Raw genomic sequence first — 1,153,433 nt, 5'->3', positions numbered from 1 at the left:
GATGGGACTGCTGCAGCTCCTGAATGTAAGTAGGAAAGACATGAAAAAGTTTTCAGGCCAATTTGGCCCAAGCCAATATTTTACAAATTTTTCTCATATCAGACCCTCTGGTTTTGGACCACCTCTAGTGACACAACAAAATTCACATGTTAAAATGACCCGCAGTACTAAAATGGGGAATCTGGTCCAAACTAAAGAGGCCACCTAAAGGAGACCATCCCCTTCCCTGGCATACGTGCAGTCTTCCTATGAGCTGCATTTGAATTCTACTCATATGAATTACATGCTTGGCTATCTGAATGGAAATGAGTAGATTTGGACTATATCTACCTTTTTGCAAGAATGACCCAAATCTTACCCAAATAATGCAAGATGTTCATGTCCATACAAAAATTCTCAAAATCAAGGAAATAAAAGAAAAGCACTTTTTGGTGTGCAATGAGAGCACAGGAGTGGGAAAAGAGAAGTATATAACATACAAGGAAAATACATAAAAAATAATTATTTCTCACCTAGCTGGGGCCTGAGGAGGTTTGGCCTGGGTACATTTCTCTAGAGAAACCAGATGTGTGTTTGCATATCCCCAAGACTGACTGCAGTACATAAATGTGTAGCCCTGCCCATATTTCCTCTGCTCAGTATCACTTGAATGTGATGGCCTTGCTGCAATCACTCCAGTACCTTAGCCTTGGTGGTGTCCCAGTAACATGCCTCTAAGCTGAGCAAGGCAGTGTCAGAAAATCCTTTCCTAATTTCTGTGGTTAAATCTCACTTCCCAGGGTCGCATGTGCTCATGAAAAGGAGAGGGAATTTTCCTTCATCCCACTCTAACCAAAGCACTTCTTCACAATCCAGAGGAGGTAGCACCACCAGCAAATATAAGGGTCTGTATGCAGGTAAGCTCTGTCCCGTCTGAGAAACGTTCTCAGTCTCAAAAACTTTTACAGAGACTCTGAAAAATATCTGAGAAACAAACTATGGAACAGTTTCATCCTCTTGATAAAGTGCTCAAGCAGATCAGCTAGAAATGTGGTTTCCAGGAAGAACCTGAATGGAGGCTCTAGGTCACTTTACCCCCAATTGTAAGTACCTGTCATGTGGCACAGATGATCCTTCCCAAAAAGCAAAAGACATCTCTGTACAAGAGGAGGCATACCCCAAAATATGTCCTCATCAGCACAAATGATTCAACAGCTTGCAGGAAGGGAGCAATTCCAACAGCAGCAGTGAAATCAGCCTTCCTGTTCCTGGCAAAATATGGCTGAGGTACTCCCCAGAGCGGCTCATCCACGCAGTACAGCACGGTGTTATTGCTCGGTATGAAGGAAAGAGCATTAACCTTCATAAACAAATCCTCCTCCTTTTCTGCGTGAGGTTTTATAGCACAAATAAGGAACATGCCCAAAGGGTCTTAGCAACACTCTTATATTCCCCTTTCAACAGTTTGTTTTTAAATATGCCCAAAACAAGCTGTTGTCCATCTCTCCCTGTTGTCAGGAAAGGAAGCTATAGAGCTGTAGCACTTAAATTCCTGGGTGAAATCTTGGCTGCACTTAGTCATTGAGGTATTTGCTATTTACTTCAACAGGGTGAGAACTGCACAGCTCTTACTCGCCTGAAACCACAGAGAGGGACTGTCTGCAAAGTTGGCTGCAGGAGGCTTTCACAGAGCCATTTCATGGGATTTTTGAGACTGCTGCCCCAGGAGAGGGATTCTTTATGGTTTCTCATTTGGCAAATTTGTGCTGCTTTTAAATTCTGCTATCAGACACACAGGAGCAAACTCCAAAGTATGAGGTGTGAGCATGCACCCCAGGGCAGAAATTGCTTCTTTTGCTAAAAAAACTGCACAGGTTGTGTGTGAACTCCTGGACTTGTGGTCCAGATACACACCCAAGCTGTGTCCCCCTTCTGTACTTGGACAAGAGCTGCCTACAAATGGTTACTGTGTACTGTGTGTACTCCTACACCACAGAAATACACCCAGAAATGGGGTCTAAGCAGAACCCGGTGTTTCCAGTCAGGTACCTGGTGTGAATAATCGGTGACTATATCTCAGTCGCACCATACAGCCTGTCCACTACTGCATATAGAGATGACTGGTGATGCTCCATTGCAGTTCTTTATTTTTTTTATCCTTTACTTAATGCTAGTCTCAATCTATGGGGCATCTATATGTTAGGGGCACCTCTTGTGACTGTAAATGTGATCTGCAAAGCCTTCAAAAGTGAGAGCTCCACTTTTCTGCACAGTGCTACATTTGTTGAGTTTATTTTCTGGGCTGAATTGCCAGTTATTGATAATGGTAATAGTACCTAGCTTGTATATAGCGTGCTCCAACAATACATCTCAAAATGTTTCACAAAGCAACACAAATCCCCTTTATTTCCATATGCCCCTAGAATTTCCATATTCCTAATTTAGCTCATTGCTTTACACAATCTGATACAGTTCGGAAGGAAAAGGCAAAGAGGGAGGTCTTCACCTGCTGTTGTTATCTAAGAGAACATCACTGCTACGACACACAGATGGAGAACCTGCAAGAAAGGGTAGGTGCAAACAGGTCAGTGAAGAGGGAGCCAGCAGCTGTGTGGACCTAGCCCCACACTCACACACAGCTGCACTGAAATCATCCTCATCTTTGAATAGATGTAGAAAAACCTATAGCCTAAATTTCAGCTATCTCCTTATGGCAGTGGGGAGCCTCAGAGAGTGATTCATAGGACCTAAATAAGGCAGTAAGCAGGCAGCTGCCTGCAGCTAGTCAATAGGAACGTCAGGCACAGAAACACAAATGGAATTTAGCCCCAGTGGTCTAATATAAAAGATTTGCCAGTGACCAACTCGCTGCTTGGGTGGTTCTTCTGATGGTAGTTTGTGGTTTTGGTTATTACTTTCAACAAAGGAATGAGGATAATAAAGATTTTGGAGTCTAAATTAATCTTGTGAGGCTCATAAAAGTTATATTCTGTACCAGCTTTGTGTTAGGCACAATCCAGTGGCTTTTATTTGCCTGAATGTCCTCGACTTCTGAAATATGCACAGCACATGGAGATACCAGATTCTACAAGAAACACAAGGATGAAATTCATGTTTATTCGGCATTAAAACACCCAGTGTTGAATGTCAAAGGTCTGTCAGGAGAAAGTTTCTTGAAAACAAAGCTCCTCAGATAAAGCAGGATCAAAGTTTTGCTCTGGAGTCAGATGCTGTATTTTCAAAAAAATATCTATACTCACATGACTAGCAAATAAGCCAGAACAAAATGAGAGTTTTTAGATAAAATATGCTCTTCTGCCAGCTATTGTGAAACTCTGAAAACCTACGCATGCTTGTAAATAGATCACACTTACATGGAAGGAGATCTCTAAATGGACTGTGACTCATACAGCTTGAATATACAAGGATGGATTGTACACTGCACAGTGCTGGAGTTTCTTTCAGTATTATACATTAACAGACTCTTGGTATGCAGTATTACAAGGGAGCGTTGGTAAGAGCACTGGGGAAGGAGAGTGGCTGTTTACCTGGTGGATTTTGAGGAATAAAGATCCAATCATCATTTTACTTTCCTTCTTAGTAACTACTAATCAATCTAATAATTATCAACAGGACATTTTTAAAGCTTTGGAAGGTCTCATTACACTCAATAAGGAAGGAAAATATATGGTCATCCTCAGAACATTATACTGCAGGCTTATGAATCTGCTCACCGACGTAATATAGGACAGCTTTTCTTTTGGTTCCTTATAGTTATGAATACTCAAAAATGAATTGCTTACAGGCTTAAAGTTAAGTGCATGCTAAGTGCTTTGCTGGACTGTTGCTTTGCTTAAGTGCTTTGCTACATTCTCAGTAGACTGTGGGCTCAAATCCTCATCTGTCTTCCTCGTGATTTTGGCATTTAATCTTATAGTCTATGTCTACATAGCCCTGAAGGATGATAGACTCAGCAGCCTGTGCATCTCCGAGTCACTTGGCTGCTGTGGTGACCACTGGCTGGTTGCTTCTGCAAGACTGCCTGTTGGCAGGTCATTGTGTGGCTGTGTTTGGACACATATTCCCATGTCCCCTGGAGCGTGTGTGCGGGCTGTACCTCCGACCGTGCCAAAGAGGGTAGGAGTAAAGGTGGCTGGTGCAGCCCCTCTTGATGGGGGTCCTGAGACTGCCATTACAAGACAGTGGAGATGTAGTCCAAGACACGCAGATCTTGATTCGAAGCTTGTTTGAGCAGGGAGTCAGGAATCTATTCATGGCCTTCTGAGTATTTAGAGTCTCAAATGAGCTCCACTTGTCAAAAACAAAGACTTAAAGACAGCACTGACATGTTTTATACATTTTTCATGTTATTCCATGGTAATGAGGACTATAAACATCCTTTATTCAGAACTGAAAGATGAGATTTTTGGAACATGAATCTTTGGCAAATTTGGTAACGAAGTTGCCTGGAGCACTGAGTTTGGCTGATGAGTGTACTTGCAGGCTTGTGAGCCAGGATGAGGCAGTGTCAGCAAATGCTACAGGAAAAAACAAAGAACTCTACTTTGCTCACGTCTACCCTGGGAGCCTGCTTTCGGCCCCGTCCATCGACCAGCACATGCGTGAATGCTTCCTTTAACTGGGGGTCTGAAACAACACAAACCATTTGCTCTGAGGGAGGAAAGGAACTCATGAGACTTCTGCAGCCTGAATTTTGAGCATCAAACACTAACATCATTAATTGCTTCCAACCGAGCTAGCAAAGCCAGAGCAATGCACAGACATCTGTGCACGAGCAGCTCACATTGAACGCATTTAGGAACATTGGGGCAAGTCTACTTGGAAGGCCAGTAACGTTCACTAGGCAAGTCAGTTGCTGCCAGTTATTCACTGTGCTGTAATTCAGAACACGGTCCTTATGTTACAGATTTAGTGAACTCGGCCCCTGTTCAGAAACGCTTAGAAGCGCAAGGCACTCTGCTTACAGGTTCTGGCTCTGCACAGGGTTTCGGCATGTGAAGGACACCTATTTTCATTGGAAGAGACTCGCCAGCAGCAACTGTCAAATTTTGGCCCCATGAATTTTGTTTGCAAAAGGAAAATTTTAAATCTATTATTCAACTTGGAAAACAACTGAGTATGAGTTTGTGAATCATCTTGCCATTTGAGGAGACAAATTAATGAACCCTAGTAATATATTAGTCCAATCACTTCTTTTCTCCTATTGAAAAAAAAAGGTGATATAGAAAGAGGTTAAAAAATGTTGTCTGCCCATTGAGCTGGTGCCTGCATTTCTTGAGTTACGAGGTGCATACATTATGAGCCTTGGAGGGATGCGGAGTTTTGACTGCATTTTGATGCCTTCCACTTGCTTTGCCATTGAGATGTTTGCTGACAACCTAAAAGGGTGGAGGCACCTCTGCAGTTCTCTCTGGGGGCTTTTAAGGTTTATTTCGTGTTTGTGTTGTATTCCAGGCTCGCAGCTGTAATTTTTCTACTGTCCTTTTGATATTATTACTGACGATGAGTTCATTTCCTTACCCAAACTGGCTGAGGCCTGTTTGTAGCCATCCCTTTCCCTCACCACATTTCATGCCTGAAGAAGGATCCCACAGCTGGTGTCTCTGCGACTCCTGAGTGGAAAAGGGGGAACACTCACCCAGCAGCCCCACTGTCCCCTTGTCACAGGCAAGCATCCTCTCTGGTCCCAGCAGGACTGTGCAGTCCAGGGCCCATGGAGATGGGCAGTAGAGGTATAGCAATGCGCCCAAGAGGCAGGCAGGACCACCACCAGCTGTCACAGGGATACCCAGTACAGTCCCTAGTTGTGGATCAAGCAACTCTTGTTTCCCACAGGCCAGACATATCGCTCATGGCCCACCGCTGGTGGGGGGTCTGGTGCCCTCTGCCCAAGCTCATCCTGCAGGAGCAGCTCTGCAGAGTCAGGCAAGCCTGCAAGGAGTCTCTGGCCTTTTACATGCAAAGAAAGCTCCAAGAGACTCCATAAGCCAGCCAGTCCCCTCAGCCCTTTCCCAATCTCATATTTTTCAAGCCCCAAGGTCTTACACAAGCCCCCTGCACACCACATGTGCACCAGGGCCAGCACAAGGAGGAGACGGGTTTGGCTGGGTTTGGCTCCAGCCAGGGCCACAGCTGAAGCAGCCGCACCCTGGCCTGCATCCAGCTGGCACGGAGCTGCTCCCCGAGTGTCCATAGACACGGATGCTAGCTTAAAAACAGTGTGCAAACACAACCAAACTGCTCTTTTACCTGGGCTAGTAGGAATGCCCATGACAATGTAGCTCACTAACTTGGGTTCCCCTATTGCTTTCCGTTTGGTTTCTTGCTGCAGCATCTGAATTGCCCAAAGCTGTCAAACACTCAGGAGATAGGCCTACAAAATAGAAATAATGAAATTAGTTTAAGTAGGAGATTTTTAGCAGATCAATCAATTCCTTCACTGTTGGTTTGGGGTTTTTTTTGGTCTCTCTTCTGAGGCATTAAGATGCATGTTGCATCACATTGTGAGTTTTTCATCTGCTGTCCTTCCTTTTTCAAATAAAACCCAATATTCTCACTCAATTACTTTTCTCTGCAGCTCTAAGAAAAACACCAGAAATATGAGGAGATTTGTGTTAAAATCAGTGTCGTCAGCACTATCATCTCATACGTTGAGTTTTTCCATGGCAGAGAGTAACTTTGCCACTAGCCCAGAATATGGAGCAACACATAGCTCACTCACAGAATCACAGTCTGGTCGCCAACTGCCCCTTATTCTAGGCATTTATTATATTAGTAGATAACTTCCCTTGGCAAGCTGGTTGTCATATGGATGAGGAAAACAAACCCTCGCTTCATGGGTTGCACAACTCATTTGAGAAGATAAACCATTAAGATGCATTGACATCAGGTGAGATCCTGTTGCAACCCCTCCAAGCCTCTCCCACAGCCCTCACACCGCATTCCCAGTTGAAGAAAAGCTCTCAGCACCAGAGTCGTCCTGCACAGAGCTGGGCTCTCAGAATAGGTACTACATTGCTTTATATGTATATAAATAACCTGTATTGTCAACGTGAGGGTATCTCATCCTCTACAGAAGACAGCATTCAATGCTGAATATTCACTGTCAGCATCAGTTCTTTCGAACTTTCTATGAGAAGGGAATATTTTGAATTCCCCACACTTTGCCAAGAGAAAGATAAATGACCATGGTGTAAAATTTCCATATTTTAATGGCACCCATTTTATGTTCAGGCTCGGGACTTAGAATAATTGAGTTAGTTTCATTTCTGTTTATAGCCCATTTCTGCTCAATTTCCTCTCCTGCCTTTCCCACAGTAACTCAGTGTGGCAGGGCTCGGGCTGCAGATTCTACAGGAAAATGGTTAAATCTGAGTTAAAATTTGTTTCACTAAAAATACACTCGCAGTTCATACAAACCTATTTATTGATCCTATTTTCAAAAAGCTTCACCTGTGACCTAACTGAACTAGACTACAACACTAAGCTTTTGGTGATATGGGTTTTCCCAGATATTGCTTACTGTCTGTTTCTAATTCGTATGCATGTTCCTGATCTATGACAACTGGCTGGTTTATTTTTAATATCATTGCTGCACATGAGCAATAAAGGGTGACACTTCTTCAGAAACCCACAAACTAGCAATAAGCTTCTTCAGTTACAAAGGAAAAGAGCAGAGCCCTGCCATCAAGGAGAAATCATCAAATCTGGGGGAGAAGCTGCAAAGAGAAGAAAAGGGTCTTCACATGGTTTGCAACCCACATACATTTTTTTTTGGCCACTTAAAGAACTGTTGCAATTGCCAGCCAAGTGCTACACAGCAAATTCCAGCTCCACTAGTGCTATCAATCAGACCTGCTCTGGCACTCTGAAGTTAACCTGAAGCTGGCTTACGTAGCCAGATGCAGTTTTTCCAATTGCAGAGGATCGTTGTGGAAGGATGGAGAAGGCCACCAAATGGACACATGTGGGGCTACCATAGCCCGTCTAAGGCTCCCTGGCTCCTGGGGGAGGAGAGGCTCACAGTGACTTTCACAAAAGGCAGTCGCAGATGAGAAAGTACCATCTCGGGGCTAAACAGGCACTCGGAGGACAACGCTAGGCTGGCCTAAAACCCCGTTTTGCTTCCTCTTCTTAAACAGTAATGAATGTAAATAAAAGTCTCCTCCCCAGTGGCACCATCTTTCCGGCCTGCTGAAGTGGAGTGGGATGAACAGCAGGAGCGTGATGGCGGGCACAGCTGCTCTCGGACAGGCCATGGAGGGAGAAGCTGAGCCCTCAGCCGGCTCTGGGAACTGCTGGTGGCTGTGAGCTCATGGCTGGGACCACACCACCGAGATACACACTGAGCAGTTATCCTCTCTAGAGTGAGGGGATGTTGCACTTTAAATTCCTAGATCTGATCAAGGTTTATTCGGCAAGTTCACAACTATACATAGGTAAAGAGCAGTTCTTTTCCAACAACCTCACTTTATTTTTCATCACATCTTCAGTTGGTAAAGGCAATCTGTATAAATAATACACTTCCACTTTGGCTACTCTTCCACCATGTACTAGCTCTAGTGTTACACAATGCTCTGCTGATAGCGTTAGACAGTATCAATAAAGTGAACACTAAGCTGTTGAGGAACCGACATATCATAATGACAGCCATTATCAAATCAGGCCGGCTTTTTTAAGGCTCTGTCAGGCTGGGTGCTGAGCCTGGCACTCTTTGATATCTTCACCAGTGATCTGGAAGCATAAAATCATTGCTAATAAGATATTTGGTAACAGAAAGGTAAATAATTGTGTGGGCTGGACAGTTATGCAAGACTGAGAGTCTGCACTCATTCTATCTAAATACCCTTTATACAGGTAAATTCTACATTATATACTGCTGAACAAGGAATGGAGACCAAATCTTTGCGGAGAGGAGGGATCCTAGCCTGGGCTGAGTGACTCAGACTAGGTCCCAGTAAACAAATACCTTACCAGAAATTCCCAGTGCAATATTGTAGAGGAATTCATGGTAAGCAAAACTAACTGAAGTCTGCCACCAACTATGGGCACTGAAACCACAGTACTGTGTATCATGAGCATTTTCTTTCTCAAGTTTTTTAGAAGGCTTCTGGGAAACTGAAGAAGATGCAAGAGACATCAAAATATTGGAGGGCCACAGAAAATGCCTTATATTGGGAGACTTAAAGAGATCAGCCTGGTTTAAAGAAAGAAGACAAAGAACTTATGTGCAAGCATGTTAATGGGAGAAAATACCCGATTTGAAGGGGCATTTTTTTTTCATAGAGAAAAGCATAATGAGAACCATAGGTGGGAGATGAAGCCAAATGAATTCACATTGGAAATAAAGCACAGATCCTTAACGCTGAGAACAATTAACCACTGGGAAAAAATTGGAAGGGATAGATTTTCCATAATTTTCTCATAATGACCCCTGTTCAAGTCTGGATGCCTTTCTGCAAACTAAATTTTAGTAAAAAACTAGTTGTTGGACTCAGAAGCAATGGGAAGTAATTGAAAAGCTGGAGATACACAGGAGGTTGGGCTCAGCTGGTAGTCCCTTCTGGGCTTAAAAATCCCCTGCATCTATGAACTGCATTGCTAAAAAAATTGGAATGGATAACCATAAGTTTTGATTGGCCAGTGATACATATCACATAATGAAACCTAAAATGAGGTGACAGATACCATCAAAAACATCACTGATAGAAATTGTTCAGATGTTTGTTGTGAGCCTCTGTTGTTATGTTTCATTGTTTGTATATTTGCCGAAGGATTTCTTGGCCTGCAGAGGTGATTATGTGCCTTATTGGACGGATGGGAAGAAAGCACTCTTTTCATGACGATGATGCAGACCATATTGATTGTAGTAGTCAATTTATTAGAGAAGCAAGTTCCAAAATGCATACCATTTAGTTGCTTGGGGATTACAGTCAGTTGCAATTTTTCTGCTAATTTAAGTTACTGCAGAAATAAAAATATTTCCCTGTTGATTTTATTTCAAAAGCAATGAGATTGCATGTCTAGTGCACAGCTTTATTTGACAGAGAAACTTGCATCTGTATTGTATCACTGACAGCTAGAACATTTGCCTGCAGAATACTACGGAAAGGTCATGATTACCAAGAGAAACATAAATGTGTATGCACTTACTGGCTTATTTGACTTGGAAGCTTACAGCTAGATATAGCTGAATAGTATATTGCAATAGGTAGGAATATTTCTCAGAGAGGGGTGTAATCAATTTGTAATTTTAAAAGAAAACCATGAATGTGTAGGCAGTCTACTGTTCTTGCCTTCAATTGGCTTGTTGGTCTGTGTTACATTATTTTAAGCAGCAGTTGCCTATTACGAGATTTGTGAAGGTTCTGCTGATTCTGAAAAAGAAGGTTTCATGTCGACGATTGAATTATAATACTGTGTTTAAGACTTTGCTTCCCACTCTGATCAGTTTAAATTCTTCAGGAAAAGAACGTGTTCTTGTTTGTAGGTATCTCATGTATGTCTCTTCCCTCGGTGGATAATAAATAGCTAGTTTTGTCAGAAAATGTAGCAGCGATTGCACTGAAAGACTCAAGCTCAGGAGAGGAGAAAAGTTCACCTCCCTTGGTGAAACTCAGCATGCTTCTGAAATCATCCAGGCTCTAAGCTCTAACTGCCTTTCTCTCCCCCACATCACAAAAATAGCCTTTGAGTTCAAAATGATCACATACTCATCTCACATAAAATGCACAGGTTCCCAGAGAAGCTTGTGTTCTATTTGCTGAGGCATTTACAAAATGATTTCAATACCTGCACAGGATGGAACAAAAATAGGGCTTGTGCTACTGTTTTAGAACTAATACATGGGCTGGTGATGATGAAAAACGTAATGTTAGAAATAATAATGGGAATAGCACTTCTACTGATTGACCATCAAAAATAAGACTGACAAAATGAATCCTTGTTTCAAAAGGAAGCTGGAATTCTAGGTATTATGTCTATATTGCCTGACAAGCCTGGTCCTAATGCTGTGTTTGAGGCCCAAATCACCTGCCATGTAGGTAGGTTGGACAGATGCCCATTTTCAGGTGTGAGTTTTGTGTGATCAGTGGAGAGCACTTGGATCCCTTCTGCCTTTGAATGTGTGGATGGCACAGGCACATGAATGCTTGAACCAAGTCCACTATGATACATTTACCCCATCACTCCCTGCAGTGGCATCCCATAGCTGATGTCAGGCAGACAGGTCTGCTGCAGAGGGCTTTCTATGCAGGTTTGACACAATGTGTATTGGACACTGGCTTGGGAATCCCTGCCATGGTCACCAGGGCTGCAGCAGGGACTGAAGGTCTGTGAGGAGCTTTTCCTCTCAGCTCCACAGGGAGAGTCAGAGGAAAATCCAAATCCGTCCTTTTCTGCCCAGCTTGCCAGCTCCCTGATAGCTCGCCAGCAAGCTGAAAATGGCCAGTACCAACCCTTGAAGGTTGAAATCACACATTTTCCTCATGTTGGTACAGGGGGGGAAGAGGACAAGCCGTGGTCAAAAACAAGACCTGAGTCTTTATACATTCACTTCATCGTTTTGGGGTCTCTACTTCCGCATATGTACCAAGACAGCAGAGCATCTCCTTTATACTTGCTACAGGGGGTGCTGGGCAGTCCCACATCTAGTCGACACCCCAATCTCTGGCTTACAGGACTCACAGCCCCAACACCACCTCCCTGGACCTGCTGCCATGAACAAGTGGAGTTTCTGTGCAGCTCATGTTGCTCCTTTGCTAGCCTGCCTGAGCTTCTGGTGTTGGACCTCCTGAAGGTCCACCTTCTCCCACTCTGCCTTCTGGAGTTAACTGGGTACATCCCCATTACTAACATCAAGGTGCATTCTGCTCAGCTGAGGGCAGGTGGCCACATGAGCATAGGATTTGTCATTGAATTAGACTTCCCAACCCAATGCCTTCCTTTAGGCAGGACCTGGTCTCTCCAGCAAAGGTGCTTCCGGAAAGCACCTTGTGCCCACTGCACTGCTGGTCATTAGGCTGCGTGGGGGTGGAGGAGTCCCTTCCCTGGAGCAGTTTTCTTTTCCTCTGCCTGGTCCGGGTGGGCTGTTAAGCTTAACTCTCTGTACAACATGCTGAAGAACACTCCCCTATCAGAGGATCCCCCTGTCTTCTTTCAGACCTCACTTTTATTCACGCGTACCTGTTTAAGACCAACTCTAAATCAGGAGCCAGCTCAGCTTTCTGCCTCCAGCGAACTGGGTTGCCCCAGGAGGTGACAGTCTTACTGTTGTTCACTGTACAGGAGGCATCTCAGCTGAGAGCCTGGTCCTGCTGCAGGGTCCGGGGCCCCAGCTTCCCTGGTGAACCGGAGAGGAGCCTGCAGGAGACACGGTGCTGAGGGGCAGCACTGTTTGGTGGCACACTGTGTGGCTGTGGCTCGCTGCCCAAGGCAACCAAGAGGCAACCCAACACAGGTATGGTCCACATCTCACCCACCTTCACTTGAAGACACTACTCTGGGCTGCACCCTAAGCAAAATGTCTTAACCTCAGGATTTTAGGGTTAGGACATCCTGGTTCATCTTATCCTACTGCACAGCTATAGGCAGTGCCTGGCCTCATGCGCTAGGTAGCTCAAAGCTGGCAGCCTCTGACCTGCCTATGTCTGCCTGCACTGCTGTTCAGGCAGGCACACATGGTTAATACTCTGCAAAGACACTGCACAATAGGGCTGGGCACCCCCTCTGGTTTTAGGAACCTAATGCTAAGTTCCAGCAGGCATTTGCCTTTCTTGCACCTTCCCCCAGGGACCTCAGGTGTCTCCAGAATTAGACAGTTGCTGAGCTGGGGTGTTTAAGAACCACATTTTGTGTTCTGGTTCCTACAGATCCACGCAGACAGAACCCGTGTATCCAAGGCCTTTGGAGAATCCAGACCCAGAATGAAGGCTCCTTGCTGGCTTTCTGGAGACCAGGTGATTTTCCAGCTCCAACCCAAGCCTAATACCTTTGAGGGGCAGTTGATTAGTCATAGACAGGGACTAAACACAACTCCCATCTGTTGAACAGATCATCTTTTTTTCTATTTTTCCAAGGGAAGGAAGTTCCCAAGAACCTAATAGCCAATGTGATTTGCATTAAATACAACACATTGACATCCCTCTTAATTTAACTACGAGAGACAGTATCCTGCTATCACTGGCCTACTGTGGTTCACGGATTTATCCCAGTAAATCCTAGCAGGGGGGCTATTTAATCAGCAGAGCCCAAACTCAGAGTTTGCAAACAGACCTTAAAATAAAAAATGTAGAAGTAGGTTAGACTGAGCAGGAGGCTTGGCATTCCTTAACACAGAGGCAATTTGTTTTCTTACCTTCTGTAACTACAGCCTCTCACCCCTCGGCACATAAGCACCAATCAACCTGCAGGGAATCATTAGCTTAAAACAATTACCAGCAGATTTCTTTCAGGTCTCAGGAGTTCTGGGGACTGCAAAGCTTGTCATTTGGCATTCACTGCATCCTTAACCTTTCCAAAGGCAGCTAGAGAAAGCAGAAACCAACAGAGAGCCTTTCAAAAACCTTTTAATAGCTGCTTTCTCCGTTTGTGTTTATAGCGACCATAGCTGTTGCAAAAAGCTTTCTAAAGCACTCCAGGCCTCCCTGGAGCAAAGACTGGCTGGTGCTGGGCATTGTAATAGCAGCACATTGTTTCACAGGTGCAAAGTCGCTCTAAACCCTTCCCTTTTCCTCTCTCCAGAGACCAGAGCTGGCCATAACTTTCCGCATCAAGCCATCCAAGTCTGGTGTCATTACTGCAGATGTGGTTTCGGCACAGTGCGTGGGGCTGGGAATTGCACTGGCAGCTCACTAATGCTGTGTCTCTGCACTGGGGACCCTCTCGTTAGAATCACCCTGTTGGCTGAAGAGTAACATTTTAATGACATTTGCAGATGTCATTCAAACCATGGGTGGCTTTACCCATTAAACATAGCACTTAGGCTACGTGGCTTGGTGCAATTGATGCTTTGTGTCTTTATAAGCATGGTCCTTGAGAACATTTTTCACTTGTGAACAGAAAAGTCCAGATCCTCCATAGCAGCTGAGATTACTTAGTAAAACTGAGGAGCCGGGACAGCAGGGACTAGTTAGTGGCTTCTAATCTTCTGTTGTACTCCGGCTTCAAACTGAGTTGGAGAAGCTTAATACCATGTAATGCTTTTAGCTCCTAAAAGATTCACTGGAAGACATACGCTTATTCCTGCTACAGGCTTAGGTGGAGAATAAAGCTGAAAATCTCTTCCCTAAAAGTAATGGAAATGTGATTTTTCTGCACTGTTATCCCCATGTGTATTGACTTTGTGTGGCAAGATTTTGGCAGCAGGGGGGCTACAGGGGTGGATTCTGTGAGAAGCTGCTAGAAGCTTCCCCTATGTCTGATAGAGCCAATGCCAGCCGGCTCCAGGATGGACCTGCTGCTGGTCAAGGCTGAGCTAATCAGCGATGGTGGTAGCGCTTCTGGGATAACATATTTAAGAAAGGGGAAAAAAACAACTGTGCAATGGCAGCTGGAGAAGACAGGAGTGAGAATATGTGAGAGAAACAACTCTGCAGACACCAAGGTCAGAGAAGAAGGAGGGGGAGGAGGTGTTCCAGGCACCAGAGCAGAGATTCTCCTGCAGCCCGTGGTGAAGACCATGGTGAGGCAGGCTGTGCCCATGCAGCACATGGAGGTCCACGGTGGAGCAGATATCCACCTGCAGCCCATGGAGGACTCCACGCTGGAGCAGGTGGATGCCCGAAGGAGGCTGTGACCCCATGGAAAGCCCACACTGAAGCAAGTTCCTTGCAGGACCTGTGGACCCATGGAAAAAGGAGCCCATGCTGAAATAGGTTTGCTGTCAGGACTTGTGACCCCGCAGGGGACCCACGCTGGAGCAGTCTGTTCCTGAAGGACTGCACCCTGTGGAAAGGACCCACGCTGGAGCAGTTTGTGAAGAACTGTCTCCCATGGGAAAGACCCCATGCTGGAGCAGGGGAAGAGTGAGAAGCGGCAGAAACAATGTGTAATGAATTGAAAGCAACCCCCATTCCCTGTCGCCCTGTGCCACGCAGGGGGAGGAGGTAGAGAAAATCAGGAGTGAAATTGAGCCTGGGAAGAAGGGAGGGGTGGGAGGAAGGTGTTTTTAAGATTTGGTTTTATTTCTCATTATCCTACTCTGATTTTGATTAGTAATAAATTAAACTAATTTCCCCAAGTCGAGTCCGTTTTGCCCATGACAGTAATGGTGAGTGATCTCCCTGTCCTTATCTCGACCCACAAGCCTTTTGTTATATTTTCTCTCCTCTGTCCAGCTGAGGAAGGGGAGTGATAGAGCCGCTTTGGTGGGCACCTTGTGTCCAGCCAGGGTCAATCCACCACACCACATAATCCAAGAACCAGGATCTCTGTACAACAACTATGCTATCTGTGCCAAAGAGCAAAAACTTCCGATCCCATTCCTCGGTCAGTGGATCTGCAGCTGCAGGTGTCTTGGTTACATGCTTTTTATATAAGGCTGACAAAATCACCAGTAACCCCCATTCACAAAAGCAGTATCTTCAGACTGTAGCCCTTATCTTTAGAAGCATCCTTAAGGAAAGCATGTGGCTCTACAATGAAACTTCTGTTAAAGCCAAGAGATCCAGATCTGATTCATCAGTTCCTCCAGCATTACAGTGACACCTGTGAACAATGCAATGAGAGGTCCATGATCTTTCTGCTCCCCCACTCAAGTGACAATAACCAACCCACCCATGCATTCAATGATTCAAGGCAGGTTAAGGAAATGCTCTTTTTATTCATCTCTGTGCATGTGCATCCTGGCAGCTTCCATGCCAACATTCCCAAAAAGTGCTTCACAAGGTGACCAATCCACTGCCTGTCCTCCTCACATGGCTGCACAGGAAGAGGCATAAAACGTGATGTACTAGACCTGTTCACTGCCGACCTGACTGCCCAGCCACAGAGCAGTAACGGAGGGTGAGAGTGTGAACCCTTGCCTGCTTCTCTCTGAGCAACTTTTAAAATTATATCCTGGTCCCAGCAATCCAGACATAAGGAAAATGTTTTGTTGGTTGTGGGTTAAGTGGAACACACCATGCTGGAGTTTAGACAGGCACTTCTGGTTTCACCCAGAAGCACCCAGTCATTTGCTGTCTTTGTGGAAATGATGCAGAGCTGACTACATCACAACCCGTCTTGCCGACATGACTGCTAGACATCAAGCTTTTAGGGAGAGTCGAGCAGAAGACCTTTAATATCTCCCTTGGAAACCATCCTTCTGTCTTGGTCAATACAGATCATCAGTAACAGGTTTTGACTTTTTTCTAAGTTTTTGCATCCATACACTCCTTCATGTTTTCCTGCTATTTTTAATGTATTTTGTTTCTAAAATGTGATCTTTATCAGGGAATTCTGATGCTACTTTATACCTGTCAAGATTTGTTATCAGAGAAACAGAGCCCCTGACCCAAACCTTCCAGGGGCTGTCACTGCGGCACATTATCAGCCCCATGGGCCAGGGGTGACACCCAGCATGGTGAGTCAATGGAAAGGCTCTCCAGAGCACCTTCCAGGCTGAGGGGGAGGTATGGGGCTTATTATGGGATTATTAGGAAGACCACAGATGGGAAAAGGGATGGATCAAGATTGTTTGGGAGGAACAAGCATGAGAAAAGAGAGGGATAAGGAAATAAAAGGGGCTGGTTGCATGTAAACACGTGGCTGGTCAGTATGTTTGCTGGGCCATGCCCTGCACCTGACCAGCGCAGTCTGTCCTCTCTTCTTATTAACCTCCATCTCTATTTTCCTGGGTGAGGGTACTCTTTTCTACATGCATGAATGTGTATGGAGGTCTAAGTGCCAGCAACTGGATTTATAACCACAAGTTATAAGGCCCGTGTGCCTGGGGTGCCAGCAACCTGAGTGAGTAAGGGTTCGTACATCAGTATGTCATCGCTAGCAAATATCAAGCCAGACTAACAGGTCGGTAGAAGTGGCCTGGGAGCTGAGTGTCAAAGCGGCCATAAGCCTGGCTGGGTGTGTGCATGTCTGTGAGTGAGACCGCTGAAGGAACAGGCTACTGGAGGCACCAGGAGATCCAGGCCAACTCCTGGAGAGACCATGGGGTCTCAGGGTCAACTGGGAGACCCGTTTGTGCATGAGTGCAAGTGCACATGTGTGTGTGTGCATGTCTCTGTGCATGAGGCAACTGGAGACAAGAGGATGAAATGGCTAGTTGCTGGGTAGGCTCGGTGTCTCACCTTACTGGGGATCTATAGTGTACCCATAGGGGACCGGGGGGCGTGTGTGTGTGTCTGTGAATGATGGAGTCCGTAGCAACTGGAGATTGGCCTTTGCTCAAAACCCTGTCCTACTCTTTGTCTTGTCCCTTGCTGGGTATAACGCATCATCTGTGTAAATAAATTGAAAAGCACCAGAGACCGTTCCTAGGCACTGAACCCAATCACAGTAACTGTAAGGTTGTAAGAACAATCCTTGTCGTGCCTTGGCTCTGTGCCAACAAACACTCCTAAACAGTTTGAAGGCATGATTTGAAATGTAGCTCAAGTTAGGGTTTGCATGCAGTCATCCTTTTTTGGAAGCTAAGCAAACTTAAGGCCCCTCCTGTGCCAGTTATCTTCAGTGCCAGAGATTCAGCCTGCCACACATTTAAATACTGTCTGAGCAGTAGGCACAGAACCCTTCCTTGGGTCCTACACCCTCCACTTGGTCACTGAGCATGGTCCCCCTGCACCAAAAAATTCCGGGTATCAGCCTGTCTTGACTATGGTCACTGGCCCCGCTTCCTACCCAGCTGTCTGCTGGATCAAACATTAGGTCATACCATCCCCCACCATGCTCAGCATTGGCCCATACCTTTGCTTACATTCCCTCCATCGATTCCCCTGATCTAGAAGTTCAAGCGTTTGTCTGTACTGCCTATCAGTTTTTCTTAGTCAAGATTCATAAACATCCAGGTACCATGCTCACCTTGAAAGCCGTGTTTGCAAACCCTCTGTCCCAAAGCCCACCCAGCAAACACTTACAGCAGGTAGCCCACTAACTGGCTAACCGTGGAGTGACAATGGTAAGTGATGGGGTACAAGAGCTCCTGTTACCTGATCCTGCCTTCAGAGAGCAGGTTGCTGCAGTCATATTACAGGTCCTACTGCAATGTGGGAGGGACGTTGGCTCTGCTGGAGAAGACATTTTAACCATGTGAATCTCCCTCCTGCCTCCACCCTCTTAGATCAGTCACAATTTGTTTCTCAGAATTTGTCAATGGCAATCTCTTTCCTCTTGCTACAAATTTGAGACCTTCCTAAGCAGAAGGATAAAGTATTTGCTGGTAGGAGCCAACAGGGAAGAACAACCAGCTGGCCATCATGACCCATATTTTACATTGTTAAGGGACTGGATTAATAAATAGAATGAGATTAATAAATTAAATAAGCAGTGAAGAGAACAGGGAAATTTCATGGCTGGTGCAAAAGGGAGTACATCCCCCATCACCCATGATGGTGCATTTGCTTAGCGCCAAGACGAAAGTCATCCCAGAGAGTCAATAAAGACTAAATCTTGCCAAACAAACATGATCGCTCCTTTCTTATTGATTTACAAAAACAGCAGATGAAGGGAATGAAGAAGCAGCCTACAGCCAGTCCTGAGAAAAGCCTCAGCTACAAAACATGACTTGAAAAATGAATGCAAGTTGGCTGGGAAATGAGCACTGTCATAGAGATTGAACACAGGCTGTAAGTCCATAAACAAAGAGGAACGAAAGATAAACATGAACATAAAGAGCCGATGGGAGAATATCTGGGGCATGGATTGGGTGTGGGGAGGGGAGGAAAGGAGGGCTAGAAATCTGCTCTAAGTCTGGTTTTATTTAATGTCTATTAGTGATCTGGAAGGAAGCAGTAAACACCACATTCATTCAATTTATATTTGATGTAACGACTCTTATGAATTAGAGAGGTGTTGTGTAAACCAATGGGGATAGACACAAAACATAAAGAAACCTAGACAGGCTGGAAATAACAAAACGACAGCCAAGTGGATGGGCACAAGGCAATAGTCTGCAGGAGGAAGCTCAACCTCAAATGCAGACATGGAGAAATGTGCTTAAAGAAGGGAGACAGAAGGTCCTAATAACGGCAGAGACCAACAAACTGGCTGTGAGATTGTGGAGCAGACTCATCCCAAAGGAAGCAAGAGGGTAAGTATCTGGACCTATTGATTTATGAGGAATTAAGTCAATGAGATGAGTTTGGCTGCATGACAGCTGAGCAAAGAGAGCAGAGTGTGCTCAGGCGTTAATGTTGAGGCAATCTGCTGGAGGTGAGGAACCGCCCTGGGGACCTCTATCTATTTGGCCAGTGTAAACAATACAAAGGAGGAGGAGGACTGATTTATGGAGTGGGGAGGAACAAGGGTCAGAAACAAGCTAAAAGAAATATAGGCTGGCTCAGTGACAGCGTGAGCCGTATTGCCTGGTCTACCAGCTACCTGCAGAGGGGTCTGACATTTCTTCCTCTGAACCCCTTAAAACTAGATTGTGTAAAAACACATGAGAGAACGGGCTTTAGGGAACAGGTTTTTGTCTCTGAGAGGACGGACTGAATGGATATACAAGGCAATGGCAGCCAGGGTGACTGCAGTCCAGATAAAAGGGTTTGTCTGCTAATACATCTCGTCTGTTGTAAAATCCTGAGAAGAGATGAGCCTCTCTCTCCCCTAAAATGCCCTCACAGCACAGCTGTCTGGGAAGGAAAAAAAATCATAAAATCAGGGGACAGCTAATGAAAACACAAAGATAAGAGAAAGGCCAAGGAACTAAAGTGAGTGACCTGCCAGCAGGTACCACCTAGGAAAAAGGCATGTTTAGATCAGGGACACTTCACAGCTCAGGGGCTGCAGTATTCACTGGGGACAAGGGAGACCTGAGCTCTCTGCCCCTTTCACCAGGCTGAATTTGAGCCCACATCTCCCAGCTCCCCAAAAAGTGTCCTAACCACACAGCCTAGCAGAGGGAGCAGTGGTTACCAACTTTCCCGTTCATGCTTTTACTCCCCTCAAGGGTTTGCTGGGTTACAGGATGAGGAATGAAAATGATGTTCTCATCATGAGGAAGGTCACAGGTCTGGCTTACAGTCCCGAGAGAAAACGCTTCAGCGGTCAGGAGTGACTGCTCTAGCAGTGGAGTTACTGAGCAAGAGGAAGGCATCCACACAGTCCCTTGTGAGAAGGAAAGAGGCACAGGGAATCTGAGAAACATTCAGCAAAGAAAAGGGCAGGGTGACAGAGTGGATTGTGAACGTCAAACAATACAGATTTGGGTGGCTCTGGAGGCAGGACCAGAAGCTGATGATTAAAAGGAACTTGGCTGACAGATGTGCAGATGGCTCAGAAATTTAGGCAATCTGAGAGTGAAGAGGAAAGGGCAAGGGAATTTTGAGGTCTAGTTTTGGTTATGGGGTAGGTTAATCTAGCACTAGTATCTTACAGGATTACTGTTTTAAGGTGTTAAACCTCTTTCATGCACCATAAGAATGTCCAGAATGTACTGGAAAATTACCCTTCATTTAGATAACTCCGTTCCCCAGACAGGCACCTATAATGCATTATAAAATGAGATGTCATACTCTGGGCTGAAGGGACGGAGAAAAGAAATCTATTGAACATCATGATTTCAAGCATAAGACATTGGGAACTGACTTCCCAGCTGCCTGGAGAAGATAAGGACAAAAGTGAAAGTGAGGAGCATTTTAATATATCACTGGTGAGGGAAGCATTAGACTTGGCAACAAGCTGTTTTTCCTTATTTAGGCAATAGTCAGTGTTTTTTAAAAACTACACAAGTATGGAAATAAACATCTAAAAAACCAATTACGTGTTACTGCAGACAGATGGGAAAACACCCGAACTCCAGATCCTCATGAGCAAGGGAGAACTCTCACCGTACAGAATGATAAAAGGTATCCAAAAAATAAGTATTTCTACTTTGATTCCCCTTATTACACAGACAGCCCATGAGTGAAACAGCCATCTTCACTTTTAGTGCAAAGAACAGTTGCACAATATCTTCAATATGCAGGAGGTAAATGCCAGTCTCATGCTTTCTACATACGGCTCCTAGAGGCATTGAATCACACAATAGCTGAGGCTGTCAGGCATCCCCGAAGGTCGCCTAGTCAATCCCCTGCCCAAAACAGGGTCATGTTGCCCATGATTCTGTCTAGTAGAGTTTTGAATATCTCCAGGGATTGAGACTCCACAACCTCTCTGGGCAGCCGGTGCCAGTGTTTGAACACCCTCGCATTGAAGAAGGGGTTTTTTTATGTTTTAGCAGAATTTCCTGTGTTTCAGTTTGTGCCCATTGCCTCCATTTGTGTCCTGGCCCCATCTTCTTTACAACCCCCCTCCCTCAGGTATTTATAGACATTGATGAGACTCTTTCTGCAGGTTGAACAGACCCAGCTCTCACAGCCTCTTCTTGTATGTCAGATGCTTGAGTCCCTTAGACATCTTAATTGCCCTTCACTGGACCGGCTCCATTATATCCATATCTCTCTTGTACTGAAGAGTCCAACACTGGTCCCAGCACTCCAGACATGTCTCACCGGTGCTGACCAGAAGGGAAGGATCACCTCCCTCAACTTGCTAGCAATGTTCTACCTAATGCATCCCTGGAGGCTGTTGGCCTTCTCCTCTACAAGGGCACATTGCTGGCTCATGGCCAGCCTACTGTCCACCAGGACCACCAGGTCCTCTTCTGCCAAGCTGCTCTCCATGCAGTCAACCCCCAGCCTGTGCTGTTGCAGACCACTGGTCTGGGGCAATTTTTAAATCTCTTTGGAAATAAAGGGATAATCTCGGTTCTGCACCCTTTACATGTGCACTATGAGGCAGTCCCACAGATAAACCTTTCTCCCTCTCCCCTAAGGACTGGGCAAGCACTGCAGCAAAGAGGAGATTTCAGCTAACTACTGGGAAAGACTTTTTAATGGTAAGGAAAATAAAGTGATGGAAAATCACGCAAACGTGAAAATTCTGTCTCCGGAGCTTAGACAAGTATCTAACAGGACTATATTAGGCCTAGTTGATCCTGCTTTCAGGCAGGGGAGTGGATTAAATGAACTTTCAAAGCCTTTGCTATGGTTCTCTGCTAATTCACTACACAAAAATAGCGGCATCAATATTTGAAAAATCTTACTCTGTTATACTAGGTATGGCACCTATCATCTGACACAGTGCTGAAACACAGCTATTTATTCCCAAAAAAGGCATTTTGTGATCTTCTCCTCTGCAGGATCCTGGTGTTCTACAAACAATGACAATTTATCTTCCCAGGGCTCCTGACCTATTCATGGTCATTGAGTCAAAATTGCCAAAAGAAACCACAGATTTTGGTTTCTCATCTGAGATGCTTAAAAGCAGGTTTTTTCAGCATCTAAAACATATCTTCAAAGCACAGTTCCCATAATAGCGAGTGTTCAGCATATCCCATATCAGATTCCAGTTGTCAGGGTTTCCAGAAAATCAGTTACCATCTGTGAAAAGTTTTGAGTTAAATGACTAGCCCAGCGTTACATAGGAATGATGTTCAGGAGAATAACAACAAAATCCATAATAGCAACAAAATCCAATACCAGGGCAACACTCAGTTTCCCAAACCACAGTACGATCCTTTCCTATCTTGAAATCCTCTGCCATCACCCTCCAAATTCCACAGTTTCTGCAATGAGGTAACCATGATTCATCCCACAGCATGTCCATCCTCTGCAGTGAGGAAAAAAAAAAAAAAGCAAAAAAACCACCAGTCCATGGTCATGCAATTAGCAATTGGAAGATAATGCACACAACGGACCTGAATTATGGCAACTTTAGTTCTGGCATTCCTAAGCCTGGCTTGGCAATATTATGCTCTTTTCTTATGGGTTTATTTTTTTTTACTGTTTCAAGTAATTCCTTAGGTTTTTACAAAAGCAAACTGGAAAGACAAATTCCTCATATGGAACCAGCTGATCCACAGCTGGGTAAACAGCAGAACTGGAACTTTTGTATCCTCAGCACGGTTCAGTGAGTGCGTGGAGAGACACTGGCAGAGCTGCTAATACCGATACGCTGTTATCGTCAGATGGTTTTTACATTTGCATATCTTCAGACATGACTCGTGCATTCCACAGGAAAACAGTGGTACATCTTTGTTTCTTGAAAAGGATACTCTTCAAACAAATTTACATCTCCTTCTGTCACTCCAGCCTCTCTCCCTCAGGTTTGGTTAATTTTATAGGTATACCAGCATACTGGCTATCCTCCAGATATAAAAAAATAAAGTCATAGTGTTAAGAGGCTACATTTATCTCCATAGATTTTAGGGACAAATAACCCACTGTGGATCTCTAACTGGATAGGAAAGCTAAGTACCTTCTTCCTGAAACTGTGCATAGTCCCCCTGCTGATTTCTGAATTGAAAATAAGACTGAAAGCATAGATCTCTGTTCTGATCTTCCACAGGTTTTATATACTTCCAGTTACACTGACTCCTGTAGAATTATTTTCAGATAAGTAAAACCAGCAAGTAACAGTAGTGTTATACAAATAGTCTGAATATGGGTTTTTCCATGTTAAAAATTCACAAATGATCTAATACATATGTCTATACATAAAGGCCCAACTCATTTCTTCTTTTTGGCAATGTAAATCTCTTACTTCAATCAAAGTCAGCATAGAGGCACTAATAAAACAATTAGATCTGAAGTACCTCTGGTTGTTTAATAACTTTAGACCTATATACAAATGGGTCTTGGTGTTCCAGCTCTAAATATCTAGAATAACTGAAGAAGTCTAATGCATTTCCCTGCAGAAGAAAAGAAGCCAAGGCTGGAAGTATTGCATTTGAGATGTAGGAGCAAGAATCACAGAATCAATCATACAAAATATATGATATTATTATTAATATCACTCAGAAGCTGTGTGAAAGAAGACAAGCTGAAAGGATGTGTTTGAACATGCCAAATGTGTTTGGGATATCTCAGATGCATTTCACTGTCCTCAGATATGAACTGATTGTTTTTCTATTTAGGGCTAGCTAACCTACAAAGCAAGTCAGTACATTGGGAAGTCAGAAGAAAGTATCAGAGGAAAAAAGGACACGTTTTTGCCTGATCATTGCTACTTACAACTCCAGTGACTTATGGCATAAATCCATGTAACATCAGATTTTTACAATGTCTTTGTTTCTAATGACTAGGCAAAATCCCTAAATTAGATAGCTCTTAAGGAAGGCTTTGAGCCAAGTTCAGGGCTGATGTAGCCCATGAAACAACAACAATAAGCAAAGGGACCAAAATCTGATGCCACTGATAAAGCTCGGTGGTATGGCAAGAACACCAGTCCTTGAATGGTAGAAAATAAAGCATATCTAATCGGTATTTGAATCACATCCCTACTTCTTCTCACACCCTCAGCTGATATTCATGCTACATACCTGTGCACACATTTACTACCACACATGTTCTAGTACTGTTGCTCCATTAATGGTGCTTGATCTCTAATTTATATCCACTGTTTGGCTGCTCACCAAAAGAACATCGTGTGCTTAAGAGTCAAGAGGGTTAACACCTACTTGATACACTGAAATGCTCTGCTCACCACTATCAATTGTCAGGAAGATCTGCACTAACAAATACTTGAGATACTTTGATTTAATCTGATGGAATAGTAGAATGGCTGAGGCTGGCAGGTACCTCTGGGGAGCCTCTAGTTAATCCCCTGCCCAAAGCAGGGTCAGTTATAGGTGGTTGCCCATGATTGTGTCCAGTTGGGGTTTGAATATCTCCAAGGATGGAGACTCCACAACATCTCTGGGCAGCCTGTGCCAATGATCAATCACCCTTGCGTTGAAGAAGTTCTTTTCTTATGTTTTAGTGGAATTTCCTGTGTTTCAGTTTGTGTCCATTGCCTCTGGTCCTGTTGCTGGGCACCACTGAGAAGCGGCTGGCTCCATCTTTTTTGCACAGCTCTACCCAGTCAGGTATTTTACACACATTACTGAGATCCCCTGGAGCCTTCTCTTCTCCAGGCTGAAGAGCCACAGCTCTCGCCTCCGTTCCTCATGTGTCAGATGCTCCAGTCCCTTAAACGTCTCAATGGCCCTTCAGTGGACTCACTTTAGTTACGTCCATATCTCTTGTACTGGAGAGCCCAGACCTAGCAGACTGCACCCCTTTGGAAGAGAGAGGATTCTTATTCTGCACCTGTGTGTATGGAAAATCAGCACCTTCCACTCTGGGGAATAGTTTGCCTCTTCCGTGTGTTTATTCTTTAATTCCTTCGCAGGTAGTGAGTTGGAAGTCTTTCTGAAAATCACCCAATGAGATATATTCTCTCGGAAAAGAGAAGGCCAAAGCAATGTACCCACATTGAAGGTAGGCATACCAGCCGCTTGTAGCTGTTCTGAAGTTAGCTTTAACAAGTAGCCGCAGCAGTGTGGTCATAGTGATATGGATCTCAGTAGAGAACAGCAATTCAAGTACGGTTCTGGGAATGTATATAAGTTGCCAACTTACGCTGAAGTCCAGCCTGGCCTGGCTCATACTATCATTATGCATAAGAGCCAGAGGACAGCTAGTGTGAGAATGCCTCTCTGCACAGCACTTGCATGTTAATTTGGCTATGTAAGCAAATCCCTCATGTCTTACTTCTTCTTGGGATGACCTATACTCTTGGGCCAACCTCCAGGAAAGCCCTGTGTCCTGCACAGAGAAACCTCACCACTGTTGTCCCTCCATCTTTGCCAGGTTGTGTCTCTGATACAGATCTACCCAGGTTAACACAGGAATTTAGTTAGGGGAATTGGATCTGCAGGTAAGAGAAGAAGTTTTCCTGGCTTAGTTGTTGGGCTACATTGCAACAAGAATACCTATCTAGAGAGTGTTTCCTGTTACTAAATGCGTTGAGGAATGTTTAATTCTTAGCAGAACTGCAGTTCTTGTTCTACACAATCCAGATGATATAAATAAATAAACCATGAAATGTTCAGAGAAGACAAATCACCAGTCCATCAAAATGCCTGATAAATTAGTTCAACAGACTGGACTACAGACATGTTCAATGAATCATCATCACCAAGAGTAAATAAATTCAGATTAAGCAAAACTTGATTGAATCATGCTGAAGTTTGGCACTTAACAAAATAGATCAGTCTGAAGTCTCACATTAGGAACACATAATCTCTTAAGATTTATGAGTGGTTTTGCTCACCACATATGTTTCTAGGTTACTGTTTGCTGTGTTGAGAACTGGGTGCTCTGAGTGTACAAAGGTTTGCCTTCTATTACACATTTTAATCTCCAAGAAACTATTCTCCTTGCTCCCCACTTTGGGGTACAGAATAAACTTTTACAGTAGTATACTTCCTGATTGCTTCCTCTCCCCCAATAAAATTCCCAATTTATCCCAGGTTGTTTTCAGTTCCATCTGATCGTTCAATGCTGTTTGTTAAGACATCTGTAGCATATTGTGATATAGTCAAAATGCAAATGGACCAAAAGCTGAACTCAGTCACTTTGGTTCAACCCTTGGAACGAATCCTCAACTTCTTAAATTCAGTGATACTATCCTCACACACTGGTCATTGAATTAATCTAGTGGTAGCTGCATATTAGGAACAACACGTGTCCATGGAAATCTTTTAAACTTCAAACCAAGACAAGAAATAACCTTCCCACTTTTTAACAATAATTACATTTGTTTAATGTTTATATTAATGTTTATATTGGCAATATCCAGAGGTCACAATCAGGGTGGAGATCCAGATGTGCTGACTGCTAAGGAGATGGGAAGGTAAAGTCCTTTACAAAGTAAATTCAAAAATTATAACCACTTGAAAATCTGACGTCAAGTTGTCCTCTGGTGTAATGGCATAAAACCCGCAAATATCTTTGGATTTAAGGATTTCTTTGTGCTGTAAATATTGGCTGGGGATAGAGTTGGTATTATTAACCTTATTATACTAAGAGGTATAATATGCAGTACAAGTTCCAGACTAACATTGGCAGAGACTCTCCTTTCAGTCTTGGATGACAATCATACTTCACAGAATGCTTAAAACAACAAACCAGGATTTACCAGCCAGCATCATGGATTGCGGGTCAACATTGTCAAAAGTTGATATTTATAACCTGGGTGTTATCACACAGGCAACAAAGCCTCATGCCTTTATCCAAGCAACTGGATGTATTTTCATCTGGAAATACTGATCTTCCCCCATGCCCCCCATCCCATGTTTTAGTGAAGGAAGTGATACAATCTTTGGAGGGCCTGAACAGCTCTGATGTCCCAAACGGTTACAATTAGAGTTATGGCTGAATTTTAAGTACATTAAGTGCAAATCAAAGTGTGCTCAACATAAATAGCCTCTACAGCTATAGAAACAAATGAAAAAACTCATAAAAGATTAGTTTTGTACCAAAGTCCTGACCTAAAGGCACACTCAGTCAGACATGCTCTGTCTATTGACGTGGTCCCTGTGATGCTAAGTTAACCCTTTAAATTAACCCCAATAATACTGAGAATGGAGAGCAGAGTTGCACTGCTGTCTTCTCCACTGCTACACCAGGGGGAAGGCTGGCTGAAGTACATCTTAGCACACATTTTGTCCTAGGAACTGCAGAGAAACAATCTGCAAAGCATGCATCTATGTCAAGCTCTCTCCAGAAAATATGGCACAAGGTGGACAGCCGAAAGAAAGTATGGCTAATGTGTGCATTTGGCAGGGGGCACCGGGAAATGAGAAAGGGAGAACAAGGGGCAGTGGAGCAGATCAGAAGGGAAGAAGAACCTGTGTACCAGTGACACAAGCACCGCTGCATCTCAAACAGCTCTTACTTCCAGACACAGCAGCAATACATCTGCTCTACTTGTGGCAGATTGTGTGAGTCACAAATAGGATTTTACAGCCAGCAGCAAACTTCTGAGCCATAAACCCCACTCCCTTCAATTACAAAGTGATCACCTCACAGGGATGTTGTAAGACTTGATCAACTGATATTTATAGAGCACTTTGAGATCCTAAGATAAAAGTCACTGTAAAAGGCTACAGATTTTTCATAATGTTCATAGACCACCTGCTCAGACCAGAAGCATTCACTTTTAACATCACTTGAGCCAGCTATCAATCTGATATCTCCACGGGAATTTCCTAAAACAGATGTGGCTGTCACATTTAATCTCTCTTTTGCTGGGAACTCTGAGAAAAAGGAACTCTGGAAAAGGAAATAAAACAAATTGCATTAAAACTGATGCTAAGAAGAAGCCCCGTAATTCTGTTCCCACAGCTCATGGATTCTCCATCTGTACCTTTCAGAAAGCTGCCATAGCGACTAACCGTGTGAGCTTCACAAATTAGACCTGACCTAGATTCAGTGAAGTCTTTGTTCAGCAGCTGGTTAGTGTAATATTCCGACTGCAGTGAAGTTCAGAATTGCTCCACAAAGCGGCAGTTTGAAAAGAAAAACAAATAAAATGGAATTCAGGTTTTCCTGCGCTCACAACATGCTGGCCCTCACTCGACTTTATACCGAATGAATCAGTAAGTGAGCCAAATGGTGAAGTTTAAACTACTGCAGTATTCTCATAATTCCGTAGTATACGCTCTTGAAAAAAAATTACTTCATTATTTCCTCTTACTCTTTATAATAGGAATAACAAACTCCAGGAGAGCAAAGAAAAGCATGATTCTGAAAACCAGAGGTGGTTATAATTAAGCGTATCGTTAAGTGCTTTGTTGAATTGAGGTTAAAAAATTTCAAGTTTAAAATCATGTTAGCTAAGGATAAAACAGTTCAGAGGCTTTTTTTACAAACTGATCTGAACCATATGAAATTCTTCAGAGCATGGATCTGGACTGGCACCCCTTCAGAATAAGTCTTCCCATGATGTTTTGGACTTTCTGCATTGTGTATAGAAACTGAGCACAGATGTCCCAACATGTTTCAGAAACTTTAAAACCTTTTGTTCCACGATAGCAGTGGGAAACATTAATTAGAATCTTATTTAGTGATCCTTTTTTTTTAATTGGCTTGTTCTTGTTTTAAATATAATCCAAAAATATAAAAATGAATCAAATCCAAAGGAAATAGTTTCTTGATCCTTCATGCACTAGTGAGAGATCTCTTAACAACCAGAATATAAGGCATATGAGAATGTGCATGCTCTCAATCAGACCCTATGATAGGCAAGTCTGACCTTTAGGATAAACTTACAGCCCAAACTGCCTTTGAGATACATTTCAGGAAAGGTATTACCATTGCTAAGTTACAGTGAATGACTCAGAGATAGACTGTTGCTGCAAACAGTTTGTTAGTATTTTTGAAGAGGTGGAGGGTGCTCTTCCATTCAAAAAATGGGACATAAACATTGTGCAGGCTATGAAAAAGTTTTTAAGTTCCTTTTGCTGTGTGGGCAGTTATTAAAGAATAATGATTAAAGTTGATTGTCTGTTTTTCTCTAAGCAGAATTTAAAAAAAAAAAACCACTATAGCAATCACAGTAAGGCTCTGCATGGCACAAAATCTTTCTCTTTGTGCTTTAGTTTGTAACAAAAAAAAGAAGTTGCTGGATGCGATACCGTTACAGAAATATACTTTGCTGGCTGCATGTAATGGTCATGTATCTCCCAGACAGTGCCCTTCAAGGCTATTTACTACAAACATCTCAAGGAGAGTTAGATTTATCTTAAATTCCCAGCTGGCAAATTCTGCACCTGGTGGTTTATGAGGCAATGGTGAATGGTCCACACAAACTGGGAGAGAATACTCACAGCACCTGTGTTGGGAAGGTTCAGGAAACTGGGTAGGTGTGCTGTGCCTTTCACTCGCTCCTTTTTGGTGATGCTGGGCAGCAAGGATGTACCTGTGCTGCCAGTTTGGGACCATTCCTTTTCAGGCCCATGCTGCTATTCCTTTAGTCACCCAGGACCCCTAAGCTTCTTCACACTCGGGCTGACTTCAGAGGCAAACTTTGCTCCTCTCTTGGTGGAGCAACTGGTGCAAGCAAAGTGGAGGCTGAAGAACTATGAACACTGGAGGCCCCAATGGAACACCTAAATCCTTCACAAGCAACATGAAGATAAAACAAAGGATCACATGTTGGGTGGCTTCATAAAAAACAGACAATGCTGGTATTTCATATTTAAGAAGCTGAGATCTATATTTAGGAGACAGGAACCAGTAGCTTCTGAATGTGTGCTTAGCTGCACAAATATTGGGAGGCAGAAAGGGCTGGAGCCCCTGATGGTCCTCTATGAGCAGAGCTGGGTCTTAATACTTATGTTAGCTCCCTGAAATCTTTCCACTCAAATCTCTACGCCCTCAGCCAAAGATCCAGTAGAGCTTTCTCTCAAGCTAGAATATGGCTGCAGACACCAGACGTTGCAGCATCAAGCTGTTTGGGCAGCCAGTGAGGGGTGGCAGTGGTAACTCAGGCATGGAAAGCAGATAGTGCATCTTCTGCTCCCTCCCTGCAGAAACACCTTTGGGAGGTTCAGGGAACGTTGCTGGTATGCCTGCCTTCGATTTCCTTTGCTTACTTGTTTTGTCTCCTTCATTGATCTAGCTGGGCTTTAAGGTTTTCAGTTGTAAAATAAATACATTTGGACAGATGAAGTGTAACATTCTCCTACGCTCCCCTAATTTTTTTTAAGCTTAAGCAAAGATGTTTATGATTCCAAGCTCTACCTGGCCCACTGCAGGCTAGCCTCATGCTGTGTGAATACTGGCCATGAAATGATCTGTCCGTCCTTGCCAATATCCCTAGTGATGAGGCTGGGCAACAAAAGGCAAGGGCAGGCTGCCTGCTTGGACCCTTCTGCAGAGCACTCCCAGGTAGCACCTGAGACAGGCCAGGCAGAGCAGAGAGTGTGCTGGTGAGGTCTGTGCTAACAGGGTGTGAAGGGCGGTGGGTCAGGTCTCATGGCAGGGTATATACTGTATGGTGTGACTATGTGGATGAGAAGAATTGGGCACCCATCAGAAACTGATCCAAAGAATTGGGAGGGGAGGCAATGGATTAAGAAATTGTGTTCAGCAGCAGAAGCAGTCTCTTCTGGCTGTTACCAGCACAATTTCAATATTGTTACTGTTTATTTGAAACACGGGATTAGCTAAGGGTCTCCTAACTCCAAACTCCCCCCAAAAAGTCAGGAAGTGCCTAGGAAGGAGATAATACTGATCCACATGGCAGGTAATGGTGACAACACTGGAGCTCACCCATCATCACAACACTGAACGACCCTGACCTGAAGCTTACTAACCTATGTAAAGTATTGCATGGCCCTTTGCTGCTCCAGAAAGTTAGGACAGTCTGTGAGCTTGGGTGACCTAGCTCGAGAGGTTTCTCCTGTCCTTCTGCATGCTGGTTTCACAATCAAAATCAGGTTTCTTCCCAGACTGAAATAGATTTAAGTTAGGAAGAGGTTTCTCATATTCATGCTTTTTGAGTAAAACGTTTCCAAGTAGGGACTGCTCTTCCTGCTTGTGTTCAATTTGTTTTCTTTATTTAAGATGGAAATTCCTGTGTCACGTATATATCTCTATGAAAATAAGAAATTATCTCTCTCAATTATTCTTTTTAGAATAAAGGGCCCAGATTAGCTTTGGGTGAGCTTTTTCTCACTTGCTTAGAGCAAGTAGCATTTTCCCCATCTCCTTTTAAACTGCACAGAAGAAAAATGGAGACAAAGCATGCTGCACCATCTAAACATGAGGCATGTTCTCAGTGAGAGCAAATCAGCGGAGAATATATCAGATCTGGGGATCTGCCCAGAGGAGCTATGCTGTAGCTGGATTTCCCATGGCTTTGTTTTCTAGATACACAGAAGCGTGAGAAGTGTAAGGGAAGAAACACATGGGTAGGTTCCAAATGCAGCTGAAATAGCCTTCAAGTGCTCCAAGTCAGCTGACTGACAGCACAGAACTAGCCTTTTTAGTCACAATTTAAAACTAATAGCTATAACCTGGATCCAAGGAAGATCCTCTTTCTCCCCATCTCCATTCAGGCAAATATCAAAGAGGTCATGCCCACTGCTGACTGCACCAGTGCCACTGGGAAAGTGACAACTGAACTGTATTAGGTCATCATCTTACATACAAAACTGCAGTCCTGAAAATCATTTTTTCCCATTGCTTATTGCTACTGGCTATGTTCACTCCTGCAGGTCAGCTTTTGGGCTGTTTTCATCCAAAAGGAATATAGTTCTCAGACTCAATGTAAACAAAATCAAGGTCGTGGAGGTTATCAAGAAGGTGCCTTCAAAAGCACAATTCCAGTCCCAAGTAACATGCTCATGTAAACATTCTCACTGCAGGCTCCTCTAATATATTGTCAGTGGGGTCTGTAGGTGTGGTTCATTTAATCTATCTCAGACATCAGTTTTCAGTGGGGGACAGAAGGTTGAAATTCTACAATCTACACTAAAAGAAAGTCACATTATCTAATGATCTTTTTTGCCATGCATTCCGGGGTATGGTGATTTAATTAAGGAAGAAAATGCTCCCCACAGGGCTTGCAAAAGCAAATATTATTATGTGTCCCTCAATTAAGAACCAGGAGGAGCAGGCACAACAGTGACTAGGCAGGTCAACTCACAACAAAAGGCATAATACTGCAGAGTCATCACAGCAAAACTTCATTGCTCATGCAATCAGTGCACCACAAAAGATCAGTATTTGTCACTCTGTTGAGGCGCTGTCAGCCAAAATGAAATGTTCAGTTCACATTCAGTACATGGTTCAATTTCTTTAGCTGCCAGATGGCCTTTCTGTGGTCTACTGGAGTTCCACTCCGTCACAGTGGAGGTCTATTTTCAGACATCACTACCACTGCCTTGTAAACTCCCAGCTTAGTAAAGCATTTGACTCACCTCCCTCACCAGTTTTATACTGCAGATGCCACAAGAGCTTGTGCAAAGCCTTTGCCTCCCAAGAAAAGCAGGCACATCAGTCAGGGCACTTGCAGGATGAGCAGATTCATAAACAAATGGTACTTCTTTTCCGCCTGTGGTTATGGAAGGGTTGACATAGATCTTTCTAAAACAGCCGAAAGATCATGCAGTGAGGCTCATCTCAGCTTTCTTTAAACTTCCAGTTAGAAGAAGCTGGCCATAGATTGCCAGCAACCAAAAGTCGTGAGAACAGCTACCTTGCTGATGTGAGGGGGTAAGAAAAAAGCATGCAACATTTCTTGTCAATCAGGGGTTTTCTCAAATTCAGGCTGTACTCAGATCATTTGGATAACTATCCAGAGAGGCACATAGCCTTCATGAATTTGTTTAAATCCGTTTTGAACTTATTCATTCTTTTAGACTTGGCAATATTCTGCAAGAGTCCTTTTCCAGTATTTAAATGAGCATTATATGCAAAACTATTTTTATTTCTTTTAAACATATTCACCAATTGGCCATAACCAATTGCTGGCAGTAGGAATGCCGTCACAAAAAGATCTCAGCTTTGCTCTCAGCTGCCTGTGAGGCTTTGCAAAGAAAAGACAGCATCTATTGATCTTAAACTAACACATTAAGACTCAGGATTTTCTAATCCATCCAAAGTAAAAGGAAACGGTCGACAAGAATGTACATTTGAATCTGGCTCCAGGGCCAGAGGAGGACCTTCCAGTAAGTTCAGACTGAAGTTCCACCTTCAGCCTAATAGATGGTTGTATCCTCAAGTCCAAAGTGAATCTATCTGCCACTCAGTGGAAGTGCTGATAAAACCGCTGACTTAGGTCCCATATCTTCCTTTAGACCCTATTCAACATTTAATTAATGCTGTAGAAGCGGTAGTAGTCACAGTTGTTTCACTTCTTCCAAAGCTGACAGTGCATCTAAGATATCAGTGTATCATGCGTGTGGAACAGAGTGCCACATGTCCTTATCAGCATTAAACTCACAGCGGGGTAGCACAGCTGCTTGTAGTGGTGGGACAGCCAAAAGGGACCAGACAGGAGATGTTGTCCAAGGACGTGGCTTTTTAGGCAGCAGCTTCCTACACCCAGTCAGTCACTAGCATGGTAATAATTCCACATTCCGTCACAGTTCAGGTCACCACAAGCCCAAAGCAGGGTGTCTAGTCAAACACACTGCAGTTACTATGTCTCCAGACCCAGACAAGCCCTGGTGGGCATCTGTACATATCCCACGTCTGCACAGCGCTGGCACCTCCTCATATTCCTTAAATAACATGGTAGCACGTGTACCAATAAAAAAGCCCTATCTCCCTCCAACAGAGTCAAAAACTATAACCAGCAGAACCAGAGTTAGATGAGCTTTTGTAATATTGCCTTAGGGTGATATGAGTCACCCATTTATTTCCCTACTCCAACACCCAACTCTTTCACGTTTCCTTCCCTTCCCATCCCAGCCCCATCTTGGCACTCCTCTTTAATCCTCCCCAGTCCAAGAAGCGTCTACAGGGCAGTGGAGACAAAGTGTTGTTTTATATTTATTTGATTTATTATTAGTTCATCCCAAAATTTGCTCTTATCTGACACATCACAAGATCTTTTTGTGCAAAAATGATGTATCTGATTCCTTGGGAAAGGCAAAAGCACTAGGTCAGCAACAGGGTCCGTGATTGCCGGTCTGTGGAGCAGAGCGCATGCCTTGCAGAAACATTCAGATGAATTTTGGATTACTACCTTGGGTGCTGGAAGCATTTTAGCCTTATTAGCAAAATGCTCCAGCTGAGCCAATTAGCCCTAATTACAGGAGCAGTTACATGAGACTAGGGGGAGTTGTATCCTTACACGGGAATATCACTTTGCTGTTTATCTCCAGTGTATCTGGATAAACTTCACTGTGCCTTTTAATGAGAAAATACAGGTTAGAAAAGTGACCAGTGATTTTTCCAGGGTAAATACGTTTCCCAAAATGAATGTGAGGTTGCCTATAATCCTTTTTCTTAGCCAAGCGACTTAGAAAGCAAGAACAATGTACAAAAGCTTGAACATCCTCTAAACGTATTTCCACTTAGTTTCTTCCAAAGCAGCATTAGGGAAAAAATATCTAATTTAAGAATAAGAAAGAAAAGTAATGAAAAATATATTTTTTACAAATTTGCTGAAGATGTTTCAACACGTTTAAAGCTCCCACTGGATACCTAGGATAGCTCAGAGCTGGTGAAAACATACAGACATCACTTGAATGCACTACCAGCAGAAGCTCACTGTTCCTTGCAACGTCACTAAGGAATATGGTTTATTTTTGTTCTCCTAACGGTGAGTGGGAAATTACAGCAGAGAAGTTTTGTGATTTATCCAAGCCCTGGGGAACGTGGGGGGCCATCCAACTCAGAAATCCCAATGTGGTGGTTCCCAGTCCTGTGTCCTGCCATCCCTTGCCCCAGGCATTAAAAGCCAGTATAATTAGAGCTCCCCAGCGTGCTGTTTGCCAGCAGAGCCCTGAGAGGAGGAGGCTGTCACAAACTAACCTAACAACTGTGCTGCTGCTGGGAAGCAGGAGAGCTGCCTCTCTGGAGATGAAAAGCTGTTGTTACAGGGCAACGTGCAGGTGGCCACTGCATTTGCAAAGCCTCTTCCCTGCTACGTGCAGTCTGTCTCCGGTGTGCCCCTTCCCAGGAGAGGAAGAGCTGAGGAGACTGAGCTGAATGGCAGCAGCACTTTTCCCCGGCCAGGAGGGCAGCCTGGCACGCGTAATTCAGTGTGGATTCAATGTCCCGTGAGATGCCACTGGATGTGCAGTGAGGAACACTGGGACCCAGAGCCCTGACCCAAGGCATCTGCGGCAAAGGGGGGGGACACGCCGGAGGCCCGTGGAGGGAAAGGGGGGCAGGAGGCAGCTGTAGACTCACCAGCAGAAGAGCAAAGCAAGAGCAAGCACCAGCCAAGTAAAGGCAAGCAGGGGCAGCGTCTGTAAGAAGCATCATCCCTGGGGGGCTGAGGGTGGTATGGGCCCATGCACACTGCCGTGGGAGTGTCCCCAGAGGAGCCAGGGCTCCAGGCACACACAGTACCAGCATCGGTGGGACACGGTGGGGGGATCACAACGCTCCAGGTAGGAAAGCTGAGCAGGCTCTGGAGACCCAGCCGCTGGCATGCACCAGGACTTACTTGCCCCACTCCACACCTGCACTCAGTTGCCTGGGCTCTTACAGGGCTCCTATTTAATACTGGGGGGTGCCTTGTAAATAGGGCTCATGTGCTGCCGGGGTTGGGATGTATAACATCACTCCCCTTCCAAGGGTTTGAGGAACAAGATGAGAGCGATGTATAGGGCTGGAGTGCTCAGGGCTCTGCCAGGACTGGGGGAAGCAAGCGAGGAAACGGTGTCCCCCTGCATCCCCTAATCCTGCAAAATGCTGACAGCAATCCATTTCCAGGAGCCGGACTCCGGATCCATGGGATCATGAGTGAGAGGTGGTCGCGAGGCAGCTGGCGAGAGGGGAAGTGGGTTAGCCTGGTACAAAGCACCTGTCTCAGAGCATCCGCGCTCTGCACAGCCGGCTACCTGCTCAGGGCGGGTCAGGTGCACAGCCGGCTCCTGGACGCAGGGACTGCCACCGCTTCCCACAGCTGCCAGGAGCAGGCTTCTCCCTGGGGAAATTCGGCCTCATGCCAGGCTCAGCAAGAGGAGGGAGATTTCTTCACAGCCTCCTCCAGTGTGGGCAGAGACGCTGCCACCGGTGACCATGTAATTAGACGTTATTACACACACCGGCACGAAAACTCTGCCCCGCCAAGAGCAGCAGTGCAGGGAGGTCAGGCCCCTCGGCTCGAGGCACGATCCTTCAGGATCATTCCCCCGTCTTACTATGCCCCCATCTTCCGTGTTCTCAGGCGCCGCAGGGACACGGCCCAGGCGCCACAGTCGGGGTGCGGAGTGGGGGGGCCGCGGCAGGACCCGCATGTGCCGTGAGCGGGGGGGGGGGCAGAGGCACCCCCTCCCCCGGCCCCTGCCCGGGGCCGTGCCCGGGCTCCCGTGGCGCCCGCCGGCAGGGCGGGGGGGCAGAGGGGCGGGGGGTGAGCGGCTGTCGGTGGGCGTCCCCGAGAGGGTCCGCGGGGGCCCAGCGCCACCGCGGGCGCGGGTGGGCGTCCCCGCCGGGGAAGTTGCGCCGCGCGGAGCCAGCGTGAGGCAGGATCGCGGGAGGAGGAACACCGAGTGTGCGGCGCCGCTGTCGTCCCCGCGCAGCTCCGGTGCGCGGGGGCAGGAGCGAGAGCGAGCGAGCGGAGGCACCGCCGGCACTCCGGCTCCGGCGGGCCGCCCCTCCTCAGCCGGGCAGCGCGGCCGGCAGCCCGCGGCCGGCCGCCCACCTGCCCACGCACCCGCCCGCGGCGCCGCCGCCGCCGCCCGGCTCCGCGCCGCCCGTCCCGCGGCGGCAGCCCCGATCGCCCGGCGGGGTCGGGTCGGGGGAAAGGTGGGAGCGGCGGGGGCGGGCGGCAGCCGCGGGGGTCGTCGCCATGACGAGGGCGCGTGCCGCCGCCTCCCGCCGCTGAGCGGGGCGGCGCGCGGCCGCTGTCCCTTCAGCACTTCCCCGCCACCGGCACGGGCACCCCCCACCGGCACCGCCACCGGCAGCGGGGCGGCCCCGGCAGCGGCAGCGAGGAGAGCCCTGGCGGCCCCCGCGGGCGGCGGCGATGGCGGGCCGGGGCCGGGGGCAGCAGGGCGCGCCGGCGGGGGGCCGCGGCCGCTGAGAGAGCAGGTAGAGCGGGCGCGGCGCGGCGGGGCGCGGAGCGGAGCGGGGCGGGGCGGGGCGGCTCCCCCGCGGCGGGGGCCCGAGAGGGGCGGGGGGCGGCGGCGCCCCCGGGGCAGAGCGGGGCCCCGGCGGGGGCGGCGGCGCAGGGCTCCGGCCCCTCGCAGGAGGCGCGGCTGGGCGAGCGGCGCGGGGCGAGCGGGGCCCCGGGCGGCGGCGGCCGGGGGGGGGTCCTCGTCTGGCGGCGCCGGGGCGCGGCGGGAGGGAGGGAAGGGTCCGCGCGGAGCCGGTCGCACAAAGGCCGTGAGTAGGGGGGGGGTTCGTAGGAGCGACAGCCGCAGCCCAGGTGAAGGGTACGGGGAGGGGTGGGAACCTGCAGCGGGAACAAAGGAGCCGCCCTCAGTGTCTTCAGTGGGAGGTGGGAGAAAGAAAGGGGGGGAAAGAGGGAGAAAAAGGGGGAAAGGGGGGAAAGAGGGAGAAAAAGGGGGAAAGGGGGGAAAGAGGGAGAAAAAGGGGGAAAGGGGGAAGAGGGAAAGAAAGAGAAAGAAAGAAAAGAAAGATAGAAAGAAAGCAAGAAAAAGAAAGAAAGAGAGAAAGAGTCAATAGGTGAGCATGCTGCAGATTTGCTCATTCTGCTGATTTTCCGTGCAATTGCATCCTAGGTTTTTATTCCCTATACACCTTTGGAAGGAGCTCACTATGACAGGGCAGAGTCTGAAGGCTTTATCTGAAGCGAATTTTGAAGACAATGAGATCAGCATTAATGTTGGAGGCTTTAAGAAAAAGATGAGATCCAACACATTATTAAGGTTCCCCGAGACCAGGCTGGGCAAACTGCTGAGCTGCCACTCAAAGGAGTCAATACTGGAGCTCTGCGACGACTATGATGACACCAAGAATGAATTTTATTTTGATAGGAACCCCGAGCTCTTTCCTTACGTGCTACATTTTTATAACACCGGCAAGCTCCATGTGATGGGTGAACTCTGCGTGTTTTCTTTCAGCCAGGAGATTGAATACTGGGGAATCAATGAATTCTTTATAGATTCCTGCTGTAGTTACAGCTACCATGGGAGGAAAATGGAGCCAGACCAAGAGAAATGGGAGGACCAAAGTGACCAGGAAAGTACCACGTCGTCTTTTGATGAGATTTTGGCATTCTACAATGATGCCTCTAAATTTGACAAACAACCCTTTGGAAACATCAGGAGGCAGCTCTGGCTTGCTTTGGATAATCCTGGGTACTCAGTCTTAAGCCGAATCTTCAGTGTCCTTTCAATAGTGGTGGTGCTGGGCTCCATCGTGACCATGTGCCTGAACAGCCTCCCAGACTTTCAGATTGTTGACAGCAACGGGAACCCCGAGGAAGACCCTCGCTTTGAAATCGTGGAACATTTTGGTATTGCATGGTTCACTTTTGAACTGGTGGCGAGATTTGCAGTAGCTCCTGACTTTTTAAAATTTTTCAAGCATGCCCTGAATTTGATTGACCTAATGTCTATCCTTCCATTTTATATTACCTTAATTGTCAACTTGGTGGTGGAAAGTAGTCCAACTTTAGCAAATTTAGGCAGGGTTGCACAAGTCCTGAGACTCATGAGGATCTTTCGCATCTTAAAGCTTGCTAGACACTCCACAGGTCTCAGGTCCCTTGGAGCCACCCTGAAGTATAGCTACAGAGAAGTGGGGCTTCTTTTACTTTACCTCTCTGTTGGCATCTCCATTTTCTCAGTAGTGGCTTACACCATTGAGAAAGAAGAGAATGAGGGGTTAGCCACCATCCCTGCTTGTTGGTGGTGGGCTACTGTTAGCATGACCACAGTTGGCTATGGGGATGTTGTGCCAGGGAGCACTGCTGGCAAGTTGACGGCATCTGCATGCATCCTAGCCGGTATCCTAGTGGTAGTGCTTCCCATTACACTGATCTTCAATAAATTCTCCCACTTTTATAGGCGTCAGAAGCAGTTAGAGAGTGCCATGAGAAGCTGTGATTTTGGTGATGGCATGAAGGAAGTTCCGTCAGTCAACTTAAGGGACTACTATGCTTATAAAGTTAAATCCCTTATGGCCAGTCTTACCAATATGAGCAGGAGTACCCCCAGTGAGCTGAGCCTGAATGATTCACTGCATTAGTGTACAAGTCTGACAGCAGTTTGCATGAGAGCTATCAAGAGCTATGTTTATAAATGTTTTCCTATTTGTCTTCTTTTTTCCTAGAGGGTAGTGTTGCTGACACTGCACTAACTTTGCACTTGAGAAACTAAAGACATTTCTATTACAAGTTGACAGTTGGAACATTTTCATCCTGTTGCATAGGTACTAAATGCTGACTTTTCCGTACAAATGTTACCATTTCCATGACATTAGTGCTAGCGGTATAGTGATGATCTGTTGCTTTGTGCATTTCCTCATCTGAGCAGAGAAATGAATGTACCCAAGTGGAATAAAAATTCTCAGCCGTGACACGAGTAATGAAAAAATCACCTATCACGTATACTGGTATCTGTACTAGTGTAGGACTTCCCATGCATTTCACAACAGTTTAAACCAATCACCTGTGAATCACTGACACGGGAACTCTTCTGCCTATCTTTCTGACCAGTAATTCTGATCATCACATATCTGAAAACACCTCTGAGCTTCACATTTCAATGGAAGGTTGCTCACTCTTGAGCACGTGTGTTAAAAACCAGGTGTTCTTGTTCTGAAATGTTATCTACGGTAATATTTTTCAGAAGCTCCTAAGCATAGACCTACCTCTGCTTCCAAGATTAGGTCAAAACTTAGCCCTCTGAAGAAGCCCACCCCTCATTTTCAGATAGCTACATATTCAAAGACTACATTTCCACAAGTGACTCTAGGTATGGAGGCCCATGAAGACATCTCAGGTTCCCATTTCCAGAAGTGATCTGCACAAAGCTGGGTTCCAGTGAAGCTGAAGATATGCTGTATTTCAGTCTGTCAAAATGGTTCTGAGATTAGACACACAGAAACATGGGTTTTCAACAATTAGAAGCTCCAATGAAAAACTTGGATTTGTTTAATGAAGTGAAATATTCCCACATGAACACTACAGGCAGCATTTTAGGAACTGACATTCATATACTGCAAAAAGACTAATTATAAAGATGCCATATGTGATGCTGAGATATAAAATCTAATTTTATCAGGAAAGCTTGAAAGCAGGTGTTGATGGCAGACAATTCCATTAAGCTTTCTGCCAAGGAAACTCTAAGGAAAAAAAAAACCCTGTAAGTCACATTTTCCCTCAGAAAGGAACTCACAACTTACAGCTAAGGAAGAGTATAAGGGCCTAAGAAAGGAACAGATAAAAAGAGCTTAATACTGCACTCACTGTGGGCAGATCCTCCTACCCGCTTCTGTGGTGTAGTCGATTTAAATCCTTTCAAGGGCTGGCCTGTAATTTTAAAAAAAAAAAAATAGATGTGAGAGAGCAGATCATCTGGGTTTTCAAGAGTAATCATGAATCTGCAGAAACTTATTTTTTTGAGTGCTCAGCCTTTTCCCTTTTATGCAATTGTACGGAGATCAAACACTTGTAGCCAACAGGCAGAAGCCACTGCTTCCCTCTCTTTATACTTCTAGGGATCTGTGCTATGAAACAAACTACTGGCACTCAGTGGGCAGAACAGCATTTCTCTTCAGGTCCTGCTGCTTTTCGATCCCATTTAATACATATAATGTTCCAATTAATTTTTGTTGTTGTTTTATTTGTGAAGACTAGAGAGGTTCAGAAAAGAAATTCTCACTAGTTAGAAGAGAAATTAAAATACTAAAGCTAAAACTGTCATGTCTGGAAGCCTGTGTTTGTATACCACAACAAGGAGTGGCCCAACTGGTAGAATAAAGCAAATATGGTACGAATAGGTACCCCTTTTTAGGCTATTAGAGGTTGCTGTCTGGTCTGGATCTTTTGATGTCATTGTTTTATCAGCTCCACCCAAAACCAGAAAGCTGAGCACCCAGGATCAGATTCCTGTGTGCCCAGTGGTCTATCACAGAATACACAGTGTGAAATAACGTACACACAGACACAGACACACACACACAGAGACACAGACACACACACACACACTCTTCCTTTGAACACTCTCCCCTCACATCAGTTAGTTGATTTCGCCCATGAAGTGTGAGGGAAACAGGTCCTTTCTAACCTTACCAAAGAAAACTCTTGGAGATTTCAACATAGCCTGCACAAGTTACAAAGTCAATAGGCAAGATGTTGCTTGCTGTCCCTGAAAATCGAAGATATGTGGCCCTTAAGGTAGACCTAGATAACCCGAATTAGGTGTCCAACCTTGACATATTTTGCCAAAGTTTTCACTTCTGGAGGGCTGGTTCAAGTTCTCTGCTGGGTCACAGGCATAAATTCAATTTGTCCCTGCTTCATATTGCATGTGTGTGAACTATCATACACCTACAAACACCCATCCAAAACATGGCACAGCACTAGATTGCCTGTTGGATTGAAATACCATGAAAGAAATAGGGAAAGGAAGAGATGGGCTTCCACAGCACATACACTCCGGTCAGGTTCATGCTGCAAAGGTGGTTCATGTTGCAAGGGTGGCAAACTCTCCCACTGATGTCAAGGACGCTGCAAGTTCTCACTAGGTCTGTTGGTTGGGGGCCTTCAGAGAATCCAGCTCCAAGCAGTGGCTTCATCTCAGTTTCACAAGTGGCAGATTCACAGTTGAAAAACAATGACGTTCAGGGCAGTTATTTGAAGAGACCTGTAAACTTGCCAAAGAGTCACAAATTCCCTCAGCTGTTGCTAGTTTAGCACTGCAAAGGTTGGATCCAAACTTCGCAACACATCATTTCAATAACCTATAGCTTATCTTACGTTCTAGATTTATTATTATTCGTAGGGCTGGTGCTCTGTCATTTCTGCAAATATTGAATGGAATGTGTCCAAATTGTGTTTTACTAAAGAAAATGAAATACCCCAAGGAATTATGACTTTTATTGTACTGGTTGAAAGGAATTTTCATTATTGCTTTTTTATATAAGTGCTTTGGATCAAAGACACTAAATAAATAAAGTACTGAAATTTAATATGTTCTTATTATCATGACAATGACTTTACACAGTACACAGGAATTCTCTTCATAAACTTAACTAACTCCATGTTAAAGGTACTCAGATTTTTGCTCCCCCCTCCTCCGGAAGAGCATTCCAGAGCTGTGCTGCTCTCCAAGGCTTGTGTAACTTTTAGCATAATTTTATTAATGGCTGCTTTATATCAGTTTTTTCTCATGCCACCACTGTTCTTTAACTTAAATATTTCGTTTTCCTCTTAGTGTTTGCATGCGTGGTGTATTTATAGACAGCAACCATATGGCCTTACATGCTTATTTTCATGGGATTATACCTGCCAAGCCTCCTTTTAGTTTTCTTTTTGCAAGTTGTATTCCCCTGACCATCCTAGGGGATGTAGCCTTTTTTTCTGCATTACTTCTGCTTATATTTAATCTGTTTGAGCCGGCATTGTACAGTATCATATTGCTTTGTATGGCAGTTTTAATATTTGCTTATGACTAACGGAATTTTTCACTGAGGAGGATAACAATTGTTCCAATTTAAGTGATGTTGTTGTCTTAGCTCCACCAAAATGTCTAGGTAAGGAAGAATGAGGCACACCCTTCCTGCCATTTTATGAAGTAACCTCTATTCTAGGGCTCAGTCCAGTAAGCGCTGAGAATCCTCATCTCTCATTAAATAAAAGTTACAGAAAAATGTTTACACTTTGAAGGAAAAATTAAATCTCTCCAAAGCCTCAATGAGGAGAAGAGGTGGTGTGCTTTTTGAGTAGTCAGTACTTTTGCTAGACTTCTTAAATCACTGTTTGGTAAGAGCAGGGCATCTTCGCTTCTATAAAACAGTGGGTCAGAAATGAAGGATGAGAGGACTAACTTGCTGCTTTCTCCAGTGTTTGAAACTTGAAAATTGTTGTGGTCAGAAACCTGCTTACTATGATGTGCCATTTAATGAAGAACATTGCACTTGGCATGTGCTCCTCATGCCTTGTGACAGTCACCTTCCAGGCACCGGTGAAAACAGTGCTCCTACTCTCTTTTGGCTGAGAGCTTTGAAGTGCTTAAATGAGGATTATGGTAATATTTCAAAGAAGGCAACTTACTTTATTGCCAGAATAAATTGTTAGAGAATCTTGATTTCTAGTACAAATCTAGGCTATTATAGGAGTCGGAGATGTCCTTGAGAAGTAATATGTTACATTATTTTCCTGAGATGTAAAATCTATATATAGATTGTGATTAAGCTTTTTACGTATGTTCAGATTTTGTATTATTGCCTGGTTTATTATTCACTTACTTTCATCAGTTGTTAATTCTCTCTTTCCCTGCAGACTGCTTTATCCATTTTGAAAGCAGACTGTTTTTTTCCTCATGTATTATATATAGCATGAGCTACTTCACATTGCAAACTTAAAAACAAAGAACTTTGCATTTAATTTTCCGACTTTAATACCTCCAGTATTCGTACCTTTTTGTACAGGACTTTATGAGACTGCAGGGAACTGCTGTATCTGGTGCTCTTTGTACTGCGTTTCTTGTCCCAGTAGTGTATAACACACTCAGGAACTCAGCTTTGTGCCACAAAATGGAAATTAAGTGCATAAAAAAGTATATTTCACCAGGCATTGAGAATTGATTTAAGTTTCAGGATATTCTGAGTACATATTATAATCAAAGAGAAGCCTGCATCTCATTGTGAAGATAGGTTTCTTTCAAACATATACATCAGGCTAGATTTCTATTTTTAGAAACGCTCTTAATTGGCAGGGGGGAACTCACAATTTTCAGTAGAGCAAATAGCACAAGCTTCTTGTTCTCTACCTCACAGATTAGGGACTAAGCAACATACCAATAGCACTTGTAGGCGCTAAATCAACTTGACATGACCTTTCATCTCTTCCAAAACAACCCCCATCCTTAGAGGCCCCAGCTGTGCACAAATAAGCAGCAGAAAGCCCCTGGAGTAACTACTCTTGCTGTGCTAGTTATCTGTTTCCTCTCACAATACTCCTGACTTTAATCTACCTTTGATGGTACTTTCAAACAACATTCAACCCACAATCACCATTCATATCCCTTGGTGAGGTGGTGTGCTAGAACTATTCTCATTATGTTGTTCTTTTTTTTTCCCCCCCCCAATTTATGCACCTGGCTTCCCATTAAGTTACACCAGAAATTAATATGATCTCCTGTAGCTTATTTTCAAGTTCCCAACTATTCACGCAGGGCTAGAAGAATATTCCCATCCAGTTTCTGAAGCACCTTTTACTGATTCTGCCTTTTTCCTATTAAAAAAAAAAAAAAATATGCTTTTCACCTGAGTATAATTTACTGGGTTAACAATGCAACAACAGACAATACATTATTCAGTGCAACAGTTCTCTGCTTAGTTGATTCAGAGACAGCTGTAATGTCTGTGCCTTCAGACCAAACGTTGAGTTTGTTAAGAAACATCACCCTCATTAAGGATTGTGGATCTGTTCACCTCTCATATATAAAATTATGGGTCATCAACTGGAAGAGGCAGCCTCCAAACAGTCTAGAAAGTGTTTCCCAAGATAGCGTGACACTGCTGGCAAAGGTCTGGCTCTGGTATTTATTTCTCCTGCTAGTACAGAGGGTGGAGAATCGTCTCACAGGTGTTGATACTCAAACTGATCTCCCACTGGACACTGCAGAAATTTGTTTGCCTGACATCACCTCACCCTTTACACACAACCCTAAATCATGTAAGTCATTTGGATAAATGCATGCATCTGGCTGTAGGAAGCAGTGGCACAAATCCAATGCTTCAGCTTTACAGAAGTGTAGAAGAAACATCAGCACCTCCCACTCTTTTTTTTTCTTTCAGGGTACCAATGGGGTTTGGCTTCTCACTGATCCCTGTTCAGAAATAAACAGGGCTAAGTTTTTCGGGGATTGGACAAAGTCTGCTATAAGTCTGCCAATTTCTTCTATGTATCTAAAGCACCCTAAGAGAGCTGCCCACTTTCAGATGCACGGTCCGACATCTGGTGCGGTCACCACATGCACAGGCGCTTTGCGTGGTGCACTGGTCTGTGTAGTTCTGAGCAGACTATTCCATTGATTACACTGTTGACCTTCAAAGAAAAATTTTAATCACATTTGGAAGATGAGGGGTACTCAAACATCATGGCTTGCTTACCAGCAGCTACTGCTCTGCCCATCTTAAGTCTCGTACCTCTGGCTTCACCCTTTCTATCTGTTTGCCATTTGCTGACGTAGCTACTCCTGCAGCCCCCACGACATATGATGAACGGGTGATGTGGTGGGGTTGTAACATAGCAAAATGAGTGGCTGGAGTTCCTGACTTAGGAATGTCAATCCCACCAACTTTCAGTGGAAAATGTCCTTTTAAATTACTATGCTATTTTTGAAATTCATGTTCTGTCCCATTCTAGGAAATGTTCTGAACATTGACACCCTTGCATAGCCCCTTTAATGACCAGCCATTTAATTACGAATTGAATTCTAATTCATTTCTATTGCATCAGTGTTCAGGCCCTCCAGACCAAGGGCTAGCACCTCCATATGTTAGGTTTTCCAAGTATGGCAAAAGATAACATATCAAAAATGTGGTTTACTTCTGGGAAAAATCCATTTTCTATGTTGTTTCTTTCTTTCTTCTTTCCAAACCAAGGTACAGCTTCCTGCTGTCGCTGTTAGTATGGTCCTTTTTCAACATTTTGATCCCTACCCTGAAAACCCAAAGGAAGAAGCCCTGGACGTATTTTTCTCCGGTGAAGTGGCTCCCGGTATTCCCTGTGGGAGCATGCTTTAAAGAAGACAGCTGAAACCTGGAAAAGGCTGGTGCCACTTGGAGGAAGAGTGGGCCATCCCCATGCGGTTCACCCGTATGCATCTCCCCACTTCTCGCACAGCCAGTGGAGAGGCAAGGCAGGCCCCTACGACAGGAACATCTCAAACCGCCAAAGTCAGGACGTAGCTCGGTCACTGATCCTTTTGTATTCAGCCTGGATGGTGAGCTATCAGGTTTGACAGTTGGGTTTTGCGTGGGACGTCTCAGCTGCGGTACTGGAAATGCTTTATAAATATAGGACAATTTTGTTTATGCTTTTGGTGGCAAAAATGCACCGAGCTTTCCTTATACTTCTGTTAGCAAGGGCAGCCCCACTCCTGGCTCTCATGTTCCCCAAGCACGATCAACTGGAACCGTACTGGAGCTCTCACCAGTGCTACCAGGGAAATGCTGGGGAGCACAAAGGACTCCTCTTCATGTGAGTTCTTACACAGCTCTGGCCCATCCACCAGCAGACAAAAATACAAATGTGCTTCCTTGCACTTGGCAGGAGCCTCAGAGCACTGAAACCATTTAACATGCCAGGAGATGGAAGTCATGCTGGGAACAGGAGGTGGCAGGTGTTTCTGGCTGCGTTTGCTTTTCTTAAGAATCCCTTTAGATTCAGAGAGATGTCAGTCTAGACACACCAAGAATATAGAAGAAAAAGGCTACATTCTTTGACAGACAGTTAATGTTTCCTGAAACAAGGTATCTGGGATATCTGACAGTTTTCCTTCCTGAGAAAGCACAATTAAAAGAGCAAAATGCATCTCTCCATCCTGCTAGAGAAGGTGAGAAAAAAGCCTTGGTGAATAAAAGATTAATCTACTTGGGTTCTGGGCTTTTTAAATAAAACATTAGTCCTATACAGTCCAGAAAAGAAGAAGAAGAAACCTGAATGGAAAGCAAAGCTGCAGCTGGAAGAGTGTTCAGATTCTTTGCTTACAAAGTGCACAGGACAGTCATGTCTTGCACAGTTTCATTTCGAGGTCTGGACCAAACAGCAGAAGCCAGCTTCCCAAAGTTCAGATTCCCAAATTTTTAAGCACAGTCAGGGGTGTTAGGCATACCCTCCCCTCACTTGGGTCAGCAACAGGGAGCTCTAAACATGAAGTTGGCAGCCTCATGGTGTTTTGAAGGGAGGCGAGTAAGCAAGTGTTAGGAAATTAGGGCCGCGTAGCTTCTGTCGCTTGCTGTCATGAGGGGACACAGCAGCTGCTTGGGTCTGCAGGACAGTGCACACTCAGCCCTGAGCAGCCTCATTTCCATTCATTGGGACAGAAGCTGGAAGACAGCTCAGAAACGCAGCAGTAATCTCTTCTTAAATGTGACTGAATCGTCATTCCTCGTTCTAGAGCGAAGAGCTGAACTAAACACTTTAGCTCAGCATCTGTCTGCAAAATAAAATATTAGTCAAACACTTTGCTGTAAGACTTCCTCCTACTTCAGCTGCAAGATAGGATCTAAATGCCGTGCTTTTTGTGGAGGCAGTAACTGCAGATAAGTGCTATAAGAGGTATAAAAATTGTGTCAGTAACCGATGTAACCACGTTTAAAAGGCTTCAAACTTACACCCACTCTTGGAATAAATTTGCATTAATTGTTGGGCTGTGGGGCTATTGTATTGCTGGTCCTATGACCCTGGAAATCCTCAATTCCTTATTTATCCCAACAATTACATATTTAGGAACTGTTTAAACATCTGAGTGTCAACAAAAGAGTTATAATTACACTGACTAGGAGAAGTAGGTTTATTGGATCTAATACAACACTATTGCCATCGATTTCAGCCACATTACATTGTGGAATATAAACAGCCCGAAAAGCTAATGTATTTCTATAAAAGCTGAGCAATCAGTGGTGGATGTGCTTCCTTAGCAGGATAGGTTGCTGAAAAAATGCAACAGATATACAGTCCATCAACATTTTCTAGCACATACCCATAGTGGATTACCAAATTATTTTTGGCTGTGTTAGAGTTTCTAACAGGATGAGAGAGACGCTTAGAATGAGTCAGAGCAATATTTCAGCTGTATTTATTGAAATACTGAACAAGTACTTACTGCATTAGAGACTTCAGTTCACTTTTTGGAGGTAAATCGGGTTTGGATTAAGCAACTACATGCATATATAAATCAGTGCAGTATTGAACATTAATACAGTCACCCCCTTATTTTCTGGATGGTCTCAAGAACTTTATTTTGTAAAGATCAACTAATTGGAAAAACAGAACAGAACTTTTCCTGGATTTTAGGAGACTCAGAACAAGTTGTCTTATTAATTGTATTTGTAAGTACAGAGTTTCATTTTTGTTTCTGCATTTTTTAATACAAAACACTTCAAAAAATTCTAGTTTTCTTCCATAGTTTCAGCAGGGAAAATTGGTATATGACACATAAGTATGACCTATCTACAGACTGAAATAAGGCCTGCATTTTAAAAAGAATCTCACACTTTTGGATATGGTTGCTAAGAAAAATGGTAACTCTACTTAAACCTTCTTCAAATAATCTCCGGCCTCCGTAATCTCTGGGCTACGACACCTGTTTTCATGTGCGATGAGAGATCAAAAGGACACCTCTTGCTGTTAAGCATGTATACCCCATTGTACGGTAATAAAAATGAAATATCAATTGATGCATCACACTAAAGGCTTAGCGTCAGATAAATCAAATCAAAAGCTTTTGGTCTCCCTCTTTGATGTATTGGCTGTGAGTTTTTCCTTAACAGTAACCATGCAGGCTTTGGAAGCCCAGGAGGAGTGCAAAGTGGCTTCCAGAAAGACTGGAAGAGGGGAAAAAGCAGTGTTATAAACATCTGAGAGCCACAGCCATCTTCCCATGCATTGGTCCTTTCAGTGACACCAGGGGAATGAAAGGACGAAAAAGAGGTAGAGGGGGTGTGTTTGTGTGTGTGCCTGTGCACACCTGTGTACAGAGAAAGAAAGATTATACTGGTCAGCTCCAAATACTGTGTCTGAGGGGAGAGACAAGACTAGGAGGGCTACATTTCTCTCTGGGAGTTGGCTAGGGAGAGATAGTGTAATATAAAGTATCTGTCCTCAGAAGAAATATCCACAGGGAGAGGAGTCCAGGTCTTTAGTAAAGATTAATTTGACAGAGAAAAATACATCCAGATACATTAGCATGTGGCCCTCCATATTTACAAATTTGATTTCTGAAGTCGTGACACCTACAGAAAAAAATTTGAAGGTTGCTGGGGTTTGCAGTGCATGAGTAAATACCATTGATGTTTTCCCCCATTCTGACAAACAAAAACAGCATTTGAGCCCAGAATCAGATTAGTTTAATTCCTTCCAATGCTTTCCTGCTGGTTGGCTCCAGGCAGCTCCCTGCTTACTGCCCAGATTATCCCCTCTGAATTTTCTGTGGCCTTTAGAAAGGCTTGTTTGCACTGAACAAGTACCAGCACCAGGCGAGAACTCTGGCTGTTTGCCTACAACACATGAAAACTTCCTATTCCCACCATCACTTCCATCAAAGCTAAACCCAGTGCCTACAGTAAGAGCTCGGGAGGCCGAGGGATAGCGCTAGTGGACTACGAAATGTCCTGGCATAGAGCACGGAGCAATCATTAGCTGATGCCATTACACAGACTCTTCCACTGCATCGATATTATTTCCTAAGGGTGACTAAACATTTTTTGTACACCAATATAAAAAGGGACACAAGGAACTTTTTCCTTTCCAAGAGTTAAATGTGATTTTCAAATACCTTTGTGTGGACATGCCTACATCTGCATCGGGGGCTATGGCCATGCTGCAGTCCTGCCAACAAAGCAAAGCTGCATCAAAAGCCATTTGCCACCGTGGCCTGGCCTTGTCCCCGAGATAAGGAGCTGTCTCCGGCAAGGCTTCCTAAACAACAGGCATTGGTTTGAGCATAAACGTTTGGACTTCATGATCTTAAAGGTCTTTTTCAACCTAAACGATTCTATGATAGTGCTACCCTGATGCTGATCAAGAGCTTCCAGATTCATGCTAAGTCTTTCAGTGGTGAAGTGGTACCCACTGCTTTGTGTTGCTTCCTTGCACTTTGCAGGACCCTCAGTGCCTCCACTACAGCGCGGGAGGGAGAGGAGGAGGAGGGTGGGGGGGGACAGTGGTTGCCAGCAGGGCGCAACACCTATACAACATCCTGAATAGGTGCACAGCTCATTCAGCCTTCTTGATAAAACCACCTCCATCCCCGTCTGCCCAGGGTTAGAGCATGGAAAGTTTCTCCATGCGGAGACAAACACCATCTGCAGTCAAAATTCTCCATCACCCCAGAAAGGAGTAGGGGAGGAAAGGAGGAGAAAACACCACCATTTCAGCAACTTTGACTGTTTTTTTTTTTTTTTTTCCCCATGTTTATTTACTTGGCACTGTTATGGTATGTTTCCATTTATAAATTTTTTTAAAATTAAAACTTCTATCTTTAAAAGTGGCAACTGAATAAATAAAGCACAAACATAAAAGATAATAAACATGAATGGAAGAAAATCAGATGTGAAAGAGTAACGCAGAACAGTAAGTTACATAGATAACTACCTGATTTGCTTTTGTCAGCCAACACTTTTTTTCCTCACATCCATAGTTAGCCTCATAAGCAACCTGGCCAGGTGCAAATGCCGTATGCTTATTCTTTTCTCCCCAAATAAGGGGTTTTTTTTAATGATTTCTTTGTTCCTGTTTCTGTGACAAATACAGCTCTTCTTCAACCTACAAGACCCTCTAAGGCCTAGTGAAACTAAGCATGAATTTATCCTGAGGAATTTGTGAAGCAAACAATGGAAAAAAGTACCTAGTATCTAGTCAGTCTGGGACTAACAAATACTCTGAAAGAGTTGCTTAGAATCTGAACATTCCATATTTTCAAATGAAGGGAAAACAGGACAGCCGAGACTTTACTTCAGTTATCTCTGAATAGGAGAATAAAAGCTGTTGCTGACATTCGCATTTGTACACAATGTCCCAAGAACACTTGGCTCACGGGATGCTCTTAAAAGTAATGCCCACATTCATCTTCCTAAGCAGGGGGAAGAGAAGCAGCAAAATATGGGGAATTTTCAAGTATTCTTTAAAAACCCTAACAAATTAAAACAAAATAAAAAAAGGATGAGAGCACACCCAGTAAATGGTATTCCCTTTCCATAATGAATACACTAAACAGAGAGGAGAAATACATTTTGTGAAAAGGTATTTTAAAGCAAACTTAACAGGGCAAATCCCCAAGTGCAACTTAATGACTTCACATTGAACTGTCAATGTAATTTTGCCTTTCCCCAAAAAGACTAAGCCATTACTTCACCTGGCACAACACAATGGTGAGAAACACCATGTGCTACCCAGGGCTTGTCTTCTCCAAGCCTTTCATTGGCAGTAGTAGGCATAATACTGCTGCACCACACCTGGTATAGAAATATCCCAAAGCCAATTTCCCAGGCAGCTGTATGACATTATAGAACATACATCATCGCCTTTGGAAGTACAGAAAGAAATGCCACAGTAAGCTGGAGCCCTTAATATTTATGAATGCAAAGAAATAAAGACTTCCTCATGTCACAAGGTCTTTTTAATTAGTTTTAGAACCACATAACCCTCATCATATCACATTGATAAAACAGGGCGCACACAAAGTGCTTTACAGAAGTTGTACCGTATACATTCTGCTTGAAAGCACCAGTGCCTATTAATGGGGACTAAGGCTCTCTCATGTACCTGTGTACGGATTCACTCATCATGAGCCGTATTTATGTTTGGAAGTTCAACACGCTGGACTGAGAAGCAGCCTGAGCCACTGTGCACTCTCACCTCAATAGACCTGGGCAGATACAGACAAACTATTATTTACTGTAAATGAACAGTAAATAATTCTAACAGCCAATTAAATAATTATAATATCCAATAACTGTCAGATTAATTCAGATTAGCAGTAGAATTTTGTCACTTCGAACATACCGTGATTCACTAAGGAGTTTTGTTCATGAGTCCCTTTTACTAAAGTGTCTCTGTGGGCAAATTCTTAGAGAATAATTTTTAAAAAAAAGAAAAGAAATGGCCTATAGAATCAACTTTGAGACATTAAATGTAGTCGCTTTTCTTAGTTAAGCCTATCCATTACCTATTGATGTTCTCATTACACTAGACAATCAAAGGAGCACCTAAAGCTGCTAATGTCCGCTAGTACCTCCAAGTAAAGGATGCCTGTGAAGACTTGCAATGTACTGGGGTGGTGCTCAGCTCTCTCAGGATTAGGCCTTTAGCAACCTTAGATCACAGAGAGAGGGACTTCAACAAAGTATGGAGGATTTATGTCCTTAGACTGGCCTGATACTCTTCCATTGAGATCCTCAGACTTATAGAGCTTGCAGCAATGTCTTGAGCTGACCTCGAGAGATGCGGTTTTCTGCACTCACAGCTGAGCTCACAGTATTATAGAAACGAAAAAAAAGCATGAGAGATGGCTATGGAAATGAACATTAATGGTTATTATTAACATAATTTAGCTTCAGTTAGATTGAACAACAAGACAACAATTATACATGAAAAATTAGCTTTTATTACAAATGTTTAGTAATAAGTAATGATTTTTCAGTTTTTTTAACTTACTAAACCTAAACATACAAAGTCAGAAGCAAACAAGAAATTGCTTGGTTAAAATCTTACTGAAGGTTAACTTGTCAGTAGTTCTATCAGATTTCCCGCAAGGCTTGCTTTTAAAAGTGTATTATTTATTGTACTACCAGCTTTCCTTTACAGAGATGCTTATCCTCCAGTAGAGATGTGTAGTCACCAACATGGATGATTTGATTCATTTATATAAACAGGAGAAAGAAAAAAATAAGTTGTATCCATCTCTCAGTATAAAACCTATTTCTACACATTATGCTTGCACATAATTTAGAGCCTGATACACTGGCTTCTGAAGCCAAAGACAGCTCTTACACTGACTGCAGCACGCACCGTATCAGAAGGGCAACATTACTAATTCCATATTAGTTAGTGAAAGTATTCTTTGGTCACAAACATCCTATATCTACCCAGTTTACAGTATCTCAGAAACTATTTTTCACCCATTTTAAGTAGCTTGTTTACACTTTTATTTTATTCCATGGCTTTCAGATTTTTCTCCTGCATGTATAATCCATACCTGTGTGCATGCATGTGCGCAAAATTTATTCAAGCTGTTTCAATGCAGACAGATCAGGAGTGAAGAAAGGGTGTCCTTTATCTTCTGATATCTTTCAGGATGTCAGACTGCAACAGCTCTCATCTAAAATGGCCTTCTACTGGAGCCCCTCTGGACAGGCAATTCGTATTTAGTGCACTGCATTACTGAAGTTTCCAGAATACACAAAATATGAAAATTGTGATCATTTTATTACATTGTCTATTACACTGTAAAGCCACATTTTTCAAAATCAAAGTCTTGTTTTTGGTGGGAAAAGTTTAAGGGAGTAAGGGAAAAGAAAGCTGCTAGTGATGCAAGCAAGAGTGCCTGGACAATGACACTTTGCTTAAAAGGCACACCAAGAAAAGGCAAGCTAGGTTCTTCTCCTGATGGTTTAAATCTGTTTTATATATTTTCTTATATATAAGATATGCATATATATGCGTGTATACCTACACAAATATATGTATGCACACACACCTTTGAGTTTTTCCGAATAGAAAGTTCAAGAATTAGACATTAATTTTAAATAAATAAGAACCATACTAATAGGGGGAGGTTGGTGCTGTTATTTTTTGCTGCATTATGATTATAATCTAATGACACAGTGATACGATTATACTATTTTTTACTTTACATCATTTCATTGTATAAATGTAAGGCATAAGACTACCTGGTGCATTTATCTTGCCTAAAGTAATTTTTATGGATTTCTGTGTTCTTGCTTTTTCATAAGGGATGGTCATTACTTTAAGAAATATGAAGAAAGTTGAGGGTAAGGATGTTCTAACAATCACAATTAAAATTTATTTGACTCTTGGGTTTACATGTTAGAGCGTGGCGTGCACGCAAACACACACACACACACAGAATGACAATGACAACAATGGCTGTATTCAGCTCAAACCCAAGTACTGGTCCCAGCACGGCTGTAGCATGCTGATCTTGTAAAAGCTTTTGTTTTTCTTTTGCATAAGCTTTATAATATAATGCACCGTTTCAAAAATCTGCACTGTTCCATCTAAATGGTCCACACATGATGACAATAAATGTTAAGAGGTATGAGATGATTACTAACTTCCAGAAAACATTTAACAGAAGATGCCCATACAGTAGTCACCATTAAAAGTTTAACAGCTGAAGGTTGAATGCAAAGATCTTTTCAGCTGTATTGTTTAAAGAAGTATGACTATCACAGTAAAGTTATTTACACAAAAGGCAACAATAGTAAAGATATCAATAGAGAACACAGTAGATTGTTCAGAAAGTGGATCACATTTTCTCATAAGCCTGAAATATTTCTTGCAATGTTGTAAATTCTACCTACTAGATAGCCCACAATATAAACCAGACAGAAGAACTTGTAAAAAGATATTAAGAGCTTGGTCCTGCATTTCTGATTCCCCAAAATCTACCACAGAAGACCACAGGAATTTTGAAAGTGTAGTGATTGCAGGACAAAACCCTCAGAGGACTGCAAAATGTTGCTTCTTTTCAGTACTTATTATATATAAGTATTCAATTGATTTTCTTTGGCTTTTAAATTACTATCCCTTCGTATCTATAATGTGAAATCAAACCAAACTCAAACTGCTAATAACTCCCCTCTCCCCTCAAAACAGTGATAAAAAATTAAATGAACCAAAAAACATATCTAGAAAGCGTAGCTGTTACTTCATTATAAAACTACGGTGCAAAATAGATTTATACTGGTCAGAATTGCAATAGCAATTGGAAATTTACACTGAAGGAGTGACTGCAAGTATTGCTTCTCCTGAATAACAGGAAAATCAAAACTGATTAGGCACTTGTTTTCTTGTTTAATGAGAGATCATTCAGTATGTGTAAAAATGATAGAAATACTCTCTAAAAGAATGCTCCATAGTGTAACAACCGTATTGCCTAACTACAGCCACAGTCGCTGGTTCAGGAAAGCAGAAAAACATGTACCTATTACTTGTTTTATGCTTAAATCATACTGATATGAATAGGCTGGATACATGTTCAAGTGCTGTCCTGAATTGGGATACTTGCTGAAATTGGAGTTTTAAAAGATAATATAGTTATGAGCTTCTTTTCATCATGCTACAATACCAATTTTATCTAATCTGGCTCTGCTCTCCACAATATTATCCTAGTGCTTCCTAATAAAAAAGAAAACAGGCATAAAATAAATAGGATAACCAAAGATTACATAATAAATATGCTACTAAGTGGGAGGAAAATATATTGCAACATAAGGCTCTGTAGTGTTGCACAATCAAGAAATAGCTCCAGGTGCTCCAAAACACAACTCCTAATGTACAACACCAAATTACCCCTATACACCTGAAAATGATTGGGAAGTAACAGATTAAACTTCTATTACATTGAACATTTGAAAATATAAACAAGTGGTAATGTGTTTCACTGCCTTTGCAGAACAGCATATGTATGTTCTTTCACTGCTCCAATTGTCGTTGCTTGTGAAGGAAAATTCAAAAGACTGGGTTTTTGAAAACTCTCATAATCGAATTCCTTCAGACTTAAAACGTTACCAGTGTCCACACTGATTCATAGTATTATCTCTGAAAGTAAAACAAACTCAGAAATTTTGTTGCCTCCGTTTCTTTGCATCCATCGCATCTAGGATAGGTTGCCTCTTTGCAGTGTACCTCTGACGAAGCTCCTCAATTTCTCGTTCCATCATAGGGTCCAAAGCCTTTAATCGCATCTGTAGTTCTTCTAAACTCAGATTCTTTAACTGTAAAACAACCACCAAACAAAAAAAAAAAAAAAGAAAACACAAAAAAGATTAAAACCTATTTACAACGAAAATGAAAACCACCATCTTTCATAATCCTTTAATTTACAGTTGCACTGGGGGGAATTTTTTGTGGGTTTTTTTTTTGTTGTTGTTGTTTTTTGTTGGGTTGCGTTTTTTGTGGGGGTGTTTTGTTTTTGTTTTGTTTGGGGGTTTGTTGGGTTTTTTTGTGTGTTGTGGTTTTTTGGATTTTTTTGGCTGGTTGGTTGGGTGGGTTTTTGGTTGTGGTTTTTTTTTTTTCTTTTTCTTTTTTCCACACTTTGAGTGTATGTATACACATGTATAACTGTTTATATAACCAAAAGCCTTAGTATGCTCCACAGTAAATAATTTAACAGCATATGAAAATACGAACACACATGATACATTTAATTAAAAAAAAAATTAAAATCACTTTGCAAACTTTGCAAATAGATTGTAAATAAATATAGGGCTAGCGTTTAACTCATTAAGCTGAAAAAAGCATGCCACAGTATACACAATTATATTCTTGTATATAAATTATATTGCTTAATCAAATACTTCTTACTGAATTTCAGTCTCTTATAGAAGCCTGAAAAACAGAAAGCTGCTGTAAGTAATAGTCTGACAGATATTTAGAGGTACTTTCTGGTAAGAATGACAAGGCACCTGTCTTCCTCAACAGATTGCTGCCAGAACTAGTCAAAGCAAATTGCCAACAGAGTGTTTAAATAATACATGAAATAATTTCCTGAATTCATGGGAGGGAGTTACCTTTGACCAAGCTCTTCTCTTTCTAAGAATGTTTTCTCACAAATGTTAAACAGTTCATTACACTGCATTCATTAGGAGCGATGGATCATGAGACAAGTAAATTGCTTCACTGGCTTGCTGGCTGCTGCAAATAAGTTGGAGTCTCTTCAGGTACTGGGGCACATCAGGCACTACTGCCCCACCTGCTCTTGCAGGGAAGGATCACCATTGGAAATAAGTTCATTTGGCTGGCCTATGTATTTTTTTTTCCTTGATGAAGTCTAGTGCCTCTCTGCATTTTCTCTCTTGTCAGAATTGCCTATGTGCCAATTACTCTTCACCAAGTGTGAAAAATATCAACAAATTTTAAATAGCACAAATAATTTCATCCTAGAAAAGCAATAATGTATATTTTGTTTGCAAATATTCTGACATTGCAAACAACCACACCACCTAACTCGGGGGGGGAAAAAACCCCCAACATTTTCTGAATCATCCGACTAATGAGTCAATACTTCGTTCATGAATCTAGGGCAGTCTTCCATCAAGACAGTCTGATCATTTTCCCCTGAGGAATGAAATACTACTTTTGATCTTTATTTTTATCAGCATCTGAGGCATGTCAATTAGCAACACATATTGCTACATACAGTCCAAACACCAGTGTTATGATTTCTACTAATAGACTACATTGTACATAGTAAACAAACAACTTAAAGTCAAAATAAAGAGAGAGTGCGGATCAGAAATTCATAGAAGAGCATATGGAAAAAGATGCACATTTTCATGCAACATCTTTTTAACAATAAGATTCCTCATGAAGATGAAAATTAAAACCCAGATGTCAAAATATCTTCCAGGATCAAATATCCTTAGACCTGTATGAGCTTCAGAGACCTCAGATGCGCTCAGTAGCTCATCAGTAATGTCTCTCTCTCCCAAGGACAAATGACACCTTTCATTTCTTAGGAGGAAAAGAGTTGCCTCCCAAGGAATTAACTATCATCTAGTTTACTGTATTTCTCCCATTTGATATATACAAGAAAGGATGGGGGAAAGGAATCATAATTCCTCAGTCACCAAGACTTTTGCAGAAAAACACCTTTCCATTTTCAGAGAAAGAAAAGATTTTTTTTAAAAAAAAATCTCTTTCATTTTTAGCCCATTGGTAAATATAACTGGCACATGACAGACATTTTTCAGTGAAGATACTCTTTTAGAGGACTGAAGTGTCAGAGAGATTTGCAGTATAGTGAGAAGAGATGACAGTGCTGACTCCCCTGTTTAACTGATCCCAACGCAGCACAGATGAGAGGAGCAATAAACCCATGTTTTTTAGCACACGTGAGGGGAGAAACATATTTGGGACTCTAGGGAACAGCAAACGGACTAAGGAAGGCACCATGAATAATCTCGTGAGTGAGTGTTTTGTGAGAACTGCCACTGATGAAGTCTCCTACCCACTCTGGGCCAGCATGGGTAGCCATTTATTCCCTCTCAGTCACCCCTGTAGACATCAGGCTTACACTACATAGCATAGACTCCAACTCATGCAATCATATAATTATTCTGCACTGGAAAACATTTTTTATAAATTGTCAGAGAAGAATGTGATGGGTGAGTTTTTACTTAAATTTCAATCAAGAAACAGAGCCAGCAAACAGAATTAAATATTCTTTAAAGATCACAGACAGCTGGGCTGGAAATTAAAATATAAAAATAATGAATTTTTAAATCCAGAGAATAAGAATCGTTCAGAATGATCTCAGCCACATCACCCAGGGGACCCAGGGAGCTGCAGTACTCATCTGTATGAACGGCTGATGCTCAGGACATTCAAAGGAAGTAAATGACAGAAAACAGGGACATTAAGAAACTGAAAATAGAGTTATGAAGGTCTCATCTATCTGACATCAGATGCTGGGTTAGGCAGGAATAGTCAGAGTGCTCTATGTACTACAGAAAACCACTTAAGCACATTTAAAAGCCACAGCTGACACTAGGATGCGTGTGTGTGTGTCCATAGACATATGTGTCTCCTTGGTAAATTTCAAAATATTTTTTCTTGAATTCTATCTGTGGTATAGATATTACCTCATGAAGCCCAAAGCCTGCAAAAGCCTAAATGCTGTATGCAACAGCAAATATATCAAATGAGATGCTCAGAAATAATTCAAACAAGATATTTAATTATTCCTATGTAATTTATTCCCCTGCATGATAAATATTTTGATTCAAACTCTTAAAGCGATAGAGCTCAGCACTCTCACTTACTTTCACTTACAAACAGTTTGCAATTTAAACTGCCATAAATAATTTCCCATGTAGTTTGTTGTTGTAACTACTAGGACTACTGGTGTTAATGTGAAAAGAGAGGAGAGCATTCAGCTGTGCAAGCTACAGGAATTCAAAAAGGCTTTAAATTATATTTTGATAGTTTTTCAAAAGCTGTAAACTGTTGCAGTTCAGTAATTGGGATAGTATTTGTCTGACAATGATAGATAGTTCAATTCCTGCCACTCCAAATAACAGAATCAATCATGTCCTTCCGGAGATCAAACACCCACAATCACACAGACAGCAATTAGTGTCAAGATGGGCCACCTCTAAGACAGAGGTCTTCAGTGACTGGAGTTTCTGGTAAAAGCATTTGCCTTCACTGGGACCCTTCATATGACCAGGTAATCACGTGGGTTTGGGAAAGCAACAGTCCAAACTTCAATTTATAATGCCATGAATCTATCAATTACATTCAATAGTATATAATATTCAGAAAGTGTGTGCATCTGTTTCACACACACATATAGTCTTTTAAAGTGGGTATGCATACTCAGTTTTCCAGTAGAAAAATTAGGTGTCTACAGAAAAAAACACCAAAACCTTTTCTCCTGAAAGGTATATTTCTTAACCTAATCACTAAAGAGAGTTAAAATGTATAAGGGAAGCAAGGAAAAAACCAAGGCAAAACCGTCTCCAGAGCCAGATAACATTGAATAATTTCTTCTACAAGCTGATGGATTCTCAAGACACAGTCACACCCAAAGAAGCCACACTGAAATTCTCTACTCTGCTTTGCTAGAGCAAAGGAAGTTGACTTTGACTACGAAGAGACCAGCTAACAGTCGTCCTTGCAGGGCGAGCTCCCAGTGGTGCAAGCTGAGTGCCAGCAGCTCTTGTCTCCGCGTTCTCCTCTCCCTGATACACGGGAAATCCTGGCAGAAGAAAGGCACCCATGCAAAAAGGAGCTCCATCAACCCAAGCTTCCAGTGGCAGGTCCTTCCTTTCAGCAGCACCACCTTGAGCTGGGACAACCAGCACAGAATCAAAGCATAACTAACCTTTTAACTGAACTTACTCTGGTCAACACTAGTTTCAAGTCAATTGCATTTTTACCTGTCTTTGAACAGTGACACACAAGGAATTCTTTCCTCACATACTGATGCACTCGTCTCTCAGAACCAAACTTCAGCAAGGGAAGCACAACAATTTTTACTTTTTTGGTCTTTCAGTCTAACTTCTTGCATCCCAGATGGACCAGCTTCATTTGGATCAGTATTTTCAGCAAACCAAAGAATAATTACTTGCAGTCAATACTACTTCTGCCTGCAGAGGGACCCACACCATACTTTACATATTCTGTTCGCAAGCCCGGTCAAATCATACCGATGAAAATTCAGACTAAAATAGGCACTTGGAAATATATATACGTTCCTGTCTACAGACCCGAATTCTATAGCAGTAAGCTGAGAAGGAAGGAGATAAAGTACAACCACAAATGGACTCTCAGAAGTCATCAAAGGAAAAGGTGCAATGCAAATCTTAACTACTGGCTTCCACCTGTGTGCAACACAAGAGTGAGGAGGAAGGACATGCATCTGAGATACTCGGTAGTGCTTGCGGTCCATGGATTTAGGTGAAGGGGTCTGGAAAAGAGTCTGGAACTCATTAGCTGCACTTGGCCAGCACATATCTGTAGCCATCCAAACTTTTCAGGGGGTGAAAGCCAAAGTTTTGGTGGATGTAGCACACTATAATCTTAATCCACCCTTGACAGCTAAAAGAGGTAAATAAAAGCTCTAGGCCTGTGATGTTTTCAATATGATAAAATTAGATTTCATTAGTAATTCCATAATGCATGAGTTACCATTGCAAACCTCCAGTCTATCAAACTAAATTACAGAATACTGCCAATAAGCTGGTGCAACGAAAACAAGCAAATATATTTTCAGGGTTTAAATTGTTAAGAAAATAGATATTAAATCAAAAAATAATCTGTATCAAGTTTGTTATGTTTACTTGAAAAAAGAAATTCTTCCTAGCAACTACTTAAATGAATCTTACAGATGCAACATGCCTTATTAGAGGCCTTTGATTAAAAAAATATGGACTGTTAATACTGTATTCTGAGTCACCTATTTTCCCATCTGCTAGTAATTCCTACAATATGAACTATCAACAGAATGGCTAACAACAATAATTTTCTAAGGCAACTGCAGAAGTGGGTTGCCTGTAGCGCTTTCTAAGATTTAACCAGTGCATGCCTTGGATTGTTTTGTGTTGTTAGTGGCCTCAGGTAAGAGAAACTCTTTCTCTCCAGCTGTTCCCTCCCCTCTGCTGAGGAAAGTTTTCTTTTCTCTAATGGAGTGAGCTCCACTGATGACTTGAAACTCCTTTTTTACTAATATAAAAAGCTAGACTTGAGTCAGGATCCAAAAGGTAGAAGGTGGGCCTTTCTGACCAATTTTTCTCGTCTACAAATTCATACCTAAAATCTGTGAATCTGACCTATGTAGCAGTTTTCTCAGGCCTGCGTGCAAGGAAATACTCCATGGTTACTGTTGTCTGTTCAGCTGCTCCCATGCAGCAACGAGGGGAGAACTGCTGTATGTCCGGTGCAGATAGAGCAAATTGTGCTGAGCTCGTATAAGCAATGTCAGGCCATGTGCTGCCTGAGACACCCACTGGCCGCACGTCAGAGCTCTGACTTACTGTCATCCCCTGTCATCCCGCTGTCACTACAGTGGGCAAATCAGTCACAAGAAAACAAACTTGGATGGGGGATTGAGTGAAAGCATTTATTTCAGGGTATTTAAAAAGCAAGTCTTCTTGTTGCAAAACAAAAGATGGGATTATACAAATATAAAAAGGACATCATTTACTATCATTATTTTTGACAATTTATGAGAGAGAAGGACAGACAACCTAACTTTCAAAAGCCAAAGTTCATCCCACAGGAGTGCAGTTATCTTAAAACATTTTGGGGGGGTAAAATAAGCACATGGTACTGAGAGAAAATTAAAGACTGAGAAGTTCACATACTTTTAAAAAGTCTTTTTAGACTTTTGTATATATATAAATTGTATATAAACATCCCATGATTAATTCCTATTTTCACTAGTAAAACCCCCTCTGCTCAGACATTAAAACTGTACATAATTTTAACACAAAGCTAAATCTCAGTTACTACCATCAACATTTTTCAGCTCTAGAAGGCTTTTCTTAGCTTCATACAAAGTTACATTTCAATAGCAAACCACCAAGGGGAAGAAAAAGTGTTCTATAAGCATTAGTGCATACTATCATTTGCATACCTTTGTTGAATACTGCCCAGGGCTTTCCTTTGAGCACATTAAGTACTACCAATCCTAAAATTCCAAAATGATGAGCTGGGTCCTTCACCTTCATTAAATTACCCTTAAAAATTAGATTCCTAAAATAAGAGGTTTTTAGGAGGAGTGAGGTATCTTTTTCTTTCCCTTTTCATTTCTGAGTCATGAGGAGGCAGCTAGAATCTAAACATGTCTGCAATTAAAAAGGCTAAAAAGTTCAGGGGAAAAAAGTCTAGTAGCCAAAAACTTTAATGAGCAATCCTGATGACAGGAACTGAAATCTAAAGAAAAGCACAGATCATCATGAAACGCAGTGTAAAATTAGCAATAATGCTAACTCATGCCCGTTGCAATTTTACCCAGTTCCTGATAAAATCAGTCATGTAGTGTGTATTAATGCTTTATCATATCCTAAGCAGTTCAAATATCGTTTACATTGTTTTTACCTACTACAGCAGCTGATGTTCATCTAGTTGCGAGGTACATGATCTTCACTAAAAACAACAAGAATCTGAACACGGAAAAATAAACTGCAAGCAATGTATCCCAAAAACCTGGAAGCTAGTAAACATCCATTAATAAGCACCTCTGAGATCAAATCTTTAGTACCTGATAGACAATAAGTTTAATGAATAAGTTTAATTTTAAAAGTGTACAGAAAGAAAAAATCCTACCATTCCGTCTTTCTTATGTCATTTACAGAGAGTGTATTTTTTATATCACATGCTTACAATTGAGTCTACTGAAGTACCATGCTTTAATTTGCTATCACATTCTCTTTAGAATTGCATCATCCATCACAGACGTTTTTAAAAATTACTTTTAGTGTTTCACAGGCAAAAATTCAGAATTGAAATGCCTTAGAGAAGTTCTTGGTGGTTTTTTATATACTGTGATTTTTCTATACCAGGCATCTCAAGCTTAGTGGTACAGTTAGCCCTAAAGAATACTATAAATGTTTACTGGAGCTCCCAACAGAGTAAATAATATAACGCTTAGGAAAAACACTCCATCTGGATACTCACCATGCTGTTTAAACTTGATTGCAAATATACCCACACAGTGCTGATAGCAAAGCAGCTGCCACACCTGATCTGAAAACATACAGGATTTTCCCCCAGCCCTTTCTGCTTTTGGAGAGAAAAAAAGCACGGGAAGAAAAAATAAAAAAAAACAAACAAAAAAACCCCAAAACACCTTTTCAAATATTACCAAGCAAAGATACAAAGCTTTAAAATGAAAAGGAATTCTTTAGCTAGAGCTCTTAGTGTACTAAGTAAGCAGTATCAAAAAGTCAGCATTTTATCTCTATTAATCTCTAGCCTTCCAGGGCAAGTGCTTTTAGTTGTCCTTCATAATGAGCTCAACTATCAGCAGCTACATTAAATTGCCCTTGAGTTCACATTTCAGCAAACTGCAGTTATCGTTCAGCTATATAAACCCAAATGTTACCTTCATATTCAAAAGCTTTCTCAAGTTAAGGCACTGCCTCCTTAACATTTAATTCCTCCATGAGAGGATAATTTTTAAAATGTTCAGAAAATGACAGTATTATATTTTTGTAAAATTTGACTAATCTACATGTAAATGCAAGCTGTATTAACAAAGATATAAACTATTTGGGGTGAGAGCCATTTCAAAAAATAAAAACATTCAGTGAAGACCCCCAAACATCCTAAAGATAAAATAAAAAATGAAAGATGTTCCCAGTTTTGCTAAACTATTTTGTAAATGCAAATCTATATTGAAAAGCACAGTTAAAGACATAAATAACATGAAACAGAAGGCCTGAGGTTAAAAAGAAAGCCGTATTAAAATCTTATTAAAATCTACAAGTTCATGACATAGATAATACATCATTTAAAGCTATTTTTCTTCATTAGTTCCATTTAAGATTATTTTAAAAATAGAAAGAAAAATGGAAACTCATTGAAAAATGAGTTATGACACAAGAAGATACATGCATGGACAGAGATAATCTTGAGGTTAAAACCAGACCCAGAAAAGCATTTAAACCTGAAGAGCAATGGAAGAGGCTAGAAGAATTTTAAACCTTAAACCTCAAACCTCAATGTCCTAGTGAGGGACAATACAAATGAGTCTCAAGTTTCTCAGAAGTACAGAATGTTGATACTCAAAACTAAAACAAAAACGGATACAGCAAAACTAAATTTTCCTAACAGGAAAAGTCTGTTGGAGGAGAGACGCACCCCTCAACCCAAAACGCACATGCAAATTTATATCTTATTTGCTGAGCAACGTTATATTCTTTATAAGGAAGAAAATTCAGTTCAGTTTAAAACAGCGAATTTAGAAAGGAACTAGGCAAATAACACATCATCTTTAATAAATGGAAAAGTGATAGACATACTGTTTGCTGGGTTTTATTTTATTTCATGCAGAAAGCATTCTGGTAGTCACGTACAACAGAGGATGGGTTTCAGCCACTTTCAGTACAAGATGGATGGGAAGAATCCTATAGTCCAGAAATTTAGGGCAATTTATAGGCAACAAATGCCAGGTTTCCTAATCCCTGAGGGAAGGAAGGAAATACAGCAAAGACAGTAAAACTGAGACATCAGTTGCGAGAGGCCTGCAAAACATCAGAAAAAGCAGAATCTGAATGCAGCAACTGAACAAAGCCAGGGCTAAGCAGAGAGATTTAACTGAGCTGTTAGTCACAGCAGGAAGAAGAGGAGATGCCTTCCTCAGGAAAGGCACATGGGCTACCGCCTTGGGAAAGGGATCAGGGAAAGGACGACAGCTAAGCCTACCTGAGCTTAAGCACCAACACACAGCATGTGGACACTGCAGAGAGACCTGTAGCGATCTGAGAGGGGAGAAGCAATCCCCCAGCCCGAGGCTACCGGCGTCTTTGCTAGACAGCACCAAGTTTCGTATTCTGTACAACATAAGGATTTAACAGAAGCACTGTTAGCTTTTAAAGAATGAATCTCAGTCTGCAGGTTCTCAGATTTTCTTTATTCCTTCCTCAATCATTTTTTTTTAAACCTTCCCACGCCCCGCGCCCCCCCCCCCCCCCCCCCCCCCAAACTGCTCGACTACCTCCTTAGTTTGATGGGGTTCACAGTTTTCCTAAGCACTGAAAGAACTCAGCTTGCTAAAAGATTTGGGCTCCCAATGGCACTGGCATGGCTCAGAGTCCCTGGATAGCAGAAGGGTACTGTTCCACTCCTGTATCGCATTCAGCAGCTCGCCAACCACAGGGGCTGGAGATTTCATTTGCTTATGACAGCTCTGATGTTATGAAAACTGATTAAAATTAAATTTAAATTAAAGAACACTGACTATCAAATAACCTTTAATCAACCTGATGAAATCCACTTTACGATGGTCTAAATTTAGTAGACAAAGTCTTGCTTCTAATCCAGACTAAATTAGATCTAAAATAAGTGAACAAATACAGAAACGGATAATCTATCAAATAGCACCACTTAGCTAGCGGCTTTTAAATATTATACAGTATCTTTTCCTTTAAAGACATGTAGTAGGCTACTCTCACCACAAGTAATATACTAAGAAATATCCTAAAAATAGGAAAATACAGAACAAGATAATAATTGATAATCATTCATGTCAAAACACATCAATTAAGAAGCCCATGTACCACCATACAACTAAAAGCAATACTAAATTAAAAAACTAGACCACTCTCATCTTAACGAACAAGAAATCCAGGCTATCTCAACACTGAAGAGTACACCTAACCATATTCTTAATTTTATTCTCTAAAACACAACCCACCCTGTGAAAAGTGTGATGCTGACGCTGTATTTATTCATTGAACGAGATTCAATAATTCAGTGGCATATTCACTTACTGAGTCCAGAACTGCCAAAATAATTTGCCAAAGAAATATTTTATTATCAAATATTTTGTCTATGACACAAACATTAATGTGATCAAGCCAAAAATTAGCGCAGTTCTTTCTTACCTTCACAGTATTATCTCCTAGGAAGGTCTACAGCATTTGATCTATTTGCCTTGTTGCAGAGTACAGAACAAAACTAGTTTGTTTAATTAGGTTTTTCAGATTATAATCTGCAGATATAGTTGTGGTTTATTATTCAATGCAAACAGGTACTGTGCAAGTTTTTGTGCCAACACTGTTCATTAATCCCAGTCCCAATTTATAGAGCTCACTATTCCCCTCCTGCATCTCTGGCGTAAATTATGTCAATTACATAGCCCACAACTAGGGATTGGTACAAGTTCTGCAAAAACTTATGATGTGAACCAAGTCTCAGTAGAATCTTTCTGGCCTCTCTGCTGATTTTGCAATTCATCTCTTGCGTGATTATCTAGGTTTCAATTATGTATCAGTTTTCTAGACTTAAAATCCATAAAGAAAAGACAAACAATTATAAAATCTTATTCATTGCATAGCATATCAACAATGAAAATGCTACACATACTGCACTTGAACATCTGTAATGTTCAAGTCTCTGTAACTTCAAATCTAAATCCCTCTCTAGAAAAACACTGTTGGGAATTTAATCCAGGTTTTAAAATTGATTTAGTATTCATGATTTGGAAACTGAAGTAGAACCAAGGGCCTCATCTATATTATTTCCAACCCTATCAGGGCAGGAAATAATGAGAGCTCCCATCAAGCTCCAACTCATGCCAAACAATCCATCCAGCACATTCCTAGACCATATAAAAAGGGTAAGGAAAATGTGAGCCAGACAAATGCATTGCTCAAATGCAAGGTGTCAGTACTCAAACAAAATCTGTGCTCAATGCAGTCAACTGCTATACAGCTCACAGGCTCATCTTTAAATAAAATTATGTGTTTCACAACTGCACTTTCAGAAATAATTAAAGGCCAAAGAAAATTTGATTTCAATTTACAGTGCCTTGTAAAAGCAGTTCAATTGCTTTGACCATCTTCAGATTAATGCTTTTCCAAAGTAAAGATGAAAATATAAACGTTGAAGTTATTAAATGCTCTTGCAATTTATTTAGAATACATCACTGGAGTTTCTGCTTACAGAACATCTATTCCTCAGTTTGAATGGTATCCTGCATTCAAAGACATAACACCGAAGGGAGACAAAGTACAAATTAATGGGACTAGTCACATATTAAGTGGTATTTTTCAGAGTTTGTAAGAATAGAGAGGGTATGAACAACTCCCCTCATCACCAACAAATCTGATGCATATGCATGAGCACAAACAAATGCAGGGAAACATAGGTTTAGTGTCAAAAAGATTGCGTATCTGTCCTGGACTTTCTATATTAAATATGATTTTAGCAACTCACATGGATCACTTCTTGATCCAGTTATTGCACATGTCTGGATGTGGGCATTAGGATTTAGTGTTGAAGAAAAACTATTCTCAGAAAGACATAAATATATAGCATACATTCTTGATGCTAATGAAATTCATGTTACGGAGCAGAAGGATGCAGGGGAAAAATAAATTAGTATCTTCATAATGTTTACATCCTGTCACAAGCAGAAAACAACACCATATCAAATAGTTTAAAACCTGATATTAACAAACAGCCACAAATCCTAAGAACCTCAGAAATGTAGTATTTTAAAGAGTCCCCAGCACTGGTCTCCTCTCCTCTCCCCTTTCCACCCAAAAGGAAGAGATGTATTTTCATTTGGAAACTCAAATGATTTTCCAGGTAGATTCTACTTGTGACAGAGAAGCAGCTTTTGGCTTTAAGCCACCATCTTCGGAAAAGCTGTTACGGTTTTGAATACAAACTGCCTTGTTGAACTACCACACATACTGAGGAGTGGACAGGCTAGCCAATTCTTTTCTCCCAGAAGAAACAAACTGCCAGCTCAGGTTTGTATGGGGGAAAAATTATGCCTCTTTTTCTGCTTACTGTGTTTGAGACTTGCACCGCTGCTGACACAGCTGGAGACCTTGCATTCTTATGGTCTGAAATCAGAGTGTAATCAAAGACTCGATGTCCCAGCACCCTATCATCAGAGAAGTTACACTAGCAATTTAAAAATGCTATAGACATGAAGGCAGCAATGTTTTGTTGGGTTTTTTGACAGCACTGAAAAGGTAAGGTTTTCATTATAATATTCCTACTTAATCTCTCACATGCACATATGTGTACACAGTTGAAATTACAAATACTGTATAAGTTACAAGAATTCACAATGCTGTAAAATCAAACATATTGGAGAAAACAAAAAATAATTTATTTTAGCAAATTATTTTGTTACAGTGAATGTCAAATTCCCCAAAGGTTCTATTAGAAGGCACAATGAATTCAAGTAATCACTTCAAAATATTTTTGAAATCCCAAATAGATGAAGAGGTATTTTAAAGTAGTAACATAATCATGTCGTATACAAAAAAAAAACCCCAAACCTGTGGACCTGGGTCCATCAGTTCATTTTTTAAAATAAGTAATTTTGATTGCTTCCATTTTCATTAGTGATTCTGACTTTAAACACTCATTCACAGAGGTACTGGCTTCTTGCAGTCCTCACCCATTTCAGTCTCAAACCATATTCCTCTCTCCTCCATCAGTATCTCCTCTTGCTTTAAACACAATCTTACAGAAATAATCTCATTCTGTTGCTTTTGACATTAATATCTCCAAACATCTTCCGTTCTGGGAGTTTGTACTTATGCCATCTGTATTGCACAGGGAACCATAATAATCATGAACTCAATGCCTACTAACTTGGTTGATGATGATGTTGCTAGAAGGCCAGTCACGTTTACCAGATCCTGGCCATTAGAATAACAATAGCAAAGGAGTCGTTTCAGTAATTTAACAATTTCTCCTACTTCCACAAATTTATTCTATTTATACTCTCCCAAGTAGCATCACAGTGCTTAACACCTTGCCTAGAAGCAGCAACATTGCAAAACTATGAAGTAATTTAACTTAATCATATTAATTTGCTTAACTATGCTGAAAATATTTCACCTCTTGCTCAGCAATTTAATATCATGCAAAATTTTGAAAGCAATATTGCTTGAAAATTGACAAATTTGCTATTTATTGTTGCCATAACAACCATAGAAAATTGTGTAAGCAAATACCAAGCAATAAAGGATGAAACGCCATAGAAACAGATAAGAATAGAACAAGTTGTGTCAGCACTAACTTTAAGGAAAATTTTAGGCATAAACAAGTTCATGGATAGAATTATAAAAAGATGGAGGAATAAAAAAGGGCAGTTAAGGTGGGGAAATCAAAAAGGTAGTTATATGGCATACTGCCAGCGTTCTCCAACAGAGATTACATGCAGATTAGTTGAAACCTCTAAGAAAACTAAAACACATTAGATAAAAATTCAGCAGAGATTATGACAGAAACTTGTTGGGTTTTTTTTTAATCTCTTGCTTGTAACAATTCTGCTGCAGTGTTGCATGACAGAAATAGTTAAAAGCCCTCAAAACCAGAATACAGTAATAGCTAAATTGCTGCCAGTTCTACATGGTTTTCTAAAATTCCCTCCAGCAGAAGGAACTAACAATTGACTTAGGAAGTTACAAAAGAATTCAAATGTAGGGATCTATTTTCCTGTAGGTCAACCCACTACTGCACTGTATAATAAATGTAAACATGAAATGATATCATTTCATCTCTGTTCCTCACCTTTCCAACGACCTTTCAGAGAAAACATCCTGGAGCCTGAATTTTGTTTGACATGGAAGTCATACAGGCTGGATAATATGACATTCCTACCTACGAGCAAAACACCTTTAATGCATTTATTTCTCCTAAAATAAAAATAAATGTTATACAGATAATCTCTATAGCAAAGCTAGAATCAACACATGGACCAGTCAAAAATCAAAGTTCTGTGTACAGTAGAAGAAATAATACATTTACAGCTCTTTGTTTAAAGAATTAACAAAGCCAAAATCAAACGTCTGTCTAGTGCAACTCCTTTTTGGATGTTATCCACTGACTTGTATTGAGACCATAACCAAGAAAAAACACTTCCTTTTCACATCTCTCTTGTTTCAAAGAAAGACAAAAAAGCAGATGGGATTAAAATGGATCTCAAACCAAAGATGGTAAATTTAGATTTGATTCAGCAGACATATGGAAACCATTATATAAAGAAGGGAATTTTTGCATAAAAAGTTAGTTCAGGTGAGATGCAACTAAACCAAAGACAAGAATTTTAACAGAAAGAACAGCCTTGATTTGTTACTAATAAAACAGCAGTAGAACTTGGGAGCAGTCTAAAAAAGGATAGAGATTAAGGAAGCAGCTTCATTCTACACTTAATCTGATCTAATGATAGGAGGTAGCCAAAAGGGTCAGTCCTGCCATGTGAAACCCTCAGGCTCCTGACCGCTTCCTTACATGAGATCTACTAGTTCTGCAACTGCAGGGTGAGCTGGGAGAGAGGGGAGGGGAGGACAAGGGGGTGTCTGATGCTTTTTGAGCACACCAAATTGACTCAGCTTGATTGATACAAGGAGAGTAACAGAAATGAGTAGGTACCTCCTTCTGCCATGCCTCTCTCTTTCCATAACCTCCATCTCCTGAATAAGTCTGGGGTAAGATGCCACCCATCTATCCCTGGTTCCAAGCTACAGGGGCCAAGGTCAACCCACCAGCAGGCTAAAGACAACAGCTGACTATTGACCTCAAACCACAACCCATACCTCAGCATAGGTATTGATCTGGATCCCTCTTCTTAGAGGCAAACTAGTAGTAGTAGTTGTAGTAGTAGTATTGAAACTCGTAGCAAATTAACTTCCTTTGAAACCTCCACCTTTGCTGAATTTGGACAATATGACTCAAAGTTATCAGGACAAACAGCACAATCACATAAGTCTCATTTCCTCAGGAAACAGACCAAAAATAAAATACAGCTAGATTGCACAAAAATCTTCTTTGTACAGGGTAATTAAAAATTGGAAACACCAATACGATTAAATGTTAACAGAAAACACACAGTAAAACTGAGTATCCCATTTTGGATAAGTATAGGTTGGGTGGGGGGGATCATAAAAATCTATGAAAGATGGCCATGCTTTTATGACAAAGTGAATAAAATTGATTTTATACACTACAACTACTAAAGAACTAATCGTATAAAATATTTCCCCCAAAGCTCTGGCAACAGCATTAGTAGTTTCCTCAAATTCAGTCTGCAAGCAGAACTGTAAACAAGTAATTTAAATACAACAGTAGGGGATTCTGCAGGGCTGGGGGGCAACCAACACAGGCTTTTCTCTTTCTGATATTCATAGCACTTTAGATGAAACACAGAGACGGTGTATCCTCAGCACGTTTCAGGATTCATGTTATATTTGACAGTGAAATAACAAGACTGCCCTACCTATACCAAAAATGGCAGGGGATCTGAAAACCCAACAAGCTGCAAGTGAAAATTTAATAGTAGCAAGCAAAGCTTTTCTACCAATTATTTCTTGTGAGTTTGGGAATAGTAGACTTAGAAAATTCAGTTGTAAACTTTTTTATTACTTCACAAAGCTTTTCTTAAATGCAAAATGCACACAGTGAATGCTGTGGTATGATTATCAGACATTATCAGTGGGCCACACAATACATGCATTTGAAAACTTTTTTATAACACCATCTTACAATAAGAAATTATTGCAATAATTTCTTAAGTTTTTCTACGTCTTCCTAATATAAACTAAAAAAATCATGAGAAAAATGAAAAGGGAATAAAAGCAATACAACAGGAATCTAGTATCATGGATTCTTTTATTCTTTATATAAAAATTTGATCTTCTCACAGTATAAAAAGAATGTGAATTATGACCCAATAGCGGATGTAGATGGGGATCTAGTCAAATGCTGCAGGTACACAACAATGAATTTTAAAACAATCTAACTCATCAAATGTATGTCTAAAAAGCTTTCACACCCTTGAAGAGGAAAAAATACTGTCTTTGGAGAAAAAGTTTAAGGTGTCACTGACAGTCCACCCTTTACGTTGCTTCAGTGTTACTGCTGAGGCCCTGACCTGTGTTCAATTAACTGCTCAGGCAGCCCCTGGTTGAATTTGGAAGCATTCAAAAGCTTCCCTCTCAGAAAAGCCTCCAGCAACTTGGCATCACATCTTCTCACCATTGTGCAAAAGCATCACTTTATCAAAAACATGACAAATTTAAAAGCACTATATGAATAGCAGAGTCCACAACTGTTGTGATAGGTCTGATGAAAATGCAACAACAATCTTAACACTTCAACAAAAATGTTTTAATTAAAATACTTCGATGAGGAACTTACTATTTCACTTTTTACCATAGATTTTGATTATCATTAAAACCAACACAAATAATTACAATAAAAGTTTAAGTCACAATCACAGTCTCCTTAGGAAACATTTCACCAGAAAGTGAATGTTCATTAGGAAATTCTCTGTCCTATGAATTAAAAGGCATCTGTGGACCTACTGAATATAAAAAAGGAGGCAAAAAAAAAATCCTGCAAGTATTGCAATATAAGCTACTGCATAGCCTACTAAAACTCTCCAAATACTGAGATTCTACAACACGCAAGAAAAATGTATCTTACTCTTGAAGTAATGACACCTTTTACTGATAAGGACTACAATACCTCAATTCAGTTTTACTTCATGCTATGCAACACGTAACGCTGAGGTCAAAAGGTGTTACTAAAATGACAGGCTAAGATTATTCCCAGCCTAAACTGGCAAACCAAAAGCAGTGAGGTTTTCACTCATTGCCATCCAGGGCAGTACACCGTCAAGGACCATATGATGAGCTATCACAGTACCTATCCTGTAAGGCAGATGGCTTTTCATGAAGCAAAGTTTGAAGAGCAGTCAAATGGTATTTAGATTCCCTGTATCACATCATCATGACATATACGCTAATTTAATGGATTCAACTAATTTCAGGTGACTGCTTTGAAAATTTCAAAATCAGAACAAGTCTGAAATGGCTACTATCAACAACAAAGCTCTGACTGAACATGGTTCAGTTTAACCTTTAAATATGTATACCATAAAAGCAAAATATCACTTCTTAACATAAGCCTCCCACAGACAAAAACTAGATGACCTTCTATACTCAAAACGTGAAGTTGCCTAGTATATCCACTCAAGAAGGAAGAAATAGAAAGGAAATTTTGGCAAGTGACAGGGAGGTCTCCATTAATGATGCCTATGATTGCCCACCTAGATATGAACTTCCTAAGGCAGCAGTGTCAGCATGAGCCTGATATTTACAATAAACACTCTTAAGACATTTACCAACCTCCTGAGATGTGTCCTGTAGATCTCCCTAAATTGATACAAAGTCCTGCTGTATTTACAGCAAAATTATATCTCTTGCCTGCTTCACAAGTAGACATGGCTGCTACTAACAGGAGTAATAAAAAGCGGCATTTTTACTCTGTACTTTTTCCCCTATAAATCAACATATGCCTTTTTTAATGTAAAAATGTAGCAAAGATTCAACAGCAACCACCACAGCAAGCAGAAAAAACTCCCTTAAAGAATGTATCAAGAACGCAAGTATGCAAGACATTACTCATACATAAAAATATCTATTCCATGTTCACGAATGCATCAAACACAGCAATTCTAGTTAAATTTCACAAAAGATTAGTTGTGATCATGGACTGCCTGGCACTAAGTACCATGTATGTAGATGAGTACAAGGCAAAACAAAGCATGAAGTTTGCTGGCAGAGTCGTCTAAAAAATAAAACTAATAATAAAAAAACCACATATGGATAAGTCAGCCAGCTTTCACTTAAATAGCTAACACTTACTCAATTGATAACCACCTGCATTACAAAGTCCTTGGCAGCTTTAAAATACCTTTTATTTTTTTTTCAAGAATAAAATATTCTTCAAGCTATTTCCTATCACATCAAGCACAAACATGCTTTCATTTAACTTCAGGAATGGAATGTGTCTTATTTTAATCTTTTACCTTTGTTCAGTTGAAGAAACTTGTATTGCTGATAGTAACAGGCAAACCAGATCTTACTTAAAATACTATTTTATGCTATGTGTTTATATATTCTCAGGGACACCGCATCCCAAATTGATAACTACTTGTTTTTGTGGGGTTTTTTGTTTGGTTTTGTTTTCTTTTATTTTTATGTTTTTAATGTATTCAGTCCTGCAAAAGCAGCTAGCAGGATCACCAGGCTCCTGAGTCAGTAGTTTCATGTATCAGGCACCCATTTCAATTTTTAGCTGAAAAACTCCAGTATGCATCCCATAAATCACAGTCTGGCACCAACACTCACTTTTGCAAAGGGGACTGCATATTCCCAGACAGGGACTGCTGCAGGAGCTGCACAGTTACAGCTACAGCTGCAAATATAGCTGTACGTGTATGCATGTAGACCCTCTTTCTTCCAGTGCCTTGTTAGATCCCAGCACAGAAGTGTATGTATGTATCAACTTCAAGATGGACATACAGAGTGGGTGCCCACTTCACTGTCCAGTGCTATATAGCCTCTGGGCTGCAGAGGACTGTTGGCAGCTGCAGTAGGTTACCATCAATTATGACAGCTCCAGCATATGCTGCAGACTGCGTGAGCACCACACAGCCCAGGTACATTCGATCCCCTTTGGTTTCTTTTTGAGATGGGCTTTACAATGTACAGCTTAGAACAGTTACTTTATTTTCCAAATTATGAGTAGGATTATCATATTAATAAGAAACCAGTGCAATTGACTGGCAGCAGGTTCCAAGAAATTAATACAAGGTTGTCAGGACAAACTGCAAAAATAATGAACTAATTTTACAGTAGAAAATAAGACCAAGGAAAAAAACAGAGAGAATAGGAAACATGATTCGTTATGCCGCAGTAAACATGGGGAAGGCAAAACCATGAAAAGAAATAAGGATATCTTTACAAAAATAAGCAGTAATCTGACATGAAAATGATTTCAAACATTATCACATTCCCATAACTACAACTAAACCAGCCCAACAACACCACGGTACTCCTTCCTCCTCATCTGGGAATGTAACAAGCCTAAGTTCTAAAATAGATAACGAGATATAAACAGAAGATTAAGAATTACGCCCCCCATGCTGACCCACTTGTCACAATTTCTGGGCTTGTTGAAATTCTGGTCCTACCTCTACAGAAACACAAACAGCAAAAGGAATTGTCCAGATATTGTGTGTGAGCATTCTGAAATTTCTCCCTCAGGAAACATGGCATTAAGTATGAAGCTCAGCAACTTGCTTCTGGTGACTGCATTTGTACATGGCTGGCTACTCTTGATAGTCCTTCTGAGGCACCTCTCTTCAATTCCTGGTCACTTTTAAAACAAAGTGAAGATGTTATACAAACTGTGAAGAATAGGGGCCTCTCACTGAAAAGCATTTCCAAGTACATTGTAGTTCTAAAGGAAATGTGTAACTCTAAACAATCCAGTTCTTGTAATTTCAACTGCATAGAAATATTCAAAATATCAAAGCCTACGAAAACAAAGTATAGACATTTCTTGTTTCACCTGAATTCAGTGAAGCCAATTTATACTATTCCAAAGGGACTGATTTTAGAGCATGGACTTAATTTTCTTTTTTTAAAAAAAAAAAGAACCAAAACCCATCCCAAAGCACCACCAACAACAACCTGCACGCCCAAAAAAGAAAAAAAAATAACAAAAAACCTAACTCCACACAAACTCCCACAAAAACCCCAAGAGCCAATCACATATCACTTTTGTAAGTAAACTTCATGTACCCTGTAGCTTTGGAGTATTTTAATTTTTGAAGACAAATCTAAGGGATTTCACTTGCATACACAAAAATCTAAGCTGCACACTTTACTGTATTTGTCTTCAACTTAACTCTTCCCAAAATACACATGGTACGAAAAAAGTATACTAGCCTTGGGAGAAGGAAGACCAATAAAGTGTCCCTGGTTAAACCAACTTCCACAGGCTCTGCCCTAGACTGGTCAGATCCGTAGTTTACATTCCACTCCAGCCCCACACTGTGGGAACCACAGGGACCTCAGAAGAAGTTTATGCAGGTCAGAAGTGCAGAAGCAATGAATATCATCACTGATACATGAATTCTGCCTCCATTAAGGTTTGATTACTGTGTAGCACAGTGGTGGACATTTGCCACCACTGCACTACAAAGAGCAAGAAATTCAAGTCACTAGCACAAAAGTAGTCCATTCTTTTCAGGTATTATTTCTGATGCTTTGAACCAGTTGCTCAGTACCGTGGCTGTCAGTGGCTGTCAGTTCACCCTAATAACATTTTGCAGAGTGCCTCATAAGCTCTCTTACTAGCTTTTTTTCCTTTTTTTTTTCTTTACTTTTTTCTTTTTTAAAATCTATGTCATAAAATTGTACATCGTACGTATTTTATTTCCATTCAAATTCAACACTAGGCATGGGAACGTATTTCTATGCTACAGGTACTTTTGTAAAAATCTGTGAGTAGTTTAATTTAAAAGCCATGGACAGCAACCTAAAGCAATTTTTGACCATGCAAAATGTTTTATAAATAGTTCCATGTGTGCTGTTCATCTGGAGTCTCACTAGAGACGAATAATGACCTTGTATTTCATTCTCATTTACTCTGAATTAGCCAAACCTTGTGTTTTTAATTACATACTTAATACACCTGGCATGGTCTAATTACGGAAAACAAAACATCATTTAAACAAAAGGTGACCTTGAACTTAGTCTATCAAAATACCGGTTAACTTTAAGTTTTCAGTTTTTAACGAACTGCCAAGACATGCAATAGCAGTTTTCCAAATGTGATCATATGCTTTTAGAGCAACAGACTTACTGCATTAGGAAACATCTGTACACACTCTTTATGGCTTTCCTCATTATTAATGCAAATCCCTTTTAGATTTCAATAGTGCTATAAACAGTTCTATAGGTAAACACCAAGTTCACACTATTGATATTTTTAATGTGTTAGACTATACTAAATCTAGATTTGACAAGCAGCAGCCTGTTGAAGCTGAAGCAGCTTTTTTCAGAAACTAGTGATTTTGTATGAGTATTGCAACTGTGAACAAAGGGAACACAAAGCTATAGCAACGCCAATATGCTGCAAAAGAGGCAACAAAGGGCTTTGACACAAGAAACTTAAATAAATACATTAGTTATCCAACTGCTGGAATGTGGTTACTTACCTGCTTGAAATTGCGTATGTGCTTAAATTCCTTCCTCAGTTGTGTTGAAGAGTTTCAGTGACAAATTGTTTTTACAAGAATGCTTCAATATATTAGTGAATGGTCTTCACATATGTGATACAGGTTTTTTACTCCTATTTGTGACCAAGTAATGCTAAGGAATTAGGCACAGCATATTTAACAAAGCATCTGGGATTTAAAGTCAAGAGAATGTAATGCCTACACAAAGTTCAATAAAGCCTAAAATTTCTGTAATATAACCAGATCACATACCATTTTACCTTTTTTTTTTAATTGCAAATTCATTTTAGTACAGTAATACTTTAAGTACATATTCTTTTCAAAAGATTTTTCGTCATTTCCTTGTATTTGTGACTTTGGTCATCATTACAGCCCTAGAGCTTCCCGCCTCAACATGCCAGAACAGCAAACATACAGTGCATTTGAGGTAAACGTTGTCAACAACAGTATTAAGGAAAGACAGGAATTAAAATTTGAGCATGCTCAAAGATCTACTGAACTACTGGCTAATTCGTAAACACCTGGCTTTCAAAGATGTACTCTCAGAATATTTGTCTGTGTTCTGTACTGCTGACCACTGCATACTTCTAAAACAAAACTCCAATGCAGGAGGGAGTAGAGACGCTGGCTATTAGAAATTTTGACAATGTTTCAGCATGAGGACAGATCACTATCAACACTGACACAGCCAATGTTTTGAACACAGATGACAAGAAAGTTAGTGTTCTGCATATATAGTAGGTCTGAATGGGTAGATGCTTGTTGAGAAAAATAATTCTTCACCCATCATTAGGTTATACAAATTCATATGAAAGTATCCTATATAGATAAGCAAATACATTGAAGGTTATCATGAATGCTGACAAATATCCATTACTTAATTTACTTGGCTAGCAAAATAAGGACAACAGTGATTGTCTAACGGAGAAAAGAATCCCCAAAACTTTTAATACCCAACAGATGGAATTCAATAAATATATTAAAAGAAATGAAATGGTAAGAAAAGATTCTACATAAACCACATATGTAATAGATGTTGATTAAATAGTTATATACATCACTTACTATTTAACTAAACTGCAATAGCACCCAAGCAAAGACTCCACTGCCTGGCATGTTCCAAACTGCCCAGAAAGGGGGACAATCTAAATGAGATAAGCTTGTCAGAAAGTAGTATATCATTTGAAAGTGAAGGTGAGATATATGGGAGTGAGCAGAGTTTACACTTCACATGAGACTTGATGGCAGGACTCCTGTATCTTATTCCAGCTCTGCTATGAACTCTATGTGGAATCACCCACCTTCTGTCTCTCTGCTATTATTCTCCACATGATAACAGCATTTATTCATTTTTTTGGTTTTACAAGGCTATAATTAAGAAAGTCATTGAATAAATACTCAGATCTGAATCCTTCTGACTGTTATCTCTCAACCAAAAGGTTTCTTCCAGTGCAATTACATTCCTTTAGCTATGCCAGAAAATCCTGTTCTTACAACATAGCCTATGCCAAACACACAAATATTGCACCCACTAATATATCGTGAAAATCATTTGTCATAGGTTCAAACAGTGTTTCACTCCCTTCAGATCTGGCATGGATATGCTAGTTTGAAATTAAAATAATCCTATCTGTCAAACAATGCTAGTGATGCTAGTGACATAAACATAACCTGGAGCAAAATAGGTGTATTACATTAGCACAGAGGAATAAAGTCAGCAACAGCGGTTAAAAACATAATCTGGAGAAAAAGCCTTGAGACAATGCAGGGCAAAATGCTCTAATATAGCTGAGTTCTCATGAACACTAAGATGAATAGGCACAAAGAGTTAAAATGCCATTTATCTGCAAATAAAAAACAGTAATAGTTTTTCCTGAAGAGTATTTCCCTAAATAGGGGAAAAAAAAAAAAAAAAAAATCATCACCATTTCACAAGCACAACACAGGCAAATTAAGATAATCTTTTTCTTCAATTAAATCTGATCCAAATAAACTGACATTAGTCTCTGAACTGTTCAAAAGCACACAGTTAACCATTTCTATAGCTAGTATTACAGCACAATAAACTTGTCAAAAATATTGCAAGAAGGCAAATCTATGGTGAAAATACGAACACAGTTCTAAAAATCAGTACAGAATCTTCCTTTTTTTTGTGTTTGGAAATCAAGAGACAATCTAAAAGCTTCAAAGACTGTTTCCTTAAGTTGGCATTCATATTTCTAGTGATGAACTTAATTAACCTATCTTAATATATGCCTAGTAAAAGATACTTTCTTCTTTCAAGCCCTTAATACCAGCCATAAGACATCACAACATAGTCCAAGCAGAAAAATCATTCACTCTAAAAACATTCCTACAAAACACTGGATTACATGAATGAAATACTGAGACTGAAGATAATGGCTCCATCTATGCTTTCTACACTATACAACTGTATTTTGGCAGCATCTTTGAGGATAAATTCCTTGCTGTCTACCAGTGGCTAGACTCTTCCTTCTGTGAAATCAGTAATTTATTTACATGATATCTGAAAACAGTTCACACATGAAACAAGAGGGATTTTGTTTGTTTTTTTGTTTTTTAACTTGACAGTGTTTTGTCTTAGTGTCCAAAATGAAAGACTGAGCATGAAAACTTTTTTTCTGAGTCTGTCTAGAGTCCGCACAATGTACAGGCAGAGTGAGTAGCTCCTTAGGGAAGATGGCACACGGACGGACTAATCTCCCCTGGCTGTTGTGAAAGGGGTTGCAAGGCAGTTATTGTTTTTTGGTTTGTTTTTTTTTTTCCCTGTGTTGCTGTTCCAGAACCAAGGATGGCTTGTCACAACTTAAAATCAGTGGCCTGATGATAGATGTCCTATTCTTGGAGAAGCAACTATTCCCACCTGTGGATACTCGTCATGCAAATACAGAATCGACACATGGGAGAAGTGATCATATTCTTGGCAGCTACTGACAACTTGGTTATGCTCCAGGGACCTTCAAAATAGAAATGAACTCCAAATCTTTTTAATAATTTCTGGGGTGGGTATTTATACACTTATGCACGTATCATTCTATTTATGCAATATTCTCCCTAAGAATCACAGAATCACTAAGGTTGGAAAAGACCTGTAAGATCATCAAGTCCAACCATCAACCAACACCACCATGCCCATTAAACTATGTCCCAAAATGCCTCGTCCACACATTCCTTGAACACCTCCAGTGATGGTGACTCCACCACTTCCCTGGGCAGCCCATTACAGTGTCTGACCACCCTTTCAGTAAAGAAATTTTTCCTAATATCCAACCTCAACCTCCCCTGGCACAACTTGAGGCCATTTCCTCTTGTCCTGTCACTAGTCACTTGGGAGAAGAGACCAACACCCACCTCTCTGCAACCCCCTTTCAGGTAGTTGTAGAGAGCAATAAGGTCTCCCCTCAGCCTCCTCTTCTCCAGACTGAACAACCCCAGTTCCCTCAGCCGCCCCTCATAAGACTTGTGCTCCAGACCCCTCACCAGCTTCGTCGCCCTTCTCTGGACACGCTCCAGCACCTCAATGTCCTTCTTGGAGTGAGGGGCCCAAAACTGAACACAGGATTCGAGGTGCGGCCTCACCAGCGCCGAGTACAGGGGCACAATCACCTCCCTGCTCCTGCTGGCCACACTATTTCTGATACAGGCCAGGATGCCGTTGGCCTTCTTGGCCACCTGGGCACACTGCTGGCTCATCTTCAGCCGGCTGTCAATCAACACCCCCAGGTCCTTTTCTGTGGGGCAGCTTTCCAGCCACTCGTCCCCAAGCCTGTAGCGTTGCATGGGGTTGTTGTGACCCAAGGACAGGACCCGGCACTTGGCCTTGTTGAACCTCATCCAATTGGCCTCAGCCCATCCATCCAGCCTGTCCAGATCCCTCTGCAGAGCCTTCCGACCCTCAAGCAGATCAACACTCCCACCCAACTTGGTGTCGTCTGTAAACTTGCTGAGGGAGCACTCAATCCCCTCATCCAGATCACCAATAAAGATATTAAACAAGACCGGCCCCAAAACTGAGCCCTGGGGGACTCCGCTTGTGACCGGCCGCCAACTGGATTTGGCTCCATTCACCACAACTCTCTGGGCTCAGCCGTCCAGCCAGTTTTTTACCCAGCAAAGAGTACACCTGTCTAAGCCACGAGTCGCCAGCTTCTCCAAGAGAATACTGTGGGGGGCAGTGTCGAAGGCTTTACTAAAGTCCAGGTAGACAACACTCACAGCCTTTCTCTCATCCACTAGGCGGGCCACATGGTCATAGAAGGAGATCAGGTTGGTCAAGCAGGACCTGCCTTTCATGAACCCGTGCTGGCTGGGCCTGATCCCTCGGTTGTCCTCCACAGGCCCTGTGAGCGCCCTCAAGATGAAACTCTCCATAATCTTCCCCGGCACCGAGGTCAGGCCGACAGGCCTGTAGTTCCCTGGATAGTCACAGAAGTGAAGATTTAATAACCTACATAACTTGAATAAGTTATTGCTCCTTGGAAGAGTAAGAATTGTTGAAGATTGTTCAGAGAGCTATAACTAGGCATAACATTACAAAATTTTTTAAACTGAAGATAAAAAAAATGTTGCTTAGCTGTCATCTATAAAACTGTGACGCTGACCCCCAAGTAAAGTGATGGAAATACCTTCAATTCAGACATGTTAAGCTAGTCTGGAAAAGGCATTCAGTAGCACATTGTTGGAACAATCTACTTTGGGAGGGATACAGAAAAGATCATTTAGTAAGTAATTTTAATCTCTCATTTTTCAGATTAAAAGTAATTTGGACAAGAACTCTCTTACTAAACAAAAATAATACAGTAGTACACAAGAAAAGGAAAGGTTGGAATCATTATTTCATTGCTAATTTACTTTAAGACGAACTCCACATGTACTCATACTTGAATTATCATGTCAACACATCCCAAGTATAAGAAGATCAAAAACCACCAAAAGAATAAATTGTTGTTCTGATCATTTTGAGTTGTAATGCATATCACCAGTGGACTTGTGTGGTTTTATGACTCAATGTTTAAAGTTAGGTGCTCATTTAAACATAAAGTTAAACTCAAGTTTATCTGAAATAAAAATTTTCAAAGGCCATGAAAAAATTCATGAGAGTCTACATAAGTCACCTTTTACACCCTTTGCAAGAAAACCATCTCATTACAATATTTTTTGACCTATCTGCTTTTGATTTGAAGGAGAAAAGCCACTTGTACAATTCTTTCCAAACAACTTAGAAAGTCAGTGTTTCCAGATTGTTTAGGGAAACCCCAAAGAGCTAATGTCAGAAATCGATGATCCTCAAGTAGGACTGTATTCAGGTACAACATGTCTTTGGATAAATTCTGCCTGCCCACAAATTCATAGCAGAAGCAAGTTTTCCTCAAATACAAGGTGTCGTCAAGGTAACCCGTCTAACCACAATTTAGTGGCAGATGCGAACTACTATTGAGACCCTGCAGATTTTCTCACATAATTGCCTTAATTTTTCTTGCTTACAGCACCTGTCAAACTACCAGATACATTGCAGAAAACACACAGAAGATAGACACCTGACGAAAGAAGTGGTATTATAAACACAAGTTGTAAACTACAACTTACATAACACAGGTAAGCCAAGTTAATGCCATGCTGAATTAGACATAGAAACCTGGTAATTGCAAAGAAGAGGGATGAGAGGGTCAAAGAGGGTCAGTACGAATTCTCAGAGGGGAAAAGCTAGAGATAAGTAGGTATCCTACAGAGATAAGAAAGCTTAAGTACAAATTACTGGCTAGAAAATCTGACCAAATCAGAATGAAGTTTACACATCTTCAGAGTTCATATCAGAAAAGGTGATAAATGACAGCTGACAGAGAATCTATTGGCAATGTATAGCTGACATAAAGGGTGCTTTCTGTGCAAATTGTTCTATGTCACATCTGAAATTAATAAAATTATTTAATCTAGCCATTCATTCATTATCTGTTATCACACAGTGTTGTGCTCAACATTTATAGAAAGGTGGAAGGAAGAGAAAGAATGTGAATCTGGTTGTATACAAGCAATGGGAAGCAATTAAAAAAAAAAAACAAACAAGAAAAAGCATTTAAAACAAGGGTTGCAGATCAGGAAATTGTAAAACAGTTTTTGACTCTTTTTTTTTACTTGTGTAGTTATCAGATAACTGAGATTTTACACCTACTACAACAGAAACAAAGCAGCAGCTCAAAAAAAAAACCCTTTTACCCAATTTCAGGAGCCATCTTTCTATTCTTTCTTTCTTTTTGCATGCTGTATGGATATCCAAAGAATTTCAGTTTTAACTGAAATACCAATTAGTGCTGAAATAAGAGAACGTGAATGTCTTCTATAGTCATATTAGCATATAAAAGTATAACTCAATATATTAGACCAACTATTTACCTCTACAACTCTGCTTCTCTAATACAGTTATAATTAGATTGTATTGCCATGGAGAGTAACCACAGTCAAAGCTTTCGTCTAAGTTTGATTGCTGCTAGTTTTTCCCTTCATCTTTGTCCCAGAATGCCTTACTACTGAAAAAAAAAAATCCCAGTTCTTCTAAATGCCCAGATAGGAAATCAAAACCATAAACCTGGCAGTGAAAAAGAACAAGCATTACAGTTTCCAATGTTACCAGAAGACTCGCAGCCTCATGGTGGTTTAGTTATTTTCATTTTCTTGCAATAGTGTGTGAAGTTAACAACCCCAAAACTTAGATGAGTGGTTGTTATTTAAAGATGTAGAATTCTTCAAGTATAAAATTAAATAAGCACAGGCCAAACTGCCATTATCTCATCCTAAAGTTATTTACCCTTTTCCCTCATAAATATACATAACTACAACCTTGCCTATTTATTAAATCATCCTCCGTGTCCCCCTCTATATGATCCCCATCAGAACTACCATATTCAAAACCAGTTTTGTTCCTTTTTTCCCCAATTCTTTCCCACTTCCACTATTTTTCCTACTCAGTAAGAGTGTTCTGTACAGTTTCTAACTATTTTTGCATTTTAAAAAAGTTTTTTCACAGAGCACACAACAACAAAGCAAAACAACTTCTAAACTTATGTTTTGTTTTCCCTTAATTCTGCTTATTTCATTAAACTAGTGGATGTTGAAGTATATTTCCTGAAATTCTGTTTAATTCCCAAAGGGTGTTTTTCTTTTTTATAAATAAGAATATACATCACCACCTAAACTAAGTTATTGAGCAGTAACTAGAACATCTTTGAAATGTGCTGCTCTACGCACAATCCTAGAAAAATTTCTTTTTTTTGCCTTTGCAATATTCATAGGCATATATACTCAAGGCCCTGCTGTGAAGGTTGTATATGTGAGGTACTAACTGGTAAATGTGCATCCTTGGTTCCTCACATCCAGAATCCCAAGTAACTTTTGATGGGACTTCAGGTAGAGTTAGGAATATACACATGAATATAACTTCTTAAAGAAGTTCCATTACAAGCTGAACCTACAAGGTTGACCGATGAAGAAACATAAAGCCTTGAGGAAAACAATGACCGAAGAACTACTCAAGAGCTGCATCATGCACCCAGAAGCCCTCTGTGATGGCACCATGCTTATAAAAAGCATGTATGGAATTTGTTGGGACAAATCTGCAAGTCTCAGGGATGGACACATTTCTCAGATCTCAAAACACACTTGTGCTCATGTGGATGCACCTGAATCACACCCCTAGCCCTCCTGCAGTAGATCCTGACCAAGCATGCTATTGCTCACTCTGCTATATCATTGTGGGGAAATCATTACGCATACAAGCATTTTTGCCATCCATTTGAAAAGCTGAACAATCTTTCTAAACCATCTCATCCTAATCTTTAAAAATTAAAAAAAAAAAAAATCTGATGTCTCAGTCCTGGATGTGTGAGACTTTGATAAGAATACAGGCAGGTTGATTTTCTGGCTTGAATCAAACTCTGCAGGAACAATAAGAAGTGCAACCTTGTACAGTTTTTTCCGAACATAAAGAAAGCCAGTATGACTCAAGATATATTTTCCCAAGTACAAGGTAACCACTAGAAAAGACTATTTTCACTAAAAGAATTAGAAAAATGAAGAAGTGAACATGTAGCCATAAGCTCATAGAGATGATCCACAAGGGGATGTAAAGACAACATTAAAGTCTCAATAAAAAAATGGTTCATTAGATCAGCCAGAAAACTCCTATTAAACTCCTAGGAAATTTTACCAAAGAATGTAATGAAAACATTTCCAGGAGAGAGGTGCACTCGTAAAGAACAACTGCTATTTTTGTTTTCAAAAAATGATCCAGATCAAAGGGAAGGAGACCTCGCCCTCAAAACATAGAGGATGAGTACAAAGCTGGCCACCACCCACAGAAACTGGTCCACTTGGCTCTGTATGTACATACAGTCAACTTCCTAACACTATTTGATACGGATGTTCTCAGAGGATCAGTGTAGGATCAGGAGACTTTGAACAATCTGGCAATGTGAGTCCTGTGACAGTAAGCCTGAAATCGCAAAACTAATTGTCATCATGGAGAGGTGGAAGAGATTCTAGAATAAAACCTCTCTTCATGAAGCTAGGGAAAACTTACACCTTTTGACTATCATAACTTTCTGAGGATCGTCAGTAAAGATAAGTTGCAAGAAAAAGACTAGTAAAATGACTGTGACTAGTGGATTAAAGAGGTATCCAAATGGGACCCTGTGGATAAACCAGGCCAAGACTAAAAACATTTATTCACTTAATCAAAAGTATTTGTCAATATCAGGAAAAACAGGCGTGTTGAGACATCTCAGGTCCCAGAAAATTTACTTGAGTATCATCCTAAAGCCTACTTACTCACAATTCTTCAGTCTCCATTGCCCAGTATTATCTGGGATCTCAAGAAATAGATAGCCAATGAGTCTGATACTAGATAAATCAATTCCAAATATCAGCATCTTTTCTGCAGAGCATCAAGATCTCGCAACTATCGTCTTGGTATGTTCTTCGTGTTCTTGACATACAGAGGCTTAGATTGCTCCTAATGCTCTACTGCCACAGTGGAGCACAGGGTGGGATATATCAATTTCTTCAACTGCAATTGCTCTTTGGGGTGTATCTGTATATAGCATGTGCCTGACTGCTGAACTTCACAAGCTGTAAGACTTAAACATTCACCAGTATATCTACTTGCCAATCATCTAGCTGTTGCAAAATATCAAGACGGCTCCATGCCAGCTCGGACTTGATCGCAATTCTGAGGACAGCTAGTCACTCCAGCGAAAAGCCAAGAAATGCGTTCAGGCCACCCTGAAGCGCTTGTACTGCAGACAAGGCCTTCTTCTGAGAAGTCCCAGAGAAAGCCATTGACTTTAATGAGTAGGAATTTGGAAGCAGTACTTCTGTACATGTGATACGGGGCAATTTGAGGATAGTTCTATAAAAAGAAATGAAAAAACAGCTAGACTGATTCTCTGTCTCTGGCAAGTGTGAGCAGCTATGTAGAAACTCACTGAAGTGATGTTAACTGTAGGACAGATGGTACTTGTGCTTTAGATCACCGAGGGGGAACCAGACCTGGCACTCTTTCCAATAAAGTGAGCATCTGCAATGGTGCTTCTTAGTTACTGAGCTGTAAGTGCTGTATCAGGGAAAGATAAAGAAGTGCTGATATAGACCAACAAAACTTATCCCTATGTCAAAGATGGAGATTAACTTCTACCTATAGAAGACTGCTGAATGAATCTTACCAGGTGTGGTGGGTTAACCTTGGCTAACAGCCAAATGACCACCCAGCTCCTCACTCACTCCCCCTCCTTAGCAGGACAGGGGGAGAAAATAGGATGAGAAAGCTCATGTCTCAAGATAAAGACAGGGCAATTGCTTACCAATTACCATCATGGGCAAAACATTCTTGACATGGGATAATTTAATTTATTGCCAATAAAAATAGATTTGGGTAGTGAGAAACAAAAGAAAATCATCAAAGCAACACCTTGCCTCCTCTCTTTCCCAGGCTCAACTTCACTCCTTCATTACAGACTCTTCTACCTGCTACCACCACCCCACAAGCAACACAGAAGGATGGAGGATGAGTAGTTATGGTTAGTCCATAACAGTTCCTTGCTGCCACTTCTTCCTCCTCATATTTTTCATAGAATGGTTTCGGTTGGAAGGGACTTTTAAAGGTCATCTAGTCCAACCTCCTTACTATGGGCAGGGACATCTTTCACTAGTTGCTCAAAGCCCTGTTCAACCTGACCTTGAACACTTCCAAGGACGGGGCATCCACAACTTCTCTGGGCAACCTGTTTCAGTGTCTTACCAACCTTATAATAAAAAATTTCTTCCTTATGTCCAATCTAAATCTACCCTCTTGCAGTTTAAAATCATTGTCCCTTGTCCTGTCACTATAGGCCCTAGTAAAAAGTCTCTCAGTCTTTCTTAAAAGTCCCCTGTATATATTGGAAGGCCACAGTAAGGTCTCCCCAGAGCCTTCTCTTCTCCAGGCTAAACACCCCCAATTCTCACAGCCTCTCCTCACAGAAGAGGTGTTCCAGCCTTGAGATAATTTTTGTGACTCTCCTCTGGACCCTCTGTAATATGTCCATGTCTTTCTTGTACTGAGGACTCCAGAGTTGGATGCAGTACTCTGCTGCGTTCTCACGAGAGCAGAGTAGAGAGGGAGAATTACCTCCCTTGACTTACTGACCATGCTTCTTTTTACACAGCCCAGGATACAACTGGCTTTCTGAGCTGCAAGTGCACATTCACAGAATCATAGAATGGTTTGGGCTGGAAGGGACCTTTAAAGATCATCTAGTCCAATTCCCTTTTTAAAAGCATTTTAAGGCTAGTTCCACTTCTCATGGAAGCAGAAATAATTGATACTTGAACCCTCAAGTCTTACTCACCTAATCAGTCCCTATTCTCATCTCACAGTCTCCATCGTAACACACCTACTGGGCAATTCTGTTAGACATGCACTATTACATGAAGGCTGGGTTGGACTGACTCTCTGCCACAATGACTGGTGCTCAAAGCCACTTGTTCAGAGTCTTGTTCAGAGAAATACCTCTGTGAGACCAGCTCATATTAATCCTATCCCATGAGCAGGAGAAAGAGTAGGTCAATCTTCCTTATTTCCTTCCCTTCCCTGTTCCTTCCATCCAGGCTCCCGATAGTCTATTCCTCTTTTTGATTTCCTCTCTCTACCAGTCAGCATACTTATTCTAACAATTGAAGACATTGTGATCTGGGTACCAGTGGTTAACAGTTCAGCATTCAAACCTCACCAATGTTGTGCAATGGAGGGCTGTTGTGCTTGCACGAAATAAACATAATTTTTCTTCCTCCTTTTCCGTTTTAAATGGATATGAAATTACATTCTATGATTCTATGTATAAAACTCTTTGAAAGAATGTTAAGTCAAACACTGGAAAGAAGTTAGGAAAGAACATGCTTACAACTCCTTAAACAAGCTTAATTTTGCTCTTTTCGTATTATACTTAAACACTGTTACACATTTTTTAATTATTTGACTGTGGGTTAAAACTCAGTTAAAGAATGGGCCCACAACAGGTCAAGTGATCATAAATGCATCACTCCCTAACTTTTGAGCATTTGATTTCAGCACCTAAACACAGTTTTTAATACTTTTTTGTATTTAATCAGATTAGTTGAGAATCCTTCACAATTATCACACCACTTTTTCCCAGATAACCAATAAACTAAACATCACAGATGAACATTCTCCTTCATGTATGGTCTTATAATCTGCTTGTTAGAGATGGAGGAAGGCTTTCAATCCATGGCTCAACATGAGCCAATCTGAAATAATGCTAATAGATTTGGGAAAAAAAGAAAAGAAAAAAAAAGCAGCTAGCTAGAGTGTTCTTTCTTCTTATAGCTCCCACTCAGTAAGGCAGAGTGTCCAGTATTACTATAACTAATGTGCTTCGCTGGGGTCCCAACTACTCCTGTGTACCTGACGTGCAGCTATGATGAGGACTTCTCTTGAAATTTGTGCTTGGCAAGAATGTACTTTTCTTTCAGACACGGATCACATTAGAGTCACTCTTCTCACTCCATAATAAAAAAATTCCACTAAATTGAAAATTGTATTACACCTCTACTAACCAAACATTTCTATTAGCATACTATACCATTGTCCACTTACTAAGTGACAGTTTTCACAATAAGCACAGTATAGTCCAGATGCCAGGTGAAGTTTACTGCACTGATTTTCAATCTGAAGCTGTAAAACAGTTTCTGGAATCGACCATCTGCAAAATCCTCTCTCTCCCATATGTTACAATGGCAACTGCCAGCAGCAGAGGCATTTCAGATAGTAATTCACTGATTAAAACTGTCAGGCTATTTTTCAATGAAGGCATCTCAGCTCTGGAATTAATTTCCCCTTAACCCATGGTCAAACAGCTTATGTTTGCTGACTTGCGTAACATGGGATATGGAATCACAGAACAAAATGATCATGGTATTTGGTGAAAGGACAGTTTGAGGACCACAGGATATGGCAACTACTGTTCTTTGGAGGTGCTCTATTTTGGGAAGCTGCAATAAGATAGAGAAGATGAACAAAGAAAGAAATGAGTTGAAATCAAGTATCCGTGCTAATTCTAGGGTAACACAGGTATCTGTAAAAAAGGTGGGTGCAGGAACACAGCTTGGTGTTGGAAGTGATACACCCCCTCCACATGCACATGACTGCTGAACCTCTGAAACTTAGCAGCACTCAGTCCTCAGGAGCTGCTGTTGCCATAGCAACAGCTCTTTAAAACATGGAAAACAGGTCAGGTAGTTTCAAACTAACCACTGTTTCCAACATCGCTCTTTTCCCCTGTAGTTTTGAATTACCCACCTCTGAGATGATCAGTGGGCTGTTGCCAAAGTGTCATCAGTCAGCAGAGAGGAGAAAACAAGGCTCTTGAGTTTCACAGGCCATGGGGATGTTTAAGTAACACTGGGTTTGGCCTCCCTCCACCCACCACTCCTTCCCTCAAATCCTTCAGAAATACTCTTCAGAGGCGTCAGCTCTTTTCCATCTTGTTTTCTCTGCCAATAACCTTTATTCTGCAAACTGTTTGGGTCTTTTTTTTGGTTGTTGTTGTTTTGTTTTTTAAAGTAAAAGGGCACTGCACAATTTGGGAGTTAAACCCTGTTAACCACTGAGTGTAAGTGAAAGGTGCATTATTTGGCCATAACATCATTCCTTCAAAAGGCTCTATGTTACAGTACCATTCGTGGCTTAGACAGGTGCACTCTCTGCTGGGTAAAAAACTGGCTGGACGGCCGAGCCCGGAGAGTTGTGGTGAATGGAGTGAAATCCAGTTGGCGGCCGGTCACGAGCGGAGTCCCCCAGGGCTCAGTTTTGGGGCCAGTCTTGTTTAATATATTTGTCAATGATCTGGATGAGGGGATTGAGTACTCCCTCAGCAAGTTTGCAGACGACACCAAGTTGGGAGGGAGTGTTGATCTGCTCAAGGGTAGAGGAAGGCTCTGCAGAGGGATCTGGACAGGCTGGATCGATGGGCTGAGGCCAATTGTATGAGGTTCAACAAGGCCAAGTGCCGGGTCCTGCACTTGGGTCACAACAGCCCCATGCAACGCTACAGGCTTGGGGACAAGTACCTGGAAAGCTGCCCCACAGAAAAGGACCTGGGGATGTTGATTGACAGCCGGCTGAAGATGAGCCAGCAGTGTGCCCAGGTGGCCAAGAAGGCCAACGGCATCCTGGCCTGTATCAGAAATAGTATGGCCAGCAGGAGTAGGGAGGTGATCATGCCCCTGTACTCGGCGCTCGTGAGGCCGCACCTCGAATACTGTGTTGAGGTTTGGGCCCCTCACTACAAGAAGGACATTGAGGTGCTGGAGCGCGTCCAGAGAAGGGCGACGAAGCTGGTGAGGGGTCTGGAGCACAAGTCTTAAGAGGGGCGGCTGAGGGAGCTGGGGTTGTTCAGTCTGGAGAAGAGGAGGCTGAGGGGAGACCTCATCGCTCTCTACAGTTACCTGAAAGGGGGTTGCAGAGAGGTGGGTGTTGGCCTCTTCTCCCAAGTGACTAGTCACAGGACAAGAGGAAATGGCCTCAAGTTGTGCCAGGGGAGGTTGAGGTTGGATATTAGGAAAAATTTCTTTACTGAAAGGGTGGTCAGACACTGTAATGGGCTGCCCAGGGAAGTGGTGGAGTCACCATCACTGGAGGCGTTCAAGGAACGTGTGGACGAGGCATTGTGGAACATGTTTTAATGGGCATCGTGGTGTTTGCTGGTTGATAGTTGGACTTGATAATCTTACAGGTCTTTTCCAACCTTAGTGATTCTGTGATTCAAAACATGCTAGCAGTTGTCGGAGAACTTGAGGTAGGGAAAAACAACCCCTGTAAACCAGGTCTTTTTGAAACCCGTGACAAGGAAGTTACCAGCTCAAGAGACAACAAATGAAACAGCTGAGCATGTACACACTAAGTTGCACTACGATCAACACACTCCTACCTATTCTTCCTCTGTTTCTCAGAAGTAGCACTGATGGTGGGCTGCACACAGGTGCTCACATCTCAGTGAATCACATCTCAGTGCTCACATCTCAGTCACAAACAAAATCCCAAAGGACAAGTGTCAGTTTCATTTTCTAATTTAATGTCTTCTTTACTTTAATTGAATCTGTCTGAATGTAGACTTTCTTGCATCGGTCTCTACCTTGATTCACAGTGGTATTCTGTTAGTTAATAGAAACTCATTAGAAAGACAAAAATAGCAATGAAATTTCTAACTTTGCAAAAGCAAAATAAAAACCCCATTCCACCCTATACACACACATCACAAGCACCATGGCAATACCACATTTCTATCTCTATGAACATTATCAGGATAATAGTTCTCATCTTGAGATGATTATCCCTCTCTGTTGAGTGCACATTCTACTTGTGTATGGATGGCATTTAGAACATGTAACTATAATTAATGGCAATCTTAAAGTAATGATTAATTTCAATGAAAAATACATTATTATTCTGTGAAAGCGATAATTCAACTGACACTGCAGAAAAAAACCTGAACAAACGTTTGCACTAGAAGCACATGAAGAGCTACCTTCAGAAAATATAAGCACCTCCTCCAGATTCCAGTGGGACCAATACCCAAGCAGCTCCCAGTAAGAAAGCCTCCTCTTCCATTCACACATTTCTGAAAGTAATTCCCTATGCCAAAAAAATCAATATTCAAAGAGGACACAACAAAATAAAAGAGACAGTAATTTTGGGACAGTTCATTTTTACTAAGAGAACTTTTTGGACCTAGAGAACTTTTTGGGGTCATGATGAAGTCTGATCTGTGTCTTCAAAGAACATTTTTTCCTCCATTCTTACTTGAAAGAAGACTATTCAAATATAAAAAACAACTAAATATATTGGGCTGTAGTGACACCATGAGGGAAAAAAAATTCAAACATGTTTTTAGCAAGTTCCACCTAAACCACATCTATAAGCACTACAGCATGCTCATACAGTATCATGCAGTCAAGGCTGCACAGTCTGCAAAGTTCCTGCTTCTCAGCTCAAGACCTAACCTTGTCCATGACCCTAGTCTGCTGCAGTGCAAAGTAAAATAAGTTAAATTCTTCAAAACAGTTTAAGCTAACTTGTTTTAGTTCTCACTATGGCACACTAAAAATTGCCAGGGAAATACAGTCAGGGTTCTCAGCTGAGGATCAAGCAGTTTTTTGAAACAGCTGTACCTTTAGAACCTTCCTATAGAGCAATTTTGTCCTGGTACATCTTATCTAGGTTACAAAACTAAATTTTCTTGCTAGTATTCTTACATCTGTACAACTCCTACTATCAACAGAAATATAAGTGTAAGCAATATCAAGATCTTCAAGTAGATGCTAAACAAGCATCAATTCTTCAGTTATTTCTTTCCTAGGAAGTAGGTATACTTACCCTTAGAGAAACAGTCTAAATGATGAAATTTCTAACCCTAAACCTAAATGCAGTTTCACATTTAGACACACAAATGAAAGTGGTTTCTTTAATAATCTGAGCAGCTAAAAACATTGCTGTCAGTAGGAGCTTTGTCACTGACCTTAGCAAGTATGAGACTAACCCTTCTATAGAAAGTTTGTCAATAGCTGCATATTGGGCTTACATAGCTTTATTTTTAAATTGTTACTCATATAACACTATAAAATAGGTATAAAACCTTGCCAAATTAATTTTGCAGATTTGTTGGGTTCCCTGCCCTCTCCCGAGCCCCGCCACCCCCGGGTGATTTTACACAGGTATTTTTTACCTTTTTAGGTACTGGTGCTGCTCATGAGGCACACTTTTATCCAGACACAAATAACAACAGCAATGAACAAAAAAAAAAAAATCAAGTCTCCGAACAGTTAGCTTACGGTTTTACATAGCACATATATCTATAAAAAGCCTCCCCTTTTTCACAAGTAAAATGACTAGTGCATAGCAATGCTACAACTCCCAATAAACAAAAGCACATGTGGGCTATAAGGCATCTATAGGCAGAGATCTAATGTAAAAGAATGACATCTAGATAATTTTAAAGTATACATTTCACACATTACTAAAATACAAGTAAATGAGACTAAGTGTATTCTTATAGAAATACAGATTTTGCTTTCAAGTTTCATAGGAGTTCCCTTTTATCTCTGAGTCATACAAGTTATAAGAAAAGGAAATAAAATTTACATATAAACCAAAATATTCTGGTCAATCCCTGGTTTTTGTAAATGTTTACTAAGTCCAATCTGATCAGATATCTGAAGATATTAATTCCAAAGAACAAAGAACTCCAAGCATTATAAGCCCTCTGTTTGAAGTCAATGCCTTAATGCAGAAGTCTCTTTCTTCAAATTCTACAACTTATTTGCAAACAAAAACCGCACAGAATTTTTTCCATTCCTTATAAAGCTCAATAGTATTAAATGTCAACCATTTAATTTCTAGTATTTTGTTTGTGAAATATTGTTAACATCTATGCTTAATATATAGTCTACACATGGTACTTATTGGCTGCCGATCAAAACGAGGCACAGAAATCTAATACAAGCTTTTTGATTACTGGGAGTTAGCCACACGGACACTGAACTAATCCAAAATATTTTTTCTGTTATATTGCTAGAATCCTATGTGACAAGTTCTCATCCTCCTATTTGAGTCCAGTAAAAATTAAAAAAAAAAAGGTAAAAAAAGCTAAACTGAAAAAAAAAAAACACTCCATGTTCTTTATCAAACCATATAATGAGGAAATCCTTTTCAAAACTAAGGAGTTACAAAAATTAACTTAAAACAGTCTTGCAAAATTCCAGTCGCCCACTCTACTGAGGCAAGTTTTATTTTTACTTCTTTTCACTATCATTAATCATCATAGCAAAGAGTAGGAGAACAGATTTTGTTTCTTGGTGGTAAATTTGCATGATACTGTCATAGAAATGATTTCAAAGAATTCTGCTGAAACCCTGAAGTAGAATGCGTACCTCTTGGTGTCAGCACTCAGTTTGGGGACCAGACATTACACACAAAGGTGTGGTACACTGTCTTGACGTTAACAGTGATTCCATGCAACATGGAAACCATTTGGATTAAATATCTTTTCCCCTGCCCCCTCTTTTTGTAAGAGAAAACAGAATAGAGAGACCTGAAACTGAACTGGTTTGATGGACAAAAACGGTTCGTCTAAAACTTGGCCAGTCAAAACTGTTTTTTCCAAGTATTTCAAAGCTCTTTCTAGGTTATACGCATTACTTAGCTATTAGACAATGATCTCAAAGAGGTATATTAGTACAGACAACTGGTTATTAAGGTAACAATATGTTACTTTAAACCAGCAGCACTACCCCAGTTCATCAGCTTCACTCACTTCTTTCCTTTGTTTTCTTTAAACTACGTACAAATTACAGACCTGCTGTATAACTGAATAGATACACTAGAGCTACACTTCAGTCTCCCCATTTGAGCTACTGAGAGGGAAAAAAAAAAGGGGGGGAGGGGGTTAGATGATGCAAGCATTTAAACTCTTTGGAGTGAAGTAGTTTCATGCTTAACACTATACTGAGAATTTGAAAGTTCATTGAAAAATAAGTTTTAAAGTGTTTTCTCACCAAAAACTATTTTGCAATTAAAAAAAAAAACATTGCACATTGAAACTATTTGGCACAATACAATAAGATGGCAGGGATGCTTTAAACTTTCGGGAGAGAAAGCATGGTTAAGTTTTACTGACCGAATCTTGGATTAAATTTTCCAGAGGCAGACTCATGTTTGGAAATAACAGTTGACTGCTAATTGCGAAAATTGTCAAGGTTACCCAAGGTCTAGCTCCTCCAAAATACTGATGCTCCTAATAAACAAATTAAGTATGTCACTATTTTTGAGAGCTTGAGCTTGGAAGACCTATGTGTTCTCAACATCTTTTATGATTACAAACATCAGCCATCAGCAGTAGCTTAAGAAGCCATGGGAAATAAGGCCATTGGAAACATTTACAGGAGGAGGTCACCTACAACAATCCTCTGCTCCAAGCGGGATCAACTCCATCAAAATTGCTCCTGCCGTGTTTATCTAACCAGGTCTTCAACACTCACTATAATGGCAACTTCTGCAACCCTCTGAGACAGTCTGCTGTCTTACACTGTTATCCTATTAGACATTCTTCCTACTAGCTAACTTCAAATAAATTGCTGCAATTCAAGCCTGAGTTCTTGGCTTATCTTCAGAGGACGTTACAATGATGAGTAAAAATCTTTAAGTCTGTTTTTCACATGTAAGAACGCAAAAAACTTTTTGGACTAGAAGGGTGTTTTCTGTGCTCTTTTAGGGTACAAAATTCATATAATCTTTGTCAGACAGCACAATTCACCTTCCAAAACTGCAGAAGTACAGCACTGGCACTTTGGCATGAATGACTCAATGATCAGAGTAACAGCTTTAAAACAATTCTACAATTTAAGATAAACAGAAAGGACTGATTCTGTTTACAGCCTAAACAATTTAGTTACCCATAAGTCCAAATTACGAGGTTTGATTTTCAATTATTTACTTCTATACTAATAGGGGAAGGGACATATTGAAAAAGAAGGATCGTATATTCAATACCAGTTGGAGAAACTCTGCTCAGGTAGTGTATTCCCCACTCTCTGCAAGAAAAATAATTCTCCTCTTGTGGTCAGAATATACAAACAGGATTTAGTTAAATCAGTCAGTATTTGACTTGCAGAGTTTAAAAAAAAAAAGTGTAATAGATTGGTCAGTTCTCTTTGCCTAATGGAAAAAAAACCCAAATAATAGTACATTTTTAGTTTACATGTTAGGCTGGCACAACCTCCCCTACTGCCTGCCTGAACAGCTGCATGATAAGCCTAACAAACCACAACCATGACCTGCAAACCATCCACAGTGGACTCCTAATACAAGTATCTCTCCCACTGAATTACCCCCACACCTTTCATTTTTTTAAATAACCACTCAACACACAAGAAGCTTCTGTACCAGCCACCTATTATAAGAGGTACAGAAAACCTCAACTGCTAAGGTTCACACTGTCCTCACAAAATGAGCTAGATAAAGCATATTATATTAAATTATGTTCATTTTACAGTCTCTCTTCTGTGTTAGCCATGTCTGAACTGAAATGAATTAACTTCTGCATGCAGACTATCAACACCAGTAATACTTCTGTTGCTCTCATATGCATATGGCCCATGCAAACCCAGAAACCTAAGTTTCATATTTGCTTAGTTAAGAAAACATTCTTCCTGTCAGCATCTGGAAACAGCATCAAGCAACTAATTAAAAATGAAGCAAAATGAATAGATGTTAATACTTCATTTAAAATTTTCAAATGACAGAGGAGAATCTGAAATGGTTGAAAATAGATGAAATACATTCATTCCTATTAATTAGAAAGAAGACTGTACCAAAGAACTCATCTGCTGCTTAAATAAAATCAGAGTAAACCCAGCCAAGGTTTTGGACAAAGTAGTATTTCCAGTGAAACTAACTCAGCCTAGCTTTATTACTGAAGTTTTAATTAAATTCTATATGGTCTTCAGTCATTTTATGGTATTTACTTTTTTACCGAATCAATTGTGACATTACACATTCATAAATGTCAACTAAAGTCCTCAGTATCTGCAATACCATTATTTCACAATTATTATATTCTAATGTATTTGTTCTGGTTGAAACCCAGGGAAATATTCTGCCTAGAGTAACAGATGGTTTTTTATATTTTTGTTGCTATTCCAGAATCTTTAAGTCACCTAAAAATGCATCTACTTAAACATGATGCTGCAGTTACCGCAAAACATGATCTACATGTTCACTGTTTAATATTTAACAATCTGGATACCATTCCTGTTTGGAAATAATTCTACTAAAGACAGAAATCATTACCCTAGCATTGCTATAATAAATGGATTTGCCTTTTTACATTTTACCATCTCATAACAAAAAATAAATGACTCATTTAAAATGAAATAATATATTCAATCAGTGTAAATGAAGTTTAGCAACTCATTCTGAGTAATGTTAATTCACAGGTTATCATCAACTAGATATCACTGCACTGTAGTTCATATAAATCCTTTGTTAACATCGTGTCCCACACTAACACACATTACTAAGGGGTAGAAGGATTTACAGAGCGATTTTGTATCTTAATGAGATGTAAAATGTCATGATACAGTAAAAATGTAAGCAGCAGGTTATGTAACAACACGTACACATCGCACATTGATCTAGCAAGCTAAGATTTACCTGTTTTTCTCCACATGATAAAAATTTTGAGCACTTCTTACTTATTAAAAGTTTACCTTTTTTGGTGAAAACTATCTTCTATAATGCCCATAAAAATGTGATAAATGCTACACAAAATATCACAAAATCTTCAACTATCAAAGAAAAAAAGAAACTTGAGCAAGTTCATTTAATACACAGCTCTCTCCAGCATATACATATCTCATGGAAAACATACCCCATGGAAATAACAAAGCTATCATAACAGCAACATGGTCATATGAATACATAATATTTATAAAAAACAAAAAAGCACTGGTCACTTAGATAGTTGAAACAGACACATCATTTGCTCTAATTCAGCACTCTGATCCAAACTGCTGACTTGTGAGCTAAGACTAAAAGTTGGCCCATTAAACAGTTAAGCCTCATTACGAAAAGATGCTTATATCATGCATCATTAACATTTCTATGAATATCATACCCATACACTATATAGCTTTACTGCATCTTTACTTATTCAAAGACATTATGCTGCTTTTCCTCACAATGAGTAGTATCCTGTTGATTAGACTTACTGACATCAAGGTTGCTGTGAATAAAACATCACTTAACCCCAAGTAAAACTGACAGAATTAGGGTTAAAAATATTGCTTTAATTTTGCCATCTGCTGCACACCCCTTAAAAATAATGAAAATGTGTAAAAGAATTGCCTATAGCCTGGTAGTATTCATTGAAAAACAAAATCCACAATGATCCTTGAGTGTGAAAAATACATTAAAAGTTTAATATAAAAGCTGAAGTTTGAATAAACACTAGTTTGTTTTTTGTAAGATTTATATCCAATCACAGCTTCAACACTTCCATTTCAAAGGCTGAAGGGGAAAAAACCAAACCAAACCAAACCATTTACAAGTACTTCCCCAGAAATACATTTCCCTAAGATTCACTGATAATAAAAGACCCATACTTTTGGTTTTCAGAAACAGAATCACGAGATTTTATCACGAGACAACAAAAAAAAAACCAAAATAACTGAAAACAAAGATCAAAAAAAGCAACCCTATACAAATTCCTAGTCACAGAAAAGACAACATTCAAAAATGTTTGGGTTTGTTTGGGGTTTTTTTTAAAAAGCAAGAAGAAATGTAGTGTAAAACCCCCAAACACCTCTTATGCATGAAAAGCAGCACCTTAGTCCTGAAGCATATATAACAGGGTAAATTTGGAATAATGTAATATTCAGGGTGACTATACAGTACCAGAATTAAGTCTAGTTAAAAGTTATTTGCAATATACCTGATTCAATACAATGTAAAACTTGAAGGTCTGCAGAGGCAAATTTTCTCATCAATTTATGGAACATTACAAGAATAACCAGCACAGGCTGATCACAGAGCTGAAGGCCTGCAGGACCAACAGTCAGAGATGGATCTCAAATTCCCGTATGGCATTAGTGAGAGAGAAGTAAGATCAGCTTTTGAATTTCAAAAGCGATGTACTTCAACAGTGAAAAACAAAGCATAAATACGTACTTAGGGAAGAAAAAATGCTGCTAAAATTACTTTTTTTAAAGCTCAGATTGACGACCAAAGCATCTTATTTTCTTGGAAAAGTCTTCTATTTTCATTGGCAAGGAGTTTTCAAAACATTTACGTCAGGGCAGAAAACTATGCCCACACAAAAATTTTCAAACCAGACCTAATGCTAAATTCATTTTGCATTATTTTATACATCCATTTATCCACCTTATGAGGAAAGTTTCTTATATCATTTATTTACGTTATCTAAAAACATCAGCGTGTAAGACTAACTGCTATATCTGCATTACATGTACTTGTACATTTAAATAAAATAACTATGTATTGTTTTATCAAACAGTAAAATATACTAGGAATAGGATAAAATATCATTGTGACCTAAAGCAAATGTACCATTTGGCCACAAGAATTAGCTCCCAATTCTGCAGGTCTCACCTTATACATAGAAATAAGCGAACTGATTAGTTGCAGGGATTTATAAGGATTTTTCTTCCTTCCTTTTTCCTTCACCCTACCACCTCAATGGCATTTCTGCTTCTCTAGTTTATGCTGTAACAGACACATACACTAATAAACTCCTAAGTCTTTCCATTCGATACATTCAAATACCTCTTCTTAGCACGGCACTGTCATTTGGCCCTGGCTCACAAGTAAAGCGCTTGTTGGCTGCCAGCACTGGCAAGCTATGTACGGTTTACAAGGGTATATGGGTAAGTAAGACTAATGGTATCATTTAGCAAATGAGTTTGGTGACCTCCAACTTACAGAGCATCCCTCCTCTTCGACAAAGAAAGTTGGAGTACTATTAGAGTATACTAGCATTAAGTTAGATTTTGATCATTTATATTTTAGTTCTAGTGTATCAATCCCTTCTTTAAATAAAATTATGACTGTCAGCATTTACTGTTAGGATCCCTTTCTAGGTCCCATTAAGACTAATTCCAAACAAAATAGAATGGAATTATGTAGTACAAAAAGTTTCCATTATTTATCCCTTTCATGAATCATTTAAAGACTTCATGACAGCAACTGAAAACATTCATGTTGATCTCACAAAGAATAGGCAAAACATTATGCATGCTGGCCACTGATTTATTCTTTCACGAAGTCTCTTGCAGGCCACTTACCAATACTGCCACTTGCTGTGTAAAATATAAATAGAAGTGCTTCTAGAGTATATAAATAAATAATAATTGCCTATGGTTGAAATCAGCAGGCTGTTAAAACCAATCCTGTGTGACATCAGTTGGTATCAGATGCTTCAGAGAAACGTATTCTTGAGTGGACTACTCTGAGGCAGTACATCCATTATTGAAGAGTCTTCCTAAAACTCTTTCTTAGGCTGGCTGATTTTGTATTTGGCTTTTGTCATGCTTAAAACAAAATTCCATCTCCCACCCTCCCCCCAGCAACTAACTACATACATTGCCCACGCAAATAACTATTCAGTTTTTTTAAAGTCCTATTTGGTCTTCAACCAGAATCATTTTGTAGCAAGAAGCCTTACAACACTGCCTTTTTAGGAAGTCAAGGACAAACTGCACATCACGTAACTTCCACAAGACACTGGAACAGGTTGCCTAGACAAGTTGTGGATGCCCCATCATTGGAAGTGTTCAAGGTCAGGCTGGATGGGGCTTTGAGCAACTAGCAAAAGATGTCCCTGCCCATAGTAAGGGGGTTGGACTAGATGACCTTTAAAGGTCCCTTCCAACCCAAACCATTCTATGATTCATAGAATTACTCTGAAGTCTTTGACTTGCCAGTCTAAGACCACTAGCAAGGTTTGCCTACAACACAGAGAGCAGTTAGTTTCTGAAGATGAGACCTCTTCAGGTTTGCTTCTAAAACAAATCCCTATTTCAAGAAGGCAACTTCCTATGTACAAGCAACGTCAACAAGTTCCAGAGGATTATCCATGTGTGAATTATTCATGAATAAGCACTTAGAGAATCAGGATCTTAGCATTTACAAGAAGAATCGTTTCTGCTTGCATTTCTTAACAAGTAATGGAAAGGATAGGATGAATTTTAAATTGTCCTAAGGGCAATTTTTTTGCCGTTATAATAACCCCACTTAAATAATAGCCAGTTATTTTCCAATGAACAGTGCAAATAATTATTTTGTTAGTCAATTATCAGGATGACGACTGCTGCATTTAATTGTCAAAAAGAAAAAAAAAAGCCTAGAAAAACCCCACCCAAACCAAAATCCAATTTAATCAAAACTCTCCAGCAGCAACAGCTTGTACTGTGCTATTTAACTGGCTTTACTCCAGTAGCTTAAATTTAAGAGTCAGCTTTATGTAGAAATGCAGGAAGTAAAAACTGGGAAAAAAAATCCCACACCTACAGCTGTCACCTAAAATTAAACACAACATTTTTCTCTAAATCCCAAGTGTACTTTCAAAAAGGTGCAACGTGATCATATTTAGCTACTGAAGTACAGTTAAGAACATATATAATCTACCAACAGATAAAATAAATTCTTTCATTCAAATGTGTTAAAAAAATTAACAAAGGTGAAAACTAGGTATAATTTTCTACAAGTCTCTAAACAGTAATTATTTATTTCACTTCAAGAGCAACCTATAGCTTAGGAGTATTTTCTTTTTGCCCCTGTTATAATTTGCAACATAGGCAAAAATAAACAAACTACAGGTATTATGGACAGGGGAAAACCCCACCCTAAAATAGACAGACTAGAGTTAGATAGAATAATTCTATGTAGAGAGATGTGCTCTATTGGAATAGTACCAACAAGCTGGCTTGTGCAAAACAGTAAGTGATCTTAACCATCTCCAAGGAGATTGATTAAATGGCTCCAATCCAGCTTAAAATGCTTATCATTTTACTGAGATACTCAGCAAGCATGACAATATTCCATGCCTGTAGCAATTTTTTTTTTTTTTTTTAAATAGAACTGGGTCAAATTTTAAAGTTGTTGTAACACACAAATTATAAACAAGCAAAACCATTTTTTTTTTAAAAGTAGTTATAAAGAAGTATATTCATATCATTCCTCATTGAAAAGGTTCTGCGTTAAGCAAATGTACTTATTTCAACAATGAGGATGAGGCATTAAGACTAGATAATTGGATGGTATTCTTGAAAGTTTACTCATTTTACTTGTATTAACATAGTTATAGTATAGTATTAACTATTTTTGGCACATATAAAATAAACAGCATGCAAGAAAGTAAACAATAAAAATGTACTTACGAAATCAAAGTCTCCATCTTGAGGGACTTTCCAGTTATCAGGGAAAACGTTTTTGGATATGTGGTAAGGTTCATGCATGTTCTGATTACAGTTTTCAGGGCTTTTATTCTTGGAATCTTGTTTATCAAAGTAGTCCATGAAAGAAGGTCTTTGAACTTGCGGTGAAGTAGCATTTCCTTAGTTGAAATAAAAAAGAAAAAAAAGTTAAAACGATTTCAAAATTAAAGATTTACTGCACTATAAAATAAACTCCATTTATTAATTTTCTTGGATTTTATAGAAACTAATAACAGTCGTCTGAATCTGGTGCAAGCCTCCATTCATCCCCTGAGGATCTTTGGCATAAAAGCTCATAGCCGAAGAATGATATTTTTTGTAGCAAGATACAATGTGGAGAAATGTTCAAGACATTTCAGAGTTGCACACACAAATAGTATTAGAAGTTACTTCATGCGATATCTATTCGTTGTTATAGAGACTGAATAACACAAGGTGCTAAGCATCCCTTTGAGTGCTGAATGCCTCTAACTTCAAGGCCTGATCCACAGACATTTGTAGGAAAGCAACAGAGTTCCATTAGTTTCACCAAAGATATGATTTAAAAATTATTTAGAAAAAGAAATTGCAAAAACAACTGCACAAACTGTGTCTAGACACTGCTTAATTAAATTCACTGCCAATGAGGATTCTCAGCAAATTACAGTATCACACTCTACAAATGGCTGCAAAGCACCCTATCTCCATGGTGTGGAAACCCTGGTCTTTTTTTATCATCATCTACACAGCTGTAAAAGCTTTATGAAACAGATGAAGATCAGCATGAACTCCTGTTCTATTATCTTTTTTATGAAACTAAATGTAAAAAAAATTATCTACAACCTTAAGTGACTGAAATTTGTTTTCATTTGTGGGATTTCAAAGCCAAGTTCATTACTAACTAAATAGAAAAATAAATAAAACATAACAAATGTTTTACTAGTTCTACATAACTGTCACCTCAGAGACTACATTCTGCATAGCATTGACTCATGAAATGTGTACTTGCTTGCAGTGTAACATATTTTACATAGAGAAATATGAAATACGTTTCCACAGGTAAAATATGAAACAGGATGAGAAATATAAATAACCAAGCTAAAACACAAACAAACCAACCAACCAAAAAACCCCCACAACCCACAGGTAGGACTATACTTTTTAATTGTAAACATAATAAAATAATTAGCAATTTTTATTTTAACTACTTGTTTTAACAAGTGAAAAGGAAAACTACTGGAAATATCTTTGGAGCTTGTGTTTAACATGATCACTAGGACTTGCTGATCTTCATATCTGGTTTTACATTTGTTTTTATTAATTCACTGAGTGTTTTTTTGTTCACCTTCTCTTTCACCTCTTATTTCATCATGTCTTCCTGTGGTAACCCACTCCCTCTGTCTCAAGATTTTTTTAATTCATTCTAATTTTGCTGCAGGGTTAATAGCAGCCTATTTTCTTCATTAATGCTTATTTTTGTACTACCATCACTTACAGTATACTGACTTGTTCTTTTCTTTCTGCTTTTTCTACATCATTCTGTTCTAGTAAGATTTCTTCTGGCTTTTTGAATGTGGTATTCTACTGTCTTGCCTATGCTCTAGGCTTTACTGCACTTGACTCCAATTTCTTTTCTTCAGCTCCATGATGATTCCTCCATTCAGTCTGCCATGTTTCCATACACACCTTCTCCTCCCCATGTTTTTTAAGCCTGTTTTTCTCTCAGTTGTTGCCATATTCTTTTCTAATCGCAGATCATAGTTATCTCTACTCACCACCTTTTAATTAATGATAACTATAACCACACAAAAACATTCAGTGAATTAAACTCCAGGTTGAATTTAAAAGACCACTTGGGAGATTCTGGAGAAGATGTATCTCTAAAGTTTGCCCCCACTGAACTCAAGATCACTTCAATGAGGTTTCTGGATCTCTTGAGACTGGGACTGAGAAAGGGATGGGAAGTAAACAGCAGGGATGCCAAATAACTACAGAAATAATCACTAAAAGGCAAAAATTGAAAAATCTAAGCTTTAGCAAAGCATAAATTTAGAAAACAGATCCAAGTGAAGGTAGTAGTATGAAGGGAGTGGAATTAAAAACAGAAATACAATATATTTTCTTAATACAAACTTTTTACTACTTGCTGATCGCTGCCCAAAAACCCTGAAACTATTTGTACCAAAAAGATAGGACACCACACTGCTGGCCTCTCACAACCAATATTTCTCTTCTGCTGAGATGGTTGTACTTATGTTTCATCCTTGAGACATACTTATAAACAAGAAGATTAACAGTGTCTCTGTTAGAAACTCTAAAGTACCAAAATGTTGGCCCATTACAGGTAAGACAGTCTCCCTCCCCTCATGTAACAGAAAATACTGAAGATTTTCCAAGCGCTGCTCTTAAGTTTTAGAGCTATTTATAAATATCTTCCTTATATATGTAATAGAAGACTGCCTATATACATAAAACAAACCAACCCTTCCAAATTCCTTGTTATCAAATGCATATTAAGGAAAGTGGGTCAACAGGACTGAAATTACTCCGAAATCAGCAAAGCACATTTATTTTGCACTTTGAGGACTTGCTCTATTTGTTTCGATAAGAATTTAGAACTCACTTCTGATTCCAATTTAGTATACAGTTAGTTAACCCATTTAAAAGAACAAGACCTGCTTTCCTTCACTGCAAATATAAAAACCTCACACACAAAACCAGAAATATTATGCCTGCAAAACAATAGGACCAGAGGTGTTTCAAGGTCTGTTTTTTCCCCCAATGTAAAGAAAATGAAGGTTTTATTTAAAGATTTATTTTTAAGGTTTTATTTTATTTTTACAAGTAATTACATGAAAAGAGAGACTCTTTTTTAGATCTCTAGCTAACTTAACACAAACAAATTTAGTTAATATTTCATGGAAAATGGGATAGGTTGACACCTACTAGTTTAAAGGCCCTGCGAAGGCTCCTACCTCTTTTGTATTGACTTACAAAACACTCAGGCTCTTCGTGCCAGAGTAAATTGATGTAGGTTGCTTTTTTTTTTTTTTTTTTTGCAAAATGTAACGTTATTAGAAGATCATTTTGGTCTGAAAGCACTTTTTCTAACTTTCATGAACAACAGAGTAACGGTATCTTGTCAACTATCTGTCAAGAACCAAGAAATTTAAAAGTACAATACATAAAGATTCCTTTAAGGACAATTAGTTCACTCAACTATCCAGTAATCTACTTTTTACACAAGCTATATTTGCCACAAAAAAACTGCAGTACAATCAGTACCACAGAATCACTAAGGTTGGAAAAGACCTGTAAGATCATCAAGTCCAACCATCAAACAACACCACCATGCCCATTAAACCATGTCCCAAAATGCCTCGTCCACACGTTCCTTGAACACCTCCAGTGAGGGCGACTCCACCACTTCCCTGGGCAGCCCATTACAGTATCTGACCACCCTTTCAGTAAAGAAATTTTTCCTAATATCCAGCCTGAACCTCCCCTGGCACAACCTGAGGCCATTTCCTCTTGTCCTGTCACTCGTCACTTGGGAGAAGAGACCAACACCCACCTCTCTGCAACCCCCTTTCAGGCAGTTGTAGAGAGCGGTAAGGTCTCCCCTCAGCCTCCTCTTCTCCAGGCTGAACAACCCCAGCTCCCTCAGCCGCTCCTCATAAGACTTGTGATCCAGACCCCTCACCAGCTTCGTCGCCCTTCTCTGGACACGCTCCAGCACCTCAATGTCCTTCTTGTAGTGAGGGGCCCAAAACTGAACACAGTATTTGAGGTGCGGCCTCACCAGCGCCGAGTACAGGGGCACGATCACCTCCCTGCTCCTGCTGGCCACACTATTTCTGATACAGGCCAGGATGCCGTTGGCCTTCTTGGCCACATGGGCACACTGCTGGCTCATATTCAGCCAGCTGTCAATCAACACCCCCAGGTCCTTTTCTGTGGGGCAGCTTTCCAGGTACTTGTCCCCAAGCCTGTAGCGTTGCATGGGGTTGTTGTGACCCAAGTGCAGGACCCGGCACTTGGCCTTGTTGAACCACATACCATTGGCCTCAGCCCATTGATCCAGCCTGTCCCGATCACTCCACACTTGCACTGAAACACAGTGCAATAGGCTGTTCCATTCCAGGAAGATTTGGGTTTTCCAGTTCTTCTCACTTTTCTTTGCTCTTCAACAAGAGATGATCATGTTTAAAAATGTTTGCCACAGTTTCAACATTTAAGAATATTAGTCTCTTTAATCATCGCTATACTTGCCCACTCCAGGACTTCAACGCAGCTTTGAGAATATATAATAAAAGCAGTAGTCTGAGAAATTGCTGGCAAGCCACGTAATGCAGAGACCACCACGGACACTGAAAACATACGTTCTATCTCAGCAATACCCCTGACAGGAATACAGTCAATGAGGATGTCCCCAAATAGTTACGTAAGAGAATTTCTTCCAAAAATTATGCTGGATAAAAAGAATGAGGCAACGACATAACACAACACCAACTCTACTACACTGTTTCAAAAACATACCATAACTAAAATAAGCAATTCGAAACACGTATTTCAAAATAAGAAGGAATTCATATTCCATTCTAATACATGTTTTGATCAAATTCAATTGATCTAATCTATAAAGAAAAATGCTTTTGTAGCGATATATTTCCAACAGAAAAATATTATATTAATATTAAATCAATTTTAAATCTGTTAAAAAGTTCTGTTGTTAGTCGTTAAGTTTCTATATTCTATGTTGTGCTGAGCCACATATACATGCCATGGTGGTCTGGCTAACTCAGGGTCAGTTTGTTGGCAAAAAACACGCTTGCCTTACTTTGTCAGGTGGAACCCATCCCTCCACAGCAGCCCCTGATCCTCAAAGAAGGTCCCATGGTCATAAATGTCAAACCTCTGTCAACAACACTAGAGGCACCAACCAAGTGTTGACCCACAGGATCCATCCACTCCTCCAAGGCCTTGCTTTCACCATCATGATCAAGAACATACTCACAACCCTGGAGTTACTCTTGAGATCACTCTCGAGGTCTCCTCTGGCAGTATCATTGGCACATGCTCACGTGGATGGGCAGCTGGATCCACATATTTTTCAAACAGCTGAAGCCTTCACAGACTTTTTGAAGGACTATGAAGTCAAGTTTAGAAGCTTTAATGGGGAAAAGGGTTTCCTATACAAAACGTTGCTTTGCTTCCTGAGAATGAGACTTGTAAAACTGGTTTAATAACTTCTGTTCTATTTTTGCACCTTCTGGAGAAGAAGAAAAAATACTCAATGACACTACGATTATAAACCCCTTAGCCCATTCCAGCTGAGTTATACTTTATTTCTGGTTTCAGCAAAACAAAGAAAATCCATGTTAAGCTAGCATTCTGCAACAGCTGTTGAAGCAGAATTGCCAACATGATGTTTTACTTCGAAAAAAAATCCCATTTGTAAAAGATACTACTACTACTACTGGCAAAAATAAAAAACTTTATTACCAACCACAGGAGAGGGCTCGAGGACTGAATTGGCTTGGAAACACCTATCATCTCTTTCTATATATACAGAATTATAGTACAACTGCATATGGCGTCAGGCAAACTGTCTTAACATGGGCACAGTAAACATGCTTGAACAAAACTACATCCATGAAATATCAATGCCTGTGTTACAGTACCACTGATGCCAGCCCATAATTAAGATTCCCTGCTGAATTCCTATAGGACCTGGGTCATAGGTTGTTATGAAACATGTATCAACAGCTTTTGCTTTTCAGTTGAAAAGCCAGCTGTAGGACTTAGGCCTTTCTAGGAGTTATGAAGCATCACTCCAGAGACACCCAAGCATCCACCTCCTATTTACAGAGGAGACTGACTTACAGTAGGGCACAATCTCTTACACTGGATGGACTGAAATCACTAAAAAATAATAAATAAATAAAACCAGCTCATGAATTCTCCTTTCAAAATGTAGGTTCTGCAGCATGGTGAATGTCCCACTGTAATCAAGGATCCCATAATACAGTAACACAAGAAAGTTCAGCAAGTAAGTGCTGGAACCAAACCTGCCACTTGCCAGCTGCATGATGAAATCATCACTTGCCATCAGGGTACCTCCAGTTTGCTGGCTTTCCTTCGCTGATGTTAGAGGTCTCAAGACAGTCACCTATGGGGCGGAGGGAGGGGAGGGAAGCCTGCTGTCCCAAAGATTTTAATCTTAGGTTTGATAAGAAGGAAGAATGTTTAAGAATTATACTCACTAAACCTAAACCATTTCATGTCTTATAGAGCAAAAAGTAATAAAAACCTGTCCACTTTTCTACATTCTATCTGTCAAATGCTACTTCATTAGTTCACTGTCCTCTTCTTTGAATATATTCATTACCAACCATGAACTATCTAGAAGCTTCACTGAAGTCTGAAGCAACAGTTAGAAACCCAGAATATGTCCAAATGAGAAGAAGAGGCAACTTGTTTGCTAGCCCAAATCAGATGGCAAATATAAATTAATGAAAAGGAGAAAGGAGAACAAATCAGAAGTACTCCTGGTGAACCAGAAAGCCCTAACACTAAGCCTTGCCAAAAAGCCACAAAGGGAATGCGGGGAAGCTGGTCTGAATACCGGTCTCTGAATTGAGATATGAAAAAGCTTCTACATGCAAATAAGTACAATCTGAGCAGTGTAACAAAAGTAGTACGACCTTCCATCAATCCCACTATTTCTTCCACTCCATGTTAAACCTCTTAAAGTTAAACTCTGTCCTCCCACCTCTCCGTATTCTGCATCTTCTTCCCTCCTTCTAGGTACATACCACATATCTCTGCTCAGAGCATGCACAGGCATACTAAACAAGAAGGCATAAATGTTGTTTATTGCTAGGCTGTATATTGTATGTTGGGGTTGGATGACAGGCCTCTTTGTTCCAAATCCCAATTTTATCTGGGCATAGTTCCCTATTTGTGAAAAAAATATGGTTTTAGTTATTTTCTGTCATGGCTCCCAGAGACCTCTAAGCATGGACACTTATAAATAAAAACTTATTATTGTTTCTTATTTTGTCCTTAAGCAGGGAAACAAAAGGCAGAAGGAAACAAAACGTGAAACTAAACCCAAGAGCAATTAAAAAAAAAAAAGTTTGTCATAAATATTTTGTGTCTCTAGGAAAGAAATGAAATCCCTTTTCCCTAGTTAGCTAAGTATTTCTCCAAGCTTCTTGCTTGCAATGTTCTATTATTAGGAAGTATCAAAGAGCACTTCTAAGCTACCTGTCCTGGTTTATTATAATAAAATCATACAAACATCTAGAAAGTGCCCACCTTGCCTATAAAGGTACATTGGAAAAAGCAACCAATCTCCAAAATCTTGTGTCTTTGTCAAGCACAAAGAAACACAAAATCTATGTCTGCCTCTCAGGAAGAGCAAGGATTTCTATGTCACCAGGAGGGGACATTTATTTAGGATACTTGCTATTGCTCCTGTCTCGGCCAATAGCACATGAGTCACAGAACCAGAGGAGCACCAGCTACAGTGGACATGATTTATATTTATTTTCAGCTGAGAGATGCGGAGGTCCCATTCTTGAATTATTTCTAGCTTTTAATCAATGGGTGTCTAATGCAAAATACAAGAAAGTTCACAGCAAGTAAGTGCTGGAACCAAACCTGTTGCTTGCCAGCTGCATGATGAAATCATCACTTGCCATCAGACTACCTCCAGTTTGCTGGCTTTCCTTTGCTGTAGTTACAGGTCTCAAGACAGTCACCTATGGTGGGGAGAGAAGGAAACCTGCTGTTCCAAAGATTATACATTCTTGTTTGACAAGAAGGAATAATGGCTTTAAGAATTATACTGACTAAATGCCAAGGTGTAGAAAGGTAATTCCCTTTCTAACTACAGATTGTTACCGGACTCAGTTAAAAATGGAAAATAACAGTATGTTTTAAAAACAATGTCTCCAGCAACATAGCAGACAAATAGGACACGGATGAGAGACTGCAATGCAAACCTAATGACACTTTTTCTGATCTGTTTGGCATACTAACAGGTATTTCCTCTCACACATATAAAAATTACATAGATAGTTATTAAGTCTGAAGTGATTTGAAAGGCCACACAAAACCCTACTTGATAATACTTCCACCTTAAGAATTACCTTATTATCCTTTACTCCAGATTTGCTTGTAATATCTTTCTCTTTTCATCTTTTCCTTAACTTGTTGAAATCGATGAGTTTAAGACCACTTGTACATTAGCCTCACAGTTTAGTAGGCAAATATTCTGTTTCAGCTTGAAAACAAACTGAAGCATGTACTGAGTGTTTTCATGAGGTGAATCATCCTACTTAAACTAATCACTATCAACAGGTATGTTTGCTATCTTATTGCTGAGAACACTAGAAAAAAAAACCCCAAAACCAACAAAACAAACCACAAGGAAACCCCAACAACAACAAAAAATCCTTCCAATTTGCTGTACCTCAAACCACAAAGAAAACATTCCTGCTTTACACTTCCAACTAATCTTGCACAAATTACATCAGGTGTATATGTGCAAACACAAATGCAACTTTCTGTTTGCTATGAAGCATTTAACAAAATTATTATTTGGCACCGATTACCACTCTTGAGACATTAGGTTTATTTACTACCTCCCCCTGCCCCAAACAACTGCCTGGAATTAAACATTACATTGTGCCTCATGAAATCAGAGTCAGATTCTTCTGCTGATGCTGCCCCTTCAAGCAAATAATTCTATTAAATTCAGACGGCCTCATTCTGCAGTAGTCTTCAGCCACATAATGAGCACATCAACATGTAGGTACATAGGTTAACTATTTAACAAATACGTATTTATGCATATTTCAGTGTAACTTATAATTTTATACTTCAAAACATTTGCAATTTTTTTTTCTCGTTGTTATGTACTCCCTCACATGCTGCTGAAGTCAATTTGGAGTTTTTAACTTAGGTTTCAACAATCTTTCGATCATTGCCTTAAATCAAGCATTACTGAATTACATTCCAACATATATTCAAATAATAACACTCAGTTATAAAATAAAAATCTGCTAATTGATCATGAGTTACAAAACAATTCTGCAGCAAGATGTGTACTGATTGCTGAACCCACGGAGAGTCATGATGAATTCCCAGGACCACTAACATTAAAGCAGCAGCTTCTCACATAATCACATCGCTTCGGTTTAGCTCCAAGGAACTGGTCCAAATGTATGTGAGACAGGATGCAAAAAACAAGAGACAACCAGTAGAAGGGAGAATTCACAGAAGGCTAATTTTAGAGTCCTCCAGACAGACTCAACAAAGCACCAAAACCAGGCTTCTGCTTTGAATCTCCCACTAGTCTCCTTTTTCTCCACAAACTATAGAGAGCACTTAGAGACACAAATACCCCTCTCCTCCTGTTTTAACCACAGAACTTGATGCTTAAAAGCCACTGATGATACAACATTCTCATCCAGTATGAAAAAACATATTACATTATTAAAAGAAAAGTAAATTAACAACATACTTTTCATGGTCCCATCTTCTTCATCATCATCATCACTGTTTATTACCATGGTCCCCAAGTCCGATTCTAACATAGTACTGTTGTGTTCAATCATTGTCTGAGCGCCTTCACTCATTGTGCTTGTGGCCCTCATGGTACCAGCGCTCTCTGAACTCGTCTTCACCATGGTGTGAGAGTCCAGCTCATCTTCATCCTATGAAGAAACATTTGTCAAATGCAGCAGATAATTTAAAAAAAGTTAAGAAGGAATCATCTAAATGCTTATTCATTAGTTTTCTATCTTCACATGACCTAGTTGTACTGATAGACTTCCAGGTTTAAAACTTTAAATTTTATTACAAAATAAAAAGTATTCCATATAAAGGAAGAATAAAAACTTTCTTCTTTCTCACACATGTGCAGCGGGATGGATATACCAGAAACATGGTGCACTTTGCATCAGCAGCCAGTTTTGAGTATCTCGGTGATTTTCATGACCCGTTATACCTCCTTGGATTCCAAAATCAGTACCACATTTTATAGAAAGTGATTTCGTTGTTTTGCAATGGACAATCACCAAGGATTTGTGCTGATCACCCTTAACTAAATGTCATGCCCAGCATCTTACATTATGCACAACACCCAGATGGCAGACACCCATTCAATTTCGGTATTAAACAATCCTCCAAAATAGTTTTGGAAGTCCATCTCAGAAACAAAAGCAACTTGGCTTACTTCAAGTATTCAGTTCTCTTCAAAAGCCTCTGTCACAAGAGGGAGCAAAATAACTTGTTGATAATATGTTAGAAAATTATCTGCAGAGCACATACTTAACCACTAATTGGGAGGGGGAGCTAATATCATGAAGAGATACATTAACATTTTCAATTGGTGACAATAATGGACCAGGAATGTAAAACAGAGAACTACTGACAATCCAGTTAATGAATTATAAAATTCATATGGAATACCAATATTTGAAAACATTAATGGGAAATCCCACTCCTTTCCAAAGTCTGATTTAGATTACCTGCACAACATCACAGCATTTCAGGAATAATGTGATGGACTAGACACATTTTTCTTTATGAGTAAAATCTATTACCCAAGGAAAAAAAAAAAAAAAAGAAACAAAAAACCAACCAAACAAAAAAAAATGCCAAAAAAAGCCCAAAACAAACTAAAAAAAAAAAAGAAACCACCCAAGCCCCCAAACTCTACAAGGTCTGACACTTTCTATTTCTTACTGAACTCGTTCCTTTCCTTTCCTGTTATTCCCTGACACAGCAGATAATTTGCCTCTAGTATAGACATAAGCGCATGACCCAGCTATGTTGCCTGAGTGCCTGTTCCTCTAATGGTTGGTATAAGCAGATACTGAGAACTGTAGTTAGCAGCAATACCAATACACCAGCTCCTGAAAATTATTCTATTACATCTCAACTAAGAGACAGAAAAATAGATTTAATTTTGATTCAGAGAGTCTGGCTAACAGCAAGTGTACTAAAACCAGAATACAGATCTAAATCTGTGATTAAAATTTCAAATGTCAAAAGAATCATTCTTTTCTGGATTATAATTTGCAAAAACATTCAAGTTCTTCATCTGCATTCTTTCTGAGTTTTTTAATTGCATTCTAAAACACTGTATTTAGTACCCTTCTCTTAAAAAAATTATGATATTCCCAAAGATACAGATCGTTTACAGCTACAGCACTAGAGAACTCTGCCAGTAAATAAATGAGAATATTTTAGTACTGCTCCTCCTGGTGGCAACTTGAATTTTCTTTACTCCCCCCACCCGCAACATTCTTGCTAACCCCAGTGGTTTTTACAAGTTATATTTTTCTCTTTCTAACAAGGGTACTCAGAAAGTAAAGTCCAAAAGTGTCTTTTTGCATTGCATTTTAAAAGTGCCAAAACAATTAAGTTATTATTTCCAAGTGCTTCTTCCAGTACTGCAATACAACACAAAACTGACTCACAACATACTGCTATTTCTCCTATTAAGCGCTACAAATGTGGCATCTCAAACATACAGGCAGGCATATCTCTGAGCTTAAGGCATAGTTACATTTGATTTACAGATTTGCTTGACTAATATTATTATCTACTTGCAGTGCATATGGTCCTAAACTTACTAAAACTGAAATCAGAAATGAAACAAACATTCTCCTGAGGCTTAAAAATTTCATTTTAGAAGTTAGTGAAAAAAAGTTATGGCTGACAATAAGAACAAGTATGAAATTGAGTCCTAAGTGACCATTTTTGTATCTTCTGCTTTATTAAAAACAATTGGTATTTTATTTCTTCAGACAAATCAAGTATCTGGGTTTGTTCCAAAGAACAGCATTTCATTTTCCAGTCTGAGAGTGTCAAAAGCCTTTATCTTACTCTTGTCTCTCGGCAAAGAGAAGTTATCTTCTAGCACCTAGAAAACTAAGGATCACAAAAGCTCACATTGGTACTAACAAAAGAGTTGTCCCAAAAAGGGAAGTACATGACAATTTTGATCAATAGTGTTTTCCCTAGATCCTAGAATGATGTACTGAGAGAAAGCAATACAAATTTTTTTCAGGGCCTGGTTCATGCCCCAAAATAATTAATTCTGTGGGTTAAGCCAGATGCTTCCAGAACTATCATTCCAGTATTTCTCACAAATACGAGATTTAGCTAATACAGCAGTAGACTATACTGGATCTGAAAAAGTATGTAAGTGCACATTTACATGAGAGATCAAAGTGTTTTCTTCGTACAAATTCTGATTCATGCTTTACAGTTCGTAAATATTGATGTAGAACTTCTGATCTGTTGCTAAAAAAAGGTAAACTCACTGATTAAATAAAAACAAACGCAATCTCAATTTTAACCAGGAAAAAAATATAAGGCATTAAAGCTGAAGTGTCATGTTCTCATACTGTTTATGAAAACAGATCCAAGAATCAAGCAATAAAACCAGCTAACTCTGGAATTAAACTGTTTGCCTTTCTCTTGTGTACAAATAATAAGCACCAAACTTGTATTTGACAGGGGTTTCTGATACACCAGTAGACAGCAACAGAAAGAGCACACAAGAGAGAGCGCTAGTATCTCTTGAAATGCTACAGAAAATACAATAAACTACAGAAACTCTGAACAACATTACAGGATAAAGTAAGTAGAAGTAAAACACTGCCAATACCCTGCAATCCTATGGGTCTAACAGTTTGGATGTCCTTATTTACCAAAATAAGTTAGAAGATTAACAAAACCAACCCTTAAAGCATGAAAACGCAATCATAGACTTGATTATCAGGACAGCCAATTCAAAAATACTTCAGCAGAAACAACACTCAAGACTTCAAAATATGCTTGTAACATGAAAGATCTCACCATCACATGAGAAGTTTCCTCAGAAAAGATGGCCTTGCACATCGTACCTGAGTCTATATCATGGTAGACGCGAGTGAGACGAGGTGATAAAGATTAACGGATTTTTCTGTTGCATTTTTAACATTCATACAAAAAAAAGGGATGAAGAGAAAACTAAAACACGACAAGCAAATATGGCAGCTTGCCTTTAAAAAATCTCTTTAACTATGGTTTGTGCATGTAAAAAGAACACTAGAGGGCACCAGAGACAGCTAACTAGGCTGCAATACATTAAAGGAAGATTTACATGCTGGCAAAATTTAGTATCCTGTAAAATAATTTCATTTACTATTAACACCTCATCATCACCTTTGAAAAACGTGGCTGTAGTCACAGCTATCTTTTTGTAAAAGCAGTGTAGTAGCTACATAAACACATAATACAGTTTGGTCAAGAACAAGGATTTTGTAAAAGTTCCTAATGTACAAAGCCCAGCTACAACCCAAGTATATGCTTAATACTGAGCATACATTTAAGTTTAGACTCATCAGCAAAACAGGTAAAGACTTAACTTTCAGCAAACACTCAAAATGAAACAGCATTTAAGTTTGTTTTCTACCTCCTTCTAACTGATGTACCTAGTAACAACGACTTGCTGCTCACAATTACCTCCCTATGTTTACTCTTCCTGTAATCAGTTTCTGGCTCTAAATTGCTGTGGATTTTAACAATATGCTCTTAAAAAGCCCCTTGAGTAGCTATATTTCACTCAACAAAGTCATCTTTACATTTTTTTAACTTCAGGACACTTAAAGGACTGCAATCAAATTTAATTAGCACATGTCAAGTGTTCTTTGGCTTAAAGGAAAAATGCTCTAAAACCAGAAAGTTTTAACACTGTTTGTCATGCAAAGTTACATATATACACACACAGATACATAGATATATCATATACATACAAACACATAAAAAAGGCATGAAAATAAATACAAAAACCTTCAGAAAAATATGGCCTAGTGTATCAGATTTAAAATACATAATAACTCGAATCACTAGTTCCTTTAAAGTAACTATATAAATATTGTAAAAATATAAAGGAATAATTATAGCAATTATTTCTTAAGGTCTCAAAAAACAGACGCCAACTTCTCATAATTAATATAGAATTAAAGAAGCTTTTGTATGAATGAATAAATAAGCCTGCATATAGGAATAAGTTATTATTGATGGCCGGGTAAGTTGTTGATAGTTGTGAACCACTAAGTGCCTAAGAAAAACAAAAATGGAGTCCTGAAGTAGTAATTCCTTATTTGAATATTCTAAGATAATTAAGCATTCCTCACATAATAAAGACACTAAAATGTAAGAGAAAACATACAGGAAGAGCTGCTTGTTAGCTCATTCCTTTAAAGATCCACAGAAATAAATATTTAGACATGTTTCCTGCGAGCTGCCAGGCAACGAGTTACTTTACATTCCCATAATACAGCTGCCCAGCCTCAGCATCCAATTCACATCACACTTCAAAAAATGCATGAGAGAAGAGATTGGTCATGTTTAGTAATGCCTAAACTAACATTTAAACTTTGATATCAGGATTAACCTTCTGCAGAATACACCACTTGCAATTTTTGCTTAATTAAAAAAATCTGTACAATTACCTCAGCACCTATCAAAACATGTCAGTTTGTCAGAAGGCATTCTCATCACACAAGCAGCTCTCCTAACAGGCATAAAATCAATTCAGAGCGCACTATTTGTAATGATATTATATCTCTCTGGAAGGATACAGACTTGAAGACTGTATTCAACCTGGCCATTTATTTACAGCTGTATAATATGAAGGTTTGAACAGCAGAATAATACTTACATTACAACTGACAACTTCCCATACTATAAAATGTTCACAGAAAGTGGTAAAAATGAAAAATACGAACAAATTTTAAGGATATGACTCTTCCTCACTTGAAGGAAAACAACCTGAATCAATCCTGAAAATTAAGCACATAATTGTGAAATCTTTGCATCTGATTAATTCTCCAAAACCACCCGCTCCTCTCCATTCTACTTTCAGTTATGTAAATCACTTATAACCTGAGTGCCCATTACAACACATATATGGTTTTAAGAGGGAATTAAAGCTATAAAAACTTACCCAAGTGTAAGTGTTAGGGTTAAATCTGGTTTCCTAACAAAAGGAACATCATAGAATATTTTACACCTTTCTTCTCAACGGGTCCCAAAACACGTACCAGTGAGTAATGAGCACAACTGCTCATGCTTTACATAGGAAATTCTCGGGAGTTTAGATGAATAAATTCAAGTCCCCGACAGGTTAACTGAAACCATTCTTTTTCAATAGTATATGGACTCAATTCACTGCCCATGAGAGACCTTTAACATTGATAGACTCTACTTAACACGAACATCAATATTTGCTCTTGCTTTCAGGTGTTATTAAATATGCATTTCTCCATGTTTGAGTCTGCCTTTGCACTTCTACGGTGAGGACTTCACAGTGATATCATTGGGAAAAAATCCACTTCTAAGGTATTATTTTCAAAAATTTCTGTGTGAGGTGGCTATTACTTTCCAACTGAACAGTGACTCCAATTCCATCTACATATGAAAACATTTATAGATAGTAAAATATGAAGAAATATATGCATGACTTACTGTCACTACTATTACACAAGGCAACATAGGGACTGTCATTATCTCTTTCTAGAACTGCTGCCATCATTGCATGTTGGCTTATCAAAACCAGTATTATCGTTTGAACTGTACGTTCATGTAGTCATGCAAACTACACATAAGCAGCCCTGTATTTCTTCAGGGTTCTGTGGGAAGTGGTATGTAAGAAGGAGGAATGTGCAATGGTTATTTATCTTTATATTTGAATGCTGGACTGCTGACTTCATCCACTACAGTATACCAAACTGGCACTCACATTATCTGTTTTCCCTTTCCAGAAAGGAAAGAATAAACACTCAGAAGTGTAAAAAAGAATTGGTTTATTGTTCTTCTGGCAGTTCCCCAAACAAGTTCCAAATTAAATGGAAGACATAATCTTCGAGCTTATTTTGAAATTAAGCATTATTTCAAATTGAAGTGGGGGCTTTTGGGGGGATTGTTGTTTGTTTGGGAATTTTTTTAAATGGCAAACACAAATGTTCCAATGCTTTCATTTTATTCTTCTGGTTTTTATCCTTGTTTCCTGTAATAACTTGTGGGTCCATTGATCGATCTCTGCCTAGTATGCTTTAAAAACTAAAATCTGTGCTGTCCAGAATTTCACTTAAATTCAGGCCTCAATCACAGCTACATGTCGCTCAGGAGTCTTCTAGCACGCAGTACATGAATCACACGAATTCAGGAAACATAGTACAGAAAACTTCTCTGATTAAATAAAAAAATTGTAACAATTTGTCCTGCCATTTCCTAGTTTGGCTGGCTTTGTGCTTTTAACTGATCAGAATCTTTAGTGACTGCAACTGGACAAGATGCTGGTGTCATCTCCCAAATGAATCTGGAATTTCTTACAATGATGTACTGCATTGAAATTCAGTTCTAAGACATGGGAAGTCTGGTTTATAACCAAGTAATTATTAAAACCAGTTTGGAACAAGATTAGTTCTGCATTGTGACAACACAAAAGCTATTCAAAGGTCACTACCAAACATGGAGTTTTGACAAATTGTATTTGTCAACAGGGAAATCCCTCCTCCTCACCTCACCATCAGTATTCTTCATTTCACTCACTTGTACCCTGACTTTTTCTATTCAAGCTAAGTATTTCCAAACTTTTTTATTAAAGGCATGTATTTACTGATAGCAAAAGTCATACTTACTACCAAATATCACATTAACAGTTTTAACAAAAGTAAAAATTTCATCCTAATTACAAACCTTATCACAGATTATTTTTTAGAATCATAAAACCATATGAAAACTACTTAGGGAATTAAAACATCTCAACAGCATAAAAGAACATAAGCAAAAATCTTTTTAAAAATAGAAACAAAAATCCCTTTTTACTTAATCTTTGTATAACAGCAAACTTTGTCAAAAGTTTAACTATTCAATATAAACCTTACAACAAAAATACCTGGACATTCTCTTGTCTATTAGAAGATATTTTTGTAGTAGTAAATAAATGGCGGCTTATAGTCTTCCTTTGATAAAGCTTATAGAGCTAAAGGGAAGAAAGGCATAAAACCTCTCCAGAATAATCTTCAGGAGTAATGAAATTTATCTATCCATGATCAGGATAAAAAAAACATTAAATAATCACACTGACAAGTGCCACTTCCCACTTCGCCAGCAGCACCAGCTAGTACTTCCCTTTTGTTTGCTCCACTTACAAGTGGCATATATTCTTATCTTTGCACATGGTCTTTCTCTACATTTGGAACTTCCCTCAAGCTCAGAGAGATCTATTCCTTCCCCCTACTGAAGTTTACAAGAATGACACAAACTATTTTTAAAAAAATATCCATTTTCTCTGCCATGACCAAAGCTGGCCTTTGCTGAAGACCTACAGTTAAACTCTCAATCACCTTACCACGGTATTACAAACACATCCTCTGAATTACTGTCACTTCAAATGCACACATAGGTCTGTAGCAAATATAAGACAGCCTGACTTACCTTAGCCCACAACGAATTTGAATACAGACTATCTGTGTAGCTTAGTCTACTACTGGACCCTTCTCACAGCAAACAAAACAGACATAAGGTTGTAAGGATTAACCTTCTGTGTTTTCCCCAAAGAAAAACAGTTACAATAACCTGTTAAGCAGAGTTAGAATGTGTAATTCAAGCAGTTACCACTCCTTAGCAATATACAATAACCACCCACTTGAACTCAAACTTGTGTTCTTATGCTCTAAAATATTAAGGTATAGTTTGCATTAATCTCTTTTGTGCTTTGTATTCAGCCTACCTTCGGTGTCACTTTAAGTCCACTCTTCACAAAGTTTATTTTGCATTAAAATAGACCCATAGAGGCAGCCAGCTTATCTTGCTGAGGAAGCAAACTACTTAGCTCAAAAATACAACCGCAAGGACTTATGTATGTTCAAATGCAATATATTATGCACTGAATATCCAGGATCCATCTCTCTTAACATCTCCTGCAAACATCGTTTGGCATTATCTATTAATTTTAGTTAATCAAGTATAGCCTGTAAGTCAGCATCACCATACAAAACTGAAAAAGAGTACAAGACACCAAATTACTAAGGACGATAAAACTATTTCTAAAAGAACTTCAATAATTAACTCCAAAGATACTATGCAGCATAATATGCGTTTTCAATGTATTTTATTATTTTTTTAAATAATTCTGAAGTCTTTTACAAGTACAACAGTACAAAGGACTTGCCCTAACAAACGTACACTTCTTTTTCAAAATATCCATATTGCTAAAGTTTTCATCCAGACTCTCTCATCCTTCTTGCCTATTTGTCACCTTAAAGTCTTATCTAGTGATCCCTCCCCTCTAAGAAATAAAACTACAAAGGTTCATTTTCCAACTTCTCCCCTTCTGTTTTCCATTATGCTGAATTCATACTCTATTTTTCATTTTTCTACTACCTTTCTTTTCTGAGCTGACTAGTCTCATTCACAAGCCCCCTTTCTACCTATCATTTCATTCTGTATTGAGAAGTCACCTCCACCTCAAAACTGGCCTCTTTCATTACTCACCTGTGAAGTTTTCAAACCCCTTTATTCTTTTCTCAGGTCCCCTGCTACTACTGGCAGGGCTGCCTCTAGCCTTCTGCAAGACTGTCATTATTGTCCTTTAAAACTCCTCTACAACATGATCCTGAAAACAAATTGAGCAAGGTATGCTAATGCCAGAGCTTCCCATGCTGACTAATCTTATATCTCCTTTGCCTGTGCCCCTGTCATCCACTCTGACCTTCTGCCTTATATTTAAGAGCAATTTGTTTCAAGCAGAGGCTGACTTCTGTTTCTGGGTTTCCTCATGCTCATGCACTGGTATATAATTACAGCCCCTAAAATTCTGTTAGTATAAGTAAAAAATGACAGACTTAGCATTTCCATAGACTACAACTGTACTTATTTTTAAAGAGTAATGCAATCTTGCAGCAAAGGTGGCTAACGGTATCCCCAGGCTGCATTAGGAGGAGTGTTGCCAGCAGGTACCGGGAGGTGATCCTTCCCCTCTGCTCAGCACTGGTGAGGCCACGCATGGAGTGCTGGGTCCAGTTCTGGGCTCCCCAGTACAAGAGAGACACGGACATACTGGAGAGAGTCCAGCAAAGGGCCATGAAGATGATTAAGGGACTGGAGCATCTCACCTATGAGGAAAGGCTGAGAGAGCTGGGACTGTTCAGCCTGGAGAAAAGGAAGCTCAAGGGGGATCTTCTCAATATCTGAAGGGAGGATGCAAAGAGGTCAGAGCCAGGCTCTTTTCAGTGGTGCCCAGTGACAGGACCAGAGGCAATGGGCACAAACTGAAACGCAGGAGGTTACCTCTGAACATCAGGAAACACTTTTTTTTTTACTGTGAGGGTGACCAAGCATTGGCACAAGCTGCCCAGGGAGGTTGTGGATTTCCCTCCTTGGAGATATTCAAAAGCTATCTGGACACGGTCCTGAGCAACCGGCTCTAGGTGGCTCTGCTTGAGTATGGGGGTTAGACCAGATGACATCCAGGGGTCCCTTCCAACCTCAACCATTCTGTGATTCTGCTCTCTCAGCCCTGCTAAATGAAGATACTTCTGTTATTTTCAGACCTGAGGTACCTATCTTATACACTTAGTGACAAGCAGTCTCACTGTCTTTTTAACTCATAACCTGTTCCCTGACTGCACCACAAAAGTACATGGCAAAATTCCCCAACTACTGCAATGGTAACACAAATAACAGATTCCTGCCCCAGCCCTGGATTTGAGGTTCCCTTACACTAAACACTGAATAATCCAGGAGGGGGTGGGAGGGGTGGGTGTAGGAAAAAAAGTGCAGTGTTATATTCCGACTTTTGTACCCATGCAAGAAGCATGAGGAGTTGGACTTGATGGTTGAGTCTGACGGTTGGACTTGATGATCTTACAGGTCTTTTCCAGCCTTAGTGATTCTATGAGTTCCTAAATGCTTCTTTAGCCAAGGTGGACCAAACCTGTCTTGTACCCTTCCATCCAGTAGTGGGAGAGGGAAAGTGTAAACCACATACTGAGCTGGCAGGGACTGTTTCATCTCTGCCTGGCATTCTGATTCCCCATCTGAACCTCAGACTAAGCAATTAGATGTCATACCTAATTTTGGGTTAATCCAAGAAACATCAACAATGCTCAAGTGTTTGAGGTCTTTAGTTCAGAAGGCAACAGCAGGAAGAAAAGCATGCTAGTAAAGATATCTCTTTTTTACGTCAGTAATAAATCAGTCTCTTCAGAGATCAACTATTCAATATATCAAGTCACAAACATCAACTCTGCTTGTCAAGTCACACATATCCACATAGGCAACATTTCCTAATGTAAAAAAAAAATAATCCCAACCTTCCCTGCTGGTTTTATTACTGCCTAAGCAAATACAATCCAGAGTAAACCATTTTTATACACACAAGCTATCAATACTCTTAGAACATACTCTTAGAACAGCAAAACATCCAGCAAACAAAAGACCATACTGTCTGCTGGGATACAAAACACTCTACAGAATCTGCTTGAAAAGTGTTCCTATGTATAGATCATCACCTAACACTCCGTAGCACATAACAAGGATTATACTACTTGGGATAGGGCAGACTGCATTACTGTGCTACCCTCTTCTCTGTTTGCTCAAAGCTGTAAGATTTCTACTAACATTCCAGCCTCCATCTTCTCCGTGTGTTATTCCTGAATGACCTTGGCTCTCATTGTATGTGTGGCAATACACTCCTTTGAAGCACATACTGCTGCATTGCACAAGGCTGCCCTAAAATAAATCATGTAGGGAGAGTAATAATGCCAGGAACACTGACTTATTCCTAACATTGCCAAACAAATTCCATTTGGAATTCAAATGCAATATATTTATCACACAACCTGCTCCTCTCCTCAAACATATGCTGACAACGTCATCTGAAGAATGAAATGCTGTCACCATTTTCACTTTATAGGTGCAACTTGATTCAAACCATATTGCAATCACTACTTACTGTGCTTCATAACTAACTATTCTGTGTATTAGACTTTATAAAAAAAAAAAAGGCAAAAAAAAAAAACAGTTAAGTGCCCTGAACTGATACTTAAACCACTTGTCTAGAAGCCCATATGTGAAAGTGGAACCTTAACAGTTTTGGTTTGATTTGGTTTGGGGTTTTTTTTGTTAGTCTGTACAGCTGAATTTCACATGGTTTCTTTTCCCACCACCTAGAAAAACTTTTTACTAGGACATCTCATGGAATAGTGCTGAAAGCTGGCTCATACAACACTACTCACAGCAGTATTACTCATCATAAATAAGAGTGGAATAGTCAGCCCTCATAGGCTAAAAACCAGGTAGAAACCTGGTAAAGAAAAGTGTTTGAATAAGTACAGGAAGTAGGGGAAAAACATCAACTTATCTATAAAGTACAGACAGTTACAGAAAAAAAGGTACACACCGAATTTTCTTCCTCCTCTTCTAGTTCTCTCTGCTGTTCCTCATGTCGCTTTGCCTTTATCTCCATAGCTTCAGTGATCAGGTCCCTTAAAATTGAAACTGGCTTGGCATTCTTAATAAATGTATGCTAGAAAAAAAACCACCATTAAGTTATATAACATCGTTACAATAGTTACACTTCAGATGTAATTACAAGTATTATTCAACAGCACAGATTTCAGTGATAAGTAGTATTTAACATTACACAATAATTAAAATCTACACTAACACAACATACAATATCTTTTAGCTGCTTCATAACTAAGCTTTTACTTTAACCACTTTTAATAACAGCAAGCCTTGGGAAATGTAATCATATAACAACTGTTTTATAGTTAAGGATATAATTGTCCAAAGGAAACGTGCAGTAAATAGTAAATAAATAGAGTGGTGATTGTCTGACATAGAAAAACAAACTTTTTCAGATATTCAGTTACAGAATTCAATTAATCTTAACAAACTGACAGCATAAATTAGTGGCTGTAAGCAGAGCAACTATGGCTGCCTAGTTCAACAAACCTGTACTTCATATGGCATAAAACATTTCTTGATCTATGATGCTGAAATGTGGAACAAGCAAAAAAATACGTTACTTGTAGAAGAAAGGTTAATTTTTAATTCAAGGCCATTTAAAACATCACTTCTTCCTTTAAGACAACATGTGCATGATACCATTTACATTCATTTTGCTGTCTACTAAACACCTGCTGTTAGAAAAATTCTGATTTTTGCATCATTATATGCAAATACAGTTTAGGCAATATGTAACTCTAAGCACCTCAGAAACACATTATTAAATATTAAAAAATTGTTCCATGAGGAACAGAATTGGTGAAGCCTAGTGTCCTACACCTATTATCTATCTTCTCCCTTGATATATTAATTCAATTACTCTCCTTTTTCCTCCATGATCTTTCCCCACAAGCAGTACTTTCATTCCCACTCACACACACCCACAGCACCTCCAGCTCCATCACACATGCTCCAAATTCCAGCTGGGGTAAAAGGCAACATGTACTTGTGCTGGACATAGTATTTGGTTTTCTGGCCAGTAAACACATGGAAAGAGGAACACTGAAGCTTCCCCCCACCATTACTTGCACACACTAATGCAAATATCTTCTACCCAGCTGCCGATATTCAGCTAACCATATGAACTTCAAATCTTTAAGGTCTCAAGTATGATTCATACATCATAAGAAAAATCTATAACTTTCAACTTTTACTCTCCTTGCAGTCTACATTTTGGTGTTCTCACAGTGTGGAAAATAAAAGATTCATAACATGAGTTATGAATTTGATGATCTATTATTGGAAAGTACTTCACAAAATTTTAATGTTCTTCTTGTAGTGGAGTTCACAGGAATTTAAATTTTAAGAGGCTATCGCTAGCTAGAGACAGAATAAATCTAGCATGAGTGTCTTACAGATGAAATTTCAGAAGATCAAATTCTTATGTAGACTGATGAACAAAGAAAATTAAGAATAATATTTACCAATAACAGTGAAAAGCATAAAAGAACACTAAATTATCCAAAAGTTTAATGAATTAGGAATCAGGAAAGTAAAAAGAGCAAAGGAACTAGCAAAATTTTTCAGTTCTGTCTCATTATCAAAGCAAGCTTATTCACAGGAAATTTTAAGATTCCATTTCAATCATCATGGAACCTATTATAATTTTTCTAGAAATCTCCCCCTCCCCGCCTTTCACCACCTTTCTTCTTTGTTCTTCCTGAGTTACTTGTAGGCTTATTATGACAGCCCTGAAGGCAGTGGATAACACAAATACGGGTCAAAGGAGAAAGCTTTCTTCAAATTTTCTCTCTCACCTACATACTAAAATGTGTGGCCCCTGTAAAATTATGTCCATTTCACAAAGATGAAATCTTTCTTGATAGAGCAGACCCTCCTGTTTGATTTTTGTAGTTCTTTGAAATTTCTCTGCTTTATTTCTATCTCAGTACCAAAAAGATGCAACTTAAATTTCTGCAGCTACTAGAAGCTCAGTTCAGAGAGCTGGCAAAACCCTGGCACACCCTGCCCTGGCTCCACAGGTCCACACTGCCAACTGTGGCTTGAATTTAAAAGTGCCCACTTGGTATACCTCAGCCCAAGAACAAAGCCGTTATCCTGTCCTTCTGCATCAAACCTCTCTAGGACACAGAGCAACCCGTCTGCTTAATTTGACATGACCAGAAGGAAAGATTGAATATACTCTATGGGTGGTCCACACCGAGGGGTAACCTCGGTTCAATGCCTTTACTTAACACTTGCCTAAATCCTGAGATATATTGAGTGCCTCTAACCACAAAGCAAGGATCCGATTTTAACAGCAAGAACCAGCCCTAAAAATATATAAAGAGCAATTAATTTTTAGAAGCAGCAAAGGAGAAATAATATGGGGGTAGAGATAGAGGAGCTAACAGAGAAAAGACCTCAAAATGGAAAAGAAATAAGACATGATAATAGCTAAAATGAGATTTGCCCTTAGAAATTTTCACAACAGTTCTGGTTTGAGACTAGAGGAAAAAAGCCATAAAACTTGCATTTCCTCAGTAACTTAAACACTGACCTGTAGCAGCTGTGTTGCTGTAGCTCTTTGTTCAGGATTTTTCACTAAGCATTTCTTCACAAAATCTGTGAATTCATCAGACCAGAGCTCTGGCTTCCGGAAGGTTGGAGGGGGATTTGTAGGAATCATAAAAATAGCCTAGATAAAAATCAAACAACAATAGCAAGTTTAAACAAAACACATCAGCACAGCACCAAAGCCAAGTAAATAAATTGGTTTATCCACCTTTCTTATCAGGCTAAGAATCTGGAAGACAAATTTTAAGTAAGTTAGGATTTCCACTCATATTGAGATTCAGGAAGTAAATCCATCTGCTACTAATGTAGCCACTTCCCATTAAATTTTCTCTATTTAAACTGTACCCCATCAAGCACATCACTCGTTATTTTATCTATTGCCATTTATCAATCTTGAGAGCTGATTTTGTTCTTTCGGAAATTCTTAATAGCTCAGCACTGCTTGTTTAAACAGACACATACGAAGTTGCTGTGAAAAGCCAAGTTCACCTTCTCCTCTCTTACTGCATTTAGTTTTATAGGAGAATTACTTAGGAAATTTGGTAGGACTACTATTTCTTTTTGCATTCTTAATTCTTCAGATGCAGTTTTAAAGCTTGCTTTTGCTAATAAGATTTAGAAACATATGCTAAAAGACCTAAGACAACACTAAAAGATGATAAAAATAAAATAATCAAGTAACTTGTCTACTAGCAGTGAGAATTTACTTGAAATTGAAAAAGGCAGCATTTTACAGAAACAGAAATTTCAGACTGTCACGAGCCATATGCAGACAGATTTTTCAACTAGGAAAAAATATTCACACTGTATAAAAAAATGTTTGTCCTACTTAAGATTATATATATTGTGCCATTTTCTTTATGATTTTTTCCAGGTTTTCCTTTAATTATAGATTTACACTTCTAGGGGAAAAAAAAAAGCAGTACAATTCTGAGAGACTACTGTAAAATAATTGGAAATTTTGAACTTCTGTATGTAATACCTCAAATGCATTCAGTATCATTGCCTAAGATTCACACACAACAGCAACACACTATTCAGAGCTAGGTCTGTTGACAGACACATAATAAGCTATTGTTTTCTTTTAAAACCAAGTTCAATTCAACATTTTGCAAAGTGAAAGGGAGTAAAAGTTCTTCATTTGTTTGTCTACAAGTATAGGCAGAAATACGTACTCAGAAAAGGGGAAAAAATTGAAATGAGATATTATGCACACCATTAACATAGTAGAGGCACCAGAAGCTTCAGCCTGTGCTTGAAAAATGGGGAGAAGGGAGAAGAAACTTCGGTGGACAGCTGTGCCAAACTGGTATATGAACTCAGATAGGAAACACAACACTCTGTTACCCTGTAATTGGCCTTACCTATTTCACTTGTGATACAAGATTAATTGTCAGTACAAGTGAAGTGCTTCTGGTATAAAGCAGTGGCTAACAAATTCAGCTGTTTCTGTCCTTGAAGGTAATGATCTCTTCTGAACTTTGAACTGATGACTTTTAATCTTATCTTTAGCTACTCTTAACAGCTAGCTCTGCAGTAGCTATTGAAAACACACAGCTGTAACAGAAGACTAGTTAACTTCTGTTTATGTGGTGTCAAAAAGTATACCTCCTGTTTGATAATAAACATTGACCTGTCTCTCAGCAGGTAAGCAAAGCTTAGTTTCAGAGTCCTACTCAGCTCCAATGTTCTGTGAAAAATATTTGCTTTTGCCAATTATTTTCATCAACTACACAGCAATTAAGAACCACAGCAAAGAAATGACTTCTTTATAATTGACAAAGGACAATGAGAAGAAAGAGGGAATTCATGAATCATTCTTTTATGGCAGGCAATAAAATTCACAAAAGGAGATACTCAAGAGCTAGAGTTAGGGTCCTAAATCCACGTTTATGCTTTGTATGCTTTTTGAAAATACCTACTTCAGAAATATACATATTTATTTAATGCTTAAACTGTAGGCTTTTTTAAATCTTGGTATGTGACATGAGCTGCGTAACCTGAAAAAAAAAATTTAGATGTGTTTTTGTAACACAAGAAAACATACAGAAACTACTTCCGAGGGTGGGAAGGCTCTGCAGAGGGATCTGGACAGGCTGGATCCATGGGTCGGGGCCAATTGTATGAGGTTCAACAAGGCCAAGTGCCGGGTCCTGCACTTGGGTCACAACAACCCCATGCAGTGCTACAGGCTTGGGGACAAGTACTTGGAAAGCTGCCCTGCAGAAAAGGACCTGGGGATGTTGGTTGACAGCCGGCTGAAGATGAGCCAGCAGTGTGCCCATGTGGCCAAGAAGGCCAACGGCATCCTGGCCTGTATCAGAAATGGTGTGGCCAGCAGGAGCAGGGAGGTGATCGTGCCCCTGTACTCGGCGCTCGTGAGGCCGCACCTCGAATCCTGTGTTCAGTTTTGGGCCCCTCACTACAAGAAAGGCATTGAGGTGCTGGAGCGTGTCCAGAGAAGGGCGACGAAGCTGGTGAGGGGTCTGGAGCACAAGTCTTATGAGGAGCGGCTGAGGGAGCTGGGGTTGTTCAGCCTGGAGAAGAGGAGGCTGAGGGGAGACCTCATCGCTCTCTACAGTTACCTGAAAGGGGGTTGCAGAGAGGTGGGTGTTGGTCTCTTCTCCCAAGTGACTAGTGACAGGACAAGAGGAAATGGCTGCAAGTTGCGCCAGGGGAGGTTCAGGCTGGATATTAGGAAAAATTTCTTTACTGAGAGAGTGGTGACACACTGGAATAAGCTGCCCAGGGAAGTGGTGGAGTCGCCCTCACTGGAGGTGTTCAAGGAACATGTGGACGAGGCATTTTGGGACATGGTTTAATGAGCATGGTGGTGTTGGTTGATGGTTGGACTTGATGATCTTACAGGTCTTTTCCAACCTTAGTGATTCTGTGATACTTATTCCAAATGTTTAGTCCAACTTGTTAACTATGCCATGCACTTGCTAGCATGTACCTCTCTCCCCAACTCTCAGCACTCCCTTTCGTTAACTAGCCTGAAATGCTGGTTTTCAATTCCACCTTCCCACTCTACTTCCTCATTTTGGCTTGCATATTTCTCTGCATAAAAGTTAAGCTCCCTCTCTCTTTCAAAACACTCTATGATTTAGCTTCCAACTACTTCTATTTCCTTCCAAGAAGCTTGCAAAGCAATCACTGGAGGATTGTAAAGCCAGTCCCAAATCTCCAGGAATAAAAACAAAATGCTTATCTAACAGGAAGTTATTCTTCATTTTTGCTTCCATTTCTTGTCAAATACATCTTTTCTGTCCTATATTAAAACAAAACTAAGCTGTTTCAGTCACTCTGTTCCATGGGTGCTGAGGGAAGCAGGAAACCTAAGAGACTTGGTTATTTCATGCTTCTTTCATCTTACCCTGTGTTTCTCCACTCTCTGTGTTCTCCCAAACTATTACCTATAGTAATTTTTTCAACCACTCCACTCAGAATTTTCTCTAAAAATTTCCCACAGCTATTGGTATTAGTTCAACTGTTACAGTAGGGCTGATGGCAATGCTTATACAGTATACAGCCAGCATTAGGCAACTGTTGCTTAAAAGAGAAACCAAACCAAAAAACCAGCACCAGCTAGCACTGAACATAAACTACCATCCACTCAATTACATGGGCTGAACTGGCAGTAACTGCAGGAAACATTAGGAGGAAATTGTTCAACAAAGGGGGCAGGGTCTGACATACTATGTGAAAGAGCTGGGGCTAATTCTTCTTCTCCCACCTTCAACATTGCCTTCCATATTTCCCTAACGTATCTGAGACAGACTGGCAAATCTTACTCAAGTAACACATCAGATATACAGCCAAGGTGTTAGGTCCTATGACTCAGTCTTCAGTTTTAACCATTCAATCATCCTTTAAAAAAAAAAAAAAAACCAAAAACCTCTAAGCTGCAAGACGTCCGAACTCAGGCCTGAGGGACCATGGCAGCTTAATCGGTGTTTGTCTTCACTTGTTTGTAACAGAGAGCCCATTCCAAATTTGTCCTGAACTGGCCCTTCCACCTCTGAACCTTGAGCCCAACTCTCTACTTTGAATCCTCTTTCATACATTGCTCTGAGGCAAGTCCTACACCCTGCAGTGAAACCAGAATCCATGGCAAATTACAGTAAAATTACAGTAGATATGGGGGGGTGCGGAGACAGATGATGCAGAGCAGCTTTCAGTGGCCACTAGACAATCTAACACAGTTTCTACCATAACTGTTGCCTGGAAGCACTTACCTGCCCGATAACCAGCAGTTATGGTTAAGCTGAATACTGGACTGAGGACCAGGTCTTAAGTAAGAGCAGACTGCGCAAGTCAGCACATGATTTTCTTTTTATTATTCTTAAAGGGTCTAGCATGTTAAATGAAGTCCAGGCTGAAAACATTTTTTTTCGTGAAGGTTCTTTTATGGACAGTTTTATTGGCGTGAAAATGTAATCAGATGAATTAGGAATTGCCAAAAGAAAAATGAGACCTCATACACTGCATTTGGAATTTCCCAATTAGAAAATCCTTGCAGCTCATTCCTCCTGTCAGTCAGGGTAATACATCTGTATTTCACACAGCCCACAAACATATTAAATGATCAACAGTAATTTGGTAGAGGTACTACGTCTTTGGGTTTTAGCTCCTTGAATAACTTAACTCTACTGCTTAGTTTAAATAAATGACTTGTAATAAATAGCAGGAAATCAAAAGAATAACTTTCGCTGTTACTATTTGCCCAGTATCATGAATGCTACTGAAAGAGACAGCAAAGATTTTTTTCTATTGGGGCGATTTTATAATTTTCAAGCTGTGAAGCTCCACTTCTATAATCTACAGAGAGAAACTTTTTTTGAAAGAGGGTAAGGATACAGGACATTGACAGGCAGTTTGTGACTCCATAGTTTTTGCCACCACAATTATACTACTTAGTTTATCAATCTACTACAGAAAACAAATTCCAAAATACATTTAAACTCAGTAACACATTTTAGACTATGAAATCCTATTTAAGGCGGGGGGGGGGAGTGTTAAATATTGGAATACTGTAACATTTTAATAGCTTTAGAAACAAAGAATCAGCTGAAAGACACATTCTTCTCTTCTTTGTGATAGATGTCATAGAACTTCCCTCCCTACTTGAATAGCCTTCAAAAAGGCTATTGAAACATCACTAATTTTCAATTATTCAAAAAGGCTATTGAAACATCACTAATTTTCAATTACACAGTTCAACAGCTGTCTAGAAATGAAACACCAGCATGGACAAGAAGGGTGAGATAATAGCAGGTTCTACATTGGTTTTGCTTTGTTGAGCTTTTTTTAATTTTTTAATTCAGAACTACAATATTGTTACAACAAAGTTTTTTGCAAAACTTTGTAAATGTGTTAAATATTGGAATACTGTAACATTTTAATAGCTTTAGAAACAAAGAATCAGCTGAAAGACACATTCTTCTCTTCTTTGTGATAGATGTCATAGAACTTGTCATAGAACTTGTCATAGAGCAAAGTTTTTTGCAAAACTTTGTAACAACAAAAAACAAAGTTACTGAATAATGCCTGGTGTGTTTAAAGACAAGGAAGTCTGTTTATGATCTGCTTCAGTGTTGATAATAAATTTAATTGTTAGAAGTACCCTAAAAATCACCAGCTTCCTCCTCCCATCTGCAAACACAGTAGTTCGTGAAGATCTAGTGCACTCAACACTTTTTGTGCAGAATTACAAACAGGTCTGGTTCCATCAGACATCTGTCAGATACCTCATCCAAAGAGATTCTCAATATCCCCCGAGTTTGATAAAACCCCTAACTGGAATCTGAATGGGCGATTCACAATATTTGAGAAGCTTAATTATCGTTCTGTGTGAAATATTACTTTTGTTGAAGCAGCCAATACCAATCTTTACTCTTTCTTTTCAGAAAGAAAAAAGTGGCTTCTCAGTCATGCACCAATTCTCACTCATCCAATTGTATCTTTCTTTGGGGGTGGGGGTGTGTAAGTGCTGCTTTTTACTAAACTCAGTGACAAGAGCAACACGAACTACAGAGGTCAAGAAGGAACCACTCAAGTCAAAACTGTGCATCCAATGGCCCATGCAATGCTATTTTCTTCATTGTCACTGCCTGTCTCATACCTCACATACTTCTAACAGAGAAGTGGCTTGAAGAAACACACTAAAACAGAGCATTCATTTCTATTTTGCACAGGAAAAGCTGAACAGTTTACCCTAAATTAAAGACCACAGAAATGCAAAAGTTGTCAAATAAGTTTCATCTTCTTAATTTACCACTAACTTTTTTTGAAACTGTGTGTCATAAAAAGCATTTACTGAAGATATGTTCAGTGAATAAATACTCCAGACTGATGTAGTCACCTAATGGATAACTGCTTCTCCCATATCTTACCTAAAACACATTCTTGGTTTAAGCTAAAATATTGAGGAAGCTGTTACCAATTTAGGGGGGAAAATGTTATTTTTCAGTTGACTTTAATAATAAATTATCAAGAGAAAAATGTTTGGAAATACCAGCTGAAAAACAAACAAACAAAAAAACAACCAAACCAGCAATTACATTATTCTGAAAGCTAGATCATCAAAACAGAAAGGAAACACTTTTCCCCTTTGACAAAATTTGAAAAACTGATAGCACCAAATATTAAAACACACCTACTCCTAGCAATAATATTACATTTCCAACGTTAAGCAAAAACTTAAAGATTTCTATCACTGTTCAACCAAAAAGGTACTTTCTTTACAGAGAGTTAGCAATGACTGTTCATCCAGAACAAGAACACCGTGCTGTTACACTCACCTGCCTCACAAGTTCCCAGCAAAGCACAGCTAAAATTACCAACTCAGGCCTAAATGCAGGAAGGGATAAGTGGAGATTTAGTCCAGAGAACTTCTGGACAAACAGTAATTGATACAGAATTTTTAATCGCAATGAAGGGAAATATATGTGACATTTAACATGCAATTCTATTGTGCTCACCTCGATAGTTCTTTAGTAGTAACCACTGATTAAATCACGTACACAATACTACACACAGTAAAACTGACATTCAAATTATTTTAGAATAAAATGACAGACACCTCACATATTAACAGTAGGAACATTTGAAAAATAAAACAAAACACCAGAACAGGAATGAAAAAAAAAAAAAAACCCACCACAACTGTGACCATGGTTTAACAGCCATTCACTGGCACAAGCTTCATTCTGGAATGCTGACCTTTGTCGTTCAAAGCAAAGTATGATGCACTTAAGATGTAAAGTAATAAAGTAATAAACACAGAGAAAAGATACATAATGGAAAGAATAATCACATGATTAACAGCAAAGATGGGTTACTGAAAGATAAGCCATTTATATTGACCTGTATATTCATTATTGCTAGTAAGTTCATAACATTTTGACAGCGTTACAATAGGTCAAGAATGTAAAGATACCAATCTCAAACATTTTGCAATAGTAAGTGCAATTGTAACTCTACTGAAAAGAATCAACCCTTGCCTTGTTAACGCCGTCACGCCACAGAACTGTGCCTCAAGATTCACCTCTGAACTTACTCTTTCTACTAAAGGCAGGAGTTGGACTGAATGATCTTTATGGGTCCCTTCCAACTTGAGATATTCTATGATACTTCCTTTAAAAAAAACTGCTTTACATTTCAAAATAATATTGCAGATAATTTGTTCTGTGACAACAGCTTGAAGAAGTTGGCATTCTAAGGCCACAAGTTCATTCAGTTTGGGGGGTTTTTTTTACTGTTTTTAAACAAGCTCACTTAGACAATTGATTTTTAAATCCCATCACATATCATAACTTTAAAGTTCTGCCATATCCTAAGACAAATCTGCATTGGTATATTTATAAGGCAGAATTTACTGCCCTGGCTGTTATCCAATTAGCAAGACAAAGAGCAAGTTCCCCCTGCTAACTCATCTAAAAGGATCATGTCATCTGCATATGTCTGTTCATTATCAAACCCTTTTTTCAGATGAGTAATAAAAATATTTAATACCACCAATCTTTTCCCAGAAGTATCACCTCAGCATGCTGTCCTACTGCCAGTTAATTTACCAATTTATCCAGGGCTTTTTTGTTTTGTTTCGGTTTTGAAAGTTTCTTGACCTCTCATAAGTCATCACTTGCACTACACAAAGAGATCTGGAAGCAACTCAACAAATGACTTGATGGAGTTGTATGCAAAGAAACAACTTTGTTTATTGCAGAGGCCGCCTTTTCCTTGCTTATTTCTTCTTCCTCTCCCTTCAAGTCCAGCAGACTTACCAATGTTTCTCCCGGCTTTCTTCCAACATATTTAAATAATTCCCTATGATTTGGGGAACTCTTCATGACTTTTGCCTGTAGGTTTTTTGGCTATTATCTTGTCCCAACTTTCCGTCTTCTACTTTAAAATGGAATAACTTGAGTTTTTCTACCCAATTCAGTAGGGCTATTTCAATTTCCTGAACCAAACTCTTCAGCACAAAATATTCTTGAATTCTGCCATTCAACTGAACGTTGTCCTCCCACTTCCTTTTTGTTTAGAGACGTAACATTCAAATTTCCATTTCATCTGCAAGGTTACAAACTCATTGACATCAGTGAAGTCACAACAGAAGAGACAGCCAGCAACCTGATCGTCAAAATTCTCCCCTCCTTCAACTTAGACAGCAAGCCTTCAAAGGGCAACAAATGCCTTTCAAAAGTCTGTAGAAATGAAAAATAAAGCCTAGAAATATTTGCAGTCTCATGAAGGTTTTTTAGCTGTTCTTTGGCTTTGTTGGGGTTTTTTTTGTTGTTTCTTTGGGGGTGGAAGGGGGAGGGTGTTTTAGATAAGTGAAATTACACAATTTTTAAAGCAAAGGCATTCACTGGTAAGAAAAATAATTTCAGGCTACTCAAGATTTTGTGCTTTAACTAGCCCAGGCAGCTAAAGGTTTTGATTTTTTTTTTTTTTTAATTGACGTGCACAGGAATTTTCAGAGAAAAATACCTAACTTGCAAATAATCCCATATAGTTACAAAACAGTATAATTACTTAACATTTTATTGAAAGTTCACATCCACAATAATCACAAGTCTCCACATTTTTACAGTGTTCAGGGACAAAAAAAAAAAAAAAAGGAAAAAAAGGAAAAAATCATAATGACTAAAAAAAACCCAAACACTACCAGAAAACAAGACACTGAAAGCCAGCAAGTCTTACAAACACACACAAGAGTTTCAAACGCCTGAAAGGAACTGCAGCATTCAGACACCATCTAGGGCAGTATTTCCCACAATTTCACTCACCAAAAGGAAAACCTAAATGAGCCACAAACTAATTAATGATTGTTGTTCTGAAAAGTACCCTCAATCTCAGCACTGGGTGAGCAACATAAGGAGGAGGAAGAAGGGTGCACAGGTATATGCACATGTGGGTTTTTTAAGATTTTTTTTTTTTGATGGGGGAAGAGTTTTGTGGTGTTTTTTTTTTTTTTAAGGTAGAAAAAATTAAATAGATATTAAGCTGTCTTTAGACTGAAAGAAGTATCTGATGTAGTGGTTTAACCTTTCAATTCAATTTTCACTTGACAAAGACTTGGAAAAGAAGGTAGTTGTAAACATCATTGTATAGGAGAAAAATTCCTTCTGATAGTGATGGGCAATACCTCTTCTTTGTGAGGAAATCACCATAACAGAGAGATGAGGCCACTTCAGACCACTAGCCAATTTGAGGTTCTACCATAACCCTCAGGGAACTTCACCAACATTTAAGAGCCTCTCAGACCAAATTATACATTATGGCAGATGTTTGCTCAAGAGCCAGGCAACTCACTGCCTAAAGCATATTTCCCAGCCACACAGGTGTCCAGGAATCATAAGAGGAAGAAGGTGTCTTCATGAATGTTGGTACCTCTCTCAGATAGAAGCATCCTGCTATCACTTAAATAGCCCCTTTCACAGAGTCAGAGAGATCTAGAACTTAGGTGTCTTGAACCTGAACAACTTTTTCTTTTTTCCAGCATTGAACTCGAACAACTAGTTTCTTATCAGTTACAAAACAAGGAAATGGTTCTGAAAGTGCACATTACATGACTGAATCCAGGGAATGCTCTTTTCATTAATCTAGTCTTCTTTCACCATAGTTTCTTGTACTCCTGATTCAGTACTATCTTGAAAATTCATAGACATAATGCCCACAAGGTTCCAATTTTGTTACCCAGACTAAGAAACTTACTTTCCCTCCAAGAAAACTCCAACAATATAGCTTACTTTAATAATAAAATCTTTGCTCTTCTTCCCACAGTATTTTCTGCAGTTTCTGAGAAAATGAGGCAGTGGTTACATCCAGAAATATATTAACATTTACCGAGACATGAAGTGGAAAAACTGCATTTGCAGTTCTATTTACTAATAAAAGAGTCAAGGAGTGAGTAACTTATATTTGTGAGAAAAAGCTATAGTAAATTCACTGGATGTTAAATGTGAAACCTCTGCCGTAACCACACACAGTAGTAATGACAGAAGGCATTCAAGAAATATGCAGTAGTAGTTCTTAATTCAGGATATGTTAAGACCTCCAGCAGCAGTATTGTGTTCAGTTTTAGGCATCGCACTTTCAGAGATGTGAACCAACAGAAGATGGTTCAAAAGAGAGCAACTATAATGCTTAGATATTTAAAAAACACAATCTGCAAGGAAAAAATCGATTGAATTAGGATTGCTTAGTCTAAAGAGGAGGTGAATATAGTGAAAAACATAGTAACAGTTTCCAGCATGTTAAATGCCATTTCAAAGGGGGAGAAAATACTCCTTTTTTCAAGTCTATAAAGAGTAAAAGAAGAAGTTCGAGTTTAAATTTCAACAAAGTTTAAATGAGTTTAAATTTCAACAAAGAATATTCAGATTACAGAGTAGGAAAGTTTCCAATAAACTTCCTGAGAATTTCTAGAATTTGTCATTATCTTCTACCAAAAATTATAGACAAACACAGTTTCAGAATTGCATGATCAAAATTTGGGCACGTTTCAAAGATCTTTCCCACCACCACCACCTCCCCATTTGCCCTGTGTTCACGCAATCTCAGAAAACAGTATTTTCCTCATGTCTAACCTGAAAATTCAGTGGAAGAGTACATTACACAAAGATGAAATGAAGTGAAACTCCATGTGCATACTTCACAGGTTGCATTCTCTCTCCCTGCAACAGCTCCTCTGCCTCTGATTTTATGTGGATCATGTAAGTACTTACATTTAAGAGTCAATACATTGAGAGATTACAGGTAGCACAAAAGAAAGCAGGGAATTTAATCTAGTCAGGTCACAAATGGAATAGAGTCTTGCTAGAAAAATAATCTGCACACTGTGAATTTAAAAACCTACAGTGGCTGACAGCTCACTGAGATGTCTAAAGGTGACTTTGGTAATTAAAAAAAGAGGATTATCATGTTTGGTCAGCCTAGGTACAGAAACAGAACAATCACGTTTAACAGAAGAAACATGAAACACAAAGGAACAACGCTCACAACAATGTTTGCTGCTTCCTACTTCACCATTTACAATGGCAACAGATGAACAGGTGACAGCAAAAGCCAATCACCAGCACAAATTAGAACTATTCAGACACTTGCAGTGTTCAAACTAAGAACTAAAACTAAACTGACAGATTACAATATTCCACATATTAAATGCCTACATCCCACTGAAATAATGGAAGTGTCTGATTAATTACAGCAGATTTTCTAGTCTATGAAAAAGTAATTCAGCATTAAGTTCTTAAATCTTAAAGCTCTGTCTACCTTCAAGCAAAGAAGGAAAACTTCTGCCTCTGCCCCACTGACACCCAAGGTACTGAGAGATTACAAGACTCAACGGTGCTGCTTTCCTGGCTGCCAGGTATGTACAGAGAACAGTGTTACCGTCCTTGCCTAGCTAGTATTTCCAACATTCTCCCTAACAGCTTCATAAAAATATCATTTACATTGTAGCCCCTTAATTTCACTGCTAGATTAGTGTAAAAGTTATCTACATCTTTTCCTGTAAGGAAATGTAGTTGCTAGAGCAAATCTAACTTTTTTCCTACTCCATAGGCCATGATGCAGACACAAGCAGTGGGAACATCACAAAATAGATCTGGGCATTTGAACAACCAAATGACAAGAGAAGTATAACCAAGGCATAGTATTACTTACACAATGACACTAGTCTTAGATTTTAAAAAATAACATCCATTTTAAACCAAAGTGAATAATACAAGTAACAAGATCAAAGTCAGTTAAAATTCAAATATACCACTGGAACTGATACTTCAGTTCTTCATGGCACTTTGTAATCTTGGTAGGTGTAGCCATTGCTCTCTGAAACAGAAAGCAAAAAATATGCACTACATAATGGCATTTAAAAGTAATCCTACAAAATGACAGAGGTAAAACAATATACCAAATTCTGAACAGGCTAGGTAGATCAAAAAGAAATTATCTTTCTGAAATGGTATTGTGCCTGATGAAACTGGTATTGATAATGACTGGTCATGATTTAATAACTGGCACGACATACATCCTAAGGAAAATTCTTCCAGAAGGTAAAACATTCCAAAGAGAAAACATACAGACAAAATTCAAATGCCAATTATTATTTTTTAAAAGAAGACAGTAAAAAGGTAAAATGAACTGTGAGCCAAAGTTAGCTCCCTATATCTTCAGTTTTATTTATCAAACTGAAAAATCTCTCCAACTTTCTCTTTTCCTGTACAAGACCAAAACTATGAGATATTCTGTTTATATTACAATTACACTAATTCAATGCAGGTCACTTGCTTTTTACTGAGTCCAGATGACATTTAGTAAGCTAAACATGGACCAATTAGCTTTAAAAAAAAAAAAAAGAAGAAGGGGGGGGGGGGCTGATTGCCGCTGGGTAGGTCATACAGTGGCTACAGAACACAATTGCTTGAATTACATTTTGACTAACATCAAACACAGAACTGAAGCTAAAAACTACCTTTTTTTTTCTGCACGCCTTCTATATTTCTCACACTGAAATGTACTAATTTAAAAGCCATCTCTTTCCCACCCTGAGGTGATAGATACGAACAGACTCACCAGAAGTTTTTGTTGTTTCCTCTTTCTCCATTCAATTTAAAAAACCCCACATCTTTAATATTCTAAGAAGTACAAACAATGTAGTTTCCACTTTATTTTTAATATCCCCAGTGGCTAACTAACCTTTTCAAGCCTGCTCATTTGAACTTACCACAGTAAAAAAGAAAAACATAGCACTGGAGATTTAGTCAACACTAAAAATAATGGTCTAAGCCTCTTCTATTTCTGCAATAACATTTGTATTCTTAAATCAACCTGAACAGCCATGTAATTAGCCATACAATAACCTTTACTGATAATGCAGAGAAACTAGTTCCAGAGGGACAGGAAAATCCTCAAGCTTATCTCCAAGAAGCAAATAAACAATATGTCTTTGTTAATGTCTTAGTCATGATCAAGGGCTGAATCTTTTCTGACAAGAACACTAGCTATAAAATGATAATTAAAATCTATGCTACTAAATAAAACATCAGTTTAGACTTAGTGTAACTGACTGCAAATCTCTCAGTGGTATTCCTTCTAACCATGTCTGGATTTGGCATCTTTTTCTTCCTGAGTTTTCCACCTCTCAGAGGTATCAACTGCTAAAGTAAAATGTGATATGGATTATAAAATAGTAGCTCAGTCAGTTGTTTATTCTATAACACACTGAATTTTGCAAGTTAGTTATTACTTGTATCATCTCAAGGTTTTGTACCCATCTCTACTTCCTCCCAACATGATCTGCTCAGCTTTTAACAAACTTCACCTAATACAGCAAACAGAAGCGTAACGCAACACACGCTAATTAGATGCCATTAGCATAATGGCATAAACGCTAATTAGATGTCCTCCAGACTTGATCATCATCTTCAAAATATTGCACACCCTAGAGAAATATACAGAAGTCATGCAGATAAACTGCTTAGTTGCATTTACATGATACCACTCTACAGGATCAAGGACATGGAAAAAAAATTCTTCATGTAATTAAGAAAAACGCTCATAGCATAACATGTAACATTTTGAGGCCAGAAAGATATACAGACACTGAGATAAAAGATCCACAATAGTGTGAATTGGCTTTGCATCTCAATTTCTTTGCTTAAACCAAGTTTTAAACAAACCTGAAGGGATAATATAAAAAAAAAATAGCAAGCATCTATCAAGATTCCCAAATTATTTAACCTGGAATATTTTATTGCAAAGCTGACAAAATTTTATAGGTTTTGATTCTGATCTGTGGTCTGTGTTGTACTGCCCTGTCCAAACACTTACTTGATTAATCACATTTTCTAAATTTTTGTTAGGGTCTGGTTTAACCTATTACATTTTGTTCCATTCAAAGACATGTGTCATAGCTTCCCCACAATGACTGACACTGCAGAGAAGAAAACAATAGAAAGTAAAGCCCTGTTACTGTAGGTACACACAGAAATAACATTCCTTCACAACCAGTGCAGGGAACAAAAATTTACAGCCTATATTACTGGAAAAATTACAGTTTAGCAATGTGGCTGTTGCAATCACGCAAATATGCAAACAATATAGCAATGGCTGAAGCAGTGACTAGAAATGCTGTTACTGTATAAATAGGCTGTATCATACCCTGACTTCCTAGCAGCTTGTCCCCAGTTTATACAAAAAGACCTCAAGGCAGAAGGGGGGAAGGAATTTTGAATGCAAAGGTTCTTTGAGACATGGCAGCCATATACAGTTACATGTAAATGGCCTTTCCTCTCTCCTTCAACAGATATGTTAGCATTCATACTCCTGGCTCTTCTACAAATATAAATATTCACTGAGTAAACTACATAGTTCACAAGAAAAGCATCTCAAAGAGCATCTTATCAAGACTCATCTCGCTTGAACAGCCTCTGAATGGCACAGTACTTTACAGCACATGTATGGAACTACTAAGTGAAGGCTCTGCAGATCTGAGAAAGGCACACTTTGAAAATGCTGAAGATCTCGCATCTCTCTCTTGCTCTAATTGTATGTATTCATTCCACTCAAGCAGCTTCACAGAAATTCCTCTAGCCAACATGATGGTCCCCAGCTTGAGGTAATAGTATCTAAAGAGCTCCCTATAGCAGACACAATAGAGGCAAGAGATATTCATAACCAAATAGAAAATAAAGCATGCCTGACATCTATAATGTTAGCTGAGGGATGCACGCAATTTTGAAAAAAATGTATCAGCTGGTTAGCTTTCCAACATAAGAAAAATAATAAGCTAATCCCAATAAAAGTCTGCACAAAGAGTCACAAAATTAACCAAACTGCTCTGTTCCTCTGCAGATCCAAGGTCAACAAAAAGGAAGACTCTATTAAAAGGTGCAGATGGAAGAAAAAGACTACAGACTCGAAAGATTTCTGAGAGATACCACAGAGCCACAGAATCACAGAATGGTTAAGATTGGACGGGACCACTGGAGCTCATCTTGTCCAACCCCCCTGCTCAAGCAGGGCCACCTAGAGGCAGGTGCCCAGGACCATGTCCAGACTGCTTTTGAATACCTCAAGTATGTTCCAGCACACTTCCTAGCTGAATAGGGCTCCTAGCACTCAAATACAGCATGACTAAAGAAAAACAGTACCTTATGGAAGCCAATAAATGGAGAAGTAACACAAGTGATAAAAACCCTAAAGAAAAGGCTTGACATGGAATAGGGAGAATCATTACTTCCTGTGAATTTCCAAGGAAAAAGACCTCCTTTGGAAGTCCCCCATCTCAAAGGATAAGTCTTGAAACATTGTCCCAGACGCAAATTTTTCCAAAAACTGTCAGAAGCTGTTCCTGAGAAATACTACACTACTGTATATACCTGGGGTGAAGAGATAAAAAATGAACATAATGAACAAACAGCTTCATAGGAACTTTAACTTCTATTGTGTTCCTGCATCCTTCCTTTGCCAGCGTTCCTCAGGAGACTGACCCTGAAAGCGATCCCTCTTAGGAGATTGCTCCTCTTGGTCACATGGAGTTCTTTGAGAGAGATATCTCCATACATATATATCCCTGTATATAAAGAACTAACTTCATATATATATACACACACATGAGTTCTTTGATTATAGATATTGAGATATATACATGGATTTTATATATACACATACATATCTCTCAAAGAACTAACTCTGTATATATATAAAAAAGATATCAGTAAAAATAAAAATTCATTGTTTTCTTCACCTTCACTCAACAGAGGCAGGTTTCCACATGTTTGGAGGTAGCCTGTAACCATGGGAAAGAAATTATGAAGAATACAATGCTCATTTTTGTCTGAAAATCCTGAGGCTCCTGACCATCTATTTACCTTCTGGAGCAAGTTTTTTTAAATTCATTGCTCTGCCTCTAAACAAGATTTGCATGTATTTCCTTATCAAGGCTGTTCATATTGGAGATGAAGCTTAACTCTAAAGTACATGAACACAAGGTACAGCAGTTAAGGAAGGGTGAGTTCTCACAATGTATCAGTTACATCACATTAGCAACTCACATGCACACCCTGACCTCATAGCCCCTGCTTTTTTTTTTTTTCCTTAGGAAGCTGGCATGCAGAGACAACAAAATACAGATGAAACAAATACTACTGAAAAACCTGAAAGCGGAGGTTACCTCAGAGAAGAGGTCACCATGGCTAGATTCTCATCTTCACTAAAGTTCCTAACACACTGCAGCTGATTAAGTCATAAAAAATATCAAATTAGAGTCAGGTGCAGTACGTCCTCTTCCTCTAATACGCAAACTTCATATATATGAAGACCAAAAATGTAATTCAAACAAATCCCACCCCCCTCATTTTCACAGATGCGGAGTAAGATAAGCTGCATGAAACAGAACTGCAGTCTCTCAAGGAGACTTTGCCAAGCTTCATCCCTCTGGCTTTACTCGCCTTTTCTCTCCTGCATGCTCGAGAGCTCCCCTTTGCCTAGCCAAAGCACCAGGGATAAGAGAGAAGGTGGAAGAGAGGAAAATTCATGTGGAAATCAGGGAAAAAGACAAGTTCTGAGCAGATCTTGCCTGACCTTAACAAAAGGATCAAAGTCTGGCCTTAACTTAGAGGGGGGGGCCAGCCAACCATTACTCTGGCTCAAAACAGGGCCATCTAAAACCCTCCACTTCCAGAACACATCCGATGCCTGACAAAGGACACAAAATCTTTTTTTGAGAACCACTGTTCTATACATTAAAAATACTGATTAAAAATAAAAAAGCTAAGCATACATATTTTAATTGTCTGTAACAAGAAGTCACCTTCATTTTAGTAGTGAATATTCAACCAATTTCCCTAATTAAGTTACAAATACACTTAATAATAAATTGAAGAAGTGAAAACGTAGAACTTATCTCATAAATTTGCCAGAGTTTCCATGAAGAACAGCATCTAAAAACAAGACGCCTTACCTTCGCATGCCACCCAGCATTAGATTTCTCTGCCATTTGGACTTAATAACACCTCATACATATAAATGATTCTCTCAAGGAAGGAAAAGCCATCTTTGGTTGACTATCATTGGAATGGTTATTTGAACCCAGTAATCACACAATTCTTTCAAATTCTTATCATATTACCAATATTTTATCAGAACCAGATGTTAGCAGCACAGCTTAGTCAGAATTATTGAACAACTTTTCTTTCAATTTCATAACAAATTAGGCAATGCTTATTTGATGCATCTGAAAAAAGTTACAGAATCGCAAGCCCTAAGGCACAGGACTGGGTGTCATAATTTAAACCATCACCAGCTGAAATGCAAAGGCATAAGAAACATAACGTTTTACTCTGTAGAACAAATTTGTCTTGCAGATGATAATCTTTATTTGTTAATAAATTCTAAAGTCTCAACAGCAAGCAAAAGCTACTATTTCAATGTCAAAAGCCTAGCAGTATTCTTATTAACTTAATACTAAAATTCCCTGAATGTTTACAAATAAGTACTGAAACACAAATAAATAATTAAATTTTTAAAAGACTCCTGTAATTTACTATTAGGCATGGGGGAAAAACAGGAAGATCACAGAAAAATAAATAAGAATAGTGAAAAGGAAGTTCCTTTAACATTCTGGGAATATTTTAAAATGTTCGAAAATAAACCTACTGTCCAGCTAGAAGCCAAAGTCCAAAAAACCTAATTACCAGCAATAAGTTGTGAAATAATTCAGAATTGGGAGAGCAAAAACCAGGACCGTTTGTAATCTTTTCTTGCCAAAATAAGGATGGGATTGGAAGAAGCCATCTTGGAGAAGGAAAAAAAAAAAAAGGCAACTAGGTATTCTGATTCTGAGAAGCTTCCACAAATATGCAGAGTCCTCCTACTCATAAATAAAATAAAAATACAATGAAAAACACAGGAATTTTTTTTTTTTTTAAAAACACTGAGATTCATCACTGTCATTCTATGATGGATACTTAAAAAATTTCCACAGCCTTACCTGCTTCCCTAGTCTCATTTCCCACAGGGAACACGCAGTATGAGTCAACATCATGTTTCTTCTCAAGTGAAATTTACTTATTAATCAAATTGTCTGAAGTTAAACATTCAAAAAGAATAACTGTTAAAAAGTTGATTTTGTCTTAAGATACAAGCCAACGAGATTTGTTGCAGGAGCAAAATGCTGGATTTCAAAAAAAAAAAAAAAATTACAGAATAGATTCCACGAAAGCCAGACTATCCACAGCTGACTCCAGGGAGAAATCAAAAATTGTTGAGAAAAAAAAGCTCATAAAAAGCCTATCAGCATGGGTATATGTTGTGGTTTAAGCTTTGGATGGATGAGCCACAGAAGTAAAAATAGTAATAAAACCTAAATGTAACACGAAAGCAAAAAAGAAGTTAGTGAAGGGAATAATTCAGAGGTCACCTCGCCTTTTGAGTCTACTACAGCAGTTGAGCCTAGGTAACAATTCTCCAATTTAAAAAGAAAGGAAGATATTTTCAGTGCTTGTCCTTAGCTCCAGATTTGGTATCTTGGCCCCTAGTAATCCAGTTTACTGACTTTAAAGTCACTCTGCAAGACATAATTGTCAAAGGAAACCAAAAAAGGTGGAGACTTTTGTCAATCACTGAAATTCTGGAGTGTGAAATTGCCTGTTTTAGTAACAGGAACCAAGACAGCCTTTTGATCAAAGTAATGTTATAAAAGGCAAAAAAAAAAAAAGTTACTGTGTAATTGCCAGTGTCCACCTAGTCACCACCTGTCTTCTGATAACTGTTATGAGTTACATGTGTTGCAAAGGTAATTATGACATCCACTGTAGAACTTTTTCTTCTGTTAACAGTAGAAGTTAATTTTATGGAAAATAAGTTCCTTTGAGGTCTCAAACAAAGCTGAACCAACCATGTTTTTATTGTCTGAATATAGGTAAGTAATCAAGGTAAGATCCTAACTAGACTATTAAGTCGTAGTGAGAAAAGAACACAGTGCATGAAACAATACCTACTGTGACACGTATGGTCCTTAACGGCTTAATAAAGATTAATGTTACACCCATTGGCTTCATCCATAAGAAAAAGATAAAGTACTAAGGGGTCAAGAACAAAATCTACAAAAAGTCAGCCAATGAGCTCAAGTTGCCCCAGAAAGCCCAAATACGCTGTATCAAAATCTATACCTGTAAGGATTGTCAAAGATACAAAGTCAGAAATATAAAGACCTAATGACTTTTTTTTTAATCTGAAGTTACACCACAGTTCAAACACTATTATCTAGAAACATAATTTTACCCTTGCTCAGCAGTTATGTTAAAAGCTTAATATTTACAAAGGAAGAGGTGATTAAAAAAAGGAAACAAAAATTAAGGGGGAGACTGTTTTCATGAAAACTTTCTTTCCTGCGTACCTGTATGTAACCTAATGTTAGTGTTAATAACCCCAAAAGGCACCAAATACTGATTTCCTTTTTTTCAAATATGAGTAAATTGATTTGTATGATACCATTTGCTGAAAGCAAAGCATGCCTAAATACAGGCAAAACAAGCTTTTTCAAAACACCTGTCAAGCACAGATGGAAAAAATAATAATCACAGGGATCATTTAATCTACCAACAAAACACTTTCAAGAAGCAGATGAATCAGAAATTGACACAGTTTTGATGCGAAGGGGATGCTTGCAACTGCATCATGTTTTAAGAAGAACATACATACACAATATATGACAAATCTAACGTGAAAGGGCAACAGCCTGCTTTGACACCCTCTTGCATAAATCAAAGTCTATGAGCAAACGTGCAAAAGCAGATCTAATGAATCACAGAATCATTAAGGTTGGAAAAGACCTGTAAGATCATCAAGTCCAACCATCAACCAACACCACCATGCCCACTAAACCATGTCCACACATTCCCTGAAGACCTCCAGTGAGGGTGACTCCACCACTTCCCCGGGCAGCCTGTTCCAGTGCTTCACCACTCTCTCAGTAAAGAAATTTTTCCCAATATCCAGCCTGAACCTCCCCTGGTGCAACTTGAGGCCATTTCCTCTTGTCCTGTCGCTTGTCACCTGGGAGAAGAGACCAACACCCACCTCTCTGCAACCCCCTTTCAGGTAATTGTAGAGAGCAATAAGGTCTCCCCTCAGCCTCCTCTTCTCCAGACTGAACAACCCCAGCTCCCTCAGCCGCTTCTCACAAGACTTGTGCTCCAGACCCCTCACCAGCTTCGTCGCCCTTCTCTGGACACGCTCCAGCACCTCAATGTCTTTCTTGTAGTGAGGGGCCCAAAACTGAACACAGCATTCGAGGTGCGGCCTCACCAGCGCCGAGTACAGGGGCACGATCACCTCCCTACTCCTGCTGGCCACACTATTTCTGATACAGGCCAGGATGGCGTTGGCCTTCTTGGCCACCTGGGCACACTGCTGGCTCATCTTCAGCCGGCTGTCAACCAACACCCCCAGGTCCTTTTCTGCAGGGCAGCTTTCCAGCCACTCGTCCCCAAGCCTGTAGCGTTGCATGGGGCTGTTGTGACCCAAGTGCAGGACCCGGCACTTGGCCTTGTTGAACCGCATACAATTGGCCTCGGCCCATGGATCCAGCCTGTCCAGATCCTTCCTACCCTCAAGCAGATCAACACTCCCTCCCAACTTGGTGTCGTCTGCAAACTTGCTGAGGGAGCACTCAATGCCCTCATCCAGATCATTGATAAATATATTAAACAAGACCGGCCCCAAAACTGAGCCCTGGGGGACTCCGCTTGTGACCGGCCGCCAATTGGATTTCACCCCATTCACCACAACTCTCTGGGCTCGGCCATCCAGCCAGTTTTTTACCCAGCGAAGAGTGCACCTGTCTAAGCCACAAGTCGCCAGCTTCTCCAAGAGAATACTGTGGGAGACAATGTCAAAGGCTTTACTAAAGTCCAGGTAGACAACGTCAACAGCCTTCCCCTCGTGCACTAGGCGGGTCACCCTGGTCATAGGAGTTGGTCAAGCAGGACCAACCTGCTTCATGAACCCGTGCTGGCTGGGCCTGATCCCTCGGTTGTTCTGCACGTGCCCTGTGAGCGCCCTCAAGATGAATCTCTCCATAAGCTTCCCTGGCACCGAGGTCAGGCTGACAGGCCTGTAGTTCCCCAGATCCTTCTTCCGGCCCTTCTTGTAGATGGGCATCACATTGGCAAGCCTCCAGTCGTCTGGGTCCTCCCCTGTTAACCAGGACTGTTGATAAATGATGGACAGTGGCTTGGCAAGCTGTTGAGAACAGCTTTTGTGAACAGTGAAAAATGTGTTGTTAAGTAATTTAAATGTTCTGCTTGATTCAGAAATAAAGAGTGGGATTGAACTTAGACTACAAAAATGTAGTTAATCTCCTCTTAGTTTCTTCGATGGGGCAAGGAACACCAGAAGCTTTTGATCAAAATGATTGATGTGTCTCGAAAGAGAAATCAGAGCACTTCTTCCAAATGAATGGAAAAATTACATGTTTTTATTTATAGCATTCAAAGACTTGGGTGGAAACACCTAAAAACTTTGGGAAGTCAGTACTATTGAGAGCTCAGGTACATCAAAAACACTGAATATACAGGGTTATTTGGTATCTCTGGGAATCTTCAAAAATAATAATCTGTACCTCTAAAACACTTCAAGGCAGACAGAAAGACAGGCTGGCTTCTTGGGAGCAGTTTCTCAGCAAATCTTCCATCTGTAGACCTTTATGTTCCTGTATACTAAGGTAAATTTCTTCCTCCAGAAAGTGTTTTTTTTTCCCCCACAACCAGTATCACATCAATGAAACAATTTACAACACTGTTCAAAAACCAGCTATGTCAGCACAGCTGACATGATACAGTTATGCTGATGTAACAGCTTTTTACAACAGAAAAGGGAGATTACTCTTCCTATCACATGCTTCCAACTCCTCCAGCACTTCTCTGACAGCATTAAACGAACTGAACTCATTATTCTGGTAGAAAATTACCCCTATCTCAAAAAAAAACCAACCACAAAAAAACCCCAGCTTTCTATTAAATCAGAAATTTGGATCAGCTCAGTGACAATACCAGACAAGTTTGTCAGGTAAGACAGGCACAAAGAGATCCTAAAACACCAGGTGCAAAAAATCCTGACACACCTTAGGGGTGTTCCCTTCCATGGCAGCAAGCTGAGTTGATTACATTTTACACTTTCATTAAGTTGGGAGAAAAATGTACCAAAGTTAAGGTTTGTGATTATTTTCTCAATGATTTTTCAGAAAGCTTTTTTTTTTTTTTTTTTTTTACTTTAGGAAGTATTTTAAATGTCTCTTTATACAGTTCAAACTCTGAGAATTTTTGTCTTAAGTTGTACAGATTTTATGAAAGTTTTTAGAACCCTGGATGACAAAGGTTGCAATTCAGGGTGTGACTACACCATTCTGGTATAGCTAGAATAGATGGAGTCAAGTCATGGCAATATCGATCATCTGCGTTCATTGAGTAAGTTTGTCCAGGTCCATTGGCCAGCTGTCCCATACTGCTGTTTCATCACATAATCATTGCTATTGAGACACATGCTAGATAAAACAGATCGAGCATAGACATGCTTGTCAGTATTACAGTCACGCTTGTGCTGTGTAGCCATATTATGGGCATGTTAATCCAGTTGATTTTTATGAAGGCTCCTTTCAGACAACTCTAAAGCAGCTTTAGGAATCTTAATGCCAGACCAGAAACACTGCAACAGAATACACTCTCTCCTCCAGCAAGTTAATTAAAAAAAAGAAATTTAATAGGTTAAACTTTGTATCATCTAACTTTATGCTGAACCAAATCCTAATCTACCCTCAACTAGCATAAAGTCAAGAAGCCAGCAGCAGAAACACTGTAGCATATGCTTGAGCCACTTAGAGAAACACGCTTCTGTGGCCACACTCAGTCCAGGTACTACGAATGAATCCAGTATTAAAGATTATAAACTACAGCGTGAAACAGCAGGTATTTTTACACAGAGAGAGGTAAACATTTAAACAAGCTCAGAGGCGTCGGATACAGATGCACGTTAGCACAGTGTACTGCTTCTGAGCTGGAGCCAAGTCACGTACTGCCCTCTGAGAGCACTGATATCTGAGCACCCATCAACTTTTCAACACCCATCCAGACAGACATGCCCTTTGGCTTTTAGCGTGTCCTACTGTTCATCCAGGGCTACAGCAGTAAGACCTTTCTCTAGTCAGCTTATTGTAATAATTCCAGTCTAGCAAGAACATTCTAACTACTTCATACTCCACATACTTTCACACCAATAAAGTGGCTTCACATCCAGTTGCTCCAGAGTCACCATTTATATACGAAAATTCACACGAATGCAAGAAAGATCAACTCTTCAGAAACTTTGTACTGGTTCTCTACACAATTCAATTAATCTGACTGTTCAACAACAACACTGCATTCATTAAAGCTCCTCTTTTAGTTTGTTTTAAAAATTAGGAACTTACATATGCTCTTTTTCCCCCCTGAAAATCAAATGCTTACTGCTTCTGAATATCAAAAAAGATGGTTTGCACAAATTAGTTGTATTATGCAGACAAACAAACAAAAAGCAAGATGGAGTAACATTCCTCCCTCATCTGACAAAAAATTGAAGTATTTGAAGTGCACACAAAATTGCTCTAGAGAAACTCCTGGAGAAAAGTAAAAGGAGGACAGCATGGGCAAAGCTCACTTGTGCCTGTATGTACCTACCCAGTGTAGACATGCCCTCAGTCCCAAGGTCAGAGTTCATGATTATTACACTTCTTAAGGAACATACCAGTTAAAACAGATGACTACTTCAATATATGCATGTTATTTTGCCCATAAATCTTATGCTTGCTAATGCTACCTGTTTTACATTTACCTACATAAACATTCATAGCATGAAAAAAGGAACAGCAGCAGAGAGAATACTGGGCTGCCACCTCTATTGCCAAGCCTACAGTCACGGCACCAGGACACTGGGAAGTACTGCAGGGGCCATCATAGACTCCCTTGAATTCCATCAGAGGTCCTCCCCACTAAAACAGCCTTTTCTGAGAGCAGATCACTTCATTATGTTCCAAAACTATTCTAAATTTCTGGGGGAGAATGGAAAACATGACACACCTAAAACTTCCCAGACTCTCCAGTGTTTCTGTAGTTCTCACTATAAATCAGAAGTTAGTTCTGACTTGCTCCACCAGAACACCAACATTATTTTTTTTATCATCAACAGTATAGCATGGAGTTCAGGGACATACTTTGCAGAGGAGGCTTTTGTTGGTAGAGTTTTTCAGGTAGGCAGGTAATGATAAGCAGTACTTTGAAGAATTATGTTCATGTTTGTTCTTCTGAAACACAAACTAGAAACTGATAATGTGTTAAGATTTGAGGTGTTTGGAACGCCACGTGTGTAATCTTCATAATCAGTGTAAATTCTCAGACATGGTAAAAAGAGGCACAGAAGAAAGTAGAAATCTGGAGGTAACATTTGTGTTGGTTTTATTTCTTTCCCATGGGAATGCCAATAATAACAACTTACATGTGGAATAAAAATTTGGATTCATACAGCTTTAAAAACAGGCCACAGTATCTAAAAAACTATAAACTTTTACTCTACTTTTCTGCAGGTAGACAATACAGCTTTCAAACACAGCTTTTTCTGCCATGGGATATCAAAAGTATTTCCTATATAAGTCTCTCAATGCGTTTTTAAAATAACGTAACATGCACCGACATTAATACAGAAAATGTTAATACAGAAATCACAAACTGCATACCCAAATCATTCGAGTCCGTTCACAAACTACTGACTGTGTGTCAGAGTTTTGTTTAAGTATTTAGTCAGTAAAATAAAAAGCTGAAATGAAAAAGCCAGGCTGTTTTCATTCTTCTCTAAAACCAGGGTGGTCTACAGGCAATTTTTGATACCACTGGTGTTGCCAGGGAAACAAAATGAAAACAGGTGCCATCAAATACAAATTGAAGATTTAGTTCTATTTTAAATCACCTTAAAACAAAGTTTCCATAAACTTTTTAACTGATACTACTACAAATTTGACAATACTCTATAACAAGAAAAGGATTATAAGTTGTCTTTAGACCATCAAGTTTTAACTGAAACAAATTTAGTCTGATTGGCAACCCTTCCTTTCAAATAAATTTCTTCCATTAAATATGCATCATCCTCTTTAAAAATGACCTAGTGTACATTTTAAGGCAATATAATACCAAGACAGAAACAGGGTACATACAGTCTTAATAAGCTTTCTCCATTCCAAATTTTACCCTCCTTTCAATCTAAGCAATTTTTTAGATTTTTTACAAAGTAAACAACCAGTATAGACTTAAAGTGTTTAAAAATCTTACGGTAAGTAGCAATAGAAGCTTAATATTTTCCTCCTAATCTGATTGCGGTTTTCTCCCACATGATTGAAAAAAATCAAATAAATATCCCTTTAACTAAAACCCAAGTAAATACACGCTTTTGCTTTTAAAAAGTGTAATAACATGTTAAGAATTTGGTGATATAGTAGTCAAGTCTCTTTAAAGCACTTCCTCCAAGTCAACTAGCTATACTGACAGAAAACATGTCAAAGTTTAAGAAAAAATGAACATATAATTCACTTCAATAAAGGAGCATTGATTCAAGCTTCCAAGATACTCTTAGAATTACTTACTGGGTTCTTTTTTGGCTTAACAGGACACTAGTCACACACAAAAATCCAAATAGACCTAGTTCGATTAAAAGCAATACAGAAATTCCCTCCTCTTCAATAAAGCTAGCTGCCAGACCTCTGAATAAAAATAAACCTTGTATAGTTTGTGTTAACCCTGGAACTTGAAAGATGATAGAAATAAAAAGAAATAGAATCATCTGTAGTAAATATATATAGCTCTTCACTTAGAAGTTTTTTATATCTGTGGCATGTTTTACAATACCATGCAGGGTATTGCAGAATTTTTAGTTAAAGGAGTTCTCGTAAGTCTGGGCATAAACACCTTGCTGAATAATTTTCCAAGTCCATAGTGCAAGTTAAAGAGAAATTGTATAAATTCAGCATACGCTGATGTGTAAAAATGATGGAAAGGCTTTTTCAAATAAGAATGTCTGTAAAGTTAACTAATAAAAAAGTCTTGTAACATTAAAATTGTGACTCTAGTTTTAATGCATCTTGATGATTTAATACCGATTGCCTATTTCAAGTAAGATTTTCTTGAGATCTTCAAGTTGCAAAATAGTTTTGCTTTGCACTTTGATCTATGTTTACGGTTTTGCTAACATCACAAATGAGCAGATCTATAGTGATTTAAAACTTCTGAATGAGGTTTTTGGTGGGGGTTTGTTTGCTTGTTTGGTTTTAACATTTGTCCAGGAAGAAAGCAGCCAGCTCAGCAGCAGAGAATAATGTTAACCTATGCTGCACTAGGTTTCCTGGCTTTACCCACATTAACAGTTCTATCAAATAATCTTTACCAACGCTCACAGATGTAGGGCTTGATGCAATGCTCACTCAAGCCATCAGGAATCCTTCCATCAATTTCATGGATTTGTTCAGCCTCCGTTTACTGTTCCAACGTCTTTGAAAAATAATATTCCCAGGTCAAACACTTCCCTATTAAAGTATCTTGCAAATAAATGGGTAGCATCTTGGTATGGTCCTTTTTTCAGATTAGCACTTCTAAGAATCTGAATTATACACTAAAGATACACAGCATTACACAAAACTAACCAACATCAAACTTCCTTTACAGTTATTTTAGTTAAAAGTTTCAAGTTAACTCACTTGTGTGTAATTATGAAATTACTGTACTGATCCTCCTCTTACTTTGAAAGTGATTAATCAAAGTCAGAGAAAACCAACCATCAACTAAAGTATGTTTCAAATTTCCTACTCAGGGGTAAGTCTAAAAAGATGAACTAATTTAATTTTAATTAAAACCTCATTTAGAAGCATGAAATAAATGTTTTCCATTTAATTCAAATTAAACTCCAGTTCCAGTCCAAATTTCAAATATTCTCCACTTCTGCTACTTTATTACACATGACAGATTAACATTTCCTTTTTGCACACATATGCAACCATCAAACCTGATATCATTAGAAAATTTAAAGAATTCATACTTTTAACTGTAATAAACATATTATTTATTCTACCCAAAAAAATTCTAGTGATATGAAGGAGTGAGATGAACGGTGAAACATTTATGCTAGATTTTATAACCACAAATACATTTAACTGTACTTTATTTATATTGCAGCAGTCTTACTATGTGAACTTTCAAGCCATCTCTTCACTGAAGGGAAAAAACAAGTTAGAGAGATGCAGAACAAAGATAAGAAAAGCAATACCTACAGGAAGACAACAATTACAGGAAGCAATACCTACAGGAAGACATCAGATTGCAGACTTTTCAAAAGCTTTAATGTGGATGGGAATAGGGCCTTGTCATCCTCTGATTTAATCATCATACACGCCTCAAGTAATCTAATGTTTTCATAGTATGTGCATCAATGCTAATGTCATATCATTGTGTACCGATTAGACAAACATGAGTTAATGTGAACCTTTATAAAAAGTATTGATTTCCTCTCATTAGTGAACTCTACCAGACTTCACATAGCTTCCCCTGTCTTACCTCAGCAGCATCTTCTGGATTTCTAAAGCTGAACTCAACCCAACCCTGTTTCCCGTTATCCCCACCTTTTACTTTCTTCTGCTCCTTACATCCTGTTCTATGTCATTTTTCCTCTCTATGAAGAGCCAGATACTAACAAGGTAGTATCTTGATTAAAAGAAACTAGATTATCAGGCCAGTTCTGCACCCCTTATGTGAATCTCTAGGGAAAGAGAACTGAACTCTTGTACGTATCCAGTTTTTTTACATGGTTTGTACTCTCAAGAGTCCCATAAACCAGGGAGATCTGTCAATCTCTTCTGTGGGGAAAAAGGGAGTACAGGCTGCTGATAAACAAACGTGGCAAAACCTCTTCAAAAAGTTCAAAGGTACACAATTACTAACTTTAATTTGCCCAACATTTATCATCTCTCAATTCCACAAGCCTTGTTGAAAGGGGTCAAATCATGAACAGGGTGTTAGGAACTGGCCTGCACCTCAGCATTAACTCACCACATCTGAAGCAGTTCAGGTAAAGAGTTCTGTTCACACACTTTAAACATTGATCATTCTTCAAGGTTAAAAAAAAATAGTAATAATTTTTAAAATCTATGCTTATTTTGACAAGTGACATAAATTTTGAATGAAAAAGCATTTGGCACTTTTTTTTTTAAATGTACGGCTGAAAGAAGTGTCTTAATCTGTTTGGTTTTTTTTATTCATACAAAAATCACCATACAACAATTATTCACATTTTGATCAGAGCAGGTGGACAGGCTGCTTACTGATTTGAAGCAGCAGCATATTTAAAAGAGAAAGCTTTACATTTTCATTTAAGAACACTTAAATAAAGTAAGTAATTTCCTTAGAGTTCAACCCTGAAAAGAAAGTTGTTGAACAGAAAAAGAAAACTACCAAAGATACAATTCCCAGATCAGCATTGGTATTAGTATAGGTACAACTGGTTTGAACCACATAATACTACTACTCTCTCAAAGGAAAACTGCTACATATCCTACATATCCTATTACCATATGGAGTTGCACTTCTTACGGTGATTTATGTGAGAAGCAACTCCCTTGACACCGATTTCCCACCCCCTCCCCCCCAATATATAGAAAGAACATACTTTATTGTCTGTTAGACAAATACTGTCTGGTATTAATTGTGCTCATTTTTTTTCTTTAATAAAGTTATAACACCTATTTGAAATTCTGGCTATAAATAGTACCACAGAGGCAAATATACTATGAAGCACCTGCCTGCAGGTGCATGCAAACTGAAGGCCACTGGAAGTTTACCCCATGAAGTTCAGCTGTATCATGGCAATAGCAGTCAAAGATGGAAGAATAGATGAGGCGGAGAAGGAGGGAGGCTTTGTGAGGGCACACTTACCCATGAAAGGTCTAGAACCCTGCCACATTTTATTGATATGCCCAACTAGAAAAAGTCCAAAAGGACAGGTAGGACAGGCTACAAAAAAAAAAAATTCAGTTCGTCCCTTACAACAGGCATTTGTAAAAGCCATCTCCAGAGAAGCTCCATAGTCTGCAGACACTTACTAATCTATCAGAAAAAAGAAGAGCAATCTCCTTCCTTCCCCTCAGGCTCACTCTGCATTCAAAAGGTAAATTAAATCCAGAGCAGCAAAACCAGCATGGCAGTACTGCACCTACACCTATAGCTCCCAAGCATGATGGTATCTGGATACATTATGACCTTTGATGTATTTCTGTATACAGGAGTTTCCGTAAATAATTATTAAGCTTTCATGATAATAAATTTACAAACAAACAGCTGAGACTCTGGTTTTGCAATTACTTTAAGTCAACCTCAGCACCAACTTGGCTGATCCCCAAAAAGGGATAATCCAATTCTCCCACCGGTTCCAGCCACACATTTTTGTCCCCACCTAGTCCAAGCGCCATGTTAACAATATCAGTGCAAGTTACTTCTTGTAACTTAGTTTTCAGATGGAGTAGTTTTCTGATCCAGCTCATCATGTGGCCACTTAAATGCTCATTCCAACAGAAACGGCTAATGAAAATGCATAGAAACAGGTAGGAATACCACCTCTTTGCAGCCATTGCCTGCATTTAGGTGAGTTTAAAGCAAACGCGAAAATTCCTTTTAAAGCCTAAAGAGGTCCAAAGGTCTCCCAACAGCTCTTTGGGAAGCCTGCAGCAAGACGTATGCTTCTCCAATTCCAGTCTATTGCCTCAACCCTATCACATCAGTGTCTTAGATCTCCACTGTAAACATACATTATACTGTATATCATCATTTATTATTTAAAAATTTAGAATTAATAGGGCATTGTGTAAGACAATACACACTAAAATCCTGTCCTGAGAAATCATATTATTTTAAGAAAGACAAGACACCATGGAATATCCAGAGGAAGGGGAAGTCAGGTTTTTTGTTCTTTTAATTATATGGATTCCTACTATTCAAAGAACTGGATGTGTTAGGGTCTCACATGCTTTTTTTCAAGACTTAAGATTTAACTGTTTTAAAATAATTTTAATAGTTGCTTAAAATTACATGAGATATTTAATTGTAATGGAACTATCATAACATAGAATGCACAACAGAAATACTTAAGAATTATGAACTCCCTGAGGAATCACGCTCAGTGAGTCCTACCACAGCTCACTGCCATTATTCCATACGATTTTGAAGAGGTAGTAAAATAATAAACAGTAATGTACAATGAAAAATCCATATTTTAAATCTCTTTAAATATTAGCTCACTCTATCTAGAAACAGCAGACAAGAGCTCAAGTTACAAATTAACAAAAAGTCTCATGGAAAGTTCTTAAAAGCAAAACAACTTTTAGAAGTTAACTCAAACTCTTTTCTAAAAGATAAGCAAAAGCACTAACATAAGAAAACCATATAATATACCTTTACAAACCTACTCTAAATTAAAAGCAGTAATGCTGAGATAAGATAGGTGAACTCTCAAAATAATAGAAACTGATGAGACAATTCCATCTGTTGGAGAGAAGAAATGCAGGAGTGACTATACAGAAAGACATCTGACATCACCAGAAGTGCTTTTTCTTTTTCCCTCTCCTCAACTTCTGGCACAAAAGGCATAGACGAAACCATTTCCTCAGTGATTGAAAAACTGGTCTCAATCAGACAGCGATGCTCAACATGACACCCTCCTTGGTTCTTGCAGCTTTACACAGCAATAATTCTCACTTCAGTCTGCAGTTTTAATGCAATATGCTGAGAATAAAAAAACTGGGAAATGGTAGATTGTTGTAAGATACATCAGGAATAAAAAATTATTACAAACAGATTAGCCCACGGTGGAAATGACACAGGCTAAGCAGAAGGCATGGATAATCTGGGTAAGTGCCATGGAAAAATAAATATCATGATTGGACTTAAAGCAAATGGAAGCAGTTCAAATTGGCTTCCTCCAATTCACTGCAGAACATGTGATGCCCACATGTCCATTTCCAACAAACCTCACCATAAAGAAACAAAGGCCAATACTGTGAAGCGTTGAAAAACAGATCTACCACCAGCTTCTTCCATACCACAGCAACGTGAATTATTGCAGCTGCCTGATAAGCATGAAAGAAAAGAGTTGGTGGGGTGGTTGGCTTTTTGTTTTGTTTTAGTTTTTGGAAGAAAGCTAACAGCATTTATCTGAAGCACACCATCCTGTCAGTAAGTGTTGACCTGGCAAAGAGCAGCAAATTTTATAAAACACAGGTTGCAGTTTTATAATTGGTCTACAAAGCTCATTGCATAGCTGTGACCAAAGGCAGTAACTCCATTCAACCCACTTCCTCTGTCCATCTACATGCTCCTACAACTTCTCTGGCTCAGTTCTAGCAGGTTTCTGTCAGGTTAACTTTTCATAACATCAGTTCCTTTATCCAACTCCTTGTGAGGCCACACTAGTGTTTGCTTAACAGAAAGGTCAAGAACTCCTGGCTAGGGATAGGCTGTCTCTATAATCAGCAGCCCACACTTAAATTGACTTAAATTGATCATGAAAATCACAGCCTCGCAGCAAGAAGTGATCAAGTCATTGTGTGACTATAAGAAAAGGTTTACAATTAGCTTTATGGCAAAGTGCTGTTAATCTATTTGTTAACAAAGCCAAATATCAGCAGCAGGTGGATTATGATCAAGTAAAAACTTTGCAGCTTAAAGGATCTTCCACCTGAAACAACTCTTTTACATGACAAAACTGAGATCATGGTTTGATTAGCAAACACAGAAGATATTTCAAAAGCATGTTACCAATTTTTACCAAAAAGCAAAATTACAACTATAGCTAAACAGTGCCAATCTTTATGCTTCCATTACAGATTTTTAAAAAAGAGGAATTTAGAAAAAAACAGAAATAATAAAGACAGATATTGCATGAAGAGGAGAGACTGAACAAAGCAGTTAATGGTTTGAATTAAATTCAGACAGTGGTAGGACAGCATACATGCTGCAGTCAATACGGGACACGGGAGTGCAGCTGTTAAAACGTATCACTGCAGCTTCAGAGTAGGAGATTGAGCCTTGCTCTAGAATCACACTGAAGCCCCCTTTAATTAGCTCCACTATAAATTCTTAACTGCTCATCCCAGCAGAGCTATCAAAAGCAGATACAAACACTGTTAGCCACATTAACCCTGGCTGCTGCAATGACTACTGCAATCAACATGCTTCTAGCCCTACTGGATGGGTTACATTATCTAAGTCTGAGTGATTTTTTGACTTATCTCTTGCTATTTCTAGTGACTGTATCACCACATTTTAGGGCAACCTTGAGGACATCTGTATTTTTTCCTCCTTTACAACTACTTGAAAACACTCCTCTCCTTTGATGAAAACACAAGAGAAAATACAGAAGCTTCACTTTTCATCATTAGCAAAAACACAAAAGGACTCTGACACCAAATATGTGAGGCATTCCCTAATTCTTACACGAATAAAGCATTAAGACTTACTGAGCTGGCAAATGGTCTTGACCTTTGAGCCTCAAACCAAGTATGACAACTGCAGGTTCTGTTGAACTCAGATTTGCATCAGAAACAAGTGAAATAGCATTGGTGACACTTACACAGTCAAATATACTAAAATGGGAATACTTAAACAAAAAACCTGCTGTTTTTTCCCCCCACATGAAATTTCATTTTGCTCCCCCCCACTTCTCATTCTTTGCCAGCTGAAACTAGTACAATTCTTTGGAGTAGCTAGAGTGTGGTTAAGCAGAGGAAGCTGTGCTTGTTTGCATGGAATCTGCTATTTCCTCACTGCCAAAACACTTGTTTAAAGAAGTCATGTAATATTTCTATTAAGTTGTAAATGCAGTTGACAAGGAAATGGCCTACTGGCAGCGCATTACCTTTGTGGCAGTGCCAACCAGCCTACAGCAAAATAGCGTACATGGTAATTTCAACAGGCATTCCCAAGTAACAAAACTATGCTTTACATAAATACCACAGAACTCCAGCAACATCTAGAAAAAGCAATGAAAATTTGCCTAAGCTTTCATGCTTGCCTGTATCAATTCTGTGTCATAACTAAAACAAAGTAGGAAAGCATCTACATATGTCCAAAAGTCCTGTGAAGCTGTATCATATGACACTGGGAAAACTATTCCAACTTACATCTGTGTATTTCTTGTTAACCACTGTAACAACTCACTAATAAAAATTAAGAAAAACTGCAGGCATCAAATATACAAAAGCGTACTAACTGCATACAAGCCATTAAAAACCAGAACGTAATTTATTAACAAGAACACATGTTCTACGTAATACAGAACTGTTGTGTTAAATTACTTTGGCCTTTGATAGCATTCATTTGATTACAAGAATTCAACAGATTCACAAGCTTTCAAACTCAGTGACCTTTGATTTATAAGCAGCTATTGTCATGCATATAAAAACCCTCTCTGATAATGTAGTCCTCACCTTTCAACAGCTAGTGCAACTACATATAATGATGTTAAAATGAACTCAGATGTAATTAAGACATTTTCATTAAAAGTAAAAACAAAAGCCCCAGCATGATCAAATGTATTTAATTTGTAATCAGTAGTTCTTCAAAATATTTTTAAATGTTATTTCATCTTAAATTAAATTCCCATCAAAAACAGCTTCAGAGATACTTTGTTCTCAGCTTTCATCTGAGTATTTTCAGTTCAAACAGTAATTTTAAAATAGTTAATTACACAAGAAAAAAAAGATATGGTGCAGGAAAATTACTAAGCTTTGTTTCCAAAATTATGTTTCTAACTGCCAAACACTCACTAGCTTTAACCGAGCTGCACATTGCCATAAAATTTCAGGAATTATCTCTGCTCCAAAAAGCACACACAAACAAAAATCAAGAACCCCACAAACAAAAAAAAAATCAATAACCCAACACCACTAAATACACTTGAACTCATATATGCGTCACCTTACAGTAATCATATATAAACAGTACCTTCTCTTTCAACAGCGGTAGCTTCCTTATATTAAGATCCTGATAAGGCACCAGCAAAAGAAAACTGAATAAAATAATCTAGTACGCACGCTATTTTTGCAGTAAATCACAAAGATGAAAAAAATCTGCTTTTAGCAATATAAAGTGCTTTATTAATATCAAATGGGCTATAAACAATTCAACAACGAAGTATTTATTGATGCCCAGTGCAATCAGTTTAGCTATTCTACAGCTCATTTAAAAAAATAAAAGCATGCCTAACAGTGGCAACAGTTATTCTTAGACAAACATTGTTCCCCAAGAACTTCTCCAAGTAATTCCTTTATAACTGCTACTTCTCATAAAGCGACTAATTATATTTACATTTTACTTTGCAAAAAGTAAACTAACTCAGTAACAGACTTTAAGAGTCAGTAATAAGTAAAAACTGTCAGGGGTTACTAATATTAGCAGTGCTCACATAGGACAATTCTGAATCCTTCTTTAGGTCATCTTTGCTTCAAAACTCCCTTTCAAAGGAGGAAGGCCTCATGGTTATGGAACTCTAAGTGCAGGTACGGTATGGAATAGGCTCTGTATGTTGCCTTCAAGTCAATTAAGCACTTACTGCTTTATTTCTCTCTCAAGTGGAGATAAAAGCATTCTGAAACCTTACAAAGACCTGTTAAAAAACAGGCAAACTGCAGTAAATAGGAAGCAAGACAGCAAGTAAAAATCCTTAGTCTTAAAATCTTTGTCCATAAATGTACAATTTTATGACTCCAGTATTAGTATTTTGAGGTTTGGGTTGCCTTTTTTTTTAATACAACAAACAAGAAAACACCACCACACACACTTACCCTCATTGGATGAATATCAGCATACGGAGGCTTTCCTTCAGCCATTTCTATTGAAGTGATACCAAGGGACCAGATGTCTGCCACACAGTTATAGCCAATCTCTTGTATTACTTCAGGAGCCATCCAAAACGGAGTTCCTATAACAGTATTACGTTTTGCCATTGTATCCTGTAATTATATTATTTATGCAATTAAAACAGAGATGCTTATTTTCAGATTCTTTTTATATTAATTTTATATTTCAAAGTTAAATTAGCCACCCAAAGGTCAAATGGTAGTGACTTCCAATTGAGACCAAACAGATTCAGCCCATCAGCCTACAGAAATCAAACAGGTGACAATGATCATAAACCTCAAACAAAAATTTAAAGTGGGATCAACATGCACTTGAAGTACACTGGGTTACAAAAATAAACAACTAAAAACTAAATAGCCTTGCAATACATTAAATACTCATCATGATAAAGAATGTTAGCTCCACCACTAGTCACTCCTCAGACACAAAATTCAAGGCAGAAGACAAACGAACATGGTTAGGAGCACTAAAGCATTTTTAAATGATCTTTCCACAGAAAGATCTTTACTTACTGTTAACTGACCAGCCACACCAAAATCAGCTAATTTTGCATGTCCCTCAGTATTAAGAAGGATGTTTCCAGCCTTTATATCTCTATGTATTTTTCTCATAAAGTGCAAGTATTCAAGTCCTTTAAGAGTAGATTTCAGAATAGTTGCAATTTCATCTTCTGTTAGCTGCAAGAAAACATAAAACCATTTTCAGGTATACACATAGACTCTATATATTTGAACTATTTAAAACATGATCATTTCATAATGATTATTACGAATAATACAATGTATTATGTATTTTAATGTATTTTACTTTAACACGGGAATATGCCCAATAACATTTACAATTCAAAACTCTGATCTACTAACTTGACCCATTATAGCTAAATATTGCACTTCTAGAGTCCAAGCTGCAAAACTAGAGAAGGGGCTGACTGACACAGATCAGATGGCAGAATATGCAATATTCTCTTGCCTGTCAATCAAAAGTCACTGCTCTTTAGATGTTGACATCCTTCATAAAGACTGATGCAGTTTCTAAAATATATAATATATACAATATATAATTAACACATTTATCACTAAGATCATATTAATTGTCAAGGTAATGGTGATCACCACTGGACTAGATGACATATAGCAGAATACTTCCCTGGAAAAAGATAGCCCTTTCTCTGCTGTGGAAGGCTAGAGCTGTTCCTCAAATATCCATGCCCTTAAGTCCTTTACACAGTTTGCCCAACAAACTGGCACAGTCCTACATTTGGAAAGAGATGAAAGGAATGCCATGCTTTCTTTATTTCTCAAATTCCTACATATGAAATGCCTGCTATGTCTACAATTAGTAATATCAAACTTCTGTCCACCAGCTATTCCTAATTGCGCTACTATTAGGTTCTCATTGCCAGCAATTTACAAATTAGGATGAATTAAGAGCTTCTTCACAAGAACAAAAATAACACAAAACAAAAAGCAAGGGATAAAGGTGTACAGAAAATAGCCAAATGATTATTTATCACAAAGCAAGAAAAAAATATATTAGTCAGGGACAGCTTGCTACTTATGATCTGTAGGGAGATAATATAGCATGCAGAAATACAAACACCCCAACAGTTCCCAACTAGCTTACAGAATTTTACCAAAGTCTGTCAAGTAAGCCATTCCTTTTAAGGCTAGTGCCTTTATTTTATATGGAATGCAAGTAACTGTTCATTTTCAAAAATTAGCATTACTCACTCTGCCTGTGCTCCATATTGACCGAAAGCTGTAGAACTACACCCATACAGATGTGTGCCAATGACCTTCTGAAAACCCTACTCAGCCCTGAAAAAGGACAACTAAGATGTCAGGGTACTCTTACGCTAGAAGGTGCCAATAACTATTATCACCTGTTCCTTTAAACAATAGACAATTACAGAAATGATCAAGAATGGATGCCAAACAGATGCTATGGGCTTTTTCTTACACTGTTGTTCTTTTCTTGCTGCTGGGTGATACAGAGAATGAACGCTCACTGAACTTTTGGGTTCTTTTTAAATTACCTGCATCACTTGACAATTGCTAGATTATTTCCTCATAGGAAAATATAATCAGACTGAATATATGGCTCTTTAATTTCAGCCACAAATACTGTATTTTTTTAGATACCTACCAGCAATGTTAATTAGTTTGCTGTCTATGCAAAGGTTTCCTGTTAGTTCCTAAGTGTAGATAACCCACGTAATATATCATGTAAGATAACCCATGTAATATATCATGTTACTATGGCACTATAAAGTTGTACAATGGAACTACCGAAATCTTAACATAGCTGGCCCTGAATATATTTTAAAAAGACAAGCCACATTTTAGTAAGCACAACTACCACTATGTGAAGATAATGCAACGTCAGCCCACAACTTTCAAAGTAGTTGCAGCTTGTTAATATCTTCTAGTCTCTAAAAAACATATTCCTTTACATAACGTTTACCAGTAAATAATACTATCTTCTACGACCATGCTGAATTTTTAAAAGATTTCTTTATGTTCTTTAATAACAGCATGGCCTTCAGTTACTTCTGAGAATTAAGGTAGAAGAGTTGAGGCTCTTTAGAACTTTAGAGTTCCTGAAGTCAACAATATATTTTGCACAGTTATACCCAGCTCTCTTTCATATCATGTCTGCTGTTTATTTTTCAGTCAGGATGAACAGAAAGGTACTCTCCAATTAGTCAAGTAACTGAATACAAACTGAGAAACAAAAGTGAAAAACTGAAGACTAAGGAAAAAAAATTGCAAATGGGATATTTATTGAACTTCTGTAAAAGCATCACAAAGGAAACACTAAGAACTCTTTTGCTTGACTTTTTTTTAAGCAGACCAGACAAACTTCAGTTTTAAAGCTAGAAAAAATAATCAATTATTAAACACCTACTATAAATAAAGAGGTGGTATAGACTAGGCAGTCCAAAACACTTCTCTTATTTACTACTTTAAAATTTTGCAGAATTCATATACTATCACAAATGACACCATAAGCTGCAAGTATCAACTGGCAACAAGCTGGCAGACATTTCAGTACCAAAGAAAATACAATCCAGTAAAAAAAAAAATTGAGATATATTTTCATTTATCTGCTTCATAAACTACATGGACTACTGAGTAAGTTATCAGCTAGCACAGTTGTTTATCTTCATTGCTTTAGATCAACATAATAGGAACACATAAGTGCCTGAACAAGTGCTATCAGAGAAACAGTAAGAGTGAATCTTTTGCAGGTACCAGAACCCCCAAGAACACTTCCGAGATTTTGATCAGTATTTATTCTAGAATAAAAGCAAAAAACACACACACAGTTCATCCTATGTGATACAATTTCTCAAGGATATGCAAAGAAATTATTCATGTAACTGAAATGCTGTTTAATTACACGTCGATGCTTTAGTATAAGAACTAAGCAAATTAACTTGACACTTTCTTAGAAACTGCAAAACTGAAGATGAATACTCTAATTTGTCTGCAACAACGGGTTGCGTTTTTCCCCTCTTTCTCTACTTTTCCAACCCTATACAGAAATTAAGCAACAGCAATTCCTTCCAGTTTCAGTTTTGAAAGTGTTGGTACACATCCATACCTCCCTCCAAGAAAAACCACCACCAAAAGCCCACAAGAAACAAAAAACCCACTCACAATCACTCTAAGCCAACAGAATGACTCAACAGAAAGAAAAAAATGATTAGTCAGCAAGATTATCTGCACTGGAGTTGCTCATAACAAGTTTTAATTATTTAACAAACAGAACCACTTCCCTATTCCAGCTTCCATCCAGTCTCATAAAACCTGGGCGTGGAGCCCAAGGGCACAGTTACACATACATTTATTTAAACAGCAGTGCCAAGCTCCCATCCCTCCTTTCACTGCAATCTACAATAATTCCCACTGTGTGTCAGGCCTTCCACTGAACAACTGTAACTGCCCCTAGTTAAAAATAAACCTGTCTGCCAAATTATTTTTCCAACAAATCAGGTCCCCGATTCAATTCATGGCATAGCCAACAAGGATGTAGCAGAGTGGGAGCTGCTCACATTGGCATTGCTCTCCAAATAACTGCATGTGTTGCAATACCCAAAGAATCCCAGTGACTTTCATAAACCTTTCCCTATGCGAGTAGAGGATGAAATTGATGGTGGCATTAGCTCCACAGCAAGCAGTTACTGCCTCTGCTGCACATTACACATTCCTTGCCTGCTATTTATCTCTGAGATATTTCAGTGTTTCTATTCAGTGGCACACTGCTCAAAACCTTTATTTGTGCTACTTCTTTATGCTGACTGCTGTGCTGCTTCAAAGGATTGTGTGACAGGAGAACCAAAAACCCTGTTATACACAGCTCAAACAAGACTGCTTTCCTGGCATTGCGCCAAGGGACTGAAACCACCTACCTGATCTGGCGTCAAGAAAGAAGGGACTTTCAATCAACTGTAAGATAAACTAAAGTATGGTCAGAAAGATATATGGAGAAGGAGACAACCCTCATTATATGAGCTAATAATTTTGTGGTGAAGTACTCTAAAACTGAAGACTCACACTACAGGCAATTTAAGCTCTGGCTATTAACAAATACTGTATCATGAATGGTTTATGACATGCTGAGTGTAACGCTTTCTGCCAGAGCTTTGCCAAATCCACCCCACTTCAGACACAACACAATGTCCTCAATCTCCAAAGACTTCCATGCAGTTCATCCTGAACATGCATCAAAAGATGATCCCAAGCACTGACAAATGTATAGCAAAATAGGCATATAACTTACTGCCCGCTTTCATCCAGAAGCGAGTAATATGGGAAATTGTGCTTAGAAGGCTCTGCAGAGAAGGTCTCTCTTCAATATGTTGTGTTCCTAAGGAGGTAAATCCCTAGCTTTAGTTCTTGAAAAATTAATGGTTAAACCACATGGAGATCTTTGGATCACCTCTAGATGGAGAAGTGCTTTTGCAGCTGTGTGGCAAAATCCAGCTCTCAAAAGGAGAGGGTAACAGAACACCCCCATACCAAAAGGTTGACAAAGAAGCTAAGGACTGAGAATCCAGCAAAGCAGAAGAGAGTGAGTTCTAGAGTACTGCAGCCTGATACACCATCTGGGGACCATCAGTAAAGGAAAGCTCTAGCAAGGCTATGTGTTACAAAAGTAAGAAGTATTTAAGTAACATCAAAATACATCCAGTGGTCAAAAAAGCCCGTAGAAGTGAATGTCACCTATAAGAAGTAAGCAGACAGCACGAGTCATGTTTATCAGGAACAGAAGTAACAGGGAAGCACAGAGAAAAGGAAGGACAGGCTTACTCTGCCATAAGTGTTCTGAGACACATCAATCCCAACTCCAGATGTCCTATATCCATCCACTTGTGCTTCATAAAATGTGTGTGTATATACATACACACATACATATAATCATCATCTATATAATGTGATGCAGTCACTGAAGTCATTCCTGCTTATATTATTGCTAAACATGGCCAAGTGTATGCATAACAATACACAGACAGAATGTTTAGCTTTAATATCTTATAATACTTAGAAGGACACAATGAATTTCCAGCCTTACTCAACAAGCCAAGAAAGTACACTCACCTTCCGTACACAAAATTACCTTTCCAGAAAATAATGTACTGCCATATTGAACATTACCACGCTACCATAACAAAAAAAAAATTGGGGGGGGGGGGAATCTTTAAAAATTATTCATTTCTTGATTTTTGTGCAATTTAAACTTTTTTGCAGAACATACACCACCTATGCATACCACTGAAAACACTTACAGAAATACGAAAATCTCCAAAAACATCATAGAATCATAGATTAGAACCATAAAATCGTTTAAGTTGGAAAAGACCTTTAAGATCATCAAGTCCCACTGTAAACCTAACACTACTAAATCCACCACTAAACCATGTCCCTAAGCGCCTCATCCACACGTCTTTTAAATACCTCCAGTGATGGCGACTCAACCACCTCCCTGGGCAGCCTGTTCCAATGTCTGACAACCCTTTCAGCAAAGAAGTTTTTCCTAACATCCAACCTCAAACTCCCCTGGCACAACTTGAGGCCATTTCCTCTTGTCCTTTCACTTCTGAGAAGAGACCAACACTCACGTCTCTGCAACCCCCTTTCAGGCAATTGTAGGGAGCAATAAGGTCTCCCCTCAGCCTCCTCTTCTCCAGACTGAACAACCCCAGCTCCCTCAGCTGCTCCTCATAAGACTTGTGCTCCAGACCCCTCACCAGCTTCGTTGCCCTTCTCTGGACACGCTCCAGCACCTCAATGTCCTTCTTCTAGTGAGGGGCCCAAAACTGAACACAGGATTCGAGGTGCGGCCTCACCAGCACCGAGTACAGGGGCACGATCACTTCCCTACTCCTGCTGGCCACGCTGCTTCTGATACAGGCCAGGATGCCATTGGCCTTCTTGGCCACCTGGGCACACTGCTGGCTCCTATTCAGCCGGCAGTCAATCAACACCCCCAGGTCCTTTTCCACTGGGCAGCTTTGCAGCCACTTGTCCCCAAGCCTGTAGTGTTGCATGTCGTTGTTGTGGCCAAAGCCTAGGACTTGGCACTTGGCCTTGTTGAACCACATACAGTTGGCCTCAGCCCATCGATCCAGCCTGTCCAGACCCCTCTGCAGAGCCTTCCTACCCTCAAGCAGACCAACACACCCGCCCAACTTGGTGCCGTCTGCAAACTTACTGAGGGTGCACTCGATCCCCTCATCCAGATCACTGATAAAGATATTAAACAAGACCCGCCTCAATACTGAGCCCTTGAGAACACCACTTGTGACCAGCCGTCGACTGGATTAACTCCATTCACCACAACCCTTTGGGCCCGGGATCCAGCCAGTTTTTTTACCCAGTTAAGAGCACACCCATCCAAGCCATGACCAGTCAGTTTCTCCAGGAGAATGCTGTGGGAAACAGTGTCAAAGGCTTTACTAAAAGTCTAGGTGTCTAGGTAGACTATATCCACAGCCTTTCCCTCATCCATCCCAAAGTGGGTCACCTTGTCATAGAAGGAGATCAGGTTAGTCAGGCAGCACCTGCCTTTCATAAACCTATAAACATACAGAGACTAGTTGGCACATAAACTAACGTAAGCCTGATGCAATTTGGGGGAATAGATGAGGCAGATGCACTTTTTGAGACTACCAGTTGTTGGAAGCAACAAGGGACCAAAGTATACAAAACCAGACCCAAAGCTCCTCCAATTATTCATTTATTCACAAAATCTTACAAAATCACAAATAAACTCTTAAAATAGTTCCTAATTATGTCCTTACTTCTTCTTTACCATAAATCACAGGCTCTCCTCATACAGACGGTCAAAAGTTGCTATGTAGGTAGTGTAGCACCTATGTCCCTGCAAGTGACTTTCAACTCACAGTGGAAACGGCTAAGTACAGAATCAGCCTATAATACACCTTGTCATAACATACAACTTGCCATCTACTTAATATCCAGTACTCTCTAGTTCTAACAGTAGTTTGATGTTGACATACAAGTAATGCCATTGATAACTACCACACAATACAATTAAAAGAAACAAAACTATTTAATACTAGGAGTCTGTTACTGTCAGTGTTGCTATCCTGGTCTGGATGTATGGTTCTTATACTGTACTATTCCTGATCAAGCCCTATGGGTATTATGTTTCCTGTTAAAACAGTTGATTTATTTTATTCTGAGCTTTTAAACATACAGCACCATTCTTCCATCAGCATAGAACATGCTCTGTACCTTGCACCTTAGTATAATTTCACAGTCATTATCTTTCTACTTCATTTCTGATTTCCAGTTGTGTGAAGATCCTCATTTAAAATCCTGTGGAACATTCATCTGCTTGGTATCTTTGGCTTGTTGTAATTCTGTATGCTATGTCCCTTTGATGGGTTGGTGCTACCCTCTAAATATGAATCAGCCATGAAGCAGCTTCAAATCCTTCATCACCAAAACCACATGCAAGTTATATATTAAAATGAATGTGAATGATAAAGGTGAACAACTCTACAGCCTACATAAAAACATTAACCATGAAGCCAATCTTTAAAATGGAAATTTGGAGCAAAGCAGACTGCAGCAAATTCAGGTGTTCCACATCTATTAGGAGACCAACTAATCCACTTATTTACCTCTATGGATTCCATGTACAAGGGAGACTTAAGGATGCATTTATACAGTCTATCACAGACTACCTAATTCATGCAGTTGTGCAGACAACTAATCTACAGGTTCTCTGCTCACAGTCAATTATTCTCCTTCCTGAGGGCCCCTCTGAAGGGGTCTGGGTCAACTGAATTGCTTTAACTGCCCAAGTCCATTCCCAGCTGCTCTTCTTAGACAAAGTAATACACGCACATTAAGCCCAATGCTTCCAGGAAGTATCAGATCACTGCATCTAAACAGTCTGATTAGGTCAAGCACACTGGGTAAGTCTACTCTCATGGCAAATAAAGGCCTTCCAGCAGGCCTGCTAACAGCAGCAAAGCGTTAGTGTTTTTATAAACACAGGATCCTCAGAAGAATGAGGACTGCTGGGGAGAAACAGGATCTACCTGACAAAGGAGGTCAAGAGTATCTCTGCTTGCTAACATTGCGAGAAGACCTTTAAACTAGGTTAACCAGGGAATAGAAACCAAAGCCTTCAGGTAAGTGGAGGAACAGAAGATGGGAAAGCATATATCAGACAGGGTTCCAGGAGAGGTTTTCTCACTCCCTTTGAGAGAAAGTAGGGCAGACAGGTACATCTGAAACCCTGTGCACAAAAATATACAGCCTGTGATGCAAACAGGAAGAACTGCCAGCCTGTGCACAGCTGCAGAGCTATGATGTCGCTGGAATGAGAGACACAACAGATACCTCACACAACTAGCATACTGTGAGAGATGGATGCAGGCTTCTCACAAGCAACAAGCAAGAAGGATGGGCAGGGTTGAGCTCTACACAAACATGCAGCTCTGCTATGGAACACTTAAACTTGTTGAGAGTTCATAGGTCAAAATCAGAAGGGTAGCCCAAAAGATGGATGCCATCACAGCATCTGTTACAAGCCACCCAATCAAAAAGGTGAAGAAGGTAAGTCATCCTCAGCACTGGAAGAAGCCTCTGATCACAGGGCATTGATAGAGGGAGAGGGGAGGCGGGGGTGCTCAACCACCTCAATACCTGTTCGGAGGGCAACATGGCAGGGTACAAAAAAAATCCAGGAGTGAGCAGCAACACATTTTATCGCAGGTGCTGTACAGGCCCACTACAGGAGATGTTCCACTAGACCAGCTACTTATGAGTAGAGTAAGAACTCATCAGGGATGGCAGAGGCAGCCTTGGCAGCAGCTATGAGATGCTGGAGGTTAAGTTATGGAGGGAAGGGACAAAAGCATGTAGCAGAACCAGATTTCCAGATAGCAAACCTCAGCTTGTTAAAGGAACTAGTAGGTGGGATCCCAGGGCATGCTGCCCTAAAGGGCAATCGGACCTTGAAGAGCTGGTTAAGCATCAAGGGCAACCTCCTCAAAGTATGAAAAGTCCCTCCTGACATGCAAGATAATGAGCAAGCACAGCAGGAGGCCATTTTGAATGAACTAGGAACTCCTGACTGAGCTAAAGTGCAAAAACCAAAGCATATATGAGACAGAAGCAGGAACACATCACTGAAGACAAATAAAGAAGCATTGCCTGGATACTAAGGAGCAGAATCAGGAAGGCCAAGGCTAGGGTGGGTTTGAAACTGGACAGCAATACAGATAATTGCAAGATGAGCTTGTATTGGTCTATATGCAGAAAAAAAAGAAAGAAAAGAAAAAAACCCCAAGAAAAATGTTGGCCTGCTGCTAAAAGGGGTGGTCAATCTACTGACAAATAATGTAGAAATCTTCTTTGCATCAGTCGTTAGTAGGGTTTCTCTGGCTCTCATTTGTCTCTGCCTAGTAGCAAAAGTGGAATGAGTTAGGAATTACTCTAGTAAATTGGACAAATACAAGTCCGTGGGAGCAGATAAGATGCATCCAAAGGTGCCAAGGAGCTTGCTAGTGCCAACTCAAGACTACTTCTTATCAGCTTTAAAAAGTTACAGCAATCAGGGGATGTCCCTTATGATACCATCTTCAAAAAGGCCAAGAAGAATGATTTGAGGAATTACAGGCTGGCCAGTTTATCCTCAGTCCCTAGGATATTATGGACCAAATCCTCACAGAAGCTAATTTCTAGACACACAAAGGGTAAAAAGGCAATTGGAAGCAGCCAGCACAAGTTTACCAGAAGGAAATCATGCCAAGTTACCCCAGCCAATTTCCTATGAGAATGAAGAGCGAGCTGAGGATGTCATTTAGCTTGACTTTACAAAGGCTTTTGACAGCCTCCAATAGTATCTTTTTAGCCAATCTAGGGAATCATGGAGAAGATGTGGAAGAACAGCTGGCTGGACTGCTGGGCCCAATGGTGGTTCAAAATGTAACCAACAGCCAGCTATAAGTGATATTCCTCAGAGGCTGATACTAGGGTGAATACTCCAACATCTTCATCAATCAAGTGAGACAGAACGCACCCCCATCATGTTTGTGGATGACATGAAACAGGGGGTAAGCTGTCAATACACTAAAAGGCAGGGCTGCCACTCAGAGGGACCTCAACAAGCTGAAGCAATTAGGTTGACAACAAAGGCAAGGTCCCACACTTAGGACAGAAGAACCTCACACCATGAACAGCTGAGGATCAATGGGGCAGGTAGCATTGCTGCAGGAAAGGTTCTGGGGTGACTCCAGCAGACAAGCTGAACATGAGTCAGCAATATACCCTCACAACAGGGAAAGCTCATCATATATTGGTCTTTATTAGGAAAGCAGAGTCAGCAAGTCAGGTCAAGTAAATATTCCCCTTTATTTAGCACTTGCAAAGCCAAATCTGGAACGCTGTGCCCAGTTTCAGGCTACTATAAAAAAATTATGACAAACTGGAGAGTCCAGCAGTGGGGGTTAGAGCACACAATGTACCAAGTTGACAGAGCAAGGTTTCTCTTGTCTGAAGACGAGTGGATATTTCAATGCAATTTTCAACAATCTAAATGGGTGATTACACTGTTCACCTTATTCTTCACCGCCTCTAAAACAACATCCAATTTCAACAGAGTAACCATTCTTTTACCTGCAGTTTTCCGACATTTCCTCCGCTTCCTCACCACAATAATATACAGCAATAAGTCCATCCCAAATTTAAACACAGATTCTTTTATTGTAAAATAAAATGTATATGGAAGAAGGATATGTTGTTCTGACCTTAATGAAACTTGGCCTAACTCCTTCGATTGAGACAAATTTTATTACCCTGATTACAATTTTTTTATATGCAGACAGATTGACTCAAACTGGAAAGACTTTAACAATTCAGCTGATATTTTGGGATCTCCAAGGCAAACAATGATGGGGTTCTTTGAGGGGAAAGAGCATTTGGGGGTGGCAATAAGGTTAAACTTCCACCCTTTAGTATAACAGGACTAAGACTTTGTGTTTTGCGATGCGAGGTGTATGTGGGGTACCAACAGAGGACTGCCCTGATCAAACATTCATTTAAACAGCTACCTCCGATTGGAACACATTAGTATAAATTTTATTACAGTCTGTGTTTACATGGTCATTTTATTGTTTCAGCTACTTAAAAACTGGCATTACCAAAAATTATATAGAAGAGGGGGAAAAAAAAAAAAAGCTGTAGCTTACGTTATGTAATTCTAACAATCTTTTCTTCGAAAAATCTTTAGCGGCCTAAATTGGAAAATCAGTAACTGACTTCGAACCACGAATGCAACTTCTGCCATTCTCCTAAAATCTCCCCAAATTTGCCTTCTGAAACTTGGGGGAGGGAAACGAGATCTGTTGAATATGCAACTAGACAGTCTGTACAGTTCAGAAAAAACATGAAAATTCTATCCCCCTACAAGCACCATATTATAGCCTCTGTCAGCTTTTAGCAGTGACCTGACTACAGAAAGAGATCAGTAGCAAATATGAACATTGTGAAACCCAGCAAATACAGCTATTAGAACTGAAGTAGTACTTTGTAAGGTTTCTTCCAAGAAGCACATTTTAAAGACAGAAAGTCAGCGAATTATATGATGCTAAGCATTTTAACGTTACATGGCTACCAACAGTTTTAAGACTGCCACAAAATTATCTCAAACATTTTATGCACCTACCTTGGTTAATCTAGGTGGGAAACTACAGAAATCATCCAGGAAGCTAATTCTCCTTAGAACTGACCTGTAGATGTTCATAGCAATACCTGACTAGTTAATAACAGTATTTATTTTAAGGGAAATATGAAGGTCAGATAAAGTTTGGGGAAAGATAATTCTGTCTTCAGAGCAACTCTTTTAGAATTTTGCAAATAAACACCAGACCTCAGATTATATACATATACAGTGATTCCTCACTGAGTGAGCATGATCCACTAACACTGAGTCCTGTAGGAAAAGGGGGAAGAAAGGACAATTAGTGTTTCACACTGTACATGTACCAGAGGATGCTGCATGGCCAATCTTAGTTCTGAAACTTCCCAACTTCTGAATGCTTTTTCAGCAGCCTTATTTGCATGTAATATATACATAGTTATTTTGGAAACGGATGAATAACAGTGTAGCCCTAACTTGCTCTTCTTTCATGACAATTAACCAACATAACATGCATCTTACTTCTGGCACACAAACAACAAATACCTTTTTTCCTGAGATGAAAATTAATTTTCTCCTATGAGCTAATTTCCAAGCTGATGGATACAGTTTTACTGCAAGGTTGCAAGAAAGGTCTATCATTCTGAGATTTGGACACCACAACCCATTTTTGAAGGAACCTACAATGCTAATTTAAAGAACTAAGGGAAAAAAAAAAAAAGTATAGCCTTACAAACCAAGGCAGTCTAGACACAGAATAAGGCAACCAGGACATTTGGGATCAACTTCTTTCTTCCTCTTCCTCAGTCTGGCTGTATGGAAAAGTCCTTGAAGAGCCTTGGCCTAAAGATCAGTCTCTGAACTGCAACACAGCTGACTAGCCCATTGATTCAATTCACCTCCCAGACAGCTTACCAACAGAACGTGGTCAGCAGCATATCCAGGATGGACTTGTCCATTGCCATAACTTCTGGCCACCAAGATCAGTTAAACAAGTTAGCCAGTGCAGAAGGAATTTCAGTCTTCGTGTATGGACTGGCTGGCTACTAATTAATCCACGTGGGTTCAACTGAAGAAGTTATACTGTAATAGATGCCACTTAAACAGAGTTATTAGGTCTTAGATAACCAATTTACAGCTGCAAATCACATGTGCTTTAGTGCGGCAAAGGCCCACAAATTAAAACTATTTTAACTGTGAAATTACTGAGAAACATGACTGCTTAAAACTGCAAAGTAACATTCTTATGAGCAAAGTGTCTTTAGCCCAGAGAGGTAACAAAGGTCTGCCCTGGACCTCCATGGTAGCACATAGAGAAAGAAAATCGGGAGGACATTCAAACACAGCATCTAGAGATACAGATACACTATTCATTTGAATTACTGGAGCCTAAACACATGAAGAAAGTAATTAGCTAAGAAAACACAGCAGACAATAATCAATAAGAATACATGAGGCAATGTATATGTAACTGATAAATTAATTGGTATGTAAAAGGAAGTCACAGTTTAGATACAAGATGCAGGACCTCTAGACCCAACAGCACACCACCTGTATGGTAGTATATTGCTACACTTGTCACTTACTGTCCCATAAACCCTCTGCCTCATAAACCCACTGCAAAGCCACCACGTGGTATGCTACAGCCAACTGAATTTGGTCTCCAAAAGAGACAGGATTAGAATGACTCAGTTAATCATGATCAGTGGATGAGAAAGTGCACCCTAAACTATCAGTAGAAAGGCAGGGTTGCTGGTGTGTCAATACTCCCCAACATGTTAATAGCAGCCAGCAGGACTTAAAGTATTGCTTCACATTGTAATTATCTCGTTCTATTGCAAGCTGCCACTGAAAAAGTCAGTCTCATTCCTTCTTTTCCTTCCCTTTCCCCACTACTCATTCCTAACGTCTCTCTTGCATCAGATCAAGCCACTGGGCTGCCATAATAAGTCCTGAGTTAGCTCATGAGGGGGTGGGGAGGATAGGCTAGAGAGGAAAAAGTTCCCCCACCAGATCATCAAGCTTATCCAAGATCACCCTGCAGCCACACAACCACTGCATTTGAGGCATGGAAAAGGCAGGAACACATCAGCCAGGTTGAAGGATAACAGTGGAACTGCCCTTTTTGGCAGCAACCCACAGTCTGACTATGTGAGATACATGTACCTCCAAAATCAGTCTCTGAGAAAAGCAGACAAAAATAAATATACAGCCTTGTTGCCTTGGACTGATGAACACCACACCTCAGACAAGCTAACAGCATCATAAGCTTGCTCCAGTGCTGCTGATCTACCTCGCACACTAGAAAACTCTGGGACAGAATTCCAGAGGTTGATTTAACTTCAAAGTAGTGGCTTGGGCCTTTTGGACAAGAACCTGCTCCTGTCAAGCTGAAAACCTCTCTATATGAGCAGGCTCTCAACTGTCACCAGCAGTTTCCTTAACTTTGAATTCTGCTTCCCTCATTTTTGGTCCATTAGAGCAAAGCCCAGCATTGTTCACTTTCTAGACAAACAACAAAACTTTTGAAGAAGTAGGGGAAACACAGATACAGAAAAAGAAGAGTGGTAAATTCTTAGTTTTAGAGATAAGCAACAAGGGCAAATGCATAGTAATGTTTCCTCCCCAAATATGAGGGGACATACACCTTTTCCTATGACTTATTTTGATATGATGATCCCAATGACCATTACATTAACATAAGGGTTCTTACTTCAGCTCTCTCTTCCTCAGTTTCTTTGCCTTACATGTGGAGAAGCAGGAAAAAAAAAAAAAAACCAAACCTTTTCCTTGGCCCAGCCACAGTATTCATTTGACAACTTAGGAAAATTACAGAACACATAACCCTGTGTGTCTGGGCCTATTCAGTAAACATTCTGACAAAGTAAGAATCAATTGCCTCCCCACTTCCAAGTGAAAACATTTCTTTTTTTCTTGTGAAAAGTACAGTGAAACCACTTCTTGTTTCCATTAAAAAAAAATTAAGGTCACCAACAGAATGCTGAAGTACTTGAAGCAGCCTCATTCCAGTAACACAGTCACAAGCTTTCTATCACACAGTAGTCTCAGTGATAGGTCACTGTTCCACAAAATACAAGAAAATTCAAACAAGTCCAAAGCCTCTGCCTAAATCTTCCAAAACTTGCAAGACGAGGGCACAGCAAGTGAGAAATGGAGGATTTTGCTTTGCTTTTTTGTTACACGCACAAGAACACCCTCTATCCTAGGCCAGAATAAAAGTTCTATCCAGCCTGGTAGGTTGTCTTCATCAGTGGTCTACAGTAGGTACCCAGGGAAGAATGTAAGCACATGTCAAGTAACCAGTGATAATTGTCTGCTTCACCTTCCCAGAGATGTGAAGCAGATGGATTTCCTGCTCCAGCCACTAGATATTTGTACTGAGTGGAAGCAAGACAATTTATGCCTGTTTTCAAACCATGCATGTACTAAGTGGCCTGCTGACAGACTGGGAGGTGGAAGGGGTAGGGGGAAGAAGCCACACACAATTTTGCCTTGTACAAAGCAGTAATTTTCAAGAAACTTACAAGATCTTCATATTTCAAAATGCATTTGCTTCTACTGATGATCACTCCACAGAGTAACAGACAAACAGATAGTCAGAGCAACTGCAAGAGCTTGTTTCCTGAGGAACCAAGGCACAGATGTGCCCCTTGGCATCAGCCAAGATCTTGCCTCGTAACTCTGACTTTTATTCTGGCCTCTAGTCTTAATTCACAGTTTAATTTTAATAAGTGTTATACAGTTTTTGAAAAAACTCACCGTTTTATTACGAAGTCTAATTATGTCCGAAACAGAGCCAGCTCCACAATATTCCATAACAATCCATAGATCTGTGTTCTTAAAATAGCTGCCATAGTACTTGACAACATAGGGACTAGATGGAAAAAAAAGTTAGATCAACAGATGAATTCTTAGTAGGGGGGGAAAAAAAATCATCATCACAAGTTTTGTTAAAAATTACAGTTTGACACACACTAACACAGCCAAAGAGCAAGTGTAATCAAATACATTTTAAAACTGTAATTAGCTTAACCAATGCCTTGTTAGAATGAAGTCTGACTGCTTAATTAATAAGATTATAAAGGCACTACTATATATACCACAAGCTTTCAGTGCTCTCCAAATACATAGTTTTCCCAAACATTAGTCTTCTGATACAAAGCTTTGTTTTTCCCTCCTCTAAGGCCTCTCAATTTTCAACTCTCCTCACAAAGTTATTGGATGTTTCCCTTCTTGAGAAGATTGCCTTGTTTTCTTCTCTCCTGAGCAAAAAACCATGGAAAGTCACCCATGTTTTCCTGGTTTTGCAAGCATGAACTTATTCCAAGTACAGATCTACACAATCTAGTGTTGGTTTGAACAAGACTTCTGCATTTGTAAATGCATTTTCATATTGAAGTGTCTCACATGAAGAGATAGTACTGTCATAAACAGAACATATTGCTTTGCTACTCATCAGTTTGTCACTTGACATAATGCTTCCTCAGAGGCACTTGCAAAAGAAAGGCAGAAACAGATGTGGAAAACGTAACAAGGATCTTCCTTCAGAAAATTTATTAGATGGTGTATTTATGAAAATAAAAGGTTGGAGGTTTTTTTGCAGGAACTTAAGCAAAGGAGGTTACAGTTAGACTGCCATCTATCTCCCAGGATAGATGGCAAGGAAGTAAGATACTGAGAACTCAGACAGTGGATTCTGGTCAGAACACCTGCATTGTGGGGTGGAATCAAACACTATTTTGTTTTGGAGCAAGGAACTGTATTTTAGGAACAGCATGTTTGGCAGCAACGTTTTTCATTAGAAAACTGATGTAAGAAAAAGAGAGGACCTACGGTTGCCTCCTGCAACATGATGCTGTCTTTATAAAACATAGGTCAAAACTATCAGCAAACTACTTCATTAAAGAGCGACTGTTAGTACTATAGGAACTTGCCTTTACAGAGGGCAAGGTGGGTCAATTCCCTCTGAACTAGTCAAAATGTCTACCAAACAAGTATGACATACTGATCTTTCCCCTTATAAATTCCTGAAGTGAGGAAGGTTACTATTACTTCTGAAGAAAACCCACTGATTTTCATGACCGTCTCTTGCTAGATTTACACTATGCTAGTATTCCCAGCAAAAGTTGTGTGTATTATTATAAATCAGGACAAGATAATCTTTGCACAGGACTTGATGTTTTGAAATCTCAAAACACTGTTCACATTTTCTTAAAGCCTTGTCCCAGTTAACTACATGAGTCAGCCTTTTCCATATCAACTGCTTGTCTTAGATTCTACATTTTTCCCCTTAGGAGAGCTTCAGCACATACAGTGCAGCTAGTTCTAAAAACAGGCATGGAGAAGAAAGAAAGGGTAAAGTGTTAAGATTTAATCATCTTTTATTTGAGATGCTGCAACAGCTCAGTGCTCTTCTGTAATATCCATGGAATCATCACGTGTGAAAATAAAGTACTAAAAAGTGCATCATTCCACCCATCAGTACTGCACAGCACTATATTTGCACAAAGACACACAACACATATACAAGCACATGGTGCAGAGTTGCAGCCCAACCATTCTTTCCTACCAGAGAAAAGAATGGCTGCATCTTGTCCAGTGAAGAAAGAGTTTATGTTCTAAAATTCTGAACTCTTACTCAAAAAAAAAAAAAAAAAGGTATGCAATAGTACATGTCCAATAGATACTAAAAGCACCATGTTGTTCAAAGAAAAGCAGGAAAGAAAGAACAAGGGCAGAGAAAGAGGAGACACACAGGGACAGAGGACACAGGAAGATGACAGTGAGTAGGCCCACCTAGGACAAGAATGAAAATGGCACAAGAAGCATAGTACAGAAAGGTGAAAAATTCACAAGGGTCTCAATTATCACCACTTTTTTTTTTTGCCAGTATATTTCACAGACATTTGTTTTAAGTTTCTATTTCAATCCTCATCTAGTATTAACAGACATACACACACTATAACCTACACCACTTCTTCCAGTCAGCTCACATGGCTCAAGCCTGTGCAGCAACTAAGGGCTGCTATCCTATCACTGACCCCACAGAAGAAGTCTTTCTGAGAATTCATGAGGTCCTATTTTCCAACTTATTCAATGTCTTCCTTCATGTAAGGTGAAAGAAATGAAGCAGGGGGGATAAAAAGAATTAAGAGCACAGCAACAAGAAGAATCAAAGCAAACATTTTAACTCCTCTTCCAGTGCACAGGAAAAGCTGAGGACCTACTCTGGGGATGAAATCTAATTTCACAGTTAAGCAGACAAACAAGATTGGAGCATCCTTTTTAATCTGTACCCATTACAAAACTCCAATTGGCCAAACAGACAAAAATAGTCTCACAGGGACGAAAGAGATTAAGAGGAGCCCCAAACAAAACTCAAAGGTCCCAAATCCTTTTAGTATCACCTGAAATAAGGTTATCGCACATCTTCATGGAATGTGGGGAAAAAAACATAAATCCTTCATTTTCCTCCCATTCCCCTGCCTACACATTTAACAAGCCCCTAGCGTTCAGAGTAGTCAATGCTACAAGAGAACGGATTACAAAGTCCAGTGGTCACAAATACTCAGATCAGGGCTTGCAGGCAGAGGTTCTAAAGAAGTCTGAAGAACAGATGCATTCTCACGTGCTAGGTACAATGTACTCTGAGGTCTCCTTATCCCTATATTTAAAGACAAATATTTGAAACTTCTGTCCTCCTTCATGACCCCACAGACAAGACGCTGCGGAGCAATACGATCAAGCTCCATGTAACACCTGAGCAAAACATTCAGCAACAACTCTGAATGAATTCAGACTGCATTAAAATTATTATCTTTCAATCTGGGATGAGTACTGCTCATTGCCAAACAAGAACAAATTTTTCATTTAAAGATAGAACTTCAACATTGACACACCATAACACTGACACACCGCAAAGGCAAATACATTTGAGACCACTTGCTGTAATACAATTCACCAAGTTAATGACTAAAGCAAACAATATTTTGAAGAAGGTTTCTCCTAATGAGAGGGCAAAGCTTTCCTGTTTGCATTTCGAGTCACAAACAATAAACTCTTGTACCACTGATCAGAACTTGAATAAAGACTCACCCTAGCAAATCTGACTTCGAAGTTACAGCCAAAACCTTAAAAGATTATCCCCCAAAAATATACAAATAAAAAAATTGATAACTCCACAGAAGGGAGGAAATGCAAAGTATTTTCTGCATCCTTGCAGACACTTGATGTTAAGGCTTCCATTCGTACAATACTAGCAATCATAAGATATATCATCTGTGAACAAGTGTAAGGTAACAGTCCTTCAGAACTATTAGAAGATTGTTCACTTTTTAAAAGGTACGTTCCTGCGTGAAAGAGGTAACCGATAAAATACTATTTTGGAAGTTAACTGCTAGCCGTTAATCTTGTGCTAGAAACATCTTTATCGATCTTCTGAAACAGGTAACTCTGAATTCACATGGCCTAAGACATTTACAGGAAATATCAACCTTCGGGCTTGCCAGTGCAAGTAAAGTAAAGTAAGAATGGAGAATTCTAAGCAGAGGCAAGCACTTATTCTTTCAACAGTTTTGTTATATGCACTATTTGTACTTCCTTCAATCCAAGCTAAGGATAGGAGGAGGTCCACAAAATGGTTCCTTTAAGTAAACTGTCCAACACAGATGCTTTAATTTTCCATATAAAAAAGTTTGCAGCTGCATATATTTCAGCTATATTCACAAGTACAAATACAGTTTCACATAGACTCTTAGAAAGGGAGCAGAGTTGTCACACCTACCTGTCACACTGTTGCATTATAGAGATTTCTTTAATTATTTCTTGAAGATCTGACTCCACGGGAACCTGTTTAATTGCTACAACTTGTCCAGACTCTTTGTGTATTGCTTTAAACACACTACCATAAGACCTAAAAATAAAAGAGGGAAATTTTTTTTAAACAAGATAAACTGCTTCTCATTTCCATTATGCAGAAACTTTAAAAAGTCACAGAAGCCATGTGTTCATGCAGAAGTTCGAGGGTTTTTTCAGGGTGCAAAGCACTCAGTTCTATCGGGACCTCAGGAAAGACATGCCTCTGAAGAATGAACCTTTGTTGAGTTGTAGTGTATCTTACTCCAGTACAGGTGCAACCATCTTTGCTGCCTTAATAAACAATGGACTTCAAAAATGCATAAATATATTTGAGGAAGCATGGAAGTCTACTGATGCATGCATTTGCTTTATTAGTAAAATTTTTCTAGAGGAGCATTCCTTAGGACATTTACAGTCACTCTCTCTGTAACTTAATGTTCTAAGACATTCTTTGTACACTGTTTCCCTCTGATGCCATCCCCTCATAAATAGCTGCACTTACCCTTCACCAAGTTTCTCCAGAACATCAAAGACTTCTTCAGGCTGCTTAGTTAAACTATCTTCACTTAGCTTTTTCAGTTTGCTAAAAGGAAGACAAAAGTTATTTGTTTGTTTGGGGGCGAAAAGACACAGAACTCAAGCAAATTTTCATACAAGTGAACAGACAGAAAAAAGATTATGAAGAAAAACATATTCTAATGAAAACAAAGTGCCTAATTAAAGCGCAGTAATAAAATGTTTATCCATCATCATATAAGATGTAGAAAGATATGACAATTTTTGTTATTATCACTTTCCCACTAATGTTTGCTCAACTCAAAGCAGCGTGGGACCAATTCACTGTCCAAACCACTTCCTTTGCTAAAATAGAAACAGCCAAAGAACACAGTAAAGCTCACCTTTTGTCAAAAAGCAGACAGCATGCAAACACATGTTCATTACTGCCTGGAGTATGCCATGTTGTTATCTAAGAAAGTATAAACCAATCCTTCACCCCCATGAAGTACCCACTTTCTAAACTATACCACTCATAAGCCAGTGAATTACATCAAATTAAAAGCAGAACCCAGAGTCAAGATGACTCTGGAAGCATATGGTAGCACTTCACCTTCACAGGTGGTGGCAGACCACTGAGCTTCCAAGAGTTGAGTACTCCAAGAGTTGTTGGTGCAGTCCCTTTTGCATCTTTGTGAATGTACATAAAGGACAGGTGCAACAAAATCTCTAATTACATAACACCACTGTATTTTTGCCCTCCAGTTCTCTCTCTCACAGTCTCAAATCACTCAGTATTGCCCCGTGATTTCTCCCTGCACCTTCAACCCACTCTTACCACTACTCTTTGTCCTTTACAAGCAGTCCCAGTCTCCAGCATTCCCATCTATCCAGCCCCCGAGACTCCTGGCAGATCTCAGAACACAACTTGGCTGCAAGCTTGCAATGGAGCTGACACTGAACATAGCACAGGAAAATATAACCACACACACATTACAGTGAGGCCGGGTGGCTGCAACATGTAAATCCTTCACCCTAAAAGTTATAGGGAATTTTGCTGCAAGATTGAAATAACAAGTTAACTCTGTATGATAGCCAAGGGTACTATTAAAATAGAAGATGAGCTGAAGAAGAGCTGGTGCTGTAGCGTTAGATATAGACAATGTATTCCATATGCAGGAGGAGGAAAAAGGGAAAAAAAAGAAACTTTGAAGCACAGCAGATCATTGAGAACTTATGAAAAATTGTCATAATGTGACACTTTCCTGGAAATGAATACAAAATAAGGGACGGGAGGAGGGCACAGTCAGAAAAGATTGTCAAATCTAACACTGGAAGAACAGTGTTCAAAAGAAACTCCTTCATATTAAGGGATGCAATTCCGTGATATACAGAACTAATAAAAGTACAGTGAAATGACTGATGAAGGAATTTCTGAGTCAGAAGAGACTTCTTACTGCCAACCATCTAAGTAAAGACAAAAATTTAAGTAATTGTATAAGCACACAGGTGATATGGATTGATGTTAAACAAGCAAAGCAAGGGGGGGAGGAGGGTGCACACATTTATATATCAAAGAACTCTTTCACAGATGTAGCAATTATATGAATACAAAAAGCATCCACAATCAGTACGGAAAGGTGCATGAACTGCTGTAAAGACCATGCAGTTTGCTACATCAAACAGGCAAGAAGCTGGAAAGCATGTGTGTTTAAGAGAGGATAAAAATCTCCACAGCAAAGGAAAGGCACAACTCACTAACACAAAGAAAAACAGCAGAAACCTCAAATGAGAGCAGCTAAACAGAGTCTGCAGAAATGGCCCACAAATCAAACACAGGAACATATAACAACTCTGCTTGCTTTTTCTCCCTCTCCCTTGTTAGGGACTAGAAAGCAGAAAGATGGAACTTAAATCTTGCAGGGAAGCACATATTTCATTACTGAACAAGTGTAAGTTGAGACAGATAGAAAGAAGAGTGGAAAAAAGAAGATTCTGCAAATAGGTATTACAGAAACAAAGAATTAATTTTCCTCCTTTTATTTCAAATTCTTTTTCCCCGCCTCTGATCAGGTTATCCGCAGCCTTAAAGGCAGCGTTCACAGAATAAGTTACTGCAATCACCCTCTGCTTGCCACCAACAAAAAGCATGCACAGTATGCTTACAATACCAGCAGAGCCTCAAAAAATAAAAAGCATGACCATTAGCTGAGTCTCTCACTTGATCGAAGAGCTGCGTACAGAAGACATACTTAACTGAACAGTGGAGGGACTGAATTTTTTAGTAACTGCAAGAAAAGAGAAAACATACAGTAACCTCAACCAAAGATGTCTAAGAAGAGAATACTTCCACCTGCTCATCAAAAGACCAATACCTGCTAAAATGAGAAGGGGGAAAAAAAAACAAAACCACACACCCACACAACTCCAAGCCACAACCCATACCAAAAGGGTTCCAGCAGCACCATTAACACCAAGGCATTGGGAGTGCTTGAGCAGACCGAGGGAAACAATCACAAACAGCCATAAACTGATCAAAACCAATGTCACTGTCAAATAACAGATTATCTGGAGTACTTAAGTGGCAACCTGGAGACCAAAGAAATAAGCATTCTTAGTTTTAAAACTATTTTCACATTATCCAACTCTGACAAACATGTTATGAGACCAAATAATACTTAACACTAAGCTAAATACTAAACCTATTTATAGGAAGAAAGATACATCAGCCTCAGGAATTTCATCACCAAATACACTGCTCAAAGTACTTCACACTCCTTCACAAATATATTGCAAGAGTGCAGGTGCTAGGTCCCGTGTTCAAGGGATAGTATTAATGCCACAGCTCTTTGAGCCATAGAAAGATGCTAATGACTCAGACTGTTTAATGATTTCTATTTCTAGTAGTTTAATAGAATTCCCAGATCTTTAACTACAGAACAGCATGTGATATACCCCGAAAGAGTTGCAATAAAGAAAACATTTATGAAAACTTCATGAGAAGCAAGGAGGACGATGATAACTGTTGTAACTGGCTGTAAAGCACTAAGCAGAAAACAAGGAAAGACTAGAAATATTATCTTAGTATATTGGTTTAAAAACAAGCAAGTAAAACATGGGACAGAGAAACACATCTAAGACTTAAGAATCAGCTTCTTAATCAGGAGTTGTTTGTGTGCGTGTGTGTCCTACTACCCACGCTTTGAAAATGTGCAAGACAAGACATATAGAGCCAAACATTTCAGAAAGATCACTGCTTTTTTTAAAAGCATTGAAGTGTTCTACATGGGAAGTGAATACTATGAGCACCCAGCAAAATATCTATCCTGCTAAGACATGACTAGAAATATGAGTGCGGGGGGGCAGAGGCACAACTGAAGAGACAAAGGGCTCAAGAAAAATCAGAGAGAAAAAAGGTGTCTCATTCCTCTCCCTCACAGGTCCTTTACTTTCATAACACAAGCGTTTAAAACAGAACAAATAAATCACTAAATTCAGGCGTTGTTTTATTCTGGCCACAGGATAAAAGTGCCATATATATACAAACACACACATATAAAAAATATCTATGAGAAAGTCTAAAGGAAATGTGTAGAAGACAAGTATAAAACCTGGGGAAAAAGTCATTCTGCTTTTGTTTGCTCTAGAAAATCATCGGGTAGTGACTATGCGCTATTTCAGTAGTTTTCCAGGAGCGCTGTTCCTGAATGCAGGAGGACTAAACTAAACTACAATTCTGGGACAAGAACTGTCAAAAGGATTTTCTTGTTCCAAGCAGGTTTGTGGTTTTTTGGGTGTTGTTTTTGGTTTTGGGGTTTTTTTTTGTTTTTTTTTTTTATGGTTGGACTTGATGATCTTACAGGTCATTTCCAACCTTAGTGATTCTGTGACTTTCTGCATAACACCTAATCTCTTAAGCACAAAAAATACACCCTAGCAAAGAATTTTACTTTTATCAGTCCAGTTGATCTGAGAAAACATTCATACTTAGTATAACCAGAATCTTACATGTCATTGATTATGTCAACAAAACTCCACATAACCAAATGCAAAAAAAAAAAAAATCTAGAAACAGTGAGAGGCACCCAAGACTACCAATCCTAGCATAAATATCAGAAAAATCTAAATTGGGACTTGAAAGAGCAAGAAATATATTTTTCCCCCCCAACATGAAAAAAACCAAAGTGTGAGTCTAGTGTCCTACAGTCATTACATGCAGACTTTACAAAATAAATTGGTGATGTGCTACAGAGGTAGGCATTAAAAAAAAACCTGAACACTAACACAGAAAAATAAAGCAGGACTAAAGAATATAAGTCCATCAATTACTGTCATGAGTTATGGAAAAGGACAGCTGCTCCATGAAACACAAATATATGTGGTTTATTTTGCAGAAGAACTACCACACTGAAACATTTAAAAAGAATGGCTGGGATCAATTATACTGATATATTAAGAAGAGAAGCTACTAAGAGAAATCACTGCAGTCATCAGAAATAGAGGTGGCATGTGAAAGCCTTGAGATATTTACACTGCTTTACACCATTCACACAAGTAGAAGCAAGTTTCAGACAGTTTACATTGTTGTCTTGTGTACTTACATTTAGTTTTCTACCAATAAAACCCAAGCAAACTTACACTTTTGTCCCATCATTTTCAGGAGGACCTTGGCAACTGTCATCCATACGACCTTACATGCTCATTGACACAAAAAGTAAAGCCAGCGTATTCTTCACAGACAGTTCGTATTTTAAAAACAAGTTTTTCCCTTCCCACAAAAATTAAATTTCAGTGAAAATTAAACTGCCCGAGTTTAAAGAAAGGACTGGAAAACATTAATTAACAAGCACCATGCTTGTTAAGAGGCCTTTTGTTTGGCAGCAGCCTGCAGGAAATGCACAAGGTTAAAAACTATGTATTTGACAGAAATGTGTCTCTAGCTACTTTCCTTTTCACTTGTATGTAATCTCTCTCCTCATACCTCAGTATACTAATATATACAGAAAAATGCAACAATAATAACAAGGGAAAATTACAAGACTCAAAGACAAATTTTGTAATTGACTTTCAAGAGTGAATGTCCTTTTTTAGTGAGGGAAAGAAGTATAAAGCACATCTGAAACACAGTCAGAAATTCAGATGCAAGAAAACACTGTGTCAACTACTGTACAAGTTGTCCAGTATAAAATCAGAACATCTACTCTACATTATTTTTAAAAAGTAAACAAAATTATTCTGAAAAGGACTCCTCCTTAGAAGTCTTTTGTTACTGCTGCAGTACGTTAGTCAAACAAGAAAAGCTAGTGATTTTGACAGCATCCCCATTTAAAAGTCACAGTGGCCTAGCCTGTCACTTGGGCATCATCACTGTTACTTTCTGAAGGGCTGTTTTAAAGATTTACACAACACACAACCATGTTGTGTGTTCCTTTACAGGGAAAGGAGGAATAATAGTGCCCTATACCTGTGAGAGAACACTGGGATTCTAGGACATCCATACAGCTTTGAAGCGTTCATATGAAATTCTTGCTACCTCTAGATGAATGTCTTGTACTACAGATACCATGGCAATAGATCCCTGTCAGTAACCGCTCCTGTGGACAGCGGGCACCAAAGTAAAGCAATCTAGTGCTCACATCTATTTCACCAAGTAAACATGGCGTGTCCATCCCAAGCCACTACTGCATCCAAGGCAGGCATCAGAAAAATAATCTGTACTCCTCCTAGACTTGCAGAAAAAGGGGGTGACCTAGCAGAATAGTTGGGAATGCCAAACAATCAGAAAACAACAGATAAAGGGGATATATATGCACATTTCTGAAAAACTTAGTTCAAATCTTATGAAAACCACAGTCAGTATTTTATGAAAAACTGAGTTTAAATCTTCCCTCCCACTAAAGAAACAAATCCATTAAGTTCTCATCACATTCAAATTTCCAGAAATAAGCTTCAAAAAACATGGAAAGTATAAAAATGTGCCAGAGAGTTTAGAAGTTCTCTCATTAGCTTTCTAATTCTTCTTGACTGAATCTAAGGATTTAAACAGCTCCTCACTTTCAACTAGGCCAGACACACACCTCCAGCTTGGTAATAAAGTTAGAGCAAATCCCACCTCTTCCAAATAAAATCTTGCAGGTTATGCTAACTTCAAGATTTATTTTCAATCCTTTAATATCATCAGATCCCAAGCTTTGCACTGGTGGTGGTAACATTGATTGCTCCTCAGACACTCCCATTTCTTCTCCTAAACCCTTGCTGGTGCCTGTCCTACTTCCTTTATTTGAGACATGCAGCACTGTCAGACTGAAACTACAGTGTAGACCTGTCTCTCCTCCCCCCATTGCCTGCTAAAAACACTCTGCATAACAACTACGAATCAATTCTTGGTCAAAGTTTTCAAGTAGTATATATTGTTACTTGATGTATTATTGAAGGAAAAAACAGTAGAAGTTCAAGACTGCATTATTCTCAAGTCCTGTCATCCTGCAGAAAGATGTTTTAAGGAATTTTAAAGGTTTTAAGTGTAGAATATAAATGTTCTAAAGTAGAATATAAAAATTGATTTATTATCTTCTACCACCAATTTATATTGTGTGGTCCGTAGATTTTTCATTAAATTAACAGGAAGCAAGAGTAAAATACTTGGAGGTCTAAGACAGTAAGTATAGATGTAAATTATGCAACTACATTCTGTATACCACACAGCTACATTCTATGCGTATATAACTACATCCAAGAAAGGACTGTTCCCATTTAAATACACAATTAAATTTAATACAATTAAATACGATTAAAGCAAAATTATTTTGTGCACTAAGACGATAGCATCATGTTTAAAGCAAAAGCTCATGGTTTCACATCATTACACATGTACACAAGAAGAAGTCAAATGATAAATGCTCAAGAAAAACCCCACCACGTAGTAATTAATATGACTAGATGGCCTACATCTAGTCAGAAAATATATAAATACTGTGGGAATACTCTTGATTTTTGCCTCTTCCCACTCCCCGGTGTGCAATTGCAACTATGCAACGCCCACCCCCACAAGCATCCCTCCACCAGCAGGACACAAGGGCACTTTCTAATGTAGAAAGATAATAACTACTTATGTCGGTTTCTTCCACAGACCTGGACTATAAAATGCACAGACCCCCCAAGCCACAAAGGACTCTTCTCGGCGATGGAGTTTCCCTCATTGCACAGTAAAATGTTCCTCTTGTAACTCAACCAGCCCCTAAGGGTTTGCCTCCACCTGGACGTTTATTCAGAACAGTTATTTCGGGAAGCCCTACACAGGAGACCTTCCCCAACGCAACACAACCCCTCCGGCCACCGGGGAGGTCTCAGCCCCCGTCGTTGTCCCGCCGCCCCCTCACAGCGCCCAGGACCGGAGCCTCCCGAGGCCGGCGAGGGGCCGGAGGAGAGCGGGCGGGCCCGCCCGCTCCCCCACCGGCCCCAGGCCTCACCCCGGCCCCGCAGTCGCGCTCGCTTCCGGGAGGGGAAGGGGCCGCTAGGGAGGGTCGTTACCTCTTGGGCGCTGCCTGCTCCATGCCGCTGCTGGCCACCTGGCCCCGCCGTCCGGAGCGGGGCTCCCGGCCGAGCCCCTGGGCACCACCAGGCCGGTAGCCGCTAAACTCCTCACAACTTTCGTGCGAGCTCGCTGGCCCTTTAAACAGGGCGCACGCCCTCCCTCAGCCGCCACCGCTGCCGACCTCTCTCAGGCAACCGCCACTACCGCTACCTACCCGGCTGCCGGCGGAGGCCCGGCCCTTCGCGCCTCTCAGTGGCTACAATCCGCGCCATCGCAAGTGCTGATTGGTCGGCGCGGAAGTCGCTCAGAGCGGCAGGAGGGACGAGGCCCCACCCCACCACGGGAAGACCGGCTAGCGTCGCGCGGCGGGAGGGGAAGAACATGGAGGCGGCGGTGCCGCCGCCGCCGCCGGGGCCGGGACGCCGCGCTCCCGGCAAGCTCCGCGCGGCTGTGGCCCGCGGGGCACGCCGGGAGGAGTAGTCCTCCCGAGGAACCTGCCCTGCTCCTTGCTGCAGGAGGGGCGCCCGGAGGGGCCTGGCCGGGCGAGGCAAACCGGGCGACGAAGAAGGACACCCGGGGCCTTGAGGCGCCGCCGGGGCGAAGGACAGCCGTCCCTCCCCCACACGCTCACTGCATCCTCCGACTCTTGAAGCTGGGCCTTCGGGCAAGGGCAGGCCTGAGGCAGAGCCGCGGCCTGAGGCAGAGGCTGAGGGCGGCTCCTCCTGCACTGACACCCCCGGGCTCTGTCGCCTCGGGGCAACGCTGCCGGGCGGCCTGCACCTTTCATCCGCCTGTCTGCACCAGCCAAGGGACGGCCGCGCTTGGTGCTGAGCTGCATCCAGCCCCTCTTTGAAAAGTTAAAATCTCTTCATGGACAGCTGGCTCCAGAGCACAGCACAGAGGAAGTCTGAAGTTAGTCAAGGCAGGACGGGGGAAAGCTGCTGTCCATAGCTGGCTCAGGTGACATAGTACAGCTTTGAGATGAAAAACACTGGCACTTGGCACTTGACTTTTTAATGCCAAGTACAAATTACCCTGCAAAGCTATAGGAAGCTGTCACGTAGTTATTCAAGCAGCAGATTTTGGGCCACCGAGTACCATGTGACAGTTACCTGCAATTTCTCCACCTTACAATTCCTGACTTTCTGCTGTTCATGTAGCAATTTAAGATACTGACAAAGCATCCAAGGAGATCCAGCCAAGTCAATACAAGAAAAGCTTAAATGTTCAAGCCAATTTCTATATCCTTTCCTGAAAGTAAGTTTGTTTGCCTAACTAATGGAAGTTAAAGGTAGTAAAACACTTAGGCAAGAGCCATAAAAATACTGAGATGCCCAAGTTCCACTTTAAACTGATTTTAGATGTACAAGTATAACAGCACTCCCCCCTAAAAAAAAAAAAATCCACACTGCATACCTAATTTCATCTCTTTGATGTGCATTAGCAAAGGAATTTTGAATGACTGAAGTCCTACTGTTATGCAAGTCCTCTACTTTGGCTGAGTCGATCCAATCCAGTTGACTCACTGTGGTCGGGCTAAATGCACAATGGCAATACTGAATGAACCCATGACACAAATCACACACCACCATATGACCTTTTAGGTTTCTTTATTTTTCTGAGTCATGGAAAAACTGCAATAGAACATCTTCCTTTGCACACCAGATTAACGCAGAGCTCTTCCAAGTATCATCCCACAAGCCAGAGTGGCTCACCAGCAGTACTGCCAGATGTGTCCATACCATAGACAACTGTTTGTAGGAGATGCCACAAAAAAACAGCCAGGAGAAGGAGCCAGCAGATGCTTCAGATGCAGTGTGGTATGAGTGCATTAGAAAGTGGTGGGGAGGAACCCCGCAAGACTTCCCATCTCCCAGTTACAGCAAAAGTGAGGTCAGGCAAGTAGAAGATGCCACATGGCTAGAGTCAAACTTTGTTTTATAGGGTATTCGGATATACCCACTGACCAATTGTTATTTACATTTCACCAGTTTCACCTAATGAAGGGTTGCCTGACATCCCTATTTGGCTGTGATACTCCTGGAATGCAGAGGCTGTCTCCACATCCTTTAACACAAATCTTTAAGGCAATATTTTGTTCAGCTTATTTCAGAGGAGGCAGGTGTTTTCCAGCTCCCCCTCTCAAGCCAAAGCTGCAATAAACTATACATTCAGGCAAGGAAAAGCAGTCTTAGAAAAAATACAGGTACTATATTATAGTTGTAACAGCAAGACAAAGGGAGCCAAGAAGCACTCCCTCTCCCCACTCACACATATATTTCTTTCTCTGGAAAAAGTTAGGCTAAATAGCCTAATCTGCTACTCCTCCCTCCCCCTTTAACAACAGTTGACAAGAACAAGTCTGAAGAAAATTGGTCCAAGAATAGCAGATTCAGATATTCACTCTCTTTATTCAAACTTATTTAATACCACAATCCCCACTCCCAGAAAATACCCTGACTACTTGGTAATTGAGGAACAAGGGGGCAGGAGTGTCATCTATCTATGCCACTGAAGAAAGAGAAGCGTGAAAAAACCCAACATGACAAAAACAGAAGTAGTTAGGTTACCTGGCTTCAAAACGTAGCGAGCCAGATGGTGCCAAAAAATATGGATTAATTCCATGCCTTTCTCACAGAAGTTTCAGTTGTGCCTTATTCAACTGCCAGAATGCTTTCTAAGTACATCTATGCTGAAAATAAAATACCATTAAGAAGATAACATATATACCATAGTATTTTTCAAGATCACTTTATTAATCTCTTACTATTTCAAATGGTATTTTTAGTCGATGATATTGGAATAAATAATACCATCTCACCTCTCCCTTGCAACATGAATTTGGGAACGGTGCTGTGAAATATAACACCAATTTGGTATTCATTACAATACTGTACCTAGCTACCAGCAAAGAAGGAACTTTGAAAGGGAAAACAGACTCCCTCTGTTCTACTACCTCATTCAGGCCTTCCAGTCAAGGGAAGTCTAGATGTTCTGGAGGCAAGAATATACTATGAGATTGCTGGTGTCTAGACAACATGGAGATGAGGAATTTGCAGACAATCTACATGAGTATTCCCATGATTTCTTCCAACAGTGGAACTATATAACACTGCTAAGAAGGCAGGTGAGTAAGAAAAGGCTTAATGTAGCCCCATCTTAAAAATATAGGAGAAAACTAACCGAATTACTCTTTTTCTTGTAAAGTGTTTCATCCACTTCACCAGTTTATCAGCATGCATTAGGACTCCCTTCTGTGCAGAACTGGCATCAGCATCAAATGTAATTCCTTGGACCAAAGGATGGATGAAGACCATACTTAGTTTTTGAGCACTATAATTATTTTATATTATAATGTAGTTTTGTAAACAGATAAAATAATTTCTATTATAATTACTTACACTGCAATGGAATCAGGAATCATGATGGCATGGACAAGTATTAGGTGCTGTATAACCACAAACTAAGACAGTCCTTAAGCCCCTAAATATATGAACCAAAAAGTTCCAAGATATCAACCCTGCCTCAGTTGCACATAATTCATAATAATCCTGAGAAGACTAAAAATTACTTGAGAACTCATGTCTGAGTTTCTAACAGGTATTACTAATGGTAAGCTTTAAATTCCAAATATGTGCTTCAAAGTCATTCATAAACATCATGCAAATAAATTATGTATGTTAGAGTAAGGGCCTTACCTAATTCCTTTGGTAGCAAATAAAAGCATTTCTTTCAGAAGGTATTCAATCAGGCTCATTTAAACAATGTGAGTTGTAACTAATACATGGCGCTACTAGAAAACAGCAGAATTAATAGTACATGTTTTCCAAGAGATACATGTCACGAACATCTTACACTCTCCAAAAAAAATACCCCTAGTCCTTCAACACGTCTGTGGTGCTTTTCACAGCCTAGCTCTTTTCCCCATGTGCTTTCTACCCTTTCACCATTGTAGCCCCCCAGTTCTTTCACAGAGTCCTCAGTGCTCTCTCCCTCAGTGTCCCCTGTATCACTCCACAGTAGCTCCATTCACCCCCTTGGCATGCCAAAACCCGCAATGTTCTTACTGCCCTCATAGACCCCCAAGCATGCCCCCTTCTCTGTGCTCCATACAACCCCTCCACATCATTGATATCTCACCGTGCTTTGGCCCACCGCATCATTACCCCACAGAGTTACAAGGATCCTGTGTCTGCATGACGACCCGGTGTTTAGCACACAGGAGAAGGCTGCAGGTCGGTCTGCAGCATGGTCCCAAACCCAGCAGCTAAGGACAGAGTTTCCCTTGCTTTTCCCTTGCCAGGGGGTGGACAGCCCCACAAACAGGGTATTCCCTCCTCTACCCATCACCTATGAGTTTTGTAAAAATAAGAACTTTCTATCTTTACAGACCTCCAAGTTTTCATCAAACGTGATTAATATTGGCCAACTAAATCACAAATGATTGTGAAGGAGAGAAAGGCAAGGAACGGCAGACAAGCACAAAGACAGAAAGAATACAGGAGCTTGATTTCCTTAGAAACCAATTAATAAATTCAGTAGACAAATAGTCAACAACAACATGTTTGCATGTCTCTCCCTGTGACTGCCTGATAGCAATCTGGTATGCTGAAAGTTAAGGAAAAGGCCTTGAATGAAATACCAGCTTGTTTATACAGAAGATAAGAAAAACTGACTTCTGCCTGTATTTTTTCCTACCTATCATGTTTAACATGAAGTAACCTTGAAGGCTTATCTAAGAATTTGTTATATACTTTCCTAACCCTGTCAGACATAAAATAGTTATAAATAAAACAAAAAAGAACAGCATATTCTCAAGTTTGGACTGAAATTTAGATTTTTTTAAAGTGGGTTTTTAATCAAGCTTAGGAATAAAGAACAATTGTTTTTTATTTCTTTTCCTGAACTATTCACAACTTAATGGTTAATTAATGTCACCTAAAAGGAAATTGACTTTTTGCTGGTCCGGCAAAAGAAAGATGCAGAAAATAAATAGTCAGGAAATACAAGTACAGATTCTGCCATCCATATCCACTCATTAAAATCAGTGTGATTCACAAAATTCCTACTTGACATTAAAATGAGCAGTAAAAACCTGCAATAGTAAAATATTAGCTGCACTGCTGCAATTCCTCTCACTACCTAGTATACGTCATTTTGGTATCCAAAATATTATTACTAGACCTAAAGACATTTGTTGATTAGCATAGGGTTTTTCTGTTGACTAATCATTTAGCTCACAGTCTTAGTAACAAACTATATATAGACTTACCATTTGCCATTTTTCCTATTATAGCGCACTATGGTAAAAATAAACGATGGATACAGAGTTGCTATTTACAGTTAACCACAGAAGATAATCCAGTCTCTACTACAGCTGCACTGATTGTGCTCGTGGGATCTACGGATTACCATCAACTTGAAAAAAAATCTCATTTTGGTTTGTAAAACAATTACTGTTGTTGTGGTAATACTCAGGGTTACTCTGGATTCCCTTTTACACAAAAATATTCCCCCTCTTTCTGGAGGCAACCATCTGCTCTCCAGTCTGCAAAGAGGTATGCTCACACCCTGGAGAATAAATAAATAACATTTAACTAGCAAGGCTTGGTGCTTGCATTAGGAATGGGAACCAATATCAGTAACTAAAGAATGATTGAATTATTGTTACATGATGAAGCAAGTACTACATGAAATGAACTTCAGCTGCCTGAATACATACAGCTTTATGCCCAAGGCTTCCACCACCACGAAGGCTGCATTTTCTCCCATCTTCCTTTAGCTCCTGAGCTGACAGTTTCAGGAATACAGGACAGAAATGTTTAGGGAAGATTAGGATATATTTTTATTTTTAGGGACAATGCTTTCAAGAGACTAACCAGACCCATTCTTTCAGCTTTAAGGAAGGGAAGTTTCCTTGCCCTTGGCCTTTCACAGAAGCGCTTGAAAAGAAGTATAAAAAGGTGGGAAGTACAAGTACAGAATAACAAATGACAAGGAGAACCCAATGCAACTGGAAAGCACATAATAAATACTGAGCACTACAAAAGCAATGCCATGAAATGCTTACAGCTTATTCAGTTATAGGGCTTTTTTTTTTTTTTAATAAAGCCCTTCCTATTTATTTCTGAAGCGCATCTCCAGCTTGCTTCATAGCTATAACAAAGCAAGTGTTTTGTATGTGGAAGAATCACTCATTCTAAATGCTTTAAAATCCAGAAACCACAAAATTTCAGTTTCCTACTTTTTTCCAACCTTTCCCAATCAAAACATGCCAGAAGATCATAATTCAAGTCCAAATAAGCTACTCGTATAACACGTACAGTCACACTTCGAAAAAAAAGACCTAAATACAATTCTAGTCTTAAAACTTCACCAAAAAAAAGTTCCATGGCATAACAGCCATTTCATGACTGACTGTGAAGTAATGGGTCTGATTACAAGATAAGATCCCGTGGAAAGTAGAAATATATTCAAAACAAGAAAGAGATTAAGATTTGCACTTACATTCCCATTCTGCTCTTAAAAGCAGCAGGAAGCCTTCCCCACAGCAGCCCCACAGCAAAGCAGCAAATAATAGAGTTTCACGGAACTGGCTTTATACGATGCACTGATTTGAGCCTCCACTAGTCAGGTTCGATTTGGTTCAACAGGGGAGAGTTTTATGGCATCCTCACCGCTACCCAGGATGAGTACTTAAACTACTGCCACTACTGAGCAAGGGAACTTTCTGCTGAAAACAAAACTTTGAGATGACAGTGTACATAGGTCAGGCTATAATAACACATCAAAACATAAAGCAAGTTACTATCTAGAGAGCTTATGAACCCCATTAAATTTGAGACTTAAGCTTTTTCCACTGTTTTCTTCACTAAAAATAAATTTTCTTAGTTGCAAGGAGAAAACCAGTGGAAGATTAGTGGATTTCTTTAATAACAAAAAAGAGTTTATCAACAGCCATCAACACTGCCCATTTTAACCCGGGCTGGGTTTAGCAAAAAGAAACTGTTCTGGTGGTATAAATTTCTCTGCAGAGCAGAGGAAAATGGAGCAATTCCATATGCTAGGAGCTTTCTTAATGGAAACAGTTAATTTACCACATGAGGAATATCACATGCATACCACTTCCACCTAAAATGAATCACTCCTTCCAGTTGAGACAACTGAGGTTTTTTATCTTCCTCAGGGTGGAGTCTGTCTCCTCCCATAGATCCCTACAGAGTAAAACTGCTAATCGTTTTAAGATTTAAAGACATTACTTCTTTTGTGTTCATATATCACATTTCAATGTCTTCTAAACAAGAGCGAGCTTAATGTTTTTGTGTAACCTTGAACTGGCCGGTACACAACTTTTATTGCTTCATCCTTGAGCTCTTCTGTAGTTCCATGATCTAATTTGTTAACACTGGTGGTACTAAGCTGCTCTTACCAGATTAACAATACACAGTTTAAATTCTTTAAAGCATTAATGTGATAATTTTAAAATTAATATGCTAGTTTGAATACTAGGAAAACAATTAAAAACTGAAACAGGAAAAAAAGCCAAAATACATGTTTTAATATATACTGCATCTCTCCTTCAGTAAGATTAATAGATAGTAAATCCCTGCTCTATGCAGTTCAGACTAGGCAGAATGTCTCTAGGACCTGATCCAAAATCTGTTAACATCAACAGAGTCTTTCTTTCAAATATACTACTTTGGGGATCAGTTCTCAAAGGAGAGTCCTGTCTAATTTGCTCATGGGAGTGTGAATATAAATGCAGATTTTTGCTTGACTGGCGTTTCCATCTTCGGCACAATTTGTCTCCCAGGAGGATGAAGGAAAGGTCAAAATTGGAGGCAGATCACGTTAAAGACTACCATTTATTTGACATGACCTCATAATAGTATGTCATAGATTCATTAGATTAGAAATGATGCATTCAAAGAAGATAAACAGTGTAAAAGTGGTCCCCTTATAGTGGAATAGATACTAAGTATTTGAAATTTTAGCCGGTGGGAAAATTTGCTGTTCAGAGTCACAGGGACACTTACGCAATGTTGTATAATATACATTGCATATTAATGTATAATGCATTACAATATGAATGTATAATATGCACCGCATATTCTACAATATGCAATGGTATAGTAATTGAAAGAGAGAAAATGTGTAGGAAGATTAAAGTCACACAACTGTGTTAGAATACCCACAAATATATACAGCACTAGTTATACATAAAGTAACAGGAACAACACATTATAAACACAAATGCTTGATTCTATGCTGTATTATTGGCATTTATCTTGACCTTTCAAAATGGTCTTTCAAAAACAAGTACCTCATTTTGACGGGTGTGGGATTCTCAATAGCTCTTAATTAAATGCCTCAAAAGCAGACTTTAAAACTGTATTCTAAAGTATATTGAATTAGGCTCCACAAGACCAGTTTTTGGCACCTGTTCTTGAAATGAGAAAAAAAAAGCACACTGAACCAAGATTATGCATTATTTTCCAGGAATTCAGCAATTTCTTGGAGAGATTAAATTTACTGCAGCTTGGAAATAACAGGGTTACTGCACATTCTGAATGGTTGTGTCTCTCTGCAGGACTGGGTAACAGCTAGCACAGAGGTCTCAGGGGATTTTATTGTAGCTAACCCATCCTCCTGTTCTGTTCCTACTTTTACATGCAAAATAAAATGTTTGTGCTTAATACAATATTTATAGCTATAAGTAATAGTCAGTTCCTTTCTGGTTTTACTGTACCAGCATGTACAAGAAATACATAAAACTATATGTATTATTGCTACTACTTTGCAAGATGTTGTATATATTATAAAGCTGGCTCTCTAATAGAAGGCAGCTAAAGAACTCTGCACTTAAATCTGCCAAAGCTGATACAGCAATCACAAACATGTGTTGTTACACTTCTTGTGGCTCATCTCCACATGGTGCAGCTGTTGTGTTGGCTAAAGAAAATGCAGGCCCAAGGGAAACAAATTTAATTCAGCTGGGGTGACTTCCACTAAAAAAAAGTGTTTTAAGGAGAACAGGTGTCCTACAGTAAGGGGGTTTGTTTGAGAGGTTTTCCCCAAACTTGCCTTGCTTCTAGGAAGTCTGTTCTAAAGTGGTATGCCTGTGATAATAATCTCTTGCAGTCTGATTTTTAAATAATACCCTTCAGAAATGCAATGGATTCCAGAAATTCTATTTTTGTTTGTCTGTCTTAGTCCTAGGACAGGAAGGCTAGCACAGGACCTTATCGCACAAGTTAGAAGCTGGAGGGAGCCTCGTTGCTGTTACTCAGTTTCCTCAGCCTTAAGAAGGTTTGTTTAATCAACAAATGACTGTCCAAGGCAGACCCACAGCCCATGTAGGTCACCAGTTGACATGCCTAGAGCTGTGCCAGTTTATACCTATATATCTATTGTTTCAAGTTTATTTTTTACTAAAGTTGCTTAAGTATACTTTCCTTCTAAATATGTTCATATTTACTCAAAATAAATAAGCTAAGATATACTATGTAGTCTCATAAAACAGTATTAAATTAATTACTTTTTTTTTTCTTTTCCAGAAGGGCATTTACCTTGCGTACCCTGGCACCTTCTCTAGTTTCATCATGCATCTCTGCTTCCTGCATCCTCTGGTATATCAGAGTGGAAAGTGTTTGGCTGATGCTCAGTGGCTGACTCAGCAGCCTTCCTGCCATGGTCAGTAGCAGATCCCACAGCACTGGGGCAGTGGGATCCCTGGAAGCTAGGAAACACTGTTTTCCCAGCAGGCTCTCAGGAGGTCTTTCTCTCTCGGCGCTGGCTGAACCAGCCCTTCAGACAGACATTGCAGTGGCCAGCAGATCTTTCTCTTCCTGTTGTCAGCCCTCTTTCCAAAATAAGATTACTCCAGAGGGTAGTCTCTTGTTGTGTAGGTGTCTTCATACTGCAGTTTCCTCCTTTGGGCCTGTTTTTCCTATCATCTCCCACAAGGTCAGAATTCCTTCTCTTTGGGGAAACAGAAGTCAAAACAAGGGATGACTTTTCCACACAGACCACATTCCTACAGAGTTGGTTCTTCTATAGAATGTATAGGAGCGAAATAAATGTTATGACGACAAACTTTGGTTTTGTTTTTGCAAGGTTAAGCTCTTACATCAATCTTTTTTGCTACATATTGTGTCCTCAGTGTCTTATGCAGACCTTGGGCAGTTTTTAGGCTTCTCCTCAATTTTCTAAATTGGACACCCAGTACTCCTACTGAATTCCTCCTTTTGAATAAAATCCAGAACTCCCCGAGGTCAATAGCAAAATTCATGAGATTTTTGTCTTCTGTGTATGTCTGCACATGAAGAGCTGCAACAAATACTGCATTTTTGCAGAATACCCCTTGCCAAGGAAAAGAAAATTGTTCTGTCTGCCCTTGCCAATTTTCGCAGCAGCAATTGTGACAAAGACCTTAAGTCTCACTGATGGTGGGAACTGCCACGGCCATGCCTGATGTCAAAAGCCAGAAGTAAATGGACCTGGACTACACCCTGCCTGTGAGGGGGAAAAGGATCCCAATTAACAAAATGAGGAGAACCAACTGTAGAATGAAACCTGCGTTCACAGTGAAGCCATCATGGGGACACTCACTCTTTACTGTGTGTATGTACAACCAAAATCTTTTCCAAACACTGAAAAAAAGAATATATTATTTGTAGAGCGAGATTAATTCAGCAGAGTGTTTGAGTGTCACCCAAGGAAGCTGGTTAAAGTGATGTCTGAATTTAGGAGTAACCTCTTGCTTTTCATGGCATTGGAGTATGTGCTTATCAGAGAAGTTTTATGTTTGAGGTTCAGGGAGAAGGTGATGGCCATCTCCTCTGAATGCTTTCAGATGACTGATTTTCAGAACGCTGCTGGCATTCTTCCAGCCGGAGGCCTGGCCGTTAGATAAGCTTAACATTATGGTGGCCATTTGCAAAACAGATGAGAGCAGAAATAGCAAGTGGAAATGAGAAACCTAAGAAACCTGCTGGAACTCCCTGCAAATCAAGACCCACGCTTGGAAGGAAAAGTCTTAGATCCTTCCACTGAAAGAAAAACTGGTGAGCATAAGTTTTCAGCTGCTAAAACTATAACTGCTATCCCAAGGGAGACAAAAGCACCAGCCGAAGAAAGACCACCGCAAGTGCCAGCCTCAAGAAATCTAGGAAATATTACACTTGCTTCCTTTGTGAGAGTCTGCACAAAAGTTTTTAGGTATTACCACATAGGCTCCATTTGCTTCTGCTTTTAGGTTGGTTTTTTAATGCTGAAGCCCATGGCCATCCTGGCTAAGAATCCGGTTTAATAATCCCTCCTTTGCCAGTAATTAAATAGTGTCACATGGAATCGGAGCATTACGCTACCAGAAGATTTGACAGATATCATTTGGCAGATCCTGTGGTGGCTGTTCATTATCACCCTTCCAGCTGCCTCTTCCCCCTGTCTGCCAGAAACTACTGTTTCTGCAAGTGACTTGGCAAAAGGGGCCATACCTGTAGCTCAGCAATTTTAGTTCAGTCAGATGCCGTAACTCAAACTTGCAAGCAGATATAGCTGAGGGCCATTCGTTTTTGTTCTTTTGTTAGTAGCTGAAGTCTCCTTTGCACTGGCATTTGGAAATGCTGTGAGCAGCGATCCTTGGTTACCATTTCACTATCAGGGTTTCACATGGCAATGGAACTGGTATGGTGGAAACAGGAATGGGGCTCTCTCCACTGATAATTTCCTGGCAGAGGGAAAATATTAACTCATCTCTTTTTAATCAAATAGTCTCACCTGAGTAAATATTCTAGCAATTCCTATTTTTAATTTTATTATCATAGTCTGTTGCTCAAGCTATGTTTTCTGACTGTGCAGCAATAATAAGGCTACATGCACATGAAGATTTTTCAAACTGGCATTGTATTCGGTTCCTTTTACATTTCCACACATAATCTGCATAACATTATTAAATCTTTCCTGTACATTATTTAGCCTCTGGGATCAAATGAAATCATACATAACTGGAACTCTTTGGGCTTTGACAGATGTCCTCTGGCAGATTTTTTGCAGCGGTTTAAGTTGTTACTGCTCTCAGCTATTTTCTTGGCCTTTTCCTGGAATGGGACATGTCTCAGCTGCTCTGGTGGAAAACACTGACCTCTTAGCTTTTAAAGACCATAAAAGCGGGTTTGAGTTACTGCACTGGACTTTGAACTGAAATGGCTGAAGCAAAGGTATGGTCCTTTTCACCAGCTCACCTACAGGAAGATTAGTCCTTCACGGATAGCTGTCGAAGGGCTTGGGAGGGTAACGTGGAGAACTCGCTTGCAAGCTCGTGGAGGAATATTTACAGCATCTTGCCTCTAGTCTGTTTTCCATGGGAGAGCACAGGGAAGCTGGGTATTCTCTAAAAACAGTTGAAGGTTGTCATAAAAATACTTAACTTTTGAAGCTCTTTTTTGTAAGCATACGGATTCTTCTGAAACCAATCTGCTTTCTGAGCTGTCTCCTACTGTGGGTCATGAAGTCATCCTAAGTAATATGGTACCTAGACAGTGCAGAGTTTGTTTCCTTTCATCTGTACACTTGCAGAAGGCTTTTTATGTGTGGCAGAGTTTTTTCTGCCTTGTGTATTTTGTAAGTAACCTCTTCGCTAAAGAGAACCCTGCGCTTATGATCTCTGCCTAAGTTACCACACTTTCTACAGATTTGAGCTGAATAAAAACAATCATCCCAACATCCCTCGTTTGTTTTTTAAAACCTCTGTATCAACCGTTTAAAATGGCAAAAAACCCACACCATCACATTTTAATGAGTTCAGGCAGTTTTGAACAACTGAGCATTTAAATCTGTGAATAGTGTTAAGAATGTGTCATTGCCTTCAAGAAGCGTACTTTAGACTTAAGAAACCACAGCTGCAACAATAAGATGGAAATTTGACACACACTAGGTTGAAGGTGGCAAGGATTAAAGGTATGGAATTAGAAAAAAAACCCTTGCGTTGTTGAACAGAACACGGGACATAAATCAATGACTAACTTTGGCTAAGCTTTGCCTTATGGAAGTATGCAGCATTGCAGCTTCGCAGTTATCTGTATTTGTCATCTGGAATATCAGTACACATGCCAGATGCAAAAGAGGGGCCCAGAGAGAACATGGGGGATGAGGAAAAGAAAATTAATAATTTCAGTGACAATGTACACTATTTTGATGTGAAACAGAACTTCTGTAATATTTCAAGGGACATATATATATATATATATGCATGGACAAAAGCTGTTGGAAATAAGCCTTTGACTTCAAAATGTGCCTGATTAAAAAGAATACTGATAAGAATTAAGACAAGAACAGCTGGAACTTTGATTGCAGTTATGTTTTCTTCTGGATGTTTATTTCTAGATCACTTTTGCAGCTGCTTTTATCTACTCCTTAGAAGTTCTTGTAGATTTGAGGAACCATTAGCTGTAAAAGTAAACATCAGCTCTGGTTTGGTTTTATATATCTTCTTGAAGCCATTGAGGGGGGAAAAGATGACGTTAGACTAATGCTGAACTAGGTCAGACTTAAGTGATGCTTTGAACAGCCTTTTAGCATTTTAGGCTCCACCTGTAACTCTAACAGAAAGTAAAGTATTTCAAATATTCTTCTTTACCAAGCACATAGGCATTACCAAGCTCTAGGAATGAAAATACTCTTTCTGAAAAACTTAAATTCATGTCTCACTGTGGTTCAAGAGACAGAATGCTTTCAAGTGTGCCTCCGCTATCTATGTACAGGGATGGTCCTTAAAACCAGTTCTGCTGCCTTTCAGTATCTGTCATCTCTAAATATTATGCTTTGAATAAAACAGATCTGCAGTTTTGACTCTGTTTCACTCTATTTTGTTATTGTAGTTGTTTAAGAGTTCTTTAATAACTGTGGTTTTGAATTTGCTCAAGAGCTGTCTGCTTGGAGACTGGAGAAAGGTCAGGGTTAACCCTGCTTAACCTTAGCTAATGACCTTTATCGGTGGTCTCCTTTTCAGATCTCAGGAGTGTCAGTGATGCTGCTGTGGCCACCGACTGACTCTCCTACCAGCTCCCACGGAAATAAACACACTGTATTATATTTACTTGACACGTCTTCCCGATAGAAATTCTTACCACACCACACTCGTCAAAGCCCTTGGGCTGAAGTGACGGAGACTTCTCTATTTTCAGGTTTCACAAAAAGTCCAAGCACAAGATAAATTTTGTTCAAGAATCCTTTCAGGTGGCTTTATGAGTCATGAGGAGCTTTCATGTGGGGCCTTTCTTGGATTCAGAAAATATTTTTTCACTTACTATAATCAGCTTTGATTTCTCTGTCCTAAGCATTTCTGTTAATGATGGAGGCTTCCTCACAACTCTCCTCAGGCACTGTTCTAGGCTCCCTGAAAGCCCTTAGTCTTGCAGGCACCATTGATCCTTGCTTCCATCACAGCTGGGAAAGCTGTCATTCCAAAGCATGCCTTGTCCCAGGGTCTCTGCTGCTCCCCTCCGCACACACCCAGCCTCCCGAAACAGGAGAGTGCTGCACCTATGCAGGTGGGCTCAATCCAGCAGTTCAGAGACAGGCAGACTCACGACAACAGTGAAATTCAAAAGCTCCTGGTTGCATTTGAAAAAACAGTAATCATCAGGACAAATTAACTGGAAAAGGGGAATATATATTACACTTGAAAGTTTGTAGTGTGGCTGACTATCGCTTTTCCCTCTCCACGATTTGAAAAGCTGAAAATAAGAGGCCTCAAGGCAGCTCTGTTTCTGCTGCAGTGTAATGTCCTCGGGTTTCAGCACTTCTCAGGTGCTAAAATGAGTTCTGGTGTTGAAATGAATGGGGTTTGTATTTTTCTTGGAAACAGTTCCCAAAGGGGCATTTGAAAAAATAGCATAACCAACTAATAATTTTCACCGGCTTTTTCATGGGTGAGCAGGTCAAATAAATGAAATAGTTAACACAAACAAGGCAGATCTGCAATAATCATTGATACACTTTATGAGATGGACCATTCCATCTAGTATGGACAAAACGGGAAATATGCGCTAGTTTTCATCCTACTGTTTACCACCCTGTGTAGGTCCCTCAAATACTTCTGAGGGATCTGTGAAAGGGAACTAAGGAGAGCAAGCGGAATGTCAGTCCTCTGAGCAGGGACCTGTATCACCACAGGAACAGAAAACAGGGGTCCATGAGCAAAGAAGGTGGAAATCCACTGCTGGGTCTCAACTCAGAGTCGTCCTGATTTTACATGCTTTCTATCTGTTGCTGGCTTATGATACCCAGAGACCGGAGACTGTCTCTCATGACACACTGGGTGTGCATGTTGTCATCTGAAGGGCTCAGTGGGAAGGGAAGGGAAGGGAAGGGAAGGGAAGGGAAGGGAAGGGAAGGGAAGGGAAGGGAAGGGAAGGGAAGGGAAGGGAAGGGAAGGAAAAAGGGAAGGAAAAAGGGAAGGAAAAAGGGAAGGAAAAAAGGAAAAGGGAAAAGGGAAAAGGGAAAAGGGAAAGGCAAGGCAAGACAGAAGAATATCCTTTACCAGTAAGTCTTCTGACTGGTCCCTGCCCAGCTCAGATACATTCTTGAACTGATCCGTTCCTGCTCTCAGCCGTTGCTTTTACTGTGCAGCCTTTCTGTACTCGAGTGATCTTGTCCTGATCTTTCTCCACAGCGGCTGTGGAGAGTTCATGGAGAAAAAGGGCTCTTTTTCCCATGCCACAAGCTAGATCCAAACTGTTCTGCTCTGTAAAGACTTCAAGGTGTATCAGCATCACATCTACAAGTTTCGTGTTGGAGCAACTGTCCTTTCACCCAACAGGATGGTGCACACAGTGGTGCTATAAGGTAGCAGCAGGAGAAGCGGAAAGGAACACCAGCATTTAAGGCAGAAACAAGGTGGTCATAACAGATGACTGAGTGCCAACTACTTAACTCATGGAAAAGGACATGAAAGCAGGCATGATGCAAAATCTTGCCTAGAATGGTAACTGCTCTTGGATTTTTAATAAGCTTTTATTCATTTATTTTTATGAGGCAATCTGAAAATAATGGCCCTGATTGAGGAGATCTTTTAAACCAGCAGTAAAACACAGGCTCAGCAGGTGCCTTTGGCATATAAAGAATTTGAAGCACCTGCTTAGGTACTGTCCTGGGTAGTCATGAACTTAAGCATGTTTTTAAATGCTTTTTTGGATCATACCCAGTAGAGATACAGGGTAGTGTTCAGCCTTGGCAGTGTCTTTAAGAGTTTTCAAATGCCTTACCATGGTAAGTTTTCCCTCGATTTCCTCGTATTTCAGGAATCTTCAAAGATTCTTTAAAAGACCCTGATGTTGTTAAGAAGTGCAGGGTTTCATCAGTAAGGTTTGTCTGGACATCCTAGGGGTGAGTCTGCTCGGGAACAATTGGTACTTTTTCGTAATAGTCATTATTGTCCTCTTCTTTGAATCAGATGCCACAAACAACTGAAAAAACATGCAGAGATTAATACAGACATTGTGCACATCTGTAAGTGATGATTTGCATATGCTTGCACCGTGCTTGTAATGCTCTGAAAATATCTGAAATGCTCTGTAGTATCCTGGTTTATAACATATCCTTCGCCACAGTTTATGCATCAAGAATGCATGCTGAAAACAGGAAACACACATGCGGAGGGTAGGTAAAAGGGGATTACAGTGTACATATATTCGCCAGAATAGTTCCAGTTTAAGAGTATCAAAAGCATCAGGCTTGCATAAACAAATCAGTGCTTAACCCACAGATGTATCTAATGACCATATGGATTCTGCATGTTTACAACTGGAAAAACCCCTCTGAGCTTTTCTATTGTTTGCTGACTTTCACCCTATAGTATTAATTTTATTTGTGAAAATCAAGTTATTCACTGGAATATAAAAAGTTTTTAAAAGGAAATGGAATTATTTAACATACGCCACAGGACAAGATGTATGAGCCCCGTCCTCTGCCACCTTGGAGTTCTCATGTCCTAGGTGAGTTACGAGGCATGCGACCAAATGTACAACTGCATTTCTTAAACCAATTTGTTACTTTCATACAATATTTCTCTTAGATTTCCCCCCTAACAGTTGGCTCAGAGATTGCAAACTTCACGATCCTTCCAGCCTGAGGCAGCTGCAAAACTTCATCGGTGCCTGAAATCCCCCTTTCCCCGGGAGCGAAGCGTACAAGCCCACGTGTGTGCAGCAGGCAGGCGGCCCTGAAGCCCCACCAACCTCCACCTTGCAGGCTCAGTTACTTGGCACATCAGTAAAGTGTGGTGAAAGGCCACCACCAGAGAGTAAGCAAAGCCTGCCAGCCTGGGGACCCTCTGCAGTCCCTAGGCTCAGCTCGGGGGGGGGGGCTGAAATGATGAGGAAGGGGCCCACTCGTGTGCGATGGGTGTCTGTGCTTCCAGCCGTGGCTGTAGGCAGCAGCCCTGCTCAGTGTTTCAGTGCTGACGGCAGGAAAGACATTAGCCAAATGGTTGCTTAAAACCAACTATAGTACGGTACGGCACATTGTATTTCTTTATGTCTTGACAGCTGCTCATTTCAGGCACCACAAAGACATCTCATTGCTGATGGCAGGGAAAGGAATGCGTTAGGTTAGAAAAGTCCATTTATCGACGACTTCTCTCCCCCTCTTCCCTGAGAAGATCAGCAGGCAGCAGACTGGGATGAGTGGCTGGAAGCCCTCCGGTTTTGGACTGTGCTGGCTGGGCTCGCCTCGGAGCAGGACATCTGCAAGGAGAGAGGTTCTCCCGGCAGGAGACGGACTTCTCCGTCCCCAGGGCCGGGGCAGAGCATCCCCTCCGGCGCAGGCCGGCTGCGCCAGCGTGTGCCCCCGCCACGGAGCCTTTGCTCCACGGAGACACGCGGGGCCGCCCTGGCTCTGCTGAGCTCGGGGCCCGCCGTCGGGGCAAGGCAGCAGCACCGCAGCGGGCGGCATCCTCGCCCCGGGCCCCGGGGTGCCGGCGGCCGCCTCCACGTCCTCCCTCGCCCCGTCCGCACCATGGAATTGCACCGCGGCACAGCGCGCAAGTTCCGCGGGACGAGGGGTCCCCACCGCTGTGCACACGGCAAAGCTGGCCTCGGCCTAGGGCGGTTTGGCACTTCTCCCGGTGTGCCCGTGAGCCCCACTGTCTCCCGACGTGGGGCCGGGAGCTCCCGGGAAAGGGGAGCCGGGGCACGGCGGCGGCTGAAGAGCAAAAGCGCCCCCGGGGCTCGGTGCTCCCTAGCGAGGGGAAGCGAGGAGGAGGCAGCCGTCGGGCTGACTGCGGTGGTGGTGCCCGTCGGGGAGGCGTCGGGGCGGGCAGCCGGCCGTGCCGCGGGCAGAGCGGCTCGTCCCGCTCCCTGCGGCCCGGGGGCAGCCCCGCGGCCGGGGACCGCGGGCGGGGGCCGCGGGCGACGGGGCGGCGGCGGTTGCGCGCCTGTGGGAGACGCGGGCGAGATCCAGCCCGCTGAGGTCGTTGTGTGCTTAATTGCTTTATTCTTTTATGGAAATTAATCGCGGCCATATTTTACGGGGATCCGAGTCTGGGGGGGGGAAAGGGAGATGCTGAGCGGGAGTTGAGCATCGGCGGTGTCCCCCGGAGCCTGCCTGGCGCCTCGCGTCCGGCCACCTACGCTGGTTTGTTAAACCTTGGCATGTCCTGACTGGTGCATTAAAAACAAGACAAAAAAATCCCACCCCAATAAATCTGAGTGAAGCAGGTGATGATTTAGTCACCAAGAAACACCAGCGGAATCAGGTGCCAGATCGACGGACATTCACTGTTTTCCATAAAATAAAATAAAATAAAATAAAATAAAATAAAATAAAATAAAATAAAATAAAATAAAGTCCTCGGTGTGTAGCCCGAGTCGTTTGCGGCACCGGCCTATCTGTCGGGGGGCGGCAGCCCCGGGCTGGGACCCGGCCCGCGGCTGCGCTTGCTGCCGAAGGGACTTCGGACCTGCGCGCACCGGCAGCGCTCCCCGAGCCAGCGGCCGTCGGGAGCCGTCGGGGCGCCTCCCTAACCAGGGCGCGGGGTTGCCCTGCACCGGCGACTGTGCTCCCGGCCCCTGTCATGATCCGGAGCCGGCCCGGGTACCCCCGCGGGTCGGTGCTGCAGCAACACCGGCCGCACCGACTCCACTCCCGGCTGCCCTTCTCCCTCCGGCCGCGGCTCTGGGCGCACCCCCGGCTCCCACTGAAATTTTTTCCCCCCATTCATTTTAGCGGGTGTGAGTCCCCCAGCGCCCGCAGCCGCCCACTGCTGACCGCGGCGGTTTGCTACGGTCTAAGCCGCTTCGTGCGTGCATAGCGCACCGCAGCCGCGCACGGTGCTCGGCGGGAGGGCCGGCCAACCCCGCCGCGGGGCCTCGCTGCCGCCGAGCCGCGGTCGTCCCCGCCCCGGGTGCATTTCTGTGCTCAAGACGGGGCGGGTGATCAAGGTTTGGCCCCAGGCTGCTCTGCCAGCGGAGGAACTGCTTTAATCTGTTCCTCTCAGCAAGAACGAACACTGCCTATCTCCCTGCACCCCTGGACCGAGTCCAGCGCTCGGGATGCATTTTTGAGGCGGGGGGCAGGAAAAGAGAGCGGGGGGAGGCTGAGATGACCGCGGCTGTATCGGCACAGACGGGACGCGCGGATGGGAGCCGGCGGCGCGGCGTGCGCGCTCGGGCGCCCGCGGAGAGCGCTGCTGCCTTCCCCCTCCTCGGGACACCGCGGCCCCCGTCTCCCGGGCGGTGCGGGGAGACGTCCGCGCCGGGTGCCTCCGGGACGCCCACCCCAACGCGCCCCGCGGCCGCGGGTCCGCAGCGGGCCGGAGCCGGAGCCGGAGCCGGCGGCGGGCGGAGCGGGCAGGGCGCCACACCGGCCTCCAGGGGGCGCTGCAGCACCGCGGGCCGCCGCCGCCTGACGCGGAGCGCCGGGCGGAACCCCCCGTCCCGCCCCGTCTGGCCCCGCCGCAGCCCGCGCCCGTCCAGGGCACGGGGGGGCGGCGGGCTCTGCTGAGGCGGAGCAGGGCACCTGCCCGGCCCGGGAGCGGCCGCGCCCCGCAGGCTGCGCCGTGGCCGTCGGTAGCGGCTCCGCGCACCGGGCGGCGGGGGGAGGCCCGTGGGGGCGGGAGGGGTCCGCCCGAGGTGGACGCGGAAAGGTGACGCGGAAGCGCGGGGCTTCGGCGGGATCCGGCGGCTCGTACCCCCGGTGGTGTCACTCCTGCTCGACGGGTGTCCGCTGCTGTGGAGCCCCGCGACGTCCGAGCGACCCCGGGCTCCGGCGGCTGTGGCGGTACCGGCGGGTCTCGCCGACAGCTCTCGCCGTGCACCTGCTGGCGGGCCGGGCCGGGCCGGGCCGGGCGACGGCGCGCCGGTGTCACCGGGCGCTCCCTGCCAGTGCAGGCGCAAGAACTGCCACCGCGCTGGCGGTAGCGGGAGAACGCGGTTTTCCCCGCTCCCGGCGTAGCCGAAACGTACCACGAGCGGCCGGGGAGCAAACAGCCCGGGCGACGACTCTGCACCGCTCCATTCCCCTCCCCAGTTCCCTCCGCTTTGAGGCTTTTTCGTTGGTTGGTCGGTTTGGGTTTTGGGGAGGTTGTTGTTGGGGTTTTTTAAATTTTTTTTTGTTACTTTGTTTTGGTTGTGGGGCTTTCCCTCCGCGCCCCCCCCCCCCCCCCCGCAAGTGCGGCTTATTTTTCCCTGCTGTAAAGGGCAAGAAATGATGGTTCTTCCCAAGCAGCCTCCTCCGATGCTTGTGTCGAGGGGGGTTCCTCCTTGGCATCCGCAAGCCAGCAGTGCGGGGCGGAAAATGCGACTGTAAAGTCCCCTTTCCACTTCGTTCTTGAAGCAACCGGCCTCGCTCGAGAAAGCAAAATAACGAGGGCATTCGGCTCCCCCCCCCCGCGTCGTGCCGGAGCCCCCCAGCCCGGCCGCGGCCGGCGAGCCCTCGCCCCGCGCGGGGTCCCGCGGCCGCCCGCACCCACCTCGCACCCGGCCCGGGGGGATCGCTCCTTCTCCCGGAATTGTGAACCTCGGTGTCCTCACTGCCCAGGAGACGAAATACTATTTATTTAGGGTGACTTGGATTTAAAATAGGACATTTTCGAAGCAGGACTTCATGAAAAGAAACGAAAAACAGCCCGAGCGGCCGGCGGCAGCCGCGGGCTGCAACGAGCGCCAGCCTCGCCTGCGCTGCCCTGCGAGGGGACACCTCCAAACCTTCCTCCACCGACTCCTGTTCCCCCCTCTTTGATTATTTCTTTTTCTACTGTATACTAAAAGGAGAAAAAATTCCCGATACAGCCGTCAATTGTGTCCTCTTCTCTTCCGCGGGCTCGAATTGACCGGCACAGACTCTACCTTGAAAAATGTTCAAAGCGGTTTTAAAATGCCATTTCTTCTAACATCTTTCCGTACTTCTCAAAGCCTACCTCCAATCTCCAGTTCAGTTTATACAATAAATTCCCCATACACGTGATTTAAGTAAGGCACAGAACAAGATAGCGTTACAGATAAAAATTCAACCCAAATTCGCTGTGTGCAGCCAACCGTACTACAGATAACGACGAAAATGAATACAGTGCTTTAATCGAGAAATTCGAAGAGGGTCACAGAGGCCCCATTTAGCAGTAAATTCCCCGGTAATAAATCGAAACTGGTCTCAAAACTATTTGTCTGTTCCAGGTAGGGATTGTCTGCTTATTCACCGCGCATGGGGATACCTCCGCATCGCTTCTCCTTCTGAATCTGCCTTTAGGCGCCTAAACATCAGTTGAAGGGCAGAGCCGAATCGCTGGAGAGTCGGTCCACAGGACGACCCGACCCGACGGCCACGGAGCTACTTGGACGTGAGCGTTACCTGCACCCACAGGTCCCCTCGGAGACGTGGGCGCCCACAAAACCCTCACGCTCTGGATTTGGGGGGGTTGGTTTAGGTATTTGAGCAAGTCGCGCCGCGTATGTTACGCTGGCGGGGACACGGCGGGCGGCCGAGGCGGACGGTGCGGCGCAGGGAGCGCGCAAATCCCGCGGCCGGCAGCGGGGCCGGGGGCGGCGGGCGGTTCTCGGAGGGAAAAGTCACCCTAGGTGACGCGGGGGGTGGGGGTGGGGGGCTGGGGGGCCGCCTGCCCCTTTAAACCCCAGTTGCTACCCAAACACAAGTAAACAGTGGGGCCGGCGCGGCGGGGCGGGCCGGGGCCGGGGGCGGTCCCGTCCCGTCGGGGCGGAGCGGCGCGGCCCCGAGCGCGGGGCTGTGCGCGCCGCGGGGTGGGCCGGCGGCGGCGGGCGGGCGGGGACAGCGCTCCACGCCACTCACCGCTGAAATGTGATGGACCGGGCAGGGGGCGGCTCAGACTCGCGCCGAGCCTCGCCGGGGTCGAAGGCGGGAGGCTGCGGGCGGGTGGCTGCGGTCTATGCCGGGGCCCCGGGACCGCCGCAGCCAGAGCTCCCAGCCGCCGCCCAGCCCTCCGCAACATGCCGGCCGCCGCCGGGCCCCGGCCCCGCTGAGCGCCCCCGCTGTGGATCTAATGTCTCCGTGAAGGTGCCGCGGCCGCCGCCTCGGCTTTGCCCCGGGAGGAGCCGCCGGCTGCGGTAGGTAAGTGGCTCCCCGGCCCGCCCTGCCCGCTGCCGTCGGCGGGAGCGGGGCGGCCCGGCCCCGGGAGGGGAGCGTCCCCTCGGCGGGGAGCGCGGCGCCGCCGGGTTTACTTTCAGTTTGCAGCTCCGCGGCGGCTGGGGTGCGGGTCTCCGCCGCACGCCGCGGGCGCGTTGGTGCGGGGCCGGGCGGCGCGGGCCGCCCGGAGTGCGCGGCCGATGTCCTTCACGCGAAATTCCGCGCGGGGAGGAGCCGGTCCGTGCGTGGACTACGGGGCTGACGCGCGGGTCGCGCTGGAGAAGTCCTCGGTCCGTGGAAATATACCTGGCTGCGCGGGCAGCGGCGGCCGCGGCTTCGGGCGAGGCTGGCGGGCAGCGGAGGCGCCCCGGGGCCCACCCGCTCCCCGGGAAAGACCGCAGCGCCCTCGGGGCCGGCCCCGGCCGCGGCCCCGCCGCGGGAGGAGGGGGAGCGCCGGCCGGTCCGGCAGCCGGCAGGTAGAGAGGAGCGCACCGCCGAGGCACCGGGCTTAATTTAATTAAGCGCTCTGAATGGCAAGGGAAAAGGAAGTGCCAAGGTTTAAGTAACATCCGTTTTTGGTTGACTTTCTCCCCCGCAGCTTATTATAAGTAGTCTCAAAATCACGCACGAAGGCGCTTTCTGGTCTTTTTTGATAGGTTTTCATAAAGTTACCTCCCAGTACAAATAGTAGTAGATGTACCGTGGTTCGGGCAACAGTGTAGTTTTAAAAGTTTCTGCGTTAAAATACGCATGTTGTCTTCGGAATAGTTTTTCGGACTTGGTTCTTTGACACGAAAACGAGCGCCCTGCACTGACACCACCACACATAGCCGCAAAAGGCGGCTGTAAAGGACGACGCTCTGCCCTACAGAAATCCTGTCCCTACCTCGGTCGTAGCTCATAGCCGGTGGCTCCGAAACCCAGCCGCAGCCGGCCGGGCTGGAGGCAGGAGCCGCGGTAGAAGCCAGCGAAAAGCGATTTTGTTGCCTCTGCGTCGGTTCCTGGCGGAAAGCGAATAGGAACTCACACTACGACATCTTTAAAAATAAGTCTCTATATATAACCACCACCACCCCCCCCCCCCAAAAAAAAAAATAAAAGGTCGCCATATATAATAGGTCGTATCGATGACACTGTCCGCGGTCTCGATACAATCAGAAACGAAAAAAACTGGACAGCAGCGAAGGAAATCCGGGAGAGCCACGGTTCAAGGAAAACGGGAACAGGGGTGGGTAGTGCGGCAGTTCACACCCGACCTCGTTGCCGCATTTTTTTCCCGGAGGGCCAATTCAGTGCGCTGCCACAAACGGGGAGGAAAGGCATTTTAGGAAAAATACCCAAAAGTCGCTTTCCACCCGGAGGCTGCACGGTGCCAACAGAGCGGCCCAAAGCGTGTGGCCGCGGTGAGGGCTGCGGGGCGGCGGCGGCCCGGAGGGGCCGGGACGCGGCTCCCGGGGCGCGGGCTCTGCGCTCCGAGAGTTTCCTTTGTTTTTCTTGTGGTTTCGGGGGTTCTGGTTTAGGATTTGGGGACGGAGGGTGTCTTGTTTATTTTGGAAACTACGCGTTACCAGCCCCTCCACCCAAATCCCAGGAGGTGCTGGGGCACCCTCGGCCCTACCTCTTGTTTACAGGCCCGGAGAGCCCCCGGCGCTTGCTTTCGCCGCTTTTCTGGGTCGTGGCAGCCGCTCGGCTGCTGGAGTTGAACCCTCACCGAAAACACAAAAAAAGGAGAGGGCAGGGGCTTGCCCCCCGCGCCGATGCCCCCCTGCCCCGCGGGAGGGGAGCGTCTCCCCGGGGGCGCCGAGAGAAGCGGGCCCGGCGATTTCGGTTGAATGGGCTGAGTGAAACCCTCTGACAGTCACACACCGCTCATTAGCTCACGGCCCCGCCGCTCCGGGGGAGCTCCCGGCCGGGGGACGACGGAGAGGGTGCGGGGGTCTCGGCCGGACGGCTCCGTCCCGCCGGGGCTGCGCTCGCCCTTCCCAGCCCTGCGGGGTGGAGGGAGCCGGCTGCGGGGCAGCGCCGTGCCGGGCCGCCGGGCAGCCCTCGGCGGGCGGGGGAGGCCTCGGGGCCGGCCGCTTTCCTCGCTGCCGATGGGATCGCCCGGGCCCGGGCGGGCTGCGTGGGGCGGCCCCGGCCATCTGGAAGGGATCTCAGCGCAAAATGGATTTATTTAGGACCTGCGGCGCGGGGGGCTGGGTAGGAGGTGTGCGTGCGGGGCAGGAGCTCCTTTTCTCTCCCTCGGTTATCTTGATAAATGAGTTGTTGTTGAAGGAAGAAAAATAAGCACCCGAGCTGGGATAAACGCGGGGTTTATCCCCCCCCCCCGCCCCGCCGTTCCCCGGGCCTGCCTCGGTTCTCCGTGAGCACCCTGCTCCTTCCCGGGGAGGCCCCAGCCAGGAGGGGTCGGGGTCGGGGCCTCCGCGCCGGCGGGAGGCCGGGCGGAGGGTGGGAGCGACGCCGGGGGCCAGGTCGGCGCGGGGGGCGGGAGGGAGGCGGCCCCGGGGGTCCCCGCGGTGGCCGCGGCCTGGGCTGGGCGCTGCGGGGGGACGGTGGCGAGGCGGCGGGGAGCGGAACGGCCCCGGCCCCGGCCCCGGCTCCGTTCCGGGCGCATTTTTCTACGATTCGTCTAATTTGAATCTGCGGCGCCTTCGGTTGGCTCGGCGCTGGGTTTTCTCCTTTTCGTTTTAATTTGGGGTGGATATTTCTGGGAGGGATTTTTAAATTTTTTTTTTATTCTGTAGCTTCTCCGGTCAAAATGATCGCGCCGGTGGGTCGGTGGCGGCCGCCGGCCCCGGCGGAGGACGGGAGCCGAGGCTGCGGCGGGGCGCTGGGGCCGCAACAAGGCAGCGCACCGGGGCCGTGCCTGGCCCTCCCTGGCTCCGCCGCTGCGCCCGCTTCGGTAAGGGGAACCACGGTGCTCCCAGTAAAACTCTCTTTCCCTTCCTTTGTCCCTCTTTCTTCCTAGGAATTTCTCCCCGTCTCGAAAGCCCAGGAGAGGCACCAGCTGCACCGCCGGCCTGCGCCCGCCCCGGGAAGATGGGAAGCAAGGCTCTGCCGGCCCCCATCCCGCTGCACCCGTCCCTGCAACTCACCAACTACTCCTTCCTCCAGGCTGTGAACACCTTCCCCGCAGCTGTGGACCAGTTGCAAGGTCTGTATGGACTCAGCGCCGTGCAAACCATGCACATGAACCACTGGACATTGGGCTACCCCAATGTGCACGAAATTACCCGCTCCACCATCACGGAGATGGCGGCCGCCCAGGGCTTGGTGGACTCCCGCTTCCCTTTCCCCGCGCTCCCCTTCGCCACGCACCTCTTCCATCCCAAGCAAGGGGCCATCGCCCACGTCCTCCCCGCCTTGCACAAGGACAGGCCCCGCTTTGACTTTGCCAACCTGGCCGTGGCCGCCACGCAGGAGGACCCGCCCAAGGTGGGGGAGCTCGCCAAGCTGAGCCCCGGACTGGCCTCGCCCCTGTCGGGCATCAGCAAGCTGTCCCCGGACAGGAAGCCCTCCCGCGGCCGCCTGCCCTCCAAGACGAAAAAGGAGTTCATCTGCAAGTTCTGCGGCAGGCACTTCACCAAGTCCTACAACCTCCTCATCCACGAGCGGACCCACACGGACGAGCGGCCCTACACCTGCGACATCTGCCACAAGGCTTTCCGGAGGCAGGACCACCTGCGGGACCACCGGTGAGGGACCACCGGGGCCGGGCCGTGGGGAGCCGGGGTGGGGGGAGCCGCTCGCGGGGAGGCGGGGGGGGAGGCTGAGCCGCTCCGGGAGCCCTGGGCCCAGCCGGGAAGGCAGGAGGAGGCATCCCCGCTCCGACTCCGCGGCCGCGGAGGAGCCAGGGCAGCCAAAAGCTGCGCTCTGCGTGGGACGGGCACCCGCGTTGGGGGTCAGGAGTGAAGCCCCGGGGCTGTTGTGCTTCTGAAGCGCCACCCTGGGGGTGCGGGGAGGAGGACGGGGCGCAGGTGGGCGCTCCCCGTCTCGGCCCCCTCCACCTCCGCACCCTGCGGCTGGTGCCGAGCGGCGCCCGCGGCCGCCGGGCGGAGGATCCGCGCTGCGTTCGGGGGAGAGCGGACTCGGGTCCCGCCGGCGGAGCAGATGCCGTCCCGATCTGTCACCAGAGAGGGCAATCACGCCTCGATACCAATTATTGCAAATGTTTTGAACCGATAGAGGAGTTTAAACATGAACAGAATCATACGGGAGGGGGAAAATGAAGCCGGGGGGGCGAGGGGGAGCCGGGTTTGGGGGAGCGGGGCCCGGGGGCGGGTGGGCCCCGCGCTCCCGACAGCGCCGCTCACCCCTCGGGTTGTCTTCCAGGTACATCCATTCCAAAGAGAAACCCTTCAAGTGCCAGGAGTGCGGGAAGGGCTTCTGCCAGTCCAGGACCCTGGCGGTCCACAAAACCCTACACATGCAGGTGAGCCCGGCGCTCCCCGGCCCGGCTCGGCTCGGCTCGGCCCGCCGCGGGGCGGGGGCGGTGGCTGCCGGGGGGACAGGGCTCCGGCGTGGGGGGGAGCGAGGGGGCTCCGGCACTTGAGGGCTCCGTGCTTCCCCGGGGGATGGAAGCGGCCGGCGGTTACCTCCGCGGCCGCGGGAGACCCACGGAAAAAGGGCGGCCGCGGGAGACGGGTTAAAGCCGGCGGGGACGCGGTTGGCGGCGGGGAGCGAGCCTCGGGTTTGGTTTTGTCCGCGCCGCCGTTTCGAGGCGTTTTTCGTTGAGGGCTCCAGCCCTGCCTCGGCGGCGGCAGGCTCAGGGCGGCGGGGGAGCCCGGTGGCGCGGAGCGGCGCGGAGCTCCCTGCCCGCTCGCCGGGACCGCCGCGGCCGCCGACGGGCAGCGGGAGCCCCGGAGCGGGAGGACGGCGCGGCGGCCGCTTTCCATGAGCCCCAGGAGCGCGAAATGCCAGGAATCGAGAACTATAAAATAACCCTTTTCGGGCAGGACGGGGCGAGTAGGCGGTCTGCCGTCCGCCCGGGGCTGCTCTCGTTCGTGCCAACCCCGATATTTCTCGTTCGTGTCCAACCCCGATATTTCAAGTTGTGCGTTGCGATAAGAAAAAGTGCAGTAATACGTTAAACCAGGTAGTTTGTGAAGGATTAATCCTTTGCTTGCTTCAAATCTGAACAGGAATCTCCACACAAATGCCCCACATGTGGAAGAACCTTTAATCAAAGAAGTAACCTGAAAACTCACCTTCTTACCCATACAGACATCAAGCCCTACAACTGTGAGCAGTGCGGCAAAGTGTTCAGGCGAAACTGTGATCTACGGCGGCACAGTCTAACTCACACCCCGCGGCAGGACTTCTAGAGCAGCCAGGGACCCGCGCCCGCTCCGGCAGCTCCAACTTGCCCATTTTACTCAAGGACTGTGTTGTAGCAGCTCACAGACACGCACATACACCCACACACGGAGACACACACGCAGACTCGGGGCCAAGCTTTCCTACCACACGTCTGCGAAACTCGTTTAGAGAGTGCGGACTGCAGGATCGGGCCCCTCTCCAACCCACACCCAGGCGTAAAGCTCATCTTGTAGATACTCGCGGCTCATTTTAGAGCTCTGTACAGAATGTGGTTTTCTTCGTTTGTTTGTTTCGTATCGTCGCGTCAGATGCACATCGATAACAAATCGGGGAGGCAAAGTATCTCTTAAAAGTGTATTTCAAAATAAATCCTTTTTTTTTTCCAAATACCTCCTGCCTTGTTGTATTATTCTCTGAACATTTGGGCTTTTTTTTCCTGCTGTGTCAATGCAATGGTAAAGCATATTGAATAAATTTCCTCGCCGGGTAATTGTACTGTCACAACAATTTTGGTGATCGCTTTTGTTTCACTGTCGCTGTTATCTATTGTTAAGTAAAATGAAAGTGCCGTATTTGAGAGTTTATAGCTCTATTACTTAATAGTATGAATGTCTAAATATTAACTTCTGTACTTTTTTATTTTCCGAACGAAATATATATATTTTTTTTTTAAGAAGAGAAGGAAAGAAGTACTTGCAAATAAACAGATCTTAGGAAATAATGCATAGAGCCGTTCTTACGCCAAAGCGGCTTATTAGTAACTTATTTGCAATCGGCCCATATATTGTAAAAGTCATCCCTCTCGCGGAGATTGCGGTAGGCAACCTCCTGCCAGTAGACTTTGGACACGGGCAATTCACCCGCGTAGACAGGGACTTTATCCTGCAGAAGGCGATTCTTTCCCGACAGCTCTGGGAGCAAACAGCAAGGCGCAAATACCGCCCCCCGCCCCGGGGCTCATCCGCGGGCCCCTCGCAGGGCAGCGGCGCTGCCCAGACCGGGCCCGCGGCGGCGCGAGCAGCGGGGAGCCCCCCCCCCCACCCCCCGCCTCCTCCCCCCTCCATCCGCGCCGCGCCCGCGGGAGCCGCCCGCAGCCGAGCACAGGTCACGCCCGGGGGGGCGGACGGAGGGGCACCGCGGAGAGGGGCTGTTCGCCCCTCCTGGGAGACCCTCGTCCCCCCGCGGCAGCTTCCCCTTCTCTCTCCTTCCCTCGCTGCCCCGCGCCTCGGCGGCCGGGCGTGCCCAGCCTGCGGGCTGCGTGCTCAGCACCTGCACCCGGTATGCAAGTAGCAGGGTGGCGGCACGGACACCGGGCCTCCCCTCCCTTGTCACCCTTGCGAGCCCCTCACTACTGCCTCTGGTCCCCTCTGGGAAGGCCTGGTGCCAGCGCTGAGGCATTTTCCCCGATGTGTTGCAGGGTGGCTTGGATGTGCAACTCTTCTTCTGCCAACCCGCTGCTCTTGTCACTCCCGGCACCCTCCCTGCAGTGTCTTGGGTAGTTCGGGGCCCCAAAAGTTGTTCTTTTCCAGGCTGGGGGCACCCGTCCTGCCCTACTCCTCTCTCAAACTAAGGACCAGGTTAGAATGGCGGGGAGAAATCTTCCCCCCTGCCTCAGGGAGCCCTGTCCGGGGTGGGACCGTGTGGCCATCCCCCTGCACCTGACTCAGCGGGGAGGGCTCCACTCCTGGGCCCCACCTAGAAGGGTGCTGGGGCTCTGGGATGGTCTGTCCATGATTCCACCAGGCCTACAAGGGAGCAGATGCCGACAGGGCTTGGGTGGCTGCAGTGTCCCTGTCCCTGACCCTTGTCAGTCCTGCAGCAGAGAACCACACCGCCTGAAACCTGTTAATGAGAAGCAAGTCAAAACCAGCAGCGCCTGGGCTGCGGCTGGGCCATCGGTGCAGAAAGGGCTGCATTACTGCCTGCTGCTGCTTGCTATCCCTGTCTGCTGCCTCCGCAGAGGGCTACTGTGCCCACCCCAGGGCCAGGGGCAGGGACCCCCCAGCCAGCCCCGCTCTGCCCCAGGCCGAGGCAGCCAGGTGAGTTTCCACTGAGGCGGCAGACATGGCACTCTCAAGCTCGGCCAAAATTTCTTATGCGGTCAAGGCCTATCTCCCCACCTGCTCCTGTCCAGCAAGACGGGGAGGGAATACAAAGTTTCTGCAGCCAAAAATACTGGTCTGCTGGCTGAACAACAGCCTCCCTAGTCAAAGTTTATTTAAGGGCCATCTGTTCTCCTCCTCTTCATCCCCCGTCACTTGCACCCCTTCCCTTGCTGGGGTACTGCACCCCTGGGACTGCCTTCCTCCTGTGCTGGCAGCCCCTGTCCTCCCTCCCCAGCACACTGCTCCTCTCCAAACCTCTCTCCATGGGCATCTCTCGCTCCCCCTCCATGGGCATCTTCCCAATATCTGATTTCTTCCTGTCTGACTGATTTTTCTATTCCCAGTGCATTCCCGTTCTCCCAGTAGGTTATTTCCTCTAAGTGTCTCTATCCTTATTGTTCTCTGAGTTCCTGTCCCCAGGCCCTTTTGTGTCCCCAAGTACGCACAGCGAGGCTGGGATAACTCCGTTCAAGTAAACACCCCTGTCAGGATACATATGGGCTTAGTCTGCTCCTCCTAGGCCAAGTTCTATGTGCAGTTTGTTTGGAAAGACCTTAATCAGATGAACGATATCAAAGGACTAAATTAAAATGATTGCATATAGCTAAGGTTTTATTTAATTGTTTGGGGTTGCTTGTTTAATAATCTTCTCCCTGAGCAGACACAGACTGTAAATTTATCTTCTGAGGATTTCAAAAGTTCAGTGGCCAGAACAAAGCCCAAATTGCCGAAGAAGGGCACTGACAAGTTTCTCTTAACAGTTGGTCCCTGGACTGTTTTTTAAGTTTAAACCAGTAGCTATCATCTTAAAATGTCAGAAGATGATTTAGTATTTCTCCTTAATATCAATACATTTGCCTATGGCACTGGCACACGCCATTTACTTTTTAAAAGATCATCTCTCCCTGGGAAATTTCAGAGACAGCTATAAAGAACATGTTACGGTTTGTTCGTATTAGACCTGTTGGGAACAGAAACACGTTCTGTAAAGCTATGTCTGGGGCAGGGCTAGGGTTTTTATAGCCATAAAGTGCCATCCTGACTTTCACAGTGTAAACACTAAATGCAGTAATATCCCCGTGACTACCGTTTGTGCCTGTGTGAAGTATCTTCCTTCCCACTGGAGCTCAATCCCAGCACACAGCATACAGCACCGCACTTCTGCAGTTTCCTGGAGCTTCCCAAGCCACCTGCCACCCACTTCCCTGTGTTCTTCTCTCTCCCATTGCCTTCTTTTTTTTTCTGCACTGCCTGCGCTGGCACCGTTCGTTCTGCACCTTTTGCTGTGTTTCAGTCAGCAGCTTCAGTGGGGTAGCAGGGAGAAGGAGTAGCTGTGCTACATACTGAGGAAGAAAAAACAGCAGATAATAAGACATTCTCTGGCCATAATTTCCATTTTTTAGGGGCAAATCAGATTAAAAAAATCAAAGTCCTTTAGGTTGCATCTGAAAACTGAGCTCTTTGTACATTACTTGCTGAAATGGATGCTGTCCACAGCCGATGGTGGAGTGGCTCAGCCCAGCTATGTGTGCATAACGCTTTTCTACGAGGTCATCGGCTACACAGCAAGAGCACGCCATGCTATTCCAGACCAGCACACCCGATGCCAGCACAGCATTGCTGGCAAAGTCCAACTTTGTACCGGTCTCACCTCAGGAGCAGGCACAGCCCAGATCTAAATGGGAAACAACCCAGCAGCAACCCAGGAACGTGGCAAGGCCATGTCTGGCTGGGGCTAAGGGCTGGTGCTGAGGGTCCCGCTATTTGAATAAATCCAAGCCATTTGGATAAGACATGTGAAAATCCATTATTTATTGAACTCCCCCATGCCCCCGCTTTCCTTTTTCTTCTTCCTTTCTTCTCACTACTCTGCTTCTGGATGTTTGCTTCTCTCACCCCAGCCTCATCCTGTACAACACCCTGCCTCCTGCCTAGTCTCCCCTCCATCCCCTTCCCTACTTCCATTCTTCTGTTTCTTTATTGCCTTCCCATGTCTCACCCTGTGTTTCAACCTCTCTTTTCCTAAGCAAATTCCCTCACTCAGACTTTTTGGTTCCCTCTTTTTGAACCATCCCAGCTTCTGCTTGTTTCCTTGATCTGTCCTGCAGCCACCAACCCATACAAGCACCTCTCTCTTCACTGACCCAGAGCTCATTTTCCCTGCCTGGTACTTCTCATGCGCTGCCGGTCCTTCCTTGCTGTTTCCATTATTGATATCACGTCCGCATGACACTCAGGAGGCATCAGTGCAGGTGCCACAGGCATACTCAGACCATTTTAAGCATGCTGGGTGTGGCACAAAGCCAGCAGCGTGGTCCCAGGAGGACCAGGATCGGTGGTGTGGGCAGCCGGTGGCAGACCCGTCTGCTCGGGGTGGGAGCGCTGTTGGCAGCGGTGCTGCAGTCCCCGGACTTCGTGGACCTCATGGAGGTCAAGAGGAGCCAATGGTTTCAGATGAATGAAAAAAGCAATGTACTGGCCCCAAAATTTCAAGACTGAGTTTGCAGTTAGTCAGCTAAGCTGCTCTGGTGGCTCAGAGCCTCTACTTGCTCCATGCTCCTAATATTGTAACTGCAGATAGTCCTTTATATGTAGAAGAGTGACTTGGTTTACCAAACTACATTACACGAGGATTTAGGCATATGTTGCTTTTATTTTAATATTGTACTCTGTTTCCAGCTTGTATTTATCACCTCACAGAATCTCTTTTCCTCTCTACTTATGGAAGCTTTTATTAGTTCTTTTTCCTACTTACCACAGTGTAATTATGGCAAAAATAGGGTAGCTACTAGCCAAAAAGTTATTCTTGTTGAAATTATTAAAAAGAGGAATACTTAGGCTTAAAAATGTTTATTTACATTCAAAATAAAGGTATCACATCTGTATAAAACATTCATTTTAACCTCTATTTTCAAAAATCCAGATGCAGCTCTTTGTGAAACTTTTTCTAGAAGCTTCTAGTCTATCAAACAAGAGGTGCAAAAATACCTACACTGAGAACACTAAACATCTTTTCTAAATCTGTGGAATTAAGACAATGGAAGTGTAGGCTGCTTCTCTCCTCCTTTGAGCCTCCCTCACGAGCCTAAGCACCCTTTCCCAGGCGCGACTTTCAAACACTACCCGGAATTTTACAATGAGTGAGGCACGACCCAAAAGCGTTTAATCCCGGCCGCAGTGGCCTCGCACCTTCATCCCCATGCAGTCGAGCCAGAGTGGTGCATGGCCGCCTTCCCTGGGAAGGCTTCTTCCTCCATCAGCACTGGGGCAAAACTTTGCAGTGCTGATTGACCTAAAAAACTTACTTTAAAATTTACTGATATGGAAAATACCAAGCTCAGCCTGAAGTGAGTGGTCTATGCAGCAGGGCCCTGCCAGCATGGATGTAGCAGTGGGGAGTGCAAACAGGCTGTGTCCCCAGCCCACAGGCAGGCAGGGATACAGATGGGCACATGGGTGGCACAGTCTCGGAGGAGACCCCGCACGCTGTGCTGGGAGATGTGGCAGCCCCAGGGGATGGACGTCTCCTCTCAGATCTGGCTATGCTGGTTGAAGGCGGTGTCTCTCCTGGCTGCGGGCTACCACCAGCCCCAGCAGCCAGGCCTGGCGGCCGTCACAGGGCTGGTTTGGATTTTGGGAGCTGGGGGAGCATTCCCACAAGCTGTCCTCCATCGGGGCGCAGTGAAAGGGGACTGAGGAGGGCGCTGGGCAGTCCCTGGGCTGGTGGGGAGCGGCCGAGCGAATCTCCCGGCCGTCGGGGTCCATCTGCCACCAGCCTCCTTGCAGTAGGAGAAGGGGAGCAGCAGGACTTTTGCTTCCCTGAAATTCTTGTAGGATCCAGAGAGTGGCTCCATCGCCTCACAGCGCTGAGGGCCGCGGCTGGGAGAAGATTACAAAACCCAGCTCTTTCAGCTTTCCCTGTCTGCAGAAATCCCCCGGACTTCTGGCTTTGAAATGCACAAACTTCACCTTCCCTGTGCCGATCAGCAGGAAAGCTGCCGGCATGGGCGGTGCTGGTGGTGCCTTGCCGTAGGCAGCGCTGCCAGACTCCCACTCCTCTGGCAGCGCCTTGACCTGTGGCTCCCTCGCTGCACGCTCGTCAGGGCTCTCCTACACGCTAGGGCATTTTGGAGACCCGTTCGTTCGTCTGGAGGAAGTAGATTGATTGATTGATAGCTTTTCTTTATTCAAGTGTAAGAGGAAGTAAGCCCTTTATTTCTTTTTTTCTTGGAGATTATTTATAAGGCATTGTCTCTGATATTGCCAGCTGACATCCTTTGGCGTCACTACCGCTCAGTGCACTGAAGATGCCTCAAGGTGTGTCAGTTGTGCTTCACGTCAGTGTGCCTTGATGTATCTCTTTGGCTGGGATTGAAAGGTACAGTTTCTAAATCTCCTGGTGACCCATTTTGCATGGATCACTGGTGCGCTAGAATGTAGCTGCTCCTTCCCATCGTGTTAATGCAAGTTTGCCTGCGTTCAAAGCAGCCTGGGTTCCACTTGCCACGCTGAGCACACAGGGAGAGCTCGCGCTTGAGTCTCTGCGGGAAGCAGGCACTGCTGCTCCAGGCTTGATATTTTCCACACAAGTTACGTGCTTTAGGTGCTTTCATTGCTATATCACAGTCCTTTTATTTAAACCTTGTAAATTCTTTGGCTTGATAAACAGAGGCAGACAGCTGGATTATGTTAATCTGGGCCTTGCAGTCAGCAAGCACAGCAAATGCTCCCAGGTCGCGGAGGCACCTTCTCCTCCCTGGGTCCCATGGCCCCCCCAGGCTAAGCTGGGCAGCAATGCTCAGCGCTCAGTGTGTCAGCAGGAAAAGGACCAAAGCGCCTGCGAGAGAGCAGCTCAGCACCACCTACGGTCACCGGCTGCCTGCTGGAGCGCCCTTGAAGCCAGTCCTGGGGACGGCCCTAATTAATACTTCCAGTGCAACCCTGTGGCTCCCCGTGCTGTGCCAGCTGCGCGCTGCCCTGTCTGCCTCTGCGCTGGGCTGGCAAGGAGGGTGGCGGGAAGGCAAACCCTCAGGGGCCCTCCCAGAAGGCCCCGAGGCCCAGCTGCGATGGCAGATGGGACTTGTGAGCAGCTCCAGCCCCAGGCGTGCTCAGGCTGCCTGTGAGGGCAATGCAAATGTGGCGCACCTGCCTGCAGGGCACCCTGGCCTTCAGAGCCCTTTCAAGGCCTCCTGGCTGGGGTACAATGTAAACCTGGCCCTGATTTAGTCCATGAGCTGGTTCTGCTGGGATGAATCATTTAACCACACAAGCACCCCATGACTCTGCCTCTCATTTCCATGTTGTGGCCTCCTTTTCCCACTCCACAGTGGAAATGACGGCCTGATCCTGTCCTGGAGATGCATGGGCATGGACCGCAACAGAGAAACGCTAGGAGAACAAGGAAGCCTTCGAGGGGTTTCAGTTACACAAATGACAGAACCAATCTGGGTGAATGGGTCAGATCCTCCCCGTCTTCTTTTGTCATGTGCCCGTTATCCTCTAATTTTCTTTCATGGAAAAGTGGGTCTTGAAATTAATGCTGCATTAAGAGGCATGGGGCAGCTCATACCATCACATGTCATATTCTTGCCAAGCTACAACCATATCTTTGTCATGATTCGTATTTTCAAGCTCCCATTAAAAAATTGAAAAACTACCTAACAGTTTTTCAGTAGTTCTGCTCTGGGCAACTCACATGTTTCTGAGTCTCGTTTGCCTAGTTAAAACAAAAAACAAACTCTAGACACACAAAGTTTTTAATGAAAAATTAGACTGTAACGCAGTTGCGTGGTGCTGTCCTTTCCTGGGGCACAACAGGCTCAGTTCCCTAAAATCACCCAGTAAGTACAAATGAGCTTGGATTACGGTGCAGGAGCGAGGGCTGTTAGGTGGGGACCTCGCTGCCTTCGCCCAAGTCTAGCCCTACAGAGGCAGCATTTGTTTGTTTGCTTCAACAGAGTTTTCCAACTGGGAAGTGAGTATATGGGCAGATGAACAAGTTACTGCAGGGAAAACGGGGGGTGTGAAAGCTCAGCATCTCAGCTACTGCCAAGAAACTGCTCTTCTGTATTCTTTAACCCCCTCCTAAACACAAATTCACTTCCCCTCTCCCACAAGGGATGAGATACTTGGCTTTTGCTACAAGGTACCGCTGGGTAAGAGAGTGCATGTGGACACTTGCCACCAAAGAGCAGCCAAACTGTAGGTTGATGCTACCTTGTCCTGCAGTTAGTTGGTTGTTTCTCTAAACTCTGCGGTATAACAGGTTAATTTCCCTAAAAGCCCCACAGTGAAATCCTGATTCAGGTGGGGGAATGACATGGGAGCTTCCCTGCTTGCTGGCCTTTGCCCCACAGCCACTTCCAGGCAGCAACCTGGTTTGACTGAAATTCTTCAGGTTTCAGCAACAGGAAATTGCAGATGAGAGAAGGGGCTGTAAATTGCACTTACACAGTTTCAGTCGCAAGCTGTGAAAAGTAGCAGCTCCCCAAGCTCACAACTTCAACACTGCTATTAATACTGGTTTTTCTAATAGCATCAAGATCAATGGAGGATCAGGGCCTCGTTGTAGTAGACAACCTCCCAATGACACTCAAGAACCCCCCCGTCCTACTGTGACACAGTTTGCTGTGTAAGCATTCAGCAAACTCCCAAGCACACTACAGTGTCCCAGGCACAAGAAAGAGGTTTAGGAAGGCGACTTTATTTTAAAACCTGGTTTTCAGGTGTTTCCTCTGCCAGGCAGCAGCAGAGGCACCCTAAAACACTCCTTATGGCAATGACAGATGCTGTTCAGGGGCCATGAGAGGAGAAATTGGGGTTTTGGCCAGTGCATTATTCCTTCTCCTTGGGGAGCCCCAGGGACTGTTCTCATACAGGTGTGGGTCGGAGTGCTGGCGGGGAGAAGATCCCTGCCCCAAAATTGGGTGGGATTTGTAAACTGCCCCCGAGGACTTAACACCACTCTTGTTTCCACACTGTGCTCACCGGTAATTTAGACAGACTGTGGTAGTACAAAGGGCGGTCAAGGCGGTTGAATGAACTGGCAGGACTCCCCACAGCACTGGAGCCTGAAAATATGTTCCCCCCAAAGCAGCCAGGAGAGGGGTGGGTGCATGGCTGGTAGGAGCAAGGCTGGCTGGTTTCCGTCCCGTGGCGAGGCAGGGACCCTTCCAGCTCCCCGGGGACAACAGGCCCTGTCCTGGGAACGGACTGGTTTCAATACAGGGCTCTCCATCTTGATCCAGTTTGGATGGGTCAAGACATGTTGAGACATGCCCTTTCAATATGCTGCATTTTATTAAAAACAAAGTAGCTGTGGGCCAGATTGTAAAACTAGGTGGGCCTCATTTGTCTGTCCCTACTGTAAGCCAATGAAACCTTCAACATATCCAAACTCTCACCTTTTTACCCATTTGAATGAAAAAGCATCACTAATAAAAGAAAATGACTCACCTAATGCTAAACCTGAGCTCTGTAGATCAGCTTTGATCAAATTCACTGACATTTGGATAACTGCATTATTATAACTAAAACATCTTTTAAAGTTTTTTTTCCCAGACGCTCATTCTTTAAACTTTGCTTTGATCACTGTGCATATCCTTTTCAGCAGAAATTTGTCCACAGAGGGTGATTTTTTTCATTTGTTTTTCATATGGATTCTCTTTTCTTTGTTCATATTTTAAATCAGTGAAGCTACCCTTTGAGCTAACCCTTATAATAAAAATGCAGCTACTGTGTGGCTTTTAACAACTCATTTAACCCATCTGTGTCTCAGTATTCTTGTTAGCAACCCAAGGAAACTAACACTTATTTATGCAACAAGGCTGATCGTGAGGCTTAATTAGATTTTTTTTTTGTAGGATGAAGTAAACATTTCAGAAGGGCAGAGCAGGGAAGTGGTAGTTTCTGTTATGGTGGTCTAACACAGCCAATTTGTAATACGTTACAACAGTAGTGTTACAAAATGCGTAAAATAATATTTCTTTCAGAAAGTGCTTTTGGATTAGTCCAAGTGCTCCAGTTTCCAAATAAGAGTCACAATCCGAGATGATTAAAATAAATGGAAGCAGGAACGTGTCAGTACAATTACAAATGAAAAGATGGAAATCACTGGAGCTGGAAGGGCAAAAATTCGCCTGTGTGTAAGTATGTGTCTGTGTATGAAGCTCAGCTTTAAATGCTGAGGAGGGTAAAGTTTGATTTTTCTTTTTCTACGGAAAAAAATTCATACATCTACGATGCAATAAAATTTAGTTTAGCATTAGAAAAATTTATACCCAATTTTCCCCTTTCAAGCAAGCAGGAAGACTATTTAAGTTTTAATTTGCTAATTATTGTTTATTGTAATTTGACCATCCAGCTGGGGAATGCAGATGCTGATCGTTCATTCCCAAAGTGGGCGGCTGTCAGGCTCTAGGGTCAAGATAGTACTTACTAGTGTTTTTCTACAGCATGGGCAGAGTTCTTGTTATATCTTGTAACAGCGGTGGATTAACCGCAAATAATCTCCAAAACTTTGAAGTCTAAAGCTGTAGCACATTTTACCATATTCTAGAAAAAAGTGGATGTGTTCAAATAATCTTTGCTGGCAAGATTCTTTCCCTGTCTTGTACCAAAGTGCAGTCTTTAAGACTCGTATGAATGCCTGCTCGGCCATTTTGCAAACACGTATGCGTGTCATCTGACAGAACGAGCCCTTAAACTCCGTACAGCTTCTGCCACGACTAAAACTATTTATGAGTGCACACATTTGCAAAGATCAGGCCCTGCGAACATTAGCTCCGCATCAAGCTTCTTAGGGATAGCTTGTTTTCCCAAAACACTTTAGGCTGAGGATCCCTATCAATATAAATCTGCTTTAAACAGGAGATAGTCATTTTTTAACACAGACATTCTCTAATATTTTCATGATGTGGCTCATACCTTAATAGATAGCAGTTGCAATGCAGATCTAGCCGTGCAGCCCACAGTTGCATAACATATTTGCGGTAATGAGAACCCTTGCCGACATGGAAAATTAATATTAAGAAAATTAATGTAAGGAAAATCTTTAATGGGTTTTTGTCTGTGTCTAATGCAATTTAGCAGTTAGCAGAAGGAAGGAATTTAGTACCAGGTGAGTAGCCAGCTCTTCAGAAATCGTGCTCTGTTGACCACATTTTAAGACCTGCTGTTTTGATTTAGCGCATCAGGAGGAGTATCTGCTTCGTAAACAAAAGCATGAAACATCTCGCTCAGAATCCCGCCTGAGCTGAATCTCAGCTGTCAGAACCTTGCCCACAAGAAAAAGTCCCTTGGCACAAATGCTTTTCATGTTGGTGTCCTTTCTGCCTGGGGAATTGTTTTGAAAGCTCAGAAATTTCAGCAGGGCAGGAGAGCAGATTCCTACTCAAACCCACCTACCAGTGGCAGAGTAGAAAGAAATGTTATCTTTTCATTAGCAACATCTGCCAAGTACTCTGGCAAAACAGAAGTAGCAGTTATCCCCATAAGAAAGGCTGCTTTGCTTATTTATTGCATTTTCAAGAAGCATAGTGTCATAGCAACAGGGCAGCATGCAGACACCGTTCAGCACAACAGGGGAAGAGATCCTGGACGGGGACCGACCTTCTCTGCCTCCCACCCCAGCCTCTCGCGCCTGCTGCCCCCACAGCACACAACTGCCACCCCGTGAGAGAACGTCGATGTTGGTATCGGCTTTTGTTCAAGGTGATCTGTAAAAGGCAGAGTAGTTTAGATGTTAGGGTCTTTTCGTCTGTTGCCTGGATTTCACTGGAATCATGTATGAGGGAAGTCTGGCATATTTTCCCCCTTTTTGTTGCTAGGAAGGTAGGTACTAACCCCCTTTATTTCCTGCGGATTGTGGATGTTAAAGATAATGGAAGCACAAGATATCTGAGATGACATGACAGAAATCAAGGGGGCAGAGAATTCTTGGAAGAAAAGCAATTTTTTCAATTTAGACAGCTTGAAATTGTTGTTTTGTTTTGTTTAGCTCCTACCTAAACTCCTTGAAAACAATAGTTAGCGAGAAGGAGGGATTTCTTGGTAAATATTGTGTATTGTCTGCTATTTTTCAAGGACTGGGCAGACTCCTAACAGCCTTCTGAGTCCTCCACAAGAGACACCAATTGCGAGAGGAAGGGTTGTATTCAGTTGATAAGAAACTTGTGTGTGTGTGTGTGTGCGCAAATAAAAAGAGCAGCAAATCCAATTCCCTTATCTCCCTTCCTTTTTGTACATCAGATCACCTTTAGTGTCAGGCCCAGTCCTGCAGCTGCTGCTTTCAAGCAGGTCTCATCGACACCAGCCATGGTTGCTGACCTGCTCTGGGTACAGAATCAGGCCCGGTCTTTCCAAATCCCTTCCCTTCACCCTTTCATTTCCACAGCCCAAAGGAAGTGGAAAATGAAAGCCAATTTTTTTCTGCACTTGTTCAAAAATAAAACTGATGCAGATACCAGAAGTCCTCTGAAAGTGACAGATAATAATTATTTTCTACGACACTGACATAATCTGTTTTTTGAGAAAAACTCTGCTGCTCATCCTTTCGTTACTGAGAGTGCATGTAGGCACAGAAGACAAGGCTTATTTTATCACGGAACTGCCTATCTTCCTGGAAATCCCAATGGACACATCAAGAAATGTTGTTAAGATGAAGGATCTTTCAGGATTTGGATAGCTAGTTTTACCCAGATCAGAAATAATTTATTTTCCCTAACTAATTCAGAGAATCTTTAAACCAGATTGACTAGCAATGCGTTAATATACAACATCATCTCAAATATTGGCAGTAGCTTGATCACATTGTTCAGAAACAATATACTTATAAAACATACTTACAAAACATAAAAATATGTCCATTCTGTGCTGTGCATGCCCATCTCATTTACTTACATCCCCAAATAGTTAAGATAACTTCATTTGCAGCATGTGGATCATTAATTCATAATTAGTTCATATATAAAAAGAAACAGAGTAGAGCAAAATACTGTGATGTTTTTTCCCTGGAAAACTGATATAATTAAAATCAACTTCTGTAAGTTGTTTATGTTTTTTTTATATAGAGTAAATAACATATATCTATTTGGACACATAAACTCCCCCACCAAACATATATGTTGTTTTGTGACTAAAACAGTTGCATTTGTCATCAACAATAGCAAAACATTAACTCGATCCAGTCTCTTTGCAGTTTTCTGTCACATAAATGCAGTAAAGATATATTAAAATCATATATAATTATACTTACCATACTAGAGTAGAAAGTTTTCTGTCTAGATTTTGAACTCCATACTCATCTCCACCAGAAATCACTATTTTATCTTGCTTTACCATGTTCCTTTCTCGTCAGAACATTACTTATATTCTCATAAAACATTCGGCAGACCCGTAAAGATAAAAACTTGCACAAAGAATAGATGACAAAAGCTTGTATCAAACAATACATATCAAAGAGAAGTGACTCCACTTCCCTTTTGCTACCTCCACCCATATATTTTAACATTAATTAAATCATTGCTACATCATTGCTAGTAGCCACAAATGGCTCATATTAATTCATTTCTTCTCATTCAAAATGGTTTTTTATTAAATCCTTAACCAGCATGATATCAAAATAATATGCTAATAAACATTTTTAAAAGTTGATAAAGTAGAACATTTGAACTTTTAGTTCTTGTTAGGTGGATCCCAGAGCAAAAACACATCAAAAGAGAGGAAATCTAAAATCTCAATTAATCTTAACCAGAAGTTCAAGCAATGAGCATATTGAAGAGACTTTGTAATACCTAATATTTCCTGAAAATATTTAAAATCCACATGTGAATATAAAATAACTTCTCGCTTGACTTCATTGACCCAGAATTGTCAGTGGAATAAAAAGTTCAGTAATTCCTAAAGGTAGCAAAGTGTGATTTGCTCTGATTTCAGCTTAAATTATCTATTTATCTATATCTGCCTTTTTTCTCTTTCAGAAAGCAGGGAGGATTTGTTCGTTCATAGTCTTTAAAAACACTGCCTTATTTTCATTAAGCTAAGCCCACTGCTGATGTAATTCTTGCATTACAAAGGTCTTAATTTAAACCATGACATAGATGCTTTTCATCAGTTGATTTTTTGTTCTTTGTGCCAAATTTCTTGCATTTTTAAAATAAAGAATATGGTGTATAATAACTGCTGCGGGACAGGCTGCTTTATTCTTCAATATGAAAGACAAATGGGGTGTGACATGCATACGTTTCAACATGCAGCACTTACTTCTTCAGGACCTTTACTTTTTCCACTGTTTTCGCAGTAGGCTATTTCACTTCCTTTGAATCGGGCCTAACGATAACACTGGATTTGAAGCACGGTTCTCGGCGTTGAGCACACTGACGGGACCAAGAGGTGAAAAGTGCTTCTAATCTCTCTCCTCTCTCTCTCTCTCCCCCCCCTCTCCCTCTCCCGCTCCCTGCCTCCCTCTCCTTCCTTCCCCCCCTCCACTCAAGGATTTGGGGTCTGCAGATGATAATTTACAGAGCGTTTTGGAAGAAGGGTGGGGATGCATTCCTAACACCCCAAATCCTGGTTTGCATTACACATTAGGGATTTCAAAGCACACCAAGATTTAATCATAATCAGAAAGTAGAGAAATCGTTTCTACAACATTCTGCAGTGTTGAGTTCTTTTTTTTTACTTTGGTATCACTGTAACTAATATAGCAAAACTGTATCGTCATCGTGTCATACTATCATTGCAATGATCGATGAACTATGCTAATGCATCTGGGAAAACTGCATAACTTGTTTAGTTTGGGTATTATTTCGAATTTAGGAGCTTGGTTAATTTTCAGACGGAGTCAAAAGACACCAGCTGTTTCTCTACTTAAATGTGAAAGTACAGAAGAAATTTTTCTTGGTTAACATTACCAGAAATGAATCAAGGTTACAATGGGAAGGATGTAAACATTTTATTTAAGCAGAAATTTCAATGTGATCTATGCTAACACCAAAGTGCAGTGTTAGTTCATTGATCTCCAGGAGACAGAACAGATTTAGAAAATCTCTCATGAATTTGTAGAAAAAATAAAATCTTTTCATGAACTCTGCATCTACTGCATTTTAGAAGATGTTGACCTGATACTTCTATACTTGCCCTGGCTGTATACTTTGTCCTTAAACAAATGCTCCCAAAAATTGCTAAGACAGGATACAGTGATAGATTGACCTTTAGTCTGTCAACTTTCTTGTCTTATGCAAGTAATTAAATGAAATGGAAAAGGTATCTTTTTTTATTCAGATTAAGTATCTGTAATTAATTTAACCTGATGTAAAGTAATTTAGATTAATTTTATTTCCTGAATATTGGACATCTCAATAAAATTGAAGCTGGGGAAATAAATATTTTTACTATTAATATGTTGCTTATTTCTAAATTGCAGACTATATCCATAAAGTTGGATATTATTTGGCTTGTTATTTTATCTTTTCTCCTTTATTCACATTATTGTCTGTGCAAAATTCTTTTGTATGGACCTGAGCAGAAGAGGAGAATAGGGCTATTCTTTAAGGGTGTGTTCATCTTTACATTTTTTAAACCAATTTTGATAGATTTATATCAAGGCTGAAGTAATTCACTCTGGGACAAAACTTGGCATCAAAACTTTTAAATACAAGCACATTTTTCTTTTTTTTTTTTTTTTAAGAAAATTTAAAAATCAGTCGGCATGTTCTTAAAGGCAAAGGTTTAAGTCCCAATCCATTTGAAGTCAACGGGAGTTTTGCCATTGACTTCAGTGGAACCAGGACTTCCTTCAAATGACAGAAAACAATTACATTTAGTATTTTCAGATGGAAAATTTGTGCTTATGTAAATTAAGATTGTCTCATTTTGGGGGGGGTACATATTGTATAATCCATAGCGTGAACTCATCTCTGGATATCTTTCTGTTAAGTGACTATCTTTTTTTCATTAAGATAAGTAACAGTTCAACATATGTGGTTACTTAAGAAATTCCTCAGGATCTTTAGTGGAGTCTTTTGGGATAAGATGTGAAATCAGCCGTTGTCATTCATGACAAAGATCCCACATAATTTTTCCAAAGAGCTCGGCATGCCAACGAGAGTGGATAAGCATGAGTGATTGTATTTTGCCCATGCATTTTCCATCTGAGGTTTGGATCTGAGGTGGGACTTTTGCCTTTTCTGCCCTCAGCTGCTATCACGTATTGCTTTGCATTTAGTAACTTACACGTCTAGCCAGGCCAGGAGAGACGTGAACTTAATTAACTTGCTTTGCTTCACAGAAAGACGAGGTTATCGTTGGCAAAATCCTGCTCGACTTAATCAAAGGACAAAACCTGGGCCCCGGAGAAGTTGTTAAGGACTGCTTGCATGAGGTACCTGCAGGATGAGACCCGAGGTCCAGCCTCCCTCTCTCCCAGGTAAAGCTTTTCAAAAGAGACTTATTGTACTGCAAAGTGTTCTCCCCTTTCACACAGCAGTACAGCTCCAGTTGTGTTCAAATATTAGTGATACTAAAGCTACCCGAGGTAGATGATACAATTTCTGTATGAGAGATGAGTAGTTCAATCAGGCCTACCCCAAACTCCCTACCTCAGACCCTCTGACCCCTGATGCTCCCCTCCCTGGGGGTTTAACCCCACAAGTGGGGCCTTTGGGCCGAGCCAGGCAGCTCCTTCCCCAGGCTGGCAGGGTGGGACGGTGTCCGGCTCTGCCAGTTAGTTCCGGTGTTCCTGCAAGTGGACATTAGAAACTGGCCCAGCTGTATTGTCATAGTCTGGTCTCAGAGGTCAGCTGGCATTGAAGACCTTTTTGGGTGTTTCCTTTGGATGTGAGATTGATGATAATTCTTTGGTGCAATCCTATTTATTTACGAAGAAGAAACAGAGTCTGCTTTCCCGAACCCAAGGAGGGACCAGCAGCCGCGCGCAACGTCTTTGCCCAGAATCCCTGGCAAGCCCTTCCGGAGAGTTTTCTGCTGAAAGGGAGTTCTGCTCTCTGCTTTCCTCCCTGGCTCTGCAGTCAGCACTTGCTCAGCTTCACCCCAGCTGCTGTCTCTCCTAGCACAGAGATTTTGGGGACCTTTCTCTCCATTGCCTGTATACCTCGTGTTGTCTGCACCAAGGGAGGCAGGGCTCCCACAGCCCGCAGATGCACGGGCCGTGCATCCCAGGGAGACCAGAGCTTCCACGTGTCTCCCTCCTCCACAAAAATGCTGTGAACCTGAACAAACTGGGTCAGCGGCACCGCATTATGGCCGTGCCCTCCCATCCTGGGCACAGGTATGACAGAGCTGCCTTTGGCGTGTGTTCTCTGACGGCCTGCCTTTCCCAAATACTTGGCAGAAAGCTGAGTGACAAGTGTCACCTAACTGTCCAAATATATAGCTGCTTCTGCTAGATACACATGTACCATGGCCTTTCAAGCTCAAGTGTGTATCCTACTGTGCTCATGATGGACACACAATATCACAAAGGCTTGAAAATGCGAGTGCTAATAGTCAGCACCGAGGCGAGGCTGAACACTAAGTTGGATTCGGCTAAAGTCAGCGATTGCTCTGTGAGCAAACACGGAAACAGAGCCAAGAGAGTGAAACGCTCGGCTGTTATTCCTTCCTCCACATATAATGTTCTCTCTCACCAAACGCTTTCTGCAAATGGAGTCCCTGTATGTCTTGGCTGTTCTCTGTATGTAAATGTACTGTTGCAGTGTGTAGCTGCTTCCACACATACACTTTCATCATTATATTCCTTTTATCCTTTTTTGGGGAATAACTATGTTACATGTTAATACTATCAATAATTTGCTCTGTTAACATACTATTTTTCCCCATAAAATATAATAATTTCCTATTTATAATACATAGTTCTACACCCCCAAACTGAATTTATGTATGTATGACAAACACCATTTTTTTGCTGTCTAGATGAAGCATTTTCTAAGATTTTAGAAGGTTGGATTTTTTTACATCATCATGCTGCACAAAGCCTAACATCGATCCCACAGCAGCTAGAGGTTGCAGGGGCTGCCAGGCAGCCCTATGGCAATAGGATGTTGCCTTGTACTGCTGTCTTTTGTGATACAGGGTTAATGTTACCTGGTCCTTCATTGGCATAGTCCTTCCACATCTGCCTTTGCAGAGGGCTGCCTTCCCGCCTTCTGTCTGCACATTCATGATCTGTTGTGTTATGGCTATGACCAAATGCATCTGGTTGATGTAGCTTCAGTTAAATATATCAGGTGTTTCACAGTGTGATGAGAACTTGTCATTTCAATTTGTGTTGCTTTTACTGTGTGCAGAAATAACATGCCTCTGCATGGATCTCCTATTTTTTAAATATTGTAGCCTTTTTAGTTTGTTGCTCAGAGTAAACATTGACCTCTGTATGTCCATCCTGATTTCCATCTGGTATTCTGAGACTGCAAGCAGTAGTAAAGGTGGGGCTATAGACATCAAAGATACTCATAGGTCTTAAAACTAAGTACTGTGCTAAACTCCCTTTAATGCTTCTGTGGGAAAGTGTCTCCATATGTCATCCCATGTATTTTCTTTGCTATTTAAAGTATTGCTTAATAGTACACTAAGCTGGTGGAAAACTATTTGCTTTGTTGAGTTAGCTCTACTCTGGCTTAATGCAGGGCTGGGTAAGCACCAGAGCCAGTGCACAGGAGCGAGTGGGACCAGAAGCAGCTGGGGTGGGAGGAAGAGGGACTGGGGCACCTGGCAGGCAGTGGGCCTTCCATTGCTGGGAAGCGGTTATCAGCCCAGCTGAGGGAGGAAATCCTTGGCTGGCTGGGAGGTGTTGAGGTGGGGATGTAACTGGACTTGCACTTCATCAATTGCACGAAATCCCTGTGAGTAAGTGGGGTCTGTATCTGGGAAGTATTTTCAGACGTCCCCCACCCCCATCTCCTTAGCTTGAGTCCTACTCATTTTGGACTGCTCTTCCCAACTTCATGCTTTCTCTCTCTTCTCAGCAATTAGATCATCTTCCTTCAATCCTGTCCTCTCGTTTCTGGTCTTCTCTCTGTCTTCTTGTGATTCTCCCAGCTCTGTAATCAGTCTTTTAACAAGTCCCCTGGAAACTCCTTCTTATGGTCCCCCATTGATTTCCAAAGGGCTCTTTCAGGTTTTGACTTTGATCTCCTTCCTCAGTTTCTCTACACTTCATCTCTGGACTACCTCCTCCAGAAACAGAAATGTAGAAGCCATCATTGCGCTAACGGTTCATAGACCTACTGTGCATCTCCTGCCTTCCCTCCTGCCTTTCACTTTCATTGCTCGCTTTCAAACAAAAAAAGCCCATCCTTTCCCATTTCTTAACTCTGTGCCACCACACAGCCAGGAATGCAGAAGTCATGGGACCAAAAGGACAGTCACTCTTTTAGTCTAATTATTTCTCTGGACTTTTAAGTCAACTTCCTTTAGAACTGTGATTTTTTAAATTTGGGTTTATTGTTCCCTCCTCATTTATAACTGCAGATCAAATGTCTTGTAAGACTTTGTCCTTCTTGGAGCTGTTATTTCTTTTCCACTCCAGCACACGGTGACATCTGTTGTGTCTTCCCAGCTTCTGCAGCTTTGGAGAGGCAGTGCCCAACAGATTCCCTCCTGGCCGTTCTTTGACACCATTTGGGCTACTGTGCTTTCTTGGCTGCTGCCCTACTCCTCCAGGACACCCCGAGCAAGAAATCTGGTTGAGAGGTGAGTCCTTCAAAAAGAATGTGATAAGACTGACAAGACTGTCTTTCAACTCACAGTCTAGTTATCACTCGATTAACTATTTCACCTGTGTTATTGCAGCGGTCAGGAGCCCTACTCTCGCACTAGGACTTCTCTTGCGCAAGAGGGGGTTACATTAGCGAAAGTCTTTGTGGACAAACTATTCAGTTCAGCCATAAATCTCTCCTCTATGCTCTCCTCTCTGTCTTCCTGCAAGATGTGATCAGAGTGCACGAGGCTGTTCCCATGAACGCACTTGGTACAAGCCTGCCTGCGTGTTGCACAGTTACGCCCTTTATGTCAGTGGCTGCACTCAACCCCACATGCACTTTTTTTGTACAGTATCCCAGGACGAAAAGTTAGAAGCCTTCAAATACAATGTTTTTATGGGAATAAAGGTGATTTTTCAAAGGTGACTTTTAAACAGAAAGTAGAAAATTTCAAGGCTTCTGCTAGTGTTTAACTGTAATATGGCATTGATATGGAGGCTACATTATCAAACGGTAATGAACTCCAATCCTAAAGAATGTGTGTGGCCAGCAATTACAGTTATTCTGAGGGCTTTTTCTAAATCTTCCTCTTCATGAACTGCACATGACTCAAGCTTGCCATATAAGAAAACTGTTTTTTCTCCTCCCCCGTTATATTATTTATAATATAAAATATATAACATATTTTTAATATTAAAAATATAGTTATATTTTCCAAATACCTGCACTTAAGGAAAAATACTTCTGACCATACAGAAACTGAGTGCCCACTACCTGTTATCCAAAGGATCTCATAGCATTTGAGTCTGAAAAAATCAGGTCTCACACCTCCTCATGAGGCAACCTGGTACTGAGATACAAGAACTGTTTTGCATTTGGGAAGGTTGAAGAAGAAGGGATTTGAGCAAGCTAACTCTGTACATTCAGGACTAGAAAAATGCTGGTCCATACACTAAAACTTTTCAGAGAAATCAAATTCTACTCACTTTGTTGGAAGTATAACTTTCTTTCTAGTCAAAGGAATGAGCACGGTTGGTTCCTCTACATTTAGTTTTCTGTATTTGAAAATTCAAATACAAGAGGAAGTATCTCTCTGACTCTTCTATCGAGGGACCCATTTTCTTGCACTGATTTGAGTGGGGCTGTACCAGTATAAGTGTGGATAGCACTTGACTTGACCCTGTGTTTGTGCTTATATTATTGCCCCTATTCACAGAGTGGAAACTTACTGGATTTTTTCCATTAGGAGGAGAAATTGATGATAGGAGTCAGGAATGTCTTTGGTTTATTTACAAAGCATGTACTCAGAATCTTGTTTCTCTGAATGCAATAGAAACAAACAACAGGCACTTTTCTTACTCAAAGTTTCCAAGTTTGCTTCTGTAGCGCAGCGTGTTCACCGTAGAGCCATGCCGCTCTGGTTTGGGCCCCTCGCAGGACTGCTTCTCTGGCTGCCGTTCCTTATGGACAGTGAGACACGCACATGCATAGCTCCCCATCTAACCAGCTGGCTTCCTAACCTCCACATGCCACAGCAGATTCTGGCTGAGCTCAGCCTACTTGTGATTGGGGTCTGGCACAATTTGGGTGGCATCTTCCACTGTATCCAGCCTCCTACTCCTGAAGGGACTAAATTTCTCTTTTCATTTAGCTTGAAGGACAGACACCTGCATTAGCTTTACTGAGGTATGTGACTGTAGATTAAAAAAATCCACTGCCATGAAAATTCCATATAGACACAACCCGCACGTGCACACATACACGCATGCACACACACTCACGCACACATACAGCTTCTGAGCCTTTGGAACAGCTGAGTAACTTGTAGTATAACAGAATTACGAAACTGTTTCATAATTGTCTAAATAATTTTCAGTTTTCAATTCCTTTATTGTAATCAAGCTTTCACACTAGTTTTACAACAGCACAGCTTATTTCAGATCTGTGGCGTGAACTTTTGTCAAAGGAAAATAAATAAATGACGGCAAAAAATCTGGACAGTTAAGTATAATTTCTGAATGCCTGTAACAAGACAATGTTCTCACATATCAAACAAGTGATATTTTTTATGGTATTGAGCCAGTCACTCTTTATCTCTGCCAATCACATTTTGATTGGAAGGTGCAGTGTATAATGTCTGAAAGAGGTTTTTCCTTCCATGAAAAAAATTCCCCAAGCATTTCAAACTAAAAAAGTGGAGACTAAGGACAGGCACAGTTACACTGGACTGTATTTCTCAGCTCACAGTCTTAAAGCTCTTTTCCATCTCAAGTAATATTGACTTGTAGCAAAGAACGTTAGAATAGTTTTAATTGCAAGTGAAGCAGTCTCTCATGAGAACCCACTGTGCAAAGAGTGGAGAGCTGATGGAAGCAAAATATTCTCATGGAGTTGTAGCTTTGCAGTGTTTCCATATTTTCTTCCCAGGACAAACTGCTTAAAACCTGAAGTGCACAAAGGTTCACTTTTTCTCTGATGTCTACAGTTCCCTGATCTCTGTAATTTATGTGTTTTCATATGGAAAATTGATCAGATTAATTCCATTTTAGGTATATATACACTATTCTAAAATTATTTTAAAACTATTAGTAGGTTGTGATAAGCATTACATTTATCACATTTACATCAAATAAGAGAATAGCTAATAGTTTATGAAACAGATTCTTTGAACCTGATGTTGGGCCAATAAGAAAGGGATGTTTTCAGTGATTCTTTTCATATGTTTATTGGATGTACACATTGCTTGTATTTGTCAATAGCACTGAAAGCTATGACTAGATAGGACAAAATAAACATTTTTAAACATGAACAGACTGCATTAGTAGCAGTGGAATGCATCTAGTTAACTAAAGACATTGTCCTCAGGCACTAAAGGGATCATAATTACAGTTGCAACTCCACCTTCTGGCTTATTTTGCTCTGAGGAGTCCAAGAGTTTGGATTCTTTATTTTGAATAAATGTGGATACTTCCTTCAGGGTCTGAAAAAGGAAAAATTGACAGCTACATTCCAAAGAAAGCTTAGCTGGATGGAAAATGACTGCTTGCAATACTAATGTGCTCTTTGTTTAGTGGCGCAAATCAGTATCATCTCTTTAAAAGTGTGTAACTAGGATAAATATTGGATATGAGACCAAAGGGTTCTCTTCATTTCATGAGTTAAAGATTTCCATATGAAAATAAGCGTATACGTGTGAAATCTTTTTTTGAACAACCTTCAACAAATTTGTGGGAAAAATACAGTGGAAAGCTCTTCTAGCCAGTGGCGTTTAGGCTACTTCAAAGAAACACTGTGGAAACACTAAGATAAATGAATCAGATGGAGATGGAGAGTGAAAAAACAGCTACATCCTTGAACTAATTTTGTTCTGTGATATCAAAGAGTCTCAAGTTTTCCATAGTTCTCTCCTTATTTGTAAAGCTAGGGTACTACCACAGACACTCTTCTGTACTAAAGACAGTATTTTTAACGTTTAGTAGTCCTCTTCACCACACCTATCTGTAGCAATTAATTTTCCGTTTACTCTCAATAGCTTCAGAACAACATCCAAACTCTTATGTACTTGGTCAGAAGGATTTTAAGCTCTCTTTTAAAAAAGGAATCGTGCACAGATTTGGTCATAAACATCTTTCTGCATCCTTTGAAATCAATAGGGACTGAGAGTCAGACATGGGATTTAACGGAAAAAGTTATAACCCTGTGTAAAGACAAGCACACCAGCAGCGGAACAGTGATAAATGAAGCTGTTCAGGCTCCCTGGCATGTTGATTCTGTGGAGTACATTTTACTGAAACAGTTTCCATATCATGTTTGGCCTCATGAATGTTCAGTGGTAGAGGCCAAATCCTGTCCTCAAGCCAATCTCTGTAATTCCCTTCAACCACATTGCAGCTTTCATCTGTTTTCTTGCATCAGATTATTTCACGGGAGTTCAGCCGTGCCAAGCATCTTGAAGTTGTATTACCAAAAATGTTTCAAGCACAAATCTCTTAGCCTCATCACCAAAGACAAGCGCCTTTGCCCAAGTGCAGAAAGGGTTGCTTTGCCCTAAAGCCAAGGGAAAAACTGGCAGTTTTGCACCACTTCGAGCTGAGATCTTGGCCTTTAAAGCTATGGCATAAGCATAGGTGTTGAACCGAAGTAGGGTTTGGACTTTGGGAATCAGTGTCAGCAGGAATCTGTGGAATATTTCCGGGTGAAGCGAACATGCCCCAGTGCGTCCCCAGACTGGCCTGTCTGCAGGGATTGGGAAAAACAGCATCTTAATTGTCTCCATTACAACCCACATTCACAGACTGAAATTATAGCTGTGCCTTGCTCTGATCGCTGTTTCCACCCCCTCCCTTCCCGGGTTGTCAACCCTTTCTCCCTTTTTTCTGAGTAGAAATGAATGGGAGAGCAGGGAAGCTTTTGTTAGTCTCTGCTCAGGGCTGGCTGGGGCATTAATGGGCCAACCAAAGCGTCAAGACCTCCCCGGAGGAGAAAGGACTAATGGAAAAAAAACCTGTGAGGAGCAAAGGCAAAAAAGGGCAGGAGTGCGTGGGTTGAGGGCTCACAAGTAGATCAGGAAGGTATCAGGGGACCACACTGAGCAGAGGACCCCCAAAAGTGCCCACCAGGCTGCAAGTATCTGGGTCACCACTCAGTCCTTCACATTTCCTTAGGTAGCATGATGCACCTTGACAAAAATCCTCTCCTGCCACCATCCCCCATGCTCCTCTACCTCACCATGCCAGTCGGCACATGCCTGAGGGACATCCCCTCTGCTCCTGCCCTGATCTCCCGGCAAAGTGCCCGGTTTGGCTCCAGGGAGGGCTGCTTTCCTCTACCTGCTATCCCCAGGGCAGCCTGCATCTAAAAATGACCCTGGCTGAAAGTAAGAGGAGAGAAGATGTATTTTTGCCATGCTTTCATGGTATAAATCCTGGCGTAGACAAGCCAATGCAGGAACACTGCCTTGCCAACGCTGGGACATTTACAGGGGCATGGATTGGCTTTTGGGGTGCTCAAGCATGTTCCTAGCTGAAATCTCATCTAAGAGAAGCTTCAGGCTAGAGATGGGAGTGGGTGGCGGAGGGAAGGAGGGAAGCCTTAGAGAAAAAGCAGCTGATGGCCAACAGCGAGGAAATGAGGAAGGTATTGTCTCTTTCCCAACTGAGAATGGGACCATTTCATCTGAAGAAGGAACATCTGAGAAATAATTTTAAAATACTGTCTCAAAACAGCTAGGACTAGCAGACATCAGTCAGGGGAAATCTCTCTTTAAATTCCAGGCATTGGAACTGTATTCCTATTGTGTTTGAACCAATTCAGTCAATCCCACTTAATTTCCATTGTTGAGGGAGTCTAAAAGAGGCAGGAAAGAAAGAAAAAACCAAAGTCTACTGGAGAGATATGCTGAGAAAGAAAAGAACATTTTGAGAGGAGGAAAAAGAAGAGACGGGAAGAATAGAAAATGTAGCTAGTGAAGTAGGTTTTTTGTAATGTTTTTCTGTGGAGATTTTGTCCTCAGACTATTGCAACCATCCACCTGTATAGTAACTATAAAATACACACTGGACATAACAAGCTAATCTTCTGACTTTTCTTTGCGTCACCTCTATGGGGGAAATGCCACGAGAGAAATTTATCTGACATGTTGTCATATCTCTTTACATTTTAAACCTGTCTAAAATGAAAAAGTGAAGCAGTTTGTTTGAGTTGCAGAAGGAGTTTTGGCTTACTCCCCATGAAAATATGATTATAAATTCCTCCTGCATTTACTGTTGGCATATTATAAACAATTGAGTCCACTGATTACTGGGTTGTATAAGAATTCTTAGGTTATTTGAGACTTAATACATCAGGCACTGTATAAAAGTGACATACCTATTTTTTAACATCTAAAATTCAAACTAAAAGGAACTTTTTCTGTTCTGTGGGATTTTTATTGCTGGCTGGGGGAGGAGGAAAGAAAACTGTGGGAGTTCTTGCCTCATACTCCCAAGCTGATTGCTTTCAGTGCAATTTTTCCCATTTGCAGCTGGGCTGTGAGTATTCCTGCTCTGTGACAGTGATGTCCCCATCCAGATATTCAAAATGTCAGTGTCCTTATTTAAACCTCTGGAGTTCAGCCTCTGCATTTGATTCAAGATTTTGAAAGTCCTGGCATCTATCCTGATGCTTTTTGATGAATTGTAGGGCATGAAGGAAACTGCATTTTGAGCATCCCATCTTACCTTAGTTGTGGCATGCCACATTATCTGTCACAGATGGGAAAAAATAACGTGAATGAATGTAATCCATTTATTGGTTTATGGTCACAAAATCCTCAAGGGAGTGTTCCAAATCCAAAGTGCTGGATTTGGTATTTCAGTGAGTTAGCAGAAAGACATAGCTTCCTATTAACTATATGTCCAGCAGTGCTTAAATTTTCAGTAAAGTCATCAAAGGTGCAGGGCAGTCACATATAAAAGTATTCTTATCAGACACTTTTACAAATAATTGATTTTTTCTGAAAAAGCTTTCTGAGATCTTCAACATGCAAAGGTAGAAGAGATTATCTGTATGGGGTGACCCAGCTGAAGAACATATTTTCAGAAAACAGTACTATCCCATCCTATGGAATACATAGCTCTATGCATTCTATTGTATTCGATCAGTGTTCTATAGTATTTGTCCTATTCTGATGTATTCTTACAAGCTGTATATTTTTGCCTATTACTGACATACCAGGGCAAACCTGAACCTTAAGTATTTGGGTAAGTGAGAGTGAGGGTGCTGTAAATCTGGTTTTTTTCTGCAAGTTGCTCATAGGTTAAAAGCTTTCCTTAAAGAAAAAGTAAGGCATGGGCAGTTACAGCAAAATGGACTCACATTGTTCCTTGTTTGCTTCAGCTTGATCATGAAAGGAACCTTTATATTGGTAAGAGAGTGAACTAGCAGTCTTCATTCTTTCGGTTTGGCTTGTCAATTGTGGAACGAGTTTTTCTGATATAGGGACATTTTCCTAGTCAGAAAGCTGTGGAGACCATTCCATTCATTTGCTGGAGTCATGAAGCATCCAGCAGTGTTTGGACCTCTCCAGGTCACGGTGGATTCCCAACAAACTCCAAGCACATAAGGTGTTTAGAATGGATCATAGATCCCATTTGATAGAATGTGCAAGTGAGGTATCATGTGTAACTTATTAAACCGATAGCTCAGAAATTGATTACTTATTGGAAAGAGGCTCATACAACAAAGTAAGAACATACTGAAGAAGGATGCTATTAAATGGATTTCTACAGGCAGGCTGTGTGGTCCGCAGTGTTAAAAGAAGAAGCAGGAAATCCTGTGTTCCACCTTTGATTCCACTATCAGCTATTTAACAGCATTGTTTATTAATATAATCATTATTTGTACAACAGTGTCATTTAGAAGCTTTAAATTAGGGACCCCAGCTGAGGGTCATTTCATCTCCAGGGTTCAGTTTCCCTATCTCATAGTAATAGTTTAGAGCCATGTTGTTAGGAAGACTTAGCAATGTTTGCTGAGCACTTTGAAGAAATGAAGCAACGTATTAAGGTATAAGGAGGGTTGTTATTTAAAAAAAATCTTCATTATTTTTCCAAAGCAAACAATTTTGGCAAGATGATAAAAGGAAGAAAGAAAGAGGGAGTGTAGGACTGAAGACGGTATGTTCATTTTCTTCTCACTAAACAGTAAAGTCTTTAAGGAACACTATATTCTTTCATTCTCATTGTTCTATCACCCAGTGTCTTGCACTCAAGATCAGTCATTTCATATCTGTATTTACACTTCTCAAGCCATACTCTGTGCTCATGCTTTTCAGCACTTTATACATTTATTTAAGGATCAACTTGGACCACTTATTCCTCTTATTAGGAAAACACATCACATTCACACATCACAGCCTGCAACTGCAAAGCTGTTATAAATCATAAGATATCACTGACACCCCCCTTTCATCTTCTCACAGATGCAATGCTCTTTTCAGGGGTTTTGCTTTCATTTAGGTTGCTTTGCTATTTCTTCCTTGGGATTGAAATAAATAGTCTTTCATTTCTTTATTCAGCCAATAGATTTTTTTTCCTCCTGATAGTACACAACAGCGTGATTGTTAATTGTTGGTGTATGCAAGTCAATCCATGCATCTTTGGCAAACAAAAGCTATACCACAAAGACAACTCCTTTACCGAAAGGCAATGCCCATATCAAAACCATTAATCTAATCTTCTTGTGCTCAAACTATTACATTACGTCTATTGGTGATATATTTACTGTACATTTTCTTTGTCTAAGTACTAGTTTGGGGATGAAAAACAAGGAAGTACAACTCAAGTCATGACATTTGTGTGCTATGAAAAATCAGATAAAATGTTCATCTTGCTTTCAGTGGTTTTATGCTGAATTCAAGTAGCATAAATTAGGTAAAAGTCCAGTGAGAGGAAAAAGTAATTCAACCTAATGAAAAAGATGTAACACAGAAGAGACAATGTCAGGAATAGAAGGAGCATGTCTAGAGGAGAAGGCTGTGGGAAAGTGTCACAGGCAGCCTGAAGAGGGATAAGATTTGGAGGATGTGACTGTAGAGATGCAGTCAGGATGATTAAAAAATAACAAAACCAAAGAAGATGTTATCCACTTGGAGCCCTGCTGGTAATACTGTAGCAGAGTTAAACCTCATCCACAAGTTGCTGCTTGTCGGCTCATTAAGTCAATCCACTTGCTTTTTTAATCACCTGCATTGCTGATGATAAGCATGTAAATGTTTTGTGGCAATATTATGTGATACCTACTTGCCATCATTTAAAATGTGATCTAGCTCTGAAGAAAAGGTGATCAATGAGACTCCACAGCTATTTTGACATTTCTTTTGGTATGATTATGAAAAATAGAATTATAATCTTTAAAGACATGCTAATTCCTCATGAACTTTAAACAAATAAGCAACAGTCTGATCTGGACAGTTCAGGTAAATTTAGCTGGTGTGAAGCAGTGGCTAACGTGACACAACTGGCTATGCTTTCTATTTTGTGCTCAAAGTCACTGTTAAGACCACTGCTTGTTCTTAGCTATCTGATTTCTAAAAACTGTACATTAGTTAAAAAGATGTGTTCTGTGAATCTGGTCACAAGATACTGCCTTGACTGTGTGAAAAACATGCTGGAGATAAGCTGTTTGTCTTTCTGCCTAATAACGAAAGGTCCAACTCTGTAAATTCGGTTAAGCCAATCTATCTGGAATAGGAATTTAGCTTGTTTTAAAAGCCACTTTCTGAAAAGATTCATTTCCTAATCTATAAAGGGGAAATGGGCTCTTTTTGGATTAGAAAACATTATCTTCTTCAGGGTTTGCAGGATTATGTCTCCACTGCGTGAACCCAGTATTCACACAGGATTGTGTAATGGTAAAAGTATTTGGCTGGAACAGCCAGCTTTATGATTGACTGATGATATTCTACTGAAGAAGATCTAAGTGAAGATAACATTTTCAAAAGAAAAATATTGCTGGCACTTGACTACCTGTTCTGTACAGCATTTATTCGCACTTGTCAACTAACCAAAATAAAACCTTTAATGCTGCCAATTTGTGACCTTCTTTGCTGTAAAATATTCTGTTACTAAATCAGCACTTCTCTGCTGTCTGTGTTTGTCTTAAACCTTTTTGTGAAACAGTATCTACCTCCTTAGAGCCATTTACTGCTCTTGCTGTGTACGCAATGAGAGTTCTGTGCAAAGATCAAGGGGACCTTAGGTGTAGTTACATCCAGGTGATAGTGATGCAGGGTTTACTTTAGGGTTGCTCATTTATTAGGATACATTTTGTGTGTTCTTACTGAAGGACAACTCAGCGGTATTGGAGCCTGAACTCATTGTTCTCAACATGTAAATGCTTCTTACGCTGAATAGTTAGGATGAGCTGGGTAAATGTTTTGAGGTTTTTTAAGGTAATGAGTTAAAGACACATGAAACTACAGTTATGTTTTACCAGCTTAATACAGCCATAAACTGTAATGCCTGATTTATCCTGATGAAATAATGAGAAGATGTTAACATTTCTCAGAATCTGTGATGAATAGGAAGTGTTTTTGCCTATGGCTATATTGTGCTAGGGTCTGATTATATCAGAGCTCATAAATTATAAAGTCAGAAGGGACCACTGTGATCATCTGGCTTGGCTTCTTTTACAATACAAGCCATGGGACTTCCCTGAATTAATTCCTGTTTGAACTGGAGCACAAAGTTTAGAGAAGCAGCCAATATCAATTAAAATATTTCCAGTGATGGAGAGGCCACAGCAGCCCTTAGTGAATTGTTTCAAGGAACAACTGTTCTTGCCCTTACATTTTTGTGCCTTATTTTTATTTTGAATTTGCCTTGATTCAGCTTCCAGCAATTAAATCTTATTATGCCTTTGTCTGCTAGACTAACTCTCATTTATCAAAATCATATCCCTGCCATAGATACTTATGGACTGTAATAATCTCATATCTTAGCCTCTTGTTTCTTAAAATAACAGATTAAACTCTTTGAGTCTATTGCTATAAAACATGTTTTCGGATTCTTTAATGAGTCCCATGGCTCTTCTCCATAGTCTGTGCAATCTATCAGCATCCTCTATGATTGTAAACATCAGGAATGGACTCTAGTCCACCACGAGTCCTACCAATGCTAAATGTAACAGTCACATCATCTTCCTCCCACGTTGTAAGTGCTCCTTGGCTATACACCCTTAGGATCCCTTTCGGCTGCAGTGCCCATTGAGAGGTTACATTCAGCAGGTTACTGGCCCTAAACGTTAAGGTTGGTTAAGTTAATGAGGTCAAGTCAAATTTTTTAAATGTTATGAGCAATTTAGAAGTAGAAAAAATTTATATCAGAAGAGATTTTAACTTCCTTATGTAGAACTAAATTTTATCCAAACTGAACATAGCTGGACATGGGTGCAGGAAAGAATTCCCCTTGCTGCCTGACTCTCTCATATATGTCTTTGTATGTGGTTGTGTGCAACAGCTTTAGTGCTTTGCACCTTAAGGTGCTCCACTCCACAGCAAATCAACTGGAGAAGGGAAGGGAAGGGAAGGGAAGGGAAGAGGGAAGGGAAGAGGAAGGGAAAGGGAAGGGAAGGGAGGGGAGAGTGAGAGGAGAGGAGAGGAGAGGAGAGGAGAGGAGAGGAGAGGAGAGGAGAGGAGAGGAGAGGAAGGAGAGGAGAGGGGTAGGAGAGAGCGTGTGGAGGTAAGTGGGAAGGAAGGGGGAGGAAAGGGTGGAGAAGGGGAGGGGAGAGGATGAGGGGAGGGGGAGGGTGGAGGGGTGGAAGAGGGGACAGAGGGAGGGGGGTGGGTAGGGAAGGTAAGGGAAGGGAAGGGAAGGAAGGTAATGGGAAGGTGAAGGATAGGGAAGGGGAAGGGTAGAGGAAGGGAAGGGAAGGGAAAGGAATGGGAAGGGAAGGGAAGGGTAAGGGAAAGGGAAGGGGAAGAGGGAAGGAAAAGGAGGTAATAAGGAGAGGGGAAGGAGGAAGGGAAGGAAAGGGAAGAGTGGGAAAGGGAAGGGAAAGGAGAAAAGGAAGGGAGGGAGGGAAAGGGAGAAAGCGGTGAGCAGCACTACTGACAGCAGACCTTGCTCCCCACTCTTTCCACAGTGCTTACTTGTCAGAGAGCCTGGGCCAGGAGGAGGGATGTCCACTTAGCATCCCCTCCCTGGCACCACCCGGTCCCAGGAGATTGTAAGGAGAACATGGGGAGGCAAGGAGTGTCTGGAGGTGAATTTCTCCAAATCCACATGACAGTGAAAGTCTGGGATCATTCAGTTTTCAAGCAAGGGTAGCGAGAGAGTCAAGACAATTCAATAGCCTGGCAGTATTCCTTCAGCCTTGCATGATGTCTTCTCTGACCAAGCGCCTCCTCAAAGTCACTTTACGCTTCATTTTGGAGTATGAGTAAGCATCCTCACACCATTTCAGACAATGTCATCAGTAATTTGTGATTTGCACAGGAACCTACGTAAACCAGCTGCTCACCCCTGGGAGATTAGTGGAGCTTGTGCTAAACCTCGTTTCTGTGCATAATCACTGTTGTTGCATGACCTATTTCGATTAAAGCTGATGTAGGCATCGCTGCTGATACCGCCATTGTATTTACTGTGGCAGTATAGATGGGCCTTCAGCTCATAGATATTATTGGTATCAGCCAACAGTATAGGGTAAGGATGGACAGGTTTTATACAGTAAATTACCCCATGACAATGTCCCCATAGGGAATATATTTATACTAATGTCCCGTTTACTGCATTTATTTGAGATACCAAAATTAAGTGCAAATCCCATAGACAATTTGTGTGCTTAGCGTTCTGTTACACACCCTTGAAGTCTTAGAGTCACTAGCATCATACATATTTTAACACACTCATCTCTCTCTCTCTCTCTCTCTTTTCTTAACTGTGTGTGGGATCTAAGATATTTTACTCAGGGTTTGGAGAGGTGTTGCTCCACACTGTGCTGTAGCACAGTGTCTTGGATATACACCGTAGGAGTTTAATGAGTGTTTACCTTCTGATAGTGCCACAAGGCTGACTCGCAGTCAATCCTTCCGGTGGCTGCAGTTTCTCAATGCAGTGCTGATCATACCTCCATCAAGGTAGATTTTACTATCCCTCATAGCAATGCCAGTGTCCTGGTGTTGTAATAATGTCTCAGGGAAACACACACTTGCCCATTGCTGTATTATATCAACAAGAATTTACTTCTTCAATGCCCTGAATTTTTTTTCAAGATCACAGTTTGTCCTGGGGAGATCCCTGGTTACAACAAGGTATCCTGGTTAGAAGGCAGTTAGATTTTTGGTGGTAGGGACTTCTCATCTTTTCATACACACTGTTCTTCCTCATCCTCTCACCACCACTAGTGACAGCGATGCTGGGGCTATGGATGCAGAAATATGCAGACAACATTGTGTGTAGCCTTCAGGATGCTGTTCAGGCTCTTGGTACATGTATTTCTTTATTTAGAATGGCTGACTGTATATTTTCTTTGCTATGTGCAGAGATACGGTCTCACACTCTGTTCAGGTGATTGCAACCACCCAAGTTAACACAGTCCTGGGTTAAGTTACTGCCTCTCATTTGGAAATCAGTCTTAATTCACAATATGCAGCACAAAGACAAAGTAATACGGGCTAAGTTCATGCTCAACTGTGACAGTGCTTTAACTTTGCATTTGCACGTGCAAGAGTTGTATGAATACTTACTGTGTAAGTAAGTTCTAGCTCAAAAATGTAACTTCTTGTGGTGCATTTCTTAAAAGGTCCATTCCCACTGTGCTCCAAGGCCTGCTAGAGATGCTGCAGTTTTTCATAGTCTCTTTTGCTCTTTGGACCACATTTCTCCACATGTCTCACATCTGCTCACCAGGTTCCTGGATATCCTTGACATAGTTTGGCCAGTCTGTTGTGCCTCCAGCTCTCCAGATACAGACTTCTCTTCCAAAATGGCTCTGCTTTATTCTCTAGAGTTTCTATTTTCAGTCATCCAGCTGCCCTTCCATACACTCTCCTCTATGCCCAATTCATCTTGATAGCTCCAATATTTTTGAGAGGCAAGCAAAGTGTTCCCCTGATGTCTGACTACCCTATCAGAAAGCTAGACACAAGCACTTGTAAATCTTTTTCTTGCAAAGTTTGTTTTCAGATATTTTCCAAATCTCTGCCTTGAAACCAGCTGTATAAGAATAATAAAAAAAGGAAAACTATCCACTTCACACATATATTGGGCAGAGGCTCACTTTTGTTTATCCCTGGTTAAAAATGGTATATAGCTGGATTTTCTGTCTATCAGAGTACTTCTTCCTCATTTTCCCTATTTTCACCCTGCAGGACTGGTCTGGCTAAAAGTTAATTCTGTGTATACAGAAGTAGTCTAATTTTGCAGTGTCAGAAGCTTTTGTTAAAAGTTGTTTATGACTTTCTGCCCTTAAACATACACACGCAACTGTATCGCAGGACACGTTTTTATCCTGTTGGTAAGAGTGACCCTGACACAAAAGCTACGGGATATTTCTGTTTTCAGTGCAATGTCTCAATCCTGTTTCAATAGCATCATATTATATGCTTGCCTATTGGTTATAGACATTACATTTAAAGGTGTGAGATATGCTCCCTGATAGGTGTGATGACAGCATCATGTTGAAGTTTTCTTACTATAGCATCTTTCTCCAGTAGCTGCAGCAAGGGTTTCCCACACGTTCAAGAGTTTTGGAAGAAATATCAATAGATATTTCTCATAATATAGTAAGAGAAAGGAGAGAAAATAATGTGGAAAAGAACAAACACAAGTAATAAAAATATATGTAAATAAGATGATGAGAATATAAAATGAGAATGTAATGGAAAAAGGCAGACAGCAGTCAGCCTTCCTTCCCTCTTCTGCATCTCCTCCTCCTGCCCACCACAACTCCCTGGGAGTCAGATAGTCGTTAGCATTGTCTCCACGTTGAGCTCAGCAGTGATCCCTGAGCTCGTAGTGAGCCACGTCAGCAAGCTGGCATGGCACAGATCACTGCTGTGCAAATGAGCTAGACAGGGTCTGGCAGCAGGATGGCGTAAGGCAGAACTCGTTCGTTCAGGCACATTTCTACTGCTTATCAACCCACGCCGGCTCAGGCAGAAGTTTCTTCATCAGCAGTGTAGACGTCTCCTAGGCTCCTGGACATTATTTAACACATGAGACTAAACAATGTTATGGGGCTTTCTGTGAGTTCAGACTTTAGGGACATTGTGTGTACCTGCTTTGTCACACACATAATACAGGAGGAAGCCGCTACTATGCAGGTTTTAAACCAAAGCAGTATCAAGCCCTCAGTGAAACCCACTGGATGAGAGTCTGTTCTGTGGCATTACTGGCATACAGGTGAACCAGCCTGGAAACTGCTTACCATAATAGAAATTAGGTGACTTTAAAAAGGATGTGACATCATTTTATGCAAATAATAGATGCTTAGAGGGTGGCTGGTATTTCATTCTGAAATGATATAAACATTTAATTGATGGTTTAGTCCAATTGCTACCAAAGACTGGCCATAGTTGGCTGTAAGACAAGCACTGGGTCTCAGAGTTGCTGTCCAAGTCTATCCTACTTCCTACTCCTGCTTTATTTGTAAGACAGAAAACACTTTGAGGTTCCTGGGGCACAAGTAAGGTGCAAGTCTTTCAACATTGCTTGCTAACGGGCATTGACATCTCCCCTGGCTGGCATGGTGAGCTAAGTTACCTTTAAACTGGTGGCCCTGGAAACATTCTGGAATTCATGAAATTAAGCAAACAACATATCTGCATAGGAACCCCATATTAAGTTGGGCTCTCACTATGTATCACTTTCCTCCTCAGCTCCATTGTACCCCCATTTCCATCAGAAAGAAACTTAGGCAGCCTGTCCAGAAAAGACCTGCCTTGTCTTTTAACCAGATCCCCAGTTTTGATCTGAGGAACCAAAACCCTGGGGCACACCAAACACCCACTCACCAGGATGTCTAAATGCAGTCTGAAGAGCTGAATAGTTCTTTTTTTTCTTGTAAAAATTTCCCAGTGAAGCTGAGGAGCAAGCTAGATTGGTATTAGGTTGAGTGGAGAGCCTCAGAACAGTTTGAGGGCTGAAGGCAGCATGTGTGGATCGGATCACACGGTTTTGCTGTGTGGTGGAGGCACTGAACAGAGAAAGCACAGGGCAACAGACAGGTTCGATAAACTTCAGTCAAGATCTTGCTTTTAAGCACATCAGTGATCAACAATGGGAAGTCTCGTGGGAGCTGAGAGGGGAACATTGCAGAGGCCGAGGTGTGTGCTACATGCTGAGGCTCTGGCTTGCCGGTCACGTAAACTAAGGGCCCAGCCAGACTGAACCATGACCTCTGCGAGTGCTTGCCTTTCCTTCCCACGCGATGTAGATTGGAGACGTAGCTGCAATGCTGAGTGCTCTGCTGACCTTCAGTACATTAGGTAGACTGCAAAAAACATTTCCAGTACAAAGGCTGGAGGTCATATCTCTGTGTTGTCCTTAGCTGGGTGGGCAAGAGGCGGGGAGATTACCTGGAGAAAAATTGTAAAATATTTTTTCCCAAGTCCTGAAAAAAATCAGACTCTTTGAGGAATGCGTGAGCCTTTCTGTGCCACTTAGCCAGCCCTGAGAGGGGTTGGTAGCGTTGTACAATTTACACCTCGGTCATTAGTCACATAAGAATAGATGGTTAGGGTTGTCCCTCCTTGCACTGTCTTGGGGAACCTCACTTCTGTCATGAAACTGCTCTTACCTTAGTTTTTAGTTTCTTCTCTGACATGCCTGAGGGTAAGCACAAAAGCTTAAAAACAAGTGTGACAAAAGCATGCTATAAATACTGTCCTCTGAAAAGTCAAATGAGCTTTTTCCTAAGACCAGGTAAGGATACTGGTCCAGGCCAGTTGCTCAACAAGCTGCTACCAAGATCCTGCTTTTCAAAACAAAGATGCCCCTTGTTCCTTCCAGGAATAAAAACCTAAAAACCCCTCTCCTGAGAAAGCCGGGAGAGTTTTTCCAAACTGGAGGAGCAAACCTTCTCCCCCACAACACTCACCCAAATACTTTCAGTCTAGCTGATACCTTATCACTCAAAACCTGAACCCCTTTATTTAAAAGTCATCTGAGGATGGATCAATCAGGAAAGGAGAAAACACATGAGAGGGAAGTTCTGTGCATATGTGGAAAAGCAATCTAGAAGAAAGTGGGGTATATGTGCTGAAGAGAGGTTGAACATGTGTTTCAGTAGGAGGTTGTATTACAATTCCCACATAAATTGCGTCTGGCATAAAGCCTATAAGCAGGCTTTGAATAGATCTGTGGAGCCTGCATGTACAAACACATATTGGGAAAATCTTCATGTATCCATATATTTGTTTCAGTTTTGAAGTGCTGGTGCAATGTGTGTGCATAGGAGAGAATGAGAGCGCATGCGAGTGAAAGGAGAGAGAGGCAGTTTCTGTGGCTATGCCAGCAAAGCATAAATATATAATTTGTAGCATGGGAAGAAGTTAGCATAGAAGACCTCTACGGTGACGAAAGTATGATGAAATATCTGGGTTAAAAGATGAATACAAAGAGAGTGCACAAAGAGTCAGACTGAGGAACACAGGAAGGAGAAAGAGTGATAGGAGGGATCCAGAGAGACAGGGAGGGACGGCACTCAAAAGGCAGAGGAGAAAAGCAGGGGAAAACAACTGTTGCACATTGTAAGAGGAAACATCTTAAAAGAGCAAAAGATAAGGAAGTTAAAAGGGAAGAAATAGTGTGAAGACATTGAAGAAATACAAAGGACATAGAGCCAATTTTTAAAAGTGCTTTGGTAAGTTGGATTTTTCTAGGGTGAGGACTTTCTGTTTGGGGGTTATTGCTCTTTTGGTGTAAAATGTGCTGCAGAGCCAGAAAAGTGCTTACAGTCGGTCCCAGTTGCTTGCTACGTCTCTCAAGTTTTTGTCTTTTTTTTTAATTTGGACAAAATTTTCCTTCATTGCCTTGACAAGTCCCCTCAAAAAGTGGCTTTTTCTAGCTGTACTTATGCATCACTGTTGCTGGCGTTCAAACTGTCCCATTTACTTACCAAAAAAGATTCCCATCTTTTAAAAGTTTCACAGATTTTGCCTTGTTAAAGGAAATTCTATGCCATTCCTCATGTAGTTAAATCTTGTCACACACATTGCAGGGAAACATAAGAGAAGCTTTCCTCCTGGGCTTGCCTGAGATATTTCCATACAGTACAGGTGGGTTATAAACAAGTACAGGTGGGCTATAAACATAAAGGGTACAGTGAAGGGGACCACCAGCTAGAAAAGGGGAGTAGAGAGCCAGGGAGAGGAAGGATGTGGAGGTGAGTAAAACAAAGCAGGGGCAGTCAGGAGAGTGGAACAGAAGAAAAGCAGAATATAGAATAAGAAGAACTTGCTAGGTAGAGGAAATGAAGTGACATGCAAACTGAAAATAGAGTAAAAAACAGAATTTAAAAGGAGAAAAACAGTAGGGAAATGGAAATACAAGAAAATTTGTACAACAAATCTAGAATGGTGGGAAGAAGCTAAAGGCAACTGTAGGGCAAGGGAGACAAAAGTAGAAGAAAAGCAGAATAATAAGCCAGTGAGTAATTTTTTAAAGAGTAAAAATAGGCTGAAGTCAGTGCCCATTTATTTATAAGTATTGTTAGGGAAGAGATGCACTATATTTTTATGTAAAACCTGGGAGGTTGGAAACAAATGTTTAGACAGGCACTCCTGCTGGAAGGCAGATTTTTGTTTTCTTTAGGCCTTTTATTAAAACACAGTTAGCTCTCTGTAGTTAATTACACTGCTGCATTACTGATCATGTTATGTAGAGTATATTGACATTGAGAGAGGGTGGACAGGAGGCACAATAGGTTCAGTGATGTGTATATAAACATTTCTAGCCACACCTTCACAGGAAAAAGTTCCAACTTTCTCCACTCAGAAAACAAGTCAAGACCTTCGAGAAAGTAAGCAATATAGATAGATCTAAGGTGCAAGATTTTTAATCCTGCAACAAGATAGAAAGGGATGCTATAGAAATTAGAAACTGGGCTTAGTTTCTTGAACTCAACTTCTATGTATACACACCCCCATTTATTTTACTGCAGTGGTTCAGATCTTTGGTCTTTTCTTGGATTAATTTCTAACCAGAACTATGTCTAGTTTTTCTATATACTTTTGACCCCAGTTTTGCAGCATTATCTGCATTAGTAAGCACTTAATCATGTGCATTCAGCCACTGATTTTGCTCATGTGTGTAAGTGCTCACCATTGTTAATAAGGCCTTCTAAATGTTTTAATTCACAGAATAAATTGTTCTTTTGGTGTGAAACCGTACTTTGTATTGCTTAAACACAAGCAGCTGGATGGACTTTTTATGCGTTTTAATAAGGACAATGAAACTGCCCTTTTGTTTTATATTTTCTTTTGCTTAGATTGTACCCTCATTCCTTGTATTTCTTATTTACAGTATTTAATGTAGACAGTTTAAAATGCTTCTAAGAGTGAGGCAGGGAACAGTTTAACCTCTGACAAGGGCAGCATTTTTAAATTCAACTATAAGCACTTAGTTAAGAAAAATCTGTTTTCACTTTCTTGATGGGATCCCTTTAAACAAAATGCAGGTTAACTACATACAGCAAAGCCATGATTTTGGCCTTGCCAGAAAAGGCCATATCCTGCAGATCCCTATTCACATGAGCAGTCCTTCAAATAGTGAGTCTTTTTCCAGTAGAAAGAAATATGCAATTTTAGGATTTGCAGAATTTGGCCTCCAGCTAACCACTTGGCAAAACTTGTGCCTCCAGAATATTTGTAGACTTGTAGTCCCAAGTAAAACCTCCTAAGTGGTTTTTGATTCCTTTTCAGTATTAAACGCCTTTAGAAAAAAAGACTGCTAGGTGACGAACTTTCCTGGGATTCAGAATGTTTGCTGAAATGATAACAAAACAAGTCCCTAAAAGCTGAATCATGGAATGTAGAAAAACAAAATTTTACAACAGTGTAACCTAGGGACTAATAACTTCATCTTACTTCCTCTATGGATTTACATGAATGTAAACAAGAAAAAGAATTTGGCTTGGAAAAGCTTATTGAAAATTGAAGGATAAGCTAGTAATTTTTAATGGGCCAAATTGTGTAGCCTTACTAGAGCAAAATTCCCAATGTTCTCATTTGACATGAAAAGAGTGTTGCCTGACTCAGGGCTGTAGCTCTATAACAGGGATGCACATCCACTACAGTTAGTCTTTTTATTCCCTTCCATAAATATTTTCAGAAGTGGAGGTTTTCCTTTCCTCTGTTGAAAGCAGAGAGGGGTTCCTCTTTTTCATCCTATTTGATAAGAAGTGCTCCACTGCACCACTGTCTCTTCTTGCCTGGTGCAATGGGAATGCCTCCTCCTGCTTCAGCCTACTTTGTTCAGCAGATATTTGAGGGCAATATGTGTGCTAATCTCTCCAGCGATCCTCCTGCGGCCAGTAGTGTCACTTCATATGACTTCATTAATTGCAAGCCAGCACAGAATCGAACCGTATTCAGTAATCCTACCAGGAAGGAGAAGATAAAATCCACAGAGCAGGCATTCCTCAAGCAAGGTTCACAGCAGAAAAAAAAGAAACAGAGCTACTGTAGGTTCACAGCAGAAATACAACTGTTCACAACTCCAAGGCATCTCTATCAGATTATCCAAAAGGATTTGGCAAATGTCCAAAAGGAATGATATGGTTGTCTACTTTTGTGGGAAGAAACAAACTGGATAAAGTCAATTTCTTTCTGTGACAGACATCTGTGATTTTTTATTGGATTTGCCGATGAAACTAGCCCCAAAATGTTGGGGGTAACAATATAGTCCTGAAGAACCCTGCCTCTGAATGTTAAATATTATTTTATTCTGAATATATTTTCACTGTCTTCTAAAATCAGGTTACTGATTTTGCATGAGTCAAATTAGACAACCTAGTAGAGAACATTTTATGATTTAAGAATCCTCCAAAATGACCCCAAAATAGCTCTTCCATGTTTCATAATGCCCCAATTTTGCATTCTGCTATCTCTAGAGCTCTCCCTCACCTGCACTGTTCCCCGCATTGAATCTATCCCAGATGCAGCACTAAGTATCACTTTATCCAAGACCTATGCTTGTTCCACCTCTGAAGAGGAAACGAAACCTTTATCTGGCAATTTGTATTTTTGGTTATTTGGTTCTTAACATAATTCTGGCTCCTTCAAATTAGTCTCAGAGGCCTAGATGGCATACAGAGCAGAAGGCAGGTGAGACAGTTCATGATAAATGGCATTTATCTCATAAATATCAGCACCTCATTTGTGTACGTGTGTGTTTTCCCCATTGCCGAGTTAATTATTCTTGGTAATAATACTGAGTCAGACACCTGAATGTATCATTGCAGACAAACCCATGTTATTTATGCATTTGCACTAAACTAATCCTTGCCACAGGCAAGATTTTAACCGTGTACGGGGTTGCAAGCTGCTCATGCATGTAGTTACTCTTCCCAAGGAACAGACTGTGAACAAACTTAGACTCGTAGTCCCAGTTCATGTCTTGTTCTCCCTCTCCTTTGGGGAGGAATAAGAGGCAGAGCCACAATTGTTTTAAAACCTCTGAAGAGTCTTTGATAAAGATGAAGTTTTACGTGAAGATCATTTAAGAAAAATAATCCTGGGCCGAGGAACACATCTTTCGTAAAGAGACTGTAATTTCTTTCTTAGGGACAGGAAGAAAGAAAAATACAAGGTCTCACAACGGAGATAGATAATCCCAGCTGCCACGCAGGAGAGTTGAGTCCTGTTTGCTGCAGTGCCTAATTCCAACTGAGCAGAGCACATCTTGTCTCCACGGGTACTTCCATTTAAAGGACCTTACCACCCCCAGCCTGGTAGCTCTCTTTTTCCTTTCCCTCCAGCAGAGAAGACCCCAGCCTGGTGATGCTGGGGGCCGGGCAGGAGGCTGCCTGGCCAGCGGTGCACCTCTGCGGGCAGGCAGAGCCGGCTGCCGGCCGCCGGAACGCAGCGGTGCCCCGGTGCTGAGTGCTGGCGGCTTAAAGCAGAGTTACGGGCAGCAAAGTTGCTGCGTTAAGGCACACACTCTTACTCAACAGAGCTGTTCCCTGCGTGCCGTGGAGTTAGAGCTGCTTACTTTTCTGATCAAAAGCCTGGTTTTACTATTGTTAGCACTGCAGAGCCATGGAGCTCTGGGAGGGTGAGCTGGCTTCTATTCTGTTTTGCACATCATCAACAAAAATGTCAGCTAATTTCCTATTGCAGAATCTTTATTGCCAGCAATGACCTATGAGGCAGAATAAATATTTTTAACTTTCAAATCTCAGGTGGAAGATGCAGGTTGGCAGCTGGAAAAAACAGATTTTTGACCTGTAAACTCAGCAAATATGATATGGAAGTCACCGAAAACGAAAAATAAGGATCTTAATTTTGTCCCTGTTAAAGAATAACTGAATTACAAACACATTAAAAAAAAGTCTGTTTGTTTTTTCCTTTTTTTTTTTTTTTTTGTCAGCTGTTCTTTAAGGCTCTGTTAAGTCCCTTGGTTTCAAACTCATGTTGAAACATACAGTTTTGCTAACCCTAAAACTGGTGTCCTACAGGCATCAAAAATAATAAGACTGGCTTAAAGATCTTAAGTTCCAGAAAAAATACAGTGGAATTTTTAAACTTCTAACCTTTTATCAAATTTGTGTTTGTATTTTCAGATGTTATAAATGCAAGGGGTAGAAACACACTTAAAGAAAAAGAAGCTTAAAACGGTCATGGGTTCATTCACGTCCAAGAATGGCAGTTATAAAGGAAGAAGCAAATATTGAAACTCAAGATAAAATCTTGAGACTTTTCAAAACTGAACACCACCATCCCCCCAGACCAAAAGCAGCTCTTATTCTGGAGTTCACATGCTAAACCTCCACTAAGAAGGTAGAGCAAAAATACAGTAGAATAGTGTCATTCCTTAAAAAAGAAATTAACTTTAAAATATCCTGAATGTAAAGCCACTTAAAGCTCAGCAGCTGGAATGAAAAAAACCTGAAGCACTGAAAGACTTGCAAATGCAAATTAAGGTGTACTTCTCCTAGCCATTCCTAAAGTGAAGCAATTTTGTCTCCAGTCCTCTTTGCCCAGTGAATACCCTTTCTGAGGTGAAGACAGTTAAAACCAGACTATCTCCTTATGGTTCGTCGAGGTCAACAGGAGTTTTAAATGTGAAAGGACTGCAGCACTTAGTCCTTGTCTAGTTAGCCATTATAGCAAGACCTGTTGACCCTATGGCCTCCTTACCCTACGCAACATTTTAGGAAGTCCACAAACCATTTAAAATTATTTGGAGATTAAGAAAATCATAAAGAAGAAAAGCATGTAACTGGAAAGTATCAGTCCTCGTGGAGAGTGGACTAAATTAAACTTACGCTAGAAAGGTTTTCAACTATGCTGTCAAAAAACAAAAAAAAAACCAAAAAAAAGGGAGACGTTTGCACAGTTTGTACCCTACCGTACACAAACCTGTCCCAGGCAAGGATCCAGTGGCAGGAAATGTAGTGCAGTTAGAATTTGGAAGGAGGAATAAACAGGGGTTTAATTAAATTTCTATTAGAAAGCTCATTGTAGCTCTAATTCTACAGAAACTATGGCCACTCGACATAATAAACAGCGTACAGGTGGAGATTCTAGTGCAATTTTAAGAAGAATAAGAAAAGTGGAGATCATATGATCTACCCTCACGAAAAAAAGCACTCAAAATAAGTCATTGGTGTAATGTGGAGTAGGTGTTCACTCAAAGAAAACATGAAAAATTTATAGATCTACAGGATATAAGGTTTTCCTTACTATAACACTTCTCCAAGGTGTAAAATATGTTTTAAAGAACTACGTATCCTATTGTTCAAAAATGAGCTACTTTTGCTGATACAGAAGCTCATGACACACAATTTTATCAAAGGTTTGGCTGAAATCCAAATAAATTGTTCTGTGTGAACTTCTGTATTTTTATCAGCTTTGCAAAACTCTAAAAAGATAAAGTCAAGAAAGAAGACTAATCAAACAGAGGGAGCTTTTTTTGCCATCCCTAAAGGCAGTGAACTAATCCAAAGTTAGTAAAACTAACATGGGTGGAAGCAGTTTGCATGAAATTATTGTCAGCAACTTTGCTCACAACACAAAGTAAAACTTCCCTGAGATTCGAAGTGCCTGTTACACTTCTGAGAATGATTTTATTCCTTTACTGTCCCATTTGCTCTACTTACTGTTGGCTGGGGCCCGAATGTAAAGAATGGCTGACTTTCTGGTGCGCTGAGTGCAACCTTAAGCCAAACCAGTCATAACCTTTTTCAACAGCTGTTCCCTTGAGTTTTCCAGCCCAGATCTTCATACTCACAACAACCGGAGAAGTTGGAAAACTTTTAGATTGCCAGGTGTTCTTCCAGGCTGAACTCCTGAAAATCGTTGCAGGGAAAACAAAATTAACATACTGTGTTAATTTTATTTCAGAATACACAACCTTCCTGAAAAAGGTGAAAGGAGAAAAGCTACAAAATAGCCTGTATTTGAAAACCTTTGGATATGTGATGACTTTATTCCATACTGTACCTTTATCCTGATGAGAAATTACCTGTCTCCTTAGACAGTGGCCATTTTGTTTGCAGTTGCTTTTAGGCAAAGAGGTGCACTCCATTTCCTCCAAGAACAGAATTACTTTTATTTTTTGGTTTTTGTCTTGAAATGAAAAGAAAAACAACGTAAAGACCAAGAGAAAAGTGGAATGGTTTTGCGTACACACACATATAGGTACACACATATATATACATAAACCCAAATATATTAATAAATATATATTTATATAAAGTAAACAAACATAATCTATAACCTTAGACATAGTTATTATTTGGTAATTTCCTCCATTTTCATATACATTTTGTTGGTGAGAAAATAAGAAGTCCTGCACTAACAGATGTTGCAGAGCTGCAGCGTGGTGTCCACAACACCCTTCTCCAGAAGCAGTCGAATACACTGAAATTCCAGGCTTGATCCCTTATAATCACATCAGATGTTATCAGTGGTTTGCAAATCATCAACATACATAATCTTAGTTTTAATGAAACAACCAGCAATAGACTTCACTAACAAAACGACTCAAATTTTGAGGGAAAAATTCAGACTTCAACTGCCAGCGCAAACCTACATGTTCTGTGACAACTGCTGACTTCCACAAGTGCAATAAGGGAAACTCCAAAAGGCGGTAGAAAAGCCCCTTCCTTGGTATCCCTATCAAGCGAGCCCATTTTGTCCTTTGGAATAATGCATTGTATGGTATTTTCTACCTTGTTTGGTATTTAGAGTTGGAATTTATTGCCAGGCTTCCTGGCAGCAAGCTGTGCAGGTTGCAGGCGGAGGCTGATGGAGGTGAGTGAATTAATGTGGTGGCTGTTTGGAATGTCGTCCAGCTGCCAGGGAAAATTATGTTTGTTTGCCTTTGGCACAAGTGTGAAAGGAACAGCCGTAGATTTCAGAAGTGTGAGTCTACATTTTTATATCTCACACTAATGAATACATTTTTTTGTGTCCTATACATTTGGGGAAATATAATTTATTTGTAGATTTTATTTACCACTTGTGTGGTAGAGAGAGAATGTTTCCTCAGAGACCGGACTTGTACTTTAGAAAAGAAAAAGGAAAAAAGAAAAAAAGAAAAAAGAAAGAAAGAAAAGACCTGACTAATCCAAAACGGTGTCAGTAAAAGTTACCCTAATTTCACTATTTTTGCAACTATATCTAAAGCCAGATCAAAGGATGGGGAATCTCAGCAAGGTTTGAAAAGTTCTTCATGTAACGTTCTTTTTTTGGGGGAAATGTCACTGAAAGACATAATTTTGTATTTGTTTTCAGCTGGAATTTTATGTCTTCCAGTCAGATCTTTCCTTTACCTATAACCTGTCAGTTATCCCTACACCAGCCTCCTGTGCTATCAACGGAGGGATGATAATGCTATTTGTAATGTGCTCTGATGTGAAAAGTGCTATAGAAGATTGAATTGTTGTTGCTGATAGGACCAGAAATTTCCCCAACTAGATCTGTCAATAGCTGACACTAAAACAACAAGGTACAAAGTGCATTTGAAGACTGTCAGACAGCATTGCTTTTTTGTTTTCTCTAGCAAACTATTCCTTAGATAGCTGACTTGACCTAGCGTTGTTTAAAAAGATCAAGGGCTCAGTGGCTCAGAAAGAAAAAAAAAGATGGAAAAGAATAATGTTAGTTACTCTATATTATGTAAAGCCTAATGGTCTCTTGTCCCATTATAGTATGTAAATAAAACTGTCACATTTCTTCTGTTGGTCTTAATAATATAGAAAGGAAAAAAGCTTTCTGGTTTTGGGTCAGTAATGAACCAAAAAAAATAATTTGCAAATTTATGTTTTATAATAATTATTTGAAATAATTATTTGCAAAAACTCACATTATAGCACAGATTGAAAAAAAAAAAAAGAATTCTTACACCTAGCTTCTTAGTTTCTATCTGCAGACATGTAACTTACACATATGATCAGGAAAATTGCAAATGAAAATAAGCTTTGCAATTTAATTTTAACTTTGCAATTTAATTTTAATGATTCTAAATTTACTGTTTATATGTTAATTGATTGATGTTAAGACTGAAATATACTGTAACATAATTCAATGACTATTTGAGGAGAAGCAAATATATTAAATATTAATGAGAAAATACATTGTCCTCAACCCTTGTTTCATTCTAACCATTTAAAAAAAATGTTTGCAACCTGGATCAGAGCCTATTCCCTTCAAGGAAGAAAAGATGTATTAAGTGACATGACCAGCAGGAGAAAGAAAAATAGATGTGAGTTTGTAAGCAGGACTATTTTCTGGTAGGATGAAGATGTGAGATAACACTTTGGAGATGGGATTAGGGGCAAACAGGCAGGGACAAGATCAAAGAAGGGGAAAGCAAAATAAGGAAAATGGGGGGGAAGCTAAAGGAAACAAGAATAAAAGAACAATAGAAAATAGGGAGTGGAGGGTAAACAATGTGACAGAGAAGAAGAACGAAAAATAAGGGTCAGTGGGGACAGAGAAAGAGCATAAGAAGACAAGGGGAAAGAAAATAAGAGAGAACTACATGAAAAAAGGGCAGGTGTAAAAACCTAAAAAAGGAGGAGAAGAAACCTCCCCAAATGAGTGCTAAATTGAAGGAAGAATGATAAGTCCCTCTTAGAGCAATCAGTGCTTCCCAACTATCCACATGCAACCCCTCTGAGGCATCCTATGGTCATAGCTGTGCAGTCTTGATGCCAAGATAACTATTGGGAGCTGTGGTCCGGTGTCAGAGGGAGCAGGAAAAGATGGCAGACAGAGTTTTGTGGCAGCGAAACCTCACCTCTGCCTGAGCCGAGCGCTCCTGCCAGCAGACCCAGCTGCAGCCAGCTGCGGCTGGAGTCCCTCGGTACTTGCTCTGCAAGCAGGGTGAGCCACCCAAGAGCAGCAGGGGTGTCACAAGCAGCCAGACCTCTGCAGCTTCCCAACTTCTTTGTACACCGGTGCCTAAGGAGGTGAGGGTAGAAGGACAGCTGGAGAACACAGCAGCAGGAGAAACAAGGAAAAGCAAAACCTATTGTAAAAAGGGTCACAAAAAGAGGGCAAAAGAGGGAAAAGAGTACAAGAGAAAAGCAGTTAATGGTCATGGCCTCTTTACAGGAAGAAATGACTCGTACTATATACCTAAGTGATCCCTATGTGAGCTCTAAGTAGGAGAGGCATAGCAAGGAGCCTGCTGTTGCTCTCATGAGCTGAATGATGTACATGAAAGCACAAGAGTGACACATGTTTCTGTCTCAAATCCAGCCACTCTTAAATGTGGAAATACTTCTGCTAGGGCAGTTCAATGGAGCATGTAAGTATCAGTTGCTTTCTGATCCGCTTTGCCCTTTTTCATAAGGCAAGCCCGGATTTATCTTCTTTATTTATTTTGCCAACATGGCTGTATTCGTCAGCAGAATAATTAATTGAGTCAGTAGAGCTCTGGGAATAGACTTCCAGCTGACATGCGCTCCCTCTTCTGGTTGGCATTTGCCTCTACACACCAAGATCAAAATAAAGATAAATCTGGTTCCTCTAGCTTTTTAAAAGGAAGAGTTTTAAAACATTCTGCTTACTCTATTTTTATACAGCTGTGAGATCCCTGCTGCTCATACCACCCTTGGTGGACCAATAGCACATGAAGATTGATGCCTTCTGTCTTTCAGACAAGAGGCTTTACAGCCCATGAAATCCATTCACAGATTTGTTTGTTAAAATGGTATTTCTATTGTTTTACTGATCTGAGTGTGCATTAGTGCCACTGTTTTCTCCCCCACAAGGACAGGTCGCTCATGCTCCCTCACACAGCCATTCCCAGCTGAGCTCTGGAACGCAGGGCAACCAAAGCTTGATTTTGGGGAGATCTGATACATGATCAGCTGGGCGTTATTGCAGGGAGTCTTGCTGGTTCACTTTATCTGAATGCACAGATAGTGGGGAAACGCAATGCTAAAATATATCCTTGGTGGAACAGCTCAATCTGAGAATTTCTGTGAAAAGAATTCATTCTTCACTTTGGCTGTAGCCTGTTACAGTGTAACTATGTGAGCAAGTACCCACACCTGGTAACAGAGCGGATCAGTTCAGAGCACCGAAAAATGCTGCATTCAGAGCTATGGTTGTTAGGGCTGGGTGGCTTCTGCTGTGACGACCAGCCACAAGAGCATCAGGTATCTAGTAGCATGGCTTGTAGTTTGAGTTAATGATGAACTGAACTTGATAGCAATCGACTCCTGAATTCTAATCCTGTCTCTGAGTCCTGGTCTAAATCTAGTTATGCTCTCCCTGATTTGCTTCCACATCTATGAAGTGGGAATAATCCATACTTATAATACTTACCAACATGCTGAAGCAGATCTTCAGCATTTACACTTCATATCATCTGTTAAGCTGCCTCTGCCTTACTAGGTCATGCCTCTTTGGTGCTACCACATAAATGTTAAACTTACCATCAACGGATCTTTGAAAAGGGCAGCTCCAATTCCCTGTCCTTTTTTTTGAAAACTACCCCTTGAAATACTGTTTTAATAAAAAAGAACAGAAGAAAAGTCTACTTGGCCAATTCTTATGTCAAGATCTAGGACAGATTGCTGGATAGTATTTTACATTCAGACTGAAATTATTACTTTGGCCCTTAGGCAAAATGTACCAGAAACTTGTCTTGGGTCATACTAGCAGTGAATGATGAAGAAAGCAAACATTTTTTATTTTAAATATAGTCTGTGAGGTTTTTTTCAAACATAGAGACTAAATTTAGACAATTGTCTTGGGAATAAACTCAGAGAAAATTTAGATTTTGTTTCTGTTCATCAATTTTCTAACCGTTCAAATTTAAAATAAACAGTATCAGTGAATTGCTATTTCCTCTTTTAGAAACTTTTCTTTACTGGTTTTAACTGTTTCCTATCATTACCACAGTTCAGTGCTTGCAGACAGTAAAACAGCTGAACAAAATAGGCATCCATTAATATTTCCAGGACTTTTTCAGCCCACAAGCAAAGCTATATTCCATTTGTCCATAAGAATTTCACTCGAGGTTGTTGAGATTTCTTTTGGGTTTTTATTGTGTGAAGTCAATATTCAAATATATATTCAGTTAAATTAAATTATCAGCTAATGTTTGCTAGAGCTTATATCTAACCTGGAAAAGTTTATTTTTATAGTATAATCCAAATGCAAATGTAATTTGTGTGAGGATTGTTTTACTACCATTGTCTATAACATTACTGCAGAAAAAGTTAGCACAATGTTATGGCATTATTTTTAGGACACAAAATGCTCAAGGTACACTTAAAAGATTTGCTGATACTGCTGTTGCAGTGATACAGGTATGGCTCAAATGCATATGTATCTCAAAGTCTTTTTATCAACACTGCATTGCTTTGAAGGAACAAATCAAATAGTGCTAACTTTCATTTGAGAGGAACTAAAGCAGAGCTGATGGGGTTCATACTCATTCAGCAATTCTTTTCTAACCAAACACCATTCAGCAAACAGAAAATTTGCTTCCTTGAATACCCGATTCCTTGTAAACCCAGAGAAAAGACGACACTTTAGAGACGTACATCTTGGACAAGTACTTTGCAGCTATAACACACAAACAACTCCAGTGACAGGAATTCCTGTGGGACTTTATAAAAAACTGAGATATAAAACTGTGACACCCAGCCCTTTTGCTTACATCATCGATCCCCAAACTCTGCTTCATGGGCGCCTTCTGTGTAGATTGCGGCCGCTTGGGGAATACCACTGAGCATAGGTTTAGAGAGTCCTGCGAGGGAGCAGAGTACAGCACCATGGCCTGTCACCTGCCTTGTGATAAAATACACCACATGGGTCCCCTGGCATGCAATATATGTCATGGCTAAATGATGCTGCACAAGCAAAAAGCTTAGTGACCAGTGCTGCCTGCCCTGCTGAGAGACAACGGGAGCTGCCCACCTCAACATCAGAATGGAATTTCAGGCAAAATGAGGAGGAAGGGCTTCACTTGCTTATGGACACCAAGTAACGTGGTAGCGAGTAAATTCACCTTGCCTAGGGCACATCCAGGTTTAAATCACTGCTGTTAGGTTTGAAGCAGTGTCTGAAATGGGGATTCACCACGACAGGTAACTACTTAGCCCCAGTGGTGTGTCTGTCTGTCTGCCTCCTTCTTGGACTGTCTTGCTTTCAAAACACACTGAAAAGTCTTAATTTCACCCTGCATCAGAATGAAACCAAATGCCAAAACCTCAGAATTTTTCACGAAACAGAATCCTTGTTTCCTGGCCAGCCCTATTATTGAACCTTAATATGATACAACATGTGCCCATATTTGCACACATGGTCCACAGCCCTTACACATGTGTAAATCCTACTGAAGTCATGTATAAAGGATCAGGCTCTAAGGCTGTTATAGAAGAAGTTCATGTTTCACTGACTTTTTGGTATTCTTTGAAGATATTACATTAAGAGTAAATATAGAGAAGTACATGTTATACGCAAGGTTTTCAGAGAACATTTAACTTCCACACCAGAAGGTCACATCTAAGGCAATATGGTCTTGGAACAAGTTCAAAGTTGTCACACTTGATAAAAATAGCTTAAAGGGCACATAACTGTGCTGGAATACGGGAAAACAGTGGAACATGAGAGGGAGAATGATTGAAGGCCCCATTACTAATTATGTACATACTTTGCTGCTATTGAAAGTCAGGTTTCCAAGCATGTACATGGTACTTAAGTTAAATAGAAGTACAAGCAATTAAAAGAATATAAATGCTGTTGCATTGCTATATCTAAGGAAATAACATTTTACAAATATAATTCTCTAGAATAGTGGAAACTCTTTTACCAATAAACAAACAGAGGGTAAATGAACTTTTTTCCTAGTTGCAAAATTATGTTTATACACTTACATTTTTGCATTAGTTATTAATCTTTTCATAATACTTTCTTGAAAAACAAACCCTATATATTTATTTTGCTAATATAAGAATCTACATTCACTTTTTTTATGCTTCATTTGAAACTGTTGCAATTATTTTGTAAGGAAAAATAATTGGTAGTTTCTTCTAAGATCCTGAAAGAGGGACAGATGTACACAACAGGGAGCTGAACTTTAGGAAAACTTAAATTATACTGGAAGATGGGCTGTTATAGCACAATATGTGGTACATTATAAACAAAAGTTTAAATTGCCTCTTGAAATACACATCGTATCAGCTTGGCAGTCATTAGCCCTTAGGATTGTGTTCTATGTATTGGATACCTGTTAAGCCACAGTGAAACCTCGTGGTGATACTTCAGCCATACATTTAAGTGAGCATAAAGTAAGATCCTATAGCCCTTCTGCAAACTGATTCACTTGTGTGAAAATCTGTCTAAAGGGGAGGTTGTTTCATAATTATCAGGACAGTCAGTAAGTTATGGGTCATATGTGTCCTACACGTAAAGCAACACCATACGTCTTCCAGTTTAATGTTTTCATTTATTGCATTGTCATCTTAATTTTGTCTCTGCAAAGAACATGTCATGCAGAGGAATCTTTTGCTTTGCTTTTAATTGAGACATTTGCTATATTTTTCACATACCTTTTAATGATTGATGGCATGGTGCAACCTTTGTGCCAAAACTTCAAAAAAATTAATGTTTGATGATTTTGTAATGCAATACTTCTGACTCAGTTCCACCCAGAATTACTACATGCAGGGCTCTGTCATGTCCTGAATCTATTTATCTCAGCGAGGCTATTAATGGTGAGAAAATGAAATTGCTATCTTTCATGCTTGGAAACAAACTATTTATTCACTTACATTCTTCCCTGCAGAGAAACTGCCTCAGATACAGAGTTTTTTGACAAGGTTTCCTCTTATAGGAGACTTATGTAAATTACCATGTAAGGTGATTTATTTTACGGCATCAGTCCGCAAAAAGTATGTTTTGTGACAGTGATACTGTTTTTGCCATAGCAATGAAGTACTTAAGAATTGAAGGTATCCCTTCAACCAGAGAAAGATATCCAAAAGCAGAGGTATCTCATGCCTCTCATGATACAAATAGCTAACAGGAATATTTTATCTTTGATGATTAGGAAGTAAATGATAGCAAAAGTGCCTGAAAGCCACTTGAACTGGCGACAGAGAATAACCAAGATCCAGGAGGTGCACTGGATACACTCAACTCTCTATACCAGGCTTTTAAAATGTATAACCAAGGGAAAAGGTTACAGTATATTATAGCAGAGAAGCAACAATGTAATTTATTCTGCTCAGTTTAAAAGCATCACATTTTTATACAATAACAAAAAAGCAGAGAGTCTGAGTCATTAGAAAAATACTTGCACAGCTGGTAAATTGTATTTTCTATGGACCTTATACATGTGATTCTAAGCGTTAAGTATACACATTATTAGGGTCAATCCAAATCCAGGCTGTTGAAAAATCCAAAGTGTTGGAGGATTTAGGATCTTCCTGTGGATTTTGTTGTAGCCTCCACAATCTATGCTTTCATTAAAATAATATATGTTCTAACTTTCCAGGTTCTGAAAGGAGCCTTTACAATGTTAACCAGTGCACTGTCTCACAGACTGTACAGCCAACAGATTGAAACAATACTACCAGGATATGTAGAATAATAACAATATTTATTCTGTATTTTTGTCTTCTTAGAATGGATTGACCACTGATTCAGAAGCAAAGAACTACTGTGATATGGCTCTGGCTTCTCACTCAATTGGAGATGGTAATGTTTTAGTGGTTTTAGTGCTAACCATCTATGAAAGAGCACAAAAGGTAGCATGCCCCTGGAAAGCAAGATGATCAGGCTCTGTGTCTGTTACAACCCTGTTAAGAGGGATTGTACTACTCTGTTCTTTCCTCTTTGTAAAGTGAGAGTGAAACAGTCCATCAGAAGTTTGCTTAGCTGGGAAAAATGACACATGTGATATCCATTCTTTTTTTGTCTTGGTGTCTGGAAAGAAGTGCTTCATTTCTTGTTGCATCTGGACAAAGACAGACCTACTGGAGGTGCTCCCAGATCCCTGAAGTTTCTAGGATGTTTTGGTTTAAACTCCTGCTTCATTCAGACTTGGGTTCACCTACTTTCCCAGTCATATTTACACACCACATTTCTTTTGGCTGTATTTCTCTGCGGTCACTATATCCCTCTCTTTATCTAGTGTACAATTCTGAGAACCGCAGTGAACAGGAAGGCTTTTAGTCCCTTTGCCAGTTCACATAGTCTGCTGCTGGAAAGGCCTTGAGCTGGAAGAGATTAGAAGGCATACAATTCTTCATGAGCCAGTGCCCATTGCTTTTAACTCAAGCGGTTTTAAAGGCCATCCAAATAATGCAAACTGGATTTGCATGACTCCAGTCCAATGGATTGGATCTCATTGAAAGGATTTTGCTACCAAAATTATTTGCATTGCAGCAGAGCTAAAAGCTGCAGTCAGGAATCAAAGTAATATTTTACAAGATGCTGTACAAACCCAGAACAAAAAGATGGTCCCTGCCTGAAAAATATACAACATAAAGGTGTCATCTGGCTTTATGCTTTCCCCAGATGTAACAGCCGGCATGTGTTTTGTACATCAGCTTTGCCACATGAAAAGTTGCACCTAATTACATCCTAAGGTAACAGATAACATGGAGATATGACTGATGGATGGGGAGCCCAAGGACATAATCATATGACAGTGATCCACCAGACAGGGAGGGTATCAGTTCCCTTGCTCCTAGCTGTTGTCATTTTGGTAGACATCCTGGTGACGGTGAGTTTTAAGAAAGAAGATGACAAAGCATAGTGAGGGTCTTTGTAGATGTTTAAAACATGTTGTCTCCACGTATGAAGGATTACTTAGGTGATAACATACACAGGGCAAAAAAATTGGTGGCTGGATGGTGATTTGCATCACTGCCAGAGCAGAAGTGAGTATGGATCTGCTGCAAGAGTAAAGGAGGGAGAGTAAGGGTAACGTGCTTGAAAGAAATGCAAAGCATTGAAAATGAAATCCTTCAGTATCTATTGTGATAAACTCAGACAACTTAATGGAAGGATGCAAAGGGGAGGTTGGTACTTTATAAAGAAGAGAAGAGAAATTATGTAGATTTGCACTTGTCAAGTGCTTTAGAAAAGGATGCTGTGGTACCTCAGACATGTGATGATGAGAACATGAACTGTATCTTTGCTAGTTAATAGCAGCTGCACCCCTTTCAGAAGTTTTCCATTAGTAAAATTTAGGTTACCTTGATAATTATTTTGTCCAGCTTCCCTAAAACAAGTATTCAACCTTTCTCAGTATCAAATTGGTATGTCTGAAAGAAGCAAATACAATCTCCTATGAAATACAACTATTTCTCCCTTTTCACACAGGTTTGTTTCTTGTTGAAGAAGAAACTGTGAAACGTGAGAGAGAGCAGAGGTACGAAGAGAAAATAGCCTAAAATGGCTCAGTTTTTCCAGGTAATTTGTGACCAGAATTAAAATCAGCAGCTGTGTTCTATTGGAAAGAGAGCATCTTTTCATTACACTGAATTGTTAGGCCTAATTTGCACTTCTAGAAATGTCATGCGTTTCTTCAAAAACACAATAAAGGTGATGACAAAACATCTGGACGTAAGGGGATGAGATCCGTTACCATAAACCAGGTGATTCATGTGGCGTCAGCCTTTGAAATAAAAACTAAGAATTCATTTTTGAGAGTTCTTTCCATCTCATAGACGCATACATACTTGTTCTTAAGCATGAGACAGCTATGTAAAGCTTGGACAGGCTATCAGAAACCCCGTGTCCTGATGTCAGCAAGCTTTATTTTTGCAGTCTGTGTCACAAGTGTAAATTACTAATAGATTGGGTTAGTCATATTTTCTTTATTTCTTACATAGACCTTAAGAATTTCCAATACGGAGCAAGATTCAGAAAAGAGTGAGAGCCATCACTAATAAAATTCTTTGCAATATCTCATACGACATTATCATAATCTCTCACTTAAATCATGCTATAAATGTTTAGGTACTTTATAAAACAGTCTCTCAAATTCTGGCTACCATTAATAATCTGGGGTAAGTCAACACTCTTCCCATTCTTCAAGGTTTTAGATTATATGGAGAAAATAATAGGTGCATATCATGTAATTGAAATAGCACCAAGAACACTGATTTGAAATAAAACTCGAAAAAGTGTAAATTGGGTGGTATAATTCTTCATTTTTGGACTAATGAATGATATTTATCTGTACATAAAGAACTGTTCACTGTATTGTGGCTGGATGATATAAAAAGCGTAACAAGTAGTATGACAAGATGTTCTCGTGCATCACATCAATGCATGCTGGATATGGCACGCTGGAAATCAATACCAATTGCTAATGAGTGTATTACATAAAAATAAGGACTGAAAAAAAAAGTAAGCCCTTGGAATAAAACACAAGATGTTCAATGCTGCCTACTCAGTGAACTTAAGATTGAAAGAAGTTTCCACTTTCTCCAACTTCCATTCCATACCTAGATTAATGTTGTCAGCAATGTTGAATCTAAAATGTGGACAGAAAATTGCATGAATGAAAAGAAAAATCCCAGGAAAATAATTGATAATGGCTGCCCAGATAGTAAGAAGCACCTGCTTAAAAGCAAGAACAAATCTACAGTGTCTCAAAACTTCTAATCAAAACAAAAATGTCTCAAAACTGTAACCTGATGAATAGATGGTGTACTTGCCTTGTAATAACCTTTTCCAGATCTCTTCTACATCCTCTGTGCTGTATTCACCTGCTCTGTCTTCTCTTCAGCTTGAAATAAAACCAAATCATAACTTCCGGCTTTGTGTATTGGTGCAGTCTCCTTTCTGGTGTCCGGGGATGGTCACTTGCTGCCCATCTTTTCGTGCTGTCACTTCCTCCAAACCTCCCGCTCTGTGCAGATATGTTTCCCAGTCTCTACATCTTGTTTTTCAGGGGCAGAGGGAATACTGAGCAGTCATCCCCTTGAAGTGGGATCCTTACAGAGATTTTATATCCATTATTTTTGGAGCGGTGTGAAACAGTGACTTCTTTCATGACAAAATACATCAGAAAATCATTTAATACTAACCTCCGTAAATTTTTGGAGAGAAAAAGATAAGCCTACCTAAGGCCTGTAAGTTATATGCTAGTATGAACAGATGAAAAATTACCAGAAGTTCAGGAAATGACAAAAAGCCTCCCTCACATAAAAGATGCAAGTATCCCAATTGTATGCTTTACATGGTGTCTCTTTAGCCTTTTGTCTCTTTCATAGTCTGATTTCAGTGTTATGACCCATGTTTAGTTATCTATAAAGTCCAAGAAACCCAGGAGATCACTGCTGAAATAATAAAGATTTTATTCGCATGGAGCTGTGGCCGCCAATCAGGTTCCAAGGGTGGCTTTTTGGAGCGGACACACATTTCCTTGGCTCTGCAGTTCTTGTCACTGTTCAACATGTCTGATATTCATTAATATCAGCTCTACAATATGCAAATCAATTTTAAGGACATTTTAATTTACATTAAGAAGAAACTTTAGAACAGACTTCAGCTCTGCAGAAATGCTCCTGGCTTCAGCTGCAGGACAAGCCAAAGAATGGGCATCATGGAGTGTTATAGCTTCACTGAGAAAATCATTTTGCCAATAAATAACAAAGGAAACTAGATTTTAGCATAATTCAAGCAAAAATGTTACTGAGCTTTGCCATTTCTATCTTCATCCTCTAAAGAACCAACCAATGACACAGAAAGAAGCTGTCAGTTAATTTTTATCTTTTGATAACATATATCTTTAAAATCTGGAAAAATTATAATAGCAGAGTGGTATTTATAAATATTTATTTGAAATACATTTATAGTATATTTATGCATTTCATACTGATTGAAAATTATATGTAAGCACAAATACATATAAAATTATATATTTGTAGTTTTTTGTAAATATAAATATATAAATATCAGAGAAAAGTGATCATTTAACTCTTGAAAAGCAGGACTATTTTAAAAGAATAGACGCTAGAAGCTGTCATTAGAAATACATATGTTTTGCATGAACAGTACAGCAACAGTCAAGCAAAAACCTGTGTGAAACTTTTAGTGCATAAATCTCCTCATGCCTGGAGGCAGTAATAAATTACATGTTTCTTTACATATACATTTTTAAATCGTCAAACATACATTTCATGTAGTGGAACCAGAAATAATATCTTCTTGGCTGACTTTTTTTGATGTATTCCATAATTAGGTGTAGAAGTTAAAGATACCTCTTGATACCCAAAGGATACATAAACACTTTAAGCATATCGGAACAGGTCATGTACCTTTATATACCCTAAAATCTCACTACTGCATGACAGGTAATTGTTCTCCTTTGTTACCAATTCAACAAAAACTTGGAAAACTTTCAAGTTTTAACTTCCCTGGTGTAGATGGGCATGCATAGCTCTTACAATTTACCTGGAAATTATACTCCTAGAAGACCAGAACTGCATTGCTTGTTCGATTCAGGTTTCCTATGTTCTTTCATTCATTCTGGTGTGTGAATGAAAGTTCAGTACCGCAGGTATTCTGGAGACACAATATAGCCTCCATATTGGAAGTCTAATAATTCCCAAAGCAATCTGAACATATGTAAATAGAATTTACGTGTGCAGTCTACATTTTTAAAACACCAATTACTGTAGTTAAATCCTTACACTTGAGTGCACTGTCGCTGTCTGGAGCAGACCCTTTCCAACCCAACCCTCCTCACTCTGGTCAAGCTGTTTGTTAGTCCACTGCGCACCATTCTGAAAAGCGGTTTCATTAGACATTTTCCCCCTTCACTTGGAGGAAACATTCACTGACAGAGGAAACACTGGGCAGAGCTGGTAAAGCCCCTGAGCTGGGTTAGCACCCGAAGCTGCATGAATGTGCCTCGCTCCCCAGTGCCCTGAGCTTTCTGTCCCCAAGCTGCTACAGGAATTTAAATTTGCCAGAGATTTAGAAAGTGTTGGGAAAAGCGATTTCTTGAAAAAGCCAGATGAGGCAGCAATGAACTAGGATTATGTATCAAAAGCTACTTGCTTCCAGAACTTTGTGACCTTTGTTCACTAAATGAATACTTTTCAGTTTTACTTAGTGTGAACTTAACTGCTTCAACAGACTCTTGCTCATAATCATAGTTCCAAACTCTAAATTTATTTTTTTTCTTTGGAACACTATTTTTCCATTTTAAAGGTGACACAATTCAGTCTATTTTCCTTTACACTTGAAAAAAAAATTACTACTTCAAAACTACAGCTGAAGGTTTTTTCAAAATTTAGGGAACAGAAGAACAAACAAAACTTAAAATAGACAATCATTTGCACATTTAAATCTAGAATATACATGACATTCAGATTACAATGAAAACCTATGTGCAAATTTTTAAAAATTTTTATTTGGGTTTATTTTTTCCAAATTTCAAATCTGTGTGCATTTTGGTGAACTTGAAAATAACACCATAGTAATAAAAGTGGCATGGCAATCTTTGTTTCCCACTTTTTGATGGCTATATATGACTTAATAAGCCATGAAATTCTAATAGTGAAACAGACTGACTTATATTGCTTGCTTTTGTTGATGTAGTTTTTAAATGTCTGAAAAATATTAGAAGATACATAATTTTAGTCAGTTTAGTCATGACCTCAGGAAATTCCCAGTAAAACAAAGGGGCAAATCTTAATATCTTCATAATATATATTTTAATATATTATAATATATACACATTTATATACATATATAATATACAATATCATTTACTACAAATAATAATTTGTAGTAAAAACAGAAAAAGGAACCACTAGGAAACATTACATACTGACTAGTCCAAGTTTTAGCACCTAGAATGGGAGAGGAGGAAGAAGCCCAAATAATTTTTATTTCCTTCACAAGTGTTTCTAAAATATCTCAGTTAGTATTGCTTATTTAGGTTTACCAACTCTTTCATGCTGTCAGTCTCATACTGTCTACAGGGCACCTCAGTAGGCTATAAAGAATCACAAAATAGCAAAGTCTTCTCCCACATGGATAGACTGAGGGCTCCTGGGTCCAGCTGCCCTCATCCATGCTGTTGTACTTGGAGGCATCGGAGCAGGACAGGCAGAATCGGAGCAGGACAAACATGGACAGCAGTTTGCCCAGTAAGTTAACCTGGTTAAGGTATCCATATTAGCTAACGGACACAGTGAAGGAGAAGTTTAGAGGATTGAAAACCTTTGTCCAGTGAAAACAGATGTTCCTCACAGGTTGGCTCCCAACCCTCCTCGTCAGTAACCTCAGATTCTTTCACATCCTGCAAACAGCCTGGGCCCACCTACCTCCAAACCCCTCAGCTCACATGACTGCCTTGGGCTGCCTGATGTACAGAAAGCAGGAGACTCAAGTTCTAACAATAGAAGCACAAGAGCTGTCAAACACCAACCTCAGGACAGGGGTCTTTCCAAAATGGGGTTGAAAAGAAAAGGTTGGTTTAAGTTAATGAACAAAAGGGGTAGAAATGTACTAATACAGCTATACAGGTTTTTAAAAAATATATATTTAAATGTCTGATTCCCTTGACTGCAGCCTCAGGCAGTGGGACAGTCACTTAATCATCCTCTACCTTTTCTTGACTTTCCTCATTTTTATGAACTCCATTTTTTCTCTCCATTTTGCACTTCACTGATCCCGCTTCTGTTGCATAAAATGGCAAATCACCCATAGCAGGAACAACACTGAAGCTAGAAACACACTGACAATCTCTTTTATCAAGATGCAGTCCTGTGCAGGTAGGTACATTTCCTGAGGACTTCCTTGAAGCCCTGTCCTCTTTTCACTTCTGGCCAAATGTTACACAATCTTGTGTACACTTTCCCAGTCTCCAGGTTGAGCTATATCTATTTTTGCCAGCTTTTAAGGGATTCAGAATTACTCAAGTTCTATGAATGAAGAAGATATGCATACCACTAGATCTGCACTTTTTGGTATATCTATCCTGCATGTTTCACTGAATTGCTGAAATATTGAATAAATCAGACTAGCTCAGGCAGCTGACGTTTCCAGCAGACATGCCCTTATTGCTTCAGTATGCCCAAGCTCATTACTACACACCACCTGCTTGTTACCTGCAAATTCCCCACGTACTCTGCTTTCATCCCTTTGTACGTCAGGGACCTCTTGTAACCCTCTCCAGCTACTTTCATTTCATGCCACCCATTTCCTTTTTGTCAAAGACTGATTCCCGCATGATCCCTTCCTCCCGTTTTTTGTATTTTTCTTTTCTTCTGTAGGAAATAAATTATTCAGGGCGTCAACATACTGGAACTGAGATGGAGGTAGTTATAATGAAATGCTAATAACTGCCAGGAAAATTACAGAGCTGTTCAGAGCTGCTGGGTCTGCCAAGCAGCTGCCAGGAGCACTACACGTCTTCCCCACTCTTCTGGTTTACTGATTTTCACCAAAATACGGTGTTGTTCTTCAATTCCAAACTTTCAGAAAACATTCCAGCGTTGATTGGATGTGTCATTCAAAAGCAATCACGCAATGGACAAAGAAACAGAGGAATGTTTTTCTGTTGAATACGAGAGCTTTTGATGCATGCTTAGGGTGTGCTTCAACATTACACTTATCTGTTGGCACATCCCTCTGTTGTGTCAATGCAACTCTATAGGGAGGCTGTGCTACAAACGAGGTTGCTTCCATTAACGCAGATTATTTCACTGAGCTGGCTTGCAGTGCAGACTCCCAAAAAGTTTTATTAGTGAAATTCACCACTTCCACAACTCTAGCAGCGGGACAGACGTGTAGCAGTTGTGTAAAGGAACTCTTCAAGAACCTTAGCACTAGAGAAATGACAAGTCAGAAGCACATCTTTAATTAAAGACAACTGATGCTGTTAAAATGTTTCTGTCTCTCACCTGCCTGCCACCACCTCTTAGCCACAGGTTAACACACCACAGCTGCTGAAGAACGGTCAAACACTCTACTCCACTACGAACTGTGGGAGTGGTGACCTTCATTGTAAGAGGAAACATAATCCAAGCTGCTTCAACTCTTTGTGAGGTGAATACTGTCTTATGGGCAGTGATTCATCAGTGAAGATGGCATAGCAAGTGAGGCCATGGTGTATGTAAAACGAGGGTAGATTAATGGTTAACTCAGCATGTGTATAGCAGAGGCAGAGTAGACAGCTAACCCATCAGGAGCTGGAGCCTTCAGCCCTTGACTAGCTCAGCCAGATTTCAACATACGTACTGCTATGGGAAATAGACTCCTACCCAAGGTCTCACTGTTTCAGTCCCGCTTTACATGAACCTACCCCATGTGCCATATATTGTTTTCTTTTCTGTTTTCAGCCATGTAACTACATCGCGCAGATTAAACACACAGGATTTCACATTCCCAGGAGGAATATATAACTCAACAGACATATCTCAGGCTTTTCTTTAAAACTCAAATCAGAGACCTTTGTTAAAGGTTATTCATTATCTATATCAAAGCAATGTCCCCAGGCACTACCTACTGCACTTCACCCTGAAAAAAATGGGCCCATGCTCTTTTCCACATCAATCCCATGCCAACCCCTGAGGAGTCCATTAACTCATGCTCTTCCAAATGTGTGCCCAGGGCATTTGCTTGCAGCCAGGAGCAACCCCAAAAAGGACTCAGGGCTGTTGGGGAGGGCTTTTCTTTAAGATCAACGTATTGATAAGAGCTCTGGGCACACAGAAAATCAAAGGTATTTCTGAGTAACTTTCTTCTCTTATGTGAAACGGTGGAATTCAGAAGCTAAGAACTTCACTCAAAAGCAAAAATGGAAAACATCCGTCTGCATTAAACACACTGGAAACAACCAACATGTTTGCCATCACAAAGATTTGCCCCAAATGGTCACTCATCAATATAATGTGAATCAAAATGTGGAGCTGGAGTTGGCTGAAGCCGCACAACCAGCTGTAACACATCTCAAGGGTTCATGGCGCTGCGGGTTAAAGCCCACTCTCCTCACCAAAGAGGCCTTACATCAGGCTTCTCTGCGTCAGAAATACACACCTATATGGAAGCGAGACCTCCCCCGCCGTGTGAGGAAACGGCAGACGCGGATCCCGGACCCAGCAGGCCTTCCCGCCTCTCCGTTTCCCGCTTACGGACACCCACCAGGGCACGGCTCCCCCCCACCCCTCCCGCCTCCCTAACGGCCACCACCGCCCCGCCCCGCCCTCAGCAAGCCCCGCCCCCTCCCCCGGCGCAACGCCCGGCCACCCCGTCCCGCCCGTCCGCTCCTGGCAGACCGCGTGACCGCCGGCTTCCAGCCCGACTTCCGGCCCCGCCTCGGTGCTCCCGTCAAATCCTTTCGGCTGAATACGTCGGAGATGGCGGACGCTGGAGCAGAGCACACGCATCAGAGAACCCGGAAGTGCTCGTGCGGCGGAGCCGGAGCCGCAGGAGCTGGCTGCGCGGGGCTCCAGCGGCCCGGTGAGGCCGGCGGCTGGGCGGGGGGGCGTGGGGCCTCGGAGGTGTTTGGAGGGGCAGGTAAAGGGGTCCCGAGAGGGGTGTCCCGAAAGTACGGGCGGGGGGTTCCCGGCTTTGTGGGGGTGCTCGGGAGAGGCTGCAGCGGCGGCGGGGGGTGGGGTGGCGGGGAAGGGGTCTTCTCAGGGCGGCAGGGAGGGTGGGAGGGAAGCGGTGGCAAGCGTTAACGTAACTTCAGCTTGGGTTTTGAAGGATATTGGTTTGGGTTAAGGGTGGCACGAAGCTGGCATTTTTGCTATATGCACGATATTCAAGATACAAGATCGGTGAGGTGTGTCTGAGGTGATGTTTTAGTATCGACTTTTATCAGTTAAAACTGACAGGGTTTCTGTAGTTTACATTTTATATGAAAGCATGGTAGACTGCTTGACCTCCTCCTTCTCTGTTTTTTTTTGTTTGTTTGGGTTGGCTTTTCTTTTGATAGTGAGCAAGCCAGTTATTAGTTCCTTTATATATATGCTGGAAATTTGTAAATGCAAATTGATGTGCTTTCGTCTTGATATATATTTCATCTTTATGTGTAAGTATATCTGTCTCTATATGTAGACATATATGTTTAGAAAGCAGAATTTGAAATACAGTTTTTCATACATCCAAACAGTGTGACTGTTGCTTTACTGAAAATCAGGCTGACAGATTTATGAATAATATCTCATTGTCTTGTCTTTTCTTCCTAGTGCTTGACCTGTAATACAGAAATCTTCCAGAATGCTGGAGTCCTATGTAACTCCTATTTTGATGAGTTATGTGAATCGCTACATAAAGAACTTGAAGCCCTCAGATCTGCAGTTGTCACTCTGGGGAGGAGATGTTGTACTTAGTAAACTTGAATTAAGGTTGGATGTACTTGAACAGGTATGTTATGTTTATAGTAGTTACAGTCTGTGTCTTTGATCTAAAAGAAGTTGACTAAATAATTTACATTCATCTGCACAGATAAATGTTCATTTAGTACTCACTGTTTTTCTTCTTATGCAAGTCCTTTTTTTTTTTTCTTCCCTTCATTTAGTTATTCTTGCATTAATTCCATGCCATTTGTTTAGGAATGACTGGTAATTCTTTGCACGTTCTGTAAGTTATGGGGTGTGAAAAGAAAGGCTTTTTTGTGGACATGTGTCTTCTTTCAGTAACCATTGTTTTACAGTACGGACATTAACAAAATTGCTTTTCCAGTCGTATTTACTAATTGCATGTAGTAACAAATTCAATGTCACAAAGTAAAGTAGGATCTCTTTTTAATTACGTATACTAAACACAGATTTGTGTTCTTTATGTTGTTTTATGACTCCAGTTTTCATTGTTCCTGTTATATCTAAACTTAAGAGTAATTGAGGGACAGATTTGATCAGCTAGTTTGTGTAGATTAGATCAGAGGCTCCATAAAACTTAGCCTTAAAAAGATAAGCTTGACCAAGTACAATACTTGATACAGAATTTGAAGCCTGCTGTCAACATGAACTGGTTAAGTCTTAGCGAAGGGACTGTTGCCTACTGTGCTTATCTGAGTTGACAACTTAAGGAGCTGAGTGTGTGAGACAGATAAAGCTATTTTCTGTTGTGCATGGTGTAGCGGGTCTTAGCTAGAGTCCTGTGTTCAGATGTAGTCCAAGTGAAGGAGCCGAGAGAAATGCAGCAAAAAATAATGGGAGATTTAGGCAATATGGCCATTGAAAGAAGAAGAAAATAGACAGGGAATGTGTTTTTAATTTTGATTAAAATAAGGTGAGACAAGATAGGGCAAGAGTTATGTGGGTGACGCAAGAAAGAATGAAATAAATTGTACTCAGGGAGACTTAGATTTGACATCAAGGAAAATTTTCTCATGTTTTAATTGGTTTATGAGGCATTGGAGTAGACTGAGGAGACTGCATAGTCTCTCTCAGGGGAGACCTTTTAAAATGTGAAAGAAATATATATGGTTAATTAAGTATCTCTGATACTGTTCTGCAAGAGGAGACAATCTTTCAAGAGATCCTGTCCTATTTTCTGTGTTTCTGTAAAGAGCCTGATTTGTTTTCCTTCAAGTATTTGATGGCCTCTGTATTTTCTCTCAAGTCTTTTAGTTCCTCAGTTTCTTGGTATAGCTTGTCCATATAGCTGATGTGGATGCTAGACTTCAGTTGTGTAGGATGTGTTCCTCCTGTGAATATTCCAAGCCTTTTTAATGTGTATATATTATGGAATCAAAGAAGAATTGATCAGAAAGGAGTTCTGGAGGTCATCTAGTCCAACCTCCTGTTCTGGGCAGGGCTGTTGGCAGCATTATGTCACATCAGCTTGTGGTTTTCTCCAGTTGAGTCTTGAAATCTCCTGTCTTGGCTGTGAAAACCTCCTCTTTGGGTAAACTGTTCCAGTGCTATACCTTGTAGGGAGAAAGTTTGTCCTAACAAATGATGCCTTGGGATGGATATATATGGTACCTGGAGCTATTAGGAGTTTGCTCCCATCATCTATGTTGTTCCCTTTCAAACAGTTGCAGTTTGCTGGTGGGTGATCCCTGGCCTAATCATTGCCTGTCTATGTATCAGCTGGGTACCTAAATATCCAGTGCAGTCTGTTGCTGTCATGGCTCTTGTAGAGGCAAATGTTGCCATATATACCTGTGCTCAAGACTCGTTGGCTTGAATGGGGATGTGAATATACAGTGAATGCAAAATTTAGCTTAGATTCTTTTTTTTTAATGTTATTTGGCTGTGTGTTTATGTGAAATGTAAAGATCTTAATTTGGCTCTTAGTATTTTTGGAACTTGCCTGGACCCACAGACTGTATTTAGGGTGTCTTTCTCTTTTCTGCAGAAGGGATGCTACTTTATGCCTGCTCAGCAAAACTCTCTGAGTATGTAGTATGTGGTAGTACAACATCCCCAAGCCTTTGCAACTGGCAGGGAGCTCCCTTGAAAAGCTGAAGTCTCTAAAAATTACTAGTATATATTATTTATTTGGGTTCTCTACCTGGATGGATTCATAATATCCAAAGTTAGTCACCTTATCTGCTCTGCTCTTGTAACACCCTTTCTGTCCTGGGCTGTTATCCCTAGCCTGGTTCTCTGCTCCTTATCTGGCATGAATGCAGCCTTAATTTCCTGCTTTAGGCTACGGATACAAATGCACGTACCCTGGATATCTTTGTCTGGAGACTTAAACATTTTCAGAGAATTTTGTGGAACTATACATGATTATTTGGGAACACTAGCATAGGTGCCAAACTACCTGGACAAAGCACCTTATAACAGGTTTGGGAACAAGTCTGTGCTTTCTTCCCTCACTCCTCGCACCAGCATCGCTGATGTTGGTGTTCCCATGTCATGTTGCGCTCTTACAGGCCACCAAACAGAATCCCAAAGAACAGATAAGAACAGAGTGTAAACAGCTGTGTGTCTTCCAGAAGGTATTACTTTATTTTGGGGACCAAGTTGGAACCAATACCTTTTGAGATCAGATGTAATATAGTTGTTGACATAGAAGACGTATCAAACCCAAAGAGAATGCTTCAGTACCTGAAAATACTTTGTATGTTTTTACCTATATTTATGCATGTTTTACGTGCTCTCATTAAACTAAGCTGAATGTTATTGCAGTAACTCTTAAGGTCTGTCCTTCCCCTGCCTCCCCTCCCCCCCCCCCTTTTTTTTTTTTTAATAATACCAGTTCTGTAGTGAAAGCTCTGTACTACTTTGTACTCAGGTTCAAGCTTCTAGGTACAATGTAGCTTTTGTACATACTTATGTCACTCTTTGAATAGCCAGTTAATTTTATAATAATTATCTTTAGTTGAAGATTAGATCTAATAAAATTTTTATATTAGTTTTTTTTCCTACCCTGGATGATTCAATTACTAGAAGACTAAGCATTCCAAGAAATTTTCCATCTAGGCATAATAACTGGCACATTGTACAAAAACTATTTCAAGAAAATATTTTGTAATTAAAATTTAAAATTAATATTTAAATATTGTTTTATGGAAAAGCCTTTTAAGCACTTTTGGCAACTTTTATGTGAAGTCACTATGGTACCAGAGGTAACAGCACTACCTATGAACTTGGTCACTAGCTTGTGTGTAATATTTCTGTTGACACAGTGGTACCAAAGAGATAAGATACATGGTGAGCTCTTTTTGCTGCTTGTGTGCATTTCTATAACATAATAGCTTATTATGTTAGCTGTTTTACAAACTCAGAAGAGAAAGATGAAGCGGTTTTTGATTGGATGACAGAGGAAAACTTGATCTGAAGATTATTGATTTTTGTTGTAGGGTGGACTTTTAATACCTGAAAGAATTTAGAAAGAAATATGAAACATGCTAATGTACTTAAAATAATTTCAAGGAAATAAGGGCATTAAAATACCCTTACTGTAAGTGTCTGTGTTATGTGCTGCTGGGTTACTTGTGAAATATAGCCTTGAACGTGAAGAAAAGGTCTTTGGGTTAATACTGATGTGGAGGAAACAGTACTTGCCTATCCCCTCAAAGTCTGGGAGAGTTTTATACTTTAGAGCAAGGGGAGATTTTAGGGCAAGGCGAATTAGGACCATCTAGTCTGCAGTCTTGCATGATGTTGGTCAGTTATTTATGTGTCAAGCCCAGGAGTTTGTTTTCAGCCATATCATAATTTTTTTAAGGATTTATATGATGTGAATGTAAGATCTAAAATATAAAGTCCAATCCGTCATAAGTACAAAAGATATATTTAGAATTTCATGCAGTACTTAATGAAAGGGGAAAGATGCATGAGAAAGGAGGAGGAGTAAAAATGGTCTTTGTTATGTTGTATTGTGAACAAGTTACTAAATTTGGCACACTTGTGTTGTATTGTCTACTGAAATAACACAACAAAGATTTCTCTGCATTGCTTTAAGGAAACTTGCTCGTGCAATTAGGATAATGTCAGACAACATTTGTATCTAAATTCCTTTGAAAAAGAAGAACTGTGTCTTCTAAATATCCTGTGCGTTTGGTTGTATCACCTAATATTGAAAGAATTCCTGGTTCTCTTCAGTTTCTTTAAATATCTTAGTTAACTAGACAAAAATGAGAATGTGTTAAATCCATCCAGCAAATAGAGGAAAAAGGTCTAGTCTAGAATGCCTTATGAAGTAAACTCATAACTTACACTTGTGAACACAAGTCAGGATCTGAATAGACATGGTGGTATTGATGAGTGACATAAAAATTACGTATCTGCAAGTCTGGAAAGGGAATTTATTACTGTTGATAGTGAAGGTTTGCTGTCTTGATTCATGAAAGCATCATCTCTTAAGTTGTAGTGTAGTTTTCGATTGCATATTTTTTTGCGCATTTATTTCTGCGCACAACCCACCTCCCCCCAAGGTGTGGGACATAAGGTACTTTTTCATTTATTGTATGATCAGTGTAGCAACATCTGTAGCTAAACTGCGCAGTACTTGCTTTTCAGTGGCTTAACTGAAACTGTATGGATTAAATTTTTTTTGTTGATTGTAAGCCTAAGGCTGAATTTTTAGGAGAGAGGCTTTTAGCTAAAATCCTTCAGTATATTAGTGAATGAGATGAATTAAAAACACTTTGTAAAAACAAATTAACAATTTTCTTCAAACTGTTTTTGTGAGAAAGTCTGTAACTGTTATCTTTTGGAATGGGGACTTGAAATTGGATGTGACTTTCTGTAAGTGTGGCCGAGGTACGAGTCAAGAGTTTCCCTGGCATGAGATGGGTGTGTTTGGTTTTTTTTTTTCAACTTCATTAATGGAAGCTCATTAAACCCCAAAAACTAATTTACAAACTGAAAGCTGTACTTTGCAAAAAAAAAATAGAGCTGTAACTTTGTGTAGTTGTCTTCTCTGAAGATTTTGTCAGCAGTGAATATACTTCATCTACTTTGAGCTCTTGAATGCAAGATGAACTTTTTCATAATGCCAGTAGAAAGGCTAAGGAGGTATCAGCTGCAGAATGGTGAGACTGTTCCTTAAAATTGCTCCTTTTAGCAGCTGTTGTTGCTGTGAGGGTGCTAAGTATTTGTGCTTGAGAATAGTTGACTTCTCTTTTGGGTGACTAATTAGAGGCTATCTCAGGTTGCTAACCTGTCACAGTTGCAATAGTGGTTATTTCAACTCTAAACTTATGACATGGTAACTAATTAGAAGAATTAAAATTTTTAGTGGGCTTTCAAAACATGTCACTAAGATTTGATTACAGTTTCAAGACGTTAGGTAAACAATGACATTAACTAGCTTCACAGAAATATTCTATAGGTAGACTTTTATAATATATGTCAAGTACTAAATGCAAAATCCACTTGGCCTCAGATTTTATTCGTATAGAGCTTATGTACAGCAGGGATAGGTCTAGGGTCAAGCAGTGCAGGAAAACAGGCTTTCTGGATCCACTTCTAGATGTTTGTCTGAAATTCCCTGGCAACTTGCCTGCTTGGCCTCAGAGTTTCATGGACCTTCTCTATTCAACTTCTACTCATTCATAGGAGTGCTGAGTCGAAGCATGTAAGTACCTAAACTGAGCCAAAGTGCAAAGGTGCTTAAGCCCTGTGTTGCCCAGTTTTGCCAGGGAAATTGTGAAGTTCTGAACAAAGGTTTATGTCCCTGAGTTTACTAAGAAACACAACAGTTGAGAACCTGGGGGTGCTGGTTGACAGCAGGCCCGATAGGAGTCAGCTGTGTGCCTTGGCAGCCAAGAGGGCAAACAGCATCCTGGGCTGCATCAAACACAGCATAACCAGCCAGTCAAAAGAGGTGATTATCCTGCTGTATTCAGTGTTAGTGCAGCCTCACATTGAATATTGTGTGCAGTTCTGGGCCCCACAATTTAAGATGGGTGTTAAGGTCCTTGAATGTATCCAGAGGAGGGCAACGAAGCTGGTGAAAGGGCTGGAAGGAATGTCTTGTGAGGAGTGGCTAAGGGCTTTGGGCTTGTCTAGTTTGGAGAAAAGGAGGCTGCGGGGTGATCTCATTGCTCTCTACAGCTTTCTGAGGAGGGGAAGTGGAGAGGGAGATGCTGATCTCTTCTCCCTGGTATCCAGTGAACAGGACATGTTGGAATGGTTCAAAGCTGTGCCAGGAGAGGTTTAGACTGGACATTAGGAAGCGTTTCTTTACTGAGAGGGTGGTCAAACACTGGAACAGGCTTCCTAGAGAGACAGTCGATGCCCCAAGCCTGTCAGCATTTGAGGCATTTAGACAGTGCCCGTAACAACCTGCTTTAACTTTTGGTCAGCCCTGAAGTGGTCAGGCAGTTGGACTAGATGATCATTGCAGGTCCCTTCCAACTGAAAATATTCTATTCTAATGGCCAAAATTGTCACCCAGCATCTAGGAGACTTAAATTCACTTCTTTCTCAACCTGACAAGATTCACACCTGTAGTTCCCAGCATCTAAGATAAAGATGCAAACACCAGGCTATAAGCAATTCCAAGTGAAGACATCTGTTGTTTTTTCCCTGGTTAAAACTTCAAACGTTTATAACCAAAAATGTCAGGATAGGAGATCAGAAAGGTAAGAAGCTGTATCATTACTGAAGCCTCATCATTAGAATACTTAGTATTGAGAATGCTGACTTAAAATTCTGACGTAATATCAAATAACATTTCTTTATTTTTCACTAAGCACTTATTTTCATTATTTTAAATCTTGATTTCTAGTCCTGGGACCAGGTCTCTAGCCTGACCATTCTGTCTGGTAAGCTTTAAGCTCATGCTTCCCAGGAGAACCTGTGAAGCTACTGGGGAAATTTCAACACTTCATATCTAAAGAATTTACGTAAACCTTCGCACCTTGTTTCCTGTTGACTTGCTGCATGCAGCAGCTGGCTCACTGGGGCTGTCCTATAGAGGTGTGATCTATGCATTGACTGGGTGGAGTGCCAAGCATTTGTTAGGAGTTCTGGACTGACTTGCACCAGTTTTTAAAGTACTGTGTCATCCATGTTAGGCCTTGGAGAGGAGGAGTCTGGTTTTACCAATGAAGATTTTGGTAACTTTGTATTTACTGAGCAGTTTGATGTAAATGGGGCAACAGTGGGCCAATCTTACGAGCACTGAGCTCTTACAACTCAAAGTACTAAAATATTTTGGAAGAAATTGCTTTGCTGTGGCTTTGTCAATGTTTGTTTAATTCCAAATTTGTGTTCTTCAGAATAATGCAGGTTGCATATCAGTTTAGGTATTTACTTTCACCTGGTTCATGTCTGTTTGTCCCTTGAATAGTGACATATTTTGCAGTAGCTTCATGCGAGAGAGGTGATTTTAAACTGTCTTTTTATTATCAAGGACATAGTAATCCAAATGTTTCCTTTGAACAGACTAATTGTAATTTAAGTGTGCAAGCGATTATAAAGCCAGTTGCCAAGCCCCATAGCACACTGATGATTTGGGGTGGGTGAATAAATTTTGACTTATGTTTTGTGCTAGGACCTTAGTATTTTAAGTTACAAATGTGTCTTGAATTTTTATGTTTCAGTAGTTAATTCACCACTCTTTGTTGTTCTTAGGAGCTGAAACTACCATTTACTTTTTTAAGCGGGCATATTCATGAACTTCGGATTCATGTGCCATGGACAAAATTGGGATCAGAACCAGTTGTCATCACTATCAATACAATGGAATGCATATTGAAATTAAAGGATGGAGCTCAGGTAAGAAACATGATGAATGCTTTTCTAACATTGAGAGGTTGATGACAATAATGGCTTCTATAGGACGTTTTCTTTAAAGCCATCTGAAGAACCAGGCATGTGAAGTTGTGGTTCCTGTTATTTTCCGAGTGGCTAATATTGTTATTCTCATTATGGCTAGTATCTTCTATTATGAATATTTTTAATTCTTTATTAGCTGTAGCTGTATTCTTGCAGATGTAAAAGCATGTTCATAGTGCTCTGCCAGAATTTTCCTATCGCTAGACAAGAAATGGATTTCAAGAGCAGTATAGCGTCCTGAATGCTTCCAGCTTCTGCCTCCCAAGAAGCAGTGCTGGCTGCTTGAGACAGCTGCGTGCGGCATTACCGAGCATTGGGCATTTTTCAAAAGATGTGGTGTTATTGTTGAAGGAGTGCTTTAAAGATCCTAGAGTGTAATTCTCTTTTCCCTTCAGAAGTTACAGTACTTGCTTGAGTGCAGTTGGAAGACTCCTTACATGTAAGGGTCTCAAAGGGCTTTTTGTTTAGTTGCTTGCAATAATTAGTCCATTACACCATTTCACAGGCTCAGGAAGGATTTCCTTCTGACACAATGAAGCTGAAATATGCAGTGGCTCAATCTTGTTGTAAGTCTTAGTTAACAAAAAGTCCTCGGATATGTTAATGTTGAACTTGAGTTGTGGTTTTTTTTTTTTTAGTCAATGTGGTGCTTTAACTCTAGAGAGGTTTTGAGTGGTGTTTTTTTTTTTTTTAAGCCTTGAGCACACTTTAATTTCAATATAGAGTCCTCCAGTTATTAAGGATCATAAAAAACCAAATTCCAATTTGTGCAAAACTCTCAAGTGTTTGGTAGGGTGCTTGATGAGCTGTTAAGGTTTAACATCAATAATTAGCTGCAAGGCAGCAAGAACATTGGAAAACACTTTTCCATTATGTTTGATATTTCTTGTAATGCTCCTTTACGGTTCCAGAGCTAAAAGACTTTTGTTGCTGGAGTAGAAATCTCTTGTCCTAGCTTTGCCACTTGCAGAGCATATGCTTGCATTCTGTAGTTCCACTTAATCTATGCGCATACGTGTGTGTGCACATACACATGTGTATGCACGTCAACAGCCAAAAGCTAAGTACTTTTCCAATGTTAAGGTAAGATTTTTTGAGGCCAGATGTTCCAGATAAATGTGTGTAGAAGTAGCAAATGACAACTAATTATTGAAGCTGCATAAAAAGATTTGTAGCCAATGACTTAGTGCAACCCAGAACTAATATTTGATATTGGACCATGCAGATGGCTGCTGCTGGAATGATCAGATTTCCTGCTTCCATGGTATTTGAAACTGAAATTTTGTGGTGCATACAGCAAAAGGTCAGGTGTCATGAATATAAAGCACTCTCAAAACAAGTATTTGTTACAGATGTTTAAGATTCAGAGGCAAGAAAGGATTTTTGAAAATTGCAACTGACATTTGAACAAATTATTCTGTGGTATGTACACTCAAGAGGGTAAAATTTGGGTCAGTGCCATAGAAGGATTATCTTTGACTAACAAGGTTGTAAATGAAAACACTTTTATGCTGTTTTCTGAGGATATGGTTTAAAAAGTTGACAGCTTGAATTTTATTTCTTAAATTACTATTTGAAAGTGTTTTATGAAAAGAAAATGTTTTGACTTTTTGTTTTAACTTCCAGTGTGACAGTTTACTTGGCTAAAACCAATTGTCATAAAAATCTTGTAATCAGTGAATAAAAAACCTGAATGAAATAGAGTATTTCTGTGGAAACTGGTAGTAAAATGAACTTTCAGTGAATTTAGCTCCAACTGGAACTGTTCTGCCAAGAACTTCATATCAGCAAAGAGCATAACTAGCAAGAAAGTTTGGTTTAGTTCTCAAAAATTTATTGCCTTGATCCTGCATTTCCTTCCTCAGGTGAAACCTCTAATAAGCACATGCATAGTTTCACCTGAGTGAAAAATAAAGTTTCTCACCTCAGCTCAGTGTGATGTGTAATCTTTGGAAAGGAACTAATTCAAAGAATGTTTATTCTGAAGATGTATGGTGAAATACATTGTATGAAGCTATTGTCCAGTGGACCCTACAGTTTTTTTGTGAGCTAAAAACTGTCTCCCTTTGTATGTTTTTAAAGAGTGTTAGCTCCTTGGGAATGCTTTTGTACACCTGTGCTTTACTCTGATGCTGTGTCACTGTTAGTTCAGTTTCAGTGTTGTTTGGGTTTTTTTGTTGATGCTATTGCAGCATCTCCTCAGCTGAGATGAAAGTTTGGAGTAGATAGTAATGGCTCAACTTCTAGTTTTCTGCTAATATACAACATTTCTGCTTAGAAAAGGAGAATAAGTATTAAGTTCACCCAGTGATACACAAAATCCACAGTGTAGAATTAGTGGTATTTTTAGTGATTTTTGAAGTTTGAGCATTTTGAAGGTCATTGCTTTTCCCCTCTTTTCTGTGCTTTTCTTCCTTCCTTTCCTCTACAGGTGATACTACGACTTCTAAAACCAGAATGTTAAATACGGCTACTTCATAAGAAAATGAAACTTAAGTGCATTGGGAACAGAACTTTGCAGTGATTAAAGTGGTGTTCTATTGAACATGCTTTGTGTGCACTTATTTGGTTAATGCCAGTAATTGAAGTAGAAGTTGGGTGTGAGGCATTTTACATTGCTTTTTGATGTCTGTCAGCTTAATGCAACTGTGCCTGTTGTTTTTTTTTTTTGCTCGTGAACATAATCTTCTGCAGCACTGAGTTTTAAGTATGACCACTTATAATGTTATCAAATTAATGAAATAGGTTGGTAAGCATGATTTGAAATGTGTTCTTGCACACTTGAATGTGGTTCTGAAGTTCGCTTGACTTGTATTTGTTAAGTTATGGTAATTGATTCCTATGAGACTGTTCATGAATGTTATATATTGTTTTAGAGGGTGGTTAAAGTTCCAGTATTATATTCTTCTCATTACTTATCTCTATATATTAAATCTCAGGACTTTTATCTAGAATTGAAATCCCCGTGCTAAACCTCTGGTGATGCTGTTTTTCCTCTTAGAGGTTTTTCTCCTTTTTGGTCCTGTTGGACCTTTCTTAACTTTTTTATTTTCTACCCAAATTATTTTTTTAAAGCTTTTTGAAATTATTGGCTCATTTCTCTTTTCCCCCTCCATGCCACAATACCTTTGTGCCCAAACCAGAAGCTTTAAATTCAGACTGTGCAAATTGGGAAGGACAAGCCTCTGTCTGTTTCCTTTACCTTCCTGACATTGTAACTAACCACAAGACTAATCTTTTTATATATTCAGCCTTGAATTCTGTGGTTTTTAGTGTTGGAACTGACGCAAATGAGGAGATTCAAGGAAAAATGTATTATCTATATTACTGCTTCACTTTTGAGTCCTTGCCTTCAGTCAGGACACAGTGCATCAGGAATATGCTGATGTGTATGAAGATGAAAACTCTCTGCCCCAAGGATAACTAATTATGGAATCAGGGAAGACTATTAGATACAAGCACTTACAGGGGTACAGGGAAACCAAGTAGTTGTTTGGAACAGCATACAGACAGTTAAGCACTGTTCCTTTTATGAGGCATTACAAAGAATATTTTGAAGGAATGTAATAACTTTGTGGAAACAGTGGAGAACAGCCCACAAGCATGACTGTCAGAATAGCAGACGCATATTCTTCTCTGTCAATCAGTAGAGACTGTCATCAAAGAATGCTGAAAGCAGAAATTGATCTTGACTGGGAAATGATCGAGATGGTAGATAGGGTGTGCAGACAGGTTACGAGAGACTTGGAAAGTGAAGACAGAAGGTTTGTGTTTGAGGGTGTAGTTATACAGAGTGTTTGCTTAGGTGGTGAAGCTAGCTCCAGGTCTGAAGCAGTGTTTTGCTGTTTTTCTCCTTCTCACCTGGGTGGTGGTAGTTCAATTGAATGTGGCTGTATGGACACATGGTGCTGTTTTCTTCTGTTTGAGTGTGTATGTATGCTGTTCCATGACAGTAAAAATATGGTAAGACTTGAAGTCAGAGGACTAACTGTCTTCAGTGGCCCACCTTTCTACTTTCTGTTTCTTCATGTGGAAGCTGAAGTCATGATTTTTGAAATATTTTGATTTGCTACTTGCTCATTTTCATAGTTCAGTGAATCTGAACTGAGTTTTAACACTTGTATAAAAAGTTTAAGGTGAAGATTATAGCAAGAGCTGCCCTACAGGAAGCAAACTGTCGTCAGCTTGTGTTGAATCATAATCTCAGGTTAATGCGAGTATGAGTTTATCATTAAGCATCCAGTTCACGCTGCTTTTATGTGTGTTTTAATGGCTTAATATAACAAAGGGGATTTTATCTGTTTCTGTGTGTGCATGCATACAAATAAGTATATATAAATAATGAGAACAGTTTTCCATATTACTTTTAATTAAAACAAATTCCTTTGTGTAAATTGGACTTTAAGTAGAGTTGAATCTTTTCCAAAGGTTCAGAAAGGTTTGCCAGAGTCTTTGATTGGCTTTTATGCCGCTTTTCTGTCAAGAACTCCAGTCTGAAGAGTTCTTATGTTTTCTGTGAATTGTTTGGTATGAAAAGAAATGTTTTAGGTAGAAGATTCTCTTTTAAGGATATTACCTTACTAAGGGAGAAATACCATGTCCCGCAAATGTCTTGCAAAAACATTTAGTGAACTTACTCTTTCAATAAAGGAAGCACTAGAGTAAAGGCAGGCTGCAACAGCTGCTAGAAAAGGCCTTGCAGCATTTGGTTCGGACACTTGTCCTCCTTGTATTTCCAGTGTTTTCAAATGAGTGGCTGAAGAGGAGGAGAGATACTGAGCAGCTTTGCTTAAGGCTGGGTTAATATTCATACGTTCTAGCTGGGCAAGCAAAAGTGACCGTGTAATGTATCTATTTTTTTTCTAGTGAGCACTCTCATATGAAAAGTCTTTAAAAGCAAAGTATCTGACTTTTTAGATTGCAGTAATTCTGCCTGCAAAAGAAGAAACTGCCTTTGCTGTGAATTTGTTAGACTCCTGCGGGCCCATTTCTTAATACTCTAGCTGTAGAAGTCCTTCCACTGCCATTGTGTTGCCTCAGCCTGAATAGCTGGATTGCTTATGTTAGTGCCTGTTACCGTGTTAGTAATTTTGGACAGTTTTCATGTGAATTTGTCAGCATATTTCTTCTTGAAGTCCTTTTCAAGAGCTAAGTAATGGTGATTTCAAATGTCTGAAACTGATTACTGTGAAAGGTGTGAGTAGTCCCACTTGATTCGTTCTGTACTTGTGCCCAGCCCCTAGGAGAGCTTCCAGTGTTGGTGTGCTGCCGAGGGGCAATGCTGACCTAATCCTAGGACGTAGTCTGAGTGAGTGAGCCTTGCTTTTAGGTGTTTCTGCTAAAGAACAAGACTTTAGATAGTAAGCACTCTTGTTTTCTGTTCTGTGCAATACTGGGTGACATCTTCGTTGGCAGTGCTGTACCTAGCTCCTGAGAACACCCACAGAGACAAGGCATGATGAATTGTCCCAGTATCTTGAGAATACATGTGACTCTGTTTGTGAGAAGGATCTGATGAGGGGGATGCTTTTCTGAGCAGCGAAACGGTGGACGACCGAGCAAGACAGTGAATGTAGGAGTGCCTGCTGCAACTGAACTTTCTGGTTGTTGTAACATTTTACTAGTTTATCATGGCAGTACACATGTGCATGAAAGATGTAAACAAGATATGTTCTCCTTTCTCCCAGCTTGTCTTTTAAACACTCTCTCCAACTGGCTGAAAATAAAATGCTTATTAGAAAGATTTAAAACTTTATAGTTTCATTCCTTGAAATATTTAGTCCTGCAAATGTCAACATTATACATCTTTGAAAAGAGAAGCCAAGTACCCTGCGTCAGGCATATTTACTGTGGTAGTAGATTCAGGAACAAAAAAGCAGTCAAAAATGTAGTTGGGGTTGTATTCTTATGAAGGAGCTCAGATTTTGGAATGCATTTCATTTCAAGGGGATGTTGTCAAAATCGGCCTGGTGATTACTAGAAAATGTATTGAGATTGTATGACGCCAGTGATTTTCAATAGTGGTTTGGTTTTTTTTTTTGTTCACATGGATGCACTTTGCAAATTATAAGTGTAAGGAACAGAAGAAGGCAAGGGTATGGCTTTGTGTTGGTGTAGGTGTTGCAAGATAAGGAAGCTGCCAGGAGCTATGTGTGTAGTTACACTTTTTCCTTCAGTGCCTGTAGCAGCTGGAGCAATAGTATCTAGTAAATAAATGTTGCCTTTTCTCAGCTTGCCTATTGTTATCTGAACAAGGCCTTCTCTGTGTACCTCTTTGTGGTGTAGTTCAGATCAAGTTTGTGCTTCTGAAGAAATCTCCTGGCTGTCCAGGCTTACTGTGCTTTGACCTCCATCGTGGAGTGGTCTCAGAGCTAATGAGGTGGATCCCTTTTGGGTGAAACTAAAAGGAAAATGTATTCTAGGAGCATGGTAATGTGCTCCAGCTGTTAACTGAAATTAATAAAAATAGTTGTCTTTTGTGAGTTGTTAATAGAATCAATACTCTGATCACCAGCCATGGTGTGGTCTCGGATTAAGAGCGTGGTCAATCCCATTAGACCAGTTGAGGTTTTTTTCAGAAGTTGTTTTGGCTGTCTAGATTCAGAAAGTCTATGTCTACCTCCATTTAATGCCTGCTTTTATGCTTTTCATAGTTAGCGTGTCTGTGACAGTAGTCATCTCATGAAACATCTAATTATGGACATGGTACAAGCACCACTTTTTTTATTTTCCCCTCTCCCCCTTTGTAAGAGCACATCCCTCTAGTATTTTCTGAGACTGTAGTAAAGTTGTATGTTCCTCTTATCCAAGGGTTCAGGACAAAGTTTACATGGTAAGAAAACAGAATCTAAGCTTCCAGAATGATAGATTTTTATCACTGTGTTCATTTTTATAATGATTTAAGTAGCAAACATTCTACAAACAGTCTGGAATTGCGCTCTCGGAACGTAATCCCTCTCAAACTAGAAGAAAAAGGAAAACTAACTGTGGTAGTCAAGCAGGTCCCATATTACAGGCAAATACCAGTGCTTGATATCTATATATTTGGCATGGACAGGACATAGCAAATTAATACTCATATCCTACTTCCAGCAGTGTCTTGAACTCTGTATAAACAGCAGAACGTTCTGGCATGAGATTATTTGTCAAGAAGACTTCAGAGTAAAATGGAAGAATTTTAGGCGTACGAGGATGCAGTGATTAACAAGGAAGGTAATGGACACTGGCACAACTAAGCAGTGAAGCTGTACTTCAGATGGTTATCACAAAATTTCTTTCTTAGGCATGAACAAGTGAAGTCCTTATATCCTTCATACTGACAAACCTCAAGGTATGATCTCGTTATCATGAGTAGACACCTCATACTGTTGCCACTGTTTATTTTGTGCTCCTATGTACTGTGGGAACCTAAATCAATACCTGTAGAGAGCAAGAAGTTTCTGCTTTTCACATTTTAGAAGTCTAGCTCTAAAATTCCTGTTGTCTTGTTCCTTCTGTTCCCTGAGCTACCTCTTTCTAAACTGATGGTTTGCTTCAGTTTGCAAAAAATGATTGAAAGACTGTCTTCATAATGCAGTGTTGGTAGCTGTAAAGCTGATTTGACATGGGCATATTATCTTATAGCTGCTATACTGGTGGAGAACCACTGTTTAAATTCCAGAAGTAATAATGCCTGTCAACTTTTGGGGTTTTGCTGAGGTTCAAGACCTCAGGTTCTGTAGTTGCCTTGTCATGATGTGTGGTACTTTCTATCTTTTAGCATACTCATACAGTCGGTTTGTCTTAGGCATATGGACCAGGCTTCTTGTGATCTATTCTAAATTGCTTTATTGCTTTTCTAAAATGTAAATATTTAGAATTAAAGATTATTTGTTTTTATTACTATTTGGCTTAGAGTGGCTCATTGTCTTTTTGAGAGGTCTGCTGTGTGTTGGGAAACATGGTCTTGCCAAAGAGGAAATAACACTTTTTAAGTTTTAAACAACCCATTGTCCTCCAAAAAAGTTGTTTAATTGTCTTTTAAATTCAAGAAGGACAGAAGTGTATTTACTAATGTATATAACCCATGTTTATACATAAATGTTTTAATTCTTTATACATATAAGTGCACATGAACTTCATTTTGACTCCCAAATCAACATCGCAGGTTTGGAGGCTGAGGTCTTTTTGAAATGCTTGTGTGGTGCTAGGTCTGTACCTCATTTAATGTATGACTGTTAAAAAACCCTGCAGCTGCAGAGACTGCAGCTCCAATTTTCTTCCTTCAGCAGGTAAAGTTCGAGTTAACTGGGTGGTTGCAGGATATGTACGTTTCCAAGAGAGCTCTTCTGGAGTCCTCTCTGACTTCCTGTAGAGTCCCGAGCATATTTACAAAAGTAGACACTTCACAATTTATATCAGGTTTATGGTGGTGTTAGCTTTGCGCAAGGAACATATTTGGAGCATGCCTTTTGAAGTTAGTTGGTCTTACGCAGAACATCAGCTGGAGATCTGTCTTTCTCAAGTAGCAAGAGGAAAGGATAATGCAGATAGGAGTAGTACACAGAGGAAGGCTGGGGCAGCCAAATGGACAAATAGGTAAGGTGAGAAGAGATTAAAGCCAACTGATGGATGTGAAAGGGAGAGGTGGTTTTTTGGGGTAGTGGGTAGTGGTCCTTTAAGCTTTCATAGCCTTACAGGTAATTTTAAATACATTGTTTCATCAGATGAGGGTAGCATGCTTACATGAAGAATTTCATTTGTTTGCCTTGGAACACCTAACTAGCTGAGAAATCTTGTTTATTTTGGTGGAACCCTCTCAGGTTGCTGCATTTTGGAAAGACATAATCATAATTTTGGACATGTTGAAGTAGTTTTCTACATGTATGAACCTTTTGGGGAATCCTGCATAGCGCTGAATTTCTTGAATCTGTCATATTTCAGTCTTAGTTGTTTAATATATTATTTTCTCCTGTGCTTTGAAAATTATTATTTTTTTTTTCTTCAGAGCAGATTAGTAGAACACTAATGGAAAGGCTTAGCTCTGCTTAGCTGTGTTGTCTAAATACATCCTTGTTTGATCAGTCTCATCCCACTAAATTATATATTGAGTGATTATCAGCTGACCTGCTGAACTGACCTTTCTGAATGATAGCTAATGCTTCTTTTTCCAAGAGTTTTGTTCCGGGAGTAGAGAATATTCAAGACCTGGTGTCTGTCTATTGCAATGCCATGTCAATGCACTTCGCAATTTCAGCTCAACATAGAGAGGGAAAAAGCAGACCAGGCCCATTTTCAAAATTGAGTTGGTTGAGAAATAACATGGTGAGAATTCAGCATCTCAAAATTTAGCGTTAAATCAACAAATGTTCATTTAATTTTTCTTAATGCTATCATTATTGATGGAAAATAATTATTTTCATTTGCTGAAAATTGAAGTGTTACGAGCTTGTTGCACATGGGCTACTGTTTCTGAAAGCAAGAGCTAGATATTAATCTGTGAGACGTTCCCTGGAATTGGAGAGTATGAGGAGCAGATTTGTTGGCGTAGAAGCTGCAAACCATGCTGGGAGTATGTCCTGGCTGAAGCGTTTCACTGTTTCTTAGTTGTGGAAACTTGCATATCGTTAAGAATATATTACTGTTATCAAATAGGGCACAAGTAACAGTCATTTTAACCCATTTCTCTCTATGTCTCTCCCCTTCCTCTTTTATCTTTGCTTCTATAACATTCTTTGAAATTGATTCTAGTATCTGACTGTACCTTGCCACTGGCAAGTTATGTTCTATTAAAAAAAAATAATTAGAAATCAAATTATGTATACCAACAGCCAGTAAAACTGCTTGACGCCCAAATGTGCACACTTATCTTTAGTCATGCACATGAAAACTTATAAACCTATGCAAATGCCAGTGTTAACAAAATCTGTATTATTTATTTTAACCAAAAGCAGGTGCTTCTCTTTGTGCACGGGTAATCATGTTCCTGTGCTCATCTCCGTATGAGTTCTGTCCTGCAATACAATTTCACTTTAGTGAGCTGCCTCTTACACATTTCTTTGACACTTAACATCCATACATATCCCACTTTTGTTGTTATTCCTGCTTTGCCTGTGAAGTAGTTCAAAAGTTGATAGTTAAGTAGTGTTGCCCATGTGGAGGGGAAGAGGTGTTTTTTTTTTTGTCTCAGTAGTAGTAACATCAGCTTCCTCTCATTTAAAACTGTAGTTCCCTATTTCCTACTTTGTTGCTTTAGATTCCCTTGCTTGGGGGATTGTGATGTTACTTAACGAGTGAGGAAGCAGCAGACTTCCTTACCTGTTGTGCTGCATTGGTTCTTTACACGTATGTTTGCGTGTATGTATCTATGTATATTAAAGACAGCTTCCTGTCTGACTGTTTTTCATTTCATTATTGCTTGATGCTAAGGAGGAACAGCTGGGACAGGAAATATGAATAGCACATAGTACGTAGGTAAACAGTTCCTTTACATAGTAGTAATTTCACTGTTATTCCGTTTTTTAGTAATGCAGTGATAGCAGTGAAGAGCTGTTTTCTGACTCTTTTGTGGGCAGGCACTGTCACATATGCCCAGCTGAATGGTAGTCAATGTATATTTAACTTCTTTCCTTACTTCCCTCAAACAAACCAAACCAGTTCTTTCTTCTGGAGTTCTTTCATGGACCATCTTCACATGTTCTATAATCACTAGAAAAATGCAGACCCCAGACTGAGTATTTAGACTATGCAGTACTGCTATATTCTAGAAAGTTTACATTAAGATAGTGAAAGTTATGGTTGTTGATAGATCAAATCAGCTGAATTTACTGTGGGGAGAGAGAAGGGAAGGAAGACATGCAAGGGATTTCTAGGCTACAAAATGAACTTGGAAACTGAATGTCAGGTTGAACTCTTGGTTCAACACAGTTGCACAGTTAGAAAGTGCATTGTTGAAATGTAAATAATAGGTTTGTTCTGTACCAGCTAGGATAGTATCCAGTACTTTTTTTTTTCTTTGATGTGGCTGTGCTGCTAGGGAATTGAAGGGATTACATGCAGCAAACCAACATCATAGTAAGGAAATGGATTGCATAATAAGTTAAATATTAGAGCTAATGCAGTGATGACCATTTTAAGTTGCATTTTAGAACTTCAGAGTATGTTGTGGGTCTCAAAGTTGTGGTGGATTTGTATATGAATACACCAGAATTGTTTTTTTGGCAGCTTAATGCGGTATGTTTCTAAAAAGAAAAATAGTCAACAGGTTAGTAGGCAGAAAAAGCTATTAATACCTCCCACTAACGCTAGTGATTTGTATATGCTCATATATTTCAGATGACATTACCTGTGTTAAACTACTTATTGTCTCTGGGATATGTATGAGTACAAAGGGGGTGTGTGTATCTATGTACATGAGTTTTCTAAAATCAGCTTTGAGTGCTCGTGTTGGACAAAACTTCATCAAACTTACCAGTACCTCCAAAAGGTGACAGGGCTGTTCAGGTCTTCTGGAAGTTCAGTCCTAACTTAGGTCCCCTTGAAGATAATTCTTTGCCTCTGTAACTCAGGCTTTTAGTATCTTGCACTCCAAAGACTTATAACCTCCAAAACACAGCTGCTTTGGCAGGTCATGAATGGAGGTACAGGGGAGTTTAACAAACTGTTGCATTTTGAATAAACTTAAGAAAACTACTAATTGCATGACTTAAGAGTTGCTTCAGAGTGACTGTTTTGAATACAATGACACTTGCTTCTGAGCTTATTAATTTTTCTGTGATACTGCCTGTCACATACAGATATACACAAGTATATTACATCAAAATTAGCAGGGAAATAGCATAACATCTTGCCAGAAACTTGAGCATTAATATGTAATGATTTTGGAAATGTGTAAGTATCCTGAGTGCCAACACTTAAAGTTAGAAATATGGTATTTGTATTATGTATTGGGAGACTTATCTATGGAGACAGCTAAGAGGATGATACAAAAGTTCATCTATTTGAGGACCTGCACTGCGGGATAGTCCTGGGCAGGTTAACTAACCTAATCGGTCCATGTTAGCCAGCCAGCAGACCCGTTCCTCCCTGCCACAATCCCTTTCCTTCCTTTTGGTGTGGACTAAGGTGTTTGGAGAGCGGAAGCTGGCTTGTATGTCACTGATGAAACTGAATTTCAAATTTAAGGCCAAGTTGCGTTTGCTATTATGCAGCTCAGGGTTCAAACCTTGACCAGCTGCTTTCAGAACAAGGTTGTCACAGCATAAGTCTTCACTGTTCATGGTGATGTGCCAGCTAGAGAAGGCTGTTTCGTTTCATTTTTGCTGTGGTTAATTTGGTGAATTGGTAATTGGGGGTGATGTCATAGTATGTATTCTTGAATTTTGGAAAGCAACCCATTTGCCCAGGAACAGAGACAAACAGTGATAGCTGCAATACTATTGCTAGAGAATTGCATTTCAGAGCAGACCTTTGTTTTTTCAAGTTTTTAGGATAAACCCCTAATATTAGTCTTTTTGATACACTTGATTATTGAAAGTAGAAACCAACAAAGGTATTTATTTTAATTCTGCAGGTGGGCAAGTAGATACAAGATTTGAAACTCAGATACAACAACCTCACTGATTTATATTCCGGAAAATAGGTTTACTAAGGCAAATGCAAATACTAACATGTACATGATGTATTTTTCTTTATAAAGTACAGAGAAACTGTTCTGCTGTGTAGGTACAGGTATATAAAGTAGAAAGATTAAGAGTAATCCTTGCACCTTTACTGATTTTTACTTAGTTTTTTTCTGACCTGCTTACAGCAAGGAAATATAATGCCAATAGTCAGTGTCTTTGTTCCAAGGTGAAAGGATTTATATATCATCTTTGGCATAATTCCTAGAGGTCTAGGGTTGGATTCTGATTCAGCTTTCCCTGGCGTAGGTCTGGAATACCTCAACAGATTTACTTTGGAGTAATTCCAGATTTGTCCCAGTCCAGCTGACATCAAATCAGGACCCTACAATCTAGCTTTGTTTCATGTAGTTGGGTGAAGAGTTTGGATTGGTATGACTTAACAGGGAACGAGGTGAGGTAATACATTTAAAAATATTTCCTTGGAGAGGAAGTAGTTTTTCCTCGTTTCTTGATAGATTAAAGCATAGTTAAATTTGTTGGAATGTATTTTAACTCCTCATTATAGCAAAACCTACTATTTCAGAATGGGCATGATTACAGATTTTTTTAGTGGAAAAATCCTGTCAATTACCCACCTTTGGTAAAAGCATCTTAAAATTCCAAAAGACAAAATACTCTTAATTCTTTCAAGTACAAAGTGTACTCTGAAATTATAGCTTGTTCCTTTCGGAAAGAGTGGTATTTTCTCTGAAAGGGTGTGATTCAATTATAATTTATTAGATACAGTTATTAACTTAAGCAGGCAAATTCCCTTTATTCGCCTATTGCTTGTGACTTACCTTACAATACTTGCACTTGGAGTGGTTCCTGCTAAATAATTTTGATGCACAACTGATGTAGATTGTGTTTTATTTTGAACATTTATGGACAATAATGAATTCTATCCTAGCAGGCTGCACTTTTTTCCAAAAGAATGGGGAAATGTTCAGGTTTAAATGTGCACTTTCTTTTCTAAGCAAAAATCACTGTCTTACCTTTTTACAGGCCATAGAACCCAAGGGAAATTGTACTGTGCTGCTGGCAGTATCCCAGACCATCCAGTTGTCTCAGTCATCTTCTTAATATTTATTTACAGTTGGAATTAAACTAACTTTAACTGTAAATACTAATTTCTTTGCCTCTGGAGAAAATGGAACAAACTTGTTCCTTCTATTGAGAAATATGAAAATCTTCTTTCTTCTTTTTTTTTTTTCCTCCTCGCTGCTCTTTGGCATGTTTGTTTAGTGGTTCTGCCTCTGACTTGGTAAGAAACCATGTCCTGAGGCCATCACCTGGGCTTACTGGGGATCCTCACTTGGTTTCCTTTACCCAGGCACCCATCAGCTTTGGACTAGTTGGTGGCTAGCAGAGCTATCTGTCAAAATGCAAAGGTCTAAAGAGCCCGGAATGCTGTAAGGTGTTGTCCTTCATTTTCAGTGTAAGTCCTTATACATTGCACTTAACTGGAAGATAAGTAACAGAAAGCTGCTTTACACTTTTTTTATTTTATATGCATAAATCATTCCTCTGGAAGATTTTGTCATGTACAGGGCTCTACTCATTGGAGTTACTTAATTTGCAAGTATTTTCAGTTAAAGCTGAAAACGTATTTTGGTTTCATTAGATAGCAAAATGCCTTTTTTTCGCTTTTTTTCCCTCTTAGCCTGTCAGCATTATTCAACATTTCAGATTAGTGTGGGATTCCCTGCAATGAGTTAACAGCTGCTGCAGCAGCATTAATGTGTAATTACTTAGAATTAGGCCCAAAGCTCATCAGTCTTGATATTTTAGAATTGTGTTGATAATTAGGGACTACTTTTCAAAGAACCACAGTGGTTTTCCATGCAGTTCTGTGAGCTGAGTGGTCTCCTGATCAATGCAATCAATGCTGCTCCACCATCTACTGTGGGGAGCAGTTCTGTTCCAGTCCTTTGGGTGGGCTGCTCTTAGGTTTGTTTTTCCTTTCCAGTGGCAGGGGAGTGTCATATTTCATGGCTTCTGGGACACTTTCTGTAGGTGAATATCATCTGGACTGTGTTGTATGTGTGTGTAGTTCTGCTGCCTTCTGGAAGCCTCTGCCTTCCTGCATCTCTACTGGATTCCAGGTGTTTAAGCTTTCTGCCCTGCAGTTTTTCACCAGCAGGGCCTGATGAAGACCTGAGAAAGAGGCCGGACGAGGGTCTGCTGCTGACTCCATACAATTCGTTCAGCCTGCTCCTGATGGTCCTCTTTCCCATGTGTTCCTCAGATGTGGACGGTGACAGGGTTGGGGGGTAAATGCATTGTTCTGGCAGTGGGAAGTGGCCGTCTTTCCTGGAAGCTCTTCAACCCTTTTCCCAGCGTGCATTTAAATATGGGCTCATTATATGATGGGGGAGAGGCTACAAGCCTCCTAGATAAAATGGTCGTGGGGAGCAGGCTGCCTGCTCAAATGCAGTCATCTGGTGTGCAGCTGAGGTTCTTGGGAGAGGAGGCCAAAGGGAACAAGCTAGATGAATTGTCCTGCCATACTGCATATGGCCTGTGGGCTATAGGTTGTTCATCCTAGATTTTTGCTTACAGTCGTGAAGAACGTTAGGCTTTTGCAGTAAAACTTTAGAAAGATACTTAACAGCATGAGAAAAATCTGCTTAAGCCACAGTGAACTCTCTAATTCTTTTTACCAGCCTTCCACAAGGAGGGAGCATCTGGTGGACAGAATAGATCAGAGTCCTGAGTGCATATGCTAGTGGTTTCATTGTCATCAACAGACATTACATTTTTGTTGATTTATTTTGTGCAATGGATAAAACTTCATTTCCTGCTCTGTTAAGGATGTTCTACTTTGCTTGACTTGTACAGAAATGAACTATGGTTGTATCCATATAAAAGTTGAAAGCAATTGGGTGGCATGGAGTTAACGGTGGACATCTTTTTTTACCTACTTATGCATATACAACAGTTCTTTTCATCTGAAATCCTCTAGTTGTTGATGATTCTAAATCTTTTGCAGTCAACTTTCCCTCCTCAGGACTGTTATCTAAAGGTCAATATACTCTCATCTTTTCTTTGTTTATTAGATATCTAAGAGTATTCCACTCAAAAATGTGGCTTATAAAACTGTAGTTTATTACCCGTATACTGATTGTTTAAGGACTTCTGTCCTCAGTAAAGTAAAACCAAGTGAACTGTGCATATAGTTGTTGGAAAAGCTGAGATTCACTTCTATTTGTGTATAACCCAATTTAACTTGAAAAAAGAGTATGCTATAGCTGCTCAGTAATTTTACTTTTGGCATTTTTGATGAAAACATAATTTCTGCAAAACAATGTTTGCTTTCTAGTGAAATTCCGATGTTGTTTTTAGCCTTTCTTTCTCTTTTGTCTTGGGGGGGAAAAAAAAAAGAAACAAGATGCTGAGTTTGGAAGAACACAGAGCAGTATTTTCGTGCTTGCGAAAGCAGGACCCTCACATTTCTGGGACTATTCAGTACTGAGCTTTATCTAATTAATCTGCTGCTCTGTTGTGTGTGACTTGTAGCTTGGATGTCTGGTTCTACATTCTGGACTGTGTTTCTGGCTGTGTTTTCTCGGAAGCATTGCTGTTGTCTTTTTCATTGAAGTGCCTAGTAAGGTACACGAGTCCTGTGGCTACAGGGCAACCGCTAGGGAGATGTTCTTTTGGAGGAGAGAACTAGATACACCAGAGCTAGTGTGTCTCGAGGCCACGTTTGACTTCAGGTGGATGCATTTGTGTGTAAAACCAGCAGAATATTTGGATCAGACAACGTAAAGTTCTGTTGCTTTCAGGAATGTTGGAAAATTTTATTTGAAACAGAAATACCAAAATACAATTTTTCAGAAATCTGAAAGTAAACTTTGGTGCTTCCAACTAAATCACTTTTTTCCCACCAGTTTTCATCTTGATCTAGTACTAGAAGCAAGTATCAAGGTAATGAAACCACAGGAGCCTGACTGCAGTGAATTGGCCAGTGTTTTAGTATCCAGTGAGGAACAGACTTGCTTCAGAATCGCCATCTGACGAGCGTTCATCTTCCCTCTGGCCATGCTACACCTGGCTAGGGTTTGATCATTCTGTCCCACAGATTCTTAGTTTGGGATGCAATTATATGATTCTGACTCTATTTGAGGGTAAACCGCAGCTAATTTGAAACTAACGCTTTATCCATGTTAAAACAATCTGATCATTATACTAATACCAAGATCCTACCCAGTCCTTGGCACCAATGGGACTGGTATAAGTCCTGTGTGCGTTGCTTCATCACAGAAGATGAATCCCAGCTCTCGAAGTAATTTTTTATGAACTGCTGACACTGGTATTTCATGATTTCTGATGTAGTAGGCTTCTTGAGCACTCCTGAGCAGAGAGCAGTGCTCCTTTCTCAGCTTTTGTGGAAAAGAACTGGGAAGCAGTTTGCCAGTCCCAGAACAAATGATGGGTAATGCCACATGGGAGAGAAAGCTGTGGGGACTGCTGCTAGCAGTTCTAAAGAGATCCTCTGCTTGTGAGATACCACTGTAACAGAGGGAAGTGTGGTCTGGTAGGATTGAGCTTTTTATGAGTGGTGGTACCCTTCCTCTTTTAAGCTTTGTCCTGTCCTGCTCTGCTGGAAGACAGCCAGAGCAGCACCACATGCATGTGTTCCTTTTCCCTCACTCCCTTGTGCCTCATGCCAAAATGATCTTAATTTTTAATTCTCTTTTTTCTGTCTGTTCTAGTGTTTTTGACTTTTGCTCATTTTTTGATGCCTGACCTGTGAGTTTTGCCTGTCTAAAATGTCTGGTGTACGACAGTTTGTATTTTATGAATATGGAATATTCTTGGATATCTTCCTCTGCTTCAAAATCTTAAGTGATGATACTTGCATGTTTAACATCTAGCATGTTTGTATTTTATACTCTTCTTTTTTCATTTGAAGAAACACATTTCTTAGATCTGTGCAAAAGGCACATATATAATAAGTATATCCTTGCCTTCTGCCTATACAAGATTAAGTGGAGTGTTCTGCTATTTTCAGTGTTTATCCCTGCCTCTAGGGAGACATGTAGTGCTTTCTCAAGCGATTTCTAAAAGTAACCTTCTGAACACATTTGGGTCGTAATACCATGAAAGTTTCCTTTGTACATGATTTTTTTTTTTTTTTTTCCCCATCGTTGAACACTGTTGCAACAAATTTAAATGTGGCAGGATCCTGTCATCTGTGCTGGCCTGATACAGATTCTTGCACAAGTCAAAATCTTCTCGGTATTGATTTCCATTCTTGAGTATAAATTATGTGTTTTGTCACATTTACTCCTGTTATTGAATAGGAAATGGTTTTGTTCATGCAAGGTTATCCTCTTCTTTCTATAACTTAAGAAAGGCAAGTGTTTTCTTAAATAGACATTCTGCCTTTGCTCTGGTTTTGGTTCTCTGCAATGTGCGGCCTGTTCAAAGATGAACAGGGGCTTAATCTGTCTTCTGTTCTGCTTCTGAAAGGCACCATACATGTAAAAGCAAGTACTGAAGTATGGTGCTTCTTGATTTCAAGTGTATACTGATTAATCAGTAATGATTCTAAATGAACAACAGGTGAGTCTTGCATGGTGTGGGGATTTTCTTACTTGTGCCTGCACTACAGTTTCAAATCTTGTTTTAGAAATGCTAGGAGGGCATGCATGAAGACTGGGAAGGGAAGACAGGGATGCTTATTGACATCCAGGTCAGCCCATACATGTAAGAGTTTGGTAGGCTTGAACATTTTCAGAATGATTCTTAAGCTTTAATGCCTGAGAGATCTCATATGTTTCAGCTTTCTACTCGGTTACTTCAGATCACCACTTGCTGTGCTACTTGCTACTCTGTAAGATGCTGTTCTCCACCTGAGCTATTTGCTGCTGCCTGAGCTTATTATGCTTTGCCTTTCCGAACTTCCCTTCCTTGCTCCAACCACCTCTGTCACTTAACAAACCCATACTGCTTCAATTGCTACTTCATTTTTAATATGAATATGGATTTATTGGAGCTATTGCATAGTTTATTTTGTCTTAATTAAAGGACTGCAAGACCTGAGTTTTGCAAAGGGTTCACATTGTATTTTGAAGGTGAGTAGTGAATAAGCATGCTCCCCATCAGAAAGCCAGGCCTTAGAAGCTTGTCTGGCAGTCCTGTACCAGTTCCCATATATATTTCTTTTATTCAGAATCCTGATCTAACCTAGGCTGAAAATTAGAATAGCAACTAATCAGAGGTCAAAGGTAGCTTTTATCAATGAAATGGTTACAGTATTTTGAAACATTTATTTCTTAAAGATTAATGAGTATTAAAGATTAACAAGTGCCTAACTGACAAAACCAGTTATATAGTACTGTCTTTTTGAGTTTAATATAAATTATTGAATGAAAAAATCAGATTTGGATTCCATTGCTCAATCCCTTTAATAGACTATTTGGATGAATCTCATAATTGAAAAAATTGAACACTTGCACAATTTCTTGTAGGAGTTTCAAAGTATTTTCATTTGGCTTGGTAAGCAGAGGTAGTGTGCATAGAATTTTCTGATGTAGGTTTTTTCCTGACAGTAAAATGTAAATAGTAGTAGCCTTTATCACACTTATCACCCTCAGCAAGTTTGCAGATGACACCAAGTTGGGTGGGAGTGTTGATCTGCTGGAGGGTAGGAAGGCTCTGCAGAGAGATCTGGACAGGCTGGATCGATGGGCCCAGGCCAGTTGGATGAGGTTCAGCAAGGCCAAGTGCTGGGTCCTGCACTTGGGTCACAACAACCCCATGCAACGCTACAGGCTTGGGGACGAGTGGCTGGAAAGCTGCTCCGAAGAAAAGGACCTGGGGGTGTTGATTGACAGCCGGCTGAATGTGAGCCAGCAGTGTGCCCAGGTGGCCAAGAAGGCCAACGGCATCCTGGCCTGTATCAGAAACAGTGTGGCCAGCAGGAGCAGGGAGGTGATCGTGCCCCTGTACTCGGCGCTGGTGAGGCCGCACCTCAAATACTGTGTTCAGTTTTGGGCCCCTCACTACAAGAAGGACATTGAGGTGCTGGAGCGTGTCCCGAGAAGGGCGACGAAGCTGGTGAGGGGTCTGGAGCACAAGTCTTATGAGGAGCGGCTGAGGGAGCTGGGGTTGTTCAGTCTGGAGAAGAGGAGGCTGAGGGGAGACCTTATCGCTCTCTACAACTACCTGAAAGGGGGTTGCAGAGAGGTGGGTGTTGGTCTCTTCTCCCAAGTGACTAGTGACAGGACCAGAGGAAATGGCCTCAAGTTGCACCAGGGGAGGTTTAGGCTGGATATTAGGAAAAATGTCTTTACTGAGAGAGTGGTGAAGCATTGGAACAGGCTGCCCAGGGAGGTAGTGGAGTCACCATCACTGGAGGGTGTGGGTTGTGGTGTGTTTCGTGGTGGTTTTTTTTTTTTTTTGGTTGGACTTGATGATCTTACAGGTCTTTTCCAACCTTAGTGATTCTGTGATTCTGTGGCTTGTGTTTATAAAAAGACCTGTTTATAAACTCTCACTTGATAAAATTTTTAATGAAAACCGGTTTATTTTAGGAAAAATTGCCTTTTCTTTACCCTCTTGGGAATGCTACTGTTGTCCTGTTTTTCTATTTGTTCTTTTGGGAATTTTCATTTCTAAAAAAAAGTTATTCCATGAACTGTTTAAATATTTGGTGTGTTGTCCAAAGCTTCTCATATAAAACCACTTATGTATTTTTCCCTAGAATGTTAAATATTTAAGGCTGAAGTAAATTAATCACTGGAATGTAATTTTCTTAATTGAGTCATTGCTTTTCCAATCTCTTAATTAAAATCACCCCTTTAATGGGAACATATATAGATATTTCATTTAACAGATTAGAGAACAGTGATACAGAATATGCTTTTAAATATAAATTTAAATAACAATATAAAATGCAAACACTTTTCTACACCATTATCTTTTTTTGCTATAGTGTAAGACTTGGAGAAAAAATTTATTAGCAGTAATGTACCTTGTGATTTGGTAGAAAGAGGGTTCACAGTGTGGTTTTGGGGTGTGTGGTTTTTTCCTTCTTTTGTTTTGTGTGAAGCTGCAGACAGTATGTTCCCACATGTGGTGAGTTACATTATCTACTCAGTAAATCAGTTCTTTTGCTTCTGTGTAACAGCAGCTGTGACAAACTTCTAGCAACAATTAAGTTGCTGGAAAAAGTCCCTAATAAAACTGGTAAGTTCATTGAACTTCAAAACTAGTCTCTAGTACATGTACGTATTCAGAGATGATACTCACTGGAGCTTGTCTCTATTGTATTGAAGCTAGCTGCCTGTTGGTGTTCGCTACGTAGATAGCTAATTTTCTTTTTGTCTTGGGCCAAGCACTGACTATGTAGGTTATGCAGAAGGCTTCTTTTTGCTACAAAGTGTAGCGTTTAAGATGCTGCAGGAGATCAGCTTGGGGACAGCAGTGTGGCTGCTTCACTACCCTTATGGTACCTGCTGAGAAGTCTGCAAAGCCCCTGACTCCCAAGGTTGGCCATCTCATCCATGGCCATCCACAGCCCTTCCCTCACCTTGTGTGTGGTCCAACAGGTTCCCCAGTTGTCAAAACTCACATGTAGTTCAGTAGCTGTACCCAGTGTGTTTCACTGCTGTGATATGTATTGCTCTTAATTAATGCAATTCTGAAACCAGTAGTTTGGTTGCCGAAAGACTATTTTGAAAATATTTAGCTGTTTTAACTTCCTACTTAGCAGTGGCATCTGCACAAAATACCATGCGAGTAGCAGGTAGTCTCACGATTCTCTGGAGGGCATGGTTTGACTGTACACTTATTCAGTAAAACATTTTATTGAATGTCTCATAATAAGCTGCTGTTATACAGTCATGGTGGTATTTTGTAATATACCTAAAATAATCCACCTGCATGGTTTTCAGCATAAGGTTTAATGAATTGAGTCTTCCCCCACTGCTGGCCCCCTCCTACCTCCCCACCCTGAGTTGGAGAATGTCCCAAACTCTGCTTGGAAAGTAATACTGTGGCAAAGTAACTTGGAAATTCAGGCCTATTCCACCTGAGAAACACAGCTCCTTCCTCCAGAAGGGGGGAGAAAGAAAAAACCCAAACATGCTAGGTATGTAGAGTTAGCAAACATGCCTTTCATTGCTTATCTGAAATGCTTGAACACAGTATCTTTATTCTAGGTATATTGTCTTGTATCGTCCTGGTTTACATCAGCAACAACTGGATGTATCTGAGGTGTATACTAGCACCTAGTTTCTGAACATTTTGCTGTGGGATATTCAGATGGTTTAAAAGGTAGTCATCTAAACAACTGTACATTAGTATGTTGTATGTATTAGCTGTGAGATGCTTATGGGAATTTTGACATGCTAGTTAGTTTCGTGGTTGTTCAGAGAGTCATTTTCATAACTTCTTCCAAACTATTTTGGTAAACTCACAGATCTTACATATAATAGGCCATTTAGTAAATTTTAGTCCCTTTAAAGTCTTTTGGAGAGACAATCACACATTTGAGTTTTATGTAGCAAAAGAGGTATCTGTGAAAGAGAATAAGGGCAATGTCTGCTACTTCTTTTTTCCCCTTGGGTTAAGCCAGGTGACTGGCTGTGCTATGACTCCCACTCTTTGGTGAAGGTTGTATTTCTTGAGTATTAAAGATGCTGTTTTTAAGGAGCACTTTGTTTTTTGTTTCTACCACTCTGCTTTCTTCTTTCCTTTGCCTTTTCTTATCTTTGTTGTACTATCCCACCTCCATTTCTGATCATCTACTGGTCTGTCCTTTTTGGCACTATTCCGTAGTCAATATTGGAGTAAGTAATTATTGAAGAAGCTTCCCACCATCCTGGATGAATAGGCTTTTAAGACCAATGGGAGCTGTTTGATCCTCTAATCTGATTTTCTTATAAGAAGGTGTCTAGAAATTGAACGAATTTTCCCTGCTCTTTAGGGCTGCCATAAGTCATGTTTCTTCCTTGGGCTAACATATGGCACCCAAAAAATTAGTTTGGTTCCTGAAAGTTTTTCTTGGGTAGACTTACAAAGGATTTTTTAAACTTGATCAGGATGTTTGCAGGGGTAGTAGCCCTAGGAAATTGAGTATCTCTGGCCTTGTAACTGCACACTTGGAAGTACAAGAGAAAACTTCAGCTTGGTGATTTAATGATTCTCCCTGATGTATGTACTGCCACAGGGCTGGTGCTCTCCCAGATGCACGCTCTGGGCTAATGGCACTTGCAGCAGGGGAACATGAGACTCTTGGGTGGAAGGCAGAAATAAAGAGTACTTTCTCCCTTTTCCCTGCTGACATTAGGAAGAGGAGGAGGATTTAATGTTCAGAACTTGTTACAGAGGTTGGGGCACTGTAATTTGACAATTTTAACAGTAGTAAACATAGGAAAGGACTCAACTGGACTAGTGGTCTGTGGCTAGCGTATACTTCCTTTATGAGATATTTGGCAAAATGACCTATGTCATCTTTTGGTTGCATGAATATGGGTGGGTGGACGGACTTAAGCATAATGGAGTGTATTAAGCCAAGTGTAACATTTGCATAGGAGCGGTGAGGGAGAGAATAAAGGGGGTGGGGACCAGAAAAGAAGTGTGGAGTATGTTGGTGCTTCTTGAGTCCTCTGGGATGTGATGTGCACCATGTATTTCTGCATATTTGTTTCCTCAGCACTGTGTGGAACATGCCCAATTTTTAGACTGGATAAGCAGCTTTTGTGGGATTTTTTTTTTTTTGTTTAATTCAACTGAAAAGCCCTGCTACTTTTGAGCCCTTGCTCTTCTGTTCCTGCAGTTTTCTATCCTTCGTGCCACTGATGCAGCAGTCATTAAAAATTCCTTTTGGAGGCTCTCAGTTTGTGGTGCTTTTGAAGACTTTTAAAGTTGAGGTTAGAGTTGGTTAAAATATTTTTGTGAGGATTTAATCTTGTTAAAAAAACTTAGAATGTACAGGTGTTCTGCATAAGAAATGTTCCCATCACCTTTCGTCATTTGCCCTTTGGGTTAGAACCCAAAGCTACTGTGAGGAGTTACTCTATTTTTTTTGCTTTCTGCACCTGTTAATCAGGATTGATAAGGAAAGAGTAAGAAGGTGCAATACCTTGTAAGTTGGTAATTCCCTGCCTTTTTTATGTGTGATTCTTCGGCAGCCTTGAAGTGCTTTCCTGCTTTTAGGAACGTGTAAATAATTAAAATGGTCACCATCCATAAATGTCTTGATGTAACCCATTGAAAATCAGTGCTGTGCACCTTATTTAAACATACAAATGAGGGGTAACAAACATGATTTCATCAGTGATTTACATTAATCAAAGCTCTCTGAAAGTGAAAAGCTAGTGTCTGTTGTCTCATCTTCAGTGCCTAATTACAGTGCAAAGCTTTTATTCTAGAACAAATCCCAGTTGGCCCTATCACATAGAAACAACAGGAATTTGTTTAGAGTCTTCTGCTGTCTTACACCATGCCTGTTAGGTTTTGAGACATTTAGTTTTTGTTACATTTGGAGCTGAAGAAGTCCTCAGTCTGATATCAGAAAAATGTAATATTCGAAATACATGTAAGTAATTAGTTTTGTTGTGATTGACCTAAAATGGTGTGCCACAGAATCATTAAGGTTGGAAAAGACCTCTAAGATCATCAAGTCCAACCATCAAATGTAGTGGTAAGGATGGTTTGCATTTTAAGAGAAAACCAAGCAGAGGCTTAGATTTTTAAACCAAGCATATTGTTATGTAATAAATAAATAAATATGGTCTTCATTGTCTATTTCCAGCACTGTTGTTTTATAGACTAAAAAAGCCTATAATTTCTATACATTTTAAAAACCTGATCAGACAGGAAAATGTTTCATATTGAAGTGTAAACCTGAGTGGGGTGGAAGAACAAACCAGGCAAAGATCTTGAATTTACAGGATAGTTATTAATATTTATGCATGTTTGTTACAAAAGTAACAGACAAAAAATTTTCTCCCTGACCTACAACATATACCACATGCAAAGTTTTTGATTAAGTACAAGGTTATTTTTCTAATAAAATACAACATTCTGAATACCACAGATGAATATCACTTACTTGATACTTCTTACAGGAAGCAGTTTCATACACTGTTTTGCAAAGTTGAGTACAGGAACACAGATTACTCATGGAAAATGTTGTGGTGTATTCAGGCCATCTGCGTTTTTTCTCTTAAATTTATTTTGCAGACTGAATCTAGGGGGAAAAGCTGCGTAGTATGAGTTTTGTCCATGCAGGTATGTATGGGACCCTTTTGTTTGTAAAATAATATCTTAATAGATAATGATATTAGATATCTGGCACTTCAAGCAAAAGTGTATAAATGTATGCATACACAAACTCATATCTAAATACGTATCAGTTTAGTTATAAGTATATCCACATTTACTGTGTGTATATTCATTTATTTTTATATACTAAACTGATGAGTATTGCCAAAATACCTTCATGAAGTAATCTTTCCTGGGAAGTAATTAAAGACTGTGATATAGTACGTTTGCACGTAGGAACAGAGGGTATGTGATGGGCAAGTGTGCACATAATGTGATTTATAATCCAGGCACAAAAGAACAGCATCTGGAAGCATCCTTGTTTTTTGAGATCTTACATGTGACATCTAATTTCCAACTAAAAATTAACATTTTAGTAAGCTGCATCTGTAGATCTAAAGTATTCGTAACTTAAATTTGTAGATAAGTTTGGCATTGACGCTTGTGATGTAAAAATTTCTAAGTTTAGATGATCGCACTGTGACTAGTGCTATTTTTGTCATCTAGAGTTTTCATGAAAATCATAAAACTATATATACAACTGATAACTTTCCAATATTCTGTATCATGATTTGGCATGAAGTTTTGGCTTCGTAATATAGGTGCTCTTTGTTGTTAATCTATATTGTGACTACTTTAGTTTTCAAAGAGCTACTAAAACCCACAGGTTATCTATCTCCAGTATTGCATCTCTTATTTTTTAACCATTGCATTGAAACGGCAACTCTTTAATTGTATTGTAAATTAATTTTTATATTGTGTTTTTTTTAAACTATATTTGTTCATCCTAATGCTTCTAGACTATAGGATAGTTTAAAAAGAGACTGTGTGGATAGAAAAAGGCTGTTCATCACTTGGCACAAATGCTTACCTACATGTAAGCGTGCCTACAAAGGGAGCAGGATTAGGATGAAGTTCCAACTGCCAGATCATGTTTCTAAAAACGTATAGAAAGTCACAATGTAGGAAACGCAGTTCAGTATATTTAAAAAGATGGATATTTAGATATCATTGTGTGACTATGTTAAGAGATTCACATCTGCATGATGCAAAGCCACAATCGTGTCCTGTGGTAACTTCCCTGATATATAGTGTATTACAGCTTAGAAATTGATTTTGAGGCTCATACAGGCATAAAAGGACTATTTGAGCACTGTACACTTTAATGTTCATTCAGTATGAAGTGGAGGTGTGTGGTTCTTTGCATTCTGGCTTCTTGACCAGAAAATTAGGAAATAATGATGTGCCAGCCAGAAGCATTTTTTTCTTATCAAGTATAAAACAAATACTTCATGCATTGGGTCACAAATATGTGTTCCTTCCCCAACAGTAAATCTTGAGGAAAAAGCAGCTCTCAGAATCAGTTGACCATGCTTATTCAAGATTTCAGAAAAAAACATTGCTCAAACTGCCATGTTCTAGAGCTTGATATTTCCAGAGCAGTTTAACAATATGTATGTATAAATACTTTATGTTGAACAAACATAGTTTTTTAAATTTTTATTTGTTTATTTATTTTAATGGTATATAGGACTAATTCAGAAGTGGTGGTTGCAGTGTCCAACTTTTGTAGGCACAAGTATGACATAGCTCAGCCTAGTCTGTGAGATGTGGAGTAAATATTTGGCCCACAGGTTGCTCAAGGGGGAAGGAGGGGAAAGACAGTAGTAAGGAGACCTGCCTGGAAAGAATAAGTAGAGGGTGTCTGTGTATGGTGGATTCAGGATTAGATGGACTATGGCCTGTGCCACAGGAGGGTGCTAAAGCATGAACCTGATCTCTGGGTGATTGCCGTGGGTGGACAATCCTGGATTGTCTTAGTCCTTAAGTTATTGGTATTACCTAAAATTCAGATCAAGACTTTTTTTGTTAAGTGAAGTATTTGTCTTTTGAATAATGGAATTGCCTGTTCCAACTGCTCTTCAGGACTGCAGATAAAAAGCGTCAGTCAAGGAAAGCTCTCTTCTCATTTGGTATGAATGCAGTTGCACTTAAATAAATTTATGGTATTGTGGGTAGTATGCTTTAAGTTAGATTCTGAAGAAGCTAAAACTATCCAGCATCCCAACAAATATATACCATGTAAAATGATAAATGTTAGAGGACCCTGAATGAGTAGATGACTTAATGGTGTGTTACCTGTGATTACTCATGTAAAATTTAAATTTATAAAACAGATTTCTTAATGTAAATAAATAGATAAAAACCTGATGAATTATAGATTCATGAGAATATTTTTGAGAGTTTAGCTTTAAATATATTCTTTGGCCTGTGTTATTCAGTAGTTTTGTTACAGATGATGATCCATATTTTAATTTGAAACAAGATACATTATTTTCTTCTTCTACACTAAATCCTCCCTGAGCTTTCCTGCTTGGCATTATATGAGATTAGAGGATGTTTCCAGGCTTTTGACTTTCCCACATACATATTTTTTTCCCCCCCGAGTTCTTTGAATCTTATTTCTCCATCCTGGTGTCCAGTTTTTAATCTTACTTCTGCATGTGGCTGGAGTGCACAGTTGAGCACCAAACAGTAACAGTGCTGTCCCCATCCCCCCAGGTCCTTTCAGAATATTTGTATGTTTTGTTCCCTGGGGTACTCAACTTCATTTCTTGCTGACACTCACTTTCCTCCCTCATTTTAACCTGCACTTACTCTTTCATTGCAAGTTAGACCAGGGATAAAAGAAAAAATGTTTTCCATTCAAAATGATTGGCACAGATTTGGGAGAAGGGGTTTTGCTTCTAATTTTCTGTTTAAAAAAAGAAAATCCCTTCTGATTAGCTTGTACCAAGGAAAGTATATTAATTTGAAGAATTTTGAATGTCAAAATTTGTGTAAGGAAGAAAGTGGCATGCACATGGTGGTCACTAGAAAGAATAATAAATGTTGGATCCTGATAAAAAGTCCCTACTGCCCGAGAGGAGGTACGTTGTATTTTAAACTAACCAATGTGAAAAAAATTTACATGTTATATTATAATTACAGAGGTCTTTTATAAAACTTTGCAACAGTTATAATGTAGTGTTGACAGCTACACTTCTCTTAATATATTAGCATTCTGGTGGTTCTGTGTGATAGATTGCTGACTATTTTAGAAGATAAATTATTGTTTGTTTAGGTTTAAGGTAATGTTTCAAAAGCTTTCTTATTTAAAAAGCAGTGCATTATAAATAGCAATAAATTCCTTGAAATGGTGTACACATCACAGACTGACAATTGCAAAAGAAATGACTGATTATAAGTAAAAACTCCTTAATGTACGTGTTTTGAATAAGTTGCACCTATGTGTACTTTTTTATATTTATTAACCAGCAAGTTTTTGCAGCCATTCAGCCAGCTTTGTAGTTTAGCCCATTAGTTTTGTTAACTAATGTTATTTAGATAAGAGGTAATTGATAAATTACATTAGGTAAAAACCTGTTCTTTCCCACAGTGGTGTCTGAAGTTAACTTGAAAGAATAAAAATGAAATACAAAATTTTAAGTGAGTTGTTACAAATACAGTAGGGCTATTAATGTGTAATTGAAAGTTTAAATACAAACATTTTGATAAAATTATCATCTTGTTTTTATGGAAGTTTTGCTTGAGACAACTAAATAGTGGAGGGTTCCAGTTATCTCCAGCTAACTTGGCTTCTGTGTTTAGAATTTGATCAGCTGAAAAGTTAGAAAACTATCTAAATTAGGACAAATGATGTTTCAGGCAGGCATTCTGAAGTCTCTAAAATTTAACATACAGTTATACTCACCCAATAGATTTTAATTTGTTAAAGCTACTTGAATATCATTCATACATAGCATTAATAATACGTAGTCTTACATGTATGTGCATAGAATGCACAAAAAGTATACTGTATGAGAATAATTATTGGAAATAAGTTTAGGAAATGAAGTTTTGTCTTAACATAGCACTATAAACTCATTAGTATTCTTTTTGTGAAGATTGTGCTTAGTTCTTAAGAAGAGGAAGTATTTTTTACTAATGTCATGTCAATGTTCCAATCTTCTGCTGTAGATTGTATTGTATGCTGAGATCTTACTTTTTCTTTAATGAAACTCCCCATGCTTTTGAATTTGTGGAATGTAGTGAAAACTGTAGAGAGTTTCACTATTGCTGTGCCCATGGCTTAGAAATCTCATTTGTACTTGAGCCTCCCTGCACTGGCAAAAATATCCTGAAAAGTACCATTCCCAGCTGGGGAAGAATTCCCCTAGTGCATGTTCTGTGGAGAATGTCCACAAGCTCAAATTTGGCTTGGACCCATCTCAAACAGTAACTGAGGAAGAAAGGACTGCTAGGCTAAAATCTATGAACCCAAAGTGTTTCACTTTTGTTGGATTTTAAGCTTGGTGTCTTAAGGAAACCAGATGTGCATGATGATGCAGTCTTCTCTTCCTCTTCTTTCCCACTGGTCCATTAAATGTTGAACCTATTGACTGGTTTCAAACAATTTTGCTGGAGAATTAGTCACTTTAAGGATAATAACCTATATATTCATGAAAATCACGGGCAGCTGGGGAGACCCTAAAGGGTATACTCCTCCTTCTGATATTGGCATGTATAATCCATTGCCATTTCATTACCTGCTTTCCTCTCTTTCCACCTGTAGCAGCTGCCAAAGCCAAACACTGCCCAAATGATGTTCAGCAATGAAAAGAGCTTGCTTGGACACTAAGTTCTCCAGGCAAAGCTTTGTACCTTAGGCCTTCTTTTGTCATGTGTCAGAGGTTTGTCCTGATGTTAGAAATTTGAGAGCTGGGGATTACTCAACTTGCTGGGGCCCTGCTGTAGGTATGCTGCTCGATAGTGTTTGGGATTAGGAGAAAATTTGTTCTGGACAGTATTATACCTTCCTCTGAAGGAAGTGGGTAGCAAGGTTATGTTGTAATAAAAATTATTACATCCTTGGCAGGTGCTTGGTGGAGGGAGTTCTTGCACGTGGGGTCTGGCTTTCTAATAAACTGCAGTAGGAAATATGTTAGGGGGAAGTACCCCCTAAAGAAAATGTGAAATGGAGCTGCAACTACAACCCACTACTACAGTGGGGAAACAAGTACCCTTAATCTGCTACCACAAAGGAAAGGGATGTCTTGGTGAAGAGTCTGGGGCCAGTTGAAATAGGGTTGGGACTAGTGCTAGTCTTCTCTCAGGTGGAACAGATTATAATAGGAAGTGACCTGAATGGGCCAAGTTTTTTCTAATGGTTCCAGATGTTGTTTAACGAATCAGTGATGTGATCGAGCCATGCTCACAATGGTGGTTTGATATTCCTGCAGTGTTCAGGACAACACACTTGATAAATGCTAGAGAAATAGTGCTCAGCTATTCTTAATTAATATTTCAAGGCACCTGTAAGAAGGATGAGAGTATGTCCAGTCTTTGGTACAGTGTCTTCCAAAATAGCACACAAAAATGTAAACTGTCTTAAATACTGTTACTGTACACAGAAGAAATGCAGTGGTGTAAGAAAAAAAGGTTTTTTTGTGGTGCTGACCAGTTCAGTGGCTGGACCTGTCTGCGGGTGAGGTGGTCCTGTAACAGCCCCTGAATTGTGTGTTAGACTGGATGACAGTGGAACAGTCAACTTGTTCTGGAGTATCCATGTATGGAGATAAACTGTTTGAACTTGAAATACATTTTCTGTTTTGTTCAGACTTAATTTTCAAGACAAAGTTGTTTTTATAGATATCAATTCTTTTAACACTTTTAATTTTATTAGATTTGATTGTTTCTGAACACAAGTTGGAAAAGAGAATAAAAATGTAGGTCACTTCTCGTCTCTTTCCTTCTCGTGTTTGCAGTCTGTTTTCCTGAGTGTGTTTCCTGTCACTCTTTCCTCCCAGTTCTTCAGGGTAAACTGATTCCACCACTCTTCTTTCTCATTTCCAGGCACAGAGAATATGTGCATGGAAAAAGACCCTTTTTAGCCCACATCCATCCTATATCAAGGATGCCCCACATAGAATCACAGAATCACTAAGGTTGGAAAAGACCTGTAAGATCATCAAGTCCAACCATCAAACCAACACCACCATGCCCATTAAACCATGTCCCGAAGTGCCATGTCTACATGTTTTTTTTAACACCTCCAGTGATGGTGACTCCACCACTTCCCTGGGCAGCTTATTCCAGTGTTTCACCACTCTCTCAGTAAAGAAATTTTTCCTAATATCCAGTCTGAACCTCCCCTAGTGCAACTTGAGACCATTTCCTCTTGTCCTGTCGCTAGTTAACTTGGGAGAAGAGACCGACACCCAACTCTCTGCAACTGCCTTTCAGGTAATTGTAGAGAGCAATTACCTCATCAGTTTTGCTGAAGGAGCTCACCTAGCACTAGTCTTTCTGCTACGTCTCTCTTCCCAAGTCCTTTCCTTTCAGGCCACCCTGATGTGAGAATTACTGAGTTAGAGTTCTGTGCACTGTGAGTTTTGTGGAACAAACACTTACTAATTGCCTGTTTCTCCTCCCTTCCATCCTTCCTTCTATCTATTGTAATGACAATTCTTGAGTATAGCTGCCAGCTGCTACTGCAGTATTTCTTACTGTTTGTTGTTTTCTCTTTGTAGCTTTGAGAGCTCTAGTCATGGATCAGGACTCCACTGTGCTACATGTTAAACAAACACAGAAAAATCTTACAGAATTAAGATGCCCCCACCCATATCCCCCCAAAACAAAGCACTGGGCAAACTTCCTGTAACATGAGGAAGAGTGAAATCTTGAAAAAGCTTGTATTATGACAAATTGCAGAAAAGCCATTTTGAGATGTTTATTTCTATTAAAAAGCACTTACATCATGGTAGGTGGTCTCATAATTTTTTTAAAATACAGTAAATATATCAGAGACTTTAGTAGATGATCGGTTAACAGTTTATGTTATAACTTCTTTCCAAAATAGAAAGAAGATATTTGTACAACTCAGTTCCCTCAAAAAGACTTGCAAAGTAATTTTATTTGTTGCTCTGTCTTGGGTGTTGAGAAATTGGGGTGTATTTCTGAGGAGCACTTAGTGAGAATAGCCTGTTTTATTTATCTTTGACTCTATGGCCTTATCACCATAGGCTTTCAGACTCTGACAGCTCCCTTTCTTGTAAACAAAGGAATGTCTCTCTCAAATACCTCGGGTAATCAGCTAATGAAAACAGTAGCAACATCACAGGGAGGTGTTATTGCCCAGAAATCAATAGGCAGACAGCACACAGTCTGTACTATCAGTGCAACAGACTTCATACAAGCTTCTTAGCTCTCAGTTGGGGCTGCTGTGGCTGCGTTTTAGCCTGTCCACAGCTTTCACATGTTTTTTTAACTCATACCTCTATTTCAGACCACATTGTGCTATGTTAATATAGAATTAAGAAAACATGGTTTATGATAACAGACTGAGAGATGGATGTAACCTCCTGATATAGTACAGGTATCTTAGTGTGCTTTGCTGATCACTGCTACTATTCCTGTCTCTGAATCTAACATCGGCTGAGATCAGAGGCAACAAGATGCAAATGCAGGCTAACACCTTGTTAAATTATTTCTTGATTGCTCCAGCTTGTCCATTATTCTTAACCAGGTTATCCTTGTTTATTCCCCCCACTCATCAAGGTGCTTTGCCACTGCACCTCTGCCCCAAATTCCTTGGTATTTCTCCTTCGTAGTCTGGTACGTAATTTAAAGAGTTGATTTTTGACATGTTTCTGCATGAAATAGTACTGAAAAAAAAATTAAGTAGAAAAATCAAGACCTTCCATCATGCTCTCATCTGCCTTAGAGAAAGACAGAGCTTAATCTCAGAGTACTCACTCTGAGGTATGTGATTTGCCAGTTTGAAAAGATTTAAAATTGGGTTTTGTAACAGTGAAAGAAAATGGACTGTCTTGAATAGACTTTTGAAGGTACAACAAGCATATTTGTATAATATATAATACAGATCTCCTTAATTATTCTAAAAAATAATAACCCAATCTGATTTGGCTAAATCTTTTTTCAGTATTTTATGCTGTTATAATTTTTAAATAGACATATATGTATATCATTGTCAAGTTAGTGTACATTAGACTATTAACTCACACCTTCCAAAAGATTTACAGATGTCATGTTTAAATCACTGTTTTTTCTCTTTTTCAGTGTTGTTACGCTTCTAGTTTGCTGTTCATTAGAAAAATAATAAAATTAATTTTCTGTTTCTGTATTTCAGTTTCTGTTTGTTGTTAACTCTTAGTAAAATAGTCTTTGCAGAATAATTGTGCAGTGAAATTATTGAGGCTGTGTTAAAGTTGATGACTTGTTTGTAAGTAATGCTTGACCTGTGCTAGCCAGCAGAAGTGTTGTTGCAAGGTTAGACAGGAGTGTAATACGATTGTCTGTTTGTGTATGTGTATAATGCATATTGACAATTATGTAGCAGTGGAACTTAATCACACAACTTTTTGAAAGCAAGATCTTGATAGTGCTTACCATTTTAATGAAACTTGTAATGTATTTTGAAGGGAATATTTCTAAAAACTTCTTGTTTCATTTTTGCTTGGAGGGGAATCATAGAGCAATTTGGGATGATCTCTGGAGATGATCAAGTCCAACTTCATGCCCAGAGCAAGTCCAGTTAGAGCAGGTTGCTCCAGGGCTTGGCTAGCCAAGTGCTGAATGGCTCCAAGGATTGAGACTCCACCACCTCTCTGGGCAGCCTGTTCCAATACTTCATCACCCTCCTGATGAAAAAACTTTGCCCTGCTTGGAATTGCCTGTGTTTCAGATTTGTCAAAGGTATACTGTGAGAGGATGAGTTGCAGTGGACACAGAGTCTGGCTCCCTTTTCTCTATACCTTCCCAGTTGGTAGCTGTAGACAGCAGTAGGCTCTCCCTTCTCCAGGCTGAAGAACCCCAGTTGTCTCAGTCTCCCCTGAGGGAGAGCTTATGTGCTTGAGCCCCCTAACCACCATGATGGCCCTCCATTGGACTTGGTTCTAGTACATCCATGTCCTTTTTGTACTGGAGAGCCCCAGACTGGGTGCAGTATTCCACACATCTCACAAGGGCCAAAGTGAGGGGAAGAATCATGCGCCTGGATTCACCCTTGCTAATACAGCTCAGCACACAGTTGGCCTTTGCAGCAAGGGCACACTGTTGATTCATGTTCAACTTGCTGTCCACTGGGACCCTTGGATTCTTTTCTGCAAAGCTGCTTTCTAGCAATTTGGCTCTTAGTCTGTACAGTTTTACAGAGTACCTCCATCCTAGGTGCAGGACTTAGTGTTTGCGTTTGGATGTCACGGAGTTCCTGACAGCCCATTTCTTCAGCCTCTCAAGGTCCCTATCAATAACAGCCCTGCCCACCAGTGCATCGAGTCCTCCCCCTAGGTTGGTACCATCCACAGCCTTGCTGAGGGTGCACTCTGTCCCATCTTCCAGGTCTTTAATAAGGATGTTAAATGCCATGGGCTTGGTACTGATCCCTGAAGGATGCCACAAGTAACCAGCCACTAGTTGGCCTTTGTACCACTGATCACAACCCTTTAGGCCCGGTGGTCCATCCATTTTTTCACCCAACTTAATCTCCCACTGTCCAGTTGATATCTCACCAATTTGGGAATAAGGTCTGTGCAGGAGACTGTGTCAAAGGCCTTGCTAGAATGAATGTATGCTGAATACTACTTTTAGTCTTGCCACAGGTAGCTAACTACTCAGCCATGTAAGCACAGTGCACTAGTGGGAAATGAGTTCCTCTCTTGCAGTTTTTGCATCTTGCGATTTAAGATATGCTTTACAGAAATAAAGTATGTGTTTCTTACTGACTTGTAAAGGTTATTAAGCTCATTGTTTTAGAAATGTCAGAGGATCAGGAAAAGCAAAATATTGTAGAGGAAGAGAGGAAACGGCGATGGAGAACTCTCTACAAGTTTGTGCAGTATGTGCTTAGGATTGGTTCAGGCTTTAAAATTTTAATTTGTAATGGTCATTGTTTTTAGACATTTTTCTGTGTGCTTTTTTTAAGAACTCTGTTTTCTTTAACTTGATTTGATGAAAGAGGGACAATATTTGCATAAATAACTACATAATCCCCAAGAAAAAATATTTTTTTTCCCATTAAACATGCTTATGAGGCATTTTGGAGGTCTTGCACATTAAATAGGATTTATGTATATTTAAAATGATAAAGTGTCTTTTTAAAGATAAAAAGAACTATGTGTTTTAAATATGGAAACAGAATAATGAACAAAGGTGATAAACTCTGCTTATTAGGAAAGTTCATAAGAAAGCCAAACCTGGCTGGATGGCTGGACCCAAAGGTTTGTGGTGAATGGAGTTAAATCCAGCTGGCCGGTCACAAGTGGTGTTCCCCAGGGCTCAGTACTGGAGCTGGTCTTGTTTAATATATTTGTCAATGATCTGGATGAGGGGATTGAGTGCACTCTCAGCAAGTTTGCAGACGACACCAAGTTGGGTGGGAGTGTTGATCTGCTTGAGGGTAGGAAGGCTCTGCAGAGGGATCTGGACAGGCTGGATCGATGGGCCCAGGCCAGTTGGATGAGGTTCAACAAGGCCAAGTGCCGGATCCTGCACTTGGGTCACAGCAACGCCATGCGATGCTACAGGCTTGGGGATGAGTGGCTGGAAAGCTCCCCCGCAGAAAAGGACCTGGGGGTGTTGACTGACAGCCGGCTGAAGATGAGCCAGCAGTGTGCCCAGGTGGCCAAGAAGGCCAACGGCATCCTGGCCTGTATCAGAAACAGTGTGGCCAGCAGGAGTAGGGAGGTGATCGTGCCCCTGTACTCGGCGCTGGTGAGGCCGCACCTCGAATCCTGTGTTCAGTTTTGGGCCCCTCACTACAAGAAGGACATTGAGGTGCTGGAGCGTGTCCAGAGAAGGGTGACGAAGCTGGTGAGGGGTCTGGAGCACAAGTCTGATGAGGAGCGGCTGAGGGAACTGGGGTTGTTCAGCCTGGAGAAGAGGAGGCTGAGGGGAGACCTTATTGCTGTCTATAACTACCTGAAAGGGGGTTGCAGAGAGGTGGGTGTTGGTCTCTTCTCCCAAGTGACTAGTGACAGGACAAGAGGAAATGGCCTCAAGTTGCACCAGGGGAGGTTTAGGCTGGATATTAGGAAAAACTTCTTCACTGAAAGGGTTGTCAGAGATTGGAACAGGCTGCCCAGGGAGGTGGTTGAGTCACTGTCCCTGGAGGTATTTAAAAGTTGCGTGGATGAGGCACTTAGGGACATGGTTTAGTGGTGGACTTGGCAGGGTTAGGTTTGCAGTTGGACTTGATGATCTTAAAGGTCTTTTTCAGCCACAATGATTCTATGATTCATCTAGTATGTGTCCAGGTGTTGCAGTAGAAAATTGACTGAGGAACGTGCATGGAAATTTACTAGCCTAGGTGTCTTTAGCATGTTACTTATGACTTGCATAGTTTTAGATGTAACCATAGTACGCTACAAAAATATTTCAGCTGAGTACCTGGTCTGACACATTTGCCAAAAGGCAAAAAGGAGCCTGGTTGTGCAAACTTCTTTTTGTCCTGATCCAAGGTACATTTGTATAACAACTCCCATATGCAGGACCTCATGTTAAAATTTTTCAAGTTTTCTAGGCTTTACTTATGATACAAGCTAGTGGGAAAAGATATTTTTGTAAAAGAGTATTATATATAAAAATCATCTCTCTAGATACATCATGAGTATTTTTAGTTTTCTGCTGTTGTGAGTGTTGTTTAGAATCACTCTCATTAATGCTAAAACGAATGAGCATTTATCAAATCTAATACTATAAGTATAGTTATTAGCACTTTTAGAACATAACTCCCTTCCCACCCCCAGTATAATTTTGACTTAAAAATGTTTCTCATCTGGTGTGAGGTGGATTTATGGGAGCGCAGTAGTTTTACTGCTTTTTGGCCGGGTGTTTCTGATGACATCACTGTGATCTAGACACAGTGTGTGACTCCAGTTGGTTCCAGTGTTAAATAGTTTCATAATTATGCTGGTTTTGGCAGTTTGCTTGGAACTTTTTCCCATCTTTTTAATGAACATGTTTTACTTCTGGGCTATGAGACAGCCACATTTGAGAAATTAATAGTGTGCTTTTAAAGTTAACGTTGAGCAGAAGCGTGCAGATAGACATATATACAAAAGTTTTTTCTACCTAGGAGTGTAGTTCCTATAAGGTCATGGCCACTGTTATCATTGTCCAGTAATTAAAGAATACAACCTTTGCTTAATAAAGTATCAGTAGCTGTTGTGAAAAATGGTGTGTGTTCATGTTCAAAAAAACCCCCATGCAGCTCTAAAACCTTTTTGATAATTATGTAATGTAAGGAAATGAATGGTTGTTATCTCAGATTAAAAAAAACTTTTTTTCAAATGTTTGGTCAGGTTGAATTCTTCTTAAACGTAGGTATACTCTGTTACTTCATGTGGATTTAAGTCACATAGGTATATTTCTGAGATAAATTTTGAAGTGTTGCATTTTGGCACCATCTTGGAACATGTACATTTTTGTTTTGATTACTTTTAGGTCCAACTTGCTCTAAATGGTTGCAACCATTTTCCGTCACAACAGACTTGTACTCAGGGAAATATAGAAAGCTTACTGTATTGAATTTATTTATAGGTTAAGATTTGAGACTTTCTTTCAAAATCAACACAATCTAAGGGTTCTCCGGACCTCTCCGTTAAAAAAAATAAACCCTGCCAAAAAACAGTGTGCTAGTGTGTATTCCTAACTTTGTGAAAGTGGTAAAAGCTTAAACCCCTCTTATTTCATCTTTAAGTGGTAGTAATACTCTATATGATTAAAACATCATCTAGATTTTGCATGAAGTTATGAGAAGATTCATAGAACATGGTTGTGTCAGTACGCAGATAGAAAAGTTAAACTTGAAAGTAGTCAGGCTTGATACAGTTAACACTTCAAAAATAGAATGCCTTCCCCTTCCCCCCCGGCCCCCCTTTCTTTTTCTTGTGGCCAACATAAATACTAAAAGGCAAGTGTAATATGATCCTATCAGATCAAATCCTTAAATAGTCACACCACAGCATTCTGTACAATCCATAAGTGAGCTCAGGAAAGAAGGAAATAAGCTAATTGAGCTGTTTGGTCACTCTGACATCTCAGGTTTTTTTGCAAATTCAAAACATAAATAGCAGTGTGGTGACTCATTTGAAAAAATATTTTCATGCTACATATGAACTAGTGTCCAAGAAAGAGGGTATGGTTAAAAGTTATTTCAAAAATTTTAGTTTAAAAGTCTTCAGGACAAGAGGAAATGGCCTCAAGTTGCGCCAGGGGAGGTTCAGGCTTGATATTAGGAAAAATTTCTTTACTGAGAGAGTGGTGAAACACTGGAACAGGCTGCCCAGGGAAGTGGTGGAGTCACCCTCCCTGGAGGTGTGCAAGGAACGTGTGGATAAGGCCTTGTGGGACATGGTTTAATGGGCATGGTGGTGTTGGTTTGATGGTTGGACTTGATGATCTTACAGGTCTTTTCCAACCTTAGTGATTCTGCGATTCTATGATCTAATTATTCTCGGTAAGCTGGAGATATGAAGGAGAGATGACCTTTTGTGATTACGAAATAAACATGTTGATGAAGAGGCTTCCTCACCCCAGGTTTAAAGATAAAGCAAGAGCTTCAAGCTGTCATTGCTCAGGTATGCCATGAAGAGAGTGGTGGCTTTCTTATGAAATTGCACCATAGTTAGAAGTTCTGAGAGAGTCTTCAGGAGACTCGCATTCCCTGATGAAAAGCATCAGAAGGTTGTCAGAGGTAAGAAAGCAAACAAATGCCCTCCGAACAGAGTTGATGATAAACACCCATTTCATTTTTTCATGAATTGGAATAGGAAAGTCCTCTATGACTGAAATGGCCGAATAATAATAAATTAAGAAGCAAACAAACAGCCTGTTTCAGTACTATATTAATGACTGGAAAATCTCAAATCTTCATGGTAACTCATCCTTCTTTTAGACTCTGTCTTCTATCCTTCTAATGTATGAATGGGTCTGTCTTCTGCAATTTCTCCAAATTAAATTCAGCCTTCTATTCCGCACCACCACCACCGCCCCCCCACCCCCCCGCTGAAATTCTGTTGTTCATCATCTTTTTTTCTTAGTGAAATGGTATTTCCACTTTATCAGAGAAGTTCTCACTGTGTTCTGTTGTTCTAAATATGGAGTGGAAGGAAGGAAACTCTCTTCAATTGTTTTTGAAGTTGTAGATTTCTGTTAAAAAGGTATCATTACATGTAACTTAATTTTTTTTTTTTTAATTTTTCATACAAAAAACATTAAGAAGCAAGTAATGTGAATATTCCATTTAGTAATTTCTCTGAGATTATTCAAAATGCCAGGCAACATGCAGGGAAACACATGATCTGTCCTGTACAAAAACACAGCACAGTTTAAGTGGTTTGCTTTTTGGTGGTTAGAGGACTTAAGAATATGATAGCTTCATACTGCAGTACTTGACATTTATTCATCAAACCTTTCTTTTTGTGAACACATTGTGTGATCCTAGTAGTGCCATGACCCAAAGAGCATTTTGCTCTTCTTCTGCAAGAGACTGCATCTAGCGAAGAGATAATTTGGCTTGGGTCAAAAGGTGTAAGAGTTTGCTTCTTTTCTAACCTGCTCTTCTGCTACACTTATAAGACTATTTACATTACTTTTCTTGGCTTTCTTGCACTTGAGTCTTGTATTTAAACTGTCATTCTGGAATGTAATGGGAATACTAGTGGGGTTTTAAAAACCCTAAATTCAGCTAATTAAGATTTCCTTGTGTCTGTGAATTTCATCATGTAAGGCTTATATCATATTCTCTAATAATGAGCCATGTTTCCTGCTTCTGAATTCCTTATGGTGAATAAGCTATATAGAAGCTCAAGATGAGCAGGTGCCCTCAGTTCATTTATCTTTTCCGGGTCCAGGTTTTACTATTTTAGAAATCTGCAAAAATGTTTCGCTTTGTGAATCCGCTTCAGTTGGCTGTATTAGGAAGGGCATGACTCTGACACCATGGAACTGTCTGAGGTGGTTTCATGAGTATGCATGTAAGCTCATAAAATTAGGTAGTTTCTCATATTTGTTTTAGTCGTCTGCAGGGCTCTGTCTCTGTTTGAAGGAATGTTTCAGCAGAAATGCAGCTAGATGAAATGTGTTCAACTGAAATTAATAATTAAATGACTGAGGTGTTTTTTTTAAATAAAAGTTAGTGGAAGTATTAATTGCAAAGAATTTTCTATGTTTTCCAGCTAGTTTTGTAATAATTTCTGTAGTTAGTTGCATGTACAAGATTGAATTGATGGAAAAACTGTAACAGAAGTTTAATTTACCAAATTTACCAAGTCGTTCTCCCCACATTTATTTTCTTTTTGTTGGGTTGACTCAGTTGCTTTCTTCTTCTCTAGCAGGAAGACCATGAAAGTTGTGGTTCCAGTTCAACAAACCGCAGTACCACGGAAAGCATGAAATCAGCAGTAAAACCACGACGAGTTCAGCAATCTGCTTCTCCTGACCCTGATTTACCTTCAGGTAATCCATAATTTTAGAAGCAGGATTGTATTTGAGTAATAGAAAATATGTAAATTTCATTCAGGTGGCCACAATGTCTAAGGTAGACTATTATATCTCTGTCCACTTACAGATCACATAAAGGTGAGTGAAACACTTGAATATTATAAAATAGAACTAAATTGCAATAAACTGTAGTTAATCCTTATATCTCTTCCTTCCATTTTGTTGAATCCTTAGATTTACAGAACTCATAGTGCAAGATAGATTAGCGTGAGAAACATACTGTAGGGGTAGTGTGTTAGATTTTATTCTCTGCTGTTCTGGTTCTCCTTTTTCAGATCACTCTGTTTTCTACTGCTCATTAACTGCTCAGTGGTTCACATGAAGTTATTTTCTTGTATGTTTTCAGACGTTTTGTTTTCAGATTCTTGTAATAGTTTTAAAGTTAAGATTTTTCTCTTTATGAGAGTAATAATTTTGAGATGTTTCTTATCGAGTCGTGTATCTACTGGTGGAGATGTTCACCACTTTTTTTTTCTTTTTTTTCCCTTTTTCTGGCGTGGAATTTGGCTCAGTTGAACTTGGAGATGTTTATATGATATAAAAGTGCCTAAGGAACTGTATATCTGATTACTGTTGCTTCTGACTTTGCACAGAAATTTGGAGTATGAGGTGTTGTTTTGTGCAGAAAAATGAAATTGGAGAGTACTGGAATGAATTGCAATTTGCCTTCCCGAGGAACATGATTTTAGATGGGTTAAAGACATGATGGTTTTATGTTAGGCTTTTTTTCTGTCTTTTATTAACAGAAAGTTTATGCTTGCCTCGAATCAAAAGAGAACATTGAAATTTAGTGTTATTATGTACTACAGAGTATCATCTTGCTTTGGAATGGGTATTTGAGGAGCCAGATTTGGAGGCTCTCTTAAAGCTCTGAGATCCAGTAAACTCTGGTGGCTTGGAATGGCAGGACTCTTGGCATCCACTGTGTCCTACCATGGACAGCTCTTCAGCTTTGGCAGTTCCTTGGCATTTGGTTCTTTGAGTCTCACCTGTGAACAACAGGAGTCAAAGGCTTGCCAAAGAATTGGATGATTACATGGCCTTCAGTGACAATTTTAGGATTTTGGTTCCTCAAGTTTGTTTCTGTCAGAAAGGTGTAGCCTTAGTGAAAGGCTGGAGGTCTGCTTATTATAATGTTGCCATCTGATGAAGTTAAAACATTCCAAAAGATGTGTTTCCACAGGTCCAGATGCAACATGCGCATTGAAAAATGGTTTGTGTGTCGTCTTCTATGAATATATTGTGGTGGTTAATGATTAGTGTGCTCATATGAATTGCACATATTGTGTTTGCAGTATTGTAGCAAATTATCAGATCTGGTGCCTTATGTTACTACTTGATAGATTCTGTAGAGGTACTTTGTTCTTCTGTGAAACTGTAGGGCACTATCACCTCTTTCACTGTCATCGCATTCCTTCTTCAACTGCATAGAGTATGTTGGGAGCGAAGTCGGAGTGATTCAGAGAGCATTAGTGAAATCTTACCTTATTGAATAGACTGTAAGTTACTTTCCATATGGCAAAGTTCTCCAAATACAGTGGGTTTTGATGTGTAAATAACACTGTTTAATGTGGAGGCTGTTTACTACATAGGACCTCTAATGAGGAGTAGAGGCCTCCTTATAGGAAGATTTTATTCTCTGTGGTATAGGATATGGCTTTGCTATGCTTTAATTTGCACGTCCTGGGTTTTAGTAAGATGTTGAGTCATCTGCTTAGATTTGTTTTAGTCTTTGGAGGATATAGGTGTCATACTACTGTTGTAATTTGTTGGAAGATTTATTTGTCCTTTAGCTCTGCTCTGTTCTCAGAGATGGAGCTATGCAGAGATTAGCTAGAAATGTAGCTTTGGTAACAATAGAGCACAGCTAAACTTAAGATGTTGGGATGTGACCAGTCTGATGATATCAAATCTGTTGAATCAATAGACCACGCTGTGGACTATAGTGCTACAATATTTTTGAGGATTGGATCTAAAACTGCATTCATAGCTCTTACTGCATGGTGCACTCTGCCTGGTTCTGGAGAATTTGGAAAAAGCATACCTGCGGTTTTTGTGTTGCACCTCAGGAGAGAATTTACCCCTACAGATTTTCTAGTATTTTAGTCACTTCATCATAGAATACCTGCATTTTAGTGGCAAAGATGGTCATAGTGTTATATTTAAAAATTAGAGGAATAAGAAGCAACCCCCACCTGTTTTCTCCCACTTGTATAATACAGTTTAAAAAAAAAGGTTTTGTTTTAAATACATGAATTTGCTGATGGTTTTTATTACTTTGTTTTGAATAGTAAGAATTATATTTTAAATTAGTTTTTTTTTAAAGACTGATACTTATTCATGAGAGTCTGATTCTAGTATATTTGAAGCTAAAATTAATTAGAAAGCTGGTACCTGTTTGGTACTTTTAATGATATTTACCACCACTAGTTTGGAAATGTCTTCACAAAAGTGTGAAATGAAGTTTTTATCAAATCCGTGACCCCTGTTTCATTTGGAAGATATAATTCTGCTCCCTCTTTTTATGCATTCAGACAAAAAGACACACATGAAAAAGTTGTTGCTGTCTTCCTGAATACTGCTGGAAACTATCAGTAGAACTCGCTTTTTTTTTTTGCTGCTGTGGTGCTGGATTTGTAATGTTTTTGTCATTCACAGCAGGAAAATGTAAATTAGACTGACTTTGAAAGACCCTTGAAAGCAAAATATTGAACTTTGGACCTGTGGAGAGACAGCTTAACTTTTTTTAATGAAATTAATAGCTTGTTTTAAAATCATAATTAAATTACTGGTTAGGATTTTATAGTTACTAGTTATATAGTTCGCAAAATATTACTATGATGAACTTAAGCAACTAAATGCTTTGTGCTGGCTTCTATTTAAATACAGGTCAGTTTACACCACTCTAGTGATGAATATGGGTCTCTTATGCCCCTTAATTATTGTAATAATATATCTGGTTTTCTGAATTCGTATAACGTAAAAATATGTTACCATTTTAAGAAGTCGGTGAGAAAATTCTTAAAAACAAGTTATTCCACATATTTTTTTGGTAGGTTTTGGTTTTTTAGATCGATATGCTAAAAAGGTAAATTCAGATTATATTAGAAATCTGACAGTAATAAGCTGTCAAAATGTTGACTTTCACTGTATTTCTGGATTTCCTGTTTCTGTAGACAATGGTCTAAAACATTTTCCAGATTTTGTTTTAATACAATTACAATCCTATTAAGATGGCAGGAGATGTTAAAGTGCTATTTCTGTCCTGCTGGAACTAGCTTTGCTCAAAGGGTGACGTATGCTCAAGAATAGTATAAAATGAAGCAAGCTAAGTTATGATAAGAAATCTGATATGTGTTTTACAATTAAGATTTTAATATTGAAATACTTATAAAACATAGAAATGTACCTGATCAGAATCAAAATATTCTGCTAATTGTAGCTGAAGGCATGTTTTACATTTAATGAAAGAGGTGGTTGGAGGCTTTGAATGCTGAAAAAGGAAAAATGTCTTATGTCAGCTGTGTAAATTTGCAGTTGTGGAACTCAAGAAAATCACTTATGTAATGGTAAAAAGTTCCATATACACTAAGGTGAAAAGTAATATTTGAGTGTGAAAACGATGAATAGCTAGAAAAAGCAGAGTAGAATGGAAGTAGCAACTTGAGTCTGCTCCTACTGATCTCACAATGTTTTGCGGTTCACGTTCAGTTTCATTGGAATTAAAATTGTTGATATAAATGAGTCTTATTTAATGCAAGTTTCAGAAAACTACTCTTGAAGCCTGCGGATTCCAACCTGTATCATTAACTGGCTTTTCTTCAGTGTAGTTACCAAACTAGACCTCTATAGCATGTTTTAAATGTATTTTTTAGATATAATGTGGGTAATGTCATACATTGTAAAACATAGAAATTTTAAGGCTTGTTTTTTTTTTTTCCGCAGCACAAATGAGAGAGCTCCATAGTTACATTCAGTATACATGAAAGACATGAATATGGGTAGTATTTAATTTTTTTACTGTATTGGTAAAATATGAGTGTTTATTGCATACTGGGAATTCACAGATGAGATCATTTTTTCTGGTCACATTATGTCTAAAAAAATTTAAATGGATTTCTTCCCAACAGGCTTCAGGGCAGGTGCTTACTATTTGGGTTGTTGACAGAAATTGGTTTTGTTATACCTCAAAGGGGTCTTACTGAGCATGATGTGTCTATATTAGCTGTTAGAATGAAAAAAAAAAAAGTACTAGGCATATTGATGTTTATTTAACTTCTAAAAAACTAGGTGAGGGGGCAAATGGACATAATAATATATGCATACTTGAAAAGTAACCTAGCAACTGGTGTTCACTTTTCCAAACCTAGTTCTAAATATCTTTCAGGTAAAAAAGTCACTGTCATTAATATTCTTTGTCTGCAATAATCGAGTCTTCTGTTTTCTTAATTAGTTTGAAAGGTGATTCTTGCCACCAAAATTTAATGTCTTAAGCTATATTACATTCCTAGTATTTACATTTTTTTTTCCCTATATTTTATTACGTTTCCAGGATGCTGATTGACTTAACTGCACTGAATGTCAAAGAGTTTTAATTCCCGAGGTTTTTGAATAAATAAAGGACAATGATAGTTGCTTTGTTTTAATTTTGATTTTAAAGAATACAAGTTGGAAATAATGACTTCAGTAATAAATGAATTTGGCATCATGTCTTCCTTATAACTCCTAAGAATTTGTTTTATTTTGCAGGCTATGTTCAGAGTTTGATTAGGCGTGTTGTTAATAATGTCAACATTGTGATCAACAATCTCATATTAAAATATGTGGAGGATGATATTGTTCTCTCAGTCAATATCACTTCTGCAGAATGCTATACAGTGGATGAGTTTTGGGATCGAGCATTTATGGACATCTCTGGTGAGTAGATATGTTTTGATTTTAGGTGTCACAGTGGAGGCACTCTTAAATTCATACAGAAATTTGCAAGTCTAATAAAAATGTCTCTTTATGTCAGAAGTAAGATACTTTCTGCCTGTTTTCATTTCTTATCTCTTTTCCCCTTGTCCTTCATTTTGAAGAGCCAGGTACAATAATATAGATTGATTCTTAATGCATACTTGTATGATCACAGATAATTATACGGCATGTTTTGTAGTCCTCTTTGCTCATACTTGCCATCCTTCTGTGATGGCGCTTCATTTTGTGCTTGTTGCTGGCAGTGAGTGCTTAAGCAATCTGTTTTCTTTTTTGTGAATGAGCAGTAGCATCTTAAGGTGTTCCTTAATTATTTGTGATAATCTTAAAACTCTCTAAACAGGCTGCCTAGAGAGGTAGTAAAACGTGCTGCACTGTAGTGAGCATGGCTTACCAATTACAAGACATGCTTCATTTCGCGTCACATTTTCAGGAAAAAACAACCCCAACTTTTTTATTTTTACCTTGGTCTTCAGTATCTGAATGTCTCAGTCTTTGAATTAGCAATGTTCACCTGTAAGTCTAGGTGTTCTTACTGACATTTGGTAGAGGTGGAATTTGGGGACAGTACGAGTATTTTAAGATCATACAGATCTCCTGTAGAATGGGGAATTTAATTAATGGTTTCCTGATCACTGGACCCATTTCTTCGTTCTGGCTAAAATAATTAAGAACTAATATGACAAAATTACAAAATATGTTTTGTGTTAAGATAGCTGTAATAGCTCTTGTTTGCGTTGGAAGATTCAAAAGAAAACTTCGGGGGAAAATACACAAGATTCTTCCTGGGAGAATAATGAGAATAATATTTATTGGTCTTATGCTTGCACATGAAGCAGTAGTCTTATTTTTATAAACAGATCTAAGGTATAGTGAAGGGATAAAAATTTCAATTGGCTGTAACTAATTTGTCCTCACTTCTTAAGTATTCAGCCAAAAAAGTCTGTGACATATGAAATAATTCTCTTTAGTCTCATAACAGAGTACTCTGTTGATGATTTAAATAATGACCACACAACTATTTTGTATGGTTTTCTTCTGGATAAGAACATGTATGCATAACTTATTTTTCTTATGCAATATATTTTTTAACCTATATACTTCTTTTAAAAGCTACCGATCTGGTACTGAGAAAGATGATCAACTTTTCTGACTGCACAGTATGTCTTGATAAGAGAAATGCTAGTGGTAAAATTGAATTTTACCAGGAACCTCTGCTGTACAAATGTTCCTTCAAGACTCGTCTGCATTTTACTTATGATAACCTCAACTCCAAAATGCCATCTATTATTAAAGTAGGTATCCAAAAGAGATTTTTTTTTTTGCTTCTCACTTGTGATGTTTTGAGGTTTTTCAAAATATACTTTGAAATTTAAAGTAAAATGAAAAGCTAATGCTGTTGGTTTTTGCTAAAGGGATTTTTGGATTGTGTTTTGTTCATATGATACAATTAGTCTATGTACAGTAACAGTGTGTAAGGAAGGAAGTAATGCTGTCTAATATGTTTTATTTTCCTGATGTTTTAAAAAAGAAAATGTAATAATTGTAAGGAAAAAAATATGTCTGCAGATAATCTGTTAAAGAAAAAAAATACTGTGTGCTTTAAGGTGCCTGCAATAAGATGGAAAGGATTTTTTACCTATGTTTTTATTTCAAATGTAGCTCAAACTCTCCTAAGTAACAAGAGACTTCAGTGTATTAACACTATGTAGTGAACCATGTGAAATGGATTAGCAAGCCAAGCTCAGTTCCTAGTGAGCAGGGGTGCAATATTACTCCTGGACATCTGACACTAGGTGACATGTTTACATTTTGCAGTGCAGAAGCAAAACTCGGAGTTGGTGGAGAGACTAAACTATGTTTCACTCCTACTTTTTTTTTTTTCCTGCTCTGAGTAGTCATACATGTAAGGTTCATCTTCCCTCCCTCCCTCCCTCTCTGAACGAATGCCAGTGGTGCCCATTTAATTAGTGGAGAACCGTTTTAAATTAAGACACAGTCTTTATACCAGGTTTTTCCCAAGTGTTAATAAAAAATAATCGTCAGGTGTATGCACTGCAAAAATAGTCAATTTTGAGATATATTCTTGAGAAATGTCCATCAAAATTTAATTTAGAGAGTCACTTTTTCAGTTGGGATACTGCGTTTGTTTGACTCTTGATATGACTCAGGAAGTCCTAAGCTGTTGTGAACTTAAGGTTGGGAGTTAATTAGTAATCATGTCCAATTTGTCAAATGCCCATATTTCTTGTATGTGCTGTACAGCTGTATGCCTTTGATTACTTTGGGCAAATTTGGAGATTTGTGGATATGGTAATGGTCATATGAGTATTCATCCAGATACGAATTGTCACAAAATGCTGGATACTTGCATACAAATGTCTGGTAGTATGTATGTTTTGCATTTTTTCATGTGCTGATCTTAATTTAATAATTAAATATACAAAGATTATTAAAAATAAAAATATTATTATTATATATTAAAAAGGAAAGTTTTTTCCTTTTGGGTTCAGAGTAACTGGTAACAATTTTGGAAATTCGCTTATTTTGAGTTTCAAAAACAAGAAGTTATATATTCAGTGATATTAGGACTTTTAACCATGTGCCTTAACTTTGGCATCTGTATGAACTCCAGTGATAATAAGGAATCATCATATGACTGCCTGTCGTTTACCAGTTACGGTCTTTACGTTCTGTGGTGACAGTATGATTGCTGCATATAAACAGTAAATCTTAATGTTAAAAAGACTGATTTTCAAATTAGCCAAATAGTTACGTAAATTTTTGAGAAGTAATCTGTACCTAGCTGAAGTCCTATACACCAATTTTGTAGAGCAAAAGTTTATGGCCAAATTACAAGTCTCTGACAGCACACTTTAACAGAAATGCTGGCACAGTCTTCCATATAGTTTAAAATCATACTGTTGTTGTAAAAATTATGATTATTATTATATTATGACTTATAATTTTTAGTGGATATTGGACTAAAATAAAATGCATACTAGAATGCACTGAGGTGGTAGTAATTTAATTAAATTTGTATTAAACTTTTCTGATTATCTCTGGTCGTGGTCATTTATTGTCCCTGCCCTTTTTTAAGGCACATTTCAGTTTGTTCAAAGATGTCTTTTATCTTTTCTTTTTCTATATACTCTGATTTTTTTTTTTTGTTATTTTGCACATAGTTTACTTACTTCTTTATTTTTCTTCTCTTTTAATTTGTTTCTTCTTTTTTCTCTTCTTTTTTTTTCCCCCCACTCTTTAAACATAAAATACTGTTTAGGAAGATACTCAGAAATGTGCTCAATTAAATAAAAACATTTAGATATATGATGCTAGATTAATATTTAAGTGAATTAATAATTGTTTATTATGATCCGAAGAATAATGGTCCAAAGGTAATGATTTTTTTAATCTTAAATTTGATCATCAGGATGCAGTTTTTTAAAAAGACTGTCTTTAAAATATTCAACTATTTGAATGGACATAGCTGTGTTTTCTTACAATTGAAGTAAAAGGAGCTGTTATCAGTAAATATAGCTACTTCATTAATGGAATTAATTCAAGGATGCTTAAAGCTTTTTAAAAGTCTCCGCTGCAAATGAAATTACTGTAGCTGCAGTGCATCTGAAGGGTAGACTACTGAATGCCAGCAGCTTGTGTTTTGGTAGTTTGTTTCCCAGCAAAAGACAAAAGCCAGCAGCACTCAATCTTTCTCTCCAAATCTGTGAAGATCTTTATAGTGAAAACTTTCATACTCTGTGTTGTTCATTTGGTAAAGCACATCTGTTTTTCAGTCTTGAGTGAAAGTTTCCAAGAATTCCATGTTTGTAATAGCGTATGCTCTTTTGGTTTCTTTGTAGGAACTAGAATATTTTTATAACCTGTATAATTTTGACTATTATGTTTATTGCAAAGTTTTGGCCAAACTAATCTTAATGAATTTAATTGAGGCTGAGACTTCTCAAAGGAGTACAGTTCTTAAGTACTTGAATATATATTTGTATGCTTTTAAATTGGGAACACTAAGCTTCTATTTTCAATTTTAGAATTAAAATAGTATATGTGGGGGGAGGTGGCAAAACACACGTAATTAGAGTTTTAAGCTTTTTCTTGCTTTTCTTCTTGAAGTCATCATGGGATGAGACAATCATGAGACAGATGAGCTGATTTCCACTGAGGATGTCAGTCCTGCCTTCCCCTATTTGCAGCAGCATGGACATTTGTCTGGCCCGTCAGTCATCTAAGTCAACTCACTATGTTGACACAAAGCTAACTGGACAAGAAGTAGTAAATAGTTTTCCACTGGTTTTAGTGAGATGAGTCAACTTACTGAGGGGCAGATGAGTTCCACTGTCAATGTAAGAGCATGGTCATGATGGGAGGGTAGTACCATACAAGAAGTCCAAGAGTGTAACATAATTGCAGTTAAGCCACTATATATTTATGTTCATTGCCTACAGTACTACCTAGTGTTCCTGTCCTCCACTATGACATATGCCCCTTTTGTGACTTTTAAAAAGGCTTCTGGCAAAATAATCTTTTTTTTTCTTCCACATCTGAAGACAGTTATTCGCCCCTTATCCTTCCTGTTGTTCATCGGCACAGAAAAGATCTATTATTGACAACTTGTAGTCAACTGGCCCTGTAAAATTGGTATTGAAGGATTAATTTTTAATTTCCAAAATGTATCTTACATGTCTTTTACATGCTGTTTTCTTTCAGAGAATTTTAAATAATAGCAGAATTCTGATACCCAAAATCTTTCCTCTAGTCTATATAAATGGCTGATACTATGTTGTCTCTCATTCTGTATGACTAAGGCTGTAGCTTTATTAATTTACTCATATAAATTTATTAGTGAAGTATTATTAGTATGTTAGCATATTTTTATACAAATACTTATTTGACTACTGTATTTTTATACAGTATGGATGTGCAGTACTGTTTACAAAGTGATTTTTAATGTTTCTTGAATTGGATTGCATTAACGCCAACACTGATGTGTAGTTACTTTCCATTTCCATTTTTTTTATCTCTTATGTAGCAACCCAAATAGTGTATGTTTTTGACAGTCATCGTTTGCAGCCCTTTGCCTTGTGTTGTATTGCAGCTTTTGTTTTTAGAAACTAGAATGCCCATACAAAATTAATATGGAGTTGTATGGTTTAAAAGTTGTCTTTAATGATGACAGCTTTGTTATTATTTGCTTTTGTTCTCTTTCGTGTTACAGATTCACACATTAGTTGAAAGTTTGAAACTTTCAATCTCTGATCAGCAGCTTCCTATGTTTATACGTATAATGCAACTTGGGATTGCTCTTTATTATGGAGAAATAGGCAACTTCAAAGATGGGGAAAGTGAAGATTCGATTTGCCACACTAAAGATATGTTGGGAAATATCACAGGTAAATACAAATTTTACTTTCAAAAAAGAAGTGTTAAAAACATTAATTTCTTCGCTTTTTACAAATATAAATGGCCAAGGCTAGTCATTGCAAAGTATCTGGCAGTCTGCAATTTGTTAGAGGCAGTTCATTGTGTTGGGTAAGTATGCAGTGCTCTAACATCTTTTTCATATTAAGTTCTGAAAAGTATTCTGATGGTCCTGACTCAACTGAGGTTAAACTTTATCTAAAAAGACCACTTTAGGAGGTAAGTTACTTAGGATTTATCTGTCACTATATCATGCAACAAGGCACCTGTCCTTGGGCAGCTTTGACTTCTCTTTTATTTTTAGTTCAAATGTACCTGCTGCCAGTTTCAAAGTGATGTGTTTTTTCCATCTTTCTTTGAAACTTGTTACTGAGAATAGATATATCAGCATTTGTTCTAAACAGCAAAGTATTACTTTGCACTATGCTTTCAGTAGTTCTGTCCTTTTACATTGTCTAGTCTCCTCTGCTTTTTATTTTCATCTCACATGTATTCCCTCTTCTACATGATCTTTCATGGTAACTTTCCATGACATGATCTTTTGAGGAGCATAGCACTGATAAAGGGTGAGTTCTCTTTACCTTTGTATGATGGCTTCCCATCTGCTGCTTCCCAAATATTGCTAAGGTTACAACAGTGATGCATTTTGAGCTGAGAACCTTTCACTCCAGCCTCAATTTTATGTGGCTTTGCTAGGAGCTACCAACTTAGGTATTGTATTTTTATTTTTTTTTAATTGTATCATGTCAGGTATTTGAATGTGGAGGTTTTACGTTGCTGCAAATTCCTAACAATTCACCCAACATAAGAAAGGCATATAGGTGCTTAGTTTATATTAAAATCTAAGGGATAAAATTTCGAAGTAGACATTAGAACTTACGTACTTTCCTGTTTCTTCACTTCTATGTAAAATATAAACACAAAACATCCAAGAGTCAAGCAGTCATATTAACTACATCATACTATCTTTTTTAGTAATTTAATCAGGGATGTCATGACCTTGAACATCCAAACTTGAAGTTTTTGTAATGTATCAGGCCCTAAATAAAAGAGAAGATGAGGATGGACTGTCATTCCAAATTCTGAATTTTCTTTGTTTTGTGCTTTTGTAGAGCAGAAGTTAATTTCCTTGTCAAAACAGGGAACTTGTTTAGAGATTTGTGTTTTAATTTTAATCTCCTCAAGACATAAGTTTTGGAGATCTTTCTAAGGTTGAATTTGGATCTGGTGGAGTAGGAAGAGACATTTACCACATGGCCAAGAGCATGATAACTTCTAGAAAATTCTTGGAATTGTATGTGAAGGTAATGCAACACTCTTAAGCTATGCTTATGTTTATAGTATTACAACAGTTTGAAACTTTCCCTAAGCTATTAAATTAATTCATTTTGTTGTGTTTAAGAAATACACAATTTTAATTTACTTAAGTTTATAATTTTTTTTTGATCCTGTGTTGCTGTCTTCTCTGGTTTCAGAGCAATAAATACATCATTGGAAAAATGACAGTGGTGGAAGTTTTTTGCCAAAATATAGCCTTCAGTGTTGGTTGGCACAGATAAACATTTCACTGTCATGCCAGATGTAGAATTCTCTGTCATGCTTCTGCTATGTGGAACTGAGCAAATAAGATGTCTGTAAATAGTTAGGTTTATGGTTGGACATGATGATCTTAAAGGTCTTTTCCAACCTAAATGATTCTGTGATTCTCTAAAGCTCAAATAGTTTTCTGCACTAGAAACTATTTGCCTTACAAGAAATGCAGGGTTTGTTACACAAGGCATATGATTAGAAGTACTTAATTAATATTCTGAAAATATTAACTTAATTTTCTCCTGAGGCTTAAAAAGCATACAGTTCATAGAAAAATCATTAGTGTGCATTTTAAGAACTCCTTGCATCTGACCAATGTTTTAATTGTACTATTTTCAGGAGAAAGGGTGAAGAACTTTTGCTATGAAGAGTAAATGCATTACCCTTGCTTTCAGAGAGGGTTGTCTTTGTAACATGAATATCTTCCTTCCATTCCCATCAAAGTGCACTCAAATTTGGCAACGTTTTCATGCCATAAAGAATTACGACGTATTTAGAGTTGCTTGAACTTCGTAGTTGGATTCCTGGAGCTACTAAGACGAGTAGGACCATCTGAATATAGGAAAGACATTGAAAGAATAGAGAAATTATATGAATCAGTATGAGAACAGCTGGGACTGGTAGGCAGTGAGTTTCAGATGAAAATTAGCTGGGTAATGAGAAGACTGGGATGAACAGCTGTAAATGTGGAAGAGAATGGAAGTCGGATAGGAGAGGTATGCGGGTTTTATTTGTTTGGCTTCTTTTGGTTAGGGTGTGAGATGGGTGGTGAAACAGAAATATAGTTTAAGTGAAGATTAAGGTTAAAACAAAAGGCATCTGCCTACAAGTACTCAGTCTTTTCTCCATCTGGAATGGAATTTGAGATTCTTATGTCCAAATATGAGTAAAATCTTTGGCAATGTGTCTCTTGTCATCATTATTTCTAATGTATTTCCTTGGGAAGGTTGAATTGCAATTGCTGTCTGTAAATCTCATTTGAATTCTTTTTTGAACAACTGTGAATGTGACTTCCTAGTTTTTCATAAAATAGCCATCTAAAAAAGAACTAAAATCATGTAACTTGGCACTGATGTACGCAAGAGTTGTCAGAAGGGTCAGAAATTAATATAAGTTTGCAATGACAAGAACTACCAAGGAGGAAATTTGTAATTTCCTATGCAATTTTTGTTCAACTAAGCTGTGCTGAAACATTATCATTGTACTTAATTATATGATAGTATCTATTTGACAGAACTATCTCCTTCAGAACATAAACCTGATGGCAATTGTTGGGTGGCTAAGCCAGAGCTGTAGAAACAGTTCTAGAAGTCCATTTCCATCTTCACTGCAAAATATTTTGCTAAAACTGTTACTGTTTTCCTTCATACTATTTATGCTTGTTTCCTGCATAGAGTTTAGTATATATGTAGGCATATGTACACAGATGTGCACATGCACGTATGCACACATAAATAAAACTTTAAAATATCTAATGTTTTCTCTCATTCAGTGTAGTTAAGCAGGAGTGCCAAACTGACATTAACTAGGTTACCCATACCATCAGATTGTAAGTTTACTTTTTTTTCTTTTGACTTCGTACTATATCAGTGTCTGAGAAGGAAAAAAAACCCACTTTCTTAGCACTTCATGGTGCATTTGTCATCTACATTTCCAACCACAGATTTGAACTTTTCTGAGGAAACTTCAAATGTGCTACTATTTTCAGAAAAAAATACGTAATCAAGTACAATAATGAATGACATGTATTATCTGTCGAGGTATATTAGCCACATCTTTTTTTTCCAAGAGTAACGCTTCATGAAATCCAAGACTAATTCCACTGGAATTGTGCCTAAATTCCTTACAGTTTAATAATGTACAGATGTCCTTTATAGATTATATTTTTATAACTCTCTCAAAGGGTTCTGAAGATTCATTAAACAGTTTAACCCAGTATTTATTAGTAAGCAGTCCCCACCCTTTCAGTTTAAAGAATTTACTGGATTCAGTTATCAATAATTCTTAGTCTCTTGGATGAAACTTATGTCATTGTTAATAAATTAGTAATAATAAAATCATAATAATAAAATCAGTCACTTATCCTTGTCTAAGAATATTCCAGCAGCAGATGGTTTGTTCTTGTATACCCAAATGTAAGACCAAGACTTTGAGATTTGGCAGCAGGGTGGCCTGTGTTATGAACGTATATTTTGCTGCCTGAAAGTCTGCTCAAATTCTGTTAACCTGAAAGCATTCAAAATACACAGGTAAAATTAGAGGTCAGAAATACAGGTAGAAACTTGCTTTAGTTTGGTATGTAAATTCATACAGTACTGCATGCATACTGGACCGTCATGTCTGGACAGGGCTTTTGCTTCTGAGGGGTTGAAGGCTGCCTGAATTGTGGGCTTGGATGTCTGACTGTACTGGTAGTGCAACGGAGGAAATGGATGTATTTCAGTGCAGAGAGATACAAAAGTGAGAAGAGTTTGGACAAGAATCTATGGCAGAACCAGCATTTGTAGTTGTGGTGGGCTGGGACTTGAGAATAAGCTTTTGTTTTGTGGTGGAAAAAATTGGCTAATGTAAATAGAAATGAAAACGATTTAGGGCAGAAAGAGGACAAGAAGCCAGGATGCAAGGGGGAGCTGGAATTTAGTTGGATGGAGTTGCTGAGGTTGATGATCTAAGGCTGAAATACTAGAGCTGATCTTGAATAAAGAATGATCTGAACGGTTTGAAGAACAGAAAAAGCTCAAGCAGAGGAAGTCTGGCACTCGCTGAGCAAAGAAATACAAATAGTGGACTAGAAATTAAAAGTTGCATGGCTGAGGGAGGAGTGCAGGGCAGGTGGGCAGACAGCTGAGATGGATCTGCATGATGATGTTAGGAGATGCTGAGCAAGAAGTTTGGAACAGATGTGAGAAGCTGGAATCATGAGCAGTATGAGCTTCTGAGAGTGGTTTTAATAGTTCCTGGTGCTGCCTCCTCTGAATGAGTGCTTTGAGATTCTGTATTATGAAAGTTTTGGGTGTTCTTTTTTTTTCTTTCATGAAAAGAAATCCATGGCAGATGTGATTCCAGCATATGAAGCATGTTTCCCAGGTGTAAAATGGCAATAACAGCACCTTTCCATCCCAAAGGAATATTGTGAAATTTTCTAATATTTGTAAAGCACACTGACCCTTTTGTGATCTTTACTCTCAAAAAAAACTAAATGAAAATAAAGAAGGGCTTTGTGAATGTGAGTAGTTAACACTTTTGCAACACTAAACAGAATAAAATGTTGCGTAGATCCCATAAAACTCAAATTTTTAAGGGGCTGAAGTGTTCCTTATTGAAAACCTGGTGGTAAGAACAGTAGCGTGGGGAATTTTTTTGGGTACCAATGGAACAAAAAGCAGATCAAGAGAATGAGTTCGCCAGCTTTGGGCTGAATATGAGATTTGAGTTGACTGAGAAAACCAGGCGCAAATAGTTTGTCACAGCAAGAAATTCTAGGTGAGCATTAGTTGTTGAAGGAATTGACTTTGCAATATTCTGTTAGGATAAAAATGGGAGAAGTGAAATAGATTTATTTATCCATACCGGACTGGGGAAAAGCAGTTGTGCACTGTGTTTAAAGAGTTTGGGTAGAGAAGAGTTGTTCCTAAACAGTGGAGAAAATAATCCCCAGTTTGACTGAAATGATGTCAGGATAAAACATTGTGTGTGCCAAATTACACTTCCCTGGGTGTTTTTCTTTTCCCTGTGCTTTTTGTCTGTCTTCTCTTGAGGGTTAAAGAGATGGAAATATATATATATGATCTTTGTACCGGGGTGCATAATATTGTTTCAGCTCTTCCTGTTTTCATGTGTTTTGTGGGGTAAAGGACCTGTGCAGTAAACCCCACAGTCTTTTTTTTTTTTCTTTTTTTCTTTTTCTCCCTTCAGTCATTTAGCTCCATTATTGGAGCTTCTTCCTTGCCTATATACTTTGGTATCCTCCCAAGGAACAGTAGGTATACTTACAATTCATAGTTCAACAGACTGCAAAGGTGCAGCTTAGACAGACACCTGCAGAACAGAGCTTGTGGGGTCACTGCATTGTGCAGCTGTCTAACAGCCAGCGTGACAGTGAGTAACTTTGTTGTAGGCATCTATAATAGTGCATTGTAACTGTTTGCTGAGCTCCCATATGCTGAGGATGGGTATCAAGCTCATTGTATGGAGGTGGCCAGATTTCATTAATTTGGAATACATATTTAGGCACATAGAATTGCTTACATCTGTTAACATCAGTTAAACGAGCAGCAGTTAAAATGAGTAGCAAATTAAAAAAATGGGTAAAGATTAGATCTTCCCAAATTGTAAAGTTCCTAAATTGGTGAGATTAAATTTGTTTATATTAAAATTTTTTATTGTTTTAGGAGCTATAACCTTTTTGTGGAGAACTAGATTTTTATGAATGCCTCTTAAACATCTATTTTATGTTGTCTTGCCATTTTCTTTTTCTTTAAAAAAATTAATACTCCGTCTTAATCAGATTTTTTGGCATCTCTACTTAAGTCTTTGAAAGGCATGAGTCATAGGTTGACCTTTGTTTTTACTTATTACATAAGTAAATTACAGACTAGTTTTTCTTCTGCTGATTTTAAGTGACTTAAGGTAGATGGCAGAATGCAAGCAATTTTTTTTAATGCTTCCAGTGAGCAAAGTATATTTCCAATTGATCTGCTTGAATTTGTATGTGGGATATGAAATGAAAACACTTTTTGGATTGGCATTGTCAGACAGCTAACATTTTCCTGTCCCTGTTACATATCTGCACTTACATATCACTTCGAGAATAATTGTCCAATGATTTGTACCTCAAACCAGAGGCACTTGCCCTTTTGTTGTGATATTTCACATTATTTAGCCTCCTTTGCCATAATAGATCTCCTACCTCTTGTCCCCGTTATGGTGTTTTAAAATCACTGCCACTTGTTTTGTAGCTCACCCTTAACTAACTCATATATCTGCTCGTAATTTTATTTCAGTTGGGATATTGTTTAAGTAATTGGAATTTTAAAATAATTGATTAGCAACCCCAACTAATACAATGGGGAGCACTTTAGAGTAGTTATTGGTGTTATTTCAGCACTTCAGAATTGTTGTGGCATCATTCTTTATTTGCAATTTTCTTAACAAATTTGGAAGGCGATTCATTCTCTCCCTCCTTATCTGTCAGTTCTTCACTAGGGTAGTTTAAATTTACAGTAAGACAAGACAGGTAGACTAGGAGTAGAAGCTTGGGGAAGTTTGTTCAACAGATGGAGGTAAATACCATGAAAAAGCGGATTCTCTAGAGTTGGACCTGAAGCTTTTGTATGTTACACTCACATTCCATGTCCAGTGGACTGTGCAACTCAGCAGTAAAAGGGAGTTACGATTTCTTCCCTTGATTCACGTTTGTCTGTAAGGTGGGAGCATTGGTAGGATCCAGAGGTTTGAGTTTAAGGAAGATGATGTTCTCAATGCAGAAATAAGAAGAAACCTTTAAGTATTACTATTTTGCAGTACTGATTCCTGGCTACCTGAATCACTGTAGTGGGTTGTCTTGTACAAAGTAAGTGTGATACCTCTTCAATGTGTAAAAATACTGTCTCTTGGGTGTGCAACTTTATTGTAATACTGTATTCCTGCTACAATTATGATGGCATCAGATCTTCAACTAGAAAGTGTCGGGGGTGCATTTGCTTTTGTGGAATACCTTTCAGACTAGAGTTTGGTACATAGGATTTTAGTTTCTGCTGGTGTTGGTATCGTTTCCAGTTATGTGCAGTCTCCTTCATCGCTATTGCTGTGCTAGTGTAATGCATGTGTAATAGATCATGAGCCACTATTTTTCCATATGTACTGTGAAGTAAACCTATTTAAACATAAAAACCTTAAGCTACTAAATATTATGAATTATTTTGTGGCAGTCAACTTTCTGCCTTTCTATGGTATAGATCCAGAATTAACATCTTTAGAATAAAATTCAGTTTGGTAACAACACAGCTGCTGAATAGTATAACATATTGGGGAGAACTTTTACAAATATTGGATTTGTTGGGTTTTTTCTGTACAATAGTAATTTCTGTGCATTCCTTATATAATAAATACATGCAAAGGGAGATCATACAGGAAATATTTATTACTCTGAAAGTATGTGTGTTACTACTTTGAGATTCTCCAAGGATAGTTCACACTGCAGACTTAAGGACTGTTGCATTCTCAAAAACAGTTTTGGTGCTGACCTTATCAGCCAGATAACTCTTGTTCCTGGCAAATTTCTCTCTTTTTTTTTTAACATGATTTACTCCCTAAGTTTTGTATTCGTAATTAATGATAAGGTCATATTAGCTGTGAGTTTGCAGTAGCTTCTTTAGCTTATAGCGGGTAAAATATGGGTGTTTCATTTATGCAGTTTCATGGTTGATTCAACCAGATGAAAATTTACACTATTGCCAGCAGGGATGGTGACGCATTCCCTCCCTCTTCCCCCAGTGCCAGCAGTTGTATTTAAGTAGCCACAAGCTAAGCTGGATCAGCCTTACCTGGCTGAAAACTAATACAGGCAGAAAAATAAATGAATACAAAGAGAGTAGTTTTCTACTGGGTTAGCTCCAGACTTATCGTGAGAGAGACCAGTTTCCAGACTCCTGGAGATAAGTATCTCAAACCCTTTAAAAGAAAGGATAGTGAATTTCTGATTCGAACATGGAAACAGTGAGATTGCAGTCACACTGCAATCTTGTAGTTTATATAAAATGTATTTCTTAACTGGAATCACTGCCCTTCACTATGAAGCAAGATTGTTTCAGTGTGATCTCATCTATGGGTAGCTAGCAAGAGTGGATTTAGAAACCTGATAAGTAGGAGTGTTTTGTCCTTTAAGAAACTCAAGTATGTAAAACATAGGGTTTTATCATTATATTTCACTATCCTATGTGTTTGCGGTTGATGCAGTGGTTAGCGTAGTTAGTTAAAACCAAAGATGCTTTGTGTTTCTAAAGTATATACTCCCCTTAGTGCATTACTTGTTATAAAGGAATTTACATTATAGTTATGCTTTCAAGTGTTTAGAGGGTGTTGTGGGTTGCTTACTAGGGTGATGTGCATTTGTTCCAAAGTATGACTGTTGATCACATAATGGTTGTAGTAGTTTTAATTTAGTAATAGAAGACAGGTTTATCTTCCTCTGTTTCTGTTTTTTGTCTCACAGTGTATAGATATCACCATTTTAGTCTAGCTGCTGTTCTGTCTTATTTTAATGGCTTCCAAAATATTAATAAAGATTATAAACCAAACTATTATTTGGCATCTTTTACTGTTGTCTCTGTCTGTACACATACTGCAGCAAAGAGGTATGCTAAATGATGGCTGAATTTTATGGCTATGTAGATCAAATGCTATGTATGACCCAGGTCCTACACCTCCAGATTTTTTTTTCCCTTTTGGCAGACCTTCCACCATTTCTTCTGTGCTTGCCAACAACAGTCTAGGCTAAACTAGTCACGCTCCATATCAATTCTTTTTCCTTCTACATCTGACAGTTCTGCCTCTTGGCCATTTCCAAGACTTTAAGTGCACCTCTTTTGTATTTCCTGTGTTTCAAGATTTACGTTTGGATTGAAATCTGATCTCTGACACTGTTTTGTAAAGAGAGTGGGAAGGGAGCTTGCATTGCCCTTGTGGGAGGAGATGTCCTCGACTCCAAGGATGTGCAGAGAATTCTCATGTTTTTTCTTGTGCTTTCTCCCATCATGCAAGTGTATAAATAATCAGACTAAAAGACTAAAGACTAATTAGACTAAAGACTAAAAGCTCTAAAACTTGGAAGAGTGGGTCCTCTGGGTTTAAAAATAAGTAAATAGAAATGGAGTGTGCCTATTTCCATTCTCAATTAAATAATGCATTCAATATTCGTCCCCTGTGGGAACAGTTCTGCATCCTGTACTACCTATAGTAACTCTGAAGCAGTTAATGACCCTTGGGATTCCCATAAGAGTGGTGATGAAGCCAGATAGGCTAAGCTGATTGTGCTGTTTGTACATGCACAGTGTTACCCATTTGGATCATGAATCTTAGACTTGTATCTTTGGGGGAATCCTTGTTTTGTTCTGTATGCTATATCTAATATTTTTTTCCACAGAAGACCAACATTTGTTTTTTTGACTCACAGGTGGCATACGAGCTTTTTGAGTGTAGATAAACCTGTATCTTTGAATACTTGAAAAGCTGACTTTTAAACAAAGGAAGTTTTCAACCTTGGGTTTTGGATCTGTGCTGTGTTTGTGTTTTCTTTATTACGGCTTTTGCAATTGAAGTCCTTTTTTATTTAATTGTAAAATTGAAAGCTACAAGATTTTAAAATATCCCTATTTAGTAAGGTTTAATTTGCAACTTCAGAAGGGCTTTAATGGAAGAAGTCTTGAAAGCGTGTGGTATAGATGACAAATTCTGGTCTCGCTGCACATGTATGATAATAAAACTATTGCAAAGATCCTTAAAATTTTTCGGAGAAAAATGGTAATGAATCAAACAAGTATTTAGAGACTTATATTCAGAAATTTAAAATTCCTATTTATTTTCTATCATTATAAACCAAATATCAGTGAATGATGTGTGGAATATTATCCTAGATAAATTTCACATACTATAATTTTGAGTATAATAAATGAACTTTCAAGCATTTGAAATTTGACTTAGTTTTTGTTTTAAAAGGTGCAGAAGATGAAACAAGCTCAGTAATGCAATATCCCACACAGTATATTAATCAAGATCCTTATTTGCATCAAGACGATGACCAGCAACAAGGATGGGTTTCTTGGGCTTGGTCTTTTGTTCCTGCTATTGTGAGTTACGATGATGAAGAGAATGATTCTAGTGGAACTGATGATGGAACGACACTACATCAGCAGAAATCTCAATACCTCAAGGATCCTATTATTTCAGTTGGGTTTTACTGTACAAAGGCTACAGTGACTTTTAAGGTAAGTATTTCTCTGTGTTGTATAGGATTTATTTGGCTTATTGAGAAAGTGTGTAAAGATTATCTGAGTGCTTGTCTAGGGTTTGATTCTAGACAGGGAATATTACATTAATGTATAACAAAAAATGTGAATGTTGAAAGTTCCTCTTGCATCATAATGTATTGTTAATTGCAATGTGAGGTGGTTTTGCTATTTGAGGTAGAATTTGAGTATGAACGTTTTAATTTTAAAGGGAAACCACTTGTTTTACTTAGATTAATATTTTGTGATTGGAGAAAAAACTTAAAAGGTTTTCTGTGAATGTTTATTGCAGTATTCTGTCCATCTAATGTTTATATAAATATACTTTATAAAAAAGCTTTAGCTTCATGTAGCTCATGAATTGGAGGAATGGGGTTTTTGTCCCCTTTTTTTAAACTATAATATGTGCAAATATGAATTTAAATTCATAATGTTGAAATTATTTTCCATTGGTTGGAATTGAATTAAAGAAAAAGGATAAATTACACATATACTCAGAGCTATAAACTATGTGCATAGAGAAAGATTTGAGTGTTTTCTGTAAACAAAGCTCAAAATAGTTGCTGGGATTCTCTCTATTTCTTTTGTAAGTTTGCAGAAGGGAATATGGCGAGACAGAAATTTAAAAATTAAGGTTCTGAATTAGCAAAATACTTTTTACACCTGCCAAACTATATGCAAGCAATTTTATGTGCATAACTGCAGTAGAAAGTGGCTCTTAGTTTTACAATTAAACATATATTAAATCAAGGCCAGAACTCTTCAGAACAGGAAATAATACTATATCTATGAGGAGCAGAATAACTAAGGTTGATTTTTATGACTTCCAGCCTTTCAGATGAACTGCAGTACTTTCATAAGCCTTATATAATGTTTATGTGCCTGATTATACACTCAATACCATCAGCAGCTCCCTGTCCCTTTTCTGCCCGTTTGGCTTGTTATCTGTGCACAAGAAAGCATTTTGAGTGGCTTCATGGCTACTTTCCCTTAGTTATTTTTGTTTGGTGGCATAGCAGAGCATTTAGCTGCTCAGCAACTGTCAGAGAGGAGGAGACAAGTGACTTTGGGAGCTGCAGGCATTCTGTGGGGAGGTTAATGTTTTAAGCTTTCAGTCTCCTAGCAAATTTGATTGCAAAATTTGAAGACATAATGCATCAACAGACATTGTCATGTTCTTTTGTGTCAATCTGCTTCAGCCTTCATTTTAAAAACAAAACAAAAAAAGGCTAAAAATAAATAATGGAAAATCTTTTCTTCCTCCTTTAATTGTATCCCTGGGACACGACTTAAAAAAACCAAACAACCAACCAAAACTCAAATTTCTCCTTTATTATGTCTCAGCATCTTCTTTCTTTTGTGGTTTGTCATACAGTAGTAATTTTGAGCGCTCTTTCCGGATGCGAGAAAACTCTTAAAAGAAATGAACTTCTTTTTTGAACAAGATTTGCTGTATTGGGCTTTCCTAATCTTTCATTGGGAAGCTTATGAATTTTATATTAGGAAGTGATAAAAACTACTTAAAATGTAACATCTTGCATTCTATAAATTTTAAATGTGAAGTGATGTATGATACTAATATGGTGACAGGAGGAAAACAGAATTCATTGTTTTGCTTGCATGCAAAGAATGTGTGGAATTAATTTGTGGTTCATATTTTGGTTAAAAAATAAGGTCAAGTTTCTGCATTAGCATTCTGAAAAGTTGGTATCATTCCAGCTAAAAATCATGCCAAATTAAATGTAGCATTTTCTAATAATGGTGAAAATGATTCTTGTAATGTCTGAGTTCTTTTAATCAATTAATTGCTTTTCCTCTACAATAATTGCACACAGCTGAGGGGTGATCAGTGATTTTTTTATCCAATTTTCTTGAACATCTGGATTACAAAATTTTAATTTGAAACAATATCCATGTGTATCCACTCTTGAAAATAATGAGAGCTTGTGGATTTTTTAATATAAAAATTAGAATTTGAACTACTTAAGCTGCTCAACATAATGGAGCTTAAGTATTTGTTTAATGCAAAACGTAACAGCTTCATTATTTTGTTCCTCTTTTCTCATTTTTCTTAGCTGCAGGTTTTATGCTTTTTAACCTAAGTGTATGTGTTTTACCACTTTAAATTTTTATACTGAAATCGTGCAAGAAATATAAATGCATGTTTCTCTCAATTGCCATGACAAGAAACAAAAATGAGTATGGTTGTAATCAAAATGTTTCCTTAATATTATCATGCTGTTTAATTATTTGCTGGGAAGAATAAATAATGCATTTATGGATTTTTACATTAATTTATAAGCTAATTTGATACTATGTTAATAATGCAACTATGTATCTGTTTCATCTTTTCACACAGCTTCTCTTTAGATAAGCAAACTAAAAATACTATAGTGGATTTAAAACATTCTGTTATAGCATACTTCAACCAGAAGTTGAATATGAGAAGTTCTAATATGGATAATGCGTTACAGCTGTTTAACTGCACCTGTTTCCTGCTTGTTAATAAATTTTAGCCCTTAATTTAATTTGTCTTGATCAGTTCTGTATATTAATGACATTACTGCTGATTAATACTAGCATTGACTTACATAAGGTGTTTATCCTATTGTTTCATAGCTTACTGAAATGCAAGCTGAAAGTAGTTATTATAGCCCCCAGAAAGTAAAATCCAAAGAAGTTATATGCTGGGAACAAGAAGGAACCACAGTTGAGGTAATTTTCCTTTTCCCCAGGGTTTTTTTAATTCATTATAAATACTGTAGTAAATAGTTACTAATGAAATATTTTTAAAATATTTCATTGCTGATTGTTCATATTCTGCTATATTGGATGTGTTTATTGTAATAATCACGTAGATAGAAATTATCTAAATTTCTAGTGTTATAGCAATCAGACTCTAAAGTAATCCCTTCCTTCTAAGTGCACTGTTTGATTAACTTGCTATTTATTAAAGCTCTAAATATATAAACCTAAACATATTTTGGTTCACTTTTCTCCATCTTTTTTATTTCTCATGGAGTAGAATTCTTCAGAATATCACTTTTTTTTCCCCTCACTAGGTCCTTATGAAAGGTGAACTTTTCTTTGATTGCCAAATAGGTTTTGTTGGTTGCCAAGCTATGTGCCTTAAAGGAATTATGGGAATTAAGGACTTTGAAGAGAACATGAATAGGAGTGATGAAGTGAGTATATTGAAATATCAGTTGACTTGCTGAATAAGCAATTCTGGTATGCTTTAGAATCATCATAGAATAGTTTGGTTGGAAGAGACCTTTAAAGGTCATCTACTCCAACCCCCCTGCAATGAGAAGGGACATCTTCAACTAGATCAGGTTGCTTAGAGCTCCATCCCACCTGACCTTGAACGTTTCCAGTGATGGGGCATCTACCACCTCTCTGGGCAACCTGTTCCAGTGTTTTACCACCCTCTTCGTGGGGGGGGGGGGGGGGGGGGAAGTCTTCCTTATACCTTGTCTAAATCTACCCTCTTTTAGTTTAAAACCATTACTTCTTGTCCTATTGCAACAGGCCCTGCTAAAAAGTTTGTCCCTGTCTTTCTTATAAGCCCTCTTTAAGTATTGAAAGGCTGTAATGAGGTGTTGTCAGAGCCTTCTCTTCTCCAGGCTGAACAACCCGAACTCTTTCAGCCTTTCTTCATAGGAGAGGTGATCCATCCCTCTTATCTTTGTGGCCCTCCTCTGGACCCACTGCAAAAGGTCCGTTTCTTGCCTGTGCTGAGGGCTCCAGAGCTGGATGCAGTACTCCAGGTGGGGTCTCACCAGAGTGGAGTAGAGGGGCAGAATCAGCTCCCTTGACCTGCTGGTCGTGCTTCTTTTGATGCAGCCCAGGATAGAGTTGGCTTTCTGGGCTGCGAGCTTTTCATCTACCAGTACCCCCAAGTCCTTCTCTGCAGGGCTACTCTCAATCCTTTCATCCTTCAGCCTGTACTGATATTGAGGATTGCCCCGGCCCATGTGCAGGACCTTGCACTTGGCCTTGTTGAACCTCATGAGGTTCATGTGGGCCCACTTCTTCAGCCTGTCCAGGTCCCTCTGGATGGCATCCTGTCCCTCAGGCAAGTCAACCACACCACTCAGCTTGGTGTCATCTGCAAACCTGCTGAGGGTGCACTCGATCCCATTGATGAAGATATTAAACAGTACTGGTCCCAATATGGACCCCTGAGGGACACCACTTGTCACCAATCTCCATCTGGACATTGAGCCGTTGACTATCCTCTGGATGCGACCATCCAACCAATTCCTCATCCACTGAACAGTCCATCCATCAAATCCATATCTCTCCAATTTAGAGACAAGAATGTTGGGGGGGACTGTGTCAAAGGCCTTACAGAAGTCTAGATAGATGATATCTGTAGCTCTTCCCTTGTCCACTGACGTAGTCACTCCATCATAGAAGGCCAGTTTATTTATTAAAATATTTGATTGCAAGAATTTGGAAAGGCTGGTGTTACCAATTATGATTTAAGTTTTTTGTCACTGGAATATAGAACTCGATGTCTATTATTTACAGTTGGAAAGACAAATATGTAAGAGTGAGAAATGCAAAACATAAGGCTTTTTTTTGACAACCCCACTACCCTCCATCGTTATGTATGTCTGCATACTTCGGTCTTGTATAACAAATTAAAACACAGTTGAAAACTTAAGTACTTTGGAAATACTTAAATCAACACAGGATTAGAAGGGAAGAAATAGTAACACTGTACGCTGAAGATAATAGAAGTGTGGCTCAAATACTGAATGAGTGTTTAGCCTCATTTTTTCAATAAGGTTGAGAGCAGTATCAGGTGAAGGAGTAAAACAGTATTTTTGTATTTTAAACAGAAGCAAAGCTTGAATTGCTTAATAAGACAAAATCAGGTATCCATATAAACTACTCTTAAAATATTTAATGAAGGGGTGCATGAAATTCTAAATTCAATAATGAGGATTTTTGGTTGAACTATAGATAGAATAGTGCTCTAAAGTACTGGAGAACAGCAATTATTATCTGTGTTTAAATAAAAACAAATAATGCAGCCAACAACAGACCTGTTAACTTGATGTTAGTGCTCTGTGAAGCCTTAGAAAGTGTTTTAAGGAGAAAAATTAAGAATGTGGAAGAGAATATAAAATGACTGTATATTAATGTCAAGTATCTCCTTATTTGGAAAATGATCATAAGGTACTATGATAGGTATGATAGGACAGGTTTTTGTTTCCCCTGTGAGAGCAGCACGGCTTGGCATCCATCTCAAGCGTTTGTATACAAATGCATGCAGCACAGAAAACAAACAAGAATAATTAGATATCCTTACACAGCTGTGGAGCATGACATTATTGGGATTGTAGAGGTGTGGTGGGACACAGTACATGTCTTCTGGTGTGCTGCAATGGATAGACATAGGCTTTTCCAGAAGGACAGGCTGGAGAGGCAAGCATGAGCCAACTGTAAAAGATGCTCTGCTGGCCTTGTAAGATACAAGGGAGACATTGTTGGGGATGTGAAGGTGGATGGCAGCCTTGTCTGCAGCAGGTGCGATTGATTTTCTTTTTCTTTTTTTCCCCAGCCATCTATTTTCAATTTCATATAAATAACTTCTTTTGGAAGAATAACTCTTGATGGAAGAGTTGGATAGAGGGTTTGGGATATGGAGAAGGCATGTAAAAATCTAGATGAATAAAGAAGAGTGATAAGGTAGTAAGCAAGTCATACATTGAAATAACTGCTTAGATAGATAAAGCATCTGAAAGGCATTGGTCAGTGAGATAAATGGAGTATGTAGTGACAAGATTGTGTGTAGTTAAGAGGATGGGGCAGAATTCAGAGTAACAATGAGTTGAGGTTATTTTCTATTAAAATAAAACTAGTATGTTCTATATCATGGGTTATATAATATTCACTAGATCAGTCCATTTTTATTAATTTGAAAATGGGGAGGGAATAGACAGGAACTTCAGCGTTATTTGAATAAAGTTATTTTAATTGTCTTCATTCATAATGAAATATGCTCTTGAGGGATACTCCCATGTCATTAGTGTGTTATGACAAAATTGAAACTGTTCTGTTAACTTGACTGTGTTTTTTTTCTCCTTTGCCTTATTATTTTCTACTACCTCTTGAAGGAGGCCTACTTCTTTAATTGTGGAGAAAATTTGAGTGCAAAAGGGATGACATACCTTACGAATTCACTATTTGATTACAGAAGTCCAGAAAATAATAGTATTCGTGCAGAATTTATATTGGATGCAGCTCATCATAAGGTCAGAGAATTACATTTTTCTTAGAAAAAGAATTTCTAATGCTTTCTAATGGATTTCTAATGCTTATTTAGATCTATGTACTATTAGAGGTCTGATTTTCATTACTTTGCTGTGTTTAACTGAATCCTACTTTGCAGGTGGCCAAAAAAACTCCAAAAAGCTGTTTGTGTTTAAAAATAAAAAAGTAACAAAAACATGTCCAAAAGAAACCTCAAACTCCCCTCCTGCCCCAAAAGCTGAATTAATGTCATAGTTTCCAAAAGCACTAACAACAGAACACCTGCAGAGAAAAACAGATATGAGAGAATGCTAGCAAAAGGTCAAGCTTTACCAGCACATACTTCTTTAAACCCAACCAGTAAGTAGTTCATGGTCTTCAAAGCAAGCAGCGCTCTCTTGGAAACCAGATCTTGGGCAATGTTAATTCTATTGTCTGTGTGCTATATTTGTCTACTTAGAGGAAGTCTTTCTAATTCTGTCTTTGGTAGAGACAAATTTTCAGTCACCTATAGTCTCTGTTGTTGTAAATTGTGCAGTAAAAGTTTATTCCCTGATTGTCTGCAATTATTAAAGACTGGATGCGATGACCAGGGTGGTCCTTTCCAGGTGTGTTCATAGGTGGAGTTCTATGCTCTGTGTTATTTTACAGGTAAGCCATTTACAATTTTAAATATATCTAATTTCTTTTAAATTTTGCTGCTTTCACCTTTTTAGTACTACTGATGAAGACGTGTAACCCTGAAGAATCCCATAAAAAAATTAAATTAGTTAAATCACAAGTACTTATAAATATTCAAACATTTCTCATAGTGTATTTTAGTTTTAAGCTTTATTCTTTCCCTGGGCTGTCTTTGCTTTTATGATTTGCCTATTTTTTTGGCAAGAGGGGAACAAATGTGCTATGTAATAATGGATTATGTTATGTATAAATCCCAATGATGGCATAAAGTCTTAATAAGTTTCCTACTGTTTAAAGATAATACCACAATATTCCTTAAATAAAAAAGCCAGAATGAATGAGCTTCAGTTTTCAGTGTATTTAATTAGGCAGATCTGTTGGAAGCAAGAGGTCAAGTGAAGAATATTTACTCCATTAAAGGTACTAATTAACTAGATGTTATTGATGAATTGGTCAGCATGTCCACTGGAATTATGGATGTGCCTTTGTGTGGCCTCAAATAGAAGTTACATTACCTATCGGAAAGGTGAATTCTTTGGGATAACCTCTGTCTTTTTGTTTTGATAAGCCTTTTCGTGTGTTGATGCACAAATCCAAACATGAATATATCTCTCTCATACCAACCTATCAGTTGGTAATCTCAAGATTCTTTCCTTATACAACGTTTTCTTTGTTTGCTTTGCTTTGTTGGTAGGAGACGTACACAGAGATAGCTGGAATGCAGAGGTTTGGGGCTTTCTACATGGATTACTTGTACACAATGGAAAGCACCAGTGGCAAAGGTAACTTTTTTTTCTTTGTTTACCCTGCTAAATAATAGAAACAAAGACTTTTCATGCCCAGCTGATCCTTGACCAACTGTCCTCTAACTTACCTTAGATTTGCCATCAGGTTCATCGTTAAAATGGTTTCATCTTCATTGATGTGTTTGAGATTAGCTGTTTTGGTTAGTTGTTAATTGTTGGTGTTCTTCCTTTTTTTTTTTTCCCCACATAAGTAATCACAATGAAATCTTTTGTAGTCAGTTGCTAAACTGAAAAGAATTCTCTTGTAGCCGTGGTGAAGTTCATAAAGTATGATGTCTTTTTTTTTTTTTAAGTTGTTGTCATTTTTGACTTTGGGGGAGAAAAAAAATTCGTTTGAGAAACCTGGTTGAAGAATGAAGTTGACCATGTACTTGTTGTAGAAGATGAAAAACAGTCATTTTGTCCTATGAAGAAAAAAGCAAGGATGAGAGATAGTGTGGAGAATTAATCTTTAAATATACATATCTGAACAATTTTGTGAGCAAACATTAGCCTAAACCATGCACACATAGTTATTGGCTAATTCTAAGTAATTTTTGAGATTCCTATCAGTTCTTGTCTAAATATGAGACAATACAGTGGATTCAGTGCAGTAAGTTTATCTAGTGTTGTGAGTGTCACAAAAGCCAGGACAAACGAGTTAATGTATCAGCAAGTAATATGTATATATTTTTATACAGATATTCTTACCTTGAATTGCAATGTTATTTCCCCCCACCCCTGGGAAGATTGTCATCTACAGCTGCTGCTCTGCAGTTTTATTGCCTAAATAATGCTTTCTTCCCCACCTGTGTATTTATTATCATGAACACTATTTCTGCGGACAACCTTTAGAAACTTCTTGCTATTTTGTGACTGAATGTTTTTCTGTCCTTGCTACCTAGTCCAACTCATCTGGGTGGTTTTTTTTGCACGTTTTTGTCTCTATGTAAGAGAATTCTCGACTCTTAATGTTTTTGTTTTCTGGACTTGTTGGACATGAGGTATAAAAGGAGTAGGAAAGAAAAACTTCCAGTTTGGTTAGAGGAGGGATCAGGGATCGTGCAAAGCTTATAAAAAGAAATAAATCATGCTATTGCCTTCAAAGTTGATTTTGTCTTGTTTCTCTGAATGCACAAGGGATTTAATGACATATCTCTTTCTGACTGTAGCTAACCCTTTTCAGAAATTGCTGAACTCAGAAACACTTGAGTTTTTTTCCCTCAAGGCCAGGCTACTGGTATTTTCTGACTACCTTTTCCCCTCCTCAGCTTCTCTTCTGTTTCCTTCAGTTTGCTTTCTCAGGGCCTTGGCTTTTACTTCCTGCATCAGTCACCAGGAAAACACCTCACAAAATGTATCTTGGGTTCCTATCAAGCCTTGCTGTGTGCTTTTATTTCAGTATTACTCCTCTAGTTTCAGCTACCTGACTACATAAAAGAATGAGTAGAGTAATTAATTTTTAAATTAATGGTTCAAATGGTTGTTATAGCTTTAGAATCAAGAACTTAAAACCTTAAATTTTCAAATAGTTTTGTTCCTCCGAAAAACAAATGTGACATTTTCTGCTAGTTATTTTCTAGCTATTTTTTCTGTATTGCACGTCAAGTATGTCATTATTAAATAGAACATGAACAAATAGGTGTAAATTATTTCATTTGAAATAAAGATACAAATACCTCAAGATTTTGAAACCAATATAAATCTTGCTACATTTTTAATATGTGGTGTTTATATGAAAGGATTTATGTAAAAGCTCACATTCTATTATTTCTTGTTTTGACATTGTTAACTATGTTTTTAGTTACAATCAGTGCACACCGCCTTCCCCTAAAATACTTAACACAACTTAAGTTATAGGAGGCTGTTACTGTGATTGTAAGATTTTTATCTGTCAGGGCAATTTTGGTTTGACACCTTTTTTGCCCCTTTAGCCTTTGCCGAAGCATACAATTACTGATTAAACCGCAAGTGCCTCATGGATAACATTAACCTCAGGAGTTTCATCTGTCACTTACAGAAATGCATTAATCACTTCAAGTATTTTGAATGAAAACAAGATAGATAGTCATGCAGAGTAGTCTTATTTTGAAATTCTGCCTGTCCTTCCCTTCCAACTTTTTTTTCTGTTTTTTTTGCTTTGTATTTCAATACAAAATAGTAATTTCCCTGAAATATTAGGTAGCCTATCAGTTCCCTGATCACCGATCTGCATGCCCTACAGACCTAACAGGGTGTACTTTTGAAGTTCCTTTTGTTTATAATGTGTGCCTATCCATTTTGGTGGCAAGTTTATTATGCAGCACTCTCATCTTAAGTTTGGGGTTTTTTTGTCAGTTAGAATTAGATATATGGTTTACGGAGAGCTGAGTACTGGGTGATAAGAAATTATTTACCTTTTACGCATCTGCGAAGTTTCAAAAGTAGCCTGTGATCACCTATTTCTGTAGAACCAATAGGTTTTCTAGCATTCTCTTTGCACTTAGTTTGAATGAAATGGAACTATTCCAGAAAGTGGTTTGTATAAATGCTGTCACTTCAGTATGTTATTCATATACATACAATATATACAAATCACAGAATCACTAAGGTTGGGAAAGACCTGTAAGATCATCAAGTCTAACCATCAACTAACGTTTGGTTTTTTTCTTTTTGAAAAGGTAAGCTATTAATAATTCTAAAGGCTTTTGGCCTTGATATTTTTTTTTTGTATGAGGTTGTGGTTTTTTACACTTCTTAATACTGTTCATCTGAACTGGATGCTGTGTAGAATTGGAAGGACAAAAATGTGTGTTAACTGCATGTAAAATAAAGCATACCCTGACAGCAGGCTGTATGCTGGCTGTTTAAGGGTTTATTAAAAAGATTATAACTTCAGTTCCATCTGAAGATTTGAATAGATTTTACAAGGTAGTATCTATCTCTCATTTTTTTTTTTCTTCTTCTCAGAAATGGTAAACAAAACGCCAAGGGAAGCAGAGGCTATAAATGCTTTCACCATCAACTTCTGTTGGGCTTTTAGGGACAATGGTAATTCTTCTGCTGAGTATATAGGCCTGTAAAGGCCTGCAGAGAATTAGGCCAGCTCTGGGTCAAATTCGGCATAGTCTCAGTTTATTTGGGGACCTTTTTCTTCACCAGTGCTTAGAAGTAAGAATAGAGTATGATTTAAACATAAGGGAAAAAAACCCTATTGTTGCATCCTTTTCCCCGAAGCTCACTTCCCCCATTAAAAAAGACTGTTTTGAATGAGTACAGTAAAGGAGGGAGGGAAAAGGGGAGTGTTCCCCTAGAGGGTGAAAGATGACTAGGTTCCTCTCAGGCAACCAGAAATAAAACATGCTTTCTTCCAGCTGGTTTCTTTGACAAAGTGGGTAGGTCAACTGTCTGCAGCAGCTGCAGCTCCCACTGCCTAGTCTGATGAGCTGAGCTTGTCTTGCCATTTATGTTAGTAGGGACAGATTGTGTCAGTGAGGAAGATGGTGTAACAAGAATTTGGAATTGTCAGATTTTCCTGTGGTTTTGGGCCATAGTTCTCTACAGGTGTGTTTAGTTTGTTACTATAACAGAAAGGCAGGAGGTTATTGGATTTATGGAAGGAAATAGGTTGATTTGCATCTGGGCAGATGGGTGAAAAGAGGAAGGAGTGGGATCCATCATGCACTGAGTAGGTGTACAAGATCCGTATTGGATAAGAGCTTGGGAATCAGTTGAAAAATATTACTGTTGAGAAGGATCATAGTGGAAGAAGTCAGTCCACTGCTTACACAGACTTTGGCTTCTGTGGCATGACTTCATCATGAGTACAAGGAGAACATATCAAATGGACAGCTCTGCAATTGCAGATGTGTTAAATTGTGGAAACCAAGGTGAAATTCATGGCAATGGCTGTGTGTTTCCTGGCTTTCCTATTTGTCACAGGTTTGACCAGGTGGATTATGGATTACTGTGCTATCTAGGGACTGTGCATTGTCCAGATTGACTGAATGAATTAAACTGTCATCCTATGATTTTATCTCAGAACTTTTTCATTTTTATAGGTTAAGTCATCTCAAAATCCATTTAATCTTGATGCTTATTTCGTCAATACTGTACATTTGTGTAATGGTTAGCAAGACATTTTATGTTTAGTGCTTGTGTCAAAGCAATGAAGACACTGTCAAAGTGATATTTTATTAGGAAAAAAAAAGAGTGAAATTCTGCAAACTAACAAACTTAGAGGGGTGAGGGTATTATTTTACAAGTCATATGTAACAGGAAAATGTAAGCTTCTGGAATTCGCATAAGAATTTCCAAGATGCTTGTTTAGAGAAATGTAGTCATACTGTTTGATAGCTGCTGAGTAGCCTGTATGCAGTGAATGTGTGATTTCAATCTACCTCATTACCCTACATCTGTATTAGAAAAATGGTAACTGTACTTTAATTGGTACAGTAGTTGCCATTCTGAGCACAAAGGTCATAGATCTTTTGGATGCAGAGACTAAACCATCCTTTTATCTTTGTGGCGGTCCTTCTAAAAATGGTCTGAGACATCATGATTAAAGTTTTCATTCTCGCTGCCCATGCTTTACCTCATCAGTGAATGGAAGGAAGGGTCAGTCTGGTTTATGACAATATAAGTGAATGTGATTCTCATCGCTGTTCTAGGCTGTGTACCAGCAGCTAGCATTTCAAGGGCCCATATCTGTAGTTTCTTTGCAGCATACCTTTTCCTTGATTGTTTGGGATTGATATCTTTTTTTATAAACTGTAGAAAGTTTTGAACAGCGCGGTTGTCACTGGCACCTGAGGTTAAGTTGCCACAGAAGTTTGGAGACAGTTTGGACGCCTTCAGAGAGTCTCAAGCTCAAGAGATACAAAGTTAATGGAAAGGTTCCTAAGTTGTGCTGTGCTTGGAGGCAAGGCAGAATCTTGCCCTGTTTGCTCTGCATTAAACAGGAATAATGTTTGTTTAAACATGTTGAACTAGTCATGGTATATTTATGTGTTCATTTTACATTGTTGTATTTTCAGTATATTTATAAGTCCATGATCACAGGATTTGAAACAAAAGTAGCTGATGAAAAATTTTATTATGTCCAAATGTTTGGTGTAATTTTTTGTTATTTATAAAACTTGTAGTTTCTGGGAATCAGCAAGACCTTTCTTCAGTAAAGAGTGAAGATTTTGGAAATGTTCAGGAGATGTCTACAAAAAGCCTCATTGTGGGCCCACTCAATCTTCGACTGGATAGCAGTGCGGTACACCGGATAATGAAAATGATAGTTTGTGCTCTGGAACATGAATATGAGCCATACAGCAGAACTAAGCCAGGTTTGCTCCTGTTGCATATAAGCAAATATACGGAATTAAACCGAACCAAATTCAGTGCTCTTGAAGATGCAGATTCCAAATAGTTAAACGCCAAATCTGTCAGGGGATTTTGAGTCCAAAGAGAAAAATTTAAAATAAAAATAAAATTAATCGCAATATCCCCATCAGTGTTGGATATACTTCTGAGATAATTTCGGACACTTTGGAGGCCATTTCTTTCATTCACAAGCCTCTTGTTGAGTAAGGAGGGCTTATTTAATTGACAACTCTAGCTTAATTTTGGAGTCTTAGAGAAGAAAGTATCCCTGTTGGCATGTATTTATTATTTTGAAATAATAGTTATACAGAATAAATACGCATGGAAACAAGCTATAGTAAACTGTTAAGATGAGTTTCTGAAAGAGAGCTCTACAGATTTCAAAGTATGGAAAATCCAGTTATGATTGCATTTAGCCTTGGATAGAACCAGTGTGGAATAAAATCATTAACTATGAAGTGGTGGTGGGGAAATGCTTTTCATTTTTTGCTAGTCCCTAACCATTTCTGAAACAGCAACTGTAGGAGATATTTTATATATTTTAATCAAACATATGTAATCTTGATTTGTTGTAGATATTATAGATGGAAATAGAACTATGCCAGTCTCAGAAGGAGCATCATTGGAGGAGTACATTCCCACTCGACTTACAACATTCACTGTTCTTAAGTGTACAATTATAATCCCTGTGGCAGAATTCAATTTACTAGACCACTTGATGCCCATAATCATGGGTGAGAAGGTATGTATGCACAGCTATTTATTCAGTTCTTTACATCAGCATGTGCTATTTCATATAAATTTTCTCGCTGGGCTGTTATTCCATGTGCCAGATGTATTAGTGAATTCCAAATGAGTTTGGTGCTCATGAGCCTTCCTTTCAGATGAGTGGTGTGTGGTGACTAGCTAGACTTGTAAACTGAAGGTGTCGTGTACTGGTAGGAAAAAAGAATTTGGAAGAAAAAAGATTTTATATCATCAAGCAGATTAAAAAGAAGTAGCTCTGACTTGAACTTTTTTATGGAAACCTTTTGATCAGAAGAGTACCTGTTATCATTTTGTCATGCAGGCCTTCCCAAACCTGGTCAAGTCTGAAATCTTTGAATACATAGGCTCAGTAGGGACTTCATAAATGTTTACAGCCAGCTCTGTGTGTACTAGTTCCAGCCAGGACACCATCAGGACTTTGGCTGTGACTGAGCATTTAACTGCTGAGTGACTAGCTCAGAGAGCCAGAACTGAAATTTCCCAAAAGCCTTGATTTGTTTTGTCTTCTGGATATATGTAGTATAACTCCACCTAAAGAATCCTGTACTAGTTTTATTCCTACAGAACTCCTTCCTCAGTGCACAAAACTGAGGTACTGTAGGGATGAATCAGTGTTTTGTAGGAAGGCTTGCAGTAGGTTTACTTCTTGCAGCAGAGACTGGAAGGTATTTTATGGCTAAGGGAAAGGAAGGGAAGAAAAGGAAAAAAAAAAAAACCCCAAAACCCAAACCAACAACAACAAAAACCCCTCAAAACCAAAATCCAAAACAAACAAAAAACCCCAAACCCCCAAATTCTTGATTGATTAAATTTCAAGGAATTTTCATCTTATATTAAACACTTCCAACGTGTTTTTCACAAGTGGACGCTAAATACATGTTCCTTGTACTTGAGGATGAGCTTTTTTAGTGGGATGTATTTTGTGGAAGTTCTCAGTATCAGTGGTTCCAATTAAAGCAATGGAAGTTAGGCTTTTATTTATGAAGTACTTTGCTATGCTAAACGTTCAAAAATTGGCATTCAAACCGACTGCTAGAATTAATGAATTACTTTTGTATCAGCTTTTCTTTTCAATGATAATTTCCTGTCTGAAATGGAGATGAAGTTGTATATTCTGAAAGTGTTGTGAAAGTAACCTTATTAGTATTTTTTAAGCATTTATATGTAAGAAAGGTAAAAACAATTTGAAAAAGTTTATTACCCTGTTTTTTTTTTTTAGAGGCGGATTTGAGTAGTATTACGTGATGGAAGGCACCATGACATTAAATTATCTCCATAATGTAATAGATACCTGCTGACTAGGGGAGCACTGTCTAACTTGTGCTGTATTTTCTCATAGAATGTGCTTATTTACAGCATGTTTATGTGATTTAAGATTGTATGTGTATGCACAAGAGGACAGAGTACAGAAAGTCTTAATTTATGGCATTTCTTGTAGCGTGCTTGTGTAACCATTTTCATTGGTGAAGTGAAATACACATAATAGTGTACACATTAATACCTCACTGGGATCACTAGTCTCTAGGCTGCAACATGTATAAAATTTCAAGCATGTGCCATTTATTTGGTGAGTGTTCTTAAGGAGTATGTATCTTTTTTCTTAAATTTTCAGTTAAGGTGGCTGGAGTGAGTGAACTGGTGACAAATGTGTTATCTCTTGATGTATTAGGATACATTCAGAAGCTTCTAATGTTAGAAAATGGGACATTACCAGGTGCCTAATGGCATTTATTTCCTTTATTTCCTTTCAGCCTGGAAAGCCCCAATGGATTGTGGTGCTTTTCATCTTATGGGCATGGGCAGATGGTCTTTTTATAATGGGAGAACAGCCCCATATTTATTGTATGTTTGAGGCAAACAAGTTGAAATCAAGTGAACTTTTTGGGTTTGTGTGTGGGGTTTTTTTTTTTGGGTTTGTGTGTAGGGTTTTTTTTGGGGTTTGTGTGTGGGTTGTTTTTTTTTTTTTTTACTTTGAGTTTCAATTTACGTTTCCTGAGTGAAGCCAGGCCTATTAAAAATAATAATTTTGAATTTTAGATTGAAAGTCATACATACATCAACTTACTGTCCTATTTTGAGACAAGTTTAATAACTTTTAGATTCATAGAGTAATTTGGATTGGCAGAAATCTCTGGAGATTATCTCTGTGAGTCCAACATCCTGCTCAAAGCAAGCCTAGGTACAGCAGGTTGCTCCAAGGGGTTGTCCAGTCAAATGTTGAATTAGCTCCAAGAACAGAGATTCCATAAAAAGCTTTCCCATAGACCTACTTGGAATTGCCTGTGTTTCAGCTTGTCTGCTGCTGCTCATCCCCTCACGGTACACCTTTGACAAGAGTCTCTGTACCCTCCCAGTAGGTAGCTGTAGACAGCAGTAGGATCTCCCTTTGGCCTTCTCTGTGCTGAATGACTCCAGTTGTCTTAATCTCTCCTGAGAGCTCATGTGCTTCAACCCCCTAACCACTTTGGTAGCCCTCCAACAAACTTACTCTGGTATGTCCATGTCTGTCTTGTGCTGGATACAGTACTTCATTTTAATGGATACTGTGAAAAATATAGTTGAATGTGTAAAATTGTGACTTTTATTTTTTTTGGAATGGCATCTTATTTTTGCTGAGATGTCTGGCTTGACTGTGAATACATAATAATATATGACAGTGTAAAGGTTAAATCAGCATGAGTTTAGTATGGTGATAGTGCTTTGGAGTGATAAAAATGTAAGCAAATATTTTATAGAACAAAATATTTTGAGTGTGTATTCTTGTAGTGGGTTGACCTTGGCCAGTTACCAGGTGCTCACCCAGCCACTCTCTCACTCCCCCTCCTCCACAGGACAGGGAGGAGAGAATAGGATGGGTCAAGATAAAGAGGGGGAAATCACTTGCCGATTACCATTACAAGCAAGACAGACTCAACTTGGGGAAAATTAATTTAATTTATTGCCAATTAAAATATATTTGGATAGTGAGAAACAAAGACAAGAATCAAAATAACACCTTTCCCCCTCTCCCCCCTTTTTTCTAGGCTCAACTTCACTCCTTCATTCCCTGACTCTTCTACCTCCCCCCCCATAACACAGGGGGTTGGGGAATGTGGGGTTGTGGTCAGTCTATAACAGTTCATCTCTGCCACTCCCTCTTCCTCGCACTTTTCCCCTGCTCCAGTGTGAGTCCTTCCCACAGTCCTTGAGGAAAAATCTGCTCCAGTGTGGGCTCTCCTCAAGGCTGCAGTGTCCTTCAGGGCATATTCGCCTGCTGCAGTGTGGGATCCTCCACAGGCTGCTGTGTGGATATCTGCTCTGGTGTGGTCTCTCACAGGCTGCAGGGAAATACCTGCTCCACTGTGGTTCCCTCCATGGGCTGCAGGGGAACATCTGCTCCGGTGCCTGGAGCACCACCGCCTCCCCCTCCTTCTTCTCTGACCTTGCTGTTTGTACTGCTGTTTCTCACTTTTTCTTCCCCCTCAGTGCTCTCAGCCTGGGTGGCATTTTTGTCATTTCTTAAATATGTTTCCACAGAGGTGCCACCAGCTTGGCCGATGGGCTCAGCTGTGTCCTGCGGTGGGGCTGTTGCAGCACTGGCTGGAACTGGCTGGAACCGGCCGTGCCTGGCACGGGGCAGCCCCTGATCTCCCCTCACAGAGGCCACCCTGCAGCACCCCCGCTGCCAGCGCCTGGGCACCTACACCCAAGACAATTATGGATAAAATGTTCATACATAAATTTTAAACTTTGAAGAAATTATTTTGGAGAGGTTTGAGGATTTGTATTATAATGACCATAAGGCCATGGTATCTGTAAACAGTTTATTACGTGTAGATTTGCTTGTGTGTGCGTGGAGGTAAGAATATGTAAATATGGTAGATAATACATCTGTAGAGTAATAATTGCATGTTTTTTTTCCCCCTCTCCTAGAACTTAAGTGGACTGTTAAATGCTTCAAGCTTCCAGCCCCCGCGGCCTTTACCTTCCGTCCGAATTTTGGTGGATAAGGTTAACCTGGAGCACTCAGTGCCAATGTACGCTGAGCAACTGGTGCACATGGTCAGCAGCCTCGGCCAGCCATCTGACAACCTGCTTCATTACTGTTATTCACACTGCTATCTGAAGGTAAAAGAAGGCTTGAGAGCTGTTTCTTATTGCCGTGTGCTAAGAAAAAGTTAATGTAAGTATAGATAATCCTAAGCATTAGCAGGTGTCTTAGGAGAAAGCTGTCAGCTTATCCAAAAGGATATAGAGTAAACACATTTCACAGAATGTCATCGTTTGGGATCGTTGCTTTTGACCTGAGACAACTGTTTTGTAACATGAACAGAGAACTTCACGTGAGGAAACTATGCAGACTGAAGCCCCAAGGTCTTTGTGGCAAGACTGGGTTAAAAAAATTTGGAAAGAAACCTTTCCCCTCTTCTAGGATAATGCTCATCGAATATGTAGATCGCAGTGAATTACACTTACAAACTTGATAGCATGTTATGAGGAAAACTCATCACTTCTAGTAGTATTGATAGAGCAAAACCACGTCAGTGAAAAACTGTTGCCAAACAATTTCATTTTTTTTCATTATAAGAGGAAAAACCTCTAAAAGTTCTCAGCTTGAAGATCCGTTATGTGGGAGGAGTTCTTATTGTGAGGTTGGGGGAAGTTTAAGATACTGAAAAATTGATTTGAGATTATTCAGTTGCCATCTGAGATTTTAGTAGAATGAAAAAGTGAAATCTCAAGCAGAGTTTTAAAACAGGCCTTCCAACCTTTTAAGATATGCTCAGGCAGTTTAAAACCTTTTGGGTGCTACTAAAATCTAAAATTTACTACTAGTACTGTTAATTTTGCTAAATTTTTCAGTTATCCATTCACTTCCATGCTGATATCTTAATAGATATTTAAACAATGGAATTCTTACTATCTGCATAAAACAAACTCTGTCCCAGAATTGCATGGCAAGCTTTCAGTTTTCTGGGTGACATGTTTACCTTCTATCACATTGAAAGTGATTGGGATGGCAATATTGCAAGTCACCTGTATGTTTTTCAGTTTGAGGGGATTTTTTTCTATTCAGAAAGTTTTTAGCAGCTGTTTGATCAGTGTTTCAAAATGTGGACTTCAATTTTGATTTTTATAGGGTTTATTTGCTAGCCCGAAGTGTTCTGTTCTTATGTGAATGGTGGTACAGCATGCTAAAAAGTCAACTCTACAACCATTTGTTTTTCATTTTGAACAGAGAAAAATCATAAAGAATAGTTCTGATGAACCTTTCTTTATGTGCTGTTATTAAGAAAAAAAGCTTTGAGGGGAAGCTTCTCATTTCCTTAAATACTAGTTTTTTAGGCCAGTGTTATAATTACAAAAAGTGATTTTATTTTATATGAAAGGCAATGTGCAATCTGCAGATATAAAGGATATAGAATATGTATTTTAGTAGATAAATTATAATTCAGCTTTTTTTTTAAATTCAGCAGAGCGTAGTTAACGCTTAGTTTTTGAGCAAAGAAAATATTTTTATATGTATTCCTATTGGGACATTATTTTAAGTAGATTTTTCTAGTTATTTTTGTGTTTGGGGGAAAAGGAATTATCTACATATAATACAAAATTTATTTCATATTTATTGAGTATACTTAAAAAAAGTCTATATTGTGTTATAAAAGTAACTTGAAAGTGATCTAATCATATGATAGTATAATTTTGACCACTTTAATTTGTTTCAGATATTTGGTTTTCAAGCAGCACTGACTTCCTTGGACAGTAAAGGATTGTACTGCTTCCCTGTTCCAGTTATCCCCTCATTCAGTACTGCTGTTTATGGCAAGCTGATCAAGTTTCCTAAATATTGGTGAGCATTAAGCACGTACAGTGTATTTAAGTAACGTACTCACTACTTTTGTGTTTCTAAAGAATGGTTTAAAAATGCCAGGCTCCATATACATCCCTAAACTTCTCTCTCTCTCTTCTATCATATTCTACTATTAAGTCTGTTATCATTAATAAATTTCTGTGTAATTTCTGGTAATAGATGTTTTAGACCATTGTTTGGTTGAGAGAACAGGCTACGCAAGCCCTGTAGTAAATGGCTTTCTTCTAGACCTGGTAGAATTTTGTGAACCAGTTTCCATTCTTCCTTGAGTGGATACAAAAGCTGAAGTTATATACTGATGGCAAGCTTGATGTGTTTAACTTAACAGGTAGCTCTTTCTGTTTTAAACTCAACCAAATAAAAAGCAACAAATGGGGGAGAAAGAACCCCCCAAACACCCCAACTCCACAGAAAGATAGTCTCCACTAGACTTTTATTTCTGTTACTCATTACAGTTGGAAGTGTTTTAACATTGTGATCAGGTATTCAGCTGTTTGTAGTAGTTCAGATTTCAAATGCAAACACGTTTGTTCTGAAAATAATTCTGTGCTTTATTATAAAATGAGCCTTACAATTTTTTTTTTAACTTCAATGCCATGGAAATTCAGTATTTAAATTAGGTTAAATCCTGTAATCATAAATGTCTGTGTGTAATAGTTTTTATTAATAAACTGTATTTATAAAACTATTTTCAAGAAAATGCATTTTGTCAGTACTTTGGACAGAACATTAGTTTTCTTTATCACTTATTTTGAGCAGTAGCTGTCTGTAATACTATTTTATGATTAAATCCGTACAAAGAATCTTACATAAAATTACAAGGTAACAGGAGAACAGGTTAATGTGTTAAATAGTTTGGCTTCAAACATTCTGTGTTGTATAGCTAATTTGTAACAGTCAGTTGTTTGTGAAAGTTTAATGGATTATAAAAAAACCCAAACGCAACTATATGATTGTTCATAGTGCTACGTAGAAAATACTCTAGTTTTTCTCTCACAAATTGTGATACCATGTTAAATATAAGAGGTTTTTAGCATAATCAGCACACCACCAGGTGGTAGCAACCTAATTGACTTTCTCATATTTTCCATCAATAGTTTACAAAAGTACTACCCACTTCAAAGGAACTGCTGTTCTGTTGCAGCATTTTGCTAAAAAAATAAGAAATGTTACCAGGATAACCCATAATCGGCACCAGAGTACTTCAGTAGTCTGGTAGGATTGACATCCTTTCTTGACATGACCTGGCTTTTAACACTAAATTCTGGTTAATGATCCTTGTTAGTAAACTGTGGAAATAAATTAGTGTTTAATGGTAAACTTAAATTCATTTCGTACATTATAAAACCCATGGTTAGTTGTGCAAAACACAAAAATTATTTTAGAAGTGAAAAATGGTTGAAAGAACCTGTCATCTGACAAGTTCATGGTATTCAAGTGCTCATGCTTTCTCATGAGTGCACTTCTGCTCCCTTTTGTGTGTGCTTGTGCTTGCTGCGCTCTATCTCTTGCTTGCTCATGCTTAGTTTCTTGTGCTTTTCCACATGTGCTGTTGCACGCTTGCCATCACGCTCTCTCATGTGTGCATGGTCTCATGCTCACATTCTCTCTCTCTCTCTCTCTCACATGCAGTCTCTGCTTCTCTCTCATGCCTTCTATCTAACTCTCTTTCTTTCTCTCTCTCTTTTAAAAATACATTCTGCATGCCAAGCTGGAGAATAGAGTATGGTAGACTAATAACACAGAAAAACAAAAATGAGCAGTAGTTGTGGAGAGTGGAGGCAGGGGAATGGTCCTGCCTTAAAATAGCAAATCATCTATCAGCATTTATTAGGATATCTTGTAAGACCAACGCTTATTGTAGTCTAGTGTATTTTAAAATAATTTTAATAGCTTTCTCATTTTGTGATATGATATCTTTCTAAAGCTTGCTTATTTATTAACAGTGTGAAATAATTATATAAAAGTAACTTATTCTGACAATTTATCTAAACTACACAACACCAATTTGCGGGTAATAAAGTAGAAAAACAAATGAGTACAGCAGCAGCCTGGTTAAATGAAGTGTAGTTTGAAGTGAATAAAACTCCAGATGAAATGCATCAAATAGCACTTGAGCTAAATAGAAGTCGGCATGAGGACTGAGAGCTTCATTGAAGTCATGCGGTGAGTGAGAATTAGTCTGGTAGGATAACCTGGTAATGTCATTAAACTTAAATTCAGTCGTCCTGTTCCCCCCCCTGCCCCAATTATACCACCTGCTTTATTTGGATTTTTAGATTTCACATTCCAGAGTTTCTTAAAGCACACACATCTGATGCTACATGTGTTCTTCTATTTCTTCGTAGAAAATATATACCACAGACCATACCTTTTAAAAACAAAGACATTTTATGAACTGTTATGGAATCCCATAGGTAGTATGTTTTAAGTTAGCAGTGAAAATCTCAACTTTATTTCTGACATAAATCAGTAGAATAGCTTTCTTTTCTAGTTTCAATAAAATAATCTCAAAATGTATATGGTGCATTAAATACCGTAGTAATATTTATTTTTTTAGAACTAGTTGATAAACATTGGTAGCATGTTTTAACAGATAAAATTTCAGCAACATCAGCCCAGTAAATTCCAGTAAATAACCACAAATGTTACAAAAGTGCTGTTTTGTTTTAGCTACAAGATTGATGTCTGTTTTAATTTCAGTTAATACACTTTTTTCTTATAAAAGAAATGTGCTCAAGCTCACTAGTTAACTAAATCTTTGACATCTTTTAAATTGTATAGCGGATCTATTTTTATATTAAAGTAAAAACATCTGGTCTGTTGTTTTTGTCAAGGATAACAAGATGCAAAATACAATGTTAATATCAGTGTTTTACAACTACTTTATGTAGTGTTGCATGCCAGACTGTAAAGCAGCTTTCAAAGCTTTCAGGAGGATGTCTAAAAACAACTGAGAATTAGCAGAATATGGTCAAAAGCCTAGAATGAATGACAAGAATGTTTATGGCCAGACAGAAATCTTGAGAGGAATTAGCTGATTTCTTTTTTTTTGGCTACAATATCTATGGTAACAGATGAGCTGATTAAGTGTAATATACTTTAGTGTTATAACCCTCTATCACTTGTGCAGTATCACTTTGTTGTACTTCTGAAGAATATTAAAGTAACATTAAAGAATATAGATTCTGAATTTTTCTGATACCTGGATTGATAGTAAAGTGTTATCTGTATGTTTTGAGGTAGATATTGGTCCAGTTAAGTGTGTTATTTTGTTGCCTTTCTTCTTTTCTTGACCTGTCTTCTCTCAATTCCCTACCTGTGACAAGTGCTCAAGACTCTTGTTTTCCTTTATCGGGTCTGTGGGAAGGTTCTCACTGTCTCCACCTGTGACAGCTTTTGAGACTCTCTAAACACTGCTGGAATAAGGCTATAAATGGGGATGATGTGAGCTATGCCTGCATCCTTTTAATTCAGCGTCTTGGTCCAGTAGTCTATTTTCAAGAGGTCTGTTTCCTTGATAGTAAGTCTCTGCTTTCTTATTTTGAGACCAGAGCAATAGCTGCTGGTTTGCTGTCTGCAAGGAAGCACCAGTACAGACTTGGCTAATAGCTCGTCATGTTAAATTTGAGTGTGTGAATGAATCTTTCATGAACAAATTGAGGACCTGCTGGGTAAATTAGTATCTAAGATTTCATGGACTGCACTTTAATTATTAGAGAGTACAGAGCAGTTAATTGATTGTTCTTGAATAGTTACTCTATCAGAACAAAAATTTGGAATAGAAACCTGCAAGTAGGTCTAGGTAACTACTGGTAAAAAAAAAAATATCTTTGAGACACTAAATGGATACAGTTTTTGCAAAGACTCCTTCTGTTGAACTGTTTCCTGCAGATACTGTCTTAGGAAATAAATTTCAGCTTAAACATAGGCAGTGAGCTAATCTTAGTGAAGCAGTTTCTGATGAGGAAGGATTCTTGACAACGTGAGATTTGATTTGTGCTGGCATTATGTCTCTTTCCTTCAGTGTTTTTATTGAAGAGCTATCCATTATTGACAAAAGTTTAAAATTTGCTGTGCTGTTAAAGGAAGTCACATGTATCATATACTGGGCACCTCAGCTGCCCAGAGATAACGATGTCACTTGTATCACTTGTGAAAGCTGTGGATTACAGTCCTGACATAGTTATTTTATTTATATGTGCCCTCATGGTACTGAAAGATCACTACAGAAATCTAGATACAGAGATCCTCACATAGTACATATATGTGCAGTTTCTTTAGGCTTTGTTTTGATGAACCCTTAAGAACATTTAGAAAATATAGCTGTTCTTAATATTTCAACACAGATCTAACTGTAAAGGTAAATATTTACTACGTCTCTAGAATCTGTTACATTTTACATTAGATTGGCATGTTAGGTTGTAACCTCCTTTTGGCTAACTATTATACAAGGATATTGAGAAACATACTTTGCCAGTGATCTGAACATCAGCATTTCGTGTTTTCTTACCTGACTTCCTAGCTTTTATTTTGACTTTGTCACTGTCTAGTTGCCAAATGGTTGCTTTGTACACATAATTTAGTTTAACTTCTAAAATTCATAACTTTAATGTTTATGTTACGAAACCTGAGGATTTTAAAGACCTTGTGTTATTACTGGTTAGATTTCTGCTCAAACCTTTGTTAATGTAAAGGTGTTTGTATTTTTATACAGCTTTACTTCCATTTTCTTGCATCATGTATCCCTTACAAGGCAAACATCCCTCTCTTAATCAAAGCTGCATAGTGGTATGGCATACCACATCTTATTGACAGAATTCATTGTTAGACTCCTTACACAATCCAGTAAGGTCATTATAAGCTCCCATACGAGTCATGAAGTGCACCTGCTCATGTCTGCTTTATGGGTCATCTTGAAAATCCTGTATGCATTTAATGGTATCACAACGAATTGACCAGAGTGAGAGCAATTCATGTTGATCCACAAGCAGTGAAGATAAGAGTGGAGAGAGGATTGAAAGTATATAATGGGGGATCGGGTGAACTATCTGTCTTTGTTACTTTTTTGATTGAAACATCTTCGCAGGGCACGTCCAGTGGAGTAATGCTGCTTAGAACTAGAAATCACAGTATATCTGTGAGCTTGACAGTCATGAGATGTAGCCGTCATGCAGTTCAGTGCAGTTGTGCTAGTGAGAGGGCAGCGGACCCTGCTGGCAGGAAACATGGAGCCAGATATCCACAGATTGTGAACATTAGATCATAAATCTAGGAAGTTTTCCAATAAATTGACACTTGGGTCTTGATTTTGGCAGCCTGTTTTATTGACTAGTCAGAGTAAATCAAGAGTAATGTCAATTTAGATTGGATGTGGGTTGTGTTTCACATGGGCAGTTGAGGGGCATGCTCGGTTCCTAGGTCAGAAGCAGAAACAGGTTGAAAACACATGAAACTCATTTTGTAGCGTTCAGTTGTGACTATTAGTTGTGCCAGTAATTGGATATAACTACCAGATGAAAATTCAGGGTATCCTTCAAAACAGGAAAGATCTGAGATTGCGTGCCTGAACAGACGCCATCAGCATGTGGGATGGGAGAGACTTTCAGCCACATCAGCATCATGTGAGGTAGAGCAAGCATGTGTGAAAACCTGTTCGAACTATTGAGATATGCCAGTAATATGGGCAGTGCAAAACCAGACAGAAACAGTCATTCTCCTGGGTTCTGCAGAGGCAGTTGTGTAGAATTCCCTCAGATGTGAACAATCAGTCTAGGGAGTAAGCTGGATTGCTTCAGCATTGTGTACTTAGAATCACAGAATCATTTAGGTTGGAAAAGACCTTGAAGATCATCAAGTCCCACCGTAAACCTAACACTGCCAAGTCCACCACTAACCCATGTCCCTAATCACCTCATCCACATGTCTTTTAAATACCTCCAGGAATGGTGACTCCACCACCTCCCTGGGCAGCCCATTACAGTGTCTGACAACCCTTTCAGTGAAGATGTTTTTCCTAATACCCAGCCTAAACCTCCCCTGGCGCAACTTGAGGCCATTTCCTCTTGTCCTGTCACTAGTCACTTGGGAGAAGAGACCAGCACCCTCTTCTCTCCAACCCCCTTTCAGGTAACTGTAGAGAGCGATAAGGTCTTCTCCTCTCTGCAAACCCCTTTCAGGTAATTGTAGAGAGCGATAAGGTCTCCCCTCAGCCTCCTCTTCTCCAGACTGAACAACCCCAGCTTCCTCAGCCGCTCCTCACAAGACTTGTGCTCCAGACCCCTCACCAGCTTCGTTGCCCTTCTCTGGACACGCTCCAGCACCTCAATGTCCTTCTTGTAGTGAGGGGCCCAAAACTGAACACAGGATTTGAGGTGCGGCCTCACCAGCGCCGAGTACAGGGGCACGATCACCTCCCTACTCCTGCTGGCCACACTGTTTCTGATACAGGCCAGGATGCCGTTGGCCTTCTTGGCCACCTGGGCACACTGCTGGCTCATGTTCAGCCAGCTGTCAATGAACACTCCCAAGTCCTCTTCCACTGGGCAGCTTTCCAGCCACTCGTCCCCAGGCCTGTAGCATTGCATGGGCTTGCTGTGACCCAAGTGTAGGACTTGGTACTTGGCCTTGTTGAACTGCATACCATTGGCCTCAGCCTGTCCAGATCCCTCTGCAGAGTCTTCCTCTACCCTCAAGCAGATCAACACACCCACCCAACTTGATGTTGTCTGCGAACTTGCTGAGGGTACACTCAATCCCCTCATCCAGATCATCGATAAATATATTAAACAAGACCGGCTCCAGTACTGAGCCCTGGGGAACACCACTTGTGACCGGCCGCCAACTGGATTTTGCTCCATTCACCACAACTCTCTGGGCTCGGCCGTCCAGCCAGTTTTTTACCCAGCGAAGAGCGCACCCATCCAAGCCATGAGCAGTCAGTTTCTCCAGGAGAATACTGTGGGAGACAGTGTCAAAGGCTTTACTAAAGTCTAGGTGAACTTCTCTGCCATTGCCTAGAAAATGCATCAAAGAGCATAATAGTAAATCAGATTTTTTTTTTAATTCATTGGTGTCTGTTTTCAATATAGCTTTCTGAGTAATGAATTTGACACTTTCAGAAGTTTGGTTTACTGTGCATCTTTGTGTTTGAGGAGTAGGTATGTTGATATAGCAAACAGTGTATGGTAATACAGGGTTATTTAACAGTTTTAACAGGAGAATGATTTTTCATTGATAACATGGTTTAATATATCTTTCATTATAAAAGTTAAAGTAGGCCATGCTTGTGTATAAGGATGAAGATGCTTAAGGAACGTCTGTGGAACATTTTCTAATCTGCAGTGATATTAACGTATTGAGTTTCAACATGAACATTTTGGGGCACTTTTCAGCTGCACTCTTCTGAAGGAGCTGTGGTTGGTTACCAGGAACAACCCTCTGTCCAGGAGGGGGTTTGCATTCTGAGTGCATGACTTGCAGCTTGATTAGTGTGACTACAAATTAACTTCATTTGGAAACCTCCAGTGTTGTTTTTTTTTTTTAAATCAAGTCCAGATCTAATGTTACTGTGTCTCAGCAGATGTGGCAGGCAGCATTCAGCAAATCTGTTAAAAGTGCATTTTTAATCAATTTAAATTGGAAGCAGTTGTATTTTTTAGTATTGTCCATGAGGAGGAAATTCAGCAGAATTGACAGTAAAGGGTGGTCATCTGTAGTGTTTCCAATGTAGTTATTTAGACTAATTAATTGTCAAGGCTCTTCAGTGAAAGTAAATTAAGCCTATTAACTAATATGTGTCCAGGGAAAGTGATTGCACATGGTGAATACTTTATCCTGGTTGTTGTAACTGTTGCTGTCAGTATTTGCTGGCATTTGTACTAGAAGCAAGCAAATGGTATTTATTTCAAAATGTGTAGAATTTTCAGGGTTAAAGCCGCTTTTTGCTTTATTTGAGACTGGTGAAAGGTATGAAAAATTGATTGTCTTAAAACTGAAGTGCTGTTATGCAGCATAAAAATTAAAGAAAATTTGAATCCCTAATATATATTCCTTTTGTACTAGATGTGTTTGGAAATTCTGTTTCTCTTACTTAGTGGTAACACTATCTGTAGAAAATATCTGGTCAGGATTTTCAGTGATATTCTCAGTTTATGAGGCTTTACCCATGTAAACTCTGGACAGAAAGATCCACTGGTGGCAGTTCTTTACACACAGTGTTTGTCCTTTATTTCTCCAGAATTTTGCCTGCAATTTGGTGGATTTTTTTTTTCGTCTCTTAAGTGTATCTGTGAATCAGAAGAGAAATAGTCTTGGAGCTGGCGTCTATACTACTAAATAAAACATTCCAGAAATCAATCTGTGGCCCTGAGGCCTGGCGGCCTGTCGTGGCTCAGTTCATATCCACATGCCAACCTGTAGCTTTCCCTTCCACTCCCAAAAGGAGGGGGGGAAAAAGAAAAATTAAAGCTAAGAAAGGGTATGGTCAGGCTTCAGACTGGGGTCAGCTTCTGGCATGCTTGGTCCCTTCAGCATTGTTTGGGAAAGTGCTGGCTGCCGTGGCCTGAAACTGGTAGAGAGCAAGCTAACAGGTAAACAGTGTGCACAGCCACACACCATTACTGGAGCCTGCACTTGGTCTTCCTTAGTTGGCAAATAAGGATGTAACCTGTGTGAAACTTGCACCCTGAAACTGAAGGGCATGGAGGTCAACTGTGGTGTCATCCTGCTAGCCATCCCCATTCATATGTTGGTTATTACATAGGATTTTGTAGGAGTGTACCTTAGTGTTATAGTTGCTCTCTTACCTTTCCATGGGAGTTGGTAGGATTGAAAGCACTGTTTTAAAAATTTGTAGTTGTTAAATACAGTAACTTGAAGAAAAATTAGATTGTCTTTTATGCATTAGGCCTTCTAGTATAGTTCCCTACAGAATTATGTTTCTGAAATTGTATTATTCACCTTGTATACTAAATAATCCTCCTTCACCAAAGCAGTATGTTTAAACGCTTCTTGAATAAGCTATATGCTCATTGAACAAGCTATATAGAATTGCTGATTTTGTTTCTCTTTTTATGGTTACCTTCATTATGCTTATGGAGGATTGTTATGTTGCTGGACAAGCTGTAGCATATCCTTTGAGTCTGCAGAGCTTCACTCTCGAGTGGTAGGCTTCACTTCCACCTGGAGCGAGGTACCAGAAACTATAGTCTTAAATTATGCACCTGTTCTTACAAGCATGTTAATGTGATAGTCAGTTGAATTTGATACCCATGATAAATCGTGACTAAAAACATATTATTATAAAAACCACTCTCTATTTATCTTCACTTGGAGCAACAAATAAACCAAATATAAAGGCTTACGTGCATGTTCAGCTGTCCATAATACCTTAGCCGCTTTACTGTTTCTCTGTTCATCTGTAGGTAGGAGAAGCATACTGTCCTGTGTCCAGTATCATTTGTTTGCTGTATTCTCCTCATGCTTGTTCCCTCTGGGACCCAGATGTGCTTTTTCTTTTCTATGGGAATAGTCCTTCTCATAAATCAGGATCTGTCTTTGGTTCTAGGCTAAGTGTTTGTGTATTGTTCGTGTACAAGGAAACTTCCTCACCATTTTTCCTCAAGCGCTTTTATCCTAGCTGTTTATAGCTTTGTATTATTTTTTTTAATTACTTCTTTAGCAATGCCTTTTAAAATAAGTTCAAGTAACCTGTCAGCTGTATATACTGAGGAACAGGTACTGTATGGAACACATGCAAATGTTTGGACCTCCACTGGGCCTGTATATTCAGTAGGCACTTTCTGATTTTCATTAGGTTTTAATCTTCTGAAGAACATCAGCTCCCAGGTTCTGAACTAGATTTTTTTAGTATGACATGTTTTGGATGAGAAAGTTAGAGGGCAATTTGAACAAAAAAGGAAGAACAAGAAAACAACTGAAGTCAGGCTCATGTGGGATGAGGCCCTTAAACAGTAAACTAAGAGAATAAAATCTGTTTCAGAAGAGGTTTGGAAATCAATTATACCTATTGCAGGTGCTTCTGATATTGATGCAAGAAATGAAAGGATTATCTTGGTTAAGGCACTAATACAAGAATTGTGGATCCATTTTTCAATTAATCAGAATTATTATGACACGTATGTGTCTTAAACAAAAGCCTACGGGTTTTTAAAGTAAATTTTAATTAACTTTCTTTGCTGATGTTTAACTAGCATTTCTGTTGAGTTTAATGACCAATTCCAAAATGAACAATTGAATAATGGAAATATTTGGTAAGCATGATTAGAATATTCCTTTGATAGTCAAGAAACGTGCATATGCATGCAGAATGACAGAATTAAGAATCTGTTTTTTACACGTTTAATTTTTAAAAGAAGGGAGAATGGAAATGGAATTGTTATAATGCTGTCACTGACTTAGTCTCTTGCTCTGAAAGTACCTGTATTTGTTATACTCTTTTATTTTGCATACATCTAGAGTTGGCTGTGTACATATATCACAGCAAGAAAATGTTTTTCCAATGTCTTTTACTGATAGCATTTTTTATTCAGTATGTGTGTATGTGATAATTTTGATGGTCTTGAAGACTCACTAGGGCCTGTGGAGTTTTTAAATAATGAAATAGTTGTAATGAGACCTTTACAGTGAATAGACCAAAAGTGAACACAAAAAACTGTATCCATAGAATCTGCTTCAAAGTTTGTATTATTTTTGAGGAAAGAATGGTGTAAAGTCAATGCTTAAGATGGTAAATTTAGATTTAACAATAACTGTAGTCTTTGAAGTAAAAAGTATTATGCATCTACTGAGATTTAATGTTTTGCTTTAAATAGCTTCTGATATCCTTTAAAATTCTTTTGAGGTTGCTAATTAATGAGGCCACAATATAATAATTTTAACAGCCTTTATACTCTTTTTTGCTGTTATGCAGTGTATGCATGCAAATCGTTAGCACACCTTTTTCATTCATGTCCTTGCTGTTTGATGATACCCTTGATCCATCCTTTGCTATATTAAAGGCTTTTCTGGGTAATAAGAAAAAAAAAACACCCTTCCCCCCTTCCAGGAACTTCTTTTTGATGCTGTAACTTCTATCTTAAAGGATACTAGAATTGGCTTTTGGGGTACTTTTCAGGCAAGGAAGAGTGGAGGTAGGTGCATTTATTTACCTTTTCGGATTTAATGGAATTCGGTAGTTGCCTGTCAATACAGAAATATGGCTTCATTTCTTTTAGTCTTGTGTACTTTGTTTGTGGCATCTCCATTCAGTGCAGTATTTTAGTCCAAATATTTATTTTGTTTTAGCCAGTGCAGACATGCACCTTCTTACCCCTCTGACCTTTATGGTCTAGCTATAAAAAAATATTGGCAGAACTTCAAACAACCTTTTTTCTCTCGCTGTTAAAGCGTCTTTTTCCAGCAAAAGATTTCATCCATTTATGAAACAAAATAAACCATATGCAAAAGTATTTAGTAGAAGAAATTCACAGAAAACCCCAAATCCTAACCAACTTAGCTTTTTGGACAATGTTTCTTATTTAGATCAGTTGTTAGTGTTTACTAGAAGTAGGGGTTGTGTCCAGCTCTTGATTCTTTAGCAGGGAATTTGAAATTGTGTTAGTTCCCAAGAAGATATTTGAAGCTTTCAGAGAGGAAACAAAACGTGAGTTTTATGCTTCTTTCAGTGAGTTGTGGTCCATCTTCTAACAACTTTGCAGCTGTTAATAATCTTCAAGAAAAAGAATAATTAGGGAAATTTATCTACATTTGTTCACTTTTTTCTGTTTCACACAGTTTTCATGGGAATACTTAGAGGTGAGTTAAGAGTATGTATTCAAAAAAGGTATACGTGAGAAATTTGCAAGGGAGGGCAGGAAAGAGGGTGTGTGTATTAGTGTGTGTATGGGTTAGAAGTGAGTATTTTCTTTCTGTTCCCATTGCCAGCATTTCATTCCACAACTGTCTTCCTCTTAATGCTCTAAATATAATTTTGTTTTTCGTGATCCCTACTTTCAGTTTCCAAGCACTTTCAAAGAAAATTCAGTCATACAGTTTGCTCTCTTCATGTGCTTTGAGTTTCTTCTATTTTTATGTTCTTTTTCCCATCTTCCAACCATTTCATTGGAAATACTCTAAAGATGCTTCTTTAACAGCACAGCAAAGTCTGTGTATCTGTCCTTGTGATTATTCCTGCTCGAAGCAGTTCTTCCTTGCTTGCCAGAACAAGGAGCTATTTTGTGTCTCAGTTAACTCTCGCAAGCTACTGTTCCTAGCTTGCAAGACTTGCTAATATCCTTACATCAGGAGATGTCTTCAGATGAGAAGAAAGCAAAGCTTCTCTTCTCCATGTCTGCAGTCTTGAGAGTTCCTCACATCTGTGTTGTTTGGAGAAGGGTCAGACTTCTGGGACAGGAAGTTTTCCTCTGTGTAAAATACAGCTCTACACTTAAGTTTTTCCTTCCACAGGATAGGGTCATGTCTGGTCAGCTGTGCTGGCAAATGGAAAGGTCCTCACCATAGATAGGGGCCACGAGCTGGGGTCTTTTCTTGTAAATAATGTATATGTTATTTTTGAACATGTTTGATAATTTCTGAAGTGTTGTAAGAAATAGCAAAGAGGAAAGTCACATTGCAAATTTGAGGTAGGAAGAGAGTTTGAAATTTGAAGTCATTAATAGAATGGCATAAACAAAGAAATTAAATATCTGCAAATTTTGAAATAAATTTATTAGGAGGTAACTAATTTGTACTTAAGATGCCAAATTTTGCAGCTCTGCTGAGAATAAGAAAAGTAACTTGACAGTAACTTAAAAACAAAATAATGACTGCAAGTTTAAAAGATCACATTAGATAGAAATATATATTAAAAAAATCTTATCTGTGCTCCTAGTAATTCAACAAAATTCCATCCTACAGAATCATATCCTATAGCCTACAAAAATACCTTGTAAATGATTGTATTATTAGCTGCTGAATTGACTGTGGGAATTTCCTTCAGATTGAAGGGATGGTTTCTGAGAGCTACTGCTCTTACTTCTGACAGCATGAAAGGATAATGGAAGTAGTTGCTGTTCTCAGGGCTGCCACAGTCATGACTCTTGCTCCCCTGATAACACCAGGTTAAGCATGGATCTCCTTGCCAAATGGCAGCAGCCTTTGTGTCCTATTCCTGTTCAGTGTCATCATGTTCGGCAGATGTGTGTCGGTGCAGTTTTCTTCACTGAGCACTAGTATGTTTCTGAGCCCTCCTGGCTCCCTGTTTTACCTGCTAATGGCAACCAAATGGCTCTGTGTGGCAGATTTAGAGGATTGATTTAATGGCTATGCTGCTGCGTCTGGGATTGTGTGAAGCGGGGGGGAGGGAGAGGTTGCTTCTGTGGACAGTAAAGCAGGCTGCTCTGTGGGAAGGAAGTTCCCCAAACCCTGTTCCATCCCTGTGGCTACTGAGATTGGATTACACTGTGGTATCCAAAGCAATGATAGTAGATTTACAAAATCTACAAAAAAGAAAAATGTAACACTTGCTTTGTTTTGATAAACACAGATCTTTGCTGTTTGGAGGTTAATGGCCACTAGCAACTTTTACCTGGTTACATCTTGTGGTTTTGGTGGTCTTGGTCATCTGCAGTTGTTTAGTTACAGCATCTCTAAGTTCCAGCTGATTCCCCACCCCCTGTCAGGGAAACTTTCATTTACCAGGAGGTAAATGATAATGATTGCATTTATTTTGGCATTGATGCTTTTCGGAGTAAGAGCTAGTTCTCTTGAAAAGATACAAGGCACAACTCAAATATTAGATGTAAAAGTGCTCTGCTTCTGGTATGATTCCCTCTGTACTACCTTCATCAAGCCAGTGGTTCCCTACAGAAAGTCCTTGCTTCTTTCCGGACTTCTTTCTGTTTTTTTTGGTTTTGTTTTTTAATATGTTTTTATCTTTGGTCACTGTAATAAGTACCGATTTTTCTCATGGTCCTTACATTTGGATCTCTCTGGACATGATGCAGCTAAATGTCATATACCTTCCCTTGTCCCCACTAATACAATCAATGACAATAAGATTCCTAGATTCACATAAAGTTACAGACCTTGGTGGAGAAGTAAGGAAAGAATAGATGTTTTAAGTGTAAGTAATACCAATGTCCTAAATTGGCATTAATTGCATTCCACGAAGAGAGTTTCTTATCCCTTGTTTTCTGATTTCCCAACCCCCAGCATCCCTAGCATCTGTCCCATTGATGACCCTTCCCAAAGCCAGTAAGCTCAATTTGATCTGAACATCCTAAATATGTTTCTCTAATGTAGCTGCAGGTTTAACATGTTCCTGCATTACAGTTTTAGCAGCCTAACCTTAGTTTATCATTTGTCCAAAAATAAGACTAAAAACCCAACCCCTTTTTGGGTTATCCCTTCTTGATATCAACAGATTTTTAGTTCAAATCTGTTGCATTTTGAGGCACATAGGCAATGACTTGACTTGAAATGGAGATAGACTGCTTGCTTTCCTTCTTTCTTAAACTTTTAATCCAGTGGGTGGAAAGACTCATCTGATGCTTAGTGTTGTTTAATTCAAGCTGAGGAAAATTAAGACTTTCCTACCCTCACATTCCAGGTCATTGTTTTTTCTTGCAGCCTTTGACATTTTCTCTGCTGTGTCTCACAGCAGATAAGAGTCCCACTGAGGTCACTGCTTCTCACTTCCCTGTTGCTTCACAAGCCAGTATTATTATTTGCATGTAACGATCATAATTTTTAATGATCATAATTTTTAATGTCCAGGTGTAACAAAACAAACTAAATGACTTTAAAAGCAATCCAAGTTTAGAGTTCCTAACATGTGTATCCAGAGTCTTGCATTCCTTGCTTCAAAGGGATTTTTTTTTTGTTGCAAGGTTTCTTCATGTTAGATATTTGTTTCATTTTAGCAATTATTTTTGTTCTTGTAATAAAGCATTTATTTTTGCTTTGCTGTATAAGGCTAAATTTTATTGTTCCATTAAAACACACATTCTACTGACAGTTGAGAATGGATATTCTCTGTTAATTTTCTAAGACATATTGAAGCTTGCACTTTGCCTGTGTTGTTTTCCTTGAAACAATTTGAAAGCAAATCTGTGGGTTTTTTTTCTGAAGATACTTACGAATTTAACACTTTGCAAACATCTTTCATCGCTGACAGTTTCAATTCCAGAACTGATGTTAAAAAAAATACTATACAAAAGTCAGTTTTGAAATGATCAAATTGTTCCCTTCTAATCCCGTATCTAAAATATTCAGAAAGAAAAAGTTATTTTTTTTATTCATCAAAAAAGAGAAAAAAGTTGGTGAATCTTGAAGTTCATTGTTTTCTGTCTTGTTATAAATTGTATGATTAGCAGTGTTCCCTACAAATAAGAGGCAAAGGCAGCTGCAGCTGCTGACAATTCACCTGTATAAGAGATGACATATGATGTCAGGCAGCCTTTAGTGAAGCCTATAGAAGAGCAGAAGAGGTTTTGAAGACATCGGTCTTGGGAGATGTTTTTGGAATGAGGTGTTCCAAAGCACGTTTAATTATTACTTTTTGATAAAAATTGGTCCTCTAGTACAAATAACTGTATGTTGCTGTCTGAAGACTAAAAAAGGTGTTAGCCTATGTAGACATGAGATATGACTAGTTTTTTTGTGAGTGGTAGTGACTTCAGTCTTGCATTTTTAAAAAATAATAATTCCAAGACTTTAGTGATTAACTTCCTTTCCCTTTCTTCCTCTCCCTGCCTGCTCCCTTCAGAGTTTTGGTATCTGTCATTAAGTAGCTAGACATTGTTTCTGTTACCCAATAATAGGTGCTTAAAAGTTAAGAAAAAGGATGAAAATTGTCGTTTTCTTTAAGTTGATATGAAACATCAGATTAAGTAGGAATACGGATTTGTTGTAGGTATGTAGATGAAGCCTTTGTTCATGACAAATATAAAACCAGCATACATTTGCTGTTTGCCTAAGAGGAAAGGTGTGCAAATGCTTACTGAAATTATTTAGGCATTTAAATTACATTCAGGTTCTAAGGCACAGTTGCTGGGTTCTAGTAGCAGGTTACTGGTTTTGTTATTTTGGAAAAAATGAACTAATCGTATTTTACTGTACAGGATATGAGTAATAACAAAAATTAAATTTTTGGAAACATTTTGCAGGTTCCAGCTTTGCAGTTGGGGACTCTATATAAACCTGTGGAGCCAGCTGTTCACCACTATATTCTTTCAATCACTCTGAGGTGTTGATTTTAAAAGAATGAGTTGCTGTTCCTAAAGTCTACAAACTGAAAATATTTCATAGCAGGCCTGTGAACTTACATGGATTGGTTATATTGGTGCCTATGCATGCTGTATAATAAGGACCAATTTGTGTTTTCATTCAAAAACAGCGAAGAAAACTATTTTCTTTAATGGTATGCCAGATTTATCCAAATATTTCAGCAAGTCTGTATTACAGTTTGTCAGCAAACTGGGTACAACCAAAGTGTATTTAAAAATCATTTAATTAGGACAGATTCATTTTCACTCCATGCCACTACACAGCAAGACTTGCTTGTTCATATTTCCTTAAATTTATTCTGGAACTTGTCCAAGTTCAGCTTTAATGAGTTGCCTATCCTGCTAGTTACATTAGGATTTATTTTCCCCTAGAGAATAGTGTTTGAATTGGTAGTTTTTAACCTGTTCAGTTAAATGAACATGTGTTCAGAACTGCATCTTAACTCTTGAGTGTAAAGATTTGAGAAATAATTATTTCTATTATTGTTACAGTTTTAAAATGCAGTTTAAATAGTAATTTTAGACTCCAGTTATGTGTCATAACTGTTGTAATATGGTGATTAGTTCTGATATGAAGTCACATTCAGTTGCTTAATACAAATTTAATGATACAATACAGAAACACAGATCTGACTTGGTTTACTGAAAAAATTATTTGTACTTGTGCTTGAATATATCTCTTGGGTCATAAAACTTGGTTAAATATAGCTCAGTACCTTATTAATGATGGATTTTCTGTATTAACAGGTGCAGTTTGGTAGCAAACTTGTATTTTAAGTTCTTTTAAATGCATTATTTGTGTTTCAAAACTATTATAATAAATCCTGAATTATAAATGTACTTTCATCACTGGCCAGGTCCAGTTAAAATTTCCTTTAAGCAACATTTGCTGCACACATGGTACAATGCTTCACCCGCCTTGATTTTTTTTTTTCTATAAAAAAGGATTTATTTTTTTCAACTTCCCATTCCTCCAAAGTTATCTGAAAAGGACCAGTAGACTGTATTCCTATGGGATTGTTAAAGTACAATAAGTGTAGAATTTGCATATTGTTAAAAAAAAAATTCATACACTGTTATTGCCCCTAAGGGACTGTTTTATGTGAAACTTTTAAGTTTTAAATTTAGCATAGTTCAGTACAGTAGCTTTAATATGTATTAAATGAATAGTCAAACTTCTAAAGCAAAATCTTTTCCACTGTCATATTTTATGCTGCGATTGTCACAGCTCTTCAGACCCCTCCTAAAGTACATGAATTTGTTAATACAAATGTGTTATTTTAGGTGGAATTATTATGGAGTCATGTTCATCCTGAATTTTGCTGAAAAAGGTTTTCTGCCTTGTTTCGTCCTTCCCAATTTTACATTAGGGAACACGTCTTTTGAAATATTAGACACTTTTTTCTGAAATATTTAGTTTAATCCTGCAAAATAATATTCAGAAATAAGAGGGAAAAGTAGAAAATATAAGTTATCTGAAAGGATAACAAAAGGAAAAAGAACAAAAGGAAAAATGTTACAGTGCAATTCTGCAGTGAGATAAAAAATCACAATACATGGCTTGAAAAAAAGGAATACTAGGAAACATTCTGATTGATATCACCATGCATTACATTTCATGCAATGCCTGCAAAAGCTTTGCTAACATGCATATCTAGCCTTCCAACTTCGATTCTACATAGAAGTAAATTGTTTGTGCTGTCTGTTTAATCTTGAGTTTTAAAATTTTTTTATTTATCGTATATATACAGGGATGGATTTTCCGAAGTACAGAATCGCCTTATATACTCCTTTACTTACGCATACCTTTTCTGCTTAAATTGATAAATTACGGAGCTTGGACTTACACTCTAGGAAATTCTAGGAAAGCAAGTTCGAATTCTATTTTGGGACCAGCATAAGAAAAGGCCACAGTATTGCAGTCTCTGCCTGTGCTTTTCATGGAACCCAGAGCTTTTCTTCTAGTTACTATATGGATAGATGTACATTTACATGGAGGAATGTATGTACATCTGAGGAGCTGAAATGGGAGATATGTTTTATCTAATTGTGTGCAGAAGGGAGTGATCTCTGTGTGTCCTCTCATGCGTGTTGTGTGGTAGAAATTGTCAGAATATGTTCTAGGCTGTTAGTTCCTTTTGGCTGTCTATCTGAGTCAAAGTGTTTTTCTTTAGTTTTTTTTAACCAGGCAGCATCTTTCCCTATTTGTCTGACTAATACTAGTATTATTTTCAGCTTTTGTTTTGTCTCTTCTTGAAGTAGTTCTAATTTTCTAACTAGCTTATTTTTTGAGGTGTAGACAAAAATGTTTTTTTAAACAGCTTTCTTGCATCAACAGGTTTCAAATGTGTTGTATTGGGTTTGCGTGGCGGCGCTTTGGTAGCGGGGGGGCTACAGGGGTGGCTTCTGTGAGAAGCTGCTAGAAGCTTCTCCTATGTCTGATAGAGCCAATGCCGGCTGACTCCAAGACGGATCTGCCACTGGCTAAGGCTGAGCTAATCAGCAACAGTGGTTGCGCCTCTGTGATAACATATTTAAGAAGGGGGAAAAAAGCCGGGAAGCGGCAGCCGGAGAAGAGAGGAGTGAGAATATGTGAGAGAAACAACTCTGCAGACACCAAGGTCACTGAAGAAGGAGGGGGAGGAGAGGCTCCAGGCGCCGGAGCAGAGATTCCCCTGCAGCCCGTGGTGAAGACCATGGTGAAGCAGGTTGTCCCCCTGCAGCCCATGGAGGTCCACAGTGGAGCAGATATCCACCTGCAGCCCGTGGAGGACCCCACGCTGGAGCAGGTGGATGCCTGAAGGAGGCTGTGACCCTGTGGGAAGCCCATGCTGGAGCAGGCTCCTGGCAGGACCTGTGGAGCCGTGGAGAGAGGAGCCCACGCTGGAGCAGGTTTGCTGGCAGGACTTGCGATCCTGCGGGGGACCCACGCTGGAGCAGTCTGTTCCTGAAGGACTGCACCCCGTGGAACGGACCCATGCTGGAGCAGTTCATGAAGAACTGCAGCCCGTGGGAAGGACCCACGTTGGAGAAGTTTGTGGAGATCTGTCTCCTGTGGGAGGGACCCCACGCTGGAGCAGAGGAAGAGTGTGAGGAGGAAGGAGCGGCAGAAACAACATGTGATGAACTGACCGCAACCCCCATTCCCCGTCCCCCTGCGCCGCTCGGGGGTGGAAGAGGTTCGGGAGTGAAGTTGAGCCCGAGAAGAAGGGAGGGGTGGGGGGAAGGTGTTGTTTTTTTAAGATTTGGTTTTACTTCTCATTATCCTACTCTGATTTTGATTGGTAATAAATTAAATTAATTTCCCCAAGTCAAGTCTATTTTGCCCATGATGGTAATTGGTGAGTGATCTCCCTATGTCCTTATCTCGACCTACGAGCCTTTTCCTTATATTTTCTCTCTCCTGTCCAGCTGAGGAAGGGGAGTGAGTGAGCAGCTGTGTGGTGATTAGTCCGTCTGGGCTTAAACCACGACATGTGTTTGGATACATTCTTTTCTCAGATGGCCACATGTGGCATTTGTACTTTTTGGGAGAAGAACGTTTTCAGGAAAGGTGTGCCATGTGTTTGAACCTCAAATTAAGAGACAGAAGAGCTTCAGGAGTTTTGTACAGATATTTCTTACCCCTTTGGTGACTGACTGTGCTACAGTTGATAGAGTAGTGATCTCAGGCAGTGAGGCCAGCATGTGGTCTGCTCATGTAATCTGGAAAGATCTTTACATGGTTGTTAGCAGAAAAGGTAGGTAGGAAATGCTTGGTTCCCCTAAGCAGGGCAGATGTAACTTTCCTTGTTCTAACTCACTGTTTAGTGTCAGTGACTGCTATAAAGAAAACAATCAACCAAAAAAGGCTAATATAAAATTACTTCTGAAAAGGCCTCTAACGAGTTTTGATTTTTCCTAGTAACAGAGGCTGTACCGGTCCAAAATTTGGTAGTTCCAAACTTCAAAGACTGGTAGTTTCATTCAAACAGTAGACTGTATTTTTTTTTTTTTTCATTCTGAAGGTAATATCTACTACCAGACACAAGGCTGAGTTCTCACATATAATAATGAAATATTTTTCCTTCATCCGTGTTTTTTCTGCAAATGGCATTTGAAGCTGGCAGCACAGTTGTGTCATTAGCTTCAAAATGAGTTGCAACTCAGAGGCAGTCTTGTTGCTGTTTTCTCCCCCTTCTTCTCAATATTTTTGAGACAGGTCATCCTGATTCCAAGCTTTATGAGGTTGAAAACCTTGGTCTAAAGAATACTGATTGCTATTACAGAAGGCTACCACATCTGTTTTTGTTTGTTCTTTGTTCTCCACCTGTATTTACATCCGTTTTCTGAGAATCTTTAATCAGTATCTTCTTTTATAGGAATAAATTTTTCTTTTATTCCCTTGTTTTTATTTTTAGTGAGGAGCAATGGAATTGGCTTTTGTGGATGGGCTTTATCTGTGAAACTTTGATCTATGGTGTAGACATCCACAGCTGGGATAATTGTCTTAATTTCCCTTTATAGGCAGTGGGCAGAAATAGTGACCTGCAGAAAGCAGTTCATGTAATCCTCAGACCTAGAATGAATGGATGTCTGTTAGGTATATAAGTGCTGTTTTCTTTCCTTTTACCTTAAAAGGGTCTATACAGCCATCTTGGGTATGGATGTTTTTTTATACTGTAGGTATCTAACACTTGATGAGATGAATTCCCCTGGTTCCAGAGAAAATGGTTTTCAGTTAGCTGTTTCCTGGTATTGACAAGGAATTCAGGGAGGAGATCTGTTTGTGACTTAAGGTGAATGCTTGTATGTGCAAGTTCAAATTTCAAGTGATGTCTTTGGCTGTAGCAACATTCTAGTTGATACATGTCTTTCGATGTTCAGAATGTTTGTTTCCAAACCATGTTTCATATGTCACACAGGCCTTATCTGCAGCTTAATGGACTAAAAGCGTTAGCAGCAGAATATTTTGCTATTCTGCTTCTTCATCTAGATGATAATGATCATGGGTCTGAGAAGTGATGATGTGCTTTTTTCTTCACAGTTTTCTTGGTGAATGGCCACTTTCTCAATCAGGTGCGGAATGTGCAAGGATGTCTACTTCTTTTTTTGTGTCACTTCATTTTGTGTCACTTCATGCTGCTACAGATTTTAGCGTTTGAGCATCAGGAATGGCCTGTTTCTGAATTCATGGAGCCTCCTGCAGAGTCTATACTGCTAGTATGATCCCATGTATGTTAGGTCATATGGCTGCAAGCATTTTCTTGTGGAGCTAAATAGGAGATGCAGTGTATTGTGCCTGCTTGTGACAGTTTCTTGGAAGGTTTTGGTTTTGCTGATCTAAATAGCCATTCAGTGTCTGCAAGGGGATGTCTTTACATTTTCAGTCCCCCAAACATTTCAGTTAAGGCTGATTTTTTCCTGGGCTATGGGGTTGTGTGAGCAGCTTCAGCAGCTTTCCCTCATTTCAGGTTCTGATTCCCAATGGAACATTAACCTAGTATTGTTAATTTTCATGTGGCTTTAGGCTTGTCCCTAAAATCTTCTCGTGGAGGAGATTCTCCAGAATGAGCTAATTGTGCATCAGTGATTAGATTTTGGGGACACTAGAGAAAATATTGCTAAATAGCACAAAAAGTACATTTCAGTGATGGAGGAAGAGGTGATTAGGTCAAGAATAATATTGCTGTAAATATTCCAAAATGATAATATTAAAGAACCTTTGCAGTTTTGTTGAATGTAGCAAATCAATCTGTTGCTTAATTTCAGGTAATAGTGTATATGTTAGGAAGAAAAAGTAACTTACTGAGTTCACTATAGTTATAGTAGAGCCTTCTTGTTGATAGTGGACTATATTGTCACAGAAGAATTTATTTCCAAAAAGAATGTCCTGTACCTTGCACTACCCCTCCAATGCCTGTCCCCCTCTGCTCCTCCTTCCCAATTACAAGGTAAAAGGCATTGAATAATACTAGAATCACTTAAAGAGCTCTATGTCAGCAAAATATGGAATATGTAATGTGGGGCTTTTTGTTTGTATTTTGTTGTATCGATATTGTCTGCAGGCTTTTTTTGGATCACTGGGCATCATATCTCGTTTAGTGATTCACTGTAGGCTTTTAAATAAAAATTTTTCAGAGAAATTCAATTTTTGAACAGATTTCTTCTCTATTTTTAGTAATTGCACGATTTTATGAGCAGCTTTTATTTTGGTGGAAGCACTTGGAATTGCTTGTATTAAATATTTTAAAACTAAGAGATAATAAGATGAAAATATGAGTTTTCCTCTCATGTTTTGGGGGGAGATGTAAAGTTTAAATCATGTGACAGAAGTCCTATTTAGGGTGAATTTCAGTCTAAGTAGAATCAGCTCTTCCAAGAAGAAATTTAACAGGCACACAGCTCTAACGTTACAAACTAACTGCTTATAGTCTGGTATTCTGTGACTTAAGTTTTTAAGTTGTTATTTTTATGCACCAAAGTAATGAGTTTCCTTTTTTTCTCTCAATATTTTAAACAGGACCAAGCGAGCTCATGTCCCACTAACAGAATGCATATTTGAGCTTCCTAATTTGACAGTTCAAGCAACTAGAGCTCAAACACTTCTGCTTCAAACTATTTATCGGAGCTGGTGTCATCCTGTTGGAAATGTCACTTCGGTGGTGGTAAATGAAGCTTTACTGAATGAGGTTTTCCAAACTTCAGGTAAGTAAGTGATACTTTTGGATAAGTATTTATTGCGGTACAGAGCACTGCTAGTGAATGTGCATACAACTATATCCTTTAAATCCAGGTTCGTACTTACAGTAGTTAACAGACAGAATGTTTTTTGTGTGTATATGGGTATTTATAGCTTATGCTTAAAATCCAGGATGTAAGCTAAGCCACCAAGCTTCGCTCCTTGGCACCAATTTCTGGATGCATTTAATTTTCCGATACAGGATAATTTTTCCATGCTTCCCTCATCTGAAACATCCACCCTTGCTGCCTTATATGGTGCAGTGTTGTAACTTAAGATCGTTCAGAGGTGAAGCTGTTGGAGGAAGTAAAAAATGCTGGATTATTAAGGGCTTTATTAATCAATGACAAACATAGAAATTTTTTTAAAGGTCTGCAGATGTTTCTCATCCAGTTTCATAAATAAATGTTACTTCACTATTGTGAAATTGCTGAAGATATGCAAGTCTCAACGATGATGATATAAATAATGGAATTGGTTACCTGTCATCCTTTTGCAAAACACCCATGGATTTTGGGAGTAAATAAAGGGTTTTGACCAGCTTACAGAGGAGACCACAGCCTTCAAGTGTATAAAGGTCATCCACAAGAAAATAATATGTTTTTTTCTTTATATTTCTATGCAGACTGGAATAATTTAGACCCATTATTGTTTATCTGTTGTGAATAAACACATGACAAGAATAACTGAGATCGTTTGGAATCTCCATCATTACCAGTCTTGGAGAATGTGTTAGGAGAATGATTCAGATGTGTTAAATCATGACTTGAAGCAGAATTGTAGATTAGACTACCCCTGGAAGTCTTTATCAGTCCTATTTTTCCTCTTTCAGTCCTGTTTTTTAAAGTTAAATCTGTGTTGATCTGATGGTGTGAAAGAACTGTTGTATTTTCAGGTGTGTAACCCTTGGAATAGCTGTTTTAAGTGCTTAGTTCTTCCTTCTTTCCCAAAAGTCTCTGATTCTCTGATTCTGTGTGGGTCACCTAAGGATGAGATTGTGAGGTTTTATTTTCAAGTACTGGTACTTCTGAAGGTAGCAGGTTTTACAATCCATACCTCAGTAAAATGTGAAAATACAGTCATTTGATCATTTCAGATGGTCTTAGGGTTTGCACAGTTCCAAACTAACGAGTTCCATCATTTAACGTGTTTCAGTCCTTCAGTTCAATGAACGGTGGTACAACCGTGCTAACAATGTATCTGCAGAATAGAAATCTGGAGCACGCTTTTTAAGTACTTAATAAGGTAAATGAACAGTATAGTGCACTTGTCTTGGTCTTCTCTTGTTCGTGGCTGAATGCTTGACCTGGTAAATGTCATACTTCTGTAGTTGTACTTCGCATTAACTAGATGAAGGCAACTTTGAGTTCAAGGCTATGAAATGATTGCTGTCTACCCTTTTGCCCTAACTCTTGGCTTGGTTGATTCTGTAAGTCTGCTGTGTTTTTGTTGGAATACCTTTGTGTAAAATTTAGTATCATGCCTTGTTGAAAATCATCCTTTTACTTAATGTCAGCTTCCACATACTTTAACAGTAACATGTATATGTGTAAGTTTCTAAAAAAACCTGACTGTAATTGCACAGGGAAGTTGGAATTTCAGCTTCCCCCCCCCCTTGTTTTTTTCTTTTTTTTCCCCAGTGTGTTTTTCTTTCTTTTTTTTCCAGTTTTTTTGTCTGTGGTTTTTTCCCTTTTTTTTTCAGTGAATTAAGTATGAGGATAATGTAGTCAATAAGGAACTTTGCAGTAAACAAGGCACATCTGTTAATCACTGATATTCTTTTACTAACACTCAGGTTAGTTTCTCCAGCATAAAACAATAGCTGATGAATGTTCCTTGGGAATCCTTGATTTAGGTTCCTGCCTGCCATTGCACGCCCTTGTGCTCCTCTGGGCTTGTGCAGGTTGGCCTTTGGTGAGCTGATGGTTCCTGTGCTGGGCCTGGGAGCAGCCTGGCAGGGTATTATTTGGCTTCCCCTCCTGCCATTGTCTCTCTGAGCATCTTTGTGGGTGTACAAATGAGCTTTTATTGTATAACCTAACATCTCACAAAAGAAATAACAGCCTTTGTGTCAATGGTATTGTGTTTTCCATCTGATCACAGCTCATTTTTAGCTATGCACAGAAGTAGTACAAAAGTACTTCAAGAAAATAGCTTTCCATCCTTGTGGTGTTGCAGATTAGTTTCTTTGATCAATTTGGTACAAATAATGCAAGTATAAACACACTTGCAATATTTTCTTTTATAGCTCTTTCCCTTGGTTCCTTGGCTTTTTCTGATTTTGTTTCTATGAAATAGTATTGTTCTTGCAGGAAAAATTAACGATAAGATTAAAGATTTCCCCACCTTCACTTTATCGTATCTCCCAGGGGATCTCTTTCTTGAAATTCATTGCTTTCATTCTGCTGTTAGAAGAATCATAAACTGTGTGTTTCATGAGTACTGTTGCCCAGATTATCTTCTACCTTTACATTTTGAAACTTCTAAAAGCAATCTTTCTAAAGCAGGACAAACAGCTATGTCTCTCTCTAGATTCTTATCCCCCTGTTAAAAATAAATAAAAAAGCCCTGCCCAGACATGACATTATTCTCAAAAAAAGAAAGGGTTTATGTAGTTTGTCTTCCCATTTTTAATGGTCTGCTGTTATCCAAAGATTATCAGCAAATTTGCCTGCCTACAGTCTGGATCACAGGATTTTACACATTCTTGATACACAGTACAACACCATGCTTTTTTGTCCTTTGTGAACAAACTGTGCCCTCCTATAGAAATGTTGTAGATAGGCGTTACCCTTCCAGATCTGTTCTGCCGATTTTGAAAATATACTGAGGCTTCAAATTTTTCTTCTATAGTTTACTACTTGCACTTACTACCAGCTAGGCTCAAATGTGTTTGCCATTTGTATACATAGCCTATGTATTTCTCAACTGCCTGGGTCTGTATTACCACTTTTTGTGTGGTGATTGAAGAGTTATTGGGCTGAAACAGTTGCTGCTGAGCTCCTTATATCTTTATTGAGGCTTTGTGCCAGGTGCTTTTTGTGAGTGATGTGCCTCCATGATATATTGATTCAGTATTACTTGAACTCAGAAGTGATACCACAAGCCTTTGTATCCTCTCAGTGTAGATCTTTTTTTAGCAGGAATTATCATCCCTAGTTGTATGCTTTTTCCAACACAGCCATCTCCTTCAGTTTTAAAACTGCATCACTGAAACTGTGTGTCGTGGTTTAAGCCCAGCTGGCAACTAAGCACCACACAGCCGCTCACTCACTCCCCCCAGGTGGGGTGGGGGAGAGAACCAGAAGAGTAAAAGTGAGAAAACTCGTGGGCTGAGATAAAAACAGTTTAATAGGTAGAGCAAAAGAACACTGCGCGGAGAAGCAAAGCGAAAGAAGGAATTAATTCACCACTTCCCGTCGGCAGGCAGGTGTTCAGCTATCTGCAGGGAAGCAGGGCTCTATCACGCGTAGCGGTTGCTCGGGAAGACAAACGCCATTACTCCGAATGTCCCCACCTTTCTTCTTCCTCCCCCGGCTTTATATACTGAGCATGATGTCATATGGTATGGAATATCCCTTTGGTCAGTTGGGGTCAGCTGTCCCGGCTGTGTTCCCTCCCAACTTCCCGTGCACCCCCAGCCCACTCGCTGGTGGGGTGGGGTGAGGAGCAGAAAAGGCCTTGGTGCTGTGTGAGCCCTGCTCAGCAGTAACTAAAACATTCCTGCTTTATCAACATTGTTTCCAGCCCAAATCCAAAACACAGCCCCATACAATCCAAAACACAGCCCCATACTAGCTGCTATGAAGAAAGTTAACCCCATCCCAGCCAAAACCAGCACACTGTGCTTACAATATGGGCTAAGACATGCTGTAGGGAAAGAAGAACAGATGAGTTAGGGGGAAAAAAGAACGAAAAAGTGGAAATGAAGGAAAAAGGGAGAAAGAAGATCAGCTAATAAAAAGGGAAGAGAGATGCAGGGGAAGACAAAGCAAGGAGAAGTAGGTAGTAAAAGTGGAAAAGTAGTAAAAGTTAAAGCCAAAATTTAATAGGAAGACAAGTACAGATACATGAGTTGCAGGAGGAGGAGAGAACATCAGAGAAGAACACATGACTATTGGCCTTTTGACATGCTGTGGAGAGTTTCACAAGGCCTCTTTGGGAACCTGTCTGCTGGGTAGCTGCTGAAAGACTTTCTCTGGATGTGGTTTAAAAAGGGAGCTCTGCACTGTGTATTTCCACAAATATAGGGACAGAATTTACAGCTAGTATCTGGGGTTCTGTCCTATGGTTTCATCTGGAGCAGAAATGTTTTTCTGCTCCAAAAATTCCTTCAAAACTAGTTTAGGCTGAAGGTGGTGTAGGGATTCAGGACAAACTCTCAAGCTCTTCCGTGTACAAATTCTCCTTGGGAATAGATTCACGGAATACCAGGAAGGGAAAATTGCTTGAAGATTAACACTCTTATGTCCCTCACCTACTTGCTCTCCAGAAACCTTTTTCTACTAGGAGAAAAACACTTTCCTCAAGTATTTCATAGTTTGTTGGTTATTAGACTTGCTGTCTTCATCAGATAGTCAGAGAGTTTCTCTTTTGATTAACTTGTCCAAAGGCAAGTTGTCTGAAAAAATAAGTTTTGAAGTCTCAAAAGCAAGTTGTGTGTGTTTGGTTTCTGACATAATTTAATAATGAAGTGCCTGTACTACTTAAAATTTGTATTTGTCATACATATTAATAAGGTCTGTTACCTTAAAACTACCAGTAAAAAGATGCGTACGGTACTGTGACTAGCTGATTGAGCTCAGAACTTGTGGAGGACAGGTAAAATGAGTATTTCAAGAAGGATACATGGTTTTTACACTAGATATTTATTGTAATTATGTTTAAATATTATGCCTGCCTTAGCTTGAGACTATTTAATTCTGCTAAGAGCAGATTTTTAATTATAACTGATTTGGAATTTAAAGATACAGTTAATGGATTAATGGGATTTTTGAAATCATCTAACTCCCTTCATTGCAGTGACACCTTTGCACTTCTGTAATCCGTAGTTTTAAATGCCTACTTGGCAAAGGTTCTTTTCAAATATCAGCTGGTATTTTCAGGGTTCAGAGAAGCCAAGACAGTAAAAAAATTTGGATAATATAAACAATGAAAATTATTACTCAAATGAATAGGCTTTACCATTAAAAAGTACAAGAAAGATTCATAATGCCTAAAATAGGAGTTGTGCAAGAACAAAAAGAATAGAAAATTGAAAATACTAGATGGGAATACAGATTGACAAAATGCAAAATAAGAAATGGATAAATAAAACAGCTGCAAACAACTGTTTGCTCTTTTTCATGGGTCAAGAAAAAGGCATTATTAACTTCTTGATAATGCATTACATCTAAAATAGAAAAAAAGAACAGAAGCAGTCTTCAACCCAGACATAGCTCTTTGGAAATTTATGTTTGTGTTTTGGTTTTATTTTATAATCCTTTTGATATACAAGCACAACGGTATGTTACATGTCAGTTTAATATGTTAGTTCTTATGCTTGCACATGCTTCTGAAACATCGCGTTTTTGCATTTCATCCACTATAAATGTGGAAACAAACATGAATCTGAAATGCATCATGCTTTCTACATTGTTGCAAGTAGATGTATTGATGTTAATAAAACTCTTTTACAATTATTATTATACAATTTTTTTACAAAAATAAGTGTACAAAATACCAAAATTTTAGAAAAAGAGTGCCAGTTAAGATCTTTCAAAGGTTGAGCATAATTAATCCTATGGACTAATTTTACTGTGTATTTTTTCATTATTTGTTAGTAGGTACCTGAAGGACTCAGTTTCTAACCATTTCAGGCCGCCAAGAAAACATATACACAGTCACACATGGCTTTAGTTTACTCTGGAAAACTGGAACTTGCTACCACTTTTTCCTTGTCCTATTCAGGTAGTTCATTATTTTGTTGACAGTTCTGTTCCATTAATCTGGTATTTTTGGGAAAATTGCTTGCAGACCTTACATTTCTCTATTGAAGGTGATCAAATAGGCATTTGAATCCCTCATGTAAATGATGTCTTAAAGTTAAAATAAAATCTACTTTCCAGAAAGTAACTGTAAAACTATTTTATGCAAGATTTCATGTGGGATACCTTAATGGTTGAATAATAAATTTTACCTCATAAAAATGAAATTCAATAATACAGTAGCTTTCTCAGCGCAGTAGCATCTGGTTGAATCTCATGAGAGCCAATATTTTCCAACTCATTAGGATCATGTCGTTCTGTATGTCGTCAACATTGACTTAGCCAAGCTACCTTTACTTACATAACCGCCAAACTATTAAATAGGTCTCTTGTGGAGTGAAGTCAAATATTCCTCTTATTTTGCTTTTGCCTTGGAAGAAGAGAAGAAAATGTACGTACTGTAACATTAAACATCTGGTCTAAACCACATCAGGGTAACACTGAGGAAAGTAACAGGATTCAGTATTCTTCCCAGGTGTACATATAAAAAAGGGTTGTGGAGCTGCTGCATAGTTCTTTTAACCACTTAGGAAAAAGACTGAAATAAGTGACTTGCCTTTCTAATACCCCTGTTTTTAAAACTACTTTTTTCCTCTTACCTGCTCCCCTGCCACCAAACCCCAAAACACAAAGCCCAGCAAAAGCCCAACATTTCGAAGTTTAGTGGTAATGCAGGTTGTTAAGCTCTAATAATTTCCTTGCAACATATTGGCATTTAATCTCTGTTTGTTCCACATAGTGTGGCCAGTTTTGGAGTTAATTTTGAAGAGTATGACTTAAATTTTCTGTTTGAAATCAAGATGTAAGAGTGTATTCTCTTAAGTAATTGCTTGGGAGTGGCAGGACACAGCCGTATGAAACTTGCACAGTATAAACAGTTTACTGTCTTGCATGGGTCTTTGTACCCACATGTGTCCTCATCCTTCATGTAGGCTTCTGAATGCAATGTGTAAATAGCATTTTTATACATTGTACGTTTCTGTGAAAGTCTGGTAGGGTATCAACTCTAATTTCAGATAGAAACAGAGTGTGGATAAGCAACCTAAGCACAATTTGTTTTTTATCTTAATTATTTGAGCTTAACATAGTTGTGTAAAATCTTTTATTTCCTCTTGTTGTAGACATTTTCAGTGATATTCTTAAGTCATGAACTGACTTGCACTGAACATGGGATAAGTGGGACATTTTCACTTTAACATGTAATCAGTAGGGTTTAGCTTGTTGAGTGTCGTCTTAATAAATCCTCTGCCTGAATCAATGATTCTGTAGTGGCCTGAAATGAGGAACTAACATGTGAAGTATGCATGTAAACCAGTAATTATAATTGCCTTTTTATTTTTTCCATCTGATTATTATGCACTAATAATCTTTGAAATTGAAAAAGACTGCATTCTGATGAATGAATGGTGGTAGGCGTACTTAAGGCATTCATACAAGCTTAACTCTGATTTGTAATGTCGTGCTAAAGAATCTAATGTACTTAAAAATCCACATGAGACTTTTTAAATGTCTGTTGTGGTAAAAGTGAATGTATACATAGTGTCAACAGCACAGTCAAGAAAAAGAAAAGCTAAAAAAATCAATAGGTTGTGAAAGGAATACATATATACATGAAATCTGTAGATACACATAAATGTATATAAGCTTCTAAAGTTGAACTGTGTTTCTGAATTGCAGGAGAGCTCAGTTCAGTGCGTATGTTGAAATTAACAGCGAACTTTTGTTGGATATGTTGGTGGGCTACCAAAAACAAGACACCTAAACTTAGAGCTATAAATAGTGCCCTTCCTCCAGAGCCTGTAGTTTATTTGCACAAATAGCAATGGAAGCTGTGACTGAGAGCACCTGTTCTGTTTGTTCAGCTGTTAGCTTTATGGTATTTCTTGTTCTATTAAGAAATGTGTATTTGGACAGCAGGGAGGTAGGCTGCCTTTTTGCCTTGTTCTAGCTGCCATGTACTGCATCAGGTGAAAAACTACAGGGATGTTGAGGGTGGTGGCTTCTTTTCTAAGACCAATAGAGCATTGAGACTAAGCTACTGGAATTCAATGTTATGACAAGAAGACTGGGAAGAACATAAGTCATGAATCTGCTGCATAATAGGAACTGGAAAATTTCTGAGAAGAGCTCAGAGCAGACACAAAAGAAAGCTTCAGAGATAACAGAAGAAAAGATTCTTTTTTTGGGGAGGACCAAGAGAAGTTGTCAAATTTAGAGTGAACCAGGAAACCATCAGTGGTTGCTGATATAAGAAGGAGGCATGAATGAGAAAGCCATGGTGGTTTTTTGGTGCCCGTGTTTTAAGAAAAAGGTGCATGCAGAGGTCCTGCAACAGAAGTATTGACCCCAGTCATGCTACCATTTGCTGAACAGTGCTTTTCAGAAGAGCAAAAGGAAACTATTTGTTTGCCTCTGGCAAAAAATAATAGGGCAGTCAGAAAACTCAAGTTGGAAGGGACTGCAGGAAGTCTCTAGTCCAATCTTCTGCTACAATCACAGTCAGTTATGGGATCAGACCAAGTTCCTTAGGGCTTTATCCAGTGAGGCCTTGAAAATCTCCAAGGGTAAGAACGCCCTACCTCTCTGTGCAACCTGTACCACTGCTTGACGGTTCTCATGGTGAGAAAGCTTTTCTTCCTATCCAGGGCAGAATCTTTCTTGTTTCAATATATGACCATTATCTTTCATCATCCTACTGCGCATCACTGTGAAGAGCCTAGCTGCGTCTTCATCACAACCTTCTTGTACATACTGGAGGGCTGTTAATATGTCAAATGTATTACTGCTGTTTTCCACCTTTTTAAACATTAAAGCAAAATCATAACTGAGGAGTCCTAGCTAATGCTAAAACTCAGCGATGGTGCCTCTGGAATCTGTTTCCTGTTCTAATTCTCATGCCAACTAGATTTAACCTGAGCTTCGATGCTATCAGAACATACAAACTCAGTCACACTGTTATCTAATTCATGAGTATAGTAGTATATTACATCAAATACTTCCAGCTCAGACCATCACTCTGTGGTAGCTGGACATTTGTGGAGATTTCAGAAGTCAGTGTTTCTCCTTTTCCCCTTCAGATTAAAGAATCCTACTTTGTAGACTATTAGGTCAGTTCGTATAGTGAGATATTCTGAGAGGGAAATGAAAATGCATATAGGTGATACAACACGAACAAATGATCAGTAATTTATGTCTACTAATTGTATAATCTTTTCTGTTTGTGGTTTCATGGGACCTCCTTCCATCTTAAAATGTAAACAAAGCTGTTGTGGGCTGCTAAAACTGCCTTTTATAGGGGTTTGTTTACAAGTTTCATTTCTCGGGCTTCAGTAGTTGCTATTTAAAAATCTTAAATGTGTGCTATCACATTCTGTAGTGCTATTTCAAAATGCCACTGTTGGAGTGAACATAAAATGCACAAATAATAGCAGATCCTTAAATTAGATTGTAAAACTGAGGTATAATATTTTCACACACACAGACTTCCCCCTTCTAATGGTTCCGTACTGTTCCAGTGAATGCCCTGTATGTGCATTAAAATATGTCAGCTATTAAATTTCAGCATCCAGTTACAGTTTGGTATAAGAATCCCTTTCTGTGCCATTCGTCTTTCCATAATACATCTATGTTTTCCATTTTTTCTCCATTTGGGTATTAAAATTTCTATATGGACATGATTGAAAAATGGGTGGGGATTTTCCCCACTTTTGTCAGCTGCAAGCGCCGAGAATTGTAAGCATTAAAAAAAAGCACAAAGATAGTGACTGAATTAGGTATGTAATCCTTCTCCCAATTACTGTAGATCCAGAAGAAAATGTTCCAGGTAAGTTTTCCTATGCAGATTGTCACTTACAGATGTTACACTCTCACTGAAGATCTTTTCTTGGAGAAACAAAACCTGCTATCCTCAGGTTTATGCAAATAAAAAGAAAAAAGGTAATGAGAAAAGATTGTATTGTATCACTGTTATGCATTTCATTCAGTCTGAGAAAAATAGTTTGTTCAGTTTGTAATGCTGTGCAGGATAGTAGTTTTGTTTGAATAACAACATGGGATTTTTTTGCTGTTGTAGGGTTAAAGTTAATAAAAATGCTTTGTGATCGTGAAACAATTTGGATCACTTTAAAAGGAATTGGAACATCTTATAGCGTAACTTCCTTCTTGTTATTCAGAATGAGAAATTCTGTAGTTTTGAAAGTGGCAGGCTAATTAGCGGTTTTGAGCGTGATGAGGCAAGAAATACCAGCAAGGAAATTCTGAATGGAATAGATTATTAGGGAATGTAAGTACAGAATTGAAGAAGTTCTTGTGAGGACATTCTTGTAGTAAAAATGTTTGCTGTAGTAGTAATCTTTACTTTAGGGAAAACAGCAAACCAAGGCATAATCAGAAGTAGATAGATTTAAGAATAAGCACTTTTATAAACTATTAAACATGATAAAAGCATGGTTTCTGTTTGCAAACATGTAATATTGAAGGCTGAACTTGAGTAGTGAGTTTATGTAATGTGTATAGTCTTGATCAAATAAAAGTTGCACTGAGTTGAAATCATGTGACAGATTCCAAGTATTGGGCTGCCACTTAAAACTTACTGTAACAGTGCCTACGGTACTAATAGTTTACAAAATACAAGTATGCTCTAAAATTACTTTTATGTAATGAACTCTAGTGAATGACATGGAAAATTACTTTCCATTTGTGGGGGCATTTGTGTTCTTGTGACAAGGTAAGATGATAAATACCAATGGTATTCTTGCCATAAAAAGATACCAGAGCATTATGTATTGCAATAGGAATTGCTAGTCTGCCAATCTAGCAATTGCTAGATGCCCCACATGATCTATTATTATATTAAATCAGACTTTTTAAAAAGCTACATATGTTGTGATTATTTTAAACCTAGAGATTATAGATCCAAATCCCAGTTTGTAATTGCATGGATGTTCAAGAAAATGATACTCTTCTCCACTAATATATCTTGTGGGAGAGTTGTTAAGCTGTTGAAATGCAGACTGTATGAAGAGTAATTATCATGACCCTTGCAGTAAAGAACAATGTTTTTTGTATGTGTCTAGTCCACCTCATAGAATAAAATTAATGCAAGGTGCATGCAATAAGGACACAAGGTGTATTTTTACTGGAAAATACTAACCTAGAATTAGAGCAGAGCTTTGACCATGAATTGCTTAGGTTAGTATTATGCCTCTGAAGGTGGGCAGTTCTTCTGGAGGAAAAATTCTACCAATAATAGAAATACACAGTAACGTAAAAAGGTAGTAACAATAAGGCAGACAAAGTGAAGTGTTATGTTCTCAGGAAACTATAGTAAGCAAGAAAATTTTTAAATCAACATTTTATAGTTTTGATTTTACTTTTGGAGGGGAATTACTGAGGAATAAATGAAGAAAGGGAGGTGTTCTGTTACAGTGTTATTTAATGGTATCCAGTGAATGTCCCTTCTGTTTGTGTTAAGTGTAATAGGAAAATTAAATATGGCACAGCAGATGTAACTGCTTTGATCTTGCTTTGAAGTGTTGTACTATTGTAGGAAAGTATTCCTTACTTTGCAGTTTTGTTGTAGATTTTTGTTTTTCATGAATAAAGATACATATCACACTACGCGACATGTTAATTAAAAGCTCAGATTCTAAGGAGATGTCAGAGTTCTATGTATAACCACAGCTCCTGAATTTTGGGAGCTTTGTCTTATGCAAAATAAGAGCTTTTACATCTGCTTAACATCGTCCAAAATATACTTTGGAACCAGGGCTGCTGTCGATTCAGAGAAAGTAATCAGAGCTATTTCCAGAAACACCTTTATTTTAGTTGGAGATCATCTAAATAAGCGTAGTCCCCAGTCTAAGCTTGGTTTCTTTCTGTTAACGATTGCATCGTAAGACTGGTACGGATACAGATCAAACCAAATGTGTGTTTTACTTTTCATCTTTTTTTTCCTTTTTCACCCTCATTTTTTTTGCCTTTTTTTTTGTTTGCTTTGAGGGCAACATGGTAAAGAAACCCAGATGTTACACCTTCTTATGCTGATTTTTCTCCTGTCTTTACACCCTGGCTTTGTTGCTTCATCTCATTCATGATCTTCTCCTCCTTTACTGTTTTTATGTCGGATCCTGGGATAGTTGACCCTTTTTCTTCTTTATTGGACATCTTTGTTGCAATCTTTTTCTTTTCTCCTTTTGATTTGCACCTTTTTCTGCTTTTCTCTAATAAACAGAGGGGATCTGATCAGTTCAGTATGGAGAGGTAAAATTTTCACTTGCATGGTAGCTTCAAATGTTGTTTTTCTTGTTAAAGATGCTTTTTCTGAACTGGGAATGTTTGTAACTATTTTATTTTCCTCAGATATTGCAGGGCATGGGGAGTGACTATGTAGAAAATACAGAAATTAAGAAGAAATGCAGCTCTCGGGTAGTATAATAGAAATGTTTGAAGACTGGTGCAAAGGGTTTTTTGAAGTATTCCAGTAATTTTTCAGATTTTCCAATTTAAGACATTGACATGTTTTTTTCTCAACCTGCTGTTGGAAGAAGAAGGGGTCTAAGGGGTCTGATCTTGTTAAGAAACTACATTTAGTTCTTCTTCATATGAATTGTCACCTTAGTGAGAGTATATTGTAGTCTGCCTCTATCTGTTTTCTGAGAGAAGTGAATACTGGATGATTTAGAGGAAGATGCAAGAATCCCAACATTATAGAAGCTAGTGATATATCCTTGCACCTATGCAGAGGCCTTGAATTCCCTTCTTATGTTAGATCTCTTGTTTTCACCCGTCTTGAATGACATGCCACAGCTGGATACAGCAATTTTGTTATGCCAACTACTTTATTCCTGTATTAGTTAGCATTTTTCATTCTCCTATATCTAATCTCGGATTTGTGATATAGCCAAGTCATCTTAAACTAGAGATCTTGGTAATTGGAATTACTGGAGAAAACTGAATAAAAGTAATAACAAGTGAAAACACTAATAACCTAGTCATATGCTTTATTACAAGCTGACCAAGAAGAGTTTCTGTGCTGACTTAGAGGTGTCCCAACTCACTCTTTTAGGAAGTCAAGGAGTCCTTGAGATTTCCGTTTTCCTCTGTCATCCGAATGCTTTTCTAACCTTTTTACTGTCTTCTCAAAGAAAATCTTTCCTGAAAAATGCCTTCTCTGGTATCTCTGTGTCAGCCTATTTAGCGTGAGCTCAGTGGATTGTACTCAGAAGCTATCTGGTGTCCTTTGGTTTCAGTTTAGATAGCAAAAAAACATCCTCCATATGTGGTTGTACCCCACTGCTTGATAGCTGGGCCCATTCAGCTTTCTGACTTTGTATTTTCTGATATTTTGGTTGTTGAAGGACAACGTTAAATTCCGTTGCTCCCCTTCAACATATATACCAACATGTCATCTCAGCAATCCAGACCCCAATTAAATTTTGGGATGCAAAATTACAGTCTTTTCTGAGTACCTTCAGATTTGTTTCCACTGTGAAGAATTAGCCATCCATCTACAGTGAGTTTCAGCAAAAAGAGGAGTTAAATAAGAGCCTGGTTTAGTTGTTTTCTTGGTAAAAGAGAAGGTTTCAAACTTTTACACTTCCAAAGGACAGTTAGAGTTAGGAATAAAATAGGTGTTTTTCAGAGACACTTTGGACATAACATGAGTCTGTTGTGATTTGCTATCAGAGGTGAGTCCATTTTTACCCAGTAAAACGGAGACAAGTAGCAGCCCTGTCTGTCAGAAGGAAACAAAGTCTTCCCTTCCCTCCAAAAGGTACTGAAGCAAAAGGGGTTTTTTGTTATGGTCTGTTACAAACCAGGGAATCGGGAACAGGGAGGATGATTTTTTTTTTTTTTTTAAAAACCAGTTGTACTGTCTTTCATGCTTCCCAGGGTTTAAATGCAATTTTTGTATGAGTGCTTGACAGTGAATATTTGCTGTTATAAGTAGTTGTGACCATGTGCTTGGTACATTCTTGGCAGTAAATGTCTGACTGGCAAGTTGAGAATTGTAGGGTATACAATGTAAAATACCTATTAGATATCTATTATACTTAATCTTTTTGCAGATTCTTTTACAGTCCCACTTAGCTTCTAAAGAACATAGTTTCTGCGTGTATTCAACAGCTTTTCAAATGCTGTGAAATTGTGTTATAATGAAGATGATGTTACAGTTTAGAAGGGTTAACTGCACTATTCTGGGCATGGTCTTAGGAAACTGCATCCAAAAATACATTGTGTGTGCCAACAAACCAGATCACTTCAGAGACATTAGGAGTCCGTAGATATTTATGTCTACTCTTTTTAGACTGATGGTAAGCTTTAAAGCAAAGCTTTGAGGCACTGACATAACAGCATTTGCAGTTCTGTTGAAAGCTCGTATGATTGCATCTTGCTATAGCTCTCATAGCTCCTGGTTTAATCAGTTAACTCTGTATTCCGTCCACTGGGCTTAGATGAGGTGGTTGTGATCACCAAAGTGCTAAGCACTTGATCTTCTGTCTTTCAAGAGAGCTTTTTATAAAACTTGCTTTGATGTGTACTTCGTGTCCAGGCTACTTTCCCAGTGGGATCACTTTTATGCTGCTATCTATTCGTATGTTGCAGTATCCCATATGTTATCAATGAAACACAGCTTGCCACCAGATTTGTGCTTATCACCAAGATAGTACCTCTACCATATTCAGCAATAAGAACAAGTACTTCTTTAAGTCATAAAATTTGCCTTCTGTAAATTTGCACAAAGGCTTGAAAAACTCTCTTTGTGTGTACAGAATATTCCCTAAATACAGGAAAAAAAGCTAGCTGAAAAAGGGAATAGTACTGAACCAAACTGTTGTCATGATCTCAATCTTCCTAGGCCATGCCCTCCCAGTTCCTTTGCTACCTTCATTTGAATGATTTGTCTGAGTTTGAATATAAACCTTTAGGGAAGTTTCTTTCTAACGATGTCAGTCAAGAGCTGTTCTAACTTAAAAAGTGAAGGGGAAAATGATCAACAGAAAAGATTTGGCAATCAGTTTTTAGGGCATTTCAATAAGCACTAAAAAGTCCACAGGTATGGTTGTGAGATGAAATAAAGAAATATGGTTCAGAGCGTTCACTGAAAAACTTTTTTTTTTAATATGCATCTATCAAGCATTCAGTCAGATGCTGCATTTGCTATGGTAGCATTTGATGAGAAAATTGGGTTGCAGAAAAAGAAGCTGCAGACTTTTTAACAAAATACCTTGAAGCACACTTATAAGTAAAATGGATGATTTTCTAGAGAATTAAATTGGTGTGTTTCCCTCCCTGTTACATTCTGAAGCTGGTCTGAGTTACAAAGATTGTCATTTAGGTTTTCATAATATTGCCCAATCTTTTCTGGAACCCATCTAACTGTACAAATGCTTCCAGGGTGAACATGAGACTATATTTTGTTGCACCAGGTGGCTTTGTTCTTAGGCTTTCAAGATGGCATGAGTATCTGTATGTTAATTAGTTTTTTGTGATATTTTCTTTAATTTTCCCTTGGAATTCTTGTTCTGCTGTAATGCAATAAGATTTCTCTGTGTGTAGAATAATAATTTCTCTGTGCGTATGTATCGCATTCCTTAATCTCCTTTGTAGTCTGTTCTTTCAGTGTTTTACTCTCAGTTTGAATATAATTGAACATATTCTGATAACATGCTTATTTCCTATGCATTTATAGTACTTTAAAAGTTTCTACCACAGAGAATGGGGAAACTTGAAGCTTTAATATGCCAGCCTCAGTACATGTCTGAGTATTATCTATCTGGAATTCCACACTTCATTTATAAAAGTATAAGCTTCTGATAGATCACAGAAATATTGCAGAAGTCAGATTGAAAACTTTACAAAGAATGGCAGAAAAAAGAAAATGAGGTGGCAGGATATTGAAAAAACCTGATGGTGCAAAGAGGAGATTTGGGTTTCCGGGTTTGTTCTGCCTGGGGAAGGGGCTGCAAAGAGGGATCCAATGCTGACTCCTGCACCTGCAGGGAGGTGTGACTCACTCTTCTAGGGCAGCTCCCGAGGAGCTTTGTGTGTCACCCTGCTGTCACCCATTGCAATAGCAACACAGTCACAGTGCCTCAGGGCTGGTAAAAAGGGGGTCCTCTTGGGCTCCACTGCCAGGCTGCTGGGGCGTCCCAGCCAGGACAGATGTTATGGTCCAGTAGCATGAAATACGGAGAATAATGAAGGAGGAGAGCCCTAATATGTGAATGTTCTCTGCATCAGTGGGCAGGACTACAGCTGTTGGTCGACTGCTATTCCTCTTGGAGCTAAGAATCTTGAATTTGATTATGGTGGTAGAAGCAACGGTAAGAGATGAATTTGAGGTGGCTGGTGACTGACGTGTGGGAATGAGCACTGGCTCCTCTCAGGCAGAGGTGGGTGCTTTTTGAAACCATGATGAAATGGTGATTGTGTCAGATTTCTTCAAGTGGTGGTTTAAGATGTTGTATCAAAAAAGGTTGCAATTTGTTTGTTAACTTTTCTGAAGTTTGAGGAATAGTCTTTTAAGCAACTCTTTTCTAAGGCTCACTTCCCTCTTTTTCTATCCTGCAGTATGACTTGCAGTTGCTGCCCAAAACGGTTGTGAAAAATAATGAGCAGGTTCACCTAGAGCAGATTGCACAGGAATGTGTCCAGGCAAGTTTTGAGTATCTCCAGAGAAGGAGACTCCACAACCTCTCTGGGCAGCTTGTTCCAGTGCTCTGGCACCCTCAAAGTAAAGAAGTTCCTCCTTATGTTTAGATGGAACTTCCTATGACCAAGTTTGTGCCCGTTACCTCTCGTCTTGTCACTGGGCACCACTGAAAAAAGATTGGCCCCATCCTCCTGGCACCCACCCCTTAAGTATTTATAAGCATTAATAAGATCCCCCCTCAGTCTTCTCTTCTCCAGACTAAAAAGACCCAAGTCCCTCAGCCTTTCCTCATAATGCTGAGAAACGGCTCCATGGTTGTCCTAAATCAGATGAGTGCTGTATGTTGTCGTGTTCTCCCAGAAGTCTTGAAGAACAGCTTGACTTCCGAATGCCGTTCAAGTAATTTTGGAATTCAAAAAGCCAGTCATCTTCTTAAGGCTCATGTGGACTTCAGAGTGGGAGATGAAACTCGTAACAGAAATTACTTGCACGCTTGGAAGAGTTGCTTTGTAAAAGGCAAATCTACTGGTATTTGAGGCAACTGCATCATGTATTCAAAACAAAACTTTTCTGTCTCGCAAATTGAGGTGTAACAAGTTCCAGTAGCCAAAACAAATTCCAGTTAAAAGATGTTTTTTGATGTGACAATATTTAATGGCTGCAACAACTTACTGAGACTGCAGGGTTTTCTTTGATAGATTCATGCTGTTCTTTAAATACAGGAGGGGAATCCTGTGGCCTGTATTTTAAAAGAATTGAGGCTGGATGATCACAAGGCTTCCTTCTTTTCCTTTTCATTCTGTGTTACTTGATGCTTCACAAATTATTTTCTGTTTGAAGTGTTATTTCCCCCAGATCTCTAACTGGAGCCAGCTGATTTCTGAAGTATCCTCTTGATCAGGCTGGGTCTATTTAATGCAGTTGACCCTTGTTAGCTTTTGGTGCTAGCTGAAGTTGTATATTTTGCTATTGGTTTATACTTAATTTGTATCTTGTTGTGTATATGTTTTCTTTATATGAGGCTTCTGTTCATTCTGTTGCGTATTAACCTAATAGGTTTATCTGTAGTGAGTGGTGATTGAAAAATGAAATGTTTAATCAGTATTATAAGAATATACGCTTACAATACCAAATCATAAGAAAAGTTCACAAAGCTTGCTGACTGTGACATGTTACAGAAGTTGGCTCATCTTTCTTTTGCTTTACTAATGGTTTTAAATACAAGTTATTAAATGCTGTTAGGATAAACCCCATGAAACTGACTAAAGTTAAATAAGTGTAGTATAATTTCCTGATGATTGCCATGTCATTCATCAGTGTAATCTTTAAAATCAAAAAAAGGCCAAAGCAACAAACATATTCTTTTTTTTTATAGTGACTCGGCTATTTCATATTCTTTACCTTCTTAGGATGTTATCAGGCAACAACTATTGAATAATCATCTTTATGTGTATTTCCAGTAATTCAGAGAGATATTGTAATTCTAGACGTTGGCAAGGATGAATCTCTCTTTTTAATTGAAGATAGCTGGTTTTCTTTGTGAGGTGTTTGTATTTAGCTGACTACCTCAGATATTTTTTCTGCTTTGCACAATTTCTCTTTGGCAAAGGAAACTTCCTGATAATAAGGGGGGGGGGGAGGAAGTAAATAGAGAAATGTTTCAGCAGCATTCTGCTTGCTCAAGGTATTCTGTGGAGGAGACGGCTTGGTTTTGTATGATTTCCAAGATTTCTAACACGGGTGTTCATACTGTTTCCTTCCCACAAAAGTTAATGGGGTTTGTGGACTGCCATGTAAGGTGAGTAGAAGCCTTTTGACTTATCAATTATCCTTGCTGTTGGGTTTGAAATGAGATTGTTCTGACACTGAAACCTTTGGTGTCAGGAAGGTAAAATAACAACTTCTTCACTTTCTGTCCTTGATGTGGGCAATCAACTTTATTAGCCTTGGAATCTCAATGTGTCAGATGAATTCCTTAAGCCTACTGTGAGTTACCTGTGTTTTACCCTGCTTTTCACAGTACAATATAGTGTTGTGCAGTGCTACTATTTTTATACTTTTAGTTCCACACCTGTTTCTTTGTTTTTTAAAAAAAAAGACTTCCAGAATATATAAGTAGAATAGAATTGTCCTTTAGATCATTCTCATCTGTGTAAAGAACTGTTTGATATTTCACTTGTAGGACTCTGTTTCCCAACAAAAGTCATGTGACATCAGCAGTGAGGTGTAATAAGAGCTCTCTTAGGATTACTTTAAATAGAATGGAAGACTTTGGGTATATAAGGTTGTGTGGCCTTGAATGTGATTTTTATTTGATATATGAGCTGTGACATAGCTATTGCATGACTGAGATGTGCCTGTAAGCGATGTAGTGTACAGATGGGGTTTCTCTGAAACAAAGCCAGTGACTAAATCTGAATGTGCTCATTTAAAGGGTAAAGAATACTTCATAAAACATATGGAAACACTTCTATGTTTTTTCATTAAATAGGCTTCTTACTCCTTACGCATTTTTTATGATTGTTCATGCTAATATGTCATTTACCTGAATCAAGACTGCCTATGTATCTGTTTGGTTTAGTGACATTTGTATAATGTTACAAATATTTTATTCAAAAACACACTAAATATGCTTTTCTATTTTATTCTTCCAGAACTTTTCATCATTTCAAAGGTGAAATATTCTTTTTCACAGAACTGTTGGGAAAAACCTTACCGTTATGGATTGCAAAATATATGATTTAGCAAGAATGTCAAATGATAGTAATAGGGCAGTCGCACAGTACGATTTGAATTACATAGTTATGGGTATCCACTGAAATAAAATCCAGGAGTATGTATATTTGAACAAGAAATGTAGACCAAATTTATACAAAGAGGGTCTCGCTTCAAAAGCACGGATGCTGAAAATGTGCAGGAATCATAGCAGCCCACAACTCAACAGGGACATTCTATGTCATATTATGTCAGTAGGAGCTAGTGAGAATTTTATGTGTGTGATAACAGAATGATAAGTAAAAATATTAATATGTAAACATACATTTTATAGGTGAAGTTTATAAGGCAGAAGATAATGATTATGTCCCATTTTTTGTAGCTTAAAAAGAAAATTGAAAACTAGAAGAGGGCACAGAGGACATCTGTAAAGCTCATATGAGAATTGGAGAAAGAGACCTTCAACTGAAATAAGTAAAGAATGCATCTTTGTCCTCTGAGATTTCAAAAATGATCTGATTGTGCCTCCTGTGTACTTTCAAATGAATAGTAAATTGGGTGAGAAAGGATTCCTTCATCTTTTTTGCATTTTCTTTGATAAAAACCTCCAGTTAAACCCATGGAAATTGGGATATTAAAAATAAAGGACACATTACCAATAGTGAGAATGGTTATATTTAGACCAACCTACCAAGAGAAGTGTGGAAGCTTCAGAAAAATGTTATGACTTAAGGACTAACTGCTTCTGCCAGTATGAGTTAGGTGTCATCAGACAAACCCAGTAGATACCAGGTTCCAAATGATGCTGAACAAAAGGAATCATTTCCACATGGGAAGCAGTCACACTGTAAAACACCCTGTTACAAGACAATGTGGTGTGGCTCTTTGTTTACATTAAACTAACAAACAAAACAACCTCTGGATAAATACGGAGAAGAAAACAAAATGATGGAAAGACTATTGAAACAAAGACAACCCTTCTGGTTCAGGAGTCATATGTTCTTAATAGTTGGAGGATCGTCTAGGAAATGTCATTCAGATTTTCCCTGTTCTCGTGCTGTTCCTTAGGAATCCAGCATTTGTTCTAGGTGGGATGTTGGTCTAGGTGGACCTTTGGTTTAACTCTTACGTGCTTCAATGATATTTTGAATGCGAGCTGTTTATTTGAAGGAAACATTTTTGTCTTATCTAGACTGAACATTCTGATGTTAGTCTAAAATGACATACAGCAAATATATGTTGCATAATAATAACTTTTTTATGCAAACTCCAATTATCCAGTACAAGAAACTTCTCTCCCTCATTTCTTTTTTAATAGGTATTTTCTTCTTAATGCCTAATGAAATTCTAAGAAAGTTAGTAATGACTTTTGACAATATAGTGGCATTTAGTAGGAAACTATTATTTTCAGTTGGTGATAAGTATTTTACTTTTTCTTGTCTTGTGTAACTCACCATTGGGACAGGTGGCTGTCTTGATTACTTGATAGTGAAGATAGTCCTGCTGGATCATGTTGTAGGAAGAAATAATCTCTCACTGTCTTTCTTGCTATATATATGTAGTGATTTACATTACCAGTACTGTTTTAGATGTTTGGACTTGTTCTGAGAAAATGAAGGATGTATTCAAATGTTGTTTATACAGTTCTACTCAAAGGTCTATTACTGAACGTATTAGTTCTGTCTTTTTATTCTTTCTTACTGATTGTGTAGAGGGACTTTCTATACAGTTTCTTTATCTTTGCTGTCTTGTCTTTTGCTTTCCTTCACTCTGTAAGGGCTTGTCTTATGTTGCCTTAAAGTTCCATCTTCTCTTCCTCTTTGTTTAATGTTTGACAGTCTGTTCTTTTGTCTTTTGTTACTACTGTTGAGAATTCAAAGCATCTGAGCTGCTTCTGAGCATATGTGATCTGTAACTACTCACAGGGACCCTGTGGAAGAAATAAATGTTATTAATTTTTGTTATTTTATGGAAAAAAAAATCAAATCCAAAATTTCTGAACACTAATTGGTAATATTTTTCTAGTTAATTTATTTGCAGGGATGTGAGCTGAAAATCCTAAGTTTGTCAGTCCTGCCCACACATCTGTCTCCTCATTTCCCTGATTCCAGATCCTTAGTTAGGCTCTAAGTCCTTTAAATTCAAAACATCCTTTAGTAATATGTGTATAGTATCTTATACTATGGATCTAATTTTTTATTTTTACTATGGTGGCAAATCCATAGTGGGTTTTAACGCTTAAATATATTAAATTAATGTAGTGGTGGCATTCATAGCTGCTCTTCAGAATCACTGATCTAGCACAACGGGGCCCTGATGCCTGAGGTCTCTAGGCAGTAGCTCAAACCAAATAATATTTACCTTTGCAAGGAAGGCTATTAAGTACATTACCCAGAAACAAAGCAGTGGTTTGTGTTCTTTCTTTGTAATTATCATATCTCAGTTATAATGGATTCAGAGTTTTGCTTTGTCCCCCCTCAGCCCCATGATTGCAGTGTATTTAAGCCAGAATTTTTTTTTTTAGACTATTTTTGCAGTCTAATCATACCCCTAACAGAAGGCTTTAAAGGTTCAAGGAATAAACACATAAAAATTGATCTACCTCTCACAAAGACATAGATAGTCTTTTTGAAGCTTTTGGCACCTGTTTATTCTAGTATACCCTACTGAAGTGTTTTGGTGCCAGATTTTGATTGCAGGCGTTTTCGTAAGGATAAGAAAGTTTTAAAACCTCATCTGTACTGTCTTACAAAGGATGTGATTTCCTATTATTTTTAGCTGATGTAGGATCATAGTACTGCATAAAGGGGGTCGTCCTCCTTTCCAGTCCTGACAGCAGCTTTCCCACACCTTCTAATGATCAGGCAGATATGTGAGCAGTTAGTTCAGCTTGTAGATCCAGCTGGAAATTGCTCCTTCTGAGGGATATTTTTCAGTCAATTTACCCGTTTATCTGGCTTATAATGTGCCCACATGAGCACTAGAAGCAACTCAAGGCAGAGGGAATGATGGCATTGCCCCAGGGGAGAGCACCTCAGAGCTGAATAAATTTCTAAGCTAGCCTTGGTATCATGGTCTGCAGCAATCTCAAGCTCTTATTTTAATGCGTCAGCTTCTTTTACTTTCTGGAAGATGCACAGTCTTGCAAGTTAAGCTTGTTTACATTCTTTGTGTGTTTAAAATAATTATTAATATCCACTTCTTATTGTTTACACTGGACTTACGTAAATTGCATAGGATTATTTGCGCCTCGTCTATTCATGCTGAAGTCCATACTGCTTCAATCAAAAGGATGTCGAAGTTGATGAAATGCTACATTCTGCTACACTGTAACATACTTATATCATTGTGCCAAAAATACTTTGTACATTACTGTTGAGAGGTAAAACAGCTGAAATTTCTTTTAGTAACATCCCTACATTGAAAATTTACAAAGCAGGTATCTGTAGTCTGCATGCAGGTAGGATCTAATCCTACAATTTTGAAGTGGCGAGTAACTTTCTGTAAAGCAAATTTCTTTTATGAACTGTTACTATTTGGTGGTCATTTCAGAAGTTGTCGCTACTTAGCCAGTCTTGTATGGTGGGATTTCTGTAGATACACTGCCCTAAATGTTAAACTTTTTTCCTGGTCTTAAAGAGGAGAAAACATAAGAAGGACATGGACCTGTTGGAGCGAGTCCAGAGGAGGGCCATGAAGATGATCAGAGGGCTGGAGCACCTCTGAAGACAGGCTGAGAGAGCTGGGGTTGTTCAGCCTGGAGAAGAGAAGGCACTGGGAAGACCTTATAGCAGCCTTCCAGTACCTGAAGGGGGCCTACAAGAAAGCTGGAGAGGGACTTTTTACAAGGTCGTGTGGTGATAGGACAAGGGGGAATGGCTTTAAGCTGAAAGAGGGTAGATTTAGATTAGATGTAAGGAAGAAATTCTTCACCATGAGGGTGGTAAGACACTGGAACAGGTTGCCCAGAGAAGTTGTGGATGCCCCAACCCTGGAAGTGTTTAAGGCCAGGTTGGATGGGGCTTTGAGCAACGTGGCCTAGCGGAAGTGTCCCTGCCCATGGCAGAGGGGTTGGAACTAGATGATCTTTAAGGTTCCTTCCAACCCAAAATATTCTGTAATTCTATGATAAAAAAAAAAAAAGTCAACATTGACAGGTTGTTATTTTATCTAGTTTGGAGATGTAAGAGGATAAATTTTAAGTAGGATTGAAGAGAATAGGAATTTTTGATTTTAGGAAGGTGCATATGAAGATTGTGTTTGCAAAGGGGTCCTGCAAAGGCAAGCTTTTGTACAGCTGCAGGGGTATGCTGTGCAAAGAAAACTACTATTTGTATCCAAAACTTTTCAAAGTATTAATATTACCCACAGCATAAAACTAGTTGCAATCTTTTTTGTAAGAGCTACACCACCTGTCGTGTGTATAATTCTTGGTTAACAAGAAAAGTCCTTCTCGTGTGGTATTATTGGAACAAATATGAATTTATTCTGTTTGTGATTTGATTTTTTTTTGGGGGGGGGGGATAGTGGTGGGGTTAGTTTGGTTTGCTCTGTGTTCTATGGAAATAGTAAGATGCAATCTCCTTGAAGTCTCTCAGTCACTTACTTTCTTCTATTTAAATGATTGATTTCAGTGTTTTGCTTTATTTGATACCAGTATAAAAATTCTCTGTGTATCAGGCTGTATGGCTGTATTTTGTGCAGTTTCGTACTAAAATAAGTAAATACATTACCTCATCTTTTGATCAGCCAATTATGCCACTGATGACCCAGTGCTTATGGTGTAATGCTGCTGCTGTTGAAGCTCAGCCTGACTCCAGGGACCTCTCTGTAATACACTGCTGTAGGCAATTCTTACCGTGTATAGCCAAATACCTTTTTCCCTTGGTTTCATTTCCAGTTCCATTTCCTTTGGGATTTTTATTTCCTAAGGAAGGTTGGCCTTTCCTTCAGTTGCTTGAATACTTAAATGGTCTACCTGTTTTGTGATCACTGGGTGCAACTGGAGCAAGAGTGAGTGTTTTCTTTTGTTTTCATCTTTGTTTCTTTATATTTCCCTTGAGTATGTCATCTGTTTGTATAGGTGTGGTGTTTTTTATGCTAGCAAAGTAACTGATCAGCAACACAGATGAGATTTCATTAGGTGGTATTCTTCTAAGATACTTATTACTTTTTTTTGTTTTCAAATTACTCAGTTTATACAATTGCAGCAGAAATATTTTAGACTTCTGCAAATCTTTAGGGAATATAACTGAGAATTGTCAGTTTATCTGTGGCTGAAAAGCAGCTTAATGAATTGTGAAACTGCTGTGTTCCCTTCTTTTAAAAATATAACAAACGCATTATCTGTAAGGAAGTTGTAGAGTAATTCTAAATGAACAGGTTTCTAAAACTGCCAGCAGCCTTCATTTTTAACATTAACAATTGTCTTCTGGAAAAACAAAATTTGATCATCAGCAAGATTAAGAATAATCTCTCTTATTAAAACATCTGGATTTTTTTGGCCTTTCCCTACAGTGATGACATACTTAGCAGAGGAAATAAAAAAATATATGTATTCCTTATATAAGAAATGAGATCTCTGACTTGTTTTCTTTTATTTTACAGATTGCATTTATGCATGCCTGTATCAGGATGGGCATATTTTTTTCTTTAAAAGGCATTTGAATCTTAAGGTAGTATGTCTATCTTAGCTTTGCCACCAGTGTTAGAAATCTTTACTTTTTTTTTTTTTTTGGGTCACTGTCACGGGGTAAATAGACTTTCACAAATCACGTTAACATCATCTTCACTTTCCTTGATTTCCTGTTGTAAATAGTTCATGCCTTTTGTACGGTCTGTCTTTTGTGTATTGTCTCCTGTTGCGATGAAATACTTTGGGTTTACAAGATAACAATCCAGATCATTCCACCTGTGAATGTACTGGCAGATGTGTAGTTTTCCATGATAGGATGAAGCCTATTGAAAGTTAGTGTGTTTAACATCAGTTACCATTTCATATAGCTGGTCTACACATTGCTTCTGTATGCTCTGTGAAAAGGTTATTAGTTAACTATTTCCTCTGGGAATTAATTTGAAACATATGTCTGATTATTAATTATGCATTCTGGTCGGTGTGTTGAAAAAATTTCTTTCCTGTATTTATTGACATTGTCTGAAGTCTTGGGAACTGCACTGTCATATGTTGTGTAACCACTACAAGAAGTAGCTAATGCTTTGTGATGTAAATGCAGAAGCTTGACATTAGAATATTTTATTTATTCTGTCATATAATTGAACTTTAAAGAGGAATTCTCCCTTGCTTCCCCGCTTATATACATGTTCTTCAAAGCATGGATGTAATTTGAAAAGTTTCATTTTTGTGGTTTATTATCCATTTGCTGAGTAGGGGCTTTTTAGCACTGCAAAATTAATTTCCATTCCCATATGCGAAACTTCTGAATTTATTGTAGTAGTGTAATGAAAAGTCCTGAAAGAAGATGCAAGTTAAAGCTTAATTTAACATATCTTCTAGTGTCATCTTCAGAGAGAACGTCACTTAGCTCTACTTGCCTATTACTGATTCTTTGGTGACTTCTCACAAGTTATCCTGTTCATCCAGAAAAGATAATCAAGTCTTCACAGTGAAGGGTTTAATAGCTGAGCTCAATTTGCCCTGGTGAGAAGAACCACGGACTTGCCTTGGGAAATAGTAATTACAAATGAGCAACAATACCACTGTTAGACGCAGTAATTTTAGTTTTGTTCCATAAGCAATTGTGCTCAGAGCTAAGTTAACTTGAGAATTAACTTGAGTGTGGATAAGCCAGATACAGACTGTAGGGAAGAATTTGATCCTTTTCAAAAGTCAGCATAAAGAGAAGCTATATTCACAGCAATTCCTAATTGCCATTTTTGCATGGACCACCTAGCTCTAACTTCTGCAGTGCTAGCATATGTGGATTCAAGATATGTATATACATTAAGTGTAGGCTTAAAATTTTGTTTGTGAGGAAAGAATCTGGTAAGAAGAAATGTTCTGTGATGTGTGTATGTTTGTTTCTTTCTTGGAAGGGACTGGAGACTATTGAGATCAAAGTCTGTCAGCAGGAGTAGTTAATGTGAGGTATGTGGAAATGCATGGTAAAGAAGGATCTATGTTGATTTTCTCTTTTTATTTTTTTTTTTAGGTTCTGTGTATGTTTCTTTTCAGAGAAAGACTTATGGCTTACATTGTTAGAATACAGTGTTCTAGACATGAATGCCATCTTTCCACAAATGTAGTGTATGCTTGTGCCTATAGGACAAAGTTAAGGCAAATGAAATAATAAACTTCCTTATAGTTATTTATTGTGTTCCAATTTTTCTGCGTTATAAAAGGAGGAGATCTTTTCTGAGTGTCACATGCTAAATATTGAATTAATTTCCAATGGAATGTCTGCTTTTCATTTTTAAGATGATACTGTATTTAATGCATTCTAGACATGTGAAAATGATTATGGAAATGAGCTTATGTGATCTGAGCTTCACTGCCACTTTGGTGTGCAGTATAACTTGTGTTAAAGACCATGTTATTCAACACTTCTGCTAATAAGGACAGTTTTCTGTTACACACAATAATTGTCTCATTTTATTTCTCTTCAGGAGACTTCTATTTTAATATATACAGAAATTATACCCTCAATATTGGAAGTTGCATTGAGAACTCCACTGTTGACTTTTTAATGTTTTTATTTGGAAAAAGTGATTTGTCTGAAAATGTTATGTTAATTGGAAGGTCCATATCTCCTTTCTCACTGCCCCCCCCCCCCCCCCCCCCCCCCGCCAGTCAAAGAAGAGTTCTAATTTTTATATCAGTGTTTTTCTGAATATTTAGTAAAATGTTTCTAAGTAGCAAACAGAAGACAGTAGCTTTTCTGATTTGGGGTAGTAGAAAGGCTGTTGCCATTTGCCTTTTCTCTTCAGATGGTTTTGGATGCAATTTCTAATCTCTCACACATAAATCTTCTCACTCTACTGATGACTAGCAAAATTGTGGCTTGATAGTCCCAGGGGAAGTATAGTAGTGGCTTCTTACAGTGATGCTATGTAAAAATGACCTGAACTATTGACCGTCCCTCAGTTTACTGTTAAGTAATTATGGTAATTGGAAAAGTTTATTAGTTAACATTGCTTAGTCATAGATTAACTTGTTAGAATGCAGTGTGTTAAAAGCTTCATTTGGAAAGCTTGAAGGACTTAGGAGAATTGACCTCTGAGCTTGAGACAACAGCTGGTTGGACTGCTAGAAAGAAATTAATTTTCACCTGTGAGCTCTCTGTCTTAAATTCTGTGGGAAAAAATACTATGTTTTCATAGATTTATTGATGTAAATAGGGGAATATACAATGTATTGTTATATAGTGGAGACATGTAGTCCTCCTTAAGGATTTAATTTAGCTCAGCTTTAACCATAGATTTATAATTAGTATGTAAATACTTAAAAATGCTAGAGAAGTAAATGGGTTTTGAAGATTAATTATCTGTTTGGGTCTTTGAGACTTCAGAAGAGTAGAGGACAAATAGTGGGTTTTTTTGGTAAATAAGCCACTTCATAGCTTTGTTGAAGAAATTGTACATGAAGACTGGAGCTAAAGCTTTTAAAAATCTACTGCACCAGAATATCTGGCAGCAGAATTTTTTCTGTCAAACTATGTAAAAAAACCACAACAACAACCCGCCCCCCCCCCAAGACAACAAAAAACAAAAAACAAAGCATTACATTAAATCCACATTTCATGGGCATATTATAGAAGGAAACTACTTATCAATGCACATCTTATACAAGTAGGTAGTATGCAAATACTTTATCCTGTTTTCTTCACAGTAATCTTTTCCCCGGCTCTTTGAATAAGGAACATAAAGTTAGAATTTCATTTTTATGTGGAAACAAAAAAGAACATGCAGTTTATTTATTGAGTTATTTTGCCTTAAATAGTATTATAAAATATAAAACAGTGGTAGTCGCTTACTGATTTAATTACCAGTAGATGTAAGAGATACAATTTACTATAGAAAAAAGTAAAATCTCAAAGATGAAGCAGTTGTGTGGTTTCCAAGCAAGTAATACAGGACACATTTAAAAAACATAAGAAATGGTTTAATTTCATTAACTGTGGTCTAATATGTTGTGCATCCCACTCCTGGTAAACCACAGTGGCATTTACTGGCTATTGCTTCAAAGCACTACTGTTTTTCATCCCTTTTCATTGGCCAAATGTGTCATAAGAGCATTAAGTAAAGTCTGGAAAACAGTTCTCATGGATTTTGCTTTAATGATAAATCTAACATATAGTGCACTTGCTGATATAATCAAGTGAATGGAATTTCCAAAATCTTGCCTTAATGTCTTTTAAGTATGAAGCAATAATGTTTTTATGAAGTAGCTTTTAAATGGCATTTGTTGAAGTGGAGAGCAGCTGGATTAGAAGGGTCTGTTTCTAACTGCAATCAGCAATGATCATAGTATCATATTACAGTCACCCTATAAAATAGCTTGTATTTTAAGAAAAATGGGGAAAAAGTGGAGGTAGGAATGGAGAGAGAAGTAAGCGTGGTCTGTGTGATGTCCAAAGGGGTCTGGAACTGGTTACAGTTGATAATGTTGCTTCAGCTGTTTGGGCAACAGTGTACTTCTCAATATGGGAAGTTCTTTATCAGTTTAGGTTTTATCAGGTTTTTAAAATGTTGTGGAGATACAGTTAATATGCATTTCTCAAGCATTTTAAGGTGTTGATTGGCTTATTAATTGTAATGTTTACCAGGATAAGATTTAACTAGAATAAAGGCCGAAATTACAGACGTTTTGCAGTTCTTCCCTCCATTTCTCTGTAGTATGAAATCCTTTTTAATACTTTTGCATTTGTAGCCATTTGTATAAATGAAAAATATCTCCGCATATCCCACCTTGGGTTTGTCCCTTTTTCAGTTGATAGGCTCTTTGAACAGGGGCAATGTTTTCTTTTGTTTCTTACAGAACGTTAAATATGTTAGTGATGGTGTGTTCTAAAATTTAAAAGTCACCGCTGAGACTCAGACTTCAGTTTAGGAAACCATTGCATCCTTCCAGTAATTGTTTATGGATTCTCTTCTTTAATATGTTGTGTCAATGGATCAACTTAACTGCGAGCCATTTCTTTTGTTTCAGCAATAGCTTGTAGTTTTCCTGTGCTAGGCAAGTTACATATACTTCACTAAATTATCTAGGTCTGCTGCCTTAACATTGTGCAGGAATGTCTTAAGTGTTAGGCCTCAATGAATGAATAAAAACTTTGGAGACATGAAATGCTCTTGTTCGTCAATATTCTTGAGTAGTTCCCAAGTGGGGGTCTTATATGCTTTAACTTACTAATTTGTTTTTAAAAAAAAAAATGGCATGCTATCTGCAGCAGAAAATGTAGAAGTTCAGCAATGCCTTTGTTCTCCTAGATTTCTTGGTTTGGTTTATTCCAGAAGGGTTTGATACAGTCTTAGGATCTAATTAAGATATACATAATATAACTGTGCCTAAAATCCCAGCCAGCTAAAGCAGACAAATTGTTGAATTTTAGTTTTAAATTAGAAGAAAACAAAAGTGTAGAGGACTTGTTTGTAAGGAAATTCTGAATACTGTTTGACTTTTGTAGGCAAAAAAAATGCACTCATCCCTGCCATCTAGCTGTATAGACACATCTTTCATCACTAGAATAAGAACTTTTGTTTCCATATCAGTTAGCCCAAGTAAGTTCATTTTTTTTTTTCCTGGAGAAGACCTTTAGGTGAAAGTACTTCCCTTGCCTGAGCTTTCTAGATACAGAAGAGGGTCTATGGCTTGATTTAATTGTGCTGGAATGCAGTTCCTCAGGGTATGGGAATGGGATAAGGGAAACTTGCATCATGACGTGCCTAGATTTTTATTTTTTTTTTTAATTGGAAAGGGTTGTCTCAGAGAGCTCGGGCCAGATTCAGATCTATACCTACAACAAGGCCAAGCCAAGTTCCATATTTAGTCTGCTCAGGGAAGTAGGTCTGCTGGCTTCTGTAGGACTTTCCCTTGTGTGGAGCCTTACTACTATGAGTATGTTCAGGGCTTTGCTTCCTTGTCTTCTGTCCACCCCCCGTAATGGACACTTGAGCACCATGCATTTGTAGTACCAAAATATGATGATACTCTTAGTTGAATGTGTGATTGGGTCCATCATTTTCATAGGTGATACTGAAGCTTTGCTTCTGTAAAGGCTGATTCTGAGTGACTTGACAGCAGTGGGGCTGACATACAATACAGCAATTATTCTGGCATTCAGTTAATCCAGAAGATTGTCCTGTAACAGCAAGGTTAAAATTATTTCTGTGTACAAGTAGAAAACTTCTTTTAGACCTACATATATAACAGCAACATTGTGATAGTTCTGTGCTAATTGTGTAGTGTTTAATTTTTATAATATTACTAAAATTATTACAAAACATGAATCCTCCCCTATCTAATGCATAAATGCCCCTGTAAGACCTTGTGTTTGTCTAGAGAGAAATCAGTGCCCAGAAGTTGAATGTTTTTCTTGGGGTCAGGCAGGAAATACCTGCCAAAACCAGGGTTACAACGCAGGTTTCTGACTGATAGATCCATGTATAATCTGTTGTTGTACCACCGTAACGCCCAGGGAAAACCAATGCCCCTCACCCTTCTCCTTGCTCTCTCTTTCCCCCTCTTTAATTTCTATTCTCTTATACTTAACTGCATAGTACTGATTAACATGACTTGTAACACTTAGTTGTTTTTCAAGAAAGATGTTTTAGGTTTTTTCTGAAGTAGGGCCTACTGATTTCTCAGGAGCTCTTATATGATGTTAGATCATTTTAATAAAACAATTATTTTTTTCTTTTGAATATGGTTTGTTCGTCAATGGTATAATACGCCATTAAATCTTGATAACTTCGCCCTCAAAACATCAGTCTGTTCTGTCCTATTCCATTGTGGTGGGTTGACCCTGGCTGGGCGTCAGGTGCCCACCAAAGCCGCTCTATCACTCCCCTTCCTCAGCTGGACAGGGGAGAGAAAAATATAACGAAAGGCTCATGAGTTGAGATGAGGACAGGGAAATAATTCGGCAATTACTGTCACGGGCAAAACAGACTTGACTTGAGGAAGTCAGTTTAATTTATTACCAATCAAATCAGAGTAGGATAATGAGAAATAAAACTGAATCTTAAAAACGTTTTCCCCCACCCCTCCCTTCTTCCCGGGCTCAACTTCACTCCTGATTTTCTCTACCTCCTCACTCCCCAGCCACACAGGGAGACAGGGAATGGGGGTTGCAGTCAGTTCATCACATGTTGTTTCTGCAGTTCCTTCCTTCTCACACTCTTCTCCTGCTCCAGCGTGGGGTCCCTCCTACGGGAGACAGTTCTCCACGAACTTCTCCAACATGAGTCCTTCCCATGGGCTGCAGTTCTTCATGAACTTCTCCAGCGTTGGTCCCTTTCATGGGGTGCAGTCTTTCAGGAACAGACTGCTCCAGCATGGATCACCCAAGATAGGTGCAAAATACATATCCCTGATATTACAGATTTTCTGTTTTGATTCAGAAAGATAGAGTTGTTTGCTTAAAAGGAATAATTAACTTTGCTGTTTCCATTTTCCCTACATTCTAAATATCCATTTTTTGTTTTGAAGTGTTTCTTTATGATTTTCTTATGACATGTTTTAGTGGCTCTCATACTGAGTATGGCTGAGCATTGTTCATCTCTCTGTCTCTGGTGCGACATGTGCCTTTTCAGCATTTACTACAACCTGTTCGTCTTAAAAGAACAGCTACCTTTATACCACATAAGGAAATCACTATGTGATTGTTAGTTACCTATCGGTAATTCTAATGATCAGATCTTATTTTACCATAATGTTAACATAACCTTTATGTATGTTACTAAGCCACCAATAGTGATATTCCTGGTGGATGACAGATACATGGTCTTGAAATGTCATCAGGTTATGTTTAAGAAAGTGACCTTTAGGAAGCCCCTTCTTTTCTTGAAATCCTGCAATTAACTTAATGAAGAAGGAGCAATTGGCAACGGATTCCTGCTCACAGTGTTCCCAGGTGCTGCCAAGTACTGCTGTACGTGAGGAAAAAGTGATTAATGTTCTGAGTGCCAGTCAATGTCCACCTTACTGATGTGTTGAATTGACATCTTCCTCCTCAGCATATGAAATCTGAAAGAGCTATTATGAGTGTGTAAATATGTCATCTTCAGAAAAGACAGCTATGGGTAAGATCTGATTAAATTTTTGTAATTCTAAACAAGCACGCACCTGCATATTATTTGAACTCAAAGTTTAATGAATGGAATGCATCTGGGATTTGTCTTGATAGCATTCATATTTTCTCATCTTTTCTGAGGCAATTTTTAAATGCTAAAATACATACCATACACTGAACATTCTGGATAAATAAGTGGAAAATTTTTCTAAAAGTTTTATTCATTTTCTTATTGATTAATTTTATTCTTGCTTTTGACATACGAAGTTTCTTCAAGGAATTTTGCATAAAATTAGGCTTACTGTTTTTTCTGGTTGATTAAAATATTTTTAACATCTGTATGACCACCATGAAATTCTGTAGATGCTGGTGTCTTCCAAACAGTTCTGAGAGAGTAATTTTTTTTAAAACATTAAAATCATACTTTAAATAAGCAAGCAAGCAAGTTAATTACAGCGAAGTATTTATTCTGCACTTCTTTTTATCAAGTGTTTTTAGGAATTCAGCTATGATCTAAGCAGAGCAAAAAACAGAGATAGAAAAATGCTATGTAGTTATAGTAAATGTGACAAAGTATAATATATAACTGGTAAGAAACTTTATGATACACTAACTATAATTGATTCCAGTGATTTGTCTGTTAAAGCCAGTGCAAATAATTGTAACATCTGTCAAAAACCAACCACTAGCATGAAAACCTTTTAACATTTTGCACTTAATAAACTATTTTATACATAAACTACCTTATTGTTTATATTAAAAACTAAAAAATATTCAGTCTGTTCCAGCCATTCTAACAGAAACTTTAATAAGTAGACATTGCATAAAAATGACACAATCCAGCAGTTATTTGGTAAGGCCAGCAAAATCATAAATTTACCATCCATGCTTTTCCAAAAATACTAACCCATATTGTTCTCCCTGGACCTGTTGCAGGGATGACTAATCCAGCTGCTGAGGTCTCCCTTTATGTGTTTGATGGAACACTTGGCTTGCTAGACTACAGCTGTGTGTTTATGTGCAGTGCACACCTGCAGAGGCCTGACAAATAGCTGTAGTATGCAGAGTATACAAAATTACCCTGGCAGTGCTGCAAATAAGGAAGTTTCTGTTTTGAAGTCCATATGTGTGTGAGCTTGAGATGCCAGCTGGGGTATTTATGTGCATTGCACAGATGTAAAACTGCCAACTGATTTTATACCAAATAAAGGCTAATCTTTTTATACTTACTTGGTGTCAGAGTTATGAAGTGGTACATAAGAATGTTCTCACGACTTAGCTCTTTTAAAATATAAGCTGACATTAAAAATGCTCAAACTCACAATATGCATAGAGGGTAAAGATAAAAACATACTGTATTTACTTAGATATCTGCTATAGCACAGTATCTTAAGGGTTTTATTATTAGTGATGTATAGTTATTAGCTGCACATAATCAGGACTTGATTTATTGTATGCATATACACTATACTATATATCCTTTTTTCCAGGAGGTCACTTCAGCTCTGTGTTGAATCCAGTTTATGGGTTCTGAAATGTCAAAGCCCAATTTATATAGCTACTTAACTTGAAAGCTTTGCTTTCGTATTTTCAAATTTGTTTAAGCACAGTGATAATTTTTCATCAAACATGATACGTATTTTGAAAATTATCATTTTTAGTAGACCTTGTTTGTGAAGATACTTTTAAAGGTAATATTTACTTTCAAATACTTAAAGAAATTAAAATGGAAGCACTATTTTCATTTGCTAAAACTAACAATTAGCACAGATATAAGTCTTGGTTGTTTGATCATTTTAATCAGTACCTTGACTTTTAGTATGAACTAGTTGCAAAGACTACAAGGTGAAATGAATAGTTTATGTTTCGATGGTTCACTGCATATACTTAAGTACGGCATACTTCATCCTTTTTAAATGCTTAAAAGGTGGGCTTGGGGGTGGGGATTAATGCGCAGATGTGAAAATGGACAGTTTCTGTGCTTCTGACTACACACTTTGGAAGTTCCTTAAGCACTTAACTACGTTTTTAGGCTCAACATGCTTTCCCTTCAATGACTCTTTTTTTTTCCCCTCATTACTGTATCAAGCAATTTTAGTGTTCTTTTCAATTTTTTGTTTATTCTGGGCTACTAAACATTTGAAGATGTGTAGAATTCGTCTTTTGGCTTACTCTGTCACACTGTATACCTGAAACACATTTATGCTAAATGTGTAAGAACAAAGAAAATTGGAGCAACGTTGAAGTATATCACTATAGAATGTGTCCCAAAGGACTTAGGAATTTATTTTGCTAAATGTAATGTACAGCGTAGAAATGACTAGCCATCACACACAGCTCACCAGTCTGGTGGAGCTTTTTTAAACCGAAAGAATTTCATACATATACACATGTGCATGCATGCGCTCAGCCTGAGATAGCAGTCTTGGGTTTCCTGAGTTTGAAATTAACATCTGCAACTATCCCCCAGAAGCTCAAACATTTTCCAGATTCACAAGGTTCAGAAATACAATTTCTTCATTACTGAATTTTAGAGCACAAATTTCAGGCATAAATACTAGTTAGCCGAAGAGGTAATGACATACTGCAAGTAGAAGGCAGGGTTAAACTGTACCCCCATAATGCTGCAAAGGCTTGTCCTCTTGGCTAACATAAAAGAATAAGTGTGCCTGTAAGATGCCTCGTACTACCATTAACTGCTGAGAACTAGTCTAGATAGCGGAGAAGGCTGGGAAACAATACAGAATGCCAAATCTGGGTGAAAAATGGAAACACTTCAAAGGAAGTAACTTCTGCTAGATGAATATAGGAAGTCTTAATTGTTGTTATATCCTCTATTTAGGAAGTATATTTAAGACCAAAAGAGCAGAATTCTATCTGTGTGTGAGGAAATATGTTGCAAAGATGGTTTAGTTACTTTGTGTCAGGGCCAGCTCTCTTATAGAAGGCTGTCACTTCAAACAGATTGCCGCCGCTGCAGGTTGCAAACACACAATTGAAGGCTTCTAGTTCTCAGCTCATGCACAGATGTCTTTCAATAAGTTTAGCCAGTAATTTCTTCAAATTGCTCAGTTTATCAGCAGCACATGTCATCAATCCCGGAGTGGTTGCTCAAGTCAAACTACAGAATCCTTAGCTTACAGACACAGCTGCAAACAGGTGAACAGGCAGAAAGTAATTTGTGCAGCTTGGTGGCTGTCAGACAAAAGACAGACAATCTGTGTTTGAAACAGATTGCAGGCCTTGCATGAGCCAGACAAAAGGGATTTCTACAACTGCAAATAATTCCAAGGTTAACATATTTTCCTTTCTGCCATTAGGTGATTTGTTAAAATTGGAAACAATGAGCATTATAAATCTACACAGAAACTAGAGATAAGATGAAAGAGAAAAACAGATCGCTAAATAAGTTTACATCCTTCTGTTGAAAAGCATACAACTGGAATTCATATAGGCCTCCTTTTTATAAACTAAACTGAGCTATAATACCTATAGGGACATTCAATACATATTTGAAATTATGGTAAGGTTGTCTAATTGGCAGAAGAAACAACATTATAAAAAGAATAAGTTCATAGTAATGTTCCTCAGTATTAAGAAGTTGACGACTTTTTTTCTTTTCAAATTCTCCTTTGGATATCATTCTAAGATACTGTGAAGATTTATCAGGATTTCATGTTAACTTTGAAGTCTTCTACTTCCTCAGATACTTTAATACTGGGTAGATTTATCAAGATTTACTGTACTAAGTATATCAGAGTTAAAATTTATAACAAACAAGTTTCCTGTAGTGCTAACCTAATTACAGTAAGTTAGAAGACATGTACTTCCCCAGTCACAGATAGTACTTCTTCAAATGTGTGACTACAGAATACTTATTCTTTCCACTTTTCATAGGCTCTGTAAACTTGCCTGACCTCAGAACTTCTTCTGCAGTGTTCCATGAGGTACTAATCAAGCTAATGTAATATAGCCCTTCTTCCTGTTTAGTTCAGTGAATAAGTACTTATGTGCAATAATATTGATGGGTAATTCCATGCTTAGTTTAAGTTGTTCTGGCAATTTTATTTTTCATTTTATTTAAAACTTATCAACATAAGAGATATGTGGGTGGAAGAAGTTGCAAAGAGTAACTGTCTACGTTAAGGTAGCATGTTGTTTTGTGAAGATACAATTCTGTGCATAGAGGATAAATCAGGCTGCTAAGGACACTGTTTGAAACACACTGAAATCAATGCGCTTTCTGTGCGTAATATAGTAATATACATGACAATGAATTCATGAATACAGTTGTGTGATTCTGGTTAATCATGCAAAAGTGTTTACAAAAATTATTGAAACTGTCCCGTCAAAATTCACTGTTGTTTAAATGAAAAATAGGAGCTTTCTTAAAAATAGTATGTTCTTTTTGTTATGTGGTCATGCCTATATTACATACTTGAGTCCAATATGAATGTTGTCGTAATTGAAGAACACTGTTGTTAGGCTATTGCAAGTTTATACTTTTATCAAAATACAGTACTAAATAATTATGCAGGGAAACCTTATGCTGAGGTTGAATTGAAGAATTCCTTAGATTTCTCAACTATAAAGAAGTATGTCACAAGCATGTGTTTCAATAAGCTTTTTTTTTTTAACAAAATGCTAATTCCAATATTAAATTGCATCCTTAATAAATGTATGCTGTGTTACAGGACTGCCCTTGCAATTGGATTTTCTTCTTTTTTGTGTCTTAATAGACAGTAAGATTTTTAACCTCTCAGAAATTAATCATGCTAATGGAGATTTTCTATTCTTTGGCCAGGGAAGATTATATGTAAGCTTCTTTTTTTATCATGCTGACAGCATCTGTATTGCTTGTTGGTTGTGCAGGGTATATGCTGTAGATTGTAGCCTGACATTGTTATGGTGTTAGCATGTATGGGCTTCATGTATTCACTGTGAAGGTGAGATCATCATCTTTAAAGGATGGTTTTAATTTGTGTTGGTGAATCAAGTGGATACTGTATTTAAGGAGGGGAAAAAAAAATGTACTCATGCAGGTTGTTGTCTGCAGTCCAAATTGCTGATCAGAGAGTCTTTATACACATCGGTAATGTGCTGTGCAATATAAGCTGAAATATATTCCACAAGGGAGGAAAACGGAATAGGTTACATACGCTGTTCCTAAGTGCAATGAATATAAAACTCCATTACTCACTTTAAGCAGGTGCTTTTTATATGAGGCTTTAAAGAAATATAAAACTGCTGGTGAAATGATTGGTTTGTACAGACACGACTTAACTTCCAGTACTTTGACCAGATAAAGAGGCTAAAAATATTTCTACAAACATTTCTTTAATGATTTCAAGGATTAAAGGTTAATATCCTCCTGGTGTAAGAAACTGCCATTCCAGACACTAAATGTACTGTTTCTCTTTAAGTCCTCAGTAGTTGCATAGAATTTTTAAAAGAAAATATAAACACTTTTGTTAAACTTAGAGCATTCTGTTTTTAAGTTTATATCCTAAACAATGTATATTTAAATTGCTGGGAGGAGCACAGTGATATCATAAAGAAATGCAGTGTGATATAGAAAACTGTGAGTAAGAACGATACTCCAGTTAGAAACAAAACTCATCTTTAAAGAAGATGAAATCTTGTCATCTATGCATGTGGAAAACTACATGTGAAGGGGTAGTCTCAGATCTTTCTGTTTGAAGCAGCATATACTATTTGAGAAAGAAAATCATAGGGACACTGTTCAAGGTAATACTGATACAGTGTATTTTAATCTTTCTGTATGTGATCTCCGTCGTGTTTTACTTACCCACCCTGTCTGAATTACTGTCTTCCTGCCATTTCCCACTCCTTTACAGTCAATGTCCCCAGCAGCAGCCTCTGTTGTTCATCTTTTAACCATGTGACTGCTGGCTTGCTTCGCCTCCCAACTGAAAGATGATGATGTTCTCTTTTGTTTCCCCCACCATCTCCAGCAACTCAGGAAATCAAACTGTTACTAATTACACCATAGATGTTAGTTCTTTATTATTTTTGATAATACTGTTACTGAACACATCTGCCCTTCTTTTGAATTTTTATCAACCTTTGCGGTTTCTTTACTGTGTCCATCCTCTAGAATCCTCAATTTATTGTCCTTTACTGGTCCATAACTGTTCTGTCCTATATGCAATTACCTCAAATTGAACTTGTGAGAGATTTCAGTCATTAGATACTCTGTTTGACAGCAAGTAGGTGACCAGGTGTCATGTGTGTTACAGGGAAGCTCACAGCCGTGTGTAGGTGAGATCTGGCATTTCTTCTCTCTTGCATAGTAGGTGTGTTACATAGCACTTTAAGGTTTGCATCTGCTCTGGTGAATGAGGCTTTTTAAGGGCAGAAGAGTACAAACTCATAGGAAACCAGGCTTTATTAGTTTCATTTCATTCACTTGTCAAATAGCTTATTTAAATAGATGTGTCTTAAAGAAAAGAGCTCCACAGTTGAAACAGAAGGTGATACGATCTGAGATGAGCTCTGGTTCCTCTAAGACTTTGTTCTTTAATCCTACATTTTGCTGTCCTAGAAAGCTGTAAATGTCCTTTTTCTCTCATTGCTACGCAGCTTTTTACTAAAAGAAGAGCTGTAAAATGCAGGCTTTATTCCAGAGCCTAAGATGTATTACAACTTATGCTTAGTGTATTTGAAGATAAGGCATTTGAACTGGTACTGGATTGAACTTGAACTAGACTTAATAGAAACTCAGGACAGCAAATGCATTTCAGTTTTTTTGTGATCATATTAGTATGTATTAATGAGAAAAAGTGTTTTACTATTCTTTACATGTTGACATTTTGCATACGCTATTGAACTTATCCTCCGATACAGCAAAACTACTGTATTTGGAAGGGATAGAAGGCTTATGTGACCAAGATGGAAGAAACCAATTGTGAGTGCATGCTTCCAACCAAAGGGTGTGTTACTTGGGGTGGAACATATAAGCTCTATTCTCTGTCCATCTGTCTGTCTTTGTCTTTTTCAGGATCTTGCTTCAAATCTTTATGGTGAAAGTTTCTCAAGTGCTTATTTATCTGTATCCTGGAAGCATTTGCATCCGTGTCATTTTTAGCATTTGTCTACTGACAATTAATAGATATGAGGATTGATATGTCATGCATTTTGAGAGTTAGAAATTCAGGTTCTGGTAGTTTTTCTGTGTTTTCTTGGAAGACAGAAGTTATTTTAATGCATTAACTTGGGCTTCTACCGTTTGTCTCAAATGATACAGCGGTATCTGAAATGCAGTTGAATTGTGCAGAAAGGAAAATCAATCCTTTTCTTCTTTTTGAACCTCTGTTTACAACAGCAAGAACAGTGCCACTAAAGCCACTTTAACCCTGTGTCCTGACTGGTGTCATGTTGCCAAATCTAAAATACTAGCTTCGATTAGGTATGCTTATAACTGGTGATGCCTAAATAGTCTGAATGTTAGCAGTAATAAAGTTAATAAGTTGCCCAAACCAACACTTTTCACAGCAAGGTTTTAGAGCTATTTACAATACTATATATGTTTAAAGACGGAAGGTGGTATTCCTTCACTAAATGTTGGCTATTTAGATCAAGAGGAGTAGCAGTCAGACTATGCATGGATTGTGTTTCTGTACCCTACACTGAGAATGTTTCAGGATGGTCCTTGTCCTTTTGGTTGGTTGTGGTGGTGTTTGTGAATGTTTGCTGGCCGGCCTTTGTACATCGGGTAAAGGGAGTTCTGAAACATTTCCCAGCTCTGTTGTGTTTTCAGATTTTTTTTTTTTCCCCTGTGGTAGCTGTTTAGTTCTTCTATGAGCATTCAAAATTAGAGCATTATTTTACCTGACTGGATAATCACTTTAAACAGATTATCAATAAGGAATTATTCAAAGGTGCTTCTGACCTAGGATGCCTTAAACATATTATTCCAAATGTTCTGTGATTTCTTCAGTATTGGTTTTCAGTCTTTGAATCACAGGTTTCTTTCTTAACTCTCCGTTTGAAGCAGGATTTTAGAAAAATCAAGAAGTTTGTGGACTAAGGCAGATGTGGACCTGTACAAAGGTGGTTGTGTGGAGTCTCGAAATGGGAACATAGCAACAGGGATTTGCCAGATTTAAGTGACTCTCCCTGTAGGTGTAATGCTGTTCTTCTTTAGCAAGCTGGGAAATTTTTTGCAGTATGTAAATCTCCATTACTAAATGATGGTCCTATGTCTGTTTTAGTGTTTAGGAAATTGAGAAGCCTTAATTAGTTTACAGGCAGTTTAAGGATTGAAGTGGTTAGTTACAGAGATTTTTAATATTGATCTCCAAGGTGAAGACCAGTGTATGACTGACTGTGTGCTTGGCCCTGAAATCTGTCTGTAAAAATACCGGAAGTACGTGAGGAGATTAATTTTTGTGTTATGTGTGGGCATACATGTGGTTTTTGCAGCTTATATTCTGATTAAGAGAATGGGTAGATACTTACATTGATAAATATTTTGTCATTGTTGCCCACGAAGAAAGCAGCTTGACTTTCTTTAGAGAGTATCTCAGTCTATCAATAACTGCTTTCACCCTTCCATGCATTTACATTTCCTTTGAATACCATGGTTGAAGAGAAAATGAAAGCAGAGCTATTTTTTAGGACAGGTTTCTTTTAGGTGTGGAACTGTGGCACAAGAAGCTCAAGACAGTAGAAACTCTGTCCAGCTCACCATACATTAGAGGCAAGACAAGTCTACCGTAATCCTGCTGTTATTGCCCTGTTAAGTCTTGGGAGTGGGTGGGGATGAAACAGTAATTTCTTGGAATAGTGGTATGTAGACTGAGAACTGGTTGACACAGTTATAAGAAATTAAATAATTATGATAATCAGAATAGCAATAGTAATGCTAAATAAAGTTGACTTAGGAAAAAAATAGACCTGTCCCTTGACAGCTCTTTAAAATAAGCTGCCTGAATTACTGTTTTGAAGAAGAAAGAAAACAGTAGCCTGTGAGTCTACATTAGCACTGCAAAATGTGGTCTGCAGACTGTGGCGACAGATTAAAAATGTGGAATTGTGAACCCAGTAAAGACGTTTGGGGAACTTTATCACAAAGATTTAGTTTTACTGCAGAAAAAACTGAGGAAGTATTTATAACCTGGCATCTACATTTTAGAAAATCTCTTTTTCTCTGTTTTTCCAATTTAAAAAAACAAAATGAAGAAAAAAAAAAACCCCAAACACAAAACCCCAGTGTTTTCTGTTCAGGTGTTGTGTGTGAGGAAGCACAGTGATCGAAAGAGATGCTGAAGTTCCTATGCTGCTGCTGTTTTACTGTAACGAAGAACATGAATGCTCATGCTCCCCCAATGCTTTGAACGTGAGAAGTAGGACAGATGCCAGCTAGAGCTGGTCTTTGTGGCTTCTGTTATTCGTACTGCAAGGAGGAAGGAATTAACTTTGGTTTTCGCTTCAAGTTCTGAGGAAGTGCCATCTGTCTAACAAAGTTCAGTACAGACTTTCAGAAGTTCTCACTGAGGGCACTGCTTAAGCAGGGACTGAACACAAATGAGTGTGTCTCATGAAAGAAATGAGGTTTTTCTTATGCTTCGATTTGTTTACTAGCTTTTCTGTGTTAGTCATGTAAAACTTAAATATTTGTTTTTGTGAAAATAATTGGACATTTTTTTTCTTGATTCCAGTAAGACTTAGGCCTAAATGTTATTTCATTTGGTTAATAGCTCCTTGCTTTTATTCATGGATTGATCTTTTTACTGAGTTTGAAATCATTTTGACATGTATGTGACAGTCTTTTACTATCTAATGTTGCCAAACCATAGTTTATTGGTACTTAATGCTTTAAATATTGAAAATTTTCCTTCTGAGGCCATAACCTAAATATGGGGAGGATTCATGTGGATCTGCTTCTAGAAGTTTTAGTTATGCCTTGTTCATTTCCTACTTCACATTTTGCAGTTCTCTCTTTTATGATCTTTCTAAAGAGTTATTTATTGTATTTCAGGGATTTGGTGGCACACAGTCCTGACTCTTGTCCTCAGAATCAGTAACATACCTCATTTGCTGGTTTCCTGTCTTTTCTACTGACCAGTTTAGACTTTGTCTCTTGGTTTTCCATTAATCATTGCAAATTCACCTTATTATGAACGGAGGTGTCTGGAGTGCAAGTGTTATGAGGAGCGGCTGAGGGAACTGGGATTGTTTAGCCTGGAGAAGAGGAGGCTGAGGGGAGACCTTATCGCTCTCTACAACTACCTGAAAGGGGGTTGCAGAGATGTGGGTGTTGGTCTCTTCTCCCAGCTGACAAGTGATAGGATGAGAGGAAATGGCCGCAAGTTGTGCCAGGGGAGGTTTAGGCTGGATATTAGGAAAAATGTCTTTACTGAGAGAGTGGTGAAGCATTGGAACAGGCTGCCCGGGGAAGTGGTGGAGTCACCATCACTGGAGGTGTTCAAAAAACATGTGGACGTGGCATTGTGGGACGGGGTTTAGTGGGCATGGTGGTGTTGGTTTGGTGGTTGGACTTGATGATCTTACAGGTCTTTTCCAACCTTAGTGATTCTGTGATTCTGGATTGGTAAAAGATGTATAGGCGATTGGTAAAATCACTAATTAGTAACTTTTTTTTAACAGGTCTTAAATTAAATGATTGCTCAGCATTAGTAAGCTTGTTAACAGAAATCCTGGCCTGATCAATAAAGGCACAATTGTGACCTGCCTTTAGGTATTTGAATCCCTCCTGCTTGCACATAGAATGTCACTGAATGCAGGGACTTGGGCAAGCTGTGTAGTTGGGTTATGCACATGGAGAGGACGAAACCTATGACCAGAAAAGTTGGAGGGAGGATGTGAATGCCTGCTTTATAGTGGGAGAGAACCTTCCTCTATGGTGTGATACTTCTGTGCGTGTTTTTAGAACAGAATGGCTCTTTAGGCTTGGAGTTAAAGTGAGTTAAAGTGCACAAGGTGTAAATTGCCAAGGCATAATAGGTTTTAAGTCAGAAAACCTCTCTGCCTATTTTTGGGTTCTGCAGTATGGAAAGAACAGCTTTTTAGGTATTTGGTGATGTTTTATATTCTATATGTGGTAGTCTAATTCAACTAAAACAGATTATGTTTGATCACCAAGTATAAACATGGTTACATATTGGGAAGGAAACACTTGATTTTTACTGCAAATAGTTCTACAATGGACAAGATGTTTCCAGTACGAAAACCACATAACTAGAACATTGTCATTTTTATCTGGAAGCAGCTGTAGGTTATATTTTGTGGACACAGGTATATGTGTACCTCTATCTCTGTAAAGTCTTTGGTTACCATGTTCCTGATGAAAATAATAAATAAACTACAGAAAATGTGAGATGTACTGAAAAACACAGTTGCTTTGTTCTCCAATTTTGACTACACTGGGCAACAAAGTCAAGTGAAATACAGTGCTGCTTTTGAAAGTGTGATTTCAGAAGAGCGAGTACAGCACAAATTCTACTTTATTGTCTTGCACCTTGGAAATAAGCCTTTCTCATGCTTCATTTGCAGGACATTGAATTTGGATAATGTTGCTGTTTGCAATGATAGATTTGGTTTCCCTCGTTCCTCTGAATTCATGCTCAATGTCTTAATTAAAATCTTATGGAGTGTTTGTCTCCATGCTAAACTTGAGTCAGTATTTGGAGGCATGGAGCGTTTCTTATCTAGGAGAGTTAACATCTTCCAGCTCAATCAATCCTTTGAGAAGACACTACTTCTGAAAAGTTTATAAACATTGAGGGGAGGGAAGGAAGCCCCTGTCTTCGCTTGCTTAAACATTTGTTTGCTGAAATAGGTATTTAAGGAATATTTTAGCTATGTGTACAATTGTTGACACTTGATTTTTATAATGATGTTACCATGATGAAAGAGATAATAAGGAAGAATATTTGGAAAGAACTAAGCGTGGAAACTACAGCGTGGAAACTACAGATAGTCAGAGGCATACGTAGGTAACAAGGCTTCTTTCTTCTCTATAGAGCAGCTTGCCAATTTGACAAGTTTATGAGGGGTAGTTCATCACTTCCAAAAATTTTCGGAGACTGAAGAAAATGTGCTGTTTCCCTATATTAAACCTATTCATTATAAATGATTCACCAAAAAGTCTCTAAACTTTCTGCACTTTGAAAAAGAGACTTGTAGCTGGGCAAGGGGAATCACTTTACGGTCAGGTGATTTTTGTCTTTTGTTATGAAAGTCTGGTTAGACATCCTAAGAGCTGTGAAACCTGCGCAGAATTAATTTTTCTTGCAACCTCTCCTTGATTACTGTAGTGTGCTGTGGTTATCAGATGTTAAAACTGAGAGCAGGATGATGTTGCCATTTGATGTCAAAGCAACACAGAAAAGGAGGGGCATGATTATACTATGTTTTCCTAATACTTTTCTATTTTCTTTTCAAATAGTTGAAAACAACTGAGAAAGTGTTCATCCTATCTCTCTAACAGATGTTCCAGAAAGAAATAGTTTATTACTACTACCAGTTACTTCTTTGCATGAAAATGTAATTGTTAATTATATGATTATGTATTGAGGGTTTGTGGGTTTCTTCAAGGCCAAGCCATTCAGCTTTCCTAGCTTCCCTCATGATCCCTAGTTGCTGGCTGGCTGAAAAACAGTGCACTGGCTAGTTTGAGCTATACTTTGCTGTCATGCATATGCTGATTGGTCAGGTAGCAGGACAAATATACGCACATTTTCATGAAGATTGTAAGAAATAAATGTCTCTGATAATGCTGCCATATCTTGCTGAAATTCAACAAGTGCAGAAGTTATTTCGTGAGGGAATAGGAGTGAACAGAAAGAAATAGGGAGCGTGATCACATGAAACTTAGTTCCTTGTTTTCAAATAAGATACTAAAATAAAATTCTAGTTACACATGTAACTAACATGGAAAGTTTCAGTCTTAATGCAGAGAGGTTGTCCAGGGTAATGCATCTAAAAGTGGACTCCATGATGGAAAATATTTAGTTTTAAAAGTACTTAATCTTCCATAGTGAAGCGAGAGAAATGTATTGGACATCACACCTTGTATTTTGAGGCACAAAAATGTTGCTGAAAGATGGAAACAGCAAGAAGCTACCAGTTTTGAGAAGACTTGAAGGATGGGGGTCAAATTATGAACACAAATTTGTTTTGCTTTGACTGTAATCTTGGCTGCTACTAACAGTATTTTATAATCTTTGTTTTGGAATAGGCAGAAGACAGGGAAAAACGTAAGGTTTTTTCCTTTTTTTTTTTAAACACAGTGGCCTCTATTTGCACAAGTTTATAGAAAGTATGAGGAGGCAGAGCCAAGACTAGGAAATACCTACAGATACCCTATCTGCTTTTGACAAGTTCGTGTGTTGTGTCTGATACCACACCTTAGATCAAAGGGGATTTTCAGCTTTAAAAGAGGCTTACCCTGGGCAAGGCTGGGAATGAGGGTGTATTCACAAGACTAAAACTAGTAGCTGATCTTTCAGACTGAGAACCAATGGGGTCTTGTAGTGGCAGGCACACTACAGTGTCGCAGTGAGCTTTTTTTGAGCCTGAAGCCTTCCTGAATCATAAATTAGGAAAAGGCTGGGCATACCTCGACTGCAGAAGACAGGTTAAATTTTGATAAGAAAGTATGCGTAGAATGTGGAACCTGCTTTCACATGGCAGTCTGGTTTACTAAATGCCATGTATCCCTTCATATGCTGCGTCTCTCTTCCTACATTGGAAAGTACTTTTTATTCAAAAATTATTTTAATGTCTTACCAGAACAAAACTTAAATAAATATATGTCAAGAAGTCTGCTTACCAAATTATTTTATAAGCGCTACCAGATAGACTTCAATGTTTAGGAACTGGAATAGGCATAGTGAAGTAAGACAGTTACCAGGTTTAATCCATAAATCTTTTGTTTTCTATAATTTTTTAGGAATTTTCCCTTACTACTTAATATATATTAAAGGTTGTTCTTTGGGTTAAGTCTTTGAGAGATTGTGCAAAAAAAAAAAAATTAAGTTTCCTTAATGTGTGCAACTACCTTGAAATACATCTCAAAATGCTTTTAATTTTTTTTTTCCCTGATATTCCATAATACTTTCCTTGCATAATTATGGATTTTGGAACAAATTCTGTGTTACATATGTGAGGAAATGGTCCCATAATTATACTAATGTTTGCATAATTAACAAGCTGCTTGCCAATTTTAACTGACAAATTCCAAGTCACTTTTGCATGAGGGGAAAAAAACCATAAAAAATGGTAACTTCTGTTAGTTTTTCCTTTCATACTTCTTACAGGTGTTGAAACTATTTACTTCTAACTTGCAAGTAAATTTATGTATTTTTTTCTGATAGGCAGCACTGTACAAAATAAGAGGGCTGGCTTCCTCCACCCATACTCTGGGGCTGTTTTGGGGGCTGCCCTCAAGCTCTGCCAACATATCTCAGTGCTGACTTGTAAGATCCCCTGCTGCTGCCGCCATGGTTCTAGGCAGCTCTTCAGAAGTGAATGCCAATAGAAGTGATTTCTTCCAACCAGTGTGGCAGTTTTCTGGTGTGCACAAATGGGGGCTGAGGAAAGACCACCAAAACTTGTTTCCACTTGTGACCTAAGGCAAGGTTTGAACTCCAGTTTCCGTTGAAAAATGGCGAGTGTGCCATTGGCCTTCTGTGCTGTTCAGCTGCATGGATTTAATGCTTTACATTGCTACTGAGTAAAATGTTGTTGTCTAAATGTAAGCTGAAAACACTTAGTCATTTTAAGATCCTGAAATGAAAGGCTTATAATAAAAATATGAAGGAGAATAGGTGAGGTGGCACTTATAAAGTGAAAACAAAAGTGTATGTATGTGTGTATACATATTTATTATTCCAATTTCTAAGTGGCCTTGTGTGTTTTCCTTATGGTATCTATATATATTTTATGCATAACTGTTTGTATTAAAATGTCCATATACAGCATTCTCTCACTTCCATTTAAAAACTGTGAATCACAACAAAAATGCTTTAAGAACATCTAAGGTAGATAATTAAAGTATAATTAAGTTTAAATGCCTTGGTGAAGGAATATAAAAATATTTAAATTCAACAGGCTAGTACATTTGCAGTTTTCTTTTATTAGGTGTGAAATCTAAGAATCCCCTGCCAACTCTTGAGGGCTCAATCCAGAATGTTGAATTGAAGTACTGCGGCACATCATTGGTCAAATGTGCCTCTGGGACCGTGGGATCAATAAAAATTTGTGCCAAAGCCCCAGGTATGTGCAGCTGGACCATGTAAAACTTTATTGCCTGTATAGGAGAATTGGCCTTGCTTTTTACAAGGAGAGTTACTGAAACAAGAATTTACTTATTGTTCCTATGAATCAGAGAGGTTTTTTTGTATTCAGTTTTTGGGTTTTTTTATTATTATTGTTAAGTGTGCCAGGATGATCCAGTCTGGCCCCAGTATAGTCAATTTTTACACTGAATTAAAAAAGTAAAGATGTGGGTTTTTCTGCTGAGACAAATATTACTCTAAAAGCACTGAAGAAACTGGAATAACTCTGCATTTTCATATTACACAGAATATTTGCATTTTACTTTATTTGTAGCATAATTTTGATGTATTCTGTTTATTGTTTAATGTCTCATTTTCCATCAATGCTACAAGTATGTATTTTGTTTGTGAAGTTTTTGAGGGCTTTGTGATAAATAATTTTTAAATTTCTTTAATAGAATTTTTCTTGAAGAACATGCAGGAACTTTTCCAATCGGTGTTTATGATTTCTTCATATAGAAAGGCAGCTAATGTCAAAAACATGAAAATTGTCGTGTATTTAACTCTAAATTGAGTTAATGCTGATTTTTAAAGATATTGCTTTATAAAGTTGCAAAGGAAATTACTATTTTAAAGAGAATTGATTACTTTATTTGAAATCCTCCTGGATGTAAAGACAGTTACAGGATAACATTAAGGAAGTTGTTTAATAGTTTATATGAGATTGCTCTTTCTATTTCCTTTTTTAATTCTGTACTTACAGTGTTTAATAGCTGTTCTCTTTGGACTAGTGAATGTTTATGTGTTGAAAATTTATCTTGTTACAGTAAAAGCTGTAAGGAGTCTAATCTTTGTCTTAGGTGATGGTGGAAAAGAGAAGCTGATTCCTTTAATTCAAGGCCCTTCTGACACCAGAGACTTACACAGCAGTAAATGGCTCAATGAGAGTAGAAAGCCAGAATCTCTCTTAGCTCCAGATTTGGTAGCCTTTACAATCCAAATTCCACAGTATATGGACTACTGCCATAATTCTGGTAAGTGCAAAACTCTTGTTAAACTGGTATTGCATTACGTTTTTCCTATCCAATGCAATTTTCAAAAGAGAGGCTTGATATAAAATGTGCCAAATGCCAAAGTATCTTTTTCACATACTGCACACATTATAACTTTAGCTCACTGTGAGACACAAAAACTAAAAGCAGCATTTTGATGTATGTCTTCTTCAGTAAGAAATACTTTATTGACTTTGGTTGCTTTTTAAATTATTTATACAGAATCTTTTGTGAACTTTTTTTTTGGGGCAGGATCCATGTTGAAAATACCAGTTTTATTCATTCTTCCCTTTATCTGTTGGGTTGAACTTCTTATACAGAAGTTGACATACTGAATTCAAAATCGTTCATATAAATTTGCAGCATAATTTATAATAAAATTAAGAATTTGTTTATCATAAAATTTGTTAATAATAAAAAGGGGATTTTTAAAATGCTACAGAGCACACATTTGACATCGTCAAACTTGGTGTTGTGGTGGATTTAAATGATAAACAAGTTAATATTTTTGAGATTTGCTTTGATAAATTCAAGGGTGTTGTTGACTTTGTGGGCATAAATATTCTTACCTGACATTCTTATGGTTTCTGTGGGCTTTAAACAAAACATTGGTCTGTTATAAGCAACACTGACAATTTTGAAATATATCTAGTTTAAAATAACTATAGTATCGTTTGTGAAATACACATGGATCTAGGTTTTGCTGTCAGTATGGTGCATTTTAAAAATCATGCTTCTTGTTTTTGAAAGTTTATCCTGTTGCCATGCTAAGAGTGGAATCAAGTAGGGGAAAAAAAACAAACCCAAAAAGCATCTAGTTTAAGGAAAGCAAAAGAATTAGCTGACCCCAATATTATGAAACGTAAAAGTAAACTGAAAAGTGTGTGTTTTTCTTCTAATTTTTTTCATGTGTAATGGTTGTTGAATGTTATTAGTCCAAAAAGTAGCAGTGAGTTTATTACCAGCTTGGTAATTTTTATTTGCATATGTAAGCAACATTTGATTCTTAAGCAAAGTAAATATTTGTAAGCGCTGTGCACTCCAGCAGTTGTTAGGTTACTTTTTCAGTAACTGTACTTGTATGTTTCTTGGAGAGCATCATGTTGGAAATGTTTATCACAGTGTTTTTATAACAGTTTTCTTAAGTTCCTGCCCCTAAAACATTGCTGAAAAGCAATTCATGATTCAGCACTCTCTGAATTATTCAGAACTGTTTTTTTAAAAAAAGAGAAAATCTGTTCCATCTATTGTCTCACTTAAGTAGCTTTCAAATGTTCATAATAATAATTTATTACTATTATTAATATTGCATTTTATGCCTTTTTTGGGGATATTTTCAGTTTAATTTTCTGATTTTTGTCTTAAAATATTCATTACATTTTAAAGGAGCTGTGCATACTTATGTGCACTGTAGAATTATTGCTTTTGTTACAGGTCACAGTGGTCACATACATTTTAGCTCATCAGTATCATGGATAGTCCAATTAGATAGTAGAGAGTACTTGATAGGTTGTGACAGGAGATGCCTATGAGAATTAAGGCACCAAAAAATGAAGTGCCAGCCAGGCTCATATGCAGGAACTTTGAGAGGCATAAAATTGTTTTGTAATAGACAAATATCTGTGGTACCTGTTATGTAGATGAATGAAGATACATTTAAAATGCTAAGATTTTTAGAATTGAAAATTTACTGGACACTTCACCTGCCCCCCCCAGTGCCTCAGGAAAGTTGTATTGATTCTGTGTACTCAGTGGTAGTCGCTAACCCACATGCTCAGACTCTAGCTCTGCTTCTCTAGATCTGTAAGGTGGCACCTGTGACTGATGACAAATGAGAGGGAGTAGCTGACTGAAGCTTTGGTCCCAGTAAACATGAAGAATAGCATGCTGCAAATGATTAGTGGTTTTTTATTTAATATAAATTAAACTAGGAAACATTAATGTTTAAATTATCTCAGGTTCTATACAAAGGATGAGGGAGTTAATTAAAGCCTTCGCTTTCAAATACTTGCTGAAGGAACTGAGGCAATTTAATACAGGAGATACGGCTATCCTTTTCATTACGTCTGTGAAAACTACATGGAAAGAAAACATGAAGTGATTTGAGAGCATAAAAATGCTTTTGTTGTCAGTTGCAGTCACTTCTGGGAATTAAGAAAGCTATACTGTATAATTTGACAGGAAATTCAACTTACGCCTCAGGGGGATAAAAGGGTTGTTTAACGCTGTACTGCTGGAGATGATTGTGCAGTACTGAAGTTGTGCTATTTGAACAATTTATCCTAATGATGTTAGATATGATGTTCTGGAATAGGAATTTGGACTGCAGAGAAAAGTGAAGAGAGTAGTGTAACCTGCTTGTAGAAAAAAATGAAAAAAGCTATCAAGGAGAGATGAGAAAAATCATCTAGAATTGTCCAGTGTTATCAGATTGTTGTAGATAAGGCCAGGGTTGGCCAAGTCAGCTAACTCTACAAAGTACATATAAAAATAGCTGTATAGCTGATGCTGTCAAAATACACACATGATTTCTCAAAAGAGCCAAGGGGGACAGCAGTTCCAGCTTGGTGGGATTGGATAAGTTGTCACCTAGCACTCGGATAAGCTCAATTTACTTCTCCCTGTATACAAGGATTCAGAAAACTTTGCAAACTCATTGTCAGTGGAACTGCTGGTCACACTGTGCACCGGGGCAGGGGGATGCATTGGAGCTGTACAAAGCTAAAAAGCTGCAAGTTAGCCACCTCCATTAAGTACAGAATGATATAATATCTTTTTTTGTGTAAAACCAAGAGAAGCAATTGCAGGGGAGTTTCTGGGTACTCTGGAAGAATCTTGGAATACAACACAATGTCTATGCAAGTGACTTTTAAAAATTTTTTGCTTATATAAAAATCAGTGAAGGAAGAGTAACTAATTAATTCATTATGCATCTGTGAAGTTCACTGGAAAACAACTTGGTTTAAAATCAAAGTAGTTGTTTGGATATAAAATGCCAAGGAGGAGGTTGTGCAAATGGCGTGAGGTTCTTGAATAAATCAGGGCGTATTTACCTGGAGAACAGGTAGGGGACCTTTCTTCTTCCTCTCCCTGCAGAGTCAGCAACTGTCTATTGTCTTGTACTACTTGAATCATATGATCCAGGGTGACCAGGATGGTTGTGTAGCTTCCTTTTACTGCTTGTCTGTACGTGGCCCTGCAAAGATCGAGGGTGTATTTAAAACTTGAGTGATAAAGCATTTTACACTAGTATTTTATTTCCTGCTATTTCACTTGTTGCTGGTGAGAGGAAGAGGAAAAAAAAAAATACAGTTCTGCTAGTACCACAGTGCGTTGAGTGTAACCAGCAAAGGAAAGAACTCTGTAAAATGTAATTCCAAAAAGGGCAGCATGGAAGTGTGTGATGTATAGCATATACAGGCAAAGTAAGTATTACATATAACAAGTGCATATACTGATGATTGCTTAGCAAGAGCGTTTCACTGTTTGGTGCACAAAGTGTCATTAGCACAGTGGAAGACTGATCCAACTATGGCAGAGGAAGTATTTAGGGACAAAGAATACAAATATGAGTATGTTTAGTCCTTTAATACAAGTCTGCATGCTGGTGCTTTTAATTTTGGATGCTTCTGTTGTATGAAAAACTGCCCCAGGTATCTCTGTGCATAGTTGTAAAAATCAGTGGATATGCTCTCCAGTCTTTAGATAAACTGCAGCATATAAAATAAATACAAGAGGGGACATTATTCCATTACCCCAGGGCTTGGGAAGGTGGTCTTACTGCTTCTCTGAAATAACCCTGGCTTTATTAACCCTTGGAGCAAGCTGTAGACCTTGTTTGTTTCACCTGGCCTTTGAGAGAAATAGGGAGATTTCACAATGAATGCTGGTGTTAGTATTTAATTATGAACAGCTGTTGAATAGATGAAGTGAGCTGATTAAGCTCTATTTGGTTTGCCATATTGAATAATTGGGAGTGCATGCACAGCTGGTGTATGGAGAGCTTTATTACATATAAATCAAGAGGAACTAAAATAAAAATTACAATTAATATAAGTTTTCTTTGAGATCAGCTTAAGTAATGCAGCAGTGAAATAAGGGAGTAAACAAAGGTACCTGTATTAATGTCAAGCTCATGTGTGGTAAATTGATACACCCAGTGGAGCAAAGTAAGAGTGACAAGGCTTCTCTAGTTTGTGAAAGTTGCATGAAGGCTGAAGAGCAAATATTCAACCTTTTAAAAGTTGGTATTTCTCATTTAAGTGACATTTTTCTTAAACTTCAAAAGATTTTTGGAGTTTTTTTTCTCCACTGTAAATATTTTGTAAGTTTAGATAAGATCACTCCATTCTGTCTCCCCCTGCACCCCAAGGAAAAAATAATTTGTGACGTGAAAATATTTTTAAGACTGAAGAAATCATATCTTCAAACATGGAAAAAGTGCCATAAATGTTGTACCAGCAGGAACATTATTTTTTTTTTTCCTAGCATAAACCAGCTGATTTTTATCTGTTAGAACTTATTGAAAAGGAGGTGAGAGATTTTTACATATATTTGGTTTTATGCATACACACCTATATATGCCCCCAACTCCTCCTTTCTTGCAGTTAAAAAAGCCTGTCATTGACATATTTTTTAATTTAATTTTGAATGCTTAGACTAGGGATACTGCGAAGTCTGGATTTTAAAGCTGGAACAATGATATTTTTCAAGTTCTCAGTTCTAATTTAAGTGGGTGTTTGTGCTAGTAAACAAAAAAACCCAAACTTGTAAAAGAGAATTCATAAACTACTTTGAAGTATTTTGGTAGGATTTGACACAATGAATGAGTAAAAACACTTAATATATTGGAGTAATTAAAGACAATTCACATTTGTGGTTTGGGCATAAATGTGTAAAAATTATACCCATCTATCTTTTTACATTTCCTTTTCTCTCCCTGAGGATTTCACTATGTACTTTATCTGTAATTGTTGCCAGTTTTCTATCAAGTTCCCACTGGGCTTCTGGTGCAAAAAATCTTATCCTCTCGATGACAGAGCTTGCCTGAATGATTTCATGCTCTTAGCATTTTTGTTCACGGGAATTAGAGGCAGAATGTAACTGCAGCTGAACATAGCATCTATTTTTATAATTTTGAAGCTTAGACTCTGTTATTGGAACTAAATGAAGAGATGCAGGTGTTCTCCAGTTCAAGTCCTTTGGGATTTTTTGATGGTAGATGCTTGAAAAGAAAATGCATGTGTTTCCAGAGTCAAACAGCAGCTGTGGACAAGGATTTATGTTTTTCTCAGAACTTTGGGATTTCAAAATGTTACATTTAATCACATGCACAGAAAGGAGAGCAAATGTTAAAGATGTTACATATAAAACCAGGGGACTGATCTTTTTACCATACCAACTAGTTGTGGGAATAGAGGAACAAAGTGATCTTTAATCTTAATATGAACAATTTCAAAAGGATTATGATAGTTGCCAGGACTCTGTCTTTTGAGAACTGTGCTCTTGCAGCACACAACAGTTATATCTTCTTAATTGCTTTTAAAATATGGCTTATTCTCATATTTTGCCTTGGAAAAATGTGAACACTAATAGTATAAGTTACTGAAAACAGAGTATTCATGTAGTCTTATGTTGGAGTAGGGTGAATTTAAATTCAGATAAGTATACATCTTAAGAATTTTTCTAGTAATGTCCTGTAGTTCTCAAAATTGGATTAAAAATAGCAGTTCAACTGCCTGAACCGCAAGACTAAATTTAGAAGTTTCCCGAGTTACAGAACTTGTGGGCAGAAGTATTTTGTGGTAATGCAATTTCTCCCTCCCTTTCTCTCTCTCTTAAGATTTTGAAATTAGTTGATTGTAGTAAACAAAATGAGTTTATCAGAAGTTCAAGTGGGGGCAGATGGTGGTACTACAGAGCAGTTCAGGAGGGGAAGATGGTGTGGGGGGGAAGTGCAAGTTGGTAACAGTGGTAAATGCAAGTTAGTTAATACCTATCTGAGAAAGTAAAAGCCTCTTTTTAAAGGCATTTCATTTTGTACATTTACCAGCTTGTGTGTGCTCCATCCTCCCCCATTACCCTCACAGGTCAATATGTTGTGCACTACAGCCAGGTTAAGTATCGAATATTTTTCCAGACCTGAATCACCTCTGTATCTACTGTCTTACAAAGATCCAGCATTTACTACTTTTTCTAAGAGGGAAGTAAACTTGTCCTCGAGCACAGTCTGTTACTCTACTGGCTCCAATTATAAATTTCATGTCCATGGGAGTAGCATCAGGGAGGGACATACCATACTACACTAACTAGATTAACATTATTTCCAGTGGGTTGCGTAACTCTGGCAACTGGCAGTAAGTTCTGGTTATAGAAAGGTAATTGCGTGATGCAGGAATAAGGCAGCTTGTTCAACTTTCCATCAAGTAATTCTGCAAATCCTCTTGGGGGAAGAGGTGTTTTAATCTGTCTGCTTACATTGCATTCAGTTTCTCTTGATATGCCATAAATCCTTCAGCAATACATGTACCCTAGAATTCTGAAATTGTGACTATATAGGATTCTGAGTTTTGTAAAATGGTACTTGAAAAATTTTATATTAAAAAGAAAAAAGCTACACTCTGTCCTATCACAGGTTAGGAAGTCAGCCTGTGTAGTTAAGTTCCCTGAAAATACTTCTGCTTTTGTTTCAAGCCTGACTGACTTTGAGATGTACTGTTCAGTTGCTCTGTGGAAGTCAACGGAGTAATATCTTTAGCCAAAGTAGTGCTTTTGCCTTTTTCCAATTTCCTTTTCTTAATAGTATCACTTCAGAGCTTGGTGATACGGCAAAATAGGAACAAAACTTGGACAATGAAGACGGGGACTCAACTCCAAATAGCAGGAGCCTGAGACATTGCACTAGGAAATCTGTTGAGTGAGGGAGTTGTAAAGCCTGATTCTCCTCAAGGTTTATACCTTTTTCTTTAGAAACTCATTGCCTGACTCTCTTTTCTTTTAACTCAGGATAACAATATTCTGCCTATAGATAATGTAGTTGATCTTGCAGTTCTTGCGATAGGAGTTTGTGCTTCAGTGTTGGCAACTGAAGATTTGAGCTCTTGAGTGGTAGGTAGTAAGGGGTCTGCAGGCTTTAAAGTGCATAAAGGAAATTTCCCCACCTTCTCTTTAAACAGCGCATAACTTAGAAAATTCTGTAAAAGTAACTTAAGTAAATGAGTTGTTAAAAAAGCCTTTTTTCTTTAAAAACTTTTAACTCATTAAATGCGGAAAAGTTAAGGAATGGCAGATACGAGGTTATTTCTGCTACCTTTATTTTGTGTGTATGCATGTGTGTTCCATGGGATTTCTGTTCACTTTACAATCTGGCGGTATTGAAGTGTTTCATATGGCCACCAAAGTCATATTTAACACTTCTAGTATGAAAAAAGAATCTAAATATGGGTTCAAATGATAACTTCCATTTCCATAACAGTATAGGATAATGTATCTCTGCTTCATCTATTTATGAAAATGCATTCAGCTTTTCCACTTGTGGCATCTGGAAAAGCATTATTCAGCAAGGTGACTAGATACATACTGATGGTGCAGAGAGTTTTGGAAATGTGACAGGCATAGGCTCTCAGCAATTGCTGACACATAGCTTTGAACACTGAAATCTGTTTTTAATTGAGAAAAATATATGTTGGCCAATATATTGGGATAGCGCCTACTAATTTTGAAAAAATGCTATGGGATCTTTAACTTCCATTTGGACGTTTCCCAGACATGGGCATAAGGAACTGTAACTGTTTACTTTCAAATGATGTTTAAACTGTTTCCAGGTTTTATAATTGAATTATATTGCTCTCTCTACTTCTTTGGTAATGTAAATGATTCATATAACATGGCTATTTTTTTTGTAATGAAATGCTAAATAGACATCACTGAAAATCAGTAGACTTTTGGTGGTAAAATATAAATGCATTTTGACCAGGTCAATTTTTTTTTCTCAAATTTTAGTAACAAGTGATTAAATAATATCTTACTGAAGAGAAATATAGCACATTTGATGAAAAACAGCATTAAATGAAGTATCTCCATTATTTTTAATGCAGAAATTATGATCTAAATATATATTTGTTTCTAAATTTAAAGTGTTTTTCTCCGTAATTTTCATGGTTCAACTCTGTAGTAAGTTAAGAAGCAGCTACATGTCACTCCGAAGATTCCAATGTTCTGGTTATAATACACACAAATGTACTAAAAGTCTCATTTATATGGTTTAGGATGCAGTCTTAAATACACAGAGTGAATATTCAACCAAACCTTCCACCCAAACATTACTGTCCTGAAGTTCCTCTCCATGATGTTACAAGTAGCCATTTGTGGTTCACAAAATAAAGTTGTGCCATTACAAGTGACTGTGTAGTTAGTTTTATGTAGAAAGCAACAGTTCACAGCCAGGATTAGACAAAGCAGGTTAGAATCTTAGCAGTATATTGATTTTTTTTTTTTAATTTTTTTTTTAAATTCAACTAGATAACACCGGTGATGAGCCCCAAGCTAAGACATATTCCTATAGTTGACCAAATTGAAGATTATTTTGGACAGATTTTCTTTAAGGTGTCTAGCTTTGGAAACATTTAAATTAGTTTAATTTTCTTCATGTGCTGTGAAGCTTCTGAAAATCAATCTCTATTTTTATCACACATCTGCAAACTGTATAGAAATTAGTACTGCAGGAACAATTAGTCACTTTTAACCTTTAGACCATTTAATCACTTCTGTGCTGTATGAGCTGACTTAATTTTCCTTTCACTTGTGCACTGAAATAGAATTAATATGTGCAAGATACTCATGTATGTACTTTCTGTGTAAGGTGGCAGAAATACTGAAAATTGATACGAGGAAAACAGTGCACTGTGTAACTTTTCAGTTCTATTTAATAGCTAAAATTAGCCTACTTATATAATGTGAGCATTTAATGTTGAGTATCTCTATATAACAGATTTCTAAGTACAGCAACTTCAAACACAATTACTGTATATTTGAGGTATCCTGACATTCTCAGTATCCTGTGGAGTACTAAATCTATTTGAGAAATGCAGTGATAGGATTATAGTGGATATACAGTTTAATTACATAGCTAAAAGTTTTTAATTCTTAATTTTAATTTGATTTATGCTCTACAGTAAAGGAAAAGGCATTTTGAAAAGGAAAAAACAATTTGTTTTTCTGAAGTCATGTCTGAAAGAGAAGATTCTAGGTGTTGCCCTGATCTTGCAGCTGGTTCAGTTAAGGCAGAAACATTTGCTGGAGCAAAGTAATTTGACGTGAGTCCTGAGTTCCCATTCAAACACTCTTCTGCTGTTAATTGTTGATACTGAGCTCCACTTACAGCACAGCAAATTAATGCAATGTCTGGTTTTCCTAAGTGTTTTCCTAATTCCTGATGTATTTTCAAGATGAAGTAGACTGATATGAGAAAAAAAACCTGTGGTTTTCCCCAAGAGATTTAGAAAATTTATTCTTTATGTCTGTAACCAGAATAGCAAATAATTTTGAGGTTGTAGTGTCTGAACTTAATGAGAACGCTGCATCGTTATGCACAGAGGAATGGGTGCCCTGACAATGAGAACTGAAGGGATGGGGAGTCCTGAACAAACATGTCAGCTCTTACAGTTGGCGCAGTAAGAGTCTGCCTGCATCTGCCAACTCTTCCACTTATAGCCTGTGTGCATCATCTGTCACTGTACAGCTTGCGCCATTTGCCTGGGATTGGTGCCAAGCTGGAGAAGTAGCTTTGACTGTGCTGCCTCATGTCCAGAAATCTTGGAAAAATAGCCCACTGCCTATGGGAAGGTGGACATGAAAGGAGTCAGACCGATCAGAGTTTGAGCCACATTTCAGTGTTGACAACTAACTCATGGCAGAGGAAAAAAGACCATGTTCTAATAATATGATACAAACCATAAATGAAAATAAAGTATGCTCTGAAAATTCATGTTAGATATCAGAATAATAATCTGAATAAATCAGAGGTTGACTGCCTCTTTCCATCTCCCCCCACTCTCAGAAATGCCTATGCTTGTTTTATTTCTGGAATAAAACTACTTAAACCATACAGAAACATTGCTTAAATACAATATAAAGTATAATACTAGAACTGGCTATCATAGGGATGTTTTTCCCCCCGTGAAATGGAGAAAAGAATGGAAACTTTGTAAATAGAAACAATACTTATTGGAAAAATGAGAGAAGATATGATTGAATCTAATGAAGCATTAAATACAGTGTTTGGCTCAACACTAGTGAGCAGGCTTATGGAGCGCATGTGATGGATCATCACCTCTGGATAGTATTCTTTTCTGTCATGTATTTGTCCATGGCATAGAGGGTAATCAGTCAGATGTAATTAATCATCTTTTAAATAAGCTGGACATCTTTTCCTCACTGGGCTTTGAACAAATTATATATACAGTATATTTTTTTATGTTTAGTGTAACTATGTTCATGCTTGGTTATCTATTCAAGGGAAATACATTAATGAAAGGAGAATATGAATTCTCTTCTCCCTCTAATTTTGAGCTCTTTTATAATGTCCCTGCTGTGATAAGAGAAAACAGAATTCAGTATTGAGCAAATCTTGTCTTTAGATTGTGACCTGAAAATTTATACAAGAAAATGAAAGATGTTCAGTATGTCTTTGTAGTATTTGAAAGATATTTTAGCCCAAGCCCTGGATTAATATTGTCCAGACATTAAAATTATTGCAAAATACTTGTTTTGTAAGTGTTTGATAATAGATTCATTATTAAAGGACAAGCTTAAGATTTATCTATTTTATTAAAATAGTGTTTTTAAACCAACTTTTGGAAGATTACTTTGTATCCATCAAGTTTTCAGTATAATGGAATTTTCTGAAAACAGATGTGTGTGTATTTTGAAGTGCACATATCAGTCCTTTAAGCAGTTGCATGTCTAAACTAATGAAATAAAACGTTAGTGCAGATTGCAATCAGTTGATAAAACTGTTTTTAATTAAAAAACAGGAAATAATTAAGGTATATTTGATTGTATTTTTGAGTTTTGAAAACAGGTGTAATAAAAATGTAATAGTCTTCACAATACTAATTATACTTCGTGTAAAGACTTTTATAGTAATTTGAAGCCAATTATACTTTTTTATATCTTCACTCGTAACATAACACAGAATAAGTATAAGCCTGTGAAAGGGATGACGTAACACAACTATTGATGCACTCGAGCGAAACATCTTTATCAAGTTAATACAAGAAGCAGTCATGCCCTACTTGAATTACTCATTTATAATGGCTGAGCAGCAGCCTGGATGTGGACTTTGAAATCCTGGGAAAATAAGATGCATGCATGCATTCAGATGTCTAAAGTCTTTGCTTTAGAGCAGCTGTAAAATGTTGAAGTGAGATGTCAGCTACTAGCTGTTGTCTACATTTTTAGTCCGAAGGGAGATGTGATCATTTAATTGCTAACCAAGGTTAGTATTATTGTAATCATTGCATCCTCAGTTCAAGACTTGCTATTTTCAACAGCTGTTTGAACATTGGGAACCTTAGAATCAGAATATTTATCTGCTTTTTGTACACTTTTCATGCACAGGCTATTCCAACTTTATTTTAAGACCTTACTTGTTTTATTATAATACATAGATTTTTCTCTAACTTCTGTTGTGCTGGTAATGAGGGGAGTAGTAGTCTTACAGATTTTTAAAACACCAAAATAAAGCACATGTATGGGTAGCAATTTCAAAAATGCTTCCTGTGTGTTCACTAAGGACGTAAAAGTGTAATAGCTGGTAAAAGCCATGTATTAAAGGACTGCTGGGATGTTGCAGTCTGCACAATCTTTTGGAAATGACTGCATTTCCAGGTTCTTTGTCTTCAAAGCCTGATACCTTGTTTCCTTTGGAAAGGTAGACATGTAGGAAATTAACTGTTCAACTTTAATTTTTCTTCAAATGCTTGCACAATACTAAAGAGTGTGTGTCCCATTACACTTGTATCAGAGATTTTTGATAAGATGTGCCAGATGTTGTGTCTCAAGTATCCTCACACTTCACAAGTCAACAGTACAGAAGTAACCACTCTTTTACTGCAGAAATTGTACAAGCTGCCATGATGCGAGGTGAGTGAGAGCAGGAACACCGACTTTTGCTTGTTGGAATATCTGTAAGGGCAGTGTGAACTTCGTCTTTGTGTTGCACTTTGGAGGCAGACAACAATGTCCATGTTGTATGTATCCAGGGATACTCATAATGCTGTTACAGCAGCCGGTGAGACTGCAGGGGTGCTTATGCAAGGACCGTTCAGGAATCAGTCAAGTAGTTTTTTCCTTCTTGCTTCTGTTACAAGGTAGAATTAAGATTCCTTGTACTTTGTTTCAGTCTGTTTCCTGGAACAGGGCATCTCTAACATGCACCATACAAACTTGTTTTTTTCCTCTGGAAAATCACTGTCCCAAAATCGTGATGGAACAGGCAGGTGTTTTCTATACAATGGCAGCAAATTAAGCCATAAACGTGGAGATTGTGCCTTCCTTCCTGTTAATGGGAAAACTGAGAGGCAAGAATAATCCACCTTAAGGGTAGAAGTATGATGGTTAAAATCTTCACTAATATTTGTCTAAGGCAGCACTACTAGAGGTATTGAAGGTATAGCCAGGGAGGACAGTATTTATCTTACACTGTTGTGCAAAGTGGATCATTTTGGAATGGTTTGCATTGCTCTTCTCCACTGAGGTACTCTAATGGACTGCTCTAAGAGGATGATGGAAGGATATTTGCACTAACGCTTGTAGCCTTGAGCATGGCTTGACTCTATTAGACTTTAGCTGCCATAGTTTGTCACCTCTTCTCAAATGGCAGCAGCTCAGCTAGCTCCAATAAATGGCTTCAGTATATTGAGGTGTGAATATAGGTCGAGCAAGTGACTCCAGAACATTTGTTATTAAGAGCATAGAAATTAGTAATTAAGAAGCGTACTTGTACGACAGTAGCATGAGGTAATGATAAGGGAACAAGTTGTTTTTTATTAATTTTCTTTGAGGTCCCATAGTGAAACATTTGCAGGTGAATGCTGTTATATTGGGAGCCACTATAACTCAGGATCAGTTACAGCAGCATTTTGGTCCTGGCTTTGAGGAAATAAAGCAATGTCTGAGTTCCTGCCACACTTTCCGACATGGTGCAAGCAAAATTCTGCCACTTCTGTCTAATACACATACCTCTGTATGTTCCTTTTTCTTAATGCTCTTTCTAGGGGAGGTTATTGGCTCAGCATAGCAACCAGCACGTAGGACTGCTGTTTGTGTGCTCCCAAGCCTTTGACCTAGCCTTTGCGGATAGTTGTTTTCAGGTTCACACCTCACAGGGCCATAACTCCCAACAGCACTGGAACATAGAAGCCTTCCTGCTGCTGCTGCTGCTTCAGAGGAGTAGAACCAGTGTAACAAACAAAAATAACTAGCAAAAATGTGAAGCTACCCCAGCTTGTAGTCCTACTCCTTTTCTTTTTCCAGATAACTTTATTTGTTTCTTAAGAGAGATTAAAGCTCTCTTCCTACCGTTCATGTCTTAAACTGGAATGCCCAAATAAGAATTCGGAATGGCCCGAGTTGGTTTCTTAATTACAGTTGAAAAAAGTGGGAATACCTAATTACTTCTTACCAGACAGCTGTCATAATTTTCCTAAGTATTTTCATGTTTAGGTGTACCTGTATATATACATGTATGTGTATAAGTGCAAAGAGAGAACAAGATAGCTATTCTCATTATATCTGTGAATAGGATGTTGTGAGTATTGTTGAGATTTGGGAGGAAAGCATAGAAAAATGATGTTGTAATCCACAGTATATTGTTTGGCCTACCCCTATAAATATATCAGAGAGCTACAACTTCAGAGGAAATACAAATCTTTTTAGCTCTAGATGCTCTTGTTTCCCAAAGGATTACAAGTGGAACAGGAGGCCAGTTTCTTTAATTCCTTTATCCATAACTCGGTCCCCTTGTAAAATCTCCAGTTGGTTCTTCATACCCTAGGAAGAATGCCAGCCAAACAGTTGGTGTTTTTTGACAAATCCTACCTAGGTTCTGTCACTACCAGTGCAGTGCGGTTGACACCTTTTGGGGAAATGCAGACAAACTCTCCTTATATATGGTGGGATAGAAAATAGAGTAGTAGTTGATTGAGATTTTCTAATATTCTCCAGTAGATTTCTCTTAATAAGATAGGATAATAGTAAAATATCTTATGACATAATAGTTTCTTCGCAGTTATTTTAGGAATTTTTACATCACTCCACCTGGCCTTGGCCTGCCATGAACACATGACACCTGCAAAACGTTAAATGAAATTTGCATGCCACATTATCTTAGATATAATAGGTGTTTTAGTTTATATAAACTTGTATCAATGCTATCAACATAACTTTAGGGAAGATCAGTATTTTGAGCTTCACGTGGCTTCTTTACTAAGTTTTTAGTGTGCTTTTACAAATTAAATTACCTTCCAAACAAATAGGCTGTACCTAATAAAGAGACATGTCATCCCACTAGGAATCCTAGACAAAAGCTGTTAAGTATGGAAGCTTGAAATATGTAAAAGGTCGCTAGCATCACTGGTTTTAGTGCAGTAGTTTAAGTATAATGTTACACTTTCTTAGAACAGCAGAATGTGCCTTGTGTCAGTGTGCCAATGCAAATAATATTCAGACTTTTCTAAGGCTTTTTAATATGTTTCTTCTGTGAAGTGCAGTTTAATATACTATATAAAGCAGTTTAATACTATATACTGATAGTGTCCATTATTATTGTTATGCTTTGGATCAAGGAAAAGATAAAGTAGTCTGAATTACAAAGCATTCAATAGCTTGAATTTTCTGCCTAAGTAATAACAAGAAGTAGCAGGCTGAAGTTCAAATTTATATGGTGAATAAGTTTGAGTAGTTTTCTGTGCCATTAGCGGAACAAATTAAACTTTTGCTGGTTGAGTGCATATTCCTAAACAGTGTAGTGTGGGAGGATTATCAGCCAGTTAGTCTTATTGGTTTATTGGCAGCAGAGCAGATTTAAACCAAATTTTCCCATGGCAGAGGTACTGTATCAGCGATCCCAGAGGTTTTCCTAAGATATTTATGAAGTGATATGAAAGTAAATTACTGAAGAGCCATCAAAGCAAGTATGTTATTAATTGACAATTTATTGACTTCATCCTTGCTGCTAGTTAAAAAAAAAAGAAAGGATTAGGACTCAGCCTACACTTTGAAAGCTGCGTGAGGTCTTTTGTATGATATTTCAGTTAAGCTGTAATTAATTAACTTAATTAAACAAATATTAGTAAAAGAATAAAAGCACACTTATTCTGATGGATCTATAAAAATAGTCATAAGATCAAGGTAAATAAGTAAGGGAAAGTGTGAATCTGGGTCTGGTTAGGGCAGAATGTAACACTAGTTATCTTGGATCTTCTGAGAAATTTAGCCCTTGCTCAAGCGAATATCTCATAGACCTCATTGACTAATTGCCAAATAACTGCTGGGTCTTTACCCTTCAGGTTAAGGTCAAAAATATATTGCTGTTTATTATACTGGACCATTTCTTTGCGCCTAGATATAATGTGTTTAATTCAAACAGCATTGCAACTTTTGTTGTTTATTACTTTACCTATATTAAAAGAATGGGCTAGTGATTACAGTAGAAAGAAGCTATCTTGTGTTAATTCCTTTTTCTTCTATTAACTTACTGGTCCTGGCTAATTATTTAACTTTTTGGTGTATCAGTTCACCTGTGCAAATACATGTTACCATCCATGCAAAATGCTATGGGAATTACCATAAGAATATTTTCAGACTCTCACTTGGAAGGTATTACATGAAGTCTGGAATTTTATAGTGATAGTAGTTATATATTAAGTATGAGTGAGCATGCTGTAGGTTTTTTAAGCATCTAATATTTGAGATAGGAATTTAATTCCTGCTAATATTATGTGGAAGTAGAGGTCTCCTTAAGCACTGAAAAAACCCCAAAGCTGTGTTTTCCCCATTAATCATAATATAATTTAAATTTATAGGTTTTTTTATGTCAGTCTTGATTAAGACATGTAGATTTAATGAGAGGAATTTTTTTCCTATTACTAATAGTCCCTAGGCTTTAGGCCCACTGCATGTAAACCACGTGAATTCTCTCCCCTTCTGCCTTTTTCTGACATCTTTGAATTTTTTCTGTTGCTTTGAATGGCTGATAAATTGTTTGCCAGGTAGGAGGGAGAATGCTTGACTTTGATTTAGAGTTGAATTTCTTGAGGAAAATGTATCATTCTGAGCAATTTGTCCATGATGGGAGCTGTTACAGAATAGTTTACTTCACCATCAGGTTTTTTGGCCAATTTACGCATGAAAGCAGTCGTCTAGAAATCTGCTTAATCAGTAATACTGTTTTGAAAATAAACATTGTGTAAGGATCTGTCCTTTTCTATTAACAGCTCCAAACATTCTAAATAAATCTAAGTAATTTTTTTTCAGTCACCCATGATATACTTCCCTCCTTTGATATTGTCGGTTTTACCTACTTTGTTCATGGTACTTCAACTTTGATCTCAGCTAATTGCCATTAAATTCACACCACTTACTGACTTGGCAAGCCAGAGCAAGTTAATGCTATTCATCATAAGGAGACCAGTTACTTTATTCTGTCCCCTCTAGGCATTTACTTGTTTGTTTAACAGCAAGATGATTTGAGCAGTTTTACATATGCTGCTCATACATTTTCCATATGAAAATCAATAACATAGCAGAATTCTACAACTGAAGGTTTTTATATGTATTTATTGCTTAAGACGTAGGTATATTTAAAGATATTTTTTCACGCTGTTTCAAATGCTGCTTCTATCCCACAGTGACATTTCACATGAGGTATTTGGAGCTCGTCCTTGGGTCAAAGAAGGGATTTTGTCTGTTTGGTGGTTCTTCACTTTTCCGGAATGAAGATTGCTTTTGCCTACTCAAGTTATTAAAATGCATTTAAGCAAAACAAATGCACGTTTTTTTCCTAGGGTTATTTTTCCCTGCTCAAATGCCAGAGAATTTGGAGAATTTGCCAGAGAATTTGGAGATTCTGTCTTTTCTTCACCCAAGTCAGTGTCTGTCCTGGGGCATGCCCACTGTCCTTGCCCAGCTGATCTTATGGTAACTTCTGGGCACTGCATATTTTACCAGCATTAATGCTGATAGGGAGGAATTAGTTTATTAAATAAGAATATTTATTAATTTAAAATATTTTTAAATGTTAAAATATTTTAAATATTAAACAGTTCTGATGAAGCAAGTATGTTGTAAAAAAAATTTCATATATATTAACTTAACCTTTTTTCCTTCAAAAGGAGGAGGACTGTGTTCACTGAGAAATTGGAGAGTGGTTATTTTTAACCGCCCAATCCAACATTACCCTTAAGAAACATCTATTTACCAATAATAGTTCCTTTTCCTAGAGGATGTAATGACAATGTACATTTGAGGCAAGGTATAACATCTAATGCATTAATAATAAGCTAAGAATAAACAAAAATCATGATGTAGATTTTTATAATCTGTGTTGTTAAATTGACTCTTATTTTGAAACTGAGGAAAAACTTCAAATGTGTTTAGTAACATTATTACTAAATCCTCCTGAAGGCAGCTTGGGAGATTATAATAGTAGTTCATACATTTGCCAGTGTGTGTGTTTGACTCTTTCAGAACTTCTTTGACCTTAGTTAATAATAAATTTTCTGTATTGTGAGAAGAATCTTTTTGATATAATCATCTCTATTTAGAAAAAAAGAAGGGGGAAGTACATTTGAAAAATCAGAGCACACTTTTGTTTGTAGAAAAATGTAGAAATGCTGCTCCCACTCCCCCAACCATTCAAATTGAATTTTCTGATTTGATCATAATTCTTTGTATTTTTTTTAATGAGCATCTGTTCTTTGGTGAGTTCTTTTGGTTTTGTTTTGTTCACTTACTGTTCTTTATTTCTACTTACTGGTACCATCTAGTGTTTTTCAGTGTCTGCAAAATTAATCTTACTGGAATATTCTTTGAATTTTAATCTGCGTAGACTTTTTAATGAATGTTTATATCACTGCGTGGACCAGCTGAGCTGTCTACTGCGAAGTTTTATGCATTTTGGTATCTTAAGACAATTTAATTATCTTTAATTGTTCATGTCTGATATTTGTAATTAATAAGAACATGGAGAGGGAAAAAATGTAACACTAGTATGATGGGAAAAATAAGGATAAACCTGAACTTGTAGTAGGGCCCAGCAAAAGCTATTGGACAATACTTCTCAAGAAGTACTGAAAAACTACAACCAGATGCAATGTTATCATTCCCCATTAGCTGGTTAAATGCTAGGGTTCAGTAGTTAGTGCAGTTCTGTTGTTGCTGTTGTTTTTCTGGATAGTAACATGTCTTAAGAATCAGTTTTAAAAGAAATGCTTCATCGTGCCATTGTTGTTCAAACAATTTCACACCACAACAGATTGCCTGTGAAATGTATACAGTGGAAATCAAAGCAGAGCTCAGCCAGGTGCCAGAAGCAATGTAGCCAACTGTGGAAGCAGAAACCTCACCTGAACTGACTTGCTGTCTTCCTTCTTACATCCCACACTAATAAGAAAAAAATGATGCTCACAACAGTTCTGTCAGGTGGATCTGCTAGAAATTGTGGTATAAGGACATTAATAGTAGGCTTAACATTAAAGATTTAAAACTCCTCTGCAGATGTATTATGTGTTCAGGATTGTTTTGGGTCCTTAAGGTCCTTCATCTCATTACGGAATGATTTAGTGTAAAAGCTTTTTGTTTTTGTTTTGTTTTTGTGATACAGTTTTCTCATAAGACTCGTGTTAATGTTCAGGAAGCAAGATTTAAATAAGAGACTGTTTCTTGTTTTAGTGAAGTTTAAGGAATAAATTTCTTCTCCAGAAGAATAAAATGTGATGTGAGACCGTTAAATACAGTAAAAACTGAAATAAGCTGTCCAAGCTAAAATCACTAGACCACCAAGGTCTTGGACCACCCAAGGGACCAATAACATGCAACTGCCTGAAAGAGGTGGCCTTTTACTAGAGGTCGAACAAGTTGTATTGCACATCTTGGAAATATTTGGTAGTGATTTCTTATCGTAGTTGGCTGCCTACTGGAGGTGGGCCTTATTCTAAATTCCCACCGTATAAGCAGTGGCCCTGTGAAAATGGCCCTCCTTATTTACTTATGACCTTAACCTTACAATTCTTTTCTTTTTTTAGGGCAAAGATAAAATTAGTAGTTCAGCAATGTGTTGCTACTGAGTAGAGATGTCAAGCTATCACAGAGTTTGTGTAGTGTCAGATGTAAATGAGATTTTTCAACGGGGGATAGTTGATTGATGCCACTTTTAGGATTTGCAATGAGAATCAAATTGGAAGCACTCATGTAAATAATTCTTACTTGAACTGCCTTAACTGTACTTCTGTTTGTGGGAAATGGTACCATGTGAAACCAGCTAATTCAGCATTAGAACTGCTCTGTTCCCAAGCTTAAATGGCCTTTGGAAAATGTAGAAAATCTCTTCTTTTGAAGCTATTGAAAGTAGCAGTTCTTGTCCTTAAAATCACAATAAAGTGATGTATATGAACTCTGTAAATATTTTCCATGATTAAAAATAGATAGTGCTGGAAAATCCCCTTGAATTAAAGTGTTTCCTGTGGTAATCATAATTTCAAGATGGTTTCCCATTCTGTCCTTTTTCAAATTTGTTAGGTAAAGTTTAAGTTGTGTAATTTAACCAAACCAAACCAACATTTTTATGTACATGCTTTTGTAGCAATAGTGTTATTGTAATGATGATAACTTCAAGATATAAAGAAGGTTTGCTGAGAGGTTATACCTTCTATTACGTTAACAGTAATTTGGGTTCAGAATCCCTCCATCATGTCTCAGTAAAATCTTATACTTCTATAACATTCTTATTTCAGTAGCTAGAAAAGATTTAAACAGTGGCAAGTTATGCAAAACTTCTCTAAAGCATATTGCTTTATTTCTTTAGCATTCTTTTCCATTATAGGTTTTGTTTAACATGTAGTTTTCTGATTTTTTTTTTTCTTTTCTTTTCATCCTTTCTTAAAACTAAAATAAAGGTAGCATCTAATTTCTCCTGTTTTGCAAGCTAGGTAAAACACTGGCTAACTAATTAATTAATTTCACTCCTACTAGAGGAGTTAAGTTTATTTTATAGATACAAATCTGTGTACTTCTGTAGTGTTTAATTCAATCTAAAATGAACACAAGCATTCTTATGGCCTTGTTGAAAAATACAAAAAATTCCTCTTCCTTTGCAAAATAGGAAGAAACTTTTGAATAAAGAGGATTTCAGTTAAAGCCCTGTAAGCACCTGAGGTGCTTCTAGAGCAGCAGGATACAGGCATGGCAGGTCAGATGATGTGGATGGTGTGGAGGGAATACTGATGGGATACAGTGTAAATGCCTGAATGTTGTGCCTGTGTATTATTGTGGTTATAAGTATAGGTGTTTACACTAATTTTGATCAGTGCATTAATAATAGTTTAATTATCAAATTAATATTGTTCATACATAAGTTCCACAACTAGTACTTTCTTCATTTAATTATGTTAAATACTGGTGAGGCAGAGCCCAGAATAACAGACCCAACCTGCTGGGTTTTTTTTACTTAAATTATTGTTTTATGTATGTGGAGTATAATAATATAGACTTGGGTCATCCACATCATCAAATGAACTGCAGGTACCAACGTAATAATAATTTTAAGTCAGAACAGTTCACAAAATATCCAGTCCACATGTCTACAAGCCATAAAGCCTTTCCGTTTTACCACCCTATAACAAACTGAGTAAAATATAAAAAAAAAATTAAAAAAAAAAATTCTGAGAAAGTGCTAGAGGATATACTAATTATGTTTTTAATTTCTTTTAATAAACAATGATATGATGAAATAATATTGGTGATGAAGAAAGCAGTCAGCATTATTTGTAGGTATAGAGATAAGTTGTGTAGTTTTATTACCAACCTTTCTAATTTTCCTCCAGTACCATACTGCTAATAATTTGTTGCAAATCTATGTAAACAGACTCCCGATGAACAGTTTTACTGAGGGGAACGTTTTTGGTAGGGCTTTGTTAACCTGACATACTGTGGTTTCGCCTCATAAAACTAGCAAAGGGCTCTCTGCATGGAATGTTAATGGGGTGAAGTAATGAATGCAGGATGGGATGTAGGAATTGAGCATGCATGAAGTCCTTACTTGGGGGTTTTGGAGGACATCCTTACAGACAGTAGCTAAGAGATAAAAACATTGGGAATTTTTTTTTTAAGCTAACAGTTGAATCTCTTTGCTGGAAAACAGGCTTTGAAGTTTAATGGTGGTATGGGTGTAAGAAAGTAATTAAAAATCAAGCTACATACATTTCTTTTAAATTGGTCTTGGTGAAAGGAGCAAAGTTATGGTCATCCCTTGGTTTTAACACGATTTTAAAAATTGTTCCTATTTCAAAACATCCTTATAGATTATGTTCTTTTTAGTTGTGCAGTAATATACTATAATGACATTTTCTTTAAGAGGAAGGTTGCTTGTGCCATACCTTTACTTTCTTTTCAAAAGTAGTACTTTGGGAAACATTTGACTAAGCTAATTTAAATATCTGGAATTTGTAATTGCTTTTCTGGGGAAAATATATTCAATACTTTCCTTCATTGTTCCCACGGAACCAAGCTGTGAAATTTTTATACAAGTCCAGTGCTAATTAGTTACGTTGTTCAGGCATGACCTGATCTTGAATTTGGTATAAAGGGAATGAAAACATCTATGGATGAGCTGTTTTTTTGTTCTGTGTAAGAGTGATGTTTGTTAGTTGAGGGCCCAGAACAGGTCTGGTGAAGCAGGTGTGTGTGTTTGTGTTACAGTAAAGCCCACCCATAACTGTTAATCTGAGGATTTTGATCAGATCCCCCCTCCTTAATGACGTGGTCACTTCATCCTCTCACTACTCAGTGTTCAAGAGCTATTCCATCAGATTGGCTCACCTGAAGGGCTTTGAGCTCTCCCTGTAACGTTATTAGATACATGACAGCAAGAAGGGATGGATAATTGTGATTTGAAACAGATAATCCTTGTTTTGAAGTGGGAGTGTGTGTCTCTTTTTTCTACAAGACAGAGTATTTTTTTTTATTTCTTGCTGAAGTACAAACAGGCAGTTGCATTAGAATAAGGTTTCATGATATGGAATGACAAGTACTGATAGTACAGAGAAAGGATACAGCTTGTTTTGGGAATAGATACTGATTAAGATTCAAGAAAAAAGAAATTACCGCTAAACAGTGAGGGTAGGATAAACTAAACTTTGGGAAAATTGCTTACTAGGTAATTTTACAAGTAGATTGTCTTAGCTGTCTGATACTAGATAGAGGCAGGGAGCAGACCTGGACAAACTCAAATTTGCCTGTTTACTGGCATTTGTGTTTATCTATACATTTGCATAAAAGATAAATGAAAGAATGTGGTCAACATCAGTCTAGCTCACTACTTTCAATTTTCACTAAGTTTTGAGAAAAAAGGGTTGTAGCACTGGAAGAATACAGGTGTTGGGTTTTTTGGGTGTAGGGGGTGAAGAAGACAAGGGGTTTGAAGAGAGGCAGGATAATCTTTGTAGTATTAGCATTGCTGGCTGATACCAGTTCTAGATAAATTATGGAATATGCATATGAAATTCCATATGCATCTGGAGTACAATTAATGCCAGTAAAAATGGTCATGAGGGAAAGTGGAATGTGAGATGCTTACTTTTATCAGCCAAATTTTGTTAAAATGAACAGTAGCACAATAAATACCACATTGTAATGTTGATGTAATATACATGGGCTTGTGCAATTTACCTGTTTTAAATAATGAAGTGTCTTGGTTTATTAAGATTATTAAAAAGGCAATTAAGAGATAGCTTTATAATCTGTGAATATTGGTAAGGAAACAGATTTTTGAAGCTTTTCAGAATCTAGCAAGTTTGAACAGTGATTCTAGAACAATTTAAACTCAGGTGTGTATTTTAATGAAGGTAATGATTAGAACAATTTATGAAGGACGATTGATGTATTCTCTATTACTGGAAATGTTAAAACCAAGTGTGGGTTTTTTCAGAAGATACATTCAAGTTCAGCTATCTGTTTGAAGGCTAATTCAGGGACATTCTGCCACCTGCTTTTCAGTAGAATTAATTAATTAGGTGGATGGATCTTGACTTATCACTGTCGCTCACTTAGTACATGGTACTGATAGGATTTCTATAATAATCAAAGACTATCTGGTAAGTTAGCAAATATAGAGCCATTACTAGCCTTCACTGGAGCTTTTTTCCTAAATTATTAAGCTGTAGAATTCTGCAGTACTTGTTCTTCCCCTTGAATTTTAGAAATCAAAAATATATGATGAAAAAACTTCAAAAGAGTAATATGCAACTTAATGCCAATAATTGTCTTGAACGTTACGTCTGACATACTAAATACAAGGAAGATATGTAGTGAAGACTAAGATTGCAGCTGGCCCCACTCTTGTAGGTGTTCAGGTGTGCTCTCAGAAAGATGCAGTCGAGTGTCTCGGTTCATTCCTGCTTGTTTCTGGTTATTCAGATTACTTCAAAAGTTCAGGTTTTTTTGTTTTTTGTCCTATTTGATAGCAAAAGTTAGAAGTTTGGTTTAAAATGCAGGCTTGAAATATTTGAATTTTAACTACCTGTTGAGTATGTTGTATGCTGTTTTGTGCAACAGTGATTGCATTGCACTGATGGCACCCAGCTGCATGTGACCCCTTTGGATAGCACCTTTGTCAGTGCCTAATGGAAGATACAAGATTTGGATGAGAGCACGCTGGCTGAAAGCCAGGTATGATGAGGTGATGGTAGTAGTTTGAGAGAAGCAGCTGGAGGAACCCTTGGAGGACATGTTGTTCTTTGAAGGAATGTAACCAGTATTAAGTCTCGGAGCACCAAAAGTGTACTGACTAGGTGCTCAGTAAGCCGAACTGGGTTAGTTTTTGTTTTTTCCTCCACCAAAAAAAGGTAAGTGGGCTTAATGAGGCAACTTTTGCTGACAGTGATATAACAGAGCATTATAGTCTCAAAAACTAGTGTGTAATGGCAACTCCAAGTATTGTACAATCAGGTCTTAGAATCATAAGATAAAAATTAGATAGAGTGTTCTTTTGGTTTTTCAGATCTCTCTTAGTTTATTTCCTTTTTTTTAATACTCATGTATTTAAGTCTGTCTTAAATATAAACAAATTCTCAATCATTGAAATGTGGGAATGGATATTTAAGTGTTCACTTCTGCTTCATGATTGTAAAATGTGGGGCAATGAACCCTTTTTTTAAACTTCCAATATAATGATGCACCAAGTTTCTGTTGAGGCTCTTAATTTGCAAGATCTGCTGCTTAATTAAAATCTTTTCATTACTAAGGAAAATTTATCTGTATAATTTGCTTTTAATGTAGTTTTTAAAGTGAAATGTTAGCTAGTTACTCTTAAACGGCAGTTAAGACTAGAATAAGAAGATTTTGATAATTTATTTTGCCATCCCTTTTTGAAGAATTACTCCATATGCTGCTTCAGGAAAAGCACAGAATGATGATTACAGATGAAAATTTTAGAGGTTGTGCGTCACGTTTCTTTTAAAAAGGTGTATTTATTGCTTGGATGATGATAAAACATAAGAACAGTAAAAATTGCATACCTTAAATCTTTTACCAAAGGATCAGGGATATTTCAGTTTATAAGCTGTTGTTATTTCAAAACAGAATCTTAGAATGTAAGACACAGCATGAATAAGACACAAGTAGACACAAGCCTGAAAACAGGTCAGCCAAAAGTGGATTAATGCCCAATTTAATTCACTTGAAAGTGTGGTATTTACTAGTAAACCCACTTTGTTGGCAAATCTTCAGTGATTTGAGGAAAAAGTTGCCCTCACATGGAATTTAATAGGTGATTTGAATAGTGTTGCATCATTTGTGAAAAGGCATTGTATAGATCTGTTCCATTTGGAAAAAAATTGGGGGTGGAAAAAAATTGTACACAGAATTTTATTCTTAAGCAGTGTTACAATACCTCCAACTCCATCCATCAAGTTTAGGGTTCTTGAGTTCACAAGCCCCATTGGCATCAGTGTGTGTGTTTGGCTCTCACCAAAGTCATAGGGAGCTTTTAGAAGTCTTACAGCTCACGCACTCTCCTGAGCACTTGGGGAAGACCCAGAGGGTCCCTACATATGCACTCCCGAGGCTCAGGAATGAGTTATTTCCTGAGAAACTAAAGATGGTTCTTCGGCTGTTCATAGCAAGAGCTTTTCTTTAATCCTTTTTAACTTTTCAACAGGATTGTTTTATGCCAATACTAGTAAAACTTATATTTGTTTGCTGAAAAGGTCATGAACCTAGTAAGATTTGGGGCCAGAAGAGAACATATGAAGTCTCCTAATGATAGTAGGGGTTGGAAAGCTAGCCCAACAAAAGTCAGATTAGTCTGCATGTAATGCAAGGAACCTCATAAAAGGAATGTTTCCAGTATTTTTCCTTTACCTCTTTCTACTGTGCTGTCCCCTTCTGCTCCTTTAAGCCCAGTGATCGCCGTATTTTTACCTCATGAGTATCACATATACCTTTTAAAAAGAAAATAAGCACATTAGAAGGTCTTAAAAAGAGAAGTCGGGGGCTAGTAAGAAACTTGCAGAAACTGTGAAGTTACATTGCTTCTCAAATGTAGGAAGCAAACATTGAAAATTAATCATCTTCATCCTCAGGCTTGGAGCTAGAATAAAGTTGTGACAAATACTTTATGTTGTGACTGACATCTAAAAAGTGTTTAATATATTTAGGTTATTTATACAGATCTGCTCCAGTGTTTTGTTTAAGAGAGCATGAATTTCTGGAAGGCATTTGATGCTTAATTACGTGAACTGTGACTGTGGTATCATAGTAGCAAAATGATCATTCTACTATAAATACTTAATTTGAAAATGTGGATTAAAAAAATTGTTCAGCTGCTTTTCTTTATCCTGTTAGTGAAGCAGAGATTCCATAAAATTTATTTTGTTTGTTTCCTTTGCTTTTTTTTTTATTTAATACACTGCAAAAGGAAAAGATATAGGAAATGGAACTGTAACAAATTTTTTTTTTTTATTGTTAGAATTTAGGGACACTTCTTCATGTTTGACAGAGAATTCAAGTTAAAGCTTAGACCTAATGTAACAATTTGTAGTTCTCTTCTGGTGTTTATTGGAAATAGCCTAAATGTCTCTCAAGATAGAGAGTACTTTTCTACCACAATCCTATAATTCAAGTATTAAGTAAGTAGAAATAGTTGGATTTCATAAAGCCTTTATATCTCTTACTAATAAGTGGCTGATACTGAAGAGATCAGCTTGCTGCTGGTTGGTTTGCTCTTTCTGGCTTCTTGGTTTGATAACCCAAATCAGTAATAATTCTACTTCATTAAAATGTCAAAGACCTAGATCTGTCTTCGCCTGATAAAGAACAGACATTAGGGCTTTAGAGCTGTCACTATAGTCTCCTTGGATTATGCAGCTAATTTATAGATTTGTCTGTGGCACAGCTCTTTGACAGCAATGTCCTTTGTTAACACCTTTCTTATCAAGCTTTTCTTTCTCTGCTGCTTATTTATTTGTTTCCTCTTCTGTGAGGTCTGCTAAGGAGAAAGTAATAGACTTTCTGCTGCTGTGGTGAGGAGTGTAACCAGTAGCTGCAGTGATAGCATTAGTAGGGTTAGGGCAGTGCTTTAAATTAGTGTCATGAGAGTGAGTTTGGTTTAACTGGGATGGAGTGAGAAGTTTGCCATACTTCACCAAAAATAGAAAGTGATCGCACTCTCATAAGCACAACACTGGACATTATTGTCTTGACAGGTCTCTTCAAGTGGTTTTTAGTTGGTTAATTTGTGCAGTTTTTTGTTCAGACTGCTTGTGCTCTTACAGGACTGTAATGGAGAGAATCCTAAGCACAGATGGTAAAGAAGACAGAGAAAAGGAGGATGATCCAAAAATAAGGGAAGTTGTCTAGTAATAGTCTTATTGTAATAAGGAGAAATGTTTTATACAATTGAAATACTAATGGTGGGGGCAGGCAGGAAGGGGAAGGTATATTTATCTGGTTGTGAATCTGCTAGTGAAATTACTGTGCGTACTAGAATTGCAGACTGCAGGGCAGGCTTCTTCCAATGTTTTTGCAATACTGGGAAGTGACAATACTAGCATAAATCTAATGAACAGAAGCATAAAAATAATTATGAGAAAAGATAAAAAACCTGATTACATGAATGCAACAGGCTACTTTTCCTGACCACAATTTTTATTGGAAAAGAACGGGGATGCTGAACACAACTTCCTGGAAAATAGCTTTGATTTTTAATGACTGAAAGTATAAACTCTCACACTGCTTTGTCTTAAGTAGCAATGATGACAGATTCTTAATTACAATAGTATTACTGGAAAGCACTGTTACAACCTGCAAAGTGATTTCATACTTGCCAGCTATTATTTTTGCTGAATTGTTAATAGATCCTTGGCTGTATTTTATTGCTCTGAAAGTTAATTCATTGTGATGATAGAAAACTCTACAATTGTTAACTCTCTATATATGTGTAAAACCATACATGTTTTTCAGTCAACAAATGTTTCATGAGATTGCAACCAGTGAATATTTTTTTAATAGTAATATTATATAAAAGTTGTATTTTGTAGTATGGAAAATATATAAGGCTAAAACATTTCTGTTTCATCTGTTGCTGACAAGATGTTCAAATGGCAAAAAAGTCAGTTTTCTTTGAAGTGGCAAAGATTGGCCAATCTCCCAAGTGTCTTGTGTTTTCATTAATTTCTTTATTCTTCTTATGTTGCCGTTGTGCATTGCATTTCCCCCTCTCCATTGAAATTCCTCCTCAAAAACTCTTCTTTTGTGAACCTGTCAGCACAGAAGCAAGAGATGGAAAAGGCTTGTTAGATCACCCAGTCAGCCTTGCTGCCAGTGAACTGAGGAGAGGTCAGCAAAGAGGGGAGGAATGTTTTAGAATTTCCTCTGATACGTTTTCAAGTAACTACTGGCACATCCAAAGTCAAGCCCAGCAGTTACATGTGTTTTCTGCTGAGTTCTAATGGACCTGGTCCATGTAACCATAGTATATGTTTCAATCATCTTACTATGAATAAAGCTTTGGTTTTTAATACTGAATCTGAGATCTGTGAAAGAAACTAAATGCTGGTAGCAAGAAGCAAGTGTCTGTGTGTGGCAGATGTAGATAGTGTACATATAGTGTGTATATATAGTCTGTATATATAGTGTGTATATATAAGTTCCTATTTATAAGGCGGGAAAGTTTGCTTGAGACTTAAGATGATAACCACCCTGACTGAAAAAAAAAAACAACAACAAACAAAACAAAACAAAACAAAACAAAAACCAAAAAAACCAAAAAACAATCTGAGGTGCCCAGAAAGAAAATCAAGCCTAAATAAATAAATAAATGATATGGTACATAATTATCTCATGTGAATAATGGATTTCATCATTCCATCATCCTGTAAACGCTCTGCTCTACAGATAAAATGTAATGCAATCTGAACTGCTAGTTTGATGCAAATGAAATGTTTTCATGTCTTTTGGGATATATGTAATTGTTTAATGATGTAATAAAAAACAGGTGGATACTAGATTGACTTAAAGGGGGATGCGGAGGAAGTAGGGGAGACAAAAAGTTTGACCAAGTACACATATACACACATATGTGTGCATGTATGTAAGTGTGTGTATATATATGTATATACAAACGCTCTTTTCTCTCTATGCTTAACTTTATATTGGACATTTCATTTTAAGAGAATAGGTAGGAAGGGAAACAAGACGCAGTGACATAAAAGTACATATGCTAAGGTGTTTTTTCTTTCTTTTTCTTTCCCCTTTTTTCTTTTTTCCCCCTCCTTTCTTCCCCCCCTTTTTCGTGTTCCCCCGCCCCCCTTTTTCGCGTTTGCCCCCCTTCCTTTTTGTGTCGTGTTGTCGTCGCCCCCGCTGTTCCTCCTCCCTTCCTTTTTAGTGGTGGGTCCCCCCCCCACCCTCCCTCCTTTTTGGTGTAGTGTTGTCGTCGCGCCCCCCCCCCCCCCCCCCCTTCTTGGTGTCCCGTCCCTCCCCCCCTTCCTTTTTGGTGTTTCCCCCCCTCCTTTTTCGTTCCTTTTTTCTTTTTGCCTTTTTTCTGGGGTTTTTTTGCCTTTTTTTTTTCTTTTTGCCTGTTCTCTGTTTTTCTTGACTTTTTTTTCTTTTTGCCTTTTTTCTGGTTTTCTTGCCCCTTTTTTTTTTTTTCCCCCTTTTTTTTTTTCACCTGCTAGGCAACAGTTACTCATGGAAACTCAAAGAATGGTACCTGGAACCTGTTGCCACATTGCTCTGTGACTTACAGAGAACACACTATCTTCTTGATTTAGCTGGACAAGTTAGCACCCCTGAGTTTTTTCCAGGAGCCCCATATGCATGCAAGGATTAATATATAGTGAGATTTCTTTCTTTCAATATGAATATGTGCATCAGGGATGTTTCATGTTTTCTTTTCAAAACCAAAACCTTTCAGCACGTCTTTTCACAAGCAAAATTAGAATTGCTAGTGCCAAATCAAGAACGTTTATCTGAGAAATCCTGATTGAACAGGACAAACAAATGTCTGGGGAAAGAATTTTATCTGATACAGTAGCCCTGCTAGCCTAGATCTCTGTGGGTATACTGGTCAGAAGTGCAATTAAGACAGTTGTTAGCATTCTTTCTCTTTGTACAGGTTCTTAGCATTAACAACCAAGATCCTTCTCAAATGGCCAGAAAAAAATCCATCTGCCTTAAGAGGAAACTCCCTGTTAGTTCCAAATTATGAAGAAAGCTGATATCTTTGCAGCCATAAAGTCAACTTCATGTGTAATGCACCCCACAATTCCCCCAGCTGTTGGCTGGCATGATAGCTATCAACATAATCACTAGACATGCTCTGTGGCTCTGACCCTTTTCTGCCCTTTATATAGGAAAGTGTCTGTTTCGTGAGCTAATGATCAGACACAGATAATAAGGCTTTCCTTTCCTTGCCCCGGAAATCTACGTCAAGGTTGTCATTCTCTAAGTAAGGGTGCTGTTTAGTCCTAATACAGTTCCTGCTTGCCTCAAAAGTAACAGAGCTTATCACTACTGCTTTGAAAACTGCAAGTCAAGCTTTGGGTTTGACCAGTTACTTCAGAAGTGACATCAGGCTATTACATCTTCAAAATGATTGGGTGGCTGCCATGTATTTATAATTACATTCAGAGTCTTCTCCCATCCTGTTATCCATTTTCATTCCTCTAACTCTCAAAATGGTTATGCATCACAATTGTTGCATAACATTGCCAGTCATAGTCATTTGTGTAGTACAGTAAGAAATTAGGAAGTTTTCTGCACATTTTCCTTTTAATTTTTTATGGAAGTCACAGACATTCTGATAACTCCTTAGGGAAAAAAAAAGGTAAACACATATAAACAAATATATCATCATCGAATACAAATTCCTTTTCTATAGAGATGGAATTACATCTAATAAGTTTTGGTACTGCATGTCATTTTTCAAATCTAGGTTTTAAACTTTGATTTCTGTGTTCTTGTGTAGAGAACTAAGTTGTTTTTCTTTTTTTCAAAGTGTCTGGGAGCTCAGCAAGCACATCTTGTTGATATCAAACCATTTTGTGAAATTGTTCCAGATTTGTATCAACTACTATATTGCTTTGTAGAATGTGTCTGCATATTTCCCAGTGTAGTGGGACTTCAGTGGTATTTGGGATTTTGAGTCCTGAGATGAAATAAGTATTTACAAATAACTGTGATTTTGTTTGAAGTATCATTCCTGGACTCGTGATTTTACTTTTTACAGTTCAAAGTAGTCTTATTTCCAGTTACTGTCCTATTTGTCTCTGCTCTATGATTTTGTGAGAATAAACAGAAGAAAAATCTGTGAACAATTGAATGAATGGTTGGGAGATGTTTATGAATAGCAGCTGGATGAGCTGCAGGAGAGGTTGGAGGAGATTGCAAGGTGAAGAGAGGGGAGTTGGCCTTGGGGGAGGGACAAATAGGTTTACCTTCATTGAAGGGTGATGGGAATGGCTGTTTTCATCCTGAAATGCATACACACAGTTGGAGGCAAGGAGGCTTCCACTCAGTTTTTCAAAATTAGATGCAAATGCCATAACCTTTGCACCTTAAATGATGTAGGTTTTAGGATATTTTGATTTTTAAGGCAATCGTATCATTCTTACTGAGTAGATTCAAGATCTTTTACCATCTAGGTTCATGGTATTTAGAGCCAATTAAGCGTTGTGTCATTTTAGAAGATAACCTTGTTATATAATTTCCAGCTCCAAGTAGCACAGCTGTAATAGTGGTTTAGAGTTCTGTTGATGTGATTAACTCTGCTTTTGAATGATTTAATTTTTTTCCGCGTAAGTTATTAAGTAGTTATTGAATCTTGAAGCCAAAAGAAGCTTTCTATTTTTTTTTTTTGGTTGGTTTATGACATTACAGTATGTTGCAACTTGTGTTAAACTAGTGGGTTTTCAAACTTGAGTGGTATGAAGATTGCATCTTAGAGGGCCTGTTTTCACACAGGCGCACCGCCCAACCCTTTTACCACAAAAGGTTGAAAACTGTTGTGCTAGGGAAGTCAGAAAGCTGTTTGGGGGATTGTAATGGTAAGTTTTAGTGAAGGGATCAGGGTAATGATCACTGTATGTTTGGCATACTTCCTTGGTTTTGATTTTTGTTGGGGGATTTTCTGTGAAACATTGTAAACATTTATACTTCCATAGCTCATATTCCTGGTCTGTCTCCTCTAATAAATTGTAGAGCTGGTTGCTGTGTTCCTACAGCCTGTCACCTAACAGTAAATTACTTTTTCCCTGTAGGTTACCAGTACCTTTAGGAAGCCATGGAATAATTGGTAGTGATTTAATCATCTAGTTTTGTGGAAAGGTTGTAGAAGAACTGGCTTTTTTGCGATACATGTGATGGTGGTTTTTTGCAGCTAGTTTGGAAAAGTGTGCCTGAGGGGTACAAGATGAAGGTTGAAGGAACATTCATTTGTGAGTCTGACAGGGTTGTTGATTCAGGCCAGCTTCTATTCAAGGGAGAAACTGCTGCTCTGAATGTCCAGGCAGAGGTTATCCCACCAAGATTCCAGCTACTCCATGGAGGGGGAAGGCAGCTGACCTGGTAGAATAATTTACATTGAGATAAACTTCTCTTAATCCAGGAAGTGTTACTCTGGTGACAATCCATAATAACTGTTTCAGCACCGTGTTTCTTCAGACACTATGGGCAAACAAGTTCCTTCCCATCTGCTGCCTGTCTTAGGACAGTGCTGCACTGTAGCTCTTGCTTTAGATTTAGTAAGTACAATGCAAAAATAATGGTAGATTATTTGCAGGGACCATTAAATACTCCGAGAAATAGAGCTAGGCTCTGGATGATGAAAAGAGCGATTACTCTGCGGTAGCCCTTTAAATAGAGTTCTGAGGAGCAGTAGCTTTTAAAAAAATTTTTATTTGAGTATTGTTTTGAGAACCTTGTGTTTAAGAAAATTGTCTGTGAACAAATTAATTAAGGTGACTGCTTTAGGGTGTTTTATTTTCTTTAACATTACTGCCCCCATATGGATATAGTCAGAATGTACAGAGGATGTAGGGAAGGCATTTTGTATATAAAGCAGTTTTTAAAAATATTTTTTTTTTGTCAACTCCGAGCTCTTAGATTTCAACTTGCTTTTATTTTCTTGATATTCAAACAAAACAAGGTATGGCAAGGTAGGTGCTGCTGCTCTCAAACAGATAATTTGAAAAGAAATGCACTTTTAAAGTAATTATAACTGGTAATTTTGCAAATGCACCTGTAGCCCACAAGTTTTCTAAAAAAATCATCTTAGTGCTGATTAGAGATTCAAGCACTTAAACTTTCTTTGTAAATGAATTTTACGTAAGTGTAACTGCAAACTTTTAAAATCCACTTCAAGAATTTTAAAATAAAATTTCATAGGTCATCTCTAACAACTTCTGAACAAAGTAATGTAGCTCGTACACGTAACCGAGTTAAAGGTCATTTTTGTGAAAGGTAAGCATGGTAATAAGCTGGAAGAAATGCATCTTCTCATTTAGATTATGTAACTATCACTTAAGCTGATTTTACTGCCAGAATTAACTGGTGTCTGTGAATAAGTAAAAAAAAAAGTAAGTAACTTATCTTTTTTCCAGTACTTTTGTGCAGTTCACTATATAGTACTAAATTTTCAGTCCTGAACTGGTTGTATTGAAATATTTTTAACAAGCCCCATGCAGGAAAATCCAAAAATGAGGAATTAATAAAGGTTTACTGTTGCCACAGCAGCATTTTTTTAAATGGCCATTTCCAGGCAACTAGGGGAACAGTTAAAACTTTTTTTTTAAAATCAGTTAAAGTGTTACAGGCCAAGTTGAGTGTTCTTACAGGCCAAGTCGAGTGTTCTTTATTTATTCCAAGTAGCTCATTCAGTAAATTCTTTGAGTGTCCCAAAGGGCTCTGTGTGGAAAGGATGTTTACAAGTACAAAGTCAGTGTTATACTTACACTATATGCTTGCTTAACTCCAGTTTGTTTTAAACACACTGATATACATTACCATTTGCAACATTAAATTTGTTCTGCACAGAGTGGCAACAATTTGTAATCTATTAAATGTAGTCAATAATGACTTTTTTTGCTGAAAGTACTCTTTTTTGGTTTCTTCTGTGTTTTGAGACCATTAAAATGTTACCAAACAACAATTTTTGCTGTGTACAGCACTATTTTTGCCCCTGTTTGATATCTAGGAAATTTTTCATTCTCTTCAGCTGTATGGAATCCCTTATTTTATGTTCATCCTATGTGGAATTTGATAAAACTCATTTTCCAAATGAAAGGCATTATCTTGCCTCAGAAGCGTGAATTTATTTTGGAAAATAGGCGATAGTGTTTGTTCATTGTCTGTAGGAGAAGGAATTGGGGATATGTAGGCATTTACAACAACTTTTATATCTACAGTAAACATTTGTAACTACTAGTAAGTTATCTTTTCAGTAGCTCATTTACTTTTCAGATTTATCTTAAGATTGAGGCTTTCATTTGCAATTTTGGCATTAAACTAACACAAAATAACATAAATAAAGACAAAATGAAAAAAGAAATTATAAGTGTCCCCTTATTGTAAGGATAGCAAGCTCTGCATGATTATCTGTTAGCAGCAAAAGTGTTTGTTCTCTATTGTAATTTTTAGCAATTTACCTTCCAAACAGGCAGCGCTGCGAAGTGGCATAGATCAGCAAATCATGTGCCTGACAGTGTATGCTGCTTTTTACTGTGATGAACAGAAAAGGAATGGAAGCATTTTTTGAGCAATGGAAAATGAAACAGTAGCTCGGCAACATATTATTCATGTCCCTAATTACCTATTGATAATTAAGATATAATACGGATTAGCGGGGGTAATAGTATTTTAGGAAAGAAATTAGGTTAAAAGAATGTTTACTTCTGAACCCACTGTGTAGCCAGATAAGAGTTAGTCATGCTCAGTGGTAATGAATCTGCTGCTCTTCTGTGCCATTTTAGAGCAGACGCAAAAGCCAGTTGCACAGGAGATAGCAGTAAAATGACTACAGAGAAAAGTTAGCTGACATAGAATGGAGTGAAAGAACAGCTGTTGAAGTGGAGCTGAGTGACACACTCCTTGCCTTGTGCCTTATTCGCCTTATGAGAAAAAACTCGAGATCCACACAGTCTGAGTTAACTGATTCTTCTGCAACAGCATTCCAGTGAATCTCTGTGAAGTGAGAATCCAAAATATGTAGAAGTTTCTTGTCCTATTACCATAAGTTTTATTGAAAAAACCAAAATACTGTCTTCAGGTTTTGCTCACTTTCCCTGTTTCTGAAGTTGTGTTCCTTTTTAATTTATGTTCCAGTTAAATCTATTCAACTGAAGAATATATTTGAAAGGCTGTTTTCAGGTTTGGCTTACGGCATCAAAATGTATGCAAGGCAGCAAATCTGCTTTCTTGATTTTTTTTTTTTTTTTTTTTTAAATTTCAAATAGAAATAATACACACCTAGTAGGAACTTTATAGATGATAATTATTTGCTGGAGACCTATATATAATGATTGTCATAAAACTTTCATTACCAAAATGGAGTTTCAAATCAGATTACAGTAAATTATTTGTCACCCTGTAAAAGTAAATGGTACATTCAAAAAATAAACTATATTACTAGTTCAGAAAACTCAACATAGTTAAGAAACAAAACCAAAAGGGTAGGTGTAGGATAACATGTTTTCAAGAGTATGGGGTGTGCTGATGGGTTTAAAGTGAAAACATTAAATGTACTTGAGGGGCTACATTTGAAGAAATAAGGAAAGATGCTGATGAGAATAAAGATGTTTGGTGTGTTGAGAATAATATAATATGGGAATTGCAAAAGAAGATGAGGCAGATGGAAGGAAGCTGTCAGGTAACAGAATGGACAGAAGAAAGATAAGAACTCAGCGATAGTAACCGTAGTTGGAGATAATAAGATATAAAATGTGAGTAATGATATCAGTATATTAAGAACCATTTTTAAGCTTTTCTTTTGGGAATCCAACCTGGTAGATCTTGCCATATAATTAAATGCTTTGGGTTGCTTTTGAATACTGGATTTCCACCGAGACCAGCAACATTGCCAGAATTTCCCGTGCTACTATTTTCCATTGTTTCTGCCAAACTTATCAAACGACCAAAAGATAATGCCAGTCTGCTGCACTTAGTTGATTTAAATCATATTAGCCTACCATGTTCTTGTGGGAACTTGCCATGTTCTTGTAGGAGTCTCTTACGTAACTTAAAAAAAAAAAAATATCACCCAAGCAAACAAGAAAACAAATGCCTCTTTTGTTGTCCCATCCTCTAAAACTGCTCTACCTACCACTGTCATCTTCAGTGTTAGCAAAGGACTGACAGCTTCCAACAAGTATATTGGACACAATGCATATTGGTGCCTTTTTGTCCTCAAATGCAGATACAATTTTTATTCTTTCCAACGAAGGAAATTTTGTAGCAGAAATTTCACAGAACAGTACAAATATATGCAAATTGGATGTGCTTCTTTTGTAATTCCCCAGCAGAGGTGACAGAATCCTCCTCCTTCATCTGGAGCTTCTGTAGGGGCACTGGTCCTTTTTTCTGCCCATGTGACACAGCTAAATTTGACCTGGATCACCAGAGGGCACTGCTGGGTCTTCTTTAGGGGGCCATACCTGGGGTCTATGCCTGGGAGATAGTCGGTGACTATAGAGGAAGCTGGATTTTTTTCATAACTTACTGTCTGATAATACCTTTTTTCCTTCTTGGTCCAATAAGGGATCTGGAAAGAAAGTGATAGAAGATACATTTCCTGGGGTTTGGTGTGTTGTTTTCCACTTCCCCCTGCCCCCTAGTCCTGTCCCTTCCCTCTTACCATGGAAACCTGACTCATGTATTTCTACTTCAGGCACCTAAGATAATGATTCATGGGCTGACATTTAGGATCCACAGTTTCCTGGTAATCAATAAAAACATGCACTTCTGTGTGGCAACTCAATGCTTCTATTGGACAATATGAAAACTGCATCGCCTGTGAGTAAATAATATCTCAATAAAGGGACATTATAGCTTCTCTCAATATTTTTAATCTAATTTATGATTTTACACTATATGCTCACTTCGTAGTGAAAGAATGATGAAGAAAAGTTACTTCACAAAAGACTATCTGTTTGAGTCTTCAGCTTACAGAACATTTACAAACATTTTGCAGTAATAGAAAACACTTAAGATACTCAGAACTGTAGGTTGCTTCTGAATGTGGCAGTAGTGACAGGAAAGTAAACTTTCGTGTAATGATTTACATTACATTTACACTTTATTATTTGATTTATGCTATACTGAAGATTGAGTACAATGAAGTTTGTGACTAGAATAAATGTTTTTTTTCTTTCTCCCAGTGATATATCTAACATGATAGAATCCTCGCATATCTTGTGAAAGTTACTTTTGTAGCTTCACTTCAACTAGCTACCTGGAGGTAATGCTGGTTTTGGTTTTCTGCCATAGGCACTTCACAAGCAGTGTTATCTGTTATGTGTGTGTTAGCACACACATAAGATTGCTGCCAGTACTTGAGAGTGGAAGAATGTGCATAATTAGTGTGTGCCAGCCAGCATGTCCCGAAAGGGCTGGGGGCTTGTGAGTTGGGGGCATAGCTAGACCGTCTGGGAGGATGGGCTAGTTCTGCTGGAAGGTGCTGGCAGCTGTGTGTATTTGTTCTTCAAGTGGCATCCGTGGAGGTTTCTCATCCCTTTCCTGAATGTGGTGGTCTCTCGTGACAGGAGTCTTTGGTCTTTGCTAGGGCTGGAGGAGTCAGTATATGCATATCCTGTGATAGTGGGAATATTAGAATGTTATCTCTTCAGTTGTAAAAAAAAAAAAAAATTCTACATCTCAGCATTTCTAGGTATTACAGTAACAGTATCTCTTACATTAAAACTCTGTCTGTAGAATATAGTAGAGGAATTAATGCCAAGTGGTTTTCTGATATCGGGAAGAAACTGCAAATGGTTGTTCTTCTGTAGAATAATATAAGACTGAATTAATTTGTGAATTCTTATCAGTAAATGGTTATTTAATTGTAAATGCTGTATGGATTACCCCCATAGTGTTCTCCTGATTATTTTAATGTTTCAGGGTATTAAATGTGCTGCACATCAGATATGTGATGTTCAAAACCTCATCTATAAAATACTATCTTTTTTCACTGTCTGTAACTGCTTCACTAGCCACTACAGCTGGAGAATATAAAATATGGGCACAACTACAAAAATTCAGATTAGATCCACAGATGATCTATTCATTAATTTGCTTTATTCCGCTTAAGTGAAAAAGTCATGTCTAATAAAGAAGTGTACAGTAGTTTCTTTGATGTTAAAAATGCTCATCTTTCATGCCCAAGAAACCTTTTTTCCCTTGATTTTTAAGCACAATTAGTATTCATTAAGTTGTGGTCAGACACAAAATAGATGTTTAAGACAGACTGTTTTTAACTGGTGTATTACCTTCGTACCATACTTCTGGGGCAGGAGACTTAGAACTTTCATATGTTATCATGTGTTATATTTAAAGAATACCTGATTTCATTGTAGCCTATGAATACGCGACCTAGGACAGATATGTAAAAATCAAAGTTTAAGTAAGGTTAATCTTGCCATCCATGTTTACCTTAAATTTTGAACTCCAGCGCCTTTTGACATTGGATGCATTTGCTTATTGTATTTCTCACAACTGAGTTTCATTTACATTTAAATACTACTTTTGCGTTTTCTTTCACTCTCACTATGCTACCGTGATTGGATTACAAGTATTGTAGTATTTCTTTTCAGTCATTATTAGACCTGTTTCAAATATGGAACATCTTTTTCTTAGTGTCTGGGATTTTTAATAAAATCCAGTTTTAGCCTGTTTCAATCAAAAACATCCATTAAACATCCATTGAAATCTGTTATCCTGCTCTTGCATAGCTGAATATATTGACAAACAAGGAGAACTAGACAATCATAAATTCAAAAATACAAATCCTTTAGGTTGTTAAATAATATTTCTTTTAAATTTGTAAACACGCTGCAAATTGTTAAAACAGGAAATAATAATGCAGCTTGTGATAGAGATTTGCTGCTGTACAAGAAAATGTTCTGGGTTGTGCGGTCGAGTGAAAAGAATTAATGTAGAATTCAGCATATAATCATCTGAGTTACAAAGAATATGTAGGGGTACTAGGGACAGTTGAATTTAATGATATAACTTAGGCTGCTACCAGGTCTTCTGAGATTTGACAGATGCAGACACTAATGTAAACATGCTCTCATAACCAGCAAGCAGTATGAGTAGCACAATAAGGTGCTTGCTTACTCAGTGTACCTTGCTATTTTTATAGCAGTCCATGCAGGAGCTTTCTGGCTGAGGGTACAAGAATTTAGAGCAGATTCCATTAAATAATGTTCTTCCAATATGTCTATAACTATATAGCAGACTGCTGTTGTGAGCGTCTCTGTTTCTTTCTCCAAGGCACACCACAAACACAACCAGATTGATCTGAATAGAAGTTATTTTCCTTAAATTAAGGAGGTACTCAAGTTAATTACAGCGCAAAACCAACTTGGATATTCCTAGCTATCGACAACATGAAATTATTTTCTGGAAAATTATCTGGATTTTAAGTAAAGAGAAAGATTCTTTTCTTTACATATATCTGTAAAATAAGAACATTAAATTGAAAACTTCCAAGGCAGTCATATTAACTATTCATCTGCTTTTGCCTTGGACTGAAAACAGCTAAGTAAACAGAGTTGCTTTGAACTATCTTGTCATGTCCTTCAACTGGACACTGTTTAGTATCCACCTTGTCACTCTGGAGATAGCTGAGCATAGATTAATATTTACAGAAAATTTATGTGATTTTAATAACCTTTGGACTTAGTATAAACTTACATAAAAGGAGAAACTAGCTATGCAGCAATAGTAACAAAGCAGATAAAGCTTATTCCACGTAAAATTAATGATGTGGTAAGGAGCGGGAAGCAAGTGAAACACAGCATTTATGATACTGCTTCTGTTGTTAACAGTATATATCAACTGGTTTTCTCTTAAAGCCGGGACTTTAATTAAACTTTAAAATTACTCAGTTCATGATCCAAGATGGAGTTTTGTTAGAATGACAACTGCAAGGTTGAAATGCTTATACATCAGTCACTTTTTAAAAAGTTTTTAAATGTTCTCACCAGTTTAAAACAAAAACCCAGCGTCTGCGCCCCCCCCCCCCCCCCAGCCCATCCCAAAAGCCAAGTATCCCCTTAGTATCACAAAACATAAAGCTATAAACAGGCACAAGACTTCATAAACATCTGCATTTTATTCCAGAAATCTCTTTTCTACATGCAGTGTTATAATCGTAATAAAGGACTATGAGGTTAATGAGCTGGGGAAGAAGCAGCTGGTCAGAATTATTTCCCTTAATACCAAGAAAATGAAGATGAGGTAAAATCCTCTTGCTTTTTTCCTCTTACAGGTACAGAAATTACATAGTATGCTTGCTGTTATGTTCACTTCTTGGTTTTAGAACTGGTACCTCTCTAGCCCCAGCATAGAAACACAGCTCTGAGATACCTGGTTTAACAAACAATTTGTTTAGTTAGTGCTATGGTTACATGGTGGGGAACATACAGGGCCTGCAACATCTGGCATCAGGTGGAAAATTTAAAATTGCGTGGAGTATCTAAAGTATGGTTTATATGTAAACATTCCTTTTAACATTTGATTGCTTAGAACCGTCTTTGATTATTTTCTTACTGTTTTTACCTGATTGGATTTCTTTTTACTAGTCTGATGTGTGCACTAACAAATGCAGGAAAACTTGATCTAAGTAGTTTGTAGCAGGTATGGTTTTTGCTGATCTGTAAAATATGACGCAAGAGCACATACCACTCTCTTGGAGCACGTCTACAAAAGATCTGCTCAGAAAATTAGTATTCTGAAAACATCATGATATATTGTTAGCCATCTGCAGGAATATTTGCTTTGTAAATGAACTCAGTGTTCTTATAATGCTTGTGCAGATGTTTTAGACGGTTTACTTAACACTTTTTTTGCTAAAAATCTTAAATGAGGTTTGTAAAATCATAAAGCTACAGTGTTCAGCTTACTGCCAAAATAATACTAAAGATTACATGTTTCTGTTTATTTGTAACATTTCTCTCAGAAGACACTGTAAAAATGTGAAAGCTGGTTTCACTTAAAAATCAGTTTTTCAAGGCAACATATTTAAAAACTCCCACTGTGGCCTAAATGTATGACAGCAGCTTTCTGCACCTCCACTAGTTAAGAGATGCAGTTTTGTAATTTACCTTATGTGTGATTTTCCGGTACTCGTATTGGAGAAGTTAATGTGCTTTTTAAAAATAATAACAATAATAATAATAATAGTAAATAATAAATGAATTTTTGTAAACAATCGCCAACTAGACAGTGTTGTTGATATTTTTTAATTAAGAGAACCATTCACTCAAGCCCAAAAGTGAAAGTAAAATTCCTGCTCTCAGGTTAGCTAGGAAGTGATTTAAAACACTGACTGAACTAAACAACATTCTGGATTTATTAATCAAAATGTATATAATCAATTAGATTTTACTGTGTTTCAAGTTTTTAAAAAAGTTTAGCAGTGACGGAAGAGGTTAAACAGATTTGAAAATAGCTATGTTTACATAATAGCATAACTAATGCTTTAATACATATTAAGCATAGTTAATCTAATACAGATTTACTATAATTCAGAAATATTAGTGATGAGATTTAGCAAGCCTGTTCCTAGTAAGTTCTTGATTAGATCTCCATGAGTGAGAAGATACTGATCATAAGTCTTGATACTATTCAAGAATGCGTATTTCAGTCTAAAAGAAAATGAGTTTACTATATTAGGTGTTTCAGTTTTTTGGATGCATCGTGTCTAGCTCTTCTGAATCTTTAGAATAATTTATCTTAACAGCTGACATGAATTGTACATTTGAAGTTTACAAACATCCTGGTATTGAGAAGAATAACTTGGTTCTACGTCAACTAAATGATGCAGTAATTTTGAAACAACTTGTAAACATTAAATAACCATCTCCCTGTTTACTGCAGGTTGAAATGAACTGCACAAACTTTGGCTTTGTTTGTAGTTTTGTGCATTAATTTTTTATGTGAAAAGGCTAACAGTTACTTTTTCTGCTTGCTGCATTGGAGGCTCACAGTTTTGTTTCAGGCAGAAGAATAAAGCAACTTTCATAATAAACTAATTTGCAATCTGGACATCTTTAAGGATATTCTGAATGCTATCTTTCATGGATTTTTTTTTTTAATAATACTTTATGAAATTTATATTGTACCGTGCCATGAAGATTTAAACATCACCTTTAACGTAATCCTTTTATTTTATGCCCTCTATATGACCTGTTAAGATGTGTTTTTATTATTTGTCTATTGGTGATCATGGTAACACTCATTATATTAGTGAGAAAAGTTATTTCAATAATTCAGAATTTTTGTTAAATTTACCTGGGAACCTTTATATCTATGAATTGCAAGATGATTTCAGTTTTTAAAAATACTTTTAAAATATTCAAAATTGCCCTCAGTAATAAAGGCAAGGTGATCAACAGTCTCCTCTAGTATTACTCGTGTTGGTTCTTTGTGTTGGATCCTTTCTTTTCTGGCATTTTTAACATTAATTGCTTCATCTCTTTAAAACAACTGTGATGGGCTTTCCCTTGCCCAGCTAAGATTCTTCTTTAATCTTTATCTGTAACATCCATAGTGATAGTCACCATTGTCTATATAGTCTGAATTACTGGGCATTTCTAGTAGCATAAATGTTAGTTGAGGAAGTTACCAAATAATTAGAGGACATGACTTATCAATTTCACTTTGAAACCAGTATATATGAAGCTATTCTAGAAGGGCGTAAAATCGATACCAGTAAAGGTGCAATTTTACATTCCATATAGAGATGACTGAATCTGTGATTAATAGAGTAATTGTTTATTTCTAGGTTTTTTGTTTATTTACAAGAAGATTATACAAAGGAAAGCTTTTTGTTCTGCTGAGTTTACTAGCATCCCAGATGAAAGTTAGCAAAGTAACAGACAAAACTGCGGGCAAGGAATCCAGATTGCACTATATGCATTCAATATGCTGATATGTAAATTCTATCAGAATTTTAGGCAATTTCACAATATGCAGCAACAGGGCATTTCTCCTTGGTATTTTCGCTGTGTGGGAATTTTTCAGTTAGTAGTTCACTGTATATCTTGAAAAAGTCCTCCAATATGTAATGCAGTTAATTTGAAATCTTTCTAGAATCTCTTGAAACTACAAGCACATTCCTAAGACTTTCTGAAGCTGGCTCCCCTCCTCTAGGTGTAAATAGTGTTATTTCCACAGTTGAGATGTCAGTTAGTTCATGCCTGTTTGTGTCTGGGTACAACCATTTCAGTGTATGTGAAGATGGTTATCTGTTCTCCTTCCTTTCTTACATGTAGGTTTCATAAGTTGAGGAAGGCTTTTTGGTTTTATGTGACAGGTGTAAGTCTATCAAAAATGTACTGTAAAGCTCAAAATCAAATTATCTTTAATGGGCTTTTGGAATTTCATACAAATTTGGAGTTAAGTTAATAAGATGTTATTAAGTTTACCTCTAAAATGTAATTTTCCTTGTTTGTGTAAATTGAGCACAGATTCAATGAAATGGGTTTTTTTATGTGTGTGTACTGTCATTCACAAATACAAGCACCTTTTGAAATTATTGTTTATGCAGACATCAGCTACAAAAAGGACCAGGACTGACTGTCCATTAGAAAACCTGCCCTTTTTATCTTCATCGTATCTAAACCTTCTATTTATTTCCCACTAAGTAACCAAGCACTACAAAATTCAAAGTTGTTGTTTGTTTTTTTAAAGAAAACTTTTGCTTTCAACTTCAGCCCTATGTATCAAGTTTCTGTTGGAGTGCAGATATTAAAAAAAAAAAAAAATTATTTTGGCTTATTGTTTGGCAACTCATTATATGCTATTTATTGCAATCTGGAATCACTGGTGTAGAGCATGAAGTCTTCTTAAGTAATACAAAGGAATATAAGACTTAATTAGGATTTTCTATGTAGAAGATATATAGTTTTCCATACTTCCTCTGCTTATATTTCTGCTATAGAAAAGCATAACCTTATGTCGAATTTCTACTGGAAAGCTTGTTTGCCTTCCTAGATTATTTTCTTATTCTTCAGCCTTTGTGGGTATATTCTTTTAACTGAGCACCTAAGAAGTTATGTGAAATCTTCTGTGTGTTTCTTGTTGCCTCTGAGAAGCTGTAATATTTAAGAAAAAAGGAAACTGAAACCACAGCTGTGTATTATTGAAATTACTTTTAAGAGAAGGCACATGAGGCATCTACTGCTGAAAAGATTTCAGTTTTGTAACTTAAAGTGCAAGACCAGTTGGTATCCATAGTCACAACACTACAAATGTTCAACTGCTGAAGAAGGAATGAAAATAGCTCCCTTGGTGCCTTGTTGCCATAGGGAAGAATCCTGTTGCAATTCCCAGAGGAATACTGCTGTAAGAAATTGCAAAATAGTGTTTTGGCAGATGATAGTGAGGTGTTTATAAATACAGAAGCTGAACTGTATTAAGAAACTTGGCAGTTTTCAGAGCATTTGCTGGTTTTAGTTTAAACCCATATTATAAAAGTAACAAACTGGAGATTGTGTTGAATATCACTTAGAAGGAGATATATTGAGGCATTGCTTGTTTTAGCTATATCATTAGTTCACAATCTTCCTATAATGTTGTGTCACAATAGAAGAAAAAGTGTGGTAGCACTTTACCAATCCGGTCACAGTGAAAGGGAAGATGCAATCCTGATATTGGTGTGCTTATATATATTGAGATGCACAGTTAACTGCCTACAGATCATAGAAAACATGGTTTGTAAACTGAATATAGTAGAGCTTCATTCTGCTGTTTTTCACAGTAGAAAATTTGAGAGAGCTTATTAGGCATTCTGATAGCTTAGTTAAGGGTAATACAGTTGGATCGTGACGGATATTATTCTCTACATGTCCCTACTGGGACATGTGTGAAATTAAGTATTTCAGCAAAGATCTATTTCCCGTGATTTCAGAGCCTTGGAGCAGACCTCAGCTATTTTCTGCTTTTTTAAGCTGAATGAGATATTGATAATTCTGATGTCATTGTCCTGGCTGTTTTTCTGGGCTGAGAATTACCCATTATAGATATCTTTGTTATGAAGTGAAGAGGAAGTCTGACCTTTAAAGACAAAGGTAAATCTGCACTTCTTTTCTGATGTCCTCCTGACATATCTCTGACTTTCCTAGACTTGTGGAGCACCTGTAATGGTTCTATAGGACTAATCCTTTCCCAGCCTATTTAACATAGCTTTGAGACTTCTGCTCTCAGTTTCTCCAGTGTTTTCTTGCTCCATATGAGCTATTCACCTAGAACCCTGGAAGTTTGCACCCTGATCAGCCTTGCACTAAACCATCTCAGAACAGGTCATACAGTTTTTCAGTCTTGTCTATCCCTTATTGAAAACATCCTCATTCACAGCAAGAAAGATTACACGATAGATTGCTTATCCAAGTCAACTATGGTCCTCAACCTGCTGTTACGCAAGCTTTCAGCTGGAGCATTCAGGCTGTCTTTTAGATCTTGGAGATTTGTCATTTGTCCATCAGGATGCTTTAATTTCAGTTTCAGTCTGCTATCTGGCTGGGCAGAGTTGTTTCATTCTCGCTGGTCTTGCAGTCCTGGTGTTCTGCAGGGAATAAAAAGTTCATTTAGTAAAATAGGCAGTTTGAGGCTTGCCCTTTCCAAGAAAACAGTCATACTGATATTCAGCATTCCCTCGAAGAGGGTTGAGAATACCCATGCGCAGGTAGAAGTTTTTGGACAAAGCTTCTCCATAAGCAACTGCAAGATTTTACTCAGCAATTGCTCTGTCAAAACATTATTTCCCTCACTCACTTGCAAGAGGTCTTTGTCCATTGACATGTGTTTTCTCAGTGGCTTGCCTCTCCATGACCCTTTAGCCTTCCACTAAAGCTCTCTGTGCAGAAGTTTCTGTGTGGAATTTAGAGGTTTTTTTGATCAAACTGTGCTGCAGGATTATCTGCGGTGATTAGAACTAATTTGTTGCGTATCTGGAGATTCTGGTATCTTCATCAGTTAACGTCTGTGTAAACAGTATGTAAAGTGCAGCTACTGGTGATACTTAAACATTTATATACATACTTACCAAGAACAATGCAATCATAAAAATCTACAAATAATATTGCATTTGGAAAAGAGGTTCTGCTGTTGCAGGTTGTCTAAGGCTCTGAGATCCACATCCAGGTGGTTTAGACCTGGAGTTGTTAAAAACCCATTTGCTTTGGAGTTGACTGTAGTAAATAGGCAACCATTTAAAAATGAAGAAAAAAAAAATTACTTAAGCAGTAAGCGACATTCAAGATACACGTGTGTATACATTTTTATTTCTGTGTTCTCTGCTCTGGGATTTGGAAAATGTATAATGCTTTTGGCATGGAGCATAGAGTGAATCAGGGAGCATAAATACTGAATGAATGGTATTGTGAAACAGAAGTTTCTAGGTTTGAATGCTTAAAACTGACCCTTCTGACTGACCAGAACTGCATGTAGTCTTCTCAATATCTGTGTACACAATGGATTTATGCAGTGGTATAGACGATATTTTCTGTTTTATTGCCCGGTCCTTCCTTCCTACTGAACATTGAGCTAACATTTTTCTAGAATAAACAGAAATCTTGTTTTCTGAGTCAAAGCAGTCAGCTCAGTTACCATTTTACATGTAAAGTTAAGATATGAGCAGTGATACCAGTAGGAAAAGGATGTTTATCTGTACTGAGTCAGGTGGGATACTTTGGGAGTTTTTCAGTCAGCCCCGTTCTTGGTTACTTTGGATAGCTCAGCAGAATTGGTCACCACGTTGATCTTCTGGAATGCCTTGGGCAGCGCAGGTTCCAGCAAGGCTTTGCCTTCTTCCATAGTGAAAATTACCACGTTTTCCTATCACTGTTTCTTTTCTCCTAAATAATTTATCCCATCTCAGATTATTTTTCTGTTTAACTTCCTCTCTAATCCCTTGTAGGTAGCATAGTTTCTTTAAAAGCCTTTGATGAAACACCTTGTGGGATTTGTGTAACTAAATCTGCTTTATCCATATGCTTGTTGATTCCTTAGCAGAACACTAGGTTAGAGCTGTAGTATTTCTTACTTTATAATTAAATTTGTTCACATTTTTGTTGCAGAATGGAATATGATCCAAAAGGTAGTACTGGACTCCTGAGATCAAATGAAAGAAGGGATTTGCTGCCCTACTTCTCTCATTGCTAACCTCAGTCCATTAAAACAAGCAAAATCCTTGTTTAACAAAAAATATCCATACAAACATTGTATTTCTAGTCTGCTTGAGAAGATGTCTGTTTTCAGTAGTTCATCAGAAATCCATTCCATGGAATTACTGCATTTTACAAGTGAGACTAAAAGTCCTTGTAATCTGAAAAATAGCCATCCCAGCCTTTAAAATAGGATCAAGGAGGTCTCAGCCAAGTAGAGCAAACAAAAAATTAGGAAAATTGCCTCATAGTTTCTTCAGAGCACCAAACAACTTTTTACTTTAATGGAATGTACAGTCTCCTCTTGATCCATAAGAATGAGTAACTGTGAGTTGTACTGGTTCCATATGGAAAATGAAAAAGAACAGCCTTGACATTACAACACATATTTGAGTTCTTTTGTCTCAGAGCTAAACAGGATAAAATTCTCAAACCTTTGTTAGCATTCTGAAAACCTGGTCAGGTATGATCAAGTTAATGTGGTTTATGGCATTAGTTAGAGGTCTAAGTAATCTTTGTCATACATGTAATTGTGGTGGTATCGGATACGGAGGCCTGTAGCTGAGAGCTCTTTTATAAATGTGAAAGTATTGCTATGCTAGCAGAGCAGGTCTTATCCATGAAGTTTCATAATAAACGGTTTAAGGACTTAGTCAGACTGATGATCAGTTCTATAACATCAAATGTTAGATAGCTTTTTGCTTTGGTAGATACCTTTGTAAACTGAAGTGGTTAGTTGCTAGCACTACTGGGTTTCTGAATACCCGCTTGTATAGCGCTGTCTCCAGTAACAGCTTCTGCTTGGAGTAATTTTGGGCCACCCTGCATTTTGAGTGGAAACATAACTCTCTAGGCAACTTGAACATCGTATTTCTCCCCGTTTTTTTTTTTTTTGATGAATAAGACAAACCAGGTGTTCTAAACACTTCATGTTTTCTAAAATGTTCATATCATTTTATTCACTCACTGACAATATGGTTTTGAAGTCATCATAATATATCATTGCTTTCTATCTGTATAGTCCTTTCTGTCAGTTGAATTTAGAGCTTCTCATTCTCCTTATATATACAGAATAGTAAGTGTGATGCTTAAGTATATAAACGGGACCTAAAAGTGAACATGAGGACATGATACTTGAATGAGACGTTTTTTCATTAAAAAACTAGAAATTAAGGAAGAGGTGCTATGCAGCTCAGCATAGGGATATTGCTGTTATGTTTTCATAGAGATGATTCAGTCATCATCCAAATAAAGCTGACACTTCTATATAGCACAACTGCCTACACATTTCCTATTTTCCTTGATTGTTATTGCCTATTAAACTGTTTCCCTGAGTGCACATCACCATATTCTCTAAAGGAAATCAAAGTTTTGCTCAAATGAATTTTGGAAAACAAAGCAGCCTTTCAAGATACTTTTTTTCCCCCAAAGCATATAGCAGCACGTTAAACGTGAATATTTTTGCATTTTTGTGAAAAGTTGCATCTCAGCATGTCATAATATTTTTCCTCAGTAAGAAGGACAAAATACTAAATGGACTCGATTCCATTCTTAATATCAAAGGGCAGAGATGATATGAAAAAACTGAGGGTTGTTCTCCACACCTTGATTTGATATACCTTGCTTCAGATTGATTTGCAGAAACGTGGCTCCTTCTACTTTAGAAAAATGATGCCTGACATACAGCCCTTTGTATTAACCAATGTAGTGAGCAGTTTCATGTTTTGCCTCATTATGTTACGTCTTTGACTGTAATTCTATGTTACAATTCCATAATTCAGCATTTGTATTTGGGTATGTATATTAATGGAGATAGGATGTTTCTTTTCTTTAACCCTAACGGTAGCTTATCAGAACGTTCAACTGAAATTAGGACTGTGTGATTTAGACTTATGATTAACACAAGTCACACCCTTACATTTATTTTTGCTACTAGTTACAGTAGGTACTTAGCTGTGGCATGTAACTTTAACATCTGATATCTACCCCTGGGTCCTGCTGTCCTGCTGTGTGATTTAATAACTTCACTTCTCTGCCTCACTTTTTCTTTTTTTGACATAAAAATAATGATGCTGACCTCTTTTGTTTCAGCACTTAATGCTTTTCTGCTATAAACATCAGTAGGAGAGTTACAAGGTCATGATAGTAATAGAAGTACATTCTTACTGAATGTTTCCAAAGATCAAAAGCTTTTTTTTTAAAAAGGAATAGTGTTAAAATATTGTGGTGTGTGTATACTTGAGCAAAGAATAAATGTTGTATGAAGGAACTGTGTTTGATATTACAGACCAAAGCACCTTAGTTCATGGGAGAATGTTACCCCACTACTTCTGTTTTAATGAAATATTCTAATACTGGTCTAAGCAACTAAACTAACTGATCTTAGAGTTATTTTAAGCACTTGGTGAACATAAAACTCTGTGAAAGTAGAGTAGACATAGAGATTTTTCTCTGAGATAAAATTGGGATAATGTTTACATAAAAGGCCATCTGTAATCATTCAAGTCAACCTTGAATAGGGAGTAATGCAGACATATATTTCAGTAGGTAGACAAAATTTATTAACTTATTGTAGCTGGTATAATGTAAAAATAATTTTTCACAATCACATAACTTTGTTGTAGCTTGAGATACCTGTTTCCCTTGTCTGACTTGGCAGTTCAGGATGAAATGCAGTACTCCATCTCTTAGATAAGCTGATTATTTTGCAAGACAATCGTGTTGGCTTGTTGATATTCCAAAGTGGACAAAAAGGTTGCATGTTTAATTTTTATGCTGTGTAACTGCAATCTCTAGCTCCTACTTCAGCTCTCATTCTTCAGCTTGGGATGTGACTGAAAATGGCTGTGGTGCCATAGGATAGCTAATTGGTAAAGCCTGTTTGGAATGTGGGTAAGCAAGCCAGTTTGGCAGTAAGTAGAGTAGTAAAGAGCACTCTTTTTCCCTTAGTTGACTCCCAGGCTAAAATTAAACAGAGTTAGATATTTCCACATTTAGTGATTTACAGTGCATCTGTTCTGAGTCAACTAGCAGAAAGAACTAATTACCGATATACTTTCATAAAAAAGAACTCTTCATTTAGGTGTAATATGCAGATCTGCATTTTTATAGTATGTCTTAGTGGAAATGACCTTCAAAACAGTAAGATAATAAGTAAAAAGATTATTTCTTCTTTCTGTTATCCTTTAAAATAATTGTATACTAAATGATGCTAACTCAACCTGTGTCAGCACCCGCTTATCATTCACATGTCCTGAGACCTCTAGGAGTCATGAGTTCAATGCTAAAATAATTCATGATGAAGTTTATATAGCAAGATGGTGTAATGTTTTCTTTAGTTACTTAGTTACTAAAAATAAATAAAACTTGTCAGAATTAGTTTTTATTGTAGATCATGCCCTTTGTTCATATTTGTGATCCCTCCCCAGTAGAAGGTGTACATTAACTATAACTTAAACTTCAGTTTCCTGTAGAGGTTTTTTGATTCATTTTGTAGAGGAATATCTAAAATGTTTTACTGAAAGTTTTTACTGGAAATAGCAATATAGATGTGTTTGGGTACTGCATACACACAGAGCAGAATTTAGAAAGAATTCTGCCAGGGTGATCATTTATTGTTGCAGAGATAAAATACATTCTTCCACACATAAATAGCAAGGCTGCTTCTCAATGTCTAGTGCATCATAGTATGTTTTTGTTGTTGTGTTAAATGTTGAGTATCAATAAGTAAATTTATGACTGAACTATTATTGTCTACTCTTCCTAGTAAATTTTTTCCACCAAAATGTTGGGAGTGACTCAGTGACGCAGTTTACTCTTTCACAAAGTTCTTGCATCCCCCAAAAGATCGCTGTTTTCACCGAGTGTTGCGACCTCCCTTCTCCTTCTCAAAGCACTCATTCATCTCTGCATTCCTCTTTCACCATCCTGCTGCCTTCATCCTTTTCTTCTGTCTCTGATATTTGAATCCCTTTCCCATACTTTCATCACCGCTGAGCATTCCTCAGCACCACTACTCTGCTGCTCGACTCTGCCCTGTTTCACCTATCCTGCCTTTACCTCTGGCCTCTTTTCTCTGCAGCTGTATCCCCCAGGTGTCCTCTTCTTCCTCACCAGAAGTGTACTGTATTCCCTTTTTGTCCTACTTACTATATGCTTGAATTTCCCTTTTGAAGGAGAGTGTAGGGCTAGAGCCCCAGGCTATCGACTCCTTTCCTCCCTGCTCCTCCAGGAGCCTTTGGTCAGCACTCAGGGTGGGAGGAGGTGGTGGCAGAGCCAACCCAAATGCAGGAGGCCCCAGGTTATCCTCTGCGGGACCCTGGTTCCTTGGGAAGACAAGTGCTGTTGCTGCAGCTGTCATCGTCCAAGGAAGCTTGTCAAGAAGCTCATCTGCAGAATGAGAGTGCCAAGAGCAGCTGTGCTCTGCTGCCTCCTGTTCATCCTCCTTTGCTGGCTGCCTGCAGCCTCCCCTTGGTTCGTTCCTTCAGGAGAGAGCTGAAAGCTGGGGAGGAAAGAAATTATTTGCCCAAACTGCACCTGGCAAATGACAGCATGACTTTGAGGAAATTCTCAAATGTTCAAAGATTATGTGGTGTTGGGTTCGATTCTTATTTTTCAAATCATTTACTAGATAGATGTAATAGATAACTCTGGCAAGAACTGGGCTCTGGAAAGGAAACCTGGTATGGTATGGGACTGATGTCTGTTTTTTCTAAAATGTAAATTTAATTAAGAGGAGAAAAGGGGAGGGGAGAAAAGAAAGTTCACCACAATCTTAATGAAATCCAGGAAACTCAAGCATTGCATTTTGACAGAGACAAAATAGCTTTTTTTTTTTTTCTTAGACATGTAAGGAGTCTGCTGCCAACTTACAGCTTGGTCCTCACATTGGTGAGATCTTCCTTGAAAGCTGGGGGAGGGTGTTCTTATTTCTTGGCATGAAAACACAAGTTTAAGAGGTGGGGTTTTTTTGGGGGGTGGGGGAGGAGGCAAATCTGAGAAACTTTTATGTATTTATTTATTTTGAAGAAAGCTGTTACACAGAAAACAGCTTTACATAGGTGCTTAAACTGCTCTTTGAATATAGTGGCTGAGTAGCAAATACGGCAGTAAACTTCAGTAATTCAATGTGACAGAAGTGGCTTGGTAGGAGGCCAAAGTTACCTGACAGTCAAATTGAAAGGCAAATAATGTGTAATTGCTTATCTGACTACTTGTACTGGTTTTTTCATTTTTTTTTTTTCTCCCAGACACAAGCTATCAATAACAAAAGACAACTGGAAAAATAAACTGTTTTGCTCTCTGTTCTACCTTACTTTAGAGTTTTATGGGATTGTGCTAGTGTGACTTCACTGAAGTGAAAAGATGGTTTCTGTTCAAAGCATGACTTAACTGTATTGAACTTCTTAGTTTTAGCTGTTTTTTTGCAGTAAACGAGAAACTAAATTGAGTAAGTAGCATCATGTGCTACAGTAACACTATTTTTTTTTTTCAGGAATCTGTTACAAATGTGGGATTTTTTGTTGGCTTTGCCTGTAGGCTGACTTTATTCCTCACTCTTTGGGAGGTCTCTGAATCCCACTTGTCATATCACATATACATTAAGCCTTTCATTAAGTATTGCTGACAACAGGCGGTATCTCTTAAAGATGCAGGATTCTCTTATTTTGACATCCAAGTATCTTATAAAAGCTAATGATTGTAGCATATACTTTATCAGTCCTCTGTTACCTTCTGCTTCCTTTTTCTAGTCTCCTCCAGATCCTGCCGCAAGGCATATTCACTGCTCTTCTTACTTGCACGTTACCACTTTACTTTATGCTTGACATTGGCTTTGCCTTAAATTGCAGATTTATTTCTAAGGTTTATTACTGACATTTATAACCATCAGATCACATAGACTAGTCTGTGTATAGGAGTTCCTCACAGTGTGTGTTCCAACTCCAAGCCTGTGCTAGGCGGATGGTTTATCTTTGTGTATTTCTTGACTGCCATTTTCCCACTGTACTCATCAGGCTTTGCTTGTGTCACCCCCGGTTGGTGGGTCTTCTGCCATTTGGAATTCAGCTGGTTTTAAAATTTTGTTATATACAATAAACTCGTAACTTATATTTTTTTTTTTTTTTACAATTTTGGTGATGTGTTACGTGTTTTGAGGCGTATGTTTTTTCTGGTTTTTGGAAAGTACATTGAATTGTGTGACAAGCTTTCTGAATTTATTTGAATTTATTATTAAATTCAGATTGCTGCATAATTATATTGTATACTACAGAGTAAATATAGTATATATTGCTTTAGGAACTATGATTCTTTGAATTGTAGAACTACTGTAATTCTCTAGAACTTGGTGCTAGGACCTTCCAATAACCAGGATTTCTGTTTTGAATTTATTTTGTTATTTATTTCATTTATTTATTTGTTGTAAAATTGCAAAACTTATGTGAAAAGACAACTATTACTACTTGCCACACTTTTTCAATACAGTGGATACCTTTGTATTATATTAATCCATTTGCTTCTGAATTTTACAGCTCTGTAATTAAGTTCTGCTGCAATAGATACTTTATCTGTACTATTAAAACAAAACCCTCATTAATACAACATCAGATTTTTAATGCAGGTTTAATGGCAATAGTGCTTCATAAATTGGGTTTTAGTGTGCTTGACTTGAAGTATATGCTAAGATTTCTGGATACTGAGAATAGTTTTTCTCCTATTTTGAGCCTTGATGTTTTCCATGTAAGTTTTTCTTCACAAGCGTAAGAAAACTGGAAGTTCACTTTTAAGAAATGAAGATATAATAGCCCTATCTTGTAATCCTAGGACTTCAAAAGTGAGATTTAAAGAAATTAAGGTATATTGTAAAACTTAGGATAAAATCCTAAAAGCTCACAGTACTGAGACTGCCAACGTTAGCAGAGTTCAAAAATTTGCCTTATTTTACCTAACTAGTCCAATAAAGAATATTCATGACCACATTTACATGAAAAATGATTGTCCTGAGCAGCTTTGGGCAGAACACTAACCTAAAGTAGACCTGTCTTTATTAAAAGAACCCACTGTCCTAGACCAAGTGTTTCTTTATTGAAGTTGGGGGAGCCATGCATTATATTCTTCTCTTTCCGTCAATAGTCTCATTCTTGCGTAATGTTACTGTTGGCTGAGAATCTGAGGAAGGGTGTTGTGTGTATTCAGTTACACACACAACTTTGTGAAAACAAGCAGTTTTCTTAGCAAAAATTGTAATAAGCAAAATCAAAATGCAATTCTCTGTATTTTGTGTCTGTGTGTCCATAACACTGACAGTGCTGGCAAATTTCTCACCTTCAAGAAGTTATTGAAGTTTGTTTTAATTATTACTCTTGATGGGAATTTAAAATTAATGTATATGTAAGTCCAATCCAAATAAAAGTCTGCATCAAAGCTGATTTGTGTGCAAGAAAAATGAATACATATATGGAGATTATCTAACATATAGTTTACAGTTTCTTTTCTTTTCTATGGTGTATAGGTGCAGTACTCTTGTCCAGCGTACAAGGATTAGCAATTAATGTTGATCCAGTCCTGTATACTTGGCTTATCTACCAACCTCAGAAACGAGCTAGTAGACACGTTCAGCAGGTATGTATTTTTGGAGGGAAAGGAGAGGGGAGATTTTTCTCTTCATATATGCTAGTAGTGCATTCTTGTTCCACATACTTGTTTTCTGTCACCCTGTTCCTTTGAGTTTGCTGCACATACTGTTGATCTTATTTTGAATTATTTAATATTGCATATTAAAATTTTCATTTCACAATGTTTTCATTTATAAAGTTTAATTAAAAGAATAGAGAGAATGTTTTTTGATGGTCACTGTTTAGAATCAGTATTTTGCAACTAGTTTTAACCACTGAGACCTCATAAGCCTCCCAAGTCTGAGTAGTAAATCGTGTTTCAACCATTTGGGATGGTCTATCAAATAATTGCATAACTAGTTATAAAATCACTACTCTTATTAAAACCCATTTTAATAGGAGATGAACCATACAGTTCATAACTTGACATAAGTGAACACTGTAACAGATTCTGTATATAATGTCAAAACACGTATTTGCATATGAAGTGCTCGGAAAATATACAGTAAGTTAAGGCTGTAGGTCTGCGTGGCTCAGTGCTTTCTTTGACATATTCTTGGCCTTAATTTTCACGCCCTGTACTCCTGACCTGGAAAGAACATAGGTTTTGCCTGATTTTAAGCTTATTTTTAACTGTTGTTTGGCAGACCAGTGGACTGTTCTAAAGCTTAAATTTGTCATAATTGATCAAACTAGTGATCTCTGTAGCCTGATGTTCTGTCTCAGTCATGAGTGGTCAATTATTAAGTGGCCGATATAAGAATCTTTGGTATTTGTCTCACAATTATAGAACACTGTGCTCATCACAGAAGTTTCATACTGGGCCCTTGAAGTGGGAGGATTAACATGATCTGTAAACATTTCTGTTTCTTGTATGTGAATAACCTTGTTAGGTAGTAATTGCCAAACATTAATTTAAGTCCCGTTAAGCTCATTCTGCACCAGCACCATCTGAAAAACTTCAATGTGTAAATTGCTGCTTTATTGTTTTAATAACTTCATGCTGTTTTTAAATGTGTTGAGTTATTCTTCATTCCTGCATCATAAATGGAGCATCACAACATTTCCTGGTATACCTCTTTTTTAAAACAGACCACTTATTTACCTTTGCAATACTGTTATTTATCCTTCCATGTTGGAGTGGGAGACGGACCCGGAGTAACGATGAAATCTTAATATGAGTATAGTCGTTCTCCCCTTTATTCAAGCTTACAGAGTATATATAGACAGATGCCAAGTACACGCGTCCGCAACAGTTGTATGATTGGCTTACAGCCTCTGTTCACGCGCCAAGGCGGCGAGTGTGGTTGGTACAGTGCTCTTGTGCATGCACAAGAGCACTTCTCTTCGTGGATGTAGCTCCTTCTTCTTGTTTACCATTCCACTGTCTCTTATCACAACAGGCTTTCAAGGACAGTTAACGGTTTCCTCCGAGCCTTTCCTCTCATCAGAGACTGGGTTGCTCATGGGAATCAGATCGTGTCCCTTGTTACTAAGCCATTCTTCCACACTTCCAAAATGTAATTGAGCCTGGTTATTTCAAATGTTCGTATAAAAGTCTTTCCTTAACATTAATGTGTACGATCAGCTGTTACTTAATACCTTCTCTTTTGATTGCCCTTGTATATTAAGTGACTAGAAAGGTTTAGTGACTACATTAGGAAACTTATTTGTCCATAGTTTTGATCACAAGTGGCAAAATTTTTAACCAAATTTTGATTAAGTAGTTATTTTGTAATTTGTGACCTTATACAGCCTTCCAAATGTTTTGTGATCTATTTCTGGTTAAGATTACTGTATCACATTTCTAATGTTATTAGCATTTAGAGTTGCTTAGTCATTTGAAATTATTTGAAATGTGTATTTATAAACCTGTCAACATCATACTAGTTTCACCATTAATAGACTGCACATAATATAAAATACAATGTCTGTAGTAGTTTTGAAGAAATTTTATTTGAAAAGAAAACTGTACCTGTATTAAACTATCCTTAACCAAAGACTTTTTTTCTTTATGTAACACTGTAGTTATCCTAGGATAAGGATTCTAGTCAAGGTTATGGCCTTGTATATTACTTATTGGAAAAGGTTTAGCTTGTTACCATAGTCTAATTTGTATAACAAAACAAAAATGCTCTGTACAACCTTCATAATTTTTGAACATTTAATGGAACAACTGTAAGACATGATGCTTTCAAGCACGTGTTACGGTTAGAGTTTCTTTGCTGAAGTGAAAGTGTGTAAAATAAGCCTCTTCTCTATCTGTATTCTTGTTCGTTATCTCCTCTTACCTAATTGGTGATGTTGGACATAGGTCAGTATAATGCTATTCTGAGGGGCATAGCTGGATTTTAATCATGAGTAGTAATGCTGCTTATAAAATTTGGTTTGGCAGAAATGAAATAACAAGTTTGTATATACAAAACACAAACAAGCACAGAGCTTTTGTTGAATGCCTGTTATGTCCTTATTTTAGTATGTTTGTTGCAAGTTTATAATTTGTAAATTCTCCCAGTAATAATAGAGGCGACTACTGAAACAGTTTGTAGTAAGAAGTTACGCTGTCTGTTTGTATACTGTATGGTATAATGTGCAGCATGTTTTCTTTAAAAGGTGATATGGCAAAGCCAATGCTGCTTATGTTTATAATAGTCAGGAATACAATTAACATCTCTCTTTGAACTGAACTCGAGGCAAACTCTTTAGTTTTCTTATGTGTGACGTCTACAAAATCCTGTTAGGTATTACAGGAAGTTGTATGAGGTCTTGCTCAATAAAGAGCCTGTTTCAGTGCTCAGTCACCCTCACAGTAAAAATGTTTCTTTACATTCAGAGGGAACCTCCTGTGTTTCAGTCCATGCCCATTGCCTCTGGTCCTGTCACTGGGCACCGCTGAGAAGAGCCTGACTCCATCTTCTTTGCACCCTTCCTTCAGGTGTTTTTATACATGATGAGGTCCACCATGAGCCTTATTTTCTCCAGGCTGAACAATCCCAGCTCTCTCAGCCTTTCCTCATATGGAAGATGCTCCAGTCCCTTAATCATCTTCATGGCCCTTTGCTGGACTCTCTCCAGTATGTCCGTGTCTCTCTTGTACTAGGGAGTCCAGAACTAGACCCAGCACTCAGTAGAGGGGAAGGATCACCTCCCTTGACTTGCTGACAATACTTTGTCTAGTGCAGCCCAGGATGCCATTCACCTTCTTTGCAGCAAGGGCACTTGGCTGGCTCTTGTTCAACCTGGTGTCCACCAGGACCTTTTCTGCAAAGCTGCTTTCCAGCTGGACAGCCCCCAGCATATACTGGTGCATAAGGTTGTTCCGCCCCAGGTGCAGGACTTTGCACTTCTCATTGTTGAACTTCGTGAGGTTCCTGTCAGCCCATTTCTCCAGCCTGTCATGGTCCCTCTGGATGGCAGCACAACCCTCTGACATATCAGCCACTCCTCCCATTAATGAATATATTGAACAGGATTCATTATTGACCCCTGGGGTACATTGCTACTTACTGGAATCCAGCTAGACTTCATGCCACTGATCGCCACTCTCTGGGCCCAGCTATTCAGTCAGTTTTCAGTCCACTTGACTGTCTACTCATCCAGCCCATACATCATGAGCTTCTCCTTGAAGATCTTATGGGAGACAGTGTCAAAGGCCTTACTCAAGTCTGGGCAGACAACGTCCACCAAGCCAGTCATTTAATTGTAAATGTTATCAGACTGGTCAAGAATGACTTCCACTTGGTGAAACTATGCTGATTACTCCCAGTCACCTTCTTGTCCTTCATATGCTTGGAAGTGGTTTCCGGGATTAGTTGTTCCATCACATTCCCGAGGATTGAGGTGAGGCTGACTGTCATGTAGTTCCCTGGGTCTTCCTTCTTGAAGATAGAAGTGACATTTGCTTTCTTACAGTCACCAGACACCTCTCCCAATTGCTATGATTGTTCAAAGAAAATAGAAAGTAATCTTGTGATGACATCTGCCAGCTCTCTCAGCGCTCATGGGTGCGCCCCATGAAGGCCCATGGACTTACATATGTCTAGTTTGCTGAAGTGTTCCCTGACCTGATCCTCTTCCACTGAGGGTACGTCTTCCTTGCTCCATCCTTTCCCCCTGGTCTCTGGGAGCTGGGATTCAAGGCTGGTCTTGCTAGTAAAGACCGAGATCAAGAAGCCATTCAGTACCTCAGCCTTTTCCAACAGGAAAAGAAGCTTATGAGTTTCCTGACTTGATATCAGTGTGTATTCCCATAGACAATGAAATATTTTAGCTGGCTCTTTTTTAGCTCTTTTGTCCTCCTGCTCCTTTCCTTTTCTAAACTCAAGTGGACACAAGGAGTTAGTTAACATTGTATAATACTTATACAATTTATACAATTTTTTTCAAAAATGTTTTATGTTGATTTCATATCTAACAGCTCTGAATAATGTACAAACAGAAGAAAATACAGTTGCTTAGTGTCAGAAAAGGAAAAAAAACCACCATGGATTTGTAATAGGGACAGGAAGAGGTAAGGAAAAGATATTTGTTATCATGAGAGTATTTTCACCTTGTCATCAGCTGTAGCTGATGGTATTTCCAGATAATCAGTGTAGCAAGTATTACATGGTGCTTTGTCTAGAAAAAGGCACTATTGGTGGAACACCTTTCCTGTTTGGAGCACTGTACTGTGTGTACAGTGTGCAGTAATAAAGACCAGAAACCTTGGTCGGCTAATGGGTTAAAAAACAAAAAACCCAGAAAAACCCAGAACACCCAAGACAGAATATATGTTCAAGTGGTAGCAATTGTTGGAATTGATTTTGTTAAATTATTTTAGTTTATTCTTCAATAATACTGAGCTGAAATAACTTGAGACTTGGTGCAGAGCAAGGAAACTTTATAAATCAAAGTACTGTAACTTAAAGTTCAAAACTTATTTTCAAAATCCCCAGTTTTTGACTTGCAAGCTAGAGACATCTTAGAAATGTTTTAATTCAGCACCTTCTGAACATCATGCCTATTAAGATATTTACACCAAATTGTTAGTTTAAAAGAAAAACCACAACAACCAGAACTTGCTACTTAGTGTATATGTTAAAAAAGAGTGAATTTGTCATGCCATCTTGTTATTAACCTATTATATGATAGTTCTAATGGTTAATGGATTGATTCTCAACTTTTTAGTACTTAATACGGCAAGAATAAATTAAAAAATATACTTTTTGATTTTGCTCTCCTTTAGTTCAAAACCTGAAGAATAGGTGAAAAGCATTCTGGAGAAAGTTACTCAATGGTAAATTTTTTTGTACTGACATTTGGTGTGTTACACCTATGAAGTGGAAATACTAAGAAAAGTTTAAAGATATCAGTATTTATAAAGAATATTATGTTGGACACATGGGTAAATTTTCTGAATGTAAATGTTTTGCTCTTCAGCTCTACATTTTAAGAATTAATACATTAAGAAGAAATCTGATAAAAATGTAATTATTCTGCTTTATACACAGTCTGTGTGACTGCTCAAAGGAAAATGAGTATGAGCCAGATATGTTGTACTCTATCCATATGTTCCACATCAAAATAGCATATTTTACGTTATCTGGGTGTTAAAAATAATCATGTTTTTGGTTCCTGAATTTGTTAGACTTTTATGAAATATGTTTTTGTTACCACCATTTTTTTCAGTAACTGGTAATAATCCATGAAGTTGGAGCAGCAAATTCAAAAGACATCTTACATACCTTGCTTGATGATTGATGAACCTATGCTAGACTTAAAGCAGGGTTTAAACTGGCACAGAAGTTTGAGTTGATTTTTTTTAAATGTTCTTGTATGTGTCAGCCAAAATTGCTGTTCATTTTTTTAAAATACTTTAGTCTGTATGGATTGTTTTTGTAAAGAGAGCTATATGTGTAGCAGCAGTAGATGTGTTAGTGTAGTATGTGCATCAGTTGCTTACTTGCTGCTTTTTAACAGTTCTTAAACTCAGCACATCTATAATATATGCTTAAAACCCTTGTGTTTCTTTGGTCTGAAATCCCTGTTGAAAAGATATGCTCTTTAGTGCTTTATAAAAGGTTAATTTGAACAGAATTCAGGAAAGATACCACTATAGAGAGTGAGTTCTTGTATGTATGCTGTTTACTGCTTGTTAACGTTGCCTCCCTATTAAAAAGCAAAACAAAGCTACACTTAGAGGCCTTGTTTCCAGTAATTTGATATTTTATTTTGGCTATTTTTTGAAGATTTTTTTCAGATGTGGGTTGTGGCAGTGAGGCCTTGTTTCTAGTAATTTTGTAATATTTTTTAATACTTTATTTTGACTATTTTTTGAAGATTTTTTTTTTCAGAGGTGGCTTGTTCTATTTTTGTAAACGAGTGGTGTTTTTCATTTATTTCACTCTTTTATAAAAACCCATACTTAGCTTTGCACAGATAAATATTTTAAGAGTTTGTTTTTCTTGGTAAAAAAGCCTTAGCTATACTTTGATATGAGACAGTCAGATATGTGACACTTTTTGCAGTGAATATGTAAATGAGTGCATGTAATCTTTTTTTTTTCTCAAATGCACATTACTGTAAAGCCTTCGTGGCTTGTTAATACTTTTCTTACATTACTCATTTCTATGAGATAAAAGGGCTAATTTTAGTGAAGACTAAACTATCAAAAAATGTGTACCTACACATATATGTAGATGTATAATATAAATGGGTATGGCTGCTGATTCTGTCATTTTCTCTGGCTGTTCTGTATGTGTGTGTGTTACTATCTAATTTAATGAGTATTTCAGTAATGGAGTAGATCTAAAACCAGCAGTGCAGGTGGGTCCTTAGTGGTATACAGGAACCTTAGTGGTATACAGGAACAAATAAGGAAAAGACATTGCACCTCTTCCAGATTCATAATGCTTTAAAGCACTGGAATGTAATACACCTATGTGAATCCAGAATCCAAATTTCTCCCTTTTTTCATGAACATCTACACCACGGAAGACTGCGTATGCCAATTCAAAACCAAGAATTTTTCATCAGCTGGGTTAGGTAGATTACAGAATCGGCCTTTAGCATTTCAATTTAATCCATTTTTTTCTTCAACTTTTTTCTCTGCTCATTTTCTCTTTTCTTTATCATTATCTTAGGAATTTTACTTTGTTATAAAATCCTTTCACTGCTTTATGGAAGGTTCATTGTGGTCTGAGGATATTATCAACTCTTGATGGTATGCTTTGGGCAATTCTTCATTCAGAGGTCTGCACCAGAGGTCTCTCTGGAATGTTTGCCTAAGATGAAATAATTTTATCATCATAACTTGGTCAGCAGACTCATGTAGAACAAGTAATTCCTCTAATTTCATCTGGTTTAGGATGACTTTTGGAATATTGCAGATCTTTGTGTCTTTGAGAACCAAACACTTCTGATAATGAATGGCAATGAATGAATGACACAATGTAAGGGTAAGTTTCAGTACCCAAACTTCAGTTTTTTTCTGTATTGTAGCAAAGTTGGCTGTTGAGGGTAGATCTGTGTTGCCCTTCTTTAGTTCTAGTTTTTCTCTTCTACCTTGATAAATAGCAGGAAAGGCTTTGATAAAATAAGCATGTTTCTATGCTAGACATAATTATCTTCTTGGTGTGCAGCTATTTCTCAAATTATAATAGGTTTTGATTTCTGATACTTCTTGCAGGCCAAAAGCACTGTGCTTATCCCAATCAGGATCTGTCACCTCTTACTCCACAGAACAGTTAAGTTTCTGAAGGATGTGGGAATGAAGTTACTACTTAAGGAACTAAAGCTACGTGGGATTTGAACCTTATCTTCTACTTTCAGAGTCCCCTTGAAATTGCTGATAGAATGCTTTCATCAGTTGTTGAAAATGTGGGAGTTCTTGGCTGACGTCAGTTCATCACATAAGCTTGGAAAGATTACACCTGATCAGTGATTGGTCTTTTATCCCAGCAGAGCACTTTTCTGACCATACCTGAAATTCCTACCTAAAGCAGTCACAGAATTTCATTTGAATTAGCAAGTTCATGTGCCAGGAAAGAAGGTTCTTTTGTGAACCCCAGGGGGTAGGCATGCCTAATATTTTTAATTAGGAATTAATTTTAATTAATGTAATGTTATTAATTTAATTTTAATTGGTAACTAGGCCTAATGCCTAGTTTTGTTTGAGCTCTCTGAAGCAATTTAGGTGTGTGCTTACATTATTAATCTCAGAAATCAAAACAATGAAACATAAATCTGTAGTCAAACAGTGATTGTGGTTTCATGATATTAGAACTTGTTGCAAGGTGGGCAAGGTAGATTCTCCTTGCTGTTGGAGCTCGTTCTGGCATAGCTTGGACAGTCGTGCAGCATAGCTAAATAGTCTTCTCTGAGGCAGATAGTGATTGCATGACAGTGATCTTAGATGTTCAGGAAACACCATGTCTTGAATAGAACTGCCATCTGTCCCCATTCCAAAGACTTCATTAATTTTTCTTCCTGCTTGCTGGTTGCAAGCTACTGCACATGTACGCATCAGTCTGTGTGCACACAGCATCCATCATATGGGATAGCTGGGTTTGGTATCATTTCAAAGATGGCAGCCCATGTCTGAGCTGAGGCTTCTGAATTCAACATTTTACAAGCAAGTGCTTCATTTTTTCACTGAGTAATAATATTTAAGTTCCTATCTTGGAATATTCTTTTGCCTTTGGTTTGTTATCAGGGAGGTGACTGTATAGGCATCCCTCAAATGAAAGTTACTCATCTGCTCAGTTAGTCAAGTTTTCTGTAGAACACATTTCTCATGTTCCCAGATTTGCCTGCATCCTCTTCAGCATCACACTTGTGCGAAGTTATAATTCAGAAATAAAATATTTAATTACTGAAAGTCCCAAGTAAAATATTAATATATTAATTTATTCTACCTGGGGCAATTTTCCACTAGCTCTCTTTACAGGTTATTGTAGCTTCAGTTAGTTGGCGTAGCTCTACATAAATCAGGAAATACTTGGGACTTGGTATTTTTGCGGGTTGGTTTTTAGCTATTGTTGTTCTATGCCTTTCTCTGAGTTTAGATCTTTACCATTTCCAAAGTCATGTTGACCGCACAGTATGAAGTAAAATAAATAATATAATATGTATCTGTTGATCCATTTACATGCATAAATAGCATATATGTATATGTGTGTTTTGTGTACACATACTTAACATGGTGTGTAATGTATTAGATTATTTGTGTCAATAAAATTTAAATTTGGAGAAGGATAGATTTTCTGTAGCTTTTTTTTAGCCGCCGCTTGAAAAGTTAATTGTAATTATTATACTGGAAAAGTAGTAAATTTTCTTATTTTGAGTACCATGAATTATTATTAATCTAGTATTCAGTGTGTAATAGCCACAAAACATTATTGCATTGATAAAACTACGGTCAGTATTCTAGAACAGAATCTGATTTTGACTATGTGTCAACAAAACAACCTCAAAAAAATGTTGCTGTAGTTCCATAACTTTATTAAATGTTGTTTATTTATCTTCTTTATAACACTAGCAATTAGTAACCATAAAGCTTACATCCCAAGTAGGTTTTTTAAACTTTACTACATATTACTTTATAGCTAGCTTTTTGGATTCTTGTGATGAAATGCTTATGATAACACTTGCCTGCAATGTCTCCTTTCTCATCAGATTCATCTTCTTGTACAGCTGTGGGGCTCTTGTCATCTGCTATTTCCCAAGCCACAATTTCCTCATCAGTTTGTGGCTAAACCCCAAATGTTGATGATCCTTTTCCATCTAGTTCAACATTGATCTTTCATCTTCTGCATTCTTTTAACCAGAAATCTTTTGCCAAAAACCTGACAAGATTGTACTGGGCGTCATCAACAGCAACACCAGGCTTGATTTCAGTGAGCAAAGATGAAACAGCTGTTTCATTGTCCAGATCAGCACTCAAGCACTCAATATTTGGTCATAATTTTTTCCAGCTTTGTCTGGCTGTGATAGCCTTGATGTTTTTCACTATATGACTAGTGGTGTAACATTATTATTGTATTTTGCTGATCCGTTTCTTCAGTGGTTCAGAAGTGGATACTGCTTCTTCAGACAGTATTTCCATCCAGTCTTTTGTACTGTCTTGTCTTGTCTGTGTTCATTCTTCAGAAACTCTTGCTTCACTTTGGCAAGTCAATGTTCTTGCAGTGTTACATCCAGAATTGCCAAATCATGGGTCAACAGTTGCCGTCATGGGAAAGCTGCAGATGGCTTTGCCTTATGAAAGGTTGTATCAGATAAACTGCTAAATTTTGAAAATAAGTGATGTAAAGTGTCTGACGAAAGTTTACAAAACTTCAGACTCTCTCTCTGTATGCATGTGGGAAGTATTTCTGCCATGTAAAACTTGTCTTTTCAAAGCTGATGGGTTTTTTTCATTGTTGTTATGGCTAGAGGACACCGAAGTGGCATGTTACTGTATTCCAGAATGACTTTTTAGTGCTTTTTTCATGACTGTATGTTTAGAGGGAGGAGGAGAGATGAGAGTTCTGTTTGTCATTGACATCAGTATTTTCCTATTAACTTTGCATACCACTGTATATATAAGTTGATTGTTTTCACTGCAGTAGGATTAAATAGTTGATTGTCGTTCTTATTTTAATTTACTTTTATAGTGGAAAATGGTGAAGGCGTTTGGAAATCATTCTCCTTCAATTAAATGATTTTTCTGTTTGTTTTGGGGGTTTGTATGTGTGCACGTGTTGCACACTGCTTGATTCAGTGATCTGTTTTCTATTGGAGAAAATTTACAAGCACATTGCCCGCCTCACACGAATTTGTTTCCCACAGAGATTCCTAATGCAGTGTGTGAGGTTTCTCATTACCCAGCTATATGGATTACATTTTTGCTCCAATACCAACAAAATTAAATTACACAAAAATTAATTAAAAGGCATGTAATCCTAATGTCTGATCTTTAGAAAAAACTTTTGTCATCTTTAAGTGATAATCCTCTGCAAAATCAATGGTACAAATATTCTGCTTCTGGGGTACATCTACAATTTACGTAGCAGCTAATGCTACAGCAAAATGTGAACAAGCAACTGTACAGCAAAATGGATGATCCAATATTTTTAATGATTTTGTCTTTTCTAGCTCATGCTAATAAAAAAAGTAACAACAAAGCCAGTAGACTGTGTTCATTTGTAGACTTCCAGTTCCAGAACCCATGTAGGTTAATACACGTCCTTCTTTTCTAATCTTAAAATAAGGATGCAGTCCTTGAAACTAGATTTTAATGCCTTCAGTTTCATTTAACTGTGTCATATTTTGAGCAGTTTGTAATTTATTGATATGCTTGAAAGGCAAAACACTTCAAAATCAGTAGTGGTCAGAACTAAATTTTATATTTAAAACGTGAGGAACAAATATAATAATGTGTAAACAGCAATGCATCTTTTCTTTCGAAGTTTAATGGAAGTTGATAAATTTCTTTGCAAAACTTTGGGATCCTCATATCTGGCTAAAATTTTCCAGTTTCCATTAAACATTTAGATAATTATTTTGCTTTGGTGATCATCCAGATTTACTCATGTCCATTTTGATTGGCTAACAAGCATGGTATTTTACGTTAATAAATTATATTTCACTTTTTTTGTTGTCATAGGCTTTTCTTCAGACTAACAGGACTAAAATAAAGAATTACAAGTGCAAGTCTCGGTGTAGTGTTTCATAATTTGTTTTCAAAATATAGGTGCTCCAATCATTGTTTCAATTTGTCTTCTATACATTTCAAAATATGTAGTTTAAGACATACTTCTCATGACAATGTCATAATTCAACATTAATGTGTTTTGGTTTTGAGTGATTCACAAGGCACTTCTTTTTCTAGCAGTCTGTAGGAACTGTTCCACTTGGTGCATCAGTAACTCGAAAGAAAGAGGAAGATGCATCAGTTGGAAGTGCACCTTTGGCAAGGCAGCAATCAAATCAAGCCTCTGAGTATGCCAGCAGTCCTGTCAAAACAAAAACAGTAACAGGTATGTTCACTTAAATGAAACTAGCCATTCTGCCTTTGCAACCTCCCTCAATAACATGTGTCCACAATTGAACAGCATCAGCTGTGCAAATACTGTGGAACAACTTTCAGTTTTAAAGAAATATTCTCCCAGAAAATTAAAACTTTTTAAATTAAAAATAATCAAACTTTCAATTTTGAAATATATGTTTAATTTTCTTCTTATTTTCCTGTAGGTACTATCTTTGCGGCCCTGATAGTTTCATGTGACACATTTTCTAAAACAAGATAAAGGAGATGTGCTTTCAATAGAATATCTGCTATTTGCCTTGATATTTAGTATTTTAGTCCATAATTTTATCTGACTTTGTACATTGTGATTAATCTCTTTGATTTCAGTCAGTCTGTTCACATCGCTTAGTCTGGCACGTATGGAAGTCAAGATTTGTGCATAAACAGTTAAAATTCACTGTTTTCAAAATCACTCCCGCATAGAAAAATGCATTTGTTTGTGGAGTTCAATAAATTATTGAATTTAGGAATATTTTCTGGCCACTTAAGAGTGCTGAAGTTAAACTTTGTTATTGCTAATAAAGATGATAGGGCTTTCTGGGATTTTCTAGGCTATTTATTGATATAGTACTGTCTGCAAGTAGTAGAGTAGGACAGCATCCAAAAAAGGTGACTATCCATCTGAGACTTTAGTAATCCTTCTGAAATACACTGAACAAATTATCTTTTCCTTTGCATTGATGTTTATTTCCAGATAATCATTAAGTACTTCAAGATGTCATCTGCTGAAACTGAGATTACAATCTTGTCCGTTAGTGGTAGGGTTAATTGTTATTCTGAGATTAAAAAGGACCAAAATCAGAAAATCTTTTCGCTGACTATTATGTGGGCTGCCATGTTATCATTGGTAGTAAAATAATAGATTCATTTCAAAGGCTTCTTTCTATTTCATTTATGAATATCCTTTATTTTACCATTTATCCTTTTATTTTTACCATTCATTTATGAATTTCCTTTATTTTTCCCTGTAATGAAATTACGGTACTGAGTATATCTTCATTTAACTGTATTTATCATCTGTTCTATCAACATCATAAATTATATGATGTGTTTCTTCTTGAGGTTAATTCTACCTGTGCGTGTCAAAAAAGCACAAAGATGTAATTCACTAGAGTAACTTCTGTAATTTTGAATATTTGAGTTTCAAAACCAGCTATTTGCATGAACAGATGCTAGATTAGTTTGTGTTAATTACCAATTTATAAAAGTATGCATGTAGTTTGCAGAACTAGCTTTGTACTTGAGTTTTGAAAATTAGTGTCCCAATCTGGTACCTGTTCAGCTTGGTAGCCAGTTTTGATCTTCAGCCTTTGCTATTCTTAACCTTGAGTGTTATTTTTTTCTGCAGTAATGATCACACCAGAATAGTCTACAAAAATAAAATGTTATTGTTCAAAATCTAGAAATGCCATGAATGTCAGTTTTGCTTTTGTTTTGGGTGTGAGTGCAGAAATGATAAAACAAAATGATAAATTATAGGTAACATCCTAAAAGCAAAGGAAGGATTTCTGTGCATCTCAGCTTTTTCCACTTTTTAATTTGAAGTCAGTATCAAGATGTGTTTTCAATTACTTAGTACAACACACACTGCTGCAACAATGAAAAGTTCATTTTTAGGGTTCATTTATGTTAGCTGCCACTTACTTTGCTCATTCAGTTTATCAAGTAAGTTTAGTCTAAATGCTGGGGTTTTTTGTGATTAAGCAGATATTTGGTTTCTCTATAAAACGATTTTGTGGCATAGAGCTTGATACGAATAAATGAAAGGTGATAGTACTAATTCTCTCACGAGAACATTGACTAAGCATTTTCTTTTTTGAATTAGAAGCAGTCTTTTAAAGAAGAGATTACTAAATTTGTTTTCATTAATTCTCAACTGTTAAAAATTTGTTGAAAAAAGTTAGTTTTTTTAAGTGAAGCTACATACATACATATAGCAGAGGGTCTGTTTTGTTTATTTTTAGGATGTAGTGTGCCTGACACTGCTGGTTTGAAGGTTAGCCTGTGTTTTAAAATATCTACCTACTTGTTATACTCTGGAGATAAAATGCCAGGTGTAATATACCTGAAGTATTTTGAGATTTACTTGCAAAAATGGGGAATAAAAATATAAAGTGAATGCCAAAGAGGAAAAGCCTTGTATACTCATGAAATTATTTAAAGGGATCCTATCTGTCTGCTTCAGTAGACCTCATGGATTTCCCTTAATTAAAGAAAGAAAGGACAGCCATGTCTCACTGCAGTGCCATGCAGGCTTGTTCTGTATATAGTCTCCTGAAACTTCATGCGATGTTAGAAGCTTTTCCTGTAGAGTTCATCTTGTGCCCTGTTTGTCAGAATTGGCTTTGCACTGGGAGATTCAGGGGACAGTAAAAACTAACAAGTATGTCATGTCACAAAAAAAAAGTCTCTGCTTTGATTACAAAGCCACCAGTTACAGTGGTTAGAAACGGTTGGATGGATGCAGATATGAAAGGTGAGATCTCATTCTCAGAGAAGTTTCAGTGGATCCTTTCTATCACAATTCATTTCTTTACACGTATATAATGTGCTGGAATATGGTGAATGAGTGACTAGTTTATTAAACTAAAAGCAGAGTGCCTGTGATTCTTCTCCTTTCTAATTTTTCCTGGGTCCCCCACTCCCACAATTTTTCACTTTATTTCCTTTCTCTTAATTTCACCTACTTTCTGTCTGAGTTTTCTTTCATTATTTGTCTCACCTTTTTAAACTAGGAATACTACATTGATTATAGGTATAGGACGTGTAACGCTACCTATGCTACAAAAGCATTATAGGTAAAAGGGGCAACGATCCTTGTAAGCCTTATATTTCTTAATCGTCAGGGCTCTAGCTACAGATGCCTTAAGTTGTTAGAAAACTGAGATTCCTACATTGATAGCAAGCACATCTGCATAGTCTTTGCAGATTGAAAGAGTTTGTATCTTAAAATCATGCTATTCAGGTGGTGATTTTGAATTTATCCTTTTCAAGTCTAACGTGATCTCAGCAGTCACTCCCTTGAGAACTGCTAGAAACCAACCCTACGTATTAAATGAAAGCAGTTTGTAATCACAGCTGTACAATGATTTAAAACATTGATCTTGAGTTTGGTTTATTAGTTAATGGCTGCTGAGACCTTGCCAAAAATGAGGCATGGGAAAAGAGCAAAACTGCTATTTATATGGTATCTGTCTGTGAAAATCCAAGGTTTCTGTTCTTAAGTCTCAAATTGTAGTTATTTATACATCTTCTTAACCACAGAGGCTTCAAAAACAGAGTAAGATAATACAATATACGGTTTAAATTTGGTATGATGTGGCTGTGAACAAACTAGGTGATAAAGAAAGAATATTAAAAAAAAAAGTAGTAAGTATTTACTTCAATTCCTCCATCCACCCACTTCTCCCATTCTCAGCAATTCAGCAGTTCCAGTTCAACAGTACATAGAAGTATAGCTCTTACATCTGGATAGTGGCAAAATGATTGCTATATGTGTGTATAAATATGTAATACATATAGGATATGTAGCATACCTGTACGGGAAGGTATGGGCTACAGTAGATAGATAGGGCAGTCTTTGAAAGCTGTCCTGTGCATGCTATTGAATAATGATTAAAGCCAAAGTGTCTGTTTTCACACATTCAAGATGGGTGCTCATTCATTACTAAAATAACTTGTAGATTTTATTCATATTAAGTTATTAAATGATAACTATTTTCACTTTGTTTGAAAACATAATAACATTTTCCATGCTTCAAGGTGAAATGGGTTTTTTGAGGTTTTTTTAAGTGTCTCCTAGTGAGGTCTTTTTGTAGCCATTACACTGAAATTTAATTTCACCACCATCTACTGTGACATCCAACATTTAGCAGTGCTTGGAAGTAATAATGATACCCCAGACACAAATTTGATACTGTCTTGTGAGGTGTAACCCAGTGACTATGGCATCTAATTTTTCAGTAACAGTAGAAAAGTAGCCTCACATATGCTCTTTAGTATGCAGAACGCTTTTAATGAAATAAGCTACTTTAGAGAGGCTGAAAAGGTTATTAACTTTTTTCTCACTCAAAATCCTGAAAGTTGACTTTTCTTCTAGCCACAGGATGGGTAGGTAAGTGGAATTTAATGTATCATCTAAGAAGTCACGAACCTTTCAGCCGAAGTAGGCCCCACAGACTCTTACAAAGGCACCTGAAAACTAAATGCCCTGTCCCATAACTGAAAGTACACTGGTCACATAAAATTTTGCTGACCCCTGTTATGCAACAGCCAGGTATTTGCTCATGGTACAGGGAGTGACTGCATTTCAGCCATGTCATGAGTGTATGTCAGGGCATATTACAGTAGGCAAGAGGTTTGCATCACTAGGTCTAGCACCCGTGACCAGAGATTACTCCATTTTGTTGTCTGATGGACAGATTGCAAGGGCATTTGCAAAAGAGAATTAAACGATGGTGGGTTTTGGACAGCTTTTTTCCATAGGCCAGGTTAATCAGGTCCGCAGGTTAGAGAGTGCACTGGTCATTTCAGTATTACCATGGAGTATCAGTTCCAAGTTCAAAGCTGAGAAGAGAATCCAGCATTGTTTCATTCTGCAGGAATTGTATACATGGTGTGTAAGAGTATGTGGATATGGAGAGAAAGATAGGACATGAAATCATTCCAGTTTGGAAAAATCTCTTAATTGTGTTTCTGAAACATTGATTTTTTTTGTTCTGTGGAACTATTGTTCTTGCAGAGAAATAATTGAAGTGTTTTAAAGTTTCATGAGTGCTAAGTTACACCTGATCTACTATTCATTTATATTTCAAGCAGATGGAGGATGGTGTCATAACAAGACAGTTCAAAACTCTGTCTTAGATGGCCTTTATATTCTCTGTCCTGTATAAATTGTCTGATTTCTAATAAGGACAGAGCTCCTTTTGCCAATTTCTACCTTTTTTTACCCTGCTTGCTTATTTTCCCAGAGTTTGTAGAAACATAGTATCTTTTGAGATATTTATCTTGTCAAATTTGATTTATATTGACCCACAAATGCAAAAGGAATTAGAGGACAAGCAAGTGAGTTGGATGCATATGCATAGAGTATAGGATTGCATAAGCCTTCTTTCCATAGGAAACCAGGCAAAGAAAGATAGCCACCTTTCCTTTCAATCACTTCCTAACATCTGATAGTGTAGATAAAATAACACTCTTATAAGTTGGTCATTAGATACTTACTGTAACTGGAACTTCGTGGTTGTTACGGGAAGTGTTAGTAATTCGATTTTGAAAGCTTTACTCAAGTAATTCTTAAAATTCCTTCGAAGTATACACATGAGATATTTCTGAACCACTATTAAATACTTCTCCATAAAAGTGGAGAAAAGAGGAAGCTTTAAATGTAGGCATGTCTCTATTTTATGCTGTTAGTGTTTTTATTTGAAGTTTCATCTTACGTTTAATAACCTTTCACTTGAGTACAGTGTGGAAGAATATGACCTGTACTTAGCAAAACTGGATGCAGTGCTGATATTTTTTTTTTTCCTAAAGTATAACTAGAATGCTGAACTAGATTCCTGCTAAAATGAGCTGTTGGAATGCAAAAAAACTGGCAAATGTGAGAGAAGTCTGTCTGGTGAGAAATCAATGGATTATCTGAAGTATTTGAATTAGTAGGTCACTATTTCTGCTCAATGAACTGAGTGATTATTGTTTATTCATGCCTGCTATGAAATGTACGACTGATGATTTATTTGGGAAGATGAATGAAATGAAATAGATGCTAAATAGGCAAAGTAAAATATAGGAATTTAAATCTGACACACGTTTACCTAGGGTGCCTGAAAATACTAGGATTTTTATGTTTTTATAAATGAGGTTTAGCTCTTGGGAGGACTATTTAAAAGGAAGGTCTCCAGGCACAGATGATTTATAGTAACTTTCAAATGGCTGGACAGTCACATACCTATATTGAAAACTAATTATTGTGAGTTTTCATAGCTAGTAAAATGTTTGACTTCTGTGTTATGAAGGCGGTGCAATGTATGGATTTCAAAAACATTGGTAACACAAAGCCAATGTAACATATCAAACACGCTTTCTGTATGGAGAAATTCAAAGTTGAGAGAGAAAGAATGGGTATTTCTTTTTAGATTATATTTAAAAGACTAATGAACTTTTAGTGTATTTTTAAAAATGCAGAAAACTAGGTAGAATTCCTCGTGCATTTTCAAGAAAAGTTCTTGCAAATCTAAAGGCTGAAATTCTTACTTCATAGTGTAACATTTATTTGGAATGGTAAGCGATATTAAGATAAATTCAGGCATGGACTTCAGATATGAACACATATATAACACATTTTTATAATTACTAATATAGTAGCTCAGTTTTGTCTGTGAAAGGCTGTTATTGATTTGTACAAAAGTGTCAGTCCTTTTTTATTTTTGTTCCCAGAACTAAATAGGTGTTTTTTGCCAGAAATAGTGCAGCAATCATTAAGAATTTGGTGGGAGAAAATGCTGACCATAGCCATTCCCTAGCCAACCCCCACTTTCACACAGAAAGATCCTTTTTACTTGCACAACAATGTTAATATCACATTTGTCTTTGTTTACAAAGACATATGTTTGCTCTAGAAAAAGGCATGTTGGGTAAAAAGTCAAAAGCCTCTGTATTTTAACACTTACTCTGCTGCTGACTTGTTGAATGACCATTCTAATTTAGTCACGACATCTCTCTGCTGCCATTTCTCTGGGTATAAAGGACTTGCTCTGGCTAGTTGTCAAGGACTGTGTGGCTCAGTTACCATCTTGATTGATAAAAGTAATGTATTCTCTGCACTGTTAGTAAAGTAGAATGCAAAAATGCTCAAGGCCAGTAAAGAGATTATTTATGCAAAGACTATTCAGTATGTGGGCAAATACATTGCATATTTTCATAAGCTTTAAAGGACTTCCTGCTGTTATTTTAGTTAAGTACTGCTTTTAATCTCAACCATCCTGATGAAGAGTGCAAACTTTTTTACATACAGAGCATCACAGTCTATCCTTAGAAAAAAAGTCTGTTACATGAATAATTCAAATATCAGTCATCCAGGAATGGGGCTATAGGGAATAACTTCTCTTATGATACTGCAAAAATAGAATGTGAATATTTCTGAAACACTTCTGATGGATACTGATGGTTCAGAAAATACTGGTAAATGCACCTTTGAGCTTCACCTAGTGGTTTCAGTGAGCCTGCTACTTAGATTGACTTCTCATTTTTAAATTGGATCGTGGGAAAAAATAGTATGTTAAGATAGGAAGTATTTTTAACAAGATATTCCTCTGTGTTTTTGCAATTTCTTATGTATGTATAATTTTTAATATTAAATCATGGAACAAAATTATTATATGGAAATGCATTCTGTTGAGAACAGAATTTGTTTCTTAGGCCATCATATATATACACACACATATACAAAAGTGTGAATCATTTGTAATGCCTTCATGTGTCTCTTATATATAGACATATATGTTTAGTTCTGTAGTGTTGCAAATACAAAAACATGTAGGCTTATGAGGAAAAAAGGAATGCAAACCTAAGGACAAACAAGTTTTTATAACAAGTTTCAGTGACTTTTTAGTTTTGCACAATATTATACGTGGAAACCCAAAATTGCTGGGTTACAGAAAAGAGCAAGTAAGGTGGTGGGGTTTTTTTGGGAGGGGTAGTTTTTGTTTTGTTTTACATATGAAGAAACCAATTAATCTTCTGCAAAGAAAACCTCTAGGCCATTTATGCTTTTTTTCAGAGTTGTTTGAAGTTTGAATTTTCTCCTCCACTGCATTTAAATCTCGTTTCTAATCCCTTAGACCCCTTGATCAGTTCCTTAACAGCTTGCATTTGTAGCAAATGCCTTGGTATTTTTGTTTTTATTTCTGATAATATCTATTCACATTTTCATGTATTAGATATGGCTTTTTAAGAAATCCCAGTGAGTTCTTTGACACTGTGGAGACCACTTCTAATTTTAGCAGAGGAAAAATCTTTCTAGAGGAGCCTTGTAATAACAGTATGCTTTCCTTTGATTTCTTTCTTCCTTTAAATACTATTAATGTTCATGTGTTTTGCTGTCAAGGGCTCTTAGTAACTATGATTAGTTTGCAATAGGAATTTTCTCAGCTTAACTCAGTTTTGATGTGTGAGAAGCTATATGACAGATAATGTGATGTGGGAAGGAAAGCTTGCCCAGCTTGTTGAGGTCATATGACAGATGCATTTTGAGTATGGTCATACGATGGGATGGTGGACAGACTGTCCTACTGCAGGCTACTGCATGGGTGTCTGTCTATGAACCTTGTCTTTCAGTAGGAGCTCTCTGAGCTTTTGGGGATCACTGAAAGTAGGGGTTTGCCTACAGCAGGATAACCTTTTCCATGCCCTCTTAATACATGAGGTATCTGAGGCACACAGTGCACTAGAAGAAATGAGTTGTCTTGTGCCAGAGGGATGTGACATGATAGATCTGTACCATATACAAATTAGGAATAAGGTATTAGCATTGTATTTCACGTCCCTTTAGTTCAATTGCTAGCTGTAAGGAGAGAGGAGGAACTAAAAGCATGAGGCCAGTGGCGAGTACAGATTATCAGTAGTCCTCAATGCAGTAGCGGAAAATCTCTAATCTGTGGTCTTTTCTGCTTTGATTTATTTGAGGAAATCTCTGTTTGCCCCAAATCTTAGCACTTCAAAAGTTTTATTTTCCCTTTTATGTTCCTTAGCTCACTGAATGTTAATAGCACAGAACAGCGCCATTTTCCCCAAAGATCTTTTTATTTTTAGAACTTTTAAGTATTTTATTGATTACACTTCTGAAGCAACCAGCTCCCAGTAGGCTAAAAAACACAAAGAAGGAGACATATTTCTCCATAAGAAAGACACCTCTATCTAGAATTTATACCTCTAAGTCGTCTTTAGTGGCATCTCCTACAAAGAGAGTACATGTATGATTATTTTTGCAGGTATGCCACTTGGAAGTCTCTCTATACTTCAACCATAAATTGTGAAATGAATTATGAAAACTGCTGCTTCTGGTAGCTCAATCCTGACTGATCTGATCAGTCCTTTTTAAAAAGTCTGTTCATTACCAGTGTGTGTTCTGAAATTGATGGTGAGTGTGGCATCCTCTGAGTGATTGATAGTTGATTGAAATAGTTGTGGTGTATATTTTTACAAAAATACCAATTACACAATATGGGACTAGAAGGTGAGAGTGGGAACATTTTATGTTCCTGTACACTAGTTTTCTTAAAAATTCAACTTGTGCGACCTGAAGCAGGCCCCCCTCTGTTTTGTTTGTTGGTTTTTTTTCCCCTCATCAGTTTATGTGTGTTTCATACAAATCATATTTTCTATCTAGCTATTACTGACTGGCTCCTGGCTTCAACACAAGGCTTATTACAGTGCCAGGAAATGTTCGTAGGTTTTCAGTTCAGTAGTGGCGAGTAGCATAATTATTTTAGGAGATTAACCTTCATACCAAGACAGATGGAGCTGATCTAGTCTACATGTCTACTGTAGAGGACTAGCCAAGCACATGTGATAGCCACACCACACTACTACAGTCTAAGAGCAACTGTCATCTACTGATGGCCTTGCCTGATGGGGAATTAGGACATTGTTATGTCTCAGCATCCCTTTAAGACAAAACTCTGGGACTTACCAGTACAGGAAAAAAAATTAACAGAGGACTACTTTTCTTTTCAGGAGTTACTTCTGTGCTTGTTGCTTCTTTCCACTCTGAAATGCTTCTTATTACTTCTCTATTTTTCATGATTTCTGATTGAATGGTTCCTTATCTGTTTGTTGGGTTTTGAGGCTTTCTTTTGTTTTTTCGTTGTGTGTGGGTTATTACAGTGAAGCTGTTGTCTATCAAGGATATTCCTGGAATTTTAATCAGCTTTGCAGGTCTGAATTGCACATACACAGAGAGAAACAAGTGGTGCTTTGGCCAGCTAATTTTATTTTTAATTCACAGATAGTTGTTTCTGGCATTAGAAAGTTGATTCCCCTAATTGAGAGAGAATTAGCAGAGTGTGTGTTTCCCAGCAAACAAAACACGGGAGACTGGAGCAAAACCTAGCTTTAGATCCCACTCATGAGGAATGCACTTGTTCATTGACATAGGATGTTGATATTCCCTGCTGGTTGTGCTGTAGAAAATATAGTTTTGCATTGTATTTATCTGTTCATCCTGACCCGAAGCACTCCTGCCTGTGAGATTTCCAGAGTGTCACAGTGACTTTGTATACTGTTCTCACCCTTACCCACACTTGTATTCTGGAGTTCTATGCTCCAGTAACTCTTTTATTTTAATATTTCTTGATACTCAAGCTGTTCCTAATTCTTACCTTGTAATATGTGTAGCGTAGGGCCTGACTACACAGAGGAGATGGTGTGAACTGAGGTAGGGTAAGAAGTTAAAGCAGAACAGCTATTCCTCACTGAAAGTCTTTGTTTGAACTTAATCCATTCATAATGTGGATGGAGTACTCGCTGCATGGCATAAAAGTGTCCACAAGAAAAAATATGATGAAATAGCTACTCCACACTGCTTCTCCATATGAACAATTTACTTGTTTGTCTTTCCAGCACAGCTGACAACAAACAATACTGAAATGTCATGTTTTTTACATTCCCATGATCTAATTTTCATTCTTTGTCATTCTAATAGATCCATAATTGGAGCCAGGAATATCTGAGAGGACTAATTATAATTATACTGCAGCCATAAAATTTCTCTTTCACTGTTTTGACCACCTCCATTCTTGAATCTTTTGATTCCCCAACAGTTTAATAAAGTTAATGCTTCTCTTTCTTTTCAGATCATTAAAAATACTATTTGTTAAAGGATTTTGTCTAGAATATTCATCAACTCTTGTCTTTTCTAGCTTTGATGGGAAAAATGTCACTAAGTGACATTAACATTGCACGCTTTTGGCAGAAACTCACTTCTCAGATGTTTCATTTTCAATTCCTTGCATGTTTCCTTGCATGATCAAAACTGACTGAAGACCCAGTGATGCATATCAAGGGGCGTATACTTTTGCTCACTGAGTTCAGTTGATAGCATAATTTTGTTTTAAGAATTTTTCTGTAATTTGTATGCCACAGATTTCTCCTAGCTGTATAATTGGGAGACATAAATTGTCACACTTTTGCTGATTTCAATTTAGTTTAAAATGAAGTCATGAAGACTTCATAATTTATTCCTGCAGTTTTGTCAGCTCAACAACATGTAGGCTAAAACTGGAAATGTTGAAGAAGCTGACAATAATTTGGTGGGTATCCCAAAATGTAAGAAGGGAGGATATTCCGTAAGAGATGAAAGGAGGAACTGTCTTTAATTTGTAGTTGCTAGTTATATCTTCAGTAGTCCTCTTTTGAAGTTCTACTATGCTCATATTCAATTAAATGCTTCTGTTATCTAAAATCTTTTCTTATTCATGTTATTAAATAATTAACAATTTAAGGAAATGTCTCTTTTTACTAGAAAATGTTGAATTTTGCTGAAGTATTTCATACTTTAGTACCTTTAAGCTTGACAAAGTAAGAAAATGGTTTAAATTTTATGCCTTTTTTGGAAGCTTACTCAAGTTTTTGTTAAATGAATTTTTTAAAGAAAACAAATCTAAGGCTGTAATTTAACATGGGCTGTCTTTCATTTCTTACAACGAGTTTAGACAACTGAAACCTTTTTTAGATTACACTAGCCTGTGCATGTGAAAACCTCTTGGATTGCTATTCTGTCACCAAATAGGTTACCACACTTGGAAAACTGTCTTAATTTGCTTAGGTCAAGCATTCTTCATAATATTTTCTTAGCAGTCTATGTTAAAAAAGTTTAAGCATTTCATTTAATTGCATTTCGCACCAGGCTTAATTGATACAGTTGTACTGCGAAGTTTAAAACTAATAATAGACACACTATTATTACGTCCACAGTGAGATACATAGTGAGAGAAAATTTCTTTTAGAATTTAAAATAAGTAATCTTTTTCTTTTGCTACCAGTAAGTATATTACTTAGTTATATATTCTTTGTGTAACTGAGTTTTGATGTTTGCATTAGAATCTCGTCCTTTGTCACTTCCTGTGAAAACCATGCTGAACTCATCTGAAAGCTGCAGAAGTCCTGAAGAAAGAATGAAGGAATTTATTGGAATAGTGTGGAATGCAGTTAAGTGCCTTACACTTCAGGTAAGATGAAAAGGAAGTGGGGAAAAAAGCTATGTCTTTCCAAACTTTATGATACTTTTTATGCATCCTAGTGCTTTTTATTAGAGGGTTTTTAAAGGAGCTCCCAAGTTTTATTATCTTATTTCAGTAGTTTCAAAGTCTTAGAGAATGAAAAATAGATTTTTGGTAAATTAAGCAAAGAATGCTTTTGGTTTAGAATATTAATTTTCAAAATACTTTTTTATATCTAAAGGGAAGATCCTTAAAAAAATTATATGAAGAAAAAATGCTTGTGACACTTTTCTGTATTATAAGCATAGCTATAGACCTTTTTATCCATAGTTAGATTTGCAGAATACATTCCTTTCTAAAAATATTTGAGGAAAGTGTGTATGATAAATACATTTTTGGCATGTATGATACAATATGATGTTATACAGTGATGGCTCAGCTGCTTACTTTTCTACCTCTTCATAAAGGACAAGTAGATGACCACTTGGATTGAACCATTTCATCCTAGACTGCTTTAGATTGTGACCGCTGATCAGTAAAAGCAGAGTTTTCATGTAGTAGTATATATGCATGCTATACACAAAAAAGGCCACGCTGGAAGTTCAGTGTTAAGATTGTGTGATCAAATACTAGATGGCTTAGAAATGCTAGAATTAGGACTCTATTCTGCCAAGTATATATCAAGTACCTGCTTAGAAATTACCCTAACTTAGAATTATTATAATCTGTGCCTTTTGAACAGGACATTCTATGAGATTGGTATTTTATGGTATACCAGCATATAGTAGCAAAACTGGTTTTGTGTTAAAATAAAATTAAAAAAAAATACAAAAAGCCCCTATTTCTGAGAGAAAGTAGTCTATGAATGCCTGTTCCTTCTTCCTACCGAGAAATATATTGATTTGTATACAGGCTTATCCCAGAACCTGTGTCTGTTTTACTCTTCGTTTATGCAGAAAGTACTTTGGGTTCAAAATACTCGAAAGTTTTAAAGTTTAAGTTTTGCCTGAAAAAGAACTTCAGACTTGTGGCTTGATTGCAGAACATACTGAAGTTGAAGAGATGCTTTCTATTAACTCTATTTAGTTTTCAGCCAGCTCTTTCATCATTGTTTCATGAGTATTTTGCTTGTTTTCCTTTCTTTTTTAATGTTGTCACCACTGGAGATTAAAGTGGCTACATAAGGAGAGTCAAGAGAGATAATTGGTAAGCTGTTTGCAGGAAGCAGCGTGTTTTGGTATGTGTCTGGGTGGTACCTGGCACAATGAGACTCCCTATATAAATGAGGCCTACAGTTTGACTCATAGTAAAAATAGTAATATAATAATGAGGATGATGAAGAGCTGGATCCTTTATAAATGGGGAAAACTGAATCAGGACTAAGATATTCTGCTCGTACATGAGCAACCAGCAAAGTGAATTTGTTTCAAAGAATGGTTAAGATACTGACCAGCTAAAAATAAAGTTTGCCTGTTACCAAATAGAAAAAAAAAAAAAGTTGTGTTCAAACTAGTGGGTTGTTTTGTGGATACGAAAGCTGATTATAGTGATAGGCACATGTTTTCCCAGAGAGTACTTTGTAAAAACATCGCTGCTCTGACATAATGCACTCGTGGGTTAGAGCTAATGCTGGCAGAGGATTTTTTTGTATTAGGTACTCTTTCTGGTGTCTGAGGTTCTAGATTTATTACTTCTTACAGTGTTCTTTGGTTAAGGTACTCATGCTTTCAATTGTCATCATTATGAATATGAAATTACATTTTTAGTTTTAACCTATGTTGAAATTAAATAGCCCTATGAATTCATGCAGCAGCTTCCACACTTCAGGTAAGTTTCATCTTTATGCTTTGATCATAGTTAGTAAAGTGTATGCCAATATCTTGCCAGAAGGACATTACATGTTAGCAGTGAAAAGTTTCAACGGACTCCAAGGAAACACCCCAGGAGAAGTCCAAGAACATGCTTCCGAACAAAAACGTGGTAGTCCTTCTCAGTGAAATATGAAGGATTTATAGATATGCTTGCTGTTCTTTTTATTATTGCTGGTAGTCCCTATGTCTATTTTATTTAAATATATTTTTCAAGATGCAAATGTAGCTTTTTTCCTTCAATACCAGCTTAAATGGGAAAGCTGAAATTTGTGCAAGGCACTGTATATAGAGGATAAGAAGATGAGGGTTATGACTCTGGTTTTCAATTCAAGTACAGTATGATATATTTATTTTATTATACATAATATGATTTTATTAAACACATAAATATATTTATATGTTAAATTCATACAGATTTTCTGTATTTTATTACCATTTGGCATGAAAAAGGCAAATTACTAGAATATTTTGTCTGGTTAAATACTGGAGCACTTAGACTCTAAGGTTTTTTCTAAAGCTATTTTCATGTTCCTGGATCTTTTATTAACACAATTGTAGAACAGAAACGTCTATAGTTGTCATCAGATAAAACAGAACTTCATACCTTAAAATCATCGAAGGATTATTCTTTTAGTGGAAGTTTGAGTAAGTAAATGTGTTTGGAACCAAAGTAACTGAAAAGGGGTTTTTTTGATCCAAAGCTGGTACTTGCTTAGCCCTAGCCCTGGCTTGCTCATGATAGAATATTGCATGAAGATTTTGTGCATTGGAATTGTGGTAAGTTATTAGTATTTTAAGTGAAAAGACTTTCATGCTTAACTATAAAAAGTTGTTTTTATTATTTAGTTGTTGTAGAATTTTATATGCAGCCTTGAAGTCTTTTTGGCAGTTACTCTGTGTAGGAGGCTAATATTCACTTTTCATGTGTTCTTCATATTAATAGTCGCTAAAATTGTGGAGCAGTATAAACACAATTATTTTTAATTGGTTGTTAATGTTGAATTCCAGTGAGAATAATGAAGAATCTGTATTAAAAGCAAATTAATTAATGAGTAATGTTGCAATGAATGCCAACTAATTATTACATATAAAACTTAACCAGATATTCCACATGCCTTTAAATATCCCTGAAATTATTTGAAAAAATGAGTCTGCTTCCTGAAATTATTGAAAGTAGTATTTTCTTTAAAGCATATAACTTGTACAGAATTTTAATCAAAGTGAAACATTGATTGAAAGAACAGAAACGTAAGGATAAGATTGACTAGAGTTCCTGTTCTTTGAACAGTGGTCTTTATTCATAGGTCAGGAAGAGATTCTGTGACTTGTATCTTAGCAGTTACAGCTATCAGCAGTTATTCAGCAGTTACAAGATAGGATGATTTCTTAAGTTGGTTACTTACCACAAGCTGACAAAAAATGAAATTTTCCATAACTAAATAAAAACTTTTTAAAATCAAGCTTTCTTAGAAAAGAATAGGAATACTATGTAGTGCTAAGACATTGTGTTTTAAGTGGTCGAAGAGAATGCAGCTGATCCTTGTTATACTCGTTTGTACGTACAGGTAGCCTGCTCTCTTAGTTCTCTTAGTCATGTGCTCTGCTTTCCATTTATATAATCTTTAATTTTTGTCTAACTTTGAAATGTGAATTTCTGGCCTGCCTTTTTAAATTCTAACAAACAGTGCATGTCTGGCTCAAGTGCAGATAGTCTAACAGGGTAGAGCTAATTTGGATGTCAGAGGCTGAGGTATGGTCTTATTATAGTGACCACACCAGAACCCCTACATGAGACGTGTCGTGGTGATTCTTTGCAGTTTTGGGAGTCATTGTGAGATTATTCTGTATCTGAAACTTCCCAGAAAAAACACATTAGCCTTTCTGCTGAGAGCATATGATGGATGATTATCAATGTGGAGAGAGGCCATTTCCCAGGAGACACCTTTTTTTATGAGTGTCACCTTGTGGGACATCTTCAATGCTTCTAATTGGTTTATATAGCTATAAAATGTGGGTTAGGGAAGGGAATCTCCTTATAGTATCACTATCATGAAAGGCTGTAAAAACTCTTGTACAACCTGTCCCTCTTCATTGCACTTGTGCAGGATAACTATGGCCTGTCACTTGTTCTGGTTCACTCCCTCCTACCCACCCTCCTCAGTCAGGAAGACCTAATTCTTCTGCAGTACGTATGTCACTGTTCTCTCTATCGAGCAACATTCTCGTTTTATAAAACATGAATTAAAAATACTCCATTTATTCCAGTAGCTTAATACTTTCCTTTTTATACAACAGAGATCTTAGTCATTGCACTTTTTTAGGCTTATAAATTAGTAAAAGCTTAGAGCAGTATGCTTTGTTTAACTTCTTAAAAGTAGAAGGGAAAATACTGCTTACTTCATTAGTTTCTCATTAGTGTACATTACTTAGCATGTATAGGCCTTGACATAATAGAAATTAAAATAGGGGGTGATTCTGTTTCAAGAATTTGTAATAATTCCTTCTCTTTAACACATGAATGTGTTCAGTATTGGCAAAAGAACACGTTGCTACCAAAACTGAAATAAGATCCTTGAAACAGAAAGGATGTTGCCATGGAAAAATGAAGTAACACTCAGTGCAGCTGCGAAGCATTAATGAATAGGATATTTTTTTAAAACATCATTTGTGTTTGGTGTGGCTTGGAGGGTCCCAACCAGATGGTTTCCATGAACAGGATCTGACCCCCAGCTTGAGGACTTCTTACTGGCAGATTACTTCATTTTCTTTCCCTTGGATTGTCAGATCCTTACATTAATGTAAGATTTACTGCTGCAGGTTTATATTCAGTTACATAAATCAGTCACATTTTACATTAAATTCACAATTTTAGACACACAGTTTAACAGTTATTTAAAAAGTGTAAAAAGATTTATATGATAGCTTTAATATATGCTATTGATGTAGTTTAATTTTAAGATATTTGGATTACATATATTTTAAAGCACTTTCCGATTGGTGAAGCAATCTGTAGCACACATTCTCACTTTTGTCCGACATATAATGCCATCATTTTAGGTGCACTCTTCCATTCCTTCACTGGAACTTGTTGTTAGACAGATTTCCAGATTCCGTCAGATAAACATACACAGATTCCATTGAAGTTGATAGTTGTGTGTAAGCAGAATCTGCCTTTCAGAAGTTAAACAGGTGCAATTCAATTTTGCACTTACTGGGCCCTTCTGCATCCAAGTTGGCAATTTCTTATGTAATTATAGTATTTGTATGATTTGCCCTAAAATGTGGAATTGCCATATGTTCATTGTGTTGGCCTTTGAAATCCTTCAATAATGTTTTGCAAAATTCATTCATTTATATAAAACGTTAAATGAAACACAAGTAAGCAAACCATATCTGTAAGCAAATCTGTAATATTACATATGGAGGGCCTGTTGCTACATGTAAACCCCACCAAAATTCATGGTCCAACTCCCATTCAGTTTTTGAATATGAATGACAAAGTAATGCATATGTAAACAGGAATTTCCCTCAGGCTTTTGAAGGAGTGAAACTGTTGTGATTCCACTTCAATATTCTTGATACGGCAAAGTAAAATAAACCAAAAATTATCTGAAGAACTTGTCTTCAGTACAAAGCTGTACTGAACTGTAAATTAAGTGTAAAAACTCTACTGAGTATTGAGATCTCTTCTCGGGAGTACTTTGTAAAACATCTCCTATAGATCCTGCTGCTGGTAATGCGATGAAGTAGAGTATCTCTCCAAGTTGGTGGAATTTTTGGATTATTATTACCACATGGTTTGTATATCCAGGCAGCATTTGATGTTATTCATCATGGATATATATATGAAGAATGGATAATTTGTTATAAACTGTTTATGCAGCAAATGCACTGATAAAACAAAAGTTATACTGATCATAAGTTCTTTTGTCATCTATTTATCATTATCCCACAATAGCTTGACCTGCAACCTATTACTAATAAACCAGAAAACGATCTAATGTGTCACTGTAAAAATCTTTGCAAATTGACCCAATGACTAATTTACCAGTCAAAAAAAATAATATCCAAATCTATTACATCTGTAACAATAGACTGTTGCTTTTCATCCAGTATAAATAAAGTACACTCGGCAACCTTGGATCAATAAACTACTTATCAAAGATGTAATTAACTTCATTTTACAGCTCAAACACTTCTAAAACTAGAAACAAACACAGACTTCACGTAACAATGTATTTATTTTTGCAAAATTCTACTTATATTTTTCTGCATTGAATTCTTGTCAGTTCGTCTAAGCAAAAGGGCACAAAAATGCTGAAATAAAGATGAATATCTGTGTTCTCCTCACTAGGCTGGCAAAATACTTCTGGTGCTAAGGAATTCCAGCTCTATTGCAAATCACTATTGCAGTCTTGAGGGACTATTAGCCTTCAGGGGAGGGTATGGAGTACAAACCTTGGTTATCAGTTTTAAGCTGTGACGTATTCTTTAATGATGTCAAATTGAAAGATTCTGTTACATAAGTTTACAGCAAACAAATGTTCTTTTATCACAGCTACAAATGACACTTTGTGTCCAACATTTTGTACACTAGACTTTTCCAAACTATTGCGAAGAAATGAACTGAATCATAGTTTGTACTCGCTTAACAAACAAAGTGTTCAAGTGTGCAGGCTGTTAAGGCTATTTGATATCCAGGTGCAGAATATTACTTGTAAGGGCCAAGAAAGACTAACAGTCTGCAGCTTGCACTACTTCTGAGTTAACAAGTTGTGATGAGTTAAGTTCTTGGTTTGGGCTTACTCAGCCTTGCTAGAAGCTCATAAGGAGATGGCAGAATGGTCAGAAACGTTTCAGAATAACAGCATTGCTTGAAAATAAAGAACAAAAAAGTGCTATTTCATATGAAACCATATGCACTACTTCTGATTTGCAATGAAAACAGTACAAAAGCTGTATAAACTTTGTGAACTTTATTCGTTTCTCTTTGTGTATGTATGCACCTATCCATTTGTTTTAAAGTCATTTTTTCACTAAAGTTTGTATTTTTACTAGTTTATCTGATGATTAACCTTTTTGTACATGCTCATTGCTGTTGACTACAAAGTAAAGACAGAATTTTCCCTGAAATAGGTCTTTATAGAAGTTTTTATAGAAAGGAGCAGCATATAAAATGTTGGTTAGTTCTAGAGGCTTAACTATTGCTAACAAAAGCTAATGAACTGCAAAAAGAGGGCTTTCTCAGCTTTATTGTGAGAACATTTTCTGACTCAATTACGCTTCTTGTAAAAAGCTGTTGAAACGTAGATAGATGTGTGTTCGGTTTATATGGCAACACCTTTCTGATCAAATTTACAGACCAAAATCACACTTTTTCTTTCCTCCCATAATCATAATTTGCAAGAGTATATTATTTTCCAGGATTTTGTGTCGTCTTTCCTCTTATATCAACTGAAAGCTAGGATATTTTCAATCAACTGTGATGGATGAGTAACTTGAGATTTTGTACCAATATGAATACCTCCACATCAGGGGGGAAAAAATGGTAATCTGTTTCTGAGAAATCTTTCTTGGCTTTGTTTTTTCAGCTTGAAGTGCAATCTTGTTGTGTATTCCTTCCGAATGGCAGCCTGCCTTCCCCAAGTACTATTGTATCAGGCGACATTCCCGGGACTGTGCGAAGCTGGTACCATGGGCAGGCCAGTATGCCTGGCACACTTGTCATCTGCTTGCCCCAGATAAAGGTTATGAGTGCCGGACACAAACACATGGAACCATTGCAGGAAATACCATTTGTTGTGCTGAGACCTATCCTGGAAGAAGGTAGTGCGATAAACTCAAAAAAGCTTACTCTTTAATTTCCATTTTTAACTGTTACGAAAATTATCTTCATTTTATTTTGAAAACTTCTGATGTTGTGCTGCTTTTTTAGCAGTATGTTAAGTATTATTGATGGCTAGAAATACTAATGACAAAGTTTGCCCCGTGGAGATCAAAGTGAAACTCATCATCAAAGAGCTAGTTCTGTGATATGTTTTGTATGTCTGTTGAAGCCAAAAGAGTTCAGAAGTGCAATTTTTACCTTCATTGGTTTTGTCATTTGAGTTACTGTGTAGCCACAGTTGGTTTGACACAACAGGAGGGGGGAGTGAGCAGTGAGTTGTGAATTCCAAGACAGAATGAAGGCACGTTAGGAAAAACTTCTCATGTCACCTTTGCTGGCAAAAAAAAAAAAAAAAAATCTTGGATCTAACATTCAGACTGGACATTAGGAAAAGGTTCTTCGCTGAGAGAGTGGTCAGTCACTGGAACAGACTCTCCAGGGAAGTGGTCACGGCACCAACCCTGTCAGAGTTCAAGGAGCATCTGGATGATGCTTTTAGTCATACGGGTTAGTTTTAGGTAGTCCTGTGAGGATCAGGGAGTTGGACTCAATGATCCTTATTGGGTCCCTTCCAACCTGGGATATTCTGTGATTCTATATAAGATGAGAAAAGAAATTCATAAGTATAGCAGACTATCAAAAGAAAAGGATGAGACTTTATTGGTCATAATGATAGGTAACAATTGTGTTCTGTTTTGTGTCTATAGGGATTGTAGCAAAGTTTTTATAGAGATTTGAAGAAAACAATTGACAAGATTTGTATGGGTGTTTATGCGGGGATGCTCTTGTGCATAGGCTAAGGTTGAGAAAAAGTCGGTAGTTCTTATTTGAAAGCTAATATTTGATAGAGTTTTGAGTTGTAGACCAATTTGAGGCAAGAGTCAGCTTTTAACATTCCACAACTGATCAAGAAATGAAAGGAGGGGATAAGCTGTAAAGGACCTAGCAAGTAGAAAAAAAGCTGCTTATGTTAAGTATAATTTTTTTAAAAATAGAGCCCTTAGAAATGATCAAAGTAAATGGTAAATGGATTTGCAGCAGTATTCTGAAGGAATACTGATGTAAAAATCTTGTTCTACAGAGTCAGTTAGCCCCATGCATTATGACTACCTCTATTAAGAAAAAAAGGAGGGTAAATGTCATAGGCAATTCCCTTCTGAGGGGAACAGGGCCCAATATGCCGACCAGACCCAACCCACAGGGAAGTCTGCTGCCTCCCTGGGGCCCAGGAGAGAGATGTTACTAGGAAACTCCATTGTCTGGTATGGCCCACTGATTACTACCCGCTGTTGGTTGTGCAGGTTGGCAGAGACGAGGTTGTGCAAAGAAGTCTTAAGAGCGATTAAAAGGGACTTCAGAGCGCTGGGGCAAGTGGTTGAAGGATCAGGAGCAGAGGTAGTGTTTTCCTCAATCCCTTCAGTGGCAGGGAGGAACACTGAACGGAACAGGAAAACACACCTGGTTAACATGTGGCTCAGAGGCTGGTGCCATCGGCGGAATTCTGGGGTTTATTGACCATGGGGTGGTTTACACGGCACCAGGCCTGCTGGCAGCCGATGGAGTTCAACTGTCCCCAAGAGGGAAAAGGATTCTCGCTTATGAGTTGGCGAGCCTCATCAAGAGGGCTTTAAACTAGATTTGAAGGGGGAAGGGGATGAAGCCAGTCTCACTAGAGATGAGCCTAGGGGTGGCATGCCAATCTTGGGACCGAAATCGATAGCCCAACTCAAGTGCATCTACTCCAGTGCACGCAGCATGGGCAGCAAAGAGGAGGAGCTGGAAGCTATTGTGCAGCAGGACAGCTATGACTTAGTCACCACCACAGAAACATGGTGGGATGACTCACATGACTGGAGTGCTGCAATGGATGGCTATAAGCTCTTCAGAAGGGATAGGCAACAAGGAGTGGCGGTGGGGTGGCTCTGTATGTTAGGGAGTGTTTTGATCGTATAGAGCTCAACGATTGTGATGATAAGGTCAAGTGCCTCGGGGTAAGGATGAGGGGGAAGGCAAGCAAGACAGATATCCTTCTGGGGGTCTGTTATAGACCACCCAGCCAGGATGAAGAGGCAGACAAAGCATTCTACAAGCAACTGGCAGAAGTCTCACAAACTCTTGTTCTTGTGTGGGACTTCCAACTTACCGGACATCTGCTGGAGCAGAGAGGAAACAGTCTAGGAGGTTCCTGGAGTGTGTGGAAGATAACTTCCTGACACAGCTAGTAAGCGAGCCTACCAGGGGAGGTGCCCTGCTTGACCTGCTGTTTACGAACAGAGAAGGACTGGTGGGAGAAGTGATGGTCAGAGGCCATTTTGGGCTTAGCGACCATGAAATGATAGAGTTCTCAATTCTTGGTGAAGTAAGGAGGGGCCTCAGCACAACCACCACCATGGACTTCTGGAGGGCAGACTCTGGCCTGTTCAGGACAATTGTTGAGAGGGTCCTTTGAGAGGCGGTCCTGACGGGCAAAGGGGACCAGAAAGGCTGGACATTCTTCAGGAAGGAAATCTTAAAGGCGCAGGAGCAGGCAGTCCCCATGTGCCCTAAGAAGAGCCGGCGGGGAAGACAACTGGCCTGGATGAACAAGGAGCTTTTGCTGGGACTCAGGAAAAAACGGAGAGTTTATCACCTTTGGAAGAAGGGGCAGGCAACTGAAGAAGAGTACAAGGATCTCGTTAGGTCACGCAAAGAGGGAATTAGAAAGGCAAAAGCCCAGCTTGAACTCAAATCTGGCCCTGGTCATGAGGTATAACAAAACATGTTTTCACAAATAACAACAAAGAGAGCCGAGGAGACTTTCCATCCTTTATTGGATGCAGGGGGAGAACATTGTCACCAAGGATGAGGAAAAGGCTGAGGTACTTAATGTCTTCTTTGCCTCAGTCTTTAATAGCCAGACCAGGTATCCTCAGGGTATTCAGCTCCCTGAGCTGGAATACAAGGATGGAGAGCAAAATAAACTCCCCATGATCCAGGAGGAAGCAGCTATGTCACCCGGACACTCACAAGTCTATGGGGCCTGATGGCATCCACCCAAGGGTGCTGAGGGAGCTGGCGGAGGAGCTTGCCAAGCCGCTCTCCATCATTCATCAACAGTGCTGGTTAACAGGGGAGGTCCCAGATGACTGGAGGCTTGCCAACGTGACACCCATCTACAAGAAGGGCCAGAAGGAGGATCTGGGGAACTCCAGGCCTATCAGCCTGACCTCAGTGCTGGGGAGGATTATGGAGAGGTTCATCTTGAGGGCACTCACAGGGCACGTGCAGGATAACCAAGGGATCAGGCCCAGCCAGCACGGGTTCGTGAAAGGCAGGTCTTGCTTGACCAACTCCTTCTATGACCAGGTGACCGGCCTAGTGGATGAGGGAAAGGCTGTGGATGTTGTCTACCTGGACTTTAGTAAAGCCTTTGACACTGTCTCCCACAATATTCTCCTGGAGAAGCTGGCGACTCGTGGTTTAGACAGGTGCACTCTTCGCTGGGTAAAAAACTGGCTGGACGGCCGAGCCCAGAGAGTTGTGGTGAATGACACTACTACAGCATGTGGTGTATGCTGTAGTCAAATCCAGATGGCAACCAGTTACAAGCGGTGTCCCCCAGGGTTCAGTTTTGGGGCCGGTCTTGTTTAATATCTTTATTGGTGATCTGGATGAGGGGATCAAGTGCACCCTCAGCAAGTTTGCAGACGACACCAAGTTGGGCGGGAATGTTGATCTGCTCGAGGGTAGGAAGGCTCTGCAGAGGGATCTGGACAGGCTGGATCAATGGGCCCAGGCCAATTGGATGAGGTTCAACAAGGCCAAGTGCCGGGTCCTGCACTTGGGTCACAGCAACCCCATGCAACGCTACAGGCTTGGGGACGAGTGGCTGGAAAGCTGCTCCGAAGAAAAGGACCTGGGGGTGTTGACTGACAGCCGGCTGAAGATGAGCCAGCAGTGTGCCCAGGTGGCCAAGAAGGCCAACGGCATCCTGGCCTGTATCAGAAAGAGTGTGGCCAGCAGGAGCAGGGAGGTGATCGTGCCCCTGTACTCGGCGCTGGTGAGGCCGCACCTCGAATCCTGTGTTCAGTTTTGGGCCCATCACTACAGGAAGGACATTGAGGTGCTGGAGCATGTCCAGAGAAGGGCAACGAAGCTGGTGAGGGGTCTGGAGCACAAGTCTTATGAGGGGCGGCTGAGGGAACTGGGGTTGTTCAGTCTGGAGAAGAGGAGGCTGAGGGGAGACCTTATCGCTCTCTACAGTTCCTGAAAGGGGTTTGTGGTGAGGTGGGTGTTGGTCTCTTCTCCCATGTAACTAGCGACAGGACAAGAGGAAGTGGCCTCAAGTTGCACCAGGGGAGGTTTAGGCTGGATATTAGGAAAAATTTCTTTACTGAGAGAGTGGTGAAACACTGGAACAGGCTGCCCAGGGAGGTGGTGGAGTCACCATCACTGGAGGCGTTCTAGGAACGTGTGGACAAGGCACTTCGGGACATGGTTTAGTGGGCATGGTGGTGTTGGTTGATGGTTGGACTTGATGATCTCAAATGTCTTTTCCAACCTTAACGATTCTGTGATATTCATATGAAAAATTACGTATTGGAAATAGGTGAGGCATGTATCCCTAACAGTCTTGAGTCTTGGGGTTTGGGTTTATTTTAATGGCGTCCATGAGCTCTAGCCTCATAACCAAGTTTAAAATTTCATGGAGATGCCAGTTGTTGTGGTTTAACCCCCGTAGGTTTAATCCCAGCTCAGCCCCACACAGCCACTCACTCACTCCCCGCTAGTGGGATGGGGAGAGAATTGGAAGGGTAAAAGTTAGAAATCTCACGGGTTGAGATAAAGACAGTTTAATGGGTAAAGCGAAGGCTGCACGTGCAAGCAAAGTAGAATAAGGAATCAATTCTCTGCTTCCTATCGTCAGGCAGTTCAGCTGTTTCCGGGAAAGCGGGGCACTCTTGCATGTAACAGTTACTTGGCAAGACTAATGCCATAACTCCGAATGTCCTTCCCCCTTCCTCCTTCCCCCAGCTTTTATTGCTGAGCATGATGTCATATGGTATGGGATATCCCTTTGGTCAGCGGGGTCAGCTGTCCCAGCTGTGTCACCTCCCAACTTCTTCAGCACCCCCAGCGTACTTGCTCTTGGCGGGGTGTGAGAGGCAGGAAACACCTTAACATTGTGGAAGCACTGCTTAGCAGTAACTAAAATATCCCCATGTTATCAACACTCTTTTCATCACAAATCCAAAACATAGCACCATACCAGCTACTATGAAGATAATGAAGTCTATACCAGCCAAAACCAGTACATTGGTGTACAGTTAGTTCATCATTGTATTCCTGAACTATATTATTTGGAAAAATTGTTGCTGTTTTGTGTATTTGTTCTAAGATGAAGAGATGGAGATGCAGCAATTGTTCCATTGCTTTTGTTCCATTTTCTGGGAAAGCTATTCTGTTTTCTGCATACTTATTGCTGAAAGATAAACAATTATAAAGGGTATGCTGTGAAAAATTAAGTCAAAAGCATATTCAAGAGCTACTCCTGCTCCTGCCATCTGAAATTTGTTTGGATTTGTGTTTTCCCTCTACCTTTGTTCTGCCACTTACACTGGATCCTTGTCCTCCTTCCTGTATTTTACCTTAACTCACAGCAACAAAAATAAAATTCTGGTTTTTAATACTGAAAGTCATATTAGAGATGCTGCAAACCGAAAAGAAAAAAAATAAAAAGGAAAAGAGAGAGAGGGAGAAAGGTATATGTGCTTTTTCCTAATAACTTTCAGTAGGAATGATCTAATTTGCTAATCATAGTGACAGATAAAAGATAAATTTAACCAAAGTCTTTTTGTTTTAAACTGATGATGTAATTTAAACCATTTATGAAAGTAAGAAGTCATTTGAATTTTGTCAAACCCAGATTTGAAGGAAAGATCCTAGTGAGAGAAAAGAATCCCCCTGGTTGGGATAAAGCCTATGGTAAGGAATTTATTTGTGTGTGGCTTTGTGCTCTGGGAATAATGCCAAACAGAAGTTCTCACAATCTTGATATTTTTGATTCTCTAATAGAGCTGTTGCCTTCTCCCCTGCTGAAACCCCCCCTTAAACAGACTATTAAAAATTTTTTTTCAAAGCTTTTAAGTCACCTTCTTTGTTTCTTTCCATGTAGAGGTAAATAATTTTTAAGGAGTTTTATTGGGGGAGTCTCTTAATTTGCATTCTGTCTTTGAACGAGACTTCAGGGACATACCCCCATTCTTCAGACATGTTACCATCTCTCTGAAATTATATTTATTCAACCTTGCATTTCCTGGAAACTATTTTTTGAATAATTCCTTCTTTTATAGAGAAGATATAAGTAAAAGGCTTGTTTACAAAGATGCATTTTTACTTTTAAGAAAGCTGTGTGCTCACTTATATATTTTTCTTATTACATGAAAAACTAAAAGGAGAGGAAAAGGGAGCATAGTTATACTGTCATTTGGGGATATTGCAGCCTACTCAGAGACTTACTGACCTCAAGATGTCAACATACTAAAAAGAGCTTATGCGATATCCCACAATCAGGTCTTTCCATTTGTTTTCAGATTTCTGATACCTTTCTTTTCTGAGGTAATTGTTGTTTACAGGAATACTTAAAAGAACATTTTAAGTAAAGTACTTTCGTTCAGAAACATAATTTAGCTCAGTCATACTAAGTAATTTACGAACAGAAACAGATTTATCTATGTAAAGAACAACATATTCTGTTGAACTGCTGTTAAAGAACAAATACAATTAAATAAGTTCATAAAAAGGTATTAAAGTACATTGTGTTATCTTTATAGTTCAAATCAATCAGATGATCGATCCATAAGGTAGTATTCACTGATGATATTAAATTAGAAACACGGAATCATAGAGCAGCCCAGGTTGGAAGGGACCTTGAATGATCATCTGGTCCAAACTTTTGCGGGAAAGGGAGCTTAGATGAGGTTATGCAGCACCGTGTCCAGTTGCATATTGAAAACCTCCACATCCCTGGGGAGGTTGTTCCAGTGAATGATTGCTCTTACTGTGAAAAAAATTTCTTTCTTATATCAAGATGAAACCTTTCCCAGTGCCACTTGTACCTGTTGCCCCTTGTCTTCTCCTTTTTGGCTCCTTGTGAAGAGGGGGACCTCTGTCCTATTTGTAGCTGCCCTTTAAGTAAAAGAGTTACAAAGAAGAAATTAAATAGTTAGAAATTCAGTTTGAGCAGAACTGAAATGCTTAGAGAACTGCTTAGGGTGATTTGTGACTTTCTGTGCATGCTTGTGTACATCCAACTTCAAATACTTGACAATTCATCTATATATTCTCTAAGTCCCAATCTATAGTGATAGGATAAAATGTGGTAAATTTGCAGTTGGACAAAATATGTTATGATCAGGACTTCTGGACTGCTAAGTGGTCTTCCAAAAATCTAAAATGTTGTAATAGGAAATAAATTGAAGACATGAAGGGAGCTGAAATTTTGCTTTGGATAAAGCACTAAGTTTTAGAGAAATAATGAGAACATTTGGCATCTATGAAATCTTCCTGTGTTTAGAAGTTTACATTTTTAATTATTTTAATTTGGAATCTTTTCCTGGTTTCCACTCATATTTTTAAACTAGTTACTTTTATTTTTTAGTCTGTTCCCCTTGCTTCAATCCTTTCTTTTTTTTTTCTTTTTTTTTTTTTTTAATAATCCTTAGCTGGCACATGTAAAATGCTCATCTTTTGGGTTCATAGCAGTAACTGTTATGATCCATCTTTGTAAAAATGTTTGGTTAGGTCAGATACAGTAAGATACAGATATTTAGGTAAGACAGAGTAAAATACATTTTAGAAACCAGTGTTCAAAATATCTTAAGGTTGTTGATATTGCTAGATATCATATTCATGTTCTTATATCGATAGCAGTATACTGACAATCATGTAAATCACTGTATGCCAAACAGTTAAATCTGCGAGATGGCTTTTATTTGTGAAATCTGACAAATTATATAACCTCACAGATATTTTTTTTTTTTTTTTTTAGCGTATGTTTAAACTCAAATTGTCAAGTGACTTTTAGGGAAATAGAAAATTAGGGCTTCTAGTAGTAGTGTATAAATTAATTATAATGAAGTGTAGTGGTCATAAACTGCTACAATATAATAGAAGCATATATATTTCAACCTGCAAAAGGGCAGTTCAGTGTTTAAAGTAGAGCAGCAATATGTTGACCATTCTTAGAAGTTATCATCTTGTATTAGATTTTAAAAAATGTTCAACTCCAATATATTAACTGAAAAATAATTTCTGTAAATTGTAAGATGAATATCTGACATTCAAAGAGTGTGCTGAGTTTATGTTCAACATCACCATCTGTAAAACATGGTAATTAATTGTGTTTAACTTATCTGTTATGGTTAATGACCTTACAAAATTAGTTCTCACATTTTAGTGACATTGTTCAGTATCTGAATAGCAATGAAGTTCTGCATAAACAACTTGTTAGTGTTGTGTTGAGCTGTTAGAGCTCTCTAGTAGCTGGGTTTAAGTTAGAAAAGCCTGTGTGTTTGTGCTTCCATTTGAAGTCCGTGGAACTAAATCTCATCTGTTGAAAGTGAGCTCTGGGCTTGGGCAGAGCCCTTAGGGCTTTCGACTGGGTGCACATGGGATATGCAACCATACAACTGCTTCCCAGTTGCATGACTGAGAAGAAGTACAATAGTGTCCTAACACGTAATGATTGCAATATCTTTTTCTTTTAAACATTGCATGTCGCTTGAGAATGTAAGCACATTGGAAATCCATGTAAAGACTCTGCAATGTGGTTACAGAAAGGGAAATGAGGACAAGGTAGTCTAGATGCTTTTTGAAGATTGCAAAGGATACCTTTAGCAAGCCTGGGAATAGATGCCAGATCATATGCATGATAAAGCTTTTGTGATCTCTCTCCTACCATTACTTATTTTAAACAAACAAAATTTCTCTTTTGTGCAACTGTCAGCATCGTATACACAACACTGTGTACAACTGCCACTTCTGCAATCTGGTTTTTAAAATAAAGCGAAGTGTTATATAAAAGTGACAGCAAACATATAACAATTATTAGTAGTTAAGTACATTTATCAATATTGTATGTCATGCATATGGAAAGGCTTATAATGAGCATTAACTCTAGCTAAGAAACAAAGTGCATCAAATAACTACCAGAGAAAGTGCTTGCACATAGCAAAAATCTGTAATTATATATATTGGAAAAATAACTCAAACACTCTATAGGAAAGGAGTCTTGTTAAACTATTGCAAATAGCAGATAAATGATGAATGCCAGTTCTTTGAAAATTGTCTGGTGATTGAGTCAGTCAACTGCCAAAGATCTGAAAGTGTTATTTATAAATTTAAAAAGTTATCGAAGTAGTTGAAATATCTTAATGAATACATTTTCAAGTTTTTAAAATCAGTAGCGAAGTTTGAAAAAATTTAAAAATAAGGATTTATGAGAGTGGTAGATCAGGAATTAACCAGAATCTTCAACCATAGTAGGGTTTTTTTATGTGTATCTTTTATAATCTTGCCCATAAGAGGTATGGGGTGAGCTCTAGTTTCACTGAAGGCAATGTCGGGTTTATTTATAATATTTCAGCATAAAAGAATCTCTGCAATTAGGTGACAAAACAATAGTATACATGGATATGAAGGTTAGATGTAGAGAAAATATCTGCCACGTGTGGCACTGGCTTTTACTTCCTTCCTACTAATAAATAATTTTTGAAATAAATCCTGTAAACAATGTTGCTTTTGATGTTTAGACACTTTGAATTAATTATTTAAATAGTTTCATAAAACCAATCTGCAATTGAATGCAAGTAAAGTTTTTTTTAAAAACGAGTAAAGCAAACATGTACAACAACAAAACAAGGATTTATCAGGTGGACAGTTCCAGTATAATGTTAGAATGGTCATGTAGTGTGTATGGAGCTGAAGAGGAGATAATTGATGACATTATGGCAAATGTTATAGTTGTAAATTTGCCATATGTTTACTACAATGTTTGTTCAGCATACTGTGGTTTCTGTACATTGGTGAAATTTGATCAGTGTTTTCCTTTTAAGGTAGATAATGTATGGAACATAGTAGAGTTAGTATTCAGTATTTTCTTTGGAGATTCCTTCTTTCTAATCCATGAAATATAAACGATGTTAATTTACTGTGGTGGTCACAGAGAAAAACAAAGTTCATGCATAGTAATTAGAAACATGTCATTAGAGTTGACTTAGCATTTGAATTTTTTCCGTCAATTGCAATTAATATTTTGTATTTCTTGGCTGACTGAACTTGAAAAAAAAATACAGATTGCTAACTACTTTTAAATTTCTAATCTGAAACCTTTCCAAAATACTTTCAAGTTATTTTGGCTGAGCTGAATTCTTTAGTATGCAATAGCTTCCAAGTATACTACTGAAGTTTTCAGTTCTTTCTTAGGATGTGACACATGGACTCTCCTGATACCTATTCCTGACCATGTAAGTTTATTGCTGGTGCCACCTGTGGAAGAAACAATAGAACTCTTATTAATAATATGGTAAAAAGCTGTTTGGATCCAGCTTTATTTTAATTTCAAAACTTTTCTAAAGTTTCTTTTAAATAATCACGGTTATCACTTAATTTGTGCCATTTCTTAGCGATGTGATTTCTCAGCAGGACAGTGTTGACCGTAGGCCACACTAGGCAGCAAACACACTCTCCATATATTGTTTAAATACACTAGTTTGAATTCTTTGTTACCTTGTGAGACTCCAAGGGCCCATCCCAGTGTACATATGTATTTGTCTGCCATCTTTTCTTCTGGTTCTCAAGACTGGCTCCCATGCTTCTGGGGTATTACATTAATTTGGACTCTTCTTACGCATGACTCCAGGCCCAAATCTTGAAAAATAAAACCTTATACCAAATAATCTTCTGAATTTTGATATAGGAAGGAGGACTTTTTTCCTTCTCTTCCTCCAAATGAATGTGCTCTGCACAAAGATGAAGACTGTTTCAGCCCAGGCTGAGGTTTGTGGATGCTCACCAGCCTGCTGTGTTTGGATCTGAGAGTGCATCCAGCCACTTTTATGTTACTTTGAATTGGGGCAGGCAGCTTCTCTTCGTGGACTGAAAAGTCACATGCTGGGCACAGACTCTCCATCATTCAAGTGGGGACAAAAAGGCCCAACTTCTTCTGCAGAAAATCTGATAGATGTAATGATGAAGACTTTCTTTAGAGGGGAAAAAAACCCCACCCTGAAATAGTTGTTTTGTTCTTACACTTTTGAGAAAAAAAAAATATCTGTTTCAGGTAAAATGAGAATTACCCATATATCTTTCATTGTCTCATTTCCTTCATTTTCTCTTGAGCATTTTTTGGGTTTTGGTTCAGTGTCTCTTGCAGAGCCTAAATTCTTTCTCCAGGACGCAGTTATGATATGTGGGATTGTATTGGGTTTACACGGCAAGGTTTTGGTAGTGGGGAGGACTGCAGGGGTGGCTTCTGTGAGAAGATGCCAGAAGCTTCCCCCATGTCCAACGCAGCCAGTTCCAGCTGGCTCCAAGACAGACGTGCCGCTGGCCAAGGCTGAGCCAATCAGCGATGTTGGTAGTGCCTCTGTGATAACATATTTAGGAAGGGGAAAAAACCTGCTGTGCAACAGCAGCTGCGAGAGAGGAGTGAGAATATGTGAGAGAAACAGCTATGCAGACACCAAGGTCAGTGAAGAAGGAGGGGGAAGAGGTGCTCCAGGCGCTGGAGCAGAGATTCCCCTGCAGCCCGTGGTGAAGACCATGGTGAGGCAGGCTGTCCCCATGCAGCCCATGGTGGTTAATGTGGAGCAGGTATCCACCCTGCAGCTCATGGAGGACCCCGCCACACTGGAGCAGCTGGATGAGTCCTGAAGAAGGCTGTGACCCTGTGGGAAGCCTGCGCTGGAGCAGGCTCCTGGCAGGACCTGTGACCCCATGGAGAGGAGCCCAGGCTGGAGCAGGTTTGCTGGCTGGACCTATGACCCTGCAGGGGAACCATGTCCGTTCCTGATGGTCTGCACCCTGTGGAAGGAACCCGTGCTGAAGTTCATGAAGAGCTGCAGCCTGTGGGAAGAGGCCATGTTGGAGAAGTTTGTGAAGGACTATCTCCCATGGGTGGGACCCCACGTTGGAGCAGGGAAAGAGTGTGAGGAGAAAGAAGCAGCAAAGACAGCTCATGATGAACTGACCACAACCCCTATTGCCTGTCCCCCTGCGCTGCTTAGGGCAGAGGAGGTAGAGAATTTGGGAGTTAAGTTGAGCCCAGGAGGAAGGGAGGTGAGGGGGGAAGGTGGCTTTACATTTGTTCTTCTTTCTCGTTATCCTACTTTGTTGTTAATTGGCAATAACTTAAATTAATTTCCCCAAGTCAAGTCTGTTTTGCCTGTGATGGTAATTGCTGAGTGATCTCCCTGTCCTTATCTTGACTGATGAGCCTTTCGTCATATTTTCTCTGACCCGTCCAGTTGAGGAGGGGGACGGCTTGGTGGGCACCTGGTGTCCAGCCAAGGTCAAACCCACCACAGGGATTCTGCTTCAGTTTCCGTAGTCTGTGTTCCCCATTCCTTTCAACTCTAGCTGGTAGAGCTGTTGAAGGTTTTCTCTCACTAAAAAGAATTTCTGTTAGCCTTTTAAAGACCTACCCAAATAATTCTTTCTGTGGTCATGCTTTGGCAACTTTTTCTTTTCTTTCCCATCTATTGACAATATAAAGAAAACAGATTATACTGAATTTGCAGCCATTTTGTTGTTCAGCTGGACACTGCCAATTCCTTCACTGATTATTCTTGATAATGATTCATGGCAGGCTGCCAGGCACTTCTCTGGGTAGGTTCCCTCCTAAATATAAGACATGAAGTGATCAGTGTATGTCTGTAGTAATTTGTTCTTACAAAATCCATTACCATTCTGTTCCTAGGAAGTTAAGTGGAGGCAGTGGAAAGAGCTGCACTGTGATCAAGGTCTCACTTACCTGAGCAATGCATTGGGATAGGCTTTATTCTCTGGCACCACTCTGTTGAGATGCAAGCTGTAAATTTTTGGAAGAAAGATAATTCTCCTTTTTAGTATTAATTAAATATGTATAAGTATGTAATGTAAGGAACTGCCTCTGCCATCCATATGCTGAAATAAGTGGGGAGTGGTTTCAGGATACTCCTTAGTTTGAGGAAAATCATATAAAGCAAAAAGAATGTTCTTTAAAGAATATGTTGTACACATTTGTTGACAGTTTGGGGTTAAAATTCCCAATGGATTTCGATTTTTAAAAAGTTGTAAAAAGTTTATTGCTGTTGTTTAGATTTCAAGGTATAGAATGGAATTGATGGTTGAATTATATTTGTGAGAGTTTGGGATGAATTTAATGGTTGTTGATTGCACTTGCTGACTTCTAAGGGGGGTTAGGATAAGGCCTTTACTGAGTTTTGAGAAAATAATAGCCTAGTTTTTATTATGCAATTATTTAACTCTTTTCCCTTCTTTTTAATCATTAGGTGATGCTTTTCCTTGGACTATTAGTCTGCATCATTTCAGTATATATACTCTTCTTGGACAACAGATGACGCTTAATTTAGTGGAACCAATGGGCTGTACTTCTACTTTAGCTGTTACTTCACAGAAAATGCTTGCTTCGGGGCCAGAATCCAGACACTCATTTGTTGTCTGCCTCCATGTCGACCTTGAGTCCCTTGAAATAAAATGCTCCAACCCCCAGGTTGGTATGTTTGATTTATGAAAGGAAATTAAAAATAACTTGATTTAGGTACAATTGATCTGCATTTTGTTGAAGAGGGTCTCTTCTATCTTAACTTTTTTTTAACTGGGCCATCAAGATCAAGGTGCTTAGATTAAGATTTGCTTTGAAGCTCTCTCAAGTTTTGTAATTTAAACTCTCCTCAAAACGTAGTAGCTATAGTATAAATGCATCTTTTGGCCGATGGAGTGAAATGAATTGCAGATGTACCATTAAATGCTATAGTGCTGTTCTGCTGTCACTGTGGATTCATATATTTAAGCAGTTTAATGCAATTTTTTACCATATTTTCATAGAACTAACATTTCTTCAAGCGTAAAATGTTTTTTAGGCAAACAGTGGTATCCTTTAGTAAAGGAAAAAAACCCAGATGAATGTCTGTACACAAAAGTTACCACCTCATTTATGTTTATTAAAAGGCAAAGATGTTGCTAGATTTTCAGAAAGTGCGCCCTGTATCTTACTGACCTGGATCAAGTTTGCTGTAGTTCCAAATAGAGTAGGTTTTCTGTGAAAAATTTTGAGTAATCTTCACTGCAACTTGAATAACACTTTCCTGACAGTTGCCACATTTCCAGTGGTGCTGGAGAGAACACTTGTGTTCTTGGGAATTGCAAATCTGTTGAGGTCTGAGTAGGGCTCTGCATTCGTATGCTGTCTGCTCCAAAGTTTTAGCCTTATGTGAGAGTTTTCAAAGGATGTCATGGACAAAAATGGACTGTTTATTGCTTCCTTTAATAGAAAGAAAGGAAAAGAACATCAAGTATTATAATTTTGATCTGACAGACAGTGCATCACATTTGTAAAGATTTATGGACCTATGGCCTAAGTCTGGGAATACTAAAGCTAAGGTGGCTGGTGTAATTTCAATGTTATCCCTTGTGTGTACTCATTACAATATGTTTCTCAGTTGCATGCAATTTTTCCCTTGCCTCATTCCATGTTCTATGAATGAAACAAGTGTTTTAAACTACGTATTTATTTTATCCTCAATGTGTGGTCTCCTGCCTCATTCACTGCCTTCCATCCAAGTTATTTCTGACTCATTTGCTATATGCCATTGTCTTCTGTACTGGATGGGCTCACGCTCACTAGGAGTGGTAGAGGTTGGTAGAGTGAGACTCACTAGGGTTGGTAGAGTGAGACTGCACACTGGACATGGCAAATTAAAATTGAGCAGCCTCAACAAGGTCTACTCAGACTTGTAAAGCTGTCTGACAGGTGTGTTTGCATGTATAAAGGGCTGTCACTGTGTTATAAATGTGTAAATAGGAAAGGACAAAATTATGATTTTGCTGACAATTTTACATTTTATATTTAAAGACTTCTGAAAGCTTTACTTTGCAACTTTGTGGTATTACCATGATGCTTAATGAATTCATATGCAATAATTTCACAGCCTATGGAAACCTGCCTTATTCTGTATTAGTTTTAATAGAACTGTACAAAATTCATCTTGATATTGCAGCTATTCAGAGAACTGGTAAATATTTTGAGATGTTCCTGTAGCAAAATAGTTTGCTACATTTGATTGGTACGCTCTCAGTGAAATTCCAGAAAATTGTCTGATCAACTCCGATTTTTTTAAATCTCCACTTAATCTCATGGTTAATACATGTAATACATGAATATTATTAATTTATAAGCAGAACGGCATTGTTGTAAGTGGAAGCCTTATCTAAATTTGAGTTGCAAATTAAAAAGAAAAATGGAGTAAAACACATTTTCAAGCTTTCCTACTGAAGTGTGATCAAATAATTTGTTTTGCAAACTGTAAGAAGATATTTGCATTAAAAAATTTAAATTGTAAGCCCCATGTAAATAATATTACCAGTATAGTGAAATGTTAAAATGAAGCTGTACAGTGGAATATCAGACCAAATACTGCTGTCTTAAAGGATGCCCTTATACACCGTGTTGTATTTGTTTACTGAACTATTATAATGACGAAAAGGATGCGGACAAATTATTTGAATTCAGTGAAGGTTCTTGAGCTGTACTTTCTCCCTTACATCTGCCTTACTTGTCCTTTCTGCTTTACTTATGCAAAAGGGGGAAAAAACCATCAGTCATCTTTAACCAGATGTTCAAGAACAGAAGATGGAAAATACAATTACATAAACAGCATTTGATAGTTATAAATTCACTTGGAGCAACTGTGAAATTTGATTCTTTAGAATGACGGGCTGTATTTTGTGTATAGATGACAGCCTTAAAGTAGGTGATACTTAGTTAATTTGTTAAATGGTAGCACAGGTGAAGTATTTTACTATATGACTATTGTGATTTAATATAAAACCATGTTCTGATGGTTGTATCTCTTTAAAGTCAATAGATACTTCCAGTGTGCAAAATTGCCGGGATACTGCCGTTTGTTACAGTTTTCAATTTTGTAGTAATGTGTTATTTTTTAAGTATAAAATGCTGCAACATATTGAACTTAACAGATTTTGCCAAGTAGTCAGTGGGGTCTTACTGAGTTATGTGTGGTTTTGCTGGGGAGGGAGTAGAAGCAGCGAGAGAGGGAAACTCTTCTTAACAAATACTGGCAGAGTTATTCCTATTTTTGTCATACCATTTTTCTTCTCTTGAACAGAATGTACTAAAAATGATTATTATGTATTAGCTGTTATGCTCAAAAATACTTGTAAAGGAGAGAGGCCTTACACTTACATTAGCTCTTCTAATATAATCAGAAATGGATTTTCAAAATCTTAAGACTACTCACTTGAAAAAGTGCAACCAACGAAAGAAGTAGAAGTCCTTCCATTTTAATGAGTAACAACCAATGGAATAAAATCAAGTGTATTGAAAATAATCAAAGACATAACTTCAGCCCTTTATCTGAAGTTTAAAAATTTTATTTACATATAGACATGTGCCTTCTTTTTTGTTTTGATGAGCTTTTGTTGTGAGGCTTTTTGGTATTTTCTACTTCTTAACATATCTCCATGAAAATAATTTCCCTCTAATAAAAATGTGCCTTTTTTTCTTGGTGAACTTGTTGTCTTGCCTCTGGTTTCAGAGCAAGGGAGAGTATTAGGGTCATAGTACTTGGCTGTCTAGTTGCTGGTGATGTTCAGAGAGATGGCTACTGCTGTCTGAGATAGCCAGTTTCAGAGTGGCTGCAAAGATTCTAGCCTGAGTAATTTAAAAAAAATCTCCCTGATAACATAAGTAATTATTAGCTGTAATGATTATGATTGTTGCAACCCCAATAAGATTTAAACTCTTCAATGCTGGTTTAGATGAAGACAAACCTCTTTACCTTGTGTATGAGCATGCATGTAAACACAGAAGTTGCATCATTCCTTCTTTTGCGTTTTGTGCCTTTATGAACAGCAGCATAACTAAATTTCTGGAAGCCCTGCTTCGTTAAGACAAGTATAGCTTAAATTGTCCTTGCTTTCTTGACCAAAGAATATTTTGAGGGAGGAGAGATTGCAAGCATGTATGAATTAGATATGTATTTGTATCCTATTAATTTTCCAGAGACTCTTTTGCCAGCAAAGTGTCAACACCAGTTAATGTTATATTAATCAATCAGATGGACATTATTAGTTGATCTTCCTGAGTTACATAGAAGTGACTCAGGAAAAGTAGAAATTTGTAATTAGTAATTTAAAAACTACCAGTGCATATCAGAGTGCTACAGACACAAAATATTTTAAAGCATAACTAAAAAACTTTTTGCCAAAGCCACAGTTATTGTTTGTTTATAGATTGCTCAGTATATGAAGACAAAAAAAGTACTGAGTAGTTTATCTCCTTTAAGGAAAAATTCTGTCAAAAGAGTATATGACCTGTTCAGTGTAAGCCTTGAAACTTCAAAAGAAAATCCAAGATGAATTAAGAAGGTTTTTATAAAATTCCAGCACTTCACCTCTTAAGAAAGGACTGTAGCGTGTACTTCGAGACTTCATCACACGCTCTCACGCACAAAATCAAGTACTGTTTTATATCAAATGTAGATTGACAACAGTGTGTTTCTGCATCTGTTCTGCCCACATAAGAAGCCAGCTTCGTAGAGGAGATGTGTCCTGAGGCTTAAAGTTCTTATAAATATGAGAATTTCCATTTTTTATAATGGCAAGTTGGGTATGGTATCCAGCTGTGGATCCGCTTATATATTGTTTGCAGTTTTCTCTGAGCTAGTTTTATACAGTATATTGCAGCATGTTGTCATACGAGTTCCTTGATTAATGCTTATTTATAAAAACTTGTGTAAATATCTTAGAACTGAGTCAAACAATGTGCAAGTTAAACAGTATGTTTCTGAATATTAGAATGACATATGCCAGGAGACTATTGAGTTTGATAGTGGTTATTCTTCCTAAAACATAGAACAGTTTCATATGCTGTGTGGGATCATAATTTTAATTCAATTTAAATGAATATTTTTTGCACTGTTAATATTTCATGAAGTTTATATATTTGCCTTTTTCTAGAGGCAGTATCTATACATATGAACTATACAACAAATTACCTTTGTTTAATTATTAAAACTGATATTAGTAAAAGTTTTACAAGACTATGTTACTGGTTATGTTTTTAGAAGCTAGGTATCATATGTTTAGACAAAGCACGGATTATTTTTATCAAAATCACTATACTGTAACTGATGGTAGTTATTTTAATTGCAATGTAGTTGCTTCTGAGAACATTAGAAATGGTGAGAAGTTCAGTTCTGCTACATTCTAAGTCTCAGTGGAAGACTTTGATTTTCCTTCACCTCATTAAGGAAAGCTTCATCTTAAGGTTTTTTTTTCTTTTAGGTACAGCTTCTGTATGAACTGGCTGAGATCACAAGTAAAGTCTGGAATAAAATTCAGAGGAAAGGAATTCTATATCCATCTTCTGTTTATACTGAAACCATGACAGGACCTGCTCCTCCTAGCTCTCCAGTTAAAAGTAGTGTTGGTACCGCTCCACCAGATACCAGCACATACAGCCCATCTGGTGACATTGGGACCACTACAGAGGTAGGCTTTCTTTAAAAAAAAAAAAAAAAAAAAGGTTATGTGAGTTCTGACTTGCAGGGTGCGGTGTGCAGCCAAGTAAAAATCAGAAGGATCAGAAAGAGCAGTCGTGTCCCTGTGGAAAGTAGCTTTGCCCCAGTAAACTAATGAAGAATACTTCATTACTCAGTTTGGTGGAACAAGAGGAAAGAGAAAAAAAAAATAAATTGCTGTATTGCTCCTATGTTTATTATTTTTCTGGATTGTTTCTCTTTGAAGTGAATGAATAGTAACTCTTGTCAGAAAATCATGGTTAGTGTTTTCAGGTCAAGAAGCATAAGGTGTTTTTCAAGTTCAGAATTATTAGAATAGTAACTGATGTTTTTGTAAGTATCTGTGACACCTGTGCTGCTTGTGAGTCATCCCAAGAAGCTTCAGCAGTCAGCCTGTCATATTGATGCTAGTCACTACTATGCCTGAGTCAGTGGAGAACTGCTGTGTGTAGACCGTATTGACAACCAGGAGAGGTACCGGGGCAGTGAAGGCTCCAAAGCCAGCTGTACTCTCAGCCCAGGTCCATCCAGCCATTGTTACCCTCCATCTATGAAATACTTCTGGAGCTCAGTTCCTTCCCTTCTCCCAGCTGTCCCCTGTCTCAGGAGTGCTTTTGTAACTCAGTCACATGAGGATTTGGGTATGCAGCTTCAAATACAAGAAAGATTGGCTACTAGGCTTTATGTATTTGTTTCCTTAATTTACAGCACTGCATAACTGCCTGGAGCAATCTGGTAGCTGATCTTAATCTCTGTGTGTGCCCAAGACTGTAAAATACTGTTTTGAGGCATAGGAAGGAGTTCTGCTTCTCTGCCATACTGAGGAAAGAAGGCCAGTTCTTTTGTCAGCGTGCATACGGTGTTCAACTTCATCCATGAGTATCGTTAGCTGTGAGTCACCAGGTAGCTGATACAGTAGAAGGGGTGGTCACAGGAGGCTGTACAACTGAATAGGCCTAGTAGTTGTGATTTTTCTTAGTGTCCCTGTCAGGCTTACTAGTTAGAATAATGAGTTGGCCTTGTTTGTGCTCCAGGAGAGAGCCAAAAATGCATAACATGAGTTAAGGTATACCAATGGTATATCATACATATGTAATGCTTCATTCTTAACATAAAGCTGTTAGAACGCAGGGAAACTGTTCTGAGAGACTAAGTTTCATTCTCAGGATAAACACATCAATTTTGGGGGCACCTTGTAAAACAGTTCTGGAACACAGGCAAATACGCAGCAGTTTGAATGCTGAATGCAATTACATATTGAACAACATTTGGCCAGGAGTGCTTTAACTCCATGTATGGTTTATATTAATTCCCAGGTTTGGAGAAAGTGAAATGGTGATTGCTAGTGCTTACTTTTTTTATGCGTCACACACTCAGACACGGAGGTAACTGTCATTAAAAGGTGTTTGAGCTAGAGTTTCAATTCTTAAGTTGTTTCACTAAAATGTTTCTAGATTATTTGAATAGCCTTGGGTTTGGTGTATTTCTATGTGTGTGATCTCAATTGTGAAAAATTTTGCCACAGATACAGAATTGAAGGTAAGCAATAATAGTAAGAAAACAACATGGTCACAAAAATAGTATTTTTTCACCTACTCACATCAAATCCCTTTCTCATTAAAATCAGAAACCACCAGCTTTATAAATAACGATTTGGTTTTGACCCTCTGTATAGACAGCAGTATTTGCAGTACATGCTGTACTTGGAGCATTACTTGAAACTGATTCAGTAATTGTTTTAATCCATATGTTACCAAGATTATTTTGGTAATATGGGTCCAAGTTCAGCATTCATATCCTACCCCTTTGCAAAATGTTGTTCATCTTTTATTTAATTTTATTCCTATCCTCAACAAATGTTATGCACTAGCTAAATAAATTTTCTCCTGATCTAAATGAAGTTTGGTGAATTAGCCAACAAAGGACAATGTTAGAATTTGTGTTCAGTCTTTTCCACTCTGAAGCTAAGACCATAATTTCAATCTCGTTAGAATAGAAAGTTCTACTAAAACACATGGTATTAATATTGGGGTTTTTTCACAATAGAGGACTTAGAGTTGACATAGCACTTCACAACTGAGGTTTGAAAACTGCTTTGAAAAAAATGTAGCATTGTGCTTAGACATGATAAATAAATTAAAAAATTAACCATGCTCTGAGGATATTATTAAAGAATGGAAGAAGAAAGCAAGCTACAAACATAAGAAAATGTTTGCATGAAGCCATAGCTCATATGACCGAAAGACAAGAATACAGCTTCCGTCCATCATCTCCATTTAGAGCTCTCAGCCCAAGGCGTTCTGACTGTGGCTGGGGTAGGAAGGCAGTTCAGAAGAAAGAGCCAGCACAAGGGATATGTAAGTGCACAGATAGAAAAGCATACTGAGGCAGGTGCCATTTGTTTAATGGAGGCAGTGATGTGGGAGAACATATACATGGCCAGATATTTGAGATTGTAAGAAGTTCTTTGTCAGAAATTGAAAATGAGACTTAGAAGGCTAATTTTTATATTGTCAGAAAAAGATTCACAGAGTTGTTCAAGTAGGAGGGTAATATTTTTTGGCTCAGCAGCTGAGGAAAATCTTACTCCATTTCTGATTAACTGGGTGGGAATATTATGTGTATTGAGGTTATTAAAATCAAAACGGTATGTAGGGTGTACAGGGGTTTTAATTAACAGTAAACAAAGAGAAAGTCGAAGGTTTTGAACTACTCTGCTTGAAAAAAAGACTTAGAGAGAATCTTTGTCATGGGAAGTCAAGCCAGAGTTGAGATTCCTGTAAGACTAGTAGCTACAAAAATGCTGTATTTGAGTTTGTGGGTACTATCATTTTTATGAATTTGTGAATCAATGTTTATACTTGAAGACCACCTTTGATATCGGTCTTGTGATTTCTTGAAAAAAGTTAGTGGTACTGTAAGGTGAAAAGGAATGGATAGCCGGTGGAGGATTAATCAAAATGATTTGGTTGTTATGGGATGTAACATCAAAGGTTGTCTTTGACCTAGTGCTTTCTTGTATTTAAAGACTGATGTTTAAAGCAAAACAGACCTCAAAAAACTATTATCCCTTCACTCTTAGGACTAATTTTAGTTGGAGTGAGGTGAATCACCTAGTAGGATGACCAGGTTAATGCATTCTAGATGATGTAAACAAAGTAGCGTTTTCCAAACATTTTTATTAAGCCATAAGGAAAATGATCTTAAGCACTCTACCACTATTTAAAAATCAATGTAGTCATCACTTGACCTGAATTTTTTTTCTTTTTAATCTTTTTGTGGCCATCAGTAAAAATATATCTCAAAGTGTTTTGAAGCTATACAATGAACTTGTGCAGATCATCGTGTGTAAAGTAGCTAAGAACATTGCTCCTGAGACTGTGTCCTGATGTCTGTGAGTTGTGTAGTAGTGTTGGGGGTGGGAAAGGGAAAGAGGTAGGAAAATCACGCTTGGCCAACCGCTGAGAAATAATAAAAGGAACTATATTTTCTTCTCACATTTCTAATAGACTATTTTAGACAATATAAATTAAATAATTTGTAACATAATGGTTGGCAGTATCTCCATAACACATTCTCTTTTGCGGTTGGTGGCTGTCTCTGAACTTCTTCAACATATTTCCTAGCATCAAAGCACAAGCTAGGTTTTCATTATAATGACATGGTGGTTGTCCTGTTCTTTGAGGTAAGAATTGTTGAGTATTTAAAAATATTTGTATTGAAAAATTAGTTAAGGAATGTTCTCCCTCATTCGTTTTCTCCAGTGAAAGCTGTTTGTCCTTTGAGAGTAGTTAATCACTTAGTTTCCCTGTTTTCTTTTGCTAACTTAATTACTATCACCATAACTGGCTGTAGATAGCGTGATCATGAAATTGTGCTTCTCCTTTGTTTAATGAGGGTAGGATGTGAAGATGAGCGAATCTGGTCACTTCTTCTGTCTCCAGCTGCTACTTTGAACTACTTCAGTCTGCTGTGTGTTTCAGTTATAGTCCTTATAATATAGACTTTATTTGAAGAAAAATAACCTCCTTAGTATGTTCAATTATGCACCGAACCCTGTTAGAGGTGCAGGGGTGCAACTGAGTGGCATCTCTACAGAGAGTTATACAGCTATTCCTCTGCCCCAAATGCAGGCAAAGTAAGTTGACAGGCCTTGTAGTCAAGAACTGTAGACAGATTTATTTTTTTTTTATTGTTTTGTCTCCTGTGAAGTACAGCAGTTAGTTCTACCTGTCAAATTGCCTAATGGGCTGCAGGTGTCCATCTGTTATACCATACTATTTTCAGTGAGGCCAAGTTTTTCTTCTGGGTGAAGACGTAGTACTCCACAGTCTATGCAAGTGTGGATCGTTATATATAACATCTATCTTAGACATAAGACTTTTTATCTGGAGACCCTGTTTGTTCACAAGAGCCTAACTAGTGAAATCCAAACAAGTATTTTAAAACCCAATTGCATTGTCTTGCACCAAAGTACAGCTGAGGGCTGAATATTTTTCCAGGTACCTTCTGAAGAAGTAATTTTAATTTCAAAGAGTGTAGAAGCGGGACTGGGGATGTCAGAGTAACCTAATGCATGTCAGCTTCATCTGTCATGGTATTCTTCAAGTACTCTTTAGAGACTGGTATAGAAAATCTGAGCCGTGGAGAGGGATTGTTGGTGTTTGGAGACAGGAAGGCAAAAGTTATCTTTAATACCTCACAGAAATGGTGATTGTAGGAACTGGGATGTCAGGAAAGCTAATCAACTGAGAGTAAGTGATACTGCATGGAAATGGAGGATGCCTGAAAAAGGCATGCTTTCAGTGAACAGTAGAGGGAAAAGGGAAGGTGGAAGTAGCTTTGGGGAGGCAGCTGAGAAGATTGAAGCAGCATTCCACCATTTTCCTGGGTGTGATTTATCCCCGTCTGTGGTTTTGCTGCTGGTTGGAACTGGACCACTCCTTTCCCTTCCCACAGAGTCTGAATTCCATCAAGAGAGCAATAAAAGCAAATGAGGCAGTTATAGTGCAGACACTCACTGGCTAGGAGACCTAACACCATCAAAGCCTTGCTTGATTGCTGTCTTGATACAGGCAGGTCTGAAAACAACTTGCAAATACTCGGGGAAATAGAAAAATATTTTTATTTTAATCTCTTTAAATACTGTGTACTGAACGTCTTTACATTCTCTAAAATGATAGTATTGATTACTTATAGAGGCATATTTTGGTTTTTAGAAATTTGAAGGTACTTAATATTGGCCTAATGTTACTCGCAAAGAAGTCAGTGGGAGCAAATCTAGGTCCATGTTGTTTGATTTGGAAAATACCATCCTGTATTTGCAAATGATAACTTGTGTTCAGACTATTGTAACAGTAATGTTTTTAATGAAAGAAATGGAGGAGGTAATATATAAAAGTAGAGTGCATTAGCCACAATTTCATGTTACAGCTATGTATTTTATAGTCATTATTGCTGATAAGCAGCAATGAAGTATATAGAATAATTAAACAATAATATGTATTTCTACATGTTTGACTTAAGGAGATTTTCCAGAAGTTTGTGTTTTATCAGAGTCTGTATTTTGTTTATATGTTCCTATATTTTTAGAACTTGAAATCTGTAGAACAAAAATACTTTGCTGCAATAGGTACTTTTTTTTTTAAGTTTAGAGATTTTACAGTTAATGTGTTATTTTGTTCTGTGGGAGACAAATGATTATTTTTAAAGCTTCTTTCAGCTGCAAGGGACTTGCTATAAACGAATCGGAAGAAAGCAAACTCTCACAACTGTTTATATTAAACAGCAAAAGAAGTAATTTGTTTATGTGACCTGCGGATGATTTATATTCTAAGCTGTGTGTAATTATTTTCATGCTGACAAGTTGATAGTGAGTACCATGGTCCTATGTGGATAAAGCTACCTAGCTTACTGAATTTTTGGCTGGGTGGTGGTAAGACAGGGAAGCATGAGTGAGAGGCTTAAGTACTGGAGGGCTGGAAACAGTTAATCATTTTTACCATTCCTCCTTTGGAACAGCAAAAGCAAAGGTAGTACAGACTAAAACAGGCCACTTGTTACTGTTTACTTAAGTACAAACAGTGGTAGAAGTGTTTAGTCCTTGGGGAAACTCAGTGATTGAACAAGAACGCAGAAGTTATTTTGATAAGGCATAGCAGCAGTGTAGCCAAACTGTGATCATCCCTGAGCTTTAGGCAGGCCAAGGATGAAGGCCTCATATGTTTGGATCTTCCCGATGAACAAAGATAAATTCTGCTAAGAAAATAAACTCAGTATATTGGTCAATTTGCAACAATTGGTGAAAGAATTAAATGGTATATTTTAGGACTTGGCATGAGAAGTTGTGGGAAAATAGTTCAGGGTTTCTGACTCTGGCTTGATTTTTCTGTAGATCTGGAAATAGAGCAGAAAACTAATGCATAACTGTATTTAACAATACCACACTGGGTGCTGAAAATCCAAAATGAAAATTGAAACGGCATGAGAAACAAGAGCACAGTCTCTCTTCTCACTTCAGTTGCTTAGTTTTTCACTGCAAAAAAATTCTAAGAATTTGAGCTTATTTTTTAAGAAAATGTCAGCTACTGCAAACCATCAGTTTTTCAGCCCCTGTGACCCTGCACGATGGTTCTGGTTACAGTACCGTTAACAGAAGGCTAAGAAGAAATACAATCTCTTCGTTTTTCACCTTCCAAAGGATAGCCGTATAGCAATGTCTGCCTTTGGAGGAGCATCTGCAGTGCTTTTGCCACTGAGAAAGAGAATGGGCCGATTCAACTGTTTATGTATGTTTGAATGGCAGAAAAAATTTAGATAGTATGTTCATATTGAACTGTTGAAGTAGGGGATGGGTGGAGCCAGTAACCTCTGATAGAGACATGGTATTGAGCAGCTGGGGATGTCTGTTGATAAGCTCTGCAGCTGGCATAGCTGCAAACAGAAGAGGTTATCGCTAAAGCCTCAGCTTCCTGCAGTTTTAGCTATGCTGTCAAGCTAGCTAGTCCAAGCTGTAGTACACACAGTGACCTGGAATACTAGGTGGGAACACAGTAACCTGAGTACGGAATTGCAGTGCAAAGGTAAGCACAAGTGAGTTGAGGCCCTGGTTAGGACTTGCAGGCCCTGGGGTAGAACAAGTTCCAAACCCCTGGCAATTGCAGGTCTGGGTGTTTGACCCCCAACTTACTCTGCCTCTGGCAGTGTCCAGAGGTTCACAATTCTTTTATTTCTGATAACGTTGTTTTACGTCAACATCCTCCATTTGAGTCCGAGAAATTCAAGGACTGTTTTTCATTTTCAGGTACACTTCCAGAAATACGTGCATGTGTAGGACTTGCTTGTGCATTGACTAAATGAAGTTTTGTTCTACAGCTATGCAATTTCAGTAGGATTTAATAAAGCTACCTCACATGCTACAGAAATTGAAATGTGAGAAACATCTGCAAATCAGACAAGCATAAGTGCAAACAACATGGGAATGATGCCAGTGAAATCTTAGCTTCAGCAATATTAATAGAAACTGCGAGCACTTTGGCCTCTTTCCTTCACCTGTGTATTTCTTGGTTATAGCATATCACATACATGGCCTATTCCATTATGTATTTAGAAAAGGAGGAGTTTCTAATGATACATCTGGGCCTGTACCTGTAACTCTGTTTTTTTGTAAACTTCATAGATATAATAGGAAGTTGGTAGGGGCCATATTCCCTAAAATTCAGGGTTTCTTGCTTTTAAATTTGATTGCACATTCCTGGGTTAATTTGCTTTTTATATATGTCTAGAGTTATGCTAGATAAACTCCGTTCTTCAAGAATCTCGCAAATACTCCTATAAGTAACCTTTTCCCAAAATTATCAACTGGCTGATTCTCTGAGAGGCATAGTACATCATTTAATATCTTTAGAAAAATAAGCTTAAAGAAAAGTGTGGGAAAAAGATAGCCTCAGTTTTCTACAAACCAAGTTATCTGTATTCTCAAACCACTAAACAAAAACAGCTCTCTGTGGAAAAAAAAGTTAACAAAATGCATGAAACATCTGAACACATTTAAATTATGAAAATAAAAGAACGCAGTTACAAAATTCAAACTTGCCATGGTGGCAGTATGTATTTGCTGTTAATTGTAGCCCTTTAATTTAATTTACTGTTGTTTTCTTCTTTTTAACTATCAGAAATGTAGAGACCTGCCAAAATTTTAGAACAAAGTTGTTTTTCATACAAAAAGCAGTTTGGAACATATCCAGTAGGAGAGTGAGGGTGTGTATGGAGGGCGGGGAGGAGACTGTCTCTCATTCCCACCCCCTCCATCACAGTTTGCAAGTTACAGTTTGGCAAATTAAGTGTGCCTACAGTACAGAAAGAACTTTAAAAATGCTCCAGCTCTAAGGAAAAAAAAAAAAAAAGGAAAATGCTTTTTATAGAATTAAAAGACTAGAGAGCAACAAATCAGTCCACAGAACATTAACATTGGCTTGAACTTCGTCTTGAACTGTAAATAAACGTATTATCAGGTTTAAATAAGAATTATTTCTCTCTTTCCTTAACCTTTAATTGGCTCCCATTTCTTGATACCCTGTGAAATCCATCTGAGGATCTCAGCTAAGGGAAATTGTCCTTGGCTGGCTCCTTCCTTCAGAGCTGCCCTGCTGAAGGGATCTCCCTGTTCCAAAGTACTCTTGACTCCAGTGTCTCCAGAGCATGTGAGGTTTGATGAGAACACTCATCCCAGGCACAATGAAACTCCAACACAGGAGCATCATCTTTTAGGGGTATCGCTCAAAGGCAAATTGTGAAGATGTGGGAAGTTATTGGAAGGCAGAGTGTCAAAGAAACATTTTGATGAGTTATACAAAAGAAACAAGAAGAGAGGAATTTATTGGCAGAAACTGTGAAAGGCTTAGAACTGCTGCCATTCTGATGGCATAAAATTGCAAGTCAAGAAATAGGGTAAGGCTTCTCTGATGTCAGAATGAGGACTTTGCAAATAAAGACTCTTTAAAAAGGGAGACAGGATTCTCAAAGTATTATGTTCTTTCCAGCTCTGGAAGGATATGCTTTTGCTCCTCCTTATTATGGCTTTACAAGAAGGCAGAGTAGACAGTTGGAAGGGAGGCAGGCTAATGTTTGAAGAGGGTGGACAGGGATAGTCAGAGGATGGCAAAATGGCTGGGTTGTTGTTGCCTCCTGGCTTATGCCACTGTCCTATCAACGGAGCCTGCCACTTCAGGAGAAGCAATAAGGACTAACATTGGTTAGTACTGGAGAAGCGGCTGCTCTACCTATATCCTTTCAGATGCTGGGGGACTTCCAGGCCTGACACTCTCCAAGGCCGTTTCCCAATTTTCGTTCCTTCCCCATACTTTTCTGTTCCAAGAACAGGCACCGGCATCCTTGAGGAAACAAAACTGAGTTTTGCTTACAGTGCTGAAAACTTACCTACTTCCATGTTGCTGTCAGTGCTGCCTTGTAGGGCAATGAAGTGGCACTGGAGAAAGTAGAGTTTTTTGTGAAGACAGTAGGAAATGTCTTGCAATGGCATGGTTAGTAAACAGTACTAGGAGTCGTTGGACAAAAAGGTTTGGTAACAGGCAGGAAGAAATTTGCTGGGGAAGCAAATAGGAAATGTGAGTCACAGTTTGGCAGAAAGGAGTTAACCTCTGCTCTGAACATATTATTTAGCATATTCTACCACCGTTTTTGTTTTTTTTTTTTATCTTGTTGGGTGCCATATGTCCACTGTACCACTTGCTTTGGAGTTGGATGCATCTTAGTGAAATGAGCTGCCTGAGTTTTCTCCAATTATATGTCCTACTGTGGTAGACATTAAATATATTTAATAATCTAAATTTGCAGACAATATAAGAGAAAAATGGAAGAAGGAAGAGAAATTATAAAAGCAAGAGGATCATGTTAAGTCCATGGATTGGAGAGGGATTTCAGGTCATTTTGTGTAAGGAAGTTTGCTCAGTGAGAATGCAATGGAGAAGAAATGCTCAGAAGAGAAAGGACAGGGAGGGAAGCAGGAAGGGAGAGAAGGCATAGTGTGTGGCTGAAGTTGTTTTTGTTGTTTTGTTTTTTTTTTTAAAAGTAGCCTTGAGTAGGTCCTTTCTCCCATTTCGTTTATAACCTAGTTGTTACTGATTTAAACACACTGGCAACTTGGTGACAGTTAAGAACCTTTCAGGAAAGAAAGGATTCTAAAAGAGAGAAGGTGTTACAAAAATTGGTGCATAAAATGGTATAGGGAAGTTTCCCTCTGGGAGGTCTGTTTGAAGGGAACCGGATGAAGCTCCTTCTCCTTTAACTCTGGTTGTCTGCTCACTCTCTTCTATGCTGTGTTAGCAGCTCTCTCACCAATGGAGTCATCCATTCATCCCTTGTTTCTGTAACTTGTCTTCTGTTAGAATCTTACTTCCCAAATTAATTTCCTTAACTCCCACTATTACAGCTCCCTGCTCCTTCCACCACACGTGCAAATAAGTACATACATACACAGACAAGTGTTCTTTCTCTCTTTCTGATTAATCTTGCTCATCCCCTTCTGGTCCTTGTCCGGCTACTTCAGACCAGTCTGTACATGTCTGCCTCATACAGAGAGAGCAGTGTTTCTCTTGTCTTAGTTTCTGGGCTAATTGCACTACTTCTGCCTTTATGGGCTCCATGAGGACCACACATTTAATTGATAGGCCTCTAAGTACCTCTTTTTTTACAGAGCAAGAACTTAATTCAGACCAGTTTTCTTCAATTTGTTTCTGCAGGTCTTTGGTACCTCCAGCTCTGTGTTCGTGCATTCATTCATTAATATTCTCTTTCTCTCTCTCAATCTGACCATTAATAAGTGATCAAGCATTTTATAGCAGACATCTAGATGATTTGTGTAGAATAAAGACATCACAGGCAAAACCTGTCATAAGACAATGAATATATAATCTGCATTCCTATTTATTACCCTATTTACCTTTTCGTATTTAAGATGCTAGCATAGATTGCACCTTTTCAGAGGTTACTACTGTCAATATTACATTATTTTCTTACCCTTTTGTTAGTTCTCTTGAAGGTGAGCTCCTTGTTTTTCCTATGGGTTGAAACTCTCTATTGTCTGTCTTTCACGGTCTGTGATCTCATTCCTACATGGCATTCACAAATCCAATGAGTAATATTTTTTTTTAGTCTGACTTGTATACTGCCACCTAATGCCATATCCGTGGTTCCTTGACACATTATGACTAATATTTAAAGAAATCTTCCCAATTATAACAGCGCATGCTTTCCATACACTAATAAAACACTTCTCATCGAGAATGTTTTCTTCATCATTGACTCTTTTGCAAAAAACAGGCATTTTTTTATTTGCTGTTCACTAGCCACTGATGATTAGTAACGATAGCACTAATCTCTAATCCTAGAGATTTACAAAATTGAACTACTTAATTTTTAGAAACAGCAGCTTTAATTCAAGTAACTGCCAGGGTATCTTTTTTCTGTGATGCTTTTTTTTTTAACAGATTAATACAGTCAACACAAATTTGTACATAGACAGTTTTGCACATACCTGAATTATGTACTAGTTAGTTACATTCATAATGAAAAGACACCATTAGATGGATTAATAGTCTTGAACCATGGTAAAATTAGAACTGGACTCATATTTATTTGTTTTCCTCTTCACAAATAGTATCTGAAGAGCAAAAGCCCACCGTCATTTGAATGACATTTCATAAAGCAAAATCCAATTTCTCAGCCCATAAAAGACATTGCCGTTTGTTAAACTAGACTAAATCTAGCAATAATGATATTTTAAAAAATTGCAAAAGTTTATAGTTATATGTAATGTTATGGAAATACCACTGATTTTTCTTAAAACTTACTTGATGAGAGTATGATATTTCTTTCCTTTTCTTTCTGAATTGTCTAATTTCACCATGGAATCAGCATTATAGTGCTATATACCATCTCCCTCCATCAGTACTTAGCCTGAAGGTTTGTCTTACTTGAGCTAAGGCCTGATTTTTTGCCTTTCATTTGTTTTCAAAAGTGAGATGAGGAGCTTGAAATAAATATATATACTCCACTAAGAAACCTCATATTAATAGCAGTTAGCTTTTTGCACCTCTGGAGTCTAACAGTTTTTCAAAAGATGGACACCTATGGCTCTACAGGTAGTCTGTTCAGAGTGGTAAGTGACAATGCCTTATATAATAAATATAAATAGAAATATACCCGTTTTCTTTCATGCATTTTGATTAATGCAAAGCCACCATCACCATAGATAATTGAAGGTGAATTGAATATTAATTTTCATTTCAACACTTCATATTACATCTGATGAACTGGTCCAAATATTATAGTCTCATGTTTAGGTATTATTTTCCAGTAACATACGTTCGTTAGTTGTACAAGGTCTCCCTTCCTCACATGAATTAATATCTGGAATGGTAAGTTCTCTGCCAGCTATTGACAATGTAGATGGTTTCTTACCAATTGTAGTAGGTATCGCTGAGTTTTTCAAGGATAAAGGTTACTGCATACAGGTAAAGTACCTTTGCTGTTTCTCTCTGTGTCCTCTAAGTTTTGTTGGGACAAAGAAAACCCATCAGTAAATGTTAATTTGAGTGACATAGAGCTGAAAGCATGAAGCAGAAGCCGTTTTCAGTGTTTCTCTGAAAAAGAAAGTGGTAAAGGTAATAATATTCTTCATTATGCAATAAATTCTAGAAGCACAATGTCAGCTGCTCCATTTGGTGTATATCAGATAGCTCAAAATCATAATGGATTGTGTGCAAAACTTTTGTAAGGTTTTGACCTTCTTGTCTTCTGTTATGGTTAGGTTGGTGATAAGAGAACATGTATACATGATAGAAATCCTATAATTAAACTGTAGGCCTGAGTTGAATGAAAATGGGATTTATCAACATAAATGCTTGCATATGAGCTATGTCATTTGGTTTGGGATAAGTTTTACCTGTCCGGAAAACAGATTGCTAACAGAATTTCCATACTCACATTTTCCAGTCTTGGACTGAATAATGAGTCAAGTACTGTCAGATTTTAAATTTTGCTACTCAAAGTAAGTTTTTCTGGGACATCTGAAGCTGAAGTGAGTGCATTGTCATTTCTTGCCTGACAGGTTAAAATGGATTCAGTAAAACTGCAATGCTTTCTGTGTAGGTCTGCTTCCAGGGTGTCTTCCATATAAATCATCTCGGTTAGTCATTAGATAAATCTCAAAATTTCCAAACATGCTGTTCATCATAATTTACAATTCCTAATCCCTAAAACCCTCATTGAAAGTTAAGACTTTGGGTGTTTATTGGTCTGTAAATCTTAGAAACAACTTTGTCTTAATGGATCAAAGTGACAATACACTGTTCCTTGCCTTTTGTGCTTGAATAATGAAGAAAACTTGCAGCACTTGGTGGAGTGGCAAGTGAAGATGCTGATGGATTTTTAGTGGCTTCTGGTTGACGTTAGTGACGTTTGTGTCCATTGCATTCAGTTTAATAGGCTATAAACACTAGGAGCTGATGAGCAATTACATGTTTGCATCTTTCCTTTCCTATTTGGAGGCAGTAAGTTCCAGAAACGGAGCAGGATGAAGTCCTATGGCTGGTAAATATTTCACTTGTGCCATCAAGAATTATCAGAATGTGCCTGCAGGGCTCTGGTAAGCCCTTGTAACAGGATTTTCAGTATAGCTTTCATTTGTCATGTTCTTTTCCTAAAAACATTGACCTTCGTGCCTTCTTTGTTGAGCTGTTAATGTTTTAGGGAATGAATGCAGATTATTGATGGCACAGAAGCTTCTACAAGCTCATTTGTCAACAGATCGTTTATTTAAGAATATTGCAAGTGACAATCACCTTTTTTAAATAACAGAAATATTTAAAAAGTGGCAACTAAAATCTTTCCAATTCTTACAAAAAGCTATTATTTTGTGAAATCGTTTTGCCAAGCTGTTACAGGGAAGCATATAGAAGAAGGGAAAAAAACCCCAACCCCAAAAACAGTGTGTGTGTAGTATGGAAGTTTTACGGCCATACTGGGTGGCTTTTCATTTGGCACCTCCAACAACTCTTTCTTCCTTTGCCTTTCAGATATGCACAAGCTTGCTTATCCCCTTTCCCATTGCATCTCAAAATATTCCTATCAGCCTGTGGTTTTTTTCATTGATGATAGTATATCAGTAGTGTAGAATTAATGAGGAAAGCTCACTATGCCAAGTGGAACTAAGTCATGGAACCTTACAGTTTTACCATATAGTCTTTGCCAAAGTCTATTATCTATACCTAAGAAAAGGGGAATATATTTTGTTTTATTTTTTCCTCCTTTTAAAAAATGGCTTAATTGAAATATACTATCAGTGAGTCAGTATTTATATGTATATAGTTTGGGCATCTACATCAGTCTAGACAGAAGAAAAAAGAGGACTGGTGAAAAGCAATATTTTTTTTCTCAGCTATTACATCTGTTTCATAGGGTGATTCTCTTCAGGGTGGTGATGATTCTCCGTTCTCAGACTCCATTACATTGGAACAAACAACAAGTAATATCGGAGTCTCAAGTGGACGTGTCAGCCTATGGATGCAGTGGATGTTGCCAAAAATTACTATAAAATTGTTTGCCCCTGATCCTAGAAATAATGGCACAGGTATTCAGCATTTTTTCCCCTAATACACTATTCTAGATTCCATGCATTGTTTTACAGCACAGTATGAGGTATTCAGAGCATTTATTGGCGATATTAAACACTGTAATGCAGAAATAATGGGTTGGATCTGTATTTTAAACTAGAGTGACAAGCTGTAGTTAGGTTAGTGCATGTAATCAGAATACAGTGTTGTTCTTTGGCATAAACTTCCCCCACCATGTGGAAAGATGATTATATTAAATTGGAAATAAGCTGGTTATTTTACTTAATAGAGTGCTGCATTTATTGTCTTACAAGCAATCATGTTTCATTTTGATATGGTTTAGTAGTATGTTTTGTGTATGTCCATGTATAGACAGGTACTTTTGTACTGATAATTTCAAATTTAAATTTAACATAATTATCCTAGTATAATCCTTACAGTCATAGGAAGTTTAATATGGAGTTCAATGTAGAAGTTTCAACTTCTGTGTTGAAAAGAGAAATATGTGTGGTACACAGCTTCTCTTTTTTTCTTTGAGATTAAAGTTGGATTATCATCCAGATAGTAATTGTTTGAAAGGAGCTTGGATTCTGTAAATGTACTGCAGGACTTCAAATATTTTTTTGTTAGGAAACACTGCTCCTTTGCAATTAACATTGTTACTCATAGAAATGTGAAAAAATAAGGAGACTAATGATTAAAGCTAATTTTCAAGGAGATTAACCTTTGATTTTAAAAAACTAATTACATGACAGAAAGAAATCTCAAGTGTTCTTAGAGTAAATATATGCCAAATACATTTTTACATGAATTGTACTATAAACACCTGAACTAAAACCCCCATATATGAGTCTCTCTACACATTTGTATAAGAAAGCTTGGATTCTAGGATTTTTTTCTGGTTCCTATCTGTGTGACACTTGAATCAAAAAATGCTTTATGAAAAAACTCTAGTAGCATCATCATATTTACAAAATGTAGTGTCTCAGATATATTTCTTGCTTAAAAACTTGTAAGTTCCAGATTAATAATTTTTATTTTCTTTGACTGTTACAGAAGTTTGTGTTGTCAGTGAATTAGAAGATCTCAGTGCCTCAGTGGATATGCAGGATGTCTATACCAAAATCAAATGTAAAATAGAAAGCTTCAATATTGACCATTACAGAAACAGGTAATTCCTGGGAGTTATGCTGCTTTAACTTCAGGCTGAAAGAAGGTGGCAGGTGTTTTTTTTTTTTCTTAGTTCTTAACTTGAATTTAAGGTAATTGTTCAATTTCAGTGAAATTACTTTAACCTTTTAAGTAATAAAAATCAAAATTACATTTTCTCAGAATTATATCTGATTCCAAAGAAATACCTGGAAGTTATTACAAATCAGGAGAGCGTTTTTTCACACTTACTGCTCTGTTGGTTCATTAGACACAAATTATTCATTTTAGCTGAACTTTTGATGTGTTAGCAAGTGCCAATATTTAATGATTTATGCTACCATACTCTTAGGTATCAGAAAGAGGTTTCTAAAAAAAATGGAGCTGTTTCTTTTGCTATGGCTTAGCAACACCATAATGCAGAGAACTAAGCTGATTATATGTGTCTGTGTGACACGCTGTAGTGTTACGCAGATGCACCCAGGTAAAATTTCAGTAATTAATGTCAGCCAGTGTATCATCAATATTACATACATTTAGGGTAGGTAGTTAGGCCTACTATATGTCTTGCAACTTTAACAAGTCTTGTTAGTTGAATAGTTTGCTGCACCAATGTGACTGCATTCATTTGGCACCCAGACACACAGTTCTGTAGAGACGTTGCATATGCCACCTTCTAGCTTGTATTGGCCATGAACACACCAGTCTTGACAAAATAAGAGAGAGCCTATGTAGTCTTTGATCAGCTGTATTAGTGTTTGCCACTACAGATCTGTAGATTGCGTTATGGGAGACAGAAATTAAAAGGAAGTAGAATAGTTGTTGTGTTAGTCCCTGAAAGGAAAAAAGTAGTTAAAAGCTTCAGAATGTTTTTTTGGCATTGAAAATGACTAAAATATTTAGGAGCACAAATCATGTTGACTTAGGAGCCGATGTCTGCAAGGTCTTATTGGGCATTTACTGTTCCCTATGTATAATAGGAAGGAGATTTAGTATCAACTTAGCAAAGTTACCAACATTTCTGAGACTTTTTTCTGATCAGCTGTCTAAAAAAAATTTTTTTAATTCCTGTTCTTTTGCCTGTTACAAATGCGGTTATTGTTTGTTCATATTGTAATATTTTATAATCAGAATTTGTACTTTATTTTTAAAAATCTTTTAAAATCAAGTCATGATGCTTTAAAATGCTTTGGAATCCCAGTAGCTAGGTGCTCTTAACAAGCTTCTTTGTCCACAGATTCTGTGGAAAGCTTGAGAGAAGGTACTTCACTCCCAGGACCCTAATGCTCCATTAGAAATGTTTTCAACTTCAGGGAGTTCTAGTTTGGTAAAGTTATGTTGAGGCTTTAATTTTTTTTTAATTTAACCAAAAAACTTGACAAAGTTGTTACTGTTCTCATTTATATTTCATAATCTCTTCAAAGTACCTTTAAATCTCTGTGGACGAAAACCAAAAGCAGAGAATAGATAAGGTGAACATTCTATCTTCCAGGCCAGGGGGAGACTGGCAGCCATTACATTTTGAAGGAATTTTTCTACAATGCAGAGAAAAGCTTTTGGTGAGATTTCTTTAGTAAACTAAGGTGCTTACCTGGATAACTATTCTTAAGCAACATATTTTTCTTTATTCTTATATATGTTAAAAAGAATGATTACAAGAACTGTAGTACAAAGCACATTTTAATACTTAATAGCTCATTTTTTGTAAATAATACTATGATTTTGAAATATATATATGAGTACAGCTTTTTGTTCACAGTTTCTTTGTTCTTGTAATCAATCTCCTCCTCATTCTAATAAAGGTATCTGCTGAAAATCCAGGGGTAAGTCTCTTTTCTGTATGCAGGATTTTACTGTACTTTTATTATTGTGTATCTTGACCTCTTGCTATAGGTTGTCCTTTCACATAAAATTTTACAAAGTTTCTTGCTTGATCTGATTAATTTCAGCTTTTTAGGAAGAGGTATGGTATAGGCTTTATGTTGCATTTACATAGAAATGTGCAAGTTTAATGTAGTTTTGTTTTGCTTATAGCAATTATTCTTTTCCTTTTTTTTTTTTTTGCTTTTTATCTTCCCTCTTCCATGCCTCGTTCATTACCTCAAGCCTCGGGGAAGATTCTTGGTCTCTGGGGCAATATGGAGGTGTGTTCCTTTCCTGTACTGACAAGCTGAACAGACGTACCTTGTTGGTTCGACCGACCAGCAAGCAGGACCCTTTCAGTAATTTCTCTGGCTTCTTTCCTTCTGTAAGAATCTTTTTTTAAAAGTTTTAGTACGGAACTTCCACTAATAAATGCCAGGTGGAGTAAAAAAAAAAAAAAAAAAAAAAAAAAAAACAAAAAACCCCACTCAAATGGCTTTAGGTTCTTGTCATCTAAATTTTTTTTCGTACTGAATATATTTATTGCTTATATTGATTGTATTAGTTGTGTTAGCTCCCTCTTATTCTTTAGTAATAGTTGTCAGTCGTTTTTAGTAGATGTGGGAATGAGGGTTGATGGTTCACAACCTGGTACATAACAGCAGTCCACTGAAGTAAATGGGATTCATTTGTATTAAAAATGAGCACATACAGTAATGTCTGGAGACCAAAATACATAAAAGCCAGTACTGAATGCTGCATTTTGTTCATGTAATTCTGGTATCCACTTAGGGATTTAAGTACTTTGTATTACTACAATATATCTTTATGCAACCTTTTAAAATTACTTCTTACAATTATGATAATGCAACAATTAAGACTCAAATATGAAATTGTTTCTTTTGAATGTTTGGAACATTACTTGCTGACTCAGAATATCTCACTGTGAGATATTTAACCCCTTTTTTCTTGCCTGTTTATACGTGGAAGACTGTGTTATGGCATTGGGCTCTTTATCTTCACAGATGTATGGCTGTATAGAATCTTTTTGTTAGTGGAAGTTCTGTGTGGTCTGATTTATTTTCATCGTGAATATCGATTAGTAATACTTCCTCTTATTCTGTTTGTTTCAGATCTTATAGGAAATTAACTTACTAATTTGTTTTAATTCACTTAATCGTAAAAGCTTCCAGTTTTTCAGCATTTAAGTTATGTATCCTGTTTATTTAAGACATGTTGTTCTTCTATTAACAAGTTTTAAATTACATTAAATTGTTCTTAATCAAATTTAAGATGCTGAAAGAAGGAACTACTTGCAAAATGTAGTTGCTTTCATTTGTGCTCACATGATTAAATCTAATATTTAAACAATCTTACAGAATTCTATCAAAATGTTTATTACACTGTTAAAATAATGGGTTTCCTAGTTGTTATTTTTACATTCTTCACTCACTAACAATGTATGACTGAAAGACTTTCAAAGATAATATGAAAACTGTATTATACATCTTCTGGTAGCTAAGTATCTAATTGTTATCTCTAGCTAGGATATCTGTCCTATAAGTGAAAGAATCTGTTATTTCTAAAGTACAGTGCAATGTATCTTTAAGTGATGTGCTTTAGCACGTGGTACAGTTATTCTCTTTAAATACTCAGAGGTGATGAGGGCAAAACCAGCTCAATTCTTAGAGTATTTAGTTGACTATGGGTGGTTTATACACCCGTGTTTAGAAGGAGTGAAGCTCTCTCAGCACCCAAGCATTATTTTAGCACCTATGGTGTTTGCACATATAGAAGGAACAATGCAAGGGAGTAAGATCTAATTCTAAAATGTCTAAAGTGAACGAGAAATCAAAATACATAACTGTGTGAAAAATTATCAGAAAGTTTTCGTAAACTTAGACTCTTGAATATATGGGGGTTTTTTGGCTGAATGGATTTTAATTTCATACAACATAAATGATCAGAAAAGAAAAAAATGTTCAGCAATTCGTAGTTTTAGCTGACACAATACAGTGGAGTGTGGACACACTGTGGACAAATTGTCCATTCAAAAAAATTAAGGAATTTTTTTCTATTATTCAGAGACAGTGGAGAGCTATTAGAAAATATAGAAACCTAAGCATACTAGCTTAACAGAGAATATGGTAATTGATGGATGTTATATGTGTACATTTTTGCAGCAGTTTATTTTTTTTTTTTTTCCTTGAAACAGACAACTGCAAAACTTTTAGATGGCTCACACCAACAACATGGATTTCTTTCTGTCACTTATACCAAAGCTGTGACAAAAAATGTCCGGCACAAACTGATATCAAGAAATGAACGAAGAACATTCCATAAGCTATCAGAAGGTCACACTGATGGTTCTCCTCACTTTCTTCATGAAATCCTTCTCTCTGCTCAGGCCTTTGATGTGGTCCTCTGTTTTCCTTTGCTTAGTGCAATTGCAAGCATTTTTCAAGCCAGGTTACGGAGGAGTCAAAAGGAGAAAAGAAAATCACCAGGCCAACCTATGAGGACTCATGCTCTAACTTCACGCAACTTGCCTCTGATTTATATCAACACTGGTGTAATAAGAGTATTCTTTCCCAAAAATGAGGAAGATCGTCATACTGCAGAAGGTACAGCATTTTATGTTAGAGATTTTTTGCTGTTCAGCATTGTAGACAAATACTCTGAATTAAGTTGCTGACCATTGCTAGGGCCTTCAGTTTTAAGGGTCAGAGTCACAAAATATCTAACATTCATGCTACTGTTCTGCAGATTTGCTGAAAAGTTTTTTTAGGTATTTATTTGATCTTTGCTTTCCCAGTACCTATGGAGTTTGCATTTAAAAGATTATTATAAAAAAGAAAAAATGGTCAAGAATTATGGAAAGAGAACTTAACCCAATCCTGCAGTGGTGATTCTTGTGTCAGCTCTCATTACGCTGTTACCAGTTCAGTCTTCCATAGATGGATGTTCCAGTGATGGAGGGTAAGCAAGGTACCTTAGCTTTTGTGGAAATTGACACCTAGAAAACCATGCAATAGTGAAGCAGGTAGATAGTCTAGTTCAGTTTGGAGAACGGTATTAAAATGTACCTTGTGATTGATGCCCAACAGATGATAAAGTTTATCATTTATTTAGTAAGTCTTAATTGAAGCTATTCAGACTCTTTTATGTAAGAGGCTTTCAGGTATTTACAGAGGTGTGAATAGCATAAGCTGTTCTTTCAAACAACAGTAAGTAGCCATTTGATATATGGATAATACTTTTTTCTGTAAGAAATTATTTTCCCTTCATACATAAAATATATTTGCATCCCTAGTACAATCTTTATATATTAATAAAGAGATGCTGACATTAAAATTACACCTTGTAACAGCTAGCGGGAATGCGATCACTTCCATTACCAACAATTCTTCTAGAGAGCAAAAAAATAAAAGGAAAAAAGTGTTTTACTGGTGTCATGATATGTTTACTTAAGTCCTGTAGGTATGGGGGATTTTTTACCGTTATGTACGATAGCACACAATATAATCCTAAGAGTATAGTCTTTAGATTTTTCTCATAACCTAATTGCAAGAAGTGCAGACAGTGAGAATTTACATAGATCATTTTTTTGCCAGCGTCCTCTACAATTTTCCAACTGGGAATGCTGAAAACACAGGAAGATAAAATTAGACTGGCTGTGTTGGCAAGAAAGAATTATGATTCTAGTTGGAAGGGAGTTCTAGGGCATGCTGTCAAGGAAACCTTTTTTAAAAGTACGTTTTTGTAGCTCTGTAGCTGTGTACTTCATTAAAAAGAAATTATAAAAAACTTAGTCTTGTTGCTATCCCTTGCTTGAAAATGCATGCAAAGAACAGAATTGCCATAGTTAAGCATAAATGTAGGAAGAAAAACTAGGTATGCTTTTAAAGAATAAAGCTAAAGATCAGCTTTACTAAATTAATAGGAAAGCCAGCTAACCTCTTCCACTCGAAAATTCTGAAATATCATCACTATGAAAATCAGTAACATTCTCCTTTCGTTTCTTCCTTCACCCCAGATTTTTCCAAATTCTCGTCTGTTCCTGAATGTGAAATAAATGGCTTCTCTCTTCTACTGCTTATTGTCTTGAAGAACAATAGAAATTAAAAACAATAATAAGGAGTAGGAGTTGAATATGACGCACGTTACTGGTGTGCTAGGTCAGAAAAGTGTTATATATTGTGGAGATATATCACCGTAAGACGTCATTCATCATTTATTGATTAAGAGAGATTTTTAATCCAGTAAGATTTTTGTGTTTCAAGTTGTGATCACTGCAGTAAAAGTAGAAAAACAATGACCTGAATTTCCTCTCTAGTCAATTTTGTCTGCTGTTCATACCTTGTAGTAGCTAGTGATAGCTACCAGAACTATCCTGCCCCCCCCAAAAAACACATGTAACTGTAACTTTATATGTAGAGTTAAAAAAACCCCAAATCTGTTCTTTACTCGTGCAGTCCAAAACCAGACTTGCACAATGAACTGTGGTACACAAACTCTATGAAATAATCAAAATAATGTTTTTTCCCCTGAGGAATTTACATATACGCATGCATGAATACACCCACACAATTTTATAACACTTTAGTTTCATGGGTTTTGCAGCAGCACCAGATTAGCATTTCTTTTTGTGGTGGACTTGAGGGCAGCATTCTATCCTAGGCAATAAGCAATGCTGCTTTCCCTCAGGTATTTGTTAATACATCAGGTGGTGTTTCAAGCTCTGGCCAACAGCCCACAATTACTTAGTGATGAAGTAAAGACAACTAAATATATGAAAGCAATATATAACAAAGAGGAATAAGAGTTACTGCATAGCATAACACTATAAATAAGAATTGTAAATTGCAAGAAACTGATAAGAAGTGGTAAAGACAGGGAAAATCCACATCTGGCTGGTTTGAGGACAATAGGAACTTTTTTTTAGTATGTACTAGGAGTAAAATATCAGGAATCACTAGAAAGGACATGATAAATTTGTTGACAGTGAAAAAGAAAAGGCAGCATACTGAGTAAACGTATGCCCTGCATTTGTAGAAGTGATATATTCTTGTCACATGAGCATGATTCTCTACTTTGAAGTCTGTCGTAACATATGGGCTGTAACATCCTCCTTGCTTACTATTAAACAGTTTCAAATCAGTATGACTGAGTGACTTGTGCTCAGGGATCTTAGTCTTCTGAGGCTAATTTTTAACACACCTTGGAAGAGCAGGTTTTAGACAGCTGAAGATGTATCTAGTAATTGAAAAGTGTGATGTTCAAATAAAATTAAGACAGGTAGTTTTATTGCTCTCCCTCAGAGAACATAAAGGAAAAAAATCTATTACAGGATTCAGTTAATAAAGAATTACATATTTGTTACAGGATAATAAATATGGTTTTATGGAAAATTAGTCTTGTTAAACACATCTGATTTCCATTCCTCGTTATGGTGTCAATTCTTAGTTGATAAAAAGTTTGCAAAGTTTTGATACGCTTAGACTTTTGTAGGGAGTTTGACATCGTGTCTCATGGTATTCTAATTTAAACATATACCCATACAATATCTGTGGAAATGTTAAATTAATTAAAAATAGCTAACCAGAAGTCTAAAAAAAACCCACCAAGTTGTCAATTGGAAATAGTAAGTGAAATTGGTATTTAATAATCTGAAAGTAAATAAAAAAACATTGCTGCTAGTATCAACGTATGTTGCAAAGAATTTCCTGAGGAAAGTAATGTTAAAGACTCTATAGGCCATGCATCTGGATCACTGTGCTTACATCATTGCTTGTAGAAAATATACTAAATCTTCTAAATCGCAAGTTATACATCAAGGAAACAATTTATGCTGACTATATCTTCAGGACTGGAGAGACTATCCTGGGAAACAGTGGCTGAAAACAGCTTAAGGGTCACAGTGGACTTAGTGAAAAGAAATAAGGGAGGTAGCTGTACTTCTGCATGTGGCAGATGATGGGATATCATGTCTAATTTGCTTTCTATTATAAAAATGGGTATTGATAAAAGTGAAGAGGGTGCTGAAAAGCACCACAAATGTTAATCAAGTTCTGGAGAAGAAGCCTTATAAGGAAGGATTAAAAGAGCATAATGTGTTTAGCTCAGCAAAAAGAGGACTGAGATGAGTGGGTAAAACCAAGTGAGGTTGTGAACAACATTATTACAATTGGGTCTGTAAGTTTTTCCTAGATTCTACTTATATTGTGTAGTGTAGACTTTTTTTCCCCCTCAAATTTTTAAACACTTATAATGTCTGTGATTATGTTTCCTACATTATTCCCATATTTTGAAAAGCTAATGGGAGAATTCATGTGTTAATGAATGGAGATACGAATTCATCATCCTAAGTCATGACTCAGATTACCACTCATTAAAAAACAGCTGAAAATATTAATGCCTGTAATCCTTTCTGGTTTAAGAATGACTTAATTTCTTGACCTACAGGAAGCTGTAGACAAAAGAACCATGCCCAGCCTTGAAAAAAAAGTCCTAAACCACTTACATAATAGAGACTGCGATGAGTAGTCCGTGTTTATTTTGCCTTGCTCAGTGTCAGAGACAAATTAGAATTCTTAGCCTAAGATATATTTTATTAAGAACCACTTCCCAGAACAAGGCATTTGCCACCTAATTAAGATGCAATTACAATCTGAAGTATATTTAATACCGTCACTCCTTTTTCTTATCTGAGTATCAGAAAAAAAAATCCAACACGTTAAGTGTACAGTGGCAGGAAATCTAATATTTAGTACAATGCCTTACTCATTTTTCAGCTCATCAAATTGTTTTTCAACTCATCAAGTGTGTCCAGAGCAGGGCGACGAAGCTGGTGAGGGGTCTGGAGCACAAGTCTTATGAGGAGCAGCTGAGGGAACTGGGGTTGTTTAGTCTGTGGAAGAGGAGGCTGAGGGGAGACCTCATCGCTCTCTACAATTACCTGAAAGGGGGTTGCAGAGATGTGAGTGTTGGTCTCTTCTCCCAAGTGACTAGCAACAGGACAAGAGGAAATGGCTGCAAGTTGTGCCAGGGGAGGTTCAGGCTGGATATTAGGAAAAATGTCTTTACTGAGAGAGTGGTGAGACACTGGAATAAGCTGCCCTGGGAGGTGGTGGAGTCACCCTCACTGGAGGTGTTCAAGGAACGTGTGGACGCAGCATTGTGGGACATGGTTTAATGGGCATGGTGGTGTTGGTTGATGGTTGGACTTGATGATCTTACAGGTCTTTTCCAACCTTAGTGATTCTGCGAAATATGATTTCTGATATAATGACAAACAGGATTTTGTTGTCAGCTTAACTTTTCTATCTTAGTTCTGGCAACCAAACCCTCTGTATATGGTTTCGCTCTGCTTTGAGTCTGAAGAATTTGACTTCACTTTTTAAGTAGATGAGGTTCTTTTTAAGTAAATGCCTTGTTTTCTGATTTAGTTGTGTGTCGGAACTGGTGTTACCACTCTGCTGCATGTTTACTGTGGTATTCCCTACAATTGTTTCAAAATATATTAGAATTTCTGTGAATTCTATGATTTCTTGCGTCTGTTTAAAAGTATACATATGTGTGTGTATATATATAGCTGCAAAGTATGGTGTCTTATTCACCAAGACATTAATGAGTCTGGAGGAGCCATTTTTTAAGCTCATAAATTTTGGTGGTTCTTTCCACACCAAGCATTTCACTCTTCAGTATAATATTTAAACTCTGTTCTGCTACTATCATTTTGTTTTCAGAACTCATATATGAGAGTCTTGCAGAACTTCCCTGGGCATGGGAGCAAGTGTGATGTTGTTCCATGCTTGTTATATATCACGCTGGTGTGTTGCAGTGAACCATTTCACTTCAGATCATGAACTCTTTGAGCTTGCATCGCATGTTCTCAGGACCTTCCTAGTTACTATGGAGTCTTCTGAGCAGAAGCTTATCCGAATGCTTTTTATATGTCTGTGTCTGCTGAGAAGGAGATGCAGTAGACTCGGTCTTTTCCTGTAAGAAAACTTCACAGTTTGTTTACTACAAGAAATGTGGTACTATTTTTTTCTGGGCAGAACTTTGGTTTTCTATCTAATATGACCACTGCTTTTAAAACTAAGAATTTGTACATGTGGCTGAAATTTGAATGTGATGGAGATGAAGTGGAAAGCAGACATTTTTCTTCTTGGAGTAATTTTGCTATTGATGTGGAAATTACTGTCCAGTACTACAGTCTTGTTCTTTGTATGTGTCAGATTTCAGATTCTCTTGTTTCAGTTCTTGTGTTTGAACTTTTCATGTGTGTTGCAACCCATACCAAATGCTACTAGGACGGTTACATTGTAATATCCTGCAGTGTTTTACATCTAAAGGACCTAGGCCCATGTTAAAAAGGATGCATGATTCAGAGTGCTTTACATGCTGATGTTGCAGCAGATAATTATTGAAGAAACAGACAGATCACAAAGAAGTCTGTGGGATCAACATTACATTGGACAAAAAAAGTTGAAATAGAAAAGCATCAGAGAAAACGAGAAGTCACAGACCAGGATTTAGTTGTGTGACAAAACTCTGTGGGGAAACTAAATGACAATAGTTTTGTCTCACGTATCGCAACATTATGATTTTATGGCGCTTTTTTGCATTAGTTGTTGCTCCTGAGCAGAACTGAATCCTTAGCAGACATTCTTATTTAGGGTTTTTTAGAGCAATAGTTTGTCAGTGTTTCTGATATGTGCATTTGACTTTTAATCAAACACATATTTTCTTTTCTCCTAACTACAGCTAATCCAGCAATTAAAGAAGACACTTTGGTTCTCAAGATTGGATCCGTCTCTATGGCTCCTCAGGCTGACAACCCTCTTAGTAGAGCTGTGCTCAGAAAAGACGTTTATCAGTAAGTGTTGGGGGAGGGGTTTGGGTTTTCATGTATGGTCTCAGAAAAATTCATTTTGGGAGAAGTTAATTGATCAATAAAATGGGTACGTGCAGCCTGTAAAAATACTTTTCACATACAATCTTTTGATATTCAAAACCAGGTTTTTCTGATTTTCTTCACTTGTGGGCTTTCAAATCCATTTAGACAAATCAAGTTCTTCTGTGAAGTGCTGATGAATAACAGAATTTAAATGTCAAGTCATTACGAAGCTTAAGCTCACAGATGAGAACATTTTAAGAGGCTTTCTTTTATTCAGCTACTACTAAGTTCACCTAAGAAAAAAGGAAATTTTTTGTGACTACCAAAGTGCTCAGTAGCCATATAGTGTGAAGGAGATAGATCTTAATAATATAAATTGTAAACATATATATAAACTGTAGGATTCTTGATGTCATGTAGATCAAAGCTTAAAGGAACGCAAACTTCTAAGGAGCTCTTTCCCAGTAAACACATTTTCTGTGAAAATGTCATGCTCTGGATTGTGTCACTAAGTATGTGCAAACCACACTAATCATATATAGGCAGCAAAACTGGTGAACATATGTAATCAACATGATAAAAGTAATATATGATCCTTAGTAGAGTTGGCACTGTTGCCAGACATGAAAGTAGGGTTGCAAATAATACCAAGTGAGAAAAGTCACAGAAATACAGATGAACAAGTGTCTTATACTTCCCGTTGGTCTGTTTTTCAGATGTGGCAATATTTTTAACTACTTCATAGTGCTCTTCAATAGACATTACAAACATCAAAATCTTTTCCCAGCAGTAAAACATTTACTGCCTAGAAAATGACAGCAAGTTTTACTTTTTATCAAGACTAGGATTTTTAGGAGACCATGAAATACCTCCTGTTTCTCTTCTGATCACTTAGAAGTTGTAAGAGAATCTTTTTCTCCATATTTGCATGTGGAAATATTTAAATTAGTGGGTTTGCTTGTATGTTTAGTTATAATAGTTTACTCTTTTTTTTTTTTTTTTAATGAGCATTGTATCTATTGTATTATGGAGCTTTCATGGAAGAAAATTTACAGCCTGGCTCCAGCAATGGCTTTGGGTGGCAGGGCCTGATCCAACTCTTAATGTGCCCACAGATAAAAGAGGTCTTCCCAACATTTGTACAAGTTTTTCGTGCTTCTGCCCCCTCTGTCTGAGGAGGTTCCCATCTGATACCTGCTTTGAGAGTTACAGAACCAAATGTAGGTTTCACTCTTCTTCTCACAGCAACCAAAAATTTATCAGAAAAATCTGCTATCATAAAGAGGAATCTGCAAGTTCCAGTTTCCGTAAGGTCGTTTCTGTCACCTAGGGGAACTGTGCAATGTTCCTTGTATGCACATTACAAATCAGTGAGTAAGCACCAAGAGAGATGTGATATACATCTGAAATCAATGAAGCTATGCCAATTTACATTTGAGTCTGATATCTTTGCATCTGTGGCTCTACCTGAAATGCAGAAATTCTGTGCCTTTCAAACCAAAAGTCACTCAGTTGCTTTAAAGGTTCTGATGCCCTTTATGGGTCTCTGGGTCTTAATGTTCCGGACTAGATTTGTGCAGTGTAGATTTGTTTTTCATAGTTTTATACAGTTACAGTATGCTCCAGTCCTTCTTTAGAAATTGAGACACCAAATGGGTAAGGTAGAAATAAGCACTGGGCCACAGACATCTCTAATCTGACTGTTACTGGCTTTTTTGTGACCAGTCTCACAACATCATACTTCCTGTGTCTTTTTCTGAGAAATGTCTGCCATTTTCAGTAATTTCCTCTAACTGCTTCAGTGACCATTCTTTTAATTTCTCAGCAGCTGTCAAATGACTCAGTCTTATCTTTGTTCCTTTAATCATCCAATTATACTAGCTTTAGTGTTTTTAAAATACGTCAGGGCAGAGTGTCAAGTTACTTTGCAGAGTTTTATGAGGCAATATTGAAGTTGGTAGTGGGTGGTCTTTCGGTTTTCAGAAGAGGGTTCCTATTTTGTTTAAGCAACCAAGCTTCAACGCTTTCGAGCAATATGAATTAATGTTTTTTAATTAAAAATATTAAGATTCCAGTTTGGAGTGAAAGTAGATGCAGTTTCTAATTACGGTTTCTTTGATCCAGAACATACTGTAGTTACAGAAGCATGGTTGAAGATAGCTGTTCATTTTCTTACATGGCAGTCACTGCTGTTAGACCAGTGGATTTGTGAGTGGAGTTAATTTCACCAATTGTCAGTTTTTCTTTAGAAAATAAGGTAATACAAAGGTTTCTGTATTGTTAGGGCAAGACACACAGTCTGTATTCAAGGAAAAAAACCACAGTGGGATATTTTTAATGCATAGGCCTGATGTTAGCATTTGTTTTTCCAAACATGAGATTTCTTAACTTACACAGTATTTGCCCTTTTTAACCTGTCCACGGTAGATGGTACTAGATAGCAAAAATGTGTAACTGGAGCTAATACAGAATACTTAAACTCAAGTGGTAAAATAAGCAAACCCACAAAATGTGTAATTTATCTATTTTGGTGAAAGATTTCTTAATAAATATCAACAGAGGTACAAGTAGTACAATATCCAGCGTAAGAGACTCTAAAAGAAAAATTACAGCAGCCTGTTAATTACTGAAGAATTAGCTGCTAGAGCATTCTAATAATCCCAACATGTCATCTTCTGTCTTTTTCCAACCTCTCTTCTCCTCTAATTTGCTGTTGCTGCTTTTAATAGAATAAAAGAAAATAAATCATTGTCTGAACCACTGTCTTTACAGTGTTTCTGGAGTGGGGATACAAACTTAATTTGCGGTGTCACTTTGGTTTAAACAATCTTCTGTTTAGGTCTGAACTACAACCACATGCAATTAATGTCACTTTTGTAGTGTTTCATGAGAAAGAAGAATTTTTGCTTCTCATTTAGAAACTGTTCTTTTAGTAAAGGCTGAGAAACTTTTTCATGTCTAAAGGCTGAATAGAATTTCCAAATATCTTTTGAATTTGTCCCATGAATGTCCTCATATATCATTAACAGAATGCCAGTGCATAAAAGTTAAATCTGGTATGGCTGCAGGTCATACTAAGTAAATCAGACCGCTTCTGGCCTGTAAGCTGAAGTGACTCCATCTATGTCTTAGGAAAAATAGCTTACTTGCTTAACTTGGAGAGGGAACTAAATTGAAAATGGAATGTTGGAAAAATAATGTGCCCCAGAAGTTTGGGCACAAATATTTTTTCAGGTGATTATTGGAAGTTGGAAAGAAATGTATTGACATAGTAACTTCAGTTTTCTTATACCGTATAAAAATTAATCTAAAATAACTATTTCCTTCAGTAGAAAACAGACTAATTTAGTTTAGACTATTAATATATGTAGTAAACTAAGATGCATGTACCATAACAGTAAATATAGGGCTCCTGAAAGAAGTACAGTGACACATTTTTAGCTGGTCATAGTAAGAGACAATTTGTCCTTTCCAATTTTTTTTTTTTACTACTAAATCCTAGGAGTTGGTTTGTTTGTTTTAATGATTTCTCATGAATTTCTGATTCTTAAACCCAGCTAAGGTGTGTTTGTCTTCAACAAATATGACCAGAATTGTATGTTCCCATCAAGAAACTGCCAGTTCTGTGGAGCGGAACTCTTGTAGATACCAGAAGGCCTTGGGATGGGGCCAGGGAGCAGATTAAAGGAGATTTTTGGATAAGGATGCAAGTGAGGCAGCTGCCTAGCCTGGCTCTAAAGAGCAGTAAGAGCAGTTAATTAAAACTGTGGAGGACTCAGATAGTCAGTGTAAATGAAGTTTCTGAAGTTTCTGCTAAGCAGTGAAGGAGAGAACCACATTTTTGTGGGTTTTAATTACCTGATCATATTAAACTTGGGATTGGGGGGGGCGCTGCTGCTTGGAGACGACTCAGCAGGCTACAGGAGAAACAAGATGATGTGGTCATTTCTTGGCTCGTGTGATCGTGCTGTGTATGTTAGAACTTTTGAAGTGGCCAAATGAATTGTCAAATACATATAACAAAACAGAGAAAGGTCTAGCTGTTTTGGGGAGGAAGAGTGCTGAGATAGAGAAATCATGTTAATGCCTTGATGGAGTGAACGTCAGCCAGTTATTTGATATAAAAGAAATTACATTGCAGGGAAATTTTATAAATGCTGTAACTACAGGAGAAAACAATCATGTCTTTGGGGGCAAAAAATTGCATTTCTCAGTCCTGGGCTCGCTCTTGTTTGGCTCTCTGGTGTCTAGTAATATAAAAATTCCAGCTGAAGTTCTTTTCCCTCAAGATCTTCATGAAACTCGCTCATCAGTGGATTCTTTGGTACCTAACATCAAAGGTATGCTTCTGCTACAGTGTTAGTGTAATGAAATTAAGAACTTAACTGTATGCCATCTACACAGAGACTTTTAGCACTTTTGCTGTTTGTAGTAATGCTTTGTTCACTTTGGAGGACATCAGTTAAAATTTCTTATTAGCAGTGAGTCCTTCTCTAAAAACTTAAATATATGTTTTTATGTGAAGAGCGCTAAAAGCAGTTATGTGGCTGATTCTGTTACAGAAGTGTAAGGGAAGCATAGAATCATGGAATAATGGCAGTTGGAAGAGACTTCTGTAGTTCATACAGTCCTGCCTCCTACTTAGAGCAATTTAGATCAAGTTGCTCAAGTCTTTCTCCAGACAACCAACCTAGCAGATTATTTAGATCTGTTTGATAATCACTTGTCAAAAGAACAGACTTTTGATGGATATAAAGCAATTCTGAGGGTACCAGACCAGAAGATCCTTTTCCATGTATGGAGATGGGTGCAACAGAGTAGCATCTCCTGGGGTAGCTCGAAAAGCCAGATTTCCTTCTATTGTGCATCTTCATACGTTTTCCCTTTGTCATTTCCTTAGTTCTTTCTCTTTTATTAAAAGTGGCTAATATGGAATATCAGCATGAATAAATTATAATGCTTTAAAGAAGTGGAACGAATCAAATATGTCTGTAGTCATCTTAACCAGGTTTCTGCCCAATTGTCGCACGTTCTGTGAGATAATTTTGTCACCTTTTTAGATTACAACAGTGTTTTCCTGTATATACAAAGAGTGTTTACTGCAATTAAGCTGACCATAGTTGGAATCCTTGAACACTTTTAGACAGTGGAAACATGGCATAAAAAGGACTGAATTAAAAAAAAAAAAGTGTGTATGTTGGGGGTTTACAGCAATGAATAGCACTAGTTGTGTTGGACAGTGTCAATAGGAAAATGGCTGCGAAAACGTCATTACAAGACCCAGCAATTCTGTTTCTCTGACTGAAAAATAAGAGGAAGTAGATGCATGGCTCTGCTTAAATATGAAGCAGCACAGAGTTGAAATTGAGATGACATTTAGTTCTACTTCTGTATTGGGATAAGGGCCCTATTTTACCAAATACTGTGCAAATTGCTTGTTTATATAGATAATTGCCAATCATCCCCTAGATAATTGCCAATCATCCCCAACATGGTTGTTTTTAGCAAGTTCTTACATGAAACAATAATTAATAGAATTTTAGGGAGTATCCATGAACAGATAGAGTAAAATAATTTTGAACTATAATACTGTTAAGACAAAAATTAAGTGGCTGACAAAGAGCCCAGAGAATACAGGCTCTTCGGAGGCTTTTGTGAAAAGGCCTTGCTTATAAAGTCTGGAATAAATGTTACTAAACTATCAAGTTCTGGATGCTTAAGTGAACAGAATCACAAGCTTTCCTCAGCTTGGCCAATAAAGAATCTGATTGTTGTCCACGCTTTGGATTCATCGTTTTTGAGACCAAATGATTTCATTTATGTCATACATCAAAGCTTAATAGTCCAGGTCTGAATGTTCCATGGTCATTTTCATGTGTAGATCTTTCATAGATCAAAGCATAAAGCTGTCCTTAGACTGTTTTCAATTTGTGAATGTAAATGAAAATTCTTTAAACACCGCCCCTCCCTAAAAAAAAAATTAAAAAAAATTACATGTAAAGAGTTTAATCATGAAAAGGTAGCTGTAAATTATTTCATATTTTTTCTTAAAACTTTTCATCGATACAAGTCTTTTTTTTATCATAAATGTATCTAATCTATGTTTTTCTTTTTTGTAGTTTACTGTTTTCCACTGCTTTTTAACCGTCAAGCATTTACAAATAACAAAACAGCGTTGGTTTTCTTATAAAATATCTACTATTTATCTTTATTTCAAGGAGCTTTATCTAGAACATGCTTGTAATAATCATGTTATGCCCATAATTGGTTAACAAAAATCCTTCAGTTTTAAAAAAGGAGTAATAAACAATTTTGTGTGTCTGTGCTGATAATGCTGGAGTGAGCGGAAGGAAAGAATGATGGAAGGAGTTTATGCAAGAAGCACATACATAGCCAGCAGTCTGTGTGGAAATCTGTTTTTTCTTTCAAATGTGGTTTGGAAAATCAAATGCTTCTCAAAACTTTTCAACAGCACCCACATCTATAACCATCTTTTCTTCAGAAATACTTTTTGTTCAGTATTAAGTTGCTGTGGGACATATTTATATTCAAAAAACTATACCTTTAAATTATTGTTACAAAAAGCCTGGATTTTCTATAACTGTAGTATGAGCAAAAAAGTTAATTCTTTATGTTTTAGTTTTCAAACCAATTAACAGTTGAAAAAAATAAATCTTTATTGCATAGAAGTTAAGTACTCAGATAACTAAATGATTCCCAGAATACGCACCTAATATGAATAATTTCCTTCTAAGAGTTGATTATTTTATAAAGGTTCTAATAAAACTTATTTTCCATTTTACTTTATTTTTTTTAAATACTTAATTGAAGCTTATTTGGTAGGCAAGCAAGGCATTAGCTAGTTCTGACCTGAGTTTCTTTATTTTTCTTTGAATAAAGGCAACAAAGATAATCAGTGAAAAAAACGTATGCATAGGTAGTTTTTGATGGAAATGTGAGCAGCTTATTAAAACGTGCATATGTACCATAGGGAATTAGAAAAAGTAAAATTTACAGTGCATCATAAAATGTCTATTGCAGTTTTCTTTAATTTCAAAATGTTTAAAACTGCAGAGGTAATGTTATGTAGGAAAATAACTTTTTGGGGAAAAAACCCTAGTATTTTAAGAAGAGATACCTATTTCTTTTGTTGCATAGAAGTTGTGAAACAGGGTTACACTACCACCATTTTCAGTTCTTTTCTTCCTATGTTAAGGCAAAAAAATTGTAACAGTGAATACTTGTTCCTGTAATTTATTTTCTAGTTTTTCAGATTTCAGACCAGGTTGTTTTTATTCCTCAAGATATATCTTTTCTTTTTTTTTCCCAACAAGATTCTCTCTACATTTAATTTGGATATGCCATCTTTTCTTCTTTTTCTTTTTTTTTTTTGCATTTAATCATCTTTAGCTTTATTAATTGTTGAATTGGGGTTTAAATCAAAATATTCATATTAAATCACAAGTTCTAAATATTATCCTTTACTATTGTACTTGAACCCATGCTTTTTTTAGCATAAGGACCTTAGGAAAGTCATCTTTATCTTCCATAAGAATCCTATACCTCTCTCTGGAATAGGGCTTGGAAGTAAAGTCTTTTCCTGCTTTACATTTCTCTCTTCTTCTATCTTAAGTAGAGAGGCAAAAAAAAAAAGTCGTCTTAGACCTTTCGCCCAGTAAAATACTCATATGTATGGATAGCATTACATAGAAACACCCCTCCTAATTAACATTGGCATGTTTGAGGCTATTGCAGCAGTTATTAATTTAAAACCTTCAGTGGAAACTAATTGTAAAAAAACAGCTGGAACTGCCCATTTAGTTTCAGAAATGTAGCTTGTTAATTATCTAATACCAAAAGCTATTCAAAGCTAAATTTATATTTGGAATTCAAATGTTCAGCTTTAACTATCAATCTTATCTTTATTTGAACTTTATTTAATTGTGAGTTTTACTGGAATCTGCAATAATACGTAACTAATTTGCCTAAATAAATGTATTTAAAATACATTTCCGTATAATGTGATAGTCAAAATAAATTTCTTAATAAGAAAAACATTTCTACAACTTTATTTTTCTCTTTAATTAATCAGTTTAATCACTGTGTGCTCAATACACATACCCACTTTATATTTTCTCTTTCACTTACTAGCACTGAATTTTTTTATCCGATTCTTAGAATAATTTTTAATTTCTTTGTGCAGTTCCTCATAGAAAGCAAATGGAAATATGCTTTATAGAAACATTCCTATGAAAGAGCACTGCCGTTATTGTGTCATTTAAGCATCCATTTGTTGTTAATCAGGGCAGCTCTTTTGGAAACCTTATTAAATATGTCAGGAAAAAAAAAGTCAAGTAAATGTGAATAAAGAATGAATTCAAAGGAATAACCAATTCATTCAAACAGAGCAAACGTGAAATCTGTAAAATTGTTATTTTTGAAGTCTCCTAGTAACTCTCAAACAATGTGTGTGTGTGTGCGCGCGCATGTGTGTTAAAAATAACATCCCTCCTCAATGATTTATTGTTACTGTCAGTTTTGTTTTGAGAACTTAATATTCATTCTGTCTGCAAAGTTCTTCCTTTCAGTTGGGCGCACTGCTTCGACTTGGCTGAGGTATTTGCACAAATGTGTTCTTCACCTTAGCAGCGTCCCAGCCCTTCGTGAGGAAGAGGGGGGAGGAGGAATGAAATTAATGTTATGGAGATTCACAGAGATGTGTTTACATGTGCCCAATACTCCTGCTCTAGAGGCAGGCAGAGATTTCAAAGAGCATCTTCATAGATCTCTCAAATTCCTTCAAGTTTGACCTGGAAGATGATGGGAACTTGCTTACATGTTTGGGAGGGACTCCAGTGGTGAGGGACATGGTGAGGAGGACCACTCTGAGCTTGGGCATCTTGTGGAGGTGCCCGTTCTTTAGCAGTGTAGGGCAATGCAGTGGTCTCCCCTGGCCTGGGGTACCAATTCCAGATCAAGGCCTGGCTAGCTATGACTGGCTCGCACACACACTTCAGCAGGCAAATATGATGCTCAAGTCTTGTTTTGCCTGTTTGCCTCACTCTAGTCTATTTGCTAAGTGTTGAAGGAGTTGCAGTAGAGTGAAGATCTCAGTCTTAGTGCTTAGGGCAACCGCATTTAGTTTTTCTGGTAAAGCTTTCGCGTTTACAATGTGGTTATGATTGTTTCATTATTCAGGTATAGCTCATTCTCACTAACACCTGTGTGCAATTTAGAACTAAATTGGGAATAGGTTTTCAGACTCCCTTTAAACTGGCCTGTAGGTTCAGCTTGTGAAATTCTCAGGTCAGGCAGTTTAGCTGTGAACTTGGGAGATGGGCATGAGGGAAGCATCTCTTCAAAAAAGGAGTCTATGAAGTGTTCAATACCATATTTTACGTAATTTATTGTAGCATGTACTCCATTTCTTTGACTATATAATCAAGATGCCATCATTTAACAGCTTACAGTCAGAAGTAAATAGCAGTTGTGAAGTAAAACTTCCAGAAGGGCATTGCTTTCTCTGTTGTGCCAGTGCGCTACACTTTGTTCTATAAAAAGTTTTCTCAGCTGTGGGTGATCTTAAATACTGTGTGTTCTGCAAAGTCAAGGCTAAGTTAAAGATACACGGCAGCCTGAACTCAGAGTTTCCTTGGTCTTCTGATATTTCTTGCTGTCTCAAATACTGTTTTAACACAGTTAATTCATATTTTCTGTGTGGTATATATGGAGCTTAACATGTGAAGTTCATACAACATCCGTTTTGAAATCTGTAATATGTTTATGGTGACTGAGTGGAGGAGAGATTAGGATTTCCTTTGTTTGTACTGATTTGAGGTGCTGTTTAACATAGTTTTTTTCCATTTCCTTTTTTCCAAAAACCCTGCAATTCTGCTGTGATGAAGCCTATTACAGTGAAGCCAATCAAAAGAAAATCAAACAACTCAAAAATTGTTTGAATTTTCATTAGATTTAATCCTTTTAAACTTTTAATTATATGCTATTATCATTTTATATACTGAAATGCTCAATATTTTGAACTATTTGCCTTGGTATTTCCTAATCTTTAAATGAAAAATACTTGTTGTGCATAGGGTTGTGTTTTTTTTATATTGAGACCTTAAGGTTATAGCAGTTCTTGTCGTCTTCTCCCTAGGAAGAGCCATTTCTTCTCCTTTTTCTTTCATAACCTTATGCACATTTTAAATTAAGCCCTCAGAAATCTCATGTCTCTTTTTCTCCTCAACTAGCACTGAAACACACCTCCTTCACTGAAATCAGGTTGTATAACTATTTGTTTCCCTTAAGTCTACTAAGGGCCCTTCCTCCCATTTGAAAATTTTTTTCAAGCTGTTAATTCTTCCCCAAATTAATTCTTTATTTACTGTGGTGGAGAGAAAAATGTCAGATGTTTGAGGAGTGCTTTGAGTAGAGTAGTCTTTCACCCTCCCACCGAAGCAAGTGATGTGAAGACTAGCCATGCCCAGTGAAGGGGCTAAAGCAGTAAAGTGTGGCCCTGGGCTTCCTTGAGACAGCCCAGATTGGGGTGGATGTTATGCTGATTTTTAACATTACTTTAGCCACAGTCGTCTTTGGGCAATGAGTTTTGTGCTCACCTGGGTTGCAAATCTAAACTTGAGCTGTTCTAAGACCTACTATTCTTCGCGGCTCCATGGTGTTGCTGGTTGTACTTGTGTATAGTGAGCTGGCTGAGGGAGCTGAAGGACCTCAAAAAATTTTGGGGGCATCAGGCAATTTTTTTTCACTCAGGTCATTGCCCTGAGCCTATTTATTGTATAGGCACACAAGGATTAGCCCTAGCAAAAAGGTAGTATTGCAGCAGCCTGGGCTTGAATCAGCTTAATCTGCCATCATGCTTTGGACTTTTGAAACACAGCACAGAATCTGACACTATGAACTAAGAATTTTAATAAAATTCTCAGATTCAGCATTAACTTTATTAAACATACTGTAACAGTTTTAAAAGGTAAACAAAAAAGGCAGAGACAAAGAAAAAATACATTAAATACCATTTAAAAATCCCAGGATACCTTTCACAGTTTACATACTCAGCAACTTGAATGCAATGAAAAATTTTGCAGATAAGCTGTAAAACTTGAAAATAAAAGGAAATATGAAAGCTAGAGTTGTTTTTTATGTGAGTTGTGTTGTATGTTTTATGTTATAAAGCAACATTATTGAAGTTTTTACATTTCTTTTCTTCTTTCAAGTTATGTCCCTTTAATCTTGCTTTTTCTCTAACTTCTCTAGCTTTACATTTTGCCTGCTATTGTAAAATACTGGGGGGAATGAGGAGAGGTGTTTGGGTTTCTGTTAATGTGGGAGAAAATAATTAGTTGGTCCTTAGGAATTAATGCTATTTTAAGGTCCCCCTGTACAAGTTACTTAAGTAAAGTTCAGTTACTTTACACAAACTCCTTACGGTTTCTTCCCTGGGTTTCCTGTGCTGTTTCTTAAAATATATGATTGAATCCACATTTCAAGGTTATTTTTCTGTCTTATATAATGAAAATTAAAATCCAAAAGTTTTGATTGTGATAAATAATTTATTCTAAAATAATTTGGGAAAGCTTTTAAAAACTTTTATTCTATACAGTTTTCTTCTTAACTGTATGTGAGTAAATATAATATCTATCAGATTTGGTTTCAACAAACATTTTGTTTGTTGAAAAGTATTTTCCAGTAATATATATAGCAGACTTTTTTTTCTTTGTAGTATTTTTAATTATAACGGGATCTCAAGTTAAATATAATGCAAGTTGTGTGCTTCTGTTACTGGGAAAACCATATCCCATTTGTAATGAGACATTTGTTAACTTCTGTATACAGATTGTGGTTCATTCCATAAATATTTGTGGGTTCTCTGATGTCCCTCACAGAGTTTTATCTATGACAAATTCATACCACAGTTCTTAAAACTACTTTTTGGATAGAAGATGTCTTTCTTTTGCAAAACCGTTTGCCAATGTCTTTCTTTTCCATTTAACTTTTTCAAGTATTCCTACTGTGGGTTTCAATTATTTAACAAAAAGGATTATCAGAAATATACAGAATGATTACATGTTATTTGAGCATATTTCACTATGGGATACTACTCAAAGCTCCCATGGCAAAATTAAATCCTTGTTACTGTTATCTTGAACAACTCAAATTGTATTGTTTAAGTGAGTATGGTTCCTCACCCTTACTGATTTTCCAAGATAGCTTAGTGCTAAACCACCTAAAAGTCATGCTTAATGTTTCTTATGTCTAAGCTCTAACTGTGCACACTACTTTATCTCCCATTATTAAACCTGATTATGCTGCACTAAAAAACAGATTAAAAAGTTATACAGTGATTTTGTTGCATTTCAAAGCTTTTATTTTTTTTTCCCCTTAAAGATATAAATCCATCATTTTTTAATTATTTTTTTTAAGGACTGGTTAAAATTCTTATGGGGTTTATTAGTTATAGGACAGAAAAATACATGTAGCATTCTTCAGCCTCTCAAAACATTTTTCATGCCCTCTGATGCTTTTGGTTGTTAGGGTTTTTTTTTCTGTGAGAAGGCAATGGCTAACACTGATATGTTAATGGCTAACAGAAGTGCATGTTGAGAGTAATAAAATACAAAGATAGTATCAGGCATCTCCATTGAGTTCAATGTCAATGATTGGCATAAATCACAGATACTCCATTTTTCTGGTATGATAGTGTGTGTTCTCCAGCAATAAAAGAATAAACAGGTGTGCAGGTGATACAAATAGAACATAGGAGTATCTATACATAGATATATCCTGTACTTGCAGGATAGGAACAGGACAGATTTTAACTCTTCCTGACAACCAGAGTTATTTAACTATCGAATAGCATTATTTAATCTTTGTATGTGACAGTTTTTCAAGGAACAGGAAGAAACTTGCAGATTAGCAAATCCAGCTGCAAAGCAAATCTGAATTTTTTCTGTTTCCCAGATTAAGGCTGGATGTGTATATATGTGTGTATATATATTGAAGAAAAACTCAGAGGAATGCAGTTCTCTGGTATGTGTTTGTTCAGACTCTCGATAAACTTTATTCTTCAGACAGCTTGCAATGGTTGATTTTCCATGTTCTTGACATAAAAAAAAAAATGCCTGATATATTATGTAACTGCAAGTGTTGTTGAAGTTGCTTTTTACAAATAATTTTTTAAATCTACATATTGTATTCTTCACACAGTGCAGCTTATAAAAAATTTAAGCAACTATATTTACTAAACTGGACTCAAACTACAGATGATAGAATTTGCTGTTTCCCAAATGGGCAAGTGTAGTGAGCTGAGTATTTGTGTGTTTGTTTATGTCTGTGCAGTGTCCTTGCATTTTTATTTTTTTTTTTAGCTCCAGGCAGAAAGTAAAACTTCGAGTTTTTTTCATAACCACCACTATTTTATATGTTTCGGGTGCCTTATGGAGTCAGTTGAACTATCTGATACTGGAATCAGTATTCTTCATGGTCAGTGTTGTGAGTACACAGGGATATTTTGAGTAGATGAGGATGACTCTTGCCTGAAACTGCCCTGTAAGTGGAACTTACTTAAAACCTCTGTTAAAAAAATCTCTAACAAGCTTTGTGTACATGCTGAATAGTAGGCTTTAACTGATTTAGTGTGAAGGGTTTATATTTAATGTTTACAAAAGCGGTGGTGTATTCTGCGGCTTCCTATGGCAGGATGTAGGTTTCTAAGAATGTGTTGTCTCCTGCTGCCAAAAGCTACTTCAGCAACAGTTTGTAATGAATGATAATGAATGAGAATCCTCTTGAGTTTGGGCTCTGCTTGTTTTTGTCATGTCCTTTACCTGTTCTCTGTGGTTCTCTAAGATTTTTATATATTTTATACTTTTGTCCTAAAGAAGAGTTTTGAGGTCAATTTCCTAATAGATTTCATTTGTTCTGTTTTTCACCTGTTAAAGCATATTCTAAATATGTTAAAAAGCCTTTACATAAATAACGCTTTTAAAGTGGTGCGTCTGTGCGCATGTAGAACTTTACTTTCAAAAAGTTCAATATATTGGTATCACAGTTTAAGATTTAGCAGTAGTATGCTTTTAAAACAAAAGCTACCAATTTATTTTTATCATAGAAGAAACAAAAAGCTACAGTCACTTCGATCTGAAATCACTGTTTGTAAATTTAAGTTGCAGTAATTGTATTTAATAACGTGGAGAAATTAGTGGGTTTAAAATTGACTGTAAGAATGGGACTCAAAATATGTGGCTTATAGTGGTAGCTTTGTTACAGATTTTAAGATGAGAACCTATGTATTAGAATTTCATTTGTAAACTGACCTTTCAAGCAGATCTCTCTTGAAGCATCCTTCCACATCTTCTGGATGTTTCACTAAATTGAAGTTGTTTGGAAAAAATTAGTCCTTTCAGTGATGTGCAAAATACTTCTCAATAACTTTAGTCTCTTGTTTCTTTTAGAAAACCTTTCTAGATTTCTCTGTGGAAGTTTACACCCTTTGTCGAAGTTGTTAGTTCATGAGAACTTTCTCTAATGGTTGTAAGTCAAGGAGAATGTGCTTGACTTTTAAGTGTGATTCCATTAGTCATACCTTGAGAAAGAACAGAAAAGAGGAGATGAGGTCTCAAGTAATAACATACCTAAAAGCTTTACCTTAAGCCCCTAAAAGAACTGGTGAAATACTGTCAAAAGGTATATTGTAATCTCCACAATCTAAGTATGCTGTAGTGGAGCACTTCTTTCCTCTCCTTCAGTCCTCCTGCAAATCCAGAAAAAAAAGAAAAATGCTGGTGGGGAAGTGGATTGTTCAGGAGGATATTTTCCTTTCATAGTCAAAGAGATGGATGTTCAAAAGCTTTTTCTGAGAGGAAAAAAAACACCCAATAACAGATCTTAGGAAAGCTGGAAAGTTTGGGGACTATGCTTTATCTGGTTCTCAAGTAGTTGACAAGAAAACTATAAAAATCCAACAAGGAATAATGCAAGATAAGGAGTTTGAGGGTGCTCTGTACTTCGTTATGTTCAAGAAGAATTCTTTATGCAAAGAAAGGAGAAAACTTACCAGATAAATTGCTTTTTGTCCTGTGATTTGATAACACCACCTTGATTGTTCAAGAAACACCGGTTTGAACAATTACCTTTCAGCTCTTCATTGCTTGAAGAGCTAAAATGAGCATGCCTGCCTTTCCACTAAGTGAACTGGAAACACTTATTAGCATGCAGTTGATACAAAATTTTCCCTAGAAAGAACTGAACATGGAAGTGGAAGAATCATTTTCTATATAACTGAGGTCTCACCTATTGTTTAGCTTCTGCCTGTGTAGCAAGAGTTTCTGCCCACAGGCATGTGAACTCAAAGCTGTAATTCTCTCAGGAAACTGCAAGTGGTAGAACCTTGATATTTTGTGGGCACTGATGATTTTACATTGACCTCTCTGAACTCAGGACTTATTCATTATATAGGACATAGCTGAAGAAAAGAAGTAAAATTGAATTTAAATCCCAAAGGGAAAAGTTCAGACTTACAGGTACAAACATTTAAGATGTGCTTTCAGGAAAATTAATTCTAGGGAGGTATAGTATCTTTAAAAAAGAGGAAGGACTGGGGAGAGTGGGAGTACACCAAATTCCTTGCCTGAAAATACAATACAGTAGATGCAGTTATTATGCAGACATGCATCATGTCTGAAGAAGAGACAGTGGCAATTAGCAAAGAAAATTGACATTCACATATGCATCAATATCCTGAGAAACCAGTTGATTTGCAACTTAAATTAGGAAGAAAGTGGGAAAAGAGTGAATGTCTGTAAAAAATACTGTTTTGTCATGAAGAAAAAAAATTCAACATTGAGGCAAATCTGGTTTTCTCAAGTAGGCTAATTGTATTTTCAACAGGAAATTTATAAGCTTCTCTATTTGGTAATCCAACAGTTACTTGCTTTTTGCTGCGTCTAGGTGATTCTTACTTCCTTTTTTCAAGCGGTCTTGACATCTCTTAATTTTCCAAGTTCCGCTGCAAAAGGATCATTTCAGCAGTCTGAGCTGGCTCCTATGTTCAGGATTAAAGGGCCATCTTTCCATCCAGCTTGTCTCAGTAAATTCCTGAGGCAACTTGAATCTTACTTTTGATGCTAGTAAATCTAGATAAATCTAAACTTTAGGTTCATATAATATGTATTTATTGCATTTCAGAATGGAGAAGCAAAAACCAGTCTGGTTTCAACAGACTAGCAGTGGCTAACTGGCTAGTTTCATAACCTGTGAGCTGGGGGAGGTCTGGTTGAACCTAAGTATTTTACTATCCTTCAATAGTTTTTATGTCTAAAAATATTTTAAATAAAGTGAATCCCTGCATTTTTGCTGAATTCCAAATTTTCTAATGAGATACAAAGGCATACTTCAGATAAGTTCAAGTCATAAAAGAGAATATTCAACAAAAAAATAGCATGCCTTAATCATATCATTATAGCCTTAAAACACACAAAAGAAGTAAAGATTCAAGTACTTCTGTACAGCTCATAATGTATATGAAAGGTGCCATTCTTTGTGTTTTACAGGGAATGATTCATTTGGGATGATCAGGTTTGTATAGATGTCTCTGGTTTCTTCTACAGCCTCATTAGAAGAAGCTTGAAACTATACTGCCTCTCTAGTCGGATTATAATGTTTTATTTTCTTTCAGTACACACAAGATAAATTTTAATTCTCTGGGGAAATGCAAAATACACATTATTCAATATATCTCTTATTTTGATATGATCATGAATAATTTCTGCCTTTTGCAGTCCTACGAATCACTGAGAATAAATTAAGAAATTTAATTGCATGTTTTTCTTTCTTTTTTTTTCCCCTCTTCAAAAGTGTATTTAGAAGTAAACTCCCTTCAATATATCTTGTTAGGCATAGATTCATATTGAATTTGGAAGTGCCATTAACAATAGTCCAATGGGGTTTTAAGAAAGACAAAATACTGGTTTTAACATGAAAGGTAATATATTTCATTATGAATAAGGAATGAGTTTTCTACCAGGACAGTTTCCCAGTGATATTTAAATGGAAAAAGCAGTGCAAGGGCTTCAGAAAAGAAGAATTAAAGGAGGTAATTTTTAAGACTTTGTTATTGACATATTTTACAATATCATACACAGTATTTCAAAAATAGTTCCGGCTTGCCATTATGAATACAAAGATTCTGTAAAAAGAAAAAGAAAATATAAGTGGCATTTTGAGAAACCAGTTTAAGCAGTGCCAAAGATAAATGTGAATTGACTTGGAAAGTTAAATAGTCATGTTTTAGAGTGGTTTCTTCTTGTCATCTGTGTTACAAACATAATTTATTACAATATATATATGCTGAAAATATGCATTAGTACTCACTTAATATAAAAGAAAAACTGGTATTTATTTATTTCTAATATTCTGTACTACTTTGTACAGAATTTGATTGATGTCCAGGTATGAGTTCAATATACTGACACAACAGAGAAAAGAAATCCTGTCCCATGTCAGCTTATCAAACACACTGTGGACAGTATGTCTTCTAGCTTGTACCATTGTACCAGGTTGTACCACACCATTTAAAGCAATTCCATGCGTCAAATATGAAGACTGTGTTCAGTGAAACTCAACCTCGGTATTTCCAGGTGAATTTATAGAACGTCTGAAAAGACTGAGGTATTGTACCACTAAACTAGGTGAATCAACTAAACCAGAGTAAAATACAGGATGAAAGTAATGGGAAAATCACAAGATTTTTTTACCTTAGGTATGTGGTAAACCAAGTACACGTGAAATACTTGAAAAATCAAAACTAAAGATCCTTTTACTGCCAAACAACATTAAGTTTTGAGATAAGTTTATTTCTGCCATGAAACAAAAGCATAAAAGTTTTTGGGTTATATTGTATTTTGGCTTTTTTGCTAACCCCCACCCCAGACTTCCACTCCACCCACTTAAACTATTCAAGATCTCTCCTCGCTGACTCTATTTAGAGAAACTCTATTCCACTTGTTTTTTCTAGAAACATTTGGCATCCAAAAATATCATACAGACCTTCCTTTGGAATTGTGCATACTTATCATTTATACAGTCTGTCAACTGTATATTTATACTATGCTCCCTGAATTTTGGTGAATGCTTCAAAACTATAACAAGATTCCTCAAACTGTCTAAACATTAAACAGTATAAAAATGAAAAACTGATCTTTAAAAGTTCGGACTTGCTTATGCTGTTATTTTTGCTGAGGAATTTAAACAATAAAATTACAAAAGTAATTGAACAGATGACATCTAAATGCACAGCTGCAAGCTTCAGCTTTGTTTCATTTTATGCTTTTTTTTTTAAGAGACTGAAATTACTTTATAGTTTACCATACCATACCTTATCATCGTAGGATCATTCATACTGTGTTCCAGATACAGCTCTAGAAGACAACTGCACTGCAGAAGTTCTTCAGCTTCTTTGCAGGCAATTACCGTACCAGAGCCTTTGGAACAAAGGGCTACTTTTAAATGTCTGGTCACCTCACAGGATATGTGGAGCATTTCCTGCCCGTAGGACTAGAGGAAGGAAGCACAGGGCCAAAATGTTTGATGTGTGATCTACTGTAATTCCTTTCATGTCTTTAGTAGCTTTTATATGATCAATGCACTGGTACCAATCCTCATCTTGGTGTGGTCCAGTTCACTAAAATCTGACCTTCCTTAAATGGATAGCAAATGGAATTATAGTAGCACCCACCTGGCACCACCACTGTAATTAATGGGCGTGAGGGGGTGTTGTTATTTTTTCCTCTGAATATGTACCTACTGGGTTTCAAAATAAAAATACTTAAGTAGTTACATAAATAGTATCTTAATAAAAAATTACAGTAGTTAATTTTTCTACATATTTTTATATATTTGCGTTCTTGTAGCACTGTATGTCAGATGATCTCAAAATGTTTTCTATGCAATTAATTATATTAACATCATCATTTTCACATTATGCCCACAATATATATGAGTAAACTGTTGAAGAGGTTCATTTTGTTGCTTAGAGTCACATAATAAGCAAGTTTAGAGAGAATAAGAATGAAATCTGCCTCTCCTATTTTCCTTTGGCATGTTCTAGCCTTGCAGAGAGGGAAACATGTCCTGCAGGCCTGCAGGAGGCCTGCCCAAGCAGTATCCCTAGTCCCAAACCTTCTTGTGCACAACGTATGAAGACCTGGCAGACTTAGCTCTTCTTCATGTCCATGCGTCCAGTTAGGTTTGTCACCTCAAGCTCTAACCGCAACAGCATTTTCTGTTCCTTTCGAGAGGATATCAGCCACATGTGCAAAATAGGCACAAAACATTGAATTCAGTTCTTCAGATTTCTTATTCTATATGTTCAAAACAAAGTCTCTTTTCTGTTGCAGAAGAGTTACTGCTGCACAACTGGGAAAGTCTAGAAGCAGAGAGAGGTGATAAGTCTGTGTTTCTATCCCATCTACATTTGTTTCAAATGTGACTGTTTAATACCTAGCTTGGAGATATTTAAGAGAAACAGTTGTAGGTAAAGCAGTGTGATGGCTTTGCTGAAGATCTTGAATACCTTCTCTCAATGTCACTCTCTGTTTGCCAGGAACCAAGATCTTTGTAGTAGTAGATTCTGTGCTGTGCTTGAAGTGTCTAGAAGCTCAGCGTGTCTTGAAATAGCAGTAGATCAAACTCCTTTTCAAAGCTGAATTTTCCAAGCATGTTATCTAGAATGTCCGTACGTATTCCAGACTCTGACACTGAGGAGCCTAAAAGACATGTAATGACACTCAACTAAATCTTAGTACTTTGATGATCTGTTCTGGATGATTGTGAGTGATGATGATTAGTTCTGTACATCCAGTTATCTTTTGGGTTTTTTTCCACCAGGCATTTTGACATTCGTGTTTTGAATGATGTCTTAGCACACACACTAATCCATGGTTGAATCTTTTTTTTTTTTTTTTTGATGTCTTGAAGGTACCGAGTTCCATAATTTCTCCAATGTGCTTATCCTTGTGTTACCTAAAGATCTTTATAGCTACTTGGTGTCTCATCCTCTTCTTTAGCTTTCTTTACACTTATAGGAGTTCCTCTCTTTGCCATGATACTCATCTGTAGGTATACAGAACCAAAAAGGAACCAGTGTCCAAGAGACACAAGTCAGACATTTATCCAACATTAGTTTAAAATAGAGGAAAATACCTCTTATACTTGTACTTTTGCTTCACTATATCAATTGTTTGAAGCAGTCTAGCACAATCAAACGAAATTTTTTGTATATGTTTCAGTCACTGCTTGTGGTTTTTTAACATACTAATTGCACAGGTGATCTAAGTTGATTTATGTCTATCCACAAAACCAATAAACACTGCAAATCATTATAGAGTTAGAAGTATGACCATTGATGACTACAAAATGTATTCAGTTAATAACGTCTTCATTGCATTAGTAACATGATGTATCTGTCCACTATGTAAATGTTTTCAAGTGGTCAGTCATTTTTATTTTGCTCATGGAGCTAGCACTGATCTTTTCTTTTTTATGAGGATCTTTCACATCTGAAGATGAACCTAGGTACCTTAACCACTTTGACTTATGGGACACCTGCCATGTAGTGTCTTCTGTAGATAATGCTGATGTATCTGGCTGTACAGAACACAACACGAGCTATTCAGGGGGAATTGCTGAGCAGATTCCTGTAAAGATTAAATGTAATGTTAAAATGAAAAGTGATGTGAGTATAGACATATGAACAAAATAGTATCCTTTGCTAATCAGTAAAGCATTAAACAAAGGAGTCTTACTGTACTCAGTTTATATTTGTATTTAATAAAAATTTGCTGGTATCCAATCCAGAGTATGCTGCCAGCAAGTGTGGAGATGGGGCAGTAGCTGAGTTCTGCTGAGGCTGAGCTGGAGAGGGGAGAAGGAGCAGCTGCCAGCAAAGCCAGTCATATGTGGCATAGTTCCTGGGGAAAAGAGGCAGAAACAGTGAGAATTGGAGTTTACTGCTGACAGCATTTGAGAGCCTGCTGTATTGACCCAGACTAAAATAAACTGTTTCCAACATCCCGGCAGTCATAAAACACTAGGTTTGTTAAACCACAAATAAGTCTCCCTATGGATAGATGGCAGGGTGGGGAAGCAAAGCTGAGGTTACCCTTCAGGGAAGATAGGAAGCTCACTCAGTAGAGAATGTGGACCCAGGATCATGTACAAAATTTTAGAAATTTCTCAGGACCTTCCCTTCTTGCCTGAGAATGTTTCCTTCTCTCTTCTTGCAATTATAGAATTTTCTTACCTGCTGCTTTTCTTTAATTTCAGCATTAGTGCCCTGATCCCATCTTTCTTCTCCCTGCTGCCCACTTGTGTGCTCTACTTTTTTTTTCCTTAACTTCTCATTCTTCTTTCGGTCTACCTCACAAATATATGTTTTTAATCTCTCCCAACTTAGGCAAATGCAAGTCTTCCATCATGAACTGTCACGCTACAGGATTTCTTTTATTCCTCTTCTAAGATCATGTCTATGTATGTTCTGTGATGTTGGGGAAGTTCTGTTTCTCTCCCAGTGGCTCAAGCATAAGCTACTTTGTCTGTGACAAAGAGGCGTCTACTTGCTGTAATTTAATTAAAGAAAAAAAAAGAAAAAAAGAAAAAAAAATAGTTGCCTTTCTTTGGAAAGCTGTTTCCTGTCTGGGTTTTTACCAATAGAAGCTCAGCATTTTCAAAGGCCAGTATTGTTACCATAGATGCTCTACATTTACCAGATTTTTGTTCTTTGTCCTTCTTAACATCTATACCATCTCATTCCAAATGGAGCTGTGGTCCATTGCTTCCCTAAAAACCAGTTGTTTCAATTTCTTGTTTGGTATAACATGTGCGATGGCCTTGTCAAGGAGAGTAAGTTAGGAAACTTTATTGAATTGAATTGGGAAAAAGGCAGTTAAGGAGCATTAGGTCGGTGATAAATATCGCTGTGATTTCTACACTAGTTCAGTCACATCTCATTCGTAGGTGATGGGCTTTCAGACCACGTTTGGGCTGGGACTCCACAAGCTTAAGCAGAAGATGCTTGCGTAGCATGTATATCCAGGTCCAATAAGGTGCCACTGGTTTTACCCCTATAAAGTAGAGGGTATATCTTGATCCAAGCTTACTGTCTGTTTCCTTTTAAAATTAGAGTAAGAAGAATCTTTTACCACCAGACAAAACCTGTAATAATTGAAATTTGGATAGATAGGTTTGTCATCTCCGTACCTGAAGCAGAAATCAGTGCACTTAGAGGTCTAGTAAGTGCTAACAAAAATGAGCTGCTATGTGTAAAGTCTGTGAATATTTCTTAATCATTACATAATGTATAGTCTTTAAATGCTATTTTCCTGACTTGTTTAGCTTTTTGTAGGTCTCAAATGAGCTTTAAGTGAATAGATTTAACTTCTTTATAGTGGTTCTCAGAATTATGCCTATTCAGCAGCATGTAGTAACTGGTTCAGCATGAGCTGTTTCTTATATAAACATACAAAAAGACTGACCCAGACTAAATCAATTTAAAAAAGAAAAACATTAAGGCTGTGTTTCCTGTTACATGCTTATGGTCATCTTTGGTTGCTTATGATCTTACTGTATTATTGACCAACTGTTGTATTCTACACCACCTGCCGAAAGCTTCAGATGGGTTAGTGAAGTTGTTTTCAGAAGGGGGAAGCAATTAAAATCATAACCCCTACAGGACATTCAGCTGGTAAAACAGGGTTTATGCTAGGGGTGGAGAAATCATTAATTTGGCTAGCTCTGTTTCCCTGATTTTATTTGCTACAAGGATTTTGAAAGCTGCAGAATCAGAAAGGCTGCAGAGTTCATACATAGTACGTATGCTTAAGATTAGGCCAATTCTGCTGCGGTTTAATTTATTCTCATCCTTCTAGGAAGTATACAACTAATAAACTGGGGGCGTATTTAGGAAAATAGTTGATATGGAAAACCAGAAAAGAGTGCTTATGTATATGCTAGTGTGTATATAATTTATTTGGGAAAAGGCTATATTTTGATCCTTGTATAAAACTGGTAGGATGTACTTTCTGAAAGCAATAATCAGCTTAGCCAAAACATCAAAGAATTAATAACTAATCCTCGTATTTTATATGTATGTGTAAAATAGCGTTTCTTGAAATGGGTAATCTATAGAAACACAATTTGTTTGCTTGGATTTCAAAGGTGTATCTAAAGGATCAGAGGAAGAGTTTTGTATTATATAAAGGAGATTTGTTAATAGAAGGAACAGAATGAAAATTCATTTTTTATATCAGTGGAAAGTATTAGGCTGTGATTCTGTGAAAGCAGTACAAACATTGTCCAGTCCTTGAGATTTTACAGAATTAATTGGATCAAATAAAAAAAGATCCAATGGACAAATCTTATATCAGCAATGCAATGCCCTAGTACCTTGTGCCTGAATAGTACCTCTGTGTATTTTGCTGCACCTAAAAATGTGTGCCAAAGAGTGATTTCATTGGGTTTTATATTTAAATAAGTAAATTTATGAGGGTAAGAAAGCCATTGTCACAATGCAGAGTTTGAGATTGGCGCATACAGCCACATTTTGCTCTAGGAATTTGTTTCACAAGGTCATGGTTGAGCTGAACGAGTGTAAGGAATATAGTTCTAGGTGCAGCTTAATGCAAGTTACCAAGCTGCTCATAAAAGAACAAATGAAAAATATTCTTTACTGTGTAGTACAGGAGAGAAGAATTCATTATGCAGGTGAAATTAGTATCATATTCTGTGTTTTATATACTTAAGCAGATTTCATAAAATATATAGTTTGGTGCTTTATTTTTAGTAATATTTCACAAAACATATATTCCAATATTTACTTGCATTAGACAAAGTATGTAAATAGACGCTGGGTCATACAATAATCTATTTTTTAAAGAAAAACAGAACTGCATTCATATTGGTGAAATAATGCATAGAAAGAATAATAAAAGACACAGTTGTTGTGGTTAGATCTCTCTATGTGGAAAGTTGACAAACACATTCTTGAGTTTTAAGAAACCACATTTAATTTTGAAATACCACTACTGACATAACAGATTTTCAGTGTATTTCTGCTAAGCATTTAAGAGAATTATAGGGCTACTGAAAAATGCCATCACACTCTCTCACCAGGAATGACTTGATCAAAATGGCTTTCCTGCCATTCACATGCCTCTGTGGGTAGATATGATTAATTACTTAATATTCTTAATTGCTAGCATACTCCATTGGTGACAATGGCAATGGTATTAGTTTCAGCTGTGTTTGGATTTGGGCAGCATTGGGATTGCACTCTGAAATAGGTTGCATACCTATACTTAGAGATTGCATGCAGTGCGTGCATCACACGTTGAGATGTGCTGCTTTAATCCTTATTTATTTTTAAATTGTTAGCATCAATGATTAAACAAATTGCAGAATTATTAAGTTCTCTGTGGAGGCATTACATACTAAATAACAACTCTGGCATAAGACACAACCTAGAACGGAACAGTAAATTGGATGGCATATGCAAATAAGGAGCTTAAGCTTCAACTCAGATGTATGAAAGCAATAAAAATAGACTACATTTTGACGTGATCATAGATTCAAAGCAAAAAAATTTAAGATCCCCTTGCTCCCTTTACTGGCTTGTTTTGAAAAACAGTGGTAAGTTCAGTTGTGCATTTTTATTATAATATCAAATGAGCAGTGCACATAAAGCTATATTGTTCCCGGTGTAGAAAGGGCAAGATAATTTTTTGGAAGATTTACTAGTGCTTACTAGCAGAAGACAAATGGAAGTAGGACATTCCTCTGATACTGGTCACTGGTAAAACTGCATGGTCTTAGCAGCCTCCACTCATCCAATAGCTCTTGAATGTTTTGTTGAAGTTGGGTATGACTGTTTCCCAAGCTCAGCTCAAGATTGAAATATTTCGTAAAATCTAATGTAGTAGAATTTAGCAGAATCCACAAGCAATGTGATTCACTCAAAAATGCTTTTTTCTCACTTGTCAGAAGAATTCTAATAACAAAGCACTGAACTGAAACTCCATGTTAAAAAGATTGGATTGTTTTCCATCATCTTGGAGAGTTCTTTTTAATTTTATTCTTTGATAAGTTTGAATGGTGGAACAATTGTCTCACAGTAAAGTTGTTCGTAATACTGATAACGTAGCTGTTCTTTTTGAGGGCTTGAATGTGACATCCTTTATCTATTCAGTAAATATGAGTTAGTCCTGCTTCCCTATAAGGCTGCTCATATGGACCTGACTGAAAGTGCAATGAAGTCAATGGATTGATCTTGTATTGACTTTGGATCTAGCTAAATTTTGGAATATATTTATTTGCATATCTCCCATTGAATTCCATAGGAAAGAGGCAGCTGAATACTTCTGAAGATCTGGACATAAAATAATGCTTAGATGTAGTCAAGAATGGCAAAATTGATACCTTCATTTTCTTAATTTTGTATCTTAATGAATATCTGATTGGTCTGAGTTTGACCTTTGTTGCTTTTCCCCCTGCCCCGCCCCCCCCCCCACCCCGGCATTACAGGAGAGCACTGAATCTAGGAATACTTCGAGACCCCGGATCGGAGGTGGAAGACAGACAATATCAAATAGATCTTCAATCTATAAACATTGGTACTGCTTATTGGAATCAGTTGAAACCAGAGAAGGAAAATGGAAAAGGAGGGGTTTTGACAGAGAGTGAAAGAAATTCTCAAAATCCAGCACTTGAATGGAACATGGCCAGTAGGTAGGAAGTGTTTTTTAACTTACTCTTTTCTAGAATTACATAGCACAAACAGTGCAGATATCATTCACAGTATATCTGAATCCAATAATTCTGTATTGATTTTTCTTTACATTAAAAGCATATTTCTATGCAGTTTTGGATTATACATTTGAAATGCGTATTACTATTATTGTTACACTATAATTACTGTCTAGTTATTGTGTGCCTTTGGTTCCATTATAAGCTCTTCTGAGTGGCTTACTGTATGTCCATAAAAATAACTCCAGGGCTCAGGCTTCAGCTTCTCAGTCTATAAGCAATGGGAGGTTTTGGTTTTTGGGTTTTTTTTACTTCTTTTGTTTGTATTTTTACAAAGCTTGAGTAAAACCAGAAAACCAGCTTAGACATTTCAAAGTTAGAGGAGGATAAAGTAGAACATTTCCTATTGGTTCTGAACTGTTTTTTGCACTTCTGTAACTAAAACCAGATGAATTTTGAAAATGAGATATTTCAACTGAGTCTCCCTTATTGTGTATTGTACGATATGCATACGCAAAGCCCCGCCCTCTAGTTAAAGAGGGTTGAAAGATAAAGCATGCATGCACTTGTGTGGTATTTTAAATTTTAAAGTTTTCAAATATAAAATAGGTATTTTAATTGGTAATTTGGGAAAAATTGAAATTTTTATTTTAGTTTTAATATACTTTTTTATACTTAAAAATTCATACAGTTGGTTTAAAACTAAATTTTTATAGGCTGTGTAGCAGTCAGAGTTCTCTTTTCAAAGTGGCAGGAATAAGGTCTGATGACCAAGAGCAAGCTTTCAAAAGTTATTTTGTGTATTTAGATGGATTTCTGCTTGAAGATGCCTGTTTGCCCACAATTTATTTATTTATTTCTCATTTAAAAGTCCTTTATATCTAATTCATGCAAAACCAATCCAATTTTTATGAAATGCATGCATAATTTTATCGTTCCTAAGATAAGATTCCTATCTGAATTGAGGGATGAGTTTCTAAAACTGATATAGAAAAATAGGCAGAATCATAAGGAAAGACAAAAATTGAACTATTGCTGGTTTAATTTTCAAAAAAAGGGGAGATGAGAGGACTCTCAGAGATTTCTCTTGACAGTGAGGCAAGCTGTAGCAAAAGAAGGTACGTGAGGATGGCACGCAGACTGAGCTTTCTTAAGTGATGAATTGATGAAAGACCAAAAGAGCAAATAAGCTCACTCTGGAGGAGTGCATGCAGGAAAAAGATATGATCAAGAATAAATTCCAGTTTATCATTGAGAAATAGAGGGCAGGAAAAGCAGATTTAACCAAAGTAATGATAAAACGACAAGGAGTGACAGGAGTACAGATGAAAATTTAAACACCGTAATAGTATCTGTTCTTCATTTATAAGATCACCTGGCTCTTTCCTGTCTTTTAACATTCTTACTTTTTTTTAACTAATACAATTCCATAGATATTTTTCTTCTAAATTCTTAGCCTTGAAAAACTGTATATGACCTTCTAGTTGGGCCTTGATGTTGGGCAAGTTGCCGATAAATTTCTTTCTCACAAAACAACATAGGGCCACTGACATTTCTTGAAAGATAAGATGACACTAATCTCCAAAGGACTTCTGGCCAATCTGCAAGTTAAACTAACAGCAAAACTAGCCACTGAGAATTGGCTTCCCTTTTCCTTCCCATTGGTGACTGAAATCATATTGCCAGCACACTTGGGTCTGGGCTTTATGGTTATAGATTTGGATAGGCAATTTGGTGGGATTCCTGAAAAGCTATTAAGATAAGAATAAGAGAAACAGCTATTACAGATAATGAGTTCTCTCTTTTAATAACTGCTTGGACATTCTTCTTTTCCTCAGCAGACTTCCAAAATAAAATTTTATTAGAACATATTTGACAAATAAGTAGGTTTGGTTTGAAATTGCTTTTGAATGAATCTTCTACTTGGGTTTTAATTTGTATCAGTTGCAATTAAATACATTAGCTTTTCCTTTCAGGTATGCTGTACAGTATTTTAATTCCAGCTTGAACTTGTTTAAAGAGAAAGTTGGTATGAGTGTTTTCTTGTCCTTTTGGCTTAAAATTTTACACATTTACTACATACAGTTCTTTTTCAGGATGTTCACATTTTTGCTTTTCAGTCAGCAGTCAGTTTTGCTGCGTCTGGGTTTATTTTATGATTGTGGAAGTGGTGTGCTGAGAACTGGAAGAGCCTGCACTGAACTCTGCCATCCACTGAGATATTTCCAGCATGCCCCCGGAGGGTGGCTGCATGGTGTTTTACATGGTGCTTGGTGTTTTCAGGGTGAAGTTTATCTTAAGATTTCCTGCAACTACCGCAGAAGCTGTATTCTTTGACCTATTTGTGATACTGTTTTCTTTTTTAATTCTTTACATTTCTTAGACGTATTTAACCTGGAACATAATGAATTATTTTTACTGAGTTATTTTAAGGTTCATTTCTTTGTTTGGTTTTAATATATTTCTATTTGTTTTTACTTATCGTTTAGACCCAGTGTTCTGGTTTATTAGGTTCACTGGGTTTTAAGATTCTTTTTTGAGATCTGTTTCCCTCATTTTTTAATTCTTAGGTGGTATGTGGTGCAGTATAGAATCCAAACTATATCCAAGTGTTTCTTACAGTTACTTTACAGAAAACTTCAGCGTAGATACCAGCCATTCATTTTCCATTCCCATTTGTAGAAGCATTACAGTATTTTTTTAAAATAAATTAAATAGTTGTAAAATTTCTGAAATAGATTATATTGTAATTTAGTGTATTGGGTTGAAATTTGGTCTTGTTTTAAAAATTTGCATGAAAACCAAATCACTCTAAATATAAGATCTATGGATATCATATAAACAAATATTCGAAAGCTTTTGACATAATTTATTAAATGCTTTAGCAATCTTTACACACAAAGTAAATCCTTCAAATTTTCCCACCGCTTTTTCTAGGGTTCAATATTTCTAATACTTAATATCTTATAGGTTTGAATTTTTTTTAAACTTTTACATTGTAATTTGGAAAGCAAGCGGTCTTGCTTTGAGACAGTGTGTTGAATATTTCAAGGTGTTTTGTCTAAAATTCTTCAAGAGGGGCTATTGTGAAGTGCTGGTGTGATGCCTTCTGTGCCTCTGCAGGTCACCCCAAGAAGAATGGAGCACTGTGGTAGGGTGGATGCCTTCTGTCAGAAAAAAAACGCCAAATGCTGTGCTGTACTGAGGATCAAGGATCATAACTCTTCCCATTATGAAATGTTTATACTTCACTGTAGATGTTATAAAAAGCTCCCTAATGGTGTAATATATAAAAAGAATACTGGAAACAGTCAGACAGTTCTAATAAGGTTATGTACAAATGAAACCTGTCCACATTTATTCCCTTTACCAAACAGCATGTGGGGAACTGGGAGTACTTAACCAAAAGAAGTTTTCTTGATTGAAAACTGCTTTTTCAGCTTGCAGATCTCCTCCTCCCTCTCCCTCCTCTCAATGGAAAAAACAACAGACCTGAAGGAAATAAAGAAATATATCCTCTCTTGAGGCCTCGCCCCCGTCCCTGTGCAATCCTTCTACAGCTCCCAGCAGCAACTTCTGCTTCCTGCAGCCTGAATAAACTCTGTTTAAAAAAAAATTAATTGAGCTTAAAAGCATTACTTCTCTGTGTGGTAATGAACTGAGTGTGGCAATATACTGCATTACAGTTTTGTCCTTGGCATACCACCATCTGGAACAGCTCTCTGCGACTCTCATTGAGTACGTCTGGGAGCCAATGATCTGTTGTACAAAACTGAACAAAATACCACTCTTGCTTTGCAAGGATCCTCAGAAAGGTTTCCTGCAGATTTTACTTTGAATAGTTTTCATTTTCTTGCTTTTTTGGAAAGTTGAAGTGCAGCTTGCCAAGTTCTAACAAGGAAGACCAGAAAAAAAAGTGATTAGTAGTTCCATGTGTAAGGAAGTAGGAGCATTCCCTGTGAATCTTTTGGGATAAAATACAGTACATTTGTATTCAGTCCTGTATTTCAGTTCCTGTGTTTATTGTACCTGAAGTCGTGCTTGTATTCATACTGTACAAAGCCTTACTCAATAAGATGGAGTATGTTCTTTTCTTCATTAATTCACGGCCAAAAAATATTGCATGGCATTCTTAATAAGATGAAAATTAGCTTTACTGAGGCATAATTATGTAACAATAGTCGTTCTGTACAGCTAGATGGTGCACGTTTTTTCATTGTCTAATTTTGGTTGTTAGGTAGTCCTCAAAATGTGGCTATGCTATTTCACTGTCTTGCAATGTGTCTTTGCGACACCCCAGAGAGCTGAAAGGATGTGAACTGTTCTGCCCACTGGGACATGGAGGTCTGAGGCATGATGATGCCATTAGTAGCTAGATACCCTAATACATTTGTGAATCGGGGATTAACTGAGAGAACACTATTTGATTATGTGGCCTATTCCATGCTAATACTTGGTTTTTTTCTTTTTCAAGTTGCAGAATTCTTTGTGAGAATTGATCTCTCTGTAGATAGTAAACTTATGTGAAAATAAATGAGCTCTTGGTTGTCATTCATGTATTGAATGTATATGAGTTTCTCCCTGATCTATGTATTTTTTAAGTATGTCAGGGCTCAAACTCTAGATTCAGTAAGGAATTATTAAGAAAAAAATTATAATTAAGAATAAAGCAAACATTTCCAAGTTTCACATCTACTTTATGTTTAGCTCTTACTGGCCAGTATTTTCTGTTTGGTTCTATTACTTTTTTCCACATAAGGCGGCAAAGTTATAGTCCTTGTGCATTTTTACAGCTTATCCAGTCTCACATCATCACGCTTCCTTGATTAGTGCAACATCATCTCTTTGGCAATCCTTCCTTCTCATATAAATTCAACGTGCTTCTGAGTGGATGTAATCGAATACTGATGATTTGATTTGATAATGAAATGTTGTTGCTTTGATTATAAAATTCTGTTCTTCACATTTTTTTTCCTCTTTTCTTCCCACAACATTTTTTGTCATATTAATCATTAGATATGTCTTCGGTTTCAGGGTACTTGTAGAATTCTATGTTTATCCATTTCCTCTTATGTGTCTTCTTTCATTTGCTTTGACACATCTACACTCACTGCTTATCAGACCTCATCATACCGGGTACCAGGGCTGCCGCATTTAATTTTTGAAGCAGCACTTTCTTGCTCGCTCCTAGGCTAACCTGTATGCTATAAAGGCATTTCCTGTGAACATTCACAAAGTTATTGCAATGTCTTCTTCCAAATCCTTCCAAAAAAATTCATTTCTATTATACTGTAATATAAAAACTCATAAGACAGCTTTCAGGTTGCCACTGTAAGGATACAATTACCTACGGTGCTGTTAGTTATTCCCTTTTACTTCCCTGTCTGCGGGTGTATTTTTTCTTATACTTAAATTGTAAGACTTTGAGGACAGAGACCGTTTTTGTCCTGTGCTTGTACAATGTGGATCTGTGGTCCATAACCAGAGTTCATGTTATTGTGCAGATATAGCCCAAATTCAGCACTGAGTAAAAGGCACCTCCAGGCCTTATCACAAATGCTTTGCTGCCTTGTTGCTTTGCGTTAGCATATGGTCTTCCAAATGTGCTGTACTTTTAAGTGTAGATGATCAACTGTTTTAACATCTCTAAAAGTACTAGCTTTTCCTTTTTTTTCCAAGACAAATATATAACAGATGCATAAATGAACTATGGAATGAATGTGCTGCAGACATAGAGCCATCATTACGCTCTTCACAATCAAGTTTTTTCATAAGCTCATGTGGCATACACCTGTGTTAAGTTAACGGTGCACTTAGGTGCAGTGTGGAAGACTTAATAATTCAAAGTGGAATTTGTTTCTTTGTTCCTTTTGTGCTCTTTCTCATATCCTCTCCCTTCATTATTTACTGTGCTCAGTTTGCCTTCTGTTTGTACTTACAATTATTTTGCTAATACTTGATTTGGCTGAGCTTCAAATTCACCAACTAGAAATGGGGAACGTAGTAAGTAGAGCAGGACAGGGATACCACGTAAGGATGATTTTAAAATAAAATAAAAAAATCAGCAATCAATCTGTATTACCAAAAAAGTCCTTTAAGATGTAGTGTACTAGGTATCTACTAGAATAACATTTGAAAATTAAGAAATCGGAATATGTATGAGCTGAAAAATAATTTGAACAGTGATTGAAGAGAACCAATTGTGGGTTTGGGGTTCAGCAAATAACTTGCTTTTATAGCTTTGTTTCGTATACTGAAATCATACTTAGGAGCAGTTTTATGCCCCTTCAAGTGGAAGTTTTCTAATGTATAGCTGTGTGGTCTTTCATAGAATTGTTCTACTACTTAGCTCTTTCATTTTCCTCAAAAACAAAGGCATTTCTTTCTTCACATCCTATTGTGAAGGGGAAATAGGAATTGGGTACAAAGCTGCCTGGTTTAAATTTAATACGAAGGTGGTGGCAGGGAGAGAAGCATTTGTAGAACTAGCAAAATCTAAGACCATTTTCTCAGTTGAAGAGGTACGCTAACCACTAATGCATCTGCTTTCTAATTTGGGGATATAATTAGACTAATCTTGCTTTAAAAACAGTCATTACAGACCAGCAGAGCTACAGCTGACCAAAATGTTAAAGCTTTTAATGTAAGATGGTAGTTTTCTCACTTGCTTGCTCTCAAGCGTACTGCATACTACTTACGGTAGTGTGCAGCCTGCTCAGCAGTGTTTGTGAAGGTCATTTGAAGTAAAAGTTTATTAGGCTTGTGCTCAGTAAATACTGGCTCTGTTGCTCTGTAGCATCTGCTGTTAACTTCTGTATACTGTTGTCCTAAATAAATTCAAATGCTTTAAGGACTACCCACATCTGACAATTTGTATTCCCTTGTAGATCGCCATGCTTTCTACATGTTTTGAGTACACTTAAGCAAATTGTTAGTAGAATTTGAAGCATCAAAATTGAAATAGTCCAAGCAGTAAATTGTCATCTATGAATTTTGAATCTTTTGAATTTGACTTGAACTACAGTCAAGTTTTAATTTCTTTTTGGCTTAACTCTTGGCCTACAGACCATCAGCACTTGAGATTGTGTACTTTTCAACAGAATCCATTTCAGAACCATTACCTTTACTAGACTATGCATATCAATACCTGTACTTAAGAGATTTAATTACCTATTCCATGTGCAGTCCAGAGATTTCTGCATAGACAGGTATATAACCATATTTTTCAATGACATTAACATGGGTAACTCTAGCTGATGGTAAGGAATAATTGTCTAATTGCATAGTTCATGTGTCTGGCTCACTTGTGTGATTTATGCTGATGTCTGAACTGCTACGTCTCAATTACTGGAGATGGTGAGATTAAAGGTAATACAGGGATACCTACCTGACATACAGATATATTTGAAGAGTCCTGCATTTATCTATTCTCTGCTTCTATATGGCAGTGTAGTTCAGTCTTTTTTTTTTTATATATCATGATAGATTGGTGCATAATTTAGTGTATACTTTTAACTTGCATTGTTTCACAGTTGATAATTTTCTATTTTGGTAAGCACAGGAAAACTTACCTTGGACCAACAACTTTTTGATGGTTTTTAGAGTTCTCCTTGGTGGAATGCAGGTATTTAGCATTTCTGTAAATGATGACAGGTAAAAAGAATTATCAAAAAACTATTTTGATGGAAGGGTTCTCCCAGGAATTTGAACTGTATCCTCTTCTAGGGGCTGAACACCATCTTGATCTTATTACATATTCCCGCCCCCCCCCCCCCTCCCCCCGCCGTTCAGAGGCTCTCAGATGGCATTTTGTGGCAATAGTTTATTTGACCTGCCCCAGAAGATTCTGGCTATTTGGAATGTGTTGTCATAAGCTATTAGTGATCCATCTATAACAGGGTTGTGCCTCTAGGCTTAGTATTTGGTTAAAGGAAAAAAAAACAAACACCTAGCTGGAAAACAAATGTAATTATCAAGTTTAATGGCACAAATATTCTTGGCAAGAAAACATTGATAAAAAAGTACCAACTAAGAGCAACCGGTGACAGAAGCAGTGGAGGAAGACTGATACCCCTCCATTTTCAAGGCATTTTAAACATCTTGGGCAATAGTTATAAATGTAATGTGCGAGCCCTAGAGTTTCATGGGGTTTGCTAGTTTAATTTTTCATGTCTTTGATTTTTGTGTCAGTTTTGTTGTGTGCAGAATTTCTTCAAACCCGAATTTTAATGCAGGAATTCAAATATTACCCAGGCTTCAGGATAGCTATTCGTAAAGTGAAAGGCATCCTCAGGCAAATTTGAAAAATACTGATAATAAAGTTTTTATCTTTGTTCAAATGATTTTGTATAGTTCGTTAAACAGTAGAAGAAGCAATGCCATGTCAAACTTGTCTGTCTGGAGATGGGTTGAAGAGTCAAATATTTAGACATACTTCTTCTGTGAAATGAAGGTGGAAGTCTGCCTTTAGGATTGGAATTAACACAATTTATAATGATGATATTTAATGCTTATTGAGGAAGCAATCAAATGCTAAACTGGTATTGAAGCAGTTTTGTGCTACGTGCTAGATGTAAAGAAGAATAGGAGTTTTTTCCCCTCAACAATTTATAATGTGATTTAATCTTTTTTTTTTAGCATAAAACGGCATCAGGAGAGAAGAGCAATTTTAACTCCAATTTTAACAGATTTCACAGTTCGAATAACAGCAGCACCTGCAATTATTTTTACAAAAATTGATGCTGCAGAGAATTTACACCCAGAGGTTAGTACAAAACGTGAACAGAAATAGCATAACTTTTAATATGTGGATAATCTTAATATTTTACTGTTCTGCCATTTTAAGTGTCCATGTGTTTTCAAATACAGAGACCGCCAACTGAAGAAAAAAGAAAAAGTCTTAATCACTAGCTGTAATGTTCTTTCTCTGCTGGAGAAAGTATTTGAGTATAGCATTTGATATTAAAGGCAGCCTGGCCAGAGGTAGATAAGCCTGTTTGCAATTCAGAAAATGAGAATCCTTTAATGATTTCCAGCAATATTTTTAAAAGATTTCTGATGGAAAGGTGTTGAGAAGAGGTGCTATAGTACAACATTACAAAACATTGTATTCACAAGCTTCCCATAAAGAAGCCTGAAAATGCAATCTATACACTATTTGTAAGAAGAAAGTTGAGCTGAGTTCTTTTAGACAGATTTTCAAGCCCTCAAATTTCCACAAAGCATCCGCTCCCCTAACCATTACTGTGGGTACTTCAAGGTATTCCAGATTTAACAAATCACTTCTACCAGTCTGTGGGTCAGCTTGTTAATGATTAGTCTGTGAAGAATGTTACACACAAAAGGTATTGCCTCCCTTTTTGGCATTAGTTTGTAGCTCAAGAATTTAAAACATTTTATGTAGGGGAAATATCAGAAAGTTTTTGTCAGCTCACAAGGAGTATTTCTCATAACAGCTACCTCCTGGGAAGAGCAAAACTGATACAGGAGCGTAAAGGGTATTAGGTGCATATTGCAACGTGCAATAGGTGTACATTGTTGGAAAATAATAGCTAATGGGTATAAAAAGAAAAAATTGACAGCTTCCTATTTTGTGTAAAGCATTATCTCAAGGGCAGATAGAAAATTATTTACTGTAAAAAAGAAGTAGAAAGCTTAAGGGGTGGATAGGATGCATAGAAGTTACTAAATTTAAAAAAAAAAAAGTGAGCTTTACTAATGCTTATGTTCAAGAATTTCAGTGTTTTCTTCTTGTTATCTATTCCCTGGGTGACATTCACTGATGAAGGGAGAGGTCTAGTTTAGATTGTGAAAAGCTTGAACATTGTGCAACCTTCTCATGAGAAGGGGCAGTACTTCTACTTACTAAGCAACCCTTCTGCGTTGGTTCTGGTTTTGATCTTTTTATCACTTGCCAACAGTGATGAAGAGCTTTTTTTGTGCTGGATAACACCAATAAAACAGTGGCCATCCAGCTAGCTTTGCCAAGGTATTAACAATGGTGTACAGGCAAAGAGAAATTAAATAGGTTGGTTATCAGTGAGTTCCCATGCGTGATTTCATTATAAATCAAGCAGAGTTTATGTTTAATAAAAAAAAAGAAAGTACATCCTTTTCTTGGAAGGAAAGGATAATTGTAGTCATTGCCAGGAAATAAAAAACAAAATCTGACAGTCCACTGTTTGATACTACCAAGAGATGGAATCAAGACCTCACACACGAGATACTTTTCTTGCAAAATTTGTCTTAATAGTTACACTGTTAAAAGCAAAGCAAAGAATAAGCCCCATCCTTGTTTAGAAGACTGAGACACCACTTTCTCCTAAAAAGACCTAATTAATACTATATACAATGTTGAAGCATTGATTACAGCAGAGAATCATAATACAGTTATATAGAAGCTGAAAATTATTTCCCCAGTAGCTGTCATCTAGTATTTTCCCTTAATTTCTCCACAGGAAATTTTGGTGTGTGGTCATTCTTTGGAGGTGAATGTGACAACAAACCTGGATTTCTTCCTCAATGTGGCTCAAGTACAACTTCTTCAGCAGCTGGTGCAAGCCAATATGGTTGGACTGGAACCTTCCAGTAGCACTGCTGAGGTAGGTTGTTCCCTGGTTTGCAGCTGGTTTTTTTGTTTGTTTGGTTGGTTGGTTTTTTTTTAGAGTACCATAGCTCTGATCAGGTGTTTGCATCATCTAGACAAAATTATATAGGTAAATGAAATACATGTATTATTATTGTTTATTTGGTCAGCTTTAAAATGCAGTCTAATGTTGTTCTAACAATACGATGTGTTATTTTAACAAGAATATTATTCAGTAAATTAGACTGAGGTGATTCTGCAATGTCTTATGAACAAGGAGAATTATCTTATGTAAATGATGAAGGAAATCAATTTTGAAGTAGGTTTTTGAGGTTGTTTGCCATTTAATTTTAACTTTTATTGAAGCTTTGGCATCTTATGAATTCACATACTACACTGTCTGCTTCACTAAAGCCAGTAAACTATAAAATTTTTGCTGTGCCTGATAACCACTACTCACATTAACTGTCTTCACTCAAGTCCCTAAGATTCAATCCACCTCTGAATATTCTCATACTTCTTCAGTAAGAATGGTGATGGGTGTACATCATGAAGGGTCCTTCATCTTCTGAACAGCTAATCTCTCCTTTTTTCTGGAATTTTACAGTGTTCAGCAACTGTGTCTTGAATTTGTCATTCTTCTTTATTTGTGGAAGTTGATACCTCAGTTTGCATTAAAGGCCAGTCACTAACTGTGACAGACTTGTATGTTTAAATTATTAAACTTCTGGGCTGATACAAAAAAAGATAGGAGAAAGAAAAGTGAAAACTTTGCCGTAAGAAAAAATATGTATTTCTTATCTTCAAAACCAGGAATCTAGTCAGGCTGACAGCATCTTTTAAAGACAGTAGAAGATAATATGTGACAAGGCACTAATTCCACTGGAATAGTTGTTGGATTCATTGGGAAATCTTCGCAAATAAGAACAAGACTTAGGGAGAGAGTTAAAGAGCAAGACACAATCAACTCTTCCTTTCCAAGAATCTAGCTAATGGGAGAGCTGAAGAAACTTTTCTCCTTCCTTTCCTGAACGTCACAGATTCAGCATGCATGTGAGTCTGGGTGGAAGTGGGGAATGATCTAGAGCAGCCAAACTACTTACATTCCTCTCTCCTCACCCTGTCAAAACCCCAGAAGTTGTCTGTATCCTGCTAATCTAGGCATCACATCATCCCCCCCTCCTTTATCCCTTCCCAAAGATAGAGGGAAATAAAGGGCATTGTTTCATTACCATGTTGAAACATGAAAGGTGGAGAAAAGAAATGCAGTGTATCTTCCTTTTCCTTGGATACTTAGCAGATGCAGGGCCTCTTTTGGAGGTGAACATTATAAATAAGTATATATGGGAAATCTTCCATAAATAATTTGTGGAGCACTGTTTTCCCATTGTCAGTGGAATGGATAGAATCAGAAGATTTGAATGGGTGCCAAGAATTTTAATTTTGAGATGGCGCTTTGCAGAAGTACTGCATGACTGATATGGACTGTACAAACTTAAAAAAACAATTTACTACATCATTCCAGAAAGTTTTTTGTTGACTACATCCCAAGATACCTATTTATTCTTCAATGATACCTCCCTTGCATTATTGAGGTCTCCTGTAATGAGTAATGGAGTATTTCTGGTTCAAGGTGGTGTTTGTCTTCTCTTTAGTAAGTTGTAGAACTGTATCTTGATTCATTATACTAAAAATGTAAAATCCAATAGTTGGTTACTTTTCGTCCAGTTCTTTCTTCAGTGTTCTGTCGTCTCATGTGCCTATATGAAGCCACCCTACCCTCTAATATATGGACATTTATTATTCTCATGTTTCTCCTTTAGTCAGCAGAGGGAAACATAATACACATTGTATGCTGCTGTTTTCATCTCAGTGAATGAAGTCTGGAGCCTGCACATGGCTATTCATACTTCACACCCTCTAATTATTTCATTGCAAGAATCAAAACATAATTTACGTTGGAAGATGCCTCTGGAGAACATTCTTTTGCTCAGAAGAACACTAATGTCAAAGCTAGATCAGGCTTTTCAGTGCATTGTTCAGTTAAATCTTTCTTTATCTCCAAGGAAGGAGGTTGCACTGCCCCTCTGGGTAATTGTCCTTTGCCTAACTACGCTCGCTCTGGCAAGTTTTTGTCTTTATATCCATTCAGAATTGTGCTTGATACATCGTTTAATCATTGCCTTTCAACATTTCACTATACATCTCCAAGAACAGTCTGACTTCATCTTCTCTATAATCCTGCTTCAGGTAACTAGAAACAGTAATTTGGTACGCCACCACCATCCTTAGCCATCTTGTTTTCAATCTGAAAAAAACAATTTCTCTCACACTCTCCTCATAAATCCTGTGCTTTAACCTGTTAAGCCTCTTGATGTACCTCTGCCCACTCAAGTTTGTCAATCTTTTTCTTCTATTATTGAGCTCAAAGCTAGAGACAGTACTCTAGATGTGGCCTCACAAGTATCTAATAAAAGGAAATAATCTCATCTTATCTGCTGGCTATCCTGTTGTTAATGCTGCCCAGTAAATGCTTAGCCTTCAACACTACAGGGGCATGCTGCTATCACATGTTCAATTTGTTGTCCACCAGGACCCTTGGGTTCTTTTCTGCAAAGCTGCTCTGTAGCAGTTGGCCTCCAGCCTGTATTTGGTTTGGGATTTTTCCATCTCAAGTGCAGGACTTTGTGTTTACCTTTTGACCTTCATGAGGTTTCTGTTAAACCATTCCTCCATTTTGTCAGTGTCCCTCTGAATGTCAGCCTTACCCCTCAGTGTATCAACAACTCCCCCCAGTTTGGTCTCATCTGAGAAATTTCTTTGGGTATGTTTTGTATCATTGCCAAAGTCTTTAAAAAAGACATTAAACATCATCAAACCTTGAGGAGTGTCACTCTAACTAGAGCTCAGCTACACTTTGCAACAGTGGCCATTACTCTCTGATTTTAGTGGTCCAGTGTGGTTTTTACCCACCTTGTAGTCCACCCATTCAGTTCACACTTGGATCCAACAGTTTGGATACAAGTCTGCTGTGGAAGACTCTGTCCAAACTTTTGCAAAGGTCAAAGCAAATGGCATCCAGTACTCTATCCACAGAATCAATCATCTCATCATAGGAGGCAATCAGATTGTGGTAAGGCATGATTTGCCTTTTGGTAAATATGTGTTGTTTGTTCCCAAAAACATTTTTGTCCTTCAAGTGCCTGTAATTGGCTTCTCTGAAAATGTGTTCTGTCACCTTCCCAGTGTCTACAATGAGGCTGACTATTCAGGTAGGTTCCTTGAATCCTCCTCCTTGCTCTTTTTGAAGATGGGCATAAAATTTACAATTTTCCACCATCAGAGACTCTCCCAGACAACATGTCCTTTCACATATGATAAGGAGAATCCCAGCAGTGGCACTGGTTAGTTCCTCAAACACCTTTGGATATGTTCTGTCCGATATTCTAAGAGAAAAATTAAGCTGAAGTTATCCATCCTCCAAAGGCTTTACTAAAGTATTGCAAATTACCTAGCCTATTATGCAGTTCATAGTATACACAGAACCTGTGCTCTGTTTCTCCTGCTTCAGTGTTGCTCTTGCATTTGCATTCAACACAGTCTTACTCAGCAAGGCAATTCAGAGAAAATAACTTTAAGATGTTTTTTTCCCCACAGTGCGTATTTGCTTTGCAGATTTAGAGCTTCTGGTTTGTAGCATTTGAGGATTTTCACGAATATTTCTATTAGATGCTTAAGCATGATTAACAGAAGAGTAGGAAGAAACAGAAGAAACTATATTCCCCATGGGAAAGTACAAAATGGAATGGAGAAACCAAGGAAATTTGCATTTCCAAATCAGAATGTATGAAACCTGTCTTCCAAAGCTGTCCCAAGATAGCATGGCAGTGATTTTTTATTTTTTTTTTAAGTTGAAAGGAGTAGAACATTTTTACACATTTTTAAATAAATATTATTTTGGTATTTGTACATGAATTTACACCACTGAACTGTTTGCATTAAGTACTTGTTCAGTTATTTTCAAGGGTTTTTAGAACCTATCCACATACAATGCTTCTCATCTGGGACTCATGAATCAATAACCAACCACACAATAAACAAAAGTATGTAAAAACAGTGCACACAGGCATTCTCTGAATAGGAAAGGGGATAAAGGAATGCCTTGAATTTCTTGAGATAACTGACTGTAAATGAAATTTGTTTTATTGATTGTCCTTTTTTCTGCTAGAATAATGAAAAGATTGAGATACTCAACAAAATCTTTGGCAAGACTGTATCTGTGAAAAAGTGTACTTCAGTACTGAAAAATGAACTGTAAAAGAAGCTGTAGGATTCAAGAGTTGCCTAAAAGTAGTAAAAGAACAAGAATGGTAAATTCTTCACATTTTTTATGCATTGGTGCCACTTTAAAGGCACTGCAGATGAAATATAGAAAGGACTCCTAGAAATGCATTTGAATTTTTACAGATGTGACCATGGACTACTGAAAGTTGCAAAAAAATCTTGTTTCTGAAGGTGTCCAGCTGAAAATTCTGTGTTGCTAGTAGGGATTTAGTCTTTTTAAAGAAAAAACAATCCAGCTTATAGAATACACAAAATCATTGTTCAGATTTAGTGAAAAGGTTTAGGGAAAGCACCCCAGTTGAGAGACAAAAGGAAAGTTAGATTGCAACTCAGATTATGAATGGGATTTTGTATGGCAGTGACTTAAGGCAATGAGTGTATTTGCTTGGCTTTCCTTTAGGCACTGCCATTATTACTAATTAAGATAAAAATCTCAATTGTGTATCTTTCCTGCAGGCAAGCTGTTCAACCACATTTAAAGATGTGGTGTTTAACCTGTTTTCAGGAAGCCATTGTTACAGTATGAGGTCTTATTTTAAAGGAAAAGTCAGTAGTGATGAATTGTATATTCATCTCATTGTATTTGTTTCCTGTTAGTGTCTGTTCAAACACAGTTAGGCATATGCTTATAGTTACAGTTGATTTGCTTTTTAGCATACAAAGCTTAAGGTAGGGTAGAATCATGGAATAATTTAGGTTGGAAGGGAGCTACGGAGTTCATATAGTCCAGGCCCCTGCTCACAGCAGGTCTAATTAGATCAGGTTGCTCTAGGGCTTCAATCAAGTCTTGAATACCTCCAAAGACAGAAATTACACAACCTTTCTGGGGAGCCTAGCTGACCACCCAAATTGTTTTAAAAAAAATTAAAAATCCTAATATCTAATTGGAGTTTCTTGTGTTCCCACTTGTGTCCATTGCTTCTTATCCTAGTACTGGGCGTTGTGGTTTAAGCTCAGCTGGCAACTAAGCCCCACACAGCCGCTCGCTCACTCCTTCCCTGCCCCAGTGGGATGGGGGAGAGAATAGGAAAAGTAAAAGTGAGAAAGCTTGTGGGTTGAGATAAGAACAGTTTAATAAGTGAAATAAAATATAATAATAATAATAATAATAGTAATGAAAAGGAAAATAACAACAACAACAACAAACAAGAAAGACAAGAGATGCAAATGAAAACAATTGCTCACCACCCTCCGACCAATGCCCAGCCCAAGCAGCAGTTCCCCAGACAGCTTTCCCCCTAGTTTATATGCTGAGCATGACATCATATGGTCTGGAATATCCCTTTGGTCAGTTGGGGTCAGCTGTCCCGGCTGTGTCCCCTCCCAAGTTCTTGTGCACCCCCAGCCTACTCGCTGGTGGGGCGGTGTGAGGAGCAGAAAAGGCCTTGACTCTGTGTAAGCACTGCTTAGCAGTAACTAAAACATCCCTGTATTATCAACACTGTTTTCAGCACAAATCCAAAACATGGCCCCATATTAGCTACTATGAAGAAAATTAACTCTATCCCGGCCAAAACCAGCACACTGGGCATCTCTGAGAAGAGTCTGCATCAACTTCTCTATGCACTGCAATCAGGTAGTTGTACACATGCCCATGGATGCCATCTGATTAAACTTTTTGTCATCTTCTGATACTGCTGTCTTGCTTTTGCAACCATCTTGGTTGTCCTCTGTTGAACTCAGTTGATATTTTTCTTGTACTATGAGGACCAAAACTGGAGACAGTATTCCAGATGTGATCTCACGAGTGCTGAGTAAAGGGCAATAATTACTTCCCTCAATCTACTGACCATGCATCTGCCAATACAGTCCAAAATGCTGCTGGCCATCTTTACTGCCCAGACACATCACTGGCTCATGTCCACCAGGACTGGTCTGCAACCAGCTTATATCATTGCTGAGGTTCTTCCTGCCCAGGTACAGAACTTCACATTTCTCCTCGTTTAACATCCTGAAGTTCCTGTTTGGTTCATTCATCTACCCTGTCTAGGTCCCTGTGGATAGCAGCCCTGCCCTTGCACATATTCACTACTTTCCATTAATCAGTACCATCTGAGCTCAATCATTCAACTAGGTTTTTTTATCCATCTGGTAGTTCACCCATCCAGACTGTAATGTCCAAACTTGGATTCAAGAATATTGTGGAAGTGTTAAAAGCCTTGCCAAAGTTGAGGTAAATGACATCCACTGCTCTACCCTTGTCCACAGATCCAGCCATTTTATCACAGAAGGTGGTCAGGTAATCTGATAGATACCTGCTTTATGGATTCTGAGGAAGGGCAAAGCATGTCAGTCAGAAGCTTTGCTTTGTTCATCTTAGCTTTGTCGCTTAGCTGTTTCATCTTTTTGATAATTAGCAATGCTTTGCATTTTTTCAGAGCCAATAGTTTCTACTGCTTGCAGTAAATGTCCAAGTAAAAACTATGAATATATGAAACTTGCCTCTTTGTCTGCTTCTCTCTAGCACTCTTTCTGTAGGCCTCCCTGATGATTCTTTCTCCAGCAAGGTGAGCACTCAAGGGTGCCAGCTAAGTGGGCTGATGAAAGCTCTTCCAGCAAGCAGCGCTTTGAAGCTAAATAGTATCCCAAAGAAAGACAACAAAATATTTTGGGATTCTGGGTATGATTTATGGGGCGGGGGGTGGATCATAAGAGTCAAATGCATACACCTTGGCTACAAAATGAATGTTTTGGAGCTGTGAAGCCACAAATATTTGAGAAGTGCAAATATCAAGCCGGAAGTAGAATCATCTAGAGTTGTATAAAGGATTATAGAGATATACAAGGAGTGTATAATTAAAAATGAAAGGAAACATTCAAGTTTGGATGTTAGGAAAAATCTTCTTTGGCGTACAACATTGCCAAGGGACGAGAAAAAAAGATGTTGAGCTGGGGTTATTTCACTGATTTATCATATCAGAAGACGACTGCCTGCTGTGGTTTTATGATTTAACTGGTTCTAATGTTATAATCTCTAACTGATCATAACAGCCCCCTATCAATTTTCTAATTTACGTGATTTTGAGTTCAGTAAATTCTGTTCATCTGCCCTGGATTTCAAAAAATAAGCCACACTTAGTTAAAATGGCAAAAATTAGTGAATTGCTTTCTCTGAAGCCTAAAAATCATTAAGCAGGTAAATGTCTTTTTATTAGATAAAGAGGAACTTCAGTGTATTAAGACTACCTGGGGCATGTGGATTTACCAACAGTAATTAGTTTTGTTATTCATTAATATCAAGTAATCATCATATTAAGTCTACTTTAAAAACAACCATGTATAAAGAATAACACATGACTATTTTTGAAACCAGTGTTTTCCAGCAAGTTAAATATTTATACTTTTTAACAAAATTAAAAACATATTTTAAGGGGGCAGGGATGAACCACATCATTAAGAAAGCCAGAGATGGGGATGCTCTTTGATCTATGTATGTATTCTGCCCAGTATCCCACAGAAAAAACCCCACCCTTAAGTCATAAAGCTAATATAACATTCTTTCCTTCTCCCAGTCTCCTGACTCCACTCTTTCTTCTTGGTCTCCTACAGTCTACTTTGTTCCAGAAATCCACACATAAGTGTCTTAACTTCCAGTAGTCTTGACCTGACTCACTCATGATATTCATATGCAGTTCTCCATTTTTTTCATTGTGCAGAGTCCTGTTTTAGAAATTAAGTAATAAAAGCAAGGATAAATGCAGCTTTATATCTTCTGAAATTATTTGAAGACTTGTCCTGTTTCTCATACAGGAGGAAAAATTCTTCAGAATACCGTGATACCTTCTACAGGTTTTTTTCTTAACTTAAAAGGCTATAGTAAAGAAACAGATCTGAAGATTTTCTTTGGTGCTTGATAGTTTCACTGGCAGATTTGCTTTTGTTCAAGACCTGTTGGGTCTTCGCTGGATCACCTTTTGGAAGGGATGGCATATTTATTCCTTTTGTACCATATTATCCTGGGGTTTTTTTGTTTGTTTTGTTAAGTTTAGAAAGCACCGTTATAAATTTCTAGCTTAGGTTTTTCTTTTTGTATATACCCTAAATTTTCAGAAGTACTTCCTGTGACAAATTCATCAATATTTTTGAACTTACTGCACAGAATGTAGAAAGGAATTAATACAAAGATTTCAGACCCATTACTAGATAAATATGATTGACATGACTAGATAAATATAGTTGATATGTGAGGCACATGATACAGAAACAGCCCTGTTGGCTTAAACTGAGGCTCATTTATTTAGCCCTACATTAGCATATGACTTGGAAACAGTATAAGAACAGGTACATTAATTATACATCCCTACAATATTTTTCCCAGCTATAATGTAGTATTTGCAGCTCAGGCACTTGCAGAGATAGTGGTGATTACTATGTACTTGCTAATCTTCAGTGGTTTTTTTTCTCATGGATTTGTCCAGTTGCCTTTGAAATTAATCTAAACCTTAATCATGTACAATAACCTGTGGGAAGGAGTTCCACCGCTAACTATATGCAGTGGGAACAACACCCCACCCCTGCCTTTTCTTAGTCACCACTGGGCCATTTTATCTTGCGTGCTTGGATCATACCCTGTTTTCAGTGTCTCTTTTCTTCCAGGTTGAAGAATCCTAGTGTTTTTTCAACTAGGATTGTTCCCTACAAACTGTTCCATTCCATTAGTTATTTTTAACCTGTTCTGGCTCTTTTGGAGTTTTACAATGTCTGTTTTTGAGGAATAAGTGGGGCGTGGTCCAGACCAGAATTGGACCCTCAGTCCAGAATTGCACCCAGTATTTAAAACACAGGCAGGCACACATGGATTTATATGTTGGCACAGTGATGTTGCACTGTAAGCATTGCTTATCAATAGTGTGAATCTTTTATCTGCAGAACAGACTTTTCTCTCAATTACCTAAAGCCACAATTTTACAATGTACTCTCTGTATACAGTATTCCAAATCTGATGAGAAAACCCATCAAAACGGGGAGCAGGTTTGAAATCAGAGACACACTTACCTGTGGTGAGCTTGTTGCATGATACAGTTCTAATTTGTCATGTATCTTGCTCTTAAGTCCAAAACAGTCAAAACAGCAAGAGACATGACAGATCAGAACTGTCAAAACTGTAAAATAAACAACCCCAGCGTTTTAAAATCTCAGTTGAAGTTCAGCTCAGTCAGCTGACAATATGGCTATTCCTCCTCTTTTCCTCTCCCCTCTGAAATTAATCATCTTAGCAATAATACAGCCATTCCTGTTTCCATGATGAATTTTCAGGGTGGTTTTTTTTTAGATTTGCTCATTATTTTTTGTTAGTTATAAACTATGCAGTTTTGAGTTAAATTGCAAACATTTTCACTGCAACTTAGAAACACGTTAGAAGCATTCTGTGCTTTATCTAGTTTATATTACCCTGGATAAACAGGGACAAATTATCAATAGTTAATGAATTCTCTTGTAATAATACTTCTCACAATTAGAATTATCTTGTAATTACTTCTCACAAGTAATGTAATTACTTGTCAGTAATGTAATTATTTGTGAGAAGAGAGCCTACTGCTGATACATTTATTCATTGGGCCCTGAGGCCTCAGCTATGAATGAACTTCAGAGAACCATCAGGTTTCTCAGCACCTCCTCTCTGCACATGACTGGGGCTTATGCCTAGAGAGATTTTTCATAAGTATTTAACCTGTTTTATTGAAAAGAAAGCCGTCTTTGAATGGCCGACTTGAACAGCCATTTGTGGCTCTTCAACAGCAGGAATTGGAGAGCTTGTTTGTTCTTTACTTTTAAAGGAAAAAAATGAAGTATCCTTTATGCAAGCAAGTTTAGCATATTTTTTTTAAAAAAAATGGCGGTGACAAAACTGACATTTGTGAATATTCCTGTCCCTATTATTCAAGAAGGAAATCTTAAAGGCACAGGAGCAGGCAGTACCCATGTGCTGTAAGAAGAGCTGGCGGGGAAGACAACTGGCCTGGATGAACAAGGAGCTTTTGCTGGGACTCAGGAAAAAAAGGAGAGTTTATCATCTTTGGAAAAAGGGGCAGGCAACTGAAGAAGAGGACAAGGATCTCGTTAGGTCATGCAGAGATGGAATTAGAAAGGCAAAAGCCCATCTAGAGCTCAATCTGGGCACGGTTGTAAGGGATAACGAAACATGTTTTAAAAATACATTAACAACAAAAAGAGAGCCAAGTAGAATTTCCATCCTTTACTGGATGCTGGAGGGAACATTGTCACCAAGGATGAGGAAAAGGCTTACGTACTTAATGTCTTCTTTGCCTCAGTCTTTAATAGCCAGACCAGGTATCCTCAGGGTATTCAGCTCCCTGAGCTGGAATACAAGGATGGAGAGCAAAATAAACTCCCCATGATCCAGGAGGAAGCAGTTAACAACCTGCTATGTCACCTGGACACTCACAAGTCTATGGGGCCTGATGGCATCCACCCAAGGGTGCTGAGGGAGCTGGCGGAGGAGCTTGCCAAGCCGCTCTCCGTCATTTATCAACAGTGCTGGTTAACAGGGGAGGTCCCAGATGACTGGAGGCTTGCCAATGTGACACCCATCTACAAGAAGGGCCAGAAGGAGGATCTGGGGAACTCCAGGCCTATCAGCCTGACCTCAGTGCTGGGGAGGATTATGGAGAGGTTGATCTTGAGTGCACTCACAGGGCACGTGCAGGGCAACCAAGGGATCAGGCCCAGCCAGCACAGGTTCATGAAAGGCAGGTCTTGCTTGACCAACTCCTTCTATGACCAGGTGACCGGCCTAGTGGATGAGGGAAAGGCTGTGGATGTTGTCTACCTGGACTTTAGTAAAGCCTTTGACACTGTCTCCCACAATATTCTCCTGGAGAAGCTGGCGACTCGTGGCTTAGACAGGTGCACTCTTCGCTGGGTAAAAAACTGGCTGGATGGCTGAGCCCAGAGAGTTGTGGTGAATGGGGTGAAATCCAGCTGGCGGCCGGTCACAAGCGGAGTCCCCCAGGGCTCAGTTTTGGGGCCGGTCTTGTTTAATATCTTTATTGGTGGTCTGGATGAGGGGATCCAGTGCATCCTCAGCAAGTTTGCAGACGACACCAAGTTGGGCGGGAGTGTTGATCTGCTCAAGGGTAGAGGAAGGCTCTGCAGAGGGATCTGGACAGGCTGGATGGATGGGCCCAGGCCAATTGGATGAGGTTCAACAAGGCCAAGTGGCGGGTCCTGCACTTGGGTCACAACAACCCCATGCAACGCTATAGGCTTGGGGACGAGTGGCTGGAAAGCTGCCCCACAGAAAAGGACCTGGGGGTGTTGGTCGACAGCCGGCTGAAGATGCGCCAGCAGTGTGCCCAGGTGGCCAAGAAGGCCAACGGCATCCTGGCCTGTATCAGAAATAGTGTGGCCAGCAGGAGTAGGGAGGTGATCGTGCCCCTGTACTCGGCGCTGGTGAGGCCGCACCACGAATACTGTGTTCAGTTTTGGGCCCCTCACTACAAGAAGGATATTGAGGTGCTGGAGCGTGTCCAGAGAAGGGCGACAAAGCTGGTGAGGGGTCTGGAGCACAGGTCTTGTGAGGAGCGGCTGAGGGAGCTGGGGTTGTTCAGTCTGGAGAAGAGGAGGCTGAGGGGAGACCTTATTGCTCTCTACAACTACCTGAAAGGGGGTTGCAGAGAGGTGGGTGTTGGCCTCTTCTCCCAAGTGATGACAGGACAAGAGGAAATGGCCTCAAGTTGCGCCAGGGGAGGTTTAGACTGGATATTAGGAAAAATTTCTTTACTGAGAGAGTGATGAAGCATTGGAACGGGCTGCCCAGGGAGGTGGTGGAGTCACCATCCCTGGAGGCATTCTAGGAACGTGTGGACGAGGCACTTCGGGACATGGTTTAGTGGGCATGGTGGTGTTGGGTTGATGGTTGGACTTGATGATCTTAAAGGTCTTTTCCAACCTTAGTGATTCTGTGATTCCAAGTTGAATTCTCGCTGTTACATAATTAATATTTCATTTGCCTTTTTTAATGTGTAAATGAGGATATACTGAGGAAAGGGATGGAAAGTTTTCCAAGGGACTGGTTTTAAGCAGATTGAAAGCAGGTGACTATCCACATTGTATCACAATTTTGGCACATCACTCATTAAGAAAACCTATGCCACTGAAATTAATTCACGCCCGACAGATGTTTAGTACCATAAAGGGATATGACCTGCTTGACACCAGTCACTGGAAGGAAAACATTTTTTCTTTTGATGTTTTGCATTAGGTACCATGAATATTACACATGTGTCTCACACACTGAAAATAGAATTGATTTTCTTACATAAATCTTACATAAATGCACACTCATCCATGCTGTTCAGCCAACATAATTAATGTTTTATAGAGAAATGTAGGGTTCTCCAAGTGTATGGGTTCATTTAGTAGTGGACATTGCATTGAAAAACAAAGTAATTTCTGTTTGTAAGTCAAGCTGGAAAATCTTAAAACTATATAATTAATTTTTGTCTAAAGGTACTAGTAGTAAAAATCTAGCAGTAAATCTAATGGGATACAAGTAATTTATCTTTTTAAAATATCATGGTTATAGTAAATGGATTTTTTTTGGTCCCTGCCTGTAGCCCAGGACTATAGGTACATATATGAATGTGAAGTGTAACATTTCAGATGATGAATTATAATAATAATCCATACTTGATTATGATAAACTTATGGATGGGGTTTTAAACAATCAAGTAATTAAGGCTGGAAATACCCTGAGATTGCAACTGCCTGTTTTGATGTGTTGATAAACATTTGATCTTTGGAGTCAGGGAAGAAATTGTAGTGGGTTTTTTAAGGTTTTAGACTAAGAGGTAATTTGTATTTGTGCTTTTCCTCCCCCAGCCTCCTGTGGCAGCATGATGGTCTAAATCTGGGTTTCAGATAAAATTAAGAACTTGTTGGAAAGGCAATAATCCACTTAGCATTCAGTCCAACACAAAAAAAGCACATGTGCAGCTCATTATTTATAGGAATAAATAACTTATGGGAATGTCATTACATGTCTGGCTGTGAGTAGTGGGAGAATGCAATGGTTGCCTTTTCCCCATATTCTTGTTGACTTGTAGCAAATAAGTACGAATCAGCAGTATTACAATGGATAAGTTTTCAGTACAAAATACTTTTAACAGTTACTGTCTGGATGTCACTCTGGATATAAATTAACTATACTTTAATCCATGGTGATGTGTGCTAGGTAACATATAATACATGCCTTGTACGTGTTCTAAGTACTTTATAATCTTTTGTGAGAGTCAGTATATATCTGTAATTTAGAGTATGCCTGTCTTTAATAATAGGTATTTCTATAATCTATCAGTGTTTGAAAACATGACTAGAAGCTACTAGTATAGATTATTTGAGGTTTATCTTACTCTTGATAAAGTGCGCTGGTACTTGGAGCAAATGGGAAGAGAAATTAGCTGTATTACCACTCCAATTAGGGCAATTATATTCTGGTAATGTATATTGCTATATTAATGATATTTCTACATCATTAGGTCCTCTTCGGTGCAAAGTAGGACCACCAAATTAATTTTCTCCCCTTAAAAAGCATGCAAACAGAAAATTATAAGTCTTTCTGTGCCTAATAACTTTACGTTCCTACCAATAACTTCACAAACCTGAAAAATCTAGGTCCTGTTTTTTAAAGACATTCTGAAATAAGGAAATAGAGCAGAAGTCACAGCCTGAAATTATTTTTTATTGTAGTCAGCAAAACTTCCCTAGCATAAGTGACCATACTGTTTTTTCTTGTTTTTAAAAACTTGGGTACTACTTGATATCTGCTAGAGAGGATCTCTTGGATTCCTTTTCAATTTTACCTCCGTTTTTACAATGTATAAAAATGAATATTGACCCTCAAATGCGGCCAGTATTAAAATATTTCTATGTCTTTTCATTTATTTGCTTTTGTTATTACTAGAAATCTGTTGCGATCAGTTCTTCAATGCAGACTTGAAGAGCAAAATTATAAATTCAGCTTTCAGGCTTAAAAGGGAAGAGCTCTCCTAGTTCTGCTGGATTATCTGACAAAGCTGGACAACAATTTGGCATGTTTTGATTTGACAGTACTCAGGATCTTATGTGCTTTTTGCAAAGACATCTGAAGAGTTTTAAAAGTAAATATAATTAATAAAAAGTTACAAAGAACATTTAATAGTGCAGGAAATAAAACTATCTCTGTCTGTAAGTATTCAGATAAAAGTAGGCTCTTTGCTGCCAGCTTCTCTCGGTGATTAGAATTACAACTTTTATAGTATGTCTGCATTTTCCTTTAAATATGTTTATAATTGAGTACAATCTGTACATGGGTCTCAAAACCCACAGAGATACCTTAATCCAGTAAACTGCAGTTATTCAGTTAGTCAGACTATGTCTTCTCACAAAATGTTTTTTCTTCTCAGTGTGAATTCAACTAGGTGGATTAATCTCTGATTCTACTAACACAAAAAAATTATTTAGTAAGGCTAGAAGATATAATACTGACGGTTGTTAGGTTTTTTTCAGATCATTACAATTAAAAACAGAATTCTGTAGAAGTGCCTTCAACAAAAGAACAAAATGTAGTTGTAAGTTGTAGTTGCTCTATGAGTGAAATTAGAAGAGTTGAAGTTTTGGCATTGCTGAATTTCTGGAATATTTTATTATGACTGTATAAGCAAAATAATAAGGATTGTTAGAGTTCTGTTTAATTTACTGATTAGCCTACTATAATCTTCCAAGTGCCAAGAGCTGTTCTTAACTGTCTCCTTTCAACAGTTTAGCATTGCAGGTTAGAATGATATTAGATCATACCAGGCGCCTATTAAATAAGTAACCAATAATTAATTCAGCAACTGAAGCCGATCCACGTGCTCCTAATTTTTTCCAAGCATGGGTACATGGACTGACACTGTTTCATCAATATCAATTAGTCTAACTTGATTAAGGGATTATCTAATCATCAGTGCACATGGCTTTTGTTGGAGGCATCAAGTGGGCTTTGAAAGATTGGTATTGATACTGGATTTGTTCAATTTCGGTCACTGTTTAAGGTAGAATGAATGACTGGAATTCTTACTGATTTATGAACTTAAGTAAATTAGGAGATTTAACAAACTTTAATGAAAACAGATAAATTGCCAAAATGAAATTAAAAGTATTAATTGGAAAATAGATAGGGATGCAATTTCAGACAAATAAGCCATACAGTTAGGCTTAATCATAGAATCACAGAATGGTTTAGGTTGGAAGCGACCTTAAAGATCATCTAGTTCCAACCCCTCTGCCATGGGCAGGGACACCTTCCACTAGTCCAGGTTGCTTAAAGCCCCATCCAACGTGGCCTGGAATGCTTCCAGGGTTGGGGCATCCACAACTTCTCTGGGTAACCTGTTCCAGTGCCTCACCACCCTCATGGTGAAGAATTTCTTCCTTACATCTAATCTAAATCTACCCTCTTTCAGCTTAAAGCCATTAGCCCTTGTGCTATCACTACATGCCCTTGTAAAAAGTCCCTCTCCATCTTCCTTGTAGGCCCCCTTCAGGTACTGGAAGGCTGCTCTAAGGTCTTCTCGGTGCCTTCTCTTCTCATGAGAGCAGAGTAGAGGGGGAGAATCACCTCCCTCAACCTGCTCGTCATGCTTCTTTTGATGCAGCCCAGGCTTTCTGGGCTGCAAGCGCACACTGCCAGTTCATGTTGAGCTTCTCATCAACGAACACTCCCAAGTCTTCCTTCTCAGCGCTGCTTTGACTCCATTTTCCACCCAGCCTGTATTTGTGCTTGGGATTGCCCTGACCCACATGTAGGACCTTGCACTTGGCATTGTTGAACTTTGTGAGGTTCGCAGGGGCCCACCTCTCAAGGCTGTCAAGGTCCATCTGAATGTCATCCCTTCCCTCCAGCGTGAATGAGACAAATAGTTAGTCCTAAGGCTGAAAGAAATGGCATTAAAACTGACTTGGGAAATAAAGAGGATGTCCTTTGGAAAGCTGACAGGTGTGCTAGCTTTTCTATTATTAGGGGGTTTTTGATAATTCAGAGTTTTATAGAATCTTTGATTAAGGTGACAGTGGAGATCACTGTGATTTGAATTACCTCAGATCGTAAGATTTCCTGCAATTAATTCATCTTTAGAGGAGAGATTTTTAATTAGAGAGGTTTTTAAATGATTATCTGTTCCATAAATAATTTTTCTAAAAATAATAAAATAATTCAGTGATAGAGAATCCACTGTAGTAATTCATCAACTTTTCCAATAAGTAATTCTTTTCCAATTAAAAAGTGCATCTTATTTCTTGTTTCAAAATTACAATCTATGACTTCAGAAATTCAGTAATTGCTGTTAATGCCCAAGTGTCAGAGTGGCAGTCTGTGTTACCTCTTTTCCCTTTTGTCTGGAAACCATATTTGAAATAGCTAACTATGTTTTAAAGCTGGAAGAATAAAGAGAAAATACACTGGATATAGACTGGCTTTGAATCTCATTGGAAAAATGTTTTTCATGTGTATTGAAGTAGAAGAGTGGGAAAATTGGGAAAATAAGCAGCATTTAAGATGTGAAAAAACTTCACTCTTTTCCAAATATTTGACTAGATAAATCCTGAGGATTGTTGAGCAACTATAAACATCATTAATCTTTGTTAGGAATCTTGATTTCACTGGAAGTTCTTGTTAAATAGAAGGATTAATAATTGTCTCCTGCCTCAAAAATAAAATAGATTGTGGTTCTCTGGTTTATGCTTTGGTTACATAAATATAGACAGTCATCAAAGTAACAACCCCTTGTTTAAACTTTAAAGGTGTGATTTCCAAATGGACTATATTTGGTGGTTTATAGGACAATGTAAAGATCAGTGTAGACAAAAATAATAAAGAAGTGATGATTTATGGGTAAATATTTTTTTTTTCTTTAAGTGTTTTAATATTCTGTGAAGAGTTTCATGCCAGGTCTCCAGTGCTATGTTTTTACTTACTATAAGCCCTAGCTTTATACTTTTTTATAAATTCATCTTTGATGTACAGTAGACCTATTGTACTGACTTCTTCATAAAGTATAGTCTATTATTGCAAAGAATATTGCTTTGATCTGCTTGACAGGTTTAAAATATGGACACATATGTGGTGTTTGATAAATTACCTGAGGGGCAAAGAATGTTGCTGCCTTTTCATAATTATTCACTTTTTCAAAATTAATATATGCCAAATTCTTACAAGAAGATATAATACCTGCACATGGAGAACAGGAACAGAAGTGCTAGGAAAAGAAATGCAAATATGAGTGAAGTGCAGTTAATGTCCGGATTTTGTTCAGTGATGCACCTAAGATTATAGGTGCAATGTTAATAAATGGACCATATTTCCTCATTCTTAAAAGAATTTTTAATATTCTGGTAAAAGTCTTTCCAATAGAAATGATAGCTAGTTTTACTGCTGATCAGTGATAGAACAGGTGAGTTCTCAAGGAGTTTATTTCTTAGTCTGGCAAATCCATTTCCTGGTGTCCATCACTTACCACCTGGAGATTTTTGGCAAGAGAGCATCTATTTGTCATACTAGTGTTTAAAAGTGGAAAATACAAGAACTCCTCTTTGAAAAAGAAATGAAATACAAACCAACACTCATCTTGGTCTGCTGCTGTCCATGTAGGCATGCATGGATAACATATCTTACTGCAAGTCAGTAAATCTTAGAGTCTTCAATCAGATATGGCCACTGAGGTCATTACCAACTATTTTCTGTACAAAGTACTCCTCCATAAGCTTCAGAGTAAGGCTAGACTTTTAGGAAAAATCAATTTCTACACAAATAATAATTTTGCTTAAATTTACCTTAAAGAATGTTCCTGTCTAATAACTCTACATTGGAGGTAGTTAAGAATACAAAGTGCAGTTATTTTCTATCTTCCCTGAATAACTTAATAGGTACTTTCAAACACTTACTTTTTCTTCACATAATCTCTGTGAGGATTATGGCTCTAGAAGAGAAATCATATACACTAGTGAACACAAGATGCATGCTTTTGAAATTCAAGGCAAGTTAAACATCTGAACTATTTTCCAGATGATGTCATCTAAAGCCTTCACCCATTTTCTGTCCTCTACTGGTGTATTTCACCCTATCCCCTCCATCCCTATTTGTCAGGTTACATAGTCTTACTTGTTTATTTTCTATTAGCCCAAATGCATGTTTCAGTAGGCTACAAGTCCATACATATCCCATACAACCTGAAATTAAGATAGGTAGCTAATATACTAATAAAAAACAGCATAAGCTGTTTCTTGAAAGAATCATAGCCAAATTCATCATCTTTCCATCCATCATTCTTTTCTTATTCACAAGTTTTTAATTGCAGTGATGAATGCAGCACTCAACAATTAGCTGTTGCAAATACAGAAATATTTGTTCACAGTAGAAGTAGTAACCAAAGAATTGTCCCTGTTTTGGATCTTTCTCAGACCTCCCCTGCCCCTTTCTGTTATTTCTGCCTGAGCAATGAACAAAGCTTCCAAAATTCTTCGATGTGCTTGCTGTTATTGGAGCTATGTGTTGCTAGCCATTACAATACAGTAGATCCTGCGCAAATTTGATGCTTAAAAAATTATTTCTTCCCCCAAAACACATGAAAAAAATCTTCTTGTTAAAGTTGAGGAGAAACTATGTTTAACAATTGAACTGGTGAAGGATGGACTTGGATGTACTGGTAAAATGCTCACACAAAAAGTGACCTGGGACTGAAGTGTCTGATTGGAATTTTTATTCATAACTGAGACATATTTCAAGCATAATTTGCAGTCAGAGCCAATAGCCAATGGATACAAGCTGTCATTCGTCTGCGGGCAGTGTTGAGCAAAAAGGGGGGAAACCTGGTGTGGGCAGATCTTTGTTTTCTTTCAGAAATTCAAGGCACAACCTGCTGGCTAGTGATTTCTGGTTTTGTCTACCTGCTTCCAGGTATTTGACTTTTGAGCACTCCATGTAGGCTACCCAAGCACTGGCCTCAGCAGTGTTCGTCAGCCTGCCAGATGCTATTTTGCTTCTAGACCTGGCTCTTGGCCAACCACTTTGAGTAAACCCCACCAGCAGATGTGACATGTTCCATAAGGCTAACCCCCACGTTCTGATAAATTGCAAAGACAACCCACCAGCTTCCTGAATAAATGATATTAATACTGGGGCGGGGAGGGGAGAAGCAAAAGTTGTTTCAACTTTGGCATTTTGTTCTTTTACCGCAAAAATTATTTTTGGAGTCTAGCTAATGTAAAGATTGGATATTTCATAAAGAGCAGAATATTGCTGAGAGGTGTCCAAAAGGGGGAAGGCATAGAAAACTCATCCGTAGCAGCTGATTCCTTTCTCCTTTCTAGCCTGGGTGAATCAAACTGTGTACTGATTTGTCACATTAGAGACATTGCAGTAGTACCTGCAGAAGATGTAAGTCATTCTCTATCACTGCAGATTAGGCTAGAGAAAGCATTTCTGGTAAGTTGTAATACCCTGTAATACACTGGCTCAGGAAGTCTGGAAGAGTATTCTGAAGAAGTATTTCTCTATGCTTGCTTTATTTATACTTTTTTCCCAAAGCATCCACTTATGGCTGCTGTCAGAGAACAGGAGTCTAAAAGGACCTTTGGTCTGACCCAGTAGGACCATTCTTACGTTCTTTTGTAGTTTATTTCTGTTTATGGCAGTCTCATCAACTTTTTGTTGTTGTTATAACTTCACTGTAAGATAAAGAAAATGATCAGCAGGAAATATGTACGAAAGTGCTATTACAATTGTATCACACATAAAATTTGAAGGAATGATAGCTAATGGAGTTTATAGCAGCCTTTCTTGCCTATGGTACTTTAACATAGCAAGCTCTCTTGAGTGAAGAGCAATTTAATGAAACTTTAGTCAAGGTTATCAGTGTATTACTTCTGTGGAGAATGAAAGAATGTACCATATTTTTGTTGAAAACAAACGTAACTTTGTTATCCGTTTGTATTTTGTTTAAAAATAATAACAATCATAAAACCAGTAAAACAAGTTCCAGATAATATTACTTAAGAAGCCAGACAGCCAAAGTGTGAAGTGGCAGATGCACATGTTGCACAGATGTTGTGTTGACTGGTTAGTATCCTTATGGAAAGCTTGTGTAATTGGAAGTATTTTTAGTATGTTGAAACTTTGAGAAGTTGGCATCCTCGTTTACAAGTTTCTTTTGAAGAAGCTGTTTATCTTTTGTCTTTTGATTCCTGAAGTCTAAGGTAATCAGCGATAGAGAGCCAAAACAGTCTCAGTTTCTGTATTTGATATAGATCAGATGAATTTAGGTATGTCTTGATATCCGAAAGTGTGTTGGCACATAAAAAAGGTAATGTTGTGTGAAGATAGCTTCCTGAGGGTTTAAAGACTTTTTTCATTATGCGTTTGAAACTTGTTGCAATGACTAGAAGCAGAGCAAACTTATGGTTACTCTTGTATGGTAACAGTAATGTCCCAGAAACAGTAAGTATTGAAATGTGAACCAATAAAATACTTCCAGAGAATTTTGTCTTTCCTGTAGTTTGCACAATTACTGATCTGATCTTTTATATCTGCTAAGTTTTGCCCCATGTTTTAAAGCTTCGAATTTTCAGTTCAGGGAGTAGCAGATCACGTAGCACGTAGTCCCATATCTTTGATATCCTGGGCTATGAGATGCTTTCTGGTGGGTTAGCACTACACTAATTGGAGAATCACAAATTTATTGCAGCTGGTTAATATGTTTAATTTATTAATAAAATGGTTAGCAACGATCTCATTACCTGGGATGTGTGGACTGCATTTTTGCATGAATAATCACTAAATGTAGCTTCTTTTTTTTTGTGATTGCTCATTTAAAAACATGAGGCATTGTAAAACTTCTCATTAGTTTACAAAGTGTAAAGTTTAAGATAACCACCCAAAGAAGCAAGGTAAAGAGAAAGTAACAAAATTTGGATTATTTAGATTTGAAGCAGCTTGACAGAGGTTCTCAAGCAGCTTGACAAGGGTTAGCTTAAAATTAGGCTTGGTTATTCTCACTGTGCTTATTTTATGGCTTTGGAAATAATGGAATATTCCCAGAGAAACATTTTCTCAGATGAGAAGGATTGCAGAAAGTTGTAGTTCCTAAGCATACACCACAACTAGATCTCCATAGTAGCTCTAATTTGTGGCACCGGCATTAAGAGATGTCTTATGTTTCCGTTCCTGTAGAGCGACGCCACTTCTATGTGCTTTGTGCTCAGATTATGCTTTGTACACCTTACATGAATTTGTAAAAGAGAATCACTTCCATAACCTAAAAGCTCACGAAGTTTTGATAAGGAGGAATGGCATTTCATATCAATCTGAGTAATGTCCTCAGAATGTGAAAAAGGCAAATGAAGAACTAGGAAACAAAGGAAAATCTCTTTTGCTCTAAATATATGTGATCTTTAGCATCTGTCCTAGAATTACTAGAAAAAAAATGAATGTTCCAAACTGACTCTTGTAACCAAAATGGCTGTTTTGAAGAGATCTTCATGCTCAGATTCTGCAAATGTAAAATTAAAGCCTCTCTTTGAGATACAAAGCTAAGAAATTTTTTTTTTTACAACTAAGTGTCTGTTAAATAAGCATTCTGACTTATGTAGTTTAGGAAGATTAATGAACATATGAAATAAGATAGATATTACACTTACAAGGTAAAGAATTCTTAGTATAGTAAAACCAAACTTGAAATTTTAGTTTCAAAGTGTATTTCCTTTTTGCTAAGAAGAAACTTTTTTCCTGCTAGTTTTTAATGTCCACAAGCACACAAAGTATGTGGAAAAAAAACCCGGGAATTTGTATCCCGTAGCCGTTTAAACACTGTGCTCGGTTCAGGACCAGTGTCTCTGACATTTTTCTTATCGTTTTCTGTGACCACTTAAATTAAGGTAGTAAGATGTTCATGCATATCAAGATTTCACATAAAATACAGCTGGGGAGGAATTAACCCAAAACAATCATCTGCAAAAAGCTTGTGAATTATAGGCAGCTTCCAGATCTTCCTTAGGTGGACACTCCAAAGAATATTGCTTCAGCATCAAAAGGTATTTTGTATTGTTAATGACAGGAAAAATAAAAGTATTTCATCAGAATACTGTGAAGCTTCCTATCAATAGCGTTTAAAGACTTCCTATTGTCTTAAAGTGTAACGAAACTGCCATGCTGGAACATAGCTAATGGGAAAATACCTCATAGGGACTGTTGTTATTTTCTGGAAAAAAAAAATTACTACAGCAAAATAAAAAACTTAAAATAAGAAAGAAAGAAACAGACAAACAAAAAAACCCCACCAAAGTGTTGATTTTCCTCTATGTTCACATTAATAGTAATTAATCTCTCAGGGTTTGGGGTTTTCTCTTTTAGCATTTTTCTAAGTGTTTTAAGATGGAGCCTCATGGGGTAGAAGAATTTTTACCAGAGTTTTAAGTGGGGTTTTTTAGGGTTCAGTCCACTGTTTTGGTTTTTTTTTTCCTTAGCCTACAGTACTTGATTATCTGAACCAGACCTTCTTGTCTCTGCTTTATGAATTACATTTCTTTTGTCTCATACTACCCTTAGTGGAATAGTCTAAAAGGCATAAATGTTCTGTCAAATCTCCTTGTTACATACTCTGCCTAGCAATATTTTGAACATAACTTGTACACAGTATTTTTATTATGAGTAGCTCAACTATTATTGTACTTTGTTATCAAAATAAAATGCTTTTAATAACTGAATGGTATGTAAAGTTAATTTAAAACTTTCGCATTTCAGATCATTAATGTATTAACCAAAAAACCTGCAAGGATTCATTACAGAGATAATAAAAATATTATGAAATAGGTCCAAAATTCAAACTCTTCTTTAAACTATAGAACGCATGCAAGAAATCATATTGATTCATTTTGCAAAAAAGGATTAGACAAACAGAAACTGTGTAAGAATTATTATAGTTATGCCATAAATAACAAATATAGTTGGTTGTTGAAATGTAGGCAGGACAAAATCAGTAAAGACAACACGATGGCTCTAACTCACCCTAAACAGAAGAAGTGTGAGAGAACACGTGCTTGGACTTTCTCACACTGTGGACATTGAATGTGTCATAGTGATGATTTGCTTAATCGTCTGATGAGGAGACGAAAGTTTGAGTGTTAGGTCACACGATGTATGACTGAGGGTTCTGCATTCCTTTATCTTGACTAATCTTCTCCTTTGAGTCATCTAACGCTTGTATACAGTAGAGTTTGATGCTGTGGCAACATTACCTTTAGACAGCACCGGTTACAGTTTCTTCCCTATATGGAACATCACCTGCTTGGTAGTGTGGAAAACTTGATTCTTGACAGTAATTATAAACACATGGATTCTGTAATTCTCTTCATTTTAGAGTGAAATAATATGTTTTTTCTTAAAGGGAAAGCTGAGGAATAAAAGGAGAAAGGATAGTTGAAGCCAGTGAAGAGTTAATTGAAGTTATAGTCAGTGGGCAGTGAGCAATTTTGATTTTGAACTTCCCTGTTTTCTTTGTGGGAAGGATCCTCACTTTTTTTCTGGCATTCCCTCATGAGAAACAGTCTTTCTTATGCATTTTAACCTATTTTTAGATGTCAATAAAGCTAATATGATCACTCTGTATGCCAGTCTTCCTTAAATAATATGTAATATTTTGTGTTCTCAGCCAAATTAAAAAACAGAATAGAAGTCTCAATGTTAATTAATTTTTTTCTCTGTTTTGTGAAAATCAGGAGATGGGGAGAAACCAAAACAGGTGTTGCCACTGAGGGAAAGCCATTATTCAATAGCTGGCAGCCAATGTTTGGCCACTTGCGTGGCTTCTATGGACTGGGTGGTCAGCTAGGGATAAATATGATGCTTAATTTTGTACTGATTTTCTTAAGGCCAGAATTTCACTTTAGTACTACCCTGTCTCTTAAGCAATGAGGCATGATTTTTCAGAGTTTACTGCTGATAATCATATTAGCTGCCTTCCTACTTTTTCAATTTTTCTAGCCAGCTGTAGTCTGTTTTCAAATTCAGGTAATGCTGCATCATCTGAAACTGTCTAATAGAATGATACAACCTGTAACTCATGCCATAGATTTTGGCAGGAAACAAATATGTGTATTTTCTCAAAAACTCATTTGACTCTTCTAGCAGAAATTCAAGAGCTTTTCATACTGTTTGAAGAGTGACAAGAGTACTTGTATAAATAAATTTTCTTTTTATCAGTAGTGAGTTTAAACATAAAAAAGAATAGCCTTCTATGTATATAAAATCAAATAGATGCAAAGATGTTCAGGAGGTCCAGGTTATTTTATTGGACAGAGTTAAGTGGTGTTCACTGTTTCTTCTGAAATGAATTTGCATGAGTCTGAGCTGCAATAGTATCCTTGGGCCATTTACAACCATTGTATGCTGAGCAGGATTAGCTATAGCCATATCATAGATTAATAATTTTTTATGATGTTTTAAACTAAAAAATTTCCAGTCTATGATCAGAATTCTTTATTCATTAGACCTTAGTAAAAGAATGGTGTCTGTATCAGTCTCATCTAAATCTGAAAATCTATATTCTGCAGCACATTTGTAAGATGGTGAATGTTTAATTGTAAGGTGACATAAATTTCCTATTTCTATTCATGTTAAAGACCTGAAACCTTGAAATGTGAAAGGAAGCTGTATGAGTTAGTTTGATGTCTGTGTGGTTTTTGGAAATACATAATAACATGAAGATGTGTGTAGAAAGTTAGCACATTTGAGACATAAGTGTGCAAATAATTGATGGACAAAATTTGCACCATGTATAACTTCATTTTCTTAGTATAGATTGTTCTGCAGATTAATTTTACCCACTTAAGTAGTAAGCAGATTTACTAGATTTAATCCTTTAAATTGTATGAGAGTTCTTTTAAGACAAGAAAGATTCTAATAAAATTAAAATCCAAATATGTTGATGTCTTACAAAAACTTTCTTTCCCTTGAGGTAGAAATATTATTGCCCTCTTAGTTCTTTCTTGTGGTTGCCTGCAGTTTGATATGTTGTGCAATAAGTTAATCTTTGTTTGCTAAAGACTAATAGCGTGCAGTACAGTAGAATCTTATATTATAGGTGGGACACTATTCTAGCAATGCTGAAATTGTACCTCATACAGAGTATTCACATCTGAATGAAAGTCACAGGCCAAAGAGAAACTCATCTTGAAAACCTGTAAAAAATGGTCTAGCTGCATAAGGAGAGTTTCTGGCTCAGGTGAATCTGAAATAGCTTTTCATTTCATAGAATCACAGAATGGTTTAGGTTGGAAGGGACCTTAAAGATCATCTAGTTCCAACCCCTCTGCCATGGGCAGGGACACCTTCCACTAGTCCAGGTTGGTCAAAGCCCCATCCAACGTGGCCTGGAATGCTTCCAGGGTTGGGGCATCCACAACTTCTCTGGGCAACCTGTTCCAGTGCCTCACCACCCTCACGATGAAGAATTACTTCCTTGTATCTAATCTAAATCTACCCTCTTTCAGCTTAAAGCCATTCCCCCTTGTCCTATCACTACATGCCCTTGTAAAAAGTCCCTCTCCAGCTTTCTTGTAGGCCTCCTTCAGGTACTGGAAGGCTGCTCTAAGGTCTCCTCGGTGCCTTCTCTTCTCCAGGCTGAACAACCCCAACTCTCTCAGCCTGTCTTCACAGGAGAGGTGCTCTGGCCCTCTGATCCTCTTCGTGGCCCTCCTCTGGAGTCACTCCAACAGGTCCATGCCCTTCTTATGTTGGGGGCCCCAGAGCTGGATGCAGTACTCCAGGTGGGGTCTCATGAGAGCAGAGTAGAGGGGGAGAATCACCTCCCTCAACCTGTTGGTCATGCTTCCTTTGATGCAGCCCAGGCTTTCTGGGCTGCAAGTGCACACTGCCAGTTCATGTTGAGCTTCTCATCAACGAACACTCCCAAGTCTTCCTTCTCAGGGCTGCTTTCACTCCGTTTTCCGCCCAGCCTGTATTTGTGCTTGGGATTGCCCTGACCCACATGCAGGACCTTGTACTTGGCCTCTCAAATTTCAATTGAGAAAAACTTAGTGAGGACTCCTCCCTCTCCTGGGAAGGCAAAAAAGTGTTTCCCTATCTTTGTTAAAAGTAGATATAAGTTTTTTGCATTAGATTTTTGCTTTACAATTTCCATTGAGCCAAGTTGTCTTCATTTCTTTGATATGTTGATGTGTTAGGAGTTCAGATGAAGACAAATAAATTATTTGTATTACTTTGGATAAATAGAGTATGTATTATTTGGTTTGCCTCGTGGTCTGGACATTATTTTGTTTTTTGTGAAGTCTTGCTTTTAATGTAGTACTTAAAATTTGTGGAATGGCTAAATCTTTTGAAATATAAATGACGTTAATCGTCTTCTGATAATTTTAAACATTGGGCTATTCTGTTCATACAGTTTGCAGAGTAAACTTGTAGCTTCATAGTGTCAGAGAGAGTGCCAAAAGTGTAACTTCTTGAGAATGCCAATAAAAACCCTTAGCTGGAATAGCTGAATAATACTTGCATCATTTTCCTGGTAGTTTTACCAGTACTTGGATTCCCACATAGCCACTTGTCGGATGTTTTCCTGAAAATAAAGTGATCTTTGGTTAGTTCAAGGACACTATCAAAATAAAGTCCTTGCCAGTATGTTGAGTCATCGCCATACCATGTTTCCATTGTTAGGAAGGTTTGTCTCATCATTTTATTTTGTTGCCAAAAACAGCAGGGAGGTATCTTTTTGAAGGGCTGTGCAGTACTTTTTGATACTTCCTGTGAGCAAACATTTTCATTCCAGTAGAAACCTAGATGCATTTCTTGTATTGGGAAAATGGCTGTGATTTTACTAAGATGCTTCAAAGCAGAAATCTTACTTTTCAACAAAGCAAAAAAGAAGTGAGGCACCAAAGTAAATTCACGCTAAAATAGGAAGCCTGAAGAGAAAGGGTCCATTTTACAGATATGAAGGCAAAATACATGAGGATTACTCAAAAGGACATATGCATGTATGTGGATGTGCACGCACGCGCAGAGGTTTCACACAGTGAAAACCTCTCATGACAAATGCTTTGAGTTATATGTTAACCTGGAATTTGTCGAAATGTACAATTTAGTTTCACGCTTCCAATCTAAGCAGTTTTTTTAACATATTTTATATTGTTTTGGAGAGTTTCATTCATCCCCCTGCAATGCTGCATGAGTTGCATCCACAGTCATACCATGAAAATTTTGAGATGGCTGAATTCAAACTAGGTATTTTGAATGGAAGAATATAGTTTGAACTTTACACTTCAGTTGAGGTTTCTAAAAGTAGACAATAATTCTCTGATATTAATATCCTCACCCTGATCAGCAACATTAATTTCTGGGATTATGTGGGCTTCTGAGCCTCTCTGAATCCTAACAATTAATTTTTGTTCTATGCCCTGCTTGCAGGGAAGTTCACTTGTCTCAGTAATAATAATTTTCCACTTATCTTGAACATTTGAATATTGCACTGGACTTTTGTTGAATGGGGCAGAGAATGTAATAGTGTTTCTTCCTGGACACAGAGTGTTCCAGACTGGAAGGATAATATAGAGCCTAGCTGTATTTCATTTATTTCTGATATGTTCAATGTATTCTGCCATCTACCACAAAAGCCAATATAGTAAAATTACAGTGAACTACATTTTAGTGAAGTGTCACACTTTGGTGACAAGGCCCACAGAGTACATGCATAGGTTCTGTGCCTTTGATAAGTTGATAAAATCCAGTACAGTTTGTATTCCCATTTAGATAGTAGAGGTAGTTGTCACACTGATGTTGCAGAGTGTTTCTGATGAGCATGGAGGAGATTAAAGAGCAGTACAATACTTCCATTTTTACAGCTAGCTTCACTCTGAGTTACAGGTCGCTATATCAAACGGTGAAATCAAATTATGATTGTGATAAGACACTGATATGAGTCATGCATATGATACTAATAATATTACTGACTCAAATTCAGGTTTGCAGCCATTTCCAATTACTCTGATCTTATTTCTGCAGATAATTGGCCACCAGTTCCTATCTAGAGAGAAGCCATTGTAAAGCTCTCAGTAGTTTATACATAGTATGCAACTTTGGTGTTTCTGCTGTTCTAGTTAATAGATTTGCTTAATAACCTTGCATATTAGCAATTTTTTTCCTCAGTGCATGTTTTAGGCAGTATTTCCAACTCTTTTCATTTCACTGAGACCCTCCAAATCACCTGTGACTCATTGCATGAACCAAGACTGAAAGCATCATTCTTAACTCCTCCTAAGTAAAGATTTCCACTAATTTTAACTTTCTCCATCAAAACACAGGAATAATAGTGACTTAGTAGAGCATTCTCAGAAATGAGCAGTGACAACTATCTCAAATTATTGGAAATCTGGTTAAAATAGAGAATCCTTAAAACTGAAAATCTTAGCTTTACTGAGTAGGGATCCTACCTACAGGTTTCATGAAACTCATATTTGTCTGAAGAACAGTAAGTTAAGACAGTATTTTAGGAAGTCAGGCATTTTTTCTTCACATAACTACAGCAATAGTAGGTCTGTGTGTTTGCATTAGTCCACCTGTGTTCTTGCAGTAATTTGTGTGTCTTTTTTGCTTTCCCACCAGAATATGTAATCTGGTCTCCAGAATGTTTTTTATACAGAGCAGCTGCTTTTACTGATTCTTGGACTTCCAAAACAGGGACAGAAGAAATAAGGAGAGATTCAGAATCACAAATAAATTATCTGCCAAACTCTTATTTTTTCAGTGGGAGATGGGCACCTAACTGATCTCGTGCTCTTGAAAATCTCCCTGTTTTTCATAAAATTCATTCTATCTGGCAGTAAGGCATTTTCCCCAGAAAAATGTTTATTGCACATTGAACATCTGGGGATTTTACCCATTGTGTCTATTAGATCCTTGGTGTTTGTACAAAGTAATTTCTCAGTAGGCTGGTCTGGGTTGGGTGCCTCATTGGGTCTTTATCTAGATTTGTCCATGATGAAGCCTACCATAGCAAATGGATTTATGCCTGCGATCAGTATGGCCCAGCTAGAAAAATAACAAACGTCAGAAAGTTAACTTGGCGAAGTTGCGCATCCTGACTGTTTGAACAAGGCTTCATGTATTTCTCAGCAAGCTGAACCTGATTTCATTGAAAGTTTCCCAGACTCTTATGTGCTGCATTCTGACAGACTGGGAATTTTCCAGTAGGTGCTATAAAACTGAAAACTAATTTAAAAAAAAAAAAAAATTTGTACTATATATTTGTGCATATGATTATAAATATGCATCCATAATAATGATCATCACTCTGAACAGTTAAAGCTTGTTAGTATTTATGTAATGATTCAAGAAGAATGTTGGTCCCTTATGTGGAGGGGTTTTTTTTGTTCCATTCATTAATTTTATGCTTCTCCCTAATTTTTATTTTGCTGCAGATTAAAGATCTGATTAAAAGTAGTTCATAACTATGTCATGCCATTGCATGTACTGCAGGTTTGGGATCTTAAAAAGCCTTTAGAGACAAACAGAAAATACTAGATACCTCCTCAAAGATTGTTTTTGATAAAATATTCTAGAGCAGTACACTAAAGGATGAACATTTCAAATGAAATTTGTAAATGTCATGTTTTGCCACGTCTTAAATAGATAAGGCAGTTCTGTCCATCTCTTGTTTGGGCTGTCTGGAGATTCCAGAAGATGGACCATCCTGAGCTTGCTTTTCAAAGGTTATTTTTTCAGTACTAGGAATGAGAACCAACGTTTTTAAAATGGTGTGCACAAAGGAATACCTTGGACAGCCTGTATAGCTTAGTTAGAAGCTATTTGGAACCCTAGCTTTAAGGCAGCACTTCACAAATATTTTGAAAGTTTGGACCACAGACATATTGTTCTTATGCTGTGTGCATTTCTGTTTACAACAATGCATATTTTCTGCATAGCCACTGCGGCGGTTGTGTAATTTAAAAAATTATACTTAGAATAATGTTTAAGGAACTATTTTAATAACATTCAACAAGCAGGAAAAAAAGTAGAAAAAAGCAGCAATTGTTGGTGAACCAATAGGAACTTCATGACCCAAAACTGAAAAACATTATTTTTATAAAAAACAGTATATGTAAATAATATTCAGTAATATTTGCAATAATTTTGCATATTTAATATAATATGCCATAATAATGCCATAAAGAAGCATGTAAAGGCCAAAAGTGTTTTTCATTAAGAAGAAAACTTGTCTTTGTATCTAGGCCCTCTAATTGTCTTTAATGTCATTATCGGCCCACAGTTAGATGGCTCCAATGAAATCTTAGCACTGCAGTTAGAAGCATGGAAAATGGCAGACTGCTGCAGGATGTGTTTCATAGTAATTCTCCGTTGATTTTCCAGTAAGGTATAAAGTCAAATCTCAGCATGGTTTGAGTGCTGGGTGCTTTGAAGCAGCGTCCTAGCACTGAGAGACTAAGGCAGTTGGAAGACTACCAGGCTTGATCAGTCAGAAAAGCCTGAAGACGCAGCTCCCTGTGTCATCTACTCCTGAAGTGGGCTTACAAAGGTCCTGTTTCTGACCTTTCATTCCTGCTCCAATACTACAATTCTTTTCTTTATTTTAATTATTTTTAAACGAGTTCAGAGGGCAGAATTTAGGATGCAAGTTTGAGGCTCATTAAGCTAATCCAAACTGGGTTGCCGCAGTCAGTCCTTCTCCTTCTCCACTTTGTAGTAGTACAATGAGCCAGTGCAGGAAACAGAACAGGCAAAAAAAACAAGTATGTGTTTTCTCAGGTTTTATTTGCTGTGTTGTTTTTTGTTTTGTTTTGTTTTTTTCCTGGAATTATTTTTTGGATGCTTCAAGACCCTGAACTGGCTATTTTACACAATCATACAAGGCACAAATGAGGAGACACAAATTCAGTCTGGCATGGAATTGTACACCAAGGCTGTGACAAATAACTTGCAAAAATGGGGATATTTTGTGATGGCCTTGTTACCAAAAAAACATATTCTGGAATTCTTAATTTCCTAGTCTTCAGTTCACATGCCACTTCATGTGCTTTACTTCCTCATGTAGTCTATTTATAAGGTACTCCAAACAAATTGAAACATGATTTAGTCAAACATTAGGCTTGATACAAGTTTATTTGGCTTGATACAGGTGAGATCTAACAACCTTAAAAAAAAAAAAAAAAAAGGGCAGTAAGGCAGAAAGGATAATTTTCCAGACATCTGGAAGCTTTAAAACCTGAGGCACTCAACATCCCAGCACGCATTTCAGTGCGCAATCATGTGCCAGCAGTTGGACGTTTCTCACTGGAGACTACTGTACTGTAGATTTTTCTGCTTGTGGCATATAGTGTGACTCAGTATGTCTTACATTACTGGAAATAATGTAGAAGGAAGTTTATTTAGTTGGGCAATATTTGTACATGACATCTTCTAATCTGCTGTGGATTTAGTTATTTTAATTGCCTTTAAGATGCTCAAAACAGACAGTCTCTAATATATGTTAAGGAAAAGGTTGTAGCATTTGATTTTGGGGATAGTTCATTTAACTGTACGCTTCTTCAGTTAAAAGGCTGCAGGTAGATTCTGCATTATGTAAGTCAAGTACCAAGTTACTTAACTGTGTTACAATAATGACTCTTTTCATTGTTCATACATTCATTCATCCTGTCCTAGAAAATGATGCCTAAATTAGCATTCTGAGGCCCTGTTGAATACTGCTTTGAATCACTGCCAGGGCATTTGGCATTTGCTTCTGCATCTTTTCATTTATTTTACAGAACACTGAATATTAGTCAATGGGAGATTATTCCAATTTACTCCAATGGGAGTAAATAACTTTGTTAAATTTCTCATCTCCCAGTGTCGTAACAGTGAATCATCTGATATTTCCATATTTAATATTATTAAATTATTTAAACTCCTGCATCTAAGAATTGTTCAGTGAATTCTTACTTTAAATATACTCATCACGTGAGAAAGTTTTTGATCCATGATTGAACGCCTGGTCAAGAAAACATCAATGTGTAGGAGCCAGGGATTTTTTGCACCTAAGGCCTGCATTGTGATAGGTGCCACCCAGTAGCTCTGTGATTTCCCAGGACTGGTCAGTGGCAACACCACTTGAAATAATCCCACTGCAGGCTGTGACGTGCCAATTCCAATGGCAAACTTGTTTATACAGCCATATTGGGCACAGAATTAGGTAATTGGTCTGTGTCAAGTGTTGGAGAGCAAGCTTTCTGTTATGAAATCACAGCCTTAATGACTTAAAATTATAAGTCCTTGTATGTTGTCTGTTGTGGGGTTTTTTTCCCAATGTACTTAAGCACACCAGTGAATGAAAGTTAATTCAGCCTCCTGAAAGGTTCAGCTAGCTTGATGAGACAAAGTTGCTTTCTGTAAGATCAGATCAACACTAAACCACCGTTTAGTTCAATATATCTTTCTGCATGGAAATGTGACCCAAAACTGAGACTCGTAAAACTGCAGTCTTCTACTGAAACCTTAACACTGAAATGTTAAACAATGTCATGCAAAATCAAGCTGAAATTTCAACTACTTCTTTTTAAAGTGTCCAAGTGAAACATGCAAGAAGACTCCTGTGGAAAAACACTGTTTCTTGGCCTTAACAAACAAACAAACAAAAAAAAAAAGTGCAAAAATGACCAAACCCTCACCTTGTCTAAAGTAAATATGTGTATTTATTTTAATCCAGATTTTTTGGTATAAAAGTAAAGATATTAACTTAAAATTCTGAAATTAAATTTGAAAAATAACATAAAAAAGCTAATACTTTCAGTAAAAATATTAGTGAAAAATTACTGTTGGACAAAGTGCTCTCCCAGATTTCAGCCTGGTCTTTTTAAATTGAAAGTGTTTCTTTAGAAAAAAAATAATGAACACAAAAGTTTCTTACTGGCCTTTCATAGGGTAGCAAAATAAACATACTGGTTTTATTAAGATTAAAAAAAATAATTCTGTTGGCGTTAGAAAGGATTTAGCATTTGCATATACCTATGTTACAATTGGAACATTTAGCACATCTTTGATTTATGAAGATTTGGATCAGTGTTTAACAGAATGTAGCTTCTTACTCTGCGTTTGAAGAGCTGGAAAAACATTGCACAAAGAAGCTGAGTTTCTATTGCACCTTGCCATCACACCTTTCACATAATTCCTGCAGTATTGTGAAAACTACAACTGAATTCCTGTCAGGAGTATTTCTGTAGGTCTGGGAGCTCATATACATCATTACACTTCAAATTAGCATCATTTGTTTTGCAGCAAATTCTGGTTAAAAAGAAAATTCCTTAGTGGAAAAAAATACATTAATGGCTCCCTTTTTGGAGGACAGCTTTGGGTTCGTGTTATACAGAACTCTTTTTGCAGTTGGACTGATAGAAGTAGAAGCAAGTCTGTCTAGATTAAATTGTAGGACTGAAGTTTTAATTTAAAACTTAAGAGAAACTTTATTAGACTGGAAGACATAATTTAGCAGTCTAATATGCTTGTATGTGTGTCATATTTTCCATGTGAGATTAATATGTCAATTTACAAAATCATTTTGATAATAGTCAGAATTAAAGTCAATCATATAACTCGTATGCAAAACAAAATAAAATTGTTTTAGTTGAAGTGTTCAGTAGAACAATATAGCAAACTTTGATTAACCAAAAAAAAGGTTCTTTAGATCACAATGATATGTCAAATAAATTTCTAAACTCTTGGAGACTCTTTGATGGAATAGATGAAGTACTTAGAATAAAGCTAGAAAGAAACTATGCAGTGTTTTCTTTGTAATTCCAGTTTAAGCACAACAAGAGAAAAAATTGGAACGTATTTCTTTTCTGTAGCTCAGTTTGTGTGGTAGGCAAGATTTTTACTTCCATGAAAATGTTACTACTTTTTAGCAAAAGAAATAAAACTAGGTCACATGCTGCAGTGATGGAGCAGATGTGATTGGCACTTTGATTCTGTGGTTTCACACTTGTGACTCTTTCCGTAATTTATGTAATGTGAAGAATGAGCTCATGATTGGCTGAAGGGTTTTGATTAGAGTTCAGGAACGGCTGTGAAGAAGGCTGGAAATTTTACTTCAACAGTGTCATTATATAACCATAATTAATATGAGAAGCTGGAAAAACTATGCAGATATAGATGCTTTTGATCTAGAGCAGTTGCACTTCCAAAGATTATGTTGCTTACAGTTATTCTATTAATTAAAGAATTATCCTGTAAAGTATCAGTAAAAGAAAATAAAACTGATAGAAATGTGTATAGTGGAATTTGCACATGCTTACATTTGTTATTGTTGAAAACTCTTGAGAGATTAAGGAAGTGAAAATATAATGAAAAAATGTGTCCAGTTGTAAAAGACCTCTCTTTCATTTGGAAAATGTGTTAATTATTGGTCTAAAGTATTAGGTTGTGTGTTTACCTTGATGGTTTTATTGCCTCTTTTCATGGAGTGAAAACTTTGAAGACATGTCTCTACCATATAAATACTTTTATCAGGAATGGAAAAGAAGTAAGAGTTACCTGGTTAAGATTGCAGTGACCTCAGATGGGACTGCTTGCCAATTTTGAAAAGCAAATATATTTATTTACCCTTGATTCTATAATGTGTGATTGATTCTCTGTGTGTGTTCTACAGGACATGCTGTTTCCATGCCCTTTCACTAGATAGATATATATGTCATATGCCCTACTGAACTCAAGGGGTTAAGCTAGTAAAGTTACCTATCTCAACACATGAAAAGGAAGAATTAGCCACAGTTCCCTAGCTACTAGTGTAGCTTTCAACACCTTTTCTATGGTGTCTAGTATTGATAGGATATATAACTGTGAAAGGACGAGAAAATGCACTGAAGTGATCTAAGAAATAAACTGTCATCCTGACATGTTTTTTCTAGCTATTGAAAACCTTTCCATATTGCAACTCATTCTGACAGTGAAACTGTAGAATTCCTCTGATTTAAGTACCATCTGGTTATGCTCAAAGCTTTAAAGCTATTATCTCAGCATAAAATTTCAGCATCCTATACTTTTTTCTTCGCCAAACTATCCATTTTTAAGCCACAAATATTTTTCCAGTCCTTTCAGATTTTATCTAAAAGTATATTTTAACAGTATTTAAATAGTTCTTAAACAATAACAATTTATCTTGATAGATGACATGCTGTGTTTTTTCATTTTATTTTAATTAGCCATTGTGGAACCAAATTCCCTTTTGTTTTATTCCTTTGAATACTGTTTAATTATAGTTATCATGCCAAATATCTTAAAGGTTATTTTACCAATACAGTTTCATTTAACATAAGCCATGTGGAATCAATAGTCCTGTTTCCTAAAGTGAATGCTTGGAAAATCTTACATTCATATGTTAAGAGTACACATCCTTTCCTCATTAGTTGGAAAGTACAGGGATTTTGGCACAGGTTCTGTGTGGAAGCATTGTGCAGCTTTTATATGGATTTTGTTTTTAGCCTTTGATGACACTGTTTAGAATAGGAAGTATCTAATAAGTAAAGCATTTTGTCTAATGTGCTGCCAGTGTGTTTAATATATGCCTGGAGGTCTGAAACATTATCTTCTCCACTACAGTAATATGCATTTAATTCTCTGAAAGCAGAAGGTCGAACTTTTAAAAGGGACTCAAAAGTACATTTTCAACTAAAATAATTTAAAACACATGGGATAGGGGACCAGAGTAATGTACAGTTGGTTTTTATGGTTTAATCATGATCATGTTAATGCACACCAGTAGCTAATTAAAGAAAACTTTTATTGTTCATTTTAAATGGGTTATGTAAAGAGTAAGAGAATTGATATAATGCAGCCCAATGATAAATGTTACCATTACATTTGCTAACAGCAGGCTGATATTGCTGTTCTTGACATCTTTAAAGGATTGGCACATTTATTCCATAATAAAGCAAAGAATCTTTTTAGAGTTGTTATACTGAGAGTCATTCCCTCTCATATATCCTTATCCCGTTAGAGGAACACCTAAATGATTCCCAAGTTTATTACTAGGCGTATTTTCAGGTTAACTGTGAAACTTGGTTGGAGGGCTTGATGCTTACTGAGCTGAAATTGATGCAAAAAGTTCCAGGGGTACTTCTGCACCTTTATTTTGTACCCAGTTGTGTTATATAAAGCTGTCTTGCAAATCATTACTCACTTGTTCTAACCTTTATAATATATGTGGTAAGAGCATACATAAGTCAAAGATTCATTGTGGAACCGGGTGGCATGGAAAACTGTAATAGGATATGGTGTCTCTCACCTTTCGGGCACTGGTTCATATTCCATGCTGCTTAGTACTGAGCAGAAGTTACCATCTGACTGCTGTTCGGTGACCTGCATGAATTGATTTGGAGTCTCAGTGAAGTTTCTGTAGTTGAAATGTCCACGTAACAGGAAACTCCACAGTTGGGACCAATTAGCACCCTTGCAGTAGTCTTCACAGAGAAACTACAGTCTGAATGGGGATGGAGGCAGAGCTACTTTCTTACCTTGCTTGCAGTGTTTTACATAGACCTGCACGTTTAATAAATACTTAAGTATCAAAAGAGGCAGGAGAAAAGAACTAGACTTCAAGTCTAAATCTATTTAGGTGTGAGAAGAGAGGATCTGTTCAGAAACCAGAAGTACTATGCTTTCTCCCTCCACTCAGTCATACGCGTGCAATGCTTTTCTCCCTGTAGGATTATCATTTAGTGGATGACATTTCCATTTTCAATCCCTCTAGCCAAGTCAAGCATAACCTAAATGTCAGGTAGCTGTAGAAATTTCTGCTGCATAGAGAAGAACAAGAGAATACCATGTACCTGTAAGAGCATCATTCACTACAGAACTATGCTTTCTAAAAAGATTTTTCATCAGACTGAGCTGATGGCTATGGAGCAATTAAAAATTGCTGGATTTAGCAGCATATGCCCTCTACTTTGTTTCAGGAAGCATTTTCATGAAATGTTATGGAAAAATTGTTTCACAGCTCCATCCCCTCTGTCTTCTGCTTGCCCTCAATATATGTGCAATAAAACCATCTATACCATTTTTGAAAGTGCCATCAGTGCAGGATATGGGCGAAGCACTTTATAGTTTACCAGACAGAAAGGCTGAGGTGTAAATAGCCTAACTTTGCTCGGATATCGGGAGGAATCAGGATTTCTTGGCTCATAATGTAGTAATTCATTAAAATGGTCTCTAGTTATTTTTACAGAGGCTACATTAAAAGCAGTATCACATTTACAGGTCAGTGATACGAGTCTGCCATAGAAATCAGCCGCAAGGAATTTTATTGGTTATTTGAAAAATATGTACATGAGTGAATCTGAAAAGATTGTAACCAGAGCTGGCAAAAACCTTTTCAAAGAAAATCTCAGCTAGTTAATGGTTCTGTTTTAGGATTTCCTTTGTAATACTTTTTCCTAGCATGTTCATTCCTTTAAAGAAAAGGAGAGGGGGTTGCTCCCTTTGTTTCATAAAGCACAATATAAAGGAACCTTTTTAAAAACTGCTTTTCTTTAACTCCCCCACAAGCCAATTTCTGCAGTATATGTAGAATCTATTAATATTGCTACATAAAGACCAAAGTTTGAAGAAATTCAGTAATTCGCTGCCCTTCATTCCTGTAGTTAAGTTGCTGATAAATTTTGTAAGTGCTTGTAATTCATGATTATATTTTTCAAGAGGAAGTTAAGGTATGGTTTGCCCTAGTTTGTATCTCCTTTTTCAAAGATTGACTAGGGCGGAGAAGATAAAAAGAAACTATTCAAGTAGGTCCTGGAACAAAGAAATTAAATCATTGAGTCAATGTGCAGTGGCAGCCAAAAAACCCCAACAAAATACTGGACATCATCAGGATGGAGATTAAGAACAAGACAGAAAGTATCAATTTACTGCTTTACAAAACCATAGTGATTCCACTTCTTGAATACTGTGTAGGGTACTCAAGAGTGCATCTCAAATGCAACAGCTATAGATGCTTGGGGAGTAGGAGAGGAAGATTGCAGAAGTGGCCAGGGTCCACGGTCTCTCTCAACAGAGTCTCTTCCTAGTTGCTGTCAGAAACAGCGTACTGGGCTGGATAGGTCACGAATCTGATTGAGTTGGGCATTTCTTATGTTACTTCTTGTACAGAGCTGAGCAGAAACAATTCTTCTGGGCAGCACGGATGGAAGTGTTAGTTATGCTGTGGAAGCTGTGCAGAGTGAATGCATGACTCTAAATTCCGTGTGAATCAGAGGAGTTGGCCATACATTATTAGTGTTGTTATTATTGAGTTTCTGCAGGGGTTTTTTTCCAAATATTTTTAGCATGTACTCCTCGCCTTGTCCTCAAGCTCTTTGTAGGATTTATACTTGTTTCACAAGCAGTATTGGAAGTGTTTTCTTCCTGAAGCACCTCCTTGTCTTGGATATCTCTGTCTCTTGACTTGGTACTATGTGGTCCCTGGACACAGCCTTGCAACTTTGTGTTTCGCTCTTGCATCTCCTGTGACAGAAGGAAAGTTCTTTTTACTGTTTATCAGTGGTGTATGTTTTCTTTTTGAGATATTTCAATATGCAATGATTTCTCATGTGAAACCCTGTGAATGTCACAGCCAAGACCATACGTAGACTTGGTAGGCTAAGAACTCGTACCCCATCACAGACGCAGTCTGACATTTCCTTCAACTTTGGTGTTTTATATAAGGCAGCTGTAATTTCCATGACTCTTAAGAAAAATATTTTTTCTCCAACATAATGTGTGTACATTTCAGCTTACAATTTCCATGTAGTCTTTTTGTGATATTGCAATAGATTAATATTACATTCTGTTTCATCTGATCACGATGAAATATTTTCATGCCAAAGAGAACTTTTTGAGCATCAGTGCTCAAAATTGGAAAAAAATTCTGACTAGGCTTTTTATTTACATTGCATTATTTCATAGAGATATGGGTTTATATTAGGCCATAAATTTCTGGTAGATTCTTTAGAGTTTAAAGAAAGAGTTTAATTTAAAAAAAATAATTGTTTAAGCCTAGAAATCATTACTCCCTTTTTTGTCCTTCACATGTTCTTTTGGCACTTCATCTGTTGTGAGTCATCATGTCATTGGAACAGACACCTACTGTGTTTTCATGAGTGATTACTGTGTTAGAGTTAACTTGGCAGATATTTTTTTATAATTCTCTTCTTTGATATCATGTTTATATAGTGATTGTTTGCTGCCACTGAAATGGAAATAGTTGGGATATGGATATCATAAGTTAATATAATATTTTCCTTTGCAGGTTTCCAAACAAGAGCAGAAAAAAATGGATGCATCTGATGGAGGAACAGTTGAGACTTCTTCCCGTTATAGCGGGGCACAGGACAGTGGAATTGGCAGCGACAGTGTTAAGATCAGAATCGTTCAGATCGAGCAGCACAGTGGTACCAGCCAGCACCGAATTGCCCGTCCTTCCCGCCAGTCTTCCATCGTGAAGAATCTCAATTTCATTCCCTTTGACATTTTTGTTACAGCAAGTCGAATCTCCTTGATGACTTACTCATGCACTGCCTTACCTAAATCAAAATCAGTACAAGATCAGAAAGATGGTGAGAAAATAGGCAAAAGCTCCTTGAACCTTCCAGAACTGGGCTCAGGTGGCAGCCATGATACCAAGAAGCCCAGTCAGCCATGCATTTCCTCCGTCACAGCAGACGATCTTTTGAACAGTAATGTTCCCCTGTCTACTGGGAGAAAAACGTGTCTTTTGTCACTGGAAAGTCTGCATGCTTCCACAAGATCGTCTGCTCGACAGGCCCTGGGTATAACTATTGTTCGGCAGCCTGGTCGCAGGGGAACTGGGGACATAGAGCTACAGCCGTTTCTCTACCTCGTCGTATTGCAGCCCTCTATGCTCCTGAGCTGCCACCACAGAAAGCAAAAGGTAGAAATGTCAGTGTTCGACGCTGGTCTTAAAGGAGTAGCCTCAGACTACAAGTGTACAGGTAAGAGCACTTAACATTCACTCCTGGTTATAACTGCCAAAATAATTGCACTTCTTAAAGTTACTGGAGAGGTGGAAAACAGCTGAGAGACTTCTAGGACATCTTTAAAAATTAAATGGTTAATGTACATATTTTTAGGATTATACCCCACAGCTGAATCAAGTTAAGTGTGTAAAATGGTTGAAATTAATTAAGATCTAACCTTTTAGCAACCAGTTCTTCCTGTTCCTCGATATTACTTTCTCATTACCAGATTGCGACAGGGATTGTTGCACTACTCTAACTTCTCAATATTTTCTAAGGAAGTAAGAGTTGTAAACCAAGCTGATTTCATAAAAAGCACTTTTTAATGACTGACTATCACAATATTTTCCTGTATTAGCCTACTGATAAAATGTAAAGGTAAACATTGTAGAAGCACCTGGTGTTTTGATCATAAACTGTAAGAAAATTACAGTGATCTTCCAAATGACATCTAATGATGTCATGTATTTTTTCATTCAGCTGAGTAATAGGGTTTTGCAAGAATTTCCTTCTCTTAATGAATGGCACTTTTTTTTTAATATGCAAAGCTTATAATAGGAAATATCAGAATAATTGTTCAGAAGACAATATTCTGAACATTTCTTTTTCTGTCTTATCTGTACTGCTGAAGAGAGAAATCAAATGATTGCGATTCATTTCTCTGACAGCTAGTACTGGGTGTAGGAATTTAATGAGATACATCATTACAGAGTATTACCCAAAAAAAGTAAAAACGTGCAGCCAGAAAAGTGGGGGGTTTTAAATTGTTGACTGAAAGAGCACTGTAGGTAAAAAAACATTGCTAGCTTTTGGTTGCCATAGTTCATACAGTACACTAGTTGTGAAAAGTAGTATACGTTTTTTGTGCAGCTATACCGAATCTTTGTTGAATGAGATGGTATCTTTTGAAAATTGGCATTAAAATAATGTGCTTATGCAAAAAACTAAAAATTCTATTTTTTAATAGATCTTAACTTTTTTCAGAAATCTGAATTATAATGGAACTTTTAAGAGGGGTTAAACAGTGAGGAAGATTAGTCAGCTGGAAAGAAGATACTTAAAAGAGGGAGAAGATTTGTTCTCTGCCATGTTTTCTTTCATCATTCTTCCATTTTCATCTTTCTCTGCTGTTGCTGTCCTGTCTTGAAAGAAACACAGCTGTGTCATGAGTTTGATTTACTCCAGATTGGGGAACTACAGGCCTGTCAGCCTGACCTCGGTGCCGGGGAAGGTTATGGAGAGGCTCATCTTGAGGGCGCTCACGGGACACGTGCAGAATACCCAAGGGATCAGGCCAAGCCAGCACGGGTTCATGAAAGGCAGGTCCTGCTTGACCAACCTGATCTCCTTCTATGACCAGGTGACCCGCCTAGTGGACGAGGGGAAGGCTGTTGATGTTGTCTACCTGGACTTCAGCAAAGCCTTTGACACTGTTCCCCACAGTATTCTCCTAGAGAAGCTGGCGGCCCGTGGTTTAGACAGGTACACTCTTCGCTGGGTAAAAAACTGGCTGGATGGCCGAGCCCAGAGAGTTGTAGTGAATGGGGTGAAATCCAGCTGGCGGCCGGTCACAAGCGGAGTCCCCCAGGGCTCAGTTTTGGGACCGGTCTTGTTTAATGTCTTCATTGATGATCTGGATGAGGGGATAGAGTGCACCCTCAGCAAGTTTGCAGACGACATCAAGTTGGGAGGGAGTGTTGATCTGCTTGAGGGTAGGAAGGCTCTGCAGAGGGATCTGGACAGGCTGGATTGATGGGCTGAGGCCAACCGGATGAAGTTCAATAAGGCCAAGTGCCGGGTTCTACACTTTGGCCACAACAACCCCAGGCAACGCTACAGGCTTGGGAATGAGTGGCTGGAAAGCTGCCCCACAGAAAAGGACCTGGGGGTGTTGATTGACAGCTGGCTGAATATGAGCCAGCAGTGTGCCCAGGTGGCCAAGAAGGCCAATGGCATCCTGGCCTGTATCAGAAATGGTGTGGCCAGCAGGAGCAGGGAGGTGATCATGCCTCTGTACTCGGCGCTGGTGAGGCCGCACCTCGAATACTGTGTTCAGTTTTGGGCCCCTCACTACAAGAAAGACATGGAGGTGCTGGAGCGTGTCCAGAGAAGGGCGACGAAGCTGGTGAGGGGTCTGGAACACAAGTCTTATGAGGAGCGGCTGAGGGAACTGGGGTTGTTTAGCCTGGAGAAGAGGAGGCTGAGGGGAGACCTTATCGCTCTCTACAACTACCTGAAGGGGGGTTGCAGAGAGGTGTGTGTTGGTCTCTTCTCCCAAGTGACTAGTGACAGGACTAGAGGAAATGGCCTCAAGTTGCGCCAGGGGAGGTTCAGGCTAGATATTAGGAAAAAGTTCTTTACCGAGAGAGTAGTGAAACATTGGAATAGGCTGCCCAGGGAGGTGGTAGAGTCACCCTCCCTGGAGGTATTCAAGGAGCGTGTGGATGTGGCATTGTGGGATGTAGCTTGATGGACATGGTGCTGTGTGGTGTTGGGTGGGTTGTGCCTTGTTGTTGTTGTGTGGTGGTTGGCTTGCGTGGGTTGTTTGTGTGTGGTTTTTTTTGTTTTGTTTTGTTTTGTTTTTTTCAGGTTGGACTTGATGATCTTACAGGTCTTTTCCAACTGTAGTGATTCTGTGATTCTGTGATTCCCATGTATATTTGTTAAATACTGTATGAAAGGTGGTCAATGTAGCAATTAATACGAAAAGAATCAACAAATCAATTAAAAAAGCAAAGCTCGAAGGAAAGTTGGAGTATTTGTAAGTTAAAGATCACATTCATTAACTTAGTGTTTTGGAAAGATGCAATAGGACTTCTTCATTTCTCATGTCTGAGGCATTCAAGTGTGTCCTTGTACAAGCTGCCACCCTATTACCAATAAACCGGGCAAAGTTCTCTCCATTCTGCTCCTACAATTAACTTCTGAAGTCTTTCACCGTCTTCATATCTACAGGAGCAATTCTAGAAAACACAAGCTGTAATAAAGTCTTCCTACAAACTGAAAGCGGATCAGACAGCACAGAAGTATGGCAAGAAGTTTAAATAATAAAGGTAGAAGGAACATACAGCCTGAGAGCTCCTCAGTCACCAGCAGTTGTTCACTGAGACCCAAAGAGGTCTTCGTGGAGGACCAAAGACTAGCCCTACATGGGTCTTACCCTTTTCTTTGGCTTTTGTCTCCGTGTCAGGCAAAGGTAAAAGAGTGTGGAGGCAGGAGTCAGACGTTATGTGAAGGCAGAAGGTCTGGTCTCATCCTGCTCTTTTTGTGGGTAGTAGTAAGTACCTTACTCGTGTATCAGACAGAATCCTGTGCTTGCTACCAAAGCATTAGGGTTCTTTTCAAAAGAGTTTGAGAGATGGGTGCTAAAGTTCTAGTGCCTAAAAACACCATCCTAAATGTATTAATAAGTTAATAAAACTAATCCACACTTCAAGTCACACACTAATTCACACAACAAAATAAGCAGTATAAAGTTTTTATTGTCTCTTGTTTAGAAAGACCTGCCATACTTGTAATTGCATCGTTCAGGATTAATGTCATCATACCACTGTCGTAACATGTTAGTTTTGGTAATGTCTGTTTTTCATTTCTAGCACACGTATTTGAGGGAAAATAGCCATGAACTATGTGTTATATATATGTGTGTGTGTGTATATACACACTCTATATATTGCATATCGTATAATACAGCATCAGAAACTTTGCATGGCATTTTCTGTGCTGCTGCAGTCGATTTCATCCATCATGCCAATTTTTCTTGATGTTGTGACTATTTGCTGACAGTTTTATCAAAAAGCGATGTATCATCCAAATGAAGAACAATATAAAGTTTGTTTGAAAGAAGTAAGTTAGCTTCTCTCCCTCTGTACAATAGGTATGCACTAGATTCCTGTATTTCTCTGTATATCAAGGACTGGAGGGTGGGAAGTGGGTGGCATAAATGATGTTTAATTTACAGTGAATGTTGCTAAAGAATATTTCCAGTTAGACTCTCTAGAAGACTGCTCTTCTTGTGTCTATATGTATGCATGCAACTATCTCTCCATTATCTAAGGTAGGATGGGGAAGAGGACACAAGCTAAACATAAAAGATATTTTTGAACTAGATTATAATAACTGATGGAGCATATACCCTCTTTAAAAAAAACATTTAAACAGTGGGACTAGGCAATCAGGCCTGACGAAAACATTGTGTGTATTACATTGCATGATGGAGATAGGCAACTGTACAACAGCAGCTCAGAAGGTCGGGCCTATAACATAGCAACTTGCATCACAGCATAAAAAATTGAGACTTGTCTGGGCAAAAGGAGAAATACATGATGTTTGTTATGAAGTTTTATTGGTACTCCTGTGGGGGTGGTTTCTCAACTTACACTAATATGGTTAAGCTTATATAGTTAAGCTATATATGAAATGCGTAGATTAGATCCAAAACATGCTAATAAAAACTCTGCCATTTCAAATCATCATTCTGTGTATATATATACACATCATATATGCTGCATAAGAATATTTCAGGAATGTTTTAAAGCATTTGCAAAAATTGTTTTGAATCAATTTTGTTGTGTAACTCTGAAAGCTTGACTACTGTTAGTTCAATGGCAGTAGATTCAGGTCTTATGAAACACTGTGCTATTTCTTACAACTTTTCTAAAAGAAAAATCTACAGTTCTGAAACAACTCTCAAATCTTGCAAGGCAGAAGCAAATACAAAATTCTATTGTGAAATTAGGAAGCTCTTATTTTTTGATGGATGTTAGTTCAAAAAAAAAAAACTTTAGGGTAAAGAAAAGCTGGTAATAGTTTGGACCTAGTTATGTTTTCCATCCCTCACCTCCCATTAGTGTATTTCTAAGAAATATATTGTTCAGCTGTGAATCAACATAGAATACTCTGGAATTTAGAACTGCTTCTAACAGGTAGTTTGATGAGAGTGTGTTTAATGAAGCTTTGAATAAAATAGGGAAATTATACTGTAAAACTGCACCAGCATGAATTTTAAAGAGAATAATAGTTAATCCTGGGCTGGAGACAAAATTAAGCTTACTGCCTTAAGATGGTTTGCTGCTTTGAACATGTACAGAATTAAAGTTTTTAATACTGTTACGAAGCCACATATATTTTATTTGGGGCAAGGGTTTTGTTCATATTTTTGAAAGATTTCAAGTTAATAGAGCTTAAAATTCATGATCTTGCTCATTAAGCTATCACTTTTTTTTTGTGAGAGTATTGCACAGTGGCCGAAACACCAAACTTCATCCAAAGAACTTGGCTCCTCTGTCACTAGCAGTGTTATTTTTTGCTTATTTCTGAAACATGAAAGAAATAAGAACTTAGGAATAAAATAGGAGGAAACAGGCTATTTCAAAGTTAAGTATTGTTAGTGTGTTAATTAGCAGTTAGTAGCAGCACATTTCCGTCAGGCCAGTGTCTGTATATGGGAGTATTTGCTTGCCTTGGAGCTAAAGACCTGATGGTTGTGCTTTCAATTTCCTCAGTCCTTCTCTCCAACCAAGTCCACTGGCAAGTCAGTTGGGAGGAGGAGGAGACTTACTAGGTTATTAAAATGTTAGCTCAGTTTTATTATGGTTGTGCTAAACTGCTTCATTTGTGTTTTAAATTATTTTTGTAATTGCACAGCTTGATTGCAGTTATGCTACTGCCGGGTATAGGAACTTCAAATCAAAGTAAATAAATTAATGGAATAAATATTAACTGCTTAATAAGCGCCATTAAAAAGACTAGTTGCTCCCTGAGTTTACTCGTAAGATTCTGTATAAATAGCCTGAAAGATACTGTAAAACAACCTTTTTTTATTCGGTGATCATCCTACATGTAACAAAAAGGCATCTGCTAATCGTTAGTTTTTGCAAACAGAGCATTGGCCATTTCCACTTAAATAAAAGTGGGTGCAATTGTTTTTAATGTAATCTCATAAGCCGCTTTTATAAATATTTTTTTAAATCTTTATTTGCTTTGTTTCAGGTAATGTAATCCAGATATAAAATTGCCTCATTTCCTGAGCATTGTCCTCTGGGCATTCTTGAAAAATCTTTTTTCTATTTGTTTGTTTGTTTACTTTCAAAGAGGAGGTTGTGGTGCTTGGTTGTTTTAAGGAAGAGAAATTTCTCAATAAATATCTGTTATGCATGGTATTTCTTCAGCTTCCGCCAACAGAGCATTTGCAAAAACCAGGCATTGTGAGGCCAGAATTATTCTTGATTTTTATTTTATTTTATTTTTTTTTACACCCACGCCTTTGATGGCAGGGGGTCCATGAAGAGCAGATGCAGTAGCTAAGACCACATGTAACCCCTGAAAGCCCAGGCTGCATGGAGAGCAGTGCAGGCTGGCTCTGGCAGGAAGTCTGATTCACTGCCTCTCTGTCAGCCTCTGCTTCCTCCGAGGCAGAGAGAGGATTTAAGGCTCTTTCCTAGCATAGCATTGAGGGAGTTCTGCTGGAGTGTCACCTGTTCCCCTCCGAGAATATTTATTGTCCACTACATCTGCATCGGTGGACGTGGGGGGGGTGCAGCCCCCACCCATAAAGACAAGCTGGCCTGGGAATGTACATTCCTCAGGTTACTCTAAGTGCTCATTTTTGAACTTCCTGACACAGCACTTGTGAGTATGCTGGTAGAAATGTTTTCCCACTTGTGTTCTTTAAATTCCAATGGAAACCATTTTTAAAACGAGACCAAACGTTCCACTTTAGAGTTTGAAATGCAGAGATGATTGCAGCATCCTACTGGCTTTTGAAATTGACTGCAGACCAAAATATGATTCATCCATTGAAATAAAAGCGTGTTGCAGAGCTCATTTGGTCTGGGTAAAGTTCCAGCTGAACAGGCCGAGTTGCCGTCCCGCACACACGCTCGGTAGCCCTGTGCCCTGCCTGGCAGCTGCTGGGGTGCTGTGGATTGCAGACCCCCCTCCCATTAAAGCCTCCCACGGGCCACGCTCCCTGAGCTGCCCTGGGTCTCAGCTACAAACTGGAACAAAACCACATTTTGGAGAATGAAAATCTTCAAGATGTGAAATTTCTTCTGCCTCCCCCCTTTCCTTTTCCTTTACTCCCCTTTCGCTTCAGAAGTTTGGGGTTTGCTGTCTGCTGTTAACATAACAATGAGAGGATAGCAGGTGAAATCAAAAGCTTGCAAATTCAAATCAAGTTTAGGAAGGCACTGCATAAACTGTGAAGTTTGGAGCTGAGGTCCGGACCTTAGCAAGACTGAAAGTGACTTTAGATGCTTGGGTGGATTCAAAAATACCCAGAGATGATTTTTTCCTAAAAAAAAAAAAAAAAAAAAGGGTGGGGGGAGGGGCAGAATGTGGACGTATTGAAGGCCTCAGCTTCTCAGTCTTACAGATTTTAAATAACAGTCTTGGTTGTCAATCTGTAATAGTTGTCTCACCGGTTTTCTTTTGCTGCCACAGACAAATTTTTCACATGGTGTAGAGGATAGAATTTCTGGCCATCTTCACTGCTCTTCACTTCTCAAGCCTTTCTTTTCTCCCTCTTGGCTTGCTTTGGAGTAATTCTAGCCTCTCCTTTTACTTATATATGCATCCCTTGGGTTTTCTCCAGCATTTTCTTTACACAAATAACTGCAAATTTAAGTGTTGATTTTTGGGAGAATCATAGAAAATGGAAATGACCTATTATAATACATTATTCAGACCAGTTCCCTGCTGATGCATAATTGTTCCCTATTGTATATTTTATAGTGTTCTGTCAAGTGTATTTTTAAACATTCTGAATGTTTCCGTCATTTCCTTGAGGGAGAAGAGTCCTTTTTCTAACAGCTCTCCCCATCAGGAATTCCTCACTTTTCAGCCTAAATTTTCACATTTTCATTCAATTGCTTCTCTGGCTATTCCTATGCCCTTGGCATAGGATTTGATTGATTTATATTGTTTTATTCCTTTCGTGATCTGTAATCCTATGAAAATGCATATGCTGTTTTCTACCTTAAAAGGTATTTTAATCAAGATACACATATTTTAGTCTTTTGACCTTTGATGTAAATGAATTTGTCTTACCCAGATACATTTTATAGCTCCTATTTGGAACTCCCTTCAAGTTTTTGAGATACATACCAGCATAGCCAGTTTTGAAACCTCTGGATTTTAGCTGCCTTCTCATTATGTAAAAACTTTTTATTGATCCATATCTGGCATATTTGGATGTACGGTCAAGTCTGTTACCCAGGTTCCAAATCAGCTATATGCCCTGGGCTTGGAAGCACTCAAACTAGGTCTTTGCATGGCCTTTTGGGATTATTTCCTCTGATGCAAAATTGTGTCAATGCAACTATCCTGCTGCCAGAATTAGCTCAGTTTCAGAATAACACAGTTTCACTCGAGCTAAAAAAAAAGCATGCTTGAAATCAGTAATGCCAGTGCTGGGTTAAAAGTAATATGTTTTGTTGGACTCAGGCTAATTTTGTGCATTGAGGTTTCTTTGTGTTGTGTTCCCAATCTGTAAATTCTGGAGTCCTTGTCATTACTCATGTATCCCAGTCCTGCAGTGCCCCAGGTAATGAAGAGTTGACGGTGCTGTGCTCCTTGGAGACGTGACAGAGCAAAATAGTCTCCTGGGAGCGCCATGGTTCCTTATTTTTTTGATTCTATGCTTACGTGCTGCAATTCCCAGTGCCCTGAGGGCAGTGTTTGTATAGCTAATGTATTATGTCACGCAAGGATCGTCTGCTGTGTAAGTTCTTTTCATCAAAGATATTTTCATCTTTAAACACCTACAACTTTGAAATAATTATTAGGTATTTTATAACATAAACACATCTTAGAATAATAGGAATACCTGTAAATACATTCTTCAAAAGCAATGTTTGACTAAATTTACTGGATTTTTGGAAAAAACGGTGGATGATCTAGGTTGCTATATACACTATGTGATGCTGTCTTTCAGAAATGAGACAAAATAATGGCATATTGCAATATTTTGCCCCAATTGGTACACCTAAATGTTTATACTAATACTTCTGAAGGAACAATAACTTAGAGATCGATTTCATTGATTCAGTGATGTTCATTGCACAATGTTCAGTAATTTTTACAATGCTTTACACTATATATTCTGAAAAACATTAGCATATTACTTATTTATGATGAGCTACTAACACAAAGCAAGATATTATGGTATAGACCCAAGTCAGAGATAACATCCTTCTTGAGAACAACTATGAAACTATGTTTTGGAAAAGATATGTGCTTTGGTGGTAAAGATTTTTTATTATTATTCTTTTCAGTATACTGGGCAAAATCCAGACACAGGAAACAAGATATTCCCTACAGCAGTTACTATAGAAAAGGGAGTGTGCCACACCATTCTGGTTAATGTAATTAAAGGATAGGGCTAAGAACCATAAAAATGCAGAAATTCACATGGAAAATACACAAATCTGTTGTATGCAGTGACAGCTCTTAAATAACTGTTGAGAGCTGACTTTATAAATGTATAGCAGGAATAAAGGGAAGGAAAGGCTGTAATGTATATGCCATGCAGTACAAATACTGCTGTAAAGTCATTGCCTGAAAATTGATCAAATAAAAACAGAAGAATGTGCTAACTTTTGATCTTTTCCATATAGATCTAAAGTCATGATCAATTGGTTTCAGTAGGTTCTTTGAAATCACATAAGGGTTCATATGTGCCAAGTTTTATATGAATCATATGATAAGGTCAAGAAATACAAATTCCAAAGCTGACTTTATATACCCAGTCCACATATGACTGTGATACCACAATACCATATGTTGACTATAATAGTGGGTATGTAAATACTGTTCTTGAAAGGAATCTATTCAGTAAAACTCAAATAAAGCAATTATAGCAGTTTTTAATTGACTGAAAATGGGAGAGAATAACATCAAGAAAATCTCCTTAAATCCTTAAGGATGAGACAGACATTCAGTAATTAACATAGCAGTCTTGATAATAAAGAATAATTAGAATTTAAGATCTGTAGTGCCAGAATTGAGGACTATTATAATGAAGGTCATGAGTTGCTAAAGATTAAAAAGTCTTTTTACAGTACTGTTTTTGCCATTTGTGATATGTGGAAAATGAAGACAAGAATAGCACTTGGAGGAAATTAATTTTAATGTGCTATTGTAATACTATAAACCGATCAAAGGAATACAATTCAAGGTGGTATACAAGAATAGATGCTGATTAGCTATTGAGTGAAACTTCAAAGAGAATGATATAACCACATTGTCATTATGCTCTGTTCCGGAGATCTGGTAGCATTCTGATCTTTTAGCCTTTATCATTTATCTTTCCATTATTATTTTCTCTACCTGGCAATGAAAATACAATCTAGAAGTAGCAGGTTTTGAGCACAGATTCTCTTGTAAGGACTGCTTAAGTATCATCATAATTAAAACTAAAATTGTGTGCTATTTAAAGTCATCTTGTGGTAACTGATGTCTTTTACTTATGTTTTACTTTGTATTTTTGTGGGTTTTCTATGTTTTGTATAATTACAGCTTTGCCCTCTTGCCGATGTATGCATGCATTGTTTATACACATGCATCTGCCTGTAGGCACAAATGCTATGTATAGCATTAGTATTAGGAATATTATTTACTATGTTACATTTTAAACTTCTTAACTTCATTTAATCAGTTTCGTATGTAGCAGTTTGTTATGTATCGTATTCCTGGAGTATCATGAGTGACTGTGATCATTATTACCTGTAGATCCTGGGAAGACTCTACCAGAAGCTCTGGATTATTGCAAGATTTGGTTGCAGACAGTAGCAGGAGAGGTAGATGCTAAAAGTGGTATTCCACCTCCTCTCATCACTGTGCAAATTAAAGACTTCCTTAATGGACCAGGTAAGCATTGCACTTTAATCTCTATTTTCTGATGTAATCTATTTGTAGATATGTACATATAGACACACACATTAGATCATCAGAAAAATGTTGCATTCCTTGCTAATGAATGTGAAATTTTCCTCCAGCAATTACTCTGAATTGAAATCAAAGTTGAGGAATGGTCAGTCCTGGACCAGTCGTAGGTTTAAGGTCTAAATATTTATTTTCTTCCCAAGGTAAATTTAGGAATTTTGCTCCTTAAGAAGGCTGAGGTTGGCAAATTTCCAACAGAGTGAAACCTACGTGCTTCTAGTCCTAGAACAACTGATACTTTATTACAGTTATGTTTATAAAAGCTGACTTTTAAAGTGTTTCTGAAGATTTTTATAAGCCACCTTCTCTTGGGCTCTTTGGAATCTGGATACCTGGCATTGCAAATTCCTATAACCTAAAGTGTTGATACTGTAAAATTTAAAAAATAGTGATATTGTGTTTCTTTAATTAACACAGAATATAAGTGGTGTATTATGAAGTTTTAATAGCATTTACTTAAAATAATGTGACTTGAAGTTTCACTCCTAGAATGTCAGAAACTCCTGCAAATTGAAGTATGTCATTCATTCTCTATTTTGTGAATTAGTTATTTATAACTACATTACTCTGTAGAATATCACTGAGGTTATATTAAAAGTTAGAAAATACATTTACATTTACCTGTGCCATCATAATTAATTTCTCTTATGCATATTTGTTATAATTTGTTGAATTCTGTAACTTTTTTTTTTCCCTGAATAGCCTTACTTCACTCAGAACACAGAATGAGCTGTTATCAGTCATTTAGTGAGCAACTCTTCACTACTGGGTTTTCCTATTCATTCAGTTACCTGTTCATACAGTCTTACAGCACACTGTCTAAACCTGGCTCTACAGCAGAATTACTTATTTCCTCTGTGTTGCTTACTGCTTTAGGATCTGAGCACTACAGAAGTACTAATTTACCTGCATCACCCTCCCATGGGTGATAGAATAGCATGCCCTGGCCATTTCATGGAAGGCAGCTGAGGCACAGGAAAATTAAAGGTTTTCTCATTATATTAAGGTTACCAGTTTAAAACACACAATTTAGTTTTCCAAAGTACTTATAAATATAGAAATTTAGATATTGGAAACACAGTTCATACTGTCTTTGGGTGAAGCAGTAATCACTTCTGCATATCAGACCCCAGGATATCAAATTGAACAACCAGAGAATGAGATATACATATTTACCCGCTGCAGTAATGTAATGTTACTGCGGTTTAGTAACTTGAAAATCCATTTTTTGCACAAAGGCAGGCAGGAGTCTTGAGGGAAAGAATAAAGTATGTGAACAACCTCATCATTGCCCCTTTTTTGGTTTTCTGTGCTGCCTTAAAAGCATTATTTTAAGAGAAGATTTTAAAACCACCTGACAATGCAGAGCTTTTGTTATATTTATCCGTATTTGGCTTCATTAATAGGACTTTGAACCTTCAGACCTATTTCATGTTCTGCTGCCATTTGAACTGAAGGATTAATTGATAATAATAGTAGATTTTCATTCTAATCATGACCAGCACAAGAGGGGTAGACACACCTACTTTCAGTGGCTTTTACAGGTAGCTGATGAAAGCAGAGGAATATTGAGAGTCAGGATTTTTAAGTTCCATTGGAAAGCCAAAAGGAAAGTGTATTCTCTCTCGAGGCCACAATCTTTTGGTCATTGCTGCCAGACTGGTTTTCCCCACATGTGTGCCCTGCCCGCACCCCCCACCCCCCCCCCCCCAACTTCTGTGTCCTCTTTCCCCACACCTGGCAGATTCCCATATTCCCAGACCCTTCATCTGTGCATTCCCCTATTCTCAAGGCTCTCACTGTAGTTTCCTGGCGCAGCCTTTATATTTAATTTATTACACACCTGAAAATGTTTCCCTGATGCTCTCCTGTTGGTAGGACAGACTTCTAAAGTAGCAAACATGGAAGTTGGTACCAGCTTGCAAAGTATATATTCACAAGTAGTCTAAGTATCTACCCCATTCTCAACAATTCAGTCAGATCCCGAATCAGTGTTACATCTCTCCCCTCCATGGTATTTGGCTAAATAAGGAACTGAAAAACCATAAATTAATGCGTCATAAACTTCAGTCTGTTTATTCTTGCAAAGCATATAAAACTTCAGAGATTTCCTCCAGGATCCTTTCTTAGCCAAAATGCATTTTTTTCTTACCATCTTTTTGCTGCTAATTGGAACTATCATTACACATGAGTCAACAGTAATTACTCTGAATTTTAATGAAGTGTTTTGCCGGTGTAATATAACAAAACGGCTCTGCATTACTTTGCAGATTTTTCTAACCTCACCTGTTGGCACTATGAGATCCTCTCCAAATAAACTAACCTTTATCAAGAAGCCTTCCTTGGGGGCTGGAGGTTTCATTGGATGAGTAATGGAAGGCGCTTTCCGCATGTGATTGCATCAGAACAGCACATGCAAAGAGTTATGAAAGCTTGACAGCTCCTCAGCAGGCTACTGGAAAATAAGTTACTAACTGTCCTGGGGGGAAAGAAGTCCTCTAACCACAACTTCTTCCAGGGTGAGGTAGCTTGGCCGTCAGCAGGCCTGGAGAAAGTGTCTACATCACCAGATCCTAACTAAGCTGACAGCTGTTTATCGAGAAGAATCGCAGCAAAACTCCTGAGAGCTCCTGTAAGGTCACCAGACAAACGATATTTGTGATGGAAGACATCACAATTCATAAATTGAATAAATAAATGCCCTGCTGGAGTACGCTTATGTTGTAGGCCTTGAAAGCCTACTCTTTTTTGTGAACATTTGGCAAATAATGCTGCTACTAAGTGGCATGTTTTCCAAGGACATACTGTGGGTTTTCATATTCATTTATGCATATGAGTTAGGTAACTGCAGTAAGTGAATTATTAAAATGCACTAGTAGGTGCTGCCTGTTGGGTACAGCTGATCTGCTGTTCTGAAAAGTGACCATATTTGTAAAAGCTCTGCCTATGCAGACAAAAATCTGGATGTAGCAGTTGTGATAACTATACAGGTTTTTTTATAGATTTTAAGTGTTTAAAGTTCAGTGGTTTAATTGTAATGTCATTTTTCTTACAAAATACATTGTTGGTGTGCTGAGGTTAAATTTCAAATACAACAAACATGCCTATGTTTTATGATGCAAGCTACTATGTAAGCAGTTGAAAGAAAAAATCTGCAAGTGGTTCCCAGTGTTTGCTGCATTAGATAAAACCAGTACTCCTTGTAAGTAGTTTGTCAGCTGAAGTAGATAAGTAGATAGTGTTCCATAGAAAAATCGTATGGTTTCACCACACAGGAAACCAGGTTGTCAGTCCATATTAGCTTGGAGATCAAAAAACTACAGCAAGTAGCTAAACTTGGAAACCACTAATTAAATGAGAATAACAGGATACATTAATGCACTTCTTGCCACATGAGTTGATTATTTTGTACATTTTTGGCAACTAAAGAAAAATGGTATTTCTTCCAGATTTAAGGTAATAGGATCCTAGAAGAAATAAGCATTCATCATCAGGCCTGTGGGAACAGACCTCAACTTTAACCCCACAATGTATTAAAGGACTATTCTTTCTCTTTCTACAGTAACTAATTATTTAAAATTTTTTAAATTCCATCTACATCAGTTTACATGACCCTCTCTCTTTTATAGTCAGTCTGTTACTGGATTGTACATCTAATTCTTGTCTAATACATATAAGTGAACTATTTATTGCTTCAGCATTAGGTATTATTCATTAGGTGAGGAACAAATATGACCATCTTGTTTTAATAGTTTTTGAAAATTTATTGTCTTTACCCTCTAGTCCCTTCTTTGGATTTTTTTTTTAAATCAGCTATGCTTTCTTAGCTATAAAAGCTGTCTTTTTGATGTATTCTTTCTGCAAATGATACAAAACATGTTTATGAAGTACAGCTTCATACAAATTGCCTTAAAATACTTATACATGCAAAATATAGATGGTTTATGCCGAAGTCCTCTTCCCTCAGCAGTTTCTTGGGAAGACATTAGGCTAGGTGTGAATTAACTGTGGTCCTTGATACTTTGCCTTTCAAAATAATTTCTGCAGAAGAAACTATCCAGACAAACTAAGAAATACCGTGTCCCACTGAAAGATGAAGTGAGAACTGGGGGACCTGGGGGATTGCTCTTTCCTGCCAGTCCCTCCCTGGCACTGTTTGGACACCATGAGGGGCACAGCACTGGATCTAGGGTTATGCATAAAAAGCAGAACTGCACCATGGCGCGCTCTCCAGCTTTTTCCCCCCTGTTTGCAAAGGCAGCAATTGTACCCATTAGCAAGGTCAGTGGTTTGGAGAAACCTGGAAAATAGCAGCTACCAGAAACCCACTAGAATAATATCTCCAGCAGGTGATAGATTAGTTGGAACAAATTGGAACCATGGCACTTCAGCAATCCTGGTTTCTTTCAAGCTGTTTTAAAAATGTCGTCATTTTAATACACAATATCAGCCCTGCGGAACAGTCCACAGCAGGTTAATTTGAATCATATGATGTATCACTGCCCTCAGCTGACATGAGCTCCGTTCCATGTGTGAAGCCATAATAAATCCATTCCCAACCGAGGCAAATTCCCTGTGAGAAGGTGAACTAATCCAGGCCTCACACTGGCATGTTAGCCCTCCGTAATTGAAAGCAGGGCCACCTGTTCCCAGCACAGTTAGCCTATAGAGAGAAAATTAGCATTAGATCAGATACTTAATATATTGAAAAATCATTCATACTACTTGCAAGTTCAGCTGTGGGCTGCTTAGCATGACATCATATATAAACCTAGGAATGTGCCCACTTGATCCCAGTTTAACAGTTTTGTTAACCATGGTGTTTGTTAACTTTGAAATGAGAATTTTTTGATTTAATGAGAGCTGACACGTGAGAAGGGGAACTAGCCAGGGTGCAGACTTTTCTAATTAACTCTGGGTCATTTGCAAAACTTTTGAGCTTTCTAGTAGGTTTTTTTTTCCCTTTGCTCTTTTACAAACAAGTTTTTAAAGCACTGACACTGTAGCCATGAAATGATATTTATTTGATAAAGAGGGCAAAGAGAAATATTCCAAACAGGTGTACCAGCCTGTAGGTATTGCTTTGGTTTTCACACATCTATTGTCTGTAATATCAGTGTAATAATGTGTAAAATTATCAAAGCATCTTTCTAAAAGCAATGTCTCCAATACTTAGTTTAAATGAAATTTAGTTTCTTAAATGCCTAAGTACTGAAAATGAAGACGCACACAGAAGCCACATGGATAAGTTTGAAAATATTTTCTTGGTATTTTTTTCAGTGTATTGGCATTCTTTTTAAAACTTATTTCAAACATTTCTCCAATTTTCTGAAATCCTTTTTTTTCTTTTTTTTTTTTTTCCCTTTCTTCACGTATGTCTTAGTATAGATGTCATATTCAGCAGCTAAAGCAGATAATAGAGAGTTAGTATTTATGGGTTGTTTTCCACAAACCTGCTCCATGACCTGGAACAATTTGTTTCACCTCACTGTGTTGTGCTTCTACTTCCCTGACTCTCTGTTGAGAGAGTTAATGTTTCCCTTAGCTAGGATTTTCCTTTCATGGTAGTGCCTCTCAATGCCCAAACTATAGTTTTTGGCCTCGCCACCCAACCCTTGACACGCTTCTGTAATATATTTGGTAGTTGCACAGTTGCTTGCTTCCAGTCAACATCCTATGAATAGCAGTAACCCTCCATCCTTTATTAATGGCATCTTTGGTCTTCTTGACCTACAATTTATTTTAGTTCAGTTGTGGCAATTTAAGAAAAATAGTAGAATTACGTCACTGAGCCTTGTCTGAGATCTCAAACCCAGGCTCTGGCTAGCTAGAGCTGTTAATGTCTTCATGTCACCTTCGCATAATGTCGATGACATACTAGGTCGTGGAAGTAGGAGTTGTTACCGCTGGGGAACACCTGCATGGCTCGAGTTGATTAAGCTCCCTGAAGGCTGTAGTTTGCCATATTGGCCTTAGTGAGCTGCTTCTGCGGGGCTGCAGCACACAGATGGCAGTAGGTAGAAATACTGAGCAGTGTCTACCAGCCTCTTCCAGACTAATTGGCATCTGTCTCCCAGAAGCAGAATACAAGATGGACTGCAGATGGCCTCTGAAGCCTTGTCTCAAGTTTCTTCCTTCTTTTCCCTTGATCCAAATTGGGAATGATGAATTAGAGGGTAAAAACAATTCGTTTGTATTCTTCTTGCTTTTCAATTTCTTTTAATTTGTCTCTTTTGATGCCTGACCAGGGACAATTGAGAACAGTACCGCTAGTCTTTTCTTTACATGTCTCTCTCTTTCCTATTTTTATAAATTTAATTTTTGCAATTCAGCCATTTCCCTGTTACTGAAGGGCCACCCTGACTCCAAATCAGAATCAGCGTTCAAGATTACCTTTACCTTCCTCAGATTTCCTCTGTTAGACTCCTTACATGAGGATGGGTGGCTCCCACAGAAAGAATATTACTGGTGGTAAAATGTTTCATGCCTGTTGTCTGCTCCTCTCCTGTTTAGGACTAGGAAATTCAATCCTCCTAAGAGTTTAGGGCAAAGAGTAGTTTCTCCTATAGCAGTACTATTTATTAAGAAGCTTAATATTTTACAGCCTTCTTGGGGTAGGGGAGAGCGAGCGAGACCCACGTCCAACCGAAGTAAGAAAGACCTGGCCTTTTCTATATTAGCTATGAGAAATAAAAGATCCACTGCAGAATGATGGGTATGAGAAGTGAACAAAATCTTGGAAAATGCCATATTTTTCCCCTCTCACAATTCAACATTTCTCATAGTCTGTGAAAAGATCGCAGTCTTGTAAATAAAGCTTATAAATAATTTTCATGGAGTTTACTTTCTCGTTTTTCAGATTAAGAGTATACTATAGTAGTTTATTAGTCACAGAAATAGTAACCTGGTGTACATTAAGTTATGGCATATATTAGAATAAGCCTTCTGACTTCTGTAAGAGCTGGGATTGACCTAAAGCAACTTGCTAGGAGCTCTGTAATTTTTGTGTTGCTTATTCATCCTTAGTCCACCAAATAAAAAGTCCTTTTGAGTAATATCATTATCCCAAGTTCACGGAATAAAATTCTATCTTCACAGTACAAATCTGAATGTTATAGAGAACAAGGGTAAAATACTCATAACCTTGAAATTTTTTATCTGAAGCTCTAAGTAATAAAAAGGCAAAGAAAGAAATTGTTTCAGACAGAAATTTCAGAGTACTGCTTATACGTTTTCTTTTATAGATGTTATGATTTTGTTCAAACAGGCCATATTGAATCCATTGGGTTTTTTGTAATAGATTTCAAAATACATAATAAATGTAAGTAATATGATGACTAATGGGTCAAGTGAAGTTGGAACTTTTTAAATGAGAAAATAGCTGGAAACAGTTTTCAGGAAACTATTCCAGTTGATTTTTGGTCCCCCACAAGGTGTACATTAACATAAACTCCGTAGAATCGCCTCTGGGACCTGAATTCCCTCTCTGATTTCATTATTGCAATGTGATTCTTTTCCTTTCACTGTTAAGTCATCTCCTGGTGTGGTGGGAGCATATAATAAGTGTAATTTATTTATATTTATCTAATCTGCTTTTAACTCAATAGTTATTTCATCATTCTGTTTCCTAGTAGCTCTTCAGAAAGTTGTGAGGGGTAATTAGAAACTAATAATTGACAGACATGGATTTACTGGGTAATATAAAGAGATGGAGTGAAGGAATTGAGAGAGAGAAAGAACAATTCAAATTCTACACTCAAATGCTACACTGTAATAAAAAAAATACAACTTTGATATCATCTAGTTCAGTCTGATTTAAACATAACCAGAAGTAACTCACTTGAATGCAATCTATTTACAAGCACAGTAATTTCTTTACTATTTATTTGCTGGAAATAGATAACACCTGGCAAAATAAGTTATTGCTATTATGTCTTCAATCTAAAGAAAGCATTGGGGTATTAATTCTGGTAGCCAGTCACTAGTGGCAAAGGAGAGACTGATGTAATTGAGGAGTTAAAGGTGGCTTTGAGCTACCTTTTGCCCTGTCCTGATTGTGATGTAACTTTGGACAACTCAACGAGTTGTTTGTGAATTATAGGAAGCTGTGTTTTCCTACCAGTACAAAATCTGCACAGTGTTGTGTGGTGTGCTTCCCAAGGTGTTTAAAATAATCTAAAAAGACTGTTACCCTTGGATTTTGCACCCTGGAAATTTTATTCCAGCTGCATCTAAGTGACCCTTTACATTGAAACATCTCTTTTTAGCCCATTTTGAGTGACTGGAGAAGCTGCTGAACATCTATCTTCATCAACTGCTATAAATAGCTCTTCGTATTTAATCAGTTTTCACTGTTTCTGTTCATCACTTAAATATGTTTTTCTTAGAAGGAATGTTACATTTTCTTTTACACTGCTAAGTAGAAAGTGTAAAATAGGCAAAGACTAAAAAAAAGTTGATTGCTTAATTGAATTTTTATTTTTTGAATGTTTTACTTAAAATGCCAAAGAATCTCCTTTCATAATCTTTTTCCAGTTGTAAAAATAACGCATGTCATTATGAGATAGTTAAAATATTTGCAGTGAAGGTTCCAGAGTTACGTTTTCTGCAATTATGCTTCTGGCTGCCACCGCCTTCTGTCAGGGCTGATTCACTGGATAATACAAACCTTTGTCAAGTTATCGGTCATGACGACATTTTTCTCTGTGACATGTGCTGTTTCCAAACAAAAACCAGGGAAGTCATTTGCATTTCTCTGGTGTCCTAATGTCCATTTTTTTTATTGCTCTCTTGGATGAACACAGTGTTTGTGAAAACAAGTGACTAACAGCAGTAATAAAACACAGGCCCAGGACCACAGGTGCCACGCATGTTCCACCGCTAAGCTTCACCAGCGCCCTGTGTCTTCTCTGCCCTGGCCTGAGGAAGCCCAAGACAGAACTATTGCTCTCGTATTCATCGCCTTTTAGATCTTTCTCAATCAGTTTACTCCCTGGCTTTAGCTTGACACTTGTTCTATCAGCTTATGTCTAAGCAGGTTTTGGGCTGTAGGGTTTTTTGTTGTTTTTCTCCTCCTCTGGTCTATACTACTATAGGAAAGTGTTGGCAATAAACTGTGCCTTTGACAGAGCAGTTAGATGTGAAAGATGTCACACCAAGCAATAAGGGTCCTTTCCTCATTTACGAACTTACAAACTTAGTTATGTTACAAAGCCAAGAACATTTATTCTGTTTTACTCCTTTATTACTACATTACTGATGAAGAAAATAAAGTTAAGGGACTTGTTCTGAAAGTGCCTAAATGGTTCAGAAACCCAAATCCTACTGTAAGTTGGATTTCAAACTTGGGTCATTTTAAAAATGCTGATCATTTGTTTGAGTTGTTGTTTGGGTGGGGTTTTTTTTAAATGTTTCTTTAGAAGAAAACTACTTTCCATTTGAGTATTGTAAGTAAATTAACATCCTAAAGTCAGATGGGTCTTTACTTTCTTCATAAGTCTCCTTTCTCCATTCAAGGGGAGGAGAGGACCAATAATGTGTGCAAAAAGGCAAGCGAGTCTTGGGGTATTCTTTAGTGCCAAGAAGGGTGGAGAGATTTTCAAAAGTGTTATGACATTTTTATTCCCTTCGTTTTAATTAAAAATATCGGTACATAAGTATTTTGAAAAATCTTCCAAGTTGATCATGTGTGGTTTTGGATGCCTAAAAATCTTGCTCTCTTCTAATGTCCAACTTCCTAGCATTGATACTCGCCTTTCTACTACACCCACATGTTAGCTAGTGTTTTGCCACAGTTTCTAGTTCAGCGTGGAAGGCTTTAATACAAAAGAAAGCATTTTCAGAAAACCGTTAATTAAAATTGCAAGTTACAATTAAAATAGTGTTTCAGTCTTAAATTTCAGTTAGCTGTGACTTGTGGAGCGCTACAGACTTTTTTCTGAGATGTTTTGCATTTTTTAATTCAGCTATAACAGATCTTACATAGCCATTAATAAGTTTCTCTTATCTTTGTAGAAAAAGTGCTGGTTTATAATTCAGAGACTTATCTATTCAGATACCAAAGCATCTAACTGAAATTTAGAAACCCCAGATATTTTAGGGGGTCAGAAAAGTGCTTTGTCATGTGCCTGGGACTCTCGGAAATCAGTATAAACATATGCGTAAGAGCAGCTCCGAAGCTCTGCTCCTGCAGCCCTTTACCATTGTTGTAAAAACTTACAATTTACCTAAAGAGTGGGCGAATCGAGCTTATCAGTTTGCATCAGCCTTAAGAGTAGAACGTGATCCTGGACAACTTGAAACTGGGTCCTAATTTTGGTGAAATATTCATTAATCTGTGTAACACCTTCAACAGTGTTTCCTCACTATATATATAATGAAACTTGAAACTAAGTAGTGCTGTTTTCTCTGAACATTCAATCTAGTTTAGATATATGTGCAGAATTTTAATCATTTTTGGTTCTTGGCGGTGGGGCAGTGGGAATCAAACAGCAAAGTGAAAAGCAAACTTTTCCCCCTGCCCAGGGTAGCTGTCTCATTACTGGGTGAAAGCTGAATTTGAAATGAAAAATTTTAAAAACTAAGTTAAATCTGGGTTTCTGTAATGAAGTGTCATATACTGATAAAAAAGCAGATAGCAGCACAGAAATAAGTTTCAACCATCATTAAATCCTGCTTCCAATCTGTGAAATAATCTTGGTAATTGCAATATCTCAGCTACTAAAATATCACTGTTGTCAATGTTGTTCATATTAGTTGTGATTTCTAAAATTTCTGTGAGAATTTTAGCAGTCCGGAAAGTACCAAAATCCTTTACTAAGGAGACAAAGAACATTTTAACCATATTAGGTTATTCCAATCTCCCTGCAAAACAAAGAATAACCATACCTCAGTTTTTATATTTGCTTTTTATTTCAAATTTCTTTTTATAGAATCATAGAATCCTTTAGGTTGGAAAAGACCTTTAAGATCATCAAGTCCAACCGTAAACCTAACCCTGCTAAGTCCACCACTAAACCATGTCCCTAATCGAGTCATCCACATGGCTTTTAAATACCTCCAGGGATGGTGACTCCACCACCTCCCTGGGCAGCCCGTTCCAGTGTCTGACAACCCTTTCAGTGAAGAAGTTTTTCCTAATATCCAGCCTAAACCTCCCCTGGTGCAACTTGCAGCCATTTCCTCTTTTTCTATCACTTGTCACTTGGGAGAAGAGACCAGCACCCACCTGACCACAAACCCCTTTCAGGTAATTGTAGAGAGCTATAAGGTCTCCCCTCAGCCTCCTCTTCTCCAGACTGAACAACCCCAGTTCCCTCAGCCGCTCCTCATAAGACTTGTGCTCCAGACCCCTCACCAGCTTTGTCACCCTTCTCTGGACACGCTCCAGCACCTCAATGTCCTTCTTGTAGTGAGGGGCCCAAAACTGAACACAGTATTCGAGGTGCGGCCTCACCAGCGCCGAGTACAGGGGCACGATCACCTCCCTACTCCTGCTGGCCACACCATTTCTGATACAGGCCAGGATGGCGTTGGCCTTCTTGGCCACCTGGGCACACTGCTGGCTCATCTTCAGCCAGCTGTCAATCAACACCCCCAGGTCCTTTTCTGCAGGGCAGCTTTCCAGCCACTCGTCCCCAAGCCTATAGCGTTGCATGGGGTTGTTGTGACCCAAGTGCAGGACCCGGCACTTGGCCTTGTTGAACCTCATCCAATTGGCCTGGGCCCATCGATCCAGCCTGTCCAGATCCCTCTGCAGAGCCTTCCTCTACCCTTGAGCAGATCAACACTCCCGCCCAACTTGGTGTCGTCTGCAAACTTGCTGAGGGTGCACTGGATCCCCTCATCCAGATCACCAATAAAGATATTAAACAAGACCGGCCCCAAATCTGAGCCCTGGGGGACTCCGCTTGTGACCGGCCACCAACTGGATTTAACTCCATTCACCACAACCCTTTGGGCCCGGCCATCCAGCCAGTTTTTTACCCAGCAAAGAGTGCACCCATCCAAGCCATGAGCAGTCAGCTTCTCCAGGAGAATACTGTGGGAGACAGTGTCAAAGGCTTTACTAAAGTCTAGGTAGACTGTCCTGAAAATGCATTGAAGAGTACTCATATTAGCTGTGTAGGAAACAACAGAATATACATGTTTTTCACTCATTTAAAATGTGTTGAAAATGTTCACTGTTGGCTTTGGAGTTTAGTCAAATAGTTCTACTGGATGTAAAACTCAAGAGAATGTGAAGTATATTTTCATTCGGACACAAAAGGACTAATGTATTTCCCCTCCTACACACTCAAATAAAGTGTGTGTCTTTCAGATAGCTATAGTGATCCCTAGGAAGAAGCAAGGAAAGAAGATCGACATTGTGACATGTTTCTTCCTTTAAAACTGTATATAGTGAAGATTCCTTATAGTACTTCTCATGATGTTTTGATTCAGATTTATTCCTAAAAATATTGTTTCATTATGTTTTACCATTGATTGAGTCCTTTTAATGAAACATGGTAGAAATAATGTCATTTCCACTAAATGCCTAATATTTTTACATTGCTTGAATAATTGCACTGTAGCTTCTCATATTTCTTCCTCTGATTCTCTCCTACAGCTGACATAAATGTGGATATATCAAAACCTTTGAAAGCAAATCTCAGTTTTGTCAGACTTGATCAAATAAATCAGTTTTTGAAGAAAATCATAACCACAAATGATGATGAGCCCAGGAAGGAGGCTGCTCCATCAGCTGGCATTACTTCAGATGAGGATGTTAATTCGATAACCAAACACCCCAGTACCAAGGATTTGCTACCTGCAGCACACACCAACGCTGCACAAAAGGCTTCAGTACAAGAAAACTTGTGGCGAGCCCTTTCCTGCTTCCAGAAAATTTCCATTCACACCGTTCAAATGGTTGTTTCGATGGAAACCATCCCACATCCCAGTAAACCTTGTTTGTTAGTCTCTTTATCAAACCTCAGTGGGAGCCTGATCGTTAAAAGTGGACATAAAACTGCAGGTAAGAGTTTTTGAAAGTTGGAAGTGCCACTGATTTGTTCAAGTGGTGGTCTAGTAACCATTTTAAAGCATGGGGCATTGAGGAGAACTCCTCTAGCTAACAACATAAATCCACAACAGAAAATAGCAAATCCCTGATAGGCTCCATTACCTGAGTTTTCCTTTCAGTGACGCAGCACCCAAGAGTACTTATTTTTGTAGTTAAATCCCCTAGCTTGTGATTACTAATTTATTGACGGAATTCTGGCTGGAGTAGTGGTTACAAGAACCACTATTCTGGTATTCTGATAATTCAGCACATACTTCAAAGGGCAAAATTTTGACAGTTTTCACTCTATAACTACATTTTCTTGTTAAGACCCTATTTTATTTTTTTTTTTTATGGTTGGACTTGATGATCTTACAGGTCTTTTCCAACCTTAGTGATTCTGTGATTCTGTGATTTCTGTTTAAAAAAATACAAAAATAATTGTTCAGAGCCCTGACATATGCTACGATGTAAATATTGGGTCATACCATAATTCTCCTTCAGGCTTATGAAGTTTTAAATTTTTGGATGCTTCCTCTGCACAGCTGAGAGTCACAGAGGGAAAACAGGTGCTCCAGCCTCATTGCTACAGAACTGCAAGGAAACTTTACACCTTGGGTCCAATTAACACAATATGAGAAACTCATTTAAAATGAAGACAATTTGAGTGTCTTTGTAAATTGCTTTATTAGTCTTTTAATGACATTAATAAGATGGTACATTGACGTGATGTGGAGATGAGCCAGATGCAGGTAGTTGGCAGAGTAGCTTGTGAGGTAAAATGGTCTGTAGGTGAGAGGAACAAGTTGTAGGCCAAGCGAGGTGGTGATTTATTTCTTTTTCATCAGAAATATTTCTCCTCAGGCCAGCAAGTTTCAGTGCTTCTTTATTGTTTTGAATGTTAAAAATGAAAAATTTAAGGTTCATAGGACATGAAAGCCTGTGAAAGTGCTGGAGCCTGAAAGTCTTGATTTATCCATAAATAAACAGCAGTACAGGCAGGAACAGTGCCCGAGTTCCCACGCTTTTCCAATCAGATCGCAACCCTAGCATAGAAAGCACTGCAACTGAGTAAAAAGCCTTTCTAATGTCCTTTAAACAGTTCTAGTTTTCTTTCTGTGTAATAATCCTCTTCCCTTCCATCATTTCCCCTCTTTAATTTATACATTATCCGTCCCATGGTACATTATGGTGTCCACAGCAAGCTTCGATATATCAAAGCCGAGCCCGTTCTGTCACTGCGCTATAAAGCAATTTGGCAAACTCAGCAGGGTATATCACTTACCCTGGAGCTTTTCATCCTCCCAGAAGGAGGATGTACCTTGCCTTGCATGTTAAGCCTCAGAAACGTTCTGCTATGAAGTTCTGTTTCTTAATTCTTCTGGCAGTCTGAGGAAGCCAATCTTCATTTTTCATGTCACGAGCTATACATGAATCTTCAGTATGTTTGTAGTCTGGCAAGCATTGTTAAGTAAAGCAACGTTGATGCTGAATTTAATGAAAATGGAAATTAGTTATTCTATATGGAGAACTTTCATAACCAGACAATAAATACACATCAACAGACTCTTTTCACATTTTTTTCCAGTTAAAGTTGCCTTATCTTTGCTTTATAAAAATAAAAATACATGTGCATGAGGTTTTGCATGCTATTGTGACAGTGCAATAAATTGTTTTAAGTTTCAAGAAGTACAAAAGACACACTTCCACAAAACTGATTGAAACTGTCAAAAATTCTTTTAATAAATTGTTTGGATTTTAAATAAAAATTATTAACTTGAAATTAAAGTGCTGATAGAAACCAAAGTGGAAATTATAACTTCAGGAAAGAAGATAAATTACTCAGAGTGGGGGAACTGGTGTTATAATCTTGTGTTAAAAATACTTTAGAAGAATACCACAGTTACTAACTAGATTTGTTTTATTATTGCAAAGAAATTATGCAAGCTAACTCAATTTGAAAAAAGTGTAGTAGCTGTGTCTTGGGAGCAAGGGGTATTTAAATATGTTAGTTCTTCACTACTTTTCTTTTTGCAAAACATTTTATAGAGATACCTTTTGAGCTGAACAGGGTTAATGTCAGATTTATTTTTTTTTATAGAATGAAACTAATACGCAAATACTTCACTGTGTCTTTGATTTTACAGTCAAATAACTATTGTGACCATCTGCAGCAGCTGCATTTTACGAATTATTTGCTGAACCAAACTAAGCACAATGACAAAAGTAGTCATCTCAGATGTACTGTTAAAACAGAGGAAGAAAAAGGAGCATTGCTTGCCTTTTGTACAGTATGGCCATCTGCTGTACAGATGTTATTATATAGAATGACTTCAGATACAATAATTGTAGAAAATTTTCATTAAAACCTCAACAATTTGCACTTGTTTACTTGAATCTGCATAACTCCCCAGTGAGACAACACAATCCGCTTGGGGTTTCTTTGGTTCTCACTAGCTTTCTCTTTGATCCTTTTTGATGTGCTGACTTTAATAAACATAGTTAAAAACACTGTTCAAAAACATCATGGAAAAAACTACAAAGGAACAATTATAGCAGTAGAAACTACTCTAATCCCTTACTTACGCAAGCTATTTTTAGTGAAATATGTTTTTTTACACATTTTATGTGGCAGTGTTTTATAAACAGTATAAACGACCCCTTTTCCAGATGAGTTTTAATGTAGGAGATGAAGTTGGTTTGTAAGGAATCCTATTTGCTAGGAATTATTTAGCAAAAAAACCTTGCAAGAATGTAGTGTCAGCATTTTTCCTCCCTTATGGGGGAAAACAAAAGTGCGTGACCTTGTGTAATGCTTTGATTTTTTTTTAGCTGAAATTAAGGAAGAAGCTTGCCATGTAACTTTTTTTTAATTATCAGTTTCCTGGTTTAATTATGGAAGCTAAAGGCCTTCTGTTTTAATTTTTCTTCTTAATTTCTTATGAAAGTAAAAAGATGTAGCTTCTGAAAAACAGAGGGGCTAATTAGTTGAATTAGTACACTTCTAGCAAAACAAATTGTAAGTGTTGAACACTCATATTGCAGTTGGATCAAATTAAAACACCTCCATTTCTACATATCTTGCTGCACTGTTATACAACCCCAAACCTTTAGTGTGTCAAGGGACTTCATTTTTTGGACATTTTTCATGTTTTACTACAACAGTTACTTACAACAACATGGTTACTATTTCTGCTAGAATACTTACGTTCTCCTCTGTACTTACGGTGAAATCCCGAGTATTTTGGTTTTAGTAAGGTAATACTATTGTAGAATGTGATGCAGTGTATTGGCAAAAAACAAACCAAAACAAAATCCCTTTTCTGAAAAAAGATACTATTAATTTTACTTTAGAAGAGGCTACCAGTATAGTTTTTCTGATACCCTTAAGGGCAGGAGTTTAAGTCATACTGATGTTAAATAAAATAATTATCTGTAGTAATTTTATATTTTGTGGCTTAGAGTTACAAGTTAAAACTTATACCCATTTCATACAAGCAAATAACAAACATTTAGCTCATTTTTGGCAGCTTATTTGTACTGTTGATGAAAACCCGAAGTTCGAGAACTATCATTAGACCTGGTTCAGTGATTTTAGTCCTCTGAAGTATGTGGCATCTTCTCCAAAGTGGCTAGAGCTCTCGAGTGCCAGGTACCCAGTCAGATTTGAGATGGCTTGGTATCACACTTGAGGTATGTAGCTCACTCCAGAACAGTCATGTGCCATTAAAGTTGAAGTAATTTTTAGCAATAAATACTAGAAAATACAATGCAATTCTAAACATATGGCTTTCCGTTAATTTAGGTTTGGTGTTGAAATTAGCACTAGCTACCTACCAAAAGAGCAGATAAATGAGAGAAGTTGAGGACTGTACTCTCCCCAGAGTGAAAGACAGCAAGAAGCCTGTAGCTTCTCGGTGGAGCCTTATTTTGCTCTGGCTGGACACAGGAGGGAAGTCTTGCTGTTCAGTGTCTGAACTGAGAGAGTTACGGACAGAAAATATTCCAAAGACCATAGACAGAATTCCCCAGCCCTTTGTCCCGTATGCGGAGGTGATTACTTTAGCATATAAATAAGGGAAAAAAATAAACACTAGTTGAGTGTATGATAGTCACAAGTATTTTTACTAAACCTGAATGAAATTACATAAGATACTTTACAGAAATATTAAAAATTAAATGCAGCTATTAATTGGTGTAGAGCAAAGACCAAACTTAATTTTGGAGTTAACTGATTCTCTCGAGAAAACTCTGCTAAGGCGTTGTCATAGCCTTTGGATGCTGCAGATATGCAAGTTAGCCCATGGGGAAATAAAACATTAAATTAGATATGACTACCTAAAATAATATGCAGCAGTAACAAGCCATTTACAACACCCAGAAGACCTTTGTTACTTTTAGAAAGAAATATAAACTCTTTCCAACACTTGAACAATAGGAAATTAATTCTTTGTCAGTAAAAGCCAGAGGACAAACCAAATATTTAAATGGCCACTGAGGATTGCGGTGGAAGTGCAGCTTGTAGACAGCTATACAAATCACTAACAAACCTTAATGAATATTGGGTGTGGGCATCAGGGTCCTGTCAGATTTGACACCATGTCCCAAGTAGCTTAAACCCAACACTCAAGAAAAGGTGGAGACCTCATCAGGTCTCTAACATCTGGGATTTTATTTGTCATTTTGGCATACCCTGCAAGCGCAAAAGAAAGAGTAAAAGGGGATTATCCTGACAATGAAATGAGTTACTGAATCTTGTGATAATGAAAAGCAGAAGAATTCTAATTCCTTTCTATAGTCCCTGAGGTGGAGGTGCGTTTATAGTTCTGCAGGAGTATAACGTAGGAGGGAAGAACAGATGGCCTAAAATCCATGAAACAAGACACCACCTAATCCCAGGACTGAGTACCACTATTAATCCTGGTCAGATTCCCTACTGGTACTTTCTAACAGGGTTCAGAATTGCTACTGATGAAATAGCATGTTAACGCAGGGGAAAAAAAAAAGAAAAAAAAAGTTAGCTGTAGATTGTTGATGCAAAACTGTGTGTACTAATTTTGTACAACTCTGCTTACAGTTTAAATAACTTGACTTTAACAGGTAGACTCCAAATGAAATTCGATTCAGAACAAATACGGTTGTTCTTGTAATCTTGTCAGCTTTTATTGTGAAAGTAATTGCGTATTTTTTTGAGACTGGAATTTCTTTTGTTATGTGTAATCGAAGTGCTGTATGTGGCAGTAGTAGGTGATACAGCATTTTCATGGGAGTCAATTCTATAGAATATTTACATTCATGAGGAAATACAGGTAACAGTGAAAGCTGAATGTTTTCTTTGTACATTTTATGCTTTCTGTGCAATTCCTCCAGTGCAGGCTACATTTTGCAGTGTGAGGTACAGAACACAGAGATTAGGCATTATTACCCAGTCTTAAGGACCAGTTCCTTAAGCTGTTTAAATTGTTGACATACTGGCAACATGTTTCTTCTTTTTCTATGACAAGAATATTTTTATGGGATTAGATCACCAGCTTGCTGTCCAAACAAAAGGTGCAATTCCATAGGAAGTTTAGGTTACTGTGGCCGCACATTTCGACACTCTGCCTTGTGCTGGCTCTGGTACTCAGGCAGCTGTTCAGTGGGTTGAGTCAGAGCACTGATCTGTCTGAAAACTAACCCAACAGGAAAGAAAAGTTCCCAGCAAGATTGTCTCCTTCAGCTGGCTCACTGGACAGGTACACATTAATGACCATGCTGGCACAAAAGAGAATTCAGAGAAATATATAAAGGAGGGAGGGCAAGAAAGGATCGAAGGGAGGAGAAGATTGGAACATAGGAGCCTGGACCTGGACTGGCCTTAATCCCAGGGAACCACATCCCAAGAATGCAGGGAAACCTGTTCAGTTTGTGTGGCCTGGGTATATGTGTCAAGCCTTGGACTTCCACAAGCATAATTCAGTGGGTGGCAGAGGCCCAAACACCTCAGGTGCTGCAAGGCACTGTCTTCAGGATGGTTTATTTATAAAGAAAAGTTACCCTCTTGTTCACAGACTATTTAGTTTATTAAAGCAGTTGAAATCCATTGGATCAAGCGTAGAGTAGAGGAGCGAGACAACAAAGCTGTAATTCTAATTGAACCTTGTGGCAATTATATAGGGCTACATTTTGAGTGGCATCCACTATTTTGTAATGCTTCATTTACTGTGCAACCATTCAGTGTCTGATTTTTTTAGTTGTGCTAAGTATCTACAACTTTATAAATCAGTGACAGTTGTAGGTACCAGCTGTCTCCTAAAAATAAACCAAAGTTTTCAAGCAACCACCTAAAATTAAGGTGTGAAAATACATAGATTTTTTTTTTTTAACTTGAAGAACCTCTCCATGCCTATCTGTAAAGCTGGAGTAAGAATGTTTAGTCACTTTTCTGAAAACTGCTGATATCTAAAAATAAAATGTTTATGATACAAGAACCAAGTACTACTCATGTCAGTATAGCACTCAGTTTTGAAAGCTGGACTCATGGATGCAAAACGAACACTATTTTTGTTGTTTTCCATTATGCATTTTTCTCCACTTAATTAGAATGAGATAGGGCTATATAGAGCTTTGCAAATATATTCTAAATTATTGTATGCCAAAGACAGCCTTGACCAAAAATGAAAATCCCTTTAGATCTTAACTTTAATACGCCCCAGGCATCACAAAATCCAAAATTACCAAATCAACAAGTGAATTGAGATTTTTCAGCTATTTAGTATACACTAGTGTAATTAACATGATGTACCTGCCCAGTTATTCTTTAAGGGAGATGAGCTCATTTCAAATAGATAACCATCTTTGACTTCTCTTCTGATTCATCACTGACCTGAACTCCATTTGAACCTCGTTAGACACAAAACAAGCAGGATTCCTGGCCTGAGCTATAAAATATAATTAAGCCCTTTTGAAATGATGTGTAAAAGAACATAGCTTTACCCCCACTATAACCACTACCACCACCACAACCAATAAAGTTAAATCAAGCACTGCCTGTAATGGATTAAAATAATAAATGTTCCTGGATTTTAGTGTTTGAAGTATTTGAAGAAAACAGGCTCCCAGCAGCCAGGACTGCTGAATGCATGGGGACATTTATTAGTGACGAATTCAAGGGTTTGGCCTGTTTAAGATCATTACTTTCTGTTTACCGTGTGTTACACATCTCATGTTTTTACAGAGCCCACATATGTCCCCATGTAATGCTGAAAACCTCTCTTTCACTAAAGAATAGTTAATTGGTAATGTGTAAATACTGTTCTCATGGGGAGAATGAACTATCATAAGATTCAGCTCGACACTAATGAGAAATCCAGTGCGGTCAGTGGATTGTTAACTAAAGCTCCCCTGGAAAATTGTCCTTTACTACGTCTCACCATTTGTTTGCTACTGCTGTTTCCAGACTTGAATAAATTGGCTGACTCTTAAATTAACTGCAGTATTTCCCCTGTAATTATTTTCATAGTTCTGTTACCCTTTCTTCTCAGAAGCTGCTTCGCAGAGGATACCTGTCAACAGAGCAGTGCAACTGTAGTATAACTACTCATTACATAATGTATCTGAAGTTTTCTTAAGAGGAAAAACATCATGTAGATAATTGTATAACTATATTAGATATAATAACATATTTACGTATTCAAAGCTGTTTTAGTACCTTCAGCAACTTTAACCAAGCTAGTGAAGTTGCAAATATGAAGAGTGAATGCTCGGAAGCAAATATCACAGATTATCACCTTAGTAATGTGTGACGTTAAAACAGAAGGTAGTATGGAAAAACTCGCTAATTAACCTTCAGCAGCCAGATTGTATCTCTGCTGCCCAGGCGTGGAGGGCCCATGGGAGAGCCTCGACTTCTTCCTTCAGAGTGCACTGCGATCCTTTGGGCAGGAATGCAGTCTGCCAGCTGCTGCGGTTGGTGCAGGCCGCATCGCTCACGTGCATCTTGCCCAGTCTGAACCAGCGTGGCAGGCTCTGGGACACAGTCTTGCTTCTGAGCTGCCCCAAACTCAGAAAAACTATTTTCTTCCTAGTGCTACAGTTTGTAGCAAAGCTACCAGCTTCCAAGACGCTTTTCAAAAGATAGCTCGACTATAGTCCAGTGCCATTTGCTGTGTTTATTATAATACATGTGTTTCCATTTTCTTAAAACTCCTTTCCCATATAGAAGTTTGCCAATTAATATTGTGCTCTATGTTGTATTAGGTGACAGTGCAGTGAACCAAACAGGATTTGCAGCTACCTAAGGAAGAGCAAATGCACAGAGCATAATAGAAGGAAAAGAACTCCTGCTACATTTCTACTTGTTTCATTTGGAGTTGATTCAAATATCAGTATTTTTAAATGTTTTTGAAAATAGAAGGTCCATAGTTAATGTCAAAACATTGTCTCTCCCTTTGTCTGTGAACGAGGAAAAATAACAGAACTCTTTCTTAACACCTATTTTGCCTAAACACTAAGTGATTGTTACTGTAAGGCAAAGGTTGTTTTAAAGTATTTGCTGTATCTATTAAAATGGGACAGCTCTTTTTTTTTCTATGCACACAAATGAGTTTATGCACACACTGCAGTTTAACAAATATGGAGCCTCCTATTGTTGGTAAACGCTAATATAACTATATTATAGTTATATATAAACCCTAACATAACTATATTTATAACCATATTAGGGTACTCAGATTCTATGAGATGTCTTTGTAAATGTTAGCATAAATCAAGTCTCTCTACTGACTAAAAAAAAGAAAGATGTTAGAATATCAAAGAAAATGTTGTCTTTTAGTGAATTTTTTTCACTATTCTGTTGTAATGATCTCCATCTTTAATTTCTGAGCAAGTTAATTTCTTGACATTAACAAGTAAGTGCTAGCTTTTTTTCAAATCCTTCTACATTATTTCCAACTGTATAAAAATACCTGGATATTCCTTTTGAACATATCCTTCCACTAGCATGCAGAAGCCTGATATAAGTTGTATTTTGCTCAGTTAGCGTGGCAGCATATTGCGGTGCTATTGTGGGTCTGGGTGGAGTCTGACAATGGAGGGCTGGCAGCATTTTTTAAACACTGTCCAAAGCACGTGCTTCATATTTATTAGTCTCCTGGAGGAGTATTTTAAAAGTCATGAAACTATTTGTTCCTAGAAGTAAATTATTGCACGTACTGAAAAGTGTGTTGGTGTTCACGAGCAATAATCCAAACAGAACAAGTTAACTTCTACATATCACAACAATCGTTTATGAAGATATACTACTTCTGTGTGGTGCCATCTCAAGTTCACTTCAAATGGAGACTTTGATTTAATCTGTTTAAACTGAAGTTAGAATTCTACAATAGAAGTTTGTGAGAGATGCATGAAAGGACTGACTGAAAAGAGTGTGGGAGGGGAAAAAAACAGAGGAGAATTATTTTGCATCTTTACATTTCTGCGATGATTGCTTTAGTCATAGGAAAGCAACTTCACTAATTGAACATATACTTTGAATGTTAGTATTGCATTTAGCAATCTTAAAATAAGCTGCCTTCTAGTGCATACTGGCATTTCTTCAATCCCTTCCCTTAGGATGTGAGACTATTTCTTTTCTAATGTCATCCATTTAGGATTTCCATAGTAATGGTACCCCATTGAAGCTTCCCTCAGGCCCAGAGATCTCTTTATTTACTATTGCTTTTTAGGGTTTGTGCTTACTGTTGTTCTTCATTTGTTTTCTTTAAGCTTCCTCAAGACATCACTTTGTGCAAGTTTGTCTGAATGCTGTCTGCATTTTTTTTTTGTGAAGAGCACAATGGTTTTTACACTAAGAGTTACTTCATCCCCAAAAGGGCATGTAGATATAACTGCTAGGAAGAACGAGGGTGTGATTCTTGCCTATACAAGAGAAATCTGGGTCACACAAGAAAAAGAAAAATCTCTCATTGAGTCCCTGAGCTTTTCCTGGTATTTGTAGGACACAATCCATGGATGTGTCTTGTAATATTTAATTTATTTAAAATTTACCAACACTTCCTTATTCTTAATTGTGTCTCATTTCTCATTGTTTACATAGCGTTTGGGAAAGGCACTGTTGATTTCGAACCAGCAGTATTATGCACTGAATGCTCAGTTCTGTTTCTAAGCCGTTGGATATTGTGTTTTCTTTGTACTTTGTGGAGCTGAGATGACAACAGAAAAAGACTGCAAAGCATAATACTTCCAAGTGTAATCCCAGTGAAAGAAAACATAAATAAAACCACTTGTATTCTGGCATTCCTTTTTCCCTTTTGTTACTTTTGCAACTTGGCACATATTCCAATAAAACTATAGAACATTTCTGTATATTGCAGAATTGTGCAATAGTTACTGAGAATTTCTCCTCTTTAAAATCTAAGTTCCACGTAGTGTATAAAAAAATTGAATTTCCAACTATTGTAGTGCCTCTTAAAATAACTAGACTGAACATAGCAGGGTGAGGGTGAGCCCTTGCCATAAAAATACCTCTTCTTCTTGGTTTAAGACTGTATGTGAAGCTGCTTCATTCCACAGTTTACAAAATCAAGTCTGAACCAGTACCAAAAGGAGAGGCGTCAAGGTGTGTTGACGTTAGTTTCCTTGATTACCACTGAAGTTGAGTGTCAAAAAAACACTGAACAGTTTCTGTCGTATAAACCTGTTACACGTGAGACCAGCCCCAGGGGTTCAGAAGCCAGCCTAAATATCCCAGAGCTAAAGCCCCTTTCCCAATCGGTGACAACAGTCCTCTTGATTGGCATGGGACAAAGGTTCGCTTGAGCCCTTGATCATTCTTACTAAACTCCAGACTGCTCAAGGGAGAGATTCTTCTTGTTTGTGGTTCCTACTCGGATTAAATACAATTCAGTGCCATTATTGCTATAGGGATGGTTGGACCACCTTCCTAGTGGATGCTGGATTAAAAAAATATATATATTTCAAATATATTTCCTTCCATTGTATAAAATCGTTCCCAGTATTATGAAATCGTAACTCCCAGGATGCTGACAGACTTCTGGATTCTAAAAGAGATTCATAGAAGTTTTACTGCATGTATTCAAAAATGTGAGTTGTATTTTTGTGGGATTTTTCTACCAGCAAAGGTATGAAAATATAAAATGGAACTGTAAACATCTGTACGTAAGCCTTAGGTGTTTCTTAATCTTGTGCCTTTTGTAAATATCCAGTTTCATTAGAAAAATAAGCCATGGACATTATCAAGTATGGTGACATTCAATATTCAGAGTGTTGAGTCCAAGTATGAGCACCAGAAGAGAAAGAAGTTAACCCAACCTCAAATGTAGTACTTTTCATGTAAATATACAAAAGAAACACAGAGATATTAAGTATGGTTTATTTTATTAAACAGTGATTTGCAGTAAGTTAAATTCACAAGAGATGTGACATTTCTAGATAGTGTTTCTTTCCTAAAAATGTTTGTGTCTTTAATGAAAGTACATAAGTTGTGTCATAAATCTAACCTGCCATTATCATTTTTATGTTTTATAAAGCTATGTAAAGTGCAAATGGTTGTGATGTGAAAAGTTTAGATTAAACTGGGTTTTAGGTAAACACATGTTATGTATTTTGAGTTACAGTAATTGTTTTGGATTATTTGAATTCAAACATTGCCCTTATTCTCCTGCTAAGCACTCCAGAGTCTAGCAAGGCAATATTTTATAATAACTAACCTGAACAAAAGCAGAGAGAATCGTTCAAAATAGCTATTTCCTATCAGTTTAAAATATAATCAAGTGAAGCAGCTGTTCTTGTTCTTAATATAGTCTTTTGAAAAAAATTTCATAGTTTAATGAAAAATATCTCTTCTCATAAACCTTAAAATACTCACACATGTAAAAAGTCATAATGTTTTGGCAAATAGTTCTTTGTAAGGAATGTGCATGAGACATACCTGCTCCGTAACTGCAACACTGTATAAGCCATGCTCAATGGTGTTGGAAGAGCAAGTTGAAAAAAAGAAATCACAGGTCTTGTGGCCCAACTGTGATGCTCTTGCTTGGAGAAGAGAGTGATTGTCCACACAAGTATTTCCATGAAAGTCAGTGGGACTACTCGTGTGAGTAATTGCTTGGGGGCTCATGGTAAAGTGAATTCAGGAAATAAGCACGTAAGTGTTGGCAGAATAACTACCAGCGGGATTAATTGTCTCTCTCTCTTTTTAGGAATCCATGGATCATCTTTTGTCCTTGACATAAAAGATTTCCTACTTAAAACAAGTCTCAAAGAAAAAGCCAGATCTCTGATGGGCCCTTTTTGCTGCTCTGTTAATGTGGAAGCCAAGTGGTGTAAGCACAGTGGTGATCCTGGCCCAGAGCAATCTATTCCAAAAATATACATCGATTTGAGAGGAGGACTGCTGCAGGTCTGTATAATATGCTTATGGTTCTGAGCTGGACTGGCTTTGGATGATTGAGATTTCATAAATAAATTGCATGAAAGCCTGTAAAGCTTTGCAGCCTACAACAGTTCATTGGGTTGGGGTTTTTTGCTTGTTTGTTTTGGGTGGTTTTTATTTTACCTTTTAAAATAAGTATCTATTCTTTCATGTAAAACTGTTGATTGAAAAATTGTGTACAGTGTTTGGGGTTTTTTTTAAATACCGCTTAAGCCATGTATTGTAGCTGTATGTGTGTGTTCCCTTAAAACTACTGGATCAAATTACTAACACTTAATATCTAGGACCCTGTTCTGATATGTGTGTGTTTGTCCATGAGCTATGTGTCTGTAGTGCCTAGGGGTAGCTTTAAGAAGTACATATCCTTTCTTTTTAAACTCACACCAATTTCTCAGGGGAGTGATTATAAACTGTTGTTTGTAGCAATTAGTACTCAGTTCTCCATGCTATCCTCTGCTTTTTGGAAGTGCCCACAGCTTGAAACCAGTCCAAGAAGCATGGGAGTTCTTGAAATGAAAAATAGATGGGGTTTAAACAAGTGGGCTTTAAGATATGTCTTGTTTTAATTATTTTTATTGTAGTATCTATACACACCAAATGTTTTAAAATAAATATATAAATCAAGCATATAAAACACAAAAAGGAAATTTTGACATTTAGTCGTGTCATTAGGTCTTTTCCCAGAATCGACATTAGAAGTTCTTAAAACCACAGCACTGGGAATAGTGCTAATTGAATAATACGAACTTTAAAAAATTGTATCTTAATGAATAAATAAAGTCAGTTTGTTTCTCTGCTTCTTTTTTATTTGTTATTCACAGGTACTTGGCTGACTACCTCTACATGTTGTTAATAATAAAAAGTTGGGGGGTTTTCCAACATTTTGGAGTTTTGACAAGAATTGGGAAAATATCTATAAATCTGAGAGCGCCATTTATTATTAAAGTATACACTGGGATAATTAGCTTTTGCAGAAAACAATTAAGCATTTGGTCTGGCAGAATAGATTTGAGAACGCTGACAAAAACATTACCAATTCTCTTTCAGATGAATTTATTTACAGCTAATGATTTTACCAGCTCTAAACATGACCTCATCTTCTACCACTGTTAATTTGTATTGCAGCAGAGCCTAGAGAGCTTACCTGAAATTGGTGCCTCATCTGTGAATATTGTAGTAGGAGTTCCGTGCTGTGGAGTTCCAGCTGCCTAAAAATAAAATTAATAAAAATGGGGGAAAAAAACATTCCTCCCTCCCCCCAGTCAGGGACTGAGGCCTCTGAGATCAGCTTAGGTGACACAGAGCTCCTCTGAGGTGGTGCTAGACCAAGTGCGGGACCCTGAGCCCAGAGGTACTCTAGAAACTGCAGTAGAGATGCACTGAATTAGTGAGATGACCTGGGTAGCCCAGGACTATTTAGCTCAGGGCTGGCTGTAGCTATGTTTCAAGGGGGTCTTGGTTTATTCCGTGGGCTTACGTGTAGATGCAGGGGAAGGAAAGCTTCCTTCTTGACAGCTGTACTACACTCCTTTTAGGCATCTTCTGGGGTTTTTTTTCATATTTGAAAATTGGTATTCCCCAGTGAAAAAATTTGCACTACTCTTTATGTGCACGCCTGACTGGTTTACTTTGCTCCTACCCTTACCATGGACTTTTAAGTTACTGTCTGTTGATTTTGATTTCATCCCACAGTGGTTCTAAGTCTCATTTCTTTATTAATTGCTAGTTGTTTCCCTGTCTTCCCTGTTGCTTCTGGGCCCACTTCTGCACATGAAGACTAAAGGACTTGTCCCCAGTAACATGATTGTCTCAAACAGCAGTTTGAATTGATAGAAGTAGCACTGCTTCTCAAAGCTGGGAGAGAGGAACATCTGCTTCCCTTTTGTTTTGCTATAAAGTGTATGAATCTTCTGGACTTTGAATGCCAGTTTTTCTTAGATATTTTTCTAAATTTCTGTTTTAAACTTCAAAACACTTTAAACTTTTAAACCTTGGTCTGAAAACTTACAGCACATCCAATTCATATGCTCTATATACTCAATATTTGTGCTTGAGATTATCTTTGTATGTCTTTCTAGTCATCTTTGCTGTGTCACTCAGTTTTTAATGCATTCCAGAATTCCACTTTTGGAGCAACATGCTCTTTGAACAGTTTAAATTTTAATCACAGAATCACTACGGTTGGAAAAGACCTGTAAGATCATCAAGTCCAACCTAAAAAAAACAAAAACAAAACAAAAAAAAAAAAAAAAAAACAACAACAAAAAAAACCCAACCCACCCAACACCACACAGCACCATGCCCATCAAGCCACATCCCACAATGCCACATCCACATGCTCCTTGAGTACCTCCAGGGAGGGTGACTCTACCACCTCCCTGGGCAGCCTATTCCAATGTTTCACTACTCTTTCAGTAAAGAACTTTTTCCTAATATCTAGCCTGAACCTCCCCTGGCGCAACTTGAGGCCATTTCCTCTAGTCCTGATCTTTAAGGTTTTTTTGTCATATCTTAAACTGCAAGACCTGTGACTGGTCCTAGCATTACATACTGCACTCAGCTTGCAAAGTTCTTGCTTATCACTTTTAAGTTCTGTGCTCTTCCAGCAGCATCAGGATCAATTGTAAGTGGTAAGAATTAATGCTTTCCTTCAAATTATGAAAAGAACAAATTTGCAAATGGTTTCGTAGAGATTTCTTGTTGTTCCTGTTCTTTATTTTCACATTAAGGATACTTGCAAGCAATTAAGGTATAAGTAGAGCAGGCTGAAAGCCGTATAAATTTCATATTGTTTTGGGGAGTTTTTTCCCTTCAAAAATGACTAAATATTTGTATGTAATTGTTTTATCTTTTCTCTTTCTTTTTCTTTTTTTCTTTTTTTTTTTTCCCAAAGGTTTTCTGGGGTCAAGAGCATTTGAACTGTTTAGTTCTTCTCCATGAGCTTCTGTGGCAGTACCTCACTAAAAAGAGCGGTGTAGAGACATTGATAACTAAACATACACACCCCACTTGTTTTTCTACGGAAAGGAATCAGGCCTCAAAAACTGAGCATACCTCCGATGATCTGAGAACAGGCCTGTTCCAGTTTATACAAGATGCAGGTAAGAAGAATATCATTGCTGTCTTCTGGTTTTTTTAATTATAAAGTAGGTACAGTAGTAACCTATTAAAGATTACTCACCTCTTACAAGGAATACTTCATTTTTTTGGAAAAGCAGTTAAAAAGACAGCTGCTAGAATGAAAAAAAATGTAATTTTTTTTTCTTTCCATTAAGCTGTAATCTTTTAAAAGTCAGGGAAATTGCTTTTTTATTTTCTCTCCTTTTGATCCTGAGGGGTTTATTTTTAACTACTTTGGCCTCATAAACCAGCATGTTTCTTTCTAGAAGTTATGTAACAGATTATAGCTTTATTTCATTTGACAGAAGCACAAAAACTGCCCAGTGCCTATGAAGTTGTGTTTTACAATGAAACTGAGGATAGTCCAGGAATGATGTTGTGGAGATATCCAGAACCCAGAGTGCTCACTCTCGTAAGAATTAACCCTGTTCCTTTTAATACCACTGAAGACCCAGATATTAGCACTGCTGACCTTGGAGATGTTCTTCAGGTGGGTAATGAGAGTTTTCTACTTTCATTAACAAAAGAAAACGTTACTGCTGTAAAGTGAATGTTTTCAAACTTAGGTTTATTAAAAATGAGCACAAAAGAAATGTCAGGAGCTCTATAAAATCAATAGAAGGTAAATGCCACAGCTTGAGCCTATCTGTAGTTTTAAAACTATTTGAGCAAACATTTTAACCACTTACCTGTAAAGTTTTTTCATGACATAATAAGCTATAGCCAAATTTATCAGTTCTGGTTTGCAAGCATGCAGAGTTTTTGGTTTTTCTTCCTATGATTTCATCCATCAGTCTTTACTTAAAGACTTCATTTGATTTGCAACTGAAACATGTGAGGAAAGACCTAGTCTGAAGTTGCCAAGATTCAGTGGAATCATTGAACTAAAATCTCCAATCTGGCCATCCTCTCCTGTGTCTGTGATGGCAGATGGCTGTGCCTCTTCTAGTAAGATCTACAGGGTAGAGAGAAAGGATCTATTTTGTCTCATTTTGCTTTGAGAGAGTTGATGTGGGCAGTCCAGTTTTACTGTGTGAGATCATGGAACTGCCCTTCAAAGGAGGGCTGAGTGCTGCAGCTGTGTGACTCTGTGCCCCAAAAACAGACCGTAACTCACTATTACACTGATCCTTAACTCTGAGAATTTTTGCTTTCTAAAATACACAATCAGGTAGTTACATTCTCTCCTGTCTAGTGTAATTCATCTTTATAAATTCACTTACTCCTTGCATACCTATTTTGATTTTTGCTTGATTTTAATTTTGTTAATATCAGGTTCATTTTTGTATTACAAATTGGATCTGTCATTATTTTTTTTAATTTGAATCTGCTTGTGAATCAGAATAGTGTTGTGAGTCAAGGGAAATAAATATCTCCCGATTCTTCCTATTTGTTCAGAAATGTTGAATTCTATTTCAATATTGCTATAACTTTAAAAATTGCTTTGCAAATTGAATTATGCACCAATATGCTTTGAGTTATGGATAAGTAGGATAATCTTCCTCAGATAAATGGTATAATGTTATTACTGTGCACATACTGTTAGTGAGATCATGTAAGTGTCCTGCCAATTTCTTTGCCCTCTAGACAGCCAAATGTCAGCTCCTTTCAGTTACATGAAAATTAAAATTAAATGGAAAAAAATCAGCTCTACTTGGCATGAGGATTGAATCAAAGATCAAAATTGTGTTATTGTATGCTGTCTTGATGACCCTATTAGGTTGCTATGAAAGCCAGCAATTTGCTTTCTTTCAGGATAGTATTTTCAGAGCACAGCACACCAAGTTTTTGGTATAATTACATTAAGCTCCCCTTATAGATAACAGACATCATGAGCATAATATATGTGCTTGTGTAATAACATGACCTTGTACAGAGGGAATATCAGTTCTTCTTCAAGTGGGCATACGCAGCTGGACTTCTAGTAGCACACACATTCTGCTGCTTTGTGCTTCCATGCTGCGGTCTAGAGAAAAGAAGGTAGTTGCAATGCTCTTTCGTTCCCCCTGCGATTGCCTCAGACAGTAAGATAGAAACCAGGAAGCACTCAGCTACCAGTTCTCAGGTTCTGTCAACTTCGTGTAATTCTTCAGATACATTGACTGCGGAGAACCGTTTCCATCAGTGTCATTTTAAGTTTGCGGTCAAGTGTCCCTGTATAGCTTCCCACCATGATGCTTTTTACTGTGGTGTGCTCTCTTCTTAAGGTCTGTCAATTTTATGATTAATAAATTCTTAGTAAGTCTTATATTGCTACCTTGAGCTTTTAGTTCCAAGGGAAGAGATGAAAGATATCAGCCAAATGAGAGGACAGCTATTCAAAAACTGTGCTCTTGGGCACATGGGGTGCAGAAATGTCTAGAAGAGGATCCACACTTTGGTAGTGGGTCATTAATTATGACAGTAACTGTTGCCTGGCTCTAGGTGGTGATTCATCACATTTTCCAGAAACGGCCGTGCACCTACACAGAGCAGCTCCACACAATGTAGATAAACAGCCGTTTTAAACATGGGCAGTATGCATTTTTTTTATTAGTCTAACATAGCTATGTGGGTGGAATAAGTAATAGAGAGTTGCTTTTCAAATTCTTTAAATGTAAACTACGTTCACCAAATACTCATCTCAAACATTAGGCTCTGAGGTAAATTGATCAGGCGGCCTTTCATCAGCTCCACTTTTTTCCCCATATGGATATATGACTGTTTCTTAATATACTGCCTATTTAGTGCATATGGAAAATTCACAAAATATAAAGAGAAAAAAGACAAAACAACACTTTTATTCACTTCTCGATGTGAAACATTAGAGGAACATCCTTTTTTGAAAAAAGCATCTAAATTTAAAGACAATAATGATATCAAAGTATATTAAAAATGTGTTTTAAAAACTTTCCCAGGATTGTGTATATGTTCAAATGCTAGGAGGACCCATAATGTCACCAGCTGTGTTACCAGTCTCGCTTAATCCACATAAATGCAGGCAAAGGTGCACTTCTGTAGTTTGTGTTGAACTAAAAGTCTGCCAGTTGCATGTTCTTTCTTCCCAAGTAAGTTGCTGTGACATTTCATCTAGCTTTCTATCTTTGTTAAACTTCTTTTGGCATATTGTTCTACTCATGGAAAGGTTTTAGAAGTCTCTTTGTTTTTATAGCTATTCTTCAAATTCCTAGAACTCACAAAAGCTTCACCATAAAGAGAATTTTTCTAGATACTGAAGTTGCGTGGCATCTGCTGCGGCCAAAGGATAAATGAACAGCTTCAGATTATAAGAGTTGATAGGAACTATATAGTTTCTGTAAAACCTTACCTTACTGCTATTTCTAGATTGTCCCAAGAGCTTATTTTCTTGTACTTTTACTTGTGTTGTTGCAAAGGTAAGCAGTTTCACTGGTCAAGTTTCTAATACTTTACTTTTTTAAAATCCCAATATTATGGCTTTTATTTGTGGAGGGAAAACGAAGAACTGATGTTTCTGCTATGGTGTAGCATGTTGCATTTTGTTTAGCAATTTGAAACAGAAGTTTGATCTATTTGTTTGAAGGACGTGAGAGAGAATCCTAGATGGACTTGCAAGAAACTGCAACAGGATTGTGTTTCTTTTGGGAGATTGAGAGTATCTGAACTTGTTGTTCTCCCTGTTTACTGGACATTGCAGCCCCTTTCTATTTAATTTTTAATCTCTCGTTATCCCGTTCTCACATGCTACAAATGTTCTTTGGCTCTGTGTGATTTACCATTCTTTCAGATAACTAGTAGTTGATGAAACACCTTTAGACTTCCCTGGTACCTCTTCTTAATTTTTTAAGGAGTTCCTATTCAGTGACATAAGGTGTTTCTTATCCTCAGGTACTAAAGCCACTGTCTGGCATCACTTCTAGCCCTTTTTGACCTGGAGACCTTTTCTTATTTTACTCCCCTTATGTCTACATCACTGCCAAGATCTTTTCTGAATATACCTTCTCAACACTGTTTTAAAGTTTATATAGTAGGATTTGCAAGTTCTTACTAATGAAGAAAGGACATACATGGGTATTATTTTTGGAACACAAAATTAATGATGTGAAGCAAAAACCAATTTGCTGCTGTGCTTAGAAGTGGTTTGGATGCAACCTTGTATAACTAACTGGAAAAAAAAAAGTTAATACTGGGTTCTGTATCAAGAAAGAGATGTGCTATGGATGTAGAATATTCCTCAGTCTTTTATACTGAACATCTTTCTAGTTCCTTGATCAAAACTATTAACACTTAACTGTTCTGTCAGCTTCTGTTTCATTTCTACTGATGGTTGCCTGTTTTCCAAGTTGTGAGGTTTTTTTGATTGGTGTTTAGAAAGCTCTAGATACAGCTAAATATCTTAGTAAAGGTCAATGTGGGGTGAAGGAATAGACACAGAAGAGCAGTAGTTTCATGTTCTCATAAGAAGAAAAAGTAAATAGTCTGTGTCTTGTCCAAGCAATGTGATAAATACTGCTCTAAGCCACCACTAATGTACTCCTTGTATAAAGGGGATCTACAGAAAAGACCTTCAGGCAGCAACTCAAATGTTGGTAAAGGCATACTCTTTTCATCTTGACTGCTGCTAAGATTATTTTTAAAATACATGGAGAAGAAATAGTATATTCCACTGATAACTTCACTTAAGACAGCACACATTTCATAAGAGTGACGTTAATCCCAGCGCTGACTCCATCTAATGTCAAGTAAACCAGGGTAATCCATTACTGCCCAAATCAGCAAGGGCAAAGGGTAGAACAGTGTTGATGTGAGAATCATATTCACACCTCAGGAGCAGAGGAAAGTTCAAACTTGGAAAAATGTCACAAAATTAATTCAGAAGATAATAAGCAAGATGAAGCATTAAAGTAATGCCACTACTTTAAAATATTGAAGATTGATATTGATACATCAAAAAGGATGCTCTCTGAGACTTTCTCAGTTACAACAGATGAAACTTTTAAATCATTCAAGTAGATTGGTGGTAAGAGAAAGTCTTCTGGTTGAAGATATGTGGATGAGCAACTTTAAAAGCCTATTTTATTATGTACTTCAATAAAATATGTACACAAAACCAGAGAGAAAAAGCCTATTGTTCTTGCTCCAAAATAGTTGATGTTACATTTAAGACACTCTCTTGTGCAGATAATTTCTATAGTAAAAAATGTGCAGATGTTTATAGATTTGTCTCAGCAAGTGTTCATGTGTGAAGACTTTAGGTATGCCTCAGTTTCCCAGTTTAACAGTAAACTATGTTCTACAAGGCCACCAGCTTGTCATTATAGGGCAAGAGGGCTTTTATTTGCTCTTTGACATTCTGGTTTCACGGCAGTTAAAGTTGGAATCTGTTGGTGGTGACGATTCTTGTTCTTGTGAATCTGTCAATAAAGTGTCTTCCATTGAGGGCTTTGAGGCATGGTAATAGCCTTCAAGCAGAATATGTTTTATAAGGTATATAGAAATGTCTTCTGCAGGGATATCAGAGTTGTAGAAGATATGTGAGCAACTCAGGGACAAAAGTGTGCTAGACAGTCAGAGGAGGGGCTTCATAGTCCCTCTCCTCATGTCCCAAATGATGAGAACATTGGTTTGAGATGGTTACAAGGACAGCTGAAAGAGAATTTGCGGTATTTCCTCCATCCTGATAGTTCCAGTTGCTTTGGAAATATGGCATTAGGAAGAAAGGAGTAAGAGCAATTTCTAATTCCAGACAATAGTTTATGGTTGTGCAGATAATGCCACTGTCCCAGAACATAAAAAAAAATTGAAGAAGAATATATTCCACACCATAACAATGGTATTTCAGAGCTGTCATGTAATGCTAAATTCAACCATGCTTGTGCAGTTCCTTGGATCTGTCAGGTTGCAGCAGTTGAGAAAGCGCAAGTGTTCTTCATTTCTGTGGTATTTTTACAATTTGAAGGAGGGAGTTGCAGGAAAAAAAATATGTTAGTGATTCAGTAGAGACTTTCAAATTGTACAGATACAATATGGAGTTTGCTACATTTAGGCATTTAAGCTCAAAGAAAGTGCTGCTGGATATCTGTGCTGTGGGGCTTAAAACTGTATTTGCACTATGCGTCTAGTTTCCCAAAGTCTTCCTGTGTCTTCCTACGGTCTTGAGAATTTCAGATTTACGTTTGTCTTTGCCGCTGATTAGCCTATGTTGTTTTACTTCTCTGATTTTGTCTGGGCCACATTTTTACATCATTTCTCTTTACCAAGAGCAAGGTTGACAGGTTTGGGTTGGCAGGGGAGAGAGCAAAGACTGGGAGGAGCTCACCAAGATAGGAAAGCAATTTGTATGCCATCAAGGAAGTATTCTGCTTTTCTGTGCAATCAGGTGAACAGGACATACAAATGATTTCCTGTACAGCTGGAGGCCTATTTTAACTAGTGAAATTTTCACAGAGATGCTCATTGTTTGCCATTCCATTGTAGAGTTGTCTTTCTAATAAGGGATATTGCTGGCATGGCCCCATATCTCAAACAAAAAGCTATGTATTGTCACAAGAGCGTTTACACAAGTGGCCATGGATTTAAAAGGTGGAGAAAACCAGATTTGTCTAATCAAAATGATTATATAATGTGTAATGCTCCAAATTCTGAGCTCTGTGATTTATTTAAGCTGCATCACCAACACAGACTTAAAATTCTTTCTCCTGGATTGTCATCCAGTGAAAGATACAAGCTGTTAAAGCTTACAAGACAAAAGGAAGATAATCTATGGCATTTGTTCATTTCTCCATATCAAGTTAAAATAAAATATCTACTGAGCTATAACCCTGACAGGTTTTTGTATTTGAGGATGTTTCCCTTGTGTACCTGCCAGGATTCCTATTGCATGCAAGTGTAGTCAGCATTATAACAGCTGATGAAAAGACAAATGTGTGCTGAGGTCTCCTTTTTTGGCCTTTCTTCTTTATATGGTCTCCTAATAAACAGAGCACTTATTCCTGTTTTAGAAAAGTGGTGGTTAAATTAACCAAATCTCAAGGTCTACTGGAGAAAATTAGGGCAGTGACTGTAGTTCTGAGGTTGCAAGGGCTTAACTGCGATTTAATAAGGAAAGACTAGGTAAATAATCCCACTCTGGTAAAATTCACTCATAGCATTTGCTGAGATGGTGAAATCTCTTTTAGGAGAACATAAACTATTTCCAACTTCAAAAGGTGAGAATTCAAAAGATTCTGTTGCATTGCCTTACATGCTTACACTATTTAAATAAAACATTTGCAAACTCTGCAGTCTGGAATCTGATTTTTTCAACACTGTCAGCCAATAAACAGTCATTTTCTAACACCTTGTGGTTGTTTAAACAGTGGCTTAAGGAAGCATGAGCTTAAGAATGACTGACATTAGACCTACTGTAAGTCATTATTCCAGGAAAGATATGACATGACAGTCAACAGGAAAAGAATTATGATCAATGTCAAAGACATTCATTTTTCCTTTTAACAGAGAATACCTCATTTTTGGCTGGCTCTGCTTCCTTTTTACTGTTCATTCCCCGTTGGGGCTACAGTTTTCAGCTGGGCATTTGAGAGTCTGGGAAAAGAGCTTTTTGGGAAACCACAAATTTTATTCATGTTTGATTTATTTCTTGTATTCCCAAAGCATCAACTATTTGGAAATCCAGATGATTTGTGTGTGACAGGTTAGTGATTGAAGTTCCTACTGTTATTAGATAATAAGTTGTAAAGTTCTACCGTGCTTATTGATAAACCTGTTGGTTTGCAAATTTTTGAACCTACTGCCACACAGTTCAGTACTGTCTTCAAATAATCAGACTTTTTAAGTGGATGGTGAAATAATTTGTCTAATTGTTGTGGATTGCTCAGAAGGCAAATGTGGTGCTTCATCTGGGATTCTGCTTTTTAAAACTTAAATTTGTTGTTAATTCTACCTTCTGATGTTATTTAAAATGACTGTACTAGTATACTGTGTTTTTATGATCCCGCTACTATGTGAAGGGTTGCAACAGGCTTGGAACGAAACAATACAGTATAATTATTGAGCATATCTGATCATAAACTAGAACTGTAACAAATGCCTTTTATTCTAATGTAGGAAATTGCTTTCCTGTCAGTAGAAGCAGTGTTATCCGTGCCTGTGTACAAAAATGGGTGCAGGTCATCATGTAAACAACTGGTCTGTTTAAGAGGGCTGAAGACTTGCTTTTAGCCTGAACCACTTACACTTCAGATGATCTGGATACGAGCAAGTTTTGTGATGCTGGGCAGAGTTTTGCACATGTTTTCAAAAGTTAAGACTCTGACTATTAATGATAAGTATTGCCTTCCTTTCCTTGCAAGGAAGGAAGTAGGGGCTAAAGGAGTTGCAGTGTTACACAGCGAGTCTTAAGCAGATGTTGAAACAGAGCCCATTCTCTTCAGGAATTCCAGCTTTAAACATTATTTGTGAACTTCCTTGCCTGAGAGTAGGATTATCTCAGACTTTACTATTTTGTTACTGTATTTTGTGTGTATAATCTTAATTATTTTGCTGTGTGATCTTAGTGTTCACTGCATCGAGATGAGACTGTATCGTTTGGCCTGCAGTTTCTGTGCAGTCTGCAGGGAGTTAAGCGTAACTCGTTGGGAATGTTAATGGAAGTTGTGCATAATTTGCCTTGTGCATCACACTGAAATTTACCCTTTGGGGTTACTGAGCCAGTGAAAATTCTACCGGGTGCCAGAGGACTGACGAAACCATCAGATTATCTTAATGACAGATTTACACTCTCCTCGTGTTCTGTACTTTTCAGATTTTGTAAATCTGATTTATGAAACTTCACAAACCAAAGTCATTCCTGCTGTATGCTGATCTTGGGGCACTTCTTGTAGGAGTCAAGCTTTACTTTGGTGAGAATATGTGGTCAAAATAGCCCATATACTGAAAATTCCGTAGTACTTCATGTATTAATAGACTGCTACCCTCATTCCCAGAGGTGACTGCATTTCAACAGTATAGTACATATATTATTAATAAATACTGAAGCTTCAAAAATGAAAAGCCTTAAATAAAATGTGGAAGATTGTTCCTGTATCAGAAAAAGAGAATAAGGAATACTGCAAGAAGTAGATAACTCCCTAATGTAAGATTGCCTAGCTATATAAATTTGTTTCTCAATACTTCCAACAATAAATTAAGACCCTAATAAATTAAATGAAATACTGTTGCTTTTGCTATTAGAAAAGCAAGTGATCTTCACATAAACTCAGTCTCAAGTTGAGTGACAGTTAGTGGAAAAAAATGGGTTTGACACTTAATAGTACATACATTTCCTTGTTTAAAAAGTCCTGCAGAAATCTTCTCAGTTATAGCATAGCGCTATTCTGTGCTCTCTTAACAAAAGCTGTTAGTGTGTTTAGAGTAATTTTTCCACAAAGAAAAAAGGCAGTATCTGTGACAGATTACATTACTATACACACCTGCATTTGCTCTGAACCTGCTAGCTTGATAAATTGATAAGTTGGTCACATGTTGTTTTAAAAAGGCAAAGAACATAGTTCCTAATAAAAGAATGCTACATATTTCTTCTAAAAGGTTAAAAAGCATTTCTCAGGGCTCTTAAATTACCATATTCTGATACCAAGGGAAAATAAAACCTGGGCTTAGAGTCTTGTTTGTACTTAGAGGGCTTTCCGGACAGGAAGGCAATCTTGATGCAATTCAGTAAGCCACAATACCAGTGGGGCATTACAGGTGAAAAAATTGCAGCTGTACCCCTCACCACAATGTATTACAACTGTACAGTGGAATATTTCCTGTACAGAAATAGGGCTTGGTTAACTTTGTTTCCCAAGAGTAGATCACATTAAAATGTTATAAAATCATGATTTCCTGCATTTGAATACTTGTGGTTTCTCAACTGGTTCCAATATTACAAAGGGTTTTTTATAGCTTCTATTAGTTGAAGATGTATAGAAGCTTTTTTCCAAAGTCAGCTAAAAGGCAGTTATGTATTTTTAAAGAACAATTTCTCTCAGAAGGCAGGAGTTTTCTTTCACATCTCTTTATTATAACTCTATTTAATATTTATTTTCTAAACTGCAGTACAGAAGTAAATTTAAATCAAATGAAACAAATATGCTAATAGGACCATAAATAAATTTGCTAAATGGAGTTGAAAGAGCCAAGGTTTATGTTATTACTCAGAAAGCAAAATAGTAGTTATTTTCATTATTCAACCGAAGACCTCGGTATGGATAGGGGAAAAAATGAAATTAAGCAGATATTGCATATTCAATTTTAAAGTGAGTATTTATCATTTAAATGTTCTAGCTTTAGGACAAAATTTGTTAAACCAAATTCAAAGAGAAGTAAAACAAATTCTGTGAAGAAATTATATGGGATAATTTTGAAAAAATTCTCCAGTTGTGGTATCTGATTGTTCCTGAGTGTTGAAAATTGAGAGTGGACCATAGTGGAATAACTTTTACTGCCCAAAATATATGGGTACGTAACAGGTCAAAATGGTGTCAAAGTACAGAAAACCATAATAAAAATACGAAGGAGATTGAGCTGGGGGGACAGCAAATACTTTGTACAGCTAGAATGTTTTTAATCCTAGTACTACTGCTAATCCTAATATTACTAATACTAGGATAAATTTTTACCTCACTGTAAACCACCACATCTTTTTTTTAATGTGGATCTTCATGAAAAGGGAAGATTGGTGGTTTGTAGCTGTGCCAGGAGAGGCTGTTTTCCACACTGATATGATACAATCTTAGCCCTGAGGAAAGCTAAAAAAATGTTATCCAACTATCCAACAGGCAGTTTGGTTTGTAGTATGATTTCACAATGTCAATCACATAAGATAAACAGGAATGTGGATGTTGTAGTATCCTGCAGTTGTCCAAAATGTTGTTCCACTGGTCAGATTGGATTGTGTGTGTCCTGTGAACAGGCAGATTACAGAAGTTTTATTCTATTTAATATTAATTTTCTTTTGAGCATATTTTCTACATAATATATTTTTCTGCAGAGTTCTTTTGCTATTTTTATATAAATAATACTTCAAAATCAAATTTAAAAGTAATGTTCTTGGTAGTTATTGCCAAGAATTTTTCCCTAATAAAAATCTGGATAAAGCTTTTTATTTCCTACTACTGTGACTTCTGTTCACCTAATGGGAGAATTGTATTTTTAAGGCAGTTGGCCCTAAAACAGTAAAATATCCTAATAACAGAATAGCTTTATTACAGAGCAATCAGTTTATTCATGCTCAGGAAGCTGGAGTTAAAATCTCAGCATGGGTTGGCGTCTGACACAAAGTGCTGGTTTGTATTGTATTCTGCCTCTCCTTCACTTAGGTGGCCCGGCTCTGAGAAGATAAAACACACACACGCTTCCTGTCTTCTGTGTGCATTTTCTTGTACAGTAGTTGTTTCTGGAACAAGAATAACTTCATTTCCAAGAGGAAGCGCCCACCATCTGAGGGACTGAGATTCAAGTAATGAACACTTATTCTGTAAAAGCTTATTTTGTAGCAAAAACAGGAATCAAAAGGAAGCATTGCTGAAAGCAACATGAAGCACATTCTTGTGTAACCCAGCTGCTAATATCTTTCTTTCTTTCTCAGCTGGACAAGATGTATTTTGCAGCCTAGGAGATCTGCATGTGTGTAGTTAAAGGCCTTTTTTTATACTGAGTTAAAAAGTCATATGCTCCACTATTTAAATAATACTTTTATATACCCGTCATTCAGCAATCTCAAAGCAGCAGGCAGATGGCTGTAGCTTTTTCCTAGAGACAAAAAGATGCCTGTGAAGAAGATAGGATTAGCTAAGAAATTGAGATATTTTAATTATTTCTGTCCTAAATGGCAATGATGTCTGTGTCTGAGACCTGCTGGCATTGTGACAATATGTATAGTGAATGAGCTCAGCTATAGAAACATACCTAGTGATAAGTGGTGTGCACCCAAGGCTTTTCAAGCCCAAATTAGTAAAGTAGTCTAAAGCTGTGAGGATAACATCAGGTCACAGGAAAATCATGTTGTGATCATGAAAGCCTTTAAAAAGCACATATGGATCGACAGTCATTTCTCTCCCATTGTGTCTTATTATTACACATAACTTTAAATGGGAATAAGGACTATCCATGTGGTCAATAGGTTGTACAACACATGGATGAAAATATTAATATGTAACATAGCGTTAACGGATTCTGTAGCATTTCTTGACCCCTAGTTTCCAAATAGGAATTAAATTATTCTGGTACAGATAATGTGTGACACAATATATGATGAATAAGAAAAAACATCATCTATCACATTGTAGTGCATTAGTGGGGATACTTCATGTTGATTATTAATATTGTCTTGCTGATAGGTTAACAAGCGTGCAGGAAATGTCTTGAAGGATGCAGGTTCATAAAGGGGTTTTTGAGTTTCTTTTTGTTTGGGTTTTTTCTTTTTTGGGGAAATGTGTATGATAGAGCTTTCAGCTCAGCTGAAGTTGAGACAGGCTCTACTTGCAGAGACTAGATGTATGTTCACAGAGGTGATTCTGGTAATGTCTATGTTAGTGTAATATATATGAAGATTTTTTTCTTAAAATAGAGCGAAATGAGAGATTCACAGAGAACAGGAATCCACATGCTTCTAGTTCAAAAGATTTCTGCTCCAAGGCAACTGCTTCAGCTAAGTTGTTTCTTTGAGTTCTGTACTTGCAGGGAGCATGACTCGAACTGTCACTTGGAGGCAACTACTTTCCTTCCTATCAGAATTTGTTAATACACCATTTTTATTCTTCATCAGAACAGTGGCATGCAATTTTCAGATCTCCCATGTCTATAGTCCACAGCAGTAAAGGGAAAAAGGAGGAAACTTCAAATTGTCTGCTTTGTTTTACATGTATTTATCTTATTAACAGTTTTTGTTATAATTATCTAGACTTTAGGCTGTTTTCATGTAGCTTTTCACTTCTGCTTCTGATCTCTGTTGTTAATGCTGCTGGAAAAAAAACATATAATTGCTCTTTTGCTATTGGCGTAATCATCCTTCTGAATAAGTGTTTGTGTCATAGTACATGGTTTTCTTGCAAAACGGAACTTGGGAGATTCTTGGTTAAATCTGAGCCCACAGTACACATGTAAGTGACAGGGACTGTACAGTAACGATTCTTTTTGCATTTTACAGGTGAATAAAATCTTTGCAATTAAAACTTTCTTTGAAAGCTAGGAAAGAAGACAAAAAGCTATGGAGAAGTGTCTGTTGAAGAAGCATGCTTGTTGTTAGCAAAGAAGTTTGTGGTTAGATACGCTTTGTTATTGTTTAGTTTTATAGAGGCAGCACTAGCGGTCACATTTTCTAAGAGGTAACAATTATCTGAATTATAGCTTAGGTTTTATTCGAATATTTTAAGGTAAAAGTACTATATTTTATTCTACATACGGGGAATTTTTTGTTGCAGCTAATTCACCTATTCCCACTGCCTGTGACTCAGTTTTGGCATTATAGCCCATTTCCAGGCTTTCACAACTATTATTTTTGGCAGCTAATATTACCCAAAGCTACCATCTTTCCTTAAACTTACCCAGATCAGGCAATAGTAATAAACCCCCTAGAACAAATAAAGCTAGATATGTAGGAATCAAAGATTCTGAGTCAACTAAGTCTTTTGCAAGCTTCAAACTAGAAAGCTTACAGTTTGGACAGTCCCAAAGCATGAGCTGTGTTTGGTGTATGAGCAATCACATAAAGTGTTTCGTTGACTTTTTACTTCTAATGTGCAGATGATGTCTTGAAACATACTGTCTCTTCCTCTGGGAGATTTTTTTACATATTACAACACAGTTAGGAAACAATTCATGAGCAAAAATAAAAAGGAATAATCTTCTCAACACGCTTACCAGCCTGCTTTAATTGTTAGGTGATAGGTTCTTTCTGGCTACTCATACTGTTGAGTCCAATGGTCATTCCCGTGCCTTTCCAAATTCTCCGTAAGTCACTTAAGCAGTTACCATGAAGTTCCTAAAAGGCAAATACACTATGTTAGGTTATACCAGAGCCTGAAGAGGAGTTATTACTTCTTTATGACGCAATAATTGTTTTGATCATTTTACTTTGCCATGTTTTCCTCAAGATAAGTTTCAGTATTTTCACCACCTACTGAGTGGGTGGAAATATTGAAGTACCTACTTTTTCTTTTTAAACAATGTATATGAAATCTCTTTGGGTTTTTTTTTTCAAGTTTCACTCTGCCTTTATTTTCAGTCTTTATTTTCAATCTCTCTATATTACTTTCCTCTAGCCTTACTGATAGTTTTACGTTTTTCGTACTGTACTGCCACTTAGGAAATTCCTTTATTGTGCTCTTGAACTTGTTCTTCCAGCTCATGAATCTTAGTGGGAATACAATTCATCAGCTTGCTTAGCCTCCTTTAAAATGCCCACTACTTGCCATTCTGATCCACTTTTGTGAGATTTTCATTAGGAGACTTTCATATTTTTAAAAAAAAAAAAAAAGTTTTGTTGTAAGATGTAATCTAAAAGAAATAAATATCCTAAATTATAGGCTAGCTTTACAAGACTTTTGTTGAACATGTTACTCGACAGCATTGACAAGAAAAGATAACTTAAGTGTTGATAGGCAGTATGAAACACAAGACCAAACCAAATATTCAAATACATTGAATCAGACTCCTAAAAAATCTCAAGGTTTTTTAAGGAGTGAGATTTAAAAATAAGCAGAAATAAATAGTGCTGTATGTAGAAGTACCTGTGCAACCATGAAAGGCTGCAACCTTTTGTCAGAAATTATACAGATTTTTTTGTAATGATATAATTCCAAGACTTGTGCTATAGGAAATATGCCAAGTATTGCAATATTTTAAATAAAATCAAATGTTTTATCACCAATGGAGACTGTGGAGGTTTAGAAAAGAAGTACCTGAGTGTGAATGACTCCACAATGTAGTATGAAAGATAGTGGATGATGGAAGTTGCTGTTTATGTGTTCATAGTTAACACAGGGGAATTCCTTGGGTATATCCATAATTGAAGGGTAGGAGCATTACTGTGTTATTGCAATTTTGAGTGTTTGTCCACAGGCATTAAAGGTTAAAATAATTCAACACTGAGAAGCTTTCAAGAAATCTAAAACTCTATAGTGTTTTAAGAGCAAAAAGAATAAATATAGTGTGACTTTGAAATATGGCTACAAACACAATAATGTAATATTTCATATTGCTGTTGTTGTGCACAACACCATTTTAGCATTAGCAGCACAGAACCAAGAAAGATATTTTCTGGGTCATCAAGCCCAGCCTCCTCCCATCAGGACAGTGCTGGTTACTGTCTCCATCTTATTAACAAATCAAGCTTTTAAAAGCAGCTGTCTTAAGCACCAAAACTGTCCTCGAACCTCCCTCTCTTTTTCTGTTCAGGTTTCTAGCCTGAGCATCTCAGTTTTGACCCATAGTTTCTATAGACCTTTTCCTCTTTTAACTGTTTCTCTCCTGAGGTGTCTGGGTAGAGTAATCATGTTCCTTTCGTTTTCCTTCATTTGGTCCTCAACTCTGCACAGATCCCAGTGTGAGTTAATACAGTTTTAACATAACTGTATATGGAACATGGAAACGCATGCCATATGCCCGATGACACCCCACTGGTGTCTTATACAAGTCAATTAATATTTCTCCCTCGCTTTTGGAAATACCTAACCTGATGTCTCTCAGGGTGGCATTTGCTTTTTCCAGGCATCATCATACTGTCTCACAATTTTCCAGCTGACATTTACATATTTTCACCGTTTCCAATTGAATATGCAGCTTATAAACAAATGTGTTGCTATTTTTATGTATATGATGTGTGCTTTTTGATGTTAAATCAATCCCTTTTTCTCAGACTCTAGTCTTTGAAATCGAATTGGCACTCCTGATTGATATTGCTATGCTACTCTACGTTATATAAGTTACTGGCATCAGAGTTTTGCTGGCAGTTATCAGATACTTTTTTTCTTTTTTTTTTTCTTTTTTTTCCTCCGTCCTGAGCTAAAAAAAATTTAGTAACTGTCGTTGATTTTTCAATCTTCAGGTATCAGTGTGAGTTGACAGATGTAGTAAAAATCCATGTTTCAGGCTCTGTAGTTCCACGTGTTAATTCTTCCAGAATTCTTTGGTTATTATTTATGTTCCCTTGCCCTTCCCAGCTTGAACCACTGAGCTCCCTGAATTTTCCTTCTTAACCTTCATTCCTGTTAATTAATCAGCCTGCTGTCGCTTCCATGTGCATTGTAGTCCTTACTGAGTAACAAGGAAGAATATTTATAGAGCTTTTTCTAGCTGTGTCTAGGTTTACTTGCATTTCTACCACATTCTTACTTTTTTCCTGCTTATTTATATATGTATGTCTACACACAGACACATGGGGATAAAAAAGGTAACAGCATGTACATATGCATTTTTTTACTATTTGCTTTATGTCTACTTGACTTTCAGTATTTCTTGAGCATGTACAAGTGCCATAAGTGTGGATTTCTGTATCTTAATTCTAAACTTTTCATATCTTATTGAATTTGCATTTGTTTTAAATTCATATTCTCATTCGCTTTCATGCTATTACCAAAAAAAAAAAAAAGGAGGCCTAAGGCACAGTCCTTTTAAAATCTAAGCTTTTGTTAAAAATTGTTTCCTATTTTCTTTAGAAATTTCTCTAATAACAGTCTCTCCAGTTCAGTGATACATCCAGGAATAATCCAAGTGGGTTATTTACAGACTTAAAATTAGGGATGTGATTAAACTGAAGCTACTATTTATTTATTGGATTTGAGTTTTCAAAATCACACAGTTGTTTCATGGAATATGCTATTTAGACAAAAAATCATGTGATTACAAGTACTTCATGATTTGTCCCAGGATTTTTATTCATGTCTTGGCCCACCACAAGCCATTGTGTTGCCTATGATCATTTTTACTCTGCATCTTTGATCATTTTAATATAATGATAAATGGGTAATTAATAAATTGATATTTTGTTATGTAATAAAATTAAAAGAGCTAGTTCAAGCAAAAAAATTTTTAATGGTGATTAGAATGTCCTTGATACCATGATGTGATGACATCTGATGGATTTTTTTGGCTGCGTAATACACATAATGATTAGTTGAATTGTCTTTGTTATTCTTGGGTACTGTGGAACAAATAGCAATTTCCGTACCTAGTAAGAGAAAGTTTGAAGTGTTATACTGCAATGAATGTCTAAAAAAATTTTAAGTCAAAACAGCACAGAATCTGAGCGACGGTTACAATTCTGATTTTCTATATGACAGCTTACTTTTATTTAGTTTAGTTAGTTTTGCACTTTTAGCATGTACAGTAAATCCCATTATATTTGGAATCAAGCATAAAGTAATTATGCCTTCTCCCTTTTATCACAGATTCCTTGCAGCTTGGAGTACTGGGATGAGCTTCAGAAATCATTTGTTGCATTCCGGGAATTCAGTCTATCAGAAAGCAAAGTCTGTGAACTACAGCTGCCCAGTATCAACCTTGTGAATGATCAGAAAGAGCTCATAGCCTCCGATCTTTGGAGGATTGTCCTGAACAGCAGTCAGAATGTGGCTGATGACCAAAGGTAATTTTAAAGGAGGCGGGAAGAACAGAAATCTGATGCTACACTCTTGAGAGATCTTTTTCAAGAGACTTAGGAAATAAGATACTGTTTTCATATGCGGTAAGAGTAGCTGGTCTTAAATGAGCTTCAGACTGTAGTTTACCTTCACACAAGGGCATGGAGTGTGCACAAAAAGAGCTCTCTCTTAGATTTATAGGCAGCCTGCTGGCATCATATTCATCAATTTTCTGAACACAAGGATTACTGAAAAGTGAAGACAAACAGGCCATATCCTGAACCCTCTTAGCTGCACAAGGCAGTAAAATTAGCTAATTGGCAAAAGAAGGCTGAGACGCAATCCATTGTATCACAGTCGTAAACATTCTTCTTCCATGCAGCCCCGCATACATCACCTTTATTCTGTCCTCAGTGCAAGTCAATGACTAAAATAAGCCAAGTGTCTATTCAAGAGAATTACATTATTATTCACTCAGCTTGCTTACTATGCTAACAGTAAAAACATTTAATCTGTGTTTTCAAACACTGGGGATCCATTTTTCATTATGCTTACAGCTGGAAACAATGTACAATGACAGATATTCACTCGATTTGCATTCATTCAGTTTTGGTTAATATGTAGAGTAACAGGAAATGACTACAAGTTCTCTCCACAAACAGCAGTGGAATTGCTTTCAGAGACTTCTTAACATTTTATAGTTAGAGCGGAAGACAGAATGACCCTGTTGGATCATTGATATTTGCTGATTGTTGCTGCCTGTGTACAAGCACATGCTTGAATGGGTGTGTAGCATCCACATATATGTTACGTGAAGCTACAGAATTCAGAGGAATCAGGAAATACGAACATGGCTAACAAAATCAATGAAGAAAATTAAACATCTGGTTTCCATTAATAGTATCAGGTTGGAAATGATTTCTTGATGTTAATTGTGAAAGAATGCATTTTCATCATTGAGAAGTTAAGTGTTTTAGACAAGGTTAATTCCTCTGAATGTGGGACCTTGGCAAAATTGCCTTCCTGGTCAGCTTAACACCACAGAAATGTGAACTCGGTGGGAACTGAAAACGTAGTAGTGAAATTTAGTAGATTTTTTTCATCAGGGCATTTGGCACTGTAATCATGTTTATTGTTTTCTGCTCAAATAGGGTTCATCACTATATGCAATGTTTCATTCAGGGAGCTCTGATAAGCTAATGAGTTGTAATTGTTCAGAAAGAGGCTAGGGTTAAAATGAAATACAAGTAAGTAAAAAAAAATATAAACCCAGTTCGGACTGTGATTAACATCACAAACATTCTACAGCACAACACGAATTCACCTGCCTAGAAGGTCTAACTCATGAGTGTTCAGCTGGGAGGCTGCAGGCCTGCTCCACAATAGTGAACATCCTCAGTGGTATCAGTCTGTCAAGTTATAAAGGGGTAGAAATATCTTAATGGCCTTGAGGTACCAGAAGACAAGACAATTGCTGTGTCCACAGTGATGATATTAGAAGCACTATGTCCTCCAGAGGGTGTGTGTACACATAAAGGTAAAGCAGAAACTACAACTGAAAGAACAGGAATTAAACTGAAGCATTAGCAGTTCACTGAACAGGGATAGCAGGAAAGGAAAGAAGGCAGCAAAAAATACTTGCCACGCTACTGAAGCATTTGAGGGTCAATAAACAGAAGAGAAGAGGGAAGTCAAGGGAAGGTGTTGCGAACTGCCAGCTCCTTAGGCACATGCATGGAGACTGCAGGGTCACTAGTCCCAATACTTTTGCTGGCCTGAGGAATTTGTAAGTTTTAAGAGGTGTAGTTTACACCTACATGAACTAACAGTAGACTGGAAAGTTGAAGATTCACATAGGTCAGGGTGAACTCCATCCAGAAGCCAGAAACGTGAGGGATACATGAGGAAAACCTCTGATTTCAATCAGAGAAGAGAAAAGATTCTATTCCCTGCCTCAGATGCAGCTTCAGGTAGAAATTCAAACTGATCTCTCTTTATACTAGCTTTATACTAGGCTGTACCGCAAGCTTTCTTAAGGATGACTGCAGGAGGGACTGGTGTGGAAGAAGTACTCCTGGCCAGCGTGGAGTGATCCCTCTCAGAGAAACTTCACGGGTCAGAAAAAGAGCAGCTGTTCCTCAGAGACGAGGCTTTGACCTATGGTGTTTGAGGCACACACTCTCTTTCTTGGAGACAGAGCAAATCATGCCAGTCACGTGTCACTGACCTGGAGGTTTTGAGACAATTCACAAGCACTGACATAGATATAGTTGCAGCTACAGAACAAGTTTAAGGTAACAGTTAAGCCCTAAAGGATCACGTTCTGTTAAAGGGAAGCCTTGTTTAGGAGGTGGTGACAGATACTGTGGACCTGCAGAGAGGGCCATCCTTTCTAGACCCCCAGTAGCACAGAAGTTCATGTTGGCAGTCATCTTGCTGAAACTATTGCTCTACCTTCATCAAACAAACATATTGCTACCAGTATGGGTATTTTCTTGTGACCAAGCACCCTGAAATGTATTCTGGATTCTACTTGACCAAAAAATCCCAGACTTTTTTGGTTTTGAGAGAGAGTGAGTGTCACGGTAAATTTCAATGTTAGGCTTGTTCCTAAAGCAAGAGTTTAATATGAGATCTTAGACTTGTGAGAAAAGCCACAAGGAGCTGTGCTTAAAGCCAGTGCTGACTGTTAGACCAGGGAAATTCCAGGCTGAGGGTATCTGTGAATGAGAGCAAGAAGTGAAGACTGTATGAATCTCAGTTTTCCAGGAGACTCATGATGATTTGACATTAATTACATGTTGTAACTGTATGATTGATTAGCAAATTCAATTAATTATTAATTGTAAAGTATAAAAATGCTTAGTCTTGTTGAAGTTTATTTTCTTAGTTTGATCTTGTGTTTTGGGTCAGACTCTAACAGCTGCCATATGCATGCAGCTGCTGCTTAATGATAGTATTTTTTCCTTCAAATTCTGCAGGGGGTTTTTTGTGGTAACCTCTATGATATGCTAATTATTAATACCGGAGAGCTGATCCCTTCTGTTTTAAGTACTTTATTACCAATTCCTAACATCAGTTATAAAGTATAAAACTTATGTGGCTAGTGTGACAGGAAAATAACAACATTTGGGAGAAGATGCAGATCTAGCTGATACGTTGAGCAGTAGCTGGCAGGCTGAAGTATATCAACCAGTCCTGAATATGGGAATACGCAAAGATGTCATGATCCAAATCCTGTGGTATGCAAGCTCTTTCTAAGATTGATCAGGAAGCAATTAGAACTATAAAAATCAAGGAGCTATCTGGTTAAGGACATAGTATATACATATATGTTGTTTATTTTTAAGAATTTTGAAGACCATTATTATTCAATGAATGAATAAGGTTTGAATGAACATTTATGGATGTTTATTCAACGAATGAACAAATCTGAAGTCTTAAGTGAAATAATTTAGCATCCCCTTGGGAATTTAGTATAGTGTCTATGGAAGGAATCATATATGGCATAAATGACTGTTTATGGAAGACCTTAAAAGAGGGGATTGAAAGAAAATTATCAGAGAATAAATTATTTCTATAGGTTGCATTTTCATGTTGCAGGACTAGCAAATTGTAATCAAAATTACTTTTGTTTAAAGCTCTGAGTGGTGAGACACTAAAGCCCCTCCCTGGTTTGGCTGGGAGGCGTTTATCATTCTCTGTTTAAATGGGTTACGTTACAAGATGTTTTATATATTTGTGCATCTCCTGTGTAATGTAAACAGTATTTTTATAATTACTGACATAGTAATGTGAAATAGTAATTGAAAATACCTTAAGATACAAACCGTGAAACAAGTACAAAAACTTTTAAATAAGCCTTAAATTGCTACTTCTTAAAAATTAAAGTGAGGAATCATGATCATGTTTCTTGCTAATTATTTTAGCTTTTATTCAAAGTAGATGATGTACTGGATTTTGACCTCTAACAATTTGGGTTCAGACCAGCATTTGAGACATAAATTAAATGAGTTAAGTGGTCTCTTTTTTCTTCCCAGTGGATATTTTCCCATGTTGCAGTTTCCTCACAAATGGCAGTTTTGGTTTAAATATTCCACTCTTAAAATAACAGGAATAATGCAGGTCACTGTTAAGTCATTGTTCCCGGTTGCCATATATTCAACTTGAACTGCTTTCCATGGTGTGATACTGTCATACTTTATAATGTAGGTATACTTGAATGTAGGTATTTTCCATTTTAAAAATTCTGATATTTCACAGGTTTAAAAAAATAAATTCTGGTATTAAAGTCAGGTCAGTTTTATTTAGAATTTTTCTGGTTTTGCTACACCCATCCCTCAGCATGTTGTGCCAAAAAACAAAGCAGTAGAAGCTAGTTATTCCTTTTCTCCCCAGCTGAAAATTGTGGACAGTCCACACTGCGCTTTGTAGCTCCAAAGCAGCCAAGAGAGTATGGGAGTTTTTGATATTGTAGTCATTTAATGCACAATTTTTTATTTCACAATCAGATCTACCTCTATGATATTAATGCTCCTACTATTGTTCACCAAGACTTAGTAGCAAGTTTCCTGTTTTTTCAGCTAACGCTGCTTTATTTTCTCTTTGTGCACAGCATATGATGAAGGACTGTGTCTTTGATTTCTGTGCTCTATGCAAGGTAAAAGGAGAAGGTAGCAGTGCTAAAGGTCTGATGGAAGTCTACTTAGACAAGAAGTTTAAATGGGATTTAATTTAAAATCAGAGGGTCATGGTAGTGACTGTAAGGACTACAGTTCCCCTTTGAAAACTGTTCACTCAATATTATGATCTCTTATTACAGTCCTTTTTAAGGCAATACTATAGTAATTTGGATGCTGCTTTTAGTATATTTTGTACTGTAACTGATTTATACTGTTACTGTATTTTTATTTTCATAACAACATGGGGACTATAATTCTGGATATGGTTTCTGCTTGAGTAAAAATCGAATGGACCCCTTCCCAGATCAAACAATAACACTTGAACAAAGTCTGGTCAGACAGGAAAACAGTGATGAAAGAATCCTCGTGGCATTTCTTTTCAGATGATTTCTAGAAGGTGATCTTCTCTCTGTAGAGTGACTTTCCCTTCAAAAATGTCGTTTAGCCCACATTGTCCTGCTCCTCTCAGTCCCCCACTGCCAGGGCTTGTACCTTCCTACCACAGGAGAGCACGCAAGGCCATCTCTGTCCCATTGTCCCACCCTCATTTGCTGTTTCTCTCTGGTTAGTTTTTTAAGCATGTGGTTGGACTCTGAATTTGTTAGGGAATCATTTCAGTGTTGGGCCTTTTTGGTTTCTAAGGTGACTCTCCATGAGGAAACAAAAAGCAGTTTGGAATCATTTTGTTCCCAACATATTGAGTTCCAGAATATTACCTCTGCTTGGTCTACTGCTTGTGGGGCAGAAAAATCAGAGCAAAGTAGGGCTGAATGCTTTAAATTATTTCTGTGGTGTGAAGCCACATTTCCTTCTGCATCAAGCAAGTCGTGATGCCTTGTAATTATTGTGGTTATGAATGAGAAATTACGAAGGTCCCATCACACTAAAATGCTTGATATATGAAAAGCAAGTATATAAAATTTGACTAAAGAAGAATTTGGAGGGTTTTGTTTGTTTTTTATTTTATGAAAATATCCATCTCCAAAAAAACATATCCAAGGAAATAAAAATGCTGAGTCACTGATAGATGACTCAAGGAATATGTTTCGGAGGAAAAGAAATTTATAATTTCAGAACAAACCTCAACTTCCAGAAAGAAATATCCTTCCTTTTTACTGCAGTTAGTGTTATAGCTGTTCGTGCAAATTAAGTCTTAATTCAGAGTATCAAAGTGTAATTAATTGTTTTAAAGTTCCTCATAGTTTGGTTAACATTTGTTTGTACCCCTTTTCCCTTTTTCTATTTCCCTGAACTTCTGTTTCTAATCAAAATGCAATGAGCAGAAATTCTTAAAATGTTGACAATTATTCTGAGAGAGCAAACCAGTTTCACAGATTCAAAATTATTTAATGGTCTAAATCAGCATATGAATTTTGGCGGCTTTTGGATTTGCTTCCATGCTTTGTTCCAACAACCTAAGGAATATCCATGGCAGAGCAAAGAAAAGCATCCCATTTCTCTGACTCTAGTCCACTCCCATAGATGTTTTACCATGTGAACACAAAGAACAATTTTCTTTCCGAAGAGGCCAGTTCTCAAAAGGCCTACAACACCATTTTTGAAATGCAAACAGGCAATTTGAAGAGGTAAAGCAGCACAGGAAAGCAGCTAAAAATCTGATTAAGTGATCTATCTTTCATCCTTCACTGACTTAATCCATTCTTGATATCCTGTCTTGATAATTAGCTAATTTTAGTTGGGTTTTACTGCTGCACAAGTATTTTGATTTATGTCCACAAATCTAAAGTTGGGTTTAAGCTCCATAAAGAAATACCATACTAGCTAGTTACCATAATACAAAATAATACTGATAAATTTACCTATCCATGGAATTCTAAGCATTTGCAGCTGAACATTTTGAGTATCTTCTATACTTGTGCATAATTTTGCAGTAACACACATGGAGTGATGAAAAATTTGGTCCTAAAAGCATAGGACATGTTGCTTTGAAAGCCAATGTTTGAATTTAAACTTGTGTTTGAATTTAAAATATCTTTAAAATGTCAATGAAAATCTATTCATGGTGCTTTATAAAAGATAATTACTCTCTGACAAAAATAGTAAGTTGGCCTTGGTTAATCCTTCATTAAATTGTATTTTAAAAATAAAAGCAGTATTGGGCTGAGGATGTGGACTTACTTTTCTAAGTAATCAAGTCTATGCTTTTAAACTAAAACTCTTTAGTGCCAAACTGCAAAGGGAGTGAGAATAAGGAACATTAAGGATAGATTTGGCTTAAATTAGAAAGTTTATTTGTACTTCAGTGGTGTCTTAGCAACCTATAGAATTGTGATGTAGTGTTAGTTTCTCTCAAGAGACTGAAAGATAATGCTTGGAAATTCATGGTGTCAGGAGCACGGCTAGGAAAAAAAAGATCAGTGGGGTGGCATTTTAAATGTATGGTTAGTATGTTGTAATAGGTGCTAGTAAAAGGCTCCAGGCTGAGCTTATAACACTCAGAGATTCTTTATAAATGATGACTGTAGAATGAGAAGGGCAAAAGAAAGAAAGCTTACGGAGACAGGGTTTATGCACAGACGTAGTTTGATGGTTGTGAGTTGGTTTCCTTAAAATAAAATGAAAAAAATCATTCTCTTGACCAGACTAACTTTCAGCTCATTCTTATAGCTTTAATAATGGTAGTGTACTTTGTTTAGCTACTTCAACAATTAAAGATACCTGGTATATTTTGTTTTTATTTTCTGTAAATATGCCTGGTTTCTGTGGTTCAAGTGTTTCAGTTTGTAAATTGAAAGTGCAGCGTGATAAAAGCATTGTTGGATTGCAGTCTTGTCTGCTATGTTCTGCTTGGGAAAAAGAACATACACTAACATTAGCAGTTAAAAGAAAGTGATGGCATTGTCTGTGTCAGAAAACCAACATGGCACATGGTCAAGTCTTACTGTAAAGTGATAAAATCCTGGAAGTGCTGAACTATCACTTTGTTATCTACCTTCCGCAGCTCAGAAAGTGAATCTGGCTCACAAAGTGTGTGCGATCAGCTTGTAACCCCCACAGCACTGGCAGCCTGTACCAGGGTTGACTCCTGCTTTACTCCTTGGTTTGTGCCATCACTAAGTGTGTTGATCCAATTTACTTACTTGGAAGTCCACTTCTGCCATCATCTTGATCAACTAGGCACAGGTATGTACTCCTTTATGTACAATAATAAAAGCATATAGTTCATACATGCTGCTTGATTGCTGTTTTGCTGTCTGTAGTCCCCATTTCCTCATTCAAACAGGCTTTCTTGAAATAAATTGTCACCAACAGCCACTGGTGTTACAGACTTCAGGGTAAAACTGATGACTTCTGTGCACTGATAAAGTACATACGGTAGACAGTGGGGCTGGCTGATCAGCCCCCTTCCTCCCTCCGGAACGGGTAACTGTAGAAGCCGTCCAGTTTTCGTAGTCTGATTAGTGACAGCAGGTGCCACTTCAGTTTTGAGCCATCTTAGTGAATGAATTTGATCTTTAAATTTTCCAGCACATTAACAGTACTATTAAAATATTTGAAGATTTTGCAACCCCCTTAGTAAGAATTCCTTGGAAGAGCTCTGAGAACTGCAGATTTAACTGTTACTTCAATTATGATCACTTTTGGAGCTACATCTGGTTTTGTTCAGTGCTCTCTGTCATTGCATTAATGGCAAATACATTCCAAGAGATCCTTAGATTGTTGTCTGATTTTCAAATGCCAGGAATGCATTCCATGGAAGATGAGCAAATATCTTAGATAATTTTGACAGGGACAGCTTTCTTCATGAATGGTTTTTTGTGCTTCTGCAGGTATTAAGGTATATTCATTATCAAATCATACCAAGACTGACAGTCAACGTCTAGCAAATAATTTCTTGTCTATCGGCTACCTCTATCAGTACATAAACTTCCTCACTATTACACTCAAATTCCAGATGCTCAGTCTTTAAAATTACACGTACTGGAAGAAGCAAAAATCAGATTAAAATCAAACCCAGCTGTTTCATTTTCCAACAGCGACGGAGTTTATGCTGATGCTGCTGTTGTTCTTCTTATAGCACCTAAAAGCCTTAAGTTTTGGGACTCCGTTGTGCTATGTTTTACGCGAAGGGAGCACAAAACTTACTGTATCCATTATGCTTTTGTAGAATAATAGGGCTTGATCCTGGGAAGTGATGAGTGTTGTGGTTCCAAATCTGTAGAGCACTTGAGCATATGCTAATTTTAAGCATGTGAGTAGTTCCAGCAACATCAATAATAACATCAAGGGAAATACACGCATGCTTAATGTTATACCCGTGGTGTACGTGCCTTGCAGTGTCTGCTGCCACAGTGCTCAGCACTTTGCAGGACTGAGACTTCAGTGAATGCGATAAAATCTTTTTTATGATCTATTTCTCATGCTTTAGTCTCGGGATACTGTTTTGTTTAATTTCTAGTATTATGGAGTAATATGTCGCATCTCAGCGGGTTTGTGGTCTTGAACTCTCTGTAATTGCAGCAAAGACAATTTTCATTGTGGAGTCTGTTAGCCTGCGCAGTCACATGTCAGCAAATACTACATTGCTAATTTTTATTGTATTCGTAATGTGCTATGCGTGGAATATCATATACATCTACTATAGCAAACATTCTCACAGAAATATGGTCTATGCTCCAAATAGGTGGCAATCTGAATGAAGTATTGTGCAGTGTGTGCATAAAGCAGTATGGCTGGCTGATCTCTTTACCATGAAAAGATTTTGGTTTCCAGGTACTTTTTGTTTGCAGCTGCTATTAAATATAGTTCTATTTTACATCTAATAAACAGTGTGAAAAGGATTAATTTCAGGTTTCAGAAATGTCAACTCTTTTATGAATTTCACTTGTTTTCATCGTATGTACAAGCAGTTAAAACGCAATTTACAAAAACATACAGACTGTGGCAATGATGATCCAGTTTTGTTTGTTCTTTTCAGCGCCACCAAAGTTTCTTCAGCCGTTTTTATCTGATAAGAACATGCCATCTGAACTAGAATACATGATCATTTCCTTTGATGAGCCTCATATATATCTTCGTCAGTGGAGCGATGAGTCGTTGTTCCAGGAGATCCAGTTTTCAACTCAAGCCGACTGTAAACTTTTGGAGTGCCGAAACGTGACTATGCAGAGTGTTGTGAAACCTTTCAAAGCCTGGGGGCAGATTGCTATTTCCAGCAGCACAGTAGGAAGGCTATTGGACTGCACTATAATGGTGGACCCCATTTTCATCAACTTTGGCCAATATGCACTTCATTCTCTAAATACAGCATTTCAAGCTTGGCAGCAGGTATGCAGATACAGTAGTGAGAAAAAATGTAGCTATTCTGATTAATTTCATAGCAAATTAGAATACCAACTGCATTCATTAAAAATATTCCAAGATGTAAAAGCTTTAATTTACACTAAAAGTGTTTTTACTAACAAACATTAATTCTGTGATAGCAATGAAAATTCGGAGACAATGACTGCTATATGTAAAGGTAAATGTAGCCAGAACTGCTTGAGTTTCAGTAAAACTACATGGATTTATATCAGAATAATGAGAATCTTGGTCTTGAAATGCATAATATTCCATTAATTTATGAAAAGGTGAGTGATGCATGATATGTAAGCACAGCTCAGTCTGAGTGGTAGAGCATATTGTTTCCAGCTACTACTTCTACCCTTATTGAAGTTCAACACTAGTTTCACATTACATTCTGTTCAAGCAGCATTAACGGCTGAAGCCAGTCCCCGCGTAAGGAACCTTGCTTCTGCAATGACCCCTCGAAGGCCTGTAATTCCCTTACTCCACTATAGCCTTGAAATCAAATCATTCTCTTCATCTGCCTGAAGACCTATGTGGAGCCTGGGAATTAATTACCTATCATGGCACTACAATAACAAAGCGCCCAAAAAAGGATAAAACATCTGGTTTATATCAAAAAATTCTTTTTTAAGGGCATTCCATGGTTTTCTTGTTGCAAAAGGACATTCATAAAACAAGATCTAGTGTGATTTAAATCTTTACAGCTGGCTCAAATATCAATGTGAACAAAAATCTTTGTAGCTCCAGTTTCTGTTTTTTGTCATATTTTGAACAATGCTTTTAATAAAAAACAAACATAGAAAGTATAAGAGAGTCCTTGGTAGGCTGTTTAAACCCAAAATATTTCTGACTTAGTACTAGTCCCTCATCTAAGACATGTGTGGCAACTACTGCAAAATGGCCTTCAGAAAGGTCAGTTTCCTCTTAGGATGGAAAAAAAAAAGATCTCTCAGACATAGCTATACATATAAATAAAATATGGTGCATAAATATTTAAATGTTTTAAACCACATCACAGTGTGAATGACTGACTGACTACTCTGTGCCTTGAAGGAATATTCTGAGTTGAAAAAATGGCATTGTATATTTGATTAAGTAGAGCCATATGTCGCATAGTATATTGCTGACAGGTACATTCTATGAATAGTTGGTACTGATTTATACATGGATTTGGCAATGTTAACATGAGCCACAGGAGGATATACTTCTGTAATTGTTGCTGTAATTTTCTCGTTTCCTCTCATGTCAAGGGTACTTGCCACCATGTTCTGATGTGGTGGGTATCTAGCCCTGAGTATTCGAGATTAAAAACTTGCACTGCTTTGAAATGAGGGAGCAGTTAACACACAAGTGGGTTCAAAACAGCTTATTAAATTAATTGTTACCAAGATGTTTTGTACGTGGCTTTACCTCTAGACTGGGGGGGGGTAGGGGTGGCACGCACTGCACGGGGAGGGAATTAATTTCCCAATGATAAGCATTGCTTGATGTTTGCTGTTCACACAAAATACAGTATAAATGCTGCCAACTAGAAGCATGAATTTAATAAGCAGGAGAGGTTATATGAATTCTCCATATATTTTTTACTGGATTAATATCTGAAACAAGTGATGTTGTAGTCAGTGGACAGACAGATGAAGCATGAAACAATTTGGCCCTGCACCTTTAGGTCAAGAGTTCAGGATTTACAGAAGCCTCTGTCAGTGTCTTTGTTTCCTAGATATGGACTGATTTTTTTTTTTTTCCTTAAGTAATGATGAACATTTTGAAAGTAAATTAAGCCTAAAAAACAGCAGGCTTGCTTTATACTTCTAAGTCACATGCTGAAAATCTGAGAGGATTAGCACTTTTTAAAAACAGTTTCCCCTTTTGACATATTTCACTGTCTAATCTGAAATTCCTGTTTAAATACAAGCAGTAACAGGCTAATGCCCATCTAAATGCAAAGCTAAAGTAATGGGTTTAATAATCAAATAACTGGACAGGGAACTTCAAGATTGTTATTAATTTAGTTCTATTATTTAATTATAACATACAGAGTATCGTGTGAGATAGAAAATGCATGTCTCCTGTGAATATACATGGAGGGGGAGGGTTGGGTTTTTTTGTCTCTATTTGCGCATTTAAGGCTTCACAAATTGTTTTATAGCATTAGTGCTTTGTGATGTCTAGAGACACAGGGTCAGCTGAGAAAACAGCTCCCCAGGTATGGTACTAAGTGAGTATTCCTGGGAAAAAAACTATTCCTTTGTGGTCTCGCACTGCAAATGTTTTCCTAAACCCCTCAGAAGTTATAAAAGCTCCTGTTTTAAACCTGTTTTAAACCATTAGAACTTCTTTTCCTTGAGGTCTGTGTGGTGCTTAACCTTTCTGTTGGCAGTTGCATAAGTTTTCTTAATGAGCTGGGAGCAGTCAGAATGACATCTGTGATCACAGTAGTTTCCCCATTTTTCTGCCATAAGCACAAAGAACAAAGGAAAAGGGTCAGAAAACTTGCATGTAGCTTCAATTTAACTTTCTAGCTGATAATGTCAGGATACTGCCATGAGAATGAAGTTTAAACGATCAGAAGGAAAATGTTCTTTTCTCTTAGAGGAGCTTTGAGGGAGATAAGAAATTCCTAAAGACTCTGTCCAAAAACCATTACTAGGTACTAGAGAGAGAGAATGTGTGTATGTGTGTGTATGTGTGAGAGAAGGCTTGCACAGGTCTTCGGTAGCTTGTGAAGCAAACAGAAAATAACTTTGTGCATATAAAAAGGCCTAGGCTTTTATGTTTGGTTTTTTTCCAGATCCAGAAATGCTTTGAAATAGCTGTGAGCTGAGACGTGAGCAGAAAGTCCTGAGACAGGGAAAGCCTGGTGACTAGTATTATGTGGGATGTTTTTCCCCTCTCTGAATAGAATTCACAAAATACTTGAAAGCCCAATAAAGGAGAGACACTTTCCAGGCCTCTCTGAGAGAAAAGAACAGCTGAAAAATGATCTAAAGAGGGGCAGGAAATTGTCCCGTAGGAACTGACCCTAATCTGTATCTGATTCAGGCTGTTGATCTTTTGCTGATTCTTTTGATTTGCTGTTTTAATTCAGAGAGGGAATTTTTTTCGTAGTCCACACTTAGGTGTTTCAGCTCCTGGAGTCATCATTCAGCCCTTCAGCATCATTGCCACACAAACGGCCCAATTCTGTTTGGTTTTATTATGCCTGGTTTCTCTACGCTCTCTTTTTATCAATCAAGATTTCCTCACTCCATCCTTTCGCTGATTTTTTTTTTTTCTTTTTTGGTCCCTTTCTGCTTACCCTGGAAGCTTCTGCTGTCAGACTTCAGCAGCAAATTTGGGATTCCAGTTCCCTGTAATGGGTGCAGGGAGCTGCTGCAGCTTCCCAGGGACTGAGAAGTGTGGGTGGTACTCTGGGAAAAATCTCCTACATTTACTGCAAGAAGAATAAGAGCTGCCTAGAAACCTGCCTGTACAGTGCATAGTTGCCATACTGAGCTAAAGGATCCCCAAACTTCCTTGATGATCCTTTAGTCAGCTGTTATTACCAAGACTTGAGGCATCAGTAGCTCTCTCCTAAGCCTGGCAGCATGGAGCAGAACCCTACGCAAATCTTGGTGTTTACTTGGTTAAAACTTTGGAACTGTTACAAAATTGAGCTTAAAATGCCTCTTTTGCTTAACTTTGAGAAGCATTGCTGTTAAAAGTAGTGGATTCTAGTAGCAAATCTAGCATTTAAGACTAATGATTAACAGCAGTCATTCATCAGCACCAAAATGTGTGCAAGTCTATTAATAATCCCTGATGGGGTAACATGCCCCAGTACAATTTAGGAGTTCTATGCATGCCAAAAACTTGCTAGAGTCTCTTTTCCCTCTGGAAAATGCGAGAACCTTCAGTTTGTGTTAACTTACTTGAAACTAAGTTAGTTAGTCAGTTAGTCAGATTCATCATCTTCTGGTGTTGTTCTTCCAGTCTGTGCGTAATCAGCAAGAAAATGTGTTGGAGTAAAAAAAATTTTCTTAAATTCCCCTGAGGTTATATCTAGGTTTGACTGTAACAGCATGCTGAGCTCTGTGGATAGTAAATCCTCACTTTTAAAAAGAACATTTTGCAAAGCTGTAACAGGAAAATATATATATTTGTGGTAGACTTATGGGTATGTGGGTATGGCAGCTTGACAGTAAAAAGTCATAGATCCACCACTAGAAAATGCCAAAATAAACTCTGCACTCTGAAGTGGCACTGTAAATGTCAGCCTTTAGCATACCCAGAATCTGCTACTGAATGCGATACAGACATATTGCTCTATAATGAGTTTTACTGCTTTGAAAAAGTGAGATTTTGGTTATGCTCCCCTGACTCTTGTTTCACAGAAGATACCTGATCTTATGCAGAAGAATTCATGAGATTTGGAGAGAAGCTTTAACCTAAATATTCTCATGCTTAAATACTCCTAGGGTGAATAATTTTTTGCACAAACACTCCCAGCCAATCATTCTGACATTCAGTCACAAAGGGAATCCCAGCCTGCACCATAAGGTCTTCTGAAGTTAACAACAGTAGTGAACATGCATTCAAGGATGCTAAATTGGACATCCCTTGCACACTTCACTTTTCAGAAAATCTATTCCACGTGTGTCACGTGTACCAAACTGTTTTTCATGGATAACTAAGGATCCGTAGGGATCTATGAGGAAATATTTTTCTCTCTCTCTCTCGTTTGATCTCTGAATTTCTGCAGGCTTCCAGGCACATTGTTATCAAAGAACTAGAGACCTATATGATCATAGACAGAGGAGGTGCTAGCTTCATTATGTCTGTTTAAAAGGTCCACTGAGAGAGCAATGAGGGGAAACGGAATCAGCTCTCAAAGACCATGGAGGTCCCATAAGTTAGAGAAGACGTCATGGGAAGAAAGCATGAGAAAAGAGCAGCTGGGCTGTATTGTGGAGAGAAGGGAACCAACCAACAATAAAGCATTGTCAAAAGTGTGTGCTAGGAAAAATGGGTCAAAAAGAGGTAATGAAAAGCACAAGAAGATGAACCATTCTATGAAGACTATCCAAATGTTGCTTTCTTGGAGTAATTGTTATGGTTGCTAGATAGCTGCTTGTAAATGGAAGGTGCCAGCCCAGTAGTGACTAGGACAGAAATATATGAGACATGATCTCCAAATCAAGTTGTCAGTCACACTTTGACTTCTCCTATGTAGGAGATTATAGTTCGTGCCTTCAGGGGCAGAGGAGCTGTAGCCCTGGTAATTTTTATGACTATCATATAGTCTCGTTGTGTCAACAGAATGACAAGCAGCCAAATGAAAAGCAGAAAGAGAGGGATGGGAGGATACTGCAGGCAGGAGAAAAAGTATTGTAAAATCTAAAATACTTTTAAAACCCATGATAGTTATTGATTCTTCCTATTTGACCCTCAAATTGCATGATGCATTTCAAACTAGCCTCGAGCTGTTCAAACAGCCTGGAGCTGTGAAAATACTCTGCCCATGTCTCCTGCTTTTTCTTTAGTTACTTTTTTAAGTGTTGTGGTATGAGGAGAGAGAGAGTCTTCTGCTGCTGACCCACAGCAACATTTCAAAGTAGAAACAGCAGCTGGGGAAGAGGAAGTGAAGCCTGCTGGCCTGAGAGTTCAGTTGTCAAGCACGGAGAAACCTCTTCATGCCTCTCTGCTCAGCCTGTAGTGCCCCACCTGCCCTATGCGATGTGTCATTTCCAACTGAATTTAATTTCGTTGAAGTCTTTTACGTAAGTTAGGAAATCTATTTTTTATTGTAGTTTTAAATCTTTAAGATTTGCATTACAGAAACATAAAGTAAAATATGTTGCATCTTAGGATATATTTTGTCAACCCAAACACTAGTTTTAGCAGGGAGTAGAGTACTGCGAGACCAAAGCTAATGGCAAGAGATCTTGAAGCATTTCTGTGTTGTAACAGTCACCACTGGGCAGACAGCTGCCAAATGTCTTGCAATTAATCTGATGCTTACTGGCTTTCATATCCCTTTCCTTTCAGAACCAATGCCCTGAGGCAGAGGAGTTGGTCTTCAGCCATTTTGTGATCTGTAATGACACACAAGAGACACTGCGGTTTGGCCAGGTGGATACTGATGAAAATATTTTGCTGGCTAGTCTCCACAGTCACCAGTACAGCTGGCGCTCTCACAAGTCCCCACAGGTATGTCAGAAACAGCCCTTCGAATGCAGCAATTGCTAAAGCTGACTGGTGGCTTTATGCATTGATTCTTCGATTTTCTCTATGGTCTTGACTATCTCTAATGCTCCAGCTCTTTCAGGAGCCACATGCTGGGGCTGCATCAGAGAGAAAAGGTAAACAAAGAGTGAGGAAAGCCAGAAGTGTTTAGAAGTTACTCGAGGGGGGAACTGGATGTGCACAACCGCTTTCTGTAAAACTGAGCGGTTGTAGAAACTGAAGCTTCTGAAAAAAAGCAAAAGAAGATCATTTGCCAGGTTTTTATAACTAAGTGATCAGTGTCTGTTTTCTGTGATGTACATTAGAGGTTTGGGGAATTTTTTTAATGAATTGTTTTTACCAGAAGCATCTGTTCACTGAAATTGTTTGCAGAACAGGGTCAAACTGGACAAATCTCTCAACTCAGCATGTGCTTGCATTAGAAAAGATTTGAAATTGTCAGAAACACCCCACTTACATAGTTTAAATAATGCAGTTTCTGTTTCTTGTGTGTTTTTTTAAGGATAAACACTGAAACTGAAATAAAATATTTTAAAATTATCAACAGGAAATATTTCAATGAAACCATGTTGTTGGTTTTCTTGAGTGGTGGTGAAACATGGACTTTTTCATCTTGATTCAAGATAGGGCAAGAATTTAAATCTAAAAAAAAGTGTTTATGAGACAGCAAAGCCATTTCTTCTGTCTTTTTAATATATACCCAGCTCCTGCTGAGTAGGAGACTAGAGACTTGTGCCACCCCACTTGCTGAGCAGTAGCCCTGTGCTGAAGAGTTACTAAAATTTTTACAGATCCTGGGAGAAGTGTAGTGGATGCAGGTTTCTAACTCCTCTAGAGCCTTGGAAAATACCAGCCTTAGCATGTCAGAAAGAAGGTGAAGTTTGGGTGGTAACTCTAAACAGGAGCTGTGCCCACTTTCACTGCTGACAAGTTTCAGGTTTCACTGGGAAGCAGAGATGGCAAATTTACTGTGGTTTTCATTCATATGTCAGTTGGTGGATATGCAAAACTACTTAATTTTACATGAATGCGGTAATCTGTGCGGAGCAAATTCAGCCAGAGTAAACAGTTGCAGTTGACACTGAAGTCAAGGCGTGAGTTAAGAGGAAGGCAGGCTAATAAAGGACCATCTCACCCCAGTGACAGAGGAGTTGTTATAAACTGTGTGTGCTGGTGTAATAGCGCACAGAGGGGGACCGTTGGAGACTTAGAGACACTGGAGTACTGTACGTTCTTTGTCACGTTCTCAAAAAGGACATTCGTTTTCTCATACGAGCAAAATGCCTGTGATGCCGGAGCCCACGGGCGAGCAAGCCAAATGGGTGACTCTGCTCTGTGCAATTGGGCAAGTGTCAGGTTGAGAGACAGGATCCCCACTCATCAGGTGACAGTACTCGCACTTGGGTTACGACTGACATAACTCCTTCCGGTTGTGTGAGGGAGGAAGAACAACCAGGCTTGTAGAAAGCGAGCTAAATGTGACGCACGTTTCATAACCAATTATCACTTGCTTTTGTAGCAACAACCCAAAAAATCATTTAAACCTTTTCATAAACACATGGAAAAAGAAGGAAATGCTTAAAGCAATTATAAATAAAACCAGAACTAAGTAAGGCTTTCCTCTTAATAATTTTTCTTATCCATTTTCTGGTTACTTATATAAAATTATTCAGTTGAAAGAATCCTCTTTTTGACCATCATTCTAGATAGTTCTGCTAATGGTGTAGTTCTGATTATGGTGTATTTCTAATAACGGTGTACTTCTGATAATGGTGCAAACTGGAAAGAGTTTTGAGAATGAGGGTTATCTCAAGCAAAATTAAAAGTAGAATAGTTAAAATTGCAGCTTGTTACCGATACTTTCTGTCAGTTGCAGCCGAGCTGCTAAAGACCACCAGCACAATATATGGCATTAGCCATGGCCACCTGGAGAACTTAGATATTAAAACATTGATCTTTAGCTTGTCCTTTCAATCACAGACTTGAGCTGTGCAAAACATTCTGTTTTCATGGCCCCTATGTAAGTTTCTCATTAAATGAAAAATAAAAGCACAGGATGAAAGGTGGAAAAGTCCAGCAGAAAACCAAATCACACATTAGGGAGTGGGTGAGGTGACAGTAGGAACTTCAGATTCATTTTTCAGATACTCATTCTTCAGCTGAAAGTTGGTGATGTCAAAGGGTTTCCCCATTCTGTTTTGCTCTGATCAGATTCAGATTCACTGAAGAATTGGGCTGATAAACAGTCAGGAGTGTCATGTTGGATTCCCATATCCCAGGAGATGGCGAAGCTAACAGCTCACTCCTCCAGACTCAACCACATTGCTGGCCAGCAGGCTTTTCTAGTAGGGGGGCTATACCTCCCTTGTCCCAGCCCTTGGAATAATTTCAAGAATATATCTGCTCTTTTAACATTTTTCAACAGCCATCTCTTGCTGGGAAATTTAGAGACTAAAAAATAGCACTGAGGTAATTTCACTGAAAACATATGGAAGCACAAGCTTTCCACACACTGTTGAGATAGAAGCAAATTTTCTTTACAAAGGTCGGAGAATCTTGGCATCCATCTATAAGTCTTGTTCATTTGGTTGATGTTAAATACAAATCACTGTAAGTTTAGCATACTTCAGAAAGGCAGTTTATCTAAACAGTCTGAACAGCACAATCCTTTGTCATTTTAGATCATATGAAATAAGTTTGTTTATTATGAATTACTATTACAAATGTTGTTGTGTAAATTTTTTCAATGATTAATACAAATCCTTGAAATGAAAACGACGACTCAATTAAGACATCAGGTTGTCCCTATTTTGCTATGGCACTTTTCTATTTGTTTCCATGCAAAACTATCTAACAGCTTATTATCCAAAGGTCAGAATAATGCCCAAGCATGGACAAACCCTCCAAGTGTCATATTCATGGAATGCTAGATGACTTCATAGTTATGAAATTATTTCATTTCTCATGATAATTCCCAACTTGCCAAGTTAGTGAATTTTAAGAACTCTGAGAGCAGATTGTAAGATAAATGTGAAACAATCCATACTTCTGGAGTCAGGGACTTCCCTCCAGGCATTAGTTCATACTTGACTTACTTGACTTACTCTTGGGGATAAAATGAGTTAGGACAAGGTCTTAGATACCACATTCTCTTACTGGGAAAGAAAACCAACTTGCACAACTTCGGCTGGCTCATGTTTCTTGTTACACAGGCACTAAGAAGCAGCGGTTGCCATGAAATACTTTATTTAACCTCTGCAAAATGTTTTTTTAGTATGGCAAGGCAGTTCAGTTAAATGAAAATAAATAGTTTTAAAAGGATTGTATTTCTTTCACATTCACATCAATAAAATTCTCCATTTTTCTTTTGCTAATTAAGCATAGTGAGAGATGCAGTAATTGTTCATTTGAATTATTTAACACAATTAAATATATATAACTAAAATAAGTTATTTTTGTAGTAGCAAATAGTTATATAATGCTTTATTTACATTTAGAATTAATTTTAATATTCATGAAGCTAGTATAGGCGATAATTAAAAATTGTTCAACTTTTACGAAATGTTACGAAAACAGCTATAGCACTTCAAGGATTTGGATTTATCAGCTATTGATGGTGTCCCTCCAACTGTTTGGCTTAACTTAAAGCTCCTTCCTTCCTTCATTTTTTCCCAGCCCGGATCTTCTACATTTCAGGGAACTTAACCTTTCCCTTTTAACTTTCACTCTGATTCCTGCAAGTCTCGCTAGTTTGGCTAATATTTCAGTAATAAGTCTGAGGTCTGATGCTCGCTCTTCTACTCTGCTCCATCGCCCATGTTTTCCTCAGATTTCATGAGGTTTTGACCTTCCTTAGGGATAAGACACCCCCAACTATATAGTCCTTTCCAGAGTTGGGGTAAGTCCAAAACTGATGATATTTGAGGCTTTAAGCAATTGTAGCAAAAGTTGCCAGACCTCGTGAGTTGCTTTTGCAGATTTTAATGAAAGTTAGAGGTCTGTTAGATATCATTAAAAGGGAAGAGAAGCTACATCACTCCTGTGTTCTACAGACAACACTGGCTCCTACGTTATTATTGGATCCAGTCTGCGCTTCTTATCTTGATCTTCAAGTTGCTTTGTGGGATGGGCCCCAGTTATGTCAAAAGTCATGTTTGTCTCCAAGACAGCTGTGTTTTTTAGGAGAAGAACTGGAGCATATGATACATAGGGTGAAACTCTGAAGTTAGAAGAGATCAGATCTTCCTAGCAATTTACTCAGAGTTAAGGAATTCTGTCTTGCAAGACAGTAGGCAGTCGGAGGGTCCCACTAGGGATCACAGCAAATGTAAAAACCAGCTATTCATGTGAGAGTCCCCTGAATGTATTCTGCAGAGATTGTTTGCTTGTAAATAAACAGCAAAAATCTTCTATAGCATGCCAATTATTACTAGTTATTTTCCCCACGCTCAAACTTCAGCAGAGTCTTCTGAAGAAGCAAAGAATAATGGATCTAAATTCATTATTTTGCTTTCTATGCAAAACATAATGTTGCATAGGGGAAGTCTGCATTTAAAGTAGCAGCTCCCAAACCTTTCTCCACAGAGTCTTCTCCCAGGGTTATAATAACAGCCCATTTTCACTTTTTGCCGTCCTTAACTTGAAGCAGCAGGTGTAGTGGGTAAAAATCAGTTCCTGTGTTGGTTTGGGCAATGACTTCAATGAGAATGTGGCCGTTACTGGTTATAAACAAAATAGCTTTATTTCTTATCAGAGTAGGTAAATATGCCTGAAACAGCTATGTGCCACTTTATTGTTACTTATAGAGAATTTGAGGGAAAATATCTCTATCATTTGCTTTTCTGTTCTTCTGAAAGTACTTATAAATTCTTGAATAGATAGTAGTGGTTAGTATATTAGTAATACCTTCACTGGAACCCATTTGAAGTTTTTCTTCTCTTATTTTAAATAGTGTGCCTACAAAGCACAACTTCTGCTAGAATTTTATAAACATAATTTTTAAAGGCAGTTGTAGATTTGGAAATAACTTTAAGAACCTCCTCCTCGTTCTTCTACAAAAAAAGACTGAAGCCAAATTTTAATTTATGTTGCGTCTCCAGCAGGAACGTAATTCATTATTACTTACTTCCAAGTTGCCATTCTTTCAGGTATTGGGTTATATGAAGTGTAAGATGATATACAGTACTTTGTGGGTTCAAACTTCAAATCTGTGACTTATATATCAGTTGTTATTGGGATATTTTCCTCTTTTATTGTTTAGGGATGTTACGGATTCTCTGCACAATCTTTTGTACTTTACCTAATCACCCCCAGGTCATTTACAGAACAACATCAAGCAAAAAAAAAAAAGTTTTATGTTATTTTACACTGTTTAAGTACTGAGAAATGTATTGTTGCTTTCCTTTGGGGTCCTGCATTGGAAATCAATGGTTATATTATATTTAATTGACTTTCTAGATAATACCTGGAGCAGATAAGGATTTACATTACCCGTGAATCACATGAACCCTCATAATTTGGTTACTGTTCCTTAACCAAAAGACTCTTCTTTTCCACAGTGTGTAGAACTAGTTTTTACCTGCAAGGTTCAGGCCTGCTTTCCAGGTCATGTTGAGGCTCCAGGAGCCCCCGAGGGTCAGAGTTTATCTGCCGAGTGTGATGTGACCTTTTTTCTAATAGCTGGCGTGGAGGTGATGGAAGTTGCTTTCTCCCGTGCTTCTGTCTTACAAGGGATGATGGTATAGAACTGGTCAGATCTCCCAGGTCCCACGAGAAAATGAAGGCAAACTGAAATTCAAACTGTTTTGGTGGCTGCTGCAGCTGACAATATGAAGAATTAACATTTGATTAGCTGTTTTCCCAAATACTAATTGGTTTTATTGTTTTAAGTCCTAATCCTGGTCAAGGGCCACCTTGTGTCCTGAAAACACAACCAAAAAATACCGATCATCCTTCTCCTTTAATTTTTCAATTATAAATTGCTTTAGCTTCAAGTCTTAGAATTCAGCTCCCACCTCCAGGTCTCCATTTGCCTCCGTGCTGCTGTGCATCATCACCACTTTTATTTTACTATCTCGTATCTTTTAAAATAACCAGCTTCTTCCACACCATTAACCAGGTCCTCCCTTGATTCCTCCCAGGCTCTCAGAGTTGAGAGCAATAACCCTTATTCATCCCAAAAAGCATTTTCTAGTTTCACTTAGAAGATGGATATAATCTAACTACAGTGAAACCAAGTTAACTTTGGTGGATCTACAAGCAAAGTAGAAATCAAATTTGTATCACTAAGCATTTTGAGGGCACAAGCTTTAAATTACTTACACAGCTGGAAAATGCTGCCTTTTCTGGACAGTCTCCATTCTTCTCATTTTTAATCCCCCATTTTAGTCTTCATGCCTTGTCATATGACACTTAGCTTTATTTACTCAGATCGTATCCTTCACTCAGACATCTAGCTGAAAACCTAAGTAAATTTTGAGGAGTGCATAGAAACGTGCTGTGAAGAGACATGATAAAAGAATACAGCTTTTCTAGCTATTCGCTCCAGTAGTAGCAGCTTCATCTTAGCCTACCTCCCTGAAGGCAATTTCTTTCCCTCTCAAAACAGAAATCTGTAATGGCTCAGAATTACAAATCCAAACCCCAGCAAAAAACTCTTGTGTTATCTGTTGATATGTTTCCCGAACAGAAAATGCAGAAATCAAATGGTTACACAAATAAGTGCCTATCTTCACATATACAATAGATAGTCTGTTTTAAATTCTCTCTAAGCTATAAATTGCCACTTACCACTGGATTATATTTGTTAGAATGCTTTTGAAGTCCATTGAATATTTTCTGTACCTTTTTGCAATGACTTCTCTTTTCTCCTAATATGTACCATACTTAGCTATACTTGTTGAACTTTTTTTAAGCAGAGTGTCTAATAAATACTTAGAATTTACTTAAAGATTGATAAATGAAAGGGAGTTACATGGCAATTACCATGAATCTGTAGTATTAGGTCAGTTTTATAACATTAGACCTCTGCCTTGTTGACTTATCTAACACCATCTATTATGACGTCTTCTGCTAAAATAACGTTAACACCAGATTACTTAATTTTCTAAAATTACTTCAATTTTTATTTCCTGCCATATATCTCAGTATCACTTAGTGTCATTTGCTAATTACTTCTAGCCACGTTTTCCAGAAATCTCACATTTAAATAACTGATTGACCCAGAGATCCCTTGGCGTTTTCATGGAATGCAGTTTCTTGGCTCAAAATTAAACTTATTCAGTACCCAATTCTTATATTGTTATGTGATTAATACAAATATATTAGATATCTTTAAAATAACTTAGGAAGGCTGTTCCCTTTGTATGTAGCATTTACCAGTGTACAAATAGTATGTTTATAAAATAAGAAATTGCCAATATATGATAATAGCTCTTTTTTATTTTTCTTTCTGAACCGTGAAGTTAAATGCAGGCTAATCGTTGTGCTACAAAGAAAATTAGGAAGGCAGCATTTGGGAGCTAATGACTGCTCAGGGAAAGCTGACAGCGTGTTCCTTGGGAACATTCAACTCATGAGCAAAGCTGTTTATACAGGGTGGGAGACATCCTAATGTTGGAGCTACATACAATTACTAATCATCAATTATGGCATTTATATGACATCTATCTTTGGAGCACACCGTATTTTGTGTGCCTTCTAGCTGAGACTGACCACTTAGTACCTTTTCTCATTATTTGGCTGTCATTTCCAGCTACCAGTCTCTCCAAAGTAAACAGTTTTCTTGTTTCTCTTAGTTTTCATATGTGATGAGATTTATTCCCAGCTGCCTCTGTAAGAAACTGAACTGACTCCAGCCACTGCAGTTGGATTTTTTTTGTTTTGGTTTGGTTTTCCTTTTCTGTAATACTTAAGAATCAAAGCGACGTGTTTGTTTATAAGTTTGAGTGTCCTAGTGCACAGCTTCCCTCAACATATTCTTGAATATAGAGCTGTGCCCACGCATGTGCACATCCAGATGCATGCCCATGTGCACACTGGCACATATTAGCCTTTGTGCTTCCAATGTAAAACTAATCTGAATCTGAATGCAACAGTCATCACTCTTGCAAATTCAAAAGCCACCCACTGAATGGATGTTATTGTTCTGTGTGTAACTTGTGCTGAGGATACCACAAATTGCAAACAGGCTACTGAGTTGTAATACCTTTGAAAGTTGTTGCTGCGGTTGTTTCTTAAAACAATGAAAAAACCCAACATCCAGCCCTTCACTAAGTCCAACTGGCCAGACCCATGGCCAGTGCTCTCTTTCTGGGAACAAATCATGGGAGGACATAATATTTGCAAGTTTCAATTTTTGCTAGTGTAAATAATCAAACTTTGGGCCTGATCCTGTTCTCAATTACTTAAATTAATTAATGACAGATGTCCAAAATCAGAGTGAAATTCAACCCTCAAGAGAGAATTCCCACAAGGCCTTTATAAAACTGTTTTAAAGGACTTAAGTGATGCTTAGGCTCTGTGCTGGCCCTCTGCAAAGAATAAATTTTACCCAGAATGCTTATTGCTTTGATCCCTTACATATAACTCACATCCTTAAGTTTGCACAGCCACAAAAGATCTATACAGAGCTAAATAGCCAGATCTTCAGCTGGCGTAAATTTATGTAACTTCATTGACCTACATGGAATAGTACCAATTTTCACTACTCTGACTTAAAGAATCTCCATGGGATAGAGGTAAGTGCGTATGGTGGGTAAATGGATGAAAGGCTATTCAAATGATGAAAGACTATATTGCTCTGGAAGTGATTTAAGTTAAACTGGAAAAAAGCCACTCCTTTTCCGGAATAAATCACACAGGGAGTATAATTATGCAGTTAAATTTCTTCTCATGCAGTCAAGCTTGAACTTGCCACCACATTTGTGTAAGAAATGAAATGTTTCCCATCTCTCAGCAATATGCTAAGTTCTACATTTAACACACATATATATGTAAGCTATGCAAGTATATATACAAATAGATTTGCATCCTTCTTTATTTTGAAGGGAAGGGTATGTGTAATCTTCTGTCTTATTCTGAAGGCCAAAAGTCTGGCCTGGACCTGTGTTCCATATCACCGTGCTGGTAATAAAGAGGGTGGATTTCTAGAACAATTTCAAGGGCAGTAAAGCAAATCTCTTATTTCCTGTTTTACACTCTCTAGTCTACATAGACTTTTTTTCTGAACGATCGCGTGCTGGATTTTTACCATCCTAAATACACTGTTAAAGCAGGTAATTTTTAGAAATGCATGATGCAGAGCCATCTTACGGTATTGGTGATTCTTCTGTTTGTATCTGAAATCACAGAATCACAGAATGAGTGGATCATTCAGAGAACCGGTGTGCTTAGCATTGCTGAGTTTTAAAACCAAGAATATTTCTCTGTCATGGGAATTCCTATCCTACTACAAGACTTTTTTTTTTTCCCAGTTATGTATTGAAGTAGTAATTGCTTTCTTTCCAGCTGTTACACATCTGTATTGAAGGCTGGGGAAACTGGCGGTGGTCTGAACCATTCAGTGTGGACAATACAGGGACCTTTATTCGTACTATTCAGTACAAGGGCCGGACAGCATCACTTATTATCAAGGTTCAGCAGCTCAGTGGAGTGCAAAAGCAAGTAAGTATTTGATCCAGTTTGGAAAAAATAACGTATAATTTAAACTGTTATCTAGTCACAAATTAATCACCTTATTATTTATTCTCTCCTACTGGGATCTGCAAAAAAACAAGTATAACAGTCTTCTGGGGGCACTTTCAGGAGTTTTTACAACTCTCTTCTTCACTTCGGTATGGATCTTAGCATGTAAAAGCTCAATTATCACCACATATTTCACATGTTCCAGTAAACATCCCTTTGCATGGTTTGTAAGTTCTGACAGTGCTAATTTACACAATCTTATGCATGTTTTAAGCTCTTGAGAAGCAGAATTTTTTTTTTTTTAAGAAACTGTTCATATCTTATTCTGGTTTGTAATTCAGGCCTTTGTATTGTTAAAAGAGAAAAAAGTAATGACCAAATTAACATTTGAAAATGGGCTGCTGTTCAGTAACTTTTCAAATACTGTCTTTGTAAAGAGATCTGTAATAACACTGCAGTCATTCTGCCTGTGTTGGCAGAAGCCAGAGCATGTGGTGGACATAACATGTTCAGCTCATGGATATGACAGAGCGCCTTATGTTGCACAACAGAAATACAGCTGATCAGACAAGAACAGTGCCTGGCGTCACTGAAAGCCCTGCTGAGATTTTGCTTGGTAGGTTGTAGCTATGGTGTGCACCCTCATTAATGAAAAGCAAATGAAGGTGGTTGTAGCAGGGATACACGTGGAATCCTGTTCCTTGGTATAGCTTAGAAAAAGTCAGATATATGTTCTATGATAAATAATTCATGTATGATGCACAGCAACAACTCTGAGTATAATTTGGTCATTTTCTAGGTGGGTGCACTTAAATGCAGAAATATGGTACAGCCTTTTAACGGCATTATAAGCTTTAAAACAGCAAACATACTGAAAGGTCTGGATTGCTGGATTGTGATGGGAATGTGAGGTGTCAGCAGAAACCTTTCTTCTGAAGTACATCACTGTGTCTGCTCAGAAAGGGCTCAGCATTCAGAGACCGTCACAGTACTCTTAAAATCCAAACCAGAGCTGTGTCAGCCATGGGGAGTACTGCTGAGTTCAGTGGGAACGAAAGTGGATATGTTACACGTTTCTTTCAAGCCCGGATACTGCCTTAGCAATATTTTAAGCGTTTTAATGCCTAGGTTTCTATGAAATTGCACATACATTTGGCCAATAAAAATAATGTTTTACCATTCAGTGCCTTCAGCAGTGCTTGGGAAAACCTAAAATAGGGAGATTGTTCTTGTACAGGTTTTCACTCTATAATTCAATTTTGACCTTTCTTTTTCACAATTGTTTATATATGAGCTGCATATTTTTGTGTGTTTTAGATCCTAATCTGTGGAAGACAGACATTCTGTAGTTACCTTTCTGAAAGTATTGAACTGAAAGTGGTTCAGCATTACATTAGTCAGGATGGACAGGCTGTTGTTAAAGAACACATCAACTGCCTTGCAGCCAAGCAGAAGTTGCCTTCATATGTCCTAGAAAACAATGAGCTCACCGAGCTGAGTGTGAAAGCTACAGGAGATGAAGACTGGTCCCAAGACGTATGTCTGAGTTCTAAACATGCAGAGCACAGCACTGTCATTCAGGTATGACTAGAAATAGTTATATGGAATATAGCATAAAAATGTCTGAGAGAACTGAGGACTTTAAGTTTAGACTTCTATTTGATATGATGAAATGCTGAACATCCTGAAATAATTTTAGTGTAATGCTATTGATCTGTCTGCATACAGGTACCATCTTCAAAGAGTTCAATTACATATGTATGGTGCACAATTTTGAATTTAGAGCCCAACTCTCATGTGCAGCAACGATTAGTAAGTACATTTAATGTCTCTGAAATCTAAATGTTGATGCCTTACTTGTCATATAATAAATCAAGGGCAGAATGACCCACTTTAAAGATTTATTAATAGCTTGTTTGAACAGTTGTAATACTAGAATAAAATTAGCCTTAAACGGGTATATTCTTTTCTTTTTGTAGATTGTTTTCAGCCCTCTTTTCATTGTAAGGAGCCATCTTCCAGACCCAATTATCATACATTTAGAGAAAAGAAGTCTGGGTTTGAATGAAATGCAAGTGATTCCAGGGAAAGGACAGGAGAAAGCACTGCAAAATATAGAACCTGATCTTACGCACCACCTGACATTTCAAGCCAGGTAAAATACTCGCTTTCCTTGAAAATGGTTCATTCTTATGGAAAAGAAGGAATAATTTACACTTAACTTCTGGTACATTTTTTCCAACAGTATGGCATATGCAGAGGAGATACAACACAACAAGCATATGTGGCCTGAAATGATATAATAAGAAATATTACATTGGGTATAACTATCCTAAGCACATTGGCATGTTTGCTTAAGCAGTCCACATTTTTGTGTTTCAAAAAATAAAATCCTAAATGATCTTGAAATGTTTTTTGAGAATACTGAAGAGTTTCTAGGGTCTCAGACACAAAGGTCATATTACAGTGTCATAACAAATTCATGCATGTCAGTTAATGCTCAGGAACTTGATAGACATCGTAACTTGAGTCATCCATGATTACCTTGAGAGTATCCCTACTACAGAGTATGCTCAGAAACCTTCATTAAAGAAAGTGTTAGTGCTACTAATGCTTGATCTTGTTGTGTAAGTGGCTGAATCTGTTCTCAATGACAGGGAGGAAGATGATCCATCGGAGTGCGCCGTCCCTATCTCAACCACGCTAATTAAACAGATAGTGACTAAATCCCATCCGGGTGGCAATGTCGGCCAGATACTGTCCGAGTTCTATGGCACCGCTAATTCTCCCCAGCCTGCATGGCCATATAATAGGAAGGATTCAGACAGGTAATTCTTTGCTAAACCTTGTTAATGGTTGTTGCATTGCCTTTTCAAATAAACTGAAATCACTTTCAAGAAGACTACACGTGATCAACATTGAGTATGTTTTCAGTAATTACATGATTCCTATATGTAAGCTGCGGAATCTGTTGCAAGTGGGAAAAAATTGAGGTCAGCCTAGGGGCTGCCCTTGATTACACTGAGAAGATTGCATCAGCAAGGATTAAAAAAATGGAACTATTTTTTTGTGAATGCAACTTCTTTACTGCAGCTCTAGGGGCTGTTGTTTATTCAGTAGCTGGTTTTTTCACTACAGAAATAGGGAGTTGCTGTAGGAGGAGCTCCTGAAAAAAAAATGGAAATGTGATGTTATGACTACAAAAGTCACAGTTTTAGTTCTGAAGGATAGTCATAATTCTGTTAAGGCGTTTCTTTAATTGACCAAATTTAGGTTGAGCTTATGCAGCTAAAAGTATGTCTTTATAGACTACATGTAGCTAGAGCTATCTGACAGCATCTCAGTATGTTCCAGAATGATAAGGTAAGAGGAGATTGGTTTTCTATTTCAAAACCAGAAAAGTCTTGCAAATTTCTGAAAATGACAGCTTATCATTTGTAATCTTGAATTCATTATTCCTTTGGCTTTATCTTTTTGTTTATTTGTTTTTGAACAGCAATGAACAACTCTCCCAATGGGATAGCCCAATGCGGGTAAAGCTATCGGTGTGGAAACCGTGTGTTAAAACTCTGCTGATAGAACTCCTGCCCTGGGCTTTGCTTATCAACCAGTCCAAGTGGGACCTCTGGCTGTTTGAAGGAGAGAAGATCATTCTTCAAGTACCTACTGGGAAAGTAATTATACCTCCCAACTTCGAGGTAACTTTGCCATTCACGTTAACAGGAACAGTTCTGCTAAATGTTCTGATTCTGAAGAATGGTTATTAATCCAGATGATTCCCACTTTCCAGTCACTGTGTCTGTAAGTCGTATGATGAGGAGTAGAAATAAGAATAGAAATTTGTCACACTGACTGAGCCACCAAGTGGGTAGCATGACATACTTAATAGCAATGTTTGAAGAGCAACATATCTTAAAGATGCATATTTAAAAATTGTCTGTAAGACACTGTAGGAGAACCACCTGCATACCATCTGATTCAGCAGCCTTCTCTCCTTCCTCCCAACTCAGCCAATGAATCCGCAACATGGGCATAACGTAGTAGCCCAAGTAAATTGCTATAAAGACCTAATACAGATTTTGGCCCCTGCTGTGCAGCCCTGTCACTTGAGAAGTGTGTTGAGCACAGTAACAAAGCTGACAGCCTGGAAGGAATGTTTGGTTTGAGAATGTTTTAGGTCAAGTTGTTTCATAGCTTGTATGCTAACAAGAAAGGTTTGATAATGAGATAGGGTGAATTACAAATGAAGAAGATTCTTTAGGATGCCTGCCTTCCTGAATTCAGAGTTTTGTTGTATGGATCTTCCCACATACCCTAGCTTGGCCATGCACATGCCCCAGTATTCTTTATTTTTGAAATAATTAAAATAATTTGACACAGCAGCTTTCCAATTCCATTTGGACAATCTGGTACTTCCTGTTTATTTTGCCATCTTCCCCCCCCCCCCGTGTATGTCTATTAATAAACAAAAGGTCTGCCTATTAACATGTCTCAGTGTAGACTATAGTCTTGATTCCACCATGAGGATGAGTCCCATATCCGCATTGTGGTTTCATCTATCCTTGTACCTCATAGAAAGAATCAGAGGGAGAAAGGGAGGAAATTAGATTGACTTCATACTGGAAACTACACTTAACTCTAGTAGAAGTGTATCGAATTGTCAACAAATGATAATCAGTGATTTTTCACTTACAGGAAGCTTTTCAGGTTGGAATATACTGGGCAAACACTAATACGGTGCACAAATCAGTGGCAATTAAACTGGTTCATAATGTGACCTCCCCGAAATGGAAGGATGCCGATAATGGGGAAGTAGTAACGTTGGATGAAGAAGGTTTTGTTGAAGCTGAAATAAAACTTGGTGCTTTTCCAGGTCATCAAAAGGTTAGAAGAAAATTATCATGACTTATAACTTTGTCATTTAAAACAAAGTCACATAGCAGATGAAAACAATCAAATGTATGCAGTGTGAAAGCTCCTCTGTAATTATGTTAATACATGTAAAACACAATGAGAGTATAAACAATGTATGAAGTATAATTTAAAGAATTAGATAACCAAAAACATTCTGCCCAACTCATCAAGGTAATACAGTATCTCCTGGAAAAAGAATTAATGAATTCTCAATCTTGTTTGGAAAACATTGACAGATGCAACTTCAAAAGTATGTGATGTGGCTCCAGTTACGAAATGCATGAATATAGACAGGATTTCTACAGTTAAAAAGAAAATGGCAATTCTGTCACTGTATTTCAATACCTTTTGTGGTTCTGTGTGTGACATCATCACCGTTTTTATTATCTTACAGTTGTGTCAATTCTGCATTTCTTCGATGGTTCGACAAGGTATACAAATTCTACAGATAGAAGATAAGACAACAATAATCAATGATACATCATATCAAATCTATTATAGGCCACAGCTTTCTATTTCCAAACCCCACTCAGGAGAAGAGGTAAAGTATGTGGATACTGGTTTCGTCATCTGCAGTACATGGGTGTTTAGATTTGTATGGTCTCAACTGCATATTGCAGAGCTTGAACAGAAATCTTTAGACATAATAATGATAAGAGTACTTTACATCATTTTAATTTAAAATACAGAATCCTGGGTAAATTCAACTGCAGTAATTAACTGTGATCAGAAATCTGTGCAAAGCAAGAGATTCTTGCGCATTGCAGAATTAGTTCTGCCTGTTCTCCATCTGTTCAGGCGCTAATGGCCATTTCTGTAAAATAGGCAGCATAATCCGTAGTAGCTGTTGAAATTGTTCTCAGAATTTTTACTGAGTTCGCGTGTAAAAGACGTATATTGGCCTGGCAGGCTGAAAACTTTTTGTTATCCTTTTGGGAAGATTCCAGTTATCTGAACAAAGCTGCAGAACTAGAGACGTGGCCAAAGTTTATGTATTTCAGCGAACTGCATCAAATCGTGAATATCAGTTTTCTAATAATTGCACAGTATATTTAAGGACTAGCTTACAGGAATCAAAATGTATGCATGGTCAATATATTTTAATCAACCATTTATACATATTCATTGAAGATTACATTGATAGTAAAATATGTGGAAAGAATTCTCAGGGTCAAACTTGCTAGAGGAGTTGGCGGATACATTTTTAAAGTTCCCTATTTCTGTATTGTTTTCCTTCTGCATTAGTTTTCTTCGCATCAGTATCTACATGTGTGCATCGTGCATTTTGTGGCAGTCTTATGGCATAGGGAATTGGAAGAATGTTGAGGCTAAAATCCATTCCTAGTTTTATATCTATAAATGGATTTTCTTCTCACAGTTCTGTTACAGTGATGTACCTGTTGCTTTTGGTAGGGTTATGTTGTGCAGCTGCGAGTGTTCTGTAGATAACTGCTCGGTTAACTGCCTAAGTATAGCTGAAGATAGAATTTGGCCAAATAGCTTTTAATGCAATGGACTTACTGCAACCTTTAGTTAGTTGTAGTCAAATGGCTACTTGAGACTGTTCTGTACAAGCTCAACATGAATAAACTTCCCGTTAGAAGCCAGCATGTCGTGCTACCACCATTTTTTTTCTTTCCAGGACTTCCACTCATCAGACAGTACGGTGTTCAGCATCAGTCCAGCCGGGACACCACCCAGTGAGACGCTGAGCGCTGTGCCCTGCTGGGACTTGATGTCGGACACCAGCCCCTTAACTTCGGCGGCGCCTCTTACTGAAAAACGCATGCTGCTGGGTTTCAGTCCAGGTGGCTGCACTGGGAGTTGTGAGCTGTGGAGCCTACCAGCTGTCATTAAACAGGAGTTTCCTAGGCAGAGCGTGGCGGTGCCCACAGGCGTTTGTAGTGAAAGTGGATTTTGTACCAGGTACTGTATGCTGAACAGTCATGAATAATGAACTTTGCTTGTTGCTATAAAGCCTCAGCTAGTAACAAACTGTAAGAGAGTAATGCAAAAGTCAGAGTAACACATGCCCCCCATATGTAAAGGCAAGTCTTACTGTAATTTAAAAACTGTTATCTTTTGATGGTTTTGATGCTTTTATTGTAAATGGTTTAATGTTATGACCATGTACAAGTTGTACAATTTTTATAATGTATGGGCTGCTCTTTTTTTACATGCATACAAAATAAGAGCATCAAAAGTTTATATTTGAGATTATGGTCTTTTTTTAATTTGTGGGTAACAATTTAAGAGTTCAAGGACAGTGTGAAATAATACAAAAATTTAGGGTTTGTGTATAAAAGGTAAAAATATATTTTAGTACTAATAATGAGGATAAACAGGAAAAGCAAAAAAGGGATGAAACTGCTTTGAGACGACAACAAGGAAAGATTTCCAAGTTTTAAAGCTTGAAATATCCAAATGTGCATTCCACTTGCAAATGCATCCAGCTAGTTAAAAATAGCAGTCCAATGACTTGTCAGATGCCCAAGTTTAATTCTCAGACCTGATAGCTGAGTCTTTTCATGCTTATGCTGGTATAAACAAGAAACAATCTGCTGAAATTAGCGAAGCTACATCAGTATATATTACCAGCCATATGATCTTTCTCTTGCCTGAAGTGCTTGATATCATTCAAACCCTCATGCAATTCCTATGCAGCGTCTAAGAGGTATCATTGTGGATACTGAAGATTCTCACACAGACCTCAGATTAAAAAAAATTAAAATGTGAAGAATAAGGAATGGATTCCTTATTCTGAGACAAGAATAGAGGATCTCATGTTCCTAATCAAATTTTCAGACTGTTTGGATTTTTAAAATCACCATGAGGTGAAGTTTTTTAGAAGTAGCCAATAAATTTGCGCAAGGAAAAAAAGAATTTGTGTTTATGCGTGAAGACATTTTATGTAACTAATGAGTAGAACTAAATTAATTTATTTTGGAAATTTATATAGTGATGATCCATAGCATTAACATTTGAAAGGGCGATAGCATTGTGGATCATTCCAGGGGAGCAGTCAATTACAAATTTATGTATTTGTTAAAAATATCTTTCATGTGTATCAGAGAAGTATGCCTGCAAATTCTTCTGGAAAATTTTAAAGATTTATGTTGAAAATTTGGACCTACAATCTCATGTTTTTAATTTAATATAAATCTTTGTTGGCTAGGGCTCTCATCTTGCAAACACACATGCTCAGTTTAACTCATGAGTAGTCTGTATGAAGTGATTTCTTCTCTAATGTTGTTTTTCGTGCTATTTCCACGTGTTCTTCTGTTTAAATATAATTCTCATTGGAGATATGTACTTGCCTAAATGTATATAAATATCTGTGGAATTGGAACTTGATCATAAAGAATCCTACAGATGCTGGTTTTGAATGTTTTTAATTATCCAGAGTAATAATACATCAAGATTTCGTCCAAAACATGCATAACCAAATATATCTGCTTCTGTTTTAGAGCTATAGCACTGACTTATCAAGAGCATCTTGGCGTGACATACCTAACACTTACAGAAGATCCTAGTCCTCGTATAATTATCCACAATAGGTGCTCCGTTCCATTGCTTGTGAAAGAGAACTTCAAAGGTAGGTAGTATGTAGTAATTAGAAAGTGCACTGTTGTAGTATAAATTATTTTATTGTATCTCCAATACAAAGTTGAGTGCAGTATGTGTTTTGGTTACAACAAGAACTTGATGCCCTCATAAAGGTCTATCTCAAAGTGAGAGACTCTGGAAGATACTGGAGCCTGGAAGCTAGTGGACCTAGTCGTGAGGTCAGGAGTATGAACTTACATGGTTCCAGCTGTCAAGGTGACTTGGCTGTAGGAAACTAGTAGACAGTGGAGTTTTGTTGACATCAGTTCAATCCCATGGAACATTTAAATCTTCTCAGATTTGCAAATGTAACACAAAACTTACTGCCAAAATTCCAGTTACAGTATGTTAATGTAACAATCAGTGGAACATTATTTATGTAAATCTTAATGACATAAAAAAGAAAAGGAAAAAAACCCAAATACATGAAGTTCCAACCAATAGAAAAGTAATGTTCTTATTTATTAGTAGTATTTCAGACAGAAACTTCCTCTTTTGTGTAAGCATAGGTGAGTTTTGATTTAATACGGGTTTTAGAAAGCCCTAATCTTGTATATTTTATAAAATTTCAGATACACCAAAGTTTGAGGTTTATTGTAGAAAGATTCCAGCTGAATGTTCGGTTCATCATGAACTTTACCATCAAGTTTCCAGCTATCCAGATTGCAAAACAAGAGATTTGTTGCCCAGCATTCTTCTGAAAGTGATGTCGTCCAGTGAATTAGTAAATGAATGGAGTGATTTTGTGGACATCAACAATCAAGGAACACAAGTAAATCTTATAAATTATTTCCTAGTTCACAGCATAAATTGTTGTCTTCCTGACCTGCACAATATATTGCTCCTCTGCAATAAGCATATTCTTTCGGTTGGTTTTGGGGTTTTTTGTTTAAGTCTTGGGAGCTCTCCTTTCTAAGCCCCTTCCTGTGGAAGTTTTAGAATACAGATTACCTTCTTCACTGGCTGTTTTTAAAATAGCTAGATCACGAATACAGGCTTTCTAGCACTAAATTTTTTCACTTCTTTTTCATCAACCTGGAGTTCCCTGGAAAAATCAGTCCTGAAAATTTCTGGCCCCTAAAAGCAAAGAATCCCACAGGATCCAGGAAAATCCTTCTATTTGGTAACTTAAATATCACAGGATTTTTATCTTTACATCTTGTAGGAATCATCACTGTCATTCTCCCTCTGTGCCTTCACAGAAGCTACACATGTCTTTCTAAAACAAAACAAAAACCCCCTTTTCTTTCCTTCTGTTATTTTTCTCCTGTTTTGAGGTAAATGAAAACTTCCTTGACTGGAGTAATTCTTTTTGATGGGAATTTTTTCCATCTTTGAAGTCATTAGTTTACATGGAATCAACATAAACTGCTTGGCTCTTTGAAAGAAATACTAGTTTCAGATGTTTTCCCTGGGGACCAATCACAAAATGCTCTTGATTATTGAGTGTTATGTTATATAGCAAGTAGTTCAGTTTCATTCAGCAAGCCAGTCAAGCAATGAAAGGTTTCAAATTTCAGTCATTAATGTTATGCCAGACCAAGGTTCTTTATAAGTATCTGGCTCCTAGAAGGAATTAGATGCTAAGACAACATTTGGGGATCATTGTCTACTTGAAGAACTCTCCAAATAAAAAGTGTAGCCTTCTGTTACTGAAGTTTCAGGGTTTACATGTAGAGAATTTCCTCAGGAATTCTCAGTCAAGTCTTTCTCTTAGGAAACTATAAGTAAGGAAGGAATATGCTAATAGCTTCACATACAGCTTGGTTCAGATTCTGAAATAGCTGGAATTTAGAGGACCTTAAGTAATTTGTACTGTTTCTACCTAGTCACAGATAGGTACTTCTTATTCTATTAGAAAGAAAATTGTATTAATTTGCTAAAATTAAGGTATTTATCTTTATCATAAGAATCATCGGAAATTGGAATTAAAATGACCAATCTTTAAGATCAATGAGTGTTTTTTAGAATAATGAGGGTGTATTGAAAATTCAGTAAATGTCCTTTTTTCTCCAATTCCATCATGCAGGATTGCGAATCTCTTTCAGATAACAAAGGATTAAAACTGATATATCAAAATTACAAATTCTCTTATATGTAATTCTCAGAAGAATAAGACATAATTTGATGAACGGAATTTCATTATCTGTACAAGGTTATTACAGATAGTGTTATGAGAATTAGTTTAAGTGCTGATCCTACTAAACTTCCAAGTGCTTTTCCTTCTGGTGACTTGTTAACAGCGGAAAAGATTCTTCAAGACGAACAACTGTTTTTTTACCTGTGCTAACCCATTATCTTTGTGTTATTCCTTGAGTTTTCATTCCTTTAAATTATAGCTTCTGTCATTACAATCTAATAAACAATTGTGTTTATAGTAGCCCTACAAGCAAACAGAAGTGAGCTTGCTGTAACAAGGACTGCTGTTGAGTTTTCCAAACCTAAAAAGACCTTAATCTTTTATATACTGGAAAACCCCAAAACTTGCAGAGAAATATTGCAGAATTAAGCTCCAAAAATAATACATCATTTCTTTAAGTAGACTATTTTATTCCTAAGGACAACTTGTTCAGAATGAAAGTTTCTACATCTATAAGCAAGACACCTGTTGTCAAGTTCCCATTTTCTTGCCTTTTTAGACATTTTACTCTTTCCAATAGACTTTTGCCATTTCTTTGTGGCAGCACCTTGCTTGTGAAGGTGTTCTCACCAAACTGGTTTAGATGGCTTAAAAATGTGTTCAGTGTTGAGTTGTTAAGCAAGTCTTCATGAATCCAAAATGTTACTAATTTTTTCGTCTTCATGTGTTTTGCATCATGCTATCAGCCATTCATCTAACCAGCTCTGAGCTAGGGCATAGCAACATAATGTTAATTTAGGGGTTTTTTCCAGAGAAGGCGGGATTTTGCAGAGCTCCAGGAATATGCCTTTCTCCTTAATCCAAAATCACAAATTAAAATTTCCTATTTATTCTTTTCTCATATAACCTCCTCCCTCCCCAGCACTTCTTCTTTATTTCTGGAGAAGTTTCTTATGAAAAGGTATTCAGTTATACAGTTAAAGGATGAGGTGCAAATTTCATCTTGCTGTACAACTGAAATACTTAAAGTATCAGAGCTGTTATTTTCTGCAGTATTGAAATCTGTTTCTGTTTTTCCTGAACAGTATCATGATTCGAGTAAAAGATCTCAACCAGAAGGCATTAATAGGATTAATTCAAATTATGACGTTAAAAATAGTAGTTTCAGTAGCATTCCTTATGTTTCTAACTCTCTCCACTAGATTGTATTCTTAACTGGCTTTGGCTATGTTTACGTGGACATTGCCCATCAGTGTGGAACAATAGTCATAACCTTGGCCCCAGAAGGAAGAGCGGGACCCGTCGAGATCAACCTCAACAGGTACATAAAGCACATAAAAGATGATAAAAAAACATTGCCAAACAGTGCTGAGAGGTCAGTCAGCTTTCTAAGTGTTAACTGACTTAGGAACTTTGGCTTAACTGTTTGTTTTGTTCAATACTGCTGCATGCTCCGTGGCATATGTTTGGACCATATGTTATGCTTTGTGTATCACAGTTAAAAAAGGACAATCTAAAATCAAAAGTCATGTCACTTTAGGGTAAACACTAGATGTCTAATACAAAAAGAAGTCCTGAGTTGTTCATTAAAAAAAGACATCTTCCATCATAATTAATTTTGAGTGTGTTCATCAGTTTAAAATGTATTTAGCTAGGTCCTGCCATCCGTAATCGTACAAGCTTCCACTAAAATTGGTAGGAAACTGGATGTGCAAGGGCTGTAGAAATAGTCTTACAGTCAGTGATTAACGGTACTTGATTATAACACTCTTCTTTAGAAGACTTCCCCACACACCACAACCTGGTCCTCAGCTCCATTCGAGTGCTACCTATTTCCAAGATGCAGAATGCCTGGCCTCCAGCAATGTTGTTACAATTAGAGTAGAATTTGTTGTACTGTTTTTATTTGCTCTGTAATTAAGTATTAATCCCCAAGAAACTGGTCATCAGCAGTACATAATAGCCCACGTGCTAGTTAAACTTGGCAATGGGCAGTTAACACTGGAGGGGGGGAAGGTCCTCAATGCCATTGCTATAAAAATGCTGTCGTGGCTTCGTTGGAGGGCACTCGCTGCATGTGGTGTGAAATGAATTATCCGTAATAGCCACCTTCAGTAGTGGCTCCCAGAAAATATTCTAGCAGCTGAGGCTATACATGAATTATGAGAAAATTGTATTTGTTGTCCACTTTAATATCTGGCTCTTGCAAATCCAGTAGGGAATTACTGTGTATATAGAGACGTTCCTGTCCAAACTATCCTGTTAATTGATAAGAAAGAGAAACCTGGTGTAAGTGTGTAAGATCCCATTTTTTAGAAGTCCTCCTGGGTGGTACCCACTGTGGTGATTAAGGCTGCCAGATCCCGTTAATATTAACGGGACTTGCACATTGAGTTTCCCATGTATTATAGAGAACACCTCTCCTGATATCTTTTTGAGAAAGCGAGATGCCACATGAACTCAAAATACATGAAGTAACAAAACTTCTTTTCCTTCCTGTCTAGAAGTCAAGAGCAGACCCTGTCACTGAAAATGTTTATCAGTCAGTTAAGTCTTGCTGCGTTTGATGATATTACAAACCACAAAGTGTCATCTGAACTTCTGCGTCTCACAGCAGACAACGTTTTCCTCCACATGGCCCCAGCCACCAGCTACCCAAGACCCCTGTCACAGGAGTTCCAGCGGGATGCCATGGAAGGCCTCCCACAATTTCATAGTCTCCAAGTGTATTGTGAAGACTTGCAACTGGACAATCAGTTGTACAGCAAATCCAATTTCCATTTTGCAGTCCTGCTGTGCCAAGGAGAGAAAAATGAGACCGTGCAGTGGTCCAGAGTGAACAACCTCATTGTTTGTAACAAAGATTTGGAAAGCTATAAGGAAAACTGCTTTATAAAACTCTGCATTGCTTTTTCTGAGGAAGAGAATTTCATGTTTCACGTGAATGACCTCAGCTTTGAGCTCAAACCAGCTAGGCTGTATGTGGAAGACACCTTTGTTTACTACGTTAAGACTTTGTTTGATACATATCTTCCAGAAAACACAACCGCTTGTCAATCCGTGAATACTTCAGATACTAGCCTGATACTGCCTGAACAAGTGAGAGAGCATGCAAGAGCTTTAGTCAAGCCAGTGAAGTTAAGAAAATTAACGATACAACCTGTTAATCTCCTTGTCAGTATTCATGCTTCGTTGAAACTGTATATAGCTTCAGATCACACCCCTCTCTCCTTCTCTGTGTTTGAGCGAGGACCCATCTTCACCACTGCCAGGCAACTTGTCCATGCCTTGGCCATGCATTATGCTGCTGGAGCACTTTTCAGAGCAGGTCAGTACTTTTCCATAACATGTAACATTTTTATTAGGTACCAGGATTCTGTGATTGTCTCTCAAGCTGAATAACCTAGATGTTAGCCATACAATTATTGTTTTCCTCAAACACTGTTTGATAATGATATTTTCAGACACCTTTCATGTCCTGCCATACGACAGAAGGGAAATAAAATGGCTGAGCAGACACCAGTGAAGATTTATAAAGTTGTGCTAAACATTAGCCAGCTGCCTGAAGGCTTTACGAAACCCTGAACACAGCATAAAAATGTATTCTAGTTGGCTTAGGTTTTGTCATTTTATATTATTGCACTAGTCAGAATCAACCCACATTCCTCACATAAACTCCCCAAAACTACATTTAATCAAATTATTCAGCATGTTGCTCTGCATTCAGAAGTAAATTATAGCCTTGAATGTTGTTTTGTTGTTAAAACTCCTTTTGGCTGCAGTTTATGATTAGGAATCTGTCTTTCTTCATACAGCCTTCATGCTAAACTGGCACACAGATGTTTGTTGTCCTTTGATCCAAGAACTATGAAGTTTGCTATTACTAACCTTTTTCCATATAGGATCAATAGCGAGCAATTAGTCTATTAGGTTAGCAGGTACATTCTGTTTCCCATAAATATTAATTTAGAAATAATGAAATTTGGTCTCTGCTGTGTCTTAGTGTGGAACGGAATTCGTACCTGAGACAGGAGCAAGCTCCTCCATGATCACACACAAGTAACATACTCCGCACTGAAACATGGGATTTATTTTCCTGCAATACTAACGGTCAGGTTTTCTGAAATCGTGATGCTTCCATTTGTGCTGCAAGCATAGCTGTGACCTGATTTCTGTGCACAGTTTCCAAAATCGTACACATACATTTCAAGTATTTATAAATAGAGAGGTGCTGATCTGGTCTTTCACTGTGTGCATACCTGACGTGCATAGCTGATTATGGCAACTGTGTACACAATTGTGCACCAGAATATTGTGCACCGATTCATTATTTTCTTGCATCATTTTGCTTGCAAAATTTGCAGGTTTTTCTTTTTACGACTCGTTTGGATTTGTTTTACAGTCAAATCCCGTAGTACAAAAGGGGAGATCTAGTTTCTTGCTAATTAAGAGTGAAACTGTGGCCCAATATGGTCCACAGTGTGCATGTTTCTCCCCACAGCTGGCTAGGAGTGGTGATAGAAGTGGTGATAGACTGCAGCAGGAAATTGGGGTTATACTGGCTTTTCATCTGCACCATCCCAGGTGAGGCACATATGCTAGTGAGGGATTCCTGAGCCTGGTCTTGGTCATTCCTCCTGTGCTACCCTTGGAGTGTGCAGCAGTGCACAGGCCACCCCCTGCTCTGGGCTCATGATGTAGCTGAAATCAAGCAGGTTTAAATATTAAGAAATAAGGTCTGCTCCAGTGGAACTTCTCTTCAGGGAAATGCATAAGCATGTATTTATTTACTACTTAAATCCCATTCAAAGCACTAAAGCTAAAATGTATTTTTTGAAAGGGGTTCCCATGATTAAAATGGTGAATTGTGTCCATTAATGTTTGCTTGGGCAAAGAAGATGCTTTATTTTGAAGAGTTTGTGACACTTGTCAAAAAGTTGACTGTGTCAACAAAGTTGAAAAGCAGGAAAAAATCAAGCAAAAAGCTTTATATGGTCTGCAAACCCTGAGTCGTTTCCTCACAATCAGGTGAGTTACACTTCTTGGATTGGTCTCTTATGGAAGAGGACCTCACTCTCCTGCATTTTAACCACTTTAATCTGCAAAACAAGGGGTTGCTTGACCCCGCTTCTGCTCACCACTGCCCCATGCATAAATCATTGTAGCATCTGCACAAACAACATTCCCATACAGTTATGCCTTATGCTCCAAGTGGGATATAGTCTCATTTTGCCCTTAGCTGCGTGCAAGACCATTGCTGCTCTGTGGGAGGGGGCAGGATTTACCCCAAAGCCTGCTAAAGGGAGCGTGTCAGGCTGCCCTATATGTTGCAAAGGAGCAGCCGGAATGCACATCTCGTAAGCAATGAATGGGGCTGGAGAGCTCTGCTCAGATATGCTGATTAGCATTGCTTGTCTCAAATTAGTAAAACTTGCAATGGAAGTCTCCCATCCTTTTCTAATTAAGTTGGCTTCTATTTAAAAGTTAATAAAATTCTATTTAAAAATATTACTAGTGTCAGCCAGATCTAACCCTATAGTTGCCTATAAAGTAAATGCAGTGGCTCTCTGCTAATATAGTTATAATTATTTCGTATTAGTGGATATAATTACTAAGCATACTTTGGGAAATGGTAACCTAACATGATACTGTATTTCCACAAAGTAAAATGCAGCACAGAGCTTGTGAATTGAGGGATTATTCCCAATCCATCATTTTCCTATTCACAATTTACTTCCACGCCTTTCTCCTTGGGTTGGGTGTTCCATGCCGGCAGTGAGGAGCCATTAGTTTTGCTCTGAGCGTTGGCCAAGGAGGGTCACCCTTGCTGCAGGTTGCATGTTCCTCCTGTGCGCTCTCCAAGGGTGACCATGCTTCTTCCAGAGCTTCCCAAAACTGACAGCCTGCAGGCCAGGGACAGACTGCAACAGTCCATCCCTGGGATACCAGGCACCCCCTTAGTGTTTAACTGTTTTCATTCCTGGTTTTAATCCAGTTTTCATTCCTGAACATGCTGGCTGGCCAAACAGGTGAGTGGAGTTGGAGTCTTTCGTGTCCCAGCCTGGTGGTGCCTGTAGGGCAGCAGGGCATTAAACTGCAGTGTCGTGCAGCCCCTTTCCGTCACCTTATGCTGTCCCATTGCTGCCTTGGGACAAGGAATGCCAAGGACATTTGGAAAAAAAAGGCTGTTTGTCAGGGATTATTGCAACATTATTGATCAGAAAAAGCAGAAAGAGCATCTCTTCCATCTGTACGTGCCTCCCCACCCCTCCAGCTTTTCATCACTTCACACAGTGGCAAAGATAATTTGTTAAAAATACTACAGTGAGGGAGTCGCAGGCCCAGCCTGGAGCACTGGCTTCCCCTGGTCCCTGGCAGGGAAGGACTGCCAGAGGGATGCTCCTCTCCAGGGCACGCACCACAGGGCCACAGAGCTTATTCCCTCTCTGCTTGTCACGTTGCCAGTAGCACTTGTTTTTTGTTTTCATAGCCCATCCCACCCTCTCCCTTATGTCCACTGTGGTTCCTGCTTTTTATACTACATGAACTGGAGTTCTCAACCTGCCAGGGCTGAAATGTGGGACAGATTCAACAAGAATAATAGATTTTCCGGGAGCTTACAATGATAGTATGAGATTAATTCATTTCATATGAGTAACATTTTCTCTTCTGTTCAGTTTCATGATTCAGCCTTCCACAGGAGTGACTGGGAGGGGTTACTAGAAAACAAGAAAAGCATCTGGATAGCAGGAGTTTGCAGTGATGAGATGGGAACGAGGAGGGCAGCGCAGATCAAGGGCCCTCGGCGGGAGAGCAGGAGGCCAGTCTGTCCATCTTTCAGTCTCCTGGCCCTGTCACGCCTTGTGTTGCTCTGACAGTGCCAGTTGAAATTCATGGTACTGGGGCTCAAAGACCAGGCAGTTCCCGTTTAATGTTTATTGCCATTTCTGAATCGCTCTCTTTGGGCTGCCGAAAAAAATGTTATGCAGCACTATTTCCCTAATAAATCTGCTGCCAGCCAGCCTGAGAAAGACAAGACCTGCAAACAGCTTTCCAGCAACAGATTGCTGCGCTCTCGGCCATCCAGCAAGCTGCTGGCAACCCTGCGTTTATATAGGAAACCAGATCCGCAGATACCTCTCCTGGGATATGCATAAGGAATACTCCCCTATGAGTAACCTAATCAGCATGTAGATGTCATTGCTGTTTACACAACTGTACTGAGCAAAAGACATTTATCTGGCTTTCACTGCACTCTGAAAGAAAATGATCAGCTTAGAAGGGTTGGGGTGGATTTAAAATAACTTCTTAAGCACTTGTCAAAAATCTGCATCCCCTTTCCTAACACTCCATCAAACAATTGACCTCCACACTCCGGTAAAGCAGTACATTGTATCAGCGTAAACTCCCTGTCACAATTCTATCACATAAGGATGTGAAATCACACCACTGCCTTATAGCGTCTAAAACCGACCCAGCGATCTGAACTTGCAGTTCTGTTCCTCCATAGCTGTGAGGCTCTAGAATCCGCCTCTCTAGCACACTTTTAGCAGAAATACGGGAAGCTCCTGGAAGGAAGTCATTCTAAAGCTATTTGTGAGTTTGCCAAAAGGATTTCTTTGATTTACGAAGTATGAAAGATTGCCATTTCTGAATTCATAGTGGATGAGTTATTTCCCGTGTTTTGCTCAAAGGAAGTTCATAATGCGATGAATTCTAGTGTGAAAAAGAGAATTAAGGAATAACCTTTTCACAACTGCTGCTTCTGCAGTTTTTGCAGCCGTAACATGTGTCTTGTTTCTCCACACAGGCTGGGTTGTCGGATCATTGGAAATTCTCGGAAGCCCAGCTAGTCTGGTGAGAAGCATAGGGAATGGCATAGCCGATTTCTTTAGGCTCCCCTATGAAGGGCTGACCAGAGGCCCAGGAGCATTTGTCAGTGGAGTTTCCAGAGGAACAACATCATTTGTAAAACACATTTCCAAAGGTAGATCTTTCACTGTTGCTCCAACTACTGCTTTGTTGTCGTGCGTTGTTAAAGGACGTGTTAAAGTTTTAAACAATATTGCTTGCAGCTTTGTTTGGCTTGCCAGGCTGCAGCAAAATGCTGGGAGGGTAACAAAGCTCATATATAACATCTTATGTATTAAACAGATCACCGCTTAACTACAGTGTGTAAGAATGTTTCAGAAACTTCAGAATTTTAAACCTCCCAGTGGGAAATGGAGATTGGCTGAGCCAGTATTTCATGTGATAACTGCAGAAATATTAAAGGTGTTCTGTACTTCTGCTAACCATCAGAAATTCTACACTGTGTCGCCTCATCATATTTATTATTTCTTTTTTTCAAACAAAAAAAGTAGATACAGTTGTCATAACTGCAGAAGTACGGGGATAGGTTTTGACAGCAGGGCTGGTCTGAGAGCAGGAGCAGCTCTTGTTTTCCGAAGTCTGTATGAACAGTGCCATCGCGTGGCTTCAGCCGCCCGGGAGAGACCGCGGCGCGGCCGCCCCAGCGCTCGCTGCTGCTCCAGGCTCCCCCGGGACACGTCCTCCCGGGCTCCTTCTGTAAATATTTGTTTACCTTTCCATCCCCCCCGCTCCCCCCGCCGTTTAGGTTAGCCCCACAGAAGTTTGGGACCTGGGGAAGGATGTTCGGATGAGTTGCTTTTCCCACCGGCCAGGCAAACCTGGTGCAGGCTAATGTAAAAGGCGTGACGTGGACCGTAGAAGCAGTGTGGTGATGCTTAACAAACAGTAAAGCATGTTACACATGGGCGACTTTTCAATTGACTTGCTGTTCTGCTCATAAGCTCAGTATTTCAGTGAGGCATAGAACGTCTCCATGTTTTAAATTAAAGCATTTTGATCCAGACCCAAATGTATATCTCCATGTATTTAGGTACACTGACGTCAATTACCAATCTGGCAACAAGTCTTGCTCGGAATATGGATAGGCTGTCACTGGATGAGGAGCATTACAACAGGCAAGAAGAATGGAGAAGGCAGCTTCCAGAGAGCCTGGGAGAAGGACTGAGACAGGGGCTCTCTCGTTTAGGCATTAGCCTTCTAGGTAACGTACTATTAAATATCAAGTTGAGTGATAATACTGTTTTCTGATCTGCTCAGCAGCCTTTTCTACATGTGAGTTATAATTGCAAAATCTGTTTGTTTTGGTGTTTTCTTGTGAAATAGCCTCACAGTATGTATATGAGATACTGTTTCTTTTCATCCAGGTTTAGTGACTTTTGTGTATGTTTTTTGCTGATAAAATAATTGCAGCTATAGAACGAGTTTGCACTCTCTTTGTGAAATAATGTTTTCATTGGTACATGATGTATATCGGAGAAGAAAAGAATAATTCTGCATTGGGCAGGATGACTTGTAACTAAGTCAGCACAAAGACGTCATCACACTGATGTTTACTTTCCAATGAGTTATAGGAATGCCTTCCGAACCTGCTTGTTTTTGCTGCACTGTAGATATCGGGGATTCTTGGTTTTGTTTGAAAACCACTTGAACTTAGTGCAGATGTTAAGTAAGCTTTGATGAGGAATTCTGCTTTAACAAAGAGACCCAGATCATCCTGATTCAGTGTAATTGTATTCATCAAGCAGCCAAGTGGTTTGGTTAAAAGTGAAGATTACTCTGGGCATTTCAAAATAGTACCTAAAAATTTGAAAACTAACCTGCACTGGAAAAAATCTCTGCAAGAAGTTTTGCAGTAAGGGGCTGGATTTTCTAGGTTACTTCTACTTGTCACACAGCAAAGGAATGCAGAACTGTATTGTTTGGCAGAGTTCCTCAGTATGTATTAAAGAGTATGAATCCCTTAGAGATCAAAGTGACCAAAAGCAGTCCAGTGCAAAAGGTTAGAAGAGCTGAAGCTTGAAAGGATTTGTCCTCTTTCCTAATCTTCAGTAGTGTACACAACTCCTAAATTTGCAACCGCAACCCTGAAAGCCCCAAAGAGGAAGTGGTAAAAATGTTACAAGTTTGGGTTAAGTTACTGGAAATTATTTTAAGCAATAACATTAGATGATGTGAAGCACTGTCATTTGATAATGCCTGTAAACTGGCAAGCAAGTGTCCTGGGAGAAATGTGCATAAAGGAAAAATTTCATACATTAGTAGCTACTATCCCAATAGTAAGCTCTTACTGGTGTTGCAAATCAAAGGCAGTTCGGAGAAGGTTTTATTTTTCCTTCTTGTTTTATTGGGTTAAGGGCAGTCAGGTTGAGTAGCTGGATGAAAGATTATACTTTTAGAAGCACTGTGTCAGCCTGGTGGATGTGCGCTGGTGAAATGGTTTGGTGATCTTGGCGCAGCTATTAATAGGACAGCGGGATAATGTGGTAGCTATCCCCTTCACCGACACACCAGAGCCCTTCAGAGCTAAAAGCACCAGCTGTACAGCCTGAACTAAAGAGCAAAACTTTGTAGCTTTGGCTGTAGCAAGGCAAAGTTTCTGCTGTTCAGGAAAGCTGGGAACTCATAACGTGCATGCACAAATACACCATTCCTGTTTGTCCCTGCACACAAGGCTTCAGCTGTTTGCGGGAGTACGACTGAGTTAAAAACAAAACCAAAAAAAAAGAGAATTTCAGTGTCCCTAATTCCCTAAGAAATCAAACTTCATTTTAGAAACTGAGAACTTCATATTAGCATTTAAACAGAGCTCCTCCGCAAGCTAGGATCTTGTTCTTATTCCTGCTGTTGTTATTTAGAGTTTCCTCCTTGCTAAATACCTCCGTTCTCAGCAGTGGAGGCAACAAAGCACGCAGATAAATAGCTACGGTTACTGCGTAGCTGGACTTCACAAGTATGGGACCTCTCACTAGGGGAGGAATCAGAAATATTCCAGTGAATTTGTATCAGGCATATTTTTTTTTATTTAAACCTGATTTTTAAAAAGCATGTTTTCTCTGTATACACAGCAGCATTTATGTAAATTGTGCCGAGACCTAAATTATGAATAGACCTACATTTCAACTTTTAGAAATGCATCAGAAAGCTGTTTCTGTCCTGATCATTTAGTTTAAAGAATATTGTGGCTTCCCCCCCAAAAACAGTTGTAGTTGAAGGGAGGTACCACCGTGCTGCTTTCTTTCACCAGCACTTCAGGGTAAACATGAACATGCTTACTCTAAAAACACTTCCAGGTTCTTTGTACATAATGAAACAAAGTGGAGCTGCTATGTTGTTTTACTTCACAAGGATGAAGAGTTCAGATGAGCACAGGAATGCAGAGAGTGAGACTCTTTGAAGTGGTAATTTCTGTGACTTTCTAGTTTTAAAATTGAGAAGTGTGAAAAAGATTTCTGGGATAGTCACAGTACTATCATGCATGTAAAAGCCATCTGACTCGTGCAAGCAGCTTAAAGAATTGCAAATGCAGATTTGATGCCTAGGCACAGGCATGTAAGAGCCCTCCGTTCACCGATACGTTGTGGTATCTACATAGAAAGAGTTGCATTTCTGATTTTTCTGAAAATCTGGCTCATGGTGGCCCTGATTCAGCAAAGCACTTAAGCGAGTGCTTAAGAGCTTTGCTGAATCAGGGCCAAAATCATGTACTCTTGTCTCCTCCTCAGTGCAAGTTGTTCCCTGTGGTACATTCTTCAGTGTTTTGTCCTGTCTCGTTTTAAATGACTCAAGCACTGTCAGGGTGTTGTTTGATTTGATTGTTAATCTTTGGCAGGCTGTCGACTTCTTTTCTAGTTTGGGGGGAGACTTCTGGGTCATTTTAGTAACATTTGGGCACAAAAAGAAGCAAAAACTTATGATAGGTGTGTTTTTTTCTTTTATATGATTAGACAAAAACGCAGTGAAATTGTATTTAAAATATTTAGATGACCGGCACTCCCCACCAAGGAACTATCTTTTGTATTTTGCATGACAGGGTCAAGCTTGAAAATAATAATTTATAACCATGTAAAAGATAATACTGAAACTATAGGTTTTATTTTCAACTACTGGTACTAGTGAAAAATATCGTATTGAAGTGGCTCCGTTTGGGAAGTAGAGCATTTCTGACTAACCAAAAAGCTGACAACTATTAGAAAAGCCGTTTTTCACGATGGTAAAAGTGCTCGACATTTCAGTTACTCCTTCCTGCTTTTGGGGAAAGTGAATGATAGTAATACTGACTGACAGTGTAACTGTGCTGCTAGAGAAGGTAAAGCCTGGATTTCAGAAGCTCACATTTTTGTTATTAAGGGTAGTGGTGGTTGTTCTTGCTGTGCAAGAATCACTGAATCGGGGCCACTCTACGTTTGCCTACCTACAAGCAAGCTACTAAGAGCCAGGTGAAGGTGTGTGTTATTCCACACACTAATTCTGCAAATTATATTCATGCATGCCAACAGGTGCTCTTTTCTTTTAGCTGTATTTTTATGTGATGTTTGCTGTGATGAGACTATGCTTCAGCCGTATTTTCGGTGTGAAACACTTGCGGCAATCCTGAAGGACAACAGAGAAAAGGAAGCAAAATGATTTCAGCTTGGCTGCCTTCCAGCCTTGTGGCAAAGCATGGCCAGTTTCTCCTGGTGGGGGATTTTTTCCAATTATTTCTTGGTCTGAAAGAGTTTGTCACAAGCAACCCGAGCTTTGCAAAGTTCTGTAAGCTGTGCTACATTCACCAAACATTGTCAGTCTGCGCACAAACCAGTTGCTGCCCGTAATCAAATTCTTCTTGAAGTAATTCAGTGATATACTCTGAGCTATCTGAATTTTGTAGTTATCAAAGTATCTTTTTTATGGTTACTGAGCACCATGTATTAACCGGAGTGCACCCCAGCTGATGTTTAGCAGATGTTACGGTGTTGCTGGAACCTCTTTGGTCCAGTAATGGAAGAATATGTTTTTGTTTTGTTGCTTTGGTGTTTAATTTTATTGAGGTTTTCTTTATACATACATAATCTGTGTGTACATATGTGGACATGCATATAAAATTGAATGCCTAGGGTAAGGAAGGAAAGAAAAATGGAGAATGGTTTCATTTAAAAAAAAAATAATGGGCAAGGGACATTACAGAGAAGGGACAGGGAAAGCAGTAGGACACTATAGCTGTCTCTAGACTGTGAGAATGAGAGTGGAAAAGGAGGAACCACTACATGTTCCTCATGCTCTGCTTTTCTGATACCCTACTGAAACCTGGGGGGAGAGACCTTCTGTGCATGGTGCTCCTACCGCTAACTTTATGTTAGAAAGAAAGAAGCCACATGGATACCAGGGGACATCTGCTTCACACACTTTCTGGTGCTAGGGGATGCAGTGAACCTCATGTGTGTGTCACCATTATCTCACTGCTGTTGGGTTTTGAGGTTGCTCAGCCTTTGACCTGATTTTTTTTTTCCTTTGCCCACACATGATGCACACAGGAAAGGAGCTGCACAGATCTGGCTTCCCCATGCAAGGGTGGTAGGACCAGCCACTCCTTCATGAAAGGAATAAGGTTATAGTTTATGATGTGATTTGTGGGCATGACCACAGCACGTGACCGAGTTAGTCAGTGAGTTGCAATTTGAGATAAGAGATTACAAAGGGTAAGCAGAGAGGGAAGAGAAGATCATTGGTTATATTTTTTGCAGGTAGAAGGACAGGACTTGCAAAAGAATTTGAGGTACAAAAGGGCAATGGCTTCACAGACAAGTTCAGAGCATGCATAAAATGGCAGAATAACAGAAAGTGTGGAAGTACTAAACAACTGGCTAATTAAGCTATATATTATTTGGGGTACTATATAAATAATCTTATATAACACAGTCACAGCAGTTTCCATTCTGTTTCCTTGTCCTCTGGGCCTAATTCCAGCTGAGAAGTGCCTCAAGCATACCACAGGTCCTTTGGAGTAGGCTCTTATTTATTATTACCTTATAACATTGCTCAAGTGTATTGCAGTAAATAATTTACTAGTGCTAGGACTTAGGTGGATTACATTTAATAAGGCAATAACTTCTGTTCTGAAAGTGGATGACCTCAATAGATAGGGTGAAGGAGGTCACAGGGTAACGTAATACTGTAACTTAGCAGAACACCAAGTATTGTTTTATGCCTTCGAATGCATCACAATTGTACAAAAGAAAAGACTGGACGAACAATCCCAATTGTGTAATGCGGTGTTGGGGTATTATTTTAGTCAAGCAGCAGGAGCAGCTGGTAAGTACCAGTGAAACAGAATTGAATTGAAAATTCTATCATTTCCACGGCATGGCATTAAGGAATTTTCATGGCCTTTGTGGTACAAAGGGTGAACATTCAGCTTCACGCTCAGCTTCAGTGACAGAGCTCAATAAAAACTGGGTATCACATTAAAAATAGACCAACATTTTCTGGGGAGATACTGTACGTTTATCAATAAAGGGTACACATATAGAAGTTGGAAGCAGTCTCTCTAAGAGGAGAGGGAGGCATTTATGGGGGATGCAAGTTTCTTGAATTGCTGATAGATAGTATCCCAGGGACAAGGATCTGGGGAAACGTGTGCTTTCTCATCCTCGTCTTTTCTTTGGACAGAATACCAGTGTACAAGTACAATATTAGTTCTTGTTGTTCAAAGTCAGCAACTTCCCTGTTTATCCAGTAACGGTAACTAAAACCATCTGAAAACCGGTTAGCAACTAGCTGATGAGCGCATGTCACGCTGGTAAACACATGGGGCCAAATACCTCGGCTGTGATTGTCCGAATCTGTGGAATTATGCCTGGATTTGCTTCCACATACAAAGCAGAATCTTCAAAGATGTCTGGGTTGCAGTAAAAATGCCTGGTTACCAAGGTGACACTTGGTCCTACTCCTTAAATAGTTGTTTTACCTTGATATTTGCAGGTGAAGGTGCAAACTGAGAGCTAGCTGAGGAGCCTGCAAACGTGCTTTTCACTGAGCAAAGAACCTCGGATCGGGCAGACCGTTTTCTAACTGATGTCACTTTGTCCAATTCTTGTACTCTAAGCAATTTCCAAATAGCTTATCTATCAAAATTACAATAACTAGAGACATGTCTGTGGTTAAGTGGCTAGAGTAAACTTAAGATCAAAGAAATGTACCACCTCACATACCTGTTTACATTTAAGAAGATTTAAGTCAGAGTTCTCTGTTGATACTAAAAGCTGGGAAGGTCACTGTGTCACTTGTAAAAGTTTGACCCATGCGCATTAAAGTAAAATATGATCGTTTTCACAAAAAAGTAACAAAAAGTCTCAAAGTCTAATTCTGCTAATCTTAGTAATATATCAAAAGTTGCATTAGCTTATGAACTTTTCTGGCAGTGGAAGAGGATATAAAAATGATCTATTGAATACAGGCAGTTTTTATTCTCATGAAGTCAATCTCAGGCTTACGTGAAAATCTCATTTCCATAACAGCACAAGTCTTCTAAAACTGGTGGATTTTATTCCGAGCCCAACATTTTCAGAATTACTACACAGAATGAGCTAAATTAAACTAACTCAGCAAAAGCATTTAGTGAAAGTAGTTGAAAGATGAAAGCATACTGTCAAGTTAAGTGGTCTGAATGTTTAAAAAAGTAAAATACATTAAAAAAAAGGAAGTTGAGATTTAGCTTAAACTGAAGCTAAGGTATCGTTTAGCTAATTGGTCGCATGCTAAATAGCTGTGTAAGAAGCATGGGGTACAGCCTGTAATCCAAGCAACATTCAGGTTCAGTAGTAAGATTTCCTCTTATTCTGGGATATTAATCTTCACTAATTACTGGGGACTCTTGTTTTTTCAGGTGCGATTGCTGGAATTGTGGATCAGCCGATGCAGAATTTTCAGCGAGTGTCTGAGGCCCAAGCTTCAGCCGGGCATAAAGCCAGAGGGGTCATCTCGGGTGTGGGGAAAGGAATCATGGGCGTCTTCACAAAGCCCATCGGAGGGGCAGCTGAGCTCGTCTCCCAGACAGGTTACGGTGAGTTTCTCTATTTCCAGCATCTCTGTTTAAATCTTAAAATGCTCTTCAGGTACAACCTGCTGTGTCTTACTTATTTGGTGTGACTTAGAGAAAGATATAGAAATGCCACTGCTGAACAGTTATAAATGTGCTGGTTTTCTTAAAAAGCCATCACGCTGTGCTTCTCTCTTGTGTTACCGATCAGCATCGTACGGCCACAGAAACACAGAATGCAGAAAGCATGAAGTAATTCTTGGAATACAGTAGAATTAGTTACAGAAACATATGTGCTTACAAAAGAGTTTTTGACATAAAAGTATTAGAGCAACACTATATCCAATTAGAGTGTTATTTTGAGATTGCTTTGTTATGGCAAGGAAAGAGTTGTGCTATCTCTACACAAAGAGAGAGATATGTTCCTGGGAGAAAGAAGTGAGTCGTGTAGTGGGACCGTCCCCTTTAAACTGGAGAGCTGTGAGAAGACAGTCCCATTTTTGGATATACGGGTAACCTTTTAACAACCAGAGGTGGGTTTTCCAGCTAGACTGGGTACTTAGTGGCAGTGGTGGTGAATCCTTTCAGATTGATGTGAATACTTCTGGACGACCAAAAACTGTAAAAGATAAAAATAAAATATCAAAATACTAATTTGTTTGTTTCCATTATCAATCAATCAAAGCTTTTGGTCTGGATATTTAAAGCGGGGGGGGGGGGGGGGGGGGGGGGGGGCAGTCAGGGAAGAAAAGCAGGGAGACCTGTTGATACAAGGTCAATGTGTCAATAGTTTTGCTTCACTAATTACACCGGACAAACCTTGATGATTTAAGCCTTTAATCGCTGGCAATATTTATGTTTGTGATGTGTTGATTAGAATACGAGTAGTTCTCCTAGGGCTTAAGTTTAGGATATTGTTTCCATGCTTCCCATTACATTCAGAACTCATTCCTTGAAGCAATCTATTTCAATAAATAATAAAACATTTAATTATTACAATTCTTTCAAAGTAACTTTATCGTGTTTGTATGCGTGTAAATAATAACCGTTCTGCTGAATTATGCATCCCATAGGTGTAAAACCTGTATCGGTAAAATCAGAAACTTTTGTCTGTTGTCGGCTGGCTCTGTGTTGTTTTTGCTGCCCTTGGCATTATTCTTTCTAGATTTAATTCCACTGCAGTCTTTATCAAGAAACTTGTAACAGTAGACAGAGACTTTTCATTGCAGATATGGTATACAAGACATCATGTTTTCCATGAGCATGTGACAAAAAGAGTTAGCCAGGAAAAAGCATAAAAACTGTATCAATAATAGCTGACAGTGCGTGACACACAAGAGTTCAAGTAACTCTTACCCACAACTGGATTGGAAGTGGGACCGTGCCTCTTGGGGGGACCGAGGGGTGGGGGACCACACAGAAATAAACACATGTTCTCTCTTTCTCCATCTGTAAATAACATTTTCACTCACATAATGCTGAGAACCTTGGTAAGCCAACTGTTACAACTGGGATGCTGCTTTTAAGTATTACCATCAACATGTGTGCTAAAAATTAAAGGGTTTTTTTCAGCACTGATGTTTTGTTTAAATTATTATCCATTGTGTAAAAAGGAATCTAAGTTATTGACACCCTTATGCAGAAATGCCTTTTGCTTCAATGGAATGCTTAATTAGACAAAAGAAAATTTATTTTCTTATTTAAAGAGTAACTTTGCACTAAACCGTGTTACACTAGTGCTTGCTGCTTAACCTACTTCCTGTCTGTCTTGCAAAAATTTTTGAAACTACTTAATTTGTGAATTTTTTTGCAACCCACTCATTCTTTCTGGTGACTATACCTCATCTTTAAAAGTTTACAATCCATTTGAAAGCATACGTACTGTATCATCTTCAGCTTTGGATAGTCTATTTAGAAACCTGTTTGACTGCTTCTTGTAGTCTCCGTTCTGTGCTGGCACTAAGAAGAATTCACAATAAACCTGATGCCCCAGGAGATCTCATAAATGTATATGGATCTGTGTTTAACAGCTGGATTAAGTAACCGAACATTTAAATACAGTATCTAGGCAAACTTGCCTTCTAATTTGTACCCATCATGACACGTATGTGGAAGTATTTTAATATTAAGCAAGAAAGTTAACAATGGTCTTGATTTTTCTACATAAATTCTTAGTGATGTGTCCGATCCTGCTCTGAGATGATGGCTCTCAGGAGCATTATGTTTCTCTTGATTGCAAGTGTATGGCTGATTTTTAGAACACACAGTGGGGTTTTTTTGTTTCTTGCTAATGCAAGATCACCGGGGTTAAGTGCACAACTCTTGCATTGTAATATTTAATGAATTATCTTGACTACAGCTTGCAAAGATGTGACATCATTTTGGATCTGCACTATTTTATGAACTGCTCTAAACAGATGACATCACTACAACATGTAACTGTTTTGTAGAAAACAACTACTAAGAAACTTAAATTCTCTCACCACAGGTATTTTGCATGGAGCTGGACTTTCTCAGCTTCCCAAGCAGCGCGCTCCTCCAAATGATCAACATGTTGAGCAGGCTCCAAATAGCCACGTCAAATATGTCTGGTAAAATTATTTAGACACTTGCTCATTTTTACATCCACGTTGTTTATTAATAGGTTCTGGCCTGTGGTCAAGTTAACAGGCTGCTTCCCTAGGAAAGGCTGAGTTATGGCAGTTTGTTTAGGAACATTAAACACAAAGGTAGTGCATAGAAACCCAATCTGCAAATGATGGGCTGCTGATCTGCTTCCAGCTTTGGAACTACAGAGCTGATCTTTATTTAATGGCATTCAGTGAGTTCTTACTTATTTATCATTGCGCCAAGCCCAAGAAAAATACTGCACATCTCCAGAAACAGCTGTTAGTGAAGATAGCTTTATTTTCTGCACTGACTTTGTAAGCCACTTCTCAGGGTAATTTTTCTATTAGGATGGGAAATAGGCTGACCTAGCACGGTTATTAGGCCAATTTTGCAGTGAATGATTAAGGAGTTTTGATAAGTAACAGTTTTACATTTATTCTCTGTATCTTAAGTCTCACATCTTTCAGTAATGGAGATTTGGAATATACTTCCTGGCTTATTTTATATTTGTAGGTGATAGCTACAGGCTTAAGTAAAAACATTAGTGATCGAAAGAAGTCTGGAGGATACAATGCATGACACTGACTACTTCTTTTTTTTTTTTCTTTTCCTTTTTTTTTTTTCCCCCTTGATAATGCAGGAAAATGCTGCAATCTCTAGGAAGGCCGGAGGTCCATATGGCCTTAGATGTCATGATTGTGAGCGGATCAGGCCAGCAGCATGAAGGCTGCTTGCTGCTCACCTCAGAGGTGCTCTTTGTGGTCAGCATCAGTGAAGACACGCAGCAGCAGGCATTCCCCGTGACTGAAATCGATTGTCTGGAAGATGATCAGCAAAAAGACCTGCTGAAGGTGCAGCTAAAACAACAGAGAGTGCTTTCTGATTTGGAGGTAAGGACTTGAGTATGATTTGCATTTGAAGGTAAAGTAACTCTGATGATGATGATGATGATGTTTTTGGCAATGGACATACTCACCTTTGGGTCGGGAGGCCAGAAGTCTAAGTGCCAAACCAGGAGACATGCTGTTTTCACACACCTCATAGTTGATTGTGTTGCCCTTTGGATGAAAGGGACGTGTCTCCTCTCTTCTGTCCTCTTATTATGACACTTAATATCTGTGACAGCAATTTTCTGAAGGAAAAAGTAGAGGAAGTCTGGGTTCTTGGTAAGCACTGCCTCTTTTCTGAAGAGGTTCTCATGACTACATGTGTGTGAGGTGTTTATTGTTTGGCATTCAGCATTGCTGCCTGTGCCTACAAAGTCACAGCGAGAACAGTTACTTTTATTCTTCTGTGAATTCTGTTTTAACAGCTCAGTGCTGCTGATGCACGCTCCTTTCAGCATGTTTCTTATCTTGCCACTTCCAATGCAGTGGTCTTGCTTGGCTGCCAGCTGTATTTACCTGCTTAGAATTTCCTCCTTCTGCAAATGCTAACTTTAAAATGGATCAGTTCTTTTGCTGAGATTGGATGCACCAAGTGTTTCCCAGTAAGAGCATAAATCCTTCATCTTCATACTGAAAGGTCTCTAAGCCATTTGAATACTGAGGTTTTGGATTAATTATCTTCTTTTAATGGTAGAAGAATGTTATATTTTTACACTTTCGGGAAACAATGTTTATTGTATTAAATTCTCAAGTGGAATCATATGAGAGATCATTTCAAAAACAAACAACGCATGTCCCAGTTGTTTTTATAAAAGTGTGTCAGGTAGTTCATAGACTGCTATACCAGAAATTTCTGTTTCAAATATAAGAAAAGAACATGTAAAACCCTGTGAAGTATGAGGTGTGCCAAAAAGTAGGGGAGGCTTCAGCACCTTCAGTAAAATCCTGACTTTGCTGAAGTCACTGAAGAGTTTTGCCATTGATTCCAGCACAGCAAGGACTTCATCTGTGTCATGACAGCACTTGGATTTTTTTGTGAAAGCTTTTTTTAGTGCTGAATTCTCTATTTACATTTATTGTCTTTCCACTAACCTCAGTCTCACAGAGTGCTGTTGACTGAAGTTGCCTTCTCTCACCACAAAGCTACATGAGGCATTACTTAAATTTTGATGCAAATGAGCAAAGCTCAGCTTTTTTATCCCTGAGTGCTGTGTGGTTGCTGGAGGCACACATCAGACTGAATCCAGACTATCCTGCTCAGTCCAGAGCTACTGTCCTGGAGGGAAGAGGGAAGATAATTTATTCTCCCTAAGGCATTTGATGCACACAACCCACCCTAACCCTAACTTTAGCACCAGCCCAGATCTTTTTTATTAGGCTGTAGCATGATGGCTCTTGTCTTTGTATCTGGTTATCCAAGGGATGAGGAGTGGGCTGCTGCTTTGGGGGAAGGGCTGCTTGTCCAAAGGTTGCTGCAAGAGGGTGTTGAGGCAGAGGGGCTGCCTGTCTGGGAGAAGGGAAGGAGAGGGACAGGGAGCCTAATTCTAGTCCCCACAGCTGCTGCAGCTGGTAAAGTATAGAACTTCTGGGCAAGTGGCTCCTGTACCTGTACAGCGCAACCCTACATGGCATGTGCAGATTCCAGCATTCCCATATACGCATGCTAGTACATGCAGTAAATGTGACCTGCTTTGGAGGTACTGGACCAAATACATGTTTTTTTCTGAAGTTCTGGATAGAAATACGGGAGTCCTGCTCCAGTGGCGTAGCAATGCCAGGAGCTGTAAGCCTTGAGCCACCCAGCCTCAGTACGCAATCTCTTTTGCTGACACAGGCTTTTGAGAATGCAGTGAAAATGTATGGCATGATAAAAGCAGTGAAGAGTACCTGTGCCCCAGGTGGAGCAAACTCAGTGACGGCAAGACAGCAAAAGCTGAGTGATGCTGTACAAAACAGAGCTGGCAAAATATTCCTTCAGAATGCAGACGCTGATGCTGAAATTTGTGTGAAAATTTTAAGAAATGTGCTATAAGGAGGAGCAGTTGAAAGTAAGGCAGACAAGAATAAGAAAGTTTAAAGTTTTTTATGCTAAGGCAGCTACACAATAAAAGATTCCAAAAGCTTCATGAAGTTTTAGTAATTACCTAGAGTTCTTTTGTAATTATTGTAGTTTTTTGCCTTAGTGGATTGGGAAATTTCGTACTTAGTAATTTCCTTCTTGCAGATGAGCATGTCAGTTCTGTGCTGCTTGGGGTGTTGCGTGCAGCGCTGGTGCTGGTGGGAGCCAGGGCCTCCCCTTCAGCTCCCTGACAAGAGCTTCTAAAAACTCTTTGAATCTGATTAGGAAAAGGAACCTTCGGAGCAGCAAGCTGTGACTTGCAGGTGAGCAGCCTCAGAGCTGCAGACCTATGGCTAAATAGACACGACTCCTAAATATTAATGGTAGGCCATCTTGTTGCACTGAAGATGTCCTCAGCTGAAGTGCAGACATGTCTGTATATGATGACATTAGTAAAGGTTACATTAGTAAAGAATTTTTAGCTGGAAAATGCCCAGTCAGGTCAACCAAAATATTATGGTGAGTTTAGCAAAATAGAGGTAATGTTACCAAATATAAATTATGTCTATATTTCTGATTAATTTAGTCAAAGATCCTAGACATAATACAACAAATTGAAACATTTCATTTCAACATTATAAAAATCCACTTTTTGTCTTATTGCTCACAAAAATAATTGCCAAAAGTTTTGTTTCAGCTCTGCCTGAAACAGTTTCTCCCCTTCCCTCTCCTCAAGCTTCTTGGAACTATTAGGAAAGAAAACATGAATTATTCTACAGCTGTAATCACCAGAGATGTTATAGAGCATATTTTGACTCCTTCAGCAATAGGTTTGCCTGATGGCTTGTTTGCCTCCACAATATATAACTTAATCCATCTGGCTAGGAATAGCCTGGATGGATTTTTGAAAACTCTGGCACTGACAACATTGTTATTGAAAGGGAAGTATTAATTGTACTTGGATCATCTTCCAAAGTAATTGAGACACTGCTTGCTTCCAGACAGACATCAAACTCAGAAGGCCTGCTCTTCCAGCTGCTCTTGGTATAGCTCATAATGTCAGGCAAAAAATTGAAGGGCCCTGGAATTTCAGATATTCCAGAACTTCTTTGTGATGATCTGCAAAAGGGTTTTCATGATAGCACTACATGATACCATCTCTGGAGCTGAAAACCAGTCTCTGGATTTTTCAAAGCAGTGAAGAAACCCCTAAAGATCCAAATCTCCTTAGTAGGTGTGCACAAAGCAGCCCATCAGTGCTACATACACATCTGGACTGTGCAACAAAAGCGCTGTAGCTACTGTAGAGTTTGAATTGCTGAAGGCTTATTCTTTATAAGCCGTATGGGAGTAATTTTAGAAAAATTCTGGAGTTCTTAACGCAAAAGTATGGCCTTCTAGCATGAAAGGACATGGTATCTTCAAGATTCCTCTAGCAGGTGCATTAAGCAACCCTGGACTAAGTTTTGATTCATTGAATGGTCTGGCTATTAACATTATAGTTGTTCAAAGTAGTGGGCTAAGGCACTTAGTGGCAATGTTAGGTCCCATTTAGGAAAAATGTAGAATAACAGCAATTCCAAGTTCTGTTGTTGTCTTGACAATATAAGCTAAACTGAAACTGGCTGGAGAAGCAGACAGTTGCAGATGAAGTCATCTGGAAGCAAGTAGGGTCCCAGTTACTTTGGAAGACCATCCAAGTGCAGTTAATATTTCCATCTGAATAATTATGCTGTATCTATCTGTGGGATAAAGCCTGGGCTGAATGAAGAATGGGTTCACAAGAGTAGGTGAGTGGGATACCAGCACCCTTTCCATCTCATTGGATACTTTGGGTCTTTTGGCCAGTGTGGAGGCAGAACTATAACCCAGCTTCCCCTGGGCTTACCCCCCCTAGAAGTAGAAATCAGAAAAAATGTGGAGCCACCTACATGCAAGATTTAACCCATAACTTAAAATCTAGTTTACATAGGTGGTACTTTAGCATATTTCTCTCCTTTCAACTGGTAAAACAGACTGACTGCTGAGATAGATGATAGATACGTTTTCTGTGCCACTAGACTGAAGACATGGTTCAGACACCGTTCTCCACTGTTAGCTGTGAGTCTGCTGCAGCAGTCTGCCTTCTGATTTTTCTCTCCCTTTAAGGGCATTCATGGAAACCACACTCTCCTCTGCCCATTTCATCATTTCCACTGTTTCTAAGCACAGGCTCCAACCTTGAGCTTCTGAGCTTGCTCATGAGCCTGCTTCCTTCAGCATTTTTGTGGTGATGATTGAAAACAGGAGTGTTTCTACTTGCTAAGCAGCAAATCCATCTCCAAAGGCATAGTAAAAAAAAAAAGAGGGGACTGTTTTGATTTGGATGTGACATCTGTCACTATCTATCAATCATATTAATTCTTTCTTCAAATAAGTAATGGTTTGTTTAAAATGAGCCTGGCAGTCCAGAGCTGTGACAAGATATTGATCATGGATGTTAAAATGAATCCAATGGCACTGTTTGATATCATCACATCTAGTGAAGCATGTGTAAAACTCCCTGAAAGACAGACAGAAGAGAGCAGTCTTTCAATCCTTAGCATGACATCCAACAAACACATTTTAAACCGTACAAAAGTGAAACTGGTCAGCAGTTCTCAGAGTGTAAATAAGGAAGCATTAAAGCCTAGCCCTAGGATAGCTTCTGCCTTTTTGTTCATTGTCACATTTTGGAAATAACTTCTATTCTTAATGACTTTGCTAGTGATACCAGTGTAGCATCCATGGTGGTATTTCTGAAATACATTTTTTCAAAACCATGCAGCTAGCTTGATGCCTGCTTTTTCTTCTCAAGCTAGTCATAGTCATCTTCAATTTCTTCTTCAAAAAAAGGGCACAGCAGATTGATCTTCCAAAGCCAGGTTTGCCCATGGCTTTTCATCTAATACTTTATCTGTTTGGAACTGAACCATACGGTGGATGCCACCCTTCTGTTGACAGTATTTGTTTTACTGTATTTTTTTCCACTAGAGGTAGGTTACTTGCATCCCTCTGGCTAGAGCCTTGAACCTCCACATATTTCAGCCTGCAAAAAGGGATTTCTTCAGAAGAGTCCTTCTAACTCATGGTGGTGGAAAAGGCAGTTTGCATAGAAACTTTAATTTCTTCTCCAGAAACAACACACCCAAACCATCTTTAGTAAAACCCTTTTGTTTTAAAAAAATTTAATTGTGTGGGTCCTCTGACCCAGAATGGCTTTTTTTAGTTACCAGAAGCAGATGGATATATCCCCTCGTAGAACATTCACCTGGAAGGTAGCTTCTAGTCTTTATTTTAAATCAAGTAAGTTAAAGACTTAACTGCCCAGATATAGCTATGGGCTGCCTTTAATTGTACTTTATGAGAAAATGTTTTTGCTAATTAGCATTGCTATCTGATAAGCACTGCTAAGAGCTACTGGCTTTTTTCTAAAAGGGGTTCAGATGCTTTTCCTGTCTACAAATTGTTGAGCTGTTGTAAAGATCTACAAGGTGTCCATCCCTGAAATTCTCAAAAGATACTGCTTAAATTTTCTATGGCAGAGTTAGAGCTTCTCAGAAGTGTCCAAAACAGCAGAGAGGACTAATCCACCAAGCACTAAACTATGGGAGAACACTGTTGATTAAAACATCCATTAAACTATGTTAAAAAAGATCCCAGGGAGGAAGATTTTTAACTACAGAAAGCAACATGGAAGTTACTGTCCTTACCACTGAGTTCAGTTAATGTCAATTACTCGGTAACTATTTTATCTTATCTGATTTCAGGCAGATGGAGCTAGAGAGAGACTATCAGAACAACAGTACAACCGCCTTGTGGAGTACATCACAAAGACATCTTATCACCTCGCTCCCAGCACCTCGACAGTGCCAGCATTGCAAACTGTGGCTACCGAACCCCTTCCAACTATAATGAAAACATATCAATATGTAGTTGATCCAAATTTTGGCCGAGTATTCATTAGCAAATTCACCATGGTGAAAAATAAAGCCTTGAGGAAGGGATTTAATTAATAATTATTTGTGGTGAGTATAGTAATATCTTACCGTTTTGGAAGTAATGCTTTTTCTGCAGTAACCTACATCAAGTAGAGATGCATATAATTTTTGAGGGAGTAGGAGATGATAACAAAGCTAAGCCCAATAGCTTTTCTAATCTTGACAACATTCCTGCTCCCTAGCCAAAATACCAGTACTGGAAGGAAAGTGTTCTAGCAAAAACGAGTAAAGTGAAAAGGAACAGCCTTGGCCTATAGCTCAATCAAAATCCTTTTTCTTTTCAATAACCAAAAATCAGAGAACAAGGAAAAATTGCATGCATACAGATATTTTCGCCACACACACGTGTATCAATACCTACTATATCATATTTTAGGGTCTGCCAGTTTCTGTAATAAACCAGGTTTATAACTCAGCTGTAAAAACTTGCTCAAGGCTGAGCCTTTCCCCCCACACATGCACTCCCCCCAACACGTACGTCCTGAGGCAAAACATTTTCCCCCACTAAATCTGAAAAACCCAGTGTGGCTGTTTTAAGTTACTAGTGACAGCTGGGTTTTAGCACCACTTTAACCTTAAAATAGCTTCCTTTATTTGACTGAAGTTTTGCAGGACATTAGTCCTTAACGTAAACTAGTGCCTTTGTGTGGTTTGGAGAACAAAACACGAACTACAACATTAATTTATTTTTAAAACTGTCTGTATACAGAAACTTTATTTTATCCACCATCAAATTTTTAGAAGGCTTTTCAATGTATATATGCCATTGTGCATTGTCTGGTCGTTAGCTGGATGCTAACATGCAGTTCAAAAACTTAAGAAGCAGAGCTTAGTCTCCTTAAAATCTACCAAAAATCTGTAAGCTCAATGTAACACAGATGTGCAGGTGCTAAGTATAGCCTTGTTGGGTCTCACTTAACATCTGATCTGCACATACTACATAGTACATGCTCACTTAAGCCCTAATTCATTTTATGCTTATCGTCTTTGAACAGATAAAAGCAGGGATATTTAGAAACATGACCTTTCAAATATGTTTGTGCTGAGCAAAGGGAGTTTTTTTTTTTTCCAAGCTGATCAAAAAGTATGGACCCACAGGTACCAGTTACCTTAATATTTAGTGATGCCATCACAATACACTTACTTATGAATATGATGTTAAACACATCAAAGCCTTCTAAGTAAGTAAGTGTCTTATTTTTCAGATGTTTTACAGTTTCTAGTAGACGAAAAATCACTGTCTCTGGGCACAGTTAGATTACTTTATAAACCAAATCTGGCTATGGCAGTTGTATTTTAAAAAACAAAAGCTTACTTGGTTTTCAACTGTGTGTGTTACTTTTCTTCCCTTTTCTACTTACTTACAGACATGAATTTTGTCTGGGGATTCCTGAACATGGCCGGAATTGGAGACAAGAACTGGAATAAAATCTGATCATCATTTGGAGCAGATACGTACGCTTTATAGCTAATAACTTCTATGCATACTTGATATGACCAAATGCACAGTAAATAAGAATGTAGTAACTGCAATGTTTTTCTCGTGAGTTCTGTTTTGTTAAAAAGTATTCCTAAAAGCCGTGTCTCTTGTGTACTGAAAAGACAGAAGCCTGGGATCTGCATTGTCCTTTTCTGACTGTGAAATAAGCCCATCCATTATCAACTTTTCATACAGTGATTTAATAACTTAGTCATTGTTTAAATAACACTATTTAAAAAAATGTATATGTATATACACACATGCTTCATTCCTGAATATTTTATGGAAATAGTTTAATACTTCTAATTTTGCATATTGGTTGGTAAATTGTAATATAATGAGATTGTTTAAAGATAATAAAGCTATTCCTGTAGTATTTGTTTTTGTGAGCTATTTGGTCATTCAGTTACAAAGGAATGAACAGGTTGCGGTGTAGAACAATGATAAGACAGACGTACAAGCTTCATGTAGACCCCATTAGATTCCAGTTGGTCACTGGACTTCATCATGTACCAGAGAATGCAATAGATCATGACAACACTTTGGAAGTAAAAACTGATGATTAGCTTGCCAAAAAACATGTGCTGAAAAGTTTTATGCTTTTGTGACTAACTGAATCAAAACAGCACTGTAGTCACCATTTGAATTAATTAGACTACTCTGTTCATTATTTATGTAGTACCCAAACCAGCCAAGAGGATGCAAACACACCTGTAAAAAATGAGGGAAGGCAGCCGTTTAATTTCTAAAAGCTTGTAGATTGCAGCCATTGTTTAAGATACATTTGTGTTTTTCCTGAATTATGTTCTCCTGGAATAAACACTTGCTTAAATTACACTCTTCTTCAGTGAATTAAGCTAGCATCTTTACTCCATTAGGCAGGTTCTTTCTCCCCCTTCTGACCACATGTATGGAAACATGTGTGGAGACTGCATATAAATCAGCGTCTCCTACATATGAGCTGTGTGAACTATGAAAACAAAGTTGTCCAAAGAGCAGCTGCCTGTACTTAGTTGCTAAAGCACTCCAATGTGTATGCTTAAAACATGCCTACTCTCATAATGCTCTTTAGAGCTGGAGAGCTCACAACTTCAAATCTATCTTTTTAGTTTGCTTCCAGAACAATCAATCATTCCTCAAACACTCAAGAATAAAGCCAGCCAGCCAAAAATTTGAAGGCATGGTCAGGCTTATACACGGCAAGACCTTCCCAAAGTAATTTAGGTAAAACAATTCCTTTTTATATATTATTATTTCATACATAAATATAGCAAAAACCTTTACAGACAGTTGGGATGGTCTCAGCCCAGACAAGCCTGTTTTTTAGCTCTGCATCTCCTAGAAACAGCATGCCAGATTCTGTAACAAGCAGCTGATTAGGGTCTAACACACACAGGTCTTTCTTGTATTATGCTAAGTCCCACCCCCAATTGTTTGTAGGCTAGGATTAGCTGAACTTTTGCTGGCAAAGGCAAAAAGAAAAAAAAGGAAAATTGGTGGGTTGGTGCTGATTTCAGAAGAGAAGGTTAGCCTTTCTGCCTACTCCTACATTGGGTACCCAGCTTTGCCGCTCTTCCCACTCCAGAGGAAAGCGAACTATGGGTTGCTTGGCCTTGCCTCCTGAAAGGAAGTACTTGCTTTGCATCCATTGTGAAACTATAATATATACAGAAAGCAACAATTATAACCTGCAGACTCTCAAAGCACAGACATAAAAGTTACAGCTCACCTTTCTTTGTTGTTGTTGAATACACTTAGCCAAAGACATCTCTGAGCACTGCTGTATGGTCAAAAAACTATCTTCAGTCACAATCCTCTCATTTCTTTAAATCAACACATGCTGGCAGCTGAAGGAACACAGACTACAACAATAACTGCTGTTGGATGTAATAGTTTAGAAGAAACTTAGAATTTAGAAGTAAATTAATTCATAGCAACTGGGAAGACTATAAGGGCTAGAGCTGCAAGGGCAGTCAGCTCTATTAGCCTGCACACCTGGCAGTAGCAAGTTTCTTTGCCTCTGAAGCTGTCAGTATGACTGAAGACCCCCCGCTATTTAAACCTGCAGACATGCCTGAGAAAATGTTAGTCAGTACTTAATGGCATACAATGTTTATACTGTACATTGGGAAGATAAATGGGTATCATTTGCTATTGTTAAGCTCTGGTTTACATTTATAAGAGCAGGGGTATTTTGATTACTGGATGGTTTCCCCTGCACCACTAACGTCAAATACTTTCTTTGCTGAAAGGAAGCACTGCCTGTATGGAAAGTTTAAAGAAAACCCCATGCTGCTCTGTAATAGTGTGCTGGATCAACTACCTTACATGCTTTCATTAGTCCAAATGTGGCTCTCAGATACCTATTAAGTGTTAAGTAGTTAATGATCCATTTAAAATAGTAAAAGTTACTCCAAACAGTATTTGAACTGAAGACCTTCAAATACAACACAGATGGCTTAATTTGTCATGCTGCTTCATACAAAGCCTTCCCTCCTTTCACACAATCAGCTTTGACTCCTCTCCTAGTACCCCCGTTCAGCAATCAAGAGCTACAAGTCCTAGCACCGTCTCCAACCTCACCAACAGGCAATGCACAAAGCATGTTCCCCATGACAGGTATCGTGGCAAAAGACAGAGCACCAGGCCTTGGACTACACAGGATGTAGCAGAGATCAAAACTATGCTTAGCTGACTACTTCCAGATATTAAAAAGGAGATTATTGATACGTGTCTAGAAACAGCATGCAAAGATTTTCATTACTGTAATATCATAAAATATTTATTTTTTCTGCTTTTACCCTTTTTCCCCTTGTACATCAAATATATGTGAACATACCTGCAGTTTAGCGTCATTTTCCAATTAGAGTAACATACCGTGTACAAGAGTGGGCATTTGCGCAGTTTGTAAGTCTTGATGTAAGTTTGCTGCTGTAAGGAAGGCAATACAGTGATGGCAGCAGAAAAAGATAGGAAGGCCGGCTAGTGTATTTCCAGAATTCCTCTCCAAATTTTTTCATCACCTTGTGAAGCAAGAGGTAACACAGACCCTTCAAGAAATCCAGACGCTCCCTTCCTGTAACAACTATACTTTTGCATATTCCCATCAGCAGCTGGGACAACCTAGCTGTAACTGCTTAGGGGTGTACTTTGTTACCCAATGTGGAATTTGGCCAAAACAGAGATGCAAATAATTCCTGGGGGGAAGAAAACAAGACTTAGTCATCTTGAGCAATTTATGAAGACTTTCCACCATTCTTCCCAGCATCTGAGCATTTAAGCATTTCGACATTAATGAAGACAACTAAGTGCCACTGACATATGTATTTTATTTATTGAGTTACATTAAAGCGTGCCATGCAGTGAGTGCATTACACTTTACAATTCAGTGAACAAATAAGGTTCGGTCATCAAGTCTCCTCAGACCAAAGGGGATCTGCAAGATAAAAAAAAGAGTATTAAGTTATGTTGGACAAACTTCATGCTCTAAGTAAACATATTAGTATGTATGAATGCAAAGCAATAGAGAGAAATGTTTATGTGGTGGTTTAGTCTAGAGGAATTCCCCCTGTTATTTCCTGATGGTTTAAGATTCACACACCCTTCATGTGGCAAACAGAAGTGAAACATGGAACAAATCAAGAGCTGGAACAACACTGCACAGCACATCAGATTCACTGTACATGCTGCGCTGATAACTGAATCAATCTTGCTAAGGGTCTGAAAGAGAAAGGAATGCAGCTTTCAGATAGGAGCCAGAGAGGAAACAAGTGGTGTAGGCAACCTACCAAGGAAGGAAGAAAACCAAATTCAAATTGCTTCTCCACATTGTATTGAATACAATCCAAGACCAGCTGTGCTCCATGACAAGAGTCATGCAAGTGGTTAGCACTGAACTCCTAGCTTGCCCCTTTATTCTTCTACTAAGCACACTGTAGAGGTAGGATACTCCTTAGTTTCCATTATCAGTATTGCCACAAAAAGTCCATGCCAAGTAGACAGAACAGTGTAAATTCACACTTAGGTAACAAGCTGCCCAGCTGGAACAAACTTGGTGCAGAGTGCCAAGCTAACACCTTAACTGATGAATTCTCCTCCCTGCCTACCCTACCCTTTCCTCAATTTTGGGGCTAAGTACTGATTCCAGAGTGAGTATTATTCAATGAAGTTAAACCACTGCATTTACTGCCACATGCAGAATATATTCCAATACAATGGGAGATGTAGAGCATGCATGACCACTGTACCCTTTAGGTAACTATAACAAAAAAAGCATCAAATTCAACCTCCAAGCTACTGAGGCAAATGAAAATGTCTTCCATCTGTTCTGCGTACTTGTCCTTTTCAGAGTCTTTCCAGAACATTTGAAACACTGGCATTGTTTTCCCCTTCTTCTACTTATGTATTCATGCACAGGCACAAAAAAAACCCAACCTCCTTCTACTACGAAGGAGTGACAAATACCAGTTCTTACATAAATAGACTAAGGAATAAGAAGCATCAGCAATTCAAACAAAATCACATATGAAGATTTGTCTTTCACATTTTCTTTTGAGCTGGTGTAATTAAGGAATGGAAGAAATGTTTAGGAAACCTTTAATTTTAACAGGTGCACACAATGTGCAACTTTTTTTTTTTTAAGCTGCAAATGGGAACATACGCTAACTGAGAGTGGAGCTCTATTTGCACTGAAAAAAATCCTGCTCATGATTCCAATTAAATATTCAACATGCATCCTTGTTGACAGTGTTTGTTTCAAATGATTTTACCACCAGATGGCCTTTCAGAATACTCTGATGAAGGCCACCTGACTAAAGAATGCAATTCCAGCATCTAAGAAAGTTTGAAAGTGCCTATGTATTAGCAATAGGACCCAACCAGAGGCAGAATTACCAAGATTAAAACCAGGTAAATTTATTATTTCATTATTTATCTTTGTTGCAGTCATAGCTAAAGAACAGAAGTTTCCCCCTCTCACAAAAAAAACCCAAAGGGACTGCCATGGGGTTTTGGGGTTTTTTTTTTAATTTTTACATTTGTTAGAAGAGCTACAGCTCTGCTTTTTTATGTAATTGTGTTATGCAGAAACCAGAGCGTTGTAGATTACCACACAACAGAATTTAGTATTAATAGTGTTAAGTACAAATCTTTTATTCAATCGTGCTGCTTTAAGCAAACAGGCTGAGAAAATCCAGCTGGCCAGGATAATTAGAGACACAGATTATCACGTAATGATCACAATATGAAAACATTCCAAAAGAATGAAAAAGCTATCATTCCAGATTAGTTTGAAGTCATTTTAAAAGAAGCAGAGAACTCAATGTAAAAAATGTGGATCAAGAAAGGGGGAGGAATTCTTTATTGAGTTGTCACATCATGAGCTTGTGCAGTTTAGTGAGCGTGCTTATTAATAACTACAACAAGGTTGAAATCAAGACTTTTTTTTTTCCTGGTATTATGACAACAAGTAAGGGAGAACAAAGTCTGGCAGTCTTCAAACAAAAGGCAGTGTTAAGTGCTAGGAAAATAGTACCGTGAACAAAGTTCTATTCAAGCTTAATTCAGTATGGCAAAAATCTGAGTATTAGTACACAGAGCTGTATGCCATTGTGATTTTATATATATATGTATGTATGTATGTATGTATGCACATATTTAAATGTATTTCCCCTCATGGCTAATTATCTTCCCCCTCTCACCAACTTCAAAAGACGAAAGGATACGTGGAAGCCGTCTCTGTTTCTTACATTAAGATGCATGCTATAAGAGAGAAACAGATTCTCCATTTTCTCATTCACTGTACCACCACAAATATGTAAGTAGTAGATATAGATAGCCCGAACCTAAGCAGTTCAAGATGTGATGGAATCAACATAACAGTAATATCAAACAAGTCCTACAGTTTAATACAAGAGCTTTGTCTCCTCCATATCTGCGTAAGGAGGGAAAGGCGTGGCACCCCTCTGTACAAGTCTCCTATATCACACAAGTTAAACAAATTACCCAAAAGGTATTCAGGAGCTTTCTATTCTGCCCTTACTCCCCACGCCCCAGTTCCTGTATTTCTTCACGTTTTTATTACCCAGAAGTCTCTCGAGTGCAATTTTTACCCTTTTTCTTTGGGAGCACCTTTCTATTTGATCAAAAAGCAAGAACCTCCAAATAGAAGCACAATGTTTCACCGAAACAATCCAATTTACTATTGTTCTAATGAAGAGTAGCTTATTACCTGTAAATGCAGGTTACCATCATTTGGGCGGTGCAGACTCAAACACACCAGCTGCTCTCATGGCTTCGAAGTCCTTCATGGGATCATAGTTTTTATAGAACTCTGCATAAGCTCGCTTTCTAGGATCAGCAATTCCAAACTGGAAAGTAACACACAGAAAATTAAAGATTGCAAAGCTTTACAAACAGAATTTTTTTCTATTAGTGCTATTACTTGTATCAGTGGATATCAGTCTAAAAAGCCTTTAGCTCAAATTAGTAAAATATTACTTTGTTCCTGTTCAAATCCACAGTCAGGCTACCTGACCATTGGACAGGAAAACAAACATCTGAAATGAAACCTTAAAAAGAAAGTCCGTTACAAGATAGCACATTACACTTTTAAGATTCAGAAACACTCCACCTATATTGACACTCAAGTGTCCAATGCTCTCCATGCTAATAGTTTTATATGTAAAACATGCCACTATGGCAAGTTTTGTGTCTGTGGGCAGCTGCAAAACTGTAACTCCAGATAAACTGGCATCCTAAAGCAATGTATTACATTTGAGCTACAGTGTAGGTCAACGACAGAAGTCTGGTAAAATTTTACAAGACTGCCAAGCCGCTGTTACAGCTCACCGACATAAAAAAGACACAATACTGACTCCTTGGATACTGATTCACCTGAAGCACAGGGATATGCTCAAAAATGTGAAGATAAGTCCAAGGTGGGTTTTTTCAATAGTATCTAACACATAACAAAGTAAATCACTACTGAGATCCATGTTACTTGTTCTAAATATGGTCTGCCTTACTAATGTATTAATGTGGAGGTGCCAAATAAGATATAAAACCACAGACTACTAAAAAAAATTATATTGTAAGTCTGACCACAAACAAGCTTGCCTTCCTCTTAACAGATGTGTTAAGTAGATGTTGAGCTTTAACTGTGCAAGCTTATTGTTTCTGATAGACATCTGTTGATCTCTAAGAAGTTTAAGTCGACCGTGATATTTTTGTGATGAACCTGAAATTAACTTAATTTCTAGTCACTTTTATCAATAGCTTCCCAAGTACTCAAATGCTGCAAATAGTATATGAATGAGTTCAATGGGCAAACCAAGATACAGTTCTTCCATAGTAATTCAAACTGTGTTGCTTGCTTTGTGTATGAGATCCAAAAGTTATTTAGTAAAGGCACTCAAGAACAACTACCCCTCTTATCTTTATCAGAAGTCTCTTAAGGACCATGAAAAACAAATTCCAATCTGTAAGTGGGTTTTTTTGGAAATGTGCTCCATTTCCACACGATACTTCAAAAGAAAGGATAAAAGGACCATGCTAGCCTTCCCCACACTGATATCTTCAGGTTGAAGGATGGGTTTTCCAAATTGCTATGAGAAAGTTTTCTGAAATTTGGAGATAAACTAAGACTCTGACAACTCTCTTGAGTCTCAGATACCATGACACAGAAAGACACAGACTATCTGGAGTTAATGTGCATCAGTCGTGCAAATGATCAAGAGTAGTCTAGGACTAGAAGACTCAAGGTTAAGTTGTCACGAATTGCGTGATCTTGATCACACAGCTTAAAGCATCAGGTTATTCATATAATTTCTTCAAAAGAAGATTATGAATATTTATTTATGTTCTGGAAACATGCTTACAAAAATACATTACTAAAGCTTTCTGATGAAGAGCTCAACCAAATCTCAACAAAAAAATATTATGAATTCTTAAAACACTCTAATGAGTCCAGTTTATAATTGACTGACTACAGAGCTCACCTTGTATAAAGCTGCACATCCCACAGATACAAAAAATGCCCCAAATAGATGAAACTTCATCCGCCTGGCCAAAAGGCGCCGCATTTGTGGCTTAGGCAATAATGCAGACGACATGGTGATTATATTTCCTAAAAGAAAAAAAAAAAAAAAAAGATAATTGTGGGACAAGAAGTTGTACTCAAATAATTTTCTGTAACTCTACTGTAGAAAGATTGTGCTTTTTGTATTGTGTAATAATCATCTTCACAACATAAGCAACAGCACTCATCTCTGTTTGACTTTTCAATGAGAATGTTTAAGGGACAACATTCAAGGACAACCTATTTATGACGTGAATCTAACTAAGTTTTTATACTTCTTACATCCAGTACTCATGGAATCAAGACTAGCCTTCGCTGTTCACACTAAATCCGTCCCTCCCTGCAGGGTCTACCATTTCAGGCCTGCTATCCTGGTGTTAAATCAGAAGACATTCAGAACACTGATCACATTTTATTCATTTCTAAGGAAAAGCACATGCCTGTTGAACTAGTTTGCGGTTTGTTTTTTTAAAGTAACTGCAAACCCTATTGCATTAAAGGATTTTTTTGTATCGGGTCAGATTTTACTAAAAAACTACAAGGCCTGAAGCAGGCGGCTCTCTTTAAACACAAATTCAGTGAGCTGGGAGCGGCTCCGAGGCAGTGCTGCCCGCAGGGTGCTGCCCTCTGTGCGGCCGGCCTCCTGCGCTCACAGGGCCACAGAGCGGGAGCGAAGACCAGGAGGCGGCCCAGCTGTCCCCAGAGGCCTTGGTGCTGTCCGCAGCCGCGCACGCCGCTTTCCTCTCACATTTAAGAGGAACAGGCCCCTCTCCGTCCCCGCCGCCGTTACCGGAGAAAGGAACTGCAGCGCCGTGGCCAGGCTGAGACAAGCCCCGCCGTAGTCCCCCCTCACAGAAGACGCTCGGGCCCCTCGCTGCCCTCCAGCAAAGCGTCCGCTGCCGCAGGACCCGTCGCCGCCACCCTCAGGGACGCACAGAGGTCACGGGCTGCCGCCATGGGCCGCGGCGCCGCGGCCGAGGGGAGAGCGGCGGTTGGCGGCCGTTGGGATGAGGGGGAGAGAGGGGACCCGGCGGCAGGAGGAGGAAGCACGAGCGCAGCCTCACCTCAGCGCGGGCCCACCAACGTCCTTCCGCCCCGCCGGCCAGGTACCCTCTGCGGCGCCGCTACCCCGCATGCGCGGGAGGCGGTGGCCTGGGTACGGCGAGCGGCTCGGCTCAAACGCGGCAATGCGCGCACTCCCGAGGCGGGGCGGGGGGTGCTCGGCCCCGTCTGGGACCCGTGTGGTGTGGAGGGGGAGCTGGGAGAAGGGCGATCGGCCTCACCGTGTCGGGCATCGCCGTTGCCGGGCAAGAGTCAAGGGAGAAGCGCGTGCCGCCCACCTGAAGGACGCCCGGGGCGACACTGCAGTGCCGAGGGGCTCGGCGAGGGCCCTTCCCTCGCCTCAGGCCTCCTGGGCACCGAACACCCTTAGCGGGCACAGCAAACACCGCGCCAGCGGTCTGCCCGCCGCCGAGCCGCCTGGTTTTTCCCCACGGTGCGCTCAGGCTACGCCCGAGTGCGGTGCAGAGCGCCCTCAGCGAAGCTGCCGGGCCGGGCCGGGCCGGGCCGCAGCCCCGTGCCACCCGGGCGCCCTCGCAGCGCTGTGCGCTGACTGCCCCACCGCTCCCCCACAAACCGGTGCCCTCCGCCGTTCCCCCGCGCGTCGGTCCCTGTTCCAGATCTCCAGAGTGGCCGTCAAACCCAAACGGCCTTAATACCAGAATACATGAAATAATTGTAGAGTGTGATCAGAATGGCTGGCCAAGCCTAGAAACAAATTAAGCAATTTGTAATCCGTTCTAGATAACCTTCAGCCAGTTTTTTGTACCTTTCTTGGAAATGAGGCACACATGTGCCTTGCCCATGGCTTCCACCTAATCACCACCTGCATATGGTATTGTCGTCATTTTTATTCCTGGGGAGTCTCTGTGGGATTTACACTAAATGCTATAAATTCCTGCCTTGAAAAAGCTGAAACCCCTGCTATGCACTGAGGTATTCATTCAAGCCTTGCACTCCCCTGCCAAAGCCAGCAGATCCTGGCATCGAATGACAGAGGAGATAGGCCCTTAAAACTGAAGAGAAGTTGCTTTTCCTTTGATGGGATTAAAGAAGAGGAAGGTGTCAGTAGAAAATCGTAGAGAGAAATACAGCCACGACTACAAGCTGGGAGAGTGGTCTTTGCCACAGGAGTCTGAATAGGTGCAATTTGTACAACATTTCTCAAACTAAAGAAAAGTTTGTTACAATAGTTGAGACTGAAATGAAGAATGTCTGTCCAAGAGTTTTTCCTGTATGGATTAACACAAAAAGCCAAATGTTAATGATGTCATGCAGAAAGAATGACAAGATGTATCTATAACCTGATTGTGGGGGTCTAAGGAAATACCCGGGTCCACAAGGTCCACACTGTTCCTGAGGTAAGCTCATGCAGTCATTCGGTGAGACCAGGAAAGAAATGGCAGGGAGAGTTGTCTAGGGAATCTTAAAAGCTCCACTCAACTTGCCCTCCTATTACGCAGTGTGAGAAAAAGAGGATACAAAATTAATTGGAATAAAAGCGTAGCAGGTTTCATGGCTACTATCATTATAAATTATATATGAGAAATTTTCCTCTAAACGCCAGTCTTGGTGAGACAGAAGATTTTTGTGGATGGACCTAGGTCTGCAAACAAAAAAATCTTGATTGCCATTTTCAGTAGCTTACTTCATGGCTGGCCGGGTCATTAAATTCTTTTCTATGTGACCAGTTTCCCCATGTGCCTGAGATACTGCTGGCTAGGCGTCTTTGTGTTATAGTTAAGATGCTAAATGAAGTGCTAATTGTTATTATTCTTTGACGTCATTACTGTGGAATATACAGCCAACTCCTTATTGTTCAGTATAAAGGGCAGTTCAGGACTGTGCAAATCAGGGATAAGAAAAGGATAGAGGATATATTGGAGGAAGAGCCGTGGAAAGAGGGCAGAGATAATCAGCTCCATTAAGTCAGTGCACAGAGTTGCTTCCTATCACTCCAGTTTCTGAATGGGTTATAAGGCTGAATGCGGTTTTGGGCCTGAGTGGACCCCATGCATCCAAATGCATCAAAGCAAATAAATCTTCTGAAAACACCAAGGCATACAGCACAGAGACAACAGCAGTCCTTCCCTTCCCAGTCCACCCAGTCCCTGGGGTTTCTGGCACCTGCTCCAGTTGTCTTTTGGACATGAATATTAGGACTGTTTGCTCAAAATGTGCCACAGTTAACCAAACTAGAGTCTGCAGTCCTCTTTTCCTCTCCAAAATACTGTAGCGCCAGCAACAGTTGATACTTCTTCAAGGTGTCCTTGAAAGGGATTGTCTTTTGAGGAGTGAAGGAAGCCATTAATGCTCAATCATTTCTTGCTTATGCTCCATTGAAATTTAAAATAAAATTTACCTCTGACTTTAGTGAGAGAAAACTTAGGCAGTGAATGCTTGCCTTTCCCACAAAGAGTGCCAGCTGTGACACTTGGGACTGTACTTTCTGTGGTATGGACTGGAGCCGACTAGGAACAGCACTGTGACAATCAAGTGATTTTGCATATGCCACAAAAAGTCTTTAGATAATCATAATCTGGATCAAATTAGAACCAAAAATCTACTGGAAAAAGATCACATGGGACATCAGCAATCCCCTGAGCCAGCTGCATTCTTAAATAGTTTATTATAAAATCTACCTCTCTATCACAAAAGAAAAAAAACTAAACAATGCTATGTGCCACATATGAATGAGCATACATTTGTGCTCCTCTTCTGATTTCTGTGCCAGAAATTAACTAATCAAATACTCTTTTACCACGGCTGTGTCGACATCAACCAATGGTGCTGTGGAACAAACAAAGATTTTGTGGCACAAGAAGTTATTTAACAGAATTGGAATGGCAGCTGTACGAAAAAGAAGGGTGAATCAATGATTCCTAAATGGAAAAAGTCAAAATTAGTAGGGGGAAGAAAAATATTTTTGTACTTCCAAAAGGGCATTATAAACAAAGGAGGAAAAAAAAAGCAAAAGTTCAAATTAGAATAAATGGAGCAGACAGGGATTTCACAAGCCTTTGTTGATTTTATGCATGCTTCTGAAATAGAAAGAGCGCAAAAAAAGCAATTTCTTAAGTTTTGTTCAACTTGTAAAGAGGCAGATTTTGGTATTTTTATACACATCAAGTAGTGATATAATTACATGAACGATCCTGTGTTTGGTGCCATCATGAGCTATATTGTTAAAAAAAGAGACTCAGCTATTTCTCAAATTTCCAACTTGCCATCAGGACATAGCTGATGTGTGCATTCATGCCCAAGAACTACAAAACACACCAGGTTCCACAGCTCAGACATTAACATTCATGTGATGATTTTTTTTTCCACTTTTTTTCCTGAACTAGAGTGTGGTTCTGTATTAATTGTTCTCACTCTGAAGTCCTCCAGGTTCAGAGGGCCTATCTGAAACACACTGCTTATTTCAGCAACAGGAAAACCTTACTTACTTAAACTGGATTTTTAAACAAGTGATACACTATGTATGTGTCATTCTTACCTAAAAGTTTGACTTAGGCAAGTCTAACTTCATCATTCATTGCCAGAAACTTTCTACATTATCGTCTGATTTCTTAGAAAAAAACAAAAGTACACCCAATGAAACACCTCCTTCCAGTCCTTGTTCCTTGCTCGAATCCATTAAAATGATGCCAGGATTCTTTTGTCTCTTGTGTTTTTAAATGTTATGTAGCCTGTCTGCAATAAAGTCATCAGAGACAATGTTTTTATACTGTTCCTTCACTCCTCTGTATTTGCTGAGAAGTGCCTTACTCTGAGAAAATTTTTTCATTCCTCATCCTTGTTTTTCCAGACAGGAAGCTGTGGAGTTAAACCACCTTTACAGACAAATACTCCAATCTACAGTTTAACGAGTCAACACACAAAAATGTTACATGTAATCCAGTCTCTACAGTCCCACCTTAGCAACTGTCAGCCCATCAGATGTAGGCCACAAGCATCCCTAGCCTGGGTTCAGCTCCAGAAAGTGCCCTGGGTAGAAACAGCATGGGAGCAGAGTTTCTTCTTTTGAAAATGAAAGCAAGGACCACAACACGAGGACAAAAGGCCAAGCTTTTCACACTCCTTTTCAAAGCACAGTTTGGTTGATGTACTGTGACACAAGACGAAACTCTCTAGCTCCAAACATCATCTACCGTATGGAAACTATGCCTGCATGACCTGCCCAGCAATACTGGTGAGTCTGGTACATGTACCGGTACTCTCTTCCTTGATCATAGATGTGTTACAGTAAGTCTGAGCAGAAGATTCATGGGTACCCTTCAGTCGTCCAAAGCCATTGAAACAAGGAGTGTTCTTCATACCTTAATAGGGTTTAGACCAGACCTTTTGTTAGCTTCTGTTTTTCCTAGATGTGACCGGTTATCATCCGACCTCCAGGAAAGCAGAAAGTGGCCAACTGCTGCTGTTCATACAGCTATGATTTTGTTCAAGGAATTAATTCTCACAGAAAATGACAGACCAACTTATCTGTGAGTGTAAAACAGTGGCTGTGAAGTGGGAAAGCCTCCTTCAAATAGAAGATTGGACTCACTCTCCACAAGGCACTACATTCGGTCCCTTCATTGGTTAGGTTCAGCATGCTTGCTCTGGGCAGCTCTTGGCTCAATGTGCTTCTCTCAGAGGAGCGAGCTGCACAGAGAGGGGCTGAGGCGTTTCTCAGGTTAGGGACTCTACCCCAAGAGAGTGACACCTAAAAATTTGCAGCTGTAGGATTTAACCTAGAGACATCTATGCCCTTTATTTGATTTACCCAGTGCAATACAGAGCTCATTCTGACAAAAAGACTGGCCTGGGTAATGTGTAAAGTGCCCCTTTTGCATTGTTTCCTGTGGCAAGTTTTTAGACCTTTTCTCATAGGTTTCTAAACCTCTCATTTTAGTCTGTTTTAATTCATGTTGAGGTGATGACATGGTAAGTGTTACGAGATGTTGGCAAGTTTTCCTTTCTGGGTCTGAAATGACAGTCTAGAAGGAGTGGGGGGTCTCTTTCAGATTTGTTGTGAGTTGTATCATCATACTGCAGTCACGTCAACCAAATTATGTCCATTTATGAAAAGAGAGTTCATGAACACAATTAAAAACAAAAATAACAATTATCCCAGAGATTATGTATTTCTTGACCTCTTTATGACCTGGTGAACAAATGGTGAGCCTGAAAGCTTGTCCATTGTTTCCAATTACATCACCTGGTCTAATAAAAGATATCCCTTATTCCTAAAAAATGCCATTGCTTTTGTTTATTTTGGTGTTGGAAGAACCTATCAACTTAGGATTGCTGTGTTGTATAAAGGCTCCATAGCTTTTATTTGGTATTTGATGGTACTGCAAATATAATAGATTTTCTTTACAATCATAACTTTGGCAACACTTGAAGTTGCAGCAGGTAGGGAGTCTCTGACAAAATCCCCAGTGGAGCTAAAATCCATGTCAGGTTGTGGTCCCAGGTTTGAAAGGTGAGGCAGAGTCAGATGTGTGAGGCTTCCAGAAAGTAGTCAAATCATCTGTTCATGTTTTTTTAACAAACTTGTTATTGGCATAAACTTTTAAAAATATGTATACTTAAACCAGCCTGTTTTAACTTTACTGTTTTGTTTGAAGTAATCTAATTAGGAAATTGTGGATCTCAGGTTTCTACTGAAATTTCTATTGAAATTTTTGAGCTTCATGATTAACAAAACTGGCAATAGATAACAGCATAAGCAACCTTAGTTAAATATATTTTGATTAAATGAGTTCAGGATACATTTTCCTAAGACAAATTTGGCCATGTTCAATACGGCATTACATGTAAACGTCTGGAAAAATTGCAGCATTTTTCCAAGCAGGAGACATGAGATTACTATAATCCATAGCCTTCACCACAGTATTAATTAGCATGGCTCACTAACCAGGGACGTAATATTTGTAAATGAAACTCGAGAAGGGCAACAGTAAGGAACAGGATGTTGAAGCCAAATGGAAAACATGAACCAATAAAAAGGCTGAACTAGCTAGAAGTGCAAGCTCAGCCTTTGAAGTTAGTTCAAGTACTGCATGCTTTAATTTTGGTGTAATCTTATGATGGGGGTACAAACAAGAACTCAGAAACAGATTTTGTAACATTTGGCCCAATTGTAGATGAATCAGTTTGTTGATGGTTACCAACAATTGCACAGCCAGAGAAGCTGTGGTCTTTGTTAAATTAGATTGAATAATTGGCTTCAGTGGGAGTTTCGGGTGCAGAGCAAATGAAGTGTCACGGCCCTTGACTCTCGTAAGATTCCTTAGCAAAGGCTAAGCTTTTGCATTCAGAACAACCTGAATATGGATTCAGAGAAAATAAGTCCCTCAAGAGTTCATCTACTCACTCCCCTGCCCCAATATGGGTCTGAAAATACTTAGTCATTCCTGGCAGATGTGCATATCTTATCTGTTTTTAGAACCCCTCTGATGACAATAAGGATACCAAAAGCTCTCTGGGAAGTTTGCTTCCAATGTTTAACTATTGTCTCAGAATACAATCTGTGATTAGTACTACATTACCTTGGCAAGCCCAACTAAGCCTATGTATTTCTGTGTTTTGATTTTGTTTTGCTTTGGGTTTTTTTAAATATTCTTTCGTGTGGAGCTGCAGTGACAAAGCCTTGCTTTCCTGGTGTTTCACTCAAAAAAAAAAAAAAAAAAATCACCGTTGTCATCCTTTGGACAGCTTTCTGAAGGCCTACTGCTGCCAGGTGCTGAGCACCTCTGGAGACATGAATTAAGAGAATGAGTTTCAATACATTCAGAAAATTTCAGGATCAGGCAGCCAGGCGTTAAGATGATCTTTGAACTGGAAGGTCATAACTGGAAGATGAACACAGTCATGCACACTCTCCTTTTTTAGATCAAGCATTCAGTTCATTAGCTTGAAAATAGTAAATCATTTATCATAGCCTTTAGTGAATGGCCCAATATGTGCTGTTAATTACTTTCTCATTTGGGAGGAAAAACACAAAGTTGGTTTTTTTTTTCTTGCATATGCTTTCTAGAGGAAAAAGAACTCCCAAAAAGTGCAAACTTAAGCCCTATGTGATTAAAACAGTAAAATAGTTTACCAAACAAGGTAATTTTATGCATATATTTGTATAGCGCGTATATATATGCACACAAGCACACACAAATCCATAAAGTATAGATTTTATAGACACGTATACATGCCTGCACACACATATACACACACAAAACTGTAAAGGTGTAAATTCCTCTAGAGATGTGACAGATTCAGTACCCAAAGTACCTTTTCCAGGCATGAGTGGTATTCAAACCAATCAGGGTCTGGGGTTTACAAAACCAGTACTGATCAGTTGGGTCTCACAGCTGGGATGAAATTCATTTAGTTGCCTACAGGTGAAAACTACTAAGAATGCTGTAAGCTTGTTGATTGCATTTACTGAGCCATAGGCACCATGGCCTATTACAATGAATATTTCCAATGAAATCTCTGTATTTACTGACTTTGACAGATGGGGAATATTGCATAAGCTATTGTGTGCCTGTGCATTCCTTGAGTGTGATGCTGTGGTTTTTTCTTGCTTGCCTTGTCATTTGTTTCATTTAACTTTCTCATTAATGGCACAATTGCTTTGCTTTGTTCAAAAATCCTTTTCTGAGAAGCGAGTATTACTTTCTTTTTAAACTTCTTGCCAACAGAAGATTTTCAAACGCATATGGTACAGAGGAATCATGTACAAGATTGTTTTAGAGGAAAAAGAAATATCTAAAATTAAAAGCACAAATCCACTTCTACATTTCCACTTTGACATGAAATGAAAACTTAACGTGAGAAATGCACACAGTTCATCAGCATACTCTGAACAAATACATAATTAACATGTGGAATAAGCAATGCTGTTGTCAACACTTTCACATATGTTACTATGAAACTAAAATATTTTAATTAGTGGAGAAATAGAGGAAAATCCAAGTAAATGAAGCCTATTCTTGACATATAAATTAGCTTGGCTCAATGAACATTAAAAATAAGAGAATCTCATTTATACCTTGACTACCCTTACCATACTAGGACAGCTTAGTGTGTCCTGCATAATTCCAATCTGCTCCAGCGCTCTGATAAATTATTATTTGGCAGAGAAGTATCCATTGTGGCCATTGTGCAAATGCTTTACTAAATCACTGGTAGAAATCAAAATTGTGAGTTCATTAGCAGGTAGGTAGAAAGTGTAGACTTCAGTGTTTTGTATTAATCCAATGTGCTGGACTGACAGAACCTTATTTGAAGGCCACGCAATAAGAGGAAAAATAAAAAACTATATAGCAATACCATGTGGCTTCTGATTTGGGAACTACAATTTAGCCTATTAGACATGGACCTGTTCCAAAAGTGCACATTCAAACAATCATGCATGAAGGAGTTAGAAACACAGATGTGAATTATAACTCTCTGAAATCCTGGGAATGCTCCAAATCAGCCCATTAGAGGTAGGTTTGAACTGTGAGTGCAGATCCAGATCTAAAATTTTTGTTCAAACCTGTCTTTCCCTAACATTTTTACAGCAACTACTGAATGTATTAAAACCAGCAATGTTCCATAAGCTTAAAAAAATACCAGTTAACCCCATCTTAGCTGTATTCAGACATGATTCACAATGACTGACTAAAACCATTTCTATAAAAAGGCAGTAACAAAAATCATCAGTTGAATGTAATGGGACAGTTTAAACAGGTCAGATTCAAGCTGGATTACTGCAGCTCCATCGGCCACATACAGCTGCACGGTGATCAGTTTAGCACAGTATTTAACATTAGAAACATAAATAATTTAAGGATTTTCTTTTCCAAGTTTGGGACAGAACTTTAAAACATCTGGTCCCTTTTCAATCATTTTTACACACACACAAGCTAAAGTCAATAGTTTTGACTAGAGCAATAGTGTCGGGTGGAATTGAGGTTGGCTATTTCACAAGCGTGCAAGTGGTAGATTAGAAAATCTGTAATACTGTATAGGGCTAAAGGCACAGAAGGAGCAATGAAGGGACACATACTCTCAACAGCAGGAAACAGAGGGTCCCACATTTATGAAAATACCCAGTTCTGTAGAATTCATTAATGCAGGTTTCTCTTTTTTTAAGTCAAACTTATTTGCAAAGTGCATCACAATGATTCTTCTCATGTAGAAGATGTAGGAGGTGTGGCACAAACCAGTCTGGCCTTGGCCACCCAGTACTGTATAATAAGAGAACCAATAAAAGAAACAGGGTCTGCTGAATCTGGTCTACTGCTGTGTCTGCAGAGCACCTCTCTTTGTTGCTGATCTCAATGCCTGATGATTAAATACTAGATTTCCACACCTTGAAAGGGACAAATGAATCCACAGCTCAGAGTCTAAGACTGTTCCCCGTTGATAGTGCTTTAAGAAAGAGCCACTAAAAAGCAAGCATGAGAAATATGGAGGCAATGGCAGAGCAGCATTGTACAGACACAAATGAGAAAGAATTTTGCCCCTTTTTAAATGGCCTGGTGACCACCACTACTACTCTTGTAAACTGTCATAAGTGTGCACCTTAATAACATAATCCAGCACTACGTGTTTTCAGGAATTCATTTCCTAGTCTTGATACTTTGTGTCATGCAGTAGCAGGGGAGAAGTCAAAGCAAAATGTATAAAGCCTCTTCCTGAAGTGTGTAGTCACAGCTTGTGTTGATATCAAAAGTATTTGAATGAGCAACGTCAGGACTGCACCCTCAAAGACTATAAAATGTTTTAATAAACATGCCAGGTCTGATGAGAGAAAAGTGAAATACACAGTAATAGCATCTAAGTATAAATATCCAAATGAGGGCCTAAAAAAAAATCCTAAATAGTCCTAATGTTTTGCATTACTTGGAGTAAACAACAAAAGTAAGTCTGAATGGATATGATTGGATTCTGTATTTTGAACGCCACTAAAGCATAAATCCATCCAGAAGAGTTTCTAGGTTTGCGGGTTTCTGAAAATGAATTATTTCTATTGTCTGTAGCAGCTCTCTGTCTCCACAGAGAGCTGTTGTTCTGCTGTAGCATTCTGAAAGTCCCAAAGTATATGTGGTTAATATAAACAAGGAATAAAGTTTTAGTTATCTAAAGGGAGAGGTGCTAGGGTTGTTGAGTAAAACTTTTCTAGCCCTTTAAAACTGCTGAGCTCACATTGGTGGTAGATCATCAAGCTGCTGGAGAACAGATCTCAAGAACAAGATAAAAAGGCAGTAGCAGTGCAAGCTTTTGGAAGTGATACAGAGTCATCATTTAGAACAATAACATTTAGTTAGTCTCTATACCTGTTCAGTTCTCAGGCTGTCTGCTGGGACTGGCAATAGTCATTACTTGGTCCCTTGGGACGAGACTAAAACCACTATTCCATTTCAGATGTATCACCAAATAGCAGTTATGGGGTATCTGCCATTGCATCAGATTAGATTCAGTAACCCAGAAATGAAAGGGTCCCTGTCTCTTAATATATTCCCTGTCCAATTGCTCAATATTTCTTTAAAATGAACACATAAAATCGGCATAATGGTATGACATGTATCTCTAGCATTACTAATACATGTGATCCTCCTCAGTTGCATACTAAAAACATGGCCTATAAATGACTGTGCATCTGTGTGTATATACACACATATATTTCAGTTAACATGGAGACAGAACTGCAAACTGGATTGAGGGTTATCGGTTTGCAGAACTTTGAGTGGATAGAGCCAGTTTGCAAAATTCTACTCACTCATTGAAGTACACGAAGTACTTTTTTTTTGTTTGTTTTTAAGTTTGATAGACATGTATGGTATTAATCATAGTAACTGTCTGGGACAGTAGTTTTTGCGTGGGGGCTGGTAAATTTTCGTTAACAATTTGGCAAGGCTGAAACATATTCACGAGGAGTTTTATCATCTGTGACAAATATCTGGATAATATTTTTCATTTTAGAAGTAATCCAAGTATGATTCAAGTCAAAGCTACCAGCATAAGATAAGCATTGTCTACATGTTATTTAACTGTCTCAAAATGCCATGAAGGCAAGAGTACAACAAAACAGAAGCTGACTGCCACGCTCCAGCATTTGGTTGTGTGCACTGTAGTGACCACAGCAGTGGAAGGTGGCCTTTCACGTGTTTTTTAAACTGATGTACATCACTGCATTTATGGCATTTCATGATTCTTCTTTGCCTTTCACATTAATGAGTGGTAGGCCACACAGGGCCACATGTGCTCTGCTCACTACAAGATGCTACATTCCACCCTCCTCAGATGTACTGAGTTAAAGTTTAGTGCATCTGTGAAACTTGGGAAAACATGAAAAACAGGGACAAGAATTTCATGGTTTACTCCATTGTGGCTTCCACCCAAGATGTCTTTCTCAGGTGATGTCACACAGGCAAACAACCCAAACACAGAAGGAGTGGAGATAAGCATGAAGCAAACTGTCTCTCAACTGTGGGGAAAGTAGAAACTGAACCAATGTCTCCCTTGGTCCTTCTGTGAGGATATATGATCAAGGCAGCTATATACATAAAAGAGATTGTCTTTCTTTCCTGCCAGCCTGTCTGAAGCAACCCCCAATGGAAATCCCATACAATTCTTGGTCATTGTGAAAAAAAGCAAAAAAGAAAAAGACTTTTAGTTGTTCTTAGCTGTCATTCCACACTGAAGAGGAAAGCACTCATGAATGGTCCTTAGCAGTATGATCTAAGAGCTTCCAGTGAAAGGACCTTTACTTCTGACAACTGAGAGAGGGCTGCATGGCTCTTTCTTCTTGTCCAGGAGGTTGGGAGGGGTAGCGGAAGACAATCCCGTCCCTAACTCAGGGGTAGTCCTTGGGAACTCAGCAAGCTGGAGCTCACTGATCGGCCTTTCTTTTACATACATTACACACATGTAGAGAAGAATGGAGCCAACAACTTTGTGGCTGCAAACTGGTGTTTAAAGTGGTCTGAAAAATATGGAAAGCTCTATCATCATCCTGTCCATTGCCTAGTAGTTAATTCTGCCTCTGTCCCCTCTTAACTCCCCAGTTAATCCTTTGGCCCTAATCCCAAAATCAAGTCTGCCCCAATTCTTTTTAAAGCTCTCAAAATTGTGAAAAAAAGCAAGGAAGTAGGCAGAGCTATACAAGAGCTATGAGCTCCTGCAACCTTCTGGTAAGTAATGCCTTGGGAGGAATGACGTTTTACAAAAGTTCTCAATCACATCTGTGTCCTGATGTATTTTAAGCCTTTCTTGTGGATCAAAACTCAGAAATTAGGCAGAAGGTGTACTTTGGACCAGGAATCAGACTGGATTGGTAGCAAACCACAACAGGGTTTGATTTTATGATCGCTCAGACACCTCATGAGTTATCCTTGACGAATAGAAGTTGTGTGAATTGCAGTACTAAGAGCTTAGTGTGCCAAGACACACTGCTTCAGGCTGTCAGTTCAATGCATTGTTTTACTCATTCATCAGGCACTGAAGAATTGGGTTTGATTATAAGATCTTTAGGACTAAGACCATCTAGTTGTTTGCACCACGCGTATTTCAGTGGAATCTTACTCTGATTTGAGCCTCAAGGTGTACTACTAAACAAATGAGTAACACAGGGGTCAGTATCACAATCATGTTGATATGGAACACGCTGGAAGATGTTTCTTTTCTACCCTTGACTAATGTCCCATGGTTCTTAATAATATTCCAAGTCGTCATCTTTGTCCTGGAAACATAAGTACAAATCTTGCATGCACATTGTTTTTGTGTCTCCTGCCCACCTCCATTGAATGTCTCTGCAGTCACATCCTCAGAGAGATTTTAATGTGCCTGTAAAAGGTAACAGAATGTCATTGCTGTGTTGCAGCCAGTTGAAACAGTCAGAACAGTTCTTCAATAAATGCATCAAAAAGAGAGAAACAAGGTGTAGTTGGGTTGGCCCTCACTAGCAGTCAGTCTCTCACCCAGCAGCTCACTCACTCAATCCTGCCCCCCAACAGGACAAGGGGAGAAAAGAGGAAAAACAGGAAAGAGAACGCTTGTGGGTCAAGGTAAAGACAGGGAGATTGCTTACCAATTACTGTTGCAGACAAAACAGACTCAAATTGGGGAAATTATCTTATTGCCAATTAGAATAAATCATTACTGATTTGGATAGTGGGAAAAAAAAAACGAGAAAAAGAAGAAACTAACATTCACACACTTAGAGAAAACACTTTTCCTCCACCTTTCCCAAGTTCAAGTTCACTCCTCCCCTCCTTGTTATGGTCATGGTACACTCAGTCCCTTCAGTGAGGCAACGGGCAGCCCCTTCTTCCTTCTCACTCTTTTCCTCTGCTGCAGCATGGGTCCTCCACAGGCTGCAGGGAATATCTGCTCCACCACAGAGCACCTCCTCCTTGCCTTGGTGTGTTTCTCTGTTGTTTTTCACTCTTTTTATTCCGTCCTCATCTCTCTGGCTTTCTTTGCTCTTTCTTTAAATATGTTTCCCTGAGGTGCCACCATCTTGGCTGATGGGCTCAGCTGTGTCCTGTGATGGGTCCATTGGAGCCGGCTGGAATCAGCTATGGCTGGCATGGGGCAGCCCCAGCCTCTCCTCACAGAGGCCACCCCTAGATCCCACCTGCTGCCAGCACCTTGCCATTTATACCCAATACAGAAGGTGTGACCTCCTCTGTAACAAACTGGAGAGAAGCTGTCCCATCAAGAGCAGTGGAGGTCTTTTGTAGATATCTCACCCTACCAGCAGAGTGACCAGATCACCGCAGAGAGCGTGGTTGAGAAGAACCATCAGAGGGTCATGATGCAAGAAGAGAAAACCACTCAAAGGCGGCGGGAATACTTGAGCTATTGGGAGGGAAGGGGCAGGGCAAGCAAATTTCCAGTGGTGTTGAAGAGCGGGCTGCAACTGAAGCTGGTGGGAGAGACCTCTCAACCTGCTCAAGACCTCTACTTTCTCATTGTGTTAGCCCATACCACAGCCTGATGCCTGGCAGGAATGCAAGTCTCAGGTTTTGAATAACAGGGTTGGCCAGAGACTGCTAGACAGGTCTGCAGCAAGGACTGCAGCTACCTCGTAGACCATCTTTGAGCACTGGACCCAGCTGGAGGTTTCTCAGCTACAGAGCAGGACCAAAGCCACTTGCGCAAGGACTCCCCACGCTGATATAGCTGCCTGTGAAGCAGAACTGCAGTATAAAAAGGCATAAATGTATGAAATATAGTAACACCTGCAGAGGTGCGTAAGTTCCAAGGTGACTGGATGAGTTTAACTGCAACTAGAGGAGGTGATAAGAGGGCAGAAAGAGAACATGAGGGAAGACCGAGGAACGCTGCAGTTTTCTCTGAAGCCACATACAGCAAATGCTGCCACATACAGCAAATGCTGCCACAGGAAGAGTGTGTTTAGGAGGACTAGCAAGGGCAGGACACCAACTTGCCTAAAATAGCAGTGTTGAAGTACAGATTTAGAAGAGGAAGGAGGAGCAAGGAAGGGAGGGGAGCAATAGTCCAAGTTGTATTAATTTTTTTAAGTCTATCTCATTTCAGCATAGGCTTAAAAAAACAAAACAAAACCTCCAGGGGATTCTTCCATCTAGGAATTCAAGCTTTGAAGCAAAATCTGCTTTTCTGTCTTTTGCAGATCTCTCTGCTGTCCCACGTCTTTCTCCCATTCTAATGTTTAATTGGCTTCGGCAGAGATATCTATTGCTAGTTCTGTGTCAGGCCCTTGCCAGTAACTTCATGGGGTCTGAGCTTCCTTCAGTCATCTCGTGCTCCTATTTAAAATATTGTAACTGGAAAGCTTAGATAACTGCATTTTGTTGACTACCATTTTGCAACAAAACTCCATCTGGTCAACATTAGGTCCACTAACCATGGTTGGAGTGAAAAATAATCTTGCCTTCATGTTGAGGTGTACAGCTTCAGCTGAACATGATTTGGAGTTGGATAACTTGCTAATAATGAGCATCAGCACTGACAGCAGGAAAACTAGCTTTTAAGAATCCAAATTTCAAAGCACACTCATTGTCAGTCTGGTACTCACTTTCTGTTTCTTGGGAAGATTTGAGCGTTTCTCCAAAATCACACTGTTCTTTGGAGAAATGGTGGATTTTTCAGAGTTTCCAGGCTTCAGAAAGGACATAGATGAATCACCTGTATATGGAAAGAAAATTAAGATGATGGAAAACTGAGTGGCTTTAATATCACATAGTGCTATCGCTAGCCCTACTGCTAAATGGAGTTATTTAATGAACAAACAGGTCATAATATCCTTTGGAAGACCTAAGAGGATATACCTGCTGGCACAAGGATGAGGCAATGCCTCTTACATCCCCTGAAAGCATAGTGACAAACTGGTGAGAAAAAAGTTTCATCTTTCTGGTTGTATGTAAGTTGATGAAGCACAAGAAGCCAGGGAGGTGAAATATGTATGTGAACCAAATAGGATTGCCATGCCACTGTGCAGAATGAAGAAATGGCCATATTCCTCTCTGCAGTAGGACCTGTGCAGTAAAGACAATGCTGATACCCTGCAACTTTCACTTTTCCTTTCTCAGAAAACTTATCAGTCACAAGTATAGTGTAGAGAGCAACTCCTCTGCAGACAGCGTAAGAGAGGCAGTGGTTTATGTACACAGCTCCAAAGGAGAGCAAAGTCCTTATACTGAGAAAATTTCACCTAAGCTATAAGCTTGTCCTCCTAAACTACAGAGCTTGGTTAAAAACCTGTAAGGAATGATGAAGATTTTTTCTCCAGATCTTCTTGCATTTTAAGGAGTATTCTCTCCTGCTCCAAGGCTTCTATGTATTTGGAATAGGACCAGGAAGCCTGCAAGAACCATTAAAAACCATCAGCTTCCTGACCTTGTCACTGATAGTTCCTTGTCAATTTCAACAGTGAGACAAAAAACTTGTTTATGTTATAACCCTGTCATTGAATAATCACAATTATTAAGAAGAGAAGCTTTGTCATGACAATACTGGAATCATGGGGAAAATAGTATTGCTGCAAATAAGTGATCTTAAAACACCATGCAATGCAATTTACACAAGTTTGACAGATATAATGTTTACATTCATTTATTCTCCATCCCTGGTCTGAGTCCCATTCTCTCTCCTTTCGTCTTCAAAACCTAAATACAGCAGATTTTCCCCTTCCAAAATTTCAGCCTTTTGTGCTATCGAGGACTTGATTTTATCTCCCTGCCACATCCATCCAGTGTGTCCTTTCTCAAATCATTGAAGGTCTCATTAGCCTCAGAGTTCTTTCTGCCTGTCCTCTCCAGCAGAATGCTGCTACCACTAGAGGCAGATCAACTGGAGATGTCATCCTTTCCTTTTCTAAGGAACAAATGTTGCTCTTTACATTGCAACAACCACAGTTCAGATTCCGTGTAAATTTTAGGTCACTCTCCCAAATCAGTATGGGAACTTTTATTTGGCCTTTTTTTCCTTACAGCCTAAAAGGTTTGGGGCCAATTTGTCATTTCGTGACGCAGTGAGAACTTCTGGCATCTTCCTATAGCAGAAAGGGGCTTGGAGAAGAAACTGCTCTATAGAAGATTATTGCTCTTTCTGCAATTACCTGCTTCTTGAGGGCTTAGACATACGATATTGATATACTGGCTCACCCAACACACTTTTATTTTTTTTTTAAATTGGTATGAGCAACAGTTAAAAGGACCATTTAAGGGGTAAGAGTGTGAGCTTAACTATGCAGTTTGCACTGTGGCTTCATATTTTGAGGGTATTTCAGACTGCCTATTTCTATATTCTGCTCATCGCTAATGTGATGCCACGGGAAGAGCTCCATGGAATGTAAGCAGTGGCCAGCGTGTGATTTACTCCTGCATCGCATGACATAGCTGTGATTATGTGGTTGCATAGATTCCCCATTATGTTATGGCAGTGTCAACTCAGCAATCAATGATACCTTGATATGCCCAAGGTGTCATGTCTATTCTTCCTGTTTCTCCAATAAAATGACTGTTACCTTTTCACTACAGATTTGATGCATCACTACAGTTGTTCTGGAAGAAGTATTAAAGAGCTATTTTCTGTCAGATTTTCTATCCAAATACCTAGATTTCCTAAATGAGTTCAGCATCAGGTTTTGACATATGAACAGAACAGGACTCAAGCCTAAACCAAATTCTTTCAGGATATGAATTTCACAAGTAATGAAAAGCTGCTTATTCCAGAATTGAACTTCCTTTTCTTCAATTTATCTTTAAATAAGGATTCTTTTTAAATCTACACACCTAAAGGGCTTAATGTGTTGTTAGATATTAATACTACTCAGAACCTAAATCTTAAAAAAATTAATAAAGAAAGAAAAAAAATCACCTGGAAGGTAGCTAAACTTATAGCAGCAAAGTTAATTGTAGAATAATGAACAGTTATTGAAGAACCACGTGTCAGTAGTATTCAAAACCAAATTCCACCTTCCCATTCTCCCATGATCATTATATCTCTCTTGAATTATGATATCTGTAGCAACATGTTTATTATTCACCTGCCACCCATATCCATCTGAAAACGATGCTGGTCCTCTCTCCACACCAATCTCATCTACCAAAGCACTGCTTGACAGACTGATGAGTTTTGCCCCCACTTCTTTACCCTGCCAATAATAAGAACTCATAATTAGATGTAAACAACAGTTACTGAGCTAAAGTAAGCAGCAAAGTCTGAGGAAGCAAAAATTATCATTGGTAACGAGATAGTGTCATATGCAGTAATATTTTGTAATGCCCAGTTTCATAATTCATCACATTGGGCATAATAAAAAATAGCAGAAGATACTGCTTTTTTAAAGCATTTCTTTGTCCTAATCGAAGTTTCCTGACCTCTGCACTCCTGCAGACTATGTTCCTCTCAGATTCAATACCTGCTCCAAAATATAGGTAAGTGAGAGGGCAGACCTGCAACAGAACATATTTTAAGGACAGAGAGGCCATTGTGATCCTCTAATTTGGCCTCAGGTGTGTATGTGGAACACAGGATTTCTCATCATTAATTCCAGCTTGGTCCAGTAGCTGCGAATGAGCTACAGTACACATGTTAGGAAAAGGCAATCTCATTTAAAACATTTACAGTGAAGGACAAGGCATTGTAACCCTTGGTAAACCATTCTAGTGATTAACTATTTGTCATTTTCATGTTGTTTTAGTGTTTTGTTAAGGCTGCACCTTTGCACATTCTGTCTGATGATCCCAAAACTCTTTACGAACATTAATCAATGTTCATATTTAACCTTACATAATTAACCCCACAACATCCCCATGAGGCAAGTAATGTAACCCTCCCATGTTGTAAATGAGAAAGTGAGAAAAAAAGAGAGGTCAAATGGTTCCCAAAGTGACTCAGAAAGTCCCTGAGAGATCTGGAAAAGGATCAGAATATCCTACATCCTTGCTCCCAAGGTGCCTTTTCCTTCCTTATCATCCCCACTGTCCTATGGATCCATCATCTATAAGGGTGACTTTTGCATATAGAACTTCCCAGGCAGTGTGGTGTTTATCTTCTCTCCAAAAGCAGGCTTACTAACTTCTGTGCACACTCAGTTGATGGAACAGGGATGCCAAAGCCAATACAGAAATAGTGTGTATACTAACATACTACAGTTTATGTTTGCTAGCTTTCTCAATGAGAATGGTGAATTAAATGAGGTCTTTAATAATGTCTTCTCATAATATATTAGGCAATTTTATGGCAATGTCATATCCCATGACATCACACTGCTCACTAACAAATAAGCTTACTGCTAAGAAGCTTAAAGAGAGATCAGGGAAACATGGAAAAGGAAAATTAATGCTTATGGTTTTACTTTTCTCTGCTAAGGGCAGGGAAAGAGTAAGTACAGATTTACAGTGTAAGTTAAAACTATTTTGTACACTTGAAAGTAAAAAAACCAAAATCTATTTTGGAGGTAAAATGCAACTGTGTATAGAACAAATTACAAAAACTGGCATCAAGGCAGACTGCAAAAAGTGATTAATGATATTTTTTAAAGTATGCGGCATGTGCATCTAGCAGTTAACAAAAGAAAAGGTCCACAGACGGGCCAAAGATGAGCCCATATAGCTATGCCACACTAAGGGCAAATATGTGAAAACAGAGAAGCAAACCATACTCTCCGAAGGCAATATCTTTTAAAACAACTATTTCAGCTCAGTACTGAAGCAATCACATTATGTTGAATGTTCAAGCTTATTTCACCCTGTACCCACCCATCCCAGACACTAAGCTTAAAAGAGGTTTCTGCATTGTATCGTGCTTGCATGGCGTCCGTCGCTGTTAGCCACTTCTCCCCTGCACCAAGTCCATTGCCAGGAAACCTTTGATAGGATTTGCCCCATAAATAACAAATAGGCACACACAAAAAATATTGAGATAGTCAAATAATACCAAGTCATGCATCATTGTCCAGTGAAAACCTCCTTGTCTGCCCATTCTTTCCGTTGTATTACATAAAAGTCCAACTCCTATCCAGTCAGTTTAGAAAGTGAGGTGAGCCCAGGTAGATTGGGCACCCCAGGGACAAATTTGTGAGAAGGGAGAAAGTAAAATTCCTCCCCCCAGGACCATGATTGTTCTGTTTGACGTAAACCCAAAATGGCAACTGATTGGCAGGGGGGAGGAATATCTATATAAGAAAAAACAAACATTTCTAACCCTTGCCAGAGCTTTCCTCTCCTTCAACATGAGCCTGGTGGGGCAGAGGAGCATAGACATTATTTTAAATGCCAAGAAATCATCACCTTCTACAAGCTGCCAAGTGAATCTCCTGTCGCTTATGTTGGATGAACCTTATTGGTATCCTTCAGGGATACTGAATCATTGTAATAGTTATGTTGTCACTGAGGGGACAGAAATCTCAGGCAAGAGAACACGGAACGGCAAATTCTTTAAACAGTAATAGAGTGGGAAGCAGGTTTCAAATACTTCTCTGTTCCACCTATTCTTTCAAGAGATTTTAAAAGGTAACTGGTTTATTGATAATTTTTTGTGAGAAGAATAGTCTGCAGACTGTGTACTGAACTGCATTCTCCGCCTGTCACTTTCTAAAATTTCTTACCCTATTTCCCAGCTTAGAAGGGTAATTCACCTTTCCCATTTGTTCCCCATAAAAGCTAGGCTTTCGCCCTCCTAGCCAAGATTTGCTCTTTACTTCCTTGATCTTAATCAGAAATCTTATAGACAGGCAACAAACAGATGGAAAAAATGATTCTGTGAAAACGCAAAAGTGCATTACTTTGAAATATTGCATTCTTGCACTGTAAGTATTGCCAATGGCCTTGCCAAACATATCTATATGGAGTCAACGTGCTTTGGAGAAAGGAACATGAGTTCTTGGATTTTAGACTTCACTTGACATTGGTGTGTAGCCTTGATAAACGCTTCACTGGTCCTCAGTTTTCATGGGTCTAAAAGAGGATAACAATGTGTACATGTTCTTATGGGCATATATGTCTTTATCTGTCGAGGTACTCATGTGGTTCTCATCATGAGTAATATCTCAACACATGTGTACATGGTATTTAAAATATGTAAAGGTCTTTTAATGCTACTTATGATAGTTTGCAAGTCCAATAATTTCTCTGCCCTTAAAGGAATGTTCTCTCCTCAAAGCTGGCCAAACAATTACATTTCGTAAAAAATAAACTTTTGCAAAGCCTATAATCAATAGAAAAAAAATCCATTATATTTTAATAGTTAAATTCCAAGAAAAACAATTTTACAAGCAAGCATTCCGCTGTAGAGGTCACAGTTCTGTTAATGCACTGAAACTGTCTGGAAGCTCATTGTGAACAGTCTAACAATTTCACTGTCAAAGCTGAGAAATATTCAAGAAAAGACAAAAGACTATACAAAGCAATTAGCACATAAATATTTTTAAAATAATGTGCAGATTTTTCAAATGCTCCTTCTGAAAAAATCGATAAGAAAACTGTTTTTGTTTTGTTTTGCTTTCAATAGTGACTCAGGACTGTAAATTCTAAAATAGGACAGTACATACTGAAAGTGCAAACAGGTCTGCAGTTACCCATTGTACACATGGACCGTACATAGATTTTTTTTAAAAAAATTCAGCCCTCTTTTTTGCTCTTCTCTTGGCACAAAATATGACTAAAATACATTTTCCCCTCTGCTTAATGAAAGGAGTATTCCATTGACTCATCTGCTTCAAGTTAAACATGTATATGCATTGGCAGGATTGGGAACTAATTGCTCTGGGACCAGGTCGCATGTAAAGCTTGAATTCTGACAAAAAGATTTCAGTAGCTTTGGATCAAGCTGAGAAAGGGATATTTGAATTCATGTATGTTTGCTCATGAAGAAGTTTTTATGCAGTTTGTCAGCTGTCACCTGAAACTTTGTGAGCCTTACCTCTGCTGTTTTGCCTTCCTTCTTTTGCATCTTTTTTCCCTTTTTTCTCTCCAAGGCAAGAAGAATTTTGTCACTAGGCAAATTGCTTTGAAACTTGCAAAATTTTGGCCAAAATTTAAACAGAAGAGCAAAAATAGTCATCTGCACAGAAAGAAAAGAAAGTCAATCTTGACCATATTAAGAAAACAGAGTTTACTGTAAAAGAAAATGTAGTTTACCATGAGAATGAAATAACTATTTCTTTTTGAATACACAGCCTTGTTCCTCCCACGTACTGTGTCTTGACATTTCAGCCCAGCTTTGCTCGGCACATGCTTTTCATCAGTATGTTTATTACTGGTGAGAAATCTTCCTAAAACACAGTTAAAAGGCACTTTCTTTTTTTATGTTTCCCTAAACAATTGTTTGCATTAATGAAAACATCCATCATTTTTTACAAGTATTCCTGATAAAATATACACCAGTAGAATTGCTTTTGCACCACTGTTCTGCTCAAGTATTTCAAATATTCAGTTCATTAGGGAGAGGGGTTTTTTCCCTCCTTAAGAGAAAGGAAATACTTTTTTGCCTCTGGAAAGGCTCTTAAACCACATTACAGATCTATGAGCAAATCTTGGATAATTTTTAAATGATATAATCTCTCACAGGGTCTTTTTTGAACTAGAATAAGAAAAACAATTTTAGAAAAGCAAACAGAGGGGCTCAGTGAATTCTGTTGCTGCACGTACTAAGGCTCACATTTTTCAATTTATTTAGATATTTAATTCTCATTGAGAAACTTGGCTTCAAAGGAGCCGAGCATGCTCAGCACCTCACTGCTTCTGGCTCAACAGACTTGAAAGTGACATGTGAGTCACTGTCATGTTCCAGTCACAGCTTTTTGGCCAAGTTCTTCCCTTGCTTTTGTGCCACATTTCTGGAGTTCACTGGGTTTTACACAGGCTGAAATGAGACTCCTTATTTCTCTTATGAGCCGTATGAACCCTTTTGTCTGACAAACCATTCATCTTTTGTGATCCAAACCCTTTATGGACTCACAGTTGATGTTTAAAGGTGTTGGTTCCAATTTTATAGGAAAAGAAGAGGAACTATCTTTCTTGTGTTTAGAAGATAAGTCAGAGAAGACAGTAACGATGAATAAGAAAATATTAAGTCTGTAGTAAAGGTTCACAAATTGCTATTCAGTCTGATTAGTACAAAGATCAGAGAGAAAATTGTCTACAGCCATTTAATACAGACTTTCTGTAATAAAGAAGGGAAAGACATTCAGTAAGCTAAGCTGTCTTTGTGCTTTATTCACATCTGCATTTTTTTTCACAAACTACAAAAACTACAAACTAACTACAAATTACTTCTCTGACATTAACCAAGTGGCAAAGAACAAGCAATTAAAAACATAGACAGAATTAATTTCTACTGCCAGAATTCCTAACGCAGACCTGCATAACACCTTTCCAGGATCAGCCAGCTGTCAGAGATTGACCAGTTTATTGAGCAGTAAAATATCTGAAGCCTCTCTGTCATCTCCACCATACAATCTTCATTGAAATGCATGACTATAGTGTTCTCCTTCATGCCCAGGCTTATGTATGGAGTCCAAATGGTCACATAAGCAACAAAGACTGTCCTTAAAATCAGACAGACACACAGACTCTAGCCAGATCTGTTACAGAGTTTCTCCCTGCTTCTTACCTGTGCTTCTCTAAAAATGTAAGGTCCTAGTTCTTTCCTGTGCTCCAGAATCTTCTTTGCTTGTTCAGTTGGGATGTCAATCTGCAAAGCTGGGGGTACAGCAGAATTAATAAAGCAGTCGATAATAGCTGTGATTTTTTTCTGGACTGTGGCATCATCACAATGAGAATGGCACAAGTCCTGAAAGATGAAGAATAGCATTTTCAGTCAATGGAGAGAGAGAGGCGCAAGACCCTTTACAGGGGCCCAGTGGTCAAAGAGTAATAGTCATACAAAAATAATTATACAATGGATTTATTCAGTATGTAGGACAAAATTCTTATAACAAATGTGAATGGTCAAAGACATAGTTAAGACATGAGTGGGACTTCTGGTTTGCAAATGCAGATACATAGCAATCATTGCTTTTAGGTGATAATCTCTGCCTGCATGTTCTGATGGAACAGGATAGTTTTTATCCTGCGTTCAGTCTAAGTACATCACTGGCAAATAGGAGGCATTTCTGAAAAGAGAAACACACCTACAGGTGTGAAATACACTGATTTTCACAATGAGCCTGCTATGACTAGCACAGCCATGGTAACTAAAAGACAAAGAAATGCTCTAAATACTCCAAGAAAAGAGGGTAATTATTTAGAGGCTACAAGGTATTATAACCAGGAATGTTGGCACAAGAGAGGACAATTTCAGCTACCAGTACAATCTTCCATTCATTGACATCTTCTAGTTTCCCCATTCATTAAGATTTTCTGGTTTCCCAAAACCTCAGTGTTTGAAATAACTCTGTGCAGAATAGAATACAAAACAAACCTGAACGTACAAGGGTGAGATCTCAGAGAAACACTGGGGGGTTTCTACTTTTTTTAATGTGATCCTATTGTTCTTGTAAAACCTGTTATTACTGTGTTTTCACACTCTGATGATGCTACCATTGGACTTTGACAGGAAGGAAACATAGTTCAAAGAACTTCCTTCAAACGCTTTGAAACACAAACTTTCCATCTATCCATAAACATCAAGATATCTCTATAACACTAGGAGATGATCACATATATCTACTAAAGACACAATGAGCACTCTAGAGAATTTTCAGGAAGAGAGCTCTTTAAATGAAGAATATGCATTTAGTTTTGGTATAGGAGGCTGGATATTTACTTTGCAAAGAAATTAAAAACAGGGATTTTAACCAGAAATGTGGTATGTGAAAGAGCTGGCTTGTTTTATTACGAATATTTTTTAGTTTTGTGAAGGAAAAAAAGAATGATAACAGCTACAATGAAGAAAGTAAGGCAATACAAAAACATATTCAATATATCCTAAGAATATATTATGGCTTCCTTTGCTCATCTAGCATAGAAGAAAAGGCAGAAGACAAACAAGCCATATGATATGAAGAGGGATGAGACATGAGCATAGAGGAACAGATGGAAATGATCCACAGAGGAGTTCTTTTTTTTTTTTTTTTTTCAAATTTGTTTGGTTTTTGATTGTCCCAAGATGTGCCGCCAGCCCAATGGGTTACGAGGAGCAATGCAGTCATTGACTCCTAAAGGGAGTTCTGTCTCAACTGATGGCATGATATGGCTCAGACAATACAAGTATGCACTGTGCAAAGTGCTGCCCACATCTTTGGCAATATTCCTCCAGTTCAGCCTGACCCACAACACTCCTACTACTCCAGGCCTTTGCTTCTATAAAAAGTATCAACTGCCAACCATGACAAATCGCATGCATGTAGAAATATGGTCAGATTGTACTTTTTCTTGATAAGAAGACAAATAAAATTAACATAAATGAAGGAGAGGGGATGGGACATAAAACAATGAAGGCTTTCTTCAGAGGACAGATCCACAAAGAAAACAGTCTAAACTACACTCCACATTAATTTGCAGAAAGTTTCCATGTCCTCCACAATGTAGCAATGAAGAGTCACAAATCACAAAAAACATCAAATATTTTGAGAAGGATTTATGTCATGGAACTTCAGGTGCCTTCATGTCAAGTTTCTAGTCTAAGCTAGTCACTCTGTAACCAAGAGAGAGACAACAGCAGCCCCAGAGAACATTTCAGCCGATGATTCCTCGCTTGGGGGTCAGAGACTCTGTGAGGAGTGGAGATTGCCCCCGTGAAACAGAGGAGCTTCAGTTTCTAAAGTGGACCCCAAATTCAAATGCATAAAATTAAACAGTGAAAATAAACCCACATGCCTGCAGCAGGATCTCCAAATGCTACTGCAGCATCAACTCTGTTTACCTCCAAATCTCTGAGCATGTTAACTAACCTCATGCTCCCTGCCTGCCATGTGCACACAGGCTATGTTCAGGAGCCCAGAAGAGGCTCTGCACTCTGGTAGCACTTTTGCATCAGCAATATCCCAGAGGTGAAAGGAATGAGGAACAAGTGAAAGATCCGTGGTGCCCCCGCATTCAGTCCAGGGTGCTAGTAGGAGGCTGCAGCGTGATTTAAAGGCTCACTCCAGAGTTTTCCAGTGTTTCACCCCACACAGCAGCAATTTCACAAAGGGACATGTATTTGGGAGAGAGGCAATCCCTGCTGACCTTCCCCATCACGTTTCACCTTGACCACATCCTCAGCTGCAGTCAAATGTGACTGTACAGAGTGCCAGGGAGCTGGGGTCTGCATTGTACATATAAGCTTTTTGGGTAGATACTATCTTTACATCTGTATATTTGATTGAATTTAAAAGTTTTCTTTGATTTTTGAGGGATTACCAAATTCAGCAATAATCCCATTATTTAACAGTGTGTAACTATAAAGACAGAATGAACATTTTGATGCTTACATATTTTCTACTGCTCCACAGATGTATACCAAAATCTGGGCATTAGCTGGTTAATAGTGTCCCTTTAGAGACTCAGAAGAATGTTACAGTTTGAAGAAGCATAAAGAAACACAGAGACAATACATTCAAGTAATTAAAAATAGCTACCCTTAAGAAGTGAGGATTTTCATCAAAGAAAAAACAGTTTAAGCAGTGAAAGAGATTTTACTATGAACGTGAAAATGCCTAGAGATATTCTTGTTAAAATTCTCCTACTATGCAGTAATGGATGCATTTGCTTACAAATTGAATTATATTCCCCTTGCTCCATTTTACCACCGTACCTTATACTTCTGTACCTCTTGCCAAAAGAGCACTCCGTTCTCCAGTAGGTCTCCTTTCAGTGACACAAAGCGTTGAAACTGATTTGCTGTCACTGGATTCAACAGCGCTTTGCGGAAAGCAATTATTTCACTAGATGAAGAAACCCACTTATTGTCCACATGCTGTCAAAAGAAGAAATAAATGCACCAAATAAACTTTGTTTCAAAAAGCAATAACAAAGGCATTAGTTAGCATAAACTGTCCGATTCTTATCTTTGCACTGACCCTAACTTTCAGTAGTTTATGAGTTTGTGACATGGATACAATAGAATGTGGCAAGGTTTCATTTCTTTCTTTCCTTCTTTTTTTTTTTTTTTTTTTCCAGTTTGGTTTGGGCAACATTTTTTGGAAGACGTGATGGGAGAGGAAATGACTGACAATGATTTAGACCATATGCCTACATACTATAAAGTATGGAAACAGCTATTGTTATTGATTATGGCAACAGGCTACTTTTCTAGAGAACAGTTTGAGTTTTGTGCAAACAAACAACAAAGAAAAAGGAACAGACAAACCACATAGCTTGAAGTTGTAAAATGCTTCTGACAGGGATCTCACCAACAAAATGAGCTTTGAAATGTGTTGCCATGATCACCAACAGAAGCTGGAGAGTTTGCTCTCTGTGGAATAAAGCTACCAATAGTAAAATAGAATTTAAAGTCATCGAGACATTTTGGAAATCCTCATGCTGCAAAGCACAGAGCAGTAGGCAGCCAGGAAAGGGTGGAGAAAGAAAGATGGCTTATGCAGGGACAGTTTGTTTGAAATGAAGTTCAGGCTGGCCTGCCTTCCTGAACAAACAGTTCTCGTGCTGTCACTGAGGAGCAAGCCAAACAACCCCTCTTTATTATCAGATGCATGAATGAAAACTATCTTCCAACAGTTGTATAAAACTCTTGAAGTCCTGGAGGGGTGGAGTGCTGTTCAATGGTCAGCATGGGACAGAAACATTTTTAGTTGTTGTGGACAGTCCTGGAAATCTAACCGGATTCTAAGCTGAAAGTCCTTCTGCAGCTTCTCCTAAAAACACGGGTTATGCTTAGTGTCCTGCCACAGAGCCTGCCAGGGCTGAGAGCCTGCCCTTGCAAGAGGTGTGGTTGTCCAAAGGGTCCTTTGGTTAAAATAAAGTTGGCTCAACTTGGACAGTAAGGTGGCATCTTCTCACCCCTCCTCCAGTTCTCCAAATGTGTTCTATCTCCTGTGACCAGGATTTAGGCAACTTTGGGGAAAAAATATTTCTGGGACATATTCATGAAGGGAAGAACAAAACGTTGCTCCCACCCCTATACTAATATACGAACACTGCTTATTTTATGGGTCAACAACCTTGAAGCAGAACATGGAAAATAACCATCTTCCTGACAAACAGACGAAGGGAAAACTCAGTTAACAGAACCCACATGCACTTTGGATCCCTTTCGAGCTAATGGTTTGCATGGATAATTGGTGACCGGGTCTCCAGTTTGATTTCAACAGACAATAAAAGTTCAACTGAATAAATGTACACAACTTGTATGTTGGCAATCACAAAGAGTTCACTGCTCTTCAAGAGGAAAAAACTGGCAAACATCTGATGAAATGTATTATTACAAAGGTTTAAGATGTTTAAAATTGATATTATCTCAGTGCTGTAAGATTAAAATACAATTCTAAATGAAACAGATACTGTGAGATATGATTAAACCTGCCCACTCCACTGCATACTTCACATTCCCTTTTGTGTCTGCACGTAATCCACTCGCAATAATAAATAAACTACCAGATGCTGGAATGAACAGCTTGTCCCAATAAGTCCACTGCATGCAAAATACAGATAAATGTGAATTAAAGGTACAATACCAGTTTGAGGAGGGTTAAGCGTGCTCCAAAGCCCAGGACAAAAGACACGTTTTTTTCAAGTATGACCTCTCCAGCCAGGAAGGGAGAGAAATTTACTGTGAACATCCAGCAGGGAGCTAAATTCACCAGTAATGTGAGTAATCAGTCCACTGTAGCCAATACAATCATGCCTGCTTTTGACAGCATTATATTTGGGCCTCACACTGTCAGCTGGGAAATTGTGAAGGATGTGCAAGGTCCAAATAGAAAAGACAGTGAAACTGCAGACACAAGAGACACAGTAAACGTCACTTGCCTTCCACTTCCTAGTTGTCTTCTCCTGGTTTTGGCATGGAAGATCTTCAGTTATGTCCCTTATCTATGGTTAAGCAAAAGATTATCATTGTATTTTTTAACTTTTCTTGTTTCATGTTCAGCCCTCTAATGATTGAGACCACAGTGGTAGAATAGTTTATATATCTTCATTTATATCTTTATATCTGAAACTTATTGTGGACCCACACTGAACACCATCCCTTGTTCAACTATAAATGAGCACATGCTCATTAAGACTGGGGAGTTAGAGAAAACAAGAGGTAATGATAGTCAAACTGCGGTCTTCCACTGGTTTACCTTACCCCTAATGTTCTGAGTGACCACTTACTTTGGGAACAGATTTTGGGCTATAACTTTTTTTTTTGTATGAAGTGTTTTTAGTTCCTTTGGACAGCTGTATCAGAAATACAGGCTTGATCCTGCAGCTTCTTTGTAGCAAAAATACACCTCAAATCAAGGGCAGATTTTCTGAATAAGGACTACATAGCATGCCCACAGTGTTTGGTCACTGTGAAATATGAAGCCAAGTCGAGAATGTCATCTGGTTTCATTTCTTCTAAAATACATTCTTCAAAGGACCTTTTCATCCTCTGAATTTGGAGTAAGAAAGAGAAAAGAGCAGACATAAATGGAGTTAGGAAAAGACTAAAAGCTCATTAGAAGTATGGATTTCCTGTAAACTGTTTATTAGAGTTGAATACAGCATTTTCCAAACTGCATGTGCTCCCCACCAGCACAGTGCAGCAGGTGCAAGAAGAGGCATGAATTAGCTTCCAGACCTGGAAGCAGCTTAGCCTTATCGCATGGTTTTGTGCCATAGCTCGTAAAAGAGGCAGAGTTCAGCTAAAAAAGGGCAGAGGGTTAGGAAATTTTGCTTTAACATAATCATTATTAAAATTACCATTTGCCTTATCAGAACCTACAGTTTTCAGATTGCTTAGTGCTCTGAATCAATGAAAAAGATCCAGTTCAAATGCACTTCTGACAACACCTCTGACAACCTTTTAGATGTTAAAAATATCACTGAAAACAAGTTTTATGTATAATGCAGTCTGCCTATGTGTCTGCTTGGTGGAACTGTCAAGTTTCCTTCTGCTATGACATTCGCATTTCAGAGCTTTTGTGGAAGTGCAAAAAACCAAGTCTTTTTGCATTTGTCACCAGCAGGATGATCTCCCTACACAGATCCCAGTCACACAGGCACTCTCAAAAAAGGCAGATATTAGCTCTGCCCATTCCCCACTCTTTCTAATGAGCCAGCAGGAGTGAAAGGCTTCTCATTCCCAGTTTTCCGGCAACTTTCTGAAGTAACCAATTGGAAACAAGGCTTGTAGCAGTTAACCTCCTGACTCAGCAGAATTTCACAAGTCCTGGAGTAATTTCTACAGGCGCTGCAGCTCCAGATGGGAGAATATGGACAGCGTGAGAGAGAGAATACAGCGTGGGAAGCCCACTCATTTGCTTGTATTCTTGTCCCCTTGGGCAAATCCTTTACACAAAGCAGCATTTCTTCTGTGTGCAAGTGTATGGCTAGGGCAGAATGGCATATGGAGAGTGCAGCACCACAGCAAAAATTTGTTCACTCCCCTGGCAGCTTGGCTGGCAGCAGAGCTAACACCAGCTTCTTCAGATTTAGGATATAACAATAATACTGTCAGCCAGACTAAGCCTTCAGAGAAACTGTCTTCACAATTATCAAGCTAAATGCTTCAACCTGTACATGCTAGAGCATCTCTTCAATGTAAACTGAATGTGAGTTATGGGCTGCTTTTCCTCTGAACCGTTTTATCCCAATGGTAAATTATGAGCCAAACAAAAAACAATGCCTGGATTTGTTGCTGTTGTTAAAAAATTACCTTTGCTTGTCCCTCTGCCCCATGGTGCTCATCTGCCAGGAACAATGGCAGCCATTGTTTTTCTAATCTCTTCTGGACGTATTGCTGAATTTCTAGCAGAACCGCTGCCGAAAGTCGATCATGAAGGATTTGTCCCCATCCTCCACCTGAATGCATTAGCTAAGCAATCCAAATACAATAACACATGACATAAACTTTTGTGTGTACCAAAAGTCCTTTATCTCTCTACATCCTTGATTTAGCAAAGCATGAGCTTAACTGTAAGCAAAGCATTTAATGCATGCTTACCCAAGGCTCACATGTACTTTTCATAAAAGGGAACAGATTACATTTGTCCCTACCTATAATAGAATACAGACTCCAGCAAATAATACCCCAGCTTGACTGAGTAAATTTCCTAAGTATCAAGATATATTGGAGTACCACAGCTCAGACTCACTGTCTGTGGCTTTACTGACATTCTAAAATAGAAAGTTGGAACAAGCCACTCCGTCTGAAAGCCATTTTTACACTTTTTCTGAGCTGTGTGGTGCATGCTCTGGCTGCGGCCTCAGATCAGGGTTTAAGAGAGGTGTTCTGTAAGGACAGGGGAGGAACAGCCTGAACAGGAAGGAGGGGATCCCCACAACCAGAACAGAACCAGATTTCTCCGAAAAATATAGGTAAGATTTGAGGAGATAGCTTGGGAAAAAATTGGAGTAAAGATGCTTATGGACTTTTATCTCAGTCACATTCAGTGTGATTGTTATTTATGAACGGTTTTATAACTGGTACCTGTTCTAGTTGTTCTTTTGTAGCTGGGCTGTTGGGTCCAAAGAAGTAGTTTTTGTTTAAGTACTTGTTTTTAATGTCCTTAGATTTTTCCTCCCTTTTTTCTTTATCCTTGTGGAGCATCTTTCTGAACTGTTCAATATCTAGCCAGCACATGAGATCCATGCTACAAACAAATTTAAACAGAATGTTATTTCAATATTGAGTTAATTTCATCAACATTCTAGGGAGTTATTAGTTTAACCACAAGCCACCGAAGTGTTCAAGTCCTAAATACCAGGTCAGATTGGACTGAAGTTTTATGTCTTTTTTTCTTTGCTAGTACCATCTGGTGAGACCATGGAACTTGCTGACCAGGCAGGTCAAACAGACATCTTAGGGATCTCATTTAGGGTCCCTTCTGGGGTACCCTGAAAGGATTAACCTCCTCAGTGTACCACTGCTAAATCCAGCAGGGACTGTGAACCAGAGCCATAGTGCAGAGCTCTCAGAGAGAATGAAAAATTAAACAGATGAGAATTTGAAGCAGTACTGAGGCTGTGAGCCACCGAGAGACAAGTCGACACCCCCTGTTCTGCCTCCTTGTCGTATCGTCTGAGGAAGGAGCAGGGGTGACAGCTGGGAATGTCAGCCCCCAAAATCATCCCCTTCCTACCCCATGTGAAGTTCTAGAGCTTAAGTCAGTCCACAGGCAAGCAGACAAAAACAATTTATGGTAAACTTTTTTTCTAGGGCTTTTTGTGGGCTGCCTTTTCATTAATTACTGATTCTACTGATTTCATTATTCATAGTAAGTGACAAATAATCTCCGTATGCAATTCTTGATCTGTATATTGTTGATAATCATTTGAGTGTATACTATCAATTTGAGTTTGTTTTAATGGAACATATATTGGTTTTGTTCTTTAAACCAGAAGACAGAGTAAGTGACATACCTACAATTTCAGTTCAATTTATATGACTGTTTTCTGATAGTATCTTATTAGCTGAAGTTTTGTGAGCATTTTAATGAGGACATTCACTGTATTTGCAGCAGAAAATATGAAACATTACATTCAGACAAGCCTGTTTCATTTTTCCATTCCATTAATAACTGGCTTTTTCAAAGCATTGATCTACGAACGAAACTTCCAAAAGCATCTGACTGATTTAAGAACAGATGCCCCCTTTTCAAAAGTCTTTTGAGACCCTTACAGACCTAAGTTCTATTGAAACTGAAATTCTTTCATTTGCTAGGTCATCAAAATGCAAATAAGTTCACCCAAATGCGAGTGATCCAAATTACTGTGGTTTATGGAGTTACTCCTTGTCATCTAGCCATGCCAACTGATCAAATATGTCCATCTTACTTAAAAAGCAAAACATATATTCTTAAAGCGTGTTAGGTTAAAGAGTTTACAGTGGTGGCTTATCCTAGCGTACTCGATCTTTTCCTTTCAATGGATCAGGAGCATGTGCATAGTCAGTCTGGCAAGACTAACAAGTGGTAACCCACTAACCCAAATAAACACAAATTGTCCTGCAATTGTGTGCATATATCCTATATATTTAACAAAGTATTAATTAATGGGACTTTGTTTAGTCTCTTACCAGATTTTGTGTCAAGGTACTCAGCAGCCTGTCCTTCCTGAAACTTGGATGACTTGTAATTGGGCCATAACAGAGCCATAAATTTGGATGAAGAGGCAAGTGATACGTTGGTTGTTTTTTGCTGAAATTTTCCAGACTGCATTAGTTATAGGATCCCTTCAGCTTATAGTATTGTTAGGCATCTTTACTGTAGCATGCCAGCTGGACTTCAGAGTTACTAGGTCTGGACCCAGCTCTAAAACACTGTTTTGTGAGACTTTTTCAAATGTTTTTCTTCAAAACTGATTTTTACAAAAGAAAACTTCTCCATAAATTAAACATTTCTCTGCCCAGCTCTGTCATTTAAGGTGGAACTTGTCTGTGATTAACAGAGAGACAGGAACTCCCAGAGGTGACTCAGCATGCCCATCCAGGACCCCATCCTAGCCAGTGACCTTTTCTCTGGCATTTCCTACCATTTCCCCAGTTAGAGAGGAACTCTAGACCAGTGGTCTCCAAAGTGGGGTTTGCACACCCCAGGGCATGTGCAAGACAATTCATTGCGGGGCAGGAAGAAATTATTAGAACTTCAAAAACATATGTACATAATTTATAAAAAAATAAATGTACATATGTTGGCAGTGCATGCTCAAAATTTTTTTATTGATGGGTTGCACGATCAAAAAAGGTTGGAGATCACTGGTCTAGACAACTAACTCTGAAGTCACTTGACCATACGCACCTACAGCACCTCAATCTCCAACTGAACTCATTACCTACAGTCTTTTTGTAGTCAGTGAACAGAAGTAGCCATCTTTAGGAATGATCCATCCAAACTGCTTTTAGATGCTACCTTCAGAATTAGAAGAATTGTGTCCAGAGGTGTGTATTTCTCTCTGACTACAAAAGGAACCTATGTTGATAAGCAGAAGTGATGAAACTGAGTCTTGGCCAGAGGTGTCCTGTGCTAGATGTCTATCTCTGGACACTTTTGAAAAAGCTGACCAACATCCAATCTAAAATGATAGCAGTGCTTGACTAGAAGCAATAGGCAATATGCAAAGCATCAGCTCATGGGAACCCGAGTTAAAGGAAGGAAGTGACAATTTAAGGACTTGCTAGCAGTTACTTAAAAAGTACATTTGACTTCTCCTAAAACAGGATAGAGATTAGTGTGGGGCTTGAAAGAAAAATAAATAAAGGTGGCAAACTCACATTTACTTCTGCTAGAACTGCTGTTTAGATCTTCATTTTAAAAACAAGTGGGCTCAGTTTTCCAAAAACCCTGTGTAAACTGTATCTGCTATGAGCTGGTACTTAATACTGTTCAAATCAGTGCAAACACAAAACTGTAGTTGCTCTCACACTGTGAGAATAATGTGGCTGTGTTCTATTTGTACATTTTTATAACATTCAGCTTTAATTTTTAAAATGTACTAAATTGAATCTGTACTAAAAAAGAGAAATTTTTCCTCATTATAGGCTAATTGCTCTACTCAGGGGTTTGCCACTAATCAAAGCAGAAACTGAAAGGAGAACTGTAATACAAACATGTTATGACAGGAGTATTTTTACCCAAAAATGTTAAGACAATTCAGTTGACTGAACAATGTGCATGTGTATTTCATGAATGTACAAATATATTTTTTAAAAAGACTAAAATCTGTGAAAATTTAGATAGCCAAGGTTCCCAGCAAAGATTTGTTCCAAACTTAGAAATGGGTAAAATAATAATAATGAAGAAACATACCCAGCAGAATGCTCATTAAGAAAAACCCAGAACTGTTCTAACTTCTCTTTGTCGTGGATCAGGTCAGACAGATTAGGACCTGCCAATTCTTTGGGAACTTGACGCAAGTGCTGATCTTCTTTGAGAGCGTCAGGGCAGGATGGCAGACCAGTGTCAGCAACAGTACTCTGAGGGAAGAAATTATTTCACTTGCGTAACTGCTTTTTTCATCTCTATATTTTGCTCAGTCTATAATCCTTGCATTAGATGATTTCTGTCTCTGTAGAACAGCTTTTTGATTGCTGAGAAAATAAATTGAGTTAAGGCTCCAGCTCTTGATCAGCTTTAGTTTTATGTTTGCTTTAAATACACCAATTTGTGCAGGTTCCATAACCAAATAAACCAATATATACCTGTAATTTACTTGAAATTGAGGTATTTACTCAAGATTAAGGGACCAAAATACATTCCACAGATTTTAGTGGAAACTGTTCCATTGACTCCAATTGTATAGTGGTCTGATGTTGATGTAACTGACAGAAGATCTGTATTTGTAATTAGCACAATGGCTGTCAATCATTCCCCAAAATGAATGGTAGACATCAGACTACTTGCTTCTCCAAACTGGCATGTAGTCAGTCTTTCATTGCTGATACTCAAAGTGTTAACCCTCTCTGATAGAAAAAGTTTGTTTTTGTTAGTAGGTACTTGTCTTACCTCATCCTTCTTGGAACCACTCTCTTGATGCAAAGCCTGGAGCTTTCTAAAGTACACGGAGTCCAGCTGTCGAATTTCTTCCACCAACTCCACCTAATAAAAATAATATCTTATGTCATCCCTACAGTACACATTATAGAAAGATGGAGAACTGGATGGGCACCTTGCCAGTGACAGTGGATAGAAAAGAATGTTTGCCAGTAATGAGACTGATGTTTAGAAGAGACTAGAAGTCACATCCTTGTGACAAACAATTCAATTAAAAGCTCTGGTAGAACAAAATTTTCAGATCTGTGCAGGATCACATGTAGATTTCTACAGAACACCACTAAATAACCTAACTATATATTTAAGAGAAGAACTTTTTATTAAAAAAATTGCTATATTATATTGTGTCTATAATACATTGTGTATATTGTGTCTGTATTATATAGTGTATATTGTGTCAGACTGACCTGATTGCCTATACCAGCAAACTGTATGTCAAAGTGCCACTGAGAAGCAGAAAAACAGGTCTTAAAACTATGTCTTTCATTGGGAAATGTCAAAAAGATAGAGTGCCACAGGTTTCCAGAAATGGAAATTTAAGACAAGAAAGATACTATAATAGCTAAACAATTAAGGTGAAAACTTTCAGACTTTCCATCCTGTCCCATTCTGTAGTTTTATACCAGGTAATGCCTTAAAATAATAAATTATGCATGATTAGAACTCATTAAGTATTGGCATTTTTTGACTTAATTAAAAGCCTTATGTATATAACTAGAGTAATTCTCCATGTTATGTGCAAACAATCAGTTACTGCATAAGGAATAGTTTGGTGACCCTCTCGGCTGACTAAACCATTCAAATGCAGGTTTTAGGATTTTTAGCAAAATTGAGCCAACGCGTTATACTGATTAGCATGCACATTACAAAGATTAGAAAGCTGTGGTCTTATCATAAAAGAGTTTATGTGCAAGAGAGAGATGAGAGTTTTTAGATTAATATTCATTACGCTTTTGTCTAAATGGGAATACCACACTAATAACCGTGTTATCTGAATGCCTTCAGGATCAGTGTAACTCTGTTCCACTGTTATAAAGTGCTTTTAGGTATCCTTTCCTTTAAAAGAAAACGTAGTTTAAAAGTAAATAGGAAAATAATTCAGAACATTTTTCATAAAGTTTAAACAGAAAGCAGATAGAGGCAGGATGAGAGTCAACAATAAAAAGGAACTCTCTTGTTTTCATGTTTCGTTTAAAGATAAAAATGTAGATACATACTGACCATGTCCCAGATAAACAATTTTGGACTCACCTAATTCTTGATAAAATATCTTGTTTCATTATGGGCCAAATATATCCTGCTGTATGGTAGAACAAAGGGAAAGAGTAGAGCCAGGGACTGAACAAAATACAAAGCAGACCTTGTCTTTGTGCTGGGAAGGAGTGTGCCTAAGCATCAGCCTGCGCCTAGTACAAAGAGACTCTAGTGCCTCCTAGAACAGGTCGGTTTATGTCTGTGTATTAATAACTCTTCACAAACTCATGTGTTGTGCACCCGAAAGGATTTAGTTCTGTTTTTCCGTGCTCTGATTAAGATGTTTGTGTTACTAGGGCAGTGAGAAGCCTGCATGTAACTACATTTGCAAAGCAAAGCATCACCTGAACTGAAAGGGCAATAGATTATTCCTCAGTTAACTCAGGGAGGTATAAACTGACACACACATTAACCTAACTTAAAGCAAAAGTTTATATTTTCAATTCTTACTTTGGAGGAATTCTTCTATCGCTAGAAGCAGTGAAAACCCTGTATTCAGAGAGTGATAAAAAGCAGAGTCCTTTTTATACAAAAATTATGTATAATAATACTCAGCTGAGTCCATGACTTGACTCAGTAAGGACTGGCAATAGATACTAGACAACTAGTATTGATAATACACATAGAAAAGATATATTTAGAAAAGACTGTAAAACTAGTCTGATAGAAAGTAAATAAAATTTCAGATTAATGAAAACATCAATCAATTACATGGTGTTCTGCAGGTCATAAACAATTATAGCTGAAATGGCTTAGAAAACATAGCTTAGAAAAAGTAATTTATCTGAAAGCTTAGAAAAGATGCTGAAAAGCAAAGAGAATATTTTGCAGATGTGTTTGGATTAGTATATTCCATTTTAGTAAGTTTTTTTCAATGTTCAAACTTCCAAAGTTTCATAAGGAAATTAAGTTATCACAGGATGAGAGGGAAGGTCCCCTTGTGAATTAATTAGAAGGCAGAAAAGAAAAAATAAAGAAATAAATAACTTTCATTATGGGGTGGGGTTCCTATTGGAGTCTCACAGGGATCTGCGCTGAGGTTGTTTTTTTAAACATTCAGAAATTATCTGGAAAAGGAGGTGAGTGAGGAGACAACAAAGTTTGCAAAATGATTCCACAGAGCAAAAAATTAAATTGACTGTGAAGAGCTGCAGGATTTCAGGACATTTTAGCGTCTACATGATAAAAGGGCAGCTGAATTCAATGACAATAAACATTAAGTCATACCAGTGAGCTCCAAATTAGGGCTTTCCATTAGTTGTTATTACTTAGTAAAGAGATCTTGGAATCATTGCAGATGGCTATTAGCTTACATTTTGCACATCCACTCAAAGTTCACCAGGAGTCTAAGGCAATTAGAATCATAGGAACAATTACGAAAAGAGCAAAGAGCAAAACAGAAAACATGATTCTGCCACTGGATAATCTTTAGTGCATCCAGATCTTGAGTACTGCTTGCATCTCATCAAAAGAATATAAAATAAGAGATACAGATGGGGGTGATAAGTGTAACAAAGGTATGGAACACCTTCTGTAAGAGGAGAGATCATATAGTCTAGGATTCTTGAGTTTCAAAGAGATGTAATTGAAGTGGGATATGGCAGAAACATGTAAAAGCATAACAACATTGAGAATATGACAAGATAACAATTGTTCACTGTTCCTCATGACATGCAAAACTAGAGCACTGGGTGAAATTATCAGGGAGGGGTTTGCAAACAAACCAAGATAAGCATTTTTTTCTCCTATTGCATGATTAAACCATGGAACCCACTACTACAGCGAGGCTGAAGATATAAAATTACTGAAGACACATTTACATAAATCCATGGGGAAAAAAAACTCATCAAAGACTATTAAACACAAAAATGTGGATAAGATCTCTGCTTCATGAACGTCCCCAGTTGCAAAGCACTGAAGCTGGCAATACTGCTGTATGGGTTTTTTCTGTTCTTATACTCTATTCTTAAATATTTAATACTGGCCACCACCTAATAGGCTTAGAAGACCTTTCTCAACTTTGATTTTAGGTGTCTGTTCTCCTAGTTGTTCATACATGCATGCACGATATAGTAACAAAAGCACAGTGTACTACAGAACTTCCACAAAAGGATTTCAAGATGTTTTGCAGGGGGCAATGTATGCATGTTCTCATTACATGCTGACAGAAGTATCAGCAGTAAGTGATGATATTTCCTGTAAAAATGGAGATGCTGCATCTAAGGTCATAGTGGGGAAACCAGGAACAAGAATTAACTTCCTGCCTTCCAACTCCTGATTCCCCATTGTAAGTTTCTCCTTCCATATCCAAGAGAGAGATGGTAAAGACTTGGAATTAGAAGTTTGACCTACAGCTTGTGACTTGCAGGTAAGTTTGCAAAGAGCAGAGAGCCACAGCATCCACCACTGCCTCCACCATTTCTTGTTCTTATGTGTCAAAAGCAGAGTCAGGATTGCAGTCATCTCTGACCTGCATGAGCGTGCTCAATTCAAGCTTTCAGAGGCTTTCTGGGATTAGAACTGAGTACACCACTGAGCCACCTACTTTAGGAAGCCTGCAGGGCACAGTTAGCCCTTACACAGCAGGGCAGCTACCTAAAAAGTGTTTGGGGCAAATACAGATGGATCGCCATATCACATTTCCTCTTATGCTAAGCAGTAGCTGCACTTTAATTCTAAACACCAACAAATACTTGACACAATTAATATGGACCTGGCATCACCGTACTGATACTCTAGAAACACAGCTTATTTTGTGCTTATCATTAAAAACACAGAAGGCTTGTGGGCAATCCATTATAAGAAAATTACTTTTGATCAGTGGTAAGAATGCAGAAACATGACAGTTCCTGAGTGCAAAGAGAAATTTTGCCATAGCAAGATGCATTTCTCCCTAATTCACAGACCAAGGGGTCTATGAAGCCTGCACCTCTTTTTTGGGTGGGAAGTCTGCTCTCCACAGGATGCTCAGCCTACTCCACCCATCAGCGTAGAAAGGATTGGGTGAGCAAAACGTCCCATAATACTTCTCCCTTCCTGACTATAAATGTAACAGGGCTGCATATGAAGGCCCTTGTGATTTTCTTCCCTGACATAAGAATTTTTCACTGTGTCATCCAGGTCAGTTACCTTTCCATAAGTGTATTTGTCTGCTTCCACCATCTTCACCCACGGTTCTAGCAGAACAGTGAGGATATATTCTTCTGCTGGGTCAAAAAGATCCTCAAAAGCTGGGTCAATTTTCTGATAAATCATGTTTTTCTTACTCTGATGAAGTCCTATGTCCATACTGGCAGATGGGGCAATGTAAGTTGCATAAAGGAACTACAATAAAACAAAAGAAAAGTGTTTCTTAGCCATCATCCGTTCCAATGGTCACAGTCCATTGAAGGAGAGAATTAATGCATATTTGTCCCCCATTGCCCTGCTGTATATTCTGAACGTGTATCTAATTACACCTGCCTTGTTTTTGCCAATATTACTATTTTGTCCAAAAATCAGTTATTGCCATAACTGACCTCCCTGCCATTTTAGCTCCTACTTATTAAAATAGTTAAATCACAAAATAATGCTGAATGTCGTTTTTGCTTGGAGATATTGGGCTGGTTCTTAGATAGATTCAGATAACCACAATCATTACAGCAATGGCACTCTTCATGAAGTCGCATTGTTGTTTCGCAGAATATGTGCTGGGCCAACCTGTGAAGGAGTCTTACTTCTTCTGAATAGATGGGAATTTGTAAGTTTAAGGTTAAAATTAATGAAAAATTATAAGATTTCATTCTGTGTGGAGATTCTCTTGCACAGTTCTTTGACATTGGTGAGACTCCACCATGGTACAGGATCCGTAACAGGAGATACCATTGCACAGCTGAGGTCTAAATCCTTACCAAAACAAGGATTACAATATGCTTTTTTACGAAGCACACAGAGTTTGCCATTCAACATGTACAAACAGAAGAAAGCTGAACCTGGAGAATGTTTCCTTCTCATTAGCAGCTCGTTCTTGAAGCATAGAGTAATTTTTTTTAATTTATTTCAAAGGATTTTTATTCCAAATGGTCCCCTAAGTCAAATTCTTGTTTTTTAATGTTTCATAAATCGCTATGAAAAAGAACATTGAAAACTCAGAGAAAAACACTTTCTTCCAGGAATATCTTGGAAGAAGATATTCCAGAAGATCTTTCTAATACATCATGATTCTGACTGCAGCTAGGAACTCAAGTGAAAAAAGATGCTACCATAATAATTTTCATATACTTATAAATGTTTTCACTTCTTCATATTGTCAAAGTCTAACTAATTTTCAAACATATGGTCAGGGGATCAGATTAGTAGCATAGATCAGAATTTCTCTCTAGGATAGCACTGAGGAGCCCATCTTCAGTATTTATTATCACACAGTTTTGACAATGAAGAATGCAGGCTTCTGATAATTCTCATTTTCCTTATGTTGCTAAAATCCAGCTGTACCTAGCAGATGTACAAAGCAGTAGAAAATAAGAAAATAATACACTTACTCTGTGTTCAAGCAGTAATAAAACACTGTTGTGTTTAGATTTCAAGCACAGTGGGAGAATGTTTGAGTACATTAAATAATTATGTTTCTGTTAGTTTTAAATGAAATTCTGATTTATTAGACTCTTTCTTTCAAACAGCAACTGTACCAGACTACATCACCATTATTTTGGACCTTAACAATCTGAAACAGACCCCTTAGACTCTCCTGATATCAGGTCACTGAGGAATACAGGGCTACAATGGCTGACACCCATCCCCCAGTTAAAACTTGTTATGATTACTATATTTACTGTCTATGCAGGATTCCACCCACTTTCTACATAGATCTAATCACTGAAAACAAAGATGGTTTGTGGCTATTATGGCCCATGTTATCAAGGCAATAAAGACCCCCAGGTGTACGGGTAAGGTCAAAGAATGAGGACATCCACAAGAAGAGTTCTAGCTGAAGAACAAGACCACATTTATCCTGAATTATGCCCTTCTCAGCAAATCCCCAAATAAATTTAACAGAGACAGCATTAATTAGATTCATTGTGATTTCAAACCTTGGAGTTGTTTTGAAGAACCCTAACACTAGTAAAGTTTCAATTACATCATGTTCTAGTCTGATCCAAAACATTTAACATATAAAATAGCCAAATTAGAAGGGACCAGTCCAATGATATAAAGATGTGGTTTCTTTAAAAATAGACTTTTTAAAGAGGGGTTAACCATTTTATTTGTCATTAGGGCTACATTGCTCCACATGTTACGACTCATAAAACCACACAAGGGATCTGTAAATTGGTGAAAAGGGTCCAAAATAGGTCCTCAATATTTTAACACACATTTAACCTGGTTCCTTAAATGGCTGGTCATTTTTATCATAGTTTTAAGAATAAAACCTAAACAAACACTCCACAACTTTCTTGGGCAGAACTTTTCTTTCCCCCATGATTTTGTATGAAATGGGTTAACTTGAGTACATTTACTACTCTTCTTTAGAGCTGACAAAAAATATCAGCTTACAGAGTCAGAAATTGCCCAGACTAAGGAAGCTTTGGCCAAAAACTTTTGACAATCTGCTCACATAAACACTGTTGTAATACATTGCTGTATTAGGGACTGCCTTTGCAGGCTGCTCTACCTGCAGAACTGCCCCCAGTCCTGTATAATCTCACATGCAAAACTGGAGTGTAGTAAAGACAGACATTTTTTTCCAGAAACAATATTTAGGGCTGGTAATACATGTGAAGCAGAAATTTAGGGGTGGTTAAGCTAGCTATAGGAGTGCACTTCTCCAAGCTCAAAGGACAAGACCCTCAGTGCTGTAATCAGGACAGCCACTTCACTTTTGAAGGATGCAGTTTTACAGTGTCTGAGGATTTGGCACGATGCCATCTTTTTGCTTGAATTCTTATAAGAATCCATTGCTATGGGATTTGACCCACCAAGTAAAAAGATAGCATCACAAAGTGAATGAATGCACTTGCAGATAGGGGAGAAATGAGAAGGAGGTTTCATCCTGATGTCCCTTGCTGAGGGTTCAGGCACATATATAGATCTGCACTGATTTGAATGCAAGGACTGCAGGAAAACTGACTGCGAAGAGTTCTAGACATGCCAAAAAAGAGAAAAAGTGTCTGTGTTCACAGCCTTCAGGACCGGGCAATGAAGTTAGCAAGATATAGGGGGAAAATACATTGTATCCTTTAAAAAGGAATATTCATAGCCTTTTTTGACTCCCGTGTCGTGGAAGTCTTGTTTTCTGAATCTCAGTGGAATAGTGAAACTGTTGTACTGCCCAATCTCCTAAAGGATCAACAGGAAAAAATTACATTAAATTAACTTAAAGGTTATCAAATTCATACAAAATGATGCATACATCAGGTGTACATCACACTTCATTTATTCAATGTTATGTTCTTTTTGTAAAACACAAAGAATTTTCCTACCTGCCAGCTATACATTTTCCTATAAGTGTATTAGAATACGTGACGGATTGAACCCAAAACCCTATCTGAACATTTGGTCAGAGTTTGCATCTTGAAATTACTTATAATGGCACAAATCTGGAGATACAAAATGCTTAGGAAATTCAGATTAAGGCTTTGGCCTCATTTATGACTTTCCAAATCAGGGATTGTTCAGGCCTTGGGTTTTGGTGTGAATTCATCCCCAGATGAGGAGGTTTTGGTAAGCAATTTCAGAATTACTAGAGTGAAGCAAGAAACATGAAAAAGATTTAAGTCCAAGTGCTGTGTATTGCTGCCCAAAGGTGTGGATATTGCTCTGATCTAAACAAGGGGCTTGTGCAGCTGCTTGACAGAATCATATGATGGAAGAATACAATGCACTGGCTGGTCTTCAATGGAAAGGCTAAACTGCCTTAATTAACCCCCATCATCACTTTCCAGTAACATAAATCTTGTGTCTGACCCTAAAAGTTCACAGTAATGATAACTCCCTTTATCTAAATTGATTTTAGTGTTAAAATACTGTACTTCCCATAACTGTATTAATTTTTCTAACTCTAAATAACTATTTTTTTATCAAAACCTACAATATGTGTTTCGTTATATCTTTTCTTTCCCAATTTATTTTACACTCCTGTGCCTATGTTTACAGTGAATAACTATATATGTTCCTGGATGATTACCTGTACTCATGGTTTTTCTTATCCATCAGATTTCATTCTCACTGTAGTTTCTTTCCCTGGATGAATGAATATACACCTTGGAATGTATTTCCTTACTCTATCATAAAGCTGAGATAAAAATGCCTAACAAATGAAACAATGAGTAGCAAATACATAGCAATCCAGGTTTGCTCTTTTTTCTAACAGGATGCAGGCAGAACACATACAGAATACTCTGGATGTCTCTTTCTGTAATAAATAGTAAAATATATATGACGATGTGTTGTGTGAATCTGATCCACATTCTCTTAGGAGTATCTGGAATGATTATCTTGTTGTGCCAAAGGTGAGCGCAGAATTTGGGAAGGCATCTCTTCCATAAGGAGACCCTGTAGATTGGATGCAGCTTGACTCTTTACCGTGTTCCAATGAAAACAAAAGTAATTTTTGTCCAGCCTTAAAAGGCAAGCTTGAGAATGATACCAAATGTTGCAGCACATGTGTTGATTTGTTATGTTACATTTCAGCTGTTAGTTATGCTAATGGAACAGTTTCACATATTTTGTTTTGATGTATTTACTTTAATGGCTATGTGTATGTAGCTCTCTGCAATTGCCTGGTAACACTGATTGTACGTTGTTCTGCTGTCACCACCAGGCCAGCACTGGAAATAAGATAAGAAAAGCAAAAAAGACCTGGGCCTTAATTTTCAGCCATGTAACCAGTGCAGAAAGAGCTGTAAGCTGGTGTGAAATGAAACCAAATTGAAAACCATCATGGACCGTAACCTAAGATTTGGCCTGCAGCAAAACATACAGGAAAATGGTTAACTTGCACACCTGTTGTGAGCAGGGTCCCTAGCCACACACATGCCTGGGCAGATAAGGGAGACAGTCAGTCTTAGGGGTACACTCAGTTGCCCTCAGCCTCAGGCCATAAGTAGAGCTGGAGGGGAAAACAACTAAATAGGGTAGCAATTCAAGTTAGGCAGTGTGTGACAGGAGAGAGGGAGGAATCCATGCCTTGGCCTCTGCTTGGAGTTTCTGTACAAATAATGCTGATTCAGGTGAGAATTCTGGACAAATATGCAAAATTCTGTCATTTGCCCCATTAAAACCTCTAAGTAGGAAAAGACGACAAATTCAAGGAAGTCCAGATGCTCAGTAACATGTCATACAAAGAGATTATTCTCCACTGCTTTCTACAGATATTTGTTCCAATGACATGTGAAGTAACTTTGCTCTATTACAGCATATATTGAAATATGCAGATAGGATATACTCCTACACAAGATTTACAGAGGGAAAACAGGCTGAAGTTTCATTAAGTGATTTTAAAAGTTGCTTGGAGTCCTTCTAATGATATCTCACTGCTGCAGACTCTTCCCCTGGCAGTATCGGACTATTCTGCAGTCAGTGACAGCTATCAGCACTCATGTTGTGAACTAGTTCACTTTTGTTTTATTCCCTGACTTAAAGCGCATGCTCAATTAAGAATGCTCATTTATAGGAAATATCAGTTCCGCTTGACAGTAAATGAGGGTCTAAAGATCAAATGAGGGAGATGATGACTGTGCAAAGAGCATAATGATGCCCTGACAATCAGAAAAACAGCACTGACAACTGAAAGATCCATTTTCATGACTAAGGTCATTATCTGAGGTCTGGACTGTGAGACTTGCAATTCTAACCCACACAGGAGATGGAAGGAAAGGTACAGCACAATTAGATGATTTAGAAAAAATATTATCTCTGATGTTAACACTAAGCAGACAGTTTCCAAATATGACACAGAGTACCAAAGGGGAGATTAGGTAAACTGAGTATAATAGATAAAACTGGGAACAGGCAGCAGAGCCTAGAAGTCAAACTATGCATGTTTAATATTTAAATCAAGAAATTCCATGGAAATGACCCAAAGATCTTCTTTTGTTGTCCACAACCCAGATTTACTTTCGTGTGAGTTGTCAAGATTTGGAAACTTTTCTACTTTCTATCTTCTTTTCAGTCTTTACACTGAACAAATGTAATTGTAAAGGGAATGGAGAAATGTATTTGTGAAGGAAAAACATATTATTTACAACTTACTTGAGCTTGCTTGCATATTTTGAAAGGATGAAGAGTTTCTTGGTAGAAAAGCTGATGATAAGCCTGTAGGTCAAACCAAAAGTACGCACTGTTCTTCCACAACTAGAGATGAAAAATATTTTAAGTTATTGCTACCCAAATATCACAGCTTTATAAAAGGTTGACTTTCCAATGCAAGTAATTATTTAGCTGCTTGGGATCATCATAAATCAAGCTCAATTTAAGATGGATTTAATCTTCTGTTGCATACTGGCAGAAGGACAACATATTTAATGGCATCGTCACTGTGATACTATATCTTTTATTGTATCCTTTATGCATAATTGGCTATTAAAATTGCTAACATTGTAGTTAACATTTGAAGAGTAACCACATTTCAGTGGCATAAAGCCAGCACTAAAGAAGAAATGCTGATAATGGACATGCAGAATTTGTGCCATGGTGAAATAGCATTTTGCAGCAATAACCAAAACAATTAAATATTGTGTACTTGACATATGTTACTGGGACTATCATTACATTTTTATTACACACTTTTCTGAGGCACAGAGTCTTGGCCTCATTTCATAAATTCAAACAAACATCAAAAGATCTTTCAGAAGAAGGAGCCTAGATCTTTCCCCAAGTCCTCTGTTTTAATCATGTGCTTCTGAGGTTTCGATCTTGAAGATACCCTGAAACCCCCATCACTGGACAGTAAAGAAAGTGTTCCAAAAAGATAGGGGCAGGGAACTTTGCTCCACAAACTGTAGCCTGCCGGACCTGGCATATGAGTGAAATAGGCTCCACAGCTGTAGACAAAACATGAAGGAAATACTTTTCAAAGGAGTCTGGCACCTACAAATCCTAGAGAATACGTGAGTGGGTGCCTATCTCTGATGAAAAAATAAGTTACTTTTATTTAGATTTCTATCTACACACATTTAATATTTTTAGCTGAAGGTATTCAGCTTTGGAAACATTGGCTCTTGCCTTCTGGTAGCCAAAGGCATTTCTAGCTACTGCTGCTGGATTCTGGGTTGTGCCAGCGGTGAAACAGATGTCCATCTTGATTGCATTCAAATCTCCCCTAAAGACTCAATTTTTCTGCAAAGTCACTAAACACTGACTCAGATTCATAACTTGTTCCAACCAATCCTCAATTTACACCCAGCAATGAATGATGGATCTGCTGACTGCAGAGAAGAAATAGTGTTATGTTTCTCAGAAATCCAAGAAGCTTCGTGGAAGCAGAAGAACGTTTTTAAAACATTGGAGATTTTGGACATCACTAACCCAACAAGTAAGGAGGCAGATTATCATGAGTAATAGCATAGCGGATTTTCCATCTTTTTAAAAAATGTTTTTGTGGGTTAAGACCTCATTTTTTCTGCCAAGTTAGGCTAGTTTTTAAAAATTATTAGTCTTTTTTTATCCCTGATGGTACAATCAGATTTCCAATAGGTTTGAGACAGTTAGGATCTGACAGCTTGGTTAAGACCTGTCATTAGTTTGAATATACGCATGAACAGTTTATTGTTGTTGAGGGACTGGAGTCTCACAAGTAATAATTCATCCAGTCATCAATCTTTCTTTCTCCATTTTTTTTTTTCAGTCTGGCTGCCCTCTATAACTTGGCATTCAGTCAATTGTGGACTAAATTATCACAGGGTAGGAAAATGCTCATACCTTATTCCCTGACTTCTCACAGAAGTGTGTGAAGTAATAGCCTGCTCTGTTCTCCAAATAAAGAGACTGCAGCATGCTTTCCATTCTTGATCCCCCTAAGACAACACTGCCAGCAGCTCTTTTCCCCTGGACAAATAAAATATAGTTATAGAGGAAGGAATAACAGGCTTTCATTATTTTCAAATGTCAGTACATTGCAATGGAGGGCCATGCAGTGTCTTCATCCCAAGAAACTAGACTCCATTTTCTACTACATATGCAATTGATCATAGCTCTCCATACCATTTTCCCACTAAATTTTCACATCCAATGGAATAAGTCTGATGACTGAAGGCATGCAAAGTAGCAAAATTACCATAGCATCCCTTAGGTGGTTCCTTAGTACTTGAAACAGGAAAACAAACCTGGCCTTAATTCTGTCATTAACTCTTTAGCTCTGAATTCAGGGAATTCCAATGATACTAAACCATATCACTTAGCTGTCAAAAGTTGTCTCAGCTCAGGCTACTGTGTTTTGAATTAAGAGGAGTTAATAGGTGGTTATTTGGTCAAGCCTCAAAACAATTAACTGTCATGGAACAAAAGATATATTTCTTTGGGTTATACCACTGACATCAGCAACAAAATCATGAGCATTTTAGGGGGGCAAGAAATCCTCTTTACTGTGGCTGGCTCCTGGACCATTTGAGGAAGAATACATCCATTTTGACAATGCTCACAGAGAAGCCAGAGGAGGTTACAAAGTAGTAAATTTGCTTCTGGTGATCACAAGGAAGAAACTTTGGCTGACTTGCTGTCTCTGATAACAGAAGTGGGAGCAGATGAGTGTGGTGGCTGACAACCAGCTTCTTTCCAAACAGTAACTGGGGTGGAGATGGGCAGGAGGAAGCCAGACTTCTGAAGCAGAGTAGAAAGATCCCCCTCCCCGGTATGAAGCTAAACTATGGATCCCTGAATTTCCCTTTGCATCATATTTGTGATGGCAAATTTTGGGGTCCTGACTGTAGGTTCCAGTCTAGCCCTGTAAGTATAAATGGATAGTATTTTCCTCCCTCAGCCAGAGGGAAACTCTGCATGATGAAGGTGTATAAAAACTAATAGTTCATGGTGTGAACATTTCCTGAATATAAGTTTCTAACTGCAAATGTCCCCTAATTGCAAAGACTAGACTTTTCTTCTGTCAAAATTAACAAGGAAGTAAAATTACTGCAGTGAAGTAATAAACAAAGTATGATTTTGGTGTGAAAAACAAACAATCATGTGCTCAAGTGATCAGCAAACTCCATGCATATGCAAACAGGCCCAGATTTCATAACCTGTTGGGGTTTTTTTCAGTTGGGAGGCCATGGGTATCAATACCTCTATGAAACAGCAGGTTGTTTCGAGACCATTCCACAAACGTCAAAGGTTTTGGATATATTTTAAATTGCCAGATCTTGACATCTCACATGTTCAATTTGTCAGCATTTTAACAGTTATTGAGAAAAGGCTTTTCTGTGCAGCCTGTCCTTCCTGAGGTTTGCTGGATTGAGGGCCTGCTTAGCAGGCAATAATTCAACAAAGAAAAGAATGAAGTACACAAGCAATAAAGAGGAATTCTACAAGTGAAGCATTTTCCTCCTATGAATTTTACTATTTTAATGACTTTCTAGGGCAGATTCAGTTTTCACTGTAAGTCTGCTGTAATTTCCTAGGCAACAATTCCACTGAAGCATTTATCCAGTGAGTTTTCCATAACAGGCTACTGAACACATGGTCACCATGGAGAAGATCAACACTTTTCAGTGAAAATAAACCTCTGTATGTGCCATAATTTCCTATCAAATAGGTGACAGATACCACACAGAAAATGCTGACGTTCTAATTATACCCCTGCATAAGGCATTGACATTCATATAATCAAACTAATTTCTCCCCATCATTGATTACTTCCTCTTTAATACTACAGAATAAAGTGTTTTAACCCATGATTCAAGACAACTAATATTTTCAACTAATACTTACAAGGAGAAGCTCAGCATAGGTGTACTTTCTATAACTCCGGTATTTTGAGTCTTCAGTGTCATCCAAAGCTAAGCAATTAATCATGTCTCTGCCCACTGACTTTGGCCTGGATCCACAAACAAACAAAATTTTCAATACATATTTTAAAAAAAATAGGACTGTTTATAAAATAAACAACTAAGAAGGAGCATGAGAGAGGTAGAATGACATAGTGAATAGTAGAGGGAAAAAGTACATGGAGTTCAAATTTATAATAAATGTAAAAAATGTAGAGACATACTTTTTCATGTGGTCCTGTGGAAATCACTGACACAGCATATCTCTGACAGCAAGCGCTTGAGACAGGTTAAAAGAATATGAAGGTATGTACAGAATATCAACTGTTACACAAGAGAGGGTAAAACACTTGTATTTGGAGAAATAAACCCTTTTGTGTTGTGGCACAAACAAATGAGAAAGTAATCAACCAGGGAGGAATTCTCCATGCACGCGATCTGTACCATAACTGTGTTTCACTAAGCAAATTATAGTGTTAAAGAAAAGTATTAATTAAAACAGTAGGATCTAAAAGCCCTTCATAAATATTCGAGGTATACTGGTGTGCAGAAAGATGTACAAGGGACTTTTTTACTTAACCACTTTCTACTGCTAGAAATGTCATCCCTTCGGGGGCTCTGACTTGATGGCAGGGTAGGTGATAATCTTGATGATCTCTTCAAAGAGAAATTCGGCGTAGCTTGTTTTAATAAAGTTGTTGGCGAGCTTGTTCTACTTTTCTAAAAGACATAACAGAAAGATAAGGCAATTCTGATTATTTTTCCACCTTTGTGTTTTCTTAACATGTTCTCATTAAGTACTCAAAAACATTGAAGGGTTTTCAAGACTATTTTTCCTTGTCAATCACAATATGTAAAACTGCAAACTGCAAAAAGCTTCTCTGAATATCTTGCAAGATTTTTTAGCACACCTTAATAGCCACTCTAGCTTAAAAATTACATTTTTAACAGGTAGAAATATGTTACATGCACTTTGTACAGAATTACAGAGGATGTCGGGTGAAAAGCATGTGAACACGTTTTGTGCATCTTTACTAAGATTACCTTAAGTAGCTCACTATAAACCAGGACTGTAAGACAGATACAATCACTCAGACTAAGAGAGAAAGGGGACATTCTGCCACACCATCACTAACTTATTTTAACCAAAATCATGCTATGACTTTTTGGAGACACCAGTTGCATTCACAGTGCCCTCAGAAATTCATCCAGAGCTGCTGCTCTTTCTAAGCTCTTGCAAGCACGGTGGAGCTGGAAGAGTCAAAAGTCCAGATTTCTCACAGAAAAAAAAAAAAAAGCAGCAAGAAATGGTCCATCAGCTGATTCTGTGAGGTTCATGGGTTCCAGGTCATAGTTTTCTTCAAGTGCTGAACTCAACAGGGGCTGGAAAACCTGCAGAGTTAGGATCCTGTCTGCCTGACCTACAGCTAGTCCTGGGTCATTAGCACGACTTGTGAAGCCAGAACTGGTCTCTGTATGAGGCAGCTGCTTCTGGCTCCCATTCCTGCTGTGATGAGCAGGAATCTGGCTCCTGAACCCAGCTTCTTCTGAACAGGAAATCTGTCCCACTGTTTTTCCTCCATTATCTACATGAATTAGCTTTTTAAAAAATATGATTACAGTCTAAAACTATCCAACTCAAAGGTAACAGAGGTGTGTGTGAACAGATCTGTGGCATAGACCATCCAGTTCTTGATACTGAAACCACAGTCTTGATTCACATTCTCCAAGTACCTTGTGTCCCGAGGCTTAACACTGTGTTGCTGAAAACCTGCAGCTTTCATTGCAGTTACCTCTCAAATTCAGGCTTTGAAGGAAGAAAATAGTCAAAACTGAACTGGGCACCTGCAAGCTACATGCTGTGAAAAGGTCTGTGTTGTGTGGCTTATGGCCCTCTGTAATCATGTGTAAAATCATGTGTAGCTGATTGAAGGACTGTGGTGATAGAAAATGAGCAGAACTCTGCCCTTTTTAAAACATGAGGGGTAGATTCAGTGTAACTGCAGTGAAGTTGTAAGAACTGCTCTGGATTAAGATAAGGCTGGTTGAAGGGCAGAATCTGTGCTTCTAGATCCTTAATTTTGCAGTTCTGAGAATTTCAAACTAAGTATCTATCCAAAAGACTTATGAAATAGCCAGGATGGAACCTAGAAGATAACAAGGAGCAGCATACTACTGGACGTAGTACTGACAAACAAAGAGGGACTGGTGGAGGACATTAAGGTTGGGGGCAGCCTTGGCTGTAGCCATCATGAGAAGATAGAGTTTAGAATCACATGCAGTATGCACAAAACGACAAGTACGATTGCATCCTTGGACTTTATGAGGGCTAACTTTGATCTCCTCAAGGAATTGCTTGGAGAAATCCCATGGATTAGGGCTCTAGAAGGTAGTGGGGCTCAAAAAAGCTGGGTGATATTCAAGTCCCACTTCCTCCAGGCTCAGGATCGGTGTTTCCCTAAGAGCAAGAAATCAGGCAAGGGAAGCAGGAGATCTGCATGGTTGAGCAAGGAGCTTCTGAAAAAGCTCAAGTGGAAGAAGGAAGTTTACAGTATGTGGAAGAAGCGACTGACCACTTGGGAAGATTACAAGAATGCCGTCAGAGTATGCAGGGATGAAACGAGGAAAGCCAAGGCCTCCTTGGAATTAAACCTGGCAAGGGATGTCAAGGTCAACAGGAAGGGTTTCTTCAAGTACATCGGAGACAAAAGGAAAACTAGAGAAAATGTGGGCCCACTATTGAATAAGATAGGTGCCATGGTGACAGATGATGCAGAGAAGGTGGAGTTACTGAATGCTGCCTTTGCTTCAGTCTTTACTGCTCGGGCCAGCCCTCAGGAGTCCCAGACTTTGGAGGTAACAGAGAAAGTCTGGCGGAAAGAAGACTTTCCCTTGGTTGAGGAGGATCAAGTTAGAGACCAATTAAGTAAACTGGACATCCACAAGTCGATGGGTCCTGATAGGATGCACCTGCGAGTGCTGAGGGAGCTGGCAGAAGTCATTGCTGGGCTACCCTCCATCATCTTTGAAAGGTCCTGCAGAACAGGTGAGGTGCCTGAGGACTGAAGGAACGCCAATGTCACTACAGTCTTCAAAAAGGGCAAGAAGGAAGACCCAGGAAACTACAGGCCAGTCAGCCTCACCTCCATCCCTGGAAAGATGATGGAACAGCTCATTCTGGGCGTCATCTCAAAGCATCTGGAGGAAAAGAAGGTTATCAGAAGTAGTCAACATGGATTCAGCAAGGGGAAGTCCTGTCTGACCAATGTGACAGCCTTCTACGATGGCATGACTGGATGGATAGATGAGGGGAGGGCAGTGGATGTTGTCTACCTTGACTTCAGCAAGGCTTTCGACACCATCTCCCACATCGTCCTCATAGGCAAGCTTAGGAAGTGTGGGTTAGATGAACAGACAGTGGGGTGGATTGAAGTGGCTGATAGATAGAGCTCAGAGGGTTGTGAATAGTGGCACAGAGTCTAGTTGGAGGTCTGTAACAAGTGGTGTTCCCCAGGTGTCAGTATTGGGTCCAGTCCTGTTCAATATATTCCTCAATGACCTGGAGGAAGGGATAGTGTGTGCCCTCAGCAAGTTTGCTGATGACACAAAACTGGGAGGAGTGGCGGACACACCGGAAGGCTGCACCGCCATTCAGCGTGACCTGGACAGGCTGGAGAGTTGGGCAGAGAGGAACCTTATGAAATTCAACAAAGGCAAGTGTAGGGTACTGCACCTGGGGTGGAATAACCCCATGCATCAGTACAGGTTAGGGGCTGACCTGCTGGAGAGCAGCTCTGTGGAAAGGGACCTGGGAGTCCTGGTGGACCACAGGATGACCATGAGCCAGCAATGTGCCTTTGTGGCCAAGAAGGCCAATGGCATCCTGGGGTGCATCAAGAAGAGTGTGGCTAGCAGGTCGAGGGAGGTTATCCTCCCCCTCTACTCTGCCCTGGTGAGGCCACATCTGGAGTACTGTGCCCAGTTCTAGGCTCCCTGGTTCAAGAAGGACAGGGAGCTGCTGGAGACGGTACAGCAAAGGGCTACGAAGATGATTAGGGGACTGGAACATCTTTGTTATGAGGAAAGGCTGAGGGATTTGGGTCTTTTTAGTCTGAAGAAGAGAAGACTGAGGGGAGATCTTATTAATGCTTGTAAATACTTGAGGGGTGGGTGCCAGGAGGATGGGGCCAGTCTTTTTTCAGTGGTGCCCAGTGACAGGGCGAGAGGTAACGGGGACAAACTTGGTCACAGGAAGTTCCATCTAAACATGAGGAGGAACTTCTTTACTTTGAGGGTGCCAGAGCACTGGAACAAGCTGCCCGGAGAGGCTGTGGAGTCTCCTTGACTGGAGATATTCAGAACTCGCTTGGACACATTCCTGTGCAATCTGCTCTAGGTGAACCTGCTCTGGCAGGGGGGTTGGACTAGATGATCTCCAGAGGTCACTTCCAACCCCTATCATTCTGTGATTCTGCGATTCTGTGATTTGACTCAATTTATAACAACCTGTTGCATAAAGTATAGTAAAATTTTGTTGCATTTTTATCCATAACCATCTGCAACAGACTAGCTTGCTAAATCTTGACTTCCTACCAACCAAGTACCATATTATTGTTCCATTTAATTCAAGGAGTTTTATCATTATTTTTGATGGGACAAGGCTTTGTTTTTCAATGTTGCGATCCTACCTACCTGAGGAAGGGAAGGTGGTATCCTGGGCATGCAAGACTTAGGTGTCAATGGTAGCAATGATACCATTTGTGGAAAAGGATCTATATCCACCCTTGGTCTCTCTTGGCATGTGTGCCAGAGCTTCAGTTGTGCACTGGCAGTTTCTGTTGCTGTTGAATGAGTGACACAAAATCTGGGACCCCTAGGAAAAAAAAGCTAATAAGTGGAACTTTCCAAAACATGAAATACTGGGCTATTTGACTTCTTTTTTTTTTTTTCCCCCCATGATGGTGTTTACTGTATCAAGATATGGTGCTATATGCACCTAGAATTAAAATTCAGATAGTGTTAAAGATGTGTTTAGACATTGCACTCTTCGAAATCTAAAACCAAGCTACACATAAACTTAGATTGCAAATTATGCACCATTACATAGCTGCCTTTGTCTGAGTCTGCAGTAGGATACACCCCATCCATCCTACAGCAAAGAACAGGAAAGGGTTGTAGGTCACAGGACATAAACCACAACTCTCATGAGGCTTCACAGCAAAGTTCACAAATGCAGGTATTTGTTTATGCCTGCAATATGTTGATCCCCCCTGGGGAGGAGAGAAGACCTGAAAAAATTTAACTTATATTTCAGAAACAGGTTGGAATTTGTATCCTCACTTAAGCTGTCAATATGTAGAAGGCATTTTGTACGACAGACATTGAACAGTAAAGTCTCAGGGTCAAATTCCACATAGATGTATACACAGAGCATCCTCAGAAACTTGAGAAGGGCAATATGGGGAATAGGTTAGGACAGAATTAACCTTCTATGCCTGGAGGGGTTTCTCTACCCTGCAGCCTAAAGTTTAGTTGAATGGTATCCAAGGCAGTTATACACTAAGTAGCTCAGATGCTCTGGCAGTAAAGTAACAAGAGTTCAGTAAGGCAGATGTACCTGGCTTCTCAGTAGATTGCAGTGTAGTTTAGGCTCAACTAAAAGTTCGGAGGCAACGTCTGCTAGTATTTACAGTGACATTGCTTCCCATAATTGCAATGGGATAAGTGAGATGAAACAAACCTAACAGGCTTATCAAAAAAAAGGGAAATTTGTTAAACAATCGAATCTTAGTTCATGTTCATTTTTCCATACCAGTAAAGAAGTATAGGTTTCACTACTTCAGGCTGAATCCGTCTTAAATGCCTTATATTCCACTGATCTCCACGCAGTAGATCAAGTCTGAGTAACACTTCCGAACTGAGGAAATAGTCTCCACTGCTCAGCAGATACAGTTTTTTCATCTTACTGAGTTGCCTTGAGTCAACAAAAATAGTAACATAAGCGTGTATCAGATGCTATACAGAACTAAGTGCAGTCCATCCTATCTGTTAAACTGCTGTCATGCTACATGTTTTTAATTGCAAGTGGCAGAAGCCAAAACAATGTTTCTGCAAATTAGAGACAGGTTGTCTATAAAATAAAATGTACAGTGCCTTAGAATAGACAATCTGAATCCAACAGAGCCTTTCATTAGAGCAGTTTGTCACACTAAATGCCCTACTTGTGAATTTAAGTTTTTTTATTCTTTTTTTTTCTTTTTGTTGCCATCTGTTTTCCAAATCTCTTTCTAACAAAGCCTTAATACCTTGGCGATTCTGACTTCATGTAAACTTTGCAAACATGACTCTGCAAAAAGAATTTTATCAGCTTCAGCAGAGTAATTCCTCACTTACCTTGTCAGGACACTTGTGATTACTTTAATTGTGTCTGTTCTATTCAAACATTACAATTTATTCTGAAACCTCAAAACCTGCATTGATCTAGCTAGGTTACAAGTATTAAAACAATGGGAATAACTGTTAAATAATGGGAAGTACCTTTGCTGCCTTGTAGTGTCCTTAAGAGCCTTTAGTCTTTCAATATCCATCCAAAGCCACCAGTACTTCTCCCCAGGTGTTCCTTTAATGAACTTCTTGAATCTTTTGAACTTGTGTCTGTTGCCAGTGTCATTAGTCCTGTGACTAATACACCATGCAGCCCTACTGTCTGCCCCATCACTTTCAGAACTTGATCTTAAGCTTACTTCTTCAGCGTCCCGTTCTCTTGCATCTCCCTTGGAGTCCAAGACAGTAAATGGAGAATAACTTTGGGAAAAGAGTGACTCTGCAGTACCACAGGCAAATTCATTATTTGCTAACTCGTGTATAAACATTTCGGGCTGTTTGTGGAAATCCACATCACTCTCAATGTCAGCAGCTGGCTGGTGGGTCAGGTCTGAAACAGGTTCCTTCATTACAAATTGAGTATAAGCTGGTATGAATTCTTCCGGCGCCTGAAAAGTTGTGCTTTCCTGTCCATTTTCTTCTTCTCCTGCACTGTTCCATTTTGGGTCTAGATAAACTCTTAACGGAGTGTGGGAAGGAGGTTCAGCAATGGCCACAGAAGAACCCTCCTCAGCCTCTCTGGATCTCTCCCTAATAATGTCATCTTTTACTGATGCTGTCCTTGAAGTGGAAAGGAAACTCCATCGATGGCATTCCTTAGACAGGGAACCTGCTTCTGCATTAAACCAAAAAAGGTCATTGAACACCCTTTTGATTCAGGACTGTTCTCTTGCATATCAACATTTCCAAGTTAAAAAATGCAGCGTATTTATATTGTGCTGCTGCAGGACAATCAGATCATGTCACACTGCAGAGCAGGGAATAGCAGAGGTGCTTCTGCTGTTGCTATCTGGCTAGAAACTCAGCCCCATGACTCAGAAACTCATTCCCTGTTGAATTCCATCAGAGCAGCAGAGTTCAGGAACAGCTCCCTCTGGAGCCAATTGTCTTGTTTACTCAGCTGAGCATCCCAGCTCCTCAGCACTTGTTAAACCACCTTGTTGTGCTACAAGGCCTGGTTTCTTCCTGAGCATTTGGTCGTAGTTTGATCAAAGTCACAGTATATAGCAGGGTTGTTTTTTGTTTAGGCCTGAGGAAGCTAGTAAGTGATAATTCTTTGTGTACTTACATTGGTTATTGCAAAAGACTAAAGCATCAAACAGGGCTCTGTCGGTTGGGTAAAATCTTGACATACATAGAAGGACAACAAAACAAATTATTATGTCAAGGGCTCTGGAAACATTTAACAATCCTGCAGTCCAGTCTGCCACCCAGAAATGGCTCTTTTTCATTTAGAGATGTTTCATAACTAACAAGTTCAGAACAGTCACCAGCCCTGTTTTTTTGGTCTACACTTCCCTACTTAATTCCTTTTACCCAACTCCTCATCGTCCCTATGCTATTAAGCATGACCTGCCATCCTGGTCTGCTGAGAAAGAAACTTACTGCTTTAACTTGCTCAAATATCTTTTCTACTTCTGCCAGACTTTTAGCAAATCGAGTACTTCTGGAGCATGTTAGCAAAGATGATGTTGACTATACATACTGCTTAGCTAGATTAATGCTGCTGTCACTGTACAAGTCAGTCCTGTAAAACTGAGCAGAACACCTACAGATACTGTGAACAGCAGCAGAATCTAAGTGAAAGTAAGAAAAAACAAAGTCATAATTCAATTGTGGCTCTATAATATCTTCATATCAATCCAGTGTTTAAACTATAGAATATACTGTATCTTCTGTATTTCCCTAGTGCTAAGATGTAGATTTTCATGCTCTGTTGTATCACTAAGGCAAAACATCGTCAGTGAGAAGATTGCTACAACCTGTGAACACATGCACTACATCAGATTTTGATAGAAAAGGGCTAAATCTCTCAGAGACACTAAATTCACATTTGTAATGTTATCAGCTGGTGTAACCCTCTGTGGTGGCCTAGTCAATAAATGGCAATGGCAGTTAGATATTCCTTCGATCTTCCTCCAGTAATAAGCCACATCTAACCAGTGCTGGCCACTGGCACAGACACTTGGATTAGGAACATGGCATAGAGATTCCCTGCTCTGCACTTGCATAATTTCATGTGTAAGTACACATGGCACAATATGTTGGCATTAATATAAAAATCAGAGTGATTTAAAGTATCTTCTCTTATTTCTAAAGTATTTCAAATGTTTTCGCTTGACAAAGAAAAATTATAGCTTCTCAACACAGTTCTCTGAAATTGAAAAATGAAGAATGATTTCACAGTGCCTGAGGCAATTAGGGAGAGAGATACATAGCTCTTGAGTAATCAAAAGCCAAGTGGCTCAGGGTTTTGCTCAAGACATTAATTGATAATTCTGATCCAACTGGAGCAGTGAGCAAGGAATTCAAACCGGAGTGTCCAAGCCAATACCTTCAGCTATTGAACCCTTTCTAATTGCAGGCTGGCTCTGAGAAACTTAGCTGATGCCCTTTATTGCTTCCAGTGCCTGACCTCTACACCAAGTGAATACTGTGCTTAAAAAAAGTTTTCTGACTGAAAGAATGCTGGATTTCCCATGAAATAAGCATAAAGCAGAGTAATAAGCACATGCAAAATGAAGGTCTATGTTATAAAACAAAGTTTTCAGTGAGAAGATGTAAAATATTCATTGAGGCAAAATGCTGTTGACTGCAGGACAACTGTAGCAAAAGTAGAGGACAGAGAGGCTTTCCATAGACCTATGCCCAGCCCACTGCAATACAGAGCTACACTACTTTACAACGCTCTGCAAGAATGGTGCATTTGTGACCTCTCTTCTCAAAGCACTGCAAAAATTAGTGTTAGAGTCATGAGCTGCAAACAAGTGCAACTTGAATAACTTCATTAATAATGCATGCATCAGCAATATATTTCCTGGGGTGATCCTCATGGGTTTGGGGAAGAAGACAGACTTCTGGAGTTACCAGGTCTTCCAATTTCCCATTCAGCCATTGGACTCTGAGGTCCCAGCAGTACAAGTCTCAAAGTGGAATGGCTGCTTTTTCCTTTGAGAATGGGGGAGAGAGAACTCTAACATATGAGCTGAGACTCCTCTGTTCATCTTGCTACTGCCTACAGAGCGGAAGCAAGGCTATGCAATCAGGTATGTCCATATGTGCATCTGTATGTTCTCTCCCAGTACCTTTGAAACCTGCTGAACAATTTCAGTTAAATTTGACAGATAGACAGGAGTGTCACAAACAATTACATTCTATAAGATTCATAAAAATTGGCAGCCAAAGGCCTTTAAGTGCCCAACATAAATACCCTAAGAAGATGGCTGCAACACAAATCACACATTATCAAACACCCAAAGAATCCAGACAAGAAAGTCTTTCAAAACATATCAAATAGAAAAAAAGAAAAAAAACCCCTTAACTGAAACTTACAGATATCTATGAGACAGAAATGTGTAAGAAAAGAGGCTTCTACTATCACAAAATTACTTGGCTACTAACTCAAATTTTCATTTAATGTTGTGGCTATGGAAAGAAACAAATCCCCACCTGAAGCCTAAGATACTATGTGATTCTCAGAAGGTAAGAAATGGAGTTACCAGCAATTCCTTGGGATGCCTTTTCATTCCACCTAGTCAGAGTTGTGTTATAAATACTATGGCTGAGCCCCTGTTACTTACCCAGAAGGCTATCTTTTTCACTTAATGAATCGTGTCTTTCATGCTGCCCAGGCAAATACCGAGTATCTTGAATTTGACTAGAAGCTGCAGGATGCATAAATGAATCTGTAGTTTTCACGGATTCACTTCGTTTTGCTAACATAAACCAATCCTTTGTCTGAGAGACCGTAGCCTAGGAAAAGAAATGTCATAGAATAATTTAAAGTTCTCTATTGATTGCAGTGTTTCTGAGAGCAGAGGGCTTACTGTCTGCAGCCTGTTTGTGTAGATTTCTATAATGATAGTTCCCAGTGGGGAGAGCTGTACGACAGTAGCTGAGCATACTCGTAACACAGCTTCTGTTTAAGCTGTATTACAACCCATCAACCTTTTCTATAGTACAAAGAGATTTGAAAACAAGGGATATTCAGAGAATCAGTCGTCCAGTTAGGTTGTGAACTCAATTACAATAATTTAACCCAATGCATTCAATCTATCTTGGTGTTACACCCACTAAACGTATTTATTTTACCTGGCCAAGTGATACGTAGAACTTCTTCATAGTCAGTGAAGTGTCATCCTCCTCAGGAGGGGGAGAACTTGGGTCTTGCTTCCTTATCCAGGGATAGTAGTCACTATCTATAATGAAATGAATACCAGTCTTGCTCCATTCTACCTGTGAAATCAATTTAGCTAGCCTGAAATTAAATGTTGAGACAAGAAAATAGTTAATTTTAGCTTTTAATCAGAGAAACAGTTGATTTTTCCCCAGAATAGGCAATAAAAACCATGATCAGTCTAAAAAGAAATTGTTACAGAGAACTTCATGATCTGCTTTATTATTTCACCCTTCACCTGCTGTCACATATGTAAACGCCAGTACTGCCATTCCATAGTCCACCAGCTTTACAGATGGTGGCCTGCTTTGCACTATCAAGCTTTGCCTGTAAAACTGATGTCTATCAGTCTGGTCTTGCATGTGTCTATGCAGTCCCAAGCCCTGCTAAGAAGCGCTTGAACATTTTGATCACTAAAATGGAACTATTCTCCCAGATTGCAGAAGCCCTCTATCACCACCAGACACTTCATTTCCTGGTCCTGAAACAAGCAATTTTCCAGCAGCAATGCCACAGCAGTGATCATACTAATTGAACTTTCAGATGATAACAAGACAGCTAGTGGTATCATGTTCAGCTGGCTGCTGTGCGAGGACTTCATAGTACTGAACAGCACTCCAGTGCTACCTTGTGTAAGTGTGAACCTTGCGACATTCAGGAAAGGCAATCTTAGAACCACATGACAATAATGAGGATGCTCTGGGCTCAAGAACTTGGGCAGAACTTATTTAAGTTAGAAAGCGGTACAAAACCAACCAAGGTGCATGTGAAGGGAAGACAAAGCCTATGCCTGAGCCTACAACCAAGAGTGAATGCCCAGTTTCGTTTGTCCCCACTATTTGAGGGCAAATAGGATTTCATTCTAGGGTTGGGGTATCTTCATCTTTAAATGCAAGTTTCCCTTTTAGCATCTCAGCTTATCTTGATCCTGATTCAGGAAAGCAACTTAAACCACCGATGTCAATGGAAATTAGGTACATGCTTAAAGTTAGTTTTATGTAATTCTCTTAGGTAACTCTGCTTGATCAAAGAAATACTTCGCTATAGCAGAAGATCAAAGTTAGTGTTTCATGAGGCCCAGATACATGTAAAGCAGGCTGCTACTAAACGTGAAATGGAGCACTCTTTCATGGTTTGCTTGTTCTTTGTACAGTTTTCCCCTTGAATTTAAGTGCAGTCTTCCGGATATTGAAAGTTGAAAATATTTTGAAATTTTTAATGTAGAAGTCTATACCCCACTAACTAGTCTGTCATTACAATCAGCAAACATGAGTTTTGTGAACCATACTGCTAGGCTGCCTGGCCTTTTATGACCCCTGAAACACATTACAATTACCAGCATCTAGACACAACCTTAAGGGATGTAGAGGCAGATCCTCCCAAAAAGCACACTAGACCTCCTGAACATCTGCTGAAAGGACATCTGGAAAAATATAGCGAGTGTATAACAGTACATCATCCAACTATGCCACAGCATCCCATAGAGAACTTTGCAAAAGTAAGTCTGACAGTGGGCCCAAAGACACAAAACTAATAACTGAAATAAAAAGGATAGCTGGTTTTTTCCAAATAGATATCATGGATTCATAACTTCTACTTATATGGCACACATATTGATTGGAGAAAGATGCATTCCTGCCATGATATCTCCCTGAAACAGAGATTCAGAACTCAGTAAACCCCACTCTTACTCTCTTTGTAATGGTGTAGTATAGTATGTAATTCATAGTCAAGGAAAATTACAGAATGAGTGAAAAAAGTCACTGATTTTACTTTATCCAGGTCACTAAAATGCTAAAATTAAACCAACAGGACTAGAGGTGGGAGAAAACATATTAAGAGTACCGTCAAGATTAATTAAACAGAAGAGAAAAATGTACAAATTTAAAACTGAGAGACAGCATAAAAGATTGCAATACCTGTATTCAAAGTAACAGTCGCTTTCTAGAAATGCTGGAAGCCTTTCTTTCTTAATCCACTGAATTGCTTGTTCTCGATCAAGACACTATTAAAAAGAAATGCCAAAGATTTGCAGCATTCTTGACTTTCTTGTTTTGTGTGCCATGTAACTGATTCTCTCCATCCCCCTTCTACAGAAGCATTGTCTCAGGAAGACAAATATGCAGTGAACATCACTTTTGTTATCCAGTTTAGCCTTAATCATGCTGGGACAATTGAGTTCCTTCCTATTAACAGCTCAAAAGGTCCAAATCTGATTTCACCTATAAGAGTAGAACTTTTTAAATCACGGGTGTTTTTTCTTCAGAAATAATGTGTGTATGAATCATGCTTTTACTGTAAAATTCCAAATGCAAATTAGATGCTCATAAATTTTCTGCAGTAGGAAACTGCTAATCTTTCTGATTTTATCACATTTTATAAATAACCATTATCACATTTTTCCTCAAAAGAATAAGGAACCCTTAAATTAAATTATACTCCCAGAAAGAGAGAGCTGTGGACATTAAAAACAAAATCAAACAAATAAAAAGCCAGTCAGTTATCCCCTTTCCTGCTTTTATGTTGGAGCATTGCAGAACTGCATTGCACACAGTAACTCTTATAGTGGAAACCTAAGTGCATTATGAATTTGGCCCATAACAGATTTCTGCTCAGGCGGTCTAAGCCTCAGTACCTTGTCAAAGCAGAAAGGGAGGTGCCTCTGAAAAGTGGTTTGGGTGGTGAAAGGGAGGCATCGAGCAGCGAGCTACACAAGGGCCAGCTAAACAAAAATCTATGCCTAGGGTCTTACACAGAGAGCAAGGTCTCTGACTACGGGCCACAGTGATAGCTATTTCCCTTAGAAATAACACACAGCACACTTTTTAATATTGTTTTTTAAGAGCGTTCTTTTTCCACTGTTAGGGGATGACCTGTTTTATTTATCTGAGATGCATTTTTCCTTTTAGTGAAGGTGAGACTGATGATTTGGAAGAATGCAGTAACTCCCGTCGTCCATAAAAACAGGTGAAGTTTGGGTAAGGATGGGTGCTACTTGCTATAATAATAATCAAATAATCAGTTTATGGAGATCACGTTTTAAATTTTCTTTCCATGAGCTAATATTCCATTAGGGACAAGGGTTATTTCTGCTTCATATATATCTGTAGGGGATTAAAAATATCTGAATTACTCAGAAAGTGGGTGTTTTCATTTAGAGAGAAAAAAATATTTCAAAATATGGAAAGCTTATGTTGGCTGTGGCTCATACAATGTGATTTGTGGAGATGGAGACTAATTACTCCCAACCACAGAGTGTATGCCTCTTTTTGGTAACTGACAAGCTTTTTTGAAATACAGAAGATTGTCTCTTTATTTTGGCTTTTAATATTTATGTGTTTACTGACTCACAGCCCAGTTTTTTATCTGAGTGATTCATAATATGTTCATGTGTGTACATGGCTGGTACACAAAATTATACATACTATTAGAAGGAAAGAATCTCTACTCTTTCCCCTTCCCCAGAGAAAGATGCTACATTTAATCTAATGCGGTTTGTTACCTTGGTTAGCTTCCTTACCCAGTCAGCCTTAGGCCTTGCTGGGACCCAATCCAGCAAAGCTTTTAGCACGTGTTTAAGTTTAAGCATGTGTTTAACTTCCCTTGATTAAAGTTAAACAGATATTTAAGTGCTTTGCTGAACTGGGGTTTCTCTGAAGTAAGGTATATGTGGGACGCCAGCCAATTTCTTTCCATTGTTGTGATCAATTCTACCCAACTCTGCAGGTTTCTTTCTTAATATATTTTATACCAAGTTGATTTTGACTATTGATAAGAAGATACTTACCTCCATATCAATAATTTGCAAGTGTGCATACACACATGCAGAGAACATTTGCTTATCTGTAAATTTGTAACAGTCTGAGAGGGAAGTAAAATACAGAGAAAAATACCACTGAGTGTATTTTTTAGGCAAGACATGTTTAAATTCAAGCTGTGGCCTGAAAGGCCTACTAGGATTCTCCAATCACAGCTCATTTTCATTACTAATCTGCCAGTGATGGCCACTCAAGGTGACTTTTTGTAGCAATGTAACATTCAAAGCAACTGTCAATCTCTTCAGTCAGTGTGAAGAAAGCAGCCAAAGCAAAAGAGGCAGCATCACCCAATGCCTGAAAGATTTGAACCGAACTACTTCATGCAGTTGGTCTGGGATGACTTCTTCTGCTTCAGTCATAGTGTAGTACAATGAATGAAGCTGATTTCTTTCACCTTGTGTAGTTGCAGTAATAATTTTTGGCATGCTGTTCTGCAGGCCATTTTTTTCCAGCTCAGATTTGAAATGCCAGGCTGAACTGGATGAGGCATCTATGTTACCTGTCCAGTAAAGGAGGAGTCAAAAATAAGAAGAAACATCACCCTTTCCCCCAAAAAGGAGAAGAAAGTGTACTGAGGCATACTGCTCCTCAAAAGGCCATAATGCTTCCCATCTATGGAAAATGGCCCAAAGAAAGGTATTCTCAAATAATACAGGAGCCCTGTTGCTCCAAACCACATGAAAGATGTCAGTAGTAGTGAAATGGCTTTGAATTTGTCAAGAAAGGCTATTCACAGTTGCAATGATGTGAGGTTATCCCAGAGAGCAGTGTTAGCCACACTTGCACAGGCACACAACATTTCCTCAGTTGAATCCTGAATAGCTTTTCTGCTTTTGTGCTCTCAAGCAAAGTATTTCTGAAAATAATTATTTAACATGGTAGAGATGTTTGTGAGCCTTGTCCCATTGTAGCATTTGTCCAGTTTAGATGCAGATAATTGCAATCTCACGTTACTATCATTTTGTTAAACATTATTGCCTCTTTGACCCCTCTCAACACTGTTTCCTTTTCTGAAAATCATTAAGCTTATACTGGGCAAAGCAGCAGTCTGTTACAACTCCCTGCTTTTCTCTCAGCTTTCCAGCTATGACATAATTTAGAGCAGCCGCCTCTAAAAATGTAGCAAGACCTTAGGGTGGCTTTGAATGAAATGAACTGAAGTCACATCAGTCACACCAATACAAAGTAAGCAAGAAAGGAATAAACCAAGTATCCCAGTGAAATATTTTTTCTCCTCCAAAGCTGTTGTCTAAAGGTAAACTCCCGCAACTAATTATACTATCTTGTATTCTCTCAGGTGCATACGGTGCTTCAACTCCTGATTTTAACCTGCCTGATTTGGTGCTGAATGAAGCCCTGAAATTAGACAGGTAAGAATACAAAAATTGGTAGTGTCTGAGCAACTCTGGAACAAGATTTTTGTTCTAAAATCCAACCTATCTTTCCATTAATTTAGCTTTCTTGTTGCCAAAGATTATTTTCTCTGGCCATTTCAATTGATTCTAACCATGTAAATCCTTTGGGAATTAATGGAATAGAGACTTATGTGTTGCCAGACCACAGATGAGCTCATAGCCGCACAAGGAAATTAATTAATAAGGAAAGACTGAGATGCATTAGTTTCAGTCAATTTGCACATTCCAGGGATCACTAGTAAAGTAACTGTTGTCATAATATTTTTTCTTTTAATATTAAAAAGTATTCAGACCACACAACTGAATCCTGCCCTACAGAATCTTCAAAATTCTGTGCTACAGGATGTACATCTGTAATTCCATTCACTTGTCTGCTAGACACATGTGTATTGCAGGGCATAATTTGGCCTATCATTATGTTTTCCTAACATAAATTAACATTTTTCCCAAGCTACCAAGCCAAACACAACAATAACTACTGCCAGTATCTCTACAGTAAGATCTAAATATAAACTCAGGGGCTGTAAGATGCTTACCATAGTGTTGTAATTTGGATCAATATTGAAGGCTAGAGAAGCACTGAGCATTTTGGAGAGCTGCCCGTCATTCTTTGCTTTCCTTAGAACATCATAAATGGGGTTTGGAGGTTTCTGATCATGTAGAATTTTTTTCAGCTGGCTTTCCAGGCGTTGTGGAGCATCATTAACTACTTCAAAAACCCCAAAGTCAGAGTTAAACTTAACTGGCTGGGCAAAAGTCTACAAAAGAAGTTTGGAAAGTTTATAACATTGTAATAAGGGAACTCTTTCATTTAAGAAGGTTACTTTTCATAGTATAGAAGCATCCTACATAACGCAGGCTAGTATTATGAGGCTTCCTTCTCTTGCCTGCTGTAGCTTATGTTCAGGGCCTGTAATAGTAATTTTTCTGTATTCTTGTTCTTTAGTCTCTTTGCTGTATAGCTTTCCAAAGCTTTCCTACTTTTTGTCTCAGCTATGCTTAATTGTCAAGAATTTAACTCGTTCTAGATCACAGACCATTCTTTTTCACATGCAAATAATAGATCCAGTACACAGATGTCTGGAATATACAATTCACAGTGACTTCAGTAACTGTTCTGCAGAGGACTACTTACCTATAGGATCAGACCTCCAGTGTTTTTCTCCCATTCATTACCACAAACAATCAAGGCTTGAAAAGATTAGCAAGGAAGCTGACCTTTTAAATGTGAGATGCATTTGAGGAGGATGAATCTGAAGATTTCCGTATGTAGGAAAGGCTTTTCACCATATTGTTACTTGTAGGTCAAACACCTACAAAAACCTATGGCCTGTAGTAAGTTTTATTACACATCACTATCTCAGTCTGATACTGTATAATACATGAGGTAGACCAAACTTCAACTTCAGCTATGTAATTGTAACTTTTGTCAACTCAGAAAAAAACTACTGTATGTGTACACATTAAAACAAAGCCATCTTTCATCTTTTGAGCTCTGGTATTAGGCATTTCCATAAAAGACTATCTTTCAAATTCTCTTACTTGAAATGAAGAGGGAAAATATGGATGGATTTTGCAGAAGTAATGGGGGATACCCAAGACAGTTATGAATATGAGATTATATACAATCAGAGCATATAAGCATCTCCACACTGAGCTGGAAGACAAGAAGGCATGTTGTATTTAAGAACTGAAGAAAATCCTGGCCATATCCAGACCCGGTGCCAAAATTCCTTTTGGCTTCGTTCCAGACAGGATCCCACCTGGAGTTTGTACAGTTGTCATTGCCCTGCACTTAATAAGATTATTTTATTTTTTCAAGCACTGTATTTTTCATTTCCTTGAACTTTTTCATATATCACATATATACACACATAGACATAATTCATATACAGCTATGTATGCTGAATACATGCTACATATAATATAGAAATGTATTACAGACCAATTTTATTCTTCTTCACACCTATATAAGTCCAAAGTCAGTGTCAGCTATTTTTTTGCTTCTCTTCGAAGCCCCCTTGTTGATCAACATCTTGTAGAGCAATGCCCAGGATCGAACCATGTGGCTGCAACATGTGGTTACAACATTCCCTACTTATCCCATAATGTCTCACTGTGGAGGCTCAACCTGGCAAAGCACATAGCATGTGAGAGCTTTAAGTGTATGATTAGTGCCTATGACATCAGACTGTCACTGCTTACAGCCATGCATTGAATTGCATTAGTCTGTTTAGTCACCTAACTTCAGTTGAAATCATGGCTTGGTTTTTGTTCTCTGACACCTTGTGCCTCTTTTGGCATTAATTTTATCCAGGGTACTCTGCAAATTTTAGTGTTTTTTTCTCCTGATGTACTGAACAGCATTTTAAAGAGCCTTTTATGTGTAGTAGATTTCTCTGTACTTCATTCAGACCTCCTCCCAATTTGCTATGTGTACATTTCATTTACTTTCAAACCTAACTTGAGCTGCTACCAGCTTTTAAGTGACTAACTGCACAACCTTAATAACCTCTAAATGTATTCTTCCGTATTTATTTTTTCATGTTTTTAAAAAAGAAACAGAAGAAAGTACACTAAGAAACAAGGTGCTTCAGTCTCTCAGAATTTTAAACGCTCTTGCTTGCGGAAAAAAGCAAACAAAGTGCAAAGTCCATAGTATAGGGCTACGTGACTAGACATGGCCAGAATCTTTTGGTTACATGTTGTTCAACTTGAAAACTAAGCAAAGACAACATTAGTTTATCACACACATCTATTTTAACTTAATCCTTTGTAACTTACTCTAGATCTAGGTTTTTCAGTACACATTCTAATTAACTCAACAGAAAGTATGCGGTAACTTTAATGTAGTGAAACAGATGCTAGTGACAATTTTTAAAATGTAAAGTGTATTGCTATTTTGTGAGTCTGATTACAAATCATTTATAAGACAAATATACTAATGGAACAAAAGAACATACACTGATGGGGTAAGAAGATTAAGACTTCATACACTACATACTTGTCTGAAAAAGGTGGTTCTAGTCCAGACTTTTGGGTGTTGGACCAAGGTGTAGTTACCTATCCCCAGGAACATCAAGAGGCATGCATACTTCTTGTATCAGTCAGAGAGTAGCCAGTAGATCATCTTTACTTGATACTAGTAAGACTACATCTGGAATACTGCATCCAGTTTTAGGTCCCCAGTACAAGAACAATGTTCATATATTTGAGTGAGTCCAGCAGAAGACCACTGAGATGGTCAGAGGCTGGAGCACTTGCCCTGTGAGGAGAGGCTGAGGGAAGAGGGCTTGTTTAGCCTGAAGAAGAGACAGCTCTAGGAGGACCTAGCAGCAGTCTTACAGTACTTACAAGGAGGTTACTGAGAAAGTGGAGCCAGGCTTTTCACGGTGGTGCATGGTGGGAGGACAAGAGACCATGGTCATACACTGAAACAATAGAGGTCTCAACTGGATATAAGAAAAAAGGTAATTGTGGGTTGATTAGCATTGGAACAGGCTGTCCAGAGAGACTATGGAATCAGTTGTTGGAGGTTTTCAAGACCAAATGGAGAAAGTGCCAAGCAACCTGGTCTCAATACTAAAGCACTGACCCTGCTTTGAGCAGGAAGCCAGACTATAGACCTCCCCAAAGCCCCTTCCAGCCTGAGTGATCTATGATTCTGTACAAATCCCAAATTTTACCAGATAAAGCACTTTATCCAACTATCATACAAAAGCATTTTAGAATACTTAAAACCTTTCTGGAGAAGCATATTCCACTTGCTTACTTAAGAAAACTAGAATGATAAATCAGAATGTTTTTATAAGCATAATAAAAGAAGAGGTAAGTCTTGACCTTCTTAATTCATCCCCACCACAAAAATAAAAGTGACAATGTTATGACAGAAATCAAATGGCAACACACAAAAAATTAACCTGATTTCTTGTAGGAAACATTTTCCCAGTTACAGTACAGGAGAGAGGATCAGTCAGTCCATTTCCCTTTCAGTATGTGAAGAACTTTGGAGCAAAACACACAATCTAACCATTCCCACACATTACAAGCCACAAAAAAACCCTGTTCAATACCCTGTAGTGAACTTAAAACCTTTCCCACAGAAGCCAAGTGCTGTAAAGTCCTACAACGTTTCACAGGACAATAATGAGAGAGGTTTATGGCACCACCAATATTCTAGGTCATTGCAATAACAAGGTATCTCTTCAGTGAAGATGCCTATGTTAAGGAGTAGATGATAGCCTACACTATAAAAGAAGGGAAAAAAATTATCTGTGCCAATCTAATATACGAAAAAATGTCATTCTTACCCCACATTTGCCAAGTGCTTTGGCTTCTTACAGACAAGTAAAATACACTAACAAAAGACTAAGTGTATCATTCTCTCTCTAGTTTGGGCCAATTTTTGATCCTTTGAAGATTGAGAGGGAAAAGTCCAGAGCCAAATTATACCTCAAAATGTTAAGAAAAAATAAATCAGGTTTGGCAGGAGCCTTGAAGCTTGGGATTCATACATTATCAATTTAGCACAATAAATAGGATCAACAAGGACTTGAGAATACCAACAAATAAGAAGTCTACAGACTTTGCAAACTGTTTCATTCACAGGCAATTCTCCCCTTGAACCCAGTATGACCAATGTAACTCAGTGTAGTAATCTCAGCTTCAGAAAAAATCTCCAAGCAAACAACAAAAAGCTGTTTTCAGACTGTGGTACAGCAACACTATTAAATAATTATACAATTGCATGTACATTTTTGACAGCAAAGAAATTTCTTAGCTGTCAAATGCACATTGAGTGTGGTTTCAGCTGAAGAATAAATAGAAGACATAATTCTGAAACCTATAGTTATACACTTAACTGAAGGGAAGGCAAATTCCTCTCAGCCCTCCCAAAACAGAAACCAAAACAGCATCCATGACCATGCTGCCAGGATATCAGACATGTAAATCTCACTGTTCTCTGCCATAACAGTTTTCAGAGATACTTAACTTCAGATACACTTAACAGAAGTGTAAATATGCTCACCACATCCCACCCCAAATAATGTAGTTTGATCCCAAGAGAAACAGAATGACCACAGCTTGGCCGCCTCTTAGGTTAAGGCCCTGAAAGGGTGGGAATGAATAGAGACCTCATCCAGGAGCTTTGCCAAAACTTCCTTAAGATGGTTATGTGTGTATCATAAATAAATGTCAGTGAGAGTCCAGACCAGAAGAGAATTTGAGCAGCTCTAGGAAGTGCCTGGAAAATTCATACTGCACATGGTTAATGGCAAATCTCCCACTGACTTTAATGAGTCCAGGATTTCCCTTCTGTTGATGAGTAAGACACAAGTCACAATCACATACCACAATCTAATAAAGGGAGAGGAGAGGAGAGGAGAGGAGAGGAGAGGAGAGGAGAGGAGAGGAGAGGAGAGGAGAGGAGAGGAGAGGAATTTGAGTAAACCTGCTATCAATAAGAAAAAAGTCAGGAGAGCTTCTTTTGCTTGAATGTCAAAGATGGCAAACAAGTTTTAGTCCTGGGTAAGACTCAGCATAACATGCTTGTAGGGCCTTACTGATGTAAAAGCCTTTTTAAGGGAGGTTGTATTGGCACCTGCAGCCTCCCTCCACACACCTGGAAAAGACAAGAGGAAACTAATGAGCATGGATCGATGCCTTGAATTGATGCATTAATGCATTGAATTATTCACAACCATCTTCAAAACAGAGAAGGGCCTGAACTGTGCAGCGGAGTGGATTGCTTTTTGCTTTCTGCCCTTTCCGTCATCTGCTACTCGTAGATCAGGCCTGTTTTTACCCTTGACAGCACCAGGTTTTCATGACCATTCTGTTTTCAGAAAGACCATTGGCCCAAACTTTATTACTTGTGATTTATCTGTTTTCAGAATCATCACCTGCATCAAATCCTGGATCCCAGACTACTCAGCAGAGTCACACTTAAGTTAAAACTGTTAGCTGCATACTGGCCTATATCCATCTTCCTAGACCATTTAGCGTAATTTTTTTTAATTGCACCACAAGAGTTCCTACTAGCATGAAAATTGTATCAAGCAGTCTACCTACAGTACGCTGCCTCTTCTTTCTGTGTGGCGCTATTCATACATCTCTGTGCTCCTAAGCAAGGAAAGGAGAATGTGTTTAATGTGATAAAAGGGATGAAGTAATTGCTTCGTTCTCTTTTTTTTTTTATGAACAGAGAGCTTTTATAGTGAGAACAACTTTCAAAAGAAGTAGTCTTCAAATCTGAAGTTGATAAAACTGTGGTCACTTGGTATCTTTCTGCTGCAAGGGAAACCCACAGTCAAGAAAGTACAAGAAAGACATAGAGGTGCTGGAGCGTGTCCAGAGAAGGGCAACGAAGCTGGTGAGGGGTCTGGAGCACAAGTCTTATGAGGAGCGGCTGAGGGAACTGGGGTTGTTCAGTCTGGAGAAGAGGAGGCTGAGGGGAGACCTCATCGCTCTCTACAACTACCTGAAAGGGGGTTGCAGAGAGGTGGGTGTTGGCCTCTTCTCCCAAGTGACGAGTGACAGGACAAGAGGAAATGGCCTCAAGTTGCACCAGGGGAGGTTTAGGCTGGATATTAGGAAAAATTTCTTTACTGAGAGAGTGGTAACACAGTGGCATAGACTGCCCAGGGAGGTAGTGGAGTCACCTTCCCTGGAGGCATTCAAGGAACGTGTGGACGTGGCATTGTAGGACGTGGCTTGATGGGCATGGTGTTGTGCGGTGTGGGTGGTTTTTTGTGTGGTGGTTTCTGTGTGTGGTGGGTGGGTTTTTTTGTAATGGTTGGACTTGATGATCTTACAGGTCTTTTCCAACCTTAGTGATTCTGTGATTCTGATTCTGTGATTCTGTCAAGGACTTGCCACCAAGAGTGCCATCTCCTGAATATGCTTCAGCTGAGGTGCAGTTAGCTCTTTTGTCTCTAGTGCAACTCTCTGAGGTTGCAAAGAGAAGGAGTCTGTCTTCATCAGGATCACTGGTAACTGGAAAATGAGGGGTAAGGCCCCAGCATGGACTGGGGGTGGAACGAGTAGCAGGCAGCTTGTAGAGTGCAGGAGAAAGAAGTTGTCATTACTGTGCTTTCTTACTGAGGCCTCCAACACTGAGCTGGATGGTGAGTTCTGACTTCTGAATTTTCATTCCTGCATAAACATATTCTTGGATGTTTTAAAAACATGGATCAAAGATTCGAATTCTAGGGATTCCTGGCTGGCTAGAAATGGAAATGTACCCAGGTCAAAGTTTCTCTTAAATCTTTCATTTTAGATTAGTTACTAAGGAAGGTGTAACTCATTTGTATGTCATGTAATTGGTTTCTGCTACTGTGAAATCATTATACTACTGGAAACAAGTGCCCTCACGGGGTTTTTTTGTAGTATTTTATCTTTCAGAAATATTTTCCTTACAAACTATCCTTCATTACAGTATGTAGACCTTTAGAGTACCTAGATACTCATGTCAGAGTGTAGTGAATATTATTTTAACAATAGGATCACTTAAAGGATATACTGTAAATCAAAGTAAAAAGAAAAAAATGCTACTTCTGCTATAGCAAGTCCCCAGTGATAAAATTTTCCATACACTAGTGGTGCATTATAAATCAATGGAGAGGCAGCCTCTTAAAATAAGCATATGCTATCACTGATTTCTTGTATCAAGTCACACAGTATTTTCAGTTTAACTTGTTGCCTAACTACTAGCACACCTGGGTAATACTGTTCCCAGGCAACAGCGTATAAGCACAACAAGACTAAAGCAATGGAAATTTCAATGCAGTGTTTTCGTAGAAGCCTTCTGAGAAGGAGAGGGAAATTGGGAATATAAGGTATTCAAACCACAGAACTCAAGGCATTAATAGAACTTAATCCTGAAGAGGGTAAATTCTCAGGAAAAAATCAAAGAGAAAATAAAACCAATTATAAGAACATAACATAAAAATAGCTAATAGAGCATCTGTTTTCATGAAGATATGTAAATAGATAGAAGAGAGACCATGTGTCATCTTAGAAACCTACCAAGATTACCAGAGTAAAACAGCGCTTACTCAGGAGCGTCTGTGAACTCTATTCTGTGGGCTCCCAGAGCAGTCAGGAGCACCTGGACAATTGCTGCGGTTCAGAGCTGCTAAGCTGTGCCAGGACTGCAGGCTGAGGAGCCCTCTGAGACCAAGGAGAATTTCAGCTTTTAATAGATGTCCTGAAATCTGTGCATGTCCAAGGAGACCCAGAGACTAAGCAGGTTGAACTTCGTACCCGCTCCATCCTCTCTAATTTGGGGAAAACTTGAACCATAGTTTCCAAATAAGCAGTGAAGGTGTGGAGGATGGTATTCCTGTGCAAAGAACAATTTGGCACATGGAAGGAGGCCTGGGTTTAAAAGCTATGTAGTTAGGCTTGGATTTAGGCAGCTATCCTAAAGCAGCTGCAAGGGGGGTTGTGTGGAAAAGAATGAAAAAACAAACAATCCCTCTCACCATACGTTTTCTTCCATCTGTGTCTCCCTAGCTGTGTAAAAATTATTATTAGCAATCTTGTAGTGTGGTGAAAGCATGTAAAGGCTGAGCTCCTGAGAGAAGTCAGTATCACTGCTGTGCACAAACCCCACACTCTGAGATAGAGTTGTTTTAATACCTCCAGATTCTATTTTAAGATCAAAAATTGGCAGAGGGGACCGCATCCTACCATCCTTAGTTCTACAGCTCCCATTAGGTGTACTTTTAGACAAATCTGTGATGTGGTTTAGAGAGTACATCTAAGTCTAGTTCAGTTTGGTAAGCCTGAATCACAACTGAATTTATTCCAACAGTAGCTGCACCATAGTCTTAGGTCTAAGGAGCATCAAGAAATATTCTGCCCCTTCCTAATGCTGGTGGTGGTTCCTACCAAGCAAGTTGCTGAAATGGGTAAATGTTCTCATAGTGCAGCTTATTGAGCTGCAGAGCTTTAGGATGGGGACAGGCTGTGGGGCAGTTCTGGGGTAGATCAGCTGGGAGACCCTACGGGAGCCATGAGTGACACTGTGGAAAGGTCTGTGCCACCTTGCAGGGGAGTATGGGTGTGAGGTGTGGGGATGGAGAGAATGGGGATAGTCAGGGCCAAGACTACTAAGATGAAGTTGGGTGAGGTTGCTGCATTGAGGGAGCAGGACAATACATGTGACTCCCATGAGAGTGTGGGGAGGCAGGGTAGTTCATGGGGAAAAGGAGCGAAATACAGGGCAACTGGTTAAATATAGGGCATTGGGTATGGTGATCTCACTGCAACTGAATCAGCACACAGAATACAGTGTAAGGCTGCATCCTTCTAGCTGTAGATGGGAGGGAAAGAGGAGGGGAGCGCCAACTTTGAGGTCTTCACAGCCATGAAGAGAAACAGAGTTATTTCCTGAGGAAAAGTGGTTATTAATCACTGAGTACATGGCCAGAAGAATGTAAAAGGACAAACATTTGTCATGTCAGCATGTTGTGATACTGGAATAAAAGTGGACTCCTTATGCTTTTTAAATAAGTATTTACATCTCTTTTTCATTTTCTATTCATATTATTTTGGTGCACTGTGATTTAAATATGTAAATTTGCAAGAGAAAATCTGTCTCCAGAAGTCCAGGTACAGTGTTATTTTTCATGACAGATAATAACATTGAACAATACGAGTTGCTACCATTAAAATACAGACATATTGTAAAAGCCATTTCATTTCCCAGTAACAAAATGCAAAACGTTCTAAGTTGGACTACCTTATGTTTCTTGTATTTTGCAAGGGATTTCTGTAAGGTACTTACCGGAAGACTCAAAAATTCATTAAAGTAGTCCACAAGCATATCATCTGTGGCTAAGCATTCTTCCTACAGAGAGACAAAACCACAAAGCAAGGCTTGTACTAATCTGCAGTAACACAGTTTGAATGCACTGTTGCCTCAAACTGTGATTTTTCCATGAGATATGACATGCAAACTTTTGCAAAATGTTATTTCCCACTTTTGAGAATATAATAATTTCATCATTGTTATATTCTAGCCATTGCACACCGCTGAGGTCCTTAGCAATTTAAAAAACACACGTGAAGGTAAATCCTTTGCCAAGAAATTTACAGATAAAGCCTTCATAAACCCAACAGCCTCTAAATGCTGGAAATCTGCATGTTTACTTTTGAAAAAATGTGCATAAGCTAACAGTCCAGAAATTCCCCACATTATACCTTTCTCTCTCACATCTGGGAAGGAGGGGAGTATAAAAGTTCACCAGAGCCTGCTTCTGCTCCCACACTGCTGCTTGGGGATGTTTTGAGGAATGTTTGGGGAATAAAAGCGAGTCCACTGATCTATAATTTGGCTCACCAAGCAAGCAGTATATGCCATACTTGGAATCACAGAACTGGGAGGCTTCCTGTTGACTTCATCAGAAGTGAAGACTGCATCTGCAGGTGGTTTTGTACCCTTTGTGACTCCTGCATTTTAAATCCTGCTAACAAGACTCAAAAACTGTAAAATAGAAATTAATTTTTTTTGCTGTTGACAAATCAATAAGTATGGATCCCATTCTTACTTCTAATGCGCTCAATACCACCACCATCCCCATTTCAATTCAACAGAAGGTAAAAGTAGAACATTATTCCATTGGTCTTCAGAAATCTGTCTCCAGTATAATGAAGACTTATGAACAGTTTTTAATAGTCTCAGTTTCTTGAATATTCTATTATTTCTGCCTTGCAATGCAAGGAGAATATGCCTAAATCAAATGTATTTGCTGATAACAGCAAAGGTCTTGTGACACAAATCTTTTTTCTCTTCCTTAAGTTCATAGCATTGAAATGTGCTAGTGAGGAATAGCATTAAAGAGAGGTTATACACAATGTATGTGGTATTACTTGTAGGCAGGCCGTATCTTGATTCAAACTCCACAGTGTCTAATCTAAATAGAGGCAGCTTGTACTTAGGTAAGGAAGAAATCTTGAGCTAATCTACTTTAATATGAATTGAGGAAGGCCCCTGTGTGCTGCATGACAAGACCTGATGGTATTTGTCCAGCCTTAGTCTGTCAACATTGATTCCTTAGCACTTGTGGTTGCTGCTGTGACTGATACAGGACAGACAAGTTAGCTCATACTCATTCCTGGAAAACACTAACAACACTGAAAGCAGGGCTTTCTGCGTTACAGAGATTGTGCTTTATTTGGACCACAGGCCCATGGTCCAATGCAGTTACAGTACCATAGACCTAGAGATGTTAGGGCACTGGTTAAATAGGAGAATTTACCAAAGTGTCTAACCCGAAGCATTTTGAAATCAACAGAAGATCCTCTCGCTACTGTCGCTAGGCAATCAATCAGATGCAGAAATCTCAATTCAGCAAGTCATAACAAAATTAACAAAAAAATTAATGACAAGCTACAGTCTGCCTCATGTTTGGTTTGAGTAATGCACAATTAGATTTGACTCTGATAAGGATGAATCTGAAGACAGCTAGGTATTATAATACCCCATGTAAATATTTTATTGTTTCAAAGGACTTATTCAAAACAATTCATTTATTACTGGTTGAAGTATAAGCTCTTTAAGAATATGCAGGTAACGTGTTTTTAATTTGCCAAGGATATAATTCTCTGTAGCCCCATATAACAGCAAGAAATGTAAACACAGTGGTTGATTAATCAATAAAATGTTTATGATCTTATTAATGCAAGCTTTACGACTTACTGATCTTACTGCATCTATACACAACATACTTCCCCCTGTTTTTTGGAGATTTTGTTGTGGTCAGTCTTATTTTCATTTGAAAGCATAGTTGCACTTTCATATTTGCACACTATAGGTTATGGAGCTGCATATACAATACTATAGCTTAGATTTTTGTGTTAGGAAGCATTTTGTTTCATTTCTTCCCATGCCATCTTTCCTGCTGCACAGTCCAAATTATGACTAGAAAAAGCTGCCTTACAATTGCAACTGGAGGTCAAGGTCTGTTAAAAATTGGTCCAAAACTGCAGTTTTGCCTTCATGCAATATGCATACAAATAGGAATATCCTGGGCCTGATTTCTATCACTCTTTTAACATTCAAAGGGATTTAAAAATCATTTTGGCAATGGTATGCAACCATTTCTTAGCTATTTCGTAGAAACAAACCTAATGACTTTCTATCTATAGTATTTGATAGTTTTCTCTATTACTTCCATCATGAAAAAGTACAGAAACACAGAAATATTATTAGACACCAAAGGAGAAGTTGAGCATGGATAAAAGTGTCACCATCTTGAAAGGTTTGCATTTCACATTGCACCACCCATTAAAATGGTAAATATCTCTCCACTCTTGAAAAATATATAACAAATGGCATCTTTAAATGTCAAAAGTTAAAGTTAGTACAAAATCCCGATCCTGCATAGAACTCTGACAGCTTTTTGTCCTTGTGTGAAGTTCACCTGGAGTCAGACATGTCTAAAGACATTAAGTAGCCTGCAGAATCAAGGTTTACTGCAATGTAAATGAGCAGTTGAGAGATGTTTTCATATATATATGTGCTTGTTCTCATGTACATATTTATATATGCTAAATATTTGAGAGAGATATATATCATTTCTCTCAATTCTGTTTATGATAATACATTAGTGTCTAGAGGCTCCCAAAAGGAATAGCAATACATTTGTACTTTAAAATACAGTTACAAAGGCATCCAAAACGGGGAAGAGACAAACATTACCTAAGCTGCAAGATTTAAGGTGTCATTTCATATGAAGTAACAGGTAAACATATATCCCTTTCAAATAAGAAGACAAACATCAGGCAAACCTGCAATTAGCTATGAGCAAAAGGCAGAAAAGGTAAAGGAGAAGATTGTTAAACCTGTCATGTTAAAACCTTCAGTTGACTGTTTCCTTCCTTCATCCTATTTCACTTTCCTTTCCATTTCCATCTTTATTCTCCAGAGTTTTCTGTTTCTTTTTTTTTTCTAATTATTTTCAAACTAAGTCTTTTTTTTTGCTTGAGACAATTTTAAGAAATTACTCAGTACTCCATACTTAGACAGAGGAAAGAAACGAGAAATCAAACAATAGCTTCCAAAAAGTTTTTTGCCTTTTTTCTCTACAGTTGCATTACTAAATGAATGATCAAGCCTTTTAAAGCATACTTACAAACACTTCTTCTGTTATACATGGAGGCTCTGAAACACAAAAATGAAATACCATATGTTATCGAAGCAATAAAATCAAGCTTGCTCAACTACGATTACTGAACAGAAACAAAAAGTAGTGAGGCATGACAACCTTCCTGGATATTCTGAAATAAAATAACTTAGCCTGAGGAAACAAAATGAACTCTAAGAACATGCAGTAACGTTGACCCATGCATTAAGAAGGTTGAATATCACAAGAATTATTTAAAATATAATGAAAGTATTATTTAACTAGATTATTCTCATACATATCAGTTAACTTCTTTTCAACTTTCCTCTGCAAAATTGATTACTAGAAGCTTGCTTGGTTTAATGAAAATACAGATTTGTGTAAGACTCTGGGAGCCTTGAACAGCAATTATTATGAATCATACTATAAAATTTTAAAAAAGTAATTGTGGGTGTTCCCAGATAACCAAATCTCTCTCATTCTAGGAGAATATTCCATCTTTTGTAATGCCATTTGAAGGGAATAAAGTTCTCTCTTCAGATTGATGGATTTTGCTAGGCAAGTTTAAACCTAGCAGTTCAAAATCTCCTTCTTTTGTATCACTGTCTCTGTACCTGAGACAATCACCATGGGGTCAGAACCCCTGTCTGACACAGTGTCAGTCCATCACCCTGCGTGGAAAGCACTACGTACCAGTGGTAAGCCTCTTCGGCTGCATCCTGGATCTACATACATAAGGGCCAGCACCCACACCTGCAAGCTTACAACCTCATTTGCAAAGGTGAAATCCTCGATTGCAGACCAGAAATAGAAGCTGCAGAGTCCCTGGGCCTGGCTGGGGGATTGCTGGTCTGTACCAGGGCAGGCTGGCTCTGCTGTGCACTTCACAGCAAGCAGGGTTGCCATGGCGCTGCAAACAATGCACAGGATGAGCTAAGCAGTAAGCAAATACCTCTACTGCTGATGCAAAGCTCCCTGAAGCAGGCTCGCATATCAGGCACACTGATGATATGATCCCAAAAGAGATGCCTGTGAACTAGGAATTTGAGGATACTTGCAGCAAGAAATTAAATTAAATGCTCTTTTCTCAATTGACCTAGGCAGTTCCTAGTCCAAAATTATATTCTACCTTCTCCTACGTTAGTAAAACCCTTTGGCCATGTGGGATTTTGCCTTAAAAAAAACCTCACACCGTATGACTAATGACCCATTGTATATGGCACTGCATTGTCTCATAACCAAACTACTTAATATCATTTCAAAATGTTTAAGCTAATGTTCATTGCACTCCTTTCCCCCTGCCCCTTTTTCATTCTGATGTAGGCTTATACATAGTGTTTGAGGTATTACATTCTCCTAAACTTCCCTAGTTGCCTGTAATTTTTGAAGCAAAACCAACAGAAACACGACAAATGCATCTTTTTTAAAATTAGAAGTGGAAGCCACAAGTCAGCTTAGATAGAATTGAAGTTTGGAAATGAGTCAATAAAAAAACAAAAGTCCTTTTTCTCTCCTTCCATCATCTGGTGTATTTTGGTATAAAACTCTTAGGTCTTTGTTCTCTTTGTAGCGTGCTTCAAAGACTGCATTTTGGATTAAGCTCATCAGGAAATTCACATTGTACTCTCTCATGGTGAATCTATTAGCAGTCATTATCACTTTCTCATTCTTAGTTAACAACACACATTTAAATCAAATATGTTTTGTGTGTGCATTTCAGTCCTGATTTTATATTGCCAGTTAAAATTTCACCAGCTGGTGAAGCTGAGATATGAAGATTAAGCTCATTTTCCTCCTTTTCCACATTTTTCGCTTTCCATGCTCTTCTCTTATTTTTGTTTTGATGATTATTTATCTTAGCAGAACTGCAGACCTACAGAATGTTGCGTAAATGTAGTCAAAGCCATGATCTATCCCAAAACCCATCTGATCTTGTAGAAAAGATGAATGGCAAGACAGGATGGAGAATAAGTTCTGAAAAAGGTGATACCAGTAAAATTCTAGACAAGAGAAAGCAAAAAGACTAGAAGTAGTTTTTAAATTATTAGCGTTTTGAGAAAATGGTAATCTAGCAGAAGGCCAGCACAGGAAGAGATCTGCGCAGGAAGGCAAATGGGAGGAAAACATAAATTGGTCTTTTCCATCCCTGCTGGCATTTCCCTCCTCTGCTCATTACTGAAAAGCACTTCAGGGAGGTGAACTTTCAGTCAAGATTTTAATCTGTCATTGTCCCTTTCCTCCACACTCCTCAGAAATTTATGCTTTCAAATATTTACCAGGGAAAGTATTTCAAAGTATCACCCAGGCAAATCAAATCAAAACTGCTGAGACAACTTTGCACTCAAAGAAACAACCATGTAAGCTATGCCAGCTTGCTGGGCGAACAAGTCTCCTCCTTGTGACTTGCTCAAGTAAAGACATAAATTGGGTTGCTTTATTAAATCCAAATGCACACTTGTGTTTTTAGGTGTTAACCTCTGTTTGATTCCTGGCAGTGAAGTCATGAACATCTCCGTAATTACTCATTCAAAGAGTAGCAAATATTATTTTTAAAATGCAGATAGGCATCTAGAGGCATCTCTAAGGGCAGCTGTGAACTAATTCCCATCAATTCTCAATAGAAACTCCCCATCTCAGATATAGGTGAGCATTTCATCATGTGATATCTTTAATACCTAAATACCTTTACAGAAATCCAACTTTAGTTGAATGTAACTACTCTTTCTTCTTTGGATGATTGCTACATACATTTTAGCTTTTGCATCTGAAAGCAGCAATCTCAAACTGAAAGCAGGTGCTAGGAAACCTGTATAAATATTGACTGCAGAACTGCCAAAATGGGAGTCAGATCCTGAGAGGAAAGCACAAATTGATCATCAGATAGCTGGCCCTTAAATGCCTTAAATTATTCTGTTGGCAAAATGGCAGAAGCTCCCTATTGAATCTGGTAGTTCTAGTTTACAGCACAGTTTAATGCAATTCTGTGGCTGTCAGAAGAAGTTAATGCAGACAGCCAAGGAAACAGTTATTTGGAATATGAGCACTCAAAGGAATTCTGAAAGGAGGAAAAAAACATTCCTCAAGATAGTCTAAGTGACAAGAAAAAAGAAAGTGCTTAAAAATAGGAAGGGCTAAACAGTAAGGGAAGGGATGTGACATAGCTTTGATCTATCAACATTAGAAGCCTTTTACTAGTGGAGGAGACTGTCAGAAGGAATGCAGGTCCAAAGAGTTTGACCTCTACAAAAGTCGCTACTTGGATAGTCACTGGAGAATATTCCTTGACTTGTCCATGTCACCAATGGCCCAAGGATTCCTATACCAATCTTATTCTACCAGGACACGATAGAGGTGTTTTATGAAGTTTAAAGGCTTTAAATAAAAGTTTGATTTCCCTTTGCTTAGTATGGGTCTTGGAAAAGATAAAGGGAATACAGAGGCATACCTGGAAAGTGAATCGGAATTTGGAAAGACCACTTAGTGATTTGTGATACACATTTGTATTCTTGCTACCTCATACATGCCAGCTACCTACTTCATACCTGCAGTCATCTGATCCTTTCAGAAATTTGTCTTAGTGTCTTAAGAGATAACTGCTAGAACTTTAGGAGAATATCACACTATCTTTTCTAATTTTGGAAAGGAGCATTAAGACTTAATTGAAAAAACTATTCAGCAAGATTGGGGCAGTTTGAAGAAGTGTATCAGAAATAAAGTCATTCTGTGAAGACAATATGAAAATCAGGAAAGAACTATTAGACCCACAGCTATCAAACCACATGCAAGATAATAAAATGGCATGGTGCATAAGTTTACAGCAAGGCAGAAAGAGTTTATTGCTAGCAGCCCTACTACAGTTAACAAAACTTTCAACTGAAACATAAGATACAGAGCAGAATAAACTATGAGAGTTATTTCACACAGAGATTTCACTATCAGGGGATATATCCGAAATTTTGGCACTATGTACAAAAGATGGCATTGTTACTGTCTATTCTCTGTTTTTCATGTAGATAAACTGGAGTCATGTTTTGTAATACATTTCGGCTGTGCTAATTTAAGCTTTGCAAGTTTACCACCACTTCTTTCTTTTAGTTGTGCAAGCAAATTTCCTGACAATTATTTTTTTTCTGGGGTTACTTGTAGCTTGGCTCAAGTCAGGTCAGTTCCTTCATCTTGGCTTAACAGCTGTTATAGCCAGCTAAGGGACCAACACAAGACGCATATGAAGAAGCTTCAGCAGATAGGAATAACATACACCAATAATGCCAAACATGTCCTTTAACAAGATCATCTCCTGGCAGTAGGTGGCATATACCCAACAAGGAACACTGAATGCATGTGTGTCTTTCCAGTCTTGCTGTTACAATAAAACAGATGTCAGCAACAGTCCCCAAACCCAGGATTCCCCAGCTAAGAGCTAAGCTATCCATGTGGGATATTACTGATGCATCGAGCCTGTGGATAGCAGCAGTGCTGTTTTGAGACAGAGCATCCCACTGACCATCAGTTCCCACTTTTTTGTGTTACGCTGCCATAGCTGCTTATGTAGCTGTATAATGAAGCAGACTAGGAGACTCATCCAGCTTAAAAAAAAAAAAAAAAACCCAAACCACCATGAGGAAGCAAAAAGAAAAAAATTTCATGTACATCAGCTTCCAGAACACAGCAGTGTCAACACAACAGGTGTTAGGAATGGTATAAGATTCCATAAGTAGTAGGTGCTCTGTAAGATTTCAATAATGCTTCAGAAAAGCATGCAAAATTACAGCCTTCTTATTTTGCAGGTATTCTGCTTTCCTACCTATTGCTCTCCTGGACTCCAGAAGTACCTGAAGAATAAAGAACAAGTTAAGTTCCCAAAGTCTCACCCAGTCTTCATTTAACAGACCAGAACTAAAAAAATGCTGCCATTCTGATATTGTTTAAAATACCTTACATGGGAATACTTAGCTCCTTCCCAATTTTGGAGTTTTAAAAAAGTTAATGTTTTCCCTCTCTTGTTCACTAAAGCCATCAGAACATCAATTAAGTATGAAAAAAATGCATACAGTAAGATATTTTTCCTGTAATCATTTTAAATCATGATAGATTGAGGAGGCACTTGTAGATCATCCATACTTTGTAAAACTATATTGAATTTTATTATCAAATACATTTTCTGTAGTTGAGAAATAAAGTCCAGAGCATGCAACTCCTGAAACTATCAATTGTCAAATACTTCAACTGCAACACTTCCATGAGAGAGTTACATTTTGTAGCCAACACCAGCCTGGCATGGAGACTGCCGGATAATCCAAGTCCATGGCTGAGAGAGGAACTGAGACAGCAGGCACTGTTTAGGCCAATCTATGATTCTATGGTCTTGCCTGGTTGCTGTAGGACCTGGCTGTGCGCCCAGCACAGCTTCACACTGTAAAGGAGGCCCTGGAGAAGTAATACCATCTGAATTGCTTCCCAGGATGCCACTCTTCTCTTGAAGATTTTGGTATGCAGCTCCTGGGGGCAGGAATTATGGCCACCCTTGCTTTAAGCTATTCAAAACATTTTGCATTTGTAACTTTGAGTTAGTGTGTAAGGGTTAAAGCAAGAAGAAAAACAACTAAAGTTCTGTTCCGTAAGAAAAATCTTTGGTGCCCCCTTGTGATTAAAATATTTTTATCAACAGAATGTATGCATTTGAAATTCAGTGAGGAAAGCAGTTCAACCCTTAAGATAATTTCACAATTAAGTTAGTTAATTGAGCAAAGCATTTCAAGAAGTAGTTTGTTTTCTTGTTATCCATTCTGTGTTGTATGACATTCTCCCTGCACTACTCTATGACCATTATTTAAACCAAGGAAAAAGTCCAGAACAGGAACTTAAATAGTGCACCAGTGAGCATTTCTGTTTGAGCAGAAAACAGGATCCATATTTTGCCCTTCACAAAAAAATCATGCTCCCTCTTACTATGCCCCTTTGGGATACAGAGTCTTGGAACAATTTCTTGGCAGAAACACTTCCAATAGCAAGGCTGGAGAATAACTGCATCGCAATAATAGTTTTTGTATGCCACAACAGAATACACAATGGGAAAGGATAAGGGAATTTGAACCTGAAATTCCAATACTTTGTGGGAGTGCTTCTTTTGTGCAAAATTTTTCCAAAGATGGGAAAGTGTTCAACACAACCAAAATTCATGTTTAAAAGCCAAAGATGTTGCTATTGCCACAATATGTGTAGCATCTAATCTATCAAAACGTGCACCAGGAAAATGCGATGGATTTGTAGCAGAGGAAAACTTCATTTTGTATCCCAATGGTCTACATATAGGCTAGGTACTGAGCTACTGAGTCCTGGCAGAACAAGAAATTTCTAGGGGATGTGTTCTTCAGGACTCAAATAATGTATTACACACAATTCAGTACTTAGGGAACTTTAGTGTCCGCTCAGTGAACATGAGATAGGAGTCCCCCATTTAGGCAACAGCAGCACTTTAGGATGATAATTAACATTTTTACTGAAGTGGAAGACCACTGCACAACTGGTCACTAATTCTGCAATAACCTTGCAGCTCCACATGACAACTTTTAGCAAGTGTTACTGTATTTATCTAGGGTACTATTGCTTCCCAGCTAGCTGTTCCACTTTTGCCAGAAGTTACTATGTTCCTACCGCTTCAGCTAGTTTCAGTCATGACACAATGCCTAAGTTTAAACAGCTTATGGAAGTAAGTTTTTCACTATGATTCAGGACTGAAAAGAAGCAGCTGAAATACAAGCACAGTTTCCACGTCCCATTTGCCAGGGATTGAAGGTAACTACATAGTTAAGACACAACAACCCTTGCAGAACTGTTTTCAGAATGAGTTTTTGAACACAGAGGGGAAAAATTAGAGGGCTTTTAACACATGAACACCAGTCTCAAGTCAGAGATCTACTTTTATATGAAGCTTCTAGTATTTAACATCAGTGTTTATGAATTCATTCAGAATGCCATGCCACCCATATTTTCAGCTGAAGAGTTGGTTTCTTTACTACTCATCCATTAGCACCCAGCTCAAAAAGGCCGTGCTAGCATTTAGGCTTCCAACAAGCTTGGGCAGGTTCTAATACTGTACAGAGGCTTGTCAAAGTTGAGAGGAAAAAAATGTGTTAAGTCTTTTTGTAATGAGAATTTCAATTAATCAGAGCTCAGGAAGTCAGAAGTAAAAGCAAGCTTTGTTTTTGTTTAACTAAAAATAAACATGTAATTCCCAAGAAGCAGTCAGATTTTGTTGGGGCAACTGACAAGTGATAACAGAATCTGCTAGATGTTTTGCATCAGAAAATCCTATAAGATTCACTACAGAAAAAGAATTTGCACTTATAAAAATATAATATAATCACACCAAATACTAAATCACCATGAGACTGAAGTGGAGAAAAAAAAGCCTGAAGCTTAGTAGTACAAAGTATGAGGTTATGCACTTATGGTTCAGTAAGAATTTATGGAAAAAATGGGATCTTTTCAAAATTTGAGATATGTGGGAGTACTACACCTAGTGACTAAACTGCAAGTGTGCAGAAGACAAAAGAAATGCTAATCTTGGTATGCATTGGTCAAAGTATTTCTGGTACAGAAAAGAAAGCCCTAATACTATTCAAGGTCTTGAGGAGGTTTTACCTGGAATACTGGTTGCATAGATTCAAAAGAATAGATTCCAATGGAAACAGTGAAGAGTCATTAAGACAATCCATGAAATAGAGGTTGTATCTAAGAGATGAGACTAAGTTCAGTTTTTTGTCAATGAAAAAGAGTGAAGGGGTATTTATACTACACAATGATAACATTGGGGAAAAAAGCCTAAGGGGAGGAACAGATGTATAGAATAGCTATTTTAATAGCAATATTGAAAAAAGGAAACTGGTTAACTGAATAGTAATCTGGAATAGGTCTCCAACATGAAGGTCATGAGACAGTATTCTATCCACTTTTAAGACAGAACTTGATGGGTTGACATAAGAGTTGGCAGTAGACTCCAGGAGTCCCTTTCTAATCTGACACTCCTGTATTTCTTCATGTGCCTATGAAAACAGAAAGAAAAGGAATTAATTCTTGTATTAAAATTAACTTAAATAGCCTAATCTGCCTAAGGGGTACTAATGAATAACCAATGTATGGAATAGGAAAGTAATCTGACAGATGTTGAGCTCCTTATATTAAATGAATGAAATTTTTTTTATCATTTTTAGCTAGTTAGTAATAGAACATACTAACATTCTCTGTCCTATAAACAATTCAAAAGTTTTATAACAAATTTTCACCTAAGCTCTCCCATACCAAGGAAAGAATGATCAGACTTATTTAATTATCAGAATTATTTAATTCCAATTTCCTTCTCACAGGCCACTTGAGGTTCATGGTTGCTACTCCAACAAAATTACTTATAAAGTACAATTCTTGCAGCAACATCTGTCAGCAGCAAAAGGTTACTTCTAAAAATTCTTTTTTAGAATTTAAACCCACAGCTCTGGCTCAAACCATCACCTTCATAAATCTAAACACATTGCTTAGGTATCCTTTGTAGGCAATATCACTCCTCCCACTATAGATCCTGCCTGTCTGAAGGGAAATAAGGATTGCAAAAAAAAAGTTTTCAGTAGCAAATAAACCCAATATTATCTTGAACATTAATTTTAATCTCATTATCCCCATCTTCCAGAATGAAAGAAAATTCTCTCCTCCCTTTTCAACAATATGTTGTCAATTGTAAGAAAAATTCTTGAGCTGGAGAATAATCATGGGCAGGATATTTTAAGAAACTCTTGACCATTGTCATTTCTACCCAAGGACCACTTTTGCATCCTCCTTCTCTATGCTGGCTAGAAGTGTTAGTACCTGACTTCAGGTGTCTGAGAATTAATTCAGCCCAGTAGAAAAAGATGCTAAACATGAATCCATAGACTCCCTGACACTCATGGACTGTTTTTGTTTGGGTTTTTTGTTTTGTTTGGGGAGTGGGGTTTTTTTCTTTTTACAAAGTAGGAACTTATGTTCTCCTTTGCTGTTTCATTCAAGTCCAGGCTCATATAGCTTCGTGGTATCTGATGGAGACCAATTAAGGGATACAGTATACAGAAAAAAGCATACTAACAGGGACTCAGAAAAGTTACTTCTGCTCTTCTACCCCAAAGACTTCATTTCTGTCAATAATGCAATCAAATATCATGAAAGAATTTTGATTCCTTTCACCCAAACTATTAGAGGCTATTAGATAACTATAACATATCTTGTGTTCTATTAGATATGTTATACTTTACCCACACATTAAGTATATCACTATTTTATTTCAAGGCATAAAGCTAATTTTATTTTAAAAAAATATCACTGTCAGAGAGGAGCATTACCCATAAACAAGAAGTCTGGCTCTCTCACTTCCCCCACCTCTGGTGTAGCAGTGGACGACAGCAGAGAACTCATTTCACCCAAACACCAGAGCATAGTTACATTTGTGATAAACCTAACTGAACAAGAGACATTTGATTCAAGAAGAGATTTTTGTGAGGCAGATTTAGAAGGAAAAGAGCTTTAAACATGCCAAAACGGGGGGGGGGGGGGGGGGGGGGGGGAATGTTTAAAATTGTGAAATATGGTTCAAGTCTTTTTTCCTCTCAAGCTACTCCTTGTTGGATGGACACGCTAGATGTCAAAGATACTACCTCTAAAAAAAATAATGCCTATACCATAACCAATTTACCACTCCCATTCTCCGTGAATTATTCAGATTTTAGCAAAAGCAAACTCCTTTGATAAGGTCACACATATCTTACCAGAATTTTTTCTTCAAAGGGAAAGGATATTTAACAACTGTTTCTTAAACTGAGTTCCCATATGGCTTTCCATCCAAATGTGTACCCGTTTCAGAAATACTTTCAGAACTTTAGCAAAAGTTTTCAAAACAAGGCTTGCACCTTATGTATTTCTGGACTGGACTGCACTACCGCACATCAGAAAGCAAACTAAATCCTCTCACTGTCTGTCATAACTCTCCCATCTGTTTCAAGGATGCATTTAAAGCTTTGTTTTTCTTTGCTTTTTTTTTTTCTTTTTTATATTAGAGACATGAAGTACACTGGTATTTAGCTAAGGTAAAATGCAGTGATGCCAATAGCAGCCTGACATGCTATGACATGCTGTACTTATTCTGTACTACAGTTACTATCATCCCCTATTTTATTTGATAGTTCAATGATAAGAAACAAAACTAATCCAAATTAAGTTATTATAAAGTTACAAACTATATGCATTCAGATTCTTGTGTAATATAACTTCTTACCTAGAAAGTTCTTCATGTCAGTTTAACCTTTAATAGAAACTACTAAACATTTCTAAAAATGTATAGTTAGTTACTTTATACTTTATATAAGAATAAAAGAACCAATCCAATAGTTCTCTGAACTAAATTAATTTTTAAGTAGACCTTGAATACTTAAAGCTCCAAACAATTAGGAAAAGTCAAATATTAAACAAATCAAATAATTTAACAATTTTCTTGCTTGCAGTCTCCTCTCTAATGACTTGCCATTCTTCCTAAGCCAAAACTGTATACACACACACCTCTCTATATTCCCTACTCATCCCAAAAATCCTTCCCCTCAATTGTTCCCTCAGAATAGGTTCTATATAAACTCCTCTTTCAGCCTTCCAGTTTAAGTGCTACCAGTCTAACCCTAGACAAGAATAATGCAAAGGCTTAGCAAATACAAATAAGTGTGGAATGAAAGTGTGATAATTTTATTCATGCAATAAACATGATTTTCTGGCCAATATATTGTGTTTATCCCTTCTTTAATGATACCATATTTGATTAATAAAGTTAGTAATAAAACTTCTATGGCACTTTAGTAACGATTTTGTTCCTCCTCCTTCCAAATGCTATGTGGAGCTACTATCCCAGAAATCAAACATGCTAAAAGTACTAACCATATTACAAATCACAACAGTTAGAGATGAGAAATAGGAAGTCATATTTCTAGAACATCCTGAAATCAATTATCCTGGTTCATTTGTCTTAAACATCCACAGATTGTGTGGAAAGAAAAAATTCAGATGTTATTTGGAATTTTCAGACAATAAAAATAAAGGGATATGTGAATAAACATTAATAGAGGCAAATACACAGCTCATGGGTTTGCTGTTATTTTTTTTTATCGGACTACTTTTTAAATAGCTCAATGGTAAGTCTTACCTACAAATACACACAGTAAAATTACAATATCACGGATATAACACATAGGACAAAATCAGAGGGAGAGTGGGGAAGAAAAACACCAGCTGACTACAAGTGTTCTGCAAGATGCTTGTGGCAAATTAACTCCTTGAAAGGACAAGTAGGACAATATCAGTTGGAGAAGTAAATTGATATTATATTTCATAGAGCAAGTACTGTGTCCACTTCTGTCACCTGTCTTTCATGCTGTTTACAATTGCTAGGACTTAAAAAAACCCATAAAAATAATTTGAGGTCTGAGAGGCAGATTAAGTTCTTTTTCTGTAAAGGATCAGCATATTTAGTTCAAGAGCAAAATCAGTGAATTCCCTTAATTAAATCTACAGATAGAGAAAGGATGATTTCTAGCAGTAGATAATCCTTTAATTCAAGCAGAAGTATGAAGATGATCCAGTATCTGGAAGCTGAAGTAAAGTCAGACTCAGTATAAAGGTAAGTTCACAACAAGGGTAATGCAACAGCATATTTAGATACATGAATATATACTATATCACCTGAAGTTTTCAGGTAAAGACAAAAACTCTGTAAAAACCAGTACAATAGAATATCTACATAGCATTAGCTTGATTTAGAAATTGCTATTCTATTGACTTCCATTACAGAGGCTAAGAGAATAACAAAATAATTATTCTGACATAAAATTCAGACAACTAATATATTACTTTTGAGGTATCATCATTTATATAGGTAGAAGTATTTTTTGCATATGTACCTAGTGCCCCACTTTAAGATATTTTAAAACACTTACTGTAATTTAAAGTGAACAATAAATAAATCCCATTAAAAAGATTTTTTTAAAATAATTTTCTTTAATTTGTCATTAAGACAAGAATCACATTCTTAAACATCTATGAGGTGCTGTAAGCTAGATATTGAAGACTACATTTAAGAGACTTTATTAAAAATTTAAGTTGTTAGTAAGTGCCTAGCTACTACACAACAGGTAAAACAAGACATAAAATATTTTAAAATGTTCACTTTTTTCAAAAACAAAAATACACTAAATTGATTAAGATATATACATGAGACCTTATCTTGATAAGTCAGCAAAAACACATTGTATGAGACTTTCGAAATGCATATATTTAGGAAGAATATGAACAAGATTAAGGAATTCAGGAGAAGGGGAAAAGGAATTGAGTGTAAGGACTTACATGCCTTACAAATTTAGAGTCTTTTTAAATTTCTTTTGCTTTGGGTGCTTCCTGGAGGAGCATCTTTTTTGTTCTTCCATTTTGCAGATAAACTATTACATTCTTTTGACCCATGGAAAGCATGCAGACATAAAATACAGAACTCAAATGCACATGCCTCTCTGCTACATAGTCCCCGTTTCTTTACCAATTGATATTTAGCAGGATATTGACATCTTGGACAGGGTTTTAGAGCTTCATCAGTGAACAGAGTTTTAGCAACCTGTAGCAAGAGGAAGAAGAGAAGAGCTATTTAGTTCTTGTAAATGAAAATTTTCTAAAAATGGAAAGTGAAGAGTTTCTTAGCTACTTACTTTTATGTATTCTTCCTGTCTGCTAGTTGAATGGGGAACAGAACTGCATCTCCTGGGTGTAAGTTCAGTATGTGAAGGTGGTGTTTGTACTACAGGAGTTCTGGCTTGAGCTTGAACGGGCCTTAGAGCAGATCTATTGAGAACATTAAGTCTTGTGGCAGCATCTTCAGCTTTCAAGAAATATTCCTGTTAAAGTATATATTTATAAAGAAAGGAAATAAAAACCCACAAAAGGAAGCAAATAAGGGTTTTATTTCATTTGGGATTTGCAGCTGGTTTTCACTTTTTTGTTTTCCCTCTGCAACACATTAGAAAAGGAAATTATGTATAGTCCACGTATTTCCCATTAAAATGTTTACATTTAGTAAGGGAACAAGAGACAGGAACCATTAAAAATAAAGTCCCCTGAGCAGGGTAAAAAGCCAACTGTCTTTTAGCACTCTTTACTGGTCGTCATGTTTCTGAATTAGGAGACATCTCAATAGTAAGCATGGAATTAGCAAACATAAGTTTTGTCACAGTTAAAGCAAGGTTACACTGAAGTGTGTGTGTATACACACGTGGAGGATCTAAAGAAAATTATACTGCTATTAATATGCTTACGTTTCTAGATACCCTTTAAAAGACTTCTATATGTCCTTCTGATGTTCACAAGTACACCATGAAGAAGCTTAGCCACAAGCAGTCCTGAAAATAATCAGGAAGCAGTCTAGAGTGGGTCCTACTGCACTGCAAACTAGAGTGAAATTGAAAATGAGGAACATCATGGCACAAAGGTAAGAACAGGGTTTAAGATCCAAAACCAGAATCAGTGGAGGAAAAGATCCTACAGGATTCTCAAGAAGGAGAGGAAAAAAGAAAAAAAAAGAAAGAGTATCCATGGTTGAAAGACTAGTGGTCAAACTGTGGACACTTGAAAAGCAATAAAAGCAATTACATTCTCCTGTTAGAATCCTTCACATACTCATGTCGGAACTGTCGCTATCAATTACCTTTCTGTAGCTTTACAAGATGTTTCCTCTTTCCTCTGACCTGTCTTCTTTCACACTCGAAAAAAATATTACCTTTGAGACGAACCTTACCCCAGCTTCTTCTTTCAGGTGTTTTATGTACAACTTTCTCCTCTTATCTGCACTTTTATCTTGTACAATGATTTCACGCCAATTTTTGCTTACTTTCCAAATGCTGGAATAAATGAATGAAAAAAATTATCCACTTTCACATTTTTGCCAAGTAGTACAGAGGTCATGATAATAAGACTACGTTTTAAAGATTTTTGCATGATTTCATATACTATTGGTCATTTTACAGACTACTGCTGTATACTTCAAGAGTTCACCATATTGTTATGAAACACAGATCTCATGTACTCTTATGTACCACTGTACAGAATAATAGAAGAGTCTAGAGAACAATTGCAATATAAATAACACAGCATATCTGTTAATTAAATAAGTTTCTTCCTTCCTCATAAGCCACTTAAGTTTTTTCTAGTCACATTTTTGTGTGTTAAGTGTTCTGAAAACATCCACGCCCTTATACTTCCACCTATTCTCCCATTCCCTTTGTAACTAATAACACACACAGCACTCCTGATTTCTTTGAAATAAGTGACAGTCTCTATTGATTAAAAATTATAAAAATTTTTAAAAAATTAAAATCTAGAACACTACTCATGAAACAAAATTCTTTGAGCATCTTTGTGCTCAGAAATAACTGAGGAGATTAAATACACAAGGAAAAAGATCTAGAAAATGTGTTTTGAGTACTATACAATTGAGGAACTTGTAATGAGAAGAAATTACTTTCAGGCTTAAAGAAATTTTTAATATATTTTAAAAATATATAAGTACTGTGATTTAGTTTTAAGTTTACTAATTCCTGTTTGGCTTTTTGTTTGTTTGGTTTGGTTTGTTTGTTTTTTAATTCCCCCACACAGTATATTTTTAGAACTACACAGAAAGAGCCACTTGGTTAATGGTGACAAAACTTTTTAATTTCCCCAGAAACAAATTCAATTGACAACACCCACTATTCCAGAAGTTATATTAATTTATTTGCAGAAACACATATTTTCACCTTTTCTAGGGAAGAAAAAAACCCACAGTAGTACTTACCTGCATAGACTTTCCACTGTCAAAGCATCTAAAACTATAGCAAGAACATGTTTTAAATTTCTGTATTTTAATTCTGTTAAAATATCTAATTTTTCAAGGCCCATTTTCTTGCCAATAAGTCCAGCAAGAACATGTTCTAATGCAAATATTTCTGTTCCATCAATATGCTCTGATATTTGATTTTGGTCTGATCTTTGTCTTTGCAAGCAAATTTCATGAACTATTTTCAGAGCTGGAGTCCTTGCAAGATCTCCATGACTTACAGCTAGGTCTCCACCAGGCTGTTCTTCTAAAACTAATGCACGGTCTTCACTGACAAAGTTTCTTTCTTCTGATAACGTACATGCTGAAATAGAAGGACCACCATGATGATCTTCTGTCTCTGACTGTGAGCCTTGTTCCCGAAGAGTGGATAACCTTCTAACTCGTTCAAGTTTTCTTGTCTTTCTTTTACTATCCAGAATTTTGGAACCTTCTTTACGGTTTTGGAAGAACTCTTGGAAAGATCCCTCATGATCAGACAATGAGTCTCCTGATTTGTCCAAATGAAGTGAATTATATCCACTATCCTCAGGTGTTGAAAGATCTGGGTAACTTGCCAGCTTTACAGGCGGAGAGTTTATATCACATATTTCGAAGTTAAAGTTCTCCACAAGACTGTTGATAGAAGTCAGGAACTTACCCTCACTGGCCTCAGGTAACACACTGTAAGTAGGAGTCCTAAGCAACCCATCACTAGCACTCATAAGGACACTTTCATTGAATTCATTAGCATTACTAACAATAGCATCCTTACACTGAATTGGAGATAAACATTCTGGTTCTAGCAATAAGGGGTCTTTACATTTGGACTCATCTAGCGTAGAAGTCCTTTGTTGTGAAAAGGAAAGTCTCCATTTTGAGCAATCGGGATTAGAGTCCTCAGTTTTTGAAGTGCTAGTTGTCAGAGGTTTGTAACTTTTATCTTTTGGAGAATCTGAAGTAGTTTGTAAAAGCTTTTTTTCAGAGCTCAGAACACAAGAGAATATTTTTTTCCTGCTGCTTCCTGAAGAACTAGCTTGTCTTTCACAGCATCCTACAGTTGTGCCAGCTGGAACAGTCTTATATAAAAGCAGTCTCCTGCGTAGTGAGGAGCCTTTTCTACTCACTTTAGGAGTTTCAAAGAAATCTACACTTCTATTTGCTTCTCTTCTTTCTGATGAGGAGATAGAATTCATTTCATTTTCAATAGATGATGACCCAGGAAAGAGGGCATTTGGATGAATGTGCTCAGAATGCTCTTGTAGCAATGATAAACTTGTTACACTCGGTGCTTCTTTATGTTCTACATCAGGATCTTTTATTGACTCATTGCATCTGCTGTCCAGAAATACTGAAGTGCTACATGCATCTTTAAAATTGGAGTATTTAACATTGCTGCTGGGAGATGTTAATCTATTCCTTTTAAGAATATTCAACATTACTGAATGACTGTCCGACATCTTCTGCTTGGCACTTTGACTTTTTAAATGAAGATACCAGTGTTATTTCTGAAACAAACGATAAAAGTAGTCACCAAACACCCTCAGATTAGTGAGAAAGCCTTGTGTAAGTCTATCAGGCTAGCAGCCGTGACAAAAGTATTTTCATCAGTCTTAGCAGAAACAACTCCCTCTTGTTCCAATAGGACCAAGATTTTTATTAGCACTGTGTTATTGGTTCATCCAACCACTAACAGTTGAGTCCTCAAGAACTAGCAGAAGCTCTGGTAATAGATGAGTTTAGACAAAAAGCTTTTTCTCCTCAAGAAAAATGAGAGGATTAATCATGAAGTCAGAAGTCTACAGGTCTCCCTATTATTTAGATCCCTACAGACCCTGGAGGGAATAAAATTTGACCTCTAGTTACAAAGTGAACAGTGCTTTTTTATCTGCCTTAACACTTAAATGTTATTTTGTAAAGAAGCTCTCTGCTTTTGCTCAGCTCTGTGGGTAAAATGAGTGTTCTGAAGCTTTACACTTTAAAGAAACTGATGGACTGACTATACATCCTCTCACCATGTACGTAGAAAGAAAAGTCTAAAATAAACTTGGTAAGTATAAAAGCTTTTAAGAGTTACTATATATTTTCCTAGAAAAGTTACAAGTGGCTGATGCACCCATTTAAGTAAGAGATGTAAGAATACAGACTTACTTTTTTGCCATTCATACACGGCAGAGTTTCTCCACCCTAACCAGAGTGGCAATAGCTCACTGCTTTCTATGCGCAAGACACAGTAATCATATAAAAGATGTTATGATTAATGCCTGTATGAGAGCTGTTCTCACAGAAACCATAGTAGTTCACATAAACGTTGTAAGAATTTCAAAGTCTGAATTGGCACCTTTTACTGGGGTATGTTACTGGCCTCTAGAACTGCTATTTTGGAACATAAGCCTGGAAATAGTCATTGAATTTTCAGAACATAAGAAAATAGGAATCTTTAAAGGTGATTTAAACACCAAGTATTAAGACATTGCTAATCCCAACAGTCCTGACTTAGTCAAGCCCTAAGCCACCAAATATAAGCAGTGAGAACCCAAATTGCCTGGGGTGTGGGGAAACCATTCTTTGATGATCTTGGGTCATTTAATTAGCATTTTTTGACCCATACTGAAGGCAGTTTATAGTATCATTGCAATATAGAAAGTGCTTTGTTTTGTTTTCTACTGTGAGGAGACAGCAACGTATAGAAGTTCAAAAGACACAGGATATTAAAGAACAGACTGTAAGAATTTGGCATAAAGGCCTATAGAATCATGCTATGAAATCAATCATGCTGTGAAATCAAACAGGTTTAAAACAAACAAAAAGAATCCATCCACATAATTGAGAAAAATTCTTCCAAGAAAGACAGGTACATGAAAATAATTCCAAGACGACGACAAACTCTAAAGTCTAGCCTGCTACCTCTCCCCCCGCCATTTACCTCTACAAGTACCTTACTTTCACATTTGTTTTCCCTTACTGCTTTTTCCTCATTCCCTGTTTTTACTTGGTGAAATAAATGACAGTACAAATAGGCAACGCAAAGGCATAGCTTTAAGCTAGTTATTACATGAATTAGGGATAACTTCCTTGACAGCGCAAGACCAACTCCAAGCAGCGTCTAGTGTTTCATCTGCATCACTTTTGAACATTTTAGGCAATAGGCTGAAAATGCTGTGTCATGAACTAGAAAATAACTTTTAAAAGATAGGAAAAGGGTATAAAGAGTCTCTGTATAGTGCATTGCTGCTCTTCAGTTGATTATTCACTCTATGAGCAGAGGACCACATCAGCATAGTTCTATTTTTGTAAAAGGAGGAAGACCTATAAGAGGCCTGTAATAACAATAGGTCATTATCTTTGTGTAATCTACAAAAAGAATAGAGGTTTCATTTTCTATGCTGAATTTTGGTGAACTGCAGTTAGTTAGCAAACTTTGCCAGGAGATATTCCTGCCAAAAATGCTGATGGGCAGACATTTAGATTTGAATGCTATTTAGAGACAGCTATTCAAAATCTCAATCCCACCGAAAAAAAAAAAAATCACATACCCACACTTACCTTTAAAAATATTAATATTTTCCTTAAACGCAGTCAAACTAACCACACATTTAACAAAAGTGCACAGACTTGCAGGTTTAGAAACTTAAAGTTCAGGCAGCATGCTGAAGAAATGATAAAAGGAAAACTCACGCTTGCAGTTTCATTCTCAGACATTCCGTGGGAGAAGTTATCTAATCTTATGAACAACTGAGAGCAGAGGAAATTTAAAATATTACAGTATAAAATAATTTAAGCAAACTTGTGTTTCCAGTAACATAAAATCACAAAAAACCCCAAGTTTTTGCAGCTGTAGGGGAGATCAGAATAGGAGAGTTAAAGGAAATGTTGATAACTCAAGAAAAAGCCAAAAATATGCTGTAAATACGGCAATGTCCAGCAGGAGGAGCCTGTGAGCTTACTATATTGATTTTGAGTGAACAACTGAAAAAATCATGGGGAAGCCGCTGCAATACAGACACTGAGTGAACAGTGTCCATCGCACTTTTTTACAGCAAATCCCAGTATACACCTCATTTTTGTATACACATTAATTTTTTTCAAAACATACACGTTAAGATTTAATTTGATACAAAGTCTCATTCTGCAAGTACAGTAGAGAAGGGAAAGCCTTTCAGAGGTGCTGAACATCTCAGAATGAGATGCTACTTACATTCATAAGAGATGCCTAGCAAAACCTCTTATCACTTGTTTAGTGTTTTATAAGCATTTCCTTTTTTAACAGGAGAAAAGTTTCATCTACTAGATTTAATACATAACGTCAAGCCCTTTTCATTTGGGGCTCTTGAATTAATTTCTGAAAGTATTGTTAAACTTGTTTTAGACATCATGAAACAGGTGTGCAGGGAAGGAAAGACTGATCACACAGCAAGTCAGTTACAGAGAAATGTATCTGCTAAGTGTAGATTCTTGTGCTCTATACATTTCTCATATTTATTATGAATTTTGTAGTTCTCAAATTGATCTACAAGTCAACAGCAAACTTTCTCGCAGTTTACAGAACAAAATATTTCATAATCAGAGACACAAACTAAATTAAGAGTAGGATTCAGACATTTAAACAAGGAATAATTTCTGGTAAGCTTAGTCTTACAAAGTGTCCTAAAGAGATAAAAATGTTGATTACTAAGAAGACAATGTAAATGGTGCCTGTAACTTAGACATGAGTTCTAGAATAGTCATGCCTGTTCCTGATACTAGTTTACGTTCTGCAGTAACACAGACTGAACATTTATGCCTCAGACAAGGTGTTTTCTGTCCTTGTTTGTCACCATTCACCATTGTTAACAAAACAGATAAAGGCAAAGTTTTGGTGATACAAGAACATTTTCTCTGTTACTTAAACAGATATCTTATCTGCCGTAAAACTGACTTTATAGGAAGCACCCAGATCTAAAAACAGAGAAGTTTTTAATACCTTCAAAGGTATTAATACTGAAGATGGCATAGCTAAATCCTATCTGTAAGATGCGGGTCACTTACCCTAATTTGTGAAGCAACTCGAGATCTTCCAAAGCAAAGATGCTGTATTCAAAGTGTTGTTTACCCCTACTGATAACCTGAAGTGAGAAAGGATGTGGAGAGGAAAGAGAGATGCAGGAGAAACATTACTCAACTGAGACGCAGTTTTCAGTCGGTCTCTGTATGCATTCACTGCAATGTCTAATTACCCAGCGATGAAGGCAATTGTCGGCTCCCTAGGGACGAGCACCCGAAGGTCTCTCAGTCACCTGGGTTGCCGGACACCAAAGCAACAGCTTCACCTCCTCATCTGGCAAATCGCTGGGCACAGGAAACAGAGCCTAGAGGCTCCCCACCACCGAGTGCAGCTGAGGCGGTCGGCGGGGCTCCCCGAGAAGGGGTGAAGGCGAGGAACACCCCTCCTCGGCTGGCTGGAGAGAACGGGAATCCTGCCGCCTCAGCAGCTCGCCGCCCGGCTCCGGGGCCCGTTGCCCTTAGCGAGGAGCCGCTTCGCTTCTCTCCACCCACACCGACTCCTCGCGTGCGGCTACTGCTGCTTTCCCTCGCTTGGATTTGAACTACCCGCCCTTACCAACCGCTGCCGCACTGCCTCCCCCACCCCCTCCGCGCTGCGGCCCTCGGGAGAGCGGCGCCGCACTAGGGTGAGGGCAGGGCGTCGGCGGGACGGGAGCCTGAGGAAGAACGGCTCCGCCGAAGGGGAGAGCCCGCTCCTCAGGTACACGAGAAGATACCGACGAGGCTCGCCTTTCTCCTCACGCTTTATACTCCAGCCCTGCGACCCCCGCCGACCCAGCCCACCATTAAAAGCGCCCCTGCGTCGTTCCTCCCCCTGCTCTGCTTCTTCAGGTGCCTGGTGAGGGTGAGGCTTTCCCGCCTCTCCGAAAGCCCCCTCAGCTCCCTGCCGGGGGGCGCTAGGGCTGAGGGGCGGCTTCAGAGGCGCTGGTCGATCACGGCCAGCCAAAGGCTTTCACAGATTATGAACTTTATCTGCACCACAACCTTTAAACTTGAGGGTGCTAATTAATTCGAGTTAATTAGTACATTTGTACCCGACGGCCCAGGAACAAAACAATCACAGAGCGTTTGTCAAGCGCCATCTCCTTTAAATCAGCTGTCAGTCGGGTGGGAGATGCCTGGTGACGTCGCCTAGGTTTTGCTGTGGTTTTAGTTAATCTGTACATTAAAAAACAAAACACAACCTGGGTGCCTGTTTCTCCTGAGCTCAGCACGGCTATCGTGGGTCCAGCCAGGCTCAGCTACCTGCTGGCTCCAAGCAGGCGGGGAAGCTGCCGGCGGCAGGGAACCGGTAGGCCTTGCAGCAGCCGTCCCGGGGCGGGGGGGGAAGCAGGCGCTTGCCGCACAGGGACATAGGAAAGGTCAAATAAATGATCGTTGTGTTCTCCTTCCGCTGGGTGTTACTCTCCTTCACCTCACTAATATAACATTTACTCCAGGTTAGCTCTGATTTTTCTGGGGTTTTCCCTGTTTACGCTTCCAGTTTTCTCCCTCCACCAGAACCATGTCAGATCTGAACGAGAGATGTAAAACGGTCGCGTGAGTCTAAAAGCAACACCTACACACAAAGAAGCGAAGTAGAGGCTTTCCAAAGAAACGCCGAAATTAAGTAACATAATTCCTGTATGTGAGGTTTGGCAAGTTGGCAGCCTTCCCCTTTGGCAACCTCCACTCCTCCAGCCTCGCAAAGCCGACCCGGCGGGTGGGCTGAGGGCTGCACGGCTGGGCAGGGGCAGCAGCGCCTGCCAGGCTGAGAGGCGCCTGAGGAAACTCGGATTTAAAAGTTAACTATCCAGAGCCGGCGGAAACTGTGGCATTTTTAGATAAAGAATATTGTTTTGTGTGACTACAAGGAAACTGTCACGGCTAAAAAGAGAAAAGGAGAAATCATTAGAAACTTTCAGAAATGTAATACAAGTTTTCCAAAAGTGCTTTCTATAGTAGCATTTATTTAACATGAATCAGAAGAAATTATTTTTCAAATAGTCGTATTTATTTATAAAATAAATTACCTTTTCTGTAAAATTGGCAGCTTGTTAGCTCCTTAAAAGAGGGACACAGCAGGTGCGAGTTCTGCCTCTGTCACTCAAACCCGGGTGGACCTCTGTGACTTGCATCAAAAATATCCAAGAAATGTAACAAGTTGTAATCGCGGCATTTAATGCAATATACAGAAGCATCACACCAAAAAGCGTGATTTAACAAAAAGCGTCACAAAAAAACACACACACACCAAAAAAAAAAACCAAAACAACAAACCAACAGAAAACCCCACCCAAACAAACAAACCCCAAACCAACCAAACGAAACCCCAAGCAAAACCTGAGAACATTGCTTCTAAACAAACAAATTAGGTAAGAGAGTCTGCAACACACTCACGCTGCGCTCGGCTACGACCGCGTTTCCTTTCCTCCTAAAAAGTACCCCTGCACCTCCCCACCTCGCCCGCAAGCCCTTCCTCACGCTTTTCTACCAATTCCCCAAGAGCTGTTTCACTTTACGGGACAGTGGAGGTCTCCCACATAGTCCCAACCCTTTCTGCTACTCTAAATCCAAGCAGCATCTTTAGGGCTAGTGTTTGTCAGCCCATCAGAATGGGCTTTTACTGTTAAAGCGCTCCTCTCGAAGGAGGAGGGCTTTATCAGAAACGGCTAAAGTAACCGAAGCTTTAAGACCTGGTAAAACATCCTATTTTTCCAAGGGAACAGTTAAAGGATGCCAATAATCAAGGAATGGCATGATTTCTTTCTTAATAGTGGAGACCTTATTTTCACAGAATTGACTTTTTCATGGCGGTATTATTAGCAAGTCCTTTTAAAATTATCGGTTTGACAAAAGCATTTTAAAATACGAAACGAGCCTGGAGAAGTAATACCAGTTGTTTTTCATTTGTTTATTTATGAGATGGTAGTTCCTCAGAGTGCATTTACCGGGGTTCAGGCTTTTTCCCCCCTCTGCTTCAAACTCTTGCACACACCCGCACCTGCGAAGGCCGTGGGGGAGGAGAGGACGCAGGTAGTAATGGCACGGAGAAATCAGAATCGGGATGAAGAGCTCTGCCTTTCACCCGTCGTTTTTCTTGCACGTGCTTTATTCTGGCACTCAAAAAGTTATGTTTCGCTTTATTCACACACAGCAGTATGGAGAAGCAGGTGAGCTGTCTAAAACCGCTACTTTATTTTCATCCCTTTTAACTTAAATACAAAATTAGGCAAACCGCAACTATTTATTATTCCTCAAGTTTATTTTAGATAAGCTATAGGTTATGTATGAAGGTGATTTGCTACTGTGAGAACAACATCAATAAATTACAACTGATAAAACATATCAAAGCACTCGGGTGCTTAGGAAACAGTTTTTATTCAGTATTCAGGAACAGAGTAAGAAAGACCTTGCTTTAAACGAGGGAACCTCTTGAATGACGAAGTCATTTAAATCGGCATATCCACAAAACACAATATTTGTCAAACATTTTTCCAGGAATAAAGCAAAGATAGCTAATTCTACAAAACGCCTGTCGAAGATTCAAAATGCATACCGCCAGGGCGGTTGAGCCCGTGACAGAGAGCAACGGCTGTCGTTTCAAACGCCGTCGGTACCACCTCGGTTCGGTGCATGCGGGAACCGATGACATTCCGGCTTCTTTCGCAATGCCACCTTACACTTCAAAGATGTAGTATCGCAGCTGGGAAGTTTGGTCTAATACAGGCACAGATGATACGGCCCACAGGATTAAAATGCCAAGATGTGTTTTTCATCCACGGATCTTAGATAAAATGCTTCTGAGAACAGAAAGGACCCCGAGCTCAGACACCTGGGCGGTTTAAAACTCCGCAGTCATGTGATCAGACCTGTCACAGGGTATTCGTTTTTCTGAGTACGTGCAGTAGGTCGGGTACAGCCGAATAAAAATACCGAGTACGTTGGTTCTTATTTTACCTAACCATGCAGCCGCCTACTTTCTTCTTAGGAAACTGACGCTGCTATTTGTATGAAAGCTTATATATTAAAAAATGCCACCAAATATTCTGTGCTTTTTTCCAAAGTGGTTAACACCGATAGGTAAGTATTTATTCCTCTCTCAACCCGATTATTCAGCCGAGAGGCTGACGGCGGCTCGCTGCCGGGGACCAGCCGGGCGGGCCGGGACTCCCGCAGCTCCCTCGCTCGCGGGGCAGAGCCGCGGTGCGGCGTGGCCCCCGGACGCGCGCCCTCCGCACAGTGCGTATCGCTGGCACGTTCGGCCAGCAGCATAACGGCATGCACGGATGTGCACGCTTCAGGGCGGCACGGGGCGCCGCTGGGCGGGCCGCCGGCCTGGCGTCCGTGGCACAGGCCCCGCCTCCGCCGGCGCCCGGTGTGTCGTCATCAGCCGGCGCCGAAGAGACGGCGAGGCTGGCGGAGTTGCTTGGGCAGGTGTGTGGGGATCGGGGCTCCCCTGGGGTTTTCGGGCTCCTCCCTTCGGAGCCGGTGGTCCTCTTCGCGGCGGGGAGGGTGGCGGTGCTGAGCAGGGAAAGGCCCGGCTCAGCCTCCTGGGCTTCCCTCCAGCGTAAAAGCCCCGCGGGGCGGTGGGGGAGGCCCCGGGGCGGAATTGGGGCGGGCTGAGGTGTCTGGGGCTGAGGGGCCGGTGGGCTGTGAGGAAGGCGGCCTGTCCTTCTTCCTGGGACGTGAAGGAGTAGGTTTGCCTCTCTTACAGGTACGTGTGGCCTCCTCTCGGCGCCGGTAGCGTGGCCGGTGCCCCACGTTTTCGCGATGGGTTATGGTTGCACCCTAGTGCGCATAAGTGCCTCTGTGTGCCTGTTGGCTGTGTCAACTTGGCAGCACTTACAGCTACAGGGTACGTGAAGGCCAGCTAAATCTCCCCGCAAAATACATAGCTGTAGGTCACCGCTGTCTTTAGCAGCAGTGTTATTTTGCTGCATGAGCAGCACCAACTCAAGTTATTGAGCTGTAACTGTGGTCCTCCTTAGTTCAGCTCTCAGTTTCAGAAGATGCTGCTGTTTTCAAGTGCTAATGGATGACTGATTATATCTTACTATAATGTACTGAGACGAAAGACTATAACTCACGTGGATTAAGGTGCCACTATGGTTACAGTAGAGCAAAACCTTACTTGAAAGCTCTAGAGTTTAATGAATTATCTCCAGTTCTCTCAAATGGAGTGGCATAATGGGGATTTTAACAAGGTGTTTTGTCAAGTGCTGATCAGACTCTTAAACAAAGGATGAACTGCTTCTGTCAAGCCTGTCCTTCTGTTTTCAAGACCCTCATTTTCCCAGTTGAATTTATACTGAAACAAACTGTGAAGATCAGGGAAATAATCCTTACTGTAATATTAAACAAAAGCATCCAAGAGACATGGTCATAAAGAAGCATCATGAAGACTATTCACTGGCGTAAAGGCTAGGAATTCTTGTCTTCTATGTCAGGTAGAATGGCGACATAGAAAACAGCAACCTCAAAAAAAACCAACAAGGAGATATTCATGTTTTAATCTAGACTTGCACTGGGTGGAAAAAAGTGTTTACTGTCTCTCTAGTGGTTATAGCAACAACCTTAAAATTTATGGTTGCAACCATATTTACATGTTAGGATAGGATTACTTAAAGCTTGGTAGAATGTTTGTGGAGTATATGTAACTATTTAGTCTGATACTGTGAAGGAATACTTGTCTCCAAATAAGTCTGAACAATCAAAACCATTATAGGGCATTAAGAGGTGTTTGAAGAGTACTACTGCGTTATCAAGCTCTCAATCAGTTTGGTAATTATATACATCTATGTTAGGAATTTGAGGGTGGAATTTCTTCTCTCTGGCCTCTCATTGTCTTACTTGTGGGGTTTTTTTAAAATTTCTATTACTCTTCTACATACAGTCTGTTCCCAGGATTTCTAATCCATTAGATCAATGAAAAGGTAGATTAGGTTAGCTAGTGTTCTATCAGAAGGGAAAAAATACAACAAGACTTCTCTTGTTTATGATAGCACTGTTGTTACATGAGTGATACATAAGAAATTATTTATTTTTATGTTTTGAGCAAGGAAATTCTTACCGCTGGCAGGAAGGAGGAAAGAAAATATTACTTATTGAGGTTTTATGTTTAAAATTCTGTTTAATAGAAAATGTGCTATCTCCATCTTTGGAGGTTTTCAATACCGGATTGGTAAAGCTCTGAGAAACCTGATGTTACTCTGCTTTCGAGAAGCTGAACTAGATGACTTTCTGAAGTCTCTTCCAACCTGAATTATCCAATGTCCTATGTATCAAATACAGATGGATTTTGTTTGTATTTACTTTTAAGGAAGGTTTTTGCCTTCTGTTAGCTTTAGATTGAGATATTGAAATTTAAAAAACCCAAACAAACTGGTGTGCATGTTGTATGTTTTTTTGTTTAGAACATGGATTCACAGAAGGATGTTCAGCCTCCGAAGCAGCAGCCAATGATTTACATTTGTGGAGGTAAAGAAAAGACATCAGTGAATTTTTTTACTTCTTACTGGAGATTCGGTGTTTTAATAATGAAGAATGCATAATCATTACACTGAAAAGTACATAAGTAAAAATAGTTGCAGTGTGGATCCGGATGTTTTTTAAAGCTTTACACGCTGATGGTACCACACAGATGCGGTATATATGGATAGCAATGTAGAAGTAATTCACTGGAGCTTGCGTTGCTGTATGGAGGTCCTCCATCTCCAGAGGACGCTTTCTCTAAGTATCCGCTTGTGGTGCAGATAGTGGACCTTCTATTTAGTGCATCTCAGAGAGTTTTTTTGAAAATGCTGCATGGTCGCTCAGCTTTTATTGAAGTGCAGTAATCAAATTCTCTCTTAAGTATAGATAAGTCAACAACTTAAAAATTGGTGCTTTTGAGTCGTCATTTCAGGAATCTCTGAAATATTTTGTCTTCTAAGAAAATAAACTTGGGGCTTTGGAGGGCTGAACTGAAGTTTTCATTATTAGACAGTCTAGTTGTATCAAGAGTGGAATGTATTCTGTGCAGTAATAATTTGGTGATTTTTAGCAAGATCCTCTTTGATCTTAATATAAGTGAAGTTTGCTTTTTTTTTGCACAGTATTGCTATCATTCAGTTCTTCATAAAAAATAATTGTAGTGAATTTGTATCTTGTTTGACACAAATAGGAATTTAACTATTATGACTTTTGAAAGTTATCTGTGCATTAACAATGCTGTTTTTGTTTACCCACTCCCCTTCTCTTCCATCAGAATGTCATACAGAAAATGAAATAAAGGCAAGAGACCCTATCAGATGCAGAGAATGTGGCTACAGAATAATGTACAAGAAAAGGACAAAAAGATGTATCCTTTCACACAGGCACTTGAATGCATTTAGGAAGCTGTGGATGGAGACAAGGTATATAAGGGAAACCGAGTGGAAGATGTGAGTAATTATGTAAGAATCCGTCAAGGCCAAAAATCAATACAGTAGAGCAAAATACTATAGGGAAATCTCTGCAGTGTGACTGGGGATCTTGTCTTTCCTGGCACTTTCTCTCTTTTTTCCATTTTCTGTGCAAAATAGATAGTCTGCTGGGTGACGTACTGTGAACAGTTGATCTTAGTCAGCCTTTTAATAAAAGGGAAGTGTGTTGGGTTTATTAAAGATGAGTTTTGAAATGCTTTTATGTGGTTAGTTGTGACTTTACATTTAGGCAGTCTCTCTTTTTGTCGTGTCCCACCCCCCCCCCCCCCCCGATCTTTTTCAACAACACTTTTTTTTCCTTTAACTGCACTATTCCAGTGGTGGTTTTTGATGCCCGATGATTTCTGCTGAAGATACAGTGACTTTATGCTGCAGTTTAATCTTTCTGATAACTTTGCTCTGTAAATCCATTGGTGTACAAATGCACACTCTTATTTGTGTTTCAAGATACTGAAATATTAAAGTTACTGCGATACTAATTTTTGTCTATACTGTCTTTCAGCATTACATTTCTAAAGCTGTCATTTAAATTGCAGTCAGAGTATGTAGTAGTTTAAGTTCAGTGGTATTGTATTCTTTCTGAGTTAACCTTGTTTTCTTTACTGTCATCTAAACTTTACTTGCATTTTAACTTTACATGTTCTTTGAACTCCTATGAATGGCATAACTGTGGTTTGAATAAATTCTACTGAAAAGAAATAGAAGGCTACAGAACACTAGGTCTGAAACATGGACCTGGATTTCAGAAGAGCAAATCTCAAAGGACTTGAGACCACCCAATTCAGGCACCCAGCTGTGGAGGAAGTGTCAAAAAAAAAAAAAAATCATCTCTCAGAAGAGAAGAGGGGAGGGAGGCAAGATAAGCATTAGGAAGCAATGTGTAAACAGAAATCCCCAAAGTGCTTCTTGACTTAGTTGTACTCAAGGAAAGAATTAGGCCTGTGCTATAAAGATAATTTGGGTTGCGTTCCGAAACTGAACTAGCATCTTGTTTTGTTTTTCAGGTGACTTCTCAGGGGTCTGTACTAAAAAGATCAAAGTGGTTGTTTTGTATTGATGAGCCAAAACTTTTTGCATCTGTCTATTTGGAATGTGTGTTAAGTAATCCTAAAATATCCTTATCACTAAAGTGTACTACAAAATGCTGCTGGATTGTTCCTGATGCTAATTTAGCCTCCTTAAGTATTTCCAAATATCAATTTTGATGGTGCTAACGATGCAGTTAATGTTGAGGTAATGTGTTTAACTCTTGTCAATATAGTAAGGTCTCTTTGTTACAGACTGCATGACCATGTACTGGCTCATAAATGAACTACAGTGGGTCGTTTTAGGGGATAAAAAAAGAACTCTTGAGATTCTGTTTTGGAGCTGTTTGGTTAAGATTTTCTTAGGTATCTTAGCTCTTAAGACACTTATCTAGGTTTTCCCTTGGAAGCCAGATACACTCGAGTAAAAAATGATAGCGTATTTACCACACGGTTGCTATCAGTTTGTTCACCGGCTGGGCGTGCATAGTGCGCACCTGACACCTGCACGACAGAAACCAGGGATCAGCTATCGCCATGACTGCTCAGAAGGGTGAGCTCAAGAGTTGCCCACTGAAGAGAGGGCAGTACCAGTGCTACAAACGGTCTGGTGGGACTAAGGGACGGACGGGCATGGCTGGACTGCGCACTGGCTGGGCACCTCTTTCTGCCAGGCAAACGTAGAGCGGAGCACCTGCTGCCCCCAGGAAGGGGTGCTGCCCCCAGGAAGGGGTGCTGCCCCCAGGAAGGGGTGCTGACCTGCTTTCGGAAACAGGGCCGGGGCATTGTAGAGCTGACGGGCAGCACTGTTGCAGGCACCTGGGGAGACTGGCGTTGGGAGGGGGACTGCCTGTTCTCAACTAAATAAAATACTGTCTTGAAAACAAACCGGTGATGTTTTATTAAAGCTACAGCCCCAACTGCTGTATTTCTCGCTTCTACCCAGCCCGAGGCGGAGCGCGCCTCCGCGTCTCCTCAGCCCTGAGCGCGGGGCCTCGCTCCCGCCCGGCGGCGGAAGGGGGCGCGCAGCCCCACCTCCGCCACAGCCCAGCTGCGCATGCTTGGCGGCGAGCGAGAGGCGGGCGTCCCGCGGCTGAGGTGAGGCCCGGGTCGTGTCCGTCTCGCGGGGGCAGCGCGACACCGGGCAGGTGGGTGTTGAATTCCGTCACACGACGCCAGTGTCGCTGCCTGAGCGCGGCGGGGCTCTGTGGGAGCCTCGCAAGGGGGCCGCTGGGGAGGGCAGCCCGGTGTCTGCACCGTCGTCCCCGCTTCCCTGTCGCTCGCCTGGGCGCGTCGCTAGGCGCCGCCGGCCGCCATGTTGTACATAGCAACAGTTGCTAGGCACGGGCTGGCCGCGCTGCCCCGACTCCGGCCGTGGTGTGAGGGGAGCCTTTGGTGTGGGATTTTAAGGTAAATTCCTGACTGCGGGGGGTGAAAGTTGTATTGTCAGCGGCTGTGAAGCAGGGCTTCGGGGAGCTGCCCGCAGCCGGCCGGAGGAGAGGGGCCCGTTTAGCTGTGGCGGTGCTGTGCCCCCGTGCAGCCGAGGTCCCCTTGTTACCGCATTGCCTGAGAGCTGCTCTGGGCGCTCGAGGGAACTCCCTGTTCCTAACATTTGTGGAAATACTGAAACGGGAGAAAATGTTGCAGTTTTGTGATGAGTGCCTCTCGCTTTTTACTCCTGTCTAATTATTTCCTGTGTTTGTCTGTCTCTCCATGCATGTTCTTTTCCTGTACTGAAACTGTAAATTCTTGGGGCAGGATCCTGTCTTTATTCAGTACCTAATTACAACCAGTTGTTATTTAAGTGATACTGTATTGTAAACATTTTTGTGCAACTACAAATTAATACGTGTAATTATGCTAGACATTAAAACACAATTATTTTAGTTGGGTTTATACCCATACATAGTTGTTATCACATACTAGCTAGCAGCCCTTATTGTACTCGTTAGAAATAACTGATCGCTTTATGCACTATATAACATGGGGAAAAAAAGAAGAATTTCTGCTCCATAGAACTTGGAATCAAAATAGAAAAAGATGCAGATAAGCAGATCAAAGGTACAGGGAGACAGGCGGCATCCAATTTGAACACCTCACTCCATCAGTTACAGACTTACTGGAAAAGATTCTGATTAGTACAGTAATATAATCAGAGGCCCAGAAAATGCAGTTACTGAGCTAAAACAAACAACTTGATTTATTTTGGGTACAGAGAGGGCAAAGGTTATCATTCCATTAGATACACTGAGTTGGTTAACATCTTCCCTCTGAAAAAAGTAGAGGGTCCTGCACCATCTTCTCCTTCATCCTCACCACACTTGCTTAAATTAGGCAAAAATTGGCAAAACTTGGCAATTTTTCTTTAAGCAGTCTTTCTAACTTGTTCTGCCTTGCAGAAGCAGTAGAGTTGTACATATTTTTCCAAAACATATCTCATATATAACCATACTTCTGTCAGTAAACCTCTGTCAAGAACAGTCTATGTGATCAGGTCTTCAAATTTGCAATTTCTCTTTTGTGGCAATAGGTCTGCTTGCATGACAGAGGAGTACTTCGGAGCATGAGCAGGGCTATTCCTTAAATTAGCATTGTTTCAAAATGTAACTGCCTACAGAATCACTACATTTTTTCCTTTTAATACTTAGTTATGGGTGATGAGTCAGTACCATTTTTGCTGGACCAAGGAACCACTAAAACATATAAAATACCTATTGGTCACCTGGACTACAAGTTCATTGAAAAATGCACAGATGTTAAACACCTGGAAAAGATTCTCAGGGTATTAAGGTAAATGTTATATTTTCTTAACTTCATTACTAATTATATTCCTGTTCTGTAAAATTCGAAGGAACCCGTACCTAAATACTCTATTTGTCTTGAACTTCTTTGTGACTTTAAAATCTAAAATACAAAGGTAAAGTAATCATGTTAAAAGTGTCCATATGATAACGCTAGAATTCCAAGTCCTGTTTTAACCATCTAAAAGGTTTGAGTAACTCAATGCCAGGTTTTTCTCAAACACTGCCGCTGGATTTGGTTCTGTCATGAAGCCATCTTGCCTGACCATTTGTGGTAGTTTCAGATGCCATACCAGTTTAACTTTTGCTGAAAATGACACAAGCATTTTTTTATGAGCACTCTGATGATAATTTTGAACTGTGTATGTGTGTCTACTGGGAAGTGGTTGAAGATTAACTCACTGGGATTTTCTGATCAAAATGTTGTTAAGTGATAGTAGAATTCAGTTGTAACAGGAAAATAGTCCTCTGCAGTCACTGTGGTGACTACACATGGAGAGAAATATGGAGAACGCAGTGCAGTTTAGTTCTTTTTTGTAAGCTTTATATATTTGCATTTGAAAGGTCTGGTGAAGAGGGATGTTATCCTGAACTTACATTGTTTTGTGAAAAGCGTATTGAGCATTTAGATCCAAGGAGCAGAGCTCTGAGAAAAGATAAGCCTGCAGCCACAGCTTCTGATTTCACAGCTGAAGAATGGGAAGCAATTAATGGTGAACTGATGGTATGGTATAACGCTAATTTATAATGGTCAGTAATATTATCACTTTGGTGTATCAATCTTCCTCTTCTTCTGCCTAAGTAGAATGTAATTATTCTATTAAATGAGGAAATGATCAAAGGATTATGTTGGGGTTTTTTTTATTATTTTCTTGAATTAGTATCACTGCATCTTTAATGCCCATTTTAACTCTACAGATTTTTTTTTTTTTTAGATTACTGTTTATGGAAAAAAGCACAATTACTTTTTGTCTCAATTGCTTTTCCCCATTAAGAGCAGTGCATTATAAGGATAGTTGTTAGGATCATTGTAGACTATGAAGTATATCTGCTCTACTGCTTTAAGGTACAGATGTATTATTTATTTATCTTCAGAGCTGGGTGACAGAAATGAATGAAGATGATAAGAAACCACAGTTCCTGAGAACAGACACACTGCAGGAAAGACAAGATAACTTGCCTCCTATTCGTTGTTCCAGCAGCTCTCTTCCTGCTAATCAGGTATCTCCGGTTTTCTAATGTATGTTAAGAATATGTCCTTCTAAAATTGGGAAATTTTATATATACAAACTTCTAGTCATTGAGCCTTTCGTACTAGATTTATTTTGTTAACCAGAAAATAAAGACCCCTAAGTTCCCTTGCAAGAGACTAATGCTTAAGCAAAAGTGCCTCATTAGTGTAGCATGTGTCTTGTAATAACGTCTTAATTCCAATCAAGAATTCACTTCTGGAGCAAATCTCCTTAAACACCCTTTTATGTTCTTTGATTCACATTTCAAAGTGGTGTTTAAGCATATGAAGTAGGTTCCTTTTGGATGAAATTATGTGAAGAGACTTTCTCCAGCTGGCAGTAGGCTTTTGTTCCATGAGACTAGACAGGAGCTAGTCCAAAATAAATACCCTGAAACACATACAGTGTGGATGTTGGACCCTCTGCACCAACTGTTTCACTCTGTAGCCACTTTTATATTGGGTTGCACTGGTGTATATGTAGCCTTTGATTCTCCTTACTTTATACCTTGAATTGGTATTTCAGCTTTAGCCATAAAGCATACTTCCTAATTTAGCCATAAAGCACACTTAACAAATCTTCAGAACTACAGAATAAACATGTGCATTTTTTCCTAGGTATTAGTTTCCTCATGGTTTGGTGGTTTTTACTAAATGCAGTGCTACTGGAGGAATTGGCAGAAAAGTAGGTGTGGGATGGGATTTATTTGAATTGTCAGATGTTATCATGGATGGCTTCAGTCTGATGCCCACTATTTTCTTTGGAATTCTGGGACACTGTTATAAAAAATTCACTGAAAGATTTTTCTTTTTGGAAGTTTGGAAGTGAGAAATGTTACAAAAGGATCCTTACAGGTCATGTGATATTTCTTATTAATTGTTAATTTGACAAATTTTACTGGAATAATTATGTATTAGTAAATGCCTGATTTGTGTTCCTGTATTGTCAGAAACCACTTCTTATTGTCAGCTGGTACTTAGACATCAGAGCAAGACATTTGGGATAACTAGGCACTCTCCGTTATGTGGTATACAAAGAGGCTGGGAATTCCAGAGTAATGCTTTATAAGTGGTTAATATTGAGACTAAGGTGTGCTGTTGTTTGGTTTGTTTTTTTTAATTGATCTGTCCTCTTTCACATTTTGCAATGGCTGTTCCTCTTGACTATCCTATTTTGCTGAGACAAAGAGCGCCACTGTAGCTTTACTCTTGATTTATGTCCTGTATAAGTGTTTCCTAGAACAGAAAATGGTAAGTAAAATACCATGTGATCTCAGTGAATCCAGATTAGAATATTAAGCATGAAATGGTGGAAAGTGGCTTGAAATCTAGGGTATACAGTTTTACTAAAGAGGATGTGTTCTCCATTCAAAGGCAAAATATTTATTCAGTTTTCAGGTTAAGCTTTTATCACTTTTGTTCTTCATACAAGGTTTAGGTGTTAGCATTATTCCTAGGAAACCTAGATACAGCCTTAAGCCTTATCTGTGGTATATGATTTCCATTCCTTTTGTCCAAACAGATGGCCTCTGAAGTAATTGTAACCTGTCCTGGAAGAGAGAGGGGAGGCCTGAAATTGAGTTTTAGAATTCAATCTTTTTATGTAGCAGTGCAGTTATACTACTACTAGATCACTACTGAATTAAAAAAAGCTGTTTCTATAGTATACACTAAATTTATACCTGTAATATGAAATCTCAAAAAAATTCAATTAATATACTTAACCAGTTTTTATTCCTTTTCTTTCTTGCTGATAAAGCAATGTGTAATCTTATAATTTTTAAACATGATTTGCTAATCAGTTAGGACTGTAATTATTTTTTGCACTGGCATCACATAATGTGGTATGAAGTATAAAGTTGGCCTGATAAATTACTCCTCTCTGCTAGAAAGAAATCCACAAAGCCTTCCATAATTTCACGTTGTTACTTGACTGGAGACTGTTCATCTGATCTGATGCATAAAAAATTCAGTATCTTCAATGAAGCCAATTCTGGAAGTCCTTACTGACCCTAAAAAAGTGGATTGCACAAATGGGTACAAGTTTGGTAAATGGAAGCATCTTGTGTCTGAAACCAGATTTTCTTGCTGATACTAAATGTAGGTACAGTTTCAATTCACTACCAATAGCTTATAACTCTATATGGTGTTTTCTTTTTATTAGTGTGAAGTCATGGGGAAGATTTTCCAAAGATGAATAGAAAAAGAGTGAACTTTATGCAATATTTCCCTTTTTAACACAATATGGAAATTTCTGTCTTACACCACTGTTTTTCTTTCACACTGCCCAGGACTTCGAGGTTACATCTATACTACAAAATGAAAGAGGACTGGAGAGACAGCTTAAGTTTTTCTGTTCTTAACTGTCCACATTGCTTAATTATTATTTTTGCTGCCTCACTTTTTCCAGGACAGAACGAAAGCATGGGTTGAAAGATACTCCCTTCCAAAAGACTGTATTGATGGGATTTTAGCAGACTTAGGTTCCTTTGCCAAACACAGTTTCCTAATACTATTCCAGAAAGACTTCTGTCCTCAGATACCTCCTCATGCTACAGTCCAGGGCATGCAACACACATTTCAAGTTTTATGTTATAAAAATCCACTGTGGTATCTAGATAGCCTTCGTATTGTTTTGGGTGCTCTGAACTAAAGACTAATACTGGTTATCTGACACAGAACCGTAATGTCTTAGGCCATCACACAGGGCCCAGAGGAGAGCCAAGGCCAAATTCTGCGTCACCTTAACTGAAGCCAGTCCGTGCTTTGATCTTTGGTCCAGAAATTGTTCACTGGGCTTCAAACCCCCTGCGACCCATGCAATGTGAGTTCTGGAAAGAAAAATGACAAGGGCAGAGATATTTTTTTTTTTAGTTCCACAGCATGCAAACATACATTTTTCATCAAAAGCCTCTTGGATGAGATGCTCTGAAATATTACTGATTGAGAAATTCCTGACTTTGCTGGAGCCGCAGCTTGGTTACAATGGTCCCAAGAACATGAGACCTAGAATTTTAAAAATTGTGCATTTTTGAGTCAACACTTCTGCCTTATTCTTTAAAAGGACGTGCTGTAGTTCTCTCCCTAAATTAAAGTTGCATTAGTGTAAATACCTTATGAGTTTTCTTCTGAGAGTTTCACTATTTTTGTGCTCATTTAAGTTAAGGACTTCTGGTTTGAAAAAAATATTTTATACTTATTAAATTAGTAAGTTTTTAATATACACCAGAATGCATACATAATGATAACTCATGTTTCAGGAAGCCATATTTAGGAGTTACCTCTTCCAAACATGTGCTGATCACTAAATGTATTTGTCATTTTGTCTAGCTTCTTGAAAGACTGAGAACATTAAGAGTAATTCTGAAGTTATATACTATAAAAGTTTGTGTAACCTAACATTATAGATAGTCAGAATTGTTTACAGGAAGGGTCACATTTGCATTATGTAAATTGAGGTGTTTACATCCAACTGCAGAAGTATTTCCTTGTTACAGTGTCACCACTGGTAAAACTAGTTTAAGAAGTTGCTGCTTATTTCTTTAGTCCAGTTTATCACATGCTCAGTTGAACTGGTACAGATATTCAGGGATTGTACTGTAATCTCTGTCAAATTGTTTGTTTGAATCCAGATAATTGTAAATCTGCAACTCGGCAAACAATTACATTGGTCTAACTCAGTGAATGATGGATTGCAAGGTAAGAGGAGGGTTAAATGGCCAGGACAGAGTAGATGGGAATATTTTGAACTGGCTGTTCTGCTGTGGAATACCTGTTTGGAACCACACCTTGCTATTAAGCATTGTTGAAGTCATCAAGCAGGGAGGGACATATCAGAAATACAGTCTTATGACAGAGGTAGAAGAGATGCCAAAGGTGCTAGCTATGGAAATAGGTTCCATAGGTTAGTGTAGGAGGTGGGTTGCGATACAAGTCAGTCAAATCTGTTATTGGAACTGATTGTTGCAGGAAGGTCCTAAGGATAAATTCTAGATAAGGCAAACCTCAATGATGGAGCTTGTTTAAGAGCTACAATGAGTGTAAATCATCTTGGGAATTAGCTTGAGTGGAGTGTGAAATACTCAAAAGAAGTCCAGACACTGTTTTGAAGTCAAACATTTTAAAGTTTGTTGTGAGGGTTCCAGGGACTATCTGAATCTGTGCATTGCATTCTCTTGGAAATGGCAAGCCTAAAACGAGGATACTGATTCAATCTCAGTGTCAAACACCTCATCACAAGGCTGGGTTTTCCCAAGACTGAGTTCTCCCTTGCTGTGTTGAAAGGATGGTTTGGAAGATGGCAGCACAAGATACTTTTTAGAAAGAACAGTCTCCGATCTGAAAGTTGTATTCAGTGCCTCTGTGACAGGTAACAGGGCAGTGGAGAGAAAGTGTGAGACTGAAGAGCTCCTCAGATTACAATAATAAGTGAAATACATGAAGATTTTCTTTAAAGCATGACGAAGTAAATTTTCAAGACTATGCTGAGATTAGTCATGAATAGTCTTAGTTACTAGGAATATGTATTGCAGAAACAAAACAAAAAAAGGTCTGTGTATTTCCACTTTAAAAAATTGTCTTACAGGCTGGCTGTTTCTCTTTCAGAACAAAAAGTTACAAAACAAACAAAGAAACAAGAAAAACATACCACGGGATTACAGTGAATGGGACAAGTATGTTAAATCCTTTATATTTAAGTTTTTATTAAATGTTATTTATTTGTTTAATAATGGAACACGGTTGTTGGTTTTTAAAGCATTTTCCAGAAACATAGTATTAAGGTCAACAATTGTAACACTTTGGTGAAACTTAGGGTTTTCATAATAAATGTTCTGTTAAAATGCAAATGATGCATTGTGGTGCTAACAGCTGGTAACAAGTTAATCTATATTTTTGTACAAGCTGCGTGAAATACAGCACGTCAGCAGATGATAAAAAGAGATCTTGTTTCAGATTTCATTTTTCCTTTCAACATCTAAGATACAAAATCTATGGAGGTACGTAAAAGCAAGGGATTACAATTAGCTTAATTTACCTGTTTTTTGAAAGCACTTCTAGGATTATTTAACACGGGCTTATAAATTTGATCTTCTGTGTATCTAAAGCCACAATTCTAAATTAAAAACAAAACTGATGAATCCTTATTCCTGCACTGAGCCACACTGACCTCAAAGAATGAGCTTGAGGCACGTGCATCAGTTTGCTGATATTCAATAAACAGAGGTTTAGACAGTAGCTGTTTCTAGAGTGGATGGAGCCCTGATACAAAGACACTCTCTGCATCATGTAATGGTGGCATATTACCCTCCCAAGTTATGTGGCAGATTGATGCCCCCAAATTGTTGAACGCGGAGGAGGAAATGCACATACTTCTCTGTTTTGCATGGTAGTAGCAGCTTCTCTCTAGTTCCTGAAATCTGGAATATGATGCTGTAGAATCAGAATGAGGAGCCACAAGTTTCCAGTGCAGTAGATGGGGAGCAAAATCTAGAGACTGTGGGGTTTGGGTAACGAAACTCTTAATGTCTCACTCTACACCAAAACCCCTACAAAAACCCTGTCTGTGTAAGATGCTGTTTTTACAAACAGTTGGGTACATCAGTTATTTTCATGCACGTCTGATTCAGAAACTGGTGCCTCCTGCTCAAATGTGGACAAACAAAATAGGTTATCAAAGTAACTTCTGCAACAATTTATTTTTTCATCCCTCTTTCCTTTGTATCATTTAAACTAGTCATTTGGGGTTTTTATTTACAGTTTTATGTACTCAATCTTTAAGTGCTTTAGCATGCTGATAATACTACAGTTTGTGAATTTTCCCACAGAATGTATTTATTTTGGATTATACGAGTATACTGAAACAGAAGTTGTTTGAAAGAAATTTTCCAGTTTGAAGCGTATTGTGTTTTCAAAACATTTTGAGGATAATTTCAAAACCTTCAAATAATTGTTTAGGTGATTTCTGAACAAAATGTTTCACTTCATATTTTAAAAACACTTACTTTGAAATGTGGTTAATTTGTAATAAAAAGGTAAAAGTAAGCTAGCAAAAGATCAGAATCAAAATGAAGAACAAGTAGTCTTACCTGAAAAGGTTTTGAATTGGATAAATTTTCAAAATTGTGTCTCTATTTCAGATAGAAATTATTCATATTGTCATGATTATTGTGGAAAGCAAAGGCTATTTTTCTTTAAGTCCTAAACAGAAAAGCAGTGAGTGTAGTGTTTCTAGATAGTGTAGGAATTGGTTATTACTGTATTTGTTTTATAGGACTATGGCAGCAATATTTATTTGATACAAATTTCTAAACACTGTTTTCAAAAACTGCTTCAGAGTAGCCTTGGAAGTGCCTGAGACCATTTTGAAATCTCTCTCATGTTTACAGTATTAATTGCTTTGAAGCTGTTTCTTAGGTATTTTGGCAAAGGTTAATAGAGATGTTTGATAGGAATAGGATTGAGCCTGATGATGCTTAAATTTAGGGGGGATGTTGAGGAGGTGAGACAGACATTTTCTTGGTTTGGTTTGTTTGGTTTTAACCAGAAGGGAGGAGGAAGAGGGGAGGTAATGTATAAGCAGGAGAAGCACACACACACACAAAAAAAACCACAAGGAAAAGAGATAAGACTAAACATCTTTTTCCGAACTAGTCACGGATAATTGAACACAGCCTTTATCTCTCTTTTCCTTTGGTTTATAATGGAAATATAGTATGCCTTTCTATTAGTAGAGGAGTCTTGCTATGCAGCATTATTGAATTTGTTATTTTTATTAATTTAGGTTCGATGTGGAAAAGGAGTGTTCTAAAATTGATGAAGGCTGTGAAGAAAATAACTCAAAAGCAAGATTCTTTAGTAGGCCAAGTCTACCTATAATCGAACAGAAAATAGACACAACTGGTAATGTCTTAGAAACATACAATTTTTCTTTAATTGTAATACTGTGTTCTAGAGTGTGAATGCAAATTGAAGAAGCATATTAGACAGTTAAAAGTGTCTTTATCTATTTTTCAGCCCCTAGAGATGCTAAAAGTTGTTAGGAAATCAATTGAGCCTGAAGCCATATTTGAAAAAAATCTAGTCTTGGTGTTAATAATCAGTTAAAAGATTTATGTTGTGATTAGGTTGAGAGTGCTAGGTAAAGAAGTAAAGCATACTTTTGCTATTACAAACCGATGGTAGGGGTTAGCCAACTGCTTTCATCTTGCATTCTGAGTTGTATGCCTATCAGAAGAATTTAGGTTTTTATTACAGAAAATAAAATACAAATTTGTCTTTCAGTAAGCCATGCTCTTTTAAAAAAGTAATATACAGATTATGAAATTCAAAGTATTTTAGCTGATAGTGTTTTGATTGCATCTGTATAAGTTGTTAGTTGTTGTTATGTATAAATATTTTTTTTCTAGGCATGACAAAGAAAGAGAAGATTTTTATTGCTACTCGTGAAAAAGAAAAGGGCAATGAAGCCTTTGCCATTGGCGATTATGTGGAAGCAGTGACTTACTACACTCGGTGAGTAAATACTATTGTGTTGTTTCATTTTAATGACTGTTACTTGTGAATATTATTTTTAGAGCAATGTAATTAAAGTAACTTCTTACTGAAGCAGCTAGTGACAATTAGATTATTTTCAAAAGAGCAAAAAGATTTGACAGAAGAATACTTAAAGCACTGTTGCATCCTGGTATTAATTTTTAGTGATGGGATGCAATCTGCAGGTGTCACAGACTTCTTCAGATTTTTCAAAACCATTGAGGTTCAAGGGCAAGTTTACAAAAATAAAAGGATAAGCAGTATCAGTAGGATTGTCTCAATTGTTAATACGTAAAATTGATTTAATAATCTCTTCTTAGCAGAAAAAAAAAACATAGTGTGCAGCTTCATCATAACACTGTCTGTAGTTAGTAGCAGTCCAGAAAAAAGGTATATAAACACAGGATTAAAAAAAAATGAGAATCTTACAGGTTGCTTGCCTTACTTAATGCACAGTGGAATACATTCAGACTTTGACTTTATTTATATAAATAGAGATTGTTGCTACAGGACCTTTGTTGTATTTGTTTCAAAAGTACAAAAGTTCAAGGTGAATGGAAGAGAAGGGTAGTGTTTCAGTTGAGGTATTTGAACGGTGCCTTGGGAGAACTAGATTTTTTCTGTATCCTTTTCACAGTGTTCAAACATGATGCCATTTATACAAACTAGGCTTTTCACAACACCAACATTTGCAGATTACCCATCTTGAGACACTAGAGGTCTGACTTGCAAAAGTGCTGATGCTCACACATTAAACTAATATTAAAGGAGACCCAATTTTGTGTTTAACTCTGTGCTTTGAAATTATAAGGACTTTAAAAAAACACAAGTCCTAGAAGTGACAAAGTTGTCACTTAGAAATTTGGAGCATATGGGAATCTTGGTGTATTAATTACCAGTGTAAACAGAAGGTAATGATATGGCACTACTGTGACATGAAGTGTTAAGATAATTCATGGGCTATGATATTATAGTGGGATATCCTCAAAAAAAAAAATTATGAGGAAGTAAATGTGTCTCTGGTCAGTGCTGACAAGTATGGAGAAAATAATGAATAGGAATAAATTGTGTGCAACAGCAATAAAATAAATATTGAACAGATTTCTGTTCAGGAAGCACCATTCATACTGTCACTGAAGGATGCAGCGTTTTGTAGAACAGCTTATGAAAATTTACCTGGGGATTGTTGATATACATATATGTGCACAAAGGTATTGGTATTCATAGTGCGCTGTTTAAACTGAGGCATTTGATGTGTATTTTTTTTTGTTCTTGACTTGCAGCCTTAACATCTTCCTTGGGTTTTTTTAATACATGAACATGAATATAAAAAACATCCATAGATGTATTTCAAATACAATAAGATACAAATCCATAATATAAAAATAAGTAAAAATTTCTGCTTTGGGGGCATAAATAAGGTGTTAATTAATAAGGATGGGCAAAATTCTTCCTAACGGAGAGTCTTCCTGTATTCAACCCCCATGGGGCATTGTACACCTTCTGAAATACATGATATTGACACTGCCTACTGTTTTACCTGGGCATTTTTTTAATACCATCTAAAAATGTCTATTTTCTTACATTTAGAAATATTTAAATAAAATGTATTTTGGAATGAATTGATAATAGTCTGAAGGGGTTATTTGTATGTGGCTAAAAAGGGAAAAAGAGTAGGGTTCTATATAAAAATAATCAGGGTAGTTATTCATTCACTTTGTCTTGTAATGAGGCCTACTATTCTAAGCTGAATGTATTTTACAAAAAACTTTAAACCTCTCTCTCATTTCTAAATAGATTCAAAACTTTTGCAGAGGACGTGCTCTGACATAGTTCTGTTATGCTAATGTGATTTTAAAATAAATGGATCTTGCCTATTTTTCTGCATACCTCTAGTGAAATCACTCTGCTTAGTCATTTCAGTTATACTGCAGAATCAATGAATAATTCCAGTTGGAAGCGGCCTCTGAATGAGATTTTCTGCAAACCGCCTCTCAAAGCAGGGGCAAGTTAGATCAGGTTACTCAGGGCCTTGTTCAATTAAGTTTTTAATATTTCCAAGGATGGACATTTCACAACCTCTTTGGGCAGCCTGTCACAGTGTTTAACTACCCTTACAGTAAATTTTTTTTCCTAAAACGTCATCAGAAATTCCTTTTTTGCAACTTGTGTCTGTTGCCTTTTGTCCTATCACTGTGCACTCCTGAGAAGGATGTGGCTCAGTCTTCTCCATGTTTTCCCATTAAGTAATTGAAAACAGCTACAAGACCTCCTCTGAGCCCTCCCTTCTGGCTGAACAATCCTAGTTATCTCAGACTCTCCTCATAAGTATTGCATGTACTCCACCCCCTTAACTATCCTGGTGACGTGCTGGACTCACTCCAGTCTATTGGTGCCTTTTGTGTACAGGAGAACCCCAGACTGAAGAGAGGGGAAGACTCACTTCTGTCGACCTCCTGGCTACGCTCTTGCTAATATGGCCCAGCACGTGATACACCTTCTTTGCCTTGAGAGCACACTGTTAACTCCTGTTCAATTTGTTTTCCACCAGAGCCCTCAGGTCCTTTCCTGCAAAGTTGCTTTCTAGCTAGTTGGCACCCAGCCTGCACTGTTGCAGGAGTTATTCTGTTTCAAGTGCAGGATTTTGCGCTTGTCTTTTTTGAACATCCTGAGAAGTCCACCCGCCCATTCTTCTGGCCTGTTAAGGTACCTTTGACTGGACTTCTGCTGTCCAGTATGTTATTGACTGTTCTCCCCCAGCTTTGTATCACTGACAAACTTCCTGGGGGTGCCTTCGATTTGTTCCATCTTATACCCCCCTGATAAAGATGTTAAAAAGTATTGATCCCAAAGGGAGGCCACAAGTAACTGGTCACCAGTTGGACTTTGTATGTCTCAGTTCATTGAGCCCAGTTCAGTCAGTTTTCTATCTGCCTTATTGTCCACTTACCTAGTCTATGTTTTGCCTATTTGGCAATAAGAATACTATGGGAGATCATGTCAGAGGCTTTGCTACAGTCAAGGTAAGCAACATCCTCTGTTCTTCCTTCCTTCACGGAGCCACTCAGCAAAGCAAGCTATCAGGTTGGTCTTGGCATGATTTACCTTTGGTAAATCTATGCTAACTGTTGCCTGTCACCCTCTTATCCTTCGTGTGCCTGGACAGGAATTCAGGAAGACTTGCTCTATAATCTTTCTGAGAACTGAGGTTAGACTGACCAGCCTGTAGTTTCCCAGGTCCTCCACCTTGCTGTTCTTGAAGATATATGTGACATTAGCCTTTACCAGTCACGAGGAAACTCTCCCAATCACCATGACTTTTCAAAGATGATATAGAGCAGTCTTGCAGTGACATTGGCCAGCTTCCTGAACACACCATCTGTGTGTGTATATCCTATATCCTATTTTCTTAAGTGTTTCCTGGCTTTATCTTCCTCTGTTGTGGGAACTGCTTCACTCCTACAGAATCTGCCTCTAGACTCAGGGACCTGGGAAGCCTGGGGGCAAACCTTACCAATGAATACTGAGGCAAAGAAGCCACTGAGTACCCAAACTTTTCTATGTCCTTTGTCACTAGGTCTTCTGTGGCATTGAGCAGTGGTCCCACAGTTTCCTTAATCTTTGTTTTGCTGCTGATAGACCTTTTAAAAAAAAAAACAAAACAAACTTTTCTTGTTGCTCCTCATATCCCTTTTCTAGTTTCAACTTCATCTGAGCTTTTGCTTTCTTAATTCCATCACTTGCACTTAGCCAGTGTCTCTGTATTCCTCCTGGGTAGCCCATCACCACTGCCATCTGCTGTGTATTTAATTTTTGTGTTTCAGCTCAGTCAAGAGCTCTCTGTTCATCCCTTCTTCTATGCTTGCTTCAGTTCCTGCACATTGGAAAGGATCATTCTTGTGCTTTGAGGCAGCTGTCCTTGAAGATCCACCAGCTTTCCTGGCACCCTTTGCCCTACAGGGCATTCTCCCTGTAATCCTGCCAAGCAAATTCCTGAATGGGCCAAAATCTTGCCTTCTGAAGTATGGAGCTAAAATTCTAGTGTTCATCTTGCTCATTTCTCCCAGAATCTTAAACTCTACCATCTCATGGTTGCTGCAGCCAAGGCTGTCATCAACTTTTGTGTTCCCAGACAGTTCTTGATTGTGAGTAACAATTCCAGCAGAGCATTCCCCCTCATCACCTTGTTGATTGTGTCAAGTAGTTGTCTTCAATACGCTCCAGAAATCTCACAGATTTCTTGTGCCTTGTCATTCTGCCCTTCCAGCAGATACAGGGTGGTTCAGGTCCCCCATGGGAGCCTGTCTGCAATTGTGAGGCTTCCTCTAGTTGCCTGAAGAATACTTCATTTGCTTGCTCTTCTTCATCAGGCAGTCTGACGCAGGTGCTTACCATGATGTCACCATATCAGTCTGACCTCTTATTCTTACCCATCAGCTCTCTTGACTGGCTTGTCAGTCTCTTGCCTGTTCCAAGACAAACCTTGCCTGTTCCAAGACAAACCTTCATACATTTAATCACTGCATAGACTAGAATGCATCTCCTCCTCCTTACCTTCCTAGTCTTTCTAAAGAGCCTGCATGCCTCCATCACAGCACTTCAGCCACACAGATTATCCCACCATATCTCTGTTATCCCACTGAGATCATAGCTGCATAGACCTTTTATTCTTCTTTTTTGTTTTCCATGCTTTGTGCATTTGTGCACAAGCACTTGAGATTGTCCTCCAGTCATGCTTTTTTCACAAGGGAAGTGTGAGAGTCTCTTCCAGTACGCTGTCCCCTGGCATTTCCCTATTGCCCCCTCTTCCCAGTGAATATAGTTTAGAGTCCTTCTTGCTAAGGTAGCAAGGGTGTTGGCAAAGATTGTCTTGCACCACTTTGCCATATGGATTCCAGTTGTCCTTATTCCTCAGACATGATCCTGTTATAGAAGTTAAAGCCCTGTCTACAATACCAGCCACACAGCCAGACATTGACCTGGATGATTCATCCACTGCTACCTCACTCTTTCCCTTTTACAAGCAAGATTAAGGAGAAGCCCATGTGGCCCCCCATGCTCTTCATCATAGCCTCCAGAGCTCTGCAGTTACTCTTGATACTCTCAAAGGTTTCATTTGGCAGTTTCATTTGAGTCTACATGGATGGCAGCAAGAAGGAATAGTTTAAGGGACAGACGAGCCATGGCATCTTCTCTGCAACATCTCAGATCTAAGCCCTGGCAAGCAACAGACCTCTGAAGATGGTAAATCTGGTTGGTGGATGGTTGCCTCTAGTCTCACAGGAAGGAGTTCCTAACCACTATTGTGGTTAGAACATCAGTGTTAATATTGTTATAATACTGTTTTCAGCTTCCAATAGTGAAGTGTTTCTACCTATGAGCCTACCATGGTCAATACTTCTTTTTTTCAGGAGTATATCAGTAATACCCACTGCAGCTGCGTATAATAACAAAGCTCAAGCAGAAATCAAACTTCAGGACTGGGACAGTGCTTTGCAGGATTGTGAGAAGGTACTAGATATGGAACCTGGCAACGTAAAAGGTAAAGTAGAACATAAACTTGCCCTTCTATGTATTATTTTATTTCTAGCAAATAAAATGGTACATATCGATTCATGTTGTTAGTTGACTTCACTGAGCTTTAGATCAAGTCCAAGTATAAAGAAGGAAACAGAGTAGCTCCCCGAAGTAATTTTAATGGTATTTTTGGGGTCAGGGAAGTTTTATGCGGTCTGTCCTGTTGATCTGTAATGGGTATTCTTATGCAGTAGCATGGGGCTAACTCTTGTTTTTTATATGATGACTATAAGCCCTCTTGTATTCCTGCAGAGCATTGTTTCCATAATACCCACACTGAAGTATTAATTGCCTTAAAAGTGACATGAAAACAATGAAAGTGGCTGATTTAATCCTTTCTGAAGGCAAGGACTTGAATGTAGCTAACTATATTTGCATGGGAGGAGGGGAAAAATTGGAAAAATATGAAAAGATGCTTCAAAATTCATGATCGCTGTCCCAAAAGGTGTCATGTGAAATTGCATCGTTAAAAATGATCAAGAGAACAGTTACTACTAATACAGTCATTATGAAATAAATGCAGAATTTTAAAAACTGTTTTACACTTAATATGTCTAGAAAAAATAGTGTGTTTGTATCCACTTTATGGTTTAAATACATAAATAATACCCTTTGTTCCTTTCTAGCTCTGATGCGCCGTGCCACTGTATACAGTCAGCTGCAGAATTACCAGACAGCTATAGAGGATCTGAACAAAGTATTGTGTGTTGAACCAGAAAACGTTATAGCTAAGGTAAAGATAAATGAGTTGAATATGACTAGAAAAAGGTGGTATGCAGCTGTAGCATAAGTGAGTACAGTTTATATTGTTTGATTTGAATATGAGTTTTGAGGATACACTCAATCTACTGTGCCAATGATCAGTTTTGCAAGACCACATAGGTGCCTGTGGTGGAACTTAGGTACTTGAATGTGACCAGGTTTTCTGTTCACTACTTAATTGTGAGAACCTGTAGGCACTCAAGTCTTCTCTAGTAATGTAATTTTGGTGCCTAAAAGTTTGCTGCTGAACATGCTTACAGTATTAGTGTCTTAGCTGATGAAAGTTACTTGAAAATTTCTCTCAAAAAGGTCCATTGTAATAGGTGCATTTAAATTTGACACATAATTTGCAAGAAAAATTCAAAAGAGATGCCAAGCTTTTATTGTAGTGGGAAGGTTAACCCAAAAGGAGAGGACCTGGATTCTGTCCTCACTTCAGCATGATGTTATAAAACCTCATTTTTCCCTCCAGGCTAGAATGAAAAACCTTTCATACCTTCTGATGAATCTGGACCCTTCTTAGCCAATTTTGGGTCTAAGAAAGCTGGATGCTTTCGTTGGAAACTCAAGGTCAGGATGTGGTCCTTGTATTAGTATTACTTCAGCTATTTAGGAGCAGATTGGTCCGTGTCATTTCATTGGTATCTTCTTAGGGGTATTTTGTGGGTTAGAACCCAGTCCTTGCATTTGGACTCTCCATGTCCTTAGAATCTTCAGTACTAGGCAGTTCTGAGACTAAACGGCTCTTTTCCTGTTAATTTGGAGTCCATCATACTGCTACCCTCCCAATTTCTTTACATATGACTTCTGGATGCTGTGCAATTGCCTCATCACCTGAATTCTGTTCAGCTCTTATTGTTGGCACATTTTGAGCTGCCAGCAGGTTGCTGATTGCTACTTCTTTCCATGGAGTTACTTGATCACTGCTATTCCTGGCACCAGTGAGAGAAGTCCAAGCCTGTTACGTCAAATACACCACATAAAGCATTCATCCCTTTTAGGGTGTTCTTGCAGCTAAATTCCTGTCCAGAAGAGTTCCTGAGTTTCCCATCAACCAAGGAATCAACATGCCTGCTTTTTTTTTTTTTAATCTTTCTTTCTTTTTAAACACCCGTCTCTCTAGATTGAGTTCTAAAAGAGCTTTTGGGGTTTTTGTTCTGTTTACAAGAACCACTAAATAACTTGTGAGTCTGTATTGACAAACTCCACAACAGTCTTTGTGAAAAGAGTATCAGATAGGCTGTGCTGAGACTTCTTATAATACCAGACATAAGATACTTACTCATTTTGAGTACACTCTTCCAGAGATCCAAATATATTAGTAGGTTTGCTGAGCAATGCTTCTGTAGCTGAAACCAGATGTCTGTGCCAGCTATTATGCCTTGGCTGAGACACTGAGAGGTGACAGAGTGCTTGGCAGGGCATTTTTTTGAGTTGCTCTTCACTTGGAGGATCCTCAAAACCCTCTTGAGCTAATTATGAATGTATGGAACACATGCAGAGTGAATGTTTATGCGCAGTCACTAAAATAAAGGTAAATTGCTTGTCAGTAACTGGAATTCTTCAAGGTACTTTGTCCACATGAATCTTTGCTTGTTCCTGTCCTTGTTTTATCTTTTTCTTGAGGAAGTGAGTACTAAAATGGCACTTCCTTGTACAGCATTGAATTAAATTCAGAACAGTGCATAATGTTGGGTGTGTCTTACTCTGCTCTGAAAGTGTAAAGCGCAGTTGGAGGTTTTTTTTTTTTGAGTAATCAAAAAATGTTTATGGAATGAGACCCTGTTTCATCATCTAATTTGCAGTTCTTACAAGAGGAGCAAACCTTTTCATTATTCAACAGTGTCCTTCTGCTACACTGCTAAGAAATTGTTCTCTCTTTCGGTTCCAGTTCTGTCAGTTACACTCCTCCATCAGATATCCATCAGACACCAAATTCTCCATAGCATAAATTTTGGTAAACTGATTTTAGGCTTTTTTGAAGATTCTGGAAAGAGCCTGTTTTCCATGTGTCTCTTCTGAGTAGACCATGCCAGATATCACAATAGTACAATCTACTTTTTTTCCTTTTTTTTTTTTTTTTTTGCTTAAGCAGTTCATTCAAGAAAAGTACTATTTATTTGTGTGATATCTTCTGAGTTTCTAAGAGACTGAAATTGAATGTTAATCTTGGTTTTGATACTGGTTCTTGGAAAAGCCATGTTTATTTTCTCTGTGTTTATATTGGTAACATTTATCTCAATAGTTCTTCAGGATCTTACGTGGATTACTTAACAGAATGTATTTTCTGTATATAAGTTACAATTTATATACCTTTAAGAAAAGGCTTCTGCTATTGCTGCTTTTTCTTTATTGCAGAAAAATCTGCTAGAGATTGAAAAGAATCTGAAAGGTTTAAAGCCTGTACCTGAGACTCAAGGCAAAGGAAGAAGAATACTTATTCAAGATGTAGAGGATTCAGAAGGTGATGAAGAAAGAGGGGAAAATACAGAAGAAAGTGAAAGAAGCACTGGAGATAAAAGTAATGTCATGTCATTCCCTATTTAATTTTAACCTGAGGAAAAAATCATTGCCTTTGATATTGCAATGTTTATTCACACAATTCATCCATATTTGCTTGCAAAGGATTTTGCCTGTTTGAAGACTAAAATTACATTCACTACCTAGAGTTGATTAGAGTGCGAAATTTAGAATCCAGCTTTATTACACATCTTTGGAATTATTTCTAGAAAGGGTATAACAGAGGTGGAAAATGTTGCTATAAATCACCTACTTCTCTGTGTCCTGTGTAATTTTATACCTGTCCTTTGATGTGGACCCAGTTGGGAATTTCTTCTGGTGTTAGAGAACATTTTGTGTTCCTTAGCTCTTTCGCTTGCACAGCTCTCCTACCTTCCCACCATCACATTTTTCTTCTGCATTTTTCCTCCCTTGATTGGATCAAAGGGTGTAAAAATGATCAAGTGGCATGTAATTTTGTTGTTGTTTGTTTTGAAAACTAGCAATATTTTTTTTTTGTTTTTAATGTAAGAGATCATTTCTGTGTTCTGAAAGTATATATTAAACAACGTGTAATTCTTGTACTATATGTATTTTACAAGCAGTTGAAGTGCAGCTCCCGTTCATAGATTAGTGTGTGACCAAGTGCAAGACTGTTGAGATGAAGCTACTGGCATAATCAGAATACATATCTTCTAGGAGGAAGTGAGGCAGCAGGGGCTATTGAGGCTTGTACTGGCAGGTTGCTTTTAGATTCAGCTGCATGTCCGGGCTTCAGCCTGCAACAGAATAACATGCCTGGGTTCGTTTCCACCCTTTCTCCTTTCTGTTGGTTCTTTAAGGTAATGTGGCATGACACCTGTGGCTTTTGTGTTTTCTGTGGCCTATGTAGTAGTTTATCTTGAAATTAAATCAGTCTGTGGGTTTTCCAACTTAATTGTGAATATTAGACTGTACATGTGTGATTTAATAATGCATTATTTGCACACAAATTTAAGGAAAATACATTTTTCAGAATCAGTAGGTATCCACTAAGTCTCCTCAGCTAAAACCCTGGAAGAAAGGATGGATCATGTCACTAGCCTTAAATATTAGTTAATTTGGGGTTGCTTTCCATTGGGAGCATTCAGATGACTAAGTGCCTTCTAGCTCCATAGGAAGACTCCCATTCTGTTGATGAAAGGTTAGGCTTTTAAACATAGGGAAGATTGTCAACTGACGACATTGTCACCTATGTTCATGTGATACACATAAGTATTTTTGAGATTTAGGAGGCAAGCATCTTCCTAGATTACTCTGTGTTTTAAAGTACAACTGGAAACAAATATGAAGTCAGTCCAGTGACTGAAAAAATCTGATGTTCTGTGAAGCTAACAGCAATAAGTAGACTAAGCATCTTATACGTCTTCTCTATACATCTAGTCATGTAGTCACAGTCAGTCCAGTAGTCCATGTAGTCCAGCCATGTAGTCACATTGACTTCACATTCTAGTTGGCAAGCCTGATACATTCCTACTAAACTTATAATTTAGAGATTGGAAAAAAACAACAAAATATTTTTTGTTTTCTTTAGCTCTGAAGAGCTGATTTCTCAGCTTTGAACCAAACAGTCTAAATAAAGAGTGTAGTGTCTCTTCATCTTCTATGTATCTGAAAGCAAAAGTAAATAAAATCCTTTTTGTACCATAGAAACGGAAAATTGTTTATGTCCTAGAGACTGTAAAAACTAGTATTCAGGCACTGTAAAAGCTAAAAATCATGTATGAATTTGACAAAGGACCTGATATTTTGACATGTTTATAGAAGTTATAACCTCAAGTAATAAATATGGTTTAGAGATAAAATAAATACATTTTAAATAGCCTCTTCTAATTAATAAAAAATTTGCTGAATTGTGTGGTATTTACTTGATCTATTACAATAATTTAAAAGAATATTGTAGTAAACAGTTCTGAAATTTAGTAAATATTTATTCGTAAAAAGGAAAGTGCATTTGCATAAAGTCTAATTTAGCTTTAAAATTATTATTTCTCAACCTGTTATTGCTAAAGTTGACAACAGATCTCTCTTTAAAAGACGTACTTTGAGCACGTACAAGAAACCTCTTAACAGGCAAAGCTATGTTTTGTGAGTTGACCATAGGAAAAGATGTTGCCTAGAGAGCATTTTCTTTGTGCATGGTTTATTTATTACACTTTAGACGTGAAGAGAATATTCTTCTTCTGGATGAGACCTTTTTCTTAATTCAGGATGTGTATTTTTTTATTTTTGTATGTGTCCTCCTGTTTTATGCACCTTGAGATTGCTGGTTTGGTACACTGACATGTGATACTGAAGCATCAGAGCACCTCTTTTTCCTTTGTGTTAAATTCTTCATCTGACTTCTAGTTTCGCTCCCTATGTGGTATTAAATTTACGTGGTGCCACAGTAGTTGGCTGCAGAGAATTATTTTGTGATTTTTTTTCCCCAGTCTATTTTCTATTTGATAGCCCCAAATTAAGGTCTTTGTCATTGAACATGACAGTACCGTGATTTGGAACCATTCTTACATTGAAGAGCATCTCCTTATATCAGTCCACTATCTTGTGACTTTGTTTTCTTTCACTAGAGCATCCTTTTTTGGGCATCTTGTTAGGAGTTGAATAGGTACAAAAACTCTCTCTGCATCCTTGATGAATTATGTACTCTGTTCTCAGCTGGTCTTGACCATGTATCATGGTTTCTCTGAAGTAATGGGCTTTCTGCCCTTAAATAAATGGAGCTGTCATCATAATGACTGATTTGCAGCTTTCCAAAACAAATAGGGGTTGATAACACTCTTTGAATTTCTCTTGTTGATTTTCTAAATGTGTTTTATGAAATGGACATCTTCAAATAAAACCGGATTCTTTGTCTTTACCTTTTTACTTTTTCTTGAATTATTCCGTGTGGAATAATGAAATATTTGTTTGATGTTACAGATAATTCTTCAACATATATGTTAAAGTTTCATGGCTTTTCACAGAGAACAATGAGTAAGGTCTTAGATTTGCATTTTGCAGTTTCTGATTTGTTGAGAAGCAGAGCTTATTGGGTAGGAGACAATTGGAGCTCTTTGCTACTCAAGCAATCAGTTGTGCTTGCTGTTGTATTTTCAGCATTCCTGGTATTGCTTTCTGCTCTCCTCTGCCACTGAGGCTCTGAGATAATTGAGGTGCTATCTGTTGGTTAATGCTTACTGGCTGCTCTGTGTCCTCACTCACTTGGCCTTTATGCCATATATGAATTCGCACCTATCCAAATCTTAATTTGTAGTCAACTCTGTGACTAGAATTTTACTGTAATAGATAGTTTCTTTGCCATTGTAGCCTTGAATAATTGACTGTGTCTGTTATCCTTAAGGTTAGAAGCCTTATTGATGAGGTCTTATATGAGGACATTTGGCCACCTTGTTATCCACTATAATAGTTATTCTGTATTCCTTGATCCTTTTTCCAGTGTGCTTGTTCATTTGCTATTTTTGATTTTTAGAATTGTAAACTCTCTGAAGAAGGGGCTCTCATTTATAATTAGTTTGTATAGCGTTTAGCACAATGGGGCCCAATGCACTGTGGCTTTTAGGCTCTATTGCAAGCTAACGATATGAAAATTTAGATCATGTTAAAAGAAACTGCATTGAAAATTAACTCTAGCATTTGTAGTGCATATCCTGAAGTTAAGAAAAACCCTCAATTACAGTGTCAATATAAATGTTGACCAGTAAATATTTTTTCATTTTTTATGAACAAAGACCACTCCTAAGCAGTCAGACATCAGAGTCATTTGAGAAGTCTGTTCATTATATGTTCTGGCTCAGAACAATCCAGGTCCGATCTCAATCAGCTAAACCAAGAACATGTAATACAAAACAGGTATTTGCTGATCGTGTGTGGCACAAAAGCAAAAAATTATTTAAAATTATAAAAAATTAATCTGTGGAGATTTGGACCATTCCATTTGCCTTCATATGTAGCTAGTCCAGCGTGGATAAAAGAGTTGAAAATATTTCCCAGCTTCATAATAGACGAATTCATTGTGAACCGAACTTAGATATGTTGCTTTTCATTCTGCCACCACTGTTTTTGTGCCATGCTTCTGGAGGATAAATACTTTGTGTAGCTGGAAATTAATTTTAAATGAAAGATGATGTAATCCATTACAAAAAAATGCTTCAAATATTAATTTTGGTGTATTCAATAGCTTTTGGTTTATGACAGTCCATCCATTTTAAGTTCATTATTTTAGTACTAACATGAATGTACAATTTTGTGCATGGTGTTTATTCAGTCCAGAAATATTTAGGCCATTAACATAACCTGACAGCTAAACAAGTTAATTATGAGTATTCTTATTTTCAGGGGGACTCCAAATGCTGTAAATGTTTCCTGTTTAATACAGGATTGCTTCTGTGTGCTTCATCTTCAGGAAATTTTCTCCTGTATAGAGGAAATGACATTCGCATTTAATGACATTCACATTTGCATCACACTTTATCTGCCTTTCTTGCTTTTTCTTTGTCTCTAGCAGTTGGGATGCTTTCCAAGAGTGTTTTGCTGTAGAATTTTTTCTAAAAACTTGTCCTATAACCTGTTTGTCTGTGACATTTAAAACTGTTTTTTCATTTTTTTTAATGTAGAAGGTATATGGAGTATTCTCTGTTTTGGTGGATGTAAAACAAAAGTATTTTAGCATATATCCTAAGGAAATTATTATCATATACTGCTGTCTTCACTCATCTGCCCAGCTAGCCTTTTACCCTCATCCTCCTTACCAAATAGACTTTAAACCTTTTTGGCATATTTGTCACTGCCAGATTGGATGGATGGATGGATGGATGGATGGATGGATGGATGGATGGAAGTCTCAAATATAAATAATTTACTTCAAATTTTATAAAAATGTCTGTGTGGGTAGAATTGATTTATCCTATCATTGTTCCCACTGTGGAGTATGAACTTATTATTAAATGCAGGATTTCAAAACAGAGACCACAGCTAGGAAGGATGCACTTGTAGCTTTTGTCTGTTAGGCACTAAAGAATCTATTGTTTTTAAAAATCTTATTCTTTCCCATCCTGTTTGGTTTGATTTCAGTAATGTTTTGTGCATTAAAAAAAAATCATTTCTGTAATTTGGAACAACCTGGAGTTCATTCATACTCAATCAACTTCAGAAGTTTAGTTTGAGTCAATTGGAGGTATGTCTCCAATATATAAGAAAAAATTCTGTTGGACAGATGAGCACATCAAGTTAAGGGAAGGTGGAAACCCAGTATCTTAATTGATAGTATAAAAACACAGATTTGCCTTTGTGTGACTGGTAGTATCTCAAGAGTCAGGCTTTCAGCTGAAATCTATATTTGAATACCGTGGTGGTAATGTGTTAGGCATAAAGGTGAATAAGGAAATTATGTATGTTAATATCTGATACCCTTATTGTATGATTTTTTCCTAATTAACAATAGTAATGAAAACTGAATGATCTGAACTCTCTATAAAGGCTTTTTGATATTATATTTAAATAAAACCTTTTTGAGAATGATTTATAAACTTTTATCCCTCCTATGTTGTATTTGAGGAGCATTTTGAAGTGTGCAACATTACTCGTTTGTTAGCTGCATGTTCTAATTTTAACATGCAAGCATTTTGATTTGGTCATGGAAAATCAATGTATCAGTATTGTAATAGCCAGTATTTAAAGAGTTAATTTCAAGGTGAACTCTGTACCATTCTGACACTACAGAACAGGGATTAACAATGTGCCCAGCAAGGAGGAATAAGATTTCACAGTAACGTATTCTCAGTAATAATTGCAAGTTACGTGTAAGTAGGAATTTTTCTGTGTTCGTGGAAGTGTTTTCTGAGGCAAATAAATCTTTGTAACATTAAGATGCCTGGAGGATTTGGTACTGTTTTCTTTGACTGTACACCCCTCTTTTGCCAGGACGATAGTTTCTTCTGATGATGCAAGCTCTAACTCAGCTCATTAACTTCCTTGTAGAAATTGGCGTGCCAGTAAGAGGAGAGGCGGCTACTGAGGAGGCAGAAATGGGGAACGCGCAGAGAAAGTTTCATAGCAAAGGAGGTGGCAGTAAGGCGGAAGACAGAGAGACACAGAAGCAGAAGGAATCCACTGAGAGCAGATTAAAAAAAGGTACATCAGAGAAAAAACCACAAAAGCATTTATCGGACCATGAAGGTGAAGTTAATGGCTATTTACACAGTGATCAAAAGAGTGAAAGTCCTGAAGCTGAGAAGATCTCCAGATCAAATGGAGCAGGGTCTCAGTCAGCTGGTGGTGGCAGTTCTACTTCACTTCCTCCTACTGCAGCAAAACTAAAAAGTGAAGGAAACGAGTTATTTAAGAGTGGACAGTTTGGTGAAGCTGTGCTCAAATACTCGGAAGCAATTGAATATGTCATTGGTCTAGGTGAGTGCAATACCTTATACTTAAATCTAGGATTATTGTTTAGATTATTTAAAGGAACTGCAAATGAACTAACCTAGCCTATCCCTGGATTTTTGGCAGTAGTTACTGTGCAGTAAATTCTTTGTCATTGTCAGTAGAGGATAATTCATGTGATATAAAATATAGGAAGATGAGTGAAGTAATCTTTTAACTTCCTTGGAGCAGAGCTGTTTGCTTTTATTTATGTGTTTGAATGATTACATATTCTAGGTGACATGATAAAGGAAAGCTCCTTACAGCTTTGCATTGTCAGCAAACTGCATCCCTGCAGTGCACCTTACAGCATGCAAGTCTTTAATTCTTGAATGTCATTTTAGTAATGGTCTTTGATTTTAATTGTAACTTCTTTTAGGAGAACAAAGTCCAGATGATTTAAGCATCTTGTACTCAAACAGAGCAGCATGTTACCTCAAAGAAGGCAACTGCAGTGACTGCGTTCAGGATTGTAACAGGTAAATTGCAACCTCCCATGTAGAGCAACAACATTCCTGATGATGATTAAACATTTTAACTGATACACTGTTATTGCAGTTTGACTTAGAACAATCTTCAATAAAGTCTGATACCCTGGCTAAATGACAGATATCTTTGTCAGTTATGTAAACAACCCCATGGAACCTAGGAAAGGAGTAACTTTTAACTTGCTGTCTTACGGTGTGAAGGGAGTTGTTAGGCTTCTTGTGTATGCAGAAATGCATAGCAGGGTTAAAATTTTTAATATAAAAGCAGGCATACTTCAATGATGCTCTGTAGTAACTCACATGTAAAAGCTTTGTTAAGCCAGAAGCTTATCACAGTGTGGGAAAGTGCTTTCAAGCATGTGTATATGTGTCTGTTCTCTGTGTTTGGTTTGTTGTTTTGTTTTGTTTTTTTTAAATATATACTTGGCATAGTTATAAACAGTAATTACAGCTGTTCAGGAACTCAGCTAAAATCCTTTCTGCTTATTGTGGCTTTTAAGGATACAGGAGTTAGGATCAGACACCTTTAGTAACTTCTCAACACTGCCTTTCACTAAATGAATACTGTATTTCTACGTGTCTTTTTTATATTTTCATAGATAGGGTGAGTAAGACTGAGGCTTAAGGTGCAAAAAAGGATCCCAAGACAGTTAGAAATCATATTAATTAATCAGTTGGGTTTTTTACAACTTTTTTTACAACCCAACTGTTAAAAAAGCCCTAAAACTAAAAATAAAATACGTGTGTAACTTTGTATTAACCAAATATTTGAGTTACTGTATATATTCTACCTGACAGAAAAGTTTTCTAAAAATGTCATCTGAAAAAATTGACTTGTTAACAATATTTTGTTAAAACAGATGCAGGACCATAGACAGCTGGCTGATAAAGCAAGATGGCATACTTAACAGCCATCACATTTTTCTGTTCAGGAGGTCTGAAGTATGTAAGACTTCAACTGAAATCAGTAACACATAGGTTTTGGGGTTTGTATTCTTAGCAATTGGAAGCTTATTTTCTTACTACTTAATGATAGTCTCCTTAATGTCGTGCATATTTCCTGCCTACGCAAGGACCCATGATGCTTAGTAAACACAACAGAGGTGGAAATAATTTAGAGACTGGGAAGCAGAACTGCAAAACTGCAAACACACATGAATTAGGCAATGTCAATTAAATCTTCTCTAGGCAACACAACATAAAGGATGATGATCTATGAATAGGTTACTTGATTTCAAAGTAAAAATGGTGTAGTGCTTGTATTCATGATATAAAAATAAGTTTTGAATGTTTATCTTGTATTAAGTTTTAGCTATTTAGGGCTTAGAAGTGTATCAAAAACTCTGTTGGATCTCTCTTTGTCTCAAGACTCTGATATGGAATGCTTTTGATTCTTGTTACAGAGAGTGAGATAGGGCTCCTGTGCACTATTGTTACTTTATTTCGTATTGTGGTATGGTTTGGTTCCTGGCTGTATTATCTTTGCATTCTACCCTGGAAATGTAGTTTTCTATTCCCACCGATGTTATTCTTCAAGCAGTGTCATCTTCCCCTGAATTTATTTATGGTTTTTTTCCCCTTCATTCCTGATGTTAGGAACCTGAAATTGCATTAATATTCTTCTAAGTTACAGAATGTCAGGCATTTTTGCAGAGGTTTTGTAGGGGCTATGATGTTGTGTGCTGTTGTATATTTCAAATGCATTCAGCAACATAAAGAGAAATGGAATGTTGGAAATATTTGTGAAATGGAAATTGGAAATGTTTATTCTAGAAATCATTGTTTCTCTAGCTTTAGGAGGAGTAATGGTGCAAAGCCAATTTACAGCAAAGAAGGCCAACAGCCTCCTGGGCTTATAAACAGGAGCACAGCCAGTGGATTGAGGGAAGTGATTATCCCCTTGTACTCAGCACTTGTTAGACAACATCTATGATAACTGTGTTGGTTTTCAGCTTCCCCAGTACAAGAAAGACAGTGATCAACGGGAGTGAGTTCAGTGAAGTGTCACAGGTGGTTGTGAACTCTGGAGCACTTGCCTGGAGGGGAGAAGCTGAGGGAGCTTGGTTTGTTCAGCTTAGAGGAAAATGGCTTCCAGGGGTCCCAACAGCAGCCTGCCAGTACCTATGAGGAGATTATCCAGAGGATGGATCCTGGCTCTTTCTGGCAGTGCACTGTGGGAGGACAAGAGAGAACAGGCAAAAATTGAACTACGCAAGGTTCGGACTGTGTATTACGAGAAACCTTTTCCCCATGAACAGTGGGGGGCATTGCAACAGGTTGCCCAGAGATGTTGTGCAGAGATTCCCTTAGATGTTTTCAAGGCCAAACTGGATAAAGGCCTGAGCAATCTTGTCTGATCTCAGAGCTGACCTTGCCTGTAGCAGAAGGTTGGACTAGGGACCTCTCAGCCTGAATTACTTTATGATTCCATGAAACCTAATTGGCTAGACTTATCTTAATTTCAGTATTTCAAAGTTTATCTCATTCTCTTTAGCAAGAATCATTGATTTATAAAAGGTAGTCTTTAATAAATAAAGTCTTTGTGGACTGCTTCTCCATATTGCTGGAAAAGTGCATGGTGATGGAAGGAGTTCTGATTGCACAGTGTCAGGGGTTGAGCTCCGTGTTGACAATCAGAAGAGCAAACAGACAAAAGATGGCAAAAACCTAAAAGCCAAAAAAAGACTTGTATATTCATGTCTTGCTAAATGTATTTTTCACATGCATACTTCCATGTAGGGAAGAAGAACTGAAAATCATGCAGGCAAAAGCACCATATACTTGAAATCCCCATAGATCTAGGCATGACTTAAGAAAAATAGCTTTTGCTTTTAAACAGCTGCCATTACATTAATCTTTTCTTGGTGATGAAAGTAGCTTCCCAGATGGAATATAGGGATTTGAGTAGAGTAAGTTGTAGTACAAGCACTAACAATTTCATAACTGCATGTCATTTAGGGTATTAATATAAACCACTCAGTTGCATTTTCCTGGGTTGTTACGTATAGTTGTACATATCATAAAATAGTTTTATTAATATTATTTCAGTTATTCTGTTTCAACCCTGCATTTTCTTTTGTTTTCTCCAGAGCTCTGGAGCTTCAGCCATTTTCCCTTAAGCCTCTTCTACGACGAGCAATGGCAAATGAGTCTATGGAGCGGTATCGACAGGCATACATTGATTATAAAACAGTCCTACAAATAGACAGCAGCATCCAAGCAGCAAATGATAGTGCTAATAGGTAACTGCACTTAACAAATTTTCTACTCATATCAGTCCAAATAGAAAAATATAACTCCATTTTGTTTGTTTTACATGCTCCCTCTGTTCTGTATCACTCAGAGGCAGGGTTGTCACAACTGGTGCGTTACAACTAGAGGACTGTCTGTTTCATTCAGTTCTTTTCCCCTAGCTTCACAGTTATCCTCTGCCAGCGGCAGGTCACTTTCTGTTTTAAAAATGTGGTATTTTAAAGGCTTTTTTTACTGGTGCTTCAACATGTTTTCTTTCCTAACTTGTATTTGATACCATGTAAAATAATACTTTAAGGTCCATACCTTTTCTTTGACATTTCTGTTTCTTTTTCATATTAGTACTCTTCCTGTGGCAGTTGAAGATTTATGTTAAGTGTGAATCCTTCGGTATGCTGCAGTTGTATAAACACTGAAGTAGCTTGATACAGTGGTTAGCTACAAAGCTTAGAGGTGTAAAAAATATAATTGAATATTTTAACTTAAGTGTTAATACTCCAACGCTAATTCTTACTGCCAAGAGAGACATCTCAATATCTAGAATTACATTTTAATAGTGTAAAATTAGTGTATACACACTATTGTAATTGTGTTCTCATTAACATATAATAAGTACTTAAGCACGGGAATGATTTTCCATTCCCTTTTCTTTCCTTTTTTTTTTTTAATGGGCAAAAAAAGTATTTATGGAAGTAGGACAACCATTAACCATTGAGCAGGAACCCACATGCATGTGACTTTTAACAGTGGAATCTAGTACCTTTTTTTCCTTTTTAAGGCAAGGCCATGAGCACTTACATTATTAGTTCATTAAAAAGTCCATAATATCCTTAAATTCTGCTTACTTGACCAGAGGTGGCCAAAGGAGATCACGACACTATCATCTCCTCTTAGAAGTCTTATTTTTGATAACACAACAAATTGTTACTGATCTCCTGTATCTACGCTGACAATAGAGCACTTGGATTGGTGAGATAACTGCTCGTCCTGGTATCTGTCTGATTATTATACTTTTTTAAATCTTCTTGGCTTATTTTATCTGCAGATACTCTTTTCATATTTCTCCTTGACTTGTAACTTGCTTAGTAATAAGCTTATTTCCTTTTTTTCCCTTAACACTCTTCCTTTTCTCCTCTCTAGGCCTTCCTTATGTTTTTAGCTTCACTGCTCATTACTCTTTCCTCCCTGGCAACCCATCACCTTATTTCAGCTGCTTCTTCCTTCTCTTCTGCTGGTAATTCATTTTTGCTTGCAAATTCTTAGTTTCTAAAGCATAGACCTCCTGCGTAATTGAACTTTTACTATAATTTATTTTTTAATATTTTATTGTTTATGAATTAAACTCAAATTGTTTCTCAAAGTATTAATTTTCATTTCCAAAGTAAGAGACCTTTTTAAAAATTAATTTCAACAGAAAATGATAGTTACTCTACTGCCTTTTAACTTAAATTACATTTTGGGGTTGTCCCTTTAATATTTTTTTTTATATTAGGAATATCAGGTCTTAACAACCTGCTTTTATTGGAGAATTTCTTTGTTTTTAAGTTCCTGCAGGAAATTAGATGGTGATGCTGTAGGAAGCTGAGAGGAAAAACTCATCCTCCTACTTGTGTCTGAGGGTGGGTTTGATAAATCGTTTTAAGGCTTGTCCTTCTCTGTTTACCTAACTGAGAAGGCTTTCCAAAAATCTTAGAATTGAACAGGTGTTCAGTCTGATATTTCTAATAATTCTCACATAAACGACAAGTAGAATTTTTAATATAAAGCTTTTACCTGATAATATAAAGTCTTTACCTGATTATTTTGCAATCAAAAGGAAATAATTAAGAATGTAAGTACATATTTTTATGAAAAGTCAACTGAAAACAAGTATAAAACAGTTATTTAACCGTTTATTGTGTTGATTAGATGATGTTGAATTGTGTCTTTTATTGGTTATCTTGAGGTGGGTTTTAGATAAATTGGAAGGACTATTTCTTGTAATGGTGTGTGCCAAGTCACAGGAAAATGCGTTTCAAGCACACTTTTAATTAGTGGTGTTTTCCTGGCTTTGTGAACATCTATGAATTTCCTACTTTGTGTATTTGAATTTCCTCTTGAGTGTTTTATTATTTGCTTTTCACTGTTAGAAATGAAGAAGCTCTAACGTGGGGCAATATGTTTATGCATTTCCATTTACTAAATTGAAGTTTCATTCCAGTTGTCTCAACTCCTTTAATATCACTTAGCAAATTGCATTAGATAGCTTAGGAGCTCTTATTACAAAGTCCCATATGAGTATTGTACTGTACAAATAAATTTGTGAAAAACTCCAAAACTCCAAGATTGTTGGGTCAAGCGACGGTATTGGTGGTGGGGAACGAGTGTATTTGTCCCAGCTTTTTCATGAGATACCTGTGCTTTTTAAACTAACCATAGCACACAGGTATGCATTTTTGCAAAAGACTATTCTTAGATTATTATATTACAAGAAGTTGATTGATCATCAAAGACTGCGGGATTCTTTTTGTTGATTTTGACAAATTAGATAAGGTTTTTTGTCCAACTTTTTAAGCCCATTATGATAATAGAGAAAAATTAAACAGGAAGTCAATGGGACCATGGTTTACTGTAGAATTATTCTGTTACTTGCTATGGGAAATACCTAAATGTAATGAATTGACTTTTTTATATCAAGTGTACAGTTTTGGTCTCTAATAAAATAACCTGAGTAAATCTTAGGGCTGATTAATTTATGAAAGTGTGCCACATTTTTATTAACAATTGAATTTAGACTATCATTAAAAACCTTAAAGTTTTAGTAAAGTTAGAGCAAAACAGAACTTGGATAAGCTGCTTTGTTGGTAAGTCCTATAAAATACTGCGTAGTAATGATACAGGTGGGCATATGCAGCTAACACACAGAAAAATAGTCTTCTGGTTCACTTAGAAAACAAGCAACTAGATAATACTACAAAATGTGATATTCTGTGGATGAAGAAACTTATTTTCAATTAAAAAATATAAGAAATGGTATGTTTCATGCAGCATTATGTAATACATAAAGTCACACCTTATATAGCTCTACAAACAGCCTTTTTAGTTCTTTAAACTATTTTTTATCGTTCTTTAAAATATTTTGGTAATTCCTGTTTTACCATAAAGAAGATTAGAACAGCTACTGCTTCTTGTATCAGTTTTTCTACCAGATCCTAATGGGAAAAGAATTTGGTACTGAGTGCTCTGACTCTGTTGCCATAGTATTATACTGAGGCCTTTTTTTTGTTTTATAGCTGTTATTCAAGTATTTAAAAAGAACAAAACTAAGCAAGAAAACTTGATTGGGTAATTTATGCTCATTCTCTCTCATTCTTCATGTCACATTCAAGGTTCTTAATTTATTTATTCTTTTGGATGTGTATTCATGTAGTATTCTTTTACACCTGTGTTAGATGGAAATGCAGCTAATATACAAATTTCAGGTTTATTGGCTATAGTATCAATGTGACTTGCTTTACTACTCAATTCAGAATTTTCCTTTGTTAAAGTAGATACTAGACATACCACCAGTTGAACTTGACTCTTAAGATCATTTTGAGATTAGAAGACGTAATCTCACTATTATTCGCATTCTTGTAATAGATTAATATTTGTTTGTTTGTTTTTAAAAAACACTACAAAAATTGTAATGGACCCATGAAGTCTTGTATGGCTTTACTCATTATGTTTACTTGGGTCTTTCTCCAAAATTTATCACAGCAATGGGAAACTCCCACTTGAATGGATTTTGGGTTGAACCTGTCATGTATGGAAATAGCTGACCTATATATATATGTGTTGGTTTAAGAAAGACTAAACAGTTTTTATATATTTTCTTTGCATTTTTAAATGGGGATAAAGAATGACTGATAGACAAATTTCTGACTGTTCTATAAAATGGAACTTAATACCTACTTTGTGACCTGCATTGGTTATTTAGAGAATTGTTGTGTAAGAGGTTTCATTTGACATCGGCAAATTTCGGTACCATACTTTGTCTGAGGATATTGTAATCTACACTTGTGACAAATAACAACTATGAACAGCTGAGAAAAGTAAACAAAATAAATACATCTCTTTTTTTTCTATTTCTTTATTGCTTGTGGTAGGCAGCATTTAGAGCTTAGTTGCAAAATCGGTAATTTGCTTAAATGCTGAAGTCAGCTTCTTGTCTTCTAAATGCTAGCATAAATACTCTAAAAAGTGGAAAAAGGCTAAATCTTAAATGAGTGCAATACCATTGACTGCTGTGACAATCTTTTTTTAAATTAGTCTTAAGGATAATTGTTCAGTTGTTTTTTGAAAAATTGGAATGTTGCATTATTTAATTTGGGTGTAAGTTATTAAAGCATGAGTTAAATATATGAAAAGTCATGTTGGTGGGGCTTTTCTCTTTCAGAATAACAAAGACTTTAATAGATCAGGATGGTCCCAGTTGGAGGGAGAAACTGTCACCAATTCCAGTTGTCCCAGTTGCTGCTCAGCTACACAGGTGGGATGGAGGAAACTTTACTTCAGAGAGTAAGCCAAGTACTACAGATATCAACAGAGAAGAACAGCTGCAGATGAATCGTATGTATAGTAATGCAAATATATATACAAGAAAGAAAATAATTTTAATTGAAAAATGGAATACAGTTTAATAATGTCAAAGAAATGTCTTTAGAAAATATTTATCAGAGACTTTTGTGAAAATCCAAGTTAGATGATGGTCATTTACATGATTGGGTTTAATGTGCTTTGTGGAGCCACAGTTATGATAAATTTTTTTAAGCCAGTGATGTAGTTTGCAGCATGTAATTTCTGAAGTTACATAAAATAAAAGAAAATGTAGCAGAAAAACTCATCAGCAGTATAATGAGTCCTGTCACAAATATTGGTGGTTTCCTTGACATATTACAGTTATAACACAGTTTTCCCCTCAAAAAACACCACCCAAACAAACACCGAACCTTAGTAACATAATCAGCTGCATAATCTGTAGCTGTCATTTAATTGTTCACCTGTCATTTAATTGTTCGTGAAAGCGTTACTCAGCTCTTCAGAATAAAAAGAGTAGATTTCTAGGTGGCCAGTAGTTAGTGAAATGGGCTATAGAAGAACACTTCTGGTTTTTGGGTTTTTTTGTTTTTTTACAACGGAGTCTAACTTTGACAGTGCCCATTTAGTAGTCACCCTTCAAATATGTTAGTACTGGACTTGTTTACACATAAGCACTGAGTGCTTAACTCCTTTAGGACTCTTTCTTCCTCCTGTTTTTTTTCTCTTTCATTGCAGTTTCCATTTTTCTCCTCCAGTAAATCAGGTGAAGGAACCTTTCTGATTCAGTTTTTATTGACATTAAACATTCTTTTTGCAAAGGCCTTAACTGTATCGTTTTTGACTCTTACTTGACCATTAGTTGGTTCCCCTTTGAGTTTATTTAAATATAAAGAAAAGTAGTGCTGAAGATAATCTCCCCTTGATTAACACAGGGGAGGCAACAATGCATAACTGGGTTGCTGGCCAAATATGTAGCAGTGATAGGGTTATCTGTCCATAATGCATTACTGCATTAATGCATGTCCTCAAATAATCTGCACTCTTGATCACTACAGAACTGTAGTGATTTAATGACTTTAAAGATGATCTTTCAGAGAGCATTGAATTTATTTGTACCTGATGTAAAACAACAGACAACTTACAAATGCATGTGTTTATGAGAATTGGGCATTTTTCTTTAGAATAAGACATGGTTCTAGAAACTTGTAATAGTGTGGTTTATATACGATTTGAGTAACAGTGCATACTAAACTGCAGTAATGCTGCAGAAATTTGTTTTTCATTTAAGAAACATGAGGCATGTTGCTGTATATTTTAAGATCAATTAGATTAATAAAAATTTTACTCTACTTTTTAAAATGTCCAATGACATAAGTATTTTCATTATAGTTGTTGTCAGTGCATGTCATTACTGATTCATCACTCTTAAGGGTTGGGCAGCAATTGGGTTTAACCTTTGTTTATTTAAAATGCAGTAGAAAACGGATGTTTTGCACAATTGTTGCTATTAAACATAAATGCTTAGCGTGAAAAGTGCTTTTTGTTGTACTGATTGTACTCCAGGCTTTTTCTGTTATTATGGTATACAACTTGTTGGGTTTTTATTTCATTTTATAACCAACCTATTTAATCTAATCCTTTTAAGTAGTAACTTTGGATCTATATAACCTTATGTAACTTTGTTAAGAGAGATAATTTGAAGTTCATTGTAGTGAAAAGTAGACAGATAAGCAACTCCTGAGAGCACTAGTGATCATGTTTAGCCTGTTAGGAAATTTAACAAAACTGGCCATCACTGTCTTCGTGAAGTGTGCTCTGTGTCATTTTGATGCAAAACATGTCTCAGTCTATTTCAAATAGAGTGGGCTTTGGTTAGGTTTTGGTTTTAGAAATATTAAATTAAGCCTGTATAACCATTTTCTTCACTGAAGGCTGACTCTAAGGTTGTGGTTGCCGTCTGAGGCCTGTACTAAATCAGTGGGACCTGACAGTGATACTGGTGCCAGAAGCGTGCCAGCAATAATGTTCAGTCAGTAGTTAAACCTTACTGTTGGCTGACACTTTTGCAGCAATTGTCTGTTGGTTTTTGTGTCTTACAACTTGAATTATAATTTGGTTACATTTTTTGCATAAGTCTGTTTTGGTTTCACGTTGTTACTTAATTTCTTCTCGAAGTCTACATGTAGTTTTCTGGCGTAGGAGACTGCCATGTTTTTATAAAAGAACTCAGTGAGTTTATTGGTTAAAATTACCTGGTTTTATGCAGTGTTTAAAACCTGAAGCTTGACAAGGGACTTGTATTCATCAGCAAGGTACAAAAAGTAGACTTTTCCATTATGATTTACTTAGAGCTATGTTACTAGTTATTGTTTGCTCACAAGAGACATGAAAATGCAGTCAGGATTGGTTTTCCACTGCAACATAGCTAAACATTGTAGTCTAACCCAGAAGCATATGCAACAAATTATGTGGAGTTTAGAAGGAAAGACAATTATGGAAGAACAAAATACTAATTAAAAAAAGTATAGTTAGGTCTTTTCAGGTTCCTCAAAGCATCTTTTCTAAACAGTTATGAACAGAATATTACTGATGTATCACTAACCCCCACTGACGTGATGATTTGTCATGGTCAGTTTAGCATAGTAATTGTGATAGATAGTTGTTTGCAGAAAGAATATTAGATCAAATTATGGCTGCCTTGGTGTAGCTTGGTGGAAGCTGTGGAAGGCCTTTAATCCTGCTGATTAAATCTCCACCATGGTAAATAAAACTGGTATCTCAGTGGAAATATATATTCCCTCTCTACCACACAGAAGGGGTAGACAGAAGGAGGTGAAAGTGTACAGCTGTCTGCTGCATTCCTATTATTTTCAGCAAAATAGTTACCCTGGTTCATGGGGAAGTATGCGTTGTACCAAATGTATATATGGTAGTTTATGCCTTTCGTAGAGCAGCAGAGAGATCTGGGACCAAAACGGCAACGTGCAGACCGATAAAGATACTCCAGATGCCAGGCATTTATTCTTAGTCTGGGTAGATTATTCAGCTACCCTTAATGAACTGACCTTCTTATGTAACGCTGTGATCCTTTTGTAATGTAGGTGAGAAAGCTGAGGAGACATTCAAGACATTAAAAAATGAAGGGAATGATTTTGTAAAAAAGGGTAAATATGAAGAAGCTGTAAATAAATACAGCGAATGCATGAAGTTAAATACCAAGGAATGTACAATCTACACTAACAGGTAAAGATCCAAAATCTAACCCCGCTTTGTGGGATAACAATAGTTATATTTTCTCACTGCAAATAGAGATTTTTGCATCACTTCAGTTACTGTTGTAAAAAAAATGGGGTTTTTTTCCTACTTGATGAGTGTTTTTAACAACAAAATATTTTCTTTTTGTAAAACCGCATTATTTTCCAAGGGGAGCAAGTATTAATGTCACTGATATGTATATCTTTAAATCTTTGTATCAATAGAGTAAGGAATAGTAAAAGTTATTATCATAGCATTTTGCAGCATTTTTTGAGAATACCGGTATGATTTTAATTAAAAACTAACGTGCAGTAGCAGTATCACAGATATGAAGAGTAATAGTTTAGAGAAAATGTACATTTTGAGAAAATAAAAGTAGGACCATGGTCATACAACAGCATTATTTTAAAAGTCGACCGAATTCTGTAGCATAATTCTTTATGCTGTAATCTTATCAGCTTTCATGAACTAAGAAGGATTTGATTAGGCCAGTACTCAAATCGGAGGCTTCCAAGTAATAATCAGATGCAGAAAGCAGTATTGCTTATTTAATCTAGAGCACTTTTTCACCCAGAATGGCTGTATAAAATCCATACTATATCCACTACCATACTATCATATTGTACTAACATAAGCTCTACTTTTAAAATACTTGCATATCTGCCTAACTTCAAGCATTACTCATACTTGAATTTTGACTTTTATTGCAGGAATTGGCCCTGTCTAAATCCATCTGGTGATGTTATTAATATTTATTAGTTTTGATGTACTTTAAAAAATACCACATTGAAACTGAATTGTGTGAAGTATTGTAATTAACATTTATGAGTCAGATACTGTTGGCACTACAGCACTTTAGAATTTACTTATATTGCAGTGTATTCTGTTTTTCTGTGTTAGAGCTCTCTGTTACTTGAAACTGTATAAATATGAAGAGGCTAAGCAGGATTGTGATCATGTTCTTCAGATAGAAGATTCTAATATTAAAGCTTTTTATAGAAGAGCACTAGCGTACAAAGGATTACAGGTGAGGAAAAAGAACATGGCAGGTATTCTTAAGCACTTCTAAACTTGCTTATCCTCTTCAAAGGCAATCAGGTAGTTGCAGTCGATGGGTGAATACTAAAAAAGTATGCAGTGCTGATCATTTATTACTTTGTCGAGTATTAGGCATACATAAAATATTACATAAATATTTTTGCAACATAAAAAACTGCATGTTGGCTTGTAATAATCTGAGAAAATACAAGAATATTGGAAGAAAGGAGATTTGACTAGAGATTGGTTAAGCAAGTTTCAACTCTGTTCTAATGTTCTAATATTCTTCTGGGTATCCCAGTCTGTTTTTTTCTGTCAATGTGTTTACTATGTCTTTGCTGATGACAAATGGATTCTCTCCAAGTCTGTCTTCATCTGTCTAAACTAAAATCTTAAGCTGCCTTTTGGCATCTGCTCATATTTGAGTGCTTGTCATTTTAAACCAGGGTTTTAATTATCTTCGTTCTCTCTGTCTTCCTTCTCCAAACACATTACAAACCTTTGTCAGTAATCTACTTTCTCACTCTGTGGGGACTCAACCTTTTCCTTTCCATCTGCATAGGGTTGTTGTTGTCTGTACTGTGCTCATCTTTCTTACACACAGTTTTTTGAGTATCCTTTTATCTGATCTTGATAAATGCAGACTTGTATTACTCATATCCATCCTGAATGTGACTGCAAATCTCATGTTCCCTCACTTGACCCGTGTTATTCCTTTTGTCCATCCCTCTGTTGGTTCCCCTTCTTCAGCGACGTTAATTAGCTTCTACACTTCATAATACACACTCATAGCAATCCTTACCCTACCTGTCAGCTCTTACCTGGTATTGAATGATAAGCTTCTCACTTCTGTTGACTCATGATGGCAGCTATCATCATCTACTTTGTATTAAATTTTACAGGTGTCTTTAAACAAGCATCTTAAGTGCTTTCTCCCATGTTGCTCTTTGTAACTGGAGGTGATCACTCCAAGTGTCCACCAAGTTCCAGCAGTGTCTGTCAAATGCATAGTTACCTCAGACCTCCATTATGTTTGATGCCTTAACAAAAAATTACCTGATCGTCTGTCAGCTTACGAATGACCTGAGGACAACCTGTTTGTGCTTAGCAGTGTACTGTTCTCATCCTGTGTTATAATTGCAAATGCAAGTCTTAGAAAACATGGGATCTTTTTTTTATGATTAATTTGTTCCTCTGTTACAGTAGCTATGAATTTTTGAATGTTTCCTTTGATTAATTTTCAGAGAAGGTGAAAAGTCTTAATTTTGTGTAAAATCTTTTCTGTAACTGTACCAAGCTACTTGGTATTAATCATCTGTAACCTTATGTTGTTGAAGTTGATAAAAAATAGTATAAATATGAGCAAAGGTATATAGTGATTCTACCAGTCAAAAAAAGGGAATTACACACTAGTAAAGAATGACAAGATTTGGTGAAATAACTTCTGCTTTTCTGAATATCCTAGAAAAAAATACTATTTTCTATTACTGAAGACATAACCTGAAACGTACTGTTTATGGATTCCTTCAGAACAGTCTGAGCTGGGGACTCCCAAAATGTTTTGTTGTGGTTGGATTTAATGCCTTCATTATTGTGAATTCCAGGGATGTGAGTGATTCATAAAACCAGAGAGAGCAACAGAAATTATTTGAGGTTGACAAATGACTCTGTCACGAAAGATTTTAAGAGCTAAAAGCATGTAGTTTGGCAAAGACATAACTAAGCTGGGAAGTGTTATTTGTGTATAAATATCCAGTATTTAACCACAAAAGCTGCAGTCGAATTTGATGTAGCAAATGAGGGGGTTTTATAGATTTACTGAGATGTGGTTAAGGGAAGGTCAGGAAAAAATCATGCTGGTGTGATGAATTAGGCTTATAGCATAGGACAGCGGACCCCAGACTGCGTCTTCTACAGCTGATAGTCCGGTCTCTTGCTTTGGGTACAACAACCATGTTGTATGATTTTTGTTGAGAAGTCTTGCAGGTTGCAATTTTGAATCCAGGAGGGCTGGTTGTTTGCTGGCCCATGTGATCATGTTCAGAAGTCTGTTCCAGAATCTTATTTCTCTGTAGTTGTCAGTCTTCACATCTATAATTCAAATGGTTTAGCGTAATCAGTAGCTGTTTTTCGATGAAAGCAATCTGCCTCCTTTCTGCATTCATTTGCTAAGGCTAAATAATTCTAGTTCTCTTACTCTTCTTTCACGATCTGGCAAACTTCAGTTCACTTACAGACTTACTGCAATATCTCTGCAGCTTGAATGCTGGTCATCAGTATTGAACAAAATACTCCACATAGGAAAGAGAATATGAGTGACTTGTACACTAGTGCTTTTATTACAGTTGAGATGCTGAGGAAATATCTCAACTGGTACATGAGGATTTTTTTCATGATAATATTAATAACTTATAGTAACCTTATGATACTGCTTGGGAACAGAAGAAATATTAGGTCCCTCACACAAAGAAATTATGTTGATTACTGTCCACATGGTCTTTTACTGTTTACTCGTAAATTTTGTCCTTATTTTTGATACTCCAGCCCTCAAGGCATCTTGATTTTTCTATGTGATACTCTAGTCTTCCTCAGAATTGATGGTATTAACTTTGTCTCTCCAGAAAATGTAGTCTAAAAAATCATAATGCCTACTGTCAAAATTTGAAATAAAAACGTTAAACAAATGACGAAACTGATGATTGAGGAACTGTGTCCTAATGCCACTCTATCACTGTGTTTGTCCTTCTAATCCTGTTGTTTATCCCAGAGTTCATAATGTAATCCCAATCTTCTCGAGTATAACCAAAAACTTCCCTTCTTAAACTGTAAGAGATGGTCAATTGGATTGAAGCCCAGGAAGATTAGGTATATTTTTAATCTAAGCTTAATTTAACTTTCTTTTATTGGCAAAGCAAGTACGGAAACAGTTGATGGACTCACATTATATTAATCTTGAGTAAGGGTTACACTGTAACCAATTATGCTTAAAAGCAGCAATCTTCAATAATCTATTCTCCGATACAGGGAATATGTTTCTCAGAATAAACAATTTTATATTACATATTTAATACGGAAGTATTTAGTTGCAAAATACTAACTCAAATTCATCCTCAGGTTCCTTTTTTCCCTCTAATGAAGTTACACTGTCTGTATTTAGATTTTTTTTCTACTTGATGTCAAGATTCTAGCATTTTTATTTTTCTTAATTGTGAAAGACAGTATGGTAGTTCTAATTTATTTTTCTAGTGGTATGTTTATGAAAAAAAGTATTTTCCTTTCTACTTACAGAATTATCAAGCCAGTGTTGATGATTTCAACAGAGTACTTCTAATAGATCCAAATGTTCTTGAAGCAAAAAAGGAACTGGAGGAGGTAACCCAACTGCTTGACCTCGACAGCAGTGCTGTAGTTGGCGATCAGCAAAAGCAAAGGAAGAAAATAATCATACAAGAGGTATACCTGTTCATTTTTAAAAGCAGGCAGTGCAGAAGCCACACATTTGAAGAGATAATATTAAAGGTTTTGTTTTGCACTTGTTAGCTCTACACTTTTTTTGGGTGGGGTTGTATTTTTCACGTTATTTTGAAGGCATATTGGAGGATGCTTGCATATGATCTGTTTGGTATCCAGTACATTCTATAGTAAAGCTTGGACTGCTTTGAAGTGTATTCAGAACCACAGCAAAAATGGAAAAAAGTACGTTTAGATGGCACTAAACTTGAGGATATGCTCCGTGTAAACAAAAACTGTTTTACAGAATACAGCTGTCAAATAGCAGCTTTGCTTTTAAAGTCTGCTGCTCAGAAAGTCTCTGGGGCTGCGCTGGCAAAGGTTCATTGTCCACAGGTGTGCTGGCTGTTCTTGTCCTAGTAGTAAAGTTACTGGTCCGAAGAATGAAATCTTGCCTTAAAGAGCCAGGAGTATGGGTAAAATATCTGTAGGATCTTGTAAAAGAAATACATGATGTTATGTACCAGATCAAAATGTTAGCCTTGCAGAATTCTGATACAATTAGGCAATGAAAGGGTTTTCTCAGTCATCTGATACTTTTGGATTGTAACTTTGCTGGTCCTTTAAGAATGTGGGGTGTGTGTGTCCCTTTTCAGTTTAAAATCTATCATTAAAATACATAGTTTACCAGTCTGTACAGTATTATACAGTGATACTGTAATTTGATAATGTAATTTCAAAATGGTGGTATAATGGAAACTGCAGTTATTAATACAGAAACAACTTTTTATTGAAACACTTCACATTGTCACGAGTTCATGAGATTTTATGTAACTGGCATAAGCCGGGTATAGTGTTAGTTAAGCTCTGAGTTGTGACAAACAAAGGGACCTGGAAAGTGTTTAGAGGAGGTTTGGGAAGTGACTGCATTGTTCAGAGACGAGCTAACTGCATTACTGGCAGTGGTAATTTTTCCAGGGGTGGGGCAGGAAGCATTTATGTTTGCTGTCATAATTACAGCTGCCCCCTTAGAGAGCCTTTCCTGTCTTATTTGCTGAGTACAAGGTAGTTCTATGAAAACAGACTGCAAATAAAAGTAAGGAAAATTTGATTAGAAACTGGGATTTATCATTATTACTCCATTTTAATCAAGCTATAATTATAATAAGTCAAGATTTCTCTCTTGATACTAAGGGTTGTTGAAAAGATAGGACAAAATGTCTCTAAGCCCAATGCAGTATTTTCCAAAAATCACTAACCTAGGTTCCAGCACAACACTGTACTATGCAATACAGTATCTTCAGACTTTCCAAAGAACTTTGCATCCATTGAAGACATCCCGTTCAATGACTTTTAGTCAGTTTATACTAATTTCACAACTCTTGATAGCTTGAAATGGATTTTAGCAAATGTAGTTGAACCCATGGTTAATTTTCTAGCAACTGATTCATGAAACTAGATACAGGCTGCAAACTCTGGAGAAATTAAGTGGGTATTCAGGCAGTTAGACCGGTCTGAGCTTTCTCCTTCCACAGGGAGACTCAAAACAGCAACCTGATAGAGCTGCCTTATGCCTGTACTCTCCTGAAAGCACAGCAGTGAAATGAAACATGGGTTTCTGGTGACTTGACTTCAGTTCTGCTTGTCTTCTGCAACTTCACATTTAATATATGTATACAGTCCTCCTTAGCTTTCTCCCAGTGGTCTTCAGTTGTCTTTCTACAGCGGAGTGCCAAGCAGTGAAAGGAAATACACACTTTTGACTACAAACCTTTAAAGATGCATTAGAGAGGTACTATTCTGGGGGGAAGTAGGACATAAAAGAACGTAAGTGCCTTTCTTTTATGAAGAGTAAAATGCTAACTTTAATTTAGTGACATTATTAATTTAGTGACATTATTGATGGATATATGCATGCAGTTTCTGAAGCTTCAGGTTGCCTATATGTCCACATTAAAATGATTTGTTGCCATTTTCTCTGTGAAGGTGACTGAATCTGATGAAGAGGAAGAGAGACAGTTTGCTACATCAGAAAATGTTACGACTGATCATGTTACTTCTAAGGAAGCAGTTCAAGAGTGTGTGCCACTGAAGTCCTCTGAGAAAGTGCACATTTCTGAACCATCTAATGCTTATGACTTCGGTCAGATTATAAATGCAGTGCATACCAATAAGGATAAAGCTGCTTGTGCAGATCTTTTAACAATTACTGATCCCAAAAAATTGCCAATGCTGCTAAGTAACAAACTTGAAGGAGAAATCCTTTCGATCTTTATCCAGTCATTGGAACATTATGTACTTGGAAAAGATCCTGGCCTTGTATATCAGCACCTTTTCTACTTGAGCAAAGCAGAAAGATTTAAGGTAAGAACCTAGGCTGCATGTGTACTTAAGTTGAACAGAAACTTCAGTGAAATTTTCGTATCTTAAAAGGAAATGATACACTGATTTTGTATCTCTGTCAAATACTACAATTTTCAATCAACCTGTGCTGATTATAAAATAATCTGTTTTTCAGGTGGTGCTCGCCCTTCTTAGCAAAAACGAAAAAGAACAGGTTCAGCAACTGTTTGACTTACTTTCAGAAAACCAGAATCCTCAGTACTCTTTGGAAGATCTTGAGAGCCTTAAGAAGGTTTATGAACTTTAAGAAGTTAAAATTTATTAGTTGCATGCATATAGTTCATGTTTATAAGATGGATGTATGAACTCTGCGGACTTGCATGGGTTGAAGTGCGTCTTTACCCAGACTGTTTAAATTTTATTTTGTTTTGACAGCATATGCACATTTAAAACTTGCTGCTCTTTTTTTCTTGTATACATTTTTAATCTCTAGAATTTAATGCATGTCTTTGTGTTTAGTAACAGAGTTCATGTTATTTGGCATACTGATTTTACTTAGACTGTGTTAATTATATATATAAAAATATATTTTACATTATATATATAATGTGAAATATCTTGATGGTACAATAGATAATACACTTTTAGTCATCACTTGTTATATCATTTTGTGAGTTGTATGTTCTTGTGATAAAGAAGTGTCTTCAAGATAAACGGGTCAGTTAGCAATAGCTTTGCTAAAATGAGTTTACAAAAAGTATTAACATTTTTCAGATAAAGTACTACAGGCCATCTGTTTCTTCACTATCCCTGGTCTATACAAAACAGATTTAAATATTTTTGGTGCAATAGAGCTTAGCAGCAAAGGTGAATGAATAATATATTAGCTTGTCATGGAAAACTTTGAATCAAAAAAATTAATTATTAAATACATGGGTATGTTTTTAAAAAGGTTAACAAGTGAGTAATTTTTAGTGCACAGAGAATTATTTTTTTTCTCTGTGTGTGGAAGGACTGCTGGTTTGCATGGCTTTTGAAGTGACAGTGGTAAAGAGGAGAACAAGTGGGTGCACTTAGCAATAAAAATATTTAACTCTGAGTTTTGTAATCAGATTATTTAAAACACCAGCTATTTCTGTTTACAGACATATTTATAAAGCTAAAAGTAAAACCGTTTTGTGGACCAGTATGATTTATTTTTTTTATTTCAGGCAGTACTTACGTTTTATATTTGATTCTGACAAAGCTCCTTTTTTCAAGATGAAGCTTTTCAGTTTTTCGAATAACCCAATGCCTTCTTTGCACATGTGATATAAATGTATATCAAACTCACTAACACTGTAGAAATATAATTAAGAATGTTGTTCTAATGAAAATTTTTCTCAGGTGTATATTAATTAAAAAAATAAAGTTTTTTTTCTTGAAAAATACAATTACGGATTCTCTTTTCTGGTTCTACACTCTTTAGGCTTATAATTCTGACATGTGGATTACGAGTTTTGTTTTGAAGTAGAGTACCAAGAATGAAGCTTTTAATTCCTGAAGCACTGTCAGTACAACTGATGTTTTTTTGTTTTTAAATGTCCTCGTTTTAGGAGATGGTCATGTGTTTACGAGAGCTCTACCACTCCTCTAGTCTGTACATTACCGATTGTACTTAAATGACAAAGTGCCAATTTAATTTTTCAGTCATGGTGTCAAGGCATTCACATTCACTAATTTCTGTGTTAGTGATTTCAATCTTTTTATTTTTTCCGCTGCAGTGGAAGAGAAGATTCGTTGTATGTGTGCAGCTTGCTTACACGGTTTAGAAAACTTAATCGATTTTCATTTAAGTACAAGGGAATAAAGAAGAAACTGAAAGATTTATTGTTTTAATAGCTGAAAGATGAAGTAAAATATATGGGTTTTTTTAAAAAAAAGAAAAAAGCTAGCAATTCTCAAATGTAAGAAAAATGGTCCATGAAGCTGAGCAAAAAAACGAAAGAAGTTGATGCTGTAACACTAGCAGTACTTGCAGTCATTTTCGTGATGTCCCTGCCTCATTCAGATGTCACTGAGATGATTGGCTACTTAGTTCAGACAGTATTTGAGGGGGCCTGACTTACAGGCAGAACAATTTCTACAGACATAGACCTTATAAAAAAATCAAACCAAACAACTTGTTAGGGACTGTACTGCTGATTTGGCCTGAACAGCTCAAGCAAAGGCCACCAGGCTTCAAAACCTGCCCCTTTTGTGGGGCAGCATTAGACCACTGAAAGTCATTTTGGGAGCATGGGGTGTGGAAGGGAATACTTTTAGGTGTTGATTTCCTAAAATCTCTCAGTTGGCAGGTAAGGGCTGCCTAAACATGTCCCTCTTGACTTACTCTGGGGAACCTCCTCAGGGCCAGAAGGAGAAAATTCTGCAGCCCTAACTAGTTGCAGCATAACAGCAAACGCAGGATCACCTGTCAAAGACAATGTCCTTGGCCTGTCCAGCAGAGGAGCCCGCAGCAGCATCCCGTTGGCTTTCAAGTGTGGCACTTGGGATAAGCGGCCACTGACCAAAAGCAGCTCCTCGCTCACCATGGGACCAACCGCGAAATCAGTTCTGCTTCCCCCGCCCCTGTTGTGCTTGCACCTTGCATCGTCCGCAGAAGCCACAGAGCAGTTGACTTGCTGCTTTCCCCATTGCTGAGTCAGGATCTCATCTTTCCCAGGGCAGTCCCTGTCACTGCCACTCCTGGGCTCTTTTTTTCCCCTTGTTTTGAAAAACTCCTGTCTTTTAAATCTGATTGATTGTCTCTGCTTTGCCCTCAGCATTTATCGTGCTCTTTTGTCTCCCTCTGCCCTCCATGCGCACCATCTCTTCTGCTCAGTTGCCAGGTTGAGCTGCTCTGCCAGTTAAAGGTAAGAATATGGCTGTCCACTCAACACTGCAGTGGGTGGCTTTCTGCGTGGCTTCAGTGTAAACACAGGAGCCCAGAAACAATAGAGTAGACAAAAGGGGTGTGTGGGAAATCTGTTTTGTTTTATTGGTATTGGTTTTTACATCCTTTCAAGAATAAAGCATTTTCTCTGTTTTGAAGAGGGCAAGAGAATCTCAAATGGCATACATGGATTTGTGGTGGGGACACCCAAATCGCAGCATAGTGTTGCTCTCTCTGGCTTGTCACTCACCCCCTTAGCATTAACAACCACCTTTAAAAAAAACAAAAAACAAAAAACCCCACAAACAACCCAAAAGCCAACAACAATACAAAAACCTGCTTCAGGAGGAAAACATTGGTTATTCAGGTGATGGGAACAGGCAAGTGAAGTGTGGTCCCAAAGTGGCAATAAGCTGGCCAGCCCCAACACAGCAAATGGCAGAGGAAGAATACCCTGTACAGATAAGCTAATCAGGCTTGCAGTGACCGATTTGCTCATGAATATAAATCCCGGTTTTTAACGCAAGTGGACAGATGATAGACAGAGAGTTTCTTTCTGTGACCACTGAAAAGAAGGCTAGTGGCTAGGGACTAGAGCATGGCGGGGAACAGGGGTGTGCACTGTTGTTATTTTGCTCCCTTCAAAATATTTTTGAAATTTTTAGAGAAGCCAGCTCCAGGTTGAACAGGTGCTGTTGCCCAAAGGGCAACAGTAAGAGGTGCTATGAGGGTTGAGTGTCATCACGGCATGGTTGCTTCTCTGGCCAAAAAGCTGATGAACTGCAGAGCCCTCACCACCATTCTTTCTTTCTTTTTACTCTTCCTGCGTAGTGGTGCAGGCAGCAGAAGCTGGCAAGAGCCCAGTTATTGGCAAACCACACTCTTTGCTCTTATGTGGGAAAGTTTTTTCCACTCATCAGAACCTGCTCTGCTTTATGAAATCCAGTTGCACAAATAAAGGGCTACTCTTTGTGGCTGCCAGGCCTTTCAGAAGCATGCAAACTGAAGTATTTAGACTTGTTCATTACAACAAACAAAATATATAGTTTTGAACAGCAGGGAACAAGACTCCTTCCTCCCTTTTAAATCAAGATTTATGACCTGAATCAGTATGACTCTGCTCACTGCCCACGAGCTGCAGCTACCCAAGGGACAAAGGGCAGGCAGCTCGGAGCAGGGTATCAAACCCTGATGGCTGGCTGAAGGAGTATTAAATGTCACTTATCCATAAGAACTCCCTCATTTACTGGGTCTCTGCCTGTGCAGCACTGTTTACCTACCCATTGGGATGTAACACATTTCAGTGCGAAACACAGCCTCCAGCTGCGGCAGTCCAGGGCACTGGTGTCATTTCCTTGCAGCCCTGTACTATTTCTCAGTTGCTGCTTGCTAAATGCCACCCTTGCAAATAAATTCAGCAACATGAGAGTGTTTTTGCTAGTAAGCAAGAGGGATTATAGGGGGATAAAGTGCCCAGCACACAGAATGGCGTGCTCAGAAACATCTTGAGCACGCAGCCTGGGAGGAAAGGGTAGCTCGAGCCACATAAACCCCATCAGCACTGGTCTGGTGCCCAAACCCAACTGCTCTAATTTAGGCTGTTGTGAGTTTTGATGTCCTTATTGTGGAAGTGGTAAGCAATAATAGTCTTTTGTCAAGCTGGCTCACCAGAACCTGGTGAAAGGAGAGCTGTGTCTTGTCAGCTTGCTGGCTTTGCCTGCCAGAATGATTTCTGCTGGTACCTGGTGTGTAAGCAGGTGCTGAGGCAGTCATGTCTCAAAGGTACCCAGTTACCTGGCCTGGCACTTGAGTGAGGTGCGACAGCAGGTTCTTGTTTGTGGTCCAGCTTCTGTGAGGAGGCTGGATTTTTGTGCCAGGTGGATATCTGTTCCCGTGCACCATGAGAGCTGGGAGGTGAACCTCAGGTTTTCCATGCAGAAGAGAAGCTGAACAAGGTCACATGGCCAGAAACAGACTTTGTCTACCTTGAACACTGTGTTTCCCTGCTCTAGGTGGGGACTGCCATGATTGGTTTTTACATCCTTTCAAGAAGGAACTGCAGCTCTCAGCCTGGCCTCCCTGCAGCACATCCCTGTCCCCAGCCAGCCTCCAGCAGCAGCAGGGCCTTCATCACCCAGAAAGACCAGAAACCAAACTGAGGGCATCAAGGAGTGACACAAAGGGAAAACAAGTCAGATTTTGCATAGGAAGAGAGGTCTACAGCAGGCAAAGCCAGCAGCTCTGGAAGCAGAGGGTAGGGAGCAGTGCAGACATCCGAGCAGGGGGCCCACAGCTGGGCCCGCTCACCGATGAGCATCTGTCCTTACGCTTGCGGCTGCGGTGCATCCCTCGCATGTGAGGGTTGCTGCACCCCAGGGGCCCCAGGCAGAGAAGCTACCACAAAAATCACAAACTCCTCCTGAAAAGTTGTTGCAATCTCTTTTCTACAAGGAAGCAAATAATGAGAAAGGATAGAGAAGTATAATTACTACATATATATTTATATATACATATAATATATACATAAAATCTGTCTCCTCAGAAAAAAAAATACAACTGTTGGGGTTTTTTTACTGTGAATTCTGTGACACCTCAGTTGTGTCTTGACTCTAAAATTTTCAACAACCTCAAAGACAACTCTGTTGCTGCCCCCTAGTACTCAAGGGCACTTTAAAATACCCATGTTTCAATCTAATGAAGTATATGAGATAGATTGCTATGTTATTCTATTTTAGCAATAACTTTGACTGAATTTGAACCAAACTGTTTTATCTGAGAGAGACAAGGAGGTCTAGAGGCAGCTACTCAAAGAGGCTCCTCCAGCACAGCCCAAGGGTTCCCTTCACAGCAACAGGAAGGTCAGATGCGCTGTATGATCTAGTTCTTTTAGCACAGGACCCTTTATACAAGTACAGCTGAAAGCAGGGATGCTTCTGTGCACTGAACTCCAGCTCGTGAAAAAAAGAGACCAGCGTGTCCTGGCCAGGACTTGTCCCAGCACCTTTTCCAATTACATCTTCACAAGATGGTTTCATGCCCTCACAGAGGCTATTCCACCTACTCCACAGTTTCTGTACAGCAGCATTCAAAAGCTTACATGAAAACTTCGCATCTACTTACAACGACGTTGCAAAACCTTATGTATGATCTGGTAGATACTCTTCTCTTTGGAGTCCAAGAGACTGCCCACAAGTTACACTATGCAGTGTCTATACCACCGGCAGTAAATTAGACCTAGAAGTATGGCCTCTTTTCCTCCTCTCTAGGGACAGTATTTTACAGCCATTAGTTTGTAGATCTAAAGAAAGGAAGATGGCAACCCATCATGGAGCTGAAGAAGCTGAACAAGTTATTTTGCAAGTTCAAGACAAGAGCCTTTATGATAGCGCTGTTAGTCTCTGCACACCTCTGCATGATGATGAGAAGGTGTCGCTAGCAGCAGGGGAAGCCAACACTGCTGCAGGACCCACGGTACTTCAACCTTCCTGCACACCCAGGGCACAGCCTCATCCCTGGTGTACAAGTGGCAGCAGTGCTCGCTGCCAGGAGAGCTGGTGGCATTGCGCTTTGCCTGTGCAGCTGACTGGCAGAGGTCCTCTCCGGGAAGCAGGTAATGGGAACTTTTTGAGCAATGTCACAGCTAGTAACTTGCACGCACTTGGAGCAGCACTTGGTGCTCCCTCCTTTGGGTGACAGCACCTTTGGTAGCAAAGGCAGTGTTCACACAGGCAAGCAGAACAGTACAAGACCATGTCCCTTCCTGGGGGAGATCTGGAAGCTCTTCATTTGACATCACATTCACCTGCCCACAGTCTATACCCTCAGTTTATGTCTTATATCCTTAATATATGATCATATGAACAGCAACAAACAACAAATCAGGACCAAAGAATAACATCTTCAGAGCCATCTTCCAAGACTTGGGGTTCTCTTAGATTGACTTCTGTTAGGCATGAAAGTTAAGTGCTATTCTTGTGGTTTGTGTATCTAACTTTTCCTTTGCTTCCCATACAAGCTGCTTGATTACAAAGTACCTCATGGCCACATTTCTCTGTTTCTCCTACCCTTTGAGACTGAAGCTAACAAAGACAATGCCACCAGTCTGGGATTGGGTTTCTCACCCAGATTGCACCTGGGTGTTCTTTGACCCTAATGTGGAGAACATTTTGCTCCCACAGCAACATCAGATTGTTCCATCTGAGAAGACCACATGGCTATCGCCTTTGGGGCAGATAGGAGCAGACAAGGTGCTAACGGTGCCCTTTAGACCTTTATAATTTCAGAAAGGTTCTCTTGGGTTCATTCCTGAGTTTCTGCTCAACTGCCTCAATTTCACCTGAATCAGATGGAATATTAACATTTGTATCTTTTCCTCCCAAAATAACACTTGAGGAGGGAGGATGTCATGTAGCTTTTGTCCCTTTACACTCAAAGAAACAAGACCTTCAGATGGTGTGACTGCCAGAAAACAAGATGACAGTACAGACACAAGCAAGCAGTATTATTCCCAAGGGAGGGTCACCTCTGGTTAGCAGGATCTGCACCAGAGCCCAGGCTGTGGCAGCGGATCCACTAAGAATTTCCACCATTTTAAAAAAATCTTTAAAATGTCCACTTAAAGCTCTAGTTGCACTTTGATCAGTCCCCATCCAAGGCAGAGGTATCCAAAAATGCTGGTGCCTTTTATAGTAATGTGCTATCATTGCTCACCTGCCAGGCAAGGTGGAAGGTGATCTGTTGACTCCTTCAAGCTCTCTGCGCATGTTCACCTCCTGCCTGTTGCCCAATCTTTGACAGCTTTTCATTTCATGAAACCTCCAGTGCAATGGAGACACAGAGGGCCCAGCCACTAAGGACAACAGACACGGGGGCACCGGACAGTCCCTAGGAGGTGGCTCAGAGAAGTTCCCAGCTCCAAACGCCGCTGACATACCATCAGAGCATGGCTGTGCAAGGTGGACCAAAAATCCAAACCTTCCTTTCTAAACACCTACACAGGACAGGGTATTTTACCTTATTTTCTGCTCAGTAGCCTTTTTGCCCCCTTCCTGGTATGATTTGACTTAAATATAATTGAATAGACTTTAAGTAGACAATTTCATCCCATATGACCTGCTATTTTGGGTTTGGGGCTTTGTTTGTTTGTTTTTCTCCCCTGAACACCTAAATCAAGAGAACTTTTATTAGGCAATTATTTTTACGTTCATTAACTCCAGCTAATATTTTTCAACCATCTGCTTGGTTATCCTTCTAAAGCATTATTACCCATGAGAGTAGTTGCCTACTTAGTAATGCCATCATTTAAAAATTAATTTGGATTTGCATATCAAAATGACTAGAAGAGATCTAAGTCAGTAAAAAAATGTTTACGTATCAGTAAGAAGTAATCAGCTCATACATGCAAAAGTTTGAGACATTGATTGAATGAAAGGAAGGGATGTACAAGTCCAGATGCTTCACTACAAAAAAGCATATTCAAACATCGGGAGGAAAGCTTTTATGACAGTTTTTATCTATTTAAAGTTGTAACTATCTCAAGTATTCTCTGCTATAGCAGATGTTAATTTCCTCTTGAGATTCACAATCTGACATAAATTAGTCTAATTGGCCAGGAACCATGAAGAAAATTTCTGAAAAAGAACCACCATGTTGGGAGACCAGATGTAAACTTGATCTTTCCTGTGGTTTATTTCAGTGAAAGAAAAAAACCTTTGCTTTATTGAACTCTTATACTGGTAGATCTATAAATAAGAGAAGCATCTTCTGTATTAATGTATTGATGGAAGTGTTGTATCTTTTAATTTTTTATAGACTCAGAACAAAATTAAATGCTGCACTAAATTTATTAGTGCTGCCTAGATTGCCTCACATATGAAATAATATTACCTGTGAATAAAAAAATAAGTTACAAAATGAACCAGCAAAACAGTTCCCTGCTAAAAACTTACCCAAAAATGAACAGAAAAACGTACCTGTATTTCAACACTAGTTACCTCTTAATGTGGAATATAAAATTTATCAAAGATGATTTCAGAGTGACTGAAAATAACACTAGCATTTGATAAAATTGACTTACAAGAGTAAACCATATTTCCAGTTTCCTGCACAGCAAAATTGAGGCCCTGAGAAATTAAGAGTTAGGTTTAAACTCACAGAAAAAGGTCTTCCACCTCCCAATTTCCTGCTGTTACCAATTTGTAGCAATGCAATCTATTGCTGTGCTTCAGTCATTTCATAGATGTACTAGATAAAGCCAAATCACACGTTCTCAAAGCTTGAGACATCAGCAATAACTTTATTGCTATTGCATGAGACATCAGATTCAAAACGAAACAAAAAAAAGCCAAAGCGGAGGTTCACCTTCTGCTGTATGGCATGGAGCAAACAACATTTGGCTTAACATGACTAATTGAAAGTGGTCATATGAGACTGCACAGAAATTTAACTTACTCAGAGGTTTAGAAATAGGAGGCCTTGAAGAACATTCACCAGTTGGACTGCATGTGCAGTGACAGAAGCATGACTGGCTCACCGAGTCACGTTTTGGAATCATAGAATCATTTCGGTTGGAAAAGACCTGTAAGATCATCAAATTCAACCGTTAACCTAGCACTGCCAAGTCCACCACTAAACCACGTACCTCAGTGCCACACCTACACATCTTTTAAATACCTCCAGGAACAGTGACTCAACCACCTCCCTGGGCAGCCTGTTCCAATCTCTGACAACCCTTTCAGTGAAGAAGTTTTTCCTAATATCCAGTCTAAACCTCCCCTGGCGCAACTTGAGGCCATTTCCTCTTGTCCTGTCACTCGTCACTTGGGAGAAGAGACCAACACCCACCTCTCTGCAACCCCCTTTCAGGTAATTGTAGAGAGCGATGAGGTCTCCCCTCAGCCTCCTCTTCTCCAGACTGAACAACCCCAGTTCCCTCAGCTGCTCCTCATAAGACTTGTGCTCCAGACCCATCACCAGCTTCGTCGCCCTTCTCTGGACACGCTCCAGCACCTCAATGTCTTTCTTGTAGGGAGGGGCCCAAAACTGAACACAGGATTCGAGGTGCGGCCTCACCAGCACCGAGTACAGGGGCACGATCACCTCCCTGCTCCTGCTGGCCACACTATTTCTGATACAGGCCAGGATGCCGTTGGCCTTCTTGGCCACCTGGGCACACTGCTGGCTCATATTCAGCCGGCTGTCAACCAGCACCCCCAGGGCCTTTTCTGTGGGGCAGCTTTCCAGGTACTTGTCCCCAAGCCTGTAGCATTGCATGGGGTTGTTGTGACCCAAGTGCAGGACCCGGCACTTGGTCTTGTTGAACCTCATACAATTGGCCTCAGCCCATGAGTGGATTTTTACTCCATTTTATTCCGCGGCCTCTGCCTAAGGAATCAGTTAACACTTCAGTTCATGACTAACAGAGACATTTCTATACAGGCCTGAAAAATTACATCAGAATTCACAAACTGGTGTTGTAAGATGATGAACAGCAAATGCCTCATTTAGTTAATGCTGATTCTAATTCAATACACTTACTATTCAGTAACAATGTATTTTTTTTAAAAGTGTTCAGACTGGGGGGAAAAAAAAAATCAACCAGGAGCAAAGCACAAAAAGGAACTGTTAACACTAACCTCCCTACAAAATATAAAATCTGCATTCGCTTCCAATTCAGACTGCCTGATGACATGGCAAAAGTTGCCTGTCTGCCTTGCTACCATTTCTAGGGTACACTAATGTTTCACTCATCCTATTTCTTATTCTGTCTTTGAGCATCTGCCATTGGAAATGATATAAATAATGCTCTAATTGTCTTTGGAGCTGACCCAGCCTAACAGTTATCCTCTTGTTATTCACTCTAACTACAGCTTACATATGGGTTTGGGATGAGCCAGATCCAGCTATGTCTTCTGTAATGCATCCCAACCAGTTTTTGTTTCTTACTTCCCAAGCCTGTCATGATGCAGGTGAGAAAATGAGCCTAATGAATAGGCAGTTCAGCCAAGCAAAAGATACCAGTTGTTACTCAGAAACTCTGCCCAGTCTGTAGTGTTTCAGAATGAACTTCTTACAGACTGCGTGAATTGAGAAAAGCATCACTTTAGATGAAGAAAGTAGTTTGAGTTTAGCTCAGCAATCTGACCGTGGCCGTCTACTCATACCAAGATGGTGTAATTTTGTTTCAAGAGTAATGTGCTTATGCCAGAGCAGCATCCGCTCAGAAAACTATTTGCTGTCCTGCCTGCCACATAGGCAGCTCGGATTGCTATTCTTTACAATGAAAAGAAATCAGGTTGAAGTCTTGTACAAAATGCAACTAACTTTAGATCTTACATTTCGAAGTTATCAGAGCATTCAACTTCCAAAGCACACCTAACAAAATGAACGTGTTTAAAGGCAACAAGACATGACAGCAGTCAGCACCTTACAGAAAAAAAAAAAGCACCTTCTGGGAACATACATGTTTTTGTAAGGCTAACCAGCACACTAAATGAAGGACCACTAGAAGTCAGTATTTAGACATTTATTTCAGATATGCAGTTTACACGCATATTACTGAGCAAAACTGAATTGCAAATATACAAATACTGTAACAAGCATTATCAAATAACATAACTGGCACTAGTGTTATAAGCATATTACTGAAACTGGTGAGGCTAAGTCATGAAAGAGGACTGCAGCTGATGGCATTTTCATTTTATCCAACCAAACTTCCAGTAGCACCATAATGGCAATACATGAAACACAAGACAGAACATTGTTAACTGTTATTCTGATATTCACAATTTTTTTTTATTTTAGTGAATTACATAGCAAAAAAACTTTAACAGTGCAGGCGCTTTGGCCAACTTAAGCTTGAGTTCAGCTGTACATCTTCCATATGCAAAAGAAAAAGACAAAAGCCAGCATATTTGGAACCCATCTTTACACTCGGGCAGTCATTGCACTGCACTTTGATTCTGGGACTGAAGATATGCATGTCTTGCAAAGAGATGTCATGTCCACTAAAGCCTGAGTGAGTCTTTGGTAGGCTAATACTTCATTATTATTATACATTTATCTACCACAGTCATTTTATTCACTAGAATTTTCTTTTGTGATCCAAGGTGGCCAAAGAGGACATTCTGGAAAACATTACAGTAAAATCCTCAAACGACCAGGCACTTCAAACCCAGTCTTTTCCAAAGGCACCAAGAATTGATGGGGCACTGTTTTCCCCCCTGATGAAAGGTGACTGCATCTGCTTTTCTACAATGCTTATAAATCATTGGATTGTTATTTTACAGTTTTTATACACTATATAGTAGCCTTATCTGCTGCATGGTTGGTTGCATGAATAAATAAGTAACCCCACTGTTCTTCACAGGTGACGTCTCCATTCCACCATATCTTAAGTACCAATTTCTTCTTTTTCAAAATTATGTAAAATGCCATAACCTTGCTCAAAGTGTACACACATACAAACATTCCTGACACAGGCTACATCCATCTGAAGATATGCGGTTCATTCTACATGCATTCTAAATACAGTGTGTCCAGTTATGAAACAATTGTCATTACAAATACTCACTGCTGAAATATGTTTGTATAGGTCTCTGCAAAACTTTTACTTCCCTCAAACAGAGTTCACACTAGAATGGTTTTAAGTCACTAATGCTCAGCTAACACCCACTTATCCCAAACCCCATATTTTCCAAGTGAACAGTGCAGAACGTATTATTCATTTCAGCATTTAACATATTAAGAATTTACCAATTTTTATCTAAATACACGAAGTATATGCTTTCAAGCAAAGTTGTGGCAAAAATACAAAACATGGACGTATTTATACTGCTGTAATGCACTTGGTTAAAGCCTTCATGTCTCTTCACACAGGTCTAAGATCCACATGAAGTATTTTGCCTTATCAGACAAGTATATATAAAATGCAGTTGTATCAAAACCTTGCTTCTGCTGGTCACCTGAAACTTGCGGAAGTCGCATGTAATTCAACCAGCTTTCAGACAGGGTTCTTCAGTGGTAAATATATTTTTGCAGCACTTACAGGCTTAAATTTCAGTCTGAATAGCAGTGCTTAATTCCACAGCATGTTGTGAATGGTTGTTGTTTGTTTCTTTCAGTGTTTCACCAACACCTAAATCTACATCTTTCGAAGATCCATTATTAATGCTTTCCTCAGCAATGTAACTCAGCTGTGGAACATCAGTGCTAGGGGCTGTTGGAACAGGCGCAAGGATTCCACTTGGCTGTGGAGAGTTTTCCAAGCGATCATTTTCCACCTCTGGGAGAACACTGACTGTGGTAAAGCGAGTATGATAGTCGCTGGAACCGTGGCTACAGGAAGTTTTCATACTTTCCATATCTGAGCAACTAAACTCAGAAAAATGACTCGAGTGAGAATCTGCTACAGACGGAATACTATCGCTAAGAGAGGGAGAGTCAAATTCACTGGAGTTTGTGCTTTGTTGTTCCAACAGCTGAGCATCCATGTCCTCTCTTGTCTCATTTATCTTCATGCTACTCTTCTTTCTCAGCTTACCTTTACATTTTTTTCCTGCTGTTGTTTCTTTGGACCACTTGGTGGCACTCGATTTACTTTCTGGCAAGCAGGCCGATGAACAACCAGCATTACTACGACCTGCAGCGCTGCCATCATCAACACTACTGCTTCCGCTGTTGTGTCTGAATTTGGCTGGCTTTGATTCAATATCCACTTGCACTTCCATACTGTTGCCTTCCCTAGAACAAGAAAGAATCCATGAGTCTAAGTGGTCATCTAAGACAAGCCAGCTAACACAGCAAAACAAACTTTTACTGCTTTCCAAGATACACAGCAGAAGAAAGTTACAGAGATGTAACTTCTTTTAGAGAAGTTAAGTGTTTAACCAAATAAACAACCCAAAGAAAAACACGAAGTCTGAAAGATCAAACACTTTACTGAGATACAGCAATGTGTTCCTCTTTGGAAATAATGTTGGTAAATATAAGTAGTCACATGTAATTCAATTTGTAACAAAATCTGCAGTTTGGAAGGGTAATCATTAAAATAGAACAGCTGAGGCATGCTTAGAATATCCTTTAATAAGCAAGGCTTATTAATCTTCTATTTTCACCACATTTCTCTTACCTGTCCAAAGGGATGTAGGAGTTCAGAATGGATCCTGCCATTGCTTTGGTACTGGCATTATCACTAACTGTTCCCAAGCTAACTGTGCCAGATTCTCCACTCAGACTGTATCGTTCTTTCTGCACATCTGCTTGTACTTCCAGTCTTGGAGAGAAAGAAGAAGAGTTGTATACGCTGCTGCTACAGTTAAAGCACACTAGTTGAAAATTAGTGTCACCTTGTAGAGTTTCTCCACCACTGAGTAGTAAGTAGAGTTTATTAGTTACTCCAGTACAGATGCACATATTTACCCTACTGAAACAGGTTCTCTCTTTCCACTGTCAAAAATGACTATTTTCTGATTAAAAAAACCAAACCAAACCAAGAACACTCAAAAGCAAAACCAGATTCACTTCCCAACAAAGCAAAATGCCGTGTATTAACCAGAGGTTCTGGATTCTTTCCTCCCTGAGATTTACAAGAACAACTTCCAGGCTTAGTTACAATTCTTTTGCAGATATTGTACTGTACTCTAAAAATGGAAAAAACAATCAGAAGGGTACATAAGTTCAAGATATAATAGTTCCCCTGTTTCTCTAGCTGCAAAATTATTACAAATCAAATAACAGGCAGAGAACTGTGTTCTGTATTCTGCTTTATATTGTATTGTTATCAACTGCAACAGGAATAATAGAAACCTAAGCAATCTTGAGTTGGGCTGACCAGATAAACCTGAAATCAAGTTACAAACTTTTTTCCAAATGCCTTGTTTATTTATTTTCTGACACTGAATTGCAAGTGTTCTTTTGTTTTGTTTTCCACACTCAGCTCTTTAAGGAAGAGGATAGGTATACCTCACTCAGCAGTCACAGCTTGAAACACATAAGGAAACTCTTGATGCTATCCTGCCCTCCTTATTCTAATACAGCCTGGACTTCTGAATTACGCAAGAAAATGAGCAGTGTTAGCACCTGATTTAAATAGCAAATTCCATCCTGAACCCTAAATATTAACAATCCTTTCCAGACACCCCCTTTTTCTTCAGGGAGCAGGACAGCCAACAGACAGTAAGGCCCCAATTCACAGGAGGCACTGAGCATGTAAGTGACAAGAAGTTGCCACCTCGGCAAGGCCAGGTGCCCAGCTGCCTCCCCAAGTCCATTTTGAATCCACACTCCAGCCAGATCTTCTGAAAGCACAGCTTAGTACTTGTAGACTATTGAACAAGTCAGCAGTTCCAACTTCAGGGTGAGATGCACCGGAGAACATGACTGTGTTAGACATGAGGTGCCTCCCTCTGACTCCTGGGCAGAGGCTGCTCTCCTGGGAAGCAGGAGAACAAGATCTCAGGCCTCACTCACCCTGAAAAAAATTCAAACTCTTCTTTGAGGACTGTGGTCTGGCAGGACCTCTTGGAAATCAGGAAGTTTGTCAGAGATTAACTGTCTCTATTTCCCAGAGACAGTTCCTTTTAATAGGAACCAATTTGGAAAAATAAAAATCAAAAAACCTAGTAAGCAGAAGAAGTGGTATTACATGTAGAGCAGGATACTGTATGGTAGAAAGCATGTCTCTTACCTGTTAAAGCAGTTAACCATTGCACTTCCTGAGAGACTCCCTGTTATACTAGCCCCAGCCAGGGCCATGGTACTAGCGGTTTCACTTAGGTTGTCTCGAATGGCTCCTATTCTATCCATGTGGCTACCACTTGCACTCAAGCTGCCAGTCAGTCCTCCAACGCTTCCTTCACCTATGCTAGGATTATGACGTGCCTCTGCTACTGAAGTGGTATCTAGACAAAAATAAAGAAGGCTTGTCAATTACGGAAGTAGAACTTAGTAGTTTCTAGAATGTGACCATGGAAACCGTTCCTGAAATTATGCTGAGGAAAAGGTTTTATAAAACGTACTGTGACAAAAAGATAACTTTGTCAAAAAGAGACAAGACCTTTCTTGAAGTTGCTATAATGGTTACGCCTGACATCACATACTTAAGATACCAGAAAGTCAACCATCGACAGGACAGGTAACATGGAGTCAAGGAAAACAGACACCCTATCACAAAGGATATTGTCACGTAATTAAAATAAAAATAGCACCAGATCAGCATGTAGTTCCCTCTATTATAGGTAAAAAGACAAAAGCCAGTGAGCTTCCACAAACCAGTATTCTGAAAAAGCAGCGTTAATTTTATCTTAAAATTTTTACCTATGGAAAAGACTTTACTTGAGTCTGGCTTTGATTCAAACAAGCAAGAAAAGCTTTAATGCTTGTATTACAGCACAGCACAACACGAACACAGAGAAGCTATTCTCATCCAAGAGCTGGTCTTTCAGCAATGAGTGGAGGTAGTCCTAACTGTATAATTCCTCTTCTGCAAATAAGTACTCTAGTATCTAAGACCATCAGATATAAGTCACAAACCACAAATTTATAGAAAATGAAACAGAATTTTCTTACCTACAGCTGCATTTGTTCCACCAACATTTATATCATTTTCATCATCAAATTCTATCCTGACACCTTTTCCATTGCCTGCTGACACACCACAGCCTCCACTTCGGCAGAGGGAAATTGGAACAACTCCATACACGTAAGCCAGCATAATAGGCACACCAATACCTACAGAGGGAAGTACAGTCTTTCATTAAACGTGACTTGTATTTTAGAGCCTTTCATAAAAGCTATTTCATTTTCCATGATTACTTGCTATGTCACACTTGAAAGAAATCAGGAGGGAGACAAATTAAGAAATATTGGTAAATCACTAAGGTGAAATGACAGGGAAGTACTTTCACCAGGCAGAATGTCTTCTATCAGCATTGGCAGGCAGAGAAGCTTAATGCTTGATGAGTTAATACTTCCACTACATCCATAACATCTTTTAAAAACAGAATGAAAATACTTTAAAGGTTCATATAAGCTCCACTGGGGACTGTAATAATGTTCCACCTGAGAAGCAGAAAGAGAGATCTATTTCAAATGTTACTCAACTAAAAATGTTACTACCTCTACTAATTTAATAAGGGGTTTGATTTTGCATCCACTGAAGTCAGACAGGGCTTTGCTATCAATTTAATAGGACTTAACATTATTATTACTGTTGGATCTTTCATATTTATTGTACCACACTGATTCAATTTAAGGAGAACTTGTATAATTAACATCTTTAAAAGTAAACAATTCTGTGGAACAGAGTGGCAGGAGTTAAGGGAAACCAATGAAAGGAACTGTGGGTTGAAGTGCATGCAGATATACATACACGTCTATCCCACCACTTCTAGTGGTCTGTGAAAGTTACTCCTTTGGCATATGAATTAAACCATTCTATGGCTTTGCTGATGGAAGTACACAGAAGGTACAGAAAAATGGTAGACTGAAAAATGGCAAGCTGGCACATTCTGAAAAAGCCAGGACAGAGGCAAACCCAATGCAAAGGCTCCTCCGTCTAACCTAAAAGAAGGGTTCCAGTTATAAGAATTCCCTTTCCCTAGAAATTCCTCAGCATTCAAGGATGAAATCCGTATTTTCAAGGTCATTATTTTGGAAGCCATATAATGCCCTGAGACTGGAGGCCATGTGTTAATGGCAATGGGGCAAGAGTAAAAACTCCACAAAATAAAAACCAGCTGCCTTCCCTAAAAAGCTAAGTTTTATCTCTGGTCAGGAATAAAAAACAGCTTGAAAGAATGAGGTAAAGCAGACCTATAAATACATCCATGAGACTTTGTGTCCCACTACCTGTTTAGCAGGTATTGACACCAGAGCAACATGAGAACAAAGCAATGCAAACAGACACCAGAGACAGGTCTATGACTGGCATAAAACTTTGAGGCCGCACCTCAAATACTTTGTTCAGTTTCGGGCCCCTCACTACAAGAAGGACATTGAGGTGCTGGAGCGTGTCCAGAGAAGGGCAATGAAGCTGGTGAGGGGTCTGGAGCACAAGTCTTATGAGGAGCGGCTGAGGGAACTGGGGTTGTTCAGTCTGGAGAAGAGGAGGCTGAGGGGAGACCTCATCGCTCTCTACAACTACCTGAAAGGAGGCTGCAGAGAGGTGGGTGCTGGTCTCTTCTCCCAAGAGAGAAGTGACAGGACAAGAGGAAATGGCCTCAGGTTGTGCCAGGGGAGGTTTAGACTGGAGATTAGGAAAAACTTCTTCACTGAAAGGGTTGTCAGACACTGGAACGGGCTGCCCAGGGAGGTGGTGAGGTCACCATCCCTGGAGGTATTTAAAAAGACGTATGGATGAGGTGCTCAGGGACATGGGTTAGTGGCAGACTTAGCAGGGTTAGGTTAACAGTTGGACTTTATGATCTTACAGGTCTTTTCCAACCTAAATGATTCTCTATCTGTATTTGCACAGTGGTCCCTTATTAACAAGCAGTTTAGAGCCACAGCGTCATGGCCAATTTAAACCATCACTTGCTAAAAGTGGCCTGGCCTTCCTGAGGCCACTCATTCCTCTCTGAGCATTACTTCTGACACTACATACACAACTGCGTGATGAATCGGATCAGGGGACTGATCCAGCTTAAAACTAAATGGTGGGTCTTAAGGTGAATCAGTTATCCACGGCAGCTTACTATGCAACTGTAAAGATGTCTGTGCTGCAACAAAGGAGAAGCAAGGCAGCACTGGGCAAGTCCACTCCTTTCAAAAAAATCAGGGTTTGTTTACAGTGATCTTGTAATTACATGGTAAGATGACAAGTATTTTGCAAGGTACAGCCAGATTTTCCTCAAATGCTACCCTCAACAATCCCTATGAGAAAGAATGTGATAGAATTCAAACTGACTCCCAGAACATAACAAATAGTTTCTCAACTACTGTCATGTTAAAAGACTATTTTTCTTCTGTGTTGAAAAAAGTTTGAGACGAGGTTATTCAAATACATATAGACTCTGTGGCAACAGTTTTTTCTTGGTCAGTCATTTAAAAAAAGCTATAAATACATCAGTTTTAAAAGCCAGATATGACAATGTGGAAACTTCAGTTTGCAAGATAAAAAATATTTTTAATTCTTCATTTTAATGCAGCCTTTCCTGAAGTACTGTATTCTCCATTCTGCCCCAATAAAAATGTACAGTCTCAGACTCCTCATTGTCTCAGTTCCTTCACCTGTAAAAGGAAACTGTAGGACTTCTCAGCTGTTGTGTTCATGAGTGCTTATAGAGTTCTGGTTGCAAGGTGCTACCAATACACAAAAATATAGTACTATTTGCTTACCTACAGTTACTGCAGCTACAACTGGAGAAACTATTACAGATAAGGTTACACCACCTGCTATAGCCAAGTTTCGCTTGTGCTTTGAAATGTCTTTGCCTTCATATCGATTGTGAATCTTGAAAGAAGAAAAGAAGAAAAGGTTTTTAGAGTATTATCGTCATCAATAATACATTGCTGCAAGGATGAAGAACTGACATATAACAGTTTGGAAGCTGTACCCTGCTCTCTTCCAAAGAGACCACATTCTATGTCATGATTTATTCCTTAACTTATCTCAAAGAAAAGAAAATGTATACATTTCTTAATTTTAGGCACCTTTTAAAGAAGCCCTCCCATCCAGCAACTAAGCATTTACTTTCACCCTCAAGTTAGAAGAGCTACATCATTAACAGCTTTGTTTGTTTGTTTAATCATTTCCCAACCATGTAAGCTGGAGTAAATCAGACAATTTTCAGGATCAGAGTTACCATATCTGATCAAATTGACACTTCTTATTCCCAGCCATGTTTCCCCTGAACAATACGGAGTGAAACTTTCACAGATTATTAGATCCATGGAAACAGAGGTTGACATAACAGAGCCATGAAAATCTTGTAGTAAGGCAGCCTTCACCAAACATATCCTGGGAGAGAGGAGAGCAAGAACTCCATTGCTCTGGCACCCTCTCATGACAAGTTGTTGAGACAGGAAATATTTTAGCAAACCTGAGTCTTAGCTGTGCTACTATTTACCGAGGAATCTGCTAACCAAAACTTACTGACCCTTATTGACGGTTCAAGTCTGCAATAACTCTGAAATGTGACTGCCTCAAACTTATCTGCCGCAAAACCCACGTGAACCTGAAAGGCATTCAAACGTCACTGTTTTACAGAGATTTCCTACTTTTTGTGTGTTTCATTTACTCTCTCTAGGAACATGGCTTTTCAGGGATATGCACGTCATCTGTCATCATTCTTGGTTAAGATGTAATTACAAAGGAACAATAGGTCACTATTCTAATGGTTGTCAGGAGGCTAAGTTAATCCCCACTACATCTCAGGAGGAACACAAAAGAGTATTAAGAGGATAATCACAGTATTTTTGTATCTATTTGCTACTGCAAAAAGAATGACAAAAATGAGCTGGAAGTTTTAATAAATGTTGTGCTTTCTAAATTATAATTTCAATTAGAGATTTGGTAGGGTAGTTCTCATTTTGGAATAAACAAGGTATTTGTTCAGGCAAGACAGGCAAGGAAAGGGCAGAGAAAGACACTGCACTTTTATATAATGAGAATGCATTTACTTGCTCTGAGGTACCTTATACAAAGAGCAAGACAGAGTGAGGGAGCACTTAAATGTGGAACATAACAATGGATTAAAAAGGAAAAATCAAACATGAACAGTCTCCCAGTAAAAGCGTGTAAGAATTACAAAACCAGGAAGATCAGGTTTCATGGGGCTCTGTAAGCAATTAGCAGGATTACCTTAGGCGCTGAATTTTACTGTTATGGGCAATTTTAACTACCGAAACAAAAAGCCTACAACAAAGATATCTGTAAAGGCTACTGGATTACTTAAACATAAAGCAAGAAAAAGGAATGGATAGGAGTAGTTACAGAGGAGAAATTGATTGAAAACATGAAGACAGAAGGTTACACTGGTAGAAATGACTATGAAATAAGAGACTTCCAAATATTAAGTAACAAATAAAGAATATCCAAATAAAAATACTGGGCCAAAAGAAAAGGGATTTCCATAAACGCAGAAAACTGATAGGTTATAAGACATATCTATAAAAAGAGAGGACTAGCACTTCTTTAAGGAAACACTATCAAAGCACAAACTCTTCCAATGCAGAAGACAGACAGAATGTTGTAAAAGAACAATGAAGCTTCCTTTACTGAAGCAGCAGCAGCATCATTAAGAAAACAGAAAGTAGGTCAGATTACTATGAATGGGTATAAAGAAACAGCATGAGGGTGTCAGGACAAAAATCAGGAAGGTTAAAATAGAGGAGACAAAAAGCAAGGGACATCAAAGTCAACAAGAAATTATTTTACAAGTACACTGCTAGTAAGAGGAAAACCAAAAATGTATCAATTCGTTATTTAACAAAGAGGAAAGACAGCCAACAGATGAAACTGAAAGCCTGTTCAATTTTTTTTCCCCTTCAGTTATCACTGAAGATCAACTGTGAGCCAGGTGACTGGTAACAAAGCAGTAAGATCTGTAGGGAAACAGCAGGTTAGAGTGTACTTACATGAGCTGATCTGAAAAATATCTCAGCAGGCCGTATTTCAGAGCCCCTAATAATAACTTCTGAAAATTATTATTCATAAAGATGTGTGGAAAAAATATGAGGAAAACTGGAAAAAGTTAAACTGCAATGAAAATCTTTAAAAAGGTGTAAACCAAGAAGCTGGGGAATTAAAGACCAGTGAAAACTGGGAACTTGTAGACACGAAAGCAAATGCAGGAAATAAAGAGGCCACACTGATTTTTTTCAAGTAGAAATCATGTCAATTTAATTTTCTTCTGTGACAAGATAACTAGCTTTGAGGATGGAGAGAAGCAGATGTCACGCACTGACTTGAACAAAATTTTGACATTTTCTTGTATGATACTCAACAGGTTGTAATGGTCCAGACTGAAAAATGGACTACAGAAAACTACTATTAGCTTCATGGAAAGCAGAAAAAAATCCAAAATTGTCATTTGGTTTTTTTATTCCCCAGATTGAAACACTTCACCCTATACTCTTCCAAGAGATATGCCCTGGATCCAAGAGTATTGAACAGTTTCATTAGCCTGGAAGATGGAAGGAGAACACATGTGTTGAATTTCAGGCCAGTACAACCTGCCAAGGTTGCAAGAATGCCAAACTCACACTAGTCTTGAGAAGTTGAAAAAAAATGGCCTGACATGACTAAAATGCAGCACAATGGTAATGAGGTCAAGACTACCCTTAGGAAGAGACCAACTGCCTAAGTTATCAGTACAGAGGGGAAGGGTATGTGTTTCAGAGTACACAAAATGAAAATAGCATGTTGTTGAGAAAGAGATAACTGGCAGTTACATGCACAGGATCACCCCTTCATTTAACTCAGCAGTAGTAATGTTTCAGCTTCACTGCTATATTCAAACTGGACAAAAACAAAAGGCGGTATGAACAACTGGAAGGAAATTCAGAAGAGAAGAGGAGAATCAGAGGTCAAAACCAGTGTGTTTTCTTGACAGTTTGTCAAGAAAAACTGAAGTGCTAGGTTTACTTAAGAGATAAGAATTGAAAGCGGACTTAAAAACCAAATATGTAATGGGATATTGAAAAGCAAAAGGATTCTTTGTCAGCTGAAGATAGGGCAATAAGAATTTAGTGTAGGAAGAGAATTTACATTAATGTTAGAAAAATAAATTTTACTAAGAAAATTAGGCTCGGAGAGCCTGTGGAATCTCCATCATCAGATGTTTTGAAGAAAAGTGCAAACATGTGACAGGAGTCACAGAAAAATGGCCATTAAGCAGTGGGGTACAACAGAAATTCTCACGAGGCTGCCCTCACAGACTAACTTTCTGAGACTTTACTACTAATATGTGAAAGGTGCTCAGTGATGGGGACCTATCCCAAAATATAATGAGAAAAGCAGAACATACATGTAATTTGAAACAGGTAACTGCTGCCTTCTTCCTCTTACCATTTATAAGGTTCCAGTGACTGTATGGGACTAAGACAAAACAGAATAGAAGGGTCAAAACCCAACTGTAGCAGAAGACAGGAGTACTTGCTTGAAAGAAAAAGATGGAAAAGAATACAATGGAAAAGCTGCATCCCTGGACTTTTTGTCTAGCAGCTCATGTGAGAAACACTTCCCCCCTCCTTCAATAAATGTAGAATTATGTTTCTGTGCCAGTCACTGTGAGAATCCATGCTGATAAAAGCAGAAAACCAAATCTGATTATGCCATCCAGCACATGTAACTTAACACTTAGCACTTGCTGAACCAAGCCATCATTGCAAAAAGCCCATTTCTAAAAGATTTAGGATAAAGTAGTAAGTTATCCAAATTACAAATAGGAGATGTAATTATCTTTTGTTTTTCTTGCAATTTGTAATTTACTTTATATGAAAAGCTATTATATTTTTGAGAGGAAATACATCAACTGTCTTCTGATTAACATGGTCATTTCTAGCCGATTCCTACATAGAGTAAAATGAAGATAGATGCTGTCTAGCTACCTGCACTGAACACTGCTCTACATGGTGGACTGGCCCAAGGCAACTAATGAGCTGTGAGTATAAATGCTTAAATGCATGCATGCACAAACCTATACTAGCAGAATTTTATACTAAAATACTGGTAACTATCTGCTTTTAAGAAAAATAAGAAGGATTTCCTTTTTGCCTTCCTTCTCCTCTAAATATTAATTCTAAAGGAAACCAGAGATTAAAAACAGAGCAGTTTTGAAAAAGTATGCAAGAACTTCCCTGGCAATATGCAGAAACTAGAATATGTTTGGTGTTTTGCTCTGCCTTTTTTAAGAGGAACTACATTCCTAAAAACACTGCTTCTCCTTCCTGTACAATTGAAACAAATATCCTTAAACAATTCAGGGGTTGGTTTGGTTGGTTTTTTGTGGGGTGGCTTGGTTTTTTTGTTTTGTTTTGCTTTTTTAAAGGCTGGTGAAGATAGCCAACTGAACATAGTATTACCCAAGTCACACAATGCAGAAGGTAAAACCGAAAGCACGTTAGGAGTTGTAGCACATTTTACCTTACGTCCCACATACACAGGAATTCCAATAATCATAGCAGGAATAGCAATGCCAGCTATTAAGGCAATTCCTACAGGAGCTCCAACAAGCGTCCCTAGTTGCCACAGTATTTTCTTCTTACGGCTCCATGGTTTCTTTCCCCAAAATGTGCAACCTGATGGGCTAATAGAAAGAAGTAAGAAAACTGTAAAGAAATTGTAAATAAATCAACATAAGCATACACTACTGAACTGTTCTCTAGTTACAAAATTATTGTTCTTAGGTTCAATTTACAGATGTTATGGATACCAAATCATCAGTTATAATTTTTTCAGATTTTTTTTTTTCCTTTACAGCATATTTTGGAACATAAATTTAAATAAACATAGATTTTGCTAATCTGTGGTTCACAAGTAACTTATATAATAAGAGTTTTTGTATTGCTTACTACACACACAATAGAGCAGTATTAAGACATGAGTAAAAATAGCGGGTACGTTCAGCTAAAACACTTCATTTGTTGTACTAAGTACACAGTGCATGCATGAAACTTAGAAAAATATTTTAAAATAATAAAAAAATAACAAAGCACTAATTTAAATACATGCATTGAAAACTAACTTAATTCTCAGCTATGGGTACTTCAACTGTGATTCTCTACTCCAACAGGAAGAAAGCCAAAACTACAGCACTCAGGAATCTACTTCTATATACTTTAGAAAACAAATTACCAACCACAGATTTTTTTTTAAAATGTACCTTAGATAATGTAAATCTGAGATCTCTTTCATACACAGCCAACAGAATTCACAGCCACAGACAGCACAAGTCATATGATTGCAGCTTCCATCATTCATTTTTATTATGTAAGCAGCACAGCGTGGGCATGGCTTTATGTCATCAGCTGTTTAAAAATGAATATTAACATCGTATCAGTTCTTTAGACAAGCAGATTTAATTAAAATCTAGACATGTGTTTGGCAAAACTGATTGAACCATTATCTGAAAAATGGAGCAAGTTTCTTATAACTTCGCTTTACAAATATTGATTTGGCAATGACTTGATAGCCATTTGTATTTGTAAACCTTGGACAAAGTAAAACTAATAAAACAAGGCATATTAGATTACATTCAAGTAATTGAATAGTTAATGCATACACTCTGTTCAAGGATTTTTAAGCTTAATGCCATATATATTAGAGTCGGACATTAAATATGTATGTTAATACAGGACTGATAATACAGTTTCTTTAAATATAATCCTCTTTTCCATTTCATGCTGTTATAAATCTTTTACTTGACTATTCAGTCTCCACTCTGTTATTTCTTCTTCTTATCTTAAATACATCTCCCCTTCCACATTAAGCACATTTCTTTGGTACCACCAATCTTCTCTTGAGTCCTTTTCACAGCCCTACTTAGTATTTACTTACTCCCTAGAAAAAAATATTGTAGCAAGAAGAAAAATCCGGAGGCTCGCCTTGTTCCCACGTCAAATACCAAAAAATGCCGTTAAGTGACTAGGTCTATCATTAATAAACAAGGGGTCATTGAGCAACAGTGAAATACTCATATACTGAGACAACCACGGTTGTGATCTTTGGTCCTTCACATTACTAGTTAGCAGCTGCACTTTGGGACAAGCTATTTACTCACAGCAGCAGAAATAACTTGCAGCTCCTAGTGCAGAAGTCCAAGTTTACTGCCTCTGTGCTACTTGGTAGGACAAAGGGAAAAGAGGGGTTATACTGAGTATAAGGAATATCCAAAGAGGTGCAGAACCAGCAGAAACAGTACCTCTACCAACTCCAGTGCAAAAGGACAGTGAGCAGCTGAAAGGATGCGCTAGCTATTCTCAGATGGAACAGATGCACAACCTACAGGGCAGTAATTAAACTGAGCAAGTTTTTACAGCATGGGTATGGCAGAACTACTGCTGTTCATGCTGGGAGTGACTAAAAGGGCAAGGAAAGGAGCTGGTGTGCTAATTTATTTAAAGTTTGTTTTAAAATTTATTTGAAAACTAGAACAAGATGCCAATTTTTAAGATAAGATGGAGCGCCTTGTTAAAATGAGCCAGCACAGATTAGAGACTCCCAAGTCTAGGGCTGGATTGGAGAACAACAGCTCTAACTACATTCAAGGTGCAAGAGAGACTCTCCTCCCCACATATCTACCTTGTTTGGTCAGGCAGACACAAAAGCTGCCAAACAGATCAGAGTTTGCTGAAACTTGGAGCCAATTCTTATCAATAGCAAACCGGACTCTCGCTCTGCAAACTACTGCTCTGAACAGTTTTATCCTCTTTTTTGGGGGGTTACAAACAAGTTCAATTTTAACAAGATGGAATTGTTTGCTTTCTGGTAGCCAAGACAGATGAGCATTTTATTGAAAAACAGAAATTAGTACTAACAAACAGATGTCAAACATCAGAGCTGGCATCAGACTAACTGTCTCTTTTGAAAGCAGAAAATCAGTGGGTTTGAGTTTTATTTTTAACAGCTTCTATTATTAGCAGCCCTATGAAGTTTCACCTACAGTGGAGAAAGTTAAGTGTTCCCAGTGTGCAAGTGATACAACTAATGAAGTCAGCCTGCCAAACACAGAGAATGCTTTGCACTTCGCATTTTTCAGCTACAAAGAAAAGAATTTAAAATACTGACAAGCCTGTAAGACTAAAGTCAGGTGTCGTGGTCACAGAGTACTTCAAATGATAACATTTAAAATTTGAATTCAAACTATAAATTGTATATTTTGTATTTCTGAAAGACAAAGACAAAGCAGCTAGTACCTACCATGGTACTAGAGTTCTTTCCATTTTAGAGTTATTTGTGCAAATGTACTAAAAAGATATTTTACAGACACAGTATCCTAGTCATAAATACCTGCTGCTCCAGATTCCTGGCTGTAACTAATAGACGAAGAACGAATTGTTCTCAGGCGCAGACTTTGAGCTCTCTCCTGGCGAGCAGCATCACAGGTCTGGTTTGGATGCCAAATCTGCTTACAGTGGTAGCAAAACTCAGTTCCACAGCCTTCTCGTCCACACGTAAGTTTAGGACAGCTGGCACATCCAAAAGCGATCACAGCATATCTTGAATGATCAACAGGGGCAAGAGAGAATTTTGTTAATAAAAACAGCCCTATCTATAAGCCAAATTAGACAAGACAGCTGCCAGAGCAGCTGAAGCAGGTACAAAGGCAGTGGACATCAGGATTTGACATTAGGTGGCCAGCACAGGTTCCTTACCACCTCCTTCCACAACTCTTATCGCTATTGCATTAGACTAAGACTGTACAGAAATACTACAATCAGTGTAACACTTTGCTCTGCCCCACCTTAGTAACTTTATGCAGTACTGAAATATACTGTATATATGGCTGAATGCAGTACTGTAAGGTTTATGGTCACAAAGCAACCACAGTTCAGAAGAGCGGGACAATAAAACCAAAAAAGGTATTTAAGCAACTAGAAAAAGTTACAGTTTCAAACGTGTCTCAGTCACTATGGTCACGTCTAAGCTTGACCCTTTCTATAATCTGGGAGGATCCCTGCTAAGTGACCTGTAGTGTAATCTGTTCCTGTGAAGGCATCTGACTTGGTACTGTATGACATTGTAGTATTTTACTGGTTGCCTTTTATCATGAGTACCACTATCTACTTTAAACAGATGTTTGCTTACTCTTTATATTTTAAAATGTCAAAACAAGAAAGCAAGTATTTTATAAATAAGGATTTTGGTTTCTCAATTATTAAGACAATTTCATTTTTTTGGACATTTTTTCAAATACATTTCAAACTATAAATGCAGAAATTAGTAAGAATTCAGGGCCTCACTGCCACCTTTACTCTGACAATACTATAGCACAAAAAGCTCCAAAAATGTTGAGACTTACAAAACTGTGTTACACTATTTTGTAATCAGACACTACATGAACAACTCTATACAATGACAGAGTTGTTGCCACAAATAAATTCCTTCATCAGGTTTGCATTTTAAAGTTCACATGATAAAAATACAGACAATGTGTATTATAGTTCATATTAATACTAAATATAAATACATATACACACACGCGCCTTAATTCCTACTCATAATTTTTTCAATCATTTTATGCAACAGCTTTTAAATAGAAAACAATACTAGGTCCACTGGTATGAACACTTAAAAAAGATCTATAGTTTTATTCACCTGAACAGTCCCCCTGAATAGATTTCAGATTTATAAATGCAGCAGGGCTTAAATATATGGCTGTTCAAAACAAGGTAATTTTATTTTAAAAGAATAAATTGTTTATTTTTACCCCATGCCCAATTTATAGCAGTTGCATAAAGTTAACTCATAATATTCTTTATCAGTAATGATACTAAAAAAGTTATTTCCACTCACATATCTATCTGAAAATTTAGCTATTTTCATTTTAGAGTAGCTACATCTGAAGCTCTGTAAAGTTAGTTCAAGTCCTATCCCTTTCATTGTTTTAAAACAGCATGTTTGAGGTTCCCTCCCCACCCAAGAAGTTCTGCAAACAAATAGTAGCTTTCAACCTTTAATTTACAGATGCTGCCGTTACAAATAAAAGAGATATACGCTTGTCTGTTTTCAAATATTTTTACTTTCCAAGTAAGAATTTGTTTCAGTAATTGCTAGACTCTTCCATATTGTTGCCAAGTTAATCAGCTCTATTTTCCCCACTCACAGCAACTGAAGAGATAATTGCTTTGTATGTACACAAAGAGACTCTGTTTCAAATGCTTCTTCAACATACAGGGATGTATCCAAGACTCACGAACATTATATCAAAGAATCTCAAGCATAGGCCACAGAATGAGTATCAATTTATATCCTGCCTCCCATTGCTAATAAAGAATGGGCGCACCCCTGAAAGCACTCTCCATTTGCGCATACCTTTAGAAAGTAACTTTTTAGACCACAGCAAATCTCAGTTCAAACTGTACAAGATTACAGGTCTAATTTCAACATTTTGCATTCCTTTTACAGATGATGTGAAAGCTGAAAGTTCTTATTAGGCTGAGAGAAGGGACAAACAATGAAATTCAAAGTAACGACTAGTAAAACAAACACCAGAGGCAAAGAGCAATTAACTGAAGAAAGGATGTACAGTGAGAAGAGCAATGATGAATTTGTACTTTTGCCCAACCTGCTTTTTGCTTGACAAAGATAAGAAAATCTAGGAATCACTGCTTTCTTCTAATAATGGCAGCAATAGAATCTCAGAGCAAAAACATTAAATAATTCAGACAGAACATGTTTGGAATACTGATTCACTAAGGCTTGTTAAAATGACATCAGAAAAGCACTATGAAGAGACAGAATCTCAACAAATTAGTCTGGAACAAAGCCCAAGAGGTTTCCTTATCCGTGCTCCTTCCCCAGCGAAGGATCACCTATTTGTCAGTGTCCCCTACCAAGCCACTGGAGGTAGGTTGCAGCTCATCCAGACTTTTACAGTATTTCAGATAACAACAACAGTCAGGATGCATTTGAGCTAGCAACAAAAGCCAAGGATGAAGTAGCCCAGGGTCAGAAAGACTGCGGTGCCAGCGGTATGGACCATTTCTGGCATTAGACTGCTTTAGTGCTAGAGACCCCACAGCGCCCAGGCAGCTCACCCAGGACACAACTACTGCAGAGGTTCTCCTCCAAACTAATCCATAGTCCTCTTGTCAGGTAGATAAAAAGTTCTCCACTGGGACAGAAGAAGTAGTAATACACTTAATACTGCAGTTAACTTTGTTTCAAGATCTGTTTGGTTCCAGTTTTGCCATCTTTAGGACCTGTTTTTACCCCAAATAGAGTGAAAGACAGCTGAAAGAGATACTTACTTCTTAACTATTCTTTGTTGTTTCCCGAGAACACAGGGGCCCACGATGTAGGAAAAAAACCCCATTGTAACAGATTAACCTAGCTTCCCTCCTTTTTTTCTTTCGTCTCCCCTCCCCCCCCCCCCGCACACCCCCCCCCAGGGATCAAAGTTTTTATAATTATTGGCTCTTTATCTGGTCCAGAGCTTTGTCCAAGTGTGATACCCAAACCCTGAAACAATATTATATGTGAAGTTTCACCAATGCTGAGGAGAGTTGAAGCACTGTCATGCAACATCCACTCATTTCCTTCTTTTACCTATTTGTGCAGTAAATTTTTCCTATCAAAATGCTCTACTTTGCACCTATTTCCTATTTATTACAGCACTTATTTCTAATTTTAAAAGACAACTTTAAGAGAGAATGCTACCCTCTGAAGTTACTGCACCTCTACTACTTTGGGATTAATTGCAAATTTAGTAAATGTATTCCATCCAGCTCCTTCATGAAATATTTGATCCATGCCAAAATCAGGTCAGCTACCATCACAACCCTAATGCATTCTGCCAGTACCACATATCAAAAACTGTTAAAAAAAATAAACCCTCAGTTTTAATTGCATATTGTACAAGTTGATTACAGTTGCCAAAGCAATTAGAAACTGCGACTACTGTTGTACCACGTAATTGTTAAAGCAAACATCTGCTGATCTGAAGTTTGTACGTACTGTATGCGATACCTCATCTTTAAACAATGTTTGTTAGCATAGGCTGTTCAGTCAAAGTCTGAATAGTGTGCAATTCCTTCCTCCATCCTCCTTCTATGCTCCACAACAACATTAAATCCCCGTTATTACTTTCTATACCGCTCCCACTTCTCCTTCCCACCTCCCTCTGGGTGCTTTCTCCCAGCTCCCCTGGCTAACCATGAGGTGAGAGACCAGTGCTGCAGCAGGCTCCCAGCTAGGCACATACCAACGCGCCAGACGGTGCTGCCTGGAAGGCCAAATTTAAAAAGGTAATTATAGGATTCATAGGCAGGTATTTCTCTTGCTGGAGGCATTATTGATGGTCTCTCTTTCACTCAAGTATTGTTTCTTTCCCTGCAGCTTCTTAGGATTAACTTATGCTGAACACTCAACCCCCTCTGCCCAACATACTTGAAGGTGCTAAAGGTTTCAAAAGTGATCAGGAGAAGGATGGGAAAAAGACAAAACATGATCACACAAGCTGTTTTTTCTTTAGGATGACAATCATGAAGAATGATCCTGCTGAGAAGTATCCAAGGAACCAACTTCATCTGATTTTAAAGTAGTAATGAGAATTCAGTGAGGGGGTACTATCTGTGCATTAAAACCAGAATACATCTATCACTGTGAAGCATTTCCCTACCACATGAAATACATTAGGAAGAAGTCATGTTACCAAAGATACAGTTAAGGTCGCCCATATAGTACTAGTTTGTTCCCCTTGCACATAAGCACTGGCATAGTTTAGCTACCTGGTAATATACGGTGTTTTCCACAGGATTCCACCCTCAGAGTAAGGAACATGCAGTTGGCAGTTCTGGAGCCATGATTTAAGTATTTGCTATATACTAATACATTGCTGTGGTCCCACAGGATTGCGCGGAACTTTAACTTTGCTCTGAAGACCCACTTTTTATTTTTATAACGGTATTATCTACAGCAATTATCATTACAGTTTCTGACCATTTAAAGATACTTAGGATTTTTTTTAAAAAAACAGATGAGAAAACTGAGGCACAAAAAATAAGCAAGGTGAAAAGTCTCCATTAAATAAATCTGCCTTAGTCTACTCACTGAAGTACTAAAAAAAAAAAAAATATATCTGAATCACTGAAACATGGTTTAACAGAAAATGCTTTAACAGTTCTTACATGCTTCCCCTTACCTTGAGTAACAACAGTTTGTCCAGAACATGAAAACTCAGGGAAATGTGAACACAGCATACTTCTGCCTATGAAATAATGCCTTCTAGTGGTTGTTTTCTTTTGCAGTATCGAAATATTAAGAGAAAGCTGTACTGGTTTTGTCCACATGACTTTGTTACAAGCTCATGCAACCAATCCATCTCTCAAGTCATTTTTCCTTCTCTGCTCAAACTGTACCAGAGCAATGCCATCCACTTTGGACCAGAGGACCTAAGAAACTATCACCTTTCCAGTCCCCACTTTTGACCCGCATTAGCAAATTCTGTTTCATTTAATGTATGAAAGCAATGTTTCTTAACTTATAATTTAAATTTGAAAGCCTCCTAAACATTAAGCACCTGAACATTAATATTGGAATATTTAATCTACCTAATAGTCAGCCCTATTTTGCTTGTTCTCTTCCAACATTCTTCTTTTTCTTCTTTCTACTTATTGCTGATCTGTGAGGCTTTGAAACAGAGATGTCATCTTCTTTGAGTTTTTAGTGTGCACTGCACATCCGGATCACAGTCACAGCTATAACCTTTAGACATTATGATAATGCAAACAATCTCTAAAAGAGCAACTTGCTGAAGAATGGCATTACGAGACACCAACAGCAGAAAAGAGTGATGAGCTAGCTGCTCAGCAGTATTCGGCCTACTCCTGTCAGAATTCAGAATGGTTTCAGAACTGTAATTATCAAAGCAATGTTTAAACATTACGCTCCTCAGATAATAAGCACGAACAAGCTGATTATTATCTTACATCAGATTCCTGTTGACAGGCAACAAGTGGTGGCTCAACCAGCCACAAGATGGAAGACATCTGAAGCCGGAGAGGCCTTTTTATTGAAAGAAAACCTTCAATCATTTTCACAGTTAAAAAAACCAAAATACCCACTGTGCTTTAACAAATGGACTAAGTTAAAAGTACAGTCACCAAATTTTCAGTTCTCTTTAGTCTGAGCTTTGCACTGTTGCCTTGGCAGTGCAACACCTGATTTTTTTTTTTTGCATGCTGTAGAAACATAGCAACTACCTACTAGTAAGTTTCATGACATTGACAAAATTCCCTCTGTGCAGAAAAAAAATCCTACTTGAGGAAGAGTTTTATTTTGGAAGGTGGGTTGTGGCTTGGTTGGTTTTTTGTTGTTTTGGTTTTCATTTTGTTTGGTTTTGTGGTTTGTTTTTTTTTTTTAAAGAGCATTCTGCCTACTACCTACTTATACAACACGTAACAAAATGCTGAAGTAAAGCAATTAACTTTTCAAAAAGCAAAATGCTATGAACATTATATATTTATGCTGTCGCTTTTTTGCAGATACTGGGAAAAAAATACATACCCACAATCTGGAGCTGGGCACCACCTACAATCAGGATCTGCAACCAGCCATCGCCTAAGCATAAACTCTTCATATTTTTCCATCAAGATGTCATCATTTAATATCAAACGGATATCATGAGGATTAAATCGTTCTGAGCATTCTGGGCAGCTAATATTAACTCTGCTTTCAGAGATTTCTATCCGGAGATACTGACGCAAGCAATCCACACAAGATCTATGGTGACAAGTCATTATCTCCGGAAACCTGTCCTTGGAGTGCCGCAAAAGGCACAAGGGGCATTCCATGAAGTCTCCACTTGGTTTGCTGCTAGAGGTTGTTCCGTTATCGGAAGAGGTACACGTGGAGAAAATAGAGTTCTTGTCCGTACACATTTCTGAATGAATACTTTCAATACTTGCAATTCCATCAACACCTCCATTTAAATCCCTAGACTTGCGTTTCGTGTCTTTTTTTCTCCGAAAAAGAGAGCCCAATGAAATTCTTCTTTTCTTTGGTGCCTTTTTAACTGACGGCAAGCTCACAGAGGAAGCAGAAGACTGGAGGTCCCGATCAGAGCCCATTTGCCGATGTAAACTCATGTCTAGGTCACTCATCAGAAATGGGTTAAATTTCATATACAACCCTAATCATTTTTAAGGATCAAAATAATAGTCAGAGGATACAGGCATATTATTATGTAATCCAGTTTGAGAGTCTTCATGCAGAAAATTCACATGTATCCACTTCCAGCAAATTCTTCAGAGGAATTCCCTATATTAGGAGGAAAGATAAAAAAAAGATAGATTAGAATCACATCCATCACTTTTGGTTCTGAAAAATCACAGCACTCTAATGACCTGTTATTCATATTACTACCATCTTCTCCTTACCATCTGACCCAATACCTCTGTCAGCTTTTTCTATCCTTTAGATCCTTCTCGTCTTAACAAGCCTGAAATTTCCCTGTGGTCAAGGAATATCTTTGTTACACTTAAGTAGTGCCAAGAACAGCATCTTCACTCCCCTGCTCCCTAAGGGGGGGGTGGTGTGCATGCATGTGTAGAAATTACCATAACCCAAGGTGACAACTAAGTCAATATACAACAAGTTCTTCTATAAAACATAGTAGCAGGCTTACAGCATTGGAAACTTTTCTGTTTTCTCTACCTTAGATTTTCCACGCACGCAAAGTCATGTACGAACCCAATATAGTTAATTACAAGAAATGAAAGGGTTTTTTTGTGTGTTTTGAATCCATTTAGACTGCCAGCAGAAATTAAGTCACTGTGGCTAACAGCTCAAGATATTCTCAAAACCTCAGGGTTCTTAGAGAAGTATGCAGATGCATGTTTATAACGTAAGGCACCTGAATTTTTCAGGAAGCAGAGTTGCAGAGTGAGTGACAGCCAACATTATCTTGCCCTTTAACTTCCATATTGCAATCCAAGCAAAGACTAGAGTTAAGATGAAGACATTTGAATTTTTCATCATGCTGATTTTTACTTTAAAAAAAAGCCCAGAAACCAGATTCCCATAACATATCAAGCTTCAATTATTCCCTGGGTACAAGATGACAGCAAGAATTTCCTTCTGTTCCCTGTTGCTTAAGTGACTGGCTCAGAGAGAAAGAAAGGTATTTTCCTGTTTTCCTCCAACAGAGGAGACTGCTGTAAGAAGTGGCAGATCATCTCCAACCAAAACCACTAACTTCCCCCAAACATGCAAATATGCTCACTTCTTGGAAGCTCGATTTTACAAGAGGAATTTCTCTAACTGTCAGTGAAATGCTTCTGTTATAGAAGAGTAAGAAGGCATTTCTTATGTGACATCAGTGTTGCGTATCTGGATGCAGCTACTGCTGGCACGGTTTCTTTCCTCAGTGCTTCCCAACTTACCTCCCAGAAAGGCGTGCACTGGGTTTCTATGATTTTACCATAGGATGATAAAATCAGAAACCGGATACTACAAATAAGTCAAAAGGTAGAAACAAAGGAATGTAGAGGGCCACTGATGATGATACAAAAATATAATTTCTAACTTGCACATCTTGGTATGGAAAAAATGAAGGGAGGTGAAAAACCAACAGTGATTGAGGTGAATGCCTCTGTTTACCAGAGCCTAGGCAGTCTGCACACCAGCTAGAGACTGGGCGAAAAACAACCATGTGCTGTATGTCTCCAGGACAGGATCACTGAGATGACTGGGTCAAGACTAGGAAGTTTCAGAGGAAGACTGATGAGCAGCGGAAACATAAATCCCTCTCCAAAGAGGAAACACAGAAATAGCCCACAGGCTGTCCAGCTTGCCAGAGCAATGCATGCATCAAACCCACTGCTGGGCCCTCTTCAGACTACGGTAGCTTGATATTATATACATACTAGCAGATAGCCAAGTCAACACTACTACCATCCAGTACAGTAGTACCCCACAAAAGTACTACCTTCCTCAAGTGTGAGAATTAAAAGAAAAAAACACACACCACACCCCCCCCCCAAATTCAACAAAAAACCCCCTCACATCTCCTGGTTTTGCTAAAAAGAGGTCTTACCTTTTGGGCCGCTAGACTTTTTTGTTTGGTTGGTTAAATTTTTAAGAAAAAATTTAAAAGCCACTACATTCTATTTTTTCAAATGCTGAATTATTACCACCATTGGTTTTTTTTCCCCCAACTAATAAAGGAAAATCTTACCTCAGTGAAACACTATAAAAAAACCAACTTATTTTATTCCCAGCATCTAAAATAAAGCATATCTCAAGAACATAACATACTCTTCCTTCCCTCCTAAGGGAACATTTTCAGCCTAAAACCTAGTCAAAAGGAATCTTGGATGCCTTACCTGCTTCTGTTCCCAAAACAAATTTAATAGTTTTATGGGCGCTGTTTCTCATTAAATGAACTAAAACATTCCTTATCTAAAGGGAAAAGGTGAAACTGAAAAACTGCTCAACAATGATGATGGAAGGGAACATCCTTCTCTCTAGGATCTTGGCATGATGTTGTATCATAGATACACACAGTTGGTAGACAGCATCTGAAATATACTACAGATACACAAATCCTACAGCCTATGGCTGACGGTAATTTATTTGTCTAGAAGTGCAAAAATAACCTTGAAAGCATTATTATAGCTACATACTTACTAACATTTGTACATTCACACAGATACTACCAGGACAGTGGAAAGTGCCAGAAGAGTCCATGAACAACATGAATAGCAATCAAAGCACTCATTTCAGGCAAGAAGGTGGCTTTTGCTTTTTTTTTTTTTTTTAAAAAGTAGGAAGTAAATACAGTAACACAGCCAAGCCTATGACTACAAGCCTTCCCCTCCTCCCTTTCTCTGGAGAGGAAAGACTGCATATTACAGCATTTTTGCCAGTTCCAACAGATGTACAAAATCAAGAAATAGCAGGTCTGGTGATGAGCCAGTTGTACTTTTTAAAACAAAACAAAGATTCTCCCATTCTCTAAAGAAAGAGACCAGTACATCCTATAGTTCTCTTTCGTAATGGGATCTGATAAGCAGTCTCTCAGAAATAGCAGATTGCTCTTTTAAATAAAATGGTTAAACTTTGTCAGGATTTTTGACTAGAGAAGTTGCCAGTTATTTCAGACAATCATCAGTTATGCTCTCTAGATTTATATGCATAAAGCTAGTTTTAAAAGCCATACTCTTCCTTATATAGTAATTTTGGATTGCCATTTTAGTGACGTTCAAAGATGACTTTGCTGAAGTGAGAAGATTCAGCAGATGATTTATTACAGGAAAAAATGAAGACAAACGTTACAATGCTAATAACGATCAGAGCTGTACAAAATTGTAAAAGCCTTACTAGCGCAATCTGGAGCACTGGCCTGTTCTCATGTTGCCCAACCCAACACAGCATCTGCAAGTTTTTGCTGACAAAAAGAAGGAAAAAAACATTTGATTCTGTACAGCCAGAGAACACAACGCCTGTATTATTCCAGTAACAATGAGTCCACATGAAGGAGATACATTGTGTGAAAAATGAAGCTCTGAAATCAAAAGACTTGAAACAAGCCGAGACACACAATTATGGTAATAATAACGAACAATCTGATTTCGAGAGGCAACATTCATTGCAAGTTCTGCACCACTCTCACTGACCACTATAAACTCTGTCAACATACAGAAGAAACTAATATGGGAAACAGCGAAGTAATAGGAAAAACACACACAGTGTAACTCCTAAAAATTTAAGTTCACCACTGTCCTCAACATTTCCTCAAAAGCACTTACCGACTACAGAAAAACCATGTTTCTGGCTTACCGCCATGCCTAAAGTCCTACCACAAATCCAAATTCCAGCCATGCTTTGCATTCTGCTCACGCCACAGGCTACCACAAAACATCAGCTGCCACAGCACAAACACACCTTGTCAAAGATTTCCAAAAGCACAAATGACGTTTACAGACGTAACTCACATAAAGCTCAGTACTTAACTGCTACCTGTTCCTTCAGTAATCCTTGCTAAACTGTTTGCGGGGGAAATCTAACATCCAGTTAATTTCCTTCTATACTCCTTTTGATCATGCTGCTTTAAGTAAATACTATTGCTGACCATATAATGGAAAGGGAAGGAAAGGAAATCAGAATAATCTTGCCAAGGGAGAAGTTTAAGTCAGAGATGACTGGGGTGAAAAATATCTTCTAGTATGGCTCTCCAAGACATAACCTTCGCTTGCCTCATCTTACCAGGTTCAAAACTTTTAGGAAATGCACTAGGGCAGCTGAGTATAACCTTACTGATTTTGCAAGAAAAGAGCTATAAAGCCCTATTTCCATCAGCCAGCTGCTGCAGGAGACTAACTCCCTCATGCTACTAACTGTCCTTCAAACACACCAGAGGCACAAGCTCAACATGCTGCCTGCTCTTCCATTACATGTTCAACCTGGTGTACGGGAGCAACGAATAAGGGAGTCTGCCATCAGGACAAGCAGCTTCACACACGTTTGCAAAAAGAAGGCAGATTTAAACATTTGTGCAGGAAACCTCCATAAAGGCAGATGTAGCTACATCCTCACTAAACCCCTTAAACAGTCCCTCATGCCATTGGTGCTTAAACGGCAAATTTAGACTTTCCCTGTTGCAAATGAAAACTCTTTATTTTAGGCATTTGCTCCTCCTGGCAATTTAACCAAGCACCGATTTTGTGTTAACATACTGAAAGCTATTTCTTGATTAAAACTGACTACTAACAGCTTCCTTCTCTGACATCTGCAATTCCCAACATTTATACTCTTAGCTGCTTTCTGAGATGCACTGCTCCAGCTTAGAAAGAGCTGCAACAAAAAACCCCCAGAGCTCGAAGGTCATCCACCGACAATGCATCACAGATCTGAAATACATTTCTGCCTCCCTCTTCCAATGAGCATCTCCTCTCAATCACATAGTATCCTGGAATTTTTAAGCTATTATGTTCTTGACATAAGTATCTCTAAACATCTAAAAGAGGCATCAAAACCACATTTTCCTTTTCATTTACTCCATGGCATAAGAACTGTAAAAATAGTGGAATAAAACATAAAACAAAAATATGCAAATGCTTAAGCTACTAAATTAAATACCAATGCACAGGATTTTTGAACAGCAATCAAGTTTCTCATTTCAATGGGCATTCTTTAAATGTCAATTCATTCCATAACAGTTTTAAAATTGGGGGAAAAACCGCTTTTGCCTGAGGATTTCTAAAAGAATACACCCTGACTCGCTTTACACATGCCTCAGGTTCAACTAAAAATCTGGCATCACCGAGAGTTAAAACAGAGTAAGGAACAGTCTGAAAGAGCTTAACAATTTTATTTTGACAGCTACGTGCTTCTGTAGCACTATGTCCCATTAAAAAAAAAAAACAACCACCACACTCACGTCAATGCACATGGTGTCAGAGCATGCTAGGACTGTTGGTTTAATCACAGATGATTTAGTACAAGCAGAACCAATACTTTGCAACTTGGAAGTAAACAAATGGAAGTTATGTCAAAACAACAAAGGTCCTGGCAGAACTTTTATATGCACTAAGTTGAAAATTAAATCCTTTAATGGTAACATAATGCAGCATAGGTGATATGCTTAATTGCAACAATTAGCAGAATGCACTTATGACTCCTGCAATGTATTTCCCCTCAAAAACTAAAGAATAGCAACATTTTCTATTTAATGTTTAGAAGACTGTAAAGATATTTAAATTTAATTTGTGTGGGGGTTTTTCTGATGTCTTCTAACTTTCATTTCACCTTTTATTAGAAATCAAAGGGTTGATACTATTTGGATTAAACTGGAAAGTTTATTCTATAAAAGAAAGTTAACAAATTTGCATCAGAAGATTTCTCAAGCTTTTAAAACAAACCCATACCTACAGATATTTATCAAACATTTACAGTGATTTGTTACAGTATGCAGGACTCAAAAATGGAAAGTCAAAGTAACTTAATTAATTTAACTCAATCTGAGCTGTATACAACTACTTTTAAAATGCTCTCATCTAAGTTTTACTTTATTATGGCTTTTCTCTTTTTCAAAAGAGGGCACCAATATGGTAGTTTACGTTTTACAATATTGATCTAAGCAAAACGTAATTCTTATCTTTCAGACACTTTTGCAGGAAGGCATCTTTACTTTCCTGTCCTGCTTTGTTCTAAGAGCCACATATGTGAGTGCTTGTCTTAAAGCATGAAGACCATTCATTATGAAGCTTACCAGAGTTGCTTCTACTACCAGTCAATCTTTTTCAAAGTGAAAATTACTCGATCATTTAGTTAATTAAGCTCTCACTTCTTTATGCTTATGATGGACCACTGAGCTGCACAGAGGCCATTATTTCAAAAATAGGACTCCCAAATCCACAGCTGATCAAAGACAAGTTTTTCAAAACCTTTAGAAATCTGCCATGTCAAGTCTCAAACTTTACATATCATCTTTAAACAATGGATGAACAGCTTCAGTGAAATAATTTCACTTTTTTAATTTAAGCAAATTCAGAAGACTGGGAGTTGAGTTGCCTGCAAGTAACATACCAAGCATTCACTCACTGATTTCACACTGGAGCTTGCAGCAGGCTCGGTGAAGGTGCTGACAAGATCTGGGACATGCCTGTATCAGCACAGAACTGATAAGATAGTAAGGCCCTTATCCCTAAATTGAAAGGAAGTTAAACACTCTGGGATGAGCCAGCCTGACACACATAGGCCATTAGACCAGTGCCCAGTAAGAAACAAGGGATCTTCCAGGAACAAAAGGACTTGCTTTAACATATAGGAGTTTCTATAATGCAGAATTGGTTTATTTTAGGGAAGTCTTCTAGTAATCAGGATCAGTTTAGAGACACTGTGTAATGCCTTGTTAAAGTTAAACGAAAGACTATTACTAGACACCAAAAGCAGACAAAAGGTTAGAGCAGTTCCCTCATCACATGAAAACCTTTCTTTTCAGCTGTTAATCTGCACTTCAACTGGGATGTTCACTAAAGCAAGAACAAGACTGCTATTTATTTGTAAAGACTCCTTCAACAAACATTAAACATTATGGTTTCTCTAATCAACTTTATGTCCAGATTATTACTCCATATTCTAAATCACGTTATAAAAAAACCTGATATTCACAGATACCATTATACAAGAATTTAAGAGAAAAGCACTTCTGAGGCAGAGATATTGTAATCTCTTAAAAATCTACATACTGCACTGTTACCATGTCCATCAGTTTATTCTGATTGCACTTTATTTTCCCTTAAAGTCCCGTATCAATTATCTGGAAATTCTATTTTCATTTACAGAACAAAGCAGTATTGTTTGTAAAACAATGAAGCAAACAGACAGACTATGAACCCACTTGGGCTCAAAGCCTGAGACAGTCAGACTGACCAGGCATTAAAATCAAAAGATTGACAGTATTTAAAATACACAGAAGCCTGCAGAGCACACATTGCAGAATTGCCAAAAGTTAACTGATATACAATGTTCTATTTTAAAATTCACAATGGTATGTAGCACATGACAAACCAATCCTGACAGCTAGAAAAATCTTCAACAGCTTATTAAAAAAACAAGTTATGCTTCTTCCTTAGAAATTTATGTGCAATACATCCTGTATCATGTGTCCATGACAGCTGCTATTAGGAAAGGAAGCCTTGCAAGCTGCTCAACTCATTCTGAAAGTCTCTAAACAACTGATTGCTAACTCCAGCAAAACTGTTCCTCTTGCAGATAATGCCTTTAAAAAAGGGAGTGCACTTAAAGCACCTCCCCTCAGTCTGGTTGGTTGGGTTTTTTTTGTCACCATCCTTTCAAACCCCAAAGGAACACACCATAATCAAACAAAACTTAGAAGAGAAACATCTTTTCCTCTCTACGGTTCAAATATTCAGTAAAAGATTTCACCAGCACTTTCATAAGCAAGGTCAACCACGGTAAGATGGAGCCCCTCTTAAGGGCCAACATTGTACTTTTGCTAACAAATGGCAAACAGGCGAGAATTCGTTAAATTCTAAAAATGCTAATTGTCCAAACGGGCAGCATTAAAGCCAGGCATATTGAGTGCAACAGTTGACCAAAGCTAAGAACACAGTAGAGAGATGCTTTCTATTTGTGAATCTCCAGGCCTACATCTGTTGCAAATAAGACTAACGGGATCAATTGTCCTTTATCTAACTCAGCAGAGCAGTCTTAGTTCAACCATACATTCACTCACTGTGTCAAAAGCTTATCCTACGCACTGTGGTGCATTACTGTAAGCAAATGTACACCAAACTCAGCCAACAGAAACCAAAGTCTTGGAAACACTGTGGGGGGGGGGAAGGAAAACAAAACATCACCATAACTTTTAACTATTTTAATCCTTCAATCATTAAAATCTAGCACACTAGCACAAGTTTTTCCTTGCGTAAGTGATGGGATTGTATTATCTTTGTGCAATGACGGGCATGTATTCTCACTTCTGAATATTGTGGAGAGGGTTTTTTTTTATATATACACACACACACATTGAAGTAATGTTCTAAAACATCTGACTAGCTAGTGGTCTGGAATGTGGAAGCGACACTAAGGGATTAAAAACTACACAAGCTGCCTATGCACCAAAACCAGTTTTAATCTAATTGTATTAATACTTTCATTTAAACTAAGCACTCTTTCTGACCATCAGCTGAAAAGAAAATTAGCCTGTATGAACGCATCATTCAAAAGATTGACAAATGACTGTTTGACCTGCCTGTGACAAATAAAAATTCCCATAAACCCAAAATCTTTCCCATCCCTAAAGTAAAAATATACTTTAAATTCTGCTTTTAAAAGCCCAATCGTCTATAAGAGCAGTCGATATAAAAGAACTAAGGAACTTAATTCTGAGTTCTGTCTTCTGAGAATGCTTATATGCTATGAACAGATCTGATAATTTATCAATGCAATCTTAACAAAAGCATAAATGAAACAAAGTAAATTATCTGGCAACAGCAATAGCAAAATAATCCCAAAGCAAATTCTCAGAGCTTTTTAGCTCTATATTTATTTCAGTTGAAAGCAAGTATTCCCCACTTTTGGTTTTACTCTTTAAAACTACTGCTGAATGATACCTTGGAATTCCCTGCAGCTGCTTTTTATTCTAAACTATATATTGCAAAATAATTGGAGTAAATATATTCACCAGTGAAATAATATCAGAAAGTTTTGTTTCCTGCAGCATCACCAATCCTGCAAGTGGAAAACATTGCAACACTCCTGAATGCTGAGGTCATCCCTACAGAAAAACTGCTCCAAAATGAAAATAATCAAGACTCACGAATTTCCAGAATACCCAGATGTAACTTCAGGTCTGAAATTTTGCCCAATCAAACAGTAATGGCTACATACTAAATTCTGACAAGCTTATGTTTTCAAGCAGGCTTTAAAGTTTGCCCTACTATAAAAACAAACCAAATAAAATGTACCAAGGTATAAGGTGGGACAAATATTGTAGTAGAGGGATCTGAAACCAAGAGCAGGAGTTCCAGAGAGAGCACACAGACAGAATTTGAACAGCATACCAGAGAGACAGCAGCTTGGGGGGATATATTAAGAGGTAACAGATCTCAGTTCCTGGCTCCTATTGATTTTTAAATTCAGCAAGAGCCAGAGGTTTCTGTCTTGCACTGAGGAAGTATTATTGACCAGCTGACTGGCAGCATCTTCCAGCTTCGTTTTTTCTCTGGAATAACAAACCTCTATTTTCAGGGGAGGGGAGAAAAAAAAAAAAAACAACAAAAACCCACCATGCACTGATCTTGAAATAGCTTTGTGTCAAAATAAGAAGTGCTGGAAACTATTAATGGATTACTTTTTAATCCTCTGGTGCTATTTTACCAGTTTTGTTAACAAAACAGATGTACAGATGTACTTCGGATAAAACTTACAAAGTAAACTAACTGAAGTAACTAGAAGGGAGCAATTTAATTAGAGTTTTGAATTCTTCCACTGCGAAGTTAGGTTGTGTTATCTTACCATGGGATGGGATAAGAACTTGGTCACAGTTTCTGAAAGTCACTGTGACAGCTCACAGCAACTTACTAAGCCACTGTAAACTGACAGTATCTCAGTCCTTGAGAACTGAAAAGCTACTGTGCATTGGTCTCATTTGATACACGTCTCTTTACAGAGAAACTAATAATTTTGGTAAATATAACTCAATATAAAACTTTTGGAAAAACTTGGGTGACTGAGCAAATAATCCATGCCAGTCTATTCTAGCAGCAGTAAGTCCAGGACACAGACAGGAACTACGACAGTTTTCTGAACTCTGTTACGGCTAATGCTGAAACTGCCCTCAGGTCAGGTACAAAGTTACACCAGCGTAACTAGCCACTCCTGTTCACTCAAGAAGGGAGATTAGTGCAAAACCTAGTATAACATGCCCAGTTCTACTGCTGCCTGGCCTATGAATTTATTCTGTCAGTATGTTAACTGAAAAATCCTGCATGGATGCATTTCAAATCACCAAGTCCATTTTTTGTTTAATGATAGCTCTAGTTAAACTGGTGCAATTTCAAATACAGACGAAGATCAAAAAAGTAATGAACAACTGAGAGAAAAAGAGACAAAAACAAAGAGAAGGAAAAAGTCCAGCCAAGGAAACAAAAATACCCCATCCTGCCAGGAACACTGCCTCTAGCTTCCAGACAGGAAACACTCACTGCCTCGAGAAAAACCATTGGCATCAGGAAATGGCGCAAGTACCACGAAACTTATCTCACAGGCGAACCTGATGTAGAATGAAAGGAGAACATTAGAAAAGGAAGGTAAAGACAACCCGACTAGCCATCAAACACACAGATCTTCACTTGCAAATACATGAGGTGAAAATTTCAATCTTACTGATGCTTCGTTGGGGGAAAGAATTAGTAGAAAGGATTCTTCCAGTCCTGCTGAAAATAAATAGATAAAAAAGACTAGGCTGAAAAGATAGAGCCCATTCAGCACAGACAGGGCAAGAGAAGGGGAATGATCTAGCGGTCTTTACAGACAGACTCCACTAGCATTATAAACAGTGTAAACACTAGTTAAAAAGCACAACACAAGAAAAAGCTGAATGCTTGTCATTTAAAGTACATCTGATGCTGTACCTATGCTGGAAATACAATATATGCCAACAGGAGGAGGTATTCTGCCAGCACAGTTATTCCACCTACAACAACATCATATACTATGCCAAAAAATACTATGTCAGCCCACAACAGGATTTAGCCAGGTTGATGCGAGTTTTTCCAAACATTGTTCACTGACAGCAATGCAGCCTAACTGTAACGCAGACTGGGGACTAAGCAGAGTTTCTCTATGCAAAAAACTGCTCTATCAAATGGCTAGAAAAGTTAGTGCAAAAACACCCACTTGAGGCTTTGAAGACTTTCTCTTGTGAAACTTTTAGTCCTCATTGCCTTGTTAATGGCATCCAAACACGAAGCAACATGGGTGAGTCTGTGTATCCCCTGCAAGCCACTGTGCATTAGCCGGAGGCCTCACAGTCCCGCACTTCAGGTGGCACTCTGGGTCAACACGGTGCTGATGAGACCTTGGCAATGCTGTGACATTCTGGATTGTCAGAATGCTTCACACCAAACTTCAAAAAAATACTCAAAGGTTCCCTGCTGTGCTTAATCCATTCAACAGCAGAATACAAAGTCAGAAAAAAAATGCACAGGACCTACAGTGATTTTCCTCTGCCAGTTGAGGAGTGCTGCAGCAGTGCTTAGTGGCACACTCAGAGAACAACTGCTGGAAAGGAGAAAAATAAGTGTGGATCAAGATGTATTTGCACTATTCCATTTACTCCATGACTTTTAAATTAGCAAGTTACACCTCCACTGCCAGGCCCCACAACACAGGGAGTATTTCTAAAATACAAATCCCCTGCCCTCATGCTTTTTAGGAGGGATTACAAAGCCTTTTTCCCCTAACGCTTTCCCCCTCCGCACACCCCTCCAACATTTACATGTGCAAACTTACAGGTTCTTTCTAACACGTCTTTAAATACACTTTGTTGGATGTTACTTTTCCTCCACACAGCATCATCTTAAACAGCTCTTTCTACATAATTATGGAAACAGCATTAGTTAGGCCCCTTTGTGCAACAGACTGTGACACATCATCCATTTCAAACAATTACAGGCACAAAAGAAAAAAATGAAGCAAGCATAATGCAATTCCTAGAAAAGCCACTGTGCTTATTTTCTCCATTATTTAGAACAGCTAAACACTTTCTAATTATAGTCTCCAAACAAACCTGTGTTATTTTAGGTTCTGAGGTAAAACCACACTCTGTGGTTTTTGAATAGTAACACTGGTAATATGCCTTCAACTATACCCTTTTTAGTAAAACTTTAAAAAACCCCAACACCTTAAGTCAGATTTAAAAGCTTCCTACACCACAGAAACATCACCTTTAATATTAGTACAGAACATGCTGCCTCAGGCCAAGAGTACTTGTTAGCCTAAACCTGAGATACAGTCCTTAAATACCAGGATGTTTTTTTCCTTTAAAAAGCAGAGTAAATAATTTGTAAACACTATAAAAGCTTCTTTTTTATTTTTCAAGTCAGCTGCAATCCTCCAGCTTGACTTTGAATCCTGTCACAGTGACATCCAGTTTTCCTCTGATGGCCTTAAATATAGCTCTCCTGAGCTGTATGCATGCAGATAAATCTTACACGAAACAAGTATCTTAAATTGAATCTAGCACACAGGCTTACATATTGATTTCCAATTTTCCAATTCAAAGGTATTTGTTTAATCAGCAACAACAAAAGTCAATCCTCTGTTCATCTTAAAAATAAAATACCACTTTCCCTGGCAGGTCATAAATTCATACAGTGTCTTTAGATCCCTACCTTCTTTCTACTTGCAAGTTAATTATTATGAAGTTCAAATTGCAGTAGATGATTACTGATTTCTTTTCTTTTTGCTTAACTAAACCTAGTGCTAACACTGGAAAAAACATTCCTTGAGCAATACATGTAGTTTGCTTCTGAAAAATATCTTCACTTGGAACACCAGCAAAGAACTGTTACTGTAATCCCAGTTTAAAGAGACAAAAGCAATATCCTGCAAGCCAGGAGTGTCAAGCACAAATATTTACCAAAATAATCTGAAATGTCTGTAATAAACAAATTGGACAATAGGTAGTTTGTCAAGTACATTTTCTACCCACAAAAGATATACACCAAGTGGCAGGCTACAAACACCATTGACAATGATGATCCTCTTCCCCGCCCCCCACTGAACTCTGCTTCGATTCCAACATGCCATTATCCACACCAACCGGAGCGACTGAATGTGCGCAATGCAAAACCTCACCCTAACTTTGCTGACGTCAAAGTTTTCTTGCCAACAGATGCTTTGGAAGTAGTTACATAGCACAGTGGAGACTTAATGCAACTCAGAGGTTCGATTCCTGAATCGGAAAACAATTGCAGAAGAGCAGGAAGAGGGGGAGGACAAATTCAATTTTTCAGTCTGAGACTACTGCTGTAACAGGCACAGTCTCTTCAGGTGACTGGCTCGTTTTCCAGGCTTCAGGTACATCCTCTGTATCAGCCAGAGCCCGGAAGAGAACAAAGCAGCGGTGGTTAAGAGCTGAAGAGGTCAGCTGAAGCATCAGGCAAGTGGAGAACAGGCAAGGCAGAGGCACAGCCCGCTGCCCCGCTTGGTCACAGCGGCTCGCCAGTAAAGCAGCACAAGCCCTCAGTTAGCATACCTTGTCCCTTCGGGCCACGCAGCCTGACCCAGCCAGAGTAAGGGCAGACAGCAGTGCATTTGTCTTCTTTTCCATCTTCAAAAACAAAACAGATGCCTCAAGTAAGAAACAGTCATTTGAATTATTTTAAAAGCAGAAACTGGAGCCAAAGCTAACAGTTTGTATACTCTGCAGATCACTTAAGACTAAGGGATTCCTGAAACTGCCTGCAGACACCGTGTCCATGATGGTGGCAGAATACCTCACACCGGCTATCTGGGGAACAAACAATAGTATTAAAAAGATCTCAGAAATTAACTCAAAAGCATCCTCTATTCACTCAGCTTTTTACAGCTACCAGGGGTCACCTCTGCTCCAATCCAACACCAATAACATTCTGAATTTTTACTCAGAAAGGTAGCATTCACTCTTCGCAAGCCACACGCAGACATGAAGGCACGTTCACAAGTGTGACGGCTCACGTCACAGATCCTCAAGCTCGAGCCTGTATGCAAAAGGACATTCACAGTTATGTCCCTGCACAAGGACCTTACAAGCTATCTTCATGCCTTACTCTCAGCTACCCACATGCATTTATAATAAAAATCTCCTCACTTCTATCAGAGCTTCTACCTGACATACAGTGAGCGCCACATGAAAGAGAAGAATCCTCACAGAGGACAGGAGTAGCTGAAACAGATTTAAAATGTGGATGTTACAAACCTGCACACGAACATTCAAGGATAAAAATATTTAGCTTCCACAGCCACTGAAAACATGACTTAGTTCTTGAATAAAAATCAGCTCCTGGGAGAAAAATGAGCATCTGACAGAGAAACCAGACAAACTAGAGATGATGTTGACATTTGAATGAAAACCAAACCCAAAGAGCTTCAAGTTTCATATTCACAAAGGGCCACGTCTGCGTCTAGATAACCTGGTGACACTATCAAACATTACCTGGGAGTTAACTGTAGTTTACTAAGAGATCCTGTTCCAACTCAGTGGACTGTGATCTGGACAAACCTGTACTTGTGTTTGCCATCTCCCAGCAAGACCGAATCAATACAAAATACCTGCACATGATGCCAGCTGCTCTTTGGAAAGTCCATCTATCACAGCTTCCTTCCTCTCCAGCTGTAAGGATTACTACACCTAGGCTCTAGTCTCAACCCAAACCTTTCCTCTGGCTATTCAAACAAACTCAAAAAATTGCGGTGTTTTCTCAGGGCAGTGGGGGCAAGGAAACAGACAGGGTAAACAAACTGCAAGACTATTTAAAGTTTCAAGAATGGAGTATTATCACCAGGCTCCATTCTTCAAGGCAGCACAGAACTGCCTACGAAGGTGAAACACATCTGTGCAAGAGATTTTTTCCCCAAATCTGCTTTATAACACAGGACGAAACTTCCACAGAATGAATAAATATCCTTGATGACTGTTCCGTGTTAGATCTGAAATGTACTTCTCTAACCTTGTTACGCTGCAATATGCATGTGGTTTCCTTGCTACAGCTAGCATGAGACAAAAATGAATCATATGCTGTACCAGTGCCAAAACAGAGAGTAAAACAGGCCCAATCACTGTTATTGAGGAATGAAAGTCCCCTGTAAAAGCCTCAGTTGCACATCTGCTCCCATTGTAGGATTAACTTTTTCAGTGATTTTGAAATTTAACAACTTTACCCAAAAAATAAGGCATACAAAAATGTCAAAAAAGTTCTAGTAATCTAGAAGGGAGATATTTTAATCAGATCATTTTAACATAGTTGTTAAAATAGCAATTTTTATGATTTAATAGTTATTTAGAAGCTTCAAGTCTGTGATTCAAAACAGTAGATACTTCCACAAATTTTATTTACTTCGCAAAAAGCCTGCAAATTTTTTACATTTCTGGTATATTAAGTCGGTTTTCAGTAAGGAGGGTTTATAGACTATTTTCTAACCAATTACGCAACACTGCATTAAAAAAATCAAAACCTGTAACTGAAAAGTTAATTCTGAAGTTCTTTTAGCTGCTCTTTCCTTCCTTTTTTTCCTCAAGTCTTTTTCCTGCTCACATCTTTTAAGATCACCATTATCAACAAAGGTATTCATGACAATTCCCTTTCTGTCCTTATTTCTGACCTGTTTGATTTGCAATCCCACTGTTCAGCACTCATCCTCAAATTATTCTACCGACTGAAAGCTATCAAATACTGTACTACAGAATCACAGAAATGATTCCTCACTCTTTTAAACTTGCATGCAACTACAGGAGTACTCTGCTGCAAACTTTTAGCCCGTAATATTAAAGAATCCTCCTTAGAAGAGGAAAGCTGCTGTCACCCAGCAAAAGAAAATTGTCACCTTGTAGTTATCACGGTTGTGTAACTGTGAGAGCTATGCAATGGAATTTAAGAAAGCAGAAAGGCCAAGGCACATTCGAGAGGATTCTAACATCAAAACAGGTAGAGAATATGAATAATAAATGCAAATAAACTAGAACAACAATCTGCCATGTCAACTCTCATTTCACAACACTATGTCTGAAAAGAAATTGTTCCAGCTCACATCGCAAGACTTTCATTATTTACTTATACTAGCAAGCCTTAACTCAAATTGAAATGTATGCTCAGTGCAGCCTTTTTAAATAACTGCTGGTCAGGCTGACATTGTTCCATACTGGGAAGATTAACAGCTACATTCAAAAAGATACCGCTTTGTTTAAATTTAAGTTTTTAGGTAACTGGAGTAGTTTATATCTGCCCACACTTCCCCGTTAAAGAGGTTACAGCAGCTTCAGTTACATTTGCTGCTTTTCAGTGGAACAGCAAAGAGTTTGTGTCAGAAACAACTAGTAAGTTATTAAAAATTAACAGCTTTCCCTGTCTGGGTACAATCCCTTCCCTTTCTATTTAATGTCCTCCAAACGTCCAGTCACATAATCACCTCTGGAACCACAATCCTAGAGAGGATTGTGCTGCTGAGACAGAAGCTGGGAGAAGAAAAGCAGAAAGACAGAAGAAATATGAAATGGGTGGAGTGAAAGACAAGCCACCAGAGAAGTCGCAAGTCTTTACAGCTGGCACATGGATGCAATATTGTTTGTTCACTAATTTCACCTCACCAATAACAATGTGGCATACAAATTAGTGAGAGGAGGGAAAGGGAAGGAGGATGCAACACATTGTTCTCAGGACAGTAAGAAAAAAGTACAGTTTTTTAGAAGTCGCCCTTTTTTCATTACGTACTCTCTTAACCTTGTGTAAAATAATTGTAAGTGACATCATCTACTCCCTCCTTAAGTTTGGCTTGATAACAAAGAAGAAAATTAATACACAAGCTTGGATCACACCTGTGTTTCAGCATTCATGACAACTAGGGTTCCTACTTTAACCTTCTATCTTAATAAGGACACCTTTTCTAATCCTTTTACATTTGTCTAGAGTATCAAGATACACCAAGAAAGCTGAGCTACCAAGTCTTTTTCTAGCAACCAGGAAAATAAAATTTTTGCATTAAATAAGATGTTTTTCATGTAGAATCGAGTATTTCCCATAGTGTACTTAACTCTTCTACAGAAAAGTCCAATACAGCCATGCCATACCTGGCAGAAAGTGCATAGCAAAGCTACTGTAACGACATCACAAGGGCTAATGTGGTTACAGGAGACACAATGTTATCCTTCTTCTGCCTCCCAGAAAGTCCTTGTTATCTGCTTCTGACATACAACATTATCAAATACTCTACGGATAACAGAGGCACAGTAAGAACTGTTTGGACATTTAACATTGCATACTTGAGTGCTCAAAAATTAGGGATACCAGCATGCAAGCTGTCCATAAAAACTAAATTCAGCATCCCACGTCTATCCACTTGATTGTATAGTTGATATACTGGAAAGCAATGCAAATGCTGGTCCAGTCTCAGCACATATGATGGCTGGATGTGAGTATCTGATCCTTGTCACCACTTTCAGGGACATCGGGACATCTCTTCCCCTGTCCACAACAGGGATCCAACTGCCAGGGTGCTGTAAGCAGATGTGTAGATTCAGTGAGGCCAGTTGCTTCCCACCCAAGCAGCTGGCTGCTTACTACAGGGACAAGTTCACCTACCTGGTGCTATACTCGCAAGTCTAGTGAGAGAAGACGGAAGACTACTGCTGTTTGGATCCCACTTAGTGCTCTAGCAGCCATTTCCAGGTCTTGGGGAGAAGGGCACCAAGCCAGATGGAAATATCCTAAAGGCTGGGCCTGGCTTCTGAACTTCCTGTAGGATCACACAGACATACTCATTTTTCTGGAGCTGGCCTCATTCCATGGATGGCTATTTCTCATTTCCGTATTAAATGAGGCCCCGTACCTTACATATTGTACATTTTTTGCTTTACAACACAACATTATACAACACTGAATTCACAAACACCATGCAAATCCGTAAGTCATTTTTACCAGACTAATAGCTTCAAAAACATTATCAAATCAACATTGAGTACTCTTTTGAAATCTTCATAGTAATTCTGCAATGGAAGATTATTTTTCCAAATTTGCAAAATGGGAAACAGACATGAAGGCTAAAACTGCCACCTGAAATAAGATTAAGATATTGCAGGCTGCCAAAGTTGTAAGGCTGTTTTGTGTCAGTATAGGATTGTATAGGTTCAAAACTTATGCTGAGCACTGACAGCAGTAGCTACCTGCAGATCAACACCTGAATGTCTAAAGATGGGCATACAGAAAAACAAACAGCTAATTACTCTGTAAGGGCCTTGCCCAACACCACATAAACACTCTACAAATGAGGCTACCACAGACTCCTTATTCTAGCATTTCCTATCCTAAGTTTATACCCCAGCATGCTCCAAATAATATGGCTGTTGCCTATAACAATTTAAATGTCAACAGTATTTTTTCTGTTAGGTCATGAGAATGTTCTCTTACAAGAATTTTATATAATTTAGTAATGTGCAGACACCAAATGAAAAGATTTAGCTAGCATTAGCTAGAATTAGTTTCTCTTTGAAACGTCTATTCTCAGAACAGATTTGATTAATAGTGGCCAATGGGTTTCTAAAGAGGAAAATAAACTTATGAAAATGCCTTCCCTCAAGGAGACTATTGTCTGCTGCAGCGCTTTTTAAACTAGGGGTTGTGGAATACACCTCAGTGGAGGAACACAAGAAACTGTGAAATAAACCCATGCTCCTGTAACAGCAGACACGGGGTGGCAGTTTAGAGGGCTATCCAGGGCTAAGCTTTGTTTAACATTCCCATCCCTCCCTTCCCAGGAACCAAACTCACATGACACTGTGCTGGCCCAGACGTTAGCTAATACTTAGCAGGGGTTAAGGATAATACCTGTGAAAAGTCCATTCTTCTATCATTTTCTCTTGCAGATGCTCAAAAATACATGTATGGCAGGAGGGGAACAATAGTAGGAAATAGGGAAAGCTATCATAAAGAGAAGGGAGATTTGATCTAAAAAAGTTTAAAAGCAGCCGTTTCAGTAGCTTCAGCCTTCATCACCCTCAATTCCTCTATCCCAGCATGCAGCCTTTTCCTCCTACTCTTCCTCAAGGCATACACTTAGGCCTTTTCGTTCTCCCTCCTCTGTTGCCTCTACCCACCACCTTTTCCTTTACCTCCTCTGAACTGGACGTAGGCATCTCCCACTTTCTTTCAAGCCTTTTGATCTGGCAGAGAACCAAGGAGCAGAGGAAGCACTCCCCCTTCTCAGTTGGGTCTCTCATTACTGACTTGACGCCTGGGAGACAAAATTTAAGTATCTCACCAATTGCTACAATGGCTGAAGAAGTCTGGTTGTACGTGAAATATTCAGAAATTTAGGTGCCACACCAACCAGTCTTTAAGAAAATGCTCAAAACCATTTTCTAAAAACTTTCCATTCTTTGCATGTTTTCACAGGCAAAGAATAAAGATGGAGCAAGGCTTCTCTAAGAAAAGACGACAAAAAAAAGAAAACGACCTCAGTTCCAGAAGACATTTTAACTTTCTCAGAGCAGTTGCAAGGGATTATATTTTTAAACAATAAGAAACCCTTCCTCTGCATTCTCAGAAACAATATTTGGTGGAGGTTGTTTGTTTGAATATCCAAATTGAGCTACAAAATATAAATGTTTCAGAACAACTACTTTTTGAATGAAATATAATCAAAACCTGAATGCCTGGTTTCATAATGTGCAGCATTAAACAATATTATTTACAGAAGATACTGTCAGTTCCAAGTATTGTATACACATACAGCCATACACTCCTAAAAAGATGAATTCTTTGGTGCTTACTTGATGATAGCAGCCCCAGACAAAATGAATACCTACCAAGATGATTTCCACTACATCATACACTTAGCATAAGGGTAAGTGTGTCTTTCCGTATATAGTGTAAATTCTAAAAACAAAGAATGAAGAGAAAGAATGTATTGCTCTTATTTTACAGATGAGGCAGATTCCCAAACTCACACACAGCCAATGCATGGAACAGCCTGACAATGGACAGAGAACATGTCTTATCTCACAGTTAGCCTGGGATCGCATGAACGGTCAGCCTCCTACATCTGAGCTACTAAGCATTAAGCCACAATAACTTCACAGCTTGCACTCATTTGCCTGTAACCTAATATACGTAGCACACCAGTCCAGTCTCTCATCACCATAGCTATCCTTAAAAATATTTATAAATCCCACCACCATTTGGAGCGGAAATAAAGCAAGTTTTTTCCTCACTCGTAAGTATCCATATAGTCTCTCTCAAATATCCATAGACTATGACAGTACAAAAAGATTGTGTTTCTCCCTTTTATCCACTGCTCATTTTACAGTACAATACCCTCCATATGACTGACATCACCGGAGAAAGAGCTCTTAAATTTTTCTTTGCTCAGCAAAATACATGGTCTGTAATGATAGCCTGGAGGTATTTAATGCCATTCAAGAGTATGCCTTTCTCATCATTGAAGGACCCACATATCTAAAAGGAAAGACAAATACCTGATAAAAAAGGACAAAAACAATGCCAAAGAACTTAATGACATTTCCAGTACTAACTTCATAAACTATAACAGAAAAAAGTCGATATTTTTAGATGAAATTATCGAAACATCTAATAAAACTTAAATCTACACATAGAAAAGCTCACTACAAAAAGAATTTAAAAGATTGAAGGCCTTGCTTTTGCTTCTCCAAAGTGAAGCAGTCTTCCATAACAGAGAAATAAATATACACAAGACCAAGCCTACTATACTATCACTTAAACTAATTCTGAAATACAAGCTTGAAAAGATTTAAATACTATACTACTGTAATCCCAAATCTAATTTAAAAAGCCATTTAAGCAATTACTGCATTTGATTATGTTTTGTAAAAGAAACTGCAAACTTCCAGCTGTCTCCCAATTAATAAATTTGTGAATTACAGCATGAACTACAACATCATGAAAAAATATCCTGTTGGAAGTGCGTATCTTTTTCCAGGCATTTGCTTGAAAGGAATGGGATTTAGCTTTTATGCAAGACATACGCTTTCGATACAGAGCATGTAAGACTCCATGGTGCAGATGAAGGGTGAAAGAAATCTCCCATTGGGCCCATGCCCTAAACATGAACCCTTAACTTGTCAGACTGCTTTCAAACCCAAAACGTAAGTTTATCTCCCTGCCAGTATGTTCTAGCACTTTCTATACTGCCATCCATATAAATATAAAATCTCTCTTCCAACGCTGTGAATCCCCAAGAAAGCCAATGAACTCAACAGCCTAATGAAACACAGATCAAGAAAAATTACTCCTTTAAAATCAGTATTTAATTTGCTACTAATCTTCCTGAATATCTTCTTGTTCTCATGTTGTGATATGAGAACAGAAGTTCTAACTTACCCTCATCTTTGTCATATCTGACTAGAATTGCCACCTAGAGAGATGTGAAGCCTTGGAGCAGCCACGTTAGCCAGGGAAGCAAGTGCATGACCAGAGACTGACAGAGGGAATACTGTATAAATCTTTTCATCATTTACAGCTACACACAGCCACTTGTAATACAGTAAATTACATATTTTCTAGATTTACAAACAGTTGAAGGATACTTGTTTCTGCTTTTGTCAGTGCATTAGCAGAAAAACAGGAAATGAATCAGACTGAAATAACAAACCTTGAGCAGAAACACCATGAAATTTTTTGGTCTTACATAAGATTCATTCTTGTTTAAAGTGGCAGGAATGTCAATAGACAAACTGATCTAAAAAACACAGTTTTAATAGATAGTAACTATGGATTGTTCACAAAAGGAAAACAAATTTCTGTCTTTTTCTTTATTATGGCATATCACAGGTCTCTTCCACAGTCTCTCTGATGCATCACATTTTCAGCAGGCTATTGAATAAATGGAATTTAAGCAACCCATATGTAAGTGCACTGACTGATGGAACACTGGCCAAGACAAGATAGGAGGGCTGCCAAATAAACATCAGTGCCAAATTACAGCGAATCCTTCATTTTCTTTCTAGCTTTGCCACATGACAGGCTTTATTTCCAACAACTCTGGGCCTCCGTTTTACAGATACAGTGGTGATAACGCATTGAAATTCCACAAAGACTTCCTTCAATGAACTTTAAGAAATAAGATACGATGACAACAACAACAAAAATTAACCTCAAGTTCTGAAATCACTTTCCCATGCAAGTGCAAATTCCTGTCATCCTTGAGCACCATTTCTTCTGGACTGTCCCAACTCTTATTTAAGAGGAATAAAAATAACCATGTAAAAAAGAAAATAGAGAAGCCAAATATTCAAGAAAATGCCTTTCCACAAAAAATTAAAGTGGCAGTCAAAAGCCAGATTATTTTGACTCAGGATGTCACAGGACATTTTAAAACAGTTGTCTAATTGCATATACAGAAGAGCAGCAGAACCTGGCTATAACCCCAACTAGATACCACAATAATCACTTGAAATTCAACTTTGGACTAAAATATTTCCCCCTCCATAATCAAAACTAGTCTACAGGGTAAAAAACCCAAACAAAACTGCATCCTGACCAGGTACGCTTTTTGTCTTAATAAATTTTACAGCAAACTGACAGCATATTCTTTTCTCATTTGTGACAAAACCCCTTGGAGCATGCTGGGTACCTTTCAACCAACACTGGTATCTGTTTCAGTGATTTAATCGCAGGCTGCAAAGTTTTCACCGGCCACCTCCAAGGATTAGAAATGAACGTGTCTCCCTAACCCAGTGCATAACTCCCGTCCTTTCCCAGTCTGGGCTGGGGAAGGGACTTAGATTTGGTTTAGTTTTGTTCTAGAGGTGGAGAGGAAATTTGACCTCCTGTCAAACACGGTATCTGCTACAAAAACAAACAGGGGATACAGCAGGAGTATTCTGATACTGTTCGTATTACTAAGATTTCTTAGATACCTGACCAGGTGTGCACAGTTAAACCAGGTACCACACTTCGGCTCAGAGGTGAATTCCCTTTCTTTGTTTTCCTTTACGGCATGAGGTAAAGTAACTCTCTGCTATTTCCATATTCCCCTCTGATTACATATAACATCTAAAATAGACCACACTTTTTAATCAAAATCATTGAATTAAAGAAAAATATCTAATATTTTAATAGCAACCCTATTATTCAAAAGAATTATTGTTACTCTAAATCTTATTTTTTCCTCATTATTTTAAATGCCTCAGAGATATATTAATTAGCTATAAACTAATTTGCAACCACAACAGGAAAGAGGGAAAATTTTTTTAAACTGATGCCTTGGATATCAGATGCTCCAGTAATTCAAAGTTCTGCCTTTATAAAGAGTATTAGTATACAATTTTTGGTGAGGAATGCAAGCTCCCTCAAATCTGGAACAAGCTTGTTAAGAGTGTTAAACCAAACATATAACCTTGAAGTTAAAATTTTATGGCCACATAAGTACACATTAACATTTCAGTTTTCTAACAAATATTTTCTTCAAAAAAAAAATCCTTCCCAAAATACCAAAGAGAATGAAAAGCAATGTACTTTATTACGATGTAAGCATACTAACCTATTCTAACCAATAAACAAGGTTCTGAAAAAAGATTCCTTAAAAAAAAGAAAGTAACTTTATTCTAACGAAAGAAAGTACATTCTTACCCAGCTGTGACAGAGATTTTTTCCCAAATAATTTAACAATTTTGATGCTATAACATTTAAAAATATGCCCTAATTAAAAGCAAGAGAAAGTCAGACCAATTACTGAACTAGGGAGAGCATCTGGTATATAAAATATAGTCCTTGTATTCATATATAATTCATACCTGGTCTGACTTGTCAATAAGAATAAAATATTTCACTAATCATGGACTTGGAAAATGTTTCTCTGAACCTACCAAAAAACCTGCTGTGAAGTAGAGCCGAACTGATAGACATCTTAGAAATGTTACTTCTAGAAGACTGCTGAGAGGACTATATTACAGAGCGTAAGTTTGATAACAGACCAAAGCAAACCAAGTTTTTGAAAATACTAAACATACACTTACAAACACAGCAAGAGCACACACACTCAGCATCCTAAGAGGATAGGGAAAAGCTGTCCTTACAGGTCAGATTTGCAGAAGCAATGAACTGCCAATGAAATTTAAAGACAGAATTTCAGGAGCATTCAATACTGTAGTTATAAGAAGAACAATGAAAACAAATGGGTGTCCAACACTTTGAACATTTGATCTGTGTGTATATATAAGCTTATTTGAAGATCAAATATCTGCAGGCATCCTAATTAAGCAGCCTTTGCCAGTAAAAACTATTATGTTTTAATTATATTCCTTAAGTAATGTCCTGGTTAAGCAGAGCATGAGAACAGATGTTATCTAGTCTATTTTTGGGATACTGTAGGTAAGGAGTCATTGAAGACTAAAAGACACTGCCCTGCAACATCACCGCAGAAAAATTTACGTGTATTGCCTCTTCTCATCCAGGGAGCTCATCTCCAAGGAGAACTTTTCTTTTTACATCACCATATTAGTGATATGCAACAGATGAGAATAAATCCAGTAAATCTTTTCCAACACTAATTCACAGAATCATAGAATCATTTAGCTTGGAAAAGACCCTTAAGATCATCAAGTCCAACCATTAACCTAACACTACCAAGTCCACCACCAAATTATGTTCCTTAGGTAATCTAATTTGAGGTGTCCTATACTAATAATTCTTTTCCTATAGAAGACCCAAGATTAAAATCCCTGCAGATTTACACACATGGATAAGAAAATGTAACAAGGTAAGGTATGTTTCATTTTTATTCATTTGAGAAAGGAAAGTGAAGTTATTTCACTTTTGAAGGAAGTCCTTTGAAGTCAGGAGCTTCACTGTTTATTTGAAACCATTTATTTCAACAATACTACAGTTGAAATAAACCTTTCTTTGGAGCCTGCAGTTCCAAAGAAAATAGTTACACAAATATATTAGAGGAAGCAGGTGTGTAATTTCATTGAAAAGCTATTTAAGTTTCTTAAAAAGGAACTTTATGTCAGCAAGGAGATCTTTAAAACATTTCCTTAAGTTACTTGCTAGAACATATACTTTAATATTTATCTTACTACTTTACAAAGGGAAAGCAACCACAGTGCATTATTCCACAGTACTAGCAGGCACTGCTCTATGGCGCTAAGCACAAAATTAAATGATCACAGTGCCAGGAAAACACCAAAGTCACTTCAAGTTGTAAATATATGAAGAAAATTCTCAACATCACTACAATTAAATGGTAAAATACCTAGGGACATGACAGTTTTAAAAAAAGAAACTTTAAGCTACACCACAAAATTCCGTAAGACGCTACACCATTTGTTTTCAATGTCCCCTCAGTTTTAGTTCAAACTTACTTCTTATTTTATAAATCAGTTATCACTTAATTTACAGTAACACCTAGAGTTGTTTAAGACTAATTAAGCTATATATAACTTTTAAGAAATTTATTTCCAGGGGAAAAAAATACATTTACAAAATTCTATTAATGTGCAGTTAGGCAGCTTGCAGGTTTTTTTATATTTTAATATAGTTTCCTCCAACAATGCACAAAGCAACTTCATGTTGACAGAAACATGGCAGACAAGTTCTATAGGATTGTAGATAGATATGAAGTTATTTCCCTGCATTTTAAAATGCTGAATACTAAAGGGAATGCAATCCAACGTCCAGAGCGAGAAGCTCTGATATAGAGGGACTCTATGCTCAGCAAGCTTCACTACGTAGTTTGAGAGTCCTACAGATGAAGCCCCTATGAACTAGCTTAAAAGGTTTAAATCAGTACAAGTAGTTGTCCATGATGTCTCTGTTGTGGGTTAACCTACCCTGCAGCAGAAATTCAGAACAGGGCCACCTTGCCCTCGTCAGAGGGAGGTCATATGTTCAATTTAAACTGCGTATAAAATAGGTTTAAGCTAAATCTCCAGATTGGAATGGAAGCAAGGGCATTCATTTTATTTTATTGATGGCTGTAGGTCAGTAAATTCCAAGAAGAGAACATTGACAAATAGGAGGTGGTAACAGGTTTAACATTTTAAACAACTGTGGCTATTTGCTAAATTAAAAATGTCCTTACGACAGCAGCTAAGCTTCCAAAGTAGCTTGCTACACTATTCTGTGGGACTAACTCCCAAAAGGCAATTATCTACCAGACTTTACTGTACAGGCCAGATACGAGCAGCACATAAAAGAGTACAGCAGTCCTACAAAAGGCAGCAGCAGGCTTAAAGCAAGGATGGATATAGCACCTCATGGTTAAACAGCAGATGTTATGGGGGAGGAGAATGTAAGCAGACAGTCAGATTAAGTCAAATTGGGAAAATATAAGCATGCCATTGAAAACAGAAACCAAAGTAGTAAGAAGTTAAATGCATTGTGACTCACCTCATTTTTACAGTTTAGTAAGTAACTTATTTCAAAACACAATGATTTCTTGTTAAAAGAAAGGCTAGTAATTCTATTATTGCCTGATGCTTCCCACTACAACACCCTATTTCCAAATCTGCGTAGAATCTTCTCAAGCAAACTGGGCTGAAAAGTTATATACTAAGATCATCTTCAGCGCTCTTATTTCAACCGAACTACTTAAGCCAATAACAAATAAAAAAAAAAAGAACCCCCCCAAACCCCACAACACTTTAACAAAGAAAATTATCTTAGAAAGGAAAATAAATCCAAAACTTGCAGTATTTTCTCTGGAAAGGCTTAGCACTAGCATACCTTGAGGATGGAATTCAAATTCTGACCTGTGTATCTAGGATGTACACGTTATCAGCCTTTCAACAATGTGAATACAGCCATGCTTGCAAGTTTTTGGGAATGGGAGAATACATGATCTTCAGCAAAGAGCATATATATTATCTGCTAAAATCTCTCCTGAACTTGATCCAGCCTGGAATCAAACAGAATCTTCCTTTCACTTCCATGTACACAATATGCTCGGTCAAAGTACCAGAAAATAAAGCTAGGAAGCCAACTTATCCTTGCCAAGATCCCACTACCAAGTAACAGGAATGTAGAAGATACTCTAACCAAATGTGGAAGGGGCAGGATTAAACTCATGGAGAGAAGGGTGTTCAGGGGGAAAGAGTAGATGAAAACAAGTATGGGTATAGACCAAACTTGCTTAGTCATGGTACTGAGCAACCTGACCTAGGAATAGTTCTGCTTTGAGCAGGGGCTGGACTCCACATGCTCCAAAGGTCTCTTTCAACCCGAACCATGCTGTAATTCTAAGAACAGTGGAAGTGGTGGCTGCCAGAAGGGCGACTGAAGTCTGCATCAAAACAGGAATGGGATGGCTGAACAGACACTCCATCAGAAAGTGTCAGAGAGAAAAATCTAAGAAAAAAAAATGGGGATTGTAGAGTGAGGAGACCAACAGTTGTTCAGGGAAGTAATCTGGGAACTCTAGCACAAGTAATAGAGACAGTATCTCATGAAAAACCCAGTGAGGCAGGAGAACTGACTGGTTGATCACAAACACTAGAGGAAAAGGAGCTAACAAGCACAGGGCAAAGATAACAAAGAGACCCTACAAAGAGTAGTTGAACTGGGAACAGAGGGAGGATGCATCTCCAAATGACAGGAGAGAAAGATAAAGACATCAGATTAGGTATTGAAAAGGGTACGAAATTAGATTGGCTAAGATATCTTCCTAACAAAAACTGCAACTGACTAAATGTGAATAGGATTTGCATAAAACACTTAACTATACAGAAAGTAAAAGGTACATTGCTGGTGACATAAAAAAAGCAGCAAAAGCAGCTTGTACTGTCAAAGCATGCTTTCCTCTAGAGCTCATCCTCCACAGTCCAAAGACTTCCATAAAACCCTCTGCATAAGCACATGGATCATACTGTCTAGGGTTGATCCCTATAAAGCACGACAGAGTATTATTAGACACCACTAGCTCAAATAGCAGTGGCCTGCCTAGTGAGTAGCTTCCAAACCTGCTGATATGATTGCAATTATTATTTTTAACAGCTAGGAAACAGCACACAAACTACATTAGAAATAACTTCATCAAGTAAACAGAATTAAGCCCTGGAGTTTGGAAATGAGTACGGAAATACATTATGATGGTTTAATTGCATGGCTTTTATCCCTTTCCCCCCCGTAGAAACTTTGCCAGGTTCACACTTACCAGGTCACTACTCAGTATTTTGTTTCTTACTCATTGTGCCCCCTATCTAAAAAAAAAATACAGTACATAATGCTACGTAGAAAGCAGGAACTCACTTCCTCATATGCTACTGCAGAGCACCGATATGTGAGATTAATATTGCTGAAATAGTCAAATACCATATTCATCCCACTGAAGTAGCACGGTTATTATCACTATTTATTAAAGCATATGATTAAGGAAGGATTTATTTACAACCTCAGGTGCCTGATCTGAGATAGCCAAGAACTTAATTCCTTACAGGCTATGTTACACAGCAAATTATATGTTCTAAGATACCTGCAGTATCAATTGTGTATACACACACCCCAACACTCCCCCTGCCCCAACCCAAGAAATACCACCAATACTACATAGCCAGGATTCACATGCCTTCATCAGGCAAGAAGAAAATCTTTTCTGTTTTCTGCTTTATTTGCATTATATCTCCACATTTATTCAAAGGAAACAATTGGCCTAGAGACTAGGTTTATTGCCACCCAACCTAGATGGACTCCCCAGTGGACAAGGCAAATGTATTCTGAGGAATGCTTTTCCAGGGAAGAAAAAGAAACCAAAAAACCACAGCTGTATAATTAAAGGACTACAACTTAAGGCACATAATTTAACAAAGGTATGGCTGCTGCTTCAACCTTAATTTTGGCATTTCTTAACATTTGAGAATTTGACCCGAAACCTTAAAATGACAATAAACTGCATGCAATGGCAGAATCAATTTTATTGACATGTGGAATCCTTCATACTACAAAACCAGGGCAAATATGTCATCTAATTGCTGCAGAAGCCATACCTATCTGTTTCTAGTATTTCTACTGCACTCATTATTGTGATTACTGAGAAACAAAGTTAAACTACCAGCATCCTGAAGGCATCTTCCTTGCCTTTACAATAGAAAGACAGAGCTTTTGCATTCTACACACTATTAAAACCTGAGCTGTTCTTCACCTACAAAATGCATCGTTTTGCAGAACGCCCATTACAGAGGTTAGTTACTGCAAGTACATATGGAGTTAGACAATACTTACTCAAAGCCATACTCCAGTCAACTACTTTCATGACTTGACAGTCATGTCATAACGGAGGTAAATCTAACAACGTCCTTTTTTGAAGGAAATCCAATCACTGAAACAAGGTTTTATCTTCCTCATCAAATATTCCAAAACCACCCATATTCAGTTACTAGTCTACAGGAATACACAAACAAAGCACACATTTCAGAGAGCACACATTTTACAGAGAGCTTCAGTACCTACATTGCTTTTTTACAGATAAAAGCATCAATCTACTGAGGCTTTCCATAAAATACTGTATTTTTGTCCACTGTACTGCCAACTGGAAGCTCCCTCCTTTCAGAGTTACAATTTGTTCTCTCACTGAATGACTTCTAGCGCAACAGAACTATTCTTCTGCCTACTCTTAGAGGTGTGTTTTCATGCATTTCAGGAGGAACGCGAACCATATCAAAATACATATTCTTTATTATTTTTACTTTTAACCACTTTTTTTTATGAACAAAAGCAAATTTACAAAAGGTTCAAGAGAATCCGTCCCACAAACGCAGCATACTGTGGCTTTACATTAATTGTGCATATGCTGCTTTATATGGCTGTAAAAGGCATACAGCGCAAAGATCCCCGCAGCTTGTGGGAGATAATTTAGGTTGAAACTGTGACTTAGAAATTATTTGTTACCCTTAAAACAGAAAGGTAATATAGTATGACCTTTGAGATAAGAAAAAGCATATGATTACATAGCCCTAAAAAAATACAGCGGTACCTCACACCTCAGAAACAAAACAGAAAAAAGCAACAATGAAAACAAAACCATGTCACTGTCTTCATATTTTACTCAAACAACACTTCTTGATCTAGATCCAGCCACGATATTATGCTGATTAGGGCAGGGTGTAGGAGGTGGGAAGAAACCGTTTTCACTCCTTACTGTTTTAGAGAAAGAGCTGAAACGCTGCTGGGCAGGACTAAACAGGATGCTTCTATTTCTTAACCCATTCCCCAGCAAACAACACCTCCTTGCAAATCTTCAATTCAACAGCAAAAGAGAAGTTCATCTGGCACATCATATACCTTATCTACTAACTAAATTAACACTGAAAACAGGGGAGCTTGTTCTTCCTTTCCCAGACAGGCAGGCAGCATGTAATCCTAATAATGTGAATTCTTGCAAGGCAGGATCTTTCTCTTTGTTTATCCTTGTTCTCTTTTCATCAGTTAGTTAATCCATTACCTAATTCATCTTGGAATCATCTTTAATTGTTAATAATGGAAAGACTCGGGACTCCTGTGCTGAGCTTACAGGGTTCTCTTCTATTCTTACCCTGGCTGAATTTCTGCCTGGTGTCAGGTCACAGGAGACAAAGTCTACTCCGCAGCTACGCACCACCACCACCGACAAAGTCTGAACAAAGACCTACTGCCACATAACAAGGCTGGGGCGGGGGGAGAAGGCAACAGCAAACAGGAAGGGGAAGGAAAAAAGGGGGGAAAAGTAACTAGTCAGGTAGGAACTTAAGGAGGAAAATACTTTTGGTCACTAGATACAGAAAAACCTCAGTCCAAATGGAGATAGCTGAAAACCATGGTGTTGTGAAATTAAGAGAAATAGTGAGCACAATAGCTTTGCAGGTTTCTTCGCTATGTTATCCCACAGATAAACTTGCACTGACTGCAGAATCTTAAACTTCAGGAAAGCAACAGCCTGACTTCACAGGCTATAAGCACTGAAGATCCCTTTGCTTAAAAAAGACCTAGAAGTTTGATACCTCCATCTCTGACCCTGAGTAAAAGGGCTCCCGGCCTCCTGGTCTCCCAAGATGTATTTTTAGCAGTGTCATATAAAGGAAAGCTTGATTCCTTTTTTTGAAAATGCAAAGTCAAACAAGAAGTAAGTATCAGATATAGCTTTACAAGTAAAATGAAACTGAGAGGGTAACTGCTCTTCTCAGGAAACTGAAGCAAGGTCTTCAACTCAGCAAAAAATGAGTAATTTTAAAGGCTTTATTCTGTTTATATTTGACTTAAGATAGAGGAACACAAAGTCAGAGCACCTCCATCAGGACACACAGTGGAGAAGTCTTTGGTAATAATTATTTTTCCAGTACACATTCTAAAAATAGTCTTTAACCTTCAACACATTTCATCTTACAGCCACATTTCTTTGCACTGATCACCATATTAGTTTGCGAAAAGGCGGACCCAAAGTAAGATACTTCCCAAAGGCTGACCAGAAGGAAAAGTTTCTCAGCAGGCTTCACCTGCCAGTTGGGTGGTCTCACTACAGCCACTATTTATTCCTATCCAAATGTTCCACCACTATTAGATGTTTGAAGAATAACTGGATGCTCCCTACATAAAGCATTCTGATATGAAGGAGAAAAGCCAAACAGTATCTTGCAACAACCACCCTCTGTCAGCATCTTCATTTTTTATATATAGTCCCCATACAGATGTTCAGTTAATACTTACTGAAACATTTACTGTCAAGGTACAATTAGCTCTCGATACAAGAAAGAGCTGCAGCACTGAATACGGGCTAAGCATATGGCCCCCAATTTTCAGGTCATAAAAAGCCCAAAGCACTCATCAACTGTGTAATTTAGACTAAAAGCCTTTTATTTCCTAAAAAAAGTATAAATGTTTCTTCCCAAGATTGAGTTCTGAATGACGAAACCGCAGAAGATCTGCCAAAACATCCCTCCCCTTGTCCAGTCTCACCGAAATATCCTGTAAGCTCTGTGCACCAGGTACTTTCAGCAAAGGAAGTGGATGAATGATGCATTTAGGCATGGCACCACCAATAGTCTTTTCCTCAGGCATGCAACTGTTATGGTGCTAAGACAGACTCTTACTTGTCTAAGAGCAGACAGTTAACAAGGCTATTTTATATAAATATTTAAAAATTTAAAAAAGGCACAGCAACACTAGTGCTGTAATGTCATCATATCCAAAACACGAGCCAGCTAGCACTGTGAAATCCCCATGCCTCAACTAAAACCTTCAGTCCCACCTAAACCTCTACTGTTCAGTAGATCCCCTGAAGTGCAGGATCAGTTTGCACGCCCTAGAAACCATTTCTTGAAAACGTACATGAGGTAAATTTGTCTCACCAGAAGTCCTACACAGTGCACTGAACAGTATAGCTGGAACTGTCTTACAGATTAAGCATTTTCAGATAAAATCAGAACTTGATTAACTTGATGTGGCTGGAAGAGTTTGGTTTTATGTGAAAAATCTGATCATTAACCAAGAAACTTAAAACTGATACTTTTATTTATTAAGAATATGCAGCATCAGTGAAACACAATGAGAACAAAGCAACATGATTTTTATTGCAGACAGTTTCTCCCGAGTTAGTCCTCTTGCTGAAGCAGTTCTTCATTCACTAAATGGAACAACTGAAGGGGACAGCCAGGGGCCCCAATTTAGCTTAAGAGCTCTAATCTGCCTTATGGGAGCAGCTAAAGGACCTATGGAAAAATGTTTGTTTAACAGTAACTTAACTATAAATGGAAGCAGAACAGAACTGACATAGTCCCACAATGACAGTTTGCGCTGAACAATAACAGGATACTTGCATTAACAGAGTTGTGCTCTACTTAGGAAGCAAAAACAAGTGACTATACCGAATTGAATTGGTACAAACATTTATTTCTGCAAGACGCCCTTCAAACGTCTTGTTGAAGACATCGTTAGGGGATATGCTGGCCTGTAAAGAGAGGAAGTTTTAATGCCTGAGGAAACACCTGTGTATATGGAACTTTTATTTAAGCTCATTTCATTACGTCTCTCCACTAACTTGCTTTAGGTTAAAGCAACTCTTATATCAGCTTTCCAGACTGGTGCAATGTATCTAGATGTGAAGTGAACCTGTTGGAAACTCGCCGTCCAGAAAAGAAAAATAAAAAAACTCCACAGCTGTTCTTGTCTTGTAAATGGCAATTACAGTTGCAATGTTCTGGCTACCTGAACAACAAGATACTAATAGTCACCCAGCAGGTGACTGACTTCAATCAGTTTAGGAGTGGAAAAGCCTACAGCAATCTTTCCACTGCAAAAAAAGTAATGGAAGCACTCTTACATTCTCTTATTCCATGGATAAACCTCAAGGTAGCATTAATTCTTCTTAGGATTATGCTACAACTTCCATGAAAGTGAGGCAGAACAGACAGTCGAGGCCCTCCTCACTTGCCTTAATGAGGAAAGACCTAAGGGTGGTATCACAAATGACATCTCACAACTCAGCTATAGGACTTTTCTTCCTTCTCTGAATTCTACTCTCTTTGAAGAACTCAAAGACTATTCTAAAGCTGGTGTAATACATCCTCACAACAGGAAAAAAAACTTCTAGTAGAGGCCTATAATATTCTAGTCCCACATAACGTTTACAGTTCTCTTTAGATATTCATTGGTTTGTTCTGGACCCTTGAGTCAGTACCTGCACTAAGAGAAAAAAAAAGAAAAAACAAGCAACCCATGCCAGAGAAGGACCAGCAATCAAAACCAAGGTAAAACACAGTTCTGCAGCGGCTGAGAATTGCCAGACTAAGCCACCTTATGACTCAGATGAGCAAAGTCTCTTCCACAAAGTCTCTTCTCATCAACTGAAAAATAACCTTACAAGAAAATCTGGGATAATGAGGTGAACATTAGTTTACAGAAGTTTGGAAGAAATCTGTCAATCCATAAATACCAGCAATAGACCAAATACCACTTATATAATAACTTATCACAAAACACACTAAGAAATAAAATAAATAAAAAAGCGTGCCTGAAGAAATCTTCTGAAGTAACCTTCAAGTGAATACTTTAGAGGGAAGACTGAAATTCTACTCTGAATTCTACTCTTTAGTTCAAACTCACAGTTGTTTATTTGGACTTTAATTTCTTTCTGAGTTAAAGCAGAACACACAGTATCTGAAATCTAATCTATATACAACACAAAAAGGTTTCAATTTTTCCTTAAAGATTATTTCACTGAAGATTTAAAGACAAACTATTAGAAATGAACTAACATTAGACCAAATCACAGATAAAACTTCCACTTCAGGGAATCAGAAATCAGGAAAGTCTCCTCTTGTGAAAAATTAGGAACATTAAAAAAACCCAACTGTGTTCTAGATACTGATAGAGCCTCTTCCATATTCTTCTTACGGGGAAAAAAAACTTGTATACTGCAACACTACTGAAAACAGCCAGTTCTCTAAGACTCCATGTAACTTTTTACCTTCTTGGTGGAAGTCTACCTCCAGGTGCAATTCAGATGCTTTTAGCAATATAAGATCCAACACCATTCTCAGTATCTTGAAGCTGTGTTATGTATACCGATTCATCCAGCTACACATCTTCCATCAGTTAACATAGAAGGGACAATGGAAACTTAAAGCTAAGACAAACACAAAAAGAGAAAAACCTGAAATCAACTTCTTTATGGATAAGCCAGTGTTAGAATGAATTTTATTAGTCCTTTAAAGAGCCTTTGTTGACCCTAAGAAAGAATCAGACTAACTTGCAACTCAGCTACAAACCAGAAATCACACTAAGAGACTAAAACATGTACCCATCAACTCATTCTAGTCAGGTATTAAAATTTATTCTACTAGGCTGGTATGTGGTGTTTACTTACAATTCAGAAAACAAATCACAAAGCTAATTATGGATGTCTGACCATGGGCTAGAGTAAACTGACCCCATAGTGGAGACCACAAGCTTGGCTAAAGGCTATCAGAGGCTAGTGGTGCGGAATGGTATAGTTGTACTTCAGAGTTCAAAGACCTTTCTTAGTGCTTCCAAACCAGGATTCAGAAATCCTGTGAAAAGACTTAGGCATCCTACTTTGTTTGCCTGGAAAGGGGAAGGGGGGGAATCTTTGTGAGGAATACTTTAATAAGACTAAGTAAGGATTAAAAAGGCCCAAGCAAACAGAAAAAAAACCAGACTGCATTGGTTAGGAAGACCCACCTACCCACTGAACAAATTCAGTCTGAAGTTTTTGTCATGGGGTGTAATAGCCAAATGCTGTTAATTAATAATAGAAAAAAAAAATACACATTTCCTACCACAAAAGGCTCTACCCAACTGCCAAAAGAATTCAAGGGCTTCTGTTCTTTCACAGGCTGATAATGTTCACATAAAACAAGTTTTCCTAATGCATATGTTAATGCTAACTGGGAATCCCATAGCTAAGGGAGTTCTAATGATTCATTTACTAATGGAGAGAGCAGGATTTGTACACACTACGAAGGTAAACAAATACATCTGTCAAGCATCTTTCTTCCTCCTGAGCCTCAGCTAGCATAGTTAATCAAAATCTGATGACTGCTGTACATAAGAAATGTGTCATTTGTCTGGTAGATTTAAGGGGAAGAGAAGGGAAGAAATCCACACATACACATTTCAACTCTCTCTTTTAGAAATGATGATCTGATGTCCTCAAATTCAAAAACAGCTGACAACGTAACAGCTAGAATTCAGCATTTTATAAATGCTGAATTGTATAAAGCACAGTTGAAACTCTGGCATACTTCAAACAATACGCATATAAGAGTTACGTATATGTAAGCCTTTTACTGAACTCATTTTAAGAGTAGCATTATTGCCATTATGCAAAAGTGAAACTTTCATTTTCATTTTCTGGATCAAATAGGCCTAGTTCACATGCAATTAAAAAAAGTGCTTTCTCAGCTTTCTGAAAGCTTTAAGCAGAAGCATTTAAATGTTTACAGTTAAATAGCGGTAAGATTTTGGAAACTGTTCAGTAATGTTACACAGCCATCACTCCTAAGCATGCAGTTGAATTCTGTCAGCTGGGCAATTCAGAATTTATACTTCAGTTTGACCTGGATATTAAGCTGAAAACCTTCTTTTCCAATGAACTTAGTAAAAAACATTTCATCAAATACTGAAATATGGTTCTTTGGCTAATAAAAAAAGGAATTATTTTAAAAAACTCTGAAGAAAAACATCGAATTTTTAAAAATTAATTTATGATTATTTTGTCTACAGAATTAAATCCTGCAAGATCCATTTCCCAAACTGCCCTTTGCTTTTTAAAAATAATGCTGTCCTTGATGACAATTGAGATAAAGCACTAATCAGTACGAATGCCAGCTACACTATTTTAACAGAAGCAAGATTTGTTGTGCTCCTCACAGGGAAACGCAGGCATGTTTCCCATGAGCGACCACAAGGGCACAAAGGCTTCAAATTTTGATTTCTCTGCTCAGCAATAACTGCATTCTACTACTGTCCCTTTGGCATATCCCCATAACTCTACTCCACTGCTATCCCTTTGGCAAAGCCCCATTTCTTCCTGTCAGAGAGTACTGGAGCAGGAGGGGAAAGGCAGAAGGACACCTCCCCTTTGCCAACCCCCACCTCTTCAGCTCACTTACATGCACGTTGCCTTTCAGACTGTTTGTTACCCATTTTTCCCTATCCTTCCAAGATGCGCCTGCAATAGTTGCTGTGTGTATAGTACGCTGCCAGGTGGAAAACTCCCAGCTCTGCAGAAGGACCTGTCCAAGGAAAACACTCGGCAAGACGCTGGCTATCACCACTGCTTGTCCTCCCACCGCCTTTACAGCCAAGATGCAATATCCGTAGTCACTCCAAACCCCTCCGCTCCTCCGGTTCACTGGATCCGGGGTGGACAACACAGCACAGAGGGGTAACCGAGAAACTCTCGGGGGGCAGGCGTGCGAACCCTGCCCCCCGGATTGAGCCGAAGGCCCGGGAATTGCGTGCATTGCTCTCCCCGTGCCCTGCAAGTTCAAGCGCAAGAGTTCCCAGGGCCCCGCCGGCGAGCCGCTGCCGCTGCCGCTGCCGGACGGCGGGAGCGAGGCGCCCGCCGAGGGGCCCCCCGCGGCGCCGCGGCCCACCCGGGCGGGCGGCAGCACCTCCCCGCACACCCCCGCCCGCCACGGCGAGACCAAGCGAAACCCCCTCGGCAGCTCCCCCGCTACCCCAGCCCCTCGGGCGGGGGGCGGCCCGGGTCGGTCGCGGCCCCCTCCTCCGCCACGGCTCGGGGCGGGACGGGCCCCTCGCTCCGCCGGGGGGGAGCCGAGGGGAGACAATGGGCACGATGACTTCACCCTCCAGCAATGCGACGAGCAGCAGCGGCCGCCGCCGCCGCCGGCTTCCCGCCGGCCCCCGGGACACCCCCGGGCCGCGGCTCCACCGGCCGCAGCGGGGACCCACCCGCGTCCTCCGCCACCCGGGCTCGGGCCCCCGCCCAGAGGCGGCTCCGGCTCGAAGGCTCCGCTCCACCCCCCACCCTCCGCCACGCTCAGGGCGGCGGCTGCCGGCCGCCAGCGGAGACCCGAGGCGGGAGGCGCCGCCGCCAGACACCTCCGTGCCCCCCGCCCCGCCACGGGCCCATCCCCGGTACCTGCGAGTCGGCGAGAGGAAGGGGCGCCGTTCCGCCCGCCCGGGCCCGGCCCCGCGCAGGAAGCGTCTCTGTGCGTGCGTGTGCGTGTGTGTGTGTGTGTGTGAGAGGAACGGAGGGGGCGGCGCTGCCGCGGCCGGGCGGGGCGGGGCGAGCCCGGCGGCGCGGGGCCGGGCGGGCCGGGGCCGGCTCTGCCCGCGGGAGGAAGGCGGCGCTCGGGCGGTCGGTTTCCGCGACGAGCTGAGCTCAGGCGCACGGCGGTACCGCCCCTTCTCCCTCTCCCGCGGCCGTTCGGGCGGGGCGGCCCCAGCAGGCAGCTGGCGTCGCGCTCCCCTCAGGGCGCTGCCGCCCGCCCCGCCGCGCTCCCTGGCTGCGCTGGGAACCGGCGGCGCCTTCGCCTTCCCTCGCTCTCTGCCGCTCCTGGGCTCGGGGCTGGCCCGGCCCGGCCCGGCCCGCTCCGGCGCGGCGCGGGGGGTGCTCGGCGCCGGCGGGGCGGGGGCGGTGTCCGCTCGCCGGTGGCCGTCAGCTCTCTGGGCCCGTGCGCGGAGACTCCGCAGCGCTGCCAGCAGCAGCAGCAACACAGAGTAATTATTTACTATTCCGTGGACTTCATACCCATTAAAGTGTAAAAGTGGAAGGCGAAGAATGAACTATTGCGGCGTTTCGATAGGGTCGTGTTGCTGAATGCTGATTCACTCGCCGAAATGGCAAAGCACTGATTCCATGCTCCACATCACGGACTTACCTTCTTTTCATCCCCTTCTTGCCATTTGATAGAGAACGTGTTCCAGAATTTGCTCAGAAGCCCCCAACCTTTCTGTCATGGCATGACCCTGCTCTCTGTGGTTAACTGCAGTCAACCCTGGGTGCCGGCATTCAGTAAAATCCTGGTCTGCCTCCCATCGTGCTGTGTAGCTCACCCATCCCCGTTGTTAAGTTTCTCCATCTCCTTTTACTGTCGACCTTCACGCCGTCTTTCACGGGATTCCCTGTCTGCAATCCTATCCTAGCTGCTGCCCTCTCCCGCAGCCTGCTCACTGCTCCTGACCTCCGCTTCTGGGCCAACTCCGAATCCCTCTCCTCTTTCCTCTGGCATATTTTAAGAATTATTTGCGTACATTAATATTACATCGGGTTTAAATCGTGTGCCTTTTTTTTCTTGCTCTAGTTAATAATTCATACTGGTTTGTGTCATCTCTGAATTCTCTGGAACTGGAGTTTATCCCGTGCTTATAGATGACTAGTGGTGCTGCTGTTAAGCTGGCATGAAACCTAAAAGCTTACTCTGGAAAAAGTTACTAATTACCCAACCTGCATTTAACATGTGCAAATATTGTAAAATGAATAAAATGTATCACGCTTCTCCTGCGGGATTTGCAGTGTACGGTCTGTGAAAGGCTTGCATGTACACTTACCTTTATTTATGTGCATAGTTCCATTTAAGTCAATAGGAGTACTTCCAGTACATCAAATTAAGAGTGAATACAAGTCATTCCATGGTGAGAAACTCAATCTGAAATGACAGAATAGGCGATTACAACAAACAGGGAGGGGAAGTGGAAAATGAGCAGCGATGAGATTATACTGGAATTTTGGTATGTTGTATACAAACCATGGCAGTTCCTTCTTTGCTTGTAAAAGCCAGTAGCTAGGTGAGTTGCTTAGGCTCCAGCACTGCAAACACACACGTCGCTTAAGGCATGTAAGTGGTGCCATTGCATTCAGTTGGATAGGATACGCAGAAAAATGTTACATATAACTGCAGGATAAAGTCTTGGCCACTTTCTTATGTATGAGATTTGGTACAGAGAAATGGAATTAGAGAACTGAAGTTCAAAAAATGGGGGGAGAAAAAGGAAAGGCCAGAGTGGAGATGAATGAGGGAAGGAAAACGAAGAGAGGAACAGACAGATGAGCGTATAGAACAGCATGATAGGATAGGTGAACAAATTTTGACTGGAACAGGAACAGCAAACCATTTTACCAACTCAAATGTGCAACCACCAATAAAACAAAAAACAGCAACAAGAAATGCAAAGCAATGCAGTAATATATTACTTTTTAAATGTCCAGAAGGATTCAGCAAATCAGTACAAATTCTCTGAAGTCTCTTGGCTAATGCTGGAGAAAAGGAGGGGAACAGAGCCCAGGTGTTTTAAAATTCTGCACTGGGAGATTGAGCAGTCACTGTGGTGGTCAGACAGTTTCTCCTTGAAGCTGATGAGGGACAAAGCAAACCTCCAGCCAGCCACCCTCCTGAGAGCTCTGCAGCAGGGAGCCTGCAGCCAAGTAGGTGCTTTTCATCAGAAGCATTCAAAATAGTCAATTATCAAAATACAGAAAGCACAGGGAGGAAGGAGACTCTTTTCTGCATAAGCTGTACACAAAAACTGACAGTGGTTTGTTTTGATATGTAGGAAAGATATGTTTGCTTGCTTGCTTGCTTGTTATTATAGAACAGGATGACAAAGAGGTATTAAGGAAAAGTAAGGGCTGCCCAAACCCTTTAACAAAGAGGAAATATCTCATGCACACTGCATTTTGTGAAGCATACAAGATTTATGAAAACAAGCAAGCCTGTCTTACCAAAACACTTTCTGGAGAACATTTAGGATTGAAACATTCTGAGGATTTAATTCAGCTGTAGGCAGAAAAGTACAAAGTATTATATCAGAATACAAAAAATACTGCCCTCCAAGCGAAGCATCTGGTATGTTGTAAGGAGACATAAGCATACACAGCACACTGTCAAACATGGAAGGGCAAAAATGACACCAGCATCAAGAGAGGTGACCAGGCAGGACTGAGAAAGAAAACTGCTTTTTCTCTCAGTGGTAGGGAATGGAGAAAGGGTATGACATGGACAAACTTACCTTAATTTAGTATATTCTTCTCATAATCTATGCTTGTATGGACTGCTGGCCTCAGTATAGTTTCAGTATTTACATAAGAAACACTTCTATCTCACATGAAAGGGTACTGTAAAATCCAGTGCCTTGGGCCAGAATTTCATGTGTTTATGGTCTTTTCTTTAAACTTCTGTTGGAAGAGTATCAAATATGGGTAAATGTTTCCATCTCTCTGATCCCACATCTGAGTCTTAGAAATCTTTATCTGAATATTCAACCATCATCTTCAACATAAAATTAGCAAAGCCAAACTCTTTTTTTCTATAGATAACTTTATATTTCCTGCAGCCTCTGCCATCATCTGGTCTCCAGTCCATCATTTTTAGGGGAAAAAGAGACATCCTCAACCTTTCTCCTTTTGATACACGCTTTTGTGTCCCTGACCTTTCTTTCATCTTGTTCTGAAGAACACCCTTTGTTTGGGGATTCACCACTCTCCTACATTTTTTAGCTCAACTGTCTTGCCAATTATTTTTTTTCTGGAGAGTTTATTTTTAGCACCCCTGATTTTACGGATCTGTCTGACAGCGTTGCCCCACAGATGGCTGCATTTGCACAAAAAGCATAGCAGAAGATTGATGTGGCAGCAGGAACAAGTGGCATAGGGAGGGAAAAGAACTGTCTAGATCAATTTTGCCACTGGAGAAAATGTAATATGGGAATGCATTCTGACTTGTCACTAAAGAAGAAAGGATAAAAGCCTTTGGTGAACTAAAGTATCTGCAATATCCATTGATAGTAAAACATGTCTTTAGACTGGGCATGCAAAAATAGGCAATACTAATAAATATCAGTATATAACTCATAAATATTTCATTATATATTAGTATAGCTACGATAAAAATTGCATGGGACAGGAATAGGTGTTGAATTCTGTCAGGCTTCTGTTTACCCTTTGTGAAAGATTATTTGCCATGCACTGATTGTCATCAATTGTATTGAGTGCAGTAGATTAAAAAATACATACTCTGGAAGAAGTCCAGATTAGGATTTTCTCAAAAGGTATCATTAACCTGAAGATTAAATGAAAGGATATTTAAATACAGGGGTGCCATGATGACAAGCCTAGGGTAATGGATTAGTGTCAAATAGTTATCGGATGTAGGTGCAACCTCACTGATCCAAGTTACAAAGTGGCAAGATACCAGTAAACAATGTGCAGGCTGAGAACGTTCCAAATTATCGGCATATCATAAAACATTAAAGATGAAGGCTTCCATAGCCATTTCAAACATCTCAGATATCTTAGAGTTACATCATCTGATCTAATCAGTTTCTGTAGTAGTTAACAAAGAAAAAGCCAGGGTAGAAAATTTAAGATATCTAGAACTGCAGGCCCCAGAACGTGCCTACTGCAAGAAAGAAAATCTGTTTAAATCTGTTTAAAAGAAAATCTGTTTAAAATAGGTTTATTTCCAGCCCCGGAGAGAGAGAATAGAAATAGTTAGATAAATCTGGGTGCCTGAATCCAAAAAGTTGCTCCTAAACACATATCAGATGTCACTCAACTTGTAAGGCTCCAAAAGTCTGCAAAATACTTCTTTATGAGCTTAACTTTTCTTGAACACCTAAAACTCCACTCCTGGATGTCATATTTAAGCTCTGGAGACTATTCTGGAAGTCAGGTGCCTAAAGGTGAGGAGTTGCAAATGCATGTATGATACCTGTGTATTTTCTTGGAGCTATAGCCCTTTTTAAAGGTCAATTGCCAGCACTCTCTGTATCCTTAGATAGCTTCAATTTGTAAGAAAAAGAAATGAAAATCAAGTAAGGGTTAGTTATACTGTAAAAAGCAGCAGACTATCATTTCTGTTGCACAACACTGTTTCCATTCTAGTCCCTTGGGCTTTCCTCCTCTGTTACTCAGAACAGCCTGAAACTTCTGTTTTTCTGGGTTGAGAATTTATGTACTTAGTCTCTGCCCAAAGGTGAAATTGTTTCTGGAAAGCTTAAGCAAGAATGTTTTTGCTGTTTTAAGTGTGAGAACAGTGGGGTAGGGGGGGAAATTGCATAAAGGTAAAAGTGCTTGAGGGTTTTCTAAGTAACTTTTTCATCAACATCACTGGATGTGAAAAGGTTAAAGTTATGGGGAAATAACTCTGCTCAAGAAAGGCCTACACTTTTTCTACAGGTGGTCTCAAATCAGTCAGGGGGTCCTTCAAGCAGCATGTATGGTCTATCTTTGGCAGAGCCAGAGAACATTTAGTCTTGCCCTTCCCTGAGGAGCTAATATCTGCTCAGATTTAGCTGTCCTTTGAGTCACAAACAGTGCTTCCGTATTTTCATGGTGACACACTGACTGCACCCCAAAGTCCTAGTCCACCAGTTGGCCCATTACTGCATAATCCTTCCTGGGGTGGCTCATTTGCAGTGTATCTACAGGTTCCCTCATGAATAAACTTGGATGGGGGAGGCTGGTGAGGGAGGTGCTTGATGCCCATGGGGGTCCCACTTCAGTGTGTGCCACGGCCACAGTCTGCTATTGACGGTACGGGACCTCCAGAAGTGTCACAGCAGACCTTGTGGCCTTGTCTCTCTGCGTGTCCTCATGCCACAGTTAAGTATCACGAGTCACTCACAGGCATTTAAAAAATACGCTATCTGTGTGACAACAAGGGGCCAAAGGGGCCTTTGTCACTGTGTCCGTGGGGTATGCAGAAACAGAGCATTTCTCTGCAGGAGCACCTCACAATGTCTCGTGAGATGCCTCAAGTCAACTACAAGGAGGTCAGCGGACCTGAAGGCAGCATGTGTTTGAACCCAGGGTGACAACTGCCAGCCTGGACAGCAGGAGGAGGAGATTCTAGGCAGGCATGACACCACACAACCCATTGTCACACGCTGTCAGCTGTGGTTGTGCCAGGCATTGCATGTCCGGCGTGAGCACATGTCAAACAAAGACAGCCTCAGTCTGGACCTGTCTCAGCTGGACCTGTAGTGTACAACCTGTGACTCTCCTGTGGCCAAAAAAACATCTTGTCAGCAAGCAGCACAGGCCAGGGGCTCCCCATGGTGGCAGGGTAGGGCCTGGCAGCCAGGACCTGTCCCACCACCCCACCTTAAGCCAGGCAGCTGGAGGGCACCGGGGCAGCCCCAGCCCTGGGCATCGGGCACCTCCCTGGGAACAGACTGAGGCCAGGCCGGGACATGAGCCCACCGGTGGGCCTGGCTCAGTGGGGCCCGTGGCCAGGCAGGGCAGGGCTGTGGGACCTGGAGACTGGCCCTGCCGCAGCGTCGCTGGGGCAGGGGCTGACAGCCCCAGGGGCTGAAACAAGGCCCCTGGGCAGGGATAGTCAGGGCTGTGGGTGCCCTCAGGGCCCCAACACATCCTTATGGAGAGACTCCGTATGGCTTTGACCATCGCTGACTTCAAGAGGAGCTCACACAAGCAGAGCTCTGGCAGGAGCACTGGTGTGTGCAGTCACGTTGTTGGTGGAAAAGGACAGAGGTGGGGATCAGTGAGAAGTGGTTGCCTTTAGTCCCTCTTTAGAGGGCACGTGGTTTCTGATACAATGGCTAAGTCTGTGAGAGCCAACAGACGAGCAGTGGTAGGACACAGGACCTCTGTACAGAGAGAGCTTTCCAAAAATGTGTCTTCCTTCCTGACCTCACCAGGGCAGACGGGCCATTCGTGGGGCAGAATCGCTTGCTGTGAGTGGGAGGCTGCAAACGCAGCCCTGCCAGCTTGTCTAGCTTGCAAGAAAACGTCCTGCAGCCCCAGCTGCTGCCCAGGGGTGGGGGACACGAGCAGAACACTGCTCTGAGGCAGGGTGGTCCTGCCCAGCATCAGCGGGTGAATTCTGCGTGCTACGTACAGTTGCTCTCCTCTAGGCACTGAGGCCACTGCCAAGGTGGCTGTTTCGCCATGAGCATTGCACTCGTAACCATGCCTGCCAACATCTCTGGCAAGTTTGCTGTTTACTGTGATTGCTCTCAGCGTGACTCTCATGAAGCAGCAATTGTGGCCTTTACCTCTTGCCCAGAATCTCCTCTGTTGTCTCTCCTTCCTCTGGCTAGCCAGGAGCAGGCGTCCCAGACCACCTCCGGAATGAGGTAGGAACCTCTTGCTTTCTTGCATGAAGCTGACTCCAGACACAAGTTAGTAACAGCAATTTCCTGTGGTCAGCAGCATCCAACTCCAATAATCTCTCCAACAGTTCTCAAGACTTCAAGCCCCTTTTGGGGCAGTCATTGCATAGAGAGAGGGCAGTGACTGCAGTGCCATGAGATTACCCAGGAACGGTATATAGTTGAATCTTTGACAGAGAGCTCTAAACAGTTTTGATTCATGGTAGGCAGCATACCAGGATGTGCCTAGTTTGGCCATGATGCAGCATGACTGGAAGACAACTGCCGGTCTCAAATGTCCCTTCCACATGCAAGGGAAGTATCTGAAGCAGCCGGAGGTTTTCAGTCTAGTCACCACTCAGACCAGGCTACAGAGGAGGAAGAATATCAATGAAGACCACTGATGTAATGCTCCAAACCTTTCATAGAGATTAGCTTCTGTCTACCAAGCTTCTTCATCCTGCAGTCTAAGCTGGTGCTCACAGAAATGTGCATTGTCTAGGGCTGAGCCCCAGTTCCTGACACCTCTCCCAGATACCTGGGCACTTAGCTCACGTACTAGCTGCTTTGGAGAACTACTCCAAGCAATGCTGCCAGGATGCACTCTGCAAAGGGTTGAGCCAAGTCCCTGCATCCATACAGAAGGTTGCAGTGCTGGCCCTGAGGGTACAGGTATCTTCAGGAGCCATGTTCCAGTGGGGACCTGAAGGACATCACAGCAGAGGAGTGGCAACAGAGCTATCTCCAGCAGTATTATCATCAGCTGCAGATCCAGCCCCAGGGGGAATCTTTTCTCCTATATGTACAAGGAAGGAAGCTGAAATGGCAGATGACCAGCGAAGTGTTTGGGATGAGACTTCAAGGGCAGCCCCTGCGAACTCCAGGCCAGGAGAAAGTTGAAGGGAGCACGTCCCACAGCCTCTTCCTTCTAGGTCCATAGCAGTCAGTCTGCACACTGAGAGGGCTTGTGAGGGGTGAGAAGACCACAGGAGCATTGTAGGAGTCCTTTCTTCTTTTAGTTGCATTTTAAATAGCTTTTTTCAACCTATTAATATTGTTTTAGGAATTTGAAGTACTTCTGTCTACTTGCTAGCTCCTCTCTTCATTCTTGAAACCTTTGACAGCTCAGTTTCTTGCCTGCATGGGGATGAACCATCCACCTTTACTCAGTGAAAGAACACACGGGTTCTGGACACATGAAAGGCAGGAAGTGAATCCCACTGGGTTCACTGGGAAGGTCTAGGTTTTTTGCTATCCATTAGCCATTTAACTACATAGTTGGCAGAACATTCCTGGGAATATCTCAGATTGGCTACAGACCATGGTATCTGGGAGAGGATCAGCTGAGCATTGTTGAGAATGGGCAGTGGGTCTTTATCTGTAACAGCTTCTATGCTAACAATGTTCTGGATCAGCTATGGAATAATCCTCTGAACCACATCTTGCAGAGTCTTGTCCAGTTCAGTCTCTATCATGCTCAAAACCATAGGACTAGAAAACATATGCAGTTGGTACACGGGGGACTTTATGTGCACTTGCATTGACGGCAAAGTGAGGAAAATGCTGTGTTGTGTTTTCTTCTCCCTGCTGTCCAACAAGGTCCCCAGGAGCTGGCCCTCCATCCGGCTTCACCTCTGCCATGCTTCAAATGAGGTGATACAGCTCTTGGGTGGTGTACCAACTTTGCCTGTCCTTCTCAAAAAACCCCCCTGAATTTATTTAAAATATATTTAACATGTGTTTTAGGCCACAGTTGTTATTTTCTAGAACCAGGTGTCTTGAGTTAGCCTCTTACTTTCGTTCATGCTAGAATTTGCCTACTGTCCCAAAGTAATCAAGCCAGAAATCAGTGCATTTGGCTCCACTGAGGATTGTGTCTGCCTCAAGTGCTGCAGAAAGTACTCTGTATGTTGGTGTTGCTTCCTTTTTTTTTTAATTGGCTTGTCTTCACAGGGCTTCTTTCCCCTTGATTCCTTTCTATTTTTGCATTAGATCAGCTAAACACATGACACCTAAGACTTCACTCACTCTGCCCTCCCTCCACCCCCCTGCGCTCAATTCTGGCCAAGATATACGGACAGAGATTTCCTCTCACCCAAGGGTAATAAGTCACAAAGTCTGGATGATTAGAAGAAAGGGTTAGGGTTTCATCTGCCTTTTGGGAGATCATTTTCTCCTTCAGATACCACTCCTAATCGTATACTCACTGCAGATGCAGTCTACCACAAGACCTGCAGAAGTGAGTCCTCTGGAGACTGCAGCGCTACTCATCACTTTCTGGAAGGTGTTTCTGCACCACGTTTTTCCCTAAAGGGTTAGAACTTGACACTGAAACTTGTTCAATGTGGTTTTTTGTTTCAAGTTTCGATAAAGTTTAACCACTGAGATAGTCCTGGTTTCTATTTGAAGCAACAAAAGGGCAGCCATACTGCTCAGCAAGCAGGCTCTCTGACGTTGTTGTGGGGTTTATCTATAATGCAGGGTATGTAGATGCATTTGGGCTAGTTCTACATGGGTTCAGCTGGCTGTGCAACCACAGAGACAGAGCCCAGTGAAGAACAACAGCTCACCAGCTTTCCAGACTGAGAAATGCTCTGTGCTGTTGCAACATTAATGCTGACAGTAACTGAGTTGGTCGAGATCTTGAGATCCTAGTCTTGCCATTGCTGCTTGATTGTTTTGTCCTTCATTTCAGTAGGGAGCTGTATTGGGTTTGTGTGGCAAGGTTTTGGTAGCAGAGGAGGGGGGCTACAGGGGTAGCTTTTGTGAGAAGCTGCTAGAAACTTCCCCTACGTCTAATAAAGCCAATGCCAGCCGGCTCCAAGACAGACTCACTGCTGGCCAAGGCTGAGCCAATTGGTGATGGTGGTAGCACCTTTGGGATAACATATTTAAGAAGGAGGGGGGGGGAAAGTGTGCAACACCAGCAGCAGTCAGAAGAGAGGAGTGAGAATATGTGAGAGAAACAACTCTGCAGACACCAAGGTCAGTGAAGAAGGAGGGGGAGGAGGTGCTCCAGGCACCAGAGCAGAGATTCCCCTACAGCCCGTGGTGAAGACCATGGTGAGGCAGGCTGTCCCCATGCAGCCCATGGAGGTCCATGGTGGAGCAGGTATCCACCTGCAGCCCCTGGAGGACCCCATGCAGAAGCGGGTGGATGCACCTGAAGGAGGTTGTGACCCTGTGGGAAGCCCACACTGGAGCAGGCTCCTGGCAGGACCTGTGAACCCGTGGGAAGAAAAGCCCACGCTGGAGCAAGTTTGCTGGCAGGACTTGTGACCCCATGGGGGATCCACGCTGGAGCAGTTGGTTCCTGAGGACTGCACCCCATGGGAGGGACCCACGCTGGAGCAGTCTGTTCCTGAAGGACTGCACCCCATGGAAAGGACCCATGCTGGAACAGTTCGTGAAGAACTGCAGCCTGTGGGAAGGACTCACGTTGGAGAAGTTCATGGAGAACTGTCTCCCATGGGAGGCACCCCACGCTGGAGCAGGGGAAGAGTGTGAGGAGTCCTGCCCCTGAGGATGGAGGAGCAGCAGAGACAACGTGTGATGAACTGACCATAGCCGCTATTCCCCGTCCCCCTGTGCCACTCGGGGGGAGGAGGTAGAGAATTCGGGAGCAAAGTTGAGCCCGGGAAGAAGGGAGGGGTGAAGGAAAGGTCTTTTAAGATTTAGGTTTTTATTTCTCATTATTCTACTCTGATTTGATTGGTAATAAATTAATTTTCCGCAAATTGAGTCTGTTTTGCCCATGACAGTAATTGGTGAACGATCTCTCCCTGTCCCCTGTCCTTATCTCAACCCACGAGCCTTTTGTTATATTTTCTCTCCCCTGTCCAGCTGAGGAGGGGAGTGACAATGGCTTTGGTGGGCACCTGGCGTCCAGTCAGGGTCAACCCACCACAGGAGTGCTGAGTTAGAACAAAGCAAAGATTATGAGATTTGGTACAAAATTATTACTGGAACAATAACTAGCAGCACATGTCTCTGCTCATGTGGAGGTCTTTCTGCTGTGCCAGGAGTGTGTGTTTTAAGCTTCAAGTCACCCCAGTTCACCACCTATTTAGCTGTCAGATCTGGGCCTTGCAATATGGGATCTGATGTTACTGGTGACTGGAATTCATTATTACACCCAGATCCTTAGCTGACATTTACAAAAAGCTGGATCAGTTTATGATCAATAAGAAATTCACATAACTACAGAGCTGAAGAAGACAATAAGCAAATGATGTAATCTACTAACCACCGACCAGGGAAGAATTTGCACGTCCACACGTGCATTCAGTCTTCATAGTAGGGCAGTTTCTCTGAAGCCTCTGATACTGCCTGTTGCTAGAGACAGGGCTCAATGGAGCAATTACCTTAGTCATAATGACAGATACTCCAATGCCATCAATTTAAATCCTTTTCATAGTGCTGAATTACAGCTTGACAGCAGAGATCTCATCACACACTCCTGTTTCTGATTCCCCACCTGCCTCGTGACAAGTGTATTGCTTCGTTACATGAAAAAAACAACATCATTGCCTAAAAGGAAAACAAAATTACAATAAACTTATTTTTATGAATTCTTTGGATTCTTTGCCATCTCCTATTTGCTTTCTGTATTTTTTGTTTTTCCTTTTTGCAGGATTTTACATTCGTTGGGACTGAATCTTTTCATTGCTTGCAACTTCCCATTGCTCTGATGTGATCACTTTCCAGTTTGGAATTTCTTTCTGTGTGATGCTAGAAGTTAGGATCCAGTGTCACCATTAACGTTTTACTAGGTTGCAATTTGCACCAGTGAAACACCTCCTCCCCCCCCCAAAAGTGAGTTTAAGGTAGTTTTCAAAGGTATGGAGAGATGTTTACTTACTTTAGTTTTGTTGACAAAAAAGGAAAAAATCTCCAGCTCACAAATTGGGTTCCTATCTTCTGATAATAGGAATGCATGAAGACTGATTTTTTAAAATATTTTTTTTACTTACCATGGTGAGACAAAACACTTGGAGCCTGAGTAGCTGCAATTAGGATATGAAGGATGTACCATACTGTTCTGAAGACTGGAGGTACTTAAACAGTTTATATTCTGACACTGAAGTCATAGGTTAATGTTAACATTTTATCATATATCCAAGGCATGCCATTTTCCCATGACATACTGTAGCCTCATGTCAACTAGTTGTCTATGAAGAAGCTGTATGAATCACCTGGCTGTGTCTTTCTGCTTTCAGTGTAGAGAAAGCACAGATTATGATCTTAGAGTCATGCTTACTATTTGAACAATTAAGGTTAGGTAAGACCAATTCTGCCCTCAGATTAGTCAAATATCAGAAAATATATCAAATGTTCCTTTCTTCCTTCCTCCACAGCATTACTAAAAACCTAGATAGTGATTCTTGCAGAATTATTTGGTATAACAAATGCTCATACTTAAAAGCAAAGTGCTATAATTAGTCAGTGATGATAGTTTACATAGTTTAATTTACAAATACGCTCTTATCCCATTTCTAAGACCCTTAAAGCAATTTTTCCACAGCGGGAGGATTCTGTCAGCCAGATCACAACAGGCAACTGGAGGGAAGCAGTGAGGGCTCTTTGCAAGGATTTTTTTGCTGTGCAAAGATGTGACCCAGTCAGTTGGTAGCTTTTATTCCTCTTCATTGCACATGAAACCTTGATTTACTGCTTGTGCAGTACCAGAGATGTGTAAGGGACACTACAGCCAAGTAAAAGGCATTGAGAGTGCTCCATGTGGGATTAAAACATGACAGGACTAATGGAGGGTTGGAATGAGTAGAAGGAGAAAGTACAAGATCATAGGTCTTCGCACCATACCAAACCGTCATTTTTACCGTTTTCCGAGTCCCTTTTTCCTGAAGGATCCAGGCTGAGCTATAAAGCTTACTAAAAGGGAGGTGGGGCCCCCCAAAAGACCATTTGCGTCTCCTGCTTGGAGAGAGGGAAGGGGCTGGCATGTGCGCGATGCAGCTGGCACAGCACCCAGACCCAACAGCTCGCAGGCATCGGCTCTGCCTGTGTAGCTGTTGAGGGGCTCGAAGCCAGCCTTGGAGAGAAGTGCTAGGACAGTTCAGCAGTGAATAAAGCAACAGTAAGAGGTTTTCCATGATTCCCTTTGGTTATAGCTGAGGCTTCGAGGGAGTGAATGGTATAAAAACAGGAGACAGAACGCTACTCTGGAGCATCTGCTCTTGAGCCTCATTGCATTTCTGAGTTCCATGTTCCAGGCCCCTGTTCCCTGCACAGAAGCCAGAAAATAATAATTCTAAACATATTGCTAAAAACAAGAATCACCCTCAATACTGATAGGTTAGGAGGAGGCCAGAGAGGAGAGTGTTAACATCCTCATAACGCTATGACCATGATGGCCTGCTTTCTTTTTGTCTTACTGCTAAGCAAAATACAGGAAGCATAAATAGAAACACTGAACATAGACTGCAGGAGATTATTTTAGCACAGTATGAAGACATGATACCAGTAAACCTGTAATTTGAATATATATTTTTGTAGCAAGATCTAGTATTCTGTTTTACACATAGACACTTACGTAACAAGAGCAATGAGGCCATCAGTTCTGGCCATCTCAGGAGTAATGCAGAATTCTAAAGAAGATGACAAAATGCTGCATTCAGTTGAGAAATCAATTTAAGCAAAATACTTAGAGAAAATAGATTGTTATCTATAGAAAAGGGGAAATTAAGGGCAAGTGGAACTTCACTAAACTATGCCCTGTTTTGGAGAAAACAGAGAAGTTCTAAGCCACAAATGTAGTTGAGCTTAAACCAGTTGAGCAATTAAACTTGTTAAACTAGTTTAATTGCAAGAAGAATAATCCATACTATCTAAATATGATGTTTCCCGAGACTGAAATGGGCACTAACAGATTATAAGGTACTTCTATACCAACTGTCAAAGAAATATTCACCATAATTCATATATGGAATGAAGTAGCAGGGCAGCAAAAAAACCATACATAATGTTTTAACAGGAGTTAGGCAAATCTCTGGGCATCCAAACTGACTAGTGCTCCTGTTGCTGAAGAAAAGCACCTCTGGGCATTCTCCATTTCAAAGTTCCTTCATCCCTATTGCCCAAGGATGTCTTCACATTAGGATGTATCAATGAGCAATTTTTTGATCAGTAAATAAACCTGATCATTTGGTATATATCTAATCCTACTGCCATTCTCCAGAGCCAGGTAAATGAAAGGCAGTTTGAAAACAGCTGTATGGAAAGAAGACTCTTTCCTTCCCTTCTTTCATGTGCACAGATATGCTTGGAGGAGAGTGTTGATGGCATTTACTTTCCTTTGGGAAATATGGGGAGCTATTCCAACTGTCTTGGCCGGAGTTTGCCAGAGCACAGCCCTGCCATGCACCCCCAGTTCTCTGCAGCTTGATCACTTCCCCAAATCTTATGTCCCTTCCAATTTAATGAGATTATTTTCCCTTGGTGTTTTGCAGGTTTTTCCTGTCCATTCTTGGTTTTCAAGTGAATAATCATGCTTACTAATATGTTATCCAAAAGGCCAAGACTTTGGTACAGCTTTGGAAATACTGCATGATGTGAGCTTTCAGTTGCCTGTTGTTTGCGCCTGCCTTTTTAGATCGAGAATAGAAAAATTAAAAAACCCCATAACTTAACCCATATAATACTCTACTAAATATCTTTTCTGGCACGACTAAACATACTGTCTTAGTGTCAGTGCACAGAGCAAGAGCAAGAGCAATTCTTTTCAGTCTGTCTAGAAATATCCAACTGCGATCTATGGAGAGCTGCCTGGTGGTCCCCACAGACTCGTCTGATCACATGTTGCTGGCTCCTCATCTTTTCCAGCTGCTAGCTTCTAATAAAAGCAAGGGAAAAATGGTATTCCACAGAAATAATGAATATGGCTGCCCCAGGGGTATTATGTGAATGGCTGTATGAAAGCAGGGGAAGACAGAATTTGCAAGACAGCCTCTTTGTTGAACTGTGATCTACCATATGGAAAAGTTGGACATTTGAGTGGCCTTTTAAGTCCTAGTTTGATTAACTACTTCAGGGTCATTCTTTACCCCCATTTTCCTCCCTACAGTTGCAATACACTGTTATAAAGCACTTTTCCTCTAAATCTAGATCTCTGGAAACTACATGTGGGATAATATCCTTAGCTCCTGAGGCAGGGCCATTTCTCGGCCAGTGCAGGACTTTTTAATAGTCCTACTCTTAATCTAATTACTTCTCCAGTCTAGTTTAAAATTTTCTCAGTCAATGCAGAATTCAAACAAAACTGTAGGCTGTATGAATAAGCCTAGCCAAATGGGAATTTTCTCTGACTAAAGGTCAGGTTTGGCCTCTAAAGAACAGCCTGTGTAGTAATGAGTGTTTGGCTCCCTTGAAAATTGCAATTGTATGGAAATGTCACAAGAATACATGTATCTTTATTTAAAGAACTGGTTTTTTTCTATCTGGGTTGCGTAAAACCACATGACTGAGGTATTTTACAATGCAGCTGTTACAGATGACGCCAACATAACGTTCTTTACAATCAAAGGGAGGCATGGAAAGTAACAGATCTTCAGATAAGAGAAAAATCAGTTGTAGCTGTGCTTAGACTTGTCACTTGCTTTTTTTCAGAAGGTGGCATGGGCCAAATCCTGCCCTTGCACCCATGGGACCGCTTTGTGGGCTGGGGAATTGAAGGGCTCAGCCTGGCTCCACGCACAGCCCGTCAAGGGGCTGCCTGGGGCTCAGCCTCCTGACACCCCACTTACCCCTGAGCACTGAAGTCAGGGAGAGCCCCTTTCATGCTACTCAGTCAGTGCCCCAGACCAAATTCAAGGTCCTGTTTAATGAAATCCTCTCTATATCTGTCGTCTTCTCCTGTTTCATGATTTCCTCTCTAGAACAAATCCTGACTCTGGCATGTCCTTAGGGCTGCAAGAGATTTACTTCAGCTAAAATAAAAGAGAGGAGAGAAGCTCAAGTACCTACTAGTGATCAGCAAATAGCTTTTATACCAAAAGAAAATATGATGTATAAAAGCATCCTTCGGACAGAGGATTGCGGCGACGTATCAGTGGATGTTCACACTCAGCATGGCACTTACTGCTACCCTTTCGACAATTATCACCTCCCAGCATATCCCAGGGCTGCTGAGCTGATACCAAGCTGGCTTTCCCACCGCGGAGGGTGCCAGTGAGGTTACATGTACTGCTGAAGGGGCAATGTCTCTCTGATGCACCACTGGAGCAGAGCGGTGGCCAGCCTCAGCCTCGTCTCTGGTGGCTCCGCAGCACCGCTCTTCCCTCTCACCCCAGTGCTGTTCTCCCCCCAGAGCACAAGCCCCACTTCTTGCTAGTTCTGGGCAGCAGATGCTTATGACGCCAGCTCGAATGCTTGCTAACAGTGTGGGCAGGTCCTATGAAACAGCACTAGCTGCAGTCAGGGACACGTAAGGCACCTTACTGCAGTTATAGCTTCTCCTTGTAAATGACTGCATAGAGACAGGGAACTTTTTGGAAGGGAAATGAAAGCAGTAAGGTGGATGGCCAGGCAGCGATGCTGGGGTCAGACAGGGAGAGGCAGCGTATTATATCCTACAAAGAACACAATCGAAACTGCTGGGAGGGAGCATGCTTCTGGCATATTGTTCTCTTCTTCCAAAACATGGTTGTGTGGTTGTAGCAGGAGTCAGTGAACAGCTCTGCTTATTGTGTGACTATATGTAATTCTCAGCACAGTTATTGCAGCCCACCACAGACTCAGGGTAGCATTACCTAAGCACTCGATATTCACATTTGGAAATATTCTCTTAATTCCACAACCATAAAGACTGAAGATTTTACAGTTTTGTAAATTAGAAAGAACCATACAATAACGTGCAGACACACATAATAGCTTTTTACAGGAGGACATAGACAATTTTCTGACTACAGTTAAGCTGTAATGAATATAAAAGAACACAGACCGGCATACAAAAAAGGGAGGAGGAAGACAAAAGAAAACCTATTTACTTTTAAAGGCCTGTTGGCAGCTAACATAAGATCAAAATTTAAGTTTTGAAAAACAGTGCATTTTACCAGGCAAAATCTAATGAGGCTGATTTTTAAACAACTCAGGACAATTACATTGATTGCAAGAGCAATTTGAGTAATTACATGTGGAAATGACCATAATTAGCCAGAAATGAGTAAGAACATTGCAAATATTCCCATACATGAGATTGTCTTCATCTTTCTATGAGATGTTCAGTGCTTACTACAAGCTCCTTTCTTTAAACCAACAAAAAGATGTGGTTAGATCAAAGAAAGAGTCTGACCTATGTTCATAAATGATGTGTCATAATCCAGATACCTAAAAAACCCCAAACTTTGGGGACAGTTCTGAATTGTTACACATGACCGTTGGGATTTCTTGGGGAAGACTGGGTGTCTGTTGTTACAGTAGCAGTGTCCAGTGACACATGGAGTGACACGTTTTCGGTATGCAAATGTAGAGGGGGAGGAATCGTGCATTTTGTATTGAAGTTCTGCCTGGCATCATGTCAAAAAGTTAATTTCAGTGTGGTAAGAAGAACAAAGAACAATTTTAGGAAGGGTTTGATATTTTATTCATATTTAGATTAGGTCCAGAGAGATGATGAGAATGTTAATTGGTCTCTCTGAAGAGACGGACGTTCTCACCAAGAAGAAAAATCATCTCAAGCAATTGGGTCTTTTTAGTTCATTTTTCTTTTTTCTCTTTTAATCTCTTCTATGCAAAGCTAAAGAGAAGCTGAAAAAAGCCAGGCCAAATGTCAAGAAAATGAGCACAGGAACAGACGAGACTTCAACAACAGTCAGCTGATGAAGGGGACTGTGGACAGCAGGGACAATAGTCATAGCAGGTCCTATCTCTCTGTATAGAAATGTTGGCTAGTTGGCTAGGACCTTTCATAATTGTTTATGATCTATTATTATTGGTTTTATCATTACAGATCTCTAAAGAGAGATAAAGATAGCTGATGGAAATTTATGGCAACTTTAGAGATAAAATGGTGACTCTGTAGAAACTTTCCCTGTTAAAAAGCCACGTTGGGTGGTTGTAAGAATCTTCTCTGTTTAAACAAGTGGTCCTGGCTTCCCAGCAGAATGCTCAAAATAACAGTCCAAAGTGACTATCACTATAAAACTCAACATACTGCCAGCAGAGTTGTGTTTTTGGCAAAACTCACCCTGTTGTTGATCAATGCAGTGAACATCCTCTGTAAAACTCACCCATGGCCCAGCTGAACAAGGTTCGTAAGATAAATACAACAAAGTAGGTTAGATTTAAATCTCTAACCAAGAGGTGGCAAAAACAGGGGGGACTGTGCTGAAGCTCTGTTTTTCAGCTCTGACAGGCTGGATTTATTCACTGTCTCCCACAGTATTCTCCTGGAGAAGCTGGCAACTCATGGCTTAGACAGGTGCACTCTTCGCTGGGTAAAAAACTGGCTGAATGGCCGAGCCCAGAGAGTTGTGGTGAATGGAGTGAAATCCAATTGGCAGCCAGTCACAAGCGGAGTCCCCCAGGGCTCAGTTTTGGGGCCGGTCTTGTTTAATATATTTATCGATGATCTGGATGAGGGGACTGAGTACTCCCTCAGCAAGTTTACAGATGACACCAAGTTGGGTGGGAGCGTTGATCTGCTTGAGGGTAGGAAGGCTCTGCAGAGGGATCTGGACAGGCTGGATCGATGGGCTCAGGCCAATTGTATGTGGTTCAACAAGGCCAAGTGCCGGGTCCTGCACTTGGGTCACAACAACCCCATGCAACTCTACAGGCTTGGGGACGAGTGGCTGGAAAGCTGCCTGGCAGAAGAGGACCTGGGGGTGCTTGTTGATTGACAGCCAGTTGAATATGAGCCAGCAGTGTGCCCAGGTGGCCAAGAAGGCCAATGGCATCCTGGCCTGTATCGGAAAGAGTGTGGCCAGCAGGAGTAGGGAGGTGATCGTGCCCCGGTGCTTGGCACTGCTGAGGCCGCACCTCGAATACTGTGTTCAGTTTTGGGCCCCTCACTACAAGAAGGACATTGAGGTGCTGGAGCGTGTCCAGAGAAGGGCGATGAAGCTGGTGAGGGGTCTGGAGCACAAGTCTTATGAGGAGCAACTGAGGGAGCTGGGGTTGTTCAGCCTGGAGAAGAGGAGGCTGAGGGGAGACCTTATCGCTCTCTACAGTTACCTGAAAGGGGGTTGCAGAGAGGTGGGTGTTGGTCTCTTCTCCCAAGTAACAGGTGATAGGACAAGAGGAAATGGCCTCAAGTTGCACCAGGGGAGGTTCAGGCTAAATATTAGGAAAAATTTCTTTACTGAGAGAGTGGTGAAACACTGGAACAAGCTGCCCAGGGAAGTGGTGGCGTCACCCTCACTGGAGGTGTTCAAGGAACATGTGGACGAGGCATTGTGGGACATGTTTTAGTGGGCATGGTGGTGTTGGTTGGTGATTGGACTTGATGATCTTACAGGTCTTTTCCAACCGTAGTGATTCTGTGATTCCGTGAATAGCAATGTTCCAATGTTCAGTGTTACTTCAGTTGGTTACGGTACTCTTGTTTCCTGGTGTTGTTCCATCTCTGTTAACGTTTTATATCTGTGTTTTGACTATTTTTTCCACTAAGCTCTCCTGCTTCCTTAGTGTTGCTACTAAACACGACACAGGAGCCTGGTAGATGTTCTTGGGGGCTGTTGACTTTGCTAGGACCTGATGCCCAACTCTGTTCCACCGTGTCTGGCTTGACCTAGCCCTGGCAGCCTGAGGAAGAAGAGTAGCCATGTCATAATCTAATGTGAAATCCATCCTTTTGTTATGATAGCAGAAGGCAAAACAACCCCACATGAGTAGGGTGAGTAGTAACATTACCTGCTGTTGTAGCTTTTCATCTTGAGGTAAAGAAATTATGGACAAGGAGTGAAAGTGAGAGACTATTTAGCAAGCCTTCCTCCTAGGCAGGGGACTCACTGCTCTCCTTGCACACTGCCAAATTGTTGCAGAACGGTGGCAGTCCAAGCAGAGCAGTTTGCGGGGGGCTGAGGAGAAGGACATCTCTGCTTAGCCCGCCCTATGCAGTGGGGAGCTAGTGGCCACCTGGCCTAACAGGCCTTCACCAAGAGACAAGCTCTTATTCATTTGGGGCTGTGGGATGACTGCTTGTCTTTGGGGAGCTTTTTCTGCTCTTCAGCTCTTCTGCCCAATAAATTCCTATTTGGTTAAGTCCATCTGTTTGATTTCCCTTTGGAGATGTGACATGCTGGGCATTTGGGTAAGAAGAGGATGGATTCCCTCAGAGGCTGGCTGGGGGCTTGAGCTGTTGTTTGCTTGATCACCCCTGAGAGTGAGCCTGGCAGGTGGGTAACGTGATGCTAGCCTCCAAGCTGGAAACATTTCCAAAAAGAACTATATGTGGTGGGAGACTGGGTTTGATGGCCTCACAAGCTCAAGCCAGTCATATATCCTTGTGCTGTCCTGTCATCTCCTTTCCTATCCTACCCTGCTTCTTTTGTTGTAGCGAACACTATAGTTTCTGAAGAGGCAGAAAATGCAGCATTGTTGCTAGTGAGGAAGCAGTAAATTCCCTTGTGAACATCTTGGGCTGTGATGATCCACAGACCAGCATAAATTTGGGCTAAATTTGGTTCTGGCTTCTGCTGTCAGAAGAATGAGTTCAACTAAATTTTTCTACCTGGGTAGGATATAATACCTGATGAGAGTTGTCTGTCCATGGATACTACTTAAATATATAGTAAGCTGGAGTATAACATTCTGATTTAAGTAAAAAATCTTAATTTAAATCAATGCTTAGTTTGCCATTTCAGGAAGTGAGTGGATCAGAGCTTCACGTGGCCCATGACTGTGTGACTCCATCAAAGAGCTATTATGGTACATACCAACAAAGGAACTGGCTTCAGGGCTATGATTACTTTTGGCCCATATTATCTATGCTTATTTTGCAAATGAAGTGAGTCTGCTCGTAAAGTAAACATCCAGCATTCTCCATGGAAGACTTGGGAAACAACAATGCCTGTCTGAAATGCACTCCCATGTAGCTCAGTTTCATACGTAGGTGTCGATAGCTCTTTTATGGTCTGCTTGGGATACATCAGATGTATATTATATCCTCTTTTGTTAAAGTGCCACTGAGTCTGGCCCAGCTGTTTAAAACTCAGGCCCTGTGTAGTCTATGGTGATCATTCTCACCACTTGCTTTGGCAAACTTTGATAACCTGGAGATGTTCAACTGCAGTTAGCTTCAGTTGTGTAAAATTAATTACTTTTGTATATTCCTGTGCTGTAAGCGCTGGGTGCAGCTACTGTGCTGTAATATTAGATTAAACTGAGTACATTATTAGCTTTATCAATGATTCATTACAATCTTAATGCCAACCGAAAGGACACAGAGTACCCATTTACCAGTGTGCCTCTAGCAACCACTGCAACACACACAGGTGCTTTTTTTGGAAGTGCCCTTATCAAGGATTATAAAATAGTAGAAATTTCCTGAGTTGAGTACATGTGTTTCAAGTAGATTATATCAGAAACAGGAATAAAACCCCTGCATTTAACTTCAGACTTAAGGCAAGGTGCTCAAGATGGGACTCTGAGCCGTATGTTCCAGGCAGCCAGGATTAATACAAAATCTGTGTGACAGCAGACAACTGCAGACTGAGAGCTAGACCATTTGTAACACTGATTGACAACTGTGCTCATGGAAGTCTGTGCAAAGGCTGGAGCAACTGAATGCAGCTGTGAAACAAGGTTGAATGAAGAAACAGGACTTGCAAAGTCTCTCGGAAGCACGTGGCATTTCAGCAATTGCCTTCTCTCAGCTGTCTCAACCCTGTCTTCCCCTCACGTTTTGGAAGGAGCTATCTCCTTGATTCATCAGTCCATCAGTTTCCTCCACTGAAAAGTTATTCCTCATTCACTCACTCCTTCATAGCAGGTCCTGATTGAAGGGTGGGCACTTTGAGTGCTATTAGTATGTAGAGAAATGCTAACTAATAACAGAATGAAGATAACAGGGGAATTTTTTTCTCTTCCTTTCTCTCTCGGGTCAGGATGAGAAGGGGTATTTCAAAGGGCAGACCTCAGCTGGTACAGATACAATAGACAACTTCAAGGCTTCCCAGTCTTTTTGAAAGCCGAGACATTGGCCTGTGATATGTACACTTGTCAACAACTGTATATTCACCCCTATGGGCTTGAATCAGATCTTACTACACTCCAGTTTGTCACTGGTATAACCACTAGTTTCAGTTAAATTAGTCTTTATTTACACTGGTGAGTATGAAGAAAGGCAGGTTGCTAAGTACAGCAGATCACACAAAACCAGTCTTTTTCTTCAAGGGAGGCATTAGTCACCACTGCAGGCACTTGATTTGTTAGTCTGTACACAGCACAAGCAGGCTTTCGAGAAAGCAAGAGTGTTTATGTGGGTTTCCTGGGATGTTCAGCGCTCTTGTAAACCCTTGTGTTGGTTTTGGCAAGGTTGATTAAAATAGGTAATTGTCCGCTTCAAAAATGAATCAATGAAACTCCAGAAACAAACCACACTGGAGGTTAGAAGCAAGGGTTGCTGTGTGCGAGACTGACAAGGAAATACATGTGTCCCAAGAATAGCCCACAGCTGTTTACAGGGCATCTCTATTTGGACCTGAAGGATGGGAGTAGTGCCATGTGTCTCAATACACATGTATGATAAATATTACTCACTGGCAGCCATCTGAATGCGCCTGATAGAGCTCAAAGGCCTTCTAAGATAATAAATAGTTATTAATTATAACAATTACATTACTGGGGTCTTTGGTGACCTGCTGGGGTCCTCTGACCCAGGACCAGGAGATTCAGTAAACTATGAGTAAGAAAATGAAACTTCCTCTCATTAGGTTTCATTTCACTGTAGATGAATCAGTATTTCTACTGGAAAACATTTAGGGTTTAATGACTCAAAAAGAACTGAAAACTACTGAGTACCACTTCTGCCATTTGCAGATGAGGGTAAAATACATTATATAAAAGAGAAGTCTAAATCATCAAAGTTAGATATTTAGCCCAAACAAACAGAATCACGGAGTGGTTGAGGTGGGAAGGGACCTCTGGAGGTCATCTGGTCCAACCCCCCTGTTCAAGCAGGGCCATTTAAAGCCAGTTGCCCAGGACCATGTCCAAACAACTTTTGAATGTCTCCAAGGATGGAGACTCTACAACCTCCCTGGGCAACCTGCGCCAGTACTCGGTCACCCTCACAGTGAAAAAGTGTTTTCTTATGTTAAAACTTATACATTAAGTCTCAATTTTCATGCAATGCACACACAAATAATATTGGAAACTAAAAAATGAAGTTTTGCTCTCCCTCCTTCAAAACTGAGTAAGCAAAATGGACAATTCCTACAAAAGACAAGTAAATAGAAGAAATTTAAAAATCATTTCCCATTGAAATGCTTCTTCAAAACATTTTCAGCCAAACCTAGTTAGAAGTGTAATTTCCTAGAAGCTTTCAGAAAATTTGCCATTCCTTTCACATATATTTTTGCAATATCACCGCATTTCACCTTATGCGTGGAGCATCTCTCTGAAGAAATCTGGAAGGTCTTGTCTTTGATACGCCTCTCGCAGCTTGCTGAGGCTACGATGCCAGCAGGAAAACCAGCCACTGTATGTTAGCTAGGCTACAAGGCAGCTGGGGAAAGGCAGTGCTTCATTAAATACTCGAGACATATAAATATATAATTCTGCAGATACTCTATGCATATACATATACATATATATTTAAAACGCTGAGTATTTAAATCAGCACATCTGTGACAAATATGTATATATAAATGCATTTTTGTGTATGTGTGTGCACATATATATATACACACACACAACCGTATGCATTTAAGGTTATTTTATTTCTCCTTCATCCTCTTCCTTCTATACTAGTTTCAAGCTGTAAGCTTGCTGGATCAGATGCTGTGCCTGTACTGGTGCATCTTGTCTTAAGGGGGAAATGAGGGTATTTTGGTAATATAAATACTGATTTATAACCCAAAATCTGTGTTCAAAGAACACTAAGGCTGCAAAGTCAAGCAGCTAAGGTAGGAAAGACCAGGATTAGGGAGTCCTGTGCCACTTTAATTCAGTCTCCTTTGCATACTGCTAATTACATGATCATATATTCTGCTTTTTCCTTTTTCATTGCCTCATTCAGTGTATGAAATGTGCAATACTTACTTATTGAGCAACAAGGCAAGATTGGTTTTCCCCTGATTGTTCCACATGCTAATTTACATCCTAGTTACTGCATGCTGTTCAAACCCCACTACCGAGAAGAAATTGTTGTTTCCTCATTTCTTTATTATCATTGATGCTCATCTCTATCGCCTTGGAGTGCCTCATGAGTTTTCTGTTCACAACATTGTCTCTTCAGTGGGAGCAATGTCTGTCACTGATGGCAAACTGAGCTAGATTAAGGTAAGATGGATCTGATTTGGGAAAATTGAGACAGATTAAGGTGAAAAATTAAAAAACTTGGGGGACACAGTTGGAGATATACCTAATTTTTCACAGTATCCATCACCAAATAATACTTATCATTTCAAAGCTCAGCTTCCGAAGACTTCAGTTTGGTGCTCAGCCCTTCTGATAAAGGACCCCAAGGAGCACCAAGACAGACCTTAAACGCCAGATCACAGGCCCAAGCCGCTGAGCCATGGGAACCCAGGCATGTGACTGTGTAGTTATGTTCAAGACACCCAAGAAATAGAAGAGGGCCCTCCGAGCTCTATCCATCCTGTGGTGTGGGTCCCCATATGTCCTGTGGTGAGAAACCTTGATTCTGAGCTGCTCTGGGTCAGCACACGTCATGGGATTCACAAATGGAGTTTTGGAATGAATTAAACATGAAAATTAATAATGCACCTTATGCAGCACTCCTGGGGAGACGTACATTTAATTTCATGCTCCTCTTAAATATTACATTGTCATTGCACTATAGAATGCTAAAGCAAAGGTGCTGGGCTACATCCTTGGAGCGTTGGTGGAGGTTTTGGCAGCCAGGCGGGGAGAATCGGAGTCGCTGACCTTTGGGAAGGTAGCAGGGGCGCTGTGAGCTGTGGAACGGGTGAGCTGCCTGGATATCTCATGAAAGTCATGCCCCTTGACACCATTCCTGGTGTTCAGGTGGGACTTACCGTCATTAAGTTTCAAAGTCAATCTTGGGTGTATTTCTGTAGGGCTGCCATCTCCTGTAAAGATTCGCCAGCTTTTTGCAGCCTCCAACATATTTGCATCTGTTTGCACTCACTTTGGGCTTGGAAACATTTCTTGAGAGAAGGAACAAGTCGGGTGAATCTTTCTAAATGAAGAGGTGGATTTCTTGAGCACAATTTGTTAGCATTGCAGAAAAAGTGTGGTTTGTAAGAAATTTGTCTCCTTTCAAGCCTTTGGGCTGATTTTTTTTTTCACAGGCTCTTTGGCTCTGCTCTCTGTGATCTGTTCGCGGCTCAGCTGGCACAGCCAGCCTTTGTGCGTGACTGCAAGCATCTCTGCATTTCTTGTGACCTTTGAATTCATGCCCACGCACAGAGCAGTCCCCAAGCTGCTGCGTGCTGCCTCAGCTCCAGCCTTTAAGGACTACCTGAGGTGCAGCGCCAGCTGAAGAAAATCACTGATGCTGCTTTTGGAAACTACCCACAACCCGCATAAGTTTTTCCTCCTTGGAATTCATAGAAGAGACATGAGCTGTGTCTGGACGGTGCACCATGCCTGCACCTTTCTGGTACACTTCAGTCCCATATGGCAGTACAAGCAAAAAGAGGGAGATGTAGGCTTTGGTGTCACAGGGCTTGCTCTCTTCTCACCTGTCGTGGTTTAAGCCCAGCTGGCAACTAAGCACCACGCAGCCGCTCACTCACTCCCCCCAGCCCCAGTGGGATGGGGGAGAGAACAGGAAAAGTAAAAGCGAGAAAGCTTGTGGGTTGAGGTAAGAACAGTTTAATAAGTGAAATGAAATGAAAAATAATAATAATAATAATAATAATAATAATAATATTGTAATGAAAAGGAAAACAACAACAACAAAAAAGAAAGGCAAGTGATGCATATGAAAACAATTGCTCACCACCTTCCGACTGATGCCCAGCCCAAGCAGCGGTCCCCCGGCCAGTTTTCCCGTAGTTTATACACTGAGCATGACATCACACCATATCCCTTTGGTCAGTTGGGGTCAGCTGTCCCGGCTGTGTCCCCTCCCAACTTCTTGTGCACCCCCAACCCACTCGCTGGTGGGGTGATGTGAGAAGCAGAAAAGGCCTTGACTCTGTGTGAGCACTGCTCAGCAGTAACTAAAACATCCCTGTATTATCAACACTCTTTCCAGCACAAATCCAAAACACAGCCCCATACTAGCTACTATGAAGAAAATTAACTCTATCCCAGCCAAAACCAGCACATCACCTCTTTTGGATCACCTGTGGAGCTGGCACTGCAGCCAAATGCTCACCAGGTGATGGGGAAGGCTGAAGTCTGAAAGCGCAGATTGCCGGGGAAGGAGCGTGCAGGGTGACAGCGTGAGCGGCCGGAGATGTGAGGGACAGAGAGGCTCAGGTGTGTGGCAGAGACGAGATGAAGGAGGATGGAGTCCTTGGTGTGGGGCAGGCTGTGAAGGACGTGAAGGGCAGGTCCACTGTAGGAAACTGTCAACTGAGGATTTTGGGAGGGGTCAGAGGAGAGGCCAGTATGACAGGCCTGGCTGCAGGAACAACGAGGTATACAGCCTTCTTCCCTTACATAGCTTAATGCTTAAGGCTGGGAAACAGGACTGCCCGGACATTCAAAGGCTTTTCAGGGACACATGAAAACCTCAGGGGCTCTGACAAGTGGATGCATGGTGAGAGTCCAGCTCCTGTGCACACAGAGGGGCTGAGTAGCCGGGCAAGCATGTCATGTGTGGTGTCATGGGTCTGGGGCGCAAGAGGAAGGTGACTATATCCCCTCTTGTCCTGTCTGAAAATTCATACTGCGAATTAAGATCCAGTGTTTGTGGCAGTCAGGGGCTCAGCTTGATGATCCCAGGAGCCCCTTCTAGCCCTTTTTTCTCTAGCTCAGGCATATATATCTCTGTCTGACACCTCATCTGGGTGCATTAGGTTCATACAGCAAACACAGCAGCCCCGCTGAGCCCACAAGCGGGACTGACCTCTACATATGCCCTTTCTGTGTCTTTTGCTAAAGCACAGGGGTGGAGGGAGGTACACAATTTTCCTGTGTACGTGTACATGTGTACATGTCTTCACCTTTCTGATGCCTATACACTGGATCTCAAGATCAGGGACTGCACTAGAGCTAGTTCTCTCTCCTACTGACCATCAACAAAACTCCTGCTGGCTTTAAGAAGAGCAGGAGTGGACCAAGGAATCTGCAAAATTCTGATTTCAGGTAAGAGGGACTTATGTAACATACCACCAATTAGAAATAATACAGCTAAATGTGAAAATTAAAATATACTCAAGAAAACAATAGGAGGGAAGCAGCTGACTTGGAAATGGACTCTTTTCTATACTTACATAGAGGCAGGACACTTCATTTCATTTGTCTATGGATAAGAGAAAATAACCCCTTGTATTGGAGTTATCTGACTCCACAGCCACTGCAGTAAACCATTGCACATTTGTTTTCTACCGCATCTGGTAAGGAACTGGAAATCTGTTACCTGGGCTTCAGGAACCAGCCAGGATCGTGACATTTAGCCACCTGCTTCTCCAGTTTGTGTGCATTAAATCAGTGGTGTGGACTGCTGTGCATTAATTGCTATTCCCTTTTATGTACTTTAGCTGGCTACAGCTGCTCGAGACACTTTTAAATATCCCAACAGCTCCAGTATTGTTTGCTGACACTTTCTAAATTCTCTGCTCAGCATTTGGTTGTCTTGATAGCATTGAATGCCCTGTTTCACTGGGAAGCAGCCAGAGGCTTTGGTGAAGAGCCTCTACAGGTGTTGCGGAAATAATCCAGGGCAATTCAAGTAACGTCTAAAAGCCATACTGTTTATTTTTCTGTACACATGGGCTGCTTATCACAACCACCTGGAAAATTCCACACATGCAGTTGCCCCAGAATGGGGCTTTGTGACAGTGCAAGAAAAATGTTTTTTTCATCTGATTCACTGGCAGTAAGTCTCCAGTAGGTAAAAGCATGTTTAGTTTAGAGTAGAAAGGCAGAAAGATGAGGCAGAGCTTTAAATTAAAATGGAAACTTTGTTGGCATAAAAGACTAACCCAGATTTCTGCTGTTGGTGGCCAGAAACCTGCTCTCTTGCCATGACCCCAGCTCCCACCATCAACTTACGCTTGTCTGGAGTTTTGTTGTGTGTATGTTACAGCTGCATGCGTTTGTGCCAGGGTTGTGTGTCAGTACAACTTGGTATACTGACAGTTTACATAGAAGCACCCTCTGATGGGTACAGAGCACTTGCTTTCTCTGCTCCTTATTCCTCAGCTCAGCCAAGGTGGTGGCACTGGCTCAGTGGAGACCCACAGGTCTTGGGGTGCAGGTGTGCTGGGGAAGAGGAGGGCACTGGTGCATCTGGGAAGGGAAAGCCAGAGCACACCAAATGAGTCCCTGGGACAGGATGTACCTGTGGAGGGCCACAGTACCCAAAGGGCCCAAGGGTGTGCCAGGCTGAGCTGCCAGGGTCTGCCTTCTCCAACTCTTTCACAGTAACGAACTGGAACCCAAGGCAATAAATGAGGCTGAGACCGGGGTGAAGTGGCCTGTTCTGTGCCTGAAGCATCATGTGAGGCCACTCTCTCAGAAGCAGCGTAAGTAAGAAATCATGAGCCAGGAAAACAAGAGCTCTTCCTGTGCCTTGCTTTCTTCTGAGGTACAGGCGATATGCTCTTCACCCCTACTACATCACCTCTCGGTTCTGCTGAGAGGTGCTTTGGGTTGGCTGAAAGGGCATTGTAAAACCTATCCTGTCCTTCACCTACTCTCTTTGATAGAGCAGTGCAGTACTCTGTGTGCAGCCTTTCCCTTCCTCCTCCACCTCAGCTTCCAGCCTTTTCTCGTGCAAACACGTGTAGGGCTGGAAACAACCGTAATCTGAGTGACAGGAGCTGTATGGCCATTCCTGGGTGACCTGGAGCATGTATGCCACAGCAGCTGATGCTAATAAGGAACGGGGAAGCTGTGGCCCCTGTAGTTGTCCTTGTAATCCTGCAAATGGTGTATGTGTGGGGGATCTCCTCTCCCTGCTATATCCTTGGTCTGCTGCACAACCACAGTGTTAAAGAACTAAAAACTCTTTAAGGACACATCCCACCAGTACTCAGAGATAGTCCAGCTAGATAGATGACCAGGCTGAAAATCAGTATACCAGGGAATACAATGCAACACATTAATGCAATGAAGTCACAGGTGTCTCTGGAAGTTATCCCAAAACCATTTGGATATCAGAAAAGGGTGACTTCCCTGCCTATGTTCCAAGCCCTCCCATAGTCACCGGTGTGCTCATAGTAAAGTTTCCTGCACCAGCACCCAGATTTGACTTTTGCTCTGCAGTATAAAACTCTTCACTCTTGCTTGGCTCCTTTAACATATTCTCCATTTTTACAACTGGTTTAGCAGTATCCTCCCCATGACCTATCACATCACTATTATCTTTCTTATTAATCATATCTGACATTCAATTGGCATGTTTTGACAACCTTATCAGTGAGATTTGTGTTCTCATTTGACCTCAGCCTGTCAGGGTTGGGAGGACAGGGAGTCCTTGAACAAGCCTCAGCCCTAATGATAAATACTGAACAGAAGAGACTTCTTTCTTTGTGACCTCTTACCGTGCTCTGTGAAAATGATGGGGGAGCCTATTATTAGGCTGAGTGCCTGTGCCAAATACCACAGGACCCCTTGCCTTCACTGGGTTCAGCAGGCATTGCCAGAAGACACGCAGTACTACACCCCGTAGTACTTAATCGTCTGTTTTAATGCAAGGAATCACATGCCTGTTCTTTCCCAGCCCTCTCTCAATGCTGCTGGTAGGGTTGAGAAATGTACCCCCAGTCAGCACCTGCCATCACTTTATAAACTCCAGAGCGTGAACTACTCTGAAGCTGCCCTGCCATTGCTCCTGTCAAGTCTCACCAGTAAACATGCAAGAGTGGTCTGCTACCTTAGGTTTCTAAAGGGATTCACAACACTGGAAATTTTTTTTGTTTCAAGAAATGGAAAAACCTGAAAGACCTAAAGATTAATGGAGACTAATCCAACTGCAAGACTAAGAGACTGCCCATCCTCATACTGACGCCTCCTAGACTGAATTCCTCAGGGCAGAGAATCCCTCACTCTTCTGTGCTTTGTAAAGTAAGGCAGGCTTTTGTGGTGCTAGATACCTGCTGAGGGAAAGCAGAACACCTGGTCTCAAAGCGTTTATGCAGGTGAGGCTTCTGCATGACTTCCACAAATGCTTTTCATTTCCAGAAAAAGTACTGAGCAAGGCCTTCAGGTCTTAGCCCATGAATTGTGATTCTCATAGCACACGTGAATCCTGAGTTGATCTGAACAAAAATTGTGTCAGGGAGGTCTCTCCTCCTGCTTGCGTTCCTGGTGGGGAAAATAGTCTTAATGTCTGTAGCTCTCATATGGTTGCAACTTGCTGCACAGGAAGCAATTACAGGTCTGAGGAGGTCTGAGCTGCCTGGCCTCATGGCTGCCTTCCTGGGTCTCCTTAAGCATCTGTGGGCAATTGGATGGATGGAACGTGCTAATGAACATATTCCCCCCTGCACCAGGCTTGTCTTACCACATACATCAGTCACATGCTGAAGCCAGGACAAATCAGGTGAGTCAGATAAAGGTCTCGAGTGTGGGATTGTCTTCAAGCAGCAAATGCTGAGGTGCGTCTGTACCTCACCCCTGCACAGAAGAACTTGGGGAGGGAGGGCTGGAATATAAGGAGTTTTCCAATAGCCATCCTGTGCAAGGCTACCTTGCAAGGGAAGCTCCCGGACAGCTGAAGCTATGTCTCCTTACACTTTCCTAAATTGCCATAAAACACTAGAGAAGGTGCAAGACCAGGCAAAATTGTCCAGGTGCCCCTGGAAGGGTCAAGCCAGCTGAACTAGCTGTGATGTGGTGTAGCCTACAAACCTAGCCTGTGCACAGGGACTTGTTTTTGGTCTGGGTACACACTGAACCCTCTTTTCTCAAGCCTGTTGGCAATTTGCCAGGCTGCCAGTGAGGGTTATACAAATCTCACACAGGGCGTCTGTACCAAGCAGGTTATCCCTTGCCTACTGCTAGGCTGTCCTGGAAGAGGTTCCCATTTATTTTTTTCCCCTCCCTCTGATGACATATTTTCTAAACCACAAAGCTGCTTTGATCTGGACAACATCAAGAGTCATGCTGTGCTGCGGGTTTTCCCTTTAAAACTCTTGGCAGTTATGCACACTGGCAGCTATGCCTCCCCTGCGGACCACTGATCAGAGGTCCTCTAAAAGGGCTGGGTACTTTCATACAGCTCTGGACCCTTTTTCTTCCTGTGACCTTCATCCACAGAGGCTCTGCTTGTCCTTGAGTCTTGGCTGCCTTGGGTGGCTGCAGCTGGTAGCGTACTTGAGTCTAAGCCATCCATGTATACAGGAACTCGACCCAACGTGAGCCTTGCACTGCTGACTCCTTCCTCACGTTCCTTGTCTGCAGCCAGGCCAGCACACAAAGGTTTTGCAACGTGACGCTCCTGTTCCATGACCCACGTGGATCAGACACAACTGGACAGACTGATCCATGATTCATTGAAAAGTTGCCTCTGACTTAGGGTTCAGGGCAGGAGAAAGGCTAGTTTCATCCTGCATGTGATGATACAGCATGGTGCTACTCTGTGTGTCAGAGAAGTAGTACTTGGAGGTCTGCTTATTTAAACAGAGGATTTGGCTTCAGCCGACCTGGGTTTAGTCACATTGCTGACTGAAGGGCTGCTGCTGTGGATTTTGATTCCAGTTTTTGGAGCAGATGGTGTATGGGAGGTTGTGTGTTAGCTTCCTGCCTGTTTCTGCCTGCAGCTGGATGTGGTCCTGGAATATTCCTTTGGTGATAACCATGAGGCACCAGCAGAGCCCAAACCATTCTGCCTGGCAGCCTCTCTGGGAAGGTTGTCCTCATCCAGTAAGGACTTTGGAGTGGCTATTTAAAGACAGTAGAAATCATCTGTTCCAGACTGCCCATGGGACAACATTGCAGGAGCCAAAATGGGTTTCGGACACAGAAAACATACCTTTTCAGGGTTTTGTTCTTGACCTCACTGGGAAGGAGGGAAAGTTTTCAGCTGCCGCCAAGCTGCCTGGTGCTCTGCGGGAGTGTAATTGGTGGCATCCATCCATTTCCCCATGGGCCATCATCCACGCAAAAGCTGCCACCAGCCACCTCCACGATCCAGCTACGTGACAGCAGTTCTGGGACTCCTAATGGCAGAAGGCTGCCTGAGCACCACAGGCTGGGGTGGGGTGGGGTGGGGTGGGGTGGGGTGTGCCTCACAGCCTCTTTTAGGGGTACGCCTGAGCCCTCTGTGCCTATGAGAGGTCTCTGAACCAGGGAGCAGCTCCCTGCCTGACCATGGCCTATGATACCTTTATCATAGGCCATCAAGTGTCAATCAAAGGACACTACTAACAAGGACTTCAGCTCACTCTGAGAGCATGCAGTTGCTTCATGTGTTGTTAATCCTGCAGAACTTCCCACCTGTGCCTCTCCACTCTTCACTTGCTCTTTGCTGCAGCACTGCGTAGAGGCAAAGTAAGAAAGTTTTCTTTCTTTCTCCCATCCATTGAGTGCCTGCTCACACTCCAAAACATGCTCTCCCTTCCCATTTTTCTGATTTCTGAAGGGTTCCAGTTTCTCCAAGCTCAATTGCTTTCCCATGTCCTCCTCCTCCCCTGCCTTTCTTTCCCAGCAAAGGGCCTGTGCTGTGCAACAAGTGTGAGCCATGCAAAACGCTTGTCTCCCATCAGGTGTAACAGATACTAGCATTACTGTCATTTCTGCCCAACTCCACTGCCAGTAATAAGGATGTAAATAATGCATGAGCTGATGCTAGATGATGATCAAATATGCACAGCTGTAAGTTGTTATGTGGTACTGTGCTTTAAGGTTGTTGAAAAGATACACTTTACAGCTACTTAGGATTTTTGTATTCTCTTCCTAGGAACTTTCATGTGAATGTGCTCACAAGATAACATCTTAATTAGTCATAGTCCTCCATTTCAGTTTCTACTTTGCTCCACCTTGTTGGTTAAAGAGCTGAGGACTTCCTGGACCAGGGTCATAGCAAAGCCAGTGGCAGGTGGGTGATAAGGTCCCTTGAGATTTTTCGCTGCAGGAGGGCAAGTAGAAAGGTTTCAGGTAAAAGGATGGGATTGTTCTCGTCTCTTTGTCTCTCCCCTGGCTCAGAAGTGCTCTGAGTAATACAGCTTAAACCATCCCCATCTTGAGGCCTATGGATACCTCCCTCCTTTGACTGCGGAATGGAGAAAGTTCATCCGAGGCAGGATGTTAGCACTGGGGAAACAAAGCAGCCATTTACCTCTCCAAAACATTTTGACTGTGCCTTATGTTTAAGTTTTCATATTATGTGAAATGACAGGCAAATCAGGCACAACACGAAACAAATCGTCTCCGAAGTTAACAGAATTGTCACTTTTGGACACTTTTGTGTTCAGCTATTACAAGTACGCTTTTCTAAATCTTTTCCTGTCTTTGTTGGTGTCATTGCTTGCTCTCTGAGACACATCAAAAGGCTTGCAATGCAGCTTTTTTCTCCTGTGCCTCTCACTGCTGCATGCTGATCTCTTTCTAGCACACTTGACACACGCAGGTCAAATGCTTTTTCTGCTGCTTCTGAGCTTGTGCATCACGAACCAACTTCTGTGCCTGAGTGCTCTTGTCCCAGCCCAGGGGGGCCAGGCAGTGTGGCAAGGCAGCATGGCCAAAACACAATGAGCTCAGGTCAAGAAGGCTTTGCTTTGCACATCATCTCACCAGGGATGATTCGACCCCAAGGCAGGCATGTGCTTAAATGGAGGGGCACTGTCATGACATTTCCATCCTTCCCAGGTTGGAAATGGCAGGTAGCCAGAGCGAATGTCAGAGGATAAAATACAGTGGAGATGCCAAGTTCCCAGGCTGTTTTAAGATTATAAAGAATGTTTTAAGGTTATAAATAAGGTATTTGGGGAACAGAGGCGGCTGAAAGGCCCGTCCTTCTTCTAGCTGGTCCCTGTTCTCCTCAGAATCGGGGTAGTGGATGGAGGACAAAGCAGAGATCCTTGCTTCAGGACACTGCTTCTCCAGTCAGAGCAGAGGGTGAGGTTGGGACTGCCCATGGGGCAGGGAGCCAGGCCTTGAACCGTGGGGTGAAGCTCAGGCACACACTCACGGCCCATCACAGTGTGCTGGTGCCTTGGTGAAGGCATTGTGGGCGGTGATGTGGGGAAAGACTATTGCAATGCACAAAATTAAGCTAAGACGGTTCAGTGTTTACTTTCACTTTTTGGGACATGTCACTTTGCAGTTTCTAACAATTTTTCATCTCATCTTCTTGTATGTGGAATACGGTTTCTGTCCCCCACTAAGCGTTGCTTTGTTCCTAGTGGTAGCTCCACGATGTTGTTCTCTCAGGAGTCGTAACTGAATGCAGTGTTTTCTTTTAAGTTAAACTTCCTTTAGGTGGACCGAGTTGTTGGTACTCATTTTATGCTGTTCTTCGCTGGAGTATCAAGTGCAGGCTAACACAGGCACCGAGTCAGGGCCCAGAAAGGACAGTATCCCCGATGGAGAGCAGGGGGGAAGCAGCCCAGCACCGCTTCTCTCCCCAAAGAAGGGCACCGTCTTTTTCCAGTGTGAGGGCAGGGGTGGCCAGAAGGGACCTGTGTGTCCCTCGGGATGACTCTGCAAAGGAATGTGCATTTCCTTTAGCTTTGCAAGGGGGAGAGGCTTCTGGCCTGGCCATCCACACCCAGGCTGCCTCTCATCACTTTGGAGGGCACTGCCTGGGGCCAAAAAAATCAAAATCAAGACCAATAAAAGAAAAACTGTTGGAAAGATTATGACTTGTCAGTGCCCAAAGCCCAGGCAGGAGCAGAGCACACCAGCAAGCAGAGCTCTGACAGTCACTCAGGGAGGTAAAGTGAGAAGCCCCACAGCTTGGGGAGCCTGGAGATGCCCCTGTGGCTCAGAGCCAGGCACACGAGAGCAGGAGAGAGATTTCAGAAAGACATGAGAACTACAGGGAGTGCTGCTGGCCGTTCATTTGGCTGATTTTCCTCTGTGTCCCTTGGGGGACACCCTGTTACACCATCTCAGCAGCAAGAGGCATTACCTGGATCCTGTTTATTTGCGGTCATTAAAAATCCCTTTTTAACTTTGCTGAGAAAAACAATGGTCTATCCACTGCCTTGCAGTTGTGTTTCATTTAGTGGCATACTTCTTTTGGCCGATGGCTTGTCAAAGGTGTTTAAAATCATTAAACATACAGCACTCCCACAGCTTTCCTGGGTGGTGCGCACCAGATTATTGCATGGTGAATATTTGGAAATCCCAGTTGGGATCCTTTCTAGGTTTCCTCTGCCCCGCGGTGCTGCGATAAGCATTCCCAGCCACACCCGTGGACGTGGTCACGTCTTTCTCCCGTTTGCTGACATATGGAATGAATAGCTAACAGTTTTTTATTGACATTTCTATACAGGGTGCAACTGTCATAACAAAAAGATACCCACGCATCCAATTTCGCTGCAAATTTACTTCTGTCATACAGACCCTAGACCTGCAATTCTGAAACATACTGCCATAACAAATACCAGATTTTTCCACTGTGGATACTAAGAACTTCAAGTATACCCACACACTTCTCTCTCATCCTTTTCGGATGTCTCTTTTCTATTATAGTGTGCTTTGAATCTAAAGCGATACAGCTAATCAGTAGTAAAGCACTTTTAGATGGCTTCTACATCAGTGCTCAGGAAAAGAGTGTCAAAATTGGGGAATAAGGGCGGGGAACAGAAAGAGAGGAGGCTTTTAATTTCATTTAATGATGTCTACTAATACTTGCGATGTCAGAAGATGAAGCAACATCATCTACATCTGGAGGAGAAAAGGAAATAGTTGTAGTTCCATTTTCAAATCCTAAAGCTTATGAAGTGACAAATGGTGTTTATCCTATCTGGAAAAAAATGTTATTCTTAATTGTAATACTGTCACGGCTGCCAGCTCTCACAGCTTCAGTGTGTGGCTCATGACAAATGGTGTCTTTTCAAGCCCTGTTTTGATTATACAGGAATCTCAACAATGCTTTTTTTAAGCTTGAAAGTCTATCCCAGAGCAAAACCTGAAGGTTGCAAAAGTGGAAGACAGAGAATTCACTTTTTTAAAAATCTCATCACTTGACTTTTTAAAAATCTCATCATTTTTAAGGAATTGTAATCATTTCTTGTTATTTTTTAGTTTTACAAGTTAGTAATACTGCACTCTGGAACAGGGAAGCACAATATATACATGTACACATGCATACATGTCACTTCATTTGTCACTGCAATGTCTCTTTGCAGAGAATATCCTTCATTTTTGCATTTATCATATTTATACATGCAAGCCTTGTATTTTTAAATACCTATTGGACCTTACATGTATAGAAGGTGCAGGAATATGTAATTGCACTTCTGGTTGTTCACCTGGTTACATTTCCTGGACTAGTCTGGGAAGATGCATGCCATAATACCCCAAAGAGTATTCATACCATAAGATCATGAGGAGAAACTTTCTGGGACACATCTAATAATGTGGTTACAAAAGCCAAAAACAACCTGAAAAAAACAGTTCTTATATCTCATCAGACACTAGATTTTCACTTCAAGATACAGAGAAACTAGAAATGAAGAAAGCTTCCAGGAGATATTTTTCTGCTGTTGAAGATTGGTGGGAACATGCAGGTAAATCAAATGCTTAGATGGAGGCAGGTGGTGCATATATTTTACCATATATATGTTTTCACTGGACATCAGAGAGCATGAAAATGGGCAACTGCCCATCTTCCTAGTTTCCTGGAAGTGCTGGGTACTCATTCACGTGCAGAGCAGCAATGCTTCTTAGGTACTGAGCCACCAAAGCCCTGACTGTCACTGTGCATCACCTCTCAGAAACAAGGGGACGATGCATGAGGAGGAGAGGGCCTTTCTGTCCCCTGGACAGCTACAGCCGGCTTTACCCTGTCACAGTCAGCTTGAGGGAATGTTGTTGTAGGATGCAGGAATGTCTGACTGTGAGGTTTTGACTTGAAATAGACCTTGGTCCAGTCTGAAAAAACATTTTAATGCGTAGCCACAGAAAGAAATTTTCAAGACAATGGTTTCACACACTAGAATTAGAGTATTTCTTGTAAACTTTAGACTAATTTTTTTCCTTTGAACATGGTGGAGCCTTGCCACAAGGGAACGCAGGGTTTATGGTAACGCTGGTGCTCTTCCTGTGACAAACAGAAAGAGCAGCAAAAGCAACAAACTTGAGAAAATAAAGCCAGGCTGAAAGGAGGTGAGCTGTGGGAGCAGCAAGGGGTGTGGGATGGAGGACAGACTGTTCCTGTCACCTGAGCCCCTGCTAGCTGCTCCTTCAGAGGAGAGACAGGGACAGAATCTGCAGGCGCTGAGGTTTGTCCACGTACACCTTTTTGGGAGTACAACCTGTGGCACGTGTTTGACAGGTGGGTGGTTTTTTGCCCTTTGTTTTCTCTCTGCCAGGCTGGGAGCCCATTCTGCCAGTGTGCTGAGTGCCCTCAACTCTTTCTGCCACTGCCTGTAGCTGGGGGTGTCCTGTCTTTTATGGGAGGTACAGTGGGACATCCTTGGACCTCTCAAGATAAAGAGCTCTCTTACTATGTCTCCAATTTGGGGCTTTGGATGCTTCCTGGTTTGGAGGGCCACTGCTGAGATGGTGCTCATTTCCATCTATAAAGAGCTTTGAGATCCTTGCTTGGACCGTGCTGTGGAAGCAGGTCACCTTGTAGATAACAGTGCCCAGAACAGAAAATTCAGCAGGAGCGTGGCCAGAGGAACTTTTCGGGGTTGCTGTGAAGGGGTCCCTCAAACATGCTGCCCAGTGCTGAGCAACAGGCAGCAGGTGAGTGAGCACTCGGCTGCTCAGCCCCCATACACCGGCAGACTGCTAGGGCAGGTATTCATTTGGGCTGTCCCTCACCTTCTGGGGTCAAAAGGAGCCAAATTATCAAGCTGACAGATGGTTTAAACTGCCTGGTCTCACCCAGCTCATTCCGACAGAAGGACATTCCGGAATGGTCTCACCAGCAGCTCAGCACATAGAAGGTACAGCATTCTCCACCAGAGACGAGCAGTGGGAACTAATAATTGGTCTGAGGATGGCAGGCGTACCACATGCCTTTCTCAAAACAGCCATGGGATATGTAGAGGATGGGGCAGCTAGTTCCCTTCCGGATTTCAAACAAAGGCTTGGTGGTGGCTGTATTTACCAGACAGCTGTTTACTACGAAGCAGATGACACCAGTTTTACAAAGACCATACAGCTACTGTCAAAGCACAAGGGTGCTGGGACACTGCTGATGTGTGGGATTCAGACCAACACCCTTCGTGGCATTGCCAGTCCCTTGATCTGCACAAAAAATACTAAAAAATCCATGCATCTCCCTGTCAAACCAACTAGCTCTTGATAGTCCTCTTTCCTGCCCACACTGGCAAGTGTGGGAGGTGTAGAAGGGTGAACGGCACAGCTGGTCAGACAGGGCGTGAAAGGGAGGTTGTGCAAAGCAGCAACATGAGGGCAAGACATGGCCCTACTGCCAGAGGCACTGTGCTCCAGCCTCTGCCCAAGAAGAGCAGCTCCTTTTCTCCGCACATTTGGGATATTGCAATGGAAGAAGCTGAAGCCATGGTCCCATAATGCTTCTGGGTACAGATTTGTCCCTGCTCAGCCCTGGGCCTTTGTTCTAGGGTGATGCCTTCCCACGTATATGGATCTGCAGGCAGATGAAAACCAGGCAGGTCTAAGGACAGACTAGGTGTAAGAGCTTGGGGTGTACCTCACCTTCCCAGCAGACCCCATCCGTATCTAGAGCAATTCATAGAAATCAGTGGATTCCCTTTGGATTTACACCATTATAGGAACGCAGGAGCTCCAGAGAAGTTCATGTTCCCAGAAGAGCTATGTACTTTAGTACAAAGCACACCCACCCTTTTCTTGGGCCTCTTTCTTTAGGATGACTCATGCAGATTTCTGCTTGCAGAGGCCTTCAGTCACTCCAGTGGGTCTGCTGTGATTCAGCTGTTCTCATTTTGAACTCCCTCAGAGCATTCAGTCAATCCCAGCTTACCAAGGTCAGAAACTAATGAAAATAACATGATACAATTTTGAGATACGCTTGATATGCTTGATGCTCAGCCACCTTTCTCTGCTGAATCATCATGCAGCTTCTCTGCAGGAACATGATTAACTCTAACACTTGGTGGGACAGCAGGCACAGGGATGTTTGCCACCATCTCCAGTGAATAGTTCACATTCCACCCAAATGGTTTTTACCATGTGTTATGAAGACAATATGACGTGCTACACACACACAGAAATAGCTGGGAATGTTATTTTACTGGGCCACATGGTATAGGGCTGTCACTGTTGGCCCTGAGAGTCATGGCTTTCCGCTAAAAAGAGGATGTGCTGTCTGAAACAGGAAGATGCAAAATTAGGAAAGGTAAAAGGTTCAGCATCTCCAAAGATGCTCAGTATGTGGAGCAGACGTGGCAGAAACTACTCTGCTTAAACCTGGAAAGTTGAGAGAGGGTCACGTCTAGGAGCTCAAGTACAAGCTTGAGTGGAGAAATAGATATGAAGGGGATCCTGAGAAGAAGAGCTGCTAGGGAGAACCGGGGAAATGTGTCTACAAATCAGCCTGCCTTTTGCAGTAAACAGCATAAATAGATACTTGAACAGGGCAACAAGCTGTTTTAAATGGGAAGAGATGAAGGAAAAGAAGAAAACAGGTTTTGTGGAGTAGAAAGTTCCACTGTGTTTAGCAAAGGGCTGAAGAAAGTATGGGATGAGGAAAGACTTGTTTTGGGTAAGGTTGCCAACGGAGCTGTGACGTTATTGTAAAAAACCTATTTTGGGGCTTGCGCAAATATTGGGAGGCAGTTTTTAAAAATTCCAGGGAAAAGGGAAACCAAAGCAGCAAGATTTAGTGAAATCTCTTTTCTGTCTGCTTTTCTGAGCAATAACAACTCAAGTTACAAATGAAGATTATTTGTATTCAAGATTCAACATGCTACCTTTTAATTTCCAGTGAGAGAATTTCCGTTGCACATCTGTGAACCATCTAAGAAGTCCTACAGCAAAAACAGGAAAGATGAATGATGACATTAACCAGTAAAACAAAACAAGGCAAAAAAAAAATCCAAAGACAACCAAAAAAATCCTGATTGGAAGAAAACCCAAAACAAAGGGGTTTTTTTCCCCCCCTTACTTTTAATATACTATAAAGAACGTAAAGGGCATGCATATAATTTCTTTTCCTTTGGGACACAACTGCAAGCCACATAATGGCAAAAGACACTCAGAACAAGTTGGCCAGAAGACTGGAGCAAATGCCTCGCTCTAATGGAAATGCCTCAGCCCTGTTGCTGATCCCAAGACCTCTGCTTCTTCTCAAGTAAAAGCTCCAGCACTACTGCACACCCACGGACTGGATCAGGTCTTGGCTCAAGAGTGACAGAGCAAAAACTTGACTTCCTGCAGAACAGAGGACGTTGCTTAGCCATCTGCAGAGCCTCCTGGGCACAGGCTGTGATGAGATCACAGGAACAATCCTGGTCCCTGTGACAACAAGTTCCTCTGGGGCACTACCTACACCATCAACAAAGCTGTTGGCTTCCTGGAAACAATTGCTTTTCTTTTTAGTGAGTTACTCCCTTACGGCCAGATAACCAGATTTCACACCCACCTCTATTCTTTGAAAGATCAGTTCACAAAAAAGTCTTGATCATGCCCCAGCCATCTCCTCTCTAATGTGAAGAATCCTGACTTTCCAGTCTTTCCTCTTAAGGAAGCTGATCCCCTTGGCCCTTTTGGTTGCCCTTCTCTAACCCGCTATATCCTTCTTCAGATGCAGAGACCAGAACCACACATGCTACCCCAGATGTGGGTGCACCAAGCTGGAGCAGCAAACTGGTGCCCTCTCTCTTCTTCTCAGCAGCCTCCCTGAGGACAGTCACCATTTTCCTGGCTTTCTGGCTGCCATGGCACACTGAGCTGAGGTTTTCAGGGAACTAGCAATGGTGACTCCAAGAGCTTCTTCTTGAGTGGTGGCTGCCAGTTGTGAGTTCAGCACCATGTAAACAAGGTTTAGATTATTCTACCCAAGATGTCATCTTACCTTTGTGTACACTGAAGCTCAGGTGCCACCTTTCTGCCCGCTCTCTCATTTTTGTTAGGTCCTCCTGGAGTTCTTCACCAACAGCTCAGCATTTCACCAGACAAATGAGCTTGCTATTGACTGCAAACCTGGGCATCCCACAACACACATCCTTCTCCAGGCTGCTGGTAAAGATGTTGAATAATACCAGACCCAGAAGTGATTCACAGGGGTTCTGTTTCTGCTTTTTCTCCATCCTGAAAAGTCACTGTTGAGACCTAACCTTTCCTTTCCAATTTCAAATAATGAAAGGACCTTTTCTCCAGTCCATTGTGACTTTGTATCTTCATAGCTTTTGTTGAGAAACTGTCAAAAGCTTTCTGAAAATCCAAATATATTATGCCCAATTTATCTACGTACTTGTAACCATCCCCACGGACTTCCAGCAGACTGGTGAGGCAGGATTGTCCCTTACAGAAATTGTGTTGACTGCTTTCTTTGACTTCAGGTTTCCCTGTGTGTACGGTGGTCTTACGGCTCTGCTGTCATAGGAGGGATGGAAGTCAGACTCACTGGTCTGTTGTTCCCCAAGACTCTGCCCACCTCCAGCACAAAGGCCATTTGTAATGACAATTTACACACCTTGGCCAGCAGTTCTGCAGCTTCACATGTGAACTATCATGTAAATGGTGCCTGGTCCTGCTGGTTTACTGACCTCCAGCTTATCTGGTCTGATATGCCCTGTGAATTCAGTTCAGATTGGTCTAGCTGTTCTGATGAATTGCTGTCAAGAATGTGTTGGGTTTGGGGGTCTCCCTTATGTCTTCAGCAGGAAAGACTGGCACATAAAACTCGCTGAGCATTTCTGCTGTTTTCTTGTGTTCCCTGAGTGCCCTTTTACATATTTGTCATCAAACTAGTTGGCTTCCTGCCTTTGCTATATAAAGAACTATTTACTATCAGCCTTTGCAGGGCTCAACTCACATTCCTTTTTAGCCCTTTTAATTTCTGGTATGTGGTTAACTTGTTATACTTTATGGGCTTTCTTGTTCTGCTAATTTGGGTAAGCTTCCCATTTTTTAACATTAACTTATTGCCTGTGATAGCATCCTTAATGTTTCTATTGAGCCGTGAAATGGCCTTTTTGCATCACATATTGTTTTCTTTTCAAATTGTGGCACAACTTTTACCTGGGATTTTAATATAGTATTTGTTAACAGCATCTAGGCTGCCTGTTCCCTTCTTGCTTTTTGGACTACGCCTTTTAAGGTTTGTTTTTCCTTTCTTTCTTTCTTTCTTTCTTTCTTTCTTTCTTTCTTTCTTTCTTTCTTTCTTTCTTTCTTTTTTAATCCTCATTTTGATATACCTCACTTGAAACTGAATATCCATATGCTGAATATGCTTGGGTTGTTCTCTCCCATTGCAACACTGACCTAAATGTACCGTGGTTATTATTACAGAACTGCTCTCCCATTAACAACTCCTGAAGTAGGTTCTGTGCACGACCCCTTGCCAAATCCAGAATAGCATCTTTTTGTGGGTTCTATGGCTTGTTTTTTTAGGAAACAATCATTTATTGTGTCTCTGCATCTCATGTTGATGAGGCATTAATCCAAATGTGGGCAACTGAAAGTCCCTCCTCCTATGACCTGTCCTAAACATACAGCTTCTTTAATCTCACATAGCATTTCACAGAATCACAGAGCAGTTGAGGGTGGAAGGCATCTCTGGAGACCCACTCATCAATCCAGCCCTCCTCAAAGGCGAGTCAGCTGCAGCAGGTTGCTCAGGGCCATGTTCAGTTGGATGGAGGCTTCACAACCTCTCTGACAAACTGCTCCAGTGTTGAACCACCTGCACAGTAAGACATTTTTTTCTTACATTTAAATGACATTTCCTGTATTTCGGTTTGTGCCCAGTCTCTTGTCCTTTCACTAAATATGACTGAGAAGAGTCTGGCTCTGTCTTCTTGGCTTGCTTAGAAAGCATTCAGGTAAGGGATAGGGTTAGCAACATGCCAATTGCAGTGATGGAGTTCTCAGAGAGCTCAGCACAGCCAAGTCAGGTTTTTAATTCATGACAGTATTTTTCCTTGTAAGGATCCATGTAAGGATCCCCGCTGTTTAGTACTCATGAAACTGCATTTGGAGTACTGTGTCCAGTTTGGGGCTCCTAATGAAAGACATTGACAAATTGGAGAGAGTCCAGTAGAGGGTCACCAAGATGGTCATGATGCCGCAGCACACACTGCAGGAGGAGGGGCTGAGAAAACTGGATTAGTTTAACCATGGAGAAGAGAAGCCTGAGGGAGGGTCTTATTGCTGCCTACATCTACCTAACAGGGAGTTACAGCAAAGACTGAGTTACATGCTTCTTGGATGTGCATAGCGAGAGAATAGTAGATGTGGTTACAAGTTGCAAGAGAAGTTCCAGCTGGACATATGGAAAAAATTTTCACTGGAGTATTTAACTGGTGGAGCAGGTTGCCCAGAAAGGTGGTGCGATCTCCATGCTTGGAGATACTCAAAACCTGACTGAACTAGGCCCTGAGAAAAGATGATGTAACTTTGAAATTAGAGCAGTAGTTCTTCCTCCATCATTAGCTTTTGGCATACCTTTCCCTGAAAGCTCACCTATAACTTAGGCAAGGTAATTGCCTTCTCTGGGCATAAGCATTTGCGAATGCCAGGCTTCATTACTGGTCAGTGCAAAGAGCACATTTAATGATGCGGCTTTCTGGTAATAGAACAAGTTTGGCATCTCATAGTGCCTCACAGTGCCTGGAAACATAAAGCTGAGTGCCCTCCAGGGCAGTGAGAGCAAGTCCAAGATGAATAACTCTTCCACTGCAAAGCAAGATGGAAAAGACTCCAGAACAAACATGAAGACATTGCTCCTTTGCAGGCAAAGTAATCCGTGCTTTTCCGTCCTTTCATGTAATCCGCCCACCACAGAAAGTTGCTAACTAGGACTTGGAAAGTAAAATGTGCATTAAATGAATGGGTTTGGCAGCAGGAACATCTGTTTGTGAGTAACTTCTTGTTCTCTACATATGATAATGGTTATGGATTAGCGTACAGAATACTGGACTTGTTTACAGCTCCTAGGAACTGTATGTTTTGAATCATTAATAAGGAGTGTTTTTAAACGCAGAATTTCTCATCAATATGAACATTGCTGTTTTTCCCCTCCCTAAATAGGTGCAATTCAGTTTGCAAATTAAATATCAATGAGGTTCGCTCAATGTTGCTCTTTCAGCAGCCACAGAGATCAACATTTTTATTATCACAGTCTGTTCTACTTGGTATGTTAATATTCATGACAGTTACCCGACAAAAACAGAACCATTTTCACATGATCTCTAAAAGATATTCCAGGTTTAATCTGACATGAGACCAAAGGAAGTAGGAAATATTTACTGGGAGGGGGTGGGTCTGCTTGTTTAAAAGAAACCTGAGAAACAAAGAACCTAAAATAAAATTATCCCTAGCTCAGAATATATATATATTTACACTTCTTCCTCCTTACAGCAGGGTAGTCCCTTCTAAGGGAGATGGGATAACCAGAAGTTGAACAAAGAGGACTGTGCATCTAATGCTCTGCCTTGAAGAGTTTTCCATTATCTAATTCTCACCTTACTCAGCTCAGATGCTTCCTTCTCCCTTGCTTTTCACTGTGCTCTTTAGGCAACCCATTCCACCGTGGGGATATTGCCTTTTAAAGCAATAAAAATAACTTTTTAGTAGAAGTACGTACGTGTAAATCCCAGCTAATCATTACACTGACTTAAGCTCTGGCTAATGTTAAATGCAGATTTGTAGAGCTGTGGATTTGCTGAGCTCCCTACACACAGCACATGGCATTTGCTTATTTCTCCCTGTCATTTTCATGTGATATTACCCCTGCCTTAGTGCTTATTTTCTCTAGGTTGCAACGTGAGCCCCCCCCGAATGCCGCCACTCCTGTGTGTGGCTGGGAGGTCTGCATTCCAGCTCCCCATCTGAAGCCCGTCAGAGCTGGGAGCGAGAATAGTCTGTGACATATTCCGGTAGGAATGCCTTTTTAAAAGAGTTTTTTTGGCAACACTCCAAACACAGAAAGTGTGGGACAGGGATCTGATTTCACCTCTAATGCAAGCAAAATTCATGTGAAAACTTCTCTTCCACAGACAAGATTGCAATGACAGCTAAGTTGTAATTAGTTTTCTGGTGTTATCTGATTTTGATAAGCATATGCATGCACCACACACACACATAAACACACTCACACCCTCTCATAGCTAAACTACCCTGAAGGGAATCGGTAGTGTGCTTTTTCATGTGTCAGAAAAGATACTCAAAACAACTTGGGGATGGCTGGACAAGTTTATCAGACAAGACAAGAAAAAATATTAAAATCACAAGAAAATTCACGTGACTATTTTGGATTTCTTGTTACTACTTTTCCCAGTGCAGAGTTTGAGGGGGGAAAGACTCTAGCTGTGATATGCTGCAGCCTCTGAGGAAGCGAGCCCAGGACCACTGCCCAGCAGGATGACCTCTCCAAGAAAACCTGTAAGCCAGCTTCCCATGAGAGAACATTTTTCAGAAGACAACTACCCCATCTCTACTTGCCAGTTCTCGAGAAAAACCTACCAAAAATAAGCCTAGGAAATAATATTCACCTCTACTAGCTACTAAAAGTCAGCAGATCAGCAGAGACGTTTGCTTCACATCATCCTGCAATGTTTCACACAACCTTCACCTGCTAATCCCCCTCAGTCCTCAGGTGCTCCCTACCTGTTGCTGTACCCCCCCAAGCATACCACCTCTCCCCTTGTCAACACCCTCTGTGGTCCATGGGTGTCATTACCTTAGTCTAGTGAAATTATTTTATTAAAAGTAAACTGATGTCAAAGCAATCTTTCCCAACCAGTACCATGGAAATTGCAGCTTCTGTCTCAGACCTATAAAAAAAGCTTGGTTGCCCAAAGATTTGTGTATAGTATTTGAGTGCATAGGTTGGTCTCATGAAAAATTAGACCTACAATCCTTTCCTTGTCTGTGTCCTTAGACCTTCAGAGCTATTACAACGATAAGTAACGTTAGGAGCTGGACATAGCCACTTCCCAACGTTACAGCAAGGCTTAGGCTCCCTTCTGGAACCAAATCACTCAAACAATGAAGATTTCACCTCATAACAAAGGCAGAGCGGCTCCTTTGCTATCTCTGGTGGTTTGTGTGAATGTAAAAGACATGCAGACACAGCAGAGAAAAAAAGATAGCAACTAAGTGTCGACAAACATAGAAGTCTTCATAGCAGGAAAAATCCCCCCCGCCCTAGCACAGACTTTTGGCTGAAAGATAATGTCTTTGTTCCCAGTTCCAAGATGCTGTCACTCCCATTTGAGTTCTTCTGCTCTAAAAGAAACAGACTTTTGCACATGCTTTGTAAATGAAAAGGATTGCATTAAAAAAACCTGTTTATTGTTATTTTTTCTTCTTAACAGAAACAGCCTGCAGCGTCCTTCCTTTCAGCCAACAGCTTGTCAGAAAGCAGCAATAGTATGCTGAAGGAGTCTGATGTGTTACCTTCATCCTTATTAGCCATTATTGATCTGAACGAAGGAGAAGCAAGTTGTACTGGATGGATGCTGGAGCATCTGAGCAGAGGCTGTCTATATTGGAACTGATCAGATATTTGAGCTTTGATAAGTTTGCAGATAAATGGCCCAAGACACTGTCAAAGGGTCCCCATATAGGATACAGCCTGTGGCGGTTATAAGCCTGAGAGGGCCTCTTAAAAAGATTAAATCTGCCTCCTCCTCTAGGGAGATTAGCACAGTAAGAAAAATTACAAACTTAAAAACATTCCAACTCATCTTCCAAAAACAAGACCACGTATCAAAATGTTATCATCCAGTCATGAATATTTTAAAAAGCTCAAGGTTTCCATCCAAAAGCTCGAGAAGAATAATCCATCCAGCTGGGCCTCAAAATGTAATATAGGTATATCTATTTACAGGTACAAAATGTAAAAGAACATGATAGGGTTGTTTTGCAAATGAGAAATTCTAAAACTGATGGTGGAGTCACTGTCACTGGAGGTGTTTAAGGAACGTGTGGATGTGGCATTGTGGGACATGGGTTAGTGGGCATGGTTTAGTGGGCATGGACATGGGTGTTGGTTGATGGTTGGACTTGATGATCTTACAGGTCTTTTCCAACCGTAGTGATTCTGTGATTCAGAAGTAAACACCTTTAATAAGACCATCTCCTCCAATGCTGAACATTGCATAATCTAGAAATACAACTAAGAAACTCAAATACCTTAAACTCTGCCTTACTCCTCACTGTATCATATTGATTTTTTCTCTGATGAAGACCCCAGGGTTACAGAGATGTGAAACGAGGCCACAGGAGAGAATAGCTGTGTATAACATCAGCCTTTGATGACAACTACCACAGCGGTATAGCTGACTGTTTAAATGTAAGGTGCCGTGGCAGTTGGGTGCCTGACCCTGTCCCCTGGCTCTGAGCTGTAAGAAACTCTTGTTGTTTAACTGTGGTTATGGGACTTCTTACGTCCGTTGCCACAGGCTTATCAGGAATACTGGTCTTATCACCATGAGCTAAAACTATTTATTAAGGCGAACAGTTTAACAACTAACACCCCACCACCACCACCAAATTGTGCATAACCTCTCACACACAATGTCTTTCTAAACCTAAAGACTTATTAAAAGTGAAAGAAGAAATAAAACATGGGGGTGATGGAAAGCAAATGAAAACCCTTTGACCTGGTCACCCCTCTGAATGCATCAGCCAGTACATTTTCTGTCGCCAGCCGAGGCAGGCAGATCTGGGGCAGGCTTCTTTTGCGACCGCACACTGTATGCTGGGAGTATAAACATGAGATAAGAACTGCTCCAAAACCGGACAGCTGCGTCACTGCGTGCTGCCGGCATCTTTCGCTTTCAGCAAGCAGCGGAGAGCAGAGGGGCAAAGGATGGGAGCCTGCTGGTAAGCAGGGCAGTGCAGCCAGGATGCAGCCGTGTTGAACTTGTGAAGACAAAAGGTTTTCCTGTACATGAAGAGCATTTTAAAAGCTCTCTCTCATAGCCTGAGAGTTCACAGGCTTGGTAAACAGACTTTGCTAAAGCTATTGAAAAACTTTCCTTGCCTGATTTGAGCACAGTGGCCCCATTCAGGAAAGTGATGATTTTCTCTGGAGTTACATCCTGGCTTTGGATGTGGTGAAACTTTTTCTGAGAAAAACTTTGTTAGCAGTCTAGCAGGGATGTCCTCCCCATCCACACCAAGAGAGGGTGCAGGGCCAGTGCAAACGGCTGGGGCAGGAAACAAAGAACCAGGGAGGGGAGTGGGATCCAGGGGTCAAAGCAAGGATCCAGGATCTGTGTTTGAGCAGAACCAGAATCAAGACAGCAAATACGTTGTAACAAAAGATTTCCTGGGATTCCCAGGGTGGCTGTAGGAAGCCACGTGCTCTTACATTTCTTGGGAGCCCCCAAATGTGCCTGTGATGGCAAAGGGCAGCTTTAAGCCTCCTTGGGCCTCACCCAAGTGCTAGCGGTACAAGTCAGGATGGTCAATTTTTGACCATCAAATCCATTCAGCATAACCTTCCCTGTATTCACCAAGCAATCTGGGAACTGGATAAATAGTCTTCGTAACATTCAAGACAATATAGTATAACACTGATGGCTAACACACAGCATGGCAGCAGGGCTTTTGCTGTTCCACATGCTCTCCCCAAATGCCCTGTAATTACCAGCAGCATAAAAATAGCTTCCTCCTGGTTCTCATTTTGCTGTCACCATTATCCACAGTACAACTGTGCCCACATCCGGATGGCTGGGGATAAGTATTATTCTACTGCAGTAGTGCCCAGGGGCCAGGAACCTGCTGTGGTAGGCACTGGTCACCCAGGCAGGGGCAATGCCCACCCTGAAGAGCTCATGACTGTAATGGAAGATTAAAACGGAAAGATAAAATATCAAATTTTCAGCTGAATGCAGTCTGGATTCAACTGAAGGAGAGGCAATAAGAATCACAAGGGCCAGTTTTTCCCCCATGTTCACCTCTTCAGACTTGGCTGACAGGATGATGTCCAGGACACTATCATGCACATGAGAGCATTTTCCAGCTGTAACTAACTGTCTCTGGCAAAAAGAGTGATGAAGAAGTAGCCAACGAAGATTTGATGTGATATTTAGGACAGATTTATGTCTCTTTGCACTGTTTGAACGATGCAAGGCAGATAACACCACAGTCTTTATCACTGAAAGCATTTTAATCTTGCTCACAAAGTCACCACTGCCCCTCTTGCCACACACGAAAGCACCACAGTCACAAGATGCCTGATGACCACGTGAGCTGAAAGCCTGAAGTCTCATTATTGCTTTTTTTCTGTGGGAAGTCCCTGCTCAGATCAAATAACATCATTACTGCAAGAGACAAAAAAGCAAAGCTCTATCATTTATGATTATAATCTGTCTTGGGACATATTTCACATTTCAGAGGTGTTAATCCCAAAATTCCGGCCAACTTCTTTGTCTTCATGATGTCCTTCTCTTTCAGAAATACAGCGGTTGCAATGTAAGTGAGTTTTTTCTTTGCTTTTTGTTCTAAAGTTGCTGTGTGGTCCTGCACTGCAGCGACCATATAGACCTGGTCAGAAATTTCTAACTAAATTATTTTCCCTGCAAAAATGCCTCACTTACTCCTTTCAAAGCTACTTTTCCTGATAAAGGATATGCTGTGCCAGGGAAAGTGGATGGAGGCTAGCACTTTGTAGTCTGAAGATCAGGGCAGTCTTCTTGGATGAAAGAGCTCCAGGTTCAGATTCAATTACTATTTGATTACCAGACAGATAGCTAATCTTTTCTCATGTCCTTTTAGAGAAACGAAAACCAAACCAGACAAAACCTAGAAAGGCCTTGGTGTTGACCTACTAATAGAATCTGAAAATCCTGAGATCTCAACTGTTTTCATGGGATGGCATGAAAAGCATTTCACATCCCCCCTCAACCAGTAGGTTTCGTATCAAAAGCAATAGCTTTTAGTGGGGCTGAACTTCCCCTCAGCGGCACTTCCCCTTAGAATCGGGGTCATTTGGGTTGGAAGAGACCTTGGGAAGTCATCTTGTCCCTCCTCCTATGCAAAGTTAGTCCAGCCGAGGTCAGATGGCTCAGGACCTTGTCCAGTTGAGTTTTGAATGTCTGCTGGGGTGGAAATGACATAGCTTCTCTGGGCAGCCTGTTCTAGTGCTGAACCACCCTCATGGTGAAAATTATCTTCCTAACATCTGAATTAATTTCCCTTGCTGCACTTTGTGCCCATTGCCTTTCATCCTATCAGCGTGCATCACACAGAAGAGTCTGACTCCCATTACTGAGTTGTGGAGAGCAAAAACATCTCCCCTTGGCCTTCTCATCGTGGGACTGGACAAACCCAGCTCGGACTGCCTCTCTTCAAACAGCATGTGCTCCTGTCCCCTAACTATCCTGGTGACCCTCTGCTGGTCTTGCTCCAGTTTGTCAATGAATGTCTTGAACTGGGGAACCCCAGAGTGGACACGGTACTCCAGCTGTGTGGAAATTCCACAAGTGTGGAATAAACGAGAAGAATGACCTCTCTTGACCTGCTACCTATACCCTTGCTAATCAGCCCAGCATATGGTTACTCTTTGCCACAGTGGCATATTGCTGCCACACGTTCAGCCTGAGGTCCACCAGAACACCGAGGTCCCTTTCTGAAAAGCTGCTTTCTAGACAGTTGACCATACTGAACTGTTGCACAAGGTTATTCCATCCCACGTGAAGGACTTGGCATTTTCCTTTGCTGATTGTCATCAGGCTCCCATCAGTCCATTCCTCCCACTGTCGGGGTCCCTCTAAAAAGCGGCCCTGCCCTCCAGCATATCAACCACATCCCTGCAATTTGGTATCATCCACAGGTTCCAGTTGTTCATAAATGCATCAAACAGTGTTGGCCTCAGTATTGGTCCCAGAGGGACACCACTAGTAGTAACCTGCTACCAGATGGATTTTGTACTGCTGATTCCAACCTTTTGAGTCAGGCTGTCCAGCCAATTTTCCATCGACTTTACTGCCACTTATCCCCGTCTCTCACCTTCTTACAGAGGCATAGTGAAAATTTTTGGGTGTTTGTAAGATGCTTTGAGAGCTGTAACCTCTGTGTAAAAACCAACACAATGAATTTGGACAGAAATATATCTGTAACATTTTCTGAGTGCTTGACTTTGCAACTTAACTGAGTTTTTGTTTATACGATTTTATTTATATTAATACCAAATGAAAAGTGTTGATTTGGGGCTCAAAACCTTTTAAATGTTGGGGTTCTTTTAGTGTGGTTTTTTTTTTTCCTGGTAGATGCTTTGAAATCACATGGTTAAAAGATGCTGCAGGAATAACTGTGAGTGATTGTTCCTAATGAATCTCACTAACTGCGGCTATAGTGCCCAATACTCTTAATGTACTAATTTTCCACAAGACTCCTGCCTGCTGTAGTGGATTATGTGATTATTCAGGTTTCTCTCCATTTGCCTGTGTAGTTCCATGCTGCCTTTCCTCTCTGTGCTACCTGTGGTTCATGAAAACAGCCCACCCAGCTGCAGCAGGCACTACCCTCCCCTCTTCCCACTGCACCGGCAATGGCAGAAGCAGCAAGTCTGACTTCAGGCTTTCCCTCTATTCCTTCCCTCCTCATATTAGGCCAGGCCATCCTTGAGACAGCAAAAATTAGTTTCATTTACAGTGCTAGAAACTTTGAACTCGATTTGAACAGATGATGAATTTACTTCACAACCATGATTCATTTTTAACACTGAATGGGACAGCAGGGGGGATAGAAAAATTGCACTTGAAGATGGAAGGCTTTTTGCAAAGAAACTGAAGAAAACTTGTTGAGAAAGCTCAGGGGATCTTTATTGTGCCAAAAGGGCAGACAGGGCTTTTGGTGACACTGTTAGCTGTTGTCTTCCAAGAATAAAACATCCATTTCTGAAGACGAGGCCTTTGTGCTAGAGGACTAGCTGTCATGCATACTGAAATTTCTGGTTTGTTTCTGCTTAGGCAATGAGAAGAGCTTAGTGACAGCTTTCCAACAACCAAAATTAGGGAACTATTCAAGGTTTTAGAAGGCAGGAAAAGGAAATAGCACACAAGTTCACAGAAGAGCTATTTTGAGAAAAAAAGTCTGTATCTTCCCATACAGCAACTGCAACTGCTGAAGCTACTCAGTAGCCTGCTAAGTTGCTTTGGCTATCTGGATGAAGATGGGTGTTACTGAGGAAGGCAAGTTTGAGCAAAAATAGCAGGAAGCAGAGTCTAGAGAGACTGATGCTTTTTTGTTGAAAAGCTCAATTGGAAAGCATGGACACATGGCAACAGTGAGAGAACATATCCCACTGGACAGATGTTGGGCACAATGCTTAAGGCATTACTGGAATGCACTCAAAGATGATGGGCATGTGGCTAGTCATAAAAGCCCATATAGAAAGAAAGCTTTGTAAAATTTGGATTTGCTGTAAGTTCAAATGGGTGTATCTTTGGGTGGAAAATAGTTTCTCGCTTTTGTCATTGAGTTTACGACACACATTGGGATAGAGAGACCCAAGAAAGCCATGGCCTACTGTCTTCTTCCTCTGTGAGGACCATCCTTGTGGATAGTATGAGTGATGGTTACTATTTAATGCTAATGCAAATATTTTTTGTGATATTTTAAAAATATAAATTAAAAATGAATGGCATGCTTTAGATGAAACCCTGAAGTTGATTGCAAATCAATGTCATAGCCAGGAAACATTGAAGTAACTTTTGGGGTGGAAAATGACAATTGTCCATACAGCACAATGCTGTATGCGCATGATTGTCAGAGAATGAGGAATACTAAGGTCAGCTCAAATGGTCTGTGTTTTAATTTCTGTTTAGCATGAAAAGTGACAACTCTTGTTAGCAACACTGCTGTCTACAGAAAATGTCTTGCTGACTCCTGCAGACTATGGCTCAACCTCCTGTAATGTCAGTTAGTATCTCTCCAGAAACTGTTTACTTCCTGATGCACTTCTTGAAGATATAAAACACCCATTATTATTACCAAGCCTTGCCATCAGCAATCTCAGCTCTAGGGTACTGTGGTGATTAATACTTGGGTAATGTCTGAACAGGGTTTGCATGCTGTGGAGGAACAGGGTGCTTGTGCCGTGCCCAACACAAACTGGTCCTGCTCTCAGTTGGGGAACACTAGGCTACACATGATAAAGAACATGGATAGTCTTCATAAAATGGTGAATCATGTTATACTGATAGAAAGAAGTTGTTTCAGGGAAAGAACTAGAAGACTATGGAGCGGTGTGAAGTCAGTTAAGGTCCTTGAATGTGTCCAGAGGAGGGCAAGAAAGCTGGTGAAAGGGCTGGAAAGAATGTCCTATAAGGAGCAGCTAAGGACTTTGGGCTTGTCTAGTTTGGAGAAAAGGAGGCTGAGAGGCAACCTCATTGCTCTCTACAGCTTCCTGAGGAGGGGAAGTGGAGAGGGAGGTGCTGAGCTCTTCTCCCTGGTATCCAGGGGTAGGACATGTGGGAATGGTTCAAAGCTGTGCCAGGGGACATTTAGACCGGACATTAGGAAGCATTTCTTTACCAAAAGGATGCTCAAACACTGGAACAGGCTTCCTAGAGAGATGGTTGATGCCCCAAGCCTGTCAGTGTTTAAGAGGCATTTGGACAGTGCCCTTAATAATATGCTTTAACTTGGTCAGCCCTGAATTGGTCAGACAGTTAGACTAGATGATCGTTGTAGATGATCGTCCCTTCCAACTGAAATATTCTATTCTATTCTATTCTATTCTATTCTATTCTATTCTATTCTATTCTATTCTATTCTATTCCATTCTATTCCATTCCATTCCATTCCATTCCATTCCCCAGGGGTCAGTACTGGGTCCAGTCCTGTTCAGTATATTCCTCAATGACCTGGACGAAGGGATAGAGTGTGCCCTCAGCAAGTTTGCTGATGACACAAAACTGGGAGGAGTGGCGGACACACCGGAAGGCTGTGCTGCCATTCAGCGTGACCTGGACAGGCTGGAGAGTTGGGCAGAGAGGAACCTTGTGAAATTCAACAAAGGCAAGTGCAGGGTGCTGCACCTGGGGTGGAATAACCCCATGCATCAGTGTCATGGTTTAGTCCCAACCAGCAACTAATCACCACACAGCTGCTTGCTCACTCCCCTTCCTCAGCTGGACAGGAGAGAGAAAATATGAGGAAAAGGCTTGTAGGTTGAGACAAGGACATAGGGAGATCACTGATCAATTACCACCATGGGCAAAACAGACTTGATTTGGGGAAATTAGTTTAATTTATCACCAATCAGAGTAGGATAATGAGAAATAAAACCAAATCTTAAAAAAACACCTTGCCTCCACGCCTCCCTTCTTCCTGGGCTCAACTTCACTCCCAATTTTCTCTACCTTTTCCCCCCGAGCGGCACAGGGCGACGGGGAATGGGGGTTGCGGTCAGTTCATCACACATTGTTTCTGCCGCTCCTTCCTCCTCACACTCTTCCTCTGCTCCAGCGTGGGGTCCCTCCCACAGGAGACAGATCTCCACGAACTTCTCCAACGTGGGTCCTTCCCATGGGCTGCAGTTCTTCACGAACTGCTCCAGCATGGGTCCTTTCCACGGGGTGCAGTCCTTCAGGAACAGACTGCTCCAGCATGGGTCCCCCACGGGGTCACAAGTCCTGCCAGCAAACCTGCTCCAGCGTGGGCTCCTCTCTCCACGGGGCCACAGGTCCTGCCAGGAGCCTGCTCCAGCATGGGGTTCCCACAGGGTCACAGCCTTCTTCGGGCATCCACCTGCTCCAGCGTGGGGTCCTCCACGGGCTGCAGGTGGATATCTGCTCCACCGTGGACCTCCATGGGCTGCATGGGGGCAGCCTGCCTCACCATGGTCTTCACCACGGGCTGCAGGGGAATCTCTGCTCTGGTGCCTGGAGCACCTCCTCCCCCTCCTTCTTCACCGACCTGGGTGTCTGCAGAGTTGTTTCTCTTATATATTCTCACTCCTCTCTTCCCTGGCTGCCGTTTCCCAGTTTTTCCCCCCCCTTCTTACATATGTTATCCCAGAGGTGCTACCACCATCGCTGATTAGCTCAGCCTTGGCCAGCAGCGGGTCCGTCTTGGAGCCGGCTGCCATTGGCTCTATCAGACATAGGGGAAGTTTCTAGCAGCTTCTCACAGAAGCCACCCCTGTAGCCCCCCCCGCTACGAAAACCTTGCCACGCAAACCCAATACAATCAGTACAGGTTAGGGGCTGACCTGCTGGAGAGCAGCTCTGTGGAAAGGGACCTGGGAATCCTGGTGGACCACAGGATGACCATGAGCCAGCAATGTGCCCTTGTGGCCAAGAAGGCCGATGGCATCCTGGGGTGCATCAAGAAGAGTGTGGCTAGCAGGTCGAGGGAGGTTATCCTCCCCCTCTACTCTGCCCTGGTGAGGCCACATCTGGAGTACTGTGCCCAGTTCTAGGCTCCCTGGTTCAAGAAGGGCAGGGAACTGCTGGAGACGGTACAGCAAAGGGCTACGAAGATGATTAGGGGACTGGAACATCTTTCTTATGAGGAAAGGCTGAGGGATTTGGGTCTTTTTAGTCTGGAGAAGAGAAGACTGAGGGGGGATCTTATTAATGCTTGTAAATACTTAAGGGGCGGGTGCCAGGCGGACAGGGCCAGTCTTTTTTCAGTGGTGCCCAGTGACAGGACAAGAGGTAACGGGCACAAACTTGATCATAGGAAGTTCCATCTAAACATGAGGAGGAACTTCTTTACTTTGAGGGTGGCAGAGCACTGGAACAAGCTGCCCAGAGAGGCTGTGGAGTCTCCTTGTCTGGAGATATTCAAAACTCGCCTGGACACATTCCTGTGCAACCTGCTCTAGGTGAACCTGCTCTGGCAGGGGGGTTGGACTAGATGATCTCCAGAGGTCCCTTCCAAACCCTATCATTCTGTGATTCTATTCTATTCTATTCTATTCTATTCTATTCTATTCTATTCTATTCTATTCAGTGCTTAAGGCCAGGTATAGCTTTCAGTTAAACAGGTATTTAAATCCAGAGTAACTCCATCAACATTGAATCTATTTACTTCATATTTGGCTAATTTTAGTTTGATAGAATTGGTCCCCGATTTTCCATGCTATACTTTCTTTTTCTTGGCTTTTTTTTGCATCCTTTCTCAGCACCCACCAACCAGGCTTGCGCTGGTTTAGTCAATTCCATTCACATCCATGTTTACATTTCTATATTTGCCCTGTATTTTTCTCAAACATAATACAGTTATGTACATATATACTGACTTTTCAAAAAAATTTTGGTTTTGCACACCCCAGTCTGTCTCACAGTGTTATAAAGCTCCATTCATACTCATTACCTCTTTGTTCCCAAAGTAACTATAATGGTCCAAAAAAAGGGGGGTGCCACTTCAAGCAAGAGGCACAAGGAATTGGGGTGCCTTGGTGTAGCTTTCTGACACCACTCATAGCTAGTGGGCTGGATCTATTGCCCCTCAAGTCAGCGATAGTCTTTTGATAAAGGAACAGTATCAGGTCAATTATATGGCATCCTTGCACTCAGACCTCAGAACAACTGAAAGTTTCCAGGTGACTCCAGCTATTCAAGCAGCTTAGGAACCAAGTGGAAGATCAGGAAAAATTTCTTTACTGAGAGAGTGGTAACACACTGGAATAAACTGCCCAGGGAGGTGGTGGAGTCACCCTCACTGGAGGTGTTCAAGGAACGTGTGGACGAGGCATTGTGGGACATGGTTTAATGGGCATGGGGGTGTTGGTGGATGGTTGGACTTGATGTTCTTACAGGTCTTTTCCAACCTTAGTGATTCTGTGATTCTGTGATCTTGCTGCTGGGGCTGACAGCGTGCTACCTGCCACCAGCAGAACCCAGTTCTGCTGTTCAGGAGTTTGGGAGGTGGATTCCAGTGGGGCTACAGGAATTTTTACTATCCTTTATTTTACAATCAAAGAGAATTGTAAAAGAGAATGGCTTTGACCCATAACACTTATGCTGCACAGCTCTAGAAGCGCATCACACACATCCACTGACAGAGAAATTTGGGGTACATCCAGTTGCTGTTAGCTGGAACAGGAGCCAGTTCCTCTCAAGAATCCAGTACCTGCAAGGTCTCTGGAAGACTTTTGTGATGATAATCTCATGCACATAAGCCTTTTTGGAACTACACTGCCTATGACTTACTTACAAAGTCTGTGCTAGACTCTGTCCTTCATTGTTAGCATAGGGGAAAAAAGATAGCGGGTACATAAATTAAGAAAACAGCATAGAATTTATGATATCCCTTTATACTATCCATGAAGTAATCATGGCGGGATAATATCGCTTTCTCACAAAAAGGCCTTCAGTGTAATATAAATTATGAATAAACATGGAAAGTAAAGACAAAGCCACTGAAAACTGAGGCAGGGTACCATTAAAATGAGGTGAGGGAACTACAGAACTGAATAATAATTTTATTTTAAAAAGAATCGTATTTCATCATTCCCAGTGAGACAGTATTTTTCCTTGCCTGAATCACATGGCTTTTTACTTGGTGTAAGTCACTCTTTACATAGAAAGACACATCTAGTCTAGTTCCTTTAGCCTTTTCTGTTTTCTACTCGTCTGAAATGGCTAACCAACTCTCCCTTCCCTACAGAGAGCTGGCTTTACCTTCATTCACTTTCCAATATGCTATTCAGAATAATTTTCATGCTTTCAGGACTTGGTCTTCAAACTACCTCATTATTAAAACTCCAAGTTACCTTTTTTTCTTTTTCCCAATACAAAGAAAATGCATTCAGAGTTTAAAGCTAAAGATGTTGCAAGCAGAGCCTAAGCATTTTAATCAATATTTAATTTAGCTACATTCGCCACTTACCACTGAGTAGCCAAGTTCCATGCATTAAGAATTATCTTGCACCTCTTAGCTTTGCAAGCAGTTTTTACCAATATAAGCACTGTTGCTGAATTCCAGCACATTAATACCTGCATCGGCAAGGACTGAGAGAACAGGCTAGAAGCTTGCACTTTGCACTTATTACAGCTATTTTTCTTAAAATGCTTAGGAAAGGATTAAGATCATTTGGCTGTAAAACCACCTCTTCCAAAACTTAAGCTTATTTTGGTGTTGCAGAGAGCTGAATGGACCTAAACTGGCTTTTGGAAAGCCTCAGCCTGCTCATCAGTACAGTTCAACCAAAGGACCAATTCTATCATCTAGACTCACAGAAGCAGGCAAACATCTCATCTTAGAGCTTGTTCATTAAAAAACCCCAACAAAACAACAACCCAGCTTTGACAGAATAAGAGGGATGTGTCTTCAACATGGACAGTGCAGCAGGGTGACAAGGGGACACACTGACTAAAATCCGCCTGAGCTGGTGACTTGTAATGGCAAAGAAATTTGTTTGTTTACAAATTGTAATAACTCCTTGAAGAGTATTTGGCAATAGAAAACAGTTAATCTTTAGAAGAGGAGCCTACACTTTTCATGGGGTTTTAAAGATGCTTATGGTCTGCCAGTGACAGCATTTAAGCAATGTAACTCAGCTTACCTGCCTCTTCCTCCATTCCCGGAGTAACTGTCAATCAGGATTCCCACCCTTTTGTGTTTCTATCATAAATTATAACCAGATATTTACATTCACAGAACTGCTAAGACAAAATCCTCTGGGTAAGTTACTTGTCCTAAGTTAGCTGCCCTGCTAAGGCATAGCAGTATCTCTGACGAACTGATGAGCTGCCCATATCCAAAAATACTCTTCTGGACTGTGAATGGTTGGAGAGTTGCCTGCAATTCACACAGCTGGAAAGAGTCAGTTTTGTTTATTAGACAGCTTTGTCAATCTCTACCGGATATCTCTATGTACAATGAGCCTCAAGACAATGAAGACAGGCAATTCCATAGTTGAGAGCTGGAGTAATAGCATTGCTTCAGTGGAGTTACTTGGAATTTACAGTGGGGAAAGCCATGTTGGAATCTGGACAACCAATAAGGGGTCAGTAAGCCCTTTTCTCACCTATTTTTCCCCCAAGAAAGACCATGAAGCTAATAAAAATGATACTGGACCGAAAGTAAAGTGAAGTGGCTGTTGCACAGAGTTAATGCTGCACACAGTGTTCTCATAAAGAACAGGGAGTTTCCACCTGGGAAATTCCCTCAAACTCTATGTTTAGATGAGCAAGCAGCCAAGTAAGGCAATGCAAAGAATACAACTGCTCTAAAGGAAGATGGACCTTTGATTGCAGAGGGAGAAAGATTTTTCTAGAATCTGAGTTACTATTATTTTTAAATTTAAAATCAATGTAAGTGACAGATCTCTTAATGGTCAATGTGGCTAATGCAGGCTAAGACATGAAGACCAAACGAGAGAGGTTCACACTTGATCTTGCACCAGCCCAGAACATTTTATAAAGCATAAGACAATAGAAAAATAGAAACAACAAAGCCTACGTAGGAGCTCTAAGACTACGTAACTCATATCTCTTGTAGCCCTAAGAATGCTCTTTAGTCTGGCTGTTTCCATACTAGATAGATGTCTCTGATGTTAGCTACGTTGCACCAAGAGCCCCACCAAAATCAAGGGGACATTTCTAGGCAGCTTTTCGCAATGCAGCAGCCTGAAAACCGGCATTTTGTTCCCACAGTTCAACATTGCGCACAGTGGTGGTGAAAGCAATGAGTTTTGCAGCCAAAATAAAGCCTCATAAAGTACTACCTGCCATCAGGGCCTTGAGTTCCCTTTACTCTTCCTCCCATTTCACTGGATTCTTGATTGCTTTTACTTTTTTTTTTCCCCTCTTGAAGTTTCCTGAACCTCTTCCTTCTGGATGAGACATCTTGGGCCAACAGCCCCTCTCTGCTCTGAGAAGAAACTACTTGCCTCCTCCATAGCTGTGAGGAGTTTTGGCACTAACCTCTACTGCACAAGACCAGGTGCTGGCAAGGGCCACACGAGAGCTGAATAAGACCTTTATGATCCTGGGTGAGTGCCTGGACTGGCAACCCAGGGAGCAGAACGGGTAAGACTTGGAAGTGCTACAAGAAAGAAAGAAGCCCTTTTTAAAAACTCATCTTCACCTTGAGAAAGTTAGAGTAACTGTGGGATTGGAGCTGTCTGAGCGAAGTAGCTCCACAGCTAGTCCAAGACACGGCTGGAGAGCACTTGCCTATCTTCCTGCACACAAACATGCAATGTCTGACCTGACTTCTGAGACTGGGTGCTGGATTTAGGACCCGGCCATCAAGCACTGTCATTAAATGATGTGCTAAGAATGGAGAAATGTCACTGAAGACCTTCCAAAGCTCTGATTCCATAGCTTATACATCCTCTTGGTGCCAAACTTGTTTCCAGAATGAAAACTGATCCCCTGCTCAACAGGGAAATGTGAGAGCCCCTACATCCACCAGAAAGAAGAAAGGGAAGTGCCTTAGTCACAGTCCTTCCTACTCTGCCCACACTGAACCTCAGCCAGAGGCACTGACCCTTGGAATGGGTTTCTTAAAAACTTTAGGGAACGGCAGACACCTGGCTTAGCTTCTGTATTTTAGTCTTCTTCCATTTCCATTACGCCTAGCTGAAAACAGGCAGGTCTTCCATACTTGGTCATGATTCTGGATCTAAATCATCTCTGGACACCAGCTGCTCTTGCCCACAGCCACTGAAATCAATGGGGCTTCACACACTGGTGCAGGAGTCTCAGCTGGAGAGTGATGATGTAAGATCAGAGCTTTTGTCTGCAATTCACGCATGCCTAAGAGTGCTAAAGAAATAATAGGAAACAACGAGATTACTAATTTACATATCAAGGAACATGTATTCCTTTGTCATTAAATAATGCCTAGAATGTATAAGGTAAAATTAATACAACTACTTTGAGTAGATTATAGTAGAAAAGCCTACAAGTTATCAGTATCAGTATTTATTTTTAAAGTCTTTTTATGCATATTAGTGACAACATTGCTCAAAGATTGATAAGTTATACTGATTTTACTGGTGGGGAAGCAGTGGTTAAGTAAGTTTAAGGCCACACAGCAAGTAAGTGCTTGGATTTATAACTCCCAAATCTGCCTTCTGCTCAGTCCAGCAAGCCATGCTGACTCACTGTGGAATGCGTATATCCAGCAAGACTGTTAAGGGACAAGAGGAATAAAAAGGAACAAAAGGTACAGATAAAGTAAGCATTAATTCTAAAAAATAATTGTTTTCTGTCATTCAAAAAATGTGAGTCAACTTCTGTTTAAGTTGTTACACCTCACCAGTGCGTTAGCCAGAAACAGGAGCACTAGAATAACACAAGGGAGATTGTTCTGACAGCATTTTTAACAAAACTGAAAGTCAGACATAATAGCCCCATGTCATGAGATTTCTGGTACAAAGAAAATCTAATATGTGTATGAGATTTCAAATGAAGTTTATGGAGATTTATCCCAAGGTAGCTTTAAAGTTCAGAGAAGCCAGAACTGTTCCCTTCCATGCAGATCCTGGCATCCACAAGACGGTAAGAAATCAGCAGTGATATTGTTATTCCAGCTTCTGGAAGACTATTTCTATGCTACTGCTCTATATTATATAAGTCTGTTCCTCAGTGTTGGACCTATCTGTATATACTGGAACATTTGAAAAACACAAACCTGTTTTAAGCAAATACAGAATTTAAATATTAATTTACTCCTCTAAAAAGATGAAATATCTTAGGAAAACTAAGAAAATTAAATGGAACCGACCCTGCAATTTCAAAGACCTTTTAAGTCAGACATTAATCAAGACAAGTGTGAAAGGAAGTGCAGATTACACGACAATACTATAACCAGATCGTCTGGAATCTGGCTCTGGAGTGGGAATAAAGAATTCATTTTCATTCCATTAAGACTCTCCATCTATAAAAGTTAATTTCCTTTTGTAGGTAAACAGAAGGGAGATGTCCAACCTGACATAACTCCCCAAGTAATCTGAAGGGACTTGTCAAGGCCTTAATGCACGGAGCAGTTCCAGCTGCAAACTGCCTGCTCCACGTACCCTCTTCTGACTGCATCTCATTTATGCTTATGCAACTTATGTCATGGAATAAATCCCAACCTATTGCTCGCAGATTAAATGTAAGTACCTAAAACAATCTCTTTTGTGCACTGAAAGAGAGGGAGAAACTGAGATTCAAGTGACAAGGAAAGTATCAAAAAAAAACCCAGAAAGCAGAGAATGAAGAACTGAATGGCCCTATTTGAACTTGGCTTTGGTTAAAGTCAAGCAGCTGAAAGAACTCCTGATCCAATACCCACATGTAAAAAATAGACAGGGAAATCACATATTCTGATACTTAATTTAGAAGCTGACATTCTAAACTTACTCTGCAGGTAGTTAAGTCAGAACCAAACACTACTCCTGCTATGCATTACCATTTCAGAAACACAGCCTTCTGAGTCCCAGTGTACAGAAACATCTTAAATGATGTTACAAATAAAATTTACAGTAAAAATCTTACCAGTTTTAGTCAAGAGGAAAAACTCCAATTCTGCTTTTGTTTCTTGTTACAAAACTGGGAATGTTTTGCTCATTTTGAGAGCTCCGGTAAAATGACACTATAACTGTAAGAATGAAAACAAAAAGATTTTCCCAAAACTGTTCTTTTTGCCAGGAGCATGTCTGTGTCTGCCCAGTTTTCCTCAGAAACATCTGCAGTTTCTAAGGAAGTTGCTAATCTCTCTCTCTGAATCTTTCTCCTTACTGTTTTTGATCCATTACTTTCAGCATTCTTCCTTCATGTGCCAAAAAGTCGCACTGAACCTCAGATCCTAATGCTTGCTCGCTTACAAAAAAACCCCCAAAACCAGGGGAATTTACTCACATAAAATATTTTTTATCAAGAAAATATGTTCTCTTGTGCACCAGTGGCTCTCACATATGGTTTGTGGCCTCCAAACTGCTTGCTAATTGTCCATGCAGAGATAACAGACTACACAGCACTGATTCCACTTCCTCTCCTCCCCGCTGTTGCACCAGGTTGCACTCATCTGTGAAGTGACAGAGCACAGCTGAAAAAGCCGAGGTATGTTCATAAACCATGGTAGATGTGCAGCTGGTTCTACCAGCTCACTGACACTTGCTGGTAACTAGGAACCACACTGATCTCATCTCTTAACATCTGTTTTAGCCTCAATAGACTACCTCTGTCCTATGTCAAAAGTCTTACAACAGAAGGGGAGTATCTCCAGCGGTGTATGTCCACTCTAGAGGCTATTTCAGCATCCTCTATGTGCCCAGCATAAGCCTACCACGGAGTCATAGCCAAAAGAAGGGTGGTAAACGTGGGGCATCCCTGTATGCTGTTCTTGTGATCTATGCTGCTGCTGTAGACTACAAGAGTCCAGAGACTACAACACACTGTTCCATGGAGCAAAGACTGGTCTCCATCCAGTCCCACTATCCAGAGAGTCTCACAAGTGGTGCACAGGTTCCTCATATCCACTGACCTAAACCAAACTCAGTTTGTTCACGGGTCAGATGTCGGGTATTTTCTATTGAAAGCTGAAGCAATCCACACATGACTTTTAGTTTGATTTAATGAAGGTACCAAAAGAATCAACTACAGCATTAGAGAAAGGAAGTAGAACTGAAAACAAGGCTTATACAACAAGGTTAGCTTCTTGTATCTTTTGTACAAGAAAGTGTAAATTACAAAGAACTTTGCAAAGTTCACTACTGCTAGCCATGTACTGGTGCCAACTGATAACTCTCTCTTCAAAATATGGTATCTTCCATCCCATAAAGAGCTTTCAGCATAAGCTAGGTTAGGCAAATAAAGATACCTGGTAAAGAACAACAGCTCAAATAAGATGGGGCATAGTGTGCTGTAAGCAATGAAGATGGCAAAATGGAAAATAAGTTACGTGGAAGAAATAAGTTTTATGAACAGAATCCTTGGTGTATAAGAAATGCAGTGTATCATCTCAAGCCTAGGTGAAGCATGATAGAGGCATGGAGTGGAGGGCAGGAGATGAAATGACAGGGAGGAGCAGAGTTAGGAAGAATGCAGTGGGAGTGAGAGTAAATTTCTGGTAGGGCTAACTGGCATAGCTCCCCGATTCAGGTCCCTGGGCTCAGATGCGTGCTAGCACTAGTGCCAGGGCAGGGAGAGGGAAGCACATTGGGAATAAAGTAGCAGGTGCAGGCAGAGACTGGTCTGCGGGTGCAGGCAGGAGGTGAAGTCTGTGGCCTTGTACCATTACTTTAGTTAAGATTTAAAAACTGACTTCCAGTTAACTTGCTTTCTTGGCTTAAAAAGACATATAAAGTATTCCTAATTGCTCGATTAGAGCATAGCTTGTTGCCTGGAGGAAAACAACAGCTTTCAAAATTGTACACCTTTGAATTTCAGAACATAAATTAAGGCCAAAAGTTTCAACAGAGCCATCATCCTTCTGGCAGAGTGACTCCAAATGCCCAGTATGAAATTCCCAGGGTCTTGGAAAGCCTGAAAATGCAGGGAATAGACACCTCTCCAGCTTTATTGCCAGACTGCCTTTTAATCCTCAAAGTGTTTGTTCCCTCTGCAGAGGCTTTCGGGAGGACCAGGTAGAGCCACGGCCAACAGTTCCCCTAACCATTGTTGCATTTCACATGAAAAATAGACAAAATGACCAAGTCCTTAACTAAACAAACTGTATCATACTAGCAAATGGGTTGCTCACTTTGCAAAGCAGACAGCGTAACTCTAAAAACCAAAGAGAATTGACTAACATTTTGAAACTGAAGAATTCACTTATTATCAAAATAATGGCGGTCGGTGGGTGAAGCACACCTTTGCGAGGTAGGGAATGTGATCTACACTTCCCAAACTGTACACTGAGACCAAGAATATATGTCAGTAAGTCAGTGCAATGAATAAAAACAGAGCTGGCGGTATACTAAATACGAATCTCATGACAAATGACAAAACCCAGAATTCCTTAAATCAGACTTACTTCAAACTGATCTCACTGGAGGCCTTGCTTGCTATTCTTAAACCTCCTTTTGGCACAGGAGTGCACAGAGTAAGGACACACACATGCTCATTATCTGTGCACATTTGCAGGCTGTAATTCTAGTAAACATTAGATTAAAAAAAAAGTTCCTTGAACTTTGAAATAAAGAAAAAAGCTTTGACTTCTATTATAATTACAATTTTTGAAAACAGCCTTCAGTTCAAGCCCCATGTTAACCACTGGTGTTCATCGACTGACACAAGGATTCAAACCAATACCATAAATGGGAAAAACACCAGTTCTGTAAGGAACACGTCTGGCAGGATTGAGCAGTCCACATACAAACTGCCATGACTTTCAGTGGGGTACTCCATTATTCTTTATGTCCACTACAGAAACTGTGCTTGCCAGCTTAAACCTACGGGAGTCTACATACTTCATTTTTTGTCTGAAAATATCTGTACCAAAACAAACCAAGCCAGATGTTTAGCCTGCGATGAGACAACAACAATACAAGGATGAGCATATGGCATTTCAATTCTTACATCCTAGCAGAAATCCACTATCCTTATTAACTAGTTCTGTTTCAATATGCACACTTCATTAAGCCAGCACAACCTCTAAACATTACTACCTTCACACCACTGCAAGGCTATGTCAGCCTTTTTACTAGAAAACTTACCTGCCAGAGATTATGTTATTTGAAAAATTCCTCATACTAAGGAAGCTGGCTTAATAAGGAGTTCATATTCTACAGTTCAAAAACAATTTGCTATGATTTTCTTCTTGCTTTGGATTAAGAGAATGTTATCTGTTCTTTTTTCTTTGGCAAAGGAAAATGAGATATTATTGCATATACTTGATCTTTTATCTACCTTCTGATATGTAGATAAACATAATTTAAAACACCAGAAATATTTAATGTTTTACAAAGAGCTTCTGTTCACATTTGGTAAAACTTCTTTTGCTAATCTATGTGCAGAAGGATTCTTGTATAAGAGGAACCAGTTCAGCTTCTACATGAGCAGCTGTTAATGTAGGCACACATTCAAACATGCAGTCGTCTGAAATAGCAGCGCTCTAGACGGTGAAAGTCAAGAAGGGCCAGCTCAGGTTGCAGGGCTGCATGGCCACCCCTGTGAGATGGTGTAATCACAAGCCAGTGAAATCCTTCTCCTGCTAGGAGGCTATTACTGGTCATTTCTCGTGCTTCTTACGAGCATTGGGATTGGCCTTTAAGCAGGGATTCATGAAGGTATCACACTGCTCTGCCTCCCTTGCTGCTGTCTCGGCTCACTGCATTCATTTCCCTCCTATTTTCTGCAAACTATACATACCACACAACAAATTATATTCCAAAGGTCTCCTCATTTTTCCTCATCCAGAAGGTAGTTTAAAATCACAAGTGGAAAGAATGTGTCACTTGAAGCCACGGTTGTGACTTGTTCACACTTTGACTTCAGAAGAAACTCCGATTTGTTGCTTTTTAGTTATGGCAATTTCCAGTAGATTTCCAATTCCCTTGGCAGTAATGAAGAACAACAGTTTTGTCTCATCATAGTCATTAGGAAATATTGGTTGCTTAATGCTTAGTTACAACAATGATTTACAAACTATAAATGCCTACAGCAGAGACACATTTTTCAGGGTGCTGCACGCAGACTGCTTCAGCTGCAACATCAGAGCATTAGTTCTGCTTTGCATAAGAGCACAGACTACACCAGGTCATTGTCAGTCGGAGACTCCTAGTTTTCATCTCAGATTTCTCTGGCAGCATGACCCTGGGAACACTTCGCTTCCTGGCAATAAATAGCAAAGAACTACCAATTAGTTGCATTTGTTTCCTAATACTGTATTTTTTGAAAGTTTTTCTCCTTAGAAGCATTTGTAAGAGCAGTACAAAAGATGCCAGGCAACACAAAATTCAGCTGAAGTACTTAAATATGTTTAAGATAACAGGTGTGTCATACTAGCCTGCAAGTGCAGGTACAGAATTTTCTCTACTGTCACCAGAAATTAATTTCATAATATTAATAGAGATTTGAGAGTCATGATTCAATAGTATTTCAGCACCTACCAAGTTTACAGAGAACTGCAGGTTATCACAGAATCACTAAGGTTGGAAAAGACCTGTAAGATCATCAAGTCCAACCATCAACCAAAAAAAAACACCACGATGCCCATTAAGCCATGTCCCACAATGCCTCGTCCACACGTTCCTTGAACACTTCCAGGGATGGTGACTCCACCACCTCCCCGGGCAGCTTATTCCAGTGTCTCACCACTCTCTCAGTAAAGAAATTTTTCCTAATATCCAGCCTAAACCTCCCCTGGTGCAACTTGAGGCCATTTTCTCTGGTCCTGTTGCTAGTCACTTGGGAGAAGAGACCAACACCCACCTCTCTGCAACCCCCTTTCAGGTAATTGTAGAGAGCGATGAGGTCTCCCCTCAGCCTCCTCTTCTCCAGGCTGAACAACCCCAGCTCCCTCAGCTGCTCCTCATAAGACTTGTGCTCCAGACCCCTCACCAGCTCCATCACCCTTCTCTGGACACGCTCCAGCACCTCAATGTCCTTCTTGTAGTGAGGGGCCCAAAACTGAACACAGGATTCGAGGTGCGGCCTCACCAGCGCCGAGTACAGGGGCACGATCACCTCCCTGCTCCTGCTGGCCACGCTATTTCTGATACAGGCCAGGATGGCGTTGGCCTTCTTGGCCACCTGGGCACACTGTGCAATGTGTGTTATGACACTGTGCAACGATGTTTGAATTCTTCTAGAAAACCCCAACAGCAGGGATGAGAAATGTAGTAACAAAAATTGGCAACAACAATTTCTGTAACATTTTGGATTACTTAGGAAATTTTACAAAGTGTATCCCAAGTAACCAATCTACAAGGATTAATGTTGAAATATAAGAAAAGAACACTGAATGAAGGAAAAGCATTCTGACCTAAATTCTCACATCATTTAAGACTTATTTTAATCACCAATTCAAATACGAATTTAACAAAGAGCTGGCTTCACAAACAGGAACGATTTCAGAAACAACTGGCTTCAGAAACAAGTTAACTTGTGTGTCAGCTGAGGAAGAAATCAGTTCTGTTAAAAGTCAACTTCAGGTAACGTTTAAATATATGCTAGACTTTTGAAAATTCTGAATATGACAACAGACAACATTACCCCTTTTTTTTGAGTCTGCAGGAGAGTTTTAACTTGCAATTTGTACTTTCTAGCACTACTTTAAAATGACGCTATTGAATTTCTGAATAAATTACTTAATTTGCATTTCTCTAACATATTATGACCAAACATATTTTGTTTAGAAAAAGAGCTACCTAGCTAACTAGCTCATCTACAATACACTGGTGAGTTGATTATTTTTACTTACTTAAGGTATCAGAAACAGCTGGAGAGATTAGTTGACTCATGCTAAAATCAAGCTCCAAATCAGCTGCAGACTCAGAAACTGCCTAGATCTTCTGTTTCAATACTTTAAATTGAAACCATGTTCTTTCTCTCATAGGAGCTTTTCATGATGATACACCTCACAGTGCCAGATCACGTCCAGTAATGAAATACCTGTTGTATTGTGGCAACAAGAAACAATACCTACCCATGACAGTCACAGAGATCATCCCCTTCTACAAAGCAAACTACCAATATGAGTGAAAACAGAAGCCCCTGAAGATAAAAATATATGGTACACGAACAAGTTACTATGAGGTAAGATAGGTCCAATCTTGCCATGGAATAAATGTGAGCACAGGGACAGCCTACTGCAGAATAGCCTATGTGCATCTGTTTTACACTCCAGTTTACTTTGCACTATCTTGTCCACCAAGTTGTGTTATGACACTGGAAAAAAATCACTTCATCCCTCCACGATTATTTTGTCTCTCAGTTCCTTATTCCATTTTAGCTCATTAGCCTGAGAACAGCTTGAGACAACAATCTGTCTTGGATATGAAAAGTGCCTCACAAAATGGAGTCCCTGGATCAAGGTACCTAGACAGCACTGCAATAATAAATAAAAGAAATCTTATTGACCTACAGACAATCAGCTGAAACAGTGAAACTCCCTATGACAACAGCTTCAAGAGGAGATAGGCTAAAGTCCTCTTTCTGTTCCTGTAAGAAAAACAGATTTTATTCCTTGAAATCCAGTGTACAGGAAGTAAATTCATTCTTTACAATCAACCTTTGAAAAGGAAGTCATTAATGTATTTATATATATTGAAAGGCACAGCTGTCCTTTTTCAGTAACAGAGGTATATACAGGACTAACTCCTCTTCTAGTCAGACGTTTATCACGTCGTTATTTCAAAGAGTAGCAGTCATTACACAGTGAAGTTCAAACAGTGCTTTGGATTTCTTTGGGTTTAAAAAGTGATGTAACTTAATTTGGAACACACACACATGATTTTCCAGATCTCTTCAATGCACATTTCCTAAACTGCTTATGCATACCCCTGTACAGAAAAGTAGGCTACTTAAGGCTAAAGCTTGGTTTTCTTGGTTATATTTTGTATCCTGTCATAGCTAGTCTTAAATGTCGAGGAGCCTCTAGATCACGTGTTCAATACCTGAAATCTTAGATAACAGACAGACAGACAGACAAACAGCAACTATGATTCAGTAACAATACCGAAAATAAACCAGGCAAATCTAAAGAAACAGTGTTCTAAAACCTCATTTATACCAACAGTGTGGTTTCCATCTCTCAGGGAAGGAACCTCCCCACTTCTGAAATGCTCATTATCAATGCTCAACAAACAAACTCAGTAAAATGGGGTAGCATCACCACCGCTGCACTAATGTAATAATAAACCAAAACATATTTACTACATATATTTATTTGTGGCATTCACCCATACTGAGAATACAAATTATGCAGATAATACATACTGAAAGACAACATTATTATTCAAGGTACAGAGCATTATTAACAGAAATGTACTTATTTAGAGAAGTAAATGTAATTTAGGTATACTGTGAGTTTATTTTTCTGTGTTCACGAGCAGATGTACAATATTGTAATATTCAGAAGAGAAGTATGCTGTTTTTTGGAGGGGTTTTTGTTGTTTTTTTTTTAAGAGGCTTTCCTTTTTGTGGCATTGCAGCTGCTATAAAAGTATTGTTTCGTTACCCTCTAACTTAAGAAATGAGATCAAAAATTATTCAGACACAACTTAGAATGGGGCCCAGCTCAGTGCAGCCCATGTCACACATCAAAACAAACACAAAAACCGTCTTCACTCAAACCAATAAACAAGACAGACAAATATACGTGGTAGCAGAACAGAGAGATGTAGTTACTTCTATCAATACTTACTGTAATTTTATAAATGTTTGATGTTATTTAGCAACAATTTAGGAGTGGCTCAGTAAAAAAAAAAAGATTCATTAGGTTTGCAGAATTCATTTTGTTTGGGATTTTCAAGGCAACGGCAACTAAGGGAGCTAGAGGTCTAATCAGCATGGAAGGAGAGAATCTGCTTTCTTTGAAAACCTCCAACTTACTATGTAGTACCTTTCTAGCCTTCATAAAAGAGTATTTAAACTGATTCATATCCCTAGGTTATTTACAAACAAAGGATTTCACAGCAAAGTACAGAATGGGTCCAGATTTCATTTCATACAATGTTCCTAAATATTAACATTTTAAATACTTTTATTCTGCATTCTCAGAAAATAATTCATAAGCCTATAAGTGCTGTCTGAAAACAACCGAAATGGAAAACAATTCTAGAAAGAAATTCTATTCAATCAAGTCCTCTCCACAAACATGAAAACAATACAATATACAATTATATGGTTCAGTCTGGACCTTGGGGAAGGAAGAAAAAGTTATCCTTCATGACATATTTCACAAAGACAATGGCCTTACAGAACTGTTATATACAGAGCAGAACACCTAAATCACTTTTTAACCACCCTTACAAAGAAAGGTTTGCTTAGTAACATTTCAACAAAAAGGCAACATTTTCAGCCTAAGGCTGAGACAACTTTACTTCCAAAGCACAACAAACAGCTTTGTTCTACAAAATTTTACTTCAGGCAGGTATTAACAACATCAAATTCATCTGGGGAAGAAACACTACATTAACCTAATAAATAAAGGAGTGATCTATACATTAAAGACATAGTAAAACTTGAACTATTTCTCATTCTTTTTATAAACTAGCAGATATGAAACTATGGGGAGGCACCAAAAGAACTACAAAGTTACAGCTTATTACTGTCTATATGTCAGAATGTGCTATATTATTCAGATTTCTTGATGAGGATGTTTAAAATCATAGTTTTCTTTCAACTGAAGCACACACAAAAAATGCAACAATAGATGTACCCCTCTTCATAGGGAAAATAAATCAGATTTGGTTCTGTACTAGGATATATTTTTCATGCCCAGTAATTTAATATTCATTATGAAAGGCCTTTTCTAATAATAATATTTTATCAACAGAGAGGATTATCTTCACATCTTGTTTGCAAGTCAAGGTAAGTCAGAGGTAGCTTAGGAATGCTTTAGAATTTAGTGTTTTACTTGAAATTAATTAATCCCTCTTTCAAAGGGGTTAATAATAAGCACAAAAGGCAAACAGTATATACAGCTGCCACTGCCTGCACCAAGAGAATAATTCCAAGAAGCTCAAAATAAGATTATAACAGGGAAAAGCACAGTACACTTCTTTGCATTTGCTTCAGTGCACCAGTTCAGGCTGGTTTTCTACAAAAGGAAGCACACCACTAACATAGTACGCTATTCCAAGTGACAGAAGAGCAATGACAATGATGAGGAGCAGCACCCTCCAGAAGCCCAGGTCTTCCACAAACTCTTGCCATGTTGTGCGGAAACTGGAAAGAACTCCTTCACCTTGCTGTAGGTTTGGATTAAGGAGGGAATGGCTTTCCATCGCACTACGAAGGATTAAAGTTAAAAATACATCAGAGCAAAAGAATGCACCTTTAAGTATGACAGTAATCCTACTAACAGCAACCGAAACATTCTAAATTAAAAACTAAACCCACCTGCAGATTTATACCGTTGCCTCCGCTAAATCAAGACAAAGCAGATCAGGAAAAGACTCCTAACTCTAAACTTAAGTTAGTTGAAAGGACATTTTATTAACCTGTGTAAAGAGAATGATATTTGTATCTGTACAACTGCACTGAGTTTGCAGGCTTGCCACCTAGAAGCCTTCAAAAGTCAGTCCTCATACTTCCTACTAAATATGGCTTAGTAAAATTTAATGAAGCATAAGCTAAAACCTCAAGGGGCCAGCTCTTATTAATAAAACAACAAATTACAATTTAAAAATAAACTCTGATGAATAAAATGGAAACTTTAACCAATACAATTTAGATTCTGAAATCTGTAGTGATCTTTACTACTCTCCTGCGTGTCTTTGTTACAGAGGCATCTTCTCTAGCATAAAAATATCACACAAAACATTAAATTTGGATAACAGTAAGTTCAGAAACTTTCTGATCTTCAAGACAAGTTGGCATTGCTGTGTTTCCTGCCATACGGCATTCAGCAACTGCTTTGATGTGTTAACATTTCTCTACCAATCCATCAGGCCCCCTTAAATTGTCAGACTATAAATTAGGGACTGGAACTCTCACTTTTAAAGGAGAGACAAATACAAAATTAGAATGATGCAGTCATCCTGACAATGAATAGCCTTTAGAAAAAATTTAAGTTGTTTCAAATACTGCATGGCCTCTTGTATCATTCTCCCAATTTTGCTGCTTTCACAATTGGTTTATAACAGGAAACTTTTGCTGTTGCTGTACGAAAAACCTCACAAAGAAGAGGAAAACTTTCTCATCACTTGATTTCACTTATGTAAAATTTTAGCCATCTGCACAGTCCTACTGCTTCTCACTTGAGTGGAAATTACATGCACAGGTGTTTACAGGATCAGTCTCTGACAAGCACGGAAAGGAAATGGTGAAACCAACTACGTACACAATGATGTCAACAGCAGAAGGTAAGCAGGCAAAATCCCATTTTTTTCCTCACTTCTAATTGCCTTCAGTTAGCATACTCCCAGATATCTCTTATAGCAATAATAAAAGAAAACATTACAGGGAAAAGTAATTTCCAAGTCAAAACTAATTGTAGAAATGCTATTGTTCTTGGTGACGATAATAAATTGACAAATGATTGTTATCAGAAAAATGAATCTCTCTTCTAAGATTACACCACGGAAAAACTTCACACTATTCATATAGTATTTTTTCTTAGGAAGTACAGTCACTGAAGAATAATTAGCCTAAACTCCCATAGCTTGCTGAAGTATTGCAGCGTCACGTGCAGAAGATTTCAGAAATTGCTTATTAAATAGCTTGTCTTTTTTGGTTTTTAAATATTTACCTTGCTGTAAAGCTATTTTTGCTTGCTCATAGCTGCAGGATTTAGTCATCTTCCTTGCTTATTATGATTTCCCAAGCAAAACAAAGGGTTTAATAAAAGACAGCCATTGGTGTAGAACAGAACTACTCGCTCATTAAGTATTAACTAGTTAATACATAACCACAGAGAGTTTAAATAAAGGTGCAATGCAATTTAATTGAAAAGATCACATGCTTGCTCATTAAACAGAAAAGGGTACATAGAAAACACTTTTGCTATTTTGTATTACAACCCAGTTAAAATCAGCGTTATTCAAGACACTCTTTCTTATTACGAATTACAGCTGCTTAAGAAATGGTAATGCAGCAATGCATCCTACAGAAGAGTTTGTGCCACATAGCTCAGATGTTCTCTTCTGTTTCCAACTCATCGTGGAAGTTCACATTCGGATGCACTTGTGGGCGCAGTCACAGATCACACTGGGCTGTGTAGACCGACAGATCGTCTGTGCTGAAAGACAGAGCGAGGTCTGCCTCCTGACAGCACAGTGCCACTCCTCACCGGGAGGAGTGCAAAGCAAAAGAAAATAAATTTGCCTCGGGAACCTAGCTTTGACCTCTGCTTCCAGAGCAGCAGCAAATGTGTGTAATAAGGAGCAGAAAACTTAAGTCAGAGACTGTTTTTAGAAAGAGCAACCATTATTTCTCCATAGGTTCATACATAATGTAAGAGAGTTGAGGAGGGGAGAGGACAGAAGACATTCATCTAAGCGTCTCTAAAATGTGAAAATAATACTAAGAGGGAAGAGTGAAACTGTGGAGGTCTGAAAAGGCAACTGTTACAAAGACATTATTTATTTACAAAGCAAACAGCACACAAGCTCACTTGCTTTTGCTGCTGTAGGCATCTGTTATTTGTTATTTTTAAAATAATGTATTTCAGACATTTTAAACACGTTCACAAACAAGCTGGGTAGTGCACTGTTTATGTCTCTGTGCCTCTCCCCAAGGAGAGTTGCTGACTTCCTTGCCAAAGCAAACAATATAACATTTATGAAGGTCAAATAACAGAAAGGAAGCTATGTTCATTAGAAGGACACTATCAAACAAAAAATCGGAATTTAAATGGGGCTGAGCTGTTGGTTCATACGTTTAGACAAAAACAGCATAAATGCATTTCTGTGTGACAAGCAACTTTCAATAAAATTTAGTTAAGTCAGAAAGGTAATATTAACAAATTCTTATAATTTATACCAATGTAATTTTGAGAACAATATTAAATTTTCTATTTCTGGGCTTAAAAACAGTCTCTCTAATGAGTGGGGTCACCTGATGTATAAGAAAGAACTTCCAATCTGCTTACTGGGAGTATTTTGCATGTTTTCTGTAATTTTGTTGGTTTCACCTTTTCTGTTTACTCAACTTAGGTAACAACTCCATCTACACAGTTTAATTTTCATTACAATAAAGGCTGTGTACATTTCGACACACACTGGACAACAATTACTGTGACAAAACTCCCTGCCTTTTGTAATATAATGTTCCAGCAATCACAGTTCATTATCATTATTAGACAATATAAAAAATTACAAATTTGAATAAATTCACTACAAGAGCAAGTATTCCAAACAACATTGATACCCTGTTTCCAATATAAATTAAAAACAAAACAAAACAGTACTGGAAAGATCTCTTGCATTATTAATCTCAGTCCCATGTTCTGTCATGTTTACGGGCAATTCAATGATTTCTGCAAGAGAATTAGCCTCCTTTTAAACTTGCTTCTTGCAAGGCTTCTTGCCTCATCTAAATTCTACAAGAAGGCTGCCTTGCAAGCTCATTTTAAAAAACCACTCCCAATTTTCAATCAAAAAAGTATTTGTGGTTTATATGTATCCTTTGGCTCTTGTGCTATCATCATCTTTTATCTTAAACAGTTATTTTACATTGTTCAAAACCAGTATTTCTTGTCAGCAACCACACACCTCTCAGCCTTCATTTCATTCTGCCAGGCTAAAATGAGGTCTAGTTGCCTCCTTTCGCAAGGAGACACTCCCTTCATCGCTGAAGTAATGCTTCTCCACGCTTCTTAAAGGATAAATTAAACTTTGAATGGGCCTAAACAGCATTGTAAAATGTACTACACAGCAGAATTTACTGTGGCTTTTTACAACAGCACTGACAGTTTTCTTTATGTAGTGGAAAAAACTCATTTTGCACATTGTAGGACTTCATTGCTTTTTAGGGTAGCACCAACTCCTGGAACTGACTAATACATCAAGCCTTTTCTCCTATACCCTCTTTCTTCCGCTGAGGAACTTCCATTTTATGGCATACAGCTTTAGGTAAATGAAGTTGCATTTTGTGCTACTGAATCACAATTTATTCTTACTAATTTCCTCTCCTTTGTCATCCCAGGTTTTTGTCTATGCCATCCCAAATTTCCTCTGGCTTGCCTATATCTCACTTCTTAGTATCACTAACATGTTACTACTTTCTATACCAGTATCATTTATGAAAAGTACAAGTAAGCACAGTCCCAGAAACAGACCTTTAGGAATTCATCAGTAACTTCCCTCTAACCCAATACTATCCCTGAAATTGTCAGCAATTTTCCTGAAATTGTCAGCAATTTTCCTGAAATCGTCAGCAATTTTCCTGAAATCTCCAGTTCTCCTTTAACTATCTCTTTAGCCACCATGAAATTCTTATTCTCGATCTTTTCCAGGACTACTACCAATAGAAATTTAATATATGGCACCGTATCAAATCCTTTATTCAAGTTCAGATAGATGAAAAGTCTGCTACCCCTTCTTTGCATAGACAATCCATCTTATAGAAAAGATGTTAGGTTAGCCTGTAATACTGGCATTTTGCATTTCACCCCATTTTCCCTTTGGCTTTGTGATAAGTGGTAGAATATTTTTTTGGGGGAGTCTGTAATGGAAAATGAGTAATTATTTTTAAAAATTTCAACCATAAAATGAAAAACTCAATAGAAAAAGTTATTTTTTCTTACATTTGATCTGTTTAAAGAGATTTTTCCAAAATTTAAAATTTGATTTTGATTTGGTCTGATAATACCAGGCCAAACGTGATAGTACCTGTTTTGAGGAACAAACAATCAAGTCAAACACAAAAATCTAAAAGCCATAAATCTTATTTCTCCTAGTAATTATTTTTGTTTTGTAAATACCTTTCGCTTTCAGCAGTTTGCATCGTTTCCAGCTTTGAGTGAGCTCCTCTGTTAAATCCTTTCACCTCTTGCTCCTCTAAAGATTCCAACAGTCTAATCACATCTTTATTCACACCCCTTCGTTTTGCAAGAACAAGCGGTGTTGCACCTTGATGATTACTAAAAAAAACCCACAAAAGGACATGAGAAGAAAATATTCTTTTAATACAGAACTTTTGTAATAAGACAACTCAGCATAACACATTACAATTTAGTAAGTCCTCAGAACTATTTTCTGTCGTATCGGACAGTAAGAAATTCCTATCTATACAAGTTACAGCATAATTGACTATAGAAGAAAATCAGTGTATTTAGGTTTGAAATTGCACAACTCTTTTTCCTCTAAATAAAATCAAAATTCCTAGTACTCTAACATAATTGGAATCTCTGGGTGTTATAACAAAAAATAAAGAGTAGATTTTTGGCAACCTTCAAGATTAAGCTTAATTTCAAGAGGGAATTGTGCAATCTGGTTCCTCATAGTTCCTTTTTCCATTTGGGTATTAGGACATCGGGCAAAACCGAAATAAAATACAGATGGTCCCTCTGCTACTATTAAAATAATACTGACTAGGACCAGTGCTGCCTTCAGACTAGGGATTTTCACCAGAGTTGTTTGAAATGAGAAAAAAACCCCAAAAACCACAACCCATAAAGAATCTAGTCTGCTAATAACTAGTTTTGCTGAGTTGAAAACATGAGGGACAGGTGAAAAAGGGACAGATTAAAAAACTCAAAGGTTTTGAAGCTACTACTGGTTTTTCCATGTGTTGTGAATATGCAGAAAGTTCCACAAACAAAATAATTCAGTTACTGCAATGAAACAGCTAGTTATTTTGCAGCTTGAGAGCTTGCATCTGAGCACTGGCATCTGACAGCTGCTGAAAGCCAGAAGGAAAGAATATACAATATTTAAAAGAAGGACTGAGTCACAGACTTTGAGGGTGGGGGAAAACACTGAAAGGAAGCATTGTTACCAAAGGAGTATGGGAATGAACTGACACAGATATATACTGTATTTTCTTTGTCTTAAAATGGTACAACAATTAAACAATAGAACTGTGGTGGAGAAAATTCTTTTAAAGTAGCCAATGTGATTTTTTCTTTGGTGCCAACCACCCACACCTGGCTGTCTGGCCAAACCAGGATAGCAACGTCACCAGTGAGGCAGAATTAGATACAGCAGCCCACACCAGCAGCTGCTATTTTTATTTGCTTTGCCTGTTGCACAGACTAGCAGAATTGGCCTCTTATTGTTTTCCTGCCTCCTTATTTTGTGGTTTTTATTAAGTGGTATCTTAAAAAAGTTGAATTGCACCAAATATAGCACTTCAGCAACAGCAGATTTATATGCAATGCTCTGGCAACAGAAGACTAATATATCATAAAATATGTGCTGTAAAAAAAAAGTTAACTTACCAAATATCAATTTTAAGTCCATTAGAAACTAGGAACTGGATGGTATCCACATGCCCACACAGATGAAGGGCTGTGTTACCTTGGTAATCAGTGGCTAGTAAGTCAGCACCAAATTTATGCAAGAGTTGACAGATGTCTACATTTCCTCTGGCTGCAGCAAGGTGAAGGCCAGTTCGGCCTCGGCTGTCACGAATATTTGGGTCGAAACCACTCTCTAACAGTCGTTTGGAATAGTTAAAATCTCCATCAATGCAAGCCTGCAGCAGCGGCACATTTGTCTGGGAAGAGTCGTTTACAAAAACGTAAGACATCGTTCTGATTCTCTCTGGAGTAGGTGACTAACCTGCAAGTAAAAGTGGGAAGAAAGGATGGTGAAACACAATGCAAATATTCGGTGGACTGCTCAGGTTCCCAAACAAGAATGGAAACTAGCTTATAAACCAACTCTGAAATCTTCGTGTCCTACATATTAACTTTGTGCGCTGCATTCCCTTCTGGTAATACGGAAAGAGCGGCTTTTAGTCTTACTTACACCTCTGGAAACAGCAGCAAAACTTCGTTGTTACAGAAGACTGGTAAGATCAATGCCACAAATGCAAGACAGGCGATGAGCTTTCACTCAGTAAGAGATCACATGTAGTAATATTGATATTAAAGGGCAAAACACTGTAGATCAGAAACGAAAGGGAGAAAAACCACCTTTCATAAATTGGGAAACTATAAACAATTCAGTTAACAGATACACTGATGCTAACTGCAATTCTTACTAGCTATAAGCAAAGCTACTCCAGTGGGATTTTCACCATCTGAATTTGAACTTTGATGCACAGTGTCAGTTGCTGAAAATGTTTGATTACTATAAATACTAATTCCTTTATTCTGCAAGAAATATATTTTTCAATACTCTTTGCAGAACATTATTTTTATAGTGCCACAGATACACAAACTACTGAACAAACAAGAATAGCAATAGGAACCATGGAAAACTGCATGTGTTACATGAAATTACCCACCTGAAAGTGAAAACTGGAAGTGGGGACAAGGAGGACAATAGTAAAATCAAGTACAGAGCTATTGTGGGTTCAACTAGAACCCCAATGTGGAGAAGCACAAATGTAGTTTCTCTGGCTTAATATTAAATTAAGGATTAAGTCCTTTTCTGTATCAGGACCTAAAAGAGGAAGATAAATGTTTCACCATGGATTTCTTGATACAGAATATTTCAAGAACTATGATTTAAGTTTTGCAGAATATTTTAAGGATGAGTCAAATAATGAGGGTATGATGACACTGTGTACTTACAAGACACAAAAAAAGATGACTTGAAAACAATAAGAAAAAAAGAGAATGACTATGCAAGAGGATGGTAAATTGTGCATGAGGCAATGGTAAGAAGAAATGAAAACATCTAGGAGATTGGACAGCAAAGCTTTGCACTGCCTCCAAGAGGAGGCAAAAAAGAAAAAAACCCAAAAGATATAAACCAGTAAAAATCCTTAGAAGAAATCTCAGTACAGACATGATACAGTTCAAGTGACAGGAAGGAAAAGTGATTTTACTAGATAAGCCTTGAATGGAAACTGAACTGAAACTTCCCTTGAAACAGTATCTTTCACTTGCCCAGGGTTTGTATTTTGGGCTCACGATGTAGCAGTGTTCTGATTAACCATCTGAAACCTCTTATTAAGGCTGCTATACACAGATTTAAATTTTCTCATCTATATAAGGTATCCTTCCACACCAGTGCACTCATTCAGCTGGGAGAATGGAAACATGGCCAGTAGCCAAAGAGTTCGATTTAAAACCTCTCCTTTTTTTGAGAGTTTATTATGTTTATATTTTATAGCTCTTCCCCCATGTTTTAGTTCGAATTCAAGATCAAAGTACCTACAGAAGTAATTTCAAAATCTTTACACACTGCTGTGATTAACAGCTGTAGCATTTGGGGCTGTTGAGGTTAATAAATCATATTTAAACTTCACTAGGTTGTATTTCCTATCTGGACAAATTCTTCTACATGTATCAACACTGTCTAGTTTCCCAGTGCAGGAATGCACAACTTTTTTTTCTTTCTTGGACACAGAAGAGAAAGAGATAGGAATAACTTCTACGCCCTGGTATCTGTATAAGGAATGATTTTAAGCAGAGTACATTCCCCTAGGCTGCAAGTATGTTTTTAAGCACATGATGGTATATCACTGGCTCAAGCAGCCTCTTCCATAATCATCTCCAATAGCAAAAGGCCAGTTCACTGATGTACCGTAAAACATTTCATGCAAGACTGGTGTCATTTAGGGCACTAACAGCTTTCTTATAACCCTAGAGAAAAAGAAAGGACAAAGTACTTACGTGTATTTCCAATGAATGTTACCAAACCCCTGGATGTTGCAAAGATAGGATTCCCAGCTGACAGCAATTTCAATTTTCTTGCCCATTTCCCACCCAAACCATAAATGATATGAGAATTCTTCTTCAACTCTGCTAGTCCAATCTTTACTGAGAAAAATATCGGGCCCAGTTTCTGTACAATGTGATTGTGACCTTTACATTCTGCACTAAATCCTCCCTAAAGCAAGATCATAAATCATTTAAAAACCTTCAATTATCAGAGATAGTAACAGCATTATCAACAGCACAAAACCCTACTTGTACTTGATAAAAAGATCGTGGCTCGCTTGTAAAATAATACTTGAGTGTTTAAACCTGTTTAATAAAACAAGACCTAACATAAATCAACAACAGAATATTATACTGGAAGAGACATATACTATTTGATAAACAGTATGGCATGCCGTGTTAAATGTAAGCTAATGTTTATATTTTCATACAAGATGTGTATGTCTGGTAAAGCCTTACAGAATTCCCCATCACTTCACATACAACTCTGATGAAACATTAGCTAATACTACCAGAAAAAAAAAACCCCGTCACCACCTTATCTTCTCAGGACAGGAAGCACAAAGATTAGCAGTTATCAGAAAGTGTAACTGGAAGTAATTCTGATTCAAAATTTATTATTACTAGAATCTTTTAGAATTGATCGCTGAAGTGTAGAAGACTAACGTGAAACCTTTATTTGTATCTATTTCACAGTAAGAAAGAAAAAAACACCAACAAATCCTTCTTCCCAACACTTGAAGATTGTGAACTAAGCAAATGCATTCACAAAAAAAAAAAAATCTGGACCATCTGGTTTGCTTTATCTTTGTGATTAAAAAGATTTTTTTTACAAACACAATTCTATTTCACATATGGCTACCTAACCTATGCCAGATACAAGCTGTATACAAAGCAGAACCATATACCATCTTTAAAATGCCAGTCCCCAAATGATATGTTCTTTCCTCAAATTTAACTGAATTTAGCAAAATTTCCTGCCTAACAAAACTCAGAAGAAAATTACAATAGTCGACTTAATTAGATATTTTTGAATAAACAAACTGTGGTTACATTTCTGTCCACAGTATGTATCAAAAAGCTTATTGCCGTAATGAATATCTAATGCAGTGGATTTAGAAACAAAATTCCAAAGCATTAGCCATTCTCTTTAAATTACTTCTGAAAGGTGAATCAGATAACTCTGAATCTGCCTAAAAGCTGGTACACCTACCATTAAGCATTACTGTCACAGACAGAAATTAGGACAACTGGAATTGCTTTAGTAACAAGACATAAAAGTCTTGTGAAATGAGTTTTCTGAATATCCCTATAGATTACTACTACTGGAGTTAAATAAATGTAAATTGGTTCAGTAAATGACTGCTTCTAAAAATGCATCACTATCTACTGAAAATATATCTTTTAAATTATACTTCCGTTTAAAAAAAAAATTTTGCTGTTAATAACTTGGTACTTTGATAGAAAATTAGTTTTGTGAAAAAAAAGCAAATTCAAAGACATCCTCCTAAGCAAGGATTCCCATTAGAAAGACATAATATAAGAATACATTTTCCCTAAATTTATACAACACAGATATAGCCTGAGCACAGTGTACTTCTATTAATAATTTTAGAAATTATGCTGTAAGCCACTTCTTCAATGACACATGGGCTAGTACAAGAAAAGAAACTCTAACGGAACTGTTCTGTTTCCAAAAGGAATCCTTATATTAAGTGATTCTGTAAGAATAATTCACTTTTATTTATTAGAAGTCAGTTGTCTCTCACTGTACGGTGTACAATGGTAACTCAGTGTCACACGCTGATCTGTTGTATAACACATTCACACCTGCAGAAGCCAGGAGTGAGCTTGAATAATTCAAACCATAGAGCTAGATGCAAGTTCTGTCACTTCTTAAACTAGTCCTAAATTTGCACAAACCGTGCACAGTTTTATTTTACAGTAAATATATGCTGCTGTCTCTGCCTTCTCAATAAGTTCAACAGCTACCAAATAGCTCCAGAAAAAGGAGAGAATGGCTAGACTGTGAGACAGAATCACTAATGGGACCGCTCTCTCTGCTACAAAAATATTAACGAACCCGACAAGTTGTAATTAATCACCCAGTCACTGCTACAAAGGATATACCAGTTCTGCAAAACTACAGTATTTCCAAGAACATTCAGAAAAACTGAAGTAATTGTCCCTATTTTAAAACAACACATCAGGACAACGGAACAGTATCAGGTTGCTCAGTACGTGAGACTTCTCAATATTAACACACACTTTGACATTTGGAACCTAAGCATTAGTAAGACTACTACTAGAGAAACTGCCACCACCAAGAAAAGGAAACGAAAACAAAACCAAGAAAAAGTAACATCTCCCACCCCACACCAGCAAAACACACATCATGCATCACTTCGAAAATCTACATTTGCTAACTCCCTTGTGGCAAACAGCTTCCTCTTTCTGTAAATGCACTTTGAGAGTACTTCAGTGGCAGTGGCTTGCAGAGCTCTTCCTCTTCAGTCTTTAAATGAAGGAAAAACATTCCAGTACTTTACTTAAACTGTAAGCCCATGATCTCTGAAGGCAAAGTTTCCTGGTCAAATGGGATCATTCCCCTAAAAACACTATGTGAACATAAGCTCTCTTTGGATATGCAAGATAAAATTTTTAAAAAGGTGTAATTTAGTAAATAAAAAACCAAAACAAAATGACATTACCTTGCTTGCGTATCCTCTGAACACTGATCAGATGTTGAAATGTAAACCCAACATTATTCTGTTTCCCTTTCTAGGTAGCCTGAGGGAGAAATTCCTTGGCAAGTTTCCATGCACACTTAGATTTATGTGTAAGTTACTGAGAAGTCATTTAACTGAGTAAGTGTTATATTTAGTAAAAAATCGTGATCAATTGTCATTTCTGTTTAGGGAAGAACCCCATTACCTACATCAAGTTCCACTGAGAACTCTCTGTCTTCTATTAAAAACCTTTATCTATTCAGTCCAACTGGAACAGAGTTTTATTGCTCCACGCATATGGATCTGCTGCTAAAAGCAGCAGCTCAGATTCCGTACAGCATGATGTCTGTTTTACACACAGCTGTATTTTGCAGCATTTTCCCTTCCTAACTTTAGGGGTTCTTTCAAGTTCCTGGATTCAAGGTAGGTTCATAAGACCTACCTCTCCTTTCATGTCTCCAGCCAGACATATGGGTAAGTGGTGTAATACATGAACCTTATTTATGCCATTTGTTTTCAGTCATTTCGACTCCCTTCTGCAGACACAAGACATACAGGTATATTCTCTTGATGTCAGGACCATCCTGTAAGCAGAAACTTTGGTGTACTGTGTACACATAGTGCTTTGCCTGTACAGGCTACAAAGTACTTTATGAAAAAATCAGAATAATTATTGCTGCTCTTTTATGGATCAGCAGACAATGGTATTGAGAAACAGGGAGCTTTGCTCATCATTGTACAGTATGTCAACATTGCAAGATAAAAAATAAACAAGATCTCAAATGTCAATCTGCGTTGCAGAATGCTTCCCTAGATAATACAGTACACGCATTGTGTATTAATGTACACAAAATAAGGGAATGATAGGAAATTCTTTTAAAACACCTTTATTGACAAGCAGATTTACAAACATTTTATCCTTACTACACTTAACTGGTAACTCAGATGCATTACATCTTTCAGTGCACTTAACTTTTATCAAATACACATTTAAGTATTTTTGAACCTTGCTCATTTTTCATCTTCTGCAAAAGAACTATTTAGGAAGAAAGGCAATTTACCGTTTTCTTCAAATCATCTGTAACTTTAACTCCCCACAACTGGCTCAGGTAAACCAGTAAATAACTGCAGTACTTCCCTGATCACTGTGGTCAGTTTGAATGCATCTGCTTTTATAGAAAGTTACTGAATCGCTTATATCGGTCATAATTATCAACCTCTTCACGAACCTTTATGCGAATTCCTTCTTTGTTTCTGCTGGGAACTAATGTACGTTGGTCAGGAAAATATTAAAGGTCATCGCATACGGTTTTGCTGCTGGCTTGTTTTTTAACAGAGTAGAGGGAACGCGCTCCACCCCTAAGGAAGCGCTTGGGCTCGACCCGCTGCAGAGCTGGAGGCACTCTTCCGGCAAAGCACCTGGGCAAGGAGGGGCCGCCGGGGCGGGCAGGGCGCCCGTGCCTGGCTGAACACCGCCACCGCGCGGGCTGACCGACTGCCGCCCGACCGAAGCCAGGGTGCGCGGGGTCACCCCGGCCCCACACTGACCGCTTTTTCTGCCTTTTGGGGTGTCTGCTACCGTCCTGGGGAGGAAACGGTGGACGGCCTGAAAACAAGGCTTGATAAGACTTGATAAAAAAGAATTCTGAAAGCCAAACTGCTAACCCTTGTGCCGTGAACAGCCCTCTCGTTTAAGCTCTGATCCTGTATTAGTGAGACGAGGACCTCGGGATGTGGCTTCAGTTCTGAAGACAAAGGTATTTCCTTTAAAAAGGTCGGCGTTTGTGCCTGTTTCTTAAAAAAAACCCTGAAAACTAAAACCGAAGCCCCCCCCCCCCCCAAAGCCCAGTCCTTACCTACACAAACAAGAAGTCTGAGATGACAAGTTTACTAAAATGGGAAAAACTTTCTATGTCCAGCAGGGAAAACTTTTGCCTTTAGATAATTTAGTAAATGCTAGTAACTTATCTGTAAAAGACTTGTTACTCAACATGAAAGCTAGTGTCTAATGAACAGCGATACCACACAGGCTGTTTGGGGTGAACCATGGATTAACACAGTGGCATGACAAGATTCCTTGGTTTGTTCTTTACTTGTTTCCCAATAATATTTGCTATCTGATTTACCTTTTTGACTGCTGCTGAGCATTGTGGTTACATTTTCATGGAACCATTCATCATAACTACAAAATATTGCTCATTACTGAGAGCCCAGTATTTCATATGGAAAGTTAGGATGCTTTTTACACTATCTGAATCACTCTACCTACACTGAATTAATGTGCAATTATGTTATATTATCCAGTTACTCAATCTTACAGGGTCCTTCTGCAGCTTTTCATAGTTGACCTTATCTTTACTACCCATGTCATCGGCAAACACTATCACCTTGTTGCTCACTGCCTTTTCTAGGCTGTTCATGGAAATGCTAACAGTTCAGAATCCAGAACTGAACCCTGCAGAACTAAAATTCTTCCACTGAAAAGATTGATGATAAGTTCACAAAAACTGCTGTCCTTGATCAGATTGATCCAGCTCACCCAGCACTCTGCTTTCAACAGTGGCAATCGGAGATCCTTCTTCGGGAGAGCACATGAGCCTGGCTGCTTTCTGCAGCCCATTCCCCAAACACACCCCAGCAGCCACCACTGTTCCATCAGCAACCTCCCTGACCAGTCCTTTCAGCAGCCCCTCGAGTTTTTCTAATTCCTTCTTGAAGCTGTCCACACTCTCCGCCTCCACAGCTCCCCCGTCACCCCCGCTGAAGTCCTCCCCTGTATCCATATGAAACCACCCTCCCACCAGCCCTAGCAAGCAACCCCCATTCTAGTGCTGCAAGACTGGACGAATAACTCTCACCTTATCCACCGCCTTCATTTCATAAGTCTTCATCTTGCCCCAGTCATCTCCTCTCTAATGTGAAGAATCCTGACTTTCCAGTCTTTCCTCTTAAGGAAGCTGATCCCCTTGGCCCTTTTGGTTGCCCTTCTCTAACCCGCTATATCCTTCTTCAGATGCAGAGACCAGAACCACACATGCTACCCCAGATGTGGGTGCACCAAGCTGGAGCAGCAAACTGGTGCCCTCTCTCTTCTTCTCAGCAGCCTCCCTGAGGACAGTCACCATTTTCCTGGCTTTCTGGCTGCCACAGCACACTGAGCTGAGGTTTTCAGGGAACTGGCAATGGTGACTCCAAGAGCTTCTTCTTGAGTGGTGGCTGCCAGTTGTGAGTTCAGCACCATGTAAACAAGGTTTAGATTATTCTACCCAAGATGTCATCTTACCTTTGTGTACACTGAAGCTCAGGTGCCCATTTCCGCCCCCTTCCTTTTTTGGCAATTTATTCCTTTTTTGGCAATTTATTTCTGCATGTAAGAAATCTCTTTTATGCTATAAGCACCCAGGCTCCTCAAAAGCCTCTGGTAGGGTACTTTTTTTTTTTAATGCTCCCTGAAAATCCAAGTAGACTGTATAAATCACATCACCTGCATCTACAATCCTATTCAGTAAACTTTAGTAAAAGCTGACAAGCCTTAGATGTAGCAAACCTCTAAAAACGCATCCAAACTCAGGCAGAACCGGTCCCTAACATACTAACACACAGCAAGGACAGGCATATGTTTCTCTGCACAAAAAAATGTCGAGGTGAAGAAGAAAGGCAAGTATTCTACACCATCCATGGGAAACCCATACACCAGAAGCCTTCCCTGAAATGGGCTGCTGCCCTTTCTCTGTCACCATCCATTGTGCTGATCTGACACTGTAAGAGCTCTTGAGTATGCTAGAGAATATAGCCCCATCAATGAACATTAAAAGATTTATTCCTCTAAGTTTATGCTATAAAATTCAGCTGATGTAGCTGCATTACTTGGATGTGAGAAATTTGCTGAGTGACAAAACTGGAGTTTAAGCAGCTCCGTTTGACTCAGTCAACTGAAATTTTATCGATAGAGTAAAAGAAAGAAATGCCACTTGGAAAAGTGGTGTTGATACATGAACTAAAGCCAGAATCTGAGGTCTGTAAGTATAGATATGGCTTCAGTGATGTACTGCGTGAGATAAAACTTTTTTTTACTTATTTAGTAAGTATTGTCTTTAAATAGTAAAGCAAACCACAACAAATCTGAACATTTCAATATTTGTGCTCTTGACTTAGGTGAAGGCAGAATCTCAGTAAACACCAAAGATTGAAATTTAGTGGAACAGGCCCATGCACTCAAGACAGGCCTGTCAGCCCCTCCTCTACACTAACAGCATGCTATCAACAGTCTCTACAGAAAGCTGAATGCATCAGGGGTCATGTATTTCACGTAACGTGTATAAGCCAATGCCCTCTGAAGTATTTTATGTGCTTATTAACTGACCCATCTGGAAGTGGAGCATCCACAACTGAGATCATGTGGAAGGCAACCAACTGACAGACTGATCAAAAGAAAAGAGAAACAGCCCTCAAAATTCCAGCATACCCAAATCCCTAAAGAGTCACTAGTAGTTCACTCCTTGGATGACCAGGTATCTCAGGTCCTGGGCTACAGATGAGGACCTCAAGGCCACGTGTATTCAGAAGTTAACTGCACAAGAATATGAGGTGGGATACAACAACAGTCAACTTCAGGCACCACTTGGAATCCCTCGCTCTTGCTGATGAGGCAACTCCAAATGAAGGATACCAAAACCTGCTCAGAGGAAACCTATCACCGAGTACAGATCAGGACTAATTTTTATAGTCCCTTCTTGCAGAGGCAAACTAACATTCCTCTGGTAAGAAGACAGCAGATGCATGTACTACACTTCAGCCTTTGACTCATCTCAGCTTACTCTCCAATACCTTCTCTTCGACTCAAAAAGAGAGCAACTAGCCAGCATAATTTTCAGATTGTCACCAATGCTACTATTCAGACTCCAAACATTACTATAAATATTTTTTCTTTTAAAAAACACATTTAACAAGTTCTTGTTAATAATCTGTTTAACAAACAAACAGAAAAGAAAAACAGATCTCAAGTCTACAGTTAACACTAAGCTCAGTCCCCTGCTGCAGCAATCAAAAGCATTACTTTTACAAACCAGTCACATTCCATCTAAGAAGTGTTGGGCTTTTGCTCCTCCTCGACCTTTTGGAAGGCTGCTCCTGAACATCAGTGCTCCCGATGGTTAGAAATTTTCATACATTATTAATCTTAAATCTACGTTAAATTATTAATGTATCAACATAATTCTTCAGCTCAATTTATTCCCTTCACAGTGTTTACCTTGATGGTTCAGCAGAAAGCAAAAAAGGCCTTTATTCTGCAAAACTAAAAAAGCCAAATGCTCCTTTCAACAGACTCTTAGCTTCCCTATCTGTCCTAGGCACATCTTCCTGCATCTGTTCCACTTTATCTTTTTTCCTGAGAATGATTAACATCATATAAAGTATTCTAGAGTTTTGTTCATGGATAATAGTACCTTCTTTTTCTGGATCATCATAGGTCGACTCTTTCCACAACTGCGTATCTTGTAACTACCTAACACATACTTTGGTTTTGTGTTGCTTTCAACTGGTAAGAATTTCTTCCGTAAATTGTATGCTTACAAGTTTGCAACTTCAAAACCTTGTTCTTTAATTTGTTATTGTACTTACATCATTCTCTAGTTCTCAAGATTACCTAATTCTTTCCTGTGTAGTACTGTAACCCTCTTCTATAGTGCCAATGCCTCCCAACTCTTCATCACTACCAAATTAAAATGGTCAAGTTTTAATTGTTACATCAAGATCTTTATTTAGTAAGACTGGTCTCAAGACAGATCTTCAAAGAACCAATTTGATAATGTTTTATACTCAGATTTGATGGCTTTTCTTTTCAATATTACTCACCATAGTTTGTCTATAGTTACTTCCCCATCCTCTTTACAATTCTGGTGTTACCCCTATCTTTTCAGCACTAACAATTTCCTTTGCAGCAGCTGATCAAGAACTTTAGTGTTGTCTAGAAAAAAAAAGTAACTATTCCATTACCCTTAAAAACAGTAATTAACAAAGGCAGTTTTAGAAAAGCTCTTCTGGAAAAAATATGTTTTGCCTTTTAGTTTCACCTGAAAAGTTTGTTCTAAAGCAGCATGCTACAGGGGCTGCACACTTATTAACGTCCTATCAGGAAGGCAGCCGCTTTCCTGTCTCTATTTCCCTCCCTTCCCAGGATAAAGGCTGGCAGTGCACTCGCTGGTCTCCCATCAAACGACTTCCCACCAGAAGAGCATCGACTGCGCTCCACCTCACCAGGTCTCGGGCCGGGCACTGCCCAAGCCCCATGTCGCCTTCGTCGCCGCCTGCGGTGCCTGTCACCGCCGGGCCCTCCTCCCCCGTGCCGCCCTGCCTCCGCTTGCCTACTGCGGCGCCCTCCGGCCCGGCCCCGGCCCCGGCCCCGGCCCCGCGCCCTCCGGCCCTGCTCCCAGCCAAGCCGCCGCACGCCCTCGCCGGCGGTCTGGGGGCAGCGTTGCGGCCCGCTCCCCGCCGCCGCTCCGGCGAGGGTGTCACGGCCTCGGGGCGGGCCGTGCCGGTGCCGCCGCCCCCCGCGCCCGACGCTGCTCCTCACCCCCCGCTCCGCGCCGCGGCGGGCGCGTACTGCTCGGCAGGGCCCGGGCCCGGGCCCGCCACACACACCGACAGGCGGGCGGCGCCCTCCCCGCTCCTCACCGACAGGCCCACCGACCCCGCCCCTCCCCCCACAGACCGACCGACCGGCCAGCCTCGCCCCTCCCCCCCACGGACCGACCGACCGTCCCCGCCCCTCTCCCCACGGACAGACCGACGGACGGACACCGCCCCTCTGCCCGCGGTACCTGCCAGTCGGCGGCGGCGGCGGCGGCTCGGCACGCAGAGGGCGCGCGGGGTCGAACGGGCGAGAGAACGGGGGAGGCAGAGGCGGAGAGGCCGCGCGCGCCGCCTGCTGGGCGGAGGCCGCCGCAGGGCTCCCTGCAGCCGGGGCCCGCCGGGCGGGGGCTCCCGCTACGGCCGAACCGGAGGGGAGGCCCCAGCCCGCCGCCTCAGACGCTGCTCTCCCACAGAGAGGGGCGGGGCCGCTTTCCCAGCAAGCGCTGACCCAGGCCGGAGGTGGAGGCGCGGCACCGCCCGCCCAGCGCTCCCCTTGGGGCGGCTGCTGTGGGCCGGAGGGCGGCGGGCAGCGCCGAGGGGGCCGGTCCCGGCCGTGGAAGGAGGCGGACGGCGGGGACGCTACTCCTCACAGGGCTGCCGCCGCCCCGGAGGGTGAGGCGCGACCTCCTCCATCTCCGAAAGGAAGCTGTTTAGAAGCCTGCGTTTGTGTTTTGAATCATTGCCCCAGTTGGTGTGTAGAGGACCTCCAGCAGCGCGGGGGGCAATACATTCAGCAGCGGGAGTGAGGGCAGTGGGCATAGGCCGCTGCTGGCTGCAGCGGGACCTTCAGACCGTCCCCTCGCAGGTCCAGAGCCTGGGCTGAGGCGGGAATGAACAGCGAGAGGGAGGCCCAGGCCAGGGATGTGACGCTAGCCAGCTGAGAGGCAGGAAAGCGAGAGCTAGAGGAGAAGGGGCAACAGCTTTAATGAAAAGAATCAGGTCCCTGATTTATAAGAAAAAAAGTTCCAAATACTCTAACAGTTGACTGGTTTTGTTAAATAAAGGAAACGCCCCGAAGTTGTCAAAACTCCGCCTCTCAGGAGAGCTTTATTTCTGACACTGCTGTGTGTGCTACCCTCATAGCACCACAAAATCAGCAAGCTAAAAATTCAGGCAGGAATACAGTTCCTCTGCACTCTTGGTGCACTCTTCGGCACCAAGGTTCTGTGAGTGTAAGTAAATGAGGAGAATGTTAAAAAAAAAGGGGAGGTGCAGCTGAAGTTACTTGACTTCCTCAAAAATATTAGAGTGTGGCTTTTTTTTTATTCTCACTTCCTTCCCCTGTTCTCACACCTGATCCTGCCTTTCAAAGTGGGGGCAGTAAGAAGAATCAAAGATCCCTCAAGCCTGGTGTACAGTATAATGGTTTAGGCACTTTAGTCTTCTTGCAGTAACCAGTAACTTAGAGATGTGGTTAATGGTGCGTCTACTTTTATCCAACTACATCAGGTACCTGCTTACCCCAGTATAAAACAGCTCAATTTCTGATGCACAGTTACATACATTCAACTGATAGCCCTCCCCACTGCTGTGCCAGAGAGCACCTTAATGCCTTCATTCTCCAAAGTGTGGCAGCTTTCGAATCAGCAGTGATGGTATCTCAAGAGGTTAATAAGGGCACCACAGTCTGTTCTGCATGAAAAGAATGACTGGTCCTGACCATAGGAGATACGTGCCTTTTCCACACAATGTCTAGGTGGCAATAGCTGGCTCAGCCATCACACTAATTACACCAATACTCACAGAGACATTATAAACTGATATGTAAATAAGTCTTCCTCCTCTAACATCATAGCACTGTTTCTAATTAACCCTCCCCTTTTTGCCCCAACAATTTCCATCTGGGGGGGAAATGCATGCATGCAAGACATCTCCAGATTCTCAGCACCCATTCAAACTGGCACACTAGAGTTGTAAATACTATAAAGAACACTGCAAAGGCAAGGAATTACACTGAAGATTTTTTTTTCCTGTTATAATTCAAGGTTTCAGCAATGGGTTTATTATTCCCAGACAATTCGTTTTGAAAGACAGTATCATGTGGATATACACACTTGATCTCTGTGTATATTCTGGCTTTCTGTAAACTTCAAATGTCTCATTCAGAAACACTCGCAAAAAGCAAATAAAAAATGAAGCAAGTTGTCATTAAACTCATGAAACTAAAATAAAATTTTTATTCAGACACGTTTCTTGCCCTCTTCTTCCTTCCAAAATTCAAGTTTAGCTCCTTTTCCTACCCAAAGAAGTTCCCATTAAATTTATTAGGAATCTCCCTAACCAGAAAAACAGAGGTTGGGCTAAACACCACTAGCAAGCAAGACACACTGTATTTACATTTTGGAGACAATTTTTCACTCACTAACCTGCTTTTGTTGGAAGCTGGATTTCTTACCATTTTTCATGGATTCAGACATCTTTATCTCCTAAATAGATTGAAAAATTTAAACTTATAATAAGCTTAAATGCTCCCTCAAGTACTCTAACAAAATACACTAAGCAAATCAGCATTCAGTTAAACCCAGCAGAAACAGTGTAGGAAGTGAACTGGCATATTTACACTTCTCTCATAATTCTGTTTTAGTCCAAGCTACCTGAGTACTATCAACAGCTGAATATTCAAGTAATGAATGTTCATCTTCATAATTAAAGGTTTACTGTACTTCCATTACAAATAAACTTAGAATGAAAGAGATCAAACCTTTTCCAAAATTGAAATTGGTCTTTTCTTCTGAATCACTTCTAGTTTAAAGCTATGAAATAACATGCTATTCATTGCCTCATTGCTCACTGTAATCAGCATGGGTCTAGAAGATCACACATGTTCCTTTCCTTTTTTCTCTTCAGAAGTTTTTAGTTAGCAGACATTCAAAGTCTTTAGATGTCACAAGGTTAAACAAAGGCATTATTAATGCTAGAAATTAGTTTTAAAAACAACAACTATCTAAATATATTTTCATCCTTAAAGGCCCACAGAAGAGACAGCAGAAGTATTTTAGCTACAAATCAGATTTTTATTTTATTAACACTTCTATTTAAAACCAAAAAGGTTCTCAGTGTGAATGTCACAGATCTCAAATTGGTCTAACATTGCAGCAGATGGAGCAAGCAAGTGAATTTGTGAAAAAGTGAAAGCCAGAAATGGATACAACAGGGTAGTGCAGAACATACAAAAATTATGCCATAGATATCCTTTATCATATGCAGCAAAAATTAAAGTCAAGGAGAGAGAATGCAAAACAGATTATTAAAACTGTGGTGATAAACCATCTTTAACATTCAGAATATTATTTCAGTAAAACTCAGAAAAGATGTACTTTTTAGCCAATTAATTCTGTACTGAAATGTTGGAACATGCAAGATCCTTTCCCTCAGTGGGACTTTTCTCAGCACATTTAAAAGAATGATAGAGTAGCAGGCTTATTTCTTTTAAATACAAATTCAGATACCAACATACGCACATGCTCACCATTTCTTGGCCTTCTTTGGCTGCCTTCATCATCTGTTCTGATAGCATTTTCTTCAAGCAGCTGCTGAGCAAAAAGGCCTAAAGAGGATAAACCAGAGAACATTCTGGTTTATTCTATTAAAAGATGTAGCTGACTCTTCCATTCCTCCTCCACCAGAAAATTACAGTCCCTAACTACTGAACTATTAATTCCCTAATGCAGTTAATTTTACTCTGTGCTTAACATCCTTACAGTGCACCAAACTAGCTGCAGTTGCTTAAAGCCCAGCCTCAGCATGACTAACCCTCATAGCACTGCTCAGAGTGGAGAATAAGTATTTTTATGACTTGTTTTGTGAGGCAAGTTATTCTCTCTAGTTGTCTGTAGCTGCTTAAAGGCTGCTAAATTACACCAAAGGCTAAGTAAGGTTGATCAAATGTGGCACTACTAGCATCAAAACCACTTCAACAAACGAAGCAAGCTGGAGTTAACAGGCACTCAGCACTGCTGAAAATCAAAGCCCTGGTGGTTACACAGGATGGCCGCAACAGTTTGTAGACCAGCTCAGAGTCACATCTTGCACAGCTAATATGAATGGCGCAGTACGCATTCATCCCATATATTACGTACCTAGCAGAGGCACCTCAGAGAGGAGTGGAGTTGTTCTTCGTTCCTTATGCTGTCCGACAAGCATGTACAACTCCGTGGGATGACGCAGCCCAAGTTAAGGTCTGAATTGCACCCAGGAGATGCACCTTACTGCTTACTCCTCAAAAAGAAGCATCTCAGGTAGGGCGCCAAGCACTGAGAGATGAATCAAAGACAAAATATCCTACAAGATCAGTGATGGAGTGGGGAGCCATCTCTTACTAAGCTCCAAATCTTCTAGTCTTTCGATTTTCTGCAGCAGGCTCTTGGATCAAACTCTTGTTTCTTCCACACAGCAGCACCTTTCTAGCCTTTAGCTCTTCCTCACACTTCTGAGGAAAGTGGGACATAGGTTTTCTAATCAACAAGTCACTATGTCAAGCACAACCCTAATAGATTTCACAGGAGGATTAATACTGAGGTAATTCTAGGGGGTTTTTTTGTTCTCCAACAGCAAAGAAACTAGAAAGCTTACTGCTCATGTTCTCATAAAACTTAAGCATGGCAGGAAATTAACACTTACTAAATAGCTGTGTGAACTGCATCATCACCCCAGAATTCAGAAGTCATGTGTGAGAAATTAAGCATTTTGATTTTACTTGAAAAATCCTGTCTGCTGCTGGGTGGGTCTCAGAGGCAAGAGAAGCAGTTCACTTGAATAACAGGCCCTATACTTTTTATAGAAGCTCTGTAGCTAAACTGAGACTGGTGCTGTCTTTGATACTGCAGTGCCTAGATTATTTGCTAGGCAGCATAATCACAGATGGATGACTTGAATTCCTGGATACCTTTCTCTTTAAAGACCTGCCTGAAAATAGTGGGAGGAATGGCACCCTATAAAATCTGATTTAAGAATTACTTATATGTAAAAAAATACTTATAATGTCACATACCTACACCCTCATTTAACCTGTGTTAACATGGCATATATTTATATTTGAACAGTAGCATTTATTGTGGAAAATGGGAGCCCTTGACCTTAGGTGGGTCTGACCAATTAATGATTTTGGGTACTTACAGAGACCAATAAATAAATGGCACCTCTCCACACTCCATCCCAGGCTTGCTGCTGAGTGCTAGACATTTCTCTTCCATGAAAAAAAAAATCCTCTCCCCCTTATACTAGAAACTCAAATGCTTTTCCCCAGATAACTCGGTCCCTAAGCTAACCTGCTTGAAAGCATAGCCAGTGCACTCTGGTAGAGATGGACTAACCACTTTTGAAGATCCCCTATGGCTGCAAGATCACATTTTACTGTGATCCTTTCCTAAAAGGACTGAGAACTAACCTGTTTTGTGTATAAAATTATCCACTGCCATGTGCCTGAATCATTGTACTAAAATCTGAGCTCCAGAGTGACTTCTTCACCACCCTTCGTAGCACCCTGAAAAAAAAAAAAAAAACAAAACCAAAAACACCCAACCAACTAACAGAAGAAATAGCTAAAAACAGCCTTAAGGTGTTCAGCCTTAAATCAGAATTAGTCAGTTGGGTTCATTTTATACAGTATATGAACAAAACAGCTGAAGATCTGTATCAGAGCACTTGTCCTGGGGGAGGGAGCAAGTGGGAGGTAGGAAGGGGGAGTTGTTACAAGCATAAAGCTGTTCTTTTGCTCCCACACAAAACTCTGACAACTCTACCTGCCCCTTTCCTTTCCTGTTGAAGGCAAAGTATGACATGGAATGCCAGGGAAGGGAGAAAACATAGCAGAGTAAGGCTAGATGGTCTACTGCTGTAAAGGCTACCAAGGGAATGTGTTTCAGGGTAGGTTTGGAGGGGAATATGGGCAAATGGGAGGTATTTAAAACAGACCACTCCCTTCCACCACACCTGCCCTTCCCTAACTACCTTAGTTTTCATGAAGAGGAAGTGAATTCAGATACAAAGTTGCTGAAGTACATACAAGAAAAGTAACCTGCCAACTTTTTAACCTGTTGATTTTAAAGCTGACCTCTTTGGTTTGGTTAGTAGGCAGTTTAATGCAGCAGTTAATCTCATTATTGCTGACACAGACGTCAGCTGAGCAGCCTTCTTCTGGATAGTCACAAATGCAAGGATCAAGCCGTACATATCCATAGAACTGCATTTCTTGAATCAACTCCAGGAGCTGCACCAAAAAAGACAGAACTAAAGTGATTTGCTGTAAAGGCAAGTGAAATCTAGTGATTTGGGGCGGAATAAAAAAAGGGCTATAAGGCATATCTTTTAGACTTCTAATACTCTTTCTCCTGGGAGGACACAGATTCACCACAATATGTCAGTGCTTGATTCAGAGAATAGTGCTCACAGTCTAGACTTAGGAACTTGAGGTTTTTTTGTTTTTTACTGGATACAATGAGCTGGGTCATTTGGACGCTTATCAGATATGATGATGGGAAGAGATAAAACTAGCCAGTAAGAAATACTGAGAACAGCAGTCCCAGCAGTCTGAATTTCCATCTGATTCCTAAACTAGATGACAAACCTTTGCACCTGAGTTTATCAAATAGAGAAGACTAGGATTCACAGTCAAAAACTTCTTGCTAGCCCTTGGGATCCAAGCCATTCTGTTGGGATATTTCAAAATGCTAGCAGAGATGGGAACCTCCTTTTCTATTTGGTGGCTCAGTACCTGACCAGGAGATGGGAGACCTGGGTCTGTAGCTCAAATCACTCCACAAAACCATGCACTATTTTTAAAATCACAGCCTCTAGTATCATTGCTTCAAAAAACACTCCTTTGATCTGTTTATATTGTTTTCAAAATACCATTTTACCTTTGCTTTCTTTGTATTTTTTTGTAGAAATTTAAGTTGTTCCATCTGCCCTTCTGTTGGTTTAACCCAATTCCTCTTAACTTCCTGGACTGCCTTAAAAGAATTTTTAAAAATAGCAAAAAAGTCAGCAAAAATGTATTTCCTTTCACACATAAACATTCAGAAACACACATAGAGAAAGCTTTTTTTTAAACAAGGCCTTTGATTTTGGGACAAGTCCACTCTACACTGTTATTTCCTCCCAAATTAATAGTTTCCAAAGCTAGTACAGCTCAACACACCTACAGTTGAGAAATTGAATGCTCTCATGTCATGGCAGAGTGCCTACATATTAGAGACATCCAGATACATACGTACACTTGAAAACAGAGTGGACAGATACTTAAATATGTCCTTTTTGTGCAATACTTTTCCTGTGCACAAAACACAGATCAGTTAGAATCTTTAGTATGTGACTTTGAAGAAAAAAAAAAAAAACAAACATGATCAACAACAGCTATACCCAGCACTTATTAAAATGCAACAAAGCAGTGCTAAACAGGAGCCATTTACAAACATTTCAAGATTTTGTATAAAAGAGGAAATTAATGTGGGAAAGTTAACTTTCAAAATTATAAAGACCTTTCAGTTTTACCTGCATATATAGCAAATTCAGTGAAGGTCTACAATCCATCAGCAGTGTATCAAGAGAAGGATCCATATACCTTTTCCAAGCCGAGGGAAAAAAGTAATAAAATATGAAGATACACTTCTAAATATGGCATTTTGATTTTTCGGCTAAATATGATGGGAACACAACCTGGAAAGATCCCATTACTTACCAGATTAAAAAAAAACAAAACAAAAAACTGTTGTGCCCTTGAAGTGTGTACTATACTCATTCTTTACACATTGTAGCAGAATGGAAATAAACTAAAGTCAGGTTATCCAATCTCTCCACTTTGATTTTGTGACTGTTATGTTTGGTACCACCAATTTAGAACAAAAACTTTCCTCCTCCTTTTCTCAGACAACTGCGGGGTTGTCTGAGAAAATGGAAGTTGGTAAGACACTCAGAGCATCCACTGCCATGCTGCAGTGCTGACATAACAAGACCTAGCCTTAAGCTAGCTAGCTACAGTACCAACTACTGTAGAACTGCTCCAGGGTCAGATCAGTAGAGTAACACAGCAAGTTAAATATTCAGTTATCCAAGTGCCATGCTGCAACAGCTATCTTGAGACACTTTATTTAAAAGCAGCTTGGGTAAGTCTACATGACAGTAGAAACAGAGCAGTGCAGGCTCCATGGCTAGCACAGCTGTATTACTCACATTGCACAGGTGATACAGTTCCTGCAGCACACAAACTACCCCAGGACCCCATTTCCTACCTCTGTGCTTTGAAGCAGTGCTAGATGGAGAAGAATCTACTCAGACAGTCACTTTGTCATAGCTTAGAACCATGCAGTTCTTTCATTAGGCTGCTAGGTTCTGCAGTTTATAAGGTCACATATAAGGAAACAGAGAAAACTTTGTAGAGGCCAAGCTCTAGCCCAGTAGATTTAAACCAGGCAAGTTACAAGCATGAAACAGGTTTCTGTGTACCTTCAAGCCAAGTAGCCTTGCCTGCTGCCACCAAAAGGCATGGTCTGTTCTTCCTCTTCTGCTCCCATGGTCCTTGCTCTAGCATTCATCTGATGCAGCCAATGCAACTCACGAAGCATGCAAAAATCTATTCCCTTTCTTTTTTTTCATTGTAGGGAGAAGTAGACCAGACCACAACCACCGAAGTAAGCCATTAGTCTGGCTCAACTACACTGCCTAACTGCACCCTCAGGGCACTGTTTGACAAGTGGGACTTTGGCACCAGACTCCCTGTCCCCAAGGGTTTATCCTCACCCCCAAGTCAGCACAACTGTTTGCTGTGCAGCAAATAAGACTGGGGGACTGACACAGGCCAAAAACAGGCTAGCAAAGCCAAATAAAAAATTAACAGCCAGCAGCTTATTTTTAGGCCAGGTTAGCTCGCCAGTCCAGTTCACCATGTTTGCCCACACAGTTCTACCAGCATAACTGAGAAGGAGCCTGAGGTGCAAGCAAGTGAAAGGCGAAGAGTGCTCAGCTGCTCAAGCCAGGCCACTTACCAAAAGAAATGTTCAAGCTATGGCCTCAGGTATTACATCTATTAGTATAAAGAAATGAGCTCTTAAGATAAAAGTAATCCATCTCTGCCCAGAGTTGCAGGTTGCGGCTCAGAACTCATAGTGCTCTTCTATATTGTTTACAGGTATATTCCCATTTGTGGTCACTGCAATATGAAGGTATAAAAATTAGGAGGCAAGCAGCCACAAGGCACCTCTCTATAGATTCTGAAAGAGAGAGGGAATAAATAGCTAGCTGCAGTAAAGGACTCTTCAGGAATACTACAGTGATAAAATTTAAAACATGCAGGGCCACAGAAACCAGTCAATTCCAATAACAAATTGGCCTCAGAAAAACAGTCAAGCTGCTGAGGCTTGAAAACTTTGTAACTAAGTTATTCAAGGGATTTCTTTCTCTGTTCATAGCAGTTGTCATGCATCTTGGTAGATTCTCTTAAGCTTCTTGCTCACCACTTTCTGATCCCCAGCTTACAGTGCAACTCTTTCATGCTCTGAAGACTCACATAAAGAAGTTCAAATTCTGACACTTTTTTCACCACTGGGAAAAGAAGAAAAACCACAGAGACATTTGGTGAAATCTAGTGAAATAGCCTAGCTACTTTCATATATCAGTTAGTGCTGTTTAGCAATGTGCTTTTGGAAAAGAAAAAGAATTTAACGAGTATAAATTCTGAGGTAAAGTAAGATGACAGGTTAGTTTTCTTCACTTCTCTGAGTCTAAACTTAGATAGCTCTATTACTTACAGAATATCTCTACTCCCTTAGACTACGCTCTTACAGAATATCCTTCTCTCAAAACACAGCTAAGCAGGACAGATATTTCTGCATTTAAAGGATGTGTGGATGCAAGCTTCCAGGACTGGTGCTTTTCTTGAACAGAACACCAGACAAGAGCAATGTAACTAATGTACAGCAAGAAAAGCATGTGACTACTTTTCTGCTCCCTTTTTAAAAAAATGTAAGTCTAATGGCCCAAATCTGTAAACCTCCTAAGCCAATAGCACAATTCAGCAGAACACTTAAGCATACTGTTTTAAGCATGTGAACATCTAAACATTTTTTGGCAGTGGACTGTGGGTTACATTTGCACTTGATGTATTTGTGAGGAATATCAAAGATGCACAGAAATGTAATAAATTGAAAAACTTTTCTATTCTCCTGTGTATCTGATTATATCACAATACAAGGCAAAAATAAATCCATCTGCAACTACAGCAGAAGAGTATATAAATGTCTTATATCCAGATACATTTGAGACAGAAATAGCCAGGGATTCTGTGAACCCAGAGATACCTTCCACAGCCAGAGAGAAGGGGGCAGGGGAACCATAAATAAAATAGACACAGACAGTAAGGTTCCTACCCCACTGAGCAGGCCCAAGTTTACTACTGGACCTTCATCTTGAAAAGGTTCAGAAGAGCATTAACATCTTTATGCCAATGAGAAGAGTGAAAAAAGCTAAATGACTTGTCAAGGCCACACAGAGAGGCTGCAATGTCTAACTTTACTCCAGTCAACAGCAAAGACTGCATTCACTTCCCTGATGTGGCCCAAGCCTATCCCAGTCCCAGGCCTGGATCCAGCCTCATCCACACACCCGTCCACATGGGAAACAGGACATCAGCAGACCAATGAGGACATGAAAGCTCCTTCACGTTTTATGACCATAAAGAGACTCACAACCCTGTTTTACAGCTTGCTCAGTACCATTGTGGTTAAACTTAAGTTTCTGTCAGTTAAGGAGGGAAACGTCATGATATAAAGGAAAGTAAGCCACAGACATTGTTTACAAATATAACAAAAGAGTTTCCTATCCCATTGTTAAACTCAGCATGTGATCTGTAAATTAAGAACTGTTTTATGTAGGTACGGCCATCTGATTAAATGCCTACCCAGAAGAGACACCCAATAGTTCCCATGTGGTAAAGTTGCTACTTGTCTTGCAAACTGAAAGGGACATGATATTCGTACATGAAAGTCTCACCCCTGCACTACACTATCTATTGCCATACTTTGTTCCTCACTACCATTCTTTCCAAGCCATGTGGGGAGAGGGCTTGAGGGGGTTTGTCAGACAGGATGGGTCTTTCAGCCTGACTAGGCTCATGCATGCTCTGTTCGGACTCCAGGTTCAGTCACTGCTGCCAACAAAAAAATCCAAGGGAGGGCTAAGTTAAGCACCTTGTAAAACTTACCAGAGAGTGCTCCATCATCATGATCTTAAAAATAAGCTAAAATATTTTATTAATTCTCTTGATAGCCCCATCTTGCACAATGTAACCTTTAAAAACAAAGAAGGTCAGAAGCTTAGCTATCCATTAGCATGAATAAGGAAGAAATGTTCAATACCTATTAACACAACTTAATTGTTTTTAAATTTTCCCTTATGTCCCGTTTAACTGCCCATTGAAAAGCAAATGTAACCATTCCCATATTGCAGCATTTGAGTTTGTGAGGAGTTTCATAAGTTTCAAAGGAACATAAAAATGTAATAAAATAGAAAATGTTTACTACTCTGCCATGCATGTAAGTATCCTCTAATGCAAGGCATCTGTCATGTTATTCCAGATCTTTACTACTAAATCCTCAAATCCTGTTGTACAGTGAGCCCTGTGTGCTCTGAGCTAACATCATTTCTCATGAGCATCACAAATACGTATTTTTACATGATTTGTGTATTTTCCAAGCTGATATAGAGTCCTCTTGTTTTTCTAGGAAATATCTAGAAGTCCTGCCCCTCTACTGAAAGCACCAGTCTTACTTGTATGGTTTTACAATTCTGTGTGAAGGCTTCTGACAAGAGCAGACTTGAGCTCTGTTGAGCTTTCATTATTGACAATGCATAAAGAGGAAAAATCCTATCTAGCTTGACATTTGGATTGTTTTTAGCTTGCTGTGGCCCCTCTACATCATCTCTGAAAGAGGGCAGAAGTAACACCAACAGAAAATGCAGAAATTATTTGCAGGACCAGCTGCACAATGGGATAGTGGGGAAAAATCAGGCAGAGGTGAGCACAGAAATCACTGAATCAGATTGGGGCAATTGTCTTGTTGTGTTTTAGGTCCTGAAAAATCAAAGCATAAGTTAAAGCAGCCATAACCTAGAAGAGCACAGTGCCACCAGAGCATTCCTAAATTCTGCAGTGACCATAATCTCCTGAGTTCGCTCAGGAAATGGTGTGGCAACTGTAAGAAAACTCTCCTCCCCTGAGACTACTACTGGCATAGCTCATCTGGCAGATTGTGCAACCTGATAGAGGAGTCATGCTTTGGTCAGAGAAGCTGGACTTTCTTTGTCTGAGCATAAGGTGGAAGTACTGGTTTTCAGTCTTCTTCCAAAGGGTGCCAATCCCAAAACACTTCTAGCTCTGTGTCACAGTGACAGCATTGTAAATTCACTCATCTCCACAGTTCAGAAGGGGTTTCTCCAGCTGTATCAGCTGCTTTAAAAAGCAGACATGTTTTTGTGCATGGGAAAAGAGCAGACATTAAGCTAAATATAAGTTGAAAAATTGTTCCCAGTTAAAATTAAAAAATACATTCATGAGGTTTTCTTTATACTTGTTAATATCAGGGCTGTTACCGGAGAGGGCAGCAGAGCATAAAAATCACTTGCCTCACACTCAGTTCAGACACCAGGTATAATGGAAAGAAAGTTTCAGAAGTCCAAACACAAAAGACAAAAGTGAATACTAGCAGCACCATCTTTCATTTTGTCTGCCTCTGTGCTAAGAAGTCCCCACAAATTACTTTAAGAAATTAGCTACAGAGCTTCAACATGTTATCCCTTAGTAGCATAATACTAAGCATACCAGATGGCATTTCCCAGGAATGTCAAACACAGATCTCTGATTCAGTAGGATATTGACTTATTTTATTTCTTGGATCAAAGCACAAGCTGGTATACGCTGCCTGAACACCAGGATGTCAGAGAGTGATGGCTGCAAAATCTACCTCCAATGCAGAAGAACAGTGAATGTGGTAGCACATTTACAATGACGAAAGCTAAATAATTCCTATCTCATCTTTAAGACCACAAGAGAAGTCATGACTGCAGCATTTCAAATGTCATTTTTTCTTTACAGGGCCACATAAACATTAAACATCTATAAATGCAATATACAAAGCAACATACAACACCACTGTCTGGCTTGGAAATTACCTTGACCCACTGCAAAACTAACAAGTTTATCAAGCTCAAATTATTAGTATTTTTAAAAGTATATTAGCAAATCCTTTCCTTACTCAAGGTCCCTATGCAAGTCTCCTATCTAAAAATGTCTCCTTACTTCTTCCACCCTATTAGCACCTACTTCCCTCTCCCCAAATCAAAATTCCTATCTCCCTGCCACCCCCAACACTTTTTGCCTTCAGCATCTCCCACCCCACAAGTTGAAGAGTCTAAGGCCAACTCTGACACTTACCTTCGCTTGGAAGAACTGGTCCCAGCATTGCCTCAGGTGGTGCAAACCCCATGGCAGAACCAAGCCAGCAAGGGGTTACCCTGTGTTAACCAACTCATGGTAACTGTGCACAGATACTGTATGTTCTGCAGCCATACTAACACACATCAGCTTGATGGAGGAAAGCACATGCATATTCAGCTCGCTTGTACCTACGGCCAGCTGAGAACTACCTCCACAAATTCAGATTGCAAAGGCACAACAGAAATACAATATGCAATTTTCTGTATGATGAGAGGAAATTTCAGTTTCCCATGACAAAGAAGAGTACCCATCTGGGAGGCATATACTTTGTTATTGCTGTTAAGATTAGGAAATGGAAGCAACCAAGGAAAAGGCTTCAGCCTTGCTCATGCACACACACATGCAAATACAGGAAATCTGCAGAGCCACTGCTGCTCCTCCTCTCCTGGCGTAAGAAGGGAACCCCAGCTGAAAGTTTCAAACACAAGCCAGCCAGTTGTGTAAACAACATTTGGTTGCTATTGGTTTCAAAACGTAACCAGCAATTGTTTACTGTATGTATTACAATAGCTATTTCGGACATCCCAGAGCCACAGTGCTAGAACTGCACCAATACTGCAAAGGAAGTCCTACAGTTTCACAGCAAATATCAGGGGACACAAAAACAGTAAAGGAGAAGCATGCAGAAAAACAAGACATACCAGCTGCACAGTAAGTTTTAACAGCAGTGCACCAGCTAAGACGTAAGCCAAGACTAGACCATTATTTCTGACTACAGTGTTCAAGCACTTTCACCCACACTGTATTTTCTGATTCTATCACACATTAAGAAAAACAGAACTTGACAGCCAAATGCCATAGAAGCAGAGGGCACGTAACATTAAGAAGAGATAATTATGGACAAATGTAAGAACCAAAAAAGCTCATCTGCAAAATCAGCAATGCCCCCCACCCCCTGGTACAATAAACCCCTCTAAAACCACAGAACGTATTCTTGTATGTCTTCAAATAGGGAGTTTTATCCTTTCCTGACTGAAGTTACCTTCATTTTTGCCCACTTCTCACAAATGAAAACTTTCAACACAATTCTGGAAACCCATTACCTCTAATATTCTTTCTGCAGTGTCTGATGTCTGGATATCAGGTCTAATATTGCTGCCATCAGCAAGGTAAACACCCAAAAAGGCTCTCTGGGTTTGGATCTTAAATGTATCCTGTTAGGTAGAAACAGAACACTTTTATTGCTTTCCGTATTGCTGGAGCCCTTCTGAAGATGCTGATGCTCCATTTCCCTGTTTAGTCCAGTAAAATAAACAGCAGAGATTTATTGTTTACTAAAGAGTAAGTTACTAAAATTACTGTTAAAGCTTGCAGATGACAAAAAAAATATTCAGAACAGCAAGTGGGAAGATACTGTAGAATTAGAGGAGCGCCACTATGATGTTAAGCTGAGGACAGGTTACTTAGTGTCTTGGTATCTGTAGGAATGATGCAGTCACTGTCCTAGAAGTAGGGACACCAAAAAGAGAATGTGGATAAACAGCTGCATGTGAATATTCAAAGCCACCATCTTGCCAAAAGGAAAAAAATGCATCCCTGTACCTATAAATAGGGAAATCTCCAGTGAGAATAATGAGGCTATGATATCTTAATACACCAGAGCCACTGCTAGCAGAATACTGTGCACGGTGCCAGTGCCCAAGGTTCAAAAACATTGCAGAGAGGAGATGCAAAGAAGAGACCTGAAAGCATTTAGGTCATGAGAAAACAGGCCTCACAGTAAGGCCCTGCTCAGAAAACTTTATTGCATCTAGACATAAAGGGGTAATATGCCATCAGGAAAACTGAAGTACAGAAGCCAGATCCATTGGCTATCAGGTGATGATAGATGCAGTCAGACTAGAAGTAAAGCACACATTTCTAACAGCGAGACAGTGCGCAGAATTTGCGTATTCTCCACTAGTTTTATATCAAGACTTTACATTTCCCTAAAAGACTTTCCCAGCTCAAACTCAGAAAGCCCCATGCCTTGCTATGAATGAGAAATCAGACTAATTTGTTTCAAGAGGATGGACACTAGTTTGAGAACTCCCTTGGGGATGCATCTGGATGAAGTGGGAGAAACTCATCACTGTAGCTCCTCTTCCTGTATCAGAGGACAGCAATGGTCCTTCTGGCATTTTTATTAATTAAGGAGAGATACTGCCCTTGAGCTTCATAGCGGAGAAAAAATACTGCCATTGCACATACTGCATGCAATATTAAATTTTAATTTCTTCCATCCACCTTTGCTAGCCTGGTGGAAGATATGGGAAACTCCCTGGGAGCCCTTAGATTTCAAGTACTCTCGGTATCTTGCTGCAGAATCTGCATGGTGCCTGTATACAGGAGCATCTCCTGACCACTGCGATGTCAGCAAGAGCAGGGTGGCAGGGCTGACATTTATGCTGTGTGCTCCATTAACCCGCTTTGGGTTCCTTGGAGAACATGCTAGGATGTATGACTCCAGTTAACTAACTCAGCTCAGACTGGTAACTTTTTTGGATCAGAAAGACCCTATTTTCTAGTAAATCTGGCTTAATTAAGAGTTATGTCAAGGTAAGATCAAATGCTAACAAAATGTGTTTTCTTCCACATCATCTAAAAATTAATAACATGTTGACAAAAGTTTGTAGGGTGATCTGTGGGGGGAAAAAAGGTCTTAAGGAAAACCAGAACAAAACTATTTTATTTAAACAGACTTTCCATAGATTTTTCTGACACCCAGTATTTCACCTACCTGCATGCCTACACTTCTGTTTGCACGTATTAAAGAACAAGAGAACCTCTTCAAGGCATTTGCCAATGCCCTGCCCAAAGTCCTTCTGGAGATTCACACAGATTTAATTTTTATCCCCAAACTAATTTCCTTCTTATCCAGGAGAGAGGTCTAGTCATTACTCTTAATTAAAATAAGCATTAGTTTACTTCTGTGGAGATACAAAAGCCCCTCTCTCTCTTACATCAAGGATCATCTCATGCATTTACCTGAGTACTTTACTACTTTCCTCAAACAGGAAGGAGCAGACACTTCCTCACAAATGCCTTTGGCATGCATATTTTGGTATGAAACATATCACATGTGATAAAAATGCATATGAAACATGGAACAAACATGGGATGCAAACATCAGAATGAGATGAAGACATGTAACTCATTACTGATTCTCGACGAAGAGGAAGCAGGTCACTATATAGCCAGTTTACTACCCAGAACTCAGCAGTGCTGGGGGGGTGAAGGCTAGTGCAAAGGCTCATGCACCACAGTAAGCGCTTCTGGGTGTGGCTGCTAATGCTGAAGCTCCCATAGGGAGCATCTACTTCTGCCAGATCCTCACTGCTACTCCTGCAGCTTTCACAGCCTGGGTACAGGCCACCTCATCCACTGTGGCAGCCCAGGGTCAGAGACACAAAGGTCACTTTACCCTTCTGCCACTCAAAGGGAGTCACACCTCGCAGCACCCTACTCTACTTGCCACCTCACTACTCAGCAATCATGAGGGGAAGAAGAAAAGCATGATCCAAACTTTCAAGCTACTTCCAAGCAATTTGAGTTCTCCAGGAACACCATGCAACATATTAGTAGGCAGATTAATTTGAGTAACTACAAGAAAGGATGTATTAGGTAAGAGAAAATCTCAGTCCTATCTAGAATCACAGAATCACTAAGGTTGGAAAAGACCTGTAAGATCATCAAGTCGAACCATCAACCCAACACCACCATGCCCATTAAGCCGTGTCCCACAATGTCACGTCCACACGTTCCTTGAACACCTCCAGTGATGGTGACTCCACCACCTTCCTGGGCAGCCTGTTCCAGTGTTTCACTACTCTCTCCATAAAGAAATTTTTGCTAATACCCAGACTAAACCTCCCCTGGCACAACTTGAGGCCATTTCCTCTTGTCCTGTCACTTGTCACTTGGGAGAAGAGACCAACACCCACCTCTCTGCAACCCCCTTTCAGGTAACTGTAGAGAGCGATGAGGTCTCCCCTGAGCCTCCTCTTCTCCAGACTGAACAACCCCAGTTCCCTCAGCCGCTCCTCATAAGACTTGTGTTCCAGACCCCTCACCAGCTTCATCGCCCTTCTCTGGACACGCTCCAGCACCTCAATGTCCTTGGTCACATTAAGTATCACTGTTTAATACTTAAGCCAGTGCTTTCCACAGTCTTTTAAAAACTGCTTTAATTTCTCTTATTTCACTCTACTGAACTACAGGCATAGCCTCATTTCATGCTCTTTGGGACAAATTCCCTACTTTGTTATCTCCAACTTTTGATTACCCTTCTCTTAATATGGCTATGACACAGCAAACCAAAAATAAGAATTATCTTAAACTGTTGGGTTTGGGGATTTTCTTCCCCCTTTATCACATGCTTTTACCCCAGAAGGCAGAACTGGCCATGCCAGAAACTCCACACATTGTTCAGTGTTACAAATATTTGTGTTTAGCCTCTTATCAGCGGAGTATTGTTGAGACAAAAAAAAATTACTTACATAAAAACAAAAGGAGGAAACAGTGCAGTCTCTAAGGCAGGAGAAGACAGTGTTAAGTGAAGAAATACAAATACAGACATGTCCCTAAAACAACACAAGAGAATCCAGCACAAGTTTAATACAAATACAAAGAGAAGACCATTTATCAGTGTTGGCAATAATCCATTTAGTAAGTGCACATGGTAATCCCAACCACTTCCAAAATGGACAGAAAAATACTTTCTAAAGAAATTTGCAGCAGTGAGTCAGAAAAGTTCAGATCTTCTCCCAAGCTGCTATTTTAGTTTTAGAAAAAGCGCCTACTCAAAACAGGCATCAATATCAAAAAACCCTGTATTTTGGCAGCAGTACATGTTCAGTAGTCCTTTTCATGTTTCCTACCCTATTGCTCCTGAAATTCAGGGGACATGCCATGTAACTAGAATTGGACACTTTCTTGTATCCCTTAATACTGCTTATCTGAATCTTCCCTTAAGCTGTCAGTATTACCTGTGGTAAAATCTCCTGAAACATCTAGAACTGCTGCCTACTCCCCACTTGGCTGCTCCACTAGCTTGAAGCACAGCTCAGTCATTAATACAAGAATACAGAAAAATACAGAGCTGGTGAGGGATTTTGTTTGTTGGTTTTGATGAAAAAAAAAAAACCAGTTTGGAAAAAAACCCCACAAATCCCAAAACAAAACCATGAAATTAACAAAAACCACAAACAAACAAAAAAAATGACATCTATTCTATAGCTCCCCCACAGGAAAAAGATATCTAGAAATCTCTTTTTCCTCCCAGTTTTCCATTAGAAAACTTAACTTAAGTGATTTTTTTTTTTTTTTTTTAACAAAAGTCAACACCAATGTGAACCCTCAGCAAGCTCTCAATGGATTTGTTGCTCAGCTAAGAAGCACAGGCCATAAAAGCAGAAAGGGCGAGAATGGAGGCCCTTTTTACAACATATTTGAAAAGAACAGCAGGCCAGGGGATTGAATTGCATCTTAACATTGAAGCAAAAATAAAACAGACATCCTTGAATTAAAATTCTTCAGAACTTTGTATGCCAGAAACCTTCCCCCGTGGCCAGCACACAGAAGTCTGAAAGTATGGGAACTTCCCATATGAAATTCAGATTTCTGGCCAGCTGCACTTTTGAAATAGAAGTTCATAAATAAGAAACCCTGGTTTGATATGAAAGAAAGAAATAACATTTAGAGCAATGCTGAAGTCATAGATACTCAGCCTGATTTCTGTTTGTGGACATACACATCCAAACACATTTGTGAGTTACTGTGAGTGAGTACAGAGGAAAGTTAGAATTGTGCATTCCTCCACTGCATGCAGAAATGGTAAGTGCATTGTGAGTGCAGAGAAGGAGAGGCTGCATAGCTGGAGACAGGGGCTCTGTCCAAGAAAATGCAGCCCATGATCAGACCAGCTTTAATTCCTAGTAACACCTACAGATTTCTGGGTTACATTTTACCTACACTCTCAATAGCATACGCACCACAACTCTCTTACAATATTCAATCCTTGGTTTCAGGCTTGCTCTTTGGAAGGAAGACCACCTTATGTCAGAGTCCTTTGATGAAGAACCACCTAAGAACACTGCTTTTTGCCTGTTATCAGGCACTGGTTGGCTTTGTTTGCTGAAGTACTCAGAAACTTTTCATCTGTCCTTTGCCAACACCTGAATCCTTTTGCTAATGCTAAAGGCTGCTGTTTACCAGCAACACAGACTGGAAAAGGTCAGCTTCCTATATCGCTAACTCCAAACCTCTGCTGCTGCAAGGAAATATGTCTCAATTTTATTCATAAATGCATAATGACTGGCTATCCTCACAGCTGCATCCTGAATATGCCACATTACTCCATGGGTGCCCGATACAGAGACAGACCATGATCTCAGATTACATTCAAGGATATAGATGAGTTGCATTAAAATGAGACTGATAGGGATGTATGTACCTGCTCATACCCTCTTTCTCCTGACGAAAAAGGAGAAGACACAACACAGCCACAACGGTCTCATCTTATTAATGACTTCTTTGAAGAACTGTGCCATTTGTCTTTAGGGGATGGAGGTAGCAGAGCATATACTGACTCTGTTTCTCCAGCTTGGTCACTGGCCAAGTTTGCAGAGTTTGGAAGAGTGGAGGGGCAGGGAGTTTATGGGCTAGGTTGTTCAACTCTGCTACATGATAGTGTTGGTAAATATTTCAGCAATGTTCGGTTTGAGCAAAGCATCCATTGTGCCAAGCTGCTTCCCCAAGTGTCAGGAGGCAGGCTGTCCCCTGACAACTTCTCCCATGAGGTTAGGTTACTGGGGAAACAGCCAGAGCATGCCTGCTATAAGGAGCAAACTGTAACAACCTATGCAACACGTAAAAGTGGTGCCGGGCAAGAACAGGGGCATAGAAAGCAGTATTAACCTGCATGGGCTTGTCCCCACTTGAAAAGTTTGCCCTGTTAGATATAGCTGGTTGGTGTGATGCTGAGTGCAGATAGGGATGAGTCATGTTCAACACTGCCAGGCAGCTGCAGTAAAGCCATGGTCCTTGCACAGCACTCCCACTCCAGGGAGTGCTAGCCTCTGCACACCTTTCACAACACCATTCAGAAGCAAAACACAGGACAAAGACCAAAAAGGTCTTAAATTCAGTTTGATTTTTCCTTTGCATCTTCTATTTTAGTCAGTGACATACACAAATATCTTCAGCTAGAAGCTTAAATACTGCTGTTTTTAAGACAAGCTGAGAAAATGAAACAAGCACTAGCAGACTACCTGAGAGGACAGCTTTATTCTCTCTCATAATGGAAGATAGAAGTGAAGGTGAAAGAAGTCAGCAATAGAATTTTTAGGAAAAAACCTAGCCTAGCAATCTCATTCACCTCTGGTTCCCTATCTTCTCATTCTATTAAAACTGAAGGTTTCTATTATAAAAGCTGCACTGGTTTTACCTGCAGACAGATCTGTGCTCACTAAATATCTGTGGTGGTAGAAAAGGGGCTGACAGCTTCCTGTTCATTGCCACCTGCAGTGCGATCCCTCTGCCACTTCTCCCACATTAGCTGGCAGGTTGCTCATACAGGTGTGCACTATCTTGTTTCAGGTAGCCAAGACTGACTAGTCAAAGCCAGTCCGTGTCATTGACAGAAAAGGAGCATGCTATTTCATCATTTTAATTATGTATTATACTTGAATCTTTCATTAATCATCCCTCTTGCAACGTAACATAAACAAGAGCAAGTTTGGGGTAATGCCTGGTTTTAACACTAAGTAGCAGTAACGCTGAAACCCTAGCTATGTTTTCACTCCTAAGCAATGTGTAGGATGCTAAGTGCTGCCTACACATATTCAACAATGGAGAAAGAAAAAACAGTACAGAAGTGCTTTAAAGATGAACTTCACTCCGTGTCTTTCAATGCTGTTACACAAATTCTGTCACTCCGCCATAAAATCTCACAAGTCACAGTATACTAATAAATACTGGAACATGCACAACAAAGCCAGTTTGTTGAGTGAGATTCTTTAATAGCCAAAATGAGTACTTATTCAGCCACCAGTTACACCAATTAAAGGCACTGTGTACAACTAATGACAGTGAATGCACTCCTGTCTTTCACAGGGTTACTTGATCTCTCTTAAGAGTTTGTTCCTTACTATGATGAAAGAACACATAAAGCATTACTGCTATTTGTATTATGAAGCAGTAATTTATGCAAGCACAGCCATTTTAAGTTTAAATTGTAAACAAAAAAAGCTGGAGAAGTTAAGAGAAATCCACATGACAAAAGACATCTTTAAACACTGCAACCATGTATTTGAAGAGTTATTTCCTGCCAGAACTTTGTCAAAAAAGTCAGTTGGCAGTGTTTGAGGGCAAATTGTAGGCATTCCTGATGGATTTAACTTTCTTTAGCAGACCTGTTATCAGTCTTATCAAGACTAATTAAGACTCAGCAGTAATTGCTGGAGTCATCTGTAGGGCTATAACAGGCATTGGATCAGAACTAAAGAGAGACTGCTTCTCACAAAAGAAATCCCTAATCAGAAAGGGGCTTTTCATTCACTGTGTTGAGCACTTCAGTAAGTCTGAATTTAAAAGACTGTAAATAAACTGTATCTTTTTATTTACGAAGTATATAGGAAAAACCTTTCTAGAATTTGTTAGCAGTAGTTCTTCACACCATTTTCTATAGCCTTTCTGAACTTCCCTTACATACCTTAATCACACATAGCAAACAAAGCTCTCTAATCACAAAACTCTTAGTCGGTCCTTCAAAACATCTCCTGTCTCCAGAACAACTCATTGCAAGCAAGGTTACAGCAGCACCAGCAGCATGCCAAGCACTTCCCAGAAAACTAAAGCAGCATCCCCTCCCTGAAAATGCTGTTGGAGTCATACTGCACCCACCTGCTCCAAAACACTACTATCCTCATAAGAATCACAGCAGCTGGAGAGGAGGTAAGGAAAGAAAAGGGTCATATGGCACCTTGCAGTAGTCAGACACAAGCAAGAGCTATGCAGGCTCCAAACCTGCCAAAGAAAGATCATACATCTCATGGACCACATTAAAATAGATTTCAAAAGTCATCTAGGTTGCAACAACCCAAATACATGCCAGATTCTGCCCATTGCTACAGTTGCAAGATAAGAGAACATGACATTTTCACAGCAGTCATCAATATACTTATCAATCCAAAGCACTGACACTACCAAAAAGCATTTACAGTTGCAAAATCCAAGAATGTGTGTAATCCTTCTATTGAGCTCTCACAAAGACTCTTCTGGGAACTGTTTAGAGGCAAAAGATTAATGAGATATGCCACAGGATATAAAAACAAAGCAAATAGTTCTTTCCATGTGAGAAACGAGTTCGTACATGGACAAAACAATAGCAATACTTATTATTGCCACCCAGGCTTCACAGAGAGCACTCTGTCATTGGAACTCGCTGCTTTACAAGACAGACCAATACGCTAAGAACACAAGGGAAGGAAGATAACAAAGGAAGCCTTGAACTCAGGAGGTAGGATAATATTTCAACTCTTTCATATAACAAACTATTTGGCTGAAAAATTCAAAACTTACCTGCTGTAGTTTTTGGAAAAAACCTATGAAGACATCACTATTGGTAATATTTGAATTCAAAGCAACTGAAAAACAAGAGGAAAATGGGGAGGGAGGAAACCAAACTTAGCCAAAAGATGAAAAACATGACTAGTGTCTAGAAACAAGATGTAAACAACATGGCTGTTGGTTAAGCCGTCAGTGCTACTTTACTCATCCTTTGATTTCTGCACAGCTACCTTTACCAGCCTGTTGTTAAATCACCGAAGCTACGAACCGTGCAAAATACATGTAGTGTTGCTATTCTCCCAAAGCAAGACTCCCAAAGTAAGGTTCTTGGCCACATAACTCCATGGTCACTCATGGTCAGTAACTCTAAAAGGAACTGTTGAATACTCAAGTGAAAAAGATAAAGAAATCACTAAGTAAGATTTTTAAAGACTAATCTTGAGTTTCTGGTTTGTAAGTCTTGGCACAAAGTATCTGAGGCCAGAGGCTACAAAACCTCTTTAAGCATCCCCTCACACCCCCTTCTTTTTGGGTAGTTGAAATGGTTATTTTTTTTGTTTCTTGGCTTGCATGAAACTCATGAGACGCATTCAAGGGATCCTGCAGACCTGGTTTATAAACACAACACATTGCATCTGAAATTTAATTTTTCTACAAACTCTTGTTATAATTCTCACAAGTCTGCCTGGAAACCCTTGAAGGGAAGACGTTTATGCAGAGCCCAGTTCCATATTACACTTCTACCTGCCCAAGTGCCTGTCTTTTTTGCCTCGCTCTTCTACCCACCAGACATGAGTTCCCATACCCAGCCCAGTGTCAGCTCTGGCAGTTGTGAAGCAGCAGGGATGGGTGGCTCAGCTCACTGATCCAGAAGAACAGAGAATGGCCAGACTACAAGCTGCCACCAGAAGGCCAAGTTGGCTTAAGTTTAGTGTGAAACTGCACCCTTACATTTTGGGAAACCTGCAGAAAGGCAGCCACTTCAGAAATAAGAGAAATATGATATGCTGCTATTCTAGAGCCAGTGAACCAACAGACCGGACAGGGCTGCAACGCTTAGCCCCAGCCTTTTAGATACAACCTTACTCAGCTCAGTATAGAAGGTAAAGCATCCTGCAGTCACGATGTAGGAACATCCTTAAAGGTTTAAGCCCTATGTATAAAAGCTGATCAGGTTGTTATAGCCAAGCTTACCATTCTGAAGGTACTACTCCAGCTGAGACTGTCTCTCATCTGCCATCGACTTGGTCATTGCCAGGTAAAACTTTGGAGGGAAAGCAGGCACTGCACTCCCAAAAAGCTGCCTCAGCTGCAAAACAGCCAAAGGAAAGCTCTACATTACTGAAGAAGTATTCATAGTTTCCAAGGAGCTTTCAATGCTCCCTTGTTTTGACAGTGAGACATGATGACCTACAAAGGGCATGGGGTACCCACCCAGCACCTCCCTGATGACCCTCAGGGCCCACAGTGAGGGCAACGCCTTTGCCTGGGCAGCCACCAGAAGACAGCTCAAGTGAGCAACCTCTTTTGATGGGTTTCTCATTTTTACAGTCTTACTACTTCTGAGCTCCTGCTCCGAGCCAGAAAAGTAGCATTGTATTAACCTTATCAGCTAGGTCTTACACACCTCATGGACAAAGAAGATATGGTTACAGATGTCTTTTCTTCCCAATATGTCCATACAGGATTTCTTTGATCTATACCCACAGAACTACTTTAAGAGCTGATGACTTCTGCCCTTGACTTGTGCTACCTCAGAGGCTTTTACTATTTTGTCCGTGAGAGGTAGTAACTTTTATCAGATCATCTAATATTGCCAAAGGAAAAAAAACAAACAAAAAACCCCAGAGAATCTTTCAGGAACACAAGCTATCTGAAAGTTTGATTCTTCCTCCAGCTATATCAGCTGGCTGATAAGAGCATAATGTCTGTGTGCAAACCTTACCTCATTTATAAACAGACCTGAAAGGACTAAAGAACCACAATTATATTATCTAATGATAACATAAGATCGTTCCAATATAGGTTTGGGCAGTAGCTGGTCTCTTGGAAGTGTAAAAATTCTGTCCTATAGGCAAATTATCTCAAGAGAAGGATGAGCTATGTTTACCTTCCCAATATGCATGTTACTAAACACAACAAAATACAGCAAGCTTGCCTGGAAACATTCCTTCACCTAAATCAAAAGAATATGGCTTCTGATCAGTAAAATGAGACTCTTATAGTATGCTGAGACATTACTACTAATTAAATTTTAAGCACCAGTATTCAACTCAGCAATTAGTGTCACTAAATCCTGTGAAAGATGACATTTTCCCTCTGGCCCCAGCTGCCCAAGTCCTTCACATTACTCTAGCAGCTGAAGCTTGAAGAAAAAAAAATGTTTACTACTGCAAGAATTAGTGAAAACTTTTCCTGCCTGTTGGCTAAAAACAGGAGTGAAGCATATTCTCACAGCTCCACCTTCCCTACACTGGCAACACACTGCTATTTCTGAGTTCTTGATTATTAGATATGCATGAATAGCTCTGAGATACACAGCATGAAAGAGTTAAATAACACTACATGCTTTGGTTTTATGTAAAGCTAACAGTAATAGCTAGTATAGAGTGCTTTTTATCTTCAAAGTCCTTCACATATGTGATCTTCCCCCAGGGACTGAAAATATTATCTCTGTTCTACAGGCAGGCAAACTGAGGAGATAGAGCAAAAAAACTTGCCAGAAGTCAGAAAGCCAGAGCCACACTAACAACAAGAAGTTCCTCTCTCTTCCCTCCACGTTCACCTACACAAAGTGGTGCCGTCTGTTATCATCAGTTTGCACAAGCCGAGACTCTGGCCTACTTAAAAAAAGAATTAATTCACCTCAGTGCCGGCTGCTTGGTAAGTTTCTTGAAATGCAAATGTGAGTCCTCAGGATTTGGGCTACAGAGAAGATAAACTTCTCCCAACCAATTAGACTTTTTCACATCTCAAAGCATTAAAGAAAAACGCCCATAAACTGTGTATTTGTGTACAGTGCTGAAAGTCCACCAGACAATCAGCCACCAGCATGAAATTTCATTCTAGCAGAATGAAACTAGCCAATATTTGTCTTCATAAACCCAACAGCCTAGGCTACATTTTAAATGCAAGTCAACACCACCACTGTACCTGGTGGTGCCAGGTGCCAACTGCCTGCTGCCCTGCCAGACCAACACGACCATAAGAGATGGGTCCCCTACCCAAAATCTGCTTCTGACCATTTTTTTCGAGGCTCTGGGTTTGTTTCAGCAATCTAAAGCCACTCTACAGAAGACACGTCTCAGCCCCAAGCCAGGATGCCCTGTGGACTGCTGTTTTTTCTTGACTGGACCTACTTGACCAGAGAGGTACTTCCAAGCCATCCTGCTCCACAAGATGTCCAAGGGGAAGACTCCCATTCTTTGGCCTCTCTGTGTGCCTGATCAAGCAGCTTCTTTGCAGAGACTATGTGCAGCTCCTGTCAACAACACACAGCAGCTGCCTGGGCCTGTCCCACTTCACAGCCCGCAACCCAGCACTGAGGCTGGGCACAGCTCCACTTCCAGCTCCCCACCCCAGAGGCAGCTTCACGAGCAAGTGGCAGGAAAGCCCACAGGCGACTGGATCACGAAAACAAGCTTAAATCTGACTGTGCTAGAAGCCCAGACAGGATGTTCCAACCTGGTGGAAGAGGTACTTACTCTTCCTCCAAGATTTCCACCTAAAAGAGATACAGCAGCTTCCCTAAATATAACAGTTTTAAGCTCTAAGAGCTAATCTCTCCAAAAAGGGGAGTAAAGACACATGCCTTATATGTATATGTGTGTGTTTATGTGTGTGTGTATATATATATGCGCAGAAACTGTCCAAGCAATCAAAGGTATGAGACGATTCTGGTACATGACTGGCTAAATGAAGTTTAAAAAAAAAATTTCTATATTTAATTCCTTTTTACCAATTGTGTTACTGTGATTAACAGACTTTTTTAGAACTATTTTCCCAACAGCCATTCATACCAATCACAGATGCTGCTAACTGACTCAGTAGAGGCTGGCATATGACCAGAATCCATCAGTGTCGCATTTCACACAACCCTAGAAAACATATCTCCTATTTACTCCCTGCCTTGAGGTAAACCAGTGAATACTCCAACAATTGCAAGAAATAATCTGTTCCTTTCAGTCCTACAACAGAACATAGGTTCATTATTATGATACTTGTTTAGAGAGGGACACACTAAGCAGCTGCAAAACTGAAAAGCCAAATGCAAACATCACAACATCAAAGGTGGAAACTAAGGAGAGCCTGTGTCTTCAGCAACTCTTCAATTTTGAGGAAATCCAGTAGCATTTTTAGCGCACAAACCACTGTCCAGGTAATCTCTAGCCCCACTCTAGAAGTTTCTGTCACTTGTATATTCTTGCAAGAGAGCCTTAACTCTCCACAAGCAGAATAAAGACCCACAGCTCTATTAGGGGTGCTCTGGTCAGTGTACAGTCACCACAGAACTAAAGCCAGAGGAGAACACGGCTACAGTACAGACCACTGCCTAGCTGTCCTTGTGTAAGTCTAGGGCCAAAGCTTAGATCCTTAAAATGCACATCCATCTGCCATTGACACTCCTGCTGAAGCTGTTCACAGCCATTTGCAGAGAATGGCTACACGAGTCTTAGTTTGGTAAGTGCAAACAATAAGGAATGCTGTCCAACATGTATGGCGTTCATCCTGAGCAAGGGGAGACTGGTCATTCCTACTGCTAATACTTAATACCTAGATACTCAAGACAGAAGAAGGAACGAAAACTGGATTTCCCACAATTGAATGCTCTAGCTCCTAAAAGAAGGGGCAAAAGGGGAGAAGGCCGAGCCAACTCTGGACCTTCCTGCAGCCAACATGAAGTCCCATCTCCCAGAGGAAGGTCAAGGGAGTAAATCCTCAGACCAAGACAGTCACCTTTTGGCAATCCACAGCCAAGTGCCTACCTCCACAAGAGGAGAAGGGCTAAAGCTTTACTGCTCTCCTCAGCATTTCTGCCAGCCCTGCCTAAGCAACTCCTTCTAAGCAAGATCTCTTAGGATATCATTCTCGGTTATTCACACCTCCCTCTATGCCATTTGCCTTGGGTGCCCAGCTTAAGGTTGAGAATTCCATTTGGAGGTAAGGGACCTAGAGGTAAGGTAACATTGCTCAGAGTTAGCATACCTGCACCTCCCCATTCAACAGTGTATCCGAAACCTCTTGTGCTCCATCACACTACACTGCCTCTGAACAGTTGCTCCCTTCAGACAGTCCTTTTGTAGAGGAGAACTGCTCTGGGAGACAGCAAGGAACAGAGTTTTGGAGTGTCAAACAACAGAAGCACTCTCAGAATATAAAGTGATGGGGAGCAGGAAAATGTACAGTGAGAGCAAAGGGGCAGGTAAGGCACAGCATCACAAAGATTATGTGTCCTGATTTTGTATCACATGTTAGGAGAGAGGTTGTAGAGGTGGAATAGCAGTGCTTTAGAAATTGCCAGCCTGAAGGAGATCAGAGGCACAACTAGTCCAGCATCACATCCAACAGAGGTCAGAGACAGATCCTCCAGAGTAGTGTTCAAGAAATACCGTCAAGTATAATCATGCAGAAATCTGTCCATGGGGGAAGCTTATTTCTAATTCACGTCCTGCATCCATCACAGAATTGTTGCATCTGTGAGGCTTTGTAGGCACCACGTGCGATCTGGTCAGGAGGGTGAAATTACTGTATCCTGGAGTTTAAGACTTCTTACATGTGTGCATTTTTCTACCTTAAGAGTATTTCAAGCAAAATAAGCAGAACAGGATATAATAATTATAGACAAGCAAACTCACAATTAAGGGACAGCAGTGTAGTTGTAAACTTCAAGATCAAGTATGGCAGCTACCAACAGCAGGAATGAAGGAATTAAAAATAAAAATCAGCTAACGAGTTGTAAAGCTCAGCGAGAGGCAAACCATCAGTTATAGAGGATGCAGAGAAGGGAAAGATTTTGCTGAGATTATTAATGAAGTTAAAACCTCTTGAGCAAAAAAGAATAAGCCTTAAAGAAAGAGCAAGCAAATATATAAGCTGGTTTATTAGTTCAGATATGTTATCCAAAATGCTCCACTAACCAAAGCAAAATATTACTGCAAGCTCCCACAGGGAAAAGAATTGCAGAGCTGGGGCACAAGCGCACACCTCAGCAAACATTGCTTCCTATGGCAGCCCTACTGCTGACTCAACTATCTTTTAGCTGTGCTACTCCAACTGCTTGTGCAGTCACACAGAACTGGGAGAGATGGACTGATCCACATCAGGGGTTGCCTGGCTGAAAAACTATTCCAGAGTGGTCCCAGCACTGCAACTGAGAGCACAGCAAGGAGGCTGCCAAAAGAAGGAGCATCTACCTAACCCATTACCACAAGAAGCATTAATCAAACAAGGCCCTAAAATAGGGTTGTCAAGGTAAAATAAGGCTGCTCAGCAGGGATGACAGTGTGCACCCAGACTGACGGAAGAGCTGGGAGAGATTTTGCTTGGAGCTAAGGACTGGCAAAGGCTAGAGAGAGCAGGAAGGCTAGCAGCCACTCTACTTCCACAGAAGAGCTCAACATCACATGCTCCCTTTTACCTTCCTAAGAAAACCAGAGGAAGGGTAGAGGGGAAAGAGACAGAGGCAACTTGGACAAGAAACAAAACAAAAGCAAATATAAACAGGCAGATTCACCCTGAAATAATACACTTCAGTTAGCTGGGGCCATGTATTATTCCCTGATGCCCACTATTCCTTGGAATACTCCAGGCCTGTGTTCCAGCTGTTTTGTAATTGCCTAGTAATTGCCTGTGTGGAAAGGGTCACTCCTGAGCTATGTGCTTAGGCAATTTGGGAGAAAGGATCCACCACCGGATCCTTTAACTCTGGCTTGTCCAAAAAACCCTGCAACTGACTGTACAATTTGCCTCCACTGACCTCTATACACTTTCTAGAGCTGTTCATGGGATTAAAGACCCCAATAAAGCAGTTGCACCTCCTTCCCAGAGACCAAGGAAAAGAGGCACTTGGAGCCCACAGCTGCTGCTGCTTGGCCAATGTTTCCCATTAAGCCAGTTTACCAAACCCTTCTGCCACATCCCTTGGCATTTTTTTTTTTTATTATTTGCTCTCAGCTGCTGCTAGATTTCACCCTGCAAACATGCACGCCTCGCAAGCAGCAGCTCTGCTCCTCCGACAGCACAGCATCGGGGGGACCAGGCAGGTGGGAGGCCAGGGCACGGGCTGGGACCAGGCCCATCCTCCCTGTGGTGTTAGCGTGAAGGAAGGCTTTAATAACGCAGGTTTGGGCAGAAGGAGCTCGCTGCCCCCATCCCACACCCGGCCCGTGAGGGCCCGGAGAGCCCCTCCTGCTCCACAGCCCTCACAGGGGCCCGGCCTGGCTGCGGGGCCCGAGGGCCGCCCGCACCCCGGCAGGCTGCCCCCGCTGAGGCTTTCCGGGGTGCCCCCCGCCGGCCCTCACCTACGCGTCCCAGCGGCGGAGCTGGCTGCACCGCGCCTCGCCGAGCGGGAAGCCCTCCAGGCACACCGAGTACAGCTGCAAGCACACCGCCGTCAGACCCGCGCCCACCACGCAGCGGCCGCCGCGCCTCTCCCGCAGCTCCTGGGCCGCGGTGATGCCGAAGTGCAGCTTCGTGGCGAGAGCTGGCCGCGCCGGGCCGTCCCCTCGCGGCGGCGGCAGGGCTGAGGGAGGCGCCGGGCGGCGCAGGTGGGAGCGGGAGCGGCGCCAGGGGGCGCTGCCGCGGTGCGGGCCGCCGGTACGGGCGGATGCTGAGGCGGGACGGTCCCTCAGGCGTCGCCGCGGCGGCGGCTCTTATTTGAAATCCCTCCAGAAAAGGGGCCTGCGGAGGGGGCGGCGTCGCCCCGAGAGGCCTCGTTAGGGCGAGGGGTAACGTGGGGGTGAAATTAATGGTCAATAAGTGCCCGCCGGGGAAGCGGCCTGGCTGGGAAGGGCGGCCGGGGAGACCCGGGGCGCTGAAGAGCCGGTGCGGAGCAGGGAAGGAGGTGGCCAAGGCACCCTGCTACACCAGTCTGTGTAGGTGCAAATAGCACCGGGCAAGGGGCCTACGGAGTCATAATTCACTGCAAAGACATGATAATTCACTATTTTTCAAGGCACGAGAGCTCGGGACCATCTGGTGAAAGGTTTCTAAGAAAAGAAAGTCCTTTTTTCACACAGAGCCTCACTGGAGGTCAAATATAGTTAAAATGGCAGGTCCGTCTCTGGCTTGGGACTTCTGTTTATCACTAATTGCCAGACAATAAAGGTGAGTTAAGCTTGCCATATTTCATAGCTTCCTTTAGCCTATTTATGGTACCCCTAAGGGAAAGGCGCTGCAGGAGCTGGGCCTTCTCGTGTGAATCACTGTGGAAGTCCTCATGGTCTTACATGAGCAGTGCTGCTGGAGACATGAAATGAGTTCATCAGCATGGAAATAATGCGGCTGAAATGCCTCCCCTGCAAACTGGGACCTGACATAAGTGCAGTACTCTGACCTCACCAAAAGGCCCTTCGTCAGAGGAAGAAAGTTATTTTGGGAAGGCCATGATTCACTAACTGACCTGGGGAAAAACCCTTCCCAGTGGAACAAGGTTTGCATATATTTTTCAAGAAACAGGATTAACTGTGGGCATTCTGGAGAAAAGGGAGAAGAGTAAGTAAAATAACATTGTGTAACATGTTCGATGGTTTGTTTTTCTTCTTCATCTGTGCAGTCAAATATAACCAGTCTGACAACTTCTGGAACACCCACGCAACTGCCCTCTTACAGAGCCAACTTTGCAGCTCCTGGTGTCACAGCTACCCTGTTGTACCCAGGAGATGAGGCACCCGCACCCTGGGGAGCTCTGGAAGAGCTTTCCTTCCCCTCCTGAGCAAGGCCCATGTGTACATCATTGTTCACATCCCAAGCCGCTTTGCAAATCCACATCTCCACTTGTAACCTGGCAGGCAAGGCAGCTGTGTGATGAGGTTTTATGGAAAAATATGAGGTATAGGCAGACAGAGGAAAGATCTACGCTCCAGGCCATGGGCAGGCATTTTCCACTTCTGATGTTATTCTAGGTTGGTGGTCTCTTCTCATCTGCCTGAATCTGTTTCCCCTCTGGAAAACTACAGGAGGGGAAACTGAGCTACCTTTGGTGGCATATCTCTCTAACAGTGGCAAGAGACAGCATTAAGCAAGCTTCCACTTACAGACATGACAATGCAGTATGTTTGGGGCACACTTCTTGAACTGTAATCTCTGTTTTATGTCATCTGCTAACTTCAAGTTTAACCTAGACCACGCATAACCCAAGGTCCCAGTCACTGCAATGTGACACAACCAGTTAGCCTGCCTAGGGCATCATTTTTGTTTTCTGAATGCTCAGATATCACATGGAACATTTTAAATTGTGCTCAGAGCTATAAAAAAGTAAATACCTCTGGACAACTATAGCCAGCTGGAACGTGACTTGATTAGGGATGTTTCTTTAGCAGGTTACGTGAGAAGTAGGAGACTATTTGGCATAGATATACTGCTCTTTGTACTTAATGTGCAACAGGCCCATTATGTTGGCCCAGCTTGTAATTTCTTATTTTTCTTAATAATTCCATTCAATCTCAATACAAGTGAGAAATCTAAGAAAAGTTTCAATTTATTTTTTGAAAATATTCTTTCCTTTGTTCTTGTAGCCCAAGTCCTTCAAAGGAAGCTCCAACTACATGTGCACCTTGTGGTCTTAGTGTAGCTGAAAACACTTGTTTCAAATTGGTATTCACTTCAAATGCCACGTCCTAAGGGTTTGTAACCCTGCCAGCTGCGTTTCATTCAGATACAGCTACTATCCATCATTATTGACCGCATCCTACAGAACACAAGAGGACCTAAAAGCTTTCCTTCACAGAGGTAGTCATACCACGTGGACTTACGGTTGCCTAAAGAACAGCAGTTAGGCTGCTGCTGTGCTGAAATCTCTGCCTGCCTTGTTGAGGAATCCTATCTTGGGGTTTTTTTTGTTTGCTCCTCCTGGCTTGTCAATTGGGGAAAAACCTGCGAAGAGGTGAGGCAGTGAGTGAGATGCTGATTTGTGGCTCAGAAGAGACAGGATCCCAAATGCAAGTTGTCATCCGGCGGGAGTAGGGCATGCAAGGATTCCCCAGGTTTCAAGTCTTCACATGAGAATAGGGAGGTCCTAAACTCACCTCCTTTGCTAGCAGTTGAGCTGCAGATCATCTTTAAGTCAGCATGCTGCCTTTGAAACTCCATCAGAGACCTGCAGCATTTCCTAACCAGACCTTGTAGCCTTCCTATGGTTTTTCATTGCAAAGGTGGTGTGGGGCTCTTACTATTGCCATGATGTTGATGAGGCAGCTAACTGATGTAACGGGACATAGGATGTGGTGTTTCTCTTTGTAAGGGAAGGACTAGTTGATCAAAAGGAAAATGGGAAGGAGGCAAGGGAAACAGGACAATTTAATCTGAAGTGCCCCCTTACATCATAAAAAGTAATCTGAGAGAAGAACTGAGACTTTCTTTTGAGAGTAGCCTCTGATTCCAGTAAATCCAGGCCTGTGCTGGATTTACTCAGGAGGCATTTCTAACCTTGAATGGCCTCTCAGGGACAAGTCATGGGAAGCTATGAAGAGTTCACTAGTAAACTACTCCAGCAGGAAGTGAAAATGTTGCTTGTGTTTGGGGATCAACACCAATGGAAGGATCAGTTGTACAAATGGAGCTTCCTACTTAATCCCAAGTAGGATGGCCAGAAACACAACTATGAAAGCCTAGTGAATTCTGGTCCCAAGGACAAGACTGTGGCATTCTCTAGCATGTCACTTTGGACCACAACTCCTGGACCTATTGAGAATAAATACAAATCCTGTTTGGTTTTCGGGAGGCTTCTTTTTTTTCCCAGTTATTCCAAGCAGAAATATGTCTACTAGATGCAGAATTCAGAAAGCCTTTTTGTAGAGAATCTTAATCCAAAACAGTGACTGACTGTCTCAACATCCAGTTGTTCATAGCAATCATTACCAATGCTCCCAAGAAGGAAATGCATTTAGGTGCAAGGACTGAAAATATCATTTGTTCAAGGGTAGAGACCTCATTAGTGTAAACTGGCAACTGTAACAACAGTGCCTGACTCAGGAATATCTTGATTTCTACCACCTTGTCCCCTCCTCCCCCAGGACCCAGTGAAATCCAAATTTCCTAGACTTCTGCAGAGCAGCAAAAAGAATGCATACAATCCTGATTACCTCTGCACCAAACCTTTGATTTAGTTGCCCATAAAGCCACATTCTGCTTGGGAAAGCGGATGGTGAATATAATACCATTCATTCAGATCACCATTCATTTCAGGAGCAGGCTTTTGGCTGCTGCTAAACTCTGAAGCGTTTGCTGTGGTTAGAATGGAAGACAGGGAAGGACTGAAGGAATGAAACACCAGAGGTCCAGCAAAATCAGCTTAGCACTGGGTGGCTGCAGGGCAGTGGAGGATCAGTGTAAGCCTCTGACACGTGCTAGAGGGAACGTGTGGCAGAAGGAAGTGACTGCCAGTTAGGCTGCCTATTAACCCAATGCTCTACCTCTATTGAATAAATTGCTTTTTCTGAATGGTGCATTGTTTTACCGTAGTACTCTAAAGATACATTGATAGAGGCACTAGCAAATACATTGTTCACTATCTCTAAGATTTAAAAGAAAAAATAAAGATGACATTGATTAAATAGGTGTCTGTGGTAACAGTGGAGAATTACCATACAATCAAGAGTGGGAAGAAATAACCCCAACCAACCCAGGGTTTTGTTTTCTTAAGCAGTCATGATCGCCTCGGCAGAATTGCCTCACTGTTTCCTTCCATCACAAAAATTACGTAGTATTTCAGGCTGGTGCAGATGCTAGCGCGTGACACACCCACAAAAGCCTTGTACAAAGCTGGAAGAACCCCTCTTTTCCTTTTTCAGTTTCTCCATATGCAAGAGGTTAAATAACTTGCACATTCTTACAAAACATAAAAATTAGTTTGGTTTAACTCCAGCAGACTCACTGAAGACACATTACCTTGTATTTGGGGAAACAAGCAGAAGTGAGGTTGGCTCTTACTTTCCTGCTAGGGCCCTGAAACTCCTGCAAATAGTTAGGTCTTTATATCATTCTTTAGGCCTCCCATTAAACCTTTAATATCATCCAATTCTTCAACATTTTCATTATGGTGCTCAATATTTTTAGGTTTTTAAAACTGTCTCCAAAGCTTTAATGTTTTATAATTGATATTACATAAAATTAAGGTTGTATGTCTTATCATGTACATTTACCTTGTTTGAACCGCCTCCTTTGTAGGATTTACCATCCGATTTCAAGAATTCTTATAGTCTTACACTTCAGCAAGATTGCAACTTAAAGGCTAACCCAGTCTGCCTCCATCAGGACAGGACTGAACATAAGAATTGTACAAGCTTAACCTAATGCTTTTACAGTGAAGTGAGGGACTTAAATAGAATTCATTTATGCCAGAACAATTTCACTTCTCTATGCTAGACTTACTTCTCAAATTCACTTAACAGAAAAAATCTGAAGATCCTTGCACAAGGGGAAAAATAAGGCCACTCTTGAATTGTCTTTTGGGGGACTTCAGAAAGCATACTGAAGGGCTTTAAGACTGCAACAATAGGTCCAGAGAACACTGGCATTGCCCCATACAACACCGATTTCAGCAGGCCTTCCAGAAGGAACTCACAAACCCCTTCCTGTGATTCCATAGAAACTGTATCCTTTAAATAGGCAGCTGGAGCCCGGTGGTTAAGGGTCATGCCTTCCTCCATGACTAACAGATCTTCATTCCTTTCCCCCATCCCAGCCTGCCAGGTTTTTCTCTCTTCTCTGTAAAAGAAGGACATGCCATCTTCACTGCTTCCTTTCTCCCCCTGCATTATCATTTTTGATTAGGCAGCTTACAGAGCCAATTATGGGATAAAGTGGGTAGAAAATTCCTCTCATATTCTGCAAGTCTGCAGAAAGTAGATTTCCCCTTAAATGAAGGGGGGGGGGGGAAGCAAGGCAGCAACTGTAGGATGACCGATCTGTAGATGGGCAACTTCAATGTATCTAACTTCCACAGTGAAAGTTTGTTTCACAAGAAAAGCTCTTGTTACTCTGTCTCTCCTGATCATGCATTTAGCAGTTAGCTCAATTATGCATTTAACAGTTTTAATCCTGCAAAACTCTCAACCTCAGTAATGTCCTGCAGCAAATTAAACAGCTCACATGCTAGTGTTGGCTCTTCTCACTTCTGCTGCCATTGGTCGTTTGCTTGGATGCTCTTTTTAGTGACTAACACACAAGATGACCTGAAGGTCCTATCAGCCCCAAGTGAAGGCAGGATTATTTCTATGGTATTGTACACTGGGTCAGATTTAGATCAAGCAGCGATTTATTTAAAAAAGGCACACACACCCCTTCAATTCTATTTTTTTAAATGACAGTCAAATATAAGGATGAACCAGGAAGGTCACCTTTTGCAGGAAGAAGTAGATCCCAGAAGCCAGTAAAACTGCTAGAATTATTTCACCATTCACAAATTTGATAAAAAACCCACCAGTTTTATAAGCTCACTGTATGCAGAGCTCTGTGACACATTACAGCTAGAAATTACTGAAAAAGATCTTTGTTGTGAATATTAAGTAATAAGGAACAGCATACAATTTCAGATCACTTACTCAGTTTTCAAATCTGCCAATTTAAAGTGCCCTAACTGAATTCTTTTTCAGTAATAATTGAATAATTTAGTTACTAAAGAGCTAGCCGAGACTTTCAAAGTTGCCTCTGACCATAAGGATTTGTTCAGCACATTAGAAAACCCAACCTGTAGCAAAGCTAAAATTAAACCAATTTGTCTCTTACTAACAGAGGAAAAAGCTAACAGTAGCCATTCACTTGTTAGGGAACACAGCGTTGGAAATATCTGACTCAGAGGATTAAGCAGTCCTGTCCACAGAAAGATTTTTACTGTGTAAAAAGCATGATCTTTTGGTAACTCTATGCATTTGATTTTTAACACATTACCACCTGAAGCCTCACCTGTTTTGTTCTAGGAATGCCTTGTGTTCATACGTTCACAATAAAGGAATTTTGCAACACTGTCTACTGCAGACAATCCTTGCTCATTCACCTATATTCATGCAACTCTGCCTCCATCTCAGGGATCATTAGCCATATAAAGACACAGCCAGAGACCTATGTAGAGATTGTTCCTTCCACCAAAACCTGTGAGAACAAACACCACGTGCAGGTGGTCGAATGGGAATATGCGTTGGTATGTTGCACAATTTCAACACAGGCCTTTTATAGTAACATTTCTTACTGATCATCTCAAAGTAGGGTATTTAAAGGTCTATTTCTAATTAGACAATAACAAGAGCTCAGACATCACGCTATTAAATTTAAAACCCAGATACGTATTCTAGCTGCTCTTCTCATTTGTTTTACTACCTAAGTTTATATTAACAGGTGGCTAAATGTAGGCTAACCTTCTCTAGAAACTGCTAAAACATACTATAGAGTGGGATTCTAGCTTGGCATTCTGAATGACAACCTTATTAGAAGTACATTGTACAAAAGAATCCATCACAAGTAAGTCAGTGTTTAAGGAATTTTTATTAAACCAAGAATTTTATAATCCAAATTACGTTTCTTTGCTCAGCTATCAATTCTCACTGTCAACTAAAACAGTGGTGATATTCTGAGCTTTTCCACAGTAAAGAATTACAAAATTAAAGAAAGGAATGCTTTAAATTTTTGTACTGTGCTGAAAATTCTTTTCCCCCGGGTTTATAAAACATTAATTTGTATTTTTTATTTTACTATTTTTTTTTAAATTTTAAATCAATAAGTAATCTAGGACTAGCATTTGTTTTGCTAGCCCCGGCGTTGCTCTGTACATAAGCTTCAAAGTTTCCTTTCCTTTTTTTATTTATTTTATATTTTGCAATGTTTTTCTCAATATTTAATAGTTTTTCCATGTTTAGATTTTTTTTTCTTCGGTGAAGCGAAGTTCTAGATTGTAGTCCCGGATCTTTCTGCAAACAAAAACAATGTTGTTAGGTTTTAAAATTAAAGCAGCACCTTATGTTTTCTGACATGCTTTCTGCAACTGTAAGCCCGACAGCACTTTGGGCTTTCACGGTATCCATCATACCAAAGTTCTCTACAAGCAGTGTATCAGAGGTATCCCCCGCTTTTTAGAGACATGGAAGTAAAGTATCCCAAGCCTGTGATACTTGGTAAGACAAAACTGAGTCTAGAACTAAACAGTACTCTGCACAGCATGGCCTTGGACAATGGCTACTCACAATACTTTGTTACTGTAACTAACTTGACTGCAGGTCACTGCTACTCTTAAGGCCAGCATACCAAGGCTCATCAAATAATTACACTAGCACTATTTTCAATTTCCAATTACTAAAACATCATGATCTCAAAGTTTGGGCACCTTAGTTTAGGACTGACAACTTATTCAGCACTTGTTTATCTCCAGTGTGAAAGTGTCACTAGCAAAAAAAAAAAGAGGAAAGAAAGTGTGGAAAAAACATGACTCCAATTCTGCCTCCAAAAGGAAAGTTGCAGAAATGAAAAGACCAAGAAAAAAGAAATTTTCAAGTGATCCAATGTTAAAGCAGGCATCTTCAACTGATAGCTATAAATGTAGAAAGTTCATATACAGGCAAAACCTAACTGTACTGAATACAGAATAGACTCTTGTATCATCCTCAACTCCACAACATTTTCCCCTTTCAAAATTGTACAGATACCACCTTCTGCCTCTTCCTGTCATGCAAAATTAAGATACTAACCCCACAGAAGGCAATAAAGAAAACCAGTATTTTAATTGACATTAAAGTTAAATTCACCAAAATATGAAGTCAAGACAATATGTAGTTTAGTTTTTAATTACTATATAATTTTAGATTTTGGCAAGTACATACAAATTATAGTGTAAATAAGATACTTCATCTCTAAGGAAAAATAGGGTTGGAGTATCATTTTAAGCTTACTTCAATTCCACAAGTTCCTCTTGAACAACAGTATGAAGAGTAGCATTTGACAGAACTGCCCATTTTTGCATGCATGCCTAGAACTAATTCCAGCTAAATATGCTGTTAAAAACAAAGCTTTAAATCCAGCTAAATATGCAAGAGAAAATGTCAGTGGCATTTGCTAACTGAGAGCTACAGAACTGGACAACAGGCTTGAACACAAAATGTGTTTACAACTGTGACCATAGCTGCTACCTTCTGTGGCTGCAAATGATACAGAGCCTGGAAGCATGCTGCTTTTAAGGCCATGGACTAAGGACTATTGCCCTAGTCAACCTATAAAACTACAGTGCTCAGAAAACTTACTTATTAAACACTTGGAACCCCAGTGGGATTATTAACTGCCTTTTGAGCAGCCTCTTTAGCTTGGTGGGCTTGTAGTACGGCTACAGCTTCATCAACCTGTTAAGTAAAAAAAAAATTAATACAGGGAAACTTCGTAATTTCTGTATATTTAAGATAATGAAACAGTTTAAATTATACATGCAAACAATGCCTGCATTGTTAAAAAGAAATGGCTAACATTACAGTTCCAGTTCATGCTAATGTAAGTCACTGCCACCCTCTGAAAGAGGTTATTGATATTCTAGCTTCTCACCCTGGGCCACTGTTGCATTGCTGCTACTCCACTGTGCCAGCATAAAAACCTGTTAAATCAGTGTAGACTTAATTGCTGATAAAACCAGTGTAAGGCAAAAGTCCACCCACCTTCGAACGAAGAGACTCAGGAGACTCGAGCATGTGGAGGAGTTCAGAGTTGTCAATCTCCAACAACATACCAGTGATCTTACCCGCCAGAGTAGGGTGCATGCTTTGAATGAGAGGAAACAGACGTTCACCTAGAGAAAAAACAGTTAATCAGTGACAAATCTCATCTGACGAACACAGCCTAGATTTAAGGGAAAAAGGGAAACAAACACCTTGTTCTACTGCTAAAACCACTTATTCCATATTTTAAGACTGATAAAAGAGTACTTTGACTATCCTTCTGCTAAAAGGCATAGAGAAAGGTATCATGTACATACCTAACATCTGCTTTTGTTCTTGTGGAGGGGCAGAAGCCAACATGGAAGCAGTCAAGGGTTCCTGACCTTGCACATGGACAGCAGGCTGCAAATTAATTTAACACCATTTCAAAATTAAATTCCAGTCCATAATTAAGTGCAGCTTCAAATATCCAATGTTCCAGAACTCAGCACAAACAACGCCTACACTGTCAGAAACATTGAAGAAATTACAACTAAGTCAATTTAATCAAATAGTGCTGGTTAGAGCTGAGTGATGCTGGATATTAGTATCAACCACTCCACTGTGAAGCAACCACAAGTAGAATTCAGGCTAAGGTATCAAGCTACTGGAAAATATGAAGTAGCACAGGATCACATCCTGTCCCAGGTGAACTTGAAATATACTTAAAACACCAAGGCTATAGCACTGCTGCCGTAATGCAGAGCCTGAATTCTAGAGTAACAAAGACAACTCTTAATCAGAAGTGCCCCCTGCTTCTTCCTCTGCAAAAAACACCAGCAGAAGCATGGACCAGTTCCTAAAATTACATACCTGCTGCATAGCAACCTGCGGCTGTGTGTTAAGATGTTGCTGAGGATTACGAACACCTGCAGCATATTTGTATTGTGGTACTGTGCGTACAGCAGGAGTAGCTGCAGTAGCTGCTGCTGCAGGACGTGGGCCCATTGTTTGTGTTGATGTATTAGCTGAAAAAATAACATAATTCTGTATGTGAGTAATTTTTTTTTTATTTAGCCTACACTGTACAAGTTACAAAAATTCCCAAACCAGCCCAAATGAATACATAATTCAGGTACCGTATTATAGATTCATCTCAGTAGTATTGTGAACTGTCACATCACTGGTCATATCTGAAGGTTCAAAGCTCGAAATTTACTGGATGTTACTTTCCAGTCACTTCACTAATGAATTGCTCTTATTACATGCTATTGAAAAAAGATCTATGAGAAAACATTCACTTTGGTCGAGTATTAATTTAATTTCATCTTAACCTCAAAGGACACTTGATTTCCTGAGCACATTATGTCACTAGTCATCCTAAAAAAGATACTTCCATAAAGTAGATAGCTAAAAAATACTACTGCCTAATACATTCTGAGAGACTTAAGACTCCATTACAATCAACTATGGTTCATTCAGTGATGTGCAGATTCTGCATACATGACACTGGCTCACAGTATTCTATGACAAAATACTAAGAGCTAAAATTCTATCAACTTGGTATTTCTACATGCAAACTATTATTACAACTGCCACAACGATGTTTAGAAATGGCGGAAGCCGTCATACAGTATTATTAAAATGGACACTAAAAGAAGAAATGCTTCATGCTAAAGAAATAAGACCACAGCAGAAGTCTTTGCTGGGACAATATTTAAAGCAACTACTAGAAGGCAATACTAGCTTACCAATTTAGTAAGACCCAGAAAAGGAGGGAAGTGTTACCACATGTGATGCTGAGCTTACAAACGCTTCTGAGAGATCATTCTGAATGAGCAAAATTAAAAAAAAGTCTAATACTTCAAGTTTGCATAAACGAAACTCACCAACACGTTGTGTTGACATGACTCGTGGAACTTGTGAAGAAGCTGGTCTCATGGTACTAAATGGTGGTCTGGGTGCTGCTGGGCGGATAGCACCAGGCATGTTCTGGAATGCTATGTTTTAGAGAAAATATATTAAGTTACATGCTGAAACGCTAAATGGTGCAAAGAGTTCAGAAGCAATACCACTAACATGACAAACAGAAGACTAATACTGTAATGCTGTGAGAAAGTATTTAAAAGTGCAAAGGTAAATGCTATGGAGTTTAATGCAATCACTGGAAAGAGGTAACAAAGTGACTTACGATGAGGTCGGGCACCCTGAGCAGTCCAGCGAGGACTAGGTCTAGCAAGTTGAGCGAGTTGATTAGTAGGATAGTATGCAGCACGGTTCTGAGTCTGTCAAATATAAAAAACATTGTGTAACTTTGTTATCTTTGAAGGGCATGCTGAACAGTCACAGAATCATGGAAATCATAGAATTGTTTAGGTTGGAAAAGACCTTTAAGATCATCAAGTCCAACCGTTAACCTAACCCTGCTAAGTCCACCACTAAACCATGACCCTAAGTGCCTCATTCATACCTCTAGGGATGGTGACTCAACCACCTCCCTGGGCAGCCTGTTCCAGTGTCTGACAACCCTTTCAGTGAAGAAGTTTTTCCTAACATCCAGTCTAAACCTCCCCTGGCACAACTTGAGGCCATTTCTTCTTGTCCTATCACTTGTCACGTGGGAGAAGAGACCAGCACCCACCTCTTTACAACCCCCTTTCACGTAATTGTAGAGAGAAAACTCTTCCTTGGGATCCATGAAAATTAAAGTGCTTTTGCAACCCTACTGACTCCTTTCATGATCTCCAATGTATACTGCCACCTTTTCTGACTCATTCCTCCACTTTCTTGTCCCACCTCTCTACGACCCCCTTTCAGGTAGTTGTAGAGAGCCATAAGGTCTCCCCTCAGCCTCCTCTTCCCCAGGCTAAACAACCCCAGTTCTCAACTGCTCCTCATAAGACTTACGCTCCAGACCCTTTACCAGCTTCGTTGTCCTTCTCCAGTCCATCACCTTTCTGCTATGAAATTAGAATGCTGAAATTATGGACACATGCTAATAGTTATATTTACTGTCAAATCTAAACAGATTTTATACACAGTACAAAACATTCAGTTACTCATCTCTATACGTACCTGCGGGATAGCTGCCATGAAGTAACCTGAAGGAGGTGCTGGTTGGTAAGGGTTGATTACAGGATTAGGTACTGCTCTTACACTTGCCATTCTCTGCATATACTGGTTGGTGAGATGAGCTTGGCGCTCTTCTTTACGCTGGGCTAGAGCTACATATAATGGTTTAGTAGCCACAATTCTACCATTCATTTCTGTGACAGCTTTGGTGGCTTCTTCTGGTGATGAAAAGCATACAAATCCAAAACCTTTGCTGCGGCCACCTTCCATCATGACCTGTCAGTACAAAAATTAGTTTTAAAACAAGAGAATGTTGTATCTATTCAACTTGCATAAGTTTCTTTTTTCAGCTTACTAGAAGTGAGACCACAGGTTTGTTTTACTGAATTGATTTATAAAAAGGAATATAATTGCTTAATTAATAGCTAACTGTTTACTGAGTACAGATGAAAATCTCAGTGAAGAAATAATGAGCACATCATTGCACTGAAAAGATGTCATTTTTCTCACATTAATATCAGTACTCAGTTTATTTCAAGAAAGGATGATCGTATGTGTTTAACCCGAGATGTACAATAATCAAGAAAGCAGATGTCCGCATATATAGTATATAGTAGCAGCAATAAGTGACTGGGTCACATCTGTTAGTCAGTGAAATAAATCACTCTTCCTTGGTGAAGGATCACTGCTCATTTTCAAAGAAAGGACAGGCACAATCTATAAACTTTATTTTACCTTTGCACTAGTGATTGTACCAAATGGGGAGAATTCTTTTCGAAGACGCTCATCATCAATCCCATCATCAAGATTTTTCACGTAAAGGTTTACACCCTAAAAAAAGTCAAGTTATTTTTGAAAGCAAGTAGTCTGTGTAAATCTAAAAATATCATAGAATAAAATTAGTCCTCTTGAATTAAAACTGAACCTGGTATCTGGTGATCCTGTCCTGCTTCATTTGTTCAAACTTGCGCTTCAGCTCCGTCTGTCTTTCCACCTTTTTCTGAGCCCGGCCAACATAGATTTGTTTCCCATTGAGCTCTTTCCCATTCATCTCATCTACAGCCTTCGTTAATAAACAAGAGGTTAGCAGTGCTTTGTATTCCAGTGTTTTTCAGGCATACAAAAAAGAAAGTAATTCAAATATAAAAAGTTACATAAGGATTCCAGAAAAGGAGCCAATCCATCTAAAATATCACTAGCTGAAACAAAATACCCCAAGACTTCCCTGCTTGAAGTGGAAATTGCTTTCTGAGTATGCTTCTGTCCAGTTAAAGCATGTCACAACAGATGCAAAAAACTTTTCTTATATGAAGTGGGGGGGTAGGGGTGGAAATCAAGTCACATAATGGAGAACTATTTCTCCAGCTTTATCTTGCTAAAGGCAGAGAAAAGAAAGCAAATTAAGTTGAAAAGCTCTAATTTACACACCCGACTTCCGGTAAACACCTGAAACTGTAGTATAGACCAGATTTTCTTATATGTTAAGCTGCAGCTGGCATACGGGATTTTTTTTTTTTATTTTTAATCTTTCATTAAAGGAATACTTAAAGAGTATGAAAACATGAACTTTTTTCCTTTATGCTGTTTTGAGTTACAACTATTAAGATGTGAAACTCTGGCACAGATATATTTGATTAGTTTAAAACCAGAAGTCGCCAGTTTATCGTATACCTTCATGATCAAAGCCATTAAACACATATTTACTGAGATATTAGAATTTTGATGTTATTTAAAACACCCAACATGTGATTCTGACTACTGTAAGAGAAACAATTCATCAATGAATGTATGCAAGACTGAACAATGTAGATGTAAGACAGACAGGATTTGTTCTAATCTCTTGCTTGTACCCTTGCACTACTGACAAATCACAAAAATGCCTTTTGAAAAGCAAACTTCATTTGTTGCCCTGATTTGTTCTCTGCTGAGTTTTCTCCTGATGCTATGTCCCTACTGTCACAGTCAACTGACACATCAAAGCAATCAGCTGACAAAGAATTAAGTTATACAGCATACTGGCACGTTATAGACATACACACGAATTAAAAGGACCCTTCTTCCAAAGTTACTCTTCAGAGTAAAAGCAACATCACAGGGCTCTATGACTATTTTCTTATAGCTGTGCCAAACATGCTCCATAAAAATAATAGCTTTCCTGTTGACTTTTGCAGTGCTGAAGTTTGGAAACACAATCCTTTCTGCCTTGCACAAATGTTTTGTGCAACCAAATTGGATCCAATGTTTCATCCGGGTTTTGCAGAGATGTAATAATTTACTATGCTTGTATGTTGCCCAGCATGAGGGAGTCCAAACCTCATCAAGACCTTTAAGCCCAACTACAACAGGTTATAAATTATTCAAGATTCCCCATTTCTACACCAGCTCCAGCTGTCTCAGCTTATCTTGACTTAATAGGCTCCTCAAATCAACCGACATTTGCTCATAAGAAAGCATTCTAAATGACAGAAATTATGCTAAGTCATTTAGGAAGCAGATACCTGTTTTTGCAGTGTCCTTGACCAATTAAAAAGCGCTAATGAATCCGCAAGATTTCAAATCACTCAATGAAACCTATTATTTGGGTCTCAGTTACAGAATTCCTAAAATGAAGTCCAAAAGCTTACTTTTTGGGCATCTTCATGTCTTTCAAAACTAACGAAGCCAAAGCCTTTGGATTTTCCACTCTCATCGGTCATAACTTTCACACTTAGGGCAGGACCTAAAAAGAGAATGAAATACTTATGCTTCGTATATGGAGTGTATTCTTTTCACATTTTTGAACATCCTGTTTAGAAGTCTTAATATTTAGTTTGTTTCACTTGTATTACAAAGGACTCCTGCACCAATAAACATATCTAGTAAATATCACCCATTAATATAAAATTGCTAATTTGTCCTGATGCTGAACTTCAGCCATTATGGCTGAAGTCTGCCATGCCGAATTTCTTTCCTACTGTATTTTCAACCAAAATGGGGTAGGATTTTCACCTCAAAGTGAATGAAATTGGTTTTGTCATTAAAAATTACAACGTTTAAAAAGCATTAGTGCTTCCATCCATTGAAACAGTTACTAAAAGCTGGAGAGGAGGCCTTTCTATTAGGTGTGTGCTTCACCATTTATGCCGGTGAAAGGCCATCCCAGTTCAGCAATTCCAAACCTTTGAAAAATTGCAGTTCAGACTTAATTGAGACAGAGATATTATAGCAGCTAAATGTGCTACCGCTTCAATGGCAGATACTTCAATATTGGAAAGGTATTTCCTGTAAATGCTGCTTAGGGCTGCTATAGAATATCTCATATACAAGGCTTTGTTTTGCTTTACATGATATGCACTGGAGAACAGCAAAAGCATGGAGGAAAGAAAATACAAAAAAAGCTGAGGCTGAAAATAAAACAGATGTGCCCCATAAAGCAGTATAAGAATCTGTAACTGAATTAAGGAGTTTACCATTTCCCATTTCAACGGTGACACATGATCATATGCCTGCCCTGTGCATATCTGAGGATCAAGACAGAACCAAATAGCTTGGCCAATGGAAAAGTTCCTTATAATTTTGTATTAGGTCAACCACCACAATGCAAATGAATAACGAAAGCAGAGATACTCTGAGTAAAGATAAGTCTGTAGGTCAATGAAAGCAATAGCAAACTCATTTGTCATGCATCCTGTAGTGAATTCATAACATCAATCTGTACTAAAACAGAAAAGACTTCTATTTGCGACTTAAAAAATTTGCAAAACCCATTCAAATGACTGCTTGGACACATTATTTTCAGATTATCGGAAACAATTCTGACAGCAGGATTATATGCGCTATTCTGCCTATTTAAAATTCTGCAGTGAGTATTACTGTACTTTGAATCTGAAATTGGAATTAAGCACCAACTTTTCAGTACCTTTTTTTATTTTTTAAATCAACATCAGACAGCCAGATGATTCCTTGTATTATAAGGCACTGTACAGATAAGATATAAGTAAGCTGAAGTTCACTCGTGTTTATATAAACTTAAAGACATTACCAAACTTGCCAAAGAGTTCCTTAAGTCTCTCATCATCCATGTCTTCTCCAAAATTCTTGATGTAAACATTGGTGAATTCCTTTGCTCTGGCTCCAAGCTCTGCCTCACGTTCTTTGCGGGATTTAAACCTTCCAACAAATCTAGTTGCAGGAGAACAGAATAGTGTAGGTTAAAGTAAGTCTGTCAAGGTTTAAAAATTTACTTTAATCCTCTGGCAGCGTATTTTATTCTTAATCAATCTCATTTAAAAATTTACTTTAATCCTCTGGCAGCATATTTTATTCTTAATCAATCTCATTTTCATGCCTGTAATGAACATTCTTTACATAAAATATTTACGATAAAACTCCATCAGAAAAACAATTTCACTGTCCTTTGCTACACCAGTGTGCTTATCACAGTTAGTAGCATAAAAATGCTTTCAAGCTATTGGCAAGATTGTTCACTCTTACAAAACAGCCTTTGACAACAGGAGCTGGACAATGGGAAAGAGTACTAGGTAAAGTGGCTAAACAGAAATTCTAGATCTCAGCATAATCCCTCTGCCATACTAAAAACTTGGCAGCCTTAAAGCAGCTACCGTTCTCAGATCCAGTTTTTAAGCAAAGGATATTTAACTAACCTTCCTCACTCCCTTACACACCTTTCCAGCCTGTATCAAAGCAAGACCTTTGTTTTGTTTTGGATTTTTTTGTTGTGTTTTTTTTTTTTTTTTTAAAAACAGACATAGAGAAATAAATAGTTCAACTTGGTCTTTAGTCAAATACCATTGAAAATTGGCTGGGAACACCAAAGATCAGTTCATACCGTCAGAGAAAGAACAGAAGCTGAATACAACACTCTGCACTAGTACAGACATTACAGGCTAACACTGATTTCTGATTGTAGTAGACTTTTGCTCTCAAATTTTATTGTGTTGTCCAACTTTATAGTTCCAAATCTGACAAATCCAATAAAGTAGCATACAATAACTCAACGTTTTCTTAAACTTTGACAACTCCACCCAATTTATAGCAATCAAGGACGGTAAGAATTACAGTGCAATGTGTTCAGCAGATTTTGATAGTGAGTGAAGTACTTTTAATTCACTTTTAAAAGCCTAGCCTGAATAGAAATTCAAAGCAAAGTTAATTCCCATGATGTATTTTACCAACAAAGTTTACGTAAATCATGTGCTTTTATGACTACATGCTGATGTTTTTTACTAATTTAAAAAAGGTTGTATAAAGATGGAAGCTGAGTAAAAGCCCACAGTATGCCAGTCAATCACAGAACAAGCAGGAAAACTAAAGTTTCAAAATGTATGTTCTCCCTGTATGTGGCTTGATCCATCCACCTCGACGTATAAAAATAATCCATGATGGTAAGCTGATGCTGATTTCTGTTACCCTTTTTCCAAACACTCTCAACTATTTACAGAGCTATCCTTTTGCAACTATACCAAACACCACAATGATCCCTTAGGCATAGCTGTGAGGCACACTCGCCACCCCCATCCCCCCAGCCTAGCTATCACCAATCAAGTACCCAAATAACTCTTTTTTCCTACAGTATAGAACAGTGATAATGTTCAAAACATTATGTTTCTTTAAGTTCTATTTTCTATTCATATTTCCTCGACATGCCTATTAAGAGACATTCATATAAAAAAATTAGTGTAATCCAACCACTGTTCAGGACTAACTCTAGACCTTTAAGTTTCATCCAAAAAAAGGGTAACGTACCTATCTCACAACTCTTATACAGGAATTATTATTCAGAATACCCGATGGATTGTATTTTATCTCAGACCAGTAAGATCAGAAAACCAGAGATCCTCAATACAGCATTGGCTTGTAAGACAACCAATACAACAATTTTTTCCCCTGGAGTCCATTATCAGCCTTTTCTGAACTTATTCTGCCTTTAGAATAGGCAGGTAATACAATTCACAGTATTCCTAGCACTAAAATTCTAAATCCTCTTTAAAATTGGACATTTTTAGAACAGCCTGTCTATTCTAGTTAAGTTTTAAGTATCTGTCTGCTGTGAAATGAATTTCAGTCTGTTGATCCCCAACTATGTATTTATGTACTTACACTTTGCGGTCATTAAGCAGCATACCATTCATTTTTTCAATAGCTCTTTCTGCAGCTTCTTGTGTCTCAAAATGTACAAATCCATAACCCTTGGATCCATTTTCATCACACACCACCTATTAAAGAAAAACCCTGTTGTAATACCCATGGAACGTTTCCAGCGTAAATTGAGTTTTTTGTGTCAAACCATTAAACACACCAATAATCTTCCACTAACCTTACAAGATAGGATGTTTCCAAAAGCAGAAAATGTGTCATACAAAGCTTTGTTATCAATTGATTTGTCCAAGTTTTTGATGAAGATGTTTCCTACACCGCTTTTGCGTAGAGACGGATCGCGCTGAGACCACATGATGCGCACTGGTTTGCCTTTAATGACATCAAAGTTCATGGTATCCAAAGCTCGTTCAGCTGGAAAAACATCATGGAATTAGTAGGAAATGCTAAAGTTATCTTAATAAGCACACAAATAGTATTTGAAGTACAATTCTTCATAAAATTTTTACTGTTTATAAGTACAGCAGCACCAAGATGCAAGCCCAAACCTCCAATGTAAATAAACCAGACTCTGTTTTATGCAAGTAAAAACCGGCAAAAACGCATCAGCAAAAGCTGCACTTAGGGCACAGGAAGGAGCACAAGTCAGCTAAACAAGGTGTAGAAATCCCAGCAGCTTAAAGGATTTGACCCCACTATGAAAAGCTGGTACGGTGACAGGAGAAAATGTATCAAGTGATGGCAATTACGTCCTATTCCACAGGACGAAAAGTTTTAACATTTGTGAAAATCAGCTGGCCACTCCCACATCACACAGATGTATATTGTATCAACAAAAATGCTTTTAGGGGTACAGCTTGTGCCTATATGAGGCCTTTTGCAAACATTAACGTTAAGAACTCTTAAACCACCAATACCCCTAAACTGACAAAATTTCTTTGCTAGGTGGAGTTCAAGCCTGGTTCTGGCAGCTGTTCCACACAACTCCTCCCTTAGTGACAAAAAAGATCTGTGATGGACTTCTGGGCAAGGGACAGTTCAAAGAGATTTAAAACTAGCACTTACTTAACTTTGAAAATCCGAAACTGTATATATATTAAAAGCTCGTGATACAAGCTCAATGAAGGAGAGCTTACACTAAAACAGCAAAATGAAGTAACGTAAACCAGGTTTTGTTACTCCAATGGAGCAGTTTTTCCAGTAGAACTCCGTAACTAACTTTTCAAAGCCTGAATTTAAGATCTCAGTGTATTTAGATAGGGAAGTATTAAGACTTCTTCAGTTTTCATACGTCCCTTCAAAGTAACAAGACATGTCTGTGATGTTTTAAGTCAACAAGGTATTTAAGCAAGAAAGAGCAACAGTTCTCAAGTATGGCAGACGTATTTTACGATCTCCTACATTAGCTCCTTTTCATTGTTGTTCCTGTATGTCTGGAAGAACACTGAAAAAAACTCCCAAGAAATACCTAATGTCACACCCATTGATACTAACTCACTTCACTGCAATTTGCATATAGCAGAGCAACATGATGTTAACAAGACTGAAATTAGTTTAGTGTTAGTTTAAAAACAGTAACCATGTCAGTTAATTTTTTTTCTTAGGAGAAAGACCAAGGGCCATTCACATTGTGAAACCCCTTATTTTATGTTTTTGTTCTTTAAGTGCTGCTTTTATCTTTAGCTATGTTGTTGGATATCATGGCCAAAGAAAATTTGCAATCAGCCTCTGGTTCAGCTGGTACACCACGTTTTATGTCCTTTCTTGCCAGTTCTCAGATTACAAGCGAATTTGAAGATTATATTCTCTGAAAGATATCTGTAGAAGTTAACAAGACAGACATCCAACATTTTCGTGTAAAAAAATCAACTATTGATGCTATTACCACATTCACATGACAGTAGCAAGTCAACAACTGATTTAAGATGAAGCCACAAAAAATATAAGCATTGCCAGTCTTTTAAATAAGTTAATAAGCTTTCACAAACTTCAATATAAATTAAGCAGGAGAGAAAAGACAACCTAGATACTGATAATGAGAAAAAAAAAAGCACTGGAAGGCCTTACTTTACAAAAGGGGGGGGGGGGGAAGATGGCCAAAAAATAGAACCGTGGGTATCAGACTGGCCACAGTAGAAACATCTAATGCTTCGGTATTGCCCTGGAAGTCATTAGAATTATTACTGCCAGTACCAGCAAAAGTGCCAGCAACAAACAGTTCATTATTTCCAGAAGTAGTAACAGGGCTTCCTTTACTAGAAAAGAGGCTTTTCTAATTCATGCTAATTGCTTCTAGAATAATCCCAACACTCCTCAAAAATGTGTGTTCCCGGACACATTTCCCAAACATCTGACTCGAAGTGGGTCCATACTAGCCTTTGCAAACATTACCACTCTCAACTAATAGTGAGCGCGTATCTTAGACCAATGCAATTTCTCCACAAAGACAAGGACAGCATAGAAACTCTCAACAGCTCTCCTTGCCTCTTCCATGGAGCAGAAGTACAAGAAATTTAAAGATTTCTGCTTAACCAACACCACACTGTCATTCCACAAGAGATTTTTAAAACATTACTAGAATACATCTGCCACCAGGTACAAGCTACTCTCATTGAAATTCACAACTAGTAAAACTGGCTTTCTTTCATCCCATTTCAGCCAAAAAAGGCTGTGTGCTAGTTTGCAGGAGGCAATTCCATTCAGCAGTTAACTTGTTACACCAAGTGGACACACCTACCCCTGCTGTACTTTTGCTGATTCTGCTGGAGCTTTTATTGAATGAGTCACCAGTTCCCATTTTAGTTGTGAGCAACTGGACAGTCCACTTTAGTAACAATTTCAAAATCACACAGAATACACACTTAATGCTAAACTGTACTAAATGTACATAGCAATAGCTATAAAAGAATAAACCTCCGGAAACATAACCATTCAAAAAATCTGAAGGGAGAAGTGCAGTTTCAGATTACTCAATAATATTTCCAGTTTAGGGATTAAACAAGCTTGCCTGAGTTTTAGTCTGGACTATGACTCAAATTCAGAAAAGTCACAACTATGAAATGTGTGCATACCTCACAAATGTGTCATCAGGCCTAATTAGTTTTTGGAAGAGCTTTGAGATCCCTAGTTTACAGACAGCTGGTAACGTCGAACACACCTTCAAAGACATTTTTAAAAACCCGAGCTAGTTGTTACTAGCTGTTTAATAAGCATAGCCAGAGATGTAGCTAAGAATTAGGCTAAATCAAGAAAAGGCAGCTAGTTTGGATCAAAATGAAACCAGTATTACTGTAAGAATAACCATTCATCCTCAGAGCTCCTGTTTCAAGGTTTCAGTAAATTTATAGAATGAGCTATCAAAAAAAAAAAGATAAGCAAATAACTTTTTAGGTGTTTTCCAAGAACATACAATTCTAAAAATGTTGCAAAAGTATAATCACACAATATAATTTAAGTATATTTTAAACAAGTGCTTCCAGATATGTGCCAGATGCAAGTTTGATACAGATGAGAAATACTTTCAGCTGAACCGGACCAGGTATAGAAAAAAATGTGTGCTTCCCAAAGTCTGAAAAATATTTATAAAAATGCTGTTACTCCAAATGGCATAAGAGGCACATTCTCAAACTCTGAACACAAGCACTGCTCAGGTGAAAAAGCTGTATTTGTTCCCACATCTGACAAATTACAAAGTCACAAAACGTAGGGTTGAACAGGTTGCTCAACTAATGACAAAGTTGGCCCTTACAGAATTCTGTCATTACTAAGGAGAACAAGCATTTGAATCACCTCCAACTTCTGCCTTGACATTATCGTATCACAGTACTTAACTGTGCTAACCCCTTATTTTTCTTTTTGAGAGTAAACTGTACATTTTTTTCAAATGAAAGGAAAGTGTGTTAAAACAAGCATTCAAATTGTCTCATCCTCTGGCTGAAAAAAGCTCTCTGAAGTGAGAGAGCTGATAACAGGTGAAATATCTGCTTATTAAAAAGATGAGGCAGTAACTTTTATTACTTACATACAGATATCACCGGTACACCAAAGTCTGATCTGGTAGTGGCTACATACTAAAGCCAATTCTGAAAACCAGTTTATCTAATTGCTTGAAAAGTTTGTAATTCAAATCTCTCACTTCCATAAGCTTGAAAATAAAACCATTGTAACAGAAAGCTGTTTATTTAACTGCACTTGAAATCCGGTATGTTCTAGCTGGCCGAATTATTTTTTTCTTTTAATTGGACTCCACAAAACTTAGAACCAGTCACATTTGGTTCCTTTATCGAAACATGCTCCAAATGAACAAGCCGGTTTGCCAAACTTAGCACAAACATGACCAGAACTACATGGAAAGTTTCATGATGTAACTTTAGGGAAAGAACACCACGTCGTGTAAAGGAAGTTTAATAAAAACCCAACTTGTAAAACACAACGTCAGAGAGTTTACTGCAAAGAGAAATGTTTCAGGATACAGTCTGCTGCATGAAGAGCAAGCAAAGGAGGCCCAAGTAATTTCATCTCCTCCCTACACGTGCCAGACCTGCCATGGTGTTTTAACGTATTATGCTTTGGCCTGTGCTTTAACTGGACGTCTGTGAAACTACCAAGCGATCCTGGTATGTCCTACTTCCTTCTTTTGGCCCCTTAATCACGCACACACACCCAGCTCCTGCGTAGTTATTAAAACGTGCTAATGACTATGATGCTTTCTTCAAGGTAGCCTTCATCTCGGATTCCTGATGCAGCCGCGCACGGACGTGCCAGCCTGTGGAAAAGCCGCCCGCACGCACACACCCCCCCATCCCCGCGGCCGCCGGCCCCCGGGAACCGCTGCCGCCCGGCCGGGGCAGCCCTGCCAGGCCCCAGGCTTTCGACGGGGGCGCCCGGGCCCGTCCCCGCCCGTCGCCGGGGCCCCCCGCCGGCTTTCGGTCGCCGGCGGCGGGGCGCGGAAGCGCCTCCCCGCCACGAGGCGCGGGCGGCCCCAGGCCGCGTGTCAGCCAGCGGCGGCCCCGCCGCGAACTTCCCCCCGCGCGGCGCCAAGTTTGCCCGCGTCCCGGCAGCACCAACGCCGGCCCCGGGAGCGCCCGGGCGGGGAAAATGGATGCGGGGCGGCGGCAGCGCCCGGGAAGCCGGGGGGGAGGGGGGGCGGCCGCGCCGAGCCCTGGTGGGGGCGGGGGAGAAACATGGCTCCTCCGCCGGCGGCCGCCCCAGCGCTCCCCTCAGGCCGCCTCGCCCGCCGACCCCCGCTCCCCCCCCCCATCTCCCCTCCCCGCGGCCCGGCCGCCGGACACTCACCGTCGGCGGGCTGCTGGAAGTTGACATAGGCGTAGCCGAGCGACCGGCGGGTGATCATGTCCCTGCAGACGCGGATGGAGAGGATGGGCCCGGCGGGGCTGAACTTCTCGTAGAGCATGGCCTCCGTCACGTCGGGGTGCAGGTCCCCCACGTAGAGGGAGGCCATGGGGTAGCTGGGGGCGCTGGGGTTCATCCTGCCGCCGTCTCCCGGCGCGGGAGGGCAAGGGGGGGGCGCTGACGAGGCGAGGAGGCCGCGGCGGCCCGGCGGTCCGTGAGGGCAGCGGCCGGCGGTGGCGGCGCGGGGGAGGGGGCACTCCGGAGGCGGATTCGAAACTCAACGGCTGCGGGCGGCGGATGCGCGGCGGCGGCGGGTGGAAGGGGCGGGGGGGTCTGGCTCACTCCGTGCCGGGCCTGGCGAAGGTGGCGGCGGCGGCGGCGGCTGCTGGCCTTGGCGGGGGTCGGGCTCGCTCTGTGTCTCCTCTCGGCTGCGCCGGGTCCGGGGGCTTCGCTTCACCGGGTTATTTTATATCAAACCGGCCGGTTGCAGAAGGTTGACGGGAGATGGAAGAGGGAAGGATTATTTTTTTTAAAGGTTTTTTAGGATTTTTGGATTTTTTTTGGCTTTTTTAATATTTTTAGTAATAAATGGTGCGGCGGGGCCGGGCCGGCGTGTCCGGGTGTCCGGAGCACACGCACTGCGCACACAGCTCCGACGGCGGCCGGGGGACAAGGGGGAGGCCGCCGCCCCGGCCGCGCACTATATATACCCGCCCCGCCCCCACCCGCCCCCACCGCACCGCACGCCACGCACCGACAGCACGCACCGCGCAGGCGCCGCCGCGGGGGGAGGCGGAGAGACGCGCAGCGCCGGCGCCCGGCCGGGGGGACGGCAGTTCTGGCGCATGCGCCGCGGCCGCCGGGGGAAACGGCCGGGAGGGAGCGCGCCTGCGCCTGCCGACGTCACCGGGACCGGTGGGGGGCTCGGCGCCAGGGCGCATGCGCCTACGTGAGCGCACATGTGCGCGGCTGGGGGGGGGGGGCCGCGGGGAGCCGGCCGGGTCAAAGGGCGCGTGCGCACTGAGCGGATCAACGGCGAGCGGGGTAGGGCGGGAGGGGTTAGCGGTCGTGCGCGTGCGTCGCGCCGCGCCCCGCCCCGCCTCGCGCGCGCCTCGGGTCGCCCGTGAGGAGAGCGGGCGGGCGCAGGCAGCGCCGCCGCCAGTGGCGCGCGCGGGCAAGGAAGGTCGCGTGCCGGCCGGAAAGGGATGGGGCCGGCCGGCCCCGCGGCGCATGCGCGGCAGGTCTGCTTCCGCCGGGGGCGGGGCGCGTCGTGAGGGGGTGATGCTCCCGCCCCGGGGCGTTGGCGCTGCTGCTGCGTCGGGGCCTCGTGCCGCGGGGGCGGTGCCTCAGTAGGGTCGGGTCTGCCCGGGCCGGGGAGTCCGGCCTGTCCCCCCCGTTCCGTGTGAGGGTTTCAGGTGGCCGCAGGGGAAACGGCCGTCCTCCCTCCCTGTGGTGGCTTGTCGGTGCCCCGCTGTGCTTCCCAGGGCCATGCCTCTGCTCGGGGGGGCTTAGTCCTCGGGGCCGCAGCCGTGCGGTTAAAAGTTAGTGAGAGCTGTCTTCTGCCGGTGCATGGGCTCGGGCCTCGTTCAGAAGTTTGTTTGTTTGTTTATTTTTTCAAGGCTGGTTTGGGCGTTAGGTAACGTCACCTCACGGGCTTGGTATGCTTGCACCAGTATTCCAGAGCTTTGCGAGCGTAGCTCAGTTGGCTCACGAGGAGCCCAGCGATGCCTTTAATTAACCCCCCGAGCTGTTTAAACTAGAACTACACCTTTTCGGGACTGTGGATTTTGCTCAAGAAGCAGTAAAAGACTGGAGGAAAATTTGAAGCCGCGTCTCCGGGAGGAGGATTGTCAATAGGCTGGCAAAGCTGGTTTTAGCGGAAGCGGAGCATTTATGTTCTGCTGTGGTTGTTCCTTAAGTTTAATGTATTTGGTTGCTATATTTTGTGTTAAAACATTAAATTATTGGTTGTAGACTGAACAGTATTGGGAATTAGCTGAGCATCTTTTTGTAGTTTTAACATGTGTATAAGGTGTCTGCCATTATTCTAGGCAGTTTGGGGGGATGATATAAGGCAACAGTGTTCTATTAGAAGCTTGTCAAATGCATATCATGACTTGTGCCATGTAAAGAATTTTTTGGAGAGAAGAAGCAATCCTGTGGATTTTAGAAAACCTGTGGCAAGCACACTGCTCGTTTATTTTTAGCTAGCTTCTCCGGTCCTAAAAAGATGAAGCCTTTCACAAAAAAGGAAAGTATTTTCCTATCTTTTAGAATTCTATTTTTTTTTATTACCAACTACTTACATGTGTTTCAGATTCTCACAAAAGAGTAGAATCAAATCAAATGTGCTTTGTTCCTGCTAAACAAATTAGTACAAATGTAAGGCAAGAAGCCAGATCTTAGATTTGCAGAAGTCTTGGAGATAACAGCTCTTTTATGTTTAACGTGGTTTTTCTTCTGTGTGGTTTTTTTAACATAATTTCAACAGAAAGAGGAGGAATTGTCTGCATTTTTATATCTTGTTTTATTTTCTTGTTTTACATTTTGTATCTTGTTTTATTTTTCTTTCACCAGCATTTGCCACCTCAGGTTTAAATAGAGCTGTAGGAGGGAGTACTTCTGGAATTTTGCTGTCACATGTGAAGGATTCCACTTGCATTCAGCAGCTGCTGCAGTTTTACTGCCTATTGTTGGAGGTCACCAAACCCACGGCAGAACTGGCATCTCCCCATCTGTTTCATGGCAAAGTATGACATCTTTGTTCAATCCCCCCCCACACTGGTGTTTCAAACTGAGATACTGACTTTGCATTTGAAGCAGCTGACAAATGAACATGTCCTCTTCTGCTGGCCCTGTTACAGCAATGGTTACTTCTGTCGGATGAGTAAACCAGAGTCAACAGCATCTTATAGTGAGGTTTGATGTATTTTTATAGGAAAAATAAAAATCTCTAGTTTAAATACTGGTTTATAATGCCCTCCCTAGGATGTACTGCGTACTGTTCCTGTTTCTGCTCTCTCTCTTCCTTACCTGCTTCTGTTCTTCAGCATACCTCCTTTCCTCACTGTCCTTTTTCATACTGCTGCTTCTTTTGCACTTCTCCGTCATTGGCACCTGGGCATATTCTTGTATGTTTCTTCCTGCCTAGGCATGTTCTTGCTCTTTCATGTGAGTTAGGTCACTCTGTTTCTGTCCTTAGTGCTCCTGGA

General features: G+C 39.1%; 13 protein-coding genes across 15 annotated transcripts; 5 read left to right on the top strand and 8 right to left on the bottom strand.

Annotated features, from left to right (window-relative positions):
• Window positions 1-38,405: 38,405 nt before the first annotated feature.
• KCNS2 (potassium voltage-gated channel modifier subfamily S member 2) lies at window positions 38,406-39,866 on the top strand. Its single transcript, XM_009807087.2, has one exon. It carries the CDS (start codon window positions 38,433-38,435, stop codon window positions 39,864-39,866), a length of 1,434 nt encoding a protein of 477 aa, XP_009805389.2. The 5' UTR covers window positions 38,406-38,432.
• A 16,461-nt stretch (window positions 39,867-56,327) lies between these two features.
• On the bottom strand, window positions 56,328-191,306 carry STK3 (serine/threonine kinase 3). 2 transcript variants are annotated; one of them, XM_059835970.1, is made up of 11 exons: window positions 191,284-191,306; window positions 183,761-183,841; window positions 183,185-183,313; window positions 179,161-179,275; window positions 163,710-163,874; window positions 163,122-163,289; window positions 127,695-127,832; window positions 125,085-125,210; window positions 113,139-113,331; window positions 103,568-103,743; window positions 56,328-56,534 (listed from the first exon to the last, which is right to left on the bottom strand). In XM_059835970.1, exons 1-11 carry the CDS (start codon window positions 191,304-191,306, stop codon window positions 56,376-56,378), a joined length of 1,473 nt encoding a protein of 490 aa, XP_059691953.1. In that variant the 3' UTR covers window positions 56,328-56,375. The 2 variants fall into 2 exon arrangements, with proteins under 2 accessions (XP_059691953.1, XP_059691954.1); XM_059835971.1 differs by lacking the exons at window positions 163,122-163,289; window positions 163,710-163,874.
• Window positions 191,307-213,836: 22,530 nt separating this feature from the next.
• OSR2 (odd-skipped related transciption factor 2) lies at window positions 213,837-219,620 on the top strand. 2 transcript variants are annotated; one of them, XM_059815388.1, is made up of 4 exons: window positions 213,837-213,868; window positions 216,852-217,578; window positions 218,216-218,315; window positions 219,025-219,620. In XM_059815388.1, exons 2-4 carry the CDS (start codon window positions 216,923-216,925, stop codon window positions 219,205-219,207), a joined length of 939 nt encoding a protein of 312 aa, XP_059671371.1. In that variant the 5' UTR covers window positions 213,837-213,868; window positions 216,852-216,922; the 3' UTR covers window positions 219,208-219,620. The 2 variants fall into 2 exon arrangements, with proteins under 2 accessions (XP_059671371.1, XP_059671369.1); XM_059815386.1 differs by lacking the exon at window positions 213,837-213,868 and having other exon boundaries at window positions 216,832-217,578; window positions 219,107-219,221.
• A 62,776-nt stretch (window positions 219,621-282,396) lies between these two features.
• VPS13B (vacuolar protein sorting 13 homolog B) lies at window positions 282,397-773,346 on the top strand. Its single transcript, XM_059815701.1, has 62 exons — window positions 282,397-282,543; window positions 290,166-290,309; window positions 330,691-330,811; window positions 335,606-335,773; window positions 336,944-337,125; window positions 341,064-341,238; window positions 351,572-351,840; window positions 354,481-354,576; window positions 354,924-355,046; window positions 357,993-358,130; window positions 359,504-359,591; window positions 364,718-364,909; window positions 365,522-365,688; window positions 369,627-369,821; window positions 371,420-371,544; window positions 394,357-394,541; window positions 442,353-442,487; window positions 443,350-443,523; window positions 498,205-498,314; window positions 510,159-510,306; window positions 522,456-522,583; window positions 530,037-530,271; window positions 543,865-544,085; window positions 548,900-549,106; window positions 563,614-563,785; window positions 564,825-564,939; window positions 567,024-567,165; window positions 568,996-569,404; window positions 575,553-575,664; window positions 601,273-601,476; window positions 610,132-610,258; window positions 611,952-612,095; window positions 651,736-652,438; window positions 663,194-663,331; window positions 676,014-676,421; window positions 688,649-688,848; window positions 691,775-691,982; window positions 692,307-692,491; window positions 709,386-709,582; window positions 717,222-717,403; window positions 719,199-719,548; window positions 725,597-725,758; window positions 735,302-735,457; window positions 736,796-737,059; window positions 737,207-737,290; window positions 737,458-737,633; window positions 738,136-738,306; window positions 738,975-739,176; window positions 740,174-740,362; window positions 740,787-740,933; window positions 742,035-742,318; window positions 743,860-743,987; window positions 744,571-744,770; window positions 747,281-747,399; window positions 748,583-749,406; window positions 753,889-754,065; window positions 754,981-755,151; window positions 761,812-761,988; window positions 764,453-764,555; window positions 765,215-765,464; window positions 771,309-771,566; window positions 772,907-773,346. Exons 1-61 carry the CDS (start codon window positions 282,397-282,399, stop codon window positions 771,552-771,554), a joined length of 12,099 nt encoding a protein of 4,032 aa, XP_059671684.1. The 3' UTR covers window positions 771,555-771,566; window positions 772,907-773,346.
• Window positions 773,347-776,328: 2,982 nt separating this feature from the next.
• LOC104257252 (cytochrome c oxidase subunit 6C) lies at window positions 776,329-782,218 on the bottom strand. Its single transcript, XM_059815362.1, has 4 exons — window positions 782,161-782,218; window positions 781,017-781,144; window positions 779,249-779,387; window positions 776,329-776,455 (listed from the first exon to the last, which is right to left on the bottom strand). Exons 2-3 carry the CDS (start codon window positions 781,128-781,130, stop codon window positions 779,268-779,270), a joined length of 234 nt encoding a protein of 77 aa, XP_059671345.1. The 5' UTR covers window positions 781,131-781,144; window positions 782,161-782,218; the 3' UTR covers window positions 776,329-776,455; window positions 779,249-779,267.
• Window positions 782,219-785,941: 3,723 nt separating this feature from the next.
• On the bottom strand, window positions 785,942-861,119 carry RGS22 (regulator of G protein signaling 22). The gene is made up of 27 exons (XM_059836344.1): window positions 861,084-861,119; window positions 860,616-860,645; window positions 857,267-857,329; window positions 848,010-848,231; window positions 844,160-844,245; window positions 842,156-842,321; window positions 841,645-841,816; window positions 837,998-838,679; window positions 837,273-837,434; window positions 836,153-836,333; window positions 832,041-832,180; window positions 831,405-831,510; window positions 829,401-829,526; window positions 827,733-827,834; window positions 821,634-821,828; window positions 817,203-817,295; window positions 816,507-816,673; window positions 813,191-813,353; window positions 812,417-812,575; window positions 810,541-810,603; window positions 808,367-808,528; window positions 805,241-805,420; window positions 803,528-803,689; window positions 799,671-799,778; window positions 797,882-797,984; window positions 797,199-797,308; window positions 785,942-786,013 (listed from the first exon to the last, which is right to left on the bottom strand). Exons 1-27 carry the CDS (start codon window positions 861,117-861,119, stop codon window positions 785,942-785,944), a joined length of 4,011 nt encoding a protein of 1,336 aa, XP_059692327.1.
• An 11,905-nt stretch (window positions 861,120-873,024) lies between these two features.
• On the bottom strand, window positions 873,025-876,962 carry FBXO43 (F-box protein 43). Its single transcript, XM_009811358.2, has 4 exons — window positions 875,482-876,962; window positions 874,447-874,549; window positions 873,365-873,550; window positions 873,025-873,273 (listed from the first exon to the last, which is right to left on the bottom strand). The coding sequence occupies exons 1-4, from the start codon at window positions 876,960-876,962 to the stop codon at window positions 873,025-873,027; spliced, it is 2,019 nt and encodes a 672-aa protein (XP_009809660.2).
• Window positions 876,963-884,927: 7,965 nt separating this feature from the next.
• Window positions 884,928-888,469, top strand: POLR2K (RNA polymerase II, I and III subunit K). The gene is made up of 4 exons (XM_059815504.1): window positions 884,928-884,961; window positions 886,941-887,004; window positions 887,774-887,866; window positions 888,309-888,469. The coding sequence occupies exons 2-4, from the start codon at window positions 886,944-886,946 to the stop codon at window positions 888,329-888,331; spliced, it is 177 nt and encodes a 58-aa protein (XP_059671487.1). The 5' UTR covers window positions 884,928-884,961; window positions 886,941-886,943; the 3' UTR covers window positions 888,332-888,469.
• A 3,194-nt stretch (window positions 888,470-891,663) lies between these two features.
• Window positions 891,664-934,871, top strand: SPAG1 (sperm associated antigen 1). Its single transcript, XM_059815366.1, has 18 exons — window positions 891,664-891,805; window positions 892,381-892,540; window positions 892,912-893,037; window positions 897,653-897,720; window positions 899,829-899,947; window positions 900,454-900,559; window positions 905,992-906,122; window positions 906,784-906,890; window positions 909,278-909,440; window positions 915,437-915,865; window positions 916,257-916,356; window positions 919,455-919,607; window positions 924,035-924,207; window positions 927,279-927,420; window positions 928,333-928,459; window positions 931,759-931,923; window positions 933,907-934,284; window positions 934,439-934,871. Exons 1-18 carry the CDS (start codon window positions 891,666-891,668, stop codon window positions 934,568-934,570), a joined length of 2,919 nt encoding a protein of 972 aa, XP_059671349.1. The 5' UTR covers window positions 891,664-891,665; the 3' UTR covers window positions 934,571-934,871.
• A 10,815-nt stretch (window positions 934,872-945,686) lies between these two features.
• Window positions 945,687-1,002,511, bottom strand: RNF19A (ring finger protein 19A, RBR E3 ubiquitin protein ligase). Its single transcript, XM_059836195.1, has 10 exons — window positions 1,002,474-1,002,511; window positions 967,347-968,099; window positions 961,128-961,336; window positions 959,002-959,146; window positions 958,263-958,425; window positions 953,513-953,627; window positions 950,744-950,905; window positions 949,863-950,076; window positions 948,306-948,449; window positions 945,687-947,917 (listed from the first exon to the last, which is right to left on the bottom strand). Exons 2-10 carry the CDS (start codon window positions 967,961-967,963, stop codon window positions 947,227-947,229), a joined length of 2,460 nt encoding a protein of 819 aa, XP_059692178.1. The 5' UTR covers window positions 967,964-968,099; window positions 1,002,474-1,002,511; the 3' UTR covers window positions 945,687-947,226.
• Window positions 1,002,512-1,076,722: 74,211 nt separating this feature from the next.
• ANKRD46 (ankyrin repeat domain 46) lies at window positions 1,076,723-1,096,082 on the bottom strand. Its single transcript, XM_059815252.1, has 4 exons — window positions 1,096,032-1,096,082; window positions 1,084,085-1,084,427; window positions 1,082,627-1,082,785; window positions 1,076,723-1,077,990 (listed from the first exon to the last, which is right to left on the bottom strand). The coding sequence occupies exons 2-4, from the start codon at window positions 1,084,393-1,084,395 to the stop codon at window positions 1,077,774-1,077,776; spliced, it is 687 nt and encodes a 228-aa protein (XP_059671235.1). The 5' UTR covers window positions 1,084,396-1,084,427; window positions 1,096,032-1,096,082; the 3' UTR covers window positions 1,076,723-1,077,773.
• On the bottom strand, window positions 1,091,709-1,121,003 carry SNX31 (sorting nexin 31). Its single transcript, XM_059836343.1, is given in 14 exon segments — window positions 1,091,709-1,092,016; window positions 1,098,239-1,098,269; window positions 1,099,313-1,099,390; window positions 1,101,230-1,101,325; window positions 1,101,848-1,102,051; window positions 1,102,701-1,102,793; window positions 1,103,335-1,103,404; window positions 1,105,293-1,105,380; window positions 1,107,038-1,107,057; window positions 1,107,059-1,107,123; window positions 1,110,373-1,110,483; window positions 1,118,891-1,118,955; window positions 1,120,073-1,120,187; window positions 1,120,989-1,121,003. Coding segments are annotated over 14 exon segments (1,359 nt in total).
• A 12,553-nt stretch (window positions 1,121,004-1,133,556) lies between these two features.
• On the bottom strand, window positions 1,133,557-1,150,412 carry PABPC1 (poly(A) binding protein cytoplasmic 1). Its single transcript, XM_059815890.1, has 15 exons — window positions 1,150,165-1,150,412; window positions 1,145,090-1,145,283; window positions 1,144,873-1,144,988; window positions 1,142,795-1,142,934; window positions 1,141,398-1,141,492; window positions 1,139,699-1,139,836; window positions 1,139,509-1,139,604; window positions 1,138,777-1,139,049; window positions 1,137,893-1,137,986; window positions 1,137,591-1,137,701; window positions 1,136,575-1,136,729; window positions 1,136,040-1,136,124; window positions 1,135,723-1,135,853; window positions 1,135,321-1,135,416; window positions 1,133,557-1,133,997 (listed from the first exon to the last, which is right to left on the bottom strand). Exons 1-14 carry the CDS (start codon window positions 1,150,355-1,150,357, stop codon window positions 1,135,324-1,135,326), a joined length of 1,914 nt encoding a protein of 637 aa, XP_059671873.1. The 5' UTR covers window positions 1,150,358-1,150,412; the 3' UTR covers window positions 1,133,557-1,133,997; window positions 1,135,321-1,135,323.
• Window positions 1,150,413-1,153,433: the final 3,021 nt, after the last annotated feature.

The sequence above is a fragment of the Gavia stellata genome, chromosome 3, assembly GCF_030936135.1.
Source record: "Gavia stellata isolate bGavSte3 chromosome 3, bGavSte3.hap2, whole genome shotgun sequence".
Lineage (NCBI taxonomy): Eukaryota > Metazoa > Chordata > Aves > Gaviiformes > Gaviidae > Gavia > Gavia stellata.
The sequence above is the reverse complement of the archived record's forward strand: the minus strand, read 5'-3'. Positions and strand labels throughout refer to the sequence as shown.

Bases quoted from the DNA above. Each gene is read 5' to 3' on its own strand.
- KCNS2 (XM_009807087.2), top strand. From the start codon at position 38,433: ATGACAGGGCAGAGTCTGAAGGCTTTATCTGAAGCGAATTTTGAAGAC.
- STK3 (XM_059835970.1), bottom strand. From the start codon at position 191,306: ATGGAGCAGGCAGCGCCCAAGAG. The intron at 183,842-191,283 runs GTAACGACCCTC...TCTTCCTTTTAG, and splicing joins GAGCAGGCAGCGCCCAAGAG to CAAACTGAAAAAGCTAAGTG. The intron at 179,276-183,184 runs GTAGGTGTGACA...TTTTCCATCTAG, and splicing joins ATAATGCAACAGTGTGACAG to TCCCTATGTTGTCAAGTACT.
- OSR2 (XM_059815388.1), top strand. From the start codon at position 216,923: ATGGGAAGCAAGGCTCTGCCGGCCCCCATCCCGCTGCACCCGTCCCTG. The intron at 217,579-218,215 runs GTGAGGGACCAC...GTTGTCTTCCAG, and splicing joins GACCACCTGCGGGACCACCG to GTACATCCATTCCAAAGAGA. The intron at 218,316-219,024 runs GTGAGCCCGGCG...AAATCTGAACAG, and splicing joins ACAAAACCCTACACATGCAG to GAATCTCCACACAAATGCCC.
- VPS13B (XM_059815701.1), top strand. From the start codon at position 282,397: ATGCTGGAGTCCTATGTAACTCCTATTTTGATGAGTTATGTGAATCGC. The intron at 358,131-359,503 runs GTCAGAGAATTA...CTTTGTTGGTAG, and splicing joins TGGATGCAGCTCATCATAAG to GAGACGTACACAGAGATAGC. The intron at 652,439-663,193 runs GTAAGAGCACTT...TATTACCTGTAG, and splicing joins CTCAGACTACAAGTGTACAG to ATCCTGGGAAGACTCTACCA.
- LOC104257252 (XM_059815362.1), bottom strand. From the start codon at position 781,130: ATGTCGTCTGCATTATTGCCTAAGCCACAAATGCGGCGCCTTTTGGCC. The intron at 779,388-781,016 runs GTGAGCTCTGTA...GTTACTTTCCAG, and splicing joins GATGTGCAGCTTTATACAAG to TTTGGAATTGCTGATCCTAG.
- RGS22 (XM_059836344.1), bottom strand. From the start codon at position 861,119: ATGGCATTACAAAAGATGGAATATTCTCCTAGAATG. The intron at 832,181-836,152 runs GTAGGTAGGATC...TATGTCTTTTAG, and splicing joins TACCACCTTCCCTTCCTCAG to AAAAGTAGAACAAGCTCGCC. The intron at 797,985-799,670 runs GTGAATAATAAA...TGGTTCTTGCAG, and splicing joins CAGATGGATATGGGTGGCAG to GCTTCCTGGTCCTATTCCAA.
- FBXO43 (XM_009811358.2), bottom strand. From the start codon at position 876,962: ATGTCGGACAGTCATTCAGTAATGTTGAATATTCTTAAAAGGAATAGA. The intron at 873,551-874,446 runs GTAAGGTTCGTC...ATACTTTAACAG, and splicing joins ACCTGAAAGAAGAAGCTGGG to GAATATTTCTTGAAAGCTGA. The intron at 873,274-873,364 runs GTAAGTAGCTAA...CTCTTGCTACAG, and splicing joins GACAGGAAGAATACATAAAA to GTTGCTAAAACTCTGTTCAC.
- POLR2K (XM_059815504.1), top strand. From the start codon at position 886,944: ATGGATTCACAGAAGGATGTTCAGCCTCCGAAGCAGCAGCCAATGATT. The intron at 887,005-887,773 runs GTAAAGAAAAGA...CTCTTCCATCAG, and splicing joins AATGATTTACATTTGTGGAG to AATGTCATACAGAAAATGAA. The intron at 887,867-888,308 runs GTATCCTTTCAC...GCACTATTCCAG, and splicing joins CAAGAAAAGGACAAAAAGAT to TGGTGGTTTTTGATGCCCGA.
- SPAG1 (XM_059815366.1), top strand. From the start codon at position 891,666: ATGGGTGATGAGTCAGTACCATTTTTGCTGGACCAAGGAACCACTAAA. The intron at 924,208-927,278 runs GTATGTATAGTA...TTTGTAATGTAG, and splicing joins AGAACAGCTGCAGATGAATC to GTGAGAAAGCTGAGGAGACA. The intron at 931,924-933,906 runs GTATACCTGTTC...TTCTCTGTGAAG, and splicing joins AGAAAATAATCATACAAGAG to GTGACTGAATCTGATGAAGA.
- RNF19A (XM_059836195.1), bottom strand. From the start codon at position 967,963: ATGAAATTTAACCCATTTCTGATGAGTGACCTAGACATGAGTTTACAT. The intron at 950,906-953,512 runs GTAAGCAAATAG...TTCCCTCTGTAG, and splicing joins TGTAGCTGCAGTAACTGTAG to GTATTGGTGTGCCTATTATG. The intron at 948,450-949,862 runs GTAAGAGACATG...TTTCTCTCCAAG, and splicing joins ATGGTTAACTGCTTTAACAG to ACTGGAAGTACAAGCAGATG.
- ANKRD46 (XM_059815252.1), bottom strand. From the start codon at position 1,084,395: ATGTCTTACGTTTTTGTAAACGACTCTTCCCAGACAAATGTGCCGCTG. The intron at 1,082,786-1,084,084 runs GTAAGTTAACTT...GGTTTTTTTTAG, and splicing joins GGACTTAAAATTGATATTTG to TAATCATCAAGGTGCAACAC. The intron at 1,077,991-1,082,626 runs GTATTTACAAAA...AATCCTTCGTAG, and splicing joins CAAACTGCTGAAAGCGAAAG to TGCGATGGAAAGCCATTCCC.
- PABPC1 (XM_059815890.1), bottom strand. From the start codon at position 1,150,357: ATGAACCCCAGCGCCCCCAGCTACCCCATGGCCTCCCTCTACGTGGGG. The intron at 1,139,837-1,141,397 runs GTAAGCTTTTGG...TTATTAACGAAG, and splicing joins GACATGAAGATGCCCAAAAA to GCTGTAGATGAGATGAATGG. The intron at 1,139,050-1,139,508 runs GTAAAATAAAGT...TTGTACTGACAG, and splicing joins GTACAATCACTAGTGCAAAG to GTCATGATGGAAGGTGGCCG.